Below are 1152428 nucleotides of genomic sequence, written 5' to 3'. Positions count from 1 at the left end.
TTTCTCTCCTACCTCACTGATTCACATTCAGGTCATTCCAAGGCTTAGCACAGTGCTTAGTCCTTAGAGCCGTCAGTGCCTGAGGCTCTGCACAGACTTTGCTTCTGGCAGCCACTCTATTTGTAATGCTTTTCGTACACACTCCCCCTGTGATTGTCTCCTAATCATCCTGCAGGTTCAACTGTCACATACATACACATGCCTTCTGTGAGTCTCCACATGCTGTCATAGTATCATGTTGCTTTGCTGCTCTTCAGTCACTCAATCGTGCCGACTCTTTGCGACCCCATGGACCGAAGCATGCCAGAATTCCCTGTCCTTCAATATCTCCCAGTTTGCTCAAACTCATTTCCATTGAGTCGATGATACCATCCAACCATCTCATCCTCTGTCGCCCTCTTCTCTTCTTGCCCTTAATCTTTCCTAGCATCAGGGCTTTTCCATGTATCATGTACTTGCCCTAATTAGCTCATCGTTTAATTTTTGGTTGCTTATGTGTTTTCTTCCCTCATTCAACTGTCAGTTCCATGTGGTCAGGGCTGGATTCACTCGCCACTGTATTCTTAGCACTCTTCACATACTGGCCTGTAATACACTTCTGTTGAAAAAGTTGCCTAAGAATTCTACCTCGCATGGAATACTTCTACCTCCATACTTCACACTAGTTCAGAAAGCAAATGTGAGAAATTCCTGTTGTACTTTTTCTCCTGCACTTATGAGAAAATAGGAAGGTAGATTTTCAAAGTACAGAGTGAGCCTATGTCGGGAGAGTGTGAGAGGCTGCAATAATGATGTTAAAGCTGGTGAATTAGGGAGTACGCTAGAGTCCAGGTAATCAAATGGAGGCCCATGGAGTTAATAAAGGAAGGGAATGCTGTTGTTCAGTCACCAAGTTGTGTCCCACTTTTTGAAACCCCATGGACTGCAGCACGCCCGGCTTCCCTGTCCCTCACCATCTCCCGGAGTTTACCCAAGTTCATGTCCATTGAATCAGTAATGCCATCCAATCATCTTATCCTCTGTCACCCTCTTCTCCTCACTTTTTCTTCCCTTTAGTCTTGTGTGGGAGCAGGCACTTCTAGGCTTAAAAAAATGGAGATAATTGAATGAATCAGAGCTCTTGGTGCATAGCCCATTTACAACCTGAGAACTCTGTTTATTAAAGACAGGTCTTGGACAACATTTTTCAGAATTGTGTCTCAAAAACACTTGTGTTTCATGAAAAGGCAAGGAAAAATACCTTCTCCCTGAAGGAGAAGACATTTTCATAAGAGTGTTTTATCTACATTAGAGAAAATTGTTGGATTTACTCCAGGTAAATTATTCATCATTTTTTTTCCCTTGGCAAAGCTGAGATTTTAAAGTAATGGCTAAGTTTTTGCTTCATCTCCATAATATAACTTTTAAAATGTTTCCAGTAATGTTTTAAAATATGTTTCAGAATTTATGATCAGCAATAACAGCTACTCAGAAAATTATTGAAATCCTTAAATATATTTTGAATAATAAGCCATCCATTCTTTCACAATTACAAGTTTACTGTCCAGTAGAAAAATATAGTTTAAAAAGTGTTACCTATGCATAAGCTTAATTTCCTCATGTCTCAAGTGTCTGTGGTTTACATTAGCAATATTGACTTGAGATCCATGGATATTTACCCACAACTTGTCATGGAAGTCCTTAGGATCCTGCATCTTTCCCCTTAAATATTTATTCATTATTCATGTGCAAGGATGTTTTTTGAAGGTCCCAAAAGATTTCTTATTTGCCTGTTATGTGTGCATCTGTCTCACCGAGTACTGTTCTGCCAGCTCCCTGGTAGCTTGACCATTGTTCAGCCGGCAGTGCACTGCTCTCCTTGGCAGAGTTAGGACCACTCTGAGTACAGTGTTTTCACCTCAGTGGGCATCTCCACTGTACTGTTAGGCACTGTGGATGCTGCCTTAGGACAAGTCATCTTCAACAGGTGCTGCCACTACTGTCCTGAGGACCATGGTTTCAGTCTCTGCTGCTACTGCAGCTGTTTTCCCCTTTGTGCACCCACTGAAATGCCTTGAGACAGCAGTGGGTCTAAAGCTAATTTGCTCTACTGCTGGCCAAGTGCAGAAGAAGGCATCTTTCCTCTCATAATACATCCTATTAGATTTAGAAGACCTTGTGCCAGGTACCTTGTCTTACATAGTTTTAGGCAGACATTCTTTCCTTTACTTATTTTGTCTTATTTACACTATCATATACTTTTTTCTATAGTTCTCGAGCATGCATCCATTAGAGATTATGCTGTGGTACAAACCTCAGCATACTAGCTCTGATCACAACCTTAATACAAAGTACTTTTGGTTGTAGCAGATCACGTTTTTTTTCAGTTGCACAATTGTGTCTGACTCTTTGCAACCCCATGGACTGTAGCATACCAGCCCTTCCAGACCTTCACCATCTCCCAGAGCTTGTTGAAATGCATGTCCATCAATTCGGTGATGCCATCCAACCATCTCGTCCTCTGTCATCCCCCTTCTCCTCCAGCCTCAATCTTTCCCAGCATCAAGGTATTTTCTAATGAGTCAGCTCTTCACATCAGGTGGCCAAAGTATTGGAGTTTCAGCTTCAGCATCAATCCTTCCGATGAATATTCAGGACTAATTTCCTTCAGGATTTACTGGTTTGATTTCTTTGCAGTCCAAGGGACTCTCAAGAGTCTACTCCTTACCGCAGTTCAAAGCATCAATTCTTTGGCACTCAGCCTTCTTTATGGTCCAGCTCTCACATTCCTGCATGACTACTGAAAAAACCATAGCTTTGATTACACAGATATTTGTCAGCAAAGTCAAGTCTCTGCTTTTTAATACACTGTCTAGGTTTCTCATGGCTTTTGTTTCAAGAAGCAAGCATCTTTTAATTTCATGGCTGCAGTCATTGTGTGCAGTGATTTTGGAGCCTTGTTTCCCCATCTATTTCCCATGAAGAGATGGGACCAAGATGCCATGATCTTAGTTTTTGAATGTTGAATTTTAAGCTAGCTTTTTCACTCTCCTGTTTCATCAAGAGTCTCTTTAGTTCCTCTTCACTTTCTGCTATAAAGGTGGTGTCATCTGCATATCTAAGGCTGATATTTCTCCCAGCAATCTTGATTCCAGCTTGTGCTATCCAGGCCAGCATTTCACATGCTATACTCTGCATGTAAGTTAAATAGGCAGGGTGACAACATACAGCCTTGATGTACTCTTTTCCCAGCTTTGAAAGCGGGTCATGATATGTATGTTTTCAAATTCTTTGAATTGGTTAGTGAGCATCTCCAAACTCTACCACAATTAGAATCAATGTGCAGAAAGAATAACATTTTAGACAGCTATCTTCAAAATTATTGTGATAAGATTACTGACTTGAAATATTTTATTCTCCCCAAAAGACAATATTGATTAAAAAAAAAAAAGACATAAGGTAATGTAATGTGGAACACACCACACAAAAGTAAATAGATTAATTAATTAATTAAAACCACAACCTAATGTATCTTATAACACAATTTATTTCATGTAAATAGATCTTCAAAATCAAATTAGGATCACTATTGTGTCTGTGGTTCGTTTACCACCATTGAAAACCTTTGTTCAATTGCAAAGATAAAAATAACATGTAATATATATTATGAAATACATTATAAAAATTGTTAGAGAGACAATATTTTCATTGATTATTGCACTATCAACAGTTTAAGGTAAATTTTCCTAAAAATGAAAAAATAAAGTATAGTTTATAATTCAAAATAAACTAAAAATATTAATGAGATTTTCTTGATCTGTAGATAGGATGGAAAAATCTGACCTCAGGATTGATTCTGATAGCATTAACAACTAAATTAAAAAGATTGTCGATTACTAACTCCTGATGACTTAGATGACTACCCAGACTTAGGCCAAACTTCACAAAAGAACACGAAGTTTCTCCACAAGTCTGCTCTCACCTCAGACAGCAGCTGCAAATTTGGGGATTCCCAGACACCCACAGTCCTGGCCGGCTGGCTTCAAATTTGAGAGTTTCTGTTGTCTCTTCAGTTCAATAATGAACTAAAATGACTCACTGAAGTTGCTGACAGTACTATTCTTACAAATGCAGTTTCATTGTAGCAACAAGGATAGAAATCAGTATCTACCAAAAGAAGAGATGCCTGGGGCGTCTCTTCTAGAGATGTCTAGAGACTTTATTGAGGTTTCATTATGCAGACATGATTGATCAAATCTTTGGCTGTGTCACTGAACTCTGTCTATATTCCCTTTCATTCCCTGGATGTTGTGCTGGTATCAACTGGCTCAAAGTCCCAACCTTTAACCATGTGATCTTTCTGCCAGTCCTCATCTTGAATCATCTATCAGAATAAACTATCTAGGAGCCCACACTGAGTCAACTCATTAACATGAACTACTTACTAAATGGAAAATGAATAACAACAATAGTCTATCACTTGGGAAATCCACCAAATTTAGAGGCTCCCTTTCAGCAACCTGAGACAAAGGCCAACCAGATTCTTTATTATACAACAGAAAATCTGACCATGAGATTTCTTTCTTTTGTTTAACCTTTCTTTTTCAAATTTCTTTTAGCCGGTGATTTAAAAAAGCCTCTTGATTTAGAGCAATTTACTCTATTCATGTGGATTTTAGTAAAAATTTATATTAAACTGCCTCAGACTTCCTTTTGACCTCTCCATTACAATTTCATTATCATATTCCTATCAAAACATTATATCAGTCTGTATTTTCCTAGTTGTTACATTTTCAACATTTATGCAACAAACAAACTAAGAGAAAATCACATTATAGCATGCCATAATTACACTTTGAAAGCTAATGACAAAAATAAAATCTTGAAAGCAGTCAGGGTTAAATAATATAATTCTTGTAGGGGAAAATCAATTCAAATGATATCTGATTTCTCATCTGAAACCATGGAGACCGGAAGGAAGTGGCATGATATTTTTTATGTGCTGAAATAAAATAATTGTCAACCATGAGTTCTATATTTGCTGAAATTATCTTTGAGGAGTGAAAGGATAAACATTTTCTTATAAAGGAAAATTGAGAGAATTTGTAAATAGCAGTCTTACTTTTAAAAACTGGCTAAAGGATTTCTTCTAGTTGTATTACATGGATACACACAATAGACTGTTTCTTGAGCTTTTATATGAGTACTTCTATAAAATACTTCTTATAAGTTTATATATGAGCATGTAAATGTATGATTTATGTCATTTGATTACTGAAATTAAAACAAAATTCCATGTGATTCTTATAGCAGCATTTATTTTATTTTATTTTTTTCTTATAGCAGCATTTAAAACTGAGGAAAGTAAAAGGACTTAAATGGAAGTGAGGTTTCCACCTTGATTCCAAGGCACCAGGAGACTATTATTTGCCACATGTTGCATTACCAAAAGCTTCATTTTCATTTTAGTTTTGAAGAATTTGTTAACAAAAGAGATTACTCATTACACACACAATAAATAATTTCAATATTTAATAGAAGATTCTTTGACTTGATTTCAATATGCAGTCATTAAAAGGAAAGAAATAGAAACAAGAGAGAGATAATAGCTTATACATCACCACTTTGGGCTGACACATTTAGACTTTAACAGCACTGGGAAGCCCCATGTAACAACAGTCTGGGATCCCAGTTGTAAAAGGATCCCAGGCAGTGCATGCATCCCTATGATGAGATTTCAAATTATAGTTTTGGAGGCTTCCATAAACTAATATTATCACCAGTTTGCATGTGAAAATGCAGCTCTGGTTTTTCTTGAACTTTTACAATGCTATTTGTTTCACCTTGTGAGTCATAAGACTTCTTAGACCCTGGTTGGGGCTGGTGGCCAGGCCCTTAGGGGCTCAAGTGGTTCCTAGACCCACTTCCTTTATTATCTAAAGTGTGGCCCGGCATGCTGGTCACAATTGGTGTGCTTGCAGGCAGGCATTTAGTCCAGGTAGGTCAGAAGTCAGTCAGAAGCCCACTCTCCCAATTCTGAAGCTTGAACAAGGCTTGTTTTTGTTCAGTCACTCAGTTGTGACACATGTGTATATTATAATATACAGAGATGGAAAGTAATTGGTGAGTTTTATCAGAAAAAATGATGTATTGTGGCTCACATTAAAACAAAACTTATGCTGCTGAGTGGATAATTAATTCCCTGGGGATAAGTGACACATACATACATACATACATACATACATACATACATACACACATACATACATGCATACATACATATACACACACACACACACTTTGGAGGTTATTACAGTGATCTATGTGAAAAGCATCTTGACAGGGTCATAGTGTTAAAGTTAATGGGAAATGGTAGATTATGGATATCTTAAAAGTAGTACTATGAATATTTGGTGGTCTGGACAGTCTAAAAAGTCAGCAGGGCTTTCCAGGTGGCTGAGTGGTAAAAGAATCTGTCTGCCAATGCAGGAGGTGCAAGAGATGTGGGTTCCATCCTTGGGTTGGGAAGATTCCCTGGAGAAGGGAATGACAATCCACTCCAGTATTCTTGTCTGGAGAATCCCATGAACAGAGGAGCCTAGTGGGTTACAGTCCATGGGGTTGCAAAAAGTCAGACATGACTGAGTGGCTGAGCACACACACATATCTTAAAGATAGTACTATGCATATTTGGTGGTATATTGAATAGTGATGTGAGTTCCAAGAAAAACAAAAGGATGACCTTAAGAGTCTTGATCTAAGCCAAAATATGTCATTGCCCTTTATCCAAATTGAAAGCCTATATAAAATCTTATTAATCTTATTAATGACTCTTAAATGACATTTAGATGTAGAGCTGTATAGAACTTTCAAAATGTGTAAATCAAGACTACAGTGTATAAAATAAAACAGGGATATATATAACTTTATTTTCTGTCTCATGAATCACATAGTAACATCAGAACCATGAGACAGGGTAGGATCACAGGAAGACCTGAGTACAGAGAGAAGACAAATGCTATAAGGACTAACCCTGATGACACCCAAAATTAATCAACCATGAAGATGAAAGTTACTGAGAAAAACAGACTGAAAAGGACAAAAAATGAAGTAGGAGAATTGAGAAAGAAGCATTCTGGAATCTAACTTTTGGGAAAAAAAGATTTCAAGAATGAGTTGTCGATCTCCTATTACAAATGCTGCTGGAAAACCAAATGATGTGACTGGAACTGACAATTTTATTAACATGCGTCTGATTGTCAGGTCTAAGAATAAAGTCAATGTCCATAAATCTCTATGAGATGATTTAATCCTATGAAGATTGAATGATGGATCCTATGTTGATAAGATGTATGAAATCCAGTACAGCTGAAAGAATATAAAGCTATTTCCTGTCCACTCCCTTGCCTGTATCCTGTACACCCTTTCTTTCTCTAGGCTTTGGTGTTGCAGTCAGAAAATATATGAAATGTCTTAATACATAGGCTTGGATTCTGAGGTAAATACAATAATGGCTTCCTGTTCTTCATTGAGAATCTTTTAAGATCAAAGCAATAGTGCAACAAAGAGAATGAAGGACGCTGTCAAGGGCATAGTGCTATACACTTGATCCTCCACATCCGCTGTGCCTGAGCAAAGTGCTGTGAGAAAGCTATAAACAGAAAATGCAGCAGCAGCCATACAATTCTGGGGCTAAATGTTCCACCAAAAATCTATCATTTCTCCTTGATACACATTCAGATACTGTGAAGATGCAAAGATCCTGTCTCAGTAAAATTAGATCATGCCTGATAAATGATGACTGGTTAATGGTAACTGTATGCGTCAAACTATAGGTCTAAGTGAATTAAAACAGCACTCAAGCAGATTGGTCAGGAGATCAAAGATGGGTGATTTCCCATACCTCTTTTCTGTTGAAACATTGACTCTGGGTAGACTGTTTCCAAGCATGTGATTTATACAAAAAAAATACAGCAGAAGTAGAGTTAATATCTCATCTTGAAGACACAATGATATTGTGTCAATTAGAAAACATAACCCTGGATAGCACCTACAATAGAAAGCAAAAAATATTAAAAAGTAAATTTCAATTTCAATTTAAAAAAGGCAGAATGTCATAAGAAAGATGAAAGCTCAGGATCATAGACTGAGGTAAAAAGATAACAGAGTTACAAAAGGAAAAATTGTATGAACAATAAAATTGTAAAAGGAAAATGTAAGCTGATAGTGTGAAAAAAACTAGGACATAGTATAAAAAGTGTCAGCACGTTATAGTAAAAATAAATAGAAAATTAAACAATCAAGAACTGTCCTAAAAATTAAATTATAATAATAATGAACAAAATCTATAATCATTAAGTTTCAGTGATTATAACAAACAGATGATAGTAGTTAAGAGTTAGAGGTCTTTCCATAAATGATCAAATATTATTTTAAACTTTCAAGGTAGAGAAATTTGACCTAAAGAATATTGTGTTAAAAATGCAGTTTCTAATTAACATAAATACTTATTCCAATAATTAATGATTCAGAAATTTTATCTTACAGGATTTTATAGTTTTAAGAAGGAAAATAAGGTATATATCATAAACATACATACACATACACAGACATACACACACATATAAGCTGTCTGAGACATGGATCGAAATTTATATTTTAAAAATAAGGTGGGGGTGACAGTACAAAATTGATTGCTTATAACCAACATAATCCAATTAATACTTAATATATTTTACAACTAAATATAAATATGAAAGTATCCTTTGAAGCAAAAAGATGGGCTATAAATTGTGAGAGTATCATAACAATGATCTCAGTTCTGAACCTTAGCTTGGGCTTCCCTGATAGCTCAGGTGGTAAAGAATCCATCTGCCACGCAGGAGACCCCAGTCCAATTCCTAGGTCGGGAAGATCTGCTGGAGAAGAGATAGGCTACCCTTCCCAGTTTTCTTGGGTTTCTCTTGTGGCTCAGCTGGTAAGTAATCCACCAGCAATGCAGGACACCTGGGTTTGATCCCCGGGTTGGGAAGATTCCCTGGAGAAGGGAAAGAATACTCATTCCATTATTCTGGCCTGGAGAATTCCATGAACTGTATAGTCCATGGGGTTAGACACGACTAAGCGACTTTCACTTTCAGTTTGGGCATAATCATTAATAATAGAGGCTTTTCAGCAAGATGAACCTATTTTGAATTCTAGCTTTATTTTTTACTAGATTTGTATTGAGATGTCATGTATGCTCAGTCATTTAATTCTGACATGTGATAAATTATGACAAAATACCAAAATGATTGCTGCTAATATCAGAATCAAACATATGAAATTTTCTTTGGAATCCATTTGTAACCTAATGAATTACATTTCTGTCACTTGATCATGGAAATTACCCTTTTTATTCAGCTCATACTTAATGCTGTTCTTATGCAGTCTGTCCTCATTAAATAAGAGAGTATCTACTGTGTACACCAAATTTATGGTTTGTTGGCTAAGATGCAACTTTTTCATGATGGGCAACTCAGGTTGCCTCTTGTTGTCACCTGACCAAATATTTAGTCTCTGCTGAGGCTTAGCATTACATCTCAAAAGGAGAATTAACTGCAGGGGGTAGATCACTTTGCTCCAAAACCTTAAGGGTCTGTACTGTGTTATGATTCACCTGCGTGTCTTTCCTAAGGCCCTGTGGCCTTTCTATCTACCATAGAAACTTCAGTCAGCCCTGAATTTACTGAGTCATAAGGCCCAAGGATCCAAGTAGCTTTCATGGCAATATAGAACTGAAGCAGCTACTGTCTTGTTCTGGGAGACCTCAAAACCATCTGCTTCTCAGGTTACTAAAAAATGGATTATGGGAGTGTGCCTAAACAAATTATATGTTGCCTGGAAGATGCAAAGAGGCCACATGGCATTATTAGTTGTAGAAGAAGAAGATTTAGCAACATATTTTTTTTCTTTTGAAGGAATATCACAACATGCCCTATTCTGAGTGTCAGTAAACCACAGCCTGTGAGCCAAATCAAGTTTACTGCCTATTTTGTAATGAAAGCTACTGGAGAAACAGCCAAATTCATTTCTTCACATATTACCTGTGGCTATTTCATGTCATAGTGGCAGATTTGAGTAGTTATGATAGAGATGTATGGCTAAGCCTAAAATATTTACTATTTCTCCTTTAAAAAATAGTGTGTCAAACGCTGTCCAGGACTGCTGGACATTGAGAAATTTCATCAACTGACAAGACATTGTATTTTGTGGATTTATTTCCCTCATTCTTGCATGTGTCATATCAACGTATCTGTTGTAATGGCTACTTTCAGCTCATCAGGGTGCAATCAGCAGCTTAATGAACCAATTTGATAATCTGGGAACTAGAAATATATATATCCTTATGACTAGACTATGCTACAGGTCTGGTCTGTTGAAATAACCTGAGGCACAACAGAGAAGGTATATTGCTGGACTTACCAACTGAAAGAGAAGTGTTTCTGATGATATTTACTCTCAGGTATAGAGAAGAAGATGTTGTTGTGTTCAGTAGCTGTATACAAGCGCTGGAGGATGTGTTCTTTACTGAAGCAATGCAACTATATCTGAAACAACAACTTCAGTTGAAGTCACCACCTTTTAAATTCATAATAATTCACCATCACTATTTGAAATACATCTCTTTTGTGTACAGTTAAAATAGGCACACTAAATGTGAAGTGATAGGACCGCTACTCCCTGCCTCTTTCAAGACTTTAGTGGTGGCACTAATCTGTAATTTTCCTGGGAATTAAAGTCTTCTTTGATTTACTATTTTGGCAGATTGAGGAAGTTCTTTTGACTTCTGTTGGCATTTTGCTACAAGACTAGCTTCATGATACACATCAAGGAACTAATATAAGATGTTGTCAGTTGATATATATGACTTCCCTGGTGGCTCAGATGGTAAAGCGTCTGTCTACAATGCGGGAGACCCAGGTTTGATCCCCGGGTGGGGAAGATCTCCTGGAGAAGGAAATGGCAACCCACTCCAGTATTCTTGCCTGGAAAATCCCATGGACGGAGGAGCGTGGTAGGCTACAGTCCATGGGGTCTCAAAGAGTCGGACACGACTAAGGACTTCACTTTCATGTGTATCTATTCCTATTAAGCATTTTAGAACTTGGATTATCAAGAGATAGGACCAAGGATGCATTCAGATCATTGAGAGACAAACCTTAGATGAAACTTAGAGAGATTACCTAAATATAATCTGCTCCTTCTCTGACTAGTGGACCACAGTGGTGTTTTGGTATTTAAAAATCTGTGTAAATTAGAGACAGCTTACAACAATTTCAAAAACGTCTAATTATTTTCCATTCCCCAGTACTCAGTGCTATGGTCTGAACAATGAACTCCCCCTAATTCCCATGTTGGAAGCTCTAAACTCAGCATGATGGCATTTGGAGATGGGCCTTTGGGAGATTATTATGTTTATATGAGGTCACAAGGGTGGGGCCCTCATGATAGAGCTAATGTCCTGACAAGAGTCCAGAGCTTGTTCACTCTCTGCCATGTGAGGACACAACCAGATGATAGCCATCTATCACCAAAGAAGAGAGTCCTCACCACAAACAGACCATGCTAGTGCCTTGATCTTGAACCTCCAGTTGCCAAAATTATGAAAAGTAAATAAACTTCTGTTGCTTAAGCCACTCAGTCTACGGTATTTTGTTAAGGCAGTCCAAGAACAATAGATTTTGGTACTGAGAGTGGGGTGCTGTAGTAATAAATATCTGAAATGTGGACAATGCTTTGAAACTGGGTCATGGATGGAGGCTAGAAAGGTTCAAGGTCATGCTAGAAATATCCATGTTATGAGCAGTTCTAGTGAGTTCTCAAACAGAAACGAGGAACATGTCATTGGAAACTAAAGGAAAGGTGGTATTTGTAATAAAGTGTCAACGAATTTGCCAGAACAATGTTGTAGCATTTTGTGGAAGACAGGATGCATGAGTAATGAAATTAGATATTTAGCTGAGGACATTTCTAAGCACAGTGCTGAAGTACCTTGATTCCTCCTGACCACTTATATAAAATGTGAGAGGACAGAGATGAATTAAAATATAAATTGTTAAATTAAAAGGAAGCAGAACTTGATGAATGGAAAAACTTTCGGTCTATTCAATTGAAAAAAATGAGAAAACTTGTTCTGAGAACATCAAGGGTGAGACTACACTATTGCTTGATAAAGAGCTTATGGGATTATAGGTGCAGAAACACTACCAGTTTGAACTGAAGGGCACAGATGGAGTAAAATGAAAGAAAGAATCCTGGAGTTGACTCGGCAGCTTGTTAATGGGAATGAAAATTGATGAGAATAAGCATGGTCTTTAGCTGCGTTGCAGGGTCTTCACAGCTGTGGCTGTGTTCAAAAAAAGGACTTCTGATCAAATGAAGACTATGTTAACATTAGCAAACCTGAATGGAGTCACACAAGACTTCATTACATGTATTGTTAAACATATGGATCAAATATTTGTTTAGAAAATTATGTCAGAAACAAACTACAACAACAGAAATATTTTTTAAAATGGTACAACTCAATCAGAGTCCAGTGACATTTTAATTCTCAATCTTGAAACACAGATACTAAGAAATTCAGGAGGCAAATATGTGTTCAGACTCAGAGGAGCAATAATATGGATAGGACAGATATTACACATGGAAAAGAAAAGGTAACCAGTCTACAGGAATTCACATACATTCTTGGATAACTGATTTTAGTGGCTGAGCAAAAGAAAACTTTTAAGTAAAACATTTTTCATTGTTAGAAAAAATATTTTTATTTTTTTGTAAAAATTTGTCACCCAAGTATTAAAAAAAATTAAAGTATACATTTTAGAATAAAAGTTTTAAAATCATGGCAGAAGCTGTTATAAATTTATATAGCAAAACCTTTTCTAAATAATGTCACATCATACTTTCTTAGGTTCTTGACCTTAACTTTGTGCTTTAGAGTAACTACTTCCTCTACTTTTGACATTTTAAATAAATGGAAATATTTTAAATAAATGGGAATTAATAACACAGTAACCAGTTGACATACACAATGTTTGTTCCCTACTCTCTACGGATGTGGTTTAATATGTTTCAATATAAAAGCCAAATGGCATTAAACTAAGTTTAATTCTTATGCTCTTCATTTTAAGGTAAGACTTTCAATCTATTGATACTTAAATACAAGCCTAAAAATGTCAATAATTCTGAAATTAAGACTAATATGTTACTTAGTGGTGATGCAAAAGGTTTAACTGACCACAAGTTAGAAATTAAAATTGGATGTAATTTTCTTTAGCAATTTTATTTTTAATGCCACCATGAAATGAATAAAATGCTGTGCTTCCCTATTTAACATTATAGGAGGAAAAAGGTTTACATCAGAAAGAAACTATATAGCAGTGTCTACAGTTGCTAATATTACATGAAAGAGATCTTTCTCATCAAATTTTAAACAAATTTTACTAAATTTTTATTTTGCAATGACTTTGAAACAACTAACACATACACAGAAAAAACTCATTAAGTATTTTTATTCCTTCTCCAATATTTAATGTGTTCTCTTGTTTTTTGTTTGTTTGTTTTTTCCCACAATAAACTGTGGAATATTCTGAAGGAGATGGAAATACCAGACCACCTGACCTGCCTCTTGAGAAACCTGTATGCAGGTCAGGAAGCAACAGTTAGAACTGGATGTGGAACAACACACTGGTTCCAAATAGGAAAAGGAGTATGTCAAGTATGTCAAGGGGTATATTGTCACCCTGATTATTTAACTTCTACACAGAATACATCATGAGAAATGTTGGGCTGGAGGAAACACAAGCTGGAATCAGGATTGCCAGGAGAAATATCCATAACCTCAGATCTGCAGATGACACCACCCTTAATGGCAGAGAGTGAAGAGGAACTGAAAAGCCTCTTGATGAAAGTGAAAGAGGAGAGTGAAAAAGTTGGCTTAAAGATCAACATTCAGAAAACTAAGATTATGGCATCTGGTCCCATCACCTCATGGGAAATAGATGGGGAGACAGTGGACACAGTGTCAGACTTTATTTTTTGGGGGCTCCAAAATCACTGCGGGTGGTGACTGCAGCCATGAAATTAAAAGACGCTTACTCCTTGGAAGGAAAGTTATGACCAACATAGATAGCATATTAAAAAGCAGAGACATTACTTTGCCAACAAAGGTCCGTCTAGTCAAGGCTATGGTTTTTCCAGTAGTCATGTATGGATGTGAGAGTTGGACTGGGAAGAAAGCTGAGCGCCGAAAAATTGATGTTTTTGAACTGTGGTGTTGGAGAAGACTCTTGAGAGTCCCTTGGACTGCAAGGAGATCCAACCAGTCCATCTTAAAGGAGATCAGTCCTGGGTGTTCATTGGAAGGACTGATAATGGAGCTGAAACTCCAATACTTTGGCCACCTCATGCGAAGAGTTGACTCATTGGAAAAGACTCTGATGCTGGGAGGGATTGGGGGCAGGAGGAGAAGGGGACGACAGAGGATGAGATGGCTGGATGGCATCACGGACTCAATGGGCATGAGTTTGAGTAAACTCCGGGAGTTTGTGATGGACAGGGAGGCCTGGTGTGCTGCGATTCATGGGGTCGCAAAGAGTCGGACACGACTGAGCGACTGAACTGAACTTGTTTTTTCAAAATAATTTACAATGATATGTTAGTTTTGGGTGTACAGCAAACTGATTCAACTATATTTATGTGTATGTATACATATATAAATTATTACAAAATATTTAATGTAGTTCCTTGTGCTACACAGTAGGAACTTGCTGTTTATCTGTTTCTCACATACTAGTGTGTATCTGTTAATCACAAACTCCGAATTTATCCCTACACCCCCTTCCCATTTGGTAACCATTAGTTTGTTTTCTATGTTTATGGATCTCTTTTGTAAATAAGTTCATTTGCATCATTTTTTTTTTAAGATTCCACATATAAGTGATATTATATGATATTTCTTTTAGTATGATAATCCTAGGTTCATTCAGGTTGCTCTAAATAGCATTATTTCATTCTCTTTTATGGCTGAGTAATATCCCATTGTATATATGTACCACACCTCCTTTATCTATTCATCTAACAACAGACATTTAGGGCTTCAATGTCTTAGCTATTATAAATGGGTTCCCTTACTAATAAAAAATTAAAAGAAACCAATTTTAGAAGAAAGTGAAAGTGAAGTTGCTCAGTCGTGTCTGACTCTTTGCGACCCCATTGACTGTAGCCCACCAGTCTCCTGTTTCCATGGGATTTTCCAGGCATTTTAGAAGAAGACAATGTTAAATATCTGTATAACTCCATCATCTGTTTATAAGCAACTTCATTACAGTTTTTGAATCTGGAAGCTACCTGTTAAGAGACGTGAGTGAACTAGGATTAGTGAGGAAATCAGGAAACCTGGTGAGATGAAACATAAGGGGAATCACAGGTAAAAGCTCAGATACCAATTTCTGCTCTGCTACTTCTTAGCTATGTAATTTTGCATATTGTCCATTTTCTTTATTTTATTTAACTGGTGAATGCTATAAAATATTTTTTGTCTTATCTCACAGGGTTTTTCAGATGATTGCTATAAGGGTTCATGAAAATTTATATGCAAATTACAAATAATTTGAAAATCACTCAATATTTTGTACAAGCAAGATTAATATTATTATTTAAATCTTATAAATTTTTGGTGACATAGTGAATACATAGAAGTAAATCATATGCCCCAGAACAAAGCTATTGGCATTATCAGATTAATTGTGAAATTTAATTAGGTAAGGGAGGAACTTGTTTTAAATTATGTCAAAGAAATTTCATTAAGAAGGAAGCACATCATTAGGGTGATTGCATATGTTGTTATCAAGACAAGAAAAAGACCCAAGAAACAAGAATGTTTCAGGATGCTATTATTTTCGAGTTGCATACCTGAATAGCTGGCAGGTTTGGTTTAGTAGATAATATTAAACAGAGCAAGAAATAAATTTACTTTCAAATTTTTACTTAGCCACTTACCATCTATGTGACCTTGAGGGAAATTACTCTGCTTTGAAGTTCAATGTTTTAAAATCTCTAAAATAGAGATGATAGCAAGACTAACAGTAATACTAGTAACATGAGAAGCTAACAATGAGTGTTGATTGAAGGAGGTACTGTACCCAATGCTTTCTGTAGAGAATAATCACATGTAGGCTTGCTATAGAGAATGAAGAATATTTTATGTGTAAAAGATTCACTATTCTCTGAAAATTGTATGTGCTAAACAAAAGACAGGCGCATTTATTTTTATCAGCTTGGGATAAAGGGAAATACAAGATATTGGCTGTTATTTGGTTTTGGGGTAAATAGATCATTTGAATTCTGACTCTGAGATAAACTAGGTTATTTTAAAATAATTAACCTCTGTAAGCCTCATTTTTCCTGCTTCCAAAAGATGAATGTGCATGTGCGTGCTAAGTCACTTCAGTTGTGTCCAACTCTTTGCAACCCTATGGATTGTAGCCCGCCAAGCTCCTCTGTCCATGGGATTCTCCATGCACGAATACTGGAGTGGGTTGCCATTTCCTTCTCCAAGGGATCGTCCCAACCCAGGGATAAAACCCATACCTCTTATGTTTCCTGAATTGGCAGGCAGTTTCTTTATCACTAGCACTGTCTGGGATGCCCCAAACATGAATAATAGCATCTAAATAAGAATGCTTTAAAAATTTTTTATAATACTGTTTTTTCATAATACTGGTTTTTCACAATACTGTCATAAAGAGTCAAAATAAATATTTGCATTTTATGTAAACTAGTGTGTTTTTCAGGTTCAATATTGTGAAGCACTTTGGAAGAAAGTCAAACATTGATCAGTGTTGCACTGTGTCTGGTCTTATTTTGGAAAGTTCTGAAATATAGTGTTTTTTCTTTAATGTGATAAATTGCTTAAGAAGGGTAGTTTCACTTGAAATTAATAGTACTTGGTTTTCAATTCATTTTTTCATATTTGACATTAAAAATAGATTTTTTATTTGTCAATTCATTCTTTAGTGATTTATCCAACTCACAAAAACAGGTATTTAAAAATCTTTATGAATGATCCGGGGAAAAATTACTTGGAAGAGAAAATTAAGATAATTTTTGACTTAATATTCATTCTTACCTATTCCACATGAAATATTATTTTCAATCAAAGGTATGAAATTATTAAAAATAAAGCACATGATACGTATCGAGGTATACTCAAGTGGTACTCAGTTATTTGAGTATCTCAGCGGTCCAGATTCAAGTGTAAGCAAGAGATAAACTCCATCAATGCCTCATCTCAGTATTGGAAAGCCATCTGCAGCACTCCGAGTTTTGAACGATGGGTTTTGGTTTGTGTGTACAGGACGGGCTCACTTGGCTAATAAGGAAAAAATGTGATGAGGAGTGAAATCACATTTATAGTTTAGAAAATGAAATTAGAAATAAAAGATTTAGGTCATTTGGATACATACTGTTACAGAGTATTCTACTACATGCTATTAAAAAAAAAGAGAGAGAAGAAAAAGTACTGAGAAGTAAATCAAATATAGACCTGGTGTTTACCCTTGAGAATTTTCTTTTAGAGATAGACAACACTTGTGCTGACTCCAAAAATAAAATATTTAAAAGATGAGGACATGTGCGCAGTCAGGCAATCCTGGAAATAATTTCAAAGATGTTTCCTCTGGCCCAAAATGTGCATGTGAGTTTAGTGATATGTCACTATTGATGTAGTAGGCTATTAGTCAAAGTGAATTGACTGAAGTCTGGATCAACAGAAAGACAATTTCCAAAAGGGGAAATGCACATCCACGCATTGTCCTTTCTGATTTTTTTCTCCATGTTTTGTAGTTCTAAAATGTTTCCAAAGTCTTATTTCTATGTTTCAGAATCTATGTACCCTGAAATTTATTTCCTGTTTTGTATGCTGACTGCTTCCCGGGTTTATCAAGTCAGGGGATTTCCTATCAATGTGTTATTCATTTTTAAAACAAGTGTTTGTTACTTCTTCCTATTTGTGGGATTCTGAGCCAGAAATTTAAAGTTAAATAAGATACAGTCCTTGTCCTATCAAACTGAGTTATTATTTTCACCAAAGGGTAGAAAGTCATCTGAGATACAGAGAAGGGAGTCAGAGAAGTCTTTACAAAGAAGAGAAATTTTTATGCTGTTTGATAATTAAGTAGGACTCCTTGGGAAGAGAATTCTGAAGAAAAATACATTTTAAAATTGTCCAAGCTTAAAATTCATTATTTATGAAGTACCTGTGAAACTGGAAGTAAATTTAATACAGTTGGAACATAGGATTTTTGAGGAGAAGCAGGAGATAAAGTCTAAAATAAGTTCACATCATATATTAGCTTGTTATGGCTACTGTAAAATATTATTACAAACATAGGGAAACAACACAGATTTATTATTTTATAATCCTGCAGTTTAGAAGTTTGACAATGAGGCTAACTTCAAGATTCAGCAGTGCTGCTTCTCTTTGTGGATTTCTCTGGGGGGAATTCATGCCCTTACTCATTTGGATTGCTGGCAGGTATCCTTGTCTTGAAGCAGTAGGACTGTGGTCCCTGTTTCCTGGATGGCTGTCTGATCCAGTCTTATTACAATTCTTGTCTCTTGACCTATTGTCTCCAGTTTCAAAGCAGCAGTCATGGACCAAGTCCCCGTATTCTCGGAATCACTTATGACCTTGTGGGGGTGGATGAAGGGGGTCACAAGGGAGGGAAGGGAGCCTCAAGAGGGAGGGGATATATATAATTATGACTGATATGCATTTTTGTACAGCAGAAATCAACACAACAATGTAAAGCAATTTTCCAACAATTACAAAGCGTAAAAAGTCTCCTGCCTCTTCTTCCCCTGTCACATGTCTTTCATTGACTCTTCTGTCCTTCCTTCTGTTTTTCTGGACCCATTTGATTTCATTGGTTCCACGTGGATAACACAGGGCACTCTCCTTTGCAGGTCATCTGATGAGCAACTTAATTCCCTTTTGAGGGGTGAAGTAACATATATACAGGTTCAAGGGATTAAGTCTGGGACATCTTTACAGGGAAATTATTCTGCCTATTATGGGTCACATTTGTCATGTTTGTTTAAAGAAAAAAATGATCTTATATTTCATTTCAGATTCTTTATTGTACAGTTGTGTATTCAAACTTCCTAATTCTTTTTCACCTAACTCTAGCATATTATATAAAAAATTCCACAATTTGTTTATATTATGAAATTAATTAGCACATACGTATGCATACTATTCTGTAGTTATTATTTTAAACCTCTACTGTGTTAGTTCTTGTTTAATGCCTTAATTCTCATATGTTCCCCTTCTCTCACCTTAGTCAGCACCACTAAAAGTTTTTCCTTCTCGCTGCTCTTTTCCAAAAACTTGTAATTTGTTCTCTAAGCTTTATTTAAATATTCTGCATATCTGAGATTATTGATATTTCCCCAGCAATCTTGATTCCAGATGTGCTTCATTCAGCCTGGCATTTTGCATGATGCAAGCTGCATATAAGATAAATAAGCACAGTGACAACAAACAGCATTGACATACTCCTTTCCCAGTTTTGAACCAGTCCCTTGTTTCATGTCTGATTCTAACTGTTGCTTCTTGAGCTGCATACAGGCTTCTCAGGAGTCAGGTAAGGTGGTCAGGTAGTCCCATCTCTTTAAGACGGTGGTGCTAAATTCTCTTAGCTTTTGCTTGTCTGGCAAACTTTTGATTTCTCCCTCAAATCTGAATGAGAGTCTTGCTGGGTAGCGTATTCTTGGTTGTAGACTCTTCTCTTTCATCACTTTAAATATGTTTTGCCATTCTGCAGGAGAAGATATTTTTAAAATGTGATACATTCATATTGCTAGACAACTCAAGAGAACCAACATTTGAGAAAGTTCATCAAGGTGGCTAGGTAAAGATCAGTTTATGGTCATCCATAACACTTCTCTGTAGCAGCATCAATCAACCAATAAATGTTATATTAAATAAATATTCCTCTTAATAGGAACCAAAATTTAGAATACCTAGGAACCAACACAGAGCTAACATTTTACTGTAAAAAATAAATCTGTAACATAGTTATGAAATGCATAAATAAAATTAATAAAAGTAGATTTAAATAAATGAAAAATATACCATGGAGGAGAATAGCTTCATTTATATGTCTTACATATCAGTTTCCTGGAAAGTAAAATATGTTATCAAACAAACAATGTAAGATTTCTAGATGAACATTCTGAGACATTTGACAATCTTATTCTAAAATGGAAATGAAAGCTTATGGTGCTTAATAACATCAAAACAAAAAATCCAATAAAAAAAGTGGGCAGAAGACCTAAATAGACATTTCTTCAAAGAAGACATACAGATGATCAAGAGCCATGGAAAAGATATTCAACATTGCTAATTATTGGAGAAATACAGATCAAAACTACAATGAGATATCACTTCAAGTCAGTCAAAATGGCTATCATGAAAAAATTCACAAACAATAAATGTTACAGAGGGTGTGGAGAAAAGGGAAACCTCCTACACTGTTGGTAGGAAAATAAGTTGATACAGACTCCATGAAGGTTCCTCAAAAAATTAAAAATAGAACTACCATATGACCCTGCAATCCCACTCCTGGGCATAGATCCTGAGAAAAACACGGTTTGAAATGATACATGCATCCCAATATTCACTGAAGAACTGATTGCAATAGCCAAGTCATATAAACAACCTGAATGTCCATCAAGAGAAGAATGGATAACAAAAATGTATTACATGTATACAAAGGAATATTACCCAGTCATTGAAAAGAATGAAATAATGCCATCTGCATCAGGATGGATGGAACTAAAGACTGTCATGCTGAGTGAAGTAAGTCAGATAGAGAAGGATAAATGTCATATGACATCCCTTATATGTGGAATCTAAAAATAAATGATACAAATGAACTTACTTACAAAACAGAAACAGACTCACAGACTTAGAGAATGAAATTATGGTTGTGGGAGGAAGAATGGGGAGAAGGGATAGTTAGGGAGTTTAGGATGCACATGTACACACTGCTTTATTTAAAATGAATAACCAACAATGACCTACTGTATAGCACATAGAACACTGCTCTAGAACACTGCTTTGGAAACAGCTCAGTTCAGTTCAGTTCATTTGCTCAGTCCTGTCCAACTCTTTGCAGCCCCATGGATTGTAGCATGCCAGGGCTCCCTGTCCATCACCAAATTCCAGAGTTTACTCAGACTCATGTCCATTGAGTAGGTGATACCATCCAACCATCTCATCCTCTGTTGTCCCTTTCTCCTCCTGCCTTCAATATTTTCCAGCATCAGGGTCTTTCCAAATGAGTCAGTTCTTTACATCAAGTTCCCAAAGTATTGGAGTTTCAGCTTCAGCATCAGTCCATCCAATGAGTATTCAGGACTGATTTCCTTTACGATGGACAGGCTGGATCTCCTTGCAGTCCAAGGGACTCTCAAGAGTCTTCTCCAACACCACAGTTCGAAAGCATCGATTCTTTGGCGCTCAGCTTTCTTAATAGTCCAACTGTCACGTCCATACATGACCACTGGAAAAACCATAGCTTTGACTAGATGGACCTTTGTTGGCAAAGTAATGTCTTTGCTTTTTAATATGCTATCTAGGTTGGTCATAACTTTCCTTCCAAGGAGCAAGCATCTTTTAATTTCATGGTTTTTGGTTGTTGCCAACAGATGAGAAAACATTTTTGAATGAGATCTAGTAAGCATGGACAAGAACATGAAAAACAGATTTGACAAGACACACAAATACATAAACTATCTTCACTGACAGTCTCTGTAACCAAAGTCACATATAAACAAATGAAAGATATTTCTAAATATCTTCTAAATTCTAAAAAGCTAAAAAGATTAATAATATAAATAAGAAATAGTTCTAATTACAGAACAATAAAAAAGAAAATATTTAACAGCAATATTGACGAAGACATGAACAGGAAATTTGTAAGTGTTGTAGCCCAATGGCTATGCAAACTTAATAAGTAACCAGAATAAATGCAAATTAAAACATCAGAGTGAAAAAAATTAGAAATATGTATACAATCTACTGGTGATAAGAGTATGAAGAAAGGAAATCCTTGACAGCACTTAAGGAAACTAAACATATATGTACTTTAAGATTCAATGATCTTACTCTTGAGAAATGCATTCCCAAAGGAAGAAAAATTTCTCAAAGGGCCTGAGAGGACTAGTGACAAAGTATTTGTGGAATATGTCTTGTCATGGCAGGGGGTCTATCTCTAAGCATGTAGATAACAAATGAGAAGGTACTATGGACAGATATGAGCAGTAGAGGAAAGAGTAAAATCCGTATAGCACCATTGTTAGGCCTCAAAAATCTGTAGGAATGAGAAAAATAGTCAAGTCTGAAAGTTTAATAACATTTGTGTAAATTAAAATGACACATTTATGAACAACAACTAATATTTTGCAATAAAAAGTGAAGTGAAGTGAAGTCACTCAGTCATGTCTGACTCTTTCCGACCCCATGGACTGTAGTCTACCAGGCTCCTCTGTCCATGGAATTTTCCAGGCAAGAATACTGGAGTGGGTTGCCATTTCCTTCTCCAGGGGATCTTCCTGACCCAGGGGTTGAACCCGGGTCTCCCGCATTGCAGGCAGACGCTTTACCATCTGAGCCACCAGGGAAGCCCAAAATTGCATGCTAAATACATACACTGAACATATTAGATTGATCCTTATAGAAAAGAGGGGAAGAAATAGTTATTAATATTTGGAAGAAAGAGAAAAAGAAAACAAGATACAATTTGTTTACATCAGAAAACTTCATAATAGTTTAAACACTTAAATATTCCCTTTTTTCCTTAATGTAAAGTGGATTCAGAATTAGGCAGAGATAAATTAATATAACACCTCATGATATTATCAATCCTTTAAACTCTGTCTGGAGATGTAACTGTGTTCATGGCTGCAATATATCTGTTTCACTTCCAGTTTTTGTACATACATTCCAGTTGGGAAGAAAAGTAAGACATGGAGACCAAGCATGAAAAACAAATGTCAACTAAATCTGGCTTTATTAAAGGTAGTGATATTTTGTTAATTTTGGCATAATCTTGAGGACCGTGAAATGTGTATTCTTCAATATTTAATTTTCTCTTTTTAAAAATCATTTGCACAATAATGCCCAGACTTTTTTAGTTTAGAAAGTTTAATTAATAATCAACAAAAGCTGTACATATTATTACAGAACTATGATACATTTAAATTTTAATAAAATATCAACAGTCTCATGTATCATGAATAATTCAGCATGTTTTTAACCAAATATGCTTATACACAATAAAACATTAGCTTTTTCAGAAAATCTTTTCATTAAGAAGGTGACAATTTATTATATCACTATTAGGATTCCTAGGTAGCACGCTAGTGGATTTACTGTTTCTTTCAAAGATATTTTTTTCCTTTATATCCCATTCTACAAAATGTGATTAAAAATCTAATTTCTAATACTTGTTGACCTCTGCCTCATGTTGTTAATATATATTATCTCATTCAATCTTTGAAACAACCTCTTGAAGCAGGGACTATTATCCTCCTAGTTTACGAAGAGGAGATTAAGGTGGACAGGGTAACTTATTTGACGGGGCCATGAAACTAAATGGAGGTGGGAACAGATTGGCCTCAGAAAGGAAATTCTCTCACCATGCCTTCTCTCAGGAATTTGTGTTCTTCTTTGTTTCAGCTGAAGTTATGATTTTACCAAAGGTAGAACCTGAATGTGATGCTTTTGGAATAAGTGTCAGTGATTGAAATCTGTTTAGTCCTCACTTCTTGCTCATTGTTAGTGTGAGAGTAGATTTATGTGAAAAGAATAAAACAAGTATCACTTAGGGCACAAAAAGATTGCCTTCCTTTTGGGCTCTCAGAAAACCCATGAAAAGATTTTCCTCCTTGAGCTTAAAAATATCTGGCACCTTACATGTGATTTATGAAAACAGGCTGGATAAATTCTGAAAACAGAGTGATTTCAAAGCTTCTATGGGAACATAACAAAGAAGCCAGAAGCAAGCAAATTCAGTTTATCCAGTTGCTTGTGTGTCAGAGATGCCCCTGAGGTGTCTTATAACAATGTTCTATGAATAATTCTGTCTTAACAACCCAGGTTTAATAAGGACAAGTAATTCTCTTTGTCACACTGTGAACTGAAGGAATGTTTCGGTATAAAATTCTAAAAATTGTAGCCAATATTGAACAAGTGAATGATGTTAAATAATGAACTAGTGTATTTTTTTTTTTCTATATTGGATCACCTTCTTAAAAGCAATTGTTCTCTGTTAATCCTTTCAACCCACAGTATTATAATCAGGTAATATTATGCCTTCATCAACTTCCTCAACTTGCATTATCCAGTTTTATTTTAGTCTTGTGTATCACACTATAAGTAACATCAAATACTTAAAAAGCTAAGGTTTAAGAACATTTAATATGTTTCAATTTCTTCAATAAGGTAGGTAAAGAAAAATGACATTCTTTTCACATATAGGCTAAATAAAGTTGCTAAAATTAAACACTCTTTAATTTTTTCAGTAAATGTTGCTGTTGTTCAATTTCTAAATCATGTCCCACTCTTTGCAACTCCATGGACTGTAGCATGCCAGGCTCCTGGCAGATAGCTCCATTATCTCCTGGAGTTGCTCAGATTCATGTCCATTGACTTGGTGATGCTATCTAACCATCTCATCCTCTGCTGCCTCCTTCTCATTTTGTCTTTATTCTTTGCCAGCATCAGGGCCTTTTCCAATGAGTTGGCTCTTTACATCAGGTGGCCAAAGTATTGGAACTTCAACTTCAGCATCTGTCCTTTCATGAATATTCAGTATTTATTTCCTCTAAAATTGACTGGTTTGATCTCTTTGCAGTCCAACGGACTCTCAAGAGTCTTTTCCAGCACCACAATTCAAAAGCATCAATTCTTTGGCCCTCAGCCTACTTTATGGTTCAACTCTTACATCCATATATGACTACTGGAAAAACCATAGCTTTAACTATGTGGATATTTATTTGCAAAGTGATGCCTCAGCTTTTGAATATGCTGTCTAGGTTTGTAATAGCTTTCCTTCTAAGGAGCAAGCATTTTTTAATTTCATGACTGCAGTCATGGTTGTTTTGCTGAAAATTTTCACTTTCATCTCAGGTTCAAAGAATTTGTTAACAAACTAAATCACTCACTATATACAAATAAATAATACAAATATTTATTAGAGAATTATCTAGTTTACTTTCAGTATACTAACATTAAAAGAAAAGAGAAATAGAAACAGCAGAGGATACATCACCAAATTGGGTTTTGACCAGCATCCAGACTTAAACAGTGCTGGGAAGTCCCTTGTCACAGCACATCTGGAGTCCCAATTAGGAAAAGGTCCCAGGCAGCATGTCAGCTCCATGGGTGAGACTTCAAAGACTGCAGTTCAGTGTTCCCATTTATAATCCCAAGAAACAAACTGATATTGTCATCAATCTGTGAGCAAAACTGCAGCTCTGGTATTATGTTAATTTTTACAATGCGGTTTGCTTTGTTATGCAGATTTTGGAATGTTGGGAAGTCTGGGGAGTGGTTGGCCAGACCTCCTCCAGGAACTTAAATTCCAAGATCTGCTTTCTATCTGTCTACTGGGTTTCTCTTCAGACACTCACAGCAGTAGTCAGGGCAGTGTCCAGGTAGGTCAGAAGCAAGGTCAGAGGTCTGCTCTACTTCGTCTCTGAAGCCTAAACAAGACTATTTAATTTCCCTAACAATGGTCTGCAATGATTTTGGAGCCCAAGAAAATAAAATCTATCACTCTTTCCGTGTTTTCCCCCTCTATTTGCTGTGAAGTGATTGGACCAGATGCCATGATATTATTTCAGTAAATATCAAATTTTAAAAAGCTGCTGTAAATATAATAAAAAGTAAGCAAAACCAAATCTTCATTACTAGTATAATATTGCCTTTAATCCTTTGCCTTTAATACACTTTATAGTATCAACTCAATACATAAATTGGCCATATTTAATACCATTTCCTGGTATACTTCTTGAGGATGAGATGATCACATCAATATATTTTGGAAAGTCTCCAATAGGAATGGAGTTTAGTGTCTAAAAATGTTTTAGGTGTTCACCTTCTCAAACAAAATAGATAATGAAATGCAGCTAAATTCCCTGTAATAAAGTATCTTCTCCACTTCCCTTCAGACCACCACTGCACAGGTTGAGTCTTCCTTTCTGCCTGTTGACAACATATTATACAGTCAGTTGCAATTATCATCAGGTTTACTCTTCCTTAGTCAATACAGGTACATAATTTCTTCACAAGACCCTAGAAATGAAACAAAGGAAATACAGTGATGAGGGGGAATGGATACCCTTGGAATGCATGCAACAGATGTGATACTTTGGACCCTGTGTGAAAACCCTCCTTCTCCCCATACTTCTGCCTTATGATCAGTGATGTTACTGTACAGTCCAGCTATGTTTAGGTACATACTCTGTTTAGTGAGCCAGTGGGAAGTCTTGTAGATGGATGAGAATCAGTATCTACTCCAACTGAATAGTGAGACACATATAGAGAATTGGCATATCCGACTCGATGGGCATGAGTTTGAGTAAACTCCGGGAGTTGGTGATGGACAGGGAGGCCTGGCATGCTGCAATTCATGGGGTCGCAAAGAGTCAGACACAACTGAGCGACTGAACTGAACTGAACTGAGACAGGATAAAGAATGTGCATTGCTATTCTTTCCAGGAGAAACCAGTCTTTTGTTTGTTGTGGTGAAGGAGGAAACAGACAGAACAGGCTCTGTCTTGAAAGCCCAACTCCATCTTGGGGTCGGACTGTGGACTTTGAGCTATATACCCAGTATCTATGGAAATGCAATACCAACTGGAAAACTAGACTCCCAGGATGGAAGAGCCCCAGGGCTCGTACCTAGACTCCCGGTCGCCTAAAAGAATACACTTATTATCTGTGTAACAGAATAGAACCATAAATTCTATTATGCTTATTGGGGTATGACCACAGGCCCATTGATAATTGTCCACTGTTAACTACCTAGGCTTAAGGCATACAAATCAAGGGTTAACTTTGATCGTATCTTTCTTTTCCTTTGTTCAGACTAGTTTCAGAGAATTTGGGGAGGTGAGTTTGAGCACGTACACTTAGGGTATATAAGGTTTTCACAAAAACTGGTCGGAGTCCTTGGCTAAGACGAGACTCTGCCTTGGGCCTGCCAGTGTGATAAACTGCGCTCCACTATCTACATTGTCCTTCTGAGTGAGTTTGTTTCCCAGAATGCGTGGCTACAACAGCAGAGTGATTTCCAATAGATGACCGCCTAGCAAGTGTTAAGGTATATATTTTCTTCTCCAATAAAGGGAGCATTGCTGATAAATTTTGCAATTTGAAACCTTATTAAATTTATAATCACCCACTCTATCCATCTTTTTCAGAGTCCAAACAGATAGGCTAAATGGTTATCTTAAAAGGCTGTTGCTGCTGCTGCTAAGTCGCTTCAGTCGTGTCTGACTCTGTGTGACCCCAGAGACGGCAGCCCACCAGACTCTGCCATCCCTGGGATTCTCCAGGCAAGAACACTGGAGTGGGTTGCCATTTCCTTCTCCAATGCATGAAAGTGAAAAGTGAAAGTGAAGTCACTCAGTCGTGTCTGACTCTTTGAGACCCAATGGATTGCAGCCTACCAGGCTCCTCCGTCCATGGGATTTTCCAGGCAAGAGTACTGGAGTGGGTTGCCATTGCCTTCTCTGCTTAAAAGGCTAATCACCTGTAAGACTTTCACATCTTTGATATAGTTCTAACACTGTGATTGCCCCAGCGTATGATACTGCTTTTTCTTATGCTTTTGATATAGTAGGTAACATGTAATACATCTTCTTGGCCCTTTAAACCAAAAAGTTTATGCAATGGATCATAGAACCAATCAATAGATTCTATACTGTCTTCAAATATTGACTCCAACTGCATCCTCAGAAGTTGAAGGTTAACAGTTCTAAGGATTTGGGGTCCTATGGTTCCAACCAAGAGTCAGACTCAAACTTCAAGTCAATTTATTAATATACCATAATGTAAACATGAGATCTGAGACCACGGTCTTTCCTTAAGAGTATGCAGACTCCACTTCCCTCCAAGGGTCCTCAGCGTCTGCAGTTCACATCTGGAAAAGAGAAAGGCTCTAACTATCTGCCACTTGAGAATCTTATAATTTTCATTCAAATCAGGAAACCGTATTCAGTGGCATAATCACCAACCTATATCTTTAGATACAGGTACAACTACTAAAAAAATGTTTTCTTATATTACTACTCTCCTCACTAATACAGTTTTCAAAAAAGTATGCTATAATATTCTTGGGAAGGGTAGGGTAGGATGAAAAAGAGTCATATGATACAGCTCCTCTAACATTTCTATCTCCTTTGATTATTCCCATTACATAATGCAATTAATTTTTAGCATCCAAATTGTACTTAGCATAAGCCAACATGAAGTCTAAGTGATTGTCAACCAAACAAGTGAATAACAGACCACTTAAGAATCCACGTTTCTCTTATTGGCTCCTTTCCCCACAAATATGGTCCAACCTAATGCTTTCAGACTGTAATATAACCTTCATATCTATTCCCCATGAACAGTGGAAAATACCTGTGATCCTTTTGGTGTTTGGGGCATTTTCAGTTCAGTTCAGTTCAGTTGCTCAGTCGTGTTGGACTCTTTGAGACCTCATGGACCTCAGCATGTCAGGCCTCCCTGTCCATCACCAACTTCCAGAGTTTACCCGAACTCATGGTCACTGAGTTGGTGATGCCATCTAACCATCTCATCCTCTGTCGTCCCCTTCTCCTCCTGCCTTCAATCTTTCCCAGCATTAAGGCCTTTTCAAATGAGTCAGCTTTTGCATCAGGTGGTCAAAATATTGCAGTTTCAACACCAGTCCTTCCAATGAACACTCAGGACTGATCTCCTTTAGGATGGACTGGTTGGATCTCCTTGCAGTCCAAGGGACTCTCAAGAGTCTTCTCCAACACCACAGTTCAAAAGCATCAATTCTTTGGTGCTCAGCTTTCTTCACAGTCCAACTCTCACACCCATACATGACTACTGGAAAAACCATAGCCTTGACTAGACGGACCTTTGTTGGCAAAGTAATGTCTTTGCTTTTTAATATGCTGTTTAGGTTGGTCATAACTTTCCTTTCAAGGAGTGTCTTTTAATTTCATGGCTGCAGTCAACATTTGCAGTGATTTTGGAGCCCCCCAAAATAAAGTCAGTGACTGTTTCCACTGTTTCCCCATCTATTTGCCATGAAGTGATGGGACCGGATGCCATGATCTTAGTTTTCTGAATGTTGAGCTTTAAGCCAATTTTTTCACTCTCCTCTTTCATTTTCATCAAGAGGCTTTTCAGTTCCTCTTCACTCTCTGCCATAAGGTTGGTGTCATCTGCATATCTGAGGTTATTGATATTTCTCCCAGCAATCTTGATTCCAGCTTGTGTTTCTTCCAGCTCAGCGTTTCTCATGATGTACTCTGCATATAAGTTAAATAAACAGAATGACAATACACAGCCTTGAAGTCCTCCTTTTCCTATTTGGAACCAGTGTGTTGTTTCATGTCCAGCTGTAACTGTTTATTCCTGACCTGCATACAGATTTCTCAAGAGGCAGGTCAGGTGGTTTGGTATTCCCATCTCTTTCAGAATTTTCCATAGTTCATTGTGATCCACACACTCAAAGTCTTTGGCATAGTCAATAAAGCAGAAATAAATGCTTTTCTGGAACTTTCTTGCTTTTTTGATGATCCAGTGTATGTTGGCAGTTTGATCTCTGGTTCCTCTGCCTTTTTTAAAACCAGCTTGAACATCTGGAAGTTCACGGTTCACATATTGCTGAAGCCTGGCTTGGAGAATTTTGAGCATTACTTTACTAGTGTGTGCTGCTGCTGCTAAATCTCTTCAGTCGTGTCTGGCTCTGTGCGACCCCATAGACAGGAGTCCACCAGGCTGCTTGGTCCCTGGGATTCTCCAGGCAAGAATACTGGAGTGGGTTGCCGGCGTAAGATGAATGCAATTGTGCGGTAGTTTGAGCATTCTTTGGCATTGCCTTTCTTAGGGATTGGAATGAAACGGACCTTTTCCAGTCCTGTGGCCACTGCAAAGTTTTCCAATTTGCTGGCATATTGAATGCAACACTTTCAAAGCATCAACTTTTAGGATTTGAAATAGCTCAACTGGAATTCCATCACCTCCACTAGCTTTGTTTGCAGTGATGCTTCCTAAGGCCCACTTGACTTCACATTCCTGGATGTCTGCCTCTAGGTGAGTGATTATACATACATACAGCATACAGTAGGACTGGACTCTTTGAAACTTGGCTATATGAACTGTATTGGCTTATTCCTTTGGGTTACTGTAAGAGATTTAATAGACCAAGTGGATTAAGCAATAAATATTTATTTCTCACTGTTCTGGAAGATGAGGAAACCAAGATCAATGTGCCAGACAGCTTGGTATCTTTTGAGGGCCTTTTTCCTGGCCTGTAAGTGGACATCTTCTTACCTTCTCACATGGCTGTTCCTCGGTGAATGTAGTGGAGAAAGAGACACACAAAGAAAGAGAGAAAAGTAGGAGTGAGAGGGACTCTTGGGGGAAGGAGATGGAGAGGGAGGGTGGGAGAGAGAACATTTTCCTGTCTCTTCTTATAAGGGCTTCATCTTATTTTGAGCGTCCCACCTCCCAAGAGCCCCACCTCCAACTACCATCATATTGAGGATTAGGGCTTTAACATATGAATTTGAGAAGGAAAACAAACTTTCAGCCCCTACATTGGTCCTGAGCCTGTATGAGAAAAATAATTTTTAATTAGAAATTTTAAAGGCATTCTCTCTTTCTGACCATTGCAGTATGAGGTTCTCACTTTCAATTTTTTATATTCTCAAATACACTTAGAGCAACCAGGTCAGCACATATCTAACTTACATAAAATACTTGGCAGTTTAGAAAGTGTCCAAAAGCACATGGGAAAACCTGTAGGGCTATAGAACTTTGATGAAAAGACTAGAAGTCTCTCTCCTTACTTTTCAATCCAGAATGAGTCTTTTCTTTTAAAGGAGTTTTTTGAAACTACTGCATAGAAAAGAAACTTGTTTAATAAAGACAATTGCTTGTTTTTTTAGGAAATTTTGCTATAACTAAAGTAGGTGGTACCAAAGAACACTCATTTGTTTACTTTTCTGTAGCCCATAATGGTCAAAATTTGTGTAGTTCTAGGATTTTAATGAGAGAAGAAATTCCATAAATTGAGTTTCAAAGTGAGTATATACATATATACATATGTATATATATACACACACATATAGAGTTCACCAAACAATTTATTAGAGTTTTTCCTTGGATAACTTTGTAAAGAAATTTATAATTTCTGGCATCTAACAAATAGATGTTGATTTTTGGAACTATCTCTGAGAGATAGTGAAGGACAGGGAAGCCTGGCATGCTGCAATCCATGAGGTCAGAAACAGTTGGACACAACTTAGTGACTGAGCAAAATACATGTGTGTGTGTGTGTGTGTGTGTGTGTGTGTATGTATATAAATATATATATATATATATATATAACACAAACAAGATATTGACATTGATACATTCTATTGACCATATTCAAGCTTTTCCTTTCTACCCGTATTCACTTTTATTTCTATGTATATGTGTGTAAGTCCTTTACAAATTTATCATATATCTAGTTCCATATACCCACAGTCACGTCAAGATACCAAAAAGTACCATCATCAAAAGGATCCGTTATGACGCTCTTTTATAACCACACTGAACCCTAACCATCTCCCTGTCCCTACCTGCTGAAATCTGCTGCTCTAGTCTTCATTTATCAGACTATGTCATTGCAAAAATATTATTTAAGTAGAATCCCACATTATGTAATTTGTGTTGCCTTCCTTCATACTGTCTCAGGATTCACCCAAGGTGTTGTGTATGTGAATTTCTTTTGTTTTTATTTTACAGTAATATTCCTTACTATATACACCCAACAATTTGCCTAAACACCAACGTATTCACCCACTGAAAGATATCTGAAATTTTTCTCAGTTTTGAAATTATAAATAAGCTGCTGTGTGCATTGGTGTACAGGATTTTGTGTGAACATATTTTCTTGTCTCTGGCATGAATACTCAAGAGTACAATTTATGAATCATATGGGAATTTCAGTTTTAATTTTGTAAGAAACTTTCAGATTGTTTGCCACATTGACTGTGGCACTTTACATTCCCAGTAGTAATACTTGAGCTATCCATATTCTCTACATCCTTTCTGGCTTTAGGGGCATTCCCTACGTTTTTAACCATTCTGATAGTGATGCCTTACTGTGGATTTGTTTGAATTTACCTGATAGCTACCGATGTTGAAAATCTTTTCATGTGCTCATTTATCACTTGTATCTCCTTTTCAGTGAAATACTGTTGATGTTTTATTGTTTACTTTTGAATTGGATTTTTTCTTAACTGTTGAGTTTTAATATAGTTGAAGTACTAGTGCTTTATTAAGTATGTGATTTGCACATATTTTCTCCTAGTTGAAGCTACTCTTTTAATTCTTTTTGCATCAACTTTCACAAACCATGTTGGGCTTCCCTGGTGGCTCAGATGGTAAAGAATCCACTTGCAATGAAGGAGCCACAGGAGAATGGGGTTTGATTCCTGGATCAGGAAGATCCTTAGGAGGAGGGAGTGGCTACCCACCATGGTGTTCTTGTCTGGAGAATCCCAAGGACAAAGGAGCCTGGTGGGCTACAGTCCATGGAGTTGCAAAGAGTTGGACACTCCTGAGCAGCTAACACTTTCATTTTTCATTTCATAAACCATGTTAATCTGCTGCAGTAAGGTAAGAGAAACACATATTCTGCAGCTAATCTGTGGGATTCCAATGTGGTTCTCAAAAACACCAGCTTCAGTTTTTTTAAGAAAACAATATTTTACAGAAAAACCAGTGCTGTTGGTCAAATGCTCTTTGCCGTCAGGGACCTGACAGGATTAAGATGAGTGGCAGTGAGTTTGCTCTGGCTTAAACTGGGTCCACCTGTCAATGAAGCTGGCAGGCGCAGTGACCTTTGGGCAGCTGACAGGCCCCTTCTATGACTGTGAAAGTAGCAGAGGCTATGCTCTCCAGCTTTCTGGTTTGCTGAAATTTTTTGTTTTGTTTCTGCTTTTTTCTTTTAAGAAGACAATAATAAGCTTTATGTTATTACATGTAGACAAATTACAATTTTATTTCAATTCAGTTCACCAGTTTTTTCTTTTATAGATCATGCTTTTGGTATCAATAAGAATGCTTGTCATAGGCCTAGATCTCAAAGGTTTTCTCCTGCTTTTTTTCCTAAAATTTTTATACTTTTGCATTTTACATTTAAGTTCCAGATCTCTTTTGCATTAATTTTTGTATAAGGTGTGAGATTCAGACTGAGGTTTTATTTGTTTTTTCACTCTGAGTGTCCAACTTTCTTGTTGTTGTTTGAAAAGGCTAGTCTCTTCCTTCTGTTGAAATGCTTTTGCCTCTTTTCTTTACAAAGATCATTTGAGCACGTTTGTTTGGAAGTATTTCCAAATTATCTATTATGTTCCATTGATCTATGCTTCTAGTTCTCTAATAATACCACATGGGCTTTTCTACTATAGCTATATAGTAAGTCTTAAGATTATGTATAGTCAGTTCTCCCCTCACCCTCTTTTTTTTTTTTTTGCAAAGGCAAAGACTATTGCAATTATTCTAGGATAGGCTTGTCTAAGTCTATAACAGTCTTTGTTAGAATATTGATAAAATTGTATTAAATCTGTAGACCAATTTGACATCTTTCCTATGTTCAGCCTTCCAGTCCAAGAACACTGTATGTCTCTCCATTTATCTGTATCTTTGATTTCTTTCATTAGCCTTTTGTAATTATCAGTATACAGATTTTATGCATGGGCTATTAAATGTATGATTAGGCATTTTATTTTTGAGTGCAGTTGTTTATTATATCTTTAATTTCAGTTTCCGTGTGTTAGTGTTGGTATACAGAAATTGATTGATTGTGTTTTGATCTTGTATACCACAACCAACTTAACTAACTTCATTTTGCTAGGCTTCCTGTTCTTTTGTCTGGTAGGATAATTGTTATACTCTATGTAAATATTTACATCTGTATATATAGTTGCATTTCTTCTTTTCCAAACTGTTTTGTTAAAATTTATTTTTCTTTCCTCATCTCAGTGTCTAGACCTTCCAAACCTATGATGAATAAGGAAAGTGTGGCCAGCTTTGTCCTGTTCCTAATATATGGGAAATATATTTGGTTTTTAATCATTAAAAAATGATACTAGCCAGACAAGAATGCCACAAGAAAATAAAATTACAGGCAAATATCCTGATAAACATAGAAGCAAAAATCTTCAGAAAATTATTAGCAAAAGAATGTCAGCAATACATTAAGAAGATCAAACGCCATGATCAAGTAGAATTTACTCTAGGGAAGCAAAGTTTGCAAATCAATCAGTGTGTTATATCACGTTAACAAAACAAAAGAAAATAATCATACGATCATCTAAATAAAGTTAGAAGAAAGCATTTGACAATCAATATTTTGAGATAAATACTCTCAATAAAGTGGGTATAAGAGGAAAGCACCTCAAAATATAAAAGGCCATTTAAGACAAGCCAACTGCTAACATCACACTCAACAATGAAAAACTGAAAGCTTTCTTTTTAAGATTAGGAAGAATATAAGAACGCTCACTCTCACCACTCTTATTCAGTGTAGTATTGAAAGTCCTATCCAGAGCAATTAGTCATAAGATAGAAAAAAAAGGATTTCAAATTAGAAAGGGAGAAGTAAAACTGTCACTGTTTGCTGATGACATGATACTGTGTATGGAAAACACTAGAGACTCCATCAAACCTGTTAAAACTAATAATCAACTCAGTAAAGTTATAGGAAACAAAATTAATATGCAAAAGTGAGTTGCATTTCTATACACTAATAATGAACTATCAGAAAGAAAATTTAACAAAACAATTCCATTTATAACTGCATCAAAAAAAAAAAAAAAAGAGAAAAGAAAAAAAAACCTAGAAATGTGTTTAAGAGCTGAAAGACCAGTATATTGATATTGAAAACTACAGGATTTTAAATAAATAAACTGAAGAGGCACAAATAAATGAAAATATATTCCTCATGAATTAGAAGAATAAATATTGTTAAATGTCCATAGTATCCAAAGCAATATACAGACTCAATGCAACCTATAAAAATTCCAATGGCATTTTTCACAAAAGTAAACACACAAGCCTAAAATTTGTATAGAACTGAAAGAGACCCTGAATAGCTGAAGCAGCCTTGAGAAAGAACAATGTTGGAGGCATTCTATTCTTTGAATTCAAACTATATCATGAAGATATATTAATTAAAACAATATATTACTGACATTAAAAACAGACACATAAGTCAATGGAAAATCAATATAAAACTCAGAAATAAGTCCATGCACATATGGTCAATTAATTTATCACAAAGGAGCCAAGAATATAATGAGGAGATTTTATATCATAAAGAAAAATTAACTCAAAATGGATTAACAACTTGGATGTAAGACCTAAAACCATGAAACTTCTAGAAGAAAATATAAATGGTAAACTCTTTGACATTGATCTTGACTGTGATTTCTTGATTCTGAGACCAAATGCAAAATTGACAAAAATCAAATATAAATAAGTAGCGCCTCATTAAACCCAAAAGCTTATGCACAGCAAAGGAAACCATAATGAAAATGTAAAGACAGCCAACTAACTGGGAGAATATATTTGCAATGCTATATATGTTAAGGGGCTAGTCTCCAAAATATATAAAAAACTCATACAATTCAAAAGCAAAATAAGTAATTTTATTTAAAAACTGGCCAAAAATCTGAATAGACATTTTTCCAGAGACAACATACAGATCACTAATAGAAACATGTAAAGTTACTGAACATCACTGATTATGAGGGAAATGCAAATCAAACCACAATGAGAAGTTACTCACACCTGTCAGGATGATATTAGCAAAGACAGGAAATAACAAGTGTTGGCAAGTATTTGGAGAAAAGGAAACACTTGTGCACTGTTAGTGAGAATGTAACCTGGTGAAGCCTCTATGGAAAACAGTACAGAGTTTCCCTCCAAAATTAAAACTGGAACTAATATGAAGCAGAAGTGGAACTTCTGGTTATTAATCCACAGGAGAGAAAACCACTAACACACAAAAAGTACATATTCCCACATTCAATGTGAATATAAAACATTGTTCATTCATGAGTAAATTAATAAAAAGTATACCTATATCTATATTTATATATAGGGGAATATATATATGTGTGTGTGTGTGTGTGTGTGTGTGTATATAAAGGAAAATCATTCAGCCATAGAAAAGAATGAAATCTTACATTTTATGACAACATGGTTGAACCTAGAGGGCATTATATTAAGTAAAATAAGTCAGGTAGAGAAAGATAAATACTGTATGATATGTATTATATGTGAAATCCAAAGATAAATAAATATAAAATCAGGCTCATTGACCCTGAGACAGATGATTGCCAGAGGAAGGTGGTGGGATAAATGGGAGAAATAGGTGAAATTTCATGTTTTATTTTAAATAAATTGAATGAATGAATGAATAGAAAAGCTGTTTTACAAGAATAAGGTAATACCAATGCTCTCTTCATTTCTACATTATTACCACATTGTCTTTATTCACATGAAATGTAGTTGTTCATCATTTTACCCATTATGACTTATGCAAACAGATTAAATTCTTACTGTTTTCAAGGTCAAGTTAATATATTATTTTTTATGATATGACTTCATTATTTCTTTTTAATTTCAGCTCTGTTCATTAGGTCCTAACATGATGCAAAATACATTTATTTGTATCTGTACTGTCTAAATACTTTTCTATAAAAATTTAAATATAGATAAATATATAAATTAATGTAAGATACCCAAATACTTCATAGATCACTGCCTTGTCTTGGTTAAGAGGCTTGTGCAACTCAATGACGCTATGAGCTATGCTGTGTAGGGCCAACCAAGACAGACAGGTCGTATTGGAAAGTTCTGACAAAATATGATCCACTGGAAGAGGGAATGGTAAACCACTCCAGTAGTCTTGCCATGAGATCCCCATGAACTGTATAAAAAGACAAAAAGATATAACACTGAAAGACAAGGCCCCCACATCCCCCAGGTTGGAAGGTGTCCAATATGCTACTAGAGAAGAGTGGGGAGCAAGCAGCGGGCCCAAAGCAGAAAAAACACTCAGCTCTGAATGTGTGATGAAAGTAAAATCCAATGCTGTAAAGAAGAGTATTGCATAGGAACCTGGAAGTTTAGGTCCATGAATCAAGGTAAATTGGACATGGTCAAACAGGAGATGGCAAGAGTGAACATCAACATCTCGGGAATCAGTGAACTAAAATGTACAGAAATGGGTAAATTTAACTCAGATGATCATTATATCTACTACTGTGGACAAGAATTTAGAATTTAAAGGATTTAGAAAAGGCAGAGGACCCAGAGATTAAATTGCCAACACCCATTGGATCAACAAAATAGCAAGAGAGTTCCAGGAAAACATCTCCCTCTGCTTCATTGACTATGCCAAAGACTTTGGCTTTATGGATCACAACAAACTGTGAAATATTCTTTAGGAGAGGGGAATACCAAACCACCTGACCTGCCTCTTGAGAAACCTGTATGCAGGTCAAGAAGCAATGGAACTGGACATGGAACAATGAACTGTTTTCAAAGTGGGAAAGGAGTATGTCAAGGCTGTATATTATCACCCTGCTTATTGAACTTATTATGCAGAGTACATTATGTGAAATGTTGGGCTAGATGAATCACAAGCTGGCATTCAGATTGCCAAGAGACATCAACAACCTCAGATATGCAGATGATACTGATGTAATGGCAGAAAGTGAAGAGGAACTAAAGAATCTCTTGATGAGGGTAAAGAGGAGAGTGAAAAATTTGGCTCAAGATTCAGCATTCAAAAAACTAAGATCGTGGCGTCCTGTTCCATGACTCTCTGGCAAATAGATGGGGAAACAATGGAAACAGTGACAGACTTTATTTTCTTGGACTCCAAAATCACTGCAGATGGTAACTGCAGTCATGAAATTAAAAGACACTTGCTGCTTGGAAGGAACACCATAGCAAACCTAAACAGTGTATTAAAAAGCAAAGGCATTACATTGCCAATAAAGGTCTGTGTAGTCAAAGCTACATATTTTCCAGTCGTCATGTATGGATGTGAGAGTTGGACTATAAAGAAAGCTGAGCACTGAAGAATTGATGCTTTTGAATTGTGGTCTTGGAGAAGACTCTTGAAAGTCCCTTGGACAGCAGGGAGACCAAATCAGTCAGTCCTGAAGGAAATCAGTCCTGTATACTCATTGGAAAGACTGATGCTGAAGTTGAAACTCCAATACTTTGGCCATCTGATTGGAACAGCTGACTCATTTGAAAAACACTGATGCTGGGAAAGGTTGAAGGCAGAAGGAGAAGGGGCAACAGAGAGTAAGATGGCTGGATGGTATCACTGATTCAATGGACAATGACCTTGGGCAAACTCTGGGAGATAGTGAGGGACAGGGAGCCCTGGTGTGCTGCAGATCATGGGGTCACAGAGAGTCAGATACGACTTGGTAACCAAACAACAACAACAACAATAAATATACCCAAATGTTCTATCTTCAACAATTATTATGTTGGTGCAAGCACAATTAGTTTTGGACCATGAATTCTTAATCATTTTAACTAGACTCAAATGAATTTTTATTTATCAAAATATATAATCAAACATTTTTGCTGAGAAATTGTTTGCTTATTCTCATAGAATAAAAATTTCTGATTCAGGATTTGGCAAAGACTTGGAAAGCATTTTCTGCATCCTGCTGGTTGTGGAAGTGTTTTCCCTTCTAAAAGTTGTCAAGATGCTTGAAGAAGTGGTCACTGCTTAGTTAGAGGTCAGGTGAATATGGTGGATGAGGCAAAATTTTGTAACCCAATTCATTCAACTTTTGAAGTGTTAGTTGTGCAGTGTGTGATCTGGCATTGTCATGGAGAAGAATTGGGACCATCCTGTTGACCAATGCTGACTTCAAGCCTTGCAGTTTTCATTGTATTTCATCAATTTGCTGAGCATACTTCTTGGATGAAATGGTTTTGGCCAGATTCAGAAAGCTGTAGTGGATCAGATTGGCAGCAGACCACCAAACAGTGACCATGAACTTTCTTTTTTTTGTGTGCAACATTGGCTTTGGGAAGTGTTTAGGAGCTTCTTTTCAGTCTAACCATTGAGATGGTTGTTGCCAGTTATCATATACAATCCACTTTTCATCACTCAAGAAATGGTCCGTTGTTGTTACATAGGATAAGAGGACGCTTCAAAATGCTGATTTTTTTGACTTGCAGTCAGCTCATGAGGCACCCACTTATCAAGCTTTTTCACCTTTCCAATTTGCTTCCAATGCCAAATGATCAGAGAATGGTCCTTGCTGAATTCTTCAGCAACTTCTCGTGTAGCTATGAGGATCAGCTTTGATGATTGCTCTCTTTGGTTGTTGTCAACTTCCAGTGGCCAGTCACTACACTCCTCATCTTCAAGGTGCTCATCTCCTTTGCAAAACTTCTTGAACCACCACTGCACTGTATGTTCCTGGGTTAAATGCGTTGTTGATGTTGCGAGTTGTCTCTGATACTTTACGACTCATTTTAAAGAATATCTCTCAACTTTGCTTTTTGCCTAACATCATTTCCATACTCTAAATATAAAATAAACAGCAAGTAATGTCATTAGCAAAACAAACAAAAAAGAAAAGAGTGAAAAATGTGCATTAAAATGATCTACAACTTAACCACATATATTTAGAATGTATTCCAGTATCAAATGGCAAATTTCAACAATGCAAAAACTGCAATTACTTTTGCACCAACCTAATAAATTCTCATATCTTGTACCTCCTTTAATCTCTTTAAACTCCTGCTCTCCTAAACTGTTTTAAGTGAAATCCCAATTATCATTTAGTTCAGTCATAAATATTTGGGCATATATTTATGATCTAAAAGATAAATTACTTCCAGGAAATAATGCAGTAGTGAATAAATATGTGTTTCAGAGTTTATTGAAGAGTGTCTTTTGATTGAAATCAGTGAAAAGGAACTGTGTTAGCCTTCCATGATAATTATATGAAATTATCAAAAGTCATTATTAAAAACTAATTTACCTTAACTGTCAGGAAGCATTTAACAGGAGGCTTCCTGTGTGCTGTTTTGGATCTGTCATGAATCTTCTGTTCCTTATTAATTCCTGAGTATTCAGGAATTAAGAGGAGAGGCAAGCCTTTCCAGGGACTGAGGAATGCAGGCATTTCCTTCATTAGCTTTTCAGTACGGTGATAAGTACCCTCTTCCTTCTTATGAACCATACGGTAAAAGTGATTGTTTACAACTCTCTTTAATATGGATCACCTTATTTAGTCTGGAATTTTAATCTTTATCTTTGCTGAGAATAACTATCTTGTAAGACAGTACACTGCAGCAGCAGCAAGACAATATATATGCCCACACCATGTTGATTAAAACACCTTTGCTCCATCAGAGCTTGGGTCCCCGTGACTTTCTTTCTCTCTCTCTCTCCCTCTATCTCTGTATTTCTGGCTGATTCCTTGGAATGCAAAAGCCGACTGCGTAACCCAGGAAATATCAGCCTCTTTCCTTCTTTCACTTTCTCCTCATCGACTCCGGACCACCAGGTTCCGGTCCATTAAAGGACCAACACTTAATATCATTTCTGTCATCATTACTGAATCCAATGTTATGACTGTTTAGACGATTGGGATAGGGAAGGGGAAGGAGGTTCAGGAAGGAGGGCATATATGCATAATTATGTCTTATTCATGTTGTTTTACAACAGAAACCAATACAACAATGTAAAGCAATTTTTCTCCAATTAAAAAATAATTTGGAAAAAGTTAAAGTAAAACAGCCCAAAAAACTTCAATATCATGGAATCCTCTATGACTCATTCAATTGAATTAGAGTTCCTCTAAAAGAAAAAAAAAAAAAAAAAAAGACACAGTTATAGTTGTTTTGGTTTGTAGATACTATTTATCAGGTTGCTGTAATACATTTTTATCTCTAACCTGCTGGAGTTTTTAAAATCATGTATGGGTATTGACTTTTTCATATGCCTTTCTGTGTCAGTTGACATAGTCATAGTTTTTTTTTTTCTTTAACTTATTGATATAATTTATTGCATTGTTTGATTTTAGAGTTGAAACAACCTTGCATATTGGGAGTAAATCTCACTTGGTTAGTGTGTATAATCTTTTTTTTTTTCTTGTATGTTACCAGATTTGGTTTGCCAGAGTATTGTTCAAGATTCTTATCTCTATATTAATCTATAGCTTTCTTCTCTTGTGTTACCTTTATCTTTGGAATAAGTATAATACTGATCTCACATGAGTTGGCAAAAAGTATTTCCTTTTATAATTTCTGAGAGATTGTGTATACATTTTAATTTTTTCAAGTATGTTTATTAGAATTCTCCAATGGGTCTGTTGCAGGAAGGGGGACCCCTTCCAGTGCCCGAAACTGGGCTCTTGTCTAACACTCGGAAATGAATTGTCCGAGGAGACACATGCTGACAAAGCAAGAGATTTTATTGGGAAAGGGAACCCGGGCGGAAAGCAGTAGGTAAGGGAACCCAGGAGAACTGCTCTGCCGCGTGGCTCGCAGTCTTGGGTTTTATGGTGATGGGATTCGTTTCCGGGTAGTCTTTGGCCAATCATTCTAATTCAGAGTCTTTCCTGGTGGTGCACGCATCGCTCAGCCAAGATGGATGCTAGCAAGAGGGATTCTGGGAAGTGGACGGACAGGCAGTGTCTCCCCTCGACCTTTCCCGAACTCTTCCGGCTGGTGGTGGCTTATAGTTCCGTATTCCTTATCAGGATCTCCTGTCATAAAACAACTCATGCAAATGGTTACTATGGTGCCTGGCCAGGGTGGGCGGTTTCAATCAGTGTGCTTCCCCTAACAGGTCTATAGATTTATTTCCCTGGAATTTTAAATTATTCATTTAATTTATTTGATGGTAATACAGATGTTGAGATTATCTATCCCAATTTAGTACAATTTTTATAGCTTCTGGCTTTCACAGAAAAATTGACCCATTTCTTCCAAGTTCATAGTCATCCCATATTATCTTTGTTATTAATGGCTATAATATCTGTAGTTATATCTCCTTTTTCATTCCTGATTGAGGCCATTAAAATCTTCCTTTTTTTCATTTTTGTCATTTAAAGGGGCTCATCATTTTTGTCGTTACCTTTTCCAGAGAACTGGCTTTTTTATCATTGATTTTTCTCTATCATTTTATAATTTGTTTCATTGATTTTAATATTTCTTCTTGTTTTTGGCTTACTTTGTTTTCCCTATACATTTTTGTTTGTTTGTTTGTTTCATGGGAGAAAAATTGGGTTATTTTCATTTGTTATTGGGTTATTTTCATTTCAATTTCCTTGTCTCTAATATGAGAATTTAATGCCGCAAATTTCTCTCTCAGCACTGCTTTAACTGCGTACTACTTATTTTGATATTCTTTTCTGTAAATTTTTTAAAATGTCCATTAAGATTTTACCTTTACTCTTGAATTATTTACAACTACATTGTTTAATCTCTACAAGCTTAGATATTTTACTATTGTCTTTGTATTTTTAATTTCTACTTTGATTACACAGTAGTTAACTCATTCTATAATAACTTTAAAAAAAATTGAGATATATTTCATAAGCCAAGATATGGTATATCTTGGTAAATATTCCATATTCCATGGCCACTTGAAACAGATGTACATTCTGTTGCTCTTTGGTAGAATATTGTATATATGTCAGTTAGATCCTATTGATTGATTGTGTTTTCAGGTCTTTTATTTCCTTGCTGACTTTCTGCTGAGTAATTCTATCAATTATAATTATAAAATTTGTTTCTCCTTTAAATTCTATCATTTTCCTTCATGTATTTTGAAACTCTGTTGTTTGATGTATACAGAGGTAAGTTGATTATGTCTTCCTGGTGGATTGTTTTTATTACCGTTATAATGATCCTCTTTGTCTCCAAATTTTTTGTTTGCTTAGAAGTCTGGTCTAGAGGATAAAACATAGTCTTTCTGCCTCTTAAACATTAAAAGGGACAACAAGAAAATACTCAGAAATTATTAAGGTTAACAATATTCTGTTTCTGATTATACCCATAAATATGTACAAAATGTATATATTTGCACTATTGTATACATATATTTTTACATTTTTGAAAAATAAAATTGTTATATAACCTTATTTCATTTAAAATTTTATCAAATGTATTTCCCTTTATCATTAAATGCTCTTTCAAAACATAATTTTAAAAATAGTACAGTATTCTCAAAAAGATGTGTACAAGATTTTCTTTAATTATTTCCTTACTATTGAGATTATAATTGATAAAACCCGATCATTTTAAACACACTGGGGATATATTTTAAAACTGTCAAGGTGTTTATGTATCAGTGCAGTGGGGTGTTTTCTTAATGTATTCCTCCAAAGAATTCATCAGCCTTCTGTAAGACTGGCCTTCTAGTACCCCAAGGTTCTATTTTTCACTGGGATATGTTTTAATATCTAGCAGGCAATTATAATAGTGTTATCACAGTACCTGAGGTATTTAATCACATGTGATTCTACCCTTTTTGCCCAACTGTATCAAAATTATCCTGGTGAGGAAAGAAATACTCTCAGCAGGACTTCAGTAAAACCAGTGGGAAAAAAGTAATATAAAATATCAAGTAGAAAAGGCCTGGGAAGCGCATTTGAAACTGCACGAAAAAAGTAATATAAAATATCAAGTAGAAAAGGCCTGGGAAGCGCATTTGAAACTGCACCTGGATTCAGGGAACTGGTTCCTGCTCCCTGTCGAGCACTTGAGAATTGTGCCCTGGAGAAAGTCACTTAAATTCTCCAGGTCTCTGGCTCCTTGTCTGATAATTTACCTCAAAAAGTGGTATCTGCTCTTCTGCTCTGAAAAATGTTATGTACCTTTAGAGGGAATAAGTGCCTCAATTAATGTATCAAAACAACATATCTGAAACCAGGTAAAAATTCTGCACATTAATTCCATTTACCTGGCTATGTTTACCACTGAAGTTTATATAATTAGAATCTGAGTTATTTGAGATGACTCATGCCATATAATTAGATTCAGAGCATTTTTCTAAATATTTCTCTATTATTAACTTTTTCACTCTGGTACTAAACTCAATACATTTTCATAAAATGTACAATAAATAAATGCATCTTAACTTATTCCTCATATAAGCATTAGAATTTCTTTTTCATCTCTGAAATATTCCATTTATCTTAAGTAGAAGTGTGTTTGAATTACAAATTAATTTGGAAATTTATATTTTTATTGAGTCCCATACGGATGCAATTGAAAAATTATTCTAGCAAAAAGAATCCCTTAGAATCCAATATTTTCAGCTTTCCAAAGAAACGTTACTCATGAAAGGCTCTTTTTGACAACATGCACTGGAAAAATAAATGGATGGGATTCACCCAGCTTATTGTGTTTTAGCAGAGAAATGAGAGAGCCCTAGCCCTAAAAGCTGTTGAAATATACTCGTATGGTATTAGACCAGTGTGGTATTAGTTCGTGAATAAAAACTGAGATCAAAGAAACAGAAGTGAGAATCTACAAACCACAAGTCTGATTTTAATAGAAAAAATATTAAATTTGCAAAAGTAAAACTAGGGCAATTGTTATATACTTGGATGTAAAACAAAGATATATGTTTCCTTCTCAATTTCATCAGATGAGTTCAATATGAAAAGAAGTGAAAGAAAGGATGCTTATAAAATGGAAAATAAAACACTATAGTTATCAGGAAAAAAATGTTTGATATATTTTAGTTACTATTACTGTAGCTAAGCAGGGTCCTATGAGGCCTTACTTCCCAGAATAGACTCCCACACATGTCTTCCACCTGCCTTTTGCCTGTAGAAAATCTGAATAAATGTAATCAAAGGAGTGAGAAAATGCAGAAAGGAAAATAGTTAAGCAAGACAAATTAGTAATATTTTAGCCACTAAACAAAGTCAAGGACTTTTAGTTCTGCCTTAAGGACTATAAATAACATTCTGACTCATGTCAGATAACTTCTAACAACATGTCCTTTGAGATGTTTAGCTGATACTGAAACCCTCACCAGGTGAGAGAAATTAACTGTAGGCTGTGCACAAACATATAAACCCCAGACCGGTTGGAACCAAAGGGTTGGTGATGCTAACTCTCAGTTATATCACCACCAATCAATCAGAAGAATATCCATGAGCTGACCACACCCTGCTCCCTGAACACTATAAGACTCTTCACTAGCCCCTCAGGGTGGGACAAAAAGTCTTGAGGATATTATCCCCTGCCAGCCCCCTTGACCTGGCAAAACAATAAAGCTATTCTTTTCTGCTTCATCCAAATATATGTCTCCATGTTTCTATCTGGCACTGGTGAACAGAGGCCAAGTGAAGGTGACATTGCTATGCTATAAAACTGTTATTAGGTGTTTACTAAAAAAGACACACAGTGTGAGAGCTGTGAGTTAAATTTTGTTTGGGGCAAAATGAGGACTGCAGTCTAGGAGACAACACCTGAGCTATCTCTGAGAAATTGCCCCAAAGAGGTAGTAAGGGAAGGTCAATATACAAGATTTTGGTGAAGGAAGAGTTCAATGTAATCAAATTCTTATTTTACAGAAAGTTGTCCGCTAGTCATGAGGAGCTGATGTCATCATGAATGATTTAGTGCTTTTCTAAATATGAGGAGATGCAACGATTGCATCTCTTGTAGACACTTGGAGAATTCAAACTATGGACAATTCTTATAGAGATTGGAATTCTATACAGTCTTAACTGTCCTGGAGAAACCTGTATGCAAGTCAAGAAGCAACATTAGAACTGGACATGGAATAACAAACTGGTTCAAAATTGGGAAAGGAGTACATCAAGGATATATATTGCCACCTTGCTTATTTAACTGATATGCAGAGTACAGCATGCAAAAGCTGGGCTAGATGAATCACAAAATGGAATCGAGATTCCTGGGAGAAATATCAACAGTCTTAGATATGCAAATGATACCACACTAATCGCAGAAAGTGAAGGGAAACTAAAGAGCCTCTTGATGAGCGTCAAAGAGAAGCGTAAAAAAGCTGGCTTAAAACTCAGCATTCAAAAAACTAAGATTATGGCATCCAGTCCCATCACTCCATGGCAAATAGATGGGAAAAAATGGAAAGAGTGACAGATTTTATTTTCTTGGGCTTCACAATCACAGTGGATGGTGATTGCAGCCACGACATTAAAAATGCTTGCTCCTTGGAAAAAAGGTATGTCAAACATAAGACAGCATATTAAAAAGCAGAGACAAAACTTTGTTGACAAAGGTCCATATAGTCAAGGCTATGGTTTTTCCAGTAGTGTGTATGGATGTGAGAGATGGATCATAAATAAAGAAGGCCGAGGGCTGAAGAATTGATGCTTTCAAAGAGTGGTTGGAAAAGACTCTTGAGAGACCCTTGGACAGCAAGGAGGTCAAATCAGTCAATCCTAAAGGAAGTCAACTCTGAATATTCATTGGAAAAACAGATGCTGAAGTTGAAGTTCCAATACTTTGGCCACCTGATGCAAAGAGCCAGCTCATTGGAAAAGACTCTGATACAGGGAAAGATCGAGGGCAAGAGAGAAAGGAGCAACAGAGAATGAATTGGTTGGAAGGCATCACTGACCTATGGACATGAGTTTGAGCAACGTCTCTGAGACAGTGAAAGGCAGGGAAGCCTGGTGTGCTTCAGTTCATGGGGTTGCAAAGAGTCAGACATGACTTGGAGACCTTAGAGACCGAACAACAACAACAAAGGATTGGGATCAGGAAATCAGTTTCTGAAAATAACTATTGAAAGACCTGTTCTCCAGTTTCCCTAGAGTACAAAGTGATTCATTCTCTACTCTGAGCTGCCTTCAGGGCCAGTCAAAGGTCAACAGATGCAGAAACACAGGATTCAGTCCTCACAGAGGTAAATGGAAAACGCCCTTTGCAAATACCACTTTGTAGCTGACATTATCAAAAGATCAGAAATAAAAATATATGAAGAATAAAAGCAGTGGATTTGACAGCAAAAACTACAATCAAAATGGAAGTAGAGAAATCAAAGTTAAAGAAACTATGATGCAAGTGTGTCATAGCCAGTATCATGGGTGAAAAATCACTCTAATATATTTAACAAATAAGGAGATTTTATGAGTCAATATGAAAAGTTTATGTGTGAAACAGAAAAATGGCATAGAAATGAAATAGATTAATTAGCAAAGGAAACATATCGAAGACAAATAAGTAAATGTGGCATATTTGACCTCACTAGTAAGTAAATCAAAGAGTCATATGAGATACAACTTCCTGAAACATTTCTTTTATAAATGACATGGAACACTATCATAGATTATAGTGCAGAGGGTCAACTTTATTTACTCCCATTTGATATAGAAGCCACTTCAGGCTCATGACCTTTATTCTGTCAATTCAATTTCAGCAATTTATCTTCAGTTAAAATGAGAAGTGTGTAAAGTGTGATTATAAAGACATACTGGAGCAGTTTATTCCAGTGAAAACCTGGAAAAACTTACATGTTTTTCAACAGGAGATTGGTTAAATTAATCATGATATGTTTAAGAGGAAATTTCCATTGGTCACAATGATGACAATAAATTTATATACCCATTAATAAGTAAAATTATATACAAAAGACAGCAGCAGTATTTCTATTTTTTTAAAATTTAATTTATTGACTCTACTTTTATAAAGCCAGATCCACATGTTTTCTTCTAAATGGCATGGCTATAAATGCCACTTTTGGAAAAACCCAGTTAGTGATTTTCTACACATGCATATGAACTCACTTATAAAAATACAAACATTTTTCTGTCAAATCTTTTACCATTATGATAGTTGACAAAATGGTTCTCTAAACATATTTAAATTAATTTGATCACATAGTGATTATACAAGGTCATTTTGAAAGAAAATATTAAACGTTATAAAGATGTAAACCACTTATACAATTTTCATAATTTAGACTCATTGTGAGGAAATTAGACAAAAATGAAGTCTTTACATTAATATTGTTGACAAATATCTCCTATATAAGTTATGAATTTACAAGAGATGCACTTATTTATAACCTTGCATACACTTCAGCTTGTTAGTAAGTTTTCTTTGAACTTGCATAAACACCGTTTTTTCTGATGCTTTTGGAAGTAAACATCTCTTAGATGACATTCAAAGTGAATTAGCCTATAGTACATTTCACAGGGACTTGAACATTGTAAATGAGTTAAGTAATTGTATCTTCATTTGTATGACTCCTGGCATTTCATTAAATCCTGTAGGGTGGTGTAAAGGTTACAACTTTAAAGAGAGTACTTCTGGAATGAAATTTAAATTCATTGCTGCAAGGCAAAAGAAAAAAAAAGTTTTAGTGGAAGATACTAATTCTTGCATATTTTCAGAATTAAAAAAACATATATAGTGATACCTGAAATATGTTCACCAAAAGTATTGGTTTACAGGTATGTCTCAGAATTAGAGGAAATGTGACTTAGCTTATGTATGTAGTAGTTACCAGTAAAATAATTTAAAGATTTGTCATTCTTCACAACTAACCTTGGTTGTTGAGTACAAAAGTGTTAGCACAAGTTTCTGTGCACAATGAGCCCAAACAAACCAAAACATCAGAGTTTGGACCAGAGAAAGTTTTTTTTGCAAGGCCACACAGGAGAGGAGTGACTCCAGCCCCCAAAACCCTGATCTCCCAAAGAGCTTCAGCAAAGCGTTTTTAAAGGTCTGGTGAGGGAGGGGAGGTACAAGCTGTGATCAGCTTGTACACAATTCTCTGATTAGCTGACGGTGGATGGTGTCACAGGAGTTAACATTCTCAGTCCTTCGGCTCCAGGAGGCTTGAGGCTGTGTGCTTATGGTCATCGAGTCGTTAATATTTTCCATTTTCCATTTACAGATGTTTTCACATCTGTATAACAACTCAGGAAATGTGCACAAATATGGTTATCTAAGTACTCCAGGAAGGAAGTATTACTATGAACGAAGTTAGTGGAAGTGATGGAATTCCACCTGAGCTATTCAAAATTCTATAAGATGGTGCTATTAAAGTGTTTCATTCAGTATGTCAGCAAATTTGGAAAACTCAGCAGTGGTCACAGGACTGGAAAATGTCAGGTTTCATTCCAATTCCAAATAAAGATAATGCCAAAGAATGTTCAGACTACCATACAATTGTGTTCATTTCACATGTTAGCAAGGTAATGACCAAAATCCTTCAAGCTAGCCTTCAGCAGTACATGGATTGAGAACTTCCAAATGTACAAACTGGGTTTCAAAGAGGCAGAGGAACCAGAGATCAGATTGCCAACATTCATAAGATCGTGAAAAAGCAAGGGAATTCCCAAAAAACATACACTTCTGCTTCATTCACTACACTAAAGTCTTTCTGTGTATCACAACAAATTGTGGAAAATTGTTAAAGAGATAGGATTACCAGACCACCTTACCTGTCTCCTGAGAAACTTGTATGCAGGTAGCAGGTCAAAAAGCAACAGTTCAAACTGGACATGGAGCAATAGAATGGTTCAAAATTGGGAAAGGAACACGTCAAGGCTGTATATTGTCACCATGCTTATTTAACTTGTATGTAGAATGCATTATGTGAAATGTCAGGCTGAATGAATCACAAGTTGGAATCAAGATTGCCAGGAGAAATATCAACAACCTCAGTTATGCAAATAATACCACTCTCATGGCACAAAGTGAAGAGGAACTAAAGAGCCTCTTGATGAAGATGAAAGAGGAGAGTTACAAAAAGAGGAGAGTTTTTGGCTTAAAATTCAACATCCAAAAAACTAAGATTATGGTATCTAGTCTCATAACTCCATGGCAAATAGATGGGGAAAAAAGTGGAAACAGTGACAGATTTTACTTCCTTGGGCTCCAAAACCATTGTGGATGGTGACTGCAGCCACAAAATTAAAAGACACTTGGTTTTTAGAAGAAAAGCTATGACAAACCTAGACATTGTGTTAAAAAACAGAGACATCACTTTTACCAATAAAGGTCTATGTAGTCAAAGATAACGGTTTTTCCAATAGTCATGCATAGAAGTGAGAGTTGAACTGTAAAGCAGGCTGGGTGCTGAAGAATTGATGTTTTTGAATTGTGGTGCTGGAGGAGACTCTTGAGAGGCCCTTGGACTGCAAGGAGATCAAATCAGTCAATCCTAAAGGAAATCAACCCTGAATATTCATTGGAAGGACTGATGCAGAAGCTGAAACTCCAATATTTTGGCCACCTGATGAAAAGAGCAAATTCAATAGAAAAGATCCTGATGCTAGGAAAGATTGAAGGCAGGAGGAAGGGCAGACAGAGGCTGAGATGGTTCAGTAGCATCACCTACTCAATGGACTTGAATTTAAGCAAACTCCAGGAGATAGAGGAGGACAGAGGAGCCTGGCATGCAACAGTCCATGGGGTCATAAAGAGTTGGACATGACTTAGTGACTGAACACATCCAGGTACTTCAGAGAAGAATTAAAGCAGAGGAAATGTAGGAAGGCCCCATAGGGTCCTGCTCAGTAATGAAGGAGGGTAAAGCTGAGGCTGAGGTCTGTCTATTTCAAGATGGAAGAAATAAAAGGACATAAAAGCCCAGAGAAAACTACATGTATAGAAGGTTTTACTTTATTCTTATCACTTTTTAAAACAAACTTATCAATATTTGTTATCTATATCTGTTCTTATTTAAGACATAGCATTTGAATAGTCAAAGGGACTGCAAACTACTATGTGTCTGATTTTTCATTATTGTCGTCATGGGTAAAATGGGTCCAAATTGCAGAGGTGCTGTCAAAGCCTCTTTGGTGATAGTTTATGAAACATCATATAAGTTTTCCAGCACAAAAGAGATATTCTGCATTTTATGTCTTTGTCTCTTGGATAAATATGTTTTTCCATTTTAGTTAGATACCCAGTTAAGTTTTAAGTAAACTTAACTGCTTTTTTTGTTTGTTTGTTTTTTTATTTCATCCTTATATCCAGTATTTTGTTAGGTAACAAAGCTGACTTCAGAATGAGTGAGTGTCTCTAGCTCCCTGAGGTGGGGCGGAGGGGTGGTGGTGACATGGGCAGATTCTTGGTTATGTGACCTGTGCAATCTAACTCACCAGGATCTCCCCTTGGAAAGGTTTCATACCTGCTTCATGCTCCGCTGTTACCATCTTGACATTCTGAATAATTTTGAACCAGAGGCCCTGCATTTTCATTTTTCACTCAGTTCAGTCACTCAGTCATGTCTGACTCTTTGTGACTCCATGGACTGCAGTACGCCAGGCTTCCCTGTCCATCACCAACTCCCAGAGGTTGCCCAAACTCATGTCCATTGAGTTGGTGATGCCATCCAACCATCTCATCCTCTGTCATCCCCTTCTCCTCCCACCTTCAATCTTTCCCAGCATCAGGGTCTTTTCCAATGAGTCAGTTCTTCGCATCAGGTGGCCAAAGTATTGGAGTTTCAGCTTCTGCATCAGTCCTTCCAATGAATATTCAGGACTGATATCTTTTAGGATGGACTGGTTGGATCTCCTTGCAGTCCAAGGGACTCTCAAGAGTCTTCTCCAACACCACAGTTCAAAAGCATCAATTCTTCAGCACTCAGCTTTCTTTATAGTCCAACTCTCACATCCATACATGACCACTGGAAAAACCATAGCTTTCACTAGATAGACCTTTGTCGCCAAAGTAATGTGTCTGCTTCTTAATATGCTGTCTAGGTTGGTCAAAGCTTTTCTTCCAAGGAGCAAACGTATTTTAATTTCATGGCTGCAGTCACCATCTGCAGTGGTTTTGGAGCCCAAGAAAATAAAGTCACCATTTCCATTGTTTCCCCATCTATTCGTCATGAAGTGATGGGACCGGATGCCATGATCTTAGTTTTTTGAATGTTGAATTTTAAGTCAGCTTTTTCACTCTCCTCTTTCACTTTCAAGAGGCTTATTAGTTCCTCTTTGCTTTCTGCCATAAGGATGGTTTCATCTGTATATATGAAGTTATTGGGCCCTTCAAATTATGTGGTCAGCCCTATTCACTCCTTGCAAGTAAACACCTAACGATGCAGACAGCTGAGATTGAGTTTGTGGATTTGGTCATAATATAGCACTTATAGAGAACTTTTCTAGACTCTTGAATGTTTTAACTATTAAAATCTGAAACTATTATGGACTCCTAGAAGGTTGTCAAATTAGTACAGAGAAATCATGTGTACCCTTTCCCCAGTAATAACATCTTACATAACAATAGAGCAGCCCCAAAACTGAGAAAAGACCTTGGTACAATCTAAGACCTTATTCAGATTTCACCAGTTTTTCCTGCACTCAGGTATCAGTGTGTGTACATAAACAGTGTGTGTGTGTGTGTGTGTGTGGTTCTGTGCAATTTTATCACTCAGGATTCATGTGATTACCACCACAACCAAAATAGAGACTGTTCAAGTCCGTTTTTAATGTCATTTATTTCAGGAGTTTTTATTTTAAAGACATGACAATTTATGTAAACAAAATAACTTATGCATTACATATGGCACTAACTTTGGCTTTTACTATATGTTAGAGACCACGTAATTTTTTTTCAAACACTAACACTTTCATCCATTTTAGAAGCTTACAAAGCAGCTACTATTATCCTTATTTCACAGATGAGGATATTGATGCATGTAACATCAAAATATGTGAAATCCTAATTCCTTAACCTATAGAGGCTGTGCTGTCTATTTATTTATATATAAACAGTCACTATTTATTTGCTATATGTTCATCTTTAAACTTTTCCAGATGTTTATTAATTTTAAATTAAAATTTAAATTATTGTATGAAATATTATTTCTTTACTGGCACCCTTGCCCATAAATCCCAATCGCATGTACTTAGTCACTCAGTTGTGTCCGACTCATTGCGACCCCATGGACTATAGCCTGCCAGGTACCGCTGTCCATGGGGATTCTCCAGGCAGGAATACTGGAGAGGGTTGCCATGCCTTCCTCCAGGGAATCTGCATACTAGTTTTTAAAATATGTTCTTTTAAATAAGCAAGTATTTGCCAAAATACTAATATAAGTGACTAATGTTTTGTGTGTGTCTGTGCTCAGTCATGTCCAACTTTTTGCAACCACATGGACTATAGCCTAGCAGGTTCCTTTGTCCATGGCATTTTCCAGGCAAGAATACTGGAATGAGTTGCCATTTCCTTCTCCAGAGGGTTTTCCTAGCCTAGGGATGGAACCCATGGAACCACCCAAGTCTCTTGCATTGCAGGCAGAGTCTTTACTGCTGAGTCACTGGGGAAGCTCAATTAATATTTTATCCATCCCAAAGTCTTTATTTATGATAGAGTCAGACACAACTAAGCAACTAACACACACACACACACACACACACACACATACACACACAAACCTATAAATCAATTTATGAAACACAGCTTTTAGAGTATGCAGTGAGAAAAAAAAGGCATTATCACCTTCCAAGAAGCCAAAATTCAAGGAAATAATTATAAATTGGTCAATTGCTTTAAATTCCTGAATTGATTATGGAAATAATTTATCCTATGAATACATTATTTTCTACTTAATGTAGGGAAGCTAAATTTTATAGTAAATTAATCATTGTTATATATTGAAAACAGCCTATTTAAGTGTCTAGACAAATTTCCACATTCGGGCCAATTTCCAGTCTAAAAAATCTATGAAATAAGTTATTTTCTAAGGACTAGGCTATAAGTTTGAGCCTTAGCTATTATGTATGCTATATCTGAATATGTACAACTGACATGTACTAGATGTATTTAAGTTTAAATATTTCACAGGAATTCTGAAATTAGATGTGTGCTTAGGAATGATATTTTGGCTTTATTGTTTTTTAGGGAATACTAGAGAACAGAATTATTTGGAGGCTTGGGCTATAGTATATAATATTCTTTGCTGTAAAATACAGCTGCTTTATTTGAGGTTCTGATGACTATTTCTAAAAATATAAACTGTTATGATAAATCTGGTCTGCTACAAAAAAAGACTTTCAGTGTCAGCTTGTGCTTGTCAGGACAGTAGAGAATGTTAATTTAATAATACATCCTGTGTGCTTTCTTTTTATTCATGCATGAAAATCAGAGAAGTAAAAATATGGTCTTAAAACATGGCAAGAAGACATAAGACTAAAGACAGTTAAATGGTGGTCACAGGATATATAAATTTGATTTTGAATTTGATTAAGTGCTCTGGGAATATATGGGGCTTTTCATATTTCTAGTGCACAATCATATACTTGAGAGAAAATGTGCAAACTCATCTGAAAACCCAGGAGTCCTTATCCTTTAATAACAAACAGGAAAATGACCCCATGGTTCTTATCTTCAGCTTAAGAGAAACCCTTCTGAGATCATAATACAATCTATGCACCCCAAAATGTAGCTTGCATTCTTTGCCATGACTCATTGATGTTTTGACAACTCACATTCTGAAATGCACATTTCAACTGGCCTCCGGACTTCATGCTGTCTCCCATCTCTGCTCTGCAAGATTAAATGTTATACATATGCTTATATCCATTCTTTTCCCGATTCTTTTCCCATATATGTTGTTATAGAATACTAAGTAGAATCCCCTGTGCTATACAGTAGGCCCTTGTTGATTATTTTTCTTATATATAGTTGTGTGTAAACATCAGTCCCCAATTCCTAATTTATCATTTCCCTCAACCTTCCCACTTTGATAACTGTAAGTTATGTATATGTGGGACTGAATCAGTTTGCTATACACCTGAAAATAACACAACACTGTAAATCAACTATGATATAAAATAAAAACAATTAAAAATAAAAACACAAAAAAGAGTAATCCAGCTTCCAAAAATCTTCCTGGGAATTGTCCATGTTCAGTAGTTTCTTCAGATGTGTTACTCACTCAGTCGTGTCTGACTCTATGTGACTTCATGGGCTGTATTCCACCAGGCTCCTCTGTCCATGGAATTCTCCAGGCAAGACCACTGGAGAGGGTTGCCATTCCCCTCTCCAGGAGATATTTTGGACCCAGGGAGTCAACCTGCATCTCCTGCATTGCAGGCAGATCTTTACTGTCTGGGCTACCAGGGAAGCCGCTAGTTGTTTTGAATACCAAATACCTGGAGCTGAACTGGGGGAATTTGAGACTAAACAGTTCCAGCTTTGTCTCTCACTCCATAATCTTTTGTCACATCCTAAAACAAGAACATTGGTCTCCCCTCCCCTTTCTAATTTTCTGATGTGTTATTGCCTGGTTGTTATTATACCTTCCCAACTCTGTATCCTTCAGTATGGAATTGGTGTGCTTTCCTATCCTTTGTCTTTTTGTATTCAAAGTCTAACTTAACTGTATAATTGCAAAATAGTCTGAAAATGATCCATTCTTTCACATGTTTTGAGTTTTAGTACCTATTCCATATTTATTAAAGCTACATGTAACAGTGTATTCTCAAATTTAAGGGGGCACCATTCTGTCTGACTTTGGGGACATCGCTTGTTTAATTTTTGCTTCTTAGTAAACCTTTTTATTTGCATTTTGATTTACTTGATCAATCACTTACCAAGAAAAGTTTTCTAATGTCTCCCATATTGTGAAAGAGAATTTGTTTTCTTTTTTTTTTTTAGGTATACCTTCCATTATTAGATTATCAACTTGAAACACAAATTTTAGTTAATAAAACAATTGATTGTCACGCAAAATTTCATATCACTGATAATATTCACATTCCCTCTATGTTTATTTTTGTCTAATAAATCTATATGTGCTCCTTTATGATTGCTTTTCCCCCTACTATGATTGTTTTTGTTCCCCCTCCCTTGGGGCTCACTGGAAGGGCTGCAATCACTGACCCCATTTCTCAGGTCTTCCCCTCTTGGGAAACATTTCATGATCATCTTTTGTCCCATGGTGCTGGGAGGCTCATCCCAGTTCAGGCAAAAATTCTTGATATTTCATTCCAGGTTTAAGTTTTGGACCAGACCCAATCAATAATTAGAATTCTCTGGATTCTATCTGACTATTAATATTATCCAGGAAACATTACCTCTTGTTGCTTCTTTCTAAACCTAATATTGCACTATTACAATTATTTCATCAAAAGTGTCTAGCCATAGAAGTTTTGTTGGAGACCTGATTTATATATTGATTACAAATTAGACAGAATATAAGTAATGCAGCTAGTAACATTGACAATGACATAGTGCAGCAGACACAAAGCATGATTTGAAAACAAGAAAAAATTAAACAATAATTAGTATAACTAGTTGAAATCCAGTTGTAATAATTGAGAGACCAAAGGAGAACAGCTGATCCGATGATCTATTCGCAGTTTCACTGTACTGGCCGTGCATACTTAGACATGCATGGCTTAATCTTTGAGACAAGCATTTGTTACTGCAAGGATCAACCAAGTAGAGAGAAAAAAGGTAAATATTTCGAGTTTGCTCACAAAGGTATAATTTACAATGTTCCTGTAAATCATAATTAATTTAAGGATAAACTTTTTCTTACACTTGGAAAACACAGATTTAAACCAGTAATCCTTTCAGACAGAAACCATAAAAACTGCAAATTTATTCATCTGTTTACTCAGTTCTATGTAACCAATTCTTTTTATTTACAGCTTTATGAAGTTGTCAGGTTTCCTATTAGAATTTTTAGATTTCTTAGCCACTTCAGCATTACTGAAGTCAGAAAATTGTATTTATCCAAAAGTCCTTTCTATAGATCTTGAAGAGGAGAAAATTTTACAAAGGCAGAGTGAAACTGTTTACAAAATGACTTAAAAAAAGACAGTTTAAATATGATTATAGTGCAGTTGACAAAGCAATCTGGTTACTGCTATGACATACAACACTTTCAGAAAATAGCTGGAATTATATATATTCTACCAGGACATATTAGATCATTAGGAACTGCATATAATATTTAGAATATCTCTACCATTTATTATATAATATAACTTAAAATTTATTACTCATTTAATAACAACTCTTACAGTTTAATGTATCAAATGAACCTAATCAGTTTGATAGCTCCCTTGGGGTGCCTCAGGGACTCTTGGAAGAACCCCAAGATTAGCTAGGTCAAACAAGCTTCATTATAACTTGATTTGGGAAGCTTTGTCAAAGGAACATCAAGAAACATTTTAAAATATAGCAGGACCACAGGTCATTGTGAAAGGTAGCCAAAGTGACAACAAAAGATTTCAAAGGCAAATGCAGATTACTTAAAAGGTAAATAAATGTAAAATCTGTTATCAAAGGAAATTTAGCATCTTTAGAAAACTTGTCTGTTTTAATAGAGAGAAAAGCCAAATTTATACTTTACACCAACTTACTTTAAATGTTCACTTACTCAAACTTGTTTTAAACTTAGTCATTTCTGACTGATCATATACAAAATCCTTTTTGGGGTCCATTTTCCACAAACCTTTCATTACTTAACTTATTTTAACACAGTTTTAACCTTTAAGCTGTAGACTCTCTGGAGAGATCATAAAACTTATTTCTAAAGGTTCACTCAAGATTCTTATCAAATTTGTACTTTGTTTCCTCAAAAGTTTCTTTACATTGAGTTACTTTCCTTGCTGACAAATTTTCTTATTTAGCTTATATCAAATCTAGGCATAATGAAAGTATTATACTTAATATTTAATGTTGATGACTCAAGGCATGTATTATATAAAGTAATTTACACCTTAATACCAGGTACTAATTTAATATTGAATATTTCCTAATTCACATGAACCTGAAATTTATTTAGTTTAATGTCTCTTGTATTTAAAATTGTTTGGTTTGTAAGTGCTTACTTTTATTTAAGCCAATAAAATAGAGCTCTTTTACAAATCAACTGCAGCAATGTTATCTAAAGACAAAGACACATACAGACACACAAATAGTGAGGCCACAGTTCTTATTTTTTATTTCAATCCTGAGTCAGGTACAGCAGTATAAAACCCATCAGTTTACAAAGGAGGTTGGGTAAAAATGGGCTTCTCCCAGATGGAACAAGACAGGTTCACTTGGCTAGATGGCTAAATATTAAAAAAAAAAAAAAAAAGAAAAGCATTTAGGGTTTCTATTACCTTGAATAAGCCGATTTTTATTTTCCCATTTTAAAATTACATTCCAAAGGACAGCAGAGATGAGATCAGATAGGACATTTGCATCTCAAAGACATATAGAAATATAAGTTTCTCCTTAGGAAGTCATTTCCCTTCACAGGGGGAGCTCCCCAAATTGGAGCTAAAATTCCCCACTGTCAAATGTATCCAGGATTCCTATAGGGGAAATTATAATCAGATCCAAGGGAGTCACTGGGCTTGTTTATTATTAGTGTTCCTCTCCTTCTGCCATTTGAGAGGCTCCTATCTTCCTTCTATTATTCCATAGTTTAGGGGAATATCTCTTCCAATGCCCATTCTCCTTGCAATGAGCATACTGTTCCTTCTGTAGTGGTGGTTTACCTTCCTTTAGGTCCCCCCTCTTTAATGCTGCTGTCAGAAAAGCTGTCTTCTGTTTTTTATTTTCTTGCTTCTCTCGCTGTTTCCTGTTGTTGAATACTTTAAAAGCTACATCTACTGATTGAGAAGGCAGTTTAATTTCCCTTGGGTTTTCTTTTGGATCCCTGCATTGTAAGGTGGCATTCTTCTGACTTCTTTTTCTCCTGATGTAATAGCATAAATGCTTCTATATATGGAATTGCATCTCTCTTCCCTACTCTTCTGCAGAACGTTTCTAACTGTGAGATTGTGTAATAATTGAGTGAGCCATTCAGGGGCCATTACTCTTCTGATCCTCACCTTATTATAAAAGTAAATCATATCTTTCTTAGTCATAGGCTTATGGCTATATTTTGTCCATTTATTTAATATATGCCTCAAAGACATATACTTTCCTTCAGGATAGATGGAGTACTCCCCATTCATGTAAGTTTGATAACACTAAAACACAAAAGATAGAGGCAAATTTCAGCAAAAAGTGGCACAAAGAGATTTGCATCAAAGCTTCCCTGGTGGCTCAGATGGTAAAGAATCCATCTGCAATGTGGGAGACCTGGGTTTGATCCCTGGGTTGGGGAGATCCGCTGGAGGAGGGCATGGGAACCCACTCCCATTCTTGCCTGGAGAATCCCTATGGACAGAGGAGTCTTGCAGCCTATAGTCCACGTGATCTCAAAGAGTTGGACATGAATGAGTGACTAAGCACCCTCACATACAGATGAACCAGCATCCAACTCAGGTAAATAAGTTTACCCTGCAAAACAAATGATTCCAACTAGGAACTAGTTCTTCAATGTACTGATTCCCATTTAGATAGTCCAACAACATCTCCTGCCTCCAAGAGGGTATCCCAATCAAATTGGATGGTCCCATAAAGGAAAAGCCCAAACTGAGGGAAGAATATGTTCCCAGTGTGCACACCAGAATGATCTACCCTACAAAAATCAAGCCTGTGAACATATAACACAAAAAGGCACACCAAACCACAGACAGACAAACCAGCTATTGAACTCGGTTGACTTACCCTATGGATCTAGTCAGTTGACTCACAGAAAGTTGTCAGTTCCTTGACTCAACTGCCAAGTGCTGGGTGAAGCTGGTGCCATTTTCAGGGTATCTTCAAGGTAAGATCCTTAGGACAAATGGTCCTGGCAGCTGCCTAGGGTCTTGTCTCAATACTCCGTTATTGAGGCTGGCTAGCCACAAGTGGCAAGGCTTCGGTACTGGCTGCCCAAATTTGTTGCTGAGTCCAAGCTTACTCTACTCACTGTACAATAAGCCAATAAATCTGGGTGATGAGGTGTTGAGGCAAGGAATATGACTTATTCAGAGAGAAGGCTGACAAAGAAAATGGCAGACAAATGTCTCAAAATAACTATCTTATCCAGGCCTGGATGTCAGGTTCTTTTATGGATCAGAAATGGGGGCAAGTAAGGAGACAAAGTAAAAAAAGACCATTTGCAAACATCTACTAGAATGGCAAGCCTCAAGATGGGAAGTTTAATTTCTTTCTTCCTGCAACCTACAGGTGGAGAGGATTATGATGAAAGGCACCTTCTTTTAACAGTTAGGGCGAAGGGGCCGGGATTCCCTGAGGCAGGCAATCATGTATGCTACAATAACCAAAACGACAAAACAAACACTAAAGTGAGAGAAACAGATTCAGCATGGAGTCAAAATTGACCCTTCCGTTATATTTCTCTGATTTTAACCATTGTTTTTTGCCATTTTTGTTATTATAATTGTACATAATGACCTGCCTCAGAGAACACTGCCCCCTTTGTCTGACCCTTAAACTAAACTCAGTCAGTTCAGTGCAGTTGCTCAGCTGTGTCCAGCTGTTTGTGACTCCATGGACTGCATGCCAGGCTTCCCTGTCCATCACCAACTTCCGGAGCTTGCTCAAACTTGCGTCCATCAACAATCTCATTCTCTGTCATCCCCTTCTCCTCCTGCCTTCAGTCTTTCCCAGCATCAGGGTCTTTTCAAATGAGTCAGTTCTTCACATTAGGTGCCCAAATATTGGAGCTTCAGCTTCAGCATCAGTCCTTCCAATGAATATTCAGGACTGATTTCCTTTAGGATCGACTGGTTTGATCTCCTTGAGTCTAAGGGACTCTCAAGAGTCTTCTCCAACACAACAGTTCAAAAGCATCAATTCTTTGGTGCTCAGCTTTCTTCATGGTCCAACTCTCACATCCATACATGGCTATTGGAAAAACCATAGCCTTGACCAGGTGGACATTTATTAGCAAAGTAATGTCTGGTTTTTAATATGCTGTCAAAGTTGGTCATAGCTTTTCTTCCAAGGAGCAAGTTTCTTTTAATTTCATGGCTGTAGTCACCATCTACAGTGATTTTGGAGCCCCCCAAAATAAAGTCTGTCACTGTTTCCATTGTTTCCCCATCTATTTGCCATGAAGTGATGGGACCGGATGCCATGATCTTAGTTTTCTGAATGTTGAATTTTAAGTCAGCTTTTTCACTCTCCTCTTTCACTTTCGTCAAGAGGCTCTTTAGTTCCTCTTCAGTTTCTGCCATAAGGGTGGTGTCTTCTTTGTTTCTGAGATTATTGATATTTCTCCTGGCAATCCTGATTTCAGCTTGTGCTTCATTCAGCCCAGCATTTTGCATGATGTATTCTGCATATAAATAAAAAAAAGGGTGACAATTTATAGTCAATTTATAGTCTTCACTTTCCCAATTTGGAATCAGTCTTGTTCCATGTCCAACCCTAACTGTTGCTTCCTGACATGCATACAGATTTCTCAGGAGGCAGGTAAGGTGGTTTGGTATTACCATCTCTTGAAGAATTTTCCACAGTTTATTGTGTTCCTCACAGTCAAAGGCTTTAGCATATTCAATAAAGCAGAAGTAGGTGTTCTTCTGGAGGTCTTTTCTTTTTCTCTGATCCAATGGATGCTGGCAATTTGATCGCTGGTTCCTCTGCCTTTTCTAAATCCAGCTTGAACATTTGGAAGTTCTCGGTTTTTTCAGAACTGTTGAAGACTCGTTTGGAAAAAATTGAGCATTACTTTGTTAGCATTACTTAGTTAGTGCAATTGTGTGGTAGTTTGTGTGAGGCTGTCACGGCTAACGCCACGACAGGCAGCCTAGATTAGGAGTAGGCCTGGTTTCCCGGGGTAACATAATTATCAGGCTTCCTGGAGCTAGCCAATCAACATATGCCTAGCAAGAAAAAAGGGAACCTATCAGGGGAAAGCTGAAAGCCCCACGTTGGGCCAACAAAAATTACCTTGCAACTGTGTAACCAATCCGCTTGTGCCAACTACCTACTGTGTAACCAATCCGCTTGCGCCAACTACCTGCTGCTTTTTTTGACCTAATAAATACCCGAGAGAACTGGGGCTTGGGGCCTTTCGTCCTCACACACCTGGTGAGGGCGGGAGGCCCGGCTCGAGTCAGTAATAAATTCCCCTATTGCAAGTTGCATTGTTTCGAGGAGTCTTCTTTCCTGACCGGGAACTCGGACTATGGGCAGAACAGTTTGAACATTTTTTGACATTATTTTTCTTTGGGATTGGAATGAAAACTGATCCTTTCCAGTCCTGTGGCCACTGCCGAGCTTTCCAAATTTGCTGGCGTATTGATGTACTTTCAGAGCATCATCTTTTAGGATTTGAAATAGTTCAACTGGAATTCAATCACCTCCACTAGCTGTGTTGTAGAGATGCTTCCTAAGGCCCACTTAACTTTACTCTCCAGAATGTCTGGCTTTAGGTGAGTGATCACACCATCATGGTCATCTGGGTCGTGAAGATCTTTTTTGTACAATTCTTCTGTGCAGTCTTCCACTTCTTAATATCTTCTGCTTCTGTTAGGTCCATTACCTTTCTGTCCTTTATTGTGCCCATCTTTGCATGAAATGTTGCCTTCCTATCTCTAATTTTCTTAAAGAGGTCTCTAGTTTTTCCCATCCTATTGTTTTCCTCTATTTCTTTGCATTGATCACTCAGGAAGGCTTTCTTATCTCTCCTTGCTCTTCTTCAGAACCCTGCATTCAAATGGGTATATCCAAATGGGTATATCTTTCCTTTTCTCCTTTGCCTTTCACTTCTCTTCTTTTCTCAGATATTTTTAAGGCCTCCTCAGACAGCCATTTTGCTTTTTTGCATTTCTTTTTCTTGGGGATGGTCTTGATCTGTGCCCCCTGTACAATGTCATGAACCTCTACCCATAGTTCTTCAGGCACTCTGTCTATCAGATCTAATCCCTGAATCTGTTTGTCATTTCCACTGTATAATCATAAGGGATTTGATTTAGGTTATACCTGAATGTTCTAGTGGTTTTCCCTACTTTCTTCAATTTCAGTCTGAATTTGGCAACAAGGAGTTCATGTCTGAGCCACAGTCAGCCCTCTGGTCTTGTTTTTGCTGACTGTATAGAGCTTCTCTATCTTCAGCCACAAATAATATAATCAATCTGATTTTGATATTGACCATCCGGTGATGTCCATGTATAGAGTTATCTCTTGTGTTGTTGGAAGAGGGTGCTTGCTATGACCAGTACATTCTCTGGCAGAACTCTGTTAACCTTGCCCTGCTTCATTTTGTACTCCAAGGCCAAACTTGCCTGTTATTCCTGGTATCTCTTGACTTCCTATGTTTGCATTTCAGTCTCCTATGATGAAAAGGACAGTTTTTTTCTTTGTGGTGTTAGTTCTAGAAGGTCTTGTATGTCATCATAGAATCATTCAGCTTCAGCTTCAGCTTCCATGGCATTAGTGGTTGTGGCATAGACTTGGATTACTCTGATATTGAATGTTTGCCTTGGAAATGAACAGAGATTTTTCTGTCATTTTTGAGATTGCATCCAAGTACTGCATTTTGGACTCTTTTGTTGACTATGAGGGCTAGTCTATTTCTTCATTTCTTCTATGGGATTCTTGCCTACAGTAGTAGATATAATGGTCCTCTGAATTAAATTCCCCCATTCCAGTCCATTTTAGTTCAGTGATTCCTAAAATGTCAATGTTCACTCTTTGCAAAAGTGGTTACAAAGTATTGTCTTCCATACCTGCATGGCCATTTAGCTATCAGCAAAATCCTTAAGAGGCAGCCAAAGTTTTGTGAGGGACTTAGCTCTGTAACTTTTAGCACAGTCTTTATTTTTGATGCCTGGGAGTTTTACCTCTTTATATGTTCTTCTAGCATTTAAAGCAATGTGTGCTAAATGTACTCAATACATGTTTTTCAAGATTTGTGTACATTCTTAGCTAATTTTTTTCTAACAAAAAGACAATTTTTTTTTTTCTAAACTAATTTTTTTTTTTAACAAACCCACTTCCTTTTCATCCCACTCCATTAGGAAATTTTACTAATTTTTTTTTTAACATATCCTATCATACAGCCAGGAGGATAATTCTTGTTTATCTGTATTTCCATCCTGTTTTCCAAACACTGATATTACAACCTTCAAACAAAGTCCTCACCTTGGAGCCCTTTGAAATTTCATCATCAACATCATCATCATCTTGAGTGCCTGATATCAATCTAGGGAAAAAAGTCTAAGAACTTTGCACATACTCATTCACTTACTACTAGGAAATAATTACTACTACTGTATCCATTTTGTAAGAGCAGACTCTGAGGTGTAGAGTGAGTAAATAATGTGGTCAAGTGAGTATTTGATGAAGTCAGGATTTGAATCTAGAAAATTTGTTTTCAGGGTCTATGTTCATAGTAACTGTTTTATGTGTTGTACCTCGCAATATTCTGCTTTTTTGATTTCTAATATTAAGTTAATATTTCATGATCTGGTTCACCAGTTTTCTCTTAAAATTAACTTCTGCCATAATTATGTAAATTTTAAAATATATTGGATAACTCATCATGGACACTAGGCTAGTGTCCATTAATGTTTCTTCAGTATCAGTCTTTTTTACTTCCATTCCTCTTCAAATGCATATTCTGAAATATCCAGCCTAGACCATTTTTGCAGCTTTCATCTCAGAAAATTTTAAATATGTTTTGCTATATTTCCATTTTTTCCAATATCTTATTCATAAAGCACCTGTTGTTTGAGGGAGACCTCTAAATGGAAAGGTCTCCTAATCTCTCTGTGCCTCAGTTTCCTCACTTATACATGAATGCTCTTTCTCCAAATATTTTATAACTTCAGTAAGATAGTATATGTAAAGCTGTACCATATATCCAGAGAATGGTTCTGATTAAAAACCTGAATTGTATTCCTCATTAAATGGTAAATTCTCTCCTAACACTTGAGTTGTATTTTTTAAAGCATCATTTATATTTTTAAAGTCTAATTTAACTATTCAATATTTCTTATTTATTTATTTTTATTGAAATATAGTTGGGGTACAATATGATGTTAGATTCAAGCATACAACATAGGAATCCAATATTTAAATACAGTATGAAGTGATCAGCATCATAAGCCTAGTAACCATCTGTTCCAGTACAAGCTTATTATAGTATTATTGACCATATTCTTATTGCTGTTTAATACATCCCCTTAACTTATTTATTTGTGCCTTGATCTTGTCTTCATTCACCAATTAATTCTGTTTTCTTGTAAGATTACTATTCCTTGTAATTATTTGATTTATATAATTAACTTACTTATTGTCTTACACTGCAAGTAGAAAATGTTAAATAGCTGTGTTGTGTTCTGTGTGGTACATTGGGTTTCAGGAGCAGATTAGTGATTTAATGTGTCTACCTGTATTTGGAAAAATGATAAAGCAGTTCTCAATTAATAAAAGAAATGACCTTGTGTCTGATTTTTTGTATTAATCAGAGAAGACAATCATGTGTTTCATAGCAAATATTTAACAACTTGAGAAGTATGAAATGTTTGCTCAGAGTGAAAATTGTTCTTGTAATCAGGTCAAATATTTATAGCAAATATATCTCAATATTTAAACATAGTTTAAAATTTTTATATTTGTAAACTAGATATACTTGTAAAACTTAATCCCTGAAGTTAACTACATACCATTAAGAGAAATAATCAACTATGTTTTACTTGATTTTATGTGGCATACCACAGATCCATTTAAAAATATCAACATAGATATAAAATGTACTTTTTAGACCAAAAAAGTTTGCAGGCCATTGTGGTTAAAATATACTGGCAAATAAAAGCCCAAATTAACTTCAAAAAAATCAACATAGATAATCTGCTAGTTTATACTAAAATTTTAAAATACTGATTAGATCAACTAACAGCAGAATTTTGGTAAATACAATATATATTGAGAGAATTTAATGTCTAATTGACTTACTCATTTACCATAGAATTTTACTTTAACTATATAAAACATACTAGCCATTTCAAAGCAGAAAAGGAATATGAAGTGGCAGAAAGTTTGAATAAAATGGAAAAAATATTTTTACCAATTACCAGCTCAACCATTTAATCTGCAAGCATTCATACCAAATTTTAATGTCTGCTGAATTTGTCAAGTCATTTTAGGAATCCAGCCTCTCAGCTGAAATCTTCTTAAAAGTACTCTGGAGATGCCGGAAGCATCGGCATTTTATCTCTATCCATTTATTTATCTATTGTGTTTATGGGGAGACTTGGTCCTTTACTTTGTAGGTGGTTTTATTTTGTGATGTAAGATAAAAAGGCAGTCTGAGCAGCACACTCTATTCCTCCCTGAGGAAGAAACTAAACTGATTAAAATCTTATCTACTGTATTTTCAAGAGTGTCACTTTTTTTGTTTGTTTGTTTGCTTTGCTATTCTTACAACATTGTGGACATACCTAAAACAAACAAACAAAAAACGACTTGGTGATTAGCTTTATTTTTATAAAAGGTATTTTCTTTAATGCTTTATTTCTACAGTTAAAGGTCCAGTTTGTTCTTAGTGTAACATAAAATAGTTCAACTAATAATACCTCATTGCTGCTGATGTTGATGACAATGAAGGTAGGCTCTCAATATGTTTTTCTTTTCACTATTAATTAATACATTAAATCTGAATTCCGTGGAAGTGTATATCCTATTGCAAAGAAGGAAGTTGCATTCAAGTAAGACATGCATAAAACTGTTAAAATTGAGTCCACATATTTCTACACATTTTACGTCTATCAAAGTTAGAACAATTTTAGACTTAAATTGATTTTCTAATCTTCTGATAAAATGGTAAGCAATTTAATCAGGTCTGTGGTCAAGCAGAAACTCCTATCTGTAATCTGATGTTGCTGCTTTTGCCTTTGACTTTGTGACTCATCTATTAATTGTTTGGAGTTGAATACAATTGCATTAGCATGAAACATTAATTTTGGATTAACATATAAACATACACAGCAGCTTAAGAGTATAGAGAATTCTGACAGTACATAAAGCAACCTGATATTTCTATTAATACAGTGATCATGGGTAAAATACCAAATGCAATATGTAATGCAGTATATTTAAATTATCCTGGACATTACTACTTGTGAACTTCAGTGCTCATAGAAATAACACTGCAATACTCTCAGGTTCTTGGTGTTTTGGGAGGACAATATCCTGCTATACTTTGGAAATCTCCTTTGGAAATTTGCAATTGCTTGCAAAACGCAGTGAAAACAGCAGTTTGTACCTAGATCCCATTTAAGGATATTTGTAAGCAACTTATTAAAACCATTAACCAATAGCATGAGGAAGAATTCGAGTTTTTGCTGTTGTATATGATCATTCTTTGAAAAAGATTTCAGTATTAAATATGTTTAAAACTCAAATTGAAAAAAAAAAGTAGCCAATGTTTTGAAGGCAAATAATTTGTAAGAAAACAGAATAAATTGCTTAATGAAAAAATTTGTGTGTGTGCTGTCACTTCAGTAGTGTCTGACTCTTTGTGATTCTCTGAACTGTAGCCCACCAGGCGCCTCTGTCCATGGGATTCTCCAGGCAAGGATACTGCAGTGGGCTGCCATGCCCTTCTTCAGGGTATCTTCCCAACCCTGGGATCAAACCCATGTCTCTTATGTCTTCCGCTTTGGCAGATGGGTTCTTTACCACCAGCAGCACCTGGGGAATCCGTCCATATATATGCAAATAAATGTCAATATTTTGAGGGGAAGAACTGGTCTGAGTTTTCTATCACTAGTATCAACTTCTTCAATTTCCTACCTATAGTTGCAAGAGAATATTTATTATGTATTCCAGGATTCATTGTTCTTCACTGCTTTTTTTCCTTAAATCCTTTTCGAAAGTGAAAGTTAGCTGCTCAGTCATGTCCAACTCTGTGCGACCCCATAGACTGTAACCCTCCAGGCTCCCCCGACCATGGGATTCTCCAGGCAAGAAAATTGGAGTGGGTTGCCATTTCCTTCTCCAGGTGATCTTCCTGACTCAGGCACTGAACCTGGGTCTCCAACATTGCAGGCAGATTCTTTACCATCTAAACCACCAGGGAACCCCCTAAATCCTCTTTACTGTCTGTTTTATTTTTTAATTTAAGATGAGGTGTTGAAGCAGATTTCATTTTTAGACAGAACTTCATTTACCAACTATACAAAAGTGACTCTCGAATTTTTGTCTTCACCCCTGAGTTTTCTTTTGGCTTCCATACTTATACAATCAGTGGATTCCTTCAAGTTATCTCTAGAATGTCTCAATAGTACCTCACATTCACTGTCGACAAAAACTATGCCTGAAATATCGAGCCTGTTTCTCATCTCAGTGACAGTATCCCTAACCAACTCTTGTTCAAGTCAGAAACCTTATAATCTTGATGATGACATGCTCATAGAACAACCAGTCTGTCATCAAATCTTCCTTATATAACTTGCTAATATCTCTTGAATATCTCTTGAATAGTTAATGTCTTTCCCCTTATGGTATCACTACACTAGCCCAGTGTTTGATCAAGGCAAATCTGCTAAAGCTAATGGTCTCCTGCTTAGCTCCATACCTACATGTGTTATCCAATGTAGTTACCACACTCAAGCCTCAGAGACCACATCAAAAATGCAAACCTGAGCTTGCCAATGCACTCACTCTTCTTTTAATTCTTCAAATCTTTTCATGGTTCATGGAATAAAGAGCCAAACCTTACAATGGTTTCAAAATTCTGTATCATTTAGGCAATTTGAGTCTATTTTCCATGTGCTCTTTATTTTAGATACAAAAACCAAAATCCTTTTAGCATTTTTTCCCCCCAAATGCTGTAACCATTGCCATTCCCAACCCCTGTAAAACTGCTACATCCTCTGTGTAGATGATACTCTTATATTTTTTTTCTTCGTTAGTTTCCACTTAACCTTCAGTTCACCGTTCACTTTTACTTTCTTTAATGGGCCTTTTCTAAGGCTAGGACTGAAGTATTCCAGAGCCCTTGGTTTTATGGCCACATAGATCCCTATGCTTTTCTCTCATAGCACTTAACTATAGTTTACAATTTAGAATTTGACATTACCTCGTTACTTGCTGTTTACCACACATAGTTTTTGTTTTAAGTTTTATATGGCCTGGAGTCATATCTGTTTTTTCCACTACTGAATTTTTTGGCCATAATTAATTGCCTGGAAATCACCAAATATACATATTTTGCTTCAAAAATAATTTTGAAATTTTACTAATTTGTTACCTGTTCACAGTTACCCACATACCATGATACACATAAGAGACTGTGTTTCTGAAATTGGGTGTGTGAACCCCTGAATAAATAACCTAGAGAATTTTCATTATGAAATTACACACCTGTGATTATACCAAGCCAGAATATAAGCAAATGATTTTCTCTTTTCTTTCACATTGCTTCTTCCTAAAATCATTGCTTATAATCTTTAGGTCAGAAGAGATCCCTGTGTCTCTGTAAAAGTTATCATTTTGCATCTGGTCTGTTTCTTCCATTTAATTTTCAAAATGGAAATATTTTATTTAAACAAAAAGAAGAGGAAGAAAGCAGTTGAAGAGCTGAGAAGGAATAAAAAAGGCAGGTTCCGAATTGTGCACTTGATTAATATTCTTGTGAGATATCCTCCTAAATAATCAGATTCCCAAACCAATTTTCTACATGAACTAAACAGTGAAGGTCAGAGGAAATGTCCTTAAAGTTCCACTCCTTTCTCACAGTAGTAAAAAGAGGGCAGTGCATTGTGATGCAGATTTGCTTCAGTGTTCAGCCTAGTTCTCTAGCAGACGGTTTCCCATGAATATCATTATCCTGCCCATAAAAAGAAGCGCAGGTAGTAATGGGCAAAACACCACCCACAGGAAGATGAAAAGCCCTCCCAGATAGCAAGCTTGAACACCTGACATTTGAATGTTTTGGAATTACCAACAGGTGCAGGGAAGCAAGACAACAAAGATATTAGGTTACGGTTTAAGGAATTAGGAAGAGAGTTTAGTATTACCACTGAGAGATATTGAACTGAGCTTGGTATTTGGCAAAGGTTATACATTTGAGAGCTACAATAAAATATGAAAGGTTGTGGAAATGAGTGTACTAATCAAAATTGGTATTGAGAACACGTCTTAAAGGTCTTTCTTTAAAAAACTGTAACATACAGTAAATGAGGCAGTTTCATAGCATTATGTTCTTCCAAAATAAAGTCTTAAAGTGAAAATGTATGTACTTTATAGCATTCAGCATGTATGATACTAAGGCATTATTTTAATACTAAGTATTCTCAAAATGAAAGTGGATGCACTTTTAATTAATAACTGAACTGCTTTAAGTTTATTTATGCAATCTAATGTGAACTATATATTAAATTAGAAGGACTACTAATAAATCACTTTTGCTTTCAAAAGAAAAATAAAGTTCAAATCTAAAATCTAGGAATTCTGAATGAATAATAAGCATACAAGAGTCAAACTTACATTATGTTTACATAATTTTAATGAGAAATATGCCAAGATAAACATTCTATATCTAATATTTTGTCATTGTAACCATTCTAAATCATTAATATCAAACAAGAATATTAATTTTGAAGCAAATGTTCTTTATTGGTATCAAGAAATCAGTGATTATTCATTACTTATTTTAAACTTTAAATGAATTGCTGTTTAAAGTGATCATGAATTATTCTGACTTTAAAATGTCACAATTGTTTGGATAATAAAAGAACAATTATAAACTCTGGACAAAATAGAAAATAAAAAAAAACTTTAGATCTCTGATGAGTGAATAAATACAGGGAAAATTTAGAGGAATTCAGTCTGAAAGTAAGTGATATATATGAATGTATTTCCTATATGAGGTCACAGAGTGGCTGAAATGCCAACCAAAAATACAGCTGTATTTCTAGAAATAAGAACCAAGGGAAGGAGCCTCAGAGAACAAAGGTCATCAGAAAGTGACCAGGAAACTCTGGGAAGAAAAGAACCAGAGAAAGAAACTCCATATTCTGTATATAAGTTCCCTGAGATTGTGTAGTTGTGCAGAAACAAACAAAAAATCTGAAAGCAGTCTGATTTGAAATCTGAGCTCACCAAAGACATAGCTGGTTTTTGGCCCAACCTAAATTTTGCTAGACAAAGCAACTAGCTTCAGAACAACATAAAATAATTGTAAAATAATTCAGAATATTCACAATACAAGGTTCCCAGTGTCCAGGATAAAATCCCAAATCACCTGACATATAAAAAGCTGAATAAATGGAAGTAGTTTCTTGAGAAAGTGAAGAGCAGCAGATGAAAAACTACCCAGATATGAGTTGGTCAAAGACTTCAAAGCAGTTTTTAATATTTGTAATTGATACAAATGAACTAAATATAGAAAATTTCAACAAATAAGTAGAAAATATTTTTAAAAGAAAAATTTAGAATGGAAAAATATAGTCTCTGAAATGAAATATTGAGAAGGAAGTCTCACTGGCAGAAAGAAGATGTCAAAGGACAGATTCAGGAAGTTTGAAGACAGATTAATAGAGATAATATTATCCAATTTGAAGAAGAGAGGAAAAAATTAATGAATAAAATTGTCAATGGCCTTGAGACAGGTGACATACTTTTATCCAAGAAGCTTTGACCATTTTTATTAGTTGAAATGACAAGGCAAATGAGAGAACTGAACAAATAAAATGTTTACACAAATAATTGGTGGATATACCCAAAATTAGAAAAAAAACATAGATTTATAGATTCAATAAGTTCATCAAGATCCAAACAGGATAAACAGAAACACATACACACACACAAACACACCCCAAGCATCTCAAAGTTAAACTACTAGAAGCCAACATTAATAGAAATGCCAGAAATCACATAGAAAAAAAAATACATTAAATATAGATGGGGCTTCCCTGATAGCTCAGTTGATAAAGAATCCTCCTGCAATGCAGGAGACCCTGGTTTGATTCCTGGGTCAGGATGATCCCCTGGAGAAGGGAAAGGCTACCCACGTCAGTATTCTGGCTTGGAAATTCCATGGACTGTATAGTCCATGGGCTCAGAAAGAGTAGGACATGAGTGAGTGACTTTCACTTTCAAATATACATAAACAATTATTAGAATGATTTTTGGCATTTCTGCAGAAAATATGTAGGCCAAAAGAGAGTGAAGAAACATTTTTATGATTAAAAGAATATAAAGAACAAAGGTGAAACATATTCTAATATAGACAATCTAAGAGAAACTATAGATCCCAATAAGAGGGAGAAATGTTAAATTCTTATAATTTAATTGATTATTCCAGATAAAAGTTTCAATTATTAAGAACAAATAATGAACATAATAAATGGTGAACATCTGAGTGAACATAAATATAAACATATATGTATAAATTATGTATACATAAGCATATTTATACATATACCGGCCAACTGTATATGAAATGAATATATATATGTGTATATAAAAAACTATACCAACCAAAGTAAAGCATGCTTTTTAAAACAAATAGCAGGTCCATTCTAAAGTTGATAAAGAGATAAATTTGCAAAATAACTTTAAATAAATGAACAAACTTGGGAGGAAAAGCAATACCCAATTTTAGAATATAAATTTATAGTCATCAAAACTCTGGGGTCACAGGTTTTCTCTGAAAGGGAGCAGACAGTGAGTACTTTAGCATTTGCAGTCTCTATATATTGTCTTTTCACAATTACTGTGGTAGAGTTCTGCCACTGTAGAATGAAAGCTGCATAGATAATTATCTAAACAAATAGGATTGCTCAGCTGTAATAGAACTTTATAAAAATTGGCAGCAGCAGGCCCAATTTCCTTGTGGGCTGTGGTTTGCTGACCCTGATCAAGACTGTGGAATTTGTCAAAAGGCTAAACTTATATATTGATAGAACAAAATAAAGCTTATAATAGACCTGCTAATATGGTCAGTTTTCAACAAAGGTGCTAAATCAATTCATTAATGAACTTTTGATAGTTGTTCTTGATATAGTTATAATTTTCATTTCCTAAGTAATGATGTTGAAAATATTTTGTTTTTAAGCAATTTATTAAAGTGGTGATAACTTCTTTTGATGAAAATTTTAAGTGTGGCAGAGCAAAGACTTGATGCAAATGTGGAGCACTAGAAAACTCTTGTATATTGATGATTAGAGTGTAAATTACACATGATTTTAGAAATTGATTTAGAAATGTCTTAAAATGTTCAACAAACACCTACCATATAATCCAATAATTTTATATCTAGTTATTTACGCAAGGGAAATAAGAAAATTCCAAGCAAAGACTTATACATGAATGTTCACAGATTTTTTCTAATAGCCCAGCTTGGAAAAAATCTTGTGTGTATGGATTGATGAATAGATTAAACCACCTATGACATCTCCATACAATTAAATATTACCCAACAAATGTTGGTGTTGCTATTTCAGTCATTAAGTCATGTTAGACTCTTTTGCAATCCCATGGCTTCTAGCCTGATAGGCTCTTCTGTCTGCGGGATTTCCCAGCTAAGAATACTAGAGTGGGTTGCCATTGTCTTCTCCTGGGGATCTTCCCAAACTGGGGTCTGAGTCTCAGGCTTCTGCATTGGCAGGCAAATTCTTTACCACTGAGTCACCAATACACAGCAATAAAAAGTAACAAACCTCTGAAACAAACAACAACAGAAATAAATGTCAAAACCACTACACTGACTGAAAAAATTTTAGCTATGTAAAAAATTTTAGAGAGTGCCATCTGATCTACAGTGACCAAAATACAAGTTGTAGTTGCTTATGATTGAGGACAGAGGGAATGATGAACTCTAATGAGGAATAAGGGATCTTTTAGGCATAATAGAAATGTTCTATAGTTTGATTCTGGTGGTGGTGATGTTATAGAAGTATGTGATTTTAAAAATCCATCACATTTTTAATGGTAAACATATGTGGTTTACCATATGCAATTCACATCTCAGCGAAGTTCATGTAAGCAAAAATTGTATAATAAATATATTATTATATTATTTACTTAATAGTCTAATTTAAGGAGATGTTTGTGATGTAACAATGCATTGTAAAAAACTATTTGTAGTTTATTCTGTTTCAGTATTTTAAAGAACTTTTGCGTAATAACAGCCTAACAACTTATAGTGAGATGAAATCCTTCATGCTAAAATTCTAAGACTGGCCTTGGGTGGTGATTTCACTGATAACAAAGAAGCTCTATTTTTGTAACAGTCAGAGTCCATTCAGTAACAGAAATCACATAGTAGTTAGAAAAAAGGAATATTTAGTATAAAGATTACTTGATCTTTAGCAAAGAATTGGACTAACTAGTAACATGATTGCCAACTAGGATAAAGAGAATATAGGACTAGCAGTTGTAAGAATAAAGAGTAACAGGATCTGATAAGAATATCCTTACTTCATGACCTTAAATCACAAATAAAAACAATACAGTAATATGCCAAATGTCAATAAATAATACACAGCCTAATTTGATCTTACATGTAACTTTATCTTAATGGATTAACAACCAGTCTTAATCCTTTATTTATTGTTTCTCCATAAACAGAACAGACACTTGATAACAGTGTCTGACATAAATTTATGCACAAACACATTGCTTTCTAGTTTTTCTACTTATAGCTGATTCCATTTTCATAAGCAGTCTTTACAGTGTTTTATATTACTTTCCTCAAAGAAATGGAGGAGAAAATGGCAACCCACTCCAATATTCTAGCCTAGAGAATTCCATGGACAGAGGAGCCTGGTGAGCTACAGTCCATGGGGTTGCAAAGAATCAGACACGACTGAACAACTAGTACACCTCAAATAAAAAGGACATTTTTGATTGCACATTATTTTCTATACTACAGAACAGTTATCTGCTTTTCTATAGTTACGGAATACAGCTGTCCTCAAGAGATCATCTAATATGATCATGCATCCTTCCATCACATAGCTGATTCTATTAAAGTTCTGAAGCACAACAGTAGTTCTTATTCTGGAACAGTTCAGTCTCCTAAATGGATTTCCTATTTTCCATTACTCTGTTTTATTTTAAACCTAGCCTCTCATAATCCAATTTGTGTATGTTACTAGACCTTATTACTTCCTGTTCCTTGGGATCAATACTTGGCTGATTGAGGTAAAGCATTGACAATAGAAGATCATTAGCAAAATTATATTATATATCATTAATATTGTTTTTTAATTTAAAACATTAGAAAGTATATGTATTCAATAGCTTTTATATAGAGCCAATTTTCCCTTAGGTGTAATCTTAATAATGACTAACATTCATCATCAATGATTTATACAGTAAACCCATGAAACATCACCTACAGTATTCAGCTGGGTTCTCTAAGCTAAGATGAATTCTAAAGATGATGGCAAAGTAATCTGAATTCATTATAATTCTATATGCTCATTATTTTTCTCAAATATTTTGTCTTTTTCTATTCTTTTTTAAAATTTATTTATTCATTTTTGGCCACGCCAGAATGGCATGCACAGGCTTTTGTGCTCTTGGTTGGCATGCACAGGCTTTCTCTATTTGCGGTGAGGTGGAGCGGCCCTCCGATGCGGCACACAGGCCTCTCATCGTGGTGGCTTCTCTTGCCACAGAGCACGGGCTCGGTGGTGGTACTCAGGCTTAGTTGCTTCTCGGCATGTGGGGTGCTCCCAGATCAGGGATTGACTGAACCCATGTCCCCTGCATCGCACGGTGGATTCTTAACCACTGGACCACCTGGGAAGTCCTTTTTCTATTCTTAAGTGTAGTTATATTTTAGTGACTTACCTTTGTGAAGTAAATACAGAGTTAGTAGAATTTACAAAACTTGCAGAACCAAATAAATGATAATATTGTTTTTCCATTTCCTCTGTTGGCTTATGTAATACATGCTACATGCATGGCTCCTTCCCTGGGCTTCACGTTGAGTTTCTCACATTTTGTTTGTTTGGTACACATTGAAGACTTGTGGCATCAACCATTTTTTCCAACAACATTGTCTCATAGTCTCTGTGTCAGATTTTGGCAGTTTTCTCAATATTTCCACCTTTTTCATTATCATATTTGTTACAGGCATCTGTCAGCAGACCTTGCCCAACGTGTCACCGATGGTAGAGCCCTACAGCACACTCTCTCATTCCATCAGCTCTTAGAAAACACACAAGAGACCTGTTGCATTGATAATGAGGCCCATCTGCTACAGGAATCTAAAGCTGACCACACCACTTGTGTGTCCCAGGCCAGCTCAACGCTGACCTGTGACAGCCAGAGACGAGCATGGTGCTCTTCCCTTGCCTGCATGTCTTCATGCCTGTCTTCACCCCACTGACCAGCAGGGGCAGCCAGCAAAACTGGGTCCTCAAGGTGCCCAAGCTCACTCACCAGATGTTCCACTCCAAGAACTCAATGGCCATCTGTGACTCCCTCCATGGTTACTGCCTGACCTTGGCTGCTAGTTTCAGGGGAAGCATGTCTGTGCAGGTGGGCAGGCAAATACTTAACTCCAAAACAAGAACAGCAGCTATTGTTTACAAAACAGACTTATAGGTATAGAAAACAAACTTATGGTTACAAAGGGGAAAGGAGAGGAGGGGGTAAATTAGGAATTTGGGGTTAACAGGTACTACTATGTATAAAATAGATTAGCAACAAGGACCTACTGTATACCACAGGAAATTATATCTAGTATCTTGTAATAACCTATAATATAAAATAATTTAAAAGGAATATACATATATGTGTGTATGATTCACTTTGCTATACACCTGAAACACTGTACATCAACTATACTTCAATTTAAAATGATAAAGTAAAAAGTAAGAGCTGCAGGTATTTTTCTCAAGTTAATCCCCAGCTATGTGAAAGCAGCTGTCGGTGACATCCCACCCCAGGGGGTATAAAAGTCCACCACCTTCATTGGCAATAGCCCTGCCACCCTGAGATGTTCAAGCATATTTCTGAGAAGTTCATAATCATGTGCAGAGCAAGGTGCACTGGTGGACCAGCAAGGGTTGGATGAGATGAAGTTCCCCCAGGCTGATATGAGAGACTCGGTGTCCAAGTACCAACAGTACAAGGATACTGTGACCAGGGAGAAGGACAAGCTGTTTTATTTTATAAAATAGCCACAGCCACCCAATCTTCAACAACCACCACCCCGATCATCTAGCAGCCACCAACATCAAGGCAATAGCCTCCATCAGCAATTTTATTATGACACTCTGAAAGCTCAGATGATGGTTAGCATTTTTAGCAAATGCTAAAAATGTTTTTTCTTGTTTTAATTAATTAATTAATCAATTTGACAGCCTCAAGTCTTAGTTACTGCATTCGGGATCTTCGTTGCATTATGTGGGACCTTCTGTTTCAGCGCTTGGACTTTCTAGCTGTGGTGTGAGGACTCAGCAGCTCTGGCTCACAGAGTCAGTTGCTCTATGACATGTGGGATCTTAGCTCCCTGACCAGGGATCACACCTGGGTCTCCTGCATTGCAAGGTGGCGTCCCAGCCAGTAGATCACCAGGGAAATCCCAGCAAAGTGTTTTTTAAATTAAGGTATGCACATTTGTTTTTAGACATAATGCTACAGCACTTAGGTTATTAGTGTAAAAATAAGTTTTATATTCAGTGGGAACCCCCAAAATTCATGTGACTCACTTTATTGTGGGATTCATTTTATTTTAGTGATATGGACTCTAACCTGCAACATCTCCAAGGTATGCCTGTATTTCTTTAAATTAAGTAGTACTATTATAAATACAGCTAACATAAATGAATCAAGCAAAATAAAATCAGAGTGAACATATATTTCATCAGATAAAGTTGTTCCTTAGCAAGTTGTTCCTTAGTTGTTCCTAGTGAATAGCCTAGTAAATGTCACCATTAAGTACCAGTCAACACCATGGAATTTTCCAGGCAAGATACTGGAGTGGGTTGCCATTTCCTTCTCCAGGGGATCTTCCCGACCCAGGGATCCTACCCAGGTCTCTGCATTGCAGGAAGATTCTTTACCACTTGAATCACAGGTGATTTATATAGAAAATAAATTAATAATAGTAAAAATGACAAAGTATTTTGTGTTAAAATTGTTTTTGAGAGTTTCTATTTACTTACTCTTCTGGTTCCAATATATACTAACAACACTGATCACTTACATATTTAATGGATTTCTGCAAATATATGCAATATAAAGACACGTGGCATGCTTTATTGAAAAAAAATTACCAGCTTCAGAAATATTTACAGAACCATACACCTATGTAATCATTTACTCAACCATGGATTTAACCTCTTCTTTTACACTGGACAGTGTGCTAACTCTTATAATCAGAAGGATGGAAGAGTTCAAATTCTGGGTGCATTCAAGTCCAGCTTCACTTACTAAATTAGTGATTTGAAATAAAGTCACTTTCTTATTCTAATTTCCTTCTGTAAGATGGAAAGTATATATTGATCTGATGAAAACGAATGAGTTAGCATGACGATGAACCTCTCACAAATAGTAATATAAATAATTGTTGACAATACCTGTTTTTGTCAACAGTTTTTTTTTTTTTAAAATAACACTTAAAGTAGGTAAGAAAAAGGAGAGATAAAACAAAAATGAGAGATAAGAATAATTTCAAACCATATTCAGGCTTGAGAGACACTGACCAAATAAGAGGAAGAGGAAAAATCTTGAGGTTTCTGAAGCAGAACAAGGGGAATCAGTATAAATTGCCTTGGTAAGCATTTTCTTGGTTTGCTTTGCTCACTTCACTTTCAGATAAGAAATAATTATAACAGAGGCAAAGCCATCGGCACCAGAGAGAGGAATCATAAAATCTCCCTAGACACATAAAATGAAGATCTTATTAAGCTAAGAATATATTAATTAAGCTAAACCAGTATTTATCCATGAAAATTTGCAAGGCACAGTATGCATGCATGGTCTTTACTTTGTAGAGTTAGTTATCACAGACCTCCTTTTATATATTCTTCTCTGAAAAATGTCTCCTCCATTTTTATTTTATTTATTTATTTATTTTAATTAATTTATTTATTTTACTTTACAACATTGTATTGGTTTTGCCATACATTGACTTGAATCCACCATGGGTGTACATGTGTTCCCTATCCTGAACCCCCTGAGCATCCTGTATCATGCATCGAACATGGACTGGAGATTTGTTTCACATATGATAATTTACATATTTCAATGCCATTCTCCAATATCATCCCACCTTCACCCTTTCCCTCAGAGTCCAAAAGACTGTTCAATACATCTGTGTCTCTCTTGCTGTCTCGCATACAGGGTTATCATTACCATCTTTCTAAATTCCATATATATGCGTTAGTATACTGTATTGGAGTTTTCCTTTCTGGCTTACTTCACTCTGTATAATGGGCTCCAGTTTCATCCATCTCATTAGAACTGGTTCAAATGTATTCTTTTTAATGGCCAAGTAATATTCCATGGTGTATATGTACCACAGCTTCCTTATCCATTCATCTGCTGATGGACATCTAGGTTGCTTCCATGTCCTGGCAATTATAAACAGGGCTGCGATGAACATTGGGGTACATGTGTCTCTTTCAGATCTGGTTTCCTCGGTGTGTATGCCCAGAAGTGGTATTGCTGGGTCATATGGCAGTTCTATTTCCAGTTTTTTAAGGAATCTCCACACTGTTCTCCGTAGTGGCTGTACTAGTTTGCATTCCCACCAACAGTGTAAGAGGGTTCCCTTTTCTCCACAGCCTCTCCAGCATTTATTGCTTGTAGACTTTTGGATAGCAGCCATCCTGACTGGTGCGTAATGGTACCTCATTGTGGTTTTGATTTGCATTTCTCTGATAATGAGTGATGTTGAGCATCTTTTCATGTGTTTGTTAGCCATCTGTATGCCTTCTTTGGAGAAATGTCTGTTTAGTTCTTTGGCCCACTTTTTGATTGGGTCATTTATTTTTCTGGAATTGAGCTGCAGGAGTTGCTTGTATATTTTTGAGATTAATCCTTTGTTTCTTCATTTGCTGTTATTTTCTCCCATTCTGAAGGGTGTCTTTTCACCTTACTTATAGTTTCCTTTGTTGTGCAAAAGCTTTTAAGTTTCATTAGGTCCCATTTGTTTATTTTTGCTTTTATTTCCAATATTCTGGGAGGTGGATCATAGAGGATCCCGCTGTGGTTTATGTTGGAGAGTGTTTTGCCTATGTTTTCCTCTAGGAGTTTTATAGTTTCTGGATATATCCTCCATTTTTAAAACACATGCTCATTATTGTCATTGGAGAAGACAGATACTGGGAAAGATTGAAGGCAGGAGGAGAAGGTGATGACAGAGGATGAGATGTTTGGATGGCATCACCGACTTGATGGACATGAGTTTGAACAAGCTCTGGGAGTTCGTGATGGACAGGAAAGCCTGGCGTGCTGCAGTCCATGGGTTGCAAAGAGTAGGACACGACTGAGCGACTGAACCGAACTGATCAATGACATAAAGGACATGGATAGAATGAATAAATACACACAAAAGCCATTATTCCATTTTTTAGAAAAAACACTTCACACTGATTTTAGTTCCTGTAATATTAAAGTGAATTATTTTTGTTTTCAAATTACTCTCTGATGGTAAACCCTGTGATAAAATGCTAGTTAAAAAAAGATACATTTATGCCTCTTGCTAGAAATATACCCTGTCTTCAGCAAGAATTTATCTTATGAGATTTATTTTGTTTTCTTCAATTACAAGTTTTAAGGTCAATGTTTTGAAACTTTAGTGTCTTTCATGCTTTTGAAACTTAGTATTTTGCCCTTAGAAAATAATTTTCTCCTACTAGGTTCATAACAAATGATGTTGGGCTACTATATTAGTCGGGCTTCCCTGGTGGCTTAGATGGTAAAAAATCTGCCTGCAATGCAGTTGGGCTACTATGGACAAGGCCAAATGTAGCTGAGGCAAGAACTGGATATTATTGGGTAAATCTTGCATAGGTCTTATTTGGTAGAAGTATATTTAAGCATAAGTGGTAATTAAATCGAGAAAAAGGGTTAATACATTTATTAAACAAATACTTATATTAGGTTGGTGCAAATGAAATTGTGACATTTGCATTGTTGAAATTTGTCATTCTATATTGGAATATGTCCTCAATAAATGTAGTTATGTCATACATCATTTTAATGTGCATTTCCCTCTTTTTGAGTTTTTTCCCTAATGACTTATTACTCACTGTTTATATTTATATTTTATATTTATTAAATTTATTAAATATTTTATATTTATTTTAGATTATGAAAATGATGTTAGACAAAAAACAAATTAGAGTAATTTTCTTATTTGAGTTCAAAATAGTTCATAAGGCAGCAGAGACAACTCACAATATCAACAGCGCATTTAGCCCTGGAACTGCTAACTAACATACAATGCAGTGGTGGTTCAAGGAGTTTTACAGAGGAGACAGTGGCTTGAAGATGAGGAGTGTAGTGGCCAGTCGTCAGAAGTTGACGACAACCAACTGAGATTGGCCAAAGAACTCAATGTCGACCATCCTAATGGTTGTTCAGCAGTTGAAGCAAATTGGAGAGGTGATAAAGCTTGATAAATGGGTGCCTCATGAGCTGACCACAAATCAAAATACTTGTCATCTTAAAGTGTCATCTTATTTGATTCTAAGCAATAATGAACCGTTTCTCAACTGGATTGTGACGTGCAACAAAAAGTGGATTTTATATGACAAAGTGGCTACCAGTTCAGTGGGTGGACTGAAAAGAAACTCCAAAGCACTTCCAAAGCCAAATTTGCACCAAAACGAAGGGCACGGTCACTGTTTAATGGTCTGCGGCTGGTCTGATTCACTACAGCTTCCTGAATCCCAGTGAAACCATTACATCTAAGTAAGCTCAGCAAATTGATGAGATGCACCGACAGCCGCAATGCTTGTGGCTGACATTGGTCAACAGAATGGGCCCTATTCTCCACGACAATGTCTAACTGCACATCGCACAATTAGCACTTCAAAAGTTGAACATATGTGTACCTATGACTGATTCCTGTTGATGTATGGAAAAACCAGCACAATATTGTAAAGTGATTACTCTTCAATTAAAAAAATGTATTTTTAAAAGTTGAACGAATTGGGCTAAGCTTTGCCCCATCTGCCATATTCACCTGACTTTTTGACATCTGACTACCACTTCTTCAAGCATCTCAACAAATTTTTGCAGGGAATATGCTTCCACAACCAGCAGGAGGCAGAAAATGCCTTCCAAGAGTTCATCAAATCCTGAAATGTGGATTTTTATGCTACAGGAATAAGCAAACATTTCTCATTGGTAAAAATATGTTGATTGCAATGGTTCCTATTTTGGTTAATAATGACGTGTTTGAGCCTACTTATAATGATTTGAAATTCATGGTTCAAAACTGCAATTACTTTTGCCCCAACCTAATAGGCAAGTATCCATGTGCCAGGCACTTTTCTATGTGTTGGGGGATAAAGAAGAGAATAAAACACACAAAAATTCCTGCCCTTAAAGTGCTGAAAAGATATATACTTTCATTGCTTTATGAGTGTAAGTTAAGTAACAGGCAATCATGAGATTGGGTAGAGGATTTCAGTGAATTTTAGGTAATTCAAACCAATTTTATGCAACATAATCTCATGCAGGAAGGAGCAGACAGAAGTCTAACTCAAACAAGCATCACAGATCAGCAACCAAAGACTACATATAATGGAGCAGGATGAATAAGGAACGAGCTTTGTACCAATAGTGAACCTGGGGTGGAAATAGGAATACTAGATGTCCTGTGTCTCAGTCTTATCCTCCCTCAGAATATAAAAACAAATCATGAAACAAATCAAGACTTACCACAGAATTTACTAGATGATTGAAGCAGCTCTCTGGCAAGGTGGCACGTTTAAAAGTGGAATTCAAAATTTATTCACTTTCTCCTTTCAAGTCAACTTTTAGAAATCAATTACTCTAGATAGTTTATCTTTTTTATTGAAAAGAAGAAACTTCAGATTTAGTTTTAATTGTCATTATAGAAAGTAGTAAAATCTTCTAGTTCTATATTTTCTATTGAATTATCAATTACGTGGTACAAGCAATTGTTTCTGCATTGTTGTCATAGGAGGTTACTAAGAAAGCTGATTCATCCCTGAAAAACTACAGTTAAATCACAGGAAGCACAACCTTTGGAGGTTCTAGGGTAAGGCGACATTCACTTTGTCCTTTAGATTGTTGCTTCTGTACAAACATGACTTTTTGGTTGGAATATGTGTTTGACAGCCCTGTAATATAATTTTTCAGAATGTGTTGAAGTGGAACCCAATATCATCGGTCTTGTTCAGTAGATTTTCTGCCTGATGAAACATACCATTACTATTCTATGTATTTTTACAACCAATAAAAAATGGGTTATTTCATTTTTTGAAGTTCTTAAAAGAACACATAATTTTCTAGAAAATAAAGCTCATATGGCAGCTCCTATATTTGTTCATGATTGAGCATTGATTGACTTTCATCTGTAAAAAGTTGCCTATGTTGAGTTCCATTTTGGCACTACTTGTCCCAGCAGTTAATAGGTAGTATATCAGCTTAAGAAATACATGTGAGTGGAAGGAAAAATCTGTCAGATGATTTAAAGGGTGTTCATGTAAATGTCATTCGTAAGTACAGAGAATCGATAAGGCATTTTACAATATAAAAGCAATTCATAATCTAAGAAGAGAAATGATGTTGAGTCAAATAAAAATGCCAAGTGAAAAAACATTGGGGTCTGTTGGGAAAAGAAAGCAGAGAGAAGGCTGAGGACTTTGGAGCTAAGAGGTCAGGTGTAGGTCATGTGCCATCAGAGGAACACATAGCTTTGTCTGGCTGGGAATCTAACATAAAAAAGATTTATAACTTAACTTTTTCCATCAGGTTAATCAAGATTACCTTTGTGACTATGAATCTTTGACAACTTGAAAAAGAGTCTGTTATTGGACATTATTTCAATTTTCAAATGTTTTTCAAATTGCTTTTTGCCACCTGTCTGTGTCACCTAAAATCTATCTTTTGACATTTGAATTGTAACTTTAATCAATCTATTAAGTACAGTGAACTTGGGAATAAAATAAGTAAAATATATTATTATAAGAGAGACTTAAACAGAAGAGAGTTTTTTTATATAATAAACATATAAAAATTCTTATTTGCATTCATCCTCTATCAATACTTTTAAACATGAAGATATCATATGTAGATAGAAATCATGATGCTGAAATGATAGGCAGGTTGTGTAAAAAAATGGACATCTTAGAACTTCAGCATAAAATGTCATCATATAAGATTAATTATTTTTCATAGTTAGACAACACGCATAAGGTGTTAGAACAGAAGTATTATTAATTAGATTACCTGGACTATATATTGTGGTCCAGACTGTGTAATCAAGCTCATTAAAATTTTTTTTTTTCATTAATTTTTCTGATGGGCTCTGGGAAACTTGGCACTTCCCTGGTTGCTCAGTGGTAAAGAATCTGCCACCAAGCAGGAGACCTGGGTTAAGAAGATCCCCTGGAGAAGGAAATGGCAACCTACTTCAGTACTTATACCTGGGAAATGCCATGGACAGAGGAGACTGGCAGGCTACAGTCCAAGGAGTCACAAAAGAGTATACAACTTAGTGACTAAACAACCAGGATGCTTAGACAGATATAAGAACCTCCTGGTATTTCCCAAGCTTATCTTAATCAGGTAACTATCCATGAGATCATTTGAAAATGAAGCAAGCAAAAACTTCTGGGCCTTTGTAAAGAGAATGTAAAACATTCACTTTGCTTGAGTCAGAGCTATTACATGTGGTTTTACAGAGCTAATTACAGAGCTATTCCATGTGGTTTTCATATGAATTAAATGAGATAATACACCGAGGGGCTTAGTATATCGCCTAGTTGATACATTTTATAGTTAAACATTATTTCTGTACCCTATAGTTTTAAAGTAAAATTTAAATTTCTCATGCCACACAGAAGTTCTGCACCAAGATATTTATGCAAGGAAAATTAAAATTTTATTTATATAACCACATACACCCAAATATTCATAGTGATATTATTCATAACAGTCAAGGGCTAGAAATGTCTTCATTTCCATCAACTGGTAAATGATAAATAAAATGTGTGTGCTGGTTGCATATTGTATCACATAAAATCCAGGTGCATTTGGAACCTTAGAACATGATTTTATTTGGGAAATAAGTTATTCACAGATGTAACTAGTTAAACAAGGTCATGCTAAATTAACTTGGAACCTAATCCAGTGATTGCATTTTAAAAATTCTTTTTATTTTAAAGTTATTTATTCTAATTGAAAGATGATTACTTTATAATATTGTGATGGTTTTTGTCTTACATCAATGTGAATCAGTCATAGGTATACATGTGTGCCCTCCATCATGAAACCCCTCCAACCTCCCTCTCCATCCTATTCCTCCAGGTTGTCAGAGAGCACCCGTTTTGTGTGCCCTGTGTCATTCATCAAACTCACACTGGTTTTCTGTTTTACATATGATAATACATGTGTTTCAATGCTATTCTCTCCAATCGCCACCCTCTGATGTTAAAAGAAAATAGAGGCAACAGAGACAAGCTGGAAGAACTCCATGTGACAATGGAGACAGAGACTGTAGTAATGCCTTTACAAGCCGCGAAACACCAGAGATTCCCGGCAACCACCAGAAGCTAGGATAAGGCGGGTAAAGATTCTCCCCTAGAATCTTCAGAGAGAGGGTGGCTTTACCAGAACCCTCGCCTTAGGCGCCTGCTTCCAAAATTGTGAGAGAATAAATGTCTCTTGTTTGAAGCCACCACAAGTGTGATATTTTGTTATTGCAGCTGTGGGAAACCAACACAATGTAGTATAATGGCACACCATTCAGACACAAAAAGAAGCGCATCACCCACATATGATAAAGTATGGATGAGTTTCAAAATACTATATTAATAGAAAGAAACCAGACTTAAAAGATCACATACTGCCTGGTTCTATTTATATGGAAGGTCTGCCTGTCGAGGTAGAAAGTAGATTAGTTGTTTCCTGGCAAAGCAGGCGAGAAGTATTGTCTGCAAATGAACAGAAAAAAATCTCTCTATGGTGATGACAATGTCAAACTGAATTGTTTTGATGTACAACTCTGCAAATTTACTAATAATCATTGAATTATGTAGATACATGAGTAAATTTTATGTTATTTTTATTATACTTCAATACAATTCTATTTATTATAAAGAAGAAAAGTTGCTGTGAAGAAGAGTAATGAAAATATTTATTGTGAAAAAATGGTGTGGCACTTGAGAATGTAAACAAGAGTGACATATTGGGGAAAAAAATCTATAAATCTAAACTCTTTTTATCCTGGACATAGTTTTATACTTGTTTTTCAAATCTTTAAAAATGTATATTTTGCTTTTAAATCAATGCATACATCATCTAGACAGAAATCAATAGAGAAATAGCAGACTTCAATGACAAATTAGATCAGATTAACCAAACATATACAGAACATTTCATTCAAAAGCAGTAGAATATACATTCTTCTCAAGAGCACATGAAGCATTCTCTAGGATGTGACATGTTAGGTCACAAAACAAGTCTCAGTAAATTCCAGAAGGTTGAAGTCATATCACACATTTTCTTTTCTTTTTTTTTTTATAACTAATATTCCACTGTGGTTATTTTTCTTTCTTTTTTTTTTTCATTTATTTTTATTAGTTGGAGGCTAATTACTTTATAATATTGTAGTGGTTTTTGTCATATATTGACACATTTTCTCTGACAAAAGTGTGACGCTAGAAATCAATTGAAAGAAAAAAATGATAAAACCACAAAAACATGATTAAACTACATGATCTTGAACAACTAATTGGTCATCAAATTTATTAAAGGAGAATGAAAAAATGCCTAGATACAAATGAAAACAGAACCCCAAATATCTATGGGGTGCAGAAAAGCAGGTCTAAGAGGGAAGTTTATAGCAACACAGGCCTACCTCAATAAACTAGCAAAATCTCAAATAAATAGTCTAACTTTACATAGAAATAAAAGAACAAAGCAAGCCTCAAATTAGTAAGAGAAGGAAATATTATAGATTAGAATGAAAATAAGCACAATCCAAGCACAAGCTAAGCACAAACTAAGCACAAACAAGGCCAAAAATATGTAGAAAGATCAATGAAACTATGATAAAAAGTAGTTGTTTGAAAAAGTACACAGAATGCACAAACCTTTAGCTAGACCAACCAAGGAAAAAAGGAAGGGGGATCAAATAAAATCATAAATGAAAAGTGGAAATTACAACTGAAACCACAGAAATACAAAGGATAGTAAGAGACTAATTTGAAAATGGGCAACCTAAAAGAAAGGGGCAATTTCCTGTAAACAATCTTCTAAGACTAAATCATGAAGAAATACAAAATCTGAATTAGATGAATTACTAGTAAGGGGATTGAAACAGTAAGCCATAGTCTGTCAACAAACAAAAACCCCAGACCAAACTGGCTCACTGTCAAATTCTACAAACTATTCAAAGAAGATTTAATGTTTATTCTTCCAAAATCCTTAAAAAAAAAACCTTAAGCACAGGAAACTGTCCAGCACATTTTAGAATGCAGCATCACCCTGATACCAAAACCAGATGAGGATACAACAACAACAAAAATTTACAGGCTAATAAGCTTACTGTTAAATAAATGTAAAATTCTCAACAAAATATTAGCAAATCATATCACAATTTAACAATAAATTAAAAGGATCATATATCAGGTGGGATATATTCCAAGGATGCTAAAATGACTGCATCTGCAAATCAGCCAAGATGATATACCACACTAATAAAATGAAGGATTAAACTTGTATGATCATGTCAACAGTTGTAGAAAAAAATATTTGACAAAATTTAACAACTACATCATTTAAAAAACCTCTCAACAAAACTGGTATAAAGCAAACATGCCTCAGTATAGTAAAGGCCATATATGACAAATCCACAGTTAACATCATACTCAAAAATGAAATGCTGAAAACCTCATTACTAAGATCAGAAATAAGACAAGGATATATACTCTATCACTTTTACTTAACATTGTGTAGGAAGTATCTGATACAGTCAGACAAGAGAAGAAGATAAAAGGCATACAAATTGAAAAAGAAGCAAAATTGTCACTGCTTTCAGATGACATGATCCTATATACAGAAAATCTTAAGCATGGAACCACAATTTAAGGAAGTCATTTAAATTTAATGCACATGAAATCCATATACAGAAATCTGTAGCATTTCTATATATAAATAATGGACTATCAGAAAGAGAAGCTAAGAAAATAATTACATTTACACATGCACCAAAAAGAATAAAATACTTTGGAACAAATTTTACCAAGTAAGTGAAAAACCTGTACTCTGAAAACTGCAGGACACTGATGAAAGAAACTGAAGACAACTCAAATAAATAGAAAAATATTCTTTATGAATTGGGAGGATTAATATTACTAGTATGTCTATACTACTCAAAACAATCTAAATATTTAGTGTAATAACTATCAAAATTCCAATGGCATTTTTCTCAGAAACCCTAATTCTAAAATTTGTGTTAAATCAAAAAATACCCTAAATAGAGCAATCTTGAGAAAGGAGAACAAAGCCAGAGGTATCACCTTTCTTGACTTCAAAATATTAATACTAAGCTATAGTAATCAAAAGTGTATGACCCCTTTTCTCCATACCCTCTCCAGCATTTGTTGCTTGTAGACTTTTGGATAGCAGCCATCCTGACTGGCGCGTAATGGTACCTCATTGTGGTTTTGATTTGCATTTCTCTGATAATGAGTGATGTTGAGCATCTTTTCATGTGTTTGTTAGCCATCTGTATGTCTTCTTTGGAGAAATGTCTGTTTAGATCTTTGGCCCACTTTTTGATTGGGTCATTTATTTTTCTGGAATTGAAAATTGAGCTCTGCAGTAGCTCAATTCCAGGAAAAATAAATGTCCAACTAATAAAAATAAACAGAAAATAGAATAAAATAAAATAAAAAGCAGAGATAAAAAAAAAAACCCAAAAAAGTGTATGGCTCCAGCACAATAACAGATGCCAATATCAATGCATCAGAAACACATGGTCAATTAATATTATGACAAGAATCCAAGTATATAAAGGGAAAGTCAGTGTCTTTAATAAATGGTGTTGGGAAAATTGGACAGCTACATGCAAAAGAATGAAACTACACCACTTTATCATGCCATCTGTAAAATGGCATAAATACTTAAATGTAAGGCCTGAACGCATTAAACTCCTAGAAGAAGATATGGATGACAGTCTCACAGACATTGGTCTTAGAGATGTTTTTCTGGATCTACCTCTACAGCAAGGACAACAAAAGCAAAAGTAAAACAAGTAGGACTACAGCATACTAGAAACAATAAAGGGAGTGATCAACAAAAAGAAAAAATAACTTACTGAATGGGAGAAAATATTTTCAAATCATGTATCAAGTAAGAGATTACTATTCAAAAATATAAAGAACTCATGGAACTCAACAACACTGACATCAAAAAACATCTTTATTAAAAACGGGAAGGGAATCTGAATAGACATCTTTTTTCCAGAGAAAACATACACATGGTCAACAGACACATGAAAAGATATTCAACATCACTAATCATTAGGGAACTGTAAATCAAAATCATAATGAGATATCACCTCATACCTGTTAGAATGGCTATTATCTAGAAGATGATCACTAATGAGTGTTGGAGAGGATGCAGAGAAAAGGGATCTTTTGTATACTGTTGTTGGGACTATAATCTGGTGCAGCCAGTTTGGAAAAAATATGGACAGTCCTCAAAAAATCACAAATAGAACTACCATATGACCTACTATTACATACTTGGGTATTTATCCAAAGAACATAAAAACACCAATTCAAAAACATTATTATTTACAATAATGTTCACTGTAACATTATTTATAACAGCCAAGATATGATAACAACTTGCATCCATGGATAGATAAATGGGTAACAATATGTGTATCTATATGCAAGTGAATACTACTCAGCCATATAAACGAATGAAATTCTGCCATTTGTGACAACATAGATGGAGCTTGAAGGTGTTATATTCAGTGAAATGTTAGACAGAGAAAGACAAATACTGTAGGACTTCATTCATATGAGGAAAACCAAAACAGACAAAAAATAAAGTCATAGACACAGATTACATACAGAAAACATTCTATTTATTATGTGCCAATGTGCCATAAAATCTGGAGCATAACAAAATCTCTTGTATTTGAGGAGACTGTTCTGAGTGGTTTATAAAAGAATTTGCCCTTCAAATCAGCTAGATAAACAGAGGGAAATTATCAATATTTAAATATAAAGCATAATTTACGTAAAATCCTCAATCCTCAAATCCTTTACTTTTCTTTTCTTTCTTTTTTTTTCCCCTCAGTGTTACAGCTCTGTTTATTTAGATAATAGCAGGAAAATCCATCTTTGAGGCGTAAGGGCATGTTGATCCAAAGACGCGAAGAGAAGATCGCCCCATCCTGTGGGGTGGGGGGAGGAGAGAGAGAGAGAGAAAGAGAGAGAGAGAGAGAGCTTTGGCTCCTCTTTTTATATGTTTCTCTGTCCCTGGGCCTGTCTTATGTAAATTGGGCCAGCCAGGAGTGTTGTTTGTTTTACCTGAGGTTCTCACTCTGGTCCTCAGACCTTCCTTTGTTCTATTTTCGCGGGCTTTCCCTTCCAGGTCTTTTAGCCACCGCCATTTTGGACTCTTTTTCCCTATTCTAACTACGCAACATTCCCCCCTCAAGAGATGGGAGGCCCAATTCTTTGGGAATAGGGGCGTCGAGGTCTCTCTGGCTACTTCCTGCTGAACTGGGACGGCGAGGGGCATTGGGCCTCCCCCTCTTGCTAGTCTCAGGCCTCACCTCAGAGTCCTTATAGCAGTGTCCATCTAGGGGTGACTGATATTTTCCATGGTTGGCTGTAGTTTTATGTCTGTGAAGTAAATGTGTAACACTTTTGTTCTTCAAAGTACCTACTCAATTTTTGCTGATTTGTTGCTACCACTTCCTCCAGTGTAAGCTATAAGTTGGACCCAAATTACAAACTTTATTTTCTCTAGTCATGCCGTTTTCAACTATCTGTCTATCTATCTATCTATCTATATTTTACACAAACATTGAGATGGCCAAAAAGTTCATTTGGGTCCACAGTCCATGGGGTCATGGGGTCACAAGCGATCAGACATGACTTTGTGACTAACACTTGTCATTGTTTTATACTTATTCCCACACTTCCAGTTATGTATTATACATACAAAATTTTCTATGATTACAAACCCTCTGCTTTGAGAAAGTTTTTCTTAAGTATAATACTCTAGTTCAGTGTCACTTATGTCTTCAAAATTACACAGTAAAATATACACACTGTATTTGAGGAGTTTCTCTACAGTAATGAAACCGACAAAATAAAAACATAATGAAATAGTTTAAAATAGGACATTTCATTAGAAACTCTCAGAAACAATGAACTGAGAAATTTGCATAAGTAATTAAATAAATATGTAAACCATAGTTCATACAAAGTAATAATTCACTTATACACACTTGGATTTAAAAAAAGTAACTTTAATTTGCATATGATTAACTCATTTAAGCTGATTGTATTTTAATAAGAAATACTTCATTTTATAATGCTTAAGCAGTATCATATGAGAAGGCTCTCCTTTCTCAGTTTACAAATATGTGCTTTTGCATTTATTTCAAGTTTTGCAGGCTGCGATTTAGGTGATGTTTAAGAAGCAGTAATGCAAGACATGAGCAAATTCATTCTAAAGACTAAATTAGTTCTGTTTAAGGCTCTCACCTTTATTCACTGTGTCCTGTATAATCTGCATTTCATTTCCAATACTTTTGCTCTTCTCTTTTTTGTCTTTCCATGGAATAAATAAGTAAAGGTCTTTAAAATAAAAGCAACAATACATCTATTATTGATTCATTCTGATCATTATTCTCCCTCTCTCAGTCCCTAACAATTACAATATAACATGCTATTTATGTTTAGGAACAAGCATAATAAGCATTGTTTACTTTAGTTCCATTACTAAGAACCTGAAACTAAATGGCAAAAGTAGGCAAAGCGTGAATTCTACAAGTGTGGTGTGCAATCTCTTTCATATGCTTTCTCTTTGCACTTGCAAATTGGATAAATGCAGCCATTGGTGTTTTGACAGCTAATTAAAGGTGAATATGTGCAGTTATATGTCAGTTTACTACTACCATGGAAATAAAATGGGGTTTGCATAATTTGCACTGAAATACATTAACTTCTGTTACTTACAAACCTGTTTTTATAATGCATACTGAAACATTCACATTGAAATTGCCATTGTGGGGAGGTTACATACATAGGTGTTTATTACTTATTTGAAAGCATATTTTTTATAAATCTCATATAATGACAAATCTGTGAGAAGCAAATAATGTTATTTTGGAAATAAATTTGAAGGCGTTAGCTTTTTCATCATTTTTAGCTTTTATCTTTTGTAAAAATTCTTATGGAAAGAACACACTGTAGAGCTTTTAGAGTACTTATATATGTGAGAAAACATATGCTGTTACTAAATTGGCATTCCATTATCTTGAGTTAGTCACAGAGACTGGGAGTAATAATTCAGCTTCTGAGTTATGATGGAAGCTGATGTGGCCCAGAAAGATATGTATCAAAATTTAGCCTAAACTGAGCCCAAATTCAGCAAAACATCTTAAATTTCAAACAGCAGATATTTAACTATATTCTTCCATCCTGCATACCCCTATAAGGCTGATCATAATGTAGGTAGTTAGAATAGGAAAAAGGAGTCCAAATGGCAGTGGCTAAAAGACAAAGAAGGGAAAACCCCAGGAAAATAGAACAAAGGAAAGTCCAAGGACCAGAGTGAGAACCTCAGGTAAAACAAACAGTCCTCCTGGCTAACGCAATCTACATAGGGCAGGCTCAAGGGGAGGAAAAAAAACATAAAAAGAAGAGCCAAAATTGAGCCAGAGGCTTCTCTTCTCTTCTTGTCTTTTGGGTTGGCCCACCCTCAGACCTCAAGGATGTATTTTCCTTTGCTTTCTAAATAAAACTGAGCTATAACACTAGTCTGCTCATCACTTCAAATTTTTGCTGTGGCAAGCCAGAACCGAGGAAATTACACAATCCCCCAACAATAAAATATGTGAAAAATGTAGAGAACATAAGGTGATCATAAAAAGAGGAGTAGGGGTTTAAACTGGTGAATCAATTAGGATATATAAATGCATAACATAAATGCAATATAAACAAACATAGATTTGACTATAAGATTTGGAAATTGAAATGACGAATTAAGTAGATTGATAATGCACCATGACCACAGAATAGAAACAAAACAATTGCTCCTTTTACAGTGAAAAATCAATTTTTCTCAAAGTTACCTGTAAAAAGACACCACTATAATTAGCAATGCCTTTAAAAAAAGGATTATAGAGAATGTTGAAGGTTTTTCCTAACTTCTCTCAATAAAATGTTAATGAGACTCATATTATGTTCCATAAAAAACAATTTCCAAACAGCAATCATGAATGGTAAAATTTAAGTTCTCTACTCGATGGACATGAGTTTGAGCAAGCTCTGGGAGTTGATGAAGGACAGAGAGGCCTGGCGTGTTGCAGTCCACGGGCTCACAAAGAGTTGGACACTACTGAGCAACTGAACTGAACTGAAGCTCTCTACTGGACTGGTTAAATTACAATGTAGATATTTACTGAATACCTTTTCAAAATTTCTTTATAGATACTTTTATTTCTCAAAAAATGTACAGCCTATATTAATGTGTTAACAATATATGGCTAATATCCTGATCTAGCTTTGGCTAAAGAGTTTCTATAATTGCTTTTGGGAAACCATATATTTTATTCAGATGCTTTTCCCCATCTTGCCATTACCCTGAAGGGCAGTGATTTGTCCTAACACCTCAGCATGAAAAAAGAAAAAAAAAAAATTGAAACTAGTAGTCTCTCAGTCATGTCAGATTCTTTATCACCCCATGGATGGCAGCATGCCAAACTTCCTGTTCTTCACTATCTTTTGGAGTTTGTTTAAACTCATGTCCATCAAGTTGGTGATGCCATCCAACCATCTCATCCTGTGTCACCCCCTTCTTCTCCTACCCTCAATCTTTCCCAGCATCAGGGTCTTTTCCAGTGAGTCAGTACTTCACATCAGGTGGCCAAAGTATTTGAATTTCAGCTTCAGCATCAGTTCTTCCAATGAATATTCAGGACTGATTTCCTTTAGGATTGACTGGCTTGATCTCCTTGCAGCCCAAAAGCAACTCTCCGAGTCTTCTCCAACAATTCTTCAGTAATGTCCTGAGGGTCACCCTTAGGAACTAAGAGTAGTCTCTGGCCTACAGTTAATGAAACAACAGAGACTTCAGTGAGACACCTGCAAGGAACAGAAATCTACTGTTGAAATAACAGGCGTGAGCTTGGACAAGAATCCTGAGCTTCAAATAAGAAGTCATTAAGCTGACAACTTGATTTCAGTGTGAGCAGAGACTCCAACTGTGCTGTGCCAAACTGATAAACAGAAATATGTGCTAACAAATGTGTGCTGTTATAAGCCACTCAATTTGTGTTAATTTGTTATGCTTCGATAGAAAACTAATGCAGGCATGTCCATCCATCTTATTTTCCAGCAGGCCATTATTAGTAACTCATTTTCATACTCAATTTTTGTGCCAAATCACTTTACTTCATCATTTCATAATTAGCCAAAAAATTAGTTTCTGTTCTTCAGTTTTTCATGGAAACACATCATCTGCAAATAAAAAGGAATTTTACTTTTCTTTTCCATTTAAAAACATTTATTCCAGCTCAATACTTTTGATAATTATTAATAAATAATGTTAGTTACAAAAGTAACTGCAAACAGTCTTATAGCAGACACTGCTATAAGATTCATCCCTATTTTCACTTTTTCTGTTTTTTACTGGGATTACCCAAACTCTCTGCTTGAGAGCTATTTTAAGCTGCAGAAATAGGTACAGTCATTGTACAGATCATGGCATAAATGTTGAGGATGATTACTACTTACCTACTTTACTACAACAAATTACTTCAAAATAGTGGCTTAACTATTACAAATGTATTATTTTACAGTTCTGTAGGTGGAGATCTGACACAGTGTCACTGAGCTAAAAATCAATGTGTTGGCAACATCGTGTTCCTTTGTGGAGAGGCAAGGATAATCTATTTTTTTTTTTGTTGTTTTTCCAGTTGGTGGGAGCTGTCCATATCCTTAGCTTATGACCTCTTTGCTCCATATTTAAACCCATAACAGTGAGTTATCTTCTTATCACAACTGGTCACTCTGACCTGACTCTTTCTTTCCCTGTCTCCCTCTATGTCAGCAGCCCTCAAACTTTTCGGCACCAGGAACCAATTTCATGGAAGACAATTTTCACACAGACCAAGGTGGGGATGATTTTGGGATGATTCAAGCACATTACACTTATTTATTATTATATCAGCTCCACCTCAGATGATCAAGAATTGATACAATAATAAATAAAAGTAATGCGCTTGATTCATCCCAAAACCGTTCCCACCTTGGTCTGTGGGAAACTTGTCTTCCATGAAACTGGTTCCTGATGATTATACTGGACTCAGGAGGATAACACAGGATAATCTCCTTATTTTAAGACTAAGTGAATCACAAGTTTAATTCCATAGGCAATGTTAATTTCTCTTTGCCATGTAACATAAAATAGTCACAGATTTGAGGATTAGGACATGGACATCTTTGGTGAGGGGGGACAAATTCTCTCTAGAAGAATATATCTCAGCTTTCCACTCTTAGGATGGGACAACTCTAAGGTCTGATCCTCACAGTTTTCATGGGTTACAAGTGGGGTCAAGGCCAAGTTGCACTTATTCATATATTCACTGTTTTCAAGTCAGTGTTTAAAATCCTTTTCTTCCTGTTATTGAGATAAAGAGCTTAACTAAGACAATCACTAGCATAAGTACCCTTGGGAATAGACCCTTACACTGGAAATCTATGACTAGATTACTCACTGGTTAGATGGTTAGCAGGAAATTCATTGCTGTTGTAATCATCCCTAATATACATAAGATTTACCAATTATTTATATTTTCACTTGAGAATGGGGATAAACAGGGATGCATATCAGAAAAGGGATGCACTGTTTAATGCAGTAGAATGAGAACGTCAAAGGTAAGAGAGGAATGGCAATGATAAGGATTGAGACATTGACAGTTGTCAATAGCCATAGAAACTTTGAAGGAAATAATAGTCTGAGGCCAGCAGACTATTGATCCAAGGCACAGTGTGAAAGCTGAAAGGCTGTAATTTTATTGTTTAAAGAAATACTCATCTCCTGCAGGTAAATTCAAACTATGATGGGAATCAGGCCCAGGGTTTGATAACAAAAGTAGTGGAATTATAAAGGAGGCTAAATTGCTGGTTCCTATGCTAAAATATTTTGAAAAGAGGGGAACTCAGAGACCCAGGATTGGTATTTTGGGGGAAGTGCTTGAAAACTGAATTCACAAATCTTCTAAATGTTTTGAGTTGGCAGAAATGGCTCTTTTCCTTTTATTAGGAATACACAGTCTCTCATTTCCTTGAGACCATGAATAGCTCTCAGTTGAGAAAGATGCTTTGCATGATTATGTTTAAGGTCTTCCAGATCTTCCACTCACTCTTTTCATTGTCTTTACATCAATATCAAGAATAGAACATTAGCAACTGGGCCCCAAAAGACCATCTCTGCTATTAGAAGAAAAGTCTATTCACCAGGGAGCTGACAGATGTGATTAGCATACACTGGCAGCAACTGCAAGTTAATGCCTGGAAGTGAAATTGGTTGGGGCTGGATCAGTGAAAGAAAGATACAAGAATGGAAGGGGAAGTTTATTAATATTGGTGAATATTCTGAGGACTCAAACTTTATCATGTGAGTAAGGATGCTTGAAGTCATAATATGTACCTGGAACAGCTATATGGAGCTTGGAAACAATGATGGTTAAAGAATGAGTTAGAGCTGCCATAACTGTCTTGGCAAGGCACAGATTTTCAACTCAAATGGCTCTGAAATGTGGGCATATTGGAATGAATGTTACCTAAGACCTGAGAACCTGATGGCTAAGAATGATTCCCAGGGTGATCCAGGAAGCACCCCTTCATACAAAGGTAAGAAATGTACTAGTGAAGCATTGGCATATCTGAGAAAGCTAGTGGCGGCTGTCCTCTGTGGGCAAGGATTGATAGTAAGATATACAGCTTTAATTTGTCTTCCTAAAGTTAGTGCAGAGGTCAGGATTCTGGAACAATAGACTTTGGCTGTCAATTTATGATCATTAGGTGCAAGATGACTGTCAATCCATAAACACTTTAACCATAGGCCTCACTGATTGTGACAAGAGATCAGGTTGCTTTTTCATAGAAGCAAAATAGATGGGCAGTTAATTAGGCTATTGCTTGACACAATTAACCAGAAAAAATCACAAGTAAAGGAATGTGAAACAAAAGAAGGCTGATATTAAATATCACAAGGAACAATCACAATCCATTGAGAATTTTCAGACTTGAGTTATTTCTCAGCCTAGACCCCAGTAACTAAACTGGAAGCCAGATACCTTTGAGGAAATGCAAAATGTCATAGCAAATATCAATAATCACTACTCCTCCCTCAAAAGGACCCAAGCCCATTTATGAGAGTAGCTATCCACTGGGAAAGAAAACCAGGGAATTTCACGGACTGGTTGGATGCAGGATATTAGCTGATGTTAATATCACAGGAATAAAAATAACACAGTGCTCTAACTACAAAGCACTGGTGATAGAATCAAATTCCAAAACCATCTCATCATAGGTCTAATGGTCTACTGAAGAATGCTATAAGTTTCCCCACACTTGATTTTATCATAGGAATAGATAGACAACAATGATTTGCTCACATGGCTTCTCTGACCTGTGAAGTCATTCACATTATAATAATAATAAAAAAGACAAAGTGAACATTTTTGAAGTTGTTCCTCTTCCTTCACCTCAAACCAGGACAAAATAATAAATCAGAAACATCTTATTACAGTTGAAGTGAAAAATATCAGAGGTATGTTCAAATAATTAAAGGATGTAAGAGTGGTGGTCACCATCATATCACTATTTAATTTATAGCTTTGCTGTCTACAGAAACCTGAAGGATCACAGGCAGATAACACAGACTTAAATTTAACCAGTTTCAGCTGCTGTCCACAGTTAGTATTATTTTTTTAATAAAAATGATCAACTTAGACTTTGAATTTACTGCTAATCTAATAACTGGATTCTTTTTAATTTCTTTGAGAAAGGATAATTAAAGAGGGTTTGCCTGCACATTCACAGTATTTTCCCAGGTTAAGGCCACTCTCCTGCTCCACCATGATATCCAGTTGGACAGTTACAACACAGACTTTATGGCCAAAAATATACTATTTGGCCCCTTTCAAAGAAAAAATTTCCCCTTTTCTAGTCTATACTGAAACATCCCTTCTAATGTAATGAAAAGTTATTTCATCTTGCACATCCTACCTCTAAAAAGAGCATGGAGCTCTCTGATCCTCTTTATCTTTTGAAGGTAATATATAAATCACTTAGGCTTACTACTTCAACCCATTTATTGGGTGAGTCATAAAGCCACAAATTTTAAATGGGCCTGAGCAAGAGAGTGTTCTGCAAGACATTCAGAATGATGTTCAAATGACTCCAATTTAGTTCATATGACCCAGCAGATGCCAGAACATAAAAGGAATAAAAGTCCAGTGTGTGGACTCTCTGGCCAGTCTAAATAGGAGCTTTGCAGGGATGAATATACTCCAGGGTATGATTCAGAGTCATGCTGCTATAGCAAGGAATCATTCATCACTTGAAAATCAGCTCTTGATAACGCTATTGGGCCCTAGTAGACACTCTATCTGACCTTCACACACCATTTGCTTATGTCCAGAGTTGGGGCATCTTAAACTGCATATTGTAAGATCCACCATCTCAAAAATTTGAGTATAAACAGCATCACTCTCATAAAATGAAATTGGTACACTCAGGCAGGGAGCAAGCAGATGCAGAGGATGAGAGTCTCAGATCTCATGTGTTACCAGATTTTTCCCTTTTAGCTAACCCTGATATCCTTCTGCGGGCTTCTGAGGTGGTGCTAGCAGTAAAGAACTTGCCTGCCAATACAGGAGACATAAGAGATGCAAGTTCAATCCCTAAGTCAGAAAGATCCCCTGGGGGAGGGCATGGCAACCCACTCCAGTATTTCCGCCTGGAGAATCCCCATGTACAGAGAGCCTGGTGGGGGGGGTGGGGGTGGGGGGTGGGGTGGCTATAGTCCATAGGATCGCATAGAGTCAGACGTGACTGAAGAGACTTAGCATGCACATAGCCTTCTGAGCAGTTTCCTATAACAAGAGGAGAATATCTGAGATTGAGTCTCAATATACTGAAGTGAACTGAAAATGAACTGCTGCTCTGCTACTTAATAGGCCCCCAAGAGGCAGAAAGAAATCTTTCCAAACCTTCAGCTGCTCATCAACCTGATATGAGGGATGTAATTAAAGATAAAAAGATAAGTAGAATACGTATTTTGACTCCTGAATAGGAGGGAATTATCTGACTGGATTGTCAGGGACCTGAAAATAAATAAAGCAAGAAGGAGGTTTGATGATGGACCCACAGAAAATAGAACAAAATATGTAGATCTTTGTGTCTCTTCTCAATGTCCATCATGACATAAAATGAACTTTCAGTTGTGACAGTAGCTGAATCAGCTTTCATGTTGGAGAGACATGCTAGGTCATCACGTCCCACAAGAGCAGAATTGACTCCTGGGCTTTTGATATAGTTGCATTGGTATCAAACTGATTTTATTAGACCTCTTCTATCCTGGAGACAAAGGTATTTCCTCTTCTCTGGGATTGATATACATGCCACATTTAACTTTGTCTTCTTACCCAGGATGGCAGCAGCACTCTGAAATTTTTAGAGTATCTGATTTATAACAGAATGTTACTTAAGAACACTTTGGATAAAAATACTGCTTCATAACAAAGAAGATACAGCAACTGACAAATGCCTTAGGATCCATTTTTCCATCAGTAAATGTTTCTTTTACTAGCTTATCTGAAAGATGGCAGCATGAAAGAATATTCTAGTGAATTTTAAAAGGTGCAGTTAAGGCTTCAGATCAATTCATTTGCTCAGTCATGCCCGAATCTTTGCAACCCCATGGACTACAGCACACCAGGCTTCCCTGGACATCATCAACTCTCCGAGCCTGCTCAAACTCATGTCCATTGAGTTGGTGATGACATCCAATCATCTTGTCCTCTGTTGTCCCCTTCTTCTCCTGTCTTCAGTCTTTCCCAACATCAGGGTCTTTTCCAGTGAGTCAGTTCTTTGCATAAGGTGGCCAAAGGATTGGAGTTTCAGCTTCAGCATCAGTCTTCCAATGATTATTCAGGATTGATTTCCCTTATGATTGACTGGTTTGATCTCCTTGCAATCCAAGAGACTCTCAAGAGTCTCCTCCAACACCACAGTTCAAAAGCATCAGTTCTTCAGCACTCAGCTTTCTTTATGGTCCAACTCTCACGTCTATACATGACTACTGGAAAAACCATAGCTTTCACTAGATGAAACTTTGTTGGCAAAGTAATGTCTCTGACTTGTAATATGCTGTCTAGGTTGGTCATAGCTTTTCTTTCAAGGAACAAGCATCTTTTAATTTCATGGCTTCAGTCACCGTCTGCAGTGATTTTGGAGTCCTAGAAAATAAAGTCTGCCACTATTTCCATTGTTTCCCTATTTGCCATGAAGTGATGGGACCAGATGCCATGATCTTAGCTTTTTGAATGTTGAGTTTTAAGCCAGCTTTTTCATTCTCCTCTTTTACCTTCATCAAGAGGCTCCTTAGTTCCTCTTTGCTTACTGCCATAAGGGTGGTGTCATCTGTATATCTGAGGCTATTGATATTTCTCCCAGTAATCTTGTGCTTCATCCAGCCTAGCATTTCTCATGATGTACTTTGCATATAAGTTAAATAAACAGGATGACAACATATAGCCTTGACATACTCCTTTCCCAATTTGGAACCAGTCCATTATTCCATGTCCAGTTCTAACTGTTGTTTCTTGAACTGCTGCATACAGATTTTTCAGGAGGCAGGAAAGGTGGTCTGGTATTCCCATCTTTTGAGGAATTTTCTACAGTTTGTTGTGATCCATACAGTCAAAGGTTTTGGTGTAGTTAATAAAGCAGATGTTTTTCTAGAAATCTCTTCCTTTTTCTATGATCCAGTGGATGTTGGCAATTTGGTCTCTTGTTCCTCTGCCTTTTCTAAATCCAGCTCGAACATCTGGAAGTTCTTGGTTCACGTACTGTTGAAGCCTGGCTTGGAGAATTTTGAGCATTACTTTATCAGCGTGTGAGATGAGTGCAATTGTGCGGTAGTTTGGACATTCTTTGGCATTGCCTTTCTTTGGGATTGGAATGAAAACTGACCTTTTCCAGTCCTGTGGCCACTGCTGAGTTTTCCACATTTGTTGGCATATTGAGTGCAGCACTTTCACAGCTTCATCTTTTAGGACTTGAAATAGCTCAGCTGGAATTCCATCACCTCCACTAGCTTTGTTCATAGTGATGCTTCCTAAGGTCCACTTGACTTCATATTCCAGGATGTCTGGCTCTAGGTGAGTGATCACACCATCATGGTTATCTGGATCATTAAGGTCTTTTTTTGTATAGTTCTTCTATGTGTTCTTGCCACCTTTTCTTAATATCTTCTGCTTCTATTAGGTCCATACCATTTCTATTCTTTATTGTACCCATCTTTGCATGAAATGTTCCCTTGGTATCTCTAGTTTTATTGGAGAGATCTCTAGTCTTTCACATTTTATTGTTTTCCTCCATTTCTTTTCTTTGATCACTTATAAAGGCTTATCTCTCTTTAGCTAAGCAACTAAGGCTTAGCAGTGACATTTTGCAGGAATGAACAACTTATTATATATGTATATAGAATGGGAAAGATTAGTGATTTCTTCAAGAAAATTTTAGATATCAAGAGAACATTTTATGCAAGGATGGGCACATTCTTGTACAAAAAGGACTGAGTGAAAGCAGAGGAGATTCAGAAGAGGTGACAAGGATAAAAAAAGAACTATACCAAAAAATAAAGAAGAAAAAAGGCTTTAATGACCTGCATAACCATGATGGTGTGGTAACTCAACTAGAGGTAGACATCTTAGAGTGAAGTCACATGGGCCCTAGGAAGCTTTACTTACAAACTGGGAAGAAAGCTAGCAGAGATCATGGAATTCCAGGTGAGCTGTTTCAAATCCTAAAAGATGACACTGTCAAAAGTGCTGCACTCAGTGTGGCAGCAAATCTGAAAAACTCAGCAGTGGCTGTAAGACTGGAAAAGTTCAGTTTTCATTCCATCTCAAAGAAACGCATGACAAAGAATGTTCAAACTGCTGAACAGTTATGCTCATTTCACATGCTAGGAAGGTTATGCTCAAAATCTTTCAAGGCAGGCTTTAGCAATACATGAACCAAGAACTTCCAAAAGTACAAGCTGGATTTAGAAAAGGCAAAGGAAGCAGAGATTAAATTGCCAACATTCATTGGATGATGGAGAAAGCAAGGGAATCCCAGAAAACATCTACTTCTGCTTCACTGACTATACTAATACCTTTGACTTGTGGATCACATTGAACTGTGGAAAATTCTTAAAGAGATGGGAATACCAGACAGCCTTATCTGTCTCCTGAGAAACCTGTATGCAGGTCAAGAAACAACAGATAAAACCTTACATGGAACAACTGACTGGTTGAAAATTTGGAAAGAAATATAATAAAGCTATATACAGTCACCCTGCTTATTTAACTTCTATGTAGAATACATCATGCAAAATGACTGGCTGGATGAATGACAAGCTTGAATCAAGATTGCCTGGAGAAATATCAACAACCTCAGATATGAAACTGATACCATTCTAATGGCAGAAGATGAAGAAGAACTAAAGAGGGTCTTGATGAAGGTGAAAGAGGAGAGTGAAAAAGCTGGCTGAAAACTCAGTATTCAAAAATCTAAGATCATGGCAACAAATCCCATCATCATGGTACATATAAGGGGAAAAAGTACAAATAGTGACAGATTTTGTTTTCTTGGGGTCCAAAATCACTGTTGACATTGTCTGAAGCCATGAAATTAAAAACCACTTGCTCCTCAGATGAAAAGCTAATCACCTAAACAATCTATTAAAAAGCAGAGACATCACTTTGCTGATGAATGTCCATATAGTCAAAGCTATGGTTTTTCCAATTGTTATATTCAGATCTGAGAGCTGGACCGTGAAGAAGGCTGAGTGTCAAAGAACTGATGCTTTTGAATTGTGATGCTGGAGAAGACTCTTGAGAGTCCCTTGGACTGCCAGGAGATCAAATCAGTCAGTCCTAAAGGAAATCAACCCTGAATACTTATTGACGGACTGATGCTGAAGCTGAAACTTCAATATTTTGGCCACCTGATGTGAAGAGGTTACACATTGGAAAAGATCCTGATGCTGGGAAACATTGAAGGCAGGAGGAGAAGGGGATGACAGAGGTTAGATTGTTAGATATCATCACTGACTCAATGGATATGGATTTGAGCAAACTCCAGGAGATAGTGGAAAACAGAGGAGCCTGGCATGCTACCGTCTATGAGGCTGCAAAGAGATGGACATGACTTAGTGACTGAACAACAACAATATATATGTATATGTGTATGCATGCATGCATGCTCACTCATATATGACTCTTTGAGACTCGTGAACTGTAGCTGGTCAGGCTCCTCTGTCCATAAGATTCTCCAAGCAAGAATGTTGGAGTGGGTTGCCAAGTCCTCCTCCAGACAATCTACCTGATCCAGAGATTGAACCCATGTTTCTTACGTTCCTGTATTGGCAGGAGGATCTTTACCACCAGCACCACCTGGGAAGCCCATATATGTGTGTATATATATGTGTGTGTGTGTATATATATAATGTGTGTGTGTGTGTGTGTATATATATATATGTGTGTGTGTGTATATATATATATATATGTGTGTGTGTGTGTGTGTATATATATATGTGTGTGTGTGTATATACGTGTGTGTATATATATATATGTGTGTGTGTGTGTGTATATATATACACGTATATATATACATACGTATATACATACATACATACACACATATATATATACATATATATATATATACATATGGAGTCAATGGTTGTTATATGTTGCTTGATTCCAACAACTGAAATACACTGGTCCAGAAAAATTTTTTAAATGTAGAATTTTGTGTGGCCCCTTTAACCATTAATACCAGTGATCTATTTTGAAATTTGCACTGGAAAAATATTTCTTGAATTAAAGCTTCTAGCCCTTAGGTGATAGATGCTGCAACTAGAGAATAGTAATGGCAAATCATTAAGACTGAGGCAGAAGGTGGAGGGAGATGCGGTGGATGTGTTTATTCCTAACAGGGATGAGTTCTCTATCACTGATATGGTTAGGAATTCCAGGTGCATGATGATAATAGAAAGCAACAACTATGCAATTAGTTTACTATTGTTTCTGACATCTAGATAGTGTGCACTTTTATAGTCAAATCTACAAAAGAACACTGTCTTCTGTGTGTGTGCATGCTAAGTCACTTTAGTCATGTCTGATTCTTTGCAACCCTCTGGACTATAGCTCACTAGGCTCCTCTGTCCATGGGATTCTCCAAGAAAGAATATTGGAATGGTTGCCATTCCCTCCTCCAGGCGATCTTCCCAACTCAGGGATCAAACCTGTGTCTCTTATGATCTCCTCTCCTGCATTGGCAGACAGGTTCTTTATCACTAGCACCACCTGGGAAGCCCTTGATATACCTCTGGTCAACAGTAAAGTTTCCACTAAACCAGTAGCTATAACTGCTACATAGTCACAGCTCAGACGGTAAAGAATCCGTCTGCAATCTGGGAGACCTGGGTTCAGTCCCTGGTTTGGGAAGATCCCCTGAGGAGGGCATGGCAACCCACTCCAGTATTCTTGCCTGGAGAATTCCCACGGACAGAGAAGCCTGGACGTCTACAGTCCATGGGGTCGCAAAGAATTGGACATGACTTAGTGATTAAGTACATGCCTCTGGACTAGCAAAGAACGAAGCAACTTACTATAGAGGCAGTAATAATTAACTGAGAGTTTCATTGGAGATAGTGGCTGATTCTTCATAACCAAGGCAGGAAGAATTACACCTAAAACTCAAGCACTTGCTAAGTAGACGTTTCCTATTTTTTTCTTGCTCAGTGTTAATCATGAACAGATAAACACAGCAACCATGTCCCCACAAGGGGCCAATAGCCAGAGGCTAAGCTCTTTAGGGCTGAGAGTCTGAGTTACTATGTGTGAAGAGCAGCCTGCACTAGATCAAGCGCTGGCTGTGAAGGGAAATCTAGAATGTGTAATAGAGCAGGGAGATGTTGGTTTTTATAAATTCCAGTTTGGGAACCAACCAGATCAATAATGTCTGGTGGTATAACTTTTATCTCTAATTCTTCTTTGGTAAGTTTTTCTTTTTAATTAACAACTTCTGACTGACTACCGCCTTGATAAGTTAATGACAAAATAGTATTACAGAGGCATGGGTGGGTCTGACTAATGCAAAGAATGGAAAGCAAAAGACAATAGCAGAACTAAACAGACTTGTATATGCTATTCTTAATGCAGTCTTCTGAGACCTAACAGGAACTACTCACCTTGCTACAGAAGAATGCTCAGCCATAGCTGGGCCAAAATAAATTGCCACAAAATAATTCTTATGAGCAGCCCTGAACTAACGGCAGATGAGAATCGTATATAAATACCCCAATTTCCTCACTGTTATAGACCACCATAACCACCCCAAGATTTCCATATCTTAATCACTGGAAACTCTGAATATATTGTTACATGGAAGGGAGAAAGTGCAAATGAAATTATAGTTGCTAATCAGCTGACCTTAAAATAGATTATCCTGGATTAATTGGGCTTCCCTGGTTGTTCAGACAGTAAAGAATCTACCTGCAATGCAGGAAACACGGCTTTGATCCCTGCTTGGGGAAGATCCCCTGGAAAAGGGAATGGCTACCCTCTCCAGTATTCTTGCCTGGAGAATTTTCCATGGACAGAGGAGCTTGGCTGGCTGCAGACCATTGGGCTGCAAAGAGTCAGATGTGACTGACCAACTAACACACACACAAATGGCAAGGGCCCTTTAAATATGGAAGAGAGACAGAGGAGAGAGTGATGGAAGAAAAATCAAACACTGCTGATGTTTTGTGGATGGAAGAACACAGCAGAGAAATGAGGATGGCTTCAGAAAGCGGAAAAGGTAAAGAACATATCTACCCCAAGGCCTTCAGAATCAGGAAGATAGCCCCGCCAACGACCTTGGTTATGTGAAACTCATTTGGGCATGTATAAAATAATAATTTTGAGTTGTGTGGACTGGTTGCAAATTGTAAAAGGAGTAAGACGAGGTTGTGTATATTATCACCCTGTTTATTTAACTTATATGTGGAGTACATCATGTGAAATGCTGGGCTGGATTAAGCACAAGAGGGAATCAAGATTTCCAGGAGAAATATCAATAACCTCAGACGTGCATATGATATTACCCTTATGACACAAAGTGAAGAGGAACTAAAGAGCCTCTTGATGAAAGTGAAAGAGGAGAGGGAAAAAGCTGGGTTTAAATTCAGCATTCAAAACACAAAGATCATGGCATTCTGTCCCACCACTTCATGGCAAATAGATGGGGATACAATGGAAAGTGTGAAATTTTATATTCTTGGGCTCCAAAATCACTGGAAATGGTGACTGCAGTCATGAAATTAAAAGACACTTGCTCCTTGGAAGAAAAGCTATGGCCAACCTAGACAGCATATTAAAAAGCAGAGAGATTACTTTGCCAACAAAGGTCTGTCTAGTCAAAGCTATGCCCCGCTCCCTCCCAGGAGTCACATATGGATGTGAGAGTTGGACCATAAAGAAATCTGAGCGCTGATGAAGAATTGAAGCTTTTGAGCAGTGGTGTTGGAGAAGACTCCTGAGAGTCCTTTGGACTGCAAGAAGATCAAACCAGTGAATCCTAAAGGAAATCAGTCTCAAATATTCATTGGAAGGACTGATACTGACTGAAGTTCCAAATCTTTGGCCACCTGATGTGAAGAACTGATGTTTTAGAAAAGACTCTTATGCTGGGAAAGATTGAAGACAGGAAAAGAAGGGCATGACAGAGGATGAGATGGTTGGATGGCATCACCAACTCGATGAATATCAGTTTGAGCAAGCTCCAGGAGTTTGTGATGGACAGGGAGCCTGGTGTACTGCAGTCTATGTGGTCGCAAAGAGTCAGACATGACTGAGCATCTGAACTGAACTGAAGATTATAATTTTGAGTTGTTTAAAACGCTGTGCATTTGTAATATGTTATGAGACTGATAGGAAAAGATACACACTTTCTTTTTGTAGGAAAAGTCTGAGGCTGACGAATACCTCTCATGGGTACCATCGAGTAAACTAGTCATTTCCTCACTCTCAGGTTCCATTTCCTACACATCCTACTTCCACTCTGCACTACTGATGTTTCCCAAGATTATCTGACAATAAAATTATTGCTTTTAAATCCATATCTGAGGGTTTACTTCTGGGAAAACTCACCCCCAAACAGGAGTTATTCTTTTGCTACCATCAGTGGAAATATTTATGTTGTCTCATCTAAGCCTGATGCTGGCTTTTTAGTTCGGAGCCTCAGGTGTTTTTGAGTCTTGGAACCTCAGATGTTCTTACTGAAGCAAATTGCTACCAAAGCTTGGGTGTTGTAAGTGAGACGCCCCCATCTGTGGGGTTGGCTGAGTTGGTAATCCTTACTCTGAGGTACAAATAGCTGAATACATTTTAAACTAATGTAACTTGGTAATCAAATTGCGTGTCTACTGAGGTTACAACAACAGCAGACTGGAAATGTAAAGTGTATAAATATTCTATCAGCTATTTATTGTATCCTCTAGTAAGATCTTCTGTATGTGTGTACATGCAAATTTAGTTGCAAAATGAACAAACCTCAGGTCTTTTCAGCAATGATCCATAATTTTGCAAATCTTAAGAAATGTTTAAGCATCTCTAAACATATGTATAGAAGGTAAACCACAAAATATGTAGAGATTCTACAAGAGTTATTTTTCTGTTTCCAGTTCATATCTGATCATGAAGTATAGTATATATGAGAAAATTTCTCAGGAAGTAAATTTAGAGAAAATGAAAATGCTCTGAGAGATATGGCAGTGATCACTGTGTTGCTTGTGTCTTCTTTTTTCCAAATGGATCTGCTCACTTTGGTCATCTTTCCAATAGAATGAATGGAGTATGTTGCAAGGGGAGAGTTAATGAACTCTCCACTGCTATTTATTCAATGACTGTTGTATCCATATATCTATTAATAAATATATCTATATCACCATTATCATTTATTTATTTTTTTGGGGGAGGGGTGAGAAATCCTTGAAATACATCATTTTCTATTTTCCTTGCCTGAGATTTAGGCTAATATGGTGTCATTCCATTTCCATTTAAAATTTTAACTGTTTCTATAATGAGAATTATATCAATAAGGAAGAAGAAAGGTCTGGAGAGGGAATGGGACAATAAAAACTAGTTTTCCTTAAGCCTTATTTGGACTTCCCAAGTGGCGCTAGTGGTAAGGGACCCACCTGCCAGTGCTGGAGATGTAAGAAGCATGGGTTTGATCCCTGGGTAGGGAAGTTCCCCTGAAGGAGGATATGACAACCCAATCCAGCATTCTTGCCTGGAGAATCCCATGGATGGAGGAGCTTTGCCAGCTACAGTCCATAGGGTTGCAAAGAGTCGGACACAACTGAAGCAACTTAGCATACACATACACAAGTCTCATTTAGCTTCCAGTATTTATCAACTTTATGAATAACACATTATCAACTGTAGACTAACATACCAGAGAAGGACAAGAGATTTTTGTTGATATAATCTGAACGAATTTTGTACTTTTGAAAACAATATGCAATAAGGAGAATTTTTAAATATTGTTTTTTTATATTACAATATGCTATAGGAGTTTATACTTTAAGAAATAATGGTTGAAATTCATTTTTTCTTCATGTCTTGTGAGAATGCTTTACATTAGTTTTCCTAATAATGACTAAAGCTTTTCTTTCAGAAAATTGATAACCATAACATAACCCATTAAATGATAAATTTCAAACTCTGGAAGATAAACACATCAATCTATAACATATTCCATTGCTTATAATATATTTCTATAAAACATATGAGTTATATACAACATATAATTAGTTAGTTAATGTTGTATATAGTCATATTATTGGCCATCGAATTGAATACTCCAGGTGGCATGTGGCATAAAAATGAGATTTTGTAAATGATTCATTTGTTTACTAAGATTCCGCATGCGTGCCTGCTAAGTCACTTTAGTCAAGTCCCATTCTTTGTGACCCTGTGGACTATAGCCTGCCAGGCCCCTCTAGCCATAGGATTCTCTAGGCAAGAATACTGGAGTGGGTTGTCATGCCCTCTTCCAGAGGATCTTCCCGACACAGCGATTGAAACTGAGTCTCTTATATCTTCTGCACTGGTAGGTGGTTTCTTTACCACTAGCACACCAGGGAAGCACCTTATCAAGATTCTACTTTGTTACTTTTTGTTATTATTATTCTTTTTAATGTTTAAAGGAAAAACTGCTTCATTTTACTCTGCTGTTCAATTAATTAGCTCTTAGCTAAAGAAAAAAAATGTAAAAATAGAATATTAAATTAAATTGTTGTCCTAAATTAGAGGTAAATTCAAGAAAAGCAACCGTGTGTTTTGGAAACAAGAAGACAGCTTTATTGCTTCCAGGGTTTGTAAATTGGGGACATGTAGTCTTTGGCAGTAACCAAAAGTACGCTCCCAGGGAGACAAAACCGTGGAAACCACAGTTGGGAAACTTGTAAGGGATTGGGTGAACTTGACAGCCTGACTGCAAGGCCTTGATAATTGGTGGTAGTCAGGATATTTTCTTAGGGGATTTCTGAGCAGGAATCAAAAGTTCGTGTATTTTCAGTTCATGGTTTTTCTTAAAACACAAAGTACAGTACCCCAGATCTGTCATGAATGCCTGGTTCCATTTTATTCTGAGTCCCTCCTAACCACACCAGATCCATTGTCAGTTCTTTCCTCAGGGGATTTTAATTTTATCCTCGCCTTTATCCATTTTGATTAAAAGCTGCCTAAGGCAGTGTGGATGTTCAGAGTGGGTTTCAAGTGTCCCTTTTCATTCTCTCAGGAGCATGGCTCCCTGCCCTGGAACCATCTTTACCCACAGAGGGACCTGGGGCTCATAGGGTCTTAATCAGCCAAGTGAGCAAATTGGGCTATGCGGATAGTGTTTGCTGGGCATCTCTTTACAAGTTTATTGGGGTTTTAGGACAGAGTTTGGTCATTGCTTACCTGGAGTCATTGGTCATTCAGTGTGGGGAGTCTGAAGAGACAGGGACAATGTTTACGTGCATTGGAGACAGGATGCATATGCTGGAAGGTAGTCAAATGACAAAAGAAGTCACACAGTTTAGGAAGTAGAACCCAAATAAAGGTCAGTCACACTGGGAGAAGGCAATTTAAACTAAGGAATTAAAAGATTAGGACTGGAAGGGTAAAGATCTCGAGGAGCAATCTGAAAATTCAGTCACTGAGCATGACTGTACTGGTCTGATATGGTTCCTTGGGAAAACTGTCTACTCAGACGGTTTCTTCTCTACTTGGTGTGGATGCCCTTTCTTTTCCGTTTGTTGTTTTAAGGAGAGTTTGAAGTCAGCCGTCTCTCTATAGACTAGTCGAGTGGAGGGGCCTTTCTTTGAGTGGAAAATAGGAATCCAAGAATCAGCTCCCTTCAGTTTTGCTGTACACGAGCTAGTGAAGAGTACCTGATTAGGATCCCTCTATCTAGATTGGGCAAAGCCCTTTAAATCAGGAGTTCCCAACTCTCCTTTCTTGGGCCACACAGCAGGAGATGAGCAGCGGGGGCAACTGATCAAAGCCTCATCTGCTGCTGTCTATAGCTTGCATTACCATTTGAACCATTGCCCCTTCACCCCTACCTCTGCAGTCCATGGGAAAATTGTCTTTGATGAAACCGATCCCTGTGCCTGGTCCCCAGGTTGAGGACCTCTGCTCTAAATGATGCATTTTCCAGGATGCATAATCTCTTGGTTGCATGTCATGGGACATCTGGTCTTCAACCAAAGGTAAATTATAGTGATAGGCTTCAGAAACCAGCTTAGACTGTCCTTTTAATAGCCTAATTAAACTTTATAATAATGTAACATAGTAACAAGGAACTATCTAGGAATTGAGTCTCAGGCAGTAATAGCAAACCTTAAAGACAATTAACAACATTAGAACTTAATGTTCACTGAAACATTTTTTCTGTCTAAAATAACTTTATTTTTACTAAATATAGCCAAATTAAGACTAATTAATTTGCAAAATAAGTCTGGTTTTAGTGAATGTGGCCTGATTAATTACATAAGTGTAATGAGAAGAGCAAATGATCACCCAGTCTCCTTTAATTTACCTTTGCTAAAAGTTTCATAAGGAATCTTAAAAATTTTAAAAAGTCTCTCAAGGCCAGGAAAGTCATGCTAAAGATCAGATTTTGTCTCAAATGCCTGAAGTTTTGGGTGAATTTCTTTCTTTTCAAGCACTCAACATATCTTAGGGTTCTCAGATTTGTCAAGAAATTACTTTTCTTACTTGCCTGCTAAAGCTGCTGGGAACCCTGTGGGCAAAGCATCAGACTGTTTTACCATGAGGCTTTGTTTTTCATTGGAGTATAATTGCTTTATAATATATATTGCTTTATAATTAATAATAGTAATAACAAATAAAAAAGCATAACTGTTTTATAATATGTTAGTCTCTGCTGTACAGTGAAGTGAACCAACTATAAGTATACATATATATAAGTATACATATATATATATATATACCCTCCCTCTTGGACCTCCCTCCTAACCCAGCCCCAATCCCACCCTTGTAGGTCACCAGAGAGCTCTGAGCTGGGCTCCCTGTGCCATAGAGCACATTTCCACTAGCTATCTATTTTACTCATGGTGGTGTATATATGTCAAGCTCAATTTCTCAATTTATCCCACCCCACCACCTTCCTTTTTGTGTCCACATGCCCATTCTCTACATCTCTGTCTCTATTCCTGCCCTGGAAATAGGTTCATCTGTAACAGTATTCTAGAATCCATGCTGCTGCTGCTGCTAAGTCGCTTCAGTTGTGTCTGACTCTGTGCGACTCCATAGACGGCAGCCCACCAGGCTCCGCCGTTCCTGGGATTCTCTAGGCAAGAACACTGGAGTGGGTTGCCATTTCCTTCTCCAATGCATGAAAGTGAAAAGTGAAAGTGAAGTCACTCAGTCGTGTCTGACTTTGCGACCCCATGGACTGCAGCCTACCAGGCTCCTCCATCCATGGGATATTCCAGGCAAGAGTACTAGAATCCATATATATGCCTTAATATACAATATCTGTTTTTCTTTTCTTTTTTCTAAGTTATTTCACTCTGTATGATAGACTGAAGGTCTATCCACATCTCGACAAATGACCCAACTTCATTCCTTTTTTATGACTGAGTAATATTGCATTGTATGTATGTACCACATCTTTATCCATTTGTAGCTCTGTAAAGTCCTTTTTTGTTCTTTAAAACTGTCTGGTCATATCTGAGTCCAGGCATGTCTCTCTCAAACATATTATTCCTGTCAAAGCCTTGAAATATAATCAATGCTTCCCATTGTGTCTTTCTTTAAGGAGAACAGATTCTTATTGAACTTATGTAAATAACTATGCTGCCATAAAAATAAGAATACTCCACTAAGATTTTCCAAATTCTGGAGGATCAGAGAAAAAGTTAAATGTTTAATTTTTGTTTACAAAGATGTACTTTCTCAAACTGTTACAAGTCATGATTAGCTTAAAGGAAAAGTTTTTCATAACTGGAAAATAAAGATTAAAAAGTTTTATTTCAGACAAAAATTATAATCATTTTAATTAGCTTATTCATTTCTATGCACCTAATTCTTATTGATATTGCTCTTTTGTTAGCAGTCTATGAAGCCATCAGATCTTCTGTTAGAATTCTAAAATTTCCTACCCAGCTTGAGTGTATGCTCAGTCACTCAGTTGTGTCAAACTTTTTGCAACTTTCTAGACTATAGCCCACTAGACTCTTCTGTCCGTGGGATTTTCCAGACAAGAATACCAGAATGTGTTGTCACTTCCTCCTCCAGGAGATCTGCACCTGTATCTCCTGCATCTCATGCATTATTAGGTGGATTCTTTACCACTGAGCGACCTGGGAAGTATGATCTAAAAATTGTCAAAAATGTTTATTTCTCAAAAATCCCCTTTTATGAATCTTCTTGAAAGTCCTCATTTTTCTAAAATAGTAGAACAATAGCTGTCTATAAATGACAAAAGACTTAAAATGGCATGGCAAAGGATCTAATTACAACGCTATTGATAAATACGTTTGATTACTTCTGCAATATACATTTAAAAATAATAGCTAGAATTATAACATTATACCAGGATATATACAGCTTTTCTTGGTGGTGTTCAGTTGCTTAATTGTGTCTGACTCCTTGCGACCCCATGGCCGCATGGACTGCCAGGGTTCCATGTCCTTCACCATCTCCCAGAGTTTGCACAAACTCATGTCCATCAAGTCGAGTGATGCCATCCAACCATCTCATCCTCTGTCGTTCCCTTCTCCTGTCTTCAATCTTTCCCAGTATCAAGGTATTGTCCAATGAGTCAGCTCTTCACATCAGGTAGCCAAAGTATTGAAGCTTCAGTTTCAGCATCAATTCTTCTAACGAATATTCAGTGATGATTTCCTTTAGGATTGACTGGTTTGATCTCCTTGCAGTTCAAGGGACTCTCAAGAGTATTCTCCAATACCACAGTTCAAAAGTATCAATTCTTCAGTATCAGCTTTTTTTATTGTCCAGCTGTCATATCTGTATATGACTACTGGAAAAAAAAACATAACTTTCACTACAAGGACCTTTGTCTGCAAAGTAATAGCTCTGCTTTTTAGTATACTGTCTAGGTTTGTCTTTGCTTTTCTTTCAAGGAGCAAGCATCTTTTAATTTCATGGCTGCAGTCACCATCCGCAGTGATTTTGGAGGCCAAGAAAATAAAATCTTTCACTCTTTCCATTGTTTCTCCATCTATTTGCTAGAAGTGATGGAATCAGATGCCATGATCTTAGTGTTTTGAATGTTGAGTTTTAAGCTAACTTTTTCACTCTCCTCTTTCACCTTCATCAAGAGGCTTTAAATTCCTGTTTACCTTCTGCCATAAGGGTGGTGTCATCTGCATATCTGAGGTTATTGGTATATCTCCCAGCAATCTTGATTCCAGCTTGTGCATCATCAGCCTGGCATTTCGCATGATGTACTCTGCATATACATTGACCAAGCAGAGTGACAATATACAGCTTTGATGTATTTCTTCACAATTTGAAACCCTGTTGTTCCATGTTTGGTTCTAATTGTTGCTTCTTGACTTGCATAACAATTTCTCAAGAGGCAGGTCAGGTGGTCTGGTATTCCCGTCTCTTGAAGAATTTTCCACAGTTTGTTGTGATCTGCACAGTCAAAGGCTTTAACATAGTCAATGAAACATAAGTAGATGTTTTTCTGGAATTCTCTAGCTATGATCCAATGGATGTTGGCAACTTTATCTCTGGTTCATTTGCCTTTTTTAAATACAGCTTGTACATCTGGAAGTTCTCAATTCACATACTTGAGCCTAACTTGAAGGATTTTGAGCATTCCTTTACTAGCACATGAAATGAGTGCAACTGTGCTGTTGTTTGAGCATTCTTTGGGATTGAAATGAAAACTGACCTTTTCCAGTCCTGTGGCCACTGCTGAGTTTTCAAAATTTGCTGGCACATTGAGTGCAACACTTTAAAACATCATCATCTTTTAGGATTTGAAATGGTTCAGCTGTAATTCCATCAACTCCTTCTTCCATGTATTCTTGCTATCTCTTCTTAATATCTTCTGTTTCCGTTAAGCCCATACTGTTTCTGTGCTTTATTGTTCTTGTCTTTGCATGAAATATTCCCTTAGTATCTCTAGTTTTCTTGAAAAGATCTCTAGTGTTTCCCATTTTATTTTTTTCCCTCTATTTCTTTCCATTGTTCACCTAAAAAGTCTTGCTTATCTCTCCTTGCTATTCTCTGGAACTCTGCATTCAGATGGGTATACAGATTTTAGGGACCTCATATAATTTCCAGGACATTTATATTAATAAACTTACCCATACAATATAACCTAAGAAGCTTCATCATTTGATAACGCTTCCCATGTAACATAGCAAATAACCTAATTATTTTAATTTCTCTGAAATGATTCAGTGACCCTCTGAATCTTCCCAAAGTTAGTGAGAAGTCAAAAGAAATTTATTTAAAATCATATTTAGGGAATTCTGTCAAAGATATCAAAAGGTTTAAAAATATTTGGTCAAATAGGATTATAGGTTACTATGAAACAATTCTTATTCACATAACCAAAGAGGTAATAAAATATTTCAGTAGATAAACACAGGAAACTTCAACAGCTTAAAAGGTAAAGAAGCTTTATATCTTGTATCAAAAACAGATCAATAGTCCAGAAAAATTTTGCTTCCTTAACAGAGAAAATCAAATTCTAGTTTGACATCAGCTCACTTTTAATATCAAAATGTATTTACTTAATTTATGTTAATAAATTTAATTACATAATTAAATTTATTCTAATTATAATCAGTTCTGACCACTCATGAAACAATATTTTCAGGGTTTCTTTTCCACTAGCATTCTAAAACTTCCTTTTTGACCTTCAGATTTTGTACTATGCTTTTCTTTTTTCTTAGCCTACTTTTATAACCATAGGAAAAAATTAATATTTTCTTCTTTAACAAAATGTGTATAAAAATTTTTCCTTACTATATTGTAGATTTAATTATATATATTATTCAGAATTCTTAATCTTTAAAAACTTTTATTTATAATGTAAACTAAAAATGAACAAGTATTAGCTCCTTTATTAGTATTCTTTAGATTGGCAAACTTATACTTACTATTTATAAATTCTAAAAACATATGCATTTTTACAGAAAATTTCTCAGTGTGGTCCCAGATATTTTTATCAATAGTTCTAAATACCTTTCTGTCTCTGTGAAAGAAGCCTATGTTCAGTAATTGTTGTTGTTCAGTCACTCAGTTGTGTTTGACTCTGCAATCCCACGGACTGTAGCACGCCAGGCTCCCCTATCCCTCATCATCTCCCGGAGCTTGCTCATATTCATGTCCATTGAGTCAGTGATGCCATCCAACCATCTGTCCTCTGTCATCCCCTTCTCCTCATGCCTTCAATCTTTCCCAACATCAGGATCTTTTCTAATGAGTCCACTCTTCATATCAGGTGGCCAAATATTGGAGCTTCAGTTTCAGCATCAGTCCTTCTAATGAGTATTCAGGATTGATTTCCTTGAGGATTGACTGGTTTGTCTTGCAGTCCAAGGGACTCTCAAGAGTCTTCTCCAGCACCACAGCTCAAAAGCATCAGTTCTTTGGTGTTCAGCCTTCTTTATGGGCCAACTCTCACTAGTCTTTACTAGTCCAACTCTCCGCTAGTCTCATACACGACTAGCGGAAAAACCATAGCTTTGACTATATGAACCTGTGTCAGCAAAGTAATGGCCCTTTTCTTCCAAGGAGCAAGTATCTTTTAATTTTGTGTCTGCAGTCACAGTCAACAGTGATTTTGGAGCTCAAGAAAATAAAATCTGTCACTGTTTCCACTTTCCCAGTTTTGAACCAGTCCATTGTTTCATGTCCAGTTCTAACTGTTGCTTCTTGACATGCATGCAGGTTTCTCAGGAGGCAGGTAAGGTGGTTTGGTATCCCTATCTCTTCAAGAATTTTCCACAGTTTGTTGTGATCCACACAGTCAAAGGCTTTAACACAGTGAATAAAGTAGAAGTAAATGTTCAGTAATTAATGTTTCAGTATTTTATCGTGTTTGGAAATGAGCAAGACATTATTTAATTTAGTAAAACTCTAAAGTTTCAAGTTATCAGTAAAGTCTAAATAAACTAATTTTATGTAGACATATCACAGAACATAACTATTGTTATACAGTTTACCTGAAAGCTCTTATGCCATTTGCACTAAATTTACTTACAAAAAGTCATCATACCACATTCTTCTTCTTGCTGACAAATTCTGTAACATAGAGAACATGAGCTTATTGAGCTTCAGTAAACCTAAGTACAATGCAACTTTTATACTTAATTTTTATTACTTGAAAGACACATCTGTATTAAAACAGCAAATTTAACCTAGCTTTAATAGGAAATATTAATTTAATATTGAAATTGCCCAGATTATATGAACCTGAAACTTATTTGAGTTAGTTTCTATTATATTCTTAATAATTTATTTAAGCACTTAATTTCCTTTAAACCAATTAAAATGTAGATCATTTACAAACTAATTTTGTCAGTACCATCCTAAGGTAAAAACATATTTAAAAGCTTTTATAATCTCAATATATAGACCCTCATACATCTTGATAGACAGAGACAGATTTCTCTTTTTTTGTTTATTTGTTTTAAAACTTAGTCATGAATCAGCTATTAAAGTATAAAATTCATCAATTATAAATAGCAGTTGGGATAAATTAAGTTTTTTCACTTGAGTTAAAAAAGATCTTGGTTTTCCTTTTTTCCCCTCTGTCCCAGGAATTCTAGGTGGTCTAGATAAGAGTTTCCTGAGGAGAATTTGTAGAATATTTACATTTCAAAGGCAAAGAGAGATAAATGTAAACTTTCCCCAGAAGGACTTTTGTTCCTTCAGGGTCAAAACTTTGAAAAGATGTTTTATGAAGTTGACTTTCTTTAACTACATACACAAAAATAAATTTTGAATTTTCAAAGAGCCCCATCTCAGTCATTTTGTAGCACAATCTCCCTTAGTTTATATTTAAGTAAATACATTTGAAACAGGAGAGAAGGGGACAGGGCACAAACTTTAAAAGAATAACTTGGTCCAAGGACCTAATGTAAATTGATTAGAACCAAATAAGTCCAAGATAACAGAATCTACTTCCACTAGACCTCAAGCCTCAGTATACACCCATCCCATCATAACACATCAGAAAGCTGATTGACACATCCCCCCATGCCATGGCAATTCTGAGGCCAACCATCAAAGTCCAAAAAGTGGACAATGGCCCAGTTCCTGGAAATCTTTATCTCTTCCCTGAAATAGTTGGAATAATCATTCCCCTCAATAGCCTATTAAATTACCCAGCCCATAAAAACTAACCACACCATATCTCAAGGCTGCTCTTGTCTTCTGAAATGACCCACACTCTTTCTATGGAGTGTGTTTCTATCTAAATAAATCCATCTCCTACCTATCACTTTGTCTCTCATTGAATTCTTTCTGCAATGAGACATCCAGAACCTGAGCTTCATTAAGTCCTGAAACCAGGACTGTGTGTGATCTCAGCTAAAAGGCTTTGGATATTTCAAGTCCCAAACTGGATTTTGGTGACGTTCAAGTTCCAGCACTGTAGGTTCAAGTCCCAATCAGAGTTCTATGGTTTCCCTTGCAAGTGCAAGTTTTATATGCACAAAAACTCAGCTGGGGTCTTAGTTGGAGGATGGCTGCCTTCTGTCCCCTCTTTTTTTTCCTGTTTGAGTGGCTTTATTTCTCATTTTAATGTTGGTTTATTAAGACAAAATTACTGTTGAAAACTGTGTGTTGGGCTAGTGTGTTGTTTGTGAGCTTACCTCCTTTAGGTGTCACCCTGGAGTCGTTTCAGCTCTTTTATGTGTCTGTTCCTCCCACCAGCTGTCACAAGTGCCATGAGTACTAGGAGTACTAGGTGACCAATCCTTATATATGCATATTAGAACAACGTATTAATTAACACGTGGATTTCCCTTTGGGACTGGTGCATGGTATGAAGATTTGCTTCTCTTATTTTCCCAAGTTTTTCAATTGCCTGAGAATGCAAAGGCCTCTGTGGTGTTTTCATTTTTATTCTAAAAATTCTGTTGAAGTAGCCAGTTTGAGGAAGGCTACCAGGTAAACCCCTTAGCTTATTACATAGTCTGAATATTCCTGGTATCTTTCACCTGAGAAAATTTCTGTTGTCTCTCAAGTGAGTAACCTCCTCAGTGTCACTAGGTCACAGGTCCTTTTTTCTTATTTGACTTAACTTTGAAAGGGGCAATTAGGGGTGGAGGAGGCAGAGGAAAAATATAGTGGGGAGGGAGTGGAACAGCATAAGAAAAAAGAAGGGGCAGTAGGATGAAAGTGAGCAGCATTTTTGCTAAGAACTAGCCTTTTCTAACCTTTCCAATGGATTGGTTAATTTAGAACTATTTTCTTTCAGTGAGGCATAAGGGCAAAATGAATTTTTGATTTTTTGAAACCCTCAAAATACTAATTAAGATAAATTTTCTGTTGAATTTGATGAGTCCAATATCCTTGTCTTTGTAACCAAACACACAAACCAATTTAGAGATATCAAGTAGATCCCATGGTTCAACAAAGTTTTAAAATATTTTGTTCTGGAGGGAGGTTGGTCACTTGTAATCTCTTTAGAACAGATGAAAGAAGAGGGAAGGGGCAGAGCACAGTTGTTAAAAGAATATGATGGACATAGAACATGACAGAATCTGATTAGAACCAAGTAGGTCCAAGATGAAGGAAGATTTGACTTCCAGTAGACTTTGCCTCATTAGATGCTCATTATAATATATTAAATGACACACCTACCAATGCCATAACAATTCTGAGGCTAACCATTAAAGTCCAAAAAGTTGGCTGTGGCCCTATTCCTGAAAATACCCACTCCTTCCTCAAAATAATTGGAATAATCCTTCCATTCATTAGCCTATGAAATTAATCCCATAAAAACTAACCACACCATATTTTGGGGCTCTCTCACTTTCTTAGATGCCCATACTCTGTCTGTTGAGTGTGTTTCTCTCTAAATAAATCCACATCTTATTTACTTCATCTCCAAATTCTTTCATGACAAAGCAAGATCCTCAAGTTCACCAGAAACACAGGGGTTCCCCATTTTTACCTGTGTTCTTTATTTATTAACAGAGATGTGGAAATTGCCCTTACCTATAAAGTCTCTTCTAGGACCATTGAGTTAGTCCATTAAGCTCCATCCTTATGAAGGCCAGAAAAACATTATGTCTTATAGTAGAAAACTGGAAAAAAAACATTGTCTGTAAATCCCCTATCTAGGACCAATGAGGCTGAATCTAATGGGAAAGGAGACCAGAAAAGCAAAAGAAACTGATCAAGGTATGGAAAACCTTGGATTTCCTGGCCAATTCTCAACACTGACAAGTAACAACTGAGCTCAAGGGGCTGCTCATGCACGTACCATGATTTTGTCTGGGATGGTATGGGTAAGTGTTTGGTATTTGCTGCAGATCCCACTTCTGACACCAAAGAATACCATCCTAACTTAGAAATAAATTCCAGAGAGTAATAAGAGTGGTATTGAAACAAGAGGGTAGCTTCATTGTTTCCAGAGTTTACCTGGGATACATAGCTTTCAACAGTAATTGAAAGCATGTTTCAGGGGAGGTGAGCTGCGGACGAGGGGTTTTAAAGGGAAAAACTGCAGAAACCATAGACAGGAAACTCCTAAAGGGATTGGGTGACCTTGACAGCATGACTGCAAATCCTTGAAGATTGAGTATATCGCAATTTTGGTTAGGGGCTTTCTAAGCAGCAAACTTGACAAACTCACAGGTTTATGTAATTTCAACTTGTGCTTTTTCTAAAAACACAGAGTTTGTGACTGAACTCCAGGTATGTTGTGAACACCTGGCTCCATCCACTTTATTTTGGATCCCAACATTAAAAGTATTGTTGATAGCTTTTCCACTTTCCAAATATTTCTTGCTTAAAGACTAATAAGTAATCTCTATTTCTAACTAGAAGGCTATAGCTTTCATACTAAGATTCAGTTTCAGTGTAATATAGTGGTAATTTTTAGGTAAATATTACTCTGCATAGAGGACATTAGTTAAACTACAAGGTGGCAGAGCAGAAGAGTGTGTGCTCATCTTCTCCCTCGAGAACACCAAAATTGCAACTACCTGCTGAACAAACATCAACAGGAGGATATTGGAACCCACCCTAAAAAGATATCCCACACTTAAGGACAAAGGAGAAGCAAAATGATATAGTAGGAGGGGCACAATCACATTAAAATCAAACCCAATTCCAACAGCAGACTCTAGGAGGCCAAAACAAAGCATTATCCATGCCAAGACCCAGGGAAAGGGAGCAATGATCCACACGAGAGACTGAGCCACTCCTGCCTGTGAGAGACTGAGGGTCTCCTGTGGAGGCATGGTCCGCAGTGGCCTGCCTCAGAGACTGGAGCACTGGCAGCAGCAGTCCTATGAGGCATGGCTTGTGGCAAAAGTCCTCTTGGAGGATGTCACTATTAGCCAACCATAGAGCTGCTGTGTGGGCAACTCACAAACTAGAGAACCAATTATACCAAAGAAGTTCTTGCACTATTGTAAAGGTTCTAGGCTCCACATCAGATTTCCCACAAGGAGTTGGGAATGCCAAGGGCACCTGAATTGAAGGTCAGTGGGATTTGATTGCAGAACTTCCAGAGAACTGGGAAAACAGACTCTTGGAGGGCACAAACAAAATCTTGTGGCCAGCAGACTCAGGAGAAAGGAGCAGTGATCCCTAAAGACACTGAGCCAGACCTGCCTCTGAGTGTTTGAGAGTCTCCAGCAGAAGCATGGGCTGATAGCGGCCTGCTGCAGGGTCAGAGGCACTGGCAGCAACAGACCTGGGAGGAGCAACATGTTGGCATAAGTTCTCTTGGAGGAGGTTGCCGTGTGTGCTACCATAGAATCTATAGCCCTATCATAGACACAGCAAACTCCAAGATAGGACTGCCTCAGGAAAAATTGCAAGGCAAGGGCACAGCCCCACCCATCAGCAGAAAATTTGATTAAAGATTTACTGAACATTGCCCTGTCCACCAGAGCAAGATCCAGGTTTCCCCACAGCCAGTCCCTCATGCCAGGAAGCTTGCACAAGCTTCTTATCCTCATCCATCAGATGGCAGACAAAAGAAGTAAGAACTTTAACCCCATGGCCTTGAGAAGGAAAACCACAATCACAGAAAACTAACCAAAATGATCACATGTAACTCAAAGAAACAGTGAGCCATGCCACGCAGGGCCGCCCAAGATGAATGGGTCATGGTGGAAAGTTCTGACAAAACGTGGGTCACTAAAGAAAGGAATGGCAAACCATTTCAGCATTCTTGCCTTGAGAACCCATGAGCAGTATAAAAAGGTAAAAATGTATGACACTGGAAGATGAGCCCTCCAGGTCATTAGGTGTCCAACATAATACTGGGAAAGGGCGGAAAAATAGCTCCAGAAAGAATGAGGAGGTTGAGTCAAAGAGGAAATGACACCCAGATATGGATGTCTGGTGGTGAAAGTAAATTCTGATGCTGGAAAATAAATACTGCCGTAGGAACTTGGAATGGTCGGATTCATGAATCAAGGTAAATTGGATGTGGTCAAATAGGAGATGGCAAGAATGAACATCAAATCTAAGGAATCAATGCACTAAGATGGATGGGAATGGGAGAATTTAATTCAGATGACCATTATATCTACTACTGTGGGCAAGAATCCCTTAGAAAAAAATGGAGTAACCCTTGAGTTAACAAAAGAGGCTGAAATGCAGTACTTGGGTGCAATCTCAAAAATGACAAAATGGTGTGGGTTTGTTTCCAAGGCAAACCATTCAACATCACAGTAATCCAAGTCTATGCCTCAACTACGAATGCTGAAGAAGCTGAAGTCAAATGGTTCAATGAAGACCTAAAAGAACTTCTAGAACTAACACCCAAAATAGATGTCCTTTTCATTATAGGGGACTGGAATGCAAAAGTAGTAACAGGGAAGTTTGGCTTTGAATTGTCAAATGAAGCAGAGCAAAGGCCAACAGAGTTTTGCCAAGAGAACACACTGCTCATAGCAAACAGACCATTCCAACAAAACAAGGGACAATTCTACACATGGACATCACCAGATGGTCAATAATGAAATCAGATTCTTTGCCACAGAAGATGGTGAAGCTCTGTACAGTCAGAAAGAAAAGACTGGGTGCTGACTGTTTCTCAGATCACAAGCTCCTTATTGCAAAATTCAGACTTAGACTGAAGAAGATAGGGAAAACCACTAGACCATTCAGGTATGACCTAAATGAAATCCTTATGATTATATAGTGTGTGCTCAGTTGCTTCAGTAATATCTGACTCTTTATGGACTGTAGCCTGCCAGACTCCTCTGTCCAAGGGATTCCTCAGGGAAGAATACTGGAGTGGATTGCCTTGCCCTCCTCCAGGGTATCTTCTCATCCCAGAGATTGAACCCACATCTCTATGATTTCTGCATTGGCAGGTGGGTTCTTTAGCATTAGTGTCACATGGGAAGGCCAGTATTACACAGTGGAAATGACAAATAGATAGCTGGATTAAATATGATAGAGTGCCTGAAGAACTATGGGGAGAAGTCCATAGCATTGTATAGGAAGTGGTAAGCAAAACCATCCCAAAGAAAAAGAAATGCAAGAAAACAAAGTTGTTGTCTGAAGAGGCCTTACAAATAGCTGAGAAAAGAAGAGAAGCAAAAGGCAAAGGAGAAAGGGAAAGATACACCCAACTGAACTCAGAGTTCAAAAGAATAACAAAGGAAAGATAAGAAAGTCTTCTTAAGTGAACAATGCACAAATTAGAGGAAAACAGAATGAGAAGACTAGAGGTCACTTAAAAAAAAATAGAGATATCAAGGGAACATTTCATTCAGAGATGGGCACAAAAAAAGACAGAAATGGTAAGGACCTAACAGAAGCAGAATATGCTAAGAAGAGGTGGCAAGAATACACAAGAACTGTACAAGAAAGGTGTTAATAACCTGGATAAATACGTTGGTGTGGCCACTCTTGGAACCAAACATCCTGGAATGTGAAGTCAGGTGGGACATAGGAAGCATTACTTTGGACAAAACTAGTGGAGGTAATGGAATTCCAGGTGAGCTATTTCAAATCCAAAAAGGCGCTGCTGCTAAAGTACTGCACTCAATATGTCAGCAAATGAGGAAAACTCAGCAGTGGCCACAAGACTGGAAAAGGTCAGTTTTCATTCCAATTCCAAAGAAGAGCAATGCCAAAGAATGTTCAAACTATTGTACAATTGTGCTCATTTCACATGCTGTGAGGCGAGCAGAAGTAATGCAGCTTAGATTAGGAGTAGGCCTTCCTACTTGGTAAGATTATCAGGCCACCTGGATACAATCAGTTAGCTTTCGCTTAACACTGACCGCTGATTGCCAATTAGGCACTTAATACTGACCGCTGTTTGCCAATTAGGAAATTAAGAACGGGGCGGAAACCCCCAGGAAAGTTTTGACCAATGAATTGCTTTGCAAACGTGTAACCAATCCGCTTCTCACCCTATAAATTTGTGTAACAGCTTGAGCTCGGGGCTCTCTGACCCGCACTACTGCGTTGGTTGCGGCAGAGAGTCCTGGCTCGAGTCAGTAATAAACTTCCCTTTCTGCGAGTTGCATTGTCTTGGAGGCCTTCTCTATTCCTGCTCGGGGATTCGGACATCGGGCATAACAATGCTAGCAAAATTGTGGTCAAAATCCTTCAAGTTAGCCTTCATGAGTACTTGAACTGAGAACTTCCAGATGTACAAGCTGGATTTAGAAAAAGCAGAGAAACCAGAAATCAAATTGCCAACATCTGCTGGATCATTGAAAAAACAAGGGGATTCTAGAAAAACATCTACTTCTGCTTCATTGACTACTCCTTTGACTGACTACAGTCTTTGACTGTGTGGATCCCAATAAACTGTGACGAATTCTTAAAGAGATGGGAATACCAGAACACCTTACCTGCATCCTGAGAAACTTGTATCCAGGTCAAGAAGCGAGAGTTAGAATTGGACATGGAACAGCAGACTGGTGAAAAATTGGGAAAAGAATGCATCAAGGTTGTATATTGTCACCCTGCTTACTTAACTTATATGCATAGTATATCATGCAAAAGGCCATGCTGAATGAATCCCAAGCTGGAATCAATAATCTCAGATATACAGATGATACCACTTTAAATGGCAGAAAGTGAGCAGGAAGTAGAGTGTCTTGATGATGGTGAAAGAGGAGAGTGAAAAAGCTGGCTTAAAATTGAACATTCAGAAAACAAAGATCATGGCATCTGGTCCCATCACTTCATGGCAGATAGATGGGGAAACAGTGGAAACAGTGACAGACTTTAGCTTGGGGGGCTCCAAAATCACTGCAGATGGTGACTGCAGCCATGAAATTAAAAGGCTTTGCTTCTTGAAAGAAAAGCTATGGCCAAACTAGACAGCGTATTAAAAAGCAGAGACATTACTCTGCCAACAATAGTCCATCTAATCAAAGCTAGGTTTTTCCAGTAGTCATGAATGGATGTGGGAGCTGGACCCCGAAGAATCGATGATTTTGAACTGTGGTTTTTGAGAAGACTCTTGAGAGTCCCTTGGACTGCAAGGAGATCCAACCAGTACATCCTAAAGGAAATCAGTCCTGAATATTCATTGGAAGGACTGATGTTGAAGCTGAAAGTCCAATACTTTGGCCACCTGATGCGAAGAACTGAGTCATTTGAAAAGACCATGATGCTGGGAAAGATTGAAGGCAGGAGGAGAAGGGGACAACAGAGGATGAGATGGTTGGATGGCATCACTGACTGCATGGAAATGAGTTTGAGTAAGCTCTGGGAGTTGGTGAAGGGAGGCCTGGCACGCTGCAGTCCATGAGGTCACAAAGAGTTGGACACAAATGAGTGACTGAACTGAACTGATATGATATAGCATATTATATAATATGGCATATTATAATGCTATAAAATGCTATATTACTATAGCAAATATAAATCTGACTAAATTAAATATTATTTGAAAAAATTGAATGGATTCACCTAATATTTCTCATTTTAATGCATTAATCTACAGTTGAATTTATGTTTTTCATATTATTTTCTACATATTTATTTGAAGACATATTAATATTTATTAAACTTCAGATCATTAGTGAAACGTCAGTGTACCATTAAAATGCTTTTCAAACTGAAATCTAATGTTGATTTCAAGTATAAGATAGAGTAAATAAAGGAGGAATTAGAGACATCAGAAATCTAATGTGTTTGTATCTGAGTGGTAAAATTCTGTATTGTATGTGGGGGGGCGTGTGTGTGTGTGTTTGTATGTGTGAGTGAGTACATTTGTCTTTTATCAAGGTATTGTTACTTGATATGTAAGACAAATTGTTTTATATGATCAAAGGAGGTGCATTGTAAAACACTGAGTAATTAGTGACAAAAATTCACTTTGCTGTTTGGATCACCACTCTGTGTCAATTGAACTTTTTTTTTTCTGATTTTTTTAAGTCAATAGAATCTTTGTTTAGATTAACTATTTTATAAGAGCATAAATACAAAATGATAAATTTTGCAGTGCAATTTGTTTTTTGTTTTTTAGAGAGTTAATGTTTTATTCTGTTGGAATTTTTACTCTGTTGGAATTTTCAAGCCCAGGAGATAGCATCTCAAGCAACCTTGAGAGAACTACATTGAGGAGGTGGGGGGGGAATCAGATTATATAGAAGTTTTCAATAAAGGGTAGGTAATCTGAATATCAAAAGTTTCTTTTGTGTGTGAATAAAGAAAACCAGATATCCAATGTCAAGGAATTTAGCACTTTTCTATATATGAGAATATGTAAGAATTTGAGCTCACTGAAATCATTCCTTTCATTTGCATCTCAGCTATCTGGGATGCATATCCTGAGTTCCAATGGAAACTTATCTCCTTGGTCCAAGGCTGTAGTGTAAAATTGTATAAACTATGCTCAATGTGTGTGTGCTTAGTCATTCAGTTGTGTCCGATTTTTTGCAACTCTGTGGGCTGCAGAATGCCAGGCTTCCCTGTCCTTCACCATCTCCGCAAGCTTCTTGTTCAAACTCGTGTCCATTGAGTCGGTGATGCCATCCAACTACCTCATCCTCTGTTGTCCCCTTCTCCTCCTGCCTTCAATACTTCCCAGCGTCAAGATCTTTTCCAATGAGTTGGCTCTTCACATCGGGTGGCAAGTATTGGAGCTTCAGCTTCAGCATCAGTCCTTCCAACGAATATTCAGGGTTGATCTCCTTTAGAATTGACTGGTTTGTTCTTGCAGTCCAAGGGACTCTCAAGAGTCTTCTCCAACACCACAGTTCAAAGGCATCAATTTGTAATTAAAGTAGGTGTTTATATTTTAGTCAAACTTGTTTTTTCTTTATTATTTCATTAGGTGTTTTAATTTGTTACAAATTTTGGAATCATATTGCTAATATTTATTATAGAAAAGTGAAATAGAAGTTGTGATAACAAATCTTTTTTCCCATGTAAAGTAGAGAGCATTGTATAAGAGACCATTGAATAAGATGGTAGTTTTAGTGTTTCTTTTCTAATAGATATTCTTTATCAGATTGAGGATATACATTTAATTCATAGCTTGATGATAGTTCCATATTGATTGGTTGATAAATTTTGCATTTTCTGTAGCTTTTGGAAGGATCACTCCCCCCCCCCCCCGATTTACTGGTTAATGTCATAAATTACATTATTTTTCAATGCTAAGACAAATTTTTATTGCAGAGATGAACCCACTAGGTCACAACATGGAGCTTTTTATATATTTCTGGATTTTATTAATATGTTATTAATGATGCTGACATCTTTATTTATAAGGAATGATGACCTGTAATTTATTTCTTCTAGTGTCCTAGTCATACTACATTGGCTTTGGCCTTTTCAAATAAACTGAGAATTTCCCTTTTTTCTCTATTATTCAAAAATTGTATGTAAAATCAGTATTAGTTTTTCTATGAATACTTAAAAGGCAACCAGTGAAGCCACCTGGAATTGGAACTTTCTTCACAAGAAGTCATTCTTATTACTCAGCCATAAAAAAGAATGAAATAATATCATTTGTAGCAACATGAATGTATTTAGAGATTATCCTACTAAGTGAATTAAGTCACAAAGAAGAAGAAATGCCATATTATATCACTTATATGTAGAATCTAAAAATGATATGATGAACTTATTTACAAAACAGAAACAGGCTCACATATACAGAAAACACATTTATGGTTTAAAGGGGATGGGAGGGATAAATTAGCAGTTCAGGATTAACAGATACACAACACCATACATAAAAGAGCTAAACAAGGCCCCACTGTATATCACCTATCCTGTAATGGTCTTTAGTGAAAAAGAGTCTACCCATCTATATCTATCTGAATCATTTTACTGTACACCAGAAACAGAACATTGTAAATCTAATATATTTCAATTAAAAATAAATGTCATTCTTTCTTTTTGGTTAGGTTTTTGTTTGTTTGATTTTAATTTTAAAAGCAAATGAATTTGCTGGAAATATGGATATTTCAATTTATTCCTATGTTAGTGCTGTATGTTTTTCAAGGAAATTGCCTATTTTTATTGTCCTTAAGGTTCTTTTCTTATCCTTTCTTGCATATAGTTTCTCTAGTAAGATTTCTTCCTTAATTTGTCATGTTGAAAACTGGTTTTCTTTTGTTTCTTAAGTAGTTCTTTTAGGAGTTTATGAATTTTAGTAATCTTTTTAAAGAACTATCATTTTGCTTTATTAATTTTTCCTTTTTTATATTTCATTGATTGGAATTCCTATTGTTTATTTTCTTTTTTCTAACTTCTCTGGGTTTAAATTTGCTTTTTCATTATTTTCTAGTTTGAAAATCGCAACTCACTCCAGTATTCCTGCCTGAAAAATCCCATTGGCAGAGGAACCTGGCAGGTTGCAGTCCATTTGGTAGCAAAAAGTTGGACATGATTGAATGACTAACACTTTCACTTTTACTTCACTATGATGGAGAATTTATATCATAAATTTTGTTTTTTTTAGTATGAAAATTAGATTTACAGCTAAAATTTTCCCTGTAAGCACTGATTTACTGCATCCTGTAATTTTGATTTGTGTTTAAATTTCTGTTCAGCTTGAAATAACTTTTATATTTCCTTGTAATTTTTTCTTCAAAATTTGATTTATGTAAAAAATGTGGTTAATTTCCAAATATTTGTGGATTTTCCAGATACTTATTGTGATTGATTTCTGATTTAATTCTGTTGTGCTCAGAGAACATGCTCTATAAGATTTGTCTTGTAAAATTTATCAGAATTATTTAGTGGCCAAGAATATGATCTATGAAAATCCTTTAATTCTTTTAGATGTTTCCTCATTTATTTAAATTTTCTATCATTATGGATATTGGCATTGAGGATTTTCTTTTCCCTATTACTTTATATTTTAATATTATGGTGTGTTTTTCTTTTCATCTGAATAATATTCATCTCAAAGTCCACTTCGTCTAAGATTTACATATTCACCCAGCATTCTTGTGTTTACTATTAAAGAATATATTAGTTTATAATTAAAAACAGCTTACAAAAATGCTTGACATATAGCCAGTGATAAGTAAGTAGGAAAATAACCCCATAATTTCCAGTGATAACTTTTATCCCATGTAAACCCGTTTATATATTATCCCCTTCACATGCTGTTGTGCCTCACAGAAGTCATTCACCTTGTATAAAATGCGTTCCCTAAGTCAACTTTTATCTGAGTCTTGCTAATTTTTCTATAGTATTTCCTTTCTCCACAACAATTCTTAAAAAGTGGACTTTCCTTTCTCTAAGCTCCTGTAACCCCTATTATCTCTCTTTCACCCATACTGTCATTTTCTGCCTATGATGAATTTAGGACTTATGTTTCTTTTTGCTCATCATTAGATTATACAGTCTACTCTCTGTATCCACAGGTTCTGTATTCTTAGATTCAACCAGCTACAACTTGAAAAATACTTTTTAAAAATTTAGAAAGTTCAAAAAAACTTGAATTTTCTTCACATCAGCAACATACTGTACTTTTAACTATTTGCATAATATTTACACTATATTAGACATTCTTAGTGTAATAATATAGAGATGATTTAAAGTTTATAGGAATTAGCCTCCAACTAATAAAAATAAATGAAAAAAATAAATAAAAACATAAAGTTTATAGGAAGATGTGAGTAGGTTATATACAAATGCTATCCTATTTTCATATAAGCAATTTGAGCATCCATGGATTTTTATATCTGTAGCTGAGTATGGGGTACTGGAACCAATCCCCATGAACATGGAGAGATGACTGTATGCTATTTTGTTAGAATGTACTCACTTTACTCTTTCTCATAACAGCAACTGCTTATGCAACATTTTTTGTTGTTGCTTTGCTTTTTGACTCAGTTACATTTAGAACTTCTATGAATTGCCTTTGGTATATGGAGAAAGATAGGGAAGCAATAGAGCAATAAAACGGCAACGTGTAACCAAAATCAAAGAGACCATAGCAGCACATTTCTCTGCCAAGACCAGTTGAGTGGTGCAGGAGTTATTTTAATCTCCTTCATAGTTTTACCTATACCTATTTGCAACAATGTTGGTGAAATAAGATAGATGTAGAATCATGACATGGAAAATATGGAGTTTTTTTTACAGCTAGTCCTTCATTTTTTTATTATTCTAGTCAATGTTTTTGATGATAGTGATGATGATGGTGGTGGTGATGTTGAGGAGAAGGATGCTCTACACATACGTAAGATGTGTCTTGAAGTTTGTATATGCTTCATATACATACTAATTCTTTACTCCTCATAACAATCCTAACATTTAGTTACTGTCATTCACTTTTCCACAGCAGAAAATTGAGAGTGAAGTAAGAAATAAGAAGCCCAAGAACGCTTAGGTCTTAAAAGTCAGTCACCTTTTGAACCATAGTGATTTAAACTCCGGAGTACACATGCATGTGTAGCATTCATCTTTCTTTGATTTGTCACAAATAGAGCAGCAGCATCTCTAACCCTCTAAATCTTCAGAAGTGAGATAAAAAGGCTGATGTAAAAGTTCTGATTTGTCCTGTTAACCTACCAAATGCCTTCACTATGTCTGTATAAAGTGATGAAGTGTTAGCCCTTGGTAACTGCTACAGGCACAATTTCCTTAAATAAAAGAGTAGATAAATAACCAATGTAAATGCCATTTATTCATTAAAATTCTAACCACAAAATATCTACTCATTATCTCAATGGCTAATATACTCTAGTGTGTTCATATATATCATAAAACATAATAAAATGGATAATGGATATAGTCTGCTTAATAATATTGCTGCAATTTGAATTTCTACTTAATGACATGAATAGAAGCACATTTCTCTGAATAAAATAGTAAAATGTCAGATTATGGCTCAACAAAGAACTGAGTTATTATATAAAGGAAATTTAATGAATCATCCAAAGTAGCATATAATATTTTTTTCAATTTGTTTTCTATTTGAATTATATCTTCCATTTCCAAGAACAAAGTTAGCATATCTGATATCTCTCAACATAGCTTTCCACTAGAATGGTTATAAGATATATTTTAGCAAATTACTATTTAGAGATAATAGTTCAGGATTTTGTCATGATAAGACTCTTCCACACATTTTAAAGTGAGCTATTAATAAGCCAAAATGTAAAATAAAAAATTTTCTCCTCTAGTCTTTAACAATGAAAATGTCCTATAGGTTTGCAATATAAAAATCTCCAACAAAACAACTCTCCTAAAATGCCAATCTAATGTAATGCAAGTTAGAGTTATTGCACTTTAAAAAACAAAAACAAAATGATAACAAATTTCAAGTACTCTAACCCAGGGCATACTTCATTCTGTTTATGTCTTAAGTGGAACATTAAATGCATATCTGCAAAAGAAATCCATAACATTCAATCTAAGCAAAGGCATTTTCTGGAAAGCATTATAAAATTTAGTGAAACCTATTTCTGTGAAGTCACCCAGAATGAAATGGCAACATGGAAATTTTTTATGAAGTTTTGTATTGTGAAGCCTGACTAATGTTATGGGAAATTTTCCCTAGCATCCGCTTTTCCCTCTGTGTTCCTTCTCTCTCCAAGAAGTGGTCAGAGCACCTCAGGATTTCAGGAATAAGATAACTCACTAAATCATTGATATAATTCATTTTAAATTTTAAGAATAAACATTTGTTGGTACCCACGAAAACATAGGTTGTACAAACATATATTTCTATTTTAAGATCTAGTAATGAATAATATCTTTCTTTGAAATCTATGTTAAATAAGGTATATAGGAATCAGCAATAAAATGCACTTCTAATTGTTATTTTGAGCATAGTTACTTGTGATTTGGAAAAATGAAGATTAATAAACCTCAAGGTATGTCTGAAATGATAAATATGTGCATACTTATAGTCATAAAAAGTGTTGAATTGAGTTAACTGTCAGCTATGTTTTATTTATTTTATATGAATACATATCTTTCAAATATATCTGTAAGATATTCAGAAATAAATGACAAAGACTTTGGGAAAATTGTTATTTTGATTGTTATTTTAACCATCTCAATGCATATACTTCAATGAATTTTTCTTCGTGCTGTTTTATTGCATTTGTTATGTCAAAGATCAAATGGATGGAGATAAAAATGAAAAGCGGATGGCTTTTTTTCCAAAACTATTAATAAGAAGATTCAAGCTGTTAGTAGAAGAGCAAATATAATTTTCAAAATTCAATCTTAGTCAACATTGCTACATAGTTAAGGAAGTGGGTTTTATAGTGATCCTGAAAATGATAATGTTAAAAAGACACTGTTTATTTAACTTTCATGCAGGGTTGACCATGCAAAATTCTGGACTCTGTGAATCACAAGCTGGAATCAAGATTGCTGGGAGAAATATCAACAACCTCAGATATGCAGGTGATACCACTCTACTGTCAGAAAGTGAAGAGGAACTTGAGGGTGAATGAATAGAGCGAGGATGCTAACTTGAAACTCAACATTAGAAAAACTACAACCATGGCATCCAGTCCCATCACTTCATGGCAAATAGAAGGGGAAAAAATGGAAGCCGTGACAGATTTTGCTTCTTGGGATACAAAATCACTGCAGATGGTGAATGCATCCATGAAATTAACACACTTGTTTCTTGGAAGGAAAGTTATAACAAATATAGAAGAAGTGAAGTGAAAAGTCATTCAGTCGTGTCTGACTCTTTGCGACCCCATGGACTATACAGCCCATGGAACTCTCCAGGCCAGAGTATCAGAGTGGGCAGCTGTTCCCTTCTCCAGGGGATCTTCCCAACCCAGGAATTGAACCCAGGAGACATCATTTTGTCTACAGAGGTCTGTATAGTCAAAGTTATGGTTTTTCCAGTAGTCATGCAGGGATGTGAGACCTGGACCGTAAAGAAGCCTGAGCACCAGAGTTGATGCTTTCACACTGTGGTGCTGGAGAAGACTCTTGAGAGTCCTCTGGACTGCAAGGAGATCAAACCAGTCAATCTTAAGGGAAATCAATCCTGAATATTCATTGGAAAGACTGATGCTGAAGCTGAAACTCCAATATTTTGGTCACCAGATATGAAGAATTGACTCGTTGGAAAAGTCTGATGCTGGAAAAGATTGAAAGCAAAAGGAAAAGGCAGCAGAGGATGAAATGGTTAGATAGTATCACCAACTCAGATGAATGTGAATCTGAGCACTTTCTGAGAGATAGTGAAGGAAGGGAAACCTGGCATTCTGCAGTTCATGGGGTTGCAAAGAGACAGGCAGGACCTGGTGTCTGAACAACAATGACATTTAAATTAAGAGTCTGTTTTTTTCCCCTCATTTTTCAACAATACTTATATAATTTCTTTTACCCACATTACCAAAATGGTAAGCATATTTTGGAAGATATTGGAAAAAAATATTTTTACTGTATTTTATGTATCTTTATTTTCATTGTTATATTAAAATAAGGATGGTTTATGTTTTACATCAAAATAATTCACTCTAGCTTTTTTACTTATTAAAAAGCATTCATTTTATCACTATACATAGTTGTATTTTTTTAACCTGAAACTAATATCATTATATCTTAATAAAAAAGGCAAAGAAAAGCATGAATCCAAAACTTAATGAAAAAATCTGCTTCTATAATTTTTCCAGGAGGTCGCTGGAAAAATTTTGATTCAAATTACACAGTTTTGTTCTGGTTCTGGATTAAGACCTTCATCTGGTAGAAGCAAATGTTTCATGATTTGCCGTCATACGTTCTCATTAGAAAATATATATCTAGAATAAACACTATATCAATAAAAATATTTCCGAACATTACTTGTGTGTTTTATCAACACATGATTAAGCAAATAAATTGCAATCATGATATTATTAAACAATTAAATATTAATATGTATATAAGATCAGCCCCTTTCCTCTTAACAGTAATTCAGTTATTTAGAAGCTTAACCAAATAAAAACCAAACTTTTCCTAAATTAAAATTCCATGCCCCTTTACTAGATACTTTATACACTTAACCCTATTTCCTAGAAACTATCAGATAGTACATCATTTCCATTTCTGTGCTTTTTGCTCCTCTCTTTCTAGTCAATGATCTCATTGCTTTTGGTGATTGAATTTCTTTTGTACCATATCTCTTCCTTACAGAATCCATGTTCAACTTGGAATGCACCATTTCCACTTTGTTTCCTGGACAAGACTCCACTATGAAAAGTTTTAACGAATCAGAACCACTTAAGGTAAAAATATTGGAGTCTACTCTGGTGTCAGCGTGTATTTAACAGGAGTGGAAACAGCAATGATTTCCCAAGCGTGGGAGACCAATTCTTTAATTTCAACTGGTCTGACTCCTAACATATACAGGAGACTTGTAATGTGTTGTTCCCTGTGTAACCTAATGTATGACTTAAATGAAAGCAGAAATAATGTTTTAAAAATAGTAATTCCTGAACTGCCAAAACTGTAATAATTTCTATCACACAGAAAAACTCAAATTTATTTATTTAAAATATATTTCATTAGTCAAAAAAAAAAAAAAATAACTCTCAGAGGCTCCTGTATCAGTAAATAAATACTACTGTCCAAATTTACAAATGTAGTGTGGTTGTGTGCATGCTCAGTTGTTCAGGGATGTCCAGCTCTTTGGGACTCCATGAACTGTAGCTCTCCAGGCTCCTCTGTCCATGTTATTTTCCAGGGAAATATACTGAACTGTGTTGCTATTTCCTGTTCCAGAGGATCTTCCTGACCCAGGGGTTGAGTCTGCATCTCCTGCATCTCCTTTTTTGGCAGGTGGATTCTTTACCACTGAGCTACCTGCTAATTCTCTGGAAATGTTTAAAAAAAAAAAAGCTTGTAAATAATGATAATGTTCTTGAATATATGCATTCTATCTGAGATGAACAATAGAATTTCATATTTGGTATAACTATATCAATTGCCAAAATATTAATTTTATCTCCTATTTAATTGTTTATATATTGCAATATTGGTCTTCAAATACTATTTTTATCATCATCTGATTATAATTTTGCAAAAATATGAAGCCCCTCACACATTTTTAAATTGACATCTATTACTTGTCATTGTAAGTTTAATAGTTGCAAAGGCTATTTTCTAACCTATTTTGCATTGTGTATTTGGATTAAGTATGTTTTTTCTTGAAATTTTTTGAAGCTGCTGATTTATCTTATTGAAATTATGTCATGGTGCTATTTAATTGGCAAAGAAAGCCTTTATTGTCAAGCAAATCAGCCAAGTCAGACTGTTTCAGTCATGAGAAAAATTCTGAACTCATTTTCAATTCAACTAAGCCTGCTGATAGATATCCCCTAGACAACAGTCTCACTTTGAGGCTTTTATTCTAATGTAACCCTTACCTTGAATTTGTAGCCTGAATGAAATGTCACACCCCAGACACAAATCCTTTTTTAAAATGCAAATATTCTTTCACAGGAGAGATTGTAACCCAGAAGTTTCAACATGGAAACTGTGTCTAAGACAGCAAGCTCCTGGATGGCAGAGGGGAACTTCTCTTCTGAAAAGAGGGAGAATGACTATTGTAAGAGAGGGAAAGGGGAAAGAAAACAGGAAGCGTGGCGTGTTCTCAGTCTGGCCATGCTTAGGAAATTGTACTTTTGAAAGCTGAAAAGGTGATACATGTCAGGAAGCATTTAATGGGAGGATTCCTGTGTGCTGTTTTGGATCTGCCATGAATCCTCTGTTCCTTATTAATTCCTGAACATTCAGGAATTAAGAGCAGAGGCAAGTCTTTCCCGGACTGAGGAATGTAGGCATTTCCTTTGTTAGTTTTTCAATACGGTGATAAGTACCCTCCTCCTTCTTATGAACCATACATTAAAAGCGATTGTTTACAACTCTCTGTCTTTAATAGGGATTGCCATGTGTTTTGTAAATCTGGAATTTTAATCTTTATCTTTGCTGAGAATAACTACCTTGTAAGACAGTATATATGCCCACACCATGTTGATTAAAACACCTCTGCTCCATCAGAGCTTGGGTCCCTGGGTCTGTCTTTCTTTCTTTCTTTGTCTCTCTCTCTTTCTCTCTCTCTATTTTTGGCTGATTCCCTGGAGCGTGAAGGCTGGCTGCATAACCCAGGGAATATTAGCCTCTTTTTCTTCTTTCATTTTCTCATCCTTGACTCCAGACCACCAGTTCTGATTCATTAAAGGACCAACAGATACAGATTCTCTTAAAATTACTTGTGGTTGTGTCACATTATGAGTGTACCTCAGTGCTTTTGCAAGACTAAATTTAATGGTCCTTGCACCTTATAACATTTTCAGTATATGCTTTATTTGACAGTACCAAGAGAAATTCTATTTGTTAAATGACTGTCTTTTAATATTGTATTCTATTTTCCTATGAAATATAATTATGCCTCATATTTAGACAGCTAAAGTGACAATTTAGCTCTTGCTATTTAAATAACTAAGATATTTGCTTGACTACCTTTTTTAATTATCATACTAACTCTAACATACCAATTATCATTTCAATTTAAAACTAGGATTTGAATTCACATTTGTTTAATCTCAGCAAATCTTTAAATCTATCTTATTCTTGAAGTGATTTATTTTTAAAGAAATGCATTTAAAATAAACCATAAATTAAATTAAACCATTAACTTAATTGATGGTTTCAGTTCAGTTCAGTTGCTCAGTCGTGTCCAACTTTTTGTGACCCCATGAATCACAGCATGCTAGGCCTCCCTGTCCATCAGCAACTCCCAGAGTTAACTCAAACTCATGTCCATCGAGTCGGTGATGCCATCCAGCCATCTCAGCCTCTGTCGTCCCCTTCTCCTCCTGCCCCCAATCCCTCCCAGCATCAGGGTCTTTTCCAATGAGTCAACTCTTCGCATGAGGTGGCCGAAGTATTGGAGTTTCAGCTTCAGCAACAACAATGGTTTACTTTAATTGTATCGGGCTTCTCTGGTGGTTCAGATGATGAGAATCTGCCCACAGTGCAGGAGACCCAGGTTCAATTCCTGTGTAGGGAAGATCCCGGAAATGGTGACCCACTCCAGTATTCTTGCCTGGACAATTCCATGGACAGAGGAGCTTAGTGGGCTACAGTCCATGGGGTTGTAAAAAGTCAGCCACAACTGAGTGACTAGACTTTCACTTTTTTACTTTCATTAATTTAATTTAAATATAATTGAAAATCTTAATTTATATAATTATAAACATTTATTCTTCAAAATTAAATTTTAGTTAAAATGCATGTGATGATAAATACATTTTTCCAAAATTTTAAATCTTCAGGATTTGAAGATGTCACATTAAAGAAACCCTACATTTGAGTTATAAACGGATTAGAAATATTTTATATTTTTATTGACTATTTTGTGGTTTTAAAGACAGTCATCATATATTCTTATTTACAATTTTGCATCTAAACTTAGATTACATTTAACCATGATACAGTAAAAAATAGGATTGTCCAACTTTTCATTTGCTGTATGGATGAAAGATATAGAAGAAAAGCATATTGGACAGTGAGTGCTAGTAGATTAAAAAATACCTCCAAAACAAAACAAAAGCTTAGCTTTAATATTTTACTTGTAAAATCTCCTACAATAATCAATTTCAAGTTACTAAATGAGTTGTTGAGTATTTGCACTCCATTATATAGTAACTCCATTATAATATATATATTATATAGAATGTATATATTATATAGAATATATTATATAGTATATATAGTATATAGTATAATATATATAGTATATGTTATATATATATTATATATTATATAGTAACTCCATTATATAGTAACATTATATAATAACATCACCTTAGTGATGCAATTGACCTATATGACTTTAAACATTCCAGTAAAAGTAAAATCTTATAATAATAAAGCAAAAAAGGGGTGCATTTTTAGTACTAATCTCTGTTTTTAACATAATTTAATTATAAATTTATAAAAGTAAGTTGTAATAATTACTGTGCTTAGCAACCAAGTTTTAGAATTCCTGAAATTGTAATTATCTGTTAAAGCCATAATAATGTTTCTCCTCTCATCTGCCTGGGGAACATAAAACTATTTGCCTGCTAAGAATAGTTCATATATTCTAGGTGAGCAGAATAAAACATGGGTGGATGTGGATGAAAGATACAAATATATTCCTGAGTTGGGGCTGATAAACATGGGATTAGCACCTAAAGTTAGACTGAGGTGAGAACTTCACTGTTAAGTCCCTTTATATCATTAAAGGGACTTTAATGATATATACCCTTTAAATGAGTAGTTGTTGATATGACAATGTATTATTGTGAATCTAGTAACATTGGAAAATAACTAAAATCAATGACAATTCTTGTTCATGCAATAACGTAAGAAAGGGAAAGAAAGGGAGACATAAAACTTATTTTGCTTGCAGATAGTATGATCATTCATGCAGAAAACCTGAAAAAAAATTAACAATTCTTAGAGCTGATAAGTGGTTACAGCAAGATACAATGTTAATATATGAAAGTCAATTGTTTTCCTATATGCTAATATTGAACAAGTAGAATTTGAAATTTAAAACTCAATACCACATGCAACAGCACCCATAAATATTAAACTCTTACCCATCAAATTTACCAATATATGTACAAAATTGATATAAAGACAACTACAAAACTTTGATGAGCAGAATCAAAAGACACTAAATAAATGGAGAGATATTCCATGTTCATGGATGTGCTTAGTCTCTCAGTCATGTTTGACTCTTTGTAGTCACCAGGCACCTCTATCCGGGGGAATTCTCAAGGCAAGGATACTGGGAGTGGGTTGCCATGCCCTCCTCCAGGGGATCTTCCCAATGCAGGTGGATTTTTAAAAGGCTTAATACAGTCAAGATGTCAATTCCTGTCAATTTAATCTACAGATTCAATGCAATCCTAGTCAAAATTCTGGCAATATATTTTATGGATATTGACACCTGATTCTAAAGTCTATATTAAGAAGCAAAAGACTCAGAATAGCCTATATAATGTTAAAAGAGAAGAGTAAATTTGAAAGTCACATGACTTCAAAACTTACTATACAGTTACAGTAATCAAGCTGATATGTATTGACAGTAGTCGAGCTATTTCAAATCCTGAAAGGTGATGCTGTGAAAGTGCTGCACTCAATATGCCAGCACATTTGGAAAACTCAGCAGTGGCCACAGGACTGGAAAAGGTCAGTTTTCATTCCAGTCCCAAAGAAAGGCAATCCTAAAGAATGCTCAAACTACCACACAATTGCATTCATCTCATATGCTAGTAAAGTAATGCTCAAAATTCTCCAAGCCAGGCTTCAGCAATACGTGAACCGTGAACTTCCAGATGTTCAAGCTGGCTTTAGAAAAGGCAGAAGAACCAGAGATCAAATTGCCAACATCTGCTGGATCATTGAAAAAGCAAGAGAGTTCCAGAAAAACATCTATTTCTGCTTTATTGACTATGCCAAAGCCTTTGACTGTGTGGATCACAATAAACTGGAAAATTCTGAAAGAGAAGGGAATACCAGGCCACCTGACCTGCCTCTTGAGAAACCTACATGCAGGTCAGGAAGCAACAGTTAGAACTGGACATGGAACAACAGACTGGTTCCAAATAGGAAAAGTAGTACGTCAAAGCTGTATATTGTCACCCTGCTTATTTAACTTATATGCAGAGTACATGATGAGAAATGCTGGGCTGGAAGAAGCACAAGCTGGAATCAAGATTGCTGGGAGAAATATCAATAACCTCAGATATGCAGATGACACCATCCTATGGCAGAAAGTCAAGAGGAACTAAAAAGCCTCTTGATGAAAGTGAAAGAGGAGAGTGAAAAAGTTGGCTTAAATCTCACCATTCAGAAAACTAAGATCATGGCATCTGGTCCCATCACTTCATGGGAAATAGGTGGGGAAACAGTGTCAGAATTTATTTTTGGGGGTTCCAAAATAACTGTGGATGGTGACTGCAGCCATGAAATTAAAAGATGCTTACTCCTTGGAAGGAAAGTTATGACCAACATAGATAGCATTTAAAAAGCAGAGACATTACTTTGCCAACAAAGGTCCATCTGGTCAAGGCTATGGTTTTTCCAGTGGTCATGTATGGATGTGAGAGTTAGACTGTGAAGAAAGCTGAGTGCCGAAAAATTGATGCTTTTGAACTGTGGTGTTGGAGAAGACTCTTGAGAGTCCCTTGGACTCAAGGAGATCGAACCAGTCCATCCTAAAGGAGATCAGTCCTGGGTGTTTGTTGGAAAGACTGATGTTGAAGCTCAAACTCCAGTACTTTGGCCACCTCATGTGAAGAGTTGACTCATTGGAAAAGACTCTGATGCTGGAAGGGATTGGGGGCAGGAGGAGAAGGGGACGACAGAGGATGAGATGGCTGGATGGCATCACCGACTCAATGGACATGAGTTTAAGTAAACTCCAGGAGTTGGTGATGGACAGGGAGGCGTGGCATGCTATGATTCATGGAGTCGCAAAGAGTCGGACACAACTGAGCTACTGAACTGAACTGAATAGATTAACAGATCAATGGAACAGAATAGAGAGTCCATAAGTAATCCCTGGTAAACACAGTTAACTGACTTCTGTCAAAGGAATAAAGGCAATCCAGTGAAGGAAAGAATGCTTTATTCCCTGCAATTTGTGAATTTTCTTGTTTATGTCTAATGTCATCCCACTGATAAATAAATAGACAGATCCTATATCCCATTTACATTTCAAATCTATTGAGACTTACTGTGTGGCCTAAAATATAGTGTATTCTGGGAAACATTCTGTGTACACTAAAGATTATGTAGCTGTCGTTGAGTATTCTGTATACATCTATTGAACTCTTCAAGTTCTTTGTTTTCTTACTTATATTTTACCCAGTTGTTCTACCATTATCAAAGATGGCATATTGAATGGGAGGTAAAGGATGGGGGGATGGACTATTGAGAATGTACTATTATATATTATTTCTTTCAATTTTTGCTTCATATCTTTTGCTGACAGATACATTTATGCTCAAAATTGTTATATTTTCTTGCTGTATTGAACATTTTATGATCTTATAGTCTTCTAAACTTTTGATTTAAAGTTGATCTTGTCTGATATTTGCATAGTCATTCCTTTTCTCTTGTGGTTACTATTGGTGTGCAGTATCTTTTTCTGTTTACATTTAAAATCATTGCTGATAAGATAATAATACTTGTGCCATTTTGCTGTTTTTCCATACATCTTTAGCAATGTTTGCCTTTCTTTTCCCGCATTATTGTGTTCTTTTCTGCTTAGCTGATTTTTTGTTGTGAGAATGCTTACTTTTCTTTTTTATTTTCTTTTGTGTATTGTATAGCTATTTTCTTTCTGGGATTACATTTTCCATCCTCAAGTTACAATATTTAAGTTGAATTTATAGAGTTTACTTTTAGTAACACACACAAACTCTATCCTTTTATAGCTCTAGCCCCAACCCCATTCCTCTCAGTTGTTGATATCACAAAATTTGATTTTTACAATGTGTGCCTCAAAATACAAATTAATAATTATTTAAAATCATTAATCTCTTAAATTGCATAGAACACAAAATATAGAGTTACAAACCAAAGTTGAAATAATACCAGCTTTTAGATGAATATTTTTTAATGTATCGGTTTCTCACATTATATAGAAAACAAAAGGTGGAGTGACATACCACGTCTACATTGTTACTGCTTTTTGCAATTGTGAATGTATATCTTTACCGAGATACTTGTTTCTTCATAAGGATTCAAATTACTGTCTAATGTTTTTTAATTTCATCTGATAGGACTCCCTTCAACATTTCTTTCAGGGACAGTCTAATGAAAAAAAAAGATTCTTTGAGATTCTGCTCATCTGAAATTTCCCTCCTTTGGAAGGATAGATATACAGTTCTTGCTTGACAGTTTTATATTATTTTTAACATTTTGCATGTTACCCAACTACCTTTGGCTTCCAACGATTCTAATGAGAAATCTGCTGATAATCATATTAGGTTTTTCAATTTCGCAGCTTTCAAATTTCTCTTCTTTTTGGCTTTTGAAATTTGTTTATGATGTATCTCTGTATAGGTCCCTATAAGTTCATCTCACTTGGAGTTTGTTGAAATTTCTGAATGCTTATATTCATATCTTTATAAAACTGGGGAAGTTTTAAGCCATTATTTCTTCAAACATTTTCTTTGCTCCTTTCTGTATTTTCTGAATGTGCTCCTTTTCCTGAGAATTTCTGGTGACTTTTCAATTTCTTCTATGTGTTTTGTTCCCCTTGTCTTTTTCCTTTCATTACATTTTATTGGAGTGTAGTTGCTTTGCAATGTTGTGTTAGCTTCTGGGGTACAGCAAAATGCATCAGTTATATGTGTACATATATCCACTCTTTTCCTGATTTCCTTCCAATGTAGGTCACCACAGATCACTGACTAGGATTCCATGTACTAAACAGTAGGTTCTAACTATCTGTTTTTTATGTAGCAGTGTGTACATCTCAATCCCAACCTCCCAATTCTTCCTGCCTCCCCCTTCCCAATTTAGTAATCATAAGTTTGTACCCTACATCTATGACTATATTTCTGCTTTGCCAATTAGTTCATCTGTACTATTTTTCTAGATTCCACATATAAGTGCTATTATACAATATTTGTTTTTATCTTTTTGATTTAATTCATTCTGTATGACAATCTCTAGTTCCATCCGTGTCTCTGCAAATGGCACTATTTTGTTCCATTTGATTAATATTCCATAATATACAAGTACTATATCTTCTTTACCCATTCCTCTGCTATGGACATTTAGGTTGCTTTCATGTCTTGGTTATTGTTAGGAGTGCTGCAATGAACATCAGAGTGCATGCATACTTCTGAATTATAATTTTCTCTGGATAAATGCCTAGGTATGGGTTTACAGGGTCATATCTTAGCTCTATCACTAGTTTCTTAAGGAACTTCCATATTTTTCTCCATAGTGGCTTTACCAATTTACATTCCCACTGACAGTGTAGGAGGGTTTCTTTTCATCCACACCCTCTTCATCATTATTATTTGAAGACTGTTTCATGATGACCATTCTGACTGGTGTGAAGAGATAGCTTCATTATCGTTTTATTTGCATTTCTCTAACAATCAGGAAGTTGAGCATCTTTTAATGTGTTTGCTGGCCATCTGTGTGTCATCTTTGGATAAATGTATGCTTAGATCTTCAGCCCATTTTTTGATTGGTGGTTTGTTCTTTCATATTGAGCTACATGAACTGTTTGTGTATTTTGGAAGTTAAACCCTTATTGGTTTCATTTGCAAAGATATTCTCCCATTCTAAGGGTGATATTTTTGTTTTCTTCATAACTTCCTTTGCTGTGCAAAAGGTTTAAAGTTTAGTTAGGTCCCATTTGTTTTTATTTTCATCACTTAAGAGGTGGTCCAAAAAAATCATGCTGTGATTTACTTTTAAGAGTGTTCTGCCTATGATTTCCTCTAAGAGTTTTATAGTGTATGGCCTTATATTTATGTCTTTGTTCAATTTTGACTATATTTTTGTGTATGGTCTTATGGAGTGCTCTAATTTTGCATATAGTTGTCCAGTTTTCCAAGCCACACTATTAAAGAGACTGTCTTTTCTCCATTGTAGATTCTTGCCTCCTTTGTCATAGATTAATTAACCATAGATACATAGGCTTATGTCTGGATTTTCTAACTTCTTTCATGAATCTATATTTCTGTTTTTGTGCCGGTATCATACCATCATGATTGCTGTAGGTTTGTAGTATAGTCTGAAGTCAGAAAGCTCATTCCTTCAGTTCCATTTTTCTTTCTCAAGATTGCTTTGGCTATTTGAGGTCTTTTGTGTTTCCATACAAACTTTAATTTTTTTTTTTGGTTCTAATTCTGTGAAAAATTGCATTGGTACATGATAGGGATTGCATTGAATCTACAGATTGCTTTGTGTAGTCTACTTATTTTCATGATATTGACTCTTTCAATCCAAGAACATGATATATCTCTCCATCTGTTTGTGTTGTCCTTAATTTCTTTCATTAACATCTTATAGTTTTCCACATACAGATCGTTAGGTAGGCTTTTTCCTAGGTATTTTGTTCTTTTTGTTGTGATAGTAAATGGGATTACAACTTTAATTTCTGTTTCTGATCTTTTGTTGTTAGTGTATATAAATTCAAGAGATTTCTGTGTATTAAGTTTGTATCCTGTAACTTTATTAAATTTATTGACTAGGTCTTGTAGCTTTCTGGTAGTATCTCTAGGATTTTTTAATGTACAAGCAGTGACATTTTTGCCTCTGTGTCAGTTTGGACTCATTTTATTTCTTTTCCTTCTCTCATTGTTGTAACTAGGATTTCCAAAACTAAGTTGAATAATAGTGGTGACAGTGGACATCTTTGTCTTGTTCCTGATCTTAGAGGAAATGTTTTAGTTTTTCACCATTGAAAACTGTTTTTCCTGTGGGTTTGTTATATACAGCCTTTATAATATTGAGGTAGTTTCCCTAAGGGCTTCCCTGGTGGCTCAGTGGTAAAGAATCTGCCTGTGAGTGCAGAGGATGAAGGTTTGATCCCTGGGTCATGAAGATCCCCTGGAGAAGGAAATGGCAACCAACTCTAGTTATTCTTGCCTAGGAAATCCCAGGAACAGAGGGGCATGGTGAGCTCCATGGGTTTACAAAAGAGTCAGACATGACTCAGTGACTAAACAATAACAACAGTTTCACTTGATACCCGTTTCCTAAAGAATTTCTATCATTAATGGGTGTTGAATTTTATCAAAATCTTTATCTTATCTATTAAGATGATAATATGGCTTTTATTCTTCAATTTGTTAATATTGTGCAGCACATTGTTTAATTTGTGTATATTGAATCCTTGCATTCTGGTATAAAACCCACTTGATCATTGTGTATGATCCTTTTAATGTGTTGTTGGATCCTTTTGTTGGTACTTTGTTGAAGATTTTTGCACTATGTTCATCTGTATTCCATGGTAATGATCTATGGCTTTCTTTTTGTGTGTGTGTTATCATAGGTTTTTGTATCAGGGTGGCCTTGTAAAAGGAGCTTGGAAGTTTTTCTTCTTATGTCATATTTTGGAAGAATTTGAGAAGAATAGGAGTTATTTTTCTCTAAATATTTGATTGAATTTGTCCATCTGGTCCTGGACTTTTGTTTGTGGGAAGATTTTAATCACAATTTCAATTTCATAACTTATTGATTGGTAAATCCATATATTCTATTTCTTCATGGTTCACCTTTGGAAGGTTGTATCTTTCTAAGAATTTGCCCATTTCTTTCAGGTTGTCCATTTTATTGGCATATAATTGCTGGTGGTATTCTCTTACGATCCTTTGTATTTCTGTGGTGTCGGTTGTAACTTCTCCCTTTTCATTTCTAACTTTATCGATTTGAGGTTTCTCCCCCACCCTCCTTTTTTTTTTTCTTGATGAAACTGGCAAATAGCTTCTCACTTTGCTTATCTTCCCAAAGAAGCAGCTTTTGGTTTCATTGATCTTTGCTATCATTTTCTTTGCTTCCATCCATTTATGTTGGCCCTGATCTCTATGATTCCTTTCCTTCTACTAACTTTGGGTTTTTTATTCTTACTGTTGTTTTCATTCTTTCTCTTTTTTCCAACCACCTCATTCTCTGTCGTCCATTTCTCCTCCCACCTTCAATCTTTCCCAGCATTAGGGTCTTTTAAAATGAGTCAGTTCTTTGCATTAGGTGGCCAAAGTATTGGAGTTTAAGCTTCAACATCAGTCCTTCCAATGAACACCCAGGACCAACCTCCTTTAGGATGGACTGGTTGGATCTCCTTGCAGTCTAAGGGACTCTCAAGAGTCTTCTTCAACACCACAGTTCAAAAGCATCAATTCTTCAATGCTCAGCTTTCTTTATAGTTCAACTCCCACATTCACACATGGCTACTGGATAAACCATAGCCTTGACTAGACAGACTTTTGTTGGCAAAGTAATGTGTCTGCTTTTTAATATGCTGTCTAGATTGGTCATAACTTTCCTTCGAAAGAACAAGCATCTTTTAATTTCATGGCCCCAGTCACCATCTACAGTGATTTTGGAGCCCAAGAAAATAAAGTCTGCCACTGTTTCCACTGTTTCCACATCTATTTGCCATGAAGTGATGGAACCATGATCTTAGTTTTCTGAATGTTGAGTTTTAAACCAGCATTTTCACTCTCCTTATCCACTTTCATCAAGAGGCTCTTTAGTTCTTCTTTGCTTTCTGCCATAAGGGTGGTGTCATCTGCACATCAGAGGTTATTGATAATTCTCCTGGCAATCTTGATTCCAGCTTGTGTTTCATCCAACCCAGCGTTTCTCATGATGTACTCTGCATATACGTTAAATAAGCAGGGTGACAATATATAACCTTTAGATACTCCTTTTTCTATTTGGAACCAGTCTGTTCTTCCATGCCCAGTTCTAACTGTTGCTTCCTGACCTGCATACAGATTACTCAAGAGGCAGATCAGGTGGTCTGGTTTTCCTTTCTCTTTCAGAATTTTCCATAGTTTATTGTGATCCACACAGTCAAAAGCTTTGATGTAGTCAATAAGGAGAAATAGATGTTTTTCCGGAACTCTTGCTTTTTCGATGATCCAGTGGATGTTGGCAATTTGATCTCTGGTTCCTCTGCATTTTCTAAAACCAGCTTGAACATCTGGAAGATCACGTTTCACGTATTGTTGAAGCCTGGCTTGGAGAATTTTGAAGGTTACTTTACTAGTGTGTGAGATGAGTGCAATTGTGTGGTAGTTTGAGCATTCTTTGGGGTTGCCTTTCTTAGGGATTGGAATGAAAGCAGACCTTTTCCAGTACTGTGGCCTTGCTGAGTTTTCCACATTTGCTGGCATATTGAGTGTAGCACTTTCACAGCATTGTCTTTTAGGGTTTGAAATAGCTCAATTGGAATTCCATCACCTCCATTAGCTTTGTTTGTAGTGATGCTTCCTAAGGCCCACTTGACATTGCATTACAGAAAGTCTGGCTCTAGGTGAGTAATCACACCATCATGATTATCTGGGTCTTGAAGATCTTTTTTGTTCAGTTCTTCTGTGTATTCTTGCCACTTCTTCTTAATATCTTCTGCTTCTGTTAGGTCCATGCCCTTTCTGTTCTTTATTGTGCCTATTTTGCAAGAAATATTCCCTTGGTATCTCTAATTTTCTTGAAAAGATCTCTAGTCTTTCCCATTCTATTGTTTTCCTCTATTTCTTTGCATTGATCACTGGGCAAAGCTTTCTTATGTCTCTTTGTTATTCTTTGGAATTCTGCATTTAAATGGGTATATCTTTCCTTTTCTCCTTTGCCTTTCACTTCTATTCTTTTCATAGCTGTTTGTAAGGCTTCCTCAAACAAACATTTTGCCTTTTTGCATTCTTTTTTTCCCCCTTGGAGATGTTCTTGTTCACTGCCTCCTATAAAATGTCATAAACTGCTGTCCATAGATCTCAGGCACTCTGTCCATCAGATCTAATCCCTTGAATCTATTTGTCACTTCCACTGTATAGTCATAAGCAGTTTCATTTAGATCTTACCTGAATGGTCTAGTGGTTTTCCTTATTTTCTTCAATTTAAGTCTGAATTAATTCTTATCCTTTTCCATCAGAGGTTAGACAGACTGAAAACCAGTCACAGAAAACTAACCAATCTGATCACATGGGACACACCCTTGTCTAACTCAGTGAAACTATGACCCATGCCATGAACAGCCCCCCAAGATAGATGGGTCATGGTGGTGATTTCTGACAAAACGTGGTCCACTGCTGAAGGGAATGGCAAACCACTTTAGTATTCTTGCCATGAGAACCCCATGAACAGTATGAAAAGGCAAAAAATAGTACACTGAAATATGAACTCCCTAGGTCGGTAGGGCCCAATATGCTACTGGAGATCAGTGGAGAACTAACTCCAGAAAGAATGAAGAGATGGAGCCAAAGCAAAAAGAACACCCAGTTGTGAATGTGACTGGTAATGGAAGTGAAGTCCGATTGTGTAAAGAGCAATATTGCATGGGAACCTAGAATGTTAGGTCCATGAATCAAGGCAAATTGGAAGTGGTCAAACAAGAGATGGCAAGAGTGAACGTTGACATTTTATAAATCAGCTAACTAAAATGGACAAAAATGGGTGAATTTAACTCAGATGGCCATTATATCTACTACTGTGGGCAAGAATACTTTAGAAGAAATGGAGTAGCCATCATAGTCAGCAAAAGAATCCTAAATTCAATGCTTGGATGCAATCTCAAAAACTACAGAATGATCTCTGTTTGTTTCCAAGGCAAATGATGCAAAATCAGAGTAATCCAAGTCTATGCCCTGACTAATAATGCTGAAGAGATTGAAATTGAACAATTCTACTAAGACCTACAAGACCTTCCAGAACTAACACCCCCAAAAAGGTGTCCTTTTCATTAGAGGGGACTGGAATGCAAAAGTAGGAAGTAAAGAAATGTCTGGAATAACAGGCAAATTTGGCCTTGGAGTACAGAATGAAACAGGTCAAAGGCTAACAGAGTTTTGCCAAGAGAATGCACTGGTCATACCAAACACCCTCTTCCAACAACACAAGAGAAGACTCTACACATGGACATCACCAGATGGTCAATACCGAAATCAGATTGATTATATTCTTTGCAGTCAAAGATGGAGAAGCTCTATACAGTCAGCAGAAACAATACCGGGAGCTGACTGTGGCTCAGATTATTTACTCTCATTGCTAAATTCAGACTCCTACTTCACTTCAGTCTCTCAGTCGTGTCCAACTCTTTGCGACCCCATGAATCGCAGCATGCCAGGCCTCCCTGTCCATCACAAACTCCCACCCCACTACAAACTCATCAGAAGAATGTTCATGAGGTGATTATGCTCTTCTTGGAAAATTAATATAAAACTTCTCACTATATTCTCCAAGTTGATGGACACATGGTTTCAAGGGCTTGAGCCCACTCTGATCCTGTTTGCCTGGCAAAACAATGTGCTGTGCTTAGTCATTCAGTCCTTCCGACTCTTTGTGACCCCATCAACTGTAGCCCACCAGCTTCCTCTGTCTATGGGGATTCTCCAGGAAAGAATACTGGAGTCAGTTGCCATGCCCTCCTTTGTCGAGACCAGCTCGACAAGCAGGGTTTCTGAAAGCGCAATATGGCAAGAGAATGAGAAATGAGACAAAAGAATTCAGAGAAAAGTGAGGATCAGGGGACCAACACCGCTCCAAGGTGAAGGTGCTGAAAGTGAATCCAAGCCAGCTTTATTATACTTTCAGCCATAAATGAAAGAATATGCGGGGAGTTAAACTATAACTCATGTGGTCTTCAGGGCCAAAGAACAAAATGATCATTAACCATTGAGTAATTAAGAAACAGTAATCAATAATGAATCAGTAACTAAGACTAATATTCTTATCCATAGATTTTCCACCAGATATGTAAAACATGTGACTCTGAGACACCAGTTGAGAAACAGTCTGGGGTCGGTTTTCCAACCCAGGATCATATCTTGTTTTCAAGTTTATGAATTGTTCCCTTTGGACTTGTTCCAAGAGTCTTAGCATCCAGTTTATCAATAATTATAAGTTTCTTTTGCAGCCCTTGCTGGGACCCACTTTTCTTTTATTCTTCCTGTCCCCTACACTCCTCCAGGGGATCTTCCCAACCCAGGGATCAAAGCCAGGTCTCCTGCATTGCAGGAGGATTATTTACCATCTGAGCCATCAGAGCAGCCTGGCCAAGCAATAAAGCTACCCTTTTCTACCTCACCCAAAACTCTGTGCCTGAATTTGACTCAGCACCTATGTACAGAGAAGCTGAGTTTTTGGCGTAAATATAACAACAGTAGCTGCTTGCTTCTTCACCCTTTGTGATCAGAAGGAGCAACCAGCAATTGAAGGATAACTCTTCATTATTTAAAGGCAGAATCCTTTTTCTCACCCTGACTCCTGCATGCTGATTGCAGTGTGCTCCAGAAAATTGTTCAGCACTACCTCCCACTGGGCTAAGAGATGGGGGAGAGGTAGCTGCTACCAAGCTAATATTTGAGATTGACAAAAATTAACTACAATTCTCAATCAAGCTTTCCCCTGGAACTTGCAAGCCTTCAATACACCAAGATCTCCAATCGACTTACTGCCGATAGATTATGAAGTACAGTTGTTGTTTAGGTAGAGACACAGGCTCCCAGTGTTTCCTATTCCACAGTCTTCCCTAAATCTTCACATTTTAATGATCTCAGTTGGTTTTTTAACAGAAACCTGGGCACCGTGGCTTGGCTAACTTGAAACAAGAACATCATCATAGACTCTAGCCAAGAGCATGTTAAAACAAGTCTGGTGACTATTTTCTCTGCAGTTTTGAAGAAGATTTGTCTGTGTTGGGCAGCTTGCATTCAGAGAGTTTATCCACAGAAATGCAGAGGATGAAAAATTCAAGAAACAAGGTGATCACCTGTAAAAGTCTAGCTGGAAGTTTCTAGAACTATACACAAGAGGATCACTTGAGGTTACAATGGAATCTGAACACAATTTTTGGGTGGAGTGGATTACCAAAGAAGCAATATTTGAAGTGATGCAGGAAACCAAACAAAAAGACAATGCTGACTTGATCCTGGAACAAGCTCCCTGAAAGTAAATGCCACCTTTACTCTTCAATGTCAAACTCAAAGAATAAGCAATATGTTTATGAAAGAACTGATTAAGAACTTCTCCATTGCCCTTATCTTTCCTCTCCCTTGTTCTATCCCAGAAGAGTCAGGCACTTTGAGAAGGCAAATAAGGAAGGATGAGAGTGATTCAGTAAGGAAGCTAGACAAAGTCTTCTAAAATGTTCTGCCTGAAGCAAGCTCCAGTGATGCAAGTAGGAGTAACTACAGTTTTATATAAGATTATAACCTTAAATAAGTGTGACTGAACTCTAAGGACTGATTCAGATCTGTAACTATGTCTTAAGAGTTATTATAAACCACTGTACTTATCAGGAGTGACCAGAGAAAGGTCAGAATCTTCAACTAAGGGAAGAGGAAGAACTTGCTCCATGTTTTGCATTTAGAAGTTAGGTTAGGAGAGAAAACACACACAAACACGTACACACACACATACACTTTCTGATTATTTATTATGAATTTTTTTCTCAACAAAAGGTGCAAATTTAAATGACAGTATTTTAAAAAGTCAGAGTCTATGTTGCCATACTGTATAATTTATACTTTTTCAGATTAACTGATAGCAATAAAGAAGAGAAAAGACATTGAACAATGACATTATCAAAAGTAAAAGAAAAATGCTGCATTTATGAACTCTTATCCACAAATCTTGCTAGCTTATGACAGACTGTGTAAAACTGTTCTAATATTTAAATCTTTTAAATGTTCACTTCTCTTGATTTAACTATATGCCACTTCTAAATGTTTACCTATTTCTCTACTTATTTTTCCCTCAGTTCATAGAAAGTTTGGTCTTTTCCATGGTATATGCACATATGCATCTGCACATTTAAATGACTGAGACCAAATAATTTAAGTCTTAGGAATACCACAAAAGTAATTTATATTGGAAATATATTGGTAAATTATACATAACATCTTACTGATACAATTATTTTGTGTACTTATCACAATGCACATTTTGTAAAATGAATTATAATGCTCTATAGACAAAGAAGCAAAAGTAAAAAGAAAAATAGTATAGAATTTTGGCATGAAATACTACTGTAAACACGTGTATGTGTAGAAATACTATAGAGCACATTGCTTAACTCAGAAGAACATTATTCTATATATCTTCATTACCTCATTATATTAGTTATCTTCTATGAAATACTTCATACCCAAATGTTATTGGGCAGAAAGGATTGTTTCTATTATTTCCAAAGAAGGAATGTCAGCTACCTGGAGAAAATATTTGCAAGTTTGAAGGGGTCCTTGAGGTTGGAAAGTGTCACTGTTGCTAAACTTTGTCCTGAGAGTCATCTAGAATCTCATGTGTCCTATCATGGTGTGATTATGTTATCATGTTGTTAAAATAAATGATTCCTATCAGCTTCAGTGAGTTCTTACCCACAGTTCATCTTCTTGTTCCCACCCTCAATGTGTGATGTATTGAACAAGGTTAAATCTGGTCAAGGTTACTAGATAAACGGGCTTTGGAGATGGATAGTGAAGTGGACAATCAGATTTTAACAAGTGGAAAATAAAGTACTTCAGACTTTTGACAACTGAGTGCTGTCCAAATAAATTCTCTAGGTGTTAAACTGTTGGGAGAGCATCATCAACTGAAAACGTAATTTTGTTCTTAAGGTTGCTGTTGTTACCTTCAGCTGACACAACTCTATATATTAGTATGCATCCACATCACAGGGAATGCAATGATTCTGAATTGGAATGAAAATCTCAGCATCACTGCCATTGCATTTCTTCTACAACCTTCACAGCAATGTGCCTTCTTGTCCAATTAGAAATCTATTTTTCTTAATATATCTAGGGGCCTTAGTGTATCTTGTCTATTTACCTAACAGTTACTGAGTGCTGAATAACTGCACCTAGGGCAAAGATATCATGTGCTTTCTTGCCATATTATTTCTCTATTCACAAAAGAAGATTTCAGTTTGAATGGATCAGTTTGAAGGACATTCTAGAGCAAATATGAAAAGTTTTAACAAGGCTAGGCTATCAGTGCTTATGAGACTTGTTCCATTAACTCTTTTGCTTTTTATATTATGAAAATGATAATGACTACAGCTACTCATTTAAGGTAATCTCTGTGAAGAAATGTTTTATTCTCACTCTTTAGTATCAAGACTAAGAATTTATGCTAAGATCTGAGAAGGTCTAGAGCATACAGTTTCAGCCCATTCTGTGGTAGGCATCAGGGACAGATTTTTATTATTTTTGTTGTTTTATTTTTTTTCTTTTTCTTTTTTTCGGCTGACTGTTGGTGAATATACACCTTTAACACTGAAGTGTTATATTACTTCAATTTATTTATTTTTAGCTATGGTAATTATGAATTCAAGAAAGAGAACTTACTGAACCACATTTATGACTCAGCTATTTTTTATTTTGATGTTAAATTTTAGTTCTGGAGTCTCAACTTATAAAGCATTACTTCACTGGCTTTTCCACTATTTGAAGACTATATTGGATGGGAAGGTGGTTAGATCAACATAAGTTTATTCATTTCTATATTTTCTGGTTTATTAACAATTCATATTATCTTTCCAATATGACACTTTAATAACATCCTATCATTGCTTCTATAGTATATATTTTTGTATTGGGACCTCTTCTTCCATAGCTAGTAGAAGCTATTTAACTTCCTTAGCTTTGCTTTAAAGTATAAGTCTCATGATTTTTACACAAATTAGAAAATAACTTCATCTCATTGTTCCAGTAAGCCTTAAAGGATTCAGCACTTTTCATCACCATAGCAACTAGTAGCCTAAACAGGGAGAAGGTTAAATATCTATAAAAGTCTGACTATAATTTGATATATTTGTTTTAGGTCTTCTCTCTCATCTTTCCAAATATCAAAAATCACAAGACAGGATGTCAAACATATGGAAAAATACAATATATGTATCTATTGTATTCTATATCTATATATACTTCTTAGAAATTACAGGAACCTAGCAGCATGTATTTTAAATTGGAATTAGAAAAGTAGGTGGAAAATTACACTTCAGGTCATTTCTATTAAATTTAATTTTTTAAAAGAATGAAAAAATTTTAAAGCAAATATTTAAGCTGGGATTTTGTGCCGGGATATTTATTCTCAATTGTTTGAATGATGCAGGATTATTTGCAGGTCAATCAGATTGTCTATTTTAAACTTGAAGATGTGTCAGCATACAATAGTAGTATAATTTTAAAACAAGGTATGTTTTAGGCATTGCTATTCAGTGAATCATTTTTATGACAAAAATTATAATAAGCTAGGTATGGCGCAAAATCCATCTCTTTTAACAAAGGTAGAAAATCGTATTAAATTATACCATCCTCATTACAATCCTAATTCAGTCACTTCACATTACTTTTTGTCCAGATTGATATGTACATTCACAGTCATTGCCAGATTTCCATTACTACCTTTCCGTCATTTATCATTAGTGTAGGAAAGAAAGTCAATGTGATAAGAAATACATAAAGGGAATATAGCAAGTAAAACGAAGTGTTCCAAATAATATTCCTTGCATGTTATGGTGCTTATAAATTAGGAAAAGAACATTATTTCCTTTTTTGTTTCCTTTCTAATATTATTATAATATTGTTCATATGACAAACATGCTAATGAGATATTATTAAGCAATGTATAATTATGAACAATTTATAAATTAGCAAAGTCAGTTAAAAGCTAGCCTTTTATCCCAGTTCCCTTCTCAGAGTTCATAGAGATGGGAAAAGTACAGACCTGTGATGAAAGACTCAGGTGAAGTTATACTATGGGAAATTGAGCCTGATCCTATGCTGCTTTCCATTATTGAAGCCCAGATCAAAATGAACCCTTGAAAGGCTAAGATGGAGAAAGATTTTCTATCTAAAAAAGTCAAAGAGACCTGTTAATAATGTAGGCTCTTAGGCATGGTTCACATTATTATCAAGGATGATGGTTCACATCATTATCAAGCATGATGGGCACTCTGTCCTCCAAGTCAGGTACTCTGTCCTTCCATATTTTTAGCTATTAAATCCATTAGGTTATCCTAATAATTGCTGTAAAACTGGCAAGATGGACTTTAAGGAAAAGAGTAAAGTAAGACATTGAATTACATAGACCGTCTCTTATTGTCTATAAAACTACTGCTTGGATTTTCAGGAAAAACAACAACAACAACATTATACCATGGAAAAGAAAAACATGCAGCTCGGATAGGAATATGATTGGATTATCTCAAATGTCAATATATGTAAATTTAGAGTCATTAGTTGTTTACATGGGGATTGTAACAGTACTATGTATAACTCTAAACGTAAAATTAATCAGAAGCCTCTAACTTCAGAGGTGAACATGAATCAATGATATGCACCCAGGATATAATAAAAATGTACCAGATATTCAGATCAAAATCCAGTGTGTATCCAAGGCAAGATTTTGGTCAGTGTTTTTACTGGTGATTGAAAAAACAGAGATATCATCACCATTAAGTATACTCTTATCTTTCAAAATGGAAAAGCAAAACTAACAACACTTTTGAAAAGGAAAGTGTTCCTTATTAAAATCAAGGCATTTTCATCATGTTGAATATGCTTTCTTAATTCTCTTTGCTTCTCCTATATGCCTTGCTCTATGTCTAAAAACTAATCTTCCAGAATCTCTTGCTAGATATTCAAGATTCAGATTAGCTGTTACTGATTTTATGAACTTAGAAGATGTATAAGGCAGAAAGGAAGCCAAGACGATCTGACTGATGTTTTATTCTTTTATTCAGCAAGAAAAACCTATGAGGGCATAGGTATCTCCTTCAGTCAACACCTTCCTGGATGCTTAAGGCAACTGCCAATTCAGGGCGGCATTTTCATCCTGACTTTCTTATCCCATAACCAATAGATTCAGTAGTGACCTACTGATTCTTGCTTATTTAGCCTTTTCAATTATTATTATTATTTTTTTAATTCTTAGATTAAAGGTCTTTCTGTTTAAAGTATCTGGAATAATTTTGATTCTTGGAAAAAAAAATCTAACTAATATAAAGCAACAAAAAGTAGAAAATGATGTTAGTCTATTTTGTATCTTCAAACCATCTTCCCCCCCGCCCCACCCCAGCGCAAACTACATTTACTGTGAAATAGAAAGAAGTAATAGACAAAAACACAAAGGAAAAAGTCTTTCTTCAATATTTCGGTCTCATAATTTTCCAGTTATGGCTCAGGATTGGTGTGTCTGCTATGGAACTATTAAATACAGAATGTTTTCCCTTGGTCACTAAGGGAGCAATATGAACAGGGTTTCAACATCTCTCTTCCTGTGATCCATTCCCTTGTGATCCAAAAAAGTAAATGAAAGACATCATTAGAAAATATCATAGAAAATAGTGTTAAATATGTACCACTGAAAATTCAACATTCTTTTTTTTTTTTTTTTGAAAAAGAAAGGAAGCAGAGAAGACTACAGAGAAAGGGGCATTAAGTGTGAACAACTGGAAAATTCTACATTAAAAAAGAAAACATGAACTCACTGACTATAATTGTGAAAAGAAGCATGCATTGTTTATATTGCTTATATAAAACTTTTTATTATCTTATGAAAAAATTAAGTTTAGAGAAAGAAATATGATTGCAAAAGCTATTAAACAAGGGCATCATGGAAGGCTCTACTCAGTGACATCATTCAGGTGCCAGCCTATCATCACCGTCTTGTTGATCTGTTTCTAATAGTTTGTAAATAATAAAGCATAAAAGGAAGTCTTGTAGAGCCTTGCTATTTATTAAATTTCAGACACTGGTCCTGCAGGAACATTAAGAAAACTTGCAACTTTCACTGAATCAGACAGTCTGAAAAGCACTGATTCTTCTACCTACAGTACTCTCTCTAGAGTTTTCCTCAGTGTGGGTCTATCTTTCAGTTCAGTTCAGTCACTCAGTCATGTCCAAACTCTTTCTGACCCCATGGACTGTAGCATGCCAGGCTTCTCTGTCCATCACCAACTCCCAAGCTTGCTCAAACTCATGTCCATCGAGTCAGTGAGGCCATCCAACCACCTCATCCTCTGTCATCCCCTTCCCCTTCTGCTTTCAGTGTTTCCCAGCATCAGGGTCTTTTATAACGAGTCAGTTCTTCGCATCAGGTGGCCAAAGTATTGGAGCTTCAGCATCAGTCCTTCCAATGACTACTCAGGGTTGATTTCCTTTAGCATTGACTGGTTTGGTCTCCTTGCAGTCCAAAGGGCTCTCTCAAGTCTTCTTCAACACCACAGTTCAAAAGCATCATTTCTCTGAAGGATATTTGCACTGGAACTAGAGTTCTGAGATGAGAGTTTATTTTCATTCAGCATTTTAAAAGTGTTCTGTTTTGTTTTCTTCTGTTGAGAAATCAGATTCAAAATTACTGTCCATTAAATTTTATTTTCTCAATCAATTACAAAGGATATAAAGCATACAGAGTGTGCCTTTGCAGTAGAATTAAACTAGAACCCAGTAACAACAACAAAAAACCCTAGAAAATATTTAATGCTTAGAAATTAAGCAATACACTCCTACATAATTCATGTGTCAAAGAACAAATCACAGTGGGCTTTAAATAACACTGTGAAATGATGTTAATAAAAAATCTTTCCTGTCAAACCTCAACTGATTCAATTAGATAATCTTAATAGAAAGATAATCTCTTTAAAGCATATAATAAAATGACTGAAATAAAATGACTGACTCAGGACTGAAAATCAATGAACCAAGAATTCTCCTTAGAATTAAAAAAAAATAAATAGAAAATTAAAGTAAAAGTGTGGAAATAATGAAATAATAGAGTCAATAGAAGAAATTAAAAGAAACACAGTACATAAAGTTGTTAAATGTAAAGTTGCTTTTTGAGCAAAAAAAAAAAAAAGATAAATCATTAGAAATAATTTGAGAAGTAGATAGAGAAGGTATACCTTAATGAATTAAGAGCACTGGTATTTAGAAAGATTACTATAGGACCTAGAATTATTATGGTCTTCCCAGGTGACACAGTTGTAAAGAATCTGCCTGCAGTGCAGGAGTTGGGAGTTCTATTCCTGAGTCAGGAAGAACCCATGGAGAAGGAAATGGCAATCCACTCCAGTATTCTTGCCTGAGAAATTCCATAGAAAGAGGACCCTGGAAGGTTATAGTCCACGGAGTCGCCAAAGAGTAGGACACAACTTTAGTGAATAAACAAAAAAGACAGGATACTATCTTTACAAATGTCACCTCACTTAAGCAAAGGCAGGTATGAGGCAGGGTTTTAACATTCTTGTTTTGTCAACAAAGACATCGAATTCCACAAAGTTAGTTGACTAGGGTCACAGCCAATTAATCATGGAATTAATGTTTGAATCTGTTACTATCCTTAATCACACATAGGGGAAATGTGCATTTATGGGTCAAAGCCATTTAAAATTTTAAGAGAAACTTTTCCTCAATTTCTCTAACATTATTAACATCAGTGTTAGTTTTGGAGACATAAAACTCTCTAAGTATGCAGGATACCATTGGTGGCATTCATGAACTCCAGCTCCCTCCCTGGGTCACCACACCTTTACCAACAGTCCAAATTGCTTTCAGTTATAGGTTTTGTCAGAGCTGTTGATGGGACATCACTGTCTTTAATGCACCAAGAGAAACAGCTCATTGAAAATCTTCTCTAATATCTATTTCAATAGTTTACACAAGTGAAAGGAACAGCCAAGCAGGAGTGCCAATTATTTTTTATTGGTCTTTCCATCTAACTTTTAGGCTAGAGGGAAAACAACAGGATCTGTAAACACTAAACTCGCATTAGAGTTCTGCATTTTCTTCCAATTACTGTTTATTTTCCTGAAATTCTGGTGATTCATATCCCCGTTCTGCACTATTTACCAGTGTCTCTCTCATCACTCTAATTTATTCTCTAACCGCCACCCACTGTTCTCATTTTATTTACCTACTCCAGGTGCTGGGAATGTTACCCTGTTTCACTGTATTGTGCAGGCAGAGAATGAAATAATAAGCTCAAAGATATTTTCAAATTCACAGCTTCTTCCTTCATGTGAGAGAGGGGCTTGCACATGTCTGAACTATGGAGAGATCTAATTTGTATTCCTCTTATGCTCAGCAATTCCCCACAGAGTCGGGAGCAATCAATTGTACATTGTAGCAGTGAGACTAGCCATGCTCCTCCCATGGCTGACATTTCATTGATTATCTCAAGAATGTCCTTGTATCACTTTCTATTCTTGTTGATGAAACATTTGACAAATTGTGTCCCTGTTCTGTGTTTCATTCTTTTTCTCACCCTTTAGATTAGGAATAGGAGATAGCTTAAAATTTTCATATAATTTACTTCTTTCTTGTTTTATTTTCCCTTTAGTATCAATAGTACAAAATATTTACCTTTTGTGTGTGACTTTCTTAAACATATTTAGATTAAGTCTAAACTTGTGACAATCCTTTAATGTGGTACAGAATAGAGCACATGTCTCAATAATTTAAATTAGGCATTTGTACTATTAATGCTATGAGCAATTTCTTCACAAGATAATTTATTTCCTCCTTTAATTAGAGCAGGAAAGATTGCTAAATTGGTAACAAAGTGCAATTATCTTTCTGTGGCTTCTCTGAACATCTGTATATAGTTAGATGTTAATGTATTTTATTTAGATTGGAAAGCTTTTTATTTCCCTTGACAATTCCAATAAGTTAAATACTATTCACATAAACATATGCTATTTTAAGTTAAATGAGAAAATTATTGATTTCATTATAAAAAAGGCTTTAATTTTAATGAGATGGATATAGCTGATGCTCTAAATATTAAATTTAATATTAAATTTTAAAATTTAATATTATAGAATTTTCTACTATCTCAAACAATTATTTTAATCTTCTAGAATATGTTCTTAAGTTATATGTGAATATTTATTTCAAAATGTTAAGTATCTGTGTATGTGGTCAGCCCATATAATGCATTTGAACACATGGAAAATGCCATTCATTAAATCATTTAATAAAAATTATTGGATAGTATTTTGTGCCAGATACTTACCTAGGTGTTAGTGACAGGGACAATTTAAAGGAACAAAGTAGGTAATTAAATAAGTAATCCCATTAGGGGATTGTAAGCAAAGAAAAAATGTATAGGAGACACCTGTAAGTTAATGATCACTCAAGAAAGCTTCCCAGGTGGTGCCTGTGGTAAAGAACCTGCCTGCCAATGCAGGAGACGTAAGAGACTCAGGTTTGATCCCTGGGTTGGGAAGATCCCTGGAGAAGGGCATGGCAACCCACTCTGGTATTCTTGCTTGGAGAATCCCGTGGACAGAGGAGCCTGGTGGTCTATAGTCCATGGGGTCGAACAGTCGGACACAACTGAAGTGACTTAGCCTGCCCACCCGCCAAGAAAGCAGGATTGCTTAACAACGAATACAAACAGTCTTGCTCAGCAATAAAACCATGCAGTGGAAGCATGAGACATACCCCAAAACGATAGAATAATGTTGTCATGAGACCCTTGTCTTGCCCAGTGAGCTCAGTAAGTCAATGATCCCTAGAACATGCTCTCTGCATACATTAAAAAAGAAAAAAATTTGGAAAGGCAACATTTCAAAGTGAAAGAACTTCATTGTACTAAGATATGAAATATTATTTCCATATTGCCATGTCAGTCCTGGTTAGACCTTATAGGGACAAGAAAACTCTCCTGCCCAACCTGGAGGAGGTGCTGATGATGGAAGCTTGATGTCTGTTCAAGAATGAGGAAGAAAGTGACCTTTTCTCCCTCTCCACTTTTCCTTTGATTATAAAACTGTATCCCAGTAAGTTCTTGGGGCCACTCCCTCTGGCATGCCTGCGTGCAACCCTCACATCCGATGCTAGTAAACCACTTCTTATCTATCACTTCACCTCTCACTGAATTATTTCTGTGCTGAGACATAAAGAACCAGATCTTCTTGGAGCCCCTCAAAATGCCACCTAGCAATTTCACTAGGAATGAAATATTTCCTAGAGAAAATGATAGTTCAACAGTGAAATACATGAACAAGTAAATATTTTTAATTGTTTTAGTAAATGATTATAACTGTTTTCAAGAAACACAGATACAACCAAATAATTTCACCTAAAATGGTGAAGGGAGTTTGTCGAAGATTAATAACTGAGTATGCTGTGGAGAATGGGAAGGCAGACATATTTATCAACCAACATCAAGGGCATGTAAAGCACACAATATGGTTTGGGAAAAGGATGGACTCTCTATTAACTTTCTAGGGCTGCCTTAACAAAGTGCAGCTATCTTGGTGGTTTAAAACAAAAGGAAGACATTCTCTTACATTTCTGGACACTTGAAAACTGAAATCATTGCTCACTCTGAAGCTCTAGAGAAGAATCCTTCCTGTCTCCTCTAGCTTCTGGCACTTCTCGGCCTGCAGCTGCATCATGTCCATCTCTGCCTCTGACATCACATGACTTTCATCCCTCTGTGTCCTCTCTGTTTGTATTTTCCAATATCTTTATCCTTTTAAGGACACCAGTTATTGGATTTGTGGCCTATCCTAATATAATAACACCCAATGTGAATTTGATTATATCACTGAAGACCCTCTTTGCAAATAATGTCACATTCACAGGTACTAGAATTAGGACTTGTGCGTATTTTTTTTGGGGAACACAATCTAACTCATAACAAAATCCCACCAAAGACTTTTTGAAAACAAATTTAAAGCAGCTAATAAAGTATGCTGAGTTTGGATTTCAGGCATTATAGAAATATCAAAGCTTTTAATCCAGGTATCTGCTGAGGTGCTAATGTTTATTTTAGAATGTTAAATGCTGGAGCTGTGGAAGATAAATTGGAAGGTCGGAACCATAGACTTGAACTAAGAAATTTAGAGAGTCAATTCCTAGGCAGGTTGATAAGAGGTCTGGGGGTCCCCAAGGAGAGAAGGGTCTGGGGTTCTCGAGGAGGAGATAGGGGTCTGGAATTCTGAAAGAGGAGGAAAGGACAAGTGTTTTTATCCTCTACATTTCTTGGTCTTAGTCCCATAAAACGTTGAACTGTCCAAGCCTGGAACTGATGATTACACAACAACTCAGTTTAAACTCTGTACTAAGGATTATATAACAATAATGTATCCTGCTTGGGGACAGTTTCTGGAAAAACCTGGCTAATTCTGTTATCTTAAAATGTTAATTATGGGAGTGGCTCTAGTAAGATCTTTACAACCTCCAGACAATCTTTTGATTCATTATAATAACTAATTTAAAAAAGTACATAGAAAGAAAGAAAGTGAAGTTGCTTAGTCGTGTCTGACTCTTTGCAACCCAATGGACTGTAGCCTACCAGGCTCTTCCATCCATGGAATTTTCTATGAGTACTGGAGTGGGCTGCCATTTCCTTCTCCAGGGGATCTTTCCAACCCAGGGATCAAAGCCGGGTGTCCAGCGTTGCAGACAAATATTTTACTCTCTGAGCCACCAGTCAATTGATTCATTGTAATAACTAATTAAAAAAAGTATATAACTCCATTGCTAACACTATAAGGGGGCACTCTTTCTGCCCCCTTCTCATGTCTATGTCAGAAGCTTTCTCTATCTCTTTTATACTTTATTAAAACCGTATTACACAAAAGTGCTGAGTGATCAAGCCTCGTCTCTGGCCCTGGGATTGAATTCTTGACCTCCAGTGGCCAAGAATCCCAGCGTCTTTCGTGGTTCAGCAATAACCTTTCAAAATAACTACCAAAGATTGCCAAGAGAGGATAAAAGTAAAAACAGTGGCCATCCGTGACTTATGAATTTGCTAAATTCATGCTGGTATGGAGTATAGGGTGCTGGATGGTATATCCTGTTTCAACAACAGACCACAAGAGAAAATAAGATAAGGCAGTTTATTACTCCCAGGTCCTGGAAGAAGCACCTGAAATGCCCCCAGAAACCATAGGGGGAGGGGAGGTGAAGGCAAAGTGCACATAGGGAGAAAGGCCATACCTGGGGTTACACGCACAGCACCCCAGGTACACGCCTTTACTCGGAGTAAAGGGTGGAATGTGGATAGAGTACTTGGAGTTCCTGGACTGAGGCAGATTGGTCGATTTAAACTAAAAGAGCATGGTTTTGGCAAACCCTGCTGCCCTGATGGCTCAGCGGGTAAAGAATCAGCCCGTGATGTGGGAGACCTGGGTTTGATCCCTGGATTGGAAAGATCACCCAGAGAAGGGAATGGCTACCTACTCCAGTATTCTGGCCTGGAGAATTCCATGGACTGTATAGTCCATGGGGTTGCAAGGAGTTGGACACCACTGAGTGGCTTCCACTTTCATAGGGATTTTATCTAACAGCGGCATAAGGTACACTTCTGCTAGTTACTCTGAGTGTTCTTTTTAGGGCAGGTGTTTGTGGGAGGAGCTGGAGTTAGTTTAAGGTTCCTGCAGGCATCTTGGCCAATGAAATGGATGCAGAGGCAGCAATACCATGGGGTAGTTCAAGAAGTTATAAACAGTGATAACATGTATGAGTATTTTTGGAGAGAGAAAAGAGGAGGAAGAAACCTGATGCAAAAATCATGATTGGGTGTAAAGCAGTGTTCATATACAGTGGGAGCAAAAAAAAAAAAAAAAAAAGCAAACAGATTTGGAGCAGGGAATATGGAAGAAGAAAATTAATTTAATTTTAGTCTTCTACAAGGAAATCTTAAGATTTGGGGAATATATTAATGAAAAAAACTCCTATGGGTAGCTGTAAATACTAACCTGCATTTCAGGAAAAGGTTAGATGCTGAAATGATGTCATTAGATGGAAATGATGTCATTAGATTTAAATGATGATTTAGTTCTTGGGGAATCATAATCACTGCTCAATTTTACTGAGGTGGGAGAAGAAAAGAGTAATCAAGACCAAAATCTTGGGAAAAATTTGACACTCTGTCAAGTGAGACACTATCATAAATGTCATATATAAAGTTATATTTATAATGTTTTTCAGAATTGAACAAGAAGGATACATTCAAATCACTTAGAACTATTGCTGGTACATAAAAATTTTAATAAATATTTGCTAACATTATTATAGGCATTATTGTTATTATTGCTCAAGTGAAACATGCTTTCTATAAGTTGGATAAGATTTTAGGTTGCTAGATTATCATTTTTTTTTTTACTTCTTTTCTTAATTCAATATAAGACTTTAAATTCATAATGCTTTACAATTTTCAAACTTTCACACATGTGATATCATATAATTCTATAACAACTTCTTTTCCCCTACTCCTATATTGCCCCTCCCTCTTAGATGATCATATTTTTAATAAAAGTTTTAGAGATATTTTAATTAAAAAAAATGTGAAGGCAATATAGTGTTTTCATATATTTCATATTTAGTCTCCCTTGTTAAAACTTAAATTACTATGGTAACACTGTCACAATTAGTGAATGAATATTATTGCATTACTACTGAGAAAAATTTAAAATTTTTAGATCATTTTCTTACTGTAGTTGTGTTTCCTTTGGCTTCTCTTAACTGTGAGTTTGTCAGACTTTACCTGTTTTTGGTGACTGACCATCATGAAGTTTGCTGGTCACATATTTTGCCGAATGTCTGCCAGTGGGAATTTGTCTGTTGTGCTTCTCACAATTAAACTGAAGTTATGGGGAAAAAAAACCAAACAAACTGAAGTTATGGGGTGTTGCGGTCCTTTAATGGACGGGAACCTGGTGGTCCGGAGTCAAGGATAAGAAAGTGAAAGAGAGAAAGAAGCTAATATTCCCTGGTTTACGCAGAGAACCAATAAAACCCTTGGACAGGGCTTGCACCGCTCATGAAGGCACAGGGCGCCCTCTTGAGGGGGTCTTGGAAGCCGGGGCGGGAGAGTGAGCTCGGCGGATTTCTACACTCCAGAGAATTAGCCGGAGGGAGGGAGGGGGAGAGAGAGAGAGAGAGAAAGAAAGACACCGGGACCCAAGCCTCTGGTGGAGGAAGGGTGCTTTAATGATATTTCTGTGAGTATATATAAGTTGTTGTACAAGAAACTTCTTTCGACAATGATACAAAGGTCAGAAAACCAAAGGTACAGCAACCGTTACCAAGGGAACAAGGGATTATTAATGGTCGCAAGGTCAGAAACAATCCATATCTCAAGAAAGAGGATCGAGGCTAAGCAATTTTGTCCTAAGGAGAATGTTTACTGAAGTAGATTCATGCCTGTCTCATCCTATGACCTCAGTCCTGGGCGCGGCCTGCCGTTCCACTCGTTCCACTCCTTTCTGTTGCCAGAAACTGATAAGGAACAGAGGATTTATGAGAAACAGCACATAGAAATTCTCCTGACATTAAACTTTCCCTGACAATGGAGGGTTGGGGGAAAGAGCGCAGAAATGAAGTATCAGTGTCATTTTATCATATCAGGGCCTTATATATTAACTTGATTTTCATTATTGATCTACACTTTGATCACATGGCTGTGTAGTGTTTGGAAAGTTTCATCTCTGTAAATTACTCTCTATTTTATCCCCTATGAAAACTTCAGAAGAAAGTCACTATGCAAAGTCCACATTTAAGAAGTGGGGAGTTATGCTTTCCCTTCTTCAGAGCAGATTATCTACATAAATTATATGGAATTCCATATGGAATGTTTGCCTTTTTTCCTGCAATCATCTATTTATTGAATCATTATTTATATCAATATATGGGTTTTTTTTTTTTTTTTTTGGATGTCTTTGCCATCTGGCACTATTACTTTGTTCCAAACTTGTCTTCTATCTTCCTTCCTCAGTCCCAAACACAACTATTTCTCAAGGATGTCTGGATTGTTTTACTGGATAATGGTATTAGAAACCAATTCTGAGTGCTGCATGGGCTTATTGCTAAAGGGGTGTCAATACTTCTACACCCACTCAGATGATAGAGCAACAAAGTATGTGTGTATATAACATATCTCTAAATGTTTCTATATACAATAGTTTGTTCGATGTGAACATGAGTTTGTATTGATATCTCCACCTCTAATACATTACCACATAGGTTATTCTAGCCTCCTCATTTTATTTCTGCAACTTTCAACTCAACGATGAGAAATCTGGTTCCAACTACCCACTCGACATGTACAGGTTTATTCAATTCCAGTATACATGTGTAATGGTTTCAGAATTCTTAACTGGAATCCCTGTGGGAAAAAACACTTATCAACTAGAGTACAGTGCAGCTTATTGCATACAATTATTTTGCCTTTAGTCTTATGTATTTTATCCATAGCCAAAGTTACTTAGATCAGTACCTATTTCCACTCTGTCTCAGTGAGGCCAATTTATATATTTGCATACATTTTAATATTTTAAAAAAATGATAAAAAAATTTAAACCCAAGTACAATATAGTCATACTTCTTACAAAAAAAAGGAAAGGAAGAAAAATATTTATTAATAATCACTAAGTCTAAATAACTGCAATTATGAGATGATGCCCTTTTCAAAGCCAAAATAGATGCATTTTAATTATCCTTATAAAATGTTCATTTAGTATTATTTTCTAATTGTTTTTTCAGAGTAAATTTTTTTGTAATTATTTTGTTTCAGTAGGATTTACCAAGATTATTCATCAAAAATGCAAAGAAGGAAATAGAGACCTAGTATTTATGTTAAAATGTCTACACAATTAAATTTGTAAGGTTTTCTACAACTGAAAATGAAACAGCAACTATCTTGAGAAGAGCAAACCAACTTGTGATTTCTTCTAGAAAATTTTATCTATTCCTTTTGTTTCTATATCAGTTATCATTTTGGAAAAACTAAATAAACTATGATTATTCTAGGATTGCACTACCAAAATTAATCAACTAACAGTCTTCTGTGTATGAAGATCTGTACTAGTGAACTGTTAGTTCTATAGTAGTTCTATAGTAAAAAAGGAGAAAAATATACATAATTTATCATTTAATAATGTTTTTAAGATACCATTGGTAATAAGAATACTTTAAAACTGAGTAAAATAAGATTTTAGGCATTTGGAAACACTGTGAGACTTGTTCCTTTAAGTGCATAAAATTACTCTCCGTCAGTACCTATATTTGACGTAAGACAGTCAGTCAGTTCAGTTGCTCAGTCCTGTCTGACTCTTTGTGATCCCATGAACTGCAGGATGCCAAGCCTCCCTGTCCATCACAAACTCCCGGAGTCCACCCAAACCCATGTCCATTGAGTCAATGATGCCATCCAATCATCTTATACTCTGTCATCCCCTTCTCCTCCTGTCCTCAATTTTTCCCGGCATCAAGGTCTTTTCCAATGAGTCAGCTCTTCGCATCAGGTGGCCAAAGTATTGGAGTTTCATCTTCAGCATCAGTCCTTCCAATGAACACCCAGGACTGATCTCCTTTAGGATGGACTGGTTGGATCTCCTTGCAGTCCAAGGGACTCTCAAGAGTCTTCTCCAACACCACAGCTCAAAAGCATCAATTCTTTGGCACTCAGCTTTCCTTATAGTCCAACTCACATCCATACATAGCCACTGGAAAAACCATAGCCTTGACCAGACGGACCTTTGTTGGCAAAGTAATGTCTCTGCTTTTTAATATGCTATCTGGGTTGGTCATAACTTTCCTTCCAAGGAGTAAGCGTCTTTTATTTCATGGCTGTAGTCACCATCTACAGTGATTTTGGAGCCCAGAAAAGTAAATTCTGCCACTGTTTCCACTATTCCCCCATCTATTTGCCATGAAGTGATGGGACCAGATGCCATGATCTTAGTTTTCTGAATGTTGAGCTTTCAGCCAACTTTTTCACTCTCCTCTTTCACTTTCATCAAGAGGCTCTTTAGTTCTTCTTTACTTTCTGCCATAAGGTTGGTGTCATCTGCATATCTGAGGTTATGATGTTTCTCCTAGCAGTCTTGATTCCAGCTTGTGCTTCTTCCAGCCCAGCATTTCTCATCATGTACTCTGCATATAAGTTAAATAAGCAGGGTGACAATATACAGCCTTGGAGTACTCCTTTTCCTATTTGGAACCAGTCTGTTGTTCCATATCCAGTTCAATCTGTTGCTTCTTGACTTGCATATAGATTTCTCAAGAGACAGGACAGGTGGTCTGGTATTCCCATCTCTTTCAGAATTTTCCATAGTTTACTGTGGTCCACACAGTCAAAGGCTTTGGCATAGTCAATAAGGCAGAAATAGATGTTTTTCTGGAACTCTCTTGCTTTTTCGATGATCCAGCGGATGTTGGCAATTTGACCTCTGGTTCCTCTGCCTTTTCTAATACCAGCTTGAACATCTGGAAGTTCATGGTTCACACATTGCTGACATAAAACATAAGACATATTGACAAAAGACAATTGAAGACTTATTCATTACCTGAAAAAAAACAATGTCTAGGTAAGGTACCCAGAAATCAAACTAAGATGCAGTGTGAAAAAAATAATAAATCCATTACTAGAGCTGAGTTCTAGATTTTTCACTAAATTTCTTCTGACCTTGATCCCTTCCTTTAAGTCTTTGTGTTTCCACTTCTTTATTTAAAAGCTATTTCTCTTAGATATACTCTAATGAATTTTCTAATATTAGTATGATATGATTTTCTCTAAAAATTACATATGACATTCTCTATTCCTGTAATCACACCCAAGAACTCATACAAGGTAACATGTTTCCTCAGCACGAAATAACGTAGAAAGTAGCTAGAAAAACAAACAAATATAGTTATTTAGTTTTAAAATTATTGTCCCTGAAAACCTCTATAGAGGTAAGCTGATGCTGTGAAATAATAATTTTAATTCTGAATATGTACCTGACTATTAATCAAAATCTCATCTACAACCAAGGAAACCTAACAACCCAAATATATTTCACTAGAGTTATTTTTATTTTCTCAGTACAGACACTATTCCATAAAGGTGTTTGGAAATAACAAGTAGAAGTTGCAAAACAATTTAGCATATGGCATCTCAGTAAATCATTGAAAGCTCTGCTCTTGACACAGGGTTTGCTTTAGTCAGTGTTTTACAATTCTATAGTTTTAAATATTGTGCATTTTCATTCTTCAAATTTCAATTCCATAGAAAATATAAGTACATATTTATAGCCTGTTGCTTAGTACCCAAGCTCTTCATCATCTAGCCCATGCCTGTATCTGAAACCTCACGGCTGCTCCTCTGTTGGTTATGTATGCCTCAGCCTTGCAAATGACCCACAGCTGCCCAAATGAGACTCTCCATCAAATGCTTCACATACTTGTCTTCACATGCACTGTTTCTCCTGAATGTAATGACTCTATAGTCATTTCTTTATCTGGGTGATTTCTAAAGATTGAACTGACTCATGTACTTTCTGAATCTCCGCCACTGCTTTGGAGTTTAACTTAGTTATCCTGTTTCTGATCCCAGAGTACAATTTTATGTACAACTCTATGTACTGCATTGTGTATTATTGAATTACAAGGTCTCTCTCCTCTAGTTGTGCTTTCTTTAAAACAAGGGACAATGTTTTATTTTATTTGACATTGTGTGTGTGTGTGCACTGGTCATTTCCAAGTCTTTGCGACCCCCAAAACTGTTGCCTGACAGGCTACTCTAGAGTAGATTGCAATTTTCTTCTCCAGGGGCTCTTCCCAACCCAGGGGTTGAACCAACATTATTGTATCTCCTGCATTGGCAGGTGGATTCTTTACCATAGTGCCACCTGGGAAGCCTATTTGACATTACTAGCACCTAACCAAATGTGGCAGTCACTCAGTAAATGCCTCTTGACTGAATTGGTGAAAAGCTAGTTTCTTTTAAAATGTGTGTGTGTGTGTCGGGGGGGGGGGGGCGTAATAAAAACTCATCCTAGGCTTATCAATGCAACCATTTCAATTCAGTTCAGTTGCTCAGTCGTGTCTGACTCTTTGCGACCCCATGAATCGCAGCACGCCAGGCCTCCTGTCCATCACCAACTCCTGGAGTCTACCCAAACCTATTTCCAACAAGTCGGTGATGCCATCCAGCCATCTCATCCTCTTGTCATCCCCTTCTCCTCCTGCCCCCAATCCCTCCCAGCATCAGGGTCTTTTCCAGTGAGTCAACTCTTCGCATGAGGTGGCCAAGGTATTGGAGTTTCAGTTTCACCATCAGTCCTTCCAATGAACACCCAAGACAGATCTCCTTTAGGATGGACTGGTTGGATCTCCTTGCAGTCCAAGGGACTCTCAAGAGTCTTCTCCAACACCACAGTTCAAAAACATCAGTTCTTCAGTGCTCAGCTTTCTTCACCGTCCAACTCTCACATCCATACATGACTACTGGAAAAACCATAGTCTTCACTAGACAGACCTTTGTTGGCAAAGTAATGTCTCTGCTTTTAAATATGCTGTCTAGTTTGGTCATAACTTTCCTTCCAAGGAGTAAGCGTCTTTTAATTTCATGGCTGCAATCACCATCTGCAGTGATTTTGGAGCCCCCCAAAATAAAGTCTGACACTGTTTCCACTGTTTCCCCATTTATTTCCCATAGAGAGATGGGACCAGACGCTGTAATCTTAGTTTTCTAAACATTGAACTTTAAGCCAACTATTTAACTCTCCTCTTTAATTTTCATCAAGAGGCTTTTTAGTTCCTCTTCATTTTCTGCCATAAGGGTGGTGTCATCTGCATATCTGAGGTTATTGATATTTCTCCTGCTTGTGCTTCTTCCAGCCCGGCATTTCTCATGATGTACTCTGCAGATAAGTTAAATAAGCAGGGTGACAATATACAGCCTTGACGTACTCCTTTTCCTATTTGGAACCAGTCTGTTGTTTCCTGTCCAGTTCTAACTGTTGCTTCCTGATCTGCATGCAGGTTTCTCAAGAGACAGGTCAGATGGTCTGGTATTCCCATCTCTTTCAGAATTTTCCATAGTTTACTGCTATCCACACAAAGGCTTTGGCATAGTCAATAAAGCAGAAATAGATGTTTTTCTGGAACTCTCTTGCTTTTTTGATGATCCAGCAGATATTGGCAATTTGATCTCTGGTTCCTCTGCCTTTTCTAAAACCAGCTTGAACATCTGGAGGTTCATGGTTCACGTATTGCTGAAGCCTGGCTTGGAGAATTTTGAACATTACTTTACTAGTGTGTGAGATGAGTGCAATTGTGAGGTAGTTGGAGCATTCTTTGGGATTGCCTCTCTTAGAGATTGGAATGAAAACTGACCTTTTCCAGTCCTGTAGCCACTGCTGAGTTTTCCAAATTTGCTGGCATATTGAGTGCAGCACTTTCACAGCATCATCTTTCAGGATTTGAAATAGCTCAACTGGAATTCCATCACTTCCACTAGTTTTGTCCATAGTGTTTCTTTCTAAGGCCCCCTTGACTTCACATTCCAGGATATCTGGCTCTAGGTGAGTGATCACACCATCATGATTATCTGGGTCATGAAACTGATAAAACGTCTAATCTTGACAAGTTGAAGCAGGCCTTTTCATGAAATGTAAATGGAATTGACTTCTAATTGGGCTACTTTTTATTTAAATCTTTGTTGTGGCTCTTAGGTTGACTTTGGACAAATTGCCTTCATTTTATGGAACTCAATTTCTTTAAGTAAAATGATGAAAGTAACTATCTCTCTTTTGTTAAGAGGTGTGAGTGAAATAAAAAGTTACAATCCTCACTATCTGCAAGGCACAGAGTAAATCCTAACTCTATTTCTCACATACTCAATTTTTAGTTTAAATACCATTTCAAAAGATTTCAGTGACATATGAGAATTGTAAACAAATCCCATAGTCATGCAATCAATTCTTTAGATATTAAATAATTTGTTTTATTTTATCCTAAATGTGAATATATCAATGATTTTGCAAGTTGGGGAAATACTATTCTAAAGAAGCCTCACTTAATCTTGAACTGCCCAGGAGGCACAATGGTAAAGAATACACCTGCCAATGCAGGACACACAAGAGACACAGGTTCAGTCCCCCTGGTGGGGAAGATATCCTGGAGTAGAAAGTGGCAATATGCTCCCGTATTCTTGCCTGAAAAACTCCTTGGCAGAAGACCCCTATGAGCTACAGTCCATGGGGTTACAAAGAGTTGGACATAACTAAGCACACACATGCTAAGTCTTAAATTAGAATAAAATACTAGAGTAAATACCTGGACAAAACTTACAGACCCAGTAGATGGGATGGTAGAATTAGACTACCCAGAAGGCAACAAAGATGATTACTACTGGTATCTAGTATAAATTATTGGAATTCACCATTCTCCTAGGTCCCAATTCACATTTAGCAAATTTATATGGTGGAAGTCAGTCAAAATAGAACCTGATTCTGTTAAAATTAAGCAACTAACTAAAAAAAAAATTAGAAATTTTAGAAGCTTAATTTTTATCAGTCAGTATCAGTAAGTATATCTGAGAGATGATCTGCAGTTTAGAATGATTAAAATGCATATTATCATGTCAAAAATTGAAGAAAATATTTGACTATTTCATTAATTGCAGCAATAGGTGAAAATATGACTTCAAAACTGAATTAATTTTTCTCCCATCCTAGACTTTTTCCAGTGATAGCTCTAGTATTACTTAGTTGAACAGTTATTGTCAGAATAATGTATAAACCTAAATATTAAGATAAAAGTAAGAATATGAATATTATGAAGTTGGGTTTTGGATTTTTGCCTTTTAAAAATTCTAAACAAATATCCTGGACATTTAAAAGCAATTTCATGACCTTAATGTTAGATGTTCTGAAAACTCACTATGTCTTATGGAGACCACAACACTGACATCATGCAAAGACAAATCTCATCAGGGTAATGAAAATACAGCACACCAATTTGGAAAATTCAAATAAAAGAAAAATTCTGCCACTCCCTTATTGATCCTTCCCAATCTCTTGGCTTTGAACCATCTATACTGGGATGACTCATCAATTTACATCTCCAGCCAAACTCTCTCCTGAACTCTAGACTTCTATATTACATCAAATACTCAATAGCTTCACTTTTGTAATCTCAAATTTCCTGGGTCCAAAGCAAAATGCCCCTCTAAATGTGCTTATCATTTGGGTTTCTCAATTTCAGTAAGTGGCAATATTTTCTCAAAGCAGTGTTTGCCCAGTATTTTGGGGTCATATTTGACACTTCTCTAGGTATATTCATGTGCAAATCAGTAGCAAGTATCTTACCAAGCCTCTGTACTAACACTATTGTCAAAGCCATATTATCTCTCTTTTGAACTCCTGCATTAGTTTTCTACTTGTTTCCCTTTTTCTGCCTTGTGCAAGTGCACCCTACAGATAACACAACAAGCAGGATGATCTATAAAGTATAAGTTATAACATCATCACTTTTGTGCTTAAAACTGTCTAATCCCACTAGGAATACACTTGTAGTCAAAGTTAGATTGGTTTAGTTTTGGGGTATGAGGAGAAAGTTCACATCAGAGAAAGCTGTCAGATAGCATTTACATGAAGGAAGTGTTCTAAGCAGGAATTTGAAAAACAAGAATCTGTTTTGAATTAGTTCCGTTCAGTTCAGTCGCTCAGTCATGTCCAACTCTTTGCAACCCCATGGACTGAAGAACACCAGGCTTCCCTGTTCATCACCAAATCCCGAGCTTATGCAGACTCATGTCCATCGAATCAGTGATGCCAGCCAACCATCTCATCCTATGTAGTCCCCTTCTCCTCCTACTTTCAATCTTTCCCAGCATCAGGGTCTTTTCAAATGACTCAGTTCTTCAAGTGGCCAAAGTATCAGAGTTTCAGCTTCAGCATCAGTCCTTCCAATGAATATCAGGACTGATTTCCTTTAGGATGGACTGATTTCCTTTAGGATGGACTGATTGGATCTCCTTGCAGTCCAAGGGACTCTCAAGAGTCTTATCCAACACCACAGTTCAAAAGCATCAATTCTTCAGTGCTCAGCTTTCTTCACAGTCCAACTCTCACATCCATACTTGACTACTGGAAGAACCATAACTTTGACTAGATGGTCCTTTGTTGGTAAAGTAATGTCTCTGCTTTTTTATGTGCTGTATAGGTTGGTCATAGCTTTTCTTCCAAGGAGCAAGCATCTTTTAATTTCATGGCTGTAGTCACCATCTGCAGTGATTTTGGAGCCCCCCCAAAATGAAGTCTCTCACCATTTCCATTGTTTCCCCATCTATTTGCCATGAAGTGATGGGACCGGATGCCATGACCTTAGTTTTCTGAATGTTGAGCTTTAAGCCACCATTTTCACTCTCCTCTTTCACTCCCATCAAGAGGCTCTTTAGTTCTTCTTTGCTTTCTGCCATAAGGGTGGTGTCATCTGCATATCTGAGGTTATTGCTATTTCTCCTGGCAATGCTGATTCCAACTTTGCTTCATCCAGCCCAGCATTTCGCATGATGCACTCTGCATATAAGTTAAATAAGCAGGGTGACAATATACAGCCTTGACATACTCCTTTCTCAATTTGGAGCCAGTCTGTTGTTCCATGTCCAGTTCTAACTGTTGCTTCCTGACCTGCACACAGGTTTCTCAGGAGGAAGGTCAGGTGGTCTGGTATTCCCATCTCTTGAAGAATTTTCCATAGTTTGTTGTAATCCACACAGTCAAAGGCTTTGGCATAGTCAATAAAGCAGAAGCAGATATTTTCCTGGAACTCTGTTGCTTTTTCAACGATTCAATGGATGTTGGCAATTTGATCTCTGGTTCCTCTTCCTTTTCTAAATCCAGCTTGAACAACTGGAAGTTCACGGTTCACATACTGTTGCAGCCTGACTTCGAGAATTTTGAGCATTACTTTGCTAGCCTGTGAGATGAGTGCAGTTGTGTGGTAGTTTGAACATTCTTTAGCATTGCCTTTCTTTTGGCATTTTGGCATTAACTTTCATTCTTTTGGATTAGATACTGTTAATTAACAGGGCAGTTCATCATCAGATATCTTGATCATTTTTGTCCAGAAAAGAAGAAGAATGATTTGGGGCTAGTAAAAGCCATCACATTTAGGAAAAATGTAGTTATTTTGTAACTCTGATGTGATCTTTTTTTTTTGAAAAAAAATTATTGGACTATGGTTGATCCACAATGTTGTGTTAGTTTTATTGTTCAGCAAATTGAATCCCTTATGCACACACACATATATCCGCTCATTTTTAGACTCTTTTCCAAAGTAAGTCATTATAGGATATTAAGTAGAGTTCCATGTACTATTCAGTAAGCCCTTATTAGTCATTGTTTTTATATATGGTAGTGTGTATATGTCAACCCCAGTCTCCCAATTTATCCCTCTGCCTGCTTTCCCACAGTAACCATAATTTTTTTTAACATCTATAACTCTATTTCTTTTTTGTAAATAAGTTCATTTGTTACATTCCACATATAAATGGTATTATATGACATTTGCCTTTCTCTGACTTACTTCATTCAGTATGCCAATCTTTAAGTCCATCCATGTTGATGCAAATTGCATTATTTTGTTCTTTGTCTTTATTCATTCCTCTACTGATGGACATTTATTGACAGGTTGCTTCCATGTCCTGACTTTTGTAAATAGTATCGCTTGACTGTGTCCTCTTAGAAACTGTGTTGATATAAAAAAGGACATATTGATTCCAAATAAGATTGGTTTTCACCTTCTCAGAGCCCATGGGCATCGTCCATCTGTTTAAGAGAAAAAACAGTATTTTCACAGTGACCGATGAGGCCTCAGTAAATGTCATCACACATCTCTGACCTAGTTTATTCCTACTACTTGAGAAAGGGACAAGAAAGGATGAGATGGTTGGATGGCATCCCCGACTCAATGGACTTGAATTTGAGAAAGCTCCGGGAGATGGTGAAGGACAGGGAAGCCTGGTGTGCTACAGTCCATGGGGTCGCATGTCAGTCAGACACAACTGAGTGACTAACAAACAGCAGCAACTTGAGTCACTTATTTCTATACACATTCACCTTTGCTTTTTTTGCAACAACCAAATGATCTCTTACTTGGCATTCTTATATTTGAAATTATTCTGCAGGACCTGCAGAGAGTTTACTTACTCTCCTTCACATCTTCACTCATACAGCACATTTTCAATGTTCCTTTCATGGTCACATTTGCATTTTAACTTTGCAAATCCCACTCTGCAAATATTCTCTATCCCCTCCTTCTTGCTATATTTTATTCCCAGTAACACATTATGCATTGCATTAATAGCTTGCTATAGACTTTATATAGGTCAGGTCTTTTTTTTACTGCCTCCTTACTTGTACTAGAATCTAAATTCCATAGTGGCAGATATTTTTATCTGTCACATTCATTGATGGGCCTACTGCTGAGAACAGTGCTGAATACAAACTAGATGTTCAATAAATATACATTACAAGAAAATAATGAGTAGTACTTTGTCTTCATTGAAACTTAATCTCATTTGTAAATTTCAACAGTTTAAGACAACAGTTTTTTCTACTTTAAGGCTGTTGTGTATGATCATTTGAACAATGATAGACTTTTTTTTTCAGCATTAAGTTAATCCTAAAATTAGAAAACAAGAAATAGCCCAAACAAGGTAAATACAAAATCACTTAAGGAGTTTAGCATGAACTTTATGGAAGGGACTTTTAGGAGATGAAAGTCCATGAGGAGACTGAAAAAAATATTTTGATTGGTTTTTAGTTTTGATCTTATAGACAAAAATGAACAGCATTACATTTAAGGTGGTCTTAAATGCAGTGATGTTGTTTGATTGGTACATTAAATATAAATTGGAAGCAACATGGAAAATTATCATAAAGAATAAGATGGGACATGATCACAACTGGCTGATATAGGTGTTTGAGTTTCCTATAGGAGGAATATATTGGGGGACAAACCTATTAGGGAAAGGTAAATGTTAGTTTAAATCATATACGCAATACAAACAAGACTAAAATTTGGCAACTGGTGAAGTTGTTGTTGTTGTTCAGTAGCTCAGTCATGTCTGACTCTTTGTGATCCTGTGGACTGCAGCAAATCAGGCTTCCCTGTCCTTCACCACCTCCTGGAGCTTGCTCAAACTCATGTCCATTGAGTCAGTGATGCCATCCAACCAACTCATCCTCTGTCGGCCCCTTCTCCTCCGACCCTCAATCTTTCCCAGCTTCAGTGTCTTTTTCAGTGAGTCAGTTCTTCACATCAGGTGGCCAAAGTATTGGAGTTTCAGCTTCAACATCAGTCCTTCCAATGGGTATTCAGGACTGATTTCCTTTAGGATTGCCTGGTTTGATCTCCTTGCTGTCCAAGGAACTCTCAAGAGTTTTCTCCAACCCCACAGTTTCAAGGCATCAATTCTTTAGTGCTCAGCTTTGTTTATAGTCCAACTCTCACATCCATACATGACTATCGGAAAAATCAAAGCTTTGACTAGATGGACCATTGTCAGCAAACTAATGTCTCTGCTTTTTAATATGCTATCCAGGTGTGTCATAGCTTTTCTTCCAAGGAGCAAGCATCTTTTAATTTCATGGCTGTAGTTACCACCATCTGCAGTGATTTTGGAGCCTAAGAAAACAAAGTCTGTCACTGTTTCCATTGTTTCCTGTCTATTTTCCATGAAGTGATGGGACCAGATGCCATTATCTTTATTTTGTGAATGCTGAGTTTTAAGCCAGCTTTTTTACTTCCTCTTTCACTTTCAACAAGAAGCTCTCTACTTCCTCTTTGCTTTCTGCCATAAAGGTGGTGTCATTTATGTATCTGAGGTCATTGACATTTCTCCCAGCAATCTTGATTTTAACTTGTGCTTCAGCCAGACCAGCATTTCACATGATGTACTCTGCATATAAGTTAAATAAGCAGGGTGACAATATACAGCCTTGGTGTACTCCTTTTCCAATTTGGAACCAGTTTGTTGGTCCATGTTTGGTTTTAACTGTTGTTTCTTGACTTGCCTACAGATTTCTCAGAAGGCAGGTAAAGTGGTCTGGTATTCCCATCTCTTTAAGAATTTTCCAAAGTTTGTCATGATCCACACAGTCAAAGGCTTTGGTATGGTCAATGAAGCAGAAATAGATGCTTTTCTGGAATTCTCTTGTTTTTTCTATGTTCCAATGGATGTTGGCAAAATTTGATCTCTGCTTCCTCTGCCTTTTCTAAATCCAGCTTGAACATCTGGAAGCTTTTAGTTCATGGACAGTTGAAGCCTAACTTAGAGACTTTTGAGCATTAATTTGCTAGTGTGTGGAATGAGTGCAGTTGTGCAATAGTTTGAACATACTTTGGCATTACCTTTCTTTGGGATTGGAATGGAAACTGACCTTTTCCAGTCTTGTAGTCACTGCTGAATTTTCAAATATGCTGGCATGTTGAGAACCCCTTGAACAATTGCTGACCTACTTGGAATTTTTTTTTTCTTTCCTATAAAATACTTAATTTGTGGATATTCATTGTATCATATATTAACAATTGAGTAGGTTCCAAAAATGAGTTTTCTTCTTTGAATTGAAGAAAATATCCTCATTCAAACATTGCATCACCTTTTACAATATTTTTTTAAAAACCTATTAAAAATACCTAAAAATAAGTAAAATAAAATATAAAAATAGATAAAAAATAAAAAAATAAAAAATATCTAAAAATACAGTATTAAACTAAAAATAAAACTTTTTAATCACAGAGCTTCAATGATTGTTCATGTACATTTGTACTACTGATTTAATCCTTTGTAATGATTAAATAAATGTCTATATTTTTAAGCTGAAGCACTTGTTTTTCTTCTCTAATAAATGCTAACCATTCCCATAATTAGTATCCTAATAAGAACGTGTACATGGAATTCACTAACAATATAATTCACATTATATTGAGCAAAGAAAAGGAAAAAGAGACAATGACTCATAAAAGATGCACAGCCTTTCAAACTTGTATTATAGCAACCCTGGGAGCATAAAGACCTGAATAAGGGCTTTAACAGGTGAAATAAAATACTGTCTCAAAAAGATCAATATGAGCAAAACACTCATTAGCGTAACAAAATACTAGTGTAAACAGCATTAAATAAAACAGAACAGGGCATCAAAAGCAAGGAGAGAGATGTTTGAACATTTTCTTACACAGATTGCTTGATTCGAATTTCTTCTTGATCAAAAGGAAGAAATTGATCTTTGTGCTGAGAAATCTATTCACATCAACAGTTAAACTTACTTTTTTTGTCAAAATCTACTTTCTTTTTTAACACAAGAAGCTCTGACTGTAGACTTTTATTTCCTGAACAGAATTCAGTTCAGTTCAGTCACTCAACTGTGTCTGACTCTTTGCGACCCCATGGACTGCAGCACACCAGGCCTTCCCGTCCATCACCAACTCCCGGAGTTTACCCAAACTCATATCCATTGAGTCGGTGATGCCATCCAGCCATCTCCTCCTCTGTCATCCCCTTCTCCTCCTGCCTTCAATCTTTCCCAGCATCAGGGTCTTTTCAAATGAGTCAGCTCTTCACATAAGGTGGCCAAAGTATTGGAGTTTCAGCTTCAACATCAGTCCTTCCAATGAACACCCAGGATTGATCTCCTTTAGGATGGACTGATTGGATCTCCTTGCAGTCCAAGGGACTCTCAAGAGTCTTATCCAACACCACAGTTCCAACGCATCAATTCTTCGGCACTCAGCTTTCCTTATAGTCCAACTCTCACGTCCATACTTGACTGCTGGAAAAACCATAGCTTTGACTAGATGGTCCTTTGTTGGTAAAGTAATGTCTCTGCTTTTTATTGTGCTGTCTAGGTTGGTCATAGCTTTTCTTCCAAGAAGCAAGCATCTTTTAATTTCATGGCTGCAATCACCATCTGCAGTGATTTTGGAGCCCCCCAAAATGAAGTCTCTCATTGTTTCCATTGTTTCCCATCTATTTGCCATGAAATGATGGGACTGGATGCCACAATCTTAGTTTTCTGAATGTTGAGATTTAAGCCAACATTTTCACTCTCCTCTTTCACTTCCATCAAGAGGCTCTTTAGTTCTTCTTCACTTGCTGCCATAAAGGTGATGTCATCTGCATATTAAGCTTATTGCTATTTCTCCTGGCAATCTTGATTCCAGCTTGTGCTTCATCCAGCCTGGTATTTCACATGACATACTCTGCATTTAAGTTAAATAAGCAGGGTGACAATACACAGCCTTGAAGTACCCCTTTCTTGATTTGGAACCAGTCTGTTGTTCCACGTCTAGTTCTAACTGTTGCTTCTTGACCTGCATGCAGATTTCTCAGGAGGCAGGTCAGGTGGGTGGTATTCCCATCTCTTGAAGAATTTTCCACAGTTTGTTGTGATCCACACAGTCAAAGGCTTTGGTGTAGTCAATAAAGCAGAAGTAGATATTTTCCTGGAACTCTCTTGCTTTTTCAAGGATCCAATGAATGTTGGCAGTTTGATCTAGGTTCCTCTGCTCTTTCTAAATCGATCTTGAACAGCTGGAAGTTCACGGTTCACATACCATTGAAGCCTGGCTTGGTGATTTTTGAGTATTCCTTTGCTAGCCTGTGAGATGAATGCAATTGTGTGGTAATTTGAACATTCTTTGGGATTGCCTTTCTTTTGGATTGGAATGAAAACCAACCTTTTCCAGTCCTGTGCCTACTGCTGAGTTTTCCAAATTTGTTGGCATATTGAGTGAAGCATTTTAACAGCGTCATCTTGTAGGATTTGAAATAGCTCAGCTGGAATTACATCATCTCCACTAGCTTTGTTCACAGTGGTGCTTCCTGAGGCCCACATGAGTTTGCATTCCAGGATGCCTGGCTCTAGGTGAGGGATCACACCATTGTGGTTATTTGGGTCATGAAGATCTTTTTCTGTATAGTTCTTCAGTGTATTCTTGCCACCTCTTCTTAATAATCTGCTTCTGTTAGGTCCATACCATTTCTGCCCTTTATGTGCCCATCTTTGCATTAAATGTTCCCTTGGTATCTCTAATTTTTTTGAAGAGATCTCTAGTCTTTCCCATTCTGTTGTTTTCCTCTCTATCTTTATATTGATTACTTAGGAAGGATTTTACTATCTCTCCTTGCTATTCTTTGAATCTGCATTCAGATAGCTATATCTTTCCTTTTCTCTTTTGCCTTTAGCTTCTCTTCTTTCTCATCTATTTATAAATCCTCCTTGTAAAACCATTTTGCCTTTTTGCATTTTTTCCCCTTGGGGATCGTCTTGATCACTGCCTCCTGTACAATGTCATGAACCTCAGTCCATAATTTTTTCAAACACTCTGTCTCTCATATCTAATCCTTTGAATTTATTTGTCACTTCCATTGTATAATCATAGGGTATTTCATTTAGGTCCTATCTGAATGGTTTAGTGGTTTTCCTACTTCCTTCAATTTAAATCTGAATTTTGCAATAATGAGTTCATGATCTGAGCCACAGTCAGCTCCCTGTCTTGTTTTTGCTGACTGTATAGAGCTTCTCCATCTTTGGCTGTAGAGCATATACTCAATCTGCTTTGTTATAGATCATCTGGTGATGTCCATGTGTAAAGTCTTTTCTTGTGTTGTTAGAAGAGGGTGTTTCCTATGATCAGTGAGTTCTTTTGGCAAAACTCTGTTAGCCTTTGCCCTGCTTCATGTTGTTTTCCAAGGCCAAATTTGCCTGTTACTCCAGATATCTCTTGATTTCCGACTTTTGCATTCTGTCCCCTATGATGAAATGGACATCTTTTTTATGGTGTTAGTTCTAGAAAATCAATCCTGAATATTGGTAGGGCTGATGCTGAAACTGAAGCTTCAATGCTTTGGCCACCTGTTGCAAAGAACTGACTCATTGGAAAAGATTCTGATTCTGGGGAAGGCTGAAGGCAGGAGAAGGGGCGCGGGATTGAGATGGTTGGATGGCATCACTGACTCTATGGACATGAGTTTGAGCAACCTTAGGAAGTTGATGATGGGCAGGGAAGCCTGGTGTTCTGCAGTCCATGTGGTCACAAAGAGTTGGACAGGACTGAGTGACTGAACTGAACTAAACTGTGTGGTTGATGATTTTGATACATAGAATTTTATGTCTAGAGATTAGAGTCTTTATTCATGTTCATGAAATTTTTCCTGAAAACTATTAGGCAGAATTTTCCAAATAGTATTATTTTATGTATTCGTGAATTCATTTATTTAACTCCTAATATATCTCATTTATTTCTTTTATGTCCCCACCCTTCTCCCTTCTGCAACCAGAAGTTTGTTTTCTGTATCTATGGCATTTTTTCTTTTTAGTTATCCTTATTTTGTTGTTTATATTATACATGTAAATGGAATCATATAGTGTATTTCTTTCTCTGTATGAAATTTAAGTTAGCATAATGCACTCAAGGTCCATTGTTCAAATGGCAAGATTTCATCAAATATATTCTTTCATCTGTTTATTGAAACAGAGCATCGTCCTTGCCCCCTTCCCTTATGTCCTGTCCTTGCCTTTGCTGTGGAAAAACTTTAGCCAGAACGATTTTAATCAAAGAAATCAGAACATGTAGGAAAAAAAGCAGAACAAGTAGTAGACCAAATAATAATAGTTTAGTCATTAAGCCAAGCGAAGGACCTTTATTTCCTTCTCAAGTGCTGTAGATAGCATTCTGAGCCATATCCCACGATCCTCCCAGGTGAAGAATTTAACTTCATGATGACCAGACTGTAGCCATGATGTAAGCTGCCACAGTTCCAAAAATTGGCCTCAGGGAAATGGAAAACATGCTGACCCTGGAACTGAACATTAATTGTAGCTAAAACAATCAAGATGACACTGATTAGACCATCAAAGACCAATTTCAAGATTGCTGTCAGAACTGATTTTGCTATTTCTGCATACAGCCCCCCTGTGTGTCTGAAAAGGTCTTGCCCACTGACTGTCAATGAGAGGAATTAGCCTTTGGACAGATGTCTGCCCTCCCCTCATCAGTTGCCAGCATCCAAAAGAAAGCAAATTTTTCTTTCTTCAATCTGGTGTTTTTATTGGCTTTTGAGCAGTGAATATCCAGATCCCACTTTTGACACTTAAGTTGTTTCCATAGCTTTGCTTTGGTAAATAATACTGCAATGAACATAGAGGTGTATATATGTTTTCTATTTACTCTTTCTTTCTTTATTTTTTCAGAAAAATGTCCAACAAAGGAATTGTTAGATCATATGGTAGCTATATTTTTAATTATTTGAGGAGTCTCCATATTGGCTAAACCAATTTACAGCCCCACCAATAGCTTATGAATGTTCTCTTTTCTCCACATTCTTGCCAACACTTGTTATTTGTTTTTGTTTTGATGACAGCCTGACAGGTTTGAGGTAGCAATGCATTGTGGTTTTATTATACATTTTTCTCATGATTAGTAATGTCTAGCAAACATATTTCCATGTTTCTGTCAGCCACCTGTATGTCTTCTTTGGAAAAATATCCATATCCTCTGCCCATTTTGTAATAGCTTTTTTTTTTTTTTGATGTTCAATTGTATGAGTTCTTTGTACATTTGGATATTAATATCTTATTGGATATATTGCTTGCAAATATCTTCTTATTCAGTAGAATTCTCTTCTGTTTTTTTTTTTTTAATTTTTTTATACCTTCCTTCACTGTGCAAAAGCTTTCCACCTTGAAATTTTCCCATTTGTTTCTCTTTGCTTTTATTTCACTAAGAAGGCAAACATATTGTTAAGACCAATGTCAAAGAGCCTACTGCATTTGCTTTCTTCTAGGAGTTTTATGGCTTTGGGTCTTATGTTCAAGTCTTTCTGTTTTGAATTGGTTGTTATTCGTTGTTAATCATTACTTTTGTAAGAAAGTATTCCAGTTTGATTCTTTTGCATGTAGTGTCCAAATTTCCAAATTCCACTTACTTAAGAGGCCATTTACTCCCCACTGTATATTCTTCTTCATGTGTCATAAGATTCAATTCAGTTCAGTTGCTCAGTCGTGTCTGACTCTTTGCGACCCCATGAATCGCAGCACGCCAAGCCTCCCTGTCCATCACCAACTCCCAGAGTTTACACAAACTCATGACCATCGGGTCGGTGATGCCATCCAGCCATCTCACCCTAGTCGTCCCCTTCTCCTTCTGCCCCCAATCCCTCCCAGCATCAGGGTCTTTTCCAATGAGTCAACTCTTCACATGAGATGGCCAAAGTATTGGAGTTTCAGCTTCAGCATCAGTCCTTCCAATAAACACCCTGGACTGATCTCCTTTAGGATGGACTGGTTGGATCTCCTTCCAGTCCAAGGGACTCTCAAGAGTCTTCTCCAACACCACAGTTCAAAAGCATCAATTGTTTGATGCTCAACTTTCTTCATAGTCCAACTCTCACATCCATACATGACTACTGGAAAAACCATAGCCTTGACCAGACGGACCTTTGTTGGCAAAGTAATGTCTCTGCCTTTCCTTCCAAGGAGTGAGCGTCTTTTAATTTCATGGCTGCAGTCACCATCCGCAGTGATTTTGGAGCCCCCCAAAATAAAGTCTGTCACTGTTTCCACTGTTTCGCCATCTATTTCCCATGAGTTGATGGGACCAGATGCCATGATCTTAGTTTTCTGAATGTTAAGCTTTAAGTCAACTTTTTCACTCTCCTCTTTCACTTTCATCAAGACGCTTTTTAGTTCCTCCTCACTTTGTGCCATAAGGGTGGTATCATCAGCATATCTGAGGTTATTGCTATTTCTCCCGGCAATCTTGATTCCAGCTTGTGCTTCTTCCAGCCCAGTATTTCTCATGATGTACTCTTCATATAAGTTAAATAAGCAGGGTGACAATATACAGCCTTGACATACTGCTTTTCCTATTTGGAATCAGTCTGTTGTTCCATGTCCAGTTCTAACTGTTGCTTCCTGACCTGCATATAGGTTTCTCAAGAGGCAGGTCAGGTGGTCTGGTTTTCCCATCTCTTTCAGAATTTTCCACAGTTTATTGTGATCCACACAGTCAAAGGCTTTGGCATAGTCAGTAAAGCAGAAATAGATGTTTTTCTGGAACTCTCTTGCTTTTTCAATGATCCAGAGGATGTTGGCAACTTTATCTCTGGTTCCTCTGCCTTTTCTAAAGCCAGCTTGAGCATCTGGAAGTTCACGGTTCACATATTGCTGAAGCCTGGCTTGGAGAATTTTGAGCATTACTTTACTAGCATATGAGATGAGTGCAATTGTGCCATAGTTTGGGCATTCTTTGGGATTGCCTTTCTTTGGGATTGGAATGAAAACTGACCTTTTTGGCCCTGTGGCCACTACTGAGTTTTCCAAATTTGCTGGCATATTGAGGTGCAGCACTTTCACAGCATCATTTTGATTAGAATTTGAAATAGCTCAACTGGAATTCCATCACTTCCATTAGCTTTGTTCATAGTGATGCTTTCTAATGCCCACTTGACTTCACATTCCAGGATGTCTGGCTCTAGGTGAGTCATGATTATCTGGGTCATGAAAATTAATTGCCCATAAGGCTAAAGCTTTGGATTTATATCTGAGGTCTGTTCTTTTCCATTGATCTATGTGAATTTTTTTCTTCTTTTATATCAGTACCATATATTTTTGATTCTGCAGGATTGTAGTGTAACTTGGAATCAGGGAGTGTGATACCTCTAGGTTTGTTCTTCTTTCTCAATACAATATTTTGCCATTTGGCATCCTTTGTTTCTCAGTTCAGTTCAGTGGCTCTTTGCGACCCCATGGACTACAGCATACCAGGCCTCCCTGTCTATCACCAACTCCTGAAGTTTACCCAAACCCACATCCATTGAGTCGGTGATGCCATCCAACCATCTCATCCTCTGTTGTCCCCTTCTCCTCCTGCCCACAATCTTTCCCAGCATCAGGGTCTTTTCAAATGAGTCAGCTCTTTGCATAAAGTGGCTAAAGTATCAGAGTTTCAGCTTCAACATCAGTCTTCCCAATGAACACCCAGGACTGATCTTCTTTAGGGTGGACTGGTTGGATCTCCTTGCAGTCCAAGGGACTCTCAAGAGTCTTCTCCAACACCACCATTCCAAAGCATCAATTCTTCAGTGCTCAGCTTTCTTTATAGTCCAACTCTCACATTCATACATGACTACTGGAAAAACCATATTTTAGAATTATTTCTCCTATGGACAGGGGAACATGGCAGGCTACAGTCCATAGGGTTGCAAAGAGTTGAGGAATTCCCTGGTAGCTCAACTGGTAAAGAATCTACCTGCAATGCAGGAGATCCTGGTTTCATTCCTGGGTCAGGAAGATCTGCTGGAGAAGGGATAGGGTGCCCATTCCTGTATGCTTGGGCTTCTGTGATGGCTCAGCTGGTAAAAAATCTGCTCTCAATGTGGGAGACCTGAGTTCAATCCTTGGGTTGGGAAGATTCCCTGGAGAACGGAATAGCTACCCACTCCAGTATTCTTGGGCTTCCCGGTGGCTCAGCTGGTAAAGAATCTGCCCTCAGTATGGGAGACCTGGGTTCAATCCTTCGGTTGGGAAGATTCCCTGGAGAATGTAATAGCTACCCACTCCAGTATTCTGGCTTGGAAAATTCCATCTTCCTCAAATAATTAAATAAATAGAGATATTTTCAGATTGTAACTGATAGAATCCAAGAAACAAAGGAATCTGGTATCCAGATGGGATCTCAGAAAAAAAAAAAGAACATTACTGAAAAAAAAATTGTGTAATTCAGGTAGTGTCTGGATTAGATAATAGGATTATCCTACTGTTAGTTTCATGTTTCAGATAATTGTACTGCAGTTGTTAAAGATGTTAATACCAGGGTAATTTAGTGTGTGATTTAGGAAAATTCTGCAATATTTTGCCACTCTTCTGTAAGTCAAAAATTAATTGAAAATACGGATTTTTTTCTGTTTTTTAAATTGTATCTTTAATAAAAGAGGAAACACAAATTAGGGAGGACACCAATTTGCATGGTTATCTTTGCTGTCTCCCAGTGGCCAAGAAGCATTTTACTAAGGAGTTCTTAAAAGACATGAAATACCCTGGATAAACCGTGAAAGTAGAGAAAGGATCTGCTATTACAGCGTAAAGTGGGGGAAACCAGATAATTTTCCACAGTGTGCTAGGAAATGGTGAGAGATTTGCCAGTGTCTGCTTTGTTTGGGGGTGGGTGGAAAACAAAACAAAGCAGAAACAAACATAAAAACAAAATGACACAGCACAGGAAAAAAGTGAAAAAAAAAAAGGTGTTTTCTTTTAATCAGATGGCAATCCTCACACTGAAAGAAAAATGCAAAGGCAGAAGAAATTTTAAATGTTCTCAGATTGATAGCAACCTGAGCTATTGATAGCATTGATAGCAAATTGATAGCAAAACTCATGGCACAACTAGATATGTTGTAAATACAGACCTGATATAATTGCTACAAATAAATACACAAAGGTCATACCAAAAAATGCAAACAATCTTGGAAACAAGTCACCTTGAAGGAAAGCCAGCAGATAAACACATAGACTGGATTTTTTAAAGTACTGATACATCCAGACCGTGAAATATTACTCTGTGCTGAGAAGAAATGAAATATCAAGCCAGACAAAGACATGGCTGGAATTTAAAAGCATATTATTAAGTGAAAAAAACCTCAATCAAATAAGCTAAATCATGTGTGATTCCAAATACATGACATTATGGAAAACTAAACGCTGAGGAAACAATGAAAAGATCAGATTGTCAGCTTTTAGGCGAGGAGAGAGGAGTAAATGGACAGAGCACAAAGGATCCTTAGGACAGTGAAACTACTCTTGATGATATTATAATGGTAAATATATGTCATTATTAATTTGTTCACATACATAGTGAACTTAAAAAGAGTGAACTCTAATGTAAAAAATGACGGTTCATCAATTGTAATATATGTACCTGGTGTTTGGGGATAATAATAATAGGGGAGGTTATACATGAACAGGAGGAGGGGATACTTGGGAAAACTCTGTACCTGCCTTTGAGTTGTTGTTTTTTTTTTTTTAGCTTTTAAAATATACAAAATAAAATACTGTTAAAGTATATATATATTTAAAGACATGAAAAATAACATGTAGCATTTAAGAAAGGAGCAGGTATCAAAAGTGAGACAATTTTGAAAAAATCAAATAGAATTTAAAAAATACAAATTGATTAGAATATGAAACTATGGGACTGGTGGTCCAGTGCAGGGATACATGTTTGATCCCTGGCCAGGAAGCTAGGAGCCCACATGACGCAAGGCAGCTAAGACTGCTTGCCACAGCTACTGAAGACCGCGAACCCTAGAGCCTATTCTCCACAACACGAGAAGCCCACACACCGCCATAAGAAGCCCATGCAACTACAACAAAGATCCCACATGATACAGCTACTGAAGCCTGTACATGCTAGAGGCCACACCTTGCATTAAGAGAAGCCTGTGCTTAATGAAGAGTTCACATGCTATATGCAACAAAGACCCAGCACAACAAAAATAAATAAATGGGTAAAAGCCATATTGAGCTTTAATAGAACCGAGAACTCCAAATGGACAAGCTGGACTTAGAAAAGTTAGGGGAACCAGAGATAAATCGTCAGCATCTTCTGGATCATGGAAAAATCAAAGGAATTAAAAAAAAAAAAGAAAGAAAAATATGGTTACTTCTGCTTCATTGGCTATACTAATGCCTTTCTGTGGATCACAACAAACTGTGGAAAATTCTTAGAGAGATGGAAATACCAGACCACCTTACTGGTCTCCTGAAAAACCTGTATTCAGGACAAGAAGCAATGGCTAGAACTGGACAGGAAACAATGAACTTCAGGTTCCCAAAATTGGGAAAGCAGTATATCAAGGCTATGTATTGTCACCCTGCTTATTTAATCTATATTCAGAATACATCATAAGAAATACCAGACTGGATGAATCACAAGCTGGAATCAAAATTGGTGAGAGAAATATCAACAACCTCAGATAGCAGATGATACCACTTTAATGGCAGAAAGTGAAGAAGACCTAAAGAGAGTCTTGATGAAGGTGAAAGAGGAGTGTGAAAAAACTGTCTTAAAATTCAACATTCAAAAAACACTTTGAATTGTTTTGAATATTGAGTGCAGCAATTTAATAGTATCATTTTTTAGGATTTTCAAAGCTCAGCTGGAATTCCATCATCTCCACTTGCTATGTTCATAGTAATGCTTCCTAAGGCACCTTTGACTTCAGACTCCAGGATGTCTGTCTCTAGGTGAGTGACCACACCATCATGGTTATCTGGGTCATTAATATCTTTTTGTATAGTCGTTTTGTGTATTCTAGCCACTTCTTAATTTCTTCTGCTTCTGTTAGATCCATACCATTTCTGTCCTATATTGTGCCCATCTTTGCCTGAAATGTTTCTTTGGTATCTCTCTAATTTTCTTGAAGAGACATCTAGTCTTTCCCATTCTATTGTTTTCCTCTATTCCTTTGTATTGTTCATTTAAGAAGGCTTTCCTGTCTCTCCTAGCTATTCTTTGGAGTTCTACATTCAGTTAGGTATTTCTTTCCTTTTCTTCTTTATTTTTCACTTCTCTTCTATTCTCAAGCTATTTTTAAGGCCTCTTCAGACAACAATTTTGCCTTCTTGCATTTCATTTTCTTGGCGATGGTTTTGGTCACCATCTCCTGTACAATATTATGAATCTCCATCCATATTTCTTCTAGCTATGTGTCTATCAGATCTAACCTTTTGAATCTATTTGTCACTTCTACTGTATAATCACAAAGGATTTGATTTAGGTCATACTTGAATGATCTAGTGGTTTTCCCTACTTTATTCAGTGCAAATTTGAATTTTTCAATAAAGGGTTCATGATTTGAGCCAGACTTGGCTCCTAGTCTTATTTTTACTGACTGTGTAGAGCTTCTCCATCTTCAGCTGCAAAGAATATAATCAATCTGATTTCAGTATTTTCCATCTGGAAATGTCATATTTAGAGTTGTCTCTTGTGTGTTGGAAGAGGTTGTTTGCTATGACCAGTGCATTCTCTTGGCAAAATTCTCTTAGCCTTTGCCCTGCTTCATTTTGTCTCCAAGCCCAAACTTGCCTGTTACTCCAGGTATCTTTTGACTCCCTACTTTTGCATTCCAGCCCCCTTTGATGAAAAAGACATCTCTTTTTGGTGTTAGTTCTAGAAGGTCTTGTAGATCTTCATTAAACCATTCAAGTTCATCTTCTTTGGCTTTAGTGGCTGGGATGAAGACTTGGATTACTGTCATATTGAATTGTTTGCCTTGGAAGAGAACCAAGAACATTCTGTCATTTTTCAGATTGCACCAAAGAACTGAATTTTGGACTCTTTTTTTGACTATGAGAGCTACTTCATTTCTACTAAGGGATTCATGACAAACCTAGACAACTTGTTAGAAAGCAGAGACATTACTTTGCCAACAAAGGCTCATATAGTCAAAGCTGTGATTTTTTTTCAGTAATCATGTATGGATGTGAGAGTTGGACCATAAAGAAGGCTGAGCAGTGAAGAATTGATGCTTTCAAATTGTGGTGCTGGAGAAGACTTTTAGAGTTCCTTGGATAGCATAGAGATCAAATCAGTCAACCCTAAAGGAAATCAACCCTCAATATTCATTGGAAGGACTGATGCTGAAACTGAAATACTTTGGCCACCTGATGCAAACAGCTGACTCACTGGAAAAGACCCTGATGCTGGAAAAATTTGAGGGCAGGACGAGAAGGGGGCAACAGAAAATGAATGGTTGGATGGCATCATTGACTTAATGGACATGTGTTTAAGCAAACTCCAGGAAATAGTGAAGGGTAGGGAACACCGGTGTTCTGTAGTTCATGGGATCACAAAGAGTTGGACACGACTTAGTGACTGACCAACAACAACATCAAGAAATGAAAATAAATACTTGAATTTTGATACACAGTATATTAAACAATGGGGCTTCCCTGGTAGCTCAGAGGTTAAAGTGTCTGCCTGCAATGCGGGAGACCTGGGTTCCATCCCTGGGTTGGGAAGATCCCTTGGAGAAGGAAATGGCAACCCACCCCAGTATTCTTGCCTGGAGAATCCCATGGACAGAGGAGCTTGGTGGACTACAGTCCATGGGGTCACAAAGGGTCGGACACGACTGAGCGACTTCACTTTCACTTTCACTATATTAAACAATGAAGAACGAACTAGTGAACTGGAAGACAGAGCTTAAGAAAATACCCAGAAAGAAAGGTGAAATAACTTACTTATATTAGAAAAATGTATATTTTGGGCAAAGTCACCAAAAATTTTGCATGATATGTGGAAAGTGATGTTTAACAAACTCTCATGTAGCTGTAGTGTGTGTTTGGGTCAGAGGCAACAGTAACAAAAGGAGTCCTATTTCTGTGGTATATTACAATAATGCAAATAGTAGATGATAATGCATGCAGCAGGGTACCAACAGAGGCAGTGACATGGATGAAATGAACGCAGGAGCCATTTTGGAAGAACACATTGGTACTTGATAGTTTGTTTATAAGGTTAACAACGTTTTCTTCTTCTTCTTCTTTTTTATATTGGTGAAACTAGAAAAGTTTATTTGAAATCATATTAGAATATGTTTGAGAGCCAGATATTTAGGTATACACTTAGCTTAACTAATTTGATTGTCTTGTTAAAATGTAAATATTATGCCTCTTAATTTGTCTTTTTAACACCCTGGGTGTCTGGGTCATCTATGGTCATTTGTGTCACTCTGATGAAAGGTAGATGGTTACAGCTGGTGTTTTAAATAAATTTTTAAGAATTATTAAAGGACATTTTTATTTTTTTTAATGACTTATAGTTGATTTACAACATTATGTCAGCTTCAGGTTTACAGCAATCTGGTCCAATTATACACACACACACACATATGCACATTATACATGTTATTATAAGATAGTGAATGTATTCATCTATTCTATATAGTAAACCTTGCCTATCTACATTATTCATAGATTACTATAAGATACTGAATATGGTTCCATGTTTTATACAGTAAACTTTTTGTTACTTATTCTATGTATAATATTTTGTGTATGTTAATCTCACATTTCTAATTTTCCATCCTCCACCTCCATTTCCCCATCAATAACTATAAATTTCTTTTCTATGTCTATAAATCTGTTTCTGTTTTGTATAAAGATCATTTATATTATTTTTTAGATTCTACATATAGGCGATATCATATATTTGTCTTTATTTGACTTACTTCATTTGGTATGATATTCTTTAGATGTATCCATATTGCTGCAAATGGCAATATTTCATTTTTCATCACTGAGTTATATTCCATTGCATATACAAACCACATTATATTACACTGATTGTCATTAAAGGGACATTTGAGTTCTTTTCACAGCTTGAGTATTGTAAATAGAACTCCATGCATATCTCAAGAAAGGATGAAAACTCTCATTTGAAAAGATACATGTACCCAAGTTCACAGCTGTTTTTATAAATCAAGGCATAAAGGAGATAAGAAGGCAGGATAAATTCAGCAGCAACTCTCTTTCTTTGTATTGTTTTCTGATTTTGCCAGCATCTCTCCAGTACCATTTGTTCATTCCAGCATCCAGACTGGTATGGCAAGAACTAGGCTCTCACCTTTTAAAAGTGTCACTATCAGGTGGTTGCTGCCCCCTTATCAGATGCCTGGTCCCCACATCTGAGGGACTTCTCTGGAATCTTGAATTACCTAGTTTTTAATCATTGAATTTTGATCAAATAAATATTATACCTAAACTATATTGAGGAGATGAAAATTGTGTGTGTGTTTGTGTGTACTAGTTGGGTATTGGGTAATAATCAGCTGAATCTTCAACTTCCAACATAAAAAGCAAAAACAACAAAAACGAAACAAGGATTTTAAATGAAGAATAATCCAATAATTAGAAATAAAAACATATTTAGTATCTAGAAATTAGTTCAAAAGCATCAGATTAAAGACTACAAATAAAGTGTGTTGAGGGAATTATAAATGGAAGGGGAGCAGCTGACATCTTTAAAAAAAAATCTTACTGACTTATTTAATAGTTTAAATGCATGTTACAATTCAATTATTCAAAAGCAAAACTAAATTAGGGTAATCAATTCAAGAAAACATTATACAAAATAAAGTCTAACTACACCAAGTAACAGGAAATATGATATTAAATATTACAACCCTGAAGACATTTCTATTAAATTCAAGAACAAGATTCTAATAGCAGTGGTTACTAATAGCTTGAACCATGTTTGGGATGATTTAGCTACTATTATATGACAAGACGGAGAAGGCAATGGCACCCCACTCCAGTACTCTTGCCTGGAAAATCCCATGGACGGAGGAGCCTGGTGGGCTGCAGTCCATGGGGTCACTAAGAGTTGGACACGACTGAGCGACTTCACTTTCACTTTTCACTTTCACACATTGGAGAAGGAAATGGCAACCCACTCCAGTGTTCTTGCCTGGAGAATCCCAGGATGGGGGAGCCTGGTGGGCTGCCGTCTATGGGGTTACACAGAGTCGGACACGACTGAAGTGGCTTAGCAGCATACAACAAGAAAAAGTTAAAATTTGTAAATTTTGAAAAATTAGATACAATTAGTTTGCATATTACAATCTTACCAACTGTTAGTATACTTTTATTAATATACCCATAGGCAACAAAAGAGCAGTCACAATACATATGCATGGGATATTTTGCCAGGGAAGTCAACATTGCCCATACTTCCATGGAGTTATGTACATTTTTGGAACGCCATCTGTTAAGTTTAACTCACAAACAACTAGGAATAGTCATAGAAAATATAACTAGATATAACTAGAAATATATCTACTTAGTAATTTAATTTCTATTCAAAATATTTCCCATAGTGAAAATATTAGAGCAGGATGGCTCAAATGCTGATTTTTTGTTCATTATTTAAAAAAGAAAAAACATTCTCTGTCCACAGACTGTCTCAAAGCAGAGCAGCAAACAGCTCTGCCAAACTCACATTGTGAAGTCCGCCTTACTCTCTTTTCCAAGTTAGGATAGATGTTATAAGAAAAGAGAAGGGCAGGAAGAAAGCTTCCAGAAACACTGATATCAAATTTCTCACCATATAATGATAAAACTATGATACAATATGAAAAATTAGGTTTCTTCAGGGGGTGAGTAACATTTTTATATTTTAAATTTAATTAAACTATTTCATCACACTAACAGAATAAAGGATAAAAACCACACAGGCCTCCCTCAATTGATACACAAAAAACAGGTGACACAATTCCACAGATATTTATGACTTAGGAAAAAATGTTCAGTAAAGTAATAGAAGAATATCCTCAATTTTTCAAAAGGCATCTACAAAATGCCTTTTGTAGATGAAACAACGTTGATGTCTGATGAAACAACGTCGATCCATTTCCCCATATTTTCAGGGGGAGAAAATGTCTTAATATTTATCCTCCCATCTTCTATTTAATCACTTACCAGAAATAACTCAAGAAAAATAAGTAGAATGAATAAAGAGTACAAATAAACTGTTGATTACTTGTCTGTTTATATAGGGATCCTAAATATGTACACACATCTGCTACAATTAATGAGGAAATTTTTAGTTCTTAGGATTCTAGGTCAATATATATATGTATATATATATATATATAAATTAATTACATTTCTATATGTTAGAAGTACACGTTTGAAAAAATTAAATGGGATAAACGTTCTATTACTCATAGAAAATTTATATTATGGTCTATTATACATTGCCACCTAATGTGTGGCACTTTTCTATAACAGCCCTAGAAAATATAGTATTTAACTAAGAAAAACTGAAAATTATATGTCAACAATCTTGAACAGCACTTATATCAGCTTTATTCATGACAGATCTCAGAGTGGAAACTATAAACAATAGTTATGATCAGAAACCTAGAAAACCAGTGATATAACTTACAATATACAACTACCCATCAATAAGAAATAATCCACCATAACTAATCAACAGGAGCTAATCTCAAAACATTATGTTGAGGAAAAGAAACCAGACTAGAAAGATTAAACATTTTATGATCCTATTGGTATGAACTTCAAGATGAAACCTGAGGGAATGTTTTAGGTTGAAATTATGTTCTCTGTCCTGAGTTATTCTGCATCATCCTTCACCTTCCTCCTCCTAGTGTTTTTCTGTATCACAGAATTTGTCTCCATCACTCTCCTCTCTCACCACATAAGTCAATGACTTCTTCTATTTCTGAAATTTGCTAGGCAGTACTGTCCTCTCTTCCTGGAACCCTTGCCCTTAAGAGACCATATGACTTTCTTGGTCATAACTTTCAGGTCTCTAGGAAATAGTTCATTTTAAAGAGGTCTCCTTTCCTTGTTGTTCAGTCGCTCAGTCATGTCCAACTTTTTGTAACCGCATGAACTGCAGCATGCCAGACTTCACTGTCCTTCACCATCTGCCGGAGCTTGCCCAAACTCATGCCCAATGAGTCGGTGATCCCATCCAACCATCTCTTCCACTGCTGTCCTCTTTTCCACCTGCCTTCTATCTTTCCCAGCATCAGGGTCTTTTCCAATGAGTCAACATGTCACATCAGGTGGCTTACCCTGTCTGAAATTATCATTCTCATGACTCTTTCTCCCTGCTTTAGTTAGCCTTGTCTTCTTAGACAAGGGAATCGAAACCAGAAATAAACAAATGAGACTATGTAAAACTAAAAACAACAACAACAAAAAAACAAAACCCTTGCAAGGTAGAGGAAACCACTTTCAAAATGAAAAGATCACCTACTGAATGGAAGCAGACATCTGCAAAATGATATATCTGATAAAGATTTAATGTCTAAAGTATGCAAATAAGTCATATCATTAAACATCAAAAATACAAGCAACTGTCTTACAAAATGGAAACATATACACTACCATTTGTAAAATAGATAGCCTGTGGGAATTTGCTACATGACATAGGGAACTCAACCCAGGGCTCTGTGACAATCTAGAGGGATGGTTTGGGGTAGAAGGTGGGAGTAGGTTCAAGAGGGAGGAGAACCTCCTATACCTATGGCTATAGGTATACATATATTGGTATTGATTCATGTTGATGTATGGCAGAAAGCAACAGAATAAAAAAAGATGGGTAGAGGGCCTGAATAGACATTTTTCCAAAGAAAATAAATAGATGGCCAGAAGACACTTGAAAGGATGCTCAACATCACTGATCATCAGAAAATTCAAATCAAAGCCACAGTGATGCATCACCTCACACCTATCAGAATGGCCATCATCAAAATGTCTACAAACGTTGATAAGAATGTTGAGAAAAGGGAACCCTTGTGCACTGCTTGTTGGACTATAAATTGGTGCAGCCATTGTGGAAATCAATATTGAGCTTCTTATGAAATTAAAAGTAGAACTGTCATATGATCCAGCAATTTCACTTTTGAGGATTTACTCAAAGAGAACAAAAACACTGATTCAAAAGATATGTGAAAATTAATGTTCATGGTAGCATTATTTACAATAGCCATGCAACCTTGCTGTCCATTGATATATGAATGGATAAAGCATATTTTTTTACACGTTGGAATATTATTCACCCACAGATATTGAAATCTTGCCGTTTGTGTCAACATAAGTGGACCTAGAAGGTATTATGTTAAGTGAAATGTCAGACAGAGAAAGACAAATATTGCATATTCTCATTTATATGTGAAATCTAAAAAACAAAAGGAGCAAACTAAACAAAATTAAAACATATTCATAGATACAGAGAACAATTAGACGATTGTCAGAGGGTGGAAGGCATAAAGGAGACAGAAAAAAGAGATTAAGAGCTATAAACTTCCAGTTATATAAAAAAGAAGTCACCAGAATGCAATATACAGCATAAAGATTATGGTTAATAATATTGTAATATATTTTTTATGTGGGCAGACTGTTACTAGATTTATCATGGTGCTCATTTTATAAGGTATGGAAATGTCAAATCATTATGTTGTACACCTAAAACCAGCATTATGTTGTATGCCAATTATATTCAACAAAAAATAGTTAAATAACTTGTGGTAAAAGTACTTTTTCTAGTAAATAAAAAGTAATAATATCAGACAGTTAATTAGACCCCCTGTGTCTGCATAGATTCTTACTTACAGAATATTAGTTCTCTTTTTCACTTCACTCCCTACATAAAGAATCACCACAGTCATTTTCCAAACATAAAATAGTGAAAACTAATATTATCTTTGTTTCTATACAACACATTTCTAGAAAATACATTCCTAGAAAGTATTACTCAGTATGATATAGGAAGTTACCAACAAATCAAATATTGTTTTATAGAATTCCAAGAGGAACTTTTCCATGACTTTTACTTGAGATGTCCCAATGAGGTAGGCCTTGCTGGCCCTGTTTCCTTCAAAATGATGGGTTATTTCTTATTGAGTAATGGACTCTGCGTAGAAGGGAATCAAATAACAGCATAACTTATCAAGAAAATTTGTGATTGAGCATCACTGTGTGTCCAAAATGTCATCAGGCCCACAATGGAGGTAGCAAAAAAGACCAGAGCCCCAAAAGTGACTGAGGGTCTAAACAAAAAAAAAAAGAAAGAAAAGCAATCCTGGTGAGACTTTGCTTCTACACATTTCATAGATAAGTAATGACATCTTGCAACTGATATTATAAATCCTTGAGCAATGCTTGATGGGGTAGGGATAGGAATTTGGTCTCTTTAAGTGAGCAGAATGAGACAGAGCCCAGAGAATATACATATACTCTCTCTTTTAGGGAGGGAGCCTTATTATTTGAAACTCCAAGCAAGTCCAGCTAACTGACATTATTATAATTACTGTTATTTTTACTCCTTAACATATGGGATCTTATTTCTCCAACTAGGAATAGAATCCCCTGCAGTCCCTGGCAGTGTGCAATCCTAAACTCTGGCTAGCCAGGGAATTCCTCCAAGTCTATTTTATTACTCTTTAAATTTGTTTCAACAGTTAAAGTTTTCCCAAATAAAAAGATCTTATGTGACCTTGCTCCTTAGCTATTTAAGTTAGATGACTATACAAGAAAGGTGGTAGAGAACTTTTTCTTACAGAGGACCTCTAAAGTGCTGACCACCACTAGGATTCTACAGTTCCATTAAATTAAAAACTATTAGAATCAAACTTCACATTTATAGTTTGGTCAGAAAATATCTCAATCCATATGTAGTTATCATATAACTATATACTTTAGTTAAGAAATCATGTATCTCCAATAATACTTAGCCTGAAAATAAGCAAGTAGTGAATTCTCATAGAGAATTTCAACCAATATGTTTGCAGGTATTGGGTTGCTTTTATCATACACATTTTGTACACATACTCTTTTGTACTAGATTTTACCCTTATAGTGAACGTGGAGGTTCAAGAATGCAGAATACAGACCCAAAAGATATTAGACTTTTTTTTTATAAGAGGAAACTGATGGATATTTAAAGCACTATTGATTTGAAATTTGTAATAATGAAGAGAGGTGTGGATTAATGTTTCTTTGCCATTAAGAGAAGGTTCTAATAAATAAATAGCATTTAAAACTGACAGGATATAGTGTTTAAGTGGCTCAGTTGTACACTGTTAAGAGCATTCCAGAATATTAAAACAGCAATCTCTGAAATAGTAATATAAAAAAGTATTTACATACACAGTATCATAGATTTTTACAAAAAATTTATGACATATTATACATTTCTCTACTGAAGCAAAGGACATTTGTAGGGAATTCTAATGGTTGGTACAGTTTATAAATAACAGATATAAAATATACTTATTTATTATCTTGCATGGACATTTGAGGGGGAATATCAACCATGAGCTGAATAATGGGAAATCTTACAAAGTAAAAATATAATTTTTTTACTATCATAAACATAAAACATAATTGATATAAACAGAATAATAAAATACATAGTTTTCCTTTCTAAAAGGACATAACATTATAAGATCATTGTGAATTAATGCTCCACTAATATGGACATAGTGAGAGGAGAATTTAAAAGAGAAAAATAAGATACTATGTCAATTTTATTCTATAATATCAAATATCTAAGGAAACAAGAAAAGATGAAAAATGCCATTACTACCAAATATAACTTGATAAACTGAAATACAGAAAAGGGATTCTTATTAAATTGATTTTAATCTGTGGGGAATGGAATTTGAATATAAACTAAATTCACCACATAGTGATCAGTTCAGTTGCTCAGTCGCGTGAACTCTTTGTGACCCCATGGACTTCAACATGCCAGGCCTCCCTGTCCATCACCAACTACTGGAATTTACTCAAAGTCATGTCCATTGAGTCAGTGATGCCATCCAACCATCTCATCCTCTGTTGTCCCCTTCTCCTCCTGCCCTCAATCTTTCCCGGCATCAGGGTCTTTTCAAACGAATCAGTTCATCTCATCAGATGGCCAAAGTATTGGAGTTTCAGTTTCAACATCAGTCCTTCCAATAAATATCAGGAATGATTTCCTTTAGGATGGACTGGTTGGATCTCCTTGCAGTCCATGGGACTCTCAAGAGTCTTCTCCAACACCACAGTTCAAAAGCATCAATTCTTCAGTGCTCAGCTTTCTTTATAGTCCAACTCTCACATCCATACATGACTACTGGAAAAACCATAGCTTTAACTATACGGAACTTTGTTGGCAAAGTAATGTCTCTGATTTTTAATATTCTATATAGGTTGGTAATAACTTTTCTTCCAAGGAGCAAGTATCTTTTAATTTCATGGCTGCAGTCACCATCTGCAGATTTTTGGAGCCCCCCAAAGTAAAGCCTCTTACTGTTTCCATTGTTTCCCCATCTATTTCCCATGAAGTGATGGGACCAGATGCCATGATCTTAGTTTTCTGAATGTTGAATTTTAAGCCAACTTTTGCACTCTCCACTTTCACTTTCATCAAGAGGCTCTTTAATTCTTTGCTTTGAGCCATAAGGGTGGTGTCATCTGCATATCTGAGGTTATTTATATTTCTCCCAGCAATCTTGATTCCAGCTTGTGCTTCATCCAGCTTGGCATTTCTCATGATGCACTCTGCATGTAAGGTAAATAAGCAGGGTGAAAATACACAGCCTTGACGTACTCTTTTCCCGATTTGGAACCAGTCTGTTGTTCCATGTCTAGTTTTAACTGTTGCTTCTTGACCTGCATACAGATTTCTCAGGAGGCAGGTCAGGTGGTCTGGTATTCCCGTCTCTTTCAGAATTTTCCACAGTTTGTTGTGATCCACACCGTCAAAAGTTTTGGTGTAGCCAATAAAGCAGAAGTAGATGTTCTCCTGGAACTCTCTTGCTTTTTTGATGATCCAATGGATGTTGGCAATTTGATCTCTGGTTCCTCTGCCTCTCTTAAATCCAGCTTGAAGATCTGGAAATTAACGGTTCACATACAGTTGAAGCCTGGCTTGGAGAATTTTGAGCATTACTTTGCTAGCATGTGAGATGAGTGTAATTGTGTGGTAGTATGAGCATTTTTTGCTTTGACTTTCTTTGGGATTGGGATGAAAACTGACCTTTTCTAGTCCTGTGACTACTGCTGAGTTTTCCAAATTTGCTGGCATATTGAGTGCCGCACTTTCACAGCACCATCTTTTAGCATTTGGAATACCTCAGCTGGAATCCCATCACCTCCACCAGATTTGTTTGTAGTGATGCTTCCTAAGGCCCACTTGACTTTGCTTTCCAGGATGTCTGGCTCTAGGTGAGTGATCACACCATAGTGATTATCTGAGTGTGAAGATCTTGTTTTGTACAGTTCTTCTGTGTATTCTTGCCACCTCTTCTTAATGTCTTCTGCTTCTGTTAGGTCCATACCCTTTCTGTTCTTTATTGTGCCCATCTTTGCATGAAATGTTCCCTTAGTATCTCTAATTTTCTTGAAGAGATCTCTAGTATTTCCTTTTCTATTGTTTTCCTCTATTTCTTTGCATTGATCGCTGAGGAAGGCTTTCTTATCTCTCCTTGCTATTCTCTGGAACTCAGCCTTCAAATGGGAATATCTTTTTCTTTTCCTTGGGATGGTCTTGATCCCTGCCACCTTTACAGTGTCATGAACCTCCATCCATAGTTCTACAGGCATTCTCTCAGATCTAATACTTTGAATCTCTCACTCCAACTGTATAATCATAAGGGATTTGATTTAGGTGGTCTAAGTGGTCTAGTGGTTTTCCCTACTTTCTTCAATTTAAGTCTGATTTTGGCAATAAGGAGTTCATGGTCTGAGCCACGGTCAGCTCCTGGTCTTGTTTCTGCTGACTGTATAGAGCTTCTCCATATTTGTCTGCAAAGAATATAATCAATCTGATTTCAGTGTTGACCATCTGGTGATGCCCATGTGTAAAGTCTTTTCTTGTGTTGTTGGAAGAGGGTGTTTGCTATGACCAGTGCGTTCTCTTGGCAAAACTCTATTAGCCTTTGCCCTGTTTCATTCTATACTCTAAGGCCAAAGTTGCCTATTGCTCCAGGTATTTTGGGCCTCCCAATACGGATGGGTCATTGTGGAGAGTTCTCACAAAACATGGTCCATTGGAAAAGCGAATGGCAAACCACTTCAGTATTCTTGCCTTGAAAACCCCATGAGCAGTATGAAAAGGCAAAAAAAAATAGGACACTGAAAGATGAACTGCCCAGGTCAGTAGTGCCCAGTATTCTACTGGAGATCAGTGGGGAAATAACTCCATAAAGAATTAAGAGACAGAGCCAAAGCAAAAACAACAGCCAGTTGTGGATGTGACTGGTGATGGAAGTAAAGTCCGATGGTGTAAAGAGCAATATTGCATAGGAACCTGGAATGTTAGGTCCGTGAATCAAGGCATATTGGAAGTGGTCAAACAGGAAATGGCAAGAGTAAACATCGATATTTTAGGAATCAGCAAACTAAAATGGACTGGAATGGGTGAATTTAACTCAGATGACCATTATATCTACTACTGTGGGCAAGAATCCCTTAGAAGAAATGGAGTCACCACCATAGTCAACAAAAGAGTCTGAAATGCACTACTTGGATGCAGTCTCAAAAATGCCAGAATGATCTCTGTTCATTTCCAAGGCAAATCATTCAATATCACAGTAATCCAAGTCTATGCCCTGATCAGTAATGCTGAAGAAGCTGAAACTGAACAGTTCTATGAAGACCTACAAGAACTTCTAGAACTAACACCCAAAAAAGATGTCCTTTTCATTATAGGGGACAGGAATGCAAAAGTAGGAAGTCAAGCATAGTGATAATATAATTGAAATTAGATCAAACATATTTCACTGGGTACTTTTCAATAAATCTACTTATGAAATAATGAATTTATTACAGGATAAATAGCAGAATATCTTTCTGATACGTACCAGAAATATTCCTGGAGGTAAGGGTTTTATTTTTTTCTTCCTAGTCAAGATATAATTCAACATGTATGTAATTGCTTGATGAAGGGGACATCAAATGCCATACTTAACTAAAGGTAAGTTTTTTAAGAGATAGAAATGTAAATTCTAAGAAAAGTATGATGATATAACAATTTAAATAAAATTTACAATTTAACTTTGTACACAAAACACTGTTAAAAATAATATTGTGTTCATAATCTGCAGTGGTAAGTTCAACAAAGTATACCCCAATGCATTATATATATACCTAAAAAACATTCAAAATAATTACTTTCTTGATCCCATTTTAGATTAATCATAGTTAAAGGGTAAGTCTCGATGAAGACAATTTCTACAGAGACTCATCTAAACAAATTTAAGCAACATTCTAATTAATTATTGCCTAAAGCTGTCAAGAGGAGTAAAACTACCTACATAGAATTGATAACTAGTGTTCTGTGTTGAGAATAGGTGTTCTGTAGTATTGAATGAAATTTATTGGATAAAACAGATAATAAGATAGTAACATTACTTGAGTGCTGTATATTTCTTTTTTTCTTTTCTTTCTTTTTTCCTTTAGGCCACACTGTGTCATGAGGGATCTTACCTCCTGACCAGACATTGAATCTGTGTCTTCTGCAGTGGAAGTGCAATCTTAACCACTGGATTGTCAGAGATGTCCCAATATTTTTACACTATTTTATTTTATTATCATAGAAAACTGACAGCTAACAATCCACATTTTACTGAGGTGAGTAAGACTAAGATGAGTGGTCAGGATATAAACTAATTTAGTTTGTCTTACTAGGTTGTACAAATTTTGAATAGATAAATAGTTTGTCAAGAATCATGGGCATACGAACCAGCAATCCCACTGCTGGGCACACACAGTGAGGAAACCAGATCTGAAAGAGATACGTGTACCCCAGTGTTCATCACAGCACTGTTTATAATAGCCAGGACATGAGGACAACCTAGATGCCCATCAGCAGACAAATGGATAAGAAAGCTGTGGTACATATACACAATGGAATATTACTCAGCTATTAAAAAGAATGCGTTTGAATCAGGTTTAATGAGGTGGATGAAACTGGAGCCTATTATACAGAGTGAAGTAAGTCAGAAAGAAAAACACCAATACAGTATATCATTGAATGTATATGGATTTTAGGAAGATTGTAACGATGACCCTATATACGAGATAGCAGAAGAGACACAGATGTAAAGAAGAGACTTTTGTCTCTGTGGGAGAAGGCAAGGGTGGGATGATTTGAGAGAATAGCATCGAAACATATATATTATCATATGTGAACTAGATCACCAGTCCAAGTTTGATGCATGAGGCAGGGTGCTCAGGGCTGGTGCACTGGGATGACCCTGAGGGATGGGATGGGGAGGGAGGTGGGAGGGGGGTTCAGGATGGGGAACACATGTACACCCATGGCTGATTCATTTCAATGTATGGCAAAACCTCTGCAATATTGTAAAGTAATTAGCCTCCAATTAAAATAAATAAATAAATTAAGTTAAAAAAAAAAAAAAGAATCATGGGCAGTTTGTGTCAGTGAGTAGAATGACCATATTTCTCCATCCAGCCGGGATAATCCTGTTGCCTGAGGGTGACTAATCATGACTCTTACTCTCAAAGGTATTCCTGTTTGGATGACAAATTATCTGGTCACTGGAGCAATGGGGAACCATGACAGGCTTTTTCGTGGGATACTGATATGACGGGGACAATGCTTTACAAAGGTTAATTTGAGAGAAATGTGTAGAAAGGAATGAAGATAAGAAAGACGAAGCAGAGACACAAGTTGGTTTTTAATCATCTCAGGAAACATTGAAAATCTGAGCTAGGGAAGAAACAATGGAGAGGAAGAGAGAACATATATTACAAGCTGAATGAAGCAGTGTTACAGATATAAACTGAATAGGCCTTGGTACTTACTATGAGGAAGAGTGAGGAATTAGCAGTGGTTACAGTGTTTGGTTCTAGCATGACTGGGAATGTGAGGCCCTAGTATGTGCAAGATACTCTGATTGTGTTCTTGGCCTGGGAAAATTTTTTTTTTAAAGAAAGTTGCTTCAATTATTATGGATTCTCTGATGATGCTTTCCTGTGAATTATGACACTTCAAATACTAAGATGCTAATTTATATTTATCTACAGAATTCCTACCTATGTAGGTTATTCTTAAAAGTACAGGTAATTTTGCAACCTGTTAACCTAGAAACTCATATGCTCCAATATTTTCACAATTGATTTTTGTTCTCTCTTTTGCTATATTATCCTACACAGCAAGCCATCTATCCCTCAGCACAAACAATAATTTTAAGAAGTTGTTTTGGTGTCTATCATTTTCCCATACAATCAGCATAATATACTAATATAATGAAGGTTAGAAGCCCTAGGTTACTATGATCAAGTTGTCAAAGTAAATAATGCTAATATTCTTTATATTTCTTTGAAAATCAAGAAAATCACAGTAACAGGTAAATAATACTGAAATACCATGTTATCAATAAATAATGTTCAAGGTAACATGGGGAATAAACATATTTCTCTGGAGAAAAATATCAGGAAAGCTCCTCTGTCCATGGGATTTCCCAGGCAAGAATACTGGAGTGGGTTGCCATTTCCTTCTCCACGGGATCTTCCCAACCCACTGATTGAAACTGAGTCTCCTGCATTGGCAAGTGGGTTCTTTACCACTGATCCACCAGGGAAGCCCTAGTTCTACTTATATATATCAACTGCTATTAGGGCTGTTCCCTCTCCCTTCATATTTTAAATTTGCTCTTTACTTTCTGTAAATACAAATACATTTGATAGATATAGTAAAACAAGTATCTAACCTCTGAGTATCAAATTCTGCAGTTGTTTCTTTTTAACCACTTTATTAAGCTATGAATGATCACAAAAAACTTTTAATAATCATAAAAGATGATGAATTTGGAGATCATTATTTGAACATGAAAGTCTTTCCAGGTGGCTCAATAAGTAAAGAATCATTTGCAATGCAGGAGATGCAGGTTCGATTCTTGGGTTGGGAAGGTGCCCTGGAGGAGAGACTGGAAACCCACTCTAGTATCCTTGCCTGGAGAATCCCATGGACAAGAGGAGCTTCACGGACTACAGTCCATAGGGTTGCAAAGAGTCTGACATTGCTGAAGTGACTGAGCATTCTTGCACACACATGCCCATGAAATGATCACCACAATGGATGGCATAAACATATCCATCACTTCCAAAAGTTTTCTCCCACCATATGTACTTGTTTATCTATGATAAAAACATTTAAGACAAGATATTCTATTATGTTAGTGAATTGTATAGTTCAGTATTATTAACTGCATCTCCACACTGTATAGTAGATCTCTAGAACTTATTCATCTTATATAAGTGAAGCTTTGTAGTCTCAGCCTTTTAATTTTGAATTATAAATGGAATGAAAGTGATAGAAAGCATAAAGGCAGATATTTTATTGAGCTCTCTGAGTAGGTGATAAAGGGAGTACATTAAATATATATATATATATACATATATATATATATATATATATATACTTTGAAAAAGTGAACACTATGGTCAACTTAAGTGAAATGTAAGTAAGCAAGAAAAAGTCTATAAATAATTATGAGGAAATCCTGTATACAAGAAAAAAGACAAATTATGGGAAGGAAAATTTCTTTTAAGAAAAAACTTGGCCATAAAGGGAATAGTTTACTGGTACATAAAATGAGTATAGTATCCACAGAGAAGCTATCACATCAATCTTAATAAGTTAGTGTTTGTCTAATCCATCAGTGGGCAAAAAATTCTTACACCACCACCATTGTTGTATCTATTGTTACCTTCCTATCATTTACCAGGTAATGTGCTATGTAATGTACACACAGTTGCACAATATTATTTCTCCACTTTATGGAAGAGGGAATTGAAACCTAGATTATATACTTTGCTGAAATCCCCTCTGCTCACGGAATTTTGGGGACTCTATTCTGTGGCTTTGGACAAACAACCAAGATCATGTCCTTAATGTGTACTACATATATTCTGTAAACCAATTCAATAGTCTAGACCTTGAATTCCAGGTATTTCTAAAGTAACAGTTGAACATACTTATAAATGGGCTTCCTTTGTTGCTCAGTGGTAAAGAATCTGCCCGCAATGCAGGAGACCTGGGTTTGATCCCTGGTTGGGAAGATCCCCTAGAGAAGGGAAAGGCTACCCACTCCAGTATTCTGGCCTGGAGAATTCCATGGACCGTATAGTCCATGGGGGTCACAAAAAGTCGGACATGACTGAGAGACTTTCATACTTCACAGTTCACACATACATATAAATAGACATTTTATACTATACAGCTTGGTTATACTTTGAAAGACCTGCATTGGGAAATGAATACCCAGTCTTTTATTTCCATGTAATCTATGAAAAATTAAAATTGTTTCTCAGCCCTGTATTGGGGCTATATATATATATATAAGTATATTGTAATGAAAATATGTACCTTTTAATTGTGAGAAACTGATACTTTTCAATCTAATTTTTGCTTTCAGATTAAAGAAATATTTCTCACTATATTTGTGTAGACTATTTGAAGATTTTTTTCCAATTTCTTAACAATAAATGTTACTTGCCATTTTTCTCCTCTATCTTCTATGCTTTTTATGCTTTCTGATTAATTTTTTCTGTGGAAATCTTTAATAGAAAAATGAAATTACCTAAATCTAAATGTTTTCAAAAATAGTATCTCTTAATAAAAAATCATTTAACTCTAAATAGTAGTCTCTCATAGATATTTAATAGGAAGTGGAAAAAACAAAACATATTCTAAAAGCTACTGAGTATGTGGTGAACATTTTACCTTTGGTTCTCCAGATGCACTCTACCCAACTCCCCCTATTTTTTTTTTTCTTGAGCTTAAGATATTAGTGGGTTACATTAGTGGGCTTTCCAGCTGAGTTCAGTCAATGGGTGATATCATAAGGACATTTGGAAATGGGAAGCTGCAAAGCAAATTCAAGGCGTTTATTTCTCTACTTCCCGTTTGAGGCAATTCCTTGGACTACACGTACTACCAGCATAACAAGTAGTTGAACAAACATGAAAGGGTAGGAATGCCAAGACTTAGGAGGAAACATAATACTTAATAGCGAAGTTGTTCCAGTGGAATTAAAAACAAGATCACTTAATTGCAGAATAGGAGTGATGGTGACACGGATGGAAATGCATGTGGAGTACAAATGGAAATGATATTGTACTAATGTAAAAGAAAATGAATGTAAAATAACTGGTCTACTAGATGCTCAGATACTCTATTTTTTTCTTCTTAGTAATGAAGTTTCTTACAGATTATATGTATGAAATGTATACATTTGTTGCTGTTGTTTTTGTTGCTAAGTCATGTTCCACTCTTTGCAAATTGCAGAATCATAGGCCCCTCTCTGTCTTCCACTATCTTCCAGAGTTTGTTCAAATTCATGTCCACTGAGTCAGTGATGCTATCTAACCATCTCATCCACTGTCACCCTCTTCTCTTTTTGCCTTCAGTCTTTCCCGCATCAGGGTCTTTTCCAATGAGCTGACTCTTCACATCAAGTGGCCAATGTATTGGAGCTTCAGCTTCAGCAATATTCCTTCCAATGAATAGTTAGTGTTGATTTTCCTTGGGATTGACTGGTTTTATCTCCTTACAGTCCAAGGGTCTTCTCCAGCACCACAGTCCAGAAGCATCAGTTTTTCAGTGCTCAGCCTTCTTTTTGATCGAACTCTCACATCCATACATGACTACTGGAAAAACCATAACTTTGACTATATGGACCTTTGTTGACAAAGTTATATGTATATATATAACTCCAGTATTCTTGCCTGGGATAGCCCATGGACAGAGGAGGCTGTGGGCTACACTCTATTGTGTCACAATGAGTTAGACATGACTGAGTGATTAAACCACCACTACCAACACATATATCTATATATGTATATGTAATATTATGCTATATATTATATAATTATTCTTCTAAGATAACCAAGATCTTAAAAATAAGTGGGAATTGTTTCAAAGTCCCTTTAATTTACCTTATGACTTCACCAGGAACTTAACAAAATCTGAAAATTTTAATAACTAGAAAACTACATTTCAAGCTCCAAAATGATCTTCAGAATTGTAAACCCTCATTGGGCAAAGGCTCTGGGGTGGCACATACTCGGCTGTCAGTGGTACTGTGGGTCTGCAGCCCAGGGTGGCTGGTCTTCCATCAGGGCAGGTGGGCATGGCCACTGGACATATGGATGGACAGAATCCCAGACTACCCAAATGTTTGCTCCTTGAGCAGGAATGCAAATCTCATATGCACAAGCCCTCTTTGACACTGTGTCCAGCCCTCCATCCTTTGTTTGGATGAAGTTTAAAAATAACGCTTCTAATGTCAAAAATAAATAAATGTTAAATGATATTATAAGTGTGTATTTGAGAAAATATAAAGTAGAAAGAGGTCTTCCCTAGTGGCTCAGGCAGTAAAGAATCTACCTGCAATGCAAAAGAAATGTCTACTCACTGTATTATTCTTGCCTGGAGAATTAGATGGACAGAGGAGCCTAGGAAGCTACAGCCTATGGGGTCACAAAGAGTTGTACATGACTGAGTGGCTAACACTTCCACTTTTTTTCAAAGTAAAAAGAAGAGAAGAGTAATCAGCTTTAGGCTTTATTTTGACAAGATCCTTGATGCTAATCATTTGTATCTTGGATTAGGACAAAAGGCAGATTAAATTAAGCCTAAATATTTATAGTCATTGTAGGAATATTTTAATTCTGAGAGCATGCCAGTCATTATTCTGCCATTTCCTCTGGATATTTGTTTAAACACTATGTTTCTGGGAAGGAAGTAAGAGAGCTTGTGTGAAAGCAGAGGGGAAATGCTCCAGAAAATAAGGCTGCAGATGAGGCAGGAGGATGATGAGATAAGGGTCAGGAAAGTCATGGTCAGTGAAGTCACAGGAGAGATAGAGAAAACTATAGTTTCACAGAAAAAAATACATATATATTAAAAAAAAGAAAAGTATAACTTTTACATTATAAATAAAAAAGAAGACAGATGAAATGAAAATAAGAAAATTAGAGAATAAGAGAATTCATACATTAACTTGAGAAAAATTCAATTGAAAGAATGAGTTTCCGAGGAGGCAATGAAGTGAGTGTAAGATAAGGAAAATGATGGTAAACCTGAGAAACATGACTTTTTATTGCCCAATAAGTCAAATCAGGAATTTCTTACCATCAAGGTTGGCTGAATTCTATGCCATGGAAAAGGAGCATAATTAGATGAGACAGTGCATTTATTTGCTAGTCAAGCATCAATAATCATAGACATTACTATAGTCTAGGCAATAAATGTGGATCTTAGTGGATACTATGGTCAGTCAGCTATGTCCTTTCCTTCTCTACTTTTGCCATCCTTAAGTCCTTAAGTCTGCGTATCTATATACGCATAGTGGTATCTTGTGTTTGCTAGACTCCATTTAGGAACTAGTTTTCACCAGGGCAGAGAATACACCAATGACATCAGCCTTCTCCATTCATGAAGTTAAAAATGACTTGTGATCCTCAAAGCTATACGGTGGTGTCCATGACTAGTAAGCATATATTTACTATCTAGAAATAGACTCTTGAAAATATCTGATACAGTAGAAGAAATTATAAATTCTGGAGTCACATCAATCAGAAGCTACCTTGCCACTGTCTTCACCCACCAAAAAAAAGCAAAACAAATCAAATAAGAAAAATGTTGCACTGATCCAGTCTAAAAACCTGGACTTTTGCAGAGAGACACAATTGTAACTATTGGTGGAAAAAGTCATAGTTGCTGGATGAAGGCAGAATTTTATGTGGAGTCTAGTTTTAACCTTTTCTGGATACTATACTTGACAGTAATAGTTTTCTCCTCTAAGATAAGGATAAATTTAAGGATGAACTTTTAAATTGTGTTTAAAATCACATGAATTAAGATTGCCGGGAGAAATATCAACAACCTCAGATATGCAGATGACACCACCCTTATGGCAGAAAGCGAAGAGGAACTAAAAAGCGTCTTGATGAAAGTGAAAGAGGAGAGTGAAAAAGTTGGCTTAAATCTCACCATTCAGAAAACTAAGATCATGGCATCTGATCCCATCAACTCATGGGAAATAGATAGGGAAACAGTGGAAGCAATGTCAGACTTTATTTTTGGGGGCTCCAAAATCACTGAAGGTGGTGACTGCAGTCATGAAATTAAAAGACACTTACCCCTTGGAAGGAAAGTTATGACCAACCTAGATAGCATATTAAAAAGCAGAGACATTACTTTGCCAATAAAGGTCCATCTGGTCAAGGCTATGGTTTTTCCAGTGGTCATGTACGGATGTGAGAGTTGGACTGTGAAGAAAGCTGAGCGCTGAAGAATTGATGTTTTTGAACTGTGGTGTTGGAGAAGACTCTTGAGAGTCCCTTGGACTGCAAGGAGATCCAACCAGTCCACCCTAAAGGAGATAAGCCCTGGGTGTTCATTGGAAGGACTGATGCTGAAGCTGAAACTCCAATACTTTGGGCCACCTCATGCGAAGAGTTGACTCATTGGAGAAGACCCTGATGCTGGGAGGGATTGGGGGCAGGAGGAGAAGGGGATGACAGAGGATGAGATGGCTGGATGGCATCACCAACTCGATGGGCATGAGTTTGAGTAAACTCCTGGAATTTGTGATGGACAGGGAGGTCTGGCGTGCTGCAATTCATGGGGTCCCAAAGAGCTGGACACGACTGAGTGACTGAACTGAACTGAAAATCACATGACAAAAAGTTCAGCATCTTAAGCATTTTTAACTGTGCAGTTTAGTAGATTTAACTATATTCTCTTTTGTGCAACAGATTTCTAAAACATTTGCATTGGAGGAAAGACGTGAAACTCTAAACCCATTAAAAAACCCCTAATTTCCTCTCATGCCAGACTCAGGCAATCACCATTCAACATTGTGCTGCCATGAGTTTGACTACTTTAGACACCTTATATAAGTGGAATCATACATACATCATGAGAAATGCTGGGCTGGAGGAAGCACAAGCTGGAATCAAGATTGCGAGGAGAAATATCAATAACCTCAGATGTGCAGATGGCATCACCCTTATGGCAGAAAGCAAAGAAGAACTAAAGAGCTTCTTGATGAAAGTGAAAGAGGAGAGTGAAAAAGTTGGCTTAAATCTTAACATTCAGAAAAGTAAGATCATGGCGTCCGGTCCCATCACTTCATGGCAAATAGATGGGGAAACTGTGGCTAATTTTATTTTTTTGAACTCCAAAATCACTGCAGATGGTGACTACAGCCATGAAATTAAAAGACACTTGCTCCTTAGAAGAAAATTTATGACCAACCTAGATAGCATATTAAAAAGCAGAGACATTACTTTGCCAACAAAGGTCCATCTGGTCAAGGCTATGGTTTTTCCAGTAGTGTTGTATGGATGTGAGAGTTGGGCCATATAGAAAGCTGAGCATGGAAGTATTGATGTTTTTGAACTGTGGTGTTGGAGAAGACTTTTGAGGGTCCCTTGGACTGCAAGGAGATCCAACCAGTCCATCCTAAAGGAGATCAGTCCTGAGTGTTCATTGGAAGGACTGATGTTGAAGCTGAAACTCCAATACTTTGGCCACCTAATGCGAATAACTGACTCATTTGAAAAGACCCTGATGCTGGGAAAGATTGAAGGCGGGAGGAGTAGGGGACGACAGAGGCTGAGATGGTTGGATGGCATCACTGACTCAATGGACATGAGTTGGAGTGAATTCCGGGAGTTGGTGATGGACAGGGAGGCCTGACGTGCTGCATCCATGGGGTTTCAAAGAGTTGGGTATGACTGAGTGACTGAACTGAACTGAATTGATACAGTGTTTATCTTCATACGACTATCTTGTTTCACCTAGCATAATGTCTTCAAGTTTCATCCATATGGTAGCTTGTACCAGGATTCCTGCTTTTCAAAGGCTGTAAATAATCTCACTGTATGTGTAGACCACAGTCTTGTATTCACTGATTGACTTTTGTGTTACGTCCACCTCTTGATTATTGTGAATAATGCTGCCATGAGCTTGGATATCAAATATCTCTTCAAGATCTTGCTTTCAATTCTAATGGGTATGTATCTGAAAGTGTAATTGCTCAGTAACGTCATGATTACATATTTTATTTGTCAAGGCATCTCAATTCTGTTTTCCATAGCAGCTGTTCCATTTCATATTCCTATCAACAATGCACTAGGTTTCCAAAAAGTGTTCCAATTTCTGTACATCTTCAACACTGTTTTTTGTTTTCTGTGGGCTTCTTCTATTTTGTTTGCTTTGTTTGACAGTGACTCTTATGGCTAAGAATGATTTCTCATTGTAGCTTTTATTTGCATTTCTCTAATGGTTAGTAATGAGAATCTTTTCATATACTTACTGGTAATTTGTATATTTTCTTCTTAGAAATATCTAATTAAGTCCTTTGTCCATTTTTGAATCAAATTTCTTCCTATTTTTTTTTTAGTTGTAGGATGTGTGCATTCTGAATATTAACTCTTTATCAGAATATGATCTTCAATTTATTCTCTCTCTTTGCATGTTTCTTTTTCATTCAACTGGTTGTATTCTTTGCTGAGCAAAATTTTAAAAGTTTATGTATTCTCATTTATCTGTTTCACATTTTTTTTTTTGCCTGTGTTTTTACTGTTGTATGAAAAGAAATCTTTGCTAAGTCCAGTATCATGAAGTCTTCCCTTTGCATGTCCTTCTACAAGTATTTACAATCTTACATTTTGGTACTTAATCCTTTTGGAGTTAATTTTTGTATACGGTGTAAGGTGGTTCCAACTTACTCTTTTACATGTGGATATTCAGTTTGTTTTTCCCCACACCATTTGTTGAAGAGACTGTCCTTTTCCCATGTTAGGTCTTGGAACCTGTGTTGTAGGTTATTTGACTGCATAAGTGAGGGTTTATATCTGGGCTGTCTCTTCTTTTCCATTGGTCTGTATGTCTGTCATGCCAAAATGACACTCTTTTGCTTTTTGTGGCTTTATAATATGTTTGAAATTAGGTTGTGTGAGGTCTCCACCTTTGTTCCTTTTTTCAAGTTGGTTTTTGCTACTCAGGGTCCCTTGAGATTTCATGTAAATATTAGCTTTTTTTTTTAATTTCTGGAAAAATTTCCAAGGGATTTTGATAGGGATTGCATTGACTCTGTAGACCATGGAGGTAATATGGATATTTTAACAAGATTAAGTCTTCTAATTCATAAATATAGATTTTTTTCTGTATTTATATCTATGTTAATTTCTTTCATCAATGTTTTGTAGTTTTTAGTGAACAAGCTTTTTTGCCTCCCTGATAAAGTTTATTCCAAAGTATTTTATTGTTTCTGATGTTATTATATTGAATAAATGAGATTGTTTTTATAATAATTTTTATAATAATTGTTATTTTACAGAAACACAACTTATTTTGCACATTGATATTATATACTGTAATTTTGTTTAATGTGTCTTTTTGTTCTAATAGATTTCTCATGTTTTGAAATTTAAATATTTCCATATATGAGATCATATTATCTGTGAACAGATATCATTTTGCTTTCTGATTTCCAACTTGGGAGCTTTTGTTTCTTTTTTATTGACTAATTTATCTGGTGAGGGCCTTCAGTAATATGTTAAATGTAAATGGCAAGAATGGGAATCCTTGCTTTGTTTTGATCTTAGATGAAAAACTTTGTCTTATTGAGTATGATGTTACCTGTGACGTTTATACCTAATCTTTATTGTTAGTTGCTTAATCATGTCCAACTCTTTGCGATCCCATGGACCGTAGCCCACCAGGCCCTTCTGCCCATGGAATTCTCCAGGCAGGAATATGTGAGCGGGTTGTCATTTCCTTCTCCAGGGGGTATTTCTAACCCAGGGATTGAACCCAGGTCCTCTGCACTGCAGGCAGATTCTTTGCCATCTGAGCCACCAGGGAAGCCCTTTATTATATTGATGCAATTTCCATCTATTCCTAATTTTTCTGAGTTTTTATCATGAAAAGGTGTTAATCTTGTCAAATGGTTTTTATACATAAATTGAGATAATATTATAGTTTTTGTCCTTTATTCTGTTAATGTGGTGTATATTTTCTCTCTACTACAACCACATTCCCAGTGCTTATTATAGCAACTGACCCAAAAGTGCTCAAAAATATTTCTATACTGATCAAAATAACAAACATGTCAAATGACAAAACTCCTCCTTTACATTTAATATCAAGTTATTTCTCTAAGATCTAAAATTTGCTTTTTTGTTATTATTGTTCAGTTGCCAAGTTGTTTTTGACTCTCTGCAACCCCATGGACTGGAACACACCAGAATTCCCTGTTCCACACCATCTCCTGGAATTTGCCCAAGTTTGTGTACATTAATGAATCTGTTTTGGCATCCAATCATCTCACTGTCTGTTGCCCTCTTCTGCTTTCAATCTTTCCCAGCATCAGAGTCTTTTCCATTGAGTCAGCTATTCACATCAGGTGGCCAAAGGATTGGAGCTTCAACTTCAGCATCAGTCCTTCCGATGAATATTTAGGGTTGATTTCCTTTAAGATTGATTGGCTTGATCTCCTTGCTTTCTGAGGAACTCTCAAGAGTCTTCTCAAGCCCCACAATTTGAAAGCATCATTTGCTCAGTGCCCTGTCTTCTCATATCTGTACATGACTACTGGAAAGACCACAGCCTTGACACGCTGTTTAGGTTTGTCATAGCGTTCCTGCCAAGATGCAATCATCTTCTAATTTCATGGCTGCACAGTCACCATCTCCACTGATTTTGGAGCCCAAGAAGAGAAAATGTGTCACTGCTTCTACCTCATTCTTTTTGCCATAAAATAATGGGACCAAATGCCATGATCTTATTATTATTATTATTTTAATATTAAGTTTTAAGCTAACCTTTTCACTCTCCTCCTTCACCCTCATCAAGAAGCTCTTTAGTTCCTCATTGATTTCTGACTTCAGAGTGGTATCATCTGCATATCTGAGATTGTCGATACTCCCAGCAATCTTGATTCCAGCTTGTAACTCATCCAGCCAGGCATTTCACCTGATGTGCCCTGCGTATAAGTTAAACAGGGTGACAATAAACAGCTTGTTGTACTCCTTTCTCAATCCTGAACCTGTCAGTTATTCCACACAAGGTTCTAACTGTTGCTTCTAGACCCACATACAGGTTTCTCAGAAGACAGGTAAGATGGCCTGGTATTCTCATTTTTAAGAGTTTTCTATAGTTTGTTATGATCCACACAGCCAAAGGCTTTAGTATAGTCAATAAAACACAGGTAGATATTTTTTCCAGAATTCCCTTGCTTTCTCTATGATCCAATGAATGTTAGCAATTTGATCTCTTGTTCCTCTGCCTTTTATAAACCCAGCTTGAACATCTGGAATTTCTTGGCTTAAGTAATGCTGAAGCCTAGTTTGGAGGATTCTGAGCACAACCTTACTATATGGGAGATGAGTACAATTGTCAGGTGGATTGAACATTCTTTGGTACTACACTTGTTGGGAATTAGAATGAGGATTGACCTTTTAGAGTCCTGTGGTCACTGCTGGGTCTTCCAAATTTGCTGACATATTGAGTGCAGCACTTTAATAGCGTCATATTTCATAATTTTAAATAGCTCTGCTGGAATTATATCACTTCCACTAGCATTGTTGACAGCACTACTTCCTAAGGCCCACTTGACTTCACACTCCAGGTTGTCTGGCTCTGAGTGAGCGACTACACCTTCATGGTTATCCAGGTCATTAAGATCTTTTTTGGTACAGTTCTTCTGTGCATTCCTTCCATCTATTCTTGATCACTTCTGCTTCTATTAGGTCTTTATTGTTTCTGTCTTTTATTGTGCCTGTCTTTGGATGAAATGCTCCTTTGATATTTCCAATTTTCTTGAAGAGATTTTTAGTCTTACCCTTTCTATTGTTATCCTCTATTTCTGTGTATTGTTCATTTAAGAAGGCCTTCTTGTCTTTCCTTGCTATTCTCTGGGACTTTGCATTTAGTTGGGTGTAACTTTCTCTTTCTCTGTTACCTTTCACTTCTCTTCTTTTCTCAGCTATTTGTAAAGTCTCCTCAGACAGCCACTTTTCCTTCTTGCATTTCTTTTTCTTTGGGATGGTGGTGTTCTCTGTCTCTTGTACAATATTACAAACCTTCGTCCATAGTTCTTCAGGAACTCTGTTTATCAGATCTAATCCCTTGAATCTATCCTACACCTCCACTGTATATTCATAGGGGATTTGATTTAAGTCACACTTAACTGGCCTAGTTGTTTAAGCCAAAGAAGAGATGGGGTAGCCGTCATAATTAACAAAAGAGTCTGAAATGCAGTACTTGGGTGCAACTTTAAAAATGACAGACTGATTTTGGTTTGTTTCCAAGACAAACCATTCAACACCACAGTAATTCAAGCCTATGCCCTAACCACAAAGGCTGGAGAAGCTGAGGTTGATCAGTTCTGTTAAAACCTAGAAAACCTCCTAGAACTAACGACAAAAATGATGTCCTATTCATGATAGGGGATTGGAATGCAAAAAGTAGGAATCCAAAGATGCTTGGAGTAACAGGCAAGTTTGGCCTCAGAGTACAAAATGAAGCAGGGCAAAGGCTAACAGAATTCTGCCAAGGTAACTCAATGGTCCTAGCAGACACCCTTTTTTCAACAACACAAGAGACAACTTTATACATGGGCCTCAACAGTCAATACTGAAATCAGACTGATTACATTTTTTGTAGCTGAAGATGGAGAAGCTATATACAGTCAGCATAAACAAGACCTGGAGCTGACTGTGGCTCAGATCATTAGCTCCTCATAGCAAAATTTGCTTACTTTAGCTTTATTTATATGACAATATTGGTGAAGCCAATTCATGTATATATTTCAAGCAGAAAAATCTGTAACTTAGAAGCAAGCCATAGAAGATTTTCTCTTTCATATTTGGAAATAGACATGAAGCAAGGTTAAAGTTAAATTAGTATCCAGTCATACATCTTTGTCAAAATATCTCATGAAAATGTTAAGGTTGTAGCAAATGCAATATCATTTGTAGGAAAAAATAGAAACTTCTGTAATAAATGAGGTGGAGAGTGTTAAGAATCCTCAACTCTGGTTTAATTAGGAATGATTAAATGTTAAAATGATAATGAAAGAAGGGGACTGAAACTATTAATTGAACACAGAAATAGGTAATAAGGCAGGATGTCTGTGACCTGAAACCAAGAAAGCGGCTCAGTGAAGTCAGCTATGATTATTCTAGGACATATATTGTGCAGCTAAGCAAGATTTGTCACTTGTCTGGAGTACATATATAAAACATTGTGCCAGTCATATGGCCTGATTTGAAATAAAAATAAATAAATAACCAAATGAAGCATTGCATTATGTGTGCACAGAGTTGTTACTTAAGTTGAAGGCATCTGATTACTTTAATGTTTTTTTTACAAATTTTCTTTACTACTTTGCCTTGATATTTTATGCTCAATACTAAACATAGCAAATAAAACATGTTTACCTTTAAGACTCACTTTAAAATATGTTATTTCTCTTTGTTTAGAACTTTTAATTTCTTTCTTATATTTCACTAACAGAATGCTTTTATTTATTCAGGGTGAAATGTCTTCATAGAACTATTTTCAATAATTTAAGAAGCATTCTGTAAAAGAAATATTATTATTGTGCTTTCTTGACTAAGATTTTATACAAAATTTAGTAACATTGTATTGTTATTCATAATTGATATGCACCATTGAATATAACTTAAATAAAATTGTTTTCCTGTATAACAACTATATTGTGTTTTTTCTAAATTTCTGTGTCTATGATAATTTCATTAGTTTAATATCAATTTTTAGGTAAAAAACTGTTACCTGTACATAATATTAATATTTAAATCCTGTAGTAAAGAAATATTTAATTTGTCATCAATTTTCTCCTACTAATAGTTTAAAAATTCCTTAAACTACATATATTCCTTAAATATAACTGTATAGTGTCTGTTGATTGTTTTTCTTCATAAAACAAGGTGTTGCATTTTTTTTAACTGACAGGAGATAATATCACATTGGTAGAACTTAGTTTACCAGTTTCTTTGCTGCTGTTTAGTAAAAGCGTTAGTCGTTCAGTTGTGTCTGCAACTCCATAGACTATAGGCCAGCATACTCCTCTGTCCATGGAATTGGAGTAGGTAGCTATTTCCTTCTCCAGGGGATCTTCCTGACCCAGGCATTGAACCTGGGTCTCCTTTATTGCAGGCAGATTCTTTACTATATGAGTCACTAAGGAAGCCCCACAAGGGAAGCTCTTTAAAAAAATCACTCAACAAATACTATAAATTCAACTAATAATTGCTAGTGATTACATATTTGGCAGATTACTCAATATAAAAATTACCATTTAGTTGTTTAAAATGAACATGTAATGTCCATATTCTGTATATCAGATTGTATTTTGTAAATTATGTGCAATCTTATAAATTGTGTTTGTGTCATGGACAGGACTGTGGCAAAGAGGAACTGAATATAAGGTGTATCCATGTAAGATTAACAAGTATTCTTTTGTCAGTATAAATTTGGTTGAAAAGTTCTGAACTTTGTAACTATATATTCTTAAGTTATCCTGGTTTGCATCGCCTCTCTCCTATATTTACTGAGAATAAGTGTAGACTAAATAAAGAATAAATAAGACACTTTACAGAGTAAGGTAAGCCAACTAACTTCATGTTAGGAAGTTGAAACTTACAAATCAAAGATATAGTTTATTCTCAGATAATACATTTTCTAGTCACACAATGCCTAGAAGCTGGAATCATTTTTCTTCCTTAACCATTCATAAAATATTAAATTAACCATTTGTTTGATAAATAATTAGGCATAATTAAAATTCTATTAATCTCAAAACACTGCTTGATCAAATAAGCAATTTAAGGGATTATAACAGAATATAAGTTTTGGAATAAATTTACCAGATGATAATGATACTAATGTTTTGACTGACAATGTAAAAGACAATTTTAGAGAACATGGAATTCAGTGAGAAAATGTCCAACCTGTTTTATTCTTTGAGCAACTGTTAGTGGGCTTCTCTTACTTGCCAATTCCTGTCAAGGAAATGAGGATATAGCAGTGAGTACAATAGAAGGTCAAACTCCCCTTTAGGGACAGACAACAAATATGTAGATATGTAAATATATATGCTTCTAGATTATGTGTTTTTTGTGAGTTAGAAATTCACATTATATTCTGGATATCAATCTTGTACAGCATAGCTGTTTTCTCTGAGGTGATCATTGTCTAGTGATTGGAGAAATTAATTAAAAGAGTAAAAAGACTTTGAATAGGATCATTAAGAGGTTTATGATAGATTTCTACACTGGTTCAAAGGAAAGAAGTATCAAAAGAGCTTGTAAATCAGATAAAATTTATGAAAGATATACCATTCAGTATACTATTGAAGAATGTGTAGATTTTGAAAATTTTAAAAAAATATAGTTAAACAACTGCATTGATAAATACATGAATGTATTCACTCAGTAAATATATTGAACACTTACATTAAAGGCAGCTCTCTGAATGCACAGAATCCAAATATGAACAAGTTGGGTCTTATACTCAATGAATTAATATTTGAGTGGAAGAAGACATAATATTGATGAAAGAATGAATGAATGATATACCTTAAAGTATGAATGTAACCTGTGAAAAAAAAGTAGCTATGAAAAGGCTAAGAATTGGCAGCATAGAAAGTTGGTAACCAGAAAAAGGCCACTCCACACACACGAGTGTTAAAGACCCACCTGTAACAAAGTCTGGGTAACATAATTGAGAAAAAGAGGCTTCAAGTATAAAATCATTAAAATGAATATGAGACATGAAGATATGTTCAAAGAACAGCAAGAATGCTACAATGATTTAAATTCATAAAGATAAGGTAAGGAGTAGCCTCTAATCTGAAGATGTGTGCGTCTAGTGATGGGAGGACCTGTGGACAATAGTAAGGGATTTAGTGGACATAATGTGATATATATTTAAAAAATGACTATACCTGATGTTCAGAATGCATTTTAACAGAGATCAGAGTGTAAGTAAAGAGATCAGTTAGGCAGCCAGATAACAGTAGATGACAGGATTGTGTCTAATGTAGATGTTCATAGGCCATAGATGATGATAGGTTGAAACAAGGTGTGTAGAAATGGCAAATATACAAAGTTCAGTGAAACTTTTTCTGTCCAGTTTTAATTGTGTGTGAGGTAAAAGAGGAACTAAGGCAAAACTACCAGTTTTCATTTAATTTGCTAGACAAGAGTATCTCCTTAAGGAGTATTTTATTATTGGTGATGGTAGTGGTATTTATTTTTTCTTCTACTCCTTCTTCAATACAATAAGTCTTGATCTTTTAATGTAAGTTTTCATATGAAGTATTATTAACACTTTGCTGAAATTAAATTCCCTGGTTTGTAAAATTCTTTTGAAATCCAATAGATAATTGCTATTTTCCCTGATTTTAAGAGCTTCTTGATAAAAGTGAAAGAGGAGACTGAAAAAATTGGCTTAAACCTCAACATTCAGAAAACTAAGATCATGGCAGCCGGTCACATCACTTCATGGCAAATAGATGGGGAAACAGTGGAAAGAGTGAGAGACTTTATTTTTTTGGGCTCCAAAGTCACTCCAGATGGTGACTGCAGTCATGAAATTAAAAGATGCTTGCTCCTCAGAAGGAAAGCTATGATCAACCTAGACAGCATATTAAAAAGCAGAGACATTACTTTGTTGACAAAGGTCCATCTAGTCAAAGCTTTGGTTTTTCCTGTAATAATGTATGGATGTGAAAGTTGGGCTATAAAGAAAGCTGAGCACGGAAGAATTGATGCTTTTAAACTGTGGTGTTGAAGAAGACTCTTGAGAGTCCCTTGGACTGCTGGGGATCCAACCAGTCTATCCTAAAGGGAATCAGTCCTGATATTCATTGAAAGGATTCATGCTGAAGCTGAAACTCCAATACTTTGGCCACCTAATGCAAGAAATTGACTCATTTGAAAAGATCCTGATGCTGAGAAAGATTGAAGGTGAGAGGAGAAGGGGACGACAGAGGCTGAGATGGTTAGATGGCATCACTGACTTGATGGACATGAGTTTGAGTAAGCTCTGGGAGTTGGTGATGGACAGGGAAGCCTGGCGTGCTGCAGTTCATGGGGTCGCAAGAAGTTCACAAGACTGAGAGATTAAACTGAAATGATTTTTAATTTATACATAATTACCACATCCGGGAATGTGAAGTCAAGTGGGCCTTAGAAAGCAGAACTATGAACAAAGCTAGTGGAGGTGATGGAATTCCAGCTGAGCTATTTCAAATCCTGAAAGATGATGCTGTGAAAGTGCTGCACTCAATATGCCAGCAAACTTGGAAAACTCAGCAGTGGCCACAGGACTGGAAAAGGTCAGTTTTCATTCCCATCCCTAAGAGAGGCAATCCCAAAGAATGCTCAAACTACCACACAACTGCACTCATCTCACACGCTAGTAAAGTAATGCTCAAAATTCTCCAAGCCAGGCTTCAGCAATATGTGAACCGTGAACTTCCAGATGCTCAAGCTGGTTTTAGAAAAGGCAGAGGAACCAGAGATCAAATTGCCAACCTCCACTGGATCATTGAAAAAGCAAGAGAGTTCCAGAACAACATCTATTTCTGCTTTACTGACTATGCCAAAGCCTTTGACTGTGTGGATCACAACAAACTGTAGAAAATTCTGAAAGAGATGGGAATACCACCCACCTGACCTGCCTCTTGAGAAACCTGTATGCAGGTCAGGAAGCAACAGTTAGAACTGGACATGGAACACAGACTGGTTCCAAATAGGAAAAGGAGTACATCAAGGCTGTATATTGTCACCTTGCTTATTTAACTTATGTGCAGAGTACATCATGAGAAACGCTGGGCTGAAAGAAGCACAAGCTGGAATCAAGATTGCCGGGAGAAATATCAGCAACCTCAGATATGCAGATGACACCACCCTTATGGCAGAAAGTGAAGAACTAAAGAGCCTCTTGATGAAAGTGAAAGAGGAGAGAGAAAAAGTTGGCTTAAAGCTCACCATTCAGAAAACTAAGATCATAGCATCTGGTCCCATCACTTCTTGGGAAATAGATGGGGAAACAGTAGAAACAGTGTCAGACTTTATTTTTGGGGGGTTCCAAAATCACTGCAGATGGTGATTGCAGCCATGAAATTAAAAGATGCTTACTCCTTGGAAGGAAAGTTATGAACAACCTAGATAGCATATTAAAAAGCAGAGACATTACTTTGCCAACAAAGGTCCATCTAGTCAAGGCTATGGTTTTTCCAGTGGTCATGTATGGATGTGAGAGTTGGACTGTGAAGAAGGCTGAGTGCCGAAGAATTGATGCTTTTGAACTGTGATGTTGGAGAAGACTCTTGAGAGTCCCTTGGACTGCAAGGAGATCCAACCAGTCCATCCTAAAGGAGATCAGTCCTGGGTGTTCACTGGAAGGACTGATGCTGAAGCTGAAACTCCAAAACTTTGGCCACCTCATGCGAAGAGTTGACTCATTGGAGAAGACCCTGATGCTGGGAGGGATTGGGGGCAGTAGAAGGGGCCGACAGAGGATGAGATGGCTGGATGGCATCACCAACTCAATGGACATGGGTTTGCGTAAACTCCGGGAGTTGGTGATGGACAGGGAGGCCTGGCGTGCTGCAACTCATGGGGTCGCAAAGAGTCGGACACAACCGAGCGACTGAACTGAACTGAACCGATTACTTTTTGTTATATTTCTTATCTTTCTGATAACTATTATCCTTTTGCTTGAGCTCTGTGCCCCCTCTAATCCATCCTCAACGTGCATATTGTCCTTTCCTTAGAGTAAAGGTCACCATTTAGGATGTAGGAAATCCTACGATTCCTGAACTTATGAAATTTAGTACAACTTTTATTAAATATTGACTGCATACAATGAGTCATATATGGGAAAAGATTAAAGAGCCTATAATAGAATTTCTCATGAAGCTTATAATATATGAAACAGAATATATGCTTACATATGTAGTTACATGTTATGTTATAAAAGAAATAATTTTGAGAAAACTAAATATGTAAGTGACCGTAATTTGGGGGTGCCTAATTAAGTTTGTAAAGAATGGAATCAGGAATTCTTCTCGAAGAATGTGACATCTAAATTAGGGTAAAGAATTAAAAAAGTGACAATAAGATTTTGAGGCTTAATTTGATGAAAGGAGGTATCATTCAATAAGAAAAATAATAGAAAATACTAATTCTTCAGTGTGATAGGTGCATTCAGTTTGGGACATGTTATGTTTTAGATGCCTATGTATTTCTTAATTGAAAGTGTTCAATGAGTCATATTACTCTGAGCCTTGAATAGGGTCAACACAATATAGAGGGTTATGGAAAGGATGGAGGAGAATCTCAGACAATATTTAAAATAAAGAGAGAGAAGGGTGAAGTTTCAATCCCTGAGAAACACCTCAGAATGGCGGAGGAGGTGGAGTCAGAAGGATGGAAGATGAAGAAGAAAGAAAAGAAAGCAGGAGGAAGGAGGAAAAGAGGAGAGAGAAGGACAGAAGAAGGAAAGCAAAGAAAAGAAGAAAAGCTGAAAATGACCAAGCAATTTGTTTAAAATAAGAGGGTGTGGTCTCAGAGAAGACAAGCAAAAAATGTGTTTCAACACAGGAGTGGCAAACAGTTATCTGTGAGCTCAGGACCAGGAAAAGTATCCTTAAGATTTACTGAAAAAGGGATCATTTGAACCCTGACCAGAGAAGTTTCCAAAGAATTTTTGGAGCAGAATTTAAAGACTGTAGCATTTGGAGGGTGAAAAGGATGAGGAGAAGTAGGAGGCGGTAACAATTGGACACAATTTTTCCATGGTGTATATGTACCACAGCTTCCTTATCCATTCGTCTGCTGATGGGCATCTAGGTTGCTTCCATGTCCTGGCTATTATAAACAGTGCTGCGATGAACACTGGGGTCTGGTGCACTGGGAAGACCCAGAGGGATGGGGTGGGGAGGGAGGTGGAAAGGGGGATCGGGATGGGGAGTATATGTAAATCCATGGCTGATTCATGTCAATGTATGGCAAAAACCACTACAATATTGTAAAGTAATTAGCCTCCAACCAATAAAAATAAATGGAAAATAAAAACAAACACAAAAACAATTGGACACAATTTTTAAAAGGAAATTCTTTTTGTTTCATTAGACTCCCTTCCAAGAACCTTATACACCTTATGTTTTTCTTTCCTGGGCTAGATTACTTTATTAAACCATCAAACAAAGAGCTCTGTAATGCCTGTCCCCACCCTCCTGGTTTATCACTTTTCCTCTGCCTGGAGTAGTATCACTTTCCAGTGAAAGAATCCCTAGTTTCCCAAATAGAATTGGTTGTCCCTAATTCTTTTTTGTCATGCCTCAACAAAACAAGTTTGAAATACTAAGGGCTGCAAAGACTTACTATAGTGGTAAAGTGGGGAGATTTTCTGAGTTAACTTGAATTAAATTACTGTGTTTAATTTACTTGATCATTAACAATGGACAAATTAGTTTATTTGTCTGTAGCCCCTCAACTATTCATCACTAATACATTTCAAGTTTCATAGTGGGTTATAAAAGAAATAAATTTTAAGATGTTAGCAGTGTTTAATACAATATATTTTCTCACTTAATGCCAATTCCCTCCAATATAGTTTTCTTAGAACTCTAGATGAAATTTCTTGGAATTTTTTTTAAAGTAGTTTTTAAGTGGTTTCATCATAATAGCTTAGCATTAGCATGAGTTGGGCAAGGCAGCAAAGGGATTGACAATACCAGACTGGCTTATTCATTTAAAAAAGCAAGAAGTCTGATAGATGAAATTCAGAGATTTGAGCAAATCAACAATATTCAAAGAAGCAAGCATTTCATCATCAATTTTAGGTAGATAGTATAGGATAATATGCATTTTAACTAGCTGATGCTCACCTATGTGGATGGAGTATACAAACAGAGAATGCAGGCTGACAATACTTGGAAATCTGGAGTTGGGTATTTTCGATCTGGGAGCAATGTCCATGAAAAGTACCAGCCAATGCTCCTGAATGTCTTAAAGGCAGAAAATTAGTTTCTAGTAGAAATAACAACAAGGCTCATATGGGCCTGAGGTTTCTAGGCATACTCCCTGTCCCGCTCTTCCTGTTCGTGACATCAATTGTCTTGATGTTTGAACTGTGCGCACTGTTTGCTGAATCTATGGAAGGCAAGGCACAAGCTAAAAGACTGGGAGAAAACTCAAGGAACCGTAGGAACTGCAGGTGCATTTATTCTCTCCTGGCTAGGGCAGCAGCTTTAGCAGCAGAGATGCTATATTCTCTCCTCTCATGGCTGACCCAGCAGACACAGCCGTGATGCAGCAGGAATTCAATCGCTTTTCAGATGGAGCGCATATATGGGAACAGCACTAAATGACCTGTAAGGAAGCTAGTACCTCGTGATGTGCATGCACAGGGCTATAAGTGATTCCAGATGTTACATAATTATTATTTACAAATGTGAAGTGAGAGCCAGAAGTCCCTGGGGTGAGAGAGCCAGACCACACCTTCTTGACTAATTTATTCTTTCCCTTTTCTACCCTTCTTTAGTGTCCACGAGGCCATATTGTAATGGCTTAATTGAGTTTTTATTTACACTGTGTGCATGGTAAGTTGCTTCAGTTGTATCTGACTCTTTGTGACCCTATGCATGGACTATAGCCTGCCAGACTCCTCTGTCTATGGAATTCTCCAGGCAAAAATACTGAAGTGGGTTTTCACACTGGATCTTCCCAACCCAGGGATTGAAGAGGGTCTCCTACATCTCCTGCATTGGCAGGTGGGTTCTTTACCACTAGCACCACCTGGGACTTTATTTATAGTATGACGTATCATTTACCTGTGTATTTCTAACCCCCAGCATATCTGTTTCAGAGTAGGAAACTGATTTTTATGTGTTGAATGGATAATTGAAGGAACACTTGGAAAGAACCACCAAGGAACTGGCTTAGTTCTAACCCTGCGTACAGTGGGTAGGAGGAAAAGAAATCCTTAACAGAAAGACAGTGAGACCTCACTATCCTTGCTAAAGTCTGTTCCTGTTTTGTCTAAAATAGAAGCCAAACAACTTACTCTAGAGTAACGCATGCTGGTTGGAATGATGGAAAAGTTAACTCGTCTTGGGTCAGTACACGGAGACCTTATTTTGCAAGTCTAACCAAAACTCATTTTAAGATGGATATTAAGATGATGAACTTTGTTTTGTTTAATTCTAGATAAATGTGAAACCTAGGCAATAAAGAAGCCTGTATCTGAGATCAGTGACATCGTTCATGTAGGAAGCTCTGTGTAACAGGTGTTGTGAGAATTTGATGCAGGCATAACTATTTCAGAATCAGTTGCTGACACTTATCTGTTTGGTTAAGCTATTTATGCTGTGGTAATTAATAAATTTAAAATCTTGGTGGCCTAGAAAAATCAAAGTTTATTTCTTACTCATGCTCCATACCACCATGGGGTAGTGGATTTTCCCAAGAAACAGCACCAATAGGACTTAAGTACATAGATGATAGAGAGAGATAGACAAGTAGCTATTTGTTATAGGAATTGGCTTACAGGATGATTGAAACCAAAAAAATTCCTCTCCATCTGCCAGCAGAATAAGCAAGAAAGCTGATGGTGTAATTCAGTCCAGAGACCTGAGAAATGAAGTGTAGGGTGTGGGAGAGGCAGTGGTATAAGTTCTATTTTGTGCTCAAAGGCCCAAGAACCTGGAGTGCTGATGTCTGAGGTCAGGAGAAGATAGATGAGCCTGCTCAAACAGAGTTGAATTTGCCTGTCCTCAGTGGATCGGATGATGACCATTCGTATTGGTGAGAGCCATCTTCTTTGCTCAGTCTAAGGATTAAGTGTTAATCTCTTCTTGGAAACATCCTCACAGACACAGCCAGATACAATGTTTGACCAAATATCCTGGCATCACCTAGCCCAGTCACGTTGATATGTAAAATTAAACATCATACTCAGCAGAAACCACCCAGCTCATGAATATCCATTAGGAGTCCAGGGTAACTGAGCACCCTCTATCTCAAATGTTACCCTTTAATAGAGAGAATAGAATGCTGCAGGATATTGTTAAATTCTCAGTGCAGAAGTGAAATATCATTTCTATTCATAGTTCTTTGCACAGAAGTGGGCATGTGACTCCGCTCAACCATCGGAGGCCATGAGGTGAGATTCAAACATAGAACAGGAGGAAGGGTGAGTTATGTGGTAAGCAGGAATAGTAAGTATAAAAGAATAGAAAATATAAAACAAATATAAAAAGGTAACACAGAATTGCGTTCAAGCTTCTTTATTGGCAGTGTTAGCTATTTGAAGTTCAAATAATATCTTAATAATGTTAGTAAGTAACAGAAATACACATCTATGGAGTGAGTCTACAAGAAATGTACCATATATGTCTCTTTTGGTCCCTATGATAATTCCTCCAAGACAGCACTAGCACTGTTCTTGGGAACAGACTGGGACAGATGCTTTGATCCATCTGCTCAGGAAGGATCTTATGCACACAGAAGGCTAAAAAGAGCAAGAAAAATCAGTAGTAATTGCTCACTTCCCCAAACTCTTCTTTTTCACTGTATCAGCTTTGTATCTATGACATTTTATTAATTTTTACTTGTGATGTTTTAGGTATACTTGTATTAATTTTATCTGTATCTTACATACTATTTACTACATAATATATTTATATTATATATTATGTACACACGGATCAAGGCCCTTTCCCATCTGTTCTCATTGCTGGACCAAACGTCTAGCAAGTAGCTTGCTGTTTGAAGAAAAAGACCTCTCCAAGAAAAAGTCCAAATACACAGATTATGTGCACTTCTAGCAATGTATTTCCTTACACATTGCAATATTCCTGAACTCAAGACTTACAGTCATATTTTCAACATCCTTTTACAGCCTTCTTTTCAAGATTATAACATAAAATATATTGCTGTTTGTGCTTCTCTTGAAATCAGAAAATAAATACAGTTATTTTGATGCTACTGAGAAATCACTGATGGCAGCTAATCTGAATAATGACATATAGATTCTAAGAAACAACAAAGTTTGAAAATGTTGAAATGTGAATATAGCCTTACAAAAGTTTTATAAGATCAACCCCCATATGTGTTTTTATTTGCTTAATACTTTAAATCCAGCAATAAACATGAAATATTTATGTCATAAGTCCCTTCCTCAACTTGTATGTAAAGAATTGTTTTCATACACAGAACTCTAAGATTCAGACAGCTGTACTCAAATTCTCATATGTAATACTAACATTGGCCAATAGATGCCCTAAGAGATCTCCTAAACACAAGAACTCTGAAAATTAAAATCAGCTATTTGAGTATTGGTAAATTCTTATACTTTATTTTCATAGTTCAGTTACACTCGTGAAGTGGCATAATATTTTTAGATTCCAAAGACTCTTAAGATTAACAAATTTCAAATTACCTCCCCAAACACTGATTATTAAAATGACAGAAAAAAGAGAAACTTTTCCAAAATTGACTTTAAACACTACAATGACATCAGTGATAATTTGTTCCACTTAAGTTGGTTGTTTCTAATTTCAATAAATATGGCCAATACTCTAGTAAGTAAACATAACTCTAAGGTTAATGTAATCATAGAAGAAAAATCAGGTTGGATTCTAAAGCATCTGCTAGTATTACCTCACATGTTTGGATGTTTCTGATTTTCCTAAAATTTCTATCATTTTTGTAACAGTTATTAGCATAGTGTTCATCAAGATCTGCCAATTGGAGTTACTTTAATTATAGTTCTCTTCTTTTAAATTTTTTGCATTAAAGTCTCTTTGTATGAAAAATATTACTCAGATACATTTGTTATATAAAACTGGGAAAATAGTACTATGTTGTTTTCTCTCCAGTTTATAAAAATTACTCAATTACTCCTAGGTTAAATTTTAGTGGGGTCAAGGACTAAATGATTTTATTCTAAGCTTATATCCTTATGTGTCATGCTCCTAAGGAAGTGAGTGAAAAGCATAGACATGTGGCTATATAAAAACAATTTTCAACTTACTATAAAATTGTTTTCTCAATCCATTATTTCATCTGATGCTCTCCTTTACAGAGCAATGCATTTTGACACTGTCTTTGTGTGCCTGAGAATTCTGTTCATGGACATATTGTACGGAGCTTAGTCGCTCAGTCGTGTCTGATTCTGCGATCCCACGGACTGTAGCCCACCAGGCTCCCCGGTCCATGGGCATTCTCCAGGCAAGAATACTAGAGTGGGTTGCCATACCCTCTTCCAGGGGATCTTCCCAACCCAGGGATCAAACCCAGGTCTCCCACATTGCAGGCGGTTTCTTTACTGACTTGAGCCACCACGGAAGCCCAAGAATACTAGAGCGTATAGTCTATCCCTTCTCCATGGGATCTTCCCGACCCAGGAATCAAACTGTGGTCTCCTGCATTATAGGTGGATTCTTTACCAGCTGAGCTACCAGAGAAGCCCATGGACATAATGGTCGATGACAATTCTTGTTAAGAACTTATTCTCACTGTTTTAGGACTAAGTCAGACAAAGGACTGTTTGATCATGCCAAAAACCATAAAGAAAAATATAGATCTGGGAGGAACTCATAGTAATATCCTTTGGGAGTCAGAGGGAGTATGTCTATAAAGGAATTATTAAATGAGGAAGATAAAAATGCATGAAAGCTTGAAAACTAGAGTAGATAACACAAACCTGAGTTTGGCATATCTGTCAATGCTCATTTCTCTTGATATGGCCATATGAACAACCAGTTTTATTTTCCCTTCAGTTTAGAAGATAAAACTTAAAAAGTCAAGGATCCATGTTTATAGTGAGAGAAATATTAGGTTTACAGGTTTTTCCACACTCAGCATCCCTGGCACATGCCTTTCCTATTAGGCTACAGTGATCTTTTCAATATACATCAGTATTCAGAATTTGAATTTGATCTCAAATTATTGATAATAATTATTGCTAATAAGAACCTTAGATTATTACTGATGGTGAGCAAATCTATTTCTTTAAACTCAACATAGATTGTTCTGTTAAATGCTCTAGATTTTAGTTTTTTAGATTAGAAGCATTTTTTGAAACATGTTCTATCCTTTTTTGTATTTAATATTACCTCAATATAGATTGATGTCAACCAGTTTACTTAATTTGTAACTTATTTGTGTTATACACTTGCACAAGTTCATGTGGAGTCTGAAAGGCCCATTTACACAGGGAATTAAAGGACTCATAAGTGCATTGTTCTGAGAGTTTTAGGGATAACATGTCATATACAAGTTTTAGTATAATATTTCTGAAAAAGAGATCTCTAATCATTTATGAAATGCATCATTTTAGTGGTAAGTTCATGAATAAAAATTGTAAAAATAGTCTTTCTTAGTGTATCTTCCTGGGTGTTAAAGTTAATACTAGTAAGAAAAAAACTAATTTTCATATTACTCATGATAAAAGTAAAAATCTTGTATTCAAAAGCACAATGCTTTCACTATGGTAGAGAATGAAAATAAAAAATTAAATACAATCTCAATTTTTAATATATAATAAGAGAGTTTTATTAACTAAGGTAATATAATCACATGAAAATTACATAGTTGATCAAAAATACCACTTGAGTAGAAAATGTGTACATGTAACTCAAGTGTTACTCGGTCTGTAGCTTTACATATTAGCATTAAATTTTGATTCTTACATGCAACCCATCTTATGTCTACATTTTAAATGAAATATATTTGAAAATTCTCTTCAGCACATGCTTCCCCTTCCACATCTTGTATACAAAGTGCATTTAAGTTCACAAATCTAAGTTAGATAAGCAATTTATATATAAATACATTGTATCAATATTTCATTCCAAAGCACAATATTATATTTAAACATAACACAACAGACATATCACTATTAAATGTCTTGTTAATGAAATAATAGATATGTATATACAGAGAAAGGCTCTAAGGGAGCAAGAGTTAGAAAAGAGGAGGGAAGGAAATTGCAGATGTAAAGGAGAAATACAAAAGAGGAAGTAATATATTTAGGTGTAAAATCTTCAAATAATATTGTAAGACACTGAGTATTTAGCATTTGGAATTACATTAAAAGACAGACATGTAAGGGTAAATTTCAGAAATTATTTTTTTCTGAAAACTAATTATTAAATGCAGCATCCACTCTTTAAACCTAGACAGCATATTAAAAAGCAGAGACATCAGTTTGCTGGCAAAGTCTGTATGAGTTTTTTAGTAGTCATGTATGGATATGAGAGTTGGACTATAAAGAAGGCTGAGCACTGAAGAACCGATGCTCTTTACTTGTGGTGCTGGAGAAGACTCTTGTGAGTCTCTTGGACTGTAATGAGATCAAACCAGTAAATACCAAAGGAAATTAACCATGAATATTCATTGGAATGACTGTTGCTGAAGTTGAAATTTCAAAACCTTAGCCACCTGATGCGAAGAACCAACTCACTGGAAAAGACTCCGATGCTGAGAAAGGTTGAAGGCAAAAGGAGATAAGAGCAACAGAAGATGAGATGGTTAGGTGACATCACTGACTGAATGCACATGAATTTGAGCAAACTCTGAGACAGTGAAGGACAGAGGGACTTGGTGTGCTGTCATCCATGGGGTCTCATAGAGTCAGACATGATTTAGCAACTGAACAACACTATTTACAATATATATCAGGAGAAAGCACAATCATACCCAAGTCCATATTGCAGGAGATTCGAGGTCTCTAAATAGACATGTTTTGTGCTTAGGTTGTAAGCTCATTGCTCTCTTTAATTAAGGAATGCTTGGTCATTATGACTATGATTATTTTCCTGTCCTTTTTTTTTTTGGTATCCCAAAATTAAGAGAGAAAATGACCTATGACAAGGTAATGAATCTTTTATATTCTCTTCAAAATATGCATGTTCTTAATTCTCAGCTGACCTTCTCATAATTGATTCAAAAGAACAATTAATAATACCTACACTGCTATTATCTTTAGAGTATTTATAATTCTAATGTACTATAAATACATTAAAATAATTATAATTTGAATAGGAGCTTGTAAAATTTGATGACACTACAGGAGTCTAAGAATAGAGACATGAGAAGCATTATGATTAAAAGGTAGATCTGTCATAAATACACACAAGACGACCCACAAGACAGCACATAAAAACACACAAGACGACAACATGATGAACTTCATGATGTCTGTTTCCTACATTTAAATGCATGAGTGCTCAGTTGCTGAGTCCCATGTCCGACTTTTTGCAACCCCATGGACTGTAGCCTTCCAGACTCCTCTGTCCGAGGGATTTTCCAGGTGGGTTGCCATTTCCTCCTCCATTTTAATATGTTCACGTAAATGTTGGTCATTCAGCCCTAAAGACATTTTCCTTGAGCATATTTACTTAAGATTTTAGTCATCTTTCCAGTGACGATTACAACTAACAATTCATCTAATGACTTTCTGCATGACTTTCATAGTGTAATATCGCTTATATAAAAGTGTCTACTTTAACAGACCCATTCAGTCCTCTCTTAGTTTCATCTTGGATAGGTAAAATTCATTTTCTGACCTCTTAGTCTCATCGTTGGTCCCCTTTCCACACTTCCCAAACTACCACCATAAGGTACCATTTCCATAGTTTTAATAAAAGATGTCAATTTTTCCCACCTAAGGGGAAAGCTCTTTAGATATTGAATTCCAATATGAAAATTTCTGAAGTTTTTGAACCAATGTAGAATCCCATTAATGCCGATATGTAAAGGACTTTAACCTTAACTTAGTACAATCCCCAAATTCTACAAGTCATTATGTTGAAAGGATAACTTGCTGTTGATCACATACCCATTTAAAACAGAAGAAAAGCTAAAATCCTCTGGAAGGGTACAGTCCTCCCATTCATTTTCTGTATGATGCATTTCTGTGCAAGCATGCAGAAATAGTTCTATTTATTTTGCTTTTCTTTTTCTGTTTCTTTCTTTCTCTTTTGAAGACAGTGAAAAAAATGGTCTTTTTTTTTTTCTTTCCACGTTTAAAACACAGGTTTGTTTTCCAGTTTTATCCCCTTAGATTTTTGCATAATATTATGCTTGCCTTAATTGAATCCGTAGCCCCAAACAATATGATTACTGAAATGATCTGAAAAATAGTGTCTGTTAAACAATGTATGACACAGACTTTTGTGGAATTGTGTAGGAATTTTTATAATGTTCTCTATATATTTCCATAGTGAACTTTTAAATCTTCTCTTACATTTTGGCAGGTTGGCAGGAAGCAGACCAAAATATGTCATGTGACATTTCCAAAGAAGAAAAACACATGTGCTTTCATCAGCCTAAAAAGAGGTTATTCAATTGCTCCGTGGCAATTACAATTGTAGAATGGCCATCTGCCTCCAAATGTCATCTCTCCTGCTCTACTGTGGCGTTAGAAGCCATTATTAAAATCACTTTGTGAATTGAGGGGCTTTCAGAATATGTGAGTTTATGTGAATGTGTGTATATATGTGAGTGTGTTTGTAGGAAGCAGTGCAAAAAGACACAGCACTGGTTATTTATATATTTACATAAAATCTATAGTGGTTATAAGAAAATAAAATGTTGCAGATTACCTGGAATACAAACATGGTCTAGATGTGTTGGAAGGATATTCCCAAGAACTTCAATATTTGGTAAAGAAACTGACAAAATTGGGAATAATGCTGAAAAAACAAGGTTCATATGGATACAAAACAGAAAAAAGAAAAGTCCCTCAGAAACAAAAATAATATGCTTTTTTCCCCCTCAGTGTTACTCCTGTTTAAGTAACAATTAAGAAGGTTTTTGTGTATATATGACCACAAATTAAATATGCTCCTTGAAATAATTTCTTAAGAATTGCAGAAAATCAAAATTATTATTCATTTTTTCTGATAGGAAAATAAACAAGTGAATTCATTCCATCAGAGTCCCTGAAAGCACTCATAAATGAATCCAGTGCAAAATAATTTCAGACTTCAGGAATAGGATGACACATATCAGTATGTATGCATTTTTTCATGAAAATATGATATGTTGAATGCTATGAAATTTCTTGAATAAACAATTTTCTATGAAAAATGTTTTATCCAACTGAGAAAATTTAGGCTTATTTTACTTGCCCATTTCTTTGTACAAGTCAGTCCTGATGACTGTAGGAAGCAGTTGGGGTCAGTATGTGGATACTGACCCTTTGGGATGATTGATCTTTTCTGTTCACTAAAAATGTTTGTCTACAAGGAATCTGACAGGGCAGCCCCCTTTCTCTTGCTGTCAAGGGACTTAGAGCCTCACTGGGACAAGAAACATCACATACACTGAGAGAATTGCTAAAGGCTATGAAATGCTTCCAGCCTACCCCATCTTTCAGAGAACTGATATATTAGACATAATAAATATTGCATAACCTTCAGGATTTTGGCAATGGAAGTTGAATTTGGGAACTCTCACTTTCTTCATTGTTAAGTGATGTTTTTTAACCCTGGAATCTCCAAATCCATTTAACTTGACAGTGTATTTAAATCACAAGAATGCTGCTCCACAGATTTTATAGGAACCCACGAAGTCAGAGATATGCTACGCAGTACTCATATAAACAAAATTAAGACAATATTGTTTACAAGTGACAAGTATTGCAAGCTTTCACATTTTCTCCCAGTACTCAAAGCGTTTTTTCTTCTCCAGAACAAGTTTCTGCTGCAGTGAGTCCCTCTAGCAGTTTCGTGAACCTAGGAAAAGGAACGAAGACCAAACACATTCTTTCCAGTAAACAAATGGCAGGGCGAAGCAGGGAAGTTTGAACGGAAAGATCAAAAGGGATTTTTTTAATCTTCTGAGCGGCTGCATGAACTCCTTCTGTCCCTGGATCCGCGGTCCTTCACCCACCCAGCCACCCCCCCTCCGCTCCCCGAGCATGCCCTCTGCTCCGCTGCCCCCTCTGCCCCTTCTCCTGTCAAAGCTGTCAGCTGAGGTTTCCGGAGCGCACAGGACCCAGGGTCCCGGCGAAGGCAAAGCTCCAGCTGCGCCGAGAGCGTTCGGTTTCTTCAAGGCTGGTTTTGCTGGAGCCTGAAGTCCAATGATGCCCACGTTGATACTCAGGCTGGATTCGGTCGCTTCCACTGCCTCAGCTGACCCCAGCAGAAGCCCAATCCAGGGGGCGGCCCCGCACCTCCCTCGGAGCTGAAATGCAAAATCGTTACGTCAGATGGCAGGGGCGGGGCGCGCCCGGGTTGAGTGGCAGCCGCCCTTGCTCCGGGAGGAGGCGCGAGAATCAGCCTGGTTCAGTGACTGAGACAAACTGGTGGGGAGAGGAGCGGGTGCTGTCCACCGCGCTGTCGGTGCTGAACCTGGGACGCCCGCGGACCGGCTGCTCCCGCGGCTCCAGGCAACGCCCTCTCCCACCCTCCGTGCCGCCGGACCCTCTTCCCTAGCTGGACCCTATCAACTTGATAAAGGAGTGTGGTATCGGACGTGGGAGAGAGTCCTCCGTTTGCCACCTGGGCGCCCATTCAGGCGTGACTTCGGGGATTTCTATAGTTTCAGACCAAACTATTTCCCTCTTTTCCCAACTAAGATCATTTTTTAGTTTTTTTTTTAAATTATTTTTATTATTGTGATTTACATATCCACACTGGTTAGGAACCTTTCTGGGAGACTTTTTGACTCTGGAAATAAGGTAAGAAAAAGAATATTATTATACATTTTTACAAATGGGGGAGCAATGCCATACAAATATTTAAGAGCAAGTTATGATTATTTTTATAATTTGAAACGGGATAGTTGGTATTAATTGAAACAGCTATTTTAATAATTACTATTACAAGAACGTCTGTTGGTGATTAGGCACTGAATTCAAGAGAGGAAGTTGAGGGCTTTGTTTTTTATTTTTGTGAACTTAATGTCATTGTGTTACATCTTGCTTTATAAATATAAATTTTGTAGAGAAACACTTCTAGCATAGCTCAAAGGAAAGGAAATATTCGATGCAAGTCCTCAAATATGTTAGTAAATTATGTTAAATAAACCATCCAACAAGTTGTTTAAAACAAATACAACCTTAAAAAATATGTGAGTGGACTAATCTCTGATTAATCAATATTGCCTATGGTATCTAAATCATAGACCGCAAAGTGCAGAGCTTTCTTCACATTATTTTGTAGAGGAGGTGGCTAGAAGAGGACCATTTATACCATGCTGGGTTCATTTAGATGTGTTGTTATGCAGTAGATCCATATAAAACTTGTGAAACTTGGTCTCAAAATTGTGCACCCCAAGGTCATGTGTATTTCCAATTTGGGGGCTGTTTGTTCTGCTATTGACTAGTGAATGTCATCCCCCTCCACCCTCTCAGGTTAGAGGTGGATGTAAATGGGAAGCTCTGATTTAATAATACAGTATTAGCTTGTATTATAGTCGCTACTGCTGTTGGTAATTTGAATGCAACTGGGAAGCGTGGGCTGGGAAAATGTCTCGCTATTTCAGCAATGTTTAACCTCTTGCATGCTTAACAGAGAGCTTTTCTCTACTTAGGAGATTTTCTTTTGAAGCTACATTCCTTTTGTGAATTGACAGTGTGTTTTGGGTGTTTATGGAGGAAGAATTCAGTGCAGAAAACCACTCAACAGTACTTCTCATAGTGAAGAATTATTAAATGATAGAAGTTAGCTGGTGTTCTGTGTGTTTCTATTACTATTTATGACTTTTTTGCTAGGCAAGATGATTTGTCTGATAAGTAATATTATGTCCTTTCATTTATGTCATTAATGACATTAGATCAATTATAAATGATGACTGGCAAAACATGGGAAGAAGGTTTTTTACATTTCAGGAAGAGAGTTCAGGTGGCAACTAGATGTCCTTTATTAATAGGAATGGGTAAAATATGAGTTGTTTCAGATGATAAATTTTGTTCAACTCACTAAGGCTATGTTTTTCAGCAACTAAAAGTACACTAAGTTTAAAAATTTGTGTGGTTTAATTATCATAAAAATTTCTACTCTAGTTGCATTATGTGTCCTAAGATAAACTTTAGGTTTAGAGTTTATTATTTAAAATAATTCCTTTGGGTAGATTTTTCATCTTATTAATAGCACAGTCCTACATGAGAGTGATTGTTACAAGAAATGGATATTATTTCAAGCACTAGAGGTCAAATGTAAATTCTTTAGCTGTTCTCAGGTTTTACCTAAGCAGATGTTTTTTGTAAGATTCCCATCAGTCATGCTATCTTACATCAAAGCGGTAGAAAATTTTAAGAACTAAGCAGCTAGAAAATCAAACTATGATCTCTGGAACACTGGGCCATGAAGCTTATACCAAACAGCCTCTTTAATTACATAGAGTATCATTCTTCTCTTCTGTACATTTTGACATTTTCTTCTTTAAAGCTTGGTATAAATAGTCAGACAGTGTAATTTTAAACAGAATAATGGCTTTAATTTTTTTTTTTAGTTTTATTTATTGCACTGAAGCATAAACATATTTTTTAATTTTATAACTTAGTTTAAAAGTAGCAACATATACAAACACCATATTCACCCAAGTAAGTATCTCATTGACTTATTTGTCCATAAAGTTTTCCAAGATGTATGTCTTTGTTTGGGTAGAAATAGTAAAGCTTGAACTGCCAGTGTCTAGCATTCTTTTAGATGAAGTTTAGAGTTGTCAAAATGAGATGATGAGACACTAAAATCAAAATGTGTTATTGGAAATAATGAGACTACTGGGGTAGGTTCAGTGAGACTGCAAATTTAAAATATGAGAAACATTTTGTACTGATTTTCCTACATTTAGCTTTTATATATTCTGAAGTGAGGTAAAATTAGCTGACCATAATAAGCCCCAAATTAGCACAAAAGAGATACCATTTGGATACAGAATGCAGTTCTAACTGTAAACAAGTAAAATTGTCAACTTTGAGGACTTCTATTAAAAATACTCACATGTGGTGGTCCTTCAATAAATATTTGCTCCATAAAGAAATGACCATATTTTGGAATTAAAACCTGTCCATATGAAATTCAAGGGGCTAGCCAATACCATAACAACAGATACTCTGTTAGTCATTAATTCATTTCATTTCATAGATATTGCAAATGTATAAAGAGCTTTCTACTTCAAGATAATGACCTTTTACAAATTATGGAAAGTATGCAAATTATTGAAATAGTTTAATGTCATGTGATATGTTCAAATAGTTGCCTTTCTTGTTCTTCAATTTCTTAAGGCAAATTGATCTGGATGAAAAGTAAACAAATAATATTGCCAGATAGGTGTCTTGTTTCCTTGCAAATATGATTAATAACTATGTATGTTTGGGGGGATTCAAGACAATGGTGAAATAACTTGGATTTAATCAAGGCTACATATTATTTTTCTTAAAAAGTTATTGACACATACAATAGAAAAATCAAAAAGTAGTAAATCTGAAGTATGATATAAAGTTTAGATAGTTGACTTCTTAAAAGTAACATAAGCTATTAAGTAACTTATGAATTATAATTATTATTTGGTAGTTTATTGAAAATTTTCTCTCTGTGATGGCCAGATTTCATGTTAAATACTCTTTCATCCATGAAACCAAATACTTTAAGTAATATGTTCCTTTTAATCCTTCATATTTGCCCCAAATTAACATACTATCTCTAGTATATTTTAACTTACTATGTAATAGACTTTATATACGTAATGTAGTATGCTTGATAACATATATATATTATACTCTGTAATAAGTTCATAAGACTCTTAAGAACTAATAAGCTACTAAAGTACTTCCTGTTGTTAACATCATTCTAACAGCCATGTGACCAATTATTTTGTACGAAATGAACTTAATCACCTTCTCCAACACCTCCAAAATCCTTCAGGCTTAGTCTACTTAAGGTGAGCTATAGGGTCCCTTGTGGAAAATCCCAGTTTGCTTGTTAAATTGGTCACCACACAACAAAACAATTGGTCTCTTTCTTCCTAATCACCTTGGTATTGAAGCAGTTGATATTTTCTATTATGAGATAAACTATGAGATAAGATAGTGTTTTTGATACATTCAGAATTCTAATGAGTTTTAATATGGATTTTCTGAAACAAGAATGAAGCAATCATATAGCACTCTTAATGAGTATATGCATGTTATATACATGTGCTATATATTTGTATATATGTGTGTGTGTATAAATATATATATGTTATTGATCTATCTGTCTAGGTAAAGTCTGCTGTACCATAAACCAGTGGGACTGATCTGGAACTTGCAAGCTCAAGAAATGCTACTTAATATAAAAATAATTTACATACTAAGCTACAATGCAACATATACTTTTTGGTGATGAAACTAGTTTTTAATTATTGTTATTTTAAAAATTTGTTTAGGCTAGTAAGCTTGAGCACACACAAGTTTTTTTTTGCTTTGTTTTTGCCATGAACATGTCATTCGGAAGCTCTCTGAATGACTGATTGGCAAGGGAAAGGACAATTGGAAGCAAAACTTTGCCAAGGATAAGTAGCAGAATGAATGTGTACATAATGAAGATATTATTGTGCTGCACTGATTCTGCACAAAGTATGGTTAATGATAAATGATTTGCAAATTATAATCTCTAGAAGAGACACATGAGGTTCACTTAGTATACATCTACAAATACTTTGCTTAGTGTGTTCATTTGCACAATACAGAGGAATATTATTTCAACTCAAATTGGTTCATAGCACTTCTAACAATTCTAAAACACAATGCAGAGGAATATTATTCCAACTCAAATTGGTTCATAGCACTTTTAACAATTCTAAAACACAATGCAGAAGAGTTGAAAACACTTTTTGTTCATTGAGTTTTATTTAAATATATTCATCATAATTGACAATTAAGAGGAACTTACTTCAGTGATATATTTTTTTCTGCTCAAGTAACACCAAGGTACCAATTAAAACACGCAGAGTAGCAATTAAAACATAAGTCTGAATTGTATTCCCCAAAGATGATGATGAAATGAAAATAATTTTCCTTTCCACTTTCACCAAAAACATTAGACAGTGTTTTAATGACCAGCAAGGCCTTATTTTTTCTAGTTTCTAAAGTCTTCAAAGTAAAAGTCCTTATACACATAAAGTGACAAATGCCCCCTGCCCTTTGGAGTTATGTGCCCCTTTTTCTCAAAGCCACAGGTTTTGTTGTGGTCTTGGAGTCAACTGAACTCTGGATTACCTCATTTAAGAGTAAGGAAGTGGTCCCATTAATCTTTCTAAAGAAAGAGGGCCAGTGAGCTACTACTAGTAAGCACTTTTTTGCTGCTCGTGATAAATAACTTATTGATACCTGAGCATATGGTCTGTGAACCTTGATTTGCCTGTACAAGAAGAGGAATAATATAGAAAAAAGATGCTATTTAAGGTATTAATATGTATACATACACATTTTATTCATATTAGGTTAATTTATCCATATTAAGTCATTTTCCTTTTACATGACTATGTAGATTTTCTATTATCTTCATTTTAGATAAGAGAAAGCAGACACACAGGTCAAAACTTTCTACTTCTTCAGCCCATAGTCACACAATTAAGAATAGATGGATTAGGCAACTGAGCTTAGCTCACCCATTTTGCTTCTACTGTCCACTTTTATCACCTCTGTTTAAGTCAGGTATTCAAATGGGTGTGTCATTTAAACCTAGACTTTTTTTTTTGTTACTTTCTTTACTAAATGTGAATGCTAATTTTCCCTCTTGCCCCATCTTTCCCTTAATTATTAAGTTTTGTTGAAATAATTTTATGTCATATATTCTTTGGGTTTCCCAGGTGGCACTAGCAGTAAAGAACCTGTTTGCCAATGCAGGAGATGTAAAAGACATGAGTTCGATCCCTAGGTTGGGAAGATCCCCTGGAGGAGGGCATGGCAACCCATTCCAGTATTCTTGCCTGGAAAAATCCCGTGGACAGAGGAGCCCAGTGGGATACAGTTCATAGGTCACAAAGAGTTGGACACGACTGAAACTAGTTAGCACAGCATAGCACATATATTCTTTAGTATACAAACTTTAGAATTTATATCAAAAATCTTAAGGAGCTTTTCCTCTGTATTTAATGTTAGAGGTCCTACATTACTTAATCTCATAGACCATAATATTAGGAAACAATATTTCCCTTTATATCTCAAATAGAATAAGAAACAGTATAACAGAGTAATTTCCAAAGAGTTCATGTTTTTTTGGTTTATTTGTTTCATTCTCTAAAAAGTCCTCCTAGATATCAAGTTCAATTCCAAATACATCTTGAACTAAACTTCAAGCAATGCAACTTGTGTTATAAAACACTGCTCACATTTAAACCTTCAGGCTAGTTAGCTGCTAATATTTCCGTCTATGAGATGAAATGATCAAAATAATATTAGTAGTTTCAAAGCATAATACAAAGAGAGGTAGTTTAAGTGGGCTATTGAAAACTTAGGAAACAGTCAGTACTTTATTCTATTGTTTCTTCTATTTGAGGTATTAATACAAAGGGAAGTGTTGGCTGGTAATTGATGTTCTTTGCTTTCACATGGCATTTAGGTTGACTGAGTAGAAGAGGTGAGAGCTGGTGGCAGTAATAACAACACAGCTCCCAGGAGAGCCGCACAGTTGCGTCAGAGCCCCTGGTGAATCCTCATTATCTGAGTTTTGGGTTGTCCTTATTAAGTGGATCCCAAAGGAGATGGAAAAGTTTGATTTGTGGAAAAGTTTAACTTGAATGTGGAAAAGTTTAACTTGAAAGTGGAAAATTTTATAGGGCTTTTATTAAATATGTTATGTGTTGATTAACGATACTCAGAATTTTACTTTTGAAATGAAGCCTGGTGTAAAAGTTTTTAATCTTGAAATTTCTGCACCATTTTGCATACTATTCACTGTTCCTCATTCTTACTAGAGCCCTGCAGGAGGCTCATTCATTATAACAGCTATAGTCATTCTCCCTTCGTAGATAACTTCCAAATCCATGACTCTGGCCCACATTTGAACTCCACAAATGTATTTACAAAGTGTCTGCTAGATATTTTAACTCTGATTTTATGATGACAGGACAAACTCCACAAACTCATCATCTCATCCTCACCATGGTCCACGAGCCTATTTCTACCTGTCAGTTAGTGACACACTTTTTCCATTCACCTAGGCCTGGGATTTTGTACACCTTTTAAACTTGCATCATTATTGTTATATTGTGTTATATATATAACACATCATTGTGTTATATATATGTTTTGACTTTTTTATCCCCCTTTTGGCGTGTAACTTTATCTAATGCATGTAACTTTTCTCAATTTTCTATTCTTTTTTCACTTTTACCTTGACCCAGACTGTCCCATGTCAACCAGAATTTTATTTTTACATTTTCTACATTGATCTTACTAATTCCTGGTTCTTCCTGTAGTGATAACAATTCATGATTGTAATGGCAAAGTAACATTTTTGATGACTTGTAGCATGCCATGCATTTGTTAGGTATTTATAAACATCATTCTATTTTATATTCACAACAGCTTAACAGGTAGATATTGGGAGACCAAAGCTTTAGGAGTTATGCAGCCCATGGAGCTAGGACTCAGACCAAGTTCTGTCTGAAGCAGCTGCATGATCATAACCATTATCCTCTGCAGATACAGACTTCTTACCTCTTTGAGATTCCTCTTGATTAAAGTAAGCTTTCAAATGTGGCTGCATTCTGAAATCGTCAGTGGATCTCTGATTTTTACTGTATTAAGTTGAAATTCTCTGTTTGTTTTTAAGATTCTTCTAATTGACTCTACACTCTGCAAGCAAAACTGATTTTCAGTTCTCTCATATGTGCAATGCATATTTGTAAAACAGAGATAGGTCAACATATAAAGCATGGGCCTTACCTGGGCTATTGTATTTTCAGAATTCCAGCTTTCAGAATTCCCACTCCTGTATCCAGCCAAGTTTTCTCATGATCTAAGAGTGTATTATGCTCATGTGTACTTTTCAGCCTCTGGTTTTTGTTGTAACAAATGGCTTGTCCCTGTCACCCTGGATATCACTAAGATTCTCTCAAAGCCTCCGTGTGTCACAAGTCTGGATACAGGCGAGCTGGGTCTTTTGTTTAGGATCTCACATCAAGTTTTCATCCAGGGCTAGACTCTTATTTGAGGCTCAGCTTCCTCCTCCAGGCTGTAGGTTGGATTTATTTCTTTGCAGCTCAGAACTCATGGAAGATGGTTTCTTCAAAGCCAGAAAAGAACTCACTGACTTTTTGGTCTGACCTCCAGAATTGCTTTTCTTTAAAAGAAACCTCATTAGATCAGGTTCAGCGAGAATAATCTGCGTTTTTTAGAAAGACTAATCTCCTTTTTGACATACATAAAGTGAACTGATTTAAAACCTTACTTGCTTCTTAAGATCTGTTCTCTTTACCATAGACTGTAACAACCAAAAGAGCACTATCACATAACCTTTGCCATATTCTGTTGGTCAAAATCATGATAAAGGCTATGCTTACACATAAGTTGAGGTGCTTATGCACAAATGTGGGTCACTGGGATTCATGTTAGATTTCTGTCTACTGTATCGGGTTAAAGTTTGAATTGAACTTTAGAATCTTTTTTCATCACTATAGTGCCTCTGAGTCATTCTTTCTCCTCTCCAGCATTTATGACCTAGATTTTATGCAGTGTACGGTTTGGCATTCTATCCAATTAACTTTAAGCTATTTTTAAAGGAAGAAGCTTAGGAGTTCCTTCCATGTGTATAAAACTTTGTGGTTTACAATTATTTCATATACATATTATTATTTAATGTTCATTGAAGTTACTACATTTTTATATTTGCTTCAGTTAGGTAGTGCTCTCATACATGTAAGATTATAATAAATTTGTAGAGTATTTTATACGTGTAAAACTGTTAAGGAATTATGCTCATGGATTAGTTAATGTTTTTAGATTTTAGATTTTGGTAATCTGCTTTGTTTTAATGTTTTTGTATTTGATCCTTGACTACTTGAAAAACCACACAAAGGATTTTTTATTATTATCCTTTTTCATGCAACATCAAGCATAGACCTTCCCATGAAAATAAGGAATTTATATTTAATATTATGCTCTATGGATGATAATGACGTTGTGTAAAAGGTGAAAATATGTAAGCTTTCTATTTAGAAAAAAAATACAAGAAATATATTTTATCTTCAGTTTGAGAGAGAAATTTCACAATTTAAGAGAATGTTGTTTTAAAAGAATGTCACACGTATGATATTATTAATTTTGTTTTTGCTTATTTGGTCTAATTATAGGTAAATAATTGCACAGTTACTTTTACTATCATTAATTATATAGAAACATTTCATTGAATTTATACCTTTTATAGTTTATATACAATTAAGGTAATTTTATTTTGACAAAAGCTAAAAAACTTATGTATAAATTCAGCTTTTAATTTTAATATAATAATTATTTTTAAACAGATCATATATATTATAAAATAAACTATTAATTCAGTATGGACAAAGTTCCTATTGTGTTTCAGATTCCCTTTCAGCTGCTAAAGGTTAAGCAGAAATGAGAGAGAAAGAGTTCCCAACTCTTTTCTTTCTGTGGGAAGGTAGATGATAGGCAAACCAATAAAGACAAAGGATAATCTCTGGTATTGATCAGTGTTATGGTAAAAAGGAGAATAGGGAAAGGATTGCTAAGGGGTGAGGGTGCTGCCGAAAACAGGGGTCATCATAGGAGCCAACTCTGCTGTTCAAAGGTATTCATTAAGTAGTTTCTTACAAGTTGACATTGCTTAAGGCTATTGTGAGTAATACTGCAATGAACATGGGTATACACATATATTTTTCAATTATTTTAGATAAATGCCCAGAAATAGGATTGTTGTGTCATGGGATTTTATTTAAAAATTTTTAAGAAGCCTCCAGATTGTTTTTCAAAGTGACTGCACCAATTTCAATTTCTCTCAACAGTGCGCAAGGGTTAACCATTTCTCCACATCCTCCTTAGGACCCGTTATTTGTACTCTTTTTGATAGTAGCTATGAGAGAAGGTGTGAGGTGATTTCCTTGTGGTTTTGATTGCATTTCCCTGGTGATTAGTGATGTTGAGCATGTCATCTATGTATGTACCTCTTGGTCATTTAAGTATCTTCTTTGGAATATCTTTCATTTTTTAAAATTGAAATACGGTTAATTTACAATGATGTATTAGTTTCAGGCATACAATGATTCATATATATGTGTATATACATATACACACACACATATATATGTATATATATTCTTTCTCAGATACTTTACCCCTACAGGTTTAATACAAAACATTGAGCATAGTTTCCTGTGCTATATAGTAGGAACTTTCTGTTTATCTATTTTTCATATGTCAGTGTGAATATGGTAATCCCTAACTCCTAATTTATCTCTCCCCTCCTTTTCCCTTTGTATTTTCTACGTCTGTGTTTTAATGGTTTGTAAATGAATTCATTTGCATCTTTTTTCTTAGATTACATATAAGTGATATCATATGGTATTTATCTTTGTCTGTCTGACTTACTTCACTTAGTATGACAGTCTCTAGGTTTATGCATGTTGCTACCAGTGGCATGATTTCCCTGGTTTTTTTTTTTTTACGGCTGACTAATATTCCATTTTATACATGTGTCATATCTTCTTTATCCAGTCATCTGTCAATGGATATTTAGGTTGCTACCATGCCTTGGCTATTTGTAGATAGTGCTGCCGTGTGCAATGGGGTGCATGTATCCTTCCAAATTATACTTTTTTTCTTTCTGGATATGTGCCCAGGGATGAGATTGTAGGACCATATGGTAACTCTTCTTTTAGTTTTTAAGGAACTGCCATACAGTTCTTTATAGCGGCTACATCAATTTACATTCCCACCAATAACCTAGGTGGGAGGGTTCCTTTCTCATTCTTAATGTCAAATGATAGGCAAAAACCCAAAGATTGACATCATGAAAAAAATTGTATTCTTTTTATTTGTGATTTTCTCACTAATGAAAATTAGTCTCCCCCTATTTGGTACGACAGTATATTTAAACTGTCACATAGATTAATTTTTCTTTCCACTTTTAAACATGTTATGCAGAATGTGTTGCATCTAAATTCTAGACTTTAAGTTGATCCAAAAATTAGTTTGTATTCTTTGTGCGTTGTATAGTTTATTTGTTCAAAATTTCACATTCTTTCATAGGAACTTAAGTGTTGTGAAATCTGTGTTCCTTTGAAGCAGTGATCCAGTGGGCTGGTATTTCTATCAAATGATCCTTTATCCCAGACACTATGGCATTATTAAGGAAAGAGACATGCTTAAAATGCCTTTGGGGTTTGTGCACATGCTTGAGAAACCACAGTATTTATTAGTTATTATGTAATTGTGTTCTTTTTACCAAAAAGTGTGACATCATGGAACCATGTAAGGAAAAAGCAAAAGAAAACAAATGCAATAAAAACACACATATAACTTAATAAAATAAATGCAACAATTGGATGCACAATATCTCAATTCTATAGCAGAGTTGCAAAAAATAGTATATTTACAAAAAAGTAAGGCTTAAAAGAACTTGCACAAACTGCACCAATGCTTTGCTTGACTTATTTTCTTTGGTGAGATTGCTCATGAAGCTGTAATTAATTGAGCTAAACAAAGTAAAGAGGAAAGTTTCTAGAAAATGCTTTGCATTTTAATTTTACATATTTACAATTCATGGCAACTGCAATTTCAAATAATTATCCTCTACCTGTGTTTATTTTCTTTTGGCAAATGTCCTCTTTCCCAGGTTTCCTGAAGCCTGAGTAACGGAAAAGTCTTTCAGAGCTTGTTTCTCTGTCTTTGCACAAATAGTACAGCTTAATTGGTAATGTCTGGAGTAGAAGTGTGTACCCAGCTGTGAAAATGGCTCCAGATGCTAGCACTCAACTGGACATCTCGTTAATTATATATGTTTTGTTGAACATTTTAGTTAGGTTAACAACTGTCTGAAAATCAGCAGAGGGAGCTCAAGAAGGCGTTAAGGAGATTTTGATATTAATTTTCTAATGTCATTGTGTATACTCAGTCACTCAGTTGTGTCCCACTCTTTGCAACCCCATGGACTGTAGCCCACTGGCTCCACTGTCCATGGAATTTTCCAGACAAGAGTACTGGAGTGGGTTGCCATTTCCTACTCCAGGGAATCTTCTGGACCCTGGATTGAAACCATGTCTCTGGAGTCTTCTGCACTGGCAGGCGGATTCTTTATCACTGTGCCACCCGGGAAGCTATGGTTTTCTTCAAAACAGTCTTCTTCACATTTGGGAAATAAAGACAGTTTTAAGTGCAGAGTAATCTTTTTGAAGTTGGGAAATTTACAGTTATTTAAATAATTAAATAAAAAAATTATCTCTAAATTTTTTTGTTCTGTTTATTACAGAAGGTTAATTGGTATGATTTCTAAAATACTGGAACATAGGGAGAACCCTGACCTCATCTCCAGGCTTTTACTGCATCAGGTTTTAGATCTTAGTTCAGGGGTCTTGACCCAGGAGCAAGAATACGGACTCTAGAGGCCTAGTTTTCAAGGGACTTTTATAAAACACATAGTCTTAAATTAAATCTGTAATAGTCCTATGAATATGGCAGGCATTATCCTACAATTTTACTGGTTTTCTTAAATATACTGGACTTTGTTCCAACCCAGCACTTGTAACATCATCCTCCCAAACGTGTAAAACCTGGCACGAAGTTAAAGGACATGGGTATCCAGAAAACCTTAAAACAGATCTGATATTTTCAGTTAGCAAATTCATACCAAGAGACATGCCCCATATTTATGTATTTTATAAATTTGATAGTAGAAAGTATTTCAGGCTGTTTTTGAGTGGGACTACTTTAGATGATATTTCAAAGTTATGCTGAAATATAAAAATTTCTAATTTTTTTTTAATTAGAATTCAATATTTTCTATGCATCAAAGAGTATTAAATATACCCCAAGGCTTAAGTTGGAAACCTATCATGTTGTAAGAATGAGCTATTACATAGAAGCATTCTTAAAAATATTGCAGCATTCTATTAAAATTCTACTCTATTAAAGCAACACTTTATTGGCCTGGTGTGCTGCAGTCCTTGGGGTTGCAAAGAGTCAGACACGGCTGAGGGACTGAACTGAGCTGAACTGAAATAAAATTCCTGATTTAATACTAAATTAATATATTCTTTCATTGTCTGATGACATTTTAATAGCTAGTTGCCTTATTCTATAGGATATTTAAATTTACTGGTAGCCTATATAAAATTATTAAATTTGCTATTTACTACTTATAAATTAACAATTTTCTTTGCTTGTCATGCAATTTTTATATGAACATTAAATAATCTATAAACTCTTGTTATGTATATTTGAAACCCATCAAAATATTTTATTGTTATAAAATTTTCCCTGAGTTTAAATTACTTGATCACTCTTGAGATTACAGATATCTATGCCATTATATTTTCTAAAGTATTCTAAGATATTACATCAATACATTTAGGCTAGTAATGCTTGGGATATTTAACCATAGTGTGGTGTGTTATGATTTTCTTAAATTAATAGTGAAAATTGAGTTTTCCAGATTTTTATTTATGTTTGCTTATTAACTCATGTGATTTAATATGTTTCTTAGAAATAATTCTACTATTGTAAATCTTCCTGTATGGTGAAAGTGAAGTGAAAGTCACTCTGTTGTGTCCAACTCTTTGTGACACCATGGACTATGCAGTCCATGGAATTCTCTAGGCCAGAATACTGGAGTGGGTAGCCTTTCCCTTCTCCAGGGGATCTTTCCAACCCAGGGATCAAACCCAGGTCTCCCACATTGCAGGTGGATTCTTTACCAGCTGAGCCACAAGGGAAGTCCTGTATGGTAAATGACCATTAATCTAAGATAAACTTGATTTTATAGAATCTGTGAAAATTGGATTCTATGAAAGAATACTACTAATAATTTATTGAGCAATTATTGGTGGGTTTCAGGCACAATTTTAGATACCATATAATTTATTTTACTAAAGCTTTAGAAAAAGTTGTAAGGTAAAATTGAAGCTGAGCCCAAGCTTTCTGGGTAGGTTAAAAGTCCAATGTCTCTATATGAAGAACACTGCAGTTTTATTGTCATATTTTCTATGCAAGCTGAGTTTTGTTGTTTGGTTGCTCAGTTGTGTCTGACTCTTTGTGACCACATGGACTGCAGCATCCAGGCTTTTCTGTCCTTCACCATCTCCTGGAGATTGCTCAAACTTATGTCCATTGAGTCAGTGATGCCATCCAACCATTTCATCCTCTGTTGGTTCCTTTCTCCTCCTCCCTTTAATCTTTCCCTGAATCAAGGGTTTTTTCAAAGAGTCAGCTCTTCACATCAGGTGGGCAAAGTATTGGAGGTTCAGCTTCAGGTTTAGTCCTTCAAATGAATACTCAGTGTTGATTTCCTTTTAGGATTGACTGGCTTGATCTCCTTGCTGTCCAAGGGAACTCTCGAGTCTTCTCTAGCACCACAGTTCAAAGGTATCAGTTCTTCGGTGCTCAGCCTTTTTTATTGTCCAGCTCTAACATCCATACATGACTACTGGAGAAACCATAGCTTTGACTAGACGGACCTTTATTGGCAAAGTAATATCTCTGCTTTTTAATACACTGTCTAGGTTTGTCATTGCTTTTTTTCCAAGGAGCAAGCATCTTTTAATTTCATGGCTGCAGTCACACTTCACAGTGATTTTGGAGCCCAAGGGAAAAAAAAAGTCTCTTGCTGTTTCCAATGTTTCCCCATCTATTTGCCATGAAGTGATGGGACCGGATGCCATGATCTTCATATTTTGAATGTTGAGCTTTAAGCCAGCTTTTTTCACTCTCCTCTTTCACTTTCATTGAGAGGCTCTATAATTCCTCTTCACTTTCTGCCATTAGGGTGGTATCATTTGCATATCTGAGGTTATTGATTTTTCTCATAGCGATCTTGATTCTAGTTTGTGCTTCAGCCAGTCCAACATTTCACATGATGTACTCTGCATATAAGTTAAATAAGCAGGGTAACAATATGCAGCCTTGTCATACTCCTTTCCCAATTTGGAACCAGCCTGTTGTCCCATGTTTGGTTCTCACTGTTGCCTTTTGACCTGCATAAAGGTTTCTCAGTAGGCAGGTCAGGTGGTCTGATATTCCCATCTCTTGAAGAATTTTCCACAGTTTGTTGTGATCTACATAGTCAAAGACTTTAGTGTAGTCAATGAAGCAAAAGTAGATGATTTTCTGGAATTCTCTTGTTTTCTCTGTGATCCAATGGGTGTTGGCAATTTGATATCTGGTTCTTCTGTCTTTTCAGAATTCAGCTTGTACATTTGGAAGTTTTCAGTTCACATATTGCTGAAGGCTAGCTTGAAGGATTTTTGAGCATTACTTTGCCAGTGTGTGAAATGAGTGCAATTAAGTAGTAGTTTAAACATTCTTTGGCATTGCCCTTCCTTGGATTGAAATGAAAACTGACCTTTTCCAGCCTTGTGGCCACTGCTGAGTAGTCCATATTTGCCAGCATATTAAGTGCAGCACTTTCACAACATCATCTTTTAGGATTTGAAATAGCTCAGTTTGAATTCCATCAACTCCACTAGCTTTGTTCATACTGATATTTCCTAAGGCCCACTTGACTTCCCACTCCAGGATATTTGGCTCTAGGTGAGTGATCATACCATTATGGTTATCCGGGTCATTAAGATCTTTTTGTTCAGTTCTTCTTTGTATTCTTGCCACCTCTTCTTAATATCTTCCACTTCTGTTAGCTCCATATCATATCTGTCCTTTATTGTGCCCATCATGCATGAAATGTTTCCTTGATAGCTTTCCTTTTCTCCTTTGCCTTTGCTTCTCTTCTTTTATCAGGTATTTGTAAAACATCCTCAGGCAACCATTTGCCTTTTTGCTGGGCAAGATTTTGATCACCATCTCCTATGCAATATTATGAATCTTCATCAATAGTTCTTTGGCTGAGTTTATTCAGTGTTATTATCTTCCTTAAAAATGCACCAGGTTCATAGATGTCCATCAACACATGGATGGATGAAGAGTTGTGGTACATCTATACAATTGAATATTAATTGGCCATTAAAAGGAAAAATTCAAATCAGTTCTAGTGAGGTGAGTGAACATAGAACCTGTTACATAGATTGAAGTATGTCAAAAGGAGTAAGACATATATTATATGTCATCGTATATATATGGAATTTAGAAAAGGTAACACTGGTGAAGCTATATTCAGGGCTGCAATAGAGACACAGACATAGATAATAGACTTGTGGACACAGTGGGAGAAGGAGAGGGCTGGATGGGTTGAGAGAGTACCATTGAGATATATACACAACCATGTGTAAAAATAGATAGATAGTCAGTGGGGATTTGCTATATGACACAGGGAACTCAACCCAGTGCTCTGTCAGCCTAGGGGGTGGGATGGGGTGCAGGGTGGGATGAAGATTCAAGAGGGAGGGGACACATGTACATCTACAGCTGATTCATGTTGATGTATGGCGGAAACCAACACAACATTGTAAAGCAATTATCCTCCAATTAAAAAATAAAGAAATAAATGCACCAGGTTCAGCATGCTTTTCTATAAAGCACTTGGATTTCTCCAGTAAAGAATGATTTCCATTCCAAGAGTGCATCTGTAAGTCCAATTTTTTCTTCAATCCAACAAAATTAGCCTAGGTACCGCACTAACGCAGCTGGCTATGTTGTACTGTACTATAGTAGGTTTATACTACGTTTCACACAAACAATACTTAAGAAATGCAGAAAATAAAGCATTTCTAATCTTATAGTAAGTACCTTGAAAAGTACTGTAGTACAGTACAACAGCTGACATATTGGGGCTGGCATCAAATGAACATGCAGGAAGAGCAGGGAAGAGGGTGACTGCAGGAGGGAGAGTGAGAGGAAGGTATAGAACCGAAGGATCCTCAGCAATAGGAGGCGGAGGGCAAGCTGCAATTTTATTCATTCCTGACAATAATGGCACAGGTTCTGGTTCCTTGTTGGATTCAGTTCTATCTATCCTCTTGAAAAAGACAGTCCAGTGATGTCTGGGTAGTAGCTCTTTTTTTCTTATCATAGCTGACACAGAAGCACCAATTGAACTCTAAACAGCTGTTGCCACCTCTGTTTATCATTCTATATTTAGGTCCTATGCCTCACAAACTAATGGTGTCTCCTCAAGGAAAGAAAATCCCCTTGCATCATGAATGTCTTCAGTTGTTCGGTTACTACGTCTTCCTCTTGTCTCTGTTCATCCTGTCTCTGGGCCTCCAGTTCCATCAGGTCTTTAGCAGTGAGCTCCTTGGGTTGCACAACAAGGATTTCAATGAAGTCATCCTCTTGCAGCTGTGGCTTGAAATAAAGGCACTGTACTACTTACTGTACTCTATACAGAGATGTACAGTAAGGGGCACAAACGCACAACTACTTTAGAGGGTGCATACACGTGACAATGTACACCAGAAGTGCGAATTAACTTATGTGAAGTAACACACCTGATATTGGACGTGTGAATGCACATTCTCATCTTTGAGAGTTCACAGCTTGAAGACTGATATGTATGGGACCAACAATACATAAATATTTCTTCTGGACAATTGTCTCTTATTTGTCTAAAATTCTTCATAAAGATATTTTATTCCAATGCAATCCTGATTATCCCTTATTTTTCATTGAGAAACTTTAAATTGTTAGCAAAAAGCAAAAGCACCATGAATTAAAACTTTCCCTAATTTTCAGGGAAAACAAAACTAATTTTATGAATACAATTTTATCTCTGTTTTTCAGTCAAGTCTTATCAGTAAATGGTGGAATATACAATTTCTATTTCTTGCACATAGTGTATCTGAGAAACAGATGACAAACTGAGCATAGTATTGAAACTGATTTACAAATTAAGTAAAATAACAGGGCAGCATTTTCATCAGGGAGCAAAAAATATTTAAAAATTAGTTCTATTTATGATAAAATTAAATCTATTTACATATTAATATAAGTATAAATGTATAGACTTTTGCACTGAATCTACATTGAGTTTTCAGTGACAGAATCTTTATTTTCATCAGATTCAATAATGAGAAAAATAAGATTAAGCTATTTTATTTTAATTGGAATTGGACTCTATTGTGTATAGGTCTCATTCAGTCACTCCATACATCCAGATTCTTGTGTATAATCCTGGTATACATTCAAATACATTTAGCCACCTAATTTGGGGGGATTGCTATCTTTTGAATGCTACAGCTCTATTTATAAGCTTCATAGCTATGATCATATGGTGAAGGATATAAGCAAAAGGATTTGATTCTGAATTTGCAATATTTTTCCTTACACAAAACTTTGATAGAGTAATATCAAACATTGCTTTGTTTGACTGCATTCCTCTTTTTAGGTAGATTCTTTTCACACTGAACGCTAAATGTGGCACTTCTCATTTACCCCTTTGTAATCATTATAGCACTTAAATTCATTTCAAATTACATAAGCTGCATTCATTTATACAATAGTTTGGTGGATCATTCCTTTTGAAATGCAAGTTAATAATGTCTGACTCAGTAAACCAAAGTTTATGGTAATAAATCACATGTACTTCAAGAAGTTTGTAATCATCATTTTGAGTTACATTGTTTAATACTTTTTACATGTTTAAGATAAATATGATTGTCTTTTTGGGAGTGAACTGCATGTATGATAGTTTATTACTGACAATGGATACTGTCATGTTTAATTTGAAATAAGTAATATTCTATTTTTTATAAAATATTATATATATATCATCTAAAACTCTCATATCAGTTGGAATTTTCTAGCTTATTAAAATGTAGATAACCACATTTTCAAGTAGACTATCATGTTGACATGTTAAAAGTTGAAGATCATAAATAATAAAAAAAAAATAAAAATAAAAGTTGAAGATCAGTTGGAATCATTCATATACTAGACAGAATGGTTGAAGTTCCAATGAAATGCCAAATTCAAGACAGAGCAGAATATACACAGAACAATTAATTAACACACTTAAAAAAAAATCAATAGTGCCTTTGATCTCACATTAATTCAAATTTTGCTAGGGGAATTTTAATGATAGACTAGTTGTGGGTATTAGAGGGAAGAATTGATCACTCAGTAGGGAATAGTATAATTTGTTCACAAACTCATTTAATATGGAAAAGCTCTGATAGGGTATATTTAGTGGCTTTATATATTAAACTTCAGTACATATTCACAAATAGCATGCTAAGTTCTAGGTAACTCAGATTGTGATTCAGATAATGAAAATGGATCAGTCATTTATGCCTGTCATATACCTAAGCAAATAGACAAACTCAGAAAATGACACAAACAAAAAATGTTTCTAGAAAGCTTCTTCAGAGAAAGATTAGTGAATTGATCTCAAGTAGAATTTTAACTAAAATAGTGTACAAAAATGGGAATTCAATTTGGATTTATCACTCTATTTTGTATTTTCTCACAATAATAGAATGTCTAATTCTGTATGACAAAGAAACCTTACAGCTTTTATTATAAGACACACTTGGAAATAACAAGCATCAAAGAAGTGTTGTAGATTTAAAATTCTATTTTTACCTGTTGTGAAAACAGCTTCTTGTGAAATGCTTCCTGAAGTTGGACTTGACTGGCCTTATTTAAAAAGACATTTAAAAACAACATTTCTGTGTTAAGCTAGGGAGAGAGATCTAAAAAGAAATAGGCATGTTTAGAAACTAAGTCCCAGATAAGAATATTGACAAGATTCTGAAAAAATTCGGAAGCAAGCAAGATCACATTTAAGAGGAATCTGTAGCTTCCCTGGTGGCTCAGATGGTGAAGAATCTGCCTGTGATATGGGAGACCTGGGTTTGATCCCTGTGTTGGGAAAATACCCTGGAGAAGGGAATGGCTACCCACCCCAGTATTCTGGCCTGGAGAATTCCATGGACAGAGGAACCTGGCAGGCTATAGTCCATGGGGTCACAAAGAGTTGGACACAACTGAGCGACTTTCCCTGTCACTGTAGGTTCTGTAGAATGAGACAACCCAATTAATGGGATATCCTTAATGAAATAGTTGGGAAAGAAAAAGGTCATTAGGTAAAACTAAAGAACTCAGACTGCAGCCATGAAATTAAAAGACGCTTACTCCTTGGAAGGAAAGTTACGACCAACCTAGATAGCATATTAAAAAGCAGAGACATTACTTTGCCAACAAAGGTCCATCTGGTCAAGGCTATGGTTTTTCCAGTGGTCATGTATGGATGTGAGAGTTGGACTGTGAAGAAAGCTGAGCGCCAAAAAATTGATGCTTTTGAACTGTGGTGTTGGAGAAGACTCTTGAGAGTCCCTTGGACTGCAAGGAGATCCAACCAGTCCATCCTAAAGGAGATCAGTCCTGGGTGTTCACTGGAAGGACTGATGCTGAAGCTGAAACTCCAATACTTTGGCCACCTCATGCGAAGAGTTGACTCATTGGAAAAGACTCTGATCCTGGGAGGGCTTGGGGGCAGGAGGAGAAGGGGACGACAGAGGATGAGATGGCTGGATGGCATCACCGACTCGACGGTCGTGAGTTTGAGTAAACTCCGGGAGTTTGTAATGGACAGGGAGGCCTGGTGTGCTGCGATTCATGGGGTCGCAAAGAGTCAGACACGACTGAGCGACTGAACTGAACTGAACTGAACTGAAAGAACTCAGAATAAAGTACAGACTTTAATTACTAATAGCATTTTGGTACTGATTCAATAATTATGACAAATATACAAATCAGAGGTTAACAGTGGGGATACCAGATGTTAGTTAACATGATTATCACTTTGTGCACTATATGCACTATGTTTGCAACTTTTCTGTGAATCTAAAACATAGAAACTATAAAAATCTTTTAAATGAACTAAAAAAAAGAAAATGTGATAGGAAGCCTAGTAAATCTATAGATGTGATTATTTATTCTTGAATAATCAGTGATTTTGTACTATATAGAAAACCATAGATTTGAATGTATTTAATTACTCCTCTGGGAGTGTAAAAATTATGACAGAAAGTCATTATTAAGGAATTTATCCTAGAAAGGAAATTCTATATTTGATCTATTATAATTGATTCACCCCAACGTTTCACTGGTATTTCAATTAAAGAAATGTTCTTTTTCTAGAGAGATAGATGATAGATGAATACATAAATAGGTAGATCCATAGAGATAAAGATACATAGATGTTATTAGGTATGTAGACATTCTTGCCTAAGGGTTTGGAAGAAAATAATACTGGGTGCTTATGGGTTAAGTTCTGGGTTCCAAAAATTCACTATCATTTCCTTTCCTATCAAGCTATATGAATAAGAAATTACTATAATTAGACACATTTAATAATAATAAAACATTAAAAATTTAATTTCTAAAGTTTAACTGTGGAATACTTTTAGTCTATTTAATTGTCCTAAAATTAAAATATAGCATAAACTACTCTTAAAGCTATGTTCATATACATTTAGTGCAAAAATGTCCCACTTAAAAAAAAAAACACTTTAAAAAGTTGAGAAACTCAATACAATCTTAAAGAATCATAATACACATTTAAATATTATAAGTATTATGATATGAAAGGTCCTAGAGTGTGATAGAAATCACTGTGTTTGTGCTGGTTGCTGAGTTATGTCCGCCTCTGTTACCCCATGGACTGTAGACTGCCAGGCTCCTCTGCTCATGGAATTTTCCAGGCAGGAATATTGGAATGGGCTACCATTTCCTTCTCCAGGAGATCTTCCTGACCCAGGGATAGAAACTGCATCTTAGGTGTCTCCTGCTTTGGTAGGCAGATTCTTTACGACTGTGCCACCTGGGAAGGTTGTGGTAGAAATGATTACTTCTCACCAATTCTTTGTTCTCTTCACCGTCTGAACACAGATTGTGTGATCTTATCCCCTTAAAGTGAGGTGTGTTCTTGTGGCTTGAGGGTAGGCACACCCGGGTCACCCCTCTCCAGAGGCAATGAAGAGCTGGCGCCTCATTCTGTTTCCTTTCCCTTTATGGCAAAATTGTTATTGTTAATGATTTTGTGTGACAGTTATTTTGTGTGAATATCTGTTGTTTAGAACAAGCTTCACATACTAAAATATACACCTCTATGAGCATTTTATAAGGAAATTCCAAAACAAAAATAAATTAAAAAAAAATCCATTAAACATGTCAGATCAAAATAATATCTGTATTGGAATTTTTAAATAAATATTTTAATATGAACCATTTTTAAAGTCTTTATTGAATGTATTACAATATTGCTTTTGTTTTATGTTTTGTTATTTTGGCCCCAAGACATGTTGGATCTTCCCTGGTGCTCAGCTGATAAAGAATCCACCTTCTATGCAGGAGACCTGGGTTTAATCCCTGGGTTGGGAAGATGCCCTGGAGAAGGGAAAGGCTACCCACTCCAGTATTCTGGCCTGGAGAATTCCATGGACTGCATAGTCCATGGGATTGCAAAGAGTTGGGCATGACTGAGTGACTTTTTCACTTTCATGTTGGATCTTAGCTCCTTGACCAGGGATCCAGTCTGCACCCCTTGCACTTGAAGGCAAAGTCTTAACCAGTGGACCACCAGGGAAGTCTGTGTGTATATCAGGTTTTACTTAACAATTTTTGATTTTCTGTTACTGGATCCTTAATATAATATAAATTTACTTTTTTTTCCCCTTAATGATCATTGTATCTGTATAATCAAAATTTCAAAACAATCTCGATGTTCTTGATGTTTGCACCCTCATCACAAGGAAATACAACTTTAGATCTGTTGTTATCCTCCACAGCTGACAAAGTTACTTAAAAATTAAGTTGAGTTTGATTCCATACTAATCACACACTCTGAGTGATCATATGCCACATAGTATACTCTGACATGTTTGATTATAATGAATGGAATACAGCCCAAATAGTAACCTAGAAAGAGATTTCCATTTGGAATAGCCTTGTGGGAAAAAAAGTTCAAATTAAATCCTCTTAGTGCATTAAAATGCAAATATAAGAAGGCAATCCAATTGAGTTACATCGATAATAGCACATATAACACAAATGGAAATTCCTCCCAAATAATTAAGTTATAGCTATATAAATCACTGATGTGTGCATTTGAATTTTGTTCTTTCCATGCGTGCTTGAAAGTTCATTAACTTTGGATCACATTAGAATACGTTTTGTTTATCTCCTGCAGACCAGTCACTAGACAGGATTTTTCTTTTCCCTTCTGAAGCCAATGAAGGCCCTTCACTTTTCTTCATTGCATTCAAATCTTATAAATAAAGCTTTCAACTTTGCTGGCAGGTTTTGTTTCCAATATAATTATGAAAACTCTGTAACTGGGTTGTCACCCTGGGAATGTCAATGTCTTGAATTTCTCATTAAATCATTTTGACTCTGAAACATGCACTATCTTGAGAACAGTAATGTTCACACTCCAATTGTGCAATCTTGAAAGAAAACAAAAAGCTTTTGAGAAAATTCTGCTTAGAAACTGTAAAAGCATGCATCTCCTTTTGTGTGTGTGTGTTAAAAAGTCAAATATAATGTCGATGTAGCTGTTGGAATTTTCAAGTGTGTGAGATGATGTCGGTACTGAAAAAATGTGCAACTTATCACAATTGTGAAAGCCAAGAAATATTTGCAGTAAAGAGAAAAATGGGAAGAAAATAATGTGCTTTGGGCTTTTAAATTAGTAATGATCTCAATTATATATCCAATTAGTAAGGAGCATTAACTATTATATTGACCACTAAAGATAGGCAAGAATGTCTGTGCTCAGATTTAAATTCTATAAGCACATTCATATGTGATAATGTGAATTCATAATTAGAATTTTAAAGTAAAATACAATTAATTAATTGAATTTTATTTAGTTTAAATTTAGCAAGCATATACAGATGCCTTAATACAGATCAAGCTACAGTTAATAAGTTTTGAAATTAATTTTTTTGGACATTATATTTCAGTATCTGTATGAGAAACAGATTGACCCTATTAAGTATAAATTGTAGTTGTTACTAATGAAAAGAAGTGTAAGTATTGTTTGAGATAATATTTCTAATGTTATCTATCAGTGGATATGAATGGGGTTTTTTCTTAACAGAATATATTCTTTTTTAAGAGATTGCTAAACAACTATAGACATTATATTTGATACTTTAAATGATGATAACAAATAGAACTATTTCAAGGATTAAGGAGTTGATTTTCTCATTTAAAAATAAGATTACTAATTGCTGTCATTATTTGATAGCCTAATTGTCCTATTTGAAAGCAAATTATTAGGTGTTATACATACATTACATACATTATCTTAATTCATACAACAGCCTCACAAGAAGGAATGATTGCACAGGTGAATGAATGTAACCTTAAATGAATTGACTAAAATCCCTTTGTTAATAACTGACAGAAATCACAATAAAATCCCTGCAGGTATACATCCAGATGATAAGACTATGTAGTTCTGTCATCTTCTACTTAAAGAAAACAAAACAAAAAAAAGACTTTGGATTTTCTCTGACTTACTTTACTCTGTATGACACTCTCTTGGTCCATCCTCATGTAGTAACATATATATGTAGAATCTAGAAGAATGTTGTCAACGATCTTATTTGCAAAGCAGAAATAGAGACACTAATATAGAGAACAAGTATATGGATACCATGGGGAAACAGTGGGGTGGGACAAAATGGGAGGTTGGGGCTGACGTATATTCACTACTGGTGCTGTGTATAAAATATATAACTAGTGAGAACATAACTATGTAGTGAGTCCACACACTCAGTACACTGTGGTGACCTAAATAGGAAGGAAATCCAATAAAGAGTGGATAAATATATTCACTTTGCTGTAAAACAGAAACTAGCACAACATTGTAAAGCAGCTATACTCAAAAAAAAAATTTTTTTTTAAATGAAAAAACAACAGCAACAAAAAACCAAACCTTTGGACTACATCAACTGTGTCTTATCTTCTCTTAACTACTTAAGGGCACTGCCCCAAGTGTTTTCTCCCTTTTCTACCCCACTGATTGGTTCTGCTCTACTGGATTATTTTCATCACCAGAAAGGCTGTCCTTTTTCCCATCTTTAAACTCAACAAACAAGCACAGCCCTTTTGACCATAATTATTCTTCATCTATCACTCTATTTCTCTCCTTTATTTTGTTTGAAATTCTTCAAAAAGCAATCTCTATGCACTCTTCCAATTTTCTTTCTTCAAATATATCCTCACCTGCACTGGCCTCAGCAGTCCCTAAATAAGATCTATGCTGAGATCAGCAGCAATGCATACCTTATTCAGCTTTTATTAATAGTTCTGTTTGTTTGAACTGTTAGATAATTTGCTATATTCTATCCCTGCAAACATTTTCTTTAGTCCCCAATTTCCCTACCTGGAGCATCTCTCACACATCTTAGCTCCTGTTTCTTCCATATGCAATTTAAAATCAACTTACCAGGTTCTATAAAGAACCCATTTAGGATTCAGATTGGAATTGCACTGATTAGATTGCTCATTTGAGGGAATATATAGATAGAAAATTCTTTCCAAAGCACAGTCAATGTCACCATATATTTAAAATTATGTAATGTTTTCATTAAAATAGTTTATTTTATGAAGGATTTTTTATGTATTTTTTATTGCAATTCTAAATATTATATAAAAAAATACATTTTCTAACTGAATATTTTGTCCTAAAGAGTTATAGTTGTGTGTCACAGGTCAACTTCTTGTTTTGATTCTGTCACCCTTATTTATTCTGATAACAAAACCGCATTTGGAACTTTCTATGTAGACATGTCGTAAAAAAATAGTTTTGCTTAACTTTCAAATAATAGATTTTATTTTATTAATTTTATTTTTATTATATTTTTAATTTAATTTAATTTTTTACACTGATTAAGACTTTAATACAATCCTAAATAGAATTGATAATATCAAACTTTTTTTTATTGCTGATCTTATTAAGGGTTATAAGTGTGTTGGTCTTAATATATTTTTTCTTTTAATTTTTTAAATTAGATGTCCTTTTTTAAGGTTAAGTGGTTCCTGTCTATTCTTTCTTTGCTAAGAGTTATTAATCATGCATTATCTTAAATGCAATTAAGGGAATTATATCTGCATGTAGTAGGATGAGTTCTTGTATTAGTATCTCTGTCCTTTAATCTGAAAATGGAGTAAGTTACAATAAATACTAATCAAATTAATTAATTCAGCTAATTACTTAATTGAAGTTTCTCTAAACCTGAAGTGTTGTTATTCTATACCACTGTGCTTTCTCAAAAAACTGTTTCATATTTGGATTAGAATTGAATTGTCAAACTACATATATTAGTACATTTTAAAAAGAGAGGTTTATATTTTATTTATTCATATGTATATCAACTCCATTGTGCATTTATATGTATATGTAGTCTTCACTCTTTACATAGGAACTTTGGTAGACTGTGACACAGACCATGCCTGATAGAAATTCATTATTCCTGAGCAATTAAATATACATGTTGAAATTGGGGGGCACATACTGTAATTATTTATTATGTAGAAAATATCCATTAACTTTTCTTTATTTTTGCTGGGGAGAACTATGATGATAACTATTGATTTTTAACCAATGTAGAAAAATAATATACTTTACACATTTATTCATTGTTTATTATACTGCAATTTTTAAAATCATGCTTTACTTAGTACTAAGTATATGCAACTGAGTTGTCTGCAGCTATTTTTGTCAGTCTGTTTCAAAGTTTCTTCATAAATCTATTTATTCTTTAATATGTTCTTATTTTAAAAAATAAAAATTGCTGTTGAATATATATATACTTTACTTTTTACTTTATATTGTAGTATAGTTGATTAACAATGCTGTATTAGTTTCAGATTTGGTTATACATGTACAAATATTTTTGTTTATATATTAATTTTTATTTTTAATTGGAAGATAATTGCTTTGCAATGTTGTGTTGGTTTCTGCCATAAGCAACATGAATCAACCATAGATATACACATGTCTCTTCCCTCTTGAACCTCCCTCCCATCTCAAACCCTGTCCCACCTGTCTAGGTTGTCACAGAGCAATTTTTTGTTTATTTTAGCTTGTTTTCATAGAATATATTTATTGTATTTATGATCAGTTTTTATTTTAAAATGGAATATAGTTGATTATCAATGTTGTGCTAGTTTCAGGTGAGCAGCAAAGTGATTTAGTTGTCCAGATCCATGTGTCTATCTTTTTAAAGTTCTTTTCCCATTTAGGTTATTACACAGGATAGGTCAGACTTCCTTGTTCTATATAGTAGGTCTTTGTTGGTTGTATATTTTAAATATAGCAGTATGTCCATGTTATTTCCAAACCCCCAATCTATCCATCCCCCAACCCTTCCCCTTAGTAACTATAAGTTCATTGTGTAAGTCTGTGAGTCTGTTTAGCATTGTTTACAATAGTCAAGATGTGGAAGCAACCTAAATGTCCCCTGACAGGAAAATAGAAAAATAAGATGCAGTACATATATATAATGAAATATTACTCAGCCTTTAAAAAGAGGGAAATTATGCCATTTGCAGCAATATATAGATGACTTGGAGACTATCATACTAAGTGAAATAAGTCTGAAAGAGAAAGACAAACATCATATGATGTTGCTTATATGTAGAACCTAAAAATATGATAGAAATGAATCAATTTACAATGCAGAAACAGACTCACAGACTTAGAGAATGAACTATGTATGGCTGTTAAGTATATTTAAGAAACCCTGCATACTGCAGCTTCTTGTTGGCGTTTCTAATACACATTATCATACTGGAGTGTCTGAAAATTTTTTCATAAAATTATTTTTTATTCCAGCTTTCCTAATTATATTTGACCATTCTTTCTATATATACCCAACTAGTATATCACTAGCATTCTGCAGGATACATTTTGAAGAATATTGTTTTAGGTAAGAAATATATAAGTTTGCAATAATATTTTAAATGAAAGACTTTCTTTTGGTATAGAAGTAGCTATAGTCATGGACTGGACTTTCTGTTACAGAGAAAGTCTTTTTCTAACTAGTTTGGCTTCTTAATCTAGTCTACTTCTATGGAGTTCTGTCTAGGTTTCATAGTTAATACCTAACCAAGTCTCTCTGAATTCCAATCCATTTCACAGGAGCCTTTATGTTAATACTTCCCCAACTATGTGATTTAAAACCTAAATTGACCCACTCTAGTAAATGGTTTAGTTTGCTGTTACATTTACCTTAAACGTAATCATCATGGTCATGTTATTCTTCCAGATTGTCCTCAGTTCCTCTATTTTATCACCTACACCTGGGGTCTCATCATTCCCCACAGTCAAGCCCATTTTAGTAGGAATATTTCAGAAGACCTCACCAAGAAATAAATTTATATTGGAAGAAGTAAAAGGGTAATTGTTTTGGCTCAAGACATGTTGCTTCTGAGATATGTATGTGTCAAAATAGAAAACAACAGTATACCATCACATGTAGATAGAATCTGGGAAGAGAAGATCTAAAATGGATTATGATTTAGGAAAGATAACCACTCAGATGGCAACTGGAAAAACAAGAGTGTCTGGAGAGTCAGGTAGATCAAGAAAGATGAAGATATAGAACAAAAAGTCACTAGCATTAAATGTAGCAACGGACAAGAGAAAAATAAAAGGGATTTTGAACACCCCTTTTACACAATAGTGGAGAATTGACAAATTTTATTGCCATTAATTAAAGTGAGATATTGCTTAAATATAAAGGACATGACCATTTATTCAGCAAAATATCTAAAGAGCCATACTATATGCCAGGCAGTGAGCTAGTACTGCAAAGATAAATAAGACAGGTACCATCCCTGGTCTCAGAGAGCCTTAAATATGTAATATTCAATTACTGATGAAAATCCAAGGCAGATAAGACATTTAGAGATTTTTTTATTAAATTTAAAAGCAATGAAGATACAAAAGACTCAGTGAGAAAACCTTTTGTGGAATAGTGGGAGAAGAAACCACATCGAAATGGGCTGAACTATACTGTGAGATATTTATTTTAGATTGTATGCATAAGAAAAACACTTAAATGCACCAAAATATTAAGCATCACTGACTCTGGACTGTGGAGTTACAAGTAATTTTTATTGTATTTTTCTCATTTGTATTTATAAATGCCTACAAATGAAGATAGATCCTTTTTATGATAAAAATATATTATTAAAAGGGAAAATTAATTACTTTATTCTACTTAAGTATTATGAATTTCATTTTAAATATAAATGAAATGGAAATATAACAGTTATATGAATAATAATGTGATAAACACAAAGAGCTTAATAAAATGATTCAAAGAAATACTAATGGTAGCAAAACCTGAGTATATATATTTTGAATACTTCATTATTTTGATTGGCTTCCAGATGATCTGATTATGTAGATAATCGCCAAAACTCAACTTTCTCTATGCTGATAACACACATCCACCAAAAAACTAGAGCTGCTTGAGGTGCTAGAAAAGTTTTTAAAAAGTAGAAAGCAGAGCATTAATTTATGCAGCTACAAAGTCTGCACATGCTAATGCTCTCAAAATGTAGAATGACTTCAATTCCCACCAGTTTAGCAGCCGACATGATTATGCACATGAATCCTCTAGGAAATTGAGGAAACAGTAATAACAAGCCCAGTTAGCAAGAAAAGAAAAGGGCTGCCTAGCTGGCTGGCTAAGTTCCCTATGTTAACACTGATTATAAACATCAGTGGTGGTAAACACAGCCATTCCATGAGATTGAGCTGTGAGCATTTATGGGAAAATGAGATCAGCAGTCATGATTCTGTTCTATTAAAACAACTCCTCTGAGACCTTTGTAGGATAACACAGTTGTTCTGCCTACCCTCTAGCATGTACAAAGGGACTATGGAATCACAATTTCCAGGGGCAAAATCAGAAGGGGTTAAATTCTTAATTTCTTCCAATGTTATTTCATTCTTAAATAATACACCTTGGAAATCAATGAACTACAAAGTCCATTTTTTTTTTTTAAATCCTTTCAGTTACCTTTCCAAACAAATGAAAACATTTCCAAAATATTCTCAGGTGGTCTCCCATGCCATTTAACAGAAAATAGTGTGTAATTGCTAGCCTGAAGCCCATCAACCAATTACAGATTAAAATACACCTTGTAAAATGGGAAACTTCAGGGACAGTATAATCACATATTTTAAAATGATTACACTTCTAGGTCACCTGATGAAAATTATTCTCCCCAGCACAATTCCATGAAGCCTCCGTGGCCTGTATGCCACTGTGCCTAAAATTTCCAGGATTATTTTTATTTATCAACATTTTACAATGCAACGGCCTAGAGGCAGATGTGAAATGAAATGAATTGCATGCAGGGAAGGGAAGAATAATGTAAATTATGAATTATAAATCAGAGTTTTGAGCTTTAAAGAACCATGAAGATCAGTCATTCTTTCATTCAAGTTCCCCTGAGCACAAAAAAAAAAAAAACAAACAAACCCAACCCATACTTATTAACCAACACTACACAAAATTGCGACCAGACCACAAGTTCCCCAGATCTCAAGGTTAGATGCACTTCCGATGCAAACACAATGAATACATTTCCTTTAGAGAGAGACAAAAAGTCAGAGAGTCTTGTAGAACCCGGGGTGGCAGTGGTGAAACCTGGTAAAAATGAGCCCCGACTGACAAGAAGTGGGTACATATGTGTTGTGACATCTGTCCTTTGTATTTTAGACTTGCTTACTTGATGTTCCTTAAAGGTAGAAAAAGAATAAAGGAAGCATCTCTTTTTATGGCACCAATTAGCACATATTTAGGAAGATTGGTAATTTCAAGGCAATTCTTCTGCTAGAGCTTTATGTCTTCGCTTTTCAAACATTAATTTAATCTGCCACGTGCTGTGCACCATCTGAAGTACTGACCTAACTTGAGATGAAGGCTTCCTTTTAAAGTATCCAAACGTGCTAGTACTTATAGTAAAATAAGATGTTACAGGGATAGCCTGAAAAAAGGAAAAGAAGATGGAAGAATAAGAGGGGGGAAAAGCACAGGGACTTGAAGACAAAACCATCAATGAACAGCAGTATAATTGTTTGGTGCAGAAGATATGAGGTGACCTTTCAACTTTATCTCCATGTGACCTTGGAAAGGATGCTTACCTGCTCTGCCACAGTTGCTTAATTGTGTACTGCAGACCAGACTTTCATTCCTTCCTTACTTGCAAGGCTTTTGAGAACCACAAATACTGTTAAAAGCTCAAATGCATATGAAAATACTTAGATTAACCTCAACACTCTATGCTTCTGGATGGCTATGAGAATTATATTACTATCTCCTCTTTGCTACATATAGGAGAGGTTTTGATTTATTTCTAGTATTTAAGCAAGAGTCAAATTTTAAAATAATTAGAATAACTTAATAGCATCCAAGAGTTCATAGGTTGATGATCTTTAGGGACCAATTTCCTCCCCTAGAAGATGAATGAGATGGAATTAGTTCTTCCTAGAGAGCAGATAGCAAAATCCCCAAGAGAATATAAATGCCTGCAATTTTCTGGTTTGCAAAGTTTTTCATGCTTCTGAAGATGCCCTTACATATCTCATCAATTATAAGGATGCCCTATTATCAAACTGTGAGGAGCGACTTATGAGGTAGGTGTTTTTAATGCCACTAACACATTCATTTCAGGGTGGAAGGATTCAATTTTTTTAAATTCTAAAATGTGCCATCTATTGCTTCTGATGGTGCACCGTATATTTTCTGGCCCTACACTTATAAATGAGGGTACTTATAATACATAGATGTAATTCTGCCGCTATTAGAAAAGAACAAAACCAGTGTTCAGGCACTGAAATCCCATGCTCATCTTAATCAAAGCAAATAATTCCCCACAAATATTTTGCTAGACCTTGGTATAAAAGTTGGGTTGACGTGCTTTGAGGTTAATCTTTTTCTAACGTGAGTATAGCAGATAGTGCGGGGCTTCCTGAGTCTGGGGCTTACTGCCCCAGTCCTGGAGCTGATCTCGGATGGCCTTGGCCACACCGTGGTGAGAAGCAGGATTTTGGTTCCCAGCCGGTGATCAAAGTCAGGCTGCCTCAGTAAGAGTGCCAAACGCCAGTCACTATGTTACTAGGGACAGTGGCCAGTGATAAGGCCCTGGCCTGTCAACTTGTAAAAATACATTTCTACCAAGAGATAGAATGTAGTCAAAAAAGTAAAGTGTTTATTAGGAGGAAAAGAATACATGTGCATAGATTTCACACAGGCAGGCTCAGAGTGAAAGTCGCGTTCTCCTGGTAGTGAATCACTTAATTAGGGAATTTCTTTTGGGTTTCCTTTTGGCCAATCACCTTGCTTTGCCTGGCTCAGAGTCCCTGTTTGGTTTAACTCAGGGTCCTTTCCTGTGGGCCCAAGTAGATGGATTCTAGAGGCCTATGGGTAGGTTGACATCATTTACAATGGGGGTGGTGCCTCCTCCCTTTAAAAAAATATTTATTTTTATTGAAGGCTAATTACCTTACAATATTGTAGTGGTTTTTGCCATATGTTGACATGAATCAGCCATGGGAGTTCCTGCGTCCCCCATCCTGAACTCCCCTCCTACTTCCCTCCCCATCCCATCCTTCAGGGTTGTCCCAGAGCACCGGCTTTGAGGGCTGTGTTTCATGCATCGAACTTGGACTGGTGATCTGTTTCACATATTGTAATATACACGTTTCAATGCTATTCTCACAAATCATCGCACCCTCACCTTATCCCACAGAGTCCAAAAGTCTGTTCTTATATCTGTGTCTCTTTTGCTATCTTGCATATAGGGTCATCATTACCATCTTTCTAAATTTCATATATATGCGTTAATATACCGTATTGGTGTTTTTCTTTCTGATTTACTTCACTCTCTATAATGATAGGCTCCACAAGGAGCCTTTCTGCACATGTGTAGATGGGAAGGTCTCCTTGCCCTGGAGAACGAGAAATATGTGGTCTCTTTGTCTTTTATCGGGGCAGGGCTCAGCTCCTCTTATTAAATTCCTGCTATTATATTCATCTTGGAGTATCCGTGCACAGGGGACAAACTCCAGCTGCTCAGCCTGGGGCTTCAGAATTATCTGTGATGCCTGCTTAAAATGCAGATCCTTGGATTTCATCTGAAAGCCCTGAAATCAGAATGTCTTCGGTTGAACCTAGGGAGTTTAAACAGACACTCTCTTTTGCCTTAGGAACAGTGTCAGGTCTGCTGGCCTCAGTGCAGAGAAAGCAAAGGCAGAAAAGAAGGGAAAGTCAAGGAGGTGAAAAAGGCGCAAAGCAGTGTCACCACTGGGCCCTCTCCTGTGCTGAAGCTTTTGACTTTCATTCCAGTTCAGCTTGTGTCCGTCTAGCCCAGGGAATCTTCTCAGTGAGAAGCCACTGCGTTAGCAGGAAATGTCCAATTCCATGGAATAATTTTATATCATTGTGACATTTGATTACTGTCATCTCTGTAAAGAGAGTTGAATGGCTTAGCCACATCCTCCAGAGAACAGAGTAAATCTTTTGAAACGTGACTTTTCATTAGAAATGAGGCCAGCAGATGGCCAGTTTGAGAGAAGATCAATGAACTTGTTCCTAAATGACCAAAGAATCCTCACATTCTAAAATTTAGAATTTGATTTTTGATATCAACCATTGTGATCTTGTTATAACCACAATCCATTTTTTTTTTTTTTTTTTAGTATGTGAATGCTAACAAATATTGTAGTGGATTCATTTGTTTAGTATAAAATGTTAATAGAGCTTTATTAGCCCACAAATAATGAATATTATAAAGTATTTCCAATCATAGCCCATGATCACTCAAATTACTCAAATGATATCTAACTCTATTTTTAATTTAAGAGGTGACTGTGGGGACTTCCCTGGTTGTCCAGTGGTTAAGACTCTGTACTTCCACTGCAGGGAGTTTCAGTTAGATCTCTGGTAGAGAAATTGAATAAGCATAGAAATTGAATAAGCATGTTCAACTCATAATCACTGATCATATTCAATACCTCATGTCACATCTATATTATGGAAATATTGATAAGGTGAGCTAATATTTTTCTATCACTTGCTGTTTGCATCATATTGTTTTCATTCTGTAGGCCTTGACACATCTAGGAGAGCTGTTTCTATAGTTCTCTTTTAGCTAATGCAGCTTATATAAGTACAAAAAACTAGAAAGGAAAAAGAAACACATTCACTTGGAGCTTTTCTTATTTAACATAGCTATCAGTCATTTGAAAAAGTGTGATTGTAGGATAATAAGCTCCTGTTTACAAAGTCTGAGATATTTTGCTCATACCCTTTCCTAATCAGTTGCATAGAAAGTGCTTACAATGTTCAGGCTTGATTGAGCTTATTTTAAAAGGCTATAATTTTCAAACCCATGCACCTATTTATTGCACACTTGATGAGGGGTGAATTTATAGTTAAGAGTGAACATTTTATACAGGTAATACTGAACTCATGGATCTTGGAATACTCCTCCTTCCTGTGAAAACAGAAAACAAATTTAGGGTTTTTCAAAGACCAGACACAGATGATTTTTTCCTAAACTCTTTGTCAACTCTTCACGGATAGCAGAATAAAGACATTTTACAAGACCTTCAGTTTGTTGCTTAAAATGGCAGGGTAATTTCAGAAAATGAAAAATGTTCAGTACCTGTGTGGATTTTATGCCTCTAGGTTCTCTAGAATTCTACTGCTTCATATTGGTAATCTCACTGTATTATCTTCGTAAAATATATTTATAGTGCTAGCATGTTGCCTCTTAAAGAATGGCACATTTTAAATCTTGTGATGAACAAATCTAAAAGGATTTGATGGTTTTGTTTGACTAAGCTCTTCCTCTCTTCAATTCATAGCAGATATATTTCTGAGTATTATCTGTAAGGCTATAAAATTTGGGATAATGTGCTTTATTATTTATTTAAACAATAATTGCCTAAAATATTCATCTAAAATAGATTTTTAGCTTGCATTAAATTAATATTTGAGTCATATGTAAGAGGGATTTTGTTGTTTTGATTTGTCATTTTATTTTTCCTCCACATGGGGTTGAGACATGCCTGCTGTTATGAATACTTCCATGATACAGCTCAATGCCAATTTTGAAATTTTCACAATTATACAGCATTGTGTTAACACTCTTCTCATGAGAAGAATGTAAATAATGTCTTCTTGATAGTTCCAATTATTATGTGATTTTTTATTATTATGCTTTAAGAATTTATAACATCAACTGTACTATCAATTTTTTTTTCACATATTATTTTTGTAACGAATATCGAAACTTGCAGAGTTAATTTGGGAAAAAAAAATTAAATGAATTAAATTCCAACTGTGTTCCTGGAAGAAATTTTAAAACTTAAAATACAATACAATACAATATTCAAAGCATTCTACTTCATGTAAGATGTGGATTTTCACCAAACAAATGAATTAATTAAATATAAAAATAAAATGTCAAGCAGTGAGGTACCCAAGTTAAATTTAACCTGGAGGTAACACACTGCCACGACGTGACCAGTTTTTTGGATATCAAGTCATTTTTTGCAAGGTGAAAAAGATGCTATTTACACACTGTTACAGAAGTATGCATATTAAATAACCAAACACATCGTTATATCAGGACAAATAAAATACGAGTAATTTTTGTTATCTTACTCTAATAACTTTCTTTGACGTATTTCATAATATTAGGATAATCACATGAAGGAATTCAATTAGAATCTTCAGTAAAACTTGAAAAGAATTCTATGTATTAGGAAATTTTATGTCTAGACATATTCTTATACATGTGTCTGGAAATATTCCAGACATATTACTAGAAATAATTAGCTAAGTATCAGCAGACTCCAGCTCATTATACTGATTCTTATTCCTCATATGTGAGGGCTGACTTTGACTACATGAATTTTAAGATGCCTTTTAAGTGTAGAATTCTAATTTTTATAAAATTTTATAAAATTCATGTTTCATTCATCTTGGCATTAAGTTAAGTTTAGTATATTAATTACTTGTTCTTGTGGTTTTGGAAAATTATTACAAATAGATGAATATTTTTTAAACTGTGTAAAAATCTCCTTAGATCATCCTTTGAATTATTTCCAGGGTTATAGATCTAATAAATTAATGACTATTTACTCCACCCAAATATTTCTGTTTATGAATTGAATATTAATATGTCAGTTTTTAATTATTATTAATAAAAGACCCCATGTTCAGGTTGATATTTTGTACTTTTCTCCAGATTTTTACAGTGAAGATCCAGATATATCCTAGCAGTATATATTTTAGCATTTGTATCTACATGTGTATTTTAAAGAGCTTATAACTGAAAACAACATTATCCACTTTTATCATGAAAAAGTTAATGAAAATGCTATTAATTTATCTAAGTAAACTCAGAAAACAATTGTACACTCATTAAATGACTAGCAAATGGTATTTCCTTGAGGTCCACTATTTTTTGAATTCCTAGCAACACAAATTTGCTTATTTTTTGATCTACTCAAAAAAAAAGCTACTATTTGGTCCATCTTTGCAAGTCTGATTGATGTGTGAGTACCCCTCTGCTGATTCATTCCCAAAAGCAAAACTTGTTTCCTTACTTATTTTTTGAGGCTATTCCTAAGCATAAAACAAGAACAACAATAACAACAATAATAATAATAACGCTGCTGCTAAGTCGCTTCAGTCGTGTTCAACTCTGTGCGACCCCATAGACGGCAGCCCACCAGGCTCCCCCGTCTCTGGGATTCTCCAGGCAAGAACGCTGGAATGGGTTGCCATTTCCTACTCCAATGCATGAAAATGAAAAGTGAAAGTGAAGTCGCTCAGTCCTGTCCGATTCTTCGCGACCCCATGGACTGCTGCCTACTAGACTCCTCCGTCCATGGGATTTTCCTGGCAAGAGTACCGGAGGGGGTTGCCATTGCCTTCTCCAATAAATAATAATATAAAACATAAAAGGGAAAATCAAAGAGGCATGACTTTGTAGGGAGGCAGGAAGAGTTGGTGGTAAGAGAAAAGACATACAGAGAAGCAGGTAAGGCTGCCTGGAAAATTAGTTATTTGAGGTTAATGAGATGGGGCTTCCCTGGTGGCTCAGAGGTTAAGGCGTCTGCCTGCAATGCGGGAGACCCGGATTCGATCCCGGGGTCTGGAAGATCCCCTGGCGAAGGAAATGGCAACCCACTCCAGTATTCTTGCCTGGAGAATCCCATGGACGGAGGAGCCTGGTGGGCTACAGTCCACCGGGTCGCAAAGAGTCGGACACGACTGAGCGACTTCACTTTCACTAATGAGATAGAGAACTTTCCATACAAATTCATGAGAGTCACCAGAATCAAACTGAATCCAGTGACTTAAAGAGTATTGATTTGAGATGGAGGCAACAGGCTGGTTATTGCTGAGACTTAAAGTATTGTGTAGAGAGTGATGATTACTTAAAAGAAAAAAATTATTGTGATCAGGTCAAGTTAACTACAAGCTTGATGAGTGAGTCTGCAATGCTTTCAGCAGAGTAACATGGCAGAAGTCCAAAACTGCCAATTTAAGACCTGGAAGGAAAGATGAAACACAGACAAACACCCACCCCAAACCCATCCTGCCTTAAGCACCCATGCACACACACAGCCACTGATATTACAAATACATAAGCAAATACATAATTGATGATGATATGTTCCAGAAGAAATTAAAGAAAAATTCTGGAAAAAATTTAAATTAATATGTTAAGGATCATCAAATCAGTAAAAGAAGGTATAATGTCCAAAAATAAGACAGTATGAAATGAAGTAGAATAAATTAAATAAAAATAATTTGATATTTTAAAAATACTAAGCAGTGAAATTTTGACAAAATACCTGTAGACATTTAAATAAAGGTTAAATGGATAAACAACAAGGTCCTATTGTACGGACAGGGAATTATATTCAATATCTTGAATATACTGAATAAATTATAATGAACAATAATATGAAAAATTATATATATATATATATATATTTATGTGTGTGTCTGTGTGTGTGTGCATGTGGGTGCTTGCACTCTTTGCCAGTGTTCAACTCTTTGTGACCTCATGGGCTGCAGCCCACCAGGCTCCTCTGTCCATGGAATTTTCCAGACAAGAGTACTGGAGTGAGTCGCCATTTTCTACTCTAGGAGATCTTCCTGATCCAGGGGTCAAAACCCACATTTTTTGTATCTCCTGCATTGGCAGGCAGATTCTTTACCAGCTGCGTCACTTGGGAAGCCACATGTGTGTGTGTGTGTGTGTGTGTGTGTGTGTAACTGAGTCACCAGAAAATAGAATAACGTATGTCAACTATACTTTGAAAAAAAAGTTCAGAGGACAGATTACACATTAGATTATAGATAAAAATAAAGAAATGATGAATTGTAAAATATTACAGAGAAAGAAAGTTCTAGAAGACAAAAGACAAATTAATAAGGAGAGTTTTAAAAACTACCAAGGAAGAACACATTGCCTACAAAGGCATGACAAATAGATTAACAGATGACTTTTCATCAAAGTAGCACATGCCATAGACATTTGAACGTGTTGTAGAGGAAACTATAATCTAGAATTAATAGCTTTTTAAAAATGTGATTTAAGAGTAAACAAAGGCAAAGACATTTTAAGACACAAAATGAGTATGATTTGCTTCTTGTTGACTCATACTGAAAAACTATAGAAAGGTTTACTTCAACATAAAAGAAAACCATTAGAAATGTATGACAAAAATTAACAAATTTTAACAAAAATTAAAGATAATTTTTTATTTTAAATATAATAGTTGTCTTTCAAAGGCAGAACAAATAGTCTCATTAATTTCATGTTAGATCTTATGTTTTCAAAAAGTTAAAAGCTCAAACTTTTTTTCTTGTTCAGAAAAAAGGATCATCTATTCAATATTTTAGACAGTAAAACACATCTTCAGTTTCTAATTGAGAAAAAAAAAGAAAATGTATGGAAAATGCATCTGTCTAACTGTATGTGTGAAAGGAAAGAAAACAATCAAAAGTAAACAATGGCCAAAGATCAACAATACACACATTGACAAAACTTATTGTAGAAGTATGTTGAAATATATCTTCAGTCTTAATAAATGGTCTTAATAAATGTAAAAAAAAAGGTTATATTCACCTATAAAGGACAGATTTTCATGGTTTAAAATTTTCATAAGCTGCTTATATAGTAAACATCTAAATTAAATTGCATGGAAGGACTAAAAGTGAATGGAAATTACACATGAACCAAAACAAACTCCAATAAAGAAATTTATGTGCTCAGTCTAAAATAAATATGCAAAAGGAAAAGACAAAGCATCCTTACAGAATGTCAAGAATTATTATCAAGCTCTAATAATTGTGATCTGTGATATCTGTCAAGGTAGAGATAAGTTAATGGAATAAAATAGAGAATTTAAAAATATAATCACAGATACAGAGAATCCCAACATTTAGCCAAGATAGAACTAGAAATCCGGTATGTACTTCCCGGGTTGACCAGTGGTTAGGACTCAGCCCTTTGGCAGTAGGGGGCTGAGGAGTTTGGTCCCAGGTCAGGCAGCTAAGATCCTGCATGTCACATGGTGCAACCCAAAGGAAAAAAAAAAAAAAGAAAATAAAATCCAATACATTTCCTTAAAAACTGTAGTTAAATAAAATAAAAATGGACTAAAAATAAAATGCAAGTAAAATATAATAAAATCTTTTAAGCATTCTATAGCCTAAATTAAGAACAGATCAAATAAAAATTAACATAAAAAACTAAAATGAAAATATTTTTTGTGAAGGGGAGGTGTTCTTTAAAACCTTACAGCTTTATCACAAACTATTAAACAATTCAGTGAATCAAATAAAAATTATATGCATTATAATTTAAAAAGTGAAAATAGAATGTAATTAAACATGTATTTTCAAAAAAGAAGTTCAGAAGCCAAATTTGAGGGCAGACTGGGTCCCCTGTGTTAGCAAACTTGCATGCTTTATAGGCAACTCTATGGGGTCGCACAGAGTCGGACACGACAGAAGCGACTTGGCAGCAGCAGCAGCTGCCTTCTAAAGGCTTCTCTGGTGGCCCAGCAACAAATAATCCGTCTGCAATGCAGGAAATGCAAGACATGAGTTCAATCCTTGGGTCAGGAATATTCCTCGGAGAAGGAAATGGCAACCCACTCCAGTATTCTTCCCAGGAAAATCCCATGGACAGAGGAGCTGGTGGGCTATAGCCCACAAGATCACAGAGTCGGACACAACTAAGCATGCACACACCACCCTCTAAAGGTTGGCCTCAACTAATTTTGTGTTGGCTGTGCTGCGCTTAGTTGCTCAGTCCTGTCCGACTCTTTGAGATCCCATCCATGAACTGTAGCCCGCCAGGCTCTTCTGTCCATGGGAATTCTCCAGGCAAGAATACTGGAGTGGGTTGCCATGCCCTCCTCCAGGGGATCTTCCCCAACCCAGGGATCTAACCCAGGTCTCCCACATTGCAGGCAGATTCTTAACCCTCTGACACCAGGGGCCTGAGAGTACTGGAGTGGGTAGCCTATCCCTTCTCCAGGGGATCTTCCCCACCCTGGAATCAAACGGGAGTCTCCTGCATTGCAGGCAGATTCTTTACCAGCTAAGCTACCAGGGAAACCCAATTTGGTGTTTACTGTAGGACAGTCAGTGGGTTGAGTTGAACTTGTAGCTTGCTTTTTCGAGAAAAGAAATGAAATAAAAGAAGCATTCAAGTGAGCATGAGGGAAGTTTGGATAGATATTCCAGCTTTCACTCTGTATTTTCTTGGCTCTCTGAGTGTTCAAGGATCCATTTTGCAGTAGATTCCCTTACTTAAAAACTTGAGAGGCCTTTCTGTCAGCAGCCAGCTGCAAGGAATCATTATGGTCATTTCTGGTTCTAATTCCAGGAGAATAGAGGAAGGGAGATACATTTTACTAGATCTTGAGTCCAACCAGTTTTGTTGCAAGTTTTATATGCGTTAGAGAAGAAGAGAAATTGGAGAAATGAAATCCCTTGAAAAAAAAAGAGAGAAAGATTGGTTGTCAGGGTAACTGCAGATTTTGCAGAATTACAAGGGTCCTGAAGCAGGCCATCTGTGGGTTGGATGATGCTACTAAATTTTTGTTAGCTGACTTCAGACTAAGGCAGTGTCTTGATGGAGTTGCAAGTTAGCTCCAATTCCATGTAGTTCAATTTCATATATATAGTATTTGTTTCTCAATCTAATTAGAATGACTCATTCCCAAAGACCACAGATGTGAGAGTCTCAGAAAACTTACCAGTACCTGTGTCTTGCCTTTATTTTCCTCTATGAACGAGCATTTGCTTTTCGATTGTATATGCTAGTAAATCACTGTGAATATGTTGGCTGGACTCACATATCTGTTCTACTGAAATTAGCATATTTTGTGTTGATCACTATCAAAAATGCAAAAGCATATAGTGTACTTGTGCCTGGACTAAATATCCAAAGAGTACTTTTTATTTTTAAATTATAACTGACTTTCTTTTTCATCATTTTCCAGTTTTCTTTCTTTCCTACTCTGATAAAATGTGTTTTTAAAAAATTCAAACCACTTGAAGACATAGAGAACAGACTTGTGGTTGCCAAGGGGCAGGGGTTATTGGAAGGATGGATTGGAACTTTGAGATTAGCAGTTGCAAACTATCACATATAGGATGAATAAGTAGCAAGATCCTACTGCATAGCATAGGGGATCATTGTCAGTGTTCTGTGATAAACCATAATGAAAGTAATATTAAAAATTAATGCATGCAGATGTAAAACATCCAAGCTTTTATCGATAGTTTATTTTTGAATTTTGAAAAATACTGATATAAAATAAAATGCAAGCTCTCTTGTGTAACTTGCTGAAAACCAGCTTACCAGCATGACTTTTTTTGCTGCAATTTTGCTAATAACTTTTGTTTTGATAACTGGTTACCATTGTCCACATAACTAGCTACTACAGTTCCTGTTAACTCCTGTAAGGAGTTTCTTGGAAAGTTTCCACTCCCCGTGTCTACTTTGATTCAGATCACTAGGACTGTGCTCATCCTCAACTGACTAAACTGAAGTTGGTCTGTATGCCAGGTTTACTCTGTTTTTCATATCTCCCGTGAAAACACAGATGTTTTGACTTGAGTAATTGTGAAAAGCCTCCCGCTGGATCTAGAAGTAATTCAAGTCTTTCCTTTTGGGGAGGCATGAGGTCATCCTGGTAAATGTCTCCCAGTGACTTTTACTACTGACTCTGGGCTCCATCCTTGGACTCTCCCCACAGTTTTCTGCATATGAACTAGAACACCTCTGAGATTCAGCTGACCTGAATGAATGAGTTTTCCCCATAGTATTTCAGCTTTAAATACAGAGGAAATTAAGTTGTGCCCTATGCAGCACTTCATTGCTAACCTGTGACAGCTTTTTTTTTCCCCTTATACACTAAATATAGTCCCAGATTTAAAGAATATAGGCTTCTAGAAAGTTTGGTATGAAATAGTTTGAATTTAAAATGTCTGACATTGACAAAATTGCAATGATTTTTTTTTTAATAGCAAATAAAATCTGTAACATAGTACCTTTGGGATTTTAGGCACAGTCAATCCTAAGAGCTGTATTCTTCCTTAATTTACATTTTAAGTGTTCATCAAAGTAGAAGGCAATGAATTCAGAAGACAGAGCTTATAATGATGTTCTCTTCTCTTGAACCAGGACATATTTTCAAGGTCATATAATATATTATTATTTTAAAAACTTAAAAACATTTTTACATATTATATTAGTCAAACTTATTTCAGCTGATATACAAATAAAGAGAATAGGTCTTTCACACCAAACATATATGCAATTGCTAATCTTTAGGTAATATTTTGCAAAGTTCAAGGTTTTATCCATTGTATTTAGGAGGAAAAAAGAGAAAAACCAAGATCATTGTGTTTGATTTGTTTTAATTTGCTTGCTCCCATCCAATTGGTACTTAGTTTGGAAAGAATGAAAGTATATTTTTTGATAACTTTCAGTGTATATGTCTATGACATATAGATGCTGTTCCTTAATATTCTAAATATATTATTTAAAATAATGGACAGGTTCACATTGCTATACTTAAAATAGATAATCAACATGGACTTATTGTATAGCACAATCTGCTAAATGTGTGGCAATCTGAATGGGAGGGGAGCAGGAGGATGGATACATGTGTATGTATGACTGAATTCCTTTGCTCTCCACTTGAAATTATCACAGCATTTGTAATCAGCCATACTCCAATATAAAATAAAAAGTCAAAGGAAAAATGAACTTTATTATTCTGATTATTTTTTTCATTTTGGAACTTCACATAAAGCTGGCCTATCAGCTTTAAGAGATCAGGTGAATGAAGAAAAAGAGATAGGGAAAGAGACTACAAAATCAAGGTTAGAAAGGTGAAATGAAATCATGTCAATATTGTGTGATGAAAGTGGAAGGGTCAATAAAGAGCTCACTTCTGGAGGCAGTTTCAGTGGACTAGTGGGGAAACACCTTTGGTTGAGAACTGTAAAGAAGTGTTAAGAAAATAGTTTATAAACACAGCCGAAAGTAGAGTCCAGCTCTTTTGACTTTTCAGTTCAGTTCAGTTGCTCAGTCATGTCTGACTCTTTGCAACCTCATGTACTACAGCACACCAGGCTTCCCTGCCCATCACCAGCTCCTGGAGCCTACCCAAACTCATGTCCATTGGGTCGGTGATGCCATCCAACCATCTCATCCTCTGTCATCCCCTTCTCCTCCCACCTTCAATCTTTCCCAGCATGGGGATCTTTTCCAATGAGTCAGTTCTTCAAATCAGCTGCCAAAGTATTGGAGTTTCAGCTTCAGCATCAGTCCTTCCAGTGAATACTCAGGACTGATTTCCTTTAGGATGGACTGATTGGATCTCTTTGCAGTCCAAGGGACTCTCAAGAGTTTTCTCCAACACGGCAGTTCAAAAGCATCAATTCTTCGGTGCTCAACTTTTTGACTTTTAGCCTCCTGTTATTTCCACTACATAGCATGCTACTGCTCGGCATTGAAAGGACATTTATAAGGTTTGTAGAAATAAATATCCTCAGTTTATTACCCACGAGAAGAAAAAAATGCCTGTTTGATGTCAGACTTCTGGGAAAATACTAAATCTTAGAAATTTAGCATGTGTAATAAACTGTATACAAAATAGAGATATTTTGTATGCAGTTAATTTTTTGCTTACATAAATATCATTTGCAATGATATTGCATTGGCTTCTTATTTGGAACTAGTCATACAAAAGGCAGATGAGATAGAGTAGAGAAAAGCTAAGAGCAACAGATGAGTTGAGTCACATTGCCTTGGCTGTATTAGGACAGGACTGTGACCCGTCATATTTTTCCACTTAATGGACCATAGCTCTCAGCAAGTTGAACTGATGGTCTATGATATGCACATACTAACATATATAATTCAGGATATTATGAGCATCGTGAAGAATAATCTGACACCACATGATTTAATAACTGAACAAAAGAAGCGAATAAAGATTTTTTTAAAGTATTGTCTACTGAGGTCATTATAAGAATAGACATAGTGAATAAATTTAGCTTCAGGCTACACGTGATACACCTTTTGACTATTGAATCATTAATGTATTATAAAGTCCGAAGACTTTTTTTGGGAGATTGAAAATGTGTCACTGAAGGTTGTATTGTTTATTTCAGCCTAAATTTGAGGCGCTGGTGCAGACAATTGAAAGTCCAGCCTATTGTAAGGTTGTACAATTTGAAACATTTCCTGGGTTAAGTCAGCTAGACTCAAAGTTCATTCTTTAAAAATATATGTGTCCTGTATTATACATACCATCTATGTATAATGTAAACATCTACATGGTTATATAACTATATATATGTGTTATATATATTTATAGTTTATACACACATATGCACATATATATGTGTGTGTGTGTGTGTGTGTGTATGTATGCATGTGTGCTAAATCACTTGTGTCCGACTCTGTGAAACCCCATGGACTGCAGCGCACTAGGCTCCTCTGTCCATGGGATTCTCCAGGCAAGAATACTGGAGTGGGTTGCTGTGCCCTCCTTCAGGGGATCTCCAGGGGATCTTCCCGACCTGGGGATCGAACCTGTGTCTCTTAAATCTAACCTGCATTGGCAGGCAGGTTCTTTACTATTAGCGACACCTGGGAAGCCTATATCTGAGGCCACCTGGTGACCTAGGCAATGTATGATGCCTACTTTAGTTGGCATGTTAGCTGCTTTTAAAAGTTGGAGTATAAGCAGGACGTTAGTCATGGGATAGCCTTTAGTAGATAGGAGCCCTCATTCCTTCCACATGGCAGCATGTGAATGTATGATGTGGAATGCATATTTAGAGTCAGTGTATATATTTGCTCTCTTGTTAGCTGCGAGGGTAAGGGCTCTAGTTAGTGCAATAAATTCTGCTTTTTAGGAATAAGTTCCTGATTAGCAAATATATATATATATATTATATATATATATATATATAAATCTGCTGTGTAATTTCAGTTTCTATGAGGACAATTGTAAACATATCTCTATATATTTTAACTGTAACTGCATATAACCATCTTCCCAATGAAGATCATTGTATAGAACAAATGTACAACCAAAAAGTTTTCCTAAAATTCTGCTTAAGCAACTGGATTCTGTAGAGATGGCGACTCATGTCTTGTAAGTTGACTTTTAGAAGGTCTAGCCAATAGCAAATACCAGAATGCTGGGGCTCACAGAAATGCAATTTCTAAACAAATTCTCATTTGTGTCCTTCCTTCCATAATGAATGGATTCTAATCAGGTGTGTTGTAGTATAAAAAAACATACCTGTGTACTTGGAATCAGCTGTATTCCAAGTCCACTTCTTTCCTCATAGGCAAACCTTATTCTCACTGGGTCTCTGTTCCTCACAAATAAAAAGTTTACACTAGGTTTCTAATAAGTTTTTCATTTTTGTTATCTGTAATATGTTGTACTTGAATATTTTGTTTAAAACATTGTTTAATGCACTAGGATAGTTAATATAGCTGCAGTATAAATAACTGTGTAAAGCAAAGATGGTTTTGAAAAACAATATTTATGACCTAGCGCGCTTTTCATAATGTGGGACTTTCATTTCCTTGAAGATGAGTAATAGACAGTTTTTAATTCAATGGAATTTAGTGTGAATACTTTCTCCTAGTGCAAGCTTAAATTATTATACATTTTACACTGCGGTTTTAAAATGGCAAAGAATATATTTTATCTATATTTAGCTTCTTTTGGCTGCAAACTACAAAAACTTTTGAAAGGTATAATTGATTAGAATCTGGACATTTTTCTTCATCTGAATTAATGACTCAGATGTCATTACAATACAAATTCTACCTTCTTTGAAAGAGTGAAATTAATGATCATAATTCTCATTATTTAACATGTAATTATATTCTTATCCCAGATGTTTAGAAAAATGTATTGCACTTGTTAGAATCTTTCAGCATAAAGCATTGAATTTAAAATTTTTAGACACTTTCACAATATGATTAAGGATTAAGAATACAGAAAGTTCCATGTTTGCTAGTATTTCCATATAAATTTGAATTACACTTACCCATGTAGTCTGGACACATAAGTCACATATTTACTACTTTCAAATTGTAGCTGCATTTGCTTAAGTCTTCATTTACATTGATCCAAAGCAAATGGAAGTGGAAGATCTCTCTTAACATGACCTCTCTCCACAATTATTCATATGCAGTATGAATAGTCATTTTTTTCCCTCTATGGTTACTTCTTGTAGATGTTATCTTGTTATATCTGCAATATTATGTCTGTCTTTGTTTTAACTGGAATTCAGTTGCATTACAATGTTGTGCTATTTTCTGTTGCACAGCAAAATGAACCAGCCACATGTGTGTATATACCCCGCCTTTGTCATCACAGAGCTCTGAGTAGAGTTCCTTGTAATCTGCAGTAGGTTCTCATTGGTTATCTGTTTTATACATGGTGGCGTGTATATGTCAGTCCTAATCTCTCAATTCACCCCACTCCCTTCCCCCTTGGTATCCATAATTTTGCTCTCTACCTCTGTGTATCTATTTCATCTCTGCAATTAGGTTCACCTGTACCATTTTTCTAGATTCCACATATATGCATTAATGATTTATACAGTAGAACTGATGGTCAAATTTGATGAGTCATTCTTAAACACTAACTTGAGAAATTTCTTTCTATTTATATATTCATTCAATATAAGCAATGATAACTATCAGAATATATTTTTGGATAGTTGTAAATACATAATAGGTACCATCCCAATGTGTCTAGCTGGATATACATAATCTGATTTTCCTTTGCTGCTCTCCTCTGTGTTTATTTAATTCTTAGCTATTTTCTAGTTGGTTTTGCTTGTGTTCAAATGATGCTTATTAGAATGAGTTAGAACATTGTACATCAATTGGGATCATTGTTCTGATAGAAGAATTCATGGATGGGTGGGGAGAGTCCAATGTCCATATAAAAATGAATTCTTTGGATAACATTTCCTCCTAAGAGAAATATCAAATTGAAACTCAACTTCAGAATTCATAGTTGTGGGTATCATGGTAAAGAGGATCAAGAAATGAAAACAGTTGCTGCAACAGACAAGCCTGAGAGATGTATATATGAGGTGTAAGAGAATCTGGTTGGTGTTTCCAATTCCAATTGAGCCATAAAATGAAAAGATTGTTATTGAGAAGTGAGGCTTTTTCAGAGGAACTTCCCATTGAAAGCTAAATTCAAAGGTTTTAATAAAGGGGAAATAGAAATATTTTTTTTTATGCTAAATGCAACTCAATCTAGATTTCATAATTTATTTTAGTAACTAGTGTTGACCACATGAAGAATATTAAGACTCATTTATGTATATCCACTATTTCAAATTAATTGTTAGTAGACATTTAAATAATTTGTTGAGTTTGTGATGTATGCTATGTACTGCTCTGATTTACGTAAATGATTATTGAAACCCTGTACTTATGTAGCTGACAATCTGGTTGTATACAGAGAACACACAAGCAAACCAGTGAAACTACAGACTGTCAGATAATAAGGGCTGTGAGTTCTAGTCATTCCATTCCAGTGGAAATTGCTATCTATCATTTTTCTAAAATTGCCATTTCACTCTTTTCAATTTTTCCACCTCATCACAGCATTTAACCCTCTATTTCAACTAAATCTGCCTGAAGACTTAGTCTTTGATTTTTTGTCCTCTCTAATCTCATCTCATCTCATACCTAAGGCAGAAGACACACAAATGTTCACAATCCCAAACAGGTATCTCTAGCCTCTACCTCTTTGCTGAGTTCCAGATTTAATATCCAAATATCTATTTAATATCTCTAATAAGACTGCAAAAGGCACCTCAAGAAAATAAATCATATTTTTTCCCTCTCAAACCTATTCTTCCCTGTATCCTCTCCTGATTAATAAATCAAGTCAGTAGGAATAGTTTGGTACAGGTGCTAGATTTTATATGCTCATAAATTTCTCCTTACATATGGAGTACAAGTTAGGCAACTGGCTTTGCTCAGGTTTTCCGGGACTACAAGGTAGTCTAGAAGCTGTCTTCTCCATCTCACTGAATTATAAAATGTCAAAATGCACAGACACTTGTGTCCAGGTAGTGTTCACCTCCCCGACACTGAATAAAGACAGGTCTGGGGAAGTTAAGAAACATGTTAAATTGTGACACAATCAGTTCAATCTACTTCCTTCTATATCTGTACAAGGATGTTTATTGTTGTTGTACAGTCGCTCAGTTGTGTCCAACCCTTTGTGACCCCAATGACTGCAGCACACCAGGCTTCCCCATCCTTCACTATCACCCATAGTTTGCTCAAACGCGTGTCCGTTGTCAGTGATGCCTTCCAACCATCTCATCCTCTGTCGTCCCCTTCTTCTCCTGCCTTTAATCTTTCCCAACATCAGGGTCTTTTCCAATAAGTCAGTTCTTCAAATCAGGTGGCCAAAGTATTGAAGTTTCAGCTTCATCAACAGTCCTTCCAATGAGTATCAGGACTGATTTCCTTTAGGATGGACTGATTGGATCTCCTTGCAGTCCAAGGGGCTCTCAGGAGTCTTCTCCAACTCCACAGTTCAAAAGCATCAGTTTTTAAGTGCTCGGCTTTCTCTATAGTCCTACTCTCATATCCATACTGGAAAAACCATAGCTTTGGCTAGATGGACTTTTGTTGGCAAAATGATGTCTCTGGTTTTTAATATGCTGTCTAGGTTGGTCATAGCTTTTCTTCCAGTGAGCAAGCGTCTTTTAATTTCTTTGCTTCAGTTACCACCTGCAATGATTTTGGAGCCCCCCCAAATAAAGTTTCTCACTGTTTTCATAATTTCCCCATCTATATGACATGAAGTGATAGAACCGATGCCATGATCGTAGTTTTCTGAATGTTGAGTTTTAAGCCATATTTTCCCCTCTTCTCTTTCACTTTCATCAAGAGGCTCTTTAGTTCTTCTTCACTTTCTGCCGTAAGGGTGGTGTTATCTGCATATCTGAGGTTATTGATATTTCTCCCAGCAATCTTGATTCAAATGGATGTCAGCAATTTTATCTCAGACTCTTCTGCATTTTGTAAATCCAACTTGTAATTCCAGAGCTGAGGGAAACAGAGACTCTTGGAAGGCACAAACAAAATCTTGCACACACTGGGATCCAGGGAAAGGGAGCAGTGAGCCCATAAGAGACTGAGCCAAACTTACCTCTGAGTGCTTGAAGATCTCTTGTGGAAAGGTGGGTCAACAGTGACATGCTACAGGGGCAGGAGCACTGACAGCAGCAGTCTGGGGAGGTGCATGTTGGCATATGTCTTTTTGTAGTTCACCTTTAGCCCTACCATAGAACCTGTAGACTCCAGAACTGGGCTGTCTCAGGCCAAAAAACTAAAAGGGAGGGAGCATAACCCTACCCATTAACATAAATGGTGGATTAAGTATTTGCTGAACATGTCCCTGTGCACCAGAGAAAAACCATTTTCCCTATTGTCAGTCCCTTCCATCAAAAAGCTTGTGTAAGCCTCTTATTTTCATCCATCAGAAGGCAGACAGAAGAAACAAGAATTATAGTCCCACAGCCTCCAGAATGAAAACTACAGTCACAGAAAGCTAACCAAAATGATCACATGGATCACAGCCTTGTGTAACTCAGTGATGTTATGAGCCATGCGATGTAGGGCCAGCCAAGAAAGACAGGTCATACTGAAGAGTTCTGACAACAAAACGTGGTTCACTTGAGAAGGGAATGGCAAACCACTTCAGTATTCTTGCCTTGAGAACCCCATGATATGATCTTCCAGGGTCATATCTTATGTAAAGGCAAAAAGATATGATCCTGGAAGATTACCCTCCCTGCCCACCCCAGGTGGGTACATGTCCAATATGATACTGGGGAAGAGCAGAAAAATACCTCCAGAAAGAATGAAGAGGCTGGACCAAAGCATAAATAATGCTCAGTTGTGGATGTGACTGGTGGTGAAAGTAAAGTCCGATGCTGTAAATAACAAGGATGATCGCCTTTCTTAAATCAATAACCACAGTAAAAAGTCATGTAAGGCATACACTTAAAGATTGCAGCAGAGAGCAGTCAAATTTATGTGTGACTGGCAGGGATGTTTTCATAAAGAAGGTGACTGGAGCTATCTCTTGAAAAACCTATTGTAGCTTTCTAAGATGGAATGAGATGCAGTGAGGGTATTCCAGGTAAAACTCAGGATACTTGACTGCTCTAAAACATTTGCTAATCATGGGGATTTGCTTCACCCTGACATTCTTTTCATTCATAGGCATGCTAGCAAAGTTGTCTTCTCTATCTCAAATGCTGCATTTTGTTCCTAAGGCAATACTTTATCACTTTTATCTTCCAAATGATTAGACATTAGATTATAATGTGTAAACAAATCAGAATCCCTCAGTTTAAATCTACTTAATAATGTAAATCCTATTCTTTAAATCCTACTGCCATAACCGGCATGGCCTGTTTTGCCATGTGGTGGGGGAAAAAATAGAAGTTTTATTCGAAGAAAAATATTATTTGTTGAAGAAGAGAAAGAAACCTCTGTCCATCCCGCTTGTCTTGTTCAAGTACAACTTTGTTAGCTATGGTATTATGCAGATAGCTTTTTGGTACACATGCATTTTCTCTAACTTAATAGTGAGAATGTTTCTGATACTTCCATATCAATGTTGAGGTTACAAGGAAAAGTCATAAGATCATTATCACACCATCTGCTCCAGCTGGTTTGTTTTCAACACATGCTTTTCAGTGCTCTTACTGAGCTGTCAACAAACTGCCAATTAATTATGAAAACCTAACAGATTGTCAGAGGTTAGGATACTGAGAAAGTGAGATCATGAGTCAGTATATCATGGGATCAATTATTCCTGATTTACGATTTCAAGAACACCTTCTGTAGACAAGTGAACTTTTGAAAATATAATAATGACATCTTTGGATCCTGTAGGCGAAGAGAGGTAAGAAGCTGATAATTATTTTCTGAGCATCCAATGAGAAGAGCCATCTTTATGTTTAGGTTGCCATTTGATAACTATACAATTGAATTCAGGTATTTTTTTTTTAGTGATATTTCAATGGAGGAGAATATCATGTGGTGTCATTCACAGAAGATATGCCCAGAAACTAGTTTTTGTCCTTTGTTTAACATTTAGCTGCTGAGCTCAAATACCTATCTGGAATAGAAATCAGTTATTCCCCCAAAAAGTTATCTGAATTTTAATACCAGTTCTGTTTTACTCTATCTGTGCATGAGTGCTCAGTTGCTCAGTCATGTCTGACTCTTTGCAACCCCATGGCAAGAATACTGGAGTGGGTTGCCATTTCATCTTCCAGGGGACCTTCCTGATCCAGGGATCGAACCCACATCTCCTGTATCTCCTGCATTGGCAGGAGGATTCTTTACCACTGAGCCACCTGGGAAACCTATTCTGTCTGTAATACCAAGTAAATCACTGCAGTTGTATGATAGCTTTTGCTGAAATAAAGCATTTTTATTTTTGTATAACATTATTTTTAAGAAATTTTAGACTTGAAAATCATAAGACTTGCAATGGAAAAAGTAATCATGGTTAAGGGTATCAAGGAAGTATTTAAATAGTATAAATAGGTTGCATGTACTATACTGAAGATTTACATGCTGACATTTTTCTCAAGTTTTAGTGAAATTTCTTAAAGTAGATATTTCTATCCTGTTGCCTGTTGGCTGAAAATATGCTTAGCAGATTGTTGATCTAATTATCAATGTGTATAAGCTTACTCACCCAAGATTGATGAGATATTTATTCACCCATTAAAATTAATTAATTGTTCATTGGTTATTTTAGAGTAGATGAACTATTTTCTGTGTGTGTGTGTGTGCACAAAAAGTAGAGAAAGAGAGGAAGGTTCGGGTTAGGAGGAAAAGGGCAGAGAATGACAAACCCTTACGTGAGCACTTTTAGGAAATGTATGACCTCACCTTCACACAGCATCTACTGGTACAGGATTGTTGCCCCTTTCCTCCCTCTCCTGGTTCACAACAGAAATAACATAGTATTCAGAGCTCAGGAAAAATACTCTTTCACCCTTTTCCCAAACTGTTTGCTTTATTCTCAATCTCTGTCTTGAATTTAAAATATTCTGTCCTGTTGTCTTATAAACAAATATTTACCTCTGGGAGAAGGATTAGACTATACATCAAAATGACAGCAAAATGATGGATTGCAAATGAAAATATTTAGTTCCCCAGGTTAGCTTTCAGATGTTTCCTAGAAGTAGTGGAAATAGGAATTGCATTCAGAATTGTCAGAATGCTGGAAAACATGCTCTTTCTTGTTTCCCTCACATGCAAGATGACGTTCATTTATGCATTCATTCATTGCATGTCCAGCTGGTAACAGACAACTTGGAAGGCCCAGACAACGTAATGCTGGAGAAAAAGCAAAACAACAAATTCCAGCAGTCATGATGTTTAAAGGAGACAGATACATATTCTAGTGAGGAAAACCAACGTTTTGAAGTAATCAAATTAATTATGTATAATTACAAAGAGAAGCTCTGAAACAAAGAAAAACTGATCTATGAACAGAGTAAACGAGAAATGTAACTCAGTTTTGGCATTGTGGAGAAAGATTCCAAGGGATATTTTTGACATGAGATGATCTTTGGGTGATAAATGAGAAAAATGCATTTCATTTGGAGGAAATAGTGTACAAAATCCTTATAGTAGGAATGTTCAAAATTCGAACAACTGCACAAAATTAGTCTGGCTGGGGGACAATTATTTAGAGAAGAGAAAGACACGCAGAGCCAAGATGCTGTGGAAACTTGTAAGAACCAGTGATTTACTTTTAATCTCAAGAATAAATGAATAGTGTATATCTGAAAGTTACTAGCAAATGCACCAACACCATGATGTTTGGATTGACCATGATTGTTCAGCTTGTTGTGTGGAGAAGAGATTGAAAGTGCATTAGTGTGAAAGGTAAGGAAGGACAGGGTTGGGGCATTTGAAGGGGAAAGTGGTTGTGTCAGGGTTGTTACAATAGATTTGAAAAGAAACTGATGTTTGAGAGGTATACATGAAGCTAATGGAACTTAAGGATGAGTTTAATATGAAGAATAAGGGAGACAAAGATATCAAAAATGTCTCTTTTGTTTTTGACTTGAGTAAAAGGATGAATGAAAAAGTCTCTAAAAGCATGACTTTATGTTAGCATATGTATACAATGAGAAGTTATTTTTGAAACATGTAAGCAGAAGCTGTGAAGGAGGTTAATCATAAAAACCTGAAGACTGAATGAGAAGCATTGCATATTAATACAACCATAGACTATTTGAATGTTTGGCTGAGTGAATGGGGTAGGATACATGGCTAATGGGATTAAATAATGTTTAATGGCAAGATAAAGGTGTAAGATGAACTTGTAAAAGGACTGAGAAGGTGTTTTTACAAATTCTACAGAAATAGAAGAGACGGATATTGTAGACATCAAGGTGACCATTTCTTGCAAAAAAAGAGAAAGAAATGGTACGTTGATAGAGTGATGAAAACAGAATCATGATTGGTCAGAAAATGGATAGATTGAGATACATAGTTCTTTCTAAAAATTCAGAGAGTAGAGGAGAGAAATTACCTTAAAAATTCATGATTTGAGCACATTGAAAGATGGAAGAAAATCATTGAGAGACAGAGTTTGAATACACTTAATAACAGAATTAATAAATTGACTAAGTTTCTCAAGAACTCAGATGGTCAGATTGGATTAGACAGGAGGAGAAAAAGCTCCTCAAATTGAGTTGGGAGTGTAGCTCAGTCGGTAAAGAATCTGCCTGCAATGCAGGAGACCCAGGTTCAATTCCTGGGCCGGGAAGATCCCCTGGAGAAGGAAATGGCAACCCATTCCAGTATTCTTGACTGGAGAATCCCATGGACAGAGGAAACTGGCGGGCTACAGTCCATGCGGTCGCAAAGAGTCAGACACGACTGAGCAACTTCACTTCACTACGGTCACAATACGGACTAAGAAGTGTTCTCAAAGTGGTAAAGAGGAATATAGTGGAGTTCAACATGTAGATTTGTTTGTTTGGAAGAGGTTTTAGGGAATTTATATGGTATTAGATTCATGCATTTTTACAATTTCTCTGGTATATTCAAAAACGCAGTTGTGGAAAGAATCATATGACTTTTAGCTTAAAGCACTTAAAAAAAGCAGCACTTAAAAAAAGCAGCTTTTAAAAAAAGGAAATGTCCTTTTGGGTGCTACTGAAAAAATATACTCATAAGTCAGTATAACCCAATGGCATAATTTCTGTAGTAACCTCAGTTTATTAAGAATTTATCATAGTACAGGGATCCTCAATCCTTAGGCCTTAGACTGGCACCAGTGCACAGCTTCTTAGGAACTGGGCCACAAATCAGGAGGTAAGCAGTTGGTGAGCAAGCAAAGCTTCATCTGCTGCTCCCCATTGCTCCCCATTGCTTGCATTATTGCCTGAACCACCCCGCTGCACCCTCATGGAAATTCTATTCCAGGAAACCGGTCCCTGGTGCCAAAAAGGTTGGGAATTGCTGCCATAGAAGACTATCTCATCAACATTTCACTGATATTTACCAGTAAATTATAATAGTTATAGTTTTATTTAGCATTTTTCATCAGATATACTCAAAGAGGACTTTGAGATTTATACATGTGTCCTGTATGGATAATTAGAAAATTAATCATGGTTTAATGTTTTCTCTCTTTTGAAAAAAATTTCTTTCATCTTGTGTTTATTTTACCTCAATATTTTTATTGGCCCCTATTCAATGTTACATAAAGCTGTATGTGTGAAAAAAAATAGTATTTCTTATATCAAGAAGATTATAATCTTTATTTGAAGATGCTTACCTATTATGGATTCAGTTGGCAACTGCTGCTGAGTTTTGATTAATTCTATGGAGAATTCTATTTGTTACTGAATATTTTGTATATATTTCTTCAATTTGGAATGTGTTTTCTGATTATTTGCAATGTTAATTTTCACAGGTGAAAAGCAATAAGGATGTTTAAGTGCTGGTCAGCTGTTTTGATTATTGGATTCATTTTTCTGGAGTCTGAAGGAAGGCCAACCAAAGAAGCAGGATATGGCCTTAAATCCTACCAACCTCTAATAAGATTGCGACACAAGGTACCTTACCATTCTGGGCTTGCTCATAATGAACTAAACTGCTGGTTCTCTGGTTTACTATTCACTTAGGAGAACTTATTGCAGAATATACTTGAAGAGTATAATTTATATTTATTTTAAAAAGCCTTTAGAAACAATTTGGGGGATTACTTTTGACAAAGTATATAGATGGACTATTTAAAAAAATGTCATTAAAATTTCACATGAGGAAACAGGATAGGACTTATAAAAGTATGTCAAGACCTAATCACCCAGATAACTTCTATTATTTCCATATTAATTTTAAGTTTATAACTTCAAACTAAACCAAAAGTGTTATATTCTTGAATTTGCCATTAAGATAAACAAAAAAGGATGCCTATACCATCTAGGGATATATAGTTTGGCAAAGTTTTTGTTCTTTTAAAAATCATTAGACATTTTAATTTCACAAAAATCATAATAATTTCAGGTTGTCTAATAGGAAATCATTTATTGATGTTAAATATTTTCAAGAATTAAATAAATTGACATTAGGATTTTATAAATTCCATAGATTATATACTTAGAATAAATTAAGCTAGTGCTTTTAGTAACACATCATGATACTGAAAGTAAAATACTTAAACAATATTTTATTCAATCAAATAAAAGTTTATAATACATTTTTGTTTTCCTAGAGAGTGGAAAAAAGACAAAAATGCTGAATTTGAAAAGAACATATACATTTTAAGATTTCTTATGCTATTTGTCTTTAAAAATCACTTGAAATAAACAAACATAACTATATTGATTTTCTCCTTTACAGTCACTATAATGTGATAGTAGCATTTATACTGCATATATTTTTGCTGAAATTCTTTTATAATAGTATAGTATTTTGACAAAATCGCTAACTTTTTCTGGGATTTTTATGTGCCAGACATTAAGCTAAGCTGTTAAATTTACTGTTTTATTTAATCTTCAAACCAAACTTATGAAAGTGTATCTATTTTCATCCTATAGATGATAAATAACAAAATTCTTAGAAAGTTAAGGAATTTTTTGAACACATACATTTATTAAATATTTCAATAAGCTAAGGTATAGCATGCAGAATAGATATGATAGGTATAAAAGAGAAAATAAGTACAATGTAAACTATACTTCAAAGTAAAAAATTATTATAGAAGTTTAATTGCATGTAAAAGTAAATAAGCTATTAAAATGTTCATTCTAGATAAATGCAATTGGAGAATTGGCCTTATCCCACTATCTTTCTATTATCATTCATTTCCCCTACTTCATGGACTAACAATTTTCGTCCCAGCTCCAAACTTAGATATAATAACTCCTTTATGAATGCTCTGAAAACACATTATTAATTCAACATACTGACTCATACTATTACAGACCCAGTGAATATTTATTCCATGCTGTGTGACTGCCCTATGTTATGTGTCTTGAGGTCTAAAACTGTGCCGTTCTAATCTTTTTATTCCTAGTGCCATGAATATAGTAGATACTATGTAATTGAATCGATGGCAGAAAAATAGCAGGTAGAATGCTGGACTAAAAGTTTTGATTGCTCCTCTGTTAAATGTAACATCATAGATTGTTATGTATTATTTATAAATAATTTTGAATTAAATTTGGACATTGCAGATAAATCACTTACCATGCATTGCTGTGTAGTTTAAGAAACCTTTAAAAAGTTGAAACACAATGAGTTAAACCAGTTTTAGAAACACTAATACTCACCCAAAATGATCAAAGTCACCTCCCAATCTTTTCCTTCTCTGTGAATCCTTACCTCTACATAGTTAGAAATAGTACATGACTGCTGGTATTTAGGAGCAGAGAATCTTATGACAATACCTAACTTTCAAATGACTTGAGACAGAGGTGACATTAAGCTATAAAAATAATTCTGTGACTCTGTGTGTGTGTGAAAGTGTGTATCTGACAGGAATTAAGAAGCTCCTTGAGGTGTGTAAGTTCCTGCAAAACCCCGGCAGATACTTTCCACTCATCAACCCCAATCCAGCCACTGGGATGTATTTTTCCTTTTTCAAGACCTTGAAGACTAATCTCATTATAGCATTTATTTATTTTTGAATTAGTCACTATTTGAATCCAAAGAATACCTGATTGTCTTTCTCTCACTTTTTTCCACTCCAGTTAAGCTCACATGCTACTTTATTGAGAAGTTTTCCCGAACCACAACTGAAAATGGAACAAACATAGACATTCCCTTGATCCCTCTGTTAATGTTCACTCTAGAATACCATTACTTGTCAAAATATGTATTTCACTTATTTATTAGTTTGCTGGATGTTTATTTCCATTATGATGTATGCTACTGTTCATCATTGGCTTCCCTGGCGACTCAGCGGTAAACAATCCTCCTGCATTGTAGATATGAGTTTGATCCCTGGGTCTGGTAGATCCCCTGGAGAAGGAAATGGCAACCAACTTCAGTATCTCATGGACAGAGCAGCCTGGCAGGCTACAGTCCATGGGGTCCCAAAATAATCGGTCACAACATAGTGACTAAACACACACACTATTCATCTTGCTATAGCACAGCACCTAGAACAGGAAAAAGAAACAAGTATATTTATAATGAATGATTCCATCACTGATTAGAATAAGGCTTAAATCAAGATGATATATATGTGTATAATTATATCATATTATAATTAATAATATAATAAAAATAACTTCCTTTTCTATCATTTTTGTTAGAGTAAAATCAACTGAGCTATACTTAATAAATTTTTTAAAAATACATTAATAGCATTGTATAAATTTATTTCCTCACATTTGTTATTTTTAACTTGCATAATTTTATTTAAATAAAAAAAGACTATAAACATCTATAAATCTGTAAGACTTAGGGAATGCATAAGGAGATTTTCTACTTGGATAGGTCTCACTAGCATAAATATTAGTTGCTAACTACAAAACACTAAAATATATAATAAATACACTAGATTTTGAGTTTTGATTAACCACTTTCCACATATTCCCCAGAGAGGTGTCAGTTCTTTGAGTCTGAACAAATGTATGTATAGAACGGAATTTTCTCAAGTATTTGTGTGTCAATTGTATAATGAATCTCCTTTTGGGAGCAAAAACTGAAATGTGTGATTTACTTGTCAGATTACGCAGTGAAAGTGAAAGTGAAAATGTTAGTCACTGAGTCGTGTCTGATTCTTTGTGACCCCTCGGAATGTAGCCCGCCAGGCTCCTCTGTCCGTGGAATTCTCCAGGAAAGAATACTGGAATGCATTGCCATTCCCTTCTCCAGGGAATCTTCCCAACCATTGGATCAACCCGGGTCTCCTGCATTGCAGGCAGATTCTTAACTTTCTGAGTAACTAGGGAAGACCATACATAGTGTAGTGTAGTATAGATATAAACATATATGTACATAGTTATATCATTTATAACTCTGTATACACATGTGTGTTTGCAAATATATATTCTGTGTCTCAAGATAAAAATGAGTAACATAAATCCATCATGTTAATTATAGAAATCTTAAGTATAGTCCATAATATGTATCTAAGGGGGCTAATCCTGTGTTTCATCCAATGTGCTTACCCAAAAAGCATTTATTGAACTTGAGGATATGGAATTCATTAGCAATACAAAATTGTAAAACACAATTACAAAATGCAAATACAAATAGTACTCTTCTTTTATTATTATTTTGAAGTAAATATTATATACCTATATTGTGCTACATACTTTCATATACATTAATTGTTGCAATTTAATTCCACAATAATCCTTGGATACAGGGAATATTTTTCCAGCTTATCCAAATGACATTATTAAAACCTGAGAGGAAAAGTAACTTTCTCAAGGGAAAGATAGAGGATCAGACAGAAAAAATGAGATTAGTAAGAAGCCCATAAAAGCATATGTAGAACACAGATGGGGAAGAAGGATCAGAAAGAATAAAGATGATAATGCTAGTAAAGCAAAGTGATACTGACTTCAAGGAGAAACATCTAATGTCCTTTCATGTCGTTCCTTCTCCCCTTCCATAAGCACAATCACAGTATTTCCACGTATGTTTTCTTGGCTAGACTGAAATGAATGTCTTCTCCTAATAGGATAGCATAAAGTTGAATAAGACTGAAGTGACTTAGCATACAAACGTTGCTGTAGCTTTAGTTTAGGTCAGTCTCCCAGTGAAGACTCACTCGGAAGCAATAGTCACCACCCTAACTGCTGGTCTGTCACTAGGAATTTTGGTTTTGAGCATAGTAGTTACTACAGGGGGCTCCAAGGTGGCTCAGCAATAAAGAATTCACCTGCCAATGAGCAGGAGACACAGGAGAGGAGGGTTCGATCCCTGGGTTGGAAAGATCTCTGAAGTAGGAAATGGTTCATTTCAGTCATTCAGTCGTGGCTGACTCTTTACAAACCCATGGACTGCAGCACACCAGGCTTCCCTGTCCATCACCTACTCCTGGAGTTTACTCAAACTCATGTGCGTTGAGTTGATGATGCCATCCAACCACCTCATCCTCCGTCATCCCCTTCTTCTCCTTCAATCTTTCCCAGCATCAGGGTGTTTTCAAATGTGTCAGTTCTTCACGTCAGGTGGCTGAAGAATTGGAGTTTCAGCTTCAGCATCAGTCTTTCCAATGAATATTCAGGACCAATATATTTTATGATGGACTGGTTGTATCTCCTTGCAGTCCAAGGGATTCTCAAGAATCTTCTCCAATTCCACAGTTCAAAAGCATCCATTCTTCAGCGCTCACTTTTCTTTATAGTACAACTCTCACATCCATACATGACTACTGGAAAAACCATAACTTTGACTAGGTGGAGTTTGTTGGCAAAGTGATGCCTCTGCTTTTTAATATGCTGTCTAGGTTGGTCATAACTTTTCTTCCAAGGAGCAAGTGCTTTTCAACTTCATGGCTGCAGTCACCATCTGAAGTGATTTTAGAGCTCAAAAAAATAAAGTCTGTCACTGTTTCCATCATTTCCCCATCTATTTGCCATGAAGTGATGGGACTGGATGCCAAGATCTTAGTTTTCTGAATGTTGAGTTTTAAGCCAGCTTTTTCACTCTCCTCTTTCACTTTCATCAAGAGGCTCTTTAGTTCTTCTTCACTTTCTGCCATAAGTGTGGTGTCATCTACATATCTGAGGTTATTGATATTTCTTCTGGCAATCCTGATTCCAGTTTGTGCTTCATCCAGGAAATGGTAACCCATTCCATTTTTCTTGCCTAGAAAAATCACATGGACATAGGAACCTGGTGGGCTACACAGTCCATGGGGTCGCAGAATCAGACATGATTGAGCATATACGCACACAGGCCACACACAGTAGCTATTGGTTACTATGAGCATTTGTGAGAAATTCCCTGAATTTGAGCCATCTCCAGAATTGATGTATTCAGAGCAGGTAACACAGAACTTAGTATCACAGGATATTTACTGTATACTAGGTACTCTGTTAGTTTTATTCTGTACATTGGTTTAATTTTATGAAGATTCTTGTAAGTGCTTTTATTACTGTGTGATAGAAGAGAAAACTAGGTTTCACAAATGTTTAGTAGTTGTTTAATACAACACACTTAAAATGTTGGGAAGCAGGATTAGGATTTAATATAAAGCCTGCATATTTTAATAACCACTTCACAGTGAGAACTTTTGTGTTAATTTAGCCTGTGTGCCACATATTTCCTATTCTCCCTGCATTCTGATCACATGTTAGTCCCTTTGTGATTAAAGTGACTATGTGTCTAGTTCTGGCTAGTAAGTTGTTAAGAAGTACCATGGAATGCCTCTAGGCTGAACATTTGATCCCAATTGTAAAACCTCCCAGAATTATCTTTTTTTCTTCTAGCATGTCAAACAGCATCTGTTCAAGGGAGTGCCTGCTTAATCATGCCAAGTGTCTAAATCAACTAGGATGACTAGAACTCCCTGGCAATTAGTGATTATCTTGAAATGAGAAACGAGGGGAAGGTCTTCTGTTTTAAACCACTGAGATTTGGGAGATGTCTGATATTTTGGAATTATCATTGTCTGTCCTAGAGAACTAGAACGTAAACTCTTATCACCTAACCAAAAATTCTGTACACTTTTTCCTCTACTACCTTGGTTTCTTTTTTCATTTCTATTCCAAGGCTTTTTGTCTTCTCTTTTATCCAATATTTCTTTCTTCTTTCTGTATTCTTCTGGCTCATAATTTCCTATTAAAATATGCTTGCTCCTTGGAAGAAAAGCTATGACCAACCTAGACAGCATATTAAAAAGCAGAGACATAACTTTGCCAACAAAGGTCCGTATAGTCAAAGCTATGGTTTTTCCAGTGGTCATGCATGGATGTGAGAGTTGGACCATAAAGAGAGCTGAGCACCAAAAAATTGATGCTTTTGAACTGTGGTGTTGGAGAAGACCTTTGAGAGTCCCTTGAACTGCAAGGAAATACAACCAATCCATCCTAAAGGAGATCATCCTGGATATTCATTGGAAGGACTGATGCTGAAGCTGAAATGGCAATACTTTGGCCACCTGATGTGAAGAACTGACTCATTTGAAAAGACTTTGATGCTGGGAAAGATATTGAGGGAGAGGGGAGAAGGGGATGATGGAGGATGATGTGGTTGGATGGCATCACTGACTTAATGGACATGAGCCTGAGTAAATTCCAGGAGTTAGTGATGGACAGGGAGGCCTGGCGTGCTTCAGTCCATGGGTTCGCGGAGTTGGACATGACTGAGCGACTGAACTGATAATTTCCTATCACAATGAAACCTGTTGTAGTTGTGCATGCATGCTCAATCACTTGGCTGTGTCTGACTCTTTTTGACCCCATGGACTGTAGCCTGTCTGGCTGCTCTGTCCATCGAATTTTCCAAGCAAGAATACTGGAGTGGGTTGCCAGTTCCAACTCTGGGGGATCTTTCTGACCCAGGGATTGATCCCATGCCTCTTGCATCTCCTGCATTGGCAGGTGGATTCTTTACCACTGTGCCACCTGGGAGGCCTGCCCTGTTGTAGTCACAATCCTATAATATGCATGTACTATTATTTCAGCATATTGTCATGTACCCTATCAGTTCACTGTAAAATTCTTTAGATTTGGTGTCTTATCTTACTTCCCTTTTCTTACTTATAGCACTGATCACACCGCTACACTGTTTGCTGATACTGGTTATCAAAGCAAAGCTTGAGGGAAGATTATGAGGACAGTAAGGAGTGCTCTTTGAATATACCTAGTGGGACCACTGAAAAATCTTAAAATGCTTATAACTTTTTGTGACCAGAGAATGTGATGTTCAGATTTATAGTACAGAGCAAATCAAAATTGCATCACGATTCCTTTACTTACAAAATCAAAATGTTTGTCTATGAAACTAGTTACTAGTACAAATAGGGCAAAGTGTTTGTATAATTTAATAAGTCCAGAGAGTGTTGCTATGCATAGCAGTACAATATAATTCAAAGAAGCCATTTGCAGGAGGTTATGTTTTACTTTTAGTATTAAAAGAATGATAGTTGTGGGTTCGTGAAGAGTGGCAAGAGAGAACTCTAGGGAAGGAGACAAAAATTAAATAGCACATCAAAACCATGACTGCTGAGAGGATAGAAACCTTCAGGCAAACCCAGGAGCATTATTTCCTGGCTGATGAAAAATTGTGCCATTCCATCTGAAATATCTGACTGCTTCCAGCATGTTCAAGGGAAGACCCTTTAAAATGTTAATGTATTTTTCAGAGGTCAAGAAGCAATCTGGGCCATTATCTAATAGGAAAAATAGTCATGAAGAAGGAAGTGAAGACATTATGGTCATTAATTAAGTAAATGTTAAGGAATATATTAATTAATATATTAATATATTTATTACATACATATCTTAATGGTTGAATAATGTGAATACATTGCAAATGCATTAAAATGTATTAGTAATACATTTTTAAAGTTTTCATTGAAGTATAATTGATTTAAAAATTTGTGTTAGTTTTAGGTGCACAGCAGTTATTCACACATATAGATACATTTTTTAATATTATTTTCTCATATAAGTTATTATGAAATATTGAGTATAGTTCCCTGTGCTATATAGTAGGCACTTGTTTATATATTTCCTATATATATTAGTGCATCTATGTTAACCCCAAGCTCCTCATTTGTCCGTCCTCTCCTTCCCCTACTGGTAACCATAAGTTAGTTTTCTGTGTATGTGTGTCTATTTCATTTTTGCATATAAGTTTATTTGTCTCATTTGTTTTCTGTACTCCACATATAAGCAATATCTATGATATTTATTCCTCTCTGTCTGGCTTACTTCACTTATTATGATAATCTCTAGGTCCATCCATGTTGCTGCGAATGACATTATTTCATTCTGTTTTATGGCTGAGTAATGGTCCCTTGTGTATATGTACCACATCTTATTTATCCATTCATCTGTCAATCTACATTTAAGTTACTTCCATGTCTTGGTTATGTAAATAGTGCTACTTGAACATTGGGGTGTATGCATCTTTTCAAATTATGATTCTCTCTAGATACATGCCCAGGAGTGGGATTGCAAGATCATATGATTTTATTAGTTTTATTATTAGTTTTATTAAGGAACTTCCATGCAGTTCTCTGTAGTGGCTGTACTAATTTACTTTCCCACCAACAGTGTAGGAGTGTTCCTGTTTTCTCTGCAACCTCTCTAGTGCTTATTATCTGCATAATTTTCATGATGGCCATTCTGACCAATGTGAAGTGATACCTGACTATAGTTTTGATCTGCATTTCTTGCCTTTTCTCAGAGTTTGAACAAAAATTTTTAAAATTTGTATAGAAACACAAAGACCTGGAATAGCCAAAGTAATCTTGAGAAAAAGGGAGCAGAGTTGGAGTTGTCATGTTTCCTGACTTTAAATTATCCTGCAAAGCCGTAGTAATCCTAACAGCATGACACTGGCACAAAAACATAAATATAGATCAGTGGAATAGGACATAATGCCCAGAAAAAAACCCACACACCTGTGGTCAATTAATCTACACAAAGGAGGCAAGAATATACAATAGAGAGAAGACAGTCCTTTCAAAAATTGGTGCTGATAAAACTCGGCAGCTATATGTAAAAGGATGTAGTTAGAACATCTGTAACACCACATACAAAAAAATAAACTCAAAATGTATTAAAGACCTAATGTAAGACCAGATACTATAAAACTCAAGGAAATGTAGATAGGATGCTCTTTGACATTAATCACGGCAATATTTTTATGAATTTGTCTCAGAGAGTAATGGGAATAAAAACAAAAGTGAACAAATTGGACCTAATTAAACTTAAAAGCTTTTGCATAGCAAAGTAAACAAATAAAACAAAAAGCCTACAGAATAGGATAAAATATTTGCAAATGATGTGGCTGACAAGTAATTAATCTCCACAACATAGAAATAGCTCTTACAGATCAATATAAAAAATGAAATAAAAAATGGGCAGCAGATCTAAATAGACATTTCTCCAAAGAAGGTATACAGATGACCAAAAGGTTCATGAAAATATGCTCAGTATTACTAATTGTTAGGTAAATGCAAATCTGATTTTTTTCATCAAAAAGTAATGTTTGAAAAAGAAGAACATTAATTTTTTTTCCCTGAGAAATGAAATTCTACCCTTAATTAAGCTAGTGCCTGAAGTTCGGTTTCCAGAGAGCCAGTTTATACCAGCACACACCATAAGATGTAGAAGATCTGTGAGTTAAGGACACCACATGGACCATAATCCTTCCTGTTCATTGCACCAGAGGAAGAAATTATCTTTAGGATACTGAACAGTCCGTAGTCCTTCCCTTTGCTCAAATTGTAGATACAATCTCTGTCTTCTAAGGCTTTCCTACACTTGCTGTTTGCTCTGGAAGGGAATATGATCTTTGTGCTACAGAGCTTCTTGCTGTTCAAATATTCTTGAATAGATCACAAGGCAAATGGCAGTCAGTGTCTTTATTCATAAGATATGCAAAAACATTATGGGTTCTTAGAGGATTGTCTCCCAAAACACATTGATAGTACTACTGGTGTCAGGAAATCAGAGTCACCATCAAGAATATCTAAGGCCTAAACTGATGCTGTGTGCTTCAAAACTGATTTGCAAACCAAGTACGTAGTTACAACTTCATTGTACATTTTGTTGGTTAATTTTGTCCTTTCTAGAACTTTAAGGAAAAAAATGTTTTCGTTGACCTTTGAATATGTTGCTTGCAAGTTTATTTATTTAAACTGGAATATATTTGCTAATCTGGGGAAAATTTGGCATGTGGTGGACTGAATCATTTTGCTAGGCAAAATTAAGTCAATAAGGAAATATATCTGACCTCTAAGATTCTCAAGATAAGAACGTACTAGTCATTTGATCTTTTTGAGAATGAATTATCAAGGCAGTACTATCATTACAGATGTGTAGAATGGTGAACATAAAGTCTGTTCCTTAACACCTCAATGACCCTACCTTAAGATACTTTTTGTAAAGTTTTGAAAGTAGTTGTTATAAACTTGAAAGAATAGAGCTGTTTTCATTTGAAGGTGTTAAGTTGTGAAATATTAAAAATGGGATATTAGTCTTCTACTTACAGATATTCAACAGTATGTAACAAACTAGTCAAATAAAGTCTAATTCATACAGTATATAAAACCAAGCTCGTCCATATTCCAGAAAACTCCATTTATGCACTAGTCTTGAGCATTTAAGAATTTTTTTTACTACCCTAGAATGAATTTTCAAGTGACCTAAGCTATAATGCTTCTTCTTCCCCAACACACATATATAGATTTAGACATAGATGATAGATATAGATATATAAACTTCTAAGGTGGCACAGTTGTAAAGAGTCCAGTTCAGTTCAGTTCAGTCACTCAGTCGTATCAGACTCTTTGGGATCCAATGGACTGAAGCATGCCAGACTTCCCCGTCCATCACCAACTCCCCAAGCTTGCTCAAACTCATGTCCATCAAGTCGGTGATGCCATCCAACCATCTCATCCTCTGTCATCTCCTTCTTCTCCTGCCTTCAATCTTTCCCAGCATCAGGGTATTTTCCAATGAGTCAGTTCTTCACATCAGGTGGCCAAAGTATTGCAGTTTCAGTTTCAGCAGCAGCCCTTCCAATGAATATTCAGGATGATTTACTTTAGGCTGGACTGGTTGGATCTCCTTGCAGTCCAAGGGACTCTCAAGGGTCTTATCCAACACCACAGTTCAAAAGCATCAATTCTTTGGCACTCAGCTTTCTTTATGGTCCAACTCTCACATCCATACATGACTACTGGAAAAACCATAGCTTTGACTAGACAGACATTTGTCGGCAAAGTGATGTCTCTGTTTTTTAATATGCTGTCTAGGTTGTTCATAGCTTTTCTTCCAAGGAGCAGGTATCTTTTAATTTCATGGCAGCAGTAACCATCTGCAGTGATTTTGGAGCCCAAGAAAATAGTCTGTCACTGTTTCCATTGTTTTGCCATCTCCATCTATCTGACATTCTTTACAGTTGTAAAGAATCTGCCTGCAATACAGGAGATGCAAGATACATGGGTTTGATCCCTGGACTGGCAAGATCCCCTGGAGTAGAAAATGGCAACCCACAGCCTGGCAGGCTATAGTCCACGAGGTCATGAAGAGTCAGATACAACTGAACATACACACATGTGCATACCACCCCCCCCATATATATATATATATATATATATATATATATATATATATATATATATATATATAAAGATAGACAATTGAAAAACTTGACTTACCCTTGTTTCCCTGAACAGTAATTGATCCTTTTACTGATCAAGAAGCACCAGCATATTAGGACCTAGGTGCAGTTAAACAGGTTTTTTCATTACTGTTGATTTCCTTTTGATTGACTTCCAAAGCTTTCTTACCTTTACATCTAGTTGTGTTTTTTCTCCTCGTTTCTGTGGAGAGAATAATGCTAGTTCACATCGGTTTACTAAAGCAATCTATTCATATACCCAGATCTACCACTAATTAAGTATATTATACTACCTATTATTCAAAAGAATATAGCTATCATTGTAACAGGGTTCATTGTGGTTACTTTAAATTTGTACATGTAGGAAAAGGGTTATGAGTTAAGAACAGGCAAATGAGATAAATTAATATTAATAAACCACAAGCTAGCATTTGTATTCACTTCTTCAATGTGAAAATTAATCATAAATTGATTTGTACATCTTTCATTATTAAAATTCTATTGAGAATTCAATTAGAAAAGCTCTGTATTATAAATGAGAAGAAATATTCTTATTTATGAGCTTGACATTCAACATGTTTAAGAGATAAAATTCTTAAAGTATATAGATCACTATTGAAACGAATAGGATTATTTTAAACTAATATTACTCACTGCTTGTTTCTGGCATCAGATCTCTAGTATATGAGGAAGTGGTTTTAGATCTATAAGACAGTGGAACCTGCTCCTATTACATCTCCTGAATAGAAGGTGGGTTCTTTACCACTAACGCCATCTGAGAAGCCCAATTGGTACACCCATCCGGCAATAAAAGTCTTTTTTAAACATCTTTGTCAAAAGGTTGCTTCCATATGTGGTCAACAATGCTGCAATGTGGTTCTACTTTTTCCTAAGAAAAGTGCTTCTTTTTGCTTTCTCAATATTTAATAGAATTTATTTTTTCTTGCAGTTTTAGGTTCACAGCAAAATTGAGTATAGAATGTAAAGCATGCCCATATACCGCCTGGAACCCCACCTTTAAGCCTCCCCCAGGTCAATATCCTGCACCAGATGGTGCATTTGTTACTATTCATAAACCTACATTGATAAATCATTTTTATCCAAGGGCCATGGTTTACCTTAGGTTCCATTCTCAATGTTCTACACTTTATTTCAACATGTGCAATAACCTGTGACCACCACTGTAGTATCTATCATACAGAATAATTTTATCATCATAAAAATACTCTGTATTCTGCTTATCTATCTCACCTTCTATAACCTCTGATAATCACTGATCATTTATTGTCTCCACAGTTTCACCTCTTCCAAAATGTCATGTTGTTGGGATTATATACAATGTACCCCACATAGATTGACTTCTTTCACTTAGTATTATGTACTTAAGTTTCCTCCATATCTTTTCATGTCTTAATAGCTGTTTCTTTTTAGCGCTGAATAGTATTCCATTGACTGGATGTGCCACAACTTAACTTACTGAAAGACATATTGGTTATTTGATTTAATAATTAAAAATAAAATTGCTCTAAACATCTATGTGCAGGCTTTTGTGTAAAAATAAGTTTTCAACACATTTGGGGAAATTCCAAGGAGTGTGATTACTCAATTATATGGAAGAGTATGATCAGTTTTATAAGAAAGTGTTATACTGTCTACCAAAGTAGCTGCACCATTTTACAATCTCACCAGCAATGAGAGCTGTTCCACATTCTTGTTAGTGTTTGGTGTGGTCAACTTTTTTTAATTTTAACCATTCTGATATACGTGTAGTTGTATCTCAATGAGGTTTTAAGTTCAGTTCAGTCACTCAGTCGTGTCCGACTCTTTGCGACCCCATGAACTGCGGCACTCCAGGTGTCCATCACCAACTCCCAGAGTCCATCCAAACCCATGTCCATTGAGTTGGTGATGCCATCCAACCATCTCATCCTCTGTCATCCCCTTCTCCTCCCACCTTCAATCTTTCCCAGCATCAGGGTCTTTTCCAATGAGTTAGCTATTCGCATCAGGTGGCCAAAGTATTGGAGTTTCAGCTTCAGCATCAGTCCTTCCAATGAACACCCAGGGCTGATCTCCTTTAGGATGGACTGGTTGGACCTCTTTGCCGTCCAAGGGACTCTCAAGAGTCTTCTCCAACACCCCAGTTCAAAAGCATCAATTCTTCGGCACTCAGCTTTCTTTATAGTCCAACTCTCACATCCATACATGACCACTGGAAAAACCATAGCCTTGACTAGATGGACCTTTGTTGGCAAAGTAATGTCTCTGCTTTTTAATATGCTGTCTAGATTGGTCATAACTTTCCTTCCAAGGAGTAAGCGTCTTTTAATTTCATGGCTGCAATCACTATCTGCAGTGACTTTGGAGCCCAGAAAAATAAAGTCAGTCACTGTGTCCACTGTTTTCCCATCTATTTACCATGATCTTAGTTTTCGGAATGTTGAGCTTTAAGACAACTTTTTCACTCTCCTTTTTCACTTTCATCAAGAGGCTCTTTAGTTCTTCACTTTCTGCCATAAGGGTGGTGTCATCTGTATATCTGAGGTTATTGATATTTCTCCCAGCAATCTTGATTCCAGCTTGGGCTTCCTCCAGCCCAGTGTTTGTCATGATGTACTCTGCATATAAATTAAATAAGTAAGGTAATAATATATAGCCATTCACTAAAGACATGCATGACTTTTAACATACCTATATATTTATTTGCCATCTGTATATTTTCTCTCGTGTAGGTGTCTGCTCAGGTTTTTTTTTTAACTCATTTATTAAATTGGGTTATTAGTTTTCTTATCATTGAATTTTGCTGGTTCATTGTATGTTTTGAATAAGAGTCAGTTGTGCTATTTGAAAATATTTTGTTCCTGACTGTAGCTTGGTTTCTCATACCCTTGACATTCTCTTTCACAAAGAAGACATTTTTAATTTTAATGAAGTTCAGCCTACCAATTATTTTTTCATGCATCATGCCTTTATTTTAAAACTCATTTCCATATTCAAGGTCATTTACATTTTCTCCTTTGCTGTCTTCCAGAAGATTTATAGTTTCTTGAACATTTAAGCCTGCGATTCATTTTAGGTTAATTTTGCCAAGGGCTTAAAGTTTGTGTCTAGATCCATTTTTTTTTTCTTTTTTTATATTTCTGTGATGTTCAGTTTTTCCAGCACCATCTGTTGAAAAGGATACCTTTGTTTCATTGTGTTGCTATTACTCTTTCATTAAAGGTCAGTTGATTAAATTATCCTCTTAAATTAAAGAGTCCTCTGGACTCTACTCTGTTCCACATTGAGCTTTTTGTATTTTTCCACCAAAACATCCTTGGTTACTATAAGCTTATAGTAAGTCCCAAGTCCATTAGTATCAGTCCTCCCATATTATTCTTTTTTTCAATATTGTATGAATTTTATATGTCTTATGCCTTTTAAAATAAGCTTTAGAATAGCATTGAAATATATATATATTGTCAAGTGTGAAACAGATCGCCAGCTCAGGTTGGATGCATGAGACAAGTGCTCAGGGCTGGTGCACTGGGATGACCCAGAGGGATGGGATGGGGAGGGAGGTGGGAGGGGGGTTCAAGATGGGGAACACGTGTAAATCCATGGCTGATTCATGTCAATGTATGGCAAAAACCACTACAATATTGTAAAGTAATTAGCCCCCAACTAATAAAAATAAATGAAAAAAAAAAAAAGCTTTAGAATCAGTTATCAATATCTAAACAAATAAGCTGTTGAGATTTTGACTGGGATGGCATTGGATCTATGGATCAAATTGGGAACAGTTGGCAATGTGACAATATTGAACCTTTTTATCCATTGACATGGACTATCTCTCCACTTATTTAGTTATTTGATTTTTTTCATCCGAGTCTTATAGGTGTCTTTATATAGATCTTATCATTATTGTATGAAGTTTATATCGAAGTATTTAATATTTCTGGGCAAATTTACCACTGGGTCACTTGGGAAGCTTATATATCATTGATTGATTGATTGATTTTCGCTCAGTTGTTTCCGACTCTTTGCGACCCCATGGACTGTAGCCTACCAGGCTTCTCCGTTCATGGGGTTCTCCAGGCAAGAATGCTAGAGTGGGTTGCCATTTCCTTCTCCAGGGGATCTTCCTGACCCAGGGATCGAACATGGGTCTCTCGCATTGGAGGCAGATGCTTTAACCTCTGAGCCACCAGGGAAGCCAATATATATCATTAGCTAGAGTTAAATATTTATTTAGAATTTTTTTTTTCAAATTGAAATACATTTTCCATACTATAGAAAACCCAGATCGTATGTCTTTATTTTCTGAGTTTGGACAATGTGTACATTTGTGAAACAGGCATCAAGATCTAGGTGGTGCAAGATTGAAATGTCATCATTTCCCAAGAAAATTTCTTCATGCCTCTACCTAGGCAGTCTCTGCCCTTGTTCTTTCTGATGCAACCAATGTCCTGATATTTTTCACTATAATATAGTTTTACTTGTTCTGAAATTTCATGTTAAAGAGATCTTCTACATGTGTGGATTTATGTAATTCTTTTATGATTTTAATATTATTGAGACATATCTATGTTATTGTGTCTCAACAAGATATTTAGTTTTATTGTTGAATAGTTTTCCAGAATATGAATATACTACAGTGTTTTGTTTTAAATCCATTTCCTGTTGATGAAAACCTGGTTGGAATTCTTAAAAATAAAGCTTCCTAGGACATTCCTATACAAATCCTTTGTGGCTGTATATTTTCATTTCCCTTTGGTCAGTAGCTAGCCATGAATTCTTGTTTTGTAAGGTAGGTACATTTCTTTGAATAGGAAGCTACTAAAACTTTTTCTAAAGTAGATGTGCAATTTTACATACTCAAGGTTAATGCATAAAATTTTCAGTTACTTCACATTTTGGCAACATTTGCTTTTTTCTGTATCTTAAATTTAATCCATTCTGAGGACTCTTATTCATTATAGAATATAATATATAATTTAAGTTTTCTTGATGACATTGAGCATCTTTTTATTTTATGTATGGGTCATTCCAGAATTTTATTTTGTAAAATTTGTTCAAATCTTTTTGCTTACTGTTTGTGATATATATATTTTTATATTTGTTTATATCATTCATAAATATTTCAAAGACTATAAATTATGGAAGTATTTATATTATCTTAAAGTTTCAAGCTCAGTAAAGCTACTGTTATCTTCTTTTGTGTGATTTCATTGAAAAAAAATGGGAGACATTAAAAAGTGTCTACATTTGGGGAGAAATTTTAAATATTTAGCTAAATAAGAATTAAAAGCTATAACTATTAACACAAATTAGCTGTAATGAAAATAATGTTATATTTTATTAAAGTGCATGTGAATACATATGTACATATTTATATATGTATATTAATATATATCTATATGTTTATAATTATATAATAATACAAAGTGCATAAATATAATGAATCTATATTTAAAATTATATATAATAATACCCTTTCATGGGTCACAGCCTTGTTGTGGTGAAGGAGCTTGAGTAATTAAATGAAACTATAAGCCATACCATGCAGGGCCACCCAAGACCAACAGGTCATAGTGAAGGTTCTGACAAACTGTGGTCCACTGGAGGAGGAAATGGCAACCTACTCCAGTATTCTTGAGAAGAGAACCTTGAACCATATAAAAAAGGAAAAAGATATGACACCAAAAGATGAGCCTCCCAGCTCGGAAGCTGTCTAATATACTGAGAAAGAGCAGAGGGCAATGACTAATAGCTCCAGAAAGAATGAGGAGGCTAGTCAAAAATGGAAATGATGCTCAGTTGTGGATGTGTCTGGTGGTGAAAGAAAAGTTCAGTGCTGTAAAAAACAATATTGCATAGGAACCTGGATTGTTAGGTTGATGAATCAAGGTAAATTGGACGTGGTCAAGCAGGAGATGGCAAGAGTAAATATCAACATCTTGAGAATCAGTAGATTAAAATGGATGTGAATGGGCAAATTCACTTCAGATGACTATTATATCTACTACTGTGGGCAAGAATCCCTTAGAAGAAATGGAGTAGTCATCATAGTCAACAAAAGGGTATGAAATGTGGCAATAGGATTTAATCTCATAAATGAGAGAATGATATTGATTCTCTTCCAAGGCAAACCATTCAACATCACAGGAATCCAAGTCTATGCCCTAATCACTGATGCTAAAGAAGCTGAAGTTGAGGGGTTCTATGCAGACCTACAAGACCTTCAAGAACTAATACCAAAAAAAAAAAAAAACCAAGAAAAAATAGAAAAGATTTCCTTTCATCATGGTGGATTGGAATGCAAAAGTAGGAAGTCAAAAAATACCCAGAATAACAGGCAAGTTTGGTCTTGGGGTACAAAATGAAGGCAAGCAAAAGCTAACAGAGTTCTGTCAAGCAAACACTCTGGTCATAGCAAACACCGTCTTCCAACAGCTCAAGAGATGAATTTAGACATGGACATCCACAGATGCTCAGTATCAAAATAAGATTGATTATGTTCTTTGCATCCAAAGATGAAGAAGCTCTATACAGTCAGCAAAAATAAGGCCCGTAGCTGACTGTGGCTCAGATCATGAGCTCTTTGTTACAAAATGTAGGCTTAAATTGAAGAAAGTAGGGGAAACCCTAGGCCATTCAGATGTAACTAAATCAAATAACTTGATTATACAGTAGAAGTGATGAATAGATTCAAGGGGTAAGATCTGGTAGACAGAGTGCCTGAAGAACTATGAATTGAGGTTCATAACACTGTACAGGAGGCAATGACCAAAACAATTCCAAAGAAAAAACAAAGCAAGAAGGTAAAGAGGATATATGAGGAAACGTTACAAAATAGAAACAAATAGCTGAGGAAAGAAGGGAAGTTAAAGCAAGGGAAACAGGGAAAGGAATACTCAACTGAATGAAGAGTTTCAGAGAATAACAGGGACAGCTAAGATGGTCTTTTTAAATGACCAATGCAAATAAATAGAGGTAAACAATAGAATTGGAAAGATTATGAAGAAAATGGGACCTATCAAGGGAACATCTCATGCAAGGTTGGACACAATTCAGAAATGGTAAGGACTTAACAGACGCAGTAGAGACTAAGAAGTGGGAAGAATACACAGAAGAATTATACAGGAAAGGTCTTAATGTGCCAAATAACCACAATGGTGTGGTCACTCACCTAGAGCTGGATATACTGGAGGGTGAAGTCACATGGGCCTTAGGAAGCATTCTAGTGGCAATGATGGAATTCTACCTGAGCTCTTTGAAATCTGAAAAGATGTTACTGCTAAAGTGCTACACTCAATATGTCAGTAACTGAGGAAAACTCAACAGTGGCCGCAGGACTGGAAAATGTCAGTTTTCACTCCAATCCCAAAGAAAGACAATGCCAAAGAATGTTCAAACTGATGCACAGATTTCACATGCCAGCAAGGTTATGCTCAAAATCCTGCAAGTGAGGCTTCAAAGGCATGTGAATCAAAAACTTCCAGATATACAAGCTGGGTGCAGAAAAGGCATAGGAACCAGAGACCAAATTGCCAACATCCAATGCAACATAGAAAAAGCAATGGAATTCCAAAAAATAAACATCCACTTCTGCTTCGTTGACTACACTAATGCCTTTGACTGTGGGAATCACAACAAACTATGGGAAATTCTTAAAGATATAGGAATACCAGAGCACCTTACCTGCCCCTTGACAGACCTGTATGCTGGTCAAGAAGCAACAGTTAGAATCAGATACCCAACGGTGGAGTCGTTCAAATTTGGGAAAGGAGTACATCACGGCTGTATATTATTACCCTGCTTATGTAACTTCTATGCAGAGTACATCATGTGAAATGCTGGACTGGATGAAGCACAAGCTGAAATCAAGATTACCAGGATAAATATAAACAACCTCAGATACGCAGAGATGACACACCACCCTAATTACAGAAAGCAAAGAGGAACTAAAGAGTCTCTTGGTGAAGGAAAAAAAGTGAGAAAGTTGGCTTAAAACTCAACATGCAAAAAAAATGGAGACCACGGCACCCAGTCCCATCACTTCATGGCAAATGGATGTGGAAAAAAATGGGAACAGTGACAGTTTTTATTTTCATGGGCTCCAAAATCACTGTGGATTGTGATGACAGATGTGAAATTAAAAGACACTTTCTCCTTGGAAAAAAGCTATGACGAACCTAGAAAGCATATTCAAAAACAGAGACATCACTTTGTTGACAAAAGTCCATATAGACAAAGCTATGATTTTTTGTAGTCATGTATGAATGTAAGAGTTGGATCATCAAGAAGGCTGAGCACAAAATAATTGATACTTTCAAACTGTAGTGCTGGAGAAGACTCTTGAGTGTCCCTTTGGCAGCAAGGAGATCAAACCATCAATCCTGAAGGAAATCAACCCTGAATATTTATTGAAAGTACTGATGCTAAAGCTGAAGCTCTTATACTTTGGCTTCCTGATACAAAGAACTGACTCATTGGAAAAGATCCTGATCCTGGCGACGGTTTGAGGGCAGGAGGAGAAGGGGGTGACAGAAGATCAAATGTTTGGGTGGCATCTCCAGCAATGTCTGGGAGATAGTGAAGGACAGGGAAGCCTGGTGTGCTGCAGTCCATTGGGTCACAAACAGTCAGACATCACTGAACAATTGAACAACAACAGCAAGTCTTCAGTTCAGTTCAGCTCAGTCACTCAGTCATGTCTGACTCTTTGCGAACCCATGGACTGCAGCTTGCCAATCTTCTCTGTCCTTCACTATCTCCCAGAGATTGCTGGAGATGCCATCCAAACATTTGGATCCAACAGCAACTCCTAGAGTTTGCTCAAACTCACGTCCATCAAGTTGGTGATGCCATCCAACCATCTCATCCTCTGTCATCTCTTTCTCCTCCTGCCTTCAATCTTTCCCAGCATCAGGATCTATTTTGATGAGTCAGCTCTTCACATCAGGAAGATTATTCAGGGTTTATTTCCTTTAGGATTGACTGGTTTGATCTCCTTGCTGTCCAAGGGACTCTCAAGAGTTTATCCAACTCCACAGTTCAAAAGCACCAATTCTTTGGTGCTCAGCTTTCTTTAAGGTCCAACTCTCACATCCACACATGACTACTGGAAAAACCATAGCTTTGACTAGGTGCACCTTTGTCAGCAAAGCAATGTCTCTGCTTTAATATTGTGAGTAGGTTGGTCATATACAGATCTTTTATATAAACTTCCAAGGAGCAAGCATCTTTTAATTTCATGGCTGCAGTCACCATCTGCAGTATTTTGGAGCCCAAGAAAACAAGACTTCAGCAGAATGTTAAATGACAATTTTCAGATGCACAAGCTGGAATTAGAAAAGACAGATGAACCAAAGATCTATTTGCCAAAATTATTTGGATCATGGATTAAGCAAGTGCTTTCTGCAAAGCATCTACCTCTGCTTCATTGATAATACCAAATCCTTTGACTATGTGGGTTACAGCAAACTGTTGAAAATTTTTAAAGAGATGGGAGTACAGACCATCTTACCTGTCTCCTGAGAAACCTGTATGTGGGTCAAGAAGCAATCGTTAGAACTGGACATGGAAAAATGGACGGGTTCAAAATTGGAAAAGGAGTACAAAAAGGCAGTATGTTATCACCCCACTTATTTAACTTCTATGCAGAGTATATCATGAGAAATGTCTGGCTGGATGAATCACAGTCTGGAATCTAGATTGTCAGGAGAAATAGCAACTGCAAATATGCAGATGATACCACTCTAGTGGCAGAAAGTGAAAGTGAACTACAGAGCCTCTTGATGAGGGTGAAGAGGAGAATGAAAAAGCTGACTTGAAACCCACTATTCAAAAAGCTAAGATCATGGTATTCTGTCCCATCACATCATAGGACGTAGGAGGGGGAAAAGCGGAAGCAGTGACAAGTTTTATTTTCTTGAGTTTCAAAATCACTGTGGATGGTGACTGTGGCCATGAAATTAAAAGATGAAAGTTCATCTGTAGGAAAGCTATAACAAACCTAGACAGCGTGTTAGAAAGCAGAGACATCACATTGCTGAATAATGTCTGTATAGTCAAAACTATGGTTTTTCCTGTAGCCATGTATGACTGTAAGAACTGGACCACAAAGAAGGCTGAGAGCAGAAGAACTGATGTATTTGAATTGTGGTGCTGAAGAAAACTCCTGAGAGTTCCTTGGACACCAAGGAAATTAAACCAGTTAATTCTAAAATAAATCAACCCTGAATATTCTTCGGAAGGAGTGGTGCTGAAGCTGAAGCTCCAATACTTTGGCTACCTGGTGCAAAGAGCCAACTCATTGACAAGACCCTGATGCTGGGAAAGATTGAAGGCAAAAGGTGAAGGGGGCACAGAGGTTGAGATAGTTAGATAGCATCACCAACTCAATGGACAAGAATTTGAGCAAAATTAGGGAGACAGTGGAGTAAGGAGAAGTGTTGCATGCTGCAGTCCAAGGGGTCACAAAGAATTGGACAAAATATAGTGACTAAACAACAACAACAATAATACGATGACTGCATATTTCCTATACTATGTAAGTATATGTAAAATTCTAAAGCATAGATGAAAGTCAAAGTTGCTCAGTTGTGTCTGACTCTGCAACTCAATGGACTATACAGTCCATGGAATTCTCCAGGCCAGAATACTGGAGTGGGTAGCTGTTCCCTTCTCCAGGGTATCTTCCAAACCCAAGGATCGAACCCATGTCTCCCGCATTGCAAGCGTATTCTTTTCCAGCTGAGCTACCAGAGATGTCCAAGAATACTGGAGTGGGTAGCCTATCCCTTTTCCAGTGGATCTTCCTGACCCAGGAATTGAACCAGCGTTCCCTGCATTGAAAATGGATTCTTTACCAACTGAGCTATCCCTCTCAGTCAGTCTCTCCCATTTGGAAGCTTCCACAAGCCTCTTATCCTTCTCCATTAGAGGCTGACAGACTGAAAACCACAATCACAGAAAACTAATCAATCTGATCACATGGACCACAGGCTTGTCCAACTAACTCAATGAAACTATGAGCCATGCCATCTAGGGCCACCCAAGATGGACGGGGAGTTCTGACAAAACGTCGTCCACTGGAGAAGGGAATGGCAAACCACTTCAGTATTCTTGCTTTGAGAACCCCATGAACAGTATGAAAAGGCATAATGATGGGACACTGAAAGATGAACTCCCCAGGTTGGTAGGTGCCAAATATGCTACTGGAAATAAGTGGAGAACTAACTCCAGAAAGAATGAAGGGACAGAGCCAAAGTAAAAACAACACCCAGTTGTGGATGTGACTGGTGATGGAAGTAAAGTCCAATGCTGTAAAGAGCAATATTACATAGGAACCTGGAATGTTAGGTCTATGAATCAAGGCAAATTGGAAGTGGTCAACCAGGAGATGGCAAGAGTGAATATCGACATTTTAGGAATCAGCAAACTAAAATGGACTGGAATGGGTGAATTTAACTCAGATGACCATTATATCTACTACTATGGGCAAGAACCCCTTAGAAGAAATGGAGTAGCCATAATAGTCAACAAAAGAGTCCAAAATGCAATACTTGGATTCAATCTCAAAAATGACAGAATGATCTCTGTTTGTTTCCAAGGCAAATCATTCAAAATCAGAGTAATCCAAGTCTGTGCCCTGACCAATAATATTGAAGCAGCTGAAGTTGAATGGTTCTATGACGACCTACAAAACCTTCTAGAACTAACACCCAAAAAAGATGTCCTTTTTATCATAGGGAACTAGAATGCAAAAGTAGGAAGTCAAGAAATACCTGGAGTAACAGACAAATTTGACCTTGGAGTACAGAATGAAGCAGGGCAAAGGCTAATAGAGTTTCGTGAAGAGAGCGCACTGGTCATAGCAAACATCCTCTTCCAACAATACAAGAGAAGACTCTGCACATGGACATCACCAGATGGTCAGTACCGAAATCAGGTTGGTTATATTCTTTGAAGTCAAAGATGGAAAAGCTCTATACAGTCAGCAAAAACAAGACTGGAAGCTGACTGTGGCTCAGATCATGAACTCCTTATTGCCAAATTCAGACTTAAATTGAAGAACGTAGGGAAAATCACTAGACCATTCAGGTATAACCTAAATCAAATCCCTGACGATGATACAGTGGAAGTGAGAAATAGATTCAAGGGATTAGATCTGATAGACAGTGTGCCAGGAGGAAATATGGATGGTGGTTTGGGACATTGTACAGGAGGTAAGGGATCAAGGCCATCCCCAAGAAAAAGAAATTAAAAAAAGGTAAAATGGTTGTCTGAGGAGGACTTACAAATAGCTGTGAATAGAAGAGAAGCAAAAGGCAAAGGGGAAAAGGAAAGATATACCAATTTGAATGCAGAGTTACAAAGAGTAGCAAGGAGAGATAAGAAAGCTTTCCTCAGTGAGCAATGCAAAGAAATAGAGGAAAACAACAGAAAGAGAAAGACTAGCGATCTCTGCAAGAAAATTAGAGATACCAAGGGAATATTTCATGCAAAGATGGGCACAATAAAAGACAGAAATGGTATGGACCTAACAGAGGTGGAAGATATTAAGAAGAGGTGGCAAGAATACACAGAAGAACTATGCAAAAAGATCTTCATGACCCAGATAACCACGATGGTGTGATCACTCACCTATAGCCAGACATCCTGGAGTGCGAAGTCAAGTGAGCCTTAGGAAGCATCACTATGAACAAAGCTAGTGATGGTGATAGAATTCCAGTTGAGCTATTTCAAATCCTGAAAGATGATGCTGTGAAAGTGCTGCACTCAATATGCCAGCAAATTTGGGAAATTCAGCGGTGGCCACAGGACTGGAAAAGGTCAGTTTTCATTCCAATCCCAAAGAAAGGCAATGCCAAAGAATGCTCAGACTACCAGACAGTTACATTCATCTCACATGCTAGTAAATTAATGATCAAAATTTTCTAAGCCAGGCTTTAACAGTACATGAACTGTGAACTTCCAGATGTTCAAGCTGCATTTAGAAAAGGCAGAGGAACCAGAGATCAAATTGCCAACATCTGTTGGATCATTGAAAAAGCAAGAGAGTTCCAGAAAAACATCTATTTCTGTTTTATTGACTATGCCAAAGCCTTTGACTGTGTGGATCACAATAAACGGTGGAAAATCTTAAAGAGATAGGAATACCAGACCACCTTTTCTGTCTCCTGAGAAATCTGTATGCAGGTCAGGAAGCAGCAGTTATAACTGGACATAGAACAACAGACTGGTTCCAAATCGGGAAAGGAGTATGTCAAGGCTATATATTGTCACCCTGCTTATTTAACTTATATGCAGAGTACATCATGAGAAATGCTGGGCTGGATTAAGCACAAGCTGGAATCAAAATTGCTGGGAGAAATATCAATAACCTCAGAAATGCAGATGATACCACCCTTATGGCAGAAAGTGAAGATCTAGAGAGCCTTTTGATGAAAGTGAAAGAGGAGAGTGAAAAAGTTGGCTTAAAGCTCAACATTCAGAAAACTAAGATCATGGCATCTGGTCCCATCACTTCATGGCAGATAGGGAAATTACGGAAACAGTGAGGGACTTTTTTTTTTTTTTTTTAGCTCCAAAATCACTGCAGATGGTGACTGCAGCCAGGAAATTAAAAGACGCTTGCTCCTTGGAAGGAAATTTATGAGCAACCAAGACCGCATATTAAAAAGCAGAGACATTGTTTTCCCAACAAAGTTCCATGTAGTCAAAGCTCTGTTTCTTCCAGTAGTCATGTATGGATGTGAGAGTTGGACTATAAAGAAATCTGAGTGCTGAAGAATTGATGCTTTTGAACTGTGGTTTTGGAGAAAACTCTTGAGAGTCCTTTGGACAGTCAGGAGATCCAACCAGTGCACCCCAAAGGAAATCAGTCCTGAATATTCATTGGAAGGACTGATGATGAAGGTGAAACTCCAAAACTTTGGCCACCTGATGAGATGAACTGACTCCTTTGAAAAGACCCTGATGCTGGGGAAGATTGAAGGCTGGAGAAGAAGGGGATGACAGAGGATGAGATGGTTGGGTGGCATCACTGACTCAATGGACATCGGTTTGAGTCAATTCCAGGAGCTGGTGATGGACAGCAAGGCCTGGAATGCTGCAGTCCATGCAGTCGCAAAGATTTGGACATGACTGAGCAACTAAAACATACTGAACTGAGCTATCATTCATTGTTAAAAAAAATTTTAGAAATTCATCTATTGCAGTTAGTTTATGAGTCACTTAAATGAATCAGTCACACCCAATTTAAAGCCTAAAATGTATTTCCCTAGTATATAATCTCTATAAGTCTCTTCTCTGAGAAGATTAATGATAGGCAAACCAGAAATAGCAGCTATATCATTGATTAAAGCTCCAGTTAAGGAAAGAAAGCATAACAGAGCATGTAACTGTTTTAATGAGGAAATGTCTCTTCTTTTATCAGTTTATACTAAATTTTTTGACACATTTTATAAATGAACTATTATTTAATAATTAAAGGGATATGTAAATAAAAGATATTTAGCCCTACTGAGGTCTATCTTTAACCTTTGAGTGCGATAGGCATGTGGCAAGTGTTAATAAAGCTCAACATTATGTTATTCATTGTATCGATTTTATTCCATCTATTGAACGCTGTTGACTTTCACTTTTTGTATTTATCCTGTAAGTTTTAGATTTATACATATTTGATATATATGTGAATGAACTATGTATATATATATATATAAATTAAGGACAATTCTGAAAGCTATTTTCCAAGAGAAAAAAAATTAAATTTTTGAAACCTAATTTCATTTATTTACACATAAGTTAATATTGCTAAAAGTTGAAATTGAAATGCGTCTTATCTGACTACTATTCTAGTACCTTCATTTGGCTAATGAAAAATTCAGCCCGTAATTTTTACATGTCCAAGTGGGTAAAATCAATTAATGAAAGATTTGCAAATACAATTATGATCTTCTTCCTTTCTAAATTTGATTTAAATTTTATTTTTGACTGCATTGTGTGGGTTTCTCTTGTAGCTGTGCACAGACTCGTAATTACAGTGAACAGTCTTCTTTCTATGTGTGGCATGTGGATTTTAGATCACTGACCGTGGATCAAATACATGTTTCTTGCAATGGAAGAAGGATTCGTAACCACTGGGCTACCAGGAAAGTCCAAAATTTCTGACTTTCTAACAAAGAGTAGATAGAGACTCTACACATTAGTGATATCTTTTCTAATGCTTTTTAAAGACACTCTGTCATAGCACTTACATACATGAAGCCTAGGTGTAGTATTGCTATATAAATATTTCCATCTATAATGTAATAACATTTCCATCAATTCTATTCAATTTTCAGCTCCCATATTGAAACATTTTCTTCAAAACTTGGGATTCCAATTAACTATGTGTTCTTCCCAAAGAAATGCAATTCCTTTTAATTTTCCCTGTGAAAATCAGTCGTTTAAGTCCATCCTTATAATAAACCCTTTTAAAAGGTAAATATAATTGAGTTATGCATTACAAATTAAAACTTCTTACTGTAAAACCTCTTGCTGTGTTCATTGTCCCCCTCTCTGGAAAATTGCTCCTGAAGATCTTAGGATTTTTCCTTTTGATTGATATAATAAAATTCCTTATTCACCTCCCAGCAGTCTTCATTTATTGCCCTTGAGAACATTATTTCTGTGAAATGTTCTGCTGAAAATGGATTCTAATGACCAAGTCATTTGGAGAAAACTGCATATAATGCTTCTGTGAAAATCCACAATGCACAAGAGCATGTTAAAGCCTGAGAAATATTCTAAACTTTGCTTAACCTAGAATTTCCCAACTAAATGAACTATAGAAAGATTTGAATACCTTCTGATATTCTGGGAAACACAATTTAGGTAACTCCGCTCTAGTGGCTTTTAGAACTAATTACTGCTATACCCATCAACTGACTTTGCCATCTCTTGAAACTAACAATGTTCAAGCTTTGGCTTAATATTTTTTGTAGTAACAAAGTAATATTTATACATTGTCTATTTTAGGATATTTTGTCATAGAAAGAGAATGCTGATGCTGTGCTAAGAATTATCAGACAGGATTTAAATTACAAACTGTTTATGTATGAAGCACTATTTATAAAAATATTGCTATCAGCAACTAGACTGTTGTTGAAAAAATATTGAAATACATCAACTTTTAATTTGAGGTAGTCAGATACAGCAATGTACATAGGTCATCACTGCACATTTAAATAAATATTAATATACATGTCCACCCACAGAGCTATCACTCAGATTATAATGCAAATATTTCCTGCAGTCCAGAAAGTTCCTCTTGCCACTTTTAATCCATACTGTCTTTTGAAGGTAATAACTATTCCACATTGTTCACTATTTCTGTAATTTGTTTTGCTTTTGAACTTTATATTAATAGAATCCTGCTAAGGGAACTTTTATGTATTCATTTTTTTCTTGCTAAACACTGTATCAGTAATATTTATCCACACTGTTGAATATACAAGAATTTCATTGTTCATATTAATCTAAAGTCCCCTGTCACATGAAATTCACATTTTTTATGCATTCTGCTAATGATGAGTATTTGAATTGTTTCCAGTTTGGGGCTATCAAGGCATTCTCACATTTGCCTTTTTCTGAACATCTGTACTCCTTTCTCTTGGAGTGTAATTGTAAGGTGACAGGGTCAGCATACATTTAGTTTTAATAGATAATTCTGAAGAGTTTTCAAAGTGATTGTACCAAAGTATTTATTTTTGTAAAATATTTCAGAATGACTCTTAGGAATTATTTTAATACTAGATCTTTTATTTGTCTACCTAGTTGGGAAAAAATGAGATGTGAACAGATGTTATATTATGGCTGCTGCTGACGAATGTTGAACTAAACAATTATAGAGTGATTAAGAGACTGAATATTCATCCTTCAAGAAAAAAAAAGTACTAAAACTGAAGCTCCAAAATTTTTTGTTAAGTCTCTTTTTGAAAGTTTAGTACGATGTGAATTAGTATGCAATATCTGACTCAGGAAAAGTCATACTTCAACTATGAATTTAACTTAATGATAAACAAATCACAGAACTTTATAGTTAAAAATCTTCTTAGGGGTATTTATCTCTTTTGACATGTTAGAAAACTTGGTGATTATGAATTTAAACTTCTTAGAGCTTTTGCACATAGTATAAACATCAAAGTGTTTAACATTATTATTTAGTTATTTCATATAAAATATTTTCTAGGTATAGTATTTCATGTTACACACTTTAAAAGAAGGGATTTGAAGAAGCTTCCATCTCTCCTCAAACCTTAGAAGGATTGACCTCAACATTTAATTCTTTCAGTGTTCACTAATAACCAGTAAAATCAGGTTTTACTGTAGAAAACTATATTCCCCTGAAAGAGTGCTTGCCACTGAAAAGCATAAGAATTTTTATATTCATTTTGTGAATATCTTTTTTCATAATATTATTACTATTAATTGTAAAGACTTGTTGAACATAGAATCTTATTGAAATTGTCTAAGATTATAATATGTAAAATGCTACACCACCAGAAGGCATAAACTCAGCTATTTTTTTGAATTATGTGTCAATTGGTAAAATTACTGAGCTTCTAAATGAAGCTACTATAGTTTATTTCTTTTTTACTTATGAAATTGTTGGAAAATAATTTTCTTAATTGGTTCAGGCTGCTATAATAAAAAGACCATAGACTGGGTGGTTTAAAAGACATTTATTTATCACAACTGTGAGGACTTGAAAGTTTAACATCACGGTGACAGCATGTCTGTTGTTTGCTGAGAGCTCTCTTATTGATTCAGTGACAACAGTTTTCTCATTATATAATCTCACGGAAAAGACTCAGAGAGAGGTTGAGAAAGAGAGGAAGCCAACTCTCTTACGTTTATTCATGTAAGGTCACTAATCCCGATTATGAGGGCTCCATCTTCGTGACCTAATTACTTCCCTCAATCTATATCGCCAACTATCAGCATGTTGGATGTTAGTCATTAAGACACTAATTTGGGAGAAATATAAACATTCAACCCATGGCAATAATCTCAAAATTAATTCCATTGTTGTGTTAGTGTTGCTATCAGGAGTCTAGGACAAGAGAATTTATTTCTGGCAGGAAAATGATAATCTGTTGGGGATTTTAACCTGTTGCCAATTATGAAAAATAACATATATTACTGACTCTTGATAGAAACTTTATATTTGGTATCATCATGGTGAAACATTACACAAACCTGCAAGAAAAAGATTCTATATTTGTCAAAGTTGTTTCCTTTTTAATGGTTTAAGCATAGTTTGAGAATTACAGGTGAGACTGACTCTTAGGGCCTCTAAAGCAGAAGCTGTTAATCTTGATTGCATGTTAGGATCACCTAGGAGCATACAAAAATACAGATGTCTGATCCGTTCCTTTGAATCAGAGCTTCTGAGGTTGGGTGCCAGACATGAATATTTATAAAGGTTCCTAGATAATTCTGACGGAGAAGGTGATGGCACCCCACTCCAGTACTCTTGCCTGGAAAATCCCATAGATGGAGGAGCCTGATAGGCTGCAGTCCTGGGATCATGAAGAGTCGGACACGACTGAGTGACTTCACTTTCACTTTTCACTTTCATTCATTGGAGAAGGAAATGGCAACTCACTCCAGTGTTCTTGCCTGAAGAATCCCAGGGACAGGGGAGCCTTGGTGGGCTGCTATCTGTGGGGTCGCAGAGTCGACACGACTGAAGCGACTTAGCAACAGCAGCAGCAGATAATTCCGAAGTGCACTCAGGGTAGATAATCATTATAGTTATTGCTAGAATTCTGTATCAAAGAATTGAATATAAGAAACAGTGAGAACATGTTTGTTTAAAAAACAATATTAAGCTTTTTAAAATTTATGAATAATACATAACAGTTCATTTAATAAAACATATGGAGAATACACAGAATAAATTCAAATTGGGTATATAATACAGTCTACGTGTGTGTTTTGCCAAAAGTTTCCACTTTCGTTTGAGGTTCAAAGGATTTAACAAAATAAGCCACTCATTATATACAAATAAATAATAGCAATATTTATTAGACAATGATCTCTCTTACTTTCAATATACTAACATTAAAAGAAAAGAGAAATAGAAACAGTAGAGGATTCATCACCAAATTGGGTTTTGACCAATATCCAGACTCAAAACAGCACTGGGAAGTCACATGTCACAGTACAATTGAAGTCGCAATTGGGAAAAGGTATGGTCCCAGGGAGCAGGTGTCCTCTGTGGGTGATACTTCAAAGATTGTAGTTTGGGGGTCCACTCCCCCCACCCCCATTTATAATTCCAAGAGGCAAACTGGTATCATCATCAATCTGTGAGCAAATAGCAGCACTGGTTTCATGTTAATATTGCTTGTTTTGTCCTGTAAAACTTGGAATGTTGTTAGGCCTGGGGCTTGGTTGGCCAGACCCCCTCCGGGGGCTCAACAGTCTCAGTTCAGTTCAGTTCAGTCGCTCAGTCGTGTCTGACTCTTTGCGACCCCATGAACCGCAGCACGCCAGGCCTCCCTGTCCATCACCAACTCCCGGAGTCCACCCAAACCCATGTCCACTGAGTCGGTGATGTCATCCAACCATCTCATCCTCTTTCGTCCCCTTCTCCTCCTGCCCTCAATCTTTCCCAGCATCAGGGTCTTTTCCAATAAGTCAGCTGTTTGCATCAGGTGGCCAAAGTATTGGAGTTTCAGCTTCAGCATCAGGCCTTCCAATCAAGGCTATCTCATCTATGGTGCAGCAAGTTTTGCCCTCACAGCAGGCCGCCACTCACAGTCGCCCACAGTTAGGGCAGAATCCAGGCAGTTTAGAAGCAAGGTCAGAGGCCTGTTCTGCTTTGCTTCTGAAGCCTAAGCAAGACTATTTATTTAATTTATTTAATTTCCCTAACAGCCTGCATGCTGTCGCTTCAGTGCTGTCTGTCTCTCTATTACACTATGGACTGTAGCACGCTAGGCTCCTCTGTCCATGGGATTCTCCAGGCAATAATACTAGAGTGGGTTGCCATTTCCTTCACCATATACAGTCTACTACAGTCTATAATATCTATTATTATAGTATATATATTCTAGAAAAATGCATTCTAGAAAGAATATATATTCTAGAAAGATTATGTATAGAATTTTTTATATTTATAAATTAAAATGTATGAATATGTATAAGATATATATGTTTATACATACTATATATAACTTGAATATAAGTAACAAAGACAAATGATTTCCTAAAGAAAGAAACCCACTTTAGTGAAAACTGTGCAGGCGGCAGAAATTGTATTTACTGCTGCAGGTTTTGTAAGAACACAGAATATAATAATACAATTACATTAAGCAGAGAGGATGTGAATGCGTATTGCCTAGGGTGGGTGCTTGACATGATATTAGCAGAGGAAAATCAAACCTATGATCTTTCAAGCCATAATCAAGGCCTGGGAGAGTGAACTCCAAACAAATAATAAGGACAGAACTTCCACAGGGAATGTTTGGATCATCTCCTTAATTAGCATCTTTTAATTGCCAAGTTGGCTGGGGAAAGATGCTTGGAAACTTTTAATGACAATTTATGGTGAAAGAAATCCCCAAAGGAGACAACACCTTTGTTCAGGCCAGGGTGACTGTTTATAATTAAGAAAATATCTGTGGTTTAAGCCACAACTGACAGCCGTTGAAAATTATGAAGCAAGATGCCTACAACGCTTAGATATATTTTTTTTTACGCTTAGATATTTAAAATCTTCCAATGTTAACATACTTTAAGCATATACTGTGCAGAAATTTCAACAATATATAGTACTTACACATTTAGAGAGGTAATTTAAAAGCGAAAGCTTGATTTAACTCTGGGGAGCTATTGATATGCATTAGGTAGGCATTGAAACTGGTTTTGAGAGGTTTGGGTAAGTGAAGAAACAACATAACTGATATCTGGAAAAGAATGTTAGAGTTACATAGCAAAAAGAAGGGATAAAATTGTTCTAAGCAGCGGGAAAGCTGTATCTATTGAAACTCTGAGAATTACTTCTTTATTTTCAGGGATTAAAAGTATCCAGTTTATAGGCAAATAGAGTCAGTGACAAAGTTTAGAGAGTTAAGGAGCAGAGAGCTAATAGGGAATACTACAAACAATAATAAAGTGTTGGATCTTAGTCTGGGAATGAGAGGGTTTAGCATAAAGGGATAATATTAAGTTAGTGATCTTACATAGCTTAAAAGTTAAAAATAGCTTGATAATTTTTAATGACACATAATTTTGTGCAGAAGCTAACCATTATCATGCTTCAACATGATAAACATAATTTGGAAAGGCTAGCCTTTCTGCACAATAACCTGGAGTTCAGATTGCACTGTTGTCTAGGTACTCTTAACGTGCTTGAAAGTTAGTGATAATGCTAGAAACCCACTTCCTCAAGGCAGAGGTTCAGAAAAGTGTGGTCCCAGAATCAACCCCACCAGCATCCCTTAGGAACTTGTTAGAAATGTTAATTCTCAGATACCACCCAGATTTCGACATCGGATTACCTGGTAATTCTGACTCAGGTTAAAATCTGAGAACGACTGGGAAAAACCTAAGTGAAAATGTTCCAGTTTTCTTAACAAAAGCAAATATCTCCCCTTTTCTCCCAAATAAAATTAAAATTTCTAAGAAGTATATAAGAATTTAAATCATAATTATTCCTTCTCTAACATAAGATAGTTCACTTACAGTATATTACATATTTTGGAGCTGTTAAAAATCATCATTTATCAGATGATTATTCTTTTATTGATCAAATAATCTCAAAAATGCATTTTAAATATTTATTCAGCTTATAGTAAGTTACTCTGAATAACATACAACTGTTTATAAGTGGATGAAACTTCTCATTGTGACTTGAAAATATTTTTAAGTAAAATAAAAATATTTTTTAGTAAACTCGTTTTAAGTAATCTTTTTAGTAAATCTTTTTACTTTTTTTAAGTAAAATCTATCTCCTTGTAGCTTTTGATTACTGGTGCTAATTCAGCACTGTGATTTTTTTTCAGAGAATACTTAATATTCTTTCCACAGATAAGCCCTGGAAATATTTGAGCATGACTGTTGTATTCTCTGTTATGCTCTATTCCTAAAGCAAAATTTTTAGTTCTATTCATTATTATTCATATGAGTCATCATTTAACTTTGCTGAATACACTCAATTTTATCCCTTTCCTGTTAAGTGAGGTGCTTAGAATACAACCCAATTCTCTAGGTATGATATTCCACCAACTAAACTCAAGCTTCCTTCTGGATGCAACACTTATATTAAAATAATCGTGGGTGTGTGTATGTGCTCAGTCATGCCCAACTCTTTGAGACCCATGAGCTGCAGCCCACCAGACTCCTCTGTTCTTGAATTTTCTAGGCAACAATACTTGAGTGGGCTGCCATTCTACTCCAGGAGATCTTCTCAACCTAGGGGTTGAATTTGCATTTCTGGCCTCTTCTGCATTGACAGGCAGATTCTTTACCTCTGCGCCACCTGGGAAGCCCATCAAAAGAATTAAATAATTAATAATGAACTAGTAGTTTCTTTTCTTTTATTCCATCTGATTAAAGTCCCTTCCCAGGTGGCACTAGTGGTAAAGAACCCACCTGCCATTGCAGGAGACCAGAGAGACCTGGTCCCTGGGTCGGGAAGATCCCTGGAGGAGGGCAACCCACTCCAGTGTTCTTGCTGGGAGAATCCCATGAACAGAGGAGTCTGGTGAGCTACGGTCCCCAGGGTTGCAAAGAGCTGGACATGACTGAAGGGACTTAGCTTGCGTGCATTAATGATGATACACATTAGTTATTTTAAAATCTACTATATGGAACCTAATTTTATGCTTTTTTTGTATGTGTGTGGGAGAGATTTTTTTCTTCCTATCATTGTTAAATCAGGCTATTTAGCTGTGAATTTGGAAGACTCTGTAATGAGAGTTAAACTAGTATCTTAGTTTTATTTTTGTCAAAATCAAGAATCTCTGTTTTATTTATTTTTCCACTTAGATTCCTGTTATCCTCAGACCAATATATTATTTTGTATATACCTATCTAAGACAATACCTGCAACTTAGAAAATGTTGATATAGATGTTGGTATAGAAAATGTGAACAATTATTCAGATAGATGCAAGGGCACTTGATCCGGAATCAACCTATGTAACTAAGTATCCCATACGTATTCAGTACTTGACTGAAGTGAAAATATATTCTATCTCTCTTTGTGATAATTTTCAAAAGAGAACATTAAAAATTTAGTGTATGATGACTTTTACTTAATCATCAGACTCTCAACTTCTAGGTGTACTGAGTGTGATGTTGTTCAGTAATTGCTTTTGAAAAATTGTTTTAAAGTTAAAATTCTTCTGTCTATGATTTGGTAAATTTGCTTTTGTTCTTTTTTGTTTTGTTTTTATAAATTTGGGGGAATAAGAAGGAAGAAATTTCATTTAGACCTTGAAATTTGAATCTGATTGAAGCAGGAATATTTAATATTTATAATCCCTTTAATTTTCCTGGGCTTTTATCTTTTACCAATGTTTTTCTAAGGTTTCATTCTCTTGATTGCATTTAAAATGAAGCAAAAACAAACTGAAGGTTTTTCTTTCTTGCATGGCAATCATGACTAAACAACAAACCTGCTATTTGCTTGATTTTCCCTCAATACAAGTAAAATTATAAACCAATAAACAGTCACGCAGATTTTTGTTCAACTTAACTTTCATTAATTGGAATAGTCTTTTATAAGCTACTCTGTAGGAAATTATTATTGCCATGTTTCATTTGGGCAGAATTGGAATTGCTTTTTCTCTTTCTCTTATTCAAAGAAAATAAAAGTTTGATTTATTTCCTCTGAGCAGAGATAGAGTAGTTATGATGATGAAGAACACAGGAAAACTCAAGAGAGTTCTAAAACTTCCAAATTGCTGTGTTTTATACACTCACACTACTTCATATTCTCATAGATTTCCTCAGATATGGTGCATCAATAAATTGTCTTTATAGATACAAATAAAATTATTTTCCATCAGAAACAAGTTATCACTATAATATATCCAAATAATAGCTATCTTGAGACAAAGGATAATTTGTAATGTGAATGCATTATTTACACTTGGGTTTAACCAAATATTGAGATACATTTTATTTCATTTTTAAAAATTATAGAACACTGCTAAAATATTAACTTCATCTTTCAAACTCTAAAATTATGTTATTATTTTTCTAAATGAAAGTGTCCACTGATTTCATAGGAATTAACCTTTGACCTCTTTGCTATTGTTGCTGTCTAGCCATTCAGTTGTGATGAACTCTGAAAAAAAATGTTAAAATTCTATAGTTCGCAGATCAATAACCATTTTGAAAAACATAGGGAAACCAAAAGTGGGAAAAATAACACTCCCCATAGGAAAAATACATTTGGAATAAACCACAAACATTGCCATAAATTCACCATTAAATTAATAAAAAGGGAATTACATTTTAGATGGTGTCAATTTTCAAAAGTATCCTACAGTGATATAAGCTGTAATTCCATTGGAATAATAATGGTAATGATAATAATAATAATAATAGTGTGCCACATATCCTTTATGCCAGACTGAAAGTTTTATAAACACCCAAACATTGTTCGTGTTCACAATAGAGTACCAGGTCAGGACATAACTGAGTAAACAACATGAATTATTGAAGTTTGAGAAAGAATAGCAAAATCGATGGGGAGAGATCAAGAAGTGGAGGTAAGAGAAAGATGATATAAAAGCAAAGGCAATAATACATGCAGTGGAAATGATGTAAAGGAAAGGAAAAAATGTGAATATATTTCCCCTAATCTGTGTTACAGAAGTTTTGGATTCTGCCTGGTGCATTATGAAATTAGCTGGTGCATTATGAAAATAAAGCATATATTTTGAAAATGATTGAGTTAAGAACACATTAAATCCATCAAATGTTAAGGGAGAGAGCAAAAACAAATAAATATTGCATCTGTTGCCTACATTGACAGCTTCCTGAGTCTAATAACAGATTCAATCTCAGAGACCACCTTCTAACATGCTGTATTTTTGTTTAAATGCTGATCATGTTGACATTTTTTTTTAACCTTGCTTCAAAAGCCCTGCTTAATGTAACTCTAACAGTTTGTGATGTAAATTAAATTGTGAAATGTTGTGAAACAAAATCCCATAGCACATGAGTTGAGTATCATTGGTATCAATTTCAAAGTCTTGCATTTTAGTATCCAGGTAGAGTGAACCATCATCCAATGACAGAACTATTCAATGGCAGGCCACCATAACTAGACCGGAATTGTGGGCCCCTCCCTGTACACCACACAAGCACTTTATCTGTCTTTTCTACACCAATCTCTGATAATATTTCTTGTTCATGAGCCTGATGTTTCAGTGCCTGACTGGTGATTATATATGATATATTGGATATATACTGTATATCAGATATATACAGTATATGTATACTGTCTAGTATAATTGTAAAAAACTAAGAAGTAACATATATTTGACTTTTTTCCAAAATCATTAAAATCAATATATTTTGCAAACTCCTTTATACTGAAGCTGAAAAATCTCATTGCTATTTGTGCTATTATCATTATTTATTTTAAGTAATGTTAAAATTTTTGATATACTCGTTGGATACTTAAATTTTCTTTGTTCTTTCTCACTGTAGGTATTTTAAGTTTTATTAGTATATGATTACTTGAAGGGCTTCCCAGGTGGTGCTAATGGTAAAGAACCTGCCTGGCATGCAGGAGACTTGACAGGCGCACATGTTTTATCTCTGAGTCAGGAAGATCTCCTGGAGGAGGATATGACAACCCACTCCAGTATTCTTGCCTGGAGAATCCCATGGACAGGAAATCTGGCAGGTTATGGTCCGTAGGTTTGCAAAGAGCAGGACATGACTGATCAACAACAACTCTCAATATTGTAGTCATCATGACAACTATTATTTGTTGAGCTATTTTTTTCCAATGCCAGCATATATGTAAATCGTTAATCTAAAATACTTATCCTAGAATTAATATGATTACATGGTTTAAATTTTATTTTAAAGTATATATATACATTCCAAAAAGATTAAAATATTGTTATTGTTATTTGTTATTGTTATTGTAATTTGTTATTGTTATTTGTTATTGTTCTTATTTTGACTTTGGGGTCAGAAATATTTATTCCTTTTCTTCGGATTGTTACCCTGCTTTTTGACTATGATTAATGTGATTAATATTTTCTAACCTCTTTAAATGCTAGTTAGTCAAAAGCTAAATTGCAAAATCAACATGAGTCTAGAAGATGACATTCAAATATATAACAATAAGCATGGTGATGGGCATTGATCTGTGAGAAGGACTATTGTATTGCAATCTGTCCCGCACAATTCTGTGTCTACAGTTTATAATTTATACTATTCATGTATCTGTTCACTCTGGCATAAGTTCAACAGTTTTATTTACTGTAGCTTTATGATATTCTTTAATCCTGAGTGGGCATACATGACCCTTGTTAATATTCATTTTTCAGAATTCTTTCTACTTATTGGCACTTTCTTCCATGAACACTATGGAACAATTTAGTTAAATTATAGGATTATTTATTAATGCATTGCACTAAACATATTAATTAATTTTTTCCTACATCAAAAATTTGTGACTGCCTTGTGAGTCAATTTTACCTTGAGAAGAACCAGCATCTTTTAATAATGAGTTTAACTTTTTCCATAGAGGAGAAAAATGTATCAATTAACTTTCCCTTGATATCTCTTACTAGTGTTTCTTAGTTCTCCTGATATTAGTTTTGCATGTTTTTCATTTATTTCTAAGAGTTTCACATGTCCTGCTATTATAAATGGATTTGTTTTGATAATATTTTAAGTGTTAAAAGTACTATACTTTATTCCTTGCAACTGTATGAAAGTGAAAGTGAAGTCGCTCAGTCGTCCGACTCTTTGAGACCTCATGGACTGTAGCCTACGAGGCTCCTCCGTCCATGGGACTTTCCAGGCAAGAGTACTGGAGTGGGTTGCCATTTCCTTCTCCAGGGGATCTTCCCAAACCAGGAATCGAACCCAGGTCTCCTGCATTGCAGGCAGACGTTTTACCCTCTGAGCCACCAGGGACACACTGCAACTGTATAAAGATGATCTAAATTTTTATAATTAATTTTGTTCTTGGAAATTCTATTGGTTCTCATGTATTCTATTAGTTCTTAAGATCTTTTGTTTTCTAGGGAGAAAATCTCTCAAAAAGTTGTGATTTTTCTACATTAACTCGTTAATTACTTTCAATAAAGCTCTGCTATCTTGCACAAGCTGTTTGAATAAAAATGCATGTTTATCTGACACCAAACTGTACTCTTAAAGAGTGCAATATTTTATAAAGCTGAACTATCTTAGTTTAGTTTGTATCATACATTGAATGAAGTGGTGTTTGTAACATTCATTCCCTGAGGGGATTAAAGCATGCCCTGTGGTAATGACAGCTCACTGCTTTTCATGAATTCAACATTATAAAGGCTTTCATTACACTTGCTTAGACGTTACGTCTAAAACAATTATCAAGCTAAGACTTCTCTCCAAGTAACTGTTCAACTTCTAAACTACCTCACTTGAGAAACCAAATAATGCCAAGGCACTAAAATAATTCCAGTTTTTTCCTTGAGAAATAACTCATTTTATCTTTTTTATTGAAGTATAGTTGATTTACAATTTGTTAGTTTTTGCTCTGCAGGAAAGTGGATCAGTTATGCTTATACATACATCCCCTCTTTCTTAGATTCTTTGTCCATATAGAGTATTGAGTAAAGTTCCCTGTGCTATACACTAGGTCCTTATTAGTTGTGTGTTTTATATATAGTAGTGTGTATGTTATATCAATCCTAATCTCCCAACTTATCCCCCTACACCTCATTATTCTTGAAGTACTTAACTCCAGCAAGTTTTAAATGTTGGAAATAATTCAAATTTTATAAAATTTTCTGAGATCAATATAACTTTCCAGAAAATACTGGCATATTGTTTGAAATGTCCTGACACTAGGTCTGAGGGCTGCATATTGGTCACTGAACTCAGTTTAGAAATCTATGAAGTGTATTTTCTTGTCAGTTTGTCTCCCTGAGAAAACGTGTGTGTGTGTGTTTGTGGAGAGAGAGAAATAAGAGAGGAAGAGGAGAGAGACTTCAGTGATTTTCTTCCTGGTTCTGTTTTCATATTATTCACCTTTTTTTCCTTCTTATCTATGGACAAGATGCTGTACTAGAAGTGAGCCCTTGTTTGCCAAATTCTTACACTGACTCCCTGGTGTTGTCAAGCAGTAAATGGGCTATGTTTTCAGTGGCCTCCTTAGAAATAAAAGAGTAATCTAACTTCCCTGAGACAAACCTTAGTTTTGCTTCCCACCTGTACCTGTTTTAAAGCCTTAGGGAGGGCAAAGAAAAAAGATTGGGTTTCATTTTCTGTATCTTGTTTGATTTATCTGGGTTCTGTTCACTGATAAAAAGAATTAGTTTACAAATTGGCCTTTGGCTAAACAAATGCCAGGCCAGCAATAAATGAGTTAAATCATTCTGACTGGACATCTGCCTCTGAGCTGCTTCATTACGGAGGGCCCTCCCCAAGGGGCCCTGTGAACCCCGGCTTCATCGATCCATTATATATATCCTGTCCCTTGTAACCTATGCTGATGGAGACTTGCCCGTTAAGTGTATTTTGGTGCCAGTGACCCAGGAAAACTCATTTTGTATAAACTCCAATATTGCTAGATCTCGAGATGAGCGATTAAACATTCGTTTGTAAAAAGTTAGAATGCTTCCCACAGTGAAGATTATTTACAAGGCAGACATACAAAATTTGCTAAGATTACTTTTTCACCTTAATGAATTTAATAATATATTTCAATCTTGGAATTTCAACTGCTATATTGGAAAAAATAAATACCATGTACATAATTTGTACAGAGTAATGTTGTCTAAAACAACAAGGCTTATTTATGCTTAGTTCACATCAATGCTGTTAAATTTAGGCAATTTAAATACCCTAGGGTGCTTTTAGTCAATTTATTTAGGACTCGAGAGTTAAATTATGTTTAGAAGTCCCTATATGTTATCTATTGCACAAAGTTTGTCAAATTTACATTATGAAGTTTAATAACAAAAAAATTAGCAAATTTGGAATCATAGGGGATTTTGGTTTCAATTTCAAATTATTGATACTCAAATTGAAAAGTAGTGATTAGGAGACAAGATAATGAAATGAACCATACCATACAAAGTAAATTAGTAAAACTGAAAAATGGATTATTTTATGATTAATTTAATGGAATATGCTAACATGTGTTACATGTATAGAAAGTATACTTTGTAACACTTTACAAAAATGTCAAGAGTGAAGGTTTCCTTCTCTAGAATTTTCCAGATTGGTGTCTTACTTCAGTACCAATGATGTAGTAATGAACAATAGATTCTCCCCCACACCCTCTGCCTTTTAATTTGTCATTACAGTACTGTGCACAGAGGGAAAATTCTTCCTTAAAGCCCTCTAGCAATTTGCTTATGCCCTGCAGCATGAGATTTAATTATTCATGTCAGTTTCTGGACATGCATTAAATATATTACCTTGGAAAAAAGTCCTTACAAAATTTTTCATAGGAAAGTAAATATAATAGAAATATGAGTAAAATTACCCTTAAAGGTGATTGAAATACATTCTATCTATGGGGCATGGGGAATACAACACACATAAATAATCCCACTACTATGTTGTTTCAAGAGATGTTTCTCAGCAAATGATAAACAACACAGAATATTTAAAGGTTCATGTGAAACAGCACAAAATGCATTGTTCTAGGGAAGGGAATATAGCTTTCCTGACTGCAATTTCTATCATTTTACTATGGGGAAAAGTTGTGGTGCCTTCTGGAATGTACGCATTGTCTTTTCTATCACTTAATATCATTTTTGGTCTGCTACAGTCTTTTAAGTATTATCTTCCTGAAGTGTATACTGTACTCTTTCTTTATCTCTTCAACAAATCTAATGTGCTCCTAAAACTGACAGTAAAATTTTGATCTTCATACTGTACACTAACATTGCAACAAATCTAAAGTACATTTTATTATCTTAAAATTTATTCTCAATTTGATTATATTGCACATTCTTTTTAGGCAATTTTTTCTTTTATTCTTTTAATTTCCTTAAATGAAGCAAACCTTCCTAATTCCTGATCCAATTCTCATTTATTTCACTGTCCCTTTGAACAATAGAATGTTTTAAGGTTGTCCTGCTCCTATCCTAAAAAAGAAAAAAAAAGCTAATTAAAGGGTAAATGTCACCATATCCAAATATTTGCCCATGCAAGTATGCAAGTTTAGGAAAAAATAAGCATGACTACAATATTATCATATTTTTTATTTTATTTAATTTTCAAAGCTTTTAAACATATAGCATAGTTCAGAAAAATAGCACAAGAGAAACTTGTGTCTTACAGCCATATAAAGAGATATTAACATTTTTCCATGTTGTTTACCTATTTCTTTTTGTAGAAATAAAGCATATAAGAAAGACACCCCAAATGACCTTCTCTTCATTCCTCTCTACTTCTTGTCTCTATCTTCAGAAGTCATTTTCCCTGTAGAGTAATGCAATCACCTATCTCAAACACTGGACTACATACCCAGAAGAAGACTATTTGTCGTGGAATACAAATTGGAATGATGTTCATTGCATTAATTCAGTCATAATCTCAACTTGATATGCTCTAAACTGAAAACTAAATTAGAAAGTCAACCACTACCTACATACCATATGTAAAACCACAGGAGAAAGGCAGGTTAATAGAGAATAAAGGGAGAAAACACGGGTGGTTTCTATAGTCTGTGAGTAACTGATCCAAAATTATAGTTGGTGTTTTTAACATCTTTACTCTACCATCTATTTCATGTTTTCTGGATCCCTAGGCAATTTCTCAATCATCAGAGTTCTTTCCCTAGTAGGTTGGCCTCAAATTTCTCTCCTGAAGGTCTTGAGTCTTTATGATTGTTTCGGTGTTAGGTTGTTATAACCTCCTATTCTTTTACCAATGTTTACCAATGCATGTGAAAATATTATGAATTAGTCCAAAGCATTTTCTGATTTCCAGACAGCTGCCTTGTGCCTGAAACTCTGTTCCCTTGATAATCATAATCAGGTTCCCTATTTTCTTCTTATGTCAACTGCATGAAGTTATATATCCATCATGTAAATTTAGACAATTAAGTGGAAGAACTTTTTGTGCCTTAGTGGGAATATTGCTTTCTGGATTACTAAAGTGACATTCCTCAAAGATGGAGAAAGAGTGAACAAAATTTTGAGAATAAGCTAGTAAGTTTAATAATAAGAAATACTTCTCCTACTTGTATCCTTGTGTTCCTTGGTCTTCTAGGATACGGAAGAACTGCATCACATGTTGGTTACCCATTTATATTATTGATCTCATCTTGTGCTACTAATTTACAAGCATTTGTTTCCTCCTAGCTAAGAACATAACTGAGTCCTCAAAAAAATAAACCATCACAACCATCTGCTGCTTATGGGTATTGGGGTTCATGGGAAAGCTCAGTGAATTTCACAATCATATTGATCACTTCTCTTACTTCAAAATACCTGTTTGGTCCAGAAGCAATATTGTGTGGGGTAAATAACAGTAAATAAGGGATTTGGTGAGTCTAAACAAGGTGATGACTTCAGAAATATTGTGGGTAGAAAAGGTAAATCTGTATGCAAAACTGTCTATTCCAGTGAGAAAAATATCTACCAACTCCATGATGCAATATGACCAACGTAAACAGCCTGCTCGGGTAATTTGCTGGTCCCTCAGTGTGATAGGGAACATTGTACAGGTACCACATCAAAGATTTAGTGATGACTTCTGCTGTTGTCATAAACAGTACTTTTCACGGGTGCTGGTGATCAATTCACCTGTGCCTATATAAAGATTTCACTCTGTCTTAGGGGACACTAAAGCTCCTGAATATGTAGTTTAAGATAAGTCTATTTTAACTTTATGTTCACCTTCAGTGCTTTATTTATTTAATCTTTTGAACTGTATCAAAGGAGCTTAGGACTCTCAACTTGTTCAATATAAGGCACTGATGAGTATTGTAGTTTTGATCAATAAATCAAGCAAATGTCATATTCTGATTCCAGCCTAGGAAGTCCAGAATACTCATAATTACATTCATATTGATAAATATGACAAAAATTTATTTATTTCCTATATAGTTCATTGTTCTTAGAATTTATCACCACATGTTATCCAGACTTTTGCCTATATCTACATCTAGTAAGTATTTGCATTAATTAATTCCTCCTCAGGCAGGTTTTATTTTGTTCCCTCTGGGACACCTGGATCTGAAGCTCAGGGAAAGAAAGGGTCAGAAAAATATTGGCATGTCATTATAAGGTAAATATTTCAAATGAAGTTGCTATTGATGTATTTATATATATTAAAATGACAGAGAAGCAGTTTGATTAGACATATAGATAGAGTTGACTGTGCAAGCAGTGGTTTTGTAGGTTATATCAGAACAGGTTCATTCTAATTTTCAAAGTCCTACCTCCTCCAAGTTGGTACATTAGTGCTTATTTAAGAGACATAGAGGAGTTAAAAAGGCAATTTATGTTGTAATTCAACAATCTATAAGATTAGATTCTATAAGCATCAGCCTTGTTAGGTCTAAAGAGATATAAAATACAATTTTAGGGCAGTTACACGATTTTGTTGGTCCTCTCACGTGAGGGTAGGAAGCCCTTAGCTTATAATTTTCATCATTTATTCCTGGGCAGAAGCAGCCAGTGCTCCAACTGCACCTTTGTATTGCCCTTTTCTGCCACTGTGTTGTATCCCAACAACCACTTCATCCACAGAAGACTTATTTTCAAGTGGCACCTACTTCCATATGATCTCAGGTGATTTAAGTAATCCTTTGTCACTATATGTTTGTGAGTTTGTCTCACAGCTATGGAATGCAAAGGTTAGAGAGTCTGCATGTTTTATAATGGGCTACAACAAACCTACTGAAGCTTAACCTAAAGATAACAAACACTATATATATATATATGTATATAGATATATATGAAAGCAAATAATTCTGCCATCTACTCTGAATAGAAATAGTATCCCTAAATCCCAAACCAATGGACTATACAAACATTCTTGACAATGTGGTTTGGAAGAAGAAGAGAGATGCTGCTTTACTTTCAAGATGTGCAGAAACACCAGCGACCAAGGAAGAACACTGTCTCACGACATTGAGATTTTAGCTACAGCAACATGTTCTGAACTTAATTATCCAACTGTGTCTTCAGACTCTTCCTCTTTCAGACCTCCCGGTTACTGCATAATCCTCTAATACCTACCACATATAGAATATTTGTACTAGAATAACCAAGAATGGTTTCTGCTTTCTGTCTGCTACAGTATATGTCTAAAGTTCTTTTCTTGGAAACAGAAGCTGGGATGGAAATTTGTGTGCAGATGTTCTATTGTGGAATACTTTGAAGAAAACCACTTTTAAGTAATGAAGGATTGGATAGAGGAATAAATTAAACTGCTATGGTGTTGCAGCAGAGACCCCAGCCAGTCCCACAGGGAGCTTAGGAGCTAGGATGGTCTTTCAGGCATGGCCCAACCTGAGACAAGGGTGACCATCTTTGTAACCCTGTTATTAAGCAGTCTCCACATGTGGTTGCACGTAAGGAGGGCGTGCAGGGCATACAGATATCTGTCTACTCCCCTGTGTGTTCATGCTGGTATATTAAGTTGCTTCAGTCATTCCCCACTCTGTGTGATCCCATGAACTGTAGCCCACAGGGCTCCTCTGTCCATGGGCTTCTGCAGGTAAAGATACTGGAGTGATTGCTATGCCTGCTTCCAGCGGATCGTCCTGAGCCAGGGATTGAACCCAAGTCTCCTGCATTGACAGGTTCTTTACCACCAGCACCACCTAGGAAGCCCCTATCTGTTCTCCTAGTGGAATATAAGCAGGAAGAGGACTCAGCATGAACTGGTTCATGCTTTCTGCTGTGCCATTAGTAATGAAGTAGTTTGCCTATGATGCCCTCATGTCTTCTGACTGCATCAACAAAACTGGGGCATATTAACTGGTTACTGCAAGTCATATAAATTCTCAGATCCTTCACAGTTCTTCACATCAATAAGCCATTGGTGTTGCTGCTACAGCTGACTCTCCTGCTCATAAACCTGACAACCAGATAGTAGAAGGTGACATCTCTTTTTTTTGTCCCTGCCTCAGATCCTCATGGAGATGATAACTGGATTCTGGCCACCTCAACTGTGTCTAACACTTAGCGTCACCACATTGCTTCCTGGAGGCAATGATATCAGGAAGGTGGCCTCTGCTTCAGTGATTGTATTCCAAATCTCATGCTGGTACATCTAACTGGGAACACCCAACTTACATCCAAACGCTCATGGAAAATGATGTTTAGGAAATACAAATTTCATATTTTCTCTATCCAACCAACAATATGAATACAAGATTGGAAGATGAGGAGACTGACAGATGTAACTTATGGTGTATCTCGTAGTTTGTGTCTCTCTGGCAAGCTTTTGCTTTTCATTCGACTTAGCAATATATCCAGCCAGGACCAAATATTATGTTGATAACTTCCAGTATTTTCCTATAGCACAGATATTGCATATGTAAAACCTACCCTGGCGGGATTATGATTATTATTATGTTTTCAGAGATTTCTCCGATTCCCCAGAAATAAATCAAAGCTAGTTCCTTCATTTTCTTCTTGCTCTGGTGGATATATATATTTTTATCTTTTACATAGTTCAGAATTTCATTAAGGGAACAGATCATGGAAGGTGTAGATTTTTTGCAATCATCACAGATATAAGCCAGTTTTTGGAAGCCCATGTCTTCATCTCCTGCTTAATGTATTATATTTCAAGCCTCAGAATTACTATATCAGCAGTTTATAAAATGTGCAGTTTCCTTTTGACTCTTGAAGCTTGATTTTTCATTTTCCTATCTGTTTCTAGTACCTTTCTTTCTTTCTTTCTCAAAAACTCCAGGATGCATTTAAAAGAAAATTTGTTATACTTTTCCCAGAATGTTTAGATGTTCTTGGAGGCTGTGTGTGTGTATGCTGCTAACAGATTTCTGAAGCTAGTAGCCAAATGATTCTTTTTATAATCATTTCATACTACTAAAGGTTGCCTGGCATATTTCTTTCTTCTTACTATTTATAGACACCTTTATTAATCTAATGAGAATTTGGTAATTCTCCTCTTAGCTCTCTCCTTTAAATAGTTTTCTTAATTTTATTACTAGATCATTTGATATTAACATCCAGAAAAAAAATTCTTAATCAGTTTTGGACAATTTTCATAGAGATATGGGCCAAATCAAGGGAAGGCAGTGATCAAACTCTGAAAAATCTTACTGGGAACATGAATCCTTGGAAATGTTGTGTTGAGATAATTTTCCATATACCTAAAGATGAAAATAATTGCTTCTTTTGATTAAATTAATATGAAAGTATTGGATTGGCCAAAAAACCCACTTGAGTTTTTCTGTAACAAAGAAACCAAACTTTTTGGTCAACCCAATACATCTTTGATGCTGGTCATTTTTCCATGAGTAAAAGAATAAAAGAAAAAATATATGGAATTTTTTATAGAAAGTTCATACAGTGGTAAGATACACACTAATTCCAAATATTATAAACAGAAGTGCATAGTAGGAGGACCAATTCAGTCTGTCATATTTTGTTTTTAGTATATTAATAATTAAGGTAACATATATGCATTAAATGTCAGTTCAGCAGATGTTCATTAAGCCTGCAAAATGTAGTGCCCTTGGTATTCCATATTGAAGTTTGCAGTCTTATGGAAAAAATGTTCTTTGCTCACAGTTGTAATATCTATATGGATAAATTTAGGAAGGAACCGAAGACTCAAATTAAAGATAAGGAAAACTTAGCAAGCATTAAGAATACTATCAGTTAATAAATATTCAAAAGAAATCACACAACTCATAATTATAGAAATAATAAATGTAGTTGGCAGAAAAAAGTTTGTAAATCTTCTTAGGAAAAGGGATATAATAAGTCTGTAAAGTACTAAGTGGTAAGCAAATACTTGTGCCTGGAGAATCACTTAAAGCCACCGAAGGCAATAATTTAGAATCACTTAAAATTGGAAATTAGCTGTGCACAATCCATCTGATTTTGTGAAGGGCTAATTGTGCTGAACTAATCTTATTTCCTTTTTAGGTAAAATAAGAGTTTTCAAAGGCGTGGAACCACCTGAGAGATGTAGAAATGCAAGTTAAAAAGGTAGATTTTAGTGTAGAAGACTCATCACTGACAAGCTAACAAATGTAACAGGCATTGTTCAATATATTTTTAAAATTCATTGGCTTGAGAATCTCAAAATTCTCTAAAGAGAGTGTCTGTATTGCTTTGGCAAAAGCTGCAGACACTAAAAACATTGCCTGATCTATCTTACCTTATTTCTGTAGAAGAGGACTACAACAGGAATATTCAATTTTACACACAAGGGTATTAGACTAAGTAGTTTTTGTTTATACCCATTAATTCCCTGTAATTTTACCCTGTATTTAACATCCCAACAAAAATTAATTCACCAAAGGAAACTGTAATACAAACAAATATTCATGTTTTACACTTGCTATTTTAGTCAAGTGTCATCTATATACTTCTTAATCAGAAGCATATTTTCTAAGTACAGCTGTTTAGGTCTTATGCTTTCTTGCTTCTTGAGATATTTCCTGATGTAGAATATTTCTATTTTTGCAAAGATTAAAGGTATAATACAAATAAATATGCCACAATTTGCCTTTGTGTAAAGAGTTTTATTGTTATATATGTAATTTAATCAATGAGATTCTTGTCTAAAGGAAACAAACAGACAAAAGGATAGAAAAATAAGCTTCCTAAAATTGTCAATATAAAATAAGTTATTCTTTTTAAATAAAAATTATCCTTTTATTGAGTTTACATCAAAAAAATACACACAGACAAACAGAGTAGTATGGAGATTAACAGCAGTTTATTAATAACAAATATTTTTACATTCCGTATTAGCCAGGCTTCTCCAAAGAAATTGAAGCAATAGGATGTATATGTGTTGTTTTGTTTTATTTTGTTTACATTGAACATATTTATTGTATTTGTTGTTGTTTTATTTTACAATAGAGCACAATTGATTAACAATGCTGTGATGGTTTCAGGCATACAAAAGAGTGATTCAGCTGTACATATATCTGTATCTCTTCTTTTTTGAATTCTTTTCCCATTTAGGTTATTACAGAATATTGAGCAAAGTTCCCTATGCTTTACAGCAGGACCTTACTGGTTATCTATTTCAAATACAGCAGTGTGTATGTGCCAATTCCAAACTCTCCATCTGTATACGTATATTTTGAAAGAGATTTCTTACTAGGAATTGACTTAAATGCTTATGGAGGAGGATAATAATCAAGCTCTGAATGATGGATGAGTCAGCAAACTGGAGACTTGGGAGACTGATGATGTAGTTCTAGCCTGGAGGCTGGCAGGCTTAGGAACCAGGATGAGCCAAAGTTTTAGTTCAAGTCCAGAGGCAGGAAAAAATATAAAACAAAATAAAACAACGTCTTAGATTTAAGGGACTCAAGCAGGAAGAATTCTGTTTCTTGAAGAGAGTCAGCATTTTGTTCTATTTAGTCCTTTAACTGCTTGGATGAGGGCCACCCACATTAGAGAGGGCAATCTGGGTTATTGGCTCTACTTATTTAAAAATTTGGTTTCCCCAAAAACCATCTTCACAGAAACACACAGAATAGTGTTGGACCAAATATCTGGACACTCCCAACACAGTCTAGTTGACTTGTCAACTATGTAGTAATTGAATATATCTTAGATTCCAATTATATTCCATTATACACAGCAAGTGTTTGCTGTTGTATTAGAATGCAGTAATACTGTATTTTCTACATAACTATAAAACTTGATTTTGTTTAAAGAACTAATTTCATACTTAGAAGCAAAATCATGTAGCATATTTATTCATTAAGTTAATAGTAAATAAGTAATTCAAAGTAAATAACTTTGAATTCATTTGTTAGATAGAAGTGCTATCCCTTTTTGATTTCTTACAGATTTCAGAACAAGGTTATCCTCTTTTATAATTAATTGTATATTTCATTTCAACATTTAAAACAGACTTTATCTCTATATTTTGGAAGATTAACAATAATTGGAATTATTTTAGTAAGATTTTATCCTTATTCTCTGTGTATTGTTAATAGAAAAAAAGGATATACTTTAATAAATAAGCACTGACACTTTGACTTTTTAGATGTGAAGTAATTCGATGAACTCTGGTTAGGTATCCCTTTTTAACTATTCATTGTTTAATCTATTGACCTAATGTCAATTAAACTGATATTATTTAAAAAAATAGTTACAGATACAGGCTATTTAAGACTCCTGCATATTTCTTCCATCTATTAAGACTCCTTTGTATCAAAGTATCCCTGATCACTTGATATTGATGTTATGCAATACCAAGAGCATATGTAATATCTAAGCATCTATGCCAATTCATCATAACTGAGGCCATTCCTCACCTGGTTTTCGGTGGATGACTATACCAATGGAGAAAACAGCTGAATATCTAACAGAAAGAAAATATAGAAAATGTAATTATGGCAAACTCTGGGCAAGAGAAAAGGGAAGAAAATGGATTTCTTAATTTCTCAGTCTATTTTTCATTGAGAATACAAAATGAAAGGTGGTTTAAAAAAGTTTATACAAGTCTCTGGGAAGAAGAGCACATGGCAGAAAAAACACTTTCAAGGAGAGCTTAATTTTTAAAAATTCACTTCACAAGTAATAAGAATAACTTTGAAGAAAAGTCTCATGAAATGGGAAATTTGGTTAATTCCATTGAGTGAATTAAAGAAGCATAATTGTTTAAATTCAAATGTTTCTAAGTAAGGCATGTATCATTTTAAAAGAGCACAGAAACTGAAATTTTAAAAGTAATAGCAGTTAGTTATAATAAACATTACAACACTAAGAGTTTAGAAGCACAAAGAAATTCAGTGACTTAACTGTTCAGATCAAATTTGATAGCTAATTTTCATATATAATAATACATATCACCTTTCTTTTAGGAATTAGCATCTGATTTCAGCATTTTTACTGTGTAGTATAAGATTTGGAAGGATGGTTTTACTGTGTTCTTTCATTTCAATACAGGGTTTTACTTGACACGGTACATTGATCAATACAGGCTATCAATAAAACTCAGGAAGCCATTAAAACAGGATTTTTAAATTTTAAATGCAATCATTGTTTTATATGTGGAAAACATGAATATGAACATTTTCTTATATAAATAAGTTTATAGCAACTGCACTGGAAAGAGGATTTCCTATTTAAGAATAAGCATTTTAAGGATAAAAACAGAAAACAAGGTTTTCAAATAATGGTTTATAATTACAGATGAGAAAAAGGAGAAGAATGGGGAGAACAAGAGAATAAGAGAACAAGACAACAAATGCAAATAATAATCACAAGGTAGTTAAAAAAACTTCAGAAGAGTTAAGGACACATGAGTGATTAAATAAAGTTGAGAAGTAACAAAGAAATTGGAGGTGTCAATAGGTCCACAAGAGAGGGTGATCAGGAAATATGTACAACGAAAAGGAAAAAAAAATTTAAATAGTAGCATATAATACAAATTATTGATATTACAAATTTAAGACAAGCAATTATCATAAGAAACTGGAGAGAATTGAACAAGGCAAACTTTTGTTTATGGAGGAACTTGGTTTGAGGACCATTTACAAATTTATAAGAAGAGAATCACATGACTATTATTGCTATTGTTCTATTTATAGAAAACAGAAAATGTTCAGTGTAAGCAAAAAAGCTTCATTATTCAACTAAGCTGTGTAAGTCAAAATATTTTAAAAATATTCTTTAAGTAAACTTTATTGTAACCTACCTTTAAATTGCAAAGGAGAACATGAGGATGACAAACATATTATTTAATATTTAATTGTAACAATTATTAATCAATGCCCACCTGATTTCTTGCTTAGAAGTTGAATGTCAATCCATATGAAATGAGTGTCAGGCTCATGCCTAGTTGGTTAGTCATATCCAACTCTGGACTCCATTGACTCTAGCCCACCAGGCTCCTCTGTCTGTAGGATTTTTCCAGGCAGGCAGATTCTATATAGCTGAGCCATTAGGAATACTGAAATGGCAATAGGGAATGTCAAATTTGAGAATGTAAATTGTTCCAAGAAGAAGCTTAAAAGAGAAAATAATGTAAAAGAGAAAACAAGATAATACATACATGTATTATCTGCACTGAGGCAGGTAAAGCAGGTGCTGAGAGAATTTCAATCTATTTTAGGAAATTGTAGCAGGAATTGAATTAAACAAAAAGCAACATAAATATTCCGACTCTCTGAACAGGCAGGAGTGTTAAGAATTCCTCATTTTGTTTGTACAACTACCTTGCTAGTATTTATAAATTCACACTTGAAATTAAACTACTCAGCTTCTATTTAGAAATCCACGTCAAGGAGAACAGTAAATCCATGGTAAGAGAAAATTTACACTTTATGTGAGTAATTTATAATGAAAATATCACCAACTTTTTATTAATGGTGCTAATCAAAATTGTATATACCATATACAAATGAGGAAGATGTTTTGACTTCATGCACTGAGTTCTAATAGAATTTAGAAATCACTTCTTGATCATTTTAATAAAAAAGCTCTGAAAAGTAAGTTCTCAAACTAGTGAGTCATTTATTTGTTTAATAGTTTGAAATATATTGTTGAGTTGGATGTGTACATGTGTTAGTAACTCAGTTGTGACCGACTCTTTGTGACCTCATGGACTGTAGCCCACCAGGCACCTCTGTCTATGGAATTCTCCAGGCAAGCATACTGGAGTGGGTTGCCATGCCCTTCTCCAGGAGATCTTCCCAACCCAGAGATTGAACCTGGGTCTCTTGTATTGCAGGCAGATTCTTTACCATCTGCACCACTAGGGAAGTCCATTGAGTTGAATACTGTTAGCATAGTCACCATTTTAATTTTTAAGGCAGTTAAACTCAGAAAACTAAAATTTTGAATAGCTATTTAGTAAATTGAGGAATGACTGGAAACCGATTACATGTTTAACCATAATCTCATTAGTTTAATAATACTATTTTATGTCAGTTGCTACCGTATCTGCTTCTGCATGAATTGTATCCAGGTAGGGAAGGTTTTATTGACATGTGACATGTGCAGTTGAGTGAGGCCCCATGCTTAGTAGGATGCATGTTTATGTTATTATATTGAAATCCTTCATAATTTTTGAACAAAGGACCGTGTGTTTTCATGTTGTATCAGTTCAGTTCAGTTTAGTCGCTCAGTCGTGTCCGACTTTTTGAGACCCCAAGAATCGCAGCACCCCAGGCCTCCCTGTCCATCACCAACTCCTGGAGTTTACTCAAACTCACGTCCATCTAGTCGATGATGCCATCCAGCCATCTCATCCTCTGTCGTCCCCTTCTCCTCCTGCCCCCAATCCCTCCCAGCATCAGGGTTTTTTCCAGTGAGTCAACTCTTCGCATGAGGTGGCCAAAGTACCAGAGTTTCAGCTTCAGTATCAGTCCTTCCAATGAACACCCAGGACTGATCTCCTTAAGGAGATCTCCTAAAGGAGATCAGTGTGTTTGTTAGTCATCTGTATGTCTTCTTTGGAGAAATGTCTGTTTAGGTCTTTTCCCCACTTTTTGATTGGGTTGTTTGTTTTTCTGGTATTGAGTTGTATGAGCTGCTTGGACATTTTGGAAATTAATCCTTTATCCATTGTCTAATTTGCTATGATTTTCTCCCATTCTGAGGGCTGCCTTTTCACACTGCTTATAGTTTACTTTGCTGTGAAAAAGCTTTTAAGTTTAATCAGGCCCCATTTGTTTACTTTTGTTTTTATTTCAATTACTCAAGGAGATGGGTCATAGAGGATCTTGATTTGATTTATGTCATCGAGTGTTCTGCCTATGTTTTCCTCTAAGAGTTTTACAGTTTCTTGTCTTGCCTTTAGGTCTTTAATCCATTTTGAGCTTATCTTTGTGTTTGGTACTAGGAAGTGTTCTAATTTCATTCTTCTACATGTAGCTGTCCAGTTTTCCCAGCACCACTTATTGAAGAGGCTGTCTTTGCCCCATTGTATATTCTTGCCTCTTTGGTCAAAAATAAGGTATCCATAGGTGCATGGGCTTATTTCTGGGCTTTCTATCTTGTCCCATTGGTCTGTATTTCTGTTTTTGTGCCTGTACCATACTGTCTTGATGACTGTAGCTTTGTAGTATAATCTGAAGTCAGGAAGGTTGATTCCTCCAGCTCCATTCTTCTTTCTCAAGACTACTTTGGCTATTCAGGGTCTTATATGTTTCCATATGAATTCTGAAATTTTTTATTCTAGTTCTGTGAAAAATGCCATTGGTAATTTGATGGGATTGCATTGAATCTGTAGATTTCAGTTGGTAATATAGTCATTTCCACAATATTGTTTCTATCCAAGAACATGGAATATCTCTCCATCTGTTTATGTCATCTTTGATTTCTCTCATCAGTGTCTTATACTTTTCTGTATACAGTTCCTTTGTCTCCTTACATAGCTTTATTCCTAGATATTTAATTCTTTTTTTTTTTTGCAATGGTGAATGGGATTGACTCCTTAATTTCTCTTTCTGATTTTTCATTGTTAGTATAAAGAAATACAAGTGATTTCTGTGTATTAATTTTGTGTCCTGTGAATTTGCTAAATTCACTCATTAGCTCTAGTAATTTTCTGATAGTATCTTTAGGGTTTTTTATGTATAGTATCATGTCATCTGCAAGCAGTGAGAGCTTTACTTCTTCTTTTCTGACCTGGGTTCTTTTTCTTCTCTGATTGCTGTAGCTAGGACTTCCAAAACTATGTTGAATAGTAGTGGCTGAATAAGAGTGGATATCCTTGTCTTGTTCCTGATCTTAGGGGGGATGCTTTCAGTTTTCCATCATTGAGAATAATGTTTGCTGTGGGCTTATCACATATAGCCTTTACTTTGTTGAGGTAGGTTCCTTCTATGCCCATTTTTTGAAGAGTTTTAATCATAAATGGGTGCTGAATTTTGTCAAAGTATTTTTCTGCATCTATTGAGATTATCATATGGTTTTTATTTTTCAATTTGTTAATATGGTGTATCACATTGATTTGCATATATTGAAGAATCCTTGCATCCCTAGAATAAACTCAACTTGATCATGGTGTATGAGCTTTTTAAAGTGTTGTTGAATTCTGTTTGCTAGAATTTTGTTGAGGATTTTTGCATCTGTGTTGATCAGTGATATTGGCCTGTAGTTTTCTTTTTCTGTGTTGTCTTTGTCTGGTTTTGGTATCAGGGTGATGGTAGCCTCATAGAATGAGTTCTGAAATGTTCCTTCCTCTGCAATTTTTTGAAAATTTTTTTGAAAAAATACAAAGGTTTATAAGAGACTATTATGAACAACAACTATATGGCAATAAAATGGATAACCTGGGAGAAATGGACAGACTCTTAGAAAAGTTCAATCTTTCAAGACCAAACCAGGAAGAAATAGAAATTATGAACAACCCAATTACAAGCACTCAAATCAAAACTACTTTTTAGTATTTTTGTAGAAGGTTACTTTCCATTTATAGTAGTCATTCAAGTCACTAGGTTGTGTCTGACTGTGAGTCCATGGACTGCAGCATGCCAGACTTCCCTGTCCTTCACTGTCCCCCAGAGTTTGCTCAAATTCATGTGCCTTGAGTTGATGATGCCATCCAATCATCTCATCCTCTGTCATCTCCTTCTCCTCCTGCCTTCAATCTTTCACAGCACCAGAGTCTTTTCCAATGAGCCAGCTCTTTGCATCAGGTGGCCAAAGTATTGGCGCTTCAGCTTCAGTGTCAGTCCTTCCAATGAATATTCAGGATTGATTTCCTTTAGGATTGATTGGTTGGGTCTCCATGTAGTCCAAGGGACTCTCATGAGTCTGATCCAACAGCAGTTGAAAAGCATTAATTCTTCAGCACTCAACCTTCTTTATGATCCAACTCTCACATCCATACATGTCTTCTGGAAAAACCATAGCTTCGACTATGCGGACATTTGTTGGCAAGGTGATGTCTCTGCTTTTTAATATACTGTCTAGGTTTGTCATAGCTTTTCTTCCAAGGAGCATCTGTCTTTTAATTTTATGGCTGTAGTCACCATCCACAGTGATTTTGGAGCCCCAGAAAAGAAAATCTGCCACTGTTTCCATTTTTTCCCCATCTATTTGCCATGAAGTGATGGGACCGGATGCCATGATCTTAGTTTTCTGAATGTTGAATTTTAAGTCAGCTTTTTCACTCTCCTCTTTCACCTTCATCAACAGACTTTTTAGTTCCTCTTCACTTTCTGCCATTAGGATGGTAGTGTACATTATAGCATTATATTTATAGCTGTTACATAATGTTAACTATATCCCCTGTGTTGCACAATATATCATTGAGCCTATCTTACACCCAGTACTCTATTTTCCACTCCACCACCGTCTTACAAACCTTATCACAGCCCCCATAACCACTAATTTGTTCACTATATCTGAGTCTGTTTCTTTTTTTGTTGTTATTATATTTGTTAACTTGTTGTTGTATTTTCTAGTTTCCACATATAAATGAAGTGATATATCAGTATTTATCTTTCTCTGTCTGACTTACTTCACTTAGCATAATATCCTCCAACTCCATCCATGTTGCTACAATGGCAACATTCTGTTCTTTTTAGTGGCTGATTAATATTCTATTGTTGATGGACACTTTAGTTGCTTCCATGTATTTTCTGTTATAAATAGCACTCTTATGAACATTGTGTTTCATGTACCTTTCCAAATTTTTGGATTATTTTTAATATATACCCAGGAGTGGAATTTGACATCAGGTAAATGCAAATAAAAACCACAGTGAAATACCACCTCACACCTGTCAGAATGGCTATCATCAAAAAGTATACAAATAACACATGTTAATGGGAAGGTAGAGAAAAGGGAGCCTTTGTACACTGTTGATGGGAATGGAAGTTGGTGCAGCCACTGTGGAAAACAGTATAGGGGTTTCTCAAAAAATTAAAATTAAAATTTGCTTTTTAACTTGTACAGGAGCCCATCATTTTACTTCCAGCAAATTCTTAAAAAAATGGAAGCAAAGTAACAATTAAAAATAACAAAAGTATATAAACTTATGTATAATAGATGTTTAGAAGTGGAGGCACATTGCTCCAGTCTTCAAAAATTCTCAAGACCAAATTCAATCACTGAAAAGTTACTTTGCTACAGAGTCATAAATGGAACTTTTTAAGTGTTTCCCTAGATAAACATAAAACAATACTTAGCTTATAAGTGTTTGAGAGAGGAATGTGTCAACTCTCAATAATAGGCCAGAAAGATTTTTGCTTTTTCCTGTGACATTATATTGATACCACAAAATAGATTTCACTCAAATAAACACATATTGCACTTGATAAAAAATTATCATATATTATATCAGTATACTAGGACCACCATAACAAAATACCATGAACTTGGTGGCTTAAAACAACAGAAGTGTATTGTCTAACAGTTTTGGAGGCTGGTGGTCTAAGATCCACAGGGTTTTTTCTTCTGAGAGCCGTGAAACAAGATCTGTTCCAAGCCTTTCTTCTTTCTCTGGGTCATTTTTGGAAATCTATTGTATTTCTTATACATAGCATTTTCTCTATAGCTTCATAACATATTTCCTCTGTATATGTCTGTCCGTATGCAAATTTCCCCTTTTTATAAGGACACTAATCATATTGCATTTTAACTTTTTTATTTTAATTATGAATTTATTAATTATGAATTAAATTAAAATGATTACATTTAACTCTGTCAAGGCACTATTTCCAAATGTAACATTCTGAGGTATTGGGGGTTAGGCCTTTGACACGTATCACTTAGGGGGATCTAGTTTAGTATATTACATATGCCCACATAAAGGGAAAAGAGTGAAAGGAAAATAAGAATGAAAGAGGGGAACAGACTTTATTGTGATGTGATCTGGCCCTTATTTTAAAATAAACCATTAATAGAAAAATCATAAGTTTACAAATATAAAGTGAAATATTTTATTCTTTCTAGCATCTGATGCATAATTTAGATTCTAAGAAATTGGTTATGACTTTCTTGAGGCAAGACTATCTTTCAAATTTCATTACATGTAGATAATTCTAATTTTATCAATAAAAGCACTTATCTCTCATAATGTTAAAGTATGGTCAGATATGTTGAAAAATGTTAAATAAATCAATAAATCCTTTCAAAGGTATGTCAAAGGTTTTAGACAAGATGCATTATATATCTTGATGAAGCTAAATAAGTGGGAAAAACAGGCGATAATACATTATTAAAAAGCAAAACTAATAAAAAATCTAATGTCAATCCAGAGGATTTCAATAATAAAATAGGAAGAAAGGCTATAGATTAAACAAGAACAAAAGTAGCATCCAGAGCTCTCGTAGTCTGAGAAGAAAAGCTAGGACAGAAACTGGTTTAAGAAATAATAAGAGAATAATGTGCCAACTGAGAAACTCCAAGATCAGGAAGAACTTCTAATCAAAAGTGAAATTAGCCAAGATTGAATAGAGTGGGAAACTTCTGTAGCACATGGTGACAGGTTTTATTTTTGTTTTATTTGGGATGTTGAAAACCAGTGGCTCAAAACAATTATTTTATAGCTATCAGTTAAAAATAAAGTCACTTCATACCCAGCAGGAAGAAGCATCATAACTAATTATCACATTTCTGATATTGATACTGTAAAAGGAGGATTTCAGTCCTGCATGTTTTAGAAAAAGGGCCCAGAAATGGTATTTCCACTGCACTGTAGGAATTTTTAGAGTTCCACATCTCAATGTGGCTGAACATGGGGTACTAGCCAGTTGGAAATGTGTTTTATGACTGAATATTCCACATGGGCATTCATAGAATCTCTTACAGTCATTTTCTGACTTAGCATGTCACGGTGTTACATATCTCTGCTCCAGTCTGTACCATCTCATCTTTATGGAGAGAGGGCATCTCTGAGCAATAATGTATGTTGAAACCTGACACGATGTCAGATATAATTCAGATCTGTAAGGGACAAATAGCACAGTATAAGAACTGAAGGGGGTTATCTTAAAAAATGGGGTTAGTTAAAAAGATTTAATAATGAATTTAGAAGATTTGTACATAATAAAGCTAACTTTATTTTATCAGAAACTAATCAAAGTGCTCTGAAATTGTATTAGAGAAATCCAATCACCATTCCAAAACTTGAAGATTTCAAGTATAGAGGTCTTCTGTAGTATGATGTTTAGTTTCAGCCATTGATCCACTGATTTGAATATCAATCTAGTATGAGGTGAAGGATGTCCCTGGTGGCTCAGCAGTAAAGAGGAGGAGATGAGATGTAGGAGTTGTGATTTCAATCTGAGTTAGGAAGATCCCCTGGAGAAGGTCATGGCAACCCACTCCACTATCCTTCCTGAAGAATCCCATGGACAGAGAAGCCTGGCGGACTATAGTACATGGAGCCTCAAAGAGTCAGATGCAACTGAGTGACTTAGAGCATACAACACTAGTGTGAGATCACCGTTCTAAAATTTTACAACAAATTTTTTCAACTACAGTTTTTAAGAAAGCTATGGAATGAAGAATATGTAGAGACGAGTAAGAGATAACAGAACTGCATATAAGGAATTAATTGAATCCCTCAAGAAACACAAACAAACTCAATGTAATCTTCTATTCTGATGTACTTTTCCCGGCATTTTCAATATAATTTTGAGAGAAATTATAAGAAAAAGGCTCCTTAAGGAATTTATTTTAAAGATATGTTAGACAAAGCTTATTGAATCAATTCACCTCTCTTAACATGGAACCAAGGAAATCTTTAAAAAGTTCCCCAGTGATTCTGATGCACACCATGATTTGAGAAATGTGAAACTTTTTGCAGACCTGTGACCTTTATCAAGAATTCAAACATCTGTGTATATGTTTCTGATCTCTTAACCTTGATCTTTTTTGCAGCCCACCTTTCTCTACAGTACACTTAAATTTTGAGCATGATCTTGCCCTGTTTTCCTCACGTTTATAGACATAACCATTTCTCATTTGTCTGAGTTATAGATTATGCTATTTACAGGCTATTATTAGCTTTCCCATTCCACTGTGACTCTTGACTTTTCCTGACCTTTGTGATTGTTTGTGCACTGACTTGGCAGACAAATATGATATTAAGGGACATCTGAGACAGAATGTGGTTTTCACATTATACTGAGAATACTGATCTTGGCGTATAGACCTAATAAAGAAACAATAACTGGTATTATGTTTATTTCAATTTTATTTTCAAGTTCCAATTGAGGCTAAAATTTAAAGTGTTGAATCCAAAGAGATTATTCTATTATAGCTTATTATTATTTTTTGAATTTGAAATTTGAATGTTTTACCTTAACCATGACAAAATACTTAAGACTGTATGACTTCTACTATGAGTGATGTTCTTTGGCTATTTCAGTTCTGAAAAACTGAAACGTTTAAATTATCAATAAGTATGAGAAAGTAACATATGATTCTTAGGTTTTCTCTTTCTCCCTTTTGTTGTATCTGAAATATTAGCTACTCAGCATCTGTTGGGGATTATATATTAAATAATTTTAGATTGTCTCAGGCTTCTAATACTGTCTCAGACTTTTAGAAGTTTTCACTATTAATTAAAATATATGCATATAGTTATACAACTAACTAATAAATTTAGATGTTTTAAGCACTCTATTTTAAAAAGAGTTTCATATCTTTCCTTTTCTCCTTTGCCTTTCACTTCTCTTCTCAGCTATTTTTAAGGCCTCCTCAGGCACCATTTGGTCTATTTGCATTTCTTTTTCTTGGGGATAGTTTTGATCATCACTTTCTGCGCAATGTTATGAACCTTCATCCATAGTTCTTCAAGCACTCTGTCTATCAGATTTAATCTCTTGAACCTATTTGTCACTTCTACTGTATAATCATAAGGAATTTGATCTAGGTCACACCTGAATGGCCTAGTGGTTTTCCCTACTTTCTTCAATTTAAGTCTGAATTTTGCACTAAGAAGTTCATGATTTGAGGCACAGTCAGCTCCTGGTCTTGTTTTAGCTGACCGTATAGAACTTCTCTGTCTATAGACCTGTATAGACCTCTTCCACAGGACTGGAAAAAGTCGATTTTCATTCCAATCCCAAAGAAAGGCAGTGCCAAAGAATGTTCAAGCTACAGCACAGTTACATTCACTTCACATGCAAGCAAAGTAATGCTCAAAATTCTCAAAGCCAGACTTCAACAGCACATGAACCAAGAAACCCCAGATATTCAAGCTGGATCTAGAAAGGCAGAGGAACCAGGGATCAACTTGGCACTATCTGTTGGATCATAGACAAAGCAAGAGCATTCCAGAAAAACATCTACCTCTGCTTCTTTGACTATGCTAAAGCCTTTATGTGGATTACAACAAACTGTGGAAAATTCTTCAAGAGATGGGAATACCAGACTACCTTACTTGTCTCCTGAAAAACCTGTATTCAGATCAAGAAGCAACAGCTAAAACTGGACATGGAAAACAGACTAATTCAAAATTGGGAAAGGAATACATCAAGGCTGTATATTGTCACCCTATTTAACTTACATGCAGAGTACATGCAAGGTTGGATGAAACTAAGGCTGGAATCAAAATTGTTGGGAGAAATATCAAGAACCTCAAATATGCAGATAACACCAATCTTCTGGCACAAAGCAAGGAGAAACTAAAGAACCTGTTGATGAAGGTGAAAGAGGAGAGTGAAAAAACTGGCTTAAAACTCAGCATTCACAAAAGATCATGACATCCGGTCCCATCACTTCATGGCAAATAGATGGGGAAAGGATGGAAACAGTGACAGATTTTATTTTCTTGGGCTCCCAAATCACCATGGGTGGTGACTTGCAGCCATGGAATTAAAAGGTGCTTGCTCTTTGGAAGAAAAGATATGATAAACCTAGAGAGTGTATTAAAAAACAGAGACATTACTTTGCCAACAAAGGTCCATCTAGTCAAAGCTATCACTTTTCTGTAGTGACATATGGATGTGAGAGTTGGCCCATAAAGAAAGCTGAACACCAAAGAACTGATGCTTTTGAACTGTGGTGTTGGAGAAGACTCTTGAGGTTCCCTTGTACTGCAAGAAGATCAAACCAGTCAGTCCTAAAGGAAATCAATCCTGAATAGTCATTTGAAGGACTGATGCTGAAGCTAAAGCTCCAGTAGTTTGGCCACCTGATGGGAAGAGCCAACTCATTGTAAAAGACCCTGATGCTGGGAAAGATTGAAGGCAGGAGGAGAAGGGGACGACAGAGGATGAGATAGTGGGAACTCAGTGGATATGGATTTGAGCAAACTCTGGGAGATAGTAAGGATAGAGAAGCCTGGAGTGCTACAGTCCATGTGGTTGCAAAGAATTGGACATGACTGAGCAACTGAAAAACAACAACTTTATGACTTTGAATGGACTCAATTAGGAATGCTTGCACATGTGTAATAGGCTAAATGCTAACACTCCTCATATTACACAATTTCAGAATATGTTTGTGGCATACTATCCTATCATTGGTCACACCCTATTATTATATCTTCCAGATGTAAAAACATATTGAACATAAAATGAAATTAAAACTGACACTTAAAAAGCAATGTTAACAATGTTTAATAAACTCATGGGTGTATTTTTATTATTATTTCTTTAAGCAAAATTGAATCAGTAGTTGTAAATATATTTAACTTTGCACACTGGTCTATGTTACACATAAGGCAAAAACATTAAAAATAATAGAACATTTTAAATTCTTAAATCTTTTAAATTTTAGTTTTTAATAGCATGAATAATTTATAAATTACTCCCTAAATACTTTTTTTTCCTTTACGCTTAGCTCTAGGGAGTTTTCTTCCCCTGACAGTCCCTCCACCCCACCGGCCCCAACTCCATTAACGCAGTCGCAGAGGCTATGGAGAGTTTATCAGGTTAGTAACCATCTACGAGCAGAGGTCTTGAGGGAAATCCAGATTAAAAAGGAATAAGCAGAGGGAAAGCTTTTTCAGTCCTACTGGAAAGCTATGATTTAGTGAAATGAGGTTCCTGGAATTTAAAGATTAGATAAAAATAGAAACTGCTTGTCAGCTCCTTTCAGCCCGGTGCTAATCGGGCAGGTGGGCCCCACGTTCCAGCTGGGTTGCTCCAGCCCCTCAGGACCTATCTGCAACCTGCTGCACATGTCTTTTTATATTAAGCAGCAGTTTAAATCATATGCTTGTGCAGGCACATGATATCAAATGGCTCCTTGTATCAGCATATTTTTCTCTATGATAATGAAATTAACAGCAGATGTTTTAAGTTGTCTATTTTATTTTAGCTTTTTTGAAACTTGACATTTAGATATTTTATTTTCCTATAACTGATTAGAAAACATTTCTGATATATAATTGCATATTAAATAATTTAATAAACCTTTGTGAGTCCGACACCAAAGTAAGAAATAAACTATTGAAAACATTATTTAAATCCCTCTGTATCTCTTTTGAACCATATTCTTTATTTGACCACCTCTTTTAGAGAAAATATCCTTCTCAAATTTTCTGTTAAACACTCTCATTATAATCTTTTAAAATATACAGATATATATAATATACAGATATATAAAATATACAGTATATACAGATAATATTTTTGGATACATTGGTAAAATAGTAATGCTACATATTTACAAATGTTTGAAAGTTTTATTTATAAATTATAAATATTATACAATTTGTTTATTCACAATGATTTCAATAGCTTCAATTTACTTATTTCCTCTATAATTAATACTTCACTTGTAAATATGTTTCCCTTGCCATGTGAGGGATACTGTTTCAAATTTTCATTATTACAAACAGTGCTGCTCAGTATCATTCTTAAACATTTTCCCAATGCACAAATGCAGAAATTACTCTAGGATACATTATCAAAAGTGGGTTTACCATCTCATAGTATATCTGCATATCCAAATGTCAAATGTGGCGGATATTCATGAATGACTCTAGAAATTCCCCCAAACAATAGTATTTCTGGCCTTCTGGTGATAATAACCTGCATTGATTCCAGGTTCTTTGGCTGACATAATCAGATTTGTCTTCCAGTTCAGTTATTCAGCTTGGTGCTATTCAACTTGTTAACTACTTGGTTAATTTGAACTAACTTAGTTGTGCATTTAAAAGGGTCCCATACCTTACTTATATGTCCATAGTTCTCTGCATCTCCATTAGTATTTTCATCTCCCCATTTCATATTTTTAATTTTTAATTAAATTTATATTAATAAATTTAATTAAATTTTAATTTAATTAATATAATTAATTTTTAATTTTATTTTTAATGGAAGGATAATTGCTTTACAATATTGTGGTTTCTGCTATACATGAACATGAATCAGCTACAGGTATATAAATGTCCCCTCCCTCTTTAATCTCCCTTTCACTTGCCTCCCCACCTCACCCATTTAGGTTGTCACAGAGCATCAGCTTTGGGTTCCCTGTGTCAGACAGCAAATTCTCACTATCTACTTTACATATGGTAATTTATGTGTTACAATGCTACTCTCTCCAATCATTCCACCTTCTCTCTCCTCCACTGTGTCTATAAGTCTGTTCTCTATGTCTGCATCTCCATTGCTGCCCTATATGTAGGTTTATCAGTACCATCTTTTTTGATCCCGTGTGTGATTATTTGTCTTTCTCTGACTTATTTCACTTTGTATAATAGGTTCTAGTTTTGTCTATCTCATTAGAACCAGCTCAAATACTTTCCTTTATGTAGCTGAATAATATTCCATTGGGTATATGTACCACATCTTCTTTATCCATTCATCTGTCTATGGATAGCTATATTGCTTCCACATCCTAGTTATTTTAAATAGCTCTGCAATGAACTTTGGGGTACATGTGTCTTTTTCAATTATGGTTTCCTTGGGGAATAGGCCCAGTAGTGAGATTGCTGGGTCATATGATAGTCTTATTCCTAGTTTTTTAAAAGGAATCTCCATACTGTTCTCCATAATGGCTATATAAATTTCCATTTTCATCAATGGTACCAGAGTGTTTCCTTTTTTCCACACCACCTCCAGCACTTATTGTTTGTAGACTTTATGATGATCATTCTGACTGGTGGGAGATGGTACCTCACTGTGGTTTTGATTCTCATTTCTCTAATTATGAGTGATGTTGAGCATCTTTTCATGTGTTTATTAGCTGTCTGCATGTCTTTGGAGAAATGTCTGTTTAAGTTTTCTGTTCACTTTTTGATTTGGTTGTTTGTTTTCCTGGTATTGAGTTTCACGAGTTGCTTGAATATTTTGGAGATTAGTTCTCTGTCAGTTATCTCATTTGCTATTATTTTCTCCCATTCTAGAGGTTGTCTATTCACCGTGCTTATAGTTTCCTTTGATGTGCAAAAACTTTTTAGTTTAATTAGGTCCTATTTCTTTGTTTTTGTTTTTATTTACATTACTCTATGAGGTGGGTCATAGAGGATCTTGCTGTGGTTTATGTCAAAGAGTGTTCTGCCTATGGTTTCCTCTAAGAGTTTTATACTTTCTGGTCTTACATTTAGATCTTTAATCCATTTTGAGTTTATTTTTGTGTATAGTGTTAGGAAGTGTTCTAATGTCATTCTTTTATATGTCACTGCCCAATTTTCCCAGTACCGTTATTGAAGAGACTGCCTTTTCTCCATTATGTATTTTTGTCTCCTTGGTCAAAGATAAGGTGCCCATTGGTGTATGAGCTTATCTCCAGGTTTTTTCTTGTTCCACTGGTCTATATTCCATTTCAGTGCTAGTACCATGCTATCTTGATGACTGTACTTTATAGTAAATTCTGAAGTCAGAAAGGTTGATTCCTCCGGATCCACTTTTCTTTCTCAAGATGTTTTTGGCTATTCAGAGGTTTTTGTGTTTCCATACAAATTGTGAAATTATTTGTTCTAGTTCTGTGAAAAATACCTACTGGTGTTTGATAGGGATTGCATTGAATCTATACATTGCTTTGGGTAGTTCAGTCATTTTCACAATATTGATTCATCCAATCCAAGAACATGGCATCTCTCTTTATTTGTTTGTGTTGTCTTTGATTTCTTTCATCAGTGTCTTACCGTTTTCTGCATACTGGTCTTTTGTCTCCTTGGGTAACTTTATTCCTAAGTATTTTATTCATTTTGTTGCAATGGTTAATGGGATTGTTTCCTAAATTTATCTTTTTGATTTTTCATTGTTTGTGTATTAAAAATGCAAGGGATTACTGTGTATTAATTTTATATCCTGAAGTTTACTATATTCATTGATTAGATCTAGTAACTTTCTGGTGGAATCTTTATGGTTTTCTATGTATAGAATCATGTCTTCTATAAACAGTGAGAGTTTTTATTCTTTGCCAATCTGGAATCTTTTAATTTCTTTTTCTTCTCTGATTGATGTGGGTAAGAGTTCCAAAATCATTTTGAATAATAGTGGTGAGAGTGGGCACTCATCTTTTTACTTATTTTAGAAAAATGCTTTCAATTTTTCACCATTGAGAATAATATTTTCTGTGTTTGTCATATATTGCTTTTATTATGTTTAGGTATGTTCCTTCTATACCTACTTTCTGGATAGTTTTTTTATTTTTATTTTTTATCATAAATGGGTGTTGAAATTTGTCAAAAGCTTTCTCTGAATCTTTTGAGATGATCATATGGTTTTCATCTTTCAATTTGTTAATATGGTGTATCACACTGATTGATTTGTGTATATTGAAGAATCTTTGCATCCCTGGGAATAAAGCCCACGTGATCATGATCTATGATCATTTTAATGTGCTATTAGATTTTGTTTGCTAGAATTTTGCTGAGAATTTTTGCATCTATGTTCATCATTACAGATATTGGCCTGTGATTTTCTTTCTTTGTGGGTTATCTTTGTCTAGTTTTGGCATCAGGGTGATGGTGGCCTTGTAGAATGAGCTTGGAAGTTTTCCTGTTTCTGCAATTTTGGAAGAGATTGAGCAGGATAGGTGTTAGTTCTTCTTTTAACTTTTGGTAGAAGTTGCCAGTGAAGTCATCTGGTCCTGGGCTTTTATTTTTGGAAGATTTTTGTTTACAGTTTCAACTTCCATGTTTGTGATCGTTCTGTTCCTATTTTCTATTTCTTCCTGGTTCAGCCTTGGAAGGTTATACTTTTCTAAGAATTTGTCCGTTTCTTCTAGGTGGTTCATTTTTTGGCATAAAATTGCTCATAGTAGTCTCTTATGATCCTTTGTATTTCTTTGTTGTCTGTTGTAACTTCTTTTTCATTTCTAATTTTATTGATTTGAGTCTTATCTCTTTTTTCTTGATAAGGCTAGTTAACAGATTCTCAATGTTGTTTATCTTCTTAAAGAACCAGCTTTTCATTTTATTGATCTTTGCATTGTTTCCTTCTATTCTTTTTCATTTATTTCTGTTCTGGGCTTTATGATTTCTTTCCTTTTACTAACTTTGGGATTTTTTTGTGTTTATTTTTCTAGTCACTTTAGGTGTAAGGTTAGATTGCTTATTTGATGTCTCTCTTGTTACTTGAAGTAGGCTCGTGTTTCTATAAACTTCCCTCTTAGTATTGCTTTACTGCATCTCATAGGTTTTGAGTTGTGTTTCATTGTCATTTGTTTCTAGGCATATTGATTTCCTTTTTGATTTATTCAGTGATCTGTTGATTATTCAGAAGTATGCTGCTTATCCTCCATGTGTTTGAGGTTTTTTTTTCCTTTTTTTTCCCGTATTTTTTCTATATTTTCTAATTTTACAGCGTTGTGATCAGAGAAGATGCTTGAAAGATTTCAATCTTTTAAAATTGACAAAAGCTTGATTGTGGCCCAAAATGTCATCTGTCCTGGGGAATGTTTTATGTGAACTTGATAAAAAAGTGAAAATTACTGTTTGTGGATGTAATGCCCTGTAAATATCAATTAGGTCCATCTGGTCAAATGTATCATTTAAAGCTTGTTTTTCCTTATTAATTTTCTGTCTGGATGATCTGTCCATTGCTGTGAGTGAGGTATGAAAGACCCTTGCTATTACTGCATTTCTGTCAAGTTCCCCTTTAATAGATGCTAGTATTTGCCTTATGTATTGAGGTGCTCTTTTTTGGATGCATATATATTTATAATTGTTATATCTTCTTCTTGAATCGACCCCTTGATCAATATGTAGTGTCCTTCTTTGTCTCTTGTACCAGTCTTCATTTTAAAGTCTATTTTATCTGATATGAGTATTGCTACTCCTGCTTTCTTTTGACTTACATTTGTATAGAATATCTTTTTCTAGCCCCTCATTTTCATCCTGCATGCATTCCTACATCTGAGGTGGTTTTATTCTAGACAGCATATCTAGGGGTCTTGCTTCTGTATCCATTTTGCCAATCTGTGATTTTTGGTTGGAGACCCTAGTTAAGGCTATGGTTTTTCCAGTAGTCATGTATGGATGTGAGAGTTGGACTATAAAGAAAGCTGAGTGCTGAAGAATTGATGCTTTTGAACTGTGGTGTTGGAGAAGACTCTTGAGAGTCCCTTGGACTGCAAGGAGAGCCAACCAGTCCATCCCAAAGGAGATCAGTCCTGGGTGTTCATTAGAAGGACTGATGTTGAAGCTGAAACTCCAATACTTTGGCCACCTGATGTGAAGAGCTGACTCATTTGAAAAACCCTGATGCTGGGAAAGATTGAGGGCAGGAGGAAAAGGGGACAACAGAGGATGAGATGGTTGGATGGCATCACCAACTCAATGGACATGGGTTTGGGTAAACTCTGGGGAGTTGGTGATGGACAGGGAGGCCTGGTGTTCTGTGGTTCATGGGGTCACGAAGAGTTGGACACGACTGAGCGACTGAACTGAACTGATGATAGTCTATTTACATTTAAGGTAATAATTTTATATATGATCCTATTATCATTTAATTAATTGTTTTGGGTTTGTTTCTGTTGGCCGATTCTTTTTGTGTTTCCAGCCTAGAAAATTTCCTTTTGCATTTGTTGAAGAGTTGGTTCAGTGGTGTTGAACTTTCTTAATTTTTGCTTGTCTGTAAAGTTCTCCTTCATATTAGAATGAGATTCTTGCTGGATAGAGTTATCTTGGTTGTAAGATTTTTCTCTTTCATCACTTTAAGTATGTCCTGTCCTTCCCTTCTGGACTGTAGGTGTTAGCCTTGTGGGGATCCTCTTGTATATTATTTGTTACCTTTCCTTTGCTGGTTTTAATATTTGTTTTTTTGTGTTTAATATTTGTTAGTTTGTTTAATACGTGTTTTAGAATGTTTCGCCTTGAGTTTATCTTGCATGAGACTCTCTGGGCTTCCTAGAATTGGGTAGATTTTTCCTTTCCCATTTCAGGAAATTTTTCAACTGTAACTTCCTCAAATATTTACTCACGGCTTTTCCTTTTGTCTTCTTTTTCTGGGACCCCTATGATTAGAATGTTGTACTTTTAATGCTATCCTAGAGGTCTCTGAGACCGTCCTCGTTACTTTTTAATTCTTTTTTCTTTATTATGTTCTGTTTCAGTTATTTCCATTGTTCTATCTTATAGCTCACTTATCTGTTCTGCCTGTTACTCTACCATTGGTTCTTTACTAGTTGAGCTACCAGGGAAGCCCTGGTTTCCTCCAGTGTGTTTTTAATCTCAGTTATTTTATTGTCAATTGTTGATTGTTTGTTCTTTAATTCTTCAAGGTCCTTGTTAAATGTTTCTTGCATCTACTCAATCTGTCTAACGTGACATGTGTGCAGGCCCAGTTGCATCTGACTCTTTGAAACCCCATGGACTGTAGGCCACCAGGCTCCTCTTTTCATGGAATTTTCCAGGCAAGAATACTGGTGTGAGTTGCTATTTCCTACTCCAGGGGATCTTCCTGACCCAATGATTGAAGCTACATATTGTGCATCTCATTCTTTGGCAGGCAGATTCTTTACCACTGTGCCACGTGGGTAGCACTTCTAGTCTATTTATCCATGCCTCAATTTTATTTTCAAGACTTTGAATCATCTTTACCATCATTACTCTAAATTTTTTTTGGGTAGTTTGCCTACTTCCTTTTCATTTCTTCTTTGTGAGTTTTTACCACATTTCTTCATCTGCCGGGTGTGTCTTTGTCTTTTCATTTTATTTAACTTACTTTGTTTGGGTTTCCTTTCTACAGCCTGGAAGGTTGTAGTTCCTCTTAACTGTAGAGTCTGCCTTCCATGGATGAGGTTGGACCAATTCCTTGTGAAGTTTCCTGGTTGGGTGGGATTTGTGCCAGTGTTCTGGTGGATGGCTGTAGATCTTGTCTGTCTGAAGGGGAGTGCCATGTCCAGTATGTGTTTTGGAGTGTATATGGGTTTGGTATGGCTCTGGGCATCCTGTTTGCTAATGTTCATGGTATGGTCCTGTTTTGCTGAAGGATTGGCATAGGGCATTCAGTACTGGAGCTTTCTGCTTTTTTTTGGTGGGGCTTGGTTTTAGTGTTGAGATGGAGGCCTTTAAGGAGGGCTCTCACTTTAGGGGAGTTCTCTAGTGCCTCAAAGTTCTGGCATTGTGTCTCTTGTCTCTGCGTTCAGGCCTGACCACTTTCTGCTGCATCAAGATTTCACAGTCCATGTAGCATAGAAGACAAAATCCCTAGACTAATGGTGAAATAATTCTCAACAACCAAGATCACCCAAAGAGATTCACACACTTATATAGAGATGAAATGAGGGGAAAAGAGGAAAAAGATTAGAGAGTAAAAAGAGAAGAGAGTAATTATGCCAATAATCAAGCCCCTAAATGAAAATGGATACTAAAAATTATTAATAGACTGTCAAAAATACAAAACCAAAAACAAAAGAAAACCCATCAGGATCGTATGAGAAGAAAAAATATAAATAAAAGGGAGGGAGAAAGAGAGAGGATATATGTAGAGTAATGGTGAGGGCAATGTCTAAGTAATTTCTCCGTTTTCCAGCCCAAGTTGATTTGCCTACTCAGAAATTCCTCGTATACATCTAGGAAGGTCTGTGCCTCTGTTGTGGGCAGTGTGGGGTCTGCGCATACTCTGGTATTGTCATGCTCCATCTCGTACTTGCTCTCAAAATCTACAGCTGCCCCTAAAGCACAGTTTCAGGCTAAATGCTGAAATATAAACCACCACAGCTATAAATTCTGGGGAAATTTCCTCTTCTTTCCTTTGTTCATGCAACCGCTGGAGTTCCACTTTGGCTTAGGGCCTGCCTTTGCTTTTAAGTCTCTCTGCCACCTCTGTTCACCACCCAGACAGAAGGTAGTGAAAGTAGCCGCTTCTCTTGGTTCACTTGTTCAGTTGTGCGGGGGAGAGGGTGGGCTTCAGCAGATGGCACTGGGACGTATGGGGAGTGCTCGCCTTGACTGGGCCACACAGTGGGGTCACCACAGTCTAAGGTGAGCCGTGTGCTTCCCCATTCTATAGACAGTAATCTCATTCTATATACACTTCAGTGTTTGAAATGTGGGGCAGCATAGGTAGTCTGTTGTTGATTCCACTGATGTTCATGTGTGTTATAACTGACATTTTGGCTTCAAGTTGATTGTATTTTTTAAAATTTCTGCCTTTGAGAACCTTTTAAATCATGAGTTGAGAACACAGATCTCCAGAAACGAAAATCTCTTTGCTTTAAATGACCTCAAAGTACTAACACAGTATAAACATTCAAGTATTTCTTGCATTTTTATGGTATTCTCTGAGATGGCTCCCACACTCCACACACACACACGGCAGGCTCCCACACTGCAGGGGGCCCCCCCCCAAAAAAAAAATCCTTATGGGGATATGCTTATGGTTACAGACAAGAAAGAAATTACCTTCTCCCTAACTATAACTCAGAAATGGCACATTCTCTTGTTTCTATTTGCCAAAAATATTATTTTTTAAAAATTATGTAGATATACATATATATATATGTATCTCTCTAATTTGAATTCATATAAGACAGTTAATTAAGGCATGTTAAGTGCCTGTTATCATCATCTGGTGAAAAGAGTTATCTATTCTCTCTTTATCAATGTGTATGTGTGTTTATGAATGTATGTATGTATATGTATATGTGTGTATATATATATATATATATATATATATATACCTATCTATCATCTATGCATCTACCTATCATTTAGCCACATGTTCATTTATCCATTCCATCAACCTCTCTATATTTTTATCCTCATTCTCTTTCTGTTATTTCAACCATTTTAATTTGATGACTAGGTTTTATGTGTATATATACTTATAAATGGAGAAGGCAATGGTACCCCACTCCAGTTCTCTTGCATGGATGGAGGAGCCTGGTAGGCTGTGGTCCATGGGGTCGCCAAGAGTCGGACATGACTGAGCGACTTCACTTTCACTTTTCACTTTCATGCATTGGAGAAGGAAATGGCAACCCACTCCAGTGTTCTTGCCTGGAGAATCCCAGGGACGGGGGAGCCTGGTGGGCTGCTGTCTATGGGGTTGCACAGAGTTGGATACGACTGAAGTGACTCAGCAGCAGCACGCTTATAAAGCTGTATTTTCTGTTTGCTTTTTTTTCACATAAATAGCATTTCTTTCTTCTCATGCCATTGATTAATTTTTCACTCAGTATTCTGTTTTTAAGATCTTTTTAAGCCATTTTATTATTGTTTCTGTTTGTTGAATTCTCAACCTTTGCAAATCACTTCTCAGAGAAATGACCAGATGAATTGCTACCAATGCCTTTTACCACAAACAATGTTGTGATGGTCATCCTCCACCTTATTCTTTATGGAACTTATAAGAATTTCTAAACTTTAAAAATATCTTGTTTGCAGGGGATTGTTCCCACTTTATTGCTGTGGTCTCACACAAAGAGTAATGTGTTTTTTGTAATTTTATATATTCTTGATTTTTAAAAAAATAAGCATTTATTTCCTAAATATATAGTAGAATTTATCTGCTAAAGTATTTGGGTCTTGGTATTTGTTTTTTTTTTCTTACAGGATCAACTATATTTTTATTTATTTATTTTTTAATATAAATTTATTAATTTTAATTGGTGGCTAATTTCTTTGCAATATTGTAGTGGTTTTGCCATACATTGACATGGATCTGCCAGGGGTGTACATGTGTTCCCCATCCTGAACCCCACTCCCACCTCCCTCCCCATCCCATCCCTCTGGGTCATCCCAGTGCACCAGCCCCAAGCTCCCTGTTTTCATGTCTTGGTATTTGGAAAGATACTTTTTTCAGGAAAACTTCAGGCATTTCTATTGTTTTGTTTTTTTGTTGTTTTTAAAATTTTTACTTTAGCATGCAAGCTTTACTTTTTTAATCTTATTTGATTTTGATATTTTTTACCTTTTCAGAAATGTGTCATTTACATCTAAGATTATTAGATGAGACTTGTTAGAATATGGTGTTTAAATGCCCTTTAAATTAAATGCCTGTATGTCCAACTTTTCTCATACCATATTTTCCTTACATCTTATCTTGTATTTTTAATTCAAAATTGCAAAGATATTTTTCTTATTAATCTTAACAAAAGGAAAATTTCAATTTAAACTTTTTATTCTTTATTTCTTTTTGTTCTCTTATTTCCTTGATACTTATCCCTTATCCTTTTTGTTCTTTTTGTTTATGCTGCTACTATCTTTTAACCTCTTAAGTTGAATGCATTATTTGAATTTTATAACCTTTCTTGTTTCCATATAATTATATCTATAAATTTCCCACAAAAGTCGTTTTTCTAGAGTTTCATGAATTTTATCATTCAGTACTTTCCTTTGCTTCAATCTAAATATTTCAGAATTTATTTATGATTTCCACTATACTCAAAAGATTATTTAGTAATTCATCATTTATTTTCTGATATGGAGTGTTAATTTCATCATCATTTTGTTATTATTCTAACATCACTGAATATTATCTCATAAAATTATATGTGTAATTTTCCTATTTTTTAAATGAAGTTCCCTTTATGGCCTAATATATATTCAATTATTATAAATGTAACATATGTGCTTCAAAACAGAGCATTTTTCTTCATGGAATTAGGATTCTTTACCTATCAAATAGCTTGAGCTGATTCTTTTTAGAACTCATAGCTCAGATTATTCTTTGCTTGAATTTTCAGTTCCTGAGAGGTTGTTAAAAGCAACATTGCTTCTTGATCTATTTGTAGATATATCTTCTTATATCTCTATTAAATCATTATGTTATATAATTAACTTATATATTAATTTAGTGTTAAGTTATTTAGGTGAATGGATGCTGATGATAGGTATATCTTCTTGTTCTATACTTTCTATTAAGACTATATATTTCCTCTAATTTCTTAATCATATTCATGTATTTTTACATGCATTTTGTTTCAGATTCTAGTAGTGCTATGCAAAATATCTTTGCTCTTATTTGGAATAGATAAATAGATAGTAAGATGTACAGAAAGATAGATATAGGTATACATTCTTGTACTTTTAAGTGCTTTTTGAAAATCACATGTTGCTGAATCTTATCTTTTGACCCATCAGAGTTTTAAATGGTGAATGTAAACAGTTTACAGCTATTATTACTATGCTTGCATTGGTTTTGTTTCCACCATCTCCTATTTATATTTCATATGAGTTTTACTGCATTTTTATGTTCTTCTTGTTTTATGTTTTACTTGTTTCTTCTTTTCATTGTATATTTTCCTTTAATTGGCTTAAATGTTATGCTTTTATCATGATAACAGAAAATGTATATTTAAAACTGAAACCCAGATTTACATTCTATTTATTGATTTATTAATTTCCTTACCATTTCTATCTTCTCGAAGGACAACACATGTTTCATGTAGATCAAGCTCAGTTCCCTTTGGTTTCTACTGTCTCTCCTCCCAAAACACAAGTTAATAGGCTACATCTCTCCATTTACCCTAACAGGGAACTAGCTTTTATTTTCTTTTTGTCCTTGTTATTTAGGCAATATACATGAAGTTATTTTTTTTTTATCAAATTCTTCTGGCATCCTTGGGGTCCTGGACCTAATTCCCTGCAGATACCAATTGATGACTTGAAATTTGCTAAGAGATTTTAAACATTTTCACCACATCCAAAAAGAATCGACCATGTACTGTTATAAATGTATTAATTATCTTGTTTTCAGTAATCATTCCATACTGTGTATGTCTTTGAGAGTATTTATGACATCATTAGGATGTATGCCTTGCATGTGTATATACTAAGTCCCTTCAGTTTGGTCAGACTCTTTGTAACCCCACAGACTATAGCCCGCCAGGCTCCTCTGTCCATGGGGATTCTCCAGGCAAGAATACTGGAGAGGGTTACCATGATCTCTTTCTGGGGATCTTCCTGACCCAGGGGTCCAACGTGTGTCTCTTACATCTCCTGCATTGGCAGGTGGGTTCTTTTACCACTAACACCACCTGGGAATCCCTGTATAACTTAAATATATACAATTATTTTCATCAGTTATTCCTCAATAAAGTTGAAAAAAAATGTAAACATAATGCCATAGGTGTCACTTTTTGCTGAAAATTAAGTTGATATTACAACAACTGCTACTACCTATCTGTCTAAGCATTAATGAAAATCATATCAAATATTCTTCTACCTATTCTAGGGAGATCCCAGCTGGGCAGCTTGTTTTTTTATAATGGAAGTTTAACTCCTGATCCAGGCTCCAGTCTAATGAAATCACATTTGCTTTAAAATACTTTTGTACATGTCATGGTCATCACCCCTAGAGAACGTCATGAACCCACTGGTCGAGAACGCAAGTAGGGGAAGCTAGAGATGACTTTTGCTCACCTCAAATGAGATGAAATATGTAAAGAACTTAAAAATTGCTTGCCACTTAGACTGATATGAGTGCTTTAATCTCTCCTCCTTCTCTTCCTCCTCCCCCTTCTCCTCCTCTCCATATTCTTTCTCTTCCTCTTCTTCTGTTTGTACTCCTCAAACCTGTCTTCTTTCCATTGACACTTAGAACCAATCTCTCTGCCTAATGAGAGGGCAATGAATGTACTGATGCTTAGTCTCCAAGCTTCTGACTCCCTTGTGCTTATCTTCCCCATCAAGTTTCTTGGATGCCTGCACCTAGAGTATCTTATCTTAGTTTTGATTTACCTGCATCCTGACTATAAGTGTTTGCAGTTTCTTCATTGCAGAATATGATTTATTGACAATTATGTTCTCAATAATAAATGCTATTTATTGGCAGTCTCTGTAAGTTTTATTGCTATATAACTAAAAACACTATATTCCAGATCACTGAAAATTTAAAAAATCAAATCATTAGATTCCTATAACATTTACTGTTATGGGCCTTTTATAGACAATAAATTACTAATCCAAATCCAAATGTCTTCAATTTAAATCAACTTCACTAATTTCTAAGTCAAAATCATTAATTAGTGATTTATATTTCTATTTATTCCAAATCATTTAACTAGTGATTTATGTTAGGGAAATCGTCATTATTGCTCACACTCCAAAAACACACTGTAAAAACTGTTGTGGTGTTATAATAATTGATGTGTTTATTTAATGTAATTCCTATGACTGTTCATCAAATAACTTGAGCTATATTAAGAGGGCATAAATTTTCCTCTGAACATAGGGAAAAACTCCCTTGAATATATTTTTATACTTTCCTCATGTTTAAAGAAATATAGAGTTAAGTTATGATTAATTATTCACAGTTCCTCCAAAAGAATTAAATAGTTTTCAATTCTGTGTCTTTACACAGCTTTATGATCTTTTTCCTGGCAAAATATTTTGCCATCCTTTAAGTCTCAGCTCAAGCAGCACTTTCACAAAGAACTCTCTCTTTGCATAGAAAATTGAACCCTCCTTTTCTTTTTAACACATCATCTTGTAAATGTTTTATGATGTTTGTTTTATGTTTGTTTTGTAATAAGAGTTACCATACTCTCCAAAGAGAATGTTAACTTTTGAGATCAAAATTTGATTGTTATCTGTAGTTGATCCCTGTCTGAAAGCATGAGGCTGGTAATATAGATTCAAAATAAGTCTATATTTAAAGAATGAGTAGTTTGGTATGTCAATACCTTATTAAAATGGAATATAAAGAGATGAATATTTTCCAATCACTTCTCAAATTTATTTACACAAAAATAAGATAAATAGATAGTTCAGTTCAGTCACTCAGTCATGTCCGACTCTTTGCGACCCCATGAACCACAGCACACCAGGCTTCCCTGTCCACCACCAACTCCCGGAATCCATCCAAACCTATGTCCATTGAGTTGATGATACCATCCAACCTTCTCATCCTCTATCATCCCCTTCTCCTCCTGCCCTCAGTCTTACCCAGCATCAGGATCTTTTCCAATAAGTCAGCTCTTGGCATCAGGTGGCCAAAGTATTGGAGTTTCAGCTTCAGCATCAGTCCTTTCAATGAACACCCAGGACTGATTTCCCTTAGGATGGACTGGCTGGATCTCCTTGCAGTCCAAGGGACTCTCAAGAGTCTTATCCAACACCACAATTCAAAACCATCAATTCTTTGGTGCTCAGCTTTCTTTATAGTCCAACTCTCATATCCATACATGACCACTGGAAAAACCATAGCCTTGACTAGACAGACTTTTGTTGGCAAAGTCATGTCTCAGCTTTTTAATATGCTGTCTAGGTTGGTCATAACTTTCCTTCCAAGGAGTAAGCGTCTTTTAATTTCATGGCTGCAGTCACCATCTGCAGTGATTTTGGAGCCCAGAAAATAAAGTCAGCCACTGTTTCCAATGTTTCCCCATCTATTTCCCATGAAGTGATGGGACCAGATGCCATGGTCTTAGTTTTCTGAATGTTGAGCTTTAAGCCAACTTTTTCACTCTCCTCGTTCTCGTTCATCAAGAGGCTCTTTAGTTCTTCTTCACTTTCTGCCATAAGGGTGGTGTCATCTGCATATCTGAGGTTATTGATATTTCTCCTGGCAATCTTGATTCCAGCTTGTGCTTCTTCTAGACCAGCATTTCTCGTGATGTTCTCTGCATATAAGTTAAATAATGGACCCAAAAACCATTTGAATATGTTTTATCAATTAAAAATTCAATTTCCACTATTTTCTTTTTAGAATAAAATAAATAATATGTATCTCTAAAATGTTTCCAAATTTGCTGTGGATATGATTCACAATGGGCTGTTGTCTACTGTGTATAATTAATGTTATCAAAATTAATTTTGGTTTGTTTTCTATTTCAAATGTATATCCTCAAAAAAGTGACCTATGAGCATATATTAATTTTTCCTCCATATCTTAATCAAGTCTAATGGTATAAAACAATGATGCTCTAATAATGGTCTATAGACTTATCATTTTAGGTTAGATAATAGAATATTTTCTTTCCTCTAGAATTTTCTTAATATCCTCAGATCTTTCTTCATTGTAAACTGAATGAATAAAATTGTACTTTAATGTAGAAAGGAAAGTCTATATATGTTTGTAGCATGTATAGTCTTTTTAGTGCATAAAAATTTCCTTTTGGTTATTTTAACTGACTGCTGCGCTTGAGTCTTTGTGTTGTTTCCTATCTAAAACATCTCATTACCTAATTCCTAATTTCCACATGCTACTTTTCCTGCCCTGAATACTTGTAATTCACCTAGTTAAATACTTATCTTTGAATATCTAGTTTGCTTATATCTTTTATAAGTCAATCAACCAAAGATGTCCTTTATGACACTTTGGGCAAATTGTTATGGATTATATTTGACATCTATATGTAGTGATTGTTTATTCATACCTTATATACTTAATTTGAGCACACACATACAAATAAAGTTTTTCTGATGCTTATAATTACACAATCCAAGAATGTATTTCATTATATATTTATCACAATAATCATTGATTTCATTTTAAATATAAATACATATAAATTTCCATCATGTTAATGAAGTTTCCAAACTTATGGACTTCAGAATATGAAGTAACATTGAAACTATTCATTAATCCATTATTTGTTAACTTCTCTTTATCTTTTCTTCATTAAAGTGTAGTATGAATCTATAATAAGAAGCAATGACAATTTTGACTTTGGAAGTAATGTCACACCAACATATTAAGCCAAAAGAGAAGCACCTGTAGATTGACATTTTATAGCTTTTACAGATTGTATTTTGAATGTTTAAATAGAGCTAGATCCCTATCTCTGTCTACAAGAGATAAATATATATATAATAGCAAATATTTTAATCAAATTTTATGTATGTTAATCTATGCTAGACTATTAATATATCTGATATTTCTTTTAAAAATTAAGAAAATTACTTTCACTCGATAAAGAGCTGAAACTTATTAGCTGCCCAACTCTATTTAATGTTCACCATCCCAACTCTACCCTACCTCAGTCTGTAGTTTTGCAGTCCTACCATGCAGTCTCATAGATCCTTAACTTTATTTGTGCTGTATCTACTGCGGAAAATCCTCCCTTCACTTCACTGTAGAGCTCAGCTACTTTTTATTAAAACCTCATCTTCTCTGTATATTCCTCCGTTCTCCACATTCACAAAGCTTCCATTCACCAGCCTAAGAGAGAATGCATTACTCCCTTAACCATGCCCTCTAGATTTTATATATAATTCCATTATTGAACGTCACATTTTATTTCACATGCTTTTTGGATTTTGCCTGTCCCTCCACTGGGATGTTAAATTCTAGAATTCAGACACTGTATTAGCAATGGTGCCATTTGCGGATACTATTCTAGACACTGTGTATATTCCAGTTAAGTCATGAGTAACATAGAGTCCGGTAAATGGAACACATCATGTGCAAATAAATCCTTTTATTATCATAGAAAGTGATAACTTCTGTGAGTAATGAACAAAAAGTTAAAAAATCAGATGTTTAGTAATGGAGGTACAGTTTTAGATAGAATGCTCAGGAATTGAAGCTTGTTGAAGAGGCAATATTAAATAGAAACACGACGCAAATTCCAACAGGAGTGATCTCAAGTAAAAGATAGGAAGATTGTGATTAAACTTAGTAAGACTGAAAATTCACCATTACAACTTATTAAAATTACACTGATAAACCTAAGATTTAGGAGACCAGATGCACTGCTCTATGATCGCTGGTATCTCTTATTTTCCAGACATTTTAAAATTAAATTGCCACCAAGAAAATATGTTTGAGGAAAAGTATGTACATATGTTTGTGCATGTGTATGTGTTGTGCATATGTGTGTATTGAAGGCCTCGGGGAGGGAGCTTGTGTGTTCATGGGTATGCCTGCATCATAAGCACATAGCAGAGATTTGTTACAAAATTGCAGTGGGCTGACTCCACTAAAATGGTCTCCTATTCCCAGTCTCCTTGAATTTACAATCCATATTATTGAATAGCTCTAATGAATGTTTTTGAGAACATTTAATTTTTTATATTTTTACCACTTAGCACATCGAAATGTTAAATAAATATGTGTTGAACATCAGTACTCTACTGCAAATTATCAACTCACAAATTGTGTTTGTTGCATTTGTCTGAGAGGCAATTATTTTTTATATCAAAGAGAAGGCAAGAGTTCTGAGAAAGAATTTAAATTAGCCAGGCTTCAACTGTTAATAAATCTTTGTATATGTTTGCCATGAACATTTATATTGACATCTCTTGACTATTTTCACAATTAGGATCTATTGGTATTTGGCTGTGATTTTAAATTTGCATACATTTGTCTGAGCTTCTATAGCACTACTGTATATACACATAAAGCCCCCTTTTGTGAATGCTGACATTAATTACTTCAAGAATAAGTGTGGATCATAGGAACTGGGAGCTAAATTACTTCACCTAGAATGCATCACTTTTGAATACTACAGACATTGTTTTATCTTTTGTTACTTTTTAATTTTAAGTTTAGTTGATTCATTATGGACTTTATTCAATACACCAGTAAAACTCTTCTATACATTTGAATTTTCTTAAATTTCATGTCAGATTTTTTTTTTCCTTAGCACATGATCAACCTAAACACAATTTGAGTGTGTCCTTCATTACAAGCTATGGGCAAAGAAAAATAAATAAATAAAAATGCATTTGCTTCCTCCTAACTTTATTTTATTACTGTTGGGGAGTGGGGTGTGCCCCCTGCAAGTGACATCTTAGTTCTCCAACCAAGGGTGGAAGCTGCACCCTCTCCAGTGGAAGCATGGGGTCTTAACCTTCTCACCTTTAAGAGGTGAAGTTTATCACCTCTCAATCTATGCCATCCATTCAACTTAAGAAGAAAACAATTTTCTAATATTATCATGTTAATGATATAGGTAGCATGGACTTACCATAAGCTTTCTTTTTTTTTAAATATTTATTTAATTAGATTGCACCAGTTCTTAGTTGTGGCATGCAGGTTCTAGTTCCCTGACAAGGGATTGAACCCTTGCATTAGGAGATCAGAGTCATAGACAGTGGACCACCAGGGAAGTCCCACCATAAACTTTCATATAATAGTCAAATGCAAACTGAGTCATGTGGGGCTGAGAAAAAACAAAAGCAAATTAGAAAACTTTTCTTTATCATTCTTGAAGTGATGAAGAGATGCTTGTCTTTTACACTCTTATTGAGTCCTACTTGTATCATGTAGTTATACACTGGTTATCATCATGTATATCCAATGAAAGATTTAGTATAGGATGGATAGATAATTGGTGTGCTTTCATAAGGAACCAATTCACTTCTACCTGCACTTGTCTCATTCTTATATCCCTGTATGTGCAGAGAAGCCTGTGGGAGTCCTGATACTGATCAAAGGATGCATAAGTAATCTCATTAATCTAGTATCATACATATACAAATTTTAAGAAAGATTATCCATGGGTATAACCTGTATAGTGTTCACAACTTTTCCTTAAAGTGGTTTAAGCTTTATAATATGAAAGGTGAAGACCATTTATTGATAGTCCAATGATTATAACTCAGTGCTCTTATGATGAACTTGATGCTTTCACCATTTAAATGATTTCTTCTCTTCCCAGAGGGCATGTGGTTCACAACAAAAAGGGAGAAATTGGATAAATTGTGTTGGAAGATGTTGTGGCCAGATATATAGTTTTAGTGTTTGATCATAAGACATTATTTAGGGTATAAGCATCATCAGATATTAGTAAATGTCATACCAAAATTCAAACACTAGAAAGGAAACATTCTTAATTATACCTTCTAGATATATAGATATATCTTTAGGTATCTAGATATATATCTTTATAGATATATAGAAGATATATAGATATATATCTTCTAGATACCTTCTAGAGTTATAACATTCTGCTTATTATTGTGTGTTGATGTTATTCGGCTATACTTCAGTTTTACTAGATATTTTAGGGCCACCATAACTCATTTGAAAAATTACAGCTTGAAAATTTGTTTCCAGCTTGAAAATTTTACCCTGGCTTAGCTATGTTCCACTCATTATGTTGTATTTTGTTTAATATTGAAGAAATTGTATCTTTCAATCATGTATTACTTCTGAATCCTTACTTCCACCCAGATTATCTTTTCTAATTTTTAACACACTGTCTGCAAGGATCTATTTGCCCATTTCCACCACTGAGCTGAATTTCATGGAGTCTATTTATAAATGAAAGATAGCACTTTGGGTTTCTTCCAAGAAATGATGTGGAACAAAGTAATACATGAATCGTTTGCTATTATTTAGCTTTGATACATGGCCAAATATATATTTCTTATTTTAAGATAAGATCACATTGGCAGAAAATCTTTTGGAAGAATATTACATTTCAGTTATACCAAGAGAATGGCATTTCTGCTATTATGTATAAGACCTAAATTTTCATAATGTCAGAATGTTTCTCAAATGTATCATGAAGAAAGAATAACAAATCTTTCTGACCTCTCATTGCATAATTAAACAGGTACAGTTTTCTTCTTAACAGTTCCACATTTAAAAATTAGCATTTAAAATCTGAATCAATAGTTCGTGAAATAAAACTGTGAAAAATGTGTGTTGCCAAGTGAACAATGCAACATTTTAATCATAAAAATAAATTGGAACAGTTATTATCTTGAAAATGCTAAAGTATATATATGTATATATATATTTTCTGCACACACACACACACATATATATGTCTGTGTATATATATATATATTTACACTGACAGAGTTCTAATACATGTTTAAGAATAAATAATCTAGGTTATCCTTTTAATCCTCCTATATTACAAGTCTGTTCCTATTATTCCTAGTTCATAAAATTAATTAGTAATTTATCTTCTATAAATTTAGACTTCTTACAGATTTCCCATTTGTAGACTATTTAAGGATATTTTACTGGTAATTTATCAGTATAATTAGATAGAATTGTGCAAAATAGAGAATTAGTATTCATAAAAATAATAGATAAAATGCAATGTCTGTGAGTATTAAGCTTATTTGATTGCAGTTAAAACATCTTAAATCAGTATCACTGTGTATTTTTGATGCCAAAAATCAACTAGGACTTCAGAAACCAAAGCTGTTTTACTCAACTAGTCTCATAAAAAAAATATAGTGCATTTAAAATCTAGTCTCTCCTCAAATTTCTGACAAACCATCCTCCTTCACCACTCAGTGGACTTTCCTTCAGCTACATAAAGAAAATAAATACATACTTCTTGCGTCTATAACCATGTCTTCCTGTGCCCACTGCTTATATTAGAGGAACTGGTTGTCTTTCTAACTAAAATTTTCCCCCACTTATGTTTTCTATCACATCTACCCTTTTAGTAGCCTTGTAAAGTTAGTCTAATCATCTCTCCCTTTTGTCTTAATCTTCTGTTTCTACTCTATACCTCCCATCATTTAAACATTGTCAATTCTCACTGATATAAATAATATATTATAAACGTACAAAAATAAAACAAAAGACAAAAGAGCAAAAACAAACACAATGCCTCTATGGATTTCCCTTCATTCTTCAGCTACAGACCATCCTGGCCTTTTCTTTCCCAATTACATTTCTCCCATTCTACTTTTACCCCTTTATATACTTGTCAATCATCATCTCCTTCCTTGAATAACTTAAAATGTACTTCCAAGCCAAGAATGTGTTTCTTTTGAAGTCAGTGTTTTCACCTATGTCAGTCCATCCGGTGGATATTGTCAAAATAGCTGCCTGATTTGACTTTATTTATTTCTTGAATTATTTACAATATTCAGTTCTATATTATTCAACTCTTATATATTCTCTGAATGATGACTTATACATAGACTGGTGATTTATAAATTTATACATCTTGCTGAAATATCTCCTCTGAGTTCCAGACACTTTGACTATCATCCTACTTTGCATCATGAGTGATATTCAAAATAAAATCAGAGTTGAATATCAAACCCATAAAATTTCAGGATTTTTGCTCTTAAGAAACAGCATTATTTTAAGTGTCTAAACAACTAGAAGGATGAAGAGATGAAGAAGATGAGAAAGATGATCGAAGACATAAGGGAAGATCAAAAGTTTAATTTTAGACATGATAAGTGGGCTGTTATTAGATATTCATGTAGAGATGTCAAAAATAAAGCTGAATATTTGAATCTGAAATTCAATGCTAAGGATTAGCTAGAGATACAAATTTGAGAGTCTACAGGAAAAATATGGCACTTAAGACCAGGAGACTAGGTAAGGTGAGCAAAGGAATAAGGTATACAGAAGAAAGATAAGGATTCAATATCTAGGAAACTAGTAGTTAGAAGTTGAGGCGACATAAAAGAATCTGTAAAGGAGATAGAAAAGGAGCAGCCAGACAAGAGAAAAATGCAGACCAGGACAGCACCAGAAGGCAAGCCAAAAAAGGATAAAAGTGCTTCTAACTTGGCCATCTTCCTTATGTTAGAGATACCGCCGTTCTTCTAGTGGCTCAGACCTTTGAGACCATCCTCATCAGTTCTGTGTCTCACATCAACACTTATTCTATCCACAAACCTTTTTAGTTTTAACTAGTTCTGCAACTCCACTGGTACCACACCAGTCTGAGCCATCACCTCCCATCAGGAGTCCTGCAATACCCTCTCTATTGGTCCCTCTAATTTTGTCCTATCCTTGTTCAAACTATTCTCTATAGGCAAAGTGAGTCTGTTTAAATGTAATTCACATGGTGTTACTCCTCTGAGAAGAAAATCTCAATGTGTTTTTCAGCTCTCTCAGTGCAAAAACAAAAGCACTAACCAATGCCCTAAGTGCTAGTCTGTCTACAACTCTTATTTTCTTGACTGAACTTTGTATTCAATTCTTCTTATTCAGCCTGTCCAGTTACACGTTTCCCTGGTATCTTTGACAGTGTCAAGACCTGCTGTATCACAGGGAGTTTGCAATTGTTTTTCTCTCTCAAAACATGTTTTCCCCAGATATATGCTTGGATCATCCTCTTATTCCCCTCAAAATTTTATTCAAAATTATTTATCATTGTAGACCTCTATGAAATTGTAGTCACTCCAAACTACACCTTGTATGGTATATCTTTTGCTAAATAGAACTTATTGCCATTTGTGTAATAATCATGGTTCAGGAGGACATATTTTGGTTTGTTTTGTTCATCATTTATCACTTAGAGCAGTGTCTGACACATAGAAGTGATCAATACACATTTGCTAAAAGAATAAATGATGAAATGAATGAAAAAGTGTCAAAATGGAGAGAAATAGAGATTTCTTTTTTTTTTTTTTTTTTATTAGTTGGAGGCTAATTACTTCACAACATTTCAGTGGGTTTTGTCATACATTGATATGAATCAGCCATAGATCTACACTTATTCCCCATCCCGATCCCCCCTCCCATCTCCCTCTCCACCCGATCCCTCTGGGTCTTCCCAGTGCACCAGGCCCAAGCACTTGTCTCATGCATCCCACCTGGGCTGGTGATCTGTTTCACCATAGATAGTATACATGCTGTTCTTTTGAAACATCCCACCCTCACCTTCTCCCACAGAGTTCAAAAGTCTGTTCTGTATTTCTGTGTCTCTTTTTCTGTTTTGCATATAGGGTTATCGTTACCATCTTTCTAAATTCCATATATATGTGTTAGTATGCTGTAATGTTCTTTATCTTTCTGGCTTACTTCACTCTGTATAAGGGGCTCCAGTTTCATCCATCTCATTAGGACTGATTCAAATGAATTCTTTTTGACGGCTGAGTAAAATTCCATGGTGTATATGTACCACAGCTTCCTTATCCATTCATCTGCTGATGGGCATCTAGGTTGCTTCCATGTCCTGGCTATTATAAACAGTGCTGCGATGAACATTGGGGTGCATGTGTCTCTTTCAGATCTGGTTTCCTCAGTGTGTATGCCCAGAAGTGGTATTGCTGGGTCATATGGCAGTTCTATTTCCAGTTTTTTAAGGAATCTCCACACTGTTTTCCATAGTGGCTGTACTAGTTTGCATTCCCACCAACAGTGTAAGAGGGTTCCCTTTTCTCCACACCCTCTCCAGCATTTATTGCTTGTAGACTTTTGGATAGCAGCCATCCTGACTGGCGTGTAATGGTACCTCATTGTGGTTTTGATTTGCATTTCTCTAATAATGAGTGATGTTGAGCACCTTTTCATGTGTTTGTTAGCCATCTGTATGTCTTCTTTGGAGAAATGTCTGTTTAGTTCTCTGGCCCATTTTTTGATTGGGTCATTTATTTTTCTGGAATTGAGCTTCAGGAGTTGCTTGTATATTTTTGAGATTAATCCTTTGTCTGTTTCTTCATTTGCTATTATTTCTCCCAATCTGACGGCTGTCTTTTCACCTTACTTATAGTTTCTTTTGTAGTGCAAAAGCTTTTAAGTTTCATTAGATCCCATTTGTTTAGTTTTGCTTTTATTTCCAATATTCTGGGAGGTGGGTCATAGAGGATCTTGCTGTGATTTATGTCAGAGAGTGTTTTGCCTATGTTCTCCTCTAGGAGTTTTATAGTTTCTGGTCTTACATTTAGATCTTTAATCCATTTTGAGTTTATTTTTGTGTATGGTGTTAGAAAATGTTCTAGTTTCATTCTTTTGCAAGTGGTTGACCAGTTTTCCCAGCACCACTTGTTAAAGAGGTTGTCTTTTTTCCATTGTATATCCTTGCCTCCTTTGTCAAAGATAAGGTGTCCATAGGTCCGTGGATTTATCTCTGGGCTTTCTATTCTGTTCCATTGGTCTATATTTCTGTCTTTGTGCCAGTACCACACTGTCTTGATGACTGTGGCTTTGTAGTAGAGTCTGAAGTCAGGCAGGTTGATTCCTCCAGTTCCATTCTTCTTTTTCAAGATTACTTTGGCTATTCGAGGTTTTTTGTATTTCCATACAAATTGTGAAATTCTTTGGTCTAGTTCTGTGAAAAATACCGTTGGTAGCTTGATAGGGATTGCATTGAATCTATAGATTGCTTTGGGTAGAATAGCCATTTTGACAATATTGATTCTTCCAATCCATGAGCATGGTATGTTTCTCCATCTGTTTGTGTCCTCTTTGATTTCTTTCATCAGTGTTTTATAGTTTTCTATGTATAGGTCTTTTGTTTCTTTAGGTAGATATACTCCTAAGTATTTTATTCTTTTTGTTGCAATGGTGAATGGTATTGTTTCCTTAATTTCTCTTTCTGTTTTTTCATTGTTAGTATATAGGAATGCAAGGGATTTCTGTGTGTTAATTTTATATCCTGCAACTTTACTATATTCATTGATTAGTTCTAGTAATTTTCTGGTAGAGTCTTTAGGGTTTTCTATATAGAGGATCATGTCATCTGCAAACAGTGAGAGTTTCACTTCTTCTTTTCCTATCTGGATTCCTTTTACTTCTTTTTCTGCTCTGATTGCTGTGGCCAAAACTTCCAACACTATGTTGAACAGTAGTGGTGAGAGTGGGCACCCTTGTCTTGTTCCTGATTTCAGGGGAAATGCTTTCAATTTTTCACCATTGAGGGTGATGCTTGCTGTGGGTTTGTCATATATAGCTTTTATTATGTTGAGGTATGTTCCTTCTATTCCTGCTTTTTGGAGAGTTTTAATCATAAATGAGTGTTGAATTTTGTCAAAGGCTTTCTCTGCATCTATTGAGATAATCATATGGTTTTTATCTTTCAATTTGTTAATGTGGTGTATTACATTGATTGATTTGTGGATATTGAAGAATCCTTGCATTCCTGGGATAAAGCCCACTTGGTCGTGGTGTATGATTTTTTTAATATGTTGTTGGATTCTGTTTGCTAGAATTTTGTCAAGGATTTTTGCATCTATGTTCATCAGTGATATTGGCCTGTAGTTTTCTTTTTTTGTGGCATCTTTGTCAGGTTTTGGAATTAGGGTGATGGTGGCCTCATAGAATGAGTTTGGAAGTTTACCTTCTTCTGCAATTTTCTGGAAGAGTTTGAGTAAGGTAGGTGTTAGCTCTTCTCTAAATTTTTGGTAGAATTCAGCTGTGAAGCCATCTGGTCCTGGGCTTTTGTTTGCTGGAAGATTTTTGATTACAGTTTCGATTTCCTTGCCTGTGATGGGTCTGTTAAGATCTTCTATTTCTTCCTGGTTCAGTTTTGGAAAGTTATACTTTTCTAAGAATTTGTCCATTTCATCCAAGTTGTCCATTTTATTGGCATAGAGCTGCTGGTAGTAGTCTCTTATGATCCTTTGTATTTCAGTGTTGTCCGTTGTGATCTCTCCATTTTCATTTCTAATTTTGTTAATTTGGTTCTTCTCTCTTTGTTTCTTAATGAGTCTTGCTAATGGTTTGTCAATTTTGTTTATTTTTTCAAAAAACCAGCTTTTAGCTTTGTTGATTTTTGCTATGGTCTCTTTAGTTTCTATTGCATTTATTTCTGCCTTAATTTTTAAGATTTCTTTCCTTCTGCTAACCCTGGGGTTCTTCATTTCTTCCTTCTCTAATTGCTTTAGGTGTAGAGTTAGGTTATTTATTTGGCTTTTTTCTTGTTTCTTGATGTAAGCCTGTAATGCTATGAACCTTCCCCTTAGCACTGCTTTTACAGTGTCCCATAGGTTTTGGGTTGTTGTGTTTTCATTTTCATTCATTTCTATACATATTTTGATTTCTTTTTTGATTTCTTCTATGATTTGTTGGTTATTCAGAAGCGTGTTATTTAGCCTCCAGGTGTTTGAATTTTTAACAATTTTTTTCCTGTAATTGAGATCTAATCTTACTGCACTGTGGTCAGAAAAGATGACTGGAATGATTTCAATTTTTTTGAATTTTCCAAGACTAGATTTATGGCCCAGGATGTGATCTATTCTGGAGAAGGTTCCGTGTGCACTTGAGAAAAAGGTGAAGTTGATTGTTTTGGGGTGAAATGTCCTATAGATATCAATTAGGTCTAGCTGGTCCATTGTGTCATTTAAAGTTTGTGTTTCCTTGTTAATTTTCTGTTTAGTTGATCTATCCATAGTTGTGAGTGGGGTGTTAAAGTCTCCCACTATTATTGTGTTACTATTAATTTCCTCTTTCATACTCGTTAGTGTTTGCCGTACATATTGCGGTGCTCCTATGTTGGGTGCATATATAATTGTTATATCTTCTTCTTGGATTGATCCTTTGATCATTATGTAGTGTCCTTCTTTGTCTCTTTTCACAGCTTTTATTTGAAAGTCTATTTTATCTGATATGAGTATTGCGACTCCTGCTTTCTTTTGGTCTCCATTTGCATGAAATATTTTTTTCCAGCCCTTCACTTTTAGTCTGTATGTGTCTCTTGTTTTGAGGTGGGTCTCTTGTAGACAGCATATATGGGGGTCTTGTTTTTGCATCCATTCAGCCAGTCTTTGTCTTTTGGTTGGGGCATTCAACCCATTTACATTTAAGGTAATTATTGATAGGTGTGGTCCCGTTACCATTTACTTTGTTGTTTTGGGTTCACGTTTATACAACCTTTCTGCATTTCCTGTCTAGAGAAGATCCTTTAGCATTTGTTGAAGAGCTGGTTTGGTGGTGCTGAATTCTCTCAGCTTTTGCTTATCTGTAAAGCTTTTGAGATCTCCTTCATATCTGAATGAGATCCTTGCTGGATACAGTAATCTAGGTTGTAGGTTATTCTCTTTCATTACTTTCAGGACGTCCTGCCATTCCCTTCTGGCCTGGAGGGTTTCTATTGATAGGTCAGCTGTTATCCTTATGGGAATCCCTTTGCGTGTTATTTGTTGTTTTTCCCTTGCTGCTTTTAATATTTGTTCTTTGTGTTTGATCTTTGTTAGTTTGATTAATATGTGTCTTGGGGTGTTTCGCCTTGGGTTTATCCTGTTTGGGACTCTCTGGGTTTCTTGGACTTGAGTGGCTATTTCCTTCCCCATTTTAGGGAAGTTTTCAGCTATTATCTCCTCGAGTATTTTCTCATGGCCTTTCTTTTTGTCTTCTTCTGCTGGAACTCCTATGATTCGAATGTTGGGGCGTTTCACAGTGTCCCAGAGGTCCCTGAGGTTGTCCTCATTTCTTTTGATCCTTTTTTCTTTTTTACTCTCTGCTTCATTTATTTCCACCATTTTATCTTCTACCTCACTTATCCTATCTTCTGCCTCCGTTATTCTACTCTTGGTTCCCTCCAAAGTGTTTTTGATCTCATTCATTGCATTGTTCATTTTTAATTGACTCTTTTTTATTTCTTCTAGGTCTTTATTAAACAATTCTTGTATCTTTTCAATCTTTGTCTCCAGGCTATTTATCTGTAACTCCATTTTGTTTTCAAGATTTTGGATCATTTTTATTATCATTATTCTAAATTCTTTTTCAGGTAGATTCCCTATCTCCTCCTCTTTTGTTTGACTTGGTGGGCATTTTTCATGTTCCTTTACCTGTTGGGTATTTCTTTGCCTTTTCATCTTGTTTAGATTGCTGTGTCTGGAGTGGACTTTCTGTATTCTGGAGGTCTGTGGTTCCTTTTTATTGTGGAGGATTTACCCAGTGGGTGGGGTTAGACGATTGGCTTGTCAAGGTTTCCTGGTTAGGGAAGCTTGCGTCAGTGTACTGGTGCGTGGAACTTGATTTCTTCTTTTTGGAGAGCAATGGAGTGCCCAGTAATGAGTTTTGAGATGGGTCTATGTGTTAGGTGTCACCTTGGGCAGCCTGTATGTTGACATTCGGGGCTATGTTCCTGTGTTGCTGGAGAATTTGCGTGGTATGTCTTGCTCTAAAACTTACTGGCTCTTGGGTGGTGGTTGGTTTCAGTGTAGGTATGGAGGCTTTTGGACGGTCACTTATTGCTTAAAGTTCCATGTAGTCAGGAGTTTTCTGGTGTTCTCAGGTTTTGGGCTTAAGTCTCCTGCCTCTGGATTTCAGTTTTATTCTTCCTGTAGTCTCAGGACTTCTCCAACTATACAGCACTGATAATAAAACTTCTAGGTTAATGGCGAAAAGATTCTCCCCTGTTAGGGACACCCAGAGAGGTTCACAGAGTTACATGAACAGGAGAAAAGGGAGGAGGGAGATAGAGATGAGCAGGAGGAGAAAAAGGGGGACTCAAGAGGAGAGAGACAGATCTACGCAGCTGTCTGTTCCCAGAGTGTTCTCCGTATCTCAGACACCTACAAGGATTCACAGAATTGGATTGGGAAGAGAAGGGGAAAGGAGGAAATAGAGGTGTTCTGAGGTAGAAAACAGAGAGTCAAGATTGGGAGAGAATAATCTTCGGTTTAAAGATAGGGCTTCTCTTTTTTTTTTGGTAAGGTTATAGTGTAGTGAAAATGAAAATGAAGAGTAGTAGAGGAGTTCTAGAGGACTTTAAAAGAAATAAGAGAAAAAGAAAAATAGAAAATAAAAGAGAAAACGGAAAGGAAAAAAAGGAAGAAAAAAGAAAAAAAAAACAAAAAAAAAAAAAAAGAAAGAAAGAAAAAAAAAAATTTTTTTTCCCCTAATTAAAAAAATCGTAAAAATCTATGAAAATGAAAGTTAAGGAGTAATGGGGGAGTAATAGGGAATTTTAAAGGAAAATAAAAGAGAAAAAATAAAAAAGAAAAAATATAAAAAGAAAAAAAAATTCTTTTTTTTTTTTTCCTTACTTAGAAAAAAAAAAGTAAAAATATATCTAGGAGTTTCTCTGGAGCTGTTGAGGTCAGTATGGGTTCGGCTCAGTTTCAGATAGCTCCTCGTTCCAGCTTACACTTCTCGATATCTACAGGGCCCTTCCAGTGAAGTCGGTGTTTTCTACAGGGATTTTAATCTGTTGCACCAGTCCCTTCTGAAGCGGTTCCCTTTGTTTATTTGGCTTCTGTTTGCCGGTCTCTTCAGAGCCTCATTTCCGCCCTGACACAGGCGGGCGGAGGTGGACTCTTATTCAGTTAGCTAGTTCCGTTGCGCTGCTGGGAGGGGCTGACGCTGCGGGGATGGGCTGGCGCTGCGGGGCGGGGCTGACGCTGCGGGGAGGGGCTGGCCCTGCGGGGGCGGGCTGGCGCTGCCGGGAGGGGCTGACGCTGCTTTCTCCGTCTGCGCTGCTCAGGCTCCCGGCTGTTCTATATGGAGCGCGCCCCGCGCTGCGCTAGGTTCCAGCCCTCGGGTGTTACACAAAAGCGCGGAAGGAAAAGCTGCGCCTGCTCTCTGTGCCTTCCCCGTCAGAGCGGTCCAGGCAGCGAGGGGCTCGATGGGCGCACTATCCCCAGGTGTGGTGCACTCACTCCCTTCCGCGGACCCAGTCTCAGTTTCCGCTGGCGCAGTCGGGTGCGCGCGCCTTCCGCCCTCTGCGTCCCCAGCCCCAGTCCCCGCCCGCTCCGGTCGGGTGCCTGCGCCCTGTGTCTCGCCGCGACCTTCCCCTCCCCCCTGCCTCCTGCCTCCGGCAGGGCTGGGCGGGGTCCGCAGCCTGCGACCTCTTCTTGGGACTTTCTCCGTCCCTTTGTTCTGCGAACGGCCGGCAGTGTGTTCCGGCCGGTTAATTTTCTCTCTTTTGGTCTCCCACAGTTCAAGTTGGCACCTCACAGAAGCTCCCTCCGATTGTCCTCAGGGCACTCTGGCCCGGACCCTAGCCCAAGCAAGGCCGCCTAAGACTCCCTTCCCGGGACGGGTCTCCGCCCTTAGCTCTTTTGTCTCACTTTTTATCTTTTATATTTTGTCCTACCTCCTTTCGAAGACAATGGTCTGCTTTTCTGGGCGCCTGATGACCTCAGCTAGCGATCAGAAGTTGTTTTGTGAGGTTTGCTCTGCATTCAGTTATTCTTTTGATGAATTTGTAGGAGAGAAAGTGGTCTCCCCGTCCTACTCCTCCGCCATCTTGGCTCCTCCCTCGAGATTTCTTTTTCATTAGTAACCATTTGGAAAATTTACATCAACTTGTCCTATAATTATGAAATAATAATGTACTTTTAAAGTATGTATTATTTATTTATAAATATATATAATTTGTATTAGAATTTTAGTTTAAATGAGCAACATATACTCTAAGTTAAAAGTACATTGTAATTAAAAAACAATTAATTAACAGTACAGTTCAGAATTTAAACACAAAGTCTAGATGGGCTAAGATAAGAGATTTAGAATACAAAACATTAGCTTAATAGAATCATACATTTGGTTAGCATGTTTCAATGAATATACATCAATAATGCATTTTTTAAAAATTTTACAATTCATTTACACACTAGCAATGGTTATCTTCAAATGTTATCACACTAGCTGTGCTACCATTTCTCAAGGTTGATCAGATACCTAGAGTCACAGACACTTCCCACACAAAATTCATCATATGAATCAGACCTGGTTTATCATCAGCATTTATAAAACCAGACCTAGGTAAAGAACTAGGTCTGGGGACACAAGTGTGATCTTACTATAGGGAATGCTTAGCCTGTCAATATCATCTTTATTCTCAATCTGACTGTGGGATGAATATTTGCAGCAAAATAACTTTTCATATTTCTACTATGTTTATAAATGCTATCAAAATTTATTGACATTCGTATATTTCTGCATATCTGTGTGTGACTTTTAGTTAGAAACATATTTCAAAATTATTTTTAGTTTGAGAACCTGAAAGCTTTTAGCAGAGTAAACTGTGCCTGAGTATTAATCGAGAAGTTATAGAGTTCACAATTTCTACTTAAAAACTCAAAAGCAAACAAATTCTTCTGGGGTTGCCTGATAACTATAAGGAGTATTTCAAATTAAAAGACCGGTCTGACTGAAGCAGCTTTGAATAAATAATAGAACTGTTGTCAACTTTAGCCTCAGAGAAGCAAGATAGGGAACAATTTTAAGCTAAACTGAAGGAAAGACATTTGAAATATCTTAGTGTGTGTGTGTGTGTGTGTGTTTTAGTGAATTCTCCACTGCTTGCCATTAAACTTTTTCCTCACCAAAAACATAGAATTAACATAAAGACACTAAAAGCAAATTCTGTTGGGATTAAATAAAATGGGCCAGACATTTTAGAGACACAATAATGTATTTATTATTCATTAAGTATTTATTTATAAAGTCATTTGTGCAATGTATTGGTTTCTTAGAAACATTTATGTACACTAAGAATGATTACTGCTCTGATAAGAGATTTGACATGTGTTTTTTAAGTGAGAATTGTGTTACAATGACTCCTGGGTATATGTACAGTAAAATATTTTGATAAGACTTTAGTTAAAGTGAAAATTTATATCACACTGTTGATAAAATGCTTACAAACTTTGAACTATTTTTGTTTTATTTCCAGCAGGAAAAAAGTCAAGAACGTTCAAGAATCAAAGGTAAGTCATGACAGTTTTAAGATCATAGTTTTATACAATTGAGTAAGTATATAAGAAAAAAAATGGATGCTACCTTGAAAATATAATTGAAATGAGAAAAACAATAAAACTTCAAAATTTTCAACATGATTTTAAAGTCATTGTGAATGCTTTGGGAACTCTCCAAGGCAATTGAAGTTTGTCAAGATTTCCTTTCTTCATACAGTGTTTTTGGAAAATTCAACACAACTTTCTGTTCATTGCCTGAGATGTTTTCATTTAATTCCTCCACCAACCATTGTTTATAAGAGTAGGTATTCTGTCACGTCTATAATTTAGGAGATGACCCTTTTAAAACTATGCTTTGTGGAGAACCAAACATTTAGTCACTGCCATCTCACTTTATCTTCTCTGAAAGAGCAAGAAAATATATATTTATATATTAGAAGTTGGTGATAACTTTTTCTATGGCATAGTCTATCTTAGTCTGACATAGGAAGTTTCTTTACCCCACAAAGAGAATCTTATTTGAAATGCATTAATTGAGATAATATTATTCTAAGTACCTTGTAATACGTCAACAAAATGTTTCCATTAGTGTGTGCTTCTACTGATTGTAATGATAGAAATTTCACAGATTTTTCCAGGTTTAATCCTTCTGGCCTGTCCATTCTTATTTTATGTTGTGGTCATCCTTGACCACTTATTCCTTCCCCAAAGTGTAGTAGTCCCAAATCTGATAATGAAGCAAAACACAATTGCTCTGTGTTTATTTATTTATTTATTTTATTGAAGTATAATTGATTTACAATATTGTGCTAATTTCTGCTGTATAGCACAGTGATTTCATATATATGTGTGTATGTGTGTACATTCTTTTTCATTTTTTTCCATATATCACAGTTTATCACAGGATATTGAATATGGTTCCCTGTGAAACACTGTAGGACCCTGTTGTTTATCTATTTTTATAGTTTGGGATAGTCAGCTAATCCCAACTCCTAATTTATCCCTCCATCCATCCTTTGACTTGGTAGCCACAAGTCTGTTTCGGTTTTGTAAATAAGTTCATTTGTGTCATATTTTACATTCCTTATATAAGTGATATCCTATGGTATTTGTCTTTCTCTATCTTACTTCACCTAGCATGATAATCTCTAGGTCCATCCATGCTGGGGCAAATAATGACATAGTTTTATTTCATTCATTTTATGGCTGAGTATATATATTTGTTATATATATTCTTGATCCACTCATCTGTCTATGTACGTTTAGGTTGTTTCCATATCTTGGCAATTGCAAATAGTGCTATTAACATAGGGGTGCATGTATCACTTTGAATTATGATGCTCCATATGCCCAGCAGTAGGATTGCTGGATCATAGAGCAACTTTATTTTTATTTTTTTGACCTCCATAGTGTTTTTTCCACAGTGGCTGTATCAGCTTACATTCCCACCAACCATATAGGAAGTTTCTCTTTTCTCCACACCCTCAAAACATTTGTTATTTGTAGACTTTTTAATGTTTGCTGTTCTGATTGTTGTAAGGTCATTGTAGCTTTGATTTGTGTTTCTTTAATTATTAGCAGTTTTGTGCAACTTTTCATGTGTCTGTTGACAACTGTCATGCTTTATTCCATACTTTTTGCACAGGAAAATATTTTTTTAGAGCTTTTGGAGTTTTACACAAATAACTTAAAAAAATATAACTGTGGAGAAGTTACAAAGATTACATGTGTTCCTGAAATGATAAAAGGATAGTTACATTTTTGAGGGTGGCTAGATTGATGTTACCAGTTTTGCTTACTTAAGTCCAAATATAATCTCCTCTGTGCATTTTCTCACAACTGACTAATTTTCATAATGTTTTTCTTGTTTGATCATCTGTGTGCTTATATTATAGAAAAATATGAAAAGACATACTTTTAAAATGTTTGCTATGTTTATTTTGTTCAAATGAATTAGGTAAGACTACCCTTCCAGGGATTCCCAAACTGTGTTCTTTTTCAGCAAACTTAACTATGTCTTGTTATTTTATACATGAATTCATTATATTTATTTATCCTCAAAACACTCATATTAACTCAAAGTTTTGCACTTTGTGTTGCAAAAGGAAATTTCTATTCCAAGAGGTGCTATGTGATGTTCATTTGAGTGATGCATGCATTTTAAGCATATTGACTGCACATCTTTTCTTATAAAGGGGCCTAGTGTTTCAGATTAACCTTAAATCATATTTATAATTCCATTATAGTTGAAATAAATTCAGTATAGTTTTCCTTTTGATGCTTTATTGCCTTGGAGTACATAAATTAAATCATCTGAAGTAGAAGAAATTATGCTTTTTCAACTATTTTCTGGGAACATGTTTTCTTTTATAATGTAATAAAAATTTCAAGCTGATGCTTGTCACTTCTGTCATTGTTATTGGCTGACACATGGTTCAGAATCTTCACATAATGTCTGCTAGACTATCAAATTGTAAGTAAAATAAATCAGAGATATATGGTTACATCAAGACTTGCTGTCTAGCTCTACTTAGAGGAACTTTACATTTTTTCTTGAACAGTTATGGGAATCACCTTACCATATTATCTTACTGGAACTTATGAATGGTCATTTAAAATATTTTAAAATCAATATTAAGAAGAAAAATATTGAGTCACAAAAGCAATGTCTTACCCATTATTAGATAACAAAATTCTGAAAATCAAATATTGTACCTTTCTTGGTCACTAATACTTGAAATGAGGACTATGGCCTCATATGATCTTAGTAAACATTTCTCAACTGGTAATTCTCTGGACTTCCTGACTAATCTTATTTGCTGGAATATGTTTATTACATTGCCAAGAATGTATGCAGTCTTTAATCTTTTAATTCCTTGCATTTGGTGCCTATTAATACTTGAAACACCAATCCCAACCTGATGATATCAGTGACCTGAAATTACATTAATTCACATAGCAATGAAAATCCAATGAAAAGAAATTCCTATTTCTTCTGTATATACATATATTGAAATGTTTGGAAACTTGCAATTTTATCTTTAATTGATTATTTGACATTCACATGCTCTTATTCTAATATTATTTTGGAAAGTCATATTAATCCATATTTTCAAACTCTAGAATTATATTTCAGTGAAATTCAACTGACAAGATGTGTCTTGGTTCAATAGTGAGTACGGATTCTCAACTAATTTTCCTCTGTATATGGTCTGTTGTTAAATGAGACAAAGACTAATCTATTGAGCACACAATTTTGAGATTTCCAGTTGTTTAAGAGGTCCTTTCTTACACCTACATTAAAGAATATAGCAGAGAAATAATGAGTCCCACGGGTTTGAAAGAATGATCAAAACTTTTCAGGAAACGATTTTTCACACTGTTCTTCAGTGACTTAAAAGCTGAGTTAAAATACAGCACATTATGTGTTAAAACCCAATGAGAATTTTGTAAATATGATCCAGAAGTAATGTTTTCTATAAAGATCACAACAAATCAATCTGCAGTATTTCTCAGGGGAGTATTTTAATAGTTTTTGAGGAAAATTTAAATCAACCATGCTTTACAAATAGCTTAGAAACTCTGTCAACTTCATTGAGTTTTTACTTTTCCAAAATGGTGTGAAGTTTTACTACTGTCAGAAGGATATAATCTCTGTAGACAGTTGTGTGTGGTTATGCTGTGGCATGCACCTCAGTATTGGCTTCACTCTCTTCTGTCAATAAAAGAATGTTTATCCATTCCCCAAAGTGATCCAATTGTCTTTATCATAGATGTTCCCTCCTCTCTTCTTATATGGATATTCTTGGCTCTTCCCATTCAGAAGTGTTAAAAATAAAGCATGTTCTCTTTTCATGGCTAGTTATATTTTGTCAAGACTGAACATTTGGGGGCAATGAGGACTAAATTAAATTACCTAATAATCATTTATAGGCTATAGTATTAATATCTCTCTTTTGTTAAGTGTCTAATAGATGTCAGACACTGTGGTGAGCTTTTTACATATATTATCTTATTTTAATCCTCAAACACACATTATTTGTAAGAATTAGCATCCAAATATGTCTGCATTTTGAGAAATCACATAAAGTAATTCAGATCAATATTATCATTCTTATTCTATTAAAAGGGATCGTAGCTTGTTTAGCCAATCCCCAATTTTACAGTAGGTAAATTTAGCATGCTGTTATTCTCAATTTTTTTTCATGTTCATTAATTTGTTATCTATGGATTTTTCTATTCACATATTATTTTCTTTAATGTCATGGTGCATATATTTTTCCTACTGCTAATTTATACAAAAACTGTTCAGTACTTTGTAAGTTTAAGAAAAAAATAGAAAATGGCAAATGTAACAGTGCTATTTTAAGGGACATATGTAAGAATTATGCCAACTTGTTCACGAAATACTAGTGACTTAAAACCTCCAGAGGTAATTCCTTTTCTATGGTAAGTATTACCATAACATAACATGTGACATAAAAAATCCTTTACATGTCTGAAACGCTAAGACTTATACTTCTATAAGAACATTGAACAATGTCATTGTACTATTAAAAGACATATGCAAAAGTCTATGCAAAAAAAAACCTAAATAGGTTCTGTATGGCAAATATATGTCATATACATTTGTGTATATCAAAAATGTAAGCTGCACAATTGTTCCTCCTATGGTACATACCTTCTTCACTATTGAGCAATAACAGAAAACATTATGTCTAGACCATACTTGATTTGATTAAAAGAGTGTATTTGGGACAATAAATGCCATTAAAGAATGATGCCTGCAGTCTTTATGCACATAAATGCACATACAAACTATTTTCTATTTATTTTTAAACACTCATGAGTTCAAATTCTTCTTTATTTCCCACAAAATTAGCAACTGGAAACACTAAAATTTATCTAATATATAATCTGAAATAGACAGGAATATATTTCTCAATGAGCCTAAGGAGCGTTGCTATGAGTTTGAAATTCTAAATTCTTAATTTACATTTCCTGAATATCCAAATATCCTTCATTAGAATAATCTCACAGAGTTCCTGAGATCAGCTAACGTCTTCAAGTTCAGGTAGCTTGTCAGGAACAATGAGTATGGAGAGATTGATCTTCAAATCTTTATTCATAAAGGCCATTGAATATATTACATTAACAAATGAAAATATCATGTAAAATTATAAGGTAATAATTTATATACATGAGCCCTTTATGAGATTCTTTTGTCTAATTGTTGCATTTCTTTATGTTCAGGAAACAAAATGTAGCCAGCACAATTAGTAATACCTGTAATGAAGATTCTTACCATTACCTGAAGTTCAGAGCTACTATATTTCTAATGGATTACAATATCATACGTACTGAACACTAGGCTCTTTGATATTCAATTCAGAAAACTACCACTGAGAGAAATAATGATTTGTAGCTATTTATGAAAACTGTGGGTTTTGTCAATCATAATCAATAGTTACAATCCTTAGAAAGCCCAAGTACCGAAAGACAGGAAAACTCACCTCTAAAATTGTCAACTGAAAGATGGATAGATTTATTTATTTCTTTGTTTTTGGCAAATGACAATGCTGTATAAATGCCAGACAGGTGTTCTTCTGACAATAATTCTTAAAAAAATAATTAAATGTTGTAAAAGAATGTGAAGAAATATAGTTCTTTTACACAATCCACTCCAGCATTCTTGCCTGGAGAATTCCATGAATGTTGGGGTCCTTTAATGGACAGGAACCTGGTGGTACAGAGTTGACAATAATAAAGTAAAAGAGAGAAAGAGGCTGATATTCCCTGGTTTACGCAGAGGACCAATAAAGCCCTTGACACAGGACTTGCATCGCTCTCGAAGGCACCAGGCGCCCTCTCAAGGGGGTCTTAGAAGCCCGGGCAGGAAAGTGAGCACGACGGGTCTCCACACTCCAGAGAATCAGCCAGAAAAAGAGAGAGAGAGAGAGAAAGAAAGACACGGGGAGCTAAGCTCTGATGGAGCAAAGGTGCTTTAATGATTTTTCTATGAGTGTATATATAGGCTGTGGTACAGGAAACTTCTTTCGGGATTGATAGAGATCAGAAAACCAAACGTACATCAACCATTACCAAGGGAATAAGGGGTAATGTTAGTCACAAGGTCAGGAGACAATCCATATCTCAAGAAAGGGAAACAAGACTAAGCAGTTTTGTCCTAAAGAGAATGTTTACTAAAGGAGACCCAAGCCTGCCTCACACAATGACCTCGGTCCCTGGGAGCAGCGTGCTGTTCTGCTTGAAGAGGAACAAAGGACTCATAAGAGACAGCACGTAGGAATCCTCCATCAAACATTCCCTGACACATGGACAGAGGATCCTGGCAAGCTACCATAGGGTTGCATAGTGAGTGACTGTCACACTCACTATGCTATAGCTATTGCATTATATCAGATCAATTCTATTTGCACTGTATTTGTTTTCATAAATGCACTTTTGAAATTAATTGGAGGCAAAGTGTATCCTCATGAGTAATTATTGGTTACCTTGCAGCAATATATCAATGTCATATATGCAGAACTTAATAGTGTATGATTGACTAGCAACTCTTTAATAATATAAGCACTTCAAATATTTTAATTCACTTCACTTTACATATAACTTAACAATACAAATACAAATTGATTGCTGAATAATGAATCAATAAAATGCAATTTCTAATTATAGTGAACACATTGGGAGAATTTCTGATTTCATTAGCTGAAATTTGCTCTATAGAAATAGATCTTTCACTATTAAAAACAGTGATCACATCTCTTTATGTGGGTGATATTTTGTGAGTTTTCATGTTAAAGTGAGTGAGTTTGGAAACAAAAATGATGATACATAGATGCAAATTTCTAGAAGTTATGTTTATAATAACATAAAATAGTAATTGGTACTTTGACAAACTTTCAAACATATAACAACTTAAGTTCTAATGTGTAACTCTATAGAAGAAAAATAAATTACTGGAAATATACTCCCTACAAGTAACATAAATGATGCCTCAAACCATCCTCTTACATAACTTTTTAGTGGTAAAGCTTTCAATGTAAGTAGTAACTTTTCCCTCAGAATGAATATTCATCCTGCATTCTTAAAAAAAAAATTCATTTAAACAACTTGGCCCAATTTTAGATGATCTCTTTTTAAACTTAAAGATGTAATTTATTTTTTAATTGTTGGTGCATCTTTCATGTCTCATAATTACAATTTGTTGTAGGTCTTATGGTGAGAATAATTAAGACTTACCCTCTTTGCAACTTTCAATATATGATAGTTATTAACTTTAGTCAATATGCTACACATTAGATTCCAAGGATTTATTCATCATAAAGCTCAAAGTTTAGATTTAGATTACTTCCATATCTTGGCTATTATGAATAATGCTGCAATAAACCTGACAGTACATATGCTTTTAATATCTTATTTTCATTTCTTTTGGGTAATGCCCAGAAGTAGAATTGCTGGATCATATTGTAATTCCATTTTTAATTTTTTGAGGTACCTTTTCCGTAATGGCTGAACCAATTTGCATTCCCACTGATAGTGCACAAGTGCTCCCTGTTCTTCAAACAATTTTAGATGATCCTGATGCATGTTCTCCTGTCACAACAGCAGGAAGACAGACATCCTTCTTTACCTATTGATGCTGTTCTCATCAACCAAGAGAAGCTTCAAAATGTATCTGACTGTGTTTCTCATTTGTGCCAAAAATCACTCAATTTATATTATGCCAAACACATTATCTTTCCCCCTCCATTTTGCATACATTCTCTAGTTTTCTGAAGGATATTCATAAATCATCTCATTCAATGGGTCATTTATTTTGGTTTCAGGATGATTAATTTTGAGGGCATTTTGTCCACCAGGAAGCAATACTATCTAAAAGAAATCAAGGTGTAATAGGTCTGATGATGGGAAAAATCCCACAATAACTAGATTTATTTACTATAAATAATGATTTAATACTTCATAGGATATCAAATGAATATTGTTTAGGCTTTTCTTTGCATAATCTTTAAATTATTACTTTTCCCTGCAAAGTAACATCCTAGCACTGATCTTCCCTTCAATCACCAATACAAAATATCCTTATTTTATACTTTTAATGAAACAGAAATGCCACATAGTGTTTCTTGAAAGAGTTGAAAGTCATTTTCTGAGAAATGACAATATTAACCAAACTGTGCTTGAAGACTTAATTTATTTAACTTGAAACAGTAACTTTGCTTACTTGTAATGGTTAATCTTCATGAAAGAGCTGTTCAAAATTAGTCATATGAACATCACTTTTTTTTTTCTGAAAAAGATATCTTCTAATGAAAAACTATATGGTCTATCAGTTTTTCCTTTTGGTTTTGGGAGACCCTGCTAGGGGAGAAACGAAAGTTTCTTTTATTTAGTAAAGCATATTTATTATACTTGGGTTTTAAATATATATTTCTTCTTTATAAGCCAGGGTCTTAATCTAACATTTAATGTATTAGTATTTAAGTATTGGTAAGTTACTTGATCCCCTTCGTAGATCCAGCCTTATCATGGCAAAGGGGCTTATGTAACTCAATGAGCTGTGAGACAAACCTTTCAGGGGCATTCAAGATGGATGGATCATAGTGAAGAGTTCTTATAAGACATGGTCCACTGGAGAAGGGAATGGCAGCCCACTCCAATATTCTTGCTGTGAGAACCCCATAAATAGTATGAAAAGGAAAAAGATATGACACCAGAAGATGAGCCCTCTCAGGTTGGAAAGTGTCCAATGCACTATTAGGATGTGTGGAGGGCAATTACTAATAGCGCCAGAAAAATTAAGTAGCTGGTCCAAAGCAGAAAAAATGCTCAGTTGTGGATGTGTCTGGTGGTGAAAATAAAGTCCCATGTTGTAAATAACAATGTTGCATAAGAATCTAGAATGTAAGGTCCATGAATCAAGGTAAACTGGACATGGTCAAGGCAAGAGTGAACATCAGAATCTTAGGAATCAGTGAACTAAAATGGATGGGGACGGCAAATTTAAATCAGGTGAACACTAAATCACCCACTGTGGGGAAGAATCCCTTATCAAAAATAGAGTAATACTCACAGTCAACTAAAGTGTCTGAAATCAGTAATTCAGTGCAATCTGAAAAACAACAGAATGATCTCAGTTTGTTTCCAAGGCAAATCATTCAACATCACAACAATCCATATCTATACTGAACAACTAATGCGGAGGAAGCTGAAGTTGAATGGCTCTATGAAGACCTACATGACCTTCTAGACCTAACGCCTCCCCTCCTCAAAAAAAAAAAAAAAAAAAAAAAAAAAGTCCTTTTCATAAAGGAGATTGAAATGATGCAAAAGTAAGAGTCAAGAGATACCTGGAGTAACAGGCAAGTTTGACCTTGGAGTACAAAATGAAGTAGGTCAAAGGCTAGCAGATTTTTATCAAGAGAACTCATTGGTCATAGTAAACACCATGTTCCATAACACAAGAAACAACTCTACACATGTACGTCACCAGATGGTCAATGTTCAAATCAGATTGATTATATCCTTTGCAGCGGAAGATGGAGAAGCTCTATACATTCAGCGTAAACAAGACCTGGAGCTGACTGTGGCTCATATCTTGAGCTTTTTATTGAAAAGAAAGAAAGAAAGTGAAGTCGTTCAGTTGTATCTGACTCTTTTGACCCCATGGACTGTAGCCTACCAGGCTCCTCCATCCATGGGATTCTCCAGGTAGGAATACTGGAGTGGATTGCCATTTCCTTCTCCAGGGGATCTTCCCGGCCCAGGGATTGAACCCAGGTCTCCTGCATTGCAAGCAGATGCTTTACCCTCTGAGCTACCAAGGAAGCAAATTTCAGGCTTAAATTGAAGAAAGTAGGGAAAACCATTAAGCCATTCATGTATGATTTAAATCAGATCCCTGATGATTATACAGTGGAGGTGATAAGTAGATTCAAGGAGTTAGATCTGGTAGACAGAATGCATAAATAACTATGGATGGAAGTTCATAACATTGGAGAAGAGGTAGTGACTAGAACCATCCCAAAGAAAAAGAAATACAAGAAGGCAAAGTGGTTGTCTGAGGAGTCTTTACAAATAGCTGAGAAAACAAAGGAAGTGAAAAGCAAGGGAGAAAGGGAAAGATATCCATTCAGTTGGGTGACTGAATGAAGAGTTCCAGAGAACAGCAAGGAGAAATAAGAAGACCTTCTCAAATGAGCAATGCAAAGAGATAGATGAAAACAACAGAATGGGAAAGACTGGAAATCTCTTCAAGAAAATTAAAGATGTCAAGGGAATATTTCATGCAAGGATGGACATGAAAAAGGATAGAAACATTTAGGACCTAACAGAAGCAGAAGAGATTAAGAAGAGCTGGCAAGAATACATAGAAGAATTGTACAAAAAAGGTCTCAATGACCCAGATAACCAAAATGGTGTGGTCACTCACCTAGAGCCAGACACCCTGCAATGTGAAGTCAAGTGAGCCTTAGGAAGCATTACTATCAATAAAGTTGGTGGAAGTGATGGAATTCTAGCTGAGCTATTGAAAATCCTAAAAGATGATGATGTTAAAGTGTTTCACTCAATATGTCAGTAAATTTGGAAAACTCAGCAGTGGCCAGAGGACTGGAAAAATCACTTTCATTACAATCCCTAAGAAGAAGAATGTCAAAGAAAGTTCAAACCACTGTACATTTGCACTCATTTCACAAGCTAGTAAGGTTAAGTTCAAAATTCTTCAAGCTCGGCTTCAGCAGAACATGAACAGAGAACTTCCAAATGTACAAGCTGGTTTTTGAAAAGCCAGAGGAATAAGAGATCAAATTGCCAACATTCATTGGATCATAAAGAAAGCAAGAGAATTTCAGAAAATCATCTGTTTCATTGACTACACTGCAGCGTTTGACTGTGTGGATCACATCAAACTGTGGAAAATTCTTAAAAAGATGGGAATACCAGACCACCTAACCTGTCTCATGAGAAACGTGTATGTAGGCAAAGAAACAACTGTTAGAATCAGTCATGAAACAACTGACTGGTTTCAAACTGAGAAAGTAGTATGACAAGGATTTATATAGTCACCCTGTTTATTTAACTTATATGAAGAGCATAGCATATGAAATGTCAGGCTGGATGCATCACAAGCTGGAATCACGATTGCCAGAACAGTATCAAAAACCTCAGATATGTAGATGATAGCACTCTAATAGCAGAAAATGAAGAACCAAAGAGCCTTTTGATGAGGGTGAAAGAGGCGGGGAGGGTGAAAGAGGAAAGTGGCTTCAAATTCAACATTCAGAAAACTAAGATCATGGCATCTGGTCTGATCACTTCATAGCAAATAGAAAGGGGAAAAGTGGAAGCTAAGACAGATTTAATTTTCTTGGGCTCCTAAATCGCTGCAGATGTTGACTGTAGTCATGGAATTAAAAGATGCTTCCTCTTTGGAATAAAAACTTTGAGAAACCTCGACAATGTATTAAAAAGCAGAGACATCACTTTGCTGACAAAGGTCACTATAGTCAAAGCTAGTTTTCTTCAGTAGCCTTGTATGGATGTGAGGGTTGGACCACAAAAAAGGCTGAACATTAAAGAATTGATACTTTTGAATTGTGGTTCTGGAAGAGACTGTTGAGAGTTCCTTGGACAGCAAGGAGATCAAACCAGTCAATCTTAAAGGAAATCAACCCTGAATATTCTTTGGAAGGACTGATGCTGAAGCTGACACTCCAATACTTTGGCCATCTAATGTCAAAGTAGACTCATTGGAAATGACCCTGAAGCTGGGGAAGATGAAAACAAAAGGAGAAATGGGCAGCAAAGGATGGGATAGAGAGCATCACTGACTCAATGAAAATTAATTTGGGTGAACTCTGGGAGATTCTGGAGGACAGAGGAGCTTGATGTACTGCAGTCAATGGGATAGCAAAGAGTCAGATATGACTTAGAGACCAAACAACAACAAAGTTACTTGAATTTTTGGATTATGAAGGATATACATATTATTTTAAAATAATTTATAACTCTATGATATTATACTCAGCAACTTCTATGAGACAAATTATACATACATTTTTTTGTCTAACTGTGATGGATTAGTTAATTTGGAGTTGTACATATTATGTCAAACACCAAATAATATCCCTTCTAAATATTTTAAAGCTGTATTTCATAGTTTTAATTCACTTGCTGTTGTTTATTTGATTAGTTCTGTCTGACCATTTGGGGACTGTAGCCCACCAGACTCTTCTATCCATGGAATTTCTGAAGCAAGACTATTAGAGTGGGTTGCCATTTCCTTCTCCAGGGGATCTTCCTGACCCAGGTTTACCCTGCTTCTGTATTGGCAGGCAGATTCTTTACCACTGAGTCACCAGGGAAACCCTTTTTAACTCATTATATATTTAATAATAATTGCTTAGATAAAAGATGTAAATGTTTTCTCTGTAAAATAATGCATATCATTCTTTTATAATTACTATTATTGTTTCTTAAACTGGTGAATGAATTCCTCATCCACTGAACATTGAAAAACAGGAAAAAACTCTTTTCACATATGCAATGTTATACTGTGAAATTTTTACATAATCGTTTAGTGATGCTTAGCTTGTTTTATTAAGCATTTTCATTGTATTTGACCAAGGATCTCTTTTCCCCCATCAGCCAACTGTCAGTCAGTAATGGCTGTTATCATTCAAAGACTAGAGTTACAAGAACCACATTCTGAGAAGCATTGATTTATATAGCACATTTTAGGATATATCATGGAGTTTAGACTCAGCATACTTCAGGTTAATTATTTAGCCCCCACTTAAGGACTCAATCTCCTTTTCTTACCTGTAATGTATGTATAATATACCACATAGTGCTGTTTTAAGGATTAAATAGGGTAAAGTATAGAACCTTTTGAATGGAATGAAAAGCTCTTGATTTATGTGAGTTTTTACTTCAGTGTTTTGAAATGTCTATAATCATTTTTTAATCCAATAGTGGTAGACACATATATGAAAAAAATAAGCTTCAATTCAATTGCATGAAATGCTAAGATTAGAGGTCAAGACACATTAAATTTACTTTGCTTCATTTTTTTACACCATTTTAAATTATAATCCACAGGTTCTTCATATTTGAGACATATGATCTACTGCTATAAAATAATCTCTAGGTGTCATTCAATATTTATCAGGTTCCTACCATGAGGTATTCAACTCCATGGAAGTGCAGTGCACCCTGCTTTGAACATAAATATGTATACAATATAACTTATATAGAAGATTATTCTTTAGGAAGTTAAGTATTATTCTCTGAGTATTAATTTTATATCTTAATGGGTTACACTAAGTTTGAAGAAATCTATTAGAAATTTCAAAAAACCCACTGAATTTTAACCCACTGATCTATAAGTTAACTATTGTTTCATTTAGAAAGTGTTGCTCTAGGTCACAAAATTTATGGTAATGTTAACCTCCCTAAAGAATTTAGAAAAGAAGACATAAGTTCAGCTGCATTTGACAATGAATTTTATTTCAACAAATATTTATGAATTTAAACATTAGAAACACAGTCAGGTGCCAGGGAAATTAAGGATAAAATTTTGAAGCAAGTGATGCTGGCCTGAGTTTGGGAGATACGACCTAGGGCAGATAAATATAGTCACTGTAACAAAGGTGATGGATTCATTGTAAGAAAAGGCCAGAATGCTTACAAGCATGGGTGTAAGGTGCAGTATATTGAGGGGCAGTCTAGGAATGGAGACACATCTTTTCATAGGGAGAGAAGATCTTGTCTAGAAGAACAGCTGAGGAGAAGAGAGGTGAAGAATGAGGCAGCAGTACTCCAGGTCTTAGTGAATTACGCAGGTTTACATATCAATTGAGGCTGATGAGAAGCAAAGGAGAAATCAGTACAGAGAGGAGTGGATTCATAGAGTAATTTCAAACTAGGACAACATCAGTAGCAAACTGGATGGCAGGAATAATGCTAGTGTGATGAGAGTGCCCAGGATAGACAGAAGGCTGACGTTGATTAATAAATACAGCATTGAGAAATATTGGATACAGGCTAAGCAGTTTTCTAATTTGACAAGTAGCTAGTTTTGATTCCATTTTATGAAATTATCATTCCATTTTTTCCCTTTCAACAAACAGAACAAAACCCTGAAACCAATAGCGTGATGATTATAAAATCAGTTTTGCTTGGTGGTTTAGCACTCAGACCCTAGAATCAGAGAAAGTTTCAATCTCTAGTCTACCACTATGAAAAAATGACCTGACCTTGGTGGACTTAAACATCCCCACCTGTAAATGTGAGTAATGATGGTTCCTTCTTGATAGGTTTGTTTTGATGATTAACCAAGTTATTATGTATAGAGCACTTATCAAAATCAGTATGAGATGCTACCCTCTTCAAAACCTACAAGTGAGCCTCAAGATTTTCTGGATTCTGGCCCTTGTCAGAGGCTGTTTCTTTCTCACGGCCACAGCAGTAGTCAGAGTGCCAGCACTTGTGCTGGTTCCCAGGGCAAGAAGAAGATATGATGCCTGGACACACAATGGTTTGTGTTATAAAAGCAGACCACTCCCTCTGCCCGCCCAGCTTAGGAAACTCAAATATTTTATAATGGATAGGAAGCACACTTGACATCGGGCTGTAGAGAGACCTTTTGGTACATTTGATAAGTAAGCATCCTTCTCCTATTTCCAAAGGGAGTTGGCTCTTTCTATTTTCTAAAGATACCGACTATACAACATCCCTGAAAAGAAAAGTCTGGAGTAGAATATAGTCAGTATTTCTTCTTTCAAGACATGCAGAAATGCAAGACCAGTAGTGAATTGTCTTTAAGAGCACGTAGAGCAGTAAGGTCACAGGGAACCTACTTCATCAGTCAGTCAGTTCAGTCGCTCAGCTGTGTCTGGCTCTTTGCAACCCCATGGACTACAGCACACCAGGCTTCCCTGTCCATCACCAGCTTCCGGAGATTCCTCAAACTCATGTCCATTGAGTAGGTGATGCCATCCAACCATCTCATCCTTTGTCATCCCCTTCTCCTCCCGCCTTCAATCTTTTCCAGCATCAGGGTCTTTTCAAATGAATCAGTTCTTCTCATCAAGTGGCCTAAGTATTGGAGTTTCAGCTTCAGCATCAGTGCTTCCAATGAATATTCCAGATGATTTCTTTTAGGGTGGACTGGTTGGATCTCCTTACTGTCTGACAGACTCTCAATAGTCTTCTCTAACACCACAGTTCAAAAGCATCAATTCTTCGACACTCGACTTTCATTATAAATGCCAACACTACCACTACCATCATCATTCAGGGAGTAGTTCTTACCATTTTATTTTATTATTTTGGTTACCCTCTGGGGTGCAAGTGAATGTAGATAGATGCATGCATGTCTGTACGTGCTGTCATTTCAGTCATGTCTGACTCTTTGAGACCCCACAAACTGTAGCCTGCCAGGCTAATCTGTCCTTGGGATTCTCCAGGCAAGAATATTAGAGTGGGTTGTCATGCCCTCCTCCAGAGGATCTTCCCAACCTGTGTCTCCTGCATTACATGCTGAATCTTTAGCCATTGAGCCACCTGGGAAGCCCAGATAGATGCATAGAGAAATGCAAATATCATTTTTCTCTCCACAATATTAATGTGTGGTTATTTTAAAAGTCAAACAAATTTAGGATGTGTTTTGCAGAAAGTTTTCACTTTTGTCTCAGATTCAAAGGATTTGATAACAAAATAAGCCACTTATTATATGTAAATAAATAATATCAATATTTATTAAAGATTTATCTAGCTTTGCTTCTCATATACTAACAGCAAAAGAAAAGGGAAATTGAAACAGCAGAAAATACAACACCAAATCAGGTTTTGACCAAGCACCAGACTCAAACAGTGCTGGGGAGTCCCATGACACAGCACGTTGGAGTCCCAATTGGGAAAAGGTCTCAGGCAGAGCATCTGCTCCATGCATGAGACTTCAAAAATTTCAGTCCAGTTTCCCGCTTATAATCCCAGGACACAAATTGATATAGCCATCAATCTGTGAGCAAATTGCAACTCTGGTTTCACATTAATGCTGTTTGTTTTATTGAGTAAAACTTGGAATATTGCTAAACCTGGGGCTTGGTTGGCCAGACTCCCTCCAGGAACTCAACCATTTCAAGATTCCTCCTCTGTTATGGTGCAGCAAGGCTTGTACTCACAACAAGAGGTCACTCACAACAAGAGGTCACTCACAGTCAGGGTAGCATCCAGGCAGGTGAGAAGCAAGGTCAGAGGCTTGCTCTATGTCTCTGAAGCCTACACAAGACTTAATTTCCCTAACAGAATGTTAAAAATAATAATTATAGTAATTCACACTTTCTGTGTAATTATTAATAGTGTCAGGCCCTATGTTACTATGGAATATACTTCAGTTGCTTTATCTTGATGCATATGTTTATGTTATATATACATGTGCATATAGGACTAACTAACATTTATGAGTACATTATTGCCAAGTTTACTGCTAAGTACTTTTCATATATTATCTTATATAATTCTCAGAAGAATATTATATACTAACAAGATGGTAAATTTTATTGCAATCTATCTATAAAAAATCACCATCAATCAGCATTTTGGTATATGTGAACTCAGAATTTTTTTAATATATGCACATATTTCTGCAAAAACTAAAGTACTCTTCTTTTGGAAGTATTTGTGTATAGCTTTGTTGCTCAAATGTTTGCAACCACTTTGCTGAATACTGTAAATTGGCTCGCTCAGCACCCAATAGCATGCTTTCTTTCTATAGTTTTTTTTTTTTTAACAGAGTCTAGTAAATGAAAAGCTACATTTCCCAGATTCCCTTGCAATTAGCCTTCTGGATATGTTTGAGGTTTCTATGATCAGATTCAGGCAAGTATGACATTTTATGAGATTCTTGTTGGAAAATATACACATTTGGGGGAAAATAAATTTTCCTCTCACAGGTAATGGCAAAGGCAGTGTAGTTCTGAACCCAGCAGCTAGGGTCCTGGAGAAGACTCATGAGAATCCCTTGGACAACAAGGAGATCAAACCAGTCAATCCTATATGAAATCACCCCTGAACATTCATTGGAAGGACTGATGCTGAGGCTGAAACTCCAATACTTTGGCCACCTGATGCAAAGAACTAACTCATTGGAAAAAACCCTGATGCTGGGAAAGATTGAGGACAAGAGGAGAAGGGGACGACAGAGGATGAGATGGTTGGATAGTATCACCAACTCAATGAACATGCATTTGAGAGATATCACTATCTCTGGGAGATAGTGAAGGACACGGAAGCCTGGCATCTTGCAGTTCATGCGATTGTAAAGAGTCAGACATGATTTAGCAACTGAACAGCAATAACAAGCTAGAGTAATATCTTCCCTATATGGTTAGTCTTGATTATGGTAAAGGAAATAATCTTTTGATATTTCAGTTCTATATGGATTCTAGAAAGTTATTTTTAACAGTTTATTATACAACCTTTTTCTTTAGATCTGTGAGCAATTTTCTATACCCTTTCTTAAATATCTTTAACTTAAATTAGTGTAGGTTCTATTGCCTGTAACAAAGTGTCTTGATCAATGTGAAAATCTATTGACTTTAAAAAGAAAAAAGATACACCATCTAATAGTTTAGAGTTATGATTTTCGGTCAGGCACTCTGAGGACTAAAGCCTGGGATACAGCCTCTCAGACAGACTGCTTGAAAGAAGTAAAGGAGGAGTTGAGGCATGTAGAAGCTTTTGCAACAAAGACAAGCTTTTGCAACAACATCAAAAGATCACTGTTAAAAGAAAGCCAGGTATCTCAAGTTAAAGAACTTAGTGCTTTTCCATCTATGGGGAAATGCAAGGGCCTGGGCTCACTGATACCATTCATTTGACGTGCACCTCAGTCATCTGAGGCCAGCGTCCTGTGCTTTCTCATCCTGAGTCTCCTCAGCATGCACCACGGGGAAGTGGGTGGCTGCAAAGGCTGACTGTTTGATACTGGGCACCCCTGTTTCTAGCCTAAGTTCCCTTAGAGCTCACCATCTGGGTAGCTGTAATGAGGTGGTTTAATGGCTGCAGCATCCTTTGTTTACTGATATAGCAGGCAATGTTTTTTCACTGACAAATCTATTCTAGGACTACAACTAGGGATCTGGTACGGAAAATGTAGCCAAGGGATTATCAGAGGTCTATTTACCAGAACTTCAGGAAAGATTCTAGGTGCCAACCTGACTGTAAAGTGATACAGGCAACGACAGCCAGGAGGCAAAGGCTGTTAAAGTCAAATCACAGAGCAAACACGTACATTATTCAGGTGAACGTAAAGCCAGGTGGTCATATCTAACTGGCAAACATAACAGTAGAACATTCTTAAGCCAGATAAAATGATGGCTTATACAGTCACTTATTGAGACTTTTTATCTGGTGACGCAGTGGTAAAGAATCCATCTGCCAATGCAGGAGGTGCAGGAGACACAGGTTCGATCCCTGGGTTGAGAAGATTCCCTGGAGAAGAGAATGGCAAGCCACTCCAGTATTCTTGCCTGAAAAATCCCACGGCCAGAGGCGCTTGGTAGGCTACAGTCCGTGGGGTCACAAAGAGTCAGATGCGACCTAGAACACACACACAAATATCAATGCGTACCACCTCAGTCCAGCTCTGGAGATACAAAAGTGGACAAAAAAGGACACATATCCTGTCCTCCTGGATCTTAGCCTGCAGCTCCTAGGAAATCAGCCCTGGCCATGGGAAGGATAGTTGCTATTTTCACACAAAATGTCTAAAATCCCATGTAAAGTACAGGCATTCAATGAAAGGATAAACTCCATCCCTGAGAATTTAAACTACTGCTACCTAGAAATTATCTCCCCACCAAAGCTACAAAACTAACATTAGAAATCATTTCTGATTTTGCAAAGCATGTGAACCTTAATCTTGTCCCCAAATCTCTCCCCAGTGGTTCTAAATCATGGGAATTAAATGGTGATTTTCCTCATATAGTTCTCATGAATTCATAAAAGAAAAAGATTCTACATCATTTCTTGGCCTTGTTTTGTCTTCATTAATTTATTTTCTCAGGGAAATAAAGTAGTGGTGCTTTGACAGGATGACTTGGAACACACAGGCTTATAGTTCACCCTAGAAATACAAACACATTTCTTGGTCTTCTACGTGATAGTCATTCTGCTTTATTATGCATATACCTCTCATCTCACAATCATTGATCAAACATTAATATCTCATTAATTTTTAATAAAAATGTTTTAAGTTTCTCCTTAAAAAGTCTTAATATGGAGGATATTATATATAATTTTATATATATTAATGAACGGCTACCCACTCCAGTATTCTTGCCTGGAGAATTCCATGGACAGAGGAGCCTTGCAGGCTATAGTCATTGAGGGCTCACAAAAAGTCAGACATGACTGTGACTAATCCTTTTGCTTTGGGCTTCCCTGCTGGCTCAGATGGTAAAGAATCTGCCTGCAATGCAGGAGACACGGGTTCTATCCCTCAGTCAGGAAGATCTCCTGGAGAAAGGAATGGCTCCTCACTCCAGTATTCTTGCCTGGAGAATTCCATGGGTAGAGCAGCCTCGTGGGCTATAAGTCCATGGGGTTGCAAAGAGTCAGACACGACAGAGCAACTAACTCCCCACCTCCTAATGCTATTTCATTCCACTAGGGGTTGGGATTTCAGCATATTAATTTGGAAGGGGTCACAAAAATTCAGAACATAATACCAATTTAGCCATTTGTCAAGTTTTAACTCCTTGATCACAACTTTACTCTTGCCCACTTTGAAACTTTACAGATATTTTGAATATCTGTTAAAATTTATTATAGGCTCAGGTATTTTTAGATCATGTCTCGCATTCCTAAGGGCCTCCCAGGTGGTGCAGTGGTAAAGAATCCACCTACCAATGCAGGAGATGCAGGTTTGATCCTGGGTTGGGAAGATCCCCTGGATAGGAAATGGCAACCCACTCCAATAATCTTGCCTGAAGAATTCCATGCATAGAGGAGCCTGGTGGCCTACAGTCCATGGGGTCCCAAAGAGTCAGACACGACTGAACAACTAATACATACACCCAATATAAAATGTTAAGTTTCACATATATAAATAATATGCAACATTATAAATTAGCTGATTTATATGATAGATGATAGAACATAAATTTTATGTAAATAATATCATTAATACAATCACATTAATATATAATTTATGTAAATAATATTAATATAAATAATATAGTATTATCATAGATGTCATTTATTTTGTTTGTGTATTTGTTTTGTTGCATTTGTTGTAAAGCTTTAGAAGGAGAGCTAATCACATATCAATCTCTTAACCATGTACCACATATCTATTCATATATTGATTTCTTTAGCTTGTTATATCAAAGGCCCTGAGAAGTTGACACATGTATATATGTAAGAAAAATGAATCTTGAAAGTTAAATAACTGTTGAAAAATTATACAGCTAATAAGTACTTAAAGATTCATTTAAAGTAAGCCTACTGCTTCAACTTAGATTTTCCTTCTTACAATTATCCTTAAGCATCCTTAACTATTTGCTAACCCAAGGACTGGAGCCTGGCAGACTCCATTGTCCACAGAATTCTTCAGGCAAGAATACTGTAGTGGATAGCCATTCCCTTCTCTAGGGGATCTTCCCAACCCAAGGATAGAACCTGAGTTTTGTGCATTGCAGGCAGATTCTTTACCATCTGAGCCACCAGGGAAATCCTTAACAATTTCACTGCTTTTACTTAAGATTGTCATTCTTACAATTATCCTTAAACATCCTACTAAGTGTGTAATAAGTCTAAATCTGAGAATGTGTTCATCATCTGAAACTGCAGAGTAATCAATATAAACTACATTGTGTCCACTGTAAGACAGAAAAACCCCATTCACTTAAAAACTGAATAGATGGATTATTTAGACATCAAAATCCAAGTGCTTTATAGCCAATAATAAATGTAAGCAGATTGAACTAATTAGATAGGAGTTTAAATTTTACCACACACTAAAAAAAATTGTTCTGTGATTTAAACAAGTGAAAGATTAATTTCATTTACTTAAAATTCAATTAAAAATGAATACAATTAAAATATTAAATAAAATATTAAATTATCTCTTATGAGAAGTCTGATAAAGCAAATAGTCATTTGGGTCAATCAGCAAACAGCACATGATATACATGTGTTGAAAGAACACAATTTTTATTTGAAATGCTTTTTTGTTTGTTCTTTGAGTTGTTTTGGTTTAAATTGAGTGTGAAGTGACTTCATCCTCTTCTGCCTGGTTAAACAGAATCAGATCATTGTGCTGTGTGATCAAGAGCCAGATGCATGGGTTGGATCCTGGCCTGGGTGTTCATTTGTCATGAGACTGCAGACAAGTCACCTCATCATCCTAAACCTTGACCTTCTTGGCCCTAAATGACAGACAAACAATAGCACACACTTGTTTTGCTGTGAGCATCAGTTATGATTGCTTATAGAAGTTTTTGGAACAGTTTCAGCACATAGTTAATGCTCAAGAACTGTTGGCTAAAATACTATTATTATAATTTATTGAGTGATTTGCCATATGAACTATATTGCAAAGAGTCAGACACAATAGAGCAACTAACTCCATATGAACTAAGTTTTGAAGAATTGTTTAAGAACTAAATATCGTGAGTTACCTTGAGTGGGAGCAGAAAATATCTGTTGTCAGGAGCATCAGTATTGTTCACAACCCTGAACTTAATAATTTCTTTTTCTAAATACTGGATTAATTTTGACTAAAAAGATGTGCTTTAAATTTGTATTTTCAATAACTTAAGTAATTAGTTTTACTCACAGTTTGAGTTTATCCGTAAGACTTGTTTCCCATGACCCTGGTTAATTAAGAGATCAGTATCCAGTGTTATTTATTCAAGTAAAATAAATCTGTTTAAATTCCATATTTTTTTATTTCTCTTTACATTTTCTCACATATAATTTGGGATTTTTTAAAAGGCTTTTATTGGTAGGACTGAATAAGATAATGAATCTAACATTATATGTGAAAAGTAGTTAGCACATTACCTGGGATCTTATAGGTATTCAAATAACAGTTATTAAATATAAATCAAATTACAGTTTATAAGTACAGGTAGATATGTACATATACATATGTTCATATTATATATAGTATTAAATATCATATGCAATTCATAGTAATTTTTCTAAGCTTATTTATAAATAAAATATATTTAAAATAAATTCATATATTTTATACCTACATAGATAAATAAAAATATAAAATTAAATCACTTCTCACCTTTAGAAAAGCTATTATGTATTATCACACACACACACACACACACACACACACACCCACACACACACAGTACTAGTTTCTTTATGTTTAAATTCAAGACTTACCCAGGTTTATATCTCTCTTAAAAAAATCCTGACAGTGTGTTCTTCATAAAATTAATTCAGAAAATATCTGTGAATAAGTGATGAATGCACTAGAAGATACATTCAGTTACAAATGTCAGTATACTTTCATATAAATGCATTTAATACAATCTGTGATGAACTATTTAGTCTATTGCTATACATCCTTTTTCAGATTCTTTTCCATTATAGGTTATTGTATAGTTCCCTGTGATATAGAGTAGGTCTTGCTGTTTATCTATTTTATATATAGTAGTATACATTTGTTAATTCTCAAATTCTAATTTATCCCTTCTCTCTCTCCTTTGGTAACCATACATGTGTTTTCTGTGTCTGTGAATCTGTATTTGTTTCTATGTTTGTGAACCTATATTTGTTTTTGTAAATAATTTCATATTTTTAGGTAAGTTTGGATAAATGATTTTATGATATTTGTCTTTCTTTGTGTGACTTATTTCACTTAGTACGATGATCTCTAGGGCCATTTGTGTTTCTGCAAATAATGATATTTCATTCTTTTTGTGGCTAACACTCCATTGTATATATGTACCACATCCTTTTTATTCATTCATCTGTTGATGGACACAAGTTATTTTCACGTCTTGGCTATGGTAAATAGTGCTGTTATGAACATAGCAGTGGATGTATCTTTCTGAATTAGAGTTGTGGTCTTTCCAAGATTTAAACACATTTTAAGCAGGCTCAATTCTAACATTTTTGGGTCCTGGACCAACAGTGCAAATAGAACATGTCCCCCACTACCCGCATACTTCTCTTCTTTCACACCTACCTGCTTGACCATTCCACTTGTTTACCTCTTTCGAAATTTAAGAAAAACAAGACAAACAGTCTGCCCTGGGCAGGTCCAGGATGCAAGATCAAGGTCACGGTTAAGGAATCCTAGAGACCAATCACCCTGCAAAAGGTCCAAAGGGTAGCAAGGGACCTTTTTTTTAACTTTTAGCCAAGAGTGCTCCAGAGCATTCTCCAAAGCCAGGGGCTCAAGAGAGGAGCCCAGATGCCTAGCTTCAGTCAATATTGCTTGAGTGAGTGTGATGAGCTGGAAAATACCACTCAAGGAAGCTACAATGAATAGGCAGATTTGCATTAGGAGAAGCTAAGAAAAGGGGACTATATTTAGAAGAACAATGGTTTTACATGAGATACAACCATGTTTTGTAAAACTTGAATTTCATGAACTTTTCAAATCTTTATATATTAAAGTGTCACCCACCATTGTCTCTTCTCTAACATATTCTGCAGTTCTTGCTGACCCCATCTTCTGTTGAGCCAGTGATGCTGACTTAGTAAGTGGCCTGTTTGAAGTCTGAAAATAAACAAACACTTAAAAACTGCAGAAAACCAGGTGCCTTCCAGCAGACTGCTGGTACAGATATTCTAAGATTTGCCTGTTTCAAACTGCTCTTCAAAATGACCATGGAAATTATATATTGCATCTCAGTGCTTCCCCTGCATGTTCAACACAACTTTCCCTTTATATGGTTTTGTCTTCAGTAACTGATATCTTTTATAATGATTTTAGTATGATGTAATGGATTTTGAAACTATCAGGAGACTGCTTGTTAGAGAAAAAGTTTCACTTTTGTTTTAGGGCTCTGAACCTTTAGTGAACTGATCTGGGGGAAAAAATAAAACAAGAACAAGGTCAAATAGAGATTGAAAGATGTCATAGAGAGTCATGCTACTTTCTGGTCATTCTGGAAAGAACAAGCTGGCAGATAGTCTACAGGATGATAGCATTCAACCCATCTGGTGTGTGGTCTGCGCACCACAGGTCCTATGATCAAAATCACAGCGGGAGGAACTCTTACGGGGTAACTATACAGGCACCTGCATAAACTGATTTGAAGTGAGATTTACTAGAGCATAAGAATGGAGAGAATGTCCACCCTCTCCATCTAGGTTTTTTAAAACTGACTTTTAAACCATTTAGGTAAATTACTAAGTCTATGTTCAATCAGTAAGGTGAGTATCATCCTTGGAATTTATTAGCACATTTATAAGACTTAATGAAGTTGCAAACTCAGCATCTACCAGAGCTATTAATGTTCTGATGGCTAATGTAGATGCTGCCTCAGAAGATGTTGAAATGGATCAGAAAGAATAGTTTCACCTCTAAGACTGCTCCCTGCAAATCTGAAAATCTATCCCAATTCTTTTTCACTTCTCAACTTAAGCACAGCCATGTTATGAACTATATTTCATCCAAAATTCCATATTGAGATTATACAACTTTTGAAAGACAATCTAAAAATGCCAAGAAGATAGAAATAACTCAAATACAATTACGGATATCAAATACAGTTATAGATGCTTATCTGAAGCCTGAGGAAGTCATTAAAGAAATTTAATCAGAAGAATAAATCACTGCGTCTGTTAAAACTCCATAGACACTAGAGGCCAAAGGGATTAATATTAATATTAATCTTGCATCTCCTTTAAATCTAAAGAAAATAGAATTTCCCCCATTTATTTTCCTGATCAATTTGAGTCTGGCTTGGACACAGCCTCTCTTTGCAGCCAGGTTATCCATAACCATGGGGTTGGGGTGGTTCTCCCCCAAATCAGAATATTCATTAGATCTGTATCAAGTCTGATGTGCTGCTCTTTTATAGAGTCCTAAGATTACCAACAACTGCATTCTCATCCAAGAGATTTCATAAAGAAGCTCATTTCTGGAACCCAAAGTTATTCCATTCATAGTGGTGTTTTCAGAACCTAGGATTCAGGTTTTGGCAAAGACCAAAACAGAACCTCAGTGTTATCTGAGGAAAGGAAGCAATCAAGTGAAAATGGGCTTTGTTTCAGCCACTCCAGGACATCTGTTACTCCATAAACTTTGAAGGTAATTTCAACCAGAAGACTTTTATCAAGAGGTTAATTATGGTGCAGCATTTACCATATTTGGAGAAAAGTAATCTCTTATGAACGCTCTGTTTTCTTAGATAATGACTGCTGTAACATGATCAACTTCTTTTAGAGTCTGGAAATATATAATAAAACAGCTTTGGCAACTGTTAATTTATGCAGTTTTCTTTCTCATCCAGCATATTAAAAATCTTTTCATTTCCTCTCTTAAGTGAATTTCCCCTAAAAGCAAACCCTTTGGAAAGTCTTGTGTGTTGATGTTTTATGGTGAGCATATCCCGAGGGATTGAGAGGGAAAGAGTAATGTAGAAAGAAACAGAGTATTGGAGAATCATGGATGCAGTGCTCTTAAAAGCTGCCCTTTATGACAAGCAGGTTAGTTGGTCTCACAGAACGTTTCTAGTGAAACAGTATGAAGCTTCTCCACCTGCAAATGGTTCATCTGTAGGAAAGAAGGGAGAATAATCTCTCTGAATTCATTGATAGCCTCCATATCTGTATGTCAAACTCGGCAGACAACCACTAGGTCATCAGACACACATGTTGGGCTGCATCTGGGGCCTCCCTTCGCAGTGGGTGAAATGTGTCCGGGAACGTGGGAGGTGAGAGTCACTGAGTCTAAATGAAGGCGGTGGCAACTGGCTCCGTGACTCAGGAAAAAGTCAAGTGGTTTGAACCACTTATTCAAGAAACAAATCAAGTAGGCAAATTAGGAGTAATGAATAAAATTGAATCCAGGACTCTGCCTTTTTCCTTGAGCCTGGTGTTTGTGGGCGACCAACACCCCAATGAAGGTGGTTCTTTTCAGTGACCTCCATCCTTTCTTGGGCACTAACATTTACAGTGTCCGGCCATATGAAAGGCTCATTGCGGTGCCTGTTACTGCCTCCTGGAAAAAGTGTCACTCTTCTGTTTCTAACATCCCTCTGAGATTTCTGACTTTCACCTGACATGAATGCTATATAAAGTTTGTACTAAGGACACAGTGCAAGCCAAGAAAATTTCAAATCACTATACTCTTCAGTTTTGAATGTTTTAGACATCTTTATTATTATAGTTGATTGACAATGTTATATTAGTTTCAGGTGTACACCCTAGTCATTAAATATTTTTTATAGATTATACGCCATTTAAAGTTATTATAAAATGCCTGTTAACTGTATTCTATGTGGTGTACATTATATCCTTGTAACTCATTTGCTTTATACATAGTACTGTGTACCTCTTAATCCTCTACTCATAATTTGCTCCTCCCCATGCCTTCTCTCTGCAAGTAACCTCTAGCTTATTCTGTGTTTCTGTATGAGCCTGCTTTTCTTTCATTAAATTAATTTGCTTGTTTTAGGTTTTAGATTCCACTTATAAGTGAAAACATAGCATATTTGTCTTTCTCTAACTTAACTTATTTCACTTGGCATGATACTCTCCAGGAACATCCATGTTGCTGCAAATGGCAAAATTCCATTCTTTTCTATGACTGAGTAGTAATAGACCACATTTTCTTTATGGGTCTTGAGTGGTCTTTCTAGCAGACATTTTTCACGCAATAATGAAAGACACTTTCTGTTGTTTTATTTTTCTACTCTTTTTAGAAAAGCCATTGTGACCTATTTTTAAGGTTGGTCTCTTTCCTTCTCCACTGTGTAAAGAGAGAATAGTTTCCTGGATCCAAATACCTTGGTCCTTTTACATTCCTTGTTTTTCCACCCAGAGTATTTTTCTCAGGATCTTAGCTTGTTTGTTCTAAATCTGCCAAATGCATCCACTGTTCAAACAAACCTTGTACACCTTCATTTTCTTGGCTTGGACCATCCCACCCAGGAGATACTGCTATCCAGCCACAGCATGGTCTGAATTTATCTTCATCCCATCTGCCTTCCTCTTACATGCCTCTTTTTTGCTATGCTTTCTTTTATTGTCTCAGTTCCACACATTTATCAAAAATGTTCTCTCAAAGCACAGCAAATTCCTGGATAGCTAACTAAATGTCACATCATTACCTAACATTGTTTATTACTTTTCAAATCTCAGACTTGTGGATTAACTCCATGACTTCATGCTTAGTTCTTCCACAGTTCCTCTTTAGCCTTGAATGTAATATGACATTTGAAGCATCAAACCTCAATCTGAAAATAATAATTTAAAAACTGAACTTCTTTAGTGTTATGCAATATGCTTGGAATCCAGCTGCCTTGCATTACAAAAAGTCATTCCCTGTAGACAGGGTAGAAAGCATTGTGCAAATGGGAATGATTGCTCTGCTCTGTAAAGTTTAAATGGCAGGTGTGTAGAAAGATTCCCTTTTCTGTATAGTTGAGCCCTTGCCTTGGTTGAATCTGATTATCTGCACCTCTTTAGCCCATGAGGGAGAAGGCAATGGCACCCCATTCCAGTTCTCTTGCCTGGGAAATCCATGGACAGAGGAGCCTTCGTGGGGTCCATGGGGTATGGTCCATGGGGTCCATGGGGTCACGAAGAGTCAGACATGACTTAGCTACTTCACTTTCACTTTTCACTTTCATGAACTGGAGAAGGAAATGGCAACTTACTCCAGTGTTCTTGTCTGGGGAATCCCAGGGACGGGAGCCTGGTGGCCTGCCGTCTATGGGGTCGCACAGAGTCGGACATGACTGACGTGACTTAGCAGCAGCAGCAGCAGCCCATGACAACATCTACCAAGGCATTGCTATCTTCATACAGGCACAAAGGGCGTTGCAGTCAAGCTGCCATGGACACTTAGAGCCAGGATGCACTTTTATGGCCCACATACTGTACCCTTTGGTTGGTGAAATCTGTAGGGCTTCTATTTTGCTTGAATCCAGGATGCCCAGTGTCTTTATCAAGGCCCATGCCTCTTTACTTAAGACATGCTATTTGCACGTATGTTGTTTTTGTTATTTTTATATATTTTTTAATATATTTTACATATATTTTTGTTATTTTTTTTTGAAGTATAGTTGATTTACAATGGTGTGTTAGTTTCAAGTGTAGAGCAAAGTGATTCAGTTACTCTTTGCGACCCATGGACTGTAGCCCACCAGGCTCCTCTGTCCGTGGAATTCTCCAGGCAAGAATACTGGAGTGGGTCACCATTCCCTTCTCAGGGGATCTTCCCCACACAGGGATCTAACCCAGGTCTTCTGAATTGCAAGCAGATTCTTTACTATTTGAGTCACCAGGGAAGCCCTATACATATACATGTGTGTGTGTGTGTGTATTCTTTTCAGATTATCTTCCATTATAGGCTATTGCAAGATATTGAGTATAGTTCCCTGCACTACACAGTAGATCCTTGTTGATTATCTATTCTATACATAGTAGTATATATGTCAATCCCAAACTCCTCATTTGTCTCTCCTGGACCCTGTACGTCCCTGCACCGGGACCTTCTCCTGGGAAGTCTTTATATTTCTTTTCAAAGTTGCCCATGGACATCCTTCATAATCTACAATGACCAGCCCCAGCAGAAATATAAATCACAAATGTCTTATCTAAGGCTGTTGACAACTTAAAATTCATTTATCCAATCTAATATAAGCCTCTACAAAAATAAACATAAGAAACACAAGACTTTTGTTGACTAATGTAGTGCTCTATTTCAGGTTACAAGGTGAGCCCAACTTGCAAAGCCTAAATTATAGATAGTAAAGAATAATCTTGACCCCGCAAATGTGATCTAAACAGAACGAGTTCAGCTTTTTCTCAAATTCAACTGTCCCATAAGTCCTGCTTTCTCTTAAGGGACAGAGGCAAGAAAACAGAAAGAAACCAGGATTAGTATGTGTTATGTTAATAGAATTCCTCCCTGAGAAAGGGACCTCAAGGGAGGTATAACCTTTCACTTCCTCATCTCCATCCTCTGGTCCTCAGCACTGTCTTTCTCCAAATCTCAGAGGAAAAGACTGAATAATGAAGTGGTCCCAGGGAATGTTTGAACTATAATAGACTTTTGTGAAACTATTCTGAGAGATCACAATTTTAGGAAAAGCATTTCATAATAATATGTGATTCAAATATTCTAGTAAAATATAATATCATACAGAGGAAGGGGATGAAAACATGATTCCCCATCCACTCTAAGTCACCAATTTAATATTAGTAACAGCTAAGATATTTGATATTCACTTGAAATATGTTTGATATATTTAAAATTTTCCTATATAATTTAACTAAGAGTTAAACTTTTCAATGAAATTTTCAAGTTTTGTCAAAAGGGGATTTTTGTACCAAAATTTATTAGCAGGGTATAGATTAAATTTTATATGCTTGGGACTGTTTCCTTTTAATTGGTTTTTTGCCAGATGTTGTTGATTGAAGACATAATTTGAATGTTTTGAGTTTGATTGAAATTAAATTTGGATTATTTAAATTTTTAACTGATTTTCTCTTTTACTAGTAATCCATGTTCATTTGAAGAATTTGTAATTCTGTTCAGATATTTCAGATTGAATCAAGGCAGGAGAATTTTGTTTTGATATTTGGAAGTGTTGAGATAATACTTGTTAAAATTCAATATTTTTACCCCTGGCAAATCATTAAGATTTCTGTGCATGTTCTTCAGGATAATATATATTTCCCTATCCTGACTGGAAAGATGATATTGGAAGGCAACAGACTGAAGTGAGACATAAATTCCAATATCACCTTCTGGTTAGGGTAGGAAAATATATATTCTTTTACTAATAAGAAAGAAATCATATATCTTAAGTCCCAGTTTTATTTGTTGCTTTAAGTAGCTAAATAATAAACCAATACTTTTTTTGTTGTTTTACCATAAACTATTTTCCAAGTATATTTCCTGCTTTGAAAATTATTCAATTCCTATGGACTCTATTAAGTATCATGGTTTTCTATTTTTGTGGTAAAACTGTTAATTGCTCAGTCATGTCTGACTCTTTGCTCAACACCATGGATTGTAGCCCACCAGGTTCCTTTGTCCATGGAATTCTCCAGGCAAAAATACTGGAATGAGTAGTCATTCCCTTCTCCAGGGGATCTTCCTGACCCAGGGATCAAACATGAGTCTCCTGCAGTGCAGGCAGATTCTTTACTCTCTGAGCCAACAGGAAAACATTCTTGTGGTAGAATTTTTCAAATTGCACAATGGCAAAAACAATGAAATAGTCTCATGACTCTGAGAAGGGATTGCCCAAATTTTAAACTATTACATCATTAAATATCATTTTAAAACTAAAAAAAAAAAAAGTAAGAAAGAAAAAAGAAGTACATGTCATCTGCTAAGATCAAAAGTCAGTCTTTAGGGTATTTTGCCTTTCTGATAGCCAACCTGCAAGTTGTATATCAACACATGAAAGGCCCTAGGCAATACAATCCTGGCATCACACAGGGATTTAGAATCTATATGTGTATTAAACATCAGAGTATCTGAAAATATTACCCTAGATACATCAAAGATGTAAACTCATGAACTATTTCACCTGTCTTCCAGAAGCTTGCCATCTACTAGATAAGTCAAAATACACACACACAGGGGGAGAAATATCATAATAGAATAAATAGGACTGTAGAGAGAAATAACAAATAGCAGATTTTAGGAAGGCTTTTGGAAGAGCAAAATTTGATGCAGTGCTTGAAAAATGCCCAAGGCTTGACAAACATTCGTAAAAGGGACCCATTTTTCAAGCAAACAGCACAACTTACAGTAAATATAAGTTAAGAAAGTAGAATGGCAAGCACAGGTTCACTGAGAGGGCTATACGGAGAGAAGGGTGGCAACGAAGGAGGAATTATATCTCCAGATTTTTAGGAAACTATAATTTTTAAAAAAATGTTCTGTCCTGCTGTTAACCTATATGTCAACCACATGTTCTGATTTTACTTTGGAAATCTGGTCTCTGGACTAGGAGCCAATTTGTGGGGAGATTACTCCAGAAAAAGTCAAGTCAGATCTTTGGCATGCAACTCAGGTATGTCAGCCTGAGGATGGAAATCTTAAATGTTCAATGATAAAAAAAAAAAAATCATCAGCAGAAGAGTGGCATTGAATATCTGGCTTGAGAGTTCCTCCAACTCTGAACCCTAGTCTTCTAGGCATCATTGTCCCCTACTTCTCACTGTCATGAATACTTCATAATATGAAAACCAAGAAAGAAGTCAGTGAAACAGATGTGTCCTTTCTTCCTGGGGGGATATATAAACTGTTCTGGTGTTTCTTACTTTTATTGTACTATATAGAGTTGCTTAAAATCTAATTAGCCTAAACAGAGAGTTACCATATGGTCTAACAAAGCAATTTTGGGGTATATATCCAAGAGAAATAAAAATGTACTTCAAATACCCATCAACTGAGGCACAGATGAACAGATTTGGTATAAGTTTATGGAATAGTATTCTGTAATAAAAAAGGAATGGATTACTAGTACATACTACAATATGGATGCATGAATCCTAACAATATTATACTAAGCAAAGAAGCTATACACAAAAAGCTTATGTGGTTGCATTTGCCAGATTGGCAAATTCTAAATATTAGTGGTTGAGAAGATAGGAGAGGCAAGGGGAAAGATGAAGAATGACTGCTAATGAATGTGTGACTTCTTTTTGGGGTGATGAAAATATTCTAAAGTTAGATCATAGTGATTTTTGTACAACCTTGTGACTACAATAAATTGTGCAATTTAAGTGGGCGAGCTGTATGGTATATGAATTGTTATTCACATGTTCCTCTTTCATTTTTCTTCCTGACAATGACAAGCATATTGTTATTCAGGCCTATATATCCTATTTAATTTGCCTACGACCTTTAGAAATAATACATTACCACCCCAGGGTGTTTTGACAAATTTATAATTTTATTGGTATACAAGTGCATTAGAAAATGAAAGAAAAAGATTTGAAATATGTTGCATGATTCAACCTTGTTATCTTGAAATAGTGTTGTCTGCTAACTCCTAAGTTCAGTGTGTTGAACTTTATAAAAAGCAAATTAACCTATGAGTAGGAACAAAGCATCAAGAAATGATTCAGAATCTCACTACTTATGCTTATATTCTGTACCAAGAAAAATGATATGAAAATCATCAAAAGATGCAATGGGTTCAATATCTTAAAACAAAATAAACAAAAAACACCAGAAAAACTGTTCAAAGTTTCACATCAAAAACAGAACATCAAAAATAGAATGCTACTTTTCATCTTTATAGGTTGCTACTACTACACCTAATTCTTAGAAAACTGGTCAGAAATATGTTGAGTTGAAGGATTATTTATGTAATATACATAGGAAGAAGCACAAAATACTAAATGATATTGAAATTTTTATGCACACACAGAATAATGGAGGAATAAAGTAATAATCCTTATTTTCTGTGTACAGCAGTTTTATGATTTTTATTTTTATGCCACCTATTACCTTCAAGTCTATGAGTTAATGCTTTTAAATGTTATTAATTATATATTAAGATATATTATTTTCTCTTATATTGTCTACTGGTAAGTTAAAGGGCAATCAGAGCTCATGTAACCTTGAAATATGAATCCAAAGAGTACTTTTTCATGTGGCATATTTTATAATGGTAGCCTTTTGCATTATGCAGGTTCTTACTGAAACAATTATATCACTTTGTGCTGTTCCCTTGTCAAGGAACTGCTGCATTTCATTGACAATTAAGGTCATGTTCCAGTTCACTCCAAGTCCTCTACTTTGCTGCTACCCTAGATCCAAGCTTGCTATGAGTAGTGCCAGCTCTGGTTAACGTTTCCATCAGACCTGAGAGGAGATATTACAAGGAAGTGCAAATTAAAGCCTGCTAAAATGCTGCTGCTGACAATTACACTGGGGCACAAGTACATTTTTCATTTATTTCAGTGGGTCAGATTAACAAGGCTGCATGCCACATTATCATAAAAGGTGGATCAGGCTGTCAGTTCTGATTACTGTTAAAGCAATGGCATTTTCAAAGAAGACTTTGCCAAAGGAGACACATCTATGGCTAACTAGTAGTTTAACTGTATGTAATTATTGCCCACTTTTTGTAGGATATTAGAAGCTTCTGTCAATCAAAAGTCAATTTTTTGTATGTTCTCCCTTTTATTTTGTTCAATTAATTTCTCTACAAAATCAAATTGCTTTATGTAAGGTAAATAAAGGAGAAAAAATATTGCATTTAATAGCTTCCTGAATAAGTAAGCTTGCTTAGCTTAAAATATTACAATGCAAATGACTATCCTAGAGGAATGTGTAAGTCAAGTCTAAGCTGAGGCAATTTATCCTCAATATTAAATATTAAAAAAAGGAATAACTTAAAGTCATGCTAAAAAAGAGCAGAGCCCAGCATTTTTTTTTCTACTTATTTCATTGTCTTTAGGGTAATGGTGGCTATCTCCTGGAACACAAATGAAAATCGTATCTAATAACTCATTGTTCATGCCTGTGTAATGTGAGCAAACATCACAGTGATTATGCCATTGTTTCTATAGGACTTGAACATCAAATAAGACATTTCTGCCCCTGTCAGGAGAATAGTGTGTGAGTTATAAACCATCTCTAGAATTATTAAAAATGTGAAAGATTACTTTCCTACTGAACCATCCTTAATCAAACAGCCATCCTTTATCAAAGAGCACTCTTTTTACCCAAATTAGGTGAACTTGAATATTCTAAAGTATTAAAAGATGCTAACGGAAAATAAACCATGGAACTGACTCATTTAACTGTTCTTCAGCCCAGTCCTGGCACTACTGTTCTTTGAGCATTTTATCATTATCACCGTGTAGAACACCTGTATTTGCTAAATTTATGGGCTTCCAAGGTGACACTACTGGTAAACCTGTCTGTCAATGCAGGAGACAGACATGGGTTGAGTCCCTGGGTCGGGAAGAGGCCCTAGAGAAGGGCATGGGACTCACTCCAGTAGTCTTGCCTGGAGAATCCCATGAACAGAGGAGCCTGGTAGGTTACAGTCCATAGGGTCGCAGAGAGTTGGACATGACTGAAATGACTTAGCGCCCTTACTAAATATTTTAGCTTTGTAAAATGTGTAGTTTTTTTTTTTTAATGTGTAGTTTTGTAAAAGTCATAGTGTGGATCAGTTGGTAAGATTGTTGTCTCATTCATGGTCACAATATAAACACAGGTGATCAGAGTATAAATTTCAGAATGCTTAACAATACACTAATACTATTTCTATAATACATCTTTAAAATAATGCTTTATGATACTATAATTCACATAAGTAAACAAATTACAAGCATATGATATACTTGGTGTATACCATATCACTAAACTGAATGATACCAAACCCTCTAGAGATTCTTCCTCTCATGCCAATCATTGCCCAGTCACTAGCAACGTCATAATTTCTCCATGATGGTGACGTCTGAAAATTAGTTTAATTTACCTGATTTAATGATATATAAATGAAATAATTTAAATCTTTTGTGTTCAATGTTTTAAGACATTTATAACAGGTTTCTTGAAGCTGTTATTTGTTCACTTTTATAATTATATACTATCCCATTGTATGAATATTCTCCAATTCACTTACCCCTGGGCTGTAAATCAGTGGCTAATACAGGGCATGAAGTCAGTCCCAATTTTGTCAGTCTTTTAGCCTGTACTATTTCTACTACACTTCATTTTCACTACACTTTATTTTTCAAAATAACTAGAATAGGGTGAACGATAGTGTTCTTGGCATCGCAAAGTTAATGTATGGAGATACATAACAACAATACATAATTTACCCAACCATATACCATGTTTTAGTCCTTATATTTTTCATAAAAATAAGTGTTCAAAAAGCAAGTGTTTTCTACACATTTTTATTGTGCATGTCCCTATATCATGATTTTTAAATTAATTCTCATTGGAGTATAGATAATTCACAGTTGTATTAGCTTCTGCTGTACAGCAAAGTGAATCAATTACACATATACATATATCTACTCTTTCCTGATCCTTCTCCCATATAGGTCATTACAGAGAATTGAGTAGAGTTTCCTGTGATATAGAATATGTTCTTATTTGTTATCTACTTTATACATAGTATGTATATGTCACACTATTATATATAAGATATGCAACTAATAAGAACCTAGTCTATATTGCAATTTATATTTGAAAAATGCACTTTCTTGATTTTAAAATATTTCAGTATGTATGCTGTTTCTGGGCTTCCCTGGTGGCTCAGTAGTAAAGAACCTGCCTGCCAATGCAGGAGACATGGGTTCAATCCCTGGTTCAGGAAGACCCCCTGGAGAAGGAAGTGGCAATTCACTCCAGTATTCTTATCTGGGAAATTCCATGGACAGAGGAGCCTGGTGGGCTACAGTCTATAGTGCTGCAAAAGATTCAGACATGACTGAGCAAGTAAGCAACAACAATGTTGCCTCTATATACCATGGGTCTTTATAGTTCTTCATATTAATAACTTCAGAATGTTGAGTGTTAAAATTACCTTATTTCCTTTGTTGGAAGGAAACATGGTTATATCAGTGAACTCCATTAGTATGAGACCATTGCCATTATCCTTTGCTGTGAAATGGGTTTCCTGATCAGAAACAACAATTTGTTGAAAATCATGATGGTGTATAAGGCATTCTGTAAGTTCATTGATGGTCATTGGGTAGATGCATTGCATGGAGAAAAGGCAAATTCTTATCTGAAGTAAGTGGCTATTCTACTAAGAACAAAATGCTGTCCCTACTATGATGGAAGTGGTACAATGTAACCAACCTCACCAGGTAGGTGACTGATCACCCCGGGGAATATTACCATACAAGGGCTCAGGGTTGGTCTTTTTGTCGAAGGTTGGGTACTCACTCAGCTGTGGTTATACACAAGTCAGATTTGATGATCAGAAGTCCATGTGGCTGAGTTCATGCATCACCTCCAACCCTGCCACCATGACCACCTTAGACTTTGTTCAAAACCCTTTGGACAATGACAGAGATGACTGAGGAAATTAGTATCCACAGAATAGGTTGTTTTATCCACTTAATTATGAAAATCCTCTTCTGAGGATTTAAATCCTCTACCCTTTAGTCAGCAGGGTTTCCCTGGTGGCTCAGAGGTTAAAGGGTCTGCCTGCAATGTGGGAGACCCAGGTTCAATCCCTGGTTTGGGAAGATCCCTTGGAGAAGGAAGTGGCAACCCACTCCAGTATTCTCGCCTGGAGAATCCCATAGAGGGAGGAGCCTGGTGGGCTACAGTTCATGGGGTCGCAAAGAGTCAAACACAACTGAGCGACTTCACTTTCACTTTTAGTCAGCATTTACGTGGGACATAAATACATGCCTTCATTTTTCTGCCCATTCAGAGAAGTCTGTCCACATATTATTCTCGCCATTTTTTGGTCACCAGTTTTTTAATCATAATACTTCTATGTCTCTAACCATTCAACCAAACAGTTGGCCACAGTCCATGGAGCTGCTATATGATCAGCTGCCATATAATTATGGACACCATGCTTTGGCAGCTGAGTGCTGCCACTTGGCCCATGTCATCCCATTGATCAATTACTCCTTGTATTTGGTTTCTCAGCTCAATGACTGCAGTTCCCACTGTGAGGTCTGTTCTACAGAGAAGACTGATCACAGACCTCTTCAAGGAGACTCCCCTCACAAATGGATTACTCTCAGTATTTGTGAGAGTTCTGCCTTTTGGACCCTCTCCACTGTAGTATTTCAGTCTCTTTAAGCTTGAATCCCTTCATCTAAATTAAACTAAAGCATATCTGGCATTTCCAGTTCACTCACTGTGGGCCACATTTTGGTTCATGTTTCAGCCAACCAACCAAACTTAGATTTAAAACCCTTTCCAGTTCTGTTACAGTTGCAGCATTAAATGCCCAGTCTCTTCTTGGTGAGTCCATAGCAATAAATTTAGCCATATCCAAATGTATGTGCATTCCACCACTATCCCACACCCTTAATATTCATTCTCACATGTATTTCCTATATATTTTTCTGTATAAATTAGGAGACTGAAGTTGTCATTTTGAACTGTAGCACCTTTCCTTGTGGGTTATACTTCGTGCCTTACCTTGAAGTACCTGCTGGGACATGAGTCTATTTATAGGTCTAGAAGCAAAGAGTGTGTTGGGGTGGGTACTAAGGAGAATTAGCATTGTCTTGTATGCAATGTCCTCAGGGGAAGATATCAGAGTTTTCTAAGGCAATACAGGGTTAATCTCCACATAAGGAGGTGCAAAAGACAATACCACCATGGGTGGGGATGCCACTGCCCCTGTGGGTGGAGAAACCTCTTCCACTAGCCAAAATTTTAGGACTTAATATTCCCAGCTTCATCAAAGTCTTCCCATATGTCCCCATCTTGACTTATGGGATCCTATTCTTTCTCAGTCAATGCCCTCACTTTAGCACTAGATACCAAGGCTAAGAGTTCAACTTGCGCTTGAATCCAGTCATTCATAGGATAAGGTTCTGTCATGGATTTTTAACAATTTTAGCCCTGAAGGTATAGACACAAAGGTTTCCTTCAGTGGTGCCCTTGTGAAAGCCCTTAGGTTATTCATATGGTGCTTGATCTCAGAATTCTAAACCCTAAAGTCATCTTTTTCTTTCACCACTTTACTCAGTGACATTAAGAGCAAGCAATCAATATCATTATATTCATCAGTTTTTCAAAAGTATCATAGTCAATTTAGCTCCTTACTATATTGGCTCAGATAGTAAAGCGCCTGCCTGCAGTGTGGGAGACCCAGGTTCGATCCCTGGGTTGAGAAGATCCCCTGGAGGGGGTCAATAAAGGACAGAAATGGTATGGACCTAACAGAAGCAGAAGATATTAAGAAGAGGTGGCAAGAATAACAGAAGAACTATATGAAAAAGATCTTCACGACTCAGATAATCACGATGGTGTGGTCACACACCTAGAGCCAGACATCCTGGAATACAAAGTCTAATGGGCCTTAGGAAGCATCACTATCAACAAAGCTAGTGGAGGTGATGGAATTCCAGTTGAGCTATTTCAAATCCTAAAAGATGATGCCCTGAAAATGCTGCACTCAATATGCCAGCAAATTTGGAAAACTCAGCAGTGGCCATGGAATTGGAAAAGGTCAGTCTTCATTCCAATCCCAAAGAAAGGCAATGACAAAGAATGCTCAATCCACTGCACAATTGCACTCATCTCACACGCAAGTGAAGTAATGCTCAAAATTCTCCAAGCCAGGCTTCAGCAATATGTGAACCATGAACTTCCAGATGTTCAAGCTGGATTTAGAAAAGGCAGAGGAACAATAGATCAAATTGCCAACATCCATTGGATCATTGAAAAAGTGAGAGAATTCCAGAAAAACATCTACTTCTGCTTTATTGACTATGCCAAAGTCTTTGACTGTGTGGATCACAACAAACTGGAAAATTTTGAAAGAGATGGAAATACCAGACCACCTGACCTGCCTCTTGAGAAATCTGTATGCAGGTCAGGAAGCAACAGTTAGAACTGGACATGGAACAATAGACTGGTTCCAAATCAGGAAAGGAGTACATCAAGGCTGTATATTGTTACCCTGCTTATTTAACTCATATGCAGTGTATATCATGAGAAACGCTGGGCTGGATGAAGCACAAGCTGGAATCAAGATTGCTGGGAGAACTATCAATAACTTCAGATATGCAGATGACACCACCCTTATGGTAGAAAGCAGAGAAGAACTAAAGAGCCTCTTGATGAAAGTGAAAGAGGAGAGTGAAAATGTTGTTCAGAAAACTAAGACCATGGCATCTGGTCCATTCACTTCATGGTAAATAGATGGGAAAATAATGGAAACAGTAAGAGATTTTATTTGGTGGGGGTGGGAGAGGGGCTCCAAAATCACTGCAGATGGTGACTGCAGCAATGACATTAAAAGACACTTGCTTCTTGGAAGAGAAGTTATGGCCAACCTAAACAGCATATTAAAAAGCATAGACATTACTTTGCCAACAAAGTTCCATCTAGTCAAAGCTTTGGTTTTTCCAGTAGTCATGTATGGATGTGAGAGCTGGACTATAAAGAAAGCTGAACACTGAAGAATTGATGCTTTTGAAATGTGTTGTTGGAGAAAATTCTTGAGAGTCCTTTGGACTGCAAGGAGATCCCACCAGTCCATCCTAAAGGAAATCAGTCCTGAATATTCATTGGAAGGCCTGATGTTGAAGCTAAACTCCAATACTTTAGCCACCTGATAAGAAGAACTGAGTCATTTGAAAAGACCCTGATTCTGGGAAAGATTGAAGGTGGGAAGAGAAGGGGATGGCAGAGGATGAGATGGTTGGATGGCACCACCGACTCAATGGACATGAGCTTGAGTAAGCTCTGGGAGTTGGTGATGGACAGGGAAGCCAGGAGTGCTGCAGTCCATGGGGTTGCAAAGAGTCGGACATGACTGAGCGAGTGAACTGAACTGAACTGAATTCATTCTGTGTCCAAATGCTTGAGAGTCAGAGAAGATGAGGTGTAAATCCAGCCCAAGGGCAGGAGAAGATGAAATGAGATGACCTAGCCTAAACAGTGCATTCTATGTCTCTTCAGTCACATCTGGCTCTTTGCTACCCCAAGGACTGTAGCCTGCCAGTCTCTATGGTCCATGGGATTTCCAGGCAAGAATGCTGAAGTGGGTTGCCCTTTCCTTCTCCAGGGATCTTCCTGACGCAGGGATCGAACCTGGGTCTCCTGGGTCTTCTGTATATGCAGGTGGCTTCTTTACCACTAGCGCCACCTGGCAAAGCCTAAACAGTAAGGTAGTAAAAAGAGGTGAATTCCTCCTTCCGTTGTTTCTCTCTCTTTTTGTTTTTTCTACTTAGGTCTTCAACAGATTGGATGATGCCCACTCACCTTAGGGAAGGCAGTCTACTTTATTGAGTCCAACAGATGCAAATTCCAATCTCACCCAGAAACATCTCAGGGGCACACCTCAAAAAATGCTTAATTTGATGCCACATGCTTAGTCATGCTGACACATAAAATGAGCCATCACAACAAGTTCACTTCAAATAGTGATATATTCCATAAAAAACAATATAAGCTATGCCATTTAATACAAATTTTGGAAAGTAAGGCAGATGTGTGATAATTTCAGAAATGTGTTCTGATAATGTGTAATGGACCTGACAATATTTCTCTGGTGGCTCAGAAGTGAAGAATCCACTTGCAGTTCAGGAGACCCCGGTTTGCTCTCCAGTTCAGGAAGAGCCCCTGGAGAAGAAAATGGCAACCACTCCAGTATTTTTGCCTGGGAAATTCCATAGACAGAGGGGTCTGGTGGGCTACAGTCCAATCCACAGGGTCACAAGGGGTCAGACACAACTTAGTGACTAAATAACAACAACAAACAACAATTGACAAATAGGTAGGGAAAGTCCATGACATATGGATTGGCAAAATGCTAAAAGCCCTAGGTAGGAATAAACTTACCATGTTAAAAAAAAAATAAGAGGGAGACACATGTGACTGGGTCATTGTGAGTGAAGTGGAGGTGTGTATGAGGTCCAGGGAGTGAGCAGAGATGATTACACTTGAGTTGTGATAGTGGTCACAAAAATAGTTTTCAGTGGCTGATTTGAGAGAATTGTGGAAGAGGAATCATTTGGGTTTACTGATGAACTATTGTCAATAATGAGAGAAAATAAGTTATGAATAATTTTTAGAATTCTGACTAAAGAAACAAATGCCCATTTCTATGGTGGGCAACTGGGAAAGAGAATTAGATTCAGAAGGAAGAATGCAAGTTTTCTTTGGGATGTTTAAAGTTATGCTGTATGTATCCAGGTGAATAAACTTGTCAAGCAAGCGAGCTTGATCCATGGGTATCAAGTTTAGAAGAAATAGTAAGGTTAATCCTGTAAGTGGAAGAACACAAAATATGGAGTGGTTACTTATTTTGCTGAATAATGCCTCTTAAATTATATAGAAAGGATAAAACAGTATTTACCTGACTTTTTAATTAGATCTACTGCTGTTCTTGATTTTGCTTCCAAGCTGTTTCCAGAAGATTTACTTCATCTATTTGAGAGTATTCTCATCTGAAAAATAATCACAATAATACATGAACTACCTACATCCATAGGATTTATGGGAGTACAGTAAAAAATGAAGCAATATGTGAAATGACACTTTATTCATATAAAGTTTTAAATGACTAAAATATTACATATAATTTGAATACATATCATTTAATAAAATATTTTATTAACTTCTGCATATTAGTATATATTTGCAGTATATATGTTAAATAGGCCATTTCTATGGATTGTAACACTCCATTTATTTTGTTTTTATCACTTAATTTATTATACATTAAATATTATTCTTTCCTCCCTATATTCCTTTCTTCCTTTCTGACTCATTAATTTCTTTCCTTTCTTCTTTTCTTACTGTCTTTGTTTCTTTGTTTTCCTTCCTGTCTTCTCTAAGCATCATTTACTTGGTACCAAATCTGCTAGGAAAATATTCTACAATGATAGAGAGTTCAAATTTCAAAGCCAATCATCTGAACATAATTTCTGAATGACTTTGGTCATCATATTAATTTCCAAACTCTGAAGTGGAAATGGCAGTTCCTACCTTAGAGTGGTGTTGGCAAATAGAATCAGTAAAGCACATAAACTGACCACATCTGGCCCTCAGTAAATGTAAATGTAACATTCAGTTATTCTTTGCCAGATATTGTAATAGATAAGACAAGATGATCGATGAACCCTGCTAATAACCCTTAATAAACCAAGGACTATGGAAGCAAAAGCAGAGTTAGATATGAAAGCAAATAACTGTAATAATATTGTTGTATCCGATTACCAATGTAGTAAAATACTGCAGTAAGATAGAAGAAAACTCTGAAAGCTTCACATAAAATAAATATATTTAAGTCTTTGTGGTAGATTGACAGTATTTTATCTGATTTTATTAAGTCTTTTTGTGTATAGAACTAGAATTTGATCTTCTCCTAGGTGATGACCATAGCCTACAGTAAAACACAATACACTGGATTTTTGCATTTGTAGCCATTTGTTTAGTCAATAAGATCTTCAACAAAGTACATATCACTTCACAGTTAACAAACTGAAAATAACAACTGCAACTGAATAATCAACAGGACAAGACAACATGAAATGCACACACCAAGCAAGAGTCTCTACCCCACGAAGCCCTGTGCTGTGGTTGGATTCACAGAGCATTTACTAGTAAAAACAGCCCCTAAACCGATACCTGATATAGGACCACAAATTAACCACAGGATGGCAGGCTGGATTGGGGGAAATAATTTTGTTGATTTTTAAATTTGATCTTTTCATCTGAAATTATTTTGACACAGTGTTTCTGTGTTAGTGAGCTAATTAAATCTGTGCAATGAAGCAGATATTTGTTATAAAAGTTGCACATAAAATCACAAAATATCACTGTCTTTGGGTTTCTACTATGGTTGGTTCAAATGTGAATTTTTGTATGTCAGTTTAGGTACAATATTTCTATATGAAATGCTAAATGTCTAATTAAATTCATCAAACCAAACAATAATAACATTTTAAAGAAAACAGTAGTCAATTTCAACTTTATCTTGCAACCTTATAATATTACGATTACCTTTGTAATCTGAAAATATTGCCTATACTTGTTGGAACTGCCACAATGTCTGAAAAAACCTTTAATTGGGTTGGGAGTTTTAAATAAAAATAGCAGTAAAAGAGAATAAATCTTTTTTTCTTCATCTCTGTCAAAGCAGCAACCAAAGAAACTTGTGATTTTGGCACTAATGCAGGGAAAACATGAGTTTTGGTGTAAAAATAACCCTGAGTTTGAATCCTGGTGACAGTAAGAACACTATCATTTCTTGAAGTCATAAACACATATACCCATAATATCCACATAGTACACATGCCCATGCATATGTATGAGATGTGCACAGGCATACATACAAGCATGTACCCTTATCAGAAGGAGCCTTGTGTGTGTTATCCAACAGACAGCACACAACATGTAAATATGTTTACTACCAGACCCTTCAGATTTCCCAGGTGGTGCTAGCGGTAAAGAACCTGCCTGCCAGTGCAGGAGACATAAGAGATGTGAGTTCGATCCCTGGGTCAGGAAGATCCCCTGGAGGAGGGCATGGCAACCCACTCCAGTATTCTCGCCTGGAGAATCACAGGGACAGAGGAGCCTGGCGGGCTACAGTCCATAGGGTCACAGAGTTGACACAACTGAAGCGACTTTGCACACAGGCATGCACCAGACTCTTCATGCACAGTGAGGAAGGCTAAAACACAGAGAAACAATGCAATGTGTCTATAGTCTAATGGCCAGCAAGTGACTTACCTTGATTCAAGTGATTCAACTTCTGACCATATGACTCAACTTCTCTTCAATGATGCCTTCTTTTTACAGTTGTTTGTTGTTTTTTAGTCACTAAGTTGTATATGACTCTTTTGTGACCCCCATGAACTGGACTGTAGCCCATCAGGCTCACCTGTCCACAGGATTTCCAGGTAAGAATACTGAAGTGATTTGCCATTTCCTTCTCCAGGGGATCTTCCAGAACCCGGGACTGAACTGGCATCTCCTTCACTGACAGGCAGGTTCTTTACTACTGAGCCATGAGGGAAGAAATTCACCATCCTTACTAGTTGCTAAATATCTCCTCAGTTCCACCCCATATATATATATATATATATAGCTCTTCATCTATATGAGAGAGTGATACCAACTGCCTGCCTTATAAGCATGTTATCAAAACTAATGTGATAAGCAGACAAACACATTTATAAAATACTGACTTTTTCTCCCTAAAGTGTGTGTAACATCTTCAATATCTTACTTGGTTTGCCATCTTGCATTGCATACAATATGCTTAAGGATTTGTTGAGGAGTTTCCCTCTTAAACATCTGAATGTGATAAAGATATAAATATAGTACAGTAGGGGACTCTTTTGGTGGTCCAGTGGTTAAGGATATGCCTTCCAATGTAGGGAATTTGGGTTCAGTCCTTACCTGGGGCACTAAGATCGCACATTCCCTGAAGCAGAAGATCCAGCACCACAACAAGGGCGTAGCCTGTTTAACAAAATGAAGAGCCTGCACACCACAGTGAAACATCCTGAGTGCTGCAAACTAAGACCCAATGCAGCTAAAAATACACAAACAAATAAATAGTTATTAAAAATATAGTATAGCAGTCACCCCTTATCTGAGGTTTTGCTCTTCACGGTTTCAGTTACTCAGGGTCAACAGGGGTCCAAAAATATTAAATGGAAACTTCCAGAATGCACAATTCATAAGTTTTCAATTCCATGCCATTCTCAGAAGTGTGATGAAATCTCACACCCACTTGCTCTATCCCGCTGAGATCATGAATCATCCCTTTTATTGTACAGGGCATTCACCCTGTACAATTTCTACACCAATGATAATGGGGAAAGGTGCAGTAAATGAAGGGCTCAGTACTATGTGCAGTTTCAGGCATCACTGGGGGTCTTGGAACAAATTCTCATGGATGGGGGGAGGAGCTACTTTATTCAGTTCCTGGCCTAAGGCATGTAGAAAATAATTGCTATCTTATAATTCTTATATGTTATTATGAAATTAAATCAAAGTCACAAAATGTCAGCGCTTCTTGTTTCTGTTATTCTCTGGATATTTTTGGAAATCAAATTTAAACTTGTGCTTGTTGATCCACTTATAATTTCTAATAGGTCTGAATTCACAGGTTATGCAGCTTCCTTGTTCATACATAATTGTTTGGTATTTCTAGCACTTACAGTTCTAATACCTTGCCAAACATTCCTAGGCATACTCTCTCTCTTTCTGTTTATTTTGCTGCTTCCTTATTTTTGTATCAAGAACTGATATTCCTGGGATTCCTATTTCACATCTACTTTCACAGTCCCTGTAAGAGAGTTTATAATTATGACCTCTTTAGAAAATAATAGCAATAGTGTTATTTTAGTAACTCAATTTAGATTGTGAAAAGTTTAGATTAGAAAAGTCATTGAACAGAGGTGATTTTGCCCAGACATCCAAGAATGCTACCTTAGCTTTGCTGTTTTATTACACAGAAGTTTAATTTTTTTTTTTAAGAAAAAAGTGCAAGAGGTATAGCATTTTGAGTTCTTGTTAAGTCTATAAGTGGTACAATAAAAGAGGAAAATATTTGTTCTTCAATTTTAAAGCATGAACTATTCAACCTTATGTATACTTGAGTCTTTTGCCTGGCAGGCATGACTGTGTGCACAGAGATTTAGGCTGATGCTGCCAGAAGTCAAACCTCTTGACATATGTTCTCCTGATAGCCCCTAAGCAAAAGAACTTCAAATTCAATATCTCAGATCAACTCATCAGAACCATTTTATATCTTCAGTCATTTAGTACAGGCTGACCTTAAGATGCCTGAAGAATTCAGAGAGAATGGTTACTTGTGTTTAAAAATCTACTTATGTTTTACCTGTGAAATCAGAGCTGAATTTTACCTTAAAAACCTTTTCTCACTTTTCACTAGACTTAGAGATGACTTTGATGGTTTTCATGTGAGTTGTCTCAGGAAGAATGACAAAGAATGTGCTTTTTATATCCTTATTTTATGTAGGTTATTAAATTTGTAAGACTTATGGATTATACTTCAATCTTTCATTTCTAAAATTAAGATATAATTGAGGCATAAATGAGATTTGTTGGCTATCATGATGGTAATTCAACCACATTAAAGTGTCTTATCCAAATGATCATTTGTGCATGCATAACACATTGTCATTTTACCAGAAGGGGGTGATTCTCTTCTTATTAGATATTTTTAGGCAATCTATTTGCTGATGAGCACACAGATCTTAGAGACACCATGAAGTGTTTACTATACTTAGTTAATTAGAAAGAGGAGATGGCTTCAGAGGGACTTTGTTTTCTCATAAATATCAACTTATGTTACCAGATTAAAGTTAATATTTTCTTTTCATTTTCAATGTTTAGCTTTACTTTCAGGGGACTGTTGGTTATTTATTTTTTTGTCAGTATTTTAAATGGAATAAATAGTTTATAACTTATGGCTTATGTTGGAGAAGGGAATGGCAATCTACTCCAGTATTCTTGCCTGGAGAATCCATGGATGGAGAAATCTGATGGGCTACAGTCCATAGGGTTGCAGAGTCAGACACAACTGAACAACTAACACACATGACCTATGTGGCATAAGTGAAAGTGAAAAGTGAAGTCGTTCAGTCGTGTCCGAATCTTTGCGACCCCGTGGACTGTAGCCCACCAGGCTCCTTCATCCATGGGATTCTCCAGGCAAGAATACTGGAGTGGGTTGCCATTTCCTTCTCCAGGGGATTTTCCTGACCCAGGAATCGAACCCAGTTCTCCCGCATAGCAGGCAGATGCTTTAACCTCTGAGCCAGCAGGGAAGGCCAGTTATGCTATGTGGCATAACATGTGTCCATATAGATATAATAGTCTTTATTAAGGTACATAATCTTTATCTTAAATAGCTAATTTCACATTTCTTTGAATGTGGAAATAAAATAATGTCTTTGTAAACAATCTTTGTGAAATCTTGAACAGGTCTAGAGACTGAAAATATAATAAAATTTGTTACTGATAGCTTAGAATTCTCATAGTTCATTTTGATCAATATATATCCACCTACTATTTTGTCAACAATATTAAGATCACATATGCTCTTTGAAATTCTCTTTTGGCACATTTTATATGCATTCTTTTTTTTAGCTTCTTAATGAATTTAATGATCTTGCCTCCTTTCCATTTTTCACATTATACCAGGCATTTCTGAAAACATTATTTTTCTTCTTTTTTAATTAATTTATTTATTTTACTTTACAACATTGTATTGGTTTTGCCATACATTGACTTGAATCCACCATGGGTATACATGTCATTTGAACAATATTTTCAGCCCATGTTAATTTTTTACTCCAAGATCTAGAATAACTTGCTCAGCTAGGAGGACTAATTCCTTTAATGAAGATAGTATATGGTTACACAGTTCATCACAGTCTGCATCATCCCATATGGTTACCAGTCACATGCTGGTTTATACCACGTGTAACTTGGGTTATTTCAGATTCTAAAGATTTTTCTCAAACAATTCATATCTGCTTTGCATCAGATATATTAGGTTATATTTTATTCTCATTGCCATGCTTTTGAAAATTTTTAAATTTTTTCCCCCAAAATTAAGGTGATCAGAAGGGACAGCATATTTGAACTTTTTGCATGTAAGTGATTTTTTAAACGCCTGTCTTGGAGATATTATATGGCCTATTGGAAGTTCCATCTAATTATATAATGTTGTGGTAATACACTTGTACACCAGACTAGAGGTCACAAAATCCTATCACTTATGGGACACTATACTTAAAAATATATTAATTTGCAGAAAAAAAATTGACAATGTTTGACAGACCAAAGTGGGGGGGAAAAGTCAACATTCAAAAACAAAGATCATGGCATCTGGCCCCATCACTTCATGGCAAATAGACAGGGAAAAAATGGAAAGAATGACAGATTTTATTTTCTTGGACTCCAAATCACTGTGGATGGTGACTGCAGCTAAAATTTAAAAGATGCTTGCTCCTTGGAAGAAAAGCTATGACAAACCTAGACAACTTTTTAAAAAGCAGAGACATCACTTTGCCAACAAATTTCCATATGCTCAAAGCTATATTTTTCCTATAGTCATGTATGGATGTGAGTGTTGGACCATAAAGAAGTCTGAACAATGAAAAATTGATGCTTTTGAATTGTGGTGCTGGAGAAGACTCTTGAGAGTCCCATGAACTGCAAGGAGATCAAACCAGTCAATCCTAAAGGAAATCAACCCTGAATATTCATTGGAAGGATTGATGCTGAAGCTGAACCTCCAATACTTTGGGAACCTGATGTGAAGAGCTGAGTCATCAGAAACACCCTGATACTGGGAAACATTGAGGGTGGAGAAAGGAGTAACACAGGATGAGGTGGCTGGCTGCCATCACTGACTCAATGGACATGAGTTTGAGCAAAATGAGGGAGATGGTGAAGGACAGGGAAGCCTGGATATAGCGACTGAACAACAACATGAGTAAAGTCAAGATCAAGGTTCAAAATGCCATAGATCATTTACTAAATTATCTAAATAATAATTTTATTTGTTTAATTTATTTTCAATAAATATTTTATTTTTAACCATTTTAAAGGTTACTTTTTATTTATTTATTACAAAATAGTTACTGTCTTCTCCTTGTTGTGCATTCTTGAGTGTATTTTATACCCAGAAGTTTGTCCTTCCCACTTCCCCAGCCCGATTTTGCTCCTCTCCCCAGTTGAAACCGCTAGCTTGTTCTCCCTATCTGTGAGCTGGTCTCTTTTTGTTATATTCGTGAGTCTGTTGTATTTTTCAGATATCACATGTAAGTGATATCACACAGTATTTTCTCTTTGACTTATTTCACTTAACATAATACTCTCCAAGTCCATGCATGTATTGAAATAGCAAAATTTCATTCTTTTTTTGGCTGAGTAGTATTCCACTTTTTTGTGTGTGTATCACATCTTCTTTATCAGTTCATCTGCCCATGGACACTTAGGTTCCTTGCATATCTTGGCAATAAATAATGCTGCTATGAACATTGGGGTACATGTGTCTTGTTGAATTAGTAGGATTTTTTGAATGTATACCCAGGACTAGAGATAGGTCATAATATAGTTCTATTATGGTAGGTCATAATATAGTTGGTAGGTCATAATATAGTTATATTTTTAGTTTTTTGAGAAACTTCTATACCTTTTTCCACAGTGGCTTATCAATTTACACCATCTCATAGCTTTTAGGTCTTTTGTCTCCTCATGTAGGCTTGTTTGTGGGTATTTTATTCTGTTTGATATGATGATAAATGGTATAGTTTCCTTAATTTCTCTTTCTGATACTTCATTGTTAATGTACAGAAATGCAACAGATTTCTGTATATTAATTTTTTTTACTGCAACTTTACCAAATTCATTGCTGAGCTCTAGTAGTTTTCTGGTGGTGTCCTTAGGATTTTCTATATACAGTTTCATGTCATCTACAAACAATGACAGTTTTGCTTCTCCTTTGTTCAATTGGGTTCTCATTATTTCTTTTCTTTCCTCTGACTCCTGTGGCTGGAACTTTCATAACTATATTGAATAAAATGGCACAAGTGGGGTCCTTGTCTTGCTCTTGATCTTAAAGGAAATGCTTTCAACTTTCCACCATTGAGTATGAGGTTAGCTGTGGTTTTGTCATATAAGGCCTTTATTATGTTGATGTTTTTATCATAAATTGATGTTGAAACTTATCAAATGCTTTTAATGCATCTATTGAGATAATCATATGAATTTTATTCTTTAGTTTGTTAATATGTTATTTTAAATCATATACTTGACACTTGGAGTAAGAAATATTTTTAGGTATATATACTTAAAAGTAAATTCACCATAAAATAAAGCAACATTTATTTCAAAATTTATCTATAAAATGGGAGCAATATAAATATAAATTTAGAATTTAATATGTTGTTATGAACATTTCCCAGTTTTCCCAGTTACATCGTTATGAATTCTTTCCTTTACTAATATACTAAAAAGCACTTATTTCACTTATGTTGATAAAATTTCAATCACAAAATATATCCCAGTATATCACTCCTTAAGCATTTACCTTCTAAGCTGAAGACCAGTTGCATAATATTTGAAAATATCTCTTGAGCTTTGAAAGAAATGAAGTAATATTGTTCTAGAGCACTTTGCTTAGGTTTAGTAACTGGAACAATTGGTAAATAATTTTAAAACAATTTCTTTATTTATGGCTTAGATAGGTATTCGTTGCTGAGTGGGCTTGTTAGTTGCAAGTAGTACTTGCTCTTTAGTTGTAGTGCATGGCCTTCTCATTGCTCCGGCTCCTGCTGTTGCAGATCATGGGCTACAGGCATGCAGGCTTCCGGAGCTGTGGCACATGGGCTCAGCAGTTGCAGTTCCGGGGCTGTGGAGTGCTGACTCAGTAGTTGCTCTGCAGCATGTGGGATCTTCCTGGATCAGGGATCGAACCTGTGTCTCCTGTCTCCTGTTTTGTCAGGCAGATTCTTCACTAGAGAAGCTCTGATAAATTATTTTTAAATCTTTATATTCCTTTGTAAGAAAACTTTTTAATATATTCATAGCCAGGGATCAAATCCACATCTCTATTGCTTCTGCCCTAGCAGGCCAGTTATTTACCACTAGAATCACCTGGGAAGCCCATAAACACAATAGTAAATATATTTATTTTTCCAGGACAAGAAATGCATATCTACACATGACTTAACTAGTTTACCCTCCAAAAACAAATTTGTTATTAAATCTTTCAATGCAATTCCTTTTGTATAGAGCAAAAAGCCAGCGACCTTACTATTTAAGGTCTCCTTTGTATAAATGAATCTATTGACTGAATTGGCTGTTTATTTTAGCCAAAAGTGATTCAATCAAATTCTTTCATATATATAGCTTGCATATTTACTGTAAAGAAAAATTGCAATGGATACTTGTTAAAAAGTGCCAAGCCTCTCTATTCCAGATTATTTCAATAGTGGCCAAGACTATCGCAATAAGTGAGAGAGATTGAAAATTTCACGATAAGCAAAAGGATTTCAAATGCTGGAGTGAGGTAATGGAAAAGTACATGAGGTTGGGAGATGAAGAGACACTCTTGATGACTCCATTTTAAAGAGATGATTCCTAGGTCCTCAGGGAAGACATAAATGGGTTGTAGGTCTATATCTCAAAAGGGAAGAGAAGGAATTTATAACTATAATCTTTCTAAAGTAAATACAGTTAGAAAAGGAATTTGGAGACCTATATGCAGAAAAAAAATCTGCCTAAAATTTTTCATGCTGTCAGGAATGCGTCTTGTTCACAAAGATGCATAAAACATTGTGGAACTTCTTACTCAAAAGTTAGACAGAATCTCTTCCTTTGAGTAGCTTTAGATGAAGAATTGTTACAGTTATCCAGCTCTGTTTCTTATATAGTTGTAATTGGAGGTCTTTGTGTTCAGTTTTGACTGTTTTGGGGTGATACAGACCCTTTATATGTGTATGTGCACATGTGTTCACACACATGCATATACATGCATGTTAAATAAAGAGGCTTAAAAAACTGTCATTTGTACTAAGGTATATTTGACTTGCCTTTAATTAAAGGATATTTCTATTTTAAGGAGCAGATATATAGTAACTCTATTATCTTTATCTACAGTACTGTTGATTCAGTGGTAAAAGAATCTGCCTGCCAAGCAAGAGACACAGGTTTGATTCCTGGGTCAGGAAGATCCCCAGGAGAAGGAAATGGCTACACAGTATTCTTGCCTGGGAAATCTAAGGATAGAGAAGCCTGACAGGCTACATTCCATGGGGTCATAAAGAGTTGGACACGATCTGGTGACTGAACATGCACATACACACATGCATTGCTTTATATGCAGAAGACATTTAATAATTTTACAAAGGCTGCATAAATCTTTAGGGATATATGTTCATCAACCATTCCCTTCTCAATGATTCCTATAAGCTATTCTTTGTCAACTGTATCAATTTATGCTATACATCTTAAGATATATCCTAAAAGTAAGGAAAAAAATCTATTAAAACACAAAACTCTTTTATGAAAATTTTAATTGTGTTTAACTCAACAAAGAAATTCCGTGATGAATATTATACTTCTAAATATATTTATTTTTGAATCTCTGAGGACCTTATTAGTTTAAAATAATCCTAAAAAATTAATATAACTACCTCATTTGCTCCTCACCAAGGTAATAATAAAAAGTTGGAACACTGTAAAACTGTAAAATAAAAACACAATATACATCTGTCTGACTCATCTCATGAAGGATCTAATTAGCATGTGTTTTGACTGTACTCATATAAATTTTATTGGAGTGGTATTTCACACTTTAAAAATAATTGCTTACTAAAATGTGGTACATATTTTTAACTATAAAAATAAGATTCCCCTGTCATAACATCTACCCCATGAGAGTGATTTTTGCAATGTTAAATATATTTTCTAATTAGCAATAGATATGCTTCTTAAAGGAAAGATGGATTCCTGTTTTATAATCAAAGCTTCAAAATTTAGTGATAGAGGGCAATAACTGTAGGAAGCAAATAAAGGTGGCATATCAAACCATAATCTGGGCCAATAGTTCCAAAGTGGAGATAGCACACACCAGGGGGTACAAATAGGATGCATTTGGAGGCAAGGGAAAAGCAAAATGCTGAAGGCAAAGGCTATTAAATTATTTTTCTTTTTTTTTTTTTTCTTATTATTATTTTTTTCCAGTGGGTTTTGTCATACATTGATATGAATCAGCCATGGATTTACATGTATTCCCAATCCCGATCCCCCCTCCCACCTCCCTCTCCACCCGATTCCTCTGGGTCTTCCCAGTGCACCAGGCCCAAGCACTTGTCTCATGCATCCCACCTGGGCTGGTGATCTGTTTCACCATAGATAGTATACATGCTGTTCTTTTGAAATATCCCACCCTCACATTCTCCCACAAAGTTCAAAAGTCTGTTCTGTATTTCTATGTCTCTTTTTCTGTTTTGCATATAGGGTTATCGTTATCACCTTTCTAAATTCCATATATATGTGTTAGTATGCTGTAATGTTCTTTATCTTTCTGGCTTACTTCACTCTGTATAATGGGCTCCAGCTTCATCCATCTCATTAGGACTGGTTCAAATGAATTCTTTTTAATGGCTGAGTAATATTCCATAGTGTATATGTACCACAGCTTCCTTATCCATTCATCTGCTGATGGGCATCTAGGTTGCTTCCATGTCCTGGCTATTATAAACAGTGCTGCGATGAACACTGGGGTGCACGTGTCTCTTTCAGATCTGTTTTCCTCGGTGTGTATGCCCAGGAGTGGGATTGCTGGGTCATATGGCAGTTCTATTTCCAGTTTTTTAAGAAATCTCCACACTGTTTTCCATAGCGGCTGTACTAGTTTGCATTCCCACCAACAGTGTAAGAGGGTTCCCTTTTCTCCACACCCTCTCCAGCATTTATTGCTTGTAGACTTTTGGATAGCAGCCATCCTGACTGGCGTGTAATGGTACCTCATTGTGGTTTTGATTTGCATTTCTCTGATAATGAGTGATGTTGAGCATCTTTTCATGTGTTTGTTAGCCATCTGTATGTCTTCTTTGGATAAATGTCTGTTTAGTTCTTTGGCCCATTTTTTGATTGGGTCATTTATTTTTCTGGAATTGAGCTGCAGGAGTTGCTTGTATATTTTTGAGATTAATCCTTTGTCTGTTTCTTCATTTGCTATTATTTTCTCCCAATCTGAGGGCTGTCTTTTCACCTTACTTATAGTTTCCTTTGTAGTGCAAAAGCCACAGTCATCAAGACAGTATGGTACTGGCACAAAGACAGAAATATAGATCAATGGAACAGAATAGAAAGCCCAGAGATAAATCCACGAACCTATGGACACCTTATCTTTGACAAAGGAGGCAAGGATATACAATGGAAAAAAGACAACCTCTTTAACAAGTGGTGCTGGGGAAACTGGTCAACCACTTGTAAAAGAATGAAACTAGAACACTTTCTAACACCATACACAAAAATAAACTCAAAATGGATTAAAGATCTAAATGTAAGACCAGAAACTATAAAACTCCTAGAGGAGAACATAGGCAAAACACTCTCCGAAATCACAGCAAGATCCTCTATGACCCACCTCCCAGAATATTGGAAATAAAAGCAAAACTAAACAAATGGGACCTAATGAAACTTAAATTATTTTTAATATGACTATTTTTATATGTTAGAATACATCAGTAGCTGTGTAGAGCATGGGCTACACAAACGAGACAAGGAAGGCAGGTGAAGAGGAAGTTGTGTGAAATATGAATGCCTAAATTACGGCAATAGTAATGAAGTTTGAGCAGAGGGAGAGAGTTGAAGATTGATGAAGGAGTTAGAGTCAAAAGCGAATAATTGGATTTGAGAGGACAGAGAGAGATGCTGTAGATGACTTATAGGTGCCTGGGTATTTACCATGCTTTGTGACGATGGATGCAGAAAGAAAAGCAAGTTCTGGAGAGTAATGTCACTGAGGTGTCACTGGTGAGTAACCTGAGTTAAAGGCTTCTGCAGGCCGGTCCCTGAAGTCAGATAGTTCATGGTTAAACTGCGGCTTGGTCATAGGCAGGATATATTACCTGGGACAACATATTTAATATCTTTGAGTCTTGTTTTCCTTGAAATATAAGGGAGATTGTAATCACTAATTCATACAATTGTCCTCAGGACTGAATTCAGTAGCAAAAGATACCTTTTCCCAGGCACCAGGCTTTACCTCTCTGGTGTTATGGGGCTTTGATTAGCAAATATTGTTACTGCATTAATTCTCATGTACTTATATCTTGCTAATAAAGCAGTTTAATATCTTGTGAGGTGACTGTGTAGCAGACAGTCATCTGGGGAGACCAACAGGCCTTAGAATCTGAGATGATCTGAAGAGTGGTATGGGTCTCCAGAGACTTCTCGTTAGCTCTGAGAAACAGTGTGGTTTCACCCACAGGAAAAAAGCATATTACCTGTTAATATACATTTTGGGAAACTCCAATATATTTAGAGAACTATTAAGAGAATATTAATTAATAATTCATTAACAGCATAATGGTCTGTATCCTAACTTATATATTTTTGATGTGATACACTATCTTTTCCACCAAAGTACTGATCAGAGTGCTAATTATTGCATTCTAGGTGCTGACAAGAGAATAACCCTGGTCTGTCTCCTTAAGACTGATAAGAACAATCTTCCCTTTTGGTACTAAGAAAGCATTTGTTCAGGGAAGTTCAGTACATAAAGAATGTAGGTGGTACATAAAGATTTGCCACATTAATAGCAAGCCAAGTACAGGCTCTAGTGATAGACTGTCTGATTTGGAATACTGATTTCATTGCTTGCTCACACTGCATCTGGGCAAGTCACTTATTTTTTTTTCTTTGCAAAAGGAAATAATTTCAAACTTATCTGGTGCAGTGTTTATAAGCAAAGTGTGCTAAGATTCCTTACCTACTTAGCTATGGTTATTGTCAATAAGGCTGCAATGAGCATATGAGTTCACATATCTTTTTAAAATTTGTGTTATTTTTTTTCCCCTTTGGGGAAATACGCAGAAGTGGAATTGCTGGATAATGTGGAAATTCTGAAAGTGTTAGTTGCTCAGTAGTGTCCAACACTTTTTGATTCTTCACACTGTTTTTCATAGTGGCTGCACAAATTTACATTCCCACCAACAGTGTCCAACTGTTCCCTCTTCTTCACATCATTACCTACCCTTGCTATTTGTTATCTTTTTGATGATAACCATTCTGACAGTTGGGAGATTTTGATTTGCATTTCCCTAACGATTAATGACGTTGAGCATCTATCTGTTGACAATCTGTACATTTTTTTTTAAATGTCCATTCAGGTATTTTGCTCATTTTTAAATAGGTTGTTTGTTTATTTATTTTTGATGTTGAGTTACCCGAGTTCCTCTTATATTTTAGATATTAATGCTATATTAGATGTATCATATGCAAATATATTCTCCCAATCACAGGGCTCTTTTTTTCTTTTTGTTGATAGTTTCCTTCATTGTAGAAAATCTTTTCAGTTTAATTAGGTCCCATCTGTTTAATTTTGCTTTTATTTTCCTTTTCTAGGAGACATACCCAAAATAATATTGGTAAGATCAATGTAAAAAAGTGTACTGCCTATGTTTTCTTCTTGGTGTTTTATGGTTTCAGGTCTTACATTTACTCCTTTAAGCCATTTAGAGTTTACTTTTGTATATGGTATGAGAAAATAGTTTAATTTTATTCTTTTAAGTATAGCTGCCCTGGTGTTCCAGTACAATTTACTTAAGAGGCAGTTTTTTTCCTCCATTGTGTCTTCTTGCATCCTTTGTCTTAAATTAATTTAGAGTCTAACTAGTTCATTTCTGCTTACATGCTCCATCCCTTCAGTCATGTCTGACTCTTTGCAACTGTATGGACTGTAGCCCTCCAAGCTCCTCTGTCCATGGGATTCTCCAAGCAAGAATAGTGGCCTGTGTTGCCATGCCCTTCTCCAGGGTATCTTCCCCATCCAGGGATCAAACCCTGGCCTCCTGTGTCTTCTGCATCGCAGGAAGATTATTTTACTGCTGAACCACCAGGGAAGCCCAGTTCATTTCTAGTCTCATAATTCTGTTCCATTGATCTATGTGTCTATTTTGGAACTAGTACCATACTCTTTTGATTACTGTAACCATGTTGTTTAGTCTGAAGTTAAATAAATGTGATACCTGAAGTTTTTGTTCTTTCTCAATATTGTTTTCATTACTCAAACTCTTTTTGTCCCCACATGTGTTTTAGAATTCTTTGCTCCAGTTTTGCTAAAATTACTACTGATATTTTGATAGGGCATGCTTTAAATGTGTAGACTGCTTTAGGGATTAAGATCATTTGAACAATATTAATTCTTCCAATCCATGAGTTCAGTATATCTTTCCATTTATGTCATCTTCAGTTTATTTCACCAATATGGTGATAATTTTCTGAATTCATGTCTATAACTCCTTGGTTATATTTTTTCCTATGTACTTTATTCTTTTTTGAATTGATTGTAAGTGGAATTATTTTCATAATTTTTCTTTCTGGTAGTTCATGTTGGTGTATAGAAAGGAACAGATTTCTGTATATTAATTTTGTATTCTGAAACATTACTGAATTCAATTATTAGTTCTAGCAGTATTTTGGTAGTTCTATGTTTAATGTTGTCCCAGTGGTCTGTTAAGTTATCCCCATTTTTTTTTAAGTTATTTTCTTCTCATTCTGTTCAGTTTGGATGATATCCACCACTGTCTTTCCGTGTACTGATCCATTTTTATGCACCATACCGTCTACTGTTGATCCTTCCTACTGTATTTTTTATTTAGGTATTCAGGTCTGTGTTTTTTTTTTTTTTAATTTTTTTTGGACTATAGCTGCTTTACAGTGCTGTGCTAGTTTCTGTTGTACATCAAAACAAATCAGTTATGTGTATACAGAGATCCACTCTTTTTTATATTTCCTTGCCATTTGGGTAGATGAGAATTCCATGTGCTATGGAATGGGTTCTCCATAGTTATCTATTTTATAAGATAGTAAGTGTAATATGTCAATCTCAAGTCTCCCAATTCATCACATCCACCTGGTTCTTCTTTATATTTCCTAAATCTTTATTAAAATGTTCAATGCATTCATTATTCTGCCAAGTTTGAGCATCTTTATGGCCAACTCCTTGAACTCTTTATCTGGTTGGGTTCTTATGTCTGTTTTGCTTATCTTTTCTGAAGCTTTGCTTGATTCCTTCATTTGGAGCATATTCATCTACCTTCTCATTTTGTCTAATTCTTAGTGTTTGTTTCTATGTGTAGAGTACATTAGTTATGTTTCCCAATCTTGGTGAAGTAACCTTCTTTAAGATGTGTCCTATGGGGCCAGGTAGCACACTCCCCTCTGATCCTGAGAACTATATGCTCAAGAGGTGCCCTTTACATTTGACTCTGTGGGCCATTCCATTGTGGTGGGGCTAACTACCGTGGGGACACTGGCCTGGTTGACAGTTGGGCCCTGTCATCTTTGCTGGCTTCCAGCCCATTGGTGAGTGGGGCCCTGTCTAGCATGGCTGGCTACATGACCTAGGGAGTCCTAGAGCTGGTGCTGGCCAACTGGTGGCTACAGGGCCCTTGGGGTCCTTAGGTTGATATAGCTCTTTGTTTGGGCAGATGAGCCCCAGCACTTACAGGCTAGAGGAAGCACTCTAAAATGGCATTTTCCAATACCAATATCCTAGTGGTAGAAGGAGCTCCAAAAATAGTTGCTTCCAGAGTCTGTGTCCATAGGAAGAGTCCCAGTTGTCTCCTACATCTCTGGTAGGCTCTCCAAGATAAGCCAGTGTGTCTGATATAATTTCCTTTCCAATTGTAGCCTCTGCACTGTGACTTGGAGCATATGAAATTTTTCATGCTCCCTTTAACAACAAGGTCTCCGTTTCCTACAGGCTCCCCTCCCCCTCACTCCAGCTCCCAAGCACCAGCTATACTGGTCTTCAAAACCAGACATTCTAGGAACTCATTTTCCTGGTACATGTCCTCTAAGCTGTGGAGCCTGATATGGGGCTTGGACCCAGAACCTATGTAATTATGAGTATCCTCTTGTTTGTGCATTGCCTACTTGACGGTGTGATTCTTAGCCATATGTGGTCGCTTTCAGCCCCACCCATGTCATTATCATTTCTTCCTTATGTCTTCAGTTGTGGAAAGTGTTTTTTGATAGACTTAATGTCACTTTCATTGCTCTGTAATAATTGTAATTTTGCTGTGCCTATGTGGGGAAAGAGCTCAGTCTTCCTATTCCACCATCTAGGCCACATGTAATAACCTGTAATCTTACTATGAAGTGAAGTGAAGTGAAGTAACTCAGTCGTGTCCGACTATTTGTGACCCCGTAGACTATAAACTACCAGGCTCTGTTGTCCATGGGATTTTCCAGGCAAGAGTACTGGAGTGAGTTGCCATTTCCTTCTCCAGGGGATCTTCCCAACCCCGGGATCGAACCCAGGTCTTCTGCATTGCAGGCAGACACTTTACCATCTGAGCCACCAGGGAAGCCATAATCTTACTATACAAGTGGTTAATTTGTTGTTGTTGTTCAGTTGCTAAGTCATGTCTGACTCTTTGCAACCACATGGACTATAGTATGTCAGGCTTCTCTGTCCTCCTGATCTTTGTTTTTTTAATGTTGAGTTTCAAGCCAGCTTTTTCACTCACCTCTTTCACTCTCATCAAGAGGCTCTTTAGGTCCTCTTCACTTTCTGCAATTATGGTGGTATCACCTGCTTAGCAAGTTATTCATATTTGAATCAATTGTATATTCCAAGTAAAACAACTATCTTACACACAAGCATGTGCATGCCATGAATGTGCACACACACACACACATGCTCACAGAAACTGAAAATCAGGTGAAAGTCATTTTAGTGTTGTGTAGTTTTATTTACTATCATTCACCCCTTGTCACAAAAAGGCATTCTACTAAGGTATTGTTTTATTTTTATTATTATTTTATTTTTTGCCACACTGTGCAGGATGCATTCTCTTAGTTCTCTGACCAGGAATTGGACCCGTGCCCCCTGCAGTGGACACATAGACCAACAGCGAAGTCTCCCTTAAGTTAGTCTTAATTCAAAAGCTAGATTCCTTGAAAAGTGTTGTTCTTTGGTAAGCTTATAATAAGGTGTGAGAAAGTCATAATCACACAGCTTTAAAGTCTTAATTTCAATATGCACCAAGAGCAAAAAAAAAAAAAAACCATACTGTTTTTTCCATTTATTTTTAGTAATTTTCATTATGATTAAAACTTATGCAAAGTTAAATTCATTTTATACTTTTGAAAAAGACACCATTTCCCAGTTATAAATTATATTTCAAGGAAATCATAAAATGTATGTTATGTCTCGTATGCAACCTAAATTGTTTTCTAGTTCTTTCTTAGTTGATCTTGTTGCTATTCAATAATAAAATTAAGTTGTAAATCATTTATTTTTGAAACATAATCTACTAAAGGCTTTTGGAAATTAATTCATTTATGAGTGTCATGATTTTTTCAAGTTTTATACCAACTATATCACATATCATTGAAAAAATAATTATTGACTTTTTTTTTTTTTAATCTTGGTTGACATTTGATAGTCAAGCCATGGTGTTACCTCTTAGTATCAAATAAAGGTGTTTATTTCTATAAAACAAAAATAAACACACACACATCCCTCTTATGACACATTGAAACAAATTTCTACATGAATGTCTGAAAGCATCTCAAATTTATCCAACCCAGAATACTTTTTCTCCTCCTGGCATCTCTCCTCTCAATAAGCTACTTCTTCCTTCTATATGCTCAGTCAAATCTTGCATCAACTTGGACTCCTCTCTTTCACTGGGTTGCACTCTCAGGGAAGATAAGACTCTATCCAGAATTCAAAGCTCTAAGATGCCCCATAGTTCTGACTCTACTGCTTTTATCCAAGCCACTATTTTCTCTGCTTAGAAGTTTATCCCAATTACTCACTTTCTGCCGGCACTTTCTTCCCTTCAAACTCTTCTCAGTCCAACACCCAGGAGGATTCAGTTAGAATCACTCTGGTTAAGCCACCCTTTTGGCTTTCTAACTGCATGAAGGCCAGGGACCTAAATTAACTGACAAAATCCTGAGAGGTGTGTTCCTACTATCTGAGCTCAGTCAGTATCACTTTTTTTCATTCATTTTGTTCCCATCTCACCGCTGACTTGCTGCTTCTTGATACGAACATATCAGGCAGTCTCTTCCTGTGGTCGTCAAACTTCCTCCTCCCTCTTTCTGAGATCCTCTTTCCTTAGTTGTCCACATGGTTTATTCTTTTCTATCACTGACGTCTATCTGTGCTTAAAAGCCACCTTCTCCGTGAGTTCTACTCTGACTCTTCTTTTAAAAACTGAAGCTTCCCATCTTTTTTCTCCTCTAACTGCTCTGTCCTTGGCTGTGGCCTTACCAACATTCAACAAATTCTATCTTTTATTTGTTTATCCTGTTAATGTCTGCCTCCTTCACTAAAACGTGAGTTACCTGAGGACAAGGATTCCTTTGGTAACTGCTCTCTACCCTACCTATAGAATATTAGTATATAATAGATATTTGATAAATATTTTTAAAGAGTTCATCATGTGAGAGCTTGACTTATACTTCCATCTTAAAATATTTGATAGAATACATGCAATTATTTCTCCAAACAATTACCTTCCTGCACATATATTGACCGAGGGAGAAATAGGATGCATGGGGGTTAGGGTAGTTTGTGAGGGAGCCACCAAAATAGGTTCACAACTTTGATACTCTAACTTTCCAGGAGCTCAGGTTTTTCTGCTTTCTCAAAGACCAATTATCCTAATTATAAGGTTAGATGCAGATTATGGAATGGCATTGGTTATTCAGTAGGTAATAGAGAAACCAATGCATTATGTGAATTAAATTACATTAAAATAAAGCATAGTATGAAATTAAAATGTGATATTTCCAATTTGAATATATTAATAGCTCTATTTTTGTGCCTTGAGTGTATTTCCAAATTAATAACAGTGTAAAAATTTTTGTTGGGAAATTAGCTTTGGCAACTGGATCCACATCCAGAGAATCTTTTTTATTACAAAATCTATTTTTATTTATTCACTTTTGGAAAGCTATTGTTAAAATTCTGCTAGTGGCTTCTATTTTCTGATCTCCAGGTGAGTGGAGACAGCAAGTTTGAGCATGCACATCTAACACCTAGCTAGAGAGAATAATTATTTGGTAGCCATGATTCCATTTAAAACTTTATGTGTTGTGTCTCATATATTTCATTCACTAGAAAGGATTCAGGTGTGAATGTTGATTCAATTCATTTTTAACTAAGGTTATGATGATTCATGGGGAATTAAGCTAAAAATGTTTACTCAGGAAAACAATAAGATTATACTTTAAGATAAAAGTTAAATAGTATTTTAGTGAGGTACTTATCATTCTACGAATTTTCATATCTATTTGTTTTACTTAATAAATTGGAATAAAGGAAATTTACATAACAGTAATATAACTTATATGTATATAAACTAAGATTTATGAAAGCTGAATGACATATTTTAATAATATTTTATTATGCATATATTCTTAATAATTTAGTTACTTAATAATTTATTCATGGGTAAAAGTGTTTAAAATTTAAGCAACTTTATGGATCATGTTTTGTAGCACCATTTTCTTTGAAAATACCTTGAAAGGCCCTACAAATAGACAAAATTAAGTATCAATAATTTTGTTTCAAAAGTTTTGATAAAGAAGCCATTTTGTATATAGTCCAATATAGCTTTGTAACCAAAAATTCAGCATGTTATATTCTTATTATGATATGAGGGTCAAATAGAAGCTGCTTTAAGGTTGTTTATATAGTCTAAGTTCTTAAAACAGCTGAATAATAAAGACCCAGTATCACTAGTTTGAATAGAATTCACTAGACTGTGGTCTCTTAATTTCATCTTTTTTAATTTGAATATTTAAACTTGAATTTAATGTAAAATTCTGGAAATAGCTTCTTCAAAGTTATTGCCTGTACATCTAAATTTATTTAATATATATTTTTAAAATGTATTGAAGTATAACTCAATTATAGGTGTTGTATAAAGTTTTTTTAATGACATATATCCAGCATTAAAGTGCCATACAGAGTATTTTCATTACCCTAAAATCCCTTTATGCTCTGCCTCTTCATTCATCATTACCCTCTAACCCTTGACAACACTGATTTTTTTAGTGTGTCCACAGTTTTGACTTTTTCAGATTTATATAGTCAGACTCATACAGTACATAGCATTTTAATATTGATTTCCTCTGTTTAGTAATATGTATTTACATTTCCTCCATGTTTTTTCATGGCTTGACAGCTCTTTCTAGTGCTGCGTAGTATTCCATTGTCTACATGTACCACATTTTATTCATCCATAAACTTATTGAAGGACATATAGATTGCTTCCCAGTCATGGGAATTAAGAGTAAAGCTGCAGTAAACATCTGCTTGCAGGTTTTATTCTATGACTTTGACAACATAGTCACATATACAACCATTATCAATGTAATGAAAAGACGTAGGTATAGATACCTATGTATATATGTATATAAATATTCCTACCTACCACTTTATCAACACACATATATGAAATTTATTATCTCCTATTTTCATGAATGGATTTATGAGTTTTAAGACCTTTTTGTGCTCAGTCAGTCGCTTCAGTCGTGTCCAGTTTTTTGTGACCCCGTGAACTGAAGCCTGCCAGGCTCCTCTGTCCATGGGATTTCCCAGGCAAGAATACAGGAGTGTGTTGCCATTTCCTCTCCAGGGGATCTTCGCAACCCAGGGATTGAACCCATGTCTCTTATGTCTCCTGGATTGGCAAGCAGATTCTTAAGCACTAGTGCCACCTAGGAAGCATCTTGTAATTATTCCCAAAATCAAGCTACTGGACAAATCCATCAACCTATAGTACTCTGTAGGGCTTTTCCTCCACAGTCAAACGTCCCCTATGGTTTGATTTCTGTCCCTATATTTCACTTTTCCCAGAGTAACATATGAAGGAAATCATGCAATTTGTAACTTTTTGACAATGGATTGGCATCTGTATCTAATGTATTTAATATTTCACTAAGGTAGTATTTGGTTTAACTTGTTAGAGTACATGTATAAAAGCCAGTGTATAGTTAGCCATATTTTTTAAACTTTGTCTCTATGGCTATGCTATTACTGGTATTTGGAGCATGTTAAGTCTATGTTCAGGTAATGTAAAACATATAATATTTTTAACAATATTTTGATTGAAAGGTGCTAGAATATTTTCCTCCATGAAACAATAAATACTTCAAGCATATTAAATATTATCGTTCCAGAATATATTGATTCTTTAGTATGCAACTGACTGAACTCTTCTATTCTCTTCCCAGTTGATTCAGAGGGAGAAAGTTTTTCATGTGCTGGTTTGCTTTTTGAGAAGTCAGTTGCAATCTTAGGCTTTCTTGGCTTGGATCTCCTGAGAAACATTATGAGACTCGAGGCCTGTTTATTTCTTCCAAGCCTCTATTGTACTGGCAGAGATTGCCTTTTCCCAGATGTCTATTTTGTTTCTCAAGTTGTGGAAACTGTTTAAAGGTTAGCAGAATCAGAGATTCAAATGGAATACATCCTTGGCATAGGGAGCGTGAAGGTCATTGCCACATTCCACAAAATGATTATAGTTTCCCATCAGACGGTTTTCAATCTGATCCACTTGCTATCAGAAAAGTCAATATTTGCATTCTATTGAATATGCATGACCACTAGTGTTTGAAGAAAGGGCTACTTGATATGTGCACTTCTATGATTATCTTGTTTGCATTCACAAGAAATTATCTGAAAATCCTCTAATGATTCAAAGACTTGCTGTAAGGGGTTATTTCATTATTAGAATTAGTTCTGCTGCAACTTTAAATTAAACTGACTTAGCATTTTACATCATTTAATTTAAAATAAATTGCCAGAAAAGGGAAAAAAATTAAAATATCTAAGAAATAGCTTCTTTGTTCATAAAATGTTAGATGTATATGTGAGAACTATTTTTTAATATTTTCATCATAGTCCTGACTTTGTTAATCTCAAAAGTGTATGCATTGAAGGGAGTTTGTCTTCCTGGGTGTTTCTTATATTTTAATAAAGCCAGCTATCTTTCATTGAAAATTATAATATGGCAGTTTTTAATTGATAAATAATTTTCAAGCTTTAAATTCTATAGAATTTTCTTCTTTTTGAGATTTAGCATCTCTTTGAAAAGGATTGGCTATCCTTTTAAAATCTTATTATAAACAATAATTTATTTACACATTTTCTGGACTTTCTGTTTTTGTTTTACTCAGATTCACCTTTTGTAATGATCCATCTTCTATTTTCAGTGATTCCACTGCCTTAAATACATTGGGGGCACCTTTGTCTGCTTGGCTATCAGTGATTTCCCTATTTTAAACGCAACATTTTGTGGTCTGTAGGCTATAAAAACAGAGAAATCTTGTTCATCACCTCATGAGACCAAACCACTCTACCTTCTCTAAATTCTGTTTACCTTTCCAATTCTGTGAAATCAAAGAAATGCTACAGTTTATCTGATACTGGAAGCATCTTTCAACTCTCATGAGTTTTCTCAGTTGCTCTTTTAGTGGTTTTTAATTCAATCAAGTAGTCCCAACAAAATTTATAGTAACTTCTTTGTACCATTAGTTTAAAATTTCATACTGAAATAACTTAGATTAACTTTCTTTCTGTCTCCGAAAATCACTTTTTAGGTCTGTAAAGTGATGAAGTTGAACTAGAAAATCTCAAATTTTATTATGACTAGTAGTCTGAGCCTTATTGATCTCTCAAAGCCCGGCTAAAGGTAGTGAATCTCTTTCACAGGGATCATTTAAATTGAAGGTGTGCTCAGGTATGGAGTCCTTCACTGAGAACGTTTAGCCTGCAAGTTATAATCTGTTGGAGCCATTGCCCAGGAATATTCCTCATGACTTTGCCTTCTTCTATTAGGCTTGGTAAACTCACTGAATTCACATATTATTTAATCTGCTACTTAAGAATTACAAGCTTACCCTTGTATTTAGGGGCTTCCCTGATAAAAATTTTCTCATTTCCCTACCATTTCAAAGTGTCTTTCTCACTACTTTGTTGCTTTTTTTCAAAATCCACTAGAAGAGATACATTCATTTGGATTATAGAAGTGATTTTGTGGAGACAAATAAAATCAATCATCACCACACAAAACCTCTATGTGCAAAAACAGAATTATAGAAATAATTTTAAAAAAGGAGCTGGGATTGTTTTAAGCCAGATTTCCTTTACATGATAGTTAATGGGTTAAGTTTAATAGGGAAAAACTAGGGGTGTGGGAGGGGAGAGGCTGGGTCTGGAGGGACTTGTGCCTCCCCTAGGATCACTGCAGGTCTCAGGTCCTTCTTCCTCTGGTCATTAAAGCCAATATCACAACTTAGTTTTCAAATATATTTGTAGTTCTCTGTTAAAGCTTATGATTGATTTTGGGTTACATTCCTCAAATTCCTAGTGCTAACTAAACCTGACTCTTAGAAGTTATCTAAACAGGAACAGCTAAAGACAGACTGAAGTCATGCATGTCATACATGGTACCTGCAAACACCTTGCTTCCTGGGTTCCACATTTCCATCACCTCATGCCTACTTTTCAGAAAGCTTTTGAGGGGAAAAATTTGGCTTCCACTCTCCATTCAATCTTCTCATTCTAGAACTAAGGTCTAAACAAAGATGGTTCCACATTGGAAACAATTCTGAAGTCCCCCAGTTATTGATTTTCAAAATTCATTTAATCTGTACACTTGTTTCTCTAAATTCATTCACCAACCATTCTTTAAACAAATGTTTGTTTAGTGTTTATAATAGCATGATCTTCATTAAATACCAAGATTACAGCTGACAGGGCTTCTAATCGCTACTTGTAGACACCTCATACTCTAGGAGAAAGAGACAAGCAAAATCATCACTTTGAGGTATCTATGTCGTTGTTGTTCAGTCACTGTTATGTCTAGCTCTTTGCAACCCCATGGGATGCAGCATACTAGGCTGTCCTTCACCATCTCCTGGAGTTTGCCCAAACTCATATCCATTGAGTTGGTGATGCCGTCCAACCATCTCATCCTCTGTCTCCCTCTTTTCCTCCTGACCTCAATCTTTCCTATCATCAGGGTCTTTACCATTGAGTTGGCTCTTTGCATCAGGTGATCAAAGTATTAGAGTTTCAGCTTCAGCATCAGTCCTTCCAACGAATATTCAGGGTTTATTTCCTTTAGGATTGACTTGTTTGATCTTGGAGTCCAAGGGACTCACAAGAGTCTTCTGCAGCACTGCAGTTCAAAGGCATCAATTCTTTGAACCTCAGCCTTCTTTATGGTCCAACTCTCACATCAGTACAGGACTACTGGAAAAACCATAGCTTTGACTAAATGGAGCTTTGTCAGCAAAGTGGTCTCTGCTTTTTAATATGCTGTCTAGGTTTATCATGGGCTTCTCTAGTGTCTCAGATGGTAAAATATCTGCCTGTAATTCACGAGACTCAGGTTCAATCCTTGGTGGAAGATACTCTGGAGTAGGAAATGACAACCTACCAATATTCCTACTTGGAGATTTTTATGGGCAGAGGAGGCGAACAGGCTACAGTCCATGGGCTGCAAAGAGTCGAACATGACTGAGTGACTCTGCAGTCACCATCCCCAGTGATTTTGAAGACCAAGTTAATAAAGACTGTCACTGTTTCCAGTTTTTCTCATCTATTTGCCATAAAGTGATGGAACTGGATGCCATGATCCTAGTTTTTTGAATGTTTAATTTTAAGCCAACTTTTCCACTCTCCTCTTTCATCTTCATCAAAAGGCTTTTTAGTTCCTCTTAGCTTTCTGCCATTAGGGTGGTGTCATCTGCCTATCTGAGGTTGTTGATATTTCACCCATCAATCTTGATTCCAGCTTGTGAGTCATCCAACCTGGCATTTTGCATGATGTACTCTGCATATAGGTTAAATAAGCAGGGTGAAAATGTACAGCCTTGACATACTCTTTTCAAATTTTGAACTAGACCATCTTTCCATGTCTGGTTCTAACTGTTGCTTCCTGACCTGCATACAGGTTTCTCAGGAGGCAAGTAAGGCCATCTGGTATTCCTATCTCTTTAAGAATTTCCCACAGTTTGTTGTGATTCACACAGTCAAAGGCTTTACAGCCAATGAGGCAAGAGATGTTTTTTTCTGAAATTTCCTTGCTTTTTCTATGATCCAGTGGATGTTGGCAGTTTGATCTCTGGTTTCTCTGCATTTTCTAAATCCAGCTTGTACATCTGGAAGTTCTTGATTCATGTAATATTGAAGCCTAACTTGAAGAATTTTGTGCATTAATGTGTAGCTAGCATGCGAAATGAGCAGAATTTATAGAGTTTTATATAAATCAATTGAATTCACAGTATTTTATAAATATTCAATTTAAATATATAAAAAGCATATTAATTGATAATTGTAATGTCAATACTTAGAATATATGTAAAAATTAAGAATTTAAATTTGTCATGCCTTTTCAAGGTAAAGAACATATCTAAACACTAAAATATCAAGTTGAAGATCAATTCCAAATAACTGAGAAGGAAAATCCAAATCTATATTTCCTACTAAGTATTATCAGGATGAACTAGACATGTGCTCTGAGGTGAGACTGTACTTACATATCATTATGGAAATAACAAGAAGTATAATGGCATATGACGAGGATAAAGAGGAAAATATGCAGAAAATATGATGTGTATATATGATGTGACATTTTACAACAGTTACCTATACATCCTGAGTCAAATAAGCAATTCTGAATTAAGCAACTTCCTGAAGATGTGAAACTTTATGTTATTTTGTTTTAGAAAGAACTTAGCTAAGTAATCTGTGTACGTTTTTTGCACCACTCTGATTTCTTATTGGAAAGTTAATATAAAATGCAAGATCATCATTATAACACTAAAACATTTTCATGATCTTTTAATGGATCTAACTTCTGGTTTAGAGTGTGTGCTGTTCATGCTAGCAAATTTCAATCAAGGATGCTAGGATTTTATATCTGTATTTTAATAAAGAAGTAACACACTTGATTTACCTGGTTCTCTCATCAATTCTTTTTCCACAATGACTTCTCAGAAAATATGTATCTTAAAGCCATGTGCATTAATTTTCTCTTGGCATAAAAAAAGAGCAGAGTTTTTGTACATGCTAAGTTTTTCAAAAATTACTTGAAGGAAGTAGAACTATGTTGTGCTTATTATTAAATTCCTTTTATGCTTCTCTTGTAAGAGAAGGGATGGGTGTGTTGAATATATAAATTTAGAGAACAAGTTAAAATGTAAAAATACCACTCATATTTCTATAATTTCCATATGATACAGATGACAAATGAGATACAAAAGATTAAATGGAAGACTATAAGGGAAAACAGAGAAGATAGAGAAGAGGAAAATGTAGAAAGAGAGTTATAATGAGCAAAGAGAGAAACAAATGGGAGAGGAAAACCTGCCTTGCTTAGGAATAAAAACAACAAAGGAACAGTTGCTTGTGGATATCACTTGTCATTTGTTTTTTGGTCTTAAGCAGCTGCTTCTTCTTTCCCAGTGTTTGTTGTCAAATCCATCTGCCTCACGATAATTTATTCAGCTCCTTACACTTCTTTCTTTTCCTTTTTTGGTGGGAAATGATTGAAGTCTATATCTCCAGAAAAAGTCTGGCCTGACATAAAAATAATGTGTAATTTTGGATTTGCATTTGAGGCATCTATATGAAATGATGAATTGGAGCCATACATATATATGGCTTCCCTGATACGTCAGTTGGTAAAGAATCTAACTGCAATGCAGGAGACCCCAGTTTGATTCCTGGGTTGGGAAGATCCACTGGAGAAGGGATAAGGAACCCACTGCAGTATTCTTGGGCTTCTCTTGTGGCTCAGCTGGTAAAGAATCCGCCTGCTATGCAGGAGACCTGGATTCAATCCCTGGGTGGGGAAGATCCCCTGAAGAAAGGAAAAGCTACCCACTCCAGTATTCTGACCTGGAGAATTCTATGGACTGTATAGTCCATGGGGTCTCAAAGAGTCAGACATGACTGAGCTACTTTCACACACACACACACACACACACACACACACACACACACACATATATATATTCCTTAGCTTTGTCCTCCTACAGGACTAGAAGCAATCATGAAGAGTAAGACTGAAAATGCGTAGCACCCATATTTTGATTTTTAAGTACCATTTCCAACTAACATGGATCAGAGATCCTTGAGAAGTGGGTGATCCCATGTCTGGGCAGCAGTGAATATGTTCTTACTGCAGAAAGTAAAGAAGTGCTCAGAGACAACAGGGCCATATTCAAATAACATAATAGTTTTAAGAATGCTCCCTTGTAAAGTTTCATATAATTTTGAAGTAATGCTTAAATAAATTACAGCCAGTTGAATAAATAAATGGATTCTATAAAGACTCTTAGGAAAATAAAGAGAAAGGGAGAGAGAGATTTATTTGAGACAAGCTAATAAATGAGGGAAAGAAAAAACAGAGAAATATTATTTTTTAAGACTCGACATTGCTAAATCAAGTAAAGATCATCTTTGCATGCTATATTTCATTCATACAAAGTCTTATGTTGTAGCATGTACAAAAAACATTTACTTAGCCTTCCTGTATAGTTACTTCAGGCTGCATATTGGATTCAGATAAATCCCATGTGATTTTTCTTTCTCCTGGACCAGTGGTTGCTCAAGTCAGATTCTTCTCATGGTGTACAAAGGCAGGAGTACCAAAGAATAAGGTCACTGAGCAAGGACAGTGGGCATGATTTCGTCACTTCCATTGACACCTTTGTGGTCAAAGTATGACCAAGTATGGATCCATAAAGAAGCAATGAATAACTCTCCCATGATTTAATTTATCACAGATTAGGTGGATGCAACTAATTAATGGTCTGAAAGTTTGTTGATCATCATGGTACTCATACCCAAATATTAACTACAGATTATTTTTTGGTTCAGAGATAAAATAATAAGCCTATTGAATGACAAGATACTGCAGGCACCTTTTAAATTGAGATAAGACAACCAAAATTCACAAACAACTCATGAAACTTAATATCATGAAAACAAACAACCCAATCAAAAACTGGGTAGTAGACCTAAATGGACATTTATCCAAAGAAGGCATACAGAAGACCAAAAAAAAAAACAAAAAACCACACACATGAAAAGATGTTAAACATCACTAATTATTATAGAAATGCAAATCAAAACTCCAATGAGATATCAACTTGCATCAATCAAAATGGCTATCATCAAAAAATCCACAAACTGTAAATGCTATAGAGCGTGTGGAGAGAAGGGAACCCTCCTACACTGTTGTTGGAAATGCAGTTTGGTGCAGCCACTATGGAAAACATTATGATGTTCCTTAAAAAAAACTAAAAATAGAGCTTCTATATGATCTTGCAGTTTTACTCTTGGGCATGTTGCTGTTCAGTTGAACAGTCATGTCCAACTCTTTGCAGCCCCATGGACTGGAGCACTCTAGTTGAGCTACCAGGGAAGCCCACTTTTGGGCATATATCTTAAGAAAACCAGAATTCAAAAGTATACACGCTTGCCAGTGTTCACTGCAGTGCTATTTACAATAGTCGGGTCATGGAAACAACCCAAATGTCCATCAATAGATGAATGGATGAAGATGTGGCACATATATACAGTGAAACATTACTCAGCCATTAAAAAAGAATGAAATACTGCCATTTGCAGCAACATGAACAAACCTAGAGAATGTCATGTTGAGTGACATCAGACAGAAAAAGACAAACACTGTATGATACCACTTATAAGTGGAATCTAAAAAGAAATGATAAAAATGAACTTACAAAACAAAAACTTTCACAGACTTAGAGAACAAACATACTTACCAGGAGGAAGGAATACTTAGGAGAGTTTGGGGCTGTCATGTACACACTGGTATATTTAAAATGGATACTCAACAAGGACCTACTGTATAGCACATGGAATTCTGCTCAATATTATAAAAACCTAAATGGGAAAATAATTAGAAATATAATAGGTATATGTATATGCATACCTGAATAACTTTGCTGTACACCTTGGAACTATCATAACATTTTTAGTTAACTATATTTCAACATAAAATAAAGTAGCTAAAAAAGATTAAACAAGTGATTAGTCATTACAAACAGTATGATGTTGTGTATCTCCTAAAGTGATACAGTAAGTGCACAGTATCACCTGCATAGGAATATTAACCAAAAAATAAATTTAAATTTACCTATGAGAAAATAGGTAGATATGGATATAAAATATTCTAGAAGACAAGTGACATATACTCTACTCTTCAAAACAAATACTAAGAGTCAGTCGTCCTCTTCTACAGAAAAGACAAAGAAACAAAGCTATATGATCACATGCAAGGTATAAAGATTTATTAGATTCTAGTTTAAAAAATGGATAAATTAGAAACAAATAGAGACTATATATTATATAGTAATATTAAATTAATATCAATTATATAATATTACAATAGTGTAATATTATATAGGAGTCTGTCATTCTTAGGAGTGCCATTTTATATAGAAGTGCTGAAATATTTAGAGGTAAAGCTCATAACATCTGTGGCTTACCTTCAAATGCATAGGTAGAATAGATGGATGGATCTATGATAGATAAATACATGGACAGAACAAAGAATTGTTGAAGTTTAAATTGTTCTGATATTGAGTATAATAAATATGATGCATTTTTTGCATGAAAATAAAGAACAACAATCAGCTTAATGTGACTGAGACAAAAAAAGAATTTCTGAATAGCTGTAAGTGTTCAAAAAGTTTTGTTTTTTTTTTTAACTGAGGATTATTTTAACACTTTAGAAAATATTAACATTTTATAATCAATAGCTTCACAAGATAGATTATATGCATGTAAATATATATGTGAATATTTGGTATTCTAATGTACTTTAATGAGGCATGAATAACATAATTTATGTCTAGCAAATTATCAAGATTTGTGTATTGTTAATAAGAACTCATTAACCATTATTTTCAATGGCTGTTATGCAAAACTACATTAAACAGGCACAGCAGGTTGACTTTGGATGTTTACAATTTAAGTAAAATCAGAAAGGCCAACACTATTAGTTTCATTTTGATACTGTTAGCACAATAACATCAGTAATTAATGGATTCTGTATTTTTTTGGTAGTTCTTTGTGGGAACAGATATATAAGCACTATGGATTCTCAATCCATGATCAAGATATGGATTAATAAAGAATATTATATCAATGCAAACTTCTAGTCTGTCTAGATCTGCTTTGGTGAATCATGGTTCATTACAAAGGAATGATGGGTTCAATTATAATTGAGACAGTATAACTTTAGAACTTTACAATTGACCCTCTTGGAATGAATAGAATAAAGACAGCCATAATAGTCACCAATGAATACCTAAAAGATGGTGTTTTTTCCCACAATTTTAGTAAAGGCTGAATCATGGAAATTTAGTGTTGGGTTAATCTGTAATTTTCATACATCTCAAAGACCTTTTTATTCTGCTCTATGGTCCCTTAAGTTTAACTAAGCTCATGAAAATCTCTTAAACCTACCTACACCTTAAAATTACCTGGTAATCATGAAAAAATCTACTCATACCTTGGTCCTATACCAACAAATTTATTTGTTAGTATTGGGAGAAACGGTTTATCCCTTTTTCTCCTGTCCCAGCATCTATACCTAATTTGAATTAACCACTCTAGACAAAGGCCATCAAAGAGAGTCCTTCATGATTGGATGTATTTTCCCATGTTTGTTCCAAAGATAATCTTTTCATGGCCTGAGGCTTTCCACTTAAAGTGAATGTTCATGAAGAAGAAATGCTCAGATGTGATCATTAAGTCATTTCAGTTTGGCCCCTGTCTTTCTCTGATTGTTCAGTGGTAGAAAGAAAGTGAAAGTGAAGTTGCTCAGTCGTCTGACTCTTTGCCACCCCATGGACTGTAGCCTACCAGGCTCCTCCATCCGTAGGACTCTCCAGGCAAGAGTACTGGACTGGGTTGCCACTTCCTTCTCCAGGGGATCTTCTCCAGCCAGGGATCCAACCTGGGTCTCCCACATTGCAGGCAGATGCCTTGCCTTCTGAGCCACCAGGGCATACAACACACACAGTTACAACTTCTCCCCACTCTTGTTATCAGAATTGGAGGGAATGTCCCTCCTCAGTGCTCTAAGCACTCTAACCCTATCATACTAAGTGGGAGTACTGTGTGGACGTGTGTCTGTGTGTGTGTGTGTGTGTGTGTGTGTGGTGTGCATGGTAAGTCACTTCAGTTGTGTCTGACTCTTTGCAAGCCAGACTGCCAGGCTTCTCTGTCCATGGGACTCCAAGAAAGAAAGCTGGATTGGGTTTCCACGCCCACCTCCAAGGGATCTTCCTGATCAGCGATCAAACTGCATGTCTTATGTCTTCTGCATTGGTAGCTGGGTTCTTTACCACTAGCGCTACTGAGAAGCCCTGGGAATGCTTTGCACTGTACGTTATTATATTTGTGAATACTTTAAAAGCATCTTTGAATAGTTACTCTGTAGTAAGCATAAAACTAAGTGACTTCATAAATAAACTCGTTTAATCTTGGATATGTTCTTGTTGTTGTTTTAGTCACTAAGCCATATCTGACACTTTTGTGACCCTATAGGCTGTAGCCTGCCAGGCAACTCTATGGGATTTCCTAGGCAAGAATATTGGAGTAGGTTGGCATTTGCTTCTTCAGGGGTTCTTCCCAACCCAGGGATCGAACTTGCGTCCTTGCATTGGCAGGCAGGTTCCTCACCACTGAGCTGCTTAACCTTTTGGGTTATAGGTAAATATAACATAAAATATTGTTTATATTGTTAATGGAGAATTCCTCCTTGCCAGTGAAGAAACTGAAGCACAAGATATTTAGTAGAATTCCCTGTGATGTACAGCAGGCTCTTGTTGTTTACCTGTTAATATTTTATATATCGTAAGTATATGTATGTTAACCTCAATTCCCTTCTCCTTATTTATCCCTCCCCCTGCCACTTACTACCCTTTAGTAACTATTTGTTTTCTATGTCGGAGTCTGTTTCTGCTTCATAAATAAATTGTATCATTTCTTTTAGGTTCCAGGTATGTGATATCACATGATATTTATCTTTGTCTGACTTTATTTAGGATGATAATTTCTAGATCCATTCATGTTGCTGCAAATGGCATTACTTAATTATTTTTATGACTGTGTAATATTCTTTTGCATATATATGTATATATATACAATGTATAACATATAATGCATTTATACATGTATATATATTACATACATCATATCTTCTTTATCCATTCACTTATCAGTGGGCATTTGGTTGCTTTCCAACATTTCTATTCTTAAGAATCAAGTCACAACTTCTTCCTAAACAGGCAGGTGTGGGGTGGGGGCCAGACAGGAGGAATTATATGAGTGAGTGAACATCAGCAGGTAGGGATCACTGTGGACCACCTTGGAGTCTGTACAGCAACATAATACAGGAAGATGATTGAGATAATTAGAAAATATAATCAACTTGATAACAGGTTGGATAAGGTAAGGGGTGAAAGAATGATTTCAAGAACACTTAACAATCAATTGAAGGAAAGATATTCATATTTCTGAGATATAAATCAATGTTTATTTATATTATTGCTTAGGCTTTTTGTCTGAGACATGCACAGCTTATAATAGGATTTTTTGCATCATTTATGTCAAATAATAGACTATGACTGATGCCTTTTTTGTTCTCATATTTAATCTCAGGGGGTCTTCCCTTGTGGTCCAGTGGTTAAGACTCCATTCTTCTACTGCAGAGGGTGCAGGTTGGATCCCTGGTCAGAGAACTAAGATCCTGCATGGCTCTCAATGTGGGCAAAAAAATTAAAAGGAAGATTTAAAAAAAAGTCTCAGGAAATTTATAGTTTTCAAAGAGGAAGTACATATTATTAATTTAAATATTTTCCCCAAAATGTTGAGGCAATTACAATTCTCATTCCATGTTTCTGTCCACCTCTTAATAGTTATTCTATTCTATTCTAATATTTTATTAGAACTATGAAGATAGTTCTCTGGGTTTCTTAGGGAGAGGAGTTGTGAATGTAATTAATAGGTACATCTTAAATCATCCAGAATTGCATGAAATATGTTAGAATTCTTAAAAAGTAGTTTAGGAATATTTTTATGGAATTCTAAAAATTAATTTATCATATCTTAAAATAGAACTATATTAACTTTCTGATATTTCATAATTTAGGACCTATTAAAAATAGCAGTTTACATGGTTCAATCTGACACTGCATTATCAGAAGTGACTGACAATCTGTTATCAAATCTGTTATCTGATCTGAGAACAACACTATATTTATCTTGTTAAATCTCGAGTCTGAGTCATTTTATATAAATGAAGATAAACATAAATAAGCATTTAAATATTTGCTATTGCTAATACAATATTATGGCAGCAATTGACATATGCATTAGTAGGAAATTATTATTGTTTCCCAGTAAAATAATTCACAGACTCAGATGGAGAAGTCATTTCTTAATAATGAACCAGCTCCCTTTTTATGTGATTACATTGCTTACAGAGGGTACACAATGAAATAGAATATATACCAGGTATTAACTTGAATTTCTGTATGATTCACTTGAATTTCATTGTACAAATATAACTGATACCATCAGAGTTGCTTAGAATATAAATTAATTTCCAATCATCCATTGCAGTCATATTATTCTATTTGCATTTCAGAGGTTATTTTTGAATATTTTCATGCTTTAACATTGGGATTTTATTTCTAATATTATGTTTTAATGTCCTCTTTCTTAAACCAGGATTATAATATTGTGCCTTTTAGAAAACTTTCCTCTCAGTATTCCAGCCTGAAAGATTATTTGTGCAGGATGGAAAAACCTGTTTTTTGCTGCACAGATGCCTTCCCCATAAGGCAATATTTTGCTTTTTCCTTTTAGTTCAATCTGGGCACCAGATTTCTGAAAAGTTAAATAATGTAATTTTATATGAATTAAGTATTCTTAAAAGTGTTTGTCTTGATGTAAATGTAATGTACCCTAGTGAAACTTCATTTGTCATGGCAGTGTTATATTTCAAAATACGATAGCTTATAAAATAGTATTATTCTCACTGCTCTTTCTTTCTAAATCCAAACTCATAAGTATTCAGAATCAATTAAGGTATTTCCATACTGTAAAGGGTTTCTTACAGTCCTGGAAAACACTATTGATATAGCCAAGATCAAATTGCTAAATACAGAATAGACTGTGAGTGTAAATTCTCAGTGTTATGAAAATCTTTTCTTAACCTTTTTATTCCTATTACCAAGATCTTGCCTCGGGTCCTTGCTATATCCATCTGGACTATTTTCATAGTGGAAAACAGTCTTTTATTTCACTATTTCCTACTCAAAAATATCTTCCACGTTAATGCAACTCTTCCTATTATTTTGATCACATACTTTCCCTGATTACCATCAAATCCAGCTCAGATTTCTTAGCCTAGAAAACAAGAGTCTGGCTCACACCAACCTTTTCAGCTTATAGCCTCTCTCTCTGCATTGAAGTTATATTGAATGAATAGTAAACTAATTGCAGTTTTTCAGGCATATACCATCCTCTTCATCTCCTCTAATCTTCCATCATTTCCTCTGTACATATTAACATCACCCGATTCAGTTTTTAGGATTTTGTTGTTTGTTTTTGTTTTTGAGCCTGAACTTATGAATCAGTCCCACAAAGAAAAGTCCTTACTCATCCTGAGACTTCTATTTCCCTATAGTATGACAGCCTACGTTACATTTATAATAGCAGGTGTTATCTATCTTCATTGCACTGGAAATAAATGTTTTTCATTGTCATATACCTGGTTGCATTTAGATTCAAGGAAATAGACAAATAAGTTGTCTTAGAGTTTGAGAATACTTTTGGCTTCCCTAGTGGCTCAGACAGTTAAGAATCTGCTTGCAGTGCGGGAGACCTGGGTTTGTTACTTAGCTTGGGAAGACCCCTGAAGAAGGGACTGGCTACCCACTCCAGTATTCTTGCCTGGAGAATTCCAAGGACAAAGGAGCCTGGCAGACTATAGTCCATGGGGTCACAAAGAGCCGAATACAACTGAGCAACAAATACTTTCACTTTTCACTTTGTATCTTTGTATTTTTCTCCCCTCAGGCATAATTTCCCACCCAGTGGGAAGTATAATAACTTGATTTATCCTGAAATGAAATATTTAAATTGACATTTTGATCTCTATGTGCTCCCTAACAAATTCTGTGGTTTAAGAATTCTTCTACAAACTTAATTCTTCTATGTGATTCTATAGATAGATTTCTGCTCTCACTTATAGAATCTGCACCTTCATTTTGACCTATCCCTAAAAACTGAAAATAACAAATATGGTTGGTTGGTCTTTTCTTTTGATCTTTTTTATTATTATTATTTTTTATGGGAGGAAATTGCTTTGCAATGTTGTGTTGGTCTCTGTGGTACAATAGAAATCAATCATAATTATATTATATATATATATGTGTGTGTGTATATATATATATATATATCCCCTCCTTTTCAGGCTCCCTTCCTGACAATCCCACCCCTCTATGATGACACAGATAGTCAGATTGGGCTCCCTGTGCTATATAACAGCTTCCTGTTAGCTATCTATTTTACACATGAGCGCTCACATATGCAATGCTACTTTTTCAATTTGTCCTATCCTCTCCTCCCCGCACTGTATCCACAAGTCCATTCTCTTCACCTGCATCTCCATTTGTTCTCTGTAAATAAGTTCATCAGTACTATATTTTTTAGATTCCATATATACATTTGTGAAAAATATACAATATTTTTCTCTTTCTGACTTACTTCACTCTGTGAAACAGGCTTGAGGTTCATCTACCTCACTTACAACTGACTCAAAGTCTTTTATTGATTGTTCATTTCTTTTGGGATGGGAACCTATTGTTTTCACCTTATTCTCTGCCTTTTGAACACACTGCAGTATAGACAGTTAACATAACCTTAATTATTATCATTTTACTCTATCATTGACTCACCACTGCTCTAAGGTAAACTTTGTCATTAGAAAGAAGATATTCATGATTCACTGCAGATGGTGACTGCAGCCATGAAATTAAAAGACACTTGCTCCTTGGAAGAAAAGCTATGACCAGCCTAGACAGTATATTAAAAAGCAGAGATATTACTTTGCCAACAAAGTTCCATCTAGCCAAAACTGTGGTTTTTCCAGTAGTCATGTATGAATGTGAGAGTTGGACTATAAAGAAAGTTGAGCACCAAAGAATGGGTGCTTTTGAACTGTGATGTTGTAGGAGACTCTTGAGAGTCCCTTGGACAGCAAGGAGACCTGAATATTCATTGGAAGGACTGATGCTGAAGCTGCAACTCTAATACTTTGACCACCTAATGAGAAGAACTGACTCATTTGCACAGACCCTGATGCTGGGAAAGATTGAAGGCAGGAAGAGAAGGGAATGACAGAGAATGAGATGGTTGGATGGCATCACCAACTCTGTGGACATGAGTTTGAGAAAGATCCGGGAGTCAGTGATGGATAGGGAAGCCTACTGTGCTGCAGTCCATGGGGTCGAAAAGAGCCGGACATGACTGAGCAACTGAACTGAACTGATTCATGAGGTCATGTGATCATTTTCTCCAACTTTGCTTAGCCCAGGTCACCAATGTCTCTATCAGCAGTGCCCCTATCCCAGATGGTCCTCTTTATCTCAACCATTTGCTATGGTTATGAAACATATCGTCTGTGTCAATGTTATTCTTTTGTTTCTGAGGGGCTGAGTGTGAAAGTGAAAGTGTTAGTCATTCAGTTGTGCCCAATACTTTGTAACCCCATGCACTGTAGCCCACCAGGCTCCTCTGTCTGTGAAATTCTCCAGTCAAAAATACTGGAGTGAGTTGCCATTTCCTTTTCCAGGGGATCTTCCCAACCCAGGGATTGAACTGGGGTCTCCCACATTACAGGCAGACTCTTTACCGACTGAGCCACCAGGGAAGTCACCTGAGGTGCTGAGTGTCATGAAAGAATTAACTGTTATATTCAATTATTGTTGTTCATGATGCTAAGTTGTGTCTGACTTTTTGTGACCCAATGTACTGCAAGATGCCAGTGTTCCTTGTCCTTCCCTATCTCCTGGAGTTTGCTCAAACTCATATCCATTGAGTACAGTGATGCCATACAACCATCTCATCATCTGTAGCCCTCTTCTCCTCTTGCCCCCATCTTTCCCAGCATCAGGGTTTTTTCCAATGGGTCAGCTCTTGCACATCAGGTGGGCAAAATATTGGAGCATCAGTTCATTATCAATCTTTCCAGTGAATATTCAGGTTGATTTCCTTTAGGATTGACTGGTTTGATCTCTTTGCAGTCCAAGGGACTCAAGAGTCTTCTCCAGCATTGCAGTTTGAAAGCATATGCTGTCTAGGTTTGTCATAGCTTTTCTTCCAAGGAGCAAGCATCTTTTAATTTTGTGGCTGCAGTCACTGTCCACAGTGATTTTGAGCCAAGAAAATGAAATCTGTCACTATTTCCACTTTTTCCCCATCTATAAACCATGAAGTAATGGGACCAGATTCTATCTTAGTTTTTTGAATGCTGAGTTTTAAGCCAGTTTTATCACTCTCTTCTTTTACCTTCATTAACAGGCTCTTTAGTTCCTCTTAACTTTCTGTCATTAAAGTGGTATCATCTGCATATCTGAGGTTGTTGACATTTCTCTAGGCAATCTTGATTCCAGCTTGTGAGTCATCAGCCTGGATTTTCACATGATATGCATGCTGCATATAAATTGCATTAACAGGGTGCAATATAAACCTTGACATAATTCTTTCCCATTTTTGAACCAGTCTGTTGTTCCATGTCTGGTTCTAATTGTTGCTCCTTGTGCTGCATAAAGCTTTCTCAAGAGGCAGGTAAGGTGGTCTGATACTCCCATTTCTTTAAGAATTTTCCACATTTTGTAGTGATCCACACAACCACAGGTTTTAGTATAGTCAATGAAGCTATACTTCATTGCTTGTTTGCTTGTTTGTTTTTGAATTCTCTTTAGTTGATATTCAATTATATAACTTCTATATTTATGGCTTTAGTCCACCTCTCCCAATGATGAATATGCCCAAAATATATTAAAATAATATCTTATTAATTCATTTCTTGCAAATAAAGACAAAATAAAGGGTATTTAGGTGTTTATGACTCTTATTTTGTCTTTTAGATTACAGAAGTGCTTGTCAGTTTGTGTATATCATAAAATTTTGATAGAAACCTAAGTGAATATTTGGTAATCTCAAGCTTCTCCACATTTTGGCAAAGAGTTTAGTAAAATGAGTTAAATATGTTAGTTCCAATATTAGGATAGAAAAAAGAGCTTGAGAAAAATAGGGGAGAGAAATAGAACACTGAAATATCAGAAAAAAAAGAATTAAACTTACTTGTTTGTATTAATAGTTCATATGGCAGAATAGATGAATTGATAAGTGAATGCTATCAGAACTCAACATGGAATGTGCTTTTTCACATATAAGTGGGCCTATACTTCCAAATAATAAAGCCCCTCATCATTGCCCCCACTTTGAAATTTATACAGAGAATGTATAAAAAGTTACTTGGACAACTAGTAAGTTTCTGGCCCTTTAATAATTCTCTAGAAGAAGAGAAAGTCTTATGTCTGTGTGTGTTTCAGCTTTGTGTGTTATGGGTGTTAGTGGGAAGCATAATAATTGTCTTTGCTTATTTAAAGTCTGTTATGACAGGAGGGATTTTTCCTCTTTTAATGTCCACTAGGATTAATAAGTAGAGGCTAAAGTGAATGTGTTTGGCTCTATATAAGCCAAATATTAGCTTTGAATAATGGAGATATTAGCTAAGTCTTGGCAGGCAGTATGTGGTGATGCTTGTCACAACAGGTGTTCAAACATAGATGGAATAGCCCCTCAGCTGAAATGCTTTTGAGGAGATTAAAATATCAAATGAAGAATGGTTGCCTTAGAATGTCTCAGAGAGCCCTTCTAAACCCCAGATTACCTATTTTTGATATCTTTTTTCTCAAATGACTAGTGCAAATATTCAGTGTGAAATTTCTGTTCTAAATTTTTGCTAAGAGAAGAGTCACATATCTTTGTTTATATTTTTCCATATAAGAAATATGTGGTGCTGCATGTATAAAATAATGTAGCTATTTGATTTATAAATATCCTGCTTTTCAACTATGTGTGTTTATATCTCTTTTATAGGCTATCTAACATATTTCAAGGATAAGAATTATACATTTTCAAAAAGATTGCATTTATATTTTACACTTAGATTTCATTTTCTCCACTTAGTTAACTAATAATAAGGGTATATTTTCTCTTAAAACTTCCTTTGTATAACATTTGCCTCAGACACTAAACTTTATTTGTGTCATATATTTAACTCTAAAAACAGTACATCTTACAAATAATAAAATTGATATTCAGGGTAAAAAAAATAATTATTCAGTTCAGTGCAGTTCAATTGCTCAGTCCTGCCTGACTCTTTGCGACTGCATGGACTGGAGCATGCCAGGCCTCCCTGTCCATCATCATCTCCTGGGTTTACTAAAACGCATGTCCATTGAGTCGGTGATGCCATCCAACCATCTCATCCTCTGTCATCCCCTTTTCCTCCCACCTTCATTCTTTCCCAGCATTAGGATCTTTTCAAATAGTCAGTTTTTCGCATCAGGTGACCAAAGTATTAGAGTTTCAGCTTCAGCATCAGTCCTTCTAATGAATATTTAGGACTGATTTCCTTTAGGATGGACTGGTGGGATCTCCTTGCAGTCCAAGGGACTCTCAAGAGTCTTATCCAACACCACGGTCCAAAAGCATAAATTCTTCAGTGCTCAGCTTTCTTTATAGTCCAACTCACACATCCATATATGACTGCTGGAAAAACCATAACTTTGACTAGACAGACCTTTGTTGGCAAAGTAATGTCTCTGCTCTTTAATAGGCTGTTTAGGTTGGTCATAACTTTTCTTCCAAGGAGCAAGTGTCTTTTAATTTCATAGCTCTAGTCACCATCTGCAGTGATTTTGGAGCCCCCAAAATAATCTGTCACTGTTTTCCATTGTTTCCCCATCTATTTTCCATGAAGTGAAGGGACCAGATGCCATGATCTTAGTTTTCTGAATGTTGAGTTTTAAGCCAACTTTTTCACTCTCCTTTTTCACTTTCATCAAGAGGTTATTTGGTTTTTCTTCACTTTTTGCCATAAGGGTGGTGTCATCTGCATATCTGAGGTTATTGATATTTCTCCCAGCAATCTTGATTCCAGTTTGTGTTTCATCCAACCCAGCATTTCTCATGACGTTCTCTGCATATAAGTTAAATAAACAGGGTAACAATATAAAGCCTTGACATGTGCCTTTCCATTTAATAGAGAGAAATAAAGTTTTTTTTTTATTAGAAATACATCAAACCCATGACCTCATCAACTACAGTATATTCCAGATAGACAGCAACAAAAAATGGACTTTTTTTTTTCCCTCCTGAAGCATCCCTAAACATAGACAATTTTAAAGGCAAACTCTTTCTTCAAAAATTTCTTTATTTTGAGCATAAACTAGTCTCATTATTAAGAGTTGTCTGGAAGAAGGCATTTCTTTAATTTTTTTTTCCAAATAGGCATTTAAATCAGGAGTCTTTTTGAAACAACTACTTCCAATGATCAATGATTTTTTTTTAAAGTTGATATCACAAGAAGATATGTTCCAAAATATTTGTGAGCATGTTTTTTTGTTTGTCGTGTCTCATGTTATGTCTGTCTATCTGCAAGTTGTTGTTGTCTCGTATCTACACATCATTGAACAAATTAACAAATGCAGTTACTCTATAATTAAACATTTTTTCCCTTTTCCTTAGATCTAGGACCATCCTGCTTTTTAACTTTCTATCCTTAAGGTGTCTCTTTTTTTTCAGTCCTTCCTTTAATTTCTTTCTTTTCCTTTTACTCTTCCTTTCCTTCCTGTCTCTTTCTTTCTTGTCTTTTTTTTTTTTTTCAAGGAAAGTCCTGACTTAGTTGAGGGGATCTAGAAGCAGGCTATTTGCCTTATTTCTCACTCCATAATCTCAAGATTATTCAAAAGGAAATTTCATAAAGTGGACCTTCCAACAGTACATGACAAGTATGTGTCAAATATTCTTTTATTGCTATGACCATCACCCAGAAAATTTCAAGACGAATGTAACTAATTGACTATCTCAGCTATTCTAAACAAAACTAAAATGTTTACTTCAAATCTTATACTGTAACACTGTATACTAAAATGCACATTTTTTGTGTGTGAAATATAAATCCCCAGTCACTAAATAGTCAACTTTGTATGAAAATGCTCTTTATAATAATTAAAAATTGTGGAATGGTTAAGCACTGGCTTTAGTTTAAATATAGCTTATCCATGTCACTTGCAGAGGAGTCAATAGTCTGTTTTGAAGCTTGAAATAAGATAAGAATGTTTGTGCATAAAATAATGTTTTTCTTATTCATTAAATAATTTAATTTGTTATCAGACATTCAAATAGAAATAAAAAATGGTGTATCAGAACATACTATTTTATTTTTCTTTAATGAGATAATTCTTGATCTTTAGAGAGCAGTTTCTAGTTTTTCACCAACAGCATTTTGAACTTGTAAGGCTTAGCTGGTCACCGATTATGTTTACATAGCCAAAACCTATAGAAGAAATAGAAAACGAGTCCATTTCTATTTCATTATTTTTATATGTAGAGGTTTAGCAGGTTTATTATGGTCAAGGTAGCTTCTGACTAAGTCCATCTGGTATAAATATTTCCACTGTCAAAGGTAAGGTTTCCATAGGTGTGTGGATTCATCTCCAGACTTTCTATTTCATTTCATTGATCTGTATCTCTGTCTTTGTGCTAGTACCATTATGGTTTGATGACTGCTCAGTTCAGTTCAGCCACTCAGTCGTGTCTGACTCTTTGTGACCCCACAGACTGTAGCATGCCATGTTTCCCTGTTGTCACCAGCTCCTGGAACTTGCTCAAAATTAATGACGGTAGCTTTGTAGTATAGTCTGAAGTCAGGAAGATTGATTCTTCCAGTTCCATTCATCTTTCTCAAGATTGCTTTGGCTATCTGGGTCTTTTGTGTTTCCATACAAATTGTGAATTTTTTGTTCTAGTTCTGATTTTTCATTGTTAGCATATAGGAATGCAAGGGATTGCTAAGTATTGATTTTATATCCTACAACTTTACCATATTCTTTGATTAGCTCTAGTAATTTTCTGGTGTCATCTTTAGGGTTTTCTATGTAGGCAAAAATATACAATGGGGAAAAGACAGTGTCTTCAACAAGTGCTGCTGGTCAGTGTGGAAAGCGCTGGAAAACTGGTCAACTATGTGTAAAAAAATGAAACTAAAACACTTTCTAACACCATACACAAAAATAAACTCAAAATGGATTAAAGACCTAAATGTAAGATCAGAAACTATAAAACTCTTAGAGAAAAACATAAGCAGAACACTCTCCAACATAAATCAGAACAAGTTTCCCTATGACCACCTCCTAGAATAATGGAAATAAAATCAAAATTAAAGTGGGACCTAATTGAACTTAAAATCTTTTGCATAAGGAAGGAAACTATAACCAAGATGGAAAGACAGCCTTCAGAAAGGGACAAAATAATAGCAAATGAAGCAATTGACTTGGATTTAGTCTCCAAAATACACAAGCACCCCATGCAGTTCAAAACTGGAAAAACTAATAATTCAATTGAAAAGTGGGTAGAAGACCTAAACAGATACTTCTCCAAAAGAAGACATATAGATGGCTAATAAACACATGGAAAAATGCTCAATATCACTCATTATTAAAAAAAAATACAAATCCAAACCACAATGAGGTATCTTCTCACCAAGGCAGAATGGGCATCATCAAAAAGTCTACAAACAATAAATGCTAGAGGGGTGTGGAGAATAGTGAACCCTCTTATACTGTTGGTGGGAATGCAAACTAGTACAGTGAATATGGAGAACAGTGTGGAGATTCCTTAAAAAAAAATCTGGGAGTAGAATTGCCATGCAACCCAGAAATCCCGCTGCTGGGCGTATATCTTGAGGAAATCAGAATTGAAAGAAACACATGTACCCCATTGTTCATTGTAGCATTATTTACAATAGCTAGGACATGGAGGCAACCTAGATGTCCATCAACAGATGAATGGATAAAGAAGCTGTGGTACACACGCACAAAGGAATATTAAGTTCAGTTCAGTTCAGTTGCTCAGCCGTGTCCGCCTCTTTGCGACCCCATGAATCGCAGCACGCCAGGCCTCCCTGTCCATCACAAACTCCCGGAGTTTACTCAAACTCATGACCATCGAGTCCGTGATGCCATCCAGCCATCTCATCCTCTGTCGTCCCCTTCTCCACCTGCCCCCAATCCCTCCCAGGATCAGGGTCTTTTCCAACGAGTCAACTCTTCGCATGAGGTGGCCAAAGTATTGGAGTTTCAGCTTCAGCATCAGTCTTTCCAATGAACACCCAGGACTCACCTCCTTCAGGATGGACTGCTTGGATCTCCTTGCAGTCCAAGGAACTCCCAAGAGTCTTCTCCAACACCACAGTTCAAAAGCATCAATTTTTCGGCGCTCAGCTTTCTTCACAGTCCAATTCTCACATCCATACATGACCTCTGGAAAAACCATAGCCTTGACTAGACGGACCTTTGTTGGCAAAGTATATTACTCAGCTATATAAAGGAATGTATTTGAGCCAGTTCTAATGAGGCAGATGAACCTAGAGCCTATTTTACAGAGTTGAAGTAAGTCAGAAAGAGAAAGACAAATACAGTGTATTAACTTACATAGAGGGAATTTAGAAAGTTGTACTGATGATCCTACATGCAGGGCAGCAAAGAGACACAGATGTAAAGGACAGACTTTTGTATTCAGTGGGAGGAGGAGAATGTGGTATGATTTGAGAGAATAGCATTGAAACATATATATTACCATATGTAATATAGATTACCAGTGTGAGTTCAGTGCCTGAAGCAGGGCACCCAAAGCCAGTGCTTGGGACAGCCTGAAAGGATGGGGTAGGAAGAGGGTGTTAAGACAGTTCAGGATGGGGGGGAGGGACACATATGTACCTATGTCCATTTCATGTTGATGTATGGCAGAAACCATCACAAATTGTAAGTAATTATCCTCCAATTAAAATAAATAAAGAAAAAGAAAAACAAATTTCCACTGTAAGATCTAAATTTTTGGCATGCCAAGGAAGCAGTTTACCATTCATTTGAATTAACTAAAGCATTATTTTATGAAAATGGAATAGATATACCCAAGTGGGATGATGATGACAAAATAAAAAAGTTCTACATTAATTTGCTGGGGGTCCCATTGCAAAGTACCACAGACTAGGTGAATTGAACATCAAAAATTTATGTTTTTGTAGTTCTGGAGACTTCCTTCTGAAATCCATGATGGAAAAATCTGTTCTGGGGATCTCTCCTTGACTTACAGATGGCCACTTCCTTATGTTTTCACATAGGTTTCCCCTTGTTCATCATTGTGTCCAAATTTCCTTTTCTTAAAAGGACACCAGTCATACTGGATAGGGATGTACCTGATGACCTCATTTTGAATTAATCACCTTTGGAAAGATTCTATTTATAAATAAGATCACATTCTGGATATTAAGGGTCAAGATTTCAGCATATTAATTTTGGAGAGAGACACGATTGAGCTAATAACCGTCTCTTTTACATATTTCCTTGAATGCTTATAAAATTGTCTTTAAAGAAAATTACCTGAATATCTTATTTTTTTTTAATATATATATCTAGCTACACAAAGGGAGGAATTTAGTGAAACCTAGAATGGACAATTTGAAATCAACAAAATCAGGATAGATGTTTTCAAACTGTAGCATTATAAACCAAAAAGCTGTATAAACTGAAATATAGGTTTCCACAATCTCATTCATCTGCTTAGTTTGAATCAGAGAAAATATATGTTTTCCTTTTATAGTTTCATATTTCCAACCACAAGATTTTATGGCAGCTCACTTATCCCTGTGGCAATAAAAATATAGTACATGCATACAAGCTTACATATAAAATAAGAAATTTGTACATAAATAAGATGTATAATTTTTTATACTAAATTTATTAAGTTCTGGCTGTTTTGTATATCAGCTACCTAATCTGGTTATTCAGTAGTCCTTAAATGGGTGGGAATTTTTTAAACTGTAACATATTATCCATAGATTACTGATAATAATGGAAAAAGAAGCATTGCTTTTAAGGCATCCAAGTTGAACTTCTTAATATTCTTACCAACAGAAAATGACGATCCCCATCATCTCCCCTGCCCCCCTTAAATGCCCCAGCTCAACACTGTCTAAACAAGGGCCTGAGAAGTGCTTTGTTCCATGTTAAGCAAGCTGTGATTATCATTTTCTGATATATTTAAATAAACCTTCTAAGGAAAGTGGGAAGTAAAAGAAAAAAAGTCATGGCCTCTAAAATATAAATGTAGTTTGCATCCCTTCCAGATTTATTTCTACTGGGCATAGGAAATTCCTGTTTTAAGACAACTCTGATCTGGTCTTCCTAGAGATTTGCTCACAAAATTATAATTAAATGAGTTATTAAGTATATTAAATGTAAAAGATAAGAAATATAATTCAATATTCACTCCCTCTCTAGTCCAGATAAAAATTCCATTTATTATTTCAGAGTGAAATCACCAAAAGTCTTTGAGTCTTCTTGGGCTCAAAATGAAATTGCTAGAAGTTCTAACTCCCTAAAATATACAAGGGTAGACTCATTCTCTAGTTCAACAAATTTGTGGCACTTAAAAAAAGTGTCTAGAGACTGATCATGGGCCTGAGAGTCAGAATATACTTTTAAAAGGGACATGCATGTTTCATGAAAGTTATGGTCAAGTAAGAAGGGGAGTGGGTGATTAGATATATGAAGGATTAACATATAATACAAAATTCAACATTCACATGAATAACATGTCTTTTAGAAAAAAATATTCTAAAAATTAATGGATGTTAACTCAATCAGTTCTCAGTTAGCTGTTAATGTTTTAGAAGCTATCTTAACAGTTTTATAAATATCAACTCAATATTTTTCTTATTAATTAGATAAATATTATCCTGCTCTAAAATTAAATGAAGCAAGATAATGATAAGCCAACAATTAAAGAAGATCTTATTTGTTACAAAGAAATTATTACGCTTTTATTGGAGCTCAGGAAAAATGATTCTAAAAAATTGTGACCATATGTGTTTACGAAGTGTTTTATTCCAAAATGTAGTAGTTGTAACTGGAAGTAAAAAATCATGTTTCACAAATTTCTAATATTCTCATGCTGCGTCCTAGAAGGCAAACACAGAAAGCTATTAATATTTATAGACTAAAGATGAAGCAAACCTTATAAATTAAATATTACCTGTTTTCATAGAAGAGCACAGTAAATGGACCCAAAATTCAGCAGAAGATTTCCTGTGGTAACAGAAAAAGAAAAACCAACAGGGGGTCTTTAAAATAGTTAACCTTTGATGTTATTAAGTCTCCCACTTTACTATATGCAAGAGCCTGAGATTTCTTGAGGTAAATAATATAAATAATAAACAGCCACTCTTTAGCATTTTAGCTGAGACTTTGTATTCTTTAGCTCATCAAAATGTAGGTTGATTGTCCTATGTGGTTTTGAGAGGAAAACCATAGCAATCTAAATATAATTTGCAAATCATGTTTTAGGAGCTGCTGCAAAGCTCTGTAGAATCTATTAAGAGAATTTGATAAATTGGTTGTTAATTAAATAATCAAAAACCAATATCAGTGAGCTGAGGTGTGAAGATGTCATTTTCTGCTAGAGGTGAAATCTGACTTGGATTTTCCACCTCACTCAGATGACTGATGATCCAGAACACACGCTCAGTGAAGTCTTCAAATGACAAGAACGACCACCTTCCATGCAGTGTCTTTATTCACAGTTATGATATTCCAGGGTCACATTAGAATTCAATAGGGGCCCACATCACTGCAAATGTGAAGAGTTAGTATTTATTATTCATAAAGTTTAGGTGAAAAAATAGAGAAAAAGCATATTACTTAAATTATTCTTTCTTATTTTTTTGAAATCCTTTGTCCCAGTAATACAAACCTGTATAAAATTCAGAATTCATGGAGATATATTGCTAAATATGAGTACAATTATAAGATCATTACGATGGCTAATTACCAAACTGTTTTGGTAGTTTAAAAATTACTTAAATCACTGTTCAGTATATTTTAAGACTGGACACATGTCAGGTGTGAGCAGGAAAAAGACCTTTTGAATTTGTTCAACATAGCATCAGTTCAGTTCAGTTCAGTTGCTCAGTCGTGTCCGACTCTTTGCGACTCCATGAATCGCAGCACGCCAGGCCTCCCTGCCCATCACAAGCTCCCGGCATAGCATAGTACCATGTTAATATTTAGACAAGGGCATTCATTGCTAATGGCAATTATGTATATTATGTTGAAAACAAGAATAGTTGGGCAAACTATTGTAAAAAAGTAAACCTAAGAAACTCTATCAAGTGACATTAATCTGTCACAAAAAACTAGACGTTAGAAATGGACAATTCATAGAATATGGTTTAAATAAATCCCGTAATTTACTATGATTTCTTTTATGGGAGTGTTTAAGTATTTAACCTAATTGCTACTTTCATATGTTTGAGTCTTTTTAAGTTGGAAATATATTAGAGGGGAATTAAATATACTAGAGAGGAATTAAATTATCTAAGGAGGAACCTGGTTACTGTAGTATATCAGTTTTACAAGCATTATGCCCAATAAATAGCCCTGCAAATGAGGAAAGTAGCTGTGAATGCCTTAATTGTTTTGATTCATTTCTTAAAATTTCAGAACCATCTTTTTAAAATTACTCTTTTGGCAAGTATATATAATATGTGGGGGATTAAAAATGTATCATTTTAATAAAGAACATTTTTGTGTATTTACAGTGACTCATATGAATTTGCTAGAATGAAGGGCCACTTTCCACTTTATAATTACTTAAAATCCATTTCAAGGAAGTTCAAGGAAGAAATAATGAAAGCTGTCATGTATTGTATTCAGGTGTTCTGCATAATATTTTGCTTAAATAATTTCATTCAGATTCACAGCAGATCTGTGAAACAGTTATTGTATTCCCTCTCTAATAGAAATAAGTTATCACTAAAGAAAACACAGCTAGCAAGTGGCATGGCTGGAATTCAAACTTACTTTTAACCCCAAATTCTTTGCTACCCTTTCATAACAAGACCCACCTTTTCAAAATACAGTATACACCAACACAGGCTTTCCAGGTGGCCCTGACAGTATAGGACTTGACAGTATAGGAGACATAAGAGAGCAAGTTCGATCCCTGGGTCAGGAAGATTCCCTGAGGAGGACATGGCAGCTCACTCCAGTATTTTTGCCTGGAGAATCCCATGGATAGAGGTGCCTGGTGGGTACGGTCCATAATGTCACAAAGAGTCAGACATGACTGAGGTGACTTAACATGCACGCATACATACACCAACACACACACATACACACACACTAATTTCCTCCCTTAAAATATCCTTGCAAATTGAAATATCCCTTTACTGTGTTCTAAATATTTTGATAGCAAAATTAATTATATGCAAACAGTATTGCAAATAATTGTTTGTAAATATTAATCAATCAATGCTCATTAATTACTATATATATTCACTCATGAAAATACATATTACTGTTATTGCTAAGACTCAGTTGTCAGAGGAAGAGCCACTTTATCCCAACTAGTTGGGAGACAGGATAATGGATTCTGATCTGAAAATCACAAGTCTAGCACATAAATTTTTATATCAATTTTCCCTAACTGAGAAGTGAGTATGTTTAAATGATAGTCTGTCAAGTGCCCTGAGAAATAAAAGTTCTTTAGTTCTATGAACATGTCTGAAACTGCACTTAGTGATTATCTAAATTGTGGTTTCAAGAGTAATAAGGGCTCAGTTAATAAGCTGTCTCAGTGACAAAATTAAATTTAATTTATGGTGCATGCCCTAGAGGAACTTAAAGGACAGGGCATCAACTTATGAAAGCTAAATGACAGATAATCAACAGTAAAGGTGATAATAGAAGATGCTATTATACAATGCTCATAATTCCATTTTCAAAGAGCAATATGGACAATTATTCTTCTGAGTTCATAGGAAGGTACAAATTAGTGTTCTGGAGTGTTACGATAGAGGAAAAGAGATTTATTAGATCGCCCAAAAGGAGCAGTCTTGGCAAGAATAGCAAGCAGAAAATAATTTATATAAAAATAATCACATATTGAGAACAATGCTAGGTTCTGAGGTAAAGTATTTGAAAGAATAAGTGGAACTCTGTTCTCATGGGGCTTACAATCTGAGTTTCTATAAATGATCAATTTTTTCTTTAAGGTTCTTAATATTTTCAATAACATGGTAAAAAGGTTTTACACTTGGGAGTTGGGTACACAAATACCTAAGTACACAGTTTATTAGATTTTACTCTAATATTCAGGTACTAACTGTATTTTACAGCTTAAAAAACTATGTAACAATTTTGAACTTTAGATGTATTCCCATTGTTATGTAATAGGGAAACCTATTGCCAACAATTATTCTGGGAGATGAAAACAGAATTCCCTAGATTAAGAAAATTTTAATTTAATATGAAATAATGCTAATTATATTTTTTTTTCTCTCAAGGTAAATTGAAGTATATTATATTATATATTTGCTCATTATCTTTTTGGGTACAAGTATTCCTGTTCCTGGGCTTCCCTAGTCACTCAGGTAACCCAGAAAAAAAAAAAAAAAACCCAGCTGCAATGCAAGAGATGCAGGCTCCATCCCTAGGTCTGGAAGATCCCCCTGGGAAAGAAAATGACAAGCCATTTTTGCCTGGGAAATCCCATGGAAAGAGGTACAGTCCATGGGGTCACAAAAGAGTCAGACAGGACTTAGCAACTAAACAACAGCAACATTTCTGTTGCTAGTAACTATGCAATTTAATTTTAACCTTTCTTTGAATTTAAAATTTAAAAATCTATTATAACCAAAGTTAACTCTTCGCTTTTCATTTGAAAATAAAAAGCACAATAGAACAAATTAAAAGACTGCATAATCAAAAAAGGTATACATCAGGTAACTTCACCAAATAATTATATTTAATGAGATATAAATGTATAACAATAATTTCAAATTAAAAGTTTAAACATTCACTTACAAATGAACTCACTGCATCCCCTGATTTATTTTTACTGGGGCTCATGACTCTTTCCTATATTAAATTTTTTACTTAATTTTCCCATTCAAATCGAAGTCTTCCAAATTATTTTTGCTTTGAACTATTTTCTCAGAATCTTCTTACTATTTTAGTGTAATGTCAGGCTTGCGTTTTGTGGAAAGTCGATAGTTTAGCAGGAGGTTCACTTCTGTCATGTAATAAATACTATGCATTGATATATACAAGAAGAGCATTATAGTTAAGTAATTTAGAATAAATTATTATAGCTAGTTATATAATGAAGATATTTCTACTTAATGATTAAGCATATTAGCAAAAACTATCTTACCACTAAATTTTATTAGTGAATATGTATATATTCACTATGAAAAATATGTATATATTCACTATGAAAATATATATACCTATATATATTTAATTACATTGCAGATAATGAATTTTTATTTTCTTTACTTACCTTGATACTGTGTTTCAGTACTTGGCAATATTAGCTTTCTCATGCTGAGCATGTAAGAATTCAGAACTACTCTTCTGTGTAAACTGTTCCCTGTATATAAATGGAAGGCATTGTTCATTTTTCTAGGCAACCAGAACATCACTTTGTGAATATTTGTTTTAAAGGATAATTCAGTAGCACACCTCTGAGTGAGTGCCCTCAGACAGCTGATTCTCACCCAGTGAATTCTCACCCAACTCTGAAGGGTAGAAACATACTGAAAAAATAAATAAATAAATAAATAAAATCACCAAAACCATTTATATTCCCCCCAAAAATCTAATTTTTGTTAATTTAGTGAGAAATTGTTGATATTACTAAGATACATTAATTTAAACTTGATAGAATTTCTACTGTTGTTAGTTGAACTTCTGTTGTGTAAGAGTTAAGACATTTTTAACATGAAAATACAATGTACAATTCATAAGCATTAAGTAAATAAATATTTACCTAAAGTGTGTATTAAATAGACATCACTTTGCCAACAAAGGTCCACGTACTCAAAGCTATGGTTTTTCCAATAGTCATGTATGGATGTGTGAGTTGGACCATAAAGAAAGCTGAGCATTGAAGAATTGATGCTTTTGAACTGTGGCGCTGGAGAAGACTCTTGAGAGTTCCTTGGACTGCAAGGAAACAAGTAATCCTAAAGGAAATCAACCCTGAATATTCATGGAAGGACTGAGGCTGAAGCTGAAGCTCCAGTATTTTGGCCACCTGATGTAAAGAACTGACTCACTGGAAAAGAACCTGATGCTGGGCGATTGAGGGCAGGGGAGAAGGGGGCAACAAAGGATGAGATGGTTGGATGGCATCACTGACTCAATGGACATGAGTTTGAGCAAACTCAAGGAAACACTGAAGGACAGAGTGTATAACTATCTGATGTAACAAATTACATGGAGTTTAGAATACCATTAGTTGTAAGGCTTTATTTTGCTACTACAAAGGAAAAATAAAATCCTGTTACTTAAATCATTGCATATATGCTACAATGTGGAAAAATATGCATCTTAGAACAATGAAATGGATAAATTTATTTAAAAGTTGTAAGTCAGGACAAATTAAAAGAGTAGCATTGAAATATATGCATTACCATATGTAAAATAGATACATAATGAGAATTTAAAACATCTACTTCTGCTTCATTGACTATGCTAAAGCTTTTGACTGTGTGGATCACAACAAACCATAGAAAATTCTTAAAAAGATGAGAATTCCAGACCACCTTACCTGCCTCCTGTGAAACCTGTATTCAGGTCAAGAAGCAAGTTAGAACCAAACATGGAATAATGGACTGGTTCCAAATTGGGAAAGGAGAACATCAAGGCTCTATATTGTCACCCTGCTTATTTACTTGTATGCAGAGTACATAAGGAGAAATGCCAGGCTGGATGAAGCACAAGCTGGAATCAAGATTGCTAGGAGAAATATCAATAACCTCAGATATGCAGATGACACCAGCATCTGCTATCATTTATGGCAGAAAGCGAAGAGAAACTGAAGAGCCTGTTGATGAAAATGAAAGAGGAGACTGGAAAAACCATCTTAAAAGTTAATATTTGAACAACTAAGGTCATGGCATCCAGTCCCATTACTTCACGGCAAATAGATGAGGAAACAACGAAAACAATGACAGACTTTATTTTCTTGGGCTTCAAAATCACTGCAGATGGTGACTACAGCCATTAAATTAAAAGATGCTTGGTCCTTGGAAGAAAAGCTATGACCAACCTAGACAGCGTATTAAAAAGCAGAGACATTACTTTGACGACAACGGTCCGTCTAGTCAAAGCTATGGTTTTTCCAGTGGTCAGGTATGGATGTGAGAGTTGGACTATAAAGAAAGCTGAGCACTGAAGAATTGATGCTTTTGAACTGTGGTGTTGGAGAAGACTTTTGAGAGTCCCTTGGGCTGCAAGATCAAACCAGCCAATCTTAAAGGAAATCAATCCTGAATATCACTTGAAGGACTGATGCTGAAGTTGAAGCTCCAATATTTTTGCCACCTGAAGCAAAGAGCTGGCTCACTAGAAAAGGCCCTGAGGCTGGGAAAGATTGAAGGCAGGAGGAGAAGGGGAACAGAGGAGGAGATGGTTGGATGGTATCACTGACTCAGTGGACATGATTTTGAGCAAGTTCTGGGAGATGTTGGAGAACAGAGAAGCTTGGTGTGCTGTAGTCCATGGGGTTGCAAGGAGTCAGACTTGACTGAGCAGCTGAACAATAATAATGAGACGCTGCTGTATACACAGGGAGCTCAGCCTGGTGCTCTGTGACAACCTGGAGGGTTGGGATGGGGAGGGGGACAGGAAATCAACAGTGAGAGTTACCCCTGCCAGAGGTCATAGGCAGGGGAGTTTCCACATCAAGGCATGGGAGAGGGTGCTTAGAAAGTAAACTGAGGGAGCAGAGCTTGATTTGGGGGAAACTGACACAAATAGATTTTAAAGAACAAAGTACTGAAAAAAAGAGAACTGCACATAGAAACAAATATCTGAACATCTAGATATCTCTAGAAATTCTGGACTAGGACTATTTCTTAGGACTGGTCCATCATCCAAGATAGAGTACTTCACAATTCAAAAAGTGAAGCATTGGCTATAGTAGTCAGAGTCTTGACTAAGGCATGAGTCAAATCTAACACTAGGTTCAATACTGCTCTGATCTCTATTATCAAAGCTTAAAGTTAAATAAGCAGAGTGACAATATACAGCCTTGATGTACTCCTTTTCCTATTTGGAACCAGTCTGTTGTTCCATGTCCAGTTCTACCTGTTGCTTCCTGACCTGCATACTTAATAGGAATACAAAAATATCAAACTCTAGGGGATAAACTTCATGATGTCTTCTAGCCAATAAAAGATGTAAAAAATCAAGAAAAAATAACACACAGTGAGAAGAAATACCAATCAATTAAAACCAGCCTATGACAGAGGAGATAAAATTAACAGACAAGGACATTAAAAGAGATATTATAACTGTATTCCATAAGTTTGGGAAACTAGAGGAAAATTTAATGTATTAATAAGAAATAAGGAAGCTATAACTAAAACTCAAATTAAATTTCCAAAATTGAAAATCACAAAGTCCGATGTGAAAAATGTAGTGGAGAAATTAACATCAAATTAGATACTACAGAAGAAAAGATTGCTAAAATTGGAAGCATACCAATAAAAATTATCCAAACATAATAAAAAATAGAAATAAGAATTAAAAGAGCATCAGTGAACTCTTGGACAACTTGAAGAAGCCTAACATATGTTTAACTGAAACATATAATTTGGTTGGTTGATTGTTTGTTTTTATTGTTATTTTTAAGAATTGGACTTTTTGTATTAGTTCTATTTACTTTTGAAGTTGATTTATTTTTCTTTTACTATTTGTACCTTAGTTTTAGCTTATTCTATTGGTCACTTGTAACCTAAGTCTTATGCTGATTTAAATGAATAGGAGAGTTTATTTTTATTTCTTTATCATAGCAATGTAGGTAACTGGTACAACTTTAGTATGGTATCATTTCTTCAAGTATTTTTTTCTTTCTTTCTCTTCTGTCTTCAGAAAGTGATTCTCATTCTTATAATTTCAAGGTTCCTGTACCTCCAAGAGCCTCTCTGAGTTTTAAGAAAAAATAAGAGTAAAGAACAAGAATCTGTTTTACTGGTCAAAACATTTAATCTTCTTATATTTCTCTGTCATTATTAATCAAAACTGTGTCACATGACCTCTTAGCTGCGGGGATTACAGATGCTGAATATATTTTGGACTCACACTTATTATTCACTCCAAATGCACTCTCTATTTGCAGAAAGCAGATCCATTCTTCTTAGCTAACATCCTTCTTAGTGAGAAGATTGTCTGTCTTCTGCTGGTTGACTGTCTTGTGGAGATTCTCTTATCTTGTTTTTTTGTTGCTCAGTTTTGATTTCTCAAAGTAAGCATTTATGTTTACTTGTTTCAATATTTTTGTATAGTATCAGTGCATGTAAGGGTGGATATTTTCCTTTTTGTGGTATTTCTGTATCTTCCAAGTGTAGCTATAAGTTGTGTTGCTTTCCGTTAAGTTTTACATTTTTAATTTGTATTTTCATTTAATACAAAATTTATTTAAAACAAGTTTTTTGAAAATTTATATTATTTACTTGGGAATTATTCTTTCATTATTTATTTTGTTATTATTTTGAAGTCATGTAATATAGTATGGTGGAGTTTTACCTTCTGGGATTAGTTAGGCTTTATTCTGTGTTTAGGTACCTCATCAATTTTTGAAACTGATTCTTGTATATAAAAGGAGAAGTTGCCAAGAGAAAAATAGAGAGAAAATGTTTAACAGTCATTGGAAAAATTCCTCTGTATGATAACTACAGGGTTGAGAGACACAAAGTGAAACACTTTTGTCATAGCTCACTTTGGATTTAAAATATTTTTGCTAAATTTTTGAAAAGATTTTTTTGGCTTATCTGTAGTGACCTAAAGTTGTGCAATTTTATTAAAATAACAAAATAATTGTTATTTGACTCTATGAAAGCAAACTTAACCTACCTAAGGAAGTATGTTAGTTCCATAATATAAGACCAATTGTGGACTGAATTTACAAGGACAAATACAGCTTAGAAGTTAGCAATGTCTTTTATATACCATCTATTTGTATAAAATAAATGTATTAGCACAAAATATGTTTTTCTATGTTTCATAATGCTTTTTAAATTATGCATAACTTGTTGCAAGTTAATGAAATATAGTGTCAAAATTCAAAGTTATAAATGTAACAGTTTCAGAATATTTATATTTTTAGTCATCTAATTATACTAAGGTTTTTAAAATTTATTTTAACTGGAGGATAATTATTTTACAATATCATGATGGATTTTGCCATACATCAGTATGAATCAGCCATAGGTATACATGTGTCCCCTCCATCCTGACCCCACCTCTCACCTGCCTCCCACCCTATCCCTCCAGATTGCCACAGAGCACCAGCTTCAGGTGCCCTGTGTCATTCATCAAGCTTGCACTGGTTATCTATTTTACATACAGTAGTGTATATATTTCAATGCTATTCTCTCAAATCATGCTACCATCTCCTTCTCCCACTGGGTCCAAAAGTCTTTTCTTTATAAGTCTCCTTCGCTGCCTTGCATGTAGGATCAATGGTAACATCTTTCTAGATTCCATATATATGCATTAATATACGGTATTTGTCTTCTCATTATGACTTACTTCATTCTATATAATAGGATCTAGGTTCATTCACCTCATTAGAACTGACTCAAATCTGTTCCTTTTAACAGCTGAGTAATATTCCACTGTGTATATGTACCACTTGTTCCTTATCCATTCATCTACCAATAAGCCTCTAGGTTTCTTCCATGTCCTCGCTGTTGTAGATAGTGCTGCAATGATCACTGGGGTATATGTGTCTTTTTTCAGTTCTGGTTTCCTCAGAGTATATGCTCAATACGGGATTGCTGGGTTGTATAATAATTTTATTTGTAGTTTTTAAAGAAATATCCATACTGTTTTCCATAGTGGTTTTATCAGCCTGCATTCCTACCAACAGTGTAAGAGGGTTCCCTTTTCTCCAAACCCTCTCCAGCATAGATTCAATGCAATGCTTATCAAACTACCAATGGTATTTTTCAAAGAAATAGGTATTTTTCACAATTTGTGTAGGGAAAAAAAGACCCCAAATAGCCAAAGAAATCTTGAGAAAGAAGAATGGAACTGCTGGAGGAATCAATCTTCTCAACTTCAGACTATACTATAAAGCCACAGTCATCAAGACAGTATCATACTGGTACAAAGACAAAAATATAGATCAATAGAACAAAATAGAAAGCCCAAAGATAAGTCCACACACCTACAGACACTTTATTCTTGACAAACGAGGCAAAAATATGCAATGGAGAAAAGACAGTCTCTTCAACAAGTGCTGCTGGGAAAACTAGTCAACTATATGTGAAATAATGAAACCAGAACACTTTCTAACACTATACACAGAAAACAAACTCAAAATGGATTAAAGGCCTAAATGTAAGACAAGAAACTACAAAACTCTTAGAAGAAAACCTAGGCAGAACACTTTGTGACATAAATCACTGCAAGTTTCTCTATGACCCACCTCCCAGAGTAATGGAAATAAACAAATGGGACTTAATTAAACTTAAAAGTTTTTGCACAAAGAAGGAAACTATAAGCAAGGTGAAAAGACAGCCCTCAGTAATGGAAAAAATAAGGGCAAATGAAACAACTGACAAAGAATTAATCTCTAAAATATATAAACAGCTCACTCAGCTCACTAGAGAAGGGAATGGCAACCCACTCCAGTATTCTTGCCTGGACATGACTGAGCAACTTACACGTGCAGCTCAATAACAGAGAAATAAGCAACCCAATCAAAAAGTGGGCAGAAGACCTAAACAGACATTTCTCCTGTCTAAGAAGACATACAGATGGCTAATAAACACATGAAAAGATGCTCAACATCACTCATTAATAGAGAAATTCAAATCAAAATCACAAATGATGGATCATCTCACACCCTTCAGAAAGTACTAAGATTTAAATGGGTTAATTGTAAAACTAACAGAAAGACTTAGGCTACTATTCTTGAAGCTGTGTATTTGAAACCACAGGCTCACACATTATACTGTAATTTAGAATACAACTCTACTGAATTTAGAGAACAAACAGCTATATTTTTAAAGTATACTCTGAAGGACCTACTCAGGGTGCCTGTGATAATACATTCTTAAGGAGAGAAAGAGAACTAAAGTAATTCTTTGATCAGCCATCTATCTTCAGGGCCTTCAGGCAGTTAAATGTCTAAATCATTTCTTAGAGTTGTGTCTTGTATTCATAAAGATAAAAAACTTTGCCCTGAGCCAATGTTAAATGGTCATTTAATGTAATGTAGGCTTAGTTCTCTATAAACCCATCACCTTTTTGTACATGGTTGTTTTTAATAAAATAATTCTTAAAGTTATTATCATAATGGGAATTTGAGTTATACAACTATATTTTCAGAAGCAGTTAACATTTGATAGAAACAAAAACATATCTATTTACACCCTGATCATTTTTCTCCGAGCCTAGTATCATGTCTAGGTTTCTTATATATTTACCAAATAAACGAATGGATTTATTTTATTAAATTTTAAATTGAACATAAGACCTTGATAATGTTATCTTCAAAGCCAGATGAGATCCCTTTATTGCATAAGAATATCTAAATCCAAAGATAAGATGACTTCTTATGCTAAGTAGCTATCTGAAATCTAAAACAAAGCTTAGCTAGACATTTCAGATTTTTTTTCAAGGCTTTGGCTAAAAGCTACACACAGTATTTTTTTCCTTCTTATTATATGATGGGTTAAACGATTTTCCAATGACCTCAAATCTCTCTGTAATAATCCCTTGAAAACCATTGCATTATATCTTCCCTTGTCTCCTTTGTCTAGATTTTTATCTTCTCTCTCACTTTTCATCTCTAGGTCCCCTGAGGCATATTTTTCAATAAGGTCAAAAGTAGAACTATTGATTGAGTCTGACAAATGTCAAAATTCTTTTCTACCAAAAAGAAAGATGAGAAAAGTACCTGAGTGTCTGATTAAAGCAAGTGAGATGAACAGTGTCACATTTAAAAAAAAGATCCATTATTTAGCCAATTTCAACCCTTAAACACCCTTAGTTATTCTTCAAGTTATATTTCTTTAAGTATTTTTTTCCCACAGATTATTTTTAATTTAAAGCTTTGTCAAGGGGCTTATGTTTTCATTAATTCAAAGAGTAAACATATAATACCTTGAGGGCTATCTATTTAAAGTAAATAAGATATAAGTAAATTTAATTATAGCTACATCTAAATCATTTTCTACTCACATAATTAAGTTTAGAATTATGGTAATTAAGACATATCTATGAAAATGTCTTTATTTCCCACTGCTATTATTATAAAAACCACACAATTCTCTTTTAAAAATAAAACTGCATTCCCAAGTAAGAATACAACAGTATATGAAAATTTATAGGCACAAAGTAGATAAATTTAAATATTAATTATTTTTAAATATCTTTCAATAATTTGTAGAAAAAAGTGCTCTTAGATACTTTAGTCAAAAGTTCTGGAGTTTAATACATTGTGGTATTTGACTTTTAAAATTTATACTATAATTTCTAATGTATCTAATAGATAAAATTATTTAAATAGTATTAGCTAAGTTATATTTGATGATATACCTTCGGCTCAGGATTAGCTAAGTTATATTTGATGATATACCTTCAGCTCAGGATTAGTTAGTACACATTTCATGTCAAACATTGCAGACTTCTATTTGAAATAAGATAAAAATAATGTTTTCATTGTAATAATGACAAAAAGCCAGATACCTGACAAAAATCATAATTTTAAAAGTCCATCAGAGATATGAGGATGTATTCAGAAATCTTAGTAAACTAAAACCCTTGAAGTGATAAGTTTCTCATAGAAGAGAAGAGAGCTAACTAAGTCTGCTTCTCTTCTTGGTGGGGTGGATGAAGGAGAAATTCACCTTAAAGAGAACAAAGTCAAGATGAAAATATATTATGTGATATAATAATAGTAATGGCCAAGTGCTATCTACCATGATGGTTTGAATCCTGAAGGGATCCAACCTCCAACGCAGTCTCCACGACCTGCTAGCTCTACCCAAAGCCTTCACTGAGAACAGGAGTTGTAGACAAAAGGCAAAAGAGCAGAAGTGTGGCTAGAGAGTTTTCTGAGGCCCATGGGATCCCACTGAAGTCTGAGGGCAGGATAACTGAGAGAAACCTAACTGAGGCATTCTGTCCCTCCAATGACTAGGAGGGTACAGATGCTGAACTGTGAAGCGGGGACAGACTGTTCAGACAAACACCTTTAGGAAAGCAAACCAGTCCCTGGATAACACGGCATGGCTGCTACCGGCTGTGTGGCAGATGATCTGATGATGATGCTGCTGAAGTCCACTGTGTCTTCTCAGAGTCTGAAGCCTTGCAGCTCAGGATGGGAAAGTGGAGAGAAATGTTCCCAAGATTTCTCAGGCTTTCACTGAGTGTTGGACCAAGAGAGACAGGGTGAATTCATAAAGCCAGAAACAGGAGTAGAAAGCAAATAATTTCCTCAGTATCCCAAATAGCAGAGTGCCAAATATCCCATGGTTTAATGTGTTGGGACTGTGCTAAAAATCAGAAAGTGATCTTTACAGGGTCCTCAGTACTAAAAGCCCAAGCCTAGTTAAGGAGAATGTGCTCATCTGTACTGAATTCAACCTAACCAAAGCATCAGGCTCACCTAGAACTTCTCAACAATGGATTTATTGACTCAGAGACTTATATTACCATTCTAAGAGAGAAAAGGTGTGTCATTTAATGAAGGTAATATTATCTCATGTTTGCCTTAATTGCTTAAAATTATGAAATATGAGGAGTCATAAATGTAACATCCTTAAGAGATGAAACTGTTAGTAGAGGTTAATGTTGAGATGGACTAGGTATTAGAATTATCAGAGAATTTTTAAAAATGTGATAAATATGTTAAAAGATACAGCAGAAAAATAAATAACTTGAGTGATCAGATGAAGAATTGAAGCAGAGAACATCAAGTACTAAAATTTAAGTTGAAATATTTAGAAAAAATTCACCATGGGAACCAGAAAAATGGACGTAGGAGAGGAAAGGATCAGTGAACTTGAATATCTATTTAAAAAATTATCTAAACTAAAAATATGTAAAAAATAAAGAATAATAATACAGACAGAATGTTTGCAATCCATGCGAAAATAGAAGTGTTCTAAGTACATAGAAACTGCAGTCTGGTGCAGAATCCACAGTTCTAAAGCAAGGGATCTGGATTGCTGGATCACTGATCAGGGAACAAGTATCACGCATGCTGTGTGGTATGGCAAAAAGTAAAGCAAACCAAACAAACAGAAAACCAAGCCCAAGAAGGAAAAAGACAACTGGAACAGGGAAAAAAATGGAAGACATAATAGCTGAGATTTTCAAAATGTCATAAAAATACATTAGTCTTAGCAAATATTATGCAGAAGAAAAAAAAATAAAGTCATACCCAGGTATGTCAAAGTCAAACTAAAGAAAATCAAATATAAAGGAAAAAAAAAAAGAAAGTCATACCCAGGTATGTCAAAGTCAAACTAAAGAAAATCAAATATAAAGGAAAAAAAAAAAGAAAATAAACTGTGTAGACTGGATAGTAGCTCCACAAAAATGTCCACATCCTCATCTCCAGGACCTGTCGGTATAGTGCCTTACATGGCAAAATAAACTTTGCTGATGTGATTAATCCTGAGAGGTATGTGGTTATGGAAGATTAGTCTGGATGATGCAGGTGACCTCAATATCATCACAAAGACCCTCAAGAGGGAGAAGAGACAAACTGGTAAGAGCCAGAGAAAGACAGCAGAAAACAAAGAGGAAGTTGGGAATAGAGAGAACGGACGTTTGAAGATGCTGTGTTGCTGGAATGAAGGTGGAGGAAGGAACCACAAGCCAAGGAATGCAGATGCCTCCAGAGGCTACGAGGGGCAGATTCTCCTCTAGAACCTCTAGAAGGGACACAGTACTGCCAATGGCTTAATTTTAGCCCACCAAGACCATTTTGGTCGTCTAATATCCACAATTTTAGGAGAATTATCTTGTCTTTGTTTAAAACACCTAATTTGTAGTGATTTGCCACAGCAGTATAAGCTACAAGAGGAAAATGTCGTGTGAAATACTGAAAAACAGCAAGAAATGTGGCTTCATTTTGATTAGAAAAAATGCAGGTCAGAATATGCATCTTTAAAGGCTAAATTAAAAATAAATGTGTAATATTTAATAATTAAAATGTCACTTAAAATTCAATTTCTAGAAAAAAATGTGCCTTAAAAAAATTGAAGGTGATAAAAGTGAAAGTCGCTCAGTCATGTCCGACCCTTCACGACCCCATGGACTATACAGGCCATGGAATTCTCCAAGCCAGAATACTGGAGTGGGTAGCATTTCCCTTCTCAAGAGATCTTCCCAACCCAGGGAACAAACCCAGGTCTCCTGCGTTGCAGGCAGATTCTTTACCAGCTGAGCCACAAGGGAAGCCCAAAAGTACTGAAGGGGGTAGCCTATCCCTTCTCTAGTGGATCTTCCCGACCCAGGAAGTGAACTGGGGTCTCCTGCATTGCAGGCAGATTCTTTACCAACTGACCTCTCGGGGAAGCCTGAAGGTGATAAAAAGCACTTTGAAAAGGACAACAACCAAAAACATTCTTTCCCAGCAGAAGGGCACTTTAGGATTTATTAAAACAGCCAACAACAACAAAGTTATACAGGCTGAAGGGTAATTACATTATATCAAAAACTTAGAGTTTCAGAATATCAAAGAGGATTAATCAATATCCTTCTATTTCTTTCTATATTGGAAATAAAGTAAAATAGTATCACTGACTCAATGGGCATGAACCTGGGCAAACTTTGGGAGATAGTGAGGGACAGGAAGGCCTGGTGTACTGCAGTTAGTGGGGTCGCAAAGAGTTGGACACAAACTCAGCAACTGAACAACAACAACAAACTAGCATTAAATGTAGTTTTCACATCAAATAACTAAGCATAAGTCTAACCAATCTAACAAAATCCTCTTTATGGAAAGCCTGAATAAAGAAGAGACATACCAAACTGATGGGTTAGAAAACACAATATTGTTACGGTGTTCTTCCCAAATTGATCTACAGAGTTATATAAAATTCAATCAAACCTCAGAAGACATGCTTTTGTAGAAATTTCAATATGAATCTGAATCATATAAGGAAACTCATCACACAGGCTGAGCAAAGTTATTTGAGAGGAAAAAAAATGGACAGAAAGAAAGGAAGGAAGGCAGATAGATGAAGAAAAGAGATAAAGGAAATGATGTAGACTTCACATCACCCCACAATTTTGGCATAGGTACACAGAAAGTAAAACCCAAAAATAAAATAAGAAAAATAAGTAGGACTTTATAAAAAATAAAATGTCTGCTCATTAAAAGTTTCCATTATTTAATGGACATCAGTAAGTCATATAATACACACACACAAAATACATAACTGCCAAAGGTGTATATATTGAACTTCTAAAAATTAGTATATAATGATATACATGCATGTGTGCTAGGTCACTTCAATCATGTCCAGCTCTTCCCTAGGTTTGTAGCCTGCCAGCTCTTTGTAGCCTGCCAGGCTTCTCTGTCCATGGGATTCTTCAGGCAGGAATACTGGAGTAGGTTGCCAGGGAATCTTCCTGATCCAGGGATCAAACCTGCATCTCCTGCATTGCAGCAAGTTCTTTACCCATTCAATCACCTTGGGAGCCATACATGTCTAATAAGTAGGTTTAAATATGGTCAGTATCATTATTCATCAGGAAAATTAAAATTAAAAAAACAAACAATGAAATACCATCCCACAGGCCCTAGAATGGCTAAAATTAGGAAGTTACAAGAAAGTGATCTAACAAAGATGTAGCACGTGGAAGTTGCATGTGAGAGTGTAAAAAAATGTCACTTCAAATAATAATTTGCCAGTATTTTATAAAATTAAACATACTGTTTAAGAAATTCCATCACTAAATATCTACCTCAGAAATTAAAACATATTTCGACAGAAGTATTTGTCTGCAAATGTGCATTGCACCTTTTCTCATAATGGTCTCATAGAGTCATCCACTAGTGAACAGGATAGCAAATATCCATATATTCATATAATGAAATACTAATCAGCATTAAAAATGGGAAAAAAATCTTATACACAGTAAAAGGGGTAATTCTCAGAAAAATTATTTAGAATGAAATGTGATAGACACAAGTGTATAGTCTATATGACTGATTCCATTTACATGAGGTCCAAAATGGGCAAAACATTTCTGTGGTGCTAGAAATCAGGGTTATGTAATGACACTGTGGACACTAAGAATGTTTTCTTTGATGGGCTCCTGCCCTTATGCAAAAAAAACAAAAAACATGTATATATATATATATATGTATGTATATATATGTGTGTGTGTGTGTGCACGCGGGCGTGTGTGTGTGTATATATATATATATACATATATAATGCTTTATGACTCTCCTGGTATATTGAAAAATAATATAGAACATTCACTTCTACTTGGAATTTACTTTGGCTTTCTCTTTTAAAATAAGTTAAAACATTTCCAGGGGCCCCTGAGAGTAATAAGCCCTAGGTAGTTTGTTCAGATAGAAATCAGAATGAGGCTTCTCTCTAGAGTGGGGAGTTGAGCTTTGAAATTGACTGGAAAACCAGAAGTAAACTTGATGTGGTGATGGGATATTATACATTCTGATATGGGTAATGTTCATACTGAGGGTATAAGATTGTCAAAATTGAATGCTTAATATGTATACCTTTACTAATATATAGAATCTATCTCAAAATGAACTAAATATATATGCAAATGTATCACATTCTTAAAGAGCAATAAAATACTGAGTGAGATTAGGAATTAATCCTCGCCTTCCTAAAAGATGATTTTATTCCTCATTCTGATTATTCAAGACCATTAAAAGAAAATGTGATACCTTTTTTTTTTTTTCTCTTGCCCTGTAATATGTGTTTTTGGAAGTTCCCTTTAGTCCGATAAAGCTACTTTAGCAACCTGCCCAAGCTTTACTGTAAAGAATGCATTCACCCTTCCTGACCTGTGAGATTACCTCTCTTTGGGGGCCATATAGATTAACCCAGGAATGGGCTTGCAATCCAATTAAGGCCAGTTAGAAATTTTTTTAAGGCTCTGATAGTCCAGAGGGTGTCATCTATCTTCTACTGAGATAAATGCTAATTGAGTGAAGTGTTAGCTGTGTCTGACTCTTTGCAATCCCATGGACTCTAGCCTACCAGACTCCTCTGCCCATGGAATTCTTCAGGCAAAAATACTGGAGTGGGCAGCTATTCCCTTCTCCAGGGGATCTTTCCAATCCAGGGATCGAACCTGGGTCTCCCACATTGCAAACAGATTCTTTACTGTCTGAGCTCCATGTAAATCCAGAGCACCCTGGGAAAATCACTGCTGGTGAGTGGAAGGATATTGCAGAAGTTGAGGCCACCAATAAGCAGTTTGAGAGTAAAGGTAACTCATGATGACATTGATGAGTACTTGGAAAGGGCTACTTCTAAAATAAAAATCAAACCTGGGCTTTGAGCCCCAAGGGCCATATGCTCTCTTTAGTGTATAGCTAGTGGTGAGTGTGGTTTATGTCATTACCAAGTAAAAGCAGTCTGAATAATTCTAGCTATTTTCATAACCCACAGGGACACATCCTAAAAGCCATTCTATGTATTCTTGAATGTTCTGGCAACTCCCTCCATCTGTGGGGTCCTTTTTATGCCACTGTTTCACACATGTCTTGGCCATCTTCCCTTTCCCCATGCCTTTCTTTTTGTCATTGGTAGCTTGAATATCCCTTCCCTCACATGCATGCCAATAAGCACAAGCTCTGTTCTAAAGGAAGAGAGAAAGGTGAGAAATAGAAAGGGGAGAGCAAGAAAGTCATGAACCTTTCCACAATAATCTTTTTTTTATAATTGTCATTAGCTATTTATAATAAGTTCAGTGTTAAAATAAGAAGAGCACACTATGTGTATTAAAATTTAATTTTGAGAAAAATAAATGTAAGAATACTGGTGTTAATATATTTTCTGTATATTTGTGCACATTTATGTCAGTATGAATATTTGACATCTAAAGCTAAGATGCATTAACACAGTTGTCATCTATGTATTGCTTCAAAATTAATGTGAACTTTTCTCTGAATAAAAAAAAGTGCATTTTAATGTTTCAATATATCCTAAATTACGGCAATGTCTTTTATGAACTCTGCAGGTAATTTTTTTTAAACAACATAAGGCAAAGCTAAACAATCACATAGGAATATTGGCAGAAGTTAGCATGTTTGGCTGTACATTATACAACCAAATCACAACAGCATAGACAGAAAGGCTAAAAGGTGATGCATGAATCCTGAGCATCCCTGTGAGTGTACTGCAATTCAAAATCCATTATATCTGTGCAGGAGTAGGACCTGAACCTTTTCTCTTCACTTATATCGCATATCCCTGTGGGTACATTGAACTCAAGAAATATTTCAAATATCTAAACTGAATATACATGATTGATACCATGTATAAAATAGATAACTGAGAACCTACTGTGTAGCTCAGGATACTCTGCTCAGTCCTCTGTGGTGAACTAAATGGGAAAGAAAACCAAAAAAATGTGGATATATGTATATGAATAGCTGGTTCACTTTGCTATCCAGTAGAAGCTAACACAACATTGTAAAGAAAATATACTCCAACAAAAATTAATTATAAAACAAAATCCTTTAAAGAATAAAGTGTATCATCAAGAATTGTACCTCCAGAGTTTCACTGATATAACTTTTGTTTATTTATCATTGTATATGTAAGAACAGAATTGTTCTCAAATTCTCTTAAATAATAATAAGGTGAAAGTTAAGTTGCTCAGTCATGTCTGACTCTTTGTGACCCCCAGGACTGTAGCCTACCAGGCTCCTCCATCCATGAAATTTTCCAGGCAAGAATACTGGAGTGAGTTGCCATTTCCTTCTCCAGGGGATCTTCCTGACCCAGGGATCGAACCTGGGTCTCCCGTATTGCAGGCAGATGCTTTACCATCTGAGCCACCAGGGAAGCCCTAAATAATAATAAGGACAAGAGAATTTAGAATTGAGTTTGTCTCATAAAGTCTGCAAAGGCATGGTTTAGAACTGTGCCTAATCTTCAGGTAGGGGCAGGCACCAGGATCCATAGCCATTGTGTAAACAGGTAGCATTTTCTTCCCCATTGTCTATTCCCTCAGAAGGAAGCTGACCACACTCTGTACAGAAGCACTAATGGCCCCACATTGTCCAATTCTCCATGTTAGAGTTCTCCAACCACCCATCAAAACCATCTGATAGTCTCTTGCTTCCAATTCCAAATTAGAAGCAGAGAAAAATCTAAATAACTGAGTTTGGGTTAGGCTCTTCTCCTAATCCATTAAATTAGCTATAGTTAAGGTGTGAACTGCAAGGAGATTCAACCAGTCCATCCTAAAGGAGATCAGTCCGGGGTATTCATTGGAAGGACTGATGCTGAAGCTGAAACTCCAATACTTTGGCCACCTCATGTGAAGAGTTGACTCATTGGAAAAGTCCCTGATGCTGAGAGGGATTGGGGGCAGGAGGAGAAGGGGACGACAGAGGATGAGATGGCTGGATGGCATCACCAATTCGATGGGCATGAGTAGACTCCGGGAGTTGGTGATGGATGGGGGGCCTGGCGTGTTGCGGTTCATGGGGTCGCAAAGAGTCAGACACGACTGAGGTACTGAACTGAACTGAAGGTGTGAACAATCTTATTTGAAAGACTTCCTAAAACTTTAAGCACCCACTGTTCTTAAAGGACATTCTACTGACTAGATCATATGTACTAAAACAAAACAAAACAAAAAACCAACAACAGCAAAATAATCCTATTTTCTGTTTTGGCTGGGTTCTGAATTTTAGTTCAACTCTAAGGGTTCCTTCAAATGTAGAGTTCAGGACTCAAAGATTATTTACAACTGTATGTAAACAGCATCATCCAAACACTTGTTCTTGTTTGCAGACGTGTGTAGTAAACACTAACAGGTTAGCAGATGAAATGACTCATGGATTTCTACTTTAATGAGGATTTCACAGAACATGATTCATGGTCAGCTATGATAATTTTTTAATCATTGTTGTTGAAAATTTTCAATCAGTAGTATTCAGAGTCAATCAATAGTTCAGAGTCAAAACAGAATCAAAGATTAAAGGATGGATCCTAGTCATTTGAATGACTTGATCTATCATATTCCCTTCAAAATTATCAAATTATAACAAGACATCATTCAATTATAATTACAATATTTCAAAAAGGCACAACTAATTTGAACTCACAGTCTGATTTCATCATAAGAGTTGAATCCAAAATAAATATCCTGTAAGATAATTAACTTTTAAAAAAGCACAGTGTCATTTAAGAGAGTGGCATAAAATCACAGTAGTAGTGCTTTGAAGTGGAAAAAAGAAAACAACTTTTCCTCTACCCTCTTAATTTTAATACCTGGGCCCTACAAATTAAACTGACAAAAGCAAGATTAACAATAGGAAAAGGTTTATATGTATGCATGAATACACTGTGGAACCAATGAAAGAAGTAGCTGGCTGGTTAAATAATCAAAGTTAGACATCTAAAAACCTACAGTAGTAGTGAAAAGGGAAGGGAGAAAAAAGACTCTAACCAGAAGGACAGAAAAGTTCTTTAAGAAAGACACATGGGATTTTAGAATACAGGGGAGATAAAGTTTGCATACTGCTTGTCACAGGTGTGAGTGAGCTTCCCATTTTCTTAAGGGGTTAATGGTAGGCTTATTCTTATTCTTCCTCAGGGGAGTAGACTTGCCTTGAAGAGAGATTTTATGGCAGCCTCATTTCCCAGAAGTGGATTTTAGTCTTCCCAATCCAGGGATTGAACCCTTGTCTCCCGCATTGCAGGCAGACTCCTTATCATCTGAACCACCAGGGAAATCCATGGAATTAAGAAATGGGAAAGAAATGTGGGTAGAATTCTTCCCCATAAAAATGAACTCTAAAAACTAGCACGTTTGGTGTTTGGCGATGGTAGATTCTAGGAGGAAAATATTCCAGATCTGCATATAATATTTGACTTTGGAGCAGAATGTAACTGTTACATCCTTTGATTAGTCAGAAACCTTCAGTCTTTGCTAGATTATTTTTACAGCAACAACAAATATTTTCATGAAAAATAAACTAAATTTTTCCTGATGAACAAATGAAAGCATCATCTGAGAGAAACAACATGAAAAGACAGACCTGCTCTTGATTCCACAATTATACTCCTGAGTGTCTGCGAACTTACTGCTGGTACCTCGCATGCACAGACATCCTTGTTTCCTCATCTACTTTGATCCCCAAATGGTAAAACTAAGAAACAAATGAGTAAATAAGCAAGTGAAGAGGAGGAAAAATAAATCTCCATCTAAACTTCTTGGTTCCTGGCTGAGTCTCCCTTATAATAAAAGACAGACTAATAGGAGAAAACCCTTATACGTGGAGGAGACCCCAGAAAACTGAATAACTCCCTGAAATGACCCAAGTCATTACCTTAAATACCATCTCCAGCTAAAGAGAGAAATAGATGTTGGGTCAGTTCTGGGGGGTGACCAGGAAAAGCTCAGAAAAGAAGGGTAAAATCATTTTCCAGATTTAAGTCATTATCTTCACTGATAGCTTCTAGAGATTTAGAGTCATCCTCCTCTTTATACAGAGACGGACGCATCCTACAAATAGAGATTTACCTTAAAAATGCAAACGTATCTTACAAAGGATGACTTCTAATCAGTTTCCAGAGTTCTTGTCTCCTGTTGTTTATTTAAAATAACTATCTCAAAATAACCAATATGTCCAAGAGGCATATTTTGAGGTAGTATATTTTGACCTCCAGAAGCAAAGGTAAACACTTTCTTTTGTAAAACATAAACTTTTATCTTTTACCTATCCTATAGCACAGATGATAAACATAGGTAATTTAAATTAAAATAATTTAGGAAGAGGGTCTGAGAAAAGACCTCAGTTCAGTTCAGTTCAGTCATCTCTTTGTGACCCAATGGACTGCAGCCAGCCAGGCTTCCCTGTCCATCACCAACTCCCAGAGCTTACTCATACTCATGTCCGTCAAGTCAGTGATGCCATCCAAACATCTCAGGGAATGCTAAATAGTATATAAAGCAAAATCCATAGATGTATCTATGTAACATACATTAAGTATAAAATATAAAATATCAAACTCTGTTTTTCATTTGGCTGATACAATCTAGATGTAGAAGTTGGCACTTAGAAATGTATTACCTGTCTGGTTTTTCATGCTGTTGGCTCATTGGATTATGCTCTTCACACTAAGATCCTTTTTGCCTTTATTGTTTATCCTTTGTCAGAAAAATAAACTTCAAAATTAATTTTTTTCTCACTTTTAATTAGGTAAGTTTTCTCTATTCTAATTCTTCTTCACTGAATTTTGTGTTCTGATCTAGGAAATAGCTGTATAGAAATTCATCATTATGTGTCATGGAGATGAATACCTTATAAGGGAAGGAGAATTCCCCTTTACCCTTTTAGGTTCTCTGGCTGAGGCCAAGAGTTAAATTTTTATAAATAGATTGGCAGAATAAAAATCATACAATCTTCCTTAAATTTTTACCTGTACATAAGGTCTTTCATAAAAAATGAAGATTTGAAGAAGTGACCAGAGCAAAAATTTTTGCATATTTTAGATAAAGGAACAATATATATTTGAAGAAACATTTTAGGACAAAGGTTTTGGGGTTAGGAGCAATAAATAATAGAGATGTGATCAGGACCTCTAAGGGGGAGTGTAGTGGCAAATAAGGGCTATTTTAGTTTGTTTCTACAGACCCATTTCCGCATTGACTTTGAATCTCTGGTCAAGAAGATATTCTCTTTCTGTTACAGAAAGTGACTTCCTCATGAGAAATTTTATGGCCTGTTTTAGGTAGAGAATGGTAAGTCAGAGAACTCTTCTGCATCTTCTGTTTCTCAAGTGCCTTTGGCTCAAAATAATCAACATCCCAAAGTGGCATATTTTGGGGCGGCAGGTCCCAAACCCCTTCAACCTTTGACTACAAATGACTGTCAATGGTTCCAACTTATAGGCATTATGGTAACAATATTTATATGGACACATTTAGTGTAAACATACATGCCACCCTGATGGAATGCTCTAGAATCTACAGGAATCGCTACATGCAGTCCATCCTTACATTAAATACATTTTGATAGAACTTTTAACTGTTCTAAAATTTAATACAAAACAAATAACATGTTTTCACAAAGAAACTTTCGCTACTATCACTCGATGCATGTGGAGATTAATTCACAAATAATTAACCTGATATGAAGTACAAATAGTAAAATTATAGATGGTCTCAACTTACAATGATCTGATGTTTAAGTTTTTGAATTTATAATGGTGTGAAAACAAAAATCATTGACTAGAAATCACAGTTTGGATTTTGACCTTTTCCTGGACCACTGACCTGAAGCATAGTTTTCCCCTGTGGCAACAGCCCCAACTCCAGCCCCGTGATTGCAAGGGTAAACAATTTTCACACTCACGAACTATCCTGGCTCCAGACAGGAATTCTGTTTTATACTTTCAGTACCATATTCAACAAATTGTATGAGCTGTTCCACACGTTATTACAGAGCAGGCTTTGTGTTAGATGATTTTACCCAACTGTAGGCTGATGGAAATGTCCTGAGAACGTTTGAGGTCAGCTGGGCTAAGCTGTGATGTTCAGTAGGTTAGGTGTGTTAAATGCATTTTTGACTTACGATGTTTTGAATTTACAATGGGTTTATTGGGATGTAACCCCTATCATAAATTTAGGAAAATATGTAGTCTAAAAAGGGCATGGAAAAAGGACATAGCAGGATATAAAGGGCATAGCAGGATATAAAGAATGTTTTCCCCTTATGTGACTGATGACCAGAGCAAAGAAAGCTAAAATAAGTAATATTGTAGATGCAATATTACTTTTTACTTACTTTTTACCTTTAACCTGTTTACTGCAATCTGAGATTATATTATATGTAGTGTATAAATCCTTCAATTAGCACATTATACCTGAGATTACCCAACTCTAAAATTTCTCTAGGTGGGTTTTCTAGAACTGAAAATAAAATAAGAATATTGCTTTACATTTAGTATAATTAAAGAGAGGATCTTCCCAATTGTAAATAGCCATTTAAATATTTTGTCTTAATATATATCCATGATTAGTTATAAGTTTTACATATTGATAATTATTTTATATTTGTTAATATAAAACCTAGACACTATTACAAACTAAATACTACCAAACTATAAAGTTGGTATCAAATTTTAATGTAATTTAACAGATATATTTCTAAAACTAAATAATCATGTTCAGTGTATATATGATACATACCACTATGATGATTACAAGTTTAAAATATATAGATGTACTTTGTTGTGGAAATTTTTTCACCATTTCTTTATCTATATGATGTTGTAATGCTTACTATTATAGCATGAAGTGACATCATTTGGACTTGCTTCATTAAAATACATATATTCTTTGTATCTGTTCCTATTCTGTCCTAATTAGCCAGCATCAATTATTTAATTAACTTAATCTTCATATTATTTTCATGATGTTTCATTTTTTGAAATAACATAATAAAGTGTTAGTTTTCTAAACTGCCTTCCAATATTTAATTTTATGCATAAAAAAGGCACTTGTCTTTTACACTGGCAAAAATATTTTGACTTGAGTCCTGGGGCCAACACATAAAATCACTGGCAGTTGACATTAGGATGTATTGGTATAATGATAAGCATCATTAAATGCTAGAATCTTATAAAATAGTAATATTATATTATTATCAAAAGCAACCTCTAGCCATGAATATAGGAATTTCAGATGAAATATGATTTGATGATGGTCAACCCAACAGTATTTCATAACCAGATAGAAGTTAGAGGTTGAGCATTAATATTGCAAAGAAATAAGCAATTAATATGCACTTTGGAGTGTTGGAAACTGGAAACCATAACATTGCAGACCAGAGACTCAAGTTGCTCTTCTTCCTCTTAAAAGAGAATCAGAAATCTCCAAAATTCCACTCATCAATTCTTGGAAGTAGAAAAAAGAAAGCCAACTATCTGTCTGAGGAGTTGACGGAAAGAAAGAGAAAGTCTGTTTCCTTTTTTTTTTTTTTTTGGTGTTTCTGTGGAAGGATGGGCCCTTAGAGTTTCCTGTTCCACTGCTATTGCTGATATTACCTAGCACAAAACTCTAAAATTAACCTTTCTGATTCACTATTTTCCTCATGTTACAGCTTGTTCCACAATTGTACCACCTTATTTCTTGTCAAATGGAGCCAAACTCTCCAAACCAGCAATAAGAAGAGTTTTGCATTTCCCTTTTATAAGTAGCAAAAACCAACCCCTCTTAGGTTATTCTCATTACATGGTCATTTTCATGCCTGAGTTATGAAGTGTGTCAACCAGCTTAATGATCCCGCATGCAAACTAGATGAGAATCAGCTACTGGTCATAAAGAGGAAAAGTTACTGAAACCATTGACTGAATAGCCCTAAAATAGAATTGAATCCTATCTTGATCATTTGGAATTTAAAAATATCATAAAAAATAATATATCTACAGTAAAAATTGCTCCTCTTATTACAATATTTCTCATTTAACTGCAAGTTCTAAGTGCACTAATGTTAATAAGAATGTGTATTTTAGAAATTCATTATGATTCCTGAACCCTATTTCAATTTAATACACAGCAACATAGTTTTCTTATATTTATTGTGAGCAAATAAAATAAATTTATTTTCAGATGCATTCTTCTTATTATTAAATATTTCAACAACTTTCTGCCCTAATATAAAAATGGCAGCACTTTGTACAATATAATAATTAAATTATTTCACCAACATCTTTTGCAGCTCTTAGATGACGTGATTAAGGGTCTCAGTTAACACTAGGAAAATGTTATACAATGCTCACTGTCATTCCTTTTTCCTGTGCCTACAATTTCTTAATATACTCCTATGTTGTGAGCTGTTCCCTTTGTTGAGAACTGGAATAGCAAATATAAATTCATAAATTATTGATTCAAGTTAAAATTAACTACTGGAAAACTTTTTCTGTAACTTACATCACCAGTTAGAGAAACAAGTTTAAGAATAACCTATTCATTGGACTTCCCTGGTGATGTGGCGGCTAAGACTTCACAATCCCAATGGATGGGGCCTGAGTGTGATCCATGATCAGGGAACTAGACCTCACAGGATGCAACTGAGAGTTCACATGCTGCCAATAAGACCAGCATTGCCAAACAAATAAATAAAGATAAATATGGAAAAAGAATAAAGTGTACATTATAGATCAAAGACTTAAAGATAACACTAAGAACTATTAAATTACTAAAGGATCTTATATCTAAAGTTAAGCAAAATGGAGATGAAGAACTAACATTTTGATATGTACTATACATTGTGATATTTTGTTAGTTATGTCAAATTTCTGTCACCCCTATTTAATCAATTTATTATATTTCAAAATTGGATATTGTACTACTCTAAACTACCAGTGGTACATTTTAATCACTCATGGTACACAAAAGATAAAGATGTGTACTAGTATTTCATATGCCACATTTTCTTATATAATAATTTCTGGGCTCTATCCCTGGGTCAGGAATAGACCTTGGAGAAGGAAATGGCAACCTACTCCAGTATTCTTGCCTAAAAAATCCCATGAACAGAGGAGCCTGGCAGGCTACAGTCCATGGGGTCGCAAATAGTCAGACACAACTGGGGTGACTAACACACATACAATTCTCCTAGATAAAATGTGTGCCCAATTTATGGAATTTTAAAAGAATCAGTTTTGCTAAATATCACTTTTTAAAGTGATATTCAACAGAAATACCATTTTTTAAATGGTAATGGTATATATGAATGAGTGAGTGAATTTGCTCAGTTGTGTCCAACTCTTTGCGACCCCATGGACTGTAGCCTACCAGTCTCTTCCATATATATATATGTATACATGTGCATGTATTCTTGTGTGTATCTTTAAAATCATTTCACAATGCAGTACCATCTGATGGTGCATTTTGACCATTCTGTATACAACACAGTATCAATAGTGCATTAAGCATTCACATTTACTTAATCAAGATTTACCAGAGAATCTGCCAGTCCCCGAGGAGAAGCTGTTGAACTAACACACATCTGTTCTCTCTTGGAACCCAGATTTATTGAGACATAGACTAGACAGTAAACAAATATTAAAATATATTTATTTGAATATATTTGAATATTAAACAAATTCCAAATATTATAATATTCAAATATTTTTCTCTATAACATCTTTTCTCTATGTGTTACAGAGAAATAACACAGTTCTCCAAAAGTGTATGGATACTTCAGCAGTAAAATGGTGTAAGGAAGGATGAAAGAAGAGGGTGAGTGAAGCCTCTTAGATGGGAAGACACGTCGTAGGAGACCTACAGTGAGCGGGAGTTAGAGAACAGGAGTGTAGGCGAGGAGGGGAGATCAGAGCAGTCGCTACACTGGGATGCTTTTAAGACCTGGGAGCTTGTCATAGGTAGGGCGCTGGCAGAGCATAGTAGTGAACCAGGCGCTAAAGTACAGAAGACCCATGGGCAGAGTGATAGGTCTGAGTATTTTTGGGTCTAAGTTTCACATTCTCTACCTCCAACTCTCAGGAGTCTGCCAAAGCAGAAATACCTCTCTGGAGGGGAAGAAGTGTCCTGGGGAGCAGGACATGAAGGAGAGCAACAGCACAAATGTTTCCTTTCAGAATTCTGTGCTGCTCTGTGACCTTGGGGCTTTTCCTGTTGCTATTGAGAGGTCAGAAGCGATTCTGATTCCTAATCCATTTTGTGTGCTTGAACATTTTCTTTCTTTCTTTCTTTTTTTTTTTTTTTTATTCAAAAGCCTGTAGAAAATTCCTTTTCTCAATATTTTAAAGTTTCATGATGTGTCATGGCATGAATCTATTCTAATTTACTTTAGTGAGCACTGGGATGAGCTCTCTCAATTTGGCAATTCGTCCTTCAGTTCTGGAAAATAGTTTAATAGTTTTATTAATTATTTCTTACCATCTGTTTTTCTTCCTTCTCCATCTGGACATTCTATTATTTGTACTTTGGAATTCTGGAAGTGATATCTATGTTGTTATATATTTTTCTTTCTATGTGTTATCATTTTTTCTATTTATTTTCTGTAAGATTTTTTTTATTTTTTAGACTGTCTCTTGATTTTTTTTTAAATAATCAGGTTTTTAATTCCAATAGCTCTTTTGGTTTTATAAAGTTTATTCTTACTCTCAATTCAGGGATACATTATTATCTGTTATTTCTATGAGGATATAAATTATAGGTTTTGCTTTGTTTTGTGATATTTTTCCCTCTGTAATCTCATTCCCTATTGATGAATCTGTTTATTTTGGTCTTATTTTCCATGTTAGACAGTTTACTCAGATGTCCAGTTAATACTGGCTTCCTTCTTTTGATTAAGAGAGGGATATCATAAAGCTGATTTGGAAAAATAAACAAAAGAATAATTTATTTATTTTTTAAACTGATTTTGAATTTCTGAGCACTGGGTAAAATTTTCAACTGTAAACTTCACCACGGGTGACCTAGATGGATCAGTTATATGAATCTCCCATTATGAAGTTAAAAATTTTGCAGAATAGTCTCTGAGTCCCTGGTCTGAAGTCTGTGCCCATGAGTGTTGGTATTTGCTCAGGTACTAGAGCCAGGACACTGGGGCAGAGAATAGCCTTCACTGGTCTTCACGCTCCCTGTGTTTGTATCCTGAGTGACTTATCCTCCAATTTTCTACCAGGGATGTGAAGTGGAGGGCATTGTAATTTAAAAACTTCTCAAACAATTTTCAGTAGGTCATCATATTTTTAAATAACTGATACTTTCATTTCCAGAGGTACTTGATATTACCAAGTTTATATACTTTTTTCAGAGATCTGTGGAATAAATAAGATTTTACCCACTACAAGATTGGGATTCAACTTCCTTAGAACAACTGAGTCCCACTTACTACATGTTTTCAAACTTTCAGTATTTGCCTGTGGGTTTTCTCCAGTTCCCCTGATCCCCCTTAAAACAATTTATTTTAAATGATTTTGAAGGCTTTAAAGAGGAAGCAAAATAATATTTGTGTGTTCAATATGCCATAGTAAATCAGAAATGCACTTAAGAGGAAAATATATGTATGATACCATGTATCTATGTATGCATACACATACTCAGATTATATATATTGCACGTATGTATATAAAATGTAAAATAAATGTCATTGCTTTCTTAATTTCTACAATTCCCTAAAGTAATAATCATCAAGAAACTTTAATCTGTATTTCATTAAAGGAAGTTCTATGTTGGGTAAAAATAGTTCCAGTTTTTTGTTTGTTTGGTTGCTTGCTTGCCTGTTTGCTTGCTTGATTGTTCAATAAAAGGTTCAGAAGAGCATCTTTAAGTCCATGCGTTTCTCATAAGACTATTTGTAAAGGATGTGTAGATTTATTCTATTGGCTGCCATCAGGCCCACAAAGAAACCTAGGAAGAAAATCCACTACTTGGACCTGATTGGATAAAAGCTGAATATAAGGATTTGACGTAGGGCCAAAAAGAATGAGAATCAGAGAAAACAGAGATACACACAAAGGAAGAAGTAGAACGTGATACTCTAAAGTTTGGAGAAAAGTCATTTTCTCCAGAAGAGTTCCATGAAGTCTTGCCAAATATTCAACTTCTGGTTTCCTCTTCCTGGTGATTAAGGAAATGGCTCTATGTAGCCCTAGATGTCAATTAGAATTTTCATAAGAGAGATGCATTCAGTAACACCAACTGCCTTAGGTCTATTAGCACAGTCATTGGTAAGCAGATGAATATGAAGCAGAGTAGGATGGCCTTTGCAGGAAGGCATTGTGGAACAGTTGATCTCATTGAGGAAAGGCAGGGAGTTCTGTACTGTTGATGTTTTGGACCCAAGACCACAGATTGAACTGGAAACAAAGATTGTCTGGGAATCAAATAAGAAAAATAGCTGGTCTCCATAGTTTTCTCTCCCTGCTATCTTAATGTTCTTGTCCTTCTCTTTATGATACCTTACAAATACCAGCCAAACCAAAACTCCTGTGCCAAACAGAATCACTAAGTAGGAACTAGAGTTCTTATTTCCATTACTTGATATGTTGACAATGTGGACAGGAAATTTCCTGCAAGAGAAAAACTATGGTCATGGGATCCAAAGTTGAATTGCTTGCCACATTTGGTTTAAGAACATGTTAAACTTAATATTTTCTATAATATTGTCAAGATGGCCTATACTATTGAATCCTTGATAGTTAACTTCATGGACTAACCTAGCATCCTATTATTATTTTTTTTTTTGTATTTTTAGTATTTTTTCAATAAGTATTAAAAACCACATAAACACTGGGTTGTAACTTCTTTGAAAATTGCCTACTAATTTGGTTATTTTAGAATGAAATAACATAGCAAGATGATTAGTGTGGTTAGATAGCGTCACTGATTCAATGAACATGAATTTTTAGCAAACTCTAGGAAATGGTGAAAGAGAGGGAAAGGCAAGTCATGGGGTTGCAAAGACTCAAGACATGACTTAGCAACTGACCAGCAACAAGAACATAACAGCATAATAATGGCAGTGATAATATAAATGTTAATAATAGATAACATTAATCCATTTATTATCTGACAGGTACTATTTAATGGGCTTTATATTCACCAAATTAGTAATTCAATAAGATCAGTTCCATTACTGATGATAAAACAAAGCAAAAAGAAACTAAAAAAATTTCTAAGATTTTAAGAACCAGTTACTGATGGAGCCAGGTTTCAAACCCAGGCCTAGGGTTATGGCCCAAGGCTCCCAACCACTACTGAGAAAGTGAGCCTTTTTAAAGTAACCAGTTCTTTCATGATGGAGGGTGAAGGTATTCCCAGTCCTTCTGAAAAAGTTCTGAAGTCCAGGTTCAGATATTTCCAACTGTCCCTTCTCCATATGTGCTGACGTGCTCATTTGTGGCTGACTCTGTGAGCCCATAGACTGTTACCCGCCAGGTTCCTCTGTCCATGGAATTTTCCAGGCAAGAATACTGGAGTGGGCTGCCATTTCCTTCTCCAGTCCCTTCTTCATAAACTTTTATTTATTTATTTATTTACAATATGCTCATTCATAGCTTCACCTATCATTTTTTATAGACAATTGGTCTCCTTTTTGGCATGAGGGACTAGGTTCATGGAAGACAATTTTTCCACAGATTTTGGGGGGGGTGGTGGGCATTTCAGGCACTAATGTTAGAGATGGGAAGAGGAGCAGATGAAGCTTCCCTGGCTTTCCTACTGCTCACCTCCTGTTGGGCAGCCCAGTTCCTAACCAGCCATGGATCGGTACTCCTGATTTAAATGGTTGGTTGTCAATTCAGATTCCTAAGTTTTTTGCTAGGATCAAGGTTCCATTTCAGGTGGCCTAACTTATCTCCTATATATTCTACCAGAATCATATAAATCAATAGGAAAAACATCCAGGAAGAATCACATAACTTTTACTAATTCAAATAGACACAAGTTTGAAGCTTGGTGCTTATACTCACAATTGTGTGACCTAGGATATGAAGAGTAATCACTTTGAATTAGTTTCTTCTCTATTTGTAAGACAGAAAAAAAAACACATTTCCTAAGATTGTTACAAAGGAAGAAAAAGCTTACAAAAGCATTTTAGTTAGTATACAAAATGGTAGTTATTGGAAGGGTAACTTGGTTTAAGAAGTTTTCCTTTGTCTTTGCTACTTCAGAACTACCATTCAAAGAATTAAATATATAGGAAAAGCTACATTGTTGCTTATTTTTATATAATTTCTAAAAACTCATTGGAAATTAATTATTTAAAAATAAACTAAGAAGAGATATAGTAGATTTTGCTAGTTGTGCTTTGTTGGGTCAATAATAAATGATGGGCTTGTCAGTTTAGGAAATTATCACTCTGAAGTAACAGGTAAGGGTAATAAAAAATGAGAGTAGGATCAAGTTTTGTTGATATAGGATATTGCTTTTTTGTCTTCCTCTGCTCTTCCTTTTCCTACCCATTTCCATCTGTCAAAAGCCTAGCCATTTTTTTAACCCCTGTCAAATCTGAATTTTATGAGTAAGCTATTATTACTTTCCCTCAAAAGAACTGTCTTCCTCCCCTAAAATTTTATATCAGTTTGTATCTCCCATGTAATAAATTTATTACCTAATAAAATATTTATGTGTTAGTTATAGTGTATCCCTAATAAAATATAAGGTACATGTAAGCCTAAGCACACAGTAGAGATCTTAGTATACTTCCCAGCATAGGGCATTACCTTTATGTAGAGAGTTCTATAACAGAGCTCTATACCCAGGAAGGATAGGATGGGCAGAGGAAAGAAACAGGGATACTTACCAAGTTATAAACACCATACAATATCAGTTCAGTGGGATCCTGTGAAAGATGAGAGAAACCCCTGGGAAAGAGCATAAGTGCCAGATCTGTTGGCAGAGTAGGGTGAAAGACAAGCCAGGTCATAAAATATCTTCTAAGTTACACTAAACCTACCATATCTGTCTGCCAACAATGTGAAACAGAAAAACAACATTACTATCTAAGCAAATTATACATGATATGAAGATGTGCATGCAGATTTTCAAATTAAAACATTTATAAGAAGAAAGCATGTTTCTTTACATATTTAGTATAATGTTTTGTTTTGCTGTATAACTTGTAGAGAGTTTATCAATGGAGGCTAAGAAAACAATCCAATTAACTAACAACATTAATAAAATAATCTTTAAAAGCAACTGAAAAACTTTTGGTTAAATGATGAATTTTATTTATTTATTTTTTTAAATGATGAATTTTAAAAATATTGTCTTGGCTTTGTGGAAAAGTGAAGATTACAAATATGCAGAAAGCAGAAACATTGAAACTTATTCCATATTGAAAACATGGAATAAGTTTTAAAAACAAGCTGATTTTTTCAGAAAGTGAAAAATAGTAAAGAGGAATATGGGGCAAAATCAAAATATTTACAGTGTTACAGAATAAAGATAAACCAGTAAGACTTAAAGACCTACATATCACAGTGGTACTAACACTAAATGGGATTTTAAATACTAATATATTAACAATCTGGTCCCATCACTTCATGGCAAATGCATAGGGAAACAGTGGAAACAGTGTCAGACTTTATTTTTTTGGGCTCCAAAATCACTGCAGATGGTGACTGCAGCCATGAAATTAAAAGACGCCTACTCCCTGGAAGGAAAGTTATGACCAACCTAGACAGCATATTAAAAAGCAGAGACATTTTTGCCAACAAAGGTCCGTCTAGTCAGGCTATGGTTTTTCCAGTGGTCATGTATGGATGGGAGAGTTGGACTGTGAAGAAAGGTGAGTGCCAAAGAATTGATGCTTTTGAACTGTGGTGTTGGAGAAGACTCTTGAGAGTCCCTTGGACTGCAAGGAGATCCAACCAGTCCATCCTAAAGGAGATCAGTCCGGGTGTTCATTGGAAGGACTGATGCTGAAGCTGAAAGTCCAATACTTTGGCCACCTGATGCAAAGAGCTGACTTATTGGAAAAGACCCTGATGCTGGAAGGGATTGGGGGCAGGAGGAGAAGGGGATGACAGAGGATGAGATGGTTGGATGGCATCACCGACTCGATGGACATGAGTTTGTGTAAACTCTGGGAGTTGGTGATGGGCAGGGAGGTCTGGTGTGCTGTGATTCATGGGGTCGCAAAGAGTTGGACACAACTGAGAGACTGAACTGAACTGAACTGAACTGATAGTAACCATTTTATGTAAAATTATTTTTATTGTTAGGGTAATTAGTCTTAATATACTTATGAATAAATCATGTTTTTACTATGTAGAGCTTAATTTTGGACACATGAGAACAACAGGTAGGTATCAGAGCTTAGGAACACAGAGGTGGTAATAAACAGTATCTTGAAGAAAAAAAAGATTTAAGATCTTTCCAATTTTACATGTAAAAAGTCTCCTGTTACTAGGGTAGGTGAAAGAAGGACTTCTTGCTTTCATATGTATTAGAGAAACTTAGAGCGAGATATTGCCATTTCCGCTGAAAAGATCATGTTGAACCTAATTCCTTGACTATAAGTGATATTAAAGTAGAAAACAATTTACCAAGCAAGAATTCAGGTAACTGCCTTGTTTCCCCTATTTTATCCTGTTCTTTGTAACCTGTATGCAGTATTTTGGGTTCCATCTCATTCATCGAATCCTTCCACAACATGGAACATGTAGGACCCTGGCTCTCAATAATACCATAGTCTTAACTCTCCACTCTTCCATGTGACATGACTGAAGATGGATGAAAAGTAACATGACTTTGCAGATTAGTGCAGTTAAGTGTATTTGGCCTCCACCTTTAGTTGTGTCATTTTAATCCACAGCTAATTACTGTTCTTGTGCTTTCTGTTTTTATTCAGGAATAAAATAATTCCCGAATAATTATTCTGTTATTATTCAGGAATATTAAAAATATTACTTAATAATTACTTTGACTGCTGGCAATGTTATTTATTTATTTATTTATTTTCTGATGGAGCAAAGGTGTTCTAATAAACATGGCTTGGGCATATATACTGTAGTTATTCTCAGCAAAGATAAAGATTAAAATTCCAGACTTACAAAACATAAGAGGATCCCTATTAAACAGAGAGTTGCAAACAATCTCCTTTTACAGTATGGCTCATAAAAAGGAAGAGGGTACTTATCACTGTAATGAGAAATGCCTGGATTCCTTAGCCCCGGGAAAGGCGTGCCTTTCCTCTTAATTCCTCAATATTCAGGAATCAATAAGGGCCAGAGGGTTCCTGACAGATCCAAAACACAACGCAGGAAGCCTCTTGTTAAATGCTTCCTGACAATTCCCCCTATTTTATTATATTTGTTAAAAAAAAAAAGGTCCTGACCAAATGAGTTTGGTTAGTATTAACCAACCTTATAGAAAGGTGACGATAAGCAACAAATACAATTATCAAGACAATCACCAAAGTTACAGTTCTAGACCTGATGCTGTGGGTAATACTTTGAAACCATCCTTGTGGGTCTAGCTTGGATAATTTGTTTAGCTAAAGTTTCTAAATTAGTGGAAGAGGGCAGACGTTTAGAAAAAGTTTCAAAGATTTCCTTTTGCAGTAATTGTACATTCAGAGAGGCATTATTAAGTAAATGAAATTTGATTTGTTCCCAGTAGTAGGTACTATGATTGAATTAAACTGGAGGAACACAAAATTGGAAATTAATACAAGTTACAGATCAAGTTGTAAATTTCTTATGGCTATAACAAAAGGAAGTGGGACACAGACCTGTATAAAATATGACTGATTATAGCGAAAGAAGTAGTTACTATGACCACGACTGGTTCCTGTGAAATGTCTGGTCTGAGTCCCAAGTTCTTTGGTGCTGGCAGCAAGTTTCCATATGTTTTATATGTCTATACTTCAGGCCCAATTTGTTTATTGAGGATGATTCGAGGAGGAGGATGAGGGTGTCATTCCACTGTCAAGCCAGCCAAGAAGTCCTTTGTCATGGTAATGTTTCAACTTAGTGTTAGTAACCTTTTACATAATGATTTTTGTTCTTTCCCTGACTCTTTCCCTAAAGTTTCAGTAGTAAACATGGTTCACAGACAGAAAAAGGGCAGCAATGTCCACAAGTCTTCTTTTAGAGGCAGGATGAAAGCCCAAGTTTGTCAGCCGACGTTTATGCATAATTTTGCTGGGACCATACACAAAGGAAGGACTTCATAACCTAAAGAAATGTTAATTAGTTTTCCCTTCTCCCCAGGGTGTGAGGGTTCCAGGGAGGGGGCATGTGGGTGGAGTCATTGGTTGATAGGATCGATAGGTCTTTTCTCCATCTATTTTATGACCCAGACGAAGTTCAAGGGAAGCTGTGATGCTCACCACCCTTGAAGGAGTCCACATAAGATGAAGAAGTACTGTGGGAAGTCTATTAGTAACCACCATATCTTGAGTCCTCCGGACGACCTGCACTGAAGAACATCACTGGTCATCCTCTAGATCATCTAAAAGAAATTGAACTGAAAACCCGCCATTTTGCACATGGAGCTCTCCCCCACCCCCACCGCCCGCCCCGAGTCCTCTGAGATGGACCTCCTGGCAATGTTATTTAAACAATTATCATTATTTATAACCACCCTTGATTCCTTCCTTTATGTTCAAAGCTACACTTTTGCTTCCTCCCTTTCTAACTAATTCCATGTTGCTCTAAAAATTGATTTTCTTATAGTTATCTCCTTGTTTTGACACATTGTTTTCACACAAACTAGGGTGGTAGCTTCTTAACTCATACTCTTTCTCTTCTATCCTCTATGTATGCTTCTTTTTAAGTCTATTAAGTGCTAACTTCCACAACTTCAGCAACATAGCTGTCAAGGCTACTATTATCATTTCCCTAACTCATTAACCACATCTTCTAAGAATCCCACCCATAATCTCTATACTTTGGCAACAAGTAATCATTTTGTTCACAAATTCACACCTTTGCCCCAAATCTCCTTTCATGATTCTCCTCTCTCCGTGACTAATTCCTATACAGTGCCAACATTTTTTTCCCTCTGGAATCTTTTCTCCTTTCAGAACCTTACTAGACTGGATTATGTGTTTTTTCACTATGGTGGGTACTTGTTATGTTTCAAATAGCATTCTATCATCCATGCTTGTATGCTAAGTCACTTCAGTTGATCTGACTCTTTGCAATCCTATGGACTGTAGTCCGTCAGGCTTCTCTGTCTATAGGATTCTCCATGCAAGAATACTGGAGTGGGGTTGCCATGCCCTCCTCCAGGAGATATTCCTAACGCAGGGATCAAACCTACATCTCTTGTGTCTCCTGCATTGTCAGCAGGTTCTTTACCACTAGCATCACCTGGGAAGCAAGAAAGTATTAATCAGTTCAGTTCAATTCATTCGCTCAGTCATGTCTGACTCTTTGCAACCGGATGAATCGCAGCACACCAGGCCTCCCTGTCCATCACCAGTTCCTGGAGTTTACCCAAACTCATGTCCATCGAGTCAGTGATGCCATCCAGCCATCTCATCCTCTGTTGTCCCCTTCTCCTCCTGCCCCCAGTCCCTCCCAGCATGAGGGTCTTTTCCAATGAGTCAACTCTTTGCATGAGATGGCCAAAGTACTGGACTTTCAGCTTCAACATCAGTCCTTCCAATAAACATTCAGGGCTGATCTCTAAAAACCAGTTCATCCTAAACTGGTTCATCCTAAAAACCAGTTCGTTTTTAGGATGAACTGGTTGGATCTCCTTGCAGTCCAAGGGACTCTGAAGAGTCTTCTCCAACACCACAGTTCAAAAGCATCAATTATTCAGTGCTCAGCTTTCTTCACAGTCCAACTCTCACATCCATACATGACCACTGGAAAAACCATAGCCTTGACTAGAAAGTATTGATAGTTGTCTATTATTAGAGCCTCTAAGCACATACATATATGCATACTTATTCTATAGCTATAATCATTTTATTTCTGAACAATAATATTTGAGAGTACATCAGTGAGGAATCTAATATGATTCATTCATTTGAAGACATGAGCAAGAGTAGAACTTAACCTTTATCCAGTTCAGTCAGTAAGTTGAATCTGTGTCTGTTACCTCAAGGAAGGTAAACACCTAAAAATCCAGAAAAAACAAAAACACACACACACACACAAACAAACAAACAAAAAACTGCTTTTTTCCCAGAAACCTAAGCTGGGGGAATTGACAGAATTCAGAGGATGAGTAAAGTTAAAGTTTTTGGACAAATTAGATATGAAATAGATTTAAACCACAGATGATGGAGAAGAGAAAAAGCAGGCTGAAGGAAATGTGTTGATGAATGTAGAGATAGTGTTTTTCATCCTAATTTTCTTTAATGTTCAAAGAACTTGATTGACCATGAGAATAAAAACTAGAATTGTATCAATAATGAATTGTGTATTCTGAACCTCAGATCAATGTTTCTCCCATGCCTTGCTATTTCAGTAAACCCTCTCTAACACTGGCCCAAGCCCTCAAAGAGAAAAAAAAAAAAAAAATAAGACTCAAAAATGAGATTAAAGATTTATACCTTATTTATAGAAGTATAGTGTTTCAGATACAGACGTAATTACATTCTTAGCAAATATATAATGCTCACTTTTTTGCAAATAGCAGTTGTTCAAGTTGGTTGATGGTGGTGAAAGATATGTGTTTTTAGAAGGAGGAGATACATGGGAACTCTGCACATTGATTTTTTTTCTAATTCTTTCATGGTTAAAAACACACAACATAAAATCTGCTATCTTAACTGTTTAATGTGTATTGCTGCTGCTTAGTTGCTCAGTGGTGTCCAGTGAAATGGTTTTAAGTACATTCATACTGTTGAGCTACCATCACCAACGTTCATCTCCAGAACTCTTTTTATCCTGCAAAACTGAATTTCCATACCTATTAGACAGTGATTCCTCATTCCCCTCTCCTCTGATCCCTGTCAGGTTACCATTTTACTCTATGATTTTGATTACTCTTAGAAGCTCATATAAGTGAGATCATATGGTACTTGTCTTTTCTGGGACTGATTTAAGAAACTTTTTGTACTTTGCACTCGATTTTGCTGTGAACCTAAAAACACTCTAAAAATTAAGTTCCTTGATTACAAGCACAAAATCAAATAATAAATCATCTTTATTTCTTTATAAATAATGATATTTCAAAATAACTTTTTGATGTGAGTTTTGAAATGAAACCATTTAAATTCCAAAAGCAAAGTTCTTTTAGCAGGCTTTAATTCCTATAGTTATAATAGAAATTGCCATGTCTATTTCTCCCTCAATTCTCTATTAGCCATATGGCTGATCATTCTCTAAAAATTAGCATTATAATGAATCTAAAGATTATCTACTCAAATATACCCTTCCATTATGAAATTTGATCTTCACTTAGAATTTTTGATTTTACAATTTAATATTTTTCACCACTGTGTGAAAACATGTAGATTATTTGAGAATTATCTATCTAATGCTTTAAATCTTCCTAAGAAATAATGATGTTTTAAAGTTTGGGGTTTATTCCAGAGCCTGAAGTATATTTAGTTTCACAGATGATTTACAATATATCTTTATTTTCATTGCATAGTCTTATATAAACACTTGTCTGTTATGTTCTTGAATTAATTTATTTCCTTGTTTGTTATATTAGGCAGCATCATAAAGGAGAATGGCACCTAATGACTTAGCAAAATAAATACATTTCCATTGTTGTTCAGTCGCTAAGTTATACCCAACTCTTTGCAACTCCATGGACTACAGCATGCCAGGCTCCTCTGTCCTGCACTAAGTCCCAGAGATTGCTCAAATTCATATCTATTGAGTTGGTGATGCCATCTAACAATCTCATCCTCTTCCACCCCTTCTCCTCTTGCCTTCGATCTTTCCCAGCATCAAGGTCTTTTCCAATGTGTCGGCTCTTTGTATCAGTGGCCAAAGTATTGGAGCTTCAGCAACAGTGCTTCAAATGAATATTCAGGGTTGATTTCCTTTAGGATTGATTGGTTTGATCTCCTTACAGTCCAAGGGACTCTTAAGAGTCTTCTCCAGCACCTTATTTATGGCCCAACTCTCACATCCATACATGACTACTGGAAAAATCTTAGCTTTGACCATACAGACATTTGTCAGCAAAGAGATATCTCTGCTTTTCAATATGTTGTCTAGGTTTACCATAGGTTTGTCACTCAAAATCTTTCCTAACATTTGCTTTTAAATATCATAATTATCAAAAAGAAAATATTAAATATCTAATTCTTGCCTCTGATTTATCTGTCTCTCTTTCTTTCTTTCTTTCACTGTTTATCTGTCAACTATCTATCTATCATGCCAAGACATTTCTAGCTACCAATCAAAGCTATCATAGTAAGATTTCTTTGGCTTCTGACCCATTTCTATGATCTAAATAAATAGCATGATGATGAAAAAATATTTTTATCTGGTCAAGTATTTATCAAAAATACTACTCTAAGTTCTCAATTGACTAGAGAAGATTTTAAGAGAAAAATACAGGCTCTTAGATGGGACTTGGAAAGGATAAAATTAATGATTAAAACTATTTTGTACTTTGTTACCAAGATCACAAGTTGAAGTGAGAGGTTTGAGAGTGTTGCTTAAACTCTTTCAGTGTTCTGCTGCTATAATCACAGTGCAGACATGAAATAAGATCTCTTGTCATTTTATTTAGTTACCTTAAATCTTCTAACTTCTTGAAATGATACATCAAAACTCATTTGCACTGGCAAAAACTAATTTGTGTTAAACAGGAACTATAATTTGGATGGATGCAATAAAACTGAATCCCCAGCATTTTATGTACTTACCTTTATTTCTTCAAATGTATTTCTTTTAAAATACATTTGAATGCAGAATTACATGAAGGTGCTTGCAGAAGTCCAATGGATTGTCTGAAATAAGATGGTACTGAAAGTTCCAAATTTGTTGAGCTGTAGAGATGTGACCATTCAAACTGTTTCTTAGTAGTGGTGCCCCAGGCAAACTTATAGTCAAGCAACCTTGTTTCAACCAACTTTACAAAATAGTAGCAGGAAATAAATATTCCAGTCATTAAGTTCATGGAAAGATCCCACTATGCTCAATCTTCTGTAGGTTTGGAATATTTACTTGAATTATCACTTGCATGAAGTTTGTGAGGCTCACATATGTTTTGTTAGAGTTTACAGCGTGCAACAGAAAATTTTATTTTGGATTTATTGAAGTGATTCCCTATTTTTCCATACATGGAAAATAAATGTTACCAATTTTTTAAAAAAATATTTAAATCAAACTATCTAATGAACAAATGTGTTTACTTTTTTTTGCAAGTGAGGAAATTATTATCCAGTGGATACTGTTGAAAATTTTAGGTGCATTATTTGAAAACACACTTTTAAACTCTCCAATAAGTACATTTCCAAGAGCTATAATAATAACTAATGTTGAGAAAGTCTGTTCTTTATCTGTTCCAATGATTCTAAGCCAATATATGTTGCATGCCAAATCCATAGTTAATGATAATTCTTTAAAACTGTATTTATTAAAATATACACTATGCCAGGAACTTTCTGTACCTCATTTCACTTAATCCTCTCAACAACCATATGCTGCTATGATTACTATTATTACCTCCATTTTATATATTCATTTAAATAATGCACAGTTTCTTTTATCTTCTAGTTATATGGGGAAACTGAGGTGCAGTGACTTTAACCTGCCTAAAACCACACTTGTACTGACAGTTGGAATCCAAATAAAGGACTTTGATCTTAGAGTCCATTTTTATAAGTACTAACAGTGCAAGGAAAAAAAATAATGAGAAAATTTTAGGAAAAAGACATTTTAGCAAATCTAAGCTAAAAATAATTTTCCATCTTGTACAGTTGATGCTTTCTATCAGTTCAGTTCAGTTGCTCAGTCATGTCCAACTCTGTGCATCCCCATAGACTGCAGCACTGGAGGAGGAAATGGCAACCCACTCGAGTATTCTTGCCTGGGGAGTCCTGTGGATGGGGGAGCCTGGTGGGCTGCTGTCCATGTGGCCGCACAGAGTTGGACACGACTGAAACGACTTAGCATGCACACATGCATTGGAGAAGGAAATAACAACCCACTCCAGTGTTCTTGCCTGGAGAATCCCAGGGACAGAGGAGCATGGTGGGCTGCCGTCTATGGGGTCGCACAGAGTTGGACAGGACTGAAGCGACTTAGCAGCAGCAGCAGCAGCACACCAGGCTTTCCTGTCCATCCTGGAGGTTTTTAATACTCATGTCCATGGAGTCAGTGATGCCATCCAACCGTCTCATCCTCTGTCATCCCCTTCTCCTCCTACCTTCAGTCTTTCCCAGTATCAGGGTCTTTTCCAGTGAGTCACTTCTTCACATCAGGTGGCCAAAGTATTGGAGCTTCAGCATCAGTCCTTCCAATGAATATTCAAGACTGATTTCCTCTAGGATTGACTGGTTTGATCCCCTTGCAGTCCAGGGGACTCTCGAGAGTTTTCTCCAACACCCCAGTTAAAAAACTGTTCTTCAGCACTCAACTTTCTTCAGGGTCCAACTCGCACATCCATACATGACTACTGGAAAAACCATAGCTTTAACTAGATGGACATTTGTTGGCAAAGTAATGTCTCTGCTTTTTAATATGCTGTCTAGGTTGGTCATAGCTTTTCTTCCAAGGAGCTAGTGTCTTTTAATTTCATGGCTGCAGTCACCATCTGCAGTGATTTTGGAGCCCAAGAAAATAAAGTCTGTCACTGTTTCCATTGTTTCCCCATCTATTTGCCATGAAGTGATGGGACTGGGTGTCATGACCTTTGTTTTTTGAATGTTGAGTTTTAAGTCAGCCTTTCACTCTCTCTTTCACTTTCATCAAGAGGCTCTTCAGTTCCTCTATGCTTTCTGCCATAAGGGTGGTATTATCTGCATATCTTAGATTATTGATATTTCTAAATATATTTAGAGAAAGATTACTAAACATGTTTCTCACATTACCTTTTATTAGAAACTGCTTTGCCAAGGATTGTTAAATGACATAATTTGTTTGATGAGAGTAAGTCTAAAAATGTTTCTTCTTATCTTACCATTTGAACATCTAGCTCAAAAAGATTGCAGCCCGGCTGAGGCCAGATTAATAGCAAAGAAAAGCAAAGATTATAATCCTATTCTCTGCCCCCAAATCTATTGTTCTTTTTTAGCAAATCACAGTTAGCATAATACTTGCATTTTTACTATAACATTATGCACTTTGATGAGACAATTGACACCTCAAATAACTTGGTGCTCTAAAACAGTTTTGCTTATGGGATAGTTAGTTCACCAAAATTTGTTTCTTTTTTCCTCCTGTTGTTACTGCTTTAGATCTAGCATTAAACTTTATTCGTACTCTGTGTATCCCTTACATCTCTTTTGAGCTCCTAACCCATTCCTCAAATATAACCTCAACTATGCCATGACATAACATATGTGAGCTCTTACCTGATATTACCCATCTCACACACCTTTGTGTCTCTAAATATGCCCCCAAATTGTTACCTCTCTCCTGAGGCCCAAATCCTGCTTTATGTACTTTGTCAGTAACTAGCAAAAATATCTATGTCTGCTCTTTTGATCTATTCTGTAGCATCTAATATAGTACCTTTGCACATGAAAATAACATATTTTACTAAAGTTTATTTCAACCTAGATCTGCTCTATTTAAATACCTATTTGATAAAATGTATATTATGTAAAACAATTGAAGAGAATGAATCATAATTGAGAAGATCATATTTAGAATTATGTAGAATGATTTTGCTTTACATATGGTATCTTTTGTATTTTGTTTCAGTTCTGTTTATTTTAAAACTGTGAAATTATTGTAATGCCCTGAAGGCATAGAAGCTATAAAATAGTGTGCCTGCTAAATATACACATTTTTGGGGGAACAAATGTTATTCTATTAAGTTGTGAGATGGCAGGATATAAGTACTTGAGTAAAATTCATTTAGTGTGCTATCTGACAGAGTATACTTAAAAGAAATCTTTGACATGTTGATCAGATTAAATTGATTTAATCTCAGCTGATACTTAAGTTCAGCATTAGTCATGGATAATTACTGTCAGAAAGGATATGTTCTAGCTATTCATTTACATAATGTGAGCTTTCTTTTGAATTGCATATGAATTAATTAAATTTCCTTTAATTGTAGCAGCTATATGCAACACACAGCTTCTAGCTAGTGTAAGACAGTTCATTAACTTCCAGAAAATGGCCTATTGGCCATTCTAATACAAATCTCTGAACTGGAGTATAGGCAAAAAGGAAAAAATTGAAGAGGGAGAATCAAGGAAAGAGACTCATTGACCTAAATATATCATAAATGACCTCATTTATAGCAGAGCATACCTTCTTCTTTAGAAACTGTACTGGTTGGATAGTTGCCTCAGTTTGTGAACAAAATGCAAAATAATATCTTGACTCTGTTGACCTTAAACTTATTTTTAGATTTTTTTTGAGAAGGAAATGAAACATTTTATTAGTAAATTATAAACTATTTCATAGCAAAAAAAAAAAACCCCACAAATTGTTAGTAAGATAGTAAATAAATAAAGAAAATGTAAGTTATAAAACTTTAAAAATACAACTACATGAATCAAATACCCATGTTATAATGACAACCCCATTTGGACCCTAAAAGCTTGACAATAGGCCTAAGTACTGGTAGGCGTATAAGGTAAAAAATTTTCCAAAATGAAATTGCTCATTATTTTATACAACTATAGGCTTCCTTTTTTTAATGTGTTACATTGAACAAAAAAAAGCAATTATGTAAAATTAGAAAAATTTGGCCAATATTATATCCAGTTACCTAATCAATTATGTTCATTTTATCATATGATTTTATCTGGTTTTAATCACGACCAAAGCCATTCCAAAGAAAAAGAAATACAAGGTAAAGTGGTTATCTGAGGAGGCTTTACAAATAACTGAAGAAAGAAGTGAAGCAAAAGGCAAGAGTGAAAGATACAGCCAAGTGATTGCAGAGTTCCAGAGAATAGAAAGGAGAGATAAGATGTTCTTAAATGAACAATGCAAAGAAATAGAGAAAAATAGAATGGAAAAGACTGGAGATATCTTCAAGAACACTGGAGATATCAAGGGAACATTTCATGCAATAAAAGACAGAAATTGTAAGGACCTAACAGAAGCAGAAGAGATTAAGAAGAGGTGGCAAGAATACACAGAAGATCTATACCAGAAAAGTTTTAATGACCAGGATAACCATTATGGTTTGGTCAGACAGCTAAGCTGGACATCGTGGAGTGTGAAGTCAAGTGGGTCTTAGGAAGCATTACTATGAACAAAGCTAGTGAAGCTGATGGAATTCCAGTTGACCTACTTAAAATTTTAAAAACTGATGCTGTTAAAGTGTTGCACTCAATATGCCAGCGATTTTGGAAAACTCAGCAGTGGCCTCAGAGCTAAAAAACGGCAGTTTTCATTCCAATCCCAAAGAAGAGCAATGCCAAAGAATGTTCAAACTACTCTGCAATTGTGCTCATTTCTCATATTAGCAACCTTATGATCAAAATTCTTCAAGCTAGGCTTTAGCAGTCATGAAGTGAGAAATTCCAGATGCACAAGCTGGGTTTTGAAGAGTTAGAGGAACCAGAGATCAGATTGTCCATATTCATTCAATCGTGGAGAAAGCAAGGTAATTCCAGAAAAACATCTACTTCTATTTTATTGATTATGTTAAACTCCTTAACTGTGTGGATCACAGCAAACTGTGGAAAATTCTTAGAGATGAGAGTACCAGACTGCTGTGTCCTGACAAACCTGTTTGTGGGTCAAGAAGTAACAGAATATAAAAACTAAGTGCTTTAAAATTGGGAAAGGAGTAAGACAAGGCTGTATATTGTCACTCAGTTTATTTAATTTATATCCAGAATACATCATGCAAAATTCTGGGCTGGAAGAATCATGAGCTGGTATAAAGATTGCTGGGAGAAATATCAGCTACCTCAGATGTGCAGATGATACCACTCTAATGGCAGAAAGGAAAGAGGAACTAAAGAGCCTCTTGATGAGGGTCAAAGAGGAGAATGAAAATTCTGGCTTGAAACTCAACATTCCAAAAACTAAGATCACAAAACCTGGTCCCATCACGTCTTGGCAAATAGAAGTGGAAAATGTGGATGCAGCAACAGATTTTATTTTCTTTGGCTCCAAAATAATTGTGGACAATAACTGCATCCATGGAATTAAAAAGATACTTATTCCCTGGTAGAAAAGCTATGACAAACCTAGAGACGGTGTTAAAAAATAGAGACATCACTTTGCCAGCAAAGTCCCATATAGTCAAAGCTATAATTTTTCCAGTAGTCATGTACAGATGTGAAAGTTGGACCATAAAGAAGACTGAATGCTGAAGAATTAATGATACCAAATTGTGGTGTTGGAGAAGATTCTTGAGAGTCTCTTGGGCAGCAAGGAGATCAAACCCATCAATCCTAAAGGAAATCAACCCTGATTATTCATTGGAAGGAATGATGCTGAAGCCAGAGCTCCAATAATTTAGCCACCTGGTGCAAAGAGCCGACTCATTGGAAAAGACCCTGATACTGGAAAAGATTGAAGGCAAAAGAGGAAAGGGGTGGCAGAGGGTGAAATGATTAGATAGCACCCCTGACTCAATGAACATGAATTTGAGCAAACCCCAGGAGATAGAGGAGAGAGGAGCTTGGCGTGCTATAGTCCATGCAGTTGCAAAAAGTGAGACACGACTGAGAGACTGAACATCAACAATGATAATGACATAAACTTCCCATTTTTAAACTTAAGGACATTTCATAAGTGTTTTCTTAGTCTTTTTGTTTTTATTTATTTTATCTAGCAAGTAGGATTTCATTAAGTCAAAGACCCAAAAATATGATCACAGAAACAAAATTATCATCACCTGGAAAATTAGAAATATAAATTTAGGGTTCAATTCCATATCTATTTAGTCAGAAACCCTAAACTCAAGGTTCGGTCTATTCTATGAAACTTCTCTAGGCCATTACAAGATGCCAAACTTCAAGAAGTATGACTTTAAATTTATTTTCCAAGATATACTAAATATTTCAGAGCCATCAGTTATTTAAAATAATATTAAATTGGAAAGCTTGGTTCAATAAATTCTATTTTTCTTATATTTTGTTATAAATGTCTTTGAATATTTTCTCAAAAATGTTAGTGTGGTATTAGAGTATAATTAATATAAAGTTGCTTTTAAGATTTGTTCCAATTTACACTGGTATCAAAAATATAATTTCTTAAATTATACTTCTGATAGTGTTGGTCCTTTTTTAATTTCAATTTTTCTAAATTCCATTAGCAATTACTTCTATTATGAAAATAAGAATACTTGAAGCTTTTATTTATAAAAACTAATAAATTGATGATTTAAATGCTTATTTGTATATCTCTTCTTGTGAATATTAGTTTTTTAAAAATAGTAAATTAACTAACTTTTAAAAGGAGTTTTACATGTGCTGAGACTTTTTTCAAATGAAATTTACTTGATTTGCAATGTTATATTAGTTTCAGGTGCACAGCATTGTGAAATTTATATTTTATATATTTATTTCTATCAAGGTATTATCTAATTTACTCTCTGATGGTGCTGTTTTTAAATATAGTGTCCTATACATATGTATTCCAACTCTTACAATCTGTCTTACTCCTTGGAAGGAAAGTTATGACCAACTTAGACAGCATATTAAAAAGTAGAGACATTACTTTGTCAACAAAGGTCTGTCTAGTCAAGGCTATGGTTTTTCCAGTGATCATGTATAGATGTGGACTATAAAGAAAGCTGAGCGCTGAAGAATTGATGCTTTTGAACTGTGGTGTTGGAGAAGACTCTTGAGAGTCCCTTGGACTAGAAGGAGATCCAACCAGTCCATCCTAAAGGAGATCAGTCCTGGTTGTTCATTGGAAGGACTGATGTTGAGGCTACAACTCCCAATACTTTGGCCACCTGATGCGAAGACCTGACTCATTGGAAAAGACCCTGATGCTGGGAGGGATTGGGGGCAGGAGGAGAAGGGGATGACAGAGGATAAGATGGTTGGATGGCATCACCGACTCGATGGACATGAGTTTGAGTAAACTCCGGGAGCTGGTGATGGACAGGGAGGCCTGGCGTGCCGTGGTTCATGGGGTCGTAAAAAGACAGACACAGCTGAATGACTGAACTGAATGTCATTGTTTTCTTATTAGTTTTCTGTATGGATGATCTGTCCATTGATAAAGGGTTGATAAAAATATAAAGTCCCCTACAATTATTTTATTGTTGTCAATTTCTTCCTTTATTCCTGTTTATTGCTGCTTTATATATTTAAACACTCATATTAGTTGAATTTATATTTTAAAATGCTATAGCTTCTTATTGTATTGATTCCTTTATCCTTATATGTCTTTCTTTGTCTTTTATTATAAAATTTGTTTTAAAACCACTTTAAAATAGAAAGCCTATCCAGCATATTTTTATTTCCATTTCCATGGAATATATTTTTCCGTACTTCACTTTCAGTTTTTCTGTGTGTCTTTAGCTCTAAATTTATTATCTTGTAAGCAGCATAGATGGGTCTTGTTTTTGCTGTTGTTGTCCTTTTTTTAACTCAATATGCTCTCCTTTATATTTTGATTGCATCATTTAGTCTATTGACATTAAAAGTGATTATTGATATACATGTAATTACTGTCATTTTGTTATTTATTTTCTGAATTTTGCATTTGCTTTAGTTCTTTTTTTTCCCTTTGTCTCTTCTCTGTTGTTTGATGTTTTTCCTCGGTGTTACATTTGTGTTCTATTCTGTCTAGTTTTTGTATGTTTATTTTTTATGTGTATTTATTTACTGTAGGTTTTTGTTTTGTGATTACCATAAAGCTCATATATGTTGACCTATAACTATATCTACTTGATTTACCCTGATATTCTTTTAAATGTAAATATGTTCTTAAATTTGTATACTTTTTATTCCCTACGTACAAGTTATACTTTTTGAGTTCATATTTTACTTCTTAATGTCTATCCCTAACTGTTTATTGTATCTATAGTTGATTTTATTACTTTGGTCTTTTAACTTTTATACTACATTATTTAAGTGCTAGATCCACAGCCTTTACTATGTACTTGAATTTTCTACTGGGGATTTTACCACCCTATAATTTCTTATTGCCTTTTCTTTTTCACTTAAAGGAGACTTCAGTACTTCTTGTAAGGTCAGTTTAATATTGAGCAATTCTTTTAGCATTTGCGTATCTAAGAAGTTCTTTACCTCTCCTTCAATTCTGAATGATAACCTTGCTGGGTAGAGCATCTTGGGTTTTTCCTTTCACCACTTTGAATATATGCCATTCCATTCTTGCCTGAAAAGTTTCTGCAGAGATATGAGCTGATAACCTTATGAGGCTCCCCTTCTTTGTGACTCTCTGCATTTCTCTTTGCCATTTATGATATATCTCTGTGGGTATTTTGGGTTCATCTTGTTTTGGGTTTGGGCCCCCTGTGCTTCCCGATCTGGATAACCTGTTTCTTTCCTCAGGTTCAGAAAGTTTTCAGCCATAAGCGCATCAAATAGTGTAGGGCTGAATTTGGTGAGCAAAAACCAGAGGCAGACAAGTCAGGGCATCTTCTTTGCTCAATAACTGTTACTGTCCTGACTGGGGTAATGTTGGGACCCAACAGGCTAAAGCAGGAGCTCTGAGGGATCTGGTTTCTCTTGAGTCCACTTTGATTTGGGATATGATCTGTACCTGAGTGCTTGGGGTTGCATTTCTGTGTCGACTTCACTTTTTCCCATGATGCACACTTTTTTAGAGGCTGGCTTGGGGTTACAAAGGTGACGCCACACCACTGAACTGACCCTGTCCCATCTCAGGTATGCATAGGCTGGCACGAGACTCATGAACTGGCAATGACTGCTTTCACACTGGTCAGAGGCGGGGCTGGAGTCTGAACTGGATCCTTTCCCTCCAAGTGTTTGCACTTTCATTGCTTAGTGGGGAATAGGAACAAGATGGGCTAGAGCAGGAGGCCATGCAGGCTGGGGATGGGCAGGAGAACCTTGGCAGGCTGACCAGAGCCTCAGGGAGTTTCAGTCTGCTGCCTCCATGTAACCCGGAGTAAGTCTGTGTGTATATTCTTTAAGTGGGGAGTCTTAGTTTCTGACAGCCCTCTGGTAAGCCCCACTGATTTTCAAACAAGCTAAGAGAGCTAACCTTCCTGTTGGACCCCTGGGTTGGGGTACCTAATATGTAGCTTGAATCCCTTGATCCCCAGGGAGAATTCCCCAAACCTGTGATATCCATTCTACTTCTGTATTCTCAGATAGGGATGTGGGTTCATGACTGATCCCTGCTCCTCCCTTCCTATCAGATGCTTTGTGGATCTTTGTTTATAGCCTGGGTGTAGAAGAGTTCTTCTGCTAGTCCCAGGTAGATTTCAGCAAGAGCCTTTCTAATGTATATTTAGTTTGAAGTGTTTGTGGTGGATGTGAGCCCAGGTGCCTCCTAATCTGCTATCTTGATCTGTCCCTCACAAGCCCTTTAATCTTGATAACCCTTTGAAGATATACTATAATCCCCATTTTTCAGATGAGGAAACCAAGTTATAGATGTGTTAGGTACCCAACCAAGGTATGGTTCCACGGAGTGTAGACTCCCAGACTCCTCTCTTCACTGGATTTTTCCGGGCAAGAATACTGGAATGGTTTGCCATTTCCTCCTCCAGGGGATGTTCCTGATCCAGGGATTGAAACTACATCTCCTTAATTTCAGGCAGATACTCTACCATTGAGTTACAGGGTTTACAACCTCTCAAAACTTTTTTTTTTGCCATGTATGTGTCAGCAGTGGTAACTATATCTACACACATTTACATATATGTATATATGTGAATGTATATTATTCTTTGATATATATTTTTCCTCTGTTTCTATATATATATATATATTTATATAGATAGAACATAGACATATATGTACACTTTACTTTTTTTTTTTCAGTCACATAATGTTCTCAGATTTACCTATAAAAGCCTAAGAATGAAATTGCTTAGTTTGGTTTTACTGCAAGATTGCTAGATTCTCCTGTTTTTGAGGCAGATGTAGATTGTTAGATTAAACAAGTAACAACATAATAAAATTCTTCATGATTTGTTCATTGAGTCATGAAATGCATCAGTGATCGCCAAGTGGCAAAGGTCAAAACAAGAAAGGATCAGATGTTAGAACCCAAAAAGTTTTCAAGACACTTTTTCTCATTCCTATTCTCTCCTATTTCCTACTTTACATACATATGTTTCCTTTCTCCCACCAGAATTCTGCTAATGTAAAAGTTGGCATTTGTTAAATATTTCCTATATGCCTGGACTGTGTGTCCTGTGGATCAGTACATGTACTACTTACTACAACTCTAGGAGATGGTCTATACTATCAACCTTGTATTATAGATGAGATAATTTAGCACAGGGAAGTAATTTTTCCAAGGGCATAAAGCTAATAATTGGCGAAAAATTTGAGTTCAGCACTTTAAATTTAAAGCCCTTGTCCTTAAGGACTGTAATACTCATTGAGTAGGGAGGTGAGAGGTCAAGGAGAAAAGTGAAAGAAGGGATCAATGTCAAGGATATATATTTTTTTTTTTGGTTTGATTCTGATAAAAATCCCTTCTCTTAAGAACAACTGAATCCTGATTATATTATGTTTCTCTTGGATTTATTTTTTTCTAATCCCTTGAAACTTTGATATCAGCATATTATTTGGATACGTAAATCTATAAATCCAAGTGATTTTCTTTTTCTTTTTTTCTTTTTTTTTTTTTTTTTGTCTACAGGGATCCTAATTCAGGATGGCTCTTTGGGATCTTGTGAAAACAAATACTGTGGTTTGGGAAGGCACTGTGTTCTCAGCAGAGAGACAGGGCAGGCAGAATGTGCCTGTATGGACCTTTGCAATCGGCACTACAAACCTGTGTGTGGATCTGATGGGCAATTCTATGAAAACCACTGTGAGGTGCACAGAGCTGCTTGCCTGAAGAAACACAAGATTACCATTGTCCACAATGAAGACTGCTTCTTCAAAGGTAAAGGCAGGGTGAGCCTAAAGGGCCACCTTTCTCTATTTCTTCCTTCTTCTTAACAATTCCCCTTAATTTAAATTCTAGCATCACTAACTGAAAGTCTCCAAAAAAGGAGAGAAATATGGGCTTAAAGACACTTGTGATTAGTAAGTGAATAGAAGTTTGTATGGATACAATTCTGAATCTGTTATGGGAACAAAGCTGGCCAAAATATGACTCAAAATTTAATATAGCTTACAGCATTGCACCATATGGCTTCCCAATCATGGCAGTTTTCTTAGGGACACAGAGTGGCCAATTCAGTCAACAAGCCAATTCCACCCAGTGAAATGCACCTGGAGTGAAATTGAGAGAAGAGTGAATGCCAGACCATCCTGTGATAACATCTCATTTCATCCTGATTAAAAATGATGCCTTCAGCATGCACCACCTAATTCAAATTACACAGAACTGGTAAATGCCCACTGAAATAACTATGAAGAACTCATGCTAAACCCAATTAGTAAACTGAGATGACAATAATTTAAAATTAAAAGTTAGCAGTATTTACTTCCATGGTACTAAAAATCATTGGGAACTATTTATGGAAAAGTACTGCTGAATTAGTAATTTGACTAATTATTTTAACATGCTAGATAAGTAAATAATTAAATACCTTTAATGCCTTTCATTTATTTATAAATATATTTCTTGTGTATTTATTTATACTAGAAAGAATATTTATTCATTAATAGTCATAACCCAGACTGAAATTTTGAAATGTGAAGTATATAGAACTTCCATCATTCAAAAAGGTCAGTGATCAATTTGATTTCTAATCTTAAATGGGGTCCACATCCCAGACTCTCAGAGTGCTGCCAAAGTAATTTTACACTTAAAAGCTTGTGTGATATTTTAATTATTAACTTAAATTTATAGTATCACACAATGTTGCTCATGTACCCATGGATAAGTTGTTTTCTTTACAAACTTCGTTGAATAAGTGTTCAAATGCATTAAGATGGAAGGGTCTGTAGTCATTGTGCTACTAGAAGTCCTTTCATATAAATGAGATAAATTGTAGGAATAGTTTCTTTACCAAAGTGAACTCTGTGCATTTTGAATACACAATTGATGATATTAGATTCTCTTCTTTTACAGAAAGAATATCTAATCTATTTTATAGAGAGCTAAAATGAATTGTATTAATATTTTCCTTTAATCTTCATAAAAGAGTTTTTTCCTGTCAGTTTGAATTGAAATGAAAGTGAAAATTTTACGATTCCACAGAACATGATACAGAACTGTGTAAATAATATGCAATTAAGTTAACTTAGAATCATTCTAACATTGAAGTTTTGTCTAGATGACAACCAGCAATTGATAATATGGAAACAAATAAAATGAAATATCATGAGGTGAGAAAAAAATTTGCTATTTTAATATTCTGCTTTATTACTGGAAACTTAGGCATAATGCTACACAATATGTAAATCAACATAGAAATAAATGAACTGGATATAACCAGGAATGTTGCCTTCCTTATGAGTTACTTTGTTAAACAATGGTTTGAAAAGCTTTTGTTCTTCAGACTTATACTAAGCATATTTATTCAATCTATGATTGCTTCAAAATTTATTGTCATCATACTTAGTATTACAATTTAATTTATATTAACTGGGTGAGTTACCAGGGGTTAATACATTACCTAGGTCTCAGAATTTGTCAGTCTTCTGTTTATTGATTTGTTTTTGTGTTTTGCGTTATATATATATATATATAAGATAACTTTATTTCAACAGAAAGAAAGTAAATAATCTATAATAAAACAATAAATTGCTTGTGCTATTAGTGTGCAATTGACCAAACTTTGGACATAAGAAAGATTCCATGGAGCTGGAGGCCTAACACCATGATGACTAAAATTAATTCTTATAATTGTGGATTATACTTTCTGTGCAATTTCAGCAATTTATATTGTTTCAAATAATGACCTAAAGGAAGGAGCAAGTCAAAATATTATATTCAAGGACTGTTAACAATTCATATTTAGTTATTTTCAAATAGAAAAATATCAAAACAAAATTTCTCCTTAAAATATTTATTGCTTTTATTTTTTTAATTTTTTTTTTATTGAAAGATACTTGCTTTACAGAATTTTATTGTTTTCTGTCAAACCTCAACATGAATCAGCCATAGGTATACATATCTCCACTCCCTTTTGGACCTCCCTCCCATCTTCCTCCCCATCCCACCCCTCTAGATTGATACCGAGCCCCTGTTTCAGTTTCCTAAGCCATACAGCAAATTCCCATTGGCTATCTATTTTACACATGGTAATGTAAGTTTCCATGTTACTTTTTCCATACATCTCACCTTCTCCTCCCCTCTCCCCATGTCCACAAGTCTTTTCTCTATGTCTGATTCTTCATTGCTTCCCTGTAAATAAATAAATTCCTCAGTGCCATTTTTCTAGATTCCGTCTACATGCATTAGAATATGATATTTATCTGTCATTTTCTGACTCACTTCACTCTGTATAATAGGCTTTAGATTCATTAGAACTGATTCAAATGCATTGCTTTTTATGGCTGAGTAATATTCCATTGTGTATATGTACCAAAACTTCTTTATCCATTCATCTGTTGATGGACATCTAGGTTGATTCCATGTTCCAGATATTGTAAATGGACATCCGTGTTTCCTGTCTAGAAGAAAACTGGTCAACCACTTATAAAAGAAAGAAACTAGAACACTTTCTAACACCATACACAAAAATAAACTCAAAATGGATTAAAGATCTAAATGTAAGACCAGAAACTATAAAACACCTAGAGGAAAACACAGGCAAAACACTCTCCAACATAAACCACAGCAGGATCCTCTATGACCCACCTCCCAGAATATTGGAAATAAAAGCAAAAATAAACAAATGGGGCCTAATTAAAATTAAAAGCTTCTTCACAACAAAGGAAACTATAAGCAAGGTGAAAAGACAGCCTTCAGAATGGGAGAAAATAATAGCAAGTGAAGAAACAGACGAAGGATTAATCTCAAAAATATACAAGCAACTCCTGCAGCTCAATTCCAGAAAAATAAATGTCCCAATCAAAAAGTGGGCCAAAGAACTAAACAGACATTTATCCAAAGAAGACATACAGATAGCTAACAAACACATGAAAAGATGCTCAACATCACTCATTATCAGAGAAATGCAAATCAAAACCTCAATGAGGTATCATTACACACCAGTCAGGATGGTTGCTATCCAAAAGTCTACAAACAATAAATGCTGGAGAGGGTGTGGAGAAAAAGGAACCCTCTTACACTGCTGGTGGGAATGCAAACTAGTACAGCCACTATGGAGAACAGTGTGGAGATTTCTTTAAAAACTGGAAATAGAACTGCCATATGACCCAGCAATCCCACTTCTGGGCATACACACCGAGGAAAACAGATCTGAAAGAGACACGTGCACCCCAGTGTTCATCGTGGCACTTTTTATAATAGCCAGGACATGGAAGCAACCTAGATGCCCATCAGCAGATGAATGGATAAGAAAGTTATGGTACATATACACAATGGAATTAAAAAGAATACATTTGAATCAGTTCTAATGAGGTAGATGAAACTGGAGCCTATTATACAGAGTGAAGTAAGCCAGAAAGAAAAACACCAATACAGTATACTAACGCATATATATGGAATTTAGAAAGATGGTAATGATAACCCTGTATGCGAGACAGCAAGAGAGACACAGATATATTGAACAGTCTTTTGGACTCTGTGGGAGAGGGCAAGGGTGGGATGCTATGGGAGAATGGCATTGAAACATGTAAGTTATCATATGTGATACGAATCACCAGTCCAGGTTCAATGCATGATACAGCATGCTCGGGGCTGGTGCACTGGGATGACCCAGAGGGATGGGATGGGGAGGGGTTGGGAGCAGGGGTTCAGGATGGGGAACACATGTACACCCATGGCAGATTCAAGTCAATGTATGGCAAAACCTATACAATGTTCTAAAGTAAAATAAATAAATAATTTAAATAAATTTTTAAAAAAGCTCAAAAAATAAAAATATAAAGTACTGAAAAGTAATAGCAAAAACTTTGTAAAAAGTTAAAAAAGGAGGGTTTGCATTATTAACAAATTATTTGAACTTTAAGCAAAGTCTTATTTCACATATTGAATTTATCAAATTCATGTTTGGCATTTGCATTTAAGCCTGTATATTTATTCATTATTTTAAAACTAAGGTTCAAGTCCATATTAAGAAACATTTATGTCTATATTTATATCTCTGTGTCAATACATATAAAAGTGAAAGTGTTAGCTGCTCAGTCATGTCTGACTTTTTGATGCCACATAGACTCTAGTCTGCCAGGCTCCTCTGTTCATGGGATTATCCATGTAAGAATACTGGAGTGGGTAACCCATTCCCTCCTCCAGGGGATCTTCCCTACCCAGGGACTGAACCCAGTCTCCAGCATTGCAGGCAGATTCTTTATCTTCTGAGCTACCAGAGAAGCCCCATCTAAACTATATCTACATATACATATATTATTCCCATTATTTGTTTTAAATGTTTAAATGCCTTATTGGTATACTCATCATTACTACTGACTGGTGAATATAGACATGAACTCACAGAGAATTTTCTTTAGTGCTTTATGATTTTTGAAACTAGATAAAACAGACATCTGTTAATTTTTCTATTTTATTTCTACTCACATTTATTTGATTATGAAGAAACTGTCTATAATAGAATATAGAACATTATAGTGAAAGTCTCTCAGTCATGTCTGACTCTTTGCAACCCCACGGACTGCAAAGTCCATGGAATTCTCCAAGCCAGAATACTGGAGTGAGTAGCCATTTCTTTCTCCAGAGGACCCCATCCCAGGTCTCCCGCATTGCAGGCGGTATCTTTACCATCTGAGCCGCCAGGAAATATTGGCATCAAATTCTTTTATGATGATGCTAACTATAGAACTGAACATGCCATTTTATATAATGCCCACTAATAACTGTCATGAGAGTTTTGCCTTAATTTCCCATCCCCTACCCCCAAATGGTTTTCTAACTGCTGTAATACACACATATCTGCACATAACAAAAACTTCTCTCACTTCAGTACCAGATCAGTCTGGAATACTAAGCAGAATTTACACACTCAGAATATAGTGGTAAGTTGGAGTAAGAAACTCAAGATATAACCTATGCTAAGAAGAGTACAGAATTAACCTTTTATGAGAAAATCAATCGAACAGAAACTCTTTCACCATTTACTCTCTGAGAATAAAACTGCCATAAAGGCAAATGTTCTGTAAGCTTAAATGTGCATCACAAACAATAACAACTTGGGAAATATGCTTTTTTATACTTCTGTGTGCGCGGTTTGAATGAAATCTGACATGGTGTCTTTTTTTTGGTATAATCTAGAGAGGCATTTACATTTCATTTGGCTAACTGATTAATTGGTCGATTATCTTACCTGATTATTATTATTATTTAAGGCAGAAATTAGAGAACTGAGGCTAGAAAACTAGGCTGCCAAAGATATTTTAAAAATATATAAGTAAATGTCCTGTGTTAATATATGTGGGCTTTTAGATTTCCTTTTTTTAGAGGGAGGGATAGGGCATCTGTGTAAAGGTTTAGTTTTAAATTGAAACAGGCTTGTATGCCATTTCTTGAAAAATAATTATGCTGATGAATATATCAACTTTTGGAAAAGAGTACCCAGATGTTGGTTTGTTTGCTCTGTTCTGTTCTTCTTTGCTTTTAGTCAGTATTAGCCAAATGAAATTACAGATTGGTGGTGAAATTAATAACTTGGACAAAATACTAACACTCAGAAGCTCCAGTCCCTCTGAATGCATCATGTACCCACAACCTCAAAACCAATTTTATTAATCCCCTGAATTTCAGTAGGTGTATATTAAAAATTTCTGATTTGATGACAAAATCAATTGAGCTTCCTATTTTGCATTGAACTTTAATCAATGTTAAGAATATGATTTTGTGTCACTCTCCTCCCTAATTAAACAGTGAACTGCAGAATCCTATGTATAAGCCAATATATAACATATATTAGGAATCATAAGGTGTACACTCATAAATTCACTATTTGTTAATAAAATTATACTAACTTTTTCTCCTCTTATTTTTGAAAGCTCTGTAAATGATTTTGTAGACATTAAACATTGTATGTGTTTATCTTCCACTTATAGATAATAGATATGTGATAGATTTTACATAAACATGAAAACAGCTCCAAAAGAGTGGGATTTAATATTAGGACCACCCAACAAATGTATTAAAATATTATCAGTGAAAAAAAATAAAATAAAATATTATCAGTGAGAAATGAGAAATATCAGGTATTGTGTCAAAACACTTTCACAACTATTAGATTATTAATTCATTTTAATAACAAACCAGAAGGCACAAAACCTAAGATTTTAAAAATGGCTGCCAACATTCACACAGTAAGTTAAGGCAGGGATCAAGGACTCGGGGCTCTCTTTCAGTACACATATACTTCAAACATTTCTATTTGAGTCTACAATACTATAATAGCTTACTTCTCTTTGCTTTTTAAAAATTTACTTTCTATAGTAATTTGTATTTGAATATTTTACGTTTTGAGAATCAGTATTTCTCACTGTGGTATTTGTAAGGATTAAATAATGCATTTAACAGAGTTCTTGGGCAATAGAAGTACTCAATAAGAGATAATTACTGTGTTTAAGACTGAAACTTCAACAACTGTTAACATTTGATTGCAATACATTTTCACACTTGAATCTAGAAAGCCACACATACTTTCTTTTAGGTTTATACTGGGTTATAGTGTTGCATAAAAAACCTCTGGTCAAGTTATCACAGATCCAAATTTGCCAGATTATAATATGATAGACAAATTGATGGTAATGTTTCCCAATTGTAGATAAGACTACGTAAAGAAAAAAAAAAAACTATCTCAAGTTTAGAAACATATTTATTATCAGTTTCTTGATTGTAATTGAAAATTGATCCAGTCATCTTTCTCACTGACTTACTATAAGCTTATTTTGCTTAAAGTACATGATAAATAAAATGTGATTTTACTCTTCTACGCTCCATGGGAACATATTATTAGTTCAAATAATTTTGCTTCCATCTTGTGGCTGTTTAAATATATTGGTTATTACCTGTCATTGACACCTTCACTTACGGTGTTTATTTTCTTAATATACAATTCTCAAATGTTAAATGTGCTGTTTCTGCAAGTTACAAAGTGAAGAACATTTTTGCAGCTTTTATGTTTCAATGTAACTGATTTTTCATTCTTGATATTTCTTTACAAAAGCCAGATGGTGAAAAACTTTCCATTGATTACATTCAGCATATGTAATCGGGGATAAAATGTTCTATAAAATGCAGTTGAAATTTTTTCTCCATTAGTCTGATCTATGTTTCACTTTTAAAAATCCTCTCTGAGAGAGTGCCTATAGATACTTCAGAGAACATTTGAAAGCTTATTAATAATAAAAATTTAAAACCAATTGGGAAAAGTGAGAAGTTTGAATGTGATTAGCATCTAGATAGTTATGTAAAAACAAATTTGGAGAAAATCACATTGAATAAAAAAGACTTACCTTTTTCCAGAACAATGAAAATGGCATAGAAATTAGCCATATTGTTCTTTTGATATTGATTAAACAAAGTGTAAAGAAATTCTTCAACTCGAATATTAAATACTTAAGTTAATTTGATGCAATAATAAGCAAATCTAATAATTTTGATTTTTACTTAAGATATCATATCATCCAGCTCTAAATTACGTATCAACTTCATGTTTGTTATAGAACTTAGTTTAGCAAGTGCTGTGTGTTCAGGTAGCTATGACACATTTCATGTGTCCCCTTATGTTTTTCTCATCAATGTATAAATTTCTTTTTGTTTGTATCATGCTTTTCTAAAGGTACATCTTGAAATCAAGACATGAATTGTGATTACATTTTGTCAGTACTTTGTCTTCTTGACATATCTAAAGAATTCACAAATGGATTCCTAAGATTTTAAATGGATTTAACCAGCAGACCAGGCTGAACTGAAGTCCACAATGAGTAGAAAGGCTACTGAACTAAAATTTACTATTATAGATAATATTCAGATAATAAATAAATCATGGATAAACAACAAAGTCACCACATAGCACAGGTAATTATACTCAATATACTATGGTAAACCATAATGGAGAAAATATGAAAAAGAATGTGTATATATAATTGAATTACTTTGGTGAATAGAAGAAATTAACACAACCATGTAAATCAACTATACATCAACAAAATAAAGTTTAAAATAATAATAAATAAATAAATTTTGTATATGTCTTAGATAAGATATTCACCTCCAGATTTTTTTAGAATTAAAATTAAAAGAAAGGAAAACATAAATAAAAGCCAGCCACAGATTGTCCTAAACATATAACATTGTGGTAATACTAGATTTCTAAATGGAAATTTTTACTTGGCATATTTCTACCATAAATCAGTAGTTATTTTAAAAAATTTATAATAGTTTAACACAATCATATAAAAGGTGACAATATATGAATTCAAATGCTTGTTGCTGTTTTGACAGTTTCTTTCCAATGATTCAGGATGTTAGGTACTAAATAGTTCTTCTTTGATGAGCATCATTTATTTTAACAGTATTCCATTGACTCAAATGTACACAGGTGGATGTGTGGAAATATATTTGAGTAACACTTAAGGATGAAGGTAACATCTTGGTTACTGTTAGGTGAAAGAACCAGGAGAAAGATCAAAATTTGGCAGGGAGCCAAAACAAAATTTACGGTTGAGTTCAGAATAATGAATTAAGAATATCAGTGGATTCATATAAAAATAAGTAAAATAGTTTCATTTCTACAACAGTTAAGTAGAAAATATTTTTCAAGATTGGACATAAAATGGTCCAGTGTTTTAGATTGGATTAGAAAGAACCCATCTGCCAGTGTAGGAGTTGTTGGAGATGTGGTTCTATCTCTGGGTCGGGAAGATATCCATGAGGATGAGAAACTGGGAACCCACTTCATATTCTTGCCTTGAGAATCCCAGGGACAGAGGAGCCCAGCAGGCTACAGTCCAGAGGGTCTCACAGAGTAGGGTACAACTAAGCATACACCCAGGATTCATTATTGTGGAGAAGCAAGGTGGAAGTTAGGAGGTCAATTAGAACCTTCCCACAGGGGTCCGAGAGAGATGATAGTGGTTTGAATCAAGATGAGAGAAATGCCAGTGGTTAAAGGTATCAGACTGTCTGAAATAATTTGTAGTGGATTGGACATAGGATTTACGGAAATTAAAGAAATAAGCTAAGCAAACAATTTGAAAAGTCATTTACTGAAATGTAAAACACTGGGGACTCAAATTTGGAAACATATGTGAGCAGTACAAACACACACACATTTAAAGACAATTAAATTTGAATTCCTTTTAGACAGCAAGGGAAAATGCCATTTATGCAATCGGTTATAAATCTGCAAACCAAGGAAGATCTTAGATCACTAGCCATACGTTTAAGAATAATAAGTCACAAGACCAAACAACTCTGTAGTAGGGATAAACTAGACAATGGATGAGAACACAGAGGGAAGCAAGAGAACTGAGGTCAGAACCTAGTTGTATTTCAACCTTCAAACCAGTCAGAAAGTGAAGAAAAACAAAGGAGACAAATACACAGCCAGTGGCAATGCAGGAGGAAAACCTAAAGGATGCAGATACACAGAAGCTAAGTAAGAACGATTTTTGTGGAGGCCAGAATGGTGAGCTGAATTACATGTGGCTGAGATCAAGGCTAATGAGGATTGGTAAATGACCACAGATTTGGAAAGAATAAAGCCATGGTCGACTTTGGTAAGAATTGATAAGAGAGAAATAGCCGCTGCAAAAGTGATAGTGCAAATACAGAAGCTCACTGAAAAAGTATTTCTCTATAGAGGAACAGAGATATCAGAAATCCATGTAGAAATTCTCTATTTCTCTGTCTCTAACATCTACCGATAATGACTGAGGAGACATGTCAGTGGGGTAGTGAAATGGAGAGGGAAATCTATAGGGCAAGAGGAAGAGGGGTGATTGCGAGTACAGCCCTTGGATCAGTTGGAGAGAATAGGACCCAGTGCAACAGGGATGCATGAGAGCATGGATTCTTTATCCATTAACCAGAATGAACGGAAGAACAGACCCTTTCTGGGGCAGGTAGCTGGACTTATTTCATACTATAGAGGTGTGTGGATCTCATCTGGTTGCTTATAATTTCTTAATGAAATAAGTGAGGCATCAATTAAAATTGACAAGGAAGAAAGTTTTAGAGATTTGAGAACAAAGAAAAACAAAGCTGTGAATAAACAAGGAAAGAGAGAGAAAAGACCAGGGGATATCAGAGGGTATCCAGTGGTGCTAACTCTTGTGATATATTTGCTCATAAATTTAAAGTGAGATTACTCTTTCATGGCTGTGCATTTTTCTGCAGATATAGCCAGCTGTTAGAGTGGGCACTGAGAAGATAAGGAATTGGATTAAACCATGATTTTAATTTTCCAGGGAAAGAATTATATAGGAGGGAAGAGTCTGAAGCCATATTTCCCCCTCTCTCAGGGGCAATATGATGATATTATCTGTGTTTTATTGTGCATACCCAGCCCAGTATCCAGAGTTCTCCCAGTGAGTGTCTTTTGTCTCCACTTATGTTTGGACCAAAATGGGTTTTCAACTATCTCTACATCCTGGAAAATGCATTTACATATTTTGAGTTAACTTCTTAATGCTAATATTCGGTATACATCTGTGCCTCTTAGTTAAAACTTCCAGTGATTGAATCTGTTTAGACTAGTTAGCCAAGATACACATTTCCAAAGTATTTGTAAAGCGTATAAGTCTACAATAGCCATTTTACTTCAATGGCTATCCATCTCTCTGGTAATTAGCAGCCACCAGGATGGAAACATTACACAAAATATATTTTTTTAGGAAAAAAGAACTATTGACAGATAACTCTTAACAATAGACAATAGTGGGCAATCATCTTGACATACGTTTAAGATAATAACGTTTTATTATTAATTCCATAGGCAAGCTGTGAGTCAATGTTATTGAGAACAGTACATTGTGCTAAGGATGCACTTTGACAAATGAAATTGCTTTATTTGGTTAAGCAAATTATTTGAAACTTTTAGATAGCATAGACATTTTCTATCTATTATGCCTTTATTTAAACATTTCCTTTATTCTAGATGTTTTAATCAATCTGTCTCCCAATCATATTGGACTATAGCTTGACTCAATGTGGATGTTTCCAGGATTTTTGGCATTTAACTCACTTTTTGAAGCAATTTTTTTCCTGAAGAAAGGACTAATAAAAATAGAGAAAGATGCACAAGCATTTGATTAATATAAGTAAACTTTAATTGAATGGCACAATATTACATATGCCTGATTAAATTTATAAATGTTCACAGTGTCAAATGTCAAAAGGCTTCAGATAATAATTAATGAAAATATTTACAGAAATAAGATACATGCCTATGTATAGATAGGTTTGCATGAGCAAATACCATTTTTGGACCATTTGCTAATGACCATTTATGGTCACCTAATCCTGTGGCTGACCCATTTTAAAGGCACTATGCAAAGATGAAGATGACACAGTTCTTACTTTTGCCAACTGAGCTGAGATGAGTGGTTAGGTTATTCAATAAATGCCTAACAATTTTTTTTTTTTTTTTTTTTTTCTTTTTTTTTTCTAACAATTTTTTTAAAACAATTTTGTTTTTCCCCATTGCCAAAAAAATCTCATCATACTGTGTTAGATTAGCATCTGTACTTGACAGTCAGATACATTGAAATCATTCTGTGTCAAAATACACCTATGTAACTTTTAAATTATTTTATTTTTATATATGTGTTACCTTACATCCAAACATTATTTATGGACATATGTATTATTTTCTCTTGGCAGTTTATTGTTACTGGGTATGGGGTCCAAATTAAGAGGACAAGAAGGATACTTAGAACAATGTTCAAAAAGAAGTGACAATCACATTCAGAAAACAGTAACAGGGAAATTATACCTCAGAAGACATGTTTTAAGAACAAATTCCACCTTCTCATCCCGCATGTTAGGTCATTCAGCTTTGAAAGTCATTGCCTTAGGAAAGTCATTGCCTAATGAGGATGGAGTGGCCCTTTGTAAGAATTCACCATCTTCAGCCTTATTCTGTTCACTTCTTCATCCTTGGAGATACTGGTTCACCTGACTTTCAGATGAGTACCAGTAAAAGTGTAGTGATGTAGCAGGTGTTGAAGCTCATGCATGCATGCACAAACCCAGACAATCTAATGTCCTCTGTGTATTGCATGGCCTGTTTTGACTAAAGGAATATTACAAGGAGGAGAATGATATTTGGATCTACTCATTTGCATTGTAATTATCTGGTCATTGGACATCCATCTACCCAAAACAAGCACAGAACATTTGCCTTAGAGCTCTATCTTTGAGTGGAGTTTTTATGCCTTATCAAAATTCATAATTCATTTTTGGATCCCCAGATTTACTTATTTTCAAAACAAAATATATAGGTGTAAGTTAATATATAGACAATGAAACTTACCATCACTTAATTTTCACTTGAGAGACACTAACAGATCCACATTGACTGACTGCACTTTTGGTGATATAAAAATGAACACGTAAGTTGGTGTTAGTTGTGTTTTCCAATACTCAGAATAATAACTATGGCATTTAGCTATGATGACAGTATGTAAAGCTTATGAGCGGGGTGTAAGGTTTAATTAAATTTATGTCAAAATTACTTTCAAATCTCAGAGGAAAATATGCTCGAATAATATAATACATATTTTGGCCTTTAAAATCTTAGCAAGTAGAAACATTTACATGACACATTGGCACAATCTCCAAGAGCTCAGAAACAGCCCATTACACAACATAGCAACAGCTTTGTTGGTTAATTCCGCAGTAAACCTGCACGCCGACTCCTGTGTTAATTTGTCACTGTTGCGTCTACATCTACAGGAAGCAGTGGGTGTGGTGTTTCATTTAAGCATATCCTTAAGTATATGAGAGCAGGATGATGCCATGCCCTTCTATGGCATTCCACCATAGAATATTTCACCATCAGAATACTATGCAAAATAAATTAATAACTAATCAAAAATCTTATCTGGACATCCAGGCATTAGCTCACAAGCAGTAGAGAGCAGAATGTTGTTGTATTTGACTCCAGGGCCATTCTAAACTTTTAGGCATTTTACTTGCAGATCCAGAAAATGGTTTGCTACTCAGAGGCAAAGTCTCTTTTACCTCACCCCTCTCCCAGCCCTCTGTCCTCTGTCCCCTGCCCCAGCACAGATCAGCGCATTGCTCTCTGAGGCCTGATAGCAATGGCCTTAATAGAAATAAATCATTACCCTGTGGCTTTCAGAAAAGGCCAAGGCATCGCCCCCGTTTACAACCCATTTACAACCTCTTGATCTTGTTTCTTTCTTTCTTTTTTTTTTTAATTTATTTTTTTTTAATTGTAGGAAAATTGCTTTACAATGTTATGTTGGTTTCTGCCATACAACAACAGGAATCAGTCCTAATTATATATATGTTTCTTCCTGCTTTAGCCTCCCTCCCCTCCTTCCACCTCACCCCTCTAGGTTGTCACAAAGTTTCAGGTTGAGCAACTTCCCATTAGCCATCTATTTTTCATATGATAATGTATATGTTTCAATGCTACTGTCTCAATTCATCCCATCCTCTTCTTCCCCTGCTGTGTCCACAAGCTCATTCTCTATGTCTGAGTCTTAAGAAAAGTCCAAGAGGACCAAACTGTCACGTGCATAAAAAGCAGGCTCTGTTTCAACCTATTTCCAATCAAACTAGGTGAATAAATCAACCTGAGCTAAAGCCTTTTACTTCATCAAAAACTCATCTTCTTTTCACTAAAGCACTTGACCCAAATGGCTTTGTCTTTGTCTTCTCCCATTATGCTTTTCTCACTTTTGAAAGCTGGGCAGTCCTCTCATGAGACCACCAGCAACAAGTAATAAAGAAGGAACCCTGATTGTTATGAATGATATCATTGAGCATTCAAGGATTTTGGTCTGGTTGATTTCATGCCATTTCTTTGGGTACTTAGATATGCCTCGTAATTAGAACACTAGGATCCCTTTTCCATCCTCCTATAATAAAATCTTTTATATGAACCTAGAAGTCTGGAAGTTTTGACTCTTTGATCTTACCACAGGTTACACAGGTTGGGCTCTGATTTCAGAGTTCATGTGCCAAAATCATAGGTTAAAACTTTGTCCAAAAGTGGGTCTCCCAGAAGATTCCAGGCTCAGCTACATTCTGTGTCTGGAGAAACTTGTCCATTCTCCTTTTCTGTTTGGTTGCACTTTGGTTACTCAGCGTTTCCTCTGGTCAGTGAACCTTAGCCAGGACTCTGCCAGCCCACCCCACCCTGTTTTCCTCATTTTGAGCACTGGGGCAAAAATTAAAAGCTTCATTTCTACCTACCAGTGCATCCCCAGAGCCTTCACGTCAATACAAAAAATAGCATCTTGTTGGTATTTTTTTACTTATCTAAGTCATACGTATTCGTGAATTTTCACCATAATCTTCTCTCAAAGTAAATGTGTCTTATTTGCTTTAAACTCATATTCTACAAAGAGGTCATTCAAGAAACTCTTTCCAGGGCATGGAACATCTGGGATGTGGAATAATATCTCCAGGAAAACATGGAGATTTCAGTTATTCCTGACCAAGCACCCCATGAACACAAATAGATGCATAGTAGGTATATTTTATTGTCCATCAAAATTTCCATATGTATGTCTAATATAAATTCTTAAAAAACTTTATAAAGAACTACTAAGTGAAGGAACATATCCTGTAAATGAAAATCACTTAAGAAAAGGGTAATTTATTTCACAATTAAAAAAGTGAATTTTTATATATTGAGTTTGTTAAGTCACAATACCACTTTACTGCCTGTTCCTGTCATAAGTGTGAGTGAAAGCCACTCAGTCATGTCTGACTCTTTGTGACCCCATGGACTATACATTCCATGGAATTATCCAGGCCAGAATACTGGAGTGGGGAACCTTTCCCTTCTCCAGGGAATCTTTTCAACCCAGGGATCAAACCCAGGTCTTCTGGATTGCAGGCAGATTCTTTACCAGCTGAGCCACAAGGGAAACCCAAGAATACTGGAGTGGGTAGCCTACCCCTTCTCCAGGGGAATCTTCCCAACCCAGGAATTGAACTGTGGTCTCCTGCATTGCAGGTAGATTCTTTACCAACTGAGCAATCAGGGAAGCCCATTCCTGTCATAGGCCTATGATAATTTCATAATAGTAGGTAAGAACTAAGTGATTAAGCTGCACATTAGAGATACTAACATATATGTATATATACATACACATGGAAGCATCACTATGAACAAAGCTAGTGGAGGTGATGGAATTCCAGCTAAGCTATTTCAAATCCTAAAAGATGATACTGTGAAAGTGCTGCACTCAATATGGCAGCAAATTTGAAAAGCTCAACAGTGGCCACAGGACTGGAAAAGGTCAGCTTTCATTCCAGTCCCAAAGAAGGGCAATGACAAATAATGTTCAAACTACTGCACACACACTCCTTTCACATGCTAGCAAAGTAATGCACAAAGTTCTTCAAGCTAGGCTTCAATATAATGTGAATCAAGAACTTCTAGATGTTCAAGCTGGATTTAGCAAAGGCAGAGGATCCAGAGATCAAATTGCCAACATCCGTTGGATCATAGAAAAAGCAAGAGAATTCCAGAAAAATATCTACTTCTGCTATGCTAAAGCCTTTGACTGTGTGGATCCCAACAAACTGTGGAAAATTATTCAAGAGTTGGAAATACCAGACCACCTTACCTGTCTTCTGAGAAACCTATATGCAGGTCAAGAAGCAACAGTTAGAACAAGACATGGAACCATGGACTGGTTCAAAAGTGGGAAAGGAGAATGTCAAGGCTGTATATTGTCACCCTGCTTATTTAATTTAAATGCAGAGTACATCATGCGAAATGCCAAGCTGGATGAACAAACTGGAATCAAGATTGCTAGGACAAATATCAATAAGTTCAGATATGCAGATGATACCACCCTTATGGCAGAAAGCAAAGAGGAACAAAAAAGCCTCTTGATGAAGGTGAAAGAAGAGAGTGAATAAACTGGGTTAAAGCCCAACATTAAAAAAACTGAGATCCTGGCATCTGGTCCCATCACTTCACTGGAAATAGATTAGCAAACAATGAAAACAGTGACAGACTTTATCTTTGGGGGGCTCCAAAATCACTGCAGATGGTGACTGCAGCCATGAAATTAAATGGCACTCCTTGGAAGAAAAGCTATGACAAACCTAGACAGCATATTAAAAAACAGAGACATTACTTTGCTGACAGATCTCCGTCTAGTCAAAGCTATGGTTTTTCCAGTTGTCATGTATGGATGTGAGAGTTGAACCATAAAAGAAGTCTGAGCACTGAAGAATTGATGCTTTTGAACTGTGATGTTGGAGAAGACTCTTGAGAGTCCTTTGGATTGCAAGGAGATCAAACCAGTTCAATCCTAAAGAAATCAAACCTCATTGGAAGGACTGAGGCTGAAGCCAAAGCTCCAATTCTTTTGTCACCTGATGTGAAGAGCCAACTCATTAGAAAAGACCCTGATACTGGGAAAGATTGAAGTCAGGAGGAGAAGGAGATGACAGAGGATGAGATGGTTGGATGGCATCACCAACTCAATGGACATGAGTTTGAGCAAACTCCAGGAGAGGGTGAAGGACCCAGAAGTTTGGCATGCTGTAGTCCATGGCTTTGCAAAGAGTTGGGCTTGACTGAGCAACTAAAGAATAATACATACACATGTTAATATACATAACATTTATAGTTATTAATTAATCTATATTTTCCCACATATTTTAATATTAAAACAATGATTTAAAAAAAAAAAAAAGATTGGCATTAGTGTGTATAGATATACCTCAACACTTAACTAGCTGAGGATCCATTGATTTTTAGCATAAAATAACAAAATATACAGGTATATTAATATTGGTATGAAATCACTATAACTTTTAACATTTTTTGTATTAAGTGAAAATGTGTGTGCTTTGTGGGTTTGTTTTTTTTTTTTTTTGGTTTTGGTTTTGGTTTTTCTAAGGATACTATGAAGAGCATCTTTTATGGCCTAGTTTCTGGTGAACACCTAATATACCCTTACTCTTTAAAGAGAAAAACGTATATAAATTGAACACTATCAGTATTTTTGCATAAATAATTTAGATTAAAACAAAAGCTTCAACAAATATTTTGTTTTCTGCAAAAAAGTTCAATGGGATATTTAAAATCAGTGGCTCTCACTGCTAGTCACGGATGGATTGGATTTTGAGAAAACAGATTCCTATTTCTAATTATCCAATCGTAAAGCCTTTGAATAAACTTGTTACTGCTCTTGATTCCTTACTTTTCTTAAGCCACAGCATTACCACATTCCACATTCATGTTGTGCACCTCAAGTGCCAAGGTTTGCGAGTTTGGAAGTGACAGAATTCATGGGAATTGTGTTTGCTGTGAGTACCTAAGGAACAATCTGGAAGTCCTAGTGCCAGTTGAGAAAAATATATATCTTCAAGTTTTAGAATTTGTGATTAAAGAAAAAGGAGTGGATTGTTTTTTCATCTTGGGATTATTCTAATGTATTTTTGAATATACAAGGAAATTTTTCTTTGTCCTGATTTTTTTCCCCACAAACTTGTTTCTTTTTTTCATACTTTAAATATACTTTGGAAAATCCACATACTATATCCCCAAAAGGGAATTATTCTTTATAACTGAGCACTAAAGATGCTCCAGGGACCCTCAGTAAATGTTGATTCTAATTTCTAGGAAAATTCTATGTGACTTCAATAATTGAACTATTTGGCTTTAGATAAAAATTATTTTTTAAAGTAAGTCTTGAGATACCTAAGGTTTATGTTGTAGGACAGCGATTGTTAAAACATACATTTCACTAAAATTCTAATACAGTTATAACAAGGATGTTTTAATAATTTATACTTTCAAAAGAGTAGTGGTGTAGAAAAAAAAATGAAATGACTTTTCAAGTAATTAAAAATGAGAAAATAAATGAAAAAAGTTTTTCTCATTTTTCTTATTTTTATGAGACAAAGGTATAATGACTTTTGAGGGGTATAGAAAAGAAAGTTTTTTTGTTTAATTATCTCTTTATGCCAAAGGAAATGAAAATTATATTTGAATAGAACACTTGGGGCTAGTCACAGCAATAGCATTTTTTAAACTCCATTAAAAGTGAGGCACATAGATTGAGAAAAAACTATGGATAACAATAACCTGATCAAACAAAATGAATGACATTTGTGAAAAAGAAAGTGTTAGATCTTGGGATTTGCTCTCTTGTAGGAATAACACCTATTAAAAAATCTAACAATAAAATTCCCAGAAAGGTGTTTAATATAGTCTACTGTCAACTTTTGCAAGGGTGAGGGGCCTGACTTTGATGGTTAATTAGACCTCACCCTTCAAACATCTAAAAGCAGCTATCAAAACCAATATTAGTGGGCAAGCTAGCAGAAGATAAGATAGTAGATCTGAGAATAGCAAGGATTAAATATATCCACAAAAATATTCTTTTGGAAATTAAAAAAGCTTTGTATCTTAATCCTTTCATCCTCAATTTAACTAATGACATAAACTCACTGAAGATGAAAATAAACAAAAAACACTGCTGTATTCAAATTTAGCCCTATTGCCTTTTGTCTGTTATTTATATATGTATAGGTTCCCTTGCCTGATCATTTACAATATTATGTAATGAAAATGCAAATACTTTCTTTATAACTGTAGTAAAGAGAAAAAAAATGCTCTGGCTAAAGATTATTAGTATATTAAACAGGTCAATGGGTGATTGGTTCAAGATGGTGGAGCAGCAGCCATAAAAAGGAATATATATGGGTCAGTTCTCATGAGGTGGATAAATCTAGAGCCTATTACTCAGAGTGAAGTAAGTCAGAGAAAAAGTAAATACCATATATTAATGCATATATATGGAATCTAGAAAGGTGATAACTGATGAACTTATTTGGAAGACAGCAATAGAGACACAGATATCGAGAACAGACTTGTGGACATAGTGGGGGAATAGAGAGAGTAGCATTGAAAATATACATTAACATATATAAGATAGATAGCTAGTGGGTATTTACTGTATGAAGCAGGGAGCTCAAATTTGGTGCTCGGTCGAAACCTAAAGGATGGGTTGGTGAGGGAGATGGGAGAGAGATACAGGAAGAAGGGGACATATGTATGCTTATGGATTATTCATGTTGATGTATGGCAGAAACCAATATAATATTGTAAAGCAATTATCCTCCAATTAAAGAAAAAAAAAGAAAAAGATGCAGAGTAGAAGGATGTGTGCTCATCTTATCCTGCTAGTGCACCAAAATCACAACTATCTGTTGAACAACCATCCACAGGAGGATACTGGGACTTACAAAAAGAAAAAAAAAAAAAAAAGATGCCCCACTTCAAAAGACCAAGAAGTAGCTGCCATGAGACAGTAGGAAGGGCACCATCACAATAAAATCTTATCCCGTACCTACAAACTGGAGAAGAAAAATACCAAAGAAGTTCTCTCACTGTTGTAAAGATTCTAAGCTCCACATTAGGCTTCCCAGCCTGGGGATCTAGCAAAGGGACCAGGAACCCCCAGGGAAGCTGACTTTTAAGCCCAGCAGGATTTGACTGCAATACTTCCACAGGCCTTGGGAAAATAGAGACTCCACTGTTGGGGAGCACATAAAAATCTTGTGTGCACCAGGACCCGGGGGAAAGAGCCAGTGGCCACACAGGAGACTGAACCAGACCTACCTGTTAGGGGTGGAGGGTCTCTTGCAGAGGTGTGGGTCAGCAGTGGGTCACTCCCCACAGGGACTGGCGCGCTGGCAACAGCAGTCCTGGGAGGTGTCCCTTGGTGTGAGCCCTGAGGGAGGTCAGCATTGCGTGTGTGTGTGTGTGTGTGTTAGTTTCTCAGTCACGTCCGGCTATTTGTGAACACATGGACTGTAACCCATCAGGCTTCCACAGTCCATGGAATTCTTAAGGCAAGAATACTGGAGTGGACAGTCATTTCCTTCTCCAGGGGATCTTCCCAACCCAACAATTGAATCTGGGTCTCTTATGACCTCCATTGACAGGCAGGTTCTTTACCACTAACACCACCAGGGAAGTCCATAACATATATAATAACCTGATATTTTATATATATATATATATATATATATATATATACATATATATATACATAAAATAAAAAGTCTAAAGAAATAAGTTATCAAGCCACAAAAAGACATAAAGAAAGCTTAAATGCATGATAAGCAAGAAAGGCAATCTGAAAACACTCTTATGATTCCAACTATATGATGTTCTGGAAGGGTAGAAACTGTTGAGACAATATAAGGATTAGGTTTCTCAAGGTTTTAGAGATGAAAAGAGGGATGAATGAGTGAACTGTAGAGGATTTTTAGTGCTCTGAAGCTATTCATTCTGGGTGATATTGTCATTTACCAAAACCCATAAAATTGTCTGACACAAAGAGTAAACCTTAATATAAGTATAGACTTTAGTATGTAATAGTGTCATAATAATGTATCACTGAAAAGTGAAAGTGAAGTTGCTCAGTCATGTCCGATTCTTTGCGACCCCATGGAATGTAGCCAGCAGGCTTCTCCGTCCATGGGATTTTCCAGGCAAGAGTACCGGAGTCGGTTGCCTTTTCCTTCTCCAAGGGATCTTCCCGACCCAGGGATCAAACCCAGGTCTCCCGCATTGCAGGCAGATGCTTTACCCTCTTAGCCACCACTACCAGCTTATTAATTGCAAAAAGTGCACCATGCTAAGGCAAAGTGTTATTAATAACAGGGAATGTGGGAAATGGTGGGTAGATGAACTTCTCTGCACTATGTGCTCACTTTTTCTGTGAGCACATATTCTGTGAAATATTCACATTTTCTGTGAATACATATTCTAAATATTACCTTGGTAATGAAAAAGAAAAAGTTTTTCCCTAAAACAAGTACGGTAGTCTTGCCAGTTAGAAAGCTTAAATATCTGATGGATGGCTATAAAATATAAATGAATTCTTTGCAAATATAGAATGAAAAATGTAATTTATTTGTTAAGTAATATTTTTGTTTCATAAAGAGTATAATGCAGCTGAATATTTGGGTATTATTTTAAAAATATAAATTAATACATTTATTATTTTAAAAATATACATATGCTATTACTATTTTAAAAGTGTACATGTGCTATTTTAAAATATATATATATAATGTATATATATATTTTAAAATACATTTTACAAAGTGTATGACTGACTGATTTATGCTTTCACATAGAAAATAAAAATGTAGAGTGTAAGTATACTAAATAAAATTCTCTATAGTCCAAAAAGCTTGTGGAATAAAAATACAATTTTTAATTTTCATAAAATTCTCCTCATGAAATTATGTAAACATCTAATTACTTAATTTGAAAAATATAAGAACTTTTTGGGTTTAAGCTATTAAAAATTTTCATGTTTTATCAGCTTTGTCAGATATAGCATTATTAGATATAAATTTCATTATATATAACTGTTAATGTTTATTAATAAATCAGAACTAATTACTAATATTTTATAAAACAACATGGAAGACATGAATTTTTCCCAGTTATATATTGTCTAATTTGTGTGTGTGTGTGTGTGTGTGTGTGTGGTGGAGAGGTAAACATCTTTCCAGCATTTATATTAAAAATTTCACAAAGCATTAATACATTGGTGGAGGAAAATTAGCAAAAGTATTACTTGATAGCAAAGTTTAGCATAAATATTTTGGAAAATAAAATATTATCAGTTTGAAGCATTAGAAATTTCTAATATTTCATCATTTTACCTACAAAATAGTTTTGCATATTTCAATCATTGAAAATCAAAATAAATTTCCATGTAATTCAATAATTACAAAACATGTAATATATAAATTTTACCATTAATCAAGGAAAGAAACAGTTCAGGTAGCAAAACAGAGAAGATATCAAAAAAATGCTTATAATTTATCAGCAGTGTTTTTGAGAATTTAGCATCATTATGGAATTCAGAGGTCATGAAAACATATCAAAAAGATTAAGGCTATACTAATGCTTGAGGAATTAATCACCTACACAAGTACCATATGTCAACTGTATATTTCCATAACCATAGAGGTGGAGGAAGAAACTATTACTCTCTGTGGTCCAGGTGGCATTGGTAAAACCCACTAGTGTCATATATCTTATGGAAAATAGCATAAAAAGGAAAGCAGCAGAAATTCTCCTCTGTATTCTTGTTTGCAGTTACTAGAAAGTACAACCTCTGAAAGTCCAGAATAGTTGCTATAAATCCCACCACTGCCACCTAAAAGCCAATGGTACTCTGGTCTATGACTAGGGTGTATGAAAAATACTGACATGTGAAAGTAATCTTAATAGACTTAAGTGAGAATTACAACATGATTTGTAAAAACCTTTTCTTTTATCATAGTGACTTGCACAAAGATAAGTGTACTCCAAAGTAAATTAAAATAATTAACTCTAATATGTTATTTGCTGCTTCTTGCTTCTCTAAACTATTGTATATAATATCACATTTGCAACAGCTATGGATAGTCGCTCAGGCAAAAAAAAAAAAAATCTGTGTAAGTTCAGCATCATATATCTCTAGTTGAAATAGCTCTGGACTTAAAATCAGAAGATTGGCTTAATTTCTGTCTTTGCTACTCACCAATGTGTAGAAAATCTTCCTATTTAATTGAGCTCCTTAGTTAACTGTGAATCATGTCTCATTTAAAGCTGTTTCCAAATAAAAGGACATGAGGTATAATAGCCTTTTTCTTTAAATTAATGCTTCTTTGAAAGGTAGAAAGAGCTATAACAATAGATTTTTTCTTATTCATGCAGAAGAAATGGCATTTCTAATGTAATAATGAGATGCAGTGTGGCCAAGTGATTTAAAGAACAGTCATTGGAGTCAGATTATATCTGCATATTTGCTTCTGCAACTTATTATCTATGAGACCTTGGAAATGTTAGTCAAACATTCAAGTCTGAATTTTCTTATCTGCAAAAGGGACATAAAAACAATACCTACCCCAGAGGGTTATAGTACAGATTTAACAATATGAAGAGCATAACTGTAACTCTCAAAGCATGATGCCTTTCTTATGGAATCCAAGCTTCTACCGCTCCCTCCACTGCAACCAAGATGTCAAGAGAAAAGATGTGGGCACAAGGAATAGCAATTTTATTTGGAAAGCCAGTGGACCAAGAAGACGGTGGGTTAGCGTTCCAAAGAAACATCATCCCCTGGTTAGAATTCAGGCTCCTTTTATGTTAAGAGGAGAGTCCTGGTTCTAGCCAACTCCGGAAGGGAGGTGTTAATTTCTTCCTTCCTGCAGCTATTTACAAGTAGTTCTGGCCAAGATGTTTCCTATGAGTTAAATAACAGTATTTTAGCTTAATGCTCACTACCTAGAAGCAGGATTCCCAAAGGTGGGTCATTATAGAAGTTTACAGACAACTTCCCTTTAGTGAATAACTTGTAATAGATCAAATGAGATTGGGTGCATTCAGGGTGATATGGTCATAGACTAACTTGTAATAATATAGAAAGATTCTTCCCTGTTACACCTTTCACATAGTAAATGCCCTGTGCATTGGAGCTAGTATTATGATTGATTCCTCTAAGCTCTGATTTACTTTTGACAGGCACTGATACAGTCAAGAGAGCCTTACTAAATAATGAGCACACTCTTGAAAATGAATTTCTGTCTTATAGAAACTTCACATCCAATATGAGATATAGTATAAATATGCACCATACATGCGTGTCTCAGTTCAGTTGTCAGTTGTCCGACTCTTTGCGACCCCATGAACCACAGCACGCCAGGCCTCCCTGTCCATCACCAACTCCCGGAGTTTACCCAAACCTATGCCCATTGAATTGGTGATGCTATCCAATCATCTCATCCCCTATTGTCCCTTTCTCCTCCTGCCCTCAATCTTTCCCAGCGTCAGGGTCTTTTCAAATGAGTCAGCTTTTTGCATCAGGTGGCCAAAGTTTTGGAGTTTCAGCTTCAGCATCAGTCCTTCCAATGAACCCCCAGGACTGATCTCCTTTAGGATGGACTGGTTGGATCTCCTTGCAGTCCAAGGGACTCTCAAGAGTCTTCTCCAACACCACAGTTCAAAAGCATCAATTCTTCAGTGCTCAGCTTTCTTTATAGTCCAACTCTCCCATCCATACATGACCACTGGAAAAACCATAGCCTTGACTAGATGGACCTTTGTTGGCAAAGTAATGTCTCTTCTTTTTAATAGGCTGTCTAGGTTGGTCATGACTTTCCTTCCAAAGAGTAGGCATCTTTTAGTTTCATGGCTGCAGTCACCATCTGCAGTCATTTTGGAGCCCCCAAAAATAAAGTCTGATACTGTTTCCACTGTTTCCCCATCTATTTGCCATGAAATGATGTGACCGGCTGCCATGATCTTAGTTTTCTGAATTTTGAGCTTTAAGCCAACTTTTTCACTCTCCCCTTTCACTTTCATCAAGAGGCTCTTCAGTTCTTCTTCACTTTCTGCCATAAGGGTGATGTCATCTGTATATCTGAGGTTATTGATATTTTTCCCGTCAATCTTGATTCCAGCTTGTGCTTCTTCCAGCCCAGCGTTTCTCATGATGTACTCTGCATATAAGTTAAATAAGCAGGGTGACAATATACAGCCTTGACATACTCCTTTTCCTATTTGGAACCAGTCTGTTGTTCCATGTCCAGTTTTAACTGTTGCTTCCTGACCTGCATATAGGTTTCTCAAGAGGCAGGTCAGGTGGTTTGGTATTCCCATCTCTTTCAGAATTTTCCACAGTTTATTGTGATCCACACACAACTCCATTTGGAAAAATCACATATTTCTTTGTTCACAGGCAGATACATTAAAGTCAACAAAACAGTTCTTTGTTTGTATGAATCAATCTAATAATACATTAAAATGGGTGTAGGTGGTAGTCTGGTAGTTACAAGAATGTGTCAAAGAGACCTGAGTTTTTCTAAAGCTAGGACTAATAGGTTCATAGTGTAACGGAAAGGAAGTGGGTCTCTGGAGTTAAGAAGCCTTGACAGTAACCTATGTTTCAACTCTTACTGTGCAACTTTATCCAAACACTCATCTCAGACTTACATTTCTTCATGCGTGAACACAAGGTTGAGTTAAATGAATAGTAATATCCTCTTCATGTAAAATTCTGAAGCTAAAAATTGTATATTAGCCCCCAGCCTGGATGATTTTATAATATAGCCTTGAGATATAAGAATAAAATACATCTCTATTTTTCTACAACAGATAGAATTTACTCTCTGCAGGCATTCCCTAGCAAAGTCTGGCTAATGTTTAAGTTTGCAGAAATAAAAAGCTAATTTTCCCTTCTAATCTGGAACATGACTAAAATATTTTGGCATCAAGATTATAGAATCTTTAGAGATAAGAAAAAATACCAATTAATAAAAATTGCTGATTTCAATATGAGCTCTGAAAATTCTTAGGGATGATATTTAAGAAATTACTGCCAATATTACAAATCAGTCAAAAGTATATTATGCTCATGTGTTTTACTTTAATAGACCGTATAAAGCTACTTAGAAATTACACTGTTAACAGAATGCATAATAAATATCCAATGTTAGAAACAGTTTCAAATTATGTAAGAAAACAAAAGCATATGTCTGCTCATCTTTTTTGCTAAGCCAAATATATTTAGTGATTTTTTTTTTTTTACTGTGTGTTTAATTGGAAATAGTATGAAAGCATTCTGATAATCCAGTGGTGTAACTGTTGAGGATTATGTGATGCCTTTAATTTATATAGATAGCAACATTAGAAGAAGCAAAATCATAATCAAAGAATTATAGTGAGATGAGAAGTTAAAACTGTTAGAATGGGAGACAGAACTTGAAAACAATCTTTCCAATGTTAAAAACCAATTATGACTTAGGAGTTCTATTATCTGTCTTAAATTTAAAACAACTGCTAAATGGTTCATTTCTTTGTTATTTAGCTATTTGAGCTCCTCTTTGATAAAGGGCCTTGCCATCCAAACGGAACATAAAGATTTGATTAGTCTCTAATGATGCCAACTACAGCTGTACAATCATCATTTTAGAGTCCAAGCAGTGCCTGCTCTTAGATCTGCTGTCTCTTGATCACAATTGCAGGAGTATCTTTAAGTGTATTTGCTTAACCAGATGGCAAATGGCTGTATAGGGATTACATCCATCTCTGTTACTCTGTGACTAAATGTTAAAACAGAAATGTTAGCTAGGGTGAGAAAACATAGACTTGTATAAGATTAAAAATAATTTGTCTTTGTTTATCGCAAGAAACAGATAAAAATATATGCAGCATGAGAATACAACATTATGGCAAACATTTAATAATATGTACTTAAGTACACGATTAATACTGATAATTAAAAGTTAAACAAAGCATAAAATATTGGCATAATATTATGTGATTCCTGATATATTTTTCAAAAGAAAACTTGAAGAATTTCTATTTGTTATATTCTCCTGTAACTATTATTTAAGTGTTAGAAATATAGCTTCAGAAAATCATGATATTCAGAAGTATTTTAATTTGCTATACATGATTAACAATATTTCACATGTAAAAAAATAGTAAATAAGTTTATAATGGCATATATTTATTAGAAGTCATCTGAAATATTTGGAGTTAATTTTAGGTGAATTTTTCACATTTTAAAAGCTGTGGAGAATATTTACATGTATTCAATAAATATTTGAACCTATAGATTTATATATTCATAGACAGACTTAAAATTTCTGTGGCAAAGAAAAAAAACACTTTGGTAGTGTCCCTAGGGTAATGAGTATAAAATGAGAATTATAAAATATTCAACAAACTTGCAAAACTTTGTTCCAGTTTTTTGAAGCCAGGACAAACAAAAATATAGAATACTGGAAAAGAATCAATGTATTTTGAATTATTTTAGTGACTGAAAAAATGTAACTAGTGATTTTTATTCTTGCACAGCAAAATGAATATTCAGCTTGTTTAGGACTATCACTTGAAAGGGAAGCAAATGAAAACAGATTTAAGTTGAAAAGTTATTAGAAAATGAGAAAGTTACTGGTCACATAATGGTCTAAGCTGGTAGCTGTTCAAACAATGACATAATTGAAATGAAAATGTAGGGATTTATAAGCACATGCTACTGGAGTGTAAGACATTTGAGAACAAGCCTACACAAGGACAACAAAATTCTAGATGTACCCATGAACATGGACAGTTGGTTTGACCCAAAAGTAAAACTTTGCAGATATGTGAAGGTCAAAGAAAATTGAAGCTACACTGTCATTTATAGATGGTCTTTCACATAAGCTTCTCTAAGGGCAGAAACTTGTGAGGAAGGCTAAGACTGATAACATAATCCTTCTCCTTGTAGGTAAATAGGAGAAGGTATAATCCCTGTTTCCTTCTTGCTGGACATAAAAAGGTCTGTTATAATTAATACACATCTGTATCATTACCAAAAGTATTGTTTTAAAAGTTGGACATTATTAAATCACAGACTGGATAAGCTGTGCAATGTTTGTTGTTGTTGTTTAGTCCGTAAGTCATGTCCAACCTTCTATGACCCTGTGGATTGTAGCTTGCCAGGCTCTTCTGTCTCTGCGATTTCCTGGGTAAAAATGCTGTAGTGGGTTGTATTTCTTTCTCTAGGGTATCTTCCTGACCCTTGGATCAAACCTGCATCTCTTGCATTGCAGGTGGATTCTTTACTGCTGAGTCACCTAGGAAGCCTCTATCCCGCTATTTCAATCATAACATGAGTAGTATAAGGAAGACTTTTTTTTTAAACTTTTACCCCCAAAACTTGAAAACACGTCTATAATTTGTTGATTTTTAACTATATGCCATCAAGTGTGACTTTGCCTAAAAGTCAAAACATCATCATAAGATGAGGATATTTTTACTTACAAAAAGCTATTTTCCATTCATAAAAGATCAATTGCTTAGAAAAAGTCACCAGGTAATAACTAAATAGAGAAAGGGACATTTGAAGCCAAACTTGTAAATCATCTTTTATTATTATTATTATTATTGCTGTAGCAGATCTTTTATCTTTGCAACTAAGTTTTCTCTTCTGATCTTGCCCTGATATTCCTGCAAATATAATAACATTTTATTTTTAAAGAAAAGAGCAGAACTTTCTGAATGTTCTTAATTCTATTCTGGGTGTGTAAAAGAACAATAGCAAAACTAAGGAAATAAAATTCTTAAGTAAAGAATGAAATGTTCAGCAGTGATGCCAAGAAACAATGAATAGGTTGAAAAGAAAAATTTTTGGCTAAATTAAACAAATGAGGATCAAAAGAGTACAAATAAAAAGTGAATACTAAGTACTTTGGAGGCAGTGAGGAACAGAATTGACCATCAGAAAATGCAAAAACTGATAGATTCATAGTTATGAAGATAAGAAATAAATTGATTAGAGTAGTTAGTATTATAGTATTCTAGACTGATGCAAATATTAGGTTCTAGGAGAGGAAGCAGCTGTTTTATCCATAAACTCAACATTATCTCAGTCCTTAGGTGACACCAATGGATTTGCAGTCATAAACACAACATATAATTTCATTGTTTAACCAAAGGAGAGAGAAAGAAAAGACAAAAGGACACAGAGAGTACATATTAATGTTTCATCTAACATGAGTCTTTATTAATTTTAATAACTAAATTATATAAATAATTTTACTTATATTTAATATTTAATTATAAATATTTTCCAAATATTTCCACAGATAATTTTTTTCTCATTTCACTAAAAAAAAATGACATAAAAGAACAGATACATTATTCTTAAAAGATGATTTATCTCACATTAATAATCAATACAGAAATAGGACTTATACCAGGGTCCATTCAAACATGAATTTGTGATATTCAACATCATCTTACATCTATGGCTTAAAAAGGAGCACCCATCAGGCTGATCAGGCAAACTGTGGCATATGAACTTCCTTAGCTTTATACATTAATTAAATTCATCAGAACTTATTTTAAATATTTTATATAAATTAATTTATTTCAATTTACTAACACAGATAGCAAAGAAGAATGGAAATGGAGAAATATTAATTTTGTAAATCTTACATGATTCAAAACAGTATCAGACAAATGAAAATTTCCCCTTCCATATCTGTGTCTCTTGGACTGAAAGGAAATCCAATCAGTCCATCCCAAAGGAATCAGTCCTGAATATTCACTGGAAGGACTGATGCTGAAGCTGAAATTCCAATATTTTGGCCACGTGATGCGAAGAACTGACTCATTTGAGAAGACCCTGATGCTGGGAAAGATTGAAGGCAGGAGGAGTAGAGGATGAGATGGTTGGATGATGTCACTAATTCAATAGACATGAATTTGAGTAAACTCCGATAGTTGGTGATGCACAGGGAGGCCTGGCTTTCTGCAATCTGTGGGGTTGCAAAGAGTCAGACACAACTGAGAGACTGAACTGAACTTACTGATCTGTGTTTTTGGCACTGATTTTTTGATGTGCTAATGTTTTTATTTTTTTCAAAATTATGATATTAGATTATAAAATATGAATCTTCTTTATAATGAAAACAACCAATTAAGTTTTTAATTTCTTTTGTTAAAAAATCTTATGATTATTTGGAGTAGCAGCATGGAAAGTCTATTACAGAAAGCAGTATTAAGCATGAAAAATCATATTTTTTACTGGCTGGACTATGATTCACATCACAAACAGGACCAGGAAAAGTGTATTTACATCTTCAATAAGGTTATCATTATCCTCTTAAATACATGTTTATTTCATGCTTCCCCAGGACATTCCATGATAAGCACATGAAATAGCATATCATTATCCTGGATTTCTCCAACCAAACAATATCTAAATGAATCTGTTGCATTATAATAAAGTAGAATCTTCTTTTAATGAAACCAAATATTGCTTAGAGAAGAACACTCAGAAGAACATAGTTCACTAATTATGATGTATAATCATAAGTTACTATTTGAAATCTTGCTAATTTTCAGCAATGTGGATGGACCCAGTTATTATCATGCCAAGCAAAGTAAGTCAGAAATGGAAAGATAAGGACCATATGATATCACTTATTTGTGAAATCTAAAATAAGTCACAAATGAACCTATCAACACAACAGAAAACAAACTCAAAAACATGGTATCAGACTTGTGGTTGGCAAGGGGGAGAGAGTGGAGGAGGGATAGAATGGGAGTTTGGAATTAGCAGATGTAATCTATTAGGTATAGAATGGATAAACAACAAGATCTTACTGTATGGCCCCAGGAACTATATTAAATATTCTGTGATAAACTATCATGGAAAATAATATGAAAAATAAATGTATATGCATGTATAATTGAATTAATTTACTGTACAGCAGGAATTAATACAACTTTGAAAATCAACTATATTTCATTAAAAATTTTAAAAAATAAAGTTTTGCTAAATGTAGATAAAAACATTTAAAAATATAGTTATATTTTTAACTATATTAAAACTATATAAAACTATATAAAAAACTATAGAAAACTATATAAAAAACTATATAAAACTATATAAAACTATATATATAGTTATATATAACTATATTAAAAATATATTTATATTTTTAACTATATAGTATATTATCTCAGTTATAATATACTCAGACATTTTGTATGCACATCCATAAATACATTTTTAATTACTAGTGCAACTAATTTCAGAAATCCAAATAACCCTATCAGTTATAACAAGCACATCTCTCCATGAAGGGTTTGTTAAAAGATTAGAAAATAAGATAATATGCTGTATACATAGAAGACTCCTAAAATAATCTTGTCTTATGTTTAAAGAAAATATGAACCATCAATAATCTAATGTTATAAAATTAGTAATTATTTCCCAGTATTTATGACTTGCTAACAATTTATCTTACTGTGTTCCTTCAATAAAGGATACAATGTTTGAAATATATAAAGATAAGATCTATAGAGAAATGCATGTATATTATTCATGTATATTTAGGACTGTATTTTGTCAGAATAAACAAGATAGAAGATAACAAAGTGACATAACATGTCAAGTCAAAAGCATTTACTAGAACTGTCTAGATATTTTGTCATTGTTGTTTGCCTACAGTCATAAAATGAGTCAGAGAGTAAATCAAAGCACTACTATTTCTTAATTCACATGCTTAAAGTATAAAAATTGATTACCAAAATCCAAATATACATTAAATACAATTTCACATTTCTGTCGCCCATCATCCATTAAAATATTTATTATTTTGAATAAAGAGAGCTTTGCTTTGACGCAGACTTTGGTAAAATATCTGACAAAATCCTCTTCTAAAAATCAAGGGCAAAACTGAAAAGTTACCCACATGCAATATCAATGCATGTTTATTAGGCAGATATGCTACTTCCTGTAAGAAACAATTCCTAAAGCAGTTGTGATGTAACATGGTGAAATGTGATTTCTTCCACCTGCTATAGTTCAATGTCTGTTTTCAGGTTTGGATAGGTCTGCTCCATGCTGTCATCAGACACTAGCTTCTTCCATCATCGGATTTGCTCTATAGCTAGGTCTCTAGGTTCTCTCCATTCGGCCAGGGAGTGAAGAAAAACAGGAGAACCACACCTGCAAGATTTTAATTGGCCATGATGAAAGAGAAACACATTCCTCTACCACGCTTGCATTGACCAGAACTCAGTCACTTGGCTGTACCTTGCTTCACGGGAGAGTGGGAAAGCAGCGTGGTTGTATGTATAGAAGAAAAAGAAGTGGGTTTGATGAATACTGGTTAATCTCCACTGTCACAGCTATATAGCATCATCTACTGAATATTTTACTGGAGGAGTAGTGAGAAAATTTCCATCTGGATTTTGGTAAAGTCAGTCGGTTAGTGGGGGCAAAACAGAGATAAAGAAAGAATAAACTTGAGTGGATATTGGTGCATAGGGACTACATGAATTTTAATAGCTTGACAAGATAGTATTCTTTCTAGACTTAGGTGTCCTCCTCTGTAAGATGAATAAATTAAACCGTGTATGGTTCCCACCAAACATTTACCTGTGTAAGATCGACTGTATGTAATCTGCCTTATGAGTCTAGTCCTAAGGATAAAGTGACTAAATTTAAAGATTTACAGTTGAATATGAATGAATATTTGATCAAAAATAAAAGTTCTCATCAATTTTGCTCATGTGTGTTTTAAAACAGAAAAAAATACTGGAGTAAATCTTAGAAAACATTAAAAGAATCTAAAAAATTTATGAAAGATGCTATAGGTATACCAGGATATCATATTATAAGATGAAAAATCTGAAACAACATTTAAATGGGAAAATAAACAGACTCAATAGTATAGGATAGAGAGATAGATAAGATGACAGTTAAATAGATGATGACTATGACCAACTTAACCTTAACTTCACCTGGTAAAATTTAAATTCCAATTTTCATTCATCTTTGCATCTCTCAAGTATAAAAGTAATTTAAAATCAAAAGGGAACATAACACAAATTTTACTTTCAATTTCTACCTGATACTTTAAAAGGCAAAGCACATGTCTTTATACTTTTATTTTGTAGAATGATTACTTAGTGCGTAGTTTTCACATTGTACTATTTCTCTCTCAATAAAAAAAGTTGTTAGTAACCTGAAGAGAGAGAGGAGGAAGACTTTTGCTAACATTTTAATATTTTCAGAATGCTCTTGTCATAGGTATCATAATTTCCTACTTTTGTACAGTACAGGATATGGAGTTGACTTAAGGTAACTGTGACATAATGAACAGTCTAGAGATTTTTAATTGAAATGGAAAAAAATAGCTTTGGAAAAATGTAGCATTATCTAAATACCAAAATGATACTTTTATTTAAAATGTACTTTATGTATGAATAAAAATCTGATTTCTGAAATATTAGACATTATTTAGATAAATCATGTAAATAAAATACCAGTTTAATTAGGTGGCATTTTATAAGTTTAAGCAAAGCAAGCATATAAATTATATGTCTCTCCTCTTTTTACTCTGAATAGAAGCCGAGCTCCACTTTTTATTGCATTTCACTGCACTCTACATCCAAATTTCTCAGGAAACATGGAGTAGAGAAGGAAATAAGACACAGCTTTGAAACTCATAGCAGTCATATAATGTGGCTTTCTAACTTGAATATTTCACATTCACTGTCTTATCTCATCCTCCAAATATTCCTACCAGTGTGTATGGAATGGTTTGAATTCTGGAGGTCAATCCTTGCACTAAGTTCCTCAACTAATAAATATCAAGTTTAAACTAACATCCTTGCCCACAGCCAGTTAATCAGCCTTGTTTTCCCCATCTTTCCATTGTAGTTGACACCATATTGTTTCCAGTGGAGAAAGAATTACTCCTCACTGGAGCTGCTTAAATAGAGGTAAACAATCAGAAGTTTAAATGAATTTCTAATATTCTGCACATGTTTTTGCAGAAAAATGGAGTGCATTCTGGAAATATGTAAAATTTTCTTCTATAAATATTGAGCAAATCTCTTGGAAAAACATTTAAAAATGTGAGGATAAATTTTATGATAAAGAACAAATAATAAGTCATCTAGGAGTCTCCTGCTTTACTGGCAACAGCAATGGTTAACCTCTGGGAGAATCTTAGGCACATGAAACTCTGTCTCTGACTTCATGAGCTTAATAATACTCTGTGCTCCCAGCACCTGTTTTTGATCTCTCAATTAACTTTATATCACTTTACTCCAATCATTAGTAATTGGTTCCTGGTAAAGTCTGACTTTAACAAAACTCTAACAAAGTTCATGATTTTAAATCTGAGATCACTCATACTGAAATATTTTTAATTTCCCAGAGGGCCACCTTTGTTTCCTCTACTCATCACAGTAGAAATCAGGGAAGTTTTTAATTCAAATTTTAAATTATTTAGCAAACAGTTGCCCAAGACTAATATAAAACCGATAGCAATGGCAGTTAATGTGACATTGAGAAATTAGATGGATAATTTAAATTAGGCACTTAAGGAATACTTTGCTACTCAGTATTAAGTGATTGGGGCTTATTCAACTGATAGTCCTTGATTGTATTCAGATCAATGACAGTTTCCTCAGGAAGATGAATTTATGGACTAGAGTTTAAAGCACTGCTGGTAACTACATTTAATGCTGGTATTTTCTTAACAGTATTTTTCAGAGCATTTTTAGTTTCACAGCAAAATTGAGTCAAGAGTACTGAGAATGTCAGTGTACCTCTTGGCACTACACATGCATGGACTCTCTAACAATATATTTCATCTGATGGCATATTTCTTACAATCCATGAACCTACACTGACACTTCTTTATCACCCAAAGTCCATTGTTCACCTTAGGGTCTACACTCTGTGTTCTATAGTTTATGGATTTTGACAAATGCATAATAACTTGTTTCCATCATTGTATTATCATGTAGAATAGTTTCATTGTCCTAAAAATCCTGTGCTCTGCATGTTTATTTTTCTCTCTCCCAACCCCTGGCAACCACTGATCATTTTTCTGTCTCCATAGATTTGACTTTTCCAGGATGCCATATAGTTGGCATCATACAGAATTTTACCTTTTCAAATTTGCTTCTTTTAGTTGGTAATATATATTTAATATTTCTCCTTTATTTTCATGGCTTAACTATAGCACAATTATTTTTGCACTTCACTTTTTATTTTTATTAGCAGAATTTTTTCCTATTCTATACTGTGACAGGAATGAATCAGGTATCTATTTTTAGCACCAAATAATATTCCCTTGTCTTGATCTATCACAACATATTGATCCATTCACCTATTGAATAATATCTTAGTTATTTACAAGCTTTGACAATTGTAAATAAAGTTGTATAAATATCTATGTGCAAGGTTTTTGTGGACCTAAATTTTGAGCTCCTTTGTGTGGATAACAAGTCAAATGACTGGATTGTATGATAGGAATATATTGGAATTTGTAAGAGGAATACTGAACTGTCTTTCAAAGTGTTTACATCATTTAGCTTTACTTCCAGAGTTGAATGACAGTTCCTGTTGCATCCTCACCAGAGTTGGTGTCAGTGTTTTCAAACAGAGTGTTGAGGTTTCCTGTTGTTTTATTTTGCATCTCCTTGATGACATCTGATATTGAGCATCTTTTCATATGATTATTTGCCATCTGTATATCTTCTTTGGTGAGATGGTTGTTAAGGTATTTGACTCATTTTTTTTAAATCAGAGTTTTGTGCTCCTCTTGTTAGGTTTTACAAATTCTTTGTATATTTTGGGTAACAGTTTTTAATCAGATATATTTTTTCCAAATATTTTCTTCCAGTTTGTACCTCTTATTCTCTTTACATTGCATTTTCAGAGCAAAAGTCTGTAATTTTAATGAAACAGCTTCTCAATTATTTCTTTCATAGGTCATGCCCTTTGTGTTATACCTAATAATTATTGCCATACCCAAGATCATCTAGGTTTTCTGGTGTTAGAACTAACATATGAATGCAGTAAAATGTCAGGATACAAAATAAGCTGTGCTTCTATATACAAACAGTAAACTATCAGAAAGAAAAATAATCTAATTTGTAGTAGCATTGAAAACAATAAAATGCTTAGCACTAAATTTAGCCAAGGTGGTGAAAGAGCTGTATGCTGAAAAATGTAAAGCATGGATGAAAAAATATGGAAGAGGATACAAATAAGTGTAAAAATTCCCCATGTTCACATACCAAAGGAAATAATACTGTTAACATATCCATACTATCCAATGGCAATTCTAGATCCGGTGCAATCCACATCAGAATTCCAGTATATTTCCCACAGGAATGGAAAAAAAAAATCTAAAATTTGTATGGAACTAGAAAAGATGTCAAATAGCCAGAAGCAACTTTAAAAATGAGGGACATGGCTGGAGGTATCACACTTCCTGATTTTAAATTATACTGTAAAGCTGTTAGAGTCAGAAGAAGATAGTATTTCCATGAACACAGAAACTTTGGCTAATGGGACATATTTAAATAAATCCATGTACAAACAGTCAAATAATATTTGCTATGACGTCCAAGGATATTCAATGGGGGAAGGACAGTCTCTTTAATAAATGATGCTGGGAAAACTTGTATCCACACATAGAAGAATGAAATTGGACCCCTATCTTACACCACTCACAAAAACAAACTCAAACTGAATTAAAGATTTAAATATAAGACATTAAACAATAAAACTGCTAAAAGAAAACATAGGGGAAAAGCCCCTTGACATCATCGTGGCAACAGTTTATGAACAGGATAACAAAAGCAGAAGCAAAAGAAAATAAATAAATAAGCAAGTGGAAGTGCATCAAACCAAAAAGCTTCTACACAGCAAACGAAACAATCAACAAGATGAAGAGGAACCTTAAGGAATGGGGAAAATATTTGCAAGTCAAGTATCAGATAATTGATTAATATCCAAAATATAAAAGAAACTGATACAACTTATAAGTGAAAAATTAATAATCTAACCTTTAAATGGGCAGAACATTTAAATAAACATTATTCCAAAGAAGACATACAGAAGGCCAACAGATACATGAAAACATGCTCAACATTTAATCATCAGGGAAATGAAAATCAAAACCACAAGATCTCACCTCACACCTGTTAGAATGTATATCATCAAAAAGATAAGCGATAATAAGTGTTTGCAAGGATATGGATAAAAGAAACCTTGTGTTGTTGGTAAGAATGCAAATTGTTACAGTCACTGTGGAGAAGTATATGGAGGTTCCTCAAAAATAATTAAAATCAAATAGAGCTACTGTATGATCCAGCAATCCTATTCCTATGTATAAATCCAAAGAAAATAAAATCACTCACTGTCTTGAAGAGATATCTCCATTCCAAAGCTAATTACAGAACCATTTAAAATAATCCAAATATGGAAACAAACTAATTGTGCATTAATAGATGAATTAATTATATATATACACATTTTCTTTATTAAACTATGAGAAAGAAAGAAACCCTGCCATTTATGATAACCTGGAAGGACCCTGATGACACTATGCTTAGTGAAATGTCAGAGAAAAAAAAAACACTGTGTGACATCACTTATATGTGGAACCTGTGTAAAATAAAAGTCTTAGAAAACAGAGCAGATGATGGCTTCCAGGGGCTGGGAACAGGGAAGTGCAAATTGGAAGGTAATACTCAAATGTTACATACTTCCAGCTATAAAATGGATTAGTTCTGTGGATCTAATTTACAACATGGTGACTGTAGCTACCATCATTGTACATTGCCCGTAAACTTATACAATGTTATATGTCTAATATATCTCCATAAAGCTGGGAGAGGATCCCTCAAAGCACTGCTTTAATTGCATCCCAAACATTTTGACAAGTTGTGTTTTCATTTTTGTTTAGCGCAAAATATTTGTCAATTTGTTTTGAGATTTCTACTTTCACTCATATGTTTGTTACATTGTTAAGCTCTCTCTCTCTCTCCTAGGAAATATACAGTCAGGTCATGTTTTATGATCTTGTCTAATAATTAGTATCTTTTAATTGGTGCATTTAATCCCTTGATATATCAACTGATTTTGATATATTTGGATTTCATATTCACCATATTTGATATTGCTATCATTTGTTACTCCTGTTCTTTGTTCTTTTGTCTTTCACTTGTGATTTTAATTAAGCATTGTACATTATTTCACTCATTCTCATTTTTAATATTTGTTATATTATCCATGTTTTTACTTTTTGTAATGGTTACACTAGAGTTAGCAATATACAATCTAAGAGTTCATTCAAATAATGTGTATCATTTCACATAGTTAAGTTATAATAATAAAATCACCCTAATTCCTCCCTCTCATACTTTGCATTATTGCTGTCATTTATTTCCTCATATATCGGCATATATACATTTATATCCATATGCATATGCTATATGTATCTAAACATACCCAATCAAATGCTGTATTGGTATTATTATTTTGAACAAACTGTTATCTGTTAGATAAAATAATAATAAAAAGACTTTTAAATTTTGTTTTTTATTCCTTCTTTGAAACTTTTCTTTCTCTTTGTAGATTCAAGTTAGACCTGTATCATGTTCCTTGTCTCTAAATATCTTATTGTAACATTTCTTGCAAAACAAGTCTAATGGCAACAAATTTCTTTAAATTTTGTTTGTATAAGAACGTCTTTATTTCTTTTTCACTTTTGAAAGATAATTTTGCAAGGTACATTATTCTAGGTTGGTTTATATTTTTTCTCACTTCTTTAAATGTCTCATTTTGATCTCTCCTCGCTTGCGTGATTTCTGAGGCACTGTCACATGTAATTCTTATCTTTGTCTCTCTGTAGGTAAGTTGTTTATTCTCCCACTGGCTTCTCTCAGGATTTTCCCTTTATCTTTGATTTCCTGTAGTTTGAAAATGATGCCTAGGTGTGTTTTTTGTTTTGTTTTGCATGTTTGTTTTATTTTAGCTTTTGTTTATGAGCTATCTTCCTTGGTGTTCTCTGAGTTTCTGTAACTTTGTATCTGTCATTGATTCGGTGAGATTTCAGTCATTTATTATTTCAAATATTCTATTCCTTTCTTTTTCTTGTATATCTGGTATTCCCATTGCTTGGACATTACACCTTTTGCAGTTGTCCCACAGTCTTGGACAATCTCTCTAACTTAGAAATTCTTTTCCCAGTCTTGACCAGTATAACAATAAACCCAACAAAGCCAGTCTTTATTTTTGTTAGTGTTTTTCATCTTCAGAATTTAGTTTAGTTTCTTTCTTATAATTTTCATCTCACTGTTTACATTACCTATCTGTTCTTGCATGCCATCTACTTTATCCATTAGTATCTTTAGCATATTCAATATACATGTTTGAAATTCCTGCTCTGATAATTCCAACATTCCTGCCATGTATGATTATAATACTTGCTCTATCTCATAAAATAGTGGGTATATTTTGTATTTTAGAATCATGTAATTTTTTTTCTTGATAGCCAGACATGATATACCAGGTGAAAGGAACTGCTGAGATTAGATTTTTAGTAATGCAGCAGTGAGGTCTGGAGGGAAGAAAACATTCTATTGTCCTGTGGTTGAGTCTAGGTGTTTTAATGCACCTGAATCTCAACAGTAAACTTCACATGTGTTTCTGTATCCTTTCCCCTCCCTTATTTGGAACAGGATGACTATAGCTGACAAGAGTTGGGCATTTCCTTTCCTCCAGGTTAATTAAGCTCTGATAAAACACCAGCAGGTTAGATTCTTCTTTAAAATTGCCCCTGTGGCAGGTCTCCTTAAGAAAAAGTGCTAGCTCACATTTTAAAGTGACTTATTTCCCCTTCCCCCAGCTGGAAGCATGAAGGGAATTTTCTCTGATATTTACTGCAAGAATCTGGTAAAACTCCTGGAAGTAAAACTCACAAAAGTGTGGGGGGGTCCCCCTATTATTGGGTATCTCTGAAGTTTTCTACTCTCAGACTTGTCCACACTGAGCCTCGGTAATTCATAGTTAGAGTTCAGGTTTTTCTTTCCAGCACCAGTCCCCAAGGCAGTTCCCGGTGGTGGTGAGTCTCTGCTTTGGTAAGCCGTATCTCCTAGTCTTTACCTGTCTCTCCCATATGGAGGAAGCAGTGCAGCAGTTTGCTCTGTATCTCTGATGGATTGAAGAGTTTTTTCTTTTTTTTTAATCCATTCAGTTTTTTACTTGTCATTAAAACAGAGTGGTAACTTCTACATGAGGAACTAGAAGCCAGAAGTCCATATACACTGGTTTAAAATTTATTTTTTAATTCTTGTTTTCAAAATGCAATACTGTGTTTTAGACAGAAAAGAAATCAACCTCCCCTAAATACTATAAACTTTTTCAAACATCTAAAGTATATCTTTAATGAACTTTACTCATAAATAGAGGAGATATATCCCTCAGCAATGATCTCATTGAAAATCAATAATTCATTATTGACCCAAATGGGTATTTTGGTGGAATGTCTTTTGGAGGTTAAAAAGAAACTGAGCCATTTATACATTTCAATGAGCCATTTAGCAATAAGCCTCAGACTTGGATGATCAGAGAATTTTATTGATACTGCTGCCTGTTCTACCAAGTAAAGTATCTATGACTCTTTCTTCAACTGGAAAGATAATTTGGATTTTGTAAAATGATTATCCCACTCTAAATGGAAATGGAAGTGTGTAGAGGAATTAAATAAAGATAAAACATTTAAAAATCATTCTTATTTTCAATTGGCATTTTTGATATATCTAAAAAGGAGATAGTATTTTTCACCACTATTTAAAGTTTTTATATTTCCTTAACAAAGAACTATTATGATCACTTTGGATTTATAGATAATATCATTGGGTTGAAATGTTTATTCTTATTTTTTAATAATACTGTTAGGATGAACAAGTATAAAATAGCAAATGGATAAGAAAAGAAATTCCTGACTTAAAAGAGATGCCAAAAGCTATATGAATGCTTTTCATTTTCCAAGTAATACAATTTTGCCTTGGTACAACAGATGAAGTTTCCAGATAATCCGATGTCAGGAATTAGTTGAGGATTTATGGTTTTCAAGTAGCAGGTCACTGGTGATTTGAGAAAATTCTGAATTAGAAAGAAGCAATTTAAGATAAGACAGGTGATCAGCTTAAAGTCCTTTACTGTTGGCTTAGGTCTTTTAAGAGGAAAAAGGTATTACTGGTGTTCACAGAATCTGGAAAAGGCTGGACAGAGGATGAGGGTAAAGGAAAGCTGTAAAAGAAGGACTTTTATCTAACTTAATACGTTTAATCAAATATAAAAAATATTCAGGTACTATTTTGATCATTTGTAAGGCCATTTTATCAATATATTTCTGTCTTAAAATTTCCTGATCAAATAGGAATTTTAAATGATCAGAAAGGAAAATGTCTGACCTATGTAAGAACTAGCATATATTATTAGCTTGAGGACATTTTATAAAGTTCCCTAGGTTGCTGATCAAAAGTATAATAAATAATCTTTGAGGGTTAATTAAAGTTAGCATTTAAGAAATTTCTATATTCAGAATTGAGGAATCATGCACATCATTACTGTAATGAGCCAGATGGCCTGAGATAAGCCTGTGTAAGAGGATATGTTTTTTTGTTTCTGTTTTTGTTTTTTATAAAATGAAAGCAACCCCCTTCCCCAAAGGTAGTCATCTAAGTCCATTCCTGCTGTTAGTAAAATGACAGGACTTGTGCATGTTTTTCCCCACTAGTGTGTTTAGAGCAATGGGACAGGCTGTCCCAAAAAGCAACTGACAATCAGCAAGAAATATGCCAGAGTTCAAATGTCAGGAGCAGAAAATCTTATCATTAGTTCAAAAAGTGATTTCTAAAATGTAAATATGATTGAGTGGTATAGTTGTTTGTATACCTGTATCTTGAATCCCCGAGTCTTAATGTTTAATGATAATACTTTAGTATGCATATTACCCTACTATGAAAAAATATGAAAACATTATGTGTATGTAGTGAATAGATGACAAAATGTTGATTTGAAATACAGTTATCAAACTGTGGACTGAATAATTTAAATTGTTAAATCATTTGCTTATAACCAATCAGTTGTTAAAATTAAGTTTAGTCCCTTAGCAATATCACCACTTACTATGTTATAGAACACTGTAAAGTGATAATCTAAAAATTTGCAGAGTTTTAGTTACCTTTATCATCTCTTTGGTGCACAGTGCCACGAGTTTTAACACATGGGCAGACTGTAACACCTTCACAGTCAAGGTAAAGAGAAGTCATCTTACCTCCCTCAAAATTCCCCCTGTTGAATATTTGCAGTAATATACTCTCCCTACTTCTACCAGAGAACAGCCCCTTAATCTCATATTTTTCTCTGTAGTTTTGCCTTTTCCAGAATGTTATATTCATGGAATCATACCGTATGGGACCATTTGAAACTGGTTTATTTCACTCAGCATAATAACTCTGTGGTTCATTTACATTAGGTAATGGATTGTTTATTTATTTTTATTGCTGAGTAGTATTCTGTCCCACAATTACTTCAGTTTGTTTATCCACTCACCTTTTAAAAAAGAGTTAGATTGTTTCCAGTTTGGGGCAAATAATAATTATGCAGCTATAAACATCTGTGCTCAGATTGAGTGAATACATGACTTTTTATGTCTCCAAGATAAATACCTAGGAATGGATTTGCTAGGTCAGTATTCTTGGGCTTCCCTTGTGACTCAACTGGTAAAGAATCCGCCTGCAATGTGGGAGACCTGGGTTTGATCCCTGGGTTGGGAAGATCCCCTGGAGAAGAGAAAGGCTACCTACTCCAGTATTCTGGCCTGGAGAATTCCATGAACTATGCAGTCCATGAGATCGCAGAGTCAGACATGACTGAGCAGCTTTCACTTTCACTATATTTCATATTTATATTTTGTGTTTAATTAATATAGCAGAAAGAATAATGGCCCTACAAAAGATATTCAGAACCTAATATATGAGAAGTTTGACTTTACTATAGACAGAAAAATAGTCTTTGCTGATGTGATTAATGATCTTGAGAAGGATGTCTGGTGACATGGGTTAATAATCTTTAAGGCTAATGAAAATTAACACTTAAGAAATTGCTGTATTCATAATTAGAGAACCAGGCAGGAGAAACAGTTCTGTTGCTTCCATGAGATTAACATTCTAACTGGAGAGAGCAGAGAATAAGGGAATAAAAAAATTTTAAATATAATAGTGATAAGTGTAAGCAGGAATGACAGATAAGGGAGGATCTCAAGATTGGAGGAAGAATGCAACTTTTTGAAGTTTTTTGGATGTTTCCTCTCATAGGATATTTGAGCAGAGAACTGAATGAAGTGAGGTGTGCTAACCATGTGACAATACAGAAAAAGAAAGTTCAAGGAAAAAGGTAAAGGGATTGGAAAGGTACTGGGCCAGGAGCAGACTGCGTGTCTTCAGGAGGTTATTCACTGAATTATTGAGACCTGAGATGAGTTTTTGCAGAGGCTTGTACACTTTGTTAAGAAGTCTGGCATTATCCATAATGGGAGGCACTGCAACACTGCCCAGGGAACTATTATGAACAGACTTATATTTTAAAATAATCACTCTAGCTCCTGTACAGAAGAGAGGGGTCCAGGTAGGAGGCTGTAAGTGGTTAGAAACGAAGTGACAGATGTTGCTGTCTTAAACCACTATGATAGTATTCATCGTAATGTCAACCAAGCTAGGAAGGGAAGGGGAAAAAAATAACTCATGTTACTGTTGATTATAGAATTATAAATAGATTGATAAGTCTGTATAAATATGTATAGAAATGTTTAAATAAAAATATATGTGCACTTAAAAATGACCTTCAGATTAAATTTTTGGTAAGTTACTCGAAAATGCTATTAATACATTTTTTAGAAAAGTAGTGGGGGTATACAACATTTAAATGTTTATATTAAAGAAGGTGGAATTATTCTCTCACTAACTGAGTAAATATATATTTATCTAACATTTTAAAAATATAATTATATCTAAATATAAAAAGCATCATGTTTCTTATTTATAATACATATTACTGCCTTTGCAGTAGCATACAGAAGGAGTGGTGATGGTTTTACTGTAAAATTTAATACAATAAATAACTCTGGTGTTGAAAATATTTAAATTACCAAAAAATGAACATTTGATTACTAGCCATTTAAACAAAAACAATAAATTTTAACTCTGTATTGTGGCATAATATATTTTGGTTTTAATTAGGATTTATCTTAAGATATGAACTATAGCTACCCTAGAGTGCTATTCAAAGAGAGATAATTATTCATCAAAAATAAAAAAGTGATGGAAAGGCAAACACTGCTACCGTAATCATCACTTGAAATCTTCTCTTTTTAAATTTTCTTCATTGATCAAGCATACTGTAAGATGTCCTCCTGATGATAACCCAGAAAATGTGTGCAAAAAATATTTAAATGATGTGTATGTATTCTATGAAATATTAAAAACAGAGCCATAAAGCTTGCCTAGAAAAATGTCATTAAGAATGTTTTTGACATCTTATTTAATAATACAAGGCCCAGATTTTACATTTTATATGTCATTCCAGGATCAGCACATTTTTGCTTGAATTTATGTATACAATTTTGTCTTTTTTATTAAAACATTTAATTTGCAACAAATTTATCATAAATTTCATATCTTCACAGTTTTATGAGTAGTGCTATACTAGAAATAAGAAGATATGCGTAAACTGAACATTTTCTAAAATAGAAAAAGAATGACTTCCAGTTGTAATTGTATGATGCAATAAATAACATAAACCATAAACCATTATCCAAATGGAAACATAATGCGACCAAATGTCATGTAAAGCTTGAAACACTTTAGTAAATTAATCAGTTAAATGGGGGAAAAAATCTTCATAAGCCAAAAGTAAATTAATAGTGGGAATCCAAAATTATATAACAACAAAAAATGACCTTGAAGCTACCAACTGATCAGCAAGAACTGGCCAAATGTAATCATATTGAGCTTGAATATTTTCAGCAAAAATTTTATGTAAAAGGAGAATCTGATAGAACAGCCTTACCTAACATTGAGACTTTCAAATGCATAACCTCCATGAACTAGAAACGTCTACTTCTAGAGGAAAGTGTTAGTAGCTTGGTCATGTCTGACTCTTTGCAACCCCATGGACTGTAGCCCGCTAAGCTCCTCTCTCCATGGAATTCTCCAGGCAAGAATACTAGAGTGAGTTGTCATGCCCTTCTGCAGGGGATCTTCCTGATTCGGGGGTCAAACCTGGGTCTCTTGCATTGCAGATAAATTCCTTACTATCTAAGCCACTAGGGAAGCCCACTGCTAGAGGAAGCCATAACTATTCATCTCAATCTTGGCAGTAGGCAGGTAAGAAGAAAATACTCTTAAAAATAATAATTGCAAATATCTCTCCTGAGATAGTGGCTTTAGTTCACATGATACTCACAATATGTAAAACCTCACACAGTGATTTTATTTAAAATGGTATTTGTGTGATAGCATGCCACCAGGCACCAGGAAAGAGCAAGCAGCACAAAGGTTAACCTTAAGTCTCTATGTAGTCCCACTGGAAAGAAGAAAAATTTTTTCGTCAAATACAACTCCAAATAAAAATATATGTATTTTGCATAATGACTCTTAAGAGAAATGAGAACCAAGAAAACAAGAGTGAATAATCATAACTATAGATATATTAAATAATGTTTTTCATATATACAAATATTCTAATGTATGGCATTTATTAATGATTATATTAATAATTTCTTTTATATATAAAAGAAATATGTTATTAAACATGTGATAAAACAAAAAACCTATACACTAAACATGCAGTCCTTAAAATTAAATAAAAATTATAGAACTGATACAGAATTTATATACATTCATTGCTTATGTCATTGCACTTCACTTTATTGTGCTTCACAGATACTGCATTTTGTATAAATGAAAGGTTTGTGGTAATCCTGCACCAAGAAAATCTATCAACACCATTTTACCAGCAGCATTTACTCACTTTAAGTCTCTGTGTCACTTTTTGGTAATTCTTCCCATATTTATAGCTATTTCATGATTATTATATTTGTTATGGTGACCTGATATCAGTGATTTCTTATGTTACTATTCTGTTTGTTTTAGAGGCACCAACAACTGCACCCATATAAATTGGAAAATGCAACCAATAAATGCTTTGTGTGTCTGAATGCTCCACCAACCAGCTCTTACTCCATCCCTCCCCTTCACCTCAGGCCTCCCTATTTCCTAAGATAAAACAATATTGAAATTAACCCAGTTAGTAACTCTAACCTTGCCTCTAAGTGATCAAGTGAAAGAATTGCATGTCTCTCACTTTACATCAAAAGATAGGAATAATTAAGATTAGCGAAGGAGGCATAGCGAAATCCAAGCTAGGGAAAAAGCTAGGTCTCTTGTGCCAAACAGTAAGGAAATTAAAATTGTTACTCCAGTGAACATATAAATGGTAACAAAGCAAAACATTGTTATTACAGATAAGGAGAAAGTTTAGTAGTGTGAACAGAAATTCACAAAAGTAGCAACATTCCCTTAGTTCAGTCACTGAGTCATGCCCAACTCTTTGCGACCCCATGGACTGCAGCACGCCAGGATTCCACGTCCGTCACCAACTCCCGGAGCTTGCTCAAGCTCATGTCCATTGAATTGGTGATGCCATCCAACCATCTCATCCTGTGTCATTCCATTCTCCTCCTGCCTTCAATGTTTACCAACATCAGGGTCTTTACCAATGAGTCAGTTCTTATTAACTTAAGCCAGTTCTCATTAACATTCCCTGAAGCCAAAGCTTCATCCAGAGCAAAACTCATCAATTCTGTGACAGCTGAGAGTGGTGAGGAAGTTGTGCTGAAGAAACTTTTGAAGCTAGCAGAAGTTGGTCCATGAGGTTTAAGCAAAGAAGTCATCTCTATAACCAAACAGAGAAAGGCGAAGCAAGAGCTGATGTAGATGCTGCAGCAAGCCATCCAGAGTATCTATCTATGATAATCGATGATGGTGGCTACGTTAAACAACACATTTTTATTGCAGAAGAAACAGCCTTCTATTGGAATAAGATACGACGTTCATAGCAAGAGAAGAAGAGTCAATTCCTGGCTTCAAAACTTCAAAGGGTGGACTGACTCTTGTTAAGAGCTAATACAGCTGGTGACTTTAATTTGAAGTCAATACTTTTTCCATTCTGAAAATCCTAGGGATCTTAAGATTCATGCTAACTCTACTCTGCCTGTGCTCAATATTTTAAGAGCAAAACCAGCCCATCTGTTTACAACAAGGTTCACTGAAGATTTAAAGCCCACTACTGAGACCTGCTGCTCAGCAAAGAAGATTCTTTTCAAAATATTAGTGCTCCTTGACAGTGCACTTAGTCACCCAAGAGCGCTTATGAAAATGTATGACAAGATTAGCATTGTTTTCATGCCTGTTACTAAAACATCCATTCTGCAGTCTATGACTAAATGAATAACTTCAAAAGTTAAGTTTTATTATTTAAGAAATGTATTTCATAAAACTCATGCTCTGTAGGGCGACCCAAGATGGACAGTTCATGGTGGAGAGTTTTGATTAAATGTGGTTCACTGAAGACGGCAAACCACTTCAGTACTCTTGCCATGAGAACCCCACGAACAGTATGAAAAGGTAGAAAGATAGGACACTGAAAGATGAATTCCCCAGGTCAGCAGGTGCCCAATATGCTACTGGAGATCAGTGGAGAAATAACTCCAGAAACAATGAAGAGATGGAGCCAAAGAAAAACAACACCCAGTTGTGGATGTGACTGGTGATGGAGGTAAAGTCTGATGCTATAAAGAGCAATATTGCATAGGAACCTGGAATGTTAGGTTCATGAATCAAGGCAAACTGGAAGTGGTCAAACAGGAAATAGCAAGAGTGAACATCGACATTTTAGGAATCAGCGAACTAAAACGGACTGGAATGGGTGACTTTAACTCAGATGACCATTATATCTACTACTATGGGCAAGAATCCCTTTGAAGAAATGGAGTAGCCATCATGGTCAACAAAAGAGTCCAAAATGGAGCACTTGGATGCAATCTCAAAAACAACAGAATGGTCTCTGTTTGTTTCCAAAGCAAATCATTCAATATCACAGTAATCCAAGTCTAGGCCCTGATCAGTAATGCTGAAGAAGCAGAAGTTGAACGGTTCTATGAAGACCTAGAAGACATAGAACTAATACCCCAAAAAGATGTCCTTTTCATTATAGGGGACTGGAATGCAAAAGTAGGAAGTCAATAGATACCTGGAGTAACAGGAAAATTTGGCCTTGGAGTACAAAATATGGCAGGTCAAAAGCTAACAGAGATTTGCTAAGAGAATGTACTGGTCATAGCAAACTTCCTCTTCCAACAACACAAGAGAAGACTCTACAAGACTCTACACGTGGGTATCACCAGATGGTCAATACTGAAATCAGATTGATTATATTATTTGCAGCCAAATTGGACAAGCTGTATACAATCAGCAAAAACAAGACTGAGCTGATTGTGGCTCAGATCATGAACTCCTTTTTGCCAAATTCAGACTTAAATTGGAGAAAGTGGGGAAAACCACTTGACCATTCAGGTATGACCTAAATCAAATCCCTTATGATTATACAGTGGAAGTGACAAATAGACTCAAGGGATTAGATCTGATAGACAGAGTGCCTGAAGAACTATGGGCAGAGGTTCGTGACATTGTACAGGAGGCAAGACCATCCCCAAGAAAAAGAAATGCCAAAAGGCAAAATGGTTGTCTGCAGAGGCCTTACAAACAGCTGAGAAAGGAAGAGAAGCAAAAAGCAAAGGAGGAACGGAAAGATATACCCATTTGAATACAGAGTTCCAAAGAATTGCAAGGTGAGATAAAGCCTTCTTCAGTGATCAAAGAAATAGAGAAAGAGATAGAAGAAAAGAAAAAGAGAATGCAAAGAAATAGAGCAAAACAATAGAATGGGAAAGACTAGATACCTCTTCAAGAAAATTAGAGATACCAAGGGAACATTTCATACAAAAATGGGCACAATAAAGGACAGAAATGGTATGGATCTAACAGAAGCAGACGATATTAAGAACACATGGCAAGAACACAGAACTGTACAAAAAAGATCTTCATGACCTTATCTCCATAATAACCATGATGATGTGATCACTCAACTACAGCCAGGCATCCTGGACTTCGAACTCAAGTGGGCCTTAGGAAGCATCATGATGAACAAACCTAATGGAGGTGATGAAATTTCAGTTGAGCTATTTCAAATCCTGAAAGATGATGCTGTTAAAGTGCTTCTCTCAATATGCCTGCAAAGTTGGAAAACAGCAGTGGCCACAAGGACTGGAAAAGGTCAGTTTTCATTCCAATCCAAAGAAAGGCAATGCCAAAGAATGCTCAAACTACTGCACAATTGCACTCATCTCACATGCTAGTAAATGAATACTCAAAATTCTCTAAGCCAGGCTTCAACAGTACATGAACCATGAACTTCCAGATGTTTAAGCTGGATTTAGAAAAGGCAGAGGAACCAGAGATCAAATTGCCAACATCCGTTGGATCATTGAAAAAGCATGAGAGTTCCAGGAAAACATCTACTTCTGCTTTATTGACTATGCAAAAGCCTTTGACTGTGTGGATCACAACAAAGTGTGGAAAATTCTTCAAGAAGTGGGAATATTGGACCACCTGTCCTGGCTCCTGAGAAATCTGTGTGCAGGTAAAGGAGAAACAGAACTGGACATGGAACAACAGACTGGTTCCAAATCAGGAAAGGAGTACATCAAAGCTGTATATTGCCACCCTGTTTTTTTAAACTTATATGCAGAGTACATCATGAGACATGCTGGGCTGGATGAAGCACAAGCTGGAATCAAGATTGCTAAGAGAAATATCAATAACCTCAGATATGCAGATGACACCACTCTTATGGCAGAAAGATAAGAACTAAAGAGCTTCTAGATGAAAGTGAAAGAGAAGAGTGAAAAAGGTGCTTAAAACTCAATATTCAGAAAACTAAGATCATGGCATCTGGTTCCATCACTTCATGGCAAATAGATGGGGAAACAATGGAAAAAGAGACATACTTTATTTTCTTGGGCTCCAAAATCACTGCAGATAGTGACTGCAGCCATGAAATTAAAAGATGCTTGCTCCTGGCAGAAAAGCTATGACCAACCTAGACAGCATATTAAAAACTAAAGACCTTACTTTGCCAACAAAGGTACATGTAGTCAAAGCTATGGTTTTTCCAGTAGGCATGTATTGATGTGAGAGTTGGACTATGAAGAAAGCTGAGCACTGAATAATTGATGCTTTTGAACTGTGTTGTTAAGAAATACTCCTGAGAGTCCTTTGGACTGCAAGGAGATCCAACTAGTCAATCCTAAAGGCCATCAGTCCTGAATATTCAATGGAAGGATTGATGCTGAAGCTGAAACCCTAATACTTTGGCCACCTGATGTGAAGAACTGACTCATTGGGATAGACCCTGATGCTGGAATGATTGTAGGTGGGAGAAGAAGGGGATGACAGAAGATGAGATGGTTGGATGGCATCACTGACTCAATGGACATGAGTTTGAGTAAGGTCCAGGAGTTGCTGTTGGACAGGAAAGCCTGGCATGCTGCAGTCCATGGGGTTGCAAAGTGTTGGACATGACTGAGCGACTGAACTGAACTGAACCGAATAGCTGCCATATAGTAATTCTTTAGATTGATCTGACCAAAAGAAATTGAAAGCCTTCTGCAAGGAACTAACCATTTTAGATGCCATTAATAACATTTCTGATTTGTAGGAAAAGATTAAAATATCAACATTTACTAGAGTGTGGAAGTTGACTCCATCCCTTGTGAATGATTTGAAAGGTTTAAGACTTCAGTGGAGGAAATAACTGCAGATGCAGTGAAATAGCGTGAGAACTAGAATTAGAAGATAAGACTAAAGATGTGACTGATAAAAATTTAATGGATAAAGGTTTGTTTTTTATGGATGATCAAAGAAAGTTGATTTCATGAGATAGAATCTATTCCTGGTAACGAAGCTGTGATGATTATTGACATGACAACAAAGAATTTATAATATTATATGAACATTAAAAGTAATAAAGCTATGGCAAAGTTTGGGAATTGAGTCTTATTTTGAAAGACATGCTACTGTGGGTAAAATGCTATCAAACAGAATTGCATGCTACAGAGAACTAGCCTCTGAAAGGAAGAGTCAGTCCATGTAGCAAAACTTGTTTTTTTATTTTAGAAATTTGCCACAGCCACCCCAACCTTCAGCAACCACTAACCTGATCAGCCAGCAGGCACCAGCATCAAGGCAATAGTTTCCACCAGTGAAAAGATTACAACTCGCCAAAAGCTCAGATAATAGCTAGCCTTTTCTTTCTTGCTCATCATTCAGTCACTAAATCATGTCTGACTCTTTGCAACCCCATGGACTGTAGCACTCCAGGTTTTCCTGTCCCTCACTATCTCCTGGAGTTTGCTGCTATTACAAACAATGTACTAGAGTAACTTTTATATGCTTTGGGAACCCCCAAAATTGGTGTGACTTACTTTATTTGCAGTATTCACTTTACTGCAAGTGGTTGTCTGGAATCAAACCCACAGTATCTCCAAGATATGTCTGGTTGAATAGTATGCATACATACATATATTGAATAGTGTATAGACTTGCTTAGACTTTCTGAATCTTTTTTTTGAAAAAGGAGATCAGGTATATAGAATTTTATAATGATCTTGAAGGGAAACATTCTTAAAGACATCACATTAGGCTATGAAGGACTTTTCTGGAAATCAATGAACTTTGTATTTCTGCTAAGCAATATAGGTAGGTGTGAATTAAATAATGTAGTTGTAAAATGTATAAACCATACCAGGTTCGTGGCTAAAATTAATTTTCATATGATCATTGATGAAATGATCATTATGAGATGAAGATCATTGGAGTAGTAATAGTTTTTTTCATGACTGCATATTTATGATGTGCCAGATGCTTCTCTTTGTGCTTTCATTGAATCAAAGGACTAGTTTCATGCAAACACTTTGGGTTACAGTATGATTATCCCCATTCTACCACCTGAGAAATGATGTCAGTGATGTTAGTAACCTGTCCAAACTTGCACTGTTAATAGAAGCAAAAGCCATGATTCAAACCTGTTGCTTGGTCATAATTTCAATTTACATATTCATTATATTAACAATAAATTGATTTGGAAAGTGAACTCTTGTTCTTAGTCACTCAGTCGTGTCCAACTCATTGAGACCCAATGGACTGTAGCCAAGCAGGCTCCTATGTCCATGGGGATTCTCCAGGCAAGAATAGTGGAGTGGGTTGCCATGCCCTCCTCCCAACCCAGGGATTGAACCCAGGTCTTGAACCCAGGTCTCCTGCATCACAGGCAGATTCTTTGCCGTCTGAGCCACCAGGGAAGCCCAAGAGTATTGGAGTGGGTAACCTATCCTTTCTCCAGGGGAACTTCTTGACCCAGGAATCGAACCAGGTTCTCCTGCATTGCAGGCAGATTCTTTACCAGCTGAACTACCTGGGAAGCCCATGAACTGCTTGCATAAGATTTAAACCAGCATTTGTTAAGCAAACATTTGATATCTGTCTCTTTTCATTTCAATTGTAGAATATTAATTCTTGTGTACCTTGCACTGTGAAATGTCATGACAATTACATTTGGAAACATATGCATGACTATTTTACACAACATATTAGGCAATTGTCTGTTGCTTTTACTGCGCTACATTTTGAAAACTGTGGCACATTTACAATCTTGATTTCAGTTATTCTTCTAATAGATTATAAAATTTGCCAATAAAAATTTAAATACCAAAATTTCCACAAATTAAGAATTTGCTAGTCTGTAAAACAAACAAAACTTTTTCTTGAGTTTTGAAAATTGAAGGTACTTAAGTCTATGGAAAAGTAATAACAATGAAAAGATATACAAACTAGTTGGCTAGCAACTGTTATGTTTTATATTCACTATGTAAGGTATTAATACCTGTATTAATTATTATTAATTATTATATATAATAGTAATATAATATATTATATATAATAAATAATATATAATTATTAATTAATACCTGTATTAATACTTGTATTAATACCTGTAGTATGTGTGAATAAATGTCATTATAAAATTTTATAAGACCAAACAATTATAATTCATTCAAAGAGTATTTGGTTTTATAGATAAGATAGTTGTGCATAACTTGTTTAAAAGAGTAATCATACATTCACTATTCATACATATTCATACTATGACTATTCATACATAATAGTCAATTCTAACTTGGGAAAGTAATGTGAAGACAATATTTCTTTACTAAGACTATGGCTTTCAAAAAGTGGCTATATTTTTTAAAAATAAATATTAAATTATAATTTATTTTTAAGTGAAACTTCTGATTTAAAACAAATCTCCACATTATTAAGGCATCTTAACAGATCGAGGTTTACTTTCTTCTGTGTCTGTCATTCTTTTGAGGCTTGTTTACATTATGTGACCATGAATTACTATCCAGCTATCTGAGATGTTTCTCTACCAGATAATTGTTTGAAAAAATAGAGACAGAAAGGAATTAATGTATATTGAGCACCTGTGACCAACATTTAACTTATTTTAATTGCATCCTAATAAAACCTATAGGTAAGTATTATTTAGCCCTATTTTATAGAAATTATTGTGGCTCAGAAAGATTAGAGATAGTTATTCAGTCATTGAGAATTTATTGAGAGTCAAGTATATGCCAGACATTTTTTTCTTCCAGACACTTGGAATATACTGCTATATGGCTTAACAGAAGAAAAAAAAAAAATCCTTGATGCATGAACACCGTGATGTAATTTTAAACAGACAGAACAAACTTTGGAAGCCAGATATTTGTGTGTGTGTGTGTGTGTGTTTGTGCCGGCATATCTTCTAATCAGATTATATGTATGAGAGAGCAAATAATATTTTATATTTATAATGTAAAAATATTCTTTATTGTTTTGTGAAAAGACAAGCATAAAACCAAGGCAATTAAACAGTTAATTGCCATTCATACGTCAATTAGAATGTGCCAGATACTGCACTACGCACCGGATGGTGAATGCATTGTACGGCCTCTTCTAGAGACAGAGTAGAAACTGGAGGAAAATAAATAAGTAGAGGGGGAAGAAAGATTAGTGATGAGTGGAGAGGGTTGGACAGGGTGAGATGGAGACTCCACATTTGAACACAACTTTCTACATTTAAGAATAATTATATCAACTTAAGCCATACACTGTACATATGTGCTCAGTTGTGTCCAACTCTTTGTGACCCCATGGACTGTAGCCTGACAGGCTTCTCTGTCCATGAGATTTTTCAGGTGAGAATACTGCTTTGGGTTGCCATTTCCTCCCCCAGGGGATCTTCCAGACCCAGGGATCAAACTTGCATCTCCTGCTTTGGAAGTCAGATTCTTTACCATTGAGTCTTCTGGGAAGCACATGCTAGACTGATCCTTACCTGTGGGAGAATGCCACAGGCTGGTGTCTTAAAATTGGCTTAGTGTCTGGGATATACATGGCTGGTTATTAGACCAAGTTTCTCAATTTGACTCTATTGATTCTTTGAGTCAGATCACTCTTTGTTCTGGAGGGCTTTCAGTGCATTGTAGGATGTTATCCACATTCTTGATTTCTACTTATTAAACACTAGTAACACTCTCAAGCTGTGAAGACCAACGGTCTTAAGGCATTGCTGACAATTCCCCAGAAGGTAAAATCACCCTTGGTTGAGAACCTGTGCTGTTAGAACACTCAGGACTGAGAGCTGGGAAATTAGGTGGAATGGGAGTCAGCCATAGTCACAACAAGGGTATTGTTTCTATTTTGCTGATAAAAAAAGTTTAATAAAAACTGAGACTCGTAGATTAAGAAGCTTGTGATTATCACACAACAAGTAATCTGTGATCTGCCTTAATGTCAAGCCAATATTCAAATAACATCTATATATTAATACTTCTTTTCTGTAATAGTTAATTAATGCACTGAATACCTGTTTTAAAATATTTGCACACATTACTACATTCTTCCTCAGAGCTGCTCAGTGAAATCAACATCATTTATTGTCTTTTCACAATGAAATAGTTTCTGCATTAGATGACTCATAATACAAGGGTAGCACTGTCAATATCTGTCCAGGAGAATCAAAGGAGGTGATCTGTCCAGGAGAACTAAAGGAGGTGATAGTTTCTGAGAACAGATGAATAAGTATGTCTGGGGTCGATACAAAGGCTTGTCCATACAGGGCACACCAAGAAGGGAGTCTAGTGTTTACAAATGAACACACTCATAGAGAGTGCTGCATTGAGAAATTATAGCAATTTGTTTTATTTCAGGTAAGGTATTTGAAGAGGCAGAATATAAGCCACTTAATCATGCTAATGGGTTTATATAGTTGCCCAGTTAATGATACAGAGTCATTGAAAAAATATGACCAAAACACTAATAATCACACCAAGTTATTAGGAAATCACTTTGACAATATCATGGAAATTAAATTTTTGAAGGAGGTGGAACATACATTAGAATGTCATATAAGCAGGTTCAGACACAACTGGGTGAAAGCTGATAAGAAGATAAACTAAAACAATATCCATGATTTTGAAGAAAAGATCAAGTTCTAGAGAGATTTACACATTAAATCTACAAGAGATATAAACATATGAAATAGTAAAAGAAGGAAAAGGTGGAGCTTATGTTTTTGGTTTGACCAATTCATTGATATTGATAAATGAATACCAGAAAAGTTAAAAAAAGAAAGAGAGAGAAAGAGAACAAGATGGATTGAAGGTGGGGGTGAAAGGTGGAGGTCTTTGATGAATAGAATAAGAAAAATGGAAGACTAGCTTCATGATGTTTTCCTCGTTTCATTTCAAGCACTATCTTTATATAAGTATCTCTAACTTGAAGAAAAAAGCCTATTTTAGTTAAAATTGTGCTATTTTAAAAATACATATACTTGATTTAATTTTGGATTGGTTAGCTTCAACCTCTTTTGATGCAGTTTTTACTTATATAATGCAGTTGTGAGCACACTATAAACAGAAATTTGTACTGTTTCTTTCACTTTATATTATACTATATGAAAATACCTGTGGTTCAACTTTTAATTTTCTCTAAATTTTGCACTTAAAAATTCCTGGAGTATACATCTTATAGTGTGACTATTTATTTTTTTCTGTATTTTGAATTCATTCCTAAGGTTATGGTTTCATTACTTGCTTTAAACAAGAGTTTGTGGACATCTGATGCTCCTATTACATATTGCTTATTTTCTTTCGTAAGCAATTTTGCTAAATTATTTTCAAACAGTAATATTTGAGTATGCCATTTACTTTTTACATTGTTAAACATTGTTTTAGTTTCATTTTTTATAAAATATCCAAATATTTATACTTAAAACATATGTGCACACATATATATATAATTTTGAATATATTTGATAAGTTCGAAAGTTGAACATAATTTCTAAACATATTTAAAATATTTGCAAGCCTTTGCTTTTAAATTGCCTGCATAATTTGTTGAAATATGTGAGTCTGTCACATAGAAAGTTCTCATTAAATTAATTAATGATTTGAGATATTGGCAAATTAAATATATTAATACTTTATATTACTAAGAGTGTTAATTTTAAGTGTATGATCTATATATGGAAATGTATTATAATTAAAATACAATTTCAAGATACAAGTAGCATGCAAATAAATGATATTGAATAGAATGCACAATGCATATGTACACAAATATCAAATGTTCATGTATGGAACTGAGGAGCTTCGATAAATGCCCTCAAATGATAAAGCAAGGGGTCAGGTTTGAAACTGTAGCCCAGAGTACAACATTCTATTTCTGCCTCTCTTCTTCTTTTTTTTTTCTTCTTCTGAATTAAATATAAACTTAAATATTTCCAGAGGCAAGCAAGAGAGAGAAGTCATTTTATTAGCCTCTTATAAATCACATTTGACACCTGCTTTCATGATCTTCTCTTCCAGAAAGACCTTAAAGATAAAGTGCTAAATGTAAAATTCATTATTTCCTTGGGCTTCTTTTTGTTCCTTTATTTCCTCGTCTGCACTACTTTGCAAAATAACTTGATACTGTATTAGTCCAAAATGCAGAAAATAACAATTTGATCTTAGAAAGTTAGAGAAAACACTTTCATATATAGGGAAAAAATGTATATGTAACTAAAGACATTTTAGATATTAATTTATTCACTACATTTTAGTGCCCAAAATATTATTTCATTAAATCGCAACTGATGTTAAAGCTATTCTGAATAATGCACTCATTTTTTAGATAATTAAGTGCTGAGTGTCAGAATTTTGATCAGGCCCAGTCTCAGTCTTAAGAAGCTGATACTACAGAAAGAATATGAGGCAACAGATTTGACAAATGGAAACAAAACACTTTCAAAACAATGTACGTGAAATGGGCTAAGAAGTTTGCATTAAAGTTATAGAAATGGGCAAGGACAAAGTCATAAAGAGCCTGATAGATCAGGGAAATAATTTAAAATATTGTCCTAAGTGTAATCAGCAAAGACTAAAATATTTTCAATGAGAAAATTGACTTTTTTTCCTTTTTTTAAAGAAAGATCACTCTAATATTAGGTTGCAGAAGAGGTTAGCTAAAATCTATTGAAGACAAAGTAAGAGATTATGTAGATTTGAAGTAGGTATTGACACTGCAGATAGAGATCAGAGATGACAGAACTCTGATTCTAGGTAAATATAAGAAGGGGAGAAAATAAGTAAAACTCCATAACTTCTCTTATGTGCAAATAAGAATGTGATATCTGTTACTGAAATTGAAATATATCAAGTGTTAGTTTTGAACACTATGTAACATCCAAATGGAATAGCAGCTATAACATCTAGGTCTGGAGAGAGAAGAGAAAAATCAGAAAAGGCATGTGTCACAGATACCAGAGAAGAATGAGTTTTAAGAAGAAGGCAGGATGTTTTGTGTTTATTGTTTTTTTAATGAACTGTTCTGCTAAATTTCTAGAAAGAAAATCCACAAAAATTACCTGACATCCTGGAGAAAATAGTGTTGGGGATATTGGAGTCTTATTACATTTAGAACTTGAAAAGGTCCAGGATGTGATTTTTAGAAAGTGAAGTCACTCAGTCATGTCTGACCCTTTGCGACCCCATGGACTATAGCCCACCAGGCTCCTCTGTCCTTGGGATTTTCCAGGCAAGAGTACTGGAGTGGGTTGCCATTTCCTTCTCCAGGAGATCTTCCCGAGCCAGGAATCGAACCCAGGTCTCCAGCATGGTAGGCAGACGCTTTACCGACTGAGCCACCAGGGAAGTCCAGGAACCATCATTCTGGGGATAAGCTAATCTTAACTCCATAATCTTTAGGTTCTGTATGAATTAGAAGGACACGTTTATTCCAACAGCCGGCATTTCTGAAAGTATTTAGAATACCCAAAACAATTTGCCCCAGTGAGCAGCTCATGCTCTCTTTTTAACTAAATTATTTTCTCTGAATTATACATTGTGGGAGAAAGTCTCTTTCACATGGTGGGCCAGAAGAGAGAGACATGCAGTAGTTAAAAGTAAGGCTCCATCAACTCTTCTTGGGAAAATTTTCCTTTTCATGTTCAATGTGTTTCAGTCAATAGCAGCAAAAGAACTTGAGTTTAAAAACTACTGTTTGGAGATGTTAAGTTTCAATTTAGTATAGCAGCTAGAGAGAAAGTGCATTCTTATAGGTCAAAAGACACTTTTTTTCCACTTGTGATTTAAATTAGAGCAAAATGGGCTCATAATGCTTGAAAGACTACGGAAATAGCTTCTCAAGAAAACAAATTATGGTATTGCAACATTGCAATAATTAGGCAATCTTTCATTAATTCTGTTTTATCAAGGATCTTGACAACCTGATATATTATCATAAAATATGCTTTAAAGTGATTTATTGAGGTTATCATTAGATTAGTGAATAAAGAAAAAAATGTGCTTTTGTACATATCACTGAATGCATGCTTTTATTTACTTTCATACATAATTTACAGTGTTGCTATTGTTTAACCTATTATTTCACCAAATAATTTTATAGCTGTCTTGCAAATTGTCTGATAATCTTTAGAACAGCAATTAACTTTAAATTCTATGAAGGATATTAAACCTTCATAGTGCTTACCATGATAGCTCTTGCTAAGATATTTAAAAGCTATTGACCACGTTTTTTTTTTTTTTAATTGAAGTATAGTTGATTTATAAATGTTGTGCTAGTTTCAGGTGTACACCAACATGATTCAGTTATTTGTATATATATATATATATATATATTAGACTATTTCCCTTTATAAGTTATTACAAAATAGTAAATGTAGTTCCATGTACTATAGAGTTGGTCACCATAGATTATCTGTTTTATATATAGTAATGTGAATAGTGTATATGTACTAATTCCAAACTCCTAATTTATTCCTCTTCCCTAGCTTTCCCCTTTGGTAACCATAAATTTGTTTTCTATGTCTACGAATCTGTTTCTGTTTTGTATATAAGTTCATTTGTATCACTTATCACCTTATTGTATCGATACTCGCTCACCTTGTTTTGTTTGAATATGTTGCTCTGTGATTCTGTTCTGAGTTGTTTGTTGCTATTGTTTCTGACCTCTCTTTCTTGCTTCTCACATGCTAAATATGTCTTCTCCGGGGAACAATGTTAGTTCTTATCTCATTTTATGCTCTTTTCCTTGGTTCACTTATGTAAATCAATAGGTTCCTGCGAAATTACATCATTTACCCTTTGTCTCATTGCTGGAAATCTTTTCTGAGCAATTTTACAAATATTACAAACATAGTACCACTGAAACTGAACTTGCTATTCATCCTTGCTAAAACTTTTAAAATATTTTCACTCTTATTTATTGCAAAAGCTTCCTAAATTTGCTCCAACTTTAAGCATGACACGTTCTACTCATTATTAATCATTCTCTTTAATTTACATGCCTGGACTCTGTGCTGCACATATGCCATTTAACCCTAACAGTAACCTGTAAGCCAATAGATCCCCATTATATAGATGGGTAAACTGAGCTTCACATGTCTTAGATCAGTGGTCCCCAACTTTGTGGTACCGGAGACAAATTTCATAGAAGACGATTTTTCCACAGACCATTGGGGACATGATTTTGGAGTGATTCAAATGCATTACATTTATTGTGCACTTTCTTTCTATTATTATTACATCAGTTCCACTTCAGATCATCAGTCATTAGATCCCAGAGGTTGGGGATCTAATGGCTGCCTTAAATGGCTTATCTGTAGCCATGCTGTTAGTAAGTCAGGGATGGGATTTGAAGTCTGGTTCACATGACTCCAAAGCTGATGAATAACTCTGAATCTTGATTGCCACCACATACTGCTGTCAGAATGAACCTGGAATGCATGTTGCTTCTCTTCATAACATGGTTCAGTGACTCTTTGAGTGCCCCCAGGATTCCACATCACTTTAAAGGTATTTCAGGATTTAGAGTGAAGTCATCTATTTCTGAAAGACAGTATGAAGTACTTTGTTCACTACCAAGATGACCTACAGAAATGTAAAAGTTGATATTTCTCTTGGGGTCTTCAGTGGGTCCACCCAAACAGGACTCCATTTCCTGACTTGGGTCATAAAAAATTTCAACAATAAAAAAATAAAGTGTTTTTTTTTTTTCCACCACTGATAAAGTCAAGGTTGAAAGACTTGGCTTTATGTTTGTGAGCCCAGTGGTCTTAAAAATCCTCACCACAGAATGAGCCAGCCCCATGCTGGCTGAATCCATGCTGCTGCAGGAGTGAAAAGGCAGGCTTTCTCCGTAAGATGAGTGGTGCTGTGAGGAGGCTGTTGAGTTACACTTGATAAATTCACAGACAAGGTAAAGAACTCACACCGCAAGAACAGAGTGGTAAAAGTGAGAGAGGATGAGGAAAATGACTTCTCATCAAAATCAAGGACCAGGGAATGTCCTTTCATCCCATGTATCTGGGCTGGATTTTTCCACACCCTCTTTGTTTTGCTGGTATCACATCCAGTTTGCCCATTGTGCTGCCGCTACCTGCATCTCACATCCATACAGTCTCTCAACAATTGTTATTTCTGTTTGTAACTCTTGTAACATCCTCTAACTTGTTCTCCTGCATCTTCAGTTTATCTGTGTTGACTCCCCCCATCACTTGAAGACAAATGTTCATCCTTCTGTGCAGTTTTGATGGTGCAACTTGTTGATAACACAAACCTGATCTGGTATCACATGGAGTAAAAATCAGTCTACAATCCAAGGTCTTCTATCTTCTGACATAAACTGTGTCATGAAGTTGAACAAATCATTATTCACTGCTTACATCTAACAAGATCATTTATTTATCCCTAAACAGAACCATCCATTTCCCAAGTGTCTTTTATTGTTCTGTCATATACCTATAACAATAAAATAATATATGGAATTATATTTCCATTAAAATAAGAATGCTGAAGTGATAATTGACAGAAAAGCAAGAGACTGCTTTGTTACAGATGAGGAGTAGGGACCTTCATAAAATAAGCTTTATATGCATTTAGGGATTATGACATTTGAGAACCAGTTGAAAGCAAAGGTGAAATGCCACTCCTTAAAAAAATAATATATTTTATAAATTTATCAAACACACATTTCTATACATAATCAAGTGAGTTATTCAAAATGTTTTCTACAGTATTTATCAAATGGGAAGTATTTGCATAAAGAATGCATTCCCTTTGAGAGGTAATATGGTTTCTGCATTACAGTTCCTCCTAAAGAAGAAAATTCAATTCCGTTGCATATGCTGTGTCAGTTTTACCAGGTGAGGAAAGACTAATGATGTTAGATTACTTTTCAGTGGGATAGAATGAACTAAATTTGCATCAAGGGAGAAATGATTTCTTAGCCACAGACACATGCATTGATCAGATTGTCTGTGAGTAGTTTATTCTATGTATTTATATATTTTCTTTCCATCTTGCTGTCAACTATTATTATACCACATTTATCATCAGAGAATTAAAGTGAGAAAGCAACTTTCAGAGACTGCTTGAGATGAATTGAAGTTTGTCCACAAAATCCTTCATCTGCTTCTTTAATAAGAGTCTGGAAGGAAGAGTCAACCTCTACCCATGAAAGATATAACACTAAATGAATTTTTGTTTTTCTCTAAAATTGGGCCTGCTGAATTTTTGGTACCATACTTGAATGAGAATCAGTGAGAATAATTCTAATTTGAGCAATGCCATCCAACTATCATTTAGCATGTCTCACAAGAAAAGAGAATACACTTTAGCAGAACCAGTAAAATGGAAGATTTCTTAGCAACACAAATATTTATAAATATAACACATGATACACTGAACAAAGAAATAATGCTTAAGCATATTTGGTTGTGATATTGACTTATATGTATTTTTCAGAAATATACTGTGGTTTTTGGTAGTAATATGTATAGTATCCATCAAAGTCTCTTGGGCTTAAAGTAAGAACTTGTATTCTCGGTGTGTGGCTGAGCATTTATTCATTGCTAAACAATACTCTATCAGCATTTCTTGCAGTGTGAACCACATAAACATAGTGTTATGAGATGTTCTTTGGGGAAAAAATGAAGGCAAATACGTGTAAGAAATGTTTTACACTTTATTCACTTCTTAGAGATTCACCAGGCAGAATATAAATGCACAAAACTAGAGGAATGGTTAAGATAATTTTTACATATCCACAGGGTAGAGTATTTTAGAGGCCCATTGCCTCTACTCTGATTTATGCTGCTATTACTTTTTACATGAATTCCTCTTAATTCAGCTCTCTGCCTGCATTTTACACCCCTGGACGTTCTCTCTTCCCTGAAGTCAGTGTAGAGACTGACTGATATAAAAAGTCAAATCTAACCCTATTATTTCTTAATTCTTCAAATCTCCCCATGCTTTCTTTATAATATATAGGCTTCTTAACATAGCAACAATAAGCTAGTTACTTGTTCAACCTCATCTGTCACCCCAACTCCATTTCTAGATCTGCACTTCACCAAACCAGATTTTGTATTCTATACATGCTTGTTAACATCTCAAAAAAGCATTACCTACATTGTTGCTTCCTCACTGCCGACTCTCTTTTGTTTAAAATATCCTTCTCATCCTATAGCTCTTCATGTAATTGGTATTTCATCTACAAAGCCTTCTTTAGCACCCCATTTAACCCCTCACTCTGGGTACCATTTCCGTCTACATGGTCCATGGCCCTCACAATTGTATATAACAATATTTAATTGATGGTATATAAGTATCTGCTCCTTCAAATGGGCTGTGAGTCTAGTAATGGTAAGGAACATGCCACCTCCTTTATTGTTTTATTCCAGACAGTTCATCTATGCCTTTAAAATAGCTAGTGGCTATCTTCCTTGGTTGTTTGGACTGTAAAGAATCTGCTTGCAATGTGGGAGACCCAGTTTCCATTCTTGAGTTGGGAAAATCCTCTGGAGAAGGAAATGGCAAGCCACTCCAGTATTCTTGCCTGGGAAATCCCATGGACAGAGGAATCTGATGGGCTCCAGCCCATGGGCTCGCAAAGAGTCAGACACAACTGAGCAACTAACACTTTCAATTCACTTAACATAGCTGACTTCTTGATTGGAATTCATTTCCCAAGTTTTCAAAATTGAAGAAGTATAATTTTGCATAAAAAATGCAAAGTATTTGGGAAAAAGCAAAAGCCTTATGAATTGGGAGTTTGGCCACCTGATGTAAAAAACTGACTCATTGGAAAAATCCTGATGCTGGGAAAGACTGAAGGTGGGAGGAGAAGGGGATGACAGAGGATGAGATGGTTGGATGACATCACCAGCTCAGTGGACATGAGTTTGAGTAAACTGCGAGAGTTGGTGATGGACAAGGAGGCCTGGAGTGCTGCAGTCCATGGGTTCGCAAAGAGTTGGACAAGACTGAGTGACTGAACTGAATGGAACTGAGGTTAAAGTTGTAGAAAACAACATTAGATAGTTAATGTGAAGTTAGGTTGAAGTGAAGTGAAAGTCGCTCAGTTGTGTTTGCCTCTTTGCAACCCCATGGACTATACAGTCCATGGAATTCTCCAAGCCAGAATGTTGGAGTGGGTTGCTATTTCCTTCTCCAGGGGATCTTCCCAACCCAGAGATTGAACTCCAGTCTCCTGCATTGCAGGCAGATTCTTTACCAGCTGAGACATCAGGGAAGCCCAAGAATGCTGGAGTGGGTAACCTATCCCTTCTCCAGGGGATCTTCCTGAAAAATCAAACCAGGGTCTCCTGCATTGCAAGCAGATTCTTTACCAGCTGACCTACCAGGGATTTAGGTTACAGAGTTTTAAGTAAGCAGATGAGAGGATTGAGAAAGTTACTAAAAGCTTGAAGAAATATCTGAAAGCTTTTGCACATGGAAGGAACTCAATGACATATATTTTCCTAAGATTAATCTCATGATACAAAGTGTTATGAATCAAGGAGAAATGTTCAACAGCAGAGAAAACATTCCTGAGGTTTGTAAATTAACAATTGTGTAAATCATAAGAATGGTAGTAGAATGCGAGAAGTTCCCACTCATTCCTGTAGGGTAGAAATGTAGGGGAAGTGATAGTTTGTGGCTCTGGGTAAATGTGCTGGCACCTGAGCAGTAAGTTAAGGCTTTTACTTTTGACAGACCGAATGTTCCAAAAATGCAAAGCAATATCATCTGCCAAGAGACCAGGAAACAATGTTAAGAAAGATTCCTGGAGAGAGTGGAAATGAGAGAAACCTGACAAAAGGCACATGGCGTGTCCATTGAACATTGTTCCCAATGGAGATAGGAAACAACAAGTTTGCAAAGCCACTAATTAAAGCCTTTATGGGATTTTCTCTCACAAAGTTCAACTGCTGTCATAGAATTGGAGACTGAAAGATACATAAATATATTCCAGATTAAGATTTGCCAAGCATGTGTGGCTAAAGCAGAGTTGAAGGAGATAAAACTTAAGGAAACAGAGAAGTCCCAGGGGTTATCAAGTGGAAAACTTGGGAGTAAACCCAGGAGCAAAGCTGTCTTCTAGGGTAAAAGCCAAAGCCAAGAGCTAGGTGTCTCAATGTATTGGCTTCAGCAGAACAAAAATTGTAGAGGGCTCAGATTTACGGTCTGGGAATCAGGATTGGAAGTACAATTTCAGAAGTGGAGCAGCTCAGGGCAGTGTCTGTGGTAGAGTAGCTAACATGGACTTGAGGTCAGGGAATTTTATGGGATTGTAAATTTTTATGGGATTTATTATGTAAATTTTTATGGGATTGTGAATTTTATGGGATTCATTAGTATCTGTCTCCTCCTGCAGACCTTAATTTGTCTGACACATTCTCTAAATACAGACACAGTTTTGATCCCTGGGTCAGGAAAATCCCCTGGAGGAGGAAATGGCAACCCTCTTCAATATTCTAGATGGAAAAATCCTATGGACAGTGGAGCCTGGTGGGCTATAGTCCATGGGGTCACCAAAAGTCAGACATGAGTCTATACATGAGCAACTGAGCACATATACACACACACACTCTAATCATACCTTTTATGAAAATGATTTATGCAAGTAAGTTAAGGGTATGAATGATTGCCCAGGATTTTGAATTTGATAGTTGACTAAAAGTAGGCTAAAATCCCCCTGCTCCCAACACTTGACTGATTGGTGGTTGACAGGAAAAAGAAGAAATAAAGGTGATAGAAAAAGACAGCAGGAGCTCCCATACAGAGGACTGGAAAAAATTAGGGGAGACAGGAAAGAGAATTGCTTTTCACTCAATGAATATTTATTGACATTGCACTGTCTGCAAGGTCCTAGGATGGAGAAGAGTCTGTGACTGTAACTGACACAGTCTCTGCTTTTCTGGAGCTTTCATACTGGGGGTGGAAACCTTAAATTATTAAGCTAAAAATTAAGTAATTAAAGTTGAGATAAATATGTTAAAAGATATGTAGTCTTGCAGAGACATAATCTCTAAGAAGATATTGAGGAATAAATAACAGGTAGCAGAATGGCAGTTAGATTGATGGTGGGCTGGGAGGGCAGCCTTCTAAGCAGATGAGTATAATGCAGCAGTGAAGGTTAACTTCACTTGAATGAATTAACATTATAAGTAATTGCTCCCCAATCATTGTTTTTAGGATTTGTTAGAAAAATAATTCTAAATGGATCGAAATATATTTAATGAGAAAATAGTGTTTATTCCACAAGCCAGTCATTGAATTCTCAACAGTGTTTAGGGTGAATTCCAAACTTCACTAAACAATCTTTCAGGATGGTACTTCACTAAACAATCTTTCAGGATGGTACATCAGGTTTCTCCATCCATCTTGGCCCTCATCTCATCTGTGCCCAAGTCTACTCTGCTTGAGTCCACATGACCTGTTTTTTCCCTTCTATCAGGACACAAAGCTCCTCCTCGCCCCGGGGCCTAGGTTTCTTGATTACCCCGCCTAAGTCCTCTCCCCTCAGGTCTTCCAAAGCCTCATTTCTGTTCATAGTTCAAGTCTTGAGATGCATTCATGTCTTCAGTCTTTAACTCTTATCCAAACTTTCTATACATCCACCTGGATTTTATTCTATTTTATTATTTTAATGTTTTGTTTTATACTGGAATATAGCTGATAAATAATGTTGTGATAGTTTCAGGTGGACAGCAAAGGAACTCAGCCATACTTACACATGTATCCATTCTCCCCCAATTCCTCTCCCCTCTAGGCTGCCACAAAACATTGAGCAGACTTCCCTGTGCTATGTAATAGGTCCTTGTTGGTTATCTATTTTAAATATAGCAGTGTGTACATATCCACTCCAAACCCTCTAACTAGCCCTTGTTCTCTAAGTCTGTGGGTCTGTTTCTGTTTTGTAGATAAGTATATTTATAAAATTTCTTTTCAGATTCTGCATATACAGGATAACATGCAATATTTCTCTTTGTCTGACCTACTTCACTCCATATGTCAATCTCTAGGTCTACCCATGTTGATGCAAATGGAATTATTTCATTATTTGATTGTTGTTAAGCCACTAAATCATATCTGACTGTGGCTTCATGGACTACAGCATGCCAGGCTTCCCTGTCTTCCACTGTCTCCTGGAATTTGCTAAAATTCATGCCCACTGAGTTGGTGATGCTATCTAACCATCTCAGCCTCTGCCGTTTTTTCTTTTTCCCTTCAGTCTTTCCCATCATCAGTGTTTTTCCAATGAGTCAGCTTTTCACATCATTGTATATGTGTGCAACATCCTTATCCATTCTCTGTCAATGGATATACAGGTTGCTTTCATGTCTTGGCTATTATAAATAGTGCTGGGTTTTATTTTTAAGGATACTTTATTAATATTTGAATTCACATTGCCTACTTATTTTCTTTCCTGAGTAGGTATAGACACATGCATGCATAGATCACAGGCAAATAAATAATGGAGGGACTGGTATAAATAGAAATTCTCTTTCTTTCCTGTTGGAATATAAATTCCACAAAGAGAGACAAAAATCTGGCTGTCTTGTTCACTCTTGTTTCTCTGCCTGCATGAGTGCTAAGGCGCTTCAGTTGTGTCTATCTCTTTGTGACCCTATGGACTGTATATAGCATACCAGGCTCCTCTGTCCTTGGGATTCTCCAGGCAGGAATGCTGGAGTGGGTTGACATGCCCTCCTCCAGGGCATCTTCCTGACCCAGGGGAGCTTCTGTGGCTCCTGTACTGCAAGCAGATTCTTTACCTTTGAGCCAGGGGGAAAGCCCCTTCTTTCTCTAAATCAAGAGAAATATCTAATCTGGTATATTCTGTGTAACTGTTTGCTGAATAAGTAAACTAGAGGGTGTTTCAAGATGGCTTTTAAATTTTATTGGTGTGTAGTTGATTTCAATGTTGTGTTAGTTTCAGGGGCACAGCCAAGTGATTTAGTTATACACATGCACATATTCAAAATGACTTCTTTTTTAATGACCGCACTTTGATGCCTTGTTCAGTTCACTCAGTTCAGTTCAGTCGCTCAGTCGTGTCCAACAGTATACAGACCTCCCAAATATTATTATTTAACTTTATAATTAAATATAAAATTAAATATTTCCCTTAAGAATATCTTTGAAAACAGCAAGCTGTTTGGCTGAATATTTGGCAATTTTCTCCATCGTTTTGTATACACATTTGCCTCCCACCAAGCCTTTCTTCATTCTGTTTCTGCTCATTTTCAGATCAAGAAATTAGGTCTGAATTATCTTTTAAGGAAAATTTATATTCTTTGTGATATGAGAATTTTTTCATCTTCCAAATGAAGTAGTTCACTGCTTCCTCAGCATCAAAACATTTTAGCCTGCTTTCATACTTAGTATTCTGTATTATATATATGCGGTTTGCATTGTATCCGTTTAAGACCATATATTATAGATTTGTGGTTTATATTGTATTTCTATAAGACAACAGACTATTTAGTAGCATGATATAGATAAGCATTTAAAAACAAAATAAGGAAACAAAAAAAAGGAAGCAAGTTTGAAAAATTTTGCTTTCATTCTTCTTGTTGAGCATTATTACTTGTTCAGACCCAAATTCTGCTTCCTTAGTGTCTTCTCCTCCCTTGTGTTGAATTATTCTTCCCAATCCAGCTGAAATTATGCATTCTTTAGTATGCACAGGTTGAAAAAAATACCTATTGAACTGAGATTGCATTTAATTTTGAGGTGTTTATCTTAGTAATCTAAGGGAGAAAATTAAATGTTATTAAATTAACTGCAATTTAATATGATTGGTGGCTCTATTAGTGAAATGATAAGTTGCTATGTGACCAGTAAACAAGTAAACTAGTAAACAATATTCAGAGTAGATGTATTATCCTTTTTCATAAATTTCAAATATATAGCCCTAGGACCAAATATCATACCTTTCTGTATTCTTCCTGTACTTCCTATATCTTTTGGTGTTGACGTAATGAATAACTAGGGGCAGTTTTCTCTGAGTTTCTGTGAATTTCCAATATATCTCCTGAAACAAATGTGAGTCAGTATTCTGCGAAACTGAGCACTGACATTACATTGAAAAAAAAATGAGTCTGCTTATGCTCAAAGGAAAGATTTGTTTCCTTTCCGTGTACTCCTTATAGACTTGAATATATAATTCTCTTCATTGAGAAATTTCAGGGGAATAAAGAATAGGTCTGAATATACCAGTTAGAAAGCTCTCCAAAGACACCTTAGGGCAATGTTGCCCGATGTTTACATAGCTCAGGGCATAAAACTTTACTAATCTTAAGCTTTATATTTATTGCAATGTAATTAATTAACTCCAAATAGCACAATTAGGGCTTAATAAGACTCTCTTCTCTCTGATATTATCACCTGGAGTCAGATTCCTGAGAACATTCTCAGTCTTTCCTCCCAAGCTGTAACAACTTAGCAGTAACAGGACTAGAAGGAAAACAATAACAAAAGAGAGCCCGTAACTGTATTCCTTAGAAGACAGGTACAGTTACACTGCTATTGACATGCTAATTATTATCAGGCTTGCATTTCAGAAAATGCTTTGGCATGTTTTTGTTTGGAATTAAAAAAAAAAAATGGCCTCTGGGTTTCACTATTATGTTTTAATGAATCATTGTTGCTGTTCAGTCTCTCAGTCATGTCTGACTATTTGCCACACTGTGGACTGCAGCCCACCAGGCTTCCCTGTCCATCACCATCTCCTGGAGCTTACTCAAACTCGTGTCCATTGAGTCGGTGCTGCCATCCAACCATCTCATCCTCTGTGGCCCACTTCTCCTGTCCTCAATCTTTCCCAGCACCAAGGTCTTTCCAATGAGTCAGCACTTCACACGGAGAAGGCAATGGCACCCCACTCCAGTACTCTTGCCTGGAGAAGGCAATGGCACCTCTTGCCTGGAAAATCCCATGGACGGAGGAGCCTGGTAGGCTGCAGTCCATGGTGTTGTTAAGAGTCGGACACGACTGAGTGACTTCACTTTCACTTTTCAAAAATTTCATGCGCTGGAGAAGGAAATGGCAACCCACTCCAGTGTTCTTGCCTGGAGAATCCCAGGGACGGGGGAGCCTGGTGGGCTGCCGTCTATGGGGTCGCACAGAGTCGGATACGACTGAAGCGACTTAGCAGCAGCAGCAGTCTGCAAATAAGTTAAATAAGCAGGGTGAAAATATACAACCTTGATGTACTCCTTTCCCAATTTTGAACGAGTTCATTGTTCCAAGTCTGGTTCTAACTGCTGTTTCTTTAAATATATACTGTATAATAAATATGGGTCTATTTTTAAATTATGTTTAATATAAACATTTTTACTACATAGTAAATATTGATTTTGCATATTTAGTTTATATAGTTCATTGTTACATATTTTATAAAATATTTATCATGACTCTTCTATTCTCACCAAAGCCGGATTAATTTACACAATAACTTAACCTAACTCATTTATTCCTAGCATTTCTCATTTGAGTCACACTCTCTGACTCAAGAAGTCCATGCTTGTCTATAATCTTGATGTTTTTGTTGACATAACATTAGCAACTGCCATGAAGAAATAAAATTGTCACAACACCCTATGGAATTAAATATCTTTTGTTATCTTAAGTCATCAAACAGGCATGTACAGTAAGTCCCTACACAAGAACTAGTTCTATTCTGAGAGAGTGTTTTCAAGTCCAATTTGCTGATAAGTCTAACAAAGTTAGCCTAAGTACCTAACTAACACAATCAGTTATATACCCTTTGCTTTTGGACATCTGGGCTTACAATAAAGGTACTCTACTACTGTATTAAATGCAGAATTGTGTAAAGTACACAAAAGCACAAAGGTTTGTAGAGGGTGCATGCACATGATACTGTACACCACACATGTGAACCAGCTTATGTGATTGGACATGGGAACACATGTTTGCATCTTCTGAAAGCTCGCAACTTGAAGTTTCATATGTAGGGGACTTACTGTAAGCATGCTCAATGGGCACAAATGATTATAATAAAAACCCTTGTTTAGAGGAATGATCATGTAGGATGGGAACTCCCCACTCGTTCATGGCACTCATCCCACTCATCCAAAGAACTAATCCTGTTCCTTTCTCTGTAAGCAGGCTCTGTCCTGAGCTCTGAGATTGTCCATTGGAAGATTTATTCCAGACCAGAAGCTCCTTCCAAGGAGTGAATGCACTCTTTTGAGCAATGGTTCTTCTCAATTGAGAAGTGAATATTAGTCATTTTTTCTTTGTAATTCAAAGTAAAACTGCCTAACAAATCCTGAATTTCTTCTATCACACACCTTTTCTCCATAGAATTCCAGTAAAAGGCTTTCTTCTGTCCTACTAACCAGCTTCATCCTAACTAAACGAGTTCTAGAATAGGTTTGCCCTTAACTTTAAAGTTATCACTAAAAAGAAATGTATAAAGTTATGATCTGTATTTATGTATATGTCATTTTACAGTACTTAGTTTTTTGTTTACTCTTTTGTTAGGTGGACAATTTTATTGAACTTTCATGTTGAGTCTGGAAAGTAGCGATTACTACTTTTATTGTGTTGATGAGGAAACTGAGTCTTAACTGTAACTTATCTAAGGCCACACATTGCAAGTGAGTGGATGGTCTTATCTATTCCAGTATCCTAATGTCTTCCGGCTGCTCTCTGTCAAACTCTGGATAAACTGCCTTGAAATGTGTAAGAATACTTGAAATTAGTTCTGCTATATTTTTCTGACCAATATGATGGTTAGAGAACTAAACAACTACCCAAGAAGAATTGTTGCCCCCTTGAGCATGTCAATAATACAAATTATTTAAAGTGTAAAAATGCTAGCAAATATTTGTATATACTCAAGAAAAAGCAACAAAAAAGTGATTAACTTTTAGGATAGTTAGATACTTTCTTTTTTTAGAAGTGAAATATACATTAAAAAAATAGTCACTTAACCTTTATGTATCTCTGTGATTAAGTCCTATGATTTTCATTACAACTTCCTTAAAGATGAATTGTATTCTATTGATATTATAGTTAGAAATGAATAGGCTAGAAAAAGGAGGCACAGTTTGATACAATTAATCAGGGAAGTTATCAGAAACCAGTTTTTTCTCTCTCTCATTTCAATGATAGAAATAATATATAAATTATGTAACATATGAGAAAAGAAGAAGAAATTATTTGACCTTTATTTTAAAAAATAGGATGCATGCTAAAGTTTTTTATTTTATTTATTTATTTATTTTGGTTTTGAACTCCATTATCTTCAGATGAGTTATTTAAGTATTTTAATATTAGTCAGTCATTTTCCTTTAGGATTTATATGCATAATTTCTTTTTCTTTTTCTTTTTTTTCCCACTTTACAGCATTGTATTGGTTTTGTCATACATTGACATGAATCAACCATGGGTGTACAGGTGTTCCCCATCCTGAACCCCCTCCCACCTCCCTCCCCATTCCATGCCTCTGGGTCATCCCAGTGCACTAGCCCCGAGTATCCTGTATCATGCATCAAACCTGGACTGGCGATTCATTTCACATATGATAATTTACATGTTTCAACGCCATTCTCCCATATCATCCCTCCCTTGCCCTCTCCCACAGAGTCCAAAAGACTATTCAATACATCTGTGTCTCTCTTGCTGTCTCGCATACAGGGTTATCGTTACCATCTTTCTAAATTCCATATATATGCCTTAGTATACTGTATTGGTGTTTTTCTTTCTGGCTTACTTCACTCTGTATAATGGGCTCCAGTTTCATCCATCTCATTAGAACTGATTCAAATGAACTCTTTTTAATGGCTGAGTAATATTCCATAGTGTATATGTACCACAGCTTCCTTATCCATTTGTCTGCTGATGGGCATCTAGGTTGCTTCCATGTCCTGGCTATTGTAAACAGTGCTGCGATGAACATTGGGGTTCACATGTCTCTTTCAATTCTGGTTTCCTCAGTGTGTATGCCCAGGAGTGGGATTGCTGCGTCATATGGCAGTTCTATTTCCAGTTTTTTAAGGAATCTCCACACTGTTTTCCATAGCGGCTGTACTAGTTTGCATTCCCACCAACAGTGTAAGAGGGTTCCCTTTTCTCCACACCCTCTCCAGCATTTATTGCTTGTAGACTTTTGGATAGCAGCCATCCTGACTGGCGTGAAATGGTACCTCGTTGTGGTTTTGATTTGCATTTCTCTGATAATGAGTGATGTTGAGCATCTTTTCATGTGTTTGTTAGCCATCTGTATGTCTTCTTTGGAGAGATGTTTGTTTAGTTCTTTGGCCCACTTTTTAATTGGGTCTTTAATTTTTCTGGAATTGAGCTGCAGGAAAGTTGCTTGTATATTTTTGAGATTAATTCTTTGTCTGTTGCTTCATTTGCTATCATTTTCTCCCATTCTGAAGGCTGTCTTTTCACCTTGCTTATAGTTTCCTTTGTTGTGCAGAAGCTTTTAATTTTAATTAGGCCCCATTTCTTTATTTTTGCTTTTATTTCCAATATTCTGGGAGGTGAGTCATAGAGGATCCTGCTATGGTTTATGTTGGAGAGTGTTTTGCCTATGTTTTCCTCTAGGAGTTTTATAGTTTCTGGTCTTACATTTAGATCTTTAATCCATTTTGAGTTTATTTTTGTGTATGGTGTTAGAAAGTGTTCTAGTTTCATTCTTTTACAGGTGGTTGACCAGTTTTCCCAGCACCACTTGTTAAAGAAATTGTCTTTTCTCCATTGTATATTCTTGCCTCCTTTGTTAAAGATAAGTGTCCATAGATGCATGGATTTATCTCTGGGCTTTTTATTTTGTTCCATTGATCTATATTTCTGTCTTTGTGCCAGTACCACACTGTCTTGATGACAGTGGCTTTGTAGTAGAGACTGAAGTCGGGCAGGTTGATTCCTCCACTTCCATTTTTCTTTCTCAAGATTGCTTTGGCTATTCGAAGTTTTTTGTATATGTATAATTTCTAATACATGCATGTATTTTACAACTGCCTTTGTTTAAAAAGTGTATTCAGTGAGCACTGAAAGAATGAGCATCAAGTCAATAACCTCATTTAACACAATGAGAAACTATGTTGATTCTTAAAATGCATTTCTTAAATAAGTCTGAAAGTTTGTATAAATTAACCAACTATTATAATGAATTTTCTTATAAGTCATAGCTTAACAAAGTAACCAAATTTTCTTAAAAAGAAAATACTAATAAAACTAAGATACAGTTAAAGATACAGTTACCTAAATGCTTTGAAAAATCATGTGTCTGGTGTGAATTTATATGTTGTGTGTGATGAAATGGATTTTCCTTTGTACTATATTTCTAATCATTTAAGATGTTTGTAATAAAAGTGAAAGTATTCCAAGCCAAGATAACTTTGAGAGAAGCCAAAGTTATAAATGATATAACATGCAAAATGAAATACACTCAATACATGAAATATATATGACTCATATATTTAATTTGTTTTGTGAGTTACTATAAAATATTTTAGTAGTATTAATACAATCTAATAGCATTTATACTAACATCTAGAATGAAATTATTTCAGATATCAGGAAAAGTCCTAGAAAATATATAGAAATATTATGAAATAGCTATTCACATATCATAGGCATATATTTGTATATATGTATCTGTGTATAAGGGCTTCACCAGTGGCTCAGCAATAAAGAATCTACCTGCAAAGCAGAAGCCACAGGAGAGCCTGGTTCACTTCCTGGTTGGGGAAGATCCCCTGGAGGTGGACATGGCAATCCACTCTAGTATTCTTCCCTGGAGAATCCCGTGGATAAAGGAGCCTGGTGGGCTACAGTCCATACAGTCGCAAAGAGTTGGACACGACTGAGGTGACTGGGAACACACATATGTGCATAGACACACATCTTTAGCTTTGTTTTGGCAATTTGTCATTAAGAAAGACACCCTGAAACACTGTTTCTCAAACTGCTTATGATTGTGTGCACCTGTGTTTGTTGGGTTAGGTACTTAACCAATGAAAACTGAAGTTTCTCTACTTCAAACAGATAAATTTAATGGTGTCACTATAATAATGATGCAGATTATGCTAGAAATTCACATATATTTATGTCATAAACATTTTATATAACTCCTATATTTTCATATATTTGACGTGAAAAAGACCTATGGATCATAATGATCAACTTCCAAGAACTCGAACTCGAATCTGGAAGTTGATCATTATGATCCAAAGGTCTTTTTCACACTGAATGTGTGAAAATATAGGAGCTATATAAAATGTTTATGGCGTAAATACTGTAAGCAAGGAATTTAATTTTTTTAAGTTTCAACTTTGTTGTATGTAATAGAGGGAATCAGCATTCCTACAGTAGACCAGATTTTTGCTTGAATTTTTCTTTTCCCTTGGAGATATGGATGACATTTACTCTTCCCACTGAAATCATTTAACTCACCCCACTGAAATCATATCCTTGCTCCTCTCCAAAGTTATACAAATTTCTAGCATTTTATTTGCTTACAATCATGTTTGTCTCCTTTCATATTTACACACAGGTTGAGCTTCTCTTTTTCTGGTGAACCCTTGAGGATCTGTGGGTTCATGGAGAGAGTGGTCACTTTATTTGGTGCATAATCATCCCCCTCCTCAGATCTAGATGCAAATACTTTCTTGTCATCTGGGTGACCATTGCCTCCTGCTTCACAGCCTTCCACATGACTTTGAGCCAGACCCAGGATTCTCTTTCACTGAGAGGCATGTCATAGACTCACCTGCTTTGCCCTCCCCACAGTACACATGCTCACTTCATTATCATGAGACAATTCAATTCTGAGAAAAAGCAATTCTATCTTACTCTATCACACTGAGTGTTCATCCTGGTAGGTGAATGGGCTAATGTTTTAGAAATCCATGACATTGCACAGTAGTACAATAAATGCACTTTAGTTTTCTTCTCTTCAGAAACTGCAGTCTTCACCCCATGGTGCTGATTCTGAAACACATTACTATTAATCTGTAGAAGTAGCAGCTTCTAACATTTTCTGGCTAAAATCTCCTGAAACCATATTATCCTTTTCTCTCAGTTATAGAGTACTTTGACATAATACCTGTGGCATTGTTGGACTGTCAAAGAGTTTACATGCTGAAATATACTCATAATTACAGTCTAGTTTTCTACAATATATGTTTTCAACAGTCATTATAAGGTATAAATGCTATAGAAGCTTTCATGTAAAATTAACCTTTCCTTTCTGGTCTTTGTCATATCAAATAACTCAACTTTAATGAAATAAAACTAATACATACTTTTGACAGAGAAATTGATTTTATTGATTTTTGTCATTTAAGACCTAGAGGCTCTGCCTTTGACTAGGGATAATCTGTGATAGTGGGGGTTACAGCAAAGAAAATAGAAATAACAGTTTTTATGGCTATGAAAAGAAAAAAAGTCCTAAAAATTTGCAGGCAATATAAGTTAAATATAAGTAGGTTGACAGTGTCATTAAAGACATTGACCATTAATATTTTATACTATTAAAAGTTGATTTTGCTTTTCTCTCACTTATTCTAGATTTCACACATTCTATTCCTAAAATGTATACAAAAATGCTTACCTAATTGTTATTAGTATTTTGCATTATATAATAGAGTTTATTCTTGCTTAGCAAAGAAAGAAACAAATAGAGAAGACAGAAAGAAAATATCCAGTACAGTTTGAGAATCCTGTGTGTGTGTGTTCGTGGTACAGCTTTAAAGGCAGCGATGAATCTTGGAAGCACTTTTGTGTCCATCAAACACAGATATTCATAACCTAGAAAACGTACCCAAGCCTCAGAAGTAACTTTTTTTTTCCCCTATGACTTTAACCAGTAGGATAATTTCAATGCTATTCTGTGGGTAACCAAGAAATACTATTTATTGTGTAGCTAAAGAGTCAAGGAGATCAGAGCATGTGCAAGCTGATAGCCCATCACTGTTGGATGATCCAGGAGACAGATCTAAGCAACGCACTTCTGCTGCTGGTGGTCATCAGGGCTTCCTCCTGAGGAAATAGTTGGCTTTATCTTGAGTGTCCTTAGACTTTCTAAATGTCCTCAGACATTTCTAAAAAATGCCTCTAATATAGACACAAATTTATTTTGGCATTTATTCAAAAGCATTTATTTAGCAACTACTATGCTCGGTAAGTCCAGGTTTGTCACTAACCCCTCTACAGAGATCACATTCATTCTCCATTTCCTTTCACCACATAACTTGGAAAAACTTCTTAGGGTAAACAGTTGTACATCCCACCCTTCATGAGCTCAGAATGCTCTGTAACTTACTCTGGTCAAGTCAATGAAAGCAAAAGTGGATAGAGTTTTCTTCAGTGCAAGATCATCAGAAAAGCCTTCGTTGCATGTTCACAGTGTGTTAGCTGAAGCTCTGCTCCTCATCATCACTATCTTAGGGCCCAATATTTTGGTGCTGCCTCTTCTTGGAAATTTTCTATCTCTTAAGACAGAGGGAAAAGGGAATCTTGACAACACAAATCATTTCTTAATCTCTGAAAGGTGACACATATACCACTTTTGCTTTCATTGACTTGACCAGAGCAAGTTACAGAGCATTCTGAACTCACTAAGGGTGAGATGTACAACTGTTGTGTGGTGAAGGGAAATGGAAAATAAATACAAATATTTTGACTTTCTTTAAACTTTGATATTGATGTTTTCTAAATATTCTACCTTATTTATATTATGTGAAGTGAACACCAGTAAAAGTAATATAACTTTCCTGATATCATATATTTATTTATTTTACTCAGTTTTAAAGATTATATGATCTTAAACAGATAATTCTATGATGCTGAAAAATGCCTTCTGTCATTTACTTAAAATAATGGCAGAGTCTAATGCAGATCATTATAACACCCAAATATCATGGGACAACTAGGTTTAAAGGCTAAATATATGTTCCAAGTGATAGTCAAATGCACATATTAACTTATTTTTATCAAAAAAATTCAGTTTTTTTCTTAATTGGTTACCCCAAAATAAAACCACATTAAACACTGAAATCAATAATACGTGACTCTATGGCTATACAGTGAAGTGGTTTGGTTAGTGGTTTTGGATAAAGGAATGCTTAGGTTCTAACTCTCCGTTCAACTTTGACAAGGTTGTCCTAGGTGAATACTCAAATTTCCAACACCTCAGTTTCTTTGTCTGTCCACCGTCAATAACATACAGCAGACAGTGACACAATATTGTAAGTCAACTATATTCCAATGATAACAACAACAAATCTACCTGATGTCATGGTTTTAAGAACAAAATGAAATAGAAAATAAAGGCTGGGCAGAAAGGATTGTGGGTGTTTAACCACTATAAATTTTCTTCATAGACAGTAAGAAGGACATTAATATTCACATAGTGTTCACTAGGTGGTATATAGCATTTGAAATAATCATTCCTATTATTTTAGTACTAATGAAAACTTACAAATGTATTACATCCGAACCAGTGAATTAAAATAAATTTAAGTTCAATAATATGAATTTAGGGTATGTGGCTTATGATATGATCAATGACAAAAATATGTACCACAAACTTAAACACTAAACCCTTACTTATAAGATTTATAGAATTCTAATATATGGTAAAATCTCAAAAATTTGAACAAAGTAGACACTTTGAAAATACAGACATATGACTATAAATACAAATACTTACATGTTTTTAATTATTGCTTGATTGTAGGAAATGTTAAAGGTTATTCCCAAAATAGCTCAGTGGACTAAAGTTTGAAAGTGAAAGTGACTCTTTGCAACCCATGGACTATACAGTCCATAGAATTCTCCAGGCCAGGATACTGGAGTGGGTAGCCTTTCTCTTCTCCAGGGTATCTTCCCAACCTAGAAATCAAACCCAGGTCTCCTGCATTGCGGGGTGATTCTTTACCAACTGAGCCACAAGGGAAGCCCAAGAATACTGGAGTGGGTAGCCTATCCCTTCTCCAGGGGATCTTCCCATCCCAGGAATCTAACCGGGGTCTCCTGCATTGCAGGCAGATTCTTTACCAACTGGGCTATCCTTGTTCTTTCTCTCAGTACACACACACACACACATGCACACAGTACTTCATATCAGATAAAACACTTAAAGATATCTGCAAAGAATAACATTGCAAATTTTTGAAGTAATGAAAAAGGGGACCATATTATGGAATAATATACTTCAATTATCAAATGAAAATCTAAAGATACTGACATTTCTGAAAACATGTCTTGAGTTTCTCTTTTGTAGTTGTATTTGTATTCTAAAGCAAAAGCTTCCATTATATTCAGTGGTGCTAAATATGTTTTCTTTAAAGTAGAACCCTTTCATGCCTGGTGAATAAGAAGAATAATCAACCTTTATAATATAATCTAAAAGCAATTTGCCTATTAAACACTGAGATTGATTTTCCAGTGTGACTTGTAAACTAGTGTGCAAGGCAGCTTCTGAATACTCTGAAACTTAAAAAACACACACAATAGTATCATTTATTTTAAGGGCATATTACCTTCTTGCATCAGGAAAGAGCATGAATAAAGAAAATCAACAGCCCGTTAAAACAAAACTCAAAATTTTTAAAAAAATGGGCCTTAAAGATATTTAAGAATTCATTATAATTTGAAAAGCATATTAATCTCAGAGCTTATACTACTAAAGTACATTAAATAGGTTCCCAGATGTGCAATTTGAAAATCTGCACATTAAATTCAAGAAATAAATAATGTATGTAGCATGGTTGAACTCCTAAGAACAGTGTTTGCAAGTTGTTTTGTTCTGTTTTCTTTTTTCTTTTTAATTATATTCTGTAATACAAACCAAGAAACAACTTTCCAGGTTCATTATTATAATCTAAAACTTAATAACCCAAGGCAAAGAGAATAAACAGCACAATTGTGGTATATATAAGTAACAAGACAGTTATTTAGCCCTTTAAGTGAATATCCACAAAATGAATGGAGATTTCTGAGAAAATGGTATTGCTCAGCAAATAAAGAATTGGGCTCATCAAGCCTAAGAAAAAAGAACAAAACTGGAAGTGTCAATCATACTTCCTAATTTAAAACTTTATTACAAAGCTATATTAATCAAAATAGTATGTATTGTAACAAAAACACACGAATAGACCAATGGAACAGAATTGAGAACCCAGAAATAAACCAACCTATGTATGATCAACTAATATGTGATGAGGGAGCCAAGAATACTCAGTAAGGCAATAAATGGTGATGAGAAAGCTGGCTATTTGCATCAAATGAAATCAGAACTCCGTCTTAAACCAGTCACAAGATAAACTCAGCATAGACAAAAGACTTAAATATAAGATGTGAAAGACATAAAATTGCTAAAAGAAAATATATAAATTTCTTTAACACTGATCTTTGAACATTTTTTTGTATATGACACTAAAAGCACAAACAAAAAAATGAAAACTAAACAGGGACTGCATCAAAAAAAAAAACAAAAAACCTGCACAACTAAGGGAAACAATCGACATAATGATCAGCAAAATGGAGTCAATCTATAGAATGAGAGAAAATATTTCAAACTATCTACTTAATAAGAGATTAATATCCAAAATATATAAGAACTCAAACAACTCAAGAATTTTTAAAATCTGACTAAAAAATGGGCAAAGGACTTCAATAGACATTTTTCTAAAGAAGACATATAAATGGCCAACAACTACCTGAAAAGATGTCAATATCACTAATAACCATGGAAAGCCAAGCCAAAAGAGAAGTGAGATATAACTTCATATTTGTTAGAATGGCTATTACTAAGAAACAAGAGTTAACCAGAGTTGGTGAGAATATAGAAAAAAAAGAAATCTTGGACACTGTTAGTGGAAATGTAAATTTGTATAGTCAACAATGGAAAACAATTTGGAGATTACTATAAAAATTAAAAATAGAACTGCCATATGATTCAGTTATCCTACTCCTTGTAATTCATATGAAGAAAATGAAATCACCATCTGGAAGAGATATCTGCACCTTCATGTTCATTGCAGAATTATCCATAATAGCCAAGACGTGGGAACAACCTAAGTGCCCAACTACGGATAAATCAATAAAAAAATTTGAGATCTATATCTATAACTATATATCTGTACCTATGCCTATCATCTATTGATATAAATATAAAACAAGTATTATTCGATCATAAATAAAGCAGAAAAGCATGTCTTTTGTAACAACATGAATGGATCTTACGGACATTATACTAAGCAAAAGAAGTCACAACATCAAATACTTTATGTCCTCACTTGCTTGTGTAATCTCAAAACAGCCAAAAAATCATAGAAATGGAGAATAGAATCATGGTTCCTAGGAGAAGGGAGATAGAAGAAAGAGAGTGATGGTGTTCAAAAGGTACAAATTTCCAGTTGTAAGATGGATAAGTCCTAGAGAACTATGTACATCATGGTGACTATAGTTAACAGTTCTCTATTAGATACTTTAAAGTTACTAAGATGATGGATATTAAATAATATCACCACGTGCATACACACAGACATGCATGCACACACATGGTAATTAAGTGAGGGGGTGAAAGTGTTAACTATTGTGATGGCCATTTCTCAGTATTCACGTGTATCAAATTATTGTACTGTACACCTTAACATGGAATATCTCAATAAATCTGGAAAAAATAATTGTTTATATTGCGATATTTTAATAATGTAAGAAAGAAATATTCAACCACATGAAATAATAAAAAATGTTAAAATGTACAGTAGAACACAATCAAGTTAACAGACATATATTCAAATCATTCTGCTCTCCTTAGGATAGTAGATAAAGATTAGCCGAGAACACTTTTGATTCTGATGAAGAACTCACGATAGATCAGAGTGACTAAATTCCCATAAGATCATCATGTATATGACATATAGCTATGTCTCCATGATAATGATATTTGAACTTTAATGCAGGAAAAGTTAGAAGAAACATTAATAGAATGACTATTTGTAATTGCTTAGTGGAAAAACAAATGATATAAAAAAAACATTTGGATTTGTCAAAAATCAATAAAAACTGATTGTTGTTTCTCTTTGATAGGATAACAGAGAAAACATTGAAGAGTTTTTTTTAATATCAATAAAGAAATATTGTTTATCTTAGTAACACTAATTAGGATTAAGTTTGAAATTAGACTTAAAACAGGTGATAAATTTGAGATAAACAGATGGTAATTATTAAGTGGAATATACTTATACATCCCATTTATCAATTTGATTTTAGGTCAGGATATTTGTGTTTTATTTTGGATCATCTGTAATTCCAGAAATAACCTGAAAGAACAATTATACTGATGTTCCATTTAAAATGACCACTATCAGGCTTATAGTTGGTTTTCTTTATTGGTAAAAATGAAATTTATAAAAGATCAAGTGTTTGACTCCATATAAGCAAATATGAAATCTGATGTGTTGAAATCATAGATAGATGTTGGAATAAGCCAATAGCATTTATAATGCAAGTAGCCATCCTGCTTATGCACAGGAAGAGTTACAGACTATATCTTCAGAATACGATAATCACCATCACGTTTCAGTTCACATTTAGCCATCTGTTTTTGTGACTTGGTACCAGATGTCTATTTGAAGCTATCTACATTTGAGGACTTCCCTGGTGGCTCACATGGTAAAATGTCTGCCTACAAGGTGGGAGACCCGGTTCGATCCCTGGGTCGGGAAGATCTCCTGGAGAAGGAAAGGGCAACCCACTCCAGTGTTCTTGCCTAGAAAATCCCCTGGACGGAGGAGCCAGGTAGGCTACAGCCCATGGGGTTGCAAAGAGTCGGACATGACTGAGCGACTTCACTTTCACTTTCACATTTATGTCACAAAATGTCCTAACTCTGCTGGAGTCTTTCAGTCAAGACCCGTGCAAAAGACTCTTAGCATTTCCCTGAAGCTCAGTGCAAAGAAAACTTCAAATCTGAGCCAATATAGACTAGAATCTGAACCAACCTGCCATCCAGCTGGGAAAGGATCTCTTAGTCCATAGAGTGGATGCCAAAGTGTTGTTAGCATCAAAACAGTTATTGAGGAGCCACCTAGAGGAATACATTTTAAAATATTAAACATTTTCTTACTATGCTTCTACTACACTGGTCACTTTTTTATTCACAAAGAATAAACTTAAAGAACTAGAAACAGCAGTTAACACTACATATCTCTTTATTTACTTATTGTATGTATCCTCTCACCTAAACATAAACTCTATGAGTGCAACAATCTTATCTCTGCTGTTTAACAATGTTTCTCCACCTACCAGAAAGCTGACTGATAAATATCTATTGAGTCAATAAAAAATATCTCACATGTTTATCTGTGGAATTTTGACCCCAAATATTATATAAGAATGCTTTAGGACATATTTTGGACATTAAAATAAAATTGATTAAAAAAAATTTTAATATCATCAGATGAAAATGTATACATTCTACTGTATTTCCTGTTTTTTTTTTTTAGAATAATTAGATGATTTTCTGCTAACTAAAACTTTGAAACTTTTTATTCTTAAAAGACTTGAATACATACTCAGATAACATATCCATCCTTCACAATTTGCTTATGGAAGAAACTGGAATCTGTTAATGCCCACTTCAAATTCCTGAGCCACTTGGGCCCTACAAATATACCGTATCAATATGTTTTATACAGAATTTTATAGAAGACACTATTAAAAATCTAACCATGGTGCTATAATTTCCTTTCTTTTTTTTTTTTATTATTTATGAATAAAAGAGACAAAGCAATCAGAATCCTGGCAGGAAACAAATAATGCATGAACTTTGGATTTTAGAAGTTTGGAAAGACCTAGTTAGAACAAGGTCTCATTCCCAGTTTTAGGACTGAAATGTAAAGAAAAGATGGCTGTTACCAGGAAAAGAGCCATTTGTAGAATGCCTCTAACAAGAGCCGTGATGTTAGGACAAAGGATGTAAATGAATTTCAGTGATTTTATAAGTGGTGGGGAGGAGAAGGAAATCCTATCTGCATCTGAATCTACATCATATCTACACCTACATCACATCTTATGGGAATACCAGATCACCTGACCTCCTCCTGAGAAATATGTATGCAGGTCAGGAAGCAACAGTTAGAACTGTACAAGGAACAACAGATTGGTTCCAAAACAGGAAAGGAGTGCACCAAGGCTGTATATTGTCACCCTACTTATTTAACTTATATGCAAAGTACATCATGAGAAACCCTAGGCTGGATGAAGCACAAGCTGGAATCAAGACTGCCAGGAGAAATATCAATAACCTCAGATATGCTGATGACACCACCCTTACGGCCGAAAGTGAAGAAGAACTAAAGAGCCTCTTGATGAAAGTGAAAGAGGAGAGTGAAAAAGTTGACTTAAAACTCAACATTCAGAAAACTAAGAGCATGGCATCTGGTCCCATCACTTCATGGCAAATAGATGGGGAAACAGTGACAGACTATTTTCTTGGGCTCCAAAATCACTACAGATGGTGACTGCAGCCATGAAATTAAAAGACACTTACTCCTGGGAAGAAAACTTATGACCAACTTAGACAGCATATTAAAAAGCAGAAGCATTACTTTGCCAACAAAGGTCCATCTAATCAAAGCTACGGTTTTTCCAGTAGTCATGCATGTATGTGAGAGTTGAACTATAAAGAAAGCTGAGTACTGAGGAATTGATGCTTTTGAACTGCGGGGTTAGAGAAGACTCTTGAATGTCCCTTGGCCTGCAAGGAGATCCAACCAGTCCATCCTAAAGGAAATCAATCCTGAATGTTCATTGGAAGGACTGATGCTGAAGCTGAAACTCCAATACTTTGGCCACCTGATGCGAAGAACTGACTCATTTGAAAAGACCCTGATGCTAGGAATGATCACAAGCGGGAGGAGTAGAGGATGACAGAGGATGAGATGGTTGGATGGCATCACAGATTCAATGGACACGAGTTTGAGTAAACTCCGGGAGTTGGTAATGGACAGGGAGGCCTGGCGTGCTGTAGTCCATGGGGTCACAAAGAGTCGGACACGACTAAGTGACTGAACTGAACTGAACATCTACATCTACACCTACATCAATAGCTGTGTCCACATCTACACCTCCATCTAATCCTACATCCATATCTATACCTACATCTGTCTATACCTATACATACACCTACATCTGTGCTTACACCTACACCTATATCTACCTACACCTATAACACATCTGCATTTAGCCTATGTTCACATCTATGTCTATATCCACATCTGTATCTGTACCTACACCTCCCTCTATCCATACCTATACCTACATCTAATCCATAGTTACATCTACACCTGCGTCTATGTCCACGTCTTATTTGTATCTACACCTATATCCACAGCTGTGTCTACATCTACATGTATATCTGCATTCGCATCTACTTCTTCATCTGTATCTAAGTCTATTTTCTGGCTGGATAGTTATTTATCTATTTCTAATCTCAATGTCCCTCCTTCTTGGATTTCTTGCCTGTGCTCCTCATTTTGGGAACCCCCTCAGAAACCAAAAGTCAAAGCAGCTTCTTGAAGTCACACATACAAGCCTAGAAAGGATTTGGACAGGAAAATAGAGAACAAGCAGGAGACAATCCGAATGGGGAACTAAGAAATCAGTTGCCTACTTTGTCTTGCTCAATAACGTTAGCAATGTTTGTGGGGTAATTGGTAAAATGTGGTTGGCCAGATAAAACAGATTAGGTAGGAGTGAGATTCCTGTAAGGGAAATAACCAGGAGGGAATAGAGTAGCTAAAATTGAATTTAAGGACTAACCAGATAGTTCTATTTACTATTGTTTTTTCCTGTGGATATCAACCTGGCTTAAGAATACTAACCAGAATGAGTGAGTGAGTGTGTGTGTGTGTGTGTGTGTGTGTGTGTGTGTGTTAATCTTTTAGTCATGTCTGACTCTGCAATCCATGGAATTCCTACCAGGAATTCTGTGTCCATGGAATTCTCCAGGCAAGAATACTGGAGAGGGTGGTCATTCCCTTCTCCAGGGGATCTTCCTGACCCAGGGATGGAATCCAGATCTCCTGCCTTGCAGGCAGATTCTTTACCATTTGAGTTACCAGTGATATTTATGCTGCTCCATTTTCCATTCATATATTAAAATGAATCTTTATTACACATTGAAGAAAGTAACATTATCATATACATTCTGAACAGAATATAACAGTTATCTTGGATATGTCGATAGAGGATCCATCACAATACTTTCTGAATGTTTTTAAAAGCCCAATTATTATTGTTACTTTTAAATTTCTGCCTCCTATCCAGGTCATTCAAGCATCTTAAAAAATAAAAACACCCCTTTATTATCCTTAGTCAGCCTTAGTCCTTTGTTATCTGGCTTGTGTCCCCAAGAATACATGGAACCACTTTTCCTTAGTTCAGACAATACCTGCTGATACAGCGGGTACTTTTCAGTCATTACCTAAAGATACTTCTACAAATAACACTCCTGAATAATAAAAAAAAAATATTATCAACAATATTAAAAATTATGCTACCCCTTAGCTTATGTATCATACTACTTCATTTTTCATATATCTACAATCTAAACTCTAAAAATTTCCAAGTAGCCTACTTGCTTTTCAAAATTACAGCCCTTACCCGTTGCTTTTCTCTCTAAATGTTCCCCTGAGGCAAGCTTTTCAGACTTATGTTTTCTTTTAAAATGTTTGTTATTGATGTGAAATTTACATAACAATAACATACACTAACTTAAGTGGTTAGCTCCTTGACAAATACATACACTGTGTAATTACCATTCCAATCAAAGCATAGTAGATGCCCACCACATCCTTTTTTAGTTAAGCTTCCTTTCTGAGACAATGTTATCTTGCATTCCTAAATATTAGTGATTTCAGTTCTCTCTCTCTCTCTGATGAATTGTGTTAGGGGTTTAATTATTTTATTAGTGTTTCAAAAGAAACAACTTCTGGCTTTTTAACTGAAGTGCAATTGGCTAATAACATTAAATTAGTTTCAAGGGTACACCATAATTTGACCCAATATTTGTATATATTGTGAAATGATCACAATAGGTCTACTTACCATCTATCACCATACAGGGACAACAATTTTTCTTGTGCTGAGGACTAATGAGATCCACATAGTTAGCAACTTTCACATATATAATGATTAATTATAACTACAGTCACCGTGTTGTACTTTATATCCCATGGATGGTTTATTCTATAACTGGAAGTTTGTACTTTTCATTCTCTCACCCACTTTGCCCATCCACCACCCCCTGCCTCTGGAAAACAGCAATCTGCTTTCTGTTTCTGTGAGATTTTATTTATTTTTTTTATTGGCTTTTAAATTGCATTATATTTTGTTGATATTTACTTTTATCTTTATTAATTTATTCATACACTTTGCTTTTTTTTCTTTATTTCTAATTTCTTAATACAAAGTTATATCATTGAATTTAAATCTGTTATTCTTCCTCATGTAAACATTTAAATTTCCATTTTCTCTATAACTAGGGGTGCATGATCCTCGGGTAACTGACCTTATAGTAGCTAAAACAGTCTTCATAAAATGAATAAATTGGGAAGATTATCTTACTTGAAATTAAGACAGTGTGATATTGGTAGGGGGATAGACACATAGACCAGTGGAACAGAAAAGGGAATCCATAAATAGAGCCAGAAAAGGGCAAAGGCAATACAGGAGAGACAATCTCTTCAACAAATGTTGCTGGAGCAATTAAACAGCCATAGGCAAGGGACAAAAAAACTGAGAAAGAGAACTTCAGTCTAAACCTTACAGCTAAATGTAAGATGGCAAACTTCAAACCTTTAAACTAAAATCTTTAGGATTTAAGACTTGATAAAGATTTCTTAGAATCGGAAGAAAATCATGATTCATAAAAGAAAAAAGTGATAAACCGAGTATCATCAAAATTATAAATGCTTGTTCTAGAAAATCTTACTGGACTAGAATGAAAAGACAAAATATGGAGTGGAAGAATATGTTTGCAAATTACATATCCAACAAAAGATTAGCATTTAGAAATATTAAAAAGTTCAAAACTTAACAGTAAAAGTAAACAATCAAATCAAATTTTAAAGTGGACAAAGCCATGAGCATTTTCACAAAAGAGGATATACAATCGTCAAATGCATGAAAAAATTTTCAACATCATTAATCACCAGGAGAATGTAACTAAAACAAGGAGATGTTACTCCACATATATCAGAATAGCTAAAATTAAAAATAGTGACAACATCAAATTCTGATAAGAATGTAGGAAAACTGGATCACTTATGTGTCACTGGTTGGAATGTAAAATGGTACAGTACAGACTTTCTAGAAAGCAGCTTGTCAGTTTCCTGTGAAATAAAATATCCAGATACTATATGTTATGGACTGAAAATTTTTGTACTTCCCAAAGTCCTTTGTTAAGTCCTAATCCCTACGGTGGCTGTCTTTGGAGATGATGTCTCTAAAGGAGCCAATAATGCTCAATTAAGTCACAGGAATGGAATCACTTTGATTTGATCCAGTAGAATCACTGTCTGTATAAGAAGAGACAGACAGCTCACTCTTTCTACACACACAAGTTGTGAGCACACGGTGAGAAGATGACCCTTTGCAACACAGTGGGGAGCTCTCAACAGACACCAAACCTTCTTTACTTTGACTTTGGACTTTCAGACTCCAGGCATGTGAGTAGTTATATTTTTGTGTTTAGGCCACAGAATTTGTGGCTTTGTCTTATGACAATACTTGACAACAAACTTACCATATAACCCAGTAACTATATTGTTTATCATTTATCATAGAGAAATGAAAACTTATGCTCACACAAAAAGCTATGCACAAATATTTATTGCAGCTTTATTTATAGTAATTCACAACTGGAATCATTCATTATTGAATAAGTGAATGGGGAAACCGAGTGTGGTCTATACATACTATGGAACACAATTCAGCAATAAATACAGAAAAAAGTTTGCATTTAATCTCCAAGTTTAAAAAAATCTAAATGTTACATAGTGCATGATTCCATTTATACATGCTTAAAAGTATGATATTTTAGAAATGGAAGAAAGTTTAGTGTTCAGTTTCCAGAGGTTAGGTGGTTGCAAGGGGAAGCTGGAGGGAGTGGGATTGAATACAAAAGTGCAATGTATATTCAAAAGTGAATATAAAATTCCTTGTAGGACTGGATCTGTTCCTTATCTTGACTGTGATAGTGAATCCAAAACCTACACAAGATTATTCACTATTAGTGTGTGTGTGTGTGTGTGTGTGTGTCTGTGTGTCTGTTCATGTGTAAATCTTGGATAGACTTTATTGAATTTACCCCTACTTGCCAAAATAAGAAATATCACATATAATATTAAAATCATGTTAAAAAAGACAAACATTTTAAGCATTTAAAATGATCATACCAAATGTTTGATTATCTCTGGCTTCCATAATGATATATTAGAATTTATTATATTGACCCCAAAAGTCAAAAGTAAATGTATTTTATAGATGAAGTGGTATCCATAATTTAAAGTGAGTCAGCATTGCTTATATGGGTAAATTAAAGGATATTCAATGCATAATAGAGAAAGTGCATTAACTTCATAAGCCATAGAATATATTTTAACCTTCCTCAAGACTGTATTAAAAGTTAACTCTTACAAAGTGCTTTTGCTTTTATTTATGGTATTTTAAATATTAGAATTTGTTTTGTAATTGGGATTTTTTTCTTCATGAATCATAGATACACAGAGATGAATGAGATCTCACAGGTACAATAGTGCAATCTTTTTATTTAACTAATGATATTCGAGTGCTTCATTTAGTTTAAAATATCTTGTCCAATTTCATTATTTCAAATCCTTCTGTCTCTTTACCTCAAATGAATACAATGACTTCTGCTCCCCCATTCACTGACTTCTTTGCCTAACTTCAAAGTCATCCTACTTAGTTACCATATGAAGCAGGCATTTTCCAGGACTTGTTGGATGTAATTTTTCATGTTATTTGAGATTTCTGAGCATATCATATAGCTAGAAATCCTCACTAACATTATTTTCTAAATTTTCCTCAGCACTTCTTAGTCTCTTTAAGGAACCCCGCTTTCTCCTCTTTTGGGGCAAAGTAAGGGTCTTTCTTGAATCTGTTATTTATTGCTCTTTCTTTTCACAATATGCTCTCTTTGGATTATCTCATCATCATTTCTGTTGAATTCCAAAGAATTTTTTGTTTTTACCTGTTTTGCACCCTATTATCAAATTAATAGTATTCTTCTCCATGGCTTCAAGTACCACATACATTTGAATTAATTCCTAAGTTAAAAATGTTTTCTGAGCTTCCAAATCCACAGGTTCAACTACACATGTAGCACCTGCTGTTGGTGGCTACACCGATGTGTCTTCAAATCAAAGGATCCAGACTGACTTACCACTGTTTCACACAAAAAAACTGCCCCTCATTTTTTTCTGTCTCAAAACATGGAATCAACAACTACTCTATTATTCAAATCAAGAAATAGATATTTGAACTTTATTTTTTAAAACCATGATCTTTCCAATAATCTCCACTATATCTCCTTTTCTTACATGTGCATTGCTTAGTCGCTCAGTGATGTCCGATTCTTTACAACCCCATGCCCTGCAGCCTGCCAGGCTTCTCCGTGTGTGGGGATTCTCCAGGCAAGAATACTGGAGTGGGTTGCTATGACCTTCTCCATTATATGTTCATACTCATTCTTTATTTTAATATCTGAAAAATAAGTTTTTAAAAATCACAAATTTCACAAAATCCCAAATTACTTTAATAGTCTATTCCCAAAAATGCTTCAGGGTGCTCTTTCTAAAATACAAGTTTGATTAAACAGTAGCTTTGCTTAAAATAGGCTCCCTGATATAGTCCAAACTCCTCAGAGGAACATAAAAAAGTCTTCGTGAACAGCTTATTACCTACTAGACATCCTCATGGATATTGCCCTAAATGTAGGTATAGAAATAGCTCATACTCATTACCAACTCTGTGCATCTCTACCTGTGTTCTGACTCTCTGGAATAATCATTTCTCATCACAAAATTCACCATCACCTTGTCCTATGGTATAGCTCATTTTTTAAGCTCAGTTTTCATACCATCTATGAATTCTTCATTTGTCCTTGTCCTGAGGCAATGATTGGTTAGTCATCCCCTCACATGAAGTCTCCTCAAGGCTTGCAGATGTGTACCATGCATAAAACTGTCAAACACTCCCCAGGTTGTATTATAGTGGTTTGTTGATGTGTAGGAATTCTGCACTAGCTTTACTATCAAGCATCTTTCAATTCTCTATTAACTTTCTGTGCACATACCAAGCTGGACATAGTAAGAATCTGTTGATTGAATAAGTGGTCTTAATTGGGCAATGTCCCTTGCTATTATTCAAATCACATGATAGGTTAATAAAGTCACAAGTCATTAATTTTATCAGTCCTTTATAATGTTTTTCAGCAAATTGTCTCTAAAGCTCCAGAAATAATTTTTTAAATTTTTTTTCAGAATTGCATTATTTGTATATAATGTATATATGTTTACACTATGTGTAAGTATACATGATACACTTATATCTATTCAAAAGTATACATAGTAAAAATAAAATAGAAGTTACTCTGTGAATTTCGATGCTTTAAGAGATTTCTAAACAACTTTTACTTTTCAAATGAAAATCTTGTCGAAATAGGCATTAGAATAAAATAGTACATTGAATTAGAACATGTAAGAAAGATATTTAATTATATTTGATCATTTTTTAATCTCAAGTATACTATAATGCAAATTTTTGGAATTGGGTATTTAAAATATGCTATTTTTAATGTTTTTATGTGATTCATGTGTACTTCCTAATGGAACAAAGAGTAATGTTGGAAATTTAAACCTTTCCATTTTATTTCTAAAGTCTGTATTATTTCCTTCACAAAAGGATACAAAAGAAGGCATTCAGGTGATGAATATGTCAGTTTTAAAACTATGTATATGTTACTTGCTTTTCTTATCAGAAGTATGATGTGAGGTATATTTCAAACAGGAGAAATTGAATTTAAATGTCCACATAAGAATTTACAAATAAGTTATATAATAATAAGTATTGATTAGATCTTTGGGAATGACACAAAGAAGGAAAATGCTTCATTATGCTAAGTCATGAAAATTTCTATTTGACTTCTGGAGAACATGTATGTATATGTACTGTGATTTTTCAAACAAGTTAAGCATCTTGTAATTTATTGTTGATGGGAATCTATATGTCATCCTATACCGCTTTTCTTCTCAAAATAACAGCTCATTATCCTTAGGGTCAGAGAGATATTAATATGTGTTCAAATTCTACTACCCTATCCCAGTTTATGGAAGTACTCTTGTCATTTTGAGAAAATGCAGACTTATTGTTTATTTATTTAGGACTTTTTCAAGGTTGCCTGAAGTCCTTAATATTCTGAGGTTTGTAAGATCTCTGTGTTGAGAGGCTAGAGAATGACTATTTGCCGAACACTTTATCAAGGATTACTTTTCATTTAATTTTGTGTTTGAAGTACACAGGATCATCTTGAGTTTGAGAATGACTAATACCTTCATTTTGTAGACAGAGAATCTTGAGACCAGAGACTTTAAGACCATCTCTAGGTCACAAAACAAGTGAACAGAGAAGACAGAGTATTATTCCCTTATAATCAAATGTTCTACCTCTACAAAAGTATGACTGTAAACTCAAGTTCAGTTGTATCAAAAGCTTTAATTTAAGAAAGGCAAAGTAATTTTGGTCAAGTTAAATGCTATTAATAAAATCAGTAAGCAATCAAATTTAAAATATCTAATGGATATTGTTATTAAGTCTTACTATTCATTAAGAACTAGTAAGATATATCCTAGCAGGCAACAAAGTCTGTGGAAATAGTTGGCAGCATGTTTACTTACTTTCAAAGAAGACAACTTGGAGTATATTAGGTGTGCTCCAAAAGATACTCCAAAAGTGCCAAAAAAAAAAAGGTACCAAAAGTAGATGCTCTGTAACATCCCAGAGGGATAGGGTGAAGAGGGTGATGCGAGGGGAGTTCAGGATGCGGGGACACATGTATACCTGTGGCCAATTCATGTTGATGTATGGCAAAATCCATCACAATGTTTTAAAGTAATTATCCCCCAATCAAAATAAATAATTTTTTTTTAAAAAAGAAAAAAATGTGTCTGAAAATGAGTGACCAATTTTTCTCTATCCTATAGATGCAACCACAAAAAGAATTCTGCTTGCAGAATAGTACAATAGTAAATAGTAGTAAATAGTAAATAGCACAAAAGTAAATACTTTTCTGTAAGTTAAATCCTTATGAATGTTATTGCATCAGCCAAAAGGTCCATAGATAATTGTTGTTATTCAAATTTGTTATCTTTATATCACATATATTTTAAAAACATTTAACACAATAAGCTGACTCTAGAATTCTACTGGATTATTGCTCTCTAGTCTTTATTCATCTCAAAAACCACTTTAGATTCTAGTCTCTCACTGTTATAAACTTAATTATTGCTTTCTCCTTGTGAGAAAAATTGCAAAACATGTTTATTCCTTGTCATTGATACATAAAATCATTTAAGGGAAAATTGGCAGGAAGCATCTGAGATTTTGGATGTGTGATTTGAAGACACCACATTCACTTGTGTAAAGGCAGGTGGCAAAGTGTGAATCCAAAACTATATCCATTATGTTCATTTGCTTTACCATTTAGAAAGCACAGATGTTAACTATATAACAACAAGGTGGTTTTTTATTGTAACACCTGCTGATAGGGTCCCTCCTGGCACAGGAGCCAAATGGATTTTTGTTTCCTTCTCATTTATAAGGTGTTTGTTATTTGATGGCTCAAAACAAAACTGGAAATTATTTTCCATTCATAAGAAATGTTTATAGTGAAATAATTTTGAAGAAAAATCTGTATCAATTTGGATTACATACTATCATAATTGTAGACATTCATCATAATGTGATTTGTGTTGATTTTAAGCATAAAATATAGTTCTCTCTGGGTTTATCTTTTGATTTGCTATTGTTTAAGCAGAGTGGTTTCTACAGACTGACAGTCTTGAAAATGATTGTATAATTCTTTTTTTCCTTTAGCTCTTAATCACAAAATGGAAAATTGTAATATTTTCCTGTTTGTTGTTGAGTTAGAATTAATATTTTTAAGAGATTTTGCTTTTAAATACCAGAATTCACATTGAATACAAACTTATATGCAAGTATTTGCATATATAATGTATAGTATTATAGGTATGATATATGTAATGCATAGGTATATTACAAAGATTTTTTCATTAAAGCATTAGTCAGAAGTTTTATTGGCAAAGAGATAATCTAAAATTCACAAAGACTGTCTTCCTGGAGGTGCAATCCACTTGTCTCCTTCTCATAATGCCCAAGGTGATTGAAAGTTTTAAACTTTCAATTTTTCCTCTTTAGAGATAATCTATTGATATTTCTCAAGCATCCTAAGCTTTCTACCAGTGGCATGTACAACGTGCAGAGTTTCAAAAGTCCATTTCCCCTCATCACTTAGCTCTTCACCTGAGACCCGGTGGAGAATAGAGCTTTAGCTTGTAACTTAATCTTTAGTTTACTGAACAGGCCCCTGTCCATAGCTAGACCAGATCAAAATCTTTGTCTATTGACCTCCCTTTCTGTTTGAATGCACATCACATCTATAAGACACTGTAAAATCTAGCAAGCATGTACTGATGATTCACAATAAATATCATAACTGCTAAAGTAGAATTAGGTATAAAAAATTTCAATTATTCAAAAAAAAAATTGCAGATGTTCTGTGGCTGCTGCTATATAGTCACTAAGTCGTGTCTAACTCTGCAACCCCATGGACTGTAGCCTGCCAGGCTCCCCTGTTCATGAGATTTTCCAGGCAAGAACACTGAAATGGGAAGCCATTTCATTCTCCAGGGGATCTTCCTGAAACAGGAATCAAACCCACATCTCCTGCTTGGCAATCAGTTGCTAAATATAACTTAACTCTGGTCTTTAAAGATTAAGGATATATGATATTACCCTCAAAGAAAACACAATCTAACAGAAGAAATTACAGACTCTAAAATTGTCAGATAACTTCTAAAAAATCAATGTCCAGTTTTATAGCTAAAAAAATGCTTTCCTTCCAAATAAAATATCTCTTTTTAAAACAAACATGAATCTTAACATGCCAATAGATTCTAGGAAATGTTATTCATCTAATTATTCATTGTACTCTAATTAAACCTGTGTTTAATAAAATATTGTGTTTACAAATATATGCATTTTTCACTTGCAAAGCTATTGCTTTTTTGGTATATCACCCTTTGAATTCTAATAATTGAGAGACTTCATAATACCATTGTATTAATTAAATGATGTTATAAATATGATAGACATGTTTTTCATGCTTATGTTAAAGCAAAAACATGTTTTTGAAGGACTACTCACTCACTCATTTTCCTCCCAGTGGCAATTCAAGGACTGGAATTTCTTCCATCTTAATGCTTCATTATCTTCAACAGGACTTCAAAGTGTGCCCTTTCCACCTGCATTCAGTCCATGAAAATAACACACAGTGGGGACCATCCAGGGGGCAACTTTAAGTTATGACCAACCTAGACAGCATATTAAAAAGCAGAGACATTACTTTGCAAAAAAGGTCCGTCTAGTCAAGGCTATGGTTTTTCCAGTAGTCATTATGGATGTGAGAGTTGGACTATAAAGAAAGCTGAACACCAAAGAATTGATGCTTTTGAACTGTGGTGTTGGAGAAGACTCTTGAGAGACCCTTGGACTGCAAGGAGATCCAACCAGTCCATCCTAAGAGATCAGTCCTGAGTGTCCATTGGAAGGACTCATGTTGAAGCTGAAATCCCAATACTTTGGTCACCTGATGTGAAGAACTGACTCATTTGAAAACACCTTGAAGCTGGGAAAGATTGAAGGCGGGAGGAGAAGGGGACAACAGAGGATGAATTGATTGGATGGCATCACCGACTCGATAGACATGAGTTTGAGTAAACTTCGGGAGTTGGTGATGGACAGGGAGGCCTGGGGTGCTGCAGTCCATGGGGTTGGACACGAGTTGGACACGGCTGAGCGACTGAACTGACTGACTGTCTAGAATCACCATAAACACATGTGTTCATTTCCCATCAGCTGTTACACAACCACGACCATTATAGGAAATTTGAAAACTGCACACATTTGTGATTTCAGGGAAATTTTTAAAAAAAGGAAAATAGGTTAAGGGGTTTGGTGAAGAGCTATTGCCTATTTTTTTAAATTAAAATTAGTATGTATGTGTGTGCATGTATATACATAGTATGAGATTGTTGTATGTTGAAATTAATCCTTAAAATACATCTATTTGAATCCCAAGAATCCCAAAAAGTTCTTAATGGTAACTGAGTTGTTTTTATTTTTTCTTCTCTCACTGTTTCCATTAGTGTTCTGCCTGGAATACAAGGGGAAATTATGCAATATATGGCTTCTTGTAATCTTTATCTTCCAATAATGCTTTCTACTATTATTTTTTTAAGTTAGAAAATATTTCTGTCAATTGGTATTACTTGAAATAGTAGACAATGAAGAGGAAATTCTGGTAAATTTTGTAAATGGTTTGCTCCTTTGTATTACTGAGAGGTTTTGAAAAGCATCAGGAGACAATTCTCCCCGCTTTAAAAATATACCCTGATAGAGTAAAAGATTAACTGTCCAGCATTTTAATGGTATTAAGGAGTTTTCAATGTCCTTTAGAGAAAATTGCTATTTACATTTTAAAAATTATTTGCCATCATGTTTTTTTACAATATCCTAACATCATTTAATTAATACAATGATATTTCAAACTCTTAAATATTAGAATTTGAAGGGTGATATACAAAATAAATAAATCAATTGTCCATTATCTCATGAACAAAGAACCCAAAATATCATCAATTTTTTATATATTCAAAATATTTTGAAAGAAATAATTGACTCAGAAGATGTGAACTCACACAACACTGCAATTAACTATACTCCAATAAAATATTTTTTAAAAAATGTGAACTAAATTTTCCCCTGAATTAAAACTACTGAAGACTATGATTTATTTGCATATTTTTCTTTCCAACTTTATTAGAATATGCTAATTTTATATGAATTTCAAAGGACTTTGCCACAATTAAAATGTATTTTTAAATGATCAAAACTAAGTTTAGATTTTTTTTCTAGTCCAAAATTTCTTCCTGTTTAATGCAGTGGTTTGAAAATAAATTGTAGTATATCTGATTGATGTAGTTTTGCTATAAAGATCATGCTCTGTGTAGATCTCAAAATGCAAAACTGCATTTTAGAATGATGAAAATCCACAGAGAAAGGTAGATGATGAAAACTGGAAACCAAAAGATTAAGTTTGAGAAACTGTAAGCCCTCTTTATACTAGTTATACAAAACAAAATCTCAGGGAAGTAGTTTGATTATTATTGCATAAAATAAAAGGGACCAACTCAAATTCCTGCTTTTGCTATGTTATTCAACAGAGAAAGCTACTGCTTAATTCTAATAGATATTTTTTAGCTCTCTTTGAATATTGAGAAATTTTAGGCTTTCAGTACTTATAATAAAACACAGAGACATGCATTTCATCAAGAACATCATTAAGTTGGTAATTGTTATTAGAGAAAGACATTACTTCACATATTAAGATATAAAAAAGTAAGGTTAATAGTAGATTTCATTGTAATAGACAAATGAATGTATATATATCATAGTATTACTATTTAGATTATATATTAATTTATTATAAATTAATAAATTATAAATTGACTACAAATTGTTTTTTTATTCATTTTTATGCATCTCTTTTTTTTTTTGCATCACTAAATAAAGTTTTTATTAAGCCTTAGAATGTGAGGAACAAAGTAATTATTCAAGGAATTTCCTCTCAAAAGTCAAAATCCCAGCATTTAATGAAGCAACAATTTTATTGAGAAATCAGATATATTCAGGAAAGGTAATAGGTAAAAGGTTTCCATCAATAGATACAACAGTAAAAAGGTTCCCATCAGTAGACACAAAAATCATGTAGCAAAGGCTGTTGTGATTACTGAGTAGATGTTATTTAATTTTGGAATAAATGCCATTAGCTCAAAATATGCTGAAGTTTTAGAAAGCTCTGAAGGAAAAGGGTTTTTTCCTCCATTAGAAAAGTCATGTGCTATTCTTGGAATTTCACTGCAAGCTTAATATCCAATTATTTAAGAAAATTGAAATAATTTATAAGTTCTTATGATCCCAGACCCTTTTAGTTGAAAGCGCACACACACACACACACACACACACACTGTGTTTCACATTCAATTTCCACGTGTATTATGTGACCATTGCCATTTAAATGTCTATAAAATTTGAAAATTGTTTTAAAAGTACTACTAAACATTTAAGAAAAACTAAAACTACTAAGAAACATTGAAGATATTTTGAAGACGAGGATACAAATAATTTTCCTGTTTAGAAATCTCAGCCAATTGTTTTCATTTCAACACTGTAAAATCCAGTTCAAGCTCAATACCAGGCAATTATGAAGTGACTCCTGCTCCATCTCCATTATTCTGGGCTGGCTTCACCTAGCTGCCAAGTTGTGTTTTTTACTTTATTTTATCCCTTAAAACTTCTTTTCTTAAAAGCACTTTTTACTTTTTTTTTTTAACATAAGCAATTTCTCTACATATTTTTTTATCTCAAGCTTAATCTTTAAGTAGGCCTTTTCATTGATTCTGACAAGCTATTAAACTTATTTTCCTGTGTTTTACAACACCTCATAACATGTGTATGTCCTCTCCACTGGTATTATATTGAGAACCTTTGAAAGTACAGCTCAAGAAATACCTTCTCAAATTAGATTATGGACTTTAAATTGGTTCCTGGTTTTCAACCTAATCAGTTTTTCCAACTCCAACTTTGGTCCTTAATATATTGTATCTTCTTTGTTATGATGTATACCTTCGATTGAACTCTTCCATGTGTCCCATAAGTTTGACTTTTGAACTCTTGGTTATAACAATGACACATGCAATTTTGCTCTAATCACTCCAATGACAAAATATTATAATTTTGGCTTATCTTCTTACATTATTACACAGTGTGGGACATCAATAAAGTTATAACTTAATTCTGGATGATTTAGAACCTTTAAAATTAAACATTGCTAATATAGGTGATATGGCATGTGACTTACAAGTCTCCTACATATGAACGAGTTCTGTTCCGAGAACTTGTAAGTCCAATTTGCTCATAAGTCCAACAAAGTTAGCCTAAGTACTCAACTAACCCTTTTGGCTTTATAGTACTGTAATAGGTTTATAATACTTTTCACACAAAAAATACAAAAAACTGACACAAAAATAAAGAAAATATTTAAAGCTTATAGAACAGTACCTTGGAAATTACAGTAGTGCAGTACAACAGCTGATATACAGGGGTTGGCATCAAGCGAACAGGAAGAAGAGGAGGGAGAGGAGGTGGGAGATAGAAGAGCCGAAGGATCATCAGCAATAAGAGATGGAGGGCAAGCTGCAATGACATTGATGGAACAGTTTCATGTGTTAGAAAGTTTGCAACTTGAAGGCTCATAAGTAGGAGACTTACAGTATTTTTATATTAAAATATACTTGAAATGTAAAATTAGTTATTTTAACATGAAAAGCCGATCAGTCAGAGCAACACTTAGCACTGTAAAAGTACTGTGACTTGGAGGATGGTGGCAGGCAAGTGGACAGATGCAACTTAATTGCATGAAATATAAAAGTCCCAGGTTAGACCCCATAGCTGTTCCTAACAATCTTCTCTTCTTGTTAGCCTCTAATTAACAATATTTCAAAGAATAATTTAGCCTTCCTCAATGTGTGAAGCCTACTCATTGCCCTTTGAATTTTGTCCCATGCTTCATCTGGAGCCCTGTGATAAGGAGGGTATGCTCTCCAGCTCCCCTGGTGGCTCAGACAGTAAAGCATCTGCCTACAATGCGGGAGACCCGGGTTCAATCCCTGGGTCCGGACGATCTTCTGGAGAAGGAAATGGCAACCCACTCCAGTACTCTTGCCTGGAAAATCCCATGGATGGAGGAGCCTCGTGTCCATGGGGTCACAAAGAGTCGGACACGACTGAATGACTTCAGTTTCAGTTTTTATACTGATGAAGTGAAGTGAAGTCGCTCAGTCGTGTCCGACTGTTTGTGATCCCATGGACTGTAGCCTACAGGCTCCTCCACCTGTAGGATGAAACATGCCCAAACAGAGTGTGTACTTTGGTACACTGCTCTTCAGAGATGCTCCCAGAAATCGGTGTCTTAGTTTGGCCTGCTGTGACAAAAATAACAAGACTGAATGCTTTAAACAAAAAATACGTATTTCTCAGTTTTAAGGATGGAAGTCTAAGATCAAAATGTTAGCAGATTTGGTGTCTGAGGGTCCTCTTCCTGTTTTGCAGAAACCTAACTTCTTACTATAGCTTCACATGGTGGGGGCGAGAGAGATCTCATGTCTGTTTTCTCTTATCAACATAATCACACGTGTGCTAAACTTGTGTGCTAGTCTCATTAATAAAGGCCCCACCCTTATGACCAATTACACTTCCAAGGTCCCACCTCCAAATACCATCACATGGGGAATTAGAGTGTTAACACATGAATTTGGGTGAAGAAGGATAGAAGCATTCAATTGCTAGCTCATAGTAATAACAGACAGATGTTAATGGGGGTGTCCTATGTGTCAGGTAATAAAAATCCTCAAAACAACTTTCAGTCTTCATTAGAAACTCGTGAAATACTCCCGTTTGATTTCTGTGTACTTTTTTCTTAACATTAAATGGGGAAATTTGAAAACAGAGAGGTTAACAAGTCTGCACAGTCTTAACACCTTAAAAATGGCAGAGCTGGGTTTTGTGTCAAGTCAGTGTGATCCCAGAGTTCAGCTCCTAGTCAAGCATCACTGTTATAGTATCTGTGCTCTAGCCTGTGACCAAGAAAAGTGGTGAAAACTGCATCTACGTGATCGTGTCTTGAAAACTCAAGGTGCTTTTTTGAAAGGTCTAAAAAGATCTTTTTGAGGCTGGTTGCTTCAATATTTTCCAAATATTCTGCCCTACAAATTGTATTTTTTAATGAAACAGCTATTAATATTTTAGAGAATGAATGATGCCTAAAACACAGTTTAGGAGCAGATTTCTCTGTAACATCTATTGAGTTATCAGCTATGTAACTGTAATACGTAACATAATATCAAAACAGAGGTTCTAGGATTCTGAGGGAAGTATTTCTTATTAATATTTAGGTTATATTCAAATATTTCCTGGGACTGTTGTCAAGTATTACTTCAACATGCAATCTGTTAGTTAGAAATAACTCATGGGGAGGGGTGGAGTGGGAGTTTGGGATTAGCAGATGCAAACTATTACATGTAGAATGGACAAACAGGTCCATTCTATAGTATGGAGGTCCTACTCTATAGTACAGTCAACTATATTCAGTATCCTGTGATAACCCAACATGGAAAAGAAAATGAAAAAATGTATATACACATGTGTGTATGTGGGTGTCTGAATCATTTGGCTGTAAAGGAGAAATTAACACAACATTGTAAATCAACTATACTTGAGTAAAATAAAATTTTAAAACAGAAAGAAATACTCATAGGGTAAATTTAGCTTTATAAGTAGTAATATTCAGAGCTTTTAATTTGTATTCAATGAGGCAGATCTGAGAGCCAATTGGGAATAATTGTTTATTTTAGATAAATTTGGTGTTTATGTTTAATTTGTAAGCTAAATATTTGATGCTCCAGCACATTGTGTGTAACATTAAGTATTTAAATGAATTGATGTGCAGGAAATCTGCTGATTTACAGTAAGAATAGTGGCATCTTAGTATATATAGTATCCTGCTTTCAGTGGTTTCATAGATTAGACATGATTAATGACATATTTTTATTTTTTCAAGCCTTGCCTTAATTTGAACATAAAGTAAAATTTGAGGTCAATGTTTCATTTGTAATTCCATCTCTATGCTTTCAGACATGTTGTACACTATGCAAAATTCACTTTCCTCTTAGTAGAGTCATTTTAAGATTAACGCTGTGGCTTTTTGCAATGAAAGCTGAGTGAGGAAAATTTAGATTCAATTGTGTATAGAGAAAGTCCATTAAAATGCTGTCACAGTGTAAGTCATTCAGTAATTCAAATACTTGGCATCGACATGAAAGGAAAACATTTTAAACATCTCGTTATAAAATAATGCTATAATTTGATTACCCTGCAAAAATTGTATGGATTATATATGTTTAATTCTTTCCTGCTTTGATTCAGTGCGGTTGCTCTTGTTCCGTATTTCTTTGGGCACTGAAGCTGTTTCTTCAAGCCCACTTGCTTCTCTCATTATTCCTTTCTATCAACAAAAAAGGTGTTCTCAAAATACCCTCCTCATTTCTCATTCCGTTTCTATTGAGTCACTTTGTATTACCTGTTCATGAAAAATAATGGTGGGGAGTAAAAACACGGCCTATAGGTTTTTGAAGATTAGAGGAGAAATCTCATGACAAATCTTTAGGACAGGGCTAACACAGTTACATAGTGTTTCACACCTTCAGATGGTGGTGATGTTTTTATTTTGTTGCTTTTTTTTTTTAAATTGGGTGCTTATTAAGTGCATGTCAGTAGTTGTTATTTTTGTTCTAGCTAAGTACCTTCTACATGTTAAGGAGCTTAAATAAATTACTTTTATTATTATGATATACAAATATCATTTTGATTACTATTTTCATAAATAAGTATATAAAATAATTTCATAACAAAGCTATTATGTAAATATTGTCTCTCTAAGATTTAAAGTAAATACTCAAAGTCACAATGGTGATAGAGTTAGACACCATGATCTATTTCTTTTTTATTAATATTTATAAACTGTAACTTTGTAGGAAATGGTAGCAATTTACCATAACAGCTGCCAAATTATTGTTCTTGGTCAGAAATTTTATCTCACATTTCATTCTGAGTTCCCCATTTCCTGTTAAACATCTCTATAGCTTTCTTTTTTGGCTACTCAAAAAAAAAAAAAAAAGTATGCACCAATCTTTGAGCACTGTGGTGTTGTTCAGTCGTTCATTTGTGTTGGACTCTTTATGACCCCATGGAATGCAGTGCGCCAGGCTTCCTTGTTCTTCACTATCTCTGAGAGTTTGCTCAAATTCATGTCTGTTGAGGTGGTGATGCCATATAACCTTCTCATCCTCTGTCATCCCTTTCTCCTGCCCTCAATTTTTCCAATGGGTTGGCTCTTTCCAAAGTATTGGAGCTTCAGCTTCAGCTGAAGTCATTTCAATGAATATTCAGGGATGATTTCCTTTAGGATTGACTGGTTTGATCTCCTTGCTGTCTAAGAGACTCTCAGGAGTCTTCTCCAGTGTCACGTTCTTCAATGCTAAGCCTTCTTTATGGTCCAACTCTCACATCTGTATATGACTACTGGAAAAATCATAGCTTTGACTATATGAAATAATAATAACCAAGTATAATTAATTTGTCTTGATTTCTTTCCATGTGCCACATATTGTGCTAATTACTTCAAATGTATTATCTCATCCTATCTCAGAACACTATCATGGTTCACATATTAGTGTTATTCTCATTTATAAATGTAATAACTGGGTCTTAGAGAGGCTAATTGATTTGTTGGGTTCACCAGTCTTCAAGCATTGATATTTTGATTAAAACATACATAGCCTAACATTCAGAACATAACATTCATATATGCATAATCTGTTAGTCAATGATCAGAATACTTAATTTCCATAGAATTCTTATTGAGGTAAAATATATATAAGATACAATTTACTATTTTGACTGTTTCTTATGTATAGTTCTGGGGCATAAGTACACTCACATTGCTGTGTAACTATCTTTACATCCATTTCCAGAATTTTTCACCTTCCCCAATAGGTGCCAATTATATATCAGTTCCCCATTTCCCTCTTTCCTCAGACCATGAAAACCACCATTTTACTTTCTTTTCCTATGAATATGACCTTTCTAGGTACTGCACTTAAGTGGAATCATATGATATTTATTTTTTGTGCTGGCTTATTTAACTTAGCGTGACTTCATAGTTCATCCATGTTGTTGCATCTGTCAGGATTTTTCTTTTATATTCTAATATCCCATGTATGTATAGACGACATTAAAATTATATGTATTCATTTTATTTATTTACCTGCACTGGGTCTTGGTTGTAGCATATGGGATCTTTAGTTGCAGTATGCAGGATCTAGTGCCCTGACCAAGGACTGAACCCAGGGCCCCTGCATTGGGAGCAGAGATTCTTAACCACTGGACCACCAGGGAAGTCCTGATCACAATTTTAATCTATTGAATTGTCTTTGCACACTTGGGCTACTTCCACCTCTGAAATATAAGTGATGCTACAAATATCTCTTTGGAATGTTGATTTCAATTTTCTTGAATATATACCCAGAAGTGAAATTCCTGGATCATATGGCACTTCTGATGAGGGCATGGCAACCCACTCCAGTATTCTTGACTGGAGAATCCCCATGGACAGAGCCTGGTGGGCTATAGTTCATGGGTTTGCAAAGAGTTGGACATGACTGAGAGACCTAGCACATGGCACTTCTATGTTTTTGATTTTTGGAGGAACCTTCATACTGTTTTTCATAGTGGCTACACCAGTAATCATTCCCACCAATAGTACCTGATTTCTCGAAATCCTGGCCTTAACTTCAGTTGTTGTCTGTGTATGTGTGCATATGTTATAATCATTCCCATGGGAGTGAGAAGACATATTTTATTTTGATTTGCATTTCCCTAGTAGTTAACTCGTTGACCATTTTTTCATATGCTTCTAGGCATCTGTTTATTATCTTTGGGAAAATATCTATTCAAGTCCTTTCCCCATTTTTAACTGGGTTATTTTCATTGTTGTTTTGAGTTGCAGGAATTCTTTATAAATACTGAATGTTAATACCTTATAAGATATATTTTATCTCATTCTGTAGGTTTCCTTTCTGCTCTGTTGATTGTGTTTTTTGATGCACACACATAATTTTGATATAGTCCAATCTGTCTCTATTTTTTTCCATTTTTTGCCTGTGCTTTTGATGTCATATGCAAGAAATTATTGCCAAATCTGAAGTCATGAAACATTTTCTTAATGTTTTCATATGAAATTTGTAGTTTTAGATCTTATATTTAGGTGTTTCCTCAATTTGGAGTCAATTTTTTGTATATAGTGTAATAGTTTATTTTGTTGTTTATATATTTATCTGTTGGTAGACATTTCAGTTCTTTCCATCTTTTGACTATTGTGAATAATGCTGCTATGAACATGAGAGTACACATATTTGTTCAAGTTCCTACTTTTATTTCTTTTGAGTACATGCCTAAAAATGAAATTTATATATCATATGGAAATTTGATACTTTACTTTTGGAGAACCATTACATAATTATTTTACATTGTTATCATACACTTCTCTCCCTCTATCTATATCCATATCTCTCTTTCATCTACTTGTCACTATTTTTATTTTCTGTCTACATGGTTTTAATTTCCCATCAACTCTTTCTCTGGAAGGTATAATACTTAATTTCTTTTCTACACTGCCAAAAATAATTGTTTCATCATTTACCTAGAGAGAAAATTGAAGTAGCCTGATTTTACTGTATTCTATTTCATCTAGCTATTTTATTTCCCTTTCTTCTACCCAATAATGTACAGGATTCATTTTATTTATCCCTTTTGACTTTGGATTCCTTTACTTTCTCCCTGTATATAAGGCCCTTGATTTATTTACCTCTCATTTCCAGCAGCATTTGATATGGTCAGAGCTTTTGGCATGATTTTGCCTATATTCTGACCCTGCACATCTTATTGTCCATCCTGTCCACTGATTGGCACCCTCTACCCAGGTGTAATATAAGTTTCTTCTTCCTAGTCCACACCCATGTGGATATACATTCCTACAGAGGAAAGGTCTGTAGACTATGGTTTATGGGCTAATTCTAGCTAACCACATATTTTTTTGCAAAGCTTATGAGAACAGAGTAATGCACATTTATTCCTGTATTTTCTGGTTGCTTTCACATTTAAACAATAATTGAGTAGCTACTAGAGAGATATGATTCAGAAATACTAAAATATTTACTACTTGACCTTGATAGAAAATGTATGCTGACCCATGCCTTTACAGTATCACAAATCTCACTAAATATCAGCATCACAAATTCAGCCACAATTTGAATATTAATTCTGCCCAGCAGCAATGTTCCACATTTTCAAGTCATCCCTGTCTTCATATTTCACAAGAGCTATTTCAAATTGTCTCCTTTTTCTTCAGACACTCTTCATAAATGACCTTGATTTATCACTCAGTGTGAACATTATTATCATCAATTGTGTGCCTATAAACCAACTGATTAACCTATATTGAGACTCATTGCTTCTGATTATGTCCTATTATAATAAAAAATAGTCCTCTAACCCAAGTATCCATCTGTCTACCTATGAGCCAACTCACTCACATTCCTTTCTAATATCCCTTCTTAACTTTAATTTCTTTTACTCTTCTTCACATTAAAAAAATCAAACCTATTAATGTATCTATCCTGTGTTTAAGTGTTTTTAATCTGTGGAATACAAAATATGTATGCAGCCATCCTTGAACACTCACCTCTTGACCACTAACCATTTTTTTTTTCCCCTTTCATAGTCATTCTCAACTGTTTTCACTGACTCTAAACAACTCAGGTACTAACCAGCTTCAATTTAGCCTTATTCTCACTATTCTGAGGCATTTATAATGTGACCAATGATTTTACTTTTTGCTATGTCTGACAGCCATTCTCAGGCTTTTTCTTACTTAAACTCATAATATTTGTCTTTTACTGTTGGACGTTTTTCCTCTTCAAGCCCTCTTTACTTAAACTGATACATTCCATTTTCTCTTCCAACCTCTCTTGGCCTTTCTTTGAGTTTTTGATGGACTAAAGTGGCCAGCAGTGGTATGGTGGTGGGAGAGATGGACCCAGATACAAACATATACACAGAAACATTGTGCATGACTTAATGTTGAGTGTTTATCCCAGTGCCACCATTATTATTGTATAATGTGTGTAAAACTAACTTCCCCTTGGCTTAGCTTTTCATCTGTAAAATGTAGTTTAACAATTACACCTACCTCATAGGATTAGATTTTAGAATTGAATGAGTTAATATGCATAAAATGCTAAAATAATGTTGTGCACATAGTAATATCTATAAACACTGAAGGTTAGGTATGACCTCTGAAAACTCCCTTTGATGACCTCAGTGTCAATGGATCTTAAGATTTCCATATTTTACATAATGTCAACAGTTTTTAAATGTCTTAAGAGTCTCTTCAAAATTGACTTTTATGTTACAGGCTCTTTTGATATTTAACCGAGTAAACAATAAAACTTCCTGTCTATCAAGAAACTGATACAAGCTTTGAAATTTACATTAAGCACACTTTTACAAAAACCTCCAGTCATCTATGCCAGTGAAAATTTCATTTTTCTATTTTTTTTTAATTTAAAGATAATAAAAATCCACCCATGTTTTAAAGAATTGTCTCTTAAATACAGAAAGTATGAGAGCTGTTTTTCACTTTGAAGAAAAATAATAACTGTATAGAAATATTTGTTCATAAGAGAGACTGTTCAATATATATTTTGGCACATAATTTCTTTGATAAACTTCAATGAGTAATTGGAATTTGAAAATAAAATATAATTGAATTAATTCAGTTGTAAAAAAAAATAGGATATGTAAAATAATCCCCAAAATCTGTGGTAGGCAGGAACTACCCTTTACCCCCAAAGATATCCACATCCAACCCATGGAATCTGTAAATAAATTATATTAAATAGAAAAATTAATACTGCAGCTATAGTTATAATTAGGGTCCTAAAAGTAGTGAGAATACCTTGCATTATCTGAATGGGGTTAGCTAGTCATGAGGGCCCTTAAAGCAGAAATCAGAGAGAAACAGCAGAAGGGAACAGCAGAGAGATTGGAAGGATCGATAGGATTTGTAGTGCCATTGCTGGTAATAAGAGCAAAGAGGCCTAAGAATAACAACAAGGAAACTTCAGCCCTACAATTTCAAGGACTAAATTTGGCTGACCGCCTGATGGGCTTGGAAGTATATTATCCCTCGTAAATTTAGAAAGGACTGCAATCCAGTTGACACCTTGATTTAAACCTTGAGAAATTCAAAGAGAGGACCCATCTGAACTACACTAGACCTGGACATCTAGCCTGGAGGAACTATGGAATGATGAAATTGAGTTGGCTTAAGCCAGCTAAGTTAGTAATAATTTGTTAGGGCAGCAATTGGAAATTAGAAAACATGTTATTATACAGCTTTCATTTAAAATATTGATTACTAGTTTTATATAGGGAAAAGCATCTGCACATGCAAATTTATTTGATAAAAGTGATTTTTTACCACCATTAAGTTTTTTTTTTTAATATTTTGAAACTTACAACTTTGAAATTTGACCATTAGGAAGAGTCAGTTAGAGAATATTTGATTGTCAATACTTTATAGGATCATAGATATTAAAAGACTATACAGATTGTATATTATCTCTCTTCAAGAAGCTACAATCTATTAAATTCCAATATTTTATTTCTATGGTTCCTTTTTATATGGATTTTAAGCATGACTCTGAAGCTTATTATGCTAAATGATTAATTTTACCCAGTTAATCAATCATAAAGTAACTGATAAACACTGAACACTGCCATGCACAAAAATAAAATAAAGATGTAAATGACTTTTGGGATGCTTTATACAGAACTCATGCAGCATTTTTTTCAGCACAGTAGCAAAATAATTCACTTTGGGTTTTGTAAACCAACAAGTATAAAATATACTAGATACTAGGATATCAAAGCTCAATATATGTCTTATACCTTAAATGTCTCTGCAGATTGTTAGTGTAAATAATAGTAGAAAATAACTTTTCACAGAAAGTGAATTATTATGTTTCAAAAATTATTTTCAAACTATGACTACAAAATATATTCAACTCAGCAGTCTTCAAGAATGGAGACAGCCTCTTCAGGAGGCAGCCTTCTGCTCAATAGTGCCATGAAAATCGTTAGCAATGATACAGAATGATGTGGTTTTTTTCATCTTCCCATCCGCATATGAATGGAGTTCCTCTTTTAAATACAGCACATGTGTTATTTGTGGGGTTTTTTTTTTGCTTTACCAGCAGCAAGACATGAATTAAAGACACTCTTTGAGACATAGCACCTGCTAGACCTTAAACTTAATTTAATATACAGCAGAGCATCTTACATGTTAATCTAATAATAAAGATAATCAATGTCATGGAGTTTGGAAGGATGGGGCATGCAGGCTTTAGGAAAACTTCTCGTATGGTAAAGCTTGCTACCTCTTTTTACCTAACTGGATGGATGGATAGCAGAGTAGAGCGAAGTGAGAGCTCCACATCATTTACCCTCATTTATCACTGCCTCACTTACCATTGGCCAGCGTCCTCTGATTTACAAAATTATAAATGGGTTCACTTTGTTAGATTCAGAAAATGTTAGAAGCACACACATATGCACACACAAAGTGCTACCTGGTTTTAGCAATACTTAGACTAAGATGACTACAGTGAATAGCCCATGACTAACTCTTGGGGGCCCAGTTAACCTTCTCCACTTTACGACTAAAACTGACTTATTTTAGCCACATAACAGAAACAATGCGATATTGCATTTTAAGCATATGGGCATGGAGAATTCAAAGAACCTTTCATTTTCCTAATGAAGAAAATACTGGAAGTTGACCAAAAAGTCTTCTTTAAATGTAAAGAAGTCTTCTTTAAATGCATGCTCTCTAAATATTTTGAAAAGCTTACATGGCAATTTTGAGCATATGGGCATGGAGAATTCAAAGAATCCATCATTTTCCTAATGAATAAAATACTGCAAGTTGACCAAAGAGTCTTCTTTAAATGCAAAAGAAGTCTTCTTTAAATGCATAGTCTCTAAATATTTTGAAAAGTGTACATGGTGAGGCCTTTGGATGACTGAATGATTTTATTTCTGTTGTAGGTGGAGTATCACCATAAAATAAAATTCTGTCTTTGAATATTGTTCAAACAAGGAGAAAGAGCTTCAAAAATGCCATATCCTGTGGTTGTATTTGCTAGGAAGAAGGCAGACATTAGCACAAGGGCACAACAGGAACCTCTTTTTAATCTGCCCTTCAGACATTTCAATCAAAGCTCATCAGGTGTTCAAGAAACTTGATGAAATGCCTGCTATGTAGAGACATTTTTCTCAAAAGGCTTTTTTATTATTGTTGTACATACTGTATTAGGTAGGCAAGATGCTTATAAATATTTATATAACACAGCCATAAAGTGATATATTCACCACAGTTTCACAAGAATGTATCAGTCATATTGAAAATTCTGATTACAGTATGTTTGAAACCGAAAGCTGTGCTAGATGAGAGATTTGAAATCTGAGCCCTAGAAAATCTGGAAGGAGCGGAGGAGTTTGTTTTCTCATCAGGAACACAGAGGGATAAAACAGAAGGATCTCTTGGTATTGCAGAAATGATTTCTTTCTCATATTTCTCTGAGGAGATTTCCTCTAAAGAAAATCTTAAACCCTGGAAGACATAGAGCTAAGAAAGACACTCAAGCCTCATTCATTTCTCCACAAAATAAATGTGCATTGAGTAAACGTGCTGTGCTATGCTTAGTCACTCAATCACTCCAACTCTTTGCAACCCCATGGACTGTAGCCTGCCAGACTCATCTGTCCCTGGGATTTCCCAGACAAGAATACAGCAGTGGGTTGCCATTTCTTCCTCCAGGGGATCTTCCCATCCCAGGAATTGAACTCAGGTCTCCTGTTGCAGGCAGATTCTTTGCCATCTGAGCCATCAGCGTGGCTCATAAACTCAAATGGGACCCCTACTATTTGCCAATGATGCTGCAAAATAGCATGAAAAAGGTTAAGAAGGAATAACAGTTCATACAAGGATCATATAATATATGCATCATTTTGGTCCTCCCAGAAACACATCCCCTCCTATAAAAAAGTGAATGAATCACATAAATATAAACACTAAGACATTTAGGAAAATGTTTTTTTTTAAACTGTGACTGCAAAAATGCTGCTTTATTCATTTTCATCTCCATAATGTGACAAGTGTAGCACTTTTCATCACCTAATACCAATCCCTGCAGCTGCTTAATGAAACATATCCACTGTCACTTATCATTATTTTCTAATAGTTTTTCAGTATTTCCAAACTCTTATCAAAAGAAACTAAACAATATGTTCACATAAACCATCATAAGCTTATCAACTACCTAAACATATGGCTACAATATATTTCAAAATAGTCACTGATTTTGTTTTTTTTTCAAAGATTGTTTCAAAGATTGATCATATGAAAATTAAATAAAATATTTGTTTATATTCAAGATATCCATTCTACTTGAAGAAAATCCTTTGCAGCCAAGCTTACACAGTTTATTGCCTGCATTTAAAAAAAAAAAAAAAACTAGTATTTTTTCACGGCACTTTCTTATTTAAAATATGACTGAAATGTAATATAAACGAACTTCTTTAAATTGCCAGTTACTATTTCAGTTACTTAAAAGTGCTAGTTTATTAAAGTTTTTGGCCAATAAAATGTACATGAAAAGTAAGCATTATATGAGAGAGAAAAAAAATCAGGTCAATTCTATCCCAGCTAGGGAGAAAAAATTTGAAAAAAAGATAGTTTTTGTATATTCATTTCTATCTGCCAGCTTGAGAAAGGTTTTCTTTTATACGATTCTTTTACAATTTAAATTTAGTAGTCTACATGAAGGCTCTGAAATGTCCTTTGACATAAATATTGACAGGTGAAAATTGGCCAGACCATGCAGGAAAGCCACTGATGGTAGGTCTGGTGCCTATATTATAAAATAGGAGATAAAATCATATGGAAATGATCCTTTTAGCCCCTTCTTTTAAGAAGTTCTTCTCTCTAGTTGGACTGGTTTTGTGGATTATTTACTATATTCTCCCCATTCAATCAAAGTAAGATTTATATTATAAATCTTATAGTATAAGCTTTTTCTTGTGCAACATTTACTTAAAAATAGTAGGTCAACATTTTTCAGCTCCTCAGGGATTACATCTAAAAATTAAAGCTTAAAAACAAACAGAATAAAAATGGAAAAAAGATTTTTATTTCAGTGATAAAAACAAAATGTGTAATTAGCTTTTTAAGATGAGACATCACCATTTCAATAATCAGTTAGCCAAGTCTAATCTTAGCCTGTCTCTGGCATTCTGTACGACATCTGTATAATATGGAAATCTAAATTTGAACAGATGTCCTGAATGTTATGTCAATATTTGAATTGCTATTATGGCTATGAATCAATACTACTTTGTAAACATCCTTATTTCAAGTGTCTTGAATCATGGCACAGTGGTTAAATACACAGACTCTGAGGTTTAACTGGCTGATTTTATAACCCAGCTCCACTGTTCACAAACTGTATCTTTTTGGGGAATTTACTCAATGCCTTATTGCCATAGTTTACTCATCCATGAAAAAGACACAGTAGTTATTTCATAACATAGCTTTGTGTGTATGTGTGTGTGTGCATGCCCTTGCTGTCTTGTCTGACTCTGAGATCCCATGGACTCTAGCCCACCAGAGTCTTCTGTCCACAGGATTTTCCAGGCAAGAATACTGGAGTGAGTTGCCATTTTCTTTTCCAAGTGATCTTCTTGATTCAGGGATTGAACCCACATTGCATCTTCAGCATTGGCAGGCAGATTCTTTACCATTAGCACTATCTGGGAGGCCCTTACAATATAGCTACAGGGATTAAATGTGCTAATACTAAGCTTTGGACCTTTTAACATGGTGAATATTAAAATATAATTAGATGTTATTCATGTATACATTAGGTCTTGCTTCTATATTTCCATTTTGGAATCAAACAAGCCATGTGAATAAAATATAGACCATGTGAACAAGATGTCAAGTGGAGAACAGGGATATGAAGTAAAGTAATTTGAGTCAAACATCTCTTTGCTTTTACTATCAAAATAGTTTGGGAAAAAACTATTTTTTTCATGTATTTTACCTATGAAAACATCAGAATGTTAGAAAATAATAACTTAAAACTGAGTTAATATCACTAATATCTAACCCTAAACATTTGTATGTATAATATCAATATTTTTGGTTTCTCATACCTCACTCATCACTATGCTGATGAATTCTGCTTACATTATAGGAGAATCCAGTAGAGGCTAAGTTTAGTTATATGCTATAAACTATGGTGACCTCTTCACATATAACTTAATCTTTTCAAAAACGCACAGGTTAGGTTTTGATATCACTATATTAAAAAAGACCACTAAGGCATAAAAAGTTACAGTGAGTCACTGACACATTCACAACTGGTATATACTGAAGTTAGTCAAACTAGGCTTTTGCTAATTGAATGTATGGTCTCAATATCCAAGCTAATTTAGAGTTCATCTTTTAACTTTCATCAGATTTTACTATAAAGGTAGCAGGGCTAGTAAAGAATCAGCCTGTAAAGCAGGAGACCCAGATTTGATTCCTGGGATGGGAAGATCCCTGGAGAAGGAATAGGCTACCCACTCTAATATTTTTGGGCTTCCATCATGGCTCAGATGGTAAAGAATCAGCCTGCAATGTAGGAGACCTGGGTTCTATTCCTGGGTTGGGAAGGTCCCCTGGAGAAGGGAATAGCAACCCACTTCAGTATTCTTGCCTGGAGAATTCCATGGAGGGAAGAGCCTGGTGTCCATGAGTGGTGTTCAACAAAGAGTCAAATATGACTGAGTGATTTCACTTTCACTTTCATAATGCTTTGACAGCCAGTCATCATTTCTCTTATATCTCTGGCTTGTCAAAATCCCATCCCACTTCCCAACTCTACAATTTCCACTTTTCTTTTCATTACACACAGTTTAGAAGTTCAAATACTTTCAACTTTTTTTTCTTTATTAACTCAGATATTAAAACAAACACCGTTTCATTTGGTGTGCCAGGTCATGCTAAAAATTAGACTTGGTGCATCTCCAAACTTCTTAAATGCTGTGTTTTTTCTGTTTCCCATGGGCCCCATCACTGGATCATATTGTTGTGGATAAAATCCAATGTTTGTCAAAGTTGAGTGTTCATCTGAATGACCTGTAGATCTTGTTAAAACACGAATGATTGGGTCACACACCTGAAGTTTCTGATTCATTAAGTACTGATTGAGGTTGAGAATTTTCAGTTGGGCTGCAATGTGAGACCACTGGTGCAGAATAACATAGTACATTTATAAATGCTTTCAAGTACTACATTCCCATGAATGCTAAAGTACTTTTTAAATTATTATGACCATTTTTTAAATTGTATTTTTAACCCTTTACAAAGTTCTAACTAGCAAAATATCCCCATTAGATTGAGGTTGATAAAGTTTTAAGACTTTTTTTTTTGCTTACCGTTTTTAGATATGTTTCCATATTTCACGGACTAAAAACAATATTTGTGAAAAAGGAGACTATAATCAAGTTTGTTAATTATAACTACCTAAGTTTGATCACTATCACTGGACAAGTTGTAAAGTGGCTTAGACTCTTAGTCAAACTACCTGAAATTCAAATTCCAGCTCTACCATTTTTAAGTGTCATTCTGACTAAATTATTTAACTTCCATGTGCCACAGTTTCCTGATCTAAAAGGGGAAAATAATAATGACATCTATCCCCATTATGTGCTCTAGAGGAGGGCACAACAACCCACTGCAATATTCTTGCCTAGAGAATCCCATGGACAGAGGAGCCTGGCAGGCTATAGTCCATGGGGTTGCACAGAGTCGGACACAACTGAAGTGACTTAGCACACACGCAACCTATTATGTAGTTTTATTATCATATCATTTAGAAATATACACAGTGAGGGATATATGAGTTTTAGCTTTTACTTTGATGATGACATTATGCTTTGCATAATGTAAAATGTTTTGCTTAGAGGATTTATTAGATGAAAATATATAGTGTGCACAACCATTAAGGGTCAAAATGAAATTCAAATCTCAGCTTAACATGTTTTATATGGATTTTATGTTTTTAATTCAACTATATTATTCCTGGAAGCTTATAATTGAAATATTTCCAATATAAAAACCTTCAAAAACACCATATTAGTAAGGCAACAAATAGGCTTTGCTACTTATGAGAAAAGCAATTTCCTATTTTTGAGACTACTGTGTTCATTAAATAAATATATTTGAAATTCTTTAATAAACATAGTACTTATGAAACAACATGCAGAATCTACATTTTGTTTTAAAGTCCAATTTTTCTAATAATGTAACATGTACTTTATAATTGAAATGTAATCATCTGATTGAATCAGTTGTTTAGCTGAATATTTACTTCAATTCCTAATTTTGGAGAAGACTTGTCATTTTTCTACTAGAATAGCTAATAGTGCCAGTGATAAAAAGTAGAATTTTACTTGATTAAAACAAAATTAATATAAGCAAACTGTTCTAGGAAAATTCAGTGCTATACTGAATATCATTAAGCAGTTCCCAGAATGTTATAGTGTTCAGTTTGTAGTAATTTAATATGTGTATGGACATTTAAACAATTTGAGGGAAGCATAATGCTTACTGCACATCTTCAATATGATTTTTGTACCATGACCCTGCTGAATAGACAGTATGGAATACTAAAAGAAAGGTAGCAGCCAATGATCATTCAGCTCTCAGAAATTTCAAAGTTTCCAAAGTTAACTACGCTAGAAATGATGAGTTGGTGGCTTCACTGCAGGAAGTGTACCACATATCTCTGTTTTGACTTCATATAGAGAGAAATGGTGAGTCATTTAAAGCTTTAAAGCAGAAAGACATCTGAAAATATTAATTTACAGATGACTTTAAAGTAATTAGATTGAAGTTGGCAGGGTTGAATGCAAAGAGAATTAAAAGTTAGGCAGAGTTGGGAAACTATGCAAGAATTACATGAATGATAAAGGAGCCCTGAGTTAATTTACCTACTATATGAGGGTTAGAGAAATACAACAGACATTAAGGCAGGATGGATGAAAGCCAGCTGAGATTAAGCATTTATCTCATTACCTTTTAAAGACTTCAACAGAGTGGGAGTGAAATAATAATGTCATAAAAGAGTTGGGCAATTAATGAAAATAACTTTAAATAAATTTCTCAAAGACACACAAAAGGATAAAAAATATTTCTACAGTTTTAAAGATACATGATAAGATTCAGCAAGCACTGAAATAAGGGGGGGGAAAGCATGCAAATTCTTAGTCTGTAATAGGAAAAGGATGAAATGAAACCAAAACAAATGCAATGTGACCGAAAAGAAAACATACAAAGACAATGGTGAGCACAAGGAAAAGCTATAGAAGCAGGCCCAAATATATAAATCGTGCTAATTGTCTTAGTCCATTCAGGCTCTAATAAAATATCACAGACTGAGTGACTTATAAACAACAATTCTTTATTTCATATAGTTTTAGAAGCTAGGATGTTCAATATCATGGCATCAGCAAGTTCACATTTTGGTGAAGGCCTCCTGGTCATAAACGGCTTTGTTTTCACTAAGTTCTCACATGGTAGAAAAGGTTAGAGATCTCTGTAGGTTCTCTTTTATAAGAGAACTAATATCATTTATGTGGGTTCCACTCTCATGACCTAATTACCTCCAAAAGGCTCCATTCACCTCCTAATAGAGTTACACTGGGTATTAGAATTTCAACGTGAATTTTGAAGTGTCACATTCAGATCATAGCAATTGAGAATATAAATGGATTAATCCAACCAATTAAAGTGAAGATCAGATTTTTTTACATCCATTTATATAAGATTAAGAGAACTATTTACATGATAGCAATACCTTTATCATGTTTTTTTACCCACACACCACATCCCCCAAATTATACACAGTTACATCTTATAAATGATATATATACACAGTGGGAAAATAGGGAAAGCTACAACATTTTTATACTGACATTTGATTTACTTTATGACAACTTATTGAAATTTTACTGTGTGTAAAAGTCAGTTCAGGCCTTCCCTGGTAGCTCGGTGGTAAAGAATCCACCCACCAATGCAGGAGACACAGGTTTGATCCCTGATGTGGGAAGATCCCACATACCATGGTGCAACTAAGCCCATGAACTGCAACTACTGAGCCTGTGCTCTAGAGCTCAGAAACTGTAACTACTGAGCTCTTGTACCACAGCTGTTGAAGCTTATGCACCCTAGGGCCTGTGCCCAGCAAGAGAAGCCACCAAAATAAGAAGCCTGAGGCCACAGCTAGCGTACCTCCTCCTGCTAGCTACAGCTAGAGAAAAGCTCAGGCTTCTCTGGTGGTTCAGGTGGTAAAGAATCCGCCTGCAATGCAGGAGACCTGAGTTCGATCCCTGGGTTGGGAAGATCCCCTGGAGAAGGGCATGGCAACCCACTCCAGTATTTTGCCTGGAGAATTCCATGGACAGAGGAGCCTGGCATGCTGCAGTCCGCGGGGCCAAAAGAGTTGGAAACGACTGAATGACTAAGCACAGCACAGCACAGAGAAAAGCCCATACAGCAATGAAGACCCAGTACAGCCCCCCAAAATAAATAAAATTAAAAAGAAACTCAGTTCAAGATCTCATAGATAATAGAGAAATGAATCATAAGTGATCCTTACCATTAGCACATCATAGTCCAAAAGTGGCGGGGGTGGGGGGGAGGGGGAAGAGATATGTTTAAAGAATAAAAGGCAAAAAAAAAAAAAAAGAATAAAAGGCAAAATGAGAGAAAGAGAGAGAAAACAAATGTGATTCAGATAAAACACTATAAAAGTTTAAAGGGAGAAACAAAAATAGGCCCCAGCTAAGGCTTCTATAATTTTGAGCTTGAAAAAATTGAGAATGCTGGCTAGTTTGCCCCTAAATTGAGCATTAGAAATGGATGACACCTGGAACTCAATTTATCGATAAAAGTGTATTTTTCTTCAGCTCCACTAATTTAACTTAGATTTACAAGTATTGCAATACACACAAATCACACTGAGCCCTGAATGCTCAAGGAATTTTTCTGCTGCATAATCTAGTAGGCCCCTGTGCATTTTGAAGCAACTGAGAGATTATGATCTAGATTGAGCCCCTGAACCAACATCAAAGTTCAGTTTTTCCCCGTGTAGGGACGTAATTTTAATTTATTTTATTTAAACTCTCACCACCTTGGTTGCACACACGGATTACCTGATATATTTTAAAAAACACTGACGCTCAGGTCCCATGACTAAAGAATTAAATCAGAACCTCTGTAAATGAGGTTCAGAAAGCACTTGTTTTAATACTCCTGATTACTGTAATGTGAAAAAAAAGGTGAACAACTGCTGCTTCTGAGATCCTATTTCCTCATTCAAAATAACTGAAAAGCAAGTTTAAGCTGTGCCAACAATACCCTTTGGGGTCTAATTGCCTGTGTGTCTAGCTTTCCTGACCATCCCTGCTAGATAAATCATAGCTCTATCTTATGTTCACCATTCAATACATGACTAAATTCGCCTTGATTGTATTTATCAAAATGACTTCACCTGAAACAACTAAGAGATTATTTCAATAGAAGTACAAGGTCTAGTCCACTTTTTTATGGCAAAAGAGAAAAATCAGTGACTTTCCTATGATGTGTATGATAGAGATGTCTTCCTCCCTTCTGACACTATCCCTTGAATTCGCATAAAATGTTAATTTATCACATCTTATTTGAAATGTTAGAAGATGTCTAAAATTCACACAACAAAAATTGCTACTTTTAAATTTATCAATGAATATAGCTATATCCACAGTTTTTACTCTGATTACAAAAGCTCTATACTTAAATCTTTCTCTTTTTTTTTAAATTAAACTGTAATTGACCTACAATCTTGTGATAATTTCTGATGAACAGAAAAGTGATGCATATATATATATATATATGATAGTGACAGTAAAAGTTGCTCAGTCATGTCTGACTATTTGCAACCCCATGGACTATGCAGTCCATGGAATTCTCTAGGCCAGAATATTGGAGTGGGTAGCCTTTCCTTTCTCCAGGGGATCTTCCCAACCCAGGGATCAAACCCAGGTCTCTCGCATTGGAGACAAATTCTTTATCAAATGAGCCACAAGGGAAGTCCATGTGTGCTAATTTGCTTCAGTTGTGTTTGACTCTGTGCGACCCTATGGACTATAGCCCTATAAGTTCCTCTGTCCATGGCGTTCTTCAGGCAAGAAATTGGAGCAGGTTACCATGCCCTCCTCCAGGGGATGTTCCCAATCCAGGGATCAAACCCTCATCTCTTATGTCTCCTGCATTGGCAGGTGGGTTCTTTACCACTGGTGCTACCTGGGAAGCCTACATACACACACACACACACACACACATAATATATTCATTTTTATATATTTATTTTATATATATATATATATAATTTTTATGTTATTTCCCAGTATGTGTTTGTTACAAGATATTGAATATAACTCCCTGTACAGTATAGTAGGACCTGGTTGCTTATTTATTTTATGTGTATTAGTTCATATCTGCCAATCCCCAAATTCTAATTTATCTGTTCCCAATCCAATTTCCCCGTTGGTAACCAAAAGTTTCTTCTCTATGTCTGTTTGTCTACTTGTTTTGTAAATAATTTCGCTTGTGTCATATTTTAGATTCTACATATAAGTGATATCATAAGTAAGTACGGTTGCTCAGTCGTGTCCGACTCTTTGCGACCCCATGGACTGTAGCCTATCAAGTTCCTCTGTCCATGGAATTTTCCAGGCAAGAGTACTGGAGTGGGTTTCCATTTGCATCTCCAGGGGATCTTCCTGACCCAGGATCAAACCCGGGTCTCCAGAATTGGAGACAGACACTTTACCGTCTGAGCCACCAGGGAAGCCCAAGTGATATACATATATTTAAATCACAAAATCCTTAAAAGAAAACACAGGAATGATGTTAATGAGTTTTATATTGGTATCTGTCTATCTGTGACGTCACTCAGTCGTGTCCGACACTTTGCGACCCCATGGGCTGTAGCCTACCAGGTTCCTCAGTTCATGGAAGTTTCCAGGCAAGAGTACTGGAGTGGGTTGCCATTTCCTTCTCCAGGGGATCTTCCCAACCCAGGGATCGAACCCGGGTCTCCGACACTCCAGGCAGATGCTTTACCGTCTGAGCGACCAGGGAAGCCCATATCTGTCTATACCATACCATTATTGTATAGGTCAGTGGCCCACAAAACACGGCTTGCAGACTACTTTTGTGAATAAATTTTTATTGGAACAAAACCACAGCTGTTCATTCACGAGTGCTTGTGTCTGCTTTTGGGACACTAGTTGCTGTATAACATGGTAACAGAGATGGGATAGCCAGAAAGAGTAACATAATTACTCTGTGGCCGTTTACAGAAAAAGTTTGTCCAAATCTGCTAAAGATTGTCTTTTAATAATCTGTTATTAAAATAACATGTGATTACTAATTCTCTCCAATTGATCTTTGACAATTCCTTGCGATAAACAGAGGAAGAAGAAATTATTTATGAAGTAAATCCATTCCTCAGTGTGATATAATCTCTCTCTTTTCCCTTCTCACATATTTTCTGTTTGTATGTTTTTTTTTTTCTTCTATGTTTTCCAATCTTCCTTGGTCTAGTTAAAAAGCTATACTTCATGGAACTTTTAAATTGATTGTCATCTTTCCACAGTTAACTGTCCAATTTTTCTTTGCTTTCCTAAGACCAAGTCTAGGAAAGATCATTTAAAGATGATTTAAAGGAAAATTAGCATACAATAGAAAATCAGATCACGCCTCACATAACTTTCTATTTAGTTTCTCAACCTGGCAGAATTCCAAAAAGATGGAACTGTATTATAGACTTGGTCCTGACTCAAGTATTGGGTACTAGCCCAAGTCCTGTCTGTTACTTAGGGTGCCAAGGTTAGATAAGAGTGGGCACTCAAAAAAAAAGAGTAGGCATCAGACAGTGGCATAAGAGTAGTGACTCCAGAAAGTTGGTGTGAAGTGTATGCTATGAAGGAGGAAAATGCAAAATATGAAAAGCATCCATTCTTTAACAGAGCTCCTATTGACTAAATAGTGATACCATTTTCTTTGAACTATATTTTTGATTTTCCTACAGTCAGATAGCTATTAATGGTAATATTTTCATAGTACTTTTATCATTATTTTAAATATTATTGGCTGACATCTTTACATAAGATATGAAACACTATGATAAATGATACAACTAATGGTGTAAAAATAGAGATTTTTTTTTTCATGTAAAAGGTCCTTTTTAAAACTTATAATGGAATGGTTAACTTATTCAAAGTAAAATACAAAATGATGCCCAGCCTAAAAGGATACAACAGCTGTTCATGGCACAAAATCACTGGATCAAGTCAGTGAGTGGGGCTGAATCAAGGTTCCACCTCACTTCTTAAGCCAGACACCCCAGGTGGGGTATCTTCACCAGTAAGAGCTTTCTTCTTTCCATGATAGGTTGTACTCACCAGTGTTCTCCCCTTTCCACAAGGGCAACAGTTGCTTGCTAAGTTTTGTATCCAGAGTCATGTCCACTTATGTGAGTGTCTTCTTAATTCACTAGAAGGAGAAGTAAAATCTAAAGGACCCTGTTAGAAATGCACAACAATTTGAAAATTCTTTTGAATACAAGAAATCTAAGTTGTGTGTCTTCAGAAAATAATAGATCTTCTCTTTTTTTTTGGTATTATTTCATTATACCACAATAAAAAAGTGTTATTTTTCTCCTTGGGCTTCCCCGATGGCCCAGTGGTAAAGAATCTGTCTGCCAAAGCAAGAGAAGCAGGTTCCATCCCTGGCTTATGAAAATCCCCTGGAAAAGAAAATGACAACCCACTCCAATATTATTGCCTGGGAAATCCCATGGACAAATGGCTACAGTCCATCAAGTCACAATAGAATCAGACATGACTTAGTGACTAAAACAATTTTCTCCTTGAAAGGATGTTGCAATGAATAAAAATAATAAAAGTACTATCTTTTTAATGTAAACTGGTATACGAAATATAGGAGATTTGCTTTAGAAAGGTCAAGAGTTAATTCGGTTAATGAGTTCTATTTTTTTAAAGCTTATTTTGTGTAGTAACAGAATGGAAAAATTAAAACTGTGTTCTGTAAGTTTGTTATTTATAATACTTTCTTGTTATACTCTTTGTTTAAAATGCAGGAAGTATGTTTAAATCTGCTTCTATGTACTCATTCATCACTTATATCTGAAACAATCAAAAGAACTTTGAGTTTGTATTAGGCCATCTTGTCTTCTAAGAAAAAAGAATTGGCTATTTAGACTGTTAAAGGATGTTTTTTCTTGTTAAATCATTTATTTATATTTATTATTTGACTTTACTGGATTTTAGTTGTGGCATGCGGGATCTTTGATCTCCACTTTGACATTAAAATCTTTTTGTTGCAGCATGTGGGATCTAGTTCCCTGACAAGGGATCAAAATTGGGCCCTCTGCATTGGAAATGTGGAGTCATAGTCACTAGACCACCAGAGAAGCCCCAAGGATAATTTTTCAAAGCAAATGATGACTTTCTTGCAAATATAAATTTAATAGGTGTTAAATATCTAATTAGTTCATTGTTTACGAGGGAACTAGGCAGATTTATAATCAGCTCAAAGTTAGAGCCATATATTTATATAGGCTAAACAACTGTGTAAATGAACTTACAATAGACATTAACCTGGCCTTTTCCATGTAAAGTTAGTCACTAAGTCGTGTCTGACTCTGTGAGCTCATGCCAGGCTCCTGTCTGCAAGGCTCCTCTGTCCATGGAGTTCTCCCGGTAAGAATACTGGAGTGGGTAGCCATTCCCTTCTCCAGGGGATCTTCCAGCCCCAGGGACTGAACTTGAGTCTCTTGCATTGCAGGCAGATTCTTTACCATCTGAGCCACCAGGAAAGTCCCTTTTAGGGGGGATAGAAATCAACTAAATCTCTTCCAGTCAGAATTCATTTGCAAGTTCATAGAGAAGAATTATTTTCCATTGGTATCAGTTGTCTGCAATTTATAAAGTACTAAAATACTTCATAGGCAATGAAAGGCTAAAGTAAAATAATCCAGAAAGTCATTTATAAATTATGAGTATGTTTCCTTTGGAAACACTTAATAATGCCTTTGTTTATTCCAAACTTATTTACCAAACTATAGTAGAATTCAGTATGTGGTCTAAATGACATTCAAATGGCAGAAAGTGAAAACCTTTAGACACAAATTATATAAGCTTGAATAAATATTCATCTTTAAAAAAATTATATAAACTACTCTAATTTTTTAATTATAGAGCCAAGAAGAAATAAATTTAATTGAAGAAAATACTATCTTATTAAAACCATTTTATATTTTGAATTAGTATACACAGGAACATATATAAATATAAGTATATGAACATTAATGTGTTATCTTCAAAGAGAGGATGTTTTTATGTCCACTGCTCATATCAAGTAGTTTAACCAAGAAATTAAATTAGCATGAATTTTAGAGTGTATAGAAAGGCAATATCTTGACTTTTTTTCTTTCTCCAGAAACTAGAACACTGGACATTATCTTAAAATGTTTATTAAGTAATTTAACAACTCACTGATAAAAATGAAATACTTTAAAATGAGAGGAATTGCAATTCATTTTCAACTGAAAGAATGCATGGAAAGGAGAAACACTTAAGTCGTTCTCTTCTGCTATTTACTCATAAGGTGAAAATTAGGAGTTTTATATCTTTGTATTGATTTTTAAAATCTCATACATTTCAATTAATGATTTTTAGGGAAACATATTAAAGGTTCATGCTTTTGGATTGTAGCAAAATTAGCTTAATAAAAGTCAGTTTGATGAAGAACTTTTCCTTCTGTAACATTATCTTGAACTTATCATGTGCTGTGCTGTGCTGCTCAATTGTGTCCGACTCTTTGAAACCCCATGGACTGTAGCCTTCTGTCCCTGGGATTCTTCAGACACGAACACTGGATATTCTTTACCATCTGAGTCAACCGGAAAGCCCAGAAACACTGGAGTGGGTAGCCTATCCCTCCTCCAGGGGATCCTCCCAACTCAGGAGTCAAACTGGGGTCTCCTGAATTGCAGGTGGATTCTTTATCAGCTGAGCTAAAGCCAAATCAAAGAAATATATCTCTACACACACTGTTCTTATTCATATTAATATAATCACAGACTTTGCTTTACTTACACACATTTACCCACACATCTATGCATAGTGCCAGGTTCGATCCCTGGCTTGGGCAGATCCCCTGGAGAAGGGAATGGCTACCCACTCTAGTATTCTTGCCTGGGAAATTCCATGGACAGAGGAGCGTGGCATGCTACGGTCCATGAGGTTGCAAAGAGTCAGATACTACTGTGAGACTAGCACTTTACTTCATGCACATGGGGAAAATCAAGATGTCAGCTGGATTTCATAGAAAATTTTGCATTTCAGAGAAAGGCAATATCCGTATTCTTCCAATTAATTTGCAGCAGTTATGAAATGTAGCAGGACCATATGGTCTTTGCCTCTCCTGTCTTCAGCCTGCCTTTTGCCTGTAGTAAAACTTTAGCCAAAGAATAAGTTTAATCAAAGAAGTGAGAAAATATAGAAGGAAAGAAAAACAGGCAAACAGGAGAAATAATAATAGCTGAGCCATTAAATTAAGTCAAAAACCTTTAGTTCTCCTTTGGGGGCTATAGATAATATTCTGAGCCATAGCTTTTGAGATGTTTTGTAGATACCAAAACTCCTATCAGATGGAAGAATTTAAATATATGCTTATCAGACTACAGCCATCACATAAGCCACAATTCTGAGAATGGGACTTGAAGAAATGGAAACAAACCAACCCTAGGACTAAAGATTAACTGTATTTAAAACAATCAAGATAACAATATGATGCTGATCAGATCACCACATGACCAATTTCAAGATGACTATCAGAACTGATTACTATTTCCACATGTAGCTCTCTCTCTCTCCATCTACAAAAGTGCTTGCCTACTGATTGCCAGTGTTTGGAGAGTCAGCCTTTGGACAAGAGTCCAGCAACACCCCACCCTGCCCCAGTTGATGGCCTCAAAACAAATTTTCCTTTCCACCAACTTTGCCTCTTTATTGCTTTTGATCAGTAAGCAGCTGGACCCCCACCTACAGTTAGTCAATATTTTTCCCTTTGTAAGAAATTGATTTAGCACATAAAGATGTGTGATAAAAATATCATCTTCTCTTCTTCCACCAAACTAGTCAATGCTTTCAGTCTCTTTTTAACTTGTCTGTGTCTTACTATTCCTAAAAAAGTGCCCACAGTCATGTTTTGACCACAATCATCTTTACTTTACCCTTTACAAATGTTCTCCTTTATCATTCAGACTTCAGCTTCCATGCATTTGCCAATGACACAAATCCAATTCATCAAATTGTTCCTTTCTTATGAACTATAGAGCTTTTGAACTATAACTATGGTTCCTTTACTCTCCTTGCTGCTTCTACCAGGCTATGCCACAGTTTTCTCAAACTCATCTCATTTACCCCAACCTTTGAAGTCATAGCTGCTTCCTCCAGTTCTTCTGAGTTACAAGTTCTTTTCTTTCACCTTACCAGTTTTAACAACAGTGAAACTAATTGCCTATATTAAATATTCTGTTTCAAATATCTAGTTTGATTTTATTTTTTGACTGGACTCTGATCAAATAAGTCGATCAATTCTTTGAACCCCTTTAGGTTATGTGCTAAAAATCATACAGTGATCCACTGCTGTGAATTATTTTTAAATTGGTGATTTACTGACAATTTCATTAGATTCTGCCTCAGGTCTGTTTTTTTTTTTTTTTTTCTTTTTAAAGGCAATTATTTATGGAGTGATGGGGAAAAACAGCTTACAAAAGTATTTTTATTCATTCACTAGGACTATTCATTTTCTCAGTTTCTGGGAGGTTATAAAAATATACGTTATCAAGACTGCTAAATGGCTATTAATTATAGCTATAATATAATATAAATATAAAGTTTACCTTACATGAACAAAATTAGATGATGAATTTATGGAAAATGTTTGCCATTTACCTAATTAGGAAGTCATCATATATCTGTGAATCAGATCTGACCTATTTTTATGTGAAACACATGAATATTTTCATTTTGTTGGTGAAAAACTTGCTTCCAAATTTTTTATAATAATAATATCAGGAAATTCTTGGTTTTTTCCAATATTTATAATTTTCTAACATTTTCTAATATTAAAAATCTCCAAGGAACTATAATGAAGAAATAATTTTTTTCTATTTTAAAGTGATTAATTTATTATTTCCTCTAATTTATTTGCCCATGATTTCATAAGCCCAATTTCTACTGTTGACACATACAGTCTATACTTCAAGTAGGAATTTTCCAGTATTAATTATTACATGTCCTCCTATTCACATCCTTTATATCATTTGTCCTCTGTCTTTTATATTTCTTATAAATCTTTGGTCAAGATATTGATGAGCTATCACTAAAGCATGATGAATACCCACAAGAAAGGGAATGGCTTACTTATTTTGTGTGTCTAATATGTGTAAATGAAAATAAAATGTCAAATCACATCATATTTTTATGATACATATAATATTAAGGAATTGAACAGTTAACATTTATAATCTTCCAGAGAACAAAACAATGAGCATTGCATGTAGGCAGTATATGACCAAATGTTCTCAACATACAGTATTTTTAAGTTGATGAAATTACAGGCAAAAATAGGAGTCCACTTTGGAAATATTCTGAAGAATACTTACATAATAGAAAATGGCAGATACACGTCTAGTTAAAGAAGTCTTATGTTTATGATTGAACTATTTAAGCACTGAGTTATCCTTTTCTAGAGAGACACAAATTGGTAGAATCATTTGTGTTTATGTGATGGCTTGGGGATCAGTGAGTGAGAAGGCAATGCTGGCATCCATGACATGAACAATCAAAATGTGTAACAGCAAAGGATTCTCATTGGACAATGTCTCCTGAAGCTCACCAGTGCTTAGAAAAAGTAATTACAACACATAGTGACTACCCCAGCGACATGATTTTTTGTATGTTGCTGCTGCTGCTAAGTTGCTTCAGTTGTGTCCGACTCTGTGCGACCCCATAGACGGCAGCCTACGAGGCTCCCCCTTCCCTGGGATTCTCCAGGCAAGAACACTGGAGTGGGTTGCCATTTCCTTCTCCAATGCATGAAGGTGAAAAGTGAAAGTGAAGACACTCAGTCGTGTCCGACTCTCTGCCACCCCATGGACTGCAGCCTACCAGGCTCCTCCGTCCATGCGATTTTCCAGGCAAGAGTACTGGAGTGGGTTGCCATTGCCTTCTCTGTTTTTATATATTACATTTAGTCAAATAAATTATTGTACTGAGATAGAAAAATCCAATGAAGTGATGTTGCCCTACCTACATAAAGTATAGACAAGAGATCTCCTCCCAAATCCAAGCTCTCTCTCTCTCTCTATATATATATATATATATATACTTTTTAATTTTATATCAGTGGATAGTTGGTTGATTAACAGTGTTATAATTCTTTCAGGTGTTCAGCAAAGTGATTCATTTATACATCTATCTATTTGTCAAATTATTTTCCCACTTATGTTGTCACAAAATATTTAGTAGAGTTCCATGTGATATATAGTAGATCTTTGTTGGTTATCCATTTTAAATACAGTAGTGTGTACATGTCCATCCCAAACCCCCTAACTATCCCTTCCCCACTGGTAACTGTAAGTTTGCTTTAAGTCTGTGGATCTCTTTCTGTTTCATAAGTTCATTTGTATCATTTCTGTTTAGATTCTGCTTGTAAGCAATATCATACAGTATTTGTTTTTTTCTGTCTGAGTTACATCACCCAGGTATGATGAACTCTAAACTGTCCATGCTGCTACAAATGACACTATTTCTTTCTTTTCAATGACTAAGTAATATTCCATTGTATACATGCACTACATTTTTTTTATCCATTCCTCTGTCAGTGGACACAAGTACTTTCCATGTCTTGGCTGTTGTAAACAGTGCTTCAGTGAACATCGGCGTGCATATGTCCTTTTGGACCACGATTTTTATGGCTATGTTCATCAGTGATATTGGTCTGTAGTTTTCTTTCTGGTGATATCTTTGTTGAGTTTTGGTATCAGGGTGATGGTGATCTCACACAATGAACTTGTTTCAGAAAGACAGATGTTAGCTCTTCCCTAAATATATAATAGAATTTGCCTGTGAAGCCACCAGTTCCTGGACTTTTGTTTGTTGAGATTTTTTAATCACAGTTTCAATTTCAGAGCTTGTGATTAGTCAGTTCATATTTTCTATTTCTTCCAGGTTGTCCATTTTATTAGCATACAGTTCCTGGTACTAGTCCCTTATGATTCTTTGTATTTCTGTAGTGTCAGTTCTAACTTTTTTTTTTTTAACTTATTTTTCATTTCTAATTTTATTGATTCGAGTCATCTCCTTTATTTTCTTAATGAGTCTGGCTAAAGATTTATCAATTTTGTTCATATTTTCAAAGAAACAGTTTTTGGTTTCATTAATCATTTATTATTAATTATTATTAATAATTATTAATCATTATTATTTTCTTTGTCTCTATTGCACTTATTTCTGTGCTGATCTTTTGATTTATATCCTTCTACTAACTTTAGCTTTTGTTTTTTCCTCTTTCTCTAGTTTCTTAAGTTGTAAAGTTGGGTTGTTTATTTGAGATTTCTTCTGGTTTCCTGAAGTAAGATTGTATCACTATAAACTTCACTCTTAGAACTGCTTTTGCTGCACCCGATAGCTTTTTGATCACTGTGCTTTCATTTTCACTTTGTCTCTAGGCATTTTTTCATTTCCTCTTGATTTCTTCAGTGATCTGTTGGTTGATTAGTAGAGTATTGTTTAGCCTTCATGTGTTTTTTCCAGTTATTTTTTTCTCAGAGTTGATTTCTAATCTCATAGTGTTGTGGTCAGAAAAAGATGCTTTACATGATGTTGATTCCCTTAAATTTACCAAGGCGCACTTTGTGGCCCAGCATGTAGTCAATCCTAGAGAATCTTAATGTACCATATGTACTTAAGATAACTGTGTATTCTGATGATTTTGGATTCATTGCTCTTTAAACATCAATTAAGTCCATCTCCTTTGATGTATCATTTAAGACCTGTGTTTCCTTATTGATTTTCTTTCTGGATGATCTGTCTATTGATGCCAGTGGAATGTTAAAGTCTCCCACTAATATTATGTTACTGTCAATTTCTCCCATTATGGCTATTAGTATTTGCCTTATATACTGAGGTCCTTCAATGTCAGATGCATATATATATTTACAACTATTATATCTTTCTCTCGGGTTGATCTTGTGCTATAATTTTGATTTTCATAAATTTACTAAGGCTCACTTTGTGAATGTCCTTCTTTGTCTCTTATGACAGTCTTTATGCTAAAGTCTATTTTGCCTGATGTTAGTATTGTTACTCCATCTGTCTTCTAATTTCCATCTCCTCACTTTCAGTCTCTATGTGTTCCTAGGTCTGAAGTCTCTTGTAGATAGCATATATTTTTTATAGTTATATCTTATTTTTGTATCCATTCAGCCAGTTTATGTCTTGATTGAAGGGTTTAATTCATTTACATTTAAGGTGACTATTCAGAGAAGGCAATGGCACCCCACTCCAGTACTCTTGCCTTGAAAATCCCATGGACGGAGGAGCCTGGTAGGCTGCAGTCCATGGGGTGGCTAAGAGTCAGACACGACTGAGCGACTTCACTTTCACTTTTCACTTTCATGCTTTGGAGAAGGAAATGGCAACCCTCTCCAGTATTCTTGCCTGGAGAATCCCAGGGACGGGGGAGCCCGGTAGGCTGCCGTCTATGGGATCACACAGAGTCGGACACGACTGAAGTGACTTAGCAGCAGCAGCAGCAGCAAGGTGACTATTGATATATATGTTTCTATTGATACTTTCTTAGTTGTTTTGGGTTTATTTTTGTAGGTATTTTTCTTCTCATCCTTTTTTGTTCTCTTCTCTTATGGCCTGGTAACCATCTACAGTGTTGTGTTTGGGTTGCTTTGTGTGTAGTGTGGTGTGTGTGTATCTATTGTAGCTTTGGGGTTTGGTGTTCCTATAAGGTTTTGATATATCAATCTATATGTGTACAGTTTTCTCTGGTGGTATTGAATTCTCTTAGCTTTTGCTCATCTGTAAAGCTTTTGATTTCTCCATCAAATCTGAATGGGAGGCTTGCTGGATAGTATACTTGTGGTCATAGGTTCTTCCTTTTATCAGTTTAAATATATAGTGACACTGCCTTCTGGCCTGCAGAATGTCTGCTAAGTAATCAGCTGATAACCTTATAAGGGTTCCCTTGTATGCTATTTGTTATTTTTGCCCTGTTACTTTTAACATTTGTTCTTTCTCTTTAATTTTTATCACTTTGATTACTCTGAGTTGCGATGTGTCCCTCCTTGGGTTTATTCTGCCTGGAGCACTGCAGAGCCTGCAGAGATGCACTTCCTGAACTTGGTTGACTTTTTTCCTTTCCCAAATTAGGGTAGTTTTTAGCTATTATGTATTCAAATATTTTCTCAGGTTCTTTTTCTCTCTTTTATTCTTTTGGTACTCCTATAATGTGAAAGTGAAAGTGAAGTTGCTCAGTCATGTCTGACTCTTTGAGACCCCATGGACTGTAGCCCACCAGGCTCCTCAGTCTATGGAAGTGAAAGCTGGTACAATTAATATTTTCTTAGAAGTCTCTAAGGTTGTCTTCATTTCTTTTTATTCCTTCCCCCCACCCCGTTATTTGGTTCTAAGACAGTGATTTCCACCATTCTGTCTACCAGGTCACTTATCCATTCTACCTCAGTTATTCCATTATTGATTACTTCTAATGTATTTTTTTCTTTTCAATTATTGTATTGCTCATCTTTGTTTGCTTGTTCTTTAGTTCTTCTAGGTCTTTGTTGAACATTTCTTGCATCTTCCTGAAACTTGCCTCCATTCTTTTTCTGAAATCCTGGATCATCTTCATTGTCATTATTCTGTTTTCTTTTTCTAGAAGGTTGCCTATATCTACCTCCTTTAGCTATTTTCTTGGGTTTTTATCTTGTTCCCTCATCTAGGACATAATCCTCTGCCATTTAATTTTGTCTAACTTTCTGTGACTGTGGTTTTCTTTCCATAAGCTACAGGATTGTAGCTTTTCTTGCTTCTGCTATCTGTCCTCTGGTTGGTGAGGTTATCTAAGTGACTTGGGCAAGATTCCTGATAGAAACAATTGATGGGGGGGGGGGTAGATTTGGATCTTATCTCCCTGTTAGGAATGGTCATACTCAGAAAAACTTTAATCCACTTGCCTGCTGATGATTAGAACTGTGTTCCCTCCCTGTTGGTTGTTTGGACTGAGGCAACCCAGTATGGGAGGGTATAGGTTGTATGATGCAGCTAATGGTAGCCTTCGGAAGGGCTCACACCAATGAGTACTTCCCAGAACTGCTGCTGCCAGAGTCTTTGCCCCATGTTGAGTCCCAGGCATACCCTCTCCTCTGCAGGATACCCTCATACACCTGCAGGTAGGGCTGACCCACTTATTTTTGGGGTCACTGCTCTTTTCCCCTGGGTCTTGGTGTACACAAGACTTGGGGCTCAGAGCCTTCACTGCAGTGGGACAACTTCTGTGGTATAATTGCTTCCCAGGTTGTGGGTTGCCCATCCAGCAGGTGTGGAATTTGACTCTATCATCTTTGTGGCCTTTCTACCATCTTATGGCTTCTCCTTCCTGGGGAGTGTAGGGTATCTTTTTTGGTAGGTTATAACATTTATCCATCAGTGGTTGTTCAACAGTTAGTTTTAATTCTTGTGCTCTCGCAAGAAGGGATAAGCACACGTCTTTCTACTCTGTCATCTTGAGCTAATCTTGGGCATAAAGTGTTACATACTCTCTTCAATATTAAGCCTGCATGAAAATATCTATCATAACAACAAATAGCAACATCAATACTATAAATGTTACTATTGTAATGTTTAGTGTAGAGTGGCATTTGAATATTTACCATTCATTAGAATTAGATGCATTTTGGAAATATTATTTCTTTATGCTAAATTTAAGAAGATAAAGACAGCCAGGGGTTGATGCCCAGTCATGACTATTATCTTTTCTTTCCTTGATGGAAAAAAAATGAATAGGCTACATAGAAAATATATAAGCTAGAAACCACAGAAGAAATTCTATTTTTAATATCACTTTTGAATTTTTCTGTGATAAATGAGCAAAGAGTAACATATTTTAGGAGACAAGACATATGAACTCTTGACTAAATAAGATATTCAGTGACCACAAAAAGACATGTGACTATGCTAGTAACTTGGAACTTTTAACACCAAACTATGAACTTCATGAACTCAACTTCAAACTTTAATGTATATAAATTTAGCATTAAACTTGATTCTTAAAGAAGAATATTATTTCCCTATAAGAGTAAATTTCTGAATTTGCTCCAGATGAAGGTGCTATGCTCAATGACTTCTTGATCTGCATTTTCTATCTAGAAATATTACAGTGTTTCTCTATCATTGTGATTTGCCTGGTAATTATATCACCATTTGATTTACATTTTTGAAGTTATTTTATTAGGTGCTTATAAGAATCTTAATGTTTAGACAGGTTTGGGTAGTCATTTCTGTCACTGTCATGTAACATCCCTAAAGATTGTTGGGGAAATTAAAAATCTTACCAACAAAGACCTCTCTGCCTCAATACAGAAGAGAGAAAACATGATTTATTACTGAAATGCATATCAGAATATATGTATGCAGGCAGTCATCAGAAGATTGTAAATTCTTGACAGAATTTCACATGAATTTGTAGAATAACATAAACATAATAATTAAAACAACTATTTTCTTAAGACACAAATAGCTGTATCTTGTGCATCCTCTGTACCTCATGAGGTAAGTCTGAGTTAATTTCTAAATGATGAGCTTACAATTCTAGAGTCAGAAGTTTCTACATCTTTCATGTAAAGTCAAATGTAAAGCCTGTCATTGGGCTTATTATTAATATGTTTCAAGGAGATGGTATAGTCTTTGTACTTACTTCACATGATCATTTTAAAGATTAAATGAGTTATCTGTAAAGTACTTATACAGTGCCAGCACATGATAATTCCTGTGTAAATACTGGATTAAAATCATTATATCCTTGTGGCTTCACAGATATGAATAGTTTATCTTCTATAAGATCAATATGAACAATAAAATTTTCATTGAAAACCACGTATTAGAGTGCTATGATTATTTAGTGTTCAGAAGTACTAGCAGTCCTACTCCTAGTGGAGTTAGATGAATCTTAGTTTTGACTCTGACCCAGTGATAAATTTACTTTCTTGTAATGGTTAAATTTTTAAATAATTTTTATCAAATTCTTTAAAAGTTAAAGAATATGTTTTATATATATTTACTCCTAGAAATAGTATGAATCTGTGTAATATAAATCAAAATTAAAAGCCTGTAGTAAATACAGCATACAACAAGAACTGTAGGAACAATGTGGTATAATATTTAAGGCAATATACACTACAATTTCAACAGAAATTAGTAAAGTGTAAAAAAAAATGAAAGGTCTTATTACATAGTGTGTACAAACTATTTTTCCAGAGGTTTCCAGAAAACAGCTATAGGTTTCCTATAGCTAATTAGGAAATAATTTCACAAACTATTTGACAGCATTACCTATCATACATTCTGTAGGAAATATGCCTTTTCATATGAAGCAAATTATATTTTCTTGGTTTTGACTATAGAGTTAATGGCTTAAAAGACTTTTCATTAAACATTAAAATCATATATTTGAACAATTATAATTAATATTGTAAATTGTATTTACTTCACTAAGATAAATTTACATTTTTCACTTAAGTTCCCAAACATCCTAGATAATCATCACCATTGTGTTACACTCTGTATTATTTTGTTGTATTTTCTGTCAGCATTCTCTGCATTTTTACTTTGTGTGATTGTGTTTATGAGGATGATGAGAGAAAGTGGGGATCAGTTCAGTTCAGTTCAGTCGCTCAGTCATGTCCAACTCTTTGTAACACCATGAATCGCAGCTTAAGTGGGGATAGTAGCAGCTAAATTGCCTACTTGCTCCAAAGTGTGTCCCATTTAATGAATATAATTGAAAACAGAGTCTAGGATACCTAATCTCATCCCTCAAAGTCATTTTAATTAATATTCTTTCAGGGTAAAGAGAGCAAAGTGACTTGGTTACTACAGCACCATTACTGAAATTCTAATATATGTTAACTTTTGCCAAGCTGGAAAATCAAACCCCATTTTAAAACTGCTGCATGAAATGTATTAGATGTAGACAGTTGACAATGACAACATGGCCTATAATTGACAAAAGTTACATCATAAAGAACAATGTGATTGGAGAATGAATATTTAACTCACCATACTTTCCTTTTATTTCTAATAATATTAATTCCCAAAATTAATCAGTAAGAATATCAATTAATTAATTATGTTTCTAATCATTTCTATTTAACAAATCAATGGTATTTAAGGAGATATAAATTAAGTCAAATCATATTGTGTCTGTGTAGAGAGCAGGGGAAAGGCAATGGGACTAATGTCTCGTAAAATATAGTCTGTCATTCACTTAAGATTCCCTGTGAAACAGTGAGATGCCACCACACTCCGATCAGAATGATGAGGTCCAAAACACTCACAGCACCTCCTGTCGGTGAAGGTGCGGAGCAAAAGGAGCTCTCATGCGTTGCTGATGAGAATGCAAAATGGTATAAGCTACTTTGGAAAAAAATTGTGGCAATTTTCTTTCTTTCTTTTTTTTTAAAACAAACTAATCAAAATCTTACATACAGTTCAGTAATCATGCTCCTTTCAAATCAAGGATTTGAAAACTTAACTCTACCCAGATACTTAGACAAAGATGTTTACAGCAGTTTTATTCAAAATTACCAAAACTTGAAAGTAACAAGATGTCCTTCAGTAAGTAAATGAATAAATATACTGTGGTACATCTAGACAGTGTATTTAGTGATTAAAAAAAGAGAGAGAGAGAGAGAGCTAGCCATGACAGAGGAACCTTAAATGTATTTGCTTCTCAGAAGCCAGTCTGAGAAGGCTACATATTGAATTGGGCTAGAGTTAGGGTTATATATGATTCCAACTATATGATAGTCTGAAAAAGGTAGAACTTTTGAAATAATTATAAAGGTCAGTGTTTGTCAGAGGTTAAGGAGGACGGAGAGATGAACAGGCTGAGCAAAGAGGCTGTTTAAGGCAGGGAAACTATTCTGTGTGATATGTATGCACACATGTCATTACACGTTTGTCAAAACCATGGAATATATAACACAAGTACCCTATGTACTTAATGAACTCTAATATAAACTATGGGCTTTTTTGGGTTAAAGATACATCACTATATTGTCATTTCCCCCCTGCCTGTGGGAATGTTGATAGTGACAGAGTCTGCACATGTAGAGGACCAGAGGGTATACAGACAAATCTGTACTCTCTGCTCAATTTTTTCTTGAATATGAAACTGCTCTGAAAAAGAGAGTAGATTGTTTTTAAAAATTCCTTAGCTATGAGAAAATCCTGGCCCTTTACATGTACAAAGTTGTGAAGTGGTATATATATGTGTATTTGCATTAGTAAATTTCCAGAATTAGATTAGCATTTGAAGCATAGTAGTTTTATATTAATCTTATGTGTAACTGTAAACATGTTAGATAAGGACATTTCAGTAAAGTGTATGTGATACAAAACAATTTACACCCTTATTTTTCCACATTTTAGTAGAAGCTCCCTTTAGGTTAAAGGTTGTTTTTTCTATTATTTTTATTTTTTAATTTTGTTCAGACTACTTTTAACCAAGATAATTTTAATTCCATCAAATACAGTTTAACAATTTACAATTCATTTAAGTATAATAGTTTTCCATGTTAAATTTGTTCACAGCTGCATATTAAATCACCATACTAAAGTTTTGGTACCTTCCTTATGTCATAAATGCAAACTATTTTTCTGAGAAATATTTTATATAAATTTAAATATGTTTACATATTAAAAAGCTTTAAAAGTTTCTATTAGTGATTATTTAATAGATTGAGGAAACTACATTTCCAATATGCAAACTAATACATGAGTAGAATTGATACTATAATAGAATATTTAATATCTTCTTTAATTTCTAAGATTTCAACTTTAATTAAAATTAATCAATTTCAAACTAGAAATGCTAAAAAGAGGCAAGCTATATTATATACTTAGATTTCAATATTTTTATGTTGAAAGCAATTAGTATGTTTTACTGATGGATGGGGAGGAAGGATAAAAGGGTAACTTCAAAGAGTTAAGAACAAATTATAACTTTTGAAAAACTAGCATTAAGCCTAATTGGTAGAATCTGTAATTTTGAGCACTTATCATGTACTCAAAACTGATGACTACTATCAGATATATAAAATATGACTATCCTTGGTTCCATAGGTCATGGAGAAGCACTGCCAATACCCAGGTGAACCCATTTGAAAGTGGGAGAGTCAGAGAGAGAAAGACAAATATCATGTAATATAGCTTATATGTGGAATCTAAAATAAATGGTATAAAGGAACCTATTTATAAAGCATAGAGTCACAGATGTAGGAAAAAAAAAATTTATGGCTACTAAGAGGAAAGTGGGGGAAGGGTAAATTGTAAGATTGGGATTGATGTATACACACTATTTATATAATGGATAACCAATTAGGATCTATTGTGTAGCATAGGAAACTACTCAATACTCAGTAATGGCTTACATGGGAAAATAATCTAAGAAAAGAATGGATTATGTATACAAAAAAATTGATTTGCTTTGCTTTACAGCAGATGCTATTAATAATACAACATTGTAAAACAACTACACTCCAATAATTAACTTACAAATTAACTTACAAAAAATCAAAGCATGTGAGAACTTGTGCACATAATGATAATATAGGATTAATATGTATGTTTGGGGCATGTAGTGTTATCAATGATGCTTTTGTTCACAAAATAATTTAGTTGGAGTAAAATTATGAATCTATTGTTTAAATGAGAAAAGAGGGGGAGAAAAAGAGATTCCACCTCCTTCTATGCCCCACAAGGCCAGATGGATTTTAAAGGCCCTAGAATGACTCAGTCCAGAGTCAGCACAGCCCTGGCATCACTGCGTTCACAGGAAGGAAGATGGTGGATAGGCACCACCAGTTGGGGACCTCATTCATCTTGTCCTCAGTGTCTAGAACAGGGACAGCAGAGGAGATCTCTTACTGGTCTCTGGGAGCAGAAAGTAACTCCAGAAGAGCATTTCTTTTCCTTCACTATACCAACCTAACCCCACTGGTTGATTAAGTATTGAGAAATGACTCTTACCAAAACAAAGAAATCAACGAGCTGGCTTCCTTCCTGAAGTTATTCTTGAATGAGGCCATGGTATGTTAATATACATTGATGTTTGTCTCTAAATAACTTGTGTTTCATTAATAATGCTACTTCTTTTTTTCTCACTGATACTCATTAAAAAAAGTGGTAAAGATTTAATACCCAAAGTCCCTGATGCTGGGAAAGATTCAGGGCAGAAGGAGAAGAGGGTGTTAGAGGATGACATGGCTGGAGAGCATCGCTGATGCAATGGACATGAACTTGGCAAACTTTGGCAGATGGTGAGGGACAGGGAGGTCTGGCTTGCTGCAGTCCATGGGGTCGTAAAGACTTGGACATGACTGGGTGATTGAAAACAAACATTTGATATTTTCAAATCATTATTTTGCTTTTACTCCTTTTAGCCTATTATAATAGAAATTTTCCACTTATTCATTAAAATGGGGAATACGTGTAAATCTATGGCTGATTCATATCAATGTATGACAAAACCCACTGAAATGTTGTGAAGTAATTAGCCTCCAACTAATAAAAAATAAATAAATAAATAAAAAATAAAAAAATAAAGTTACAAGCTATCTCCAAGTTAAGTAATCTAATGGGCATGTTTTATTCCCTTTTTTTTTTAAACTCTGAAATGTTTAGCATTTCATCACATCCTTTCTTGAAAAGCCCTTTTCCCTTTTTCTTCTTCTTCAGTACTTTCTTATAGTTTTCCTGCTATTTCTCAGGTACTCCTTTTTTTTTTCTCTCTCTCTCTCTCCCTTTGAAAGTTCTTTTTTTCTCTACCTGTAATTTAAGCAGTAATTTTGCCTGAAGTTTATTGTTATATTTGCCTTTCAGTTTTCAAATAATCCTTTGACAATTTTGCTGAAACCATGTATAAGTTCATTTTAAAACTCAGTTCTGAAGACATGGGTTTGACCCCTGGTTCAGGAAGATCTTCTCAGAAGAGAATGGCAACCCACTCCAGTATTTTTGCCTGGAGAATCTCATGGACAGAGGAGCCCAGTGGGCTACAGTCCATGGGGTCACAACAAGTCGGACATGACTAAGCGACTAACACTTTCATTTTCCATTGTACATTTTAGTGGAATATGAATGCCTTAATTGTAATGCTTTTATTTTTGTTAGCTTTGGATTGTCAGCAAACAACTTAAACCCTGGGCTTACTGGGGAATTTACAATTTGGGAAATGAAAGCATTCATGAAGAACATGATGATTGTATTCCTTGATTTGGTCAAAATTAGAGTGTAACAACCCCAAATTGCATCTCAATAGCAACTAAACAACAACAACAAAACCCCAAATTTCAGATATTAACTAAAACGTGTTCAGCATTTAAATTCTATTTCCCATGTTCTCATCTGTCTATAACAATGGACCCAGGGGAGATTCCCCAAACTCCATTCTTCTTCCCATCAGTTAAATGAAATGATAGGAAGGTCCACGGTCAAATACAGAAATCCAGGGAGGGCTTTGGAATGGTTTATTCTCCTTTTCCCTTCTTTGATCAGTTTCTCCCTCTTCCTGACACACACACGGGCACGTATATTTGAAGGCTTCTCTTAGGCAGCTTTCACAGACACCAAAATTGCTACCTGTCCCTCTGTACTTGATTACTTTTCTCTTTTGTCAGAGATTTCTGTGCTTTTATGAAAACTATTCTAATTATTATTCTTTACTGAGACTAGAATGATGCAAAATTGACTTAATCTGTGGCACAAAGTTTACATCTTGCTATAGAAAATAAGTTATTGACAGGATTGTTAAACACTAAAATTGCTGAACAACAGAAGTCATTTCAATGTCTTTGAAAAACAAGATCTCATCTCTCTGAAAGATTGTTTTCCATCTTGTTTGGGAAGAGAATGAGAATTCAAATATTGCTTTTTAACCCTATGCTTCTCAGATATATATTTTTAAATCTTTAGAAATCTTTAAAATTGTGGATTCTGCCACAGCCTAATTGTCAAAATGAACCACAATTATAAAGTTAGGTTTTTTCCTTTAAAGATATGTTGTAAAAGTTCTTAGCTAATATAATACCTGCTTTTTCATTTATAAATTACATTATATACAGCATTTTCTGTCTATATTTTATATCACATTTATTATCAACATACACTCATTTCAATGTGTTATTTATGAAGACATCAGCATGCATATTTCTGTAAGAAAAATTCTTGTGAAATAATTAGGTCAAGAGAGTAGAGTGTGTGCATGAGTGCTGTCATTTCCGTTGTGTTCAACTCTTTGTGACCCTATGGACCATGGCTTGCCAGGCTCTTCCGACCATGGGATCTTCCCAACTAAGGGATCAAACCTGTGTCTCTTATGTCTCCAGCATTGGTAGGCAGGTTCTTTACCACTAATATCACCTGGGAAGCTCAAGATAGAGTAATTGTAGTTATTTTTGAAAATATAAGCCAACAACGACTTTCTTTGAATGTGAAGTCCCCAGTATTCAGGCTATTTTTTGGAAGATATTGAATTCTGTAATGCATTATTACTTCAATAAGCTCATACTTTAGTTGTGGAAATGATAGTTGCAAGGTTAAAACTTCAAGATACAAAATGCAAACATAGATCATATTACTCACCAAGTGCTCTTACAAGAGAGATAGATAAATATCAGAAAAATAGACTTTCAGAAGAAAGCAAATATGAGTTTAGCATGATTTTAAAAAAATTGTAAATAAATACACACAAAATTCTTCAAAATAAATCTAAATGTAAAAAAGATGCATTTCCAATTAGAAACTTGCTGTACTAGTTTGGAACTGGACATACATGAGTTTAAGTTCAAAATTCAACACAATCTAAGCTTACCCTTGGGTAAGTCATTTCCTCTCCCTAAACCTCATGTTCAAAATCTCTGAAATTATCACTATAATCATGTGTAATGAGGAGTTAAACTAAGATGATGTATTTAAGCCTTGGAACCAATTTAAGTTGTCTCTTTTTCTGTGTCCATTATAGAAGCGATGACTTTGGCATTGAGAAAACACATAGTACATACTGTGCTTTTAGATTTGATAGCAATTAAAATTTTTATCCTCTCATGTTAATAGTCCATTCTTTTCTCCTTGTGTAGTATGCTAAGTAGAAGCATAAATATTATATACAAAATATGTTATCTGCTAGATATCAACTTTGAGCATTAATAAAATAAATGATTCCCTTTTAATAATATTGCTTTGAAAATAACTTAGTTCTTTTGTTACAGGAGATAACTGCAAGGCCATTGAATACAGCAAGATGAAAAGTATGCTTTTAGATTTACAAAATCAAAAATACATTACACAAGACAATGAAAACCCTAATGGTGATGACGTATTTCGGAAGAAGTTGCTGGTGGATCAAATGTTTAAATATTTTGATGCCGACAGTAATGGACTTGTAGATATTAATGAACTAACTCAGGTATGATTAATGATTAACAAGCTTATTTAAGTATAACATATTCAATATATTTACATTTGTGTGAGTTTTTACTATATTGACAAAAATATATTTAATTCATATTGTTTGACTGTAGGCATAAAATATTTTAAGAGAAATATTTGACTACTTTATCAGCAGTATGAATTTCAAGTAACAAATGTAATTTGTTAATTTCAAGTAACATCATACAAGATCCTTATATGACGTTACACAATTTAAAAGAGGCATCTACTTTTGACAGGTTTCTATTCTTTAATTGCCGTAAGGAATTGCCAGTTCTCTATCTTATAGAATTTATAAAATATCACCAGACATGTTCTGCAGCTTTTGTAATTTTCTTAATTTTCTTATGGAAGCTTGCTTATCTAATATTCAAGGACATTATTGAAAAACAATTGAATACATCTATAACATAATGTAAATAAATGATTTAAGAAAGTATTAAATTATTGATCTATTTAGTACTTTTTCAATAATCAAAGATCAACTATATTAAATCTAGTTTTAATATTATGTCTATATTATTAAACTGCATGTCTTTGAAAATTGTCACCAAAATGGTTCATACATAAAATTTGTTAAGTGAATATTTTAATACACAAAATTTTTTTATGAGAACAGTCATATGTATGAAAAAATGGAAATATTTTTATGTGTGTGTTACTGAGACTGATAAACTACTCTGAAAGAAAGTGAAATACCCACATTTAAGAACCTAAACTAGTTGTTGGTAATGGTGGAAATGTAAAATAAGGAACAAAAAAACATATTTGCTGTAAATATACGTATAGGTTATTAGGGATAAAGGGAGAGAAGCCTATCCAGGATGACTAGGAAATTGGTACTAGCTCTGAGGAATGCTGCTGACTGCCTGATAATTCGTGTTGTGGATCTTAGGTAGATTTTGCTTCTGTGCTTAACAGTGAAAATAATTTAAAAAAAAATTCAATTGTCTATTTCCACAAATATGCCAATCATATTTCATACTTAATTTAATGGCTGATTTTAAAAAAATCAACAATGTGGAATATCAGTTTTATTTTGCAAGCATTCAAGCTTTGGGATAGTGTAACTTAGAGGCGTCATTATCAAAGTGACGTTCTGAGCCAATTGACTTGTCTATTTCAGTTAATTAAAATATATATCATTTTCATTGTCTTCTTTAATCCAGCTTGTATATATAGAACAGTTATAAGTCCTAGGTACTGGAATTCAAGGAATGAAACTGAAATTTTAGGGTAAAGTTAATAAACTTTCAATTCAGATATCTATTTTGGTATATAACTCATAATGTGTTTTTCACAAATGAAATTCTTTAGAACTTTAAATTTCTGGTAATAATCAGAGATGACTAAGCAGTTCAATTAAATGAATTATAACTAAAGCATGTCACCTTGATCTCTGTGTGCCTGATATAGTCAAATATAGTGTTTTTGGTTTTGCATCTTACTTTTTTATTTTATAATATTTTTACTCTCTATTAACATGCGTGCACTACTGTAACCACTGGTTGGATATGACACATACTTTGACCAAATCTAGCTATTATAAGATCCACATCTGAGTCCAAAGGGAAAAACTAATCATCACTGGAAAATGGTATTGAAAGCACTCACTTGTAGTTAAGTTTCTACTACATCCACATTTATATTAACTTCCTAAAGAAGCAGTAACAAAGTACAGCAAATTTTGTGGCTCAGACAACCTCTCTTTCAGTTCTGGAAGCTCAGTATCTAAGATTGAGGTGTTGACAAGGCCATGCTCCCTTAGAAGAGAAGCTTCTTGGAGGAGTCTTTTCTTCCCTTCTTTGGCTTCAGGTAGCACCAGGTATTCCTTGGCTTGTAGTGCATCACTCGAGTCTCTGCCTCTAGAGTCACAAAGCTATTCTCTGTGTACTATCTTCATGTCATCTTGTCTCTTCTTCAAAGGATACCAGTCAAATTGGATTAAGGGTCCTCCCTGCTCCAGCGGGACTTCATCTAACATCATCTAATTACATGAAAATTGCTCTATTTCCAAAAAAACTTTACATTCTGGTGTCCTCAGGTTAAGGCTTTAACATATCTTTGGAGAGGGCACATACCAATCCATAATAAAGTCATCTGGTACAGAGTTTAGTTTTTTTTGTTATTATTATTATTTTGATTCAGACTTCATTTACATCTGAAAAGTGTCCTCCCAATTCATCTGAAAGTTGTCATACAGAAATGATCTTTAGAATCCCACTTACACATTGATCAAACATGAGGTACTCACAAAGAAGGATCCGGGAAGGTAATATTTACTGACTCCTCTGCACACATCCCACATAAGTCAGTCTTTCCTTCAGCTTTATAGAGTGGAAATGGTATCATCTCATCCATCAGCAATCAACTAACAGCCACTGTGGAAAGGATATAACACATTTCTAGCTAGTTATAGCACAAACACTGTTTTTGACTTGCCTCTTTAGGTTACAGGTGCTTTAGAAGAACTTGTATTCCAAATATTATAATGTGAAAGTCAATGATATATATGACTTTAAAAATCAACTTGGAAACATGTAACATCATCATTTAATATCAAGTTTCAAAAAGATTTAAATTAATGGAGTAAAAAGGGAAAGAATCTTAATGGCTCTATTAATAATTTAAAAACTATGTTTAATAGATATGTAACATATAACTCTAAGACACTGCAAGTAAAAATTAAAGAACATGATTTGACTTTGAGGTTTTATAAATGCAGCATTGATGCTTGCTGCACATGTTCTGTTCTTACTCCAAATAATGAATATATATATTCTAAAGCTTCTCTTGGGTTTCCCTGGTAGCTCAGATGGTAAAGAATCTGCTTACAATGCAGGAGGCCCAGGTTCAATCCCTGGGCCAGGAAGATCCCCTGGAGAAGAAAATGGCAACCGAGTCCAATATTGTTGACTGGGAAATCCCATGGACAGAGGCAGCTGGCAGGCTACTGTCCCATGGGTTCTCAAAGAGTCAGGCTTGACTGAGTGACTTCCACCACCAGAAAGCTTATCTTGCAGGAGATTAGAAACTAATTTCATTTGAGAGAAGATAATAAAAAACAATAGCTGAAGGGGGTGAGACCCATAAAATCACAGGAACTTGTAATAATAAGAAAGTACTTGCTAGTGTCAGATGACAAGGTATAAACCTAGATCTCATTTGATCCAACTCTTCACCACTCTAGCTTAACATGAATACCTGTTACCACATACTTAGTATCTGAGTCTGGTTTTTGTAGATTGAAAATATCCAACTATAAATTTAAATTTATCAAAATTGAAACTTTATACTTTCAAAAGAATCATGTTTTAAGAAGTTGATAAAAATTGATGTGAGAACACAGATAGATTTGTCCTTAACAATTTATGGTCTGGAAGAGTTAAAACAGGTAATAACGGAAGTCAGTAAATGTTATGATGGGATATTCACTTAAAAGATCATAGGAGGATATTTTAAGTAGCAAAAGAGTGCATGTCCTGTACTGATGAAGTCCTAGGATTTCTTTAAAAAATTATCATTTTTATGATCATAGTATAGTGACTAAGAACTTTAATTATAGATATGGGGATCAAATTTCATCTCCTCTGCTTGACACCATGCAGTCTTTGGCAAGTGACTCAAGCTCTCTGTGTCCCAATTGCCTTGTCTACATATTGGGAAAGATAATAATACACAATATGTAAATTGAATGTGATATTAATATTATTTTGGAAATGTAGCCTTCTAAGAATCATAACTCATGCAATAGAAACAACATGATGAAATTATTAGTTATAATTATATTTCAAATCCAACTTTCCTGTGGATATGGTGGATGATAATGGAAATAAAGAGGGCACACATGCTTGAGTTAGTGGATGAACAACTGATCAATATTTCCATCCAGGTCATTCTGTGCATTTTAAATGTTTACAATTTCCTGATAGGTGAGAACAAATCAGCCATTGTAACCCAAAAATCTATATCCACATTATTAAATATACAAACATTTTAATGCCAACTTTTACAATCAAAAATGTTTTTTGAAAGGGAATAAAAATAATTTGGTTATTTCAAGAAATTAGGAAAAAATGAATTGCAGTATTTTTTTAAAGAAATTTCATCTTATTGTATCTCATAATTTATTTTATCTTATTTTATATATTTTATTCTGTTCATCTCATTTGAGGTACTCACATACTTGTCTCATGTAGCTAGCATGAATGCTGTTAAATCCTGTGTGTTAACCTAGAGACAAGTACATGTCATTATTCTGCAACCACTGTGATACTGAGCATTTTCCCCAGAGTATATATTGTCTCATCTTTACAGATATAATGTTAAATTGAACTAAACTTAAAATAAATATCAAATATATATTTCAAGATGCTGGTATATGTTATAGCAAAATGTCTCTACTTGTCAAACTACAAAATATCTATTTTTGTGCAATTTTTTCTTGCCCATAATAGCAAGTTATAAGAAATAATTGACAGCAACATTTTCAGTAAGGCATCCCTAGATATGTTATTAAATAAATAATATGCTTTACCTGACTATATTGTGCAATTTAAATATTTTAAAAATATGTAGATCCTCAGTTAGTATAGTAACTAATGATCATAGTAGTAGCAATTATAATAATACTATTAATACTATTACATTACTACAATCCAGATGTCTGTCAGCTCCTTTGCACTTCTCTTTGAGCTAAACACACACACTCACACACATACACAATCCATTTGCAAAAAGCAATGTGTGTTGGTTGAATGATTGAAGATGTATAAGGGTGGTAGAAGATGAGATTATACCACATATTACAAAAATCACAGATTGAAATTCAGTTTAGAAGGATCACTTTGTACACTTTTCCTTTCCTTGTGCTCTGTCCAGAGCATGGCTTGCATTCCCTACACCACAGATGCAGGACCCAAGTCTGTTTCTCGGTTTCAATTTTTTAAATTTCCCTGGGGCTTCAAATGTCTTATCATGCCAAAAAATATGGTCTGTTTTATTTAGATTCTCACCCTAAATCTGTATAACCAAAGACATCACAATCAGTAGTTGCCAACATCTATCTGCCTCTTTAAGGAAAAAAAAAAAAAAAACAAAAAAGCAAAAAAACTAATGGCAAGTTATAGAAAATAACAATGCCAACATCAAAAACCAATATCTAGCACATTCTTTCCTCTGGGGAAATACATTTCAGTCCCTGAGCCTAGCTACATGAAATCCCCGTGCTCAGTCTTCTGCTGTGTTTGTTTATACCCCTCAGAGAGAGGGGAAATCTCATATCACTCTCTTTCCTCAAGTGTGTGTCAGATCTATTTACACCCCATGACGAGGACTTTTGTCTCCCCAAAGTATGTGGGATTGGATGATAGGGGAGATTGGGGTTTTGATCAAATTTGCTTTTTTAGAGAAATAGAACAGAGTATCACTGTCTTCTCTCCCATATATGTGTCTTAATCATTGTATGACAAAGGCAATATGTCAATCACATTTTAAGTGTTTTTTTGAGAACTTTTGTTTTAATATGTATTGCCTCCATTTATTAACAACAGGTAAATGAGCATTTGGGGATTCTCTAGTGGCTCAGTGGTAAAGAATCTGCCTGCCAATGGAGGGGACATGGGTTCGATTCAAGGTTGGGAAGATCCCTTGGATAATGTAGTGGCAATCCACTCCAGTATTCTTGCCTGGGAAATTTCATGGACAAGGATTCTAGTGGCTATAATCCTTGAGGTCACAAGAGTTGGACACGATTTAGCGACTAAAAACAAATGGGTGCTTTTAGTTTATTTTGCTCTGAGTGGCCCTAATATCTTTCTTGAATCTGTGCTAAATTGCCTGGATCCTATTCAGAATGAGGTTGTAGAACTGAATGGTCTTGACCAGTAGCCAGTTTTATGTTCAGTTCAGTTCAGTCACTCAGTCATGTACGACTCTTGTGACCCCATGGACTGCAGCACACCAGGCTTCCCTGTCCATCACCAACTCCTGGAGCTTACTCAAACTCATGTCCATCCAGTCCTTGATGCTATCCAACCATCTCATCCTCCATTGTCCCCTCCTCCTCCCGCCTTCAATCATTCCCAGCATCAGGGTCTTTTCCAGTGAGTCAGTTCTTTGCATCAGGTAGCCAAAGTATTTGAATTTCACCTTCAGCATCAATCCTTCCAATGAATATTCAGGACTGATTTCCTTTAGGATGGACTGGTTGGATCTCCTTGCAGTCCAAAGGACTCTCAAAGTCTTCTCCAACACCACAGTTCAAAAATATCAATTCTTCGGTGCTGAGCTTTCTTTATATTTCAACTTTCACATCCATACATGACTACTGGAAAAACCATAGCTTTGACTAGATGGACTTTTTTGGCAAAGTAGTGGCTCTGCTTTTTATTAAGCTGTCCAGGTTGGTCATAATTTTTCTTCCAAGGAGCAAGTGTCTTTTAATTTCATGGCTGCAGTCACCATCTACAGTGATTTTGGAGCCCCCCCTGCAATAAAAAAAAAGTCTGTCACTGTTTCCATTGTTTCCCCATTTATTTGCCGTGAAGTGATGAAATCAGATGCCATGATCTTAATTTTCTGAATATTGAGTTTTAAGCCAACTTCTTCACTTTCCTCTTTCACTTTAGTTCTGTATACTAAAGCAAAATCAAATGGTCTGGCTCTTCCGGTAGATTAGGCTGATCAGGTGAAACCTCACTTGTTTGTTGTTCTCAGTTCCACTGTGTAAATCTAGACAACTGTCTGAGGTTCATCTCTATCATTTGTATCTCTTCCTTCTCTTAAATTGTCTTTTCCAACAGTAAGAATTCAGTGCTTTCTGAAATCTGATGTTAATTAATGTTTGCTTCAGTAAAAATTTGTAGAAATATGCTCTAAATTTGCAGGTGTCATAGGATAATAACTCATTGCAAAAGTTTTAACAAATATAAAGTATCTTTATTTGAAACATAAAGAGAAGGTTTCCCTGGTATTGTGTATGTGACAAGTGTGATCAGGCACTTGACAACATAGTAATGCATTTATGGGTTTAAGGACATTTGTTATTTCTAAAACAGACCTGTAAGGCTTGAATTAAAGATTCCAGGATGAAGTAATCTAAGATATGATCACATTCCTCTTGGAAGGCTGACATGTAAGAAAAGGTCTTCAGAAGATAGAAGATTAATAACCAGTAGTTATGAAAAGAATCATAGAAATCTTCCTGGTGGTTTATTCATATGCCTTTTTAAGTTGCTATGGACATTGATAAAGAGTTTAGGTAGACAGAAACATTGTGAATCAAGAGGTAAATACATTGGTGTAAAATGGGGACAGAGGAGGAAAGAATTACCTAGCTGAATGACCTGACATTCAAAGGAATAGTTTCTATCATCCCTCCATCCACCTTCTATCTATCTACCTATCTATCTATCTACCTACCTATCTATATTCTCTGTTTAATGAAAGAAAACTTATTTGGGAAAAAATAATCCAGATGTGCCAGTAGAGAATCATTTAGCTATTGACGATCTTTCTTCCATTGAGGTATAACAGATATAAGAGAAAAATTAACTTTCAATTATGTATGTCCAATATGTATTGGACAAATGGTTTTAAGGAGTAGTCAGATTTTCTTAAAGTCAATGTGGTGAAGAAAATGTTTTCATAAGAAACATAAGGCAAAGAAAATTTTCTGATCAGAACAGGATTTCCAGAGGGTACTATGATGCCTTTGAGTTGGAAAGGAAAGGAGATTGCTGCAGATTGGAAAATGAGCAATATGAGAAGATGGATTTCACAGGGTCACAGAGGTAAAGCAGGGTGAATAAAGTGTCCCTTAGAGAAAGAACAACTACTTCTTGCATCATAGTCCCAACTATTTGCTCCTCAGGATAAGATGAGAAGATATATAGGCAGACTTCACTCAATAGAATGGCACCCTTGAATTTGTTAGCAATGTTAAAAGAGAAACTGAAGCTTAATTTTTAATACTTAACCTTAAAATATTAAGAGCTTGTTTGAGCAAAAATCCACTCAAATCTGGCAGCACCAAACCAGAAGTAGCTAGAAGCCCTCTGTGGAGGGGAACTAGGAAAGCTTTTGCAAAGAGAAGATGGAAACAAAGTAAGGGAGGTCCTGATTGGCTACAGATTAAAGCATAGTTGTTTGTGATAGGTTTTGATTTCATAACCTTGAGGCATTTATAGGCTTATGTTTTGGCTGGATTATCTTTGCACCAAGGCATTAGAGCCTCCTCAGCCTAAAATTCTCCAGGTTTAATTGAAGAACAGCCAACATAGTGCTCTTAAAGGCAAATGGTGCTAACAGCTTGGAAAGTATGTCCCCCAGCCTTCTCCTCATTTCATAAAATAACCACCCATGAAATTTAAGTAAGCCAAATTATTCCCTTGTGATTCTGAGTTTAAATAAGCAGCTGTATTGAGTGTATTGATTTAGCTTTTTTCTTCATTTAGATTCTGTCATCTTAATAAGCTGATTCACATTAGGAATACCTATTAGAATGAAATATTCCCCTAATGTGCATGCATGCCAACTGTTTATTAAAATAATAAGAACTACTTGTTCTCAGGATTTAGATTATTATGTTATATGTACATTTGACTTAAAAAGCCATTTGCTCAATGACTACCATGTGTGAATACATTTACAAAATTAAATAAAAACAGAATAAATAACACTAGATATTTTTAGCTAACAGGATGGGCATGATGCTGATGTCTTTACAGACTTTGTACATATTCATTTTCTTTAAAACTTATTAGAACTGTTACTTAGGGAATGGGTCGTTAATCTTTATTTTGAGAGTTGTTAAGCCTATTACAAATTTAAAGGTTTTTTAAAAGGTTCTGCTGGCTAGTCAACATATTTATTTACAATGAGATTGGTAGAAATTGTTTTGCCTCATAGATAAAATGCTATTTTAGTGGGAACAAACTAAATGCAAACAAACAAGCACTTGTGTGGATAGAGAAGGGGATAAGTGGGGACTCTCTGGGAATGCCATGGTAATTAATCCTATTCAAAAACCCCACAAGTCTGTCAGGTATACAAAATAAGGCATCAGAAACTGGGACTCAGAACAGTATTGGCAATGTCAGTAGGTAGATCCTAGTAGAACTGGGAATTACCTTTCAAGAGCTAAGGATTTTATAACAATAATAACAACAATGGTTAGCATTTAACAGAGAAAGGTAAGACCTATAATTTTTGGTTTTGGTGCAGCTCATTGCTACAATGAAAAAAGCAATACTTTCAGCTGTGTCTGGAAACCATAGTAACTAGTTTCAAATACTATTTTGTTTTTCTTTAAGGCTGTTCCTACAATAACTTGAAAGCTAAAGTGCTTTGAAGTAATTAGCCTCCAACTAATAAAAAAAGAAAAAAAGAAAAAAAATAATAAAAAACAAAAACCAAAACTTAACACCATGTTTAATATTTATAATAGCATGTTTTTTTTATAGCATGTTTTGACTTTTATGAATGTCCATAGCAATATCTCCTTACCCATAATGAGAATTATTAGTAATTTAAAACATGCTATTTTGCTTGTTTGTTTGAATTTTTATTGGTGTATAGTTGATTTACAATGCTGTGTTAGTTCCTGCCATAAAGCAAAGTGATTCAGTTATATATTTATATCTATAACTTTTCCCCATTTAGGTTTTTACAGAGCATTGGGTAGAGTTCCCTGAGCTATACAGTAGGCCCTTATTAGTTATTTATTTTATAGATAGTAATGTGTATGCATATGTGCTAAGTCATTTCAGTCATGTCCAACTCTGTGCAACCCCATGAACTGCAGCCTGCCAGGCTCCTCTCTCCATGGGGTTCTCCAAGCAAGAATATTGGAGTGGGTTGCCATGCCCTCCTCTAGGGGATCTTCCCAACCAAGGGATCAAACCCACGTCTTTCTTATTGGCCAGGTAGGTTCTTTACCACTAGTGCCACCTAGGATGCCCTAATAATGTGTATGGTGGTGGTGGTGGTTTAGTCGCTAAGTTATGTCTGACTCTTGTGATACCATGGACTGTAGCCCACCGGGTTCTTCTGTCCTTGGGATTTTCCAGGCAAGAATACTGGAGTGGATTGTCATTTCCTTTTCCAGGGATCTTCCTGAGCCAGAGATTGAACCCAGGTCTCTTGCAATTGCAGGCAATTTCATTACAGACTGAGCTAGCAGGGAAGCTCTAGTAATGAGTATATGTTAAACTAAATCTTCCAATGTGTCCCTCTTTCCCCCCCATCCCTGGTAAAGTTGCAAGTTTGCTTTCTACATCTGTAACTCTATTTCTGATATTTTTTTTCAGTTTTTTTTTTCCATTTATTTTTATTAGTTGGAGGCTAATTACAATATTCTAGTGATTTTTGCCATACATTGACATGAATCAGCCATGGATTTACATGTGTTCCCCATTCTGAACCCTCCTCCCACCTCCCTCCCCATCCCATCCCTCTGGGTCTTCCCAGTGCACCAGCCCCGAGCACTTGTCTCATGAATCCAACCTGGGCTGGTGATCTGTTTCACACTTGATAACATACATGTTTCAATGCTATTCTCTCAGATCATCCTACCCCGTCTTCTCCCACAGAGTCCAAAAGTCTGTTTTATACATCTGTGTCTCTTTTTCTGTCCTGCATGTAGGGTTAACATTAACATCTTTTTAAATTCCATATATATGCTTTAGTATACTGTATTGGTCTTTATCTTTCTGGCTTACTTTACTCTGTATAATGGGCTCCAGTTTCATCCATCTCATTAGAACTGATTCAAATGTATTCTTTTTAATGGCTGAGTAATATTCCATGGTGTATATGTACCACAGCTTTTTTATCCATTTGTCTGCTGATGGGCATCTAGGTTGCTTCCATGTCCTGGCTGTTATAAACAGTGCTGCGATGAACACTGGGGTGCACGTGTCTCTTTCAGATCTGGTTTCCTCGGTGTGTATGCCCAGGAGTGGTATTGCTAGGTCATATGGCAGTTCTATTTCCAGTTTTTTAAGGAATCTCCACACTGTTTTCCATAGCGGCTGTACTAGTTTGCATTCCCACCAACGGTGTAAGATGGTTCCCTTTTCTCAACACCCTCTCCAGCATTTATTGCTTGTAGACTTTTGGATAGCAGCCATCCTGACTGGCATGTAATGGTACCTCATTGAGGTTTCGATTTGCATTTCTCTGATAATGAGTGATGTTGAGCATCTTTTCATGTGTTTGTTAGCCATCTGTATGTCTTCTTTGGAGAAATGTCTGTTTAGTTCTTTGGCCCATTTTTTGATTGGGTCATTTATTTTTCTGGAATTGAGCTTCAAGAGTTGCTTGTATATTTTTGAGATTAATCCTTTGTCTGTTTCTTCATTTGCTATTATTTTCTCCCATTCTGAAGGTTGTCTTTTCACTTTGCTTATAGTTTCCTTTGTTGTGCAAAAGCTTTTAAGTTTAATTATGTCCCATTTGTTTATTTTTGCTTTTATTTCCAATATTCTGGGAGGTGGGTCATAGAGGATCCTGCTGTGGTTTATGTTGGAGAGTGTTTTGCCTGTGTTCTCCTCTAGGAGTTTTATAGTTTCTGGTCTTACATTTAGATCTTTAATCCATTTTGAGTTTATTTTTGTGTATGGTGTTAGAAAGTGTTTTAGTTTCATTCTTTTACAAGTGGTTGTTATTTCTGTTTTATAGATAAATTTGTTTGTACCTTTTGTTTGTTTTAAGATTTCATATATAAGTGATATCATATAACATTTGTTTTTCTCTAACTTACATCTCTCAGTATGAAAATCTCTATATTTATCCATGTTTCTGCAAGTGCTATTATTTGCTTTTATTTACAACTGAGTAATATTCCATTATATGTATGTACCAAAATTTCATTTTTAAACATATTATTTGTAGCGTCTTTAGAATATCAAGGTACATTAAAAATGCTGGTACTCATCTTTAGAGAATCCCAGTGAGCCATACAGTATGCCTTGAAAATAAAATAGTTTTCATCCCAGCAATGATTTAATATTGTATTTCACTAGCCTTTAAAAATTAATATTGACCCTAATGATTTTTAGATGTCTTTTAACTAGCTAGACATGCTATAAAACCTAAAAGGTAACTTAGAAGATGTTATTATAACCATGTGATTCTTTTCTTTAAATACATTTATCACAGGGTAGCATCAGTTATGTATGATTAAGCAACTATAATGTATAATGTTAATTATTTATCCTCTGTCCTTTTATGTTATTTTTTTAAACATGATTGGCAATCTATAATTATCTTTTTCCCAGAATTTTATAATAACTTGTCCTCACTCATCCTTTCTAGAATATTAACTCCATAAGGGCAGAGTGTGTTTTTCTTCCTTACTAATTATCTCCAGTCCTTAGCTCTATTTTTGGCATTTGGTGGTTGCAAAGAAAGGAAAGAAATAGGAATGAAGGAAGGGGAAGAAGAAGAGGGAAAGAAAGAAAGTGTACAAGAAGCTGTCTGGCGAGCTAAGTAATAAAAGATCCAACCTATATATTATTGTGGGAGAAACTTAAAGGCAATGCATGGAGATGCATATTGTTACCACAGGAGTATGTTTATTTTCTGAGCCTTGGGCTTTAATGTAATTTACACATTTGTCAAGTAAAGGAGTGAATATATCTGCCTCTACTCAACTTCATAAATGTGATGGGTTTTCTTTAAAATAGAGGATCACTGAGCTCTAAGTCAGTACTAAGACCTTGTGATTCTGACACGTTCGTGATTAGTTTGAGAAAAATAGTTTGCAAAGGATGAAGGAGAGCTCACATTACTTGAATGTATTGTCAAGTGTAAAAAAATATGCACAACCTGAGAGATGTTAAATGAAGACTATAGACTGGGAGACAGCATAGCTCTCAGAAACTAGTCCAAAAAAATAGGGGGAGGGACATTACATGTGATTTTGGTGAAGGTGGAGGACATGCAATCAAGCACATGTTGTTTTTCAGAAGGTTTCTACTAGTCTCATGAAGATTACTGCTAGTCATGAAGTGGGGATATCACCATGAAGGATTTTAGTGTTTTTCTAGTTTGGAGGAGATTCAAGAATTGGGCTAATAAAATCTTCCCCTGAATAATCTCTAACTGAAGACCTGTTCTGCCAGTTTTGCCCAGAGCACAGAGTGCCTCATTCCTGATCTCCACTCTGAATTCCTTTAAAGGGGTGTTAAAGGTCAGCAGCAGCTACAGAGGCTCAAGTTTTAATCCTTGTAGAGGCAGATGGCAAGTGTGAATTTGTAGTTGGCGATGTGAAGAGTATATTTCTCTTAAGTTCATCATTTCTCCTGTTGTGGCCATGTGTTCTGAGAAACAGACTCACTCAGAAGGACAATGCAGATAGTGGAGTGCTGTTTATTACACCGGCGGGCCCAAGGCAGAGTCTCCTCTTAGCCAAGGACCCTGACCAGTTTTTGTGAAAACCTTAAATACCCTAAGCATACATGCCCAAACCCACACCCCAAATTCCCTGAAACTAGTCTGAACAAAGGAAAAAGAAAGACACACTCAAAGTTAACCCTTGATTCATATGCCTTAAGCCTAGGTAGTTAACAGTGGACAATTATCAATAGGCTTGTGGTCATTCTCCAATAAGTGTAATAGAGTGTATGATTCTATTCAGCTACACAGATAATTAAGGTATTCTTTTAGGTGCTGGGGCTCTTCCTTCCAGGGGCCTGGTCTCCCAGTTGGTATGTCATTTCCATAGATACTGGGCGTAGAGCTCAAAGTCCACAGTCCGGCCCAAGAGGGAATCTGTTCTGCTTCTTCCTTCACTCCTATTCCACTAAGGAGAGTAAAGAAAAGAAACAAAACTGGAAGATTTCACTCCTCTGTCTTCCTACCTCCTACACAAATAGTCTCATCACCATGATTCGAGACCATCAAAATGACATGCACTGTACCTCTTGCATGAAAGTTAATATAATAACTTTGGATTTCCAAGTCATGCCTTATCCCCAGAAATCTAACACCCATATATCTCACAGCAGGCGACAACCCTCTACATCTGCCTCTGGCATTTTCTACTTCTCTTTCCAGTTCTTGTTGATCATCTGAGATACTGTATATTTTATAAGCATTTCTCAGAGTCATTGTGGTTTGGTTCCAAGACACTGAGGGCTTACTTGTGGCTCAACTGTTAAAGAATCCGCCTGCAATGAGGGAGACCTGGGTTTCATCCCTGGGTTGGGAAAATCCCCTAGAGAAAGGAGAGGCTTCCCACTCCAGTATTCTGGCCTGGAGAATTCCATGGACTCTAGAGGTCATGCGAATGCAAAGAGTTGGATGCAACTGAGCGATTTTCACTTCCAGACCACTATAGTCAAGTGAATATTATAATAATGCAAGCTACATAATTTTTTATTTCCTAGTGAGTATATAGCTCAGTTGGTAAAAATCTGCCTGCAATGCAGGAGACCCCGGTTTGATTCCTGGGTCAGGAAGATGCCCTGGAGAAGGTATAGGTTACCCACTCCAGTATTCTTGGGCTTCCCTTGTGGCTCAGCTAGTAAAGAATCCACCTGCAATGTGGAAGACCTGGGTTCGATCCCTGGGTTGGGAAGATCCCCTGGAGAAGGGAAAGGCTACCCACTCCAGTATTCTGGCCTGGAGAATTCCATGGACTATACAGTCCATGGGGTCGCAAAGAGTCAGTCACGTCTGAGCGACTTTCACTTTCAGTGAGTATAAAAGTTACATTTACACTACACAATACCCTATTAATTGTGTAATAGCATTATATATAAGAGCTTCCCTGGTGACTCAGATGGTAAAGAATTCACCTGTAATGCAGGAGACCTGGGTTCAATCTCTGGGTGGGAAGATCCTCTGGAGAAGGGAACAGCTACCCACTTCAGTGTTCTTGCCTGGAGAATTCCATGGACAAAGGAGCCTGGAAGGCTACAGTCAATGGGGTCACAAATAGTCAGACATGACTGAGTGACTTGCACTTAACTTCATTATGTATAAAGAAATAATGTACTTATCCTAATGAAAATGTATTTTTAAATGACAGTATGTTCAGTGAATCCGGCTTTGCCAGTAGTCTCTATGTCAGACGTAACACATGCATTTTGAAGAGGTTAGACTGGAAAAGTTTTAGAACCAGAGCCAGACAATAAATGAAATAAGTGTCCTACAAGTTTGGATTCCCAGTGCCAGAGTGCTTAATGTATTACTGCTTCTATCTTGTTTTATATTTTCTTCTCAATAGTCAACCACACAGCTCTTTAAAGCTATCAGAACTCAGAATATCTAAAGCAATTTTCCCATGATGGTTAAAAGGTCACAAGATAATAATTCCCACATTGAAACACCTCAGACCATGCCAAAGCTCCCATCAAGAAACAAAGGAGAAACATGCTTACAAGGAAGCATGTCTTAAGTAGACTATTTCATTGAACAGAAATGGAATAAATGAGGAAAATGTATATTAAACAATGGATGAATGAGGGGATGAATCACGTAACCCCTATATCATAGCATGGCCAAATATCATTGAGCAGAATTGTACATATATATAGCTCACTAGCCAGAACCATGCACTTTTCTAAAGCACATTCCTTAAAACAGCATATCCAGCTTGAGTTATATCATCATGATCAAATCAAGATCAAATCAAAAGCAAGCTAGTTTTATGCCAAAGCTACTATTAAGGAAAAAAATAGACATCTGTTCTCTTGGTTTATGCACAATTTACCTTGAATAAAATATTAGAACAGAAATTAATATGAGACAATGATGAAAGCTTCTCTCCCAACTTTCTGTTCCATCATTTCACAAAGAAGTATGTGAATTAAAGCCAGAAAAAATAGTATTAAAATATCTGGCCAGATTCTGTAGTCACTGCATCCTAAAAATTACTGTGGTGCTGGCCCCACGGGTCTTTAGAAAGAGCATAGTGAGGTAAGACCAAAAACACTGCCCCTCTGCCACCCGGGAGAAGCCTTTCCTCATCATCTAATAAACAACAGATGGAGAGTGGCTGAGAGCTCGGTTGCTTTCTAAACAGGAAAGCAGTATTTGTTTTCCCATTAGGCTTATAGGAGAGAGAGCTCCAGCCATTAAGTAGTTTCGTTAATCCCTCCAGCTGGACTGTGCTAAAGCCAAGGGCTTTACCACTCACTATCAACCGTACCTATATATATGGAAAGCAGATAAACCACTCGCGTTTTTCCTCCCCTAAGGCAGCAAATGCCAGCTTAGCCAATGAAATTTGAATACAGCAAATAAGGATAGAGAGCACATGATGTTGTGAAAGCTATATTTAGCAGTGCAAACACTGTCATTGCGTGTCACCACTCAGGTGACAGGGCAGGAGCTTCTCGTGACGCATAGCCTAAGCTCCATCCTCAGAGTTGTCTCTACAGCTCATCCTCACGCAGGCATGGCAACTTTTAACACAGGGGTGTTCCATAAAATAGTGAAAAATAGCTCTTGAGACATCATTATCACCAATCTGTCATTGTTATGACAAAGTCTCAATCTTTCAAACTATACGTAACCATAACATCCACAAGTTGGTGTGGAAAACTCCAATGAATTATTATAATAAGAAGCACATTTGTATATATATAATTATTTGTAACATTAAATGATTATGTCTGAGTGTATACTATATGTCTTGCACTTGACTAAAACTTTGTATATGTGTGTATATTTGTATTTATAATCTGCACACCAGCCAGGAGATGTAGAGTTTGCTATCATTAATTTCTTAGCGAGAAAAGGTTGAGTGACTTGCCAGAAATTATAGAGCTATTAAGTGGCCTTGGCATGGTCTAAACACAAAGCTGGCTGACTTCAGAGCTTGTGTTTCCTTATTGCACCAACTTTAACAAAACTCACACTGTGAAGCAAACCTCCAAGCAATATGAACCACTCCCTCTGTGGACAAATATGAAAGACTGTTGGACACAGCCATGCAGCTACCTGGGGAAAAGGAATGTTTGAAAAATATTGGGGAGCCCTTTTGCCACACAAGCTATAGTCAAAATCAGTGGAGTCTTAAAAGAGCTACTGCCACAGTCCATGGAACAGAGCACAGAGCAGAAAAGCAGTTTGGCGATTTTTCTCACCCATGCTTGGGTAGATTTCCATCATCAATTGGTGCATTAATTCTAACTGGCTCCTGGAAACAGTAGTTTGTTTAATAGCTCCTTTGTGATCCAGGGAGTTAATTCAGAATCCCAAATGGCTTCAATTCCAGCTGGGAAGGATGTTAGACAAAAGAGGGAAAAAAAAATCTAACTTCATTTTTCACAAATAATAGGAAGATGAAGGTTGGAACAAGCTACTGACTATTTTTGTTGGGAAAGAGCTGTTCCATTTTGACATGGGTCACTGAGACTTAGAAGGCAATTTTCATGTAGAAGTAAAGTATCTCCTTGAGTCAATATAAGTGGAGCAAAGGAAATGAGTAAAATACAAAAATGCCCCTTTAATGTTCAGTTTTCTGGGTCCTACTGGGAGATTTTTGTATTAGAACTTTCAGGCTAAATTCTAAGTATCTATCTGAGTGTCAAAATAAGCTAAGTCAAATTTATAATTTTATGTCATTGAAACACTTGAAAATAAACGTTCAGTAACTGAAAACCCAGGTTTCCTGTAAGTTCAGTTCTTTGCTCGTGTAGACTTAAATTACCTATAGAAATGTTAAGACACTGATATAATTGCATGATTTTAATTTTCTTTTCAGGTGATAAAACAGGAAGACCTTGGCAAGGACCTTTCTGATTGTACTTTGTATGATCTACTGAAATATGATGATTTTAACTCAGATAAGCACCTGGCTCTTGAAGAATTTTATAGAGCATTCCGTGAGTATAAGATACATTCTCTAATTCCTCTTTGTTCTTTTTCCTGTTTCATTACCCAATATGATGTGTTTGCTTGATCTCAAAGTACAAGCTGCTACTTAAGAGAAGTGATGCAACTGAGAAAATTTAAGGGTTTGGCTCTATTAAAAAGAATGTAAGAGGTTAAGGGATTTAGTATTCTAAAATAAAGAGCTAGAAATATTCAGTAGCCGTTGCTATCAGTTCTTGTTGATTCTAGTTTAAGATATTAATTCCACAATGCTGTTTCCCAGGTTATTTTAGACTAGGAACAGTACTTCATTGTTTGTCACTGCTTATCAAAAACAATTTAATTATTTACACAGTGATTCTTACCTTATAGGTTAACTAAAGCTGTTTCATAGATAGTTTGCATATATGGTAACAAAATACCATAAGAATGACAATTTATATTTATGTTAAGATACTTTGGAATGAATGATATATGTATGAATGCTTTAAGACTTTTTCAAATTGGACGTTTATACTTTGTATTGCAAAATTGTAAAGATGATTTCGTTTTAAAAAGCTACATGTCAGGTTATTCATTAAAAATAATTCCAAAGAAAAAAGACTAGGAGACAGAAAAACAGAAAGGAGTGTTTTTAGAGCTGTGTGTTAAAAAAAAAAAAGGAAAAAAATCATTAAATAAACTGGTTGGTGTTTGAAAATCACAAAGTAATCTAAGTTAAAGAGCATTTTAGATAAATAGATTATCTTCAATATTTTTATAATACTCACATATGTAAGACTTTCCAAATATATACACATGTGATTTTTTTTCCAAAAAGACAGGGAATATACTATGTGTTTCATGTAAAAAGATCATGTTTGTATTATGCCTGTCATACATCAGCTGTCTGATATTGGAAAAAATTAAATTAAAATTAAATTAAATTTAAAAAATTAAACCTCTAAAAATTCATATAAACAATGATAGTAATTATCACATGATCATTTTATATTAAACTTTGATCATATTTTATGCAATATGTGATACTAGCAAAGTAATAAATATGAAAGACTTGCGGGTTATAAAGCTTTACGGCAAGATGTTAGTATGCTCTTCAGATTTAATTAAGCTGCATTTCCACTTTAAGTTGCAAGTGGAATACAAGATGGGATATCTCAATAAACATTTCATCCTTTAAACATGTGTACAACTTTTCAAAGGTAAGAAGAAAGCAGCATTATCACTGGAAGATTATATGAAGAAACTGAAACACAAGAAGTTAAGAATAAGTGGCTGAATTAATTTATAATTGAATCTATGCCAAACTAGTTAAGAAGTCTATGTGTTTGTCACTGAACTTCGCTCTGTAGCAAGCATTATTTTGTGTGCTCTGGATAACAGGAATACTATGGTTTATCAGGAAAAAAAATCACATTATGTTATGTAAGATAGAAGGAGATAAATGTCGTAGAAAGTCCTACATAAAATATTAAGTGAATTAAGAATATAATTTCCCCTTTGGGGAATCAAGGAGAGGTGGTGAAGGTAGTAATAATTGAATGAGTCTTCAGGATGAGTGGATTTGGACTTTGTTGGATGAGAGATGGAAGATGGACAAACAGAATAGTGTCAGAGAGGAAACAATGTTCCTCTACCCTTCTAGACTTCTCTGACTGGGCTAAGGATCAAGTTGTCATGAGGCATATTAGCAGGAGAAAATCAAACAAAGTTTAATAATGTATATAAATGGGAGAGACCCAGGAAAACCGAAACCGTCACCTTAAGTAATAAAACCCTCACGTTAAATACTGTCCTCAATGACTGAAACCCTTACCTTAAATGACTGAAAACCTCACCTTAAGTACTATCCTCAGTAAAGCAAAAGAGGACGTCAGAGGGGAGGAAGGCAATTTTCAGACAGATGAAAAAGCAAATGTTTGGTTAACAAATGTTTGCTGGGCCCTGCAGAGAAAATAGAATATAGAGAAGAATTTTAACACACATGGATTTGCTAAGTTCCTCCCTGTCCACACCTAGTTCACATTATAGTTAACCTGCAGCGACAGCTCCCTTCCTGGTACAGGTCTTCTATCTGCTTTCTTTTAGGCAGTTAGGGGGAAAATTGAAATTACTGTCTCAGTCTTTTGGGCTTTGATTGTCTCTTTAGTACACAAGTAGTATGTATATTAAAGAGACATTTTAGGGTGTCAGTTTTGCCTCCTATATTGGCATAAATAAAATCTCAGCTGCATGATATGCCACAGTATTTAGAGAAATTAGTCCAACTGCACATTCTTTTCTAAGTCTGAAAGTCTATGAAATAACTATATTACTATTTTACTAACTTATTTTATTAAACAGGCAGTCTACTCTACCAACTACTATTCACGCTCTCATAATATGAAGACATATTTGGCTAAATAAAAGTACTTGAAATTTGTAGCAATAGCAGGAAACATTTTTAATGGTGTACAAACTATCAAGTATGAACAAGAGAATTAAATGTGTTTCTCTAGGATTTTTATTTAAAATGTAGTTATTGTTGATGGTGGGAAAGTGGAGCTAGAAAATGACAAAACAATGAAAATAAAGTGTGAATAACATATTATTTTTGTGATAACATGGCGAAGACTGAATATTGATACCTGGCAATATCAATACATAAGAATCTTCTCAAGAATACTGCTATCTGGCCCCTATGAAGGGGAAAATATGACACTGTGTTTGAGAGATGATTTGATGCTGCTAAGGAAGGCAAGGTAGTTCAGTACATTGTAAAGATAAATAAAATTATGCAATTCAGAAATCTGAAGCATCAGTACAAGCATTCAATAGAGACATAGTGAAACATGGTTTATAAAGGAACTATTGGGCACTAGGAACAATCGAATTTGGATAGAAGAAAATCTATATGATTCTGTTGATGGCTGGAATGTAATATGGCATCAAATTACAGAAATTATTTATAGGAAATGCACTGAAATTGAATGAATATCGTTAATGATTCTTCTATTAGGTGAAAATTGTGTCTAACACAAAAGGTATACATTTTTAATATTTTGAACCATAAAGAGATGTAATGCAAGCACTTGGCAGTCAGTAATCATATTATGAGCTTTTATCTTTTTGAATCATCACAAAACTTTTTCTTAACTGTGATAAAATTATGTTAACAATCAATTGGAAAGATAATGTTTTTCTAAGTAATGCTGGAATTATCTGGAGTGTTTTGATATTCCTTGTGGTTTAACCAAGCAGTTTTCCATACAGTTTTACATTTTTAGTGTTTCAACCTTATTAAACAGGGCAACCAGTTCTATAATGACTTCTTGGAGAAAGCAAAACTAACTTGTGTGGATTGTCTGTATCAGCAAGGTATTTATATGTGAGTAGGAAACATATGCCTATTTATTTCTCTCCTTCTGTTATAATACAACTAAACCCACCTCAGTTTTGTGACAGAATTTGTGTAATGACATGATTTTAAAAAGTCATTCTATTTAAAATATTAGTATTATGAATAAAAATGTATAAAAATAGTGAAAAGGCAATACATTTTAAATTTATGTACTAAGTACCTATGTGTATAGAGTGCTGTACTAGTTAAAGTAACTTGAAAAAGATGTTTCCTTTCCCTGAGGGATACATCATCTCAGACAGACAATGATAAAAATGATATATGAAGGAAAGGTAAATATTAATCATTTTTCACACATAGAATTCATTCCCCCAGATAGTTTATAAAAAGAAAGCACAGAAAACTAAAAACTCCCTAAATGAATATCCAAGAGAATAAACTAAGGCCAGGGAAGTTATATTTATCTTTATCCACTCATTATTTACTGCTAGATATAAGGATAGATAGAATTCTTGAATTCCAGTTTATTAATCTTTCTGCTACCATATAAAATGGGAAAAAGCTTGCAAACAGGTAAATGTTAATGGTAAAGAAAAAAAGCCAGCACATCATCAAGTGTTATTGCTTTATATTAGAGTGTTGTTTTCACACTTATAAGGTTTTTCATAAAATATTTTTTTCCGTTTTGAATAAGATGAAGTATTTTATTATTTTCTAATAAGCATTATGTGACATTCTTAATTTCTCTCCAGTGTTTTTTACATTAGTAAAAAATCTTTTGAGTTTTACTAAAATACCTAAATCCCTCACTCTCACTGAGTATCAAATATCTTAAATTATGCTTTCTTTGGTTAGCAAACTTGGAAATCTGTGTAATGGGATCCAATAAATACTAAATGAGGTCAGACATAGTTTTGAATACTTAGAGGAAATACTAAACCTTCTTTGCAAATTGTGGACACCCTACACCCATGAATTTTGTTTTCTCAATAGTAAAATGTGTAGATTTGCAGTGTAAAGAGTGCTTAGAATTAAAAACAAATAATATCTTTATTAACTGTAAGGACTTGTACTGACTATATAGAGACAGTATTTTATTTTCTTCCAACTGAAAATCAAAATACAATGCTTGATTAAGTTTGACTTGGCTTGAAATATATATTTTTGCTTCAAATCTGTAGGTAAGTGCAAGTAATTCGCCATCAGACAATATGACCACACACAGAATTTCAGAAGTGATGTTCAAATAAATGTTTATATATATATTTAGTTTTGCACATTCAGTTGGGAGGATAAAGTGCAAATATATGACTATGAATTTTAGGAAATAATTGTTTTCATTTGGACATTCTAGATTGCCAAAAATAGTGCAGTTTTCTACCCACTAAATGTACATTTGTTTTGGAAATGCCTTTCAAGTACTTAATTTCCTAAGTTAAACTATATATTACTTTGATTTAAAATTGTGTGGAGTGAGGAGTTTGCGTAATTATGACAGATTCTTGAAATTATATCAAATAATTATGAGTTGTAGTTCCCTAAGCCATTTACATACACTTTAAGACATGTATGTGTTCTAGTGATTAAAGGTCTAACATCACCCTTAAGTATATCTTTATTCAGCTCACAAACAATCTCTATGTGGAAGGATCCACAGGAAGATATTTTTCTACTATGCATAAAGTCAAGGCTAATGCATCAATTGTGAGATTTATATTGAAGCTACTTGTACAATATCTGTCTCTCCTTTTTAAAAAAGAATAATTAGGATTCTAAAATATTTTTCAAAATCTAAGAGTTACTTTAAATCACCTAAGACTCCATGATTATATGTGAAAGGCTTCTTAATGGAGTATAGATTTGATAGTGACATTATAAGGAAAAGAAAATTTATTTTTCTAGGAAATCACATTCGCTGCAATAAAATGTTAATTATCGGAACCATCTAATAACTCAAGCAATGAAATATGAGTATCATATTAACATTCATTGACATTACATCATTAGTATATGAAAGTTCTTTATTTGAGAAAAATAGCTCAATTTAGTGACCAATTAAGAGTGTTGAAGTATGTGAAATGATGGGGACAGGACTAGAAGAGCAGTAGCAATAATGTAAGGATGTGTCCATATTTGGAAAATAGCTTACAAGCAGAATTAGCTGGATTAGATGAGTGATTACATAGACATGGGAGGAAGAGGGTAGGGTCAAGGATAATGTCATATTACCTAGTTAGCATACAAAGGTGAACAATGATGCTACTCATTAACGTAGGAAGCCCAGGAAGAGAAACAAGTTTGGGGAGTATATTTAGTTAAATTTTAGACATATTGGCATATCCAAATAGAAACTTTTAGTTGGAGAATCAGGTGGCCCAGGGTCAGGTGAGAGCTCTGGGTCACAAGGAGAGACAGAGAGCATGTAGTTAAAATTTGATTCTGTGGCAAGGATGGAGGTATCCAAGGTAAGCATAGGAAGTCCCCTTCATATGAACAAGTTCCATGCCAAGAGCAGATTCATAAGTCTAATTTACTAAAAAAATCCAACAAAGTTAGCCTAGTTACCCAACTAACACAATCAACTCTATAGTACTGTACTATATAATACATTATACATTATATATATGTATATATATGTACTATATAATACATTATAATACATAATATAATATAATAGGTTTCTAATACTTTTCACACAAATAATACATAAAAACACATTTTTAATCTTACAGTACAGTACCTTGAAAAGTACAGTAGTAGAGTCCAACAGCTGACACACAGGGGCTGGCACTGAGGAAGCAGGCAAGAAGAGTTATTGACTGGAGAAGGGAGTGGAGGGGGCAGATGGCAGGGCTGAAAGATCATCAGCAAGAGGAGATGGAGAGCAAGCTGCAATTTCCCTTATGCCTGACGCTGAGGGAACACGTGTTAGCGTCTTTGAAAGTTCACAACTCGAAGAGTCATATGTAGGAGACTTACTGTTTGTGGAGAGAGAAGAGTAAAACAGCGGTAGGAAGCTAAAACTAAACAATAATAGCACAAAGAGATAGGAAAGCCAACGGAGTACACCATCATGAACTTTTAGTAAGGAACTGTTTTCAAGGCTAAGTTCAAAGCAAGAAAGTATACAACAGATGAATGGGCACTGGATTGGCAATAAGGAAGTTATTGGTAACTTTGGTCATGGCACTTTGCAGCAGAGATGTAAGTGTAGACAGTTAAGTGCTAGTGGCTGAAAAGTTGGATATAAAAAAATGAAAAAAATTCTGAGCAAAGAAGCAGAGCACATAAATGTACATTAAAGTATATATTTAGTTAAAATCTAAAATAGATAAAACTCATTTGTGGTTATAGTATTTAATATGAATGGTCACCTATGGAAACACAGGCAAGAGAATGACTTCTAAGGTGCGGGCAAGCTTGTACTATTTATCTGGATTAAAAAACTGCATACTGATTTGGGAAATGATGCATTGGATTGATAGAACTGCTATATTCATAAAAGAATCTATACTGGATCATTGTAGTATAAAACTTTGCAGGAACTTTGATTGACTGATTCACTGGAGAAATCAATATTCTACTACAAGCTTTGATTACAAAGTTAGTTCACATGTGTGTATGACTGTAATCTTCCATGTTGGAGTGTGCAGATATGCCCTGATGGTTGGATAAATACAGAATCACTGTCTTACAGATGGTTACACTGTGTGTTATTTTTTGCTGTATCTGGATTCCAGCCACTATTGAAAAACACTGTTGCAAAACATGATTGTTGAAATTTTATGTATAGACATATATTCTAAAAGGATAGTTTCTTGGTCTTAAACCAAAAAAAAAAAAGAAAACCCAAAACTATTATATCCTAACTGTTAATAAAAGAACAACTGATAAGGCAAAACAGATTTGAACTATAATTTTTAAATCTTCAACACTGTAAGATTATATAACTATGATCTTAAATCTTTCCAACTTGGAGATGACTCTGTCCTCATCCTATTTATATTACCTTAATCTGATGTAGCTGGTACACCTTTATGTTTCTCTTTTTACAAATAACCACTGGCATTCTACATGCTCTGATCTCTCACTGGTAAAGTTTGTTTGTTGATCTGTTTGTTACTTTTAAATGCAGGCTCAATTAGATATTTCAGCTTATTTTATTTCAAGTGAAACACTTTTATTTATTTCTTGACATTTTGACTCTTCTGTCATATAGATATTGAAAATAAGGACGTGTCTGAGACAAAGTGAAATAGAAATAAAAAATAATAAAATGGTAACTGACCAATTATTCTTATTTTTCACACTGTGACATACCTTGTCAATCATAATTTAGTGCATTTGACTTAAAATTACTTTCCCCTTGTTTCAGTATAATATTCTGGGAAGGACTTTGCCTAAGGCTGTTTGCAGATTTTCACAATCATATCTGTACTTCACTGGTAAAGAATCTGCCTGCAATGTGGGAGACCTGGCTTTGATCCCTGGGTGGGGAAGATCTCCTGGAGAAGGGCATGACTACCCACTCCAGTACTCTTGCCTGGAGAATTCCATATTTAGAGGAGCCTGACAGGCTACAATCCATGGATTCACAAAGAGTAGGACACTACTGAGTGACTGACTATTTTGCTTTCACACTTAAGCTTTGTTAACCCCCTGTTTTTAATACCAGTTTCTCAGAAACACCTTGAATTGAAGCTTGCATTGTCCTTTTGTGGTAGTTATGAAACCGTATCTGGTTGTCATCTCCTTGTAGTGGCTTTACTATGAAGATTCCAGCCACACTGCTCTCAAAGATCCCATCTATTTGGACATGACACAGTGGCTGCAGATTGGCAACAAAGCCTTTCCTTCATTTCAAAGTAACTCAGATTCCCAAACTGAGTTCCTCCTTAGGGGATTTAAGTTTTTAATTGGCCAAAATTGTTCAGCAATTTAAAACTATTGGCATGAAATATGTCACATTTTAATTACTAGCTCTTTTCTGAATTCCTTTCTCTAGGTTAGTTTGAGAGGATGCATTTTATCTAAAGTTTCCAATTGAAAGTTTCCTTATAAAAGTCTGTTCTGTCAAATGATCCTTTAGAGAGGAATTAATTTACCAAGTGAGTGTTATTATGAACTATTAAAAGCAATGCTTATAAATATATAATAGCAGATAAACCAGATATTTTTTCATTTATACTATTTGGAAGCTAATACTTAAAAATCACAGTTTTGCTAAATTTATTTTTTAATGTATATCTATTACTTAGGCTCGGAGAAGGCAATGGCACCCCACTCCAGTACTCTTGCCTGGAAAATCCCATGGACGGAGGAGCCTGGTAGGCTACAGTCCATGGGGTCAGGAATAGTCGGACTCGACTGAGCGACTTCACTTTCACTTTTCACTTTCATGCATTGGAGAAGGAACAGGCAACCCTCTCCAGTGTTCTCGCCTGGAGAATCCCAGGGACGGGGGAGCCTCGTGGGCTGCCGTCTATGGGTCGCACAGAGTCGGACACGAATGAAGCGACTTAGCAGCAGCATTACTTAGGCTTCTCTGGCGGCTCAGATGGTAAATAATCTATGTGCAATGCATGAGACCCAGGTTCGATTCCTGGGTCAGGAATATCCCCTGGAGAAGGGAATGGCTACTAACTCCAGTATTCTTGCCTGTAGAATCCCATGGACAGAGGAGCCTGGTGGGCTACACTCCATGGGGTCACAAAGAGTCGGACATGACTGAATGGCTAACATTTTTGTTTTTACTTCATAGTTATTCCTGTCTCATTTCTTTCTTTCTTTCTTTCTTTCTTTTTTAGCAGCTAGACATCTATCCTGTCATTTATGTGAGTTCTAACACTTTCACAGAGGAGTTGTATGGATATTACCAGATAAAACATGAAGCTTTACATAGACATTATCAATGCATATAGAAATCATAAGGTTTATGTTCAGCATCAATATTAGTTTGAATCCATTGTATCTTGTTGAAAAAAAGAAATGAATCAAAACACAAGAAATTGAGTTTTGGATTTTCATAAATTTTAACCCAAATCACGTATTAGTAAAAGTCTATCAAGGTCTTTATTTTTTGCTTGCATTTACTACCATAATTCTATATACATATTTCTTAAGAAAGGATATTTATTTTTCTTGGGCTTCCATTCCTCAATCGCTGGGTTGGGAAAATCCCCTGGAGAGGAAATGGCAACTGACTCCAGCTTTCTTGCCTGGAAAATCAAATGGGCAGAGGAGCTTGGAGGGCTACACTCCAGGAGATCACAAAGAGTCAGACATGACTTAGCAACTAAAAAACAAAAACAAGATTTATTTTTCTTACTGTAGAAGTTAAAGAAAACAGAAAGGCATACAAAAGAAAAATAAGAATCTATTTTAATCCCACCATTCAGTTATGATCACTTTGAGAACTATATATGACTACATTATTCTTATATTCAAGATTTATTTTAAATCTACCTCCTTTTAATTAAATGCATATTGGAAACACAGTGTCAATAAATATAGTCTAACATCATGCTTTTAATGACCTGCATTTGTGTAAAGATATCATAATTAAAAAAATTATAATCGTGATACTTTATTACTGTTCTCAAGCTATTATTCCTCTCCTTAGAGATTAATGCTAACCCATTTGAAAAATAATAGAAGGAAAATATTTTATCCATCCTAGTAATTTTAATTTTTGTAGTAGTCACATTAAAAAAAGAAGAGAAAGAAATAAAATTGATTTTAATGACACTTTATTTGCCCCAATTATTTCAAAATATTATTATCACAGCAATGTAAAATTAAGAAAATAATCTACATACTTTTCCTTATCAAGTTTTGAAGTCTACCATATATTTTATATGCCACCTTCTACCAGTGTTTCCCAAATGTTTCTTATCAGTTGACGTTTAAGGCATATAATCCCTACTCAGAGTTAACACCTTTAAAATATATTATCTGTTTTTAATGATCTTATTTTAAAATTAATGACTTTTTTTCCATTCCAATCTAAAATAAATGGACCAATTATGTAAGCCTTTCATTGAAAACCTAAGAATAAAAGGGTCACTAGCCTGAGTTTTACAGTCCTTGTACTGAATGAACAGTAAGACACTTTAAAGGAGCCTGGACAACCTTATGTATCACAAAGTTTAACATCCAATTTTGGAGAGTATTGAAAATAGCTTCAGACTGTTGTTACCTCTGAGATCCCAGGAGAATTAATGCACTACACTCAAAATAACCTTATAATTCTTTAATGTGTAGACAGTACCAAAATATTTTGCAGTGTCTCGGGATTATCACAATGAAAAGAAATGCATGTACATAAACCAAATCCCTAACAATTATACAGTGGAAGTGAGAAATAGATTTAAGGGATGAGATCTGATAGACAGAATGCCTGATGAACTATGGACAGAGGTTCCTGACATCGTACAGAAGACAGGGAGCAAGACCATGCCTAAGAAAGAGAAATACAAAAGCAAAATGGCTGTCCGAGGAGGTCTTACAAATAGCTGTGAAGAGCAGAGAAGCAAAAAACAAAGGAGAGAGGGAAAGATATACCCATTTGAATGCAGAGTTCCAAAGAATAGCCAGGGGAGGTAAGAAAGCCTTCCTCAGTGATCAGTGCAAAGAAATAGAGGAAAACAATAGAATGGGAAAGACTAGAGATCTCTCCAAGAAAATTAGAGATACCAAGGGAACATTTCATGCAAAGATGGGCTCAATAAAGATCAGAAATAGTGGGGACCTAACAGAAGCAGAAGATATTAAGAAGAGGTAGCAAGACTACACAAAAGAACTGTACAAAAAAGATCTTCACAAGCAAGATAATTACAATGGTGTGATAACTCACCTAGAGCCAGACATCCTGGAATTAGAAGTCAAGTGGGCCATAGAAAGCATCACTATGAACAAAGCTAGTGGAAGTGATGGAATTCCAGTTGAGCTATTTCAAATCCTAAAATATGATGCTTTGAAAGTGCTGCACTCAATATGCCAGCAAATTTGGAAAACTCAGCAGTGGCCACAGGACAGGAAAATATCAGTTTTCATTCCAATCCCTAAGAAAGGGAATGCCAAAGATTGCTCAAACTACCACACAATAGCACTCATCTCACACGCTAGCAAAGTAATGTTCCAAATTTCTCCAAGCCAGGCTTACAACAATACCTGGAAAACTCAGCAGTGGCCACAGGACAGGAAAATATCAGTTTTCATTCCAATCCCTAAGAAAGGCAATGCCAAAGATTGCTCAAACTACCACACAATAGCACTCATCTCACACGCTAGCAAAGTAATGTTCCAAATTTCTCCAAGCCAGGCTTACAACAATACCTGAACTGTGAACTTCCAGATTCAACCTGGTTTTAGAAAAGGCAGAGGAAACAGAGATCAAATTGCCAACATCCGATGGATCATGGTAGAAGCAAGAGTGTTGCAGAAAAATATCTCTTTCTGCTTTACTGACTATGCCAAAGCCATGACTGTGTGGATCACAATAAACTGTGGAAATTCTGAAAGAGATAGGAATACCAGACCACCTGACCTGCTTCTTGAGAAATCTTTATGCAGGTCAGGAAGCAACAATTAGAACTGGACATGGAACAACAGATTGTTTCCAAATAGGAAAACGAGTACGTCAAGGATGTATATTGTCACTCTGCTTATTTAACTTATATGCAGAGTACATCATGAGAATCGCTGGGGTGGATGAAGCACAAGCTGGAATCAAGATTGCCAGGAGAAATATCATAACCTCAAACATGCAGATGACACCACCCTTATGGCAGAAAGAGAAGAAGAACTGACGAGTCTCTTGATGAAAGTGAAAGAGGAGACTGAAAAAGTTGGTTTAAAGCTCAACATTCAGAAAACTAAGATCATGGCAGCCAGTCCCATCACTGCAAATGATAGGGAAAGAGCAGAAACATTAACAGAGTTTATTTTGGGGGGCTCCAAAATCACTGAAGATGGTGACTGCAGCCATGAAATTAAAAGACGCTTACTCCTTGGAAGAAAAGTTTTGACCAACCTAGTCAGCATATTACAAAGCAGAGATATTACTTTGCCAACAAAGGTCCATCTAGTCAAGGCTATGGTTTTTCCAGTGGTCATGTATGGATGTGAGAGTTGGACGGTGAAGAAAACTGAGCACAGAATAATTGATCCTTTTGAACTGTGGTGTTGGAGAAGATTCTTGAAAGTCCCCTAGGACTGCAAGGAGATCCAACCAGTCCATCCTAAAGGAAATCAGTCCTGGCTGTTCATTGGAAGGACTGATGCTGAAGCTGAAACTCCTATACTTTGACCACCTGATGTGAAGAGTTGACTTATTGGAAAAGACCCTGATGCTGGGAAAAATTGAGGGCAGGAGGAGAAGGGGATGACAGAGGATGAGATGGTTGGATGGCATGACTAACTCGATGGACATGGGTTTGGGTGGACTCCAGGAGTTGGTGATGGACAGGGAGGCCTGGCACGCTGAGGTTTATGGGGTCTCAAAGAGTCGGATACGACTGAGCGACTGAACTGAACTGAACTGAAATGCCTCATCATTATTCAGTACACAGTAATTTCTTGGCAGTTTCCCCTTCAGATATTACAAAACCCATGACAAAATCTATTAAAGACAAATATTTTTAACAAGCATTTAAGAGTAGCAAAATGGAATGTTAATACACATTTATCTTCACACTTGTATACAAATAATTAATTGATGATTACCTATTTAAGATATGTATGTTTGATTATATTTAATAATTTCAATCTTCTTATTTTTTACTCCATGTATTCAACAACAAAGTTTCATCTCTCAAGGAAATTCAGTTCCAATTTCTCTCCCTTAATTTATAATGGACCTCTATCGGCAGTGTTAATTGGCAAGTGCATTTTTTAGCATATTCTACCATTGCAATCATCCTTAGTACATTTTGAATGAAAATTTTTCCATAACATAATTATATTTATCTTAAATATTAATGCACATTTGTTATATCCTTATGTGACAACTTTACAATATGTTTAAGCTAAATAAATTTCTTAAGAAAAATGGAAAGCAGACATCTACACCAAGTGCTGTTTAGCTGCCTGACAGGATTTCATGGGACATGGAATACTGTCTATCATGTGCAATGTATACACTGTAAATCATGCTCATCCTGACAGAAATTGTTGTTATAAAAGGGGAGCAAATTGCAGTGAATCTGTTACCAGACATTCAAGTAATATAGATGGACCCTTGTTATTGATGATCAGCTGGGACTAAAGCAAAGCATCTGTGATGTTTAAAGCATTACAGAAATTACAGATTACTGATCATCTTGAGAGGTAATACACATTTATAGAGACTGCCTAGGGGAGAGTGAATGATTAGTTTTTTCTTAGTATGGCTATAACTTGATTAGTAATCATAATTACACTTCAGTAAATACATAAGTAAATTAGACATCTTAGTATATGATATAATGTTCTTGTCTATACCAAAAGGATGATCATTTTCAACTAAAGATAAGAATTAGAAAGAAAAGTTGGATGGGAGGAGGAAAGAGACAGAGGGAGTGAGAGAGTTAGGGATGGAGGCAAAAAAACAGAGAGAACAGAGATGGGAGATTAAAAAGAAAAAGAAGAAAGGGAAGGAAGAAGCATGGTATATTTCACGTTAAGCATTCTGTACTTTAAATTTTATCAATTGTGCAAAGACTCAATTACATCCTTTTACATATTTAAATTAATATTTCAAGTTATAATTATTAATTTTATCCACAACATACAACATCTGTTATATTCTTATGTGACATTATCAGGGCTTGTCACTACAAATATAGATAAGAAAGAGTTTTTCAACTTGAGAAAATTAAACACTAAAAGGTGTGTTATATAACTACACAAGACACCAAAAAAGAGTGCAGTCTCAGTGATGGATTCTGAGCAGAGATAACTTCTGAATTAAGTATATCCCCAAGTATGACTTCTTAAGGGGACAGCCAGAGACCAGGTGCTTTCCACTAAGGAGATCATATCAGGAAAGATCTAGGTGTGGGAAATTGCAAGCAGTTTGGGAGTCACAGAAGATTGAAATACAAGCTGGAAATCAGTAAGAAAACAGTCTGAGGAAAGAGGTAGAGAATAGATCTTGAAATGCTACAGATATTGAGAAACAGAGCTGGTTCATGTAGTAACAGGCAAAGCACTTGGCAGTGATATGGAATTATCAGATCTAAATTTAGAAGAATCATTTAGGCTGAGTGCAAGATGCAGTTAAAGAACAAGATCAGAATCAGAAATAACAGCAGATTTTTGCTGTTCAATGATGTATTGAAGGCAGCGATTACATTTTCAGGAAATTTACTATCAAGTAGATGTCATATTGGAAACTGGAAATTGGCCCATGGCATGTTTTTAAAGATGTACCAGAACACGGCTGACTACCAGCTGCAATTTTCTAGGTGAGAAGTTTTGAGGGACTGAACAAGGGTAACAGAGTAAGTAACAGAGAATGGGCTTGAGGAATATTTAAGAGAAAATAACCAAGACATTTGCTGAAGGATACAGCTGATGATTTCTAGAAAAGATTCTAAGAAAATACACACTTTTCAATTCAAGATTAGTATGGGTTAGAATTATATCAACCAGTTTGCTGTGACTAACAAAAAATACATTGGAATAAATTAATTGGTTACATGTCTTGCTTTGACAAACTTCAAATTCAAAAATATTCACATTATTCCTAGAGATCTTAATGTATCATTTCATTATAGTAGAAACAATTTACATATGTAAAATAACAGATTTTTTAAAATGAAGTTCTGAGAAATTTGTCATACACTTTTTCAGCCACTTAAGTAACAACAAATTAACTTTTTTTCTTACTGATGTAAAATGAAGAATGAAATGATATCAAACCTAATTAGTTGAGCAAACTAAAAATCTGAACCAGCGATTGTGCTTAATGATATATGATAAGTTCAGTTTCTCAGTCATGTCCAACTCTGTGACCAAATGGACTGCAGCATGCCAGGCCTCCCTGTCCATCACCAACTCCTGGAGTTGACTCAAACTCATGTCCATTGAGTCGGTGATGCCATCAACCACCTCAACCTCTGTTGTCCACTTCTCCTCCTGCCTTCATTCTTTCCCAGCATCAGGGTCTTTTTAAATGAGTCAGTTCTTCGCATCAGGTAGCCAAAGTATTGGGGTTTCAGCTTCAGCATCAGTCCTTCCAAAGAACATTCATGACTGATTTCCTTTAGGATGGACTGGTTGGATCTCCTTCTAGTCCAAGGGACTCTCAAGAGTCTTCTCCAACACCATGGTTCAAAAGCACCAATTCTTTGGCGCTCAGCTTTCTTTATAGTCCAACTCTCACATCCATACATGACCACTGGAAAAACCATAGCCTCCACTAGACAGACCTTTGTTGACAAAGTAATGTCTCTGCTTTTTAATATGCTGTCTAGGTTGGTCATAACTGTCCTTCCAAGGAGTGAGCGTCTTCTAATTTCATGGCTACAGTCACCAACTGCAGTGATTTTGGAGCCCTTAAAATAAAGTCTGTCACTGTTTCCACTCTTTCCCCATCTATTGCCCATGAAGTGATGGAACTGGATGCCATGATCTTAGTTTTCTGAATGTTAAGCTTTAAGCCAACCTTTTCAGTCTCCTCTTTCACTTTCATCAAGAGGCTCTTCAGTTCCTCTTCACCTTCTGCCATAAGGGTGGTGTCATCTGCATATCTGAGGTTATTGATATTTCTCCCAGCAATCTTGATTCCAACTTGTGCTTCCTTCAGCCCAGCATTTGTCATGATGTACTCTGCATATAAGTTAAAAATCAGGGTAACAATATACAGCCTTGCTAGTCATATTTCTATTGACACAATTAAATTTGGTAGAATCTTCTTTTATAAAAACTTTCTATATTAACATTCTGAAAACTACATAGGTGATGGCTCATCATCTTTTTTTTCAGTAATTGCATTTGTCCTAGAATATATGAAGTGGTAATATTTTCTTTTGCAATCAGGAGTTTATGTTACTGCTACAGTGAGTGAGATTTTTTTATTTTATAGGTTGACACAATTCTTATGTAATGGATATTATTTTTATGAAGTCTTATTAAAAATGCAGATTCTTTTCCAGTCCTTTGTACACATTCAACACTCTACTAACAATGCATAATTAAATATTTTAACACCCTGCAACTATGTTTAAACAACAGATGAAAGTGCCATATATGCCATTGCTTATAAAATATTCACATTAAAAAAAAATTCACATTATCACACCATAATGTAACAAAGAAATTTTATTTTAATGCATTATTTGAAAAAGGTTTTGTAACATAAAAGCAGTATTTATAGGCTTTTTAACTTAAAAAGTAGAACATTTTCATGTACAGTGATAAATACACACAATAAAATATTTCCTGCATTTTTCAGTCTTTTAGGATTTATTAACTTTTTAAATTTTGATTTCAAACTTGGCTCCATAAGCTATCACTTGCTGAAAAATATTAGGATTTCCAGACATAACTGTTTATGGAGAGATTGGGATTCACCAATTTAATTGGGATCATTCTTCAAAGTCCAGGCTATATTGGTTTACTTATTTTTGCCCTTTTAGCAAAGAATTGCATTCTTTTCCCTAGAAACTATTCACTCTGTTGCTACTTGATCTAATAAAGTAGACTAAATTACAATTGATATGTTCTATCCCTAAAATTCATTTTATAATTTGTGTTATTCACCTTTTGCCATTTTTTGAAGCATGGATAGCCATTCAAAAAGTGATAATAACCCAAAGCATGAAAATTTGATCCTAGTTTAGTTCGGAAGTTCAGTTCTGTTGCTCAGTCATGTTCAACTCTTTGGGAACCCATAACTGCAGCATTCCAGGCTTCCCTGTCCATCACTGATTCCTGGAGCTTGCTCAAATTCATGTCCATCCAGTCCATGATGCCATCCAACTGTCTCATCCTTTGTTGTCCTCTTCTCCTCCTGCCTTCAATCTTTGCCAGCATCAGGATCTTTTCCAATGAGTTAGTACTTCGCATCAGGTGGCCAGAGTATTCGAGCTTTGGTTTCAGCATCAGCCCTTAAGGTGAATATTTAGGACCTGATTTCCTTTACAATAGACTGGTTTGATCTCCTTGCATTCCAAGGGACTCTCAAGAGTCTTCTCCAACACCACACTTCAAAAGCATCAAGTCTTCAGTGCTTAGCTTTCATTATGGTCCAACTATCACATCCATACATGACTACTGGAAAAACCATAGCTTTGACTAGAAGGACCTTCATCGACAAAGTAACATCTCTGCTTTTAAATACGCTGTCTAGGTTTGCCACAGCTTTTCTTCCAAGGAGCAAGCGTTCTTTCATTTTGTGGTTGCAGTCACCATCTGCAGTGATTTTGGAGCCCCAGAAAATAAAGTCTCTCACTGTTTCCATTGTTTCCCCATTTATTTGCCATGAAGTGATGGGACTGGATACCATGATCTTGTGTTTCTCAAATGTTGAGTTTTAACCCACCTTTTTCGCTCTCCTTTTCACTTTCATCAGGAGGCTCTTTAGTTCCTCTTCACTTTCTGCCATAAGGGTGGTGTCATCTGTATATCTGAGGTTATTGATAATTCTCTCAGCAATCTTGATTCCAGCTGTGCTTCATCCAGCTCGGCATTTCACATGATAAATTCTGCATATAAGTTAAATAAGCAGGGTGACAATATACAGCCTTAATATAATCCTTTCCCTATTTGGAACCAGTCTGTTGTTCCCTGTCCAGTACTAACTGTTTCTTCTTGACCTACATACAGGTTTCTCATGAGGCAGGTAAGGCAGATGGTATTCCCATCTCTTGAAGAATTTTCCACAGTTTATTGTGATCCACATAGTCAAAGGCTTTGACATAGTAAATAAAGCAGAAATAGATGCTTTTCTGTAATCCTCTTGCTTTTTGTATGATCCAACAGATGTTGGCAATTTAATCTCTGGTTCCTCTGCCTTCTAATCCCAGATTGAACATCTGAAAGTTCTCAGTTCACGTACTGTTGAAGCCTAGCTTGGAGAATTTTGAGCAATACTTTGATAGCTTGTGAGATGCATGAAATTGTGCAGTAGTTTGAGACTTCCTTGGCATTGCCTTTCTTTGGGATTGGAATGAAAACTGATCTTTTCCAGTCCTGTGGCACTGCTGAGTTTTCTAAATTTGCTGGCTTATTGAGTTCAGCTCTTTCAAAGCATCATCTTTTAGGATTTGAAATAGCTCAGTTGGATTTCCATCACCTCCAATAGCTTTGTTCATAGTGATGCTTCCTAAGACCCACTTCTCTTCACATTCCAGGATGTCTGGATCTAGGTGTTTGATCACACCATCATGGTTATCTGGGTCATTAAGATCTTTTTAATATAATTTTTCTGTGTATTCTTGCCACCTCTTCTTAATATCTTCTGTTTCTCTTAGGTGCATACCATTTCTGTCCTTTATTTTGTCCATCTTTGTATGAAATATTTTCTTGGTATCTCTAATTTTTTTGAAGAGATCTCTAGTCTTTCCCATTCTATTGTTTCTCTCTATTTCTTTTCATTGATCACCAAGGAAGGCTTTCTTGCTGTTCTTTGGAACTCTGCATTCAGAAGGGTATATCTTTCCTTTCCTTCCTTGCCCTTAGCCTCTCTTCTTTTCTCAGCTACTTGAAAGGTCTCCTCTGACAAACATGTTGCCTTTTTGCATTCCTTTTTCTTGGAGACAGTCTTAATCACTGCCTCCAGTACAATGTCATTAAGCTCTGTATGTCTATCAAAGCTAATCCCTTCAGTCTATTTGTTACTTCCACTGTATAACCATAAAGGATTTTATTTAGGTCATACCTGAATGATCAAGTGGTTTTCCCTATTTTCTTCAATTTAAGTCTAAGTTTAGCAATAAAGAGTTCATGATTTGAGCTACAGTCAGCTCCAGGTCTAGTTTTTGCTGACTGTATAGAGCTTCTCCATCTTCAGCTGCAAAGAATATACCAATCTAATTTCAGTATTGACCATCTGGTGATGTCCATGTGTAAAGTCATCTCTTGTGTTGTTGGAAGGGGGTGTTTGCTATGATCAGTGCGTTCTCTTGGCAAAACTCTGTTTGCTTTTGTCCTGCTTCATTTTGTACTCCAAGGCCAAACTATTACCACAGAGGCAGTGTCAGTTGAGAGAGTATCCTTACATGTAGAAGATTTATAGTTCTAAAAGAGCTAATGACTTTAAACTGAATGAGTTTTATGAATAACTTTATCAGATTTTTCTGCTGATTTCAGTGGAGACAGGATTTCAATGTACTGGATAATAGGAAGCTACTGGGATACTTGTTATGACTATCAGAGACCTCAAAGCATTACAGATGGATGAATGCATACTTCATTCAGAAACTCTGCAGTAACAGAAATGGCTTCATTTGCAGTCATTTTGTACTTAAGAATGTATGTATGTATGGTAGAATTTGATGTGAGAGTTGTTTTCATCTTTCATCACACTTTCATAAATAGATGGAGATATAATTCCAGTTAGAACAATAGCATAATTGTTACTAAGATATTTTATAATTAACTATAGACAATATTATCCAACTCTATAAAACCAAGGAATATATCATGTCAACTTTGACTCTACCAGTTCTTAAGTACCAATGGATACTTAAATCTATCTACAGATTTGGATGTACAATTAAGTCATAGTCAGAAATTTGCAGTGTAAATATGAATCAGTTCAGTTCAGTTGCTCAGTCATGTCTGACTCTTTGTCACCCCATGAACTGCAGCACGCCAGGCTTCCCCATCCATCATCATTTCCCAGAGGTTGCTCAAACTCATGTTCATCAAGTTAGTGATGCCATCCAACCATCTCATCCCCTATCATCCCCTTCTCCTCCTGAGTTTAATCTTTCCCAGCATCAGGGTCTTTTCCAATGTGTCAGTTCTTTGCCTCAGGTGGCCAAACTAAATATAAATATATTTCTTAATTAGGTTGGTAATTTGCTCAAAAAGTATTACTGTTAAAAAAAAAAAAAGTCTTCACAGTGATGAACTTGATCCTTATGCATCCCCGATCATATGCTTTTAATACACTGTTTGTAATTTAAACAAAACATTTGTTAGTGAAAATACAGAATTATTAAAACAAAAAAATACTTGCATTGGTCATGTCTTGTAGTACTGGTAGAATTTGCACCTGGTTGAGCATAACAGATTAAATGGTTCTGAACTTGCCAGCACTGTAAGTAAATTTCCATATTAGATTCTATTTGAAGGGAGAAGAGAAGTATGTGTGACTTTAAAAAGTCTCCTTCAGTAAAAAGCATATAGCTTCCAGCTAAAACATTATTTCAGATGCAACTGCATAATTCTTCATCTTGAAAAACTTGTTAGTGTTATACTCATCTCTCAGTTAAAAAAAAAATCTGTGAATCTATAATTTGAAAACCAAATTATATTTATATTGATTTTTAAATTAGCATACATATTTGAGATTGTAGAGAAAGAAGTTATAAATGTAGTAAATTTAAAATGTACATGCAAGGCATTCCATGTTCTTGGATTAGTTAAAATGTCAATACTAACCAAAGTGATCTACACATGCTGTGGAATCCCTATTAACATTCCTGTGGCATTTTTGGCAGAAACAGAAAATATCTTCCAAACTTCATATGGATCCTGGATAGCCAAGATAAACTTGATAAAGAAGAACAACTGAAGGTCTCACTGGTACTGATTTTAAAACTATAAAGCCATAGTTGAACCAATGTGATTCTGGTATAAAGACAGACATGTAGAAAAGAATGGAATATACAGAAATCAAATGATTCCAAAAAAAATGCCACAACTATTCAAGTGGTAAAGGATAGTCTTTTTGAACAATTGGTGTTAGGAAAACTGGCTATCTACATAAACAAAAATGAAGTTGGATTCATATCTTACATCATTTACAAAGTTAACTCAAAATGGATCAATGACTTAAAGTATATATATATATATATATATATATGTATGACTTAAATATGACTTCAATAAATGATTTAAAATATATGCATATGTCTTATTTCTATATTTCTATATTATATATATATAATATATATGTCATATATATATATGACTTAAATATGATTTAAATAAATGACTTAAAAAATATATATATATATATATCACTCCCAATCTCCCAATTAATAAAATGAGAGCCTTACTGTATGGCAGAGGGAACACTACTCAGTGCTCTGGGTAACCTAAATGGAAAAGAAATCTCAAAGGAGGGGATATATGTAAACATATAGCTGATTCACTTTGCTGTACATCAGAAGCTAATACAATGTTGTAAGCAACTATGCTCTGGTAATTAAAAGAAAAAAAGAGCTCTATATATAAGACTATTTGAAGAAAACATAGGGGAAAAGCTTATGACATTAGATATGGCAATGTTTTCTTGGATATGATGCTAAAAATATGAGCAACAAAAGAAAAAGAAGCTATATAAACTGGACTTAAAATGAAAAATAAACTTTTGTGCTTCATAAAATGCTATCAATAGAGTGAAAATGAGCCTAGGAAATGGTATAACATACTTGAAGATCTTATAAGGGGTTAGCATCCAAAATATATAAAGAACCCATACAACTCAACATGAACATAAAAAACAAGTCAATTATGGGCAAAAATGAGCAAAGGACTTTACATAGATATTTCTCCAAAGAAGATATGCATAATCCAATAGACATATAAAAGGATGCTCAACTTTATTAATCATCAAGGAAATGCAAATAAAACCCACAAATAAATACTACTCCATACCCATCAGGATGTGTATTATCAACAAACTAGGGCTTCCCTTGTGGCTCCTGCAATGCAGGAGACCTGGGTTTGATTCCTGGGTTGGGAAGAAACCCTGGAGGAGGCCATGACAGCTCACTCCAGTAATCTTGCCTGGAGAATCCCACGGGCAGAGGAACCTGCCAGGTTACAGTCCACGGGGTCACACAGAGTCAGACACGACTGAGCAACTAAGCATCTGAAATTTTAAATGCTGATGAGTACATGAAAAAATAAAAATCCTGTGTATTTGCTGGTGGGAATGCAAAGTGGTGCAGCTGCTGTGGAAAATGGTAGATGATACTTCAGAAAATTAAATGTAAAATTACCCCGTGATCCAGTTATTCCACTTCTGTGCATGCACTCAAAAGAGTCTAAAGCAGGGACTGTAGAGATATTTATGCACTCATATTCATAGCAGCATTATTCACAATATCAAAACTGGAAGCAACACAGGAGTTCACAAACAGATGAAATGGGAAAACAAAATGGTGTGTGTATTCAATGGGTTATTATTCAACATTTAAAAGCAAGGAAACTCTGATCCATCCTTCAAAATGGATGGATCTTGAAGACATTGTGCTGAGTAAAATAAGCCCATCACCAAAGAACAAATATTATAAGCTCCAGTTATTTGAAGCTCATCAAATTCAGGTATGAAAAGGAGATGGTTGTCAGGGACTAGAGGAGGGGAGACAGGTAGTTTATGTTCAATTCATACAGAGTCTGGAAAAGGTGAAAAGATTCTGGACAAAGGTGATGGTGGTAGTCTCACAATAATGTTCTTTCCTTAATGCCAATACGTGTAGACTTAAAAATGGTTAGTTTTACATTATGTATATTTAATTACAATTTTAAACAAAAATAAATGTATCTGCAAATACTTTGTAAAATATGTGCAAATGATCAAAGTGTTTATTTATTTTTATTACCAATGTTATTTACTGAGTAGAGTGAATATCTATTATTGCCCTATGCGACCAGAAAATAATTGACTATTCATTATGAGTCAGTTTTGTTTATTGTAGGAGATTGACATCAATTAATACACTGCTAAAATTCTCCACAGAACGAATAGGGGTAGGTTATACATTCCAGACAAATTTGTCCCCTTATCTGCATCCATACTCATCTTTTCTTCATTATTTCTAGTTATAATAAAAGGAAACACTTCTACTATCTATTCCTTGTAATGTTTTATGTTCATTCTCTGTATCCATTTGTTTTACATCCTCTAAGATCTGAGTCTAAAAATAATTCCTTTTCTATGGGTTAGCTTCTATCTTTCACATTATGATGGCTACCTTGCATTAATAATTTTAAGGACTTCAAGTCTTTCTCCCCTGAAACTACACACTTTCTTCAAACTGCCATTCTATTTGTATTCCTTTCTTATATAAAGTTTCTCTTTTTTCTTCTTTATTTTTAAATTGGAGCATAATTACTTTAAATGTTGTATTGGTTTCTGTCATACAACACGAACCAATGATAAGTGTGTGTATTTATATATATATCCTGTCTCTTGCTTCCCTCCCTTATCCCCCATTCCACCCCTCTAGGTCACCTCAGAGCACCAGACTGTGGTCCTTTACTTATTTCACAATCGGATTCCCATGCTACAATTGCAAAGAAGGTGCTGTTGCCAGTGGCAACATTACCATGCTTGTTACTAGGTCCAATGAAACGTTTTTACATCAAGAGTCTCCTCAAGTGTGTGAACTTGCTTTTTATTCTCTCCACTTAAACATTTGTTTTCTTGGTTTTGCACTCAACATATTTCCTCAAAAGCTATCTATTTCTGGTCACTCTTCAGTTGCTTTTATTGAGTTCCTTTACTCATCATATGAAGGTTGAAATTCTTCAAGATTCTGCCTCTGAGTTTGTTTGTTTTTTTTTTTTTTCTTCTTGTCTAACTCACTCTCCTTTGTTGATTGTGAGCTATATGCTGTAGTAATCCAATCAACACCTCCAACTAGATTTCTTACCATTTCTTACCATAATACATACTTGGCCCACTGGAACGTGTCTCTTGGATTCTCATAACCAATCGTTCAAATCTAAATTCACTGTTTATCTCCTGTTAGTCTATTCTTTCTGTGTTTCTATTTCAGATCATGACATCACCATGTACTCAGTGACTAAAGCAATCAAAATATATTCTTCCATCTTTCTCTTGCTCCTCAAGGAATTAAAAAAGAAAATTATGTTGACCCTTTCTTCTAAAAAGTCTAAAATCTTGTTCATTCTGTCTTCCTCCCTACAAGTCTCTTAGTTCAAGCCACCATTGTTTTTTTGTGTGTGGAGTTCTTTAAAATATTTTTCTGATGTAGACTATTTTTCTTCTTTAAAAAAAAAAAAAAACTTTTAATTTTGTACTGGGGTGTAGCCTGTTAACAACACTGTGATAATTTGAGGTGAACAGCAAAGGGGCTCAGCTATACACATACATGTATTCATTCTCCCCCCAAACTCCCAGTCCTATCCAGACTGAACATTGAGGGGAGTTCCATGTGCTACAAATAGGTCTTTGATGATTATCCATTTTAAATATAGCTGTGTGTCCATGTCCATCTGAAACTCCCTAACTATTCCTTCTCCTCATTCTTCCCCCTGGCAACCATAGGTTTGTTCTCAGAGTCTATGAGTCTCTTAATGTTTAATAAGGAAGCCCATTTTTATCATTTTTTTTAAATTTCAGATATTAAGTGATATCATATGATATTTCTCCTCAGTCTGAGTTACTTCACACAGTATGACACCCGCTATGTCCATCCATGTTGCTGCAAATGGCATTATTTCATTCTTTTTAATGGCTGGGTAGTCCATTGTATATATGTAAGAAGTGGACCATTTATAAATTCTTTATTGTTTCTGTTTTATAGTTTGTTTTTTGGCCATGAGACATGTGGGATCTCAGCTCCCTGACCAAGGGTCAAATCCACATCCCCTGCATTGGAAGGTGAAATCTTAATTACTAGATCATCTGGGAAGGCCCCGTCACCATTTTTAAGTAGATAAAGCAACAGCTTTCTACATGGTCTCCCTGCATCCATTGCCACCCTCTCTTACTCTGTTTTATCAGAATATTCTTCCTCAAATACAAAACTTCCAGAGATCATTTTAATTACCATTCAGTCCCCTCAAGATAGCAAATGTATTCTCCTTAATATATTTATTTCTCAAATATATAGTCCTTTTATAACCTGACAGTACTTGGAGTTTTTGATAGCTTGCTTGTCTCATTTTGTTTTTGCTTTCTGCTTTGTTTTTTACTCATAAGCTATACACCTGCCATGCTAAAATACTACCCAAAATGTTGCGTTCCTTCTTGCTTCTTGGTTTTTATACCTTCTATTCTCTCACCTTAGGTCATAATACTAACCCAAACATTTCCTAATGAAAACTCATTCTTTCTTTGTGTCCTATTTTCTTCCCAGTTCCTCAAAGGCTTCAGTGAACTTGCCTAAATATTCCTACACTAACTCATATTTCTTTAGCACACACTCACCCTACACACATTGCAATTCCCTGTTTATTTATTTATTTTTTTTTAGGAATTTTCTGTTTGGTTGTGGGATGCCTTAGATCAGGAATATTATCTGTATTCACTTTCTACAGCTTCTGTAACAAATTGCCAAAAATGTGTAGCCTTAAACAATACAAATATATTATCTTTGAGCACCGTAGGTCAGAAATTTGACACAAGTATCCCTGGCTAAAATCAAGGTATTAGTTCCAAGGTTTCATTTCTTCTGAAGGTCCTAGAGAAGAATTTGTTTCCTTGTCTTTTTCAGCTTCCAGAGGCCACCACAGTACTTCACTCATGGCTCTCCCTTTCCATCTTCAAAGCCAGAAATATTGGGTCAGGCTTATGCAAGCTGCCATCTTCTGGTTCTCTCACTCCAGTGTCCCTTTTCCACTTATAAGAACCCTTGTGATTACACTGCCCTCCCCAGAATATCATAGAATAATCTCCCCATTTCAAGGTTAATTGATGAGAAATTGTAATTTCAACTGTAAGTGAAATTCTTCTTTGAATATATGCAACCTAACATATTCATGAATTCTGAGGATTAATATGTGGACATTTGGGGGGAAGTATCACACTCTCTAAGAAGATAAGTGTTATGAATATTGATTTTATGAATGAAACAACTGTCAATGAATGAATTTTAGGAGATATCAAATTCAGTATGATAATTTTGGTATAAACTTAATGTTCTTGCAATTTCTATGAAAAGCACTGCACAGACTTAGCACTACTGTGTCAGTCAGTACAATATGGTGTGGTGTAAATTAGATGGAAATCAAAGCAAGAGACTGGAATTTTGTTCAGTCCTGCTTTATCCTATCCGTGATTTGAAAAACAGTTATCTGTCTTTCTAGTAATCAGGTTTTTTGGTGTTTTGTTTTGCTTTCTCCTTGAAGCATGAAGGTTGATATAGGGTCTGCTATTCTTATCCTATAATTTTTTTTTTAAATCAAACCTCTTCTTAAACTCTCTACACAATTAGAGTTTTGTCAATCAAAGTATAAAGGAGTCTATCTTTTTTGAGATACCTGAATTACCATCTGGGAGCATTTGTCCTTGATTTGTCATTGAACCTGTATTTAAGGATGCTTCAAGTTTTAGTATGGTCTTCAAGAGATACAAGGAAATGCTTGCCTTGCTTCTATGGAGTCCAATTACCCTTTCAAAAATAAAAGTGTATTAGGCTACTGAAGTTTTATTTTATTTTTTCAGGATTTAAAATTATTGGAATATAGTTGATTTACAATGTGTTAGTTTCAGCTGTGCAGTAAAGTTATACATACACGTGTATACACTCTTTTTTTAAATTATTTTCTCATGTAGGGTCATTACAGAGTACTGAGTATAGCAGCTGTTGTGCAATACAGCGGATTCTTATTAGTTTTCTCTTTTACATAGAGTAGTGTGGATATGTCAAACCCGATTTTTAAATGCACGTTTAAATTTTAATCAGACGACAGAGGTGTTTTTCACCACCTCAAACTACTCCCATCCCCAGGCTGCCCTAATTTTACATTTGAACACCTTATTTCTGCCCAGGTTTAGAATGTTGGTCTCTGAGTCTGCGTGTTGGTCCTAGGTTGTGCATGTCATCACTTGGGGTCCTGAGGAGACTCTTGTTCTTGCCCTTCTCTATTTATAATTGTTCCACAGTTAAGTCAACTTGTAGAAATCTTTGACTCATTGTGTAAAAAATTTGGTAGTTAAATCAGTAATGAACCATTTAGGGATAAAATGATATTAAACAAGTTGTACTACCTTGCTAGAGTTACCATAACAAAACATCACAAACCTGGTGCCTTAGATAACAGAAAGTTATTGTCTCACATCTGTGGACGCTAGAAGTCCAAATACAAGTTTGGTTTGGCTCCTCTGTGGGCTGAATGAAGGATCTGGGCTTGGCCTCTCTCCTCAGTTTGTAGATGGTCATCTTCATGTTTACATGGCATTTTTCCTATACGCATGTCTCTGTGATCCAATTTCCCTTTTTATCTAAATAAAAACATCACTCATACTGGATTATGGATTACTCCAATAACCTCTTCTTAAGAAGTATTGCATTTGCAACCACCCTGTTTTCAAAGAAGTTCACATTCTTAGGTACTGAGGGTCAAAGTTTCAGCAAATGAAGTTTGGCCAGGGGACAGAAACCCATGATACAAGTGATCACTTTGAACACATTTTTAATAACTTAAGTGTAAAAATCATGTATACGTAAATAATGTGAAGCATAGTTGTTGGCATTTTCCTTTACAAATATGCCTTAAATGAAATTTGGACAAGAACATTTTTCTTGGTAAATTTAAAAAATAAAAGTGCACTTATAAGAGAGCTTGATTACAACTTGTATGATTAAAGAAATTGTGTGAGTAATTTAACCAAAATATGCAAATAAATGAGAATAGTTAGAAAAACAAGTCAAGTGTTTTAAGTATTCTTAAAAATATGCAAATCATCAGGCTTATTTTCTAGTTTAGTATTTTGTTAATGCAAATAGTTTTGATTTTGCATATAAGTTTTCAAGTAGGTAAACCATTATTATTTGAATTTGATCAACACCAGCTAATTTGGTTAACTTTCTAATAGGTGTTCCCATTATATTTTTGTTCATTTTTGTAAGCTTTAGTATAATGCAAGTTACACTTTGACCATGGTGTATTATATTAATTACCCTATCTCTGAATCAGCTTCAGTGACAGCTTTTCTAAGTTTTATTTTATTCTTATTCATATAATACTTGTTTTCAATGTGCTATCTCCCCATGTTCATTCTTTACCCTTCTCATTTTGTCATTGAGAAAAATCATCCCTAAATATATTGTGTACTATTACTTCACAATTATTGAGCCAATTGTATGTATTATAAAGCTTTTTGTTTGTTTTAAAAAGCCAGTAACATAAATTGCTGCACTGACAGCATTATTTAGGGGTTAATGGCTACTTCTGAACATAAGGATGCTTTTCAATAGAGCATCATCTCCTATTTTCTCAGGTAAAATCAACACTCAAAAGAAAATGAAGTATTGTCCTGAAAACATAGCTTGTTAAGTCATAAAACAGTAAATATTTTTGTTTGGTATAATAAGAGGATATATGTAGCATAATTATTATCAGGTAAATACTGGCTTTTCTCTTTAAAATATTATATCCACTATAATTTACAAAATCAGTAAAAATTTAGTTTTCTCATTTTTTATAGTCTTTATCAGTATGATCATCTGCTCATCATATGGTCAAAAGCTGAACAGTATTGATATTCTATATAGTATTGGTTCTAAATATTTGATCTTTAAAATTAGCCATAGTGGTTATATTTAAATACATCCTATTCAAATATGCTTTAAATTTAAAGTTGTAAGGCATATATAAAGTAGTTGCTTCAGAAAAATCTGAACCCCCTTCCATTTTCTGCTTTTTTCCTTTAAAATTTTTCAGTAATTGGAGGTCAGCAGTTGATGTTATGAAACATAAAAACAATAAATAAAAGTTGATGGTTTATTTTAATTTGGGAATAAATATATAGAACTCGGGTAACTTAAAGTTCAGCTGTCTTCAACTCTTAGTTTTCCTTCCATCCTTTGAATTTGTCATGAAAAAATATGGCAAAAATAAAGTTTGAGAGCTACTTCATACTTGTGCCCAACTGGTGATAAAAAAGACTCTGAAAGGAGGTGGGAGCATTAGTGTCTCAGGGAAGCCAAAAGGGGATTATAATCAGATTAGAAAAAACAAAGACCCGAACTTTCAGTTGGGCATTTTCTGTAAACCAAAGCTGAACCTTGTTCAAAGTTAACTCACAAAGTTAATTCCCTTGTGAGTTTCCCTGGTAAGGAAAGTTGTTTGCTCTGCTGCTCTCCAGTAATTATTCAAGAAATTTACTTCTTCTTCCAAGGTCCATTTTGTCAATATTCACTCAGTTTTTGGCAATCTAAATTTCAAAGGATTTTCCAGGCTAATATTGGTTCTTTAAAGTAGTACTCGTTACCTTGAAGTGCAGATATGACTTTATTCTTTAAACTTTCCAGGACTCACAGTTTAACCTATTACACACACACCACCCCACAGCCACAGACAATTCTGACAAGCTCCAATCTGCAAGACAGACTCTCTCATAACATTGTTCAGATTATGCACGCCCTCTACTGTGTAGAAATAGGGGAAAAAAAGAAACCTTGTTAATTACTGTTTTTTTGGCTACACATTAAGGGAAAATGGGAATTTCCTTGGCATGATCATTATTCTTTACTTTACTTGTTTCCTGGGAGGGGTGCATGCGGTCACTATTTTAGTTACATTCCATTATCATCAATAAGGTCTAGGATGGAAATGAAATAGACGTAATTTATGTACTACAAAATATATTGGTTAGTGTTAATAAAGCCAAAACTGCTCATTAAGTGGTAGGCTCCCTCCATTAAGTAGATAAGTATCTGGGGAGTTTCATTTTATCTTCACAGGAAATTTATGTCATAATGTTGCTTTTTCTTAGGCAAAATTTTTTAATAATATTTGTTTTTACTAAAACAAAATGTTAGCAAAACAATGAGCTAAATGATACAAGTAATCTATTCCCTGAAGATTATTACAGCATTAAACAGTTTATTTTGGTGATTGTAAGCAAATAATATGCTGTAATCAAATGTACTGCTATAGAAAATTAATATGATTCCTTTTTGAGAGTTCAAATATGTTAAATTTGATTTTTAAAAGTCACATACACTCAAATACTAAGCATACTGAGAAAATACTCCCATAATTGTGGAAATCTAGCTTTTACATTTCCTGAATGTGGAAGTAGACAAACTGATAAATACTTTCTTCCTCAGATAATGCTGTTTTCTTACATTTTGCATTGAATCTAAGCCTCAATTAAACTATTCTATTAGAAAATAAAGTTTTAGGAAAACAGAAGATTTTTTTGACACACATTGTTTATAAGAATGAATATACAATAGAAATTCTTACTTTGTTACAGATTACACTGGGAACTCTGTATATTTAATTAAATACAAACAAAATGACAGTCTTTTATTAAGTTCTCAGTAACCAGTAATTTAAAAATAGCTTCTGATCATTATTGATGAAATTATCCATACATTAAAAACAAATAAAATTATTATTATATATATACAAATTTTAAATTCTAAATCAAATAAAACATTTTCTTAATGAAAGATTGCATAGAATTAACAGATTAAATTAGGCTTCACTTTACTGATCTTGTAAGAAGCAGATGATAAGAAAAGATAGGGAAATCACCTAATTCTTAGATACTTAATTCTTCTTGATTCAATTCAAAGATTTACTACTTGTTAAGCAAAAATATTTTATTTTCTGATAAAATCAAAGGGAATTTCATTAGTAAATATTGAAACAACCCCTTTAGTTTGAGATACACATGTTTATTTTATTTTTCAGTAAAGCACATTTCAAAAAGTTAATTCATGTGTATTCATCACCTGTCAGGCTAATTAGAAGTCACAAAAAGTTTTGAATCATAGTATACTTTACTTTAATATTTATATTTAAACTTAAATAACAGTCAAGGTCTGGAGATAAGAAATAAGTTGCTCAAGGTTTCAAAGGTCATTAGTTCACTGAAACTTCATCATAGCTCTCTGGATGCTAAGGTTAAGTTTTACTGTGACACTAATATGTTGTTTCTAGATAACTTGTCTTTTACCTATCTCTAAACTAAATAATAAAAAATATAACTGCTTAGAAATGTTTTACTGTCATTGTAAAAGAAACTTTAAATAATATCATTTATATTATTGGCACGTACATTTTACTTCTTTTATTGATTGAAAAGTTTATTAATACTTATAAAATAAACCTTTATGAAAGTGCTCATGTATTGTGTGATGTTCAAAAAAAAATGTTTCTCACTTATTAAAATCATTCTAAAATAGCATTGTTAAATAAGCAAAGACCTGTTCCTATTTTCCCACTGAATATACAATGCATATTAGAAAAGAGAAAATGAAAAAGGAAATCTTATATATATATACTATGTATTGTGTAACCATGAAATGGTCATTTAAACAAATGGGAAATTATAATCATTAGCTTCAAATATAATGTTTAGATGATAGCTCCCACAACTACCTATATTTGTAAATCAAGTACCAACTTTCCATATATATAAGAATTTATGGTGGTGATTTAGTAGCTAAGTTGTACTAACTTAAGTAGTACTTAACTAAGTTAACTAAGTAGCTAACTCTTGAGAAGCCATGTTCTGTAACCGGCCAGGCATCTCTGTCCATGGAATTTCCCACACAAGAGTACTGGAGTGGCTTGCCATGTCCTTCTTCAGGGGAACTTCCCAACCCAGGGATTGAATTTGCCTCTCCTGCATTACAGGTGGATTCTTTGTTGACTGAGACACCAGGGAAGCCCCATTTTAACACATTTTAATTACAAATTAAGTAGACAAGTGATACAAACTTTGGTAATTTTCATAAAGTAAGAAATATAAAACTAATTAAAATATCCCAACATTTATTACTCATAAAATCTTCACAAACTTTAAATAGGAGAAGACTTTATCAACTGATAAAATACATTTACAAAAGCCCTCCAACAATCATACATGAAGTTGAAAGACTGAATTTTGGGGGAAGAAAGTTTGTCTGCTCCTTCTGCATTGTATTTAACACTGTTTTAAAGGTTCTCTCAGTGCAAAAAGGCAATAAAAGGACCTGAAGTATATATATACATATTAGAACTGAAGTCCAAGTATCTATTTGAAAACATTATTGTCCAAAAAAATAGTTGTAGAAGAAATAAATGAGTTTTATAAAGACACAAAATACCATATCAATATATAAAGCTCAACTGCTTACAATGAACTGGCTATGAAAATTTAGAAATAATCTTTAAGCACAATAGCAACAGAATTAAATCTATTAAAGATAGCTCTCACAAAAATTTGCAAATTAGTACACTGAAAATGACAATATTCATGAAGAAACTGAAGAAGACATAAATGTATAGAAAAGTACTTATGCAGGAAACAGAACATGTTAATCTATCAAAATTGGTCTCTGGAGGGACAAAATTGAAAAGAAAACCCCAGATGACTTTGAGCTAAAATCAATTTTACTTATACAAATTTTAGAAAATGCAAACTTTTATACAGTAGCAAAAAGATTCCGCAGTTTGTCTGGGGATGTCGCAGGGTTAGAATTGGAGCAGTACAAGTGAAAAATTACAAAGGGATATAGAAAAACTTCTGGGGTGAAGGGTGTTTTCATCTGGAGTGTAGTAATGATGTTGTGGCTGTTTATATATATTAAAAATCATCAAATCATATGTTTAAATATACGCAGTTTTTAAACATCAATTTTATCTCAGTGAAGGGGTAAATTATCATATTAATTAAAATATTAGTAATAGACAAGCCACTTCATTAGACAGTGACTGGTAACTATGTTAAATTGATCATACAAAAAATAAATTCTCTCAAGCGTGTTCACCACCTTATGAACCCAAATGTCAGCTATGGATGTTAGGTATTATGATATGTCAATGTAGGTTCATCAATTGTATCAGTTGTAACATCTGGTGCAGAAGGTTGGTAGATAAGAAGGCTGTGCATGTGAAGGCCAGGCATAATTTATGGTAAGTCTCTCTACATTCTTCTTAATCTTACTGTGAATCTAAAACATATCTAAAAAATAAATCTCATAGAAATAATAGATGATCTTAAAAGTTAATATACATACATTTATATCTTCATATTTTTCCTTTCACATGAGCACTAGTGACATGTTTGTTTGCTTGCTTGCTTGCTTGCTTGATTTGCAAGAAATATTTTCAGGTGTGCATGCTAAGTCACTTCAGTCATGTCCAACTCTGCGACCCTGTGGACTGTAGCTCACCAGGTTGCTCTGTCCATGCGATTCTCCAGGCAGGATACTGGAGTGGGTTGCCATTTCCTTCTCCAAGGGGTCTTCCTGACACAGGAATTGAGCCTACATCTTTTATCTTTCCTGCATTGGCAGGTGAATTGTTTACCACTAGCACTACCTGGACATTATGTCCCCCCAAATTCCATTTCTCCTAATTTGATATGAAATTATATTGTTTTCATTTACATTTTAACTTACCTAGCATACAATTCCAATTCAATGTTCACCTGGAAATCTTAAATATTTCTAAATCTTTTTGGCTTCTGCAGTCAAGTGTAACTAAGTAAATGTAAATCAGTGTTAAATCAAAATTTATGGACAGTAGGCTCAGTATTCTAATGAGCCAGTGCTTCATTTCAGAGAAAGGGTTAGATTTGTGAGAATCTGGCTGAAAGGGTAAGTGAAAGGTCAGCAACTGAAGATAGATTCTAACAGCAGCAAACACTCTGTACTTGCTTTTCCTATGAAGAGTCAATTGAGGCCTTTATTAAGGACATCAATATAAGAAAATCTTGATTTGTTCAATACATTCTTTATGAAGTATTTAAAATGTATTTAAATAAATACAATAAGAATTAATTCTAACTTTTAAATATTATATATTAAATTAAATACACATAAACTAGAAAATAACTCGTCTATAAGAAATTGTTTTAGACTTAGATCCTTTATAGTTCCTATTTCTTATTTGTTGTAAATGAATCCAGAAAAACATACCTGAAAAACATCTCAGAATAACTCATTTATAATTCCTCTGGCACTCTATTCCAGAAAAAAAGCTTCCAGTATAGTATGGAACTTTTATAATTCTTGAAGGAATATTAGTTTCTTGCGGAGTTCTCCTGTCATGCAATTCAACATAGGCAAACACATACACACACACAAAGAACTGAAGCCACAAAACACAAGATCTGAATAAGATTGGCATGAATCTTATTCACAAACATGAATAAGATTGATATAAAATAACAAAAGCATTCATCTTGGATAACCCACCCCCCCACCAACACATACAATTCCAACAAGTGCTGATTTAGAACATTCTAGGCTGAAAATACCCCCAAATTCTCATGAAAAATAAATATGTTGCTGTTTAGTTGATAAGTCTTGTCTGACTCTCTGCGACCCCATGGAGTGAACCCTGCCAGGCTCCTATGTCCATGGGATTTTTTCAGGCAAGAATAATGGAATGTGTTGCCATTTCATACTCTGGAAAAATATACGTATGTGGAAATAAAATACTGCAGTGTTACATCCATGTATAGGTGAGGTAAAGCCCAATATTATTGACCGATAATACACTCTGGGACCCCTTCACCACTTTCTCTCCTAAAGCCTCTCTGTAGAAGACTATCTGAGGCCCCCTCCATCACTGCTATATCATACTGTACCTGAAACTCTGTGGGAGGCAGTTTTAATCATTGGCCTACTACTATCACCCAGCTTCAGCATAAATACCCTTGGAAATAAATGGCTATACCCAGAAGAGTAAGATTTTGTTTGCGTTTCTTTCAAATCAGAAAGGAATAGTTCCTCCATACTTTTAAATAGACATTTATAAATCAGAATTGCCTTTGCTTAAAATATCTATTTTTGTTCCTCTTTTCAAATGTTTAAATCACTGACAAGAATAAAAAGGAGACAAATCACATATCACTGAACATGATGAAGTGGTAATTGCCATCTTTTTTAAGACTACTGGGCTAGAAAGAGCAGGTCTGAGGGCAGAGTTATTCAGAAGTGTGTGTTTAAAACCCATGAAGCTGAAAATCTGACATGCTCAGCATCATAAAATACTCTCCTCTCTCTCTGCCTCTTGGCCCCACAATTCTCAACTTCCACTTAGAGGGAAGTGATGGATAGGGGAGGATAAAGCATTCATTTTATGAAAGTTACTTGGGGAGTTATGAAATGGAGAGAGTGGGCTAGAATGCACACTAAAATTTTCTTAAACCTACATTCTATAAATGCATTTTGGTGTTACGGCCACACTCCTCCAATTGTATGTTGACTTAAAAGGGGGCAGCAGAAGCTTGGGGTTATTTAAACAACAGGAAAGCACACATGGCATATATATGCCACTCTCGGAATTAATATTGAGATGGAGAAGCAGACTCTGCTGGCCTCTGAACACGCTGGCTTCTTATGTGTCATTTCCTAAAAGTGATGGGAGATGGGCCATGCACTGTGACAAGTTTCTGGAATTTTCAAGGCCATTCTTAAATGGATAATTAGGAGGCTGCACAAGGCAATTATGAATGAGCTGGAGTAGCAATAATGACAACTGAAGGGAGCAGCACTTAACCTCATAATATTGGGGAAGATTTCTTAAATAATTTCTGTTATTTTAAGTGTTGTTAGGAGATCTGAAAAGGCATCATGTACCATCACAGATTAACTGTATCTGCCCACTTATTTGGAGAAGGCAATGGCAACCCACTCCAGTACTCTTACCTGGGAAATCCCATGGACAGAGGGGCCTGGTAGGCCGCGGTCCATGGGGTCACAAAGAGTTGGACACGACTGAGCGACTTCACTTTCACTTTTCATTTTCATGCATTGGAGAAGGAAATGGCAACCCACTCCAGTGTTCTTGCCTGGAGAATCCCAGGGACGGGGGAGCCTGGTGGACTGCCGTCTATGGGGTCGCACAGTCGGACACGACTGAAGCGACTTAGCAGCAGCAGCAGCAGCCCACTTATTTATATTTCAGATTTTGCTTGTGTGCGTGCTAAGTCACTTCAGTTGTGTCTGACTCTGTGAGACCCCATGGACTATAGCACACCAGGCTCCTCTGTCCATGGGATTCTCCTGGAAAAAATACTGAAGTGGGTTGACATTTCCTCCTCCAGGGTCAGATTTTAATCACACCTAATCTTTTTTAAAAAAACTTATTCTATAATTTTTATACAGTAAATTGCTTACCTGGTGTACATCACTGAATCACATGTGTAAAATGGTTTAAAATGTGTTGACTTTGTCAAATTTTTTCATCATTTTGTTCACTTTTTTTTAAGAGGAGGATGTGCAGATGAAATAAAATACACATCAGAGTGTCTTTTGTGAGTGCGTGAGAATTTTCTATTGTACTATCTTGACATCATCATTTCAATATCACATGTTAACACCTGCAAAATAGGTTTCTGTTGCTGTCACAACAGATTACTGTAAATTAAACAATTCAAAACAGTCTATATATTGTCTCACAATTGTGTAGGTCAGAAGCCATGGTACAAAAACACTGAGTCTCATATAGTCAAGATCAAGGGGTAAGGGAGGTTGTGGTTTTTCTGGCTGTTCCAAGGATAAATCTGCTTCCTAGTTAATTCAGGTTGCTGGCTGACCACTTTCTTTCAGTTGTAGGACTAAGAACTCCATTTCCTTCCTGGCTGTCAGCATGTGTCTATCTTTTCTCCTAGAGCTCCCCACATTCATTTTCTTATTTTCCAGATTGTCCTAATTTCAGCAATGGCTTGTGGAGTCCCTCTCATGGTTCAAATCCCACTGACTTCTCTTTCTGCTAAATCTCTGACACCAGCTAAAGAGAGTTCACTGCTTTTAAGGAATTATGTGAAAAGATAAGACCCATCTGGATCCAAGATTATATGCTTGTTTTAAGGACAGGACGTTAATTATCTCCATAGTCTCCTTTGCTACACACCATATTCAGAGGTTCTGGGAATTTAGGCACAAGCATATTTGAAAAGCCACTATTGTGCCTAAGACATACAATATGAGAGAACATTCTAATACAAGTCCTTTCATGTATCTCCTTCATCTACTGTGCAAGCAGAAGATCCCACTCCTCTAGCCTGGACTGTACCTGCAGATGGATTTCTGTTTGCATATCCTGTCTTCTGCAGTGATGCTTGTGCTTAGCTTTTCAAAGAGAGTGCTTCATAATCCTTACAAGCTTATCAACTGATTTCTCCCCCATTGCTAGCGTGCCTATATCCAGAAGAGCTTTCAAATTTAAACACCTTGGTAGCAGATATACATGTTTTCCTAAAATCCAAGGCTTTTATGAGCCTATGCCATCAGTGAAGAAAATGCACCCCTCTCTTGGACTGTTTAGAGACAGCATACCGCAGTAGCAGGCACATCCATTGGAAGCTGTAATAACCTTGACTTCCAAACAGGAAGTGTCCGATGTATGGATTGTTTTCTTGCCAGTTACTTCCTGTGCTTATTTACCCACACTTCTTGGTGACTTACTACATCTCCATTGAGGAAGAAGAGGATCTGGAAGAACAGTAACTTTCACTGCTAGTCAACTCATTTTTTGGTTGTTTTTTGGTTGTTATTTGTGTTTTTAATACCTCCCTGGGTATTATTACAACTAGGCACACTTCTCATTTCTGTGTGACGCACTATATAGATTAATATGGACTATGTAACGGTGGAAATCTAAGCATTAACGTAGCTAAATCATAGAAGCACATGTAAGATACTGGCAATTAGAAAGCAGGTGAAAAATCTTCTTTTCTAGTGGTGGAAGTCTTTCAGTATCTTGAAGCTTTCTGGCCAATTCTTCTCTCTCCACAATTATTAACTGGAAAGTGGAGAAAGAGAGGAGGACAGAGAGGCAGAGTATCATATATATTTATTTAGTTATCATATATATGCTATTATATATTACATATATGAACATAAGTAATAGCTATGATTGTCATTTCCAAAAAATTCTTTGAATCAGTAGAGAAGAAATTACATAGATAAAATTACGTGAGTTCTTCCCAGCTCAGTCACGTACCTCCCTTTCTCTGCCAAAGCTTGTTACTTTTTCTTACCAGTATGTATTTCCTATGTGATACATGCTTTCAGTTATATTGAGTATGTCCTAATCCTTATCTCTCTCTCGCCTCTAAGCTCAAATCCAGACACACACACACACACACACACACACACACACATGCACACAGAGTCTGATAAATTACCATAGTCCCGTGAATTCCATCTTAAATTCAAAATAAGCCAAATTACTATCCCCTCTAAACTTATTATTCATTTATTTCCTCTCTGAGGAAGCACCAATTTTCCAGGCCCAAATGTTTTCACTTAGTGTATTTTTCCTAGTGCCTTAAGCAGACAATTTGTTATCAAGAGTAGAATGCTATTTAATTATCTCTCAAAAATGCCTCCATTTTATCCACATCTGTATTAGTTGTTTAGTCTTTCAGGATTGATTGGCTAGATTATTGCAAGTCTCCTAATTAATATTTGTTTCAAAAGTTCTCAACCTAATGTCTGATTTTCAAAAAAAATCAAAGATAACAAGGGAATTTTCATGCAAAACAGGTACAATAAGGATGGAAACAGTACGGGCCTAATAGAAGCAGAAGATATTAAGAAGAGGTTGGGCAGGAATACATATGAGAACTATAAAAACAAGATCTCGATGACCCAGATAACCACGATAGTGTGATTACTCACCTAGAGCCAGACATCCTGAAATGTGAAGACAAGTGGGCCTTAGGAAGCATCACTATGAGCAAAGCTAGTGGAGGTGATGGAATTCTAGTTGAGCTATTTCAAATCCTAAAAGATGATGCTGTGAAAGTGCTGCACTCAATATGCCAGCAAATTTGGAAAACTCAGCAGTGGCCACAGCACTGGAAAAGGTCAGTTTTCATTCCAATCCCAAAGAAAGGCAATCCCAAAGAATGCTCAAACTACTGCACAATTGCACTCATATCACACGCTAGCAAAGTAATGCTCAAAATTCTCCAAGCTAGACCTCAGCATTATGTGAACCGAAAACTTCCAGATGTCCAAGCTGGATTTAGAAAAGGCGGAGGAACCAGAGATCAAATCACCAACATCCAGTGGATCATAGAAAAAGCAAGAGACTCCAGAAAAACATCTACTTCTGTTTCATTGACCACACTAAAGCTTTTGAATGTGGATCACAAGAAATTGTGGAAAATTCTTCAAGAGACAGGAATATCAGAGTACCTTACCTGTGTCCTGAGAAACATGTACGCTGGTCAAGAAGGAACAGTTAATACCAGACATAGAATAACAAACTGGTTCAAAATTGGGAAAGGAGTATATCAAAGCTTTATACTGTCACCCTGCTTATTTAATTTATATGCAGAATACATCATGAGAAATTCCAGGCTGGATGAAGCACAAGCTGGGATCAAGATTGTCAGGAGAAGTATCAATAACCTCAGATATGCATATGACACCACCTATAAGGCAGAAAGTAAAGAGGAAATAAAGAACCTCTTAATGAAGGTGAAAGAGGAGAGTGAAAAAGTTGGCTGAAAACTCAACATTCAAAGAACTAAGATCATGGCATCCAGTCCCATCACTTCATGGCAAATAGATGGGGAAACAATGGAAACAGTGACAGACTTTATTTTCTTGGGCTCCAAAATCCCTGCAGGTGGTGACTGCAGCTATGAAATGAAAAGAAACTTGCTCCTTGGAAGAAAAGTTATGACCAACCTAGACAGCTTGTTAAAAAGCAGAGACATTACTTTGCCGACAAAGGTCTGTCAAGTCAAAGCTATGATTTATCCAGTACTCATGTATGGATAAGAGAGTTGGAGAGACAGCTGAGTGCCAAAGAATTGATGCTTTTGAACTGGAATGTTGGAGAAGACTCTAGATAGTCCCTTGGACTACAAGGAGATCAAACCAGTCAATCCTAAAGGAAATCAATCCTGAATATTCCCTGGAAGGACTGATGCTGAAGCCGAAGCTCCAATACTTTGGCCACCTGATGCAAAGAACTGACATTTTGGTAAAGACCCTGATGCTAGGAAAGATGGAAGGCAGGAGGAGGAGGGTATGACAGGGCGAGAGGCTGGATGGCATCACTGACTCAATGGACATGAATTTGAGCAAGCTCTGGGAGTTGGTGAAGGACAAGGAAACCTGGTGTGCTGCAGTCCATGGGGTCACAGAGTTGGCCTCAACCGAGCAACTGAAAAACAACAATAGGAATGTTGTCAACAAGGTGATATTTCTAAATTTTAAAACTGTTGCTATTCTGCTGTAAGTCTCTCAAAGTGTCTCTCTGTCTTGGAGGATCAAGCTGGACTTTATAGATTCTCCTTTCTGCTTTCATTTTAGGCATCATTGTAGCTATCTCTCTCTTTTTCCTGTTCATATAACTTACAGGTTTTGTTTCAACATATTTGGGACATGTCTTGCTTTGTTATAAACCATGCTTTTTAAAAGGCTACTCTCTTTTCCTTGAACACATTTTGCTATCTTTTCTCTATTTTGAGTTTTGCAAAACTAAGCCATCACCTGTTTCAGAAAGCCTGGTCTTGCATTGACAATTATCATTTGTTGCTACTTTAATGACAAACAGAGGCCAACGCTATGGTAGGTAATGGGAAGGGCATAAGTACATAAAGTCATGTGTTTTCAACATACAACAGATTAAATACAGGATTAGAGAAAAATGCCACCCAATTCCACATAAAAAATACAGGATCAGGATCAGGGACAGAGCTTTCAGGGAACAAATGATAACTTTCAGACCACTGTTCAGCAATTTGGCAGTTTGGCCATTCAATAAAAAAATAAAGTGAAATGATATTTGGCCCATCCGCCAGCCTTTCTTTGTTCAATAATTTTTTTTTATCTCCTTCACAAAACTACTGAAGCAGAAGCATATGTGCCTACCTGGGGCTGGAACTGTATCTGAATCTGGTTGAATTTCAATCAGGAATAACACACAGTCTCTACCTAATTTTGGCTCCATACTTGTGAAGAATTAATAAGTCAAGTTATTTAAAAATATATTGAAACAAAAATAATTAAAGGCAACTATTATCTCAAAATATAGTATTATGAGATAAATAAAGAAGTTAGTTTTCAAAATGCTGTTTATAAATTCAGCAACACCAGGACCCCTCACCTGGGTACATCCTCAGCCACTATAACTTTCAGTACAGAAGCTTTATATCTGCCTCCTAGTTCAGGTTCATATTATGCAGGCAGTATCTCTGACAATCAGAATATCTCTGTAAAATAGCTCATTTCTCTTTAAGTTTTAAACTAAAACTTGTGTATATAATACACGAGATAAAATATGCTTTTGTTGTACTTTAATGCTTTTGTTCAACCAGATACAGAAGCAATACAAATTACATGAAAATGTTTTTCTCTTTGTTGATTTCTTGTGAGAGCACTGATTGCCTCTTTGAATGTTAGGATTTCTTAATTGATAATAACTTCTTTAATCTTTAGTATTTTGAGAATATCAGCTCCCAGATGAACTGTTTTATCTATATACTCACTTATTTAATTATTTAACTATTTATGTGCACATAATATACTTTTAATATTTAAGATAGTGAAAGGGATGATTGTACATTTTAGTTCTTATAAAATATGGTGCTTTTAATAATAATCATAGGTGATGCCAGTACCGTTAAAACCTCTATTAATATTTCCTTATAGTTTATTTTTCTGTGTATAGTATATACTTAGTTATCTTTTAGAATTATATTCATATTATTTATTAGAGGGCATTCAAATTCTTTTCAATTATCATCACAGAAAAATTGTCCACATGGCTAAATAGTCTTTTTAGTTTGAATCCATTGTAGAAGCAGAATTGCCCAGTGTACTATGGAGCCAGATGGCCTGTGTTTACATCCTGACTCTGCTGCTCTCATTTTTTCCTTAAGTAGGTTACTTAATCAACTCTTTCCTCAGCTATGATATAGGAATTACAATGCAACCTATCTAATAGGGTGGTAATGAGAACTAAAAGACAATATATATATAGTCTCTTAAAGTCTTTAGAACACAGCCAGAACACTCACTCTAATCATTGCTCTTATAATTTAGGTAATCTTTCTCCTTGAATATGCAGATGACTCCAAGGATTGAAGTATATTATGGAGTTTGTCTTTTCACAGAGGCACTGAATTGCATTACCAAAAATGCTTGCTATCACTAAATTCTTTAAATAATTTTTCCAAAATTGGGTATAATATATTGATTATGCATTATGCAATATTTTCATATACTTTATATACATTTATTTTATCTGACAAGTTATTATTATATGCATATGATATGAAAAGAATAATATTGAAGAATTTATAGACTCAATGACACATAATTGTTTGGCTCTTTCTTTCTTTCCCAAATAATTCACCTTCCTGGTGAATTTCACCATTTCACAAATCACTTAAGTGAATTTCCAGAATCATCCTAAACATGCACAAGCAATTATGAATTGTTCAAATATGATGTTCATGAGTCTACATATTGTTTGTTTCCATTAATTGTATTATGCGTGCATTCACTTCAGTCGTGCCCAACTCTTTGTGACCCTATGGACTGTAGCCCGTCAGACTCCTCTGTCCATGGGATTCTCTAGGCAAGAATACTGGAGTGGGTTGCCATGCCCTCCTTCAGGGGTTCTTCCCCACCCAGGTGTCAAACCCATGTCTCCTCCATCTCCTGCATAGCAGGTGGATTCTTTACCACTGAGTCACCGGGAAAGCCCTGACTGTATTATATTTCATATTAAAGCTTGTATTTCTAATTTTCAATTTTAAAAGTTTGCATGTCTTTCCCCAAATGCTTAGCATTTAATTTGGATTCATGTCATTCACCCAGGATATAACCCTCAAAAAATTTTTACAGATAAGACATGTAATTAATAACTTTTCTAAATAAAGTTGTATATGTGATTGTCTCTTTATTGTTTCCAGACTAAAACTAAAACAATCCAAAAAACATTAACACACAAAAAAATTTTCATTAAAGGCCATATCTGTACACTGTACAATGTCTTTTAATATTTTATATTCTAAAGGCAATCTATGTGTGTTCAGCCACTAAGGCATGTGCTACTCTTTTGCGACTCCATGGACTGTAGCCTGCTGGGCTCCTCTGCCCATGGACTTGCCCAGGCAAGAATACTGGAGTGGGTTGCCAAAATTTCTTTCTCCAGGGGATCTTTCCAACCCAGGGATTGAACCCAGGAAATCTATAAAATGGTTAATAATGTTATTCTTTCTTATATGGGTGTGTGTTTACACACATATATGTGTATGTACATGTTTTGTCTAAAGTGTACATGGATATCTTTACACTAACGTTTCCATTTATTTTGTCTGGAATATGAATTTTCTTCATTTTTTTCAGTTCAAAAAAGCAGGATTTCTTCTACTAAAATTGCATTATACTATACATAGAAAATCTTAGGTACACCTATAGAAAATGACTAGAGTTCATAATGAATTCAGTAAAGTTGGAGGATACAAAATTAATATATATATAGAAATCTCTTCTATTTCTATACAGTAACAATGAAGTTTCAGAAAGAGAAGTTAAGGAAGCAATCCCATTTATCATTTGACATCACATCAAAAATAATAAAATAAACCTATCTAAGGAGGGAAAACACCAGTGCTTCAAAAACTATAAGACACTAATAGGAAAAGCTGTTGATGACACACACAGTGGGATAGTTATTCTATGTTCTTAGACTGGAATAATCAATATTGTTAATTGACCATACTACACAAGGCATCTACATATTTGATGAAAATGTCATACCTATTTTGATGAAATATGTAGATGTGTGTGTGTGTGTAACCTGCCAGACTCCTCTGTCGATGGAATTCTCCAGGAAATAATGAAGTGGGTAGCCATTACCGTCTCCAGGTGATTTTCTCATCCCAGGGATTGAACCAGATCTCCTGTACTGCAGGCAAGTTCTTTACCATCTGAGCCACCAGGGAAGTCATATACCTATCAAAATACCAATGGCATTTTTCACAGGACTAGAAAAAGTAATTTTAAAATTTATATGAAATGCAAAACCTCTCAAATAGCCAAAACAATCTTGAGAAAGAGGAACAGAGTAGGACAAATCGTGCTCCCTGACTTCAGACTGCTGTAATGCAGTCAAAATGATATGGCTCTGGCACAAAAAAAGGCACATGAAAGAGGGTAGAGTCCAGAGATAAAACCATGCACTTATGGTAAATTAATTAATGACAAAGGAAACAAGAATACACAATAGAGAAAATACAGTTTATTCACTAAGTAGTGCTGGGAAAACTGGACAGCTAAATGAAAAGGAATGAAATTGCAACATTGTCTAATACAACCCAGATAAGCACGATGGTGTGATCCAGTGTACCTTTTGCTTCCCTGGTAGCTCAGTTGATGAAGAAGCCACCTGCAGCGCAGGCGACCCTGGTTCAATTCCTGGGCCAGGAAGATCCCCTGGAGAAGGGATAGGCTATCCAGTCCAGTATTCTTGGGCTTCCCTGGTGGCTCAGCTGGTAAAGAATCTGCCTGCAATGCAGGAGAGTTGGGTTCAACCTCTGGGTTGGGAAGATCCCCTGGAGAAGAGAACAGCTACCAAAGGGTCAGACATGATGGAGCGACTTTCAACCTTCAGTGTACCTTTAATATTCCTTTCCCTTTATTACCACTTGTTGTCTTTTAAATGTACATTTTGTAAATAACATTCAGAGGGCATCTTTTCCTGAGGACACTTCTGTAAAATAGGCAGAAATCTGTTGGGGTGAGAGGTATCCCACTCTATGGAAAATTTTGGGCATTTGGGAACTGCAGTGAGGGAAGAACTTTTTATTTGGAATCCACTGTAAAAGCCAGCCCAGTGATGCTCCATCCCTTGGGGTCCTGCATGTAGGATCTCAATTGTATCTGGCTTTTTGCAACCACATGGACTATAGCCCACCAGGCTCCTCTGTCCATGGAATTTCCCAGACAAGAATACTGGAGTGAATTGCTGTGCCCTCCTCCGTGGGATCTTCCCAATCCAGGTACCAAACCCAGGTCTCCTGCATTGACACGCAGAATTTCTTTTTAATTTATTTATTCATTTTAATTGAAGGCTAATTACTTTACAATATTTTGGTGGTTTTTGCCATGAGTGAGTGAGGGAGTGAAGTTGCTCAGTCGTGTCCAACTCTTTGCAACCCCATGGACGGTAACATACCAGCTCCTCTGTCCATGGGATTCTCCAGGCAAGAATACTGGAGTGGGTTGCCATTTCCTTCTCCAGGAGGTCTTCCCAACCCAGGGATCAAATCTGGGTCGCCCGCATTGCAGGCAGGCGCTTTACCATCTGAGCCACGAGGGAAGCCTCAATGACATAAGTCAGTCACAGGTGTACATGTATTCCCCATCCAGAATCCCCTTCCCACATCCCTCCCTCTTCCCCGTCCCATCCCTCTGGGTTGTCCCGGTACACAGGCTTTGAGTACCCTGTTTCATGCATCAAACTTGGATTGGTGATCTATTTCAAATATGGTAATATACTTGTTTCAATGCTATTCTCTCAAATCATCCCACCCTCACCTTCTCCCACAGAGCCCAAAAGTCTATTGCTTATATCTGTGTCTCTTTTGCTGTCTCACATATAGGGTCATTGTTACCATCTTTCTAAAGTCCATATATATGTGTTAATATACTGTATCAGTGCTTTTCTTTCTGACTTACTTCACTCTGATAATAGGCTCCAGTTTCATCCACCTCATTAGAACTGATTCAGATGCATTCTTTTAATAGCTGAGTAATATTCCATTGTGTATATGTACCACAAATGTCTTATCCATTCATCTGCTGATGGACATTTATGTTGCATCCATATCCTGGCTATTGTAAACAGTGCCGTGATGAACACTGGGGTACTTGTCTCTTTCAATTCTGGTTTCCTTGGTGTGTATGCCCAGCAGTGGGATTGCTGGGTCATATGACAGTTCTTTTCCACTGAGTCAACTCTTCACATGAGGTGAAAAGACCCTGATGCTGGGAAGGACTGGGGTCAGAAGGAGAAGGGGACGACAGAGGATGAGATGGTTAGATGGCATCACCGACTCAATGGACATGAGTTTGGGTAAACTCCAGGAGTCGATGATGGACAGGGAGGCCTGGCGTGCCGCGATTCATGGGGTCGCAAAGAGTCAGACACGACTGAGTGACTGAAGTGAACTGAACTGAACTGAAGACAGTTCTATTTCCAGTTTTTTAAGGAATTTTCACTGTTCTCCATAGTGGCTATACTAGTTTAGCAGGCAGATTCTTTACCACTGAGGCTAGGGGCCACCTTTTTAGAAGTCTCTAAAGCTTTAGAAGTTCAGAGATTTCTAAAACAAGATTCTTGGTGATCCAGGGTGATGTATAATATAGCTCTTCTTGAAACATGGTGATGGGTTGAAAAAAACATTTTTCATTGCTAATTTATTTCCAGAAGAATTTGCCAGTCACATGATAATGATTTCATTGATAATAATGTCCCAGGTGGCATTAGTGGTAAAGAATCCTCCTTCCAGTGCAGGAGATACAAGAGACCCAGTTTCAATCCCTGGGTCAGGAAGGTCCTCTGGAGGAGGAAATGGCAACCCACTCCAGTATTCTTGCCTGGATATTTCCATTGACAGAGGAACCTAGTGGGCTACAGTCCATGGGTCTCAAAGAGTCTGACATACTGCGTGACTGAGCACATAGAAAGATGAGTAGAGAACAAACAGAAGAAAAGTTTCAGCATTTAGGGTGCCCTAAAAACATTGCACACTGCCTAATATTCTGTCTGGTACAGATTCTTGATCTCCTATTTAGAGAACAAAGAGAAGGACGGGAATCAATTGCTTAATTTATAAAGAAGCACAAACTGCCCACTGATCTTTCTTTCCTTGTCAAGCTCAATCAGTGTTACAGTAAGTAGATAATCTCTCTATAGTCTACCAATAAATTGCTTATCAGTCTAAGTTGTTTTTTAATATTGTTATCTTCATATATTTTAGTAGATGAAGGAAACTGCTAATCAAATGTTTCTAGCTATAAACCTTTATATTTCCTCATTTCTTTACAAATAGCATTTCTGCATGAGAAAATATGTCTTAGTTGTGCACATTAATTACAAAGATGCATTCTTATTTCAGAAATGCACTTCCTGGCAGCCTCTTGGATGACTTGGCCTTGCAGATGTCTATTCTTATAAAATGAGACATTCTCTAGAAAGCAACATAGTTGGTCTTCTATAAATGTGAGGGTTACCCTTAGAAAAAGTCATATATATCTCTTACTGAGTATTTTTAATAAAGGCATGCTTTAACAACAGTTATTCAGGGCCCAGAAGCCTCTGTGGCATTCTAGTGCCCCAAAACGATTAACATGCCTTCATGATCCCCTTCTACTGACATTTAGTATATTTAGCCTGAAAAGCTAATCAGTCATGTCTTACTGATATGCCATTTTAAAAGTAGTTTGGCTAAGAATATAATTCAATAAATTTAGGTGAATAAAAGCTGTGAGAATGATTCAAATGGAAATTGTCTAGAAGGAGAGAGTAGCTGGTTAAGTGCCATGGGCTTAGTTCTGCATATAGATTGATCAACAGTGCCATTATAGAGAAATACATTATTGCAATTTACATACATCAGAATATTTAAAGGAACTGAAAATACCAGGAGGGGAAATCACCTAAAATAAATGAACTAAAAGGAGAAATATGGAATGTGAGCTGAACATCAAATGAGATTCATTTGTAGGATAGGAGAGAAAATTATTTGAAATTCAATAATTTTATAGCCGGAAAGAGACTGGAAAGGAATACTCCAAAAAGACTTAGATGACCTGACTATTCTTTTTGAATCAAATCCATGTTGCTAATTAATAATGACAAATGGTGGATAGGATTTGTCATTAAAACAAATAGATACCAGTGATTTTTAAGAGTACAAAGAATTTTGCTAAGGAAATATTTGCATTTGCATTTAATTTCCCAGCTGTGCTTTCAAATCAGTGAGAGAATGAAAATAAAGTAATATTAACATTTCTCGTAACTAGTCCCAGACACCCACATAATCTTTAAGACAAGGTAGTAGAAGTTAGGCATGTTATTCCAGAGAAATGAAAGAAAAAGACTACTTAAAGTATTTTTCCATTTATATTTGCATTCACATTATGTATCAGATGTTATCACACTCTAATTATAATTTAATTCACCAGATATCCTTTGTGCCTCTTTACAAATTCAATTACTTTGACCTCTAGTTCACCAGTATAATGATACGTGATTATGCTCTTTGAGACTAACTCTGTGAACTGTTTTAAAATTCACTCAGTATTTTTTGTCTAATCTTTACCAAAGGGAGAGCTTGAAATTTTCTATTAAGGAGCTTCATTTCAAAGATAAGCTCATCTACATGGGATGGTGTTTACAGTTTTCAAAATGTGAAAGATTCTAGGAGTCTGCCTACAAGAAAAGCTCAGAGGTTGTTTATGGGAAGTGAGGGAAAATCTGGGGGTGGGACTTGGATTTCCACTTTCTGACTCACCTAAGCAGCTCAGTTTTTAACTGGTAAAGCTTCACAGTTGACTTTGTTGTTGTTGTTTTGATGTCATTATAGTTGAAGGTTTATATATGAATTGTTGGTATCAATATTTCCCAGATGCAACCTGTGGATATCTAGTGGCTTCCAAAGGAATATCTAAGTCTTGATTTTATTACTCCTTCCTTTTAAAGCAAAAATTTAGTAACTAATTTAAATAGCACATAAACATCTGTGTCAGTGGAAATAAAATAAACATATAAGGATGCAGATCTTCCTTCAAACTATTACTTGGTAGAGTATAGCTACTGTGGTGTTATCGCTTTAATATGTTTTTATTTATTGATGCATATTGCATAATTTATACTATAAGTACCATAATTTAGAGATGGGGAATATAAGAAATACTAATTTTGAGATAAAACCGTTTAATGAGGAACATAAAAATGATAATAATTCTGTCAAATTGCCCCAAGATGCTGCTCATATATTAGTCAAATATAGTAATCTAAGTGCATTCCTTACTTAGTATATAAAGATATCTCTGGCTTCAAATATCATTGATAATAAAAAATGAAAATATGGTAAAGATCATGTTCAATTTCTCTTTTCAGTTATGCAATTATAGGTCAGTATAATTCATTATAGTTAAAGAAAAGCATTTTAAAACCACAGCCAGAATTTTCCAAAGTTTGTATCACTGATTATAAATAAGATACAGCAATTGTTTTAAAAGCACACCAGTTGATTTTTTAAAAACACAATATGCAATGATTTCAAATATCAGGCAATAAATGTAGATTTTTTTCTGCTAGATGGCATAACACATAGTAAAGTTCTATAATATTTGGAATTAATATTTCTGAGACTAAACTGATATAATACATACTGTGTATTGCATCTGTCAAATAAATTATTTTAAAAATTATTTAGGTAACTATTAACCTATTCAATGGTAAAATAGATATGTCTTTATATATGTAAATACATAATTCATTAAATACTTTCACCTAAACAGAAATATGATGAACATTTTTATTTTAATTAAATCCTTATCAGAAAGTAGAATGATTCAACAATATAAAAAAAACTGAATAAATATATGTTGGTTTACAAATTTTTAAAAATTAAATATCATATTAAATTAATAAAAATTAATTACATGGTTTTATGTAAAAACTCTGGTTGCTCAGTGGTAAAGAATCTGCCTACTAATGCAGGAGATGCAGGTTTGATCACTGGGACGGGAACATCCCCTGGAGAAGGAAATGGCAACTCACTTCAGTATTCTTGCCTGGGAAATCCTTCCATGGACAGAGTGGCCTGGCGGGCTAAGTACACGGGGTTACAAAAGAGTCAGACACAAACTAATGACCAAACAACAACCTATAAAAATCATGTTTAACAACACACAGCTGACCACAAGAAATGTATTCTTTCCCTTAACCAGACTTCCTTTGCACAAATCTAAGGATCTGAGAACAGGATTCTCTGAAGAGGTTAATTTGTTTACTTGACCGTATGGGGGTCAATAACCTCACATATGCAGATGACACTGTCCTTAGGCAAAAAGCGAAGAAGAACTAAAGAGCCTCTTGATAAAAGTGAAGCAGAAGAGTGAGAAAGTTGGCTTAAAACTCAACATTCAGAAAACTAAGATCATGGCATCTTGTCCCATTACTTCATGGCAAATAGATGGGGAAACAGTGACAGACTTTATTTTTGGAGGTTCCAAAATCACTGCAGATGGTGACTGCAGCCATGAAATTAAAAGATACTTGCTCCTTGGAAGAAAAGTTATGACCAACTTAGACAGCTTATTGAAAAGCAGAGACATTGCTTTGCCAACAAAGGTCCGCTTAGTCAAAGCCACGGTTTTTCCAGTAGTCATGTATGAATGTGAGAGTTGGACTATAAAGCTGAGCGCTGAAGAATTGGGTGCTTTTGAACTGTGGTGTTGGAGAAAACTCCTAAGTGTCCCTTGGACTGCAAGGAGATCCAACCAGTTCATCCTAAAGGAAATTAGTCCTGATAACTCATTGGAAGGACTGATGCTGAAGCTGAAACACCAATACTTTGGCCACCTGATGAGAAGAACTGACTAATTTGAAAAGACCCCAATGCTGGGAAAGATTGAAGGCAGAAGGAGAAGGGGATGACAGAAGATGAGATGGTTGGATGGCATTTCCGACTCAATGGACATGAGTTTGAGTAAACTCTGGGAGTTGTGATGGACAGGGAGGCCTGGCATTCTGCAGTCCATGGGGTAGCAAGGGGCCAAACATGACTGAGTGACTGAACTGAATAGAACTGATGGGGGTTTTGAGGTGGATGTGATGATAAATGCATTCATTTACACATTTACACAAGAGGTATGCTTTTGAAGTTATATCTGCGTACTTTGATTCTCTGTCCACTTCTGCATTAGCCCAAGTGGGTAAGGTCTGCTGTCATGCTAAGCTCTGCAAAAACAATGACTGCTGTGAAATCAGTAATAATATCTCATAATGAAGAGGAAGACATAGTCTTTTCTATTAATACACTCAGTTGTATGAGCTCTAAGACTCAACACAGTCTAAATATTTGTTTAGAAAATGAAATCTCTAAAGAAAACATGATCTTCATAAATGTAAATCTGTCAATTTCCATTAATAAAAAGAGCATTTAATTTCTCAGTACAAAAAAATGGGCATTCAGGTAATGTCACTACATTCATATCTTAACCAAGAATCAAAAAGCCTACTAAAGGCAATTTTCCAAAACAAAGGGAAAGTCTGTTCCAAAAAAAAGTGAATTTCAAGCTCACATAAAAATAAAAGCAATATTTTTAATCAAATAGTTTTTTTCCATGCAAACTATAAAAATATTCAAGCCATTTTGAAGTTTGTATTGAAACTACTACACGGATTATTTCCCCTAACTCCTTCAGTCTATCTTCAATGCCATGACCTGAATACAATCAGAACAGTCTCTTTTGTTGTTGTTGCCATTGTTCAAGTCACTCACTCGTGTCCAACTCTTTGTGACCCCATGAACTGCAGCATGCCAGCCTTCCCTGTCCTTCATTATTTCCTGGAGTTTGCTCAAACTCATGTCCATTGAGTCGGTGATGCCATCCAACCATCTCATCCTGTGTCATCCTCTTCTCCTCCTGCCCTCAATCTTTCCCAGCCTCAGGGTCTTTTCCAATGAGCCAGCTCTTCACATCAGGTAGCCAAAATTTTGGAGCTTCAGCTATAGCTTCAGCATCAGTCCTTCCAATGAATATTTATGGTTGATTTCTTTTAGGATTGACTGGCTTGATCTCCTTGCTGTCCAAGGGAACTCTCAAAAAGGATTCTCTTTTCTAGACTGAACCTATAAACTCATTCTTTCCTTCAGTTAACAAAAATTGTATGTCATTCACTTGCCACTATGGATAAAAAGGTAAATAAAATACATAGTCTCAAAGAGCTTCCATTATTTTGGGAGGGGGTGAAAAGGGGTCATTAGGAGATGAACAGTCACTCGGTTATGTAGATACTTGATAAGAATTTTGACCTTGATTCTGAATCTGATAGAATATCAATCATCACCTTTTTAATGGAATTTTTCTGATGGCTGCAAAGAGAATAGTCTACGGAATAAGAGAGGGCATGATTGGATGTGATTGATTGGAAGGTGGGTTTTGGTCTATTCCAGACTGGAGATTATTCATGTACTTATTCAAATATTTTATATTGCATAGAGCATAAGTCTTGATCAAGTATAGAGTGGGTGAGAAAGGAAAATCAATGATAACTCAGAATTTTGCTCAGAACACTTGAACAAATCAGTTGTTGCTTCCCTTGATGGGGGAAGATAATGAAAGCAAATATGTTTAGGTGACTATGAACATCCAAGTGGAAATGTTCAGTTGGCACTTAGAAGAGAGATTGACATTGGATGTACAAATAGGTAGTACTTTAAACCATGGATAGTGAGGAGCTCCCATGAATATTCTGAGTTGTGACCAAGGCTGCACCCTACTCTCTGAAAGTCAGGAAAGTGAAACCTCCAGCAAAAAGATGAAAACAAGTCGACAGTAAAACTGGAATCAACAACAAAAGCACAGCTGCACAGTGTATCATTCGAGAAGCCAAAGGAAGAGACTATTTCAATAGGGAGAGAAGGATCGATTATTATCAAATACTTGTGGTTGCTGTTCAGTCGCCAAATCGTGTTTGACTTTGCAACCCCACGGACTGCAGCATGCCAGGCTAAACAGCAGATCACGTTTTGTCAAAACTCTCCACAAGGACCCATCCATCCTGCATGGTCCTGCATAGCATGGCTTGCAGCTTCATTAAGTTATGCTAGCCCCTTTACCATGACAAGGCCGTGAACCATGAATGGGGATCAAATACTTGGTCACCAGACAAAAGAATTTTGACAGACAAAAGCATCAGTTTGGCATAGTTCATCCTAATGCGCTTTCTGCACTTCGGTTTCTATCTTCAGAAGGAAGGAGAAACCTACATATATGTGTTAAATGACTCACAAGCAGTAGATTCACAGTGCATTTTTCTCTTTTCCCTGCCATCCTTCTTAAGCTATTTCTTTCTCATTGCAGCAATTCTGGCTTTATGCATAATATAGCTACATTAATTATTTTATTTTTATTGGAATATAACTGCTTTAGAATTGTGTGTTATTTTCTTCTTTACAGTGAAATGAATTAGCTATAAATATACATGTATCCCTTCCCTCTTGAGTCTCCCTCCTACCTTCCTCTCCCATCTCACCCCCTCTAAGTCTTTGCAGAACACAGGACCATGCTCCCTATAGAGCAGCTTCCCACTAGCTATCTATTTTACACATGGTAAATGTGTAAAAGTGTATATATGTCAACCTTAATTTCCCAGTTTTTCACACCTTTCCCTTCTGTGTCCACATGTCTGTTTTCTATATCTGTGTCTCTATTTTTTTTTGGAAATATGTTCAGCAGTATCATTTTTCTAGATTCCACATATATGTGTTAATACACCATTTTTATTTTCCTCTTTCTGACTTACTCCACTCCATATGGCAGATTTTGGGTCCATCTACGTCTTTACAAATGACCCTATTTTGTTTCTTTTAGTGACTGAGCAATATTCCATTCTATATCATACATTATTTTAAATAGTCAAATTTCTTCATTGTTTAAACATTTTATCTAGTCTTTCTGTGAAATACTGTTGCTTTAAAACTGGTAAAACCATTAAATTTATTATATTTCTTCAAATCTAAAATGTAAACAATATTCTTAAACTGACATTGAAACTGTTAGTCTTATATTTACTACATATTGAAAGATTCCCTGGAGAAGGGAATGACTACTCATTTCAGCATTCTTGTGTGGAGAATCCCATGGACAGAGGAGCCTGGTAGGCTATAGTCCATGTGGTCACAAAAAGTCAGACACGACTGAATGACTAAGCATGCACTATACAGAGAAAATAACCTCAAGACTTTTTGTCAAAAAAAAAAAAAAAATCCCAACTCTTCTACTGAAATGAAGCTGCACTTGTTTGGCTCTGTAATCAACAAAGCACAAATCAAAGTTTATTTCTCCCTGTACAGGAACTGTGGCTTGTCTCTAAAACAAATATTTTTAATTAGAGCTGATACTTTTCTGTTTCCTTGCTTCTAGAAGAGACTGGTTAGTGTGAAAAGGTGACATTGAAATAACTACAAAGCTAAGCAGATGAGAGGGAGACGGAGGACAGGAAGCTGGAATCTGGTCAGCAGCACAGCAAATCCTGCTCACAGAGCCAGTGTTCATTACCAGAGGCAGGCGACTGGATTAGGAGATTTGTTAAAGGATTAGGAGATTTGAATCCCATTTTTTTTTCTCTTTGTATTCCACACAATAGGCCTCATTGTGTATATTGTTTATGAAATGTTTTATGTCTGAACATTAAGTAGAGTATGAATGTAGAATTAAGTAAGATGGAGTTCACTTTAACTGAAAAGAAAAAAAAACAACAACAACACAGGACTCAGAATATAATGTTCTTATGTTGCATTCTGGTTCTGAGTAACCTGAATGAGAATTTCAGGTTGTGATTTACATTTTCTTTGTGTGAGAAAGGGTGTCATGAGATGACATTAGACCATTTCGCACACTTTAATGAATGTCTGCCTGCCCCCTGGGTCTTCCCTTTGGATGAGAAGCTCCTGAAGCAGTTTTTCCCAAAGAAAAGTTTGGGGAAAGAAGCAGTTTTAAAAAGTAGTAATGCAAATGCCCAACCAATAGGAAACATTCGTTAGCTCCATAGTCAATAGAGAAAGAAAATCTGACACAATGAGATTGTTTTAAATATTTGCAAATATAATAGGCTGAAAAAAGTGGCAATGCAATTTCCACAAGGTTGTGGATAAGGTATTCCCTAGGAGTATAAAAGGGTGCAATCTGGCATTAAAAGTCAAAAAGCATATCCATTAATAAACATTCCAAGTCTAAGTAGAGAAAATGCAAAGCAATCCAAACCTCCTCAAGAGTGATCTAGTTAACCCAGAGCATCAGATTTGAGTTCTCTCTGTCACACAGCCAATTTCCACCGACTCTAATTTTACACATGGTAATGCATACATTTCAGTGCTACTCACTCAATTCTTCTGGGAGGTGAGAGGGGGTTTCTAGAGGTAGTGAACAGGTATATACTTATGGCTGATTTATGTTGATATATGGCAGAAACCAGGACAATATTGTAAAGCAATTATCCTATAATTAAAAATAAATAAAGAAGAGTAAACTAAAGTATACAAAAGAGAAAGGCTATATAAATGAAAAGATATTTGCATAAAAATATGACTATTTTTGTCATGTTAGGGTAAAAAGTAAATTATGAAACATGATGGAAAGAATAATACAATTAAGGAAAACTAAACATCTCTAGAGCTAGATGTAGTGAAGTGTGTGTGTGTATGTGCGTGTGCGTGTATGTGTTTATGTATGTGTTGTGATTTTCAATGGATAAGCAAATGTCTTCACCTTGTTTAGTGAGATTTCAGGTATTAATCATTTTTTCATTCTTTTTATAAGGAAGGCATTATTTTACACTCTGATAGAATTTATCAGATATTTTCTAATATAATTGAAGGATATTAAGAAAATGTTGAAAGTTATGGTGAATATTAGCTTTTCAAAGTAATGCATAGAGCAAGGAAACACACTTGACCTTGTATTACCCAACTTGTCCTTAAAGTACTCACTCACGAAACCCCTCTTGACAGAACAAGCGATACTGCTTGTGGCCTGAGAAACTCTCTGAAACATTCACACCTCAGCTGCTTGTGCAAGGACAACAGCAGACACCCAGGCAAAACTAATAATGACATGCATGTGGGTAAAATACATTTTGGTGCAGTTTTTTTCTTGTCACTTTATTATTATTATTATTCATAATTTGCCTTTCAATTCTTTGCTCTTTACAGTAAGTTGACCAGGAAAGTACTCCTTTAAGTCAAACAGTTGCTGGGGGCAAGTTAGGACTTACTCACCAGGTTCATTAACTATGCATTATACTACTGAACACTTGTTTATTTGAATCTGGCAACTGTGTATGAACGGCAAATGACTGTATTTTCCAAGTGTTTTTTTTTTTTTTTTTCTTGTCAGGTAACCACTTTACAAATCAATGTTTTCAAAGCCTTTTAGTCTCAATGTAATTCTGTGGTGGGGCCTTCATTGTATTCATTGTGAGCATGTAATGGGTCTTTCAGTCACTACTAGAAAGGTTGACCTGAAGGTCAAATGATTTAACCTAATGGTCAAAAGAATTTAAGAATGCTTACCAGTACTTTTTTTTCTCCTACATAACAGCAAATCTTGGCCCTATACTTATTACTTTTAAAAAATAACTTTATCGAAGGATAAATTAATATACTTACAATTCTATTCACATATTTCATATCTACAGTTCAGTAGTTCCTTAGTTTATACACAGAACTGTGCAACCTTCACCACAATCAATTTTAGAACATTTCTAAAATCCTCCAAAGAAATCCCGTACTCCACATTCACCTCAACCTTCTCTATAATATCAAATAGTATAGAAAACTGTTGTTTCTTTTCTCTGATCTTAGGAGGAAAAGCTTAAGTCTTTCAAATTAAACATGATGTTAGCAGTGGTATTTCCACAGATATTCTTTATCAGGCTTAGGAATTTCTCCTCTAACTTCTAAATATTGAGTAATTTCATCACTAAAATTTGGGGGATATGTGAAATACTTTTCCCACATCTATTCAAATGATTGTGTATTTTTTTCTTTATTCTACTGATATGGTATACGACATTAATGGATTTTCAGGTGTTGAACCAATCTTAGATTTATAAAATAAATCTCATTTGGTCATAAATCTAGTTTGATAACATAGTTTGGAACCTTTGAACAATCAATGTCTAAAGCCAGACCAGATGTAGTTCTTAACTGCCTTGTAGAAAGCATGCCTCCCTTATTTTGTCCAAGCTATTTTGAGCTAGGTTTTCTATTTAACTATCTGGTATCCAGATGTTCTTAAAATGAGGAAATAATTATCATTTATTCATATATTCTAAAGATATATCTTAGAATATTAAATGGTTTTGAAATAAATAATAATAAAATTATCTGTACTGTATCACTATTATTACCGTTAAAAAGTTAATACTGGTTTTAATTTCCTGTTCCACTCTAAAAGCTCAAGAAAAAAATAGAATAAAAATAAAAGCTCAAGAATAATAAGTTATAATCAATTTCTTACTTTCTGATTCATTATTATCATTTATGGCATATATATTATAGAACTTATTGTATCTCTTATTGATTTCTTTTTTTAATTTTTTAATTTTCAATTTTTAAAAAAATATTGGCCACACCACCTGGCTTGTGGAATTATAATTCCCCAATCAGGGATTTAACCCAGGCCCTCAGCAGTGAGAGAACAGAATCATAATCACTAGACTGTAAGGGAATTCCTGAGAAGACTTTAAATAATTCTTTTGATGATGCAATTAGATTATATTAAAAATAGGATGAAGTCTTCAAATATATACTAATTAGCCCAAGTTTTTGTAATTGTGCATCAAAAATAGATTTTTTTAAGTTTTGCTGGAATATTTTTAAAATTAAAGAAGTATATGTAAAATGATAAAAGTGTTATACATTTTTATTTATAAAAGTTGCTTCAGGTCCCTGAAATTTTTCAAGCTATGCTGTGAAACATAGCAACAGATAACTTGAAGGCAAAACAGTGGCAAATTTTTGTGTCACTTTAGATGATAAATAACCAATACATAGTGGATTTTTTTAGACTTATATGATACTGCAATAGTTATGGTAAACTGCACTAAAAAAAAGCAAATTAGCAAATTAACATTAGGTTACATTTGACATTTCATAAATATTCTGTGTAATGTAAAAAATTTTATGTAAATTCAACATTTGAAAGAAATATTGAGAAGTATTCCTGATATATATTTTCATAGATCTACAATCAGCATCATATTTGGGCCTGGTAGGCAAATAATAAGATGATATACTTTTTCTATTGTACAATTCATATCCCTTTCCCCAGCTTTTAAAAATATATATAATCATTAAAAATGGGGGAAAATTTAGAAAAGAAATCACAGCCACAAAAGAAAATACAGATACAATGACAGTATTTTCTAATTTGGAAAAATTTTAAAGCAATTTATATAATGCCTTTTTTTGATATTAAGTAGACCCTAGAAAATCTTAGTGTCTAGATGATTCATATGGTATAAGAGAGCTTTAAGAAAACATCAACAAGAATATAGTTTTGTTTTTGATTCCAAACTCAGCATTTTTTCAATTTTCTGTGGGTTTCATATTTTTATTGTTTTATTGGTTAATATTTTTAAAATACAACTATGCATTAAGGATGGAGCAATATTATTTTAGAAAATACATAGTGCAAATGTAAACTATCAAACAAGTACCTCTTATCTTTGATAAATTTGAAGTAAAATAAGAGATGTAGTGCAGAGGATTAGTACATTTTACATAAACTTAAGCTTTGAAGACTCTCCAGTTTTCTGAAGTAGACAAAGGTGAAAAAAAAAAAAGTAGACAAGGAATCTACATGGGTTACAATGAAGACAAGATTTACAGTCTTCTTTGCCTCTGAATTTGGGACAGGACCCTAGGTAATTTATATGCTGAATTTTCATGGAGATCAGTGAACAGTTCAGTCACTCAGTTGTGTCTTACTCTTTGTGACCCCATGGACTTCAGAAGGCCAGGCTTCCCTGTCCATCACCAACTCCTGGAGCTTACTCAAACTCACGTCCATTAATTGGTGATGTCATCCAACCATCTCATCCTCTGTCGTCCCCTTCTCATCCCGCCTACAATTTTTCCCAGCACCAGGGTTTTTTCAGATGAGTCAGTTCTTCGTATCAGGTTGCCAAAGTATTCGAGTTTCAGCCTCAGCACCAGTCCTTCCAATGAATATTCAGGATTGATTTCCTTTAGGATTGACTGGTTGGATCTCCTTGCAGTCCAAGGGACTCTGAAGAGTCTTCTCCAACACCACAGTTGAAAAGCATCTATTCTTTGGCACTCAGCTTTCTTTATAGTCCAACTCTCACATCCATACATGACTACTGGAAAAACCATAGCTTTGACTAGATGACCTTTGTTGGCAAAGTAATGTCTGCTTTTTAATATGCTTTCTAGGTTGGTCATAGCTTTTCTTCTAAGGAGCAAGCATCTTTTAATTTCATGGCTGTAGTCACCACCTGCAGTGATTTTGGAGCTCCCCAAAATAAAGTCTGTCACTGTTTCCATTGTTTCCCCTTCTATTCACCATGAAGTGATGGGACCAGATGCCATGATCTCAGTTTTCTGAATGGTGAGTTTTAAGCCAACTCTTTCACTTTCATCAAAAGGCTCTTTAGTTCTTCTTCACTTTCTGCCATAAGGGTGGTGTCATCTGCATATCTGAGATTATTGATATTTCTCCTGGCAATCTTGATTCCAGCTTGTGCCTCATCCAGCCTGGCATTTCACCTGATGTACTCTGCATATAAGTTAAATAAACATGGTGACAATATACATCTTTGATGTACTCTTTTCATCATTTGAAACAAGTCTGTTTTTCCACGTTCAGTTCTAATTGTTGCTTCTTGATCTGCATAGAGATTTCTCAGCAGGCAGGTCAGGTGGTCTAGTACTCCCATCTCTTTAAGAATTTTCCAGTTTGCTGTGATCCACAGAGTTAAAGGTTTTGGTGTAGTCAATAAAGCAGAAGTAGATGGTTTTCTGGAACTCTCTTGCTTTTTTGATGATCCAACGAGTGTTGGCAATTTGATCTCTGGTTCCTCTGCCTTTTCTAAATCTAGCTTGGACATCTGGAAGTTCACATTTCATGTACTATTAAAGCCTGGCTTGGAGAATTTTGAGCATTATTTTGCTAATGTGTGAGATGAGTGCAATTTGTGCATTTTGAGTGTAATTTGAAAATTCTTTGGCATTGTCTTTCTTTGGTAATGGAATGAAAACTGATATTTTCCAGTCTTGTGACCCTGCTGAGTTTGTACTGATAGGAAACATCTAATCTACCTTCCACATGGCACTAAGATATACTCGCTTGAACTTTTCACCATCTGGAATTTTGTGAGCCAGGCGTTAAAGTTCTACAACTGATAAACTACACCTTTACAAAATTTGGAAGATGTTTTTGGGGGGAAATAAATATCTATTTGTTCCTGACACTTTGTTTCTCTTTTTATATTTATCTGCCTCAGTATAGCCAGGTTTAGATCAAGTACTAATGAAACAAAGACAGGGTCCAGAGACCAAATTCTGTAGAGATGTTTTTATCTACTCCACTGATGCTGTGGAACATATTCTTTTATTTTATTTCACTATTAAAGAATGATAAGTATTGGTTGTTTTCCATTATGCTATAAAATTAAATTTACAAACCCTGAACAAAATGTGTTAGCATACAAAATATTTTCATGTCACTATATTTGGCAGAATGATATTGAAATAACAAAATTTTGTGAGGAAACTTTGAAGTAATTTTGGAATAGACAAATAACATGGTTTCATTTTCATCAGTAAGCTGTCAATTTATTATAGAAAGTACACACTTCAATTTTAATTCTTTAAACCTTCTTATGCCACTGAGACATTTGTAGCATAATGAATGACATGCAATTTCAAATTTTTATTATTTTCTCTCCTTCCAAATCTACCCTCTAATAAATGTATCATCATGATTTTTGCTTGTTGACAAAATAAATTAGTCATTAACCATATAAGCATGTTTTCAAAATGCATGTCATGTTTCCATAATAGTGATTTGGCCAAAAGTAGATTTAAAATTCATTTCAGTACTATGTTTTTCTGATTTGATAAGTGGAAAAACAGGTAACTATTATTATTTCATTTTAATCAATTACTGTCCTTATTATTTACTTTTATTAGTAATTATAATTATTTTTCTAGAAGACATTTCTCTGAACAAGCTAATTTATAGAAAGAAATATTAGTTAATTTTTTGCTTAGATGAATCTTTGGTGAAATAAATGCATTAGAACTGGTATACTATAAAATAGTTTATATTATAGCACAGACTATAATCTATGTAAAAGTAATGTTAACTAAAGAATTGATAGTCAGTAACTGTGCATATATTTTTTTACTATTACCTTACGTCCCTTTTCAGTGGAGCACTGTCCCAATAGCTGGGTGATGCTGACAATGAGGTGATTTCAATCTGCAAAGGCTAATTTCAAGAACCTAGTTGAGAATCTGGAATTTGTTCTGCTCTGGATAAAATTAGTTTATTAATTTAAATAAACCAGTTCATCCAGATTTATCTGTTTTGGGTAGTTGTGATGATTTTCACATTCCAAAAATTTATTAAGTATACATTTTCTCATTTTAAATTCAAAAATCACTTTTGTCAAAAAATATTTACAAATAATGCTTAACCTATGAAAATATTATTTAAAGTGGTTAACACATTTAGAAGAATAAAAGCAGAAGAGACACGTCAGTATTAGCAAACATCCTGTAACATCTCCCACTAATTTTCCTCTCTTTTTTGCACTAAGAGGTATTTAGTGGATAAAGCATTATACTGACAACTGGACATTTAGCCAATTTTTTTCTAATACAATTATGTGTGCGAACTTGGAAAAATCAGTGATATTTATTTACAGTACATTACATTGTTACAGTAAAACTGTTCTAGAGTAATGAGAGATTTTTCTGCTAATTAATTAAAATGATTTTACTATATAATTGGAGGAAGAAATGATAACCTACTCCAGTATTCTTGCCTGGAGAATTCCATGGACAGGGGAGCCTGGCAGGCTGTAGTCCATGGGGTAGAAAAGGTCGAACACGACTGAATGATTTTCACTTATTATACAATAAATGATAAGATAATAAGGATCACATATTTTCTGTGTATAAAATTAAATAATTATAACCTACTTCCATACAGCTGCTTATTGCCAATTCTTTATACTTACGATAAGCTAATACATATTCTGTTCTTAAACTACTGTATTTAAGAAATGTTTTTTATAGATACTGGCAGTTAAGTCTACACAGGTGCCATGAATTAAGGCTTTTGACTTCAAGCAGTGTTACCTGAGCTTAGAGATGGTTTTGAACCTCAGAAAATGGATGATAAAGCCCATCAGATAATGATGACCCAGAACAAACCTGGAGTCAAACAAATTTAGGTCCATTCACTTGCTGCAACACAGAATCCTTGGGAAGCTCAGAATACTGTGACAAAATATCATAGCTTTGAGGGCCAAACAATAGGAATGTATCTTTTCACAGTTCCAGAGGCTAGAAAGCCAAGATCATATGTCCAAGATGCTGGCACGTACGGTTTCTCCTGGGTGTTTTCTGGTCTGCAAGTGATTCCTCACTCAGCTGTCAGTCTGTATACATTCATCAATGATGCTTCTTTTTGCGTAAGGACACCAGTCATACTGGATCAGGGGCCCACCCTAATGGCCCCAAATCAATGCATTTACACCTTTAAAAGCCATACCTCCAATATCAAAACATAATCTTATATGTTATTATAATACCAATATCAAAACATAAATAAAGCCAGTTTTGAACTGTTTCATAACAGATGGTTATTTCATTCACAGTATATTCAAACATAGTTTGAGTAATATGCTTGAATGAATCACTTAACAACTATTTACGTCAAATCAGTTGCCCCTTAACTACATGTATTTATGATAAAATCCTTACATTTTGAATAAGAAAGAAAATATGGAGAATTCCTTAGAATATTACCATTTGTGAGTATGAATGATCATTGTGAAAACATAGTGATATTGTTTGTAAAAGTCACACCATGTATTGCCTAAAACTTATTCCAATTTCACAGTAGATACTAAAATGGTAATTTGCTGGTTTCTTCTCAATTCTTTTAACCAGATATTAATATATTTATCTGTTTTCTTGGAGGAAAAACATTAGCTTCAGTTTTGCTTGTGAAAATTACTTTGGAGAAAAGTTTTTAATACATACTAATATTTTTTTCTAAGTGAGAAAGACAGTTATAATAACATTTAAGAAAATGCAAAATATTAATTTCAATGAACTTTAAGTATCTTGGAGACTTTACCACCCATATGAAGAGAAACTAAAATCATTGATAACCAATAGTATTTCAATAAAGTACATATTATTTTTTCTCCACCCATCAAAAGAAAAGTGGATTAACAATTTACGGAGCATGGCCTCACCCATCAGAACAAGACCCAGGTTCTCCCTCAGTCAGTCTCTCCCACCAGGAAGCTTCCATAAGCCTGTTATCTTTCTCCACCAAAGGGCAGACAGAATGAAAACCACAATCACAGAAAACTAATGAATCTAATCACATGGACCATAGCCTTGTCTAACTCATTGAAACTATGAGCCATGCAATGGCCACCAGAGACAGACGGGTCATGGTGAAGAGTTTCGACATAATGTGGTCCACTAGAGAAGGAACGGCAAACCATTTCAGTATTCTTGCCTTGAGAATCCCATGAAGAATATGAAAAGGCGAAAAGATAAGACACTGAAAGATGAACTCCCCAGGTCGATAGGTGCCCAATATGCTGCTGGAGAACAGTAGAGAAATAACTGCAGAAAGAAAGAAGAGATGAAGCCAAAGCAAAAACAACACCCCGTTGTGAATGTGACTGGTGATGGAAGCAAGGTCTGATGCTGTAAAGAGCAGTGTTGCATAGGAACCTGGAATGTTAGGTGCGTGAATCAAGGCAAATTGGATGTGGTCAAACAGTAGATGATAAGAATGAATGTCTACATTTTAAGAATCAGCGAACTAAAGTGGACTGGAATGGGTGAATTTAACTCAGATGACCATTATATCTACTACAGTGGGCAAGAATCCCTTAGAAGATATGGAGTAGCCATCATAGTCAAAAAGAGTCCAAAATGCAGTATTTGGATGCAGTCTCAAAAATGACAGAACAATCTCTATTCGTTTCCAAGGCAAAACATTCTTTATCATGGTAATCCAAGTCTGTGCCCTGACCAATAATACTAAAGAAGCTGAAGTTGAACGGTTCTATGAAGACCTATAAGACCTTCTAGAACTAACACCCAAAAAAGCTGTCCTTTTCATTATAGGGGACTGGAATGCAAAAGAAGGAACTCAAGCAACACTTGGAGTAACAGGCAAATTTGATCTTGGAATACAGAATGAAGAGGGAAAAGGCTAATAGAGTTTTGCCAAGAGAACTCACTGATGATAGCAAAAACCCTCTTCCAACAACACAAGGGAGAAGACTCTACACATGGACATCACCATGTGGCCAACACTGAAAACAGATTGATTATATTTTTGCACCCAAAGATGGAGAAGCTCTGTGCAGTTAGTAAAAACAAGACCAGGAGCTGACTGTGGCTCAGATCATGAACTCCTTATTGCCAAATCCAGACTTAAACTGAAGAAAGTAGGGAAAACCACTAGACCATTCAGGTATGACCTAAATCAAATCCCTTATGACTATACAGTGGAAGTGAGAAATAGATTTAAGGGACTAGATCTGATAGACAGAGTGCCTAAGGAACTATGGACGGAGATTCCTGACATTGTATAGGAGACAGGAATCAAGACCATCCAGAAAAAAGAAATGCAAAAAAGCAAAATGGCTGCCTGAAGAGGCCTGTGAAAAGAAGAAAAACAAAAAGAAAGAGAAAAGGAAAGATATACCCATCTGAATGCAGAGTTTCAAAGAATAGCAAGGAGAGATAAGAAAGTCTTTCTCAGCGATCAATGCAAATAGAGGAAAACAATAGAAAGGGAAAGACTAGAGATCTCTTAAAGAAAATTAGAGATACCAAGAGAATATTTCATGAAAAGATGGGCTCAGTGAAGGACAGAAATGGTATGGACATATCAGAAGCAGAAGATATTAAGAAGAGGTGGCAAGAATACGCAGAAGAGCTATACACAAAAGATACTATACACAACAAAAGAACTATACACAACTCAGATAATCACGATTGGGTGATCACTCACCTAGAGCCAGACATTCTGGAATGTGAAGTCAAGTGGTCCTTAGGAAGCATCACTAGGATCAAAGCTAGTGGACATGATGGAATTCTAGTTGAACTATTTCAAATCCTGAAAGATGATGCTGTGAAAGTGCTGCACTCAATATGCCAGCAAAACTGGAAAACTCAGCAGTGGCCACAGGACTGGAAAAGGTCAGCTTTCATTTCAATCCCAAAGAAAGGCAATGCAAAGAACATTCAAACCAGTGCAAAACTGCACTCATCTCACACCCTAGCAAAGTAATGCTCAAAATTCTCCAAGCCAGGCTTCGGAAGTACGTGAACCGTGAACTTCCAGATGTTCAAGCTGAGTTTAGAAAAGGCAAAGGAACCAGAGATAAAATTGCCAACATCTGTTGAATCATAGAAAAAGCAAGAGACATCCAGAAAAATATCTACTTCTGCTTTATTGACTCATCCAAAGACTTTGTTCCAGGAAAAAACTTGGAAAATTCTGAAAGAGATGGGAATACCTGCCCCTGAGACCTGCCCCTTGAGAAGTCAGAAATATGTGGGTCAGGAAGCAACAATTAGAACTGGACATGGAACAACAGACTGGTTCCAAATAGGAAAAGGAGCACAGAGTACATCAAGGCTGTATGTTGTCACCCTGCCTATTTAACTTATACACAAAGGACATCATAAGAAATGCTGGACTGGATGAAGCACAAGCTGGAATCAACATTGCCAGGAGAAATATCCATAACCTCAGATATGCAGATGATACCACCCTTATGGCAGAAAGCAAAGAAGAACTAAAGAGCCTCTTGAAGAAAGTGAAAGAAGAGAGTGAAAAAGTTGGCTTAAAGCTCAACATTCAGAAAACAAAAATCATGGCATCTAGTCCCATCACTTTATGGCAAATAGATGGAGAAACAGTGGAAACAGTGACAGACTTTATTTTTGGGGCTCTAAAATCACTGCAAATGGTGACTGCAGCCATGGAATTAAAAGATGCCTGCTCCTTGGAAGAATCATTATGACCAACCTAGATAGCCTATTAAAAAGCAGAGACATGTCATTACTTTGCTAACAAAGGTCCATATGGTCAAAGCTCTGGTTTTTCCAGTAGTTGTGTATGGATGTAAGAGTTGGACTATAAAGGAAGCTGAGCACAGAAGAATTGATGCTTTTGAACTATGGTGTTGGACAATACTCTTGGGAGTCCCTTGGACAGCAAGGAGATCCAATCAGTCCATCCTAAAGGAAATCAATCCTGAATATTCACTGGTAGGACTGATGTTGAAGCCGAAACTCCAATACTTTGGCCACCTGATGAGAATAACTGACTCATTTGAAAAGACCCTGATACTGGGAAAGATTGAAGGCGGGAGAAGGGGACAACAGAGGATGAGTTTGTTGGATGGCATCACTGACTCAAGGACATGAGTTGGGGAAAACTGTGGGAGTTAGTGATGGACAGGGAGGCCTGGCGTTCTGCAGTCCATGGGGTCTCAAAGAGTTGGACACTACTGAGCGACTGAACTGAACTGGCTTTTTCTTACTTGATCCTCTGCTGCATCTAAATGTGCATATATGCTTATGATGAGACTCATTAACTTGAAGCACAGTCTATAGACTAAAGGATGTTTTTTGTGGTTTTAAAATGTGATTACTTTCATATTGCATTCAAAAGAGATAAACCAAATGAACACAAGATTAATTCAGTCTCAATTTCAGATAGCAAGTATATGCCTCCATAAGGTTTATTAGTTTAGAATTTTAGCATTATTTTGAGGAAACAATGAATCAGAACTTAAAGAAATGAGAAACTCCAAATAATAGCATTGTTAATAGAATCTGTAATTGAATATGTAACTGAAACATACATATTAAAAAGAAATCTTTCTGTTTATCATGTCATAATTAGTAGCATATTATATACATTATAAAAACACAGGCATATAAATGTACAAATTAACATAAATTTATATAATTGTATTCTACAGAAATTCAGCATTTTATGCACCAAAAAATAAATGGCCAAAATTATGTTTTTTTCTATATTTTAAATGTAAGTTTGCTAATGTATTTCTTGTTGATTAGCTATCACATAATGCAAATCTATGCCTCAAAATATCCTATAACTAATGAAGCAGATTTCAACACAAACCTGGCTTACTTGGGAAAGAAGGTACTTCTGGAAAACATAGGATTGAATGTTAGGGGAGGAAGAAAGCAGACTGCTTTTGTCCACTTTTTGAGCTGGAAAGATTTACCATTTCTTGCAATTTGTACTAAATATTGCTTATTAAATGTTCAATATATGTTCAATATTGTTTGAGTGAAAAATCTTTCTATAATAATTTAATCACATAGAATACCTTCCTTTTATTTATATCATAAGCATTATTTTAAGTAAAATATTTAATATTTTTGGTTTTTACACATTTAATTTTTCAAAGTTATGTGGGTGAAAGGAAAAATAGAAAAAAATCATAGTTCTATTTTCAAAAATGTAAAAGCAATAGTTTCAGATAGTAAATGATGTGTTGAAATCAGTCCGTTATTTAAAGATAAACAGAGAACTTAAAATTAAGTTTCCTATTTATTTTGCTACTCCTCACACTTTCTATGTTTCTTTCTTGCTCTGATTGGAGCTTTGATTGTTGCATCAAATTACTTCTACTGCTCAATTCACTCTCTCTTACTCCTTGCTGTCCTCCAAATGCTTATTACAGCTGTGAACTTCAATATTTAGATCTTTTTATGGGCCATTGTTTTTCAATACTGATTCCCAATCTCCTTTCAGAATGTCATAGAAGATAGTAGAGCAGGAAGCTCTAAGAAATAGTCCCTTCATTGAAATCACTATTGGGCTAATAGCTCAATAAGAATTGTCAAAATCAACTATCAGGACTCTTGATTCTAGTAGAACAATTGTAGTACCCAGGAGAGTGATTGAGGAATAAAGGGGTTGGTAAATTTTGAGGAATTTCTAGTCAACAACTTCACGGAAGCCAACTGTGCAAATAGTTGCACACACAATCAAGGTGTGGCTTGCTGGGGTCTGGTTGGACAATATGGACTTTATCCTATAGAGATCAGAGTTTCATGTTGATTTGCCTATTGGTTTGCTGGGTGCCTGGTGCAGAGGTTGGCTCAAATGGATTCCTTGTTAGCATCTGTAAAAATAATTTAAAAACCATCTTTTTTCTTACTTTTATATCAGGCTCAGGAATTTAAGGAAATCAGTGTAAAGTCATGAGATGACTGAAGAGATAACAAAACAAAGATGTCAGTGATTATGCATGACAAGGAGTGAAGTATTTGCAAACATAAAAATAAAAACGCGTACGAAAGTCACCAAGCAAATGAACAACTTGCATCAGTAATAACTAGCATCAGTAATTTCTAGGAAGGGAGGATAATTTGATTTCCAGAGACAACCCATTACAATATTAAAGATGTTCAATACTCAACAAAAAGGAAAAAGTATCTAAACAAACCAGAAAATATCAATTTCACATAGGAAAAAATAAAAATGTCAGAAAACATCTCTGAGGAAGCCCAGATAGTAGATTCATTCAGTTCACATCAGTCCAGTGGCTCAGTCCTGTCCGACTCTTTGTGGTCCCATGGACTGCAGAACAGCAGACTTCACTGTCCATCACCAACTCTGGGAGTTACTCAAACTCCTGTCCACTGAGTTGGTGATGCTATCCAACCATCTCATCCTCTGTCATCCCCTTCTTCTCACGCCTTCAAACTTTCCCAGCATCAGGGTCTTTTCAAATGAGTCAGTTATTCGCATCAGGTGGCCAAAGTATTGGAGTTTCAGCTTCAGCATCAGTCCTACCAGTGAATATTCAGGATTGATTTCCTTTAAGATGGATGGTTGGATCTCCTTGTTGCCCAAGAGACTTTCAAGAGTCTTCTCCAACACCACAGTTCAAAAGCATCAATTCTTTGGTGCTCAGCTTTCTATAGAGTCCAACTCACATCCATACATGACTACTGGAAAAACCATAGCCTTGACTAGTTGGACCTTTGTTGGCAAAGTAATGTCTCTGATTTTTAATATGCTGTCTAAGTTGGTCATAACTTTTCTTCCAAGAAGCAAGCATTTTTTAATTTCATGGCTGCAGTCACCATCTGCAATGATTTTGGAGCAAAAAAAAAAAAAAAAAAAAATGAAGTCTGTTACTGTTTCCACTGTTTCTCCATCTATTTGCCATGAAGTGATGGGACCAGATGCCGTGATCTTAGTTTTCTGAATGTTGCATTTTAAGCCAAACTTTCATGCTCCTCTTTCACTTTCATCAAAAGATTCTTTAGTTCTTTGCTTTCTGCCATAAGGGTGATGTCATCTGCATATATTTGGTTATGGATATTTCTCCCAGCAATCTTGATTCCAGGCTGTGCTTCATCCAGTCCAGTGTTTCTCATGATGTACTCTGCATATAAGTTAAATAAGCAGGGTGACAATATACAGCCTTGACATACTAGTTTTGTTATTTGGCACCAGTCCGTTGTTTCATGTACAGTTCTAATTGTTGCTTCTTGACCTGTATTCAGATTTCTCAGGAGGCAGGTCAGTTAGTCTGGTTTTCCTAACTCTTGAAGAATTTTCCAATATTTGTTTTGATCCACACAGTAAAGGCTTTGGCATAGTGAATAAAGCAGAAGTAGATCTTTTTCTGGAAGTCTCTTGTTTTTTTTGATGATCCAGCAGATGTTGGCAATTTGATCTCTGGTTCCTCCACCTTTTCTAAATCCAGCTTGAACCTCTGAAAGTTCACAGTTCACATCTGTTGAAGCCTGGTTTGGAGAATATTGAGCATTGCTTTGCTAGCATGTGAGATGCGTGCAATTGTGTGATTGCTTGAACATTCTTTGGCATTGCCTTTCTTTGGGATTGGAATGAAAATTGACCTTTTCCAGTCCTGCAGCCACAGCTGAGTTTTCCAAATTTGTTGGCATATTGAGTGCAGCTCTTTCACAGCATTAACTTTTAGGATTGAAATAGCTCAGCTAGAATTCCATCACATCCAGTAGCTTTGTTCACAGTGATCCTTCCTAAGGCCCATTTGCCTTTGCCCTCCTTAAGGTCTTACTCTAGATGAATGATCACACCATCATCATTATCTGGGTCATGAAGATCTTTTTTGTATAGTTCTGTGTATTCTTGCCACCGCTTCTTAATATCTACTGCTTCTGATAGGTCCATATCATTTCTGTCCTTTATTGTGCCCATCTTTTCATGAAATGTTCCCTTGGTATCTCTAATTTTCTAGAAGAGATCACTAGTTTTTCCCATTCTATTGTTTTCCTCTATTTCTTTGCATTGATGACTGAGAAAGTCTTTCTTATCTCTCCTTGCTATTCTTTGGAACTCTGCATTCAGATGGATAAATCTTTCCTTTTCTCCTTTACTTTTGACTTTCTCTTCTTTTCACAGCTATTTGTAATGCCTCCTTGGACAACAATTTTGCCTTTATGCATTTCATTTTCTTGGGAATGGTCTTGATCGCTGCCTCCTGTACAATGTCATGAACCTCCATCCATAGTTCCTCAGGCACTCTCTGTATCAGATCTAATCCCTTGAATCTATTTATCACTTCCACTGTATAATCTTAAGGGATTTGATTTAGATCATATCTGGATGGTCTAGTTGTTTTCCCTACTTTTTTCAGTTTAAGTCTGAATTTGGCAATAAGGAGTTCATGATCTGAGCCACAGTCAGCTTCTGGTCTTATTTTTGCTGACTGTATAGAGTTTCTTCATCTTTGGCTGCAAAGGATATAATCAGTTTGATTTTGGTGTTGGTCACATGGTGAGGTCCATGTGTAGAGTCTTCTCTTGTGTTGTTGGAAGAGGTTTTTTCTATAACCAGTGCATTCTCTTGGCAAAACTCTATTAGCCTTTCCCCTGCTTCATTCTCTATTCCAAGGCCAAATTTGCCTTTTCACATATCTCTTGACTTCCTACTTTTGCATTCCAGTCCCCTATAATAAAAAGAACATCTTTTTCGGGTGTTAGTTCTAGAAGGCCTTGTAGGTCTGCATAGAACCATTCAACTTCAGCTTTCTCAGCATTACTGGTTGGATCACAGACTTGGATTACTGTGATATTGCATGGTTTGCCTTGGAAGAAGGGCATGACAGAGGATGAACTGGTTGGATGGCTTCACTGACTGCAGGGATCTGAGTTTGAGCAAGCTCCAGGAGTTGGTGATGGACAGAGAAGCCTGGCATGTGGCAGTCCATGACATTGCAACAAGTCAGACACGACTGAGGGACTGAACTGAACTAAAGGTCTCTTTTTAATTAAATTACATCTTTAAAGGCTCTGTCTTCAAATACAGTCCCATTCTGAGATAGTGGAGGTTAAGTCTTCTAGATATAAACTTAGAAGAGACATAATTCAATCCCAAACAGCTGATTCAGCATAAGAAAATCAATCAATGTAACAGCCCGCATTAATATAATGAAAGGAAATTAAAAACAACCTCCACATCTCAACATATGTGGACAAAACATTTAACAAAGCTCAATATTTTTTCATGATTAAAAAGCACTCACCAAATTAGGAACTGATGGACTTTCCTTTACATAATAAAGAGCATTTAAGAAAATCACAAAGACAAAATCATATTCAATTGTGAAAATTGAAAGCTTTCCTTTCAGAAAGAATACAAACATGTTCATTTTCACCACTGGTATTTGCAGATACTGTGATCTTATCTATAAAAAGTTTCAAGGAATCATAAAAAAAAAAATTAGTAGACCTAGTTAACATTCAGCAAAATTGCATGATAAAAGCTCAACACCAAGAAACTAAAAACAGAAACTGTGTTTCTGTCTACCATCAGTGAACAATGCAAGCAGTAAATTAGGAAAATATTCTTTTATGATTTCATTTAAAATAGCAAAATATCTAAGAAACAATTTTAATCACTATCTTAAAGACTTGTGTATTGAAAACTATGACTCATCGTCAAAAGAATTTAAAGAAAGTGTTTGTAAATGGAAAGACATCACTTATTTGAATTGAAAGACTTTAATACTGTTAACATGTAAATAATACCCAACTCTTCTGAAAATTCAGTGTAATTCCTATCAAAATTCCAGTGCCCTTTTTTGTACTTTTCAGAAATAGAACTATCAAAGTTTCCCCATAGTGAAAACAATGGTGAGAAAGGAAAACACTGTGAGTCTTGAGGAAATAAAAAGTCACAGTTCTCAGTTTCCAAAGCTTAACCAATCAAAATGGTGTGTTATTGGTATAAGAATAGACATATGATCCAATGCAGTAAAATTAAAAGTCCTCAAATAAATCAGACCTCTAACAAATTTATTTTGGTCAAGTGTTTCTAGATCATCCAATTGGGAAAAGAATCATGTCAACAAATGGTGCTGAGAAAACAAGATAGTTACATGTAAAAGATAAAGTTGGACTCCCAAATTCATTCCATATATAACATTGACTCAAACTGGGTCAATGGGCTAAACAAAGACTTAGAGCTACCCAACAATTAGAAGAAAACATAGAGTTTAATCTTCAAGACATTGAATTTCACAGTGCATTTATTCATTTGACACAAACACACACAACAAGAGAAACACAAAACAACAAAAGTAGATAATAGATCTTTAAAAACTATTATTCTGCAAACAACATTATTAACAAAGTGAAAAGATAACCTATTGTAAGGGAGAAAATTTTTCAAATGATGGATCTGAATACTAGTTTTGCATTAGAATACATGAATAACTCTTATGACTCAACAACAGGAAGACAAAAAATCTGTTAAAATGGGCAAAGCATTTAACTACACAATTCCTCAAAGAACACATGCAAATGGATAAAGGAATTGCAGATCCACACATTAGAATATTTTTCAACCTTAAAAATAAATGACATGCTGATACATTTTATAAGCTAGATGAATCTTGAATTTCAGTGACAATTGAAATTGTCAAAAGGTCAAAAAGGTTTGCAAAAGGTTTGCAAAAAGGTCACATATCGAAAGACTCTTTTTATATGAAACACCCAAAATTATAGACACAGAAAACAGATTAGTGGTTGCCAGGGGGTGAGGGAAAGTCCTATAAGATACGGGGTATTCTGAGAAAATAAAACATTTTTGGAACAGAGTCATGTTGGTTGCACAGCACTATGAATGCACTAAATGCATTGAATTGTACACTTCAAGATGTTTAATTTTATGCTGCATGAATATCATCTTAGTTTAAAAAAAAATAAGCCCTCCAGAACTGTGCTATTGAATTGAATTCTAATTCCACGCACATGTGTAATTTTAGATTTCCTAGTAGCTACATGGAAAATATAAAAGAGAACTTATGAGACTTAATTTAAAATATTCTTATTAAATCTATATATCAAAAATTAATGTTGATTACTATAAATGTTGTTAAGATCTTTTGCTTTTCTGTATTGCCTATAATAGAGTTTATATTTGATGTACTTGCTCACAACTCAAACTGGTCATGTTTCAAGTTCTTAGTGATCCCACGTACCTGCTGCCTTTGTTCTGGGGTATGCTGCATTAGAAACCGAAATATCTTTCCATGAATCTGAACAAAATAGTTTATAGCAATATAAAAAATATTTTAATATATAGAATTTACTATGGTTGGAAAAACAAGTCTGCCCTATCCCAAGAAATTAAAGAGGACTTTCTCAAGCAAACAATTTTCATTTTACTCAAAAGAGTTTCTCCCTAGTTCTGTAGTTTCAAATTATAAAATACTTAAAAGGATATTGTATATAAAGAAGATATATATAAATATGTATACATAGCTTTGCATAGTGGCATAAATGATTCCCAATAGAAGTGCTGCATGAAATTAAATCATTCATGACTTCAAGTAATCTGTTTGTTTTGAAATTAACTAACCGTCGGACCCGACTGAGCGACTTCACTTTCACTTTCACAACCATAATAGTACTAATAAAGTCAATAATGTACAAGAATAGAAAAAGTCAATTATGATTTGCAAATGATATAATTGCATATCTGGAAAATATAAAGATCTCAATTAAAAGGAACTATAATTGAGAAATATTTTGGATTCAAGAGGAATATGCAAGCAGGGCTACTTCTGATTCCATCAATAAACGTTTAGAAAATACAATGAAAGATTGCATTCACTGTATCAACATTATCATTAAATATCCTTATTAGCTTACCCATAAAAACATAACATCTGTAAGAGGATAAACCCTGTAGAACTGTAAGTACATAAGAACACATCTGTAAAAGGGAAATTATAACGTTTTTTGAAAGATATGATGAAATAAAAATGCAAGCTGCGTGACGTGTAAGAAGTCCAAATGCTCAGCGATTACTGTGCTGTAGTGGCTTAGTTGGGAAAGAATCTGCCTGTAATGCAGGGGCCCTGGGTTTGATCCCTGGATAGGAAAGATCCCCTGGAGAAGGAAATGGCAACCCACTCCAGTACTCTTGCCTGGAGAATTCCATACACGGAGGAGCCGGCCAGGATACACAGTCCATGGGATAGCAAAGAGTCGGACGGAACTGAGAGACTTTCACTTTCACTCTCAAGGAAACCCAAGGCCAAGGTGAAGAGAGAATGGCCTTGTGAAAGAGCGCTGATGCACATGCCCTATTGACATGTGAACAAAGACTCCTAGAAATTTAGGTCCAGTGCACTGAGCCGCAGAATGCAACAAAGCAAATGGCATGGAAAAGAATGACTAATTAACTGAATTGAAGCTGAAATACTGACCTCCAGATTCATAAGTAAATATGTTTTTCTCTTTCAAGTCTTTAAATTTTAAAGAGTTTGTTATGCAAAAAAAAAAAAAGTAAGGAAGGGCTTAATTAATGAACTTAATGTATTCTGCTCTATTTAAATATGATTGCTTTTTAAAAACAAGATTAAGACTGAGGTCAGAATTTTCAGAAAGGCTTATTCCTCTCATTCCACTTTCTTCCTTTCAGTTTGTGTGGCATGTTAAGACTCTACAATAGTTATTTTGACCAAGAGTTAGCTTGAAGAATGAAAAGCAGGAGTGAAGGAGAGAGAAAATCCTAGCTTTCTACAGGTATTGTCAAGCCACCAATTCTAGACTTCTCCCCAGTGCCTGAAGGAGAATAAAATCTTTTGTGTTTACACTATTCAAAGTGATACTAAAGAGTCAGTGATTAACTATTTGAAAATATCTTGCATTCTAATCATAACTCATATCTTAGTGACAATCTAGTGTAAAATGATTCCAAAGATAAAAAGAAATAGTTGAACTAATATAAAATAATAAAGACATTTAATCACAGGATAGAACATTTTGTGTAGGAAAAACACTAATGGAATAAACACTGAAGTATATTTGGTAAACTGAACTGCATATAATTAAATATGACTCCTTAACATAAACTGCCATAAAACATAGTTGTGACATGCATGACAGATAAGTAAGTGATAAACATTTTACTAAAGCATGATAAATGTAATATATATTTATTTTAACATTAACATGTCATTGTACATTTAGTTTGCTTCAAATCTTTCCATATAAATAACTATGAAAATGTTAATTAAGAACATTTTCATTTTTTTAATTGCCAAGTGCATATGTGTGTGTGTTGTTTAGTGATAGTACATAATGTAGGCAGGGGCCAGAGCAATAGACATTCTTAGTAAAATTTATTAGATTGAAATTAGTATTAACTTTGACATCTCAAATAGGAATGAAAATTTTAAATTTGTCACAAAATTTGTTTCATATAGTCTACTTTTAAGGATTTACCCTAAAAATAATCAATTTGCTTAAAAAAAGTATCTAATGTACATAAGACATTTAGAATAAGTTGTAGTAGAGATGGAAATGACTGTAATACTAAAAGCATGAGATTGGTTACATAAATTATAAATATTTTGTATCTACTTAATGCTGGTGGCTCAATGGTAAAGAATCTGCCTGAAATGCAGGAGACCGGGGTTCAATCCCTGGGTTGGGAAGATCCCCTGGAGAAGAGAAAGGCTACCCACCCCATATTCTAGCCTAGAGAATACCGTGGACAGAGAATCCAGGTGGGCTACAGTCCATGGAGTCACAAAGAGTCAGACATGACTGACTAACACTTCTGCTTTCATGTAAAATAGTGTAATTACTAAAAAGAATAAAGAAATATTGGTAATAGTATAAAAATATGCCCACATATTATTTAGAAAAATGATATAAACCTACAAATAGAACATTACTCTTCTATGTTTTATGTTACCATAAATGTACATGTTTATGTAATAATGTTATATACTATACATACACACATACATACACACATTTTGAGCAAAATTCAGATCTCACTGTATACACACATAAAAGTAATTCAGTGTAGGAGAATTATGAGTGACCTTTAATATATGTAGGGGATTTTTTTCATTTTTTTCCCAAATATAAAATTAGATACTAAATATATTTAATACACAACATTATTAAAACATGGAAGCAGTACCAGATTTACATATATGTTTTCACATACATGAAACTTCCCTGGTGGCTCAGATGGTAAAGAATCTGACTGCAGTGGGGGAGACCCTGGTCACAGATATTCCCTGGAGAAGGCAATGTCTACCCAGCCCAATATTCTTGCCTGGGTAATCCCATGGACAGAGGAGTCTGGCGTGCTACAGTCCATGGGGTCACGAAGAGTTGGAGATGACTGAGTGGCTTTCACTATACACATACATGTAAGCTTTAGATAATTCATTTTTTGGTAAGACAATTTCACAATATGTACTAAGAATTTTCAGAAATATTTTTTTGATTTTGACTTTCAAATTCCCTTTGAAATTAGAGCAAGACAGTATAAAATAAGAGGAATATCTATAATCATGAAAATGCACATTGTTGTGTTTTGTTTATTACACTAAAGAATAATTAAATTATACCTACTCCAGACTATATCTAGTTATTTGTTAAAACACAATTTTGAATAAGGTTTCAATGCTCATGCAAATTGTGCTCATCACCCAGGCTAGTATTCATCTGGCATGGGCAGTTCTAGTAGTAGCTCCTGTATAGCCTCTTTTGATTGGTCAGTACCAACGTGATGCTGTTTATGAGAATCGTTTAATATATTTCAGGTACAAGAATGGAAAATAAACATTAAGGTCTTGAAACCCACAAATATCCATCCATTAATTGAAAAACAGCTTGAAAAAGGTACCAAAATGCTTCTGATGTATGCTAGCACGCACACGTGCTAAGTCGATTCATTTGTGTCTGACTCTTCGCAACCCTATGGACTGAATCTCTGGGTTTGTTTCATCCATGAGGATTCTCCAGGCAAAAATACTGGAGTGGGTTGCTGTGTTCTCCTCCAAGAGATCTTCCCAATCCAATGCCTCCCATATTGACAGGCAGGTTCTTACCACTAATGGCCATCTGGGAAACCTGATGTATGCTAGATTATTTTCCAATTCAGTTTTATATTTCTTGTGTTTTCTGTGATATAGGTTCTTGTTATTGCAGATTTTCCTTTTATAAAAGAGAAAAACAATAGTATCAAAATGCTTGTTTGCAATACCAGTATTTAAACATTTTTAGTGGAATCATTTCTATTCACATGAATTTTCAAATCACATGCATACACACGCACACAGATACACACACACAGAGGCTGTTTTTATTTGATTGACATGACCAATGGCTGGATTTAGCTGCTTCATTAATTGAGTTCCATAGTTACTCTCTCATCTAATGAAACTTTTGCTTTAACTCTATAATTTAGTTTGATTTCTGGATGGCATCTACATACTGTTATTAATACCATTTGCAGTGCTACACTTCACTGAACTGAATGATTTAATGAGTTTTTTTCTTTAATGCTGAGGGACTTACAAACAGGATAGATTAGAAAACATGAAATTCCTTTGAATCTTGCTATATTCAATCTTTCAGTGCCTCATATTTTTCAAATCTTCCTAATACCACTGCTAGTGTGTTCCCTCAAATTTTTGCTTCATCTTTTGTAAATTTCTTGTTTGACAAGATACTTCCTTTTCCAGACATTTTCTTCAAGGGGGAATGTAGAAATATATTTGAAAATGTACATTTTATTATAGTTATTTCTCTACTATTTTATTAAAAAAATAATAAGTTTGAAATAGAAACAAACTCTGATCTCTAAGAAAGAAAGCATATGTCACACCACTTGGGATATGAGTTTCTGTACCACATCCTTTCTTTCCCAAATGAAAATGACAGAGAGGGATGAAAACAAAACAAACAAAAATTGAAAAAATTAAAACTTTAAGGTAGCTCTTCATCAAGAAGATTAAATAATAAGTTTTCATGTAAACTTTGGCATATATAAGCTCAAAAGGAGACGGAAGGGTTGAGGAATGGAAAAGTATGTCTTGAAGGGACAAAGAACAGCTTAGAATTAGGACATGCACACAAGATGGGTAGGTGGTTCAAACTGATCTAATTAAGTATATTCAGAGCTCATAATATGATGTGACAAGAATAATATATAACATTGCATCTAACTTCATCATGTTCATATTCAACTTGTGTCTCAAAGCTCTTGTTCCTAACTGAACTTTGGATTACATTAATTTTTAATGCAATATTTCTTCTTACATAAACGTATATTTATGTAAAGAAAAGTTCTAAGTTAAAATCAGTTTAGTTATCCTTGATATACTAGTGGATTTAATTTTATATCATGAATAATGTTTTGATTCAAAACTAAGTGGAAGAATATCATTAGGAATAAAAATGTAAATATTTGGGCTTTGATATAATATTATTTCATACTTTCTGGGGAGGACAGGACTGTATCTCTCCATTTCAGAAATGAACTTACAGCACATCATATGTGAGCAATAAATATTTTCTATATGGAAGTCAAGAGATCATAATTAATTATTTTTATTTTCTTAATGACCTATTGTTTATTCCAAACTTCCTTAACTCATTTAGGTAATTCTATGTATTTAATACATAATTATGAATAATTACACCATGTGCTAGACGCAATACTTTTTTCAGTAAGCCCCATATTTTGCATTTAAATATCTCTACACTTATATCCTACTGTGTATGTGCTCCCCAACCCCAACACTGGCACTAGCGCAGCTTGATAACTAGCCCACAGTCCTGGAGCTGCGAGCGGGGAGTGCTGTATTCCAAACCTAGATCTGCCACTTCATAGTCAAAAGTCCTTAAGAAAGTTACACAATGCTTCCCTGTTCCAGTGTTCCTAACATTAAAATGCAATAATAATCCTAACTCGTATATTTTTGGAAGATTAAATATAACCTAACAAACTATGAGAAACAGTGCGTAGCACACAGTAAGTTCATAATGTATCTTAGAAATTGCTGTGAAAAGCATGTTTTGCTAAACTTTTGTTTCTGTATATTGTTAGTATTTTTTTCTGCATCCTTTAATTCTGTCTTGTTTTATGCTATGCTTTCAACATTTACATTACCCTTGCTCCACTGCTTATAATGGTTCAACCTTGAATAATTATTTAACCTAAGATCTAATACCCATCTGTAAAATGAAGATAATAACATCATTTGCTTCAATATTTGAGTGTTCAATACTGAGAAAAGAATTTAGTACAATTAGTACAATGTCTAGCACATAGTGTTCAAGGATGTTTAGTTATGAAAATTATTATTGCTGTTTTTAAAGTTTTATTGTTTACTAAAAAAGAAAGACTCTGTGTATGGATCAAAAGGTAGTTAATACCCTTTATATACCACAGCTCATTTTTATTTAGCTTTTAATTCACTGTCATGCAGCTAAATTCTCTCCCATGCAGTATGTAGTTAATCCAGTGTTCTCTAACCAGTACACTTCAACTTGTTTCTTTCTTTCAGCATTCCTGCTGTGTATTACCTAATATTTATCTAAATTAAATCTCATCCTCTATTGTTGCTTTCCCATTTCTCACTTTTCATCACTCTTGAAACATTTCTCCACCTTCCACTGGTTTGCAGTTTATTTTGAAAATCTCTCTGTTGCTCTGATAAATGCATACTCTTCTTTCTGTTGATCAATGCAATGATAGACCCCTCTCTGGATTCAACTTGACTCATGTAATTATAACATTTTTTTTCTACACTTTCAAAATGATTTATCTCTGTAATTTATGTTATCAGTAGTAGTAGTAATAATGATGAAAATAAAACTTGAAAGAGCTTGGACCTTAGGAGCTACAAAGTTGGTTCATTGTTCTTCTGTTGCATTTCTCTGAGCCCAAATGTCTAACAAATTGAACCAAAGATTGTTGGCAATATTCTATTTTCCTTGATAACTGTAAAACAAAAACAACACATTTTAAATTACTCCCTTCAATCCCCCTCAATATTCCTTTCCATGAAGAATGAACTTCCATGAGAGTAGTTTGTGTAATGATTGGTCACTAGAATTTATACCCAATTTTGCAGGATATATGTGCATATATAAATAATGTATTTATTCACCTTGTAAATATTATTATACATACCTGCTACATATTACATATAATAACCATCACACATACATAATACATTCACATCCGTAACAGATATTGACTGGTTTATAAAAATCCATGTTGTCTTTTTTTTTTCCATGTTGTCTTTATTATTTATCTGACGTTAAACTGCAGTCTTCTTAGTCTTAAGAAACCATAGTAAGCACTCCAGCTTGTTAGTGCAACTGCGCATCCCATCAGTTCTCACTTGGAAACTATAGGGTCCAGAATTTGTAGCTTTTCCTCTTCAGTCTCCCCAATAATACTAATAGCTTTAAGAAGGGAACTGATGACCTTTCCAAATGTATGCTGTTAAGAGGCATGCATTACATACTTACTAACTTATGAATAATAACTTTGAAATAAAGTAAAACAGTATATTGTAAAGTAGTAGTTATTATTCTCATTTTAAATTATTTATTTTCCCTAAAATACAATACTTTGTTAACTTTTTGCTTTCTTTAACTCTTCACTCCCTTTCTCTCTCTTCATCTCTCTAATTGTCTCCCTTTTGTCTGGCTCTCTATAATTCTCTGTCTCTCTCTGACTCTGTCTCTGTCTGTCTCTTTCTAATCTTTTCTTATTAGTTGGCTATACATGATGATTATTGGTATAAATGACTAAACATTTTTCAAACAACTATATTCTATAGTTTGAAATTAACATTTTTCAATTTTTTATGATTTCATTTCATCAAAATATAAATGATTTACAATATTATATTAGTTTAAGATGTACAGTATAGTGATATGATATTACTATATATTATGAAATGATCATCATGATAAGTCTAGTTATTATATAGCTATGATCAAAATTAGATGTTAAGTATATACAAATTCCCAAATTTGAGATATTGATTCTTTAATATTTTAAGTCAAAAATGATACTGATATTTATAAAAAGAATAAAAAGGAATGAATAAAAGGGAATTATGCTTATAGATTCATTCAGGAGGAAAAATATTGCTATCTCAATCAACATATTTTAAAACAAAATATTTTTAAATGCTGAATGTTGAAATCAGTTAATGTGTGAAATAAATAATAAGCAATTAATGTATGGAAATGAATATTCTCAGAAAATATGAAAATTAACTTAGAAACTTATACCCATCCCAGGGTAAGCAAGTGTTTTCCTTGTATACTGCTTTCTGTATGTGTTTGTGCATGTATGTGTGTGTTGTATGAATGATTTCGTATATTTATTATTTATTTTTAAATATGAATGTGGTCATAGCAAACATCCTCTTCCAACAACACAGGAGACAACTTTACACATGGACATTGCCAAATGGTCAATACCAAAATCAGATTGATTATATTCTTTGAAGTGGAAGAAGGAGAAGCTCTATACATTCAGCAAAAACAAGACCGGGAGCTGACTGTGGCTCAGATCATGAACTCCTTATTGCTAAATTCAGACTTAAATAAAAGAAAGTAGAGAAAACCACTAGACTATTCAGGTATGACCTAAAACAAATCCATTATCATTATACAGTGGAAGTGACAAATAGATTCAAGAGATTAGATCTGATAGACAGTGCCTGAAGAACTCTGGATAGAGGTTCGTGACATTGTACAGGAGGTGGTGACAAAGACCATCTCCAAGAAAAAGAAATGCATAAAAGCAAAATGGTTGACTGAGGAGGCCTTACAAATAGCTGTGAAAGGAAGAGAAGCAAAAGGCAAAGGAGAAAGGGGATGATATACCCATTTGAATGCAGAGTTCCAAAGAATAGGAAGGAGAGAGAAGAAAGCTTTTCTCAGTAATCAGTGCAAAGAAATAGAAGAAAACAATAGAATGGGAGAGACTAGAGATCTCTTCAAGAAAATTAGAGATACCAAGGGAGCATTTCAATCAAAGATGGGCTCAAGAAAGGACAGAAATGGTATGCACCTAACAGAAGCAGAAAATATTAAGAAGAGGTGGCAAGAATACACTGAAGAATTATACAAAAATGATCTTAATGACCCAGAAAACCACAATGGTGTGATCACTCACCTAGAGCCAGACATCCTGGAAAGTAAAGTCAAGTGGGCCTTAGGAAGCATCACTATGAACAAGGTTAGTGGAGGTGATGGAATTGCAGTTGAGCTGTTTCAAATCCTAAAGATGCTGCTGTGAAAGTGCAGCTGTCAATATGCCAGCGAATTTGGAAAACTCAGCAGCGGCCACAGGACTGGAAAAGGCCGTTTTTCATTTCAATCCCAAAGAAATGCAAGGCCAAAGAATGTTCATACTACCGCAGAATTGCACTCGTCTCACACCCTAGCAAAATAATGCTCAAAATTCTCCAAGCCAGTCTTCAACAGTATGTGAACTGAGAACTTCCAGATGTTCAGGCTGGATTTAGAAAAGGCAAAGGAACCAGAGATCAAATTGCTGACATCCAGTGAATCATGGAAAAAGCAAAAGAATTCAGAAAAACATCTGCTTCTGCTTTATTGACTATGCCAAAGCCTTTGACTGTGTGGATCACAATAAACTGTGGAAAATTCTGAAAGAGATGGTAATACCAGACCACCTGACCTGCCTCTTGAGAAATCTGTATGCAGGTCAAGAAACAACAGTTAGAACTGGACATGGAACAATGGACTGGTTCCAAATTGGGAAAGGAGTATGCCAAGGCTGTATTTTGTCATCTTCTTATTTAACTTATATGCAGAGTAAATCATGTTAAATGCCAGGCTATATGAAGCACAAGCTGGAATCAAGATTGCTGGGAGAAATATCATTAACCTCACGTATGAAGATGACACCACCCTATGGCAGAAAATAAAGAAGAATACAGAACTTCTTGATGAAAGCAAAAGAGGAGAATGAAAAAGCTAGTGTAAAACTCAGCATTCAAAAAACAAAAATCAGGGCATCTGGTCCCATCACTTCATGGCAAATAGATGGTGAAACATTGGAAACAGTGACAGGCTTAATTTTCTTAGGCCTCAAAATCACTGCAGGTGGTGACTGCAGTCATGAAATTAAAAGACACAAGTTCTTTGGAAGAAAAGCTATGACCAAACTAGAGAGCATATTAAGGAGCAGAGACATTACTTTGTCAAAAAAGGTCTGTCTGGTCAAAGGTATGATTTTTCCAGCTTGAATGGATGTGAGAGTTGGACCATTAAAAAAGCTGAGCACTGAAGAACTGATGCTTTTGAACTGTGGTGTTGGAGAAGACTCTTGAGATTCCCTTGGATTGCAAGATCAAACCAGTCAGTCCTAAAGGAAATCAGTCCTGAATATTCATTGAAAGTTTTGATGTTGAAGCTGAATCTCCTATGCTTTGGCCACCTGGTGCAAAGAGCTGACTCATTGGAATAGACCCTGATGCTGGGGAAGATCGAATTCGGGAGAAGAACGGGACTGCAGAGTATGAGAAGGTTGGATGGCATCACTGACTCAATGGACATAAGTTTGAGCAAGCTCTGGAAGTTGGTGATGGACAGGGAAGCCCAGCATGCTACAGTCTATGGGGTTGCAAAGAGAGGGACACAACGGAGTGATTGAACTGAACTGAACTGTATATATGGCATCGTTTGTAATAAGCTGCATGCTTTAAGTGATAGCAACTGAAATTCTTATCACAGCAAAGCCTGGGGTGCTGCAGTCCAAGGGATAGCAAAGAGTTGGACACTACTGAATGACTAAACTGAACTGAAATTCATACACATTCCAAAGATAAATCTTTTTATCACTCCTCCCTTGTTTTATACTTTGATGACACATTTTACATCTTTTTATTTCATGCATCCCCTTACTAATTATTGTGATTTCTATTATTTTTATTCCTTTTGTGTTTTAACCATCATTCTTGCTTCACAAGTAATTGATTCACTACCTTTATTATACATTTACCCTTTTTCCAGAGAAAGTTTTACTTTCATATATTTTCTTATGCAATTAGTTCCATTTCTTTTCAGATTAAAGAAGGTTTCTTTAATTTTTCTTTTAGAGATATTTTCCTGGTGATGAACTCCTTAAACTTGTGCTTACCTGGAAAACTCTGATCTCTCCTTCAGTTCTGAATGATAACCTTATCAGATAGAGGATCCTTGGTTGGAAGATTTTCCTTTCAGCAATTTGTCACATCATTCCCTTAGGCCAGGAAAGTTAGCACTAAAAACCTGCTGATAGGTTTATGGGGTTTTCCCTTCTACAGAGCTAGTTATTTTTCTCTGGCAGCTTTTAGGATTCTCTTTATCCTTAACTTCTACCATTTTAATTACAATGTGTCTGGATGTGTATCATTTGGGATTCATCTCATTAGGAGCTCTCAAGCTTCCTGGGTCTAAATATCTGTTTCCTTCCCCAGATGGCAAAACTTCTAAGCTACTATTTCTTCAAATAACCTTTCTGACCATTTATTTCTTCTCCTTTTGGGACTTCTATCATACAGATGTTATTTTACTTTATATTGTCTCAAAGTTCACTTAATTATCTTCCTTCTTTAAATTCATTTTCCATTTTGCTTCTCTGTATGGGTGAGGTTCATTGTTTTTTCTTCCAGATCACTGATTCATTCTTCTACTTCATTCACTCTGATGTTGAACCCCTTGAGTTTATTTTTCATTCTGCTTTAACTTTTGTTTGGTAGTTTCTTATATTTTCTGCCTCTTTTTTAGAGTTTTTGTTGTATTCATCCATTCTTCTTCCAAGTTTGATTAGCATCTTTATGACCATAACTTTGAACTCCATATCAGATGGAGTGCTTTTCTCTGCTCATTTAGCACTCCCCCACTTCAATAAGCTCTTTTAATTGGAACTTGTTCCTCTGTCTCCTCATTTTGCTTAATTCCCTTTATTTCTTTCTATGTATTAGGAGTATCAGTCCTGAAGCAGTGGCCTTGTTCAGGAGGTATCTTGTGTAGCTCAGAAGGGCAAAGTCACCTGTCCACCCTGGCCAAGCATTCCAGCTGAGGCTGCTGTGGGGAAATGGTGGGTATGAGTATCATTAGCTGACTGTGAGGCCTGGCCAATTTTCAGGGGCTCTCACCCAAGCCAGGAATGCCCTCTAGTACTAGTAGGATAAATGGAGAATTCCAACATTACACTGGCTAGCCCTGGTGTTATCAAGGTAGCCTGAGTTGAAATAAATGGCTCCTGCCAGTGACTGCTCCATTGGGAACATTCTGACTCTTTTCCATCTCTCTGTAAGACACTTCAATATTAATGCATGGGTTCCCTACACCCATGGTCTGTGCTCTTTTTATTCTGGTGTGTTTGTCCTGACTTTCAGTTTGAGCTGTACACAGTCTTTAAGAGTGTTTTTTGTTTATTTGTTTGTTTTTAATTCCCTACCATAATATGCTTTTCCAGGGTGTGTTCCTCTTTGCTTTTTTAAATCTGGGGTTCACCTCTTTTGAGCAAGACCTATAAGTTAGGGTGTCTGATGTGGAGCTTAAATCCTTTGATCCTCAGATTGAAAAAGTCCATATGTTTGTGACCCTCTCCCAATTGTGGTTTGCTGTAGCTTGGGTGTGGATTTCCACTGCCCCCCCCCCCCCCCCACTGTGGCTAGCACGTATCTCTGTCTTCATTTTACATTTCAATGCTTTCCTTTTATTCTTTGTTGTAGAGGTTCTGTTCATCCAGTTTTCAAGTCTCTTTTAAGTGTTCCATTGTACTTGAAGACTTGTGTTCCTGGGAGGAAGTAAGTTTAGGATCTCTCCATAGCCCATTTTGAGATGTCTCTTTTGACTTAAAAAAAGAAAACAAACAAACAAACTTTTCTTAGAAGCACAATTTGTATAAGTATTTCTTAGCAACATATTAAAATCTGATTATGCAATATGTTTTGGTGGAGAATTACATTATTGCTATTTTTTTTTCCTCTCTCCGAATTTTATTTGTACTTCTGAGGAAATTACTACATGGAAGTTTATGCTTTCATGATAATATAGCAAATTCTTGCTTTTTAAAACTACAAAACTAGAATTTTGATGAATAAAAATGTGGATTATATAAAAGCACTCTGCTTTTAACTGTGCTAATTATAAAACTTTGTTTTTATGAGCATAAGAGGAATTAGTTATGGATCTTAGTGCGTTCCTGGGTTGTTATTTTAATAAAATGGTGAGTTTAATATCTGAGTTGTTTAATATTAAATTGATAATTAAGAAGTACTTGGGAAACATTGTGCTCTGTGTTTTCATTTGTATTGCTATTTTCTGAAGTAAATAAAATGCTAGCAAATATGCACTTAGAGAATTTGATGTGACACACTTTATAGATTAAATTCAAAAATAAAATAAAACCTGTATGGGTTTATTAAATTTTCATGAAAAGAGTATTACTAATAAAATATCTTCACATAATTTAAAAATATTTCTGCTATTCTTTTCTGATAATAAGCAATTAAATAAGTATATATCAGTTGATATATTTTTAACTTTTTAACAGTGATTAGAAACATGTCTATTTAGTTATATCTCTCTAGTAAACTGAAATGCTCATGCAGTATCCTCCATTATCTATAAACTTGTTGTGTTGCCTTTAAATCTATTCATATGAAATTGAAATAGATATCTCAATTGAGTCAAAACAGAGGTTATAAAGCAGGAATCTGATACTGAGGCATGAGATGAAGTATGGGAGAGAGGCCTCTAAGTTATATGAAAATCCAGAATCACAAAGATGACACTGGATGCTTGGGTCCAGAAGGATACTCCCAGGGACAAGAGCTGACACATTCCTCTGTTAAACAGAATGGGACCGTGTCTTGACTGAAATGTTTCTTTGTCAATGTTAATAGTCCCTCTTTGTGCCTTATACATAATGACTTCCCTTATTACCTTTTTCTAGATAAACTGTTAAGTTGCAGACCGGAGATTCTAAGTTAAGTCATTAGCTATTTCTTAGGTTTCCCCAATCTAACATGCCTACCACAGAGCTCTTGGGAATGATGACAAACACATATGACCACAGGGCCATGCCTGCATTGAGCCTTGAACCAGTCCCAGAGATGCTGCTGGACCATGCAGCATTGGTTGCCGAGTCTTAAAACGTTTTTAAAGCAGGGACGCACATATAAAAGGATAAGAATTACCTTTTATTTTGAGTATTACTTGCATCAAAGGATAGGGTAGCAATAGAAACGGAGAAGGCAATGGCACCCCACCCCAGTACTCTTTTGCCTGGAAAATCCCATGGACGGAGGAGCCTGGTAGGCTGTAGTCCATGGGATCGCTAAGAGTCGGACACGACTGAGAGACTTCACTTTCACTTTTCACTTTCATGCATTGGGGGAGGAAATGGCAACCCACTCCAGTGTTCTTGCCTGGAGAGTCCCAGGGACCGTGGCGCCTGGTGGGCTGCCGTCTATGGGGTCGCACAGAGTCGGGCATGACTGAAGTGACTTAGCAGCAGCAGCAATAGAAAAAAACAAGCCAATGTATTTGTAAGATTCCTCTCAAGATATTTTTACTATTACATTTTTTTGGAGAATTTTTTAAAAATTAAATTTACTTAAGCTAAAAAAAAAACACAAAGCAAGTATACCCATTTCTCCCACACTTACCCCAGCCACTAGCAACCACCGATCTGTTCTTTGTATGTTTATATATACACATGTATTTAAACATATTCGGGCTTCCCTGGTAGCTCAGCTGGTAGCTCTTCCCTGTAGGAGACCCCAATTCAGTTCCTGGATTGGGAAAATCCCCTGGAGAAGGGATTAATTACCCACTCCAGTATTCTGGGGCTTCGCTGGTAGCTCAGATGGCAAAGAATCTGCCTGCAATGCAGAAGACCTAGGTTCAGTCCCTGGGTTGGGAAGATCCCCTGGAGGAGGGCATGACAATCCCAGTATTCTTGCCTGGAGAATCACCATAGAGAGAGGAGCCTGATGGGCTACAGTCCATAGGGTCGCAAAGACTCTGACAGGAGTGAGCTGAGCGACTAAGTACAGCCCAGCACATGTATATATACCATTTGTTTACACATATAAATATACATTTATATACATATATATGCCTTTATTATTTTATTTTATTTTATTTATTTTTGTTTTTTACAATAACCATTCTAACAGGTATGCACTGGTATCTCATTGTGCTTGAATTGCTCTGAATTGCTTGAATCTCTCTGATGCTTAATGATAAAGAGCACCTTTCCATGTCCCTGTTGACCAGCAATAAGTATTCTTCAGAAAAATGTCTATTCAGATTTTATGACCATTTTTAAAAAATCATCTCGTTTGCTATTGAGTTGTATGAGTAATTTTATATTTTTGATATCAGATATGATTTCATATATCTAATAACCCCTTATCAGATTTATGATTTATGGATATTTTTCCCTTTTGGTATATACCTTGCACTTTGTTGCTGGCTTCTTTTGTTGTCCAGAGGCTTTTTAGCTTGATACAGACCCATATTTTTACTTTTGCTCTAGGTGTCAGATTAAAAAAAATCATTGCAAAGACCTATGTCAAGGAGGGAGTAATTACCTATGTTTTCTTCTTATGCGTTTTTATGGTTCCAAGTCTCACATTCAAGTCTTTAATCCATTTTGAGTTAATTTTCCTTATGGTGGGAGGTAGTGATTTAAATTAATTCTTTTGCATGTGGCTGTCCAATTTTCTGAAACAATTTATTGAAGGGAATGCATTTTATCCATCACATAATCTTGGTTCTTCTGTTGAAATAATTGGCAATAAAGCCAATGGTTTATTTCTGAGCTCTCTCTTCTGTGTAATTGAGTTATATGTCTGTTTTTATATCAATGCTGTATTGTCTTGATTACTATAGCTTTGTAGTTTAGTTTCAAATCAGGGAGTGAGATGTCTCTAGATTTGTTCCTCCTCCTGAAGATTACTTTAGCTATTTGGAGTCTTTGTGGTTATATACAAATTTTAAGATTGCTTTTTCTGTTTTGGGGAAAAATTCCTTTGGTGTTTTAATAGTGGCCTCATTGAATCTGTAGATTTCTTAGGCAGTGTGGACATTTTATAAATATTATTTCTTTCAATCCATGAGAATGGGATATCTTCCCACTTCTTTGTGTCTTCTTAAATATATTTCATTAATGTCATAATTTTCAGTGTGCAGGTCTTTCATTTCTTTGGCTAATTACAGTCTTGGTTTGTGTTCTTTTGGATTCAGTTGTAATTCAGATTTCTTAATTTCTGCTAGCTTATTATAAGTGCATAGAAATGTGACACACTTTTGCATATTGATTTTGTATTCTGCAACTTTACTGAATTTGTTTATTAGTTCTAATAATTTTTTAGTGGCGTTATCAGCATTTTCTCCATATAATATTAGTGAAAAGTGAAAGTGAAAGTAGCTCAGTCATGCCCAGTTATTTGTGACTCCATGGACTATACAGTCCATAGAATTCTTCAGGCCAGAATACTGGAGTGGATTCCCTTCTCCAGGAGATCTTCCCAGCCTATGGATTGAACCAAGGTCTCCCACATTGCAGGTGGATTCTTTACCAACTGAGCCAGCAGAGAAGCCCAAGAATACTGGAGTGGGTAGTCTATCCCTTCTCCAGCAGATCTTCCCGACCCAGGAATTGAACCAGGGTCTCCTATATTGCAGGTGGATTCATTATCAGCTGAACTATCAAGGAAGCCCACATATAATAGTGACAGTTTTTCATACTTATTTCTAATTTGTATAACTTATGTTTATTTTCTTTCCTGATTGCTCTGCCTAGGACTTCCACTACTATGTTGAAATAAAGTGGCAGTAGTGGACATGCTTGTCTTGTTGCTGATCTTTAAGGAAAATCTTTCAGCTTTTTACCATTGAGTATGATATTAGGTGTAGGCTTTTCATATATGATCTTTATTATGTTGAGGTATGTGCCATCTACACCCACTTTGTTGAGAGTAAGCTCGACTTTTTGTCACTTTTCCTGTATCTATTGAGGTGATTATATGATTTTTATTCTTTATTTTGTTATTTTACTTAATAGTTTGTTAATAACACTGTTGAACCATTCTTGAATTGACTGTTGAACCATTCTTGAATGTTTGAAATTAAGCTCTCTTGATCATGGTGTCTGATCCTTCCTCTTAATGTATTTTGGTATCAGATTCTCTATATTTTTTTGAGGGCTCTCACATCTATGTTCAACAGGGTTGAAAGTGAAAGTGTTATTCACTTAGTAGTGTCCAACTCTTTGCAAACCCATGGACTGTAGCCCACCAGGCTCCTCTGTGCATGGAATTTCCAAGCAAGAATATTGGAGCGGGCAGCTATACACCTCTCCAGAGAATCTTTCCAACCCAGGAATCAAACCTGGGTCTCCTGCATTGCAGGCAACTTTACCATCTCAGCAACCAGGGAAGCCCATGCTATAATTGTGTGTGTCTGTGTGTATAGTATTATTGTCTGGTGTTAGTATCTTTTATTTGGTGTTGTTTAATCTGTACATTTCTTCCATTGAATCAGCTATACCAACTCTTTTCTTTTTATTTTCTTCATTTCTATTTTTTCCCACCTGTTAATATATAAACAAAACCTGTTATAAATTGTTTCTTCATGAATTTAAAACAAGCATAAAAATATATTCTCAAAATAATAATTTAGACATATAAACAAATGTCATCTGATAAAAGTGTGTATTTTAATGCAGAATAATAACACTTAACAACATAAAATTAATAATGCAAAGCTCAGACTAAATATAAAAATAAGAATATTTGACACTTTATTATAAATATATATATATTTTAGATGCTGGAATTGATCAGTATATGGATTTGATTCACTTTTTTATTTACTTAACCAGGAAATATCTGTTTTACTTGTATTTCATACAATGCTATAGTTTAGACTGTTATTATTTAAGGATTACTAAAAACCCTTTCAGTTTTGCTTCAAAGTTTCTTTCAAAAACAATGGTATTTAATATTTCTAGTCAGTACTATTTTACAATTTTTTCAAAAGAGCAGGATAAAGATATAGTAGCCAGTAAAATTTTCACAAAATTAAGAAACATTGTTGAATTGACACAAAAACTGAAATTTTTGCATGAGAAAAGCTTCAAAATGTAGATTCTGACGTTTATTGCACAGTACTTCTTTTTCTCAAATAATCAAGTGTGCCTTGGCAGTTCTGAGATCTACACATTTAGAATTTCAATTAAAGTATACAAGTTCCAATTTGTATAAATGCATTTTCAAATTGTATAATTTAAATCTAGTACACTAATTTTAGCAATCAATATACAGAACATTCATGCACAGTTCTTGTTCATTGTAAAATTGCTCACATCTCTTCTTTGTTTTGATGATGAAGATAAGTGACCCAGATGTGAGTTCTTAGGTGTTTAATTTACCAAAGAGCTTCCGCTTGTGCTGCATTTACATGGGATTTGTAATTTCAAGGTAGTAATATTATTTTAAATTATGGCTGGAAAATCCTGAGACATACATATTTAAAGTAATTAAAACTACATTCATATACAGAGAAAAGCCATTCCAAGCTTTGCAAGTGATAAGGAACTATTATTGTATGGCAACAATCATAGATTTATAAAGATTTTTAAGTTATGAATTTTTATTTTGTGAGAGGTACAAATAAACCAAGAAAATCTCTGTTTTTTTCTTCAGTCTAGTCCTCTCTAGAATTATATCAATGTTACCCATCTGTTCATTAATATTTTGTAAACTCAAACATGAATGAGACTGAGCAAAAGTGAGCAAATATTGGCAATTTTTAGATGAGAGAAGCTGATTTTCGATTGTTAATGAAAAACTACACCAGACAAGTTACAAAGGAAAGGAAGACTTTATGAAGACTGTGGCAAGAGCAGGAGAGATTGAGCTTAACTCCACTGAACTGGATTCGGACATGGTGTGTCTGTTAACTGGCACATATTGGACTTAAACTGTTACACTCTCACAGATACTGAGATCAGGGTACTATCTTCCTTGATTACCAAAGGGAACCTCCTAGGACCTTGAGAAAGACATTCATAGGTTATAAAACCCAGAACAAGCTTGGAGAAGGTTTACGTCTCAAAGGGGCAGAGAAATCATTTATAATTGCAATTTTTCTAAGAGAGGGAGATGAGAGGCTTATAATACAGATAGGTTTTTGTTGTTGCTGTTGTTTAATGGTTTAGTCAAACTGAGAAAAGCATGAAGGCAGTCCTAGACAGATCTAGGTTCCTCTGATTTCTTAGAAAGTAAGTGGTAGCAGAGTTGACAATCTTTCCTTCTCAAAGCATTTCTATTAAGCATTTTTTTTTGTTAAAGACACATTGGCATTAAAATGTTTCCTATTAAAATGCAAATATTCTCTTGGTAATGAAGCTTGTTCACAGACTAGTACTGTGAATGACTTACATGCCAAAATCAGATGGCATTTCTTCTGGCTGAGAAATATGCCCAGAGAATCAGTATTTTGTTTGGAAGAATAGGGGAGAAATGATCACTGTCCTACATGATAAACTTGGAGAATATAGACCCAGTAGGATGCCACCATCAGGGACTAAGAAATTTACATTTGGATAAGACAAATTTAACTCACATTTACATTTTGCACTGAATCCTCAAAGTCACAACTGTTGTAGTTTTAATAAAAATCCATTTGTTATTTACAGAGGACTCAAAGATAAAAAATACACTGGAGGTTTACAAACTCACCCATGTATAAATGGGCAGAATTTTCACATATTCTTTGTGTAATTAGTTTATGCTTAGTGTCGACTGAACAAAAAAATGCACAACCTAGAAGTTGAGAGTTATGCTTTATTCAGCGGATATTTTAAGGCTTCAAGCCCAGGAGACACACCATCTCAAAAAATTCTCAAAGAGTGCTCCAAAAAAGCAAGAGGAAGGAGCCAGGATATATAGAAGCATTTGCAATAAAAAACAGGTAGTCTCCCTTGTAATGCTCAGGGGTTACAAAAGATTGCTATTAATAAAGAATAAAGATTGAATAAAAGGATAAATAAAATAATAAAAATAGAAGAAAAGCAGTCAAAAAAGCAAGAGAGTTCCAGAAAAATATCTACTTCAGCTTTATTCACTATGCCAAAGCCTTTGACTGTGTGGTCCACAACAAACTCTGGAAAATTCTTAAAGCGATGGGAATACCAGACCACCTGCCCTGCCTCTTGAGAAATCTGTATGCAGGTCAGGAACTGGACATGGAACAACAGACTGGTTCCGAATAGGGAAAGGAGTACGTCAAGGTTGTATATTGTCACCCTGCTTATTTAACTTATATGCAGAGTGCATCATGAGAAATGCTGGGCTGGATGAAGCACAGGCTGGGATCAAGATTGCCGGGAGAAATATCAATAACCTCAATATGCAGATAACACCACCCTTAGGACAGAAAATGAAGAAGAACTAAAGAACCTCTTGATGAAAGTGAAAGAGGAGAGTGAAAAATTTAGCTTAAAACTCAACATTCAGAAAACTAAGATCATGGCATCTGGTCCAATCACTTCATGGCAAATAGATGGGGAAGCATTGGAAACAGTAACAGACTTTATTATCTTGGGCTCCAAAATCACTGCTGATGGTGACTGCAGCCATGAAATTAAAAGATGCTTGCTCCTTGGAAGAAAAATTATAACCAACCGAAACTGCATATTAAAAAGTAGAGACATTACTTTGTCAACAAAGGTCCATCTAGTCAAAGCTATGGTTTTTCTAGTAGTCATGTGTGGGTGTGAGAGTTGGACTCTATAGAAAGCTGAGCGCCAAAGAATTGATGCTTTTAAACTGTGGTGTTGAGAAGACTGTAGAGTCCCTAGGACTGCAAGGAGAAACAACCAGTCCATCCTAAAGGAAATCAGTCCTAAATATTCATTGGAAGGACTGATGCCGAGGCTGAAGCTCCAATACTTTGCCCACCTGATGTGAAAACTGATTTATTAGAAAAGACCCTGATTCCAGGAAAGATTAAAAGCAGGAGGAGAAGGGGACGACAGAGGATGAGATAGCTGGATGGCATCACCGACTCAATGGAATGAGTTTGAGTAGACTCCAGGAGTTGGTGATGGACAGGGAGGCCTGGCATGCTACAGTCCATGGGGTCACAAAGAGTCGGACATGACTGAGCGATTGAACACAACTGAATAAAAGAAAACCAGATATCTGAAGTTAAGGAATTCAGTGCTTTTCTCTGTATGGGAAGATATAAGTGTCTAGGCTCATTGAAAGCATTCCTTTGGTATGCACCTCAGTTCTCTGGGGCCAGTATTCTGTGTTTTCATCCTGCATTTCCTCAGGGTGCATTCTTGGTGACGGCTACGGCAGCTGACTGCTAGGCGGTCTTGGCAGTGGGCAGCCTGTTTTTCTCCATTTTGAGCTTTCTCAGGGCTTACTGTCAGGGCAGCCCTGATGTAATGCCTTCATGGCTGCAAACATTCTTTGTTTACTGATACGACAGGCAATATTTCAGTTCCCATTAGTGTTCTGACCTAGAGAATGAGCAGAATCCAAGGGATGACACTGAAATAACTAAAGCATGTTGAAGGAAAGTAAACTAGCAAAACAGTGTTTCAATTTGCTAGGTAAATTTCTATGAAGGGGCAGTGTAAATATTTTAGAATTTGCATACCATAAGTTTTCTAGAGCAACTGCTCAACTCTGCCTATATAGCTAAAATCAGCCTTAGATGATAATAGCACAGACAGTAGTAATGAATGGGTATGATTGTGTTCTAATACAACTTTATAAAAACAGGTGGTGGGTCAGATTTGGTCTATGTGTGTAGTTGCTAAGTCCACAAATAATGGGAATATTTGCTGATGTGAAGATGGCTCTAATAGTTTAATTCTTTCATAGCTTATCTGAGTTAATGCTCTAGTTGCAAACACATGGTGATATCCATGGTGTTAAAAAAAAACGAAGGACAAGAACTAACAATTTGCCAATAAACTTGAAAGTGACAAGAAAAAGAAAGGCTCTCTAGACAGAAGTGTCTTTGGAGTTGAAAAGGGCAATTCATTAGCTGATTAGTGCTTGAGTGGATTGAGAATAGCCAGCTCCCTTTTTTGTAATTTTCTATTCATCAGTCTTGAGACGCTTTTGACCTGTGCGTTACAAGGGAGATTCCCAGGCTCACAGCCGACACTACTTACTAAACCTGATGCTTTCCCAATTGTAAATGAATAAATTGGTATTTCAGGATAAACAAAAGTATCCTGTGGTTTTGATTAGCTCAGTCAATCCCCAATGGCCTAATTAATTCTGGATGAGTTGTTTAAATTTGTTTCTGGATTTGCATAGCTGAAGCCTAGTCTTCTGATGGTGTGAAGAGCTGCCAAAATGAACAGCTAGTGTTCAATGCCCCATTCCTCACACCCATTTGCTTTAACATCTTAGAGAGACTCTAACTCGGCAAAATTTCATAGTGAAGGCAAATGCTCCAGATCCCAGTTTCAGTTTTGTCAATAATAGCAGTGCATTATGACTGATATCAATCTCTCTTACCTGAATTGTTTCAATTAGGCAAACAATACTAAGGTCTTTTTCAGTGGGAAAAGTTCAAATTCTCTTTCACTGTGTGGAATGAATAGTTCATTCATTTAGCTCTGTCTGTCTGACTGTATCTTTAAAAATGGTGAATTTTTTCAGTTTATTAAAGACAGAGCAATGCCTCTTGCATTAACATGATAGGGTTTCCCAGAGATAAACTGAAGGAATGAACACAGGTTAACTTTCTTTCCTTATATCTGTAACAGCTTTTAACAGGCCACTGAGCACACAGTTAACACACAGGAAATGGGTGTTGATTAGCTGATTGCTTTACCTTGACTAACGAATGAGTGTTCGCAGCAAACTCCTCATGTGGGATTATCTTTCTCGTACTTCTATGCAATTTCTCACCCCAGATTACTACACTGAATTCCATCTATAAGTGATCATATACTTTAAATAAATTACTAGAGCTAGCAAGATGATTCAGTATTTTATGCATTTAGGTCTTTAGATCATAATATAACATTTTCTCAAATCATGTATGACGTTTATACCAATAAATTATACAGGGGAAAAGATACTTGATTACTTCAACATTTCATTGATTTTTTCACAACTTTTTAGAGACAGAAAAGTGATTATGTTCCAAGCCTTTTTTAAAACTTTTTATTTTATCTTGGAGTGATTAACAATGTTGTGGTAGTTTCAGTTGTACAACAGTGTGACTCAGTCATACATGTATGCCTGTGCCTGCTAAGTCACTTCATTCATGTCTGACTCTTTGCACCCACATGGACTGTAGACTGCCAGGCTGCTCTGTCCATCCTCCAGGCAAGAATACTGGAGTGGTTTGCCATTTCTGCCCAACCCAGGTATCAAACCCACATCTCTTGTGTCTCCTGTATTGGTAGGCAAGTTCTTTACCATTAGCACCAATGGCAACCCATTCCAGTACTCTTGCCTGGAAAATCCCGTGGACGGAGGAGCCTGGTAGGCTGCAGTCCATGGGGTCGCTAGGAGTCAGACACGACTGAGCGACTTCACTTTCACTTTTCACTTTCATGCATTGGAGAAGGAAATGGCAACCCACTCCAGTGTTCTTGCCTGGAGAACCCCGGAGATGGGGGAGCCCGGTGGGCTGCCATCTATGGGGTCGCACAGAGTCAGACACGACTGAAGTGACTTAGTAGCAGCAGCACCACCTGGGAAGCCATGTACATGTGTGTATTATTTTTTAAATTATTTTCCCATTTAGGCTGTTATATAACATTGAACAGAGTTCTGTGTGCCATATTGTAGTTCCTTGTTGGCAATCCATTTTAAACATAGCAATATGTGCATGTGTGGGGAGAGAGCAAATTAGCCAAGATGGCATTATCAGGCTCTCTTGCCCCACTTTTTGTAAATAATGATTATGTAACAGCTGAGATCACTTATAGCACTGCGCATGCACACCAATTGGTACTTGCTTGGTCACAAGCTACTTTGTGCTGTAGGGAAACATTCGCTCCACCTAAAAAGCAGCGGCATTACTGCTGCATCACGGTTGTGTCCATTGGGTCAGCCATGAGGAGAGAATGTAGCATGTCGACCGCTACGGCTGCTTCATCAGCCAAGAGAGAATACTGTTACGGCTTCTGTGTCAGCTAGGGGAAAGACTGTGTTGTGTTCGGTTATGCTATGGCTGCTGCTACAGCTGTTGCATCAGCCAGGAGAGAATAAACAAGTCCGCAGTCACTATGGCTCCTGAGTCTCCTTCCAAACTCTTAGCTTGCACCTTGCCTACCCTGGGTTCAGTGAACAGTGTGGACAGTGTGAACCACAAGACAGTTGGTGCTGTGAGGAGGGTCAGAGAGACAACATGTACATCTCAAACTTTTGGTAACAATAAATTCATTCTGTAAGTCTGTGAGTATGTCTATATTTTGCAAATAAGTTCATTTGTATCAACTTTTTTAGATTTCACATGTAAATGATACCGTGTGATATTCGTCTTTCTCTGTCCGGCTTTACTCAATATGACAGTCTCTAGGTCCATCCATGTGCTGCAAGTGGCATCATTTCATTCTTTTTAATGGCTGAGTAGTCCATTATATGTTTGTACAACATCTTTTTCTATTCATATGTCAGTGGGCATTTAGTTTGTTTCCTTGTCTTGGCTATGGTAAACAATGCTACAACAAACATTGGGATACATGTATCCTTTTGACCATTTTTTTTTTCTCCAGATATATGCCCAAGGGTGGGATTGCAGTCATATGATAGCTGCATTTTTTGTTTTTTTAAGGAATTTTCATACTGCTTTCCAAAGTCATGGCCTTTTTTTTTTTTTTAACATACATATATTTAAGTTCAACCTCAAGGACACTTAGTTTGTAGGTGAATGTAAAACTAGAGCATAAGTAGCCTGATGGGTCATGAGACATTTTTTTTTTCTCATGCTTGAATAATATCTATGAAAATTAAACCCATGTGATTTTATATAAGCAGTACCTTTCTCAAAGTAATCATAATGTATATTTATAAACTGGGTGAAATGGTGCCTATCTTAACATAAAAGCATTTCAACAGCTCTTCACTGTAATAATATCTGCAGCTTATGGAGAATTTACTAAAGGCCAGGTGTAGTCATAAGTATTTTAAAACATCATATCTTATCTTCACAATATTTCTAAGAGTTAGGTACCATCTTTTCATAAAAATGGGGAAAAAAAATGAGAGTTTAAATCACTTGTGAAGAATCTTCTCAATAGTGTGCCTTCGAAATCAAACCAGGGAAAGCAGCAAGCCATGAGTCTTGCTGGTAATATAGTCCATGCCTTCATTTCCCATGCTATGAAGGCTCTTTGTCAGCATGTATCTTTTTAAGACAATTGCTTTACAGAATGTCCAAAGATAGGGTGTTTTCTTTCTTCTCACCAATTGTGTTTATGAACCTAAACTCCTCTCTTTGTGTCCTTATTGCATTCGGGAAAGTTTCTGTCTGATTGCAAGATGTCTGGTGAAACTTCAATTATTTAATTCTTCCTTACGTGAGGGTACCATAATTAGAAAAAAAATGTTAGGATCATTAAACGTCTACTCACAGATGTGAAGATTAAATAAATCAACTACTTAGAACAATGTCTTGGCAAATGTGAGGTAATGAGTGAGTGAAAGTTGCTCAGTCGTGTCCATCTCTTTGCAACTCCATGGGCTATGCAGTCCATGGAATTCTGTAGACCAGAATACTGGAGTGGGTAGCCTTTCCAGCTGAGCCACAAGGGAAGCCCAAGAATACAGGAGTGCGTAGCCTATCCCTTCTTCAGCAGATCTTCCTGACCCAGGAATTGAACCCAGGTCTCCTGCATTGCAGGCAGATTCTTTACCAACTAAGCTAGCAGGGAAGCCTTGTTGACAATTATTTCCTTTTATTCTAGTCCTACAAGGAATGACTCACTTGTTAGGAAACACTGAACTTGGTATAATATACCTTGAAATATCAGTACCCTATTAACCCAGACTATATACTTATCATGATAAAATTGTCCAGTTGTATGCACTCCAATTTTGCCAAATCATAAAGTTGAAATTAACTTGACTACTTTGGGTGGCTAACCAAATTCTCTGTTGGATACAATTTTTGTTAGATTAGGTTTCAAACAAAAACTATTCTTCATAAAGAATTATTTTTCAAGCCGTTAATGTCATATATATCATTGAATGAATGGTCTTATTCTTCAGTTTAAAATTGAACTATATATAATTTATTTGAAAGAAATAAATTAAATAGAATGGAACAGAAAAGTTGAATGGTAATTGTATTATATTTGTAAGACCGCAGAAGGAATATCAAAATCATGAATAAATAAAAAGGAAAATGAGACTGCCTATTGTGAACATGTAAAACTGCTTGAAGTATTATCAAAATACAGTCATGTCTATAATAATATATTTTCCTTATTACTAGTTATAAAGTGAATAAAAATGAAATTCTAATTTTAAACAAGAACCTTTTTTGCTTCATTGTTTTATAGAAAAATATTTTATGGAAAAGTCTTTTATAAAATATTTCCCCATAGCTTTTAAATCCCACCAATGAAACAGAGAAAAATGAACTCTGGTTTTAACCACAAAATACTTTTATTTATGCTTGTGATTATAAGTGCTTCTTTCTTTCAGAACTTGTGGAAGAAATAATTCTATTCTCTCTTAAATTCTCAGAAATTTCTTCACTAGTGGCTTATTTTCCTGAGGATAAACTTGGGATTTATTTTTCCTATTCCTTATCAGATTCATTTTTCCACATTTAGATCTCTCTTCTTTTTCCCTCTGTTCAGTATATTATAGATATCTTGAATACATTCTATTGCTTCCTCTGCATTGCCTTTATAGCACTTGAATATTCTGCCATATCTGTGTCATACTATAGGCTTCCACAAGGCATATAGATAACTGAGTCCTCGGAAACATGAGTTGGCAGGGAAAGTCTCTCTAGCTGAGCTTCATTTACCAATGCAGAAAGAAAGTTTGTATGTGAAATTATTCTTCAAGTTATGTAACAATTCATGTTGTTTCAAATTCTTCTTGACATTAGACTTAGTGATCCATGCCAACCTGAAAGATTTGGCTTAAATTTGTATCTCACTAATTATTTGTATATTTTGAACACTTTTTCAGATTTTTCTTAGCCATGGATTAACTCATTCATAAAGCATTTCTTTGAGTCTCTTGTTGGTAGTTCTTTGGAGCTTTTTCTTATCAATATTCAGAGTCTATTAATTCTTTGTATAACTTTGCTAGCTTCTGGATGGAAAGTATCTTTTCCTGCTTTCTGACTTGCAATTTTGGTCCCTTAAGACTATCTTTAGAAATCTGTGTGAGGGTCAGGAAGCAACAGTTAGAACTGGAAATGGAACAACAGACTGACTCCAAATCGGGAAAGGAGTACGTCAAGGCTGTATAGTGTCACCCTGCTTATTTAACTTATATGCAGAGTACATCATGAGAAAGGCTGGGCTGGGTGAAGCACAAGCTGGAATCAAGATTGCCGGGAGAAATATTAATAACCTCAGATATGCAGATGACGCCACCCTTATGGCAGAAAGAGAAGAACTAAAGAGCCTCTTGGTGAAAGTGAAAGAGGAGAGTGAAAAAGTTGGCTTAAAGCTCAACATTCAGAAAACTAAGATCATGGCACTGAAAATAGTGACAGACTTTATTTTCTTGGGCTCCAAAACCACTGCAGATGGTGTCTGGAGTCAGGAAATCAAAAGACGCTTGCTCCTTGGAAGAAAAGCTATGACCAAACTAGAGAGCATACTAAAAAGCGGAGACATTACTTTGTCAACGAAGGTCTGTCTAGTCATAGCTATGGCTTTTCCAGTGGTCACGTATGGATGTGAGTGTTGGACTATAAAGAAAGCTTAGTGCCGAAGAATTGATGTTTTTGAACTGTGGTGTTGGAGAAGACTATTGAGAGCCCCTTGGACTGCAAGGAGATCCAACCAGTCCATCCTAAAGGAAATCAGCCCTGAATATTTGTTGGAAGGACTGAAGCTGAAATTCCAATTCTTGGCCACCTGATGCGAATAACTGACTCATTAGAAGAGACCCTGATGCTGGGAAAGATTGAAGGCAGAAGGAGAATGGGACAACAGAGGATGAGATTGTTGGATGGCATCACCGACTCAATAGACATGAGTTTGAGTAAACTCCGGAAGTTGTGATGGACAGGGAGGCCTGGTGTGCTGCAGTTCATGGGGTCGCAAAGAGTCGGACACGACTGAACTGAACTGAACTGAATAGTATCTTTTGAGAAGCAAGTGATCTAAATAATGATGTATCAAACATATAAATCATTTTTGTAAAGGTAACTTTTGTTCCTTGTTTTAGAATAATTCTCTACCATAAGATTATGAAGATATTTTATTTCCATTATATATTATTATAAATATGTTTATTGTTATTATAAATGTGTATAATTATATTATCACACACTCTTGAAGTATCAAAGTTTTAAAATCTAATACATATTTAAGCACCTTCTTTTTGCTCTTTTCCTCTTTGTATCTTTAAGCTTCCATCTAAAATCATTTTCCTTTGCCTGAAGAAATGCCTTCAGAACTGACCTTAAGACAAGTTATTAGACATGTATTTTCTTACTATTTTTTGAAAGTATATTTCTTTTAATTTTATGTATGTGTATAAAATTCTAAGATTGATTTTACTTTGTTTCATCACTTATAAAATATAATCCTAGTAGCTTATTGTTCCTATTTGCACTCATGGTATCAGTTACCTAATTCTCCTTACTGCAAATCAATCTGTAATTTTTCATCTACTTAATTTTTAGATTTGTCTTTTATTTTCTTCAATTTCACTACTGTCTATCTGTGGATTATTCTAGTGTTCCATTTGCTTTGCTTGACATTTGATGATCACAAACCTATAGATTTGTCTCAATATTTAGAGAAATCTCTTAGCTACTATTTCTTCAAATACTGCTTCTGCCCAATTATCTTTGTTTCTTCCTTCTGGGTTTCACAGAAACCTTTTTGTGTTAATCTCAAATTTTTATTTTCTGCTTTTAATTCTATAATGTTTCTTTTAGGCTCTTTCTCAGTTTATGCCTTATTTTTTATTATGGGTATCATCTATTTTAATGACATCAATTTAATTCTTAATTTCAGGGTTTTTTTATGGGGTTGGCCAAAAACTTCATTTTGTTTTTCTCCATAAGCCTGCTCTAGTAGCACTTTGTTGCCTTTTTAACTTCATTCAAAGCAAATTTGTTTGACTGTTTTGTGACAATTGTCATATAAATGTACATTCAGTTCAGTTAAGTTGCTCAGTTGTGTCTGACTCTTTGCAACCCCATGGACTGCAGCACGTCAGTCCTCCCTGTCCATCCAGAGTTTACTCAAACTCATGTCCATTGAATCAGTGATGTCATCCAACCATCTCATCCTCTGTCGTCCCCTCTCCTCCCACCTTCAGTATTTCCCATTATCACGGTCCTTTCTAAAGAGTCAGTTCTTCACATCAGGTGGCCAAAGTATTGGAGTTTCACCTTCAGCATCAGTCCTTTCAGTGAATATTCAGGACTGATCCTTTAGGATGGACTGGTTGGATCTCCTTGCAGTCCAAGGGACTCTCAAGAGTCTTCTCCAACACCACAGTTCAAAAGCATCATTTCTTTGGTGCTCAGCTTTCTTTATAATCCAACTCTCACATCCATACATAACTACTGGAAAAACCATACGTTTGACTAGATGCACATTTGTTGCAAAGTAATGTCTCTGCTTTTTAATATGCTATCTAGGTTGGTCATAACTTTTTTCTCATGGAGCAAGAGCCTTTTAATTTCATGGCTGCAGTCACCATCTGCAGTGATTTTGGAGCCCCCCAAAATAAAGTCTGTAACTGTACATTAAAGTTTATCAAAACTGGTAAATTTTTGTTTAGCCATTTTAATATTGAAGATGAAAGAAAAAAATCCAACATTATCAGCATATTATGCTTTATTATTTCAAGAAAGGTAAAAATGCAATTGAAATGCTAAAAGAAAAATTATGCAGTGTATGAGAAGGTGCTGTGACTGATTTGATTTGTCAAAAGTGGTTTGAGAAGTTTCATTCTGGAGATTTATCGCTGGAGGATGCTCCAAGGTTGGGTAGGTCAGAAGAAGTTTATAGTGATCAAATCAAGACATTAATTGAGAACAAACATTACACCATGTGGGAGATAGCTGATATACTCAAAATATCTACATCAAGTGCTGAAGATAATTTGTACCAGCTTGGTTATGTTTATCATTTTGATGTTTAGGTTCCACATATGTTAAGCAAAAAAGCCTTCTTGATCATATTTCTGCAGGTGATTCTCTACTTAAATGTAAAGAAAACCTCCTGTCTTTAAAACAAATTATAATGGGTGATGAAAAATGGATACAGTATCATAATGTGAAATGGAAGTTATCATTTCAAGCAAGTAAAATGAACCACCAACAAGTACACCAAAGGCCAGCTTCACTCAAATAAACCGATGCTATATATATGGTGGGATTAAAACGGAGTCCTCTATTATAATCTCCTTCTGAAAAACCAATTGATTAGTCCCAACAAGTACTATTCTGAGTTAGACCAACTAAAAGCAGCACTCAATGAAAAATATAAATAGTCAACAGAAAACACATAATCTTCCATCAGGATAATGCAAGACCACATAGTTCTTTGTTGACCAGGCAAAATCTGTTACAGCTTCTCTGGGAAGTTCTGATTCATCCACCATATTCACAAGACTTTGCACCTTTGGATTTCCATTTATTTTGGTCTTTACAAAATTCTCTCAGAAAAAAGTATTCAATTCCTTGGAATTCAATTCCTTTGTGACCAATGCAATATTTTCTACTTATATAATTTGTATTTGGCTGTTTAATCAACTTATAATGTTTGTAGATTATAAATTTAAGTTCTTTTTTAGAATTTCTAAGCTGATTTTTACAAACTTGATGTGTTTGTTACTGTTGTTATTTTATTTCTCCTTATTCTCCTAACTTATTGTTCAGTTACTAAGTCATGTCTGACTCTTTGTGACCCCACTAACTGCAGCTTGCCAGGCTTCCCTGTTCTTCACTATCTCCCAGAGTTTGTTCTGACTCATGTCCATTGAGTCAGTGATGCCATCCAACCATCTCATCCTCTGTCATCCCCTTCTCCTCTTTCCCTCAATCTTTCCCAACATCAGGGTCTTTTCCAATGAGTCAGCTCTTCACATCAGGTGGCCAAAGTACTGGAGTTTCAGCATCAATCCTTCCAATGAATATTCAGGATTGATTTCCTTTAGGATTGACTGGTTTGATCTTGCTGTTCATTTTCATAATTATTTTCATAATGCTGTAGTCTTTTACTGTGTGTGCCATATGATCCTTCATTGTTTACTGGATATTTTATTTAAAAATTTTGTAACAATAGTTAGGTAAACTAGAATGATGTTATCTTAATATGGAGAGGAAGACTGTTTTATGAGACACCTAGACAAAAGTAGCCTGCAATTCATACATTCGTTAGTAGAGTGAGGCACTTTAAACTCCTGTCACTGAGGGAGGTGGTACCTATCCGATCTATTCCATGACTCTAGCTATGAGAAACCACATAGGGCATTTAGGCTGCTCTGTCATCTTCTTATGGTGGAAAAATTCCCAAAGCAATGTGACACCATTCAGGACATAAGCTGAGAAATTTCTCAATGTCTTATTTCTTTCCTAGATAAGAATGAGAAAAAAAATTATCTCATATATTCTTTAAAACATATGATGTGTGTATAATTCAGGGTTATTTATTTGTTTGTTGCTGTTTTATTTCTTTAGTGGAAGAGTTTGTCCAAATTTTCTAATACATTGCTGTTGAAGAATTTTCTAGTTCTTTTCTTAAATTCATTTTGTTTTGTTTTTATAATACACTTTGTGATATAAGTATATAATAGCTTATAGGTAATCAATTAGCAAAAAAACGCTAGACATTTTATCATAGTAAGTTAATGTATATATTGGCATGTCTAACTTAGATCAGACTTAACATTTATTTGGAAATCACTTATTTCCTAATAGACAATGCCACAATAATTTCCCAGTTAAAGAGCTTGTCACTGACTATGTTTTTCTTACTATGAAAATAATTAATTCATTCCTTCTATACTTTCTAAATGCCTTTTATTGTGATTTTTTTAATTTTAATTATTATCTGCTTTTAATTAATTAATAATTCCTGTTAGTGGAATAGAGAAGGGAAAATACATGTTATTTGAAAATATCACTGATAAAATATCTTCTAGGTATCATTCCTACAGTAGAAATTATAAGCATGATCAGCTCAACAAACTATGAGACTAATATTTAAATAAAGTAAATAAGATATTCAACATAAGTGTATACTTAGGAACTTGAAAAGATGTAGGTGTTAAGAAGAACAGGATTCTGTTTATGATAAATTATGATACACGGAATTGATTTTCAGTTACTAAAATGATTTCTTTTATAAACGTGTTTCACAAATATTCAAAATATTTTCTTCCCTTTCTGTACTACTTTAAGTTTACATAATATTTTTACCATAGTTCTTACTGCTATTCCTATCAACTAGTTGCTATTGGAATAAAGTGATTAAAGTTGTATTCAACTACTCTTGTCTGTCCAACTTCAGGTTCTGCTAGAGGAGAATTCAATTTTTCATTCCTTTGAAAACAAACACTTTATACTCCTCTAAGTCAAATTGTGAAAGTATAAAAAGAGATCCATAGAAAAACTATTTTATTGGCTGTTAACCTTTCCAAGTAAGAAAACAAAAGAAGCTGATCTGGAAATGGCATCGATAGTCTTCAAAATACAAGATCAGAGGAAACACCACAACTAGAGCTCTGGTTTCTTGTTTGAATTCTTGAGACAGTTTCCAATAAGAGGCCAAGCTGAAGCGTCAAAAAAAAGTACTGACATGTTTCAAAAAGCTCAGTAATATCTATTATATCTAACCTATGTGCTTTTACCTTTGGTCAGGACATTGAATGACTTCTTGTCATGTGATGCATGATTTTAAACAAGACCTTCAAGTGTACGTTATCATTGGAGCTAAAGATGCTATCCACTGCACATAACAGTTACCTGCCTGTACATAATAGCATAAGATATTTGTGGACAGAATGCAAAAAAAAATGTTATCATTGATGCATATCTACAAAGTTGTATATTAATTACAACTGATATAGAATTAAATTTTCAACACTTTTTCTTTGAAATTCTAATTTCTAAACTAACAACTCTGATCACTAACATACACACAAACACTCAGATACAATCAATCTCACCTCTTTAAATTGGCTCACATAACTGGTTTCATAACTATTGTTTCAGGTTGTTAGTGTATTTCTAGGTATAAGCATCATTTCTCTATGAAATATATGAATGTGACATATTTTATAAACATTTTACTTACCATAAAAGCATGTAGAAAGACATTAGAATACAAGAATAACAATATTTAACATTTGTGATTTTTTGAGACTAAATCTTAGTCTGGTAATAGCTAAGAGAAAGATGATTAATAATGAGCATGTCAATTTTGTAAATAAAAGAAATCTAGCAGCTAAATTTTCTTAAGGAAAGCACCACTTGATTTTGAAGAATAACTTGTAAACATAATTATATTTGTGAATGTAGCTCAATATAATTATTAAGGAAAAGGTGAAATGTGTAGCATGAAACCTGTAGCAAAAAAGGTCTAAAGACTTTTTAAAATGCATATTAGTTAATAGCATATATTACTGAGATAATTTTCAAAATCATTTAAAAACATGATCTCCAAATTAACATAAAAGTTTTTTGCTGTTCATGTTAATATTCCCTGGGTGGATAGTAATTCTTAATTCTAATTAGGCAACCTCTCAAAAAATTACATTTTAAAAGGATGTCCTACATAATGTTATGCCAAATCTCAGCATTTATTTTAAGATATTCATGTCATCTAATTAGCATTGTAATATATAACTACCAAAAGCACAACTATTTGAATGGCCTAAGACCTAATACCAGATGCAAAAGTTTAGTGAAGATATTTCAAGGTGACTCAGTACCAACTCTATTATTAAATGTCAGAATAACCAATGTTAACATGCTGTTTTTAGAATCAGATGTCTCACTAGCTTGTACTTGATTTTATGAGGAACCAGAAACTGAAATTCAGGAATGCTAATGAAAATTATTAATAATTCTTATGTGTTACCCTACATTATGTTATTACTTTTATAGTTTTCTGTCTTCCCTTTAAGTTTGTAATATAAATAAAAAGACATAAAGATACCCTGTCTGCAAATATAAAAAATGTCATGTGTCTAATTAGTGAAATATATTTTCTTTTAGAGATTTTATATAATTATGTATCTATAGAGAAGTACAACAGAGTGAATATTAGAGAAAAGATGATTGAACATATTCCCTATGGTCTTATTACTCAGGGAACATTGAAATAAAATGTGAATATGGATAAATGTCATTAAGAAACATTAAATTGTCAATACAAATGACTGGCCAAGACACTTGTTCCCCATTTGTTTCAGTGATGTACAAAAGAATAAATTTGACTGAGTCTCTTCTCATAGGGTTTTTCAATTTCCATAGATTGCCTACCCCATTCTTTGACAACACAAAATAATGAGGACTTAAATAACTATGACTTTTAGGTTTAAAGATAAGATCCTATATAACAACACTTAACAAGTGTATGTAGGGGATAATATGTTCAATTCTGGCCTTCTGCGACAAAGATATATGCTATTTTTGATGTTACAATTTTTAATAGTTCCAAAAATTCAAAGAACTGTTTGTTGAATGCGCTGTGTGCTAAGTCGCTTCTGTCCTGTCTGACTCTTTGTGACCCCATGGGCTGTAGCCCTCGAGGCTTCTCTGTCCATAGGATTCCCCAGGCAAGAGTACTGGAATGGGTTGCCATTTCCTCCTCCAGGGAATCTTCCTGACCCGAGGATAAAACCCACATCTCTTGTGTCTCCTGCATTGGCAAGCAGGCTCTTTCTATAAAAATCATTTGATTAGCATTTACCTTCCTCCTTAAGAGGAAGACAGGATTCAGAAAGAAAGAAAAAGTTCAAGTGGAGAAAAGAAAGGGAGGAGACAGCACTGATTGTACCTGATAATATTGATTGCAAATTAAAAGCCACCACTTTTGATGGTCAACTCCCCCATCATAAAAAAAATATCATCAACAGAAACAAAGGAACAAAAGACAATTATAGTCTCTCCACTTGCACAGAAATTTCAGTGAGAATAGTGATTTTGCTCTTTGTCTCCTGAAAGAGACTGGGCAGAATCAAAATGCAAGACTCCATCATAGCATAGAAAGGATAGCGTGCCCGTGAATGTCATTTGAAAACTAAAGGGCAATTGTTATATGGATGAAGACAGGTGGGATTATCCCAGGCATCTTTCCTGATAATAGGTGATGCTGGAAATGACACAGTTCATTCCCAACATTGGCAAAGATTGCCCGGAATCAGGACAGGAAAGCAGATCCAGAGTAAAATTCTATTTCCTGCTATAGCATTATAATTAGAAATGTGTTCAATGGTTATTTAAATATATGTAAATTTTATGAATAAGGGAATGGCTTTACTGTACTCACACTGTGTGATAGAGGCAGCTAACAGAATTTTAGGAAATTGTTGTTTGGGTGGTGAACTTCAGTTTTTCCTCCTTCAACTTCCCAAATAAATCTTACTCCTTTAGAGTCAATTTATGTTTCCCAGCATAATGGTGCATTTTACCCATTCAGCTATGCTAGCAATGGCTCTGAAGCCAGCCAGCAATGATCTCACCTCACCCACAATATAAATCTATCAGTGAATAAACAACATCATTTTTATTTCAATGCTGGTGACACACTGCATGTCGATTTGGCAGTTAAATAATTTATCTCTCTTCTGGGTGCAATCTGCCAGGCTTATTATAACTCCACTTCTGATATTCATTTTATGTTTAATAGTTCTGTGCCTCATGAGGATGCCTGTCAATCAATGAAACTGAAATGTCATTCTGACCTTTTATTGGAAACAATTTACTCTTTTTCTCATTTCATCACAAGCTTTTCTCCATTTTATACAGTTTAAAAGCTTTAATTAGTTGTATTTAGAGACTTTATACTAATTAACTTTACAAAACTACATGCTCCTCAACACTGCTGACACTTTATATTTTCAGAGGTTATCCAGTTGAGTCTGCCTGAAGATCAGAAACTAAGTGTCACAGCGGCAACGGTGGGGCAGAGTACCGTTCTGAGCTGCGCCATTCAGGGAGCACTGAGACCCCCCATCATTTGGAAGAGGAACAATATTATTCTGAACAACTTAGATCTGGAAGACATCAATGTGAGTACATAAACAGAGGTTGTGCATAATTTGTGTATCTCATGTGATATAGTCTAGACCTTGTGAAGTCTGAGGCGCTTAATGAAATCAGATATTACAATTGAATAGAATTATTACACTACCATGTCCATTCTACTGTCTCAAAGGCATTTATGGATTATTTAAAACTATCCAAATCACTTGTTTAAGCTTGGTAAGCACGTTCTATACCACTGTGTTGGTGAAATTGCATCAACTGAAATCGTAAAATTCTGGCTCTAAGAATTTCTATAATTACCAACAACTAATCAAATGGCAACCCACTCCAGTACTCTTGCCTGGAAAATCCCATGGATGGAAGAGCCTGGCGAGCTACAGTCCATGGTGTCGCAAAGAGTGGGACATGACTGAACGACTTCACTTTCACTTTTCTTTCAATCTCTATATACTAGCTAATAAAGTTGCAACAGCCTGTAGCTTATGAAGTGTTAAAGTGGGTAAAGGCAGTTTTAGCTTCAAATACTTCATAATGTATTAGAACAACACATATTATAAAATAAATAAATGGTCTATTTCCTGGAATGAACGAATATATTTCATCACTGTTTATACAGATTTCATCACTTTTTATACACTGAGATTCAGAATCTAAATTCAATAGGGTACAATCCCAGTTGTGAGACAAAACCTGAACAACTGCAGTAAATTAATTTCTTCCTTCCATGTTGTCTATTGAAAATAAGCATGAAGTGACCATCATCTTAGATGATGGAAAGAAGTGAAAATTGTATGTTATGGGATGTCTGCAGAAATGAGTTGGGCCAATCCTTTTCCTTAGTGATGTATTTGTGCATAAATTTTTTTTTTTTTTGTGCATAAATTTTAGATATTTTTTACTCTCGCTTAAGAGCGCCATCACCTATCCACTTATTCTTTGCTACTTCATAAAGAATCCCTAAATCACAGGTGCAAGATATTCACTCATATTTGTTACATTTTACTAATATTCCTGTTTAATGTCTTTGGATGCTTCAAAAGAGAAATGCCTCCAATTTTGTAATTTTTTATTTTGATAAAATTTTTCTAACTTTGCTTATATCTGGGAAATTTCCTCAGGTTATATGGAGAATAATAATTCGCCAAGATGCTAAGACACTTTGTTCCATAATCTCAGGGCCATTCAAAATTTTTTAAGAGGCAAGGCCTTAAACAAAATCATCTCAGGTTTGTGTTATGGGTTATTGTGTTTATTTTTTAATTGAGGTAAAATGGTATATAATATTTTATTTGTTTCACATGTAAACCAGAAAGCAATCAGTCTTTGTACACATTACAAAGCAATTACCATAATAAGTCTAGTTACCATCCATCATCATACAAGTGACCCCCTTCACTCATTTCCCCAACTCTTTTACCCTTTCCAATCTGATAACTGCCCATCTGTCCTCTGCATATACACGTTCTGTGTTGTATGTTTGCTTTGCTTTTTATACTCCATATATAAGTGAAATTGTCTGGTTTATTTCATTTAGCATAAGACCCTTTGATCTACTATAGAAAATGACATTTCCTTCTTTTTATTTGACTGAGTAGTATTCGTTGTGTGTCTATTTGTGTATGTGAGATGGAGAGAAAGAGAAAGAGAGCTCTCCTCGGTTGCATCCAACTCTTTGTGACCCCATGGACCACAGCCCACCAGGCTCCTCTGACCATGGGATTTTCTGGCAAGAATACTGGAGTTGGTTGCCATACCCTCCTCCAGTGGATCATACTGACCCAGGGATTGAACTCATGTCCCCCGCTTCTCAGGTGGACTTTTAAACTGCTGAGCCATTGGAGGGAAGCACTCAGCAGGTAAAGAATCTGCCTGCAACGCAGGAGACAGGAGATATGCATTCAATCCCTGGGTCAGGAAGATTGCCTAGGGGAGGAAATGGCAACTCATTCGTGTATTCTTGCCTAAAAGATCCTATGGAGAAAAGAGCCTGTAGGGCTACAGTCCATCGAGTCACAAATAGTTGGACATAACTGAGCAACTGAGCACACACACACAAATATATATGCATCACATCATTATCCGGTCACCCACGGATAGGCAGTAAGTTTCCATATCTTAATTATAGTAAATAATGGTGTATGAAACATAGAAACACATATATCTTTTTGAATTACTGTGTTCATTTTCTTAGGTTAAGTACACAGAAGTGGAATACCTGGGTTATATGGTAGTTTTATTTTTAATTTCATGAGTAATCTCCATACTGTTTTCCACAGTGGCTGCACCAATTGACATTTCTACCAACAGTGTACAAGGTTTCCCTTTCCTCCACATCCTCTCTAGTACTTATTGTTTCATGTAGCTTTGGTAACTGTCATTCTAACAGGTGTGAGGTGATGTCTTACTGTGGTTTTGATTTGCATTTCTCTGATAGCGATGTTGAACATCTTTTTATGTGGCTGTTGTCAGTCTGAATGTCTTCTTAGGAAAAATATCTATTTGGATTCTCTACCTATGCTTTGGTTTGGATTGTTGGCTGTTTTGCTACTGAGGTGTTTGAGGGATTGATATGTTTTGGATATTAACTCCTTACCAAGCACGTGGTTTGCAAATATTTTCTGCCATTCAGTAGGTTTTTTTTGTTTTTTGTTTTTTTTGCAGATGGTATCCTTTGCTGTCCAGAAGCATTTTATTTAATGCACTCTACTTGCTTGTTTTTGCTTTGGTTGCCTTTGATTTTGGCTAAGAGCCCAAAAGTCCACACAAAGTGTGACATCAAGGAGTTTTGCTGTTGTTCAGTCACTTGGTTGTGTCTGTGACTCCATGGACTGCAGCAGGCCAGGCTTCCCTTTCATTCACTATCTCCAGGAGTTTGCTCAAACTTAAGGAGCTTACACCTATGTTTTCTTCTAGAAGATTTTATGGTTTCAGGCATCACATACAAGTCTTAAATCCATTTTGTCTATTTTTATGTATGGTGTAAGATAGTGGTCCAATTTCAATCTTTTGTATATGGCTGTCTGATCTTCCCAACACAATTTATTTAAGGGACTATTCTTCCCCATTGCATATTCTTGGCTCCTTTATTATTAATGTTATTATCTGTGAGTTTATTTCAGGGTTCTTTATTCTTTTCCATTGATATATGTATCTGTTTCCATGGAAGACCTTATTCTTTTTATTACTATAGGTGTGTAGTATTGTCTGTAACCAGGAAGCATGATGCCTCCAGCTTTGTTTTGCTATCTTGAGAGTGATTACACTATTCAAGGTCTGTATGATCCAAAGAGATTTTATAATAATTTGTTCTATTTTTTCAAAGAATTTATCCATTTCTTTTAGGTTGTCAATTTGTTAGTGTATAATTATATATAGTAGTATTTTATGATCCTATGCATTTCTCTGGTATCAGTTGTAATAATCTCTCTTTTCATTTTTTAAATTTATTTTTTAATTGAAGGATAATTGTTTTACATAATTTTGTTGTTTTCTATCAGACCTCAACATGAATCAGCCATAGGTATACATATATCTCCTCCCTCATGAACCTCCCTCCTGTCTCACTCCCCATCCCACCATGCTAGATTGATACGGAGCCCCTGTTTGAGTTTCCTGCAACATACAGCAAATTCCAATTGGCAATCTATTTTACATATGGTAATCCAGGTATGACCTAGATCAAAGACCTTATGATTATACAGTGGAAGTGACAAATAGATTCAAAGGATTAGAACTGATAAAGTGCCTGAAGAACTATGGATGGAGGTTCCTAACATTGTACAGGACACAGTGATCAAGACCATCACCAAGAAAAAGAAATGCAAACAGGCCAAATGGTTGTCTGAGGAGGCCTTACAAATAGCTAAGAAAAGAAGAGATGTGAAAGGCAAAGGAGAAAAGGAAAGATAGACATTTGAATGCAGAGTTCCAAAGAAGAGCTTGAGAGAGATAAGAAAGCATTCCCCAGTGATCAATGCAAAGAAATAGAGGAATAATAGAATGGGAAAGACTAGAGATCTCTTTAAGAAAATTAGAGATACCAAGGGAACATTTCATGCAAACATGGGCTCAATAAAGGACAGAAACGGTAGGGACCTAACAGAAGCAGAAGACATTAAGAAGAGGTGGCAAGAATAAACAGAAAAACTATAAAAAATGATCTTAATGACCCAGATAACCACAATGGTGTGATCATTCACCTAGAGCCAGACATCCTGGGAAGTGAAGTTAAATGGGCCTTACGAAGCTCACTACAAACAAAGCTAGAAGAGGTGATAGAATTTCAGTGGAGCTATTTCAAATCCTAAAAGATGATGCTGTGAAAATGCTGTACTCTATATGCCAGCGAATTTGGAAAACTCAGCAATGGCCACAGGACTGGAAAAGATCAGGTTTCATTACAATTCCAAAGAAGGGCAATGCCAAAAAATGTTCAAACTACCGCAAAAGTGCACTGATCTCACACTAGCAAAGGAACGCTCACAATTCTACAAGCCAGGCTTCAATAGTATGTGAACTGTGAACTTCCAGATGTTCAGGTAGGATTTAGAAAAGGCAGAGGAACCAGAGATCAAATTGCCAACATCCGTTGGATCATAGAAAAAGCAAGAGAATTCCAGAAAAACATCTAATGCTTTCCTCAATATGCCAAAGCCTTTGACTGTTTGGATCACAGCAAACTGTGGAAAATTCTTCGAGAGATGGGAATACCAGACCGCCTTAACTGCCTCCTGAGAAATCTGTATGCAGGTTGAGAATCAACAGTTAGTAACAGACACGCAACGACAGACTGGTCCCAAATTTGGAAAGGAATATGTCAAGGCTGTATATTGTCACCCTGCTTATTTAACTTATATGCAGAGTACATCACATGAAATGCCAAGCTGGATGAAGCACAAACTGAAATCAAGATTGCTGGGAGAAATATCAATAACCTCAGATATCCAGATGACACCACCCTTATGGTAGAAAGTTAAGAGGAACTTAAAGACTCTTGATGGAAGTGAAAGAGGAGGGTGGAAAAACTGGCTTAAAACTCAACATTCAAAAAACTAAGATCTTGGCATCTAGGCCCATTACTTCATGATAAATAGATGGGGAAACAATGGAAACAGTGATAGACTTTATTTTCTTGTGCTCCAAAATCACTGCAGATGGTGATTGCAGCCATGAAATTAAAAGATGCTTGCTCCTTGGAAGAAAAGCTGTGACCAACCTAGACAGCATATTAAATAGCAGAGACATAACTTTGCCAACAAAGGTCCATCTAGTTAAAGCTATGTTTTTTTCCAGTAGTCATGTATGGATGTGAGAGCTGGACTATAAAGAACAATGAGCGCTGAAGAATTGATGCTTTTCAACTCTGGTGTTGGAGAAGACTCGAGAGTTCCTTGGTCTACAAGAAGATCAAACCAGTCAATTCTAAAGGAAATCAGTCCTGAATATTCATTGGAAGGACTGATGCTGAAGCTGAAACTCCAATACTTTGGCCACCTGATGCAAAAAACTGACTCTGGAAAATACCCTGATGCTAGGAAAGATCGAAGGTAGAAGGAAAAGGGGGCAGCAGAGGATGAGATGGTTGGATGGCATCACTGACTTGATGGACATGAGTTTGAGCAAGCTCCAGGAGTTGGCGATGCACAGGGAAGCCTGGCGTGCAGCAGTCCATTGGATCGCCAAGAGTGAGACATGACTGAGTTACTGAACTGAACTGAATGTAAGTTTCCATGTTACTCCACACATCACACCCTCTCCTCCGCTCTCCCCATGTCCGTAAGTCCGTTCTCTATGTCTGTTCTTCATTGCTGCCCTGCAAATAAATTCTTTGGTACCATATTTCTAGATTCTGTATGTATGCATTATATATAATATTTATCTTTCTCTTTTGGACTTACTTCCTCTGTAAAATAGGCTCTATGTTCTTCCACCTCATCAGAACTGATTCAAGCGTGTTCCTTTCTATGGCTGAGTAATATTCCATTGTATATATGTACCACTACTTATTTATCCATTCATCTGTCAATGGACATTTAGGTTGCTTACATATTCTAGCTATCATAAATAGTGCTGCAATTAATATTGGGTACAAGTGTCTTTTTTCAGTTTTCGCTTCCTCAGGGTTATATGCTTAGGAATGGGATTACTGGTTCATATGGTGGTTTTATTCCTAGTTTTTAAAGGCATCTTCATTCCATCTTCTATAGTGGCTGTACCAATTTTCATTCCCACAAACAGTGCAAGCAGGTTCCCTTTTCTCCACACCCTCTCCAGCATTTATTATTTGTAGATGTTTTGATGATAGCCATTCTGACCGGTGTGAGGTGATGCCTCATTGCAGTTTTGATTTGCATTTCTCTAATAATGAGTGATATTGAGCATCTTTTCATGTGTTTGTTAGTCATCTGTATGTCTTCTTTGGAGAAATGTATGTTTAGGTCTTTTCCCCACTTTTTGATTAGGTGTTTTTTTTTTTTTTCTTCTGGTATTGAATTAAGCTGTTTGTATATCTTGGAAATTAATCCTTTGTCAACTGTTTCATTTACTATGATTTTCTCCCATTCTGAGGGTTGTCTTTTCACCTTTCTTATAGTTTCCTTTGCTGTGTAAAAGATTTTTAAGTTTAAGCAGATCCTACTTGTTTACTTTTGTTTTTATTTCCATTACTCTAGGAGGTGGGTCATAGAGGATCTTGCTTTGATCATGTCATCAAGTTTTCTCCCTAAGTTTTCCTCTAAGAGTTTTATAGTTTCTAGTCTTACATTTAGGTCTTTAATCCATTTTGAGTTTACCTGTGTATATGGTGTTAGGAAGTGTTCTAATTTCATCCTTTTGCATGTAGCTATCCAGTTTTCCCAGCACCACTTACTGAAGAGGTTGTCTTTGCCCCACTGTATATTCTTGCCTCCTTTTGTCAAAAGTAAGGTACCCACAGGTGCATGAGTTTATTTCTGGGCTTTCTGTCTTGTTCCATTGGTCAATATTTCTGTTTTTGTGCCAGTGTCATATTGTCTTGATGACTGTAGCTTTGTAAGGAAGTAAGGAAGGAGTAAGGAAGGTGGATTCCTCCAGCTCCATTCTTCTTTCTCAAGACTACTTTGGCTATTCTGGGTCTTTTGTGTTTCTATATGAATTGTTAATTTTTTTTTTTTTCATTTCTTATTTTATTTATTTGAGATTTTTTTCTTTTTGTTTTCCTTAGGTGAAAATGTTTGTGGATTTTATCTCCCCCCTCCCCAAAAAAGAAAAAAACAGTCTTTAGTTTAATTTCTATTGTTTTATTTGTAGTGTCTATGTTATTTATTTCTGCTCTGGTATTTATTATTTCTTTACTTCTAATAACTTTGGATTTGTTTTTTGTGTTTTTCTCAATTCCTTTACTTTTAAGAATGGATTGTTGATTTCCAATTGTTCTTATTTCTTGAGGTAGGCCTATATTACTATGAATTTCTCTCTTAGAACTGATTTTCCTACATTTCATAAATTTTGGAGCACTGTTTTCTACTTTAATTTGTCTCTGGGAATTCTTGATTTCTCTTTGATTTCTCTCAGTATTATATTGTTTAATGTTATATTGCTGACTTTTTTAGTTTTCTTCTTGTAATTGATTTCTACTTTTAGAGTATTGTGGTCAGAAAAAATATGCTCGATATAATTTCAATCTATTTCAATTTCTTGAGGCTTTTTTTTCCTGGCTTAATATGTGGTCTAACCTAGACAAAATTTCATGTGCACTTGAAAATATGTATTCTGCTGATATTGAATTGATCATTTCATATATATGTGACCTTTATATGTATATAAAGGTCAATAACTATATTTTTAAGTCCAAGTTTTAAAATTAATTTGCCTGGATAGTTTGTCCACTGATGTTAATGAGGTATTAAAGCTCCCTACTATTATTTTGGTGCTGTCAATTTCTCCCTTTAGGTCTTTTAATATTTGCTTTATGTATTTAGGTGCTTATTTGTTGAGTGACTGTACATTTACAAGTTGGATTATATATTTATGTCATTCCTATCAGCTTGACCCCTTTATCATAATGTGTTGTCTTTCTTTTATAGATTTTGTTTTAAAGTCTGTTTTGTCTGATATGAGTATAGCTATACCAGCTTTCCTTTTGTTTTCATTTGCACAGGATGTTTTTTTTTCTATTCTTTCACTTTCAGCCTGTGTGTATCTTTAGATGAGAAATGAATCTCATAACCTAACTTTGCTAAATAGAGCATTCTTGGTTAGATATTTTTGTTTGTTTTTTGCATCTTCAGCACTTGAATGAATATATCATTCTCTTTCCTTCTGACCTGCAAAGTTTCTGTTAAGAAGCCAGCTGACAGGCTTAAAGGAACTTACTTTGGGATTTACTAGTATATAAAAGGTAGCTTTTTGTTTCTTTTTGTTTGTTTGTTTTGTGTTTTTTTAATTAATTAATAAATTAATTAATTTATTTATTTTTGCTACTTTTAAAGCTCTCTCCTTTCTTTATCTTTTGACAGTTTACTTACAATGTGCTTGGTGTGGATCTTTTTGAGTTCATTTTTTTTAGAACTTTTTTGTGCTGCCTGGATCTGAATGTCTGTTTTCTTCTCCAGGTTAAGGAAGATTTCAGCCACTATTTCTTGAAATGTTTTCTCCTTCTGGGACCCATCTAACCTGAATGATACCCTCTAATCCATAGATCTCTTAAGCTATTTTTATTTTTGTAGTTATTATTATTGTTATTTTTTTTAGTGGCTTTCTTTGGGTGAGTTCCACTGATCTGGCTTTTAGGTTGCTGATTAGTTCTTTGCTTCATCAAGACTGCTTTTGAACTTTTCTAGTGTATTTTTAGTTCAGTTCTTATATTCTTCAGCTCTGTGACTTCTTTTTTATACTTCCCTATATTTTTTTATGTCTCTTTTGAACTTCTCACTGTGTTCACCCACTGTTATGCATGTTCAGAGACAATTACTTTAACTCTTTATCAGGTAAATTAAATATATATTTTTAAGTTTGTTCCCCCACCCCCCCTTAGGGTTTTATCTTATTCTTCTGTTTGTAACATTTTCCTTTGTTTCCTTATTTTCTTGTTTCTCTTCGTTTCTATGCGTCTATGTTTCTCTATGTTTTTCTTGTTTCTCTATGTTCTCTGAGTTTCTTTTTCCATGTATTAGGTGAAACATCTATCTCTCATAGTTTTAAAGGTATAGCCTTGCGTAGGCATTGTTATTTTTCAACCTTGCCTTAGTTCTGTTTGTTTCCAGAATCTTTCTGATTGTCTAAGCAGTCCACTTTATTCTTGATAGCTTCCAGTTGTTGCTGCTACTGCTAAGTCACTTCAGTCGTGTCCGACTCTGTACGACCCCACAGATGGCAGCCCACTAGGCTCCCCGTCCCTGGGATTCTCCAGGCAGGAACACTGGAGTGGGTTGCCATTTCCTTCTCTCCAATGCGTGAAAGTGAAAAGTGAAAGTGAAGTAGCTCAGTCGTGTCTGACCCTTAGTGACACCATGGACCGCAGCCTACCGGGCTCCTCCATCCACGGGATTTTCCAGGCAAGAGTACTGGAGTGGGGTGACATGCCAAACATTGTCAGTGTTACTGATAAAGAGATTTTTGTCAATATCAAGGTTTAGGCTAACTGGAAGCCAGATCCACAAGTAGGAGCTTTTAAATGCAAATATATACATTCTTATGGAACTGCCTTCATTACCTTTGCTAGCCTCGGATCAGGTGATTTAAAAATGTATCCTTGGATACAGTTGCAAAAACCAGGGCTCCAGATGAGTGTATAATGTCCTTTCTGAGAAGTACCAGTGAGATGTAGCAAGGCCAAAAGAGAAAGTAAAGATGGTATCCCCAACCTACATTTGCTGAGAACTCTTTGCAGCCTCTAGGCATATTGTAATCTGAAGCTGACCTTCAGGCTGATTATCCAGGACAAATAAAGAAGCCTTTGTCACAAAAAGTTTGAGGGTGTCTGTGTTTTATCCTGGGAGTGGTAGCTTGCCAAGAACTTTCTTTCCAATTATTTCAAACCTTGGGGTCCAGAAATACAGACTCCCTTGGCCACCTGAGCCCAGTGCTCAAGGAGTGTCCCCTGTATGGACCATGTATGCTTGCCAACTTATGTGGGGCCACAGAGCTGGGGCGAGCCTGCCAGCTTCAGCAGGTTCATAGGAGGGCTTGTGGATGGAGCAAAGTCATCAACTTCAACAGAACTCTGAAATCAGGGAGGAGCAGAGCTGGGGCAGCCTACTGCCTGCAGCAGGGCCACAAGAGGCTCATGGGAGAGGTGAGATCATTGCTTTCAGTGAGGCTTTGGGAGAGTATGTGGATAGGGTAAGCCAGCTAGCACTAACAATGTAGAATCTGGTGCTCCCCAGTGCTGGCTCTTCCAAGGTGGAGTGTGAGAACAAAAATGGTTCCCATCAGTGCCTCCATCCCCAGATAAAGCCTCAAATGACTCCTAAGATGAGCTAGTAAATCTCCTTCACTTGGGGTCTAGGCATTTTTCAAATTGGTGTTTTTGCAGTGGGTCTTGGTGTCAATGAGTCTGCACATAAGCCCCTTGAAAGCAGACTCTCCATTCCTCACAGGCTTTTGGGTATCCGGAATGTAAGACCCATTGATGTTCAAAGCCTGACTTTTGGAAATTCATATTTCCAGTGCAAGTTCTCAGGTTAGTGTTGCTTGAGGTGGGGCTGGAACTCCTAGCTACTCAGAGTGGTCTGTAATTGTGGACTTCCTCCTGCTAGGGTCTTGCTGCACTCGGTATAAAGTTTATTGGGAGTCTGTGTCTCTGCCTCTTCTACTATATCAATGTGGTCCCTTCTTGCAGAGAAGCTGTTAGCTAGTTCACAGCTGTTTCTCTGAGGGAGTTGATCAATCCATAGCTGTAGAATTGGTATGTAGGTGGGATGAGGTAAGTTCTATGCCACAATCTTAAACTACTCTCTGCATTTTTTGTTTTATTTTCTACCTTCATCCTTACTATCAAGCTTACCACAGTTATTTTAAAGAAGCTAATATACTCAATGTACTTCGGTTTGGATACCTCAAAATAAGATCGTTTAAATTGTTTCAAGAATAAAGGGAAGCATACTATGAGTGATATTCATGCAGTTATAATATGTGGACAACATGCAAAAGAAGACACATTCTTGTGCATGGGCCTTATAAATTACTTTGCTTTCTTATTCTTGACTATTATAGAATCTAGAAATTTCCAGAGAAAAAATGATGATAGGTAAGTTAGAGCTCTCAAATAATGTAAATATTAGATGATTCTGGCATCAATAAATTGAGTTTATTAGATGAAAATTTTTTGGACATATTTCACATAGTAGAAAATTATTGAGAACTTAAAAAAATTCCAGTATTTAGAAAGTTTCAATTTCATATCAAGCCATATTTAATTAAGTTGAACAAACATTCATAATCTATAGTGCACACAAAACTACCAATTTTTCAAGTAAAGATCTGGGGAATATCCAAAGATGCCTTTGAAAAAAGGGATCAACTACCTGATATGCTCCTGGCAATTTCATAGAGTGCCATGACATTATCTGCCAAATTATCAAAATTCATTTAAATGCATTTACTAATAAAACCAAAATATGAAATTAAACAGTTAAAAACTATCATTTGTAATATTCTTTATATTTATTTCTGCTTAATTAAAATCCACTAATATAAAGACTTCACCATATAAATATACATATTTTTAGTACTGTCTCTGATGGACATCTGTTGTGATTTTTGGTTACTGAACACATTTTGAATACCCCTTTAAATATTTTGGAAATGCTTTGATTTTTGTCAGCCCCAAAGTGGAAACCAAAATTCTTACTTAATCTGCCTTCTTGAGGGAGCAGATATGTGAATTCGATTCTAATAAAGAGAATGCCGAACAAGACTTCCTTTTATAAGAAAGAACAGGCAAATGCAGGTGCTTCAGAGAATCTACCCTCCACATCCATTCTTCCTAGTGAGCGCTGTGGCAGCAGGATCCCACTTTCAAGGATATTAGTAACAAAAGCTCAGGAGTTGGTCAGCATTCAGCTTCAGTGGGGTCTCCAGGTGGCCACTTTCAGTATGTGGCTTATGCATCTTTCCTGCCCTCTTATTCCCTAAGCTGACATGCTGATATCTTGGTTATTCTACGACCTTCCTAGTATCTTTATTAAATCTTTGTCCTATTTAAAACTAGAAAAATATATTCTATCATTTACTGCTACAAATGTTGTCTACTTATTTTTTTCATTTAATATGTTAAGAAATATTGGTAATTATATCTCCTAAATGTATTTTCAATGTTCTGTGTGGATTTCTGATGTGTTGAAAGATCAAGATAGTCTTACTACAGTCAAATACATTTTACTTTGTTTATAAGCAAAGAAGACATTCAAAAATTCAGATACGAGTCAGTTTTTATACCCTGTTAGTGTATTGTCTATTTTCTCAAAGTGGGTCTAGATTCCATTAAACTGTGTAAAGTTAAATTTATCAGTGCTTTTTAAGTCACAGGGAATCAGTAACAATTTGTAGTATTTTCTGATTACTTAGTATATATAAGATTTAGTATTTATTTACCTACTCAATACATGAATACCTTCTGACTGCAAAAGATTAAAATAATATAGACTTTTTTAAAGCATACTTACTCTTCACCTTTATATCCACTTACTGCTATTCTCAGGTGCAGAATTCCTGTGAATACACTTTGAATCCCCTTCCCATGAATTGCAGATATAATTTTATTTAATGATATATTTCTATTACATCTCATTACTTCATTACCTCACTATCTCATTAGCCTTAAAAACAATTACATGAAGCAAGAAATAAGTTCCTATTTACACACATGAGGATTTTTTTTTTTCATTTATTTTTATTAGTTGGATGCTAAGTACTTTACAATTTTGTAGTGGTTTTTGTCTTAATTGACATGAATCAGCCATGGATTTACATGTATTCCCCATCCCGATTTATGCTGAGAGTTGTTCACCCCAAGTTGGTAAGATCTTAAGTGGTACACCTGGGATGTTTACCTGGTCTAATTTACTCTAGATCATGAGCATAACCATTGCATGGAAGTAAGAAGCTCTGTAGTGTTCTGCTGCCCTTTGTGAAATGGATCCCTAATAATTCTGGCTCCCATATATTACAAATAGGTGTGTTGTACTCTGCTATTGTGTGCAGGATTGATTGATGATCAATTGATGTTTGAAAACATTCACTTTGCCTGTTTTGTAGGCAAATGATTAAAAAGGAGGCTGCTAGATTATTGGAGGAAAGATGATACAGAGGTTTGCAATATAGGCTGGGGATTCGACTATCTAGAATCCAGTTAATAAAAGTCTCTTGGGAGTGATACATCCTCTATCAAGTTATGTAACCTCCTTGTGCCCCAGCTTCCTTTTCTGTGAGTTGAATATACCAATAGAATGAATTCATATTTTTTGTGAGGTATTTTCAGCTGGTAACTCTCAGTAAGTCATACTGTAAATGTTCAATCAAACTAGCTACTTTGTATTTTCTTCTCTCTCATTTCTTCCTCCTACTCACTTTTCCTTTTTCTTCTCTTTTTCCTAATATTTGTTTCAAAGAGCACTGACATTTACCTGAAATAATGTGAATACAACATAGGATACATACAGTAATAAGGGAGTTGGAAGCTTGCAGAAAATGCCAGAACCAAATTGTATCCAGCCATAGCCACTGAAATCGGAAGATTTGTTTCTATTCATGCAACTTTAAAATCATCCTGTTGTATCTCTCTATTAGCAATCTTGTATTAATCCTTGCTCTAAAGACATGCCATCACATTCAGATAGCTATTATGTATTCATCTATCTTTTTTGGTATGTCCTCAATCCTCTTTCTGCCCAAGATCCCAAAAGAGATAATTGGCTTATTTTGATCACCCAGTTTTGGATGAAATGTGGCACCCAAGCTTCAAATATGGTATTGTCGTGACTGAGCCTGAGTCCTAATTCTGATCTGATGGTGATAAGGGGATGAAGGTGAGGATGACAAGGTATAGAGTAAAAGTCTTCTATTCAACTTACGTCTCTCTAGCTGCTTCCTGGTTTGCAATTTCCTTTTATAAAGGAAGGCTTCTTAGTGGCTCAGATGGTACAGTGTCTGTCTGCAATGCAGGAGACCTGGGTTCAATCCCTGGGTTGGGAAGATCCCTTGAAGAAGGAAATGGCAGCCCACTCCAGTACTCTTGCCTAGAAAATCCCATGGACGGCGGAGCCTGGTAGGCTACTGTCCATGGGGTCACAAAGATTTGGACATGACTGAGCGACTTCCCTTTCACTTTACTAAGGAGACTGATTAAGGAAGGCAAGGTGAGTATAGAGACAAAGATATAGAATTGAGAGGAATGTGGATAGAAAACAGAATTCACTGACAGGATAGGTGGTCAGAAGTGAAGAAAAGAGAGGAGTTGAAATATAGCATTTTTGGAGTGTCGACTTTATCAAGAAAAGTTTCAGTATATCTCTGTAAAGAAAATATTTTTTTCTTGATTTTGGCTGAGAAAAATATAGGTTCAAACATCCTGTCTGTATTTTATTTTTAATGTTTGTATCTTTCACCATTCATTAAGTTATATTACAATCTGGCATATACTTAACATTGAAATGAAATTATATAATACCAACCTAGATTCCAATCCTAGTTTTGCTATTTTTTAGCTGTGTGACCACAACAAATTGACTGAAGATTAAGCTTCTATATCTTTATCTACTAAGAAAGTATTATTGTAAAATTCAATGACATAAGTGCTCAATAAAAAACATGTTATTTTATCACTATTGGTAGATTGATTTTATATGGCATTGTAGATCACGGTGAATAGCAGAGCCCCATGAAAATATTATTTTGAAAGTTACCTAAGTAATAAGCACAACTATGACTTTCAACAACTTTGTAGGTAGACCTGTTAGATAAAATGCAGAATTTCCAGGTTAATTTCAATTTCATATACATGATAAATCAATTTTTACCATGGGTATGTACCTACCAAATACTGCATGTGATATGCTTATATAAAATATTTCTTATCTATCTGAAATTCAACTTTAACTAGATGCCATATATTATTTGTTAAGTCTGACACTCAATTTACATGAAACAAATTAGTTTGAATACTGCATTATGCTACTCTTCTAAAAATGTCACTGAGGCTTATATCACTGATATGAAATGTTTGAAATGCTAAAAGTTCATCTGAAGGAAAATCCTGGGTTTTGTAAATTCTTTTCATTTTCTCATTCTCAACATTTAATCTGTGATTTTTGTTTTTTACATCTATCTAACCTGTGCTAGTAATTGTGTCCAACACCAAGTAGATGACTGAAAAAAAATAGTGGATTGAATGAACAGAAGTTTACTGTTTCATGGAATATACTGCCCACAGCTGACACAATTGTTCAATGAGGCATCTGGAACTCAATTTCCCATCTTTTCTGGCATTCCAGGAGCATGGCTTTCATTTCCAAGATCATCTCAGGGTTCAAGAGGGCTATAGGACCTCCAGTCACCAATCTATATTCCATCAAGCTATAATCAAGGCTCACAGTAGTACAAAGCAGGTGTAAGATGAATGGCACTTGTCCCTGGAAGTCCCACACTGCTTATAGGTCACTAATGTGCTGTTATTGCAATAACTATACCAGGAAGACCTGTAAATACAATTGTTTAGCTGGGCATAACTGCTCAGATTTCAGTTACAAAGGAGGACCAGGAGAACAATCTCAAACTTTCTATACAAGGCTACCTAAGAGGATATAAGATGTTACAATTATGCTTTGTCTTTCTGCATTGATTAAATATGATTATCCCTCTGAATTCAAATTTGAACAGCTCTACATACCATTTAAGTTCTGTCTGTAGTTCTATCTGTTTCAACTTATTTCTTTGCTTGTTTTGCCTTTGCAGTCCTTTGGTGGCTCAGATGGTAAAGCATCTGCCCTCAGTGTGGGAGACTGGGGTTCAATCCCTGGGTGGGGAAGATCCCCTGGAGAAGGAAATGGCAACCCACTCCAGTACACTTGCCTGGGAAATTCCATGGCCAAAGGAGCCTCTTAGGCTAACAGTCCATTGGGTCGCAAAGAGTCAGAAGGACTGACCGACTTCACTTTCACTTTTCAGTTGCCTTAATATTTTACTAACCGTTTTTTCATTCAGTCTGATGATTTTTCCTTCTGATCATTCTCAAGATTGTTCTATCTCTGCAGCTTGTTTTATGTAACTCTCACCATGTATAGTTGATCTCCATTTAAAATAAAGCATTCTGTTGAAAAAACACAGATAATAAAACAAAATAAACATTTTGTTTCAAATCAGGATCAAATTACTGGTATGGCAACTTGTCATATTACTAGATTATTTTTTTTATGCTAAATTTTCTAGTATATAGCTGGAAAAACTAGCACTGGAAGATAGCATATAAAAGAATAATAAATATAATGTTTTTATATGTCTGGATTATTAAAGCCTTTAAATGCTTAATCAGTTCAGTTCAGTTCTGTTCAGTCACTGTCATGTCCAACTCTTTGTGACCCCATGAATCGCAGCACGCCAGGCCTCCCTGTCCATCACCAACTCCCGGAGTTTACTCAAACTCATGTCCATTGAGTCGGTGATGCCATCCAGCCACCTAATCCTCTGTCCTCCCCTTCTCCTGCCACCAATCCCTCCCAGCATCAGGGTCTTTTCCAACTCTTTGCATGAGGTGGCCAAAGTATTGGAGTTTCAGCTTCAGCATCAGTCCTTCCAGTGAACACCCAGGACCGATCTCCTTTAAGATGGACTGGTTGGATTTCCTTGCAGTACAAGGGACACTCAAGAGTCTCTCCAAAACCACAGTTCAAAAGCATCAATTTTTCGGCACTCAGCATTCTTCACAGTCCAACTCTCACATCCACACATGACCACTGGAAAAACCATAGCCTTGACTAGACGGACCTTTGTTGGCAAAGTAATGTCTCTGCTTTTTAATATGCTATCTTTGTTGGTCATAACTTTCCTTCCAAGGAGTAAGCATCTTTTAATTTCATGGTTGCAATCACCATCGCCAATCATTTTGGAGCCCCCAAAAAATAAAGTCTGACACTGTTTCCACTGTTTCCCCCTCTATTTCCCATGAAGTGATGGCACCAGATGCCATGATCTTCGTTTTCTGAATGTTAAGCTTTAAGCCAACGTTTTCACTCTCCTCTTTCACTTTCATCAAGAGGCTTTTTAGTTCCTCTTCACTTTCTGCCACAAGGGTGGTGTCGTCTGCATATCTGATTATTAATATTTCTCCTGGCAATCTTGATTCCAGCTTGTGCTTCTTCCAGCCCAGCATTTCTCATGATGTACTCTGCATATAAGTTAAATAAGCAGGGTGACAATATAGAGCCTTGATGCACTCCTTTTCCTATTTGGAATCAGTCTGTTGTTCCATGTCCAGTTCTAACTCTTGCTTCCTGACCTGCATACAGGTTTCTCAAGAGGCAGGTCAGGTGGTCTGGTATTCCCATCTCCTTCAGAATTTTCCACAGTTTATTGTGATCCACACAGTTGAAGGCTTTGGCGTATTCAATAAAGCAGAAATAGATGTTTTTCTGGAACTCTCTTGCTTTTTCAATGATCCAGCAGATATTGGCAATTTGATCTCTGGTTCCTCTGCCTTTTCTAAAACCAGCTTGAATATCTGGAAGTTCACAGTTCACATATTGCTGAAGCCTGGCGTGACGAATTTTGAGCATTACTTTACTAGCATATGAGATGAGTGCAATTGTGCGGTAGTTTGAGCATTCTTTGGCATTGTTTTTCTTTGGGATTTTAATGAAAACTGACGTTTTCCAGTCCTGTGGCCACTGCTGAGTTTTCCAAATTTGCTGGCATATTGAGTGCAGCACTTTCACAGCATCATCTTTCAGGATTTGAAATAGCTCAACTGGAATTCTATCACCTCCACTAGCTTTGTTCGTAGTGATGCTTTCTAAGTAAGGCCCACTTGACTTCACATTCCAGGATGTCTGGCTCTAGGTGAGTGATCACTCCATCATGATTATCTGGGTCAAAGATCTTCTTTGTACAGTTCTGTGTATTCTTGCCACCTCTTCTTAATATCTTCTGCTTCTGTTAGGTCCATACCATTTCTGTCCTTTATGGAACCCATCTTTGCATGAAATGTTCCCTTGGTATCTCAAATTTTCTTGACGAGATCTCTAGTCTTTCCCATTCTGTTGTTTTCCTCTGTTTCTTTGCATTGATCGCTGAGGAAGGCTTTCTTATCTCTCCTTGCTATTCTTTGGAACTCTGCATTCAAATGGGAATATCGTTCCTTTTCTCCTTTGCTTTTCACTTCTCTTCTTTTCACAGCTATTTGTAAGGCCTCCTCATTCAATCATTTTGCCTTTTTTGCTTTTTTTTTCCATGGGGATGGTCTTGATCCCTGTCTCCTGTACAATGTCACAGACCTCCATCCATAGTTCTTCAGGCACTCTGTCTATCAGATCTAGTCCCTTAAATCTAATTCTCACTTCCACTGTATAATCATAAGGGATTTGATTTAGGTCATACCTGAATGGTCTAGTGGTTTCCCTTACTTTCTTCAATTTAAGTCTGAATTTGGCAATAAGGAGTTCATGATATGAATTGGTCATGAGCTGAACAAGTCAGCTCCCAGTCTTGTTTTTGCTGACTGTATAGAGTTTCTCCATCTTTGGCTGCAAAGAATATAATCAATCTGATTTTGGTGTTGGCCATCTGGTGATGTCCATGTGTAGAGTCTTCTCTTGTGTTGTTGGAAGAGGGTGTTTGCTATGACCAGTGTGTTTTCTTGGCAAAACTCTATTAGCCTTTGCCCTGCTTCATTCCGTACTCCAAGGCCAAATTTGTCAGTTACTCCAGGTGTTTCTTGACTTCCTACTTTTGCATTCCAGTCCCCTATAATGAAAAGGGCATCTTTTTTGGGTGTTAGCTCTAAAAGGTCTTGTAGGTCTTCATAGGACTGTTCAACTTCAGCTTCTTCAGCATTACTGGTTTGGACATAGGCTTGGATTACCGTGATATTGAATGGTTTGCCTTCGAAAAGAACAGAAATCATTCTGTCGTTTTTGAGGTTGCATCCAAGTACTGCATTTCAGACTCTTTTGTTGACTATGATGGCTACTCCATTTCTTTTAATGGATTCCTGCCCACGGTAGTAGATATAATGGTCATCTGAGTTAAATTCACCCATTCCAGTCCATTTTAGTTCGCTCATTCCTAGAATGTCTACATTCACTCTTGCCATCTCCTGTTTGACCACTTCCAATTTGCCTTGATTCATGAACCTAACATTCCAGATTCCTATACAATATTGCTCTTTACAGCATCAGATCTTGCTTCTATCACCTGTCCCATCCACAACTGGGTATTTTTTTTTTTGCCTTGGCTCCATCCCATCATTCTTTCTGGATTTATTTCTCTGCTGATCTCCAGTATCATAGTGGACACCTACCAACTTGGGGAGTCCCCCTTTCAGTATCCTATCATTTTGCCTTTTCATACTGCTCCATATGAACAGTATGAAAATGGTTAATGTAGAATATTATAATTTATTCTGATGAAAAAAAAGTTTCAGAGTATATATTGTTCCTCAAATTTGGAAGTAAAATCCCTAAGCCATATTTAGTTCCTAAAAACAGAAGATATCCTGTTACTTAATTTTAGTATTTAAAACAGTGTAGAAATATAACTTTTCCTTTAAATGTGTGGTTTTTAAAGTTACTTTCAGCTGAGCCACAGGGCTTCCTTTGTGAGGCACATTCATATTCATATATTTCATATATATATATGAAAGGGACAGTTTTACCCTTTAGTCCATTCATTGGTAAGAGCCCAAAGTACATAAAACCAGGTGGTGTTAGTAGTGAAGAACCTGCCTGCCAAGGCAGGAAATGGGAGAGACATGGGTTCTATCCCTGGGTGGGGACGATCCCCTGGAGGAGGAGTGCGTGGCAACCACTCAGTATTCTTGCCTGGAGAATCCCATGGACAGAGGAGCCTGGCAGGCCACAGTCCAGGGGATTTTAAAGAGTCAGACACTACTGAAGTGACTTGGCACAAACAATTAAACTTATTATGTTTTCTTTTTAACTTTTTTAGAACCCTGAACTGTTATGTTTTAATTTGGGACATATCGGAGCACACAATCAAAACTAGTTATTTAAAAAGAAAGCTATTGTCTTTTTTATTCTCTAGACTATAAACAAGCCATTTCTTTTCCCCTTCAACAAAAAGGTAGACAATTAATGTTTATAATACATCATTCATCATGTAATTTTTTATCACTGACTCATTTTTAATATAAGACTGAGGCCACTGTGGCTTTTAAAACTCAAGTGAAACCAGAGAATATTTATGATTTAAAATCTTCCAAGACAAATCAAACATGGAGCTTTGGCAGGGCTGAGGAGGTTGAATTTCCTCCACAAATATACAACATGCAATAGGTATTAATCTTTCTACTAAATATATGTTATGCAGTTTCATAACATTTGATAACTTGGTAAAATTGCATGTAATCATAAATATTGCCTAAGAATATTTAATTTGCATTAAAATTAATATTATTCCTAAATTGCCTTTTTCTTCTGCTGATATTGTAGAGCACTGCATTTTATAATTCAGTTCTCAAAGAATCTTAAAATCAATCATTAAAAATGATATTTTTAAATGTCTTGCCTAGATTCTTTGGGAACTTACTCTTGCAAAGTTTATCTAACCATAGGTAAAGATAAAATATCCATGTCTGAATGAGTGGAATAAATATTCACATATCAATTTGTTGAGTACCTGGTATTTTTTTTTTAATCTTTAATTTATGTTCCATTTTCAAACTTATGGAAGATCATGTCATTTAAATATATTTATGTAGAATAGTAGTATGGAAATAGGACATCACTGTGACGTTTCTTTTTTCTTTGAGCAAGGACCAAGGCCAAATATCTATACAAGTTCTTGAAGTGATCAGGCTTGTTTTCTCCTTTTTTTTTTCATTTTCATGGTTCTGAACGTAGGGCTCTAATTACTGTTTAAGCTGATATATTCCAAATCATAGTTCTACTTGAAATTTTTCTTCTGAGTACTGATTTATCCATTTAAATGTGCAAAATTCAAGGCAATAATTTTACCCTTTAACCTATAAGATTTGTGTCTTTCCCAGTTCATGTAAATGTAACCACAAACTGAGTATGGCTAGAATTCTTTCTCACTTTTGTCCTCAAATCTAATATGCCATAAAATCTTGTAAATTTAACTTTTTAATTTATCTTAAATCTATTCTGTCATCTCATTCCCATTACCACTGCCTTAGTTTAACCTCTTATCAATTCTTACCTTCCAACTCTATCCTTGCCTACTAAGACTACACTTTTATTCATAATACGGTCAGACATAGCTCCATAAAATTTACCTCTGGAAATTTCACTTTCCTCTTTAAGACCCTTTAATGACTTCTTGTCAGTTTCAGGAAAAAGGAAAGATTAAAATTATTTAATGTATTCTTAAAAGTCTATTATCTATGAATTCTTCCTACATTTCACCCATGTTCACTCTTTACTACAAACTTTCCAAAACACCACCCATTCTCTGTTGCGTGCATGCCAAGTCACTTCAGTCATGTTCAGTTCTGTGCATCCAAGTAGACTGTAGTCTGCCAGACTCCTCTGTCTATGAGATTCTTCAGGCAAGATTAGTAGAGTGTTCTTGGGAATCTTCCCAACCCAGGGATCTCTTACATTTCTTGCATTGGCAGGCAGGTTCTTTACCACTAGCACCACCTGGTATGTTATTACTATTACTTTTGTCAAAAACATTCTTCTCTCACTTGGAAAACCTTCCCTTGCCCCTTCCATCAACCTAAATCCAGTTCTCCTTTAAAAATAGACAAATACTTGCTATGCCTAAACTTGATTTGTTTTTAAGTTCTTTGTCTAGTAACTATATTATGTACTGTATCACAATAAAGCTATGAATACTCTTCTTTCTTCTCTGGACTAGAAACTCTGAACACAAGGACATTTGTCTGTTCAACTTCATGTTATGATGTTAGCAATATATGGACAAAGAAAACAGTAAAAAAAATTTAAATGCTCAAAGAAAAAATGACATAGTGACATGTCTTATATTTTCAAATCTGCATTACTTAGTCTGTTCCTGGGCTTTTTTATAGTTGAAACCTTGCTAGGGATTTTATTTATTTATTTCACCACATCAAGGATTATCAATCAACTGATGTTTAATGGCAGTCAATCATTTAAACCAAGCACAGCTCAACAATTTTTGGATTCAATTTCTTTAATAACATTTCTGATTAAACACATTGATTTTCTACTACACTTTCAATTTAATCTTCTACCATATGCAATAAAGTGGATAAAAAAAGATGAGGAGAAACACATATTTGATCACTATCTAACCTTTACGATCCCCAAATGTTGATTCAACTGCTACACTATTCCAGGCATTCAGCTAGATGGTAAGAATACACCTACAAGAAATATTATTTCAGGCCTCAATATCTCACAGGTTTAAGAAATCAGGAAAGAAAATGACTGTATTACATTCAATAATACAATACAAAACAGCTTGATATATATATATATATATAATATATATATATACATTTGTATACTTCTTATATGAGTATATAAATAGAAAAGAGAAGTTAAATTTAAGTTTTTGGAGACATAAAAGACATTTAAGATTATATTGGTTTTGCAGTTGAGAGGATACCTAGATGAAGGAGTGGTGGATAAGTAGTTTTGGGAAAGGTATATGGCCTTCAAATGGCATGGTGCCTTAACAGACATGATGGTCCCTGTTATGTCTTAGAGTAAGTGAAGGCAATATATTAATAAAAGACTTGAATATATCAAATAAAATCAGGGTGTTCCACTTGATTTTAGAGCATACTTACACTTATAGCATAAAAAGCAAGGTAACATCTGATGAAAGCTAAATATTTATCAACCATTATAAATTATCATTTTTAAAAAGTGTATCAACTCATTTACTTCTCAACACATGACATATGTAAATGAACAGCATACCTATGCCCATACAAGAGGAGGGTTATGTTGATTTTTAATGGTATAATTTCAATTATTGCTTTGTAATTAACTTTTGTCCTTTCATTTTGGTTCATATATGCAGACAGAACTATAATTTGAATGAATAATGCATCCATACAATTTTAAGCCATTTTTAAGTTCCTTAGCAAAGGAAACTAGAAAGCCCCATTCAAAGATGTATAGCTCATGCCAGTTGATCTACAAACTATCTAAAACACATATCATTAATTTTACAGGAGACTTTCCATTGCTGTTCAATTGCAGATAAGTTTATTCCAGACCTTTTAAATAATGCCCAGTTTGTGAGAGATAGTACTGCTACAAAATTTATGATGAACAGAAACAAAACAACCCCCCCCCCCAAAAAAAGGAAAAATTATAGCGGGATAATTGCTTCACAAGCACCAAAAAATCATAGGGTTTAAAATCAAAACTGCATTGCATAGTTAAAGGCAAAATGGAGAATTTTTGACCCCCAATCACTTTACCAGTAACTGTTGATTCTAATTTTTCTTTTCTTTGTCCTTTTCTTCAAGAAGCAAAACTTACAACTTGATTTAAAATAAGCAGTATGATAGATATTCCTGTTATATGGATATGACAGTATCCATATAAGCTATCACAGTTATGTTTCTGAGTACTCAGTGTTTTAGACAGAGAAATTTAAGAGAACTGTTAGAGATGATTAAAGAGAAAAGCTGTAAAAAGTCATCTTATTTTGTTATTCCTTCAAGAATTTGTTTTTTATTTCTGTTCAATTTAGCAGAGTTTTGACAAAGGTTGGAAACATATACTTTCTTCCTTAGAGTACACACTCTTAAATATCAGACAAGGGAATAAAAACATAAACATTTATTTCTTGCTCACTGGAAGAACTTCACGCAGAGATGTGGGAAATTCACATTATGTTATGTTTGAGGAGCATGTATATTGGCAATTGCTTATAAATTACTGCTTTTCTTCCTGAAAATGATTTATGACAGATAACTTAGTAAACATTATTAAATTTATTTAACTGATGTTCAAACATATTTATATTATAATGATTCATAAACCCTTCTTTCAATGGGAAAAGTGAATTGTAATTTTACAACTATTGTCTAAAAATAATGAACCAACTATTGTTCAGCAGGAAGATATTAATTCCTCTTCCATGAATCAAGGTAAATTGAAAGTGGTCAAACAGGAGATGGCAAGAGTGAACATCAACATTGTAATAATCAGTGAACTAAAATGGACTGGAATGAGTGAATTTAACTCAAATGACCATTATATCTACTACTGTTGGCAAGAATCCCTTAGAAGAAATGAAGTAGCCCTCATAGTCACCAAAAAGAATCTGAAAAGCAGTACTTGGATGCAGTCTCAAAAATGACAGAATGATCTCTAATCATTTCCAAGGCAAACCATTCAATATCAGAGTACTCCAAGTCTATGCCTCAACCACTAAAGCTGAAGAAGTTGAAGTTTAATGGTTCTCTGAAGACCTACAAGATCTTCTAGAAATAAGCCACCCTCCCCCAAAAAATGTTCTTTTCATCATAGGGGACTGGAATGCAAAAGTAAGATGTCAAGAGACATCTAGAATAACAGGCAAGTTTGGTCTTGGAGTACAAAATGAAGCAGGGCAAAGGCTAACACAGTTTTGCCAAGAGAACACACTGGTGATAGCAAACACCTTTTTCCAACAACACAAGAGATGGCCCTGTATATGGACATAACCAGATGGTCAATACTGAAATCAGATTGATTATATTCTTTGCAGCTGAAAACAGAGAAACTCTATACAGTCAGCAAAAACAAGACCAGGAGCTGACTGTGGCTAAGATCATGAACTCTTTTGCCAAATTCAGATTTAAATTGAAGAAAGTAGGGAAAACTGCTAGACCAATCAGGTATGTCCTAAATCAAATCCCTAATGATTATATGGTGGAAGTGACAAATAGATTTAAGGGATAGAACTGATAGAGAGACTGCCTGAAGAACTATGGATGGATGTTTGTGTCATTGTACAGGAGGCAGTGGTCAAAAATATCAAGAAAAAGAAATGCATAAAGGCAAAATGGTTCTCAGAGGAGGTCTTACAAATAGCTGAGAAAATAAATGAAAGGCAAAGGAGCAAAGGGGAGATATAAACATCTGAATGCAGAGTTCCAAAGAATACCAAGGAGAGATAAGACAACCTTCCTAAGTGATCAGTGCAAAGAAATAGAGGAAAACAATAGAATGGAAAAGACTAGAGATCTCTTCAAGGAAATTAGAGATACCAGGGAGTATTTAATGGAAAGATGGTTACAATAAAGACAGACATGGTATGGACCTAACAGAAGCAGAAGATATTAAGAAGAGGTAGCAAGAATACACAGAAGAACCATACAAAAATGATCTTAATAATCCAGATAACCACAATGATGTGATCATTCTCCTAGAGCCAGACATCTTGGAAAGTGAAGTTAAGTGGGTCTTAGGAGGCATCACTACAAACAAAGCTAGTTAAGTTGATGGAATTCCAGTTGAACTTTTTCAAATCCTAAAAGATGATGCTGTGAAAGTGCTGCACTCAATATGCCAGCAAATTTGGAAAACTCAGCAGTGGCCACAGGGCTGACTGGAAAAGATTAGTATTCATTCCAATCTCAAGAAAGGCAATGCCAAAGAATGTTCAAACTCATCTCACACACTAGCAAAGTAATGCTCAAAACTCTCCAGTCTCAGCTTAAAAAGTATGTGAACCATGAACTTCCAGATATTCAATCTGGTCTTTAAAAGGCAGAGGAACCAGAGATCAAATTGACAACATCTGTTGGATCATAGAAAAGGCAAGAGAACTCCAGAAAAACATCTACTTTTGCTTTACTCATTATGCCAAAGATTTTGACTGGGTGGATCACAACAAACTGTGGAAAATTCTACAAGAGAGAGGAATATCAACCACCTTACCAGCCTTCTGAGAAATCTGTGTGCAGGTCAAGAAGCGACAGTTAGAACAAAGCATGAAACAATGGACTTGTTCAAATTGGGAAAGGAGTATGTCAAGGGTGTATATTGTCACTCTGCTTATTTAACTTATGCAGAGCACATCATGAGAAACTCTGAGCTGGATGAAGCACAAGCTGGAATCAAGATTGCCGGGAGAAATATCAATAACCTCAGATATGCAGATGGCACGACCTTTATGGCAAAAAGTGATGAGGAACTAAAGATCCTCTTCATGAAAGTGAAAGAGGATTGAAAAAGCTGGCTTTAAACTCAACATTCAAAAAACGAAGATCATGGCATCTGGTCCCATCACTTCATGGCAAATAGATGGGGAAACGATGATAACAGTGACAGACTTTATTTTTTTGTGCTCCAAAATCACTGCAGATGCTCAATGCAGCCAGGAAATTAAAAGACCCTTGCTCTTTGAAAGAAAAGCTATGACAAACATAGACAGCATATTAAAAAGCAGAGACATTATTTTGCCCTCAAATGTCCATCTAGTCAAAGCTATGGTTTTTCCAGTAGTCATGTATGGATTTGAGAGCTGGAATATAAAAAATGTTAAATGTCAAAAATTTTATGCTTTTGAACTGTGGTGTTGGAGAAGACTCTTGAGAGTCCCTTTGACTTCAAGGATCAAACAAGGCAATCTTAATGGAAATTAGTCCTGAATATTCATTGGAAGGACTGATGCTGAACCTGAAGTATTTGGCCACCTGATGCAAAGAACTGACTCCTTATAAAAGACCCTGATGCTGGGAAAGATTGAAGCCAGGAGGAGAAGGGGATGACAGAGGATGAGATGGTTGGATGACATCACCGACTCAGATGGACATGAGTTTTAGCAAGCTCCAAGACTTGGTGATGGACAGGGAGAAGCGTAGCATGTTGCAGTCCATGGGGTTGCAGAGTCGGACATGACAGAGTGACTGAACTGAACTGAACTGAACTGAAGGACAATAAACAGTTTTGTATTTAACAAACCTTTTTCAACATGCCTGAACCAAATTATGCAAGTGTCTCCTCAGACTTTGAACTAGCTTTACCAACTTTCTGGTTCTCTCATTGTTTTTCAACTGCTCAGTCGTGTCCAATTCTTTGTGACCCCATGGACTGCAGCTCACCAGGCTCCTGTCCTTCACTATCTCCCAGAGTGCTCAAATTCATTTCCATTGAATTGGTGATGCCATCCAAGCATCTCCTCCTTTGTCATGCCCTTCTACCCATGCCTTTAATCTTTCCCAGCATCAGGGTCTTTTTCAAGGAGTTGGCTCTTTACATCTCATGGCCAAAGTATTGGACCTTCAGCCTTAGCACCTGTCCTTTCAATGAATACTCAAGGTTGATTTCCTTTAGGATTGACTCGTTTGATCTCCTTGCTCTTCAAGGGACTCTCAATTCTCTTCCAACACCACAGTTCAAAATCATCAATTCTTCAGTGCTCAGCCTTCTTTATGGTCCAGTTCTCACATTCATACATGACTACTGGAAAAAATCATAGGCTTGACAACATGGACATTTGTTGGCAAAATAGTGTCTCTGCTTTTTAATAGGCTGTCTAGGTTTCCTATAGCTTTTCTTCTAAGGAGCAACTGTCTTTTAATCTCATGGCTTCAGTCACCATTGCAGTGATTTTGGAGCCTAAGAAATTAATATCTGTCACTGTTTCCATTGTTTTGCCATCTATTTACTATGAAGTGATGGGATCAGATGCTATGATATTCATTTTTTTTTTGAATGTTGAGTTTTAAGCCAGCTTTTCACTCTTTTTCACCTTCATCAACAATCTTTTTAGTTCCTCTTTGCTTTCTGACATTAGGATGGTGTTATTTGCATATATGTGCTTATTGATATTTCTCTTGGCAATCTGGACTCCAGCTTTCACTTTATCCAACCCAGCATTTCACATGATGTACTCCGCATGTAAGTTAAATAAATAGGCTCACAATATACAGCCTTGATGTACTCCTTTCCCAATTTGGAATCTCTCATTAATGAGATAAATAAAATTTGCCTCATGTTTTCCTTACATTTGCCTGAGAATTGTGTTTTAGCACTCTTAAAATTATGCCTCAACAGCATTTTAAGCTCCATACACTTAAAAAGTTTCTTAATATGCTAGTTTGATATTTGAGAAGATGTTCCTTTTACTTTCTATAACTGAATAAAAGAGGAAGTTATTACTTATAAAATTTAGCGATAAAATTAGATATTAGGAAAAAAAATTAGATATTAGGGTAGCATTTTTTTGTGGAATAAAGGTGGAAGCATCTTAAGTATTATTTTTTTTTTTTTTACTATTTTTAGACATGTAGAGACTTTAACACAATCCTTGGCCTCATAGATTTGCACCCCTGAAACACTGCAGTCATCACTCTGTTATTTCCCATGTAATAGGATGCTGGCAAGACAAAGGCATAGCTCTAATTAAAAACATTCTTATTGAGACTTCCCTGGTGGTCCAGTGGTAAAAATTCTCTTTGTCATGTAGGGGACACCAGTTCAATCCCTGGTCAGAGAATTAAGATCCCACATGCAACCTGGGCCATCAAGCCCAAGTGCTACAATTGCTGAGCCTGTACATGCCACCACCCATGGACTACAACTAGAAAGAAGCCAGTGTGGAGCAACAAAGGTCCTGAGTGCCACAACTAAGACCCACTGCAGCCCAATGAGTAAATAAATATGTGAATTTAAAAAAAAATTAACTTTCTTTTCTTACAAGAAAAATAAAAGACATTTTAGCAACTTGCCTATCGGCTTTGTAGAAAAAATTATTATTAAAAGGACCATACATCTTTAGGTTAACATCTGGTAAATAGTAACAAGTTAATAAGATTTAGTGTTACTTCCTTCTCAGGAACTTTCTTTTTTATCTTTATTTATTTATAAACTTTTTATTTTGTGTTGGTTTATAGCTGATTAACAATGGTTTGATAATTTCAGGTGAACGGTAATCTCTTCCTTTTGACCTCACTCAGATTACTTTGTTCATTTGCTAAGATTGTATCTTATTATATTTGAATATTTCATTAATTAACAGACTGAACAAATTATCTTTTCAATAAATTAGCAAAAAGTATATATAACTCCACTGACTATGTCACAGGAATATGTGATATTCACCTTAAAACTAAAAACAAAAAATTATTGATAGGAAAATGTTTTTGTGTATCTCGGACTCTTAATATCACATAAAATATATTTTTCCTGACACAAATTCATGGTAGAATATACAACCTGTAATATGTAGAAGAATAGTCAAAATAATATAATTACATTTACCACAAAAGGTATACATGGTCATGTAGTTTACTGAGAAAAATTATTAGTCTTTAAATGATGCAAATTTTCAAAACTTTGAAAATGTACACACAAAAGTCTAAATATACCATTGCCACCATATTTACTTGAGTTTATTTCTCTCATTTTTAAAAAATACACCTGTGCAATATAATATCAAGTAGTTAAAGAGGAGTTGTGTTTATTGAAGTTACAGGTTATCTTGCCATACACTAAAGTCTTATATGAATCAACCATAATTTTAGTATATTTCTAAATTGGAAGTAATCGTAACAGAATCAGTAGGATAGAATAAAGTAAGACTCATAGGTAATGCCTTATCTGAAACTCCACTTGAATAAAATACACTGAAATGTCTTACACAATTTGATTTAATTACCAAAATTTCAGGCACCAGTTCAAATTTGAAACTATACTTCTTAAGTAAATAAGATATGCTTTGAAAGTTTTAATTTCTTATTAAAGTTGTCTAGTCAAATTGCTGTAGTAATTGTGGATGCAAAAAGAGACTATATGGCACTTTAAATACTAGTCATATTATCAAATATAATAACAACATCAAGCACCAAATTAGTGTTATGGGTCACTTACATTATTGATAGAAGAATAGAAGGTCTGCCTAGTCAAAATTATGGTTTTTCCAGTAGTCATGTATGGATGTGAGAGTTGGACTATAAAGAAAGCTGAGCACCGAAGAATTGATGCTTTTGAACTGTGGTGTTGGAGAAGACTCCTGAGAGTCCCCTGGACTGCAAGGCGATCCAATCAGTCCATCCCAAAGGAGATCAGCCCTGGGTGTTCATTGGAAGGACTGATGCTGAAGCTGAAACTCCAATACTTTGGCCACCTGATGCGAAGAACTGACTCATTTGAAAAGACCCTGATGCTGGGAAAGATCAAAGGCAGGAGGAGAAGGGGATGACAGAGGATGAGATGGTTGGATGGCATCACCGACTGAATGGACATGAGTTTGAGTAAGCTCCGGGAGTTGGTGAAGGACAGGGAACCCTTGCATGCTGCAGTCCATGGAGTCGCAAAGACTCGGACACAACTGAGTGACTGAACTGAAAAATATTTATGAGGAAGCTTTAGGCTTGAAGCATGAGAAGAAACAAAATAATTTTAAAGAAATATATGGAAACTTTCATTGTAGAGATATTATTATGAAGGGAGAAATGGACAAATAGTATTCAGGAGGCACAGAATCAACCACTCCATTGCTATTGTGCCTCTCAGTATAAACTGCTCCTGGAGAATGAGGTTTTCCTGGCTAAAGCAATACTGAAAAATGCCGGGGTGCATATGATCAATTATTAATTTGTCCTGAAAGCAATATATTTAAGTTTTGTTTGTTGGTTTATTATTGAACAAATGTATTATGAAAATGTTGGGAATAAAGCCAGATGGCATTTTGTCTCAGATTCCTATTGAGAGAACAGGTAGCTGGCAAGTGAGAGTCTGTTTTGCTTGTTTCTTGTAAGTGTATATGGAGCAACTCTATCAAGCAGATGAGGGAAAAAGCAGGAGTGAAATATGACTCAAAATCTTAAGTCTTAGTGGCCTAAAAATGAGAGCACTATTGGTAAAAACAGAAGAATCTTGTGAGTTGGATTCTTGCTTGAATTAGAATGTCACTTACACGTGAATATGTTTACTTTGAAGCATTCAAATGACATCCTATAGAAAATAGATGTGGTTTGAAGACACAAGATTTATTATCCATCTATAAAAATGTATCTACTCCAAGTGTAAAATGACTTATACTGAGTGTAAAATGATTCATAAATCACTGTTATTTACTGTTTTGGAGATCCTTCAACTTCCTAGTTATAATTATGATTTTGAGATTGCAAATTCTATCAGTTTTATCCTAAGAAACCCACTTATATAATCTCATGCTTATGATGGGAGGTGTATTGGTTTTCCCATTTGTCAGAAAAGAAAGGCTCAAAGAAGTTAGATAATTTCAAGGGGTGAGCTGAGCCGTGCTGTCAGAGTAGCTGATTGACAAAAAAGCCAAAATGAAAGTAACGTATAAGCCTTTAGTCCCTCAGTGCAAAAGTGTAAGCAAGCAGCTGAATTAGAGAAAAGGCTACCTTCTCTCAATGCTCCATTTCTCCCCGGTGAGGGTACCAGTTAAGGACTGGGTGATCACTCATTACTAAGAGACGTTGAAAAAAAAAGCGTCCTGAAGCTTTATGGACCTGGAGGAGGAGAGGAGGGATGGGTAAAGTCTAGGAGGCCGAAGAACTAAATACTGAGAAGAGTGGGAAAAAGTGTATCCACCATCCCCTCCTTGTATCCCCGCAAAAGCGTCTCAGGCAAGAAAGCCTTTGCTGTAGGTAGTTGCTGGTGAAGACGCCCCGCAGTGGACATGCTTGGGGTCTGAATACTGATGACCCAAGCGCACAGCCGGCCTGGGCATCTCACAGGCCCTGACTGCTACTCCCTTCAGAGCAGGGGATGCATTGGACGTTCAGCCTGGCTGGTGTGAGGAAGGCAGCTTTTCCTAAGAGTCCTGCCCAGTAAAGCCTTTGTAACTGCCTGTGGTCAGGCCTCAAAGATCACACATAGGTTTCTGACCAGGAGGCCAGACCCAAAATTTCAGCACAAACTGATTTAAGCAAATGTATCTGTAAGACTTGAAAAAAATCAATATTTTCTTCGATTCAAAAGTTCTGGTGTCACTAAAAACATTTTTAGTAAATTATGACTTTCTTGATATTTCTATAACCTCTTGTAATTTGACTATTCCTTACCAATAAAATATATGTTTGGAAATGTTTATTGCAATGTGGGATAGAGAACAGAAGAGTTCTCTATTCTCTATCCTCTAGAGAATATTTCTGTCCTCTAGAGGTTCAGACCATGAGGCCCTTTAAAAGAGGAAGGAGGGAGAAACTATGTGCTGGCATTTCTGTTAGATAGTCAGGGAGTTCTGCTTGCCTGGATGTACCATACAATTCACCAATATTCAGAAATAAAATAAATTTAATGTTTCATTGATACACTAGTATCAATTTTTTTCTACTTTGTCTTCATACACACAAGCTTTGTTCACTCACAGTGTTTCTTAATTCTTATTTTACAACCATGTAACAAATAACAAAATTATATCTGGATAGGAAGCATCTAGTGAATATTATTGAATTGAATATGGTAAGCAGTCAATAAAGCATAGAGCTTTGTTGTTCCTGGAGATCAGTGTCTTTTTCTTGTAGATTCAGGCTACCGGAGAGTACAGATGTCAATCAGTAGTCTGAATCTTGATATTAGAAATGACAAATTGTGATCTCAGGCTTACTGGGAAAACCAACTTGATAGGAAGTTAAATGGAATAAATTGCTAATTAGAAAAGGAGGTTTCAGACTGAGATGCATTATAAAATTCAAATTCAAATTTCATTGGGGTTTAATGTTACAATTAATGGAGACAGTGATTTCAAATGTCCTTCTTGGCATCACTCTGTACATTAAAACGAATATGGCTGTCTTTCATCTTTGGTGAATCTGAGGAAGTAAAATAATGATACTCTGATACTATGTCATATATATTAACTTTTATTTAAGCATAATCTTAAACATAGAATTTCCGGTCTTATGTTTCCTTTAAGCAGTTTAGCACTGTGGTCATATTTCTGCTTCCACTATGACATTTCCTTCATAAGAAAATCTTTAGATTCATCAGGACTCATTGATATTTTAAGTTCAATTTTGGGGTGTTTTGTTACAATTTCCCATAACTACAGTATTGACAATTGAAGAAGACGTACAAGGTCAAGCTGGTTTCCCCCATCTCCAAGGGCAGCTGCTGTGGTGCTGACCAGAGGCCCCATGCAATTTACATATTATTCACAACAGTACCTGATTGTCTGCTTTTTTCCAATCTCCACTGCATCTCACTTCTGCATAAGGTTGACACTAAAGTTTTGCAAACTGCAAATATATCCAAAGTCAATAATAGCTAAAAGAGAAGAACTGATACAGATTTTTGTTTTTAATTGAACAATTGCTTTACAGTGTTGTGTTCATTTCTGCTATACATCAAAAGGAATCAGCTGTAGGTATACATATATGTCTCCTTCCTTTCAAAACTCTCTTCCACCTCCCACCATGTCCCACCCTTTTTAGGTTTTCACAGAGTGCTGGGTTTGAACTTCCTGTGTAACAAAGATAATTCCCATTGACCCTCTGTTTTACATGTGGTAATGTATAAGTTTCAATGCTACTCTCTCAATTCATCCTATCTTTTCCTTCCTTCACTGTATCCACAAATATACTGTCTATGTCTGCATCTCTATTGTTGTTGTTCAATCACTAAGATGTGTCTGACTTTGCAACTCCATGAACTGCAGCATACCAGCATCCCTGTACTTCACTATCTCCCTGAGTTTGCTCAAACTCATGTTCATTAAGTCAATAATGTCATCCAACCATCTCATCCTCTGTTGTCCCCTTTTCCTCTTGCCTTCAAACTTTCCCAGCTAAAGGGTTTTTTCCCAATGAGTTAGTACTTTGCATCAGGTAGCCAAAGTATTGGAGCTTCAGATTCAGCATCAGTCCTTCCAGTGCATATTCAGGGTTGATTTCCTTTAGGATTGACTGGTGTGATCTCCTTGCTGTACAAGGGACTCTCAAGAGTCTTCTCCAGGACCACAATTCAAAAACATCAATTCATTGATACTCAGCAGTCTTTATGGTCCAACTCTTACATCCATATATGACTACTGGAAAAACCATAGCTTTGTCCATATGTATCTTTGTCAGCAAAATGATATCTCTGCTTTTTAATATGCTGTCCAGGCTTGTCATAATTTTTCTCCCAAGGAGCAAACATCTTTTAATTTCATGGCTACAGTCGCAGTCTTCAGTGATTTTAGAGCCCAAGAAAGTGAAATCTGTCACTGTTTTCACTTTTTCCCAATCTATTTGCCATGAAGTGATGTGATCAGATGCCATGATCCTAGGTTTTTGAATGTTGAGTTTTAAGGCCAGCTTTTTCAGTCTTCCTCTTTCACCCTCATCAAGAGGCTCTTTAGTTCCTCTTCACCTTTTGTGATTACAGTGGGATCATCTGCATATCTGAGGTTATTAATATTTCTCCCAGTAATCTTTATTCCAGCTTGAGATTCATCCAGCCCAGCATTTTACATGATGTATTCTGCATATAAATTAAATAAGCAGTATGATGATATATAGCCTTGATGTATATTTCTTATTTTTGAACCAGTCCGTTTTTCCATGTCTGATTATCACTGTTGCTTCTTGTCCTGCATACAGGTTTTCAAAGGGCAGGTAAGGTGGCCTGGTTGTATTCACATTTCTTTAAGAATTTTCCACAGTTTGTTGTGATCCACATGGTCAATGATTTTTGTGTAGTCAATTAAGCAGAACTTTTTCAGTCCTGTGGCCTCAGGACTGGAAAAGGTCAGTTTTCATTTCAGTCCCAAAGAAAGGCAATGCCAAAGACTATTCACACTACTGCACAATCACATTCATCTCACATGTTAGCAAAGTAATGCTCAAAATTCTCCCAGTCAGGCTTCAACAAATTGAAACTACAATGAGGTGTCACCTCACACTAGTCAGAATGGCGATTATCAAAAATCTACAAACGATAAATGCTGGAGAGAATGTGGAGAAAAGGGAACCCTTTTACACAGCTGGTGGGAATGTAAATTTATAAAACCACTATGGCGAATATGTTGCAAATTTCTGATACAGATTTTAGAAGACATGCACTAAGTTGTGACAACAGGTTATAGGAGAGAACAATTGTTTTGCTTATTTTCATTTTTTTATTGAAGTGTAGTTGATTTATGTTGTGCTACTTTTAGGTTTAATGTTCAGTGATTCAGTTATAGTCATAAATATAAATATTATATAATTAAACATAAATGTACCATATATTTATATAATTGCATAAAATAAATATATAATATATGCTCTTTTTCAGATTCTTTTTCCTTATAGGTTATTAAAAGATATGAAATAGTTAACTCTGCCATGCAGGAGGTCCTTGTCCTTTATCTACTTTATGGTTAATAGTATGGATATATTAATCCCAGACTCCTCATTTATCTTCTGCCTCCCTTTCCTCTTTGGTAACCATGAATTATTTTCTATGTCTGTGAGTCTATGTCTGTTTGTAAATAAGTCCATTTGTATCATTTTTTTAGATTCCACATGTATTTTTAAATGATAAGAGCAACACTGTTCTGGACACTCAAGATATTTCAGAGTAACAGGTGATGTTTTATTTCCTCAAGAAGTACAAAATTCCTATTTTGAAACAGAGCTCTGCAAGTATTTTAAGAGAACACAAAAAGTAATGAACTTACATTGAAGGATAAAAGTTTTAATGTGTTATGGTTAAAAAATTAGAGACCTATTTTCATAAACCTCTACCTCTATTTATGCTGTCCATACTGTTCATGGGGGGGTTCTCAAGAGAAAAATACTGAAGTGTTTGCAGTTCCCTTCTCCAGTGGACCACATTTTGTCAGAACTCTCCACCATGACCCGTCCATCTTGGGTGGCCCTACACGGCGTGGCTCATAGTTTCATTGAGTTAGCCAAGGCTGTGGTCTATGTGATCAAATTGGCTGATTGTGGTTTTCAGTCTGTCTGCCCTCTGATGGAGAAGGATAACAGGCTTATGGAAGTTTCCTGATGGGAGAGACTGACTGAGGGGGAAACTGGGTCTTGTTCTGATGGGCGGGGCCATGCTCAGTCAATAGCCCATCCAGTTTTCTGCTGATGGGGGGAGCTGTGTTTCCTTCCTGCTATTTACCTGGGGCCAAACTATGGTGGAGGTGATGAAGATAACGGTGAGCTCCCTCAGAAGATCCCATGCACTGCTGCACTCACTGCCCCCAACCCTGCAGCCGGCCACCACCAAACCACTCCTCCGCTGGAGACTCCCGACACCCACAGGCACGTCCGTGTCAGTGTCCTCTGGGTCACTGTTCCTTTCTCTTGGGTCCTGGTGCACAAGATTCTGTTGTGCCCTCCAAGGTCTATTTGCCAGTCCTGTGTAAGTTCTGGCAGCTCTATGGTGGGGTTAATGGCGACCTCCTCCAAGAGGGTTTATGCTATACCCGAGTCTGTTGCACCCAGAGCCTCTGTCCCTGCAGCAGTCCACTGCTGACCCGTACCAACACAGGAGATGCTCAAACACAATTCTGTCTCAATTTCTGTGGGGTCCCTGGGTCCTGGTGCGGACAAGGTTTGTTTGAGCCCTCTGAGCGTCCTGGCAGGAATAGGGTTTTATTCTAAATGCGAATTCATCCCTCCTGCCATCTTGCTGGGGCTTCTTCTTTGTCCTTGTACGTGGGGGATCTCCACACAGCTGCTCCAGCACCTACCGTCTTACTGGGGTTTCTCTGACCGTAGAGCGGGGTGTCTCCACATGGCCAGTACAGCAAGGCATAGCTGCAGCTCCAGACCTTGGATGTGGGGTATTTCCTCTCAGCTACTAGCCACTCCCAGCACCGTGCAGCTGCACTCACCGCTCCTAAAAGATGATGCTATGAAAGTGCTGCACTTAATGTGCCAGCAAATTTGGAAAATTCAGCACTGGCCACAGGACTGAAAAAGGTCAGTTTTTATTACAATCCCAAAGAAAGACAATAACAAAGAATGCTCAAACTACTGCACAATTACACTCATCTCACACGCTAGGAAAGTAACACTTAAAATTCTCCAAGGCAGGCTGCAGCAGTACGTGAACAGTGAATTTCCAGATGTTCAAGCTGGTTTTAGAAAAGGCAGAAGAACCAGAGATCAAATTGCCAACATCCGCTGGATCATCGAAAAAGCAAGAGAGTTCCAGAAAAGCATCTATTTCTGCTTTATTGACTGTGCCAAAGCCTTTGACTGTGGGAATCACAATAAACTGTGGAAAATTCTTAAAGAAATGGGAATACCAGACCACCTGACCTGCCTCTTGAGAAATCTGTATGCAGGTCAGGAAGCAACAGTTAGAACTGGACATGGAATAACAGACTGGTTGCAAATAGGAAAAAGAGTATGTCAAGGCTGTATATTGTCCCCTGCTTATTTAACTTACATGCAGAATACATCATGAGAAACGCTGGGCTGGAAGAAGTACAAGCTGGAATCAAGATTGCTGGGAGAAATATTAATAACCTCAGATATGCAGATGACACCACCCTTATGGCAGAAAGTGAAGAAGAACTAAAGAGCGTCTTGATAAAAGTGAAAGAGGAAAGTGAAAAAGTTGGCTTAAAGCTCAACATTCAGAAAACAAAGATCATGGCATCCAGTCCTGTCACTTCATGGCAAATAGATGGAGAAACACTGGAAACAGTGGCAGATTTTTTTTTTTTTTTTACTCCAAAATCAGTGCAGATGGTGATTGCAACCATGAAATTAAAAGACACTTACTCTTTGGGAAAAAAAGTTGAGACCAAACTAGACAGCATATTAAAAAACAGAGACATTGCTTTGCCAACAAAGTCCGTCTAGTCAAGGCTATGGTTTTTCCAGTAGTCACGTGTGGAAGTGAGAGTTGGGCTACAAAGAAAGCTGAGCACCGAAGAATTGATGCTTTTGAACTTTGGTGTTGGAGAAGACTCTTGTGAGTCCCTTGGACTGCAAGGAGATCCAACCAGTCCATCCTAAAGGAAATCAGTCCTGAATATTAATTGGAAGGACTGGTGTTGAAGCTGAAACTCCGAAAGTTTGGCCACCTGATGCAACCAGCTGACTCATTTAAAAAGACCCTGATGCTGGGAAAGATGGAAGCCAGGAGGAGATGGGGACGACAGAGGATGAGATGGTTGGATAGCACCACTGACTCGATGGACTTGGGTTTGGGTAGACTCAGGCAGTTGGTGATGGACAGGGAGGCCTGACGTGCTGTGATTTATGGGGTCACAAAGAGTCGGACACTACTGAGTGACTGAACTGAACTGAACTGAGGCTTTAAAAAATTAGCATGTGGTCCTACTAATATAAAAAATGAAAAAATAGAGCAAATTTAGTACATTAATTCATGCAGTAGAGATCCACTTCAATTTGTCAGGCATGAGAAATTCAAAACAGTAATAGAGTGACTGCCTTTATTCTTTAGTAATTAATTCAAATGAATTTCTTAATTGATAACGGCTAACTTATCTCTTATAAGAAAATATTTATATACCCTCATTGTCTTTGTTTTATGTACAATAAGATGAAACCCATATTGAAAAACTTCACTTTTGTCCATCCATCCGTAAAATCTTTCTTATCACTTAAAACATTTTCTTGAATACTTAATTGCCTAAGACCTATATGAATTTAATTAAATAGAAATAATAAATTTCTAGGGAATTTTACTATTTCCAGTATCTCAAATGCATTAATTTAAAGCTTGCTAAGCAGAGACTGCAAGCTATTCTGTACAATTCTTCTTTTAATTAGAGATTCCAGTTAAAGAGGAGAAGTGGTAGCCTCCTTAATAGAAATGAACAGATATTTGTCACCGATTTGAATTATATCATGCCAGAGATCAGTCATTTTAGGTAGAAAATTCAAAACCATGATTTTATTTTATTTTTTTTCTTTTGTAAACAATGTGTCACAGGAAAAAAAGGAGTGTACCTGTAAAAGCTGAACCTAAGGCTAAAGTAAAATATTATCAAAAGTTAAATACAGAGTGATTTCATTGATAATGTAACATTTCATTGTAAAATTCTGACAATCAGGGACCCTATTCAATAAAATGAAAAAGGTGAATAATATTTACAAACAATAATGATCATAATTAATCATAGCCAAGGTTTAATCCCTAGTTGGGAAACTGAGCTCCTGCAAGCCACACAGAATGACCAAAATATATGCATGTGTGTGTGTGTGTTTAATGTTTATATATTTAATATATAAATGTACTCATATTTATTATAATGTTTCAAATTAAAATTTTTAAATACATATTATTTGGAAGTCATTTATTTACTCTAATGTCATATAAATATTAAAATGATTAGAATGATTATATTTTTACAAATAGTGTTAATTAAAAAATTAAAAATACTAAACCAAAATTTACTTTATAGTCATAATTTTTACTTTTGTTAGTGCACCTGAGAATGAAATAATAGTGCTATATTGATATCATAGTCTTTAATTGCATTCAATATATTGTACAATAAAATTTGAGCCAAGAAGTTTAGGAAAATCCCATTGTGAAGAATCAGTACCAAATATAACCTAAAGCACAACAATGTGTGTTTAGTTAAATACAACTTTAACCATGCTTCCTTGTGATGCTTTATATTTCTTTGAGATTATCAGATAACTCTAGATATAAAATAAGGAACAAAATATTTTCTGTACTGCTATACAACCCAGCAACCCACTGCTGGGCATACACACCGAGGAAACCGGAACTGAAAGAGAAATGTGTACCCCAATTTTCATCACAGCACTGTTTACAATAGCTAGGACATGGAAGCAACGTATATTTCCATCAGTAGACAAATGGATAAGAAAGCTGAGGTACATATACACAATGGAATATTACTCAGATATTAAAAAAATTAATTTGAATCAGTTCTAATGAGATGAATGAAACTGGAGGCTATAATACAGCGTGAAGTAAGTCAGAAAGAAAATCACCAATACAATATATTAATGCATATATATGGAATTTACAAAGATGGTAACGATGACCCTATATGCAAAACAGCAAAAGAGACACAGATATAAAGAACAGCCTTTTGGAGTCTGTGGGAGAAGGTGAGGGTGGGATGATTTGAGAGAATAGCATTGAAGCATGTGTATTACTATATGTGAAATAGATCACCAGTCCAGGTTCAATGCATGAGACAGGGTGCTCAGGGCTGGTGCACTGGGATGACCCTGAGGGAGGGGATGGGGAGGGAGGAGGGAGGGGGCTTCAGAATGGGGGACACATGTACACCCATGGCTGATTCATGTCAGTGTATGGCAGAAACCACTACAATATTGTAAAGTAATTAGCCTCCAATTAAAATAAATAAATTAATTTAAAAAAATTTTCTGCTTCAAAAATCTATTGAAGTTGGAAAAATAAATTTTTAGGTACTGACACAAACATTTCCCATATTGAAGAGAAGCAGTTAGATAGATGTATTCTTGACACTTTGTTGAAGCTTCTGCATTTTGTTCATGTTGTTGAATACTGAAATTGTTCTTAGTGTTCTGTCACTAGGCTTTCATTTTCCTTGACTCATTGAACTTCCTTGAAACTCCAATGCAATCTTGAATGAAAGTGTTAAAAACGGGACCTTTTTCTTCTTACAGCTCTCAAAATGAAACTTTCAAGTGTTGCCCTTAAATATGGTGCTTATTCTGGAAGTTATGAATATGTGTTGGCAGATAAAGGATGCTCATTTTATTCTGAGTGTGTCAAAAAATATTATCACCAATGATTCTTTTTTATTAAATGTTTTTTTTTCAGATTTTGGAATGATATTAAGAATTTTCTCTCAGTCTTTTACTGTAGTTAATTTATTTTTATAATATACATCAGCTTTGTTTTCCTGGATAAAGCAAATTGGGCCATGATGTATTCTCATGGCCAAGATATTCATTAGATTGTGGTAGTTACCTTCTACTTTAATGTGCCATAAATTTTATTAATAATTAGAGCTGAAAAGCATCCAGTGTTTTGTTTTTAATATATTAAGGTGATCATAACAATCTGATAATTTGGTAGATTGTAATGTCTAGTTTTCAAGAATTAAACTACCTTATCATTCCTGAGACAACATTACTTGCTCAAATATATATTATTGTTTATTTATGATCACTTATATATATTGTTTATTTTAATTCCCAATATATTTTTAAATCTTTTACTGATATTCATAAAAGCCTACAATTTTCTATTCTAGTCAGATTTTCTGTTTTGGTAATAGATTTGCCTGAACTCAGGCTGTGCATTGAGATGTTGTCCTTTTTATCTACTTTGTGGTAGAATTTGTACAGAATTCACCAATAAAGACACCGAAAGTCTGAATTTTTGGGGGGAGGGAGGGGGATTTTGGCAATAAATACAATTATTTGAGAGATATAGGACTAGTCAGATATTTTATTTCATCTCATGTTTGTTGGGTTAATATGTGTGTTTTCAATCATTAGTACATAATTCTGAATTCCAATCATAAAAGGTATTGACATAAGAGTATTAGGTAGAACATTCTTTATTTGCCACTTTTAATGCCTTTAGGACCTGTAATAATAGCAAATACTTCAATTTGGATATAATACAGGTCATTTTTTCTTTTACTTTAAGAAACTTGTAAGAGGTTAATCAATTTTATTCATCTTCTCAAATAACCACATTTTGCTTTGCTATTATTTCTGTGTCTATTGTGTTTTACTAGTTTCTGTTACGGTCTTTATTATTTTCCTTCTTTTTAATATGGATTAAATTTGCTTATTTATCCTTAGCTAATTGAGCTTAAACTTTTCCTATAAGCTACGTGTGTACTCAGTCGCTTCAGATGTGTCTGACTCCTTGTGATCCTATAGACTGTAGCCTGTCAGGCTCTTCTGTCCGTGGGATTCTCCAGGCAAGAATACTGGAGTGGGTTGTCCAGCCCTCCCCTAGGGGATCTTCCCAACTCAGAGGTGGAACCAGGGTCTCATGTATCTCTTATATTGCAGGCAGATTCTTTACCACTGAGCCATCTATATAAGCAACATGTTAACGTCAACCAACACATTTTGAAATGTTATATTTTAAACATTATTTAGTGTGATGGATAACTACATTATGATTTCTTCTATGACTTATAAGTTAAATATATATTAAATATATATGCGTGTGTGTGTGTGTGTGTGTGTGTGTTATACTATCTACATCCTATAGAACCTCATTTAACACTTCTTGTAGAGCAAGTCAGCTGTAAGCAAATTGTCTATTTTGTTGATCTGAGCATTTCTCTGTTTTTCTATCTATAAAATTTATTTTCACTAGATACACACTCCCTCAGTCAAAATTTTATTTTTATTTTCATTCATGATTTAAAAATGTCATTCTATTGTTTTCTTGCCTTTTTTCCCCTAATGAGAATGAAGTCTTCAATCCCATATTTTTTCTCTCAGGCTTATTGAATTATAATTGACATATAGCACTGTCTAAGTTTAAACTGTACAACATAATGGTTTGAATTACATACAGGATGAAATGCTTATCACAAGTTTAGTGAACATCCATCATCTCATATAGATACAAAATAAAGGAAAATATTTTTCCTTGTGATGCCAACTTTTATGATTCACTCATTAACAATTTTCATATGCAGTTGTAGAATATAATTTAATATCTATTTTCATCAGTAATACTGACTTATAAATTTATTTAGTGTGTTGTCTTCCTCTTGTTTTAGTCTCAAGGTGATGTTGAGCTTGTAGAATGAGTTTAGAAGCATTCTTTCCTCTGCAATTTTCTACAATAATTTAAGGAGGATAGATATGAACTCTTCTTCAGATGTTTGGCAGAATTCACCTGTGAAGCTGTCTGGTCCTAAACTTTATTCATTGGGAGGCTTTTGGTTTTTGCTTTTACTTTTTTTTTTTCCTAATTAAAGTTCTTTACTGGTAACTAGTCTGTTCCTAATTTTATTTCTTCTTGAATCAGTTTTGGAAGACTGGCTTTCTAGAAATTTGTCCCTTCATTCTAGGTTTTCCATTTTATTGGTGCATAATTGTTCATGATCCTTTGTATTTCTATGCCTTGAGTTATAACTTCTCTGTTTTCATTTATGAATTTATTGATTTTGGCTTCTCCTTTTTTTTTCCCCCTTAATGAGTCTGGCTAAAGGTTTCTCAATTTTGTTTATCTTTTTGAAGAACCAGCTCTTATTTTCATTGATTTTTTATTTCTTTATCTATTAAGTTATTTTACATCTCTAGTTCATTTATTTCTGCTCTGATCTTCATGACTTCTTTTCTTCTACTAACTTTGGGTTCTGTTTGTTCTTTATTTAGTACCTTTAGGTATAAGATTAGGTTAATTATTTGAGATTTTTCTTGTTTCCTAAGATGTTATTTCTAAAAACTTTCCTCCTAAAACTGCTTTTACTTTGTTCCATAGATTTTGGATCATAGTGTCTTCATTCTCATTTGTCTCCATTTTGTTTAAATTTTCTCTTTGATTTCTTTGACCTATTGGATATTGAGTAGCATATTTTTAGCCTCCACATGTTTGTGGTTTTGGCAATTTTTTCTTGCAGTTGATTTATGATTTCATAATGTAGTGATTGCATAAGATTACTTAAAGTGATCATCTTCTAGTTATGTAATGCCCTCTTTTGTCTCTTGTTAGAGTCTTTGCTTTGAAAACTATATTGTCTGATATAAATATTGCTACCTCAAAAGAGATAAAAAGGCAGAGAACATATTTGAACACATAACAGCTGAAAATATCTCTAACTTGGAAAAGGAAACAGAAATCCAGGTCCAGGAATAAAAAAGAGAGTCCCAAACAGATAAACCCAGAGGACTATGCCAAAATGTATTATAATAACTAAAATGGCAGAAGATAAAAGAGATTATTAAAAACAAAGCAAAGGTAATTATTTATACATAAAGGAAATAGCAGAAGACTGTCAGCTGACCTTTCAATAAAACTGCAGGCTGGAAGGAAATTACCTACAACTAAGAACACTATATCCAGCAAATTAATCAGATGTGAATGAGAGATAAAGAGCTTTGCTTTCAGCAAAGCTAAGAGTTCAGCCTCACTAAACAGGATTTATAAAAAATGCTAAAGGGACTTCTCTAAGTGAAAAAGAAAAGTCACAATTAGAAATATGAAAATTATGAAAGGAAAAATCTCATTGGTAAAGACAAATATGCAGTCAAGGTGGTAGACCAACCACTTATGAAGTAAGTAAGAAGGTTAAAAGACAAACATAGTAAAAATATTTTGTATCCACAATAAGTAGTGAAGGAATGCAAAAAAATAAAAGATGTAAAATATGATGTTAAAAAGATTAAACGTGCTCATGGCTTGTGAAAATGCAGGGCTGTTGGAATGCATTCATATCAAGGTTGATATGCATTGCTATATCTAACTACAAACCAAGAACTGTAATAGATATACACGCACACAAACAATGAAAGATGCTCAAACGTAACACTAAATATAAATATAAAGTATCAAGGGAAAATAGCAAAAGAACAAAAAAGAAATGTAGAACAACCAGAGAAGAATTTAAAACATGGAAATAAGCATATGCCTACCAATAATTACTTCATATGTAAATGGATTAAATCTTCCAATCCAAAGATACAGACTAGTTGAATGGAAAAGCAAAGCAAAAAAACCAGAAGCCTAGAGCCAGGCTACTTTTCTCTCATTCTGGGCCTTCCTTTGTCATGGTTGCTGTACTTAAGTCATCATGAAAGCATTTTAGGCAGAGAAAGAAAGTGGTAAACGCAAGTCCAGCTAACTTCCCAATATTCCACTTGCATTATTGAGTCTTTTGGCTACTTTTTTTTTAAAATTGTGATTTGAGAGCTTTATTCCTAATGAAATCTTATATTAAGGCACCATTTTTCTAACAGAAAGCTAAAGAGCCATTGTCACCAAAAGTTATTCTTCCAAAGTTCCTGAGTGTCTTGGAAGTATGCTTCCAAATCCTGGCAAAGTGGAGGGAGAGAGACCTTTTAGCCAGCAAGGGTTCAGGAGCTAAACCGACCTAGGCAATCAGCATCAACCAAGAAATTCAAATAATTCCAGAGTCTTAACCCCTGGCTTACAGCTGCTTCTATAAAACAGTCATAAAAGGCAGAGGGACAGTGGGAGATGCTCTGCCAAAAACATTTCCCTTTGCCCACTGTGTGGGGTGTGTTCACAAGCTGGAGCTCATGAGAGATGTACAAAGTTTAATGGAGTCAGCATCATGTCAGTCTGAAAATCCCATCTAGTCAGTAGGTCATCGGTGAGTATCTTCTCATTCCATGCAGCCTGTGAGGAGTCAAGAATTTCTTGGTGTATTGTCACCCATTAAAACAAGTATCATATATTAATGTATATACATGGAATCTAGAAAAATGGCAGTGATGATCCTATTTGTAGGGCAACAATAGAAACACAAGCATGGAGAACAGATTTGTGGACACAGAGGAGGACAGAGAGGGTAGAACAAATTGAGAAATAGCACTGAAACATATTCACTACCATGTGTAAAATAGATAGCTAGTGGGAGGTTGCTGTATAACATTAGGAGCTCAGTCTTGTGCTCTGTCAAAACCTAGAGGGTTGGAATGAGGTGGGGATTGGGAGGGAGTTTCAAGAAGGAGGGGACATATGTATACTTATGACTGATTCATGTTGATGTATAGCAGAAACCAACACAACATTATAAAGAAATTATCCTCCAATCAAAAAAAAAAAAAATGGTACAGCAGTGGTAGGGATGGTTCCATTGATCCCACTTCCTGGTAAAAATCCCTTCTCCTTGCAAAGGGGATGGACCAAGTGACTCATTTTGGTATAATCAGATGTCAAAGATTATTCTCACCAGCTAAAATCAAGGTATTGGCAAAGGGGAAGTATTTCCTTAGCATCCCCAGCCGCTGGTGGCTGTCAGCATTCTTTGGCTCATGATTCCTTTCCTCCATCTTAAAAATCAGCAGTAAAGCATCTCAAATTTTTTCTGGCTAATTTTTAACTTATTCTTCTAGAACAAATGTGTCACAAGAGGATGTGTGTGACATGAACATTGCGTGAGCCAATAAATTATTTTTCTGCAATCAGCAGGGTTGTCTCATCTTCTACCATTATGTACTGGTTGCCAAGCTAAAGACATGGTATTCCTATGTCTCAAATATCTGTGTATAAGTGTTGTAATAGCTACTACACTCATGTGCATATGCCCTACACAGTTTTAGCTTCCAAGATTACTGTCAGTAAGGTCAGCTCTTAAAGTCTGAAATTGGACCTTATCCAAGAAAGACAGGATAATATCAATGTGAACTACATAAATGAACAAATGATTAGCTGTATATAATAGAAAATGGTATAAGTATAAAATTTTATTTCATGAAGTTTGTTTATGGCAAAAATTAGCTATATTGGGGTTGATATATCAAGCAGTATAGCTGGATCAAGTTAGTTTTTATTAGTGGAAATCAGAATATGTTATTAGACAAAAGGAGAAGTGTTACTAGCTTTGAAGATTTCTAGAGATAAAGGAGGATGTTTTGCAAGAATGAAAAAAGGAAAACGTGAGATAATGTGAGGTAATGTGGTTAAGAAAACTAAATATTTCACTACTGAAATTAAGAGAGCTTTATTTTTTCACTGTTAAAGGCAAAATGGCAGGTGCATGTGTAGTGGGTCTCAAATATTAATATATGTTAAAAATCATCTTGGAAATAGTTTAATTATGCATTGTTTCATTCCCTTTCATGATCTAATAAATAGATTAGCCAGAAGAAGTAATCTATATTTTAAAACAAGCGTCCATTGGGATTCTGATACAAGTGGTATGCAGATTACACTTGAAAAGATACATTTTAAATAAAAGAGAAGATACAATATTCACACATTTTCTCTATAAATTACATTTAAAAATTCTGTCAGTATCATGAAAGTTTAATGAGTGAGACTTTGAGTGAGACTTGAAAAACAATTTCAAAGTTCTGTGAACATTGTGTCAGCCAATCCACAAGATGAATATAAGCTTTGGTTGAATTTATGACTCACGAGACACATCAGGTCCATTTCTACAGCTGTACTCTTCAGTCTGGGTCTTCCCTGGTTGCTCAGATGGCCAAGAATCTGCCTGCAACACAGGAAGACCCAGGTTTGATCCCTGGGTCAGATAGATTCCCTGAAGGAAATGACAACCCACTCCAGTATTCTTGCCTAGAGAAGTCCATGGACAGAGTAGTCTGGCAGGCTACAGTCCATGGGGTCACAAATAGTTGGACACAACTGAATGACTTTCACTTAAAAACTTTCAATGTATTCTTTGCCCTGCAAACTATGCAAATTGTAATTAGTAACTGACCTGGAAACTATATAAATTGTAAATAGCAATGAATATGTAGTGATCTTGATAAGACTTCAGAAATAATAACCTTGGGGTTTTTTCCCTCAGGATTAGAAAAAAAAATTGAAAAGTAAATTATGGGAAATATTGGAAAACACAATTCCATATTTATAATATTTATAAAATGATAAGTGAGAAAGGCAAAAAAAAAAAAAAGCCATTTTGGTAAAGTAGTGTTAATTATGATTTACATATTGAGCTAGGCAATACAGGCCAGGCAGCTTGGAGTCAGAATGATGCTGTGTGAGGGCCGTGGCCCTTACCTTCAGAAAGCCTTTCTCTACTTTTAAGTCGATGGAAATCTGGACTGAAATTGGGAACCATTTCATTGAAAAATGAGAAAGACAAACTTTTCTACAAGGTAAGTGTGTAAGTATCTGGCATAGTTCTTTCCACACCTTCTAATAAAGAAGTAATAAAGTCTGAAGATACCCTTTAGGAAGAAAAGATAATTTGTTGCTCTTTCAAATTACTGGGAGAAATAAGAGAGCATGATTGCCAAGAAGCAGACAGAATTCAAACAATTTCAGAAGCTGTGGCGTAATAATAACTTTGACAGAGAAAAACTAACTGTGCTACAGTTCTAGAAAACTACATATTTATTCATTAATAATATTGATTATTATTATTATTATTATCTTAGTTGCAGCACACAGGATCTTCAGCGTGTCATGCGGCATCTTTCCTTGCACAGCACAGACTGTCTTGTTGTGGTGTGTTGGCTCAGTAGTTGTGACTTGTGGACTTTGTTGTTCTGTGGCATGTGAGATCCTAGTTCTCTGACCAGGCATCTAACCCATGTACTCTGCATTGCAAAATGGATTCTTAACCACTGGACCACCAGGGAAGCCCCATACAGTTTTTAAAAACTATAGCTTAAAATTTTCTGTACATGAAGATATGGAACATGTTGATGGAACCAGAGGTATAATGATAGTATAAATTCCATAAGCACTGGAAGAAATGGAGAATCCTTGTATGATTTTGTTTTAGTGTTTATATTTGATCTAATGGGAGTAATCAAATCTTTTGTCACTTTAACATTTCCTACTGTGCTATATGTGTACTAAGCTGCTTTAGTCCTGTCTGACTGTTTGCAACCCTATGGACTGTACATGCTCCTCTGTCAGTGGGATTCTCCAGGCAAGAATACTGGAGTGGGTTGCCGTTTCCTTCTCCAAGGGATCTTCCTAACCCAGGGATAGAACCTGGGTCTCCTGCATCGCAGGCAGATTCTTTACCTCTGAGCCACCTGGTAAGCCCTGTGGTGCCATAGAGAGTTGACTCATTGCAACCCCATGGACTGCAGCAGACCAGGTTTCCCTGTCCTTCACCATCACCTGGAACTTGCTCAAACTCATGTCCATTGAGTCAATAATGCCATCTAACGATCTTGTCCTGTGTTGTCCCCGTCTCCTCCTGCCTTCAAACTTTCCCAGTGTCAGGGTCTTTTCCAATGAGTTGGCTCTTTGCATCAGGTTGCCAAAGTATCATAACTTCAGCCTCAGCATCAGTCCCTCTGATGAATATTCAAGATTGATTTCCTTTAGGATTCACAGGTTTGATCTCTTTATTGTTCAAGGGGCTCTCAAGAGTCTTCTCCAACACCACAATTCAAAAGCATCACTTCTTCAGTGCTCAACCATCTTTATGGTACAAGTCTCACATCCATACATGACTACTGGAAAAAACATAGATTTTACTATACTCATCTTTGTCAGCAATGTAACATCTCTGCTTTTTAATACACTGTCCAGGTTTGTAATTGCTTTTCTTCCAAGGAACAAGCATCTTTTAATTCCAGGGCTGCAGTTACCATCCACAGTGATATTGTAGTCCAAGAAAATAGTCTGTCTACTGTTTCTTTTGTTTCCCCATCTCTATATGCCTTAAAGTGATGGGACCAGCTGCCATGATCTTCATTTTTTGAATGTTGTTTTAAGCCAGCTTTTTCACTCTCCTCTTTCACCCTCATCAAGAGGTTCTTTAGTTCATCTTCACTTTCTACTATAAGAGTGGTATCATCTGCATATCTGAGGTTATTGATATTTCTTCCAGCTATCTTGATTCCAGCTTGTGTTTCATCCAGCCCAGCATTTCATATGCAGATGTACTCTGCATATGTTAATTAAGCATGGTGACAATACACAGCATTGATGTACTCATTTCTCAATTTGGAACCAGTCTATTGTTCCATGTCTGGTTCTAACTATTGCTTCTTGACCTGCATACAGATTTATCAGGAGGCAGGTAAGGTGGTCTGGTAATCCCTACTCTTTAAGAATTTGCCACAGTTTGTTGTGACTCACACAGTCAAGAGCTTTGGTGTAGTCAGTGAAGCAGAAATAGATGTTTTTCTGGAACTCTTTTGCTTTTTATATGATCCAATGGATGTTGGCAATTTGATCTCTGGTTCCTCTGCCTTTTCTAAAGGCAGCTTGAACATCTGGAACTGCTGAAGCCTAGCTTGGAGAATTTTGAGGATTGCTTTGCTAGCATATGAAATGAGTGCAATTGTTTGGTAGTTGAACATTTTTTGAATGATAGAGGGAAATATCATTCAGTGAAACAATTTATAATATTTTATGCAATAACAAATGGATTGTATAAGTCATTAAATATTTTCATGTTTAAAAATTTCAATATTTGAAGAGGCAAAAAAGTAATCATTTTACTCTAGATATATCAGTAACATTTGATAAATTCATCACTTTTTGTTATGTAGACTTTGAATATAAACCTGGAGGATGGGAGTATATAAATTCCTAGTCATTCAGGAAGTTTTCATTTTTTATTATTATTTATTTTGCCTGATTCTCGTTGATTTTGTTGCCCAGAAAAAAATTGCACAACAAAAAATTGAGGATTATGTTGTATCCAGTGGGCATACCGAAGACTTAATCCCAGGAGACAGCCACTCAGCTCTGAGGGAAAGTTCTGAAAAGGTAAGAGAGATGCCAGGATATATAGGAGTTTATTAAAAAAACAAATTCAGATAGTCATAACATCAAAAGATTATGGCTAATTAAAGAAAATCAGATATCTCAAGTTAATGAATTTAGCATTTTTCTATGGATGGGAAGATAGGAGTATTTGAGTTTATTGCAATCATTCCTTTGGTATGCACCTTAACTCTCTCGGGCCAGTATTCTTTCCATTTCACTCGTGAGTTCCTTTAGGGTATACAGCTGGGGACAGATGCTGTGGCTGATGCCTTGATGGCCTCAACACCCTTTGCTTAATGTTTGGCAGGTGACATTCTTCATCCACAATTATTTACAGTTTCCATTATCTCAGTGAATCTTTCTAAGTGAGATTCCACAAAGGATAGTACACATGTGACTGTAGCTTTATATTTAAATTAAGGTTCTTTACTTCACCAATTTTGGTATTGTTGTTATGCAGTTGTTCAGTTGCTAACACATGTCAGACTCTGTGACTCCGTGGACTGCGGCCCACAAGGTTCCTCTGTCTTCCACCATCTCCTGGAGTTAGCTAAAATTCAGGTCCATTGAGTCAATGATGATACCTAACTACCTCATGCTCTGCCAGCCTCTTCTCTTTTTGTCTTCAGTCATTGCCAGTATCAGAATGTTTTCCAATGATTCAACTATGCATCAGGTTGCCAAAGTATTGGAGCTTCAGTTTTAGCAATAATCCTTCCAATGAATATTCAGGGTTGATTTCCTTTAGGGTTAACTCCTTTGATCTCCTTGCAGTCCAAAAGATTCTCAAGAGTCTTCTCCAGCACCAAAATTTGAATGCATTAGTTCTTCAGCTCTCAGCCTTCTTTATGATCCAAATCTCACATCTGTACATGACTACTGGAACAACCAAAATGATGTCTCTGCTTTTTAATACACAGTCTAGATTTGTCAAAACTTTGCTTCCAAGGAGTGTCTTTAATTTCATGGTTCAGTCACCATCCACTTTAATTTTGGAGCTTAAGAAAATAAAATCTATCACAGCTTCTGCTTTTTCCCCTTCTATTTGCCGTGAAAAAAATTGGACCAAATGCCATGATCTTAGTTTGTTTGTTTTTTTTAATGTTTATTTTGAAGCCAGTATTTTCACTCTCCTCTTTCACCCTTGTCAAGAGCATCTTTAGTTCCTCTACAATTTTTGCCATTAGAATGGTATCATTTGCATATTTGAGGTGGTTGATATTTGTCCCAGCAATCTTGATTTCGGTTTGTGATTCATCCAGCTTGGAATTTCACTTGATGCACTCTGCATATAAGTTAAATAAGCGTAGTGGCAATATACAGTTCAGTTCAGTTCAGTAGCTCAGTTGTGTCCAACACTTTGCCACCCCATGAATTGCAGCAAGCCAGGCCTCCCTGTCCATCACCAACTCCCAGAGTTCACTCAAACTCATGCCCATCGAGTCAGTGATGCCATCCAGCCATTTCATTCTCTGTCGTTTCCTTCTCCTCCTGCCTCCAATCCCTCCCAGCATCAGGGTCTTTTCCAATGAGTCAACTCTTGGCATGAGGAGGCCAAAGTAGGAGTTTCAGCTTCAGCATCAGTCCTTCCAATGAACACCCAGGACTTTTCTCCTTCAGAATGGACTGGTTAGATCTCCTTGCAGTCCAAGGGACTCTCAAGAGTCTTCTCCAACACCACAGTTCAAAAGCATCAATTTTTCGGTGTTCAGCTTTCTTCACAGCCCAGCTCTCACATCCATACATGACCACTGGAAAAACCATAGCCTTGACCAGACAGATCTTTGTTGGCAAAATAATGTCTCTGCTTTTTAATATGCTATCTAGGTTGGTTATAACTTTCCTTCCAAGGAGTAAGTGTCTTAATTTCATGGCTGCAGTCACCATCTGCAGTGATTTTGGAGCCCCCAAAAATAAAGTCGGACACTGTTTCCACTGTCTCCCCATCTATTTCCCATGAGGTGATGGGACCAGATGCCATGATCTTAGTTATCTGAATGTTGAGCTTTAAGCCAACTTTTTCACTCTCCTCTTTCACTTTCATCAAGAGGCTTTTTAGTTCCTCTTCACTCTCTGCCATAAGGGTGGGGTCATCTGCATATCTGAGGTTATTGATATTTCTCCCAGCAATCTTGATTTCAGCTTGTGCTTCTTCCAGCCCAGCGTTTCTCATGATGTACTCTGCATATAAGTTTAATAAGCAGGGTGACAATATATAGCCTTGACATACTCCTTTTCCTATTTGGAACCAATCTGTTGTTCCATGTCCAGTTCTAACTCTTGCTTCCTGACCTGCATACAGATTCCTCAAGAGGCAGGTCAGGTGGTCTGGTAGTCCCATCTCTTTCAGAATTTTCCACAGTTTATTGTGATCCACACAGTCAAAGGCTTTGGCATAGTCAATAAAGCAGAAACAGATGTTTTTCTGGAACTCTCTTGCTTTTTCGATGATCCAGTGGATATTGGCAACTTGATCTTTGGTTCCTCTGCCTTTTCTAAAGCAAGCTTGAACATCTGGAAGTTCTCAGTTCATGTATTGCTGAAGCCTGTCTTGACGAATTTTGAGCATTGCTTTACTAGGGTGTCAGATGAATGCAATTGTGCGGTAGATTGAGCATTCTTTGGGATTGCCTTTCTTAGGAATTAGAATGAAAACGGACCTTTTCTAGTCCTGTGGCCACTGCTGAGTTTTCCAAATTTGCCGGCATATTGAGTGCAGCACTTTCACAGCATCATCTTTCAGGATTTGAAATAGCTCAACTGGAATTCCATCACCTCCACTAGCTTTGTTTGTAGTGATGCTTTCTAAGGCCCACTTGACTTCACATTCCAGGATGCCTGGCTCTAGGTGAGTGATCACACCATCGTGATTATCTGGGTCATGAAGATCATTTTGTACAGTTATTCTGTGTATTCTTGCCACCTCTTCTTAATATCTTCTACTTTGTTAGGTCCATACTATTTATGTCCTTTATTGAGCCCATTTTTGCATGAAATGTTCCCTAGGTATCTCAAATTTTCTTGAAGAGATTTCTAGTCTTTCCCATTCTGTTGTTTTCCTCTGTTTCTTTACATTGATTGCTGAGGAAGGCTTTCTTATCTCTCCTTGCTATTCTTTGGAACTCTGCATTCAAATGCAAATATCTTTCCTTTTCTCCTTTGCTTTTTGCTTCTCTTCATTTCACAGCTATTTGTAAGGTCTCCTCAGACAACCATTTTGCCTTTTTGCATTTCTTTTCCATCGGGATGGTCTTGATCCCTGTCTCCTGTGCAATGTCAAGAACTTCCATCCATAGTTCATCAGGCTCTCTGTCTATCAGATCTAGTCCCTTAAATCTATTCCTCACTTCCACTGTATAGTCATAAGGGATTTGCTTTAGGTCATACCTGAATCGTCTGGTGGTTATCCCTACTCTCTTCTATTTAAGTCTGAATTTCGCAATAAGGAGTTCACAATCTGAGCCACAGTCAGCTCTGGGTCTTGTTTTTGCTGACTGTATATAGTTTCTCCACCTTTGGCTGCAAAGAATATAATCAATCTGATTTTGGTATTGACCATCTGGTGATGTCCATGTGTAGTCTTCTCTTGTGTTGTTGGAAGAGGGTGTTTGCTATGACCAGTGCGTTCTCTTGGCAAAACTCTGTTAGCCTTTGCCTGTTTCATTCCGTACTCCAAGGCCAAATTTGTCTGTTACTCTAGATGTTTCTTGACTTCCTACTTTTGCATTCCAGTCCCCTATAATGAAAAGGACATCTTTTTTGGATGTTAGTTCTAAAAGTTCTTGTAGGTCTTCATAGAACCATTCAACTTCGGCTTCTTCAGAGTTTTTGTTTGGGGCATAGGCTTGGATTACTGTGATATTGAATGGTTTGCCTTTGAAATGAACAGAGATCATTCTGTCGTTTTTGAGATTGCATCCAAGTATTGCATTTCAGACTCTTTTGTTGACTATGATGGCTACTCCATTTCTTCTAAGGGATTCCTGCCCACGGTAGTAGATATAATGGTCATCTGAGTTAAATTCACCCATTCCAGTCCATTTTAGTTCGTTAATTCCTAGAATGACTACATTCACTCTTGCCATCTCCTGTTTGACCACTTCCAATTTGCCTTGACTCATGGACCTAACATTCCAGGTTCCTATGCAATATTGCTCTTTACAGCATCGGACCTTGCTTCTATCACCTGTCACATCCACAACTGGCTATTGTTTTTGCTTTGGCTCCATCCCTTCATTCTTTCTGGAGTTATTTCTCCACTGATCTCCAGTAGCATATTGGGCACCTACCGACCTGGGGAGTTCCTCTTTCAGTATCCTATCATTTTGCCTTCTCATACTGTTCATGGGGTTCTCAAGGCAAGAATACCATTCCCTTCTCCAGTGGACCATATTCTGTCAGACCTCTCCACCATGACCCGTCCGTCTTGGGTGGCCCCACACGGCATGACTTAGTTTCGCTGAGTTAGACAAGACTGTGGTCCTGTGATCAGATTGGCTAGTTTTCTGTGATTATGATTTTAGTGTGTCTGCCCTCTGATGCCCTCTTGCAACACCTACCATCTTACTTGGGTTTCTCTTACCTTAGACGTGGGGTATCTCTTCATGGCTGCTCCAGCAAAGCGCAGCCGCTGCACCTTACCTTGGACGAGGGGTATCTTCTTGCCGGCTGCAACGGGCCGTGCAGAAGCGTGGCCGTGAGGAGCTACCACTGGCCCAAGATCAGGGGTGGCGACAGAGAGCGCCAGGCTGCGACAGCGCAGGAGTGGCGGCCGAGAGGAGCTTCCCCACCCCAGAGGTCAGGGGCCCCGCCCAGAGGAGCTACCCCACCTCCAAGGAGCAGCTGCTGCGAGGGCGCAGGAGGGCTGAGAGGAGCTACTCCACGTTCAAGGCAATATATGGTCTTGTCTCACTCCTTTCTCAATTTTGAACCAGTCAGTTGTTACAGATCTGATTCTAACTGTTGCTTCTTGACCTGCATACAGGTTTTTCAGGAAATAGATAAGGTGGTCTGGTAATCCCATTTCTATAAGAATTTTCCAGTGTATTGTGTTCCACACAAAGAGTTTAGCATAGTCAATGAAGCAGAATTTTTCTGGAACTCCCTTGCTTTCTCCATGATCCAATGAATGTTAGCAATTCGACCTCTGGTTCCTCTACCTCTTCAAAACCCAATCTGTACATATGGAAGTTCTCAATTCACATACTTCTGAAGCCTAGTTTGAAGGATTTCGAGCATAACCTTCATAGCATGGGAAATGAGTGCAATTGTACAGTAATATGAATATTTTTTGTCATTGCCTTTCTTTGGGACTGGAATGAAAACTGACCTTTAAAAAAAAGAAAACTGACCTTTTCCAGTCCTGTGGCTACTGCTGAGTTTTCCAAATTTTCTGACATATTGCATGCAGCATTATCTACCATCAATGATGAAGAGGAATTGATGAATTTTTAAGATTGTGATTACTTTCTCCCTGAGAATAAAATTATTTTAAGTATAATATATTATATAATGGATGACACACAGGAATAATTTTCGATCAGAATTTAAGAAGATTTATTAATGAGAATAGATAGTTGTAATATAACCATAAATGACAATGATAGTGATTACATGAATTTACCAAAGTATTCATGTACATGTATCATACAACACAAGCATTTTTATTCTTAGTAATCTATGAGGTCAGTTAACTTGTCAATATATACAATAAATAGAGAATGGAATCTGAATCGTTTCCAAGGTTCTGATTTCAAAACTTCCTTTTGCTACTCTGATATATTACTTCTAAATTATTTCTGATTTAATGAATGTCAATTTTTTATGGGTAGTATACCAGAACATTAACTCACCCAAATTTAATTTAATCAAATAAAATGTTTTATTAGCCTATTTTAAAGATGAGGAAACTGAAGTCAAGCAGTTCATCTTACTTTCTCAGAATTACATATTTGTTAAATATCAGATCTTTGGATTCATACAGAAAACCAGTGAGAACTTTAACAAAATACCTACACAGCAATTCAGCTTTAATAGTCATGCCATTTTTATTGAATTTATTTTTTTTATAATTCTGAGATAAATTAACTATTAAAGGAGTGTCAAATATGATGGAAGATATTGGTAATATCTTATTTAAAACCACTTGGTGATGTTCCCTTTTCAGGAATTCAAGCAAATTAGAACCTCAAGCATTTTAAATAGCAATAATCCATTAGAAGTCCATAGCATTTTTAAAATTTAAATGCTCAGATATTTTGTTTCCTTAAACATGAAAATAATTTGGGAATACTTTATATATATTGTTAAAGGTATAAAGACATAAAACACAAAATTTTCTTAATTAAATAGCCAATGACATAAGAAATATAATTGAACTGCATTAGAAATTCATGTTTTGCATACTTAATGTTTGTTTCAATCAAAGTCTTTCCAGATCATAAATATTTTAAACATGACCTTCAGACTTATATATTTTCTGAACTCTGTATACTTACATTGTTAGTTCACAGACCAGATACATTCTAGAAAAGGGACATGATAAACAAAACTTGTAATTTTTAATTTTTTAAAAAATTTTTTTCACTTATTTTTATTAGTTGGAGGCTAATTACTTTACAATATTGTAGTTTTTTTGCCATACATTGACATGAATCAGCCATGGATTTACATGTGTTCCCCATCTTTAAAGATTCTAAGAGAATGTTCTCTTTAAAGGAAGTTTCAGGTGAATATTTCTGAAAGATAAACAGAATTTCTGCCTATGAAGTTGCCTGAATGTTTTCTTAAAGTGGGTAATATTTGAAGACATGATCAGAGACTTTGTCTTCTGATCACCATGTGACCTTCCCCCCTCACTCCCATTTATTCTCTAAGCTCCCTTCTTTACCCTTTATTTTCACATCATTGGCATCACCCCTCTTAAGTGCTCACATGGTTAGGCCAGCATGATAAATATTGGGGTCATTATATCAGGTACTAATTTCCAAGAAATTCTGTGATTATATTTTCGGTTCAATAGATATTGTTAGCCTCAGGCTTGGTTAAAAGTTTTACTACCTTAACTAACTCCAAACTTGTTTAAATTTCAGAATTTAATCTTAAACTATAATTGTTAAGATATTTAAAATTCTTATAACAAAACAGCAATATTAAGGTTTTATATTATGAGTGTCACATTGCCAACACATTTGTAAGTATTTTTTTTTACAAATTATTGAGTCTTGTAAATGGTAGTTATCACTCATATCACCATTTTATAGATGATAATTTCAGAACAAAAGTTTATGGGACTTGCCTTTATCATTTAAATTTTGTTTCTGTTACAGATTCCATTTCAACATCTTTTCATACATCCTCCAATTCATAACTTCCATCTTGGACTGTCTATCAATTCATGAGCAAGAATTCCCTCTGAAGCTTCATAACCCTTTATGCCTAATTAAAATAGTTCTCTCAAAAAGGCACTGTGTCTCCCATACTTCTCATTTCCACACTTTTATCTTTGTTAGAAGAATCTAAAGAATTTTGTACAAGCCTGTGAATATATGCCCATGAGGGTTAATGAATATCACAAAGGTTGAATGCCATAGTGTGGATTCAGCACCAAGTTAATCTACCAGAATCATAGAAATATGATTATGATTCTGGTAGATTAAGTTGGGCTTCCCAGGTGGCACTAGTGGTAAAGAACCCATCTGCCAATGCAGGAGATTTAATAGGGGTGGATTCAATCCCTGGGTGGGGAAGACCCCCTGGAGGAGGAAATGGCCACCCATTCCAGTACTCTTGCTTGGAAAATCCCATGGACAGATAAGCCTACTGTCCATAGGGCCACAAAGAATTGGACACAACTGAAGTGACTTAACAGACAATATAATCATAAAATAAGTCTGGAGAAGGGAAACCAGAGAAATCTGACTTTTCTAACCCTCTGATCTGGCACTAATTATATTTTCCTTTACTGAGGAAACACACTTTGAAATCTTTGACATAAACCCTTGTTCATTTATCACTTTGTTACTGGACTATGTACTGTTATCCTAAAAATGAGTAGGGATAGGACATTTTCATTCATAAGTTAATATGAATACACCATTTCCATTTAAGTCAAAATAGTTTTACCTATGGACTTCCCAGGTGACTCAATAGTAAAGAATCTGCCTGCCAATGCAGGAGATACAAAAGACCCAGTTCCATTCCTGGGTTCGGAAGAGCCTCTGGAGGAGAAAATGGCTACCCACTCCAGCATTCTTACCTGGGAAATCCCAAGGACAGAAGAGACTGGTAGGCTGCAATCCATGGGGTCTCAAAGATTCAGACACGACTTGGCCAGTGAGCACACATGCATTTTTACATATACATTATTTGATTGCTTTTCCTTCATCTGAAAGTAAGGCTAAGGTTCAACTTTGTCCTTTCAATTCGAGTTTGTTAATTATTAGAAGGAGTACAGCGTGAAGCATCTCTTTTTCTCTCCCGGCTTCCCACATGTTGCTGATTTTATTTTTGCATGTGTGGCTGATCCTCAGCCTTCTTGTTTGCCAATATGCCCACTCACTACCTCAAATTTTGGCAACATCTTGGATTTTACCCTCTCTCTTTCCCTCGATGACCCCACCCAGCCCTGGAGCCCGTGATGATGACACCACAAGGGCATCTCCAGCAGTTCAGAACTTTGCAGCTTCATCTGTAGCTCTTTCTGGATCCTCTCATGGCTGCTTATTTCCAACACTCAACTTCCCATTAGAAAGACATCCCCTGGTAGAGAAGACTTTCATGGCTGATAGCTTATGGTGAACAGTGTTGGATTTGTGATCTCTGAAAGAGAAAAGTTTGCTTTGGGGCCAAAGACACGGCTTCAGTCACTTACAGCTTTGTGTGGCAAAAGTTTTACTAAAGTGAAAAGGGATAGGGAAAGCTTCTGACATAGACATCAGAAGAGGCCAGAAAGAGTGCCCCCCTCACTAGTTTTAGCAAGGCATTATATGCTTTTTCAACTGGTTACTAACAATAGACCAAAAGAATATCACAAGGTTATTAAAGGAATTACCAGACCAGCTCTCAAAACATACATCTTGTGATAACATCAGTGGAAGATTAGCCAGAAAGGATGAGTTTCTCTTAAGAAGGAGAAATGTGTCCTCAAGCAAGATACCTTGTTGTTATATAACCATTAGAACAGACCTTAAAGAAAAACATATCTTTGAGCAAGATGTATTGTTTTGTTGTGTAATCATTAGCTCTGGGCTTAAAGAAAGTTAGTCTTAATTGAAAAAGGTTGTTGCCATAGCAAATCAGAACTTAAGAAAAAAAAGTATCACATGACTAAGACAAAGGAATGTAGAATAAAAATGTTTGTCCCTTCCTCCTCCTCGAGGGCCCCGGACTTCCTATCAACCTACCTAAGAATTAATTCTCTCAATGGCCATTCCATCTAAAGTCATTTTCCCACCTTAATTTTTCCCTAACATAATTTTACAATGGAGATGAGCTTCCTTGTGTTTATAGTTTGATTCTCCTCATTATAATTATGCCTCCTGATGCCAAAATTTGTTCAATTGACTCACTGTTCTGTTCTATACATTGTACTTGAATAGTATTTATTCCATAGCAGGTGTTTCATAACATTTAAAATGAAAGTATAAAAACTCATGAGTAAATGATAATACATAACATTGCTAGCTTTTAGTTAATGAGGACTAGAACCTATAGTAACCAAAATAGTGCATGTGTGCATAGGTGCCGAGTCACTTCGGTCATGTTTGATTCTTTGCGAAGAATAAAACCTAGCCTACCAGGCTCCTCTGTCCATTGGATTCCCCAGGCAAGAATACTGGAATGGGCTGCCATACCCTCCCCCAGGTGCTCTTCCCAACTCAGGAATTGAACTCCAGTCTCTTATGTCTCCTGCATTGGCAGGTGGGTTCTTTACCACCAGTGCCACCTGGGAAGCCCAGTGTATATACTGAGCTATAAATAAATATTTGTTAGATACATGAATGAGAGACCAAAGAAGAAATTTAAAGAAAATATAAATACCACTTGCTTTTGTGGGTAACATAACCAGAATATTTCCAATTCTGAATGGGTGGGCAGAGGACACTGTTCTGACAGCACCACAGACCACCCTCTCCTTTTGCTTAGTCTTGCTTCTCACAGAGAATTGGCTCCTCAGCAGTATCCCAAGGAATTTCAGGGAAAATCTGATCTAAGACCATAGCTTAAAAAAAAAAAAAAAAAAAAAGAGACCATCCTTGTGTCCTGGAGTTCACATTAAAATGGAAAGACACACGGTGCACATAAGTGAGATAGTACCGTGGCCTCCCAGTTCCCATGCTGGGTTGTCACCTGCGTGCAGGACCCACTGTGTGCTCTCCAGCATTCCACACCTGGCTACAGCCACAATCTGTGACCCTCAGAACCCCGCATTTTGCATTGCTGTAAGGATGGTGGGTGATCACAGCACTGCTGGCTCAAGTGTGATGTTTAGGTGAGGCAACATGTCTCCAGTACTAAAGGAAAGATGTCTTTTATTCTCTCACCCTTTCCCCTTCATTCTACTGATCAACCACCTAGTGTTTCATCAGTGATGGCAAGAAATGGAAACTCACTTCCTTCCTGCATCATGGACAAGTAGGAGATCCAGCTCCCATAGGGCAGGTCAGACCAAGATTCCCTCAGGTGACCCCCTTCTCGATCCATGTCCCCCCTCAGCTGAGAGATCAGCATCCCTCTCAGCACACCCTACAGTTGTGCCCACTTTTTCTGGGGCATCAAAAAACCACCTTCAAATCCTCACTCAAATCCACCACAGTGTCCCTTCTGTCAGGTCCTCCTTTGAAATTGTATCTAGGACCTTCCATGAGCAGGTGCCAGGCTATAGCTGAGTGCTTTCTGAAAAAGAACTAAGACAACCAGGCTAGGATCTCTCTTCTCTGAACTTCAGTTTTCTCATCTGTAAAATGAGACTATCCTGCCCACTACCTAGGACCTTGTGAGGATGCAATCAGGTGATTCACCCCTAACACCCAGATCACAGCATTGCCTGGCACACCATGCCTTTCATATCTACTCAAATCTGCCTCACCTGCACTTGGTTTAGATGCAATGTCTACTTTTCATGAGACATTGCATTTCATGAACCTGAGAGAACTAGGAACATGTTGACCTCCTGGCATTTAAATACCATCTTTCTTACCGTAGGGTCACAGGCATCTTGGGCTGGGCATGGTACTGATAAGACTCCTGAACACTCCTCTGCCATTTTCTCTGTCCCCTCTGTAGACTCTGCTCTCATGATGTGGATTAGGGGTGTTTCTGTTGCTGCTTCCCCTTCAGTTAAAAACTCACCATACCTGGCATCATGGCTTTTCTGATCCAGAGCACTGTTCTCAGTACCTGACCCTCACTTGGGACCCATTATCCCATCTGATGTGGCAGAGTAGGCAGTTTATCTATAACTTCTAGTCCAGAAACACGATCCTCAGTAAGATCAATCAGAATGGCTATTCCATGTCAGGCAGGAGTCTTAAAAAAATATGAAGAAAATACAAATATATCAAGTTTCTTGATAGAGTATTCATGTTTAAATTACAAAGATCATAATATGATGAATTAAATATAATCAGCTGGTTTAGGAAATTTTATATATATGTATATATATATATATATAAAATTGATATCATCTGTTCTAAGGCCTTGTGCAAGTTATTCAGGTCCTTTGTTTCAGCTTACTGCTTCTTAAAACAAATATGCTGAATTATCTTAGATGTAATTCTAAATTTTCCTTTTATAACATTAAATTTAAATAGGTTGCCTATTTTGTCTTATGAATGAGAAAATAGGTTACAGAAAATCAAAATTAGGCAAATCCATTTCTTACTATATCTGCACTGAAAATTAGCAGATAAAAATTATGGCACAAACAATTTCTACAGAGAAACAAAATTTACAACCAAAATATAAATAAAACATGTTAGAGAGGAAATAAATGCAATGTTAATCGTTGTATATCAATGTATAAGCAACTATATAATTATTTCAAGGAGATTTGTGCAGAATCTTGGTTTTCCAGCTCTTTCTGTGACATCCAGATTAGGTTTCCATGGGAGGAGCAAGGTTGTCCCTAAGGAAATGGTCCTCCCTTCCCTCATGTTTAGAGCAGTACTTCACTAGATTTCAGAAACCTGAATTCTACTTATTGATCTCAGTCATGCATTCATCTCAGATTTCTCAATTTTAAAGCAAAGTTGGTTATAACATGGCTAGAATCAGGTTTCTCCTGAAACCAACAGCATATGTTGGGAATGATGAAAGGATATAACTGATTTGGGATGTTATACGTGATGTACATCTAGGTGATGCCAGAGGTAAAGAATTCACCTGCCAAAGCAGGATACATGGGTTCGATCCCTGGGCTGGGAAGATCCCCTGGAGGAGTGGCTACCCACTTCCATGGACAGAAGAGCCTGACAGGCTACCGTCCATGTGGTTGCAAAGAATCAGAGATGAGTGAGCTTGCACACGCACACACACACCTCTGAGTAAGTCATCTTTATTACTATGGCTAGCTTAAGGATTCTATAATAAAGTGTTATTTTTCTGATTGGAGCACATGTAACTCCTGCATATCCAAAGAATCACTTTCAAAATGTCCAACATGACTGAACTTAGAAATGCAACCCAAAAGAGGGGAAGCCACACATTTAATGTTTCTAAAACCTCAGATTTTTATCCATTTTGTTGTTAGCAAGAAGAGTTTCAATAAACCAGTATGTTTTTAATCGGCATACTTTGAAGTTTTCTGACACATACATGTACTGTTCTGACAAAGTAAATAAAATGTTTATTTCAAAATGTAATCTTCAAGATTCTCATTAATATGAGAATTAAGACAAAATGGCCCACGAGTGTCATAGTTCTGCCTGTCTTGTGAGCAGAGGCATTTCCAGTTTGTGTTCTGAGCTCTATGTGTAAGGATACACAGTCTTTGAAGATAGAAATATGGCTTCTCACAAAGCAGAGTATGGGTTTGTTTACTGTCTACAGCGTTCACAGGGCTCCCGTGGGAATAGGGGACAGGGGGAGCTGATGCAAGTTTGAAACTCATGCAGCTTGCTGTGCCATGAGAAAGAAAGCCCTTTGTCTCTGATCCAGGAACCTCTTGTCTTCTGCCAGCATTCACAAAACTGTGACAGGCTTACTTATTTGCTTGAAAGTATGAAAAAATATCAGACCATTCTCAGTTCTTGACAGCTTGAACCGATTTCATCCAGTAACCACATGAAGTATCAAGATTGAATTTAATTGTGATAAGCTTACGGGTAAGCCTTGAACTGACCGGTCTTGGATGGTTTCAGCTGGGTTTATGCATTTAATAACAAGGCTGTTGAGAAGACCTGTCTTCTGAAACAGGGAATGATCCTCCCTTGAAAGGCGAAGACAGTTCAATTTTCACTTTGGAGACAAGAGTTGGGTCTCCAACTAGATGTCAATGAAGGGTTTGGTTTCAGGTATATGTGGATTTGAAAAAAATAAAGGAACAACTATAACAAAGCAGGAGCAGACTCACAGATACAAACTGGTGGTTTCCGGAGTAGAGAAAGGTTGGGGGAAGGGGCAAAATGGGTGAAGACGATTAAAGGGCACTACTATGTATAAGATAAGTAAGTTACAAAGATCTAATGTACAGCACAAGGGATATAGTCAATATTTTATAATTACTTTGTATAAATTGTAACCTATAAAAATGTTGGGTTTCTATGCTACACACCTGAAACTAATATATTGGAAGTCAAATATTTGTCATTTTATGTAAAAAAAGAACTTCGTGAATAAGATGTGAGTCATTTGATTTTTACCATAAAAAAATTAATACTTTTGGAAGCAGTTTCCTGATAGTATTTATAATGGCAATTATCTTCTTTTGGAGATAAACTAGGAAGATGTAAGAACTCATAAAAAAAATATTTTGAATGATTGACAAGTCTTTACTTCCAAAACAAGATAATTCTTCTATTATTTTTTGAACAAACCTTGATTTAGAATCTGGAAATAGTTATTTTCAATTTAGAGTTCTTGAAATTAAATAGACAATTATAATATAGAGAAGTAAAATGTGTCAATAGGGTTTAGTATGTGGATTCTATGGAGTGCTCTGTACAGGTGACATAATCAGAAACTAAACTTTGTTGCTTATTTTAAAGTTTTTACTGAAATATGAAAATGATAAAGACAGCTACATAAACCTTAAGTGTACAGCTTGGTGAGGTTTCACAAATTGAAAATCCCGATGTAACCAGCTCTGAGATGCTTTTGAATTTACTCTCTGTGCATTAATTTTTTTCTTTTCCCTTATTATTGGCGAATGATTAGAATAGAAAGTGTGTGTAATGCAAAATGTGTGACTTGCAGTCAACCATATAGCTGACCATTTATTTTCCAAACTGGCATTTTTTTCTTGAGAGACATTAAAATTTGATGTACTGGTTATTGATGCATTGACTCTTTTCTGCAAATCACCCTTAAATGATGGCTCTGGAATAATATATCTAGACCTTGTCAATTTTTCTCTGGCAGCAAATGGCATGCATTGTTAGCGGAGGGTAACTAGAGTAAGGAAGGGGTTTCTTTCCCAAGCTTGGTGTGTTTTTCTAGACAGGCTCCTTCACTAAGTGCAAATTTCTCAGTGTGTAGGCTTCAGAGGAACACACAGCTCCTCCAGCTCTGGGCTCCAAAATTGCCTGATTTGTAGCAGCTCAGGGTAACCCCCACAGGCAGATTTCTCTAGCAATGCTGTAGTGGTTTTTCAGTGGGGTATTCCCAAATGGGGTACCCTGGGAGACTTTGCAGTCTCAGTGAATTTCTCTACTCTCATCCTCTACAAAAAAAAGAGTCTCTCCCTGGGGTTCTCAATCTCATCTCTAGGAGCTCTGGAATATCCTTTATTTATTAATAGACAATTACTTGTTATAGTTTATTGGTTTGAGTAAAATTTCCATGTTCAAATCACCCTATGCTTCCTGACCCTTGATTATTTCTTGAATGATTTGCTTGCTTTCTTCAAGGTTCCAGAGTTCTGATTCAAAACTGATAATTCATGGTAGTAATTCTGAATAGATTTTGCATAATATTATTTGCCAATTTAATTCATGATATGTAAAATATCTATCAATGAGTATTAAACTCAACTTAATGGAACATTAAAATCAACCTGGAAAGATAATGATCAAAACCACATTGAAAGTAAGAAACAAATGTTATTGAAAGAAAACCATCAGAAATGTATATTATGTGAGTACAAATACCAATAAATGGATAGTTTTATCATTTGAATATATATTAGCACCAGAATCTGGTCATTTTTTAAAAATTGTATTTATATTTTATTTATATGGAGATGCAAGAGATGTGGGTTCAATCCCTGGGTCAGGAAGATCCCCTGGAGTAGGAATTGGCAACCCACTCCAGTATTCTTGCCTGGAAAATCCCATGGACAGAGGAGCCTGGCAGGCTACAGCCTTTGGGGTCACAAAGAGTTGGAAATTATTGAGTGACTGAGCAGCAAAGCAAACATATGTGCCCATACGATCAACTTATTGATTGCCTGATTTTTATAATAAAGCTATGGATTACTAGGTGATCCAAATTTTCCTAGCCAGGAAAAGTAAGTTTTGTGATGGAAAACTGACATTGTTACCTCTCTTCACTGATTTTTCTTAATCTCCTTCTTTCATCCCTCACTTCTCTCAGTGAAAGATAAATTTTTTCAGGCATGTGCTATCTTTACTCTGGTTACCACCTGGTCTCAAAAACCTAGGAGAGTCCACCTCCTGAAGATGATTATGTACATTTCTCTGACAGATTTAATACTTCTCTTTACCTTTGGCCTTCAGCAGTATGAATATATTGGATTGGACAAAAGCTTCATTCGTGTTTACCTATAATATCGTATAGAAAAACTTGAATGAACTTTTCAACCAACCCAGTATTTATAGGTTACATTTTAATTCATTATCTGTGGAAAATTCTTAACCATTCGTTTTTCAAATGTTTTCCTCTCCATTCTCTCTCTCTTTTACTTCTGAGACTTCAATTAAACATATTTTACACTGAATGGGCCAGTATCTCTTGGGTACTCTGTCCTTTTAAAAATGTTTTCAATAATTTCCTCTTTTGTTGTCATCTGAGTAATGTGTATTGACCTATATTCAAGTTCACCGAGGCTTTCCTTGGATGTGTCAGCTTTACTGATGAGCCTGTCAGAGATATTCTTCATTTGTTACTGTGTGTGGGGGGTAAATTTATTTCCAGCATGCCCTCTGACATTTTCTTATTGTGGCCATTTCTCTGCTGAAATTACCCATCTATTCAGGAATGTCTTCAAGTTTTTCCTACTGGCGCTTGTAACATATTAATCACAGTCATTTTAAATCCCCTGTCGGATTTTTAGTTCTTGTTGTTTGTTTCATCTCTCAACAGCAGATTATTTTGTCTTTCCATTGTATATATCTCATAACTTTGAGTTTATCTACATACTCTGTGTAGGGTGCCAGAGATCAAGGTAAATAGTATTTGTGCCTGGACACAGACATGTCTCTTTTCCTGCTTGGCATTTAGTGAGGAGCTCCCAGTTTTGTTGCTTGTGACGATTACCTTCAATGCACTGTCAGCCTCAGACTCCTTCAGTGTTACCTTGTGGTTAGGGAGGGAGCAGATTGATGGAATACTTGACATCTTCTGGTAGTGTCTGGTCCACGTTTAGTTTTAGGTGTTCCCTGTGAGCCCACACCTTCATCTCTCTACGTTCTTGTCCCTCCATTAGTCTCCTGTTGCTGGTTTCTTGGAGCTCCTTAACCTGAGTGATGAGGAGCAAAGTTTTCTACAGCGTCCTCATTCAGCATCAGATTCAGGCATTCATGTGTCTCTGAGTCATTTGAGCCAAGTTTTCTCGGTGGTGCTGTCTTCCTCCAGTGGTAGCAAGAGTCGCTCAGTCATGTCCAACTCTTTGCGACCCCATTGTCTATGCAGTTCATGGAATTCTCCAGGCCAGGATACTGGACTGGGTGGCAGGTCCCTTCTCCAGGGGGTCTTCCCAACCCAGGGATTGAACCCAGGTCTCCCGCATTGCAGGCAGATTCTTTACCAGCTGAGCCACCAGGGAAGCCCCAGGAGTAAAGGGTCCTTAAATATCTGAAACGAGGAGGCTTTCTTCCCCCCTCCTTTTCCCAAGCCCTGTGAGTTTTCACCCACTGAAAGTGACAGGATCTGCTGCCCTTTTTCAGCAGCTGAAGAATTTACTCCACTGGGGAGAAGGATCCAGGCAAGAACTGTTTTTTCTCTCAGCAGTGCTGTGATGGGAGGGATGCTTCCTCTGCTGTCTCCTGCCCCCAGTCTTTTTCCAGGAGCAAACTGCTGGTCCATGGAGAAGGGGCTGTAGATGTCTGTGCCCCCAGGACTCCCTACTTTCACAGCTGTGGCTGCTCAGCTTTTAGCGGGTCCTTAAGAAGTCAGCTGTTACCTTTAATGCCTTGCAGATGCCTGCCTTGTGTCATTGTAATGCTCTGGGCAAGGTGAGTGATTGCCTGTGTCTTGTCTGTCTGGAAGTTCACTCCACCTCTCCCCAGATTTTCCCTCATTATTGCTTTTCAAAGAAGTCAGCACTCTGATAGGTTTAAGAATATGATTTTGCAGGTGGCCCAGATTCTTCTTCTTGTTGGATCAGTACACTTTTCATATATCTATCATAAGATGGAGCCATAATACATATCATTAATTCACTAATTGCATAAAAGTTATCAGCTTCCAGGTAACTTTGGTTATTATGTAATTAATATTTTTGAGGAAACCAAAATACGGATTTATTTATTCTCTTTGAAATACCCCAAAATATAGCTTAAAATCAAAATGGTTTTAGTTCACTAAATTAAGAAGTGCAATTCCTCTCTATTTAAAATAAAAAGATATTTTGAGAATTTCTACATATACTTAGGGGAAGCTATGTACTTGAAGTATGTTGATTTACTGTTTAGTAAATATTTAAAATTTTTTTTTTACTATTTTTTTGGTTGGACTGAGTCTTTGTCGCTGCATGCAAGTTTCCTCTAGTTGTAGAGAGCATCAGCTGCTCTTCCTTGTGGCGCACGGGCTCCTCATTGCATTGGCCGCTCTTGTTGCAGGGCACAGGCTCTAGGCCATGGGCTCAGTAGTTGTGATGCATGGGCTTAGTTGCTCTATGGCATGTGGAATCTTCCTGGACCAGGATCAAACCTGTGTCCCCTGTATTGGTAGGAGGATACTTATCTGCCTAGAGACATCCTAGTTTTTTTTTTGAGTTTTACTTTTTTAATATTTCAATATTACAGTTAAATAAGGATAAGCCTGAGATGTGTACAATTTAAAGTGAAATAATACATGGATAACTAGACTCAATACTCATTTAAAAATATAGTATGGCAAACACACCTGAAGCCCTTGTATACTGCTCCTCATTATATTTTTCTTTTCCTCAGTTATGATTCCTACCGTGAGCCATATGTTAACCAGCTCTTTGCTATTTTTTTTATCCTTACCATAAAGATATTTACCTCTAAAAGGCACAGTTTATTTTTGCCTATTTTGGATTTTATGTAAACTGAGCAGTATTGCGTCCTAAATATATATGACACTGAGATTGGGGATCCATCCATGAAGACACTTGGGTCAGTAAGTGTAGACCTTAGAAGCAGATTCAGGTGGCCTAGTTATGAATATTGTGTTATTAACTTAATAGCCTTCTTTCATAGAGAAGTTATTCAACCTTCCTGACCACTGTTTATTTGTGTGTAAAACATATTGTCAAATGTAGCTAATTAATATGGTTAACTGATATATTACAGTTCAAAGTTATATGGATCTTCATGTTTTAGAGCACCTACATTTTGAAGATGCTCTGTATAAGAAATAGGACAAAAATTATAATTGACAATTAGCTATAACATAGGATATTAATTCCAATAAAAAAAAGAAGTCACAGAAAATTATAAATGTATCTCTTTTTTTTCATTTATTTTTATTAGTTGGAGGTTAATTACTTTATAATATTGTAGTGGTTTTTGCCATACATTGACATGAATCAGCCAGATAAATGTATTTCTAAATTTTACAAAAATGTATGTCCATATAAACACATTCCATGGCTACTTTCAGGCCTTTGGGAAGGGCTTATATAAATGAAGGGCTCTGAAATGTAAACTCTATCAGTTTCAAGGCACATCTGACTCCGCACATATGCAAAATACCTTGAAGAGTGGGTCTATAAAAGTGATTGATATTTTTGCTTATTTTTATTACTTACTATTATATTGATGGAAACTTTTTGTGAGTAATTTTCTTAAGTGAAATTAAATATAATTTATATAGTTATTTACATATATCTCAAATAATACTGTTATTCACAGTTTTATTATTTCAATTTTCCCCCAATCATTAAAATTTTGTTTTTTGTTTGTTTTTCAAAGTATTTCTCACTCATATTAGTTTACTGTTCTATTTTTTTAAATTGATACATTAAATTCTTTGTTTTAAGAAAAAAGCTATTAAAAGAAGTGTATTGACCAAATTGAATTTTTATTATTTGATTTTATCATTCACTGTGCTTTTAAACTGGTAATAGATTAAACATCTAAGAAAAAAGACTGGTAAGAAACTTCCATAATTTTTAGAAAAACCATATAAATTATGAGATTATAGAACTTTCATCAATTTCAATATATAGATGCTGTCTTAAATTACTTTTATTGCTATTTTATGAAAATATGTTTTGTACACTTAAAAATCTAGTAAAATAACTTTCACAACATTACAAAGTAAAACATGCTAGCATAACTGAAATTAGAAAGGAAATTAATGTCTGTGTATATCAAAACAGTGTGTATTACATGGAAAACCTCATTTAAAGTCTAGTAATACTGGGACCATGCAATTTGAAACTATCAGTAAAAGCATAATATGAAATAGGAAAGCAAACTTAAATTCAAACTATTACCATTTTCTAATGAATGGAATTTATCTTTTAATGGTAACAAATGTCTGTGGATAAATGCAGGCCTTAAATTCTGCTGTTTTTTTCTGGTATAATCTGACCTTATGTTTATTACTATGTACATTCTGAATGATCACTGCCTGTCATCTATAGGTGATTAAACATTGCCATTACTACCCTTAAACCAGTCATTATAGTCAATAAATAGTCGCTATAAACTGTTTGAATTTTAGAAATGCGCTGCAGATTTTCCTTTTTTCTAGTTTCCTTTTGTGCTGCCTTAAATAATATAACCAATCAACGCAACAAAATAAATGATTTTAGGTGTTTTTTTTTCTTTATTGACTTTCCAGACATTAGTGCCTTGAGGCAACTTTCTAATGGTATGGAGGTTCATAAAGATTTAATCACTGAAGAAATATTTATGGACAATCTATTTGCAGCAAGATTATAAAGGTGTGATGGGGATTTAGAATAAGTGCAAGATTTTGTCTCTGAATTCAAGTAGCATCTGTTCTAAAGCCATAACTCTCAACCGTGGCCGAGCATCCAAATCACACAGTTGTTTTAATCTATTTAAGATTGTAAAAAATGCTGAGAAAATGAAATACGAAGAGTAGAAATGATGAATCAGGATGGAGGTAAAGCATAGGGCTGATGTAACCATATGAAAAAATCTCCACAGGTAATTTTGAAGCTTCACTAAAATAATGAATAATTGGGGCAAAGGAATATGGTTTAAGAATTGTGTGGGACTTCCCTGGAGGTCCTGGGGGCTTGCCTGGTGGCTCAGATGGTAAAGTGTCTGCTTACAATGCGGGAGACCAGAGTTCAGTCCCTGGGTTGGGAAGATCCCCTGGAGAAGGAAATGGCAACCCACTCCAGTACTTTTGCCTGGAAAATCCCATGGACAGAAGAGCCTGGTAGGATACATTCCATGGGGTTGCAAGGAGTCGGACACGACTGAGTGACATCACTTTCACTTTCCCTGGGGGTCCACTGGTTAAGATTGCCTTTCAATGCAGGAAGTGTGGGTTTGATCCCTGATTGGGGAACTAAGATGCCTGGTAGCAAACAACAACAACAACGAAAACCTAAGCATAAAACATAAGCAATATTGTAACAAAGTAAAGAAACATTGAACAATTGCATAATAACAAGAGTTCTGTTCTGTAATCTGACCATTTGGATGCTAATCTTAGACCGCTTTCTTTGGTTGATGTCTTATTCTGTTGGGCTTCTGTTTACAAAAGACTACAGGATTGATGGGATAAACAACAAAAAAGTATTTCTCACAGTTCTGAGGCTAAGTTCAAGATCAAGGCATCACATTAGTATTCTGGGTAAGATACCCTTTTCCCAGTTCACCACCAGAGCTCCCTGTGTCATCAAAGCATGGAATGGCTAAGGCATCTCTGTGCAGTCTCTTTTACAAGGATATGAATTCCATTCTTAAGGGCCCCACCCTCACAACTTAATCAACCTCCAAAGGCCTACTCTCACATTAAGTTTAGGATTTCAGCAGATGAAGTGTGTGGTGAGGCAAACATTCAGATCACAGCAGTTGGTGATCTCAGATCATCCCCAAATTATCAGCATATTTCAATTTTCTTCTATATAAAAGGAAGCTAACAGTAGTACATTTTTAAAAAGTTATTTAAGGGTAAAATTTGATAATTTATTTAAATTATTTATCACAGTGTGTGACATAGTTAAGTGCTCAATAAATATTTATTGAGTTGTATTATAAATGTAGTGAAGCAGTCCATGTTTCATTTGAAGGGGTGAGACACTCTTGTTTATTCAGAAATGCTGTTTGAGAAGGTGATTATAAAATGATATATTGAAACAACTTGAGTCTGGAAGATTTTGCTTCTACTTGAAAGAAACAGGAAAAAATATTAAAAGATATAGAAATTAGAAGGGGGTCACACAGTATGCTAATTTAGAAAGTATCTAAGTTAAAGGGACTTCACATTGCAGAATAATACATAGAAAAATAAAATAATAAACATTCTAAAGGTTATATTCGTGGAAAATTTTCACATCATTGGGTGAAAGAATCTTGATTATAGTAATCTGGAAAGGACAATGCTTTGTAGGTAGTTATGTAGGAAAACATCTGGAAAAGTTGTTTATTTCAGGTTTTGTGGATATTTAAAACTATGAGGACCTGCTCTATGGCACATGGAACACTGTTCAATGTTATATGGCAGCCTGGATGGGAGGGGAGTTTTGGTGATAATGGATATAAGTATGTGTATGGCTGAGTCCCTGATCTATTCACCTGAAACTATTACACCATTATATCTTAATCAACTCTGTACATGCCTGCTAAGTCACTTCCGACGCATCCGACTGTTTGCAACCCCATGGATTGTAGTCTGCCAGGCTCTTCTGTCCACAGGATTCTCCAGACAAGAGCACAGGAGTGGGTTGCCATGCCTGCCTCCAGGGGATCCTCCCAACCCAGGAATCGAACCCACATTTCTTACATCTCCTGCATTGGCAGGTTGGTTCTTTACCAATAACACCATCTGGGAATCAGCTATACTTCAATACAGAATAAAAAATTTTTTAAAAAGTATTATTTGGAAATTGACTTTAAGAGACCTGTGTACAGTTTGGCATAAATAAATATAAACATAATGACACATATGAGACATACTTTGGGTTTTTATGATGATTTCCATTTATTCTTGTTCAGTGAGGGATTTCACCTTTGTTCTGACTTGGTCTCCCTTGTCTGTTCTGCTGTGAGGAGTCTTTCCTGTATGTGCATGTTCTATGTACTTGTTTGCCTTACGTTAACTGAGAATCTTACTATGAAATTTCAGGTTATCGAGAATTATTTTTGGCTTATAATGTTTCTCAAAATATTTTAATTCTATCATACTTAATTGATCTCTACAGATGTTTGGCTTTCTCCCATATTATACCCAGCTATATGCCACCTACCTGCTTTAGTGTTAACCTGAGGGTTAAGTCTGACCTTTCTGTTTGGCATTTCTGTTCTGTAGCCTAAATGGTGGTGTGGAATCCCTGTTTTTAGATAACCCATGGTCATATAGGGGATGCTATGACACATTGGTGTCACACACTGACATCCTTATTAGGGTTAAATCTCTAAGTCCTCTCCTATCAGGCAAGATATGAGGCTTTTCCTGCAAGTCCATGAGGCCCCCCTGGGAGGTGCCAAAACATGATATGACTAATCTCTTATATTGGGTTGGCCAAAATATTTGTTCATTTTTTCCCACAAAATGGCTCTAGTAGGACTTAGTTTTCTTGAACTTCATTTGAAGCATTTTTGTAAGATTGTATTATGAGCTTCCGTATCAGTGTGCATTAAAAAAAAATCAAAATTTGTGAGTTTTTGTGTAGCCATTTTAATATTGAATATGGAAGCAAAAGCATTTTTGGCATATTATGCTTTATTATCTCAAGAAAGATAAAGTGTAACTGAAACATACACACACACAAAATGAATTGTACAGTATATGGAGAAGGTACTATGATGAATCGACTGTGTCAAAAGTGGTTTGTGAAGTTTTGCCCTGGAGATTTCTCGCTGGATGATGCTCCATGATTTGGGAGACCAGTTGAAGTTGATGGAGATCAAATTGAGACATTCATTGAGAACAATCAACATAATCATTATTTTATGTGAGAGATAACCAATACTCAAATCAAGCATTGGAAATCATTCGTACCAGTTTGATTATGCTAATTGCTTTGATGTTTGGGTTCCACATAAGCCAAAAATAGCCACTTGACTGTATTTCCATATGTGATTCTCTAAACACAAGGAGAATATTCCACTTTTAAAGCACATTGTGACAGGCAAGGACAAGTGCATACTGTGCAATAATGTGGAAGAAAAGAGATTGTAAGGTAAGAGAACTGAACCATCACCGACCAAACCAAAGGCCAGTCTTTATGCAAAGGTGATGTGTATATTCTGGGATTGGAAGGGAATCCTCTATTATGAGCTCCTTCTGGGAAACCAAGCAATTATTTCCCAACAAGTACTGCTCCCAGTTAGACCAAATAAAAGCAGCACTTGATGAAAAGTGTCCAAAAGTATTCGACAGAAAATGCATAATCTTCTATTAAAATAATGCAAAAGCACATGTTTCTTTGATGACCAGGCAAAAACTTTTACAGCTTGGCTAGGAAGTTCTGATTCATCTGCCTTATTAACCAGACATTGGACCTTCAGATTTCCATTTATTTAGTCATTACAAAATTCTCTGAATGGAAAAACTTCCAATTCCCTGGAAGACTGTAAAAGGCACCTAGAACAGTTCTTTGCTCAAAAAGATACAAAGTTTGGGGAAGATGGAATTATAAAGTCACCTGGAAAATGGCAGAAGATCGTGGAACAAAGTAGTGAAGATGTTCAATAAATTTTTTGGTCAGAATGAAAAATGTGTCTTTTATTTTTTTACTTAAGAACCAAAAGAACTTTTTGGCCAACCCAATAGTTACAGTTGAGAAAAAGAAAAATGAATAGTAATTTCATTAAAAGAAATTGAAAGGAAATTATAAATGCTTAGATATAATTGTTATAACAGTAAGAACATGGGAATAAATGTTGCCTTAAGAGAAGGTATTACAAATTACACTTTAAGAGGAGGGAGTGAATCAGCACCTTCTTATTTGTCTTTATTTTCTGTTGTTGAGAAAGCAGGGAGACTGTTGACTCATTTTAAATGCTGTTGTTTTGTGACCTCAGGAGATCTGTCCAGGTTCCCTTCTTCCATTTTCATCATAACTTCCACTGTATTTCTAGCTTGTTTTCTTCAAACCTACCAGGATATTTGATCTCTGTTTTGGACATTTTTGTTTTCACTTTCTTCTTTATTCTTTAAATCACTAGGTCAATCCATGATTGACAAGGTAGGTACCATGTATAGGGGTTTAAAGCCCACATTCTGGAATAAGCCTACCCAGCTTTTCAAGCCTGGATCTATTTACTAATTAAGGGCCAAGTGAAATTTAGGAGATGACTTAATTTCTTAGTATCTTCTGCCCAAACAGCAGGGTTTTAGAAGTCTCTTCTCATAGATTTGGTTTACAGGTTGAATATGTCAATATTTATGAATTAGAGCAATTTCTGACACAATAACTGCTTTGCAACTAAGGATTACAATGCATTTATGCTTTGTTATTTTTATTTTGCATAGACATCCTGTGGTTTATTATCTTTTAATGCTTACAATATTTTGTAGTTCAGAGTGTTTCTTCTTTATATAAACATATTGATTATTCCTTCTTTCTAGATTTATAAATTGTTCCATACTCATAAAGATTTCATTAGACAAGGTGATACACAGTTTTATTTTAGTATATTTCATTTTTTGTATTTATGTATTCCATGCATAATTTATTTTTAATAGCAGTTTTATTGAAATGTAATCATCATATGATAAAACAAACCCCTTTAAAATTTGCAATTTAGTGTTTCCTGGTATATTTACAAAAGTTTTCAGTCATCATTATGATTGCAGTTTAGAGTAGTATCACTCCGTATATATTAGAAGCCGTATCCCATCATTCCATCCCCTCAGCTCTTGATAACCACTAATCTGTACCTATATGGTTCTGGCTATTCTGAATATTTCATACAAATAGACAAATAGACTCATAGACTTTTTTTTTTCATTTAGTGTGTTTTCAATATTCATTTATGTTGTAGTATATATCTGTATCTTTTCCTTTTAAGTAGAAAATTGTTTTACTGTGTATAGATGTATGATTTCGTGTTTGTCCATTCAACAATTCATAGGTATTAGAGTTACTTTTGCTTTTAGGTTACTTTGAACATTCATGTTCAGTTTATGTACAGTCAAATGTTTTTATTCTTTTAAGTATATGCCTAGCAGTGAATTTTTTATACATATAATTACTCTTTGTTTGACTTTTTAAGGAACTGCCAAACTGTGATCCAAAGTAGATGCACAATTTAATATTCTCATCAGCAAAGTCTGAAGCTTCCTGTTTTACCACACCCTTCCAAAATTGTTATTATCCATCTTTTTAATTTTAGCCATTCTAACAAGTTTGAAGTTGTATCACATTGAGATTTTTATTTGCGTTTCCCTGATGGAGAAGGCAATGGCACCCCACTCCAGTACTCTTGCCTGGAAAATCCCATGGATGGAGGAGCCTGGTAGGCTGCAGTCCATGGGGTCGCTAAGAGTCAGACACGACTGAGCGACTTCACTTTCACGCATTGGAGAAGGAAATGGCAACCCACTCCAGTGTTCTTGCCTGGAGAATCCCAGGGACGGAGGAGCCTGGTGGGCTGCCGTCTATGGGGTCACACAGAGTCGGACACGACTGAAGTGACTTAGCAGTAGCAGTAGCAAGTGACTAATGATACTAGATTTTTAAATTATGTGCTTATTGCTCATTTGTAAATCTTTCTTGAGATGTACTATTCAAATCCTTTATCCATTGTTTTGATTTGATTAGGTGTCTTTTTAGTGTTCAGTTACATAGTTCTTTACATATTCTGGATACAAGATTCTTATGAAACAAATAATTCAAAAATATTTTCTCCTTTTCTGAAGGGTATTTTTTAACATTTTGAACAGTATCCTTGGGGGAACAGAAGTGTTTTTTTTTTAATTAATTTTATTAAAGTTTAATGTATCTATTTTTCTTTACTTTCCTTATGTGGTTACTGCAATCTTTGCTCAGGTACCTAGTGGTGAGCTAATTACTGCATAGAGACTTAATTAAAAGCTTTGAATCAATATGTGTTCCAGACTTTGGCATGATGCTCTTCCTTTTATTTTTGATTGGAGGTAAATTGCTTTACTATGTTCTGTTACTTTCTGTCATACAGAAACACAAATAAGCCATAATTATGCTGCGATTCATGGTGTCTCAAAGAGTCGGACACGACTGAGTGACTGAGCTGACTGACTGACTGACTGAACTGACTGATGCATATATCAGCCCCCTTCTGAGTCTCCCTCTTCCCCCATCCCATCACTCTGGATCATCACAGGGTATCAGGCTGGGATCCCTGTATTATATAGCATTTCTCATCAGCTATCTATTTTATACTGTATATATGTCAATCCTATTTTCTCTACTTGTCCAATTCTCTTCCTCCCCACTGTGTCCACAAGCCCATTCTCTATATCTACATCTCCATTCCTTCCTCGCAAATAGGTTTATCAATACCAGTTTTCTAGATTTACTATATACACATTAATATATGATGTTTATTTTTCTCTTTCTGACTTACTTCATTCTATATAACAACTCTAGGTTCATCCACCTCACTAAAACTGACTCAAATTCATTCTTTTTTTATGGCTGAGTAGTATTTCATTGTATATATGTAACACATCTTCTTTATCCATTCATCTATCAACGGACATATAGGTTTTCATGTCCTAGCTATTGTAAATAGTGTTGCTATGAACACTGGAGTACGTGTATCAGTTTCAATTATGGTTTTCTCAGGGTATATGCCCAGTTGTAGAAACAGTATTTCATATGGTAGTTTTATTCCTAGTTTTTTAAGGAATCTCCATACTGTTCTCCATAGTGACTGAATCAATTTACATTCCTACCAACAGTGCAAGAGGTTTCCCTTTTCTCCTCATTGTCTTCAGCATTTATTGTTTGTAGATTTTTTGATGATACCTCATTGGGTTTTGATTTGCATTACTCTAATAATTAGGGATGCTGAACATCTTTTCCTGTGTTTATTGGCCATCTGAAAGTCTTCTTTGGAGAAGTGTCTGTTTAGGTCTTCTGCCCACTTTTTGACTGGGCTGTTTCTTTTTGATATTGAGCTATAGGACCTGCATATATACTTTGGAAATTACTTCTTTGTCAGCTGTGTGGTTTGCAATTATTTTCTCCAAAATTCTGAGGGTTGTCTTTTCTTCTTGTTTACTATTTCCTTTGCTGTGCAAAAGCTTTTAAGTTTATTAGGTCCCTTTTTTTCCCCCCCGTTACTCTAGGAGGTGGTTCAAAGAGGATCTTGCTGTCATTATGTCAAAGAGTGCACTACCTATGCTTTTCTCTAAGAGTTTTATAGTTTCTGGCTTTAACATTTAAGTCTTTATATCCATTTTGAGTTTATTTTGTTTATGGAATTGGCAATTGTTCTAGTTTCATTCTTTTACATTTAGCTGTCTAGTTTCCCCAGCACCACTTATTGAAGATTCTGTCTTTTCTTTAAAGATAAGGTGTCCATAAGTGTGCAGGGTTATCTCTGGGCTTTTTAATCTTGTTCCATTAGTCATTATTTCTGTCTTTGTACCAGGACCGTACTGTCTTGATGACTGTAGTTTTGTAGTGTTGTCTGAGGTTAGGAAGGCTGATTCCTCCAGCTCCACTTTTCTTTGTCAGATTGCTTTGACTATTCAGGGCCTTTTGTGTTTCCACACAAATTGTGAACTTGCTTGTTCTAGTTCTGTGAAAAATGTGAGTGGTAGTTTGATAGGGATTTCATTGAATCTGTAGATTGCTTTGAGTAATATAGTCATTTCACAATATTGATTCTTCCAATACAAAAAAAACATGGTATACCTCTCCATATGCTTGTGTCACCTTTGTTTTGTTTATCAGTCTTAAAGTTTTCTACAAACAAGCCTTTGTCTCTCTAGGTAAGTTAATTCCTATATATTATTCTTTTTGTTGCAATAGTTAATAGGATTGTTTCCTTAGTTTCTCTTTCTGATTTTCATTGTAGTGATTAGGAGTGCAAGAGATATCTGTATATTAATTTTATATCCTGACACTTTACTATATTCATTGATTAGTGCTAATAATTTCCTAGTGTCATCTTTAATGTTTTCTATATATAGTGTCACCACCTCCTAGAGTAATGGTCTTGTTCTTGATCTTACAGGAAATGCTTTCGGGTTTTCAACATTGAGGATAATGTTTGCTGTGTGTTTGTGGTATATGGCCTTTATTGTGTAAAGGTATGTTGCTGGGAGAAATATCAGTAACCTCAAATATGTAGATGACACCACCCTTATAGCAGAAAGCTCTTGATGTAAGTGAAAGAGGAGAGTGTAAAAGTTGGCTTAAAACTCAACATACAGAAAACTAAGATCATGGCATCCAGTCCCATCACTTCATGGCAAATAAATGGGGAAACAATGGAAATAGTGAGAGACTATTTTTGGGGGGACTCCAAAATCACTGCAGATGGTGATTGCAGCCATAAAAGTAAAAGATGCTGACTCCTTGGAAGAAAAGTTATGACCAACCTAGACAGCATATTGAAATGTAAAGACATTACTTTGCCAAGAAAGGTTCATCTAGTCAAGACTATGGTTTTTCCAGTAGTCACGTATGGATGTGAGAGTTGGACTATAAAGAAAGCCGAGCACCAAAGAATTGATGCTTTTGAATTGTGGTGTTGGAGAAGACTCTTGAGAGTCCCTTGGACTGGGAGGAAATCCAACCAGTCCATCCTAAAGTAAATCAGTCCTGAATATTCATTGGAAGGACTGATGTTGAAGCTGAAACTCCAATACTTTGGCCACCTGATGCAAAGAACTAACTCATTAGAAAAGACCCTGATGCTTGGAAAGATTGAAGAAGGAGAAGAAGTGAACAGAAGATGAGATGGATGGATGGCATCACCAATTCAATGGACATGAGTTTGAGTAGGCTCTGGGAGTTGGTGATGGACAGGGAAGCCTGGTGTGCTGTAGTCTATGGGGGAATCAGACATGACTGATGGACTAAACTGAACTGATGTTACTTCTACACCTACTTTCTGGAATTTTGGTGTTTTTTTGTTTATCATAAATTTGTGTTGAATATTATCAAAAAGCTTTCGCTGCATCTTTTGGGATAATCATATGTTTTTATATTTCAATTTGTTAATATGATGTTTCACATTGATTTGTTTGTGTATATTGAGGAATCCTTGCATCCCTGGGTTAAAGCCTGCTTGATCATGATGTATGATCCTTTTACTGCTGCATTCTATTTGCTAGTATTTTTTCAAGATTTTTGCGTCTATATTCATCAATTATATTGACCTGTAATATTCTTTTTTTTTTTTTTTTTTGGTAATATCTTTGACTGGTTTTGTTATCATGATGATAGTGTTTTTTTAGAATGAATTTGGGAGTGTTCCTCCTTCTGCAATTTTGTAGAAGAGTTTGAGGATAGGTTTTAGTTCTTTGCTAAATATTTGGTAGAATTAATCTGTGAAGACATCTGGCCCTTGGCTTTTTTTTTTGTCGGAAGTTTTATAGTTTCTGTTTCCATACTTGTGATTAGTCTGTTCACATTTTCTATTTCTTTCCATTTTAGTTTTGAAAAGTTATGCTTTTTAAGAATCAAATAAGGCTTTTTAAGAAAAAAATAAGGCCTCAAGCTTTTTAAGCATAAGAATTTGCCCATTTCTTCCAGATTGTCTATTTTATTGGCACATAGTTGCTCCTAGTAGTCTCATGATTCTTTGATTTTGCATTTTCCATTATAACTTCTTTTTCATTTCTCATTTTACTGATTTGAGTCTTCTCCCTTTTGTTATTGATGAGTCTCGCTAATGGTAGGTCAATTTGTTTATCTTCTTAAAGAACCAGCTTTTAGATTTATTGATCTTCGCTACTCTCCTTCATTTTGTTTCCACTTATTTCTGCTCTGACCTTTATATTTTCTTTTCTTCGACTAATTTTGTTTTTTCTTTATTGTTGTTGTTGTTGCTATTGTTTCTCTTCTTCTTTTTTTAGTTGGTTTATGTGTAAGGTTAGGTTGGTTGTTTTCTCTTGTTTCTTGAAATAAACTTGTATTGCTATAAATCTCTCTTAACACTGCTTTTAGTGCATCCCATAGGTTTTGAGTTGTGTTTTCATTGTCCTTTGTTTCTAGGTATTTTTGGATTTCTTTGATTTCTTCAGTGACCTGTTGGTTATTCAGAAATGTATTCTTTAGCCTCCATGTGTTTGTATTTTCTACACTTTTTTTTTCCCTGTAGGTGATATTTAATTGTATAGTGTTGTGGTCAGAAAAGTTACTTGAAGTGATTTCAATTTTTTAAAACTAACCAAGGCATGATTCTACTCTTTTTGGATAAAATATCTTATAGATATCAATTAGGTCCAACTGATTGAATGTTTCCTTACTAATTGTCTGTCTCAATGATCTACCCATTTATATGAGTGGAGAGATAAAGTCCCCACTATTATTGTGGTACTGTCAGTTCCCCCTATAATAGTTGTTAGCATTTGCCTGATGTATTGTGTTGCTCCTATGTTGGGTGTGTATATATTTGTAATTTTTATATCTTCTTGGGTTAATCCCTTGATCATTATGTAGTGTCCAGGGCTCTATTTCTGTTTTGCATTATGCAATGAATACTTCTGCAAGTGTTACAAATCTGTCTAAGCCTTCGCTCTGCCTCTGCAGGGCCTCAAGCTTAGATAGAGATGAGAAATTATGTATTCTCTCTTACTCCTAAAATGTAAAGAAAGTCTACATTTTCTAGTTGTACACATAGTCTTACACATTTCTGTGGGCTTCTAGATTCCTGGAATATGCAGATCTTTTCAGACTCCTTTGTGGACACCTTCCTGTTTCTAAGAGTTTTGATGTTCTTGCTATCTCCACTGCATATCTCTGCCATAGGAAGCTGTAATGTTATACAAATGCTGATATTTCTCTTCAAAAACTAGCTTTAGGGGCAGGACTATTTACAGGGAGAGACCCAGCTCCAAGTCTTGCTCACAGAAAAGGTCATTAAAATGGAAATATTCAGGGACCAGCAACATAGGTTAGATTGTGATGATTTTCTGAGGATGGCATCTTGGAGGAGTTTTAAATACGTTCTTTCCCACTCTGAGGTCTGAGGGATGATGATTTTCACTGCTAGTCAAATCACAAAGTTGGTGATCCAAGGCTTCTATGCAGCTGTGAAGAGAGGGAAACTATCAGCCTCACTGTTCTTTCTGAGAGGCAGCCACTTTTTCCAGTAAATGCTCTGTGGGCTGGTGCAAGCCTTTGTCTATTTCCAAAGTTCTGAAAACTTTGATTGAGATAATTTTTGCCAGTATATTCATTGCCTTTATGAAAGCAAAGTATTTTTTTTTCATCTTTACTGTTTCAGAGATGATTCTTGAATTTGATTTTGACAAGAAATGCAAGATTATTTGCTCTTTTTTAATGGTTACGCATGTTTCCTCATAAATTTGAAAGGCCACAGTCATTTTTGTCTGATGTACTGCTTGTTTCCAGGAGGCTTGAAAAAGTCATGATCTATTCATATGGCTATAAATTCCATCTCTGAGACCACACAGCTTTAATATTTTTTCCTGGGTAAATATATAATTAAAGGGTATAAAAATTGCAAATGTGAGGAATGTGGTTAAGAGCTGTTTGTTTTAGTTATAAATAAGAAAAAAAATATATGCCTTTATTAATTTAAATGTAAGCTGAATTAGAATAAATATATAATAATTCAGTTATTTTATATAAGCCCATGTATTTCCAATAAATATTAAGAAGTTATACTTAAAAAAAAACAAAACTTAACTTGAGACAAGTAAGTATAGCCCATAAAGTCTTCCAAGTTTATTGAACTAACTAACCATCAACGGTGGTCATTTTGATAATTTAAATATATTAATTTACTTTTTATTGAGTACACATTTTTAAAATGTGAACTGATAAAAAATATTTTAAAGATAAATGGCTAATTCTATTTAATTTTGCCTTTTTTCTATAGGACTTTGGAGATGATGGGTCCTTGTATATAACCAAAGTTACCACAACTCACATGGGGAATTACACCTGCTATGCAGAGGGCTATGAAAACATCTATCAGACTCACATCTTCCAAGTGAATGGTAAGAAATGTGGGGTTGTTTTAATTGTTTTTTCTTTAGTAGATATTCAAAGACCATCCCAAATGATTAAGAAAGGCCAATACTTTGGCCACTTGATGGGAAGAACTGACTCATTGGAAAAGACCCTGATGCTGGGAAAGACTGAAGGCAGGAGAGAAGGGGACAACAGAGGATGAGATGGTTGGATGGCATCACTGGCTCAATGGACATGGGTTTGGGTGGACTCTGGTAGTTGGTGATAGGGAGGCCTGGTGTGCTACATACAGTCCATGGGGTTGCAAAGAGTGGGACACAACTGAGTGACTGAACTGAGTTTTATAATTTCAATAATCAATTTAATTGCTATAAGTGTTGGCAAAGTAGGCTGATAGCAACTTTATAATCAGTGCTTTATTTTATTTATGACTTAATTCAAATTTTACTTAGTTGAATTGATGATATAGAATTGCATATATGATTCATTAATACACACTAATTAATTCCCATAGAGATATATATGTTAATTTACTCTATAATTTACAAAAAGGAGGCAGAAATTTACTAGGCTTTCTGTAGGAACAGCAACGTGGCTGGTGTGATTGGTATGAATTAAGAAAAGACTGGCAGGAATGACACTGGAGAGACAGATCACATGAATCCCTGTACATAATTAAGAAATTGGATTCCTATCCTTATTTTAGCCAGAATATCATTCTATTATAACATATTATTATATTAAACATTTATTATTTGAAATGGCATGTTCTGGTTTGTTTTAAAATGATTGGAAGCACTGAGATCTGCTTTTTTTTTTTTTTTTTAAGTAGTAGTCTAGAGGAGAGATAAACGTGACTTAAGATTGAGTGTTAATGATGAAGAGGTAAAAAGTGGCCAGATTGGGGATATATTTTGAAAGTAGATTTGAAGAATGGCTTGTGAATATAAGAAGGGATCTTTAAAAAGAACCTAAGGAATTTGAAGGAAACATTTAGATCTATGGTCATAATGGCAACTGCAATGGAGAAGAAACATATTTGGAGACTGAGTAAGATTAATGTTTTTGGTTTTTGTTTGTTTGTTTATTTGTTTTGACAAGCTAACTTCTGTACAATTATCCAGATGGAAGTCAAGTATGCAGTTTAGTATGTAAGTCTGAAGATCAGAATGACAGCACAAAGTTGAATATTTTGATAGTATCAGTGTGCATAGACTGGATTTAAAGTCATAAATTGGAGCTTGACGAAGTCATTTTAGGATAAGTATAGTTGGATTTGAAGTCAGAGAACTGAGCCTTGGAGCTGAGGTTAACAATTGGAGAAATGAAGACTTAGAATGAGCACCCTGTGTAAGAGAAATATGTCCTGGAAATCAAGAAAATATTGGGAAAAAAAGTTTGAAAAGGCTAGGGAGCTGCTTATGGTTTCATTACCAGATTAAGTCTAATAGACCTCACTCCTGCTGCCTTGGTTGCTGAGTGTTCGTTTTCTGGTCTGATAAAGTAGAAAATAATGAAACCAAGCCTGAGATTGACAGAGCACAGGCTTTATTCAGTGGCCAAAGAATGGAAAAGTGGGAACTAAGGTCACAGATTAACTTTCTTGCCCGCCTGATGAAAGGAATTTAAATTTTAAAGAGTAAAGACAAAGGAAGGAGGGCTGAGGTGAATGATGAGAAAGCATTTGCATTAGTCTACCAGGGAAGGAAGAGTAAGATGCCACCCTCTTTTATACTTTTTTGACCCTTAGTCTTGTGTCATGGCCACTGATAGATGTCATTTAGTATGCTAATAAAATAAAATCAGTGTATGATAAGACTCCAACTCTGTTGGAGGTCTGATTTGTTGCTATCTTGGTCCAAGCTTTTTCCATTTGCTTTTTGTTTGTTTATAATATCCTTTCTTATCTCCTTTAACTTAAAGATTTATGTTCAATAAATCTTTCTAAAGCTGGAGGTTGGTGGATTTTGATCAAACACTTGGAATGACTGTGGCAATAGTTTAACTACTGTTGTCAACTAGACATGGGTTAAGGCTTAGAAATGGACTTTCAAGGAAAGCAGTGAAGAAAGCAGACAGGATATGAAGGAAGTGAAGCATGCTTGTTCCCAGTGGTCTCAGATGTTTAGAGTAGGACATTCAGAGACAGCAACTATCCTGGAGGACACACAGTCTTGGGAAGACAGGATAAGTGTGTGTGGGCGATGTTTGCTATGTGGGTGCTGCATCCGTGGTGAAGTGGTTGTTGCAGCAAGTTTGGCTGTTGCCTCCCTCTTCGTTGTAATTTTTACTGGCTAGTAGATGAATTGTCAAGACTAACGCATTGTGCTTTTTTGTTTTGAGCATATATACATACATGTGTGTGTCTGTGTGTGTGTGTGTGTGTGTGTATATATATATATATATTAGGGAGAAACATTCTCCAGTTTTGTTCTTGGCTAACCATTCCTTCCCTGATGGTTCAGTGGTAAGGAATCCACCTGCCAATGCAGGAGACATGGGCTCCATCCCTGTGTTGGGAAGATCCCCTGGAGGAGGAAATGGCAAACCAGGCCAGTATGCTTGCCTGGAAAATCCCATGGAGAAAGGAGCCTGGCAGGATAGTCCATGGGGTTGCCAAAGAGCCGGACAAGTCTTAGCAACTGAACAACAACGCTAAATAACCTCTTTGGTCTCTCATCCTCACTTTCAGCCCTGGTTTGTCCCATCTAAGTAGCAGCTGTGTAAGAACTCTTGCTAGTTTGTTGAGCAGTGCATGGTGCATGTTCTAAGTGCATCAGGATAACAGGAAAAAGTATCGAAAATATAGAACTGGAGTTTCACCAGCACCTTATAGACGTTTGATTTAAAATCTTCATTTTGATAAGCTTCTCAAGTGATTGTGATGTAAAGCATGAGAATTTTTCTGAATGGCTGCTCTTTCGAGTGTCTGCTGCCCACTCACAACTGATGTAGGTTTCTTACATAACTCGCTCCTTTGCCGTCCTCCAGCCGGGAAGCCCAGGAAGAAGGTTTTGAGCCAAACCGGAGGCATTTGTGTCATAAGCTGTGCCCCGAGAGTTTCTGGGGAAATGAAGTGTTCTGATTTCATCCCTCCTGTGGATGAACTATTTACTCTGATCTCAGATTTTTTTTTCTGAAGATGGAATACAAGAATAAAGGAATAATGAGGTCTCAGAAACACTGTGAATTTTCTACCATTATCAGGCTTAGCATTACAAATTCAATATTAGCAGTGATTACCTCGATTGAGCACTAAGGTTTTCCTTTTTCAGGGAACAAAGATTCCTAAACTTTGGACTAAAACTAGTCTTTTCCTATTTTCTCCTACTACATTTAATCTGCTTTGAAATTCTTGGTATAAATGTTTTCATGAAAGGATGGGGTTTGCAAAGAGAAGCAATGATATTATATGGATTGATAGGGAACAGAGAGAACTGTGCTTTAACTGGAGAGTGATGTCAGATTAGGAGAAGGGATTTTATAAAAAATTGCAGATGTGATTATCTTTTATGTTGATGTGAGTAATCCAATAAAAATTAAAAGTAGCTCATATCAGAGAAAAGGAGGAAAATTGTAGTAATCAAATCTTTTATTTTTATTTTTTTCTTTTTTTCAAATCTTTTAAAAGTTGATATAATCCAGTACACAAATGGAAGAGTTGTTCTTTGAAAGATTGGCAGTTAATCTCTTTAAGCCAGGAGGAAGACACTGGGAAAGATGCTCAGGGAGGGAGCATGAGAAAATCTTCTTTGCATTACTTGGATTGTTTCATGACATGAGGAATATCAACTATTGAGGATGCAGAGTTGAGAGCTTTAGTGCTTTGAGGAGAAGAGAGTTATGGTATGTAGGAAGGATGATGAAAATAGCAGTATGTAGTTGGAATGTTGTTCAGATCTTTGGGTATCCTTGAGATGATAAATATTGATATGTTTTTCTTCTGTTGTGGCTGGTTGTGCATTTGCAATCATAGAGAGAAGAGATTTGGGCTTAACCAGCATTTTATTTTGTCAGGTGAGTAGGTGGAAGAGAGACAGGTACTAGAAATGTAAGTAAGTTGTTAAAGAATGATTATAGTGATGGACCGCAGAATAAATGATAAGGTAAGGAAGTGATAGGTAAGAAAATAGGTGAGAACATGAGAAATAATTTGAAAAATTAACTGCGATATCCACCTTGGTCAAATACTACTAGTACAGGGTGAGAGAGAAAGAAATGTAAAACCTTCACTCAGAACATCTTTTTAAGGCATCTGGCAATTTCTGTCTATTAAAAATACACTTCTTTAGGTCAAGTATATATAAAGGAGTATATGGACCTTTAAAATTTGATAGATGTTTAGACAACCCAGATGTTTAGATCTAACTTTCCAGTTCTGGCTTTATCTGAGAGGGGAAAAAATGAAGTGTAGATTACCATTAGTTCATCAAATTCAACAGCTGACTAAGAAAAAGAAAAACACCTTGTTCTACTGCATGTTTATCAACTAGGGAAGCCAATAGGTGTATTTCAAGGATCAATTTTTCATATTTAAGCTTATTTGAATAAGTAAAAAAGCTGGGTAGAAAATGTCTTTTGCATGTATTGGTGATAGATTATCTTCAGCAGCTGTAACAGACACACCAAATAGCAGAGGCTTGAAGGAGATACCAATGTGGTTTTCTTATGCGTAAAAGAAGTCCAGATGAGGGGGTTCAGGAGGTCAATTCCACAACGTCATCACCATGCTATGCTTCCCCTACCTGTGCTTAGCATGTTGCTTCCTTTCTCAATGTTTCCAAATGGAGGTGAAAATTCTAATCATCATTTTCACATTTCAAGAAGGAAAAAGGAAGCAAGAGGAAGGAAAATAGTGCCTGACACTGAGAGCCCACTTTGACTGGTGCACTGGGATGACCCAGAGGGATGGGATGGGGAGGGAGGTGGGTGGGGTGTTCGTGATGGGGAACAGATGTAAATCCACGGCTGATTCATGTCAATGTATGGCAAAAACCACCACAATATTGTAAAGTAATTAGCCTCCAACTAGTAAAAATAAATGGAAAAAAAAATAGAGTGCCAAAAAAAAATAGAGAGAGAGTGCCAACAATAACTGCATTGGCTCTCTAAATACAGAGATTGAAAATGATGTTTCTTTGACATTGGGGTTTTGTCACTCACAACAATGAAGTGTTCAATTATTTAAAAGGAAGGAAGAAAGGTGAGAATAAATACTGAGTAAGTAACTAGTCCTGTTATCACAAAGTATTCTGGTAGGTCAAAATATTATGCAAAAAAATAATAGAATAATAATGCTTCATAACAAAATATTTAGAAATGATAAGACTAGTTAAAAATAATAGCCTGCAAGTGATTTGCTAAAATGTGATTTGTCTCTTTTCAATGTTTCCCTTTTCTTTATTTTATATTTATATTTGGCATAATAACTTTAAATGTATGATTTGTGTATAAGTAAATATAGTAAAATTGAGGTCACTCAGAACAGTTATAAGCCAATAACAGAGGAACGGTTGAGAAGGAACTGTGACACTGAAAAATACAATGAACATGCAAGAAAATGCAAATTAGTTAGACAAATAGCACTTTTATGGACCCAATAAATCTCTGAAACTAGTTTAACTCATTTTGCATTCTCCATCCACCTTTTATAAAAGGTTAAAAATAACTTTAGAAAATCAAGTTTCCATAGGAAATTTAACATATCTTAACAGTTTGTCAATTAGTAATAAAAATAAAATATATTATTGATTACCATAAAAACCTCTGCAAATACCACAAGTCATTGGAATTTGTTAAAGAGTGTTTTTGAAGTGCAAAGTCTATTTAAATATCCCAGGGTGCAGGCTAAATAAAAGTCTATCAATAGCCCTTTTTCTTTTCAAACAATATAAAATTAGATTATTGAAATATGAGAGTGCTTCTGTGTCCTTGCCAGAAGAAACATTATGTATAAATCAAAGGAGCTTGACTCTACCAGTGGAATTCATTTCATGCTTTTCTTTTTCTTTTTACATAAAGCGAATTGTCTTTAGATCTTCAGCTTAGGATACAGAATGTATGAAATTTTAAATGTCATTTGGTGTTTACACTACCCTCTGGGCAGAAAGCTCGTCCATATTCAAAATAGACCCATATGCATGCAGTTATTTCTTTCTCGTTTATTGTTGAAGACCTTACACATAATAGCAAGTGGATATTTTTCTATTCATGTCAAAAACTTCTGCAAAAAACTGCTGGCTTTATAGAATGTTTATGTAGAATGCCCCTATTTTTCTCCTTCAGAGTTTGGAAACAACACTTGGAGTTAGTTATATAGATATCAAAGCATCACCTTCATTACTGATAAAGCTTTGTAGATAAAGCAGCTTTAGTCTGGAGCAACAGTGGCCTGCTTTTTCTTGTATCATGAAATTGAATTTCTTCACCTTGTCTCAGGGAGCCTTCCCAGCTAAGTTTTTAGCAAGGACAAAGCAAAGATGGGAATAAAACCTTCCTGGGAGTAGTAAGTTTCAGAAAGCAGGGAGCAAAAGGACAAGTTCTTCCTCTCTCTTCCTCCCACTGTGAGTTATCAGAGAATGATGAGAGAGAGGTTTTGAGAGTTACACTGGCTCAGTTATTCTCTAACTATGGTTCCTGGGCAAGCAGCACAAACAACTTATTTTATTTTTAATATTAAAAAAATTTTTACTTAAATGTAGTTGATTTACATTTTTGTGTTAGTTTCAGGTGTATAGCAAAGTGAGTTAGTTATACATAATACATGTGCAGGTGAAACTGAAAAAGTCTCTCAGTCGTGTCTGAGACCCCATGGACTATACATTCCATGGAATTCTCTAGGTCAGAATACTGGAGTGGGTAGCCTTTCCCTTCTCCAGCGGATCTTCCCAACCCAAGGATAAAACCCAGGCCTCAAAAAAAAAAAAAAACAAAAAAAAAACCCAGGCCTCCCGCATTACAGGCAGATTCTTTACCAGCTGAGCCACAAGGGAGGCCCATATGTGTGTGTGTGTGTGTGTGTGTGTGTGTGTGTGTACATATATATATGTATATATTCTTTAAAAAAATTTTCCCATTACAGGTTACCAGATATTAAATGTAGTTCCACATGCTATACAATAGGGCATTGATATTTATCTATTTTATACAAAGTAGTGTGCATCAATCCATGGGATCTCAAAGAGTCGGACACAACTGAGCAACTTAACTTTCACTTCACTTTCATGCATTGGAGAAGGGAATGGCAACCCACTCCAGCATTCTTGCCTGGAGAATCCCAGGGACAGAGGAGCCTGGTGGGCTGCTATCTATGGGGTCACACAGAGTCGGACACGACTGAAGTGACTTAGCAGCAGCAGCAGTGTGCATCTGTTAGGGTTTCCTGGTGGTTCAGATGGTAAAGAATCTGCCTGCAATGCAGGAGACCATGATTCCACCCCTGGGTTGGGAAGATCCCTTGGAGAAGGGAATGACTACCCACTCCGGTATTCTTGCCAGGAGAATTCCAAAGACAGAGGAGCCTGGAGGGTTACAGTCCATGGAGTTGCAGAGTCGGACATGACTGAGCAACTAACACTTAACACTAGTGTGCATCTGTTAACCCCAAACTCCTAATTTATCTCTCTCCCCACTTTCCCCTTTGGTACCCATATGTTTGTTTTTGATGTCTGTGAGTCTATTTTTCTTTTATAAATAAGTTTGTTAATATAATTTTTTAAAATGCACATTCTCAGGGTGCACTCATACTACTGAATGCCCTGGTCAGGAGGTAGGAGGTCCTGTGAAAACAAACCCTCCTGATGCCAGTTGGAGAGCTACTGCTGCAACAATTTGATTCCCCAGAGACATGTGATGCAGGGGTGTGTATCCTTCATCAGAGTTTCCAGCTTTGTTCTCCTAATTTTGACTTGAAAATTGTCAGGAAGCATTTTATAGGAGGCTTCCTGTGTGCTGTTTTGGATCTGTTAGGAATCCTTTGGTCCTTATTAATTCCTGAATATCCAGGAATTAAGAGGAGAGGCACGCCTTTCTCAGGGCTGAGGAATCCAGGCATTCCCTTTGTTAGTTTATCATTATGGTGATAAGTACCCTCTTCTCTCTTTAATAGGGATCGCCTTGTGTTTTCTAAGTCTGGAATTTTAATCTTTATCTTTGCTGAGAATAACTACCTTGTAAGATAGTATATATGCCCACACCATGTTGATTAAAACACCTTTGCTCCATCAGAGCTTTGGTCCCTGTGTCTTTCTTTCTCTTCCTCTCTTTCTCTTTATCTCTCTATTTCTGGCTGACTCCCTGGAACGTGAAAGCCAGCTGCGTAACCCAGGGAATATTAGCCTCCTTCCTTCTTTCACTTTCTCATTGTTGACTCCAGACCAGCAGGTTCCGGTCCATTAAAGGACCAACAGAAAATAAACATATAGGGAGTGGCTGTTTCTTCAAGGGTTGAGATCAGACATGTATCAAGTCAGTCTCCCCCTTCATTTTGATGATTGGCTCCAAACCTCACCACCCCTCCTCAAGTGTGGTGGACATCCCCTGACAGCTGGTCATGTAGGAATCTGTCTTTCTTCCACTCTCTTTAGTTAGGTCTTTACTTGACACAAGAAGCTTTATCAACTCCACTCAGTGCATCCCAGGTGTACCAGGCGTTGAATGTCCCCAGGTACAGTCCTTAACCAGTGGGGGACAAGAGTTGATGTGTCGGAAGCCCAGCTTCCAGTCCTTAGTGCGAAGATTCTCAGGTGCCTTCTACGTGATTCCTCAATTCCTACGGCACTGGAATTGAGCCTTTTTTGGTGCTGTTTTTCTTTCCTCTACCTTATTTTTCCTAATCTTTAACTTGTGCTTTCTGGGTTCATTCCCCAGATCAACTATCTGAGCTAAGTTCTATTCTCAGAGTGGTTCTTGGGGACACTCATACCTAAGGATGTCCTTCAGTGTTCTTGCCTGGAGAATTCCATTGACAGAGGAACCTGGCAGGCTACAGTCTATGGGCTTGCAAAGAGTCAGACATAACTGAGCAACTATCACTCACTCACTAGCCTAATGACCATTGCTGCCTTTTTGTAGCATCCCTGAGAACTACTGGTGGGTGCTATATGTTTTCTTCCAGAAGCCTTTGAAATATAGTAGGACTATACATTGGGCTTCCCCAGGTAGCTCAGTGGTAAAGAATTTGCCTGCCATGTGGGGGATGTAGGAGAGCCGAGTTAGATCCCTGGATCAGGGAGATCCCCTGGAGGAGGGCATGGCAACCTACTCCAGTATTCTTGTCTGAAAAACGCCACAGACAGAGGAGCCTGGTGGGCTAAAGTCCATGGGGTCACAAAGAGTCAGACATGATTGAAGTAGCTGAACATGACAGGACAGTACATTAAGCCATTAATTCCAAAGCCTGAAGATTTTTTTCTATTTCCCGTGCTACATTATGTCTAGTTATACTGTTCAATAGGGCTCTTTAGAGCTTCTGCAATTAGATTAAATCATGATATCAAGATACTCCAATTATGCAACAGTGAGAGCATAGAAATGTTCAAGTTTTAATATATAATCTAATTATTAAATTCCCAGAGAGAAATAATACTTCAAAGATTAAAGTTTCAAAGAAATTAGTCCAAAGTAATTAATATCCAAAATTGAATTCTTCTACCCTTGTGACATAAATTCTAAAGAAAGTCTGAAAGCTTTAAGAACACATAATATTTGAAGAATCAGGTCCCTCCCTAAATTCTCATTTTGTTTCCTTTCAATGAAAGAGTTTTTAAAGTTGATAGTTTTGGGAGAATGTCAACATCTCTATCCTGGGATAATTCTCACTGGATTTAACTGTTCTTTCATGCTATCTGTTTTCAAATGGTTGCATCACTTCTTTTTTTTTTTTTTTTTTTGTTATTCTCTTATATTCTGCCTTCTGTTGGAGTACATATTTTTTAGATTTTTGTTGTTTATCTCAAAATTATTTATTAACTTGTTCTGGATTTTCCTGGTGACTCAGGGGTAAAGAATCTGCCTGTAATGCAAGAGCTGCAGGAGTTGAGGTTTGAACCTTCAGTTGGGAAGATCTCCTGGAGAAGGAAATGGCAACCCAGTTCAGTATTCTTGCCTGGGAAATCCTGTAGACAGAGGAGACTGGTGGGCTACAGTCCATGGGATTGCGGAGTCAGACATGATTAGTGACTAAACAACAACCACCAACAAAAAACCCCTGACATTAACTTATCAACTGTAGCTCTTTTTTGATTTTTAAGGTGTAACTGAAACGTCTGTTCTTAACATACAGCTTTAATATATTACTATGTATCTTCACATATGTTACCATTTTACATAAAACATAAGAACTTTAACACAGTATACATTGATCTCTCTCCTTTCCATTCATTGTGGTAACATTGTCAAACATTTTACTTCTACATATGTAATAAACCTCATAATACATTGTATTATTTTTGCTCTAGATAGTCAAAAGTCTTTCAAAAATTAAAAGTAAAAGAAACAGACTTTTAAATTTATCCTTCCTAATTCCCCTCATTCTTTCACTTAAATCCAAATTTCTGAACTTTCCTTTAGCCTACTAAACATCATTTAGCAATGTGAAATTCAAGTCTGTTCCTGATACTTTTTCTCAGCCATTTTGTTTAAAGACATTTTCATTTTTTCTTCATTAAAGAATGATTTCTACTGGATATTGAATTTGGAGCAGTTTTTCCTTTTGTTTTCTTTCAACATTTTTCACATGTTATTCTATTGCTTTCAGACTTGCATGATATCTAGTAAGACTTTTAGCTTTAGTCCTTTTTTTTCATTTCTCTGGCTGTGTTTATCCCCACTGTGTTCATGTTTTTCTTTAAATCTTTCAGTATTTCCATACAAGATTGTTTTATCTTTTTCACTAATTTCATCATATATGAAATTGTATGTGTCTGTTGACTAATACTTTTCTTGCATATGAGTCAAATTTTCTCTCTTCTTCTCATGTCTGTTGAAATATTTTTAAATTGGTTGATAAAAACCATCGAGGGAGATTTGCTGGATACTTCTGAGAAGTATTGAATTTTGTTTTGACATTAATTTAATGTAAATCAGTTTTGTATTTTAAAGTTGTTGTTGTTGTTGTTTTTTAACTTTATTTGAGTATTTACAGGTTAGAATTTATTTCATTATGTTTCTAAGATATATTGTTTCTGGAGTCTATTTAAGGTCTCCAATCTGGTTTTTCAGTTAGGTCTCTCCAGTCCACAAAACTACTTTGTGTAGCTTTATTCTATGCATTGGCCTAAAACTCCCAAATACGCCATTCAGATTACTATACCTCTTTCTCAAGACCTTTCTCCACTTTTTGGTACTCTCTTCTACAAATTCCAACTGCCAAGCTTTCTTGAATTTCACAATCTTTATCTTTAATTCATTGTGACCTTTCAATTCCCCTTCTCATCATCAATATCAACCAAATGCCCGATGACTGAGGGATTACATGTGTGCTAAGTCATTTCAGTCATATCTGACTCTATGAGACTCTGTGGACTGTAGCCTCCAAGGCTCCACTGTCCATGTGATTCTCCAGGCAAGAATACTGGAGTGGGTTGCCATGCCCTTCTCCAGGAAACTTCCCAACCCAGAGATCGAACCCACATCTCTTATGTATCCTACATTGGTAGGTGAGTTCTTCATCACTAGCATCACCTGGGAAGCCCAAGACATTATATAACTCATCTTTTTTTTTTTTCTTTTTGTCTTATTTCAGGGATCACAGTCTTCTGCTGCTGATTTTCAGTATTGATAACTGTTGTGTTATTTATCCTATTTATCTAAGGCAGAGGGCTTAGCTCTTATTAAGTTCCATCAGGATCTTCTATCTTATAAAAATCATTTTAAAGCATGAGAGATTGTATTAGTTAAAGGCAAGTTTACCATGATCCTCATTTGTAACAGTTCTGAAAGTTAGTGGATATGATTATTGTGGGCACCATCAATAAAATATCAAATAATTTTAGAAATTACAAGTAATTGCAAGGAATTTCATCTTTATTCTCAGAGTTCAGTACTTAATTCTGCTAAAAACCATGGCAGGTACTCAGTAGTGTATGAAGGAGAATGACCCCCCAAAATTGTTTTGCTTGGTATAATATGTCTCTTTCTATATCAACTACTCAAGGTTAAAAATTTTATATTTAATTGCTCAAAGACATAGATAAACTGATCAATTTTGTCACTATATGTGTTTTTAATCTACCAAATAACTCTCTTTAGTTTTCTTTATTAATAAAAGATCACTTTTAGCAGGCCCAAGGCAACCTATCAAAACCTATCTTTCCACTTCCCTTTGAAGCTAAATGTTTCCCTGTAACAAAGTTTTAGCCAATAGAGTGTGAGGGTAACTAATGCATTTAATACCTGAATTGCAACCATAAGAGAAAAGATATGTGCCTTCCGTTCCTTTTTTCCTGTTTCTTTTTTTTTGTTTTTGGAATATGGGTCTGACGATGGTAGCTGGAGGATCTATTTTTAATTCTGAGAAAGAAAGTTATGCTTTGAAATTAGCAGAATAATAAAAATAGAAGGTGCCTGAGTATGGAGGGCTGAAAGTATCCTCACAGAAGCTATGCACATCCTAATCCTTGGAATATGTGAATGCTACTTTATATGGCAAAGGCAATCTGCATAGGTGATTAAGGTTCTCAAGGTAAGGATATGATTCTGGTAGGCTCTAAGTGTAATTATCTGAGTCCACATATAGGAGAAGCAAGAAACTCAAAGAAGAAATTAGGAGATGTGACGACAGAAGCAAGAAGTTGGAGTGATTTGAAGAATTAGTAATAGACTAAGGATTGTAGGTAACCTAAGAAGCTAGACTCGATGGACATGGGTTTGAGTAGACTCTGGGAGTTGGTGATGGACAGGGAGGCCTAGTGTGCTGCGATTCATGGGGTCTCAAAGAGTCGGACACGACTGAACGACTGAACTGAACTGAAGTGAAGAAGCTAGAAATTGCAAGGATGTGGAGTTTCCCCTAGAGTCTCCGAAATGAACCAGCCCTGCTGGCACCTTAATAAAACTTATTTTTGATTTCTGGCCTTCAGAAATGTAAGAAAATAAATTTAGATTGCTTAATATGTTATAGCAGGAATAAGAAACAAATGCATTGGATATGCAATGAGAACAAGTTCCCCAACCATTATCTGGCTGACTACAAGTCTAATATCTTGTTTTAGCCAAGGTATTTGGTTCTGTGTTAAAATAGCTTAATCCATAGGCACACTATGAAACCACCATACCACTTTATGATCACATATCAGGATTCATATCTTACTTAAGCCACTGACTGTGTGGTTTCTCTGATATTCTAGTCGTTTAAACAATATCTAACTTTATTTATCATGCTGATCTGTCACTTCTACTGCAGTCTGGTTCAGTTGGGGATCCACAGGGGGCTCTGTTTCTGCAATCATCTGGTGATCCAGGATCACTCTGAAGCCATGGTCTCTCTGAAGCCCATAATATCATATAAGACAATGCTACTGAATGTCCTTGATCCAGTCGGTGAACTGTTTGTTACCTGGGACTGGTCATGAGATAAAATACAGCAATTATGAGTAAGCTTCAACATTTGTATAGTTAATTCATATTGCACCATCACCTATGAAAGGGATCTTATCTTCTGGTAACTGTAGACAGCATATTAAAAAGCAGAGACATTACTTTGTCAACAAAGGTCCATCTAGTCAAGGCTATGGTTTTTCCAGTGGTCATGTATGGATGTGAGAGTTGGACTATAAAGAAAGCTGAGCACTGAAGAATTTATGCTTTTGAACTGTGGTGTTGGAGAAGACTCTTGAAAGTCCCTTGGACTGCAAGGAGATCCAACCAGTCCATCCTAAAGTAGATCAGTCTGGGTGTTCATTGGAAGGACTGACGCTGAAGCTGAAACTCCAGTACTTTGGCCACCTGATACGAAGAGCTGGCTCATTTGAAAAGACCCTGATGCTGGGAAAGATTGAGGGCAGGAGGAGAAGGGGACAACAGAGGATGAGATGGTTGGATGGCATCACTGACTCAATGGACATGGGTTTGGGTGGACTCTGGGAGTTGGTGATCGACAGGGAGGCCTGGAGTGCTGAGGTTCATGGGGTTGCAAAGAGTTTGACATGACTGAGTGACTGAATTGAACTGAACTGTAGAAATTGAAGGGGAGGAGGTAGATATCTCCACACTGCATATAGTCTTAGAATCATTTTCCTCAAGCATTGGAGAGACCACATGTGAGGGACTGTGTAGGAGATTTTTTAAGAGTAGGACTTGTGGTATCAGATAGTGTTTTTGCCTGCTTAGCAAAACACATAATGTGTGTTTGACATAAAGAAGTCTGAGAAAAGTAAGGTAGCTCTGTGCTCAAAAAGAACAGGGAATATATTTCGTGTACATTGAGCCTGATTTTGCCACAAGGGCCCAGTGTTCATAAACTTCCTGGGAGAAAGATCAGTCCATGCAGACTGATAGTGCTCTCAGAAAACAGTTAAGACAATCATATTTTCCTGGGGAAATTTGGAACCAGTGCCATGATGGAATTACTTGCATTTATGAAACTAGGTCCCTAGAGATTACACCAAACACCCATGCTGTTTTACCTGGCATATATCTTCTACCTGATTCTGAAACAGAAAATGAGATTAATGTTTCTAGAGACTGTGCTTTAAGGGCTGCTGCAAAGCTAAACTTCCCATGAACTCCACAATATTTCATACCCTCAGTTTCTAGAGCCTGTGCTGTATTAATTTCTGCTACATTTCCTCCTGTTTCTAATACTCTCTTGCTCTTAATTGTTCGATTGTTTCTTTCAGGAAGAATAAGCCACTTCATTTGGCTTTTTCCTTTTTTCGTTTTGCAAAGCAGTGTGACAGAAACAAGGGTCTTCCTTCTTTTTTACTGCTCTCTGCTTTCTGGTCCACACATATTTGTTCTCATGGATTTCTCTGTAGGTAGTCCTATGGGATTTGTCACAGTGAGAGATTTGAAAATATTGCATCTAGATCTGCCAAAAGCATTTATAGATCAAGCAAAAATTTCCCACATTTTCCTTACTGATTTGAGTAATCCCACCCAGGGGCAATTCTTCCATTAGAATGATATCTAACCTATGCCCAGACAAGATCCATCATTATCTTGCCTAGAGTCCTTTAAGTATTTCATCTTGGCTGTGTTTTCCCTCAGAGTCCTAATTCCAAACACTGCCAGATCATGAGTCCTTAGGTACGGAGGACAACTTCATGACCACCTGCAATAGCTGTCACTTTGGAATACATCCCGGGATGCCAGGAGAAATTTTTACTGTTCATCTGTCTTTCTAACGTATTTTACACAATTTGTACAAATAAATTTATGATAGAAATTTATGGCCTGTTGTTCTTACCCCTGAGTAACCGTAACTAAAATTACTATTCCTATTTTTGTGTATATCCAACTTCACACTTATGAGTTAAGTCACACCCTTCCTCTGCTTAAAATTCTACATTGACTCCTAATGTCACTCAGATTAAAAGCCAGTCTTTCGAAAGCCCATCAAAACCATAAGTTTTCTGATTTTGTAGTATCTTCCAATCCTGTTCGCCTCTCCCTTGCAAACTCCATTCTAGCTGCTCTCAGTGTCCACTGCTTTCCTTTTCTTTAATATAACCAGTTTTCAGGCATCTATTCCCTAAACCTGAAGATATTTAGCCAAATGCCAACAAGGCTTAGTTTCCACCACATTAAGCTCTTTAGTTAAATGTACTTTTCTCAACAAAGACTTATTCAAACTACACAGTTTAAGATTAGGACTAATCCCCATCTTCCCACACTCTTGGTCCTTCTTGATTTTATTTATGGATAGTACTATTACTTTCTAACAAGATGTATATATCCTAGAAAAGTATTAACACTCTTTATTTCCTCATTATGTCAACATCTTTGAAATAGTGATACATTCTATAATATATGGGTATAAAAACAAAGTGTCTATCAACTAGTAACATTTTCTTCTTTGTTAATGATACATAATAGTAGCATCTTAAATTTAATTAAATAAGGTCAATATTTACCTAATAAGTTTATAGTTCAGTTTTGGCCTTCCCTCACTAGAGGAGATTTGCTCTCTTTCTCTTGTTATCACTCCCTTTTTCTGCTTTCACATGCCTTGCACAGTGCCTTGAACATAGTTTTGATTCAATAAATATTTCCTGAATAAATACACATTGATAAATGAATAAATGTTTCTGATTATTTCTTGATTGTAGATTCCTCTGAAGAGTCAGCCTAGCTTGCTCTCTCAGATCTTTCCAGTCTCCTCTGGTGTCAGATTGCTGGAGACTACCAATCATTTTATTAAATAGACAACTAAAAAATTTCCTCATTTTTAAATTAAATCTATTTTAAGATAATTTAGTCCTCAGAGTCACCTCTCCGTGATGTGTGTGTACATGTATGTGCATGTTTGTGTGTACATGCCTGTGTGTTTGTATGCATGTGTGTGTGTGTGTGTGTGTGTGTGTGTGTGCATGTACTGAATTTAAGATCTAATTTTCCTTTTCATATCTGGTGGCTTCTCTGTCCTCTAAGATGTTCTCCTAAGTAAACTCTCTCTCCAGGTTAATCAATTTCTCCCTTTATTTTGCTCTCAATTTCTACTAATCTTGCCCTGATGAATCATTAAAGTAAGTATTTTAAACCATGTCATGTCCTCCTTGACAAACTGAGCAAACTTCATTCTTAGAGACATTAGAGATATGGAACTTTAACTGCTATTCATTGTTTTAGTTTTTAAAGTTTTGAGTTTAGTTTTGTTTTTCCTATCCAGCTTTGAGATTTATTTCCTTAAAATAGGGTACTTTTTCCTTTTGTATTTGTTTGTTAATATATTATTTTTCTTTGAGGGAAGACAGATTGTAGACCTCTGCAATCTGAAGTCATAAAGAGCATTTACATAAATAAGGAAACCAGAGTACTTGTTAGGTTTTGAACAAGCCCTTCCTTACAGAAGCTCTCATTTGTAAATAAAGGCAGTTAACGGAGTTGGGGCAGTTTAGTACTGCCAACATAGGGCTGCTACTAGTATCATAAAGCAATACCTTACACTTAGTACTTTGTAACACTAATGGAAATTAACTGCCTAATCATTAAGGAAAAAATTCTATTAAAATGCTGCCTACCAACTTGGTTGAGAAACATAGTAAAAGTCACTTGCTGATCCTTAAAAAGCACCTACCTTCAATTGTGATTGAAATTTCAGAGAAAATGCACCTCTGTCATTCAAAGTTCAACCATGACAGCCCTTACACGGCACAACCTGACTCCCAGGACCTGTGTTTGTGTGACTGGGCTCTCCTGCATAAACACGGCTAATCACTCAAGGACAAAAGTCATTCAAAGGGATCCAATCCAATGAGTTCATTATTGAAAGCTTAAGACCTAAGGCTACCTGCTGAGGCTACAGCATATAGAAACCATCTTTTGTACTAATATTTATTTATTTATTTATTTTTTCTAAATCAGCTCCAAGGCATATACTATGAGAGCTAAGTTATCCACTGGAGCCATTTCAAATCTGTAATCCTTCCTCATGTGATTTTGTCAATCACAGGAACTCTGTGAATTTCTCAAGGTTTCTCAGATCATCCAATTTTGGGCATTTAGAAGATCCATAAATAGCACCACTCTAGATCTCAGCAGAGAAAGGATGCTGAGGCCACTGATGGTCTCCTATAGACAAAAGACCAAAACAATTCCAGGATATGAGAAAGGTTGGGCTGACTGTGCCCAGTAATTCTCAAAACACCAAGCAGATGGTTTGTCCTCTTCCAGCCTGAGGGCTTAGTAAGGGCAGAGGATAGATACAGTCATCTCTACATGAATCAGAGATGTGTGCAGTCTTCTGTTAATTGGAGCAAATCTCTTGGGTAGATGACTCATTCTCAGATACCATTGTTTTGCATTCACCTATGATTGATTCCACAGTGTTCTTGCCTGGAGAATCCCAGGGACGGGGGGAGCCTGGTGGGCTGCCATCTATGGGATCACACAGAGTCGGACACGACTGAAGTGACTTAGCAGCAGCAGCATGATTGACTCAGATCTAAATTCATTCCACCAGAATTCTTTTATAGTATAAGTCAGCATGCTTATATACATTTAGGTATAAATGAATGTACTATCTTGTTTTTCATATTGCAAAATTATTTTTCCTCATAAAACTTCAACCTGATTATATCTACATGCATATTTAAATTTGTCTGACAAGGTTTACTGGACTAGTTTTCAGGGGTTGATAGAAGTGATATTTCATAGACTACATTTGTGTGTACAAGAATTGGGTAATGTTACAAAACATTCCTGAGGTGGCCAGCTCTTAAAGAACTGCATAATGACTAATTAATGTAATGACACTTGTATAACAAGTGTGTAGAAAGAAGGTTAATGTGATAATGAGGCTTATTTGATCTTAAAGATTTAGCATGAGGGCACTCTCAAGATAGTTTAATTAGGTTTTAAGCACCTTTTGCAATTTGCATGTGTACTTGCTAATCCATATGTTCTAAAAATAAAGTTTACTTCATTTAAATTAAGGAATGTAACTAATTTTTCCTCTGTGTTGTTTTACTCTCACTGGTGATGGTGTTTTCTTGAGTTTTTCACTTAATGTATATTATATATAATTTTTTTCTTCTGTATTATCCTTAAATTGTGCTCACTGCAAAATAGTACAACATTTTAAAATTGCAAAACAATAGCTTAGTGTAATTCTTGATAAGTCATGACCTGATTCCTAATTAATCCTAAACTTATTTAGCATACTTTATTGTATCACCCAATATATCAGTTAATTTGATTTCACCATCTGATACTATATCATTTATTTTTAAACTTGATAAAATGGAAAGAATATTTTACTTTACTTTAACAATAAAATATAACATACTTTAACAATAAAATATAATATAATTTTTCATTCATTCATTCATTCATAGCAATAATTCAGTCAATAGTATTCTGTTTTCTGCTGCCCTGGAAAGTATAGAATCATATATTCACATTCTGTATATAGGCTTTCATGAGTTCTCCAAATTAATACACTTTTCTGTTTTGTTCATATTTATGAGTGATTATTATAATTTGCTTACAGGATTTTTACTGCTCATTCCTTTTTAAATACAGTTTCCTCTGTAGTGTATTATTAGTCTTAAAGCTATCAACGAGTTCCAGTGTGAGTGAGTCTCTTGTTTTCTCTGGCGATGTAAGTCAGATCCTTTTCAAAGGTTCAGATCATGTTCCATGTTTTACATGAAGGTAGGAAATGGCCACCCACTCCAGTATTCTTGCCTGGAAAATCCCATGGACAGAGGAACCTGACCAGTTCATGGGGTGGCAGAGCCCCATACAACTAGGCAACTGAACAACAATGATTAGTGAACACTGAAGTGCACAATAATCAATTCCACCTCAGGCATCCTGCAGTTCTAGATATTGTTTTCACTAGAAATAACTAATTGGACCTTCACACCACCTTTCCTTTAGATTTTTAATGTATATGAGGTGTTGTAATGAGATGGCCAAAGAAAAATGGACATATTTCATAACTCATTGCTTTCTCCCTAAGCTTAATTTTATATTTTGCAAAGAGTAAATAGTAAACACATATTTGTTGTTCTATTCTGTTTATTGAACTGGAAAGTTTTTTGCTATGCTAAAGTAAATAATGAACTAAATGTTTCATGGACTGGTGAGCCGGCCACTCTGCATTGTAATAATGGGATTTGTGCCTCAATTTATGCCAGCCTCACAATGATGGAATCAGCAACTGTACTAATCTCACAGCAGGTTAGGTCACTAATGAAACACTCTGGTGGCATAAGCAAGGACATAGCTCATAGCCATATAGCCTTTTTCAGATGTGAGGTGTTAGGGAAATCCAAAAAGTTGTATGTAAAGAAAAAAAAAAATTTTGCATGCAAAGAAAGGACTGTTTCAAAGCAGGCCAAGGAGACATCTGGTTTGCTTAAATTTTCTTTTAATAATAGGATTGCCACTTACATAGATGAATAATGATAAATGAGAGGGAGAAAGTTGTGGTCCTGCAAATAGTATTTGTTTTCTCAAAAACCTGCATATCTATTTTAAGATGTATTTATTGACATTATATTAAGTATAAGGAAATTTCAATTTGGTGGAGATTACTAGGCAAGTATACATGTAAAATTTTAATGCTACTAAAAACTACATATTGATAAAGTGCTAAAATATGCTGTTAATTATAATTTATATGATAAGAATGACAGACAAGAAATGCCAAAAGAAAATGAGAAATTAGTATGGACTGGGAGGCTCTGATTCTTTTATTGTTAATAAGACAGTCTGAGAAGCTCTTCTGGCTTCTATCTCCACATTTCCAGTTAACAAAAATGAGTTTAGATAAGCTTTGCTTGAAGGTAAATAGAAACTTTGCTCCACAGTACTGGCAACCACAACAGTTACATGTAAGTATCTGTTCAGTTCAATCGCTCAGTCGTGTCTGACTGTTTTTGAACCCATGGACTGCTGCACGTCAGGCCTCCCTGTCCATCACCAATGCCTGGAGTTTACTCAAACTCATGTCCATTGAGTCGGTGATGCCATCCAACCATCTCATCCTCTGTCATCCCCTTCTCCTCCCACCTTCAATCTTTCCCAGCATCAGGGGCTTTTCCAATGAGTCAGTCTTTCACATCAAGTGGCCAAAATATTGGAGTCTCAGCTTCAGCATCAGTCCTTCCAATGAATATTCAAACTGATTTCCTTTAGGATGGACTGGTTGGATTTCCTTGCATTCCAAGAGATTCTCAAGAGACGTATGCTTCATGATAAAATAGAGATAATTTTGTGTGTCATATAGTTACATAATAGATTAACAATAGAAAATATTCATTTTGGGACTATCAGTGATACTTGATAACTATTAATAGATAATTAATGCTATTAAATTTTAAGAGTTTCCTCAACACATTTTGACTTAAGATTCTTGACTATTTGAAAATAAAAACAAGTAATAAGTAAGCAAAACATACGATAGCCCCACTCCCCGCAACTACAACAGACATTTCCTCCATAAGCACTACTATGAGTCAGAATGTCTTCAAATTAATAACAAAAAAAGAGTTTCTACAAAATATCTGGAATATTTTGTGGATGACAACAATGCATTTGACAGTAATTATCATGTATTAAAATTGCATTATCAAAGATTTTGAAAAGAGGATACATGTATATGTATAACTTATTCACTTTGCTATATAGCAGAAATTAACACAACATTGTAAATCAATTATACTCCAATGAAAATAATTTAATAAAATAAAATAAAGCTGTAAGTATCACTTTTGAAAGTGAATACTTTAAAATAATGACAATTATGTCAAGGAAATTTTTTTTTATTAAAAACAAGCTTTTCAAAATATTTATTCAACTGATGTATTTTAGCAAATGTTATGTTAGTGTCACCAAAATACAGCAAATAGTAGTGCCATCTATTGATTAAATTGAAAACTACAGTTTCTTCTTAAAGAAAATGAAGATTTTTACATTAATAGGAATATATCTCCCAAAACTATGTGTGCTTGTGCTAAGTTGCTCAGTTGTGTCTGACTCTTTGCGACACTATGGACTGTAACCCTCCAGGCTCCTCTTTCCATGGGGATTCTCCGGGCAAGAATACTGGAGTGGGTTGCCATACCCTCCTCCAGGGGGATCTTCCAAACCCAGGGATCAAACTCAGGTCTCCCACATTCCAGGTGGATTCTTTACCTGCTGAGCCACCAGGGAAGCCCAATTCTATCTTATCAATAATAAATGTTTTCATTTTAAATTACTATTGTTTCACACAGAATACTGGAAATGTGTTAATACGTGTATATGTGGTTGTATGTACATGTATGTATATGTGTGTGCATAGTAGCTCAGAAGGTAAGGCACCTGCAATGCAAGAGACCCAGGTTCGACCCCTGGGTTGGGAAGATCCCCTGGAGAAGGAACAGGCTACCTACACCAGTATTCTGGCCTGGAGAATTCCATAGACTGTATAGTCCATGGGGTCACAAAGAGTCGGACAGGACTGAGTGACTAACACAGATGTATATAAGATTAATAATGTGATACTTCTGATAATAAATATTGGTTATGGGTTTAGTGTAATTGGGTCGACTTTTATCCATCTAATCACTGAAGAAAATTAAATTCAACATTAACTATTTTCTGCTAAAAAATTTACAGCAAGAAATATGGTGAAAGAGGAATCATTGTTTTAATGTATTCACTTAATATGCACAAAAATATTTTTGACATGTAAAAATTTGCATGCATACTTATTAGGATCCACTGTGACACAGGAGAACCAGGTTCAATCCCTGGGTTGGGAAGATTCCCTGGAGAAGGACATGGAACCCACTCCAGTATCTTGCCTGGAGAATTCCATGGACAGTGGAGCCTGGTGGGCTCCAGTCCACAGAGTCGCAAAAAAGTCAGACATGACTGAAGCGACTGAGCATGCATGCATGTGACCATTTCAATATTTCTTTTTCTTTATGATTTTGATTTTACTGTATACAATAATAGACTACTATTTAGAAAACTTAAATTAGATTGGCTATTCTCACTACAGTACATCTGACTAAGATTATGCATGTACTCTCTGGCTAAATTATCAGGATGAAATCAAACAGTTTAGGAGAGTTAGGTTAAAATGTATATCTACTAATTAAAGGATGGGATTACAGAGAACAAAAGAACAGAATGCAGTGGGGTTATCCATTAAACTCTAAGTTCTGCAGATAACATGCTGCAGATACCAGAATGTTCATTGCAGCAGAGGAAGCAATGTGATTCACAAGAGCAGAAACAATAAAATGAACACAGCCTGAATAGGGAGGAACCAACTGAAGGTTGCGATGACATCAGCCTCCGCGCCCTCCCAGCATGTTATTATGGGGACTGTTATAATATAAAGCTGATATCAAGCTCTCATTCACTCATTGACTCACACACATGTAATATATCTACATTATATCTGCAGGTTGAGATCTATTATATACTGTGCTGGATGCTGAGGACCCAGTAGTGAACAAATAATAGTTTCTAGAGGGGTTTACTGCCATTCCTGAGGCTAGTCCAACCTCCCATATGTTGACTACAAGATGCCCTTCCCTCAAAACACTTTACTGCATTGATTGGATATTGTCATAAATAGAGCAAAATATAAATTTGGTATGAAGCTACAATAATCAAGATAATTGATATAGGCATAGTATAGATATAAAGATAGAAGGAAACTGAAAGAGCTTGGAAGGAAACAAATGGATATAAAATGTGGGAAAAAAGGAAAATGCACAAATGTGAACATGAAGAGGAACTTGGTACCAACATCAATGCTCACTGTTTCAACCTTGATGAGTTGAATGTCCCCAGATTCATTTCATTTCAGTACAGTCACTCAGTTCTGTCCAGCTCTTTGTGACCCCATTGATTGCAGCCTTCCAGGCTACCCTGTCCATCACCAACTCCCAGAGCTTGCTCAAACTCATGTCCATCAGTTTGATAATGCCATCCAATTATCTCATCCTCTGTCATCCCCTTTTTTCCCACCTTCCATCTTTTCCAGCATCAGAGTCTTTTCCAATGAGTCAGCTCTTCACATCAGGTGGCCAAAGTATTACAGCTTCAGCTTCAGCATCAGTCTTTCAGTGAATATTCAGGGCTGATTTCCTTTAGGATTGACTGGTTTGATCTCCTGGAAGTCCAAGGGACTCTTAAGAATTATCCCCAACACCACACTTCAAAAGCATCAATTCTTCAGTGCTCAGCTTTCTCTATGGTCCAACTCTCACATCCATACATGACTGCTGGAAAATCATAGCTTTGACTAGATGGATCTTTGTTGGCAAAATAATATCTCTGTTTATTAATATGCTGTCTAGGTTGGTCATAGCTTTCCTTCCAAGGAACAAACATCTTTAATTCCATGGCTGCAGTCACCATCTGCAGTGATTATGGAGTCCAGGAAAATAAAGTCTCTCACAGTTTCCACTGTTTCCCCATCTCTTTGCCATGAAGTGATGGGACTGGATGCCATGATCTTAGTTTTATCTTGAATTTTAAGCCAACTTTTTCACTCTCCTCTTTCACCTTCGTCAAGAGGCTCTTTAGTTCTTCACTTTCTGCTATAAGGGTGGTGTCATCTGCATATCTGAGGTTATTGATATTTCTCCCAGAAATGTTGATTTCAACTTGTGCTTCATCCAGCTCAGCATTTCTCATGATGTACTCTGCGTATACGTTAAGTAAGCAGGGTGACAATATGCAGCCTTGATGTACACCTTTCCCAATTTGGATCCAGTCCAGTGTTCCATGTCCAGTTCTAACTGGTGCTTCTTGACCTGCATACAGATATTTCAGGAGGCAGGAAAGGTGGTCTGATATTCCCATCTCTTTAGGAATTTTCCACAGTTTGTTATGATCCACACAGTCAAAGGCTTTAGTGTCCTGAGATTGTATGTAATCAAATGTACAACATGCCCAGCAACCACTAAACCCGAAGAATATACATATATATATATATATATATATATATATATATATATAGGTGTGTAAGCACTGTAGCATTGGTGGTGTTCTTTTACCTTCCTTTAAAATCATTTATTTAATGACAAGATTGGCTTTTTAAGAACTCTTATAGTAGTACATGCTGAAAGTACCTGATAAAGTTAAGATACCATCCTTAAAAATTCTGAATTTGTTATCATAGGAATCCAGCTACACTTTATAATGCTTATTTTTAAATGATAGCTAACATCAAAAAGTCATTCTTTTGACAGTTGAGTGGCTTTTTTAACATTAAAACAAGACAAGTCTATAATTTATCATTTCTCTCCCCTGCTATTTAAAATGTTTTGGAGTTGAAAACCATATACATTATAAAATAGACATTTTTAGTATATAATTGCAGGCGATGTGATGGTTTCCTTCAAAAACCCAGAGATCAAAATCTAAAAGTATTTCTATGAAAATAAAATTGGGATTCAGTCACTTAATTGTAAATATATATAAAACACATTTCCATTTAGCAGCTAAAAAAGGAAATGTTCAGGAAAAAAAAATGTCCAGGGACATTTTAGATTCTAACTTAAAATCATAAAATGTCATTGAAGGTCTTAAAAATAATGGAAATAAATGAAATAATATACCATGGTTCTAGAGTGGGAGATCATATATTTAAATAATTAATGTTCTTTATTTATAACTTTAAGGCCATTTCAGCCAGAATTCCAAAGAGTTTGTCTCTCTTACCTTTCCTCTTTATTTCCTTTCTGTCTTCACTTCCTGTTTACTTCTCCTCCTTTCTTTCTCTTTCTGCTCCTACCCTTTCTTCCAATAAAAGAATAACTATGGGAAAATTACTGCAAAAGAACTTAAAACAAACACTAGTTTGAATGAACTTGTTATAAGGAATATTAAAGTTTTTTTAAAGCTATGTTTACCAAAAAATATGGTATAGATTCAAAGGGTGGATGAAATACCAGAAAGACATAAAATTGGTTTATGTGTAAAATCATTTAAAGTAGGAATATATACTTATATATGTGCATAAATGTGAAATATCAAATAAAAACATTAAATGATGAAAATATATATCATGTTGAAGCATCACATATAAGTATATGATGAAGAAAGAATATCAAATTCAGGAGAATATATTGTTTTATTCTTGGGTAGTGTGTAAAAAATAAGATTACTGAAAGAAAATCGTTCGTTTTCAAATGAGTCAGCTCTTCGCATCAGGTGGCCAAAGTATTGGAGTTTCAGCTTCAACATCAGTCCTTCCAATGACTATTCAGGACTGGTTTCCTTTAGGATGGACTGGTTGGATCTCCTTGCAGTCCAAGAGACTCTCAAAAGTCTTCTCCAACTCCACAGTTCAAAAGCATCAATTCTTCAGCACTCAGCTTTCTTTATAGTCCAACTCTCTTATCCATACATAACTACTGGAAAAACCATAGCCTTGACTAAATGAACCATTGTTGGCAAAGTAACATCTCTGCTTTTTAATATGCTATCTAGGTTGGCCATAACTTTTCTTCCAATGAGTAAGCACCCTTTAATTTCATGGGTGCAGTCACCATTTGCAGTGATTTTGGAGCCCAAGAAAATAGAGTCTATCACTGTTTCCATTGTTTTCCCATCTATTTGCCATGAAGTGATGGGACCGGGTACCATGATCTTAGTTTTCTGAATGTTGAGCTTTAAGCCAACATTTTTACTCTCCTGTTTCACTTTTATCAAGAGGCTCTTTAGTTCTTCTTCACTTTCAGCCATAAGGGTGGTGTTATCTACATATCTGAGGTTATTGATATTTCTCCTGGCAATCTTGATTCCAGCTTGTGCTTCATCCAGCCCAGCATTTCTCATGATGTACTCTGCATATAAGTTCATATAGTGAATTCCAGTTTCATATAAATATGTATGTGTGTGTATATATATATATAGTGGACTTCAGTTTTATATAAAAAACAAATATATTTTATATATTATGAAAATATTTATATACATAAATTAGTTTATAATAAAATCCCTGAGTAAAGTTATTTAACATTTTTAATTTTCACCACTTCTATTGAAAAGGTTTACATCAACTCTTGCACTAACAATGTTATCATGAATCCATTTCTTCATCTTCAAAGGCACTTTATATTTTAAAGTAACATCACACACTATTTGGTTATAATATTCACTTTTGAAATGAAGAAATAGGCACCAAATAGCTGGACTACCTCTCTCAAAATCGCAAATCTAGTTAGGTCCACATTGTGATCTAAAATCTGCCTCTTAAGTAATCCTGTTTGGTGCAAGATGTTTTATTTTTTAATAGTTTTACCATATTCTTCAAATGTTTAAATTTCTTACACAAATGATGGAAAAATATAAGGCTAGCTGGGATAATATCTGTCAGAAAAGGTATGAACAAAACCTTCCAAGATCATTTATATATATTTTTGCCATGCATTTTAATTATATTGAATGACATGCATTTTCCTTATCTTTTTAAGCTCTAATGCATTTTTTTTTTTTTCCTTTTGCTTTCCGGCCATACACACACACACACACACACACACACACACACGAAGTGCTTTTTTGCCAGGAATGCATGTACTTAATGGTTTTGTGACTAATGGGGTATAAATGTGATTGGGGGAATGCTTAGAAGATGTAACTTGGTCCGCTTAGAATTTTTTATATTTTTAGAGACAGCTTTGAAAAAATCTTTCAGTATACTGTATTATGTAGAAGCTTGTTTTTCATCTTGAACATTAAGCAAGTTGGCAAAATATGTGTCTTGCTTTCATTTCCCTTTCTCTAGTTTTGGCAGATATAGATCAAATATAGTTTTCACTCCTATTGAACCCAAACATGGATTTAGGCTACTTTTAAATTAGATCTCCAAGCAGTACAATCAATTTGTGTTGGTATTGACTAGTGAAATTATAGACTTCCCAGGCAGTGCTAGCAGTAAAGACTCCACCTGCCAATACAGGAGATGTAAGAGACATGGGTTGGATCCCTGGGTCAGGAAGATCTCCTGGAGGAAGAAGAAATGGCACCCTAGAATCCCATGGACAGAGTGGCCTGGAAGGCTACAGTCCATGGAGTCATAAAGAGTCAGATACCATCTGAGCCACAGCAAAATTATATGCCTTTGCCATTTATCCTAAAAAGCCTCAGTGATTCTATTTGTAAGAGACAAAAAAAAAAAAAAAAGATTTCTGGAGAGGAGAGTTGTGGTTTAAGACACAACTTTTTCCTGCTGACCTGAGTCTAGCAAGGGGTTGGTAACTCACCATGCATTGTTTCCTTTAATCCATTTAATCTTAGAAGGGGTTTCAAATTTTATAAATGGGAAAGGTGAGACTTAGAGAAATTGAATATATTGCTCCTTAGAACACAGAGTACTAGAAATGCATTCAAATTTTAGGTTGGATGGGGTTATAATATATTCATTGTACAGTCAAGTATTTAATTTGAGATCTCTTGACAAACTTTAAATTGCATATGTATTATATAAAAGTAAATGACATTTAAGAAAGAAAGAAACAGCATCTATCATGTGTCATCATTAAATTCATTTTTTCATCAGTTCCTATTTTATTTTTTCATAGATTTAGAAAAATAGCGTCTTACATATTATCTTGAATACTTCAGTTTTCTTTTGTGCTTCAGAAGACATTTCTGAAAATGGTGGCTTTTGAGACTTTGAAATTAGGGATTAAAATGGCCACTACTAATTTTAAGGATTGATAGATTAGATCTTAGTTAATTAAACTAGGACAAACTGCTGTCCTTTTCAAAATGGCTTAAATAGTTGTGATTTGTTACAATACTATGGGAAAATGGGAAGATCTAACAATTTTTTTTAAGTCAGAAAAACTTCTGACCACAAGTGTGTTACTGTTAATTTATATTTTGCCTCTAACGTTTGTTGCATACTCTACACTTTTATGAAGGCTGTAATAATGTGATCAGAGAGTTTTGTAATATTGACAAGAGGCAGTGTGAAAGTCATGAATATAAAAAGATTGCTTTGGGACAAAGTTAAAGAGAAATTGATGGCTTTAATAATGTCAGAGACAAAAGGCATTGGACAAGCTCAGTAGCATTTAAAATATTTATTAAACCTGGTCTGTAATTTTTCATAGGAAAGTTGCTTTAATGACAAAGGAAGTCATAATACAAACAGAACAATCCAGATGCCACTGTGAGTCTGTACTACTTCAGAGACATTTATATTCTTACCCTTAAGCTTTCTTACAAGCCTTTCTAGCAGTGCAGCTGTATGAATAATTAGTGGAAAAGCAGTGATAGAATCCTTCCAAAGAATAGAGGATAATAGCATCCAGAAAAGGAAAAAAGATATCCAACGTTTATTTGTTTATATCCCTGTGACCTGACAATTCACCTTAAATTCACCTTTGTTCTCAGTTAGAATGCAGTCAGGGTATTGGGTCAGTGATCTCTGTCCCCTCACTATAAAATCTGACTTCCAAAATACCTGGGATGTGCCATAATTTTTGGCAATAGTGCAGCAACCTGCTAAAAGAAGATCACAGAATGAAAAGTTAAGGATGACAGAAAGGTAGCACACAGTGTTACAAAGGTATATAAATTTTCCATTAGGTCATTTCTACTATTAGATTAAGGCTTCCTTGGTGGCTCAGTGGTAAAGAATCTGCCTGCCAATGCAAAAGATGCGTGTTTGATCCCTGGGTGGGGAAGAATCCCTGGAGCAGGAAATCGCAATCCACTCCAGTATTCTTGCCTGGAGAATTCCATGGACAGAAGAGCCTGGCAGGCCCCAGGTCCATGGGGTTGCAAAAATTTGGACGACTAAGCGCCTGAGCACATGCTCACTATTAGATTAGAAAGATTATTAGATTAAAAGGATTCTATTAGATATTTCCAAATATTGAGAAAAATACTGATTTATTCTCATTCAATAAAGTTATATGGGTTTTTGAGAAATATATTCATAGGTCTTTATTACCCAGTTTTAAATCTGTTATTATTATCATTAAATGCTTCATGGTTTTGAGCCTATATCTGTTTATAACTGATTCTAGAAGTTTCTAGAAATGTAACTGTACTAATCATACTTTATTATCTTTAACTCATTGCTTTTTACTTTTAATTTAATACTTTCTAGTATCAGAGACCCATTTCCATTTCTAATTTCTAAAACTAGCTAAAATATAGCCTTATCTATGTATACTTTGAGTTACTAGTCTTCCATATATATAAGGCATCCAATTTTTTTTTTTACCATTTATGCCCTAATAATTGTTAGATAAATATTAGTTCAGTTAAGTTACAAGGTGATACTATTTATTTTAACTGTGTGATAAAAGAAATGGTTCACTTTCCTTGAGAGGTTACGGCTATTTGAAGTGAATTAGTAATACCTCTCTGAAAATACTATACATGAACTGATGATTTATTTGCCTTTGGCATTTTAAAATACAATTTTTAGGGATCTCAAATTTACCTTATGTATGACTATATGATGTCTAATTCAGAATTTCTATTTAGATTCCCAGTATTCACATTTCAGTAGATACTTGTCTGGGGCCACTTATTTTGTGATCACTACCAGATAAGACAATTTAGGCCAATTATTTCCCATGGCCCCTTAGGCTAATTTCCAAATGTGGTCTCAGCAGTCACTCAGCCTGTTTATATGTAAAACTGAACATGTGAGAATGACACCTAGAACTACATACTACACTAAGAAGTTGTTAATAAATATTTCTCAATTATAATCTTAAGACAATAAAATCAGATTTTATACTTAAAATTTTTTCATAAACAAAATTCAAATATTTAGGTCTTCTTATATATCTTCCATTTTAAATGACAGAAACTTAGTTATATTTATAGAATAAAGCTGAATAATATATAAACTTAATCATTTAATGTATTTGTATGTACATATTAATTAATTTAATATTAATATTATTTGATAATTCTATATTGATATTACTTGATAAGGCAAATATTGATATTATTTGATAGTACTAAAGTCAACCATTTAAATTGCTGAGATATTTTTGTGAGACATCCAATATTAGGAAATTTTCAGTGAATAGACAACTTTAAAATTACCCTTTGTTTAAACTATGAGGAAGTTGATTTAAGGATTTTCATGATAATATAAGCATTGGATTCTCAATCCAATGTAGGAACCCCTTGGTCCCCTAGGTTTCTTTTTACATGCATTGCCCAGAGAGAGGAAAAACAAGTTCATAGTGTGCACTTCCTATGTAAAAATGACTGTAACAAATGGCTTGAAATGTTCTCTGGAGGATTATTGACTTTTTAATTCAGGCTGAAATCAATCCTCATTTATATTTCATAATGTGTATCCTGAGAAAAATAACCTACTATTACTGTGTAGCTTGTCACTGAGGTTAAATAGTTGTTATGCCAATCACTAATCCTTCAAGTTTATGTGAGACATTTTTCAGACCATCACTTGATCAGTTCAGTTCAGTTCAGTTCATTTCAGTCGCTCAGTTGTGTCCAAATCTGTGACCCCATGGACTGCAGCAGGCCAGGCCTCCCTGTCCATTACCAACTCCCGGAGCTTGCTCAAACTCATGTCCATCTGGTCGGTGATATCATCCAACCATCTCATTCTCTGTTGTCCCCTTCTCCTCCCACCTTCAATCTTTTCCATCGTCAGGGTCTTTTCCAATGAATCAGTTCTTTGCATCAGGTGGCCAAAGTATTAGAGTTTCAGCTTCAGCGTCAGGCCTTCCAGTGAGTATTCAGGACTCATTTCCTTTAGGATTGACCGGCTGGATCTCCTTGCAGTCCAAGGGACTCTCAAGAGTCTTCCCCAACACCACAGTTCAAAAGCATAAATTCTTCGGCACTCAGCTTTCTTTATAGTCCAACTCTCACATCCATACATGACTACTGGAAAAACCATAGCTTTGACTAGACGGACCTTTGTTGGCAAAATAATGTCTCTGCTTTTTAACATGCTGTCTAGATTGGTCATAGCTTTTCTTCCAAGGAGCAGGCATCTTTTAATTTCATGGCTGCAGTCACCATCTGCAGTGATTTTTGGAGCCCCCAAAATAAAATCTCTCAGTGTTTCCATTGTTTCCCCATCTATTTGCCATGAAGTGATGGGACTGGTTGCCATGATCTTAGTTTTCTGAATGTTGAGTTTTAAGCCAACTTTTTCACTCTCCTCTTTCACTTTCATCAAGAAGCTCTTTAATTCTTCTTCATTTTCTTCCAAAAGGGTGGTGTCAGCTGCATATCTGAGGTTATTGATATTTCTCCTGGCAATCTCGAATCTAGCTTGTGCTTCATCTAGCCTGACATTTTGCATGATGTACTCTGCATATAAGTTAAATAAGCAGGGTGTCAATATACAATCTTGATGTACTCCTTTCCCAATTTGAAACCAGTCTGTTGTTCCATGTCTAGTTATAACTATGCTTCTTGACCTGCATACAGATTTCTCAGGAGGCAGGTCAGGTGGCCTGGTATTCTCATCTCTTTAAGCATTTTCCACAGGAGAAGGAGGACTGGAGTGGTTGCTTTAGCCTGAGGAACATCATTAGTAATGGCAGCAGGACCAGGTTCCAAGGATTAATGGAGGAAAGGGAAGTGAAGAAATGAAGATTGAGAGAAGTAAAGGACCTGTGTCAAAGTCACAGTGCCAATTCTACATATAGGGAATATCATATATCTCCTTCTCTGTCTGACTTATTTCACTCAGAATAAAAACATCAGTATTTACAGCACAATAGATAAAACAGAATTCTATCATCACACTGTCTGAGTGCTTTTGCTGATTCCACCAATTACTATTTAAATAAACTTAGGCGAATGAGCCATTTTGATCAATACAAGATGGCGGAGTAGAAGAAATGGGAGCACATCTTCTCCTGCAAAAACTCCAAAATATAATATAATATGTAATATCTGTATATTTTAACATTAATGATGTTGTATCTGTTGTTATCATTGAGTTGATTGGCTGCTTCCTTTCAAACTAATTTTCACATATGTTTAGATTGTTTCAAGCTTTTACTATTCCAAAGAATGTTGCAAAAAATATTAAGTCTTGACTTGACTATATTGTGACATGATATACTTTCTCTTATTAAATAGTAATTGAAAGTAGTTATCCATTTTGACTTTCTTTACACATCTTTTTTTTTTAAATAGTTCATTTCCTAACTCCCCTGTTGTTAAATGATTAGAGATTAGGTCTGAGTTTTGAAAGTGTCTTTTTACTCCACATCTTATGGTGATATAGGTTTGTTGGCAGTATATTAAAATATCTCGTTAAAAAATTATTTGTTTTAAGCTCCAGTAAAATAAAATGCTACAAAAGCTAATCAGTGCTACCTATTTCAAGAGTCTAAACATAGGTTGTATGTCACCAGAAAAGCAAGTATAGAAGCATTATGAGACTTGTTTTTGAAATTGCATTTGCTATTTAATTCTCAACTTATTTTTATGTTATTGAAGTATAGTTTAGAGTGTTTTAGGTGTACAGTAAAATGATTAAATTAAGAAAAGTATATATGATTTTATATATATATATATGTATATATATATATATATATATGGGTGTGTGTGGGTATACATATTCTTTTTCAGATTCCTTTCCACTATAGGTTATTGTAAGATATTGAATATAGATCCCTGTGCTATACAGAAGGCCCTTGTTTGTTATATATTTTATATATAGTAGTGTATATATGCTAACCCAAAATTCACAATTTATCCCTTTCCTCCCTTTCCCTGTTGTTGGTTACCAATGTATTTGCTAATTTAAAATTAGTTATTTAAGTTAATAAGTTATTAGTTATTAATTAGTTATCATCAAGGGGAAAAAAGTCAGAATTGTTTTACCTCCTATCATTGTTTTCCATGCCTTTGTGTGTGTGTGTGTGTGTGTGTGTGTTGTGAAATGTGTAGCAGAATTCTGGTGCTCACAGCTTTGTTGTTACTCAATCACTAAGTTGTGTCTGACTCTTTGTGAACCCATAGGTTGCAGCATGCCAGGCTTCGCTGTCTTTCACTATCTCCCTGAGTTTGCTCAAACTCATGTCTATTAAGTCAGTGATGTCATCCAATCATCTCATCCTCTGTCATCCTCTTCTCCTTCTGCCATTCAATCTTTCCCAGCATTAGGGTCTTTTCCAGTGAGTCAGCTCTTCACATCAGGTGGCCAAAAGTATTGAAGCTTCAGCTTCAGCATCAGTTCTTCTAGTGAATATTCAGGATTGATTTCCTTTAGGATTGACTAGTTTTGATCTCCTTGCAGTCCAAGGGACTCTCAAGAGTCTTCTCCAACACCATAGTTCTAAGGCATCCATTCTTCAGCACTCAGCCTTTTTTATGGTCCAACTCTCACATTCATACATGACTACTGGAAAAACCATGGCTTTTACTTGATGGACCTTTGTTCACAAAGTGATGTCTCTACTTTTTAATACATTGTTTAGGTTTGTCATAGCTTTTCTTCCAAGGAGCAAGCGTCTTTTAATTTCATGGCTGCAGTCACTGTCCACAATGATTTTGGAGCTCAGGAAAATGAAATCTGTCACTTTTTCCACTTCTTCCCCATATATTTGCCATGAAGTGATGGGACCAGATGCCATGATCTTAGTTTTCTGACTGTTGAGTTTTAAGCCAGCTTTTACACTCTCCTCTTTCACCTTCATCAAGAGGTTATTTTTCCACTATTATTCTATTATTATTTTTCCACATCTGAGACTATGAAAGACAATACACAAAGTCAAATCTTAGATGATCATTGAGTCTTTGAGGAGGATTCTTTAGTCCCCTTTATTTGTCCCTGCATTACAGTTGACATGAGTATGGTTTATGATGTTTAGAGTATCTATAACCAAGAATGGGAACTAAGGGATGGTAGGGAGATAGGCATGTCTATAGTTCTGGTCTGGTGACTTCAACTAGCCTTCTGGTTTGCATTGCTTTTATAATTCCAGTAGATCTGGAAGGTTTACATCTGTTCATTAGTCAGTCAGATTGTACAATGGCTCCTCCAATCATTTTCTGTCCATGATCCTTTGCTAAGACAGATCCTGCGAAAGAGTCTTTGAGAGCTAGACTCTTTTCTTCTTTGCCAAACCATGTTCTTACTAAGGTAAATCCAGGATACATACACTGTCATGATCATTCTAAACAGAAAATGTCAACATGAGTGAGAAAAAGGGACAGGTATGATAAAACTATACTGCACACCCTGTGGACCACTTTTCCATACTCGGTGGTTCTTTCATCACTCAGATATGTATGAGGGTACCATAATTAAATAAGGCAAAACCCCTCTGCCAAATAGTTATATATTTGTATATATATAATCATATATATGTAGTATAAATAGCATGCTATATTATATATAGAATAAACAATGTAATATATATATCATTTGCAATATATAAAACTTCTAATTTTTATTATTCCATTTGGTTTTCAAAACCTGTATAGTATGATACAATATCCATTTTCAATATAGGAAAACAAAGGCTTAAAAAGGTTTAAAAATGTGCTCAAGATCACATAACTATTGAATAACAAAGTAAGGGTTCAGACTCATTTGTCACAGTCTAAATGTCATTGAATGTCACCAAATAAAGCAATGCTTTCATTATCATAGAGGTTTCTAAATATGAAATCTGTATTTCACTTGAGACTTCCATAAAAAATAAATGTTTATCTTAAATATTAAGTATTATAAAAGATTTTGCCTCCAAGATTTAGAAAATCCACCTATCTAGAACAGCTTGTTTTCAGTGTGAATACTTTTAATATTTATATTAGAGATAATATATATTTGTTTTTCTTGAAAAGAACAAATGCTTTTGGATATTGGAATTACAGTGTCTAAATCCTGTGCCCTAATGTACTCACATTCCCATCTAACTCTCAAAATATGTTACATGATCATTTGAGAATTGTATAATTAATAATTAATCATTGCATAATTCCTGAACCCTTCCACAAAGTGTAATCAATATACATATGTTTATTGAATGAAAGCAGAATTTCTCTCACAGAATCGTTGGTGGCAAATTGAGTAACTGACTCTCAGAACAAATGTGTATGACATACATCTAACTACCCATAATATAACTCAAGTTGAAGAAGCACTCACTGAAATAATACGTAAGATTCCAGTCTTATGTTTCTGTTATAAATACCTCCCTCACAAATACATTCACTTGTCCTCTTATCATACTCTTAAAACACTTCGAAATCCAATTCAAACACTCTCTTAACGTTTGCTGTGTCCATCACCCCTTTCATTATGCACCCATCACATCCTCATCAGCTCAGCTGCAGGACAAAATCATTGTCTTAAAGTTATTTGTTCCTTGGCTTCAATTATTGAATGGTATACACATGAGAGTAGGAGACTTGTCTTCCCACATCAATATATCACTTTACAGTTTGTTACGGAGATTGGGTAACATATCTATGACCAGTTAATAGAAGAAATAAAAGAACTCAGGTAAGGGGCCCAATATTTAGAGATTCCTATACAAATGGGTTTACCTTACTGAGGCATGGGGAGGCAAAGGAGCAAAGAACTTCTGATGACTGAAATTGACACAATGAAAGCTAGAAGACAGCAAATAGGTTTTATTTCTCCATTAATTAGTTCTTATCTCATTTTTCTTAACATTTTTCCAAATAACATTTTAAAATTTTCTTGCAAGGGGCATGGACATCATTTATTCATTAGATATGTTCATATATATATATGAACATTTGTTCATAAACCAAACATTTGTTGGTTTATGAAAGTAAAAGTCACTCAGTTATGTCCGACTCTTTGCAACCCCATGGACTGTAGCCTGCCAGGTTCCTCTGTCCATGGAATTCTCCAGGCCGGAATACTGGAGTGGATAGCTGTTTCTTTCTCCAGGGAATCTTCCCAACCCAGGGATTGAACCCAGGTCTCCCACATTGCAGGTGGTTTCTTTACCATCTAAGCCACCAGGGAAGCTAAAGAATGTTGGAGTGGGTAGCTTATCCTTTCTCCAGCGGATCTTCCCGACCCAGGAGTCAAACTGGGTCTCCTGCCTTGCAGGCGGATTCTTTACCAGCTGAGCTTCCAGGGAATATCAAGTATTATAAAAAAAGGAAATCCCTTGTTGCTTTATGACACTGCAATATTCAAGGTACTTTGAATGTTAGTTGCTCATATTTACAAATATAAATAACTTGTGTCTTGCAAACTTAATGCTGCTGCTGCTAAGTTGCTTCAGTCGTGTCCGCCTCTGTGCGACCCCACAGACGGCAGCCCACCAGGCTCCCTCATCCCTGGGATTCTCCAGGCAAGAACACTGGAGTGGATTACCATTTCCTTCTCCAATGTATGAAGGTGAAAAGTGAAAGTGAAAGTGTACTTATTCTGACAATTCATCCATGGATTATTTTGTATTTTATTTTACTTAATCATATCATCTATCAAGGTTAGCTGTATATTTTAAGACATTATTTATTTTAATATGTAAAATACATGCTCATTTCTGTGTGCTAGAAGTAAATGACTTTTCTGTAACTAATGAGATATACAGTTTTTATCCTTTAAACTAGATATGTTGTAAATTATATTGAATGATTTTTGAATATCTATAGCAAAACAAATATTTTATGGTCTAATATCATTTTGGCAACCCAATACAGTATTGATTGAGAAATACTATGGGCAGAGGATCCTGGCAGGCTACTGTCCATTGGTTACAAAGAGTTGGACATGACTGAACAGCTAACACTTTCAATATCATTTTATATTCTGCTAGATTTTGTTTGTTAATATATTTGAAAACTTTTAGAGTCTATTTTCATGAATGAAATTGACCAGTAGTTATTCTTTTTTTTAGTAATGTCCTTGCTTAATTTTGGTATTAAGTTAATATTGCTCTCAACTTTGGGAAATTTTGTCTATTTATCTACCAGCAAGAAAAGATATACCCAATTGAATGCAGAGTTCCAAAGAATAGCAAGGAAAGATAAGAAAGCATTCCACAGCAATCAATGCAAAGAAATAGAGAAAAACAGTAGAATAGGAAAGACTAAAGTTCTCTTCAAGAAAATGAGAGATACCAAGGGAACATTTCATGCAAAGATGGGCTCGATAAAGGACAGAAATGGTAGGGAACTAACAGAAGCAGAAGATAAGAAGAGGTGGCAAGAATACACAGGAGAACTGTACAAAAAAGATCTTCACTACCCAGATAATCACGATGGTGTGATCAGTCACCTAGAGCCAGACTTCCTGGAATGTGAAGTCAAGTGGGCCTTAGGAAGCATCACTATGAATAAAGCTAGTGGAGGTGATAGAATTCCAGTTGAGCTATTTCAAATCCTGAAAGATGATGCTGTGAAAGTGCTGTACTCAATGGGCCAGCAAATTTGGAAAACTCAGCAGTGGCCACAGGACTGGAAAAGGTCAGTTTTCATTCCAATCCCAAAGAAAGGCAATGCCAAAGAATGCTGAAACTACTGCACGATTGCACTCATTTCACACGTTAGTAAAATAATGCTTAAAATTCTCCAAGCCAAGCTTCAGCAATACATGAGCCGTGAACTTCCCGATGTTCAAGCTGGTTTTAGGAAAGGCAGAGGAACCAGAGATCAAATTGTCAACATCTTCTGGATCATCAAAAAAGCAAGAGAGTTCCAGAAAAGCATGTATTTCTGCTTAATTGACTATGCCAAAACCTTTGACTCTGTGGATCACAATCAACTGTGGAAAATTCTGAAAGAGATAGGAATACCAGACCACCTGACCTGCCTCTTGAGAAATCTGTATGCAGGTCAGGAAGCAACAGTTAGAACTGGACATGGAACAATAGACTGGTTCCAAATAGGAAAAGGACTACATCAAGGCTATATATTGTCACCCTGCTTATTTAACTTCCATGCAGAGTACATCATGAGAAATGCTGGGCTGAAAGGAGCACAAGCTGGAATCAAGATTGCTGGAAGAAATATCAATAACCTCAGATATGCAGATGACACCACCCTTATGGCAGAAAGTGAAGAGGAACTAAAGAGCCTCTTGATGAAAGTGAAAGAGGAGAGTGGAAAAGTTGGCTTAAAGCTCAACTTTCAGAAAAGTAAAATCATGGCATCTGGTCCCATAACTTCATGGCAAATAGATGGGGAAACAGTAGCTGACTTTATTTTTTTGGGGACTCCAAAATCAGTGCAGATGGTGATTGCAGCCATGAAATTAAAAGATGCTTACTCCTTGGAAGGAAAGTTATGACCAACCTAGACAGCATATTAAAAAGCAGAGACATTACTTTGCCAACAAAGGTCTGTCTAGTCAAGGCTATGGTTTTTCCAGTAGTCATGTATGATGTGGGAGTTGGACTATAAAGAAAGCTGAGAGCCGAAGAATTGATGCTTTTGAGCTGTGGTGTTGGGGAAGACTCTTGAGAGTCCCTTGGACTGCAAGGAGATCCAACCAGTCCATCCTAAAGGAGATCAGTCCTGGGTGTTCACTGGTAGGATGGATGTTGAATTGAAACTCCAAAACTTTGGCCACCTGATGCGAAGAGCTGACTCATTTGAAAAGACCCTGATGCTGGGAAAGATTGAAGGCAGGGGGAGAAGAGGATGACAGAGGATGAGATGGTTCGATAGCATCACCGACTCAATGGACATGGGTTTGGGTAAACTCCGGGAGTTGGTGATGGACGGGGAGTCCTGGCGTGCTGTAGTCCATGGGGTCGCAAAGAGTCAGACATGACTGAGCGACTGAACTGAACTGAACTGAACATACTAAATTGCCTAATGCTTAGTGGCTTTAAACAACAAACCTTTATCATCTTCTCAATATATTGATAATTTTAAGCTATAATAAAGAGATAAAAGGTAATAAGTAGAGAAATGAAGTTAAAAAATATTGAGAAAAGCTTATCTAGGTGGCCCTGGTATGAAGTATTTCTGAGGTGCAGTCAACATTTTGGCTGGGGCTGCAGTGATCTAAGGAGAAGGCAATGGCACCCCACTCCAGTACTCTTGCCTGGAGAATCCCGTGGATGAAGGAGCCTGGTAGGCTGCTGTCCATGGGTTCGCTAAAGAGTCGGACACAATTAAGCGACTTCACTTTAATTGGCGAAGGAAATGGCAACCCACTCCAGTGTTCTTGCCTGGAGAATCCCAGAGATGGGGAGCCTGGTGGGCGGCCGTCTATGGGGTTGCATAGAGTCAGACACGACTGAAGTGGCTTAGCAGCAGCAGCAGTGATCTAAAAGCTTGCTAGAGAATTTACTTTCAGGATGGCTCCCTCATCCTGTTTTGTTTTCTTGCAGCTATTGACATTGGAAATTTCTCTGTCATTTGACCTATACGCACTTCTATAAGGCTTCCTTTCTGATCAAAGTAAATTTCACATAACATTGAATCATTTTAAAGTGAGCAATTCTGTGGTTTACAGTACATTTAAAATGTTATGCAACCATCTCACTATCTACTCCCCAGACATTTTCATCAACCCTCAGATAATCCTCATATCCACCAAGCAGTCATTTTACATTTCTCCCTCCCCTCAGTCCCTATAAACCACTAATCTGCTTTCTATCTTGATGGATTTACCCATTCTGGATGTTTCATACAATATGTGGACTTATAAGTTACACTTCTTTCACTTAGGGTAATATCTTAGCATGTTAAAATAGTAGCATATATCAGTACTTCTTTCTTTTCATCATCAAATGATATTTTATTGTTTGGATAAACCAAATTTTATTTTCTATTTATCAGTTGATACTTGTTGTATCATTTCCACCTTTTGGTTGGTAAAGCATCTGCCTGTAGTGCGGGAGACCTGGGTTTGATCCCTGGGTTGTGAAGATCCCCTGGAGAAGGAAAAGGAAACCCACTCCAGTACTCTTGCCTGGAAAATTCCATGGACTGAGGAGCCTGGTGGACTACAGTCCATGGGGTCGCAATGAGTCAGACACGACTGAGCAACTTCACTTTCTTTTCACTTTCATTATATGTGTATGTGTATATATATATATGTATTTTCTTTACTATATCTGTTGAAGAACACTTAGATTCTTTCCATACTTAAGCTGCTGTGAATAATGGTGCTATGAACATGGGAAAAATGTTCATACGTACAGCTATCTCTTTGAGATAATAAACTTTCCTTTTCCTTTGAGTATATATCCTGAAGTGGGACTGCCAGATCATTATAGATATATGTATATGCTTACCAGGGAGTGCTAGTGGTAAAGAACCCAGTTACCAATAAGGGAGACTTAAGAGATGTGGGTTTGATCTCTGGATTGGGAATGGGAAGATCCCCTAGAGGGGGGCATGGTAACCCCCTCCAGTAATCTTGCCTGGAATATCCCATGGACAGAGGAAGAAGGTGGGCTGCAGTCCATAGCATTGCAAAGAGTCGAACACAACTGAAGCAGATTAGCACAGTATATATTTATATATATACACACAAATTGTTTAAAAAGTTTTGCCTTAGGAAATTCTGACCACTCAAAATTTGGAACATACTTGTGTTTAATACTCATCAGATTTTCTTTCTTTTTTTCTTATTGGCTAAATTCAGGGGCTATTATAGACCATGTTCAGCCAGGTTGGTTAAGGGCAACATGAAATGTGGAGAGGGTTGGTCCAAGAATTAGAGCTCCCTGACTTTTATCTCAAACTCTGGGCTACAGTAAGCTATGTGACCTGAAGATGCCATTAACCTCGCAGCGAATCATCTTCCCAGCAACATGACTATGGAGTGTTCAGCATTCTTTATAGAGTCAATGAATATGTTATAATTTTCACTCTTAAGGTACTGCTGTGAATGCTGCACCAGAGGAATTAATACATATAACAGGGGAGACATTATTGAAGCTCATTTTTCCTGGTGAGAATATCAAGGTTAAAGTTCAGAAGGAATCTGTATCAATTAAGGCTTATTTAAGCAGAAAAGGGGGGAGTTATTGATTTCATTACAGATCTATTTATAATTTCTTGAGAAATTTTCATACTAGTTTCCCAGTGGCATCACCAGTTTGCTTTCCCACCAACAATATACATGAGATCCCTTTTCTCCACGTCCTCAACAGCATGTTATCTGTTCAGTTCAGTTCAGTTGCTCAGTCATGTCTGATTCTTTGTGACTGCAGTATGCCAGGCTTCCCTGTTCATCAGCAACTCCCAGAGCTTGCTCAAACTCATGTCTATTGAGTTGGTAAAACCATCCAACCATCTCATTCTCTGTCGTCCCTTTCTCCTCCTGCCTTCCATCTTTCCCAGCAGCAGAGTCTTTTCCAATGAGTCAGTTCTTCCCATGAATATTGGAGCTTCAGCTTCAGTATCAAATCTTCCAATGAATATTCAGGACTGATTTCCTTTAGGATGGACTGGTTGCGTCTCCTTGCAGTCCAAGGGACTCTCAAGAGTCTTCTCCAACACCACAGTTCAAAAGCATCCGCTCTTAGGTGCTCAGCTTTCTTTATAGTCCAACTCTCACATCTGTACATGACTACTGGAAAAACCATAGCCTTGACTAGATGGACCTTTGTCAGCAAAGTAATGTCTCTGCTTTTTAATGCGCTGTCTAGGTTGGTTATAACTTTTCTTCCAAGGAGCAAGCATCTTTTAATTTTGTGGCTGCAGTCACCATCTGCAGTGATTTTCAGTTCAATTCAGTTCACTCCCTCAGTCGTGTCTGATTCTTTGTGACCCCATGGACTGCAGCATGCCAGGCTTCCCTGTCCATCACCAACTTCTGGAGTTTTACTCAAACTCATGTCCATTGATTAGTTGATGCCATCCAACCATCTCATCCTCTGTTGTCCCCTTCTTCTCCCGTCTTCAATCTTTCCCAGCATCAGGGTCTTTTCCAATGAGTCAGTTCTTTGCATCAGGTGCCAAAGTATTGGAGTTTCAGTTTCAGCATCAGTCCTTCCAATGAATATTCAAGACTGATTTCCTTTAGGATGGACTGATTGGATCTCCTTGCTGGTCCAAAGGACTCTCAAGAGTCTTCTCCAACACCACAGTTCAAAAGCATCAATTCTTCAGCACTCAGCTTTCTTTATAGTCCAACTGGTACATCCATACATGACTGGTGGAAATACCATAGTAGTGATTTTAGAGCCCAAGTAAATAAAAGTCTGTCACTGTTTGTGTTGTTTTCCCATCTATTTGCCAAGAAGTGATGACTAGATGCCATAATCTTAGCTTTTTCAATGTAGAGTTTTAAGACAGCTTTTTCACTCTCCTCTTTCAGTTTTATCAAGAGGATGTTTATTTCCTCTTCACTTTCCACCATAAGGGTGGTGTCATCTACATATCTGAGGTTATTGATATTTCTCCTGGCAATCTTGATTATAGTTTGTGCTTCACCCAGCCAGCATTGCACATGATGTACTCTGTGTATAAGATAAATAAGCAGGGTGACAATATACAGCCTTGATGTGCTCCTTTCCCAATTTGGAACCAGTCCATTGTTCCATGTCCAATTCTCACTGCTGCTTCATGACCTGCATTCAGATTTCTCAGGAGGCAGGTAAAGTGGTCTGGAATTCCCATCTCTTTAAGAAGTTTCTTCAGTTTGTTGTGATCCACATAGTCAAATGCTTTAGCACAGCCAATGAAGCAAAAGTAGATTTTTTTTTTTTTCTGGAATTCTCTTGCTTTTTCTATGATCCAATGGATGTTGGCAATTTTATCTCTGATTCCTCTGCCTTTTCTAAATCCAGCTTGAACATCTGGAGGTTCTTAGTTATCTCTTAGATAACAGACATCCTACCAAATGTAAAATTTTATCTCATTGTGACTTTGCTTTTTATTTCCCTGATAATCAGTGACATTGAGCACCTTGTTATGAACATGTCTGCCATTGTATATCTTCTTCAGAAAAATGCTTATTTAGATGACTTGTCCCTTTTTTTCTATTAAGTTGTATGAGTTTTCTGAATATTTTGGCTTAACTCCTTATCTAATAGGGGTTTACAGATGTTTTCTCCCATTCTGTATGTTGACTTTTTGTTTGATGATTTTGCTATCTGTACAGAAAATGTTCTTTGCTTTTTAGTTGCTGAATTGTAAATGTTCATTATATGATCCAGATACTAGTCACATATCAGGTATCATTTGCATTTTTTCTTCTTTTGTCAGTTGTACTTATACTTTCTTGATAGTGTCCTGTGAAGATTCAAAGATGTTTCTATTGTTCTAGCTGTTGCATTTAGGTCTTTGATTCACTTTAAGTTCATTTTTATTCAGGTGTGACATAAGGGTCCACATTCATTGTCTTGCATGTGGATATCCATGTATTCTAGCATCAATTTTTAAAAGACTGTTTCTTGGTATCCTTGTAAAAAATGAATTGACCATAGATATATGAACTATCTCTGTGTTCCTTATCTAATTTCATAGATGTGTATTTTTATCTTATTTCCAGTACCACATTTTTTGACTACTGTACCTTTGTAATATGGTTGGAAATTGGGAGATATGAGAGTTCCAGTTTCATTCTTCTTTTTAAGGTTTGCTTTGTCTCTTTGGGGAGCCTTGTACTTCCCTATTATTCTGAGGATTAGCTCTTCCATCTCTACTAAAACAATCAATTATGAATTTTGATAACGGTTACATTGTGTTCACGGGTCAATTTTGGAGTATTGTCATCTTGCCAATTATTATTATCTCACCAATTAATTATTTGAGTCCTTGAACACATGATGTCTTTCCATTTATTTAGGTTTTCTTTAAATTCTTTTAACATGTTTTGTAGTCTTCAGTGTAAAAGTCTTGTACCCTCTTCGTGAAATTTTTTTTCCTCTTTGTGAAATTTATTTCTAAATATTTTATTCTTTGTTTGTACCATAAGTAGAATTATCCTAAATTCTCTTCTTTAACTTTTGTATTATTTTTGATTGGAGGATAATTGTCTTACAACATTGTGTTGATTTCTGCCATACAGCACCATGATTCGGCCATAGGTATACATATGTCCACTCCTTCTGGAACCCTCCTTCAACCTTCCACCTCATCCCACCCTTCTATGTTGTCACAGAGCACCAGGTTTGACTTCACTGTGTAACAGATATTTTCCACTGGCTATCTGTTTTATATGTGGTAGTTTATGTGTTTCAATGCAACTCTCTCAATTTGTCCCACCCTCTCTTTTCTCCACTGTGTCCACAAGTCAGTTCTCTATATCTCCATCTCCACTGCTACCCTGCAAAGAGAGTCATAGGTATTATCTTTCTAGATTGCATATATATGCATTAATATGTAATACTTGTTTTTGCTCTTTCTGACTTACTTCACTCTGTATAACAGGCTCTAGGTTTATCCACTTCATTAGAACTGACTCAAATGTTTTCCTTTTTATGGCTGAGTAATATTCCATTGTATATGTGTACCAGAACTTTATCCATTAATCTGATGATGGACATCTAGGTGGCTTCCATGTCCTGGCTATTGTAAATAGTGCTGCTCTGAATATTGGGGTACCTGTGTCTTTTCCAGTTATGTTTTCCTCAGAGTAAATGCCCAGTAGTGAGATTGTTGGGTGGTATGGTAGTATTACTCCTAGTGTTTTAAGGAATCCTCATACTGTTGTCCATAGTGGCTGTATCAATTTACATTCCCACTAACAGTACGATAGAGTTCCCTATTCTCCACACTCTCTGCAGCACTTATTGTTTGTAGATTCTTTGATAATGGCCATTCTGACTAGTGTGAGGTGATCCCTTACTGTAGTTATGATTTGCATTTCTCTAATAATGAATAATATTGAGCATCTTTTCATGTGTTTGTTGGGCATCTGTATGTTTCCTTTGGAGAAATATCTGTTTAGATCTTCTGCCCACTTTTCAATTGGTTTGCTTTTTTTTTTTTTTTTTGGTATTGAGCTGCGTGAACTACTTGTATATTTTGAAGATTAATCCTTTGTCATTTGTTTCATTCACTTTTATTTTCTCTCAGTCTGAGAGTTGTCTTTTCAACCTGCTTATAGTTTTCTTTACTATGCAAAGGCTTTTAAGTTTAATTAGGCCCTATTTGTTTATTTTTGGTTGTATTCCCATTATTCCAGGAGGTGAATCATAAAGGATCTTCCAGTGGTTTATGTCAAAGAGAGTTCAGCCTATCTTTTCCTCTAAGAGTTTTATAGCTTCTGGTCTTACATTTAGGTCTTCAGTCTATTCTGAGTTCATCTTTGTGTATGGTGTTAGAAAGTATTCTATTTTCATTTCTTGCATGTATTCATAACTGTCTATTGTTCTCAGTACCACTTACTGAAGAGGCTGTCTTTTCTCCATTGTATATTGCCTCCTTTGTCAAATATAAAGTTCTCAAAGGTGCTTGGGTTTATCTCTGGGCTTTCTATCTTGTTCCATTGATCTATATTTCAGTTTTTGTGCCAGTACCATACTGTCTTGATGACTATAACTTTGTAGTATAGTCTGAAGTCAGGACGCTTGTTTCCTCCAGTTCCACTCTTCTTTCTCAAGATGTTTTTTGCTATTTGGAGTCTTATGTACCATAAGTGGAATGGTTATTGTGATTTTTTTTAAGATGCTATAGCAAGGAAAAGCTTTTCCTTCTCTCCCATTTAAGTATTCATTTATTTATATAACTGAATTCTTAGAATCTTATTTTTATACTCCTTCATAACTGGTAATTATCTTAATGCTCAAATTATTTTGTGTTTGGTAAATGAGAGCCCCTTTTGTATTTTTTGATATGTTTTTCTCATTCCTTAAGGACCTCTTTAGTTATTGAAACAAGATACCCTGGGCTCACCTTGTATTTTACCTGGTACAGTCTCAGAGTAGCTTTTGTCCAGGGACCACTGGCACATTTTCGGTTCAGTTCAGTTCAGTTCAGTTGCTCAGTCGTGTTCAACTCTTTGCAACCCCATGAATTGCAGCACGCCAGGCCTCCCTGTCCATCACAAACTCCCAGAGTTTACTCAAACTCATGTCCATCGAGTCGGTGATGCCATCCAGCCATCTCATCCTCTGTCATCCCCTTCTCCTCCTGTCCCCAATCCCTTCCAGCATCAGGGTCTCTTCCAACGAGTCAACTCTTCGCATGAGGTGGCCAAAGTATTGGAGTTTCAGCTTCAGTATCAGTCCTTCCAATGAACACCCAGGACTGATCTCCTTTAGGATGGACTGGTTGGATCTCCTTGCAGTCCAAGGGACTTTCAAGAGTCTTCTCCAACACCACAGTTTAAAAGCATCAATTCTTAGGTGCTCAGCTTTCTTCACAGTCCAACTCTCACATCCATACATGACCACTGGAAAAACCATAGCCTTGACCAGACGGACCTTTGTTGGCAAAGTAATGTCTCTGCTTTTTAATATGCTATCTAGGTTGGTCATAGCTTTCCTTCCAAGGAGTAGGCACATTTTAGTGGATACTAAATTACTTAGATTTGCAAACTGACACCTTATAGATATGCATAACATCATTAACGAATACAATTGTTTTTTCTCTTTGTTTCAGAAAATCAAGTGGCATGTATGGATGCTAATCATTTTCTTTTCCATTTCTAATTTTAGTCCCTCCAGTAATCCGGGTGTATCCAGAGAGTCAGGCCCGAGAACCTGGAGTTACTGCAAGTCTTAGGTGCCATGCAGAAGGCATACCAAATCCTCAGCTTGGCTGGCTGAAGAATGGAATCGATATTACACCAAAGCTGTCCAAGCAACTCACACTTCAAGGTGCTTTTTACTTGCATTTTTTCTCTTAAATAACAATGCAGAAATTTCATACTAAAATTTATAACACATTTTATATTCTTTGGAAAAAAGAGAAAGTGATACTTGGTGGCAATGTGTGCCATGAATATGAAAAAAGTTATGTTAGTATCTAAGACATTATATTTGAAAAAATCCTTTAATACTTTTAATGTTTTAAATAATAGTCTTGTCATAATGATTAGTTATGTCATTATTTTTATAAGTAAAATATTAATTGTTTTTCTTCTAAAACTTATCCTCTAAATTATAGCAGATATGTTGAACAGAATAATTGAATTCCTTCTTTAAATACACTTCTGAAGAGACAATTTAAATGTTTAAATCATACATTAAAATATGTATTACTGAATATGTCAATAATATAGAAATACTTTAGGAAATATTTTACAGCACATTTTGCAAATGAACAAAGAGAAAACTCAAAATGTTGCTAAATATGTTTCATGTTTGTGTTGTTTTAAATGGATGAAGTTCTTACATTCTAATATATAAAATAGTCTACATGTTCTAATAATCTAATATGCAGTTGTGATTAGTCATTATACAGATTACAATAGCCACACATGTGTGGTATACAAAAAAACAGATAACCTTTATCATATCAAATAATCAAAATAATGCAAAATTAATTGCATATAGTTTAATTATCTTAGTAAGTAAAAAATTTACAGATCTTATTTCCATAGTCAAGAGTAACCCAGAGATAGTCATTTTACTGAAATACCTGTTATGTGGCATTACATTCCTTATTCCATGCCTTTAAATTCCTTCTATTCATACTGTTAGAAATGAATATATTTTCCTTATTTCTATATGAATATACTGCTACTACCCTTCAATTTAGAGAGTGAATGCAATTTATTAGCATACATTTTTAAATAAATCTTTTAAAAACTTTTACTTACCTATTTTTGAAAATCAAGAATGACATTTGAGAGTATTTTTGATCTTTCGAAGCTGAATCCTAACAATTTCATGTTGATATAAATAGGCAAAATAAATTTACATATTTACTTCTCTGATTGTATCTTGGTGTCTATTATGTGAGAAGAAGATTGATCTGATTAACAGAAATCAAATTGAGTAAAAGTCTAATTAGTTTTTGATTTTGCAATCTCTTGCCCACTTGATAGCAGCAGAACATATTCTACAAACATAATATGGCCTTGTTTTAGAAATGTGTGCATTCTGTGTGTGCTGAGTCACTTCAGTTTTCCCTGACTCTCTATGACCCTGTGGACTATAGTCCACCAGTCACCTCTGTCCATGGGATTCTCCAGGCAAGAATATTGGAATGGGTTGCCATTTCCTCCTCCAGGGGATTTTCCCAACCCAGGGATCCAACCCATGTCTCTAATGTCTTCTGCACTGGCAAGCAGGTTCTTTAACACTAGGACCACCTGGGATACCCTTTATATGAGAAGAAAAATTTGGGGAGTTAGTTACAATCTTTACTCAACTTTGAAAGAATGAGGTGCACAGGAGTGTGAATTTCCATGTGACTTTGTCTATGTTAACACGTTAACAAATTCTATGGTTATTTAATTATCTGTTTATTCATAAGATACTTATTTGTCCCTTTTATGTGAAGTCTAAGTCTAGGCAGTAACTGAAAAACTATGTAAATAGACGGGATGTTATGAGAAGTAAAATTCTAGAAAAGAAATATTTTATTGACAGCCAAATCAAGAGAATATCTGAAGGAGACTAATAATTAGCAAAGAGATGAGAACAAATGATATTACAGAAGAAAAGAAAAGAAAGCCAAACTGGGAAAGAGTTCATCAACACTCTATGCACAGTCAAGGGAGATCATTAAAATACATTCATTGGTTAGTGATTAGTTTGTCACGGTGACATTTAAAAAATCAGTTTGCTGTGTCCTTAGAAATGAAAGATAGGAATAAAAATATCTTTCAAAATTTTGAAAGCTGGAAAAGAAAAGGTAGCTTCTGGTGAAAAGGTTTAGGACTGGTGAAGTTATTTCTTACTTCTTGGACAGTTTACTTTGGTTTGAAAGGATATAGGTAAAGAGAAAGATATGTAGACAATGGAGCAGGGGGAAGATGGACAAATTGTTGTGGAAATCAACAAGAAAGAAGGAGGGGATGTTCTCAGAATGAAGCAGAGAAAGTTTCCTTTGAGAAGTAAACAAAAATGAAGATGTTGAGGAAAACAGGAAGTTTGGATTAATTTCTTTATTTTTTAGCTTTTACTGAAATAAAGTTGACCTGAAAATTTGTGTAAATTTAAGGTGTACAGCGTGATGAACTTTTTAAACTTATGTACTGTAAAATTATATGAGTTCACATTCTAATCATGTGTATGTATTTAATGATTTAAAGAAGAAGACCAGCTGCTTAAATTAAGAAGTTATTATTTGCTGGGAAACATTAAACAAAGAAAAAAAGATTTTAAATAAAAGTGAAGTAGGGTATGAAATGAATCAACTATAAAGGTCAAGTAACATTCTGTAAACTGAATACTGTGAATTTGAGATTTTGTAAATTTCCTTATGTAATAGTCTAATAATATATTCAAAAAGTGGGTGCAGGGAACATCATCTTGTTCTAGTTCTGAAACCAGATGTGTCAGGATGATAAACGAACCAGGAAATTGGTAACTCCGGCTATGGAATAGAAAATATCTATAAATGCTAGCTAATGTAGGAAAAGGAAAGACAAGCACGTAAGTTAGAAAAACATATAAGAATTTGGGGAAGAGAGAATTTGAAGAATAAATTAACTTAAGGGTTTCAAAAGTTCTAGAGAATTCACATCATTAAATGTGTAGTCTTTGGAGAGGGTCATGTTTCACACAAAACAAGAAGCTGATCTGGACTTAAATATTGATATTTTGTTTCCTCCCCACCTTCTAGAGCATGGGTTTACAAATGAAGGACCCCAGACCAAATCTGGAAAGCTGCCTATTTTTATAAATAAAGCAATATTTTTGCTTGTTTTCTGTTTTTGTTTTTAGTTCAAAGCCACACACATTTTTAAAAATATTGTTTTTGGCTGCCGTCATGCTGCTATGGCAGAGGTGAGTAGTTGGCACAGAGACTGTAGCCCACAAAGTTTAAAATATTTACCATCTGGCCTTTTTGAGAAAAGCAAAAACAAACACAAAAGCTTGCCAACTGCTTTGGAGAAGTGATTCTCAACAAATGATGGAATGGAAGTGTGCAGTGATATTTGTAAGAGAAAGAGGTTTGAGTGATTTCTATGATTAGCCTTCCCCAAACACTCACTGCCCCTCCATATCCCCATAGGGATGATATTCAAGCTCTTTTCCCATTGGTTTTTTACCTTCTTTCCCCAAATAGCCACTCTGATTATTTGATCCCCATCTCTATCAGGAAGAGTCATGCTCCTTTTTGCTGCACACAGAGCATGGTGTCCCCGTGACTGGATAACACAGAATACACATGTAAGCATGCACACACACACACACATGCACAGAAAAAAAGAAAGTAAAAGAAAAGATGCAAACCTAAACAAATGAGCTCTAAAAATATTGAAACTTAGGCCATGATAGAACAGAAGTTCAGCCCTTATCTTTGAGGGAAGTAAACTGCATAAGATCATTCTAGGAGCTTTAGATTCCTCATCTGATGATTAGTTATTATCTGGGACTATTAAGGGATAATGTATGTAAAAGCTTCCCAGATGGTTCAGTGGTAAAGAATCCACCTGCCAACACAGGAGATGAGGGTCCAATCCCTTGGTAGATTCTGTAGAGGAGGACATGGACACCCACTCCAGTATTCTTGCCTGGAAAATCCCATGGACAGAACAGCCTGCAGGCTGAAGTCCATGAGGTTGCAAACAGTTGGACAAAAATGAGCAACTGAGCCTGCACGCATATGTAAAAGCACTTCATGTTCTGCCAGTGTATAGTAAATGGGTAATTATATCCTTGTTTACACTTTGAGGAATGCAACTCATTATTCAGAGATTAGCTTCAAAAATATTATTTTACCAAGATTTAAAACTTGGGTTAATCAATCCCTTAACCCTTTGGTTGATAATGATGATATCAATTTCCATATGATAATATTGCTTAGATTAGGTATATTTCTTGAAAAAAACTGAGAATATTGCAAAGGAATTATGTATATTTTCTTTCTGTTCCCCCTACCTAATAACTCCTAAGGTATAATGCAGACACAATACTATGCTTGCTCAATGGAATGGCATTATACTTATATGATGTAGCTCACTTAATTCCTTTATGACATGTACTTTCACATGTATTCTCTAAATGAACCATATTGATATTAATTAAAACTGTTGTAAAGCTGAGGATAAAGTGGATCCTGAATATTAAAAATGAATACAGAAATGAAATTATAGCTTTCAACATGTAGCACTTCTTATGCAAGGTAGGGAGTATGAAATGAATATAAAATATACTGTGTGTGCTTTTGATAAGTAGTATTGGGATGTCTGTAATAGAACGACAGCACAATTTATGAAATACTTGAATGCATTAGAAATAACTTAGTATGTCTCCAAAGCATGGAAGTAGGAAGGAAAACAGTTTAATTAGGACAAGCTAAGTGAACTATTTGACTGTGTAATCAGAAATGACTATACCAAAGCTGAAATTGTAGCTAACAAGTTGCATTTGCCTTCTGTTTTCAGCAAATGGCAGTGAGGTTCATATCAGCAATGTGCGCTATGAAGATACGGGAGCATACACTTGTATCGCAAAAAATGAAGCAGGAGTGGATGAAGACATCTCTTCTCTTTTTGTGGAAGATTCTGCTAGAAAAACCCGTATGTATTGAATACACACACACACACACGGTAAAAAATCTGCTTGCAATGAGAGAGACCCAGCTGGGAAGATGCCCTGGAGAAGGGAATGGCAAGCCATTCCAGTAGTCTTGTCTGGAGAATCCCATGGGCAGAGGAGCCTGGTGAGTTACAGTCCATGGAGTCACAAAGAGTCAGACACAACTGACTGATTAACACACACACACACACACACACACATACACACACACACACACCATACTCAACTTTAAGCTTTTTTCAGAAACAGCAGCATCAGAAAATGCTAAGGAATGATTAATTAATTAAAAAATAAACAAACAAAAGCAGTTGTCATATATAGAAAGGTTAGAATCCTTGAAATATTAAAAGTAGATTGAAAGATTAACTAAAAGATTGTGAAATATTCAATATGACATGAAAATGATTTTGTTTCTTTGGCAGATGTATATAAGCTATTTTGAGTCCTGTCTTCCCATTCCCATACAGGAAATTAAATCCTTTGCAAATTCCCTCTCCTCAATGATTTGGGATTCTTGGTCCCACAATACAGCCAAGGGGTATCCTATACACTTAATACCATAATATCATTCTTTTTTCTCTCTTCTGCATTGTAGTCAGTGGTCCAATAGCGGTACATCAACCTTTCTCTGCAGCAGGTAGAGAAGTAAGCCACATGAAACATACATTGCCCTGGCACCAACAACACATCATGGGCTGTTTTTGAAATCCTTTGTTATCACTGTACATATCTCCTAATTTTCTCATGAAGTTTTAAGAAAAATGTAGTGTCCTACTTAAACATTTTTACTTGGTGAAAGGAATATGATGGGAAGGAGATACTAAAGATGAATTTTTGGTTACCACTGAACTATAATATTTAGAACACAAAGTACTCCTATAACATTGATCAAGTGAGCTACCTATAGGCAAAGACTCAGACACTTTCTTCCTCTGGTACACATGCCACACATGGCCATTTTGGGATTCTTTCTCAATTTGCTTGGACTGACTATTCATCCTCCTCGCTCCAAGGTCAATCTGTTATGCCTGTCTATATCTCATATTAGTCTAAGCTTTTCAGGGACTCTGATATTTTGAGAAACCTTTATACACTAATTTCTCTGAGCCCAGACTTTGGACAAGGTTCAAGCATTGTCCCTTGGATGTGGGGTATAATTTTTGGTGTGATCCAACATTCTCCTGTAAATGGTTGTTCAGCAGCTTGTTGAAATTTTGGGGTTCTGGCCTTAGAAGATGAGCTCACATCCTTCTACTCTGCCATCTTAATAATGTAGTACTTGGGTGCAGTCTCAAAAATGACAGAATGATCTCTGTTCATTTCCAAGGCAAACCATTCTGTATCACAGTAATCCAAGTCTATCCCCTGACCAAAAATGCCAAAGTAGCTGAAGCTGAATGGTTCTATGAAGATATAAAAGACCTTCTAGAACTAACACCAAAAAAAAAGAGAGATGTCCTTTTCATCATAGGGGACTGGAATACAAAAGTAGGAAGTCAACAGATACTTGAAGTAGCAGGCAAGTTTGGCCTTGGAGTACAAAATGAAGCAGGGCTAAGAAAGTTTTGCCAAGAGAATGCACTTGTCATAGCAAACACCCTCTTTCAACAACACAGGAGACAACTCTACACATGGAAATCACCAGATGGTCAATACCGAAATCAGATTGATTATATTCTTTGCAGCTGAAGATGGAGAAACTCTATTCAATCATCAAAACAAGACCAAGATTGACTGTGGCTCAGAACATGAACTCATTGCCAAGTTCAGATTTAAATCAAAGAAAGCAGGGAAAACCACTAGGCCATTCAGGTATGACCTAAATCAAATCCCTTATGATTTTACAGTGGAAGGGACAAATAGATTCAAGGGATTAGATCTAATAGAAAGAGTGCCTGAAAAACTGTGGATGGAGGTTCATAAAATTGTACAAGAGACAGTGATCAAAACCATCCCCAAGAAAAAGAAATGCAAAAATGCAAAATGATTGTCTGAGGAAGCCTTACAAATAGCTGAGAAAGGAATAGAAGCAAAAAGCAAATGAGAAAAGGAAAGATATATCTATCTGAATGCAGAGTTACAAAGAAGAGCAAGGAGAGATAACAAAGCCTCCCTCAGGGATCAATGGAAAGAAATAGAGGAAAACAATAGAATAGGAAAGACTAGAAATCTCTTCAACAAAATTAGAGATACCAAGGGAACATTTCACGCAAAGATGGGCTCAATAAAGGACAGAAAGTGTATGGGCCTAACAGAAGCAGAAAGTATTAAGAAGAGATGGCAGGAATACACAGAAGAACTATCCAAAAAAATATTTAATGACCCAGATAACCATGATGGTGTGATCACTCACCTAGAGCCAGACATTCCGGAGTGTGAAGTTAAGTGGATCTTATACAGCATCACTATGAACAAAGCTAGTAGAGGTGATGGAATCCCAGCTGAGCTATTTCAAATACTGAAAGATGATGCCGCTAAAGTGCTGAATTCAATATGGCATCACATGTGGAAAACTCAGCAGTGGCTACAGACCTGGAAAAGTTCAGTTTTCATTCCAATCCCAAAGAAAGGCAATACCAAAGAATGTTCAAACTACCACACAATTGCACTCATTTCGCACACTAGCACAATGATGCTCAAAATTCTCCAAACTCAGCTTCAACAGTACATGAACTGAGAACTTACAGATATTCAAGTTGTGTTCAGAAAAGACAGAGGAACCAGAGATCAAATTGCTAACATCTGTTGGATCATAGAAAAAGCAAGAAAATTCCAGAAAAATATCTATTTCTGCTTCATTGACTGTGCTAAAGTCTTTGATTGTGTGGGTCACAACAAACTGTTGAAAATTCTTAAAGAGATGGGGATACCAGACTGCCTTACCTGCCTCCTTAAAAATCTGTATGCAGGTCAAGAGGCAATAGTTAGAACCAAACATGGAAAAATGGACTGGTTCCAAATTGGAAAAGGAATACATCAAGGCTGTATATTGTCACCCTGCTTATTTCTCTTTTATGCAGAGTACATCATGTGAAATGCTGGCTGAGTGAAGCACAAACTGGAATTAAGTTTGTTGGAAGTAATATCAATACCCTAGTATATGCAGATGACACCACAATTATGGCAGAAAGTGAAAGGAACTAATGAGCCTCTTGATGAAACTGAAAGAGGAACATGAAAAAGTTGGCTTAAAACAGCATTCAAAAAACTAAGATCATGGCATCTGGTCCCATCACCTCATGGCTAATAGATGGGGAAACAATGGGAAGAGTGAGAGACTTTATTCTTTTGGACTCCAAAATCACTGTAGATATTGATTGCAGCCATGAAATTAAAAGATGCTTGCTCATTGGAAGAAAAGCTATGGCCAACCTAGATAGTATATTAAAAAACAGAGACATTACTTCACTAACAAAGGTCCATTAAGTCAAGGCTATGGTTTTTCCAGTAGTCATGTATAGATGTGACAGCTGGACCATAAAGAAGGCTGAGCACCAAAGAATTGGTGCTTTTGAACTATGATGTTGGCAAAGACTCTTGAGAGCCCCTTGTACAACAAGGACATCATCAAACCAGTCAATCCTAAAGGAAATCAACCCTGAATATTCATTGGAAGGACCGATGCTGAAGCTGAAGCTCCAATCCTTGGGCCACCTGACTCAAAGAACTGGCTCATCAGAAAGGACTCTGATTCTGTGAAAGATTGAAGGCAGGATGAGATGGAGATGACAGGATGAGATAGTTGGATGGCGCTACTGTCTCAATGAACATGAGTTTGAGCAAGCTCCGGGAGATGGTGATGGACAAGGAACCCTGGTGTGCTGCAGTCCATGGGTTTTCAGAGTCAGACATGACTGATGGACTGAACAGCCACAAAACATTGTCCTAGTAATCTTCTTATTCCTTTCAAACAGTGTGTACATGAGGATATGAATTGATCCAGTGAGGAAGGAGACACTTATCCAGGCCATGGCTACCAGCGTATTTGTACTATATTGTGTCTGGCTAGGACAAATACTTTTATAAGCAAATATTTTAAGATAAAATTATAAGGTAGAAAATGAAAAAAGAAAACTCAGTTTAATGACCTAGATAAGGTCCATTAAAATTTGTTTACTCCTTTTATATATTTATGCTAAATACCAATTTTCTATTAACTTCCTATTAGAAATTAATTTTAGGACAAGTAGTTGAAAACTTTACTTGTCCTTGTTCTTTATAATGCTTATGAAGCAGACTTTAATTTTGACTCTGTATTTTAATTTTCTTTTAATATTTGTCATATATTTTTCTACATAAATCTCTGTTACAAAATTGAAACATCTAGCCATAGTTTCTTTAATCAATGAATCATACTATCTAACATCATGGGAATTTGTGAAAATTTTTTGGAAGATTTAATAAAATTTTGTCATATTGTTCATTTAATTATCAACAGTTCATGAAATCATGTTTTCACTTTATTTTTTACTTATCCCTTCAAACTTTTGCAGGTCAACATAAATATTTTTAAATAATTTTAAGCTTATGTTAGCAATATGCTGTTAAAATCAGAAATGCTATTTTGATAAGATATAGCAGTGCAGCCTTACTACATTTGTTTATGGAATTTTCAAAGCCATCTTTTTTTTTTTTTTTTAAATTTATTTATTTATTTTTTTAATTTTTTTTTTTTTTTTTTTTTTTATTCTTTGAATCAGCCATGGATTGGAATTCTCCAGGTCAGAATACTGGAGTGGGTAGCCTTTCCCTTCTCCAGGGGATCTTCCCAACCCAGGGATCAAACCCAGGTCTCCCGCATTGCAGGCAGATTCTTTATCAGCTGAGCCACAGGGAAGTCCTCAAAGCCATCTTATAAGAAACAGTACAAGAGAAAGATTTAGAGACTTCTGTTTTCTATGTCTGGAAGTAAAACTTTTATAGATATTACTTATGTACTTAAGTTATGTGAGATTTTAAAGGAAAAAGCATGAAAACTAGAAGAAGTGAAGTGAAGTGAAGTTGCTCAGTCGTGTCCGACTCTTTGCGACCCCATGGACTGTAGCCTACCAGGAAATCCATGGGATTTCCCAGGCGAGAATACTGGAGTGAGTTGCCATTTCCCTCTCCAGGGGATCTTCCCGACCCAGGGATCAAACCCGGTCACCTGCATTGCAGGCAGAGGCTTTACCCTCTAACCCACCAGGGAAGCCCCCAAAACTAGAAGATTTTATTTTTAATAAATTAGTGAATTTTAGTAAGAATTTTTAACATAGAGTCTACCTTCTCAATTTATTTTAAGGGCACAACACCACATTGTTAAGTACAGGATCTAAGTTGCACAGTAGAGCTCCAAAGTTTATTTGTGTTGTATAACTACAACTTTAAAACCATTGAACAACTCTTGGTTTCTCCTTTCTCCTCTTCCCCTGGCAATCACCTTGTATTTTCTGCTGTTATGATTTTTATTTTTTTTAGATATCTCATGTAAGTACAATTACACAGTAATTGTCCTTCTGTGACAGACTTATTTTAATCAACATAATGTCTTACAGGTCCATCCACATGGGTCCGTCTTTTTAAGAGTGAATAATATTAGGTTATATGTATATACAATATTTTCTTTATCCATTGATTTGTCAGTAGGTACTTGGGTTATTTCCATATCTTGCATGGTGTGAATAACGCTGTGTACAACTATGTCTTTGATTCTGATTTCAGTTTCTTACAAAATACATCTACAAGTGGGACGGCTGGATCATGTGATAGTTTTATATTTAAACTCCGTAATGTTTTCCATAGTGGCTAAATCATTTCACATACCCACAGATGAGTCTACACCTTCCAATTTTTCCACATCCTTTCCAATACTTTTATCTTTTGCTATTTTGATAAAGCATTTCTAACAGGTATGAAAATTATATCTCATTTTGTTTTGTTTTTTTTTTGCCTCCCTGAGGATTAGTGATGTAGAACACATTTTTATATGGTCCATTGGCCATTTGTATGCCTGTGGAGAAATGTCTATTTATGTCCTTTCCTTATTTTTAAGATGGGCTATTATTTTTTTACTATTGAGTTATTGGAGTCCCTTTTTTGGAAAATTAAATGCTTATCAGATATAAAGCTTGAATATATTTTCTACCATTACATAGGTAGTTTTTTCACTCTGTTGATTGTTTATTTTGCTGTTCAGAAGCTTTTAAATTTTATATATTCCAACTTGGCTATTTTTGCTTTTGCTACATGTGCTTTTGAGAAAACCAATATACCTGATGAATATAGTTACAAAAGTCTTCTATAAGATATCAGTGAACTGAATCCAGTGACACATTAAAAAGAACATATACCATTGTCAAATGGGATTTATCCCTGGGAAGCAAGGATGGTTTAACATACGGAGATTAGTTAATGTGATTTGCACATTAACAAACTATACTATAAAAATCATTTGATCATCCAATAGATGCAAACACAACATTTAAAACATCTTTTTATGATAAAAGTTCTTTTTACAACACTCTTTTACAATAAAAATGTTCAGCAAACTAGATTGGAAAGAATTTACCTCAACATAGTTAAGCCCATAAATTTTTAAGCTCACCACTAACACTGTACTCAATGGTAAAAAACTAAAAATCAAAAGAAAAAAAAATTCCCCTCTAAGATCACGAACAAAACATGAGTACCCACTCTCATGCTTCTATTCAACATAATATTAGAATTCCTAGCCTTAGCAATTAGGCAAGGAAAATAAATAAAAGTCATCCAAATCCAAGGAACAAGAAAAATTGTCTAAGTTTGCAGATGATATGACCTCAAATAGGTAGAACCCCAAAGACTCCAGACCCACACGCACACACACACACACACACCTGTTAGAATTAGTAAACATATTCAGTTAAATTGCAGGATGAAAAGTCAACATACAAAATCAGTTGTCTTTCTATATGTTAACAGGCTATATTTGAGAGGCAATTTTGTCCAAGGAAGTGAAAGCCCATACACTGAAAACTATAAGAAACTGATTAAATAAATTGAAAGAAAACTCAAATAAATGGAAAGATATCATGATACTCTATGCTCATATATTCAAAGAATGAATTTTTCTAAAACATCCATCCTAACCAAAGGAATCTCTGATCCAATGCTATTTCCATCAAAATCTCAGTGGCATTTTACAGAAATATATTAAAAAATCCTAAAATTCATATGGAACAACAAAAAAATCTAGGATAACTGTAACAAACTTGAAAGGAAGAAAAATATGAGAGTTAATTCACAATTTATTACAAAGCCATAGTAATTAAAATAGCTTGTCATTGATATAAACAGAGACATGTAGACAAATGGAACAGAAAATAGAGCCTAGAAATAAATCCACATGTATGCAGTCAACTGACTTTGACAAGTGCTCCAGAATGCTCATTGACTAAAGGGTAGTCTTTTCAAAAATTGGCACTGGGAAACAGTATCCACATGTAGAATAATGAAACTAGACCCCCATCTACACCATATATAAAAATTGGCTCAAAATAGTTAAAGACTTAGGTATAATACCTGAAAATGTAAACCTCTTATAAGAAGACATGAGGGAGAAGCTTCCTGACATTTGTTTTGTTAATAAAACCAATGGATTTTAGCTGTAACACAGATATCCAGAACATCACTAATTCATGTCTATATTCTACTATTTTGTAAGCATTCAAACACAGTTTCTTTGTAATAACAGATTTATCTTTCATTTAAATAAAGACTTAATTTTTGTTAAATTTGTTTTCCATAAATGTGCTGTACCATTATCATATATACAGTTGTTAATGTGACAGTAGCAGCTTTTAGAAAGTAGTACACATAATTAAAACCAGGATAGAGTCAAATTAAGTAAGCTTACTGAGTACAATATTATCAATGATAAAAGAGAATAAGCTGAAACTGTGAGACTGTGTAGTACAAGGCAGTTTTCCTTGGGATGTTTCCTAGTACTCAATAAACTGTCAGAATTCTGTACAACACCAAAATCAGGGAGAGGACACATCAGGGAAAACTACATCCTTTTGTAAATCTCTAACCTAAGAATTGCTCTGGGTTCTCTTCTAGTAGTTCCATGGACAAAGGCTACTACTATTAACTACACAAGTCACATTTGTATGTTGACAGATAAATATTCTCAAAAAGCAAGAGGAAACTTTCACAGACCAATCAATGGTGACTCGACCTTCAGCAAAAATAATTTTGGAGGTCTTTTTTCCTTTGAGCAATGGTGAAATACAAAGTACAGTTGATCCTTGAAGAATGCAGGGCTTAGGAGCCCCAACTGCACTTGCAGTTGAAAATCTGAGGGTAACTTTAGAGTCAGCTTTTGGTATCTGCAGTTCCATATCCATGGATTCAACCAACAGCAGAATGTATAATATTGTAGTAGATAATTATTGGAAAAAAAAAAGGCAAAAACCCTGTATAAGTGAACCCACACAATTCAAACACATATTTATGTATCAATTATGTATCTAAAAAGCAGATTTCTCTAATTAAGAGCATGGATTTTGCAGTAAGACATGAATTAGAATTATTTTTCTACCATATAATAATCCTATGACTCGGAGCTATGACTTAGCCTTTCTGAGCTTTAATATTCTTATCTGTAATAAGGCATAGATACTAATTCACTAGGAGAATTCTGTGCAGTTGTAGAAAAGCCCACACTATAATGCTGGACATTTTACCAACTCCTACCAACTTTCTGAAAATAATTACTTACTTTTTGCTAGAAACATTGATAAAAATCATTTTAGTAAGACTGGAAAATCGAGTAATTGTTTAGAAATCAGAGAGTTGCCAAAATAAGTGAGATATGTACATAGATTTATGGATAGGGATAGATGTAGAGATAGATGTAGAGAGAGATATGAGTGTATATTAACACCTGTAGTATTACATATCCAAATATAAAATATTATTATTGTTGTCATACTGGAAATTGACCCTGCTGAGAAGAATATATTTTTTCCTTTAATGTAGATATTAAGATATTGTGAGTAAAAATAAATATTTTTCCAGGGTCCAGTTTTGCTAGATTTAAAGCAAAAGCTTTACTTTATTTCCCCTTTACATTGGTCAATTTACATTTCTATTATACTAAAACAATATGTGGCAAGATGCTTTTCTTCTGTTTTCCTTTTGAAAGAGGCAGAGAAGAGATATTGAATATCATGTAGATAGTAATAAAAAGCAGAGAAAGATTTACAAGTTTGGGGCTAAATGACACAACAGACATTAACCATGGCTTCAGAGTAGTCATCCAGTTATTTTCTGTATAACTGAATTCTCATAGTAGTATCAATCTCATTTTTTTCTCATATTTCCCAGCAATATGGTGCTGTTGAGAGAAATTCATGCAAAACATCACAGTCCATGGGGTTGATATTTGTTGTGTCTGGGTCTTTGAATTGGTGTGAAGTTTGTCACATGACAAAACTTGAACTACAAGAAAATGCTGTAAGGTAATATAATCTCCAGTTACATAAGGATTAGGGCTTGATAACTAAGATTTAATGGAATGGTATACAGGGAGGATTTAAATGCAGAGAACGGTAGAAATGGGCCCTAGACAGTTGTATGGTGCTTTTATCAGGGAGGAGAAGATGATTTGAAATATGTGTGGGGGCTTTAGGTAGAGGTAGAAGGTTATTTATTTGGAAACATTTTGCACAGAGCACAGGCACTTAAAGCACTTCCATTCCCTCTGGAAGGCAATCCCCAGAGGGTAACAATTCATCTTCAGAATTATGGTAAATGAAAAGCAATGTGAATGTAGGCTACTCTGGAAAGCTTTCAGGCTTCTGCATGTGTTAAATACTAGGCACTGATTATATGACATCTTTCTGGGATTTAAATGAAAAGCAATGTGAATGTAGGCTACTCTGGAAAGCTTTCAGGCTTCTACATGTGTTAAATACTAGGCACTGATTATATGATATCTTTCTGGGATTTTAGTAAAGGATATGATTAATCTAACTTCTCACAAATATTGGAAGATAGTATCTAAATATGTTACACTAGTATATATACACACACACATATTTTTTCTTTTTTTCTTTGTCACAAGTAATATTGCATTGGAAATATTGGCTTTTTACTACATTACTTACATTAGAATTACCTTTAATAGATTAATATTTGTTGGCTATTATGAACTAAAATTAATTATTGTTCTTTAAATGAATGTTTTAAATGAGTTAAACTCTATAACAAGGTTTCAAAATTGAATAAATTACATAAATATATAATGTTCATATAAGTTAATAATTATTATAAAATGTGATAACTATTAGTCACAATATACAGATTTAAAAATATGGTGAAATGTAGCCACTTGTACCTAAATATTCCAAAAGCTATATGAATGTTTAAGAAATACTTATCTAGTTTAGAAGTAGAGGAAAGGGTCTTAAAATAAGTTAAATATGATATTTTTACATTTAAAGGCAGTTTAAGTATGGTGCCACAAACTCTGGAAATAGAGCATATTCTGGTAACATGAACAAGTTGATTAACCTTTCTAATTTTCATTTACTTTCTATTTTTAAAGAATACAGAAAATACTTCTAAAGAACAGTTGTACAGATTTAATGAGATCATTTATGCATGGAATTATCAATGTCTACAGAGGCTAGGATAGTATAAATGAAGAATAGTATAGTCTATCTGGTATGAAGTAAAACTGAAAGTGTTAGTCATTCACTTGTGTCTGACTCTTTGCAACCCCATGAACTGTAGCCTGCCAGGTTCCCCTCTGTCCATGGAATTCTCCAGGCAAGCATACTGGAGTGAGTTGCCATTATAGATGGACCCAAATGCACCAGTTATCAATTAATAATCATTTTTATATTCAACCAACATGAGTTAGGTAGAATAATTAGGAATTTGGAAAATTTGTAGTTAGAGATATGGTGTGGACATCATAGCCAGGGTGATATTTTAATCCTGATAGTTATGAGCTAAGTGCTGGGGTCAAAAAGAATCAAATAAAAACAAATATTTGAGAAAAATTAAATAAATCAATAAATGATAACTATTAACTTTATTTAGCATACACTGAATACTACTCAATAAAAGTACTATACTCAAAACATTTTAAAGTAAAGTGAACAATTCATATTTCTTTAGAAAAACCCAAAACTCTTAAATATTTCTCACAGATCTTTACATATGAGCAAACTTTTTATGAAACAAAACACACTAAGGATAATCAAATTCATGTCAAGGTTAACCACGCATGATAAGCATTTATTATTTTTATTATTTTTAATTACTTATCTTAAATTCTAATATTTATGCTCTCAATTTGGTCAACAACATTGTCACATCCTGTGAAGTAATATGTTTCATAAATTATGTCATCTGTTGACCCAAAACATGCTGAAATGATCTGTTTCATGACTTTCATATCCGAATTCTATTTTTTCAAAATAGCACCCTCTTCAATGTCATTAAATAGACCTACCTGTTCCTAACTCATTGCCATTTTTTTGCACAGTGGTAGCGGCTTGTCATCTAACAAGAGGCTATGTGATCTGAATGTCATCAAACTGACAGGTTTACAACAATCATCAGTAATCAGGCATCACTTGCCTAGAAAACAAAATACTACTCTAAGTTGTTTTTTTTTTTTTTTTTTTAATAACCTCCATTTTGTCTGCAGGGCAATATATACCTTCAATGGAATATTCCCATCTCATCTCATATTACATGACAATTTGCCTAATTTATTTTATGATAAAGTTAGGCAAGTAATGATGACATTTTATTTATATTTCCTCAGGCATGCACACTAAATAAGTTTACATACAGTGATAGTACTGAGTATAAAATCTCTGTGAAACATTTATAAAATCTGTGTACTAGTGGTTTGTTATTGATGTTCAGGCAAAAATTTTAGGACTCACTTCAATTCCAGAGTTATTATACTTGGTGAATCTTATGCAGAATAGCTGACGCAGGTGGCCTCCAATTTTCATAAATTCAGTTTAGGCCACTTTGGTTTTACGAAAGACTTACATTTATCAGCATTCCTTAACCAAAAGAAACTCTAAAAGGATTTTCATTTTATGAAACATGGTAAAAAGTTAAAATCATGTTCAGTCTGTTATGCTACAGCCTTTAAAGAGTCTTAGAAAACTGTGTCCCTTAGCAGTGTGCCCTAAGGTAATTCTTCAGTTTATGACATTTTGGCTTATGAATGATTTCACAGGAACCCTCTACTTTTGGATAGAGTAGAGTGGAAACCTGTTTTTGGAAACCTGTACTTAGGTTCAAAACGAGGTTAGAGTTATCACCCCATGTTTCTCTTAGAGTTCTCAGATATAAGAACTCTGTCAGAAAATGATATTGATGTTTGAAGAGTTAATAAAAAAATATATATATGCCCTTCAAATTCCCAGCTTCCCAGGTGAGTGGCTGAAGGTGCTTTCTTAATGTTTTATGAAATCTACTTGATGTCATAAATTTTTATCAGCTGTGTACAAACAGCCCAGATTATACATACATGTGCTCTTTAACCTGTTTGCCCAAATATCTGGATTCTTATAAGAACTGGTTGTTACATGAATATGCCAGAAAGAGTAATGAGTCAGACAGTTTGGTTATTGTTCATCCTCCTTATTTGCTTTACATTCTAACTTTGTGTATAGCTCCATATTTTTTTTGGAAATATTATGAACTATTATTAAATATGAAATTTCTTAAAATTCAGTTTTCTGACTCGTGCATTAACATCATGAGCCAATTTAAATATCTTTCACCTAAATTGATCTACTTTCTCATGCATATATTTATTCTAGACTCTGCATAATTAATAAAAATTTTAGAAATATTCCAACAATTTTAGCAAAATTTTAATAAAACATAAATTCAGTTCAGTTCAGTTGCTCAGCCGTGTCAGACTCTTTGCGACCCCATGAATCGCAGCACGCCAGGCCTCCCTGTCCATCACCAACATAAAATGTTTCTGTTTTTATCTGAACTATATGCCTAAAGAAAGTCAAAATGTGTTTTTAGGTAATGTTTGGATTCAGAAGAATGAGGTTATACCATACATTGAGTAAAAAAGATGTGTTATTTTCTAATGTAATTATTATAAAGATACTTAAGTAAAGACTATATAGATACATATATGTATATATTACATCCAAAATTGTGCTAATTATGGTTGTGCTGTGCTTCGTTGCTCAGTCATGTTGAACTCTTTGTGACCCCATGGATTGTAGCATGCCAGGCTCCTCTGCTCATGAGGATTCTCCAGGCAAGAATTCTGGAGTGGGTTGCCATGCCCTTCTCCAGGGGATCTTCCCAACACAGGGATTGAACCCAGGTCTCCCACATTGCTGGCCCAGGAAAGCAGCTAATTATGGTCATGCTAATATTAATATCATAATATAATTTTAGGGATATGGTTCAAAGACAGAAAAAATAACATAAAAACAGTAAGATAAAATTAAATTTAAGAAGTTCTATTCATAAGAATTTGCCCTCAAGATATTGCCAACTTAAAAAACTAATAAGAACTTAGTATCATAGATAGATTGATTAATGCAATGATAGATAGGGAGATAGGCAGGTAGATATAGGGGAAACAACTGATGAAAGAAATCTGAAAAATTAGGGCAGAAATAAATGCAAAAGAAACAAAAGAGACCATAGCAAAAATCAACAAAGCTAAAAGCTGGTTTTTTGAAAAGATAAACAAAATTGACAAACCGTCAGCCAGACTCATCAAGAAACAAAGGGAGAAGAACTAAATCAACAAAATTAGAAATGAAAATGGAGAGATCACAACAGACACACTAAAATACAAAGGATCATAAGAGATTACTACCAGCAGCTCTATGCCAATAAAATGGACAACTTGGAAGAAATGGACAAATTCCTAGAAAAGTATAACTTTCCAAAACTGAACGAGGAAGAAATAGATCTTAATAGATCCATCACAAGCACAGAAATCAAAACTGTAATCAGAAATCTTCCAGCAAACAAAAGCCCAGAACCAGATGGATTCACAGCTGAATTCTACCAAAAAATTAGAGAAGAGCTAACACCTGTCTTACTCCAACTCTTCCAGAAAATTGCAGATGAAGGTAAACTTCCAAACTCATTCTATGAGGCCACCATCACCCTAATTCCAAAACCAGGCAAAGATGCCACACACACACAAAAAAAAAAAACTACAGGCCAATATCACTGATGAACATAGATGCAAAAATCCTTAACAAAATTCTGGCAAACAGAATCCAATGACATATTAAAAAGATCATATATCATGACCACATGGGCTTTATCCCAGGAATGCAAGGATTCTTTAATATCCACAAATCGATGTAATACACCACATTAACAAATTGAAAGATAAAAACCATATGATTATCTCACTAGACGCAGAAAAAGCCTTTGACAAAATTCAACATCCATTTATGATAAAAACTCTCTAGAACGCAGGAGGAGAACAAACATACCTCAACATAATAAAAGCTATATATGACAAACCCACAGCAAGCATCACCCTCAATGGTGAAAAATTGAAAGCATTTCCCCTGAAATCAGGAACAAGACAAGGGTGCCCACTCTCACCACTACTATTCAACATAGTTTTGGAAGTGTTGGCCACAGCAATCAGAGCAGAAAAAGAAATAAAAGGAATCCAGATAGGAAAAGAAGTAGTGAAACTCTCGCTGTTTGCAGATGACATGATCCTCTACATAGAAAACCCTAAACACTCTACCAGAAAATTACTAGAGCTAATCAATGAATATAGTAAAGTTGCAGGATATAAAATTAACACACAGAAATCCCTTGCATTCCTATACACTAACAATAAGAAAACAGAAAGAGAAATTAAGGAAACAATATCATTCACCATTGCAACAAAAAGAATAAAATACTTAGGAGTATATCTATCTAAAGAAACAAAAGACCTATACATAGAAAACTATAACACACTGATGAAAGAAATCAAAGAGGACACAAATAGATGGAGAAACATACCGTTTTCATGAATTGGAAGAATCAATACTGTGAAAATGAGTATACTAATCAAAGCAATCTATAGATTCAATGCAATCCCTATCAAGCTACCAATGGTATTTTCCACAGAACTAGAACAAATAATTTCTCAATTTGTATGGAAATACAAAAAACCTCGAATAGCCAAAACAATCTTGAGAAAGAAGAATGGAACTGGAGGAATCAACCTGCCTGACTTCAGGCTCTACTACAAAGCCACAGTCATCAAGACAGTATGGTACTGGTGCAAAGACAGAAATATAGATCAATGGAACAAAATAGAAAGCCCAGAGATAAATCCATGAACCTATGGAAACCTTATCTTTGACAAAGGAGGCAAGAATATACAATGGAAAAAAGACAACCTCTTCAACAAGTGGTGCTGGGAAAACTGGTCAACCACTTGTAAAAGAATGAAACTAGAACACTTTCTAACACCATACACAAAAATAAACTCAAAATGGATTAAAGATCTAAATGTAAGACCAGAAACTATAAAACTCCTAGAGGAGAACATAGGCAAAACACTCTCCAACATAAACCACAGCAGGATCCTCTATGACCCACCTCCCAGAATATTGGAAATAAAAGCAAAAATAAACAAATGGGACATAATTAAACTTAAAAGCTTTTGCACAACAAAGGAAACTATAAGCAAGGTGAAATGACAGCCTTCAGAATGGGAGAAAATAATAGCAAATGAAGAAACAGACAAAGGACTAATCTCAAAAATATACAAGCAACTCCTGCAGCTCAATTTCAGAAAACTAAATGTCCCAATCAAAAAATGGGCCAGAGAACTAAACAGACATTTCTCCAAAGAAGACATCCAGATGGCTAACAAACACATGAAAAGATGCTCAACATCACTCAGTATCAGAGAAATGCCAATCAAAACCTCAATGAGGTACCATTACACGCCAGTCAGGATGGTTGCTATCCAAAAGTCTACAAGCAATAAATGCTGGAGAGGCTGTGGAGAAAAGGAAACCCTCTTACACTGTTGGTGGGAATGCAAACTAGTACAGCCACTATGGAGAACAGTGTGGAGATTCCTTAAAAAACTGGAAATAGAACTTCCATACGACCCAGCAATCCCACTCCTGGGCATACACACAGAGGAAACCAGATCTGAAAGAGACACGTGCACCCCAATGTTCATCGCAGCACTGTTTATAATAGCCAGGACATGGAAGCAACCTAGATGCCCATCAGCAGACAAATGGATAAGGAAGCTGTGGTACATATACACTATGGAATATTACTCAGCCATTAAAAAGAATTCATTTGAACCAGTTCTAATGAGATGGATGAAACTGGAGCCCATTATACAGAGTGAAGTAAGCCAGAAAGATAAACACCAATACAGTACACTAATGCATATATATGGAATTTAAAAAGATGGTAATGATAACCCTATATGCAAAACAGAAAAAGAGACACAGATGTACAGAACAGATTTTTAGACTCTGTGGGAGAAGGCGAGGGTGGGATGTTCAGAGAGTACAGCATTGAAACAAGTATACTATCAAGGGTGAAACAGATCACCAGCCCAGGTTGGATGCATGAGATGGGTGCTCAGGGCTGGTGCACTGGGAAGACCCAGAGGGATGGGATGGAGAGGGAGGCAGGAGGGGGGACCAGGATGGGGAACACATGTAAATCCATGGCTGATTCATGTCAATGTATGGCAAAAAAACACTACAATATTGTAAAGTCATTAGCCTCCAATGAATAAAAATAAATGGGAAAAAAATAAAAACAAATAAACTAGGCAGTACTTTTAAAAAGACTTTTCAGACAAAAGGCATGATGATGTGCCAATATATATTAAGAAAATATGTGAATCCTCATTACTTTTCAAGGAAAGCACACTTTATAATCACAGAGAAACACCATTTTACATCCACTAGAATACCAAAAATTAAAAAGCTGCATAACACCAAGACTTGATGAGATTTGAAAAATTAAGACTCATTATCCATCAGTTTTAGCCCCTTTGGAAAGCATTTTGACATTATCTATTTGATTTGGTTTTGCATACGCCTTGGAAAGCAGCAGTTACACATATTAGAGAAACATTGAATGGCCATATATTCAGAAGTTTTTTAGGAAGAACCTGCCATGTACTTAACACTTTAAAATAATAGAGTTTCATTTTATGTGCCTTTTAATTACATCTGTGTTTCCATGGTAGCTGAATTAATTTAATTTAAATACTTTTTACAATGGCTGTAATTTTATTTACATAATTTAAATATGTGTGAAGCTGTCACTTTCCCAAGTACATGAATACTATTTCAGCATTACTCCAAATTTATTTGTTGTCTCATGTCTGTTCAAAAAGGGATATTTACAAAGTTTATAAAGTTAACAGGTTTCATTGTAAGGCAAACAAAAAACATACAGAGAACAATAGATTTGCTGGTTTGTGTTTTCACCTAGGAAATATTCACTGAGGAAAGAACACACACAAAGAAATATGCTGCTGGAATATAGCTAACACTGAATAAGATAGCTCTGAACCTTCTGAAAGGCTATAATTTGGTGGAGTTAGAAGTAAAGGACAGCTACAATACATGGTAGAATAACATAATTGCTGTAATAAAGACACAAGCCAAATGTGATAGGATTGCAGCTCCAGAAATATCAAATTCCAACTGAGTTGCATTGCATAATCTTTATTGAGGTGATGACATTTGAGTTACTCTTTGGTGGCTGTAGTAATAATTGTACCGTTGGAGACTTAAAAGTGTGTCAACTCAGGGAAGAGTCATGAAGTACGTGGTGGGTTTTATTAACTTTGTGTAATATACTCATAAAAAGATTTGTTGAGAATTTGCAGTACATGGTGAGAATGTATTATTAGGTAGAAGCAGATTAAGGGAGGCATTGAACTTTGAGAACAGCGAAAGTCAAATTAGGGTTTATTTACATGCTATATTTCAGCAAAGGAAAAAAAGTTATTTGGTCTTCCCAGGTGGTGCTAGTGGTAAAGAACCTGCTTGCCAATGCAGGGGACTTTAGAGATGCAGGTTCGATCCTGGGGTCAGGAAGATGCCCTGAAAGAGGGCATGGCAACCCACTCCAGTAATCTTGCCAGGATCCCATTGAGAGAGGAGCCTGGTATGCTACAGTCCAAAGGGTTGCAAAAAGTTAGGACATAAGTGAAGCAATTTAGCACAGCATAGTACAATCATTATTTAGCAATTAACTTAGAGATATACCCCCCAATTTTTTTTTTTTTGCTAGATTTCATTGTTCATATGTAGTAAACATGTGAGTAATTTTTTTCTTAGCTGGGTAGGATTAACTGAATTCAAATTGACAACATAGTTTATAAAACCAATAGTCTTGTGTGTTGATTGTTTAATCTCAATATGGAATACATATTGTGAAAATTTGTTTCAGTGTGCTGCTGGAACATAGCTAACGTGACCGTTCAGTATAAGGTTGGATCATCTTCCTTTTCTCATCTTTGATAAGTGTTTGGCATAATGGCATTTCTCAAAAGATTAGTGTTACTTGATTTATCAGTCTATTTGAACCTCTAAGAAGAAAACATTCAGAAAATATTATTTTTGTAATAAATAATCATATTAAAATAGTCAAGAACTAAATTATGCCTTAGGCTGTTTATGCCTATTAATTTGTAACCAACAAATTAGAGCAAAACTGACAGTGAAAAGACTCTATTATGATAACAGTTAAAAGATGATCTACTGCCAGTTTTATGTTTTGTGGCCCTTGAGCAACTTTCACTTCGTACCAGTTGGTGCAGTGTTGGCCAGTACACAATTCTGGCTAGAGACTAATCTGAGTATATTTTGTTTGATACTTAAATAAGTGGGGACTCTGCTCATCAATTTATTTTTAGAATAAATTATTTTACTCCAGATTATTTGGTTAGTTTCATATTTTTAGCACATGGTTACTCTATTTTGCTTTTTAAAAATTTTTAGAGAAATTAGCTCAATTAGAGATGTTGGTATAAATGAAATTTTAATGAATCCAATATTCAAAGATACTTGGCACAGTGTCTAGCACATAACAAGGACTCAATAAATGTGTTCTGGTTACTGATATTGTTATTATTCTGGGTCATTAATTTTTAGCTTTAAATTAAATATTTAAATTTAATATTTCCTTAAAAATAAATAAATTTAATATTTCCTTAAATATATTGAAAAATGGCTAAAATTATGTAATGGTAAAAATGGGTAAAAGTGAAAAATCTAGGAATAGGACTATTCAAGAAAGAGTTACAGATTAAATATTTTATATTTTGTTTAACAGAAAACTATTTTGAGTTTCAGATTTATTTAGGGATTGCTTATACTTTTATCAGCATGTATAACAACTGACAGTTTGTTTACTCTTATATCTTATACGGTCTGTAGCTCCTGTGAGGCTTAATTCCCTTTTTGATCTCAGTCACAAGAAATATTTTATGCTTATGTTTGAAAAAATGCTCTTGGAACATAAGATTTCAGAGTTGTATTCAAATCATATCATTTTCCTTTATCACTCCATCTTGTAGAGAGTGGGAAAGACAAATTTCATAGTGAATGGTAGTTTAAAAATACATACTCATATATGGGAGGGAAACCATTTTTATATCACATTCACAAAGTCATGCCTAACAGCATCATATTTCCAAGAGTGAGCAATAATTAGAGGTTACATGAGTGGAGTCCTTGTCATATCAGAAGGCTTCGGCTGAAAATGCCTCACGTTTCGGTGCCAAGTTCACTGTTCATGTAGCATGGTTGGCTACACTGCTGCTACTTGGCCTAGTTTACTTCTCTTCCTGTCACTTCCCTCTCAGCATCTTTGGCCCCGTTCTTCTCTTCTCTGTGCCAGTCACTGTAGCAGCTCGAGTACTGCGGCTGTCTGTTGTTTGTTCTGCCCTTTTCTCAGTGCTGACAATGGAATGAAGAAAGGCAGCTGGCATTGTTCTCTCTTATCAATACAGAATCTGTATTAGTTGGAATGGGGACAGGAAAGGAGGGGAGAGGAAAGATAGACTCAGAGGAGAACAGAGAAGTTTCTTTCTTGCATAATTTTCCAGCATTTGTTTCTCCAGTGACAATTTGAGGTAGTGATTCAGCTGGCAAGAATAGCAACGATGTTTCAGATGAAGAAGACAGTGGATTTAAAGTAATATGGGCAGTAACTCCAAATTTCTAATCTTAATGTGTAGAGGTGATTTCTTTACCTGATTTTAGAAAGTGATATCACTTCTTCAGGCTTTAATTTTCCCTTCTAACATGATGAGAAAGAATTTTGTTTCTCAATCTCAACTTCAGGCATTTAAAACTAGTGAGGACAATAACTCGATGGGCAAAATGTTAGGCTCCTAAAAGGGTAGAGATTTAAAATCAGGTAGCATCATGACCAGGAGTCTTAATAAGACAAGGTCCCATCACTTCATGGCAAATGGAGAAACAGTGGAAACAGTGGCAGACTTTATTTTGGGGGCTCCAAAATCACTGCAGATGGTGACTGCAGCCATGAAATTAAAAGACAGTTACTCCTTGGAAGAAAAGTTATGACCAACTTAGACAGCATATTAAAAAGCAGAGACATTACTTTGCCAACAAATGTCCATCTAGTCAAGGCTATGGTTTTTCCAGTAGTCATTTATGGATGTGAGATTTGGACTACAAAGCTGAGCCCCAAAGAATTGATGTTTTTGAACTATGGTGTTGGAGAAGACTCTTGAGAGTCCCTTTGACAGCAAGGAGATCCCACCATTCCATCCTCAAGTAAATCAGTCCTGAATATTCATTGGAAGGACTGAAACTCCAACACTTTGGCCACCTGATGCAAAGAGCTGACTCATTGGAAAAGACCCTGATGCTGGGAAAGATTGAGGACAGGAGGAGAAGGGGACGACAGAGGGTGAGATGGTTAGATGGCATCACCGACTCAATGGATATGAGTTTGAGTAAACTCCGGGAGTTGGTGATGGACAGGGAGACCTGGTGTGCTGCAGTCCATGGAATCGCAGAGTCAGACGGGACTGAGCGACTGAACTGTAACTGTAACTGTAAGAAGCATAGATTAAAAAAAGAAAGAAAGAAAGAAAATAGAAAAGCAAAACCTGTGGATAACTTGAGACAGTTTTCTGATTTCATTACATCATCCTCTCTCTTTAAATATACTACTAAACTTTTTTTTTAACTTTTAATTTAAATGTATGTGTGTGATCAGTGGCTAAGTTGTGTCTGACTCTTTTGCAACCCCATGGACTGTATGTAGCCCTCTAGACTCCTCTGTGCATGGAATTCTCCAAGGCAAGAATGCTGGAGGAGGTTGCCGCTTTCTACTCCAGGGTACCTTCCTGACTCACTGATTGAACCCATGTCTCTTGCTTCTCCTGCATTGATAGGAAGATATTTTTTTTACACTGGGGAAGCCCATATGTGTGTATGTGTGTGTGTGTGTGTGTATGTATGTATATTATGTATGTATGTATATAATACATACATAATATACATACATATATATACTATATATATATATATATATACATGCACAATTTTTAAGGTTATTTTCCATTTATACTTATTGCAAATACATTATAATATATAATATTACAAATATTGGTTATATTCCCTATGTTATACAATTATATTCTTGAACTTATCTTACTTGCAATGTTTTCTGTCTCCCACTCCCTAATCCCTATATTGCCCCTCCCCTCCACTGATAACCACTAGTTTGTGCTCTGTATCATGTAAATCAGCTTCTTTTTGCAAGTATTCACTATTATTTTGTATTTTTCAGTTTCCACATATAAGTGATATCACACAGTATTTATCTTTTTCTGTCTGACTTACTTCACTTAGCATAATGCCCACTAAGTCCATCCATGTTGCTGCAGATGGCAAAATTTCACTCTTTAATGCCTGAGTATATTCCATTGTACGTGTATATATACTACATCTTCTTTATCTGTTCAGCTTTTCATGGGCATTTAGATAGCTTCCATATCATAGTCATTGTAAATAATGTTGTTATAAATAGTGGGGTGCATATATCTTTTCAAATTAGAATTTTTGTTTTTTGGGTATGTATCCTGGAGTGGAATTGCTAAGTCATGTGGTAGTCCCATTTTTAGTTTTTCAAACTGTTTTCTACAGTGATTTGCATCAATTACATACCCACCAACAGTGAATGAGAGTTCTCTTTTCTCCAAATCCTCCCCACTTTTGTTATTTGTGTTCTTTTTGATGACAGCCTTTCTGAGCTATGAGGTGATATCTCATTGTTTTGATTTGCATTTCCCTGATGATTAGCAATATTTAGCATTTTTTCATATTTGCATTTCTCCTTTGGAAAAATATCTAGTCAGTTTTTCTGCCCATTTTTTTTTTAAATATGGCTGCTTTTGTTTTTTGTTTGTTTGGGTTTGATTTTTCTGGTTGTTTGTTTTTTGATATCGAGTTGTATGTTGGATATTAATCCCTTATCAGTTATATCATTTACAAACTAAACCACCTCAAGTTTCACTTTGTTCATCTAAATAATATTTTTAAAACAGGTAGATAAATTCTAATAACTAGGAAAACATAGAGCAAAACAAAGAAACTTGTGCTTTTTTTAAAAAATAACTACTACTTTTAGAATTACATCAGAAAGAAGGAAAATTATTCTATACCAGAAAAATGCTAGGAAAGATGTCAGGTTAACACTGAAATGGCCAGTGCAAATAATCTTATTCAACAAATGACTCAATGAAAAAGCTGGACATGCCATGTACAGTTAACTCATCTTGGGACCACCAGGATAGTTTGTAATTTGATAACAAGTTCTTCCATGATTAAGCTGAAATTCCTTTATAAAAATTCATTGTTAGTTTATAATCCTCCAATTAATATTTTTACATTGAATTTCTTACTGTGTAACACATATTTGGGTTCTCTATTATAAAACTGTATGAGAACTAAGATGTATTTAAAGTACTTTCAGAAAGAAAATTTCAGATCCAGGATTAGTCATCCTTTTAACCAAGTACTTATGGTTTTAGGGCCGTAGGGTGGGGACTTAACAGATTGAGAATGTTAGGTTTTACATTATTGTTTAATGGTGGCAAGCCTGGAACTGCTGTGTTTAAAAGTAAATAAAAAGTAATATGGAATTTGCTTTATTCAATACAATGCAAACACTTGAACCAAATTTTAAAAAAGACAAATTGAATTTACTATGAAACTTGCCATTGGCTGGCTAATAAGACTTTTCATATTTGACAAAGACTGTCTGAAAAGATGTAAATATCTCTTCACAGTGTGTATACTCAAATGATAAACTATTTCTCTTCATTAAAAAAGCAATATATATGAACCATATTACTGCTGCAAGGTGCTTCATTTTGAGTAATAACATAAGGTTATTCCCCTCTGGATCACAGCCTTGTCATATTGCATGGGCTTGCATAACACAATGAAGTTACAAGCCATGTTGTACAGGGTCACACAAGATGGTTGGGTCATAGTGAAGATTTTTGACAAAATATGGTCCACTGGAAAAGGAAATGGCAACTCACTACAGTATTCATGCCTCAAGAACCCCATGGACAGTATGAAAAGATAACAAATATGATACCAGAAGATGAGTGCCCAGGTCTGAAGTTGTCTGACATGCTATCAGGGAAGAGCAGAGGGCAATTACTACTAGTTCCAGAAGAATGAAGTGGCTGGGTTAAAGCAGGAAAGATGTTCAACTATGGATGTGTCTGGTAGTGAAAGTAAAGTTTAGTGCTATAAAGAGCAATATTGTATAAGAACCTGGAATGTTAGGTCCATGAATCAAGGCAAATTAGATGTGGTCAAGGAGGAAATGGCAAGATTGAACATAGGACATCTTAGAAATCAATGAACTAAAAATGGACAGTTATGGACGAATTTAATTCAGATGATCACTATATCTACTATTGTGGGCAAGAATCCCTTCAAAGAAAGGGAGTAGCCCTCATTATCAACACAAGAGTCTGAAATGCAATACTTGGGTACAACCTCAAAATGACAGAAAGATCTCAGTTTGTTTCCATGGCAAATCATTCAATATAACAGTAATTCAAGTCCATGCCCCAACCACTGATTCCAAAGAAGCTGAAGCTGATCAGTTCTATGAAAAACTACAGCAGCTTCTAGAACTAGCAACAAACAAGATGCCCTTTTCATCAGAGGATTAGAAGGCAAAAGCAGAGAGTCAAGGGATATTTGGAGTAATAGCAAGTTTGGTCTTGGACTACAAAATGAACCAAGACAAAGACTAGCAGTGCTTTGTAAACAGAAGACGCTGGTCACAGCAAACACCCTTTTCCAACAACCCAAGAGACAACTCTACACATGGCCATCACCAAATGGTCACTGCAGAAATCAGAATGATTATGTTCTTTGCAGCCAAAAATGAAGAAGCTCTATACAATCAGTCAACAAAAACAAGACCTGGAGATGACTATGGCTCATATCATGAGCTTCTTATTGCAAAATGTAAGCTTAAATTGAAGAAAGCAGGTAAAACTACTAGGTCATTGAGGTTACACCTAAATGAAATCCCTTATGATTATACAATGGAAATGATGAAAAGATTCCAGAGATTAGATCTGGTAGGCAGAGTGCCTGAAGAACTATGGGTGGAGGTTTGTAACACTGTACAGGAGACAGTGGCCAAAACAATCCCAAAGAAAAAGAAATGCAAGAAGACAAAGTGGTTGCCTGAGAAGGCTTTACAAATAGCTGAGGAAAGAAGGAGTGAAAGGCAAGGGAGAAAGGGAAAAACATACCCAACTGAATGCAGAGTTCCAGAGAATAGCAAGGAGAGATTAAAAAGGCCTTATTAAATGAACAAAGCAAAAAATAGAGGGAAACAGTTGAATGGGAAAAGCTAAAGATGTCTTCAAAACAGTTGGAGTTAGCAAGGGAACATTTAATGCAAGCATGGGCATGATAAAGGACAGAAGCAGTAAGGACCTAATGGAAGCAGAAAATATTAAGAAGTGGTGGCAAGAAAACACAGAACTATACAAGAAAGGCCTTAATGACCTGATAACCATGATGGTATGGTAACTACCCTAGAGTCAGACATCCTGGAATGTGAAGTCAAGTGTGCCTTAGAAATCATTACCAAGAACAAAGCTAGTGGAGGTGATGGAATTCCAGTTGAGCTATTTAAAATCCTAAAAGATGATGCTGTTCAAGTACTACACTCAATAAGGCAGCAAATTTGGAAAACTCATCAGTGACCACAGGACTGGGAAAGGTCAGTTTTCACTCCAATCCCAAAGAAGGTCAATGATAAAGAATATTCAAATTACTGTACATTTGCACTCATTTCACATGTTAGCAAAATTATGCTTAAAGTCATTTAAGCTGGACTTCAGCAGTACATAAACTGAGAACTTCCAGATGGATAAGTTGGGTTATAAACCGAGGAACCAGAGATCAAACTGCCAACATTCATTGGGTCATGGAGAAAGCAAATGATTTTCAGTAAAACATCTACTTCTGCTTCATTGACTACACTAAAGCCTTTAATTGTGTGGATCTCAACAAACTGTGGAAAATTCTTAAAGAGATGGAAGTATCAGACCACGTTATCTGTAGCTTGAGAAACCTGTATACAGGTCAAGAAACAAGAGCTAGAATCATACATGGAACAACAAACTAGTTCAAAATTGGGAAAGGATTATGACAAGGCTGCATGTTTTCATCCTGTTTATTTAACGTATATGCAGAGTACATTACGCAAAATGCCAGGTTGGATGAATCATAAGTTGGATTCAAGTTTGCCAGGAGAAATGTCAACAACTTCAGATACACAGATGATACCACTATAATCGCCAGAAACAGAAGAGGAACTTAAAAGCCTTTGATGAAGGTGAAAGAGGAGAATGAAAAAACTGGCTTGAAACTCAACATTCAAAAAATAAATAAATAAATAAGATTATGGCATTTCGTCCCATCACTTATGGCAAACAGAAGGGGAAAAAGTGGAGGGGGTGAAAGGTTTTATTTTCTTGGGTTCTGAAATCAATGTGGACTGCGACTGAGCCATGAAATCAAAAGACACTTGCTCCTTGAAAGGAAAGCTATGACAAACCTGAAGTCAAGTGAAGTGAAGTCGCTCAGTTGGGTCCAACTCTTCATGGCCCCATGGACTGTAGCCTACCAGGCTCCTCCATCCATGGCATTTTCCAGGCAAGAGTACTAGAGTGGGTTGCCATTTCCTTCTCCAGCAGATCTTCCTGACCCACGGATCGAACCCGGGTCTCCCTCATTGTAGGCAGATGCTTTTACCATCTGAGCCACCTGGAAGTCTGACAAACTAGATAGTGTATTAAAAAGCAGAGATGTCACTTTGCCAACAAAGGTCCGTATAGTTAAATCCATGGTTTTTCCATTAGTTCTGTACAAATGTGAGAGTTGGTTCATAAAAAAGGCTTCATGTCAAAGAATTGATGCTTTTGAATTGCGTTGCTGGATAAGACTCTTTAATGTCCCATGGATGCAAGGAGATCAAACAGTGAATCCTAAAGGAAATCAACCCTGACTATTTATTGGAAGGACTGTTTTTAGGGCTGAAGTTCCAATACTTTGGCCACTTGATGTAAAGAGCAGACCCTGATGCTGGGAAAGATTGAAGGCAAAAGGTGAATGGGGTGGCAGAGGATGAGATGCTTGGATAACATCAGCAACTTAATAGGTGTGAATTTGAGCAAACTCTGTGAATTAGTGGAGGACAGGGAAGCAGGGAGTGCTACAGTCCGTGAGGTCTCATAGAGTTGGATATGACTTAGCGACTGACAGCAACAACATAAAGTTCTTATCTTTGAAGGTATATTTCTCTGTATGTTTAACTGAAAATGTGTGTACATATGTATATAAACATATATGTGTCCATACACATTCACGTGTGTGTGCATGTCCTAGACATTATTCTAAGCAATTGAAATTATTTCACTCAATACATGCTCCTAAAATCCTCATGCTGTCTTATTTTCTGCTATATTTCATGCATTTCTTTAGAAAGCTTTTCCAGAAGAAGTTAACACCTATTAATTTATAACCAGCTTATTTTATGAGACATCATGCATTTTCTACATGAACACTTTCTCAGGCAGTGTGAAGTCCAACATAATCTTTTTAATCTGGTGACGGCTAGTAATTTTTGATGTTAAGTTTATGACCTACTTCTGTGATTATCCTGTTTAGCTGTCTGCTGCCTCTTATTGCCCTGCCACTAACATATTTTATAATGTCTTTAAAGATAAACAAATGTAATTGAAGTATAAACTTATATATTCAACCAGAATGCTTTAAATATCATGGTATTTAATGCATTTGTGGTATGTAGTTGTACTGTGTAACTTCTTTCACAAAATATTTATCTAAAAATCTTATCTGAATGATAAGTAACTTTTTAGTCAATTTCCTTCAAAGAATATATATATTTTATTTATACCATATTTAAATATAATTAGGTCTACATTTTAGTATTTAAAATATATTGTGTGTGCTCAGTCACTTCAACCTTGTTCAACTGTTTGTGACCCCATGGACTGTAGCTCACCAGGCTCCTTTGTCCATGGGATTATCCAGGCAAGAATACTGGAGTGGGTTGCCATTTCCTTTTCCAAAAATACATTATAAAATATAAAATATATTAAATATGCATATGTGAAGACCTATTCCATAGTGGGGAGTTCAGAATATGAGAGGAGTAGTAAAAATTGCTAGAAATAATACTCTTTTATAAAAACTGAGATTCATTGCTAGAGCTTTAAAGTCTACTATCTTTAACTTTTTCTTTGCACATATGATGTTAATACACAAGTCTTCTATTTTCCTAAAACTTTGTCCTCACTTATGATGATACAGAGAGTCCTCAGGTAGCCCTAATGATAGGTTAGAATATGCTTTTATGCAATGTTTTGTTTTGGCAACATCTTTATTAACTTAATTTCTATAAGTATGCTGATCTTGCATTCTACTTAAGAGATAGATATAGATATATACATACATAACATCATGTGCCAGGTGCTACTTAAAATGTGCTATAATCACTTTATTTTTAAAATTATCTAGTTCATCCCATTGTCTATAGTCTAGATGATGAAGTTAAAGCAAAAGAAAAAGTAAATTGGCTACCTACTTAAAATAGTAGGGTGTGTAAATGAATTAATTAGAAGGCAAAGTTTTTCTCTTGTATATCTGTAGCTAATTACCCACTATTTTTAATGATGTCACTGTTATTGTTTGTTATGTAAAGAGGACAGCCAGTCATTTCTGTGAAGAATTCTCAAAAATCAAGTCACTTCCTGAGTTTAGTAGGCTTAGATATTCTATATTAGGAGAAGCTTAAGTATTGGCAGTCTGGACAAGAAGATGTTAGAAAGATTTTCTTGAAGTTTGCTTAGAAAGCAATCTGTTACACTCACACTGTGTGGTGTACAACACGATCCTAATGATCCCCTTCTGTTTCACTTACTCTTGTAGTTTCTCGCTTCATTCATCCATCATCTATGTAACCTCTTATACTGCCTAATCCCAAATTCCTGATGCTTCCCTCCTGCATCCCCTCACCCCCTTGGCAAACACAAGTCTGCTTTATATATCTTCCGTATTTTTTTTTTTTTTTCTGAGAAGATGATGGCACCCCACTCCAGTACTCTTGCCTGGAAAATCCCGTGGACGGAGGAGCCTCGTAGGCTGCACTCCATGGGGTCGCTAAGAGTCAGACATGACTGAGCGACTTCACTTTCATATTTCACTTTCCTGCATTGGAGAAGGAAATGGCAACCCACTCCAGTGTTCTTGCCTGGAGAATCCCAGGGACGGGGAAGCCTGGTGGGCTGCCCTTTATAGGGTAGCACAGAGTCAGACACGACTGAAGCGACTTAGCAGCAGCAACAGAGGCGAGGGCATGTCGCTTTTTGTTTGAAAGATATGCTCATTTGTGTCATGTTTTAGATTCTACATATAAGTCATAATATATTTTTGTTTTTGTGTTTCTGATTTACTTCATTTACTATGGTAATCTTTAGGTTCATCCATGTTGCTACAAATAGCCTTTTTTCATTCTTTCCATGGCTTTTTTTTTTCTTTTTCCATTCTTTTTAATGGCTGAGTAATATTACAGTGTGTATACACACACACACACACACACACACACATATATATATATATATGTACAGATATATACAGATATACAGATATTTTCTTTCTCCATTCATCTGTTGATGGAAATTCAGATTGCTTCCATTTCCAGGGCTATTGAACATAGGGCTGCTTCTGTTAATGTAGGGGTGCGTGTATGTTTTAACATTATACTTTTGCCTGGGTGAATGCCCAGGAGTGGGATTGCTGAATCATACGGTAACTTTTAGTTTTTGAGGAACCTTCATGTGCTTTCCATGGTGGTTGCACCAGTTTACAAAACCATCAACAGTGTGGGATTTTCCACAACCTCTGCAGCATTCATTATTTGTAGACTTTGTAATGATGACCATTCTGACTCACATAAGGTGATATCTTGTTGTAGTTTTGATTTGCATTTCTCTAATAATTAGCTATAGAGCATCTTTTCATGTGCCTATTGGCCATGGGTATTTCCTCTCTGGAGAAATGTCGATTTAAGTCTTTTGTCAAGTTTTTGATTGGGTTGTTGTTGTTGTTGAATTGTGGGAGCCATTTGTATATGTTGAAAATTAAGCCCTTGTTTGGTCACATCATTTGCAAATATTTTCTCTCAGCCTCCATGTTGTCTTTTTGTGTTTGTTTATGTTTTCCACTGCTGTGCAAATGGTTAATTATGTCCCATTTGCTTATTGTTGCTTTTATTTCTATTGCCTTGGGTGGCTGACCTAAGGAAACATTGGTACAATTCATGTCAGAGAATGTTTTGCCTGTGTTCTCTCCTAGGAGTTTTATACTGTCTTATCTTATATTTAAGTCTTATTTTATATTTAAGTCACTTTGAGTTCATTTTTTTGTATGGTGCAAGGGTGTGTTCTAACTTCATTGATTGACATGAAGCTATCAAACTTTCCCAAAACCACTTGCTGAAGAGACTGCTTTTCCTCACTGTACATTCTTGCCTCCTTTGTCAAAGATTAAGTGTCCACAGGCATGTAGGCTTATTCCAGGCTCTCTATTCTGTTCCATTGATCCATATGTCTGTTTTCTGCCATACCATTTTAATTACTGTAGCTCTGTAGTATTGTCTGAAGTCTCAGTTGCTTATGCCCCCTGCTTTGTTTTATACCTCAAGATTGCTTTGACAATTCTGAGCCTTTTGTGATTCCATATAAAGTTTATTTGTTCTAATACTGTGGAAAATGTCATGGGTATTTTGATAAGTATTGCATTATCTGTAAATTTCTCTGAGTAGTTTGGCCATTTTAGCAATATTAAGTCTTCCAATCCAAGAGCATGGGATACCATTCCATTTCTTTGACTCATCTTCAGTTAGCATTATTAATGTTTTGTAGTTCTTATCATTTAAATCTTTTACCTCCTTGGCAAGGTTTATTCCTAAATATTTTATTTTTGATGCAATTTTAATAGAGGTTGTTTGTTAGTATTCTCTCTGATATTTCATTGTTGTTTTAAATAATGCAACATATTTCTGTTAATCTTATATCCTATGTTCTGAACTCATTTATCAGTTCTAGAGGTTTTTGTGTGGAGTCTTTAGGGTTTTCTGTATTTTGTGTGACATCACCTTCATATAATGACAATTTCTCCTCAACATGGGAATAATTCTGACATTGTCTTGGTTTCAATCCAACTCACTTGGTTGTCAAGAGTATACTCTATCTGTTTAAGTTCAAAGATGTTTAAAAATATATATGAGCATTAAACTGGCAACATGAAACAGTCAGAGATTTATCTCCCTTCAGAACCCAGAAACCAACTTTACGTAATCAGACAATGATTGACTCTTGCTTCTCCCATGGGTTGCATAGGTCTCCCTCCTTTTCTTATTTTCTTGAATCCTGATCTGCGTTATCACAAATTATCACAGTCCTAATTCTATGTCATGGTGCCTTTTGCTATGCATTCTTACAATTCCTCTGTATTTCTCTTGATTTTGTAGTGTTTCTTGTGTTCACAATTTCTTGAATCAGAAACATATTTTCTGATTTAAATTACCCTCCCCTAAAAGAATATTATTATTCTACCTCATGAGTTCATTGAGATTAAAACCATGGAGTCCTGGCTAGTTTCTGGATTGTATGCCTTAATGTCATCTTGGCACTATTGCCTAATCAACTAATGCAAGACACTAGGTTGGAAGTCTGTAGTCCTTGGATTATTGTCTTCAATCAGTGCTAAAGGAGTGGCAGTTTCACTTAAAACTGGGTTTGAAATTGGCATATGGAAGGCAGTGTATTTGGCATATCTTTTATAGCTTTCCACCCCTAAAATAGTATATTTTAAATGTCTCATTTCCTTCACCATATGTACACTCCAAGACATTTTGACTAACCACACAGTTTTTCAGATACATTAAATTTTTATCTATATTTTCTTTTGACTTTGCCCTTTTCATTTGCCTTCTGAAGTTAAGTCAATTTTTTAAGTTCAAATGGAGAAACAGTCAATAAGACAGCTAGCTAAAACATTACCTTCACATAAATGTAGCTTATCAAAAAGTGTTTTGCACTAGTGCAAACCTTATACTTTCAAAAGAGAAGATTAAGCAAAACCTTACTTAGTTGAAAGACCAAGCAATTTACACATGAGTAGCCAAGGAAAATAGTTTTTCAGAACTATAGCATGCTGCTCCATTCTAGACGACAATATTGCTGTTGTTTATGTAATATTCACCCTCCACATGCATTTTATCATAGAAATGGCACATACAACATGACATCCATCATTTGAACATAACTGAAAGTCCCTAATTTACATAATAAGGCAATTTACTAAAATGGCATTAATAAAAGTTCCTAGTGTCTAGGCATCTGTTCCATTGAACCACATCTTCATTATAAGATATACATTATCTTCAAAAAGAATTTTACATTTCAGTTAAGTCATGAATAAGCATTGAATAATGGAGGTCTATAACTCTGAAGTTTTCATTGTCTAATTATAAAGAAAGGATTTTGAGAGAGATTATGTATGATAAATTATGGAATGCCACAGATGTTTCACAGGATTCCAAATATAGAGAAATAGTGTCATTTAACCCAACTCTTGGTTCCAGGAAGGCTACCTATAGATAAAAAACTAAGCTGGAACTTGAAGGCCAACCAAGAGTAAATTAGGTGAAGAATTTTATTGAGGGTATTCCTGCAGGTATAACATGTATAACAATGAAGAGATTCAAAATGACTTGATGTTTGTAATGTGACTTTAGGATGACACAGGCATATTGTGGAAGCCCATGTGTGCTATGCTAAGGATTTTGAGCTTACACAAACACACACACACACATACAAGTACATGCATTATGTTTTTAAGCAAATGAGTGGCATTGTCAAACCTGTGTTTATTATAGATAGCTGTTTATATTGTATGAAGGATAAACTGATGTGACAAAATAAAAGCATTCCAATATATAAGCAGCTGTCAAAAGTGTAAAAATTATGAAATGACATTCCAATAGAAATAATGGATAAGGACATAAATAGAAGAAAGTTTTATTTATATATTTGCTAACATAGTCAATATAATTTATAAGCAAACCTAGTATATATGTGAGATAATATTTATTCACATTTGGTAAGCTTGCATATATGTGTGTACACATACACACATGTGCAGCAATGATTCACCCTGAGTATGGCGGGATGAACTTTCATGGACAACTGGTAGTCATAGCAACCTTTCAGAAGTCAGCTTTGGTAACACATGTCAATGGCTCTAAACATTCTCAGACCTCTTATAGGACAGTATGCTAATGGAAACAAGTAGATGAAAAGTGGGTCATCTCAGTGTACATGCATGCACACACATGCGCGCACACACACACACACATATATGTATAAATGTATGTGTATGTGCATACATTTACATGACTGATCAACAAACAATATTTGAGTCCCGATCAGTTATACTAGTCTTTGCTGTAGGTATCAGGTTTAAGTTCACGAACAATCAGCAGCTGTATTTTTAAAAAGTAGAAATCTATCTGATGGAATAGTGTACTCTGATTTAGACTACACTAGACAGGTTATGATATATTCTTATTTGCTACATTTTATATATTGTATCAGAAACACCTCCATTCATGTGCATTTATATAAAAATCATAAAAATAATGAAAAGTTGCATAAGGAAAATAGACAGGGTTATTTTATCTGTATGATTGAATTCAAAGAATTTTTTAAATGTAACGAGCATTCTAACTTTGTACAATCAATAGAACATGTGCTAAACAGACAATAATGATAAATGAAATTTTTAAATTAAGTAATTTCAGAATGTTTTTCTATTATTTATCTTCTTGATCTAAGAATACTGTAGGGTCCTATCTAGTATAATTTTAATGAATGTTACAGTTGATTTGCTATACATTTTTATTTTAGTAAATTATTGATATATTACACATTGGGGTTATTATAAATAAAATATTTTATTGTATCTTCTAATTCTCACTTGGAGTATTTATCTTGTGTCTTGTCACCTAACTGAACTCTCTTGTTATTTTTATGTGTAATTTTAAGTTAATCTTTGTGACATTTTATCTTCAAATTTTGATCATTTTATTTACAATTTTACAGTACTTATAAATTTATATTGGTTTCTGGATTTAATAAATTGTTCAGTTCATCAAAATTAATTTTTATTACCAATTACAATCCCTTATTTGATTATTAATTTATTATCCTTCTTTTGTTAAATGTTAAAAATTTAACGCACATTTCTATTAACATGTGGGGGTTAATAGTAATGTTAATTCTAACATTAGAATGTGCCTCTATTCATAGGTTCCTAGGTCAGTAAGAGTATATTGCACTTAATAATATGTGATGCATTTTGTGAGATTCTGTTTTCAGATTTAAGCTGTATTTATCATTCTCATTTTATATTCTAATATATCAAGTGAATTGATTTCTTAATCAAATTTCTACCAAACCCTTCTTTCATTCCAAGAGGATTCCTGTCTATGATCATAATTTTAATATTCTTGTGAATTTCACTTGCATTTTATTTGTAATTTCTGTCATTAGTGAACGTGTCTTGTAATTTGTTTTACTTTGCTGCTATTATCAATTAATTGGCATCTCTTCTGACTTTACAAAATGAATAGACATGTTTCCATCTTGACCTACATTCTAGCAATGTTGAATATAACAGGAATTATATAATTCTTGGGAGTTAGTAAATACACTTTATAGAAACGTCATACCCTAAGGTAATCTTGAGAAGAAATTATTTTTGAAAATGGTTTTATTAGCACCAAGACTATTTTTATTCAGATTTATTTTTTGTGTTCAGTTTGGATATTTATAGTTCCTTGGAATTTATAAAATATGTCTATTAAATATAAAACTATAAAAACTTGTAAATAAATTCAATAGAGCTTATTGGATTTGCTACCAGAAAAAAATCTACACTAATTTAAAATTAACATAACGACAATCATTTCTTCTTTCTTCCCTCTTTTCTGCCTTCTCTTTCTTGGATTTTTTTTTTCTCTCTCTCTTTCTCTTTCATCTGTTTTGTTCAGCAATGCATTAATTATTTATATGCATTATCTTTTGGCCAGAACTCTTTGGGTCCACATGTTGAATTTTATTTTTGCATTTTTGTTGTTTAATATGAGTTATAATTAAATTTGATTTTTAAAATATTTAGTTTGTTAAATAATTTTATATTAATAGTTTTAAATATTTGTTACACATTTTTATATTTGCTTTATTGTTTTCTGAAGATGCCTAAGCTATTTATGGTTATTGGTATCTACCTCCAGAATATAGCAAGTCTTTCTATTTTCGAGTTACTTTGTGACTGCTCTTGAATATCTCTCAAGAAAACTTGAAAACACTTCCTGGTTTTATCACAGAACATTCATTATAAAAACAGTAATTCAGCAATAATTATTGTGCCATTGTAACTTTGTGTTTTTCCTCTTCATTTATCAAATACTGAAGGTGACTGAGTCAAAGCAGAATATGATTGTAGATTTATGAATGTTGTATCTAATCCTAATAGTTTATCTCATATTTTAATACTGTGCTTTAAATTTATATAATTTTAAACTCATTACACAGTGCTTTGAATTTTACTTTATCTGATGTTAATATTATAAATCATGTATTTTTTGTAGTTTCTCACATGTTATTGCCTATATTAAAAATGTCTGCCTTTAGACATTTAACATAGCAGTGTTTTAACATAACACTGGGGCTTATGCATGCTTTTCCTATGTCTGAAAGTCAAATTCCTCCCACCCTCCCTCTGTGCACTGTTTTTCATATTTTAAACTTCCCCTTCAGCATCATGATTAGGGGGAAATATTTCCCCTAGATTCACTGATCATACATATACCACTCATTAAAAGCATTCAGGGTACTATGTTCCTTTCTTTCATAACACATTAAAATTTTAATTGTGAAATTATATAATTTGAATTTTGTTTTTTCTTTTTCTTTGCCCTCACCTTAGCGACTGAACAACTACCATATAAACTCTATTAGCACAGAAGCTTGGTCTATCCTATCCTATATAATGTAGTACCACAGTGCCTGGCACATGATATGCACACTTCAGACCCCTTGGATGAAGATATGAGGAAACAGAAGTCTACTTACCTTTGTTTACTAGAGAGAATCTCAAAAAAAAAAAAAAAAAGCTTACTGTATGAACATTAATTTTAAAAAATATAATAGGTGCTAAAACATACATGACTTGGTCCTCCAGCCTCCAGCAAGGAGCACTGGACTCCAGTCTTGGCTCTGTGACACTGACGGTCAGGGTTTAGTTTTCCAAAAGCGATTATGTTTAATATCATTACAATGTGCAGGGAGTAATCAGATGTGTATGAGCTTTGCCTTTAGTCTCATTTCCTTTTCACTAATTTGTTTTGCTTTGAAAGTGTATGTGTATGCCCAAAACTTTTATAATTCTAAATCAAGTGTATTTCAAAAGAAGAAATTATATACAATTGGATAAATTTGAATTAGTAAGGGAGGCAGGCATTTTGCTGAGAATATTTTTAGTTGGTATTTTCTTTCATATCTGCCTTAATATTTTAACTTTCCATTTATTGAGTTAGTTCCTATACAATAGTTAATAGACCTATTGTACAGGAATACTTTTATAAGAATTGCTTATTATGCATTGAAATTAGCAAGATATATTTAGGTTTATTGCATTTTCAGTTCAGTTCAGTCACTCAGTCCTGTCCGACTCTTTGCTACCTCATGGGCTGAAGAATGACAGATTTCCTCGTCCATCTCTAAATCTTGCAGCTTGCACAAACACATGTCCATAGAGTCGGGGATGCCAACCAACCATCTCACCCTCTGTCGTCCCCTTCTCCTCCTGCCTTCAATCTTTCCCAGCATCAACATCTTTTCCAATGAGTCAGTTCTTCTCATCAGGTGGCCAAAGTATTGGAGTTTCAGCATCAGTTCTTTCAATGAATATTCAGGACTGATTTCCTTTGGGATGGATTGGTTGGATCTTCTTGCTGTTCAAGGGACTCTCAAGAGTCTTCTCCAACACCACAGTTCAAAAGCATCAATTCTTTGGTGCTCAGCTTTCATTAAGGTCCAACAATCACATCCATACATGACTACTGGAAAAATCATAGCTTTGACTAGACGGACGTTCATTAGCAAAGTAATGTCTCTGCTTTTTAATATGCTGTCTAGGTTGGTCAGAGCTTTTCTTCTAAGGAGCAAGCATCTTTTAATTTCACGACTGCAGTCACCATCTGCAATGATTTTGGAGAAAAATAAAGGAACATTTATTGTGCCCCCCAAAATAAAGTCTCTCACAATTTCCATTGTTTCACCATCTATTTGCCATGATGTGATGGGACAAGATGCCATGATTTAGTTTTCTGAATGTTCAGTTTTATGCCAACTTTTTCAATCTCTTCTTTCAATTTCATCAAGAGGCTCTTCAGTTCTTCTTCTCTTTCTGCCATAAGGGTGGTGTCTTCTGCATATCTGAAGTTATTGCTATTTCTCCCAGAAATCTTGATTCCAGGTTGTGCTTCATCCAGCCTGACATTTCACATGATGCACTCTGCATACAAGATAAATAAACATGGTGACAATATACAGCCTTGATGTACTTCTTTCCCTATTTGGAACCAGTCTGCTGTTCCATGTCCAGTTCTAACTGTTGCTTCTTTACCTGCTGACATATTTCTCAGGAGGCAGATCAGGTGGTGTGGTATTCCCATCTCTTGAAGAATTTTTCACATTTTGTTGTGATCCACAGCATGCAAGTCTTTGGAATAGTCAATAAAGCAGAAATAGATATTTTTCTGCAACTCTCATGCTTTTTTGATGATCCAACAAATGTTAGAAGTTTAATCTCTGGTCCCTCTGCCTTACCCAAATCTGACTTATACATCTGGAAATTCATGGTTCGCGTACTGTTGAAACCTGGCTTGGACAATTTTGAGCATTACTTTGTTAGCATGTGAGTGCAATTGTGCGATATTTTGAACATTCTTTGGTGTTGCCTTTCTTTGGGATTGGAATGAAAACTGACCCTTTCTAGTCCTGTGGCCACTGCTGAATTTTCCAAATTTGCTGGCATATTGAATACAGCATTTTCACCTCATCATCTGTTAGGATTTGAAATAGTTCAACTGGAATTCCATCACCTCCACTAGCTTTGTTCATAGTGATGCTTCCTAAGGAACACTTGACTTTGCATTCCAGGATGTCTGGCTCTACATGAGTGATCACACAATTGTGGTTATCTGGGTTATGAAGATCTTTTTGTATAGTTCTTCTGTGTATTCTTACCACCTCTTCTTAATGTCTCCTGCTTCTGGTAGGCACATCCCAATTCTGTTCTTTATTGTGCCCATCTTTGCATGAAATGTTCCCTTGGTATCTCTAAATTTATTGAAGAGATCTCTAGTCTTTCCCATTCTATTGTTTTCCTCTATTTCTTTGCACTGATCACTGAGGAAGGCTTTCTTATCTCTCCTTGCTATTCTTCTCTGCATTCAAATGGGTATATCTTTCCTTTTCTCCTTTGCCTTTCAGTTGTCTTCTTTCCTCAGCTGTTTGTAAGTCTTCCTCAGACAACCATTTAGCCTCTTCGCATTTCTTTTTCTTGGAGATGGTCTTGATCACTGCTTCCTGTACAGTGTCACAAACCTCCTTCCATAATTCTTTAGCCATTCTCTCTATCAGATGTAATCTCTTGGATCTATTTGTCACTTCCACTGTATAATCATAGGCGATTTGATTTAGGTCATACCTGAATGGCCTAGTGGTTTTCCCTACTTTCAATTTAAGTCTGAATTTGGCAATAAGGAGTTTATGATCTGAGCCACAGTCAGTCCCTGGTCTTATTTTTGCTAACTGTATAGAGTTTCTCCATCTTTGGCTACAAAGAATATAAACAATCTGATTTCAGTATTGAACATCTGGTGATGTCCACGTGTAGAGTTGTTTCCTGTGTTGTTGGATGAGGGTGTTTGCTATGACCAGTGCGTTCTCTTGGCAAAATTCTGTTAGCCTTTGACCTGGTTCGTTTTGTATTCCAAGACCAAATTTGCCGGTTACTCCAGGTATCTCTAGACATCCTACTTTTGCATTTCAGTCTCCTATAATGAAAAGGATATCTTTTTTGGGTGTTAGTTCTTGAAATTTGTAGGTCTTCAGAGAACCGGTTAACTTCCGCCTCTTCAGCATTACTGGTCAGGGCATAGACTTGGATTTCTGTGATATTGAATGGTTTGCTTTGGAAATGAACAGAGATCATTCTGTAGTTTTTGAGATTGCATCCAAGTACTGCATTTCGGACTCTTTTGTTGATTATGATGGCTACTCCATTTCTTCTAAGGGATTCTTACCCACAGCAGTAGATAAAATTGTCATCTGAGTTAGAGTCATCCATTCCAGTCCTTTTAGTTCACTGATTCCTAAAATGTCGATGTTCACTCTTGGCCATCTCCTGTTTGATCATTTATAATTTGCTTGACTCATGGACCTAACATGAGTTAGGAACCTAATATTCCAGGTTCCTATTCAATATTGCTTTTTATAGCATCAGACTTTACTTCCATCATCAGTCACATCCACAGCTGGGTGCTGTTTTTACTTTGGCTCCATCCCTTCATTCTTTCTGGAGTTATTTCTCCACTGATCTCCAGTAGCATATTGGGCACCTACAGACCTGGGGAGTTCATCTTTCAGTGTCCTATCTTTTTGCCTTTTCATACTGTTCATGGGGTTCTCAAGGCAAGAATACTGAAGTGATTTGCCTTTCCCTTCTCCAGCGGACCACGTTTGGTCAGAACACTCCACCATGACCCGTCTGTCTTAGGTGGCCCTACATACCATGGCTCATAGTTTCATTGCATTAGACAAGGTTGTGGTCCATGTGATCAGTTTGGTTAGTTTTCTGTGTTGTGTTTTTCATTTTGTCATTCATTGCATACTATGTTGAAGTATTACTTATGATTATTAGGGATTTTAACATTATAACTGCTTTGATTATTAACTTTTAATTATTACCTCAAATAAATGAATAGTTTTAACTACCATGCATATTTCAAAGATATATTTTAACAAAATTAGTTTAAATATCCCAATGTTTTCAGTGATGTATAATTTTTTTTGTTTATTAACATAATCTCTATTCTAAAGAATTGGCTATCAAGACATGAGCAGAACATTGTCATGCTCCCAGCATTTTAATGTTTTATTAGAGTAGATTGTTGAATTCACCCTCACAATTCTTAAATGCATATTCTATCTTAGAGATTGTGACCTCTTTGATAGTTATTTTTATTACTATGTAATTGAATCTCACCTTACTCATTTTTCTTTTTCTCCTTTTTCTTTCAAACATGCTGCAGTAGCTAACATATTATGGAGAGAAGAAGGTACTAAATTCCATTATTTTATATATTATTGTGATTATTTTGCTTACTTGATATATTGTTGACTATCAGTTCTAATAATTGCCTTATTCATTTCTATTTTGATTAAAATTCTATTTGAGTGTAAACCAGTATTATTCTGTAAAAGGCTACCATTAAAAATATTTATAGATCTTCCTCAGCTTGATTTATTATTGATATATAATTAGGAGGTTATGTTACAATATATGGAAATGCTTTTTAAGAGTCTAGAATTAAAATTAGTCAAATAAATGAAAGCAAACTTAGTTAAACATAATTTATATATTAAGACCTGATTTAGATTAGAAAAGGAAAAATTATAAAACTATTACCTTATGAATGGAATATAATAAATAAGGAAAACAGATTATTGCGACTTCCCTGACGGTCTAGTAGATAAGAATTCACCTTCCAATGCAGGGGTTGCAGCTTCAGTTCCTGGGTAGGAGGATGTGATCCCACAAACCCTGTGGCCAGAAACCCAAGGCAAAACAAAAAGAAGCAATATTGTAAAAAACAAACAAACAAAAAAACTCAATAAAGACCTGGAGCAATCTGCATCAAAAATAATCTTAAAAAAAAAAAGGAAAAAAAAATGGGTTATAAACTTGAAATTCAGTTCAATTCAGTAGCTCGGTCATGTCCAACTCTTCGTGACCCCATGAACCACAGCATGCCGGGCTTCCCTGTCCATCACCAACTCCCAGAGTCCACCCAAACCCATGTCCATTTAGTCAGTGATGCCATCCAACCATCTCATCCTCTGTCGTCCCCTTCTCCTCCTGCCTTCAATCTTTCCCAGCATCAGGGCCTTTTCAAGTGAGTCATCTCTTCGCATTAGGTGGCCAAAGTATTGGAGTTTCAGCTTCAACTTGAAGTAACTGGATTCAAATCCAGTCTGTACCAGTATGTAACCTAGGGTCTCTTTATCTCACAAATTTGTCATCTCAAAAGTAAGGATAGTTGTTAGTTCTCAACAAGGTTGTTTTACCAACTTTTAAAATTAGTCTGCACTCGATTGTGCTAGTCTTTCTTAGTTAGCCACAAAAGCCAAGTGGAAGTGTTTGCCCAGAATTCAAATATCCCAAGTGCTTTAGTTAAATTCTTAGGAGAAGAGTGTGGATAAGTCATTGTTACACTCTTGGTAGGCAATGATCAAAGTAATTGCCTCCACAAACCATTGTAGAAAAACTTCTTTGTTTCCTATTGTAGACTCTTAGATGAATTGTAGTCACAGCCACCTGGAGAACCATGCTCAGAGGGTTAATAAATTCTGAAATTTAGCCGTCTCAATTTTATTCTCAAAGATGAGCATAACACTTTTTTTTTCTCCTTTGGTATTTCTTTCTCCTCAAATCTTTTGTAAAGGCCCTAAACTCCAGTTTACTAAAGAGCTATTGGAGTAATTTTACCTTCTCATTTTATTCCACTTGGAAATTTAACATTTGGACATACGAATTCAATCATTACTGAAACAGATATTATTATGACATAATTAGCATATGTGTTAAATGTTTCTTTAGACTCTCTTATTTCTTGAGATCAAACAAATATTTCTCTGGGTATTATAAAAATGGATTTTATTTAATCATTATAAAGGGAAGGAATAAAACCTAAATATTCAGAGATCACATACCACAGTTCTAGCTTGATCACTAATTGCTGGAAAAATTTGAATGTGTCACTTTACCTCTCTGAGCCAGATATTTTTAAAACAATGCTTGAAATATAGTTTGGCACTCTCCTTGCAAATTTATGATCTGTAAATCTCTTTAAAATATCTAAAACAACTCTTTTTTATAACTTCAATTGATGTAATTAACATTAGTACTTTATAATAATCATTAGTATGTAATAATAGTGCAATATTATTCAGGTGACCTTTAAAAATATGAGATCTCCAGATTAATTAAAATCATCCTGAGATTCATTATATGAAAATATTTTTATCTATTTAAGTTTTTCTTTCGTTCTTCTTTGAAACTATATGCTTTCAATAAGTACTCTCCATCGATGAGTGATGTGCTTACTCTTTATGATGTTGTTTGACCCAGAATATGTGCTTGAGTGCATTTTTCAGATAATTTTAAAGCATATACAAGAAATGTTTTAGAAAATTTTTTAAATCCTTTTTAATATGCACAGTTATCATCAGAGTACTTTTCTGTTTTTTTAAGTAAACAATTTTAAATTAATATATTTGAGAAAATAATATATTTGACTCAGATTCCAAAAATCTGTAAATTATATTTATAATGCCACAGTTATCAGTAAGGCATTACAACTGAAAATGATTGCAAGTAATAATAGTAATGGTGGCCAGGCATAATAGAACAAGTTGAGGAATCATTAAACCACAAACATGTGTACAATTATTTCATAATATTAATAAAAATAACAAAATAAATATCCAAAGTAAATTTCTACTTGTATTTTTAAAAGAATAATAACTAACAAAAACTACATATTTCTGAGATCCATTATTATTTTCACTCTAGCAGTGCTTTCTGTTTGTATGCTCATATTTTCACTATTACCATGAAAAAATTTTCTCAGAAAGAACATTGAAGAATTCCAAGCATTTTAAGATAAATAATAAGTGAAAGAGATTTCAAAATGACAGTTCCTCAATAATGTCATGACTTAAAGACAAACTTTCTTTTTTTGTGGGAGTATAGAAAAACATTTTAAAAGGGAGAAAATATATCACTCATTTATTTACAAATATTTTAAAGAGACAACTAAATGTAGAGCACTTTGAAAGCACTTGTAAAGATAAGATCTAGTATCTGCTCTAATGAAATTTTAAATCTTGTGAAATGAAAGATTAACTCATTGTCAACTAATTTTACTGCATAGATGATCTCAAAGTATACATTAAAAGATTCAGTATGACTAGGTCTCTTTTACAGTATTTTTATGGTCTTATAACCTAATAAAGCATTTCCTAATATTTATTTAGTAGACAACAGTTTGATATATGTTTTATGGTGTAATGATAATAAGGGTTTTTATAAGCACTGAGTTAAAGGAATTTAAACCATTTTATTCATTGCAGGATTAAGTTGAACTTTTAGATATACTAATTTCAAACTCCAAGGAGAGCTGTCAGATGGTTTGTTATATAATATAGCATTTTCTAAATTTATTATAAATAAGATCATTTTGCTTAATATCTATAGGATCAATATGGAACTGAAATTACTTTGGAAAATACTGGCTTGATGTGACATCTAGTGATCTGAAAGAAAATGTGTATATATATATATATTTTTTTTTTCATTTTAAAATTATCTTTGTAAATATTTATGAATCTCTTCATACATATATATGTTATAGAAATTATTCAAATAAATTACTATATTAGTTGGGTAATTAACACCAACCAGCACAAGGTACAAATAGAAAATTACAGTGAAATCTTGCAAAAAAGTTTATGTGTTACATTATTATCTGACTACCTTTGTGACCTATACTGTCACCAAAGTGGGGAAAAAAAGAATAATAGACATCAGGTCATCTCTTAACTCCTTCGACCTCAGATTTGTCACATTTCATTGTCCAGACTGTTCTATGCTGCAGGGGAGTAGCTCAGGAGACTTAAGAGTATCATATTATTGGATGAGGGAGCGATCACACCTTCTACTGTCTGTTCATGATGCCAGTGCCAGAGTGATGAAGCTGTCAATATTTTCATTTACAAGTTCCATATCTTCTCTGTTAAAAACAAATGTTATGTTTTAGCATTTAATCTCATAAAACTGTTTTCAGATAAAAAAGGAATCTGACAAGATAACCATTTGCAGATATATGTGCATATACACATCCACATATACATGTATTCGTATAGATCACAACCTTGTCATGGAGAAGGAGCTTGTGTAACTCAAAGAAGCTACGAGCCACGCCATACAGGGCAACCCAAGATGGGTGGGTCATAGTCAAAACTTCTGACAAAATGTGGTTCACAGGAAAAGGAATGGCAATCCACTCCAGGATTCTTACCTGGAGAACCCTATGAACACCATATAAAGGCAAAAAGATATGATGCCGGAAGATGAGCTCCCAGGTTGGAAGGTGCCCCACATGCTACTGGGGAAGAGCAGAGGGCAATTACTAACAGCTCCAGTAAGAATGAGCAGCTAGGCCAAAGCAGCAATGATGCTCAGCTGTGGACATGTCTGGTGGTGAAAATCAGTGAAAGTCACTCTGTTGTGTCTGACTCTTTGCAACTCCATGAACCATACAGTCCATGGACTTCTCCAGACCAAAATACTGGAGTTGGTAGCCATTCCCTTCTCCAGGGAATCTTCCCAACCCAGGAATTGAACTGGGGTCTCCTGCATTGCAGGTGGATTCTTTACCAACTGAACTATTAGGAAAGCCCAGTGAAAATAAAATTTGATGCTATAAATATAGTGGAGGACAGAGAAACCTGGTATACTACAGTCCATCAGGTCTCAGAGTCAGACACAACTTAGTGAATGAACAACAACAAATATATGTATATACACAAACACGTGTACATACACATAATCATATATATATATATATATATATGTAATTTATCCTAATATTAACTACTTAGCAAACAAATGTTCTATTATGATATAACCTTTGCTATGTTAATAATTGAATGTGAAATCAATCATGCAGGTTTGCATTCAACTTTTTCAGCTTATCTTTGAAAGTTCAGGGAACTGAATTCTGACTTAAGACTAGCTTTGGATAATATCATTCTGACCAATAATATATAATGTTCAGATAGTGTCCACTTCCTGAATTAATAGTGCCTAATAAGTTTAACACGATCACTCTCCAAAAATCTAGAAGATTGAAAGAGGAAGTCACTCTTATTTCAATTGAACAAAACATAAATATCTCACTGAGGTGTGATGGTTTGGTGTTGCTATGTGTGTGAAAAGGATTTTAGCTCCAAACTGAGTGTCAAAAATGGGAACATTCATAAACTGAAAATCCATCCCTGTTGGGTTATTCAAGGTGAGAAATACAATGCAGACCATCTATTTTTGCCTATATTCTTCTTTATTAAAAAATAACTTTAGAATTAGTTGAAAGGGAAGAGAATAATATAATATCAATCAATGAAGGACATTCTTTAACACAAAATTTACTATAGAACAGACTTTTGGACTCTGTGGGAGAAGGCGAGGGTGGGATGATCTGAGAGAATAGCACTGATGCATGTATATTTTCAAGTGTGAAACAGATCGCCAGCCCACGTTGGATGCATGAGACAAGTGCTCAGGGCTGGTGCACTGGGAAGACCCAGAGGGATGGGATGGGGAAGGAAGTGGGAGGGGGGGTCAGGATGGGAAACACATGTAAATCCATGGCTGATCCATGTCAATGTATGGCAAAAACCACTACAATATTGTAAAGTAATTAGCCTCCAACTAATAAAAATAAATGAAAAAAAAAATGACCTTTGATTGGTTACCAAATCACTATATTGTAGGATTTATAATTTGCTATTGACCATAAATTAAATATCAAAGTAATGGCAATTTACTCCAGAGGAAGGCAAACACCACAAAATATTTTTTATTATTGACTTAAATATTCATCCAATAATCACAAATAACCATTATTTTGATATAATTTATGGAATATAGTGTTATATATAACACATAATGTAACTATATTATCATAATGCACTGTTATTCTTGTGTAGCAGTCCTCAAAGTATTGATACAAGGATGTAAATTACATCCATTTTTTTTTTCCTCAGTCCATCTCATATATTTAAAAGTACAGTATTGATCAAAAAATCCTCTGGGAAATACTTCTCTTCTTGTGTATGTCTTTTCTGTATAGAAAGAAAAACAAAGCAGAGAAAAAGCTCACAAGGAAAAAACAAATTATAGATCACTTTTTTGAGCTACTATACCTTGTTAGATTAACTATCGACCTGAAGAAGACAAAGTACTTATGTCTGTTTTCACCAAGTGATGAAAAAAGACAAAACAGCACATATTTCTAAACTTTACAATGACTACAGTTGTAAAGCTTTTACTTACATCAAGAACTTTTGTAATAAACTGCAATACATCAATGAGGAAAGAATTGTAATTGAAACTAATGGTCAGATTTTTGGGACTCAGAAATCTTTTACACTCTTCACAATTATTGACAACCCAAAGAGCTTTTGTTTATGTAGGTTATTTCTATACACTTTAATTACCATATTAGAAATTAAAGCAAAATCCAAATATATATTTAATAATTTATTAAAAATAATTATAGTAAGCCCATTACATATAGCCATAAATACCATATTATTTGTAAAGTGTTATTTAAAAATTCAAAAGGCTCACTGTTGAACACTGCATTTTTAAAAATATCTGACTGAATAAAAAATGTAGAATTCCTATATCTGCTTCTGCACTGAACTGTTGTGATATCATCATAACACCACATGTCATGTAAACTGTCAAGAGCTACACTCTACATTTGAATGAAAGAGAAAAATGCAAATGACATCTTAGCATTATTATGAAAATAGTTTGAATTTGCAGACCCCCCTGAAAAGATCAACCACTCTACTAGAAAATCAGGTTGTTCTTTCAGGAGGCTCATGTATTCATAGAATTCAACCTCATAAAAAACTGAAATATACTAGTAGCATATTTCACAGTGTAGATTTGAGGAAAATATGAGGACAGTAAGTACATTTGGTTATATGCCATTTCACCATTTTCCCCCCAATGATGTTTCAAAGAGATAATGTCAATCACAAAAATAAGGACAATTCAACATTTCTTGAACTCATAGTAAGAGTTCAAGTCACTTGGCCACATGTTTTCCTTTCTCCATCTTATTTACTTCTTACAATTACAACACAGAAGTTATATAGTAAGTAACTTCCACATGATATAACAGAAAGTTCTATAACTATGGTTTACCTCTGAGCTTTCTGAATCCAGAATGGGATTTATCTCTGTTAACAGTCTCTCATACCAAGAAATTTTTTAAAACATTTTAAGAACATGGAAATATGTTATAATGACAAAGTTATACTGAACATAGACAGGTATGTTGCAGGAAGGGGGACCCCTTCCAGGGCCCCAAACTGGGCTCTTGTTTAACACTATAAATGAATTGTCTGAGGAGACATGTGTGCTGACAAAGCAAGAGATTTGATTGGGAAACGGCACCCGGGTGGAGAGCAGTAGGTTAAGGGGAACAGCTCTGCCATGTGGCTCACAGTCTTGGTTTTATGGTGATGGGATTAGTTTCCGGGTTGTCTTTAGCCAATCATTCTGACTCAGAGTCCTTCCTGGTGGTGCACGCCTTGTTCAGCCAAGATGGGTGCCAGAGAGAAGGATTCTGGGAGGTGGTCGGACATGTGGTGTCTCCTTTAGACCTTTCCCGAACTCTTCCGGTTGGTGGTGGCTTATTAGCTCCCTGTTCCTTAGCAGGAGCTTCTGTTGTAAAACAACTCATGTAAATAGTTACTATGGTGCCTGGCCAGGGTGGGTGGTTTCAATCAGTGTGCTTCCCCTAACAGGTACATTATTGCTTCTTAAGCAAATAAAGCTAATGAATGCCCCTAATGTAAAAATCAGCATGTGTCTTCAATTACCAAGATCCCCAGCATCAGGTAATTTGTATTCTTCTGTGCAGCATATTCAAAATAAATTATAATATTATAGTAGCAAATTTAGAATGATACATCTTTATCATATACTCAGATTATGAACTCTTCTGCTAAAATCTAAAGGATAATTGATGAATAAGATATGTCTAGCAAGAAAATGAATGGCAAAATAAACCTTGTTTAGGTGGGGAAGAGAGGAATTCATCAACAGTGCTGAGGATTAAGTTTTATTTCCTAGCAGAGTGATTGACACCTAGTTCATTTATATTATCATTTTAACATATTTGTACATAATATTTTGTTGGCAATACTATTTCATAAACACTAAGGAGTTATATTCCCACCAAAAACAGTAAAATGCACCTTGCTTAAAGTTATCTGTATTTCTCAATAACTTGTAACTTGGAAAGTAGTTTATACTCTGTAAAAATCCTGATGTGTAACTCATATTTTAAAAAGTGAGAAAATGCACTTTCAGTGTTGAAAGCGATTTGGATGGATTAAGCAGGTTTTCAGAGGAAAATAACTCCCAGAAACTTAATCTGTGCCAAAGTACAGTGGAATCTCACTGATTGCACTATGCACAGAATATAGTAAATATATATATATATATATATATGTGTATGTATATATAAATATATATATTTAATATTGAAAGCATCCATAGGAGAAAAGACAGAAGATACTTCAAGAAACTTTGCAAACAGTCTGGACTTGGAGTAGTTGTCAAATTCAAACACATTCAAATCGCTGACTGTGGAGCAGAATTGTGCAGCAGCTGAAGGAGGGTAGCGTCACGTTCATTAAAAAATGTTATGTGCTTTGTAATCATCATCAAACAAAGTAACTGACACAAGTGAAAATCAGACACCACATCACAGCTTGCTTGTGCTCATAAGTTTCAACACCCAGTCATGTTAATTTGCAAGTCACTAATAGGTAGCACACATCAACCATCTATCCATGTTTATACAAAAGCTTATTGATACACATTATTTTTTTGCATAAAAACTGAGTTTTGTATACCTTTGGGTATAGGATTGATGTTTCTGTATGCAGAGCTGTAATTATGAATAACAGCTGACAAGTCTTAAATTTTATTTGATGAAAAACAACTTGAATTTAGTCCTTGCCATTTCTGGTACTATTCAGGAACATCTCATTGTGATGTTGTACATTCTGGAACTAAAATGCACAATTAACTGATAAAAATAACATGCATTAAACTAAAAGAATGGTAAAATATTTCTAAAACAATATGATTTGTCAAAATAATATTAAAATGGATATGCATTATTAGTTAGAAATAATTTCATATGTATAAACACCAATAAAATTATAATTCTGATCAAATACATTTTCCTCATAATCATAAAAATAGATGGACACAGATCAAATAGGCAGAACTGGTGACATTTTAAATTAGCTAGAAACATATTTAATAAAAGAAAATACAGCTTAAGTTAAATAATTTTATTTTTTTGCAAATCAAATACTTGGGATCCTCAGTCTTGATTTCATAAACTGCAAGTATTGTCAATTGAAATAAAAATTTAAAATGTTTTCAGATGTTAAACATTTTAAGCAATTTGGGTTTTCAAACTACCAAGATTTCAATATAGTTTCTTAACTGTTAAAGGGCATATGCTCTCACTGGATTATGTGTGGTAGAATTAAACTGAATAAATACGGTTTGCAAACTGGTATACTTGGATGAGGTAATCAGGAAAGGATCAGGAAAGGAAGGACTACATGCTCTTAGTCTGGACAAGTCGGAACAGGACAGAAGCAGCGGAAAAAAGAGAAGAGCTGTGCAATCAGAGGTGACAAGTCCCCAGGTGCAGACCTCCATTAGTTCTCACGGGCATTTCAGGTGTCTAATCTGTAGCATCCTGCACCCAAGAGGAGTGGGTTTATAATGTAAGTAAGATGGATTTCTAAGATGTCACAAACCCAAACCTGCAGTGTGAAAAAAAATTAATAGTATGATTTAAATGAGATTTTTGCAAGACCTTATATTAATTCGAGTTTTAAACTGAAGAAACTAACCCCAAAATTTATCATTATGAAAACTAACATGTACGACCTCAAGTGGGATTACATTTACAAATGTTATTTTTGGAAAATATTCAATACATATTCTCCCAAATCTAGAGGAATTGGTCTTTTTGTTTCTAGAACAATAGAAACAAACAATTTTGTTTCTAAATTCCTGCAAAGGACAGTTTATTTTCCCTAGGGAACTCGAATGAGAACTAGGATAAACATGATTCTTCAGAAAGTACTTTTATATCTTAAATCAACACCTAAATTAAGTGGGAAGGTAGCAGACATAATCTGTGTATCAAAGGGTTCATAATTTACATTTATAATTGGTTGAAGATATCTGAAACATTTGTTGACTTACAAAGATGTGCGCATTAGGGAGAAGAAGTGGAATTTCTGCATAATATCACAGATTTACTCGGACGTTTGGTACAGGTCTCACATGGTTTGCTTTATTAACATTACACAACTTCACAAATTGATCTCCCACCAGCAATATGACAGGCACTGAGTTTTCGTCGTAAAGGTTTCTGATAATTTTATTTTGAACTTTTGAATGTGTTTTTATTCCTAAGGTCTGGGAATTGGGAACATGTTCTATGTTTTTTATGAAGATGGAATCAAAGTGATACAACCCATAGAATGTGAATTTCAGAGGCACATTAAGCCGAGTGAAAAGCTCCTTGGATTTCAGGCAAGTATTTTAAAAAATTCCTTTATAGTTTTATGCAGCAATTTTACATAGAATTGTGTTTTGAAAATACAATGAAATCTATACATATGTGAGACATTTTGGGGGGACCATATTAAAGCTATGATATTATCTGTTACTCTCTTCAGGTTTTATATTTGAAGAGGAAAATAATATATCATGTATTCTTAACTACTTGTTTGTAATTAAAATAAAAGCACTAGAATTGAATACCAAAAATGAACATGACAGAACTTTACTGGCTCTTTAATTTACAATGTCTCTCATTTTGGTGGGCAATGGTTACACTGTAAAAGAAAATAAACTGCAAATAATCTGATGAAATTTGGGGTATATTAGCTGCTTTATAAATGTGAATTCCCTTTTGTTTTTCATCTTATTTTTTCATGAGCTCACAATGGAATGAATGACTTAGATTTAGATGGATAAACATCAATTCCTTTATTTATTGATATCTATCTGTACCTTACCTTTCACAGAAAAAATTGTTCTGTGTAAAATTTTGATACAGCATTTGGAAAATAAAAGAATATCTGACTAAATGGGTATTGATTTTACATATTAGGGAGTATACTTTTGTGCAAGGTAATAATAAATTATGTTTCTACTGCTATGGTTATATATTCTGTTGTTATTGTTTAGTTGCTAAGTCAAATCCAACTCTTTTGCTACCCCATGGACTGTAGCCCACCAGGCTCCTCTGTCCATGAAATTTTCCAGGCAAGAATATTGGAGTGGGTTGCCATTTCCTTCTCCAGGGGATCTTTCTGACCCAGGGATCCAACCTGCAACTCCTGCTTGGCAGGCAGATTCTTTACCACTGAAGTCCCACAGCTATATATATATATATGTGTATATATATACACACACATACATATATATCTCCACATAAATATATGTTTGTACATCAAAATATGTAATACTGAAGGTACCTGAATTACCTATGTGTTCCCACACAAGTGCAGTCATCCAAAAATAAAATATTGGTGGACCTCAGAATACAACCCTCTCTTGATATTTATTTTAAGGTTGGCATGGTCTCCAGATGTGAGCAAAAATATATATTAATGCCTTGGTTTAGATCCTTTATTTTCAACTCCTGTTTCCAGTCTACTAGTAGCCAGTGTTGCCATATGTTAATTTATGGAAACAATGGTTTACACCTTAAAGCCATATCCTAGGAAGAAAAGGAAAAAAATTTTGAGAGTGAGATGTTAGGTCAGCATGTCTTCAGACACTATAGGACAAAATGACCTAATGTGTCCTATTTTGAAGAAAGGAAATAATTTAACTCAATACTTGTATGAATATTTAAAACAAACTATTTTTTATTTAAAACTATTTCATTTATAGTCTAAATTAATAAATAGAATCACCATTTTTGTCAATCAATACTTTAGTATTAAAACATTTGAAATTGTATGTGCATTTTAGTTTTATAATCACATCAAATCAATACTGACTAAACGTATTTTGAGTAAGTTGTGCATGTATGTAAATATATAAACACATATAAAAATACTGATATTTGTTTCTGAGAAAGCAATTCACTCAATTTTATAGCAGATTTATATTTTTATAAAAACATTATGTAAGAAGAACCTACTGTATAGCACAGGGAGCTCAATTCTCTGTGTCTATATGGGAAAAGAATCTAAAACAGAGTGTATGCGTGTGTGTGTGTGTGTGTGTGTGTGTGTGTGTGTGTGTACATATATGCATATATTTTCATATATACAACTGTACAGCAGAAACAAACATAGCCTTATAAATCAACTATACTCCAATAAAAGCTATTTTAAAAATAGTATGAATGATAAGTCTGGTCTAACAGACAGATATCAGAAATGTGGCATCCAAATTATAATATAAATCCAAACAGAATCATTTTACAAAGTAGTTTTCTCTTAGATTCCTACAGAATTAGCAGTTGTAGCTAACTATTTGGAAGCTAAAGCTGAAAAAAGCAAAAATTGTTTTGTTTTGTGACATATCTGGACAATAGGGATGTAAAGTTTATTTAACTGAATGTCTCTTTTTTAAGCCCTTCTGGATACTTAGACTTCCTCCTAAAACAACTGAAGTAGAAAGCATATAGAATTATGTATCTCTCTCTCTGTATGTATATAAGTGTGTGTATGAAATAGTGAAAGTGAAATGTTAATTGCTCAGTCATGTCCTACTCTTTGCATCCCCATGGACTATAGCCCACCAGGCTCCTCTGTCTGTGGAATTTGTTAGGCAAGAATACTGCAGTGGGTTGCCACTTCCTTCTCCAGGGTATCTTCCCAACTCAGGGATCAAACCTGGGTCACCTGCATTGCAGGTAGATTCTTTACCTTCTGAGGCACCTATAAATAACACTCACACACACACACACACACACACGTATATTTTTCTATAAGAAAGAGAAAAATTGAAGAGGTGATGAAAACCAGACGTCAGTGATGACAGCCTTAATTCACATCCTTCAGCCTGAGAATCCACATCCACTGTATACATCACCAAGGACAAATCAGGGATAATTGATTATATGAACTAATTGATGGCTTCAGAATTTTCAAATCATAGTCCCTGGAAACCTTACAGTCATTGTACATGTGGGATTAATGCTAGAAATGCCTATTGTGAAAGAAAAAGTTATAAGGACAGAAAGTTAGTGTTCCTATCTTATATAAAACAAACATTTACAAAATTTCTATATGCTAATGGAAAAGCAAGCAAAAAGATTAGGGAAAGTTAGATTTGTATTTTTCAACAGAAACTATCAAATAGTGTGTGTTTAAATTGATGACATTCCTGAAATTTGAATATTGAAATTAAAATACAAATACGTTTTTAACTGACCAATATATTTGGTAAAGCACTAAAAATAATATGGAGAATGGAGAATTGGCTAAAATTACATCTTATTTATAATTGTCAAATACAGAATATAGAAATTTTTGCTTATATAAAAAAGAGAAATTTCTTATGAAATTATTATAATCAATATATGTGAAATAAAGGCTAGAGTAGATAAACTTTTATTTCACATTGCTTTATTTTGTTGTTCCTTAATGTGCAGCTGCTAAGTCGCTTCAGTCGTGTCCAACTCTGTGTGATGCCATAGACAGCAGCCCACCAGGCTCCTCTGTCCCTGGGATTCTCCAGGCAAGAATACTGGAGTGGGTTGTTGCTATTTCCTTCTCCTTAATGTGAGATAAGCTTAAATAATTGGAACATGTATACAGACACATTTTCATGATACACAAGCATACAGAAGTAGAAAAAATAAAAATTGATGGTGTTATGCTCTGAGAATAAATGCTAAATTAAATAATTGCTTCTTACGTGAATCTATTTTGTTTCCTGCTTAAATACAAGAAGATGTTAATTTCAGAGGACGAAAGCTATCTGGTGCCACTTTCTACTAGATTTACATGTCTAACTATAAACTAATTTCATGAGAAAATTGCTGGGTCTTATGCCAAAAGAATATTTTTCTCCAGAGAAAAACGGAACCAGTAGAATTAATATTTCTATCTAGATCTGGATTTTTATCTCTCCATCACTAACATTGGCTCCATATTCTAATTTTAAGCAACTGGCTCTGGTAATGGTTGGTGGAGTGGTATGTGTGTCAAATTTGTAGGGCCAACCAGGCAGCAGGGAATTCAAATATGAGTTGATATTCATCATGGAATTCAAAAACCACAGACTAAGTCAGCAGACTGTGGATACAAGTCAATATTAGAGTCTTGAGTCTGACATCTGCAGCCAGACTAGAAACTCAAGCATATTTCTATGTGGAAGCCCTAAGGCAGGATTTCTTCTTCTGTGGGAAACCTCAATCTTAAATCTGAAGGCCTTCAACTGATTGGATGAGGCCCACCCACATCATAGGGGGAATGATCTATCTTAGGTCTATATTAGAGTCAACTAATTTTAAATGTTAATCACATCCATAACGCTTTCACAGAGACACCAGACTAGTTCTTTTTGTTATTTTATTCAAGTATAGTTGATCTATAATATTATATCAGCTTCTGTTGGACAGCAGAGTGATTCACTTATATTCTTTTTCATATTCTTTTCCACTATGGTCTATCACAGGATACTGATATAGTTCCCTGTGTCATACGGTAAGACTATGTTGTTTGCCCATTCTCTATCAGATTATCTGTTGACCTAAAAACTGGGGAACATAGCCTAGCCATAGCCTAACTGACAGAGAATACAATCCACCGCATCTTACTGTCTCCATTAGCCAAGGCTTTGACAAGGAAGTGAAATTTTTACTTCCAATGTACTTGGGAATACAAGTACTTTAGTACCTGCCTTATACATTGCAGGCAATCAAATAACATTTATGAAGTGCATTTATTGAAAACTCCATTGTTCCATTGTGTACAGCCTTAGACTCTTCATTCTTTATGCATTGTCTGAATTTAAAGTTGTATGCATCTAATTCTCTCCTCAACCTACTGCTACTGCTAAGTCACTTCAGTCATGTCCGACTCTGTGCGACCCCATCCCTGGGATTCTCCAGGCAAGAACACTGGAGTGGGTTGCCATTTCCTTCTCCAATGCATAAAAGTGAAAAGTGAAAAGTGAAAGTGAAGTCGCTCAGTCATGTCTGAGTCTTCACAACCCCATGGACTGCAGCCTACCAGGCTCCTCCATCCATGGGATTTTCCAGGCAAGAGTACTGGAGTGGGGTGCCTTTGCCTTCTCCACCTCAACCTACTGTTTCTCCTTGATTTACAATTCCTACAAAACAGCATTCCTCTTTTAATGTGTTTGTGAAAAATGTTTCATAAAAATTAATGATCATTGAATTGTTTCAGGGTAAACATAATCTCTGGGCTTCCCAGGTGGCATGAGCTGTAAAGAACCTACCTGCCAATGGAGGAGATGTAAGAGATGTGGGTTCAACCTCTGGGTCAGGAAGATTCCCTGGAGGAGAGCATGCAACTCACTCCAGTTTTCTTTACTGGAGAATCCCACAGACAGAGGAGCCAGGCAGGATAATGGGCTCACAAAGAGTCTGGGCATGAATAAAGTAACTTAGCACACACACATGCAATCAGTCTCATGGGTCTATTAATTCAGAATCACACAGTCAAATTATACTGTGCAGATGCTCAGTCCAAGATAGGTTAGACTGCTAATATAGAAAAAAATCTAGTTCTTCTGGATTTTAGGAGATTAATTTATTGAGTGTGAGTAGAGAAAATGAGGCTTTTGTAATCATTTATCCCACACACGCACAAAAGATTAAACATAGATATAATATTTTTCAAAGTCACTGTTGATATTAAGAGAAGAACAGTGCAATCCCCAATATAACTCATTGACCAGCAACATTTAGATTAAAACTGAAATATTTAGAGTATAGAATTCTTGATGAAATCTCTTAGAAGATGCTGTTTCCTTGCTCTAAATAAAAATTCAATTTTGGTACAATGTCAGATTGCGTCAGATTTCAGCTTTTGACAGTGAGTTGATTGAAGATTCATAGAATATTCTTTTATTTATACTTTCATCTCTCTTTTTTCCTTTTTTTTTTTTTTTTGGTGATGTAGCCTAACTAGCTAGGATTCTAGCTATATTTATCCTAGTTGTATATGTAGTTTCATCTTGTCACCAGCAATAAGTGTGAACTTCAAGCAAATAGAATTCTATCCCAGACTTGTAACTTCAGAAGTCAAACTGAAATGGGTTTGGAAAAATGTTTCAATTATGGCTCAGGGAAGACAAGCTTTTTCAAGGTTACCAACTTTTTAACTCTTCTGGTTTTCAAGTATTTTGTCAACATATCTACATGTCTACAACTCTTAATCGTCAACACTTTTTTTTTTTTTTTACTTCAGTTCACTCAGCGGCTGTTCTCTATATATACCATGGTATTATTTATTCTTTTCTGAATAAATAGACTAGAAGAGCTTGAAAGAAAATCACATATATCTTATCATGCATATGTGTGTGTGTGTGTGTGTGTGTGTGTGAGTTGCTTAGTCGTGTTCAGCTCTTTGTGGCCCCATGAACTGTAGCCTGCCAGGCTTGTCTGGTTTCCAGGCAAGAAGACGAGTGGGTAGCCATTTCCTTCTTCAGGGGATCTTCCCAACCCAGGGTTGGAACCTGGGTCTTCTGTATTGCAGGCAAATTCTTTACCATCTGAGCCTCCAGGGAAGCCTCTGGTGGCTCAGGCCCTCATCATGCATGGGTCTTATATTTTGGAATGTGAAGATTCTAGTTCTGATTTTGATGCAACTTTAAGTCTAGGGGAACATATTTTCTGCAGAAAGTCTAATGTAAAATGTCTATTATCTAGGCTTAGAATTTCCATGTAAGAAAATTCCCTTGTCTTTATAAATCATATTATTAGCACCCTATTAAAATGGAGCTTGTACATAGGGACAGTTTGTCCATAGTGTGCAGAATACTTAGGAATCAAGAAATTGAAACTGAGATTAGAAATGGGAAAACACACCTCTCTTTGCTATGTCCATATTTCTCTCTCTGCTGGTATTCCCCTCTCCAAGAGCAGCTCAGACCTTAGGGCATTTCTCAATTCCCTTCCCAGCATCTCCTTTTGTTTCTAATCCAATTATTACCTCTTCAAATTCTATCCACAAAAACAATTGTTAAAACATCAGCCCCTTTATACAGTGCAGACAATTCATTTCCCCATGAAGCCATTGAGCAAACTTTTGAATTCAGTACCACTTGTATATTTCAGAAAGGTAATCGAAATGTTTCCCCACTTATTCTGTTCTCAGTGGGTTTCTATTCAAACATGGCTTAATTTACAAAGAGTAATAAAATGATAAAAATTTAAACTTTCATCCCTTTGCGATTACAATAGTATCCTGCAAAGGCTACCTAAAGAGAGTAATGTAAACTACCTCTAACTATTTCTTACAAGATTATGCTGTAGATTTTAAAAGAACTAAATTTATGAAATTGGTCTTTGTAGCCCTGGATTTAAAGAGGCCTTCAAATGTTTCATTAAAAATCACACTCACGAAATTCTCACATTGTGCTTCTAATGCACTTGAAATATGCAAGCCTAACATTAGGGGACAGTTGTGGGAGGCATGTAAATTGTGCAACAGTATTTCAATGGAGTTCTATAGCATATTAATTGGGTCAAGTAATTTTATCTAAAATAACATATTAAGTCTTTGAGAGATTATTATTAAGAACCAGCCAAGTTATTTGGATGTGATCAGAATCATGTATGTGTCTCAGACAATGTATTGCCATCACATTTTTTATATGAGGAATAAGGATTCACTGTATACACCTAAGAGCACATTTTTTTGTACTTGAGAAAGAACTGTGCTTATAGGAATTTGGGTTTTTCAATAGAAACTTCTTGAGGCTAAAATTAAAGATCTCAATATAAAATTCATTCATACAAATGTCTTTAAACATGAAACATTTTTACTTGAGAATTACAAAATTACATAAATCAGTCTATGGCTCTTCAATTACTGTTTCTGGTCTAAGATTTAGTTTTATTCACACAAAAAAGTACCAGTTGACTTATTCAAAGTAACAGATTGGCATGGTAAAAAAATAATAATACAAAATGTTTAGATTAAAAAGTGGTAGATAGCAACATATCTTTATTGTGTACACATTTATAACAGAAGTAGTAATTTCCAAAATTGACAGAGCAATGAAATGAATTAGAGCAGATCCATATGGCAGACTACAGCACAACCAATAAAAATGATAATTTCACAGAAAATGTAATGACATAAAATAATTATGATATTAAAGTAAGTGAAAAAGTGGAGTGGAAATTGTTTGTAGGTATGGTTTTAAGATTATAAAATGAGTTTGTATATGTATACATGTAAAATACTAGAAGAAGCAACTAAGAGTTTGTATGCCACAAATAAGACCCAGCACAACCAAATAAATAAATATTTTTCAAAAATACTAGAAGAGAAAAAAAAAAGTAGTTTTTTACTCTGTGCATCCCCAGTCTGTCTTCATGTAATTAATTACATTTAATCACTTTAACTAATGCTCTCAGAAATATTTCTTGAATCATCAATATTAGATGTTTTCTTGTGATGCTTCTCTCTGAAGGATAATATTGCTTACAAAATCCCTAACTTTCATCTTTTCTTAATACATTGAAAATGGCATATTTTTTGTAATGTTTTGAGGATTAGATTTATGATCTTCATGATTTATTCTAATTTTAGTCCTTATTTTTTCTTGACATTTCTTAAACTTGACATTTAACTTTAATCTCTTGTTTGATTTCCCATTGCTAACATTTTCTGTTTCAACAGTAGTTGTCAAAATATTAACTTAACACTGAAAGCTTGTCATTTCATTAATATCCTTTTCATATTTAGATGGGTCATTAGTCTCAGTTTGAATAATTAGAAGGAAGGAAAACAATATAGTAAATTAATGTCTCTATTTTATTAAATGACTAAATCACAAATTTTTAACATATTGCTGAAAGTTTACAATGACGATTCAATATTTCTCCATATAATTTATCATATAATGGTTTTATATTTTAACTTTCAGTGTACAGATATAGTGAACATAATTGTGCAAAAATTATCTTATGTTCTGAAATTATTTGGAAAGCTTAAAGATGCAAAAAAAAAAAAAGATTATATAATCTACATACATAAAGGATTTGCACTGAACTAAATCACAGATGCAGTTTGGATGAATTCTTATTCCATATTGTCTTCATTTTATTACTCGAGAATATTCCTGAGCTGGATAGTGTGGCAGAACGTTTTCAGATTTGTCAGTAAAAAGGGACAAGACCAAATGCAATTCTGCAGACAATATAATAAAGATATAGTTTTAAACAAAAAATACACACACAAAAATGTACTTTTGATCTGTCCTCTTACCCATAAAGAAAGTAGGTACAGAAGTAAATTATTTTTTAATGTAACATTTATTTTTAAAGGTTTACAACATTTGATTTTAAAATGGGTATAATTTTATATTTTTACATTAATTAGTACAAACATAGCAAAATATTTTATATGTGTGTAAATACTTTGGCCAGTATCCACTCACTTCATACCTATGAGAAATAGAATATAAGTTTTTTGCAATAGTCATTAACTAGTTAACAACATGAATCCTGCTAAAATGACTTTTAAAGAATGTTGACCAGAAAAGTAAGGTGCAGTGATACTCAGTATAGGTGTTCCTATGTGGAGCAAATTAATGTGTGAATTATAATACAGTTCAGAAGTACACATGCATATAATTATCCTTTAACCAGCCTTATAATTTTTGAGGATAAATCAACCATACTTCAGAATAATATTTTTAAGTCAATGACTTTTTGAAAAATATAATTAAGCCTGCCTTCCACATAAAGCAACCTCTGCCATTAATATGGGGAGACAGTGAACTCCATCAAGATGACTCTGTGCTATTTGCGTTGTGAGATTATTTTCCTCCAAAAACAAATTCCTAAATGATATTATACTGTACTGAACATATGTAGAGAACACAACAATTATAAAATTACCTCAATTTACACTTCAACATTTTTTAAATGGTTGCTAGACAGAGTAAGCTATTCAGAGGGAGGGATGACATAGATATTCTTATAAAGTAATCAGTAAAACGTCTTGCTCATCAACTAATGTCCCCCAAAAGAGAAATCTTTAAATTAGCATTAAAAAATGTGCATTTAAAGAAAGCGAAGGGAACTTATTTTTGGTATACAATCTCGTTCAAATTGCTTGACTTTTTCCATTAGAAGTGTAGCTTTGTTTCCTTTTTATCCTATGGATTTATACCAATAATAACTAATTTAATTTAATCCATTTAATAAAAACTAGAAAGCATCAAGGGATAGAATCTATATGAAAGTCCCTTAAATGGCTAAAGATAGTTTGTGAATGTGGCTTATGATCTCCCAAAGTAAACTTCAAGCTTTTTGCTTCAATCACGTTTTGTAGAAGTCATTCCTTCAACTGCCTGATAATCTATTTCACAGGTATTATTTATTTAAAAATCTACATTTGCTTTAGTAATATAATAAGAACACAGAGAAATGAAATCTATAAAAATAAAATTGCTTGAGTTTATAATACATTTTGGGCTTCCCAGGTGGCTCAGTGATAAAAATCCCCTTTCCAATGCAGGAGACACAGGAGATGTAGGTTTGATCCCTGGGTCAGGAAGATCCCCTGAAGGAGGAAATGACAACCCATTCCAGTATTCTTTCCTGGACAATCCCATGAAGAGAAGAGCTTGGCAGGCTACAGTCCATGGGGTCCCAAAGAGTCAAACATGACTAAGAACATATGCACAAAATACGTTTTAAATGAATCTATTTGGATTAATTTATCTTGATGCTCCAAATGAAATGTCAAGGTAAATTAATCCAAACAGAGTCTTCTTATGGTCCTTCTAATCTTTACTATTAATCCATGGTTGGAAATGACCATTTAAACAAATATTCTCTATTGTTACTTAAAAAATTAGAATCCAGAACAAAGAAGTAAGTTTCATCTTTCTATATTTTTTATTTTTTGTGTGAACTCAAGTTCATGTGTTATCAGGTGACAAAAAGAATTTTTAAGTGATGTATATTCACCCTATCTAACCAACTTACCAATTGTGCTTTGTTAAATAAAGTTAGGAAAGAGCACATTTGCTCTTTCATGACCTTTGTAAAAATCACCTTTGTAAAAATCAGATCTTCATCACTTTGGACAATGAAATGAAACACTAATTTTTTAATTCCAACTATCTACACTACATTTAATTGAGTTGATCCATCATGAACCTTGTGTATCCATATAATTTACATGTCCTGATATTCCCCATATTTGTCTAATTCCTTTAGTTCAAAGGACATTTTATTGAACTCTATTGCTTCTTGTATCTAAAGGGAAACCTATGGTCTTGACATTTAATTTGATTTCCCCATTATTCAAATTTATGCCTTTCCAAATAGATATTAAGTCCCTGCCACTGGATTCTCAGTGTTCACTGAGACTTGGATCAACCCAAGCCAGGAGAACCAACAAACAAATTATTTAGCCTTGCATTCACAAAATGTCTAAGGTTCTTTCGTCTCTTATGTTCTGTGGACATTTGAAATTTAATACTCTACAAATTTATTTCTTTTTGAATTGGTTATTCACCTCACTCCTCTGAAGATGGCCATCATTAAAAACTCGACAAATAACAAATACTGGTGAGAATATGGAGGAAAGGGAACCTTCCTACACTGTTGGTGTGAATGTAAATTGCTATAGTCACTGTGGAAATCAGTACAGAGGCTCCTCATAAAACTAAAAAGGGAACTACCATATGGCCCATCAATTCCACTGCTGGTATATATTCAGAGAACATAAAAACACTGATTTGAAAAGATTCATGCACCCTTATATTCATTGTAGTATTATTTGCAATAGTCAAGATATGGAAGCAACCCAAATGCCCATCAACAGATGGATGGTTAAAGATGTGATTTACACACACACACACAAACACACACACAGTAGAATATTAGTCATGGAAAAGAATGAGATTCTGGGAATTCCCTGGTGATCCAGTGGTTAGGACTCTGAGCTTTCACTGCCAAGGGTCCAGGTTCAGTCTTTGATTGGGGAACTAAAATCTTGCAAGTTGCATGGGACGGCCAAAACAAAACAAAAAAGAAATTCTGCCATTGGCAACAACATGGGTGGACCTAATATAATACTACTAATACTTCCAAAAGCTAATAAAATATTTCCTGCTTAAGCAGAGTAGAAGTATTTCAAATAGCTTTTTTTTTCTTTTATTAGAACAATGGACAAATTCTAATTAACCCTCTCAATTTCTAGATAAGGAGACTGAGAAAAGATAATTAGCTCAATATCATAGAACCGCAAAATAATAAAGGGAAAATTTTTCTTCTTAATATGTATGCAACTAATATTTAAACCACCTATCTGAAATTTTAAATATTCACAACTTCCCTCCAAACCATTTTGGAAACTGGAAAAAAAAATGATGAAAAATTCATGGACTGTTATAATTTTCATGAAATGTAGCCAATGGTGAATTTTCTATTTGAAAATAACAGGTAACATTTATTGCTCATTTGACCATTTCAAATATAACCTCATTTAACCCACATATTAGTCCTATGTGATTGATAATATTATACAGGTGACATAAAGCTTAAGAGGAGTATTCACACAGCTTATGTGAGTATAAAACTGGATTACGTCTATGTCTGGCTGACCTCAAAGCCTATTTTTTAATCTCTCTAATACTTTGTTTCTAAAAAGAAACCAGTCCTCAGTTTATGATACTGTAGTGTTATCTGCTCCATTTTTATTATATCACTGAAAGACATACATGCATTAACTTTATATTAAAAGAAAGGATGAAAATTTCTATTTCTATGTGGTCTGAACAACTTTGATATCCTAGAATAAAAATAATGCTGTCTGGTAATTTTCTTTGATAAGCCAATTAAGGCAAATCAGCCCTAAACTGCTCTGATTACCTATACTTTAATTAATATGAACTAGACTGTTTATGACATTTTCATAAATGAAATGGCAACAAAAATTAGATATATTCAGTTTATCTAATTGTAGAAAATAGCAGTTGTAAAACTTGTGTTATAAGCAGTGATCTTGATTAAAAATTGATGAAAGTACTTTAACTTCATTGCCTTAAAAAATCCAATAAGGGAGATAACCATTGATATTAAATTGTTTAATATGTTATTGTAAGATCTAGGTTTTTTTATACATTTACTTATATTTAGGAAAGCAAGATTAAAAGGAATATATCTAGTGTATTCATAAATAGCTCAAATTTAAATACAAATATTTGTATAAATAAAGATTCTAAGTGATTGTTTTACATTTCTATACTATTCTCAACTTGGTAACAAATGATATGCCAACTGGGAGCCATCCAGAGACCATAATTTGAAGATGCTCTAAAATTTGGCTTCTCAATGATTCTGGATAACATGGCGTAGGGTTTAACATCATGTTTGAGAAATACATACCTTTTGGTTCCACTCCCTGTATTTTTGCTACAATAAGTGATATTTAAACATATGTTTGCTGAAGTAATATTGTATCTTCCCCCAGTATGTTTGGAAAATGTAGAAATACTGGGATAGCAAAGGCTAACATTTTAGGTGGGAATGATAATACATGATTAAAGGCCAAATCATGTTACACCAAATGTAAATGCTATGAAAGTTCAGACAAGAAGAAATTAGTAAAACGCATAGTAATTAGGGATGAGTTGTATAGGTTTTGGAAATGTGGCTACTAAATGTAGATTAAAAGGAATTTGATTAATAAAATGTGTGATATACTCTTTAGTCACTGTGGGAAATTATTTGCTTTTATGAAATTTTGATGAGAACAATCTAGCTGGAGAACAGATCATTTGTTGGAAAATAATAAAGATTGCCATTACATATTTTCAGTAAGATTCAATTTTTTTTATTTTTGCAAACCCTTTTTTTCTCCCTAATTCTCAGCTACCTCCAAGGGAGCAGACCCTCCTGCCAGTCTTAAGAATCTGACTGATAGAGAAGCAGTAACGTTAAGCCAGGAGAACTGCTGAAATCTTATTTTCTTAAAAAAAAAAAAAAAAGTATTGTTGCTTTACAATATTGTGTCAGTTTTTCTGTACACCCAAATGAATCAGCTATACATATATCCCCTCTGGTTTGGATTCCCTTCCCATTTAGTCACCACAGAGCACTGAGCAGAATTCCCTGCGCTGCATGGTAGGTTTTCATTAATTTTTTTTCTACATAGTAGTTTATATATGAAACCAATGCATTTTCATAGTTAACGATCTGATCAGTGAGAGAATATGTCCAGGGGTTTTCAAATTTAATGCTTACATTTTTATCAAACATCAAAGCCTCTCTCTTTACCTTTGACTCAGAATTTGTTCCCAGTAGTTCACTCTGTATCTAGAAGCGTCTCTCTACTACTCTTGGGTGAACCCACACTGTGGTACCCAAGTTGAGTGTATATAGCTTAGGTCACCTGATTTGTTGCATACTTATTTCTGCCTTCTTTATAATGCCATTGCCAGTGTGTTTTCATTCACAGCCATGCAAATGAGAATGCATTTGTAATCTAAATTATGCAGAAGTTCATATATTTGCCTTTCTTTATATATTAGAGAACCCTAGCCTTTAAAGTATTCAATCAGCCTGCCTTTTCAATGTTTTTCATTTTTTTTTTTCCTATGTTCCCAGGCCTGGCATTCCAAAGACTGTTAAATCTACTTTTAAACTTGTTTAAACAAGCTATTTTACATGTTGAGTATACTAATGTTCTATATGTAGGTTTATGCATAATTATTATTGTCAATTACTTTCTTATTTTACTACCCCATAATTTATTTATTACTTTATAGAATTGCTTAGTTTTTTAAACTTCCATAATATAAGTCAAGGATTTCCTAGGTGACTCAGTTGTAAAGAATCTGTCCAAGTTAGTGGAATTGTACATAGATGCAGCCACTATGGAAAATAATAGAAAATTTCCTAAGAAAATTAAAAATAGAATTAACATACAATCAAGGAATTCCACTTCTGAGTATTTTTCTGAAGAAAACAAAAAATAAGTTCACTGCAGCATTATTTACAATAGCCAAGATATGGATGCAACCTAAGTGCCCATCAACAGATGAATGGATAAAAAGGCTTGAGTTATGTATACCATGGAATATTACTCATCCATAAAGATGAGTGAAACTTTGCCATTTTTGACAGTGTAGATGAACCTAAAGGGTATTGTGGTAACTAAAATAAATCAGAGGAAGAGGAATACAGTATGATTTCACTTATATATGTAATCTAAAAAAAAAACAAAACAAGTGAACAAACACAGCAAGACAGAAACAAAGTCATAGATAAAGAGAACAAAAAGGTGAGTGTCTGAGGGGAGGGGTGAGGAAATGAATGAAATAGGTGAGGGAGATTAAGAGGTACAAGCTTCCAGTTACAAAATACATGAGTTATGGGGACAAAATGTATAGCGTGGGGGAATATAGCAAATAATAATGTAGTATCTATGTATGGTGACAGGTAGTAATTTGATTTATTGTGGTGATAATTTGGCAATATATAGAAAGATTGCATCACTATATTGTGAACTGCAACCTAACATAGTGTCAATTATACTTTAAAAACAAACAAGTAAACAAACTCATAGAAAGGAGATCAAATTTGAGGTTACCCAAGGCAGAGAATGGGGAAAGACAGAATTACCTGAATGTGATACAAACTTCTAGTTATAAGATAAATAAACGCTAGGGATGTAATGGATGACATGACGAGTTTAATGAACACTGCCTCATGTTACATATGAATATTGTTAAGAGACTAAACAATGAGTTCTCATCACAAGGGAAAATAATTTTGTCTATTATTTTGCATTTATGTGAGATGATAGATGCTCACTAAACTTAGTGTGATAATCATTCCATGATGGAAGTTAAATTATTATGTTGTACACTTTGAATGTACACAGTGCAGTATTATATCTCAATAAATCTGGAAGAAAAATATATGTTGTCTGTGCAGATGAAGGTAATATGAGTGGCAAAGCCTAAGCTATTTACTATATGGACCATGCAGAATAAAAGTTTGCGGATATGGGTTCCAGGCTACAACTTACCCTGGTTGTCACTTAATCCTATTAGTTAAATTCCACCTTTAGTAGCTTCTTTATCTTCTGTTCCCTCCTGGTGACTTCAGGAAAGTCAAGTCTCAGACTTTGCTTTTCTGCTCTATTTATTTTACATTCAAATCCTTTAAGAGTTTATTCATTCTTTTTGCCTTATTATTATCATGGTTGGATGACAACCAGGAATTAATATTTGGCCTTGCCATTCACCAGGTCTTCTTCCCTCCCTGTCTTTTCAAAGAAACTATTGAATAGGCAGTTTGAAATAGAAACATAATAGAGAGAAAGAAAGTGTACTGTATTAAAGTTGATTCCAAAATTAAATAGAAAATAAATTTAAAAAGGAGAATGCATACACATACATGAACACACAAACAGGTATATGAATGACAGCTATTTAGATATAGATACAGAGATAATACAGATAGATACATGGTACCTATCCATATAATCTAGCTAAGATTAGGCTTATATTGCGTGTGTGTTCAGTCATGTTAGAGTTTTTTGCGACCCCATGGACTGTAGCCTGGCAGGCTCCTTTGTCCATGAGATTGTCCAGGCAAGAATACTGGAGTGTGTTGCCACCTCCTCCTCCATGGAATCTTCTCAACCTAGGAACCGAACCCACGCCTCCGGTGTCTCTGGCATTGGCAGGCAGGTTCTTTATTTGTTGTCATTATGATGACAGCCATTCTGGCAGATGTGATGTGATGTCTCACTGTAGTTTTAATTTGCATTTCCCTGATGATTAGCGTCTGTTTTCACATGCCTGTGGTCCATCTATATGTCTTTGGGAAAAATACCTGTTCAGATCCTCTGTCCATTTCTTAATTGAGTTTTTTGTTTTTTAAATATTGAGATATGTATCACTGATCCTGTCCGTGATGCAATTGTCTTGCTGTTCACACTGTCCTCACTGTTTGCTGTGAGGTACCCTATTTGCCGGGTACCCTACTACCCAGGGTAGGTAAGATGTGAACTTGGAGGCTGGAAGGAGATTTGAGGAGCCGTAGGATCTGCAGACATATTTATTCTCTTCCGGCTGGCAAGGCAGCCATAACACAGCCTCTCTCCTAGCTGACAGAGCAGCCGTGGCAGCAGCCACAACATAACCATAAAGTAGCCATAATGGAGCCATATCATAACCTCATATAACAGAATCATGGAGTCACTCCAATGTAGCCCCAATGCAGCAGCAGCCCGGGCTTTCCTGGTGAAGCTTACACAGGTGTACCGCAGAAAGTAGCCTGTGACCAAGCGAGTACCTCGTGATGCACATGCACAGTGCTACAAATGATCTCCGCTATTACATAAACCTCGTGACATGCATGTGCAGTACTATAAGTGATCTCAGCTGTTGCATAATCGTTATTTACAAAACGTGGAGTCAGGGAGCCTGAACATGCCATCTCGGCTAATTTGCTCTCTTCCCCCATGATAAATCCTATTTAAATAAGTGGGTGTAGATATGTTCCAATAAATATTTATTTCTGTGAATTTGAATATCATTTGATGTTTACCTGTCACCACATAGTATTCTTCTTTTGACTCTTCTTCAACCATTAAAAAAGGCCCCCCCCAAAAAAAAAAATCTTAGTTCCTAAGCCACATACCAAAATAGGCAGTGGACTGAATTTGATCTGGAGCCATTGATTGCTAATTCTATCTTAAAACAATGAAAAAAAATTTCCAGGAACAATCAAATGTCTGAAACAGCTGAATATGAGAGAAATGATAAGCAACTTGAGAGCAGGCATTCACTCATATTCATGTTTTTCTTTCCAAACATAGCTTTGCATGATATCTTTCACATAGAAAGTGTCCAATAAATTCTGCCCAACAACAAGTGAAGACCAATGATTGTAAATTCTGAGGTCACTGATGAGTTTTCAAGTCTTCTCTTTTGGAAGAGACAGGATCTCTCAAATGCTAGTTTGAAGTATAAACAATTTAGAATGAAAGTTCAAGAAATGGAATCAAGGTTCTCGAAAGCTTGTTCAAAATATAAAGAAAATTAAATTGGTTATTGGAAGGGAAAGCAGATAAATCCAATTAATGTTTGCTTAAATTACTAAGGCATGTGCATGTTCCAATGCAGCTGGAGGTATAACTAAAGTTTTTTGCTGTTGTTGTTGTTGTTGTTTTTTTTATTTTTATTTTTTTTTCCTCTTTTTTTTTTTATTATTATTTTTTTTTTCCAGTGGGTTTTGTCATACATTGATATGAATTAGCCATGGATTTACATGTATTCCCAATCCCGATCCCCCCTCCCACCTCCCTCTCCACCCGATTCCTCTGGGTCTTCCCAGTGCACCAGGCCTGAGCACTTGTCTCATGCATCCCACTTGGGCTGGTGATCTGTTTCACCATAGATAGTATACATGCTGTTCTTTTGAAATATCCCACCCTCACATTCTCCCACAAAGTTCAAAAGTCTGTTCTGTATTTCTGTGTCTCTTTTTCTGTTTTGCATATAGGGTTATCGTTATCACCTTTCTAAATTCCATATATATGTGTTAGTATGCTGTAATGTTCTTTATCTTTCTGGCTTACTTCACTCTGTATAATGGGCTCCAGCTTCATCCATCTCATTAGGACTGGTTCAAATGAATTCTTTTTAGTGGCTGAGTAATATTCCATGGTGTATATGTACCACAGCTTCCTTATCCATTCATCTGCTGATGGGCATCTAGGTTGCTTCCATGTCCTGGCTATTATAAACAGTGCTGCGATGAACATTGGGGTGCATGTGTCTCTTTCAGATCTGGTTTCCTCAGTGTGTATGCCCAGAAGTGGGATTGCTGGGTCATATGGCAGTTCTATTTCCAGTTTTTTAAGAAATCTCCACACTGTTCTCCATAGTGGCTGTACTAGTTTGCATTCCCACCAACAGTGTAAGAGGGTTCCCTTTTCTCCACACCCTCTCCAGCATTTCTTGCTTGTAGACTTTTGGATAGCAGCCATCCTGACTGGCGTGTAATGGTACCTCATTGTGGTTTTGATTTGCATTTCTCTAATAATGAGTGATGTTGAGCATCTTTTCATGTGTTTGTTAGCCATCTGGATGTCTTCTTTGGAGAAATGTCTGTTTAGTTCTTTGGCCCATTTTTTGATTGGGTCATTTATTTTTCTGGAATTGAGCTGCAGGAGTTGCTTGTATATTTTTGAGATTAATCCTTTGTCCGTTTCTTCATTTGCTATTATTTTCTCCCAATCTGAGGGCTGTGTTTTCACCTTACTTATAGTTTCCTTTGTAGTGCAAAAGCTTTTAAGTTTCATTAGGTCCCATTTGTTTAGTTTTGCTTTTATTTCCAATATTCTGGGAGGTGGGTCATAGAGGATCTTGCTGTGATTTATGTCGGAGAGTGTTTTGCCTATGTTCTCCTCTAGGAGTTTTATAGTTTCTGGTCTTACATTTAGATCTTTAATCCATTTTGAGTTTATTTTTGTGTATGGTGTTAGAAAGTGTTCTAGTTTCATTCTTTTACAAGTGGTTGACCAGTTTTCCCAGCACCACTTGTTAAAGAGGTTGTCTTTTTTCCATTGTATATCCTTGCCTCCTTTGTCAAAGATAAGGTGTCCATAGGTCCGTGGATTTATCTCTGGGCTTTCTATTCTGTTCCATTGATCTATATTTCTGTCTTTGTGCCAGTACCATACTGTCTTGATGACTGTGGCTTTGTAGTAGAGTCTGAAGTCAGGCAGGTTGATTCCTCCAGTTCCATTCTTCTTTCTCAAGATTATTTTGGCTATTCGAGGTTTTTTGTATTTCCATACAAATTGTGAAATTCTTTGGTCTAGTTTTGTGAAAAATACCGTTGGTAGCTTGATAGGGATTGCATTGAATCTATAGACTGCTTTGGGTAGAATAGCCATTTTGACAATATTGATTCTTCCAATCCATGAACACGGTATGTTTCTCAATCTGTTTGTGTCCTCTTTGATTTCTTTCATCAGTGTTTTATAGTTTTCTATGTATAGGTCCTTTGTTTCTTTAGATAGATATACTCCTAAGTATTTTATTCTTTTTGTTGCAATGGTGAATGGTATTGTTTCCTTAATTTCTCTTTCTGTTTTTTCATTGTTAGTATATAGGAATGCAAGGGATTTCTGTGTGTTAATTTTATATCCTGCAACTTTACTATATTCATTGATTAGTTAAAGTAATTTTCTGGTAGAGTCTTTAGGGTTTTCTATATAGAGGATCATGTCATCTGCAAACAGTGAGAGTTTTACTTCTTCTTTTCCTATCTGGATTCCTTTTACTTCTTTTTCTGCTCTGATTGCTGTGGCCAGAACTTCCAACACTATGTTGAATAGTAGTGGTGAGAGTGGGCACCCTTGTCTTGTTCCTGATTTCAGGGGAAATGCCTTCAATTTTTCACCATTGAGGGTGATGCTTGCTGTGGGTTTGTCATATATAGCTTTTATTATGTTGAGGTATGTTCCTTCTATTCCTGCTTTTTGGAGAGTTTTAATCATAAATGAGTGTTGAATTTTGTCAAAGGCTTTCTCTGCATCTATTGAGATAATCATATGGTTTTTATCTTTCAATTTGTTAATGTGGTGTATTACATTGATTGATTTGCGGATATTAAAGAATCCTTGCATTCCTGGGATAAAGCCCACTTGGTCATGGTGTATGATTTTTTTAATATGTTGTTGGATTCTGTTTGCTAGAATTTTGTTAAGGATTTTTGCATCTATGTTCATCAGTGATATTGGCCTGTAGTTTTCTTTTTTTGTGGCATCTTTGTCTGGTTTTGGAATTAGGGTGATGGTGGCCTCATAGAATGAGTTTGGAAGCTTACCTTCATCTGCAATTTTCTGGAAGAGTTTGAGTAAGATAGGTGTTAGCTCTTCTCTAAATTTTTGGTAGAATTCAGCTGTGAAGCCATCTGGTCCTGGGCTTTTGTTTGCTGGAAGATTTTTGATGACAGTTTCGATTTCCTTGCTTGTGATGGGTCTGTTAAGATCTTCTATTTCTTCCTGGTTCAGTTTTGGAAAGTTATACTTTTCTAAGAATTTGTCCATTTCATCCAAGTTGTCCATTTTATTGGCATAGAGCTGCTGGTAGTAGTCTCTTATGATCCTTTGTATTTCAGTGTTGTCTGTTGTGATCTCTCCATTTTCATTTCTAATTTTGTTAATTTGGTTTTTCTCTCTTTGTTTCTTAATGAGTCTTGCTAATGGTTTGTCAATTTTGTTTATTTTTTCAAAAAACCAGCTTTTAGCTTTGTTGATTTTTGCTATGGTCTCTTTAGTTTCTTTTGCATTTATTTCTGCCCTGATTTTTAAGATTTCTTTCCTTCTGCTAACTCTGGGGTTCTTCATTTCTTCCTTCTCTAATTGCTTTAGGTGTAGAGTTAGGTTATTTATTTGGTTTTTTTCTTGTTTCTTGATGTAAGCCTGTAATGCTATGAACCTTCCCCTTAGCACTGCTTTTACAGTGTCCCATAGGTTTTGGGTTGTTGTGTTTTCATTTTCATTCATTTCTATGCATATTTTGATTTCTTTTTTGATTTCTTCTATGATTTGTTGGTTATTCAGAAGCGTGTTATTTAGCCTCCATATGTTTGAAGTTTTAACAATTTTTTTCCTGTAATTGAGATCTAATCTTACTGCACTGTGGTCAGAAAAGATGACTGGAATGATTTCAATTTTTTTGAATTTTCCAAGACCAGATTTATGGCCCAGGATGTGATCTATTCTGGAGAATGTTCCGTGTGCACTTGAGAAAAAGGTGAATTTGATTGTTTTGGGGTGAAATGTCCTATAGATATCAATTAGGTCTAGCTGGTCCATTGTGTCATTTAAGGTTTGTGTTTCCTTGTTAATTTTCTGTTTAGTTGATCTATCCATAGTTGTGAGTGGGGTATTAAAGTCTCCCACTATTATTGTGTTACTATTAATTTCCTCTTTCATACTCGTTAGCGTTTGCCGTACATATTGCGGTGCTCCTATGTTGGGTGCATATATATTTATAATTGTTATATCTTCTTCTTTGATTGATCCTTTGATCATTATGTAGTGTCCTTCTTTGTCTCTTTTCACATCCTTTATTTGAAAGTCTATTTTATCTGATATGAGTATTGCGACTCCTGCTTTCTTTTGGTCTCCGTTTGCATGAAATATTTTTTTCCAGCCCTTCACTTTTAGTCTGTATGTGTCTCTTGTTTTGAGGTGGGTCTCTTGTAGACAGCATATATAGGGGTCTTGTTTTTGTATCCATTCAGCCAATCTTTGTCTTTTGGTTGGGGCATTCAACCCATTTACATTTAAGGTAATTATTGATAGGTGTGGTCCCGTTGCCATTTACTTTGTTGTTTTGGGTTCACGTTTATACAACCTTTCTGTATTTCCTGTCTAGAGAAGATCCTTTAGCATTTGTTGAAGAGCTGGTTTGGTGGTGCTGAATTCTCTCAGCTTTTGCTTATCTGTATAGCTTTTGAATTCTCCTTCATATCTGAATGAGATCCTTGCTGGATACAGTAATCTAGGTTGTAGGTTATTCTCTTTCATTACTTTCAGTATGTCCTGCCATTCCCTTCTGGCCTGGAGGGTTTCTATTGATAGATCAGCTGTTATCCTTATGGGAATCCCTTTGTGTGTTATTTGTTGTTTTTCCCTTGCTGCTTTTAATATTTGTTCTTTGTGTTTGATCTTTGTGAATTTGATTAATATGTGTCTTGGGGTGTTTCGCCTTGGGTTTATCCTGTTTGGGACTCTCTGGGTTTCTTGGATTTGGGTGGCTATTTCCTTCCCCATTTTAGGGAAGTTTTCAGCTATTATCTCCTCGAGTATTTTCTCATGGCCTTTCTTTTTGTCTTCTTCTTCTGGAACTCCTATGATTCGAATGTTGGGGCGTTTCACAGTGTCCCAGAGGTCCCTGAGATTGTCCTCATTTCTTTTGATCCTTTTTTCTTTTTTCCTCTCTGCTTCATTTATTTCCACCATTTTATCTTCTACCTCACTTATCCTATCTTCTGCCTCCGTTATTCTACTCTTGGTTCCCTCCAAAGTGTTTTTGATCTCATTCATTGCATTGTTCATTTTTAATTGACTCTTTTTTATTTCTTCTAGGTCTTTATTGAACAGTTCTTGAATCTTTTCAATCTTTGTCTCCAGGCTATTTATCTGTAACTCCATTTTGTTTTCAAGATTTTGGATCATTTTTATTATCATTATTCTAAATTCTTTTTCAGGTAGATTCCCTATCTCCTCCTCTTTTGTTTGACTTGGTGGGCATTTTTCATGTTCCTTTACCTGTTGGGTATTTCTTTGCCTTTTCATCTTGTTTAGATTGCTGTATCTGGAGTGGGCTTTCTGTATTCTGGAGGTCTGTGGTTCCTTTTTATTGTGGAGGATTAACCCAGTGGGTGGGGTTAGACGATTGGCTTGTCAAGATTTCCTGGTTAGGGGAGCTTGCGTCAGTGTTCTGTTGCGTGGAACTTGATTTCTTTTCTTTGGAGAGCAATGGAGTGCCCAGTAATGAGTTTTGAGATGGGTCTATGTGTTAGGTGTGTCCTTGGGCAGCCTGTATGTTGATGTTCAGGGCTATGTTCCTGCGTTGCTGGAGAATTTGCGTGGTATGTCTTGCTCTAAAACTTATTGGCTCTTGGGTGGTGGTTGGTTTCAGTGTAGGTATGGAGGCTTTTGGACGGTCACTTATTACTTAAAGTTCCATGTAGTCAGGAGTTTTCTGGTGTTCTCAGGTTTTGGGCTTAAGTCTCCTGCCTCTGGATTTCAGTTTTCTTCTTCCTGTAGTCTCAGGACTTCTCCAACTATACAGCCCTGATAAGAAAACTTCTAGGTTAATGGCTAAAAGATTCTCCCCCGTTAGGGACACCCAGAGAGGTTCACAGAGTTACATGAAGAAGAGGAGAGGGAGGAGGGAGATAGAGATGAACAGGAGGAGAAAAAGGGGGACTCAAGAGGAGAGAGACAGATCTACGCAGCTGTCTGTTCCCAGAGTGTTCTCCGTAGCCCAGTCACCTACAAGGATTCACAGAATTGGATTGGGAAGAGAAGGGGAAAGGAGGAAATAGAGGTGTTCTGAGGTAGAAAACAGAGAGTCAAGATTGGGAGAGAATAATCTTTGGTTTAAAAATAGGGCTTCTCTTCTTTTTTTTTTTTTTTTTTTGTAAGGTTATAGTGTATTGAAAATGAAAATTAAGGAGTAGTAGAGGAGTACTAGAGGACTTTAAAAGAAATAAGAGAAAAAGAAAAATAGAAAATAGAAGAGAAAAAGGAAAGAAAAAAAAGAAAAAAAAAAGAAAAAGAAAAAAAAAGAAAAAAAAATTTTTTTTTTCCCCCTAATTAAAAAAATCGTAAAAGTCTGTGGAAATGAAAGTTAAGGAGTAATGGGGGAGTAATAGGGGATTTTAAAGGAAAATAAAAGAGAAGAAAGAAAAAAGAAAAAAAAGAAAGAAAAAAAATAAAAAATAAAAAAATAAAAAAAAGAGAAAAAAGTAAAATTATATCTAGGAGTTTCTCTGGAGCTGTTGCGGTCAGTGTGGGTTCGGCTCAGTTTCAGATAGCTCCTCGTTCCAGCTTACGCTTCTCGATATCTACAGGCCCCTCCGGTGTAGTCAGTGTTTCCTAGAGGGATTTTAATCTGTTGCACCAGTCCCTTCTGAAGCGGTTCCCTTTGTTTATTTGGCTTCTGTTTGCCGGTCTCTTCAGAGCCTCATTTCCGCCCTGACACAGGCGGGCGGAGGTGGACTCTTATTCAGGTAGCTAGTTCCGTCGCTCTGCGGGGCAGGGAGGGGCTTGCGCTGCTGGGAGTGGCTGGCGCTATGGGGACAGGCTTGCGCCGCGGGGATGGGCTGGGGCTGCCGGGAGGGGCTGACGCTGCTTTCTCCGTCTGTGCTGCTCAGGCTCCCGGCTGTTCTATATGGAGCGCGCCCCGCGCTGCGCTAGGTTCCAGCCCTCGGGTGTTCCACAAAAGCGCGGAGCGAAAAGCTGCGCCTGCTCTCTGTGCCTTCCCCGTCAGAGCGGTCCAGGCAGCCAGGCGCTTGTGGGAGCACTCTACCCAGGTGTGGCGCGCCCCCTCCCTTCCGCGGACCCAGTCTCAGTTTCCGCTGGCGCCAGTCGGGTGCGCGCGCCTTCCGCCCTCCGCGTCCCCGTCCCCAGCCCCAGTCCCCGCCCGCTCCGGTCGGGTGCCTGCGCCCTGTGTCTCGCCGCGACCTTCCCCTCCCCCCTGCCTCCTGCCTCCGGCGGGGCTGGGCCGGTCCGCAGCCTGCGAGCTCCTCTCTGGACCCTCTCGGTCTCTTTGTTCTGCGAACGGCCAGCAGTGTGTTCGGGCCGGTTAATTTACTCTCTCTCTTTTGGTCTCCCACAGTTCAAGTTGGCAACTCACAGAAGTTCCCTCCGATTGTCCTCAGGGCACTCGGGCCGGACCCTACCCCAAGCAATGCCGCCTAAGAGCTCCCGGGATGGATCTCCGTCCTTAGCTCTTTTGTCTCACTTTTTATCTTTTATATTTTGTCCTACCTCCTTTTGAAGACAATGGGCTGCTTTTCTTGGCGCCTGATGACCTCAGCTAGCGATCCGAAGTTGTTTTGCGAAGTTTGCTCTGCGTTCAGTTATTCTTTTGATGAATTTGTAGGAGAGAAAGTGGTCTCCCCGTCCTACTCCTCCGCCATCTTGGCTCCTCCCTCTAACTAAAGTTATAGATTAAAAATATGCTTCCCAGGTGGTCCTAGTGGTAAAGAACCCGCCTGGTGATGCAGGAAACATAAGAGACATGAGTCTGATCCCTGAATCGGGAAGATCCCATGGAGGAGGGCATGGCAACCTCCTCCAGTATTCTTGCCTGGAAAATCCCACAGACAGAGGAGCCTGCCAGGCTACAGACCATGGGATCACAAAGAGTCGGACGTGACTAAAGCAACTTAGCACATTGATTAAATGTAGGCAGATTGTTTCTGCAGGCAAAGGACAGTGGACAAACCATGATAAGAGAGAGGATGGGAGGAAAGAATAATGTCAGAATCCTGTTGAGCTGGATTAAAGGGAAACAGAGGTGCTTGTAACAAATCCATTCATCCTCACTATGAATGGCACAGGAGTGACTATGAACAAAAGGAGGAAAGATGCAAGATTGGAGATTTAAGAGCAAAGCATTTTTAATAGGTAATCGATACAATAAAGGAAAATGACTGAGTCCTATAGAAAATGAATATATATATATTCAAACTATATTTTGAATATTCAAAATATATTCAACTAGTCACATTATAAGTTTGGTTTAGCAGATCAGGAAGCATCAACACTACTTTAATTGCTAAGTTAAAATTTCCATCATCACTAATGGTACTTTTAATTTTAAAAGAATACTTTTAAAATTTTGGAAGAAGATAATTTCATACACAGGAAATATATAATGAAATAAGTAAGTGACCCACAGGGAAATAGATAAGTATTAATTATGAGCTAGAATTGTCTTTTTATTATTGACTCATTCTCATTAGCTCTAAAATCTTATTAACCCTTTTACTCTCAATGGCAGTATACGTTTCTATAAAGATGATTGAATGATACTCTTTAATATAATTCCTGACAGTTTTCCTCATCAGTACATATTATCTTAATATTTTTTTGCATCTCTGGTACTTTTTTAGCTTTTCTTTTATCCCACTGAATGGCTAATGCATGTGAAATATATTCCCCTACTATTCCTATCCTCAGAAATAAGTATTCATCTATGTAATCTGGAAAAAGAGGACTGTTACTGTAAAAAGGGACCTAATAGACTATAATCAGAAATAATGGCATAAAGCGCAGCAAGAAAATTTAGGGTGACTGTCAGGAAAGTTTTAATGGCTTTGTAAAAATCTGGTCAGGGACATCTTCTAGTGACAGCATACAAAGTAGGAGATAATTCCCAGCAGAGCAGTTTATTTTACTGTTGAATAGTTTTGTAGCAAAGAGGTGGAAATTGCTCCTGGTTCAGCAGTTGTTTGGCTGACAGTTTCACGTCAGGTCACTCATGCTTTCTGCTATTTTGGCAGGTTTCATTGTGAGATTTTACATAACAGCAAAGAATTTGTAAACAACTTCCCTGTATTCAGAAACTTTCATCAACCTTAGGTCCCACTTTTCCCCACCTTTTCATGCTTCTCAAGTACATATTTTATATAGTGTTTGGTTCTCATGAAATAGGTCCTTGTCAAAGATGTTCAAGATTCTTCTGAAGAAAAATGTTTTGTGTAGAAATAATGTTTCATTGAAAATTGATGAGTGAAGGTAAAATCCTGTACTGTGTTCTGGACATGTGCTGAGAACAGATTTCTGCCTTTTGGCTTGTGCTGCCTGCCTGCCGATGGGTGCCATGGACACTCACTGCTGATGATCATCTTAATATTATTGTGGTACATTCTATAGAATGGTGTTCATTCCAACCCTTCATAACTACCAGAAGCATACATTGGATATTTAGTTTTCTTTTCTGTTTGTTTGTTTATGTCCTGGAAGCCTGGAACAACTGCACTGTTCAGAAAACACTGCTGTTATATGTCCCTGGTGTTTTGGTGAACTTGGTACTTCTGGACTGAATTCTAAATATGAGCAGGCCCTCCAGGTTCTTCGGAATTAGATCTAAGGGTGGAGAACAAAACCAGCAGAGCACATACTGAGCTTCTCATTCCAAAGTGCTCTGTTTTTTACATTACTTTCCAAATTTGATGCAAGAAAGAGAAGCACCTTCTGTGGTTGTGCTGCCTGAGAAGAATTATTGTGATATTCATTTTAATTACTAAATGCAAGATATGGTTTATCTACTGTCAGTATTATCTTTTCATTGAAAGAAATGTTTAGGTGGTGTTGATAATGAACATTTTATTGATTTTGTTTCATGATTATTAAATACAAATGGTGGATGGGCTCTCTGATGAAAAAATAATTGTTTTTGTTCAAAGTAGAGAAGAAGGAGAGTTTTTTTTAATTGAGCTTTGGAGTTACTACCTAGAGTATACAAATCAATGTTAGACATGGTACTCAGAGATCAGAGATCAGGCCTAAATCATAAAAAAGTGACACATGAGAATCAGTGTTTGTCATTATATTGTCATTAGATAAATATATGTTTCTACATATATTTTGTGTAGAGCTCTCTTTCTAGTGGTTTTTCTGACTATAGATAAATTGAGAGAATTACAAACCTCAAACCCAATGTGTGTGTGTTTCACTCAGTCATGTCCAACTCTTTGTGACCACATTGTCTATAGCCTGCCAGGCTCCTCTCTCCATGGAATCCTCTAGGCAAGAATACTAGAGTGGATAGCCATTCACTCCTCCAGGGGAATCTTTCTGACCCAGCAATTGAACCTGGGTGTGCCGCATTGCAGGAAGATTCTTTACCACCTGAGCTGCCAGAAAAGCAAACCCAGGATACCAGTGAATAAAAGAAAAACCTGGAGCAAAAATAAAGACCTAAATGACATTCTTCTACTTTCAATATCTGCAGATGCAAATCAGAAGGACATAAGTATACCTTCAGCATTTATTTAATGTTGAAGGATGAAATAGAGGATCTAGCACAAACAATATTCAGCCAGAAGGCAGTTCTAGGGTAACGGAGCAAAAAGAAAAAAAAAAAAAAAGTTCAGACAGATGAAAGGATTTTGTAAAATTTGACCTTGATACCAAATCAAAGATAAAATAAATATTATGAAAAAAAGCCTTATCATTTTTTCCAACTTCTTGATTCTCCACAAATTAGGACTCCTCTTTTTCAGTGGGTTTGGTAGCTTTTGAATGGACTATGAATGGACCATGTGTTTGGAGAGGCTCTAGATGTACTTGGTGTGGTTTCTGATGTCTAGTACAGAAGTTTGAGACTGGGGGATGTGGGAGGAAACATTGGGCTTGTTATGTATTTAAGCAGTTACTGAGTTATGAACAGGTAAGAGATGGATGAAAGGACTAATGAATATAGTAATATTCATATATTACTATAAATGAGCAATTAAAATGAGAAAATATATTCTAAAGGATTATTCACTCTAGTTTCTATACACATTTAATGAATTTAACTATGTACTATATACTGTTTTGTTTAACTCTATATATTTGATATAAATATAAACATATAGCATATAAATATATATTACCATATGTATTTATATATATACATATATATAAATATATATAACTTTCTATGACAAAAGTAGTAAAGTGTCCAACATGAATGTTGCTCATCATATGTCCATGTCCATGTTATAATTTAAGATATTCATTTAATTTTATATTTTCTAAATTTTAGGATGAAGTCTGTCCCAAAGCTGAAGGTGATGAAATCCAGAGGTGTGTGTGGGCCTCAGCTGTCAATGTCAAGGACAAGTTCATCTATGTTGCACAGCCAACTTTGGATAGAGTCCTTGTTGTTGACGTGCAGTCTCAAAAAGTTGTTCAGGTATGAATGACTCCTCTTTTTGAAAGTGAAAGTAGTTTTAAAGAAAATTTAATTTAATGTAATAGTCATTATGAGGTAACCTGTCAGTTAATTGTCATTGATAACTTGTTTCATTACTTGGATAACTAGAAAATACATGAGTTTTCTGCAAACTTTCCTCTCACTCTACTACTTGAGCCTAAACAATTAAAGAAGTAATTGAAAGAGCTTTTGTTTTCAACAATTAGATTCCAAGAATACTTTATAATCCCAACATGACCATTTATGCAGAAAACATCTTCAGAGTTGCTTTTTATATAGAGAGCAAAGAGAGTCCTGGTCCATGGTCAATTAAGGTATCCTAGTTACCATCACAGAAACAGTATTATAGCTTTCTCATTTGAATTCATAACAAAGGCTGAGACAATAATAGATTTACTGGATAATAGTAATTTAGTAGGTTTTACCACAGTAGTAAAACAAATAATATGTGTATAGGTCTATGACAGAGAAAAAATCTCCAATCTTGCCATGTAATTTTTTCCATGTTGTCAGGATTATGGTTATGGAGATTATTCTGGTTTGAGTCATCAACAACTATTTTATGTCGTGCTCTTTCCAAGACTATCCAACTTGGACCATCTACTAGAATTCAGTCATACAACAAGCAAGGGGAAGGATAGGATTTGCCTCCTGGCAGCCTGGCTCCAGCCTCCAAGCCTTTTACTGTTAGGATCTATGGCTTCTCAGCTCAGAGGAAACAAACTTAAAATAGCATCCTGAGATACATATCAATATAATATGTTAAATCAGAATAACAACTACACATTTTGTGTGTGTGCTCAGTTGTGTTTGACTCTTTGCCACCCCATGGACTGTAGCCAGCCAGGCTCCTCTGACCAAGGGATTTCCCAGGCAAGAATATTTAAGTAGGCTGCCATTTCCTACTTCAGAGAATCCTTCCAACCCAGGGATTGAACCCAGGGATCGAACCCACGTCTCTTGAGTCTCTTGCAGTGGCAGGCAGATTATTTACCACTGCAGCACCTTGGAAGTGTACATATCCCATAACATTATATTAAGGATTATATCAATTAATGCATAAAAACATTTAAGCATTTATAACAGGGCCTGGTGTATGCACTATATACTGATTTACTATCAAAATTCTGACAGACACTGAAATCTAACCATTTCTTTCTTTTATATTTTTTTCTTGCATCAATATTGGTTTGAAATAGCTGTTAGTACCTCTAATATTGATTCCTGACTAGAACAAAAGATATTCTAAGAAGTTCAAATCACAGCTTCTCACTGTAATAGCTTTTAGCAGCTTCATATGAATTCATCCAATCATCTATCCACTTTTGTATGCATTTGTTAATTGTCTTTTGTAAGATGTGCTTGGTATCACAGATAAACAAATAAAAAGTGTCTCTGTTTGAAAGCTCTGGTGTCTACAGAGTTATAAATTTGTGGTTCAGTTTCAAATATGACAATGAACAGTAGGGTCATGAAAGGATGACTGAAAAGGATGCTAGAAAATTCTAATGCCTCCAGGGTTACATACTTGTGTACACCCTATCTAATGGGTGTCTATTTAATGGTCCAGTGTCTACTGGGAGAACATATTTTTCTGTATATTTCACATCCTATGTGTCTGTCTTTGAGACTGCTTGATTTTTTACCAGGTTTATTTTACTTTGATTTCAGTGGCAACACAGGCTAGCGAATTACATCCATTAGTCAAAGATTATCAAGAGTCTTTAGCTGGCAGGTTAAAATTAGATGTTCTTTCAGGAATAATCAGGCTGGTCTTTAAATTCAGTGTTCAAACCAGAAACCTACACCAACTGAATATGTATTACCTACTAGATATTTGAAAGTGAGAAAAGTTAACATCATTTATTATTCATATAACTTCTATCTTCAGACAATGATGTAAATTTTAAAATTAATAGAAAATATCAATAATGAAAATTCAGGCATTGGTAAAAAAAAAATCACATAAATGATATCATTTTCAAAGTGACTATAATGACTATAAAATACCAGGAGAATGAAAAAGACATATGAGGATAAAATATTAAAATATAATATAATTATGATTGTGGGTATTTTTCAGACAAGAATCTAAAACTTACACTTTTATAAGTTAGAAAATTCAGACTCAGTCTAAATGGATTCTCCTGTGATCTTGGTATTAAAATAATAATAATTATGCTTTATTACTCTTTCTAGTCATTACCTATCTAAAGCTAATCATTATGTAGATTTCTGTTACCACAAATCAGTATTGCCTGATTTTCATTATTACAGAGATAGAAATATATACAATATTCATTGTCTGTGTCTGGATACATTGGCTGCACAAGATAATTGTGAGGTCATTTCATTTACCTGGAGCAAGTGTTATTCTTTCATTTTGCTGCAGAGAAATCAATTACAGTTGATTCTCATTGTTTGCTGATTCTGTATTTAAAACTCACCTGCTCTCTTGAATTTATTTAGAACCACAAAACCAGTACTTATGCTATTTTGCACTCATTCAGGGACTTGTGCAAAGTGGTGAGAAATGTGTGACCAGATGAACATACATGTTTCCAGCTCAGGTTGGACAAGGAAACACTTGGTACATATATATAATGGAATATTTCTCAGCCATAAAAAAGTAAAACATTAGGTCATTTGTGCAGACATAAATGGACTTAGAGACTGCCATACAGAGTGAAGTAAGTCAGAAAGAGAAAAAAAAGTCATATATTAATACATATGTGTGGGAAGTAGAAAAGTCATATAGATGATCTTATTTGCAAATCAGAAATAAAGGCACAGACATAAAGGAAAAACATATGGACACCAAGGGGGAAGAGAGGGGTGAGATGAATTGGGAAATTGGGATTGATATATAGACACAATTGATACTATGTATAAAATAGGTAACGAATGAGAACCTACTGTATAGTACAGGCAACTCTACTCAGGGCTCTGTGGTGACATAAATGGAGGGGAATAGAAAGAGGAGATATATATATTTTATAGTTGATACACTTTGTTATATAGTAGAAACTAGCTCAACATTGTAAAGCAGCTATGTGGTGCTTTAGTCGCTAGTCGAGTCCTACTCTTGCAACCCCATGGATTGTAGCCTCCCAGGTTCTGTCCATGGGATTTTCCAGGCAAGAACACTGGAGTATTTCCTTCTCCAGGGGAAAAGTAAAGCAGCTATACTCTAATAAAAATTAATTTTACTTATATATATATATATATATATATATATATATATATATATATATATATATGTATCAGATTTTATTTATACACTAACAGTAGAAAGGATAAATTCTACAAGGAGATAACAGAAAGAAAGGGGAAAATCTGATAATATACCAAATAGAAAAGGATAAAGTTGATAATATACCATATATTATTATATTACTATATATCATAATATACATATACCTTGTATTATTCTTTATTGTACAATTTATTTAAAAATACTCTAAACTCTCAGATTTAGAAAGGGCAATGAAACTTAAATAGAGAAAAATCAATACCTAAATATATTGACATGATACAATTAAACATAAAATTAGAGAAAGGAAGAAAAAGTGAAGTAGCTTAGTCATGTCTGACTCTTTGCAGCCCCATGGACTATAACATACCAGGCTCCTCTGTCCATGGAATTTTCCAGGCAAGAGTACTGGAGTGGGTTTCCATTTCCTTCTCCAGGGTATATTCCCGACCTAGGGATTGAACCCAAGTCTCCCACATTGCAGGCAGATGCCTTACCATCTGAGCCACCAGGGAAGCCATGATACAATTAAATATAAAATCAAAGAAAGATCTAAACATGGTAGATGAATTACTATGAGAATAGTAGCAATTTTCTCAATAGCTATAATGAGCACCAAAAGAAAGTAAAAAATATTATTAAAGGACTAAGTGAAAATAAAATATACACTGATATTATATGGTCAGTAGAAAAATTTTGTCAACAAAAGAAATTATATAAAATTGAAACTATTAAAAAAAAAAAATTGAAACTATTCACTGTAGGAATAAGGAAAATAAACCAAGCTATTAAATATGATATATAGTGAGCAAGTAAATTGGTAAACATAGGATCTATTAAAGTATTAACTGTCAGTAATAATGATATTCACTGAATTTAAGATCAACGTTTTTAAGAGCCAAAACACAGGACTAAAATAACAACAACAAAAAAAAGGTGTTTAAATAGTGCACAATAACATGGAAGTGGGGGAAGGGTTGATATTATTTATATTAAGATTTCTTGTGTTATATAAGACTGGAAATAATTACTGATTATTATGCATATGTTAAATATGTTTTTAACATTTCAAGAAAGTATGTCTTAAATATTGTGTCTATGAAAAAATTAAAATAAAGGCACAACCTATTCATAAATACAATAGGAAAAGAAGAAATAAGGAAGAGAAAATATAAAACTGAAAAATTAAGACAAAATTGTAAACAAAATTATAGAAACAAAAGGGGGGGCATGATTCCAAAAAATAAAACAAAAGACATATAGAAATTGCTTTATATAAAATAGATAATTAACAAGCACCTGGTATTAACAAGAACTTCTCTGGTAAGCACAGAGAAGTCTGCTTAATACTCTATAATGACCTATATGGGAATAGAAATTAAAAACAACTGGAGATATAAATATATACATACATACACACACACACACACACACATATATATATAACTGATTTATGGTGTTGTATCACAGAAACTAACACAACATTGTAAATCAACTATACTCCAACAAAAATTAATTAAATACAAAAACAAAAAAATATAGAATAAAATCAAATATGTTTATAATTACAATAACAGAGGATGGAATAAAGTAACTAGCTTATAATAAAAACTAACGAACTGAATAATGAATATCTAATCATATGTGTGTTATAATAGATACACTTCTAAAATGAAAAAAAAAAAGAGTCCTAGGTGATGTAGGCAATAAACTAACAGCAAAACATAAAAGCTGATGTAACAATATTAACATCGGATTTCAAAAAGGGACTATAACACAAAAAATGTCTAGTTAAAACAAGTTGCTTAATGAGTTAAAAAGTTGACTAAAAAATTAAAAATAGGAAAACATATATGATTGCTTACAATTTTGTAAAATGATTATTACCATATTACTAGAAAAATTGACATATGATCAAAGTAAGAAATATTTGATGAGTGAAGGAAGCCAGAAAGATAAACACCAATACAGTATACTAACACATATATATGGAATTCAGAAAGATGGTAACGATAACCCTATATGCAAGACAGAAAAAGAGACACAGAATTATAGAACAGACTGTTGGACTCTATGGGAGAAGGCGAGGGTGGGATGATCTGAGAGAACAGTATCAAAACATGTATATTATCAAGTGTGAAACAGATCACCAGTCCAGGTTGGATGCATGAGACAAGTGCTCGGGCCTGGTGCACTGGGAAGACCCAGAGGGATGGGATGGGGAGGGAGGTGGGAGGGTGGTTCAGGATGGGGAACACATGCAAATCCATGGCTGATTCATGTCAATGTATGGCAAAAACCACTACAATATTGTAAAGTAATTAGCCTCCAACTAATAAAAATAAATGGAAAAATAAAACACACAAACAAAAGTAGTATTCTATGCAAATTGAACATAATGACTCTTCTTGAACTAATGGATATATTATTAACTTTTGCATACAATAGTGATTAAATATGCCTTATTACTAAATATTTCACTTTCTATGCATTTTCACTCTTTTTATATCGCCATTCAGGCTGCTATAATTTAAATAAATAAAAAACAAGCAAAAATACAGCAAACTGCATTGCTTATAAACAACAGAAATTTATTTCTCAAGTTTCTGAGTGTGGAAAGTCCAAGATCAAGGTGCAAGCATGATAGCAATCTGGTGAGGACCCTGTTCCTGATTCAAAGCTGGTTCAAAGCCCTGGAATGCTGCAGTCCATGGGGTCGTAAACAGTTGAACATGACTTAGTGGCTTAGTGGCTGAACAACAGGCAACATTCTTTTACAAAAGGTTCAGAGCCAGCATGACTAACCACAGTGAAAGGAACAGATGTAATATGGAGTCTGATCTGTTCCTCACTATTACACATTCCTTCCTGGGAAGAGGAAGTGTGAAACAGTGGCTACAATGATTTGGGATATTCTGCAAAGATCTAGTCTATAGAAAGGTAGAGGCTACCTTAATTTAGGGGATGAAGATTTCCATACTGAGTATGTGCAATCTATCCTTATTTCTAATAAGACACTACTTTTTGAGGCAAATTGTTGACTAAAATATCAACCTAAAATTTTAGATATATATCCCATAAAATTATCTCTTAAATAAATTCAAATTTTCTATCTCTGAGATTGTTTAAATTCTCCTGTTTTCAACCATTTACAATTTCAGTCTGTGAACCTCTTTAGAAGGTGAATTCCATAAGTCTTCTGACTGCTTGGTGAAATAAGACATGCTTATATTTGCTTAACATGACCTTAGAGTATGTGAATTTTAGTCCTCAAAAGAACATGTTTAAAGATGAATTAGGAATATCCTAATGCCTCTACTTTTATACTGGAAAATATATCATCTCTTAGAATTCTGAACTCTCTCAAGGTTTTTCCCAATTTAATAAACAATATGTAAATAACAGATTTAATAGACATAGACCTTGAAATGTCTGTTTTGTAGATTAATAATCTAAGTAATTCAAGTTTTAAAACCAGTAAAAGAAAAAGTATTTCTAGTTACTTCAAAAACTGAAAGTGAATAGCTTCATTTGTGATTTAAATCTTTGTTTATATCCAAGGACAGAGTGCGCTCAAAGTCAACTACAAGTTGTGAAGTTAATCTTGTAAAAAGGAAAGCACCTTTGTCAATTTGACCCCTTTTGTCTCCTAGTGAAGCTATCCTTCCTGATTCTAGTGTTGTACTTCTGTTGATTTCTTTTGTTCTAAGCTGAGTATATTATACAGTGGCAACTAAGAATAATAATTATAATCAAATTTTAGTTAATCACCTCCCAAACATGATAGAAATTACTATAGAATTTTTTATAGAGTGGAGAGAGTGATGTGAGCATGAAGTCAAAATCAAATTGTCTTAATTTTGAAAAGGAAAGTAAGAAAATGAAAGAGAAAAAATAATACTACACTTATTTAAATTTAATATTTCAAGTGTTGTTTTTCATTTCTAGTGTTTTATATGGACTTTCTCTAAGAAATCATAATTTCTGAATTTTTCTTTTTTTCTTTTGCATGTGTTTAACTTTGTAAGTTGGTATTAAATATGTAATCTTAGGATGAAATGTTTAAAAAACTTGAACCACATTGCTACATTTTATTGTTAAAATGACAAATATTTTCTTGACAACATATGTTTTTAGAAACTTCATGATAAATTCGTACCCTGCAGGTGTATTAATTTTCAGTGTTTACATTAATATCATTTCTACCTGCAGCTTAAAAATGAAACCTCACAGATTCTTAAAGGAATCTATAACCTTGGTATTGCTTTAAACATCAAATGTTTATTGCTTCTCTTATTAATAATTTTTGTAAGAATGGCATGCAGGTGTTTTCTTGCATAAAAGATTAACTGACCTCATATTGTGTTCTGTGGAACAAAATCAGGTTCTGCTTGGATGCAGAAGTGGCTTATTGTAACACCTCGGGTATTCTTAAGTGTCATCAGCAGTCTCCTCTAACTGTTAGCACATTATCCTGAGAATCTACATCATTAGTTTAAATTAGGTTCACTTAATTAGCCAGCTGGTACTCTCCTTGTCAGACTGATAAACAAGCTGTGCTTGACTGTTCCTTCATGTCAAGGCTAAACTCCAAGTTCTGTGTATCTTTGTTGCTATTCTCAGAACTTCACTCTGACTAAACATGCCATCTTTATAGAAGTTGATACAACTGGATCATAACCAATAGAGCATCAATTTTAAATTGTCTGTAATTGGTGCACCCCTTCATGAAGTACTGATGAATATGAATCTCACTAGGTATGTTGGAATTATGAGGGAGTTAAAGTTTATAGATCTACAAAGGAGAAAACCAATATACTTTAAGTAAATTGCATCCTATTTGATGTTTGAAACAATGTTTTAAAATATTAAAGAAAAATATTGCAAATATGTTTATAAAACTAAAAGTAAAGCTGGTTTTTATTGTGTTATGTAGTATATTCTACACATTTTTTATAAAAGAATAGGATAAGTTACTTCATCATGATAATAGTCTGAAAAGGTGCTTACATGAGAAATTATGAAATATGGATTTTAGGATCTGCATATCCAGATAGCTACTATTAATTAATTGCAATAATGAAATATTGTGATTTGAAAGATGTTTCTGAATATGTCTAATAAATCAATAAATCTTTGGTTGAAGGATTTTGGTGGCTTAATTATCTGAATGTCACCAAGACAAGCAAAGACTTCTGTATACACAAAAGAATAGTATTTATGGGATGAGAGAGAAATTTCCAACATATAGTGTTAGAAAATTTTATTTAAACAAAGTCCCACAGAACCATTCAACAGATCAAAAGTGATCCCCTTTGTTCTATAATGGTGGTGGGTGTTGAATCACCTGCTGCAAATAAATTTCATTTCTAAGCTTCTAAAAGCAAAGTTTGCAAATAATTATTCTAGCAAAATAATATTGGTAGGCAAATGCAAACTGTAACAAGTAATACTTGAGCATTCTATGTGCATAAGTTAATCTTGAAGTGAAAGATAAGCATATATGTAATCCTTTTTCCCAATCTTATATTTCTGAACATTATATTATGAATTATTTTTTTCTGAGATATGCTTGGTGGCTGCAGAAACAAAAATATATATACATCAATAGTCTCCAAATGGTGTGTATACAACAAAAAAGCACTGAGAGATGAATAGATGTGAGAAGGGAATCCCAGGACATCTTTTATATTTTTTTAATCTAGAAAAAGAATCATATTATTTTTTTACAAATATTTAATAAATGGAGTAATATTGGAGATCTGCATTTGTCTGTATTTTGGATGGTGGGTATGAGGGTACTTGGCAGGAAGGTGGGAGTTTTACAGTTGGAAAGAGTGGACATTGGTTGTTGTGTTAGTCGTGAGGTTGTATCTGACTCTATTTGCAGCTCCTTGGAGTTGCGAGGATCCTTGAAGTCCTCCAGGCTCTTCTGTCCATGGGAATTCCCCAGTAAGAATACTGGACTGGGTTGCCATTTCCTTCTCTAGGGGATCGTCCCAACCCAGATACAACTCATGTCTCTTGCATTGGCAGTCAGCTTCTTTACCACTAAGCCACCTGGATGATGAGCATGAGAGCGTTTGAAAGGAAAGTGGGAGTTTTATAGTTTGGAGGGATGGACATTGGTACAATGAGTCTTTGGTTTATTTTTATCTATAGAAATGAGATAGTAATAGTGCATACATCAACAGACAGACTGTCATGAAGTTTTAAAAAACATGCAAAAAATAAAAATAAAAAAATGCATTTGTAATATATTTAGAGAAAAGCTTTGTTCATAACAATTCTTGTTGAGCGTATATATTTTAAAACAATAAAATGATTAAATTATCATGCTATTGGGCATGATGTTCAATTTTGAAAATTACTTTTCCCAGTGAAGTAGATGCTGTTGTTGTGCAGTCGCTCAGTCATGTTCAACTCTTTGTGACCCTATGGCTGCAGCACACCAGGCTTCCCCATCCTTCACCATCTCCCGGAGCTTGCTCAAACTCATGTCCATTGTGTTGATGATGCCATTCTCTCATCTCATCCTCTGTTGTCCCCTTCTCCTCCTGCCTTCAATCTTTCTCAGCATCAGTTTCTTTTCTAATGAGTTGGCTCTTTGCATTAGGTGTCCAAAGTATTAGAGCTTCATCTTCAGCAATAGTCCTTCCAATGAATATTCAGGACTGATTTCCTTTAGGATTGATTTGTTGGATCTACTTGCAGACTAAGGGACTCTCAAGAATCTTCTCCAACATCACAGTTCAAAAGAATCAATTCTTCAGTGCTCAACCTACTTTATGGTCCAACTCTCACATCCATACATGGCTACTGGAAAAACCATAGCTTTGACTATAGGGACATTGGTTGGCAAAGTAATGTCTCTGCTTTTTAATATGCAGCCTATGTTTGTCATAGCTTTTCTTCCAAGGACCAAGCATTTTTTATTTTCATGGCTGCACTCGCCATCTGCAGTGAGTCTGGAGCACAAGAAAATAAAGTCTGTCACTGTTTCCATTGTTTCCCCATCTATTTGCCATGAAGTGATGGGACCAGATGCCATGATCTTTGTTTTTTGAATGTTGAGTTTTAGGCCAACTTTTTCAGTCTCCTCTTTCACCTTCATCAAGAGTCTCTTTTGTTCCTCTTTGCTTTCTGCCATAAGGGCGGTATCATCTGCATGTCTGAGATTATTGATATTTCTTCTGACAATCTTGATTCCAGCTTGTGCTTCATCCAGCTGGCATTTCACATGATGTACTCTGCATATAACTTAAATAAGCAGGGTGACAATATGCAGCCTTGATGTACTTCTTTATCAATTTTGAACCAGTCTGTTGTTCCATGTCCGCTTCTAACTGTTGCTTCTTGACCTGCATACAGGTTTCTCAGGAGGCAGGTAAGGTGGTGTATGAAGACCTACAAGACCTTCTAGAACTGACATAGAAAAAAAAAAAAGCCCTTTTCATTGTAGGGGACTGGAATTCAAAAGTAGGAAGTCAAGAGATACCTGGAATAACAGGCTAGTTTGGCCGTGGAGTACAAAATGAAACGGGACAGAGGCTAAAAGAGTTTTGCCAAGAGAACGCACTGGTCATAGCAAACACCTCCTTCCAGCAACACAGGAGCTGACTCTACACATGGACATCATCAGATGGTCAATACCAAAATCAGATTGATTATATTATTTGCAGCCAAAGATGGAGACACTCTATGCAGTCAATAAAAACAAGCCCGGGAGCTGACTGTGGCTCAGATCATGAACTCCTTATTGCCAAATTCAGACTTAAATTGAAGAATATAGGGAAAACCGCTAGACCATTCAGGTATGTCCTAAATCAAATCCCTTACTATTATACAGTGGAAGTGACAAGTAGATTCAAGGGATTAGATCTGATAGACAGAGTGCCTGAAGAACTATGGAGGGAAGTTCCTAACAATGTACAGGAGGAGGTGCTTAAAACTATCCCCCCCAAAAAAGAAACATAAAATTGTTGTCTGAGGAGGCCTTACAAATAGCTGAGAAAAGAAGAGAAGTGAAAGGCAAGTGAGAAAAGGAAAGATATACCAATCTGAATGCAGATTTTCAAAGAACAGCAAGGAGAGATGTGAGACTTCCTAAGTGATTAATGCAAAGAAATAACAGGAAAACTAGAATGGGAAAGGCTAGAGATCTCTTCAAGAAAATTAGAGACACCAAGCGAACATTTCACGCAGAGATGGGGACAATATAGGAGAAAAACAGTATGGACCTAACAGAAACAGAAGATATTAAGAAGAGGTGGCAAAAATACACAGAAGAACTATACAAAACATATCTTAATGATCCAGATAACCATGAAGTTGTGATCACTCACCTAGAGCCAGACATTCTGGATCCTAAAGTCAAGTGGGGCTTAGGAAGCATCACTATGAACAAAGCTAGTGAAAGTGATAGAATTCCAGCTGAGCTATTTTTAAATCCTAAAAGATGATGCTGTGAAAGTGCTGCCCTCAACATGCCAGCAAATATGGAAAACTCAGCAGTGGGCACAGAACCAGAAAATGTCAGCTTTCATTCCAATCTCAGAGAAAGACAATGCCAAAAATGTCCAACTACTGCCCAATTACACTCATTACACATGCCAGTAAAGTAATGCTCAAAATTCTCCAAGCTAGGTTCTAAAGTATGTGAACGGAGAAATTCTAGACATTCAAGCTGGATAAAAAAGGCAGAGGAATCAGAGAACAAATTGCCAACACCCATTGGATCATAGAAAAAGTAAAAGAATTCCAGAAAAACATCTGCTTCATTGACTATGCTAAAGCCTTTGTGTGGATCACAACAGATTGTGGAAAATTCTTCAAGAGATGGCAATACCAGACCACCTTACCTGCGTCTTGAAAAGTAGATATAGAGGTACATTAATTATATATTGAGTACTACTATTTATAAGGTATTATTCTAAGTGCATGAGGTGATATCACATAGCTGAACAAACCCCAAAGGCCTGACTTCCTGGAGCCTAGACCCCAGTGGATAGAGACAGACAAAAGGAGTATTATATGTAAATTCTCCAGTATGGGAAGTGGTCAGTGTTATTGGAAAAGGTAAAGCAGCAGAACAAGGCAGGTGGGATTGGGGAAGTTAAGGACAGAGGGGAGGATGGTCATGGTTGGCCTCACCCACAAGATGAATTCTCAACCAAGGTATAGAGGAAACTGACCCTTGGTTATCTGGGAAAGACTGGTTCTGCGGGAAAACCTCCAAATGGGAGTAGTATGACTGATTGACATGTTGGATGAACAGCAAGCAGGCCGGGGCGTCTAGATCAGAGACAAGGGCAGGAATGAGGGGCACTGTGGGAAGTGAGGGGTCTGAGAAAGAAGACCGGGAGTGATAAGGCATTATAAGGACTTCTGGCCTTTACTCTGAGGGAAATGAGATGACATTTCTGTGCTTTGGCCAAATTGGTGCCATGATCCATCTCATACTCATCAAAAATGAACAAACAAAAAGCAGCAACAAAAAAACCAGTTCACTCTGATAAATCTATCCAGACTGTGACAAGTAGAAAATCAAAAGGTGGAAATTCTGAGGTGAGGATGGAGGTGCTAGAGGCATCTGTGCAGTCAGAGCAGGGCAGGAATTGCAAAGGTTCAGCCTTCGGAAGGCAGATCTAGCCAGGTCCTGGTGACAGGAAGTCGAGGAGAACAAGGACAGTCAAGTATAACAATCTGTACAATTTTCTTTAAAACTGTGAAGAAAGGAACTGCTTTATAACACAGAGGCTTAATTGTGGCAAGAATTTTTAAGTGTCAAATATAGAGCTGTTCTTTTACAAAAACTAATGGTCTAAACTGACTGATGGTTTAAGCAATTTCCAAAGAGGACTAGCAAGTAATTTATAAAATCCAACACCTGTAATTTATCCTTTCAAAGGTTGGCCATGTAAGTAGGAAAATATCAGTTTTTGGCTGAAAATTGGGTTACGATGAGATGATCCTGAATACAGTTGTTTGGAAATATTTTTGTCATGGTTTTATGATTTCATTGCTGAAAACCATGTCAATGTCGCCTCTGTAAAATGGGTTATATCACCACACTTGAAAATTGTAAATAGATTTTTCCTAGGAGTTAAACACCTTCCAAATAAAGTATGACAGAAGTACTTTTCTTCATTTTTATCTGAATGTCTTTTTCAGTTCTGGTGAGCTTTTATAAACAAAATGCAAAATAAACTGAATTTAATACCAAACCTGTGAAATGCTGAAAAAGAAAATTGTTCACACATTTTGGAGGGCATTGAATAAACATCTTTCAAATTCTGAAGTTGCTTTGAAAATTTATGTTTTCTTCCTTCAAAAACATATATCTTAAATTATTTGAAGGAGATTAATCGTGAACAACTTCTGACACCTCCTGGAACATATTCTCATAAGTTAACTTTTAAAAATAGTCTGTGCTTGCCATTTATAAAAGAAAATGTTCATAGTTTAAGGCTTAGTGAAATCATCGCCTCCTCTTCTCCCTCATCCTGTTCTTACATCTTCCTTTGATCTTCCATGGCAATTGCCCTGTATTTTTGTTAACTAGACATGCATCTAGTTATTTTAAGTTCTTTCACCCTGTCACCTATAAACACTTTCAGGACTAAGACTGTGATTATCAAAGACTGTGGTTATTAATTATTAAATTAGTAAAGAATTATTAAAGTCTTCATTTGCTAAATAAAGGCATTACATCTCTAAAGCCCTATGACACTGCCATGTACTTTAGTACAGTTAGTTTTTTCTCATAGTAGTAGCAGTGGTATTTTTATAGTGTTTAACATTCATCAGACTTACCTGGGCACTTTATATTTACCACCTTACCTAATATTTACAGGAACCCTTTGAAGTAGGTGTTATTATTGTCTCCATTTTATTATAGAGGAAACTGAGTCACAGTAAGTATAGTGACTTCCCAAAGTGTTATTTTCATTATTTTTATTTCAGTTTAAATGAAGACACTACAATTTGAAGTCAGTTTCAGAATACATGTTCATAACCATGATGTATGGGGCTTCCCAGGTGGGACTAATGGTAAAGTATCTGCCTATCAATGCAAGAGACATAAAAGACGTGGATCTGATCCCTGGGTTGGGAAGATCCTCTGGAGGAGGGCATGGCAACTCACTCTAGTATTCTTGCCTGGAGAATCCCAGGCAGAGGAGCCTGGTGGGCTAGGGTCCCTAGGGTCTCAAAGAGTAGGACACGACTGAAGTGACTTGGCACGCAGGCAAACGTGGTATATACTGCCTTTTGATGCCTTTCTCCTGGGATTATACTGCTATATAAATGCTACTGCATATATTTGGGCCCTGTGGGTTTTTCCTCATCTTCCAAAAAAGAAAAAAAAAAAGAATATTTCCTGTCCACGAAGCATAAATAGGAAGGCAACCTATTCAATCCAGACATTGTCAGGAATGAAACATCAACAAGAGGGGCTGCTCTTTCATAGGTAGGGAGGTCCCCACTTTAGGAAAGAACACAGACCCGAATACTAGTCTGCTGATCACTTGCTGGATGACTATGGGCGAAACAAATGTCTCAGTTTTCTTATCCATTTCATGGGGATATTAACAGAACTATGTTAACTATGGACTGTATGTTAACTATGGATATTAACTATGGACTGTATGTTAACTATGGATATTAACTATGGACTGTGCTATTATACACTTTGTTGTTGTTTAGTCTCCAAGTCATGTCCGACTCTTTGAGTCCCTATGAAATGTAGCCTGCCACGCTCCTCTGTCCAGGGGATCTTCCTGAATCAGGGATTGAACCCACATCTCCTGCATTGGCAGACATATTCTTTACCACTGAGCCACCAAGGAAGCCCAGTATATCCTTTAAAAGATAATATTTATGAATAGCCAGGTGAAAAGAAAGAAACTTACATGAGCTGGCAAACTAAAAATTTTTATTCAGATTGTTTCCTACTACATAATAGCTAGCTAACGATCTTTTCTATTTTTATAACTGTATCTTAACAATTGAGTAACAATGAGGTCTTTGTCATTGTGGTATTGTTGCCTGTTGAACTATTTCAGGCTTCCGTCACAGCTCAGTTGGTAAAAGCCTAAATATTATTCCAATTTAAGTTACTTGCAAAGTGGGCTGATTATTAATCATACATTCAGTTCAGTTCAATCGCCCAGTCCTGTCCAACTCTTTGCGACCCTATGAATAGCAGGTTGCAGGGTGACAATATACAGCCTTGACGTACTCCTTTTCCTATTTGGAACCAGTCTGTTGTTCCATGTCCAGTTCTAACTGTTGCTTCCTCACCTGCATTTAGGTTTCTCAAGAGGCAGGTCAGGCAGTCTGGTGTTCCCATCTCTTTCAGAATTTTCCACAGTTTATTGTGATCCACACAGTCAAAAGCTTTGGCATAGTCAATAAAGGAGAAATAGATGATTTTTTGGATCTCTCTTGCTTTTTCGATGATCCAGCAGATATTGGCAATTTGATGTCTGGTTCCTCTGCCTTTTCTAAAACCAGCTTGAACATCTGGAAGTTCACGGTTCATGTATTGCTGAAGCTTGGCTTGAAGAATTTTGAGCATTACTTTACTAGCGTGTGAGATGAGTGCAATTGTGTGGTAGTTTGAGCATTCTTTGGGATTGCCTTTCTTTGGGATTGGAATGAAAACTGACATTTTCCAGTCCTGTGGCCACTGCTGAGTTTTCCAAATTTGCTGGCATATTGAGTGCAGCACTTTCACAGCATCATCTAGGATTTGAAATAGCTCAACTGGAATTCCATCACCTCCACTAGCTTTGTTTGTAGCGATGCTTTCTAAGGCCCACTTGACTTTACATTCCAGGATGTCTGGCTCTGATTATCTGGGTCGTGAAGATCTTTTTTGTACAGTTCTTCTGTGTATTCTTGCCACCTCTCCTTAATATCTTCTGCTTCTGTTAGGTCCACACCATTTCTGCCCTTTATTGAGCCCATCTGTGCATGAAATGTTCCCTTGGTATCTCTAATTTTCTTGAAGAGATCTCTGGTCTTTCCCATTCTGTTGTTTTCCTCTATTTCTTTGCATTGATCGCCGAGGAAGGCTTTCTTATCTCTCCTTGCTATCCTTTGGAACTCTGCATTCAAATGGGTATATCTTTCCTTTTCTCATTTACTTTTCACTTCTCTTCTTTTCACAGCTATTTGTAAGGCCTCCTCAGACAGCCATTTTGCTTTTTTGTATTTCTTTTCCATGGGGATGGTCTTGATTCCTGTCTCCTGTACAATGTTATGGACCTCCGACCATAGTTCATCATAATCATACATAGATCAAGTTTAACATAAAAGGGAAAATATGAAAAATCAAAGGCATGTTGCTTTGTGCTTAGTTGCTCAGTCATGTCCAACTCTTTGTGACCTCATGGACAGTAACCCACCAGGCTCCTCTGTCTATGTAATATCCCCAGCAAGAATACTGGAGTAGGTTGCCGTTTCCTCCCCAAAGCATCTTCCCAACCCAGGGATCAAAACTGTGCTGTCTGTGTCTCCTGCATTGCAGGTGGATTCTTTACCTGCAGAGCTACACTAGCGTAAAATGGAGTGTGAAGTCTTTAGAAGTTGAGGATTAGTATCCTCAAATGATAGCATTCCAAGCAGGAAGAAAAGAAAGTATGATGCATGGAAGTCTCCTGCCATTATCTCTTTCCATGGAAATGCTTTATTTTCAAAAATCATTCATCATCTTAACTAGGATATGCCAAGTGACTCCCCTCATCTCTACAAAGGCTGGGAAATTTCACACTTGTCAAAGGGGAATAAGCTTAGTCATTGACTTGAATCTCTGCTGCTCTCCAAGTGGACTACCTTCCCCAACAACATCACTGCCCACCTGAAACCAAAGTATTTTAATGGCTCTGTTAGCTAGAAAAAAAGGGCTGAAGACATCAACACAGAAATGCTTAAACAGGTCTTTTCAGAAATCTAATAATTACTTCAAATGCTATGTATTGAGAATTTTAAATAGATAAAATACAGGCCAACATTTTAGAAAAGAAATACTTCAGTAAAACCAAGTTGCTGTTGTGATAGTTAAAATATGAATCTCTATATACTCAACAATTATAGTTTACTTTTAGCCCATTGAGAAGAGGATTACATTATGAACTAACTTGGGAAATTCTCTAAGGTTCAATAGAGTTCTGGGGGAAAAAAAAATGCTTTCAATATTGGATAAGGGTTGTTTTATTGACTACAATTTGTTTTATGCAACATATTAGAAAATATGTAACTATTATAGGAAATTACTGCAATGGGGTGTTAGCTTATAATATCAATAGCTTGGAATTAAGGTGAGAGAAATAACTTCCAGGCAGCAATTTATGTTTTGGAAGTTTTGTTTTCCGTAAATGCTAGGTATAAATATTAGCAGAAAAATGCATTTATCGTATCAAGTATAGTACAAAAAGCCACTTCTTTTTTTTCTGTACTTTTAGATTTCTCATTAAAGAAACTAAATTAGGTAATTTGTCATTATAGTTGCAACTATATATTAGATTGTTGATATTTTAACATTATTAATGGTCAAATCCCATAACTAGAATTGGGATAGAAAAATCTAATAGTATAAATATAGTTCTTACCTGTACTCAACAACTGATTAAAATGCACATATTAATCATTTATACCTTAAGTTCCTAAATAGCTTCTCTGTTAAACACAATTTGCATATGTAATGAATGAATATAAGACTATATAAAATCATGTAAAAATATACTTGAGTAAGGAATCATAATTTGGAAAAATTAATCAAAATAAGATTTAGAAAATTAATTGGCAACATGCATTCTTAAACTTTTAATTTTATATTGGAGTATAACCAATTAGAAGTGCTGTAATAGCTTCAGATGGACTGCAAAGGGACTCAGTCATACATATACATCTATCCATTCTCCCCCAAACTCCCCTCCCATCAAAACTGCCACATAACATTGAGCAGTTTCCTGGACTGTGTTGTAGGACTTTGTTTTTCATCCATTTAAAATACAGCTGTGTGTAAGTTTGATCCTAAACTCCCTAACTATCCCTACCTCCCATGCAACCATAAATTCATTCTCTAAGTCTGTGAGTCTGTTTCTGTTTTGTAAATAAATTCATTTGTACCATTTCTTTTTAGAGTCTGCATGTAAGGGATGTCATGTGATATTTCTCCTCTGTCTGACTTAACTTCACTCAGTATGACAATCTCTAGGTGCATCTATGAGCAACATATGTTTATTAATACTACATCTAAGCTCTTGAATTTTTATATAATTTCTGGCCAAGTTTTAAACTCATATTTTGGTCTGAAAACTTTTTCAACCCCTATCTGTTACAGGCAGTGAGCACAGACCCTGTTCCAGTTAAATTACACTATGATAAATCTCATGACCAGGTCTGGGTGCTCAGCTGGGGTACAATGGAAAAGAGTTCTCCAACACTGCAGGTAAGTCCCTTTGAGTGTATCTGAGAAAGTGATGATCTTTAAGACTTTCAGTATCTAATTGGGCATTTAACCATTTAACAATGATGTTCTTTCATCTAGATCTTCACAGAAAAGGGGAAAAAAATGTTGATACAGAAATACATTTTTGGTTAGGAAATATTTTGATTTAGATGTTCCAAACATTAGATTTATATGCCAAAGGAATAACCTATAATGACAAAGCTGAAGCCACTGCGGGGTGGTTAGGGTGGGGGACGGGGGTGGTGATTATGATGAATTGTTTGGCAATTTCCAACATCCCTCGAATTTTCTTGTTTTCATCTCTTTAGAAAGGGATCTGGGGAGTGTAGCTTGTGAAGTAGAGCCTGGAAGAGTTAGACAGAGTCTCAAAGCAGGTCTTCAGTTTTCTCCAAACACACAGGATGTTACTATCTGAGTGCTGGTTCATTTCTAACTGAGGAATACTTACTGTCATTTTTGTGGAATTTGTTTATGATTTGAAATTGACAGATATATGTATATATACATATATATACACATTTTGGCAATGACTTTTGTAGAGGTGTTAAGAATCATCCCACACACTATCTAACCATCTAAAAATGGGTTATTTTCCCCTGAATGTCTAGTAAAAATATGCTAATAAGATTTAGTAAATTTTTAAAATATTTGCTGGGTAGAAGTGAAAGGTTAGTCTCACATCTAAAAATATAAAATAAAACATAGTATTTGAGAATTACTCTTAAAATATGACATACAATAAAATTTATTTACATGAAGAGTGTGTGTATGTGTGTGTATTTATGTACATATAAGACAGATAGATGATATATAAATAGGTAATAGATAAGTTGGTGATAGACAAACAGATATATAGATACACTGACAGGAAAGACAGGGTCTCTGAATCAGAGAACAGACTGTCTCTTCCCCGTGGAACCTGTTAGCATTTATTCTGCAGCCCCTACCCCTGTGGGGTAATGCGGAGAGAGTTTAGAGTTACCCTGAATAACCAGCACGGTCCTACTGACTCAATCATGAGTCTCTAAGTTATTTTAGGTGGCTAGCACCTCAGTCCACCATCTCATGTGAGAAATAGAGATTGTTACTCTGAAATATATACAAATCTTCTCCTGGAGTGGAGGAGTATGTCAGTATCCTGGCAATGTAGTAATTGGCTCAGAGGAATTAAGTCCCTAAATCTCTCAGGAGCAATACTCCATCTCCAGCTTCCAAAGGCATTTTTGCTATGCCATCATCTTTTAACCAAACTTTTTTGCTCAGAAAGACATGACTCAGCAGAAATGTCAAAATATGTATGGATAATTGTCTCCCAATAAGATTATCAGGAAATGTCTTCCAAAATAATGGGGTTTAAGATTTATTTGAAAAAGAGAACTGATTTTCCTTTGGAAAAATTGAATTGAAACTGAAAACCATGGTCAAGCTCTCAGTTTTGCTAGCATCCCTGTGCCATGGTGGTGAAAGAGACTCACATCTAGAGATTGTTAGGGTATGAGGCTAGGAAGTAATGCTTAGCTCTAATGTTTTGTATCTTATAATGTTACCCTCTTAAATTTGAACATGCACAACATTTTATGAAGGATCTGAAAGCCCTTCTCTGTTGTTTTCACGTTGAAAATATAATTAAATCTGTATGTCTTTGTCTGGTCTGAAAGCAACATTTATTGTGTATTATTTTATGTGATATTTATAATTAATATAAACCCATAAACTGTCTTAATTTTTAAGTATTTTAGACAATAATTTTCCATCTACTGTTCTAAAGATAAAGTCTCAAAGATTTATTGTAATTATCTTTTTTTCTTTTTAATGGGCATTTATATCTTATGAAAACAAGAAATTCCATAAAATTCTAAAACTCATGTGTCAGTCATCTGCAGTTTTACGACATAAATGCAGTGTCTGTACTACAAATACACAATTGGACAAGAAAATATCTCCAGTGAACAACTTGGAATAAAGTCCTTGCATTCTTCTATTGGCCAGAACATAGGCCCAGTCAGATGAGACGACAGTGGGAAGGGGCGTCTGTTTACTGCACCATCACACACAGGGAGGCAGGCAGCAGGGCACTCTTAGAAATGAGCCAGGACTTTTGCAAGGTTGCACCTATTGATCAAAGCACATCCCAGATCAGCCTGTGTCCTTACAGTCAGTAGACTCAGTCACAAACCTGGCAATTCACCACTTCCTGCTCAATTCCAGGAGCAAGAAGGGCCTTGACCCATCAGGGGAAAAAGTCCGGACTGAAGGGAACTGGGGGTGTGGCTTTGCATATTTTACAATCTAAGACAACAACAAGTGCAGAAGAGAGGTTCAGTTAATCGGCCTTCAGGAGTGTGAATGATGTGGGATGCAATACACACATTATAGTGTTGTTTGAGTATTAATTTCCATGATGCCTCTAAACTACTTAGAACACATATTAACACATAGCAAGCTCTCAGTATTATTATTGCTGTTTTCAGTCGCTACTATTATTAATTTCAGATGCATGTACATGCATACTGGGAAATATATAACTCTGTACAACCTAATGGGGGAAATTTTGGAGTTCCTTTGTTATAGCCCTGCTGAATTTTATTATAGTCTTGTAGACATTATTATAAGTGGCTGAAATCCAGTGAGGACTTTCTCACTGATACTTATTAATAAGATAATCATGAATAAAATAGGTACAACACCTTTAAAGTTTAATCACATACATTGGTTCTCTCTTCCTGGGCACATGGCAGGGGAGAGGCATATTTTTGGTTGGGTGGAACCATATGATTAGTTCTGGCAAAATAAGTCTTCCATGAATGGAAATATTCAAGGTAGTTGACTGTTCTTTCTTCATGGAAAACAGAATAAAAATACTAAAAGCAATAGATATCCTGCCAAAGACCACTGGGAAAGTAACAGGTATAAAACGAAATGCTTATTTTAAAAAAATAAAGAAATAAAGATTTGTTTCTGTTCTGTTTTTGTTTTTGATTGTAACATGACTGAACCTATCTTGACTGCTTTAATAATTAATCTATTTTCTTGAACTTGGCAATTTCCAATGGAACTCAGTGAAAGTATACTCATTGCAATGAAGAAAATGTAACCTTTCAGGGAAAAGAACTAAAAATAAAAATGCTATTTACTTCTGTCTTAAAAACCAAAGGAAGACACTCAGTTTTGAGGGAGGAAAGTCTATTAGGCAGTCAGTAGTTTGGGATGTTTAATTTGGTAACCACATGTAGAAAGGGTTTAAAAGAAGCAAAATAAAGGCGAAAAAGTACATTAAAAGGCTCATACAGAACAATAGCTGTGAGGCAGAGACAATAGGACAAATGTAGAGGTATGAGAAATCAGAAGGAAAAACAAAGAACTTGGTGCAAAATGGGATAAAAGAGCTTAAACGTAGTGATCTTTTCTTTAAAGAATTATGAAAGTTTTAAAATCAATTAATGGTGAATATTTGAAAAAAATCTCTTTGATTAAACTTGCTTAAATCTAAGATTTTCAATTTATTAGAGGAAAAAAAAATAAAATGTAATGTAACCTAAGACTTCTAACAGCAAAAATATTTCAAGTGATATATTTTGGAGTTTTCTGTCCTGTTTCCAACTCTGTTCTATAGAAGGGGAGTTTTTTACGTATCATTTACTCCTCAATAAAGCTATGAAGGAAGGAAGGAAAAGGGAGAAGCAAAGAAAAAGAAACAAATTTAATAATTTGCATCATATGTATGCTTGTTTTCATATTTCTTATAAAAGCAGTAACATTTTTATAATATAGAAGTTATCAATATGCAAATTTATTTTATATTTTAAGCAGAAGTTGTTCAAGAAAAAAATGTTTTCCATTTTTTCCTTTTTAGAAACAGAAGTTTTTACATTGAAATAAGCAAACAGAATTCCAATTTGCTTAATAAGGTGTAGTCGCTCAGTCGTGTCTGACTCTTTGCGACCCCAAGGACACCAGGTTCCTCCGTCCATGGGATTTTCTAGGCAAATGTACTGGAGTGGGTTGCCATTTCCTATTAATTTTTAAAATAAAGAGTCTACACAAACAAATGACAAGGATTTATTTCATCTCTGTTCCTATTAAGGATATGCTTGGTCGAGATCTAAACACAATGTTCTGTTTAGGTGATAACCCTGGCCAGTGGGAATGTACCACACCACACCATCCACACCCAGCCTGTGGGAAAGCAATTTGACAGGGTGGACGATTTCTTCATTCCCACCACCACACTCCTCATCACCCACATACGGTGAGTGATCGGATAAGCATCAACTTTTAGATTTCTCTCTAATTTTGATAGAAAGTCATGGGGAAGCACGGAAAGAAAAACTCTGTTATACAACAAATACATACATAATTGCACTTTGATTAACTTTGTTTCATCTGCTTGATGGACTTTTGCTTATCAACATTAGTGATGAATTTTCTGTCTTCTAGTCCCTCTTATGTATAGAGAAGTGAATTTACAAAGGTATGGTTGCATTTTTAAATCGGTTTTACATTTAATACTTTTGCAAATTGTCTTTAAGTTCTTCTGATTAGGTTTCTGCAAGATGCTAAAATTTGAACTTGGTTGAGTTCATCTCAGAGAAGAGAACCACTCAGCAAAATCCATTCAAATTATTATAATAACATTCTTGTATCATTTTGCCCATAAAGAAACAAATATAACATTGTATCAGGAGGTATAGTAAGTTAAAATGAAATATTTAAGGTCTGCACTTTGAGAAAACATGTTTACTCATTCCCATCTCTCTGTGTATTCACAAGAAGTAAAAAAGTAAATAGTTCTAATGACATCACTTTAGAGTTTCACAGAAATGGTTTAAATGTTTAAAGTGGGAGACTTTGGATATTTACAATTTCTAAAACTACATATTTTATTGATTTATTTAAAAAATGCAAAGTATTGCTTAGCAATATTAGTGAATCTGAACCAAACTAATATTGTATTAACTTTTTCAAGGGGATTTGGTTGAGGGGAGACTGCATAACAAATTTTATATGGGCCATTATTGACCTTTATGTATATTTGCTCCCTTTGAATTAAAGTGAAAATTATCTTGTCTAAAAGTTAGAGTTTAAGAATTCTGAAACCGTACAAAATTCAACTCACAAAAATAAAAAGGGAAATTCATAAATAACAGTTGTGGCTCACAGTCAAGGTTTTATGTAGAAACTGTTCTTTGGGCAGCCAAGTGTATGTTTAAAAGAGTTTAATATATTTGTCAAGCAATTGTTTGTTATTTTCAGAATGCCTATTATGTGCTCAGCAATAAAGTGATTATAATGTGCTTCACATTTGTTAACTGTTTTCATGGAAGATAAGTAGAACTCAATGAAAATTCAGCATATTTGAAAAGCATTTGCATAAAGAAATAATCTTTATGTCTGACTGCAAGCACTAGGAGAGTTCAGAGACTGAAGAAATCAGCATAGAAACTGAAAATGGTCCCACCTGCTAAGATACCTAAAAACATGTAATGTTTTCATCCTTATTTGATGAGGACAAAATTTTATTTAATTGACATTGAGTGTTATGTTTAATAAATATCCTTTTGCTATCTTCAAGTTGCTGATAAATTTTTACTAGTAAATCTTTTAATATGTAGCATTTACTTTTATTTATCTCATTATCCTATTCCCTATTGTGTTTAATATACTGTTATCAACTTTGCTAATTTTTCTAAAGTGCATTATTAATACAATTATTTGAGTCAAAATTCCTATCTATAACACTACTATGGTTAATAGTATATCATTTGGGGTATTTTTTCCCTTATAGCAAGTAAGTTATAAAATAGCTACCAGAGTTAGGAAGTTAACTTTGTCTGGATGCAGTAATACCATGTGTGATTCTGTGTTTGTATGTATAATTGATATGCTGTCGGAACACATCTTTTTAGGGTCAGAATTATGACTACATAGCTGAAGTCAGAGCTAATAATTATTGGAAGATTAACACATGTAAAGAAAAATTTTTGGTTATTTCTATATTTTATAAGAAACACTGAAAAGTATGCTTGAGGATATTTCTAAGTTCCTTTATTTATTTTATACATATATAGTCAAATACATAGATGTTTTGCCAATATTTGTAAGAATTCTAAATTAAATGATAGCAATTGTACCAGCATATGCATGCATACTTAGTCGTTCAGTTGTGTACGACTCTTTGTAACCTCATGGACTGTAGCCCATCAGGCTCCTCTGTTCATGGGATTCTCCAGGCAAGAATGCCTGAGTGGATAGCTGTCCCATTCTTCAGGGGATCTTCCCAACCCAGGTCTCCTGCATTGCAGAAGCCACCTGCTCCTGAGTCACTATGAAGCTCCACCAGTATATAGAGTCCCATTTTAAGGAATGTGAATGATCATCATCATTCCTATTACATTTCACAGTAATTATCACTATTGCTAACGTGAAGAGTAAAACTTAGCATGTGTTTCCAAAAATAAACTGTTAAATATGTAAAGAATTTTTAACATAATGAGGATTTATTCCATATGAGGAGAACCTGAGGGATAAAGTCTTTTCTCCTAGCAATTCATGAAACATTTTATCCTACCCAAATGTGGCTTGTGTTATGAGATTGTTCTTCTTATGAATTGTATTTTTCAGTATTTTAGACTATTTTCTGACTATTGTATTTGGTGTAAATCCTAGGCCAGACAGAAGGTCTGATACATAATATGTATTTAGTTAATATTAGTTTTCTTCCTCTGACCCTTCATTGTTACCGAACCCAGGTCTGGTTGTTCACTACTCAAAATCCATTAAAGAAGCCAGATTGGTGGAAAGGAAAGTGTGCTTTATTTTGGATGCTAGCAGGCAACCAGGGGAGAGGGGGGATGCCTGTCCAAAGACCAATTCCCTTGCCCAAACTTGACAATCAGGGCTCAAGAGCTTTTATAGTCAGAGGGAGGGGAGTATAAGCAGAAACAGCACCATCAGCTCTGGTAGTCATCTTGATATTGGTCATTGGTGGTCGAACCAGGGTCATTTTGATTGTTTTAAGTACAGTTAGTCTTTAGTTCCAGGGTCAGTTTGTTCCCATTTCTTTGAGGTCAGTTCTCGGAATCGTGGCAGCTCATGTCAGGGCTACTACAGTCTGGTCATTATGTTGTTAACTTCTTCTATCTGGTGGGGGTTTCAGTATCTATAAGACAGCTCACAGATATGGCTCCAAATATTATCTATAGCCTTTGAGGAGGGCTTCCTGCATAGCTCAGTTGGTAAAGAATCTTCCTGCAATGCTGGAGACCTGGGTTCATTTCCTGGATTGGGAAGATCCCCTGGAGAAGGAAATGGCAAACCACTCCAGTATTCTTGCCTGGAGAATCCCATGGAAAGAGGAGCCTGGCAGGCTATAGTCCATAGCGTCGCAAGAGTTGGATATGATTTAGCACTATCTGAGGAGGCCCTAAAGGTCCTTGGCTATGCTTAATGGCTAAACTATTATTTTTCATTCTCCTTTGATGATTTTCTTTGTTTCTGATTTTTTCTCACTTCTCTGATTAAACTTATTCTTTGACTAAAGCTTTTCCACAGACAAAAGGCAGGCTGAGGACATGGGGGCAAGGACCATAGGGTCCTCATCTGTTTCATCATCACACTCATTTGCTTTTCTCTCAGATAGCTACTCTCTCATTTCAAATTATTTATATTCTCCATGTCTGAAAAGCTTCTGGACAAGTTCAAGAAACGTGAACTCTGTTCACCAGTGTTAAATAGAAATGTGGAAACAAAGATTTGGGTGAAGTAGAAAAAGGTTAGCTTTTATTGATTTGTCAGGTAAAGGAGGCCACAGTAGGCTAATGTCCTCAAGACTGTGACCTGCCCTGGAGTGCGTAGTGAGGAGTTTTATAGTGTTCATGGACCAGGATGTGATCAGCTTGTGAATAATTCCCATATTAGTTGGTATCAATGTGAAGTTTTAAGCATTGTCAACCTGTTTTCAACCAATCTAGGGTCTATGTTTGGAGAAGGCATTGGCACCCCACTCCAGTACTCTTGCCTGGCAAATCCCATGGACGGAGGAGCCTGGTGGGCTGCAGTCCATGGGGTCGCTTTGAGTCGGACAGGACTGAATGACTTCACTTTCACTTTTCACTTTCATGCATTGGAGGAGGAAATGGCAACCCACTCCAGTGTTCTTGCCTGGAGAATCCCAGTGACAGGGGAGCCTGGTGGGCTGCTGTCTGTGGGGTTGCACAGAGTCGGACATGACTGAAGCGACTTAGCGGCAGCAGCAGCAGCAGGGTCTACGTTCTTGTGATCAGCAGTTTTCATCTGCTGGAGTCCACTTCCAATAAAACCAACTTAGGAATGTGTGTCAGGACTTTATCTGTATCTTTCAAGAAACTGGGAGTTTGGTGATTCTGCCATGTGGCTAATTTATAGTCTAAATTGTTATGTTTCCTGGCCCAACAGCTATTCTTTCTTTGTACATCTTCACATTTCCCCTTCTCTGCTGGTTCAGATGGTAAACAATCTGCCTGCAATGCAGGAGACCTGGTTTGGGAAGGTCTCCAGGAGAAGGGAATGGCTACCCACTCTATTTTTGCTTGGAGAATTCCATAGACAAAGGAGCCTAGTCGGCCCATCAATAGGGTCTCAAAGAGTCTGACGTGACTGAGCAAGTAACACTAACTCTTGAGTCAGTGTTTAAGAGACACATGGACTTGTGCAAGATTTTTTGTCCTTAGTCCTTAAAAACTGGAAGGCACTTCATTCATGTTTCTCACAAGAATAGAAATAAAGAAATAAGTGTTACACTTGTTCCTAAATCTGACTACATAGTACTGAGGGAGGATGGCATTTCTTATGCACCTGATTCTCAGCAGTTAACACAATATCTGACAGGTGATGGGCACAGCATCAAACACACAGGAATGGTTATGTGTGTGGAAGCAGTAAGTAGCAGTAAGAAGAACTTATGTCTCCTGACAGATCCCAGCCTGATTGTCCCAGCAACACCATTTCCCATTAGCTATTGTGAATTTAGCTTAATCCCTTTCTTTCTAGGAGCTGGGACAACATAATGTGTGAATATTAAGTTGCCCATGATAGAAATGTCAGAACTACTCATCATCTCTACTGTAGCAGGGGCTGCCCTGTGACTAGCTACAGTTTTGCTAAAAGTTTTTGCTGTTGCTTTCTCTCTGCTTGTTTTCTTCTTTATTTTCATTTTTTTTTTTTTAGATCTATAATTCTCAGGCTTCTTTCATTTGTAAAGTAAATAAAAATCAAAGAACTTTAGAGAAAACTACTTCCTAAATCTATATTAAAAGATTGATACTTATAATCATGCAGTTTAAAAAAAAAGCTAATCAGTCTTCAAAATATTTGGAAAGTCATTCATTTTTTAAGACAATTTGAAGTTCTCAGCACTTTAAAAATTCTTCAGAGCCTGAAGTAGGTTTGTTTCCTAGTAGCCTGAGGAATTTTAATTTCAGGAGATTAATTTCCATTTTTATAAATGCCTGAGAATGAAATCTGGTACCACTCACTCATCCAATTCCCTAGCTGAATTCCACCCCGTTCTGAGTGACATTGCCCAGGTCACTTACTATTACTTCTATTCATATATTACTCTATAGCAGGAGAGCTTAGAAGAGGTTATTATTGAAAATACCTTCTTTGGGTTTCATTTATCCATTCTTTCTCTATAAAAATCAAAAGATGAACCTGTGCCTGGACTAAACCAGACATACCATTACTACATACAGTTGATTGAAATCAAAATGGTCTGTAAGGTGTTGTGTCTGGCTAATGAAACAAGCTTGCATTCTTATCTCTTCCTTGAATGTGAGTGCTTATTCAGGAGATGGTGCAAAAAACTGTAGAGAAGCATGCAGCCATTCTATATGCCTTGTATCTATTAGCTTTATTTGTGAATATAGTTTTGTTGAACTAAAATTCCTGAAAGATGAGAGAGGGCGTGTTACACCCCTGCCTCCCCCAGTAAAGTAATCCCTAAGCTTCTGAAAGGGACTGATTAACACTTGTTGACTATAAGTTTTACTTTTTAAAGGTTATTAAAACTCCATAATAGATATTTGGTTAATCCATCTCCCAGATATTTAGAGAAAATATAAATTACTTGAAATTTAATTAATAAAACATGATTTTCTGATATTTATTAAAATATATTGATTTCAATTATTCCACAATTATATGCCTTTTTGCTTTCAAGTAAGAATGAAATGGGTTCCCCTTGTAGCTCAGCTGGTAAAGAATCTGCCTGCAAGGTGGGAGACCAGGGTTCGATTCCTGGGTTGGGACGATCCCCTGGAGAAAGGAAAGACTACCCGCTCCAGTTATCTGGCCTGGAGAATTCCCATGGACTGTATAATCCATGGAGTCTCAGAGACAGACACGACTGAGCAACTTTCACTTACTAATAAAACATTTCATATCTCATGTTCTGTTACTTTTTTGCAAAAATAGGTCCACTGAATATTCAACAAATGACATATTTTTCACATTAATAATTCATTGTGCATTTCAGTGAACTGGCAATATATATTAAATAGACATTCATTTTTTAGACTAACAGTTAATAGAAAATTTTCCTTTAGAAACCTTAAATTTCAACAAGTCATTAACAAACCATGAATCATAGTTCTAAAGTTGAAAAGATTATGTAGTTCTAAGAAGTGTATTTTGTAATGACCTGAAAAATATAAATTTCTTATATGAAGAATTTCAGTTTGAACTCAATACAAATGTCCAGATAGATAAAAAATTAAGAGACTATTACATATGAAAATGTGTGTGTAATGCTCAGAAGATTCAATTATGTCTATTTAATGTCATAAAAATTGAAATTATAATTCATTATCTTTTTAATCAAAAGTGCTCTACAAATGTAAAGCAAATGTTTTATTATTTTACTCATAATTTGTATCTAAAGAACTGTTATATATATATAATATATAATATATATTCAATATATATATAATATATATTCAAATATATATATATTTGAATTGTATAGCTTACTACTCTTAATTTTTTATGATATGGTCAATGCATGGGAATTTAATAACTTTTGTTATCAATTTTTTAATTAGTCAGAAATTAAAAAGTAATTTAAAAATAAATGTATTTTTTTTTTCAGAAGAGTTGTTGTGTTATAATGGCTGGGTTACACATCAAATCTCAGAGAGAATGGATATTTACATAGTTGAATGTGTTTTATTTGGAGGGCCATTCTGGAGACAGAAAAGTTTAAATCTCAGTTTCTTGTTGTAGTATATGTAATTATTGCAACTTTCTGCGCAAGTACTACTAGAATTTGTCTACAAGGAATAAAAACAGTAAGTTTGACAGTAATTTATCATGTATCATATTTTTAAAAATCTCTGAATGAAAACAGAGGGTAAAGAGAATGGACATGATAGAAGGCAAAACTAATGAAGTGACAGAGAGTCAGGCAATGAGTGAAGGAATATTTCCACTGGATTTCCTATGAAAAATCTTAGAAAATTCTTCTAAAACTGATTTTTTTTGGTAGTAGATGGGTGGTGAAAGTGAGAACTACAAGGGGCCAGTGTAGTTCAGAGCAGAGGACTTTGATAAAGCTTATTGCAAGACTCTGAGAAGACCAGAAAGTAAAGCTACAACAAATACAGAAATTAGCAGAATTCTTTCTTAGAAGATTGAGTTGTCATGGATAAAAAAAGAATAAAGATAACTGCCAAAATATTTTTACTTAGATAAAAGAGCACAGCTAACATTTAGGCTACTTAGAGCTCTAAGTAGAAATTCTTAATATGTTCACTGATTAAAACAGCAACTTTGATACAATTGAAAATAGGTCTCAATTGATGAAAAAAGATGTATTTACAGTCTGACCCTCATAACATCTGCAAATCATACCTCTCCCATCTCTTGTCCTCTCTCAAACTGGAGGGCAGCTAGAGTTTAATCCCAACTGGTTCAAATAGGGCAATGTCAATTGGCACAGAGGATTCTTAGAGTAATACAAGAAATAAATCATTTCTGATTTATGTATCTACCTCAGGACTTGTTCTGTAAAAGTCAGAAGGGAAGATAGTAACAGGTAACACTTGCTATTTATGATGTTTTTAAAGTCTTGAAATCATCCCTCAATACCACCATTTCAACTTACTGCCTAGAATCTCAAACTACTTTTCCTGTTTGCTTGGATTGCATTTCTCTAGAAATCTACCTATAAAATACTCCTATTTCTTGAGAGGAAATTGGAGCAGTTTAGGGGTGACTGGGTTAGGGTTAGTCTTAGAATTAATGGATATAGTTGGAAGGTGTCTGTGAGTGTGTGTGTATTTCAGTGAAGGATTACATGGCAAACAATAAGATGAGCAGACTGTATCTGTGCATCACAGTGAAGGTAGACCTTGAAAGTAACAGGCACTTACATAAAAATCTGAAAATGACAGTACCCAAAGTTTTGTCTTCCTCTGGACTTGACCTTCTAATGAAAGCAAATAAACTAATAATATCCCCTAAATTTCCTTGATACTCTTCATTTTCCCCAGGGGTAAAACAGATTCCAGTGAATGTCTCAGCTTGGATAGAGAGTTCAGGAATCTTATGAAAGTGGACCTCAGGGAAGGTCCACTTTGTGTGGGCTGGAAAGGACAAAGGTGGCAACTGGAGATACTCTTATAGGTCACTGGAAAGTTGAATGAGTGCTTGCAAAAATATGGTGCTAAGAGCCTAAGGACTTACCCAGAGTCAGATCTGACATAATCTCTGCACAGCCAATGGCTGTGGTTCCACTCAAGGGATGAAGAAAAATTAAATAACAAGGAGCAGGCACCATTTTGGTAGTCTGAAGAGAGTCTATAGCACTCTTTTTCTTTGTAAATTATAGCAAGAAAATGATTAAGAAAGGATCGGTTTCGATATATGTTTCCTTAAAGCTTCTCCAAGGGAAAAATAAACATTCTGTGAAAGTTAAAGTATATCATTCTCCCTCATATTTTATCAAATCTGTTGAAGCAAAATTTTATATATATATATATTTGGCTGGCCATATATCAAGAGAACTCTATACGTGTGACTTGATTTATGGACAGGCCAGGTGTATAGAGATACAGTTTTAGCACTAAAATTGTCCAGTTACATCTAAGGCCAAGCACATCAGAAACTGAAAATATCAGTTGTTTCATACCTTTTTAGGAAAAGTATACCATCAGGATGAAGAGCAGCAGCTAAAATTGTTTCCAACAAATGGTTCCTAGATAAAGATCTTGCAAAATCACAGTTCAGTGAGGTTCAATTTTTCTATTGCTCCCTTCCTTCTTATATGCTAATTCCTCCCACAAAAAGAAATAAACTAACAGGAAGTATTATAGATTTTCAGGAGCTGGAACTTTTTCTGTCTAGCATTGCTTTTAGTGAATACCTGAAACACTTAGAAATCCTGCAATCATGACCTTTGCTTTCTCAGCTTCTCTGAGCTGCTTCTTCCTTCCAGTCTGCTCTAAAGAGAAAGAAGAATCGCTCAGTCGTGTCTGACTCTTTGCGACCCCATGGACAGTAGCCTGCACCACGCTCCTCCGTCCATGGGATTTTCTAGGCAAGAGTACTGGAGTGGGTTGCCATTTCCTTCTCCAGGGAATCTTCCCAACCCAGGGATTGAACCCAGGTCTCCCGCATTGTAGACAGACAATGTAGACAGACAGGTCTCCCGTCTGAGCCACCAGGGAAGTCCCTGTCTGCTCTACAAAAACACAAACTAAATTGTCAGGATTTCTTGAATTCTTAGATTCCCAGGGCTTAGTGCACTATCTTTACCAAATTAAAAAAATACAGACATAAATTGTTTATTAAACAGATATGTACTTTCAATACTACATATCCCAGGTGATTCAGTGGTAAAGAATTGACCTGCCAATTTAGGAGATGTGGGTTCAATCCCTGGGTTGGGGAGATCCCCTGGAGGAGGAAATAGCAGCCCACTTCCATATTCTCACCTGGGAAGTCCCATGGACAGAGGAGCCTAATGGGCTGCAGTTCCTGGGATCACAAGTCAGACACAACTGAATGCACACACACACATACGTGCAATTCATTGTTGGCATACACTCCAGGATTCTTACTAGGGTTAAAGTTTCTTCTATTCAAACATGTGATTACTTTCTTCATCTTATTTCTAAAGGAGTAAACACACTACTGGTTCACTGGATTTGGTTTTATTTTAAACAGTACTTCCCACCTTCTTTGGCATATTGGTAAACCCACACATGGAGTATAAAATGCCTAAGACAGAAAATTACTAGGTGCTTGCAGCTAAGTGTTATGTGTGTTTTGTGTGTGTATGTGTGTTCAGTTAGCTATCCTCATTATTTCTTGAGTGAGATAATGTTGTCTGATCCCCTACTTGGTCTCTACCCCTTATTAACAGGCTCCATCTGAGTCTTGTAAGGAAAGAGCCCAAGCTAGATGAACCAAATAGGCCAGCCCCTGTTTGACAGAATATTCACTTAGGTTACTATCCTTTATTAGTATATAATGTAATATTTATCCCTTATTAGTATATGTAATATTTTTGTCACATGGGAAACAAGTGAAAGTTGCTCAGTGATGTCCAACTATTTGCAATGTCATGGACTCTACAGTCCATGGAATTCTCCAGGCCAGAATACTAGAGTGGGTAGCTTTTCCCTTCTCCAGGGGATCTTCCCAACCCAGGGATGGAACTCAGATCTCGCACACTGCAGACGAATTCTTTACCAGCTGAGCCACAAGGGAACCCCAGGTTGGATTTAAAAGCAAGATCTTGGAGCCCCTGTTTTTTGAGGGGCATGGGCAAGAATACCGGAGTAGGTTGTCATTCCCTTCTCCAGGAGTTCTTCCCGACCCAGGGATCGAACCCGGGTGTCCAGCACTGTAGGCAGACACTTTACCATATGAGCCACCAGGGAAGTCTATAAGTATTTCATTACTTTTAAAAAGGAAAAGTTTTGCACAAGTATGATTAGCAGGCTCCAGGCTCTAGATTTTAATAAAGCCTCTAACTAGATTCATCCTATAGCATTTTTTACTGAAGAAATCAATGGAGCACTAATAAGATGTAATTTAGAAACACTCCACATCACAGATCTGTCTTTCAAGTTTTGTTATGCAAAGTAAAATAGCTCTTGCTTCTTCCCTCAGAGGTCCTTATGCTAACTCATCAAAGTGATTCTTAAAACACAGTCCAGCTTCGGTGTATACATAGCACAATTCCACGTGCTTTCCCCCTCTGTCCCAAATGATTTGAGGTTTTGCTGGAAATGGTAAAACAAACTTACTTTACCCTAAACAAGTAAACAATAGGCTGTCTAGATTTCTTGGGTTTCTTTATTTGACAGTTAAAACAGACTCAGATAACAGTTAAGATACATGAAGAGATACATCACAAGTTATGATACAATGCAATACTTCACAAGATGAGGACAGAGCTCACCCTGAGAACTTAAGAAATTTCTTACATAAATCTAATGTGCACATCTCCATGACTTATTTCATATGTAAATGCAATAGATTAGAATATAATATTTTGAATGAAGCAAATAAAGCATTAAGTAGTTCTTATAAAATGTGTATAGAAAACAATATTGAGGTTTTTAATTCTATTTTTAAAGGGATTTATTATTTTCCTGTTGAAGCAAAATGATATATTTTACCATAGCATCTAATTTTATGAATTAATGAATTTTTACTTGAAGAAATATCTTTTTTAGATGTTAAAACTTTAAATACAAGTATCATATTTAAAAAAAAAAAAACTGCCTTTTGAATGAAAGACCCCAACTGTGGCTCAAAAAGCAATGCTATTAAATAAATAATTTTATCTTTAAGAGCACAGGCATAAATTAATGATGGCAGTCAGTAGAACATTTTAGAAAGTTTCTGGGAATATTGCTAAAATTTTTATTTCATATATACATCACATTTCTCTCTCTCTCTTTTTTTTTTTTTTGCCATATAAGCAAAGTTATTTTAAATGTAAAATTAGTGGTAGTGGTAGGGGTTCTGTAGAGGGGCAACACCAGGTGCACTGATATTATCTTTACAATAATTTGAGGCTGTAAAAACTATTTACAAGAGTTTTTAACTATGTAAAAACTAGTCCCTGTGAATTCACTTTAACATTTTGTGCCCATTTAATTTTCTTTTAAACCTGTAACTGTAGCCTGTCTATGGTTTTCTGTGTAGGAGTCAGAAATTGACTGGCAAGTCAATCAAAGAATATATAGACAAATAGATTCCTTTTCTCCTTCAAATTAAAGATGCTCACTTGTTAACATTAACTTGTTATGTTATAGTGTTCTATTTCTTAAAAAAAAATCACTCAGCAAGATGTCAGTTTTTAAAGTTCTTTGAGATGGGATTCAAGTAAGAACTGAAGGACATGAAAAGGATGTCAGAAAGCCTTAAAATTTAACTATAACAAATTAGTTGATGGAATAATCTTCTATTAAATCTAATCTGTCATCAGCCATGATAGACATATTCACATAACCACGTGATTACATGAAGAATGGTAGGTCACAAACATCAAACAGCAAGGGTTTTATTCTTCAATGTTTACACCAGCATGGTGTAGGGTATACAGGGCTCACAAGATGAATAAAAACAGCGTTAAGGGAAATAAAAATAATAATTGCCTTAAGTGACTCTTAAAGCTGTTGAGTTTAGCATGCCTAATATTTCTTCTGTATTTAGTTTAACTTTTTTCTATGCTGTGAAAACATTACCTTTTTTGCCTTTTTTATTTTGAGAGGGGAACAGGTAATAAAATATGTAGATTTTCATTCTATATTGACATCTGATTTTCAAGAAAACCAATATAAAATTTTAGTAATTTAATTTTTTGCCATGATGTAGAAGCTTATTTTTATATTTATGTAATTTTTGAAATGTAAATATAGTTGTTAGTGTCATTGTAACAAAAGGGAATCAGAGTTTGTGTATGCCTTGAAAGTAGTTGCTGATTTATGTAACTAAGTCAAGAAAATGCTAAAAAATCTAGACTTTTTCCTTAATAATATAAATCAAGATTATTCATCAGTTTGAGTAAAAGGAAACATTGCTTTTGTTTAATTAAAGTATATGTTGTTTAAGTCCTGCTGTAAAACTTTGTTGAATTTATATCAAATAATCAGAATGTTTTGAACTCTGAAGAATTTTTAATTAAAAAAAGACAAAACTCATTTAATTGATACCTGAAAACAACTTGAACATAAATGATTCATTTATATAAAAATGCTTTTGAGAAATGTTTCAATAGATCATAGATACATGTATCTTTACTGCTGTTGTTCAGTTGCTAGGTGTCTGACGCTTTGTGACCCCATGGACTGCAGCACATGGATCTTAATATTGAATAAATATGCCTTCCTGATTTTGTGTAAACTTACTTTGCTTGTCATTTTTTAACATTAAAAAATCTCTACTTACATCCAAATTTTTACTTACAATGAGAAGTAAAGAGATCTAATTCAAAAAGATTTGTTTAGACACAAATGACTTTTTAATAAACAGAAGTAGAGTGGAATATAAACCATTTGGAAACAGTCATTTGAGTTATACATTGTTTCCATAACTTAATATTTTATGTTTTTTGAATTAATAAATAGCTTCATGGATATCATCATTATCAGCAACCTCATGAAAATAGTTACATTAACCTATTTAATACATTTTTTATTTCCTGAATCCAATCTGTGCCTTACCAACATGAAATTAAGATATGCTGATAATCCTTTTGGTACCTCTTCTATCCCTTATCTAATTTCAAAGTGATCCATTTTTACCATCTTCTAAAATTTGAAAACACTTTTGGAACCACTATAACATTTGGATTTATAGGAAGGAGATAAATTGTATTTATTCTTCTGATTCATAAAGCCATTATTAAAATTGTAAATTCATCAGAGAAACAATTTTTGTTACTGTATTTATACAAGTGAAATACAAAATGTCTTAATTTTTTCATTTAAGTCTTTGATGTGAATAACTTATAGATATTCAAACTTTATATTATGATAAACTCCAGATTTCCTAAGGCATGCACAGAAATGAATTCATATTTTAGCAAGAAATAAAGGAGCAACAATGTTAAGGAAAAGTAGACCAGACAGTTGAGAAATTTTCTAGAAATGCAGGAAATCCACTACCATTTATTCATGTTGTTTAACAGTTTCATCAGTAATGTCTAACTTTCCTATTGTCCTATGTACAAGAATCATTTAAAGTGGTTCCTTATAATCTTTTTTTTTATTTTAATATAGAAGTTACAGTATAATTCTCTGGATTTGGCTGAGTTGCTCTATCATGTACTCCTTCTCAGGTTGTATGGCATAGGTGTAGTTTTGTTCTTATTACTATAATTATTGTCTAATATCTTAATAGTAATTAACAAACACTGAGCACTTACTATAAACCAGACAATGAAGTAAGAATTTTTATGCACTCCCTCATTTAAAGCTAGCAGCTCCATAAACTTTTATCCCTTTTCTACATATGGTGAATCACTTAACTAATAAGTGTTGGAACCAGCTATAAACTCTGTTCTGTCTAAATTCAGGGCCTTAGCACTCAATACATTATAGAATTCAAGTCCTTTATTCACTTTCCGAGTAAAATCTAGCTAACGTGCTCTGCAAATTATCCTAATGTCACCTATAAAACATCCCATCTCTTGCTTCTGTGTACCTCTGCTACAACAAAACTCAGCTCCACAGACCCTGCACTTGTTTTTTGTTCTTTGCTCTTGTCTAACATTTGATATCTGTTTATTAACATGTTCTTCTTTCTCTAGACCCAGCCCTAAGTTGATCCCTCTCACCTTGCTAACAAAATTACTACTCCTTTACTATTTCTCCATATTTATTTTCTCCATACTTCAATTCACCAGAGAACCATTCGACTCTTCTTACTAACTTCAGAGCTTTGGTGATACAACTTTGCATTGGAAGGAAAATGCAACCTTAACATATTTTCTATCACATATAGTTTAAGTTCAAAGCATGCTGAAGCCAGACTTCCCTGGTGCTCCAGTGGTTAAGACTTGATGTTTCCTCTGCAGAGGGCACTATCTTAGAATGTAAGACATTATAGTACTCTGGGTTTGCTCCCAGGTCAGGGAAGTTCTACGTGCCACAAGGTGTAACCAATAATAATAATAACAACAATAATGAACAATGTTGAATCTATTGCCTTCAGCAGGCTTAACTCCTAAGACTGATCTGCACAAATACTATGGTCCAGTCAAGGGAACCTGAGTAGCCCCTATCCAGACTGACTAATAATTTTTCAATATTAGATGGAGTGAGAGTGAGAGAAATTCAGTAGAAAACATAATTCAAGTGTTTCTCTTTTCCCAGGATTGTGATACATGGTGGAATCCCCTCTCATGATACTGTAGCTCCCAGTCAGCCCCACCATCATTGCGGGTAAACAACTCACACACTCATAACCATTCTGCAACCATTCTCTCTTTCACATCCAGTGTAATATTTAATTAATTACATATGATATTCAATACTTTATTATAAAATAGGCTTTGTGTTAGATGATTTTGCCCAACTGTGGTTAAACTTAAGTGTTCTGAACCCTTTGAAGTTCAGCTGGCTCAGACGGTAAAGAATCTGCCTGCAATGCAGAAGACCTGGGTTCAATCTCTTGGTCAAGAAGATCCCCAGGAGAAGGGAATGGCTACCCACTCCAATATTCTTGTCTGGGGAAATTTGCCTGATTTGACCCTGAACGGAGGAGCCTTGTAGGCCACAGTCCATGAGATCGTAAAGAGTAGGACATGACTAAGCAACTAACACTTTCCTTCTCACAGATTAATGTTAGGTTAGGCCTACTCTTTGGTAGGTTAGGGCTATTCAATTCATTTTGACTTGTGGTATTTACTTCCATAACCACATTGTAAGTTAAAAGAATCTGTACTTTATAATTTCCATGTTGTCTGAAATGCTCTTTCTGATCCTGATTTGGATCCTCTTAATTTATATCAATCTCCTGGCCAACCTCAAACACTCTCTAATTCATGCAACTTTTTCTATTCTTTTGTCATTTATGATGGCATTCTCCTTAGAATTTACTTCTTGTTTTTTTTTTTTGTTTTTTTTTTCCCTCCATGGTGGCATTTGTTTTTATTAGAATACCCCACATGGTAAGAGCTTTCCTAAGCCAGCACAGAGACTGGGTAGCCTCCTAGGATCCACAACTTTCATCTTATCTTCCACTCTCTTCTGAGCCTGGAGGGCAGGGGATAGGGGTGGTGTCAGGCAGTCTCCAAAGCGCCTGCTCCTGGACCCCTGAGAGAGTTCACATTGCTAGCAACATACCCCAGGACACATCAGTGGTACACCATAGGGCCTAAGGATCAAGGTAGTTTTTGAAAGCATTCCTGTTTGTATGGCTTCATGATGGAACCAAGGAGGCTCTCACAGACTCCCACATGATCCTTCACTCTGGTTGAGAGCAGGCAGGACCCAGGAGAATGTGGCCAAGGGTTAAGGGAGAAGAGATGACATTGAGATACCCTTGGGAGTCTAGAAAGCACCTGGATTTTTGGGGAAGGGAGGGCCATGGAAGCCCCACTCAGTTCTTTTTTGGTTTGGGGGGTGTCTTATTTCCTCCTGCTGGAGTATCATGACTGCAGGGGGATGCCCATTGAAGGGAGAGTCATGACCGGGAAGCCTACCCTGTCCAGGAAATGGGGGAAAAATCTCCAATTCAACTCATGCTGAGCCAGGATTCCTCCCCATTCAGGAGCACTGGTAAAGTCCATCACTATGGGCCTGTCCTCTTGGGCCAGGTAAGGGATAGTTGCTGAGGTGAAGCTGAAATAACCAGCCTTGAGAGGATGCAGGGCTACGACGTGAGAGACATTGCTAGCAGGAGTAACCCGGTCCCATTTAATGTTGATTATTCCCAAGGCAATGCTGAAGTCTTCTGGAAGGAAGGAATCATCAGGCAAGTCCACATCTCATGTAGCACTTGAGCCAACACTGTAGATGTTGTACTGAAAGGTCAGGTCTCCCCTTCCACAGCACATCTGTTCAACAGTGATATCGAGGCCAAAGCCTGGCTACTTTGTCTGCTTCTGTGACGGCAAATAGAATCAACACTACAAACTCCAGTAGCCTCAGCATGCACACTCTACCCCCAACCCCCCTAGACTTTTGGGAGCTGCCAAAATCACAAGTGGAATGTACTTCTTGTTAAAGGCATTCAGCCTCACAGCAAGTTTATTTATTTATTTCATGTGGTTTATTTCAAGCTTCAATTATTCACATGATGGACACGATGCTATGTTCCAATAGGAAACTGAGGCTAGATTTTGTTTCATTTATACATATGTATGGAACTAGAGTTAATAAAAGTTAAATCGTCTTAAAAGTTTTATTGGAATGTAGTTGATTTATGATGCATTGTTAGATTCAGGTGTAATAAAAGTGATTCAGTTATATGTATACATGTATCTATTCATTTTCAGACTCTTTATATATATAAGGTATCACCAAATATTGAGTAGATTTCCGTGTGCTGTAGAGTAGATCCTTGTTAATTATCTATTTTTATATAGTAGTGTGTGTATGTTCATTCCAAGCTCCTAGTTTATCCCTCCATCCCCCATGTTTCCCCTTTGGTAACCATATATTTTTGTTTTCAAATCTGTGATTCTGTTTCTGTTTTGTAAATATGCTTATGTATTATTTTTTAAAAATTGCTTTTAAAAAGAACCGTAAGAACAAAATGCAAATTTAGTGAATCACACTTACTGCAGAGTGATTCTAAGCACATTAGTTTGCTAGAGGCTTTTCCTGCCCTTGTATTAGGTCTCAATTTTGTATAAGTTTTTTCACTTACTAACTGGTGAGGTGAAGCAACTGACAGAGGCTTAGACCAATAGATCCCCAAATTCTCTCTGGCCACAATAATTAATTCAAACATGGGCAGGTAACCCTCTCAGAACCCATCCATTTTACTGAGGCTTTTGAGAAAGAGACTTTTGATTTTTGTGTACATTTGTCTAGAGGATCTAGAGCCACAATAGCTATTATTACACCACATGAAGCTTAGACCTGAAACCAAGAGAGAAGATGCAAAACCAATAGATCAACGGGAAAAAAAATGAGTTATGATTACATTACTGTAGAGCAAATTTCAGCTATATTTGAGCTCATTCCAGAATTTCTTCTATGAGCTCTCCTTTTTTTTTTTTTTTTCATTTAAGATATTTGTATTGGATATCCTATTATTTAAAATGAAAGTCTGATATTGGGTTTCCTTATGTCTAAAATACACATATTACCTGCTTCACACTATTTGTTGATTGTAGGATTTTATGTCGTTCTGGCACATAGTAAGTGATAAACAAATGCTGTTTCTTTTTCCCTTGGGATGATGATTTTTTTTTTTTTTTTGGGTCATATTGTCTCTAAAGTAGTTACATTAATGAACACTCAGTAAATATTTGTTAAAAAATGCTGCACTTAGTAATGTTTCTCTGAGTGTCTATCTGGCATGGTGATTCCTCATAAAAGAAAAAATGTGTCTACTTTATAGCTTGCTGAAAACTTCCCCATGGCCTTATGTGCTGTGGAGGAAGAGAGTAAACATGTATCAGTTACTTGTGTAACATTGTATGGAGACAGCTCAGTTGAAGATTTTTTGATTACTTGAGTCAGCTCAAGGGTAACACCAAACCTGTAAGATTGCCATCTAAGAATTTTACTCAGAGTTCTTTAGATTATGGCAGTTATAAATGGAGTGATTCACTTATTCAGTCTGGGCATCCATCTCTACAGCTTGCACAAATCCTCATCTTCTCTAAGTGCTAAGAAGAGAAAATTCACTAGGACCTTTCTTAAAGGGAAGCCTTTGTCATTTAGGATTTAACTAAAACAGATTGAAGAAACCTTGAAGGCGGGACACATTGTCATTCTTCTAAGGTCTAAAGAATTTTTTTGTTTTCTCTCTCAGGTAGATTTCATTATAAATCTCCTAGATTGTTTGTTTGAGATTTATGTCTTTCATGCCATTCTGAAAATGCTCTAGAGACATTTACTCAATACATTTTTTGGTTCAAAGCATGCATATTGGAGTTGATATTTCATTAGAGATATCATTAATTAGAAATATTTCATTGATATTTCATTAGACTCCTCAGTTTTAATTTAGCATCAATGTAGTGTACAACAATGTTGAATAACTGATAAGATTTACAAGTAAACTAGAATGCTACCTACTCCATGACTAATATTTTTCAAAAAAGAGTAATTTGTTTTTTAAGATGGAATTTATCAAATTGTAACACAATGAAGAACAAAGTCATCTGCAGTTGACATTTAGTATATTTAGTAATTGACTTATAAAACTCAGGAAGCCTTGTTTATTTATTTTAATATTGGTGCTGTAGAGAGAGTAAATCATACTCTTTAGCAAACAGGAAACAGAGGCTCAAAATCAAGAATATAGTTTGTTGTTTTATGTTTTTGTGGGTTTTTTTGTTTTTTTGTTTGTTTTTTTGTCAGTCATGAGCAATGATGCTTTACACAACTGCTGTGAGCTCTGTTGAGAATCTTATCTTTGGCCAAAAAAAATTTAGAGGAAAAACATTCTGTAACAAAGATCACATGGAAGAATTCTATATAAATACTTGTCAAATGGATTACTGGGGAATTTTTGAAATGTTACTATCAAAGTAGTCAAGATAAATCTGCATGCTTATTACGTATTGACTACCAAGCAGGCAAAGGCTTGAACATTCTCAAAATGTATTACTCAGTTGACTAGGAATATCAGTGTGTCCCCCAAACAAGTTAAAAAAATAAGCTATCACAGTTATTTCTGTTATGATCAATATGCATCACTGTAAATGTCAATCCTATAGTGTAAGACATCTCAGACCCTTTAAAATAAAACACTATTAGTGGTTGAAATCACAGCCATGATAGAGACCTTCATTTCCTCAAGGCTGAAAGAAAAATGTGGTAAAGGTAAGAATCTACAAAATAAGAAGACATCAAAATGTGACATCTGGCAGGTCCTGAAGGAGGTCAGTATTTTGAACAGAATGAACAAATCACCAGCATAGAAGGGTGTTCATTAGAAAACTCAGAACAGCTTGAGGAAAACAAGACAGAACCCATTCTGTCCGTAAATGAGATTGTCAGAGACTTTCTGTGGGTGGAGTGAGAAAGAAAACAAATACATTATCAAGAAGCCCAGATATGCAATTATTCTTGCTGTGTTCTCTGCAGAACAATGGAAGGAACAAAGATCTGTATGTTGGTGAATTCCTTGCAGTCAGTAATGACGTGCTCATTTGCAGTGTGTTCTCTGAAATATTTAGCTGTTCTTTTTGCTACTTAAAAAGGAAAAAATAAAATAAAAAGTAGCCTTGTCATTGTGAGATGACATGTTGAGTCACCTTATTCTTTGCCAAGACAAATAATACGAGCAGATATTGTACTGTTTGGCATTATCTGTATCTGTCAGGACCTGCAGCTTCTGAAAATGGCAATAATCCGTCTTTAATCACTTGTAGAACATATGTCAGAATCAACTCATTCTGGCCATTCCTTTGAGAACTTTCCTGGCACAATTCTTAGATGCACAAAAGGGTGGCTCTACAATTCAGTGCATGTTGAAATTAATTTTTGATTAATACAAACTTGAAAGTGTCAATCGGTTTTAATTACCCTGTGTGTACATATGTTTTCCATAGCTCGGCTGTGTGTGTATTAAATAATCAAGGCTTCTGTTAAGCAGATGTACATAGGTTGTCATGTGTTCTAACGGATTGGTGCCTCTGTGCTACCAATTGTCAGATAGTTTTTAAATCACTTCACAAATGTTTGATCTTTATTAAACATTTAATTTTGCAAGGCAATGTTTCATCCTTTGTATGCTTTCTTAATGTTATGCTGCTATTAAATTTCAACTGGGTTGTATATGGACACAGTATTGTTTGAATGCTGAGTCTGAGTGTTTTTGAACATTTGGTTCTGCTGGCTGATGACACTCCATGCCCCCTACCCATCCACTCCCCCAACACACATATACACACACTGATCTCTATTTACGATTTGCCTTTGCTTACTACGAATCTCTTTTTGTTCTGTTTTGTGGAAAGATGTTGAACTATTATTTGTATTTTAGATACATTTCTGATGTTTCTTGTTTCATGAGACATTTTTGGAGACATGTTCTTTGTTAATCTATAAAAAAAATAGCATATTATAATATAGGGAGAAAAGAAACAAATACATTATCAAGATATCCAGATATGTAATCAGTCTCGCTGTGTTCTCTGCAAAAAAAAAAAAAAAAGAGGGGATTTTGAATCAATTAATTGAATTATACTTAATCAACTAAATTATATTGATTATAATGTGTGTTTAATGCTTAAATCACTTCCAGTAGAAAACAAGCTAACAAGCTTGCTCATTCCCTATTTTCATCATCATTTGAGAGATTCCTTCATAGCTGCCAGTGAGTTAAATATTCTGTGATCAATAATATTTGTCCTCACTATGAAATGTTACTGGCATAAGCCTTAGAAAGGATACATTTCAAGTATGAGAGAAAGGAATGACTACAAAACAGATTTTTGTTTCTAATCTATTGTACCAGAATAGTCTGCTTATCTCTTTTCAAAGCATTGCTTTCTATATGATAATTAACTATTCTGTAAAAAATTCAAGCATCTGGAGTATAGTAGTTAATTCATAATGTAGATCCATCAATATAATTTTACTTTTGAAACTTAGTCCAGTAATGATATATTTTAATTCAATTCAATTATCTTTTGTTCATTTACATTTATGAATTGCAGAACTGAAAAATAACCTCTGGTGTTAGTTAGACATTTATGAATTTTTTTCATAGGACTTTGTAAAAGTATCATTCTATAGCTATATACAATGCTAATTGGGCAGCCTATTTTCTTTATCATCAACAAGAAATAAAAGGGCAATCAGAAGCCTCCATATGAAAGATTTTAGATAAAGTATTTTGTTGAATGGTGTATTCATTTTCACCACTAATGCAATCAGTGCAATGAGCTGCTCACTTATTTCAAAGTTGTGGTTTTTATTTTCTCTCTGGTACATTATGAACATAAGATATTTAAAAAAAAAATAGGTAGAGACTTTGGCCCACTTAAAGACAAATGTGAAAAATCTCAGATGGACTTCTAGGCAGGAAATTACCTCAGATGCCTTGACATTATCCCACTTTTACAAACAGCTATTTGAGGTAAATTCCCTTACATCCACAGACTTCTACCAACATTTTTCTGCACCTCCTTGCCTCTAATGAAACTTCATTCTCCTTATTGAGGTAACTTTTGCACATGTGCCTGGCATTCTCTTTCTGAGCAGCCCTGATGTACTAGGGCCTTGGAGGGAGCGATTTGCCTTCACTATCATTGGTCCTAAATGAACATGAGGAAAAAAAAAAAAAAGCCCCATTTAGCAATGTGTAATCCTCCATCTCAGGAGAAGGCAAAGGCACCCCACTCCAGTACCCTTGCCTGGAAAATCCCATGGACGGAGGAGCCTGGTGGGCTGCAGTCCATGGTGTCGCTAAGAGTCGGACACGACTGAGCGACTTCACTTTCACTTTTCACTTTCATGCGCTGGAGAAGGAAATGGCAACCGACTCCAGTGCTCTTGCCTGGAGAATCCCAGGGGTGGGGGAGCCTGGTGGGCTGCCGTCTATGGGGTCGCACAGATTCGGACACGACTGAAGTGACTTAGTAGCAGCAGCAGCGGCAATCCTCCATCTCAATCTCATCCCGTTAAGCTTGTCTTATTTGTTGTTATCTCACAACGTCTAAGCTCAGCCTGAGCAACAATTCCTCTGGAGGCCGAATCTTGCAGAGTGATTTCCGCTTCCGTGTGGACGGCTCACCCGCCATGTCACTCCCCAGTTTCACAAGATCAAGACAAGCTCTAAATTCTGCTGCCAAAAATATATATTCTTATTTGTCTAATTGTCTCAATTACTATATTGCATTTGGAATCAAGGCAATGCTTCCAAGATAGTAATAATCCTCATTAACTTTAAAAGAAATTGTCATTGGATTATGCCCATTTATGATCTAGTTCTTTTCCATTTTTTTTTCTTTTCAATCTTGCTAGCTGCTACTTCCTGATATTCATCTTGTGCTTTAGACGCTCTGCTCACTAGGCTTCTACTATGCTAGACTCTCTTATGAGTCACTGTCTCTACACCTAATCTCCTCTGTTAAATTTATTCCAGCCCATCAAAATTATACTTTCATAGAATTCCATGAAAGTTTTATGATAGCAGAAGTGATTTTTCAAAAATTATTTGTTCCCATATTTGTCTTCATCAGAGTTAGGTGCTGAGTAACAGAATCATTGTCTGTTATTGTATTCCTACTCCAACACTTAGCTCATTGCCTGGTACATGATGCCAATTTAGAATGCTCAGTAAGGGAAGGATTGAATTTAATTAATAGAAGTTATTTGAAACTATTTCAGGAACTTTCTGCTGCAAGACTGAAATTACTCAGGGAAAGCTTTTACTTTCTTTCTGTCTCAAGTAAGAGTTAATCCTTCTAATTATTAAGAAAGAGTAAAATGTTCCAATTCTTTGACAGGTTCAATCTGATCATCTGTAGGCAAAGATAGGCTGGGATGGACAGAGTTGATAGAGGAAACTTTAACACATATGTTTTCGTGAGGACTGACCCTCAAGTCTTCCAAACCTAGTAAAATAGTTTAATATATAAACATAGTCTGATGCATTATGGTAAGTGCTATAATAGATGTAGCATCAAGACATTTCTAAGAGAAAGATAGGATGCAACCATTTTGGAGAAGTCAGGGAAAAAGTAGCAGTAGAAGTAATGTATACAGTGGATTTTGAAGAAATACCAGAATGTAAAGCTTATGACATGAAAATGCTGGTGGATAGTTTGCCCAGAAAATTGAAAATGAGCTCACCCCTTCTCTAGGAACCAATAAAAAATACTTAATTTCTGACACCAGGCAAGCAGGCAATAGCCAAAATTGCCTAAACACTTGGAAGGATATGAGAAAGAATGCAGATCCCTTGAGAATGAAAAGCAGAAACAGAAGGATTTTTCTAGATCTTTACCAGATTTGAAGGGGTATCACCAGCAGTTGCATGTTCTTATGGGCACCTGAGGACTGGCAGAACTGCCCTTCCAACTAGAGCATTCTGCTGTGTGTCCTCTGTATAAAGTTTTGACTCCATACAGACATGTTCTTAAGCTTTTGCCTTCCTTTGACAAGTAAACATCTTTTCGCTTGGATTTGTTGTAGAATTTCTCTTAATCATGATTACATTGAGACCATAACAAAAAGTTGAATCTTAATAAGTTGTCAGCCAAACAAGGGGAGATTCATGAGGGAGGTTGTTTTAGATAGATGAAAGAGCATGTGCAGAATCACATGTACATAATAAAACATGGAAGGCCTATTTTACATTCAGAAAATAAAACAAACTTTAAAAAGCTTTTCTGACTCCTTTTAGGAAGTCCAATTTTTTCTGTATGGTAAAAGTATAAAGCACTGTATTCATTGGCCAATTTGAATAGCGTTTCTGACAGTTGCCAGGGAATGGGCTAGTTTTGATTGTTTACTATGAAGACTGAACTTCTTAAATAATAATAATTCATTGCTTTTGTTGAAAATTTGTCATATTCATGATATGACTTATTATAATCAGAGGTTTTCTTTAGGTACAGTTTATATGCATGTGTCTGATTCTGGGTCTTTTGAAAAGTAGATATGAAGCATTGTGCAAGAAATTTATATTAGGAGAAACACTTGTGAAAATAAATGGGGAGACAGCCAGGCAGGGCTGAGAGATCTATCTGCCCATGATATACATCTGATCATGATATTTCTGTCTATCCATTGTGTCTATGTCTATCCTTTGTGTCTGTTTGTCCATGGTGCATATCTGTTCATGGTGTCTATTTGTCCATGGTGTATTTCTGATCATGGTGCATGTCTACCCATGGTGCACCTGTAAGCCTGAGTGAAGAAGAATGGTCAGAAAGAAAATTAGTTTGAGCGAAGCATCTTAGACTACTATGGAGCCTAAAGAATATGCCATTAGAAGTCCTGGAGCCAAAACCCCCACTTAGAGATGACTCACATCAGTAGAAATGAGCCTGAGTTACTACTGTAAGGACTATACTCAGTTACTACTGTAAGGAGCCGAAACCCCCACTTAGAGATGGCTCACATCAGTAGAAATGAGCCTGAGTTACTACTGTAAGGACTGGGTCAGAGAAACCTGTGGACAACACTATCATTTCACAAAGGCAACTGTAGAGTTCAAAGCACAGCAGCTGAGACTTTAGTCAGTTAAACTCCCCCCATTACGAGAACTGATGATCTTATTCTCATGTCTGAGGTCACATGTGCAAGATATTAAAGTCAGCTTCTACTATTAAACATTTAGCATTTAACTTAGAAGTTTTCTTATTTCTAGCTAAACTATAATGCATATTTATAAAGTTTACCTAGTAGTGAAGCTTGGTTTTCTATAGTAATACATCATTTGTACCTTAATCTCAATAATACATATATACCATTTAATCACATTAAAAGCTAATTTCAGAATCTTGACATAGTTTATTCTTAACATGATTTTTGGTAGAGAATGTAAGTCCTTTCAAAAACCATATTTTGCCGAATTCTCTGAGACAGTTGGCAACCATTTTTAACTGAGACCCAGGTTCGATTCCTGGGTCGGGAAGATCCCCTGGAGAAGGAAATGACAATCCCCTCCAGTATTCTTGCCTGGAGAATCTATTGGACAGAGGGGCCGGCAGGCTACAGTCTGTGGGGTCTCAAGAATCGGACACTACTTAGCGACTAAACTACTACTAGAGACCATTAGGCAACTGAAAATATTATAAAAAATTATTTTCAAGTCACTCATAGCTAGAGATCAAAGAAAGTAGGACTGCTTAATTCTATTCAATGACTTGTGTCCTCAAGCTTGAAGAGCAAAGGGGAATGTCATAGAAATGAACTTGGAGTAATTTCTGTGCTAAAAATATCCACCTTCATATTGACTACAAGGTTATGCCTTTCCTTGAAGACCCACATCGAATTGTGCCTGTTAGTTCTAAGGAATTTTTCTAGCCTGCACTATCCCCTAACTGTATCTATGATTTTCTGCACATGTTCTAAATTCTCAAAACTGATTACAATTACAGCCATTAAAGCTACATTACATTTTTCTTTATATCAGAGGATTGTGTCTATCCTTACATTCTCTCTAGACATCAAGCTTCCTGAGGTAAGCTAGTAGAATTTGTAAAACCATTCACTTTATACAATACCTAAGAGACAATGGTTATTAAATAAATGTTATGTGAACAGAATTGCTATATATAGTTAACTCATTTCAGTAAGTTGAATCCCTGCATATAGTGAAGAATATGAAGATATACGAATGTCTATAAGTTATACAAGAAAGTAATAGTAAGCAAATATAGATTGAGATACTAACTAGAAAATAGTGTATTTTTTTTTCTTTAAGTACTTTTTCTGGAACTTTTTGATAGTCTATAATCTTAAACACTCCAAAATACTTAATTTTTTTTTTCCATCTATGTGCCAATACATAGAGGGTAAAAAATGACAGGGACAGGGAAGGACAGGGAACCCTGGGGTGCTGCAGTCCATGGGGATGCAAAGAGTTGTACAGGACTGAGCAATGAGATAACAACAATTAATTTAAATTAAAAAAAAAATTATTTCTCCACATACAGGCCCAGGAGTGGTATTGTAAGGTAGGTGTATTTTTAGGGTTTTTGTTTTTGTTTTTTTTTAAGGAGCCTCCATACTGTTCTCCATGGTGGCTTTACCAATATACATTCCCACAAACATTATAGGAAGGTTCTCTTTTCTCCACACCATCCCCAGCATTTGTTATTTATAGACTTTTTGTTGTTGTTGTTGTTATTTATAGACTTTTTAATGATGACCATTCTGACTTGTGTCGGGTGATAGCTCATGGTAGTTTTGATTTGTATTTCTCTAATAATTAGTGATATTAATTAATATTGATATATTGATTGAGATTAATATTATTGAACATATTTTCAAAATGGAAATAAATCCACAGACATAGATAACAAACTTTTGGATGCCAAAGAGGAAAGGAGGATGACAGAATAAATTACAATTTGTGGATTAACAGATATTTACTGCTATATATAAAATAGGTAATCAACAAAGACTTACTGTATAGTACAGAAAATTGTACTCAACACTTAGTGATAACCTGTAAAAGAAAAGAATCTGAAGGAGAATAGATATATATGTGTATGGTTGGATCACTTGGCTTACACCTGTAGCTAATACAACATCATAGATGAGCTATACTTCAAAAAATAAAAATAAAGTGCAGCCAATCTTCTAAAAAATATCTCCCACAGTAGTTTTAAGCTTTGCCTGTTAACATCCCTTTCCTGAGAGAGGAGCAGAATAGAATTTAAGAACACAGGCTCCAGTCCAAGCTCTTCAATAAGTGAACTGTGTGACTTCAGGTATATCCTTTAATCTCACTGGGTTTCAAGATTTTCATCTGTAAAATGAAGGAATTGAATCAGATATCTCCAAAGTCCCTCCAGCTTCAAAGCAAACTCTTAGGTCTTAAGACTGACTTAAACCAGAGCCTCATGCTCTGCACTCTTCTTCTCTCTAACGCCTCGTGGTCACCATGCAGTCCTATATAGATAAAAGGACTACCAAGTGTTAATCATTCTCTCAAAGGGGACAAATGTTCTTTGAAATAAAGACTTCCTCAGCAATGAATAGCTGTTAAAATGTAATACATAATCATCCGAATGTCTGTGGTATCGGTAATACAGCTCAATTCACCACGTTACCAAATGCAGTTTTAATGACAAATCAACCCTAAACTTATTTTGAGTGGCATTAGGCCAGAAGCTGACACACCTCATGATCATTGGATTTGATATTTTTCAAATGGTAGCATAGTTAGTATCTAAATATGGAAAACTTAAACATTAGTCAAGATAGCAACATTTTATGGTATAAAAATATTTTCTTTCCTAGATACAGTTTCTCTCTAACTTCAGTGTCTACTTTTAAAAACTCTACCAACACCATATAAATTTTGTTTGTAATTTTAAACTGCTCAATGTTGAAGCACATTTGTATAGTATGTATTTGCAAAAATCCGAAGTAGTGTTTTTGCCCCTTTCTGACTTAACTTCCAATCTCTACTTTAAGAGACTGGATATTTACAAAATCTTATCAGCATACTGAGTGCTAGGGGAAAAAAAAAATGGGGAAAAAGCAAGATTCCCTTTCTATAAGAAAATAAATAAAGAGTTAAAATGGAAAAAGAGCAGAATGAAAGCATTTTTTTAATTTATAAGAAGTAGAGAAAAAGAAGTATAAGCTTATCTTTATATAAAGGACAATTCAGGCCTCCTACAGACCCTATTCAATAATTTTTCTCACTGCTTCTCAAAAATAAAACTTTAAGAAGGGTAGACTATTTCCCTTCAGGACTTTATATTATTCATTTTGTGCCATATGACTCCAGTAAAGAGTAAGTAAATGTTTTGAATAAGTGAACAATCTATTTCCAATGTGAAAATAATTATGTTAACACTACTTTAAGAATTAGTCTTACTACATGAATAATCTGGACCATTTTTGGACCTTGGCAAAAGTGTTGTTCCCTCTCCTGAACAACACCTGCATCTGATGATAAACCGTATAAAATACTAGAAAAGGTGACATCTTGCTTCCTGCCTTGGGTACCTTCAAGTTGACTTTGGTTCAGCTGCCATGCATCTATGCACAGGAATAAGACATCATATCTGGAGAAGAGGATATTTTCATCATGGCCTGTATCTGGTTAATGATCCCAACAGTAGAATGCTCCTTTCACCAATGTCTTAGTCTTGGAAATGCAAGATAATGCTGAATAAAAAAACACGAGACAGAGAATCATTTCACTTCAACAATAGTAGTTTTGGAAATCCAAAAAGACAGAGCCAATGAAAGCAACTGAGAAGGTTATTCACGTGATGAAAAGTCTCAGTTAATTACTTCTTTAGATAGCATTTCTGAGATAAAGCATGATCTATTTGACTAGAAACTATTCTTCACATGGTTTTTCACAGAATTTTTTCAGGAAGTCCTTAAAAAAGATTATAATACTTTATGTCATACTGAACTCAAAGCTAAACTTTTTATTTATTTTGTACCAGCCAAAGTGTGATCTTAGAAGGAAATTTCCATATAAAGGAAGTGGTGATTACCCCCATAGGCCTTTGAAATTTGTTTCCTGTAAAGAAATGGAGTTTTGAGCCTCATCAATTTTTAAACACAAAGGAAGTACTTGACATACTGTAGTGAAAAAAAGTTATAGTACCTTATTATTAATTCACAGATCAGCTGTTCAAGCAAAATTGTTTCTGAATTTATAGCAAACTAAAAGGAGCATAAAAATTATTTCTTCCTTGTGGTCTCCATAAACAGCTTTAACAGGTACTAGGTAATAAGTGCAATATAAATGCCTTTCCAACAGATAAGTGAAGCTGCGATTGGATTGTAATATACTGCAATGCATTTCAGGCAACAGGTCCTTTCCAAGGCGGCACCTGGCTAAGAAGCCATGTGTTTGAAAGCTTATACTCTCCTCTCCAAGAAATAAATGTGTTGCATCATGGTGTGATGTGGTTTTGAAAAGTAAACTCCTTAAGATGTGTTGAAGAATAGCATTTAGGCCTCCTGCAGGAAATGTTCAAATTGCCCGCTTTTTCTTCTTGTTCCTTTTTTTGGTTACACGGTCAGCTAAATGAAATTGAGAGAAGGCAATACAGGCAACCCTAAGGCCCAATGTAGAAGCTCAGATTCCCTGAGCTATGCTGGGGCCTGCATACATTTGCCTAGCCCCCTTGGATGCCTACCTTCAATTTCTCTGGCATAACCCCAAACCTAGCTGGTTTCTGGAATAATTTGGCAATATAAATAAGAAAATTGGTTCTGGGGCCTTAAGAAGATTCCCATTAGTATAGGAGGAAAATCTAGATTTCCTATTCAGAAATCTCGTGACCCTTTCCTGGTAGTCCAGTGGTTGAGAATCTACCATGCAATCCAGGAGGAGTGGGTTCAATCCCTGGTTAGGGATCTAAGATCCCTCATGCCACAGGGACAGCTAAGCCCACATGATACAACTACTGAGCCTGCATGCTCCAGAGCCCACGTGCCTCATCTAGAGAATGCATGTACTGCAACGAAGAGCCGCATGCTGAAACTGAGGCATAATACCGACAAATAAACATTTTTATTTAAAAAAAAAAAAACAGCAATAACTCTATCTGTAAATATCCTTTATGTTTTGTGCCAAGCAGTCTACTGGGTACTTTATGTACAATATTACAGTGCTCTCAATAGTCCTTCAAAAAAAGAATTTATAGACATTGATAGAGAATGAAAAATGAGAACTATATACTGCTGACTGAAGGACAGCCTGCTGCAACTGAGCAGAACTTCCCCAACTAGTTCTTGGATGAGATTACAGAATTCAGGACCAGGTTTCTAATTTCAAAGATTGGAGACTAATATCTACAAGTACCAAGTGATGATCAGAATCCAAGCAACTACTCAGGTGCACTAAAATGCATCAAAAATTAGGGAAAATAGTAGAATGTGAAGTTATTGACAACAATAATGTAGCAGGTGTTTGTGAAAAGATACTAATTGGAAAAAACTGAGAGAACAATCAAGCCAAGTATCTTATCACAGGTAACTGTGAGCTCAAACTTATTGAAGAGAAATCCTTCTGACAGGTCTGCCATGCAGCCCACAGGCCACTGTGGCTCGAGAGAGGAGATGGGTTTAGAGAAGGAGAGCAGGTTACATTGTATTCTGAGTACAACAGAATCCATTAAAAAGAGAGGGGATCAGATGAAACCCTGATTTTCATTAGGATGATGCCACTGCAGTTGGTGTAGAGGTTATAGTCCCAGAGGACAGGAGTGGAGAACAGTTAGGAAACTAACGTAGGAGTTTGATCCAAGGACAGGTCCTTCAGGGCAACGAGTCCTCAAGGACATAGTTCTAAGAACTGGTCAATATTCAGGAACTTAATCTCTTCCCTTTATGAGCATATTCTTTCTGTTTTCTGGTGTTTTCCCTGCTTTTCCCAATGCACTATTTTTTAGCCTCTAGAATTAAATACTGCAATACAAAAATATATTTGTTATAGTTAGAAAAATTGTTTCATGTGTATAGACAAATATATATGATTTAGATGGAGGAACAGAGGGGCTGAATAGAGAAGGTATGAAAAATGGGGCCCGTGCTGGAACAATAATGTGTTTTCAGGACCATCTGTAACAGGCAGACACTGAAGTTCTCTTGTCTGCTCTTCTTTTGAGGGATTATGTGTGTGCCGTGGGTTATCCTGGAAGCTCTGCGTGAGGGAGATTGAAATGTGATTGAGAGACGTGTTCGAGAGAAGTTTAGGAAGCTATCTCAAGAATAATGCATGAGATGACAAGTGCCTCTTACATGTAAAGCTCTGTGTTATAGATACAAAGACTGCAGATATGCTGCCCACCACGCGCCTCTCAAGGAGCTCAAAGCAGAATGAAATAAATATCTCCACTTTATGCATGTTGCTTTTGTAGTGCAAGGCAGCTTGTATTCACTGTCACCAACTACGTTGCTTATTTTTCCCCTATGTTTGAAATGGGGCTCCCCTTGTAGCTCAGTTGGTAAAGAGTCTGCCTGCAATGCAGGAGACCCAGATTTGATCCCTGGGTCAGGGAGATCCCCTGGAGAAGGAAATGGCAACCCACTCCAGTATTCTTGCCTGGAGAATCCCATGGACAGAGGATCCTGGCAGGTCACAGTCCATGGGGTTGCAGGAGCCGGGTACGACTTAGCAACTAAACCACCACCATATTTGAAATGGGTTTTCCCTGTTCTGCATCTGACCACTGTCTTCCAACACTTGCTTTATCTCCTTCTGGAAAACTTTCATAATTTCTGTCAGTCTCTGTGACTGTCCATTTTCCAATAGAAAGCCATGTCTAATTAGAGCATTTAATACATTACCCTAAAGTAAATAATTCAGGCTTACCTGGTAGCTCAGATGGTAAAGAGTCTGCCTGCAATGCAGGAGTCCTGAGTTTGATCCCTGTGTCAGGAAGATCCCCTGGAGAGGGAAATGGCAACCCACTTGACTATTCTTGCCTGGAAAATCACATGGACAGAGTAGACTGGTGGCCTACAGCTCATGGGGTCACAAAGAGTCAGACAGAGCTGAGCGACTAATGCACATGAAGTAATTCATGTATTCATTACTAAGCATTTAAATATTTATTTAATAAACATATGGCAGTGAGTATGTGTAAGACATCTTTTCGTTTGTGTTACATGAATTAATCCAGTCTTTGCAAAAGTCCTATGAGCAGATGTTATTGCTATTCTCATTTTATTTTATTTATTAATTAATTTATTTTTTAATGTCAATGACTGGAGACTTTATTTACTTATGTATTTATTACTTACTTACTTATTTTGCCCACACCATGCGATATGCTAGATCTTAGTTCCCTGATCAGGGATGGAAACTGTGATCACTGTATTCAGAACACAGAGTCTTAACCAGTGGACCACCAGGGAAGTCTCACTATATTCATTTTACAGATGAAGAAAATAGATCACTGATGGGCACACAAATAGTATGTGGTAGAATTTGTACATGGTAGGCTGCCTGGCATCCAGGCCCACATTATTCGTCCAAGATTACACATGCTTTTGGGCTTACCTGGTGCCTCAGATGGTAAAGAATCTGCCTGCAATGCAGGAGACCCAGATTCAATTCCTGGGTCAGAAAAAATCCCCTGGAGAAGGGAATGGTTACCCTCTCCAGTACTCTTGCCTCAAGAATCCCACGCTTTGATGCTGAAGGACTGGCACTGAAAATCTCATAAATAAATCAAGATGTAGAATCAGGCTTAAAGTAAACATACACTCAGATACTTGGATGTACTAGGCAGATATATTCTCCATATGGCATTTCTGAATATCTGAGTGCTCCGTTCTCTGAATAAAGAAATGGTCTTGCAGACTGTCCTTCACTCAGCCAACCCTGTAGACCTTAAATTAAAGAACAATGTCAAAACAAATTAACAGCTGGTTCTCTAAAATTCCAGATATTTAACCCTTTTTATGCAACATGTATCTTTTTGAGTAGATAAAAGATAAGGAATTTAATACAAGGCCAAAATTGTTAAGTCAACCTCAGATAAGATGAATGGGCTAGAAAAACCTGCTCAGGGGAAGAATAATATGTGTTAAAAGTATTTGTCTTCCTTTCTTAGGGAAATTATCTAAATTATTGAAATGAACAAACTGCTGATTGATATTTGCATTATTTTAATTTTAATATATTCTTTTGACATCTTGCAATTACTGTTAATGAGGATAACTGTAATTTACTTAGCACCTAGGATATACTAGGCTTCCCTGGTGGCTCAGCTGGTAAAGAATCTGCCTGTGACGCAGAAGACCTGGGTTTCATTCCTGGGTTGGGAAAATCCACTAAAGAAGGTAACAGCTACCCACTCCTGTACTCTGGCTTGAAGAATTCCAAGGACTGTATAGTCCATGGGGTCACAAATAGTTGGACAAGACTGAGCACACAGCAATGAAAAAATAAAAAATAAGAATAGAATATACCAGACTTCATGCATGGATTTCTCAAATCTTCACTGATCATGTGTTATTAGAATATGCAACAAAGAAAACAACCAAAACTAAGATAAAATAACTTGTTCATGATCTCACAAGCCTAGTTGTTATTCCTCAGTGACTAAGTCATGTCTGACTCTTTGTGACCCCATAGACTGCAGTACATCAGGCTCCTCTGTCTTCCACTGTCTACCAGAGTTTTCTCAAATTCATGTCCATTGAGTCACTGATGATATCTAACCATCTCGTCTTCTGCTGCCTCCTTCCCCTTTAGCCTTCAGTCTTTCCTAGCATCAGAGTCATTTCCAATAAGTCAGTTCTTCTCATCAGGTGGCCAAAGTATTGGGGCTTCAACTTCAGCATCAGTGCTTCCAATGAATATTCAGGGTTGATATCCATTGGAATTGAGTGGTTTGATCTCTGTGCAGTCCAAGGGACTCAAGAGTCTTCTCTAGCACCACAATTCAAAAGCATAAATTCAATGGCACTCAGCCTTCCTTATGGTCCAACTCTCATATCTGTACATAACTACTGGAAAAACCACAGCTTTGATTATAGGGACCTTTGTCAGCAAGTGATATCTCTGCTTTTTTATATGCTGTCTAGGTTAGTCATAGCTTTTCTTTCCAAGGATCAAATGTCTTTTGTTCACAGCTGCAGTCACCATTCACAGTGATTTTGAAGCCCAAGAAAATAAAATCTGTCACTGTTTCCAATCTTTCCCCTTATATTTTTGCTATAAAGTGATGAGACCAGATGCCACAATCTTGGTTTGTTTATTTATTTTTTTTAATGTTGAGTTTCAAGTCAATTTTTTAACTCTCCTCTTTCACCCTAATCAAGAGGCTTTTTTGTTCCTCTTCACTTTCTGCAACAAGTAGTTATCATGTGCATCTCTGAGGTTGTTGATCTTTCTCCTTGCCATCTTGATTCCAGCTTGTGCTTCATCCAGCCTGGCATTTTGTATGACGTACTCTGCATATAAGTTAAATAAACAGGATGACAATCCAGCCTTGAGCTCCTTTCCCAATTTGGAACCAGCCCATTGTTCCATGTCCAGTTCTAACTGTTGCTTCTTGACCTGCATACATGTTTCTCAGGAGTCAAGTAAGGTGGTCTGGTACTCCCATCTCTTTAAGGATTTGCATAGTTTGCTGCAATTCACATAGTCAAGAACTCAAGACCACTTGATTCCAAAAACACACATTTTTCTGTATTAGCAACATTAGGAGCAAGAGTTGGAATATTCTTGTTCTATGGTAGAATTCATAGCAATATTGAAAGGAAAGAAATAATAGATCAGTTAATTCTTTTCCTATGTCAAAAAAAAAAAAAAAGGAATATGAGTCAATATCTTCTGGGTTTGCTGCTGTGTAATTATGATTCTCCACTTGTGTTTGTTTTTGAAATTGTTTCCTTGGTTTTGTTGCTTCCCTACCTATAACAGTCTTCCTCCCTTTTTGATGAGTTTTACTGATGAATATTATGCAAGATCTAGGTTGTTTTCATATATAAAATATAAAAGATAAAAATATTTAAGACACCTGACTTTTACTCCCATGATAAATAAATGATCCCTTTGAGTAAAATTTTATAATTACACCAAGGCATGTAGAAGCAGAGTTCTTAGATTATAATAGATTCTAAACATTTGTATAAAAAATGTGTTGTTTTTACACACTGCTACATATAAAATATACAACTAACAAGAACCTGTTATCTAGCACAGGAAACTCTACTCAGTACCCTGTAATGACCTATATGACAAGAGTGTAAAAAAGAGTAGATAGATCTATCAGTAGCCAGTATTCTGGACTAACCACTATTCCACTATCCTGGAAAATGCCATGGATAGTATGAAAAGGCACGAAGATGTGACATTGGAAGATGACCTTTCCAGGTTGGAAGGTTACCAATATGCTACTGGGAAAGAGCAGAGGCCAATTACTAATAGTTCCAGAAAGAATGAAGTGACTGGACCAAAGCAGAAATGACACTCAGATGTGATTGTGTCTGGGATTAAAGGTAAAGTCTGATGCTATAAAAAAAATATTGGAATCTGGAATGTTAAGTTCATGAATCAAGGTAAATTGGATGTGGTCAAACAGGAGCTGGCAAGAGTGAACGTTGACATCTTAAGAATCAGTGAACTAAAATGGACTGGAATGGGCAAATTTAATACAGATGACCACTATATCTACTACGGTGGGCAAGAATCCCTTAAAAGAGGTGGAGTAGCCCTCACAGTCAACAAAAGAGTCTGTAGTGCAGTACTTGGGGGCAGCCTCAAATATGGCAGAAGGATCTCAGCTTGTTTTCAAGGTAAACTATTGAATATCAAAGTAATCCAAGTTTATGCCTCAACCACTAATACTTAACCTGACCAGTTCTATGAAGACCTATGAGACCTCATATAACTAACACCAAAAAAGATTTTCATGTCATCACAGGGAACTAGAATGCAAATGTAGGAAGGCAAGAGATGCTAGAAATATCAGGCAAGTTTGGGCTTGGAGTATGGAATGAAGCAGGGCAACGGCTAACAGAGTTTTGCCAAGAGAACACACTAGTTATAGCAAATACCTTTTTCCAACAGCTCAAGTAATGACTCTACATATGGACATCACCAAATGGTCAATGCTGAAATCAGATTGAGTATATTCTTTGTAGCCAAAGATAAAGAATCTTTACATAGTCATCAAAAACAAGACCAGGAGATGACTATGGCAGCAATAATGTACTCCTTATTGCAAAATTTAGATGTAAACTGATGAAAGTAGGAAAAACCACTGGACCATTCAGGTGTGACTTAAATCAAATTCCTTATGATTATAGAGTGGAGGTGACAAATAGATTCAAGGCATTAAATCTGGTAGACAAAGTACCTGAAGAACTATGGACAGAGGTTCATGACATTGTAAAGGAGGTGGTGTAAAATGGGAAACCATCCCATAGTGGGGGAAAATGCAAGAAGACAAACTGATTGTCTGAGGAGACTTCACAAATAGCTGAGAAAAGAAGAGAATTGAAAGGCAAGGGAGAAATGGAAAGATATGTGCCCAAGTGAATACAGAATTCCAGAGCATAGCAAAAAGAGATAAGAAAGCTTTCTTAATGAACAGAGCAAAGAAATGGAGGAAACCAACAGAATGGGAAAGACTACAGATCTTTACAAGAAAAGTGGAGATATAAAGGAGAGAGTTTATGTAAGCATGGGCACCACAAATGACATAAATGGTAACGACCTAAAAGAAACAGAAGGGATTAAGAAGTGATGGCAAGAATACACAGAAAAAATTATACAAAAAATAATCTTAATATTGCAGATAACCACGATGGTGTGGTCATGTACCTAGAGCTGAACATTCTGGAGTGTGTAGTCAAGTGGGCTGTAGGAAGTACTACCAACAAAACTGATGGGTATGATGGAATTCCAGCTGAGCTACTTAAAATCCTAAAAGATGATGCTGTTAAAGTGCTGCACTTAATATGTCAGAAAAGACTCAGCAATGGCCACAGGCCTGGAAAAGGTCAGTTTTCATTCCAACACAAAAAAGAGAAATGCCAAAGAATGTTCAAAGTACCATATAATTGGGCTCATTTCATATGCTGGTAAGGTTATGCTCAAAACACTTCAAACTAAGCTTCAGGAGTTCATGAATTAAGAACTTCCAAATGTATAAGCTGGGCTTAAAAGAGACAGAGGAACCAAAGATCAAATTGCCAATATTCACTGGGTCATAGGGAAAGCAAGAGAATTCCAGAAAAACATCTATTCTACTTCGTTGACTACACTAAAACCTTTGACTGTGGGCAAGAATCCCTTAGAAGAAATGGAGTAGCCCTCGGAGTCAACAAAAGTCCCAAAAGCACTTCTTGGGTATAATCTCAAAAACAGTAGAATGAGCTCAGTTTGTTTCCAAGGTAGCCCTTTCAGCATAGCAGCATCACAAGTCTATGTCCCAGAAACTAATGCCAAATAAGCTGAATTCAAATGGTTCTGTAAAGACCTACAAGACTTTCTATAACTAATACCAGAAAAGATATCCTTTTCATCAGAGGGGATAGGATTGCAAAAGAAGGAAGTCAAGAGATACCTGGAGTAACAGGCAAATTTGGCCTTGGAGTACAAAATGAAGCAGGGCAAAGAATAACAGAATTCTGCCAAGAAAATAGACTGGTCATAGCAAATACCCTCTTCCAACAACACAAGTGATGACTTTACACATGTACGTCACCAGATGGTCAATACTGAAATCATATTGACTGTATTCTTTGCAGCTGAAGATGGAGGAGCTCTAGATCAGTAAAAACAAGACCTGAAGTGACTATGTCTTAGCTCCTTACTGCAAAATTCAGATGTAATTTTGGAAGAAAGTAGGGAAAGCCACTAAGCCATTTGGGTATGACCTAAATAAAATCTCTTATGATTTCACAGTGGAGGTGACAAATGGATTCAAAGGATTAGATCTGAGTATGTGAAGAACTATGCACAGAATTTCATAACATTGTACAGGAGGAGGTGACCAAAACCATCCCAAAGAAAAAGAAATGCAAGAAGGCAAAATGGTTGGCTGAGGAGTCCTTACAAACAGCTGAGAAAAGAGAAACAAAAAGCAAAAGAGAAAGGGCAAGATATACTCAATTGAATGCAGAGTTCCAAAGAATAGCAAGGAGAGATAAGAAAGTGTTCTTAAGTGAATAATGCAAAGAAAGAGGAAAACACTAGAATGAGAAAGATTAGAGATTGAGATCACTTCAAGAAAATTGGGGATACTAAGGGAACATTTCAAACAAAGAGGGACACAATTGAAGAAATGGTAAGGACCTAACAGAAGCAGAAGATGTTAAGAAGAGGTGGCAAGAACGCACAGAAGAACTGTACTAAAAAGGTTGTGATGACCATGAGCTTGTGGTCGCCCTTGCAGAGCCGGACATTCTGGAGTGTAAAGTCAAGTGGGCCATAAGAAGAATTACTATGAACAAAGCTGGTGGAGGTATTGAAACTCCAGGTGAGCTACTGAAACCCTAAAAGATAATGCTGTGAAAGTGCTGCATTCAAAATGCCACCAAATTTGGAAAACTCAGCAGTGGCCACAGTACTGGAAAAGGTCAGTTTTCATTTCAATACCAAAGAAGGGCAATGCCAAAAATGTTCAGACTACCATAGCGTTTCTCTCATTTCACATGTTACCAAGGTAACGCTCAAAATCCTTCAAGCTAGGCTTAAACAGTACATGAACTTAGAACTTCCAGATGTACAAGCTGGATTTAGAAAAGGCAGAGGAACCAGAGATGAAATTGCCAAAATCCTTTGAATCATAGAAAAAGCAAGAGAATCCTGGGAAAGCATTTATTTTTGCTCCAATAACTACTAAATCCTTTGACTGTGTGTATCACAACAAACTATGGAAAATTCTTAAAGAGATGGACATACCAAACCACCTATCCTGCCTCTTGAGAAACTGTATACAGATCAAGAAGTGACAGTTAGTATCAGACATGAAACAATGGACTGGTTCAAAAATGGGAGAGTATGTCAAAGCTGTATATTGTCACCAGGCTTATTAATTTATATGCAGATTGTCACCAGGCTTATTTAATTTATATGCAGAGTACATTATGTGAAATGCCAGGTTGAAAGAATCACGAGCTGGAGTCAAGATTTCCAGGAGAAATATCAACAACCTCAGATATGCAGATGATACCACCCTAATGGTAGAACTGGAGAAGGAACTAAAGATCCTCTTGAAAAAGATGAAAGAGGAAAGTGAAAAACCTCGCTTAAACTTAACATTGAAAAAACTAAGATCATGGCATCTGTTCCCATCACTTCATGGCAAATAGAAAAAATAGAAACTGGGACAGGTTTAATTTTATGGGCTCCAAAATCACTTTGGACAATGACTGCAGCCCTGAAATTAAAAGACACTTGTTCCTTTGAAGAATAGCTATGACAACCCTAAACAGCATATTAAAAAGCAGTGACATCACTTTGCCAACAAAGGTCATAGTTAAAGCTATGATTTTTCCGATAATCATGTACAGATGTGAGAAATGAACCATAAAGAAGGCTGAGTGCCGAAGAATTTATGCTTTCGAACTGTGGTGCTGGAGAAGACTCTTTCTCTAAAATCTTTCTGTCCTCCCTTGGACAGCCAGGAGATCAAACCAGACAATCCTAAAGGAAATGAACCCTGAATATTTATTGGAAGGACTGATTCTGAAGCTGAAGCTCCAATACTTTGGCCACCTGATGTGAAGAGCCAACTTGTTGGAGAAGACCTTGATGCTGGGAAGATTCAGTGCAGGAGGAGAAGTGGGTGACAGAGGATGAAATGGTTGGAAGGCATCATCAACTTAGTGGATGTGAATTTGAGCAAACTTTGTGAGACTGCAAAGGACAGGGAAACCTGAGGCATTGCAGTCTTTGGGGTCTCAAAGAGCTGAACACGACCTAGCAACTGAACAACAAAGGAGTGCTTATGTCTTTATTATGCTTTTTTATCCATTAGTTATAGCTAAAGATGTGATAAAGACTGATGACATGGTGAAACTAATATTCGAATATGCCACAAAGCAGGGACAGAGTTCTTGATTCATCAGTGTTAAAATGAGTTAAATTTGTCAGCAACTGCCACTCTTTTTTGCTATTAATTAGTTTTAGTTTGAGCTTGCCAGGTGGCTCAGTTGTAAAGAAACCACCTGCCAATGCACGAGACTCTGGTTTGGGAATATCCATTAGAGAAGGAAACTGCAACTCATTCCAGTATTCTTGCCTGGGAAATCCTATGGGCAGGGGAGCCTGGAAGACTACAGTCCATGGGTTCGCAAAAGAATCAGACATGACTTAACGACCAACAGCAGCAGTTTTAGTTTAGTCTTCAATAGCATTCAGATTTAAGTTGCTCTTTAAAATATTTTAAGGTGAATATTCACATAATACAAAATTAATCATTTCAAAATGTACAGTGCATTATGTTAGTATATTCAGAATGTTATTTAAGCATTACCTCTAGTTTCAAAATATTCCAAAATGTTTTCCTCACCTCCTAAAGCGAACCTACGTGTGCCCACTAAGGAGTCACTTCCCATCTCCCCTTGCCTCAGCCCCTGGAAACCACTAATTTGTTTTTAATCTGTGTACATAATAATTTAAGGTATTTCAAATACATTGAATGATACAATATGTAACATTTTGTATCTGGTTTCTTCAACAGAGCTTAACATTTTGCAAGTTCATCCACATTGCAACATGTGTCAGTACTTCATTCATTTTGGGTTTAATGCTCTGTTATATGGATATACCACATTTTTTACCCATTTATTTATTAATAAATAGGTAGGCATTTCCACTTTGAATACTCTGAATAGTACTACTACTAATATTTGTGTACAACTGTTTGCTTGAACACCTGTTTATAAGTTTGGAGGGATTATGTCTTGTATCATATGACATTTCATGTTTGGATTTTTTTTTTTTTTTTGAGAAGACACCAAGTTGTCCAGAATGTATACAAGTACTAATTTTTTCACACCCTTGCCAATATCTGTCATCTTTTTGATGATAGTCATCCTGATGTATATTATATGCTATTTATTGGGTTTTTACTTGCATTACTTAATGACTAATGATGTTAAATGTCTTTTTAGTGTTTTTTGGTCATTTGTATATCATCACTGGAGAAACTTCTATTCAAGTCCGTTGTCCATTTTTCACTTTGGACTATCTTTTTGATCTTGCATTGTATGTGTTCTTTCTTTATTCTGGATACTAGACAATATCAGATATATGATTTGCAAATATTTTCTCTCATTCTGTGGGGTGTATTTTTACTTCCCTCTAATGACCTCTGATTCACAGTTTTTTAAATTGATAAAGTCCAAATTATTTTTATTTTCCTACTTTTACTTCTGGGGTCATATCTAACAAACCATTGCTAAATCCAAGATCATGAAGATTTATACCTGTTCCTTATAAGTGTTTCATAGTAGTAGACCTTTGATCCATTTTGAGTTAAATTTTATATACAGTAAGAGGAAGGGGATCAACTTCATTCTCTTCATGTGAGTCTCTATTTGTCACAGCACCATTTGCTGAAGAGAATATCCTGTCCAATTGAATAGTCTTAGAGCCCATGATAAAAATAATCTTGCCATACATACATTGGTTTATTTCTTGGCTCTCAATACTATTCCTTGGCCTATAATTTTATTCCTATGCTTGAAACACATAATTGTGAATAAAGTAGACAGCTATTAACTTTTAAAATCAGGAAATGAGAGACCTGCATCATTTTTTCTTCTCTGACAAGATTGATGACCTATTTTGGTTACCTTCAATTCCACATGAATATAAGGTCCAATTTCTCCATTCCTACCAAAAAAAAAAAAAAAAAAGGCCATTGGGATTTTGGGATTTTGATAAGGATTGCACTGAATCTATGGATCACTTTGAGGAGTGTTGCCATTTTAGTAGTAAGATGTATTTCAGTCCATAAACAAGGAATGCCTTTTCATTTTTAAACCTTCTTTAATGTCTTTCAGTGATGCTTTGTAGTTTTCTGCGTGAAAGTCTTACAGTCCCTTCATTAATTTATTCTTAAGAGCTTTATTATTTTTATGATTCTGTAAATGGAAAAATTTTTAAATTTCATTTTCAGCTTGGTTATTGCTGGATGTAGAAACAATGTACAGTTTTGACTACTATTCTTTTATCTGCAGTTTCCCTGAATTTGTTTATTATCCCTAATAAAGATGTGCATATATGTGTGTGTGTTCTTTAGAATTTCTTCTGTATAATATCAAGTCATTTTTGAATTAAAATACTTTTATTTCTTCCTTTTCATTAAGAATAACTTTCATTTTTTTTCTTAGCGCCTAATTGCTCTGGCTAGAAATTCCAGTTCAATCTTGAATAAAAGTGATAAAAGTAGGCATTCTTATCTTGTACCTGGTCTTAGAAGGAAAGAGTTTCAGTGACAATGAGCATGATGTTAGTGATGAGTTTTTTCACAAATGTCCATTATCATATTAAGGAGATTCCTTCTTCTTCCTAGTTGAATGAGAGTTTCTATCATGAAAGGGTTTCGGATATTCTGAAACGATTTTCTGCATCAATTTTGATGACCATGAACTCCTGTATTCTATTAATATAAACTGCTATTTCCTAGTGTCGTTTTAATTTCTTCTTTCACTTGTTAGTTCTTTAGAGTTAATTTCCACATATTTGTGATCTTCCAGTTTTTTTGTTATTGATTTTTTGTTTAACTTCACTGTTGTTGGAGAAGATACTTTGTATTATTTCAGTTTTTTAAAAAAATTGATAGGATTTGTTTTGTGGTTGAAACATGGACTATCATAGAAAAGTTTCATATATTCTTAACAAGAATATGAATTCTACTATTTTGTGGGTGGGATTGTTCCATAGTGTTGTTCAAGTCCTCTATTTTCTTTTTGAAAAATCTGTATGCTTAATCTGTTACTGAAAGTGTGATATTTGTCTCCAACTCTTATTGTAGAATTTTCTCCCCAATTCTGTCAGTATTTGCTTCACATGTTTCGGAACACTTTCATCAATATATAATGGCCTTCCTTGTCTCTTGTAACAGTTTTAATTAAAAGCTTGTTTTTTAAATCTGATATTGTTAGTATAGCTATCCCAGATTTTTTGTTACTCTCTTCATGGAAAACCATTTTCCATTCTACATGTTTCAACATAGTTTTTTTCTGTGGATCTAAGACGACTCTTGTAGACAGCATAGAGTAGATCATGTTTATTTCCTTTTTAAAAATCCATTTTGCCCTTATATAACTTTAATTGGAATATTTAACCATTTACATTTAAATAAATTACTACTATGACTCTTCCATATTTTCTATTTGTCTTCTGTATATTTTGTATTATCATTGTTCCTCATTTCTTCCACTAATATTTTCTTTTGGGCTGATTTTTTATAGTGAAAAATTTTGATGTCTTATATTCATTTCTTTTTTCATATACTCTTTAGTCATTTTATTAGTGGTAGTCCTAGGGATTATAATTAACATCTTAAGACAAGTTAGTTTCGTTCAACATTTCTTTAATTTTATTTGTATACAAAACCCTGACTCTACACTACTCTGCCCCTCCTTCTTTATGTTGTTGTTTTCAAGAGTTATGTCTTTATACAATGTGTTCCCAGAAACACAGATTTATAATTATTGCTTATATAATTGTATAGGAACTAAAAAGAAACCCAAAATACAATAATACTTGCTTTTATATTTACCTAAGTAGCTTCTTTTACATGGGTTTTTTAGGTATTCATATGGCTTCTACAAATTATGTAAGTTTTTAGAGTTTTCTTTTTTTTTTTTTAAGATTTTGTCCAAATTCTATCTAGTATCCTTTTATTACAGGCTGAAGTATACCTTTTAGAATTTCTTAAGTGGCAGATATAATAGCACAAACTTCCTCAGCTTTTAAAATCTCAGAATGTCTCAGGTTTGCTTTATTTTTGAAAGCTCTTTTCATGGAATAAAAAATTCTTGGTTGATATGTATCTTCTCTCTGCACTTTGAATAGGTCATCCCATTGTCTTCTAGCCTTCATGGTTTCTGATGAGAAATGTGTTGTTAATCTTACTGAGGCTCTTTTGTGCTGCTCTTCTGATTTCTCTGTATTTTGGCTTCTGACAGTTTGACTATTGTATGTCCAGATGTGGATCTCTTTATTTGTCCTTGGAGTTTGTTGAGGTCTTTGGATACATAGAATCATGGGTTTCATTGTTCCTTTAATTACATTCCTTGTCCCATTTCCCTCTTTTCTTTCTGTTGGTGACATCCATAGTATGTATGTTGATACACCTGATGATATCTCACAGGTCTCTTAGGCGCTGATTAGTTTATTTAATTATCTTTTTTCTTTCTTCAGATTAGATCATTTCATTCACTTTTCTTCAAATTTGCTTATTCTTTCTTTGGCTTGCTCAAATCTGCTGTTGAAATCCTGTAGCAAATATTTCATTCTAATTATTGTAATTTTGGCTCTAGAATTTTTTGTTTCCTTTTAACAATTTATATCTATTTATTGATATTCTGTATTGATATTGATATTCTATATTTGTTCATATCTCATTCTCTGGTTTCCTCTAGTTCTTGCCTATGTTTTTCTTAGAACTGAACAAAATAAGATAGTTGAATTAAAGTCACTATCTAGTACTAGTCAAATGCTTTGTGTACATTACAGATCACAACATGTCCTGTTGGTCCTCTAATATTCAGTTACTATATATTTCCTATTTGTGCTTTGAGTTTAATCTTCCATCATCTCCTCTCTTGATTCAATATAAGGATGCTCTGTATTACAAAAATTTTTCCTTTAATTTGATATCCAAACATATTCTGGTATCTTAATTTTTTTTTCAGTATAGTTTTCAGAAGATGACTCTTTATATGTGACTTTTTATTGAAACACTAATCACAGTCCATACATTTATCTACTCACTTATTAAATGCATATTTAAGACTAAAATGATGGTCAGTAATTATAATGAGATCTACCTGAGCTTTCAATCTAGAGTTCCTACATTTTGTTTTACTGTTAAACAAATATATATTTGTTGTTTCTGTTCAGTCACTCAGTCATGCCTGACTCATTGCAACCCCAAGAATGGCAGCATGCCAGGCTTCCCTGTCCTTCACTGTCTCCCAGAGTTGCTCAACCTCATGTCCATTGAGTTGGTGATCCCATCCAACCATCTCATCTCTGTTGCCCCCTTCTCCTCTTATCCTCAGTCTTTCCCAGCATCAGGATATTCTTCCAATGAGTTGACTCTTCAAACCAGGAGGCCAAAGTATTGGAGCTTTAGCTTCAGCATCAGTGCTTCCAATGAATAGTCAGGTTTGATTTCCTTTCGGATTGACTGGTTTGATCTTCTAGCTGTCCAAGGGACTCTCAAGAGTCTTCTCCAACACCACAGATCAAAAGCAACAATATTTTGGTGCTCAGCCTTCTTTATGATCCAAATCTCACATCCATACATGACTATTGGAAAAACCATGGTATTGACCATATAGACCTTTATCGGCAAAGTGATGCCTATATTTTTTAATATGCTGTCTAGGTTAGTCATAGTTTTTCTTCCAAGAAGCAAGCATCTTTTAATTTCATAGCTGCAGCCACCATCCACAGTGATTTTGGAGCCCCAGAAAATAAAGTCTCTCACTGTTTCCATTTTTCTGGAATTTTTGTTTCCCCTCCTATTTACCATGATGTGGTGGGACCGGATGCCATGATCTTCATTTTTTAAATGTTGAGTTTTAAGCCAGCTTTTTCACTCTCCTCTTTCAACTTCAAAAGACTCTTTAGTTCCTCTTCACTTTATGCCATTAGGGTGGTGTCATCTGCATATCTGAGGTATTGATATTTCTCTGAGCAATCTTGAATCCAGCTTATGCTTCATCCAGCCTGGCATTTCACGTGATGTACTCTGCTGCTGCTGCTGCTGCTGCTGCTGTCACTTCAGTCATGTCAGACTCTGTGTGACCCCACAGATGGCAGCCCACCAGACTCCGCCATCTCTGGGATTCTCCAGGCAAGAACACTGGAGTGGGTTGCCATAAGCTAAATAAGCAGGGTGATAATATATAGCCTTGATGTACTCCTCTCCCAATTTTGAACCACTCTGTTCTATGTCCGGTTCTAACTGGTACCTCTTGACCTGCATACAGGTTTCTCAGGTAAGGTGATCTGGTATTCCCATTTCCTTAAGAATTTTGCACAGTTTGCTATAATCCACACATTCAAACTCTTTAACATAGTCAACAAAGAAGAAGTAGATTTTTTTCTTTTTTTGGTGGGAGATGGGAGGGAGGGAGAATTCCCTTTCTTTTTCTGTGATCCAAGCAGATGTTGGCAATTTCATCTCTGGTTCCTCTGCCTTTTTAAACCCAGCTTGTACATCTGGAAGTTCTCAGTTCACATACTATTGAAGTCTTCCTTGAAGGATTTTGAGCATTATCTTGCTGACATGTGAAATGAGTACTGTTGTATGGTAGCTTGAATATTCTTTGGCATTGCCTTTCTTTGGAATTTGAATGAAAACTGATCTTTTCCAGTCCTGTGGCCACTGCTAAGTTTTTCAAATTTGCTGACATGTTGAGTGCAGCACTTTAACAGCATCATCTATTAGGATTTGAATTAGCTCAGCTTGAATTTCATCACCTCCACTGGCTTTGTTCATAGTAAAGCTTCCTGAGTCCCACTTGATTTCACACTCCAGGGTATCTGTCTCTAGGTGAGTGATCATACCATCATGATTATCTGGATCATTAAGACCTTTATTTATCCCTCTTCTTGATATCTTCTGCTTCTATTAGGCCCATACCCCTTCTGTCCTTCATTGTGCCCATCTTTATAAAATGCATATAATACATATATAGTATATATGCATAGTTTACAATTAATACTATATATTTATTAAACATTATTACAAAAATAAATTACACTCACTGAATGGAAAAAATTTACAAAATTTAAAACAAAACAAATTAAAAATTAATTTAATCCAATCTCTAAGCTTGACCAAAGTTACCTTTGGGCATATTTATCTTTGTGAATATTTATCAGTGCAGATAGGGGCTTTGCTTATTTTGTGGTCAATGATTTAATTATACTATTCATACAATATTGTGCTTTTTTGTATAACTTTATTGTATATACATTAATCTTAAATCAATGCTTTACAATATATTTTCATCATGTGTATTCTATTGCGTTGGGTGGCTATATCATCATTTATACAAATACAAATTCCGTGTAAATTTTCACTACTATATATAAAATGTTATACATACATTTCTGAATTAAGTTTTATGTATATTTATTATTGTTTTCTTAAGTTAGTCAACTTGGATATTAATTACTATTAAAGAGGACATAAGTGTGTGAAAGATATTTAATGCTAATTACTAATTATTTTCTACATGCAATTTACAAGGCTTTTAGCAATATTAAGAAAGTGCCAATTTCATTGAACATTTTTAACATTATATATTCCTAATTTGTAAAATGAATGTGGCATCTCACTGCTTTAATTTTAGTTAAAAATAATAAACCACACAGAAGTATGTATAATAATAAGCAAAGGACTCATAGTGCTTCCTCTCTAAAAGAAAAGATAGACTGGTGAATAATCTTTCACTTCATTTATTGAAGCAATTACATACAAGTACTTTAAAAAATATATATATCCTTTTTAAACTGTTGTATGCCTGTGTGCCTCTGTGCTAGGTCACTTCAGTCATGTCCAACTCTGTTTGACACTATGGACTGTAGCCTGCCAGGCTCCTCTATTCATGGGATTTTTCAGGCAAGGATGCTGAAGTGGGTTGCCATGCCTTCCTCCAGGGAATCTTCCTGGATCAGGGATCGAATCCACGTCTCATGTTTTCTGCATTTGCAGACAGGTTCTTAACCACTATTACCACCTGTGAAATGAAAACTGGTGTATACTTGTTTAAAAATTAACATTTTTAGAGATTCTTCTACGTCATTACTAACATGCTGTCATTTTTATAACTGCAGAATGAGATTTCAATTGGTAGATGGTTTATTGTTTATTTTTACTTTCCTCTACTGTTTCTCTATTGATGAAGTTTAGATTATTCCTAACTTTCATAACTACAGCTAGTGTTCCAATGAAAATACTTCCAGTTGACTACCTTGCAGTCACTTATGGGCACTTATTAAGGGAAGATACTGAGACATTATCACTTCATTAAAGGAGAGTTATATTTTAGTTTGGGAAATAAAACCAAAATAGTTTTCAAAAAGTGTAAAACAATTATGCTTCTGCCAATAGTGTGCAAGAGAACACACTTAATAACATCCTTAATAAGATCTAAATACACTTTATTATTGTTATCAGAAGATTGATAAAATATATATCTTGCTTTTGGTTGTGTTTTTAATATTCACCTAATTAAGAAGCTTTGAATCACTTGACATTTGTAAGCTATTATACTTTCCCTTCATGTGAGGAATAACCTTTATTTCTTTGTTAATTTTTTTCTTTTTGCTTCTTTCTTTTTTGTAACTTTAGTAATTCATTATATAATCAGGATTTTAATAGGTTGCATTAGACATTTTTTTTTCAAAATACAGTCATTTCTATCAAGCCCCACCTTTTGACTTATCAAATGTGGGGTCTTGCTTCAAAAGGCCTCATCTTCTCCAGTTTAAATATTTGCTATTTTTAACAGTAATACTGTTACCATATTCATCTTTTAATATTGTTTTCTAAAAATTATTATAATTAGTGATTTTTCATTATTATAATTTTCTTTTCATCTATCTAGATATTATTTTGTATCAGACATGAGATATATATATATTTTCTTGTCAAATAGCTGACTCTACACTATATATTATGCATTTTTATTATACTTTTAATTCTCCATGTGACATGAGTCTGTTTCTGAAATCTTTATTCCATTCCACCAATAGTTTTCTGTATTGCTAAAACACCACTTGGTCAAAACAGTTATATTTGAAAAATAGAAAGAAAGTACTAGTCACTATAATGATAAAGATTAAGACTTAAGTGGATTAAAAATTACAAAGGGAAAGTAACAAGTTATACATCTTTACAGGTGATATTGTTAAAAATAGGTAACACTAGGAAATCACCTGTAAACTGACTAAAAAATAAAATAATTTAGAATGTTGAGTCCTAAGAATAATAGTCAGAAATTTGCAAATTTATATATACACCAACAAAAATCAGTCAGTAGAAGTAATGGAAAAAATAATCTATTAACATTAGCAACAAAAAGCATAAAATACTTATGCATATATCTAAGAAAAGATGACTTTTTCTTGATATTGAAGTTAAAAATAAATTAAATAAATAGAAATACATATCATATTGCTTTTAAAAATGCTGAAATTCCATTAGTTAATGGATATATTTGACAAATCCCCTCAAAATATCCACATTTTTTAATTAGATAAGCTGATTATCAAGCATAAGATAAAAATACTCATCATGTTATAACTTGATAAAGTATAAAGTTTATGGAACATTATGCATACAAAATACCCAATAAATTCTTAGGAAAAAAAGATTCATTTTCCTGGATATTTATACATATTTATAGGCTCTATAAATAAAATAGTGCAAAACTTATGCTTAAGGAGAAAGGCTGATGAAATAAATAGAACATTCAGACAGAGACTAAAGGCATGTGGCCAACAAGCAGTGTTCTGAATTAGTGGGAAATGATGGAGTATTCAATACAACACTATTCAAAATATTACCTTGTATAAAGTGAAGTTGCTCAATAGTGTCCGACTCTTTTTGACCCCATGGACTGTAGCCTACCAGGCTTCTCCATCCATGGGATTTTCCAGGCAAGAATACTGGAGAGGGTTGCCATTTCCTTCTCCAGGAGATCTTCCTGACCCAGGGATCGAACCCAGGTCTCCCACATTGTAGGCAGACGCTTTACCCTCTGAGCCACCAGGGAAGTATAATGGATGGCTATAATAAAGGTCTCAGTGAATAGTCTCCTAGCATCAATACTTTTGGATGGCCCCCTTCCACGTCGACCCTAGGCTTGACCCTTAATATCAAGGGATGAGAGCAAACATGAGGCAGACAGAAACTTGACTCTTTAGAGATTCCCCTGTTAGAAAGCCACAGTCATCTTGTGAGAAAGTCTTGTGTTGAATCCTTGAGGATGGAAAACCACACTGAAAAAGGGAGACCCAGCCACCCCAGGCTTCCTTACTGTGCTCAGCCACCAACCAACCCAGCAGTGAATGAAGCCACATGAGCACACACATCATGGCATAGAGTACGTGAAATATGGTGACTCATAAGGCAGATGCCTGTGAACAACTTTAAAGCAATAGAATAAATATACATACTACGCAGTGCTACTGGAACATATCTGCAAAATGTAGTGTTGAAAGAGAAAAACTAAGACACAACATGAGATACCTGGCCTATGATTGTTAATATAAATAAAGCATGCTAACCAAAGAAAACAGAACAAAACTCTATCCTTTACCTTACCCTTGCATACCCAAGAACACACACAATAAATTTCAGAATTTATGTTATAACTCCTTAGTCTGTTAAAAAATAGTCATTCATGCAGCTTTGGTCTTGTCTGAAGAAAACGCAAAAAGTAATGGGAAAATAATTATACAACTACTAACATTAATCATATCTGTGTAACTTTTACTCTATGATTTCTATCTTAGTTCCATTAGTTTAACAAAATACTATGGACCAAGTGGCTTAAACAAAAGTTTATTCCTCATTCTTAAGAGGCTGGAAAGTCAGAGACCAGGGTGTCAGCCTGCTCGGCTTATCCCTTGTTTGCAGACCAGCATCTCCTTGCAGTGTCCTCCCATGGCAGAGAGAGAGAGAGAAACTTTCATGTCTCTTCTTATAATGGCACTATTCCCATGACCTCATTTCCTCCTAAAGTCTTGACATCCAAATAGAAGCACATTGGGAATTAGGGCTTCAACATATGAATTTTGAGGGGCAACACAAAGTACAGTAGTGGAGGAGGCACAGAATACATGCTCCATTCCAAAAGGGAGAAATAAGAGAGAAAGAAATAATGATGAGTCCCATGCAAGTCTGATACACAGCATGGTGAACTCCATGAAATTTTGGTCTCAAGATATACTCTTTAGCTTGACAGTGTGCCTTCCAGACCCACTGGAATGGCCGTTCTGCCTCTGCAGCTCTGAGAGTGAAGGATTGTACGTCCAGGGCTTTGGATGGTCCTCCCCAGTTTCCAATGATATTTCCTCACTACCATCTGAGACCTCATCAGAATGACCTTTACTATCCATATTTCCACATTCTCTCGTGGTTTCTGTTGTATTCTCTAAGAAGACAGAGGCTTTCTCTCCTTTTTTTATTCCTGGGCTTTCATGAGAGTTACCTTTAACAACACTTTCATAGCAATATTGACTTTTTCTCACATGAACTCAAAACTCCCCCAGCCTCTAGCCATGACTCAGCTTTAAAGTTGCTGTCAGACTTTTATAATAGCATCTCCACTTCTGGTACCAATGTCTGTCTTAGTCAGTTAAAGTGCTTTAAGAAAATACCAGAACCTGGATAGCTTTAACAACAGAAATTTATTTGTCACCATTCTGAGGCTGGAAAGTCAGAGGCCATGTATCAGCCTAGCTGGGTTTTTCCTAGTTTGCAGACCACTATCATCTTGTTGCATCCTCACACAGCAGAGAGAAAGAGGGAGATCATTCTCTTATGTCTCTCATAAGGGTATTGTCTCATTCATCTGTGCTCCACCCTCACAATATAATTCTTTCCAAAAGTCACTTCGCCAAATGCCATCACATGAAAAATTAGAGCTTCAATATATGAATTTGGAGGGAAGTGAGTGTATAGGACACATACATTCAGTACATGGCAGTTACTAAAAATATTTTAATAGTAACTAAAAGTTAGAGCCATTTTCCACACCTTTACCAGAAGAAAATGTTATGCAAAGAAGCATTCATTTCAGGCAAAAAGTCAAGAATATTCCTTTTCCCAACTTGCAAATGTACATATTTATTTCATATCAATTGTCAAAAGATCTCAGTTAGAGATCTATGTATGTTACAATCCTCACTCCAGGCAGTTCTGTTCATTCACTTGATGGGTTTTTTCAGCCTCTTCGGCCAAGATAATCTGTGCTGCTGTTTTGTAAAAACTCTTCCTTTCACCTCCTCTCTCTGTCCCAGGGGTCTGGGTAATGTGACTGCTGGTTTTTCCGGCCAGTAAGAAGCCGGGATGGAGGTTGCATGCAGAAGATAGGGCAAGAGCGTGTTATGTCCCCCCATACACCCTGCCCTTAGCACCTTGTCTGCTGGTTTCTTGAAGAACATCTGTTTCTTACGATGGAAAGTCCCAGCTCCTCACAAAACATACCTCTCCACATAGCTCCTTCCTTCCAGGACACAGCAGTGACAATAACTTTCCTGTTGCTCTCCACACACTATTGCACTAACCCGTGTAGTCAATTTGCATTGCTTTGTAAACCCCTTTGATTTATTCTAATTAGAGTTTGTTCTTTTCCTTTTGGGATCCAGACTGATATACGCTCTCTCTTTAAGTGAAAGGCGAGCATAACAAAAATGCAAGCTAATAACTGTTACAGGGATGTAACTACACCCATCTTTTCTTTGCAGCATTTCCCTGAATACACTTTGCAAGTTAAAGCCCACAATTAAAAGCATCCCACCGCTTGAGCTTAAGGATAATTACGTAAAGGAGAGAAACCATTTATTTCCTCTCCCTTTTCTTCCTAAGGTTTTATAAAGCGTGCTGCACATAGTAGGTTGTGAATAATTACTGTTTGTGATCACATAGTCTCCAGATCCCAAAACATGCCAAACATGGTTCCTCATGGAACTTTTTTTTTTTCCACTTCCTTTTCTGTCTTACAGGTATACAGTAGACATTTTGGCAATATTTTTAGTTGATTAGAAAGATTTTAATTTGTTTTTTGCCTTTGTTTTATCTACTTTTTCTAGTATCCACTCTATGCTTAAAAATTATTTCTCACTCTGCTAATTACTAACTCTACTTCTGGTATATCACCTCTGATCCATTTACTAACTTTTGCATGAAACACATTCTAATCAGAAGAACAGGCAAATCAGGGAGGTTGCTTTTTTCAGATTTTCATGTTGTTTTCCAAAATCAAATTGGGGAGAGTAACCAGTCTTTAAAAATACCATATTAAGGCATAGTTGTCATGTTTTCCCCTAAGCTCTTAAACTCTTCAAAATATGGTGGATAATTTCGATATTCGAACTATGGTCTCTATGGTCTCTATGGTCTCTATGGACTACAGTCCATGTGGTGTGCACAGAATTCTTAATAAATCTGATTTTTTTTTTTTCTGTATGCCCTGGTTACTCACTAGAAGTTATGGGCCTTCAGATGCTGTGTTAATTCTGTCAAGAAATTAGACATTCTCAATATAGTGAAATTAAATTATATATTTACATGTCAGTTTTTTCTAGAAGAATCAAATTCTTGACACCACAGAAAAATAAGATATGAGAGAAGGAAGACAATATTAGATTTCATATTCATATATACATTTTACTTCTTTAAAAAAAATGAAAGGGAGAGGTGATATACCTAAAATCTTTAATATAGAATTTCAAAAATATAAAATTCAGGCAGGAGGGCATCCTGGTGTTCATTTTACAGCTTTTCAACCAGTGTGTTGAAAACAGAAAACATCAAAGTATTATCATTTGTCAAACACATCTAAGCTTTAGGATAATTCAGAGACTGTCCTTGCTCTTGTTATAAATCTCTACTGAATGTGTCAATTCTATTTCTCTATGCTTCCCCTCTTCCCAATGCAACTACGACCACTGTTTATGAACAGGTATAGTTTATTGAGCTATTCATGTGAAGTTCAGATTAAAACTAAATCCTCTGGTACTTGAGTAGCAACAACATTCAATCTTTTCTTACAAGGGTCAGTCTGGGATAATAGAAAACAACTAAATATAAAAGAATTCATAAACTAGTGAATGATGGCTCATGTCAGATTTATAGTGTGTGTCCATGAAAACTCTGCGCTAACTGTAACACAATGGAGGATGCTATTTCAACAGCACATCGTGTATGTGGAGCTATATATTAATTACAAGGAGTGTGTATGTTCGTCACTTAGTCATGTCGGGCTCTTTGTGACCCTGTGGACTCTAGCCCTCCAGGCTCCCCTATCCATCGGATTCTCCAGGCAAGAATATGAAGTGGGTAGCCTTTTCCTTCTCCAGGGTATATTCCCAACCCAGGGATTGAACCTGGATCTCCCACATTGCAGGCAGATTCTTTACCATCTGAGCCACCAGGGTAAGCCCATTACAAGGAGAGGAACTTTTAGTTCCTTATCTGTTAAATATTTCTTACCTTCTAATTGGAAAAGCAAGATACATTATCATCCAATTAGAAAAACAAGATATTACTAATCCTGCATTTTATGAAGTACTCATTATTTACTTGATCATACATTTTCTATACAGTTCAAACAATATAGTTTCTAAAATTGAGACATCAGAAAAGATTGGGGAAATGATTTTATTTATATGTGGATTGCAGCATTTTTTTAAAAAAACTAATAGGGTGTAGTATCTGGCTAAATAAAACCTCAAATACACTCAATCTCCACGTACTGCTCCCCATTTACATCCACTGATATACACAGAAAGATTGTTTTAAAGTATGTGGAGGTGCAGATGACAAGGTTTGAGGAAGGAGATCATATAGCAAAGGGGAGGGTAAATCAGAAAGATTTCCCACAGGAAAAAATCATGGTTCAAAAAGGTATTAATACGTACACCCCAAAGCCATTGCAGCACTATTTATAATAGCCTTGATATGGAGGTAACCTAAATGTCCATCAACAGAAGTGAAAGTGAAGTCGCTCAGCCAGGTCCGACTCTTTGTGACCCCATGGACTGTAGCCTGCCAGGCTGCTCCATCCATGGGATTTTTCCAGGCAAGAATTCTGGAGTGGGTTACCATTTCCTTCTCCAGGGGATCTTCCTGACCCAGGGATCGAACTTGGGTCTCCCGCATTGCGGGCAGACTCTTACCATCTGAGTCACCAGAGAATCCCTGTCCATCAACAAAGGAGTGGGTAAAGAAGATGTGCTATAATATATACAATAAAATATTACCCAGTCATAAAAAGAACAAACTTTTGGACCTAAAGATTAGCCTACGGAATGAAGTAAGTTGGACACATAAAGATACATATGACATGACATTGCTTATATGTGGAATCTAAAATAAATAAATAAATAAAGGTGTACAAGTGAAATTATTTACAAAACAAATAGAGACAGATGTAAAATGCAAACTAATGGTTACCAGGGAGGAAAAGGGGAGGAGGGATAAATTTGGAGATTAGGGCTGACATATACATACTACTATATATGAAGTGAATAACTCATAAGAACCTGGTGTATAGCACAGAGGGCTCTACTCAAAACTCTATAATGACCTACATGGGAAAAACAACTCTTAAAAAAGTGGCTATATGTATAATTGATTCATTTTGCTCTACAGTAGAAACTAGCACAACATTGGAGATCAACTATACTCCAATAATTTTTTTTTTAATAAAGAAACACTTCCCAGCTTCTAAGATGGGGACTGGTCCTTAGTGACCAGAAGTCAGCTTTAATATTAGATGTCAGCTTTAAACAGAACTGTCCAGGTGGGAATCTGCATGGACTCTGGTAAAAGGCAAGCCTAAATTAAAACTCAGGAGGTAAAATAATTGTTTTTCTGCAAATCTTTGGAGTAACTTTTACTCTAAGCTTTGGAGTATCATTGCTCTTGGGACTGACCATATGGCAAATTAATACAAGTCATTAGTTGCAATTATGAGATTCCTTCAGGAGCATCTGAGGTGATGCATTTGAAAGCTGAACAGGAGCAGAATAACATTACAGATGCTGTAGAGTGAGTGACTTAAAAACTGCTTTGTGAGATTCTATGTGATCAGACTCATTTGGGGACTGTCTAGCGAAAGATGTGGGGAAATCATTCATTATTCAAATGCAATACCTATATCTTGGTCTTGTAGGATCTGGAGGTCTTTGTGCAGTTGCTCTTTATTAGGGTTCTTGATGTTTCAATCATGTTTCTCTCTAAGTATCTGTTCTTTTCCTCTCTCTGCCAAATTACTTCCTCTGCAAGGCTCCTGAATTGTCATGACATAAACTATGACTACAACTCTCCGTCTTCTTAGAGATCCAGGTCCTAAAGCCAGCCACAAAATTTTCTGGCATTTTTAGTGAAAGTCCTTGAGTAAGACAGATATGAATTTCAAACCTCATTATCTGTGCAGAGTTCAAAGTCACCTATATTCCATTGCCACCTGCTCCACCCCCTCCCTAAGAACTGAAATAGAAACTCTAAAAGATGGTTGAGTGAGCTAGGCTGCCCTTGTTCCTGATCAAGTGAACTATCTGGTGATTGGGTGAGGTGTGGACTGGGCATAAATCCTGTTGATACAAGTGAGGGAAAGAAGAAAAATATGAATTTCTATTATTAAAGTGATCTCTGTTGAATTAAAAAATGGAGAAACCTCGTCATATTTGGATAACAGTGCATGCTTATTTTTAACATTGTGGGAATACTGGCTATATAGAAAAAACTGACATTTCTTCTTGTTTTTCCACCTATGGAAAAATCTATTCTAAAACTCTATTATACCATAAGAAATATTATATTTGATTCCAAAGGGAAAATTATGCTACTGAAAGGTTACAGTTGCAAGCCGTGTGCTACACCAGGATTCGTGAGCTCAAGAAGAGAGGATTTCCATCTCGGGCCAGAGACAAGTCTTGACTACCCAGAGCTTTGGTGCAGCCAAGTTTTATTAAAGTATAGCAGAGGTACAGAAAGCTTTTGACACAGACATCAAAGGGGACAGAAAGAGGGCCTGCTTGCTAGTTTTTAGCAAGCTGTTTTATGCCTGTTAGTGAGCTGCTGATCAGATAAGAGAGACACCTCCAGGCTGAGGGAGTTTCACCAGGCCCCGCCCCCACAGTATGCGTTTCTGAGATAGAATGGCACACGGCGTAGCATCCCAGGCCATAAGACAATTGACATGAATATTGGTTTCTTGAGCCATTCTAAAAGGAGCCTCTGGATGAAAGTGAAAGAGGAGAGTGAAAAAGTTGGCTTAAAACTCAACATTCAGAAAACTAAGATCATGGCATCCGGTCCCATCACTTCATGGCAAATAGATGGGGAAACAGTGGAAACAGTGGCTGACTTTCTTTTTTGGGGCTCCAAAAACACTGCAGATGGTGATTGCAGCCATGAAATTAAAAGACGCTTGCTCCTTGAAAGAAAAGCTATGGCCAATCTAGACAGCATATTAAAAAACAGAGACATTACTTTGCCAACAAAAGTCCATCTAGTCAAAGCTATGGTTTTTCCAGTAGTCATGTATGGATGTGAGAGTTGGACTATAAAGAAAACTGAACACCGGAAAATTGATGCTTTAGAACTGTGGTGTTAAAGAAGACTGAGAGTCCCTTGGACTGCAAGGAGACCCAACCAGTCCATCCTAAAGGAAATCAGTCCTGAATATTCATTGGAAGGACTGATGCTGAAACTGAAATTCCAATACTTTGGCCACCTGATGGGAAGAACTGACTCATTTGAAAAGACCCTGATGCTGGGAAAGATTGAAGGTGGGAGGAGAAGGGGATGACAGAGGATGAGATGGTTGGATGGCATCACCGACTTGATGGACATGAGTTTGAGTAAGCTCCGGGAGTTGGTGATGGACAGGGAGGCCTGGCATGCTGCAGTCCATGGGGTAGCAAAGAGTCTGACACGACTGAGTGACTGAACTGAACTGAACTGAGCCATCGTCAGCCCAAGGTTTGAGAAAAGAAAAATATGTTAGGTGGTACTGATTTGAAGAAAGGCAACTTTGAAAGCAAATACATAGTTTCATTAACATAGCTTAAGAAAAACATTTCCATAAGAAAAACATACATCAGTTAGTTCAAGGTTTGAGAAAAGTTAAGCTGGGGGGGAACCAGGTGTCCTCAACAGAAAAGGGAAAAAAATCTACCCCTTGAGGTTTATTTCCTCCTATCTCTTGGGGACCTCTGGCCTCCCTACTGAGACTGTTAACACCCTTATTACTTAAGATATAAAACATGGACAAACTCTATTTCTTGAAAATGTACTATTTTCCTGGTAATAAACATACATTTATTCTCATTCTCAAAACGAGTTACTTTTATTATCTTTCTGCTGATGAGAAAATTGAAACTTGTGGAAGTCAAGGGCTTTATGTAAGGTCACATATCTATTATGTTGAAAAACTGGGTCATGAAACTAAATCAGCCCAGATTGAAAATTTTTACTTCATCCAAAACAAGTTCTCTGAACATGAATCACCTCAAAACCTCACTTTAAAGCATAAAAGCAGTAATTAAAGTTTAATCTTTTTATAAACTTTGTAATGAACTAAATTGATTAAACACTCAGAAAAATAAAATAATTTGAGAAAGAAGAAAAGAGTCTCACTCTCTTCAACAAATCTGACATCAAATCCACACAACACCGTGCTGAGAGGTCCAACTTTCCTAGTTGCTGTATTTCCCTAGTAAGCAAAGTGATCACAAGAATAAGTTTTAACTCTCTCATTTCTCATAGTCTGCAACTTCCTATAGACATTCTGACAAATATTAGACAAACTATTAGGTCTAGTACTATGCAAACTTTTATGATACTAAGCAGACATGACAGTTGAGAGCCTTGTAAATAATAATCACAGACTAATGAACAGTGGGAGACTTCAGAATATCAATCTGTAGTAGGGGGAAATTTTGAATTAGAGACACTACTTCCTGCCCAATAAATCAGTAGTGAAAAATTGAAGGCTTTCTCAATGCATCTGCTTATGCAGCTAGATCTGTAGTCCTGAAGGAGCATACAACGTGGATGCCAAAAGGAATGTAATTTTATCACCCTACAAGGGGCTTTTGCATTTTTAACTGAACCATTTTTTAAAATTTTAATTACCTCCAAAAGAGGCTGGATTGTATCACAGAAAACTTGAGTTCATCCTTCAGTATCAGAGTGAAACTAGTTCAAGGTAGTTAGAACTTGTCTCGTCCTTCCTCTTTAGCATTCAAATAACATTGCCCAAAGGGAACAGAAGACACAAGGTTAAGAGAACTGAAATGCCAAGTCTTGATTGGTTTATGGCTTTTATTAAATGTGCAAATTACTGCTTTTGCCTCTGAGCACATGCATCATATATAACAGAAAAGAGATAATATCTTCCATAATAATTAACAAATTCATAAATGATGCCAGACACAGGTATACATCTTCATACTTACATATCCTTTATCACTGTTAATGAATGGGAACACACTTCTTTTCAATAACCCAAGTCCATTATTTATTAAAACAAGTATAAGCCAGCCAAATTATTTATATTTAAAATTTTATGGTATTTTTGAGGCTGATAACACAAAAATAATTGGACTTGGTTTTTATTTTTGAGAGCTTTTAAATTATTTAGCACTCAGGTAGTATTTAGGTAGCAGAGACACCACTTTGCCCACAAATTCTATATATTCAAAGCCATGGTTTTTCCAGTAGTCATGTACGGATCCGAGAGTTGTCCATAAAGAAGGCTGAGCACTGAAGAATTGCTTCTTTCAAACTGGCGCTGGAGAAGACTCTTGAGAGTCCTTTGCACTACAAGGAGTCAAACCAATCAATCCTAAATGAAATAAATATTCCCTGAATATTCATTTGAAGGACTGATGCTAAAGCTCAAATACTTTGGCCACCTGAGGCAAAGAACTAACTCACTGAACAAAACCCTGATGCTGGGAAAAATTGAAGGCAAAAGGAAAAGTGGGTGATAGAGGATACGATGATTAGATAGCATCACAAGTTCAAAGGACATGAGTTTGAGCAAACTCTTGGAGATAGTGGGGGACAGAGGAGACTGGTGTGCTCCTCCATGGGGTTGTAAAGAGTTGGACTGAACAACAACAAAGTACTTAAAACCTACACCAGTGATTCATTTTTTGATGGGAACATTTGGAAGTGATTGCTAACATCATAAAGGTGTCTTCATACCATTGTAATCAAAACTGAAATTGTATCCTGACTAGGTATAGTATAAACTTTGCTTACTGAAAGAAAACTGACCCAGTTATTACTGACACAAGACAAGATAAAGATCCAGGAAATTAATAAGAAGTTGTGCATGTCATTCTGAAACATTCTACACATATTATTTTCAAAATGATTACTTTATTCCAGTTCAAGTATATATAGAAAAAGTAATAGTTACTAAGTAATAATACTTCAGAATATCATAATTAAGCATTAATCACTTAATGTCAGTTGTTTAATCTGTTAAAATTTCTAGACTCCTTGGAAGCAGGGTGAGTTATGTTCACCTCCAGTATACTCCCAATTTATTGGGATGATTCTATTTAGTAATCATTCAATAAATGTTTAAGAAATCTTTTTAAAGGAGTAGTTATACATGGTAGCTCTTCTTTTGTATAGAAAAAGCCTTGCTCTCTCCAAAGGCAACAAATAGTCTCTCACAAATCTTCAAATATATCTAAAATTATTGCATAGTTTCCTAACTCTATGAAATGTAGTAACATAGAAGCAATGTTGGGAAAGAGCAAATTAGCCAAGATGGCATGGTCAGGCTCTCTCACCCTTGCTTTTGTCTCACGTTTTATAAATAATGATTATATCACAGCTGAGATCACTTACAGCACTGCACATGCACCTCACCAGGTACTCATGTGGACACGGGCTACTTGTGATATGAGTTCCACCTCATATCACATATGGCATGTGGCATACTGCCACATCGTGGCTGTACCCCTTGGGTCAATAACAGAGGAGAGAATACAGTGTTTCTGCTGCTATGGCTGCTGCTCCAGCCAGGAGAGAATAAGGAGTCTGCAGTTCCTATGGTTTCTTGCATTTTCTTCTAGCCTCTTAGCTCGCCCCTTGCCTACCATGGGTTCAGCGAACACTGAGTGCAGTGAACAGCCAGACAACTGGCCTCATTCATGAACAGGATCAGCGATACTAGCAGTTACAGTCTTATGTCTATTTTAGTAAAATATTTGTGCTTATACACTCCATGACTTCCATCATGATGGCTGATTTTTTAAAGAACATTTATCTTGTTTTATTCTATGATGTTAAAGGCCTGTGTTTATTCAAATTTTGAGCTTGTCACATGCTTATATTTGAAATTTTAACGTGCTATTATCCTGAATGTACCATACTTCTATACTATGTGTGTGGGTCGCAATTTTTTTTACAAACATTAAGAATTTGCTAAATTCAGAATTAGCAAATGGAAAATGAATTTCCTAGGTGGCAAGTTAAAATGGGCCATTCTTAGAGTTTGTTTTGTTTTAAATTGTTGCTATAGTTTTGTCTCTAAGTAGTGTCTAACTCTTTTTGCAACCCATGAACTGTAGCCTACCAGGCTCCTCTGTCCACGGGATTTCTCAGGCAAGAATACTAGAGTGGAGATGCCATTCCCTTCTCCAGGGGATCTTCCCGACCCAGGGATTGAACCTGCATCTCCTGCTTTACCTATGAACCACATGAGAAGCCTTTTGTTTCAATACTCACAGTAAAGTTATCTTAATCTTATTTTTTCATTTAGGAGCAAAGTCAGTTAACAATACATCTCTCATCTTTATTTTTAAGGAAATTTTGGAAATATTAGAAGGTGCTTTAATCAATATTATTAAAAATAAAATAAAATAAAAGTCCCTTACAATTCTGTTGGCCTATATGCATTTTGGGTGTAACTTTGTAAAGTAGTTTCTATCTCATTTTATCTTATTTTTGCTAGGAAGTCACCCATGTTATAGGTAAGGGTTTCCAAATATATTTACCCCCAACAAGCAAAACCCCACAAAACTGACTTCTCCATTTCACAGGGAGTTCTGATCATCTACAGCTAGCATTCAGGACAAAAATCATTGAAATAATCAAAGAGATCACCAAAACATATTTTAAAATATATTTATTTTTAAATTAAATTTAATAGAAAAATGCCATAAATATCCAAAGTTTATCATTATTCAACATAAAATGATCAATACAACACAGGTGTATCATTAATAAGTATAACAGTATTAGTATGGCAAAAATGAAACTTTAACTTGGATTTAGAACATAATAAAATAAATGTTAAAATCATAAAAGTAGTTAAGGTGATCCTAAAATGCAATAAATAGAGTCTAATAGTTCCATACTCCCCAAATTTATTAAGGTGAGACAGCTTAAAATGAGAAAAATATGAATACTTATCTAAACAGTGATGAGTATCAAATTTATTTGATGATCACAAGCAATATAAGAAGTCAATGAAGTGAGTGGAAAAGATGTATATTCAAGGTTTTCATTCTTTCTGGTTTTCCTAGACATTAACTAAGTTGATTCAATATCAGTGGTTTTTTTTTTTTTTTTTTAATTAGTTGGAGGCTAATTACTTCACAACATTTCAGTGGGTTTTGTCATACATTGATATGAATCAGCCATAGATTTACATGTATTCCCAATCCCGATCCCCCCTCCCACCTCCCTCTCCACCCGATTCCTCTGGGTCTTCCCAGTGCACCAGGCCTGAGCACTTGTCTCATGCATCCCACCTGGGCTGGTGATCTGTTTCACCATAGATAGTATACATGCTGTTCTTTTGAAATATCCCACCCTCACATTCTCCCACAGAGTTCAAAAGTCTGTTCTGTATTTCTGTGGGTTTTGAAGCATGCAAAATATGTTTACTTTTTGGCCCTTGATGATAAAAGTAAAATGCGTTGTTCCAGTTAACTAGATACATCGCTTTAAATTATTTTGCTTTCTATAGCATGAGTTATAATTGTTTGGCTGTAACAAAAGGACAACCTAAGGAAGGAGGAGGACAGTGGGATTTAAAGTGGACTTTAACAAGATTCAGCCACCAGTTCCTGCCCAGCCTGACAACTAATGCCCCGGCTCTGAGCCCCCTTTCCACCTGCCCAGAGTGCATTTCCTTCACCCCTTTGGAGCTTCCTGTCTAACTTTGATTTTCATTTTTTGCAGGTTTGGATTTATTCTTCATAAAGATGAAGCTGCACTACAAAAGATTGACCTTGAAACCATGTCATACATCAAGACTATTAATCTGAAGGACTACCAGTGCATCCCGCAGTCACTAGCATACACACACTTGGGAGGATACTACTTCGTTGGCTGCAAACCCGACAGCACTGGGGCGGCTCCCCCACAGCTCTTGGTGGACGGTGTCACCGACTCGGTCATTGGGTTCAACAGTGACGTGACGGGCACTCCATACGTCTCCCCAGATGGACACTATCTTGTCACCATCAGTGACGTGAAAGGTCTTGTGAGGGTCCAGTACATCACCATCAGAGGAGAGATACAGGAGGCTTTTGATATTCACACTAATCTGCACATATCTGACCTGGCCTTTCAGCCATCCTTTACGGAAGCCCATCAGTACAACATTTATGGTAGTTCAAGCACACAGACAGATGTGCTCTTTGTGGAGCTTGCTTCTGGGAAGGTTAAGATGATCAAAAGCCTTAAGGAACCACTCAAGGCAGAAGAATGGCCTTGGAACCTGAAGAACAGGCAAATCCAGGACAGTGGCTTGTTTGGTCAATACCTGATGACTCCTTCCAAGGACTCTCTCTTTATACTCGATGGACGACTCAATAAGTTAAACTGTGAGATCACTGAAGTTGAGAAGGGAAACACAGTCATCTGGGTTGGAGAAGCCTAGGAGCCCTGTTAAATAATTATTAAATCAAGAGTTTTCCAATACACTGCACTAATCCATTATTTAAATTTACCAGTTTAACTTTCTAAGTTTGTATCCTAGCCAAACATCAGTTAATTGGGTGGCCCAAATAAAATAGTTGTTTTTTTTTTTTTTAAAACAAAGACATAAACAATTAGTAACATTGGTTGATTAGAAATAGTTAACACAATATTTAATGAGAAACTACTTCAATTATAAGAACCAAATCTACAGTTATGTTTTTTGCCAATAGAATAGGAATTTAAATAATTAAAAATAACTGCAGGGAATTTCCAATGATTCTAAACACCATTTCATCTTGAGGGTAATTGATCTATTTTTTTTTTCTGTCCTTTTGGTATGCTTAAACCAGAAATAAAAGATGTTGTGGAATCTTAAAATTCTTAATTCAAAATATTCTGTCCCATCCATTGTTTATAATCTTTCGTGCCTTGAAGGGAATGTCACAAGAGGAAAAGGAAGGCTAAAAGCTGCATACTGACCACCCTCATCACTATAAATTTCTTATCATTTAAAAAAAGCTGAACATCTTTTGCACCAAACCCAGCCTTCAGTCATTTTGTCTAACCCTCAATGAATATAATTTGAAGACACAAATTGGCCTTAGGCTGTACACAGGTGACAAACTCTATTTGACACTCACTGTATAATCTGCAGCATGCTATGGAAAATGGGGAGGAAGGGAGGAAAATAATTATGGTAATATGTTTGCAGTGTATTCTTAACTCATTTTGCTTTCAATCACAAGAGTGCATTATATTTTTAATGCAAGTTTATCTGGGATGTCAACTGCTTACAAATATCTCTTATTAGTGAAATATAACTTTTTTTTTTTTTTAATGTAGTCCAGTGTTGCATTAGCAGGAACTTTTATTTCCACAATAGAAGCATTATTTGTGTCTGCTTAGAGTAAACCACATTTAGGGAAATTAACAACAGAGAGAAAAAAAACTGGCTAGAGAACAGATGAGCATTAGCGGTTTAGGACAATTAGTAACAGAAATTGGGAATTAGGGGGTAGCACCACAGTGGTGAGAAAAGATGTACTTCTCCATCGCCTTTGCTATTTAAATATAATCCAACAAAGGACTTCATTCCTTAATAACTTTCCCAAATGACTTCTGCTTAACTCCTATATAATCCTTAAACAACTGTCTCACTGTGTGTCGAAGTTCGAAACCTAACTAATCCTCTTATTTGAGACGCTACATAGAAGTGAAAATCATTGCTTTCATGTTTCAGGGCAAAGAAAGGCCAGTAGAAGTGCATTAAAACTAGTGACTTGGTTTATTGAAATAAGCAGATTATTACCCAGGCTTAAAGTAAAAGCTTACATTGTTTGGAGAATCTTTTTACTTATTATATTTTTGTTTTATTGTCGCTTAAAATGCTAATGTACTGTTGAAATGACCTCCATTTCCTGAAGGTAATCCAATAAGGTCTTTTTTAAATACAAATTTTACTCAAGTTTAATTGTGTAAAACTGCTTAGAAACCTGAAATTTTATAGTGTGTACTATCTTATGTATATATAGCATCCTGAGCTATGTGATAACAGTAGATTTCTTCTTAGCTTAAGGAAACATTATGGGAGTCAGATTTAATGAACAACAGAAGTTAGCTTATGTTTCTACTTACCTGCTTTCCTTTTTAGCAATTTTCTTCTTTGTGAACATGAACCACATAAACTGGCTGTGACCTAATGATTTAATCCAAATCTGTCTCATACATCCTTCTTTGGTAGCTTACACCATGTGGCTGCTTTGTCTGTAGACACTGCTTGATAAAAGAGAATAAACTTCTTACATTTTAACCCTTGAGAGTTCAGTCAGTGTTTTAATGTGAATGCCCGTGTCTGTTTTGTTTTTCCTCCCAGTGCTTCAAACACAGGCGTGATATCCCCATTGTTTTGAAAGTGATGGGATGGGGTAGAGGGCAGGTAAAGGGAGACCAATCAAGGAAAGACAATTTAGCTTCATTATATCAATTCTAAGTTGCTCTGTCCCTTCATATTCATATGTAAAGCAAGATGTTTATCCTTTTAAGATGTCTATTTCTTTAGAATACCTTCTTGTATATTAAAGGAATGAATGAATATCAGAATGGAACATAAACACAGATTCAAATCCCTTTCCCCCCACATTCTTACACTATTAACCAAACAAATACTGAGCGCCTGTTTTTAACAGTGTAATGTTTAAAATATTGACATTTGTGATAGTTTAAAAAAATAAGAAAATGCAATATTATGTTTTCTAAGATAGATATTTCTTTCTTCAGTGGTGGAGAGATAAAGTAAGAGCTGGCATACAGGGCATCATCACTGCTCTACACACATCTTGATAAAAGTGTACTGAAAATCATGATCTCATCAATAACTGGGTATGTGTGAAAACTGAGCATTAAGAAAAACTAGAATGAAATGATGTCACTGTTCTCTAAAAAGATTAGATTTTTAACAGACAGGATAAAACAGCAACAAGGTAGCCAAAAAAATGACATAATTTTGCTGAAAATTATCTGGTAATAATGGTGTGATAACCATAAAAGGCAAGAAATAAGAAAAGGTATGAAACCAAGAATGGAAGTAGAACATGAAGAGGTCTTTGAAAAAAATTGACTAGACAAAGTTAATATTTATGTAAAGAAGGTGGTAATTCATGAAAAATGGATTATGATCAGATTTTGGAGGGAGGGAAATGAAGAATAGGGCTTCCCAGGTGGCTCTGTAAGTATAGAATCTGCCTGCAGTGCAGAAGACACAGGAACCCACAGTTTCAATTTCTGGGTTGGGAAGATCCCCTGTGGAAGGGCATGGCAACCTATTCCAGTATTCTTGCCTGGAGAATCCCACGGACAGAGGTCGCAGAGTCAGACATGACTGAAGCAACTGAGCGTGAAGCGAAGAATGAAAAAAATGGAAAGAGTTTAGACTCAATCCAGAGAGTAGGAACTCAAGACTAATTTTTAAAAAGAGAAAGAACAGCAAAAACAATTTCAACATTTTTTTCTAATATAATATATATAACATAATAATAAAATAATATAATGAAGATTTGAATGGAAATTAGACAAACTGGTATCAGTTGGGAGGCTACTGCAAAAAATGGATGGTTATGATCTATAATGTATGACAAGTTGAAACTCAACATTAAAATTCAATATTCAAAAAACTAAGATCTTGGCATCTGGTCCCATCACTTCATGGCAAATAGACGGGGAAACAATGGAAACGGTGACAGACTTTATTTTCTTGGGCTCCAAAATCACTGCAGATGGTGACTGCAGCCATGAAATTAAAAGACGCGTGCTCCTTGGAAGAAAAGCTGTGACAAACCTAGACAGCTTATTAAAAAGCAGAGACATTACTTTGCCTACAGAAGTCAATCTAAGGAAAGCTATGGTTTTTCCAGTAGTCATGTATGGATGTAAGAGTTGAACCATAAAGAAAGCTGAGTGCTGAAGAATTGATGCTTTTTTGAACTGTTGTATTGGAGAAGACTGTAGAGTCCCTTGGGCTACAAGGAGATCCAACCAGTCCCTCCTAAAGGAAATCAGTCCTGAATATTCATTGGAAGGACTGATGCTGAAGCTGAAGCTCCAATATTTTGGCCACCTGATGCAAAGAACTGACTCATTGGAAAAGACCCTGATGCTGGGAAAGATTGAAGGCAGGAGGAGAAGGGGACAACAGAGGATGAGATGGTTGGATGGCATCACTGACTTGATGGACATGAGTTTGATCAAGCTCTGGGAGTTGATGACGGGCAGGGACGCCTGGCATGCTACAGTCCATGCAGTCGAAAAGAATTGAACATGACTGTGCAACTGAACTGAAGATAAGGCATGTTAAGGAAACATACTTGAGATGGCAACTGAATAAATATGGATGATAAAAAGAGAAATCAGTTTCCCACATGGCACTAATGGTAAAAAACTTGCCTGCCAATGCAGAAGTTGCGGGTTCGATCCTTGGGTCTAGAAGATCCCTTGGAGGAGAGCATGGCAACCCGCTCCAATATTCTTGCTGGGAAAATTCCATGGACAGAGGAGCATGGCAGTCTATAGTCCATAAGGTCTCAGCGTTGCACATGACTGAAGTTACTTAGCACACAAGCATGCATATAAGACAGGGTGTGTAAAGGAAACATACTTGAGATGGCAACTGAATAAATATGGATCATAAAAAGAGACAAATCAGCAGGTCTCAATTAGGACATCAGTGGTAAAAATATGAGAGCCATGAAAGAAAAGCAGATTGAGAGAGAGAAGGAAGGCTTAGAAAAAAGACAAATAAGAATGATGGACATGGAATATATTTCCAGAGTAGTGTCATCATGTATTATAGCAAACTAATACAATTTTCAGGCATTATTCCATTGTCTGTCTAATAATATAAAAGTAAAATAGAAGTGTTTTTTAAAAAGTATAATTTTAGAATCTTATCACCTTTAAGACTCCCACTCAAAAGGTCTTCAGAGTGTTTTCTTTTAAAAAATAAGTGAACTTGACTGGATTTTACATTAAGTATTTCAGATTTTACAGGATGAAACAATATGTTTAATCATATCTGACAGCTTATCATATTATGCAAATTTTAAAAGTGAGAAAAAATTCAAGAACAATATGGCTATCATGAAAATTAACATGACTAAAATAACATGAAATGTACACCCCAAGTGTCACAACCCGAAGAACTCATAAGAGGTCACTTCTAATGTCACTTGTCCATGCATCTACCATTTAGCTGTTGTTCCTGTGTGAACAGGTAAGAGAGAAAAGAGCAACATCTTATCAAAAGCCTATTTTCACTATTCTTTCAATCACACTCTAATATCATTTACCTCTCCTTGGAATCTTCAAGCACAGAAATATATTCTGAAAATCATGCTATATAAATTCATGATTGTAGATTCAAATCACATTAACCTTTTCCCATCCTCCTAGAAGGCTAAATCTTAGTGTAGGAATATGATTTTGTTTGTTTGTATTTAATAAGTTATGTAGTCCTATTAGTAAATAGAAAAGCACAGTTTCTCAAAAATTTTCATCAACAAAATGTCCCTGCCTCTGTGGAATGTAAAGAGTGCTACACAGATAATTCACAGTAATGTGCCGCTAACAGTTGGTGAATTAGAACAGTTTTCACCATTTTTCTTTTATACTAGAGTTCAGCGATGATAAAATTGTCAGTGTTTTAGGACTTGTGTTCAAGTTCATAATTAAATCTTGCACATAGAATAATTTGGCTGAAACTGAGAAAGAACAGACTGAAAAACCAAATACGTTGTTCTAATAATGTTCTAATAAATGTCTTGAAAACTGTCTCTACATGTGCATTTTGCCACTTTTAAAGAAGATTCAGAACGGTCTCAATGTCGAAAGAGTATACTGCTACTTCAGTTTGAAATCTGTTCCTCTTGTTCATGTGTATAAATTCTTTTTTGCATTTCCTTGAAAAGCTACACTGTTCTTTTACACCTCGGTCTACATACTTCAGTGTTACAAAGTCCAAGTGAAAAGTCCCATGATAATCAAGAAAGGGACTCTCCATATACGAAAATATATAGCTATTACAAATGGGTAGTCATTGAGTTACTCTTCTATACCTCTGCTTATCTACCTACTTTGCTTTCTTTAATTTTTTAAACATTTCTTTAAAGTGGACCATTTTTAAAGTCTTAATTTGATTTATTACAATATTGCTTCAGTTTTACAGTTTGGTTATTTGGCCGGGAGGCACACGGGATCTTAGCTAGCTGACAGTGATTAAATCCGCACTCCAGTATTTCAAGGCAAAATCTTAACCTCTGGAACACCAGGGAAATCCTACACACCTATTTTCAAACAAGTTTTGCTTCTAATTCAAGGTTCTATATTTTGTTCAGAACTATTACCAAAGTATAACAAATGTGCCACATCTGAAGTCGGGAATAAAGTATTATTCATCATTTTCTTTAGATCAATGCACATCTTGAAATATTAATTGTCTTTTAGGGAAATAATTATTATTATAGGTTGAGAAAAATAAATATATCAATTAAATTAAGGATATTAACATATAGTATGCTAGTTTTGTATAGTTTAAAAAGTTTGATTGTTGCTGCTGCTGCTAAGTCATTTCAGTCGTGTCTGACTCTGTGCGACCCCATAGACGTAAGCCCACCAGGCTCCGCCATCCCTGGGATTCTCCAGGCAAGAACACTGGAGTGGATTGCCATTTCCTTCTCCATTGATTATTGACAGAAATATTAAATGATTTTGTTTTATCTATACTGGTGGAGATATGCCACACATCATGCAGGTTCACATAATGTAAATGTGGTGGTTGAAAACCACACTAGTGTGTGAGTTTGGACATATGTGAGTGTGAGTGTCTCAGTTTGGACATATGAAAAAATGGAAGCATATCTGACAATATTGAAGAACTAAATTTTAACATTCAAACATATCTTGTTGGTACTTTTAAGTTTCCCTTAAATCTAGGATAAGATTTATTTAAATATGATTTATTATATATAAGATTCTAGAATAAGTTTGTAGAATGATTGTAGTTCACAGAATCTTCATCTTCTACACACCCAAATATATGTTTTTTTTTTAATAATCAACTAAAATGAGGATATAACTTCAAAGTATTTGTGCAATACCTACTAACTATAGCATCCATGTACATGTAAAATATAAACTGCAGAGAAGTAAGAAAAATCAAAGAAGCAGAAGACTAGTGAGTCTTGACTCTGAAGACTCTATTAAATCAGCTAAAGTAAGGCTTTGCAAGTGTGAATAGCAATAATGAGTGTTGTTACTAGCTCAGTCATGTCTGACTCTTTGCAACCCCTGGGACTTTCCAGGCAAGAATACTAAAGTGGGTTGCTATTTCCTTCTCCAAGGGATCTTCCTGACCCAGGGATTGAACCTGTGCCACCAGTGTCTTCTGCATTGACAAGTGGATTCTTGCCAATGGTGGCTGGTGGCTCAGACAGTAAAGAATAATAATAACTGCTTAATAATGTAATGCTAAAATCTATTTTGGGGGGCTCCAAAATCACTGCAGATGGTGACTGCAGCCATGAAATTAAAAGACACTTGCTCTTTGGAAGAAAAGTTATGACCAACCTAGATGGCATATTGAAAAGGAGAGACATTACTTTGCCAACAAAGGTCTGTCTAGTCAAAGCTTTGGTTTTTCCAGTAGTCATGTATGGATGTGAGAGTTGGACTATAAAGAAAGCTGAGAACCAAAGAATTGATGCTTTTGAACTGTGGTGTTGGATAAGACTCTTGAGAGTCTCTTGGACTGCAAGGAGATCCAACAAGTCCATCCTAAAGGAAATCAGTCCTGAATATTCACTGGAAGGACTGATACTGAAGCTAAAACTCTAATACTTTGGCCACCTGATGCGAAGAACTGACTCATTTGAAAAGACCCTGATGCTGGGAATGATTGAAGGTGGGAGGAGAAGGGGATGACAGAGGATGAGATGGTTGGATGGCATCACCAACTTAATGGACATGAGTTTGAATAAGCTCCGGGAGTTGGTGATGGACAGGGAAGCCTGGCGTACTACAGTCCATGGGGTCACAAAGAATCGGACACTGAACTGAACATCTAATGAATACATATGCATGCACACATGCTTATAAATATATATTTATAAACATACAAAAAGTTATTTTCTACATATATATATAATGGCTTCCCTGGTAGCTCAGATGGTGAAGAATCTGCATATAATGCAGGAGACCTAGGTTCAATTCCTGGGTTAGGAAAATCCCCTGGAGAAGGAAATGGCAACCCACTCCAGTATTCTTGCTTGCGAAGTCCCATGGACAGGGGAGTCTGGCAGGCTACAGTCCATGGGTTGCAAAGCATCAGACATGACTGAGCGACTAACATTTTCATTTTTCACTTTCACACTTATAATATCTCCAAAAATCACTTCTTTGATATTTCTTAACAATTAGTAGTATTTTTTAAAACCAACTACAGACTCAAATTTAATAAAGAAAAGTTATAGAGAAAACATTCTCAATTCACTGGAAATAAATTGAGAAATAAAATTTTCAAATACATCAGCTATAAATATGTAAATAAGAGTTAATAAACATGTATTATACAAGTATTCACAAACAGCACTTTAAAAAAGGAATCAAATTGAAAGGTACAGAATCTATGCATTCTGTCTATAAGATGAAAATGAAACAACATAATTCGAAAATAATGAAGCTTCTGGCATTTGTTAGAAAGAAGAAATTTTCAAAGAAAGCCACTCCCACCCCCACTCCAATAAAGAGATAAAGTTGGAAAATTGTCAAAATCATAATTTTGCCCGAGCATAGTGTAGAGTTAGGTTTGCAAGTTCAATAGGTAAACTCATTTCTAATGAGGAACAAGGGATTATTTAACTCTGATAGTCTACATAAAAGCAGGCAGTAGTAAATCAGCAAAAAGTTTAACAACTTTTTAAAGGCTTGTGGGGGCTACCTTATGAGTTTGGAATGGCTGGGGCTGGGGGCACAAGCACAGAGGAATTCATACACTCAGTATCCTTTCAGATGCATATAAGATCAGAGGCAGTTGGGAGACCGGAGGAGCTTCCCTGGAGGTGCTGTGAGTCAGGTGACCGGCTGCTGTGGGGAGCTATCCTTGTGCCCTTGCTGAGACTCTTCTGGCCTAGGAAGCCAAATGTTAAGCCCCTAAGGAAGGGGCAGCCATCTTTCTTGCCCCCAGGAACAGGCAAGAACTCATTGTTTCCAAGAGGAGTGAAAGCAGACCCTCTGACTCTGATGTAGGATAGCAAGCACTCAACCTCAAGACACAGGTAGATAAACGACAGAGAAAGAATGCTCTGGTGCTGGGGGAGAGGCCAGAAATCTGGTAAACCTGGTCAGGAGACCATGTAAAGATGAACTGAATCCCACTTACAGGGACATTGTAGGAAGTTTTATCTTCTCTTTCTTTTTTTTTACTCAATTCTCGTTTGTCTGATACTAGCAAACTCTCATTTGTCTCCAGCCGCCTTCTTAACGCTTTTGCATATATTTTCCACCCTTTTATTTTATATATGTTTCAATTTGAAATATATTTCCTTTTATCAATGTGTATTTGGATCTTTTCTCTTCCTGTCTGAATATATCTGCACTATGATTGGATTATTTGATCCATTCACATTGAATGCATTATTATTATCCTTAGAATTATATCTTCCTCTTTATTTGTTCATTTATTTTTAAATAGGTCTCACGTCTTTTCTATTCCCTTCTTTTGCTTTACTGCTTATTTTTGAATTGGGTGACTATTTTCTAAGGTTACATTTGAATTCCTTTCATGATCTTTTCACTCCGTGAAAAAATATTTTTGCCTTTGTTGCTTTAGGGCAACATGATTTTTAATTAAATCATTTAATAATAATTTAATATTTTTTCCTTTGCTGCTTTTGAGTCCTGTCTTAGGGTCTTTTATGATCTGGTTTTCCTTAGTGTCAGTTTCCCAGGTTATCTCTGAATAATTAGCTGACCTGTGATTTAGTTCCCTACCCATGTGGAACTACCTGCTTCCTCTTATTTGGTTACCTCTAAAATCGATTGTTTTAAAAAGAGCCTTCAGGTTTAAGTCCCTTTACACTCTGCTGTAGAAAAGTCAGAATTTAAGAGAATAGGTCTGTTGCTCTCTGTTTTTATGACCTGCCTTTCCCCTACCCTAGTGATTTGCAAAATAATCTGAGTCATACATCTGAAACTGGTATTGGAAATAGTCACTCCCTACTTTCAGAGTGACCCTCCGGCTTTGCAAGCAGGGCAGTGGGTAGGAAATGGTAGTTCTCTGTTCTTTTAGACCCTAGGATTTTCTTAAATTGTCTACATTAAACTACACGATGTAGCATACCATTAACTTTCTGATCCTGTGATCATCACATGAACACTTCCATTCCATTCACCTCCAGTCATATCTGCTTTTCTTTTCCTTTAAAATATCATCCCTAGTCTTGAATCTTTACACTTGCTGGTCCTTTTACCTGGAGCACTTTTCCCCAGACATTCTGACAAATTATCTCTTTACTTTCTTCATATATCTTCTTACTAGTGAGATTTTTCTGACCACCCTATTTAAAATTTGAGATCATCTTCCAGAATATGCCTATCACTTTTGCTGATATTATTGCCATAATTGAATCTATATCTAACATGCTACATAATTTATTTTCTGTTTATTATCTATATAACCTTATCCAAAACATACATACTATGCAATCAAACGAGAACAGGAATATTCCTTTGTCTTATCTATACTGCAAACAAAAAAGAGTTTGTATGCAGCAAGCACATATTAGGCAGTAAATAAACATATGGGAGATGACTGGTACTATTTTAATTGGACTCAAAGTAGTTTTCAGAACATATGTTGAACTTTCTGAGAATCCAAAATCATTATGGCAAAAATGTATGTCTTGAATGCTATTAAACTGTGATAATTGAAAGTAGCATTATGCAGGCAGGTGTCTTCTATTTAATATTCTCTCTCTAAAGTATTAGAGTTAATAGACATAATGAACATTTGGATAGATGATGCTGTTTTAAACATTCGCCATCTCGAATCAAATGTAAATGCTTATGTAAACATGATGTTTACTATGTTAAAGAATGATCCCTTTCATATATAATTAAAATCCAAATTATTATACATTATATTTATTTAGCTATAGAGGCAGTTGGTCCTTTTTATATTACCCATGACACAAAGAGCATGTTTATATAAAATAAATAAAAGATGTTGCATCTATTGTATTCCAGAAAAACATCAGTATATCTGGTGATATTTATATTTAAGTTTTAAGATTAACTCATCAAGTAAAAAGTATACCATTTGTCACTGAAAGTATCTACAACTTTATTAAAATTTCTGTTAACAGTGTGGTAAGTTTATGCTTACTTCAACATCCAACATGAAATAACTTGTGTTTGATTTATCTTACATGTATGTATTGTGCATACAAATTTTCACTATGTTATTCAACTGTATTCATTTTCTCCTTTTATTTTTACCTCAGTTTTGAATTTTGCTGATATCAGTTATAATTATTTGGACTGAAAATTACCATCCAAAAAAGTTGTAATCTTTAAAGAAAATTATAATACAAGAATAAATACATGTACTAGTTATACTGGAAATACTTAAGTATGTTACTTAGAAATTCCATTTTTGAATTCTTTCAGAAAATGTCTAAGCTCAAGTTTTGTTCTTTAAAATATTTTCCCATTTAAACTTTCCTGGGATTTTCCCCCCTTAAAATCTATTATTATTATGTAAAAAAGCAACAGTTGGAACCAAACATGGAATAACAGACTGTTCGAAAATTGGGAAAGGAGTGTGTCAAGGCTGTATGTTGTCACCCTGTCTATTTAACTTATATGCAGAGTACATCATGTGCAATGCTGGGCTGGATGAAGCACAAGCTGGAATCAAGATGCCAGGAGAAATGTCAATAACCTCAGATATGCAGATGACACCACCCTCATGGCAGAAAGTGAAGAGGAACTAAAGAGCCTCTTGATGAAGGTGAAAGAGAAGAGTGAAAAAGCTTAAAACTCAACATTCAAAAAATGAATATCATGCCATCTCGTTCCATCACTTCATGACATATAGATGAGGAAACAATGGAAACAGTGACAGACTTTATTTTCTTGGGCTCCAAAATCACTGCAGACAGTGACTGTAGCCATGAAATTAAAAGATGCTTGCTCCTTGGAAGAAAAGCTATAAACCAACCTAGACAGAATGTTAAAAACCAGAGACACTACTTTGCTTTAAAGGTCTTTGTAGTCAAAGCTATGGTTTTTCCAGTAGTCGCACATGGATGTGTGAGTTGGACCATAAGGAAGGCTGAGCACCAAAGAATTGATGCTTTTGAACTGTGGTGTTGGAGAAGATTCTTGAGAGTCCCTTACACTGCAAGGAGACCAAACCAGTTAATACTAATGGAAATCAGCCCTAAATATTCATTGCAAGGACTGATGCTAAAGCTGAAGTTCCAATACTTTGGCCACTTGATGTGTAGAGCTGATTCACTGGAAAAGACCCTGATGCTGGGAAAGACAGAAGGCAGGAGGAGAAGGGGATGACAGAGGATGAGATGGTGGGATGGCACTATAAACTCAATGGACATGAGTTTGAGCAAGCCGCGGGAGATGATGAAGGACAGGGAAGCCTGGCATGTGTCCATGGGTTCGCAAAGAATTGGACATTAATTAGCGGCTGAACAACAACAAAATCTTTTAACTTGTAAAAAATAAGACACTTTCAATAGTTGAAGTCTAGGAAAAATGCACATAGCACAGAGAACTGTGGGAAAAATTATATTATGCAAAATGTGTAGAATATATCCAGGTATGAGGGACAGTCATCTATAGAACTTATGGTAAACACATTTAAATTTCAGAGTTTAGTATTATTGTAGAAGTGTCTAAATAAGCAATATTGATAATGGGATAGATATTTATTTGACTCACAAAATGTCTGGGTTGCAGTATAAGGTGCCCTACCACTGTCTTTGTCAGGCCTATTATTCCAGTGGTAATAGAAGAACCTCCATTAAATCCTACTGGACTTAGAAGTATATGCATGTCATATTTGGCAAGAAAAACTCTTGACTACACTGGGTAAAATTACTATACAACTTAAGTTGTACATTATAAAATGTTTATTACCTGATAATTGAATAAAACAACTGAATTCCATAGCAACCCACTTATAGAACAGAAAATCAACCCTAGTCTAACAAGCTGAAAATACTGGGGCCTTGTTCAGCATTGGCCCAATTTACTTGCAAGTTAAACTTTCAGACAAGGTGCAAAAAAAAATCAAGAACACTAGAGCAGGGGTCCCCAACCTCCAGGCCATGGGCCAGTACCTCCTGTCAGATCATCAGTGACATTAGATTAGAAATAAAGGGCACAATAAACGTCATGCACTTAGTCATCCCCAAATTATTCTCCCACCCCTGATACAGAAAAATTATCTTCCATTAAATCAATCCCTAGTGTCAAAAAAGGTTGGGACCTCTGCACTGGAGACTGTATCATCAGCTTAGTGTCACCCCAAGAAAGGTGAGTTATTGTCCCTATTCCCAGTTCCAGAAAGTAACCTGATGTTTGTCACAAGAGGAAAAGGAGGCCATAAGGATAGATACAGCTCCAAAATTACCCACAGAAAAATCTGACTTTATTTGAAACAGAATGTGAGGAAATTATGGTTAAAGAGCACTCTTAAAATGGTAAAGATGTGAATTGTAAGCAATTGGTAACTCTACTTACAATTTACAAAGTGAAGCTGGGGTCTGAGCCTTCTGTAAAACTTTAGAGGGGAGATCTTAGGTTTCAACACCACATGTTGGCAAAATGTTGATGCTCCACCCACCTTACCCAGAGCTGCCAGAAAGGCACTGGAAACTGCCAACCTCAGAAAAGTCAACAAAGACTAGTGAACCACTCAAATAGAAACACAACCTTCTCTACCAAAAACATGACTGAGAAGGTCATTAAAGCAAAAAGCTCGGTTCCTAGCACAGTTAACACTTATCCGGAAATAGAAAAATTCTTCCCTTTCAACCCACTAGATTTTGAGTTTCATCCAGCCTCAAGAGCACCAGATAGCATACCTTTCCTGGAATGGAGTGCTGTTGATGATCCTCTGTGATGAGAGGGAACTTGAAAAGCTGTTACACTTGTACCCACTTCACCTCTGAAAATGTGTCCTCCACCATGGGAGTCTAATCTGTTGCAGTCTCCCCAAGTATTCTATTGACCCTGGATGTTGAATTGCCACCTGCTTACTATGACTTAGGTATTAAATTTTCTTAGCACTTTATAGTTTGTATTAATCATGCATATTAATAAGGCAACTCTTTGTTTAACAGACTCTTCCAGAAAAAGTTTAAAAAAATGTTACACACGCACACATAATGGAATGTTATAACTCAAAAAAAAAAAAAAAAGAAAGAAAGAAAACTGCGGTCACTATTGCTGTGAAATGAAACAGAGAAAGACAAATAATATATGATTTCATGTGTACATAGAATCCGTAAAGGTAGAGATTATATAGTGTTTACCAGGGACTGCGTCTGGGAAATTCGGGATAATAAGGATATATTCATCAAAAGGTACAAACTTCCAGTGATAAGAAAATTCAGGGATTGAATGTATAGAATGGTGACCATAGTTCACAGTCTTATATTGTACATTTGAATATTCTTATGAAACTAGATTGTAAAGGTTCTCACTACACCAGCAATAAAGAAAAAAAATTATAATTTGTGAGATATAAAATATATTAACTGACCTTATTGTGGTAAATAATAAGCAACATATATATGCATTAAATCATTACAATGTACACATTAAACTCACATAAGGTAATATGTCAATTATACTGAATTAAGTTTTATAAAAAATGTGTACAATAAAATGTCAATTACATCTCAACTGACTTATAAAAGCAATAAAAAGACCATATAAAAATGGCCAGTCTACCCATGAAAAGCTACAGAAGATAATTATCTATGAAGGAAATGCTAATAAAATCCACAATGAGATTCCACTTCACACCAAATAATATAATCAGAATGAAAAAATGGTCTGTAAACTTCATAAAATATTGATATAGAATTATCAAATGACTCAAAGATCCCACTTCTAGGTATACATACAAGACTTAAAATATAGGCATACACAAAACCATGTGTACAATTGTCCATAGCAGCATTATTCATAATAACCAAAATGTGATATATTCAGATGTCTAACATCTAGTGAAGGAATAATTACAACATAGGATAGCCATGTAACTTTCAATCATTAAAGAATGAATAGTTACTTACTTTATCATGGGTGAACCTTGAAACATTATGCTAGTTAAATGAAGTCAGTCATAAAAGACCATATCTTGAACAATTCCATTCATATAAAATTTCTAAAATACAAAGCTAGGGAGATATAAAAGTATATTAGAGGTTCAGGGAGGATTGGGTGGCATGATCTCTAGTAAGAACTGATTTTCTTTTAAGGTGATGACTGTCTTCTGTGATTGATTATGATTGTATTTGCACAACTAAGATATATTAAAATTATTCAATTGTACACTTAAGCAGCTGTTTTGTGGCATTATAGTTTATCTCAGTAATACTGTTATATGATAAAGTAAAAACTGATGGAGATGAAAGGAGAAATATTCAGATGACATAATTCATATGTTGAAACTTCCAAGGAATCTGCAAGAAAGGTTCTAGAACTGACAACTGAATTCAGTGTGGTCATAAGATATAAGATCAATACACACAAATCAATTGCATTTCTATATATTTACAATGAACCAGTAAAGGCTGAAATTAAGGATTCAAAAACTTTTAAAGTTGTTCCAGAGATAATAAAATATGAGGGATAAATCTAATAACACTTGTATATAATTCATGTATAGAAAATAACAAGATATCAAAGAAAATAAATCAAAGGAGTCATAAATACTAGAAGAGGCATATTATGTCCATTGATTTAAACACACAGCTGAGTAAAGACATCAGTTGTTAAATTGATCTATAGGGATTTTTTTCTCTGTTGCTGCAGAGGTTGTTTTTTTTTTTTTTCCAATTGAATTGCCTTCATTACCTCGAGGAGGGAATGACATTGGAAGGTGTCCAATATGCTACTGGGGAAGAGCAGGGGGCAATTACAAATACCCCCAGAAAGAATGGAGCAACTGTGCCAATGGGGAAACGAAGCTCAGTTGTGGATGTGTCTGGTGATGAAAGCAAAGTCCAATGCTATAAGAACAATATTGCAAGCCTGGAATGTTAGGTCCATGAATCAGTAAATTGGAAGTGGTGCAGCAGGAGATGGCAAGAGTGAATGTCAATATCTCAGGAATCAGTGACCTAAAATGGAAGGGAATGGGAAAATTTAATTCAAATCATCATTACATCTACTCGTGTGGGCAAGAATCCCTTAGAAGAAATGGATTAGTCCTCATAGTCAACAAAAGAGTCTGGAATTCAGTACGTGGGGGCAAGCTCAAAAACAGCAGAATGAGCTTGGTTCATATTCAAGGCAAACCATTCAACATCACAGAAATCCAAGTCTGAGCCCCAACAACTGATACTGAAAAAGTTGAAGCTGACTGATTCTATGAAGACCTGCAAGACTTTCTAGAACTAACACCAAAACAAGATATCTTTTTCCTCATAGGAGATTGGAATACAAAAATAGGAAGACAAGAGATACCTGGAGTTTGGAATGTTTGGTTATGAAGCAGAGTAACTGCTGACATAGTTTTGTCAAGAGAAAACACTGGTTATAGCAAACAACCTTTGACAACAGCACAGAGACTACTCTACACATGGACATCATCAAATGGTCAATACCAAAATCAGATTTATTATAGTCTTTGCAGATGATGATGGAAAGCTCTATATAGTCAGCAAAAATAAGACCTGGAGCTGACTATAGCTCAGATCATGAGCTCCTTATTGAAAAATTCAGCTTTCAATTGAAGAAAACAGGGAAAACCACTAGGCCATTATGATTATTCAGTGGAGGTGACAAATAGTTTCAGGGAACTATATCTGGTAGACAGAGTGCCCTAGGAACTATGGATGGAAGTTAGCAACACTGTACAGAAGGCCGTGATCAAAACCATGCCAAAGAAAAATAAATGTAGGAAGGCAAAGTGGTTGTCTGAGGAGGCTTTCAAATAGCTGAAGAAAGAAGAGAACTGGAAAGTAAGGAAAAGGGAAAGAAACAATATGCAGAGTTTCAGAGAATAGCAAGGAAAGATGAGAAGCTCTACTTAAATGAATAAGCCAAAGAAATAGAGAGAAACAATAGAATGAGAAAGACTAGAGATCTCTTCAAGAAGATTGGAGAGACTAAGAGAACATTTCATGGAAGATTGTGAATAATAAAGGATAAAATTTTAAGGACCTAATAGAAGCAGAAAAGATTAAGAAATGTTGGCAAGGATACACAGAGGAACTATACAAAAAAGTTCTTAATGACTCAAGTAAGATGGTGTAGTCACTCCCCTAGAGCCAGAAAACCTGGATGTAAAGTCAAGTGGGCCTTAGGAAGCATTACTACAAATAAAGAAAGTGGAGGTGATGGAATTAGAGCTGAGCTACTTAAAATGCTAAAAGATAATGCTGTCATAGTGATGTGCTCAATATGTCAGCAAACTTGGAAAACTCAGTAAGGGCCATGAGATAGGAAAGAGTCAGTTTTCATTCCAGTCCCAAAGAAGGGCAATGCCAAAGATTGTTCAAACTACTGTACAATTGTGCTCATTTCATATTTTAGAAAGGTTATGCTCAAAATTCTTCAAGCTAGGCTTCAACAGTGCATGAAATGGGAACTTCCAGAAGTAAAAACAGGATTTAAAAAAGGTAGAGGAGCCAGATATCATTGCCAACATAGGTAACATAGATTGTATCATAAACAAAGCAAGGGAATTCCATAAAAACAGCTACTTCTGCTTTATTGACTATGGGAAAGTCTTTGACTGTGTGGATCACAAAAAAATGAAAAATTATTATGAAAAGTGAGTACGAGACCACCTACCTGTCTCCTGAGAAACCTGTATACAGGTCAAGAAACAAGAGTTAGAAGTGGATATGGAACAACAGACTTGTTCAAAATTAGGAAAGGAGTATGGCAAGGCTATATATTCTCACTCCATTTAACTCACATGCAGAATACATCAGGCAAAATGCCAGATTTGATGAAGCTCAAGCTGGAATCAAAATTGCCAGGAGAAATATCAACAGCCTCAGATATGCAGATGATACCACTCTAATGGCAGAAAGAGAAGAGGAACTAAGCCTCTAAGTGAAAGATGAGAGTGAAAAAGCTGGCTTAGAACACAACATTCAAAAAACAAAGATCATGACATCCAGTCCCATCACTTCACAGCAAATAGAAGGGGAAACAGTGACAGATTTTATTTTCCTGGGCTCCAAAATCTCTGAGGAAGGAGACCGCAGCCATGGAATTAAAAGATGCTACCTCTTTGGAAGGAAAACCATGATAAATCTAGACAGCATATTAAAAAGCAGAGACATCAGTTTGCCAAAGCAGGCTTGTCTAGTCGAAGTTATAGCTTTTCCAGTATTCACGTATGGATGTGAGAGTTGGACCATAAAGAAGGCTGAACACTGAAGAACTGATGTTTTTGAACTGTGGTGCTGGAGAAGACTCTTGAGAGTCCCTTGGACAGCAAGCAGATCAAACCAGTCAATCTTAAAGGAAATCAGCCTTGAATATTTATTGAAAGGACTGATGCTGAAGCCAAAGCTCTAATACTTTTGCCATCTATAGGAAAAGACAACTCATTGGAAATGATCCTGATGCTAGGAAAGATTAAAGGCAAAAGGAAAAGGAGGTAGCAGAAGATAAGGTGGTTAGATAGCATCATGACTCAATTGACATGAATTTGAGCAAACTCCAGTAGATAGTGCTAGGCAGAGAAGGCTGGCATGCTGCAATCTACGGGGTCACAAAAAGTTAAACAGGATTTAGTGACTGAACAACAGCAATCTTTGTTTATAAGTTTGTATGTTTTATTTGTACGGCATTATATTTTGACTTCATATGTTATAGTGTGTTGTTGTTGTTCAGTTACTTAGCTATTTGAACCACAGTTCAAAAGCATATATTCTTGGGCGCTCAGCCTCCTTTATTGTCCAGCTCTCACATCCATACATGAATACTAGCAAAACTATAGCTTTGACTAGACAGATCTTTGTTGGCAAAGTGATGTTTCTGCTTTTTAATATGCTGTCTGTGTTTGTCATAGCTTTTCTTCCAAAGAGCAAGCATCTTTTGATTTCATGGCTGCAGTCACCATCCACTGTGATTTTAGAGCCCAAGAAAATAAAATCTATCACTATTTCCATTTTTTTCTCCATCTATTTGCCATGACATAATGGGACCAGATGCCATGATCTTCATTTTTTGAATGTTGAGTTTTAAAGCCAGATTTTTCAGTCTCCTCTTTCACCTTCATCTAGAGGTTCTTTAGTTCCTCTTCCCTTTCTGCCATTAGAGTGGTGTCATCTGCATATCTGAGGTTATTCATATTTCTCCTGGCATCTTGATTCCAGCTTGAGCTTCATTCAGCTTGGTATTTTGCATGATGCACTCTGCATATAAGTTAAATAAGCAGGGTGACAATATACAGCCTTAACGTACTCCTTTCCCAATTTTTGTCAGTTGTTTCATGACTGGTTCTAACTTTTGCTCCTTTACCTGCATGCAGGTTTCTCAGAAGGCAGGTAAGATGGTCTGGTATTTCCATATCTTTAAGAATTTTCCATAGTTTATTGTAATGTATATAGTCAAATGGTTTAGTGTAGTCAATGAAGCAGAAATAGATGTTTTTCTGGAATTCCTTCACTTTTTCTATGATCCAACAGATTTTGGCAATTTGATCTCTGGTTCCTCTTCCTTTTCTAGATCCAGTGTGTACACCTGAAAGTTCTCAATACATATACTGTTAAAACCTAATTTGGAGGGTTGTAAGCATTACCTTGCTAGCATACAAAATAATAGCAACTGTGTAGTACTTTATACATTCTTTGGCATTGCCCTTTCTTTGGACTGAAATGAAAACTGACCTTTTCCAGTCCTGTGGCCGCTGCTGAGTTTTCCATATTTGCTGGCATATTGACAGCAGCACTTTAACAGCATCATCTTTTAAGATTTGAAATAGCTCAGCTGGAATTCCATCACTTCCACTAGCTTTGTTCATAGTCATGCTTCCTAAGGCCAACTTGACTTCACACTCCAGAATGTCTGGCTCTAGATAGGTGATTACACCATCATGGTTATCCATGTCATTAAGACTTCTTTTGTACAGTTCTTCTCTGTATTTTTGCCACCTCTTCTTAATGTCTTCTGCTTCTGTTAGATCCGTATCATTTCTGCCCTTTATTATGGCCATCTTTGCATGAAATATTCCCTTGGTATCTCTCTCTAACTTCTTTGAAGAGATCTTTAATCTTTCCCATTCTGTTGCTTTTCTCTATTTCTTTGCCTTGTTCACTTAAGAAGGCTTTCTTATCTCTTCTTGATACACTGTTCTCCTGCACTATAGTATGCTCACCACCAAAAGTTCCAATCAGAAAATCAACAAGCTTTTATTGTAAGTGTAGACAAATTTATTTTTTTAATTTTGTGGAATTTCCTTAAGATAGATTTTTTAAAAGAAGACAGTAAAAGAAAATGAAGTAAGAAGAAACATTCTTCTAAACACGAAGGCTTATTCTATGTCTAGAGGAATCAAGGCAGTATGATTCTGCTAAAGAGAAAGATTTAGATCAGTGTAACAGAATAGATACACTAAAATTATTTCTTTTTTTTTTAATTTTTTATTTTATTTTTTTTAATTAGTTGGAGGCTAATTACTTCACAACATTTCAGTGGGTTTTGTCATACATTGATATGAATCAGCCATAGAGTTACACGTATTCCCCATCCCGATCCCCCCTCCCACCTCCCTCTCCACCCGATTCCTTTGGGTCTTCCCAGTGCACCAGGCCCGAGCACTTGTCTCATGCATCCAGCCTGGGCTGGTGATCTGTTTCACCGTAGATAGTATACATGCTGTTCTTTTTTTTTTTTTTTTTTTTTAATTTTTTTATTAGTTGGAGGCTAATTACTTCACAACATTTCAGTGGGTTTTGTCATACATTGATATGAATCAGCCATAGATTTACACTTATTCCCCATCCCGATCCCCCCTCCCATCTCCCTCTCCACCCGATTCCTCTGGGTCTTCCCAGTGCACCAGGCCGGAGCACTTGTCTCATGCATCCCACCTGGGCTGGTGATCTGTTTCACCATAGATAGTATACATGCTGTTCTTTTGAAACATCCCACCCTCACCTTCTCCCACAGAGTTCAAAAGTCTGTTCTGTACTTCTGTGTCTCTTTTTCTGTTTTGCATATAGGGTTATCATTACCATCTTTCTAAATTCCATATATATGTGTTAGTATGCTGTAATGTTCTTTATCTTTCTGGCTTACTTCACTCTGTATAATGGGCTCCAGTTTCATCCATCTCATTAGGACTGATTCAAATGAATTCTTTTTAACGGCTGAGTAATATTCCATGGTGTATATGTACCACAGCTTCCTTATCCATTCATCTGCTGATGGTCATCTAGGTTGCTTCCATGTCCTGGCTATTATAAACAGTGCTACAATGAACATTGGGGTGCACATGTCTCTTTCAGATCTGGTTTCCTCAGTGTGTATGCCCAGAAGTGGGATTGCTGGGTCATATGGCAGTTCTATTTCCAGTTTTTTAAGAAATCTCCACACTGTTTTCCATAGTGGCTGTACTAGTTTGCATTTCAAGAAGTGGTTCTGGTGCAATTGGACAACTCAAGGCAAAAATAAACCTAAACATTGATCTGCCACTTTATACAAAAATACATAATGGAAAATGGATTAAATATAAAACATAATACTAAAAACATAAGGCTTTGAAAAAAGTGTAAGAGAAAACATGTGCGGTAAAATGTCTTAAACTTGACATCAAAAGCATGATCCATAAAAGGAAAAATAGATAAATTGAAAGCATCAAAATTAAAGCTTTGCTTTGTAATAAACCCTGAGATTAAAAAAAAAGTTACAGATTAGGAGAAAACACTTACAAACCCCACATCTAACACAGGATTCATATATATAATGTATGAAGAATGTGTAAACTCAGTATTAATAAAACAAATAATGCAGTTAGAAAGCAAGCAAAAGATATGAACAGATATTTCACTGAAGAGAATATGTGGATGACAAACATATGGAAAAAAATTCACTATTATTAGCCTTTAGAATAACGGAAATTAAAAATATAATATGTTATCATTATACAAACATCAGAATGGCTAAAAATAGTGATAAAGCCAAAAAGCTGGTAAGGATTTATCAAAATTGAATGATTCATACATTGCTTAATTGAATGTGAAATTGTACATTAAGTTAAGAAAAGAATTTGACAGTAAAAAAACTAAATGATAATAAAACCAAAAATGATCTCAATTACCCAGGATTTGTACTCTTGGCCTTTTATTCCAAAGAACTGAAAGCTTTTAACATGTAGAAACCTGTACGTGAAATTTCATAAAAGTTTTATTTTTAATTGGCAAAAACAGAAAACTTCTTTAATATTCTCCAGTGAATGAATGATTCAGTGAACTGTAGAACATTCATATCATGGAATATTCCTCAGCAATAATGAGAATTTAACTACTGATACACACAACTTAGATGAGCTTCAAGAAAATTAATATCAGTGTAAAAATTCTATGATGAACAGAAGTTGCATGGTTTCATTTCTATAACATTTGTTAAATAACATGATTGTATGGATCATGATGGATTTTGATGGCCATGGTATAATAGGGAAGAGCAAGTCTCACTCAATACCAGATCCATTTATTTTACTTTAACATTTGTATCCTTTTGCTTTTGCTACAAGAATGTTGGCTATAACCTGAAATATACTTGATAGTCCATTCTCAAGGCTCTGACCTTTAAAGGTGTAACACATTTCCATTCATATAGAGATAAAAAGTGCAAAACAGAAAATGAAATTTTTCTTGTTTGAGGTTTACAGGAATATTGTGACCTAACCTATGTGGACAGCTATAAGAACAAAGGATTCCAACACCAAGAAGCTTGCAATAACCAACCACACCCCGTCTCCTTTTAGGATAAAAGGAGACTTAATTCTAACCCAGGTAAGGTGGTTGGTGGAGACACAGGTCCACCATCTACTCAGTATGCAGGCTTTCTAAATAAAGCCCCTGTTCCTTGCCCCAACAACTTGTCTCTTGATTTATATGTTTATCTTGGACTTGGTAATAATGGTAGAGGGTAGGGTGAAGTAGATGTGGCTATAACACAAGGGAGTCTTGCTGTGGTACAGTTAAACATCCTTATGATGGTGGCTACACTAAGCTACACATGTGTAAAATCATACAGAACTACACACACACACACACACACACACACATCCATGTCTAACTGCTAAATTCTGAAGAAATTCTACATTTTGAATTATGGTAATTTCCTGGTTTCAATATTGTACTGTAGCATTCTAGAAAATAAATCTTGTGGAGTCTAGATGAAGAGTATGCAGGGCCTTCTTGAATATATATTTCTGACTTCTTGTGAACCTATGATTATTTCAAAGTGGATGTTTTGAAATTTTTATTGAAATAGATTACTGCATGTGTACATGCTAAGTCACTTCAGTCATGCCCAACTCATTGTGACCTTACGGTTGGTAGCCCACCTGGCTTCTATGTCCATGTCCAGGCAGGAATATTGGAGTAGGATGCCATATCCTCCTCCAGGGGATCTTCCCAGGGATTGAACCCACATCTCGTATGTCTCCTGCATTGGCAGGCAGGTTCTAAAGTACTACTAATGCCCATTTTTATGGATGTGGTGAATAAGAACTATGTATTTGTCAGTTATGGAAAATATAGTTAATAATCCATCCAGCTCCAGGGATTCATATTTTGTGATGTCACCTTGCTGAGTCACTATGTTGCTAGAGGAGCAGAAACAAAGGCAAGGAGTTGTGTGAATATTTACATTATGTTTTAAAGCATATTTTAAAATAAAATATCAAAGTCAAATACATCAAGTTGAAGAAACTTTCAGAAATACTTAATTTGATATGAGCACACAACCATCAGCAAAGAGGATCTTCAGTCCTGTAATGTCCTAAAGGACATTCTGCATTGATGGAAAGTTCTACATCTTCATTGCCCAATAAAGAACCATGAGCCACCTGTGGTTAGTAGATGTCTGAAGTGTGGCTACTATGACTGAGGACCAGAACTGGTAATTTAGTTTAGTTAATTTAAATCTCAGTTTCAGCTACATGTCTCTAGTGTCTACACATTTGACAGAATTAGTCCTTCAAAGTTCTAGTTTGGAAACCATTAACAAATGTATTGGAAACAATACTTTTAATGCAATGCGTGGGATATATGGTTTCTCATTTGTAATTTTACTCTTACCACTTTTTATCTATGTGATCCTTATTAGCCCATAATCTTTTTAGAAAGGTTTACTTATCTTTAAAAGGAAAGAATTAGAGCACTTTAAGGTCCCATGTTTCTATATATTATCTCAGTTCCCACTGTTACTGTTTTACTTAAAATATTTATGTCTGCCTGTATCTCCTGGTTTACCATTTTCCCTGTCTCAGTTGGTTCATACAGATAATACCATTCAACACAAATCAGATTGAAGCCCAAGGGACTAGAGAATGAAGTTTCCCCGTGGTTCAGAAGCTGTGCTGTGTTAGAAGTGGTATTTTTCTAAACCAATTCAGGGAATCACAGAGATGTGAATGCACTTTCTCTCTAGGAACTCTCATCCTCTGAGAGAGACTGGCAGGCAGTGGGTGGCAGAAAGCTGCCAAACATGGGATTGCAGTGCATTCCTCAAATGATGGGATTATAGAATGGTAAACATTAAAAAAATCAAATAAATGTCATGATATTCTTTTGGAGGAGTTTAGTAAGATATGGAGTCACTTAGAGTTCAGGACTAGGGAATCAGAAGATTGGAATTCTAGTCTAAGCCATATTATAGTGAGCTACCTGGCCTTGGAAAATCATTCCATTCAGTTGTAGGAACTAGTTCCTCTGAATTCCTGTCTTCACATCTGTAAAATGAAAAGACTGGGCCAAATAATTTTTAATATTTCTTAAATTCTAAGTTTTGAAGCTCCTTTAGCCCAAGATCTGAAGGAAAAAAAAAAGCATGCAAATAAAGAATTTATCATGAGAAATACAGGATATGAATATCAAAGCACACTTTACAAATTTACAGATATTGAGGATTGGATAATTTACCATCTGTAATAATTAGAGGATGTATTTACATTTAATATATATTCAGAAGACTATTATGTCTTATTTCTTTTTCTTTAAACTTTTTGGACGTTAAATCTTACCAACCCAGGGATCGAACCCAGGTCTCCCACATTTCAGGCAGAATCGTTACCAGCTGAGCCACAAGGGAAGCCTGAAAATACTGGAGTGGGTAGTTTATCCCTTCTCCAGTGGATCTTCCTGACCCAGGAATTGAACCAGGGTCTCCTGCATAGTAAGGAAAATCCTTTACCAATCAAGCTATGAGAAAAGCCCAAATGTAAGGCCAGAAACTATAAAGCTCCTAGATGATAACATAGGAATAAATCACAGCATGATCCTCTGTGACACACCTCCTAGAATAATGAAAATAAAAAGAAAAATAACCAAGTGGGACATATATTTAAAAACTTTTGCATTGCAAAGGATATTATAAATAAAGTGAAAAGACAGCTCTCAGAATGAGAGAAAAATAATAGCAAATTAATCAACTAAGGATTAGCCTCCAAAATATACAAGCAGCTTAGACAGCTCAATACCAGAAAAACAAACAACCCAATCAGAAAGTGGGCAGAAGACGTAAACAGACATTTGTCCAAAGAAGCCATACAGATAGCTGACAAATACATGAAAAGATGCTCAACATTGCTCCTTATTAGAGAAATGCAAGTCAAAACTACAGTGAGATACCACTTCACACTAGTCAGAATGGCCATCATCAAAAAGTCTGCAAACAATAAATGCTGGAGAGGGTTTGGAGAAAAGGGAACCCTCTTGCATTGCAGGTGGGAATGTAAATTGATACAGCCACTATGGAAGACGGTATGGAGATTCCTTAAAAAAGAAAGGAAGAAAAAAAGAAAGTGAAGTCACTCAGTTGTGTTTGACTCTTTGCAACCCCATGGACTGTAGCTTACCAGGCTCCTCCATCCATGGGATTTTCCAGGCAAGAGTACTGGAGTAGGTTGCCATTTCCTTCTCCAGGGGATCTTCCTGACCCAGGAATAGAAGCCAGGTCTCCCGCATTACAGGCAAATCTTTACCGTCTGAGCCACCAGGGATGTGTATTCCTTAAAAAACTAGGAATAAAACCACCATATGACCCAGCAATCCCACTACTGGGTGTATACCCTGAGGAAACCATAAATGAAAAAGACAGAGGTATCCCAATGTTCATTGCAGCACTATTTACACTATCTAGGACATGGAAGCAACCTAGGTATCTGTCAACAGATGAACGGGTAAAGAAATCATGGTACATATATTAAATGGAATATTACTCAGCCATAAAAAGGAACACATTTGAGTCAGTTCTAATGAGGTAGATGAACCTAGAGCCTACTATACGGAGTGAAGGAAGCCAGAAAGAGAGAAATATATATTGTATATTAATGCATATGTGTGTAATCTAGAAAGATAGCATAGAAGAATCTATTTACAGGGCAACACTGGAGACGCAGACATAGAAAATAGACTTGTAGAGACAGTGGAGGAAGGAGAGGGAGGGACGAATTGAAAGAGTAACATTGAAACACATATATTACCATATGTAACATAGCTACATAGTGGGGATTTGCTATATGATGCAGGGGGCTGAAACCCAGTGCTCTGTGACAACTCAGAGGGGTGGGATGTGTGGAAGGTGGGAGGGAGGTTGTATTGCTCTTCATTCTGTTCGTGTGGTCAGTTGTCTTACTGTTGACGCTGTTCGCAGGAGCTAAGAGGCTGGAAGACGATGTGAAGAGCCTTAGTTGCCGCAGACACGTTTATTCTCTTCTAGCTGGCGCAGCAGCCATAGTCGTAGACATAACACAACATAATCACACATAACTTCTCTCCTGGCTGACGCAGCGGCCGTAACAGTTTTCTCTCCTGGCTGACGCAGCAGCTATAGTAGTATCCACGCTATTTTCTCTCCTCTCCTGTCTGACCCAACAATCATAGTCATGACACAGCTTTATGCGTGGAGCCAGGCGCGCCTCACACAGTAACCTGTGACCAAGTGAGGACCTTGTGATGCACATATGCAGTGCTACAGATGATCTCAGCTGTTCCACAGTCATCATTTACAAAACATGGGGCAAGAGACCCTGGATGTGCCATCTTGGCTAATTTACTATCTCCCCACAGAGGTTCAAGAGGGAAGGCACGTATGTGTGATCTATGGCTGATTCATGTTGGTGTATGGCAGAAACGAATGCAATATTGCAAAGCAATCATCCAGTTTAAAAAAAAAGTGGAAAAAAAGTATATGGACATTAAATAATCAACTCAGTTTCAGTACAATGGTTCTTTCCAACTAGAGGAGGAATTGCCAAGAGTTACCTGTTTTGAGGAGATTTAAAGAAATAACAACAGTGCATCGTTTACTTGCAGAGATTAGGACAAGCTTTATTTGATCTGGTATGATATCTGCTTTACTGAGAAAGTTTCTCAGGATTTAGATCGATTACATTAATAAATGTGTGTTCTCTGAATCAGATACTGTGCACCACCAGGAAACAAAGACAGATGATATACTGCTATTGTCCATAAGAAGTTTTCAATCCAGTGAGGACTAAACCATCAGATAAAACGAATATTTTGAAGTTGTTGTTTGGCAACTTCTTGTCTTTTGTCAATTTGATTGTTTGCTTCTGTGTTTTGCCAGACTGCTAATTTGGGAACTAGTCAAGAAGGTGTTATATGAGTGTGATGTTACTGTTACATAGCAACATAGTTTTTCCCAAATTGGTAAATATTTACTTTGGGAATAAATGGGCATTGCAACCTGACATTTTTAGCAGACTTCTCTCTGTCCAAAGCTAAACTGATCTTCTAATCTTCAAATTCTACTTTTTCTATGCTACTTTTACTTTTTGATTCATTTATCTATGAAATATTTATTAAGCACCAGCTATTGCTAGCCTCTGCTCTAGGTATTGGTTTTATAAGAAGCAAGCAAGCAAAGACTCTTTTTGAAAGGAAGCTTACTTTCTAATGAGGGGGAGGCAGGGAGCCAGGAGAACAAAATCCTTCTCTCCTAAATCTTTAAATCTTGGTCTTACGTCTACTGTTATTCTTAGTGATTTCAAAAGTTGTGTTTTAGCCAATTCCCATTTCTATTTTCTGTGCTTTGTTATTTATTCCTCTCCAGGTGATTCTATCATCCCTCCCTTTTAATCTCTGCAGTTCTCAATCATAGTGTACAGGATTTTCTGGGGAAAAAGAAATGTCACATGTACACAAACATACTGAGTTAAGTTAAAACTAGTTAGAGAGAAGACATGAAGTTTCACAGAGCTAACCTAGGGACTTTTACCCAGAGTTGCCAGTGATGAAGCTGAATCTCCCCAAAGGAGTTGCTCCCCTGAGTTTATGATTAACCTCTCTATCCAAAACTTTACTTCCTTTCTTTCCCTGAATGTCTTATTGAGGAGTATCAAAGAAAATATCAAAGAAAAGAGGGGATAGAAACCATGTACAAGCTGATGTGTCCCTGTCCTTTGAAGAAAAAGTAATAAGGATTTGCTTTTAGTCTCTAGGGCTTCTCCTGAGTCTCTTAATGCTGCTCCAGAGCTGAAGATTAGAAATGGGAAGATATAGAAAAAAAGAATAGCTGTTGGGCTGGGGAACCGGTAACAATTTAGAATAAACTGACCACGTACGTGGCAGAATCACCAAACTCCCAGTTCCTTGAAAGATACATAAAGACCTAACACATATTCCTAAATTGTTTTTACAAGAAGCAAGCTCCATCTAGGTGAAAACTGCTGACCACAAGATCATAAACACTAGAGCAGTTGAAACCAGAAGACTGACATTACTTGGAAATTTACCTTGATGCCAACCAATCCAAGAATTGTGTATGAAATGATCATACCGTCTGCAGCCCCCTCCCTCACACTGTTTTTAAAATCATTGGAAAGTTGGGGGCTTTTTGATTATGAGTTCCCTTTCTCTTTACCTGGCAGCAGCAATAAATACTATACATTCCTTTACCACAGCCTGGTGTCAGTAGATTGGCTTCATTGCATGTGGGCAAGTGGACCCAAGTTTGATTTGGTAACAATGCCATCTTTTTATCAAGCTTGGCATGCTGCTTTCAAAGCACTCAGAGTCACTGAGCATCTTCTAAGAAGAAATTTTATTTCCCAGTTTATTAAAATCATTAGAGAATAATGCAACTTCTCACTCTATACTTAATTTTTACAAATCACAGCACAAATGAGTCAATACAAATAATTTGATCACATATGACAGGTTTTATGTTTAACAAGTTTATTTTAAAATTTTGAGTACTAAGCATAGGCTGTGTGATTGCCTAAGGGGCTGAGATCCAGATGCCCAGAAACTTGTATGTGACTCTTGTAACTGCAATTCTGAGTTCAAGAACACACTTGTGCTGTAATAGGGAAGAATATTTATATTCTATTGCAAGTTAATCATTAAAAGGTTTTGCCTATAAGTTTAAATTAGACATAATGGCCCATCTCTGGGAATCCTGTTTCCCAGGTAAGATTAAGGAGGATTAAGCTAAAATACGTTTGTTTAGCTCACAGAAAACATCCCGACTAGGCCCACCTGTGAGTGACTACAGGGAAGACGAAATTAACACATCCCATCCTGAGGCTGATGGGGACCAGGAAGTGTTTGATTTTACTCTCTCCTCCTTTAGTATAATAGAATTTTGAATTATAATGCAGGTCAGATGGGTCTTTGGGACACTAGTCCACCATCTTCTTGGCCTGCTGGTTTTCCAAATAAACTCACTACTCCTTGCCCCAACAACTCATCTCTTGATGTATTCATGCGAGCAGTGTGAGCTTGGACTCAGTAACAATGCTAGGCTTTTTTAGTCTGGGAGGCTTCAGCTGACACATGAGGGTGGATCGTGTTCCTGTCTCTGTTCTGTGGATTCCCTCACTCTGTAGGCATTTGGTATATAGCACCACCCAAGGCTAAGACTAATGAGAGAGTCACAGCCTACTTCAGATTTCAATAGGTGTTATTGCAAAAAGTTTGTTCATGTTTTGTGTAAGATCTTATGTAAAAATCTGAACAAACATTTTGGCCAACCGAATACAATGACTCATATCTAAATAGCCTTTTAGATATAAAGATGAATTTCAATGGCTCATTTGAACATACTAGTGATTTGATATGACCTTCTCTCTCATATTATTGTTTCCTGGAGCACATGAGGATTTTTAAGTTCAAGAACTTCATATCACTATCTCTTAGGAAGAAAGCAGCTTCTCTCTGTCATATATTCTGACTGCATACACTTGTATATGAGCAGTTTAAATACATTTCTATGGAAATCATAGGCAATTTTGGGCAAACCTTGGTGGAAAGATACCAGGGTGATAAAGAGAGTAGAGATGGGGAGAACATTATAATGCTTGGTTGAGCTAATACTATTTGGTGACTCAGACATTAGGGTATGTGATGATAATTAGAATTTCTGGTAGAGTATGAAGAACTTATCTCTTAGGGGCCTGGCTCCTTAGATTATATCAGACTTTGAAAAGAAAAAAAAATGCTGCACTTCCCTGGTGATTGCTCTGGAGAAGACTGAGTCAACAGAAGTTGCAGGAACACTATGGAAGAGGATGCTGGTTTCTATGGATTAATATTAGTTCAAAACATAGACAAGAGCTTTGCTGTAATGCTGAACTGATGTGGGTTGGTAGTGGTGAACAGTCAAAGATAAAGGAGAAGCTAAAAACATTTAACATGAGCTCTGTTCTATGACATGTTAAGATTACAATGTGGGGATGTGGAAACTATAACCAAAAGCTAAGACCTGGCTGACATGCTGAGTGCCTGATCTCCTTTCAGGTTTAAGAGGACATGCTTAGTAGAAATCTCCGATCTCACTAAAGCTAAAACCAGTGGGGAATCTGAAACAGTAATGGCTCTCAGGAAGACCGCAGGAAGTATAGTTTCTACTTAAAAAATGGTACGTACAAAGGATTTAGGTATAAGAGTAGTAATAAACACTGATATTGTGCTTGGTATTTATAGGCACTCCTTTATGTGCTTGAAGTATTTTAACTGTTTTAAAGTTAAACACTATGAAGTAGATACTGTTGACACTCACTTTCTTGATTAGGGAAACTGAAGTACAAGGAATTTAAGTAACTTGGTCAAAGTCATACAGCTCCTAGGAAGTGGAGCTAGAATAAGAATCCTGGATGTCTGGCTCTAGAATCCATATACTTTTAATCTCTGAGAAGTGGAAGCTCAGTTGGCTAGAAGAGAATGGTATGCTGGTACTGACCTTGTTCCCACTAATTTTTCCCATTCTGTTACAAAGGACAGTTGGAAGAGTTTGCATTTACTTGGGGAAAAGATCCAATATATGTGTATGCTAGCATGTTGTCCTAGAAAAAGGTGGATTCAATTTTAATTATATTAATATTGCAGGAGAAAATGTAATCTGTCATGGCAGGTCATGACACTCACCACCTGTACTCTGATAAATGGTGTTGACATCACGTCCAAACCAGTAGAGAAATGATTTCTCAATTTGAGAAGACACATGAGATATTAAGATGGGCTGCTAAAGAAGAAAGAAAGTAGCATCACGATTGCTTCTAAGTCTGTCCTAAGGTGACATACCAAAGGGTAAAATTATTTGGATTATGGTGGAACTATATTCTTAAACTAGAAGGAATTTGGAAATACATATGTCAAATCACTTATAAAAGGAATGTTTCTGAACTAGTTTATAAAGCTTCCTAATTGCTCTGTGATATTTAGTATCAGCTACAGAGACTCACACAGAGACGGCTGCACCCACAGTTTGTAGACACAGTGACCCTTAATCCAGATATTATCTTCTACTCTCTGTCAAAGATGGTTACTAGCCTGGTGTTTGATGCAGGTCAAGACTAGTTCCATTAAGAGAGGCTGGGACCTGGAATCCTTGGTGTAGTGCTTGCACTTGGACAAATACCTCTTTGAGCAACAAAATGCAAACTATGAGGGACTAAAAATAACTGCATACATGTACAGTTGGGGCAAATTATGGACGCCAAGATCAAAACACACCAAAAGAGCCCAATAGCTACTTGAAACAAAAGCAGGGTGCTGCACATGCCCCCTGCACTCAACCCCACCTAAGGGGCGGACAAACCACCTAGGCTCCTCCTGTGGCCTGAACCTTGGACCTACCACTACCCTCATCCCATAAAAAGAACAAACTTGTCCCACCCTCACTGAGCAAACTAGCAAGGAAAACTGTTACTTGTTCTCACTTACACCTGCTCCACCAGGGGCCCTGATAAAGCCTTTTCTGAATTTCTTGTGTGATCTCTTGTCAATTTCTATTAATTAAGGAGACCGAGAACCCTGTCTGGTAACACCATTACTGAAGACTACTCAAATAACTCTGTGTAAAGAGGTCCCAATGCTACTCCAGGTGATATCAAAGATACATTTAAACAGGAAGAACTCTGATCAACAAAACTGGTTGTTTACACTGAAAGAATACACACTATAATATAATTTAAGAAAGAGAAGCAAAAAAAAAAAAAAAGAGAGAGAGAGAAGCAGATAAGGAATGTAAAATTTCTAAGAAAGTGTGGGTGGACACTCCTGAGGTCCCATCACTCCTTATCCTCCTACACCCAGGGCAGATAACCCATGTGGACTGCATCAGCCACTCCCCAGTCCTCTGCTATCCCCCTGCAAGCACCAGAATACCATATAGAGGACAACACTGGGGCAAGAATGACAGAAGCAGGGGCAAGAATGACAGAAGCAGGTGCAAGAACAGCCTCCTCATACATAGGCATTAGGCAGAAGGCAAAGACACCTCCTTGTTTTAGACTCAATGAAACCATGAGGCACAGAGAAATGGTGTTTTAAACAAACTTCGTAGCGTCTGAACAAGAGACTGACCATGAAAACCATGGAGCATGGGCAATACAAATGTACTGGTTTCTGATGACCCTGTACAATCTTCTGCTTGTGGTATTCAATTAGAGAAGGCCAATTTAAGGGAAAATAGCTCTTAGAGTGCATGGACAGTGACTTCCGGAGACAAATGTACAGGACCAGCGGCTAATGCAACCTGGTACCTCCAGGCTGCACCTCAACCCTCCTCTCGATGATATTCCTGATCAAAAAGACCTCACCCATTCAAAGGGCTAAAAATAAAAGGAAGATCAAAAAAGGAAAAAAAAAAAAAAACACCCACAGGTATCCCTCACTCCTGATGACACCCTTTGAGTGTGTTTTTCCCTTTTGCCTCAATAAACTGCTTCTTTGTTCTCTTTGCCCCTGAACTTTGGTGCTTTTTTACATTGTTTTTTGTTTGTTTTGTTTTGTTGCTTATTTTTTGCTCTGTGTTCCTTGTACGGATTCTTTTCACTTTAAAAAAAAATATATATATATATATATATTATTTATATATATAGTATATATTTTGTATATATATATTTATTTATATTTATATATTTATCTGATTATTTATTTATTTATTTATTTATTTTTGGCTGTGCTGGATCTTCATTTCTTTGTGGGCTTTTCTCTAGTTGCAGTGAGTGGGAGCTTTTCCCTAGTTGCAGTCTGTGGGCTTCTTCTCGCGGTGAACCAGGAGTGTTCTTCATTCAGCTCTCCCTCCACTTCCATCCAGGAAAACCCATATCCACACTCAGGCCCCATGACAGGCTCCCTAGTTTGAAGGACCACCCTAGCCCTTCCTGCTTTTTCAAACCCTTCTGGTATTTCTAAACCTTTTCCAATAGCACAAGCTTTCCTCCAATTACACCGAGCATATCTGCTTCCTGTCAGGGTTTGACTAATATTTCAAGGGGCCTTAGGAAAGTAGAAACTCAATATGAGATTCCAGCTTGGCTTTCATCATTGGAACATGACTAAGAGGACTCTTGGATACTACTGGCAACTGCTTAAACCTGAGTTGATTTCATTATCAGTAACTGCTTTCTATTCACCCTATCAAATGTGTTTCAAGAAGATAAATCATTCATCTCAAAGTGCTTCATGACTCAGTTATATGACTTGAAGTACTGATATATTGATTAGCGGGTCAGGATTTACATAGACCTACTTAGTATTTTTGTTTTATTGTTTGCAGAGTGCAGAAATTTTTCTTATTGTTTAACCTAAAATATGTTCTTCCTCATCAAGAATTGGTGCCCCACTCCTCCCCAAGCCTATCCTATTGGTTCAATATCTTTTTCTCCTTTTGTGCCTGGGGCTTAATACCTCACAGAAACTATTCTGACAAGTAATTCTGATCAACTTTGTCATAAAATAGGGGCATCCAGCAGCCCAGAAATGATAAAACACAAAATTCTGTTGGTTTTTTTTAATCAAAAACAATATTAATAAAACACTGCAAATATTTTACAAATAGATTTAAATATATTTATAAAATGCCATAAAGTTACCCATTAAAAATATATAAAGAAGAATATTGTACATATTTTGACTTTGTGACAATCAATATAACATCAGATTGAATAAAAATGTTGTGAATGGTCAAATAGTACACTAGTCATCCCTGCATGAATGAACTATCCTTTCCTTTGTGTTTCCTTTCTTTCCCTCAGCATTAGCTTTCTTCCAGCCAACCCATAAATTTCAAAAGAATTAGACAAATGTGCAACTCAGAATACAAAACTCCTCAGCATATTGGCTTTGTTATTTTTTTTCTCTTTGGTAGGATAGAAAAGAAAAAAAAAACCCCAGCATATTTAAGTATAAAAAGGGGAGAAACAGAAAACTATCCTTAGTGTCTTTTTCTTATATTTTCTTAATAATATCATTAATTGTTGTATCTTCTTTCAAAATTTTAATGTAGATTCACTAAATGAAAGACAAGTTATTCTGAATTAAATATTTTGAAATCCTATGCTCTGAGTTCACCAAAATTCTAAGCATTTTACTTCAAGTGAAAAAATTCACTTCTTTAGAAGTAGACTGGGCTTTATGCCTCTTCACAGTTTTCTTCCCTTATTAAGTATCATGATTTTTTAATCACCTGAATATTCTCATATTTTGATCATAAATTCTTATTGTATTAATATTAAAGTAATATTACATAAATATTAATACTTCTCTCAGGTATGGTGAGATTATCAGTGTTTATTCAAATACTTTAAGTGAGTCTTGGTGTTTTTATATTCCTTTTAGCTACACCAGACTGTATACTATGGCTTTTGCTGATTTTGTTGCTACTAATTCCTTAAATTACCATTGATTCTGATCTCTGGGAGACAGCAATGAGCAGTCCTAAAGAGATATCATAATTCCCTGCCGAGGAATTGAACCTGGGTAGACAGAGTGAAAACCACAAATCCTAGCCAGTAGACCATCAGGAACTAGAAACTAGAAGCAAAGTGGTCCTGGCTCTTTCTTTCCTCCATCTGAAAGCAAAAATTTTCAAGAAGGCAAAAACTATAAAAGCAGGCACAAAGTTTATTATCAGAGACATAGCACAACAAGTGATAGATCATATAGACAAACTATTTATTTAAGACAGAAGCAAGAGAGAAATGCATACCCGGAAAGAGTCTGAGTGTTCTCTGTAATGAGGAGGCATACAGTAAAAAGGTGACTTAAATCTCATATATAGGACTCCTTCTGAATCTTCTTTTACCTTTGGTCAATTATTTTATTCATCTTCCCACACCTGGCCAGTCCTAGAACCCTGTTCAACATGCATGCAAAACTTTTTGCTAAGATGGATTCCACTGCAGAAGCCTATGGGTGCAAGTGTATGTATGCTCAGTGGTTTTCAATTCTTTGAAAACCCATGGGCTATAGTCCATCAGGCTGCTCTGCCCATGGAAAATTTCAGGCCAGAATACTGGAGTGGGTTGCCATTTCCTACTCCAAGGGATCTTCCTGACCCAGGGATTGAACTTGCATTTCTTGTATCTCCTGCATCAGCAGGTAGATTCTTTACCTCTGCACCACCTGGAAGCCATGGATGCATGCCCAAACTTATTATGGGGTCATGCCTTTCCTTTTAGCCCAAAGAGCCTTCTGCACATGTGCAGACAGGGAAGTTTTTCTTCACCTCAGCCGTGGGCATTTTATCTCTGTACTCTAGCAGAGCTCATATTCTACCACTATCTTTGTCCTTGTAGTGTCAGGGTGAGAACAAAGCTTTAATTTTACTCCATTTGACAAAAACCAGTTGAACAATCCAGGTGCCTAATTCAAGCAATGTGTGGAGCAGGCTTAATTAAAGCTTTGAAACAAGGATATAAGAATGCAAGGGTTTCTGTGCATTAATTTTATATCCTACAAATTTACTATATTCATAGATTCTGTGATTTTACTATATACATTGATTAGCTCTAATAATTTTCTGGTGGCATATTTAAGGATTTCTATGAATAACAACAGAATGGGAAAGACCAGAGATCTCTTCCAGAAAATTAGAGATACCAAGGGAACATTCATGCAAAAATGGGCTCAATAAAGGACAGAAATAGTATGGACCTAAGAGAAGTATAAGATATTAAGAAGAGGTGGCAAGAATACACAGAATAACTGTACAAAAAAGATCTTCACGACCCAGATAATCACGATGGTGTGATCACTCACCTAGAGTCAGACATCCTGGAATGTGAAGTCAAGTGGACCTTAGAAAGCATCACTACGAACAAAGCTAGTGGAGGTGATAGAATTCCAGTTGAGCTATTTCAAATCCTGAAAGATGATGCTGTGAAAGTGCTGTACTCAATATGCCAGCAAATTTGGAAAACTCAGCAGTGGCCACAGGACTGGAAAACGTCATTTATTATTCCAATCCCAAAGAAAGGCAATCCCAAAGAATGCTCAAACTACCGCACAATTGCACTCATCTCACACGCTAGTAAAGTAGTGCTCAAAATTCTCCAAGCCAGATTTCAGCAATACATGAACCGTGAACTTCCAGATGTTCAAGCTGGTTTTAGAAAAGACAGAGGAACCAGAGATCAAATTGCCAACATCCACTGGATCATCAAAAAAGCAAGAGAGTTCCAGAAAAACATCTATTTCTGCTTTATCGACTATGCCAAAGCCTTTGACTGTGTGGATCACAATAAACTGTGGAAAATTCTGAAAGATGGGAATACCAGACCACCTGACCTGCCTCTTGAAAAGCCTGTATGCAGGTCAGGAAGCAACAGTTAGAATCGGACATGGAACAACAGACTGGTTCCAAATAGGAAAAGGAGTACGCCAAAGCTGTATATTGTCACTCTGCTTATTTAACTTATATGCAGAGTACATCATGAGAAACACTGGGCTGGAAGAAGCACAAGCTGGAATCAAGATTGCAGGAAGAAATATTAATAACCTCAGATATGCAAATGACACCACCCTTATGGCAGAAAGCAAAAAGGAAGTAAAAAGACTCTTGATGAAAGTGAAAGAGGAGAGTGACAAAGTTGGCTTAAAGCTCAACATTCAGAAAACTAAGATCATGGCATCTGGTCCCATCACATCATGGGAAATAGATGGGGAAACGGTGGAAACAGTGTCAGACTTTATTTTTTTGGGCTCCAAAATCACTGCAGATGGTGACTGCAGCCATGAAATTAAAAGACGTTTTACTCCTTGGAAGGAAAGTTATGACCAACCTAGATAGCATATTAAAAAGCAGACATTACTTTGCCAACAAAGGTTTGTCTGGCCAAGGCTATGGTTTTTCCAGTAGTCATGTGTGGATGTGAGAGTTGGAAAGTGAAGAAAGCTGAGAGCCGAAAAATTGATGTTTTTGAACTATGGTGTTGGAGAAGACTCTTGAGAGTCCCTTGGACTGCAAGGAGATCCAACAAGTCCACCCTGAAGGAGATAAGTCCTATGTGTTCATTGAAAGGACTGATGCTGAAGCTGAAGCTCCAGTACTTTGGCCACCTCATGCGAAGTGTTGACTCGTTGGAAAAGACCCTGATGCTGGGAGGGATTGGGGGCAGGAAGAGAAGGGGATGACAGAGGATGAGATGGATGGATGACATCACCGACTCGATGGGCATGGGTTTTAGTAAACTCCGGGAGTCTGTGATGGACAGGGAGGCCTGGCGTGCTGCAGATCACGGGGTCGCAAAGTCAGGCACGACAGAGCGACTGAACTGATGAATAGTATCATTGTCATTTGCAAACAGTGGGAGTTTTACTTCTTCTTTTCCCATCTGGATTCCTTTTATTTATTTTTCTTCCTTGATTGCTGTAGCTAGGATTTGTAAAACTATGTTGAATAACAGTGGTGAGAGTGGATACCTGTGTCTTGTGCATGATCTTAGAGGAAAAGCTTTCAGCTTTGCACCATTGTGAATTATGTTTGCTGTGGGTTTCTCAAATATGGCCTTTATTATGTTGATGTATGTTCCTTCTATGATTATTTTCTAGAGAGTTTTTTTTTTTTAATCACAAATGGGTGTTGAATTTTTCAAAAGCTTTCTCTGCATCTATTGAGATAGATTGAGATGTTTATAAAGCAGGCAATATTTCATAATACTTTACATTTAAGTAGTAGACATCCTTGTCAAAATTTTACAGACCATTAAAGTCCAGCTTCCCAAGACCACAGAGCTAGAATATGGCTCATCTAGTATCTGAACTCTGGTGTCCATTACTCTTTAGAGTAAAGTTCAGTGGACCTCAGCAGCATCAGACATAAACACAATAGTAATGCAGACTTCTTTGTTGGAATATATTATTCCCTTCCAATAGCTTCAAAGCATGAACATTCTCCTCAAAATTTGCATAGGCAAAATTTGGAGTACAGATTTGCATCACATGGGATTTTTTTTCCCCATCAAAATCTGGAAATATATAGCTTGAAATATTTCCATTATGCCTTGGTTTTCTGTTTCCAACTTAGTCTAGTAACTTATATTAGTATTGCAAATAATCAGTAATGAAACCTATATATTTCATTTGCTTGTTCATTCCACATGTATTTATTGGTTATTACATTTATGGCCCCCAACTTTTTTCCATTCAGGGAACATGCCAGTAAGTTAGCTGCTTTCTGGTAGTTGATCACCTTAGGGCTGGGAATCAGAATAGAATTTAATACAAAGAAGTAACATCCTGAGTGCTACAATAGCCATATAAACAAAGTTCTGCCAGAGACATAGAAGTGATAAAGATTAAAAGCCTAATAATTGAAAAACACCCTGTAGTTTTCTAGGCACTATGACATGCATTAGTTTATTTAATCTTTAAACAATCCAATAAGGTAGTTAATATAAATGTTACTCTAAACACTTAACAAGGGGAGATGTGTTCAAGGTAGCCAGGCTCCAATGGCAGAACTAGTTCAGCAGAGGCTGAACTCTTAATAAAAATATCTGTTTCTGCTGTTGTGTTACAGTAAGTCCCCTACATGTGAACCTTAACGCTGTGAACTTTCAAAGATGTGAATGTCTGGTCACATGTCCAATCATGTGAGTTAGTTCATGTGACTGATGTACATTGTCGTGCACGCCTCCCCTACAAACGGTTGTGCTTCTGTGCACTTCACTGTCTGCACACAGTTGTATAGCAAAGTACACAGTAGTCCAGTATCTTCATTTCAACCCCAGGATGTGAGTGAGGGAAATTTCAGCTTGCCCTCTGTCTCCTGGCGTTGACAATCTTTCAGTTCTACCGTCTCCCACCTCCGCTTCCTCCTCTAGCCAGTAACTCTTACTGTCTGTTCACTAGATGCCAGCCCCTGTATGCCAGCCGTTTTGTTGCACTACTATTGTAAGAGTAAACTGTTTTCTTTATTTTTTGTATCTAGTTTTATGTACCATTTTTGTTAAAAGTATTATAAACCTATTATAGTACAGCTCTATATAGCCAATCGTGTTATTTGAGTAGCCAGGCTGACTTTGTTGGACTTACAAACAACAAGCTCTCTGAACAGAAATCATTCATAAGTAGGGAACTTATTGTGCTTAGCTTATCTTTGATATCTAAATTTAAACCAGCAGAATAATTTTATTTTCAATGTAAAAGCATGGATAATGAAATATATTGGCCTTTGCTAGGTGGATACTTACAAATAACAATAACAAAAAAGATCCAGGGTAACCATTCAATGCAGGAAGTATTAGAAAGCAATAGCTGCATGGCACTGCAGCGTCCGCTTTGTGTCCTTTTAAAGAGAATGAAATTACACAGAAGTGTAATGATTCAGAACAATAATTAGAAAATGATCTGTCCTGAATCGTTTCAAAATAAGCCTGCCTGAACACAAAAGCTGGATCAGTTAGTCTCCCGGGATCCTTTTATCCCTTCCTCTTGGGGACTGAGACCAAGTTCTGTACTTATCTTTGACACCAGATAAATAAAGTTTTGAGGCACTTGGGTGCTGTTTTGAGTATTACACATGCACAGCAGGTGCTAATGGTCCTCTCCAAGTGCCTCATTCACTCTCAGGCAGAGAATTGAGTCCACAGAAGAACAAACTTGCCCAGTGTAGCTGAAACCTTTTAGACTCTTTCTCACTAATGGAGTAGTAATATGTGAAAAAAATAAATAAATAAACCTAAAAGGAATCTGCTCATAATAATGAAATGAAAGGAGTAGGTTGTATTTACAAAAAAGCTTTTTTTTTTTTTCATTGTCTAGAATTTTAAAAAGTTCTGATGAAACAGAGTAAAAGTACATGTCTGAAGTGAAAAAGTGGAGATGAATTTTAAAAATCTGCATTTACCTTCAAAGTTATATCACAGGTATCAACTCATTTGAGAGGGAAGGATTGATAATTCATGAAAAAAAAAATAAGGAAAAGCCTTAAATAAACCATATGGAAGTTTCAGAGAAACATTTTTTTTTCATTTATTTTTATTAGTTGGAGGCTAATTACTTTAAAATATTGTAGTGTTTTGTTTTTTTTTTGGGGGGGGGGTTTGTCATACATTGACATGAATCAGCCATGGATTTACATGTGTTCCCCATCCCGATCCCCCGTCCTGCCTCCCTCCCCATCCCATCCCTCTGGGTCTTCCCAGTGCACCAGCCCTGGGCACTTGTCTCATGCATCCAACCTGGGCTGGTGATCTGTTTCACCCTTGATAGTATACTTGTTTCAATGCTATTCTCTCAGAACATCCCACCCTCGCCTTCTCCCACAGAGTCCAAAAGTCTGTTCTGTACATCTGTGTCTCTTTTTCTGTTTTGCATATAGGGTTATCATTACCACCTTTTAAAATTCCATATATATGTGTTAGTATACTGTATTGGTCTTTATCTTTCTGGCTTACTTCACTCTGTATAATAGGCTCCAGTTTCATCCATCTCATTAGAACTGATTCAAATGAATTCCTTTTGACGGCTGAGTAAAATTCCATGGTGTATATGTACCACAGCTTCCTTATCCATTCGTCTGCTGATGGGCATCTAGGTTGCTTCCATGTCCTGGCTATTATAAACAGTGCTGCGATGAACATTGGGGTGCACCTGTCTCTTTCAGATCTGGTTTCCTCAGTGTGTATGCCCAAGAGTGGGATTGCTGGGTCATATGGCAGTTCTATGTCCAGTTTTTTAAGGAATCTCCACACTGTTCTCCATAGTGGCTGTACTAGTTTGCATTCCCACCAACAGTGTAAGAGGGTTCCCTTTTCTCCACACCCTCTCCAGCATTTATTGCTTGTAGACTTTTGGATAGCAGCCATCCTGACTGGCATGTAATGGCACCTCGTTGTGGTTTTGATTTGCATTTCTCTGATACTGAGTGATGTTGAGCATCTTTTCATGTGTTTGTTAGCCACCTGTATGTCTTCTATGGAGAAATGTCTGTTTAGTTCTTTGGCCCATTTTTTGATTGGGTCATTTATTTTTCTGGAATTGAGCTTCAAGAGTTGCTTGTATATTTTTGAGATTAATCCTTTGTCTGTTGGTTCGTTTGCTATTATTTTCTCCCAATCTGAGGGCTGTCTTTTCACCTTGCTTATAGTTTCCTTTGTTGTGCAAAAGCTTTTAAGTTTCATTAGGTCCCATTTGTTTATTTTTGCTTTTATTTCCAATATTCTGGGAGGTGGGTCATAGAGGATCCTGCTGTGATTTATGTCGGAGAGTGTTTTGCCTATGTTCTCCTCTAGGAGTTTTATAGTTTCTGGTCTTACATTTAGATCTTTAATCCATTTTGAGTTTATTTTTATGTATGGTGTTATAAAGTGTTCTAGTTTCATTCTTTTACAAGTGGTTGACCAGTTTTCCCAGCACCACTTGCTAAACATCTTGACATTTGTTGTTGTTGAGTCACTAAATTGCGTTTAGTTTTTTGTGACTCCATGAACTGCAGCATGCAAGGCTTCCCTGTCCTTCACTATCTCAGAGTTTGCTCAAATTCATGCCCATTGAGTCAGTGATGCCATCTAACCATCTCATCCTCTGTCTCCCTCTTCTCCTCCTGCCCTCAATTTTTCCCAGCATCAGGGTCTTTTCCAATGAATCAGTTCTTTGCATCAGGTGGTCAGAGTATTGGAACTTTAGCTTCAGCATCAGTCCTTCCAAAGAACATTCAGGGTTGATTTCCTTTAGGATTGACTGGTTTGATCTCCTTGCAGTCCAAGGGACTCTCAAGAGTCTTCTCAAGCACCACAATTTGAAAGCATCTTTACTTAAAGGATTAAAATTAAAGATCAAATGTCATAATTTTGGAAGGACATGATGGGTACTGTGGGAATGGTTTTAGCAGAATTTTTGAGAAAAGGTTTTATAAAAATCTTGTGAAATGAAATGGACTTTTACATTGACTGCCAAAAGAAAACAATAGTGTTTAAAACCCACACAGCTGGATTTGTATTCATAGCATATCAAAATATGATCACTGGAATATAAGATTGAAAATAGTGGTGTTTTCTTCTTGATCACAGGTACATGCTAAGTGACTCAGATTATGATTACAATGAGGTTTATGATTCAAATTCTTTACAAAATAAACATTTTTGTGAGCAAGGCACATCAGGAAACATCAGATTCAGAGCTTCAAATAAAAATAACCTAATGTGATTATGCTTCATTCCTTAACAAAAGAAACATTAAGAAAAAAAGAAGCTGATTTCATACAAAATGTTAATGTTAATAGTGAGAATGAGAATGAAAAGTAAATAAAGCACTTATTAAAATATATATCAGGAGGAAAAGAGAATATGAAATCTGCATAATAATTCATAATTATCATATGGATGAATGTTCGAGTATTCAGAAAAAAATACTTTAGATAGTATAACACACATGAACATTTACTCATTAAGGGAAAACATATATTATTTTAATAAACATTTGGGATTCATGAGAAAAAAAAGTAAAGGAAAATAATCCCTGTTTTTGTGAAGCTTACAGTTTAATAAGCAGAGAATGACATTTAATAATAAACAGTATCAGTAAATGGTGCATTATGACTAGAAGATACTATGTTCCATTGAAAAAAATAGAGCAGGGAATTTGGGATTAACAGATATACACTTCTGTATAAAAAGTACATAACCAACAAGGAACTGCTGTACTACAAAAGAAACTATATTCCAAATTTTTAATGAAATATCAGAAAATAATCTGAAAAAGAACAGGTAAATGTATATGTATAACTGCATCACTTTGTTGGACACCTGGAACTAGCACAGCATTGTAAATCAACTATACTTCAATATGAAATTAATTAATTAATAAAAAAAAACCACTGCATGAAAATAACAGATAAACAGCAAAAATCACCCCAAATGTCATAAACCAGATAGATCCATCCATTATGTCTTTTGGGGCCTTTTTTCTCTCAAGCTTTTGTATTCCTCTAGGCAATGAGAAATGTGTATTTTATGCTTGATTGGGATCAAATGATATATACAGTTTTGTATATTCTTTTCACATAACATTTTTATAGCATAGGTATTTTCCTATTAAACATTTAAAAAATAAGTGAATGAGTAAATAAATAAATTTTAAAAGTAGAGCAGAATAAAGAGGTAGATTCATGGGGCAGGTGTACCTGTGGTGGCTAATTGTAGTTTGAAATAGGACAGGTGGAGCAGATTACTGAGAAAGTGTGATCTGAGCAGTGACTTGAAAGGTGAAATCTTTGGCAAATGAATGTCTTCCAAAAGACCATTTCAGGCATAAGGTATATGTAGAACTAGATTCCAATGCATGACCATTCTTGGCAGTTTCAGAAAGAAAAAGAAGACTCTTCCTGGAGTAAAAGAGATAAAAGAAAGATGACTCAGAAAGCTAACAGACATCTGTAGAGTTTGGGCCGCCAGAAAAAAAAAAAAAATTAAAAATACCACAGACTGGGTGGCTTAAACAACAAAAAGTAGTTTTCTCATAGTTTTGGAGGCTGAAAGTCTGAGATCAGGGTGCCAGTATTGTTGAGTTCTGGTGAGGGCTGTCTTCCTGGCTTCTAAATGGCTGCTTTCTTCCTGTGTCTTCTCATGGCAGAGACCAAAAATACAAGTTTGCTGGTGTCTCTTCTTATAAGGAAACAAATCCCATCAAAAGGATTCCACCTTCATGACTTCATCTAAACCCAAATATCTCCCACAGGCCTCATCTCCAAATATCATCACTTTGTGTAGGATTTCAACACTTAATTTTTTTTTTAATTTTTGTTGTTGTTGGGTGTGGGGAGATGGAGAATATAATTCAACTCATAGTAGGGTAAGACTTTGCCAGGCATTCTAAATTATGGTAAGTTCTTTGGTTTTTACTCTGAGAGAAACGAAGAGTCATTGCTTGGTTTTGGCCAAATAACTACCTCACATTTTGCAGGATCTCAGCAGTTAAGAATAGACTGTAGAGAGTACCAGTAGAAATTGAGATCTAGTAGTTATGGTAGCAATCTGAATGTGAAATGAGAGCAGTTTGTTGTTATTTAGTCACTAAATTGTGTCTGACTCTTTGAAACCCAAGGGACTATAGCCCACTAGGCTCCTCTGTCTATGGGATTTCCCAGGCAAGAATACTGGAATGAATTGTCATTTCCTTCTCAAGGATAGCAGTTTAGACCATGTTTAAAAGACATGAAGATATGAAAAGACTTAAAGATAAGATGATAAGACTTCTGTTTTTCTTAAATGAAGTCTAGTTGATTTATGAAATGTTGGTTTTAGGCATACAGTACTGTGATATACATATATGTGTATATATCTATACACACACATACATATATATTCTTTTTCAGATTCTTTTACCTTATAAGTTATTACAAAATATTGAATATAGTTCCCTGTGCTATACAGTGTTTTTTAGTATTTTATATATAGTAGTATGTGTATGTTAATATCAGCTTTCTAATTTATCTCACCATTTCCCTTGGTTAATTGAAAGTTTGTCTTCTATGTCTGCAGGTCTATTCTTGTTTTGCAAATCAGTTCATTTGTATTTATTTTCAGATTCCACATGTAAGTGATATCATATTTTAAGTTATGAAAGGGAATAACCTAAAACCATGAACTGAACCATCAGTTCAGTTCAGTCTCTCAAATCGCTCTGACTCTTCGCGACCCCATGAACCACAGCACGTCAGGCCTCCCTGTCCATCACCAACTCCCTGAATCCACCCAAACCCTTGTCCATTGAGTCGGTGATGGCATACAACCATCTCATCCTCTGTTGCCCCCTTCTCCTGCTCTCAATCTTTCTGAGCATCAGGGTGTTTTCAAATGAGTCAGCTCTTCGCATCAGGTGGCCAAAGAATTGGAGTTTCACCTTCAGCATCATTCCTTCCAATGAACACCCAGGACTGATCTCCTTTAGGATGGGCTGGTTGGACATCCTTGCAGCCCAAGGGACTCTCAAGAGTCTTCTCCAACACCACAGTTCAAAAGCATCAATTCTTCGGTGTTCAGCTTTCTTTATAGTCCAACTCTCACATCCATACATGACCACTGGAAAAACCATAGCCTTGACTAGACGGACCTTTTTTGGCAATGTAATGTCTCTGCTTTTTAATATGCTGTCTAGGTTGGTCATAAAGTACCTTCCAAGGAGTAGGCGTCTTTTAATTTCATGGCTGCAATCACCATCTGCAGTGATTTTGGAGCCCAGAAAAATAAGGTCAGCCATTGTTTCCACTGTTTCCCCATCTATTTCCCATGAGGTGATGGGACCAGAGGCCATGATCTTAGTTTTCTGAATGTTGAGCTTTAAGCCAACTTTTTCACTCTCCTCTTTCACTTTCATCAAGAGGCTCTTTAGTTCTTCTTCACTTTCTGCCATAAGGGTGGTGTCATTTGCATATCTGAGGTTATTGATGTTTCTCCCAGCAATCTTGATTCCAGCTTGTGCTTCCTCCATCCCAGCATTTCTCATGATGTACTCTGCATATAAGTTAAATAAGCAGGGTGACAATATACAGCCTTGACATACTCCTTTTCCTATTTGGAACCAGTCTGTTGTTCCATGTCCATGGTGTTAGTCTTGGATTACTATGATATTGAATGGTCCACCTTTGAAATGGACCAAGATCATTCTGTCATTTTTGAGAATGCACCAAAATACTGCATTTCATAGTGTTTTGTTGACTATGAGGGATATTCTGTTTCTTCTAAGGGATTCTTGCCCACAGTAGTAGGTAAAATGGTCATCTGAATTAAATTTGTTCATTCCTGTCTTTTTAGTTCACTGATTCCTAAAATGTCAATATTCACTCTTTCCATCTCCTGCTTGACCATATCTCATTTACCTTGATTCATGCACCTAACATTCCAGGTCTTATGCTATATTGTTTGATATATACTTTATCCTTTCATAGATGATGAAATTTCTTGGTGGAATTGGTAGGTGAAAAAAAGATGACTGTACAATTTTTATAAAAGAGCAACTGAGAGGATTTATTATTGACAGAAATTGGGAACACTATACTAGAGCAAGCCTAGGAGAAAAAAACTGGAAGTTAAACATTAGATCTGTTGAATTTGACATGTTTGATATACAAGTTAGAGTTGTATATTATTAAATTTTTAACTTTTGGAAAGTTTAAAGTGATAAAACCCAATGAGATCAAGGTATTAGTTATACATAAGGAAAGAAAAGACCAAGAATTAACACCAAGCAATTTTGACAAAAAGACAGAACCAGAAAAAAGGGAAGTGAATTAGTTTAAAAAATAATGTAATATAACATTCTGTAAACTATGTCAACAATGCTATCGATGGTGTTAAATATGTCCATCTTGGCTAAGATGTTATGTAAGATATTTTACTGAGAACTTATAATAGGATTAATCAATGTGGATGATATTGTTCATCTTGAGAACAATTTTGGTGCAGAGACGACTTTCAAACCTGATTAAATTGGAATTAGGAAAGAATGAGCTCAATATTATGAAAGTAAACAACTCAATCAAAAATGGGCAGAAGACCTAAACGAACACTTCTCCAAAAAGACGTGTGCATGCATGGTCAGTTGTATTTGATTCTTTCTGACCCTATGGACTGTAGCCTTCGAGGCTCTAGTGTCCATGGGAGTTCCCTGACAAGAACCCTGGAGTGGATTGCCATTTCCTCCACCAGGGCTCAGGGATACATATGACCAATAAATACATGAAAATATGCTCAACATCTCTGCTTATTAGAGAAAGGTAAATCAAAACTACAACTGGGTACCACCTCATACAAGTCAGAATGACCATCATAAAAAAATCTACAAATATTAAATGTTGGAGAGGATATGGAGAAAAGGGAACTCTCTTGCAGTGTTGGTGGGAATGTAAATTGATACAGCCACGATGGAGAATACTGTGGAGATTTCTCAAAAAGTTACCATAGGAATAAAACTACCATATGACAGAGCAACTACCCACTATGGGTCATGTACCCTGAAAAACCACAATTCAAAAAGACAAATGTACCCCAATGTTCACTGCTACTTTATTGACAATGGCCAGGACATGGAAGCAATCTAGATATTCATCTATAGATGACTGAATAAAGAAGATGTGGTACATACATATAATAAAATGGGATATTACTCAGCCATAAAAAGAAAGATATTTGAGTCTGATGTAGTGAGGTGAATGAATTTAAGCCTATTACACAGAGTGAAGTAAATCAGAAAGGGAAAAATAAATATAGTATATTAAAGCATATATATGGAAACTAGAAAAAAGGTGCTGATGAACTTATTTGCAAAGCAAGAATGAAAACTCAGATGTAGAGAATGGACTAGTGGACATGCAGTGGGAGGAGAGGGTGGGGTGAATCGAGACGGTAGCATTAACATGCGTACACTTGTTTGTTGTTGCTTAGTCCCTAAGTCCTGTCTGTCTGTTTGTGACCACATGGTCTGTAGCCTGCCAGGCTTCTCTGTCCATGGGATTTCCCAGGCAAGAATACTGGAGTAAGTTATCATTTCCTTCTCCAAGGGATCTTCCCAACCCAGGGATCAAATCCATGTTTCCTACATTGGGAGGCAGATTCTTTACCCATGAGCCAACAGGGAATGTGTAAAATAGATAACTTGTGGGAAGCTACCATATAACACAGGGAGCCCAGCCCGGCACTCTGCAATGACCTGAAAGGGAAGGATGGGGGAGGGGGCAGGGAGGAGGCTCAAGAAGGAGGGGTATATATATGACTGGTTCATGATGTTGTAAGGCAGAAACCAAGACAACACTGTAAAGCAATTGTCTTGCAACTGAAAAAAAAAATTAAAAATAAAGAATGAGACAAGGAAAATTGGAGTCTGTAAGTCTTTCAAAGATATCCATGCAATGAGATGGAGGTAGTGGCTAGTATAGGCAAATGGTTTTCATTTTTTAAAAATAAGGATAAATTGCATCATTATGGTAGCTGATTTGTTGTTGTCCAGTCACTCAGTCATATCTGCCTCTTTGAGACCCCATGGACTGCAGCACACCAGGCTTCCCTGTCCTTCACTATCTTTCAGAGCTTGCTCAAACTCATGTTTATTGAGTTGGTGATGATCCAACCATCTCCTCCTCTGTCATTCTCTTCTCCCCCTGCCTTTAATCTTTCCCAGCATCAGGGTCTTTTCTAATGAGTCAGTTCTTCATATCAGGTGGCCAAAGTATTGTAATTTCAGCTTTGGCATCAGTTCTTCCAATGAGTATTCAGGATTGATTTCCTTTAGGATTGACTGGTTTGAACTCCTTGCAGTCCAAGGGACTCTCAAGAGTCGTCTCTAACACCACAGTTCAAAAGCATCAGTTGGTAGCTGATTAGAAATATCTAATACTAATATATTTTTATAGTGTGATTAGAAAAAGACAGAATAAAATTGTTTGAGAGATATACTTGAGATGATGAGATAGAATTTAGAAGGCACTGGAAGGAACTAGATATGAGAGGAAAGTGAAAATCTGGAAGTTTTCTTCTTAATGCTTCCATTTTAATGGTAAAGTAGCTATTGAAATCATCCCTAGCATATCAGAATCAGAAAGAGAATTCTGGTGGTTTCACCCATAAAAAATAACTTAAGCATGGAAAATGTATTTTAATCAAGATTTCAATTTGTTATTTAGTTGCTAAGTTATGTCTGTTTGTGACCCCTTGGACTATAGCACTCCAGGTTCCCCTATCCTTCAATATCTACCAAAGCTTGCTCAAGCTCATGTCTGTTTAGTCAATGATGCTATCCAGATGCCATAAGATTTCAATAATATTTCATATAAATGTGAAATAAAAGTTAATTTTTCTAATGTGTTCCATATAAAAGATGTTAATTTCCTTAAAGAAGAAGTAAAACCTAGAGGGTAAAGTTGGCCATCAAAACATGAAAGAATGTTTGAAAAATGATGACTGATTGCAATAAACATATGGAGGCTTGAGACATCTCTGCTATCCAAGTAACAGTCATTTGTTACAAGCTATAGAAAGGATCTTTGGTTTAATAATTTAGTCAAGTTGTGGCATTGAATCTGGGTATATAGATAGAAACATCTTCAAAGTTCTTAAGCTGTTGGATGAATGGAGAGGCAAACTAATAGAGAATATTGATAATTCTTGTTCCAGTTATTTTCCTCTAGCCACCAATAAAGTTATGGAAGTATCTTCCACGAAATTGAATTTTCCTTTTCTATTATAAAGTTTCTATTCTTGATTGGAGAATTTTTTTTCCACGTCCTAATTTCTCAATCTTTATAATAATATTAACTTATACTTTATCTTTCCAGGTGGCTCAAGTGGTTAAAGAATCTGCCTGCAATGCAGGAGACCTGGATTTGATTCTTCGGTCAGGAAGATCTGGAGAAGGGAATGGCTACCCATTCTAGTAATCTTGCCTGGAGAATTCCATGGACAGAGGATTCTGTGGAGCTACAGTCCATGGGGGTCTCAGAGAGTTGGACATGACTGAGCAACTAACACTTTCACTTATTTTTATATTATTAATCATTAATTTTATAATTATCAAAATAGCCATAAAAATCCTAAAAATTGTCTGTATGCATTGAATTTGCCTACATATAAGTGCAGAACTATAGGTGTTTTTAGAACTATAGACCAAGCCCTGGTACAGGATAGATGCTAAGTCTCTAACAGAACTTGGTGTCCCCTTTGTCATTCCCTACAGGACCTTCTTTGAGACTGTCAGTTCTGGGAAACTGCAGTGTACAAATGTCCACACATCTCCATTATAATAACTTCAAAGGATGGCTTCTAAACTCCTTATTTTGAAAGCTGAAATTCATGCAACTTTTTTGCCCTTCTTCAAAAATTTAACATAACGTATTCAGCAATAGCAGCAAAGGTGTTTTTTTCTGAGACCCTATGTTGCTGCACCACTGCCTCAGGTCTCTAAGTCACAGAGATGACTACGACAATCCTCTTCAGATGACCCACATTGTAGCCCATAGGGGACACTGTCAAAGAGAGCTCAGGTACCTCAGGATACCAAGAGAAGGAGATAGAGACAGAGCTGAGCAAAGGAGTACATTGTGACATCTTCAGATAGACAGCAACTCTTGAGCAAAGCTTTGAAATTAGCAATTAGGAGGAAAATGGGAAGATTCCCAGGCACAGTGAAATGAGAAGAGTGACAAAACTGATGAGAAAGATCAGATCACATTTCTAAAACTGCAAAAAATTTGAGTTGAATCCATTGGAAAGCACTGCGAGGATAGCAACAGAAGAGTTGGATAAAACACAGCTAATGAGTTTGAACTGCATTGTAAGTGAAAGGTGAGAACTGCTGTGGAAATATATTTGGGATAAAAATAATTCCTAAGAACTAGAAAAAGATAATGCTATTCATTAATTAACAAATATTCACTAAGAAAAAATAACCTAACAAATGCTTATGATTAATTTAATTATATGCAGGAACTTCCTCAGCATCCATAAGATATTCTGTTTTATGACTTCATCACTTTGAGCACATAAAAACAGAAAAGATAAGTCACAGGGTGGAAAAATGAGAAGAGTAGCAGGCAGAGAGGTCAGAGTTTGAAACTTAACCCCATTTTCCAACATTTTTTGCTCTAGACATACCTAAGGAAGTTGTGACTATTCGTTTCATATTTCAAGGTAGTATTAATTTCTGAAACAACATTAGCTACAGTAGCAAAATTACTGTAGGAAATCTTTCATTAATCTATATTGTATTTTTGCCAAATAACATTCCTGAATTTAAGCCAAAACCAGATTAATATTATCTTGAAAAATTTAGGTTCATATCAAATAAATATTATCATTTGTTTGCATATGAGCAATTTATGAAGAGAAAAGGTTACTGAATTTGATAAAATGCTCTTCTAATTATAATGCAATAAGAGCCTGTTAATCATTAAAACACTTTAGTTGAATCAATATGTGTGTATGTGTATCTACTTATATTCAAGAGAAAACACACTTTTCTCTTTTGTATTATCTTAACTGAAAATTATTAGCAAGGAACCCCTTCCCGCTCTTCATATTAATTAGAATGGAATTGTGTGGAGAAAAATCAGGAAAAAACATTGAAGTGGAAATCTCTTAGAGTAGGATGCTATATTCCAAACACTTTTTTAAGGATAAAAATGGAAGTTTTAAAGTATATTAAATCATGCTTACTTTTATTAATCCATCACTTCTATCTAATATATTTATTAATGGAAGAACCTGTCTAAGAAACAGTATGCTTTTTTTTTTGTCATTTAATCACACAGAATTGGCTTTGAGAATAGCAAAGACATATTCTATTCAGGGCATTTTGAAAAATGTGAGCAAGTAATATATCATAGATATCCTAAAGCAGCATATTTTCCATTTGAAGGAGCAACAGAAACAGGAGCTGACAGTCTAGGAGGCAAACCTTTGCATAATTTATTAATTGAGATCTCTAAGAGAGCACAGTCTCAGGACAGTGGAAGACATGAATCTGGACCCTGATGACAGGATTTGAATAGAGGGAGCAGTTCCAGAAAGCTGAGAGCCTCAGATCGAGAAAGTGGATCACAGGAAACTGGCCTGATTATCTGCTGGGAAAGGTGTGTTGCTGAAACAAACTTTGGTACATCTGCCTGTGTAAAGTAAAGCCAGTCTACTGACAGCAAGTTCCTGTGAAGAAAAGTGCGGCATTTATTGCAGGTGCCAAGGAGACAGATCATGCTCAAAAGACCTGAACTCCTCAATGGCTCTCAGGGAAGAGGTTTTAAAGACAGTGTGAGGGAGGGGGCTGCAGGGTCTGTGATCAGCTCATGCACAATTCCCAGATTGGTTAGCAGCAAGGTGAAGCTTCATGCATCATCAACCTTCTTGTTTTGACCAGTCTAGAGTCTATATTCTTGCGGCCATTAATTTTCATCTGGTGGGGGCGTCCTTTTCCTATCAAAACAATTTAGGAATGTTTGCCAGACATTTATCTGTATCCTTCAGGGGACTGGGAGTTAGATGATTCTGCTATATGGTGGATTTACAGTCTAAACTGTTACCTGTTCCCCAGCCCAACAGCTATTTTTTGCTTCTACGTGCTTACATTCCTGATCATTAGCTCTGAAGCGGCTTCAGAGGAGACCTGGTAACCTAAAGGAAAAGCCTTTTACTTCAAAGGCCAGGGACATGGAGGTTGGGGGGGGGGGCTTGTAATGGGTTCAGGTGGACCCTTTCAATAATGACCAACTCCTGAATAGCAATGACTTCAATTGGGATAAGTGAAGTTAGGATCCAGAAAGCTGCAGAGATCCACTGA

General features: G+C 35.6%; 1 protein-coding gene, 1 non-coding gene and 4 pseudogenes across 5 annotated transcripts; 3 read left to right on the top strand and 3 right to left on the bottom strand.

Moving 5' to 3' along the window:
* Positions 1-75686: 75686 nt before the first annotated feature.
* Positions 75687-77322, top strand: LOC122693148 (annotated as a pseudogene).
* Positions 77323-236419: 159097 nt separating this feature from the next.
* FSTL5 (follistatin like 5) lies at positions 236420-1101226 on the top strand. 4 transcript variants are annotated; one of them, XM_043902328.1, is made up of 16 exons: positions 236420-236824; positions 291834-291975; positions 386544-386574; positions 528217-528465; positions 669204-669400; positions 687143-687263; positions 797343-797509; positions 880627-880747; positions 927878-928039; positions 932725-932859; positions 972938-972964; positions 983225-983343; positions 1012309-1012458; positions 1031082-1031189; positions 1035335-1035459; positions 1098673-1101226. In XM_043902328.1, the coding sequence occupies exons 2-16, from the start codon at positions 291850-291852 to the stop codon at positions 1099373-1099375; spliced, it is 2541 nt and encodes an 846-aa protein (XP_043758263.1). In that variant the 5' UTR covers positions 236420-236824; positions 291834-291849; the 3' UTR covers positions 1099376-1101226. The 4 variants fall into 4 exon arrangements, with proteins under 4 accessions (XP_043758263.1, XP_043758262.1, XP_043758265.1 ...); XM_043902327.1 differs by having other exon boundaries at positions 386541-386574; XM_043902330.1 differs by lacking the exon at positions 972938-972964.
* LOC122695862 lies at positions 385595-385707 on the bottom strand (annotated as a pseudogene).
* On the bottom strand, positions 586552-586623 carry TRNAG-ACC. Its single transcript has one exon. It is a non-coding gene; the product is annotated as a tRNA-Gly (tRNA).
* LOC122695650 lies at positions 1051591-1052362 on the bottom strand (annotated as a pseudogene).
* Positions 1101227-1111782: 10556 nt separating the features above from the next.
* On the top strand, positions 1111783-1113273 carry LOC122693147 (annotated as a pseudogene).
* The last annotated feature ends 39155 nt before the right edge of the window (positions 1113274-1152428 follow it).

The sequence above is a fragment of the Cervus elaphus genome, chromosome 5 (assembly GCF_910594005.1).
Source record: "Cervus elaphus chromosome 5, mCerEla1.1, whole genome shotgun sequence".
In the NCBI taxonomy this organism is placed as follows: Eukaryota; Metazoa; Chordata; class Mammalia; order Artiodactyla; family Cervidae; genus Cervus; species Cervus elaphus.
This window is presented reverse-complemented; position numbering and strand designations above follow the sequence as displayed.

Bases quoted from the DNA above. Each gene is read 5' to 3' on its own strand.
- FSTL5 (XM_043902327.1), top strand. From the start codon at position 291,850: ATGTTTAAGTGCTGGTCAGCTGTTTTGATTATTGGATTCATTTTTCTG. The intron at 528,466-669,203 runs GTAAAGGCAGGG...CTTTTGTTACAG, and splicing joins TGAAGACTGCTTCTTCAAAG to GAGATAACTGCAAGGCCATT. The intron at 880,748-927,877 runs GTAAGAAATGTG...TTCTAATTTTAG, and splicing joins TCACATCTTCCAAGTGAATG to TCCCTCCAGTAATCCGGGTG.